General features: G+C 52.3%; 9 protein-coding genes and 1 long non-coding RNA gene across 35 annotated transcripts; 8 read left to right on the forward strand and 2 right to left on the reverse strand.

The window, feature by feature from the left end:
* Positions 1-90,236: 90,236 nt before the first annotated feature.
* Positions 90,237-610,222, forward strand: RBFOX3 (RNA binding fox-1 homolog 3). Of its 13 annotated transcripts, none has more exons than XM_030828188.1 (15): positions 90,237-90,644; positions 216,280-216,423; positions 388,459-388,563; positions 462,219-462,258; positions 583,463-583,717; positions 592,745-592,882; positions 595,490-595,543; positions 596,355-596,447; positions 597,967-598,027; positions 601,876-601,929; positions 602,207-602,339; positions 602,792-602,972; positions 604,027-604,088; positions 605,060-605,138; positions 606,929-607,625. In XM_030828188.1, exons 5-15 carry the CDS (start codon positions 583,496-583,498, stop codon positions 606,971-606,973), a joined length of 1,122 nt encoding a protein of 373 aa, XP_030684048.1. In that variant the 5' UTR covers positions 90,237-90,644; positions 216,280-216,423; positions 388,459-388,563; positions 462,219-462,258; positions 583,463-583,495; the 3' UTR covers positions 606,974-607,625. The 13 variants fall into 13 exon arrangements, with proteins under 13 accessions (XP_030684048.1, XP_030684052.1, XP_030684053.1 ...); XM_030828193.1 differs by lacking the exon at positions 606,929-607,625 and adding an exon at positions 608,681-610,219 and having other exon boundaries at positions 90,240-90,644; XM_030828190.1 differs by lacking the exon at positions 90,237-90,644 and adding an exon at positions 137,073-138,044.
* Positions 610,223-610,972: 750 nt separating this feature from the next.
* Positions 610,973-624,659, reverse strand: ENGASE (endo-beta-N-acetylglucosaminidase). 3 transcript variants are annotated; one of them, XM_030827797.1, is made up of 14 exons: positions 624,488-624,659; positions 622,053-622,120; positions 621,685-621,886; positions 619,937-620,085; positions 619,210-619,367; positions 618,500-618,648; positions 617,466-617,631; positions 616,403-616,506; positions 615,936-616,044; positions 615,575-615,765; positions 614,841-614,989; positions 614,184-614,292; positions 613,792-613,906; positions 610,973-613,593 (listed from the first exon to the last, which is right to left on the reverse strand). In XM_030827797.1, exons 1-14 carry the CDS (start codon positions 624,628-624,630, stop codon positions 613,177-613,179), a joined length of 2,229 nt encoding a protein of 742 aa, XP_030683657.1. In that variant the 5' UTR covers positions 624,631-624,659; the 3' UTR covers positions 610,973-613,176. The 3 variants fall into 3 exon arrangements, with proteins under 3 accessions (XP_030683657.1, XP_030683656.1, XP_030683655.1); XM_030827796.1 differs by having other exon boundaries at positions 610,973-613,906; positions 614,184-614,289; XM_030827795.1 differs by having other exon boundaries at positions 610,973-613,906.
* Positions 624,660-649,941: 25,282 nt separating this feature from the next.
* Positions 649,942-675,472, reverse strand: C1QTNF1 (C1q and TNF related 1). 2 transcript variants are annotated; one of them, XM_030827757.1, is made up of 4 exons: positions 675,050-675,472; positions 655,604-655,772; positions 653,048-653,187; positions 649,942-652,222 (listed from the first exon to the last, which is right to left on the reverse strand). In XM_030827757.1, exons 2-4 carry the CDS (start codon positions 655,756-655,758, stop codon positions 651,672-651,674), a joined length of 846 nt encoding a protein of 281 aa, XP_030683617.1. In that variant the 5' UTR covers positions 655,759-655,772; positions 675,050-675,472; the 3' UTR covers positions 649,942-651,671. The 2 variants fall into 2 exon arrangements, with proteins under 2 accessions (XP_030683617.1, XP_030683618.1); XM_030827758.1 differs by lacking the exon at positions 675,050-675,472 and adding an exon at positions 665,080-665,314.
* A 14,276-nt stretch (positions 675,473-689,748) lies between these two features.
* CANT1 (calcium activated nucleotidase 1) lies at positions 689,749-707,273 on the forward strand. 2 transcript variants are annotated; one of them, XM_030828286.1, is made up of 5 exons: positions 689,749-689,868; positions 700,904-701,028; positions 701,210-701,862; positions 703,773-703,976; positions 705,077-707,273. In XM_030828286.1, the coding sequence occupies exons 3-5, from the start codon at positions 701,232-701,234 to the stop codon at positions 705,445-705,447; spliced, it is 1,206 nt and encodes a 401-aa protein (XP_030684146.1). In that variant the 5' UTR covers positions 689,749-689,868; positions 700,904-701,028; positions 701,210-701,231; the 3' UTR covers positions 705,448-707,273. The 2 variants fall into 2 exon arrangements, with proteins under 2 accessions (XP_030684146.1, XP_030684147.1); XM_030828287.1 differs by lacking the exon at positions 700,904-701,028.
* Positions 707,274-719,276: 12,003 nt separating this feature from the next.
* On the forward strand, positions 719,277-727,810 carry LGALS3BP (galectin 3 binding protein). 2 transcript variants are annotated; one of them, XM_030828289.1, is made up of 6 exons: positions 719,277-719,354; positions 721,904-721,981; positions 722,963-723,154; positions 724,248-724,379; positions 725,842-726,094; positions 726,359-727,810. In XM_030828289.1, the coding sequence occupies exons 2-6, from the start codon at positions 721,930-721,932 to the stop codon at positions 727,485-727,487; spliced, it is 1,758 nt and encodes a 585-aa protein (XP_030684149.1). In that variant the 5' UTR covers positions 719,277-719,354; positions 721,904-721,929; the 3' UTR covers positions 727,488-727,810. The 2 variants fall into 2 exon arrangements, with proteins under 2 accessions (XP_030684149.1, XP_030684148.1); XM_030828288.1 differs by lacking the exons at positions 719,277-719,354; positions 721,904-721,981 and having other exon boundaries at positions 722,758-723,154.
* Positions 727,811-773,794: 45,984 nt separating this feature from the next.
* On the forward strand, positions 773,795-847,064 carry TIMP2 (TIMP metallopeptidase inhibitor 2). The gene is made up of 5 exons (XM_003278431.3): positions 773,795-774,234; positions 825,469-825,569; positions 828,352-828,460; positions 842,460-842,584; positions 844,194-847,064. The coding sequence occupies exons 1-5, from the start codon at positions 774,105-774,107 to the stop codon at positions 844,389-844,391; spliced, it is 663 nt and encodes a 220-aa protein (XP_003278479.2). The 5' UTR covers positions 773,795-774,104; the 3' UTR covers positions 844,392-847,064.
* CEP295NL (CEP295 N-terminal like) lies at positions 796,234-808,970 on the forward strand. Of its 2 annotated transcripts, none has more exons than XM_030828298.1 (3): positions 796,234-796,301; positions 797,505-797,646; positions 807,028-808,970. In XM_030828298.1, the coding sequence occupies exon 3, from the start codon at positions 807,220-807,222 to the stop codon at positions 808,909-808,911; it is 1,692 nt and encodes a 563-aa protein (XP_030684158.1). In that variant the 5' UTR covers positions 796,234-796,301; positions 797,505-797,646; positions 807,028-807,219; the 3' UTR covers positions 808,912-808,970. The 2 variants fall into 2 exon arrangements, with proteins under 2 accessions (XP_030684158.1, XP_030684157.1); XM_030828297.1 differs by having other exon boundaries at positions 807,089-808,970.
* An 11,660-nt stretch (positions 847,065-858,724) lies between the features above and the next one.
* On the forward strand, positions 858,725-903,521 carry USP36 (ubiquitin specific peptidase 36). Of its 4 annotated transcripts, none has more exons than XM_030828293.1 (21): positions 858,725-858,887; positions 860,870-861,015; positions 863,161-863,422; positions 864,030-864,251; positions 870,502-870,612; positions 872,161-872,263; positions 877,520-877,587; positions 878,448-878,518; positions 879,497-879,579; positions 880,722-880,833; positions 884,984-885,124; positions 885,662-885,762; positions 886,537-886,678; positions 891,851-892,528; positions 893,206-893,336; positions 895,455-896,048; positions 896,879-897,093; positions 899,421-899,522; positions 900,157-900,272; positions 900,638-900,787; positions 901,284-903,521. In XM_030828293.1, exons 3-20 carry the CDS (start codon positions 863,170-863,172, stop codon positions 900,767-900,769), a joined length of 3,375 nt encoding a protein of 1,124 aa, XP_030684153.1. In that variant the 5' UTR covers positions 858,725-858,887; positions 860,870-861,015; positions 863,161-863,169; the 3' UTR covers positions 900,770-900,787; positions 901,284-903,521. The 4 variants fall into 4 exon arrangements, with proteins under 4 accessions (XP_030684153.1, XP_030684156.1, XP_030684155.1 ...); XM_030828296.1 differs by having other exon boundaries at positions 896,882-897,093; XM_030828295.1 differs by lacking the exons at positions 858,725-858,887; positions 860,870-861,015 and adding an exon at positions 862,249-862,685.
* A 13,717-nt stretch (positions 903,522-917,238) lies between these two features.
* On the forward strand, positions 917,239-1,029,030 carry CYTH1 (cytohesin 1). Of its 4 annotated transcripts, none has more exons than XM_030827010.1 (13): positions 917,239-917,318; positions 993,225-993,307; positions 994,683-994,747; positions 1,000,586-1,000,652; positions 1,000,950-1,001,068; positions 1,001,435-1,001,515; positions 1,002,742-1,002,854; positions 1,004,121-1,004,269; positions 1,004,712-1,004,823; positions 1,010,551-1,010,627; positions 1,022,071-1,022,142; positions 1,022,771-1,022,925; positions 1,026,908-1,029,024. In XM_030827010.1, the coding sequence occupies exons 1-13, from the start codon at positions 917,297-917,299 to the stop codon at positions 1,026,984-1,026,986; spliced, it is 1,194 nt and encodes a 397-aa protein (XP_030682870.1). In that variant the 5' UTR covers positions 917,239-917,296; the 3' UTR covers positions 1,026,987-1,029,024. The 4 variants fall into 4 exon arrangements, with proteins under 4 accessions (XP_030682870.1, XP_030682869.1, XP_030682872.1 ...); XM_030827009.1 differs by lacking the exon at positions 917,239-917,318 and adding an exon at positions 966,233-966,473; XM_030827012.1 differs by lacking the exon at positions 917,239-917,318 and adding an exon at positions 979,554-980,066 and having other exon boundaries at positions 1,026,908-1,029,030.
* A 33,725-nt stretch (positions 1,029,031-1,062,755) lies between these two features.
* On the forward strand, positions 1,062,756-1,076,322 carry LOC101176649. 2 transcript variants are annotated; one of them, XR_004033331.1, is made up of 5 exons: positions 1,062,756-1,062,864; positions 1,064,369-1,064,624; positions 1,066,612-1,066,729; positions 1,069,235-1,069,358; positions 1,074,668-1,076,322. It is a non-coding gene; the product is annotated as an uncharacterized LOC101176649 (long non-coding RNA). The 2 variants fall into 2 exon arrangements; XR_001116903.2 differs by having other exon boundaries at positions 1,062,756-1,062,823; positions 1,064,219-1,064,624; positions 1,076,074-1,076,322.
* Positions 1,076,323-1,118,051: the final 41,729 nt, after the last annotated feature.

Raw genomic sequence — 1,118,051 nt, forward strand, 5'->3', positions numbered from 1 at the left:
AGGAGGTGGGGAGGAGGAAGAGGTAGAGGAGGAGGAGGTGGGGGGGAGGAGGGGGGAGGAGGAAGAGGTAGAGGAGGAGAAGGGAGGGTGAAGGAGGGGAGAAAGGAGGAGGGGAGGGAGGAGGAGGAGGAGAGGGTAAGAAGAGGGGGAGGAGGAGGCAGAGGAGGAGGAGAAGGTGGAGGAAGAAGAGGGGGAGGGGTGGAGGAGGAGCAGGAGGAAGGGGAGGTGGAGGAAGAGGGGGAGAGAAGGAGGAGATGGAGGAGGAAGAGGAGGGGAGGAGGAGGAAGAGGAGGACCAGGGGGAGGATGAGAGAGAGGAAGGTGAAGAGGAGGTGGGGGAGGGAGGAGAGGGGGAGGAGGAGGGGGAGGAGGAGGGGGAGGAGGAGGGGAGGGAAGCAGGAGGTGGAGGGAAGGAGGAGGAGGTCAGGGTCCCACTGGCCCACTAGGGTCTGCAGAGGAGAGAGGAGCAATGTGGACGTCCTGCCTGTGTTCACCACTCTGACTGGTGTTATTTTTGTCTTGCCCAAGTCTCCTGGCTCTTTCTCCAGTGCCCAGTGGAAACGTGCATGTCACGTTTTTCTCAGCGAGATTCGCAAATCGAAGTGGCAGCTCTCACTCTCTCATGAGGGCCTTCGCAATCCAGCGAGCAAAATGAAATCGGCATATGTGGAAGCAGAGAGAGCCCTTAGCTCCTGTGGGTCGCATTTTTCCCTCAGACAACTCTCTCTATTGAGAAACACACCTGTGCACACACAGCACGCACATGCACACACAGCACATACACACACTGCACACATGGGCACACACTGCACACAGCACACACAGCAATACATACGCACACTGCACGCAGCACACACATGGACACACAGCACATGCACAATGCACACATGGGCACAGCACACACACAGGCACACGTGCACACACAGGCACACACAACACATGCACACACAGCACACACGTGGGCACCGATGCACACACACTTGCTTGGGCAGACCCTCCATGCTAGGGATCATGTGTGCCAGGCTGTGGGCAACCCCTCTCTATTGGTCATCTCACCTGACCATCATGGGAGCCCTGTGAGGTGAGCTCAGAGGCTCAGCAGCCTGCCCGAGGCCATGCGCTGCCACAAGTGGCCATGAACTTGTGGGAATGGAGGTGTGGGAGCACCCTCTCTCCTCCCTCCTGACCCCAGTGCTGGGGTGGGTGGAGAGGGATGCTTCTCCTGCTGTCAGAGAGCCACACCTGTCACTCAGCAACGGTGGGTGTGGACTGGAGGCCCCCCCATGCCTCTCCCAGGCCCCTGACCTTCAGGTGGAGAGAAGCTGGATGGGAGTTAGGGCCGGGGTGGCTTGTCCCAGCGGTGGCCAGCCTGCGCCTGGCTGTGGAGTGCCCTGGATTCCTCTGCCTGTGTGCACCGCTTCCTTCCTAGACCTGCCCGTGCCTCGGGCCTGCAGGGTCCCCATGCACCCTGTGCGTGCACCAGGCCATCCTTTGTTTGGGGTGCCCTGCTTGCCAGCTGTTCCAGAAACCTGCCCCCAGGGGGCCCCAGTGTCCAGGAGACTCGGGTATTTGGTGGTCCCTGCAGTCCTCTTGGGCCACACTGAGTCCACGCTGTCAGTGATGGCAGGTCCCTGAGGTGGGAGGCTTGTGGCCAGGGGTGTGTGTGACAGACAGCTCGGCCGCCTCCTCAGGCTGAGATGTCAATCGCTGGCCCCTGGTGTCCTCCGCTGGACCCTTTCCTGTCTGCCCTAGGTGACCCGGTATTGATCACCTGTCAGGCCTTCGCTTCTGTCTCATTTTCCTGGCTAATGGCTCCGGCTGCCATTGATCCTCTGCAGAGGCTCATTTGACCCAGCACCATCTCACTGCACCTGGTGGCCTCCAATGTTTCACGGTGCCAGGCCTGGGGTTCAGATGCTCCTGCTCCTGCATCCTACAGATGCCCCTCCTACCTGTGCCCCTCGCCCTCCCTCTCACCTGTGCCCTTCCCCTCCTCCACCCTCCACCTGTGCCCTCCCCCCCCCCCCCCCCCCCTCCCCTCCCCCTGGCCCCCCCCCTCCACCCTCCCACCTGTGCCCCTCCCCCTCCCCCTGTGCCCCTCCCCCCTCCCCTGTGCCCCCCCTCCACCCTCCCACCTGTGCCACCTCCACCCTCCCACTGTGCCCCTCCCCCCTCCACCCTCCCACCTGTGCCCTCCCCTCCTCCACCCTCCCACCTGTGCCCCTTCCCCTCCTCCACCCTCCCACCTGTGCCCTTCCCCTCCTCCACCCTCCCACCTGTGCTCCTCTCCTCCCCCACCCTCCCACCTGTGCCCCTCGCCTTCCCCACCCTCTCATCTGCACCCCTCCCCAACCCTCCCACTTGCACCCCTCCCCTCTGCCATCTTCCCACCTGCATCCCTCCTCTCCCCCACCTTCCTACCTGTGCTCCTCCCCTCCTTCATGTCTGAGTCCTTTTGGGTTATAGAACAAGGTACCTGAGACTGGATAATTTATGAGAAAAGACATTTATTTTCTTGTAGTTCTGGAGGCTGGAAGTCCAAGATCAAGGTGCCGGCAGGCTGGGTGTCTGGTGAGGGCTGCTCTCTGCGCCTGGATGGTGCCTCTTGCTCTGTGCTCCCCTGGCGGGAAGTGAAGGACACAAAGTGTCCAGTGCTGTGTGAAGCCTCTTTTGTGTGGCCTTAATCCCAGCACAGGCACGAGGGAGGAGCCCTCAGGCCCTCATCACCTCCTAAAGGCCCCAGCTCTTAACACAATCCTGCTGGAGACCTGTAAACAGTCCCTCAGACTGGAGCACCCAGCCCTCCACCCGTGCCTCCACCACCTATCCCTCCCTGAGCCCTTCCCAACACCCCCTGAAGCTCCCCCACCCTGCCCTCCCCCTCATCCTGTCCCCTGCTCCCCAGGCCCTGTCCCCTCTTTCTAGGCCCCCTGAAGGAAGGCAGAGTGCCTGCACCCCTTTTTCAGGAGGAGAGGAGACTGGCTGGGAGGAAGAACCTTCCAGAGCAAGGTGTCAGGGAAGGGTGAGGGGGCGGGGCATGTCATTTCCAGGGCTCTCTGTTGTCCCCAGGCGGCAGACCCCACATGCAGACCTTCCACTCTGAGCCTGACTGTGGGAGGGGAGACACTGCCTTGTCGTTTTCAGGAACTGCCTGACTTTAGAGAAAGACCCCTCCCTCAGACGCCCCATCCCAGGGCCTGTGGTAGGGGAGGAAGGCCAGGAGATGCTGCCTGCTGGGGGGCCCTGGGCAGGTGGGGCTCCTTGTCAGGGCTACAGTCCCTGGACTGGATGCCGCCTGTCTGTGAGGCTGAGGGAACCTGTTCCAGGCCCTCTGCTGGGGTGCAGTTGGGTCCCCGAAGCCTGTGAAATAGACCAAGACAGCTGCCAGCACCCCAGCTTCTGTGCATCCTAAGTGACTCAGTCCCCTCCAGGCAGGCAGGACGCCCCATGTGAATGTGGACTGGTCCAGGGTGAGAGTGGGCGTGTCCAGGGTGAGTGGGCGTGTCCAGGGTGAGAGTGGGCGTGTCCAGGGGTGGGGAGGGAGGAGGTGGGTCCAGCATGAATGTGGGCAGGTCCTGGGTGACCATGACAGTGGGCCAGTTGGGGTGAGAGTGTGGGTGGGTCTGGGGTGAGAGTGGGCAGGTCCAGCATGAACGTGGGTGGGCCCAGGTGATGGTGACAGTGGGCAGGTCTGGGGTGAGAACGGGCATGTCCAGGGTTGGAATGGGTGGATCCAGCACGAATGTGGGCAGGTCAGTGGTGACCAAGACAGTCACACTCACCTTGCACATTAACTGAACCAAGGGTTGGAGTGAGGGCGTGGGTCTGAGGTGAGAGTGGGCAGGTCCAGATTGAGAGCAGGTGGGTCTGAGGTGAGAGTGGGCAGGTCTGAGGCGAGAGTGGGTGGGTCTGAGGTGAGAGTGGGTGGGTCCAGGGTGAGATGGGTGGGTCTGAGGTAAGAGTGGGCGGGTCCAGGGTGACAGTGGGCGGGTCCAGATTGAGAGCAGGCAGGTCTGAGGTGAGAGTGGGTGGGTCCAGGGTGAGAGTGGGTGGGTCTGAGGTGAGAGTGGGCAGGTTTGGGGTGCCAGTGGGTGGGTCCAGGGCTGGAACATAAATCCCAGCCTCCATCCTCTGGTTGTAGATGCTGCATGGGGAACACTTGACCCCCCTAGCTGGGTCATCATGTAATTTGTCAAATACTTAGAACCTAAGAGATGGATGCAGCCCGTAGGTGTGGCCAGCAGGGTGGCTTCACCAGGAAAGGTGGAAGGGCCTTCCTGGACAGGGACATGGGAGCTGGGCAGCTGGTGGCCCAGGACAGTGAGTCTGCGCTCGACCATACGGAATCCCCTGAAAGCTCATGTAACACAGCTCGTGAGTCCTAACCCCACAGCGTCTCATCCCCTGGGTCTGGGCATGACTGGAGAATTTGAGGTTCTAACCAGCTGATGCCCCGGGCACCCTACTTTGAGAAGCGCATTAACTGAGCCAAGGGTGCGTGCTCATGGGAAGTTTTCTCTTTTTAAGTAGTGACATCAGGGCTTCAGGTGTGCTTATTTCAACTCTGCTGGAACCAAGCCAAGTCAGAGAGGGTGGAGGGGGTGTGTGGCTGTCTCCTGGAGGAGGCCTGCCACACACTCCCTCCACCCTCTCTGACTAGGTAGCCTCAAAGGTGGGCTGAGAGTCAGCAGAGCTTGGCTGAGGCTCACAGGAACCCCCGTCACCCTCTGCACATTTGCACCACTGGCTCCCCTTCCCGCCTGCCCCAACACATCATTCCTGAGCCATTACATTAACTGGCATAAAATATTTACTTAACTCAGCTTTTTGCAAATATTCCTTCAGTTATTGTCCCTCTGCTGGGAACATAAACTGTGCGGCAGGCACACGCTGAAAGGCTTGGGTGTTAAATAATACAATAAAAACCCTGCGAAGGCCAGACAGCTCCCTGTGTGCACGGGGCTGCCGCCTGCTTGCTGTGTCTCCGGTCACTCCACCACGACTGCCGCCGCTGGAGCTGGAGGAAGCAGGTCTTGATGCAGATGGCCCAGCTCCTGCGTGGGGGCGGGGAGGGAGCAGGCCACGTGGGTGTGAAATAGACAATTAAAATTACGTTCCCAAAGTTTTCCATTTACTCTTCCAGAAGCAAGTTGCAGGGACCTTTGGGAAAAATGTGAAGTGTTTGACGATGGATCATTGCTTTCTATTTTAATATCTTTTCTTGACATGTTTCCTCCTCTATGGGATTTTTGTCTGACCACCATTTTACCCACCCCCACCTGCTCCTGCAATGGCTGCTCCAGGTCCCGGTGGCTTTTCTGGCATGCCCTGAAATAGAAAACCCATTCTAATTGGTCCCCTGGCTTCTATGAGTTATTTAATGAATGGCTGCCCCCATCCTTTCTGTGATGCTGAAGATCTGTAAATAGACAAACCCCAAACTGACACTTTTGGGGAAAACGACTTGGGCGGTGGGTTTTTGCTTTTGTTTTGTTTGAGACAGAGTCTCGCTCTGTCACCCAGGCTGGAGTACAGTGGCATGATCTCGGCTCACTGCAACCTCCACCTCCCGGGTTCAAGCGATTCTCCTGCTTCAGCCTCTCCTGGGTAGCTGGGATTGCAGGTGCCCGCCACCATGCCCAGCTAAGTTTTGTATTTTTAGTAGAGAGGGGGTTTCACCATGTTGGTTCAGGTTGATCTCAAACTCCTGACCTCATGATCCGCCCGGCTCAGCCTCACAAAGTGCTGGGATTACAGGCAGGAGTGAGCCACCGCGTCTGGCCTCGATGGGGGTTTTACCAGGAACTTCGGGGACTTTTCTGCTCTAACTTCAGAAGGGACCTTCCTCATCTCCACCCTCTTCACCGTGGCCGGGGGAAGCACCTGAGTCTCTAGAGCTGAAGGTGCTGCCTAGAGTCACATGACTGTGGTTGCTGGTTCCTTCCATGCCAAGGGGACTGTCCTTTTGAAACCCTGATGATAGCAGGGAGGATTGTGGGGACATAAGGAGGCAGAGGGAAGGGGTGCAGGGAGAAGGAAAGAGTGGGAGAGGTGAAACGGGAGAAGTTCTCTTGTCCCCCTCGCAGGGCGTGCGACAGGGAGTGTGCCCCGCTGCTCAAACCTCTTGGGGAGCATAAGATGGGCAGGCTGTGGGGCTCTGACCCCAAGGCTGTGTCTAGGGGTGGATGTTTACAGCTCCTGAAGCCCCGGATGCTGTTTTAGTTTAGCCGTGTGTAGGCGACTTGTATTAACCAGCTCAATTAGACCCCCTTCCTTATCACAAGGACAGAGGGATTTCTGTATCCCAGGGTTTCTTGCCTTGGTGGACCGGAAGAATCGGATCTCACGTCAGCTTGGAGAATGAGTGCAAAGTTTTCTTGAGTAGAGAAGTAGCTCTCAGCAGATGGGGGAGCCAGAGGGAGATGGTTTTCCCATGGAGTCGGGCTGCCGACATGCTCCCCTCCACGTCCTCTCCATGTCCCAGCTGCTTGGCCGCTTGTTTTCTTCTGCCCACGTGTTCCTCCCACTCTCCAGCAGCTTCTGTGTGTCTGCCCGCTGGGGTCTCGGGTTTTTATAGGCCCGGGATGGGGGCGTGGTGGGCCAGGGTGGTATTGGAAAATGCAACATTTGGACTCCTTGCCCTAGGCCTGTGGGGGTGGGGCCCTAGCGAGGGATCATGCCCCCCTCTACCCAGCATTTCCCTAACCCCCTTCTGTATCATTTAAAGGACCATGCCTTCCCCTTCCCAGCACTTCCCTTCCGTATCAGAGGGAGATAGGTAGCAAGACAGCTAGAGACAGTGAGAGCGTGCGAGAGAGAGAGCGAGAGAGCGAGCACACACACTCTGGAGACGTGCTCCCAGGCACCTCTGGTCCCTCTTGGAGGAGCTTTCCCATTCCTGGCCAGCTCTCGTTTCCAAATACCTGGTCATATTTTTGACCCTGCTAAAGCAGGTGAGAGTCAGCCTGCAGTGACCATGCAGAGCCCAGCTCCTGCCCTCTTCCTCCTGCTTCGCTCTTCACCCTCAGGGGTGGGGCTGCTGTGCTGGCCCAAGCCTCTGCCCAGGCTCCTGCAGCCTGGCCTCCACCTGCTCTCCAGGGAAGAGGGCTGGCTCCAGCTCTGCCATCTCAGGCTTGGGGCTGTTTCTTGTTTCTATCGTTCTTTGAATTTGAGAATCGGATATGCAGAAAGATCTTCCGAACTCAGAGAGGAAGTGTTTGTACAGCTCCAGCAGGGAGCAAACACATTTTTGAACCAGAATGACAGGGCATCCTGCCTAGGACAACAGCGGGGCTGGGCGTGTGGCCCCTGTGAGTGGGTTGCATCCTGGCTGTGATCTTGGGGCCCTTGCCATCCATGTGGTTTCTGGGGGGCCAGTTTGTATGGGAGCTTGGCTGATGGGCCCAAACCCCAGTAGGGGCCATGTGAATTTCCTGTGACTGCTGTAACAAAAGACCTCACATGGGGTGGCTAGAAGCAACGGGAATGTGGTCACTCAGGGTCGCGGAGGGCAGAAGCCTGAGGTCAAGGTGCCGGTGGGGCCACGTTTTCGCTGAGGCTCTCTGGGGTGTCTTTCCATGCCTCTTCCAGATTCTGGCAGCTTCTATGACCCCTGCCTGCTGTTGTCATGGAAATGGGAGCTTCCTTGGCCTTGGTCCTCACTGCTGTCCCTCAGGGCCTGTGCTGGGAGCTGGGCCTTTCAGGTGCAGCTGTGACAGGAGCTTCCAGAGGGAACTTCCCTCCCCCCACACGAGCAGGGCTGGGCTGGGCTGGCAACTCGGAGGCCAGGCACCAACTCTCATGGTGACTCAGGGACCTCAGTAGGGGACAACACAAGTGCTTGAAAGGAGGCCTCAGGAGTCTGAGATTCCACATGGCTTCAGGCCTAGGACCTGTCAGCCCCTGTCACACGTGCATGTGTGCCACTGTATGCCCACATGCACGCGCCCACACACGTGCCCATCCAGCATGTGCACACTGAACTACCCACAGACGTGGCCCAGCCTCCTGGTTTCAGAAGGTCCACATGGGTGCAGGTGCCCACACAGGCCCACGGCATGAAAGCTCTTCTCAGAAACCAGGCTGATGAATGGCCCTCCAAGCAGGGCCTGCACGCTCCAAGCTGTGACTGCGGAGGGGCTGAGGGAATCTGGAGAGGTGCCGCACCTGACTCCAGGGTGGAAAGGACACATGCAGCGCCCCATTCCTTGGGTGTCCAGGTGTGTGCTCTGGCTCCCAGCAGGGATGGGCTGGGTGGAAGGAGCTGGTGCCTGCACACGTGTACACCTGTGCGTGCGTGTGTGTGTGTGTTTGTGAGAGCCCACAGGCCAGTTCCCTCTGCCTGCCTAGTTCCCTTGGGGTTGCCTGCATCACGGGTGTAGGAATTGCCACAGTGTGTGGCCACACACGCCCTGAGTGGCTATGCATCTTCCCATCCGCAGAGTACCTCTGCCGCCTCCACGGCACGCGTGTGTCTCTGCTGGTGTGTTGTCCCTCACGACACTCGTGGCGTGCAGCCTCCCGATGGTGCACCTTAGTTCCTGTCTGTTGAGGGAGCAGGTGCTGAGGTTGGACAGAAGAAAGGAAGCTCCTGGGAAGGACGGTGGCAGGGTGGAGAGAGACTCCCAGTGCTCGGAGTGTCACAGTCTGTGTTAGTTACCTGTTAGTGCCCTAACCAATTACTACACATTAAGTGGCTTAAAATAACACAAATTTATTATCTTTATTTAAAAAAATGTTTTGTAGAGACAGGTTCTCACTTCATTGCCCAGGCTGGTCTTGAACTCCTGGGCTCAAGTGATCCTCCTGCCTCAGTCTCCCAAAGTGCTGAGATTACAGGCATGAGCCACCGTGCCCGGCTACAAATTTGTCATCTTACAGTCTGGAGGTTAGACTTGGCTGAAATGAAGGTGTCAGCAGGGCTGTGTTCCCCTGCGGAGGCTCAAAGGGCAGAAAATCTGCTTCCTTGGCTTTCCCAGCTTCTCGAGGCTGCGGCACTCCCTGGCTTGTGCCCTCCATGAGCTCCATCCATCACATCATCCTGACCCCTCCTGCCTCCGTCTTCCACTTCTAAGGATGTTGGGATCGCACCCGCCCACCCGGATAATCTCCCATCTCCAGATCTTTAACTGATTCCTATGACTTCTGCCACGCAAGGTAATGAGTTCACAGAGAGTAGGGTTCGCAGAAGCAGGGGTTGAGTTCTGGAGATGAGGATGTGGCCATCTTTGGGGCCATTATTCCACCCCCTCATAGCCCCTAAGAAGCCTGAGAACTCTGAAAGGTCATCTCATGAAGCCCCCTATCTTCCTACCAAAATAATGTACAGCTTGACATAAAATTATGCAAATATTCTATCCTAATGAACATTTTCATCAGGGTGTAACATATGTACCGTCAAGTGCATACACCTTGGGCACACATAGGAAGTGATTGCAATTCTCATAACTTTCTGTAATTCTTCTCCCGAGGTTATAATGAAGAGAGTGAGTCCCTGATTTGGGGTTCCTGAGATCTGCTCTAGTCCAGGGCTCCCCCTTCTTTCTTTATAGCTGGCCTGCAGGATCTGCTCTCCCTGGTCTTGGGCACATGTGCATTCAGACGCAGGCACACATGCACGTGCACTCAGACACATGCACACACGCATGCACACATGCACACATATGCACACATGCACACACACATGCACACGTGCTCAGATAGCTGTGCCACAGAGGTACGGCGGGGCGCATTTTCCACATGTGCACCCCTCACCCTGCCCAGGCTCCCCCGTGCCCTCCCGGACAGCACCTGCTGTGCAGAGGTGGCCATGCTCTGATTCTACCCTGGGCAGTCCTGTCCTTGGAATTCACAGCTTACAGGGCCCTGTGCCCGGACTGCCTCCCAGTTTCCTATGTCCCCCTCCAGTGTCTGGGGCTGGCTGGGGCCCTCAGGGCTGTCCCCATAGAGTGCCTTCCTTTGCATGCTGCCCAATTGTCTCTCCTGTACAAGGGACAAGGGACCGGATGCCCCAGTCGCTCTGGGACTCAGCGGATGGGCGATCTTCTCTGGTCCCCTCCACCATCATTCAAAGTCTCCGTCGGGTCCTCATACCTCGCACAGGCCCAGCCACCACTTCCGTGATACATTTGAAAATCAAATTGTCTACACACGTAGGGTCCTGAAACAGTGCCCACCTCCTCCCCTGGCCTCTACCGACCTGCATCGCCTCCATCTGGACCAGGTGCCCAGAACACAGGCTCCGTCATCGTCTGACATCACATCCTAGCGTGTCTGCAGGAGGATGGGAGCTGCTCCTCCGCTGGGTCCCCGCCCTTTCTGCCTGCCTAGTTCCCTTGGGGTTGGCTTATGTCCCCTTTTGTCCCTAAAGACATCCCCAACTGCCAGGTCAGCCCTGACATCTCCCACTTTGGGGCCACCTCCACATCTGCCTCATCTCTCCACGCTGGTGAAGGCCATGTCCTTGTCCCTGCAGCCCCTGCATAGTACCGGCCTCACACCCGAGGCCGCAGAATCGAACCTGGACTAAAGGTCTCTCCCCACTCCTGAGTCTCCCTCCTGCGTGATTCGGTAGTGAGCCATTTCCAGGAGAGAACACATTTCATCTATCATTTATTTTTTGGCCCCGCCTGTGCTCTTACCAATGTGCTGTACCGCTATTCACTCAATCTGTGTAGCAGCCCCTGGGAGGCAGGTGCTGTCCTCACCCCTGATTTACAGATGGGGAAACTGAGACACAGAGATGTTTCATGAGCTAGGAGGGGTAGGGAGAGATTTGAACCCAGCCAGTGTGTGCGGGTGTTTCTCCCTGACCATGGGCCGCATGCAGCTCACATGCGTGGGGCACGTTCGTGAGCAAAAATTGAAGAATGTCTTATTTATTTTCTTGGCAGGGTGTCTTTTCATTGCTGTTGCTTTTGATTTCCTGCTTTCCCTAAGAAAGCCTCTGTGCCCATCTCAGAATGTCCCCTCGGCCCAGGGACAGCGGCCTGGATGGTCAGGGGCCTCCACCCCTGCATATGTGAGCTCTCCTGGGTTTGCAGCCAAAACCAGGAAGCCGCGTGCCAGAAGGAGCCGGGCTGAGCCAAGGGTGCCGGCTCCTTCTCCACAATGGAATGCAGATTTCCCATTAAAAGGCAAATCTTTATTTCAAAAGGTTGAATAGGATACAGCTTAAAAAAAGATTTCCAGCTGGTTAAATTTAGGGCAAGGGAAGAGGTCCAATCCAAGAATACTGCCTGGCCCTGGGCCCGCAGCACAACCTTTTGCTGGGAGTTGGATACATTTTCCCTTGAAGCGCCTGCCTCTTGATATTTTTTTCCCCTTCCGAGCTAGGCAAACAAATGCGGATAGCTGTGTTGGCCAGAGTTGCAGAGTGGAGCTCACTTAAAATCATGAATTTGAGTGGGGTGGTTGCCAATTCGAGATGGCCTGTCCCAGCTGACTGACACCTGCTTCGGGCACGACGACAAGCAGGATGGACAGCTATGGGCTCTTCCTCCTTCCAGGATTGCCTGGTCCCTTCCTGCAGCCTGTGCTCTGGAACCCTGGCCCAGCTCTGCGTCCCACATTCACAGTTCAGGCCCCTAGAACCCCTGCCCATCAGGCCTCCTGGGGTCTGGGAAGAGACCCCGGGAATTGGAGGGCTGAGCCTAGACCCAGCTCCCTCAGGCAGGCCGGGTGACCTCGGCATCACGCGGCCTCTTTGGGCCTTTCTGACGTGGTCGTACAGCAGTGGTTAGACTGAGCCGTCTCTGAGGTGGTGTCTGGCTCTGCCTCCATTGTGGGGCCAAACCCAAGGCCAGCCTGGAAACTTTGTGGTCAGGGGAGGGCTTTGGGAACCTGGACCTGAAGGAAGCTAGGCAAGCAAAGCTGCGTGAAGGGGGCAGCCTTGGAGGCACATGTGCATGTGTGCATGCATGTGCATGTGTGGAGGTGAGTGTGCATGTGTGAGTGTGCATGTGTGCGTGTGTGCACGTGTGCATGTGCGTGTGTGTGCATGTGAGTGTGAATGCATGTGTGCGTGCATGTGCATGTGTGCGTGCATGTGAGTGTGTGTGTGCATGTGAGTGTGTGTGTGCATTTGCATTGTGTGTGTTCATGTTTGGGGGAACCTGTGTGTGTTTATGTGCATGTGTGGGGCTGTGGGTGATCAGGGAGGATTCAAATTTGAGGGTCTCATGGCTGGGAGACCTCAGGAGCAAAGCTGGAGGAAGAGGAACCTGGTTAGGTGTTGGGAACACGAAGCCCCTTTAGAGCAGCCAGCTGGATGCGGGGATGGTGTGGCCTTGGTCTGAGGGTCACCCTAGGGCCTGAGGAGCTCCGTGAGGCCTCCCATCCCCTCCTTCTGCTCCTTCTCTCCCTCCTCTCCAGGTTGCTAAGAAGTCCAAAGCCCTGTGAGTCCGTGTGAGTCTGTGGCTCCTCTCACATGCCCTACAGCAGAGCACAGCAGGGCTCTCCAGGTGGGCCCGGGCTCTCCCCCGAACCCCATCCTCCCCGTCATCCCACTGGACTGGAAACTCCAGCTCCTGGGCCCCAGGCCAGCTCCTCTTCTTTCAGCCTCCAGGCTGGACAGCAGAGCAGGTGCCGGCGGTCTTCGGTGCCAGAGTCCAACTTTGCAGGCTCCACGCAGCCCAGCGGCCCCACCTCGGTCCAAACCCACCCCATGATGTGTGTGAGGCAGCCTGGCTCCTAGATCTAGCCAGAAAACAGGACACCAAACACTATAGGACACAAGGCACAGAGGGGGCGATGGACTGGGCTGCCAGTGCGGCTTGGCAGGGTCTAGGACAGTGGCTGAGGGAGGAGTGAGTGTTGTCCGGGGCCCTCTGTGCGGTTTCCCGTGAGATTTGGGGGTACCTGAGATGCTGGCTTATGCAGAGCAGTGGGAGGAGGAGGTCGTGGGGGCTGAGATTCAAAGGTCAGAGGCCATGCACAGATTCTGGTGGTGGAGGTGGTGCTGTTGCTAAGACCCCCAGTCTCCCCCATTGTTTTCGAGGGTTGTGGGGGTCTCTCGCTGAGAGAGGAGACTGTTCCTCTGTAGTGATATTGATATGAGAGGCCACATGAATGTCTTTGAACAGGAGGACAAGGAGCCCCTTTGTTGGGGTCATGGGAGGGAGGAAGGCGTCTTGGGGAGACCCACAGGTATGACCTGAGTATGTCAGATCCAGCGGTGTTGTTTTTTTTTTTTTTAATTAGATCTCAAATTTAATTGTGAATGTAAAATTTCCATTAATTCTTGTCACATTTTATTCTTAACCAACTATTAACTGCAGCTCTAGTCCATAAACATAGTTATGACTGACGCACACATCCATTTTTCATTACTTATTTAGAAAAAGCTAAATTATTCATTTATATATTTATTTATACTCAGCACAGCGTCACACAGCAAGTAAGAAAACAGGATCTGGGCTCGTTTTGCTGCCGTTTCTCTCTTCCTTGCAAGGACAGCGCAAGGCGGGACCGTCTGGCTCTGCTTTGGGGGGTCGATTCCTTGGGGAGGAGGGCTGAGGGTCACCCGGATTCAGGGGTGCAGTACCTGACCGGACACAGCCCGAGGTTGGAAACACTAGCAGAAATCTGGCAGATGCCGGCTTTGGAGAATGAACCCAAGAGGGGAAGTGTGACCTTGACATAGCCCCATCAGCGTGATTTCTCCTGGGAGCTGGGGAGAGGCTGTTTTTCTCCTCCTGACACCAAATGCGCTGTGTCTTTTTTTTTTTAGACGGAGCCTTGCTCTGTCACCAGGCTGGAGTTCCGTGTGCGATCTCGGCTCACTGCAACCTCCGCCTCCCAGGTTCAAGTGATTCTCTTGCCTCAGCCTCTTGAGTAGCTGGGTCTACAGGCATGCGCCACCACGCCTGGCTAATTTTTGTACTTTTAGTAGAGACGGGGTTTCACCATGTTGGCCAGGATGGTCTTGATCTCTTGACCTCGTGATCTGCCCGCCTAAGCCTCCCAAAGTGCTAGGATTGCAGGCGTGAGCCACCGCACCTGGCCAGCTGTGTCTCTTTTAATAGGAGAGCGGGCTCCCTCCCCGCTGTCAACACCAGCTGGGTGTTCTCTGATTCAATTCAACTTCGCCACTACCTGGAGATAGTGTCATACCCCACAGGCTGAAGCCTTTGCTCCAAGACTGCCCCTTCTCTAGACACCAGTTGCGAGTTTTGGCCACCTACGCTTCTTTTTTTTTTTTTTTTTTTTTTTTTTGAGATGGAGTCTCGTTCTATTGCCCAGGCTAGAGTGCAGTGGCGCAATCTTGGCTCACTGCCAGCTCCACCTCCCAGGTTCACGCCATTCTCCGGCCTCAGCCTCCCGAGTAGCTGGGACTACAGGCGCCTGCCACCATGCCTGGCTAATTTTTTGTATTTTTTTTTTTTTTTAGTAGAGATGGGGTTTCACCATGTTAGCTAGATGACCTCATGATCCGCCTGCCTCGGCCTCCCAAAGTGCTGGGATTACAGGCGTGAGCCACCGTGCCTGGCCTTGGCCACCTACACTTCTAACTGACTGGCTTTACACTGGGTTTCCCACAACCTCCTTCCTGGGTTTGATAATATCCTAGAACAGCTCACAGAACTCGGGAAGGTGCTTTCTCAGCTTATTATAAAGGATGCAAAAGAACGGGCCAGGTGGGGTGGCTCACATCTATAATCCCAGCATTTTGGGAGGCCGAGGAGGGTGAATTGCTTGGGGCGAGGAGTTCGAGACCAGCCTGGGCAACGTGGTGAAACCCTGTCTCTACTAAAAATACAAAAATTAGCCGGTCATGGTGGTGTGTGCCTGTAATCCCAGCTGCTCGGGAGGCTGAGGCAGGAGAATCACTTGAATCTGGGAGGCAGAGGTTGCAGTAAACCAAGATCGTGTCACTGTACTCCAGCCTGGGCGATAGAACGAGACTCCATCTAAAAAAAAAAAAAAAAAGAAAAATATTTATTAATTCAGTAAAGATCATAGTCATTACATGTTGGCATAAATATTTATGATGAAATATATTTTTTCCAAAGCAAAAAAAAAAAAAAAAGTGGCATGGTTTTATATTTCTGCAAATTTCCTTAACTTCTGGCTTGATAGAAGATAGCTGGAATCTCGTAGCTGCTCCTGCGCCCAGCCTGGGGAGGTGGCTCTTCCTCTTTGATACTGCACTGATACTTCACAAGTACTGGTTTCTCAAGGGTTATTTGCAATGTGGAAACAGAAAGCGTATTAATGAATGTTTTTGCTCTGTTATCCTAAAATCCCCTGGTCTGTCTTGCACTTTGAATGGATCTTTTAGCCACATATGATCTTGTATCATCGTGCATCAGTGGTCTGGAAAAAAATGTACTACCATATCAAAAACAATTTTTGCTCTGCAGTATCAAAAATCATACTTGTTAAAACCATCTCTGTTCTCATCAGCAAAGTCTGGAACTACTGGGAGGCTGTCAAGTTCTCTGTGGTGGATAACATTTCCCCAAATTCTAATTTCTCTTCGAAAGAGTAGATTTTGGCAAGGCGCAGTGGCTCATGCTTGTGATCCCAGCACTTTGGGCGGCCAAGGTGGGCGGATCACTTGAGGTCAGGGGTTCGAGACCAGCCTGACCAACATGGTGAAACCCCGTCTCTACTAACAATACAAAAATTAGCTGGGTGTGGTGGTGGGTGCCTGTAATCCCAGCTACTTGGGAGGCTGAGGTGGGAGAATTGCTTGAACCTGGGGAGCGGAGGTTGCAGTGAGCCGAGATCATGCCACTGTACTCCAGCCTGGGCGACAGATGGAGACTCTGTCTCGAAAAAAAAAAATAGATTTTATCATTGAGCACAAGGAGACCATCATTTCTTTTCCCTGGAGTGACAGGCTCACTTTGTTCAACTCGCTTTTCCCTCTGCAAACGTGTGCGGCAAGGATTACGGTGGCCAAGGGTGTGGGGCTCGGCCCTGACCCTGTCAGCCCGCAGTCCTTCCGCCATTGCCTTTGGGCCGACAGCGAGAGTCCACTCGTTGAAACGGGCAAATTGGCTCAGTGTTAAAAATGCATATAACTTTGACCTTGAGAACCCCTGGAGGGGTTCCCCTCGGGGGTCCCCAGGCACACTTTGGGGCCCTCTGGCTTGAGGCATTGGGCTTGACAGCCCACTCCCCTGCTGAGGAGCTTCCTGCTCCAGGCCGGGTAGCTGAGCCTGAGGCCCGGGAGCTGCCTTCCTTGGGGGGCCCTGCAGCGTGGATGACCTGTGCTTTGTCTTCAGGGGCATTTAGGTTGAAGGGTTTTAGGCGTATCCTGCACTCGGGCTCCCAGCCCTGCCCTGCTCTGAAGCCTTTGTGTCCGGTCATCGTGGTCTGGCCACTGTCTGCCACTTTTGGTCTCGCTTTGTTCGGTGCCTTCACAGCCCTCGGAGTCCTCGGATAACCCCCTGTGGCTTCCTGACCTCCCTGTCCTCCCCGGCCAGGACCCTTGGCTTAGGACCTCTGCTTGCCCGCGTCCGAGGGTGCTTCCCGGGACCCTGTCCTCTGCCTGTCCCTCTGCATAGCCAGCCTGTTGCTTCGTCCACCATGGAGTGATGATGGTGCCTGTGTCCATATCCCCGTACTCTCTGGACAAGTCCCCCGGCAGCCCTGCCAGCGCTGGGAATTGACATGCCCAGAACTCAGTCCCTCTGTGGTTCTTCATTCCTGCCTCCGGAGTGCCCCTGCCCTCCTGTGCCCACACTTGGGTGCCATCCTGACCCCTCACCTCCACTTTCAGGGCCCCCCGCCCAGTTCTCGTCTTCCCATCTTTGGCCCTGACCACTGTGGTCTCTCACAGGGCTACAGCCCTAGTCCCCGTTGGGCCCCTGCCTGTGTCTGTGTGCCCCCTCTCTGTCTCTGCCCAGTTTCCCACCCACGGAATCAGTCCCGGTGCTTCCTGCTCAAAGCTCCCCAGTGCTCCCAGGGGATAGAATCCAGATTCCTCAGCAAGGTGGACAGGCTCTCCCTGACTCTTCCCCAGGGTCCCCTTTGGCCCCGTCTGGGCCGCATCCTCCAGCTCCCTGTGCCTCATGCCACAGCATTACCCAGGCTCCTCGGTTTGCACCAGCCTCTCCATCCCTTTCTACTTAGTAGACGCCTATGCAGCCTCCAAAATGCACCTCCTCCAGGAAGTCTTCCCCACCTTTTCCTGCCTCAGTGAGGTGGGCTCTGCATGCTGGGTCTGTCTGTGTTGGGGCCTGGCCCACACGGTCTCCTGGGCCTGTCTGTGAGGAGCCATGGACAGCGGGGAGGTGCCATTGATCTCTGTAGAAACAGAGCCAAAAGCTGGGTCTGTCCTGAGGGGACAGGAGGGATGGCCGGTAGAATGGATGACCAGATCACTTATGGGCTGGGCCATCTGGAGACAGGGGAATGGACAGATTGTCCCCATCCCTTTGTCCTTCCTTAAGATTTTTTGCTCAGATTTATCAAGGTGTGATTTCTATAGAGTGAAACCCCCGGTGCCTTAGGATTTTAAAAATCCAATTGTCATCAATAGTCAACAGAGACATTGAGAAATCCTTCAGACACGTACCCTCCGTCCATCATTCAATAGCTGTTAACCCAGGGACAGACAGACAGAGCCCTGCCTGACAGAGCTTCCTTCTATTCCAGTGTTTTGTAAAAGTTGGTGCCTCTGTCCCCTGAGAAGTAGAAGCTGAGCCCTCTGGGCCGAGCAGTTTCACACACTCACACTGCTGACGGGGTGGCTCCATCCTTTGTCCTCACCTTGGATAAGGATGTGGCGTTCCTCCTGTGTCCGTCACAGTGAGTGGCTTTAAAGGCTGGTTTGGGAGCCAAATCAGGAGGCCACGCAGGCCTGGGCTGGAGCCAGTGGGAGACCTGGGATCCCTCCCCTGGTTGGACCTTGGCAGACAGCCCGGGGCAGCCTCGGGGCTCTGTGGAGGCTCTGGGGTGTCATCTGGGGGCTCAGCCTAGATGGCTGGAAGGCAGAGCTGGAGGCACAGAGTCCCACACCTTGGGGAGGGGCAGGGAAGGAGGTGGAGCCCACTCGAGGCTGAGTGATTTCCCCAGGCGGGGCTGAGGGCTCAGGCTCTCAGGATCCCCCCCTCCAACCCCAGACCCTGGAAAGGCCATCAGGACAGTCAGCCCAGAGGGGCAAGTGGGGAAGAATTGGCCCAAGGGCATCCTCCTCCCTCTGGGCAGAGGTTAGCTGCCCTGGCTTGTGCATTGGTGGGTGCTGAGTGGGGTTCTAGGGTGTCCCTCCTGGGGCAGGCGGAGGGAGGCCCTGAAAGAGACCTGGCTGCCACTGTGTGGCCCCCGCCCACCTGGGGAAACGTGGGGCAGCGAGGGGCACTGTGGAGAGAGAGTTTGCTTTTCTGAGGATCCTGGGGGTCGCCCCTCCTTGCCCACTGGACCCACTGGGGCAGCAGGGAGCCCACCCAAAGCTCTGGGTTAAGTCGGAGGGAAGGAAGAGGCGACTGGACAAGGAAGGGGGAAGCCAGGTCCCCTCGGGGTGGCTCAGCCATGCAGCGTCCTCCACCAGCCAGCGGCACAATGGACGTTTCCAACCAGCGGCTGCGTCCACACATCCCAGACCAGCCCAGGTCAGCACAGTGCAGTGCAGTCCACACGCGTTTTTAATGAGCCCCCGGGCGGGGACCACAGGTGTGCTTCGCCCGTCACATACTGGGGATGCTCAGGTGCCAGATGTCAGACTCAGAGACCAGTCACTTCTGTGGGACGAGGACAGAGCATCTGAAGATGGTAGGGGGTGGTGGAGGGGAGGGCATAGCCCCCAACAGTCGGCCGGGGGGTGTCGAGAACAAGCCTTCCCTAGCTGGAGCCCGCCTGACCTCTCCTCTCTCAGCCCCTCTGTCCCATTGCGTTAGCTTCTTGCCTTCATTTGCATTCTTTTGGAGCATGATGAAATATGTGGAGACATTTATGTATAAATAATGAATAAGCAAAGTGTGTCCTGTGTCCACCACTGGCCGGAGGCACAGATGGCTGGCGTGGCCTTCCGGGTCCTGCCCGCCTCCCAGTTTCATTCCCTGCCTTCTCCCCCTTCCTCCAAATGGGAGCAGCACCCTGAGTGTGGTGTTTTCTGTTCTTTGCTTTTATACTTTTATCTGCTGTTTCTGACTGTAAATCACATGTGGTTCAGTTGTATATTTCTGAGCTTTATTTGGATGGAATTCCAGTGTGTAATTCTTCTGCATTTTGCTTTTTTTTTTTTGACTCTGTCGTTTCTGAGATGGGCAAATGTGCAGATGTGTGGCTGTGGCCCACTTTTTCAGTGCTGTGTGGAATTCCAGCGTCTGAATGCACAGCAACCCTCGGTTCTCTGGGTGGTTTTAAGCAGTTTGAGCATCACTGCTGTGAACGTCCACATCTCCTGGTGCATGTGGGCAACACTTCTTCTAGAACATTTGCCAAGAAGGAGAGTTGTCGGGTCTTAGGGAAGCACATTTTCAGCTTTGTCAGATGAGGCCGAACTGTTTCCAAAGTGGCTGCAGCGGTGACAAGTCCACCAATTGTGTCTGATGGATCCTGGACCCACATCCTGGCCAATACCAGATATTACCCCATTTACCCCATTAAAGATGGTTTGAGTATCAGATGCCTATGCAATGGTTTCTCATTGCGGCTTCAATGTCCGTATCTTTGGTTGCTAATGAGGTTGAATACAGATCCACATTTTCGTCGGCTATACACATTTCCTCGTATGAAATGCCTTTTTTTGGTCTTTTGTTTATTTTCCGATTGTCTCGTGTGTTTTTTAACATTGATTTTTATGAGTCCTAAATGCATTCTGAATACAAACTTTATCAGTTATGCATGCCGCAACCACCTCTGGGTTTCTGACTTGTTTTTCCACTTTGTTTGTTTTGTATGTTTTTTTTTTTTTGAGACAGAATCTTGCTCTGTTGGTTTATAGGCGTGAGCCACCGTGCCCAGCCTTTTGTTGTTGTTGTTGTTTTTGTTTTTTGGTTTGAGATGGAGTCATGTTCAGTCGCCCAGGCTGGAGTGCAGCAGTGCGATCTCCACTCACTGCAGCCTCCACCTCCTGGGTTCAAGCGATTCTCCTGCCTCAGCCTCCCAAGTAGCTGGGATTACAGGCACCCGCCACCAAGCCCAGCTAATTTTTGTATATATATTTTTTCTTTTTTAGTAGAGACAGAGTTTCATCATGTTGGCCAGGCTGGTCTCAAACTCCTGACCTCAGATAATCCGCCTGCCTCAGCCTCCCAAAGCGCTGGGATTGCAAGTATAAGCCACCCCACCTGGCCTTGAGTAAGTTTTTAAAAATTTTAAGCAGTTACATTTTCTCAATTATTTCTTTTATGGCTTGTGTGATTTTTAAAAAAGACCTTCTTATGGACCACGAGATCATAAATCATTTCTTTGAAAAAATTTTAAACTTGTGGGGAGTATCACATTTTATTTCAGACTACAGATAACCTGAGTCCAAGCACTGTTTCCTGCGATGCTGCCTGCAGCGTGAACTTGGTCATGACCAAGCTCACATCAGTGCATGGGGCTGCCCTGGCTCCGTTCTGTCCCACGGGTCTCTCTGCCAGTCCAGTGCCGCCTGCTGCCGCTGTCTTCAGTGTGTATTTGTAGCATCTTAGGGGCTGGCAGGGCAGTGCCCTCAGCCCCGTGTGCTCTTCGTCAGGGCGTCTCTGCTGTGTCTGGGCCTTCGGTCATCTGCATGGGTCTTTGGGCTAACCCTCTCCAGTTCCACAGTTCCGTTCAGTGTGTAGAAATGTGCGTGGCTCACCTTGGGCCAGGAGACGAGGGTTGGAGGCAACACCGGCTGAGCTCTGCCTCCGGGAGGCAACTGACCCCTGCGGCATCCGGGAAGCCCCAGGGCATCCCCGGGCCCAGAGCCATCGCGCTTTCTGAATGAGCACCTGCCGTCTGGGCATGAGGGCGGAACGGAGTTTCCTTCCTTCCTTCTCCTCACTTTCACTCAGCTTTCTACCTCTCTCCTTCCTCCTTCAACCCTGTCTCCTCTTTCTGGTTGGATCTCTGTTTTCACGTTTCAGCAGGTCCTTTCTCCTTCTTTCTCCCTCTTTCCCTCTCTCCCTCTTTCTCTCTGTGCCTCTCTCCTTCTCTCTGTGTCTCTCTCCTCCCGACCCCTCTCTTCCTCGCTCCCTTCCTCTCTCTCCCCATGCCTTTCTGACTCACATGCCCTGGGTTCTTGCTGAAAGCAGAACACTGCGTTTAGCCTTAGATCTGAGCTTTGCAAACCCCAGGAATGTTCTCATCCCCTCTCAGGAGCTGTGCATTCCCGGGGCCTGTTGTGTGCCGTGGGGGGTCCTCAGCTGCAGAGCTTCAGTCAGGGGCTCACACGTCTCCTGTCCAAAGTCAGTCCTGCCAACTGAGCCTGCAATGCTTGGGAAACCCCAGTCTGTGATTCCTGAAGGAGCCACAATGACTTGGTGAGGGGCTGGCTAGGAGGAAGCCACAGGGTTGGAGGCAATCCTGGTTCTCTGCTTTTCGGCTGTCCCAGAAGCAAGCCCACCTCCCTCTCAGGACAGACATCGGCAAACAGAAGCCCACTGGTGCCTGCTTCCTGCTGCCAGCAGAACTCCTGGGTGTGTCCACGAGTGGATGAGATGAGGTGGTTCCCGGCCCTGCCCTGGAGATGCTGAGTCTCACTCCCAGCCACCAGAGGTCCTGCTGTCTCCCCTCCGAGCAGCTTGTGGGTGGCCATGGCGGGACTCCCCCAGGGGCTGGTGCACCCCTCTGGGCCCAGGCGAGCGGGTGCAGAGGAGCCACTGGGCTCGGGCCTCTGCCTCTCCCTCCACCCCAAGCAGAGTCACCGGGAAGGGGCTGAAGGATCTCCTTGTTCATGGAGGGTGACCCATTTGTCCTAGTTTGCCTGGGACTTTCCTGATTTGAGCACTGAAAGTCCTGCATCCCAGGTTACCCCTCGGGCCTGGGCAAACTGGGATGGTGGCCACCTTGGGGTCACATCAGCCTGGTGCAATGGAAGCAATGCCTTGTCATTATTCATTAATTCATTCAACAAATGTTTCTTTGATGCTCAACCTGGGTCAGTAACGCCCTCAGCATCTCACCTGTCTGCTTTAATGTGTCCACACCCAGCGCCCGTCCTGCTTTCAGCTCCCAGAGCCCCCTGCCTGGGGCAGGGTGGGATTCTGATGGGCCTGCCATGCCTGCCAGCCCCCAGATGGACCTGCAGGGGAGAAGTGAAGCCACATTCTCACCAGCACAGGCTCTCAGGGACCTTCCTCTCCCAGGTCTTCAATAGAGACTTTAAAGTTTTGATGATTTATCCTGTTAGAGAGTGTGGGTCAGTTCCCACGCTAGAAAAGTCTGGCATTGGTCGGCAAGCAGAGGGGATAAGAGTGGCAACCACAGCAACAGAGCTGGAGGTGTCTCTGCAGAGGCTAGGGCAGGGCAGGGCAGGGCAGGGCAGAGAACAGCTGGTCCCCTTGTTCCTGCCTTGGGCCTGGATGGGGCCAGCACATCAAAGCTTCCCCAGCCTGTGGGGGAAGCACACTCCCTTGTTGAGCTGTGGGGGTTGGGGTGGGTATGCTGGGGTGAACCTGGCCCTTCTGAATGATAGAAAGCTGGGTGCGCGAGGAGATTACAGAATGTGTGTTGAGCATCTACTGTGTGACAGGGATCGCGCAAAGGGTTGTGCAGGTAAACAGAACCATGAGAGGCCACAGAACTGTAGGCATTGGCAACCCAGCATATGCAGCACATTGCTGGGCCTGTGCTTGGGGAGGTCCATAGCATGTTCGAGACTCAGAGGCAGGAGGGGTTCTGGCTGCTCAGGGGGCCGGGCAGTGCAGCCTGGGAAGTGGGTTCAAGCTGGTGCGATTCCTAGCAAGGATTCCCGGGCTTTCTCCCACTGCAGGCAGACTGTACATCCCCTTCCCTACTGACGCTGGGCTCCAGGGCCTGACTGTCGACCAGCGGGATGGCAGCGGACAAGACACACACAGAGCTCACGTGGCTGGCTTGGTTCCTGAGTTCCCAGTGACAGATGCTTGGAGAAAAGCGGGCCTCAGGCGGCCACTGCTCCTTCAGCAGCCTGGGCTTCAGAATGAACACACGAGGGACAGGCCTGGGCCCAGCCTGGTCTGGAGGAAGCTCTCCTGGAAAGCAGCTGCAACAGAGTGGTGGGTGGAGCCCGCTCTAACCAGCAGAGCTCGGACCCGCCCGCAGGTTCGCCAGGCAGGAATGAATACCTTCCCCAGGCAGTGACATGGCGGGAGTTTTTTACCCAGCGTTAACTCTGCAGTCGCTAATACACTGCATCGAGAGGCTGGGGAGCTTTAGAAGTAGATGTGGCAGTTGGGAAGGGCATGAGACCTGCAAAGGGGCAGCAGTTAGAGGTGTGGACTGAGTGTGCGGGCTTCAAGGTGGAGGTGAGGGGGTTCAAGGTGGAGGGGGTTCAAGATGGAGGGGGCTCAGGGAGGGGGTGGAGAGGGTTCAAGCTGGAGGTGTTCAAGGAGTGGGTGGAGGGGATTCAAGGACATGGAGGAGAGATTCCAGGTCACACGGAGGTGATGGCGGTGGACTGGCACTCGAGCCAGGCTGGGGAAGTCTGTGATGGTTTCAGAGGAGACACCCTACCCCAGGGCACAGACCTCTTCCCTTATTACCGACCTTTCACCTGAGCTTGTTCCTGAATTGCCACAGCACCTGGGAAGGAAACACTCCCTCAGAGGCAGCTGCAGGTGCTGCAGGACCTGGTTGTTTAAAAGTGGTGAGCTGCAGCTGCAGCTCCTCACCAGCATACTGAGCGCCCACTGGAGAGGCCAGCTCCCGGGGCACACGCTGAGTCGTTCCAGGCTCCAAGCTTTAACTTGGCCTTGGGTGCCTTGGCCCTGGACTTGCTCTGCATGGTCCCAGCCAGGTGGTCCCCAGAGCCCCTGCCTCCTGGATCCCCAGGCTAAGGAGCTGCTGGGCCCAGAGGCAGCCGCAGGATCAATGCATTGCTCAGAGGAAAGCAGGAGGGACCTGGAACTTGGAAGTGGCCTGTGGAGCCATATGGGGAGGAGAAGCCAGCAGGGACGTACTTGGATCATGGTCCGGGCAAGTATTGGGGGTCAGTGGGCTGGCCAAGGGTGGGAGGCTGCAGGGAGGCCTGCCTGAGAAAATGGCATTGCTCTGTTAGGAAAAGGCTGGGGTTGGGGAAGGAGGGGAAGCAGCATCTTTTATGAAGGGATCCAACCTGAGCATCATTAATCCAACAAAAACAACAACCATCACAGTGAAATGTTCCAAGTAGACACAGCACACATCCCCATCAACATGTTAATGAGGGCTCATTAACTGCAAGTGAGCCCTGCACAGCCTGGGGAGGCGGCAGCCACAGGGAGGACCTCTCTGGAACCTTCTGTCTGCCCCTGAGGATTTGAACAAGCGCCCATCTGCTGGGACTCCCCTGCCGCCCAGCCTTCTGCTCAGGAGCCCTGCGGGTCCCCTCCTGTTAGGCCTTATTGTTTTGGTGGCTTAGTTTCTGTGGGTGCTGGGGTCTGCACGGCTATCACGCAGGGGGCACCTGTCACCACGTAAAATCCGCAGGAACGTTTGCTGAAGTGGCAGTAAGGAATCGGGACCCTTGTGCACTGTTCAGGGCAGCCATTCCCGGGGCACGGCAGGGCTTGTAAGCCATGCCTCTTGCCAAGCCACGTCCCTGGGTGAAGGCAACATTTATTTAGAGGGGAAAAAGAAAGAACACAGTCTTTCTGCCCTTTCCATTTAGATATTAGCTATAAGATTAACTGCACTCAAAGCACAACTAAACAAGAAACCGATGCAGCCGGCACGGGCTGCCTTCTAATGATTATTATTGCCATTAGCGCCACGAAACCTGTAATTGTCACAGGTGCACTCCAGAGGCTTTTGGGCAGCCTGGAAGGTGCTGGCAACAGCCACTCACATGCAGGTTGGCAAAGCGGTGCTTCTGGGAGGCCCGCAGAGCTGGCTTGGTGCTGGCTTCAGGTGAAGGAGGGAATTTTGCCAGCCTCCCTGGGATTATCCTCTGGCCTTCAAGGCCACTGGGTGAGAGGAGGAGAGGGGTCAGGAGGGCCCTGCCCCAGCTCTGCCAACCCACGGCAGCCCTCCATGGGGAACTGCCCACTGGTGCCTGGCCAGGTGATAGGAGGTGTAAGGGCTGGGCCCACGGTGGCAAGGGCGCTGGTGCCATTTGCTCTCAGAGCTTTCTGGTGGGTCCAGGCTGAGGCTGGCCTCCTGCTGAGGCTGTGCCTGTTCAGCCTCTCCCCTGCCCTACATGGGTCCCCTCCCTCACTCCACTCCCGGGAACCCTGTCCTTGGAAATCCACCGAACAAGAATCCCCAGCTTGGGGGCTCCTTCTAGGGCGTCCCACTGAAGACACCTGCCGGTACCATTCATAAGGTCTGTGATATGGTTTGGATCTGTGTCCCCACCCAAATCTCATGTCGAATTGTAATCCCCAAAATTGGAAGAGGGGCCTGGTGGGAGGTGTGTTGGGGGTATTTCCCCCTTGCTGTTCTCATGAGTGAGTGAGTTCTCACGAGACCTGGTTGTTTAAAAGTGTGTAGCATGTCTCCCTCCCCTCTCTTCCTCCTGCTCCAGCCATGTTGACGTGCCCTCTTTCGCTTTGCCTTCTGACGTGATTGTAAGTTTCCTGAGGCCTCCCCAGCCATGCTTCCTATACAACCTGCAGAACCGTGAGCCAATGAAACCCCCCCTTTTTTTTTTTTAGAAATTACCCAGTCTCAGGTATTTGTTTATAGCAGTGTGAGAATGGAGTGATACAGTCAGTCCTTGTAGGCATTTTCAAGTGGCAGCTCTTAGCTCCCCTCCTCCAGGTAGCAGGGCAGATGCTTTCTTAGGAAGAAGGATGATAACAACAGGAATCACACAGATAAGGGGTGGTGAGGTGCCACGGTGATGCCCCCGGAAGGCTGCCCTTCACGGCTTGTGCGCCGTCCTCCTGCGCTGTGTTTGCGACTGCCCCCTCCTTCCGAGGATCCAGGGTGGCAGAAGTTTGCTTTCTTTTTCCACCTGAGTGCAGTTTATTTTCATAATAATAAAAAGATCAAAGTCAATATAATTTTAATAGGCGCTACCAGGAAGATGTGTTTAAATTGGTGATACAGATGGACTTCTTTTATGAGGCAAAATTCACATCATGTAACATGTAACCATTTTAAAGTGAACAATTCAGTGGCTTTCTGTACATTCACGATGTTGTTAACCGTCGCCTCTATCTAGTTCCAAAACTTACCACCCTGATTGGAAACCCCATCATCATTAAGCAGTCACTCCCCCTCCTCTCTTTCTCCATCCCCCAGCAGCCACCGATCTCCTTTCCGTCTGTGTATTTGCCTCTCTGGACATTTCATACAGTGGAATCACGGGATGTGTGGCCTTTTGGGTCCACTGCATTCTTTCACTTAGTGTGAAAGTTTCAGGTTCGCCCACATTGTAGCATGCATCAGTGCTTCATTCCGCTCCATGGCTGAATGAGACTCTGTTGTAAGGATGGACCTCATTGTATTTATCCATTTATTTGGTGATAGACACCCAGGTTGCTGCCACTGTTTGGCTATTGTGACTAATGCTGCTATGAGCATTTGTGTACAGATGATGTGTGAATGCCAGTTCAATTCTTTTTTTTTTTGGACAGAGTCTCCTTCTATTGCTCAGGCTGGGGTCAGTGGTGCCATCTCGGCTCACTGCAACCTCTGCCTCCCAGTTTCAAGTGATTTGCCTGCCTCAGCCTCCCAGGTGGCTGGGATTACAGGCACACACCACCACGGCCAGCTAATTTTTGTATTTTGAGTAGAGACAGGATTTCACCATGTTGACCAGGCTGATCTTGAACTCCTGACCTCAGGTGATCCACCCACCTAGGCCTCCCAAAGTGCTGGGATTACAGGCGTGAGCCACCACACCCAGCCTCAATTCTTTTAGGTATATACTAGGAGTGGCATTGATGGGTCATATGGTAACTCTATGTTTAGCTTTTTGAGGATTTGCCAGACCACTTTCCAAAGCAGGTGCAACATTTTATATCCCCTCCAGCAGTGATGAGGGTTCTGATTTCTCTGTCTCTTCAGCAGCACTTATTTTCTAGTTTTTAATCATAGCCATGCTAGTGGGTATGCAGTGGTGTCTCATTGTGGCTTTGCTCTGCATTCTCCTGATGACTGAGCGCTCTGAGCACCTCCATGTGCCCGCTGGCCCTCTGTGTGTCTTCCTGGGAGCTGTTGGATTTGCTCCACTGCTTCTCTTTTCTCAGTGGCTTCTGCTTGCTGCTGACCCCAAGGGCTTTGCTTTGACTCCCCTGGACCCTTAGGTGTCCACCACTGCCTGAAGACCTCAGCCCCGACTGATTTAGTTGCATTTTCAGGAGGTGGTGCCTTCTTGCACCATCCACCCCTGGGGTTGGCTTGCTCAGGGTCTGATGTTCACTCCAATTCCCAGCTTTTCCCATTGGCAGCCTGCAGTGGATGCTTGGATAGGGTTTCCCCAGAAGACCTGAGATAAGGATAGGGTGCAAGTAATTTGTTGGGGGATGCAAAACCTGTTAGTGGGGGAGAGGGGCATGGGATGGGGTGGGGAGGGCAGCCTATCCAGGATTATCTGGACAGCCACTGGAATGTGGCTCATGTCTTGGGGTTATCCCACCAGGAGGCAAAGGAGCTGGGTGTTCCCATCCCAGCGCTACCAGCCTCTGAGAGTGCTCCCTTGGGGTGTGAACACCCTGGTGCTTCCAGCCTGCTGCCTGGGATGCGAGGTGGGGAGGATGGGGACAAAGTGGCTCTAAAAGCCAGAGAAAGCCCTCAGACAAAGAAGCACAGGTGCTGGCATTCAGAAGGCATCATAAGGGTGAGGGGATGGGAGGGGCAGGCACAGCGTCTGTTGCTCAGGGAAGCAGGTGCCAAAGACAGCGATGTGGGCGGAGCCACAGAAGAGATGTGTTCTCGCCCCTATGCTGTGAGCTTGAGGACCTGAATCCAGGGTGATTCACTGCTGCCTCAGCCCTGCCCACTGGGGTCCAGGGGACCTTCTGCCTGAGCCCTGTCCAGTCCATGAGCCCAGAAGAGTCAGGTTTGGCTTGTACTAGGGTCTCAAATTACTTCTGCAGCCCTAAGTCTCATGGGGTGAGATGTCATGGCTGGGTCAAAGCTGACCCAAGAGGCATTGGCCACGCCTCTGTGGCCAAGCTGGTGGATGAGGGAGCCATACTGTCTGCTGTGGAATCCTCCTGCCAGGAGGCCGGGCCCATCCTTTGACTTCTGTGCAGCCTGGGGACCCCAGAGGAAACGTCTCCCTAGTGGGGTTGAGATGTTGACATATTGGTGAGCTGAGCTTGGAGGGGGCTGGAAGGCAGCTTGCAAGAAGGGCAGTGGGATCCCTGAAATAACATTCTTAGCGAGTGGGGGATGTGGGATGCTGGTTAGAGCCACAACAGTGCTTGAGTGTGGCTGGATCAGTGCTTCTGAGGACTGCATGAGGTTCCACTTGAACCCACATGACCAAGCCCCGTACTGGGGTGCCCTGGGCTCTGAGGAAGCAATTGAGTAAAACTAAAAATTCTTTATCACTAGAGGCCCATGCTCCACTGCTGGGGACTCTTGGAAAGTGTGGTGTACAAGGGACAGGGAGGCAGACACCTGCCCTTCCCCTACAGAAGCCAGAGGGGCCCTGCTGCATGCCCCCCTGTCAGGGACCCTTCTCTTATACCTGGGGGGATTAGATACGGCCAAGGTCACCACTACAGTCTCCTGGGGTCACCTCGTTGCTGTCCCTCTCTGAATCTGTTTCCCCAGGTTTCTCCTTGATTTTTAGGAGCTTCCTGCTATTCTTCTGATGAAACCACCTTTTATTTTTGGGTTCAGGTCTTCCCTCAGCCACTTGAATGATGTTGGGTGGATGGCATGGTCTCTCTTTTTCAGTTTTGCTATCTTGTTTCTGGGTGTGGCTCTCTTTTGGTTTGGCCTTCTTGGGGCTTGTTTGGTTTCTTGAAAACATGGCTTGATGTCTTTCATAAGTTATAGGAAATTCTCAGTGGTTGCTTCTTCAATTTTGCTCTTGCCCATGGGCTCTCTCCCTCCTGGAATTCCACTTCATGTCAGCCCTTCTCACTGTGTCTGTGGGTCTCCTGTTCCTCTTCTGTTTTGTTGTTTTTTTCCTTCTTTTTTGGCCTTTGGATTCTACAGGTTTCACTTTGCATATTTTCTGCAGATCTACTTTCCAGTTTCCTAATTCTCTCTTCAGTTATGTCTAATTGCTTTAAAACTTATCCACGGAGTCCTCTATTTCAGTCAGTACATTTTTGAGTTCTGAAATTTTTATTTATATGTTCTTTTTCAAGTCTATGCATTTTTAAAGTAATTCCAACATCTGTAGCTCCTGCAGGTCTGCTGATGCTGCTGACAGATTAGGCACCAGCCATTCTACTTGTTGTCTTCCCCAACTCATTCCCACCAACCACAGTCACTCCCTGTGCTTCCTCTAGAAGCATTTTCCAACTTCTCTCTGTAGAACAGTGGAGAAGTCCCAGTTACAGATGCCACTCATCCCTCCCTGTGTGTTTTTCCCAGGACAGCAAGCAGAGCCCACTACCACTTGGCTGGCATTAGAGTCTGGTTTGACTGTGAGCTCCATGAGGGCTCCAAGGTGTGGATTGGGGGAGAACTGGAATCAGGCCCAGACAGCCCCATGGCTCCTCTGTCTCTTGGCCTCACTGAAAGGTTGGTCTTTTGGTAGCACCCCAGGAATACCTGGGAGCTGAGACATTTTGGGAGCAAGGTGAAGCCTAATTTCTCTTCCCCCTTCCTATCCTTGTCAGATCCTTTCTGTCCAAACCTCTCCTCTTAGGGGGACTGAGTGGAAATACCAGCCACCCAGTGTGCTGGGCCAGAGCTACAGAGCTACATGGGGTTTCTCTCTTCCAACCCCACCATATCCCACCTACAGGTCCTGTTTGCTCTTCCTCTCAAACATTTCCAGAGCCCAAGCCCTTCTTACTGTTTCCCTGCAGCAATTGCGGTCTGCATCCCCCCATCCTTTCCACCTGGTGCTGGGTAAAGGGTGAAACCTCCTAAGTGCTGGCCCCGCCCCACAGCTTGGCCCCCAAACAGCAGAGGCAGTGGCTGGGCTGCAGCTGCTCCAACCCTGATCCTTCTCCAACCCTGATCCTCCTCTGGCATAGCCTGCTCCTGAGCCACAGGTGGGTGTTTGGCTCTGTGAGCGAGGGCCTGGCTTCTGCAGGATGCCCACACCACCACCACGCTCAGAGGCAGCAAGGACAGCCATCGCCCCAGCCCATCCTTGTGGGCTCCAGCCCCGTACCTGGGTTCCTCACTCTCGCCCACCTCCCACACCACCTGACATCACTGTCCCTTTTCCACAGTCTCCCTTGTGGACTTCAAGCTCCTCACAGAGATGGCTTAACCAGCTCCTCAATTGTGGTGTGACATCAAATCTCTGTAGAAAAATCCCTTCATATGTGTGCCTGTGTATGGTACATGTATGTGTGCACATGTATGAATATGTATGTATGCAATTGTATCTACATGTAATATGTACGCATGTGTATGTATTTGCACCTATACATGCATTTGTGGATGTGTATATGCATGTGTACATGTATATGTGCATGCATGTGTGTATATATATAAAAGTATGCATATCTCTATGTGTAGAGATATGCATGTGTGTTCATTCATGTTTGTATAAACACATGCACCTATGTACATTTATGTGTATGTGTCCATCTATGTGTGCCTGTGTACATGCGTATGCATGCATCTATCAATGTGTGTGTTTATATGCATATGTGTGTATTTATATGTGTGCAAGTACATACATGTGTGAGTTTCTATCTACGTACTTGTAGACATATGTGTACCTGTATATGTGCTGATACACCTATGTATATATTTGCATGTGTATAGGTACATGTGCATCCGTGTGTGTCTGTGTGTCTATGTGTGCATGTAGGCATGCACTGCGTGTAGGTGTATGTGTGTATCCATGTATGTCTGCATTTGCATATGCATATGGGCATGTAGGCCTGTGTATGCGTGTGTGCAGGTGCACATGCACAGTCTCCTGGGGGCTGTGCTTCACTCACATATGCTGGTGGCTGTGCCTCCCTGTCATTTCGGTCTCAACTCCAGTGTCCTTTGCTTAGGCCTCCCGACAACCTAAAGATGCCCAGCAGTCTTGCGGTGGTCAGTCACTTCCACCAGAAGTGACTTCTCTTCTCTGCAGAGCCCGCACAGGCACCTACAATGACATCATTACTTGTTTTGTTTGTGTGCTCTGTGTGTCTCCCACCAGGGGTACCGTGGCCCCACGACCCAGCAGGGCCTGGTACTGGGAGGGGCCTGAGGCTGGCCCAGGGGGCATCTCCACTTGCCAGGGGAGATGTGTGGAGCCTTTGAGTGGTGGAGCAGTGGCTCTGGGGGCTGACCCACCTCTGACTTGAGTCCATAGTCCCCAGACCTATGCAGTGTCAGCCTGTCTGTGCTCCTCCATGACTCAGGGCCATGCCTCTCCCCTCCATGGAGGATGCATGCGGCCTGTCAGCATCCTCTGAAATGGCTCTCCGGATGCCACTGAGACAGAAGCAATTTCCAGGCCCCCAATGAGGCTGGCACAGCTGTCTCACCCAGAAAGCATGGCCATTTGTGTCTGCTTCATTCCCGAGGGGCCTCACATTGGGAACATGGCTCCGAGCCTGGCTGGAGGAGGGAGGTGCGGGTGTGGGCTGGGCTACTGTCCCCCACCAACCCCCCTGCAGCCCCCATGGACACCCTGCTCTGCTCCCTCCTGGTGGGTTGAGAAGGCAGGTAAACACCGTGGGGGCAGCTGGAGCCTGCAGTTAGAGAGTTGGAGAGAGAAATACCTTTTCTTCCCTCCCTTCCCTGCCAGGAGGACCTCCTGGAGCCAACTGCTCCGACTCCTGAAATAAATTAGCATTCAGAGGGTCTGGCTGCTGAGATGTTGCTCTTCTGCACAGGGAAGGAATACAGAAGCACCCGTGGAAGATTACTTTGTAGAAAAGCATGAAAGCTCTGGGAAAGGGCCTTGACTCTCCCGCTGCTAATAAATTTCAGCCGGTGCAGCAAGATAATAATGGGATGAGTGTGTGTGCGCGTGCGCACGTGCGTCTTCTGGAGTTTCAGGGACTGAAGTGGCTCCTGCTGTGCTGGGGTGGGTGTGAGTCTTTGGCAGGCTGGGTGCCGAGCAGCTGGGGCCAGGCATGTGCCTGGCTGGGCTGCCCTGGATGACTCCTCAGCTGCCTGGTCCTCTCTGGGTTCACAGCTCCAGTTTTAGTCTTCATCACCATTGACTTGTGTCTCAGGAACCTCCTCGGGATTTTCAACTTGCAGAGATGGCTGGTGGTGGCAGGCGCCAGCTGCCACCTTCACCCTGAAGGTGAAGGAGGCTGCTTCATTTTGAGGCTGTGTTGAACCTCAGATTGCAGCTGAGAGTGGCCTTTCCTCCCCCCATGAAGAGACTGAGATCCCTAAGTGCATTCTGGAAGGGACAGCTGCCTCCTTATCCTTCAAATGCACACCAGCCAGGAGGAGCCTGCTTTCCCTGGGGCTCCTGCTGGGCAGGATCTGCAACAAGGGGCTTTGCCACCAACGCTGTCTCCCCCTTGGTGACCTAACCCCATTGATTTCCCCCAATCTGCATCTGATGAGATGTGCACAGCGGTCAATATTCCAGCAGTCCTGCCAGTGAATGCAGAGGGAAGTGGGACGGTGAAGCCTGAACCCCCGGCCAGGACGACCAGCACATGGGCAGGTCTTGCCAGCTCATAGGAAAACTCACCCCTGTGGCTGGAGGCAGCACCCCAAACTCAGGACGGTGATGAGCAAGGGGCAGCCACAGCACAGGTTGTAGGAACCCAGTGGACCTGGCTGGATGTGTCAGTAATTCATATGGGCAGAGAAGTCACCTGCAGTCCCCAGAGCTTCTCCCCAGGAGCCCACTGGCCACTGTGACCCAGGTTTCTCTGGTCACCCTGAGCGTACTTGTCCTGAGGATGGGGACAATGTTTGAATTCCCTCCTGGGGACCCACCAGATGAGCAAGTAGCTGCCACCATCTTCCTCTGAGGGCACAGGCTGGCCCCATCTCACCTCTTGTCCAGGGTCTCCGGCAGCTGCCTGCTGGAAGCCTCCTGGCCATCTGGCTTCCATCTTCAGTCTCCTGGTGCCCTGGACCCTCCTTACCACTCAGCCTTGCTGCTGCACTGAGTCACGCAGTTTGTAGCCTCAGTGCCTCCAGCTCAGTCCTGGGCAGCCAATAAATGTTTGTTGAATAACTGAGTGAATTTCTGGCTGGCAGGGACCCTACATGGCTTCCCCATCCCCATGTGCATCTTGTCACTGTTTGATCTTCACCCCGGGCAGTGTTGGCCCAGGACCTCTGTGTGGGACAGGGCCTGGTTCTTTCCTCCGTTTGAAATCCTGCATATCCCTCAGAACCCTATTCAAATGTCACCTCCTCCAGGAAGCCTTCCGTGTGCCTCTAACTAAAGGTGATCCTTCCCTCCCTGGGCTCCTGGAACTTGGTGCTGTTTCGTAGCCTTTCCAGTGGAGAGAAGCTTTTCCCTGGAGCCTGGGCCTGTCCATTGATTTCTGCATCTGTCACCCTGCCTGGAGGGCAGGTGGGCAGGTCATAAGCATTCATTGCAGCAATTAAAGGAAAGCATGAGTGGGGTGATCTTGTGCTCCCTGATGGTTAAGCAGGACCCGGCTCCATCTCAGCCTCCCAGGGACCTGCCAGCAGCCCGGGGTCCTGAGAAGCGCACATGCATCCAACCAGGCGGTGTGTCCTCAGCTTCCGCATTCCCTCCTTAGGCCTATCCAACCGGGATTCTGAGATCTGATCTACCCCCATCCTGCAAGGTCCGTCAAGAATGAGGACCAGCTTTCCTGGGGTCCCCGCCAGCTGGGAAGAAGCCATCTCCAATATGCTGTCTGCCTGGAAAGTGCCCCCGTGCTGAGCCCAGGTAAGCCAGGGTGCCGTCATCCCGCACATCTGGAAATGAGCTTCCCGAGGCCTGGGGGCCTGGGCCGAAGGAGGACCAGTGGCCTGTGGGCTGGCCGGATGATGGCACACCCTCAAAATGGCAGCAGCTGGCCCAGTGACATAGCAGGAGCAAGAGCAGCTTGGTTGCGGGGGAAGGGAGAATCTGTCTCGGGGCATTTGCCAAGTCAGCAGAAAGAGTGTTTGGGATCAGAGGGGAGGAGGCGGAGGGGAGCAAGTCCCCAGGCTGGCGTGTGTGCGTTGGACAGCACAGCTGCAGTTGGCTGGGGCTCGCTGCTGCTCCTCTCACTCAGGTGCTCCTCCCACTCAGGTGCCCCTCCCTGCTCAGGTGCTCCTTCCTGCTTAGATGCTCTTCCCAGTCAGGCTGCTCCACCCTCTCAGGTGTTCCCCCTGCTTAGATGTTCCTCCCACTCAGGTGCTCCTTGCTGCTCAGGCTGTTCCTCCCTGCTCAGGTGCTCCTTCCTTCTCAGGCTGCCAGGAGAGAATTCAGAGACGTTACAGTTGTCCCTCTCTAAGCATGACAGCTGCTGCCTTTTCTTTTTTGCTAAGTAGGAATAATGGGCAATCGTCCCTTGTGGCCTCATCAGGGGGTCTTTTTTTTGAGAGAGAAAGATGGATTTTGAAATTCCCTCAACTTCTGTCCCAGCTGGAAGGTGACCATTTACAATGACACTGCTGTGTTGATGTTTTGAAGCTAAGTCTCAAATCTGACCTGATCTCTCTGCCTCCTTTCCTTTGGGTACCCACTGCTAGTCTGTGCCTGCTGCATGCCTTTCAGAAGCAGGGGCACTGGCAGGACTGTAGGGGCCATCTCTCCATGGTCTCCTGGCCTCCAGCCTTGTCCCCCACATCATGCCCCGCACTGCACTGGGCTGGCGTGTTTAGCATGGAAACCCGCTCATGCCTCTCCCCTGTTGTAACCAGCTGCCAGTGCTCTTGGTTGCCCAGGACTATCTCTATGCTGCCAGGCACAGCTGGCAGGTTCCAGGTCTGTGGGCCAGGTCCGATTCTGCAACGCCCCCGAGTGCTGGCCCTGAGTGTGCCTCCTCCTGCCTCTGTGCCTTTGCTCGCGCTGTGCCCTCTGCCTGGACTGCCCTCTCTTCTTCTCTGCCCTGGCCCATGGTGCATATCTTTTAAGACCAAGCTGAAGACTCACCTCGCCCAAGAAGCATTTCCTGAGCTTCCGGCTGGGCCAAGTGTCCGGGGGCCTAGTCTTCCCACCCTTGGCCCATCTGTCTTCATTTATCTCGTCAGCATCCTCAGGCCAAAGGCTGTTTTATCCCTCTCTGTACCACGAGCTCCTGGCACGTATCTGCTCTCCACAGAGGCTTGCCGCACCGACCCAGGGAGGCCGAGTGGAGCCATTCTCTAGCAGTGACAGCGTGTGGCTGCGTTCCATGTTAGAGTCGTCTGTGAGGAGCAGGCATGGGAGTGGCCCACACCATGAGGCCTCCCTCCGAAACGGATGCCTTGACCCAATTCACCAGGCCAGAGGTCACCCTGGGGCTTGGGCAGGAGGTGTATCAGTCAGTCCTGTTAACTGCTATGACAAGCAGTCCCCACCCCCTGCAACGTAGCACACCACATGCACGCTTGCTCTTCTCACCGTGTCCTTCACAAGAGAGGCTCAGCCATTCTTCCTCCCGTGACAGTGTCCTCTCCAAGATGTGGCCCCTCATCCTGGAAGAGACACCACACCTTTTCAATTCCACTCCTTTGGCTGGAACCAGACACGTATCTCCGTCCCCATGCAGTGGGGGTGGAGTGTGATATGGTCTGGCTGTGTCGCCACCCAAATCTCATCTTGAATTGTAGCTCCCACAATTCCCATGTGTTGTGGGAGGAAGCCGGTGGGAGGTAATTGAATCATGGGGGTGGTTTCACCCATACTGTTCTCATGGTAGAGAGTAAGTCTGATGCGATCCGGTGGTTTTATAAGGGGAAACCTCTTTTGCTTGGCTCTCATTCTCTCTCTCTCTCTTTTTTTTTGAAATGGAGTTTTGCTCTTGTTGCCCAGGCTGGAGTGCAATGGCATGATCTCACTGCAACCTCTGCCTCCTGGGTTCAAGTGATTCTCCCGCCTCAGCCTCCTGAGTAGCTGGGACTACAGGCGTCCGCCACCACACGCGGTTAATTTTTTGTATTTTTGGTAGAGATGGGCTTTCACCATGTTGACCAGGCTGGTCTCAAATTCCCAACCTCAGGTGACTTACCTGTCTCAGCCTCCCAAAGTGCTGGGATTACAGGCATGAGCCACCACACCCAGCCTCATTCTGTCTTTTCTGCCACCATGTAAAACGTGTTTGTCACCTTCCACCATGATTGTGATGCCTCCCCAGCTACGTGGAACTTTGAGTCCATTAAACTTATTTTTCTTTATAAAGTACCTAGCCTTGGCTATGTCTCTATCAGCAGCATGAAAACGGACTAATATGGGTGGGGAGTGCAGTTCCCCCTGGTTACCCACCTTGGGGGCTGGGGAGCCCCATGTCTTTTGGGGCCAGCTTGTTGTCCCTGCCACAGGGGTTTGGGACCAGCTATGTGGCCTTGTGCACATTACCTGCTAGCTCTGTGCCATGAATTTCCTGACTTTTAAATGGACACGATACACCTCCTGTGGAGATTAACGTGCTCTCATCAGTAAAGAGCCTCTCGCGGCCAGGCACCTGTTACCTATTCAGCCTTTGGTAGTTACTCTGATCTGCAGTGATGAGAGCTCCTGGGGATGTCATTTGGATAAAGCAGCAGCAATGGCCCCCTGCACTGCTGACCCTCCAGTCCCTTGTCCTGGAGAAAGCTTCCTTTTACTACCATTTCTTTTTTCTTTTTTTTTTTTTTTGAGATGGAGTCTTACTCTGTCACCCAGGCTGGAGCACAGTGGCACGATCTCAGCTCACTGCAACCTCCGCCTCCTGGATTCAAGTGATTCTCCTGCCTCAGCCTCCTGAGTAGCTGGGATTAAAGGTGTGCACCACCACACCTGGATGATTTTTATTTTATTTTATTAATATTATTTTTAGTAGAGATGGGGGTTTGCCATGTTGGCCAGGCTGGTCTCGAACTCTTGACCTCAGGTGATCTACTCGTCTTGGCCTTCCAAAGTGCTGGGATTATAGGTATGAGCCACTGCACCCGGCCCTTTTCCTACCATTTCTGAAGTCTGGGGCTGGCAGCCAGAGCCTTCACGTGAGCCACTGTTGGCCTCGTGCACACACTTGGTGCGGATCCTGTGGGGCTGTGGAGCAGCCGCTTTTTATGCCCATGCAACTGTGCAGAGTCCTCAAATAACACATCCCAAAGCCTGTCAGAGCCAGAGGCACAAGGCCCCACTTACACTTGGGCAAAGAGAGGTCAGGGGTCTTGCCCAAGTCACTGGCAAAGTCGCAGCTCAGACCCCAGCGTCGGTTTCCAGGCCCCTCCTCTTTGCTCTGCTCCTCTCCAGGCCCCTCCCAGGTAAGGAGATTTCGTGCAGCTCCGGCCCCACCCCATTTCGGTGAGATGATAAAAGTTTGTGTAGAATGTGTCCCGTGTGCTCTTCTGGCAAAAGCTATTGGAAAATGACAAGAGAGATAAAAAGGGGATATAAAAGGGACATAAAAATTCTGCTAGAGTCTCGAGAGCTCAGGACAAATCTTGCTTCTCCTTGCCGATTTAAAGAGAGTGAAACAAGATTTGGTGGGCAGGTGCGGGGCTTGCACAGGGCCCTGTCTAACCTGATGTTTGTTCACCTGAAGACTCAAATGCCTGAATCTGAATGCCGGATCAAGGAGTGTCAGGATTTCCCAGCCAAAAGATGGAAGCAACCCCAGTGGTCATAGATGAATGGTTAAACAAACTATGATCTTTCCAGAAAATAATAGAATTCAGCCTTAAAAATGGAAGGAAATTCTGACATGTGCTCTAATGTGGATGAACCCTGAGGACATTATGCTGAGTGAAATAAGCCAGTCACAAAAGGACAAATCCTGCGTGATTCCACTTATAGAAGGTCCCTCCTTGTGGACAGAGGAGAACAGCGGTCTCCAGGGACTGGGGGGAGGAGGGAGTGAGTGGTGTCATCTAATGGGGACAGAGTTTTAGTTTGGGAAGATGGAAGAGTTCTATGGGCAGGTGGTGCCACTGAACCGTGCACTTAGAAATGGTGAGAATAGGCCGGGCGCGGTGGCTCACGCCTATAATCCCAGCACTTTGGGAGGCCAAGGCAGGTGGATCACCTGAGGTCAGGAGTTCGAGATCAGCCTGGCCAACATGATGAAACCCTGTCTCTACTAAAAATACAAAAATTAGCCAGGCATGGTGGCACGTGCCTGTAATCCCAGCTACTCAGGAGGTTGAGGCAGGAGAATTGCTTGAATCTGGAAGGCGGAGGTTACAGTGAGCTGAGATTGCACTACTGTGCTCTAGCCTGGGCAACAGAGTAAGGCTCCATCTCAAAAAAAAAAAAAAAAAAAAAAAAAAAAAAAAAAGGTAAGTGGTAAATTTAACGTTGTGTGTGTTTTACCACACTTAAAGCAGAGTATTCCCAACCATTCTGTGCCTTTCTCATCCTTTCTCCTACCTGAGCGGAGGTGTTTCCAGTAGTGCAGCAACCCCAAAGACAAACACGGAGGCTTTTTGGGGCTGGTGAGGGCTGCTCGTCGGGACCTGCCTTCCTTGGTAGTCAGCGTCTTTCCCTCCGCCCCGGTCCTTTCTGGATTTCAAGTTTCACGCCTTGGTTCTCTCCCAGGCTTTATACTCGACATGAAGATTGGGCTTCAAGGGAATTTTGTGTTGTCCTACGTAAATTCAAACTTACAAAAGATCCTTGGGGGAATGATTGGCCAATATTATCACATCACCCCACCCCCGCCCCAAGATTTACTGCATTATTAACTTCTAGTAGGATAACTTCCAATGCAATTTAATATGAACTGTGTCCATGCACAGCAACTCAACTTTCCTTGTTGGCTGAGGGTCAGGGGGGCCAAATACATCCTTGATTGACCACAAGTTACACACAAGTAGTATTCTGTCTGCAGATAAAACTAGAGCTGTGTCAATATTTTGGGAGGTCTGGGCAAAGTGGCAAAGAATGAGGAACAGGTATGTGGGGGCATAAGGTGTTTGCAGAATTTTCTCTGGGGGAAACACCCCATGATGTTTGCATCTCAGAAGTCCTTGGCAAGGTCAGACCCCCCTACAAAGGACTTGGGAGGAGAACAGCCTCAGCCCAGGATGACTTCATTGTGGAGACAGAAACGAATTCTTCTTTAAGTGGGAAGAAGCTCTTTAGCTGCATTAAGAGTCTGAAATCTGATGAAAAGGCGAATAGATTCATTCTTCCTGGCGTCAGTCACCTGGGACTTCATCAGACTCAAACCGATTAGGAAAATTCACATTGAAAGCATCATTTATAATGGACCCAAATCATAGAAAACATTTGGCTTGAAGGAAGGTAGAAATAGCATTTCTACCTAAGCCATAATCTTTCACCATCTCCCCTTCCTCCTTTGCGGTGTTGACAGCCATGTCTCCTCCCCAAGACTAATCATTAGACTAATTAGTGGCTAATCAATGTTTAATTAAAACCTAGCCATTAATTATAGGAAGCACCAGGGTAACCAGGGAATAAAACGTGGTTGCAGGAGGGATCAGATTTCCTTAAATTTGGTTGATGACTTAAACAGCCATGTTTCCTTCCTGTGTTTGTCAATCCTTGTTTGTACTTTGGTGTGGGAGGGTCTGGAGGTCTGGAGAGGGGAGAAGAGAGACAGTGAACAGCTGGCTGGATTGCTGTGAGATTTCAGCTTCAGGCCTGTTACCTGGTTTTCTCAGCCACTCCACAGACGCCTTCCCCATGATTCTGCTGTTTCTCTTCCCATGCCACAAATTTAATCTATTTTTCCTCTACAAATTCTTTATTGGGTTTCTACATAATTGCATTTAGACTAACACCCAGACTTGTTACCATGAACTTCAAGGTTCTGGATTGATGGTTCTTAACCCCTACTGTGTGTTAGAATCACCAACAGACAGTAAAAAGATTCTAATACAAGGACAGACAAATAGACTAATGACAGCAGAGAGCCCAGGCACGGCACCAGCACATGAGTGTGTATATGACTGGCACATGACAAAGGTGGTCCCGTTAAGGAGGGCATGGCAGATCTTTGCAACCTGTGGGTCCAGCAACCTATGGTGCTGGATCCATCAAATAGCCACCTTAGAATAAACAAGAAACGGCCAGGCACAGTGGCTCATGCCTGTAATCCCAGCACTTTGGGAGGCTGAGGCAGGCAGATCATGAGGTCAGGAGATCGAGACCATCCTGGCTAAGATGGTGAAACCCTGTCTCTACTAGAAATACAAAAAATTAGCCAGGTGTGGTGGCGGGCGCCTGTAGTCCCAGCTACTCAAGAGGCTGAGGCAGGAGAATGGTGTGAACCCAGGAGGCAGAGCTTGCAGTGAGCAGAGATCACACCACTGCACTCCAGCCTGGGCAACAGAGTGAGACTCCATCTCAAAAAAAAAAAAAAAAAAAAAAGAATAAACAGGAAGCTTGATCCCTACCTCACACTGTACCAAAAAAAAAATCTGTCTTCTAGAAGATAACACAGAAGATGTAGAATAACTTCATGATTCAAAGAATATTAACCACAAGGGGAAATATTAACAAATCAGATTATATTAAGAATAAGAGCAATGGGCACAATCAAAGGGTACAATTAAGAGCGAAAAGGCAAGGACCAAGTGGAAGAAGATATTGGCAACATATGTCACCAAAAAAGGGCTCACAGAAAAATGGGAAAAAGACTTGAACAAGCACTTCAAGTGCTTTACTAGTCATCAGGTAGAACCAGATATGGCCATCTAGGTACTGGAATGGCTACAGTGAATAGGTTGCCAGTCCTAAGGGTTGCTAGAAATATAGAATGATTGGGGTATCCCTATATTGCTGGTAGGAATGTAAATGGGAACAGTCACTTTGGAAAACTGTTTAGCAGAATCTACTAAAACCGAACATACACCTGCCCCAGAACCCAGCTACTCTATCCCTAGATATCGCCTGCCGGAAATGCATGCCCAGATGCACTGAAATGTGTGCACGAGTGTGACCAGAGCAGCACTGTTTTTCACAACTTCAAGTTTGAAATAACCCAGGCCAAGCAATACAGTAGTGTGGCCAAATAAATTGTGAAATCATACAATTATGATGCTAAACAGAACTACACTCTATGAACACTAAACACTAAACAGCACATCTACACTCCATGAACCTCACTAAATAAGGTGGAATCAAAGAATCCAGGCATTCCACTCGTGAAGTTCAGAAATGGGCAAGAGGGAAATTTTTTTTTTTTACCTTTTTTAAAAAAAATCTTCAACTTTTAAGTTCATGGGTACATGTGCAGGATATGTAGGTTTGTTACATAGGTAGATGTGTGCTGTGGTAGTTTGCTGCACAGCTCAGCCCATCACCTAAGTATTAAGCCCAGAATCCATTAGCTATTCTTCTTGATGCTCTCCCTCCCCCTGCCCAACAGGCCTCAGTGTGTGTTATTCCCTCAGCCATGTGTCCGTGTGTTCTCATCATTGAGCTCCCACTTATAAGTAAGAACATGTTGTGTTTCGTTTTCTGTTCCTGTGTTAGTTTACTGAGGATAACGGCTTCCAGCTCCATCCATATCCCAGCAAAAGACATGTTCTCATTCCTTTTTATGGCTGCATAATATTCCATGTTATATATGTATCATGTTTTCTTTATCCAATCTATGATTGATGGGCATTTGGGTTGATTCCATGTCTTTGCAATTGTGAATAGAACTGCAGTGAACATACACGTGCGTGTATCTTTATAATAGAATGATTTATATTCCTTTGGGTATATACTCAGTAATGGGATTACTGGGTCAACTGGTATTTCTGCCTCTAGATCTTTGAGGAATCACCACATTGTCTTCCACAATGGTTGAACTTATTTACACTCCCACCAACAGGGTAAAAACATTCGTTTTCCTCCGCAACCTTGTCAGCATCTGTTGTTTCTTGACTTTAATAATCGCCATTCTGACTGGTGTGAGAAGGTGTCTTGTTGTGGTTTTGATTTGCATTTCTCTAATGTTCAGTGATGTTGAGCTTTTTTTCATATGCTTCTTGGCCACATGTATGTCTTCTTTTCAGATGTGTCGGTTCATATCCTTTGCCTACTTTTAATGGGGTTGATTTTTTCTTGTAAATGTGTTTAAGTTCCTTATAGACTCTGGCTATCAGACCTTTGTCAGATGGATAGATAGCAAATTTTTCTCCCATTCTGTAGGTTGTGTGTTCACTCGGATGATAGTTTCTTTTGCTGTGCAGAGCTCTTTAATTAGATCCCATTTGTCAATTTTTGTTTGTGTTGCGATTGCTTTCGGCGTTTTTGTCATAAAACCTTTGCCCATGCCTATGTCCTGAATGGTATTGCCTAGATTTTTGATTTTTGATTTTTTTTTTTTTTTTAGATGAAATCTCATTCTGTCACCCAGGCTGGAGTGCAGTGTTGTTATCTTGGCTTACTGCAACCTCCGCCTCCCAGGGTCAAGTGATTCTCCTCCCTCAGCCTCCTGAGTAGCTGGGATTACAGGCACTCACCACCATGCCCTGTTCATTTTTATATTTTTAGTAGAGATGGGGTTTCACCATGTTGGCCAGGCTGTTCTTGAACTCCTGACCTCACATGATCCGCCAGCCTCAGCCTCCCAAAGTGCTGGGATTACAGGCTTGAGCCACTGTACTTAGCATAGATTTTGATGGAAATCTTGATAGTGGTTCCCCTTAGGGAGGAGAAAGGTGGGAGGCTTGGGGGAAGGGGAAGGAAGAGGGGCCCTCTGGGGATCTGTGTATTCTATTTCTCCATCTCAGTGGTGGTTGCCTGGATTGTCCACTCTGACTATTCATTGAGCCTATGTTAATGATTTATGTACTTTTGAGCATATGTATTATTTTCTTAAACAAAGCAGTAACAAATATAAAGTCTGATCCCAGGCCAGAATCACTGGATCAGAGTCTCTGGGGAGTGGGGAGGGTCCAGCATGGGAGGTTTTGTGGCGTCTGGGGTGTGGCTCTGATGTATGTCGGGGTCACCACCTACCCTGGCCTATGCACAGCCCTCCCTTCTTCCCACTCTTGCTCCCTGCCTATCTCCTTGACCTTTCTGTTCCTTGAACTTGCCAGGTGCTTTCCCGCCCCAGTCTTTTGCACCTGCTGTTCTCTGGGCTCTGAGTGCTCTTTCCTAGTTGGATCCAAGTCACCCCCTTAAAGCAACCTTCCCTGCCCTATCTATCCAAAACAGGCTCCTTGCCCCAGATACCCTCTGGTACATCATCCTGTTTATTTCATTTATTATTCTAGAGACAATGCCCGTGTTCATCAAATTCTATTTCTTTTTCCAGGAAGATTTAAAGGAGGACTCTATTTTCCAGTCTCCCTTGCAGTGAGGTCAGGGTTAGGGGGTTGTAGACGGAAGCAATGCCTTCCACTTCCAGATGTTGTCATGGGCCCCTACGTGGTCCACACTCCCTGTTCCTGTGCGGTGACCATGGCGGCCACTCACATCAGTAGGAAGGGCTCAGGGATGTGAGGAGCCTGGGTCTTGGTGTGACCACTAGGAGGAGCATTGCCAAGAAGAGCTGCCCAGACCACACTCGACTGTGACATAAACAAGAAACAAACCTTTCCGCAAACCCATGAGATGTGAGTGTGTTTTCTACTGCAGCAGAACCTACACTATCCCAGTGCAGGAAGCGCTCATTGCAAATGGAGGTTATCTTGTTGAGTAAGTGACTTGCCTGTAGGATTCCTGTCTGTGTCTTTGTCTAGAGTATAAGCTCTTGTTTCTGTGTTTTCAGGGCTGATGAATGAGCACGTGCCTGGCACACAGTAGGGGCTCAGCAAAATTCTCCTGAGGCGATGACGGTGCAGCACTCGGTGCTGTGCCAAGGGGATGATGGAGGCAGAGATACTGGCCTCAGGGGAGGAGGCAGTGGGATGGAGAGGGACCATTTGCATCTTAGCTCTGAACAAGCGACAGCTTCACTGCTCCGAGCTGCAGTTTCTCCATTAGTAATCAGTGCCTATTCCAGGCAGGCAGGGTACTGGCCACGGTGATGGGTAGAATTATCCATGGGTGCAGGTGTGATGGAGTGCACATGCAGGGAGAGAGAGAGAGAGAGGGAGGGGTGGAGGAGGAGGAGACAGGGAGGGAGAGAGGGAGAGAGATTGGGGGAGAGAGGGAGAGAGGGAGGGGTGGAGGAGGAAGAGACAGGGAGGGAGAGAGGGAGGGGTGGAGGGGGAGGAGACAGGGAGGGAGAGAGAGATGGGGGAGAGGGAAGGGTGGAGGGGGAGGAGACAGGGAGGGAGAGAGAGATGGGGGAGAGGGAAGGGTGGAGGGGGAGGAGACAGGGAGGGAGAGAGAGATGGGGGAGAGGGAAGGGTAGAGGAGGAGGAGACAGGGAGGGAGAGAGAAATGGAGGAGGGGACCATTTCACTTGGTTAAATTAGGAAATGGGGAACAGAGTGACTCCATGCTTCCTTCTAAGTCATCCTCTGTTTTCTTTCTTTTATGGGCACTGCAAGTCCTTCCCTTTTATAGTAGCAAATTCTCCTGGACTTAAAAAATCCACGAATAAAGTAAGTCCTGTGCTGCCTGTGTTGGGGCCACTGAAACTCAAGGGCCTCATTTGTCATTCTTACAGAAGAACAGCCTGTTCTCAGCCCGTGTCTCTCTCTCCACTAAAGCGAGCCTGGGGTCGTGTCGTCTTAAGGGACTCTGTCCTGAAGATGCCCTCTGTGTCTCCAGGAGGGCCCAGGGCCATACTGGGCCTTCTACTTGGTGTTACTCTGATGCGTTTGCCTGAGAGAGCTTAAACCTTCTTTAAAAATGGAGGGAAGCATCCATGTTCATTGCTTGGCAGATGCCTGGGGCCTGCATTGTAACCTCTGCATTCTTTCCTGTAGTTTAAGGCTGATTTTTGTAGTGACCCACTGCATTTCACAGCAGAAGCCTGTTGGGTGCTCCAGGTGTCCAGCTCTGTTCTTCTTTTTTGAGACAGAGTCTTGCTCTGTTATCCAGGCTGGAGTGCAACAGCATGATCTTGGCTCACTGCAACCTCTGCCTCCCAGGTTCAAGCGATTCTCCTGCCTCAGCCTCCTGTGTAGCTGGGACTATAGTTGCCTGCCACCATGCTTGGCTAATTGTTGTATTTTTAGTAGAGACAGGGTTTTGCCATGTTGGCCAGGCTGGTCTTGAACTCCTGACCTCAGGTGATCCACCTGCCTTGGCCTCCCAAAGTGCTGGGATTACAGACGTGAGCCACTGTGCCCAGCCCCAGTTCTGTTCTTTATGCTCACTTCTAGAATCCAGCCTTAGAGTTGATGTGTGTGGCTGGGATGTTGATAACATGCTAGGAGTGTGTGGGGGTGGGGTGGGGGACTTGGATGCTTAAAGACCTGCTGCAATCTCCCCCTTAGCTGGTAGGACAGGCCACTGAGGATCAGCTCAGAGGAGAAGGCTTCCATTTGCCGTGTGGCTGCTTCCTCCCCATCCTCTCCCTTCTCTCCTTCCTCCCCTTCCTCCTCATTCTTCTCTTCCAGGGTGCAGTGGGGGAGCCATTGAAGGGCTTAGGGCAGGAGGTGACATGGTCAGATCTGCCTTCTGAAAAGGCCCTCCTACCTGCTGTGTGGAGACCCTGTTGGAACAGGGCAGAGGGAGTGGATGCAACAGGAACAGAGGTCAGCAAACTACGACCCACAGCCAAATCCGGCCTACTGCCTGTTTTTGTCTATAAATTTCTCTTTTCCTTCCTTCCTTCCTTCCTTCCTTCCTTCCTTCCTTCCTTCCTTCTTCCTTCCTTCCTTCCCTCCTTCCTTCCTTTCCTTCCTTTCCTTCCCTCCTTCCCTCCCTCCCTTCTTTTCTCTTCTCTCTCTTTCTTTTCTTTCTTTCTTTCTTTCTTTCTTTCTTTCTTTCTTTCTTTCTTTCTTTCTTTCTTTCCTTCCTTCCTTCCTTCCTTCCTTCCTTCCTTCCTTCCTTCCTTCCTTTCTTCCTTTCTTTGTCTTTCTTCTCTTCCTTTCTTTCCTTTCTTGTCTCACTCTGTCACCCAGGCTGAAGTGCAGTGGTGTGATCTTGGCTCACTGCAACCTCCACCTCCCAGGTTCAACCGATTCTCCTGTCTCAGCCTCCCGAATAGCTGCGATTACAGGCACACGCCACCATGTCCGGCTAATTTTTGTATTTTTAGTAGAGATGGGGTTTCACCATGTTGGCCAGGCTAGTCTTGAATGCACGACCTCAAGTTATCCGCCCACCTCTGCCTTCCAAACTGCTGGGATTACAGGTGTGAGCCACCGTGCCTGGCCTTGTCCATAAAGTTTCGTTGGCACAGAGCCACACCCATTAATGTGTGCATGGTCAATGGCTGCTTTGGAGACAAGGGTAGAGCGGAGGAGTTACAGGAGAGACAATCTGACCAGAAATGCAGAACAGATTCACCTCCTGACCTTTGACAGCAAGTTTGCCAGCCCCTGGGTTGAAAAGCTGTCTTCCTTTGGGCTGTTCAAAGAGCAGAGCTGTGACAAGGACGTGGGTTCAGGTGGTTTGCTTGAGAGTGATCTCAGAAGCAAGAGTGCGGGGGACACAGTGAGGCAGGGAGGGGGAGCCCAGCCTAAAGCTTCCCTCGGGGTTCCTGCAGAAGGCTCTGGGGCCATTCTGAGAGGCCTGCAAGAAGGTAGAGAATGGCATCCAGAGGTTTAGGGGGCTGAGGTAAGCAGGACTAGGGGCTGGATGGGTCAGGCAGGTCGGGGAGTGGGAAGGTTGAGAATGTCTCCCATGAGTGACTGGTGTGGGGCTGGGGTGAGGAGGCATTGGCTAAGTCAGGAGTATTGGTGGACACCCCATACTGAGGGACGACTTTGAGTTCAGATCTGGACATCCCTTGACCACACTGACTGTTCCAGAACCTTCCTTATAGAGAGATCACGGGCCACACCTGCTTTCTACCTCATAAGAGTCTCAGTGACTCTGGGGCTGTACTTCATCCTCACACATGGGTGTTTTGGAAGCAAAAGGCACAGCCAGTCCCTGTCAGGGTCAGTAAAGGCCACCAATAGCCTCCTGCCAGCTCAGGTCAAGTTTGCTGCCAAATGAGTTTTAGTGCCAAAATTAGAAGGTAAAACTTTAGGCTTTCAGAGCTTTTGGAGTTTTTGAATTTAGGATAAAGGGTTTGGACACATAGTCATAGCTTACATCAGTTGAGGACTTTCTATGTGACAGTCACTGCAATTTTTATGCATTATTTCATTGAGTCCTATAGATGGCTCTAGGAGGTGGGCACGTGGTTATTCCCCTGGGCACACAGCTTCAAGGTCACCTGGTTGGGGAGTCCAGGAACTGAGACATGAACCTAGGGCCTGGCCACCGTCAGTGACTTCCCTGTCTCCCGCTTTTTCCCCCTGTGGACTTAGGTCAGACCTGTGTCCTCTTCATGCTGGTCTGGGTGCAGGGCTTTTCCTGTGGCCCTAGGGACCAGTACAGGACGTGGAATAGCATTCAGCAGGGTGGACTGATCTGAGCTTCCACCCGACATTTAACTCACGGCCTGGTGTGTTCATCCACGTGGGTGCTTTCCCTTCCAACAGCCTCGTCGGGAAGCTAAGCCTCAGACTCGTGCTAATGGCATGGTTCAATCACTTTGGAACTCTCCTCTAGAATCCCATTCAGACTGTACAGTGTATTCTGTTTCCTGTCCTTCCACGGAGTCAGATCTTAGTCCTTAGAGGGTAGGCTTGCTTTGTGGAAGCAGCCAAGAGGCATTTGCATAATGTTGCTTCAGAGAGAGGGAGAGGCCCATAAAGCGATGAGACCCGTTTTCTCCTTGTGGCTTTTACGTTGGCTCTGAAGGCCACCCCTCAAAGTGGAATTCCCAGATGTTCCAAATGAGATAGCATTTAAATGAGATAGCATTTAAAAATACGGGCCCTCCCCTGCAAGGTGCTAGAACGATTCTGGAGAACAAAATTCTGCTACCTGGGTAAGTCCAGTTCTTTTTGTTTGGAAATCAGGTCATTTTATTAAAGTTAGAGCTCCTTAATAGGGACTCCTTCCCTTACACCGAGGGGCTTGTACCTGGGGGCAGTTGGTGCCCATGTCTATTTGAATTCTCCAGCTGGGCCATAGACTTTTTGATCTGTAGAGTTTTCAATGTCTTCAGAAAAGGATCAGGAATATGGGCTAAGTCTTTTAGACATGCCCCAACCAAGGTAACCTTTTCTAATGCTTCTTTCATCTGCATAGGTGTGTCTGGAACTCATTTTCCAGCGTCTTCCCTTTCCCTGCTCCCTGCCCCCAGTGCCAGACCACCTGCCCTAGAAGAGTCTTCCCACTGTGAAAAAATTCTTTGGAGGGTGGTCTAGAGGGGCTCAGGGGCTGGAGAGTCAGAAAGCTGGTCAGAGACTGGCTGTGCTGGTTGTTACCTGCCTGTCTTGGGGTAAACACAGCCTCTCTGGTGCTTGATTTACCAGTCTGTGCAATGAATGAGTGGCTTGGACCAGAAAATTGGAAGGCCTTTACAAGCTGTATACGTCCACAATTCCCTCTTTCTTTTATGCCCTTGTTTATCCTTTTGGCAAAACTGCTTGCTTTAGATAATCTACTTTGTGGAGATGAAAAAAAAGTGCAGTATTTCTTTCAAAATCATACTGTTCAGGTGGTTTTCTTCATTTATACAAACCACACAACTTGTATGAATTGGTGAGACTTTCTAGTACAGGTGTCCTAACATTTTATTTTTATGATTTTTTAAAAAAGCTGAATTAACTTTTTTTTTTTTTCGGTGGTAGAGACAGGGTTCTACTATGTTGCCTAGGCTGGCCTCAAACTCCTGGTCTCAAGCAAGACTCCCACCTCAGCCTCCCAAAGTGCTGGGAATCCAGCTAAGTTAAAAAAACAAAACAAAACACGATATGCAAATAGTTTTAAAATTGAAATTGTGCTCCAAATTTATAATAAACACCAGCATTCTCTTTCCCCCTTCCTACTTCTGCCTATTCTTCTATTGCTGTTTCTTCCAGAATTAACCTCTGCATTTCTGAACATTGCTTATACACTCGAATCTATCGATTCATTATTTTTACACTTCATCTTTAAGCTTTCTTTTACGGTAGATCAGGTTTTTATCTCACTTACACCTAAACAATGAAATCTCAATCTTCGTTAAATCTACATTAAGGTTTTTCTTACTATAACAATCATAACTGTAACATTTTTCTTTTTTGTTGTACAACTTTCTGTTTATCCTAGAGTTAATAATGGCTTAGGGTTTTGTACACCTTCCAACATGCCTTTTCATACAACCTTCCATGTAGTCGACAAATCTTATCCCTCTTTTCTGCCTGGGGAAGTTGTCCTGGGGCCCTTGGACATGTACCCCGGCACTCACAGGCTGCTGTTCAGGCAGCTGCAGGGCTCTTGTCCAGGACTTTTCTTTGCTCACTCCTGTGCCAAAGTGCATGTTCCTGGATCTAGCAGCTTTATCTTTTTGTTTACTGCTTGGCCTTAGTGGAGCACATTCTCTCATAACATCCTAAGCCTCTTTATTCTGTTCTCGTGTTCAGTGAACGGTCTGCTTGAGTACAGAATCCTGGGTTTGAAATTATTTTTACATAGAATTTCGAAGGCATTTTTTTCCCACTAAATTCTGATTTCCATGCTGCTGTAGAAAATTGTGATGACATTCAGATTTTGATCCTATTATATGACCCGATTTTCTTCTCTCTGGAAGCTTTTATCCTTGGTGTTCTGAAATGTCATAAAGGTGTGCCTATAGTTTTCATTGTTTGGACACTTGGAATGGTCTTAAATCTGAAGACTTAATGCCTTTCAGTTCTGGGGACATTTGTGGTATTATTTCTTTCATAATTTTATTCCCTTAATTTTCTCTGTTCTCTCTGGAACTTCTGTTTGTCATATGCTGGACCTCCTGGCTTCATTACCTAACTCATCAGTTAAAACAAACAAAAAACTACTGTACATTTCTTTGCCTTTTTGTCCTGCTTCCTGGGAAATGTTCCCAACCTTTCTTTTTCCTTTTCCCTCTTTCCCTCTTTCCCCTTTCCCCTTTCCCTTCTTTCCTCTCTTTCTTTCCCCCCTCCCCTTCCCCCCTTCCCTCCCCTCTCCTTCCCTTTCCTTTCCTTTCTTCTGTACCTATCCCCCTCTCTCTTTCTCTTGTTCTCTCTCTCTCTTTCTTTCCAGACAGGATCTTGCTCTGTCACCCAGGCTGGAGTACACTGGTACAATCATAACTCACTGCAGCCTCGACCTCCTGGGCTCAAGCACCAATTTTATTTTCTAACACTTCTATTGACCCCAGCTTATGTTATTATATTTAACTTCCAAACATTCTTGTTCTCTATTTCTTCTTGTTTCATGGCTGTAGTATCTTTTCTCATCTCTGTGACAATATTAATGGATGCTTTGAGGTTTTCTTCTCTTTGTAAAGTATATACTTGTACTAGTTATCTATTGCTATGTCACAAATTATCCCCAAACACAATGGCTTGAAACAGCAGATGGCTTTTATCTCACAGTTTCCATGGGCGGGGATCTGGTTGGGCTTAGCTGGGTGGTTCTGGCTTGGGCTGTGTCATGAATTTGCAGTCAATATTGTTGGCCAGGGCTGGGGTCATCTAAGGCGTGACTGGGGATGAAGGATCTGCTCCCAAGCTCAGCCACTTGGTTGCTGGCAGGAGCTGCAGTTCTTCAGCACGTGAGCCTGTCCATATGGCTGCTTGACATGGCAGGTGGCTTCCCTCAAAGCCAGTGATGGGGGGTGGTGGAGCGGGGGAGAGAGAGAGAAAGAGAGAGAGAGAGGAAGAAGACAGAGAGAAAGAAAGAGAGAGAAGGAGAGGGAGAAGGATGGACAGGGAGAGGGAGGGGGAGAGAGACAAAGGCAGAGAGAGAAGGAGAGAGGGAGGGAAAGAGAGACAGGGAGGGAGGGGGGAGGGCGAGGGAGGGAGACAGAGAGGTAGGGGGAGAGAGAGAGAGAGAGGAAAGGGGGCAAGAGAGAAAGGGAGAAAGGGAGAGGACAAACCAAGATGGAAGCTGCAGCATCTTCTGTAGCTTAATCTCGGAAATGCCATGTCACCAGTCACATTGCATGCCACACTCCATCGGTCACAGAGACCAACCTGGAACAGTGGGAGGGGACGGCCCGGGAGTGTCGCCACCAGAAGATAGCCATTTTGGATTCTGGCACCACAGAACGCGATCCGCATCTTCCCCTGTCTGTTGTTGTGGTTGCTGTTGTCCACTGGAGACTTTTCTCAACTCTCTGGTGCTGTCTGTTTTTCCCCTCATGCTTAAGACCTGCAGCATCGAGCAGATGGCCAGGAGCTCACAGACCCTCTCTATCTAGGTTCCTCCAGAAGCCGACCCTGAGCCAAGGCTTGGGGGAAAACAGTTTATTGGGGAGGTGGAGGAAGCCCTGGTAGGGGAAGCGGGCACGTGGGCCCTGGAAGGGAAGGCTGCCAAGAAGGGGTGCATCACCAAACCGGCGACTTGGTGACTCAATCCTGCAGTGCGTGTGTTTGGAACTCAACCCTGCAGGGATGTCTGAGGAACAGTGCAGAATGCACACCTGGAATCCCCTGCCTGGAGGGCGCTGGTGGAGCTGGGGTGTTTATGCCCCACCTCAGTTGAGTCCCTGGTGCAGGGCTCTTGGAGAGGCCGAGGGTAAAGGCCAGGACCCTGCCACCCCCACGAGAGGCAGAGCCATCTTCTGAGGTTTTAGGAGAAGCTTCAGGCATGGAGAGGCTGGTGCCACCCTGGAGCCTGTGGGGCACTTGGAGATGCCAGGGACTGGTGGGTGCTGACGTCGATGGCAGTCTTCCCTTGGGGGCCATGGGTGGACAGCTGCCTTTCTACTATGACTCCCAAGTGTCAGTGTATTTATAGGTCTGTTCTCTGGGCAGCTTTAGTCTCTCCAGAAATTTATCCTCTGATCTCCGGCCTGGGATGGGTCCTGGGTTCTGGAGCGGGCAGTGGAGGGGCTGGAGACTTCCGTTTAATACTCCTTCAGTACTGTGCTTGTCCCCCGCTCTGTGAGCCTGGCATCCCTGAGCCTCAGGTCTCTGGTTCACTTCCTAGTGGAAATGCGCCTCAGGGGGTGGCAGAGTGGCGTGGCTGCAATGAGGCTGGTGGGGTGCAGAATCCTCATGAGAACCCCCAGTGCCTTGGCCTCCCCTAGGCCTTTAAAGTACCCAGGGCCTCTGCTTTCCCTGAGTTTTGGAGGTTTTTTAGGGCAAATCAACTTGCTTGCCATCAGCAGCCCCGTCCCTGGCCCACCCCACAGGTCCCTAGCTCTGCCCTTCTCCCTCGGCCCGGGCATCCAGCATTCCTCTCTAATTCATTCTCTTTCTGCTTCTTATCTGTCTTGGGTGATTGGAGAGAGAAAGGAGTAGAAAAATTGAATCCCCCCAATTTAGATGGGGATAATTCACCATCAGTTGTTGGGAACTTCCAGCAAAGCTTTCCCTAGAAACACTGTTTTTATGATGAGAGGTCCTTGCACAGGCACTGATACGGTTTGGATCTGTGTCTCTGCCCAAATCTCATGTTGAAATATAATCCCCAATGTTGGAGGTGGGGCCTGGTGGGATGTGATTGGACCAGGGGGCCGGTTTCTCATGAATGGGTTAGCACCCACCCTTTGGTACTGTCTTCCTGATAGTGAGTGAGTTTCTGTGAGATCTGGTTGTTTAAAATGGGTAGCGCCTCCCTCCCTGCTTGTTCCTGCTCCACCACGGAAGATGACTTGCTTCCCCTTCACCTGCCTCCATGACTGTAAGTTTCCTGAGGCCTCCCCAGAAGCCAAGCAGATGCCAGCATCATGCTTCCTGTACAGCCTGCAGAACCTTGAGCCAATTAAACCTCTTAAAAAATTACCCAGTCTCAAGTATTTCTTTTTTTCTTTTTTGAGGTGGAGTGTTGCTCTGTCGGCTGAAGTGCTGTGGTGTGATCTCGGCCCACTGCAACCTCCGCCTCCCAGGTTCAAGTGATTCTCCTGCATCAGCCTCCCCAGTAGCTGGGATTACAGGCCTCCGCCATCACGCCTGGCTAGTTTTTGTATTTTTAGTACAGACGGGGTTTCACCATGTTGGCCAGGCTGGTCTTGAACTCCTGACTTCAGGCGATCTACCCGCCTCAGCCTCCCAAAGTTCTGGAATTATAGGTGTGAACCACTGCACCTGGCCAAGTATTTCTTTATAGCAGTGCAAGAACAGACTAACGTAGGCACATGCAAAATTGTTGGGTGGGTCAGGATAAACCAGGTTCTTCTGTGCTAACAAACAAGCCCAGGCATCTCACTGGCTTGTCCCAGTAGAGATTTATTTCTCAGCTGGGCACAGTGGCTCACGCCTGTAATCCCAGCACTTTGGGAAGCCAAAGTGGGAGGATCACTTGAGGCTAAGAGTTTGAGACCAGCCTGGGTAACCATCAAGACCCCATCTCTACCAAAAAATAAAAATAATTAGCCAGGCATGGTGGTGTGTGCCTGTAGTCCCAGCTACTTGGGAGGCTGAGGCAGGAGGATCACTTGAACCCAGAAAGTGGAGGCTGCAGTGAGGTGCAATTGTAGCACTGCACTCCAGCCTGGGTTACAGAGTGAGGCTCTGTTTCAAAAAAAAAAAAAAAGACTTATTTCTCACTCAGGCTAAGCTGGTTGAGCTGTCTTCCTTTTCCTGTGGCCATGGCATCTGGAATGTAACACCACAGGTGGCTGTGGTGGGGCATAGATGTGGGTGGGAGAGGCTGGAGCAGGAGGGTTTTAAGGGCCAGGTGTGAAACAGCTTGTATCATTTCTGCCCGCAACCCATCGGCCACAGGGATCCAGCCTCCCGCAAGGGAGGCTGGGAAACCTGGATGGCGTGGGGACATTTGGAGAGCACCCCCAGCCCCTGCCAGAGTTATGTAACTGCTTCCATACCTGGCCATGGCTCTGCGGGGTGTCCTTGGACCCTAGTACCAGGAAGTACTGCCATGCCCCCATCTGCCCCAATGAGGCAGAGGTGGCCAGGTCCTGTGGAGGGATGACAGAGTCACAGGCACAGCTAACATCGTGGAGTGCCTGCTGTTTGCAGGGCTTGCTGGACCTGCTCCAGGCACAGCCTCCTTACCAGCCTCTGCCGTGGGGCCATGCCTGTCCCCACAATGCTATTGCAGGGGTCTGGAGAGCTTGGTAACTGGAGAGCAGGATGCAAACCCAGGCAGCTGTTTCATACCTCAGAGGCCCAGTTCTTGGGTGACCTACCTCTGGGGAGGACATGCCCGTGAGTTAGGTCCTGACTGTGCGGCCTAAACTAAGCTCTAGGTCTCCATTACCCACGTCATGCGCACCCCTCCCTGTCCTGCAGGTGCTCTTGCCGGTCCCATGCTGGCCATGAGCAGGGCTCATCTTGAGTCTCCCTGACCACATTCACAGGTCCATCCGGTTCATCTCACGCTGTCTGACCGTGCTTGATGCTGTCAACTCTGAGACCTGTTTCTTCTGAGGGACTAGCAGTGTGCCCACTACTGCACCCTAGACCAGCTCTGCATCCACCACTGCACCCTGAGATGGGCTCTGTGTCCCCTACTGGACCCCCAGGAGGCTCTGTGTCTCCCACTGCACCCCCAGGTGGCCTCTGTCTCCACCACTGCACCCCAGGTGGATTCTATGTCCACCACAGCACTGGCCCTGGAGGTGGGAGACAGGTGTGAGTTGGGGGTGGGGCAGGGTGACCCAGGCCATTGGAGAGTGGGGTGGAAGGTTGGGGAGGAGGCAGGGGTCAGGGTGGATCAAAGCCCTGAGCCACAAGGCCCTGGTCATGTGCTGTGTCATGACCTTGTGCAGTTGGGGGCGGCAGGGCCTGTGGCCTGGGGTGCTCTGTGCGGCATGTGCTTCTTTGGTGCTCCCACAGATGTGGGATGGCCCCAGGCTCCCGAGGCTGGGGGAGGTGGCAGAGAGCCGACTCTGGGCCAGAGATTTCCCAGTGCCGGGAAATGGAGACAGTGTGGAAGCAGCTATGTTTAGACGTCATTACTGTGTCTTGTGCAGGGTATTAAGGCGTCCTCCCCGGCAGTTGCACGAATTAGCTGGAGGCATCACTGACATGAGTGGCAGCTGCTGTGCTGTGGGGCTCATTGCTGCGCTGCGGGGCTCGTTGCTGCTTTCCTGTGCAGAGACCTCGCACTGCGTTGAGACAGAGGAGGGTCAAAGGGGCAACTGGAGGCTGTGGGAGAGAGGAACCCACCCATTTTCAGGGGAATGTGTTGTTCCTGAGAGCCATTCCCATGGATGCGTCAGGCTTTCTGCAGGCGACACCGGCGGTGTGATGCTGACAGCGGCTGCTCAGTTCATGGTTGTTTATGAAAGATGCCCTGTTGCTGGGCATGGCTGGGCACGGCTCTAGGCATCAGGGCTACAGCTCAGCCATGAGCAGATGAAGTCCTCTCGCTCATTCTAGTGCAAGGAGATTACATACACATACACAGCAGTGAAAATGTCACAGAGGAAATAAAATCAAGAAGGAGAGGTGGGGTTGGCCTGTCCCCTGTCCCCTGGCTCCACTGCTGGACTGGGGATGCTGTAGTTGTACACTGGGCCATCCTCTCTGCTAAGGCCATGCAGTGCAAAGGCCTGAGTGAGGCCAACAAATGAACCGTGTGGGTATCTGGGGAAGAGCAGGCCAGGCAGATGGATCAGCACTTGCAAAGGTCATGGGGCGGGGAGGGTGGCTGGCAGGACAGAGGGAGAGCCACGGTGCTGGCAGCAGAGCAGAGCCAGACAGGAGAGATGTCAGGGTTGGGGTTAGCAAATGGGCAGGTCAGGTTTGGTCTTTGTGATATGGGTGATATGGTTTGGCTGTGCCCCCACCCAAATCGCACCCTGAATTGTAATAATCCCCACATGTCAAGGGCAGGGCCAGGTGGAGATAATCGAATCATGGGGGCAGTTTCCCCCATACTGTTCTTTTGGTAGTGAATAAGTCTCACAGGATCTGATGGTTTTATAAGTGGGAGTTCCCCTGCACACGCTCTCTTGCCTGGTGCCTGTAAGACGTGCGTTTGCTTCTCCTTTGCCTTCTGTCATAATTGTGAGGTCTCCCCAGTTTTGTGGAACTGTAAGTTCATTAAACCTCTTTTCTTTATCAATTACCCAGTCTTTATTAGCAGTGTGAGAACAGACTAATACAATGGGACTCATTTTTCTTTTTCAGTTTTTGGTTAAACTTCTCATGTCACGTTTTCTGACAACACCTTCCATTGTACCATCTGTTTCTGAACAATTCCTGGGACATTGCAAACTTGTTCTCCAAGAATACCCTGGGTCTCAGTGTGTGTGACAAGGGATGGAAGGTGAGTTTCGTAAGAAAAAAATCAGTTGTGCATTTTGGGCACACGCGTGACAGATCAAAGTGTCTTTCTGGGGAAGGGAGTGGCTGGGGGTTGGGGGTGAGATACAAGACCCTGAAGCCCACTAGCTGTGAAAGGATGGAGGGGCAGAGGCCAGGAGACCAAGAGAAGATGTAGATCTTAGTGCAAAGGAGAGAGTGGGGAGCAGAGGTGGATGTAAAGAGACGAAATAGTTTTTGCAGGAGGTGCAGGAGCATCCATCTAAATCAAGGATGTCGAATTATTGCAGATTCCTTTTGAGTCCTGACAAACTTCACAGGTTGGTTCTGGGCCCCTCCATGGGGGTGTCTCAAGGTTCCCTCTACTTTAACCCAACTGCCTGCCAGGTGAGGACCCCTCTTCTGTCAGGTGAGGGCTCATTGCAGGCTACCCCCGCTTCACTCCTTCTGCCCTGGCCAGGCAGCCCTGTGCCTTAAATGAAGGAGGCCGCTGTGGTCCAGGCAGCAAGTGTTTAAGGGAAAGAAGGTGAACTGGATGATGCCGGGGCTGGGCTGGGCAGTTGGGTGATGCCAGGTCTGGGATCCCTGGGCTGGGAAGTTGGCAGACCCAGTGGCAAGTGTAGGGCTGGAAGCAGCGGATGGAGAGAAGGGGCAGCTGGAAAGTATGAGGTCTTAAGAGGGTCCTTAGGCAAGCCTCGCTGAGAAGGTGACATTCAGCATCATCTTGAAGGGTGGGGAAGAGGCATGAGGATATCCGAGGAGGATTATTCCAGGTAGGGGCCACCAGAAGTGCAAGGTCTCCGTGGCCAAAGTGTGCTTGGCATTTGGTGGCGCATAAAGAGGCGGTGTTTCTGGCATGGGGCGAGTCAGGAGGAGGAGGGTGGGACTGAGGGGTGGGGCACACCACACAGGTGCATTTGCCAGACATTGCACGCAAGGCTTTGGGGTTCTGAGCAGAGGAGGGACATGAACTGACCTAAGAATGAGCGAAAGAAGAATAAACGAAAGGCGGGGTGTGGACGTCGGGAGCCCGTTCGGGGGCTTCACGATGGCCCAGGTGAGTGGTGAGGGCAGCTTGAGTCTGAGCAGTGGTGGCAGAATTGGTGAGAAGTGATTAGACTCTGAGTATATTGTGAAGGCAGAGTCAGCACAAGTTTACTGCTAGATTACATACGAAGCCTGAAAGGAAGAGAGGTGGCGAGGATAACTACAGGTGTTTTGTTTTTCTGAACAATTGGAAGAATAAAGTTGCCATTTTCTGAGGCTTCCGCATTTCCATAAAAAGTTTAGAACCAGCTTGTCAATTTCTACAAAGAAGCCTGTTGGGATTCTGATTGCAGTTGCATTGAATTTCTATATCAAGTGGAAGAAAATGACATCATAGCAATATGGAATTCTCTGCTTACATAATCCTGATATATATCTTCGTTTGTTTAGGTCTTCTTTACTTTTGTCCAGAGATGCTTTTAATTTCTTCCTGAGATATTTAATTTCCAATGTACACTTCGTTCACATGTTATTAAACCTATTTTAAAATTTATTATTTGTGGCATCGTTGCAAGTGGATTTAAAAATGTTATTATTTTTATCTGTAAACATAATACAATTGATTTTAAAGTATTGATTGTGTATATTATGATCTTGATAAATACACTGCTTAGTTCTAGTTATTTTATAGATTCTTTAGGATTTTTAAAATATAAATGACTTTGCATTGCTGAGATAAAATTCAACAATGTTGTTAATTTTATTTTGCTAGTATTTTGTAGAGAATTTTTGTCCTATATTCATGAGGTATGTCGGTCTGCAATTTTCTTTGTAATGTCTTTATCAGTTTTTGATATCTTAGTTATGTTGGCTTCATAAAGCATACTGGGAAGATTTTACTTTATTTTCTGCAAAAGTTTCAGTAGAATTATTTCTTCTTTGAATGTTTTGATAGAATTCACCAGTAAAACCACCTGGACCTGAAATTTTTTCATGGGAAGGTTTTTGATGATGTATTCAATCTCTACTCAAATTTTCTATTTCATCTCGTATCAATTTTGGTAAGTTGTATTTTCAGAAATATGTCCATCTCATCTAAATTGTTGAATGTATTGGCATAAAGTTGTTCTTAATATTCCATTATTAACCTTTTAATATATGTAGGATTTCTAAAGATGTCCCTCTTTTGTGTTTTCTCTGTTTTTTGTCTTTTCAAAGAACCATCTTTTAGCTTTGTTAATTTTCTCTTTTGTTTGTCTGTTTTCCATTTACTCAGTTTCTGCTATTATTTGTATTATTTCCTTTTAATTACTTTTTAAGAAAAAGTTTCTTAAGGTAGAAACTTAGTTCATTAATTTGAGAACGTCTTTTTAAATATAAGCATATTAAAGCTACACATTTTCTCTAAGCTTTATTTTAGCTATAGTTCACAAATTTTGATATTTGTTTCTTCATTACTGTTCAGTTTGAAATATTTTAAAATGTGCTTTGTGATTTCTACTTTGGCCTATAGAATATTTAGAAATGTATTGTTTAATTTCCAAATATTTGGGGGGATTTTCCCGTATATCTTATCGTCATTAATTTTTAATTGAGTTCCCTGTAGTCGGAAAACATATTCAGCAAGTTTCAATCTTTTGAAATGTATGAAGATTTTTAAAAAAATGGCCTAGCACATGATCTGTTGGGGAATATATCATGTAAACTTGAAAAGAATGAGTATTTGGCAGTTGTTGAATTTATTGTTCTATAAATGGCTATTAGGACAAAGTGGTTAATGATGTTATTCCGATTTTCTCTTGACTTGTATCAGTTGTCGAGGGAGGAGTGTTACAATCTCCAAGTATAATTATAGATTTCTCTCTTTAATTCTTTCGGTTTTTTCCTTATGTATTGTGAAGTTCTTCTCTTAAGCCCTTTATGCTTGTGAATTTTATATTTTCCTAAAAATTAAGTCCTTTAATGTTATGTGATGTTACTCTTTATCTCTGTTAATATCCATTGTCTTCAAGTCTAGTTTATTTTCATTAATGTAACCCATCTAGCCTTCTTATGCTTATTGTTTGCATGGTATCATTTTTAAGCCTTTTGTTTTTTAGAGACAGGGTCTGACTTCGTTGCTCAGGCCAGAGTGGAGTGGTGTGATCATAGCTCACTGTAACCTTGAACTCTTGGGCTCGAGTGATCCCTCCAGCTCAGCCTCCTGAGTAGCTAAGACTATAGGAGTGCACCACTATGCCAGGCTAATTTAATTTTTTGTAGCGATGAGGTCTCTCTATGTTGCCTGGGTTCATTTTAAGCCTTTAAAAAAATGCTCAATCTATATTTGTAGCTGATAACCTCCACCTTTTAACGGAAAGGTTTAGCCCATTGGTATTTTGTGTACTTATTGATATGGCCAGAATTGATCTATCATTTTCCTGTTTGTTTTCTGCTCGTGTCCTCTGTTTCTCGTGCATTTGTACCCCTTCTCGGCCTTCTTTGTGGTTAACTTTGTTTTAGTGTTCCATTTTAATGTATATATTAGCTTTGTCTGTTGTACTTTTTACTTTTTCTAGACTTTATGCTTTTTTTTCCCTATAGGAAGCCCATATGACATTAACAATAAAAAAGTGAAGTGAGAGAGATCATTAAATTCACCAAGAAAATGACAGCATTGCTGTCTTAAAATGCTTTCCTCTAGCTTTATGGAGGTATACTTGACAAATAAAAATTGTATATATTTAAGATGTAAAACGTGATGATTTTGTGTACATATACATTGTGAAATGGTTATTGCGATCAAGCAAATTAACATACCCATCACTTCACATAGTTGTAGCATTTTTTGTTGTGGTGAAGATACTCAAAAATCTACCCTCTTGGCAAATTTCAAGTATTATTAACTATAGTTACCATAATGCATGTTAGATTTCTGGAACTTATTTATCCCACATAACCAAAACTTTATGTCCTTTGGCCAACACCTCCTCATTTCCTCCCACCCTTCAGTAATGGCAATAATCATTCTGTTATTTGTTCTTATGAATTTGACATTTTTAGATTCCACATATAAGTGAGATAATGCGGTATTTGTCATTCTGTGTCTGGCTTATTTCACTTAACATAATGTCCTTGTACTAGTCTGTTCTTATATTGCCATAAAGAAATTCCTGAGACTGGGTAATTCATTTTAAAAAAAAGATTAAGGTTAATTGGTTCACAGTTCTGCAGGCTGTACAGGAAGCATGGTGGCATCTGCTTCTGGGGAGGCCTCTGGAAACTTATAATCATGGTGGAAGGTGCAGAGGGAGCTAGCACTTTACATGGCCAGAGCAAGAGGAAGAGAGAGGGGAAGGTGCTACACATTTTTAAATAACCAGATCTCATGAGAACTCATTATCACCACAACAGCACCAAGGGAGATGGTGTTAAAACATGGGAAAGCACTCCCATGATCCAATTACCTCCCCCCAGGCCCCTCCTCCAACATTGGGGATTAGAATTAGACATGAGATTTGGGTGGGGACACAGATCCAAATCATATCAGTCCTCCAGGTTCATTTGTGTTGTTGCAAATGGCAGGATTTTGTTCTTTTTAAAGGCTGAATAGTTTTCTATCATGTATGTAACGTCTTCTTTAACCATTCATCTACTAATGGACACTTATGTTGTTTCCCATTTCCATATCTTGGCAATTGTGAATAATGCTGCAATAAACATGGAGATGCAGTTGTCTCTTTGAGATACTGATTTCAGTTTCTTTGGATATATACCAAGAAGTAGTCTTGCTGGATCATATGGTAGTTCTATTTTTAATTTTTAAGGACTCCATACTGTTTTCCATAATGGCTGTACCAACATACATTTCTGCCAACAATGTACAAGGGTTCCCTTTTCTTTGCATCCTTGCCCACACTTGTTATCTTTTGTCTTTTTGATAATTGCCATCCTAACAAGTGTGAGGGGATATCTAACTGTGGTTTTGCTTTGCATTTCCCTGATAGTTAATAACGACCACCTTTTCATATACCTATTGGCCATTTGCATGACTTCTTTTGAGAAATGTCATTCAAGTACTTAGCCCATTTTAAACTCGGGTTATTTGTTTCTTTGCTATTAAGTTGTCTGAGTTCCTTATATATTTTGGATATTAACTTCTTGTTAGATATATGATTTGTAAATATTCCTCCCATTCTATAGCTTTCCTTTTCACCCTGGCTTTATTGTTTCCTTTGTTATGCAGAAGCCTTTTAGTTTGATGCAATCTCACCTATTTTTGGAATTATTGCCTATGCTTTTGGTGTCACATCCAAAAAAATCGTTGGCCAGACCAATATTAAGAAGTTTTTCCCTATGTTTTCTTCTAGTAGTTTTATGGCTTCAGGTCTTACATGTACATCTTTAATCCACTTTAAGTTGATTTTTGCATGTGGAGTGAGGTGAGAGTCCAGTTTTCTCCTGTACATGAATCTTTAGTTTTTTTTAAACACCAGTTATTAAACAGACTAGCCATTCTCCATTGTGTGTTTTTGGCACCCTTGTTGAAGATCTGTTGACTATAAATGAATGAATTTATTTCTGGGCTTTCTATTTTGTTCTATTCGTCTATATATCTGTTTTATGTCAGTACCATAATATTTTGATTACTGTAGCTTTGTGATATTTGAAATCAAGAAGTGTAATGCCTCCAGCTTTGTTCTTGTTCAAAATTGCTTTGGCTATTCAGGATCTTTTGTGGTTCCATATGAATTTTGGGATTATTTTTTCTGTTTTTGTAAAGAATGCCATTGGGATTTTGATAGGGATTGCACTGAATTTGTGGATCACTTTGGATGGTATGCACATTTTAACTATATTAATTCTTCCAATCCATGAACACAGGATGTCTTTTCATTTAAGTTTATTTTCTTTAATTTCCTGCATCAATGTTTTATAATTTTCACGGTACAAGTCCTCAACCTCTTTAAGTTTATGCATAAGTATTTTTTTTGTTGCTATTGTGAATGGGATTACTTTCTTAATTTCCTTTTCACATAATTAATTGTGTATAGAAACACAATTGATCTTTGTATGTTGACTTTGTATTCTGTAATTTTACAGGATTTTTTAAAGCAGTTTTTTTTGTTGTTGAGTGTTTAGGGTTTTCTACATATATCATCATGCCATCTGCAAATAGAAAAAAATTTACTTCTTTCTGATTTGGATGCTTTTATTTCTTTTTCTTGTCTAATAGCACTGGCTAGGACTTCCTGTACTACGTTGAATAGAAGTGATGGGAGTGGGCATCCTTTACTCATATCAGATCTTACAGTAAGACTTTCAGTTTTTTTCCCATTGATTATGATATTAGTTGTGGGCTTTTACTGTGTTGAGGTAAGTTTCTTCTATAGCTATTTTGTTGAGAGTTTTAATCATGAACGGATGTTAAACTTTGTCAGATGCCTTCTATAGCTATTTTGTTGAGAGTTTTAATCATGAACGGATGTTAAACTTTGTCAGATGCCTTTTCTATGTCTATTTAGATGATTATATAGATTTTCCCTTTCATTCTGTTAATGTAGTATATCACATTGATTTATGTATGTTGAACCATCCTTGCATTCCAGGTATAAATTCCACTTGGTCATAATATATAATCTTTTTAATGTGTTGTTGAGTTCAGTTTGCTAGTATCTTATTGGGAATTTTTTTTGCATCTATGTTCATCAGAGATATTGCCCTGTAGTTTTCATTTCTTGTGGTGTCTTTGTCTGACTGTGCTATTAGGGTGATGCTAGCCTCATAAAATTAGCTTGGAAGTGTTCCCTCTTTTTCTATTTTTTGGAAGACTTTAAGAAGAACTAGTATTAGTTCTTCTTTGATTGTTTCATATAATTCAACTTTGAAGCCATTTGATTCAGGGGTTTTCTTTGTTGAGTGGTTTTTGATTACTGATTCAGTCTCCTTTGATATTTTTCTGTATTTTAGTCCATTTTGTCTTGCTATAAAAGAATATCTGAGCATGGGTAATTTATAAAGAAAAGAGATTTATTTGGCTCACAGACTACAAAAAGTGTGATGCCAGCATCTGCTTCTCATGAGGGCCTCAGGTTGCTGCCACTCATGTAGAAGGTGAAGGGGAGCTGGCTTGTGCAGAGATCACATGGCAGGAGAGGAAGCAAGAGAGAGCAAGTGGGGAGGTGCCAGGCTCTTTATAACAACGAGCTCTCACAGGAACTAAAAGAGCAAGAACTTGCTCACCTCTCTTCCCTCAGAAAGGGCATTAATGTATTCATGAAGGATCCACTCCCATGACCCAAACACCTCCCATTAGGTCCCACCTGCAACATTGGGGATCAGATTTCAACATGAGATTGGAGGAGACAAACATCCAAACTATAGGATGTTTAGGCTTTGTATTTCTTCCTGACTCAGTTTTGGTAGGTGGTATGTTTCTAAAAATTTATGCATTTCTTCTAGATTATCCCATTTGTTGGCATATAATTATACATAATAGTCCCTTATAATCTTTTTTATTTTGGAGACATTCATTTTAATGCCTCTTTTAAAATTTCTGACTTTATTTATTTGAGTCTTCTCTCTTTGTTTCTTTGTATTGCTAAGGGTTTGTCAATTTTATTTTATTTAAAAAAACTCAGTTTTGTTAATTTTATCTATTGTTTTTCTATTCTCTATTTGACTTATGTCTGCTCTAATCCTTATTATTTCCCTTCTACTGTATTTGAGCTTAGTTTTCTCTTTTTCTACTTCCTCAGGGTATAAAGTACTTTATTTGGAATGTTTCTTCTTCTTTTCAAAATGTAGGCATTTATTGTAATAAGCTTTCCTCTTAGAACTTCTTTTGCTATATCCCATACGTTTTGGTATATTGTGTTTTTGTTTTTGTTTGTCTTGAGATATTTTTAAAATTCCCTTTTGATTTCCTCTTTTGTCCAGTGGTTGCTCAAGTGTGTGTTATTTAGTTTCCACATATTTGTGAATTTTCTAATTTTCTTATTGTTATCGATTTCTAGTTTCTTCTTAATGTGGTCAGAAAAGGTACTTGGAATAATTTAGATCATCTTGAATTTGTTAAAATTCCTTTCCTTTTCCTTTTCCTTTCCTGACAGAGTTTTGCTCTTGTTGCCCAAGCCGGAGTTCAATGGTGTGATCTCGGCTCACTGCAACCTCCACCTCCTGGGTTCAAGTGATTCTCCTGCCTCAGCCTCCTGAGTAGCTGGGATTACAGATGTGTGCCACCACGTCAGGCTAAGTTTTTGTATTTTTAGTAGAAACGGGGTTTCACCATGTTAGCCAGGCTGGTCTCGAACTCCTGACCTCAGGTGATCTGCCCCCCTCAGCCTCCCAAAGTGCTGGGATTACAGACATGAGCCATCGCTCCCATCTGAATTTGTTAAAATTTCTTTTGTGACCTAACATGTGATCTATCCTGGAGAATGTTCCAAGTGCACTTGAGAAAAATGTATATTTTTCTGCTATTGAGTAGAAAGTTCTGTATATGTCTGTTAGGTTCTTTTGATCTATACTATTGCTTAGTTTTGCTGTTTCCTTATTGATTTTCTTTCTGAATCATCTGTCCACTATAGAAAGTGAGATATTAAAGTCCCTTACTACTATTATATTGCTGTCTATCTCTCCCTTTAGTTCTGTCAATGTTTGCTTTATATATTTAGGTGATTTGATGTTGAGTGTGTATATACTTATATTTGTTATATCTTCTTGTAGAAATGACCCTTTTATCATTACGTAGTAACGTTTTCTCTTATAACAATTTTTGACCTAAAGTTTATTTTATCTGACATAAGCATAGCCACCCGATCTCTTTTTGTTATCATTTGTATGGAATATCCCCTCCCATCGCTTTACTTTCGGTCTATGTACATCCTTAAAGCTAAAGTGAGTCTCTTATAGGCAGCATGTTGTTGAATCTTGTTTTTTTAAATCCACTCAGACATTCTATGTCTTATGTTTGGAGAATTTAGTCTATTTACATTTAATGTAAATGTTTATAAGCAAAAACTTACTCTTGTCATTTTATTAATTTGTTTTCTGACTGTTTTGTAGTTCCTTTGTTTCTTCCTGCCTTCCTTCATGATTTGTTGATTTTTTTTTTAGTGGCATACTTTGATTCCTTTCACTTTTGTGTATCCACTAGAGCTTTTACTCCTTGTGATTACAGTGAGGCTTACATAAAACATCTTATAGTTATAATAGTCTATTCAAAGTTGATCACATTGCATACAAAAGAGTTCAATGCAATTGAAGTTAAGTAAAAGTAAACACTTTTACCTCTGTTCTTAAAACAATTTTAAAGAAAAATCTCTCTTAAAACAATTTTTCTATAAAAAAATTATGTCTGATCATAGCAAAAACATGAAAACAGTATAGAAAAGTTAAAAAATGAAAACTAAAGTCTCTCTGGTTGACCTTTCTTAATGCCCCCTTTATTCCCATGGCCCAGCAGTAAAGTTGGCAGTATATTTTTTTCAGAAAATTATATATATGTATATATATCAGAAAATTATGCACACACACATAATCCTTTATAATCCTTTTTTCTTTACATAAGTGGAATTTTATGTGCACTGTTTTTTGGTCACAATATATCTTGGAAATAGTGTTCTATCAGCACATATAGCTCTATCTCATTTTGAAAATACTCCCCCTCACCCTATAGTATATTTCCTGCTTCTGTTGCACTTATGCATTGTATGTCTACCTTGGCTTACTTGTCAGGGTAAATCAGTGGGATAGATTCCTGGAAATGGAATTTTCAGATCAAAGGCACAAACATTTAAAAAATAATAAATATCACCAAATAGGTCTTCCACGTGGTTTTATCAATTTATAGACTTACCTACCATGTATCAAATAGTGTCTTTTTGCTTATACCTTGTTCTATCCTGGTTTTATTTAATATTTTTGCCACTTTGACACTTAATAATTGTAACTTGCTATTAGTTGAATTTCTTTAATGATGAATGAGGTGGAGCCTCTTTTCCTATGTTTAATGACCATTTATATTTTTCTGTGAAACAGCATTTTTCCCACTGGTCGTTCATGCTTTACTTCTTAATTTGCCATAACTTTTTGTTTATGAAGGAAATCAATCTTTTGTTATATGGGATGTAAATCTCTCCCCCACTGTGTAATATTTCTTTTAACTTTGTTTATAGTCTCTATTTTTTCCAGTACAGAAGTTGTTTGTTTTTAGCCAAAAGTTTTTCCTTTAATGTCTTCTACATTTTACACAGCATTTAACCATTCTCCATGCTAAGATTTTAAAATGATGTGTAATATTATTGTCTGGTGAAAGTAACTTTCTCTCAGCCTCCTCAGATTCTTGCTTTGCATCCAGGAGAATCGTCTGGGAGGAGGCAGGAAGGGAACGTGGCAGGGAAGCTCCTATGTAACAGGACAGGGCTCCCAGGATCCTTCTCAGCTGCTCTTCTGAGGCTTTGGAAGATGATGGGACGATCAGGTTTCCACGTGATGCCTTTGAGCAGATGGTTCCAGGTGCCAGGGCCCATGAGCATCTGGGCTGCATCCTGGTGATGCCAGGAAGCCTTCCCTGCCCCCTCCAGCCCTTAACCAGGCATCCCTGAGACTCTGGGGGTGTCTTACCCATGCCTCACCGCTCAGATCTGAATTACAGAAGCAGACAATTTGACAGCCAGAAGGAACCTTAGATATCATCTATGTCAGTGCCAATGTTGTTGTTTTTTTTTTTTGAGATGGAGTCTCACTTTGTTGCCCAAGCTGGAATGCAGTGGGGTGATCTCGGCTTGCTGCAACCTCTGCCTCCTGGGTTCAAGCAATTCTCCTGCCTCAGCCTCCTGAGTAGCTGGGATTACAGGTGCATGCCACCACACCTGGCTAATTTTTATAATTTTAGTAGAGACAGAGTTTCATCATGTTGGCCAGGATGGTCTCGAACTCCTGACCTCAAGTGATCTGCCCACCTCAGCCTCCCAAAGTGCTGAGATTACAGGTGTGAGCCACTGCTCTCCAGTTTTATAATTGAGGAAATGGAGGGAAAGTTCCAGGACATGAGGATGGGAAATGGCAGAACAGGAGGCCTCTCTGTGTCCAGCCAAGACACTCACAGCCCATGTGCTCCCTCCCGTTGTCTTAGGGGTGAGTTGGTCAATTACTTTGAAGGCTCCCTGAGGACCCTCTGTGCCTCATGCTTCTGTGTTACCCGCGGTCTTTAGGCAGAGCCGGACATGCAGTGGGTGCTCTATAGACCCCCATTTGCGGGCCTATGGGAATGCTGGGGTTCTGGGGCAGCTCTGAGGTCCAAGGAGGCTTTACAGGCTATGCACTGTGTCCATAGTTCGTTGGCCCAGAAAGCCCACTTTGGGTGTGGGTTTGAGCCTGTCTTGAGGACAGCAGGGGTGGAAGGCCTTTGGATCCCCTGGAATGGAATAGAGGGTGTGGGTGGAAGTGACATTCACTCTTCCTACTGGTAGATGAGGGGAGGTGCCCCCAGCCTTTCCTGCTCACCAGTGGTTCTGAGGGTGAGGTGGGCAGGGCTGACCCATGGCCAAGGGCAGGTGGATCTGCAGTTCTTACCTATCTCCTCCACCAGTACAGAAAGCAGAGTGTGAGGGTGGCGTCTGGGAAGCATGGGAAAGGTGTGGAGGTGGCCCTGGCCTCCAGGGCTCCAGGCTGACATCCCTCCCACCTCTGGATGGGATGCCCAGTGCCGGGCAAGCCAGATAAGCCCGGTGAGGAAGGGGATGAACTGCCAAAGGCATCGAAGACAAACACATTAATAGCAGCAGACAGGAGTGGGAATGGATTAATGGGTTATTTTAGAGGGGGGTCTTAGGTGCTTAAGTGGGGATTACAGACGTGCATGATAATCTGTTTGAACAGGAAGCAAAGTGGGAGAGACAATTAAAAAAAGCAAAACACGAGTTTGTCTCAGGGTTTTGTTCTTCCAAGGGTGGCACATCAGGACACGGGGCTCCTAGAAACTCCCGCTCATTGGGGTGAAGGGTTGGAAGGATGAGAGAAGGAGCCAGGGCTGATGCGCCGAGAGCAGCCTCGGATGCCTCACGATGGAAATTCGACTGACCCACCTGGCCCTCGGTTTATTGACTTCTAATTTCAGTTACGAAGCATGTCAAGTCTCCAGGCCCTCAGGGTGTGGAGCACACAGAATCCATTACAGTTAAAAAAAACAAACAGCCGCTGGAGTCTGGCTGGCACCAAGTCCCACTGGGGGCCCGCCGTGGCATCTGCCCATCTGGGGTTTGATCAGGCAGTGAGGAGGTGGCTCACCTGTGCATCCGTGAGAACAAGGCCCTGCAGGGCTCACACTGGGGCCTGCCTGCCCAGCCCCACCTCCCTATGGTGGACACGCGTTCTGTGTTCTCTCTGCAGCTGCCGCCCCGGGGAGGGGGTGCACCCAGAATGACCTGAGCCCAGAGCCTCTCCAGTTGGTGGTGGCCTTGCCCGCTGGCTCTGACAGTGGCTCTGGCCTGGGGCCTCACAGGCAAGCTCTCCAGGGAGTCTTCTGGTGGCCACTTTGCCCATGCAGGAGCCCCAGGTGGCTGAGTCTTAGCTGTGGCTCCTGGGCTCTGTACTCACAGTTTTTCCAGGGTATCTGGGGAAACTGAGCCCCGGACCCTGGAGGCTGAGTCATGGCCCCGTGAACACTGTGGGGCATTGCCAACATGGGCTGACAGCTCCTTTAGGAGAAACTCTTCTTGAGGAACTTCGTGGATGGTCTGCAGAGTGACGTTAGGAAAAATGGCTGAGAAATTCCTGACTGGGTCCAAACTTGGGTATCTCAGGGAGTTGGTAAAAGTGCCCATTTCTCTTTCAGTGTCCCCTGTGGAATACAGGAGTGTTTTAAATTAAAATTTTCAAGGCAGGGTCTTGCTCTGTTGCCCAGGCTGGAGTACAATGTTGTGATCACAGCTCACTGTAGCCTTGACCCCCCAAGCCATCCTCCTGCCTTAGCATTCTGAGTAGCTGGAGCCACAGGTGTGCACCATCAGGCCTTGCTAACTTTTTTTTTTTTTTTTTTTAGTAGATACGTGGTCTTGCTATGTTGCCCGGGCTGGTCTCAGACTCCTGGGCTCAAATGATCTGCCTGCCTCAGCTTCCCAAAGTGCTGGGATTACAGGTGTGAGCCACTGCACTCTGCCACAGGAGTGTGCGGCCAGGGACTCGTGCATGCCAGGGAAGAGCATTGGCTTCCGAATCCTCTGACTTCACGATGTGACTTGGCCAGCAATGACTCTGGGTTAGAGACAGGTGGAGTGGAGGCAGGCAGTGGTCAGAGACCCCAAACACGGGGTTCCGACACCATAACTATGATTTTCCATCACTTTAGAGGCACCAACAGGGGTCCCTCTGGAAACGTGGAGCAGAATCATCCAGGATCCCGAAGAGGACTTTGCCCTCCTGCCCATTTCCAGTTCCTCTCCCACCTCCTCTGGTTTCCAGAAGCAGCACATCCCGGCCCCAGCCCTCATCTGTATACGGATCCTGCCTAATGCAGACCCAGGTGGTGAAAAACCCGTCTACAACGAACCAAGGCTGTTCGTGCTTTCAAATATTAAATTCTGCTCAGAATATTAAATAATTTCCTCTTCAGTGATCCCAGTAAATTTAATTAGCTCTTGTTCTCCCAATAGAGTTGTCTCTTGGTTGCTGAAATGTTGCATTCTCAAGGAAGGAGGCCCACATTCCTGCAGCGCGGAGGGCTCACTGTCTCCCTGTGCAGCCTGCCCTGCTGCAGGCACCACAGCACATTGGCTGCCAGGATCCCCTGTGCCCTGGCAGGAGGTGGACGACACAGAGCTTTGCCATCCATGAGCCGTTCATTCTCTGGGGGCAGGGAGAACCTTGAGGGATCTGCTGGGTACCCTCCGTCAGGGTGCCATGCAAGGGCAATTATAAACAATACTCCAGGGACCCCACAGAGCTGGTGTCTTTCTTCCAGCGGGAGCAGCCTGAGGGTGGCTGGGTCTGCCCATGTCTTGGAACTAGGCCTGTGAAGATGGGTCTCCATCATTTCTCCATCTTCTGGCCCCAGCTCTAGAGAAGTGTGGGCAGCTCGTCCTGAAATGTGAGGTGAGCCACTGGGGAGGGTTGCAGGGAATTCCTGAGACACTGCAGTGAGAAGAGACTTCCTCGGTGCCTCGAGGATATAAACAATCAAAGGTCAATGCCATGAGAAATGGTGGGGAAGGTGGTGTTTCCCAGGCCCTGTGCGGTCAGCCTTGGCTGGTCCCTCATGGACCCCAGTCTGGACGCGGAAGGTGGATGTCTTCCTGGTCTGGGAGGACCTGGTCCCTGAAGGGGAGATGAGCGCACAACCTGGTGTCTGGCACTGGCTTGTAAATTCACATCTGGGTTCTCACCAAGCCTCCAAATAGGCCCGTGCACGGTGTGAATTGCAGTCAACGATTTTCTTCCTGGAATCACTCTCACTGCCCGTGTCTCCTTCTTGACCCTGGGGGCATCTATAGAGTGTTCAGACCCACACTTCCTGATGAATTTCTTGAGATGGCCGAGGCAGATGTGGTGATTTGAAGGCTGGAGGGTTCCTTCCCACACCTGCAGTGGTTCTCACACTGGAGCCGCCTGGGGAGGTTTCAACGTCCTGATGTGAGTCCCACCCCAGAGGGTTGACTGCACCCTGTGTGGGCTGCAGGATGGACGTCCAGATTTAGAAATCACCCTGGTTAATCCAAATGCAAGAGCCACTGGCATGAGGTAGTGGAGAGATGACTTGCTTTGCTGTCTGAGTGGACTCTGGCTCCGATGGCTGTCCCTGGCCGTGAGGTTCTGAAGAGACTGTGGCCTCCACCTTGTGGGGTGGGGGCTGTCGTGCTTTTCCTGGTTGCTTGCTCTGGGGGAAGCCTGCTACTGGGTGCTGAGCAAACCTTGCAGGTCTGGGTCATTTAGACTCTCAGAGACTCAGTTTCTGCATCTGTAAACTGGGGTCAATAATGCAGACCCGCTGCATTATTTTGAAGGTTAAACGAGAAAATACACGTTAGGTGCCTAGTGCACAGTAGGGAGTCAGTAAGTGTTACTCACTTCCCTCCCTTCCTCTCCCGAACCATGAGCGTTAAACATATTTATTTTGTAAGGATGAAACTTCCAGAACCTGCGTTCAAATAATAATTAACATGGGCTGGGCCTTTTCCTGAGAAGCCCCTGATGAGGCTTAGAAATGTGTCTGCAATGGGCCATTTGCTCCCCTGGCATTTGGAGAGCCCCTAACATCCTGATACCAGCAAACCCATTTAAACTTGAATCTGGAAAGGACTGTCAAGAGGCAGGATCGAGCAACACAGTACCCACATTTCCTCCAAGAGCTCAAGCCGCCTCTGGGTGGCTCTTATGCAACACGTTTGCATTTGGCCACTGAACAACAAATAAAAACAACAGCAACAATGATCCATCTCCATGACTGAGCGATGACTTGTTTTTGCATCATTAGTGCTGTATCCAGTCTGGGCATGGAGGTGCTGCACGCTTGGCTGACGATGTTTCCCTAAGGCGCTCACTCTGGAGTCTTCTTGGTCAAAGGCCTGAGACTCTGCGGGGTTCTCGAGCATCGTGGAAACCCTACAGGCGGACCCCCACGTTGATCAGGGAGCAGTCCTTTAGTCTTCCTTCCCCTATGAGCTGATACCTTGGAGGAGAAACTGGATCCATGACATGCCTAACCGAGTTAAAAATTTTTTTCCTTATAGTTTTCTTGATTACAAATACAATTCAGATCCAATGTAGAAAATTTAGAATACAATCATAAAATTCAAAAAAGAAAATACAAAATAGCCCATCGTCCACTTACACAGAGGAAACCGCTGCCAGGCCCAGGAGTGTGTCCTTCCAGCCTGCTTTGGAGGCCTGGGGAGTATAATGGGATTGCGCTGCACATTCTGTTTTATAAATCTTTTCATTTAATGGTTTATAAACACTTTGCAATGGCATTCAATATTCTTCTACAATAGGAGTTTTAATGAGCGCACAAATTATTTACCAAGCACCCCGGAGTTGGACATTTAGTTTGTTTTCAATCTTTTGATGTTATAAGCAATGGTGCAAATATTCTGGTACATAAATCTTTCCAGATAAGTCTTTGTGTTTGTTCCTGAGTTTCTCCTTAGGGTAAATTCCTATAAGTGGAATTGCCGAGTTAAAGGTTAAACACATTTGGAAAGCTTTTGATCCGAGTGCCAATCTGCCCTCCAGAAAGATTACACTGACTCTGTCCGAATCCCACCAGCAAGCGAACGAGAGGTCATTTCCCCGCACCCCCCAAAGCACTGGGTAGAATTGGCATTTTCAAAATCTGGCAGGTGGAAGAAATGGAAGTGGGCTTTTGTTTTGATTTGCTTTGCTTTGGTGACTGGTGGGATTCGACATTGTCCCTGCTTTGGAGTCATTTCTCAGTCTTCTTTTGTGAGTGGCCTCTTCAAGTCCCTGCGTGCTGAGGTATCACCCAGCATGTGTGGCCCTGGCTTTGGTAGTTAAAGATGGCCTGGGAGGTGAAGATGGCTGCATGAAATTTGGACGACAATATTTGGAGAAGATGGCAAAGTCACCCCATAGGTTAATTATTTCTTTTTTTCTTCTTTTTTTTTTTTTTTTTAGATGGAGTCTCAGGCAACTCAGCCTGTTGCCAGGCTGGAGTGCAGTGGTGCGTTCTTGGCTTACTGCAACCTCCGCCTCCTGGGTTGAAGCAATTCTTCTGCTTCAGTCTCCCAAGTAGCTGGGATTACAGGCACGCGCCACCATGCCCGGCTAATTTTTTTGTGTTTTTTTTTTTTTTTTTTTTTTTTTAGTAGAGATGTGGTTTCACAGTGTTGGCCAGGCTGGTCTGGAACTCCTGATCTCATGATCCGCCCCTCTCAGCCTCCCAAAGTGCTGGGATTACAGGCATGAGCCACTGCGCCTGGCCTAGGTTGATTATTTCTTCAGGTTTTTCTCAGAGCACTTACCAAGTGGCCTTGTTATCTGGCTGTTCACCCATCTGTCTCCCCAACTCCACACCCAGCACGCAGGGGCAGGATTGCATCTTGTTCATGCCTGTGGGCCCCTCTGCCTGCCCCAGAGCCGATCACTTCAAAGGTGGCAAAGAATAGTTGTTGAGTCAATTAATGAACAAAGGCCCTGCATGAGCTACTCCTTTCTTTGGGCAAATAGCAAAGTCGATCACGAAGGCAGCTCAGGACATTGCTGTGGTCTTCATGCCCCCTCATGTTGCTTGGGGCAGTGGTCAAGCCCAGGGGACAAGGATGGTGTGATGCTGCTATTCCAAAGGGCTGGTGCTGTGAAGCAAGAATAATAGGAGAAGGTTGCCTTTTGTCTATTTATCATCAAATAGACAATCTGCCTTTCTGGAGGGCAGATTGGCACTCGGATCAAAAGCTTTCCAAAAAAACATAAAGTCCAGTGGTGGGAGACAGGGAGTTGCTGCCTCATGGGTAAGGTCTTTCCTTCTGGGATGATGGAAGGTACAGCAAGATAGAGGCGCTGACTACACAACATTGTGAATGCACCGAGTGCCCCTCAATTGCACACTTTTAACGACTACTTTTGTGTTATGTAAATTTCACCTCAATTAAAAGGAATGGAGCTCAGGGCTCCCCTCGCTGGCCCCAGCTCCTGCCTCTTCAGTCTAAACCCGGGCACGTCATGGCAGACAAGGACTCTGTGGCCGTGTGATGAAGCAGGGATTGCATCTATGCACCCATCCCCTAATTTCCTGTGTTAGCCCTAAGATCTCAGATCAGAACTGGTGTCCCACAGTCCAGGGGAGTCTTTGAGGGGGAAACGAGCTGGTTTGCAGAGGTCTGAGCAGGAGGCGCATCGGGGCCAGGCTGGGGTTGGTCATCCCTAGCTAGGTCTGTCCTTGTTTGGGGTGGGGAACAGAAAGATGTGCCAGGCTGGGAGGGTGACTTGAGCCAAGGGCAGTTGGGGACCAGGGCTCCGGCCTGGTCAAGCATAGATCAGCGCCTCTGTTTGTTTGGAGTTGGGGGTCCTGGAACAGAGGAGGGGGAGTTGAGCCTGTAGGAGCTTCTGAATGCTTAAAGCAGCCCCTTTCTCTGAGGCCTGGGATGCTCTGAGGACCCTTGGGCTGGAAGCAGGCTTAAGCAGAGCCTCTGTCCAGTTGGTCTCTGCCGCCAGCAGAGACAGGCAGCCCAGGGGAGTGATGGGGGCTCAACCAGAGGTGAGGGGTTGAGGGGGACCATGGGGGTCTCCTTGTCTACCCTTGTACTTTTGCATCTTGAGAACATAAGCCCTCCCCTGCTCCCTCCGCCAGCTGCCCTTGCAGGGGGCACTTGGAAACCTGGAGGAGAGAGAAACTAGCAACCTGGGGAGGGAGGCAGAAGAGTTATTTTGGAAAAGAACGAGCTGCCCAGAGAAGGAGGAGGAGAGAGGAAAGTCATCTCCAACAATAAGCACCTCACCTCTCCTCCCTACCGCCCCAGCCACCTACGCCGCCACTCCCTGCAGAAGAGAAGCAGGAAGAGGTTTTGCAGAAGGCACCAGGCTGCTTGGGTCTCGGATCCTTGGAGAGGTGCGAGCTGTTATTCTTTGGCTTCTTGTGGGCAGCCTGGGGCTGTTTCACATGGAATCACAGGTCTCACTCCTGGAGTCAGGCCTGAGGGCTTGTGGGGTCTTTCCTGTTAGCAGAGGAGAAAGCCGAGCCCTGGTCCCATCCCCGGCAGGCAGGCAGAGCTGAGCCCGGCTCCCAGGCCCTCGGCACAGACTAAGTTTTGGCTTAGACTCTCCCCTACTTCACTGGGGAGGCTGTGTTCCTATTTCTCAGGTGCCGTGGGGCCTGGTTGGGCCCGGTTGGACACTCCAAGGGGTGGGGGAAGCTATTTTGAAGATGCACCTGTGGGGAAGGTGGCATCAGGTGGAGGCACTGGTCAAAGTCACCTGGGAGCCCAGCATCCTTGATTGCTACTGCTGGAAGCAGAATAACAGACCAGGCTCCTCAGAGGGCACATTCCCTAGACAGGGAAGGGCCAGGGCTGCTACAGTCCCCAGCCTGGTCACACCTCCGTGTGTGGCTGTTGGCAAATCAGATGACCATCTGCGCCCCAGGTTTTTCCTTTCCTATTTTATTAGTAACATGTCAAAAGTATTATTTTCTGGGTGCATCTTCCTGTTTCATTCTGAGGTTCGAGGCTGAATTGAGATAGAAATGGTGTTTCCGTTAAGACATACATGAGGCTGAGCATGACGGAGGCTCCAGGCTTCCATGGGCCTTCCACAGATCAGAAGTTAATTTTCCTGGAAGTGACCATCTGGAGGCAGGTGGCTGAGCCCTGGGAGGTCACCGGAGGCTTGAGCACCTTCTCTCTTGGGACTCGCCATCCTGAGGGTGTTGGCCCAAGAAGGCTCACAATTCACCACGTTGCAAACGTGTGGTAGAGATGGAGGGATGCCCCCTTCCGTGTGTGACCCAGGAGCTGGAGCTGTCACTTCCGTGTATATCCCATCGGTGGGAGAGTAGTCACAGACTCACACCCAGCCCGGGAGGCGTGGCCATTATCCTGGACGATGAGGTGCCCAGCTGAATATCAAGAATCCTGCTATTGCACGAAAAAGGAGAATGCAGATGGGGCTGTGAGAATCCTGGTCCCAGATGGGGGATGACGATTTTAGTATTAAGCCCCAGGGACACCGGGAAGCCCATTCCTTCCCTGCAGAAGGGACAGTGGCCGCTTCCTGCTTACTGGGGTGGCCCGCTGAAACAGGTGATGAGACAGCATCCAGCCCTGGCTGGGAAGGAAGGCTTTCCCCCTTTCTTTTGTTAATAAGCAAAGAGAAGCGGCTAGGAGGCACTGCTGTAGCCAGAGTGGGATGGGGCGGGAGGTGCAGAGGTTGGAGGGTCTGCTAGAAGATGCTCACTTTTGGAGGGTGAGTCCAGGGAAGTTTCTGGTCCACCTGACCCCTGGCAGAGGCCTCCCTGCGTCTCCTTGCCGCCAGCATCCTCCCCCCACCTCCTGTGCTCTCCCACTCTCATCTAAACTATGAGAAAACAGGATGCTGCTCACCGCCCCAGGCCACAATCTTAATAATTTTAATGTGTTCTTGTTCTGTTCACTTCAATAAACTATTTCCCACTAACTGTTCATTAGCTTGCCTTTCCCCTGGAGCAACTGCAAAACCATAAACAGCACCTCATCCCCCCCAAACACCCTCGCTCTCAAAGTTGGGTCTTCTGCTGGTGGTAAGGGGTGCTGCCTCCCATGCCCTAGCGGCCACAGCCACCCCAGTCTGCACACGTGTGTGGGCGGGTAAGAGTGGGCCATATGCCCACCTTTACCCAACTCATTTATTTATTTATTCTTGAGATGGAGTTTTGCTCTTGTTGCCCAGGCTGGAGTGCAATGGCTCGATTTCGGCTCACTGCAACCTCCACCTCCCGGGTTCAAAAAATTCTCCTGCCTCAGCCTCCTGAGTAGCTGGGATTATGGGCACCTGGCACCATGCCTAGGTAATTTTTGTATTTTCAGTAGAGATGGGATTTCACCATGTTGGCCAGGCTGGTCTCGAATTCCTGACCTCAGGTGATCCGCCCCCCTCAGCCTCCCAAAGTGCTAGGATTACAGGTGTGAGCCACCACGCCTGGTCCCAAACTCATTTATTTTTAAAAATAAAAGCACATGTCCATCCAAATGTTGATAGTGCCTTGATTTACAATAGCCCTAACCTGGAAATAAATGTACACCCACAACAGCTAAGCAAATTGTAGCACATCCATGTGATGGACTACTACTCAGTGATGAAAAGGAGTGAACCATTGGTGCAGGCAAGGGCATGGCCGCATCTCTGGGGAACGGTGCTGAGGGAAGACAGCCAGGCAGCAAAGAAGTATGTACTGTGTCATTTCACTTATGTAAACTCCAGAAAAGGCAAACTCATGTACAGGGACAGACGGCAAGGCAGTGGTTGCCTGAGGGTGGGGAATACAGGGAGAGGGAGGAGGGAGAGGGCACATCAGGACAGGAGGAAACTTTGGGGGTGACGGATATGTTCCCTATCCTGGTGGTGGTGATGGTTTCATGGGCATATCTGCGTGTCATAGCGCATAAACTGTACCCTTTAATCATGGGCAGTGCGCCATATGCCAGTCACACCTCAATCACGCCCTTTAAACACACACGCATGCTGCCTCCTCCAGTCCCTGAGTCCACAGGGCAGGAGCCCTGCCCTTGGGGTGCTTTGTGGTGGGCACCCCCCCTAGCCTTGAGCTTGACTGGCAGTGAGTGTGCCCAAAGTGGGAGCTCCGGATGGTTCTCCTTGAGGGATGGGGCGGGGGGGCGCCTTCTAAGGGTGAGTTCAGAGGTGGGAGAACAACAGTGACATGGGAGAGGCATCTGCAGGCACCAAGGGCTGCCTGTGAGTGGAGGGTCAGCAGGGCCTTTACTTCCAGAAGTGCCAAAGCACCTTGGCCATCCTGGACACAAGAGAAGCAGGTCCCTAGAAAATCCTCGACGGAGACAGAGGACTGAGGTGGCACCAGGCACCAGGGTGAGCTGCTCCCTTCGCTCGGCTCTGGATTTAGTTTGGACTTGCTGGTCTCTGAGAGGGCTCTGTGGTGGCTGTTGGACTTGAGTCTCCAGATTCCACCAACCCCCCTGCCCCAGAGCTCCTCCCCATCTTTCTGGCTGCCTGGCAACCGGAGGCCTCTCTGTGATGGAGGACTTTCTGGAATGATGGACCTTCAGTAGGGTGAGGGCTGCCTCCCTCCCTTCCCCAGCCTCCCCTGCAGCTAAGGCCAGCCATGCGGCCTGGACTTGGCCAGGCAGGTGTGTCCATGGCAGACCCTGATCCGGGAGCTGACGGGTCTCGGGGAAGGAGATGAGGCCCGCCCTCTCTCTCTGGGAAGCTGTATTGGGGTGGTTGAAGCATCACCCTTCCTGGTGTAGAAGTGGTAGATTAAGTTTTCTAGGACTCCCGTAACAAACTGCAACAAACCTAGTGGCTTAAAACACAGAAGTTCATGATCTTGCCATTCTGGAGGTCAGAAGTCCGACACTGGCCTCTCTGGGCTAAAATGCAGAAAGGCTGCATTCCCTTCTGGAGTGTCAAAGGTGGGGTCTGTTTCCGTGCCTCTTCTAGTCTCTGGAGGCTGCTTGTGCTCCTTGGCTCCCAGCTCCCTCTTTTTTCTTCAAGATGGAAGCCCTCATCCTGCGGAGCCAGCAGCACAGCTCTCTCGGACCCGCCTCCATCATCACATTCTCTCTGACACTGACTCCTGCCTCCTCCACTTTTTTTTTTAAAGACAGAGTTTAGCTCTTGTTGCTCAGGCTGGAGTGCAGTGGTGCAGTCTCAGCTGACTGCAACCCACACCTCCCGGGTTCAAGCAATTCTCCTGCTTCAGCCCCCCAAGTAGCTGGGATTGCAGGTGTGTGCCACTATGCCTGGCTAATTTTTTATTTTTTGTTTTTAGTAGAGATGGCGTTCACCATGTTGGCCAGGCTTGTCTCAAACTCCTGACCTCAAGTGATCCACCCCATCTTGGCCTCCCAAAGTGCTGGGATTACAGGCATGAGCCACTGCGCCCAGTCTCCTCTTCCACTTTTAAGGACCCTGTGGTTGCATTGGGCCACCTGGATCATCCAGGATCACCTTCCATCTCAAGGTCACCAATGAGCAATCCCAGTCCCATCTGGAACCTTCCTTCCTCCTTGCATTGTAAGCTAACATAGTCACAGGTTCCAGGGGTTCGGACGTGGGCATTTTGGGGCCAGTGTTCTACCTCCCTCCTGTGGGGTATCTCAAACTCAGCGCCCAGGCTGCAGGCAGCAGTGGGCATGGAGGTGTTCTTGAACCAGTTTTTCAGTAGTTTTGGTTGCTTCTAGAGGTTTAGCCTTGACCCCACACCCTGCTCTGCGTCTATCAAGTCCTCAGTTTCTTCATCTGTAGATGGGGATGAGCACACCTGCAGAGGTCAGGGAAGGATCCTAGTGAAGGCAGTCTCTTCTTCAGCCGGGAAGGATTCTGCTGGGGCAGTAACAGGGCTGGGGCACGTTTCCGGCTCCCCGGTCAGGTGTGCATGAGTGTAGGGGAGGGAGCTGAGGGTCTGGGCTAGGGCAGGGCAGTGGGGAGGCCAGGAGGGCACCGAGGAGAGGGCGTGGTAGAGATGGGGCCTGTGGCTGATGGGGAGTGGCAGCTGGGGAAGGGGAGGAACGGAGGCTCTGCCAGGTTTGCAGAACAGGAACCACTGTGGCTGTGTTGGAATAAAGACCTTAGTAGAAGGAACAGGTATATCATGGGCCCCTCAAAATCCATATGGTGCCGTCCTAACTCCCAGGACCTCTGTGTGTGACCGTGTTTGGAGAGAGGATCTTTGAAGAGGTGATTCAGCTGAAATGAGTTGGTGGGATGGGCCCCAATCCAACCTGACTGGTGTCCTCAGTGGAAGAGGGAATGCAGAATGCAGGCCACATGGGGACGGCCATGGAGGACACAGGGAGGGGACAGCCAGCTGAGAGCAAGGAGAGAGGCCTCCAAAGGAAGCCGTCCTGCTGGCATCTCCATCTTGGATGTCTGGCCTCAAGATCTGCAGGAGAATGAATGTTTGCATCCACAGTCTGCGGTCCTCTGAGATGGCGGCCTGAGCCAACTCAGACCTGGGGGACGGAGAGCAGTGGTGGTCTGGCCCTGTGAGAGGGAGAGGCCACCTCCCAGCCCCACCTCCTCTGGCTGAGTCTCGGGGAGGCAGGGAGAGCCCGGGGAGGGTGCAGGGTACAGGGCTGCCACTCCCTGTGACAGATGCTTCTCCAAGAGCAGGTTGGAACTGGAAGGAGGGGGCTTAGTCCTGCCACCCCCCACCCCATCAGGCTCCACGGGCAGGCAGTCTGAAGGTGCGCCAAGACGTGAGTCTGGCTGGCAGTGGTGACCAGCAGCTGCTGCCTTTGTGGGTGGTGACTGGGTTAGCCTGTGTACACCTAGTAACATGTGCTAGCAGTGCTAGCAGCAAGCTGCCCATAGAGGCTGCATCCCACACAGCTACGTGCCCCTGAGTCCTGAAGGCACACATGAACATTTAGTGACATGCACGACTCCTGCACTTGGTTTCTGAAGGACACTGGGTTATGCCCCGATGAAACTGACATTGACCCGACAGTCATCACTGAGAAGTTCATGGACACTTGTACAGGTCAGAATTTGCCATCGAGGCACTTAGTGTATTGCAAACTCTAACGACAAAAGCCATCTAACGTGATTCAGTTAAGCCTCACTTCTGCCTGTTGGTAGAGACGTGCTTTTACTATGGTTATTTAATAGCTGCAACTTTAAAATGTGTAGATTCCTGAGGGCCCCCTCGCTGGGTGTCATTGGCTTTGCAGGTTGCTCAGGGCTCCATTCCTGCTCAACGTCTCCCCCCAGCTTGGATCAAACCCTTCGGTGCTGGATTTCAACTTTGGGATAATACAAAGTGAAGGACAGGCTGGGCGTGGTGGCTCACACCTGTAATTCCAGCACTTTGGGAGGCCAAGGCGGGCGGATCACCTGAGGTCAGGAGTTTGAGACCAGCCTGGCCACTATGGTGAAACCCCATCTCTACTAAAAATAGAAAAATAAGCCGGGCGTGGTGGCACGTGCCTGTAGTCCCAGCTACTTGGGAGGCTGAGGCAGGAGAATCGCTTGAACCTGGGAGGCGGAGGTTGCAGTGAGCTGAGATTGTCCCACTGCACTCCAGTCTGGGCAACAGAATGAGACTCCATCTCAGAAAAAAAAAAAGTTGGATTAACTTTAACAGGAGTAAGAGAAGAAGCGCCCCATTGATGTCTGGATGTCCCCAGGAACGGTGTAGAAGAAACCAGCCTGAAATGAGATCGGGCGTGATGTGGCAGCTAGGGACGTCACAGTGGACAGCCTGCGTCTCAAGGGCACGAATGATAACCCTTCTCTGCCATTCGCCCTGCTGTGGAGGGTGGAGCCAGGTTCTGGGACCATTGAGGAACCCCCAGAGAATCATGTGGGGTTCCAGGAGGGCATCAGGGTGTGGAGGGGGTCATTTGAGAAATACCTACAGGATGGCGTGTGCACATGTGTGCATGTGTGTGTGTGCATGTGTGTATGTGTGCATGTGTGCATGTGTGTGTGTGCATGTGTGTGTGTGCATGTGTGCATATGTGTGTGTGCATGTGTGCGCGTGTGGTTGGCTTGGGCTCCATGGTGCGAGAAGCAGCCATGATTGCTGTTTTTTTATTTTTCATTACTCCAGAAGGTAGGTCTGAACTCCAACCTGGATGATGGCCAGAGGAGAATGTTGCTGTTGAAAAGGACGTTTTCCAGTAGAGGGACGTCCCCCAGGGCTGGGGGAGGGGAGATGGTGAATGGCTTGTCCCTGGAGTGCTCCCTGGGTGACACCCTGTCTGTCGGGGATGTGGAGGAGATCAGAGGATTGCTGGAGTCCACCTGCCCGGGAGCCTGCCTGAGTCCCTTCACAAGCCCCTTGTAGTGGGTTGAGCTGCCGCCCATCCCCTGTTCATGTCCACCTAGAACTTCAGAGCCTGCCTTATTTGGACACAGTACCCTTGCAGGTATAGTTAGTTAAGATGAAGTCATACGGGATCCGGGTGGGCCCTAAGTCCAACGACTGCTACCCTTGTACAAAGAAAAGGACAGAGGAGAAGGCCGCATGAAGACAGAGGCGGAGGTCAGAGAGACGCAGCCACAAGCCCCAGAGTACCTGGGATTGCCCGTGGCCCCCAGGAGCGAGGAGGGAAGCACAGGAGGGAGTCCCCCTGGAGCCTTTTGAGGGAGCCTGGCCCCGCTGACACCTTGATTTCAAACACCTGGCCTCCAGAACTGTGAGAGAATAAGTTTCTGTGTTTTCAGCCTCTGATTTTGTGGGACTTTGTTGTGGCAGCCCCAGGACCCGAATCCATGCTTTCGTGCTGGCCCTGGGCAGTCTCTGCACCTCCTAAAAGAGAAGATGCTGTCGAGGTTCTACCCTCCTGGAGTGCTAAAGGGCTTACAATCAAATGGAAAATTCGTGCTATTTTTCACGATGCCACGAACCCTGCCTCTTTCTTTGAAAAGTATTTGATGCTTATAGCCAACGTCTTAGCATCCACAAACATATTAATATGATCATGGTTTCGACTGAACTGTGAAAAACGCACATGTCTTTCTTGCCCTGTTGCCTCCATCTCCCTCCTGGGAGCAGAAACCCCAACTGGGCGGGTGTGATCTCCCAGTTGCATTTCTCGGCTTCCTCGGCCTGGGTCTCTCCCAGGCCTGCTGAGCCTGGTTTACATTTGCCTCTTGCTGAAGGAGATGCAGGATACTGAGAGGAAAGACTTCATTAACATTCAGGCGATTTGGCTACACAATTGTAAACACCTGGATCTTGGGAAGCACAGAGAAATCAGATTGATTTTTCCAGCGTGTATCCAGATGTTTCTCATCACGTGGACACCCCCGTCTCTTCTCCATCCTACTGGAAAATCCATTTGTCCAGACGAGTGTGCACTCCGCCAGCGTATGCAGCCTGCCTCTCCTTTCTGTTCATGACTTTTGCTGAGATTCGGCTGAGCACATCCACACAAAAGGGACAAGGACTCTACTTCTGCAGAACAAGCTGAGCACGGCCCTCCTTCCCCCAGGACTGCCTGGAGTTGCCTAGCAATCTGACACTATTCTGCCTGAGCAGACACACGGCTTGGATGGATTTTTCCTATTTTTAATTTGTTTTCTGGGTGGTATTATTGTGCAATCACAGGCTGAGCTCAGAGATACGGCTCATGTCCCACTCAAGACAAGGAGATGGAAGACGGGGAAGAACCTGCGGGCCCCTGAGTGGACTGCGGCGCCTGTTCCAGGAGACACTAGCCACTGCCCTGGCTGCAGAAATTGACGGTGCCTCAGAAAACCTTTGCTATTTCCACTTGTGCGTTTTTTAGGCTATCGCAGCTCCCCAAACACAGCTGTGTTATCAAGCAGCACAAAAAGAGTAAATCCTCGTGGTGTGGATGTGGGACCCCGAACTACCTGGACTTCCATCTGACATTTCCCATCCACGTGGGAGGAGAGATGGATGGCATGCAAGTGGTTCATCCTCCTCTCAAGAAGATAAATGTCAGAACTGAAAGCCACTGGGCGCTGATATGGAGTCGCACACTCTTAAATAAAATATCAAGCCTGGAGGTGCACATGTGACATCGCAGATGGCCCTGCCTGCTCCCTGCATGTGACACAAGAGGCGGCGGGGCGGCGGGGCAGCGGGGCTGGTGCAGTTGGCAGTGTCCCAGGCCGGGACCCAGAGCTGCTGGCAGGCCGTGGGACACTCTGGGCCTCAGTGTTCTCATCTGTGATATGGGGGGAGTGTGCAACATGACCTCTGAAGTTGCTTTCAGCTCAAAATGCGGGGATGACTTCCACGACAGTAAGACCACTGGAGGGATGAGCTCACTGGGGAGACAAATAGGATCACCTGGGAAAATGGGACGCTGGTGTTTAGGGAGAAGCAGAGAAAGACAGGTGGAGATGCTGACGTGCAACCTCGGGAAAGAAGAGCGGGAGACGGTGCTGTGGTAGAAGATAAAGTCGAGGTTTCTAGAAAGGGACTTGGCCACGGGGCCACCTGCAGTAAAGGATCAAGTAAACCAAGGATGGAGTGCAGGCCTGGCTGTTTGTGATTCAGCCTTCCCTGGTGACCCCAAAAAGCCATTTCCCTGGGGTGTCTGTGGGTGTGGACGTGGAGGTGGGGGTGCTTGTGATTGAGGGAAGGCGAGGATGGCAGGGGAACGAGGGGAGAGAGGAGCATCTAGGGGTGCTTCTGGAAGGATGGGGAAGACCAGATAAGGTTTTCAGGCTGGCAGGCTAAGACCCCCCCCATCCCCAGAGCAGGAAAGACAGAAGAAGATGGAGCAAGAGGGCTGGATGGAGGGAGACAACGGAAGAAGAATTTGAAAGGGAGCAGGAAGGCAAGATGAAACTAGAAGGAGGCGTGCAGGGAGAAAGCTGCTCCCATCTGAAGGCTCTAGCTTCGAGGTGAAACTGTGCCACCATCTGCCAGGAAAAAAGGGTCAGGAGAATGAGGGATGATAAACCTTGGGACTGAAGTGAAGAGCGGAGAGCCAGCCGGTGGACACAGCTGAGGCTGAGGCTGGGTGTGTGAGGGCCGAACACCTCTCCTCCAACTATGGGACAGAGCACAGCCCGGCCCCGTGACGTCATCGTTTAAGTTAGCTGGTTGGCATCTCTGACCTCCAAGGTCTCCTTGTGACCTACATTCCATGGAGCCCGGACAGGTGCACAACCCCTGAGAGCCCACAGAGTATAAATGTTTGCACATTTGCCCCGCATGTTTCGTGAAACAGTAGTGGGGCGTTTTGATCATACATTTCCCTCAGGTCGTGTGGGGCTCTCCCTAAGTGGGATTTATTGATGTGGGGCTGTACAGGGTCCCACAGGGTGCTTGGACGGTGGCCTGAAGGGGAGATCCGACACATACAACAGCGGTAGCAGGCCTGGCAGTAGTGGGGAAGTAGTAACACGTGTGTGTGTGTGTGTGTGTGTGTGTCTGTGTGTGTTTGCATAGAGAGAGACAGAGAGATCCATTCTTTTTTTTTTTTTTTTTTGAGATGGAGTCTTGCTCTGTCACCCAAGCTGGAGTGCAGTGGTGTGATCTTGGCTCACTGCAACCTCCACCTCCCAGGTTCAAGTGGCTCACCTGCCTCAGCCTCCTGAGTAGCTGGGATTATAGGTGCCCTCCACCTCACCTGGCTAATTTTTGTATTTTTAGTAGAGAGGGAGTTTCACCATGTTGGCCAGGCTGGTCTTGAGATCCTGACCTCAGGTGGTCCACCCGCCTCGGCCTCCCAAAGTGCTACGAATACAGGCGTGAGCCACCGTGCCTGGCCGAGAGATCCATTCTTAACAAGGAGGTTACGACTGCATTGAGTAACCTTATAATTTACTCTGTTGGACTGAGAGAGCAAGCGAGTCAGCCAATGGTGGTGACATCAGCTCTCCGACAGGCCGTCGGTGCTGGCCACCTGTGGACCTTACAAGAACATCAAAGACCAGCAAGGAAAAAGCAGGCCCCTGATCTCTTGCTTTCCTTGATCCTTCTACAGTTGCATCTTCACCTCCTTTCTATCTGTGGATGTGTCCAGTGCTGAATATGAAAGTGGGGCCATGATGTCCTTTCTGTCTGTGATGATTTGGGGCTGCTACCCTTAGACGGAGGAGCCTGGGAGAAGAGAATGTGAAAGTCTGGAACCGCACCTGCCCCACACTTTACAAGAGCCTCTTTTAGGGAGTTCATGGGCAAGGCATGAGGGGCTCCTTGGCTGGGGCTTCTGGCAAGTTGGTGGGCTGATGTGTGTTTTCTGTTTCTTTATTCCCTGTGGCCACCTCCTGTTGCTAAGAGTAGATCAAAGTAAATGCTTCTGTAGGGCGAAATGAGGGTCTTCAGCTTACATAGGTGGCAGTGCATGGAGAGGAAAACAGGCACTCCACTGCAACATGGCCTGAGCCGGCCAAGCACAGAGGGGAGCAGGGGCAAGGTTCACCTGGCACTGAAAGGGTGGTACAATGGCAGGAGGCATCTTGGTAATGACAGCCCTCCACATGTCTGAGCCCTAGGCAGCTGGACATGCCACCACCCTGCTCTCATCTGGACTGGCAACCTCTTGCCTGGTACACAGCTGCCCTCCTGCCATCCCTCCTCTCCCACTATGTGGATCCCTGCCCACTTACTAGATCCTCTGTTTCTTCCCTCCCTCATTGCCCTCTTTCATGCTTTATGCCCTTGTTTTGTTGGAGCACATCCTCTGGTAGCTGAGAGATGGTGTGTGGGAAATAATTTTGTCGAGACCTCGCATGTGCAAATGTCTTTCTTTTAATCTCACATTTGATTGTTAATTTTGTGAAGTGACGGATTCCAGGCCAAAAATCACTTTCCGTCAGCTTTGGAAGGCACGCTCTGTGATTGGTTAGCTTGCCCTCTTTGTGTTGAGAATTCTGGAGCTATTCTCATTCCTGCTCTTTTTTATGGCACCTGGAAACTTGGGGAAACATCTTTTTTTGTCTTCAGTGATTTACGTTTCAAGATAATATGCCTTGATATGAATCAATTTCCATGGATTTTGTGGACAATTTGGAAACTTATTTCTGGAAAAAATTTCTTAAATAATTGATGATTTCCTTTCTTCTTTTCCTCCTCCTCCTTCTCTCTGGGGGCCCTACGGGGGTGGGGGTTAGGAATCCTTTTGTGTTGAGCCTCGTGAATTGATCATCTAGTTTTTTCATCCCCTCTTTCTTCTTTTTCTCCTCTTTGCCTTTTTGCTTTGCCTTCTGGGGCATTCCCTTACTTTTCTCTTCCAGCCTGTCTGTTGAGATGTTTTGTTTCTGCTCTCATGCTTTTAACTTCCCAGCTTTTTTGTTCTCTAAATGTTCTCCTTAAAATAGCACCCTGCTCTTGGTTCATGGATGCGGTATCTCCTCTGATCTCTGGGAGGATATTAAATACGGCTATTTCTGATATTTTCTCCTCCCTGCCTAATATCTGTTTCCTCGAAGTCGGCCCCGCTCTGTTGCCTGTTTTGGCGGCTCTTTCTCATGAAGGCTTTCCGCAGGTGTCTGGTCATCCTTGGCTTTCTACTCACGTTTAGGGGGGCTGCAAAGCTGGTTGGCAGCTCTGAGCAGGGAGTGGGGCCTGTGCTTGGAAGCAGCAAAGCTCTGTCTTCAGGTTTCCCCTCTGGGTGCTGGTGAGATTCCCCAGAGGAGATTCTTCCGGCCTCCTGCCAGGACGGTGGAGGTCAGGATGCTGACAGGTGCTGTGAGGGAAAAGGGGGCTCTCCGTGCAGGATGCCCCTCTGTCCGCAGTGTGTGGCGGCCCCCAGGCCACAGAGGCTGCTTCAGCGTCCCCAGGGAATAAACCTCCAGAGGGGCTATCCGAGGATCTCCAGGCTTCCCCAGGTCTTGGGCCCCACGGCTTCTGAAAGTTCTAGGGGTTCCATTGTCAGCCTTCCCTGCTGCTGGGCCGAGACTCAGCTCCGTGAGGGCGGGCCACCACTTCTCCTGTGCCTCCCTGCTGCCCACAGCTGGCTACTGTTCTCTTTTCTCCTGTTCTCCAGGTCATTGGGGTTTATGCCTTTTTAAAGTTATTCTTATTTGAGACGGAAGTCTCGCTCTTGTTGTCCAGGCTGGAGTAGTACAGTGGCGCGATCTCGGCTCACTGCAACCTCCACCTCCCGGGTTCAAGTGATTTTCCTGCCTCAGCCTCGCAAGTAATTGGGATTACAGGCACCCACAACCACACCTGGCTAGTTTTGATATTTTTAGTAGAGACGGCGTTTCACCATGTTGGCCAGGCTGGTCTCGAACTCCTGACCTCAGGTGATCTACCCACCTCAGCCTCCCAAAGTGCTGGGATTACAGGCTTGAGCCACCAGGCCCGGCCTCTTTTTAAAATTTTCTCTTTGTAGTTTTAGTGGGATTTTTCAGAGGGCACGAAATTAGCTCTGTGTGTTCAGTCGTCCTATTGGCCCCAAGCCCAGTCTCCCTGTGTTTCTCTCCTAATGATTATTGCCAAGGACTCCCCAGTCCTCCCCATGTGCTTACTTTTTAAAAATGAAAGTTTCCAAATCAGAGGTTTTAAAAATTCTCTTAGATGACATCCCCAAATGGAAAACCTCCCGGTTAGTGCTGGTATGTCCTGCTGGCCCTGACACTTACTCTCTTCCGGCCAGATCCCTGTCTACGACAGCTGAGCGTGAAGGGCAAACTCTCTGGGGCTGGTAATGAGGCCGGCCTGGCTGGGGCCTGTTCCCAAGGGGTATCCTCACGCGCGGGCCCTGTGGCCAGTTCGAACCACAGAGGCCAATTTCAGTTTACCACCTGGGCGTCTGAGCAGGCCCATCATGTCCTGAGTCCTGGGCTGGGACTGGTGGAACTTGGAACAAGATTTGGTGCTGTCTTCAGAGAGCTCTTCTAGAACGTCCCCAAAGAATGATTTACCGGGCCCTATGCTTTGCAGGGATTCCTTTTCCACTCGGGCACACAGCTCTGCCAGGTAAGTGTGTCCCTACTTCACAGGCACATGCAGAACTCGCGTGGGGAGCTGAAGGGAGACAGAGATGGGCTCGAACCCCACTCTTTGAGAGGTTTCTGAGAGGAGGCTCCAAAGGGCAGTAGGGTCTGGACCAGAGAGGAAAAGACTCCCCAGGGAGAAGAAATGTGGGCAAGGGACAAGCGGGACCGACAGGGGGCGCTGCTGGCACAGCGAGGCAAGAGCCCTGCCTGCAGGGAGACAGGTGCCTGCCAGGCAGTGGCTGGGCCCAGCCGGGAGTTGGAGGCCACGAAAGCCTGGACCATCTGACAGCAGAGAATCGAGAGGCCCAATTAGGGCTTTTGAGCTGGAATGCGCCATTTCAAATCCGGGAGCTGGGGAAAGTTCAGTCAACCAGGCAGCTGCGTTGCTCGTAGACACGGCATTTATCTGGTGGTTAGCTGTAGAGCTGTTTAGCTGTATGCTTGGAATTGTATAACACGATTCCCACAGGCCAAGACAGATCAATGACCCAGACAGGCTGGAGGGCCAGAAATTAAAAGCATGACGCTCATAAGTGGGCAGCGGCCACTGTCTTGGCCACCGTCTCTGCTGCCCTGCAGAGGGGGGCAGCCAGCAGCCCAGAGCCCCCAGTACTGAGAAGCTCCAAATCCATGCCCCTCCCTTCCCGGCCTCCGGGTCTTCCAGGCCCCTACCAAACCCCAGATTCCATGATGTGCTTTTCACCTCACACAGAAAAGCACGACAGTCAGGTGCGAGGCGGAGGCTAATTGTTCCAGGAGCAGCCTTCAGGAGCAAAAGCAACATGGGTACCGGTTTGGATCTGTTTCTGTGTAGATTGGAAATGTCCTTTGATGGTGCAGGCTCGTTCCTCCAGCCTGGGTGCTGCACCAGAATGTCTTTTGTTTTGGAAATGATTACTCAGCCTCCTGCCTAAACCTGTTTGGGACCGTCCAGACCTTCTTGCCCACTTTTGGTGTTGTGTGCCGGTGGTGGGCTGACCCCAGCAATAGATCTCTCCTGCCTTTCCAGAGGGTCCCCACTCCACTGTGTCCTCAGCCTCTGCTCTCCTGCTCCCTCTGCACCCAGGATAGAGACCCTCCCAGAACTCACACCAGGCCCCTTACCCTAGATGCTGGGGGAGGCTGGGATTGGGGACAGGAGCTACCTGATCTTTTGATTTTAGGGAAATCCTAAGCTGACCTCCCTCTCCGGCCGGGTGCAGGTGGAAATGTTTAAATGGGTTGGGTTGGCCAATCTGGACTAACAGCCGGGAGTGGGCCCAATCGCTTCCTTTCCAGTGATCCCCCAGGAAGTCAGGGCACCTGGGCCTAGTAAGGGGGTTTGGGGCGTGTGGGCAACTCAAAGGCATGGCATGGCATGGCCTGCGGGGTGGGGTGGCATTCGTCCCTGATGCTTGGTGACCACGTCCCGTTGCTGGGGATCCCTGGGCCTGGGAAAGAAAAATGGCCCCCAGGGACAGCGAGGCACAAGGGCAGGGTCCTGTTAAGGGTCACCTGGGCTGATCCGCCCGCAAGATAGCCTGGAGGTGGGGAGGGGCAGCGGGCTTGGGGCTGCCCTTGAAGGGACCAGGGCAGCACGGGGTTCTGGGATCTCCCGTGTGTACCCCACCTGTTCTGTGCCCCTGCCCCGAGGAGTTGGCGCTGAAGGCCGCAGGGTGCTGACCGCCGAAGCCCACCCGGTCATGGCTCTCCCCGCTCCGCCGCCCTCCCTGGCCGCGCGACAGCCCTAGCCCCCTCCCATGCCGCGCTGCGCGCTCCGCCCGAGCTGCCACCGCCGCCCGCGCCGCCCGCGCCGCCGCCGCGTGCTCCTGCTGCCGCCTCGCTCCAGCCGAGCGAGCCAGAGGAACGAGAGAGAGAGAGGGAGAGAGAGAGAGAGAGAGAGAGAGAGAGAGACAAGGAGGGCGGAGAGAGGAGGGAGGAGAGAGAGAGAGAGAGAGGAGGCGAGGGAAGAGCGAGCGCGGGTCTGCTCCGAAGCTAGCAGAACCTCCTTGGACAGCGGCCCTAGCCGGGCCCCAGCAGCTCGCGTGGTCGGAGGAGAAGCAGCTGCCACAGCTGCCGCCCGAGCCCGGCCCCGCGCGCCCCTTGCCGCCAGCTCGCCGGTGCCTGTGCGGCCCCAGGACGCCGCTGCCCGCTCAGCGGCCGGGATGCAGCCGGGGCATGGCCGCCGGCCCCCAGTCACCTGCCGCGGGGAGCGCTGAGCCCGTGAGTAGCCCGGTCCTCGTCGCCCGCCTCGCCCTGCGGCGGTCATTCCCATCGGGCTGAGCTGGGGGAGGGGGGCATGGCCGCGGAGGGGCGCATGGGACCCCGCAGTGGGAGGCGGGCTGCGGAGCGCGGCCGGGGCTGACCCGAGGGCGCGTGGGGTGGGGTGGGGTGGCGCCCTCGGGGTCAGGGGTCCCTGCGCGGGGTCGGGGTCCCTGGGTCCCTCCGGGGCTGGGGTCCGGACGCTCTGTCCGGCCGTGGGCCAGAGGGGTGATTTTGTGAATGGGAAGGCCCGGGGGTCGGGCTCCATGGAGACGCCGGGGAGTCCCGCGCGCTGCGTGGCAGTGGCAGTGGCGGTGGCGGTGGTGGTGGCTGTGCCGGCGGCGGCGGCGGCGGCACAATGCCCGGCGCAGGGAACTCCCCGGCGGGGGGAGGCAGAGGCGAACGGAGATCCCGGTCCCGCGGGGCGCGTCCGAGGAGGCAGCCGGAGCCCGCGCGGGTGGGAGAGAGGCTGGCGACCCGGCGGTGGTGCAATGTGCGTCTGTCGCGGCACCCAGGCCCCGAGAGAGCCCTGCCGGGGTCCTCTGAAAGGAGGGTCGCTGAGAGGTTGATGACCCAAAGGAGTTGTGGGGAGGAAGGGGCTGCCACAGCTCCCCAAATAGGAGCGGGGCCCGCTGCACCGCGGTGTGCGCGGGGGCCGAGCAGCTTGGGGCGAGCGGCGCGCAGGGCCCTACAGGGGGCGGGTTGGGGGCGCTCCGGGCCGAGTCCCCAAGAGCGATAGGAAGGCTCGAGCGGGAGCAGAGGCTGCCTCTCTGAAACCTCGGCTACCCCCAGGGCCTCGAGCAGCGCGGCCGGGCTGGGGAAGCCGGGCACGCCCCTGGCCCAAACTTTCTGCCCTGGTGGCCCCGGGCGATGGAGGGGCTCGCCCGGGGCGTCTGGGGCTCGCACCCTCGGGAAGGTGGTCTTCTGTGGCGTCTCGGGGTGGCGCGAGGCCAGTGGTCATTTTGGTGCTGCGGGTCGCAGGCCCCATCCCCCGGACGCGGAGCCTCCTCTGGCGCGCAGCCCTGCAGTGTCGGTGCGGGGACCGAGACGCGGGGCCCCGCGTGGAGGGGCATTGGGAACCTGTCGGGTCCCCAAGCGGCCCTGGGATCCCTGTCTCACGTGGGGTGGGGGCGGGATGTTCCCGGAGTCCACTGGCGGGGGCGGGGGCCCAGCGAGGTGGGGAGAAACTCTTGGACAACAGAGCTGCCTCCCCCTCCCCTTTCCGTTCCAGCTTTGGCGAGGGACCTGATTTATTTAATGATCACTTTTAAAAAGGACTCCCGCGGAGCCGCTAGTCCCGACGCGCGAGACCACCTCGCGGTGGAGGCTAAGGACAGAGACCCAAGGGATCCATCCCTGGGTTTAGGTCCCCCTTCCTGCCCCAGCTCGAGGTGAAGTCGCTTCTCGGGCGCGCAGGTTGCTAATTTCCTGCTCAAAACGCAGGCTGGACTTGGGGACGCCTTGGGCACGCACCCGGGCGCCCCAGGCACTTAGCGTGGAGCAGGTAGGAGGCTAATGGAGTGGGGTCGCCCGTAATGAGGTCTTTCAGCCGGAAGCCGGCTTCGGTTTTACTGGTCTGCAAAAAATAATGGAAAAAAAAAAGGTATAAACATTGCGGCAGAACCTGCTCATTAAGTGTGCATCGCGGATTCGGGACGGATGTCTTAATTAGGCTGCGTTGTTCACGGGGATATTACACTAATTAAAACCAGACCCTCCAGGTGAGCGAAAATTGTGAAGGGAGAGAGGAAGCAAAGTTGTGGAGAAGGCGCTGCCTGATGAAAGCCGGGTAGGGGCCTCTTGCAGGGGCGCCCCAGGTCACTGAGCGCCGGCGGGGTGGGGGCGTGGGGGCGGCATGGCTGGGGCGGAGGAGGGGAGCCTTCTTAGAACCATCCCGGCGCGCCATCCTTCTCCGCTTCCTGCGGGCGGGCGAGGAGCTCCCTTTGGCCGAGGACCGAGGCTGGCCCCCCCGCCCCTCCCCCAGGACTGGAGGCCTTCCTGCGTGGGCGCCTCGCTCACCGCACACTCCTGGAAGCAACGCTTAACCCCTCATTTCCTGGCTGACGGCTTCTGGGAGGGCAAGGCTGTCCCCAGGAAGGCGACAGAGCAGGTGACGTGGGGACCCCTGAAGAGGTTAAGGAGCAGAAGCACGGTTGAAGGGACGCACCCAAGCCGAGACAGCCTGGGCCTGGTGAGGTGGCTGCTTGCGTGCAGCAGGGGTTGCCACTGGTGCTGGGCGTTTGCGCTTGCACGGCTGGGGTTTTCTGGCGTGAGTTGTCCATTTCTAGCAGCTATCCACCCCCCTCCCCCCAAAGAAAAAAGGGAACCTGCGTGATTGCTTTGATCCACCTTCCTCAGGGGCTTGGGACCTAGAGAGACCCCTGCCCACCCCGGGGACCTCGGGTCGCCTCTGGTTGCCAGGAGGAGTCAGGAGTCCAGGGAAGTCCCTAGGCTCCGCCCCTTACTCGGATGGGCCTTTGCTACAAATGCTCCGCACCCAGTGACCTGGGTCGGGAGCCACAGCGGAGCTGGGAGTATTCACTGCCCTTCTGCAGGCACCAGAGGCTGATGTCGAGGGAAGGTGGCGGCATGGGCGGCCCCTGCCTCTGAGTGGCTCAGCAGGCACTCAGCGGGCGCTAGCACCAAGGACAGGGCCAGGGCCTCCACAGCCTGCCCTCGTCGCCCTCCCTCCTCTGACAGGGTCCCAGGGCCGCTGGAGGCGCTGCGGGCGCCCGCCCTCAGGCTGCTGAGGACATGGGGAGGGCTCCCGAGGCTCATTCAAGAGCCAGAAAAGCCCAGGGCCTGCGAAGAGGTAATTACAGCAAGGAGGCCTCCTGGGTACCATTCCAGAGTGGACCTTCTGTCCTGCGCCTGTCACTTACTCAACTTGGAGCGTGGCTGATGGCGCATCGGTGAAATGGAGAGATTATCGGGCTCTTTGGTGTCTGGGGATGAACTAAGCGCTGTAGTGGCCAGAGAAAATGCCATCTTCCCTGGCTGGTTCAGCCCTGCTGCCTCTCCCCTGCAGCCTTCTTTGACACCTCTCTCCCAGCCATATTCAGCCCTGGCCTAAGGCGCCTTCATACTGATGTCTGGCAGTTGGAGGTGCCTTGCTGCTGAGGGCGGGGGCCCTGCTTGGTTTATCTGCCCCCTCCCTCCTATATGCAGATGGTGGTCTGACCCATTATGCCTGTGCAATTCGGAAGGAAGGAATGCATAAGTCACGCTCCTATCCCACCCAGAAGTGCCAGAGTGGTGGTGGTGGGGGGGCAGTAAAGAGAGGAAAACATGTCAGTGGCCAGAGCCACAGCGCTGAATGCGAAGCTGCAATATTATTTTCAGCCCTTGCAGGGTGGGGCTTCCCTCCTCCAGCCCAGCCCAGCCCAGCCCAGAGCCTGCAAGTTTTGGTCGGTTGTCTCCCTGTGTTTATTTATCTCCACACTCCTGCTTGATACTCTGTTATAAAGACAAATGGAACCTGACACGCAGCTGGCATTTGGTGAGGGATTTTTTTCTTTTTAAACAAGTGAAAGGGAAAAAGCCATCTTGAAACTTTCTCCCCCTTCAACAGAGACCCGTTTCCTCAGGAACCTACCGTTCCCTAAATCCCTGCCTGCCACAGGCCCCTGCTCCTGGCACAAGGCACCGGCTTTATAAACACATCCCGTTTGCACCTCCACCCTTTGATAAGCTGCAGCATCTCTCCACGCTCTTTCATAAAGCAGCGCGGTATTTTCACAGGCTCATGAAACATTCAGGCAGCCTCAACATCTTACTTTCTGCTGCCTCTCTGAAGTAGGCTGCTCCCTGAGCCATCCCTGTCCTCTATAACGTCCTGGGTCTATCTCCCTCTCTCGCTGTCTGTCTGTCTCTTCCTCTCCCCCACTCTTTTTTTCTCCTGTGCTTTCTGAGTGGCACGGATGCTTAGTGCGTGATTGCCTCCTTGTGTGACCTGTGAGGGTTGAGGACGGCTCTTGGTTAACAGTGGCCATGCAAGGAGCATTGCATACATAAATATGCTGTGCATACACAGCGGGGCCTGTTCTGGGTTGGGGACCCACAGACAGACGAGTCACCTCCCTTCAAGAAATACCATGTGATACAGACTGATTTGGTGTATAAAATAGACATTTTTAAGTGCAATGCACTTAGTAAATTAGTTTGCTATCACAGTTTCTCCAACACATAGACTGACACCAAAACACGCCTTAGAGGGAGACTGGAATAATAAAGAGTATAAAGTCTGTTACTTTATTTGTAGCTCGGGGCGAGCTCACAGTCTATCAGCTGCATTTTGAAAAGTGTGGCCAGGGTCTAGGCGGAAGGAGCCGTTCTGGATGCATCTTGCTTGGGTACCACAGGAGTCCCCCTCTTGGCCTGGGAAAGGACCATCCACCATCTTTAATTTAGGGGCCTAGGGATGTGCTCCACTGTGGGATAGGACTCGTACAGAAATTACAAGTGCTAAGTGGACAAGTATGTTTTCTCCCAAAGCAAAGGCCAACTCTCTGGCACAGGGAGCTTGGTGTCATCAGGCCTCTGATCCTGGCCCTTACCTGTAAGACACGTGAGGGCCTTGATTGCTCTGGCCAGGCGTCCTTCTGGTTTCTTCCTGGTCTCTAGACAGACCAGCAGCTAGAGGTGGTCTCCTTGCCCTTCCTCTCCCTCCTCACTGCTGCTGCCCCTGCCAACTCTCTGCACTCGAAACATTGACCAGACTGTGGTATCGAAGGCTCTGCAGTCAGGGAAAAGGGGACAGAAGAACAAGGGATGGGGTGCTCTCCTCTGTAGGGAGTGTTCCCCTTGTGGGTAGAGAAAGCTGTGGCTTGGGGAAGCTTTTTAGAAGTGAAAATCAGTCTTCCCTTAGATCCATCTCCACTCCTTCTGTGTAGGTTGGGGCCAGGTCTCGCGGGTTCCACCTGAGAGGTGGGTTGTAACTTGCTGGCGTCAACTTGAGTTGGGGGTCCTCAGCCTCCGTGGTTTCCTCTTAGGACCAAGAGCCAAGCACTTGCTATTCCAAGTTTTCTTTTAAGGTTTAATTATTTGTGCTCAGAACATATTCCCAGCAGAAAAAAGAAAGAGGAAGAACATATATATTTTTAGGAGGAGTTTACTTGCTTATTGCTTTGGTTAGCGGCTGTGCTGAGAGCTTTCTCCCAAGATTCCAGAAGAACAGAGGCCTAGGCGGAGCGACCGCACTGTACCTGGCCATCTCCCTACTGGACCCACCGCTGGTCATCAGCTCTGTATGCACAGGTCTCTGCTTGGCTGGCTGCTCCATATGTGGGGAGGTGAGCCCACCCTTCCTTGAGCGCTGGGCTGTGAGTGGAAGCCAGCTGGCGAGGAAGGTAGCTGGGTATGTCTATTTTAGCCCTTTTAGAAACTAATCCCATTTGCAGGCGAGGAAACTGCCTAAGCATAGAAAGCTGCCACCAGCCAGCCCCTGAACAGTTTCAAGTCCTTGTTTGGGGGCCTGGTTGAGATCATAACATGTATCTTTTGTGCTAGAGAGGAGAATCCTGTGTGCCTTTATTTCTCCAAGGCATCCTGTCTTGCTTCAAAATTCTCCCTCCATCAAAACAAACAAAGGTAACCCGGACCTCCAGATCAGATTCTCTTCTGCAGAGCCACCAATACAGTAGTGGAGGCAGTGTACCACGCAAACCTAGGGCACATTCAGAGTTCTGCCCATGAGCAGCCCAAACACCATGGACTGCAGTCCTTCTCATCCACGTCTCCTTGTCTATGACACCAGGTGAGACCCAGGGATGAAGACGGCAGGAATGGTGGTCCCTGGAGTCCAGGTGCTTCTGCCCTTGCTCTCATCCTGCAGTTCACGTCCTTGGACACCAAGCAAATGCCGATTCCTGGGCCAGGCTCATGTCTCCGGATCGTTTGCTTTTAGGCAACAGTCATGAGAACATGGAGGAGCAGGCTATCCTCAGCAATGAGATTTTTGATGGAAAAATGGGAAGCTCTTTTGGAGCCAAAGGACATAGGATTTCCTTGTATTGGGAAGGTCCACAATTTGGAGAAAGATTTAAAGCAGTACAAACACCCCGGTACCTTTAGAAATCATTTCTCACTAAACTTTGATAGCTCCAAACTCTTACTCAACGCAAATTAGAGGTTTCTCTCCTGGATTACATCAAAAGCAACTCCTATTTTTCTGGAACTTTTGAGGGCTGGGGGCTGGCTGAAGCTCCAGGGTCTGTTCCTAAGAGCTTCTGGGCACCTTGGAATCAAGCACCTGCTGGTGACCTCTCCTTCCCCACCCCAGCCCACCCCACCCAACTTTTTAAAAAGCAATGGCAAGAAGGCCTTTTTAGCTTTTTGTTTTCAGCAGCGAGGTATGAGGATGACTTTTTAATGCATCACATGGGAGAACCACACACACCGGTATGTCCCGACGTTACTTGTCACATTGAGATCTGAGCAAAAAATGGAAATCCGGAATACGCTTTAAACTGGGTCTGTGTACAGGCTCCTGATGGGCTCTGCAAATGCCTAATAACTTGGTGTTGACACCTGCCCTTCACCCTGGAGGTGTGGCTGAGTCTTCACCCAGTTAGTTTCCTTATTCATGGGAGGTTCGGAGGTTGTACATCTTGGCAGCTCCCCACTCCCATCAGCTGATTCTTATAAGAATCACCCTTTGCCCCTGGGGCACACACAGTTACATGCACATTGAAATGAAGTGACTTCTGAGCAAGGCGGTATGTCAGTTACCTTTCATGAGACCTTAAAGCCCATCAGGGCTGGCCGCACAACCTGTGGGTGTGGTGAGTGGATTCGGCCTGCACCTGCTGGCTGGTGGGAGGGCACTGTGCAGGGACAGCCTGAGGCCAGAGCTGACTTCTGATGGTGGCAGTGTTGCCTGCAGCATACCGCTGGGGAGGGCGTGCCACCCAAGGCAGGCTCTGGAACCTCAGTTTACCCAGCTGAGAAGCAGGGACTGCTGCGTGGATCAGGCAATCTATGTAAAGCCACTGATGTGGTGAGTGGGACCCTTCCCTGGAGCTATCCACCTGGTAGAGGAATGAGCATGTTGCTAGGGTTAGGAAGGGTCAGGGTTAAGGAATGGATTCTGAACTGTTCCCTGTGGGTACAATTATGACGCTGCTTTAAAAGAGCTCCTGATAAACTTGCAGATGCAAGGATGGAAACAATACTTAGCATGTCTCTATAGAGAGGCTGGGGTCTGAGGAGACCCTCACTCCCTCGGGTGGCCTGGAAGGGCTCCCTGTAGCAGCACCCAGCAGCTCATGTCCTTAGGAACACCCCGAAGCCAGGCAGAAGGAAGTGAGGTCCTGTCTATGGGGCCGTGGACTCGGTTGTTACCCTGGTCAGGCCATCCAGGGAATAACAGGGCTCCTGCCTGTGCTGTGTCCCCTCAATGGGCCCACTGTGCTCTCCCCATGCCTCCACTGCCAGCGGGGTGTCAAGAGTACCACAAGGAGGCCAGGGCAGGGTGGCTCACGCCTGTAATCCCAGCACTTTGGGAGGCTGAGGCAGGGAATCACCTGAGGTCAGGAGCTCAAGACCAGCCTCGTCAACATGGTGAAACCCCGTCTATACTAAAAATACAAAAAATTAGCTGGGTATGATGGTGCATGCCTATAATCCCAGCTACTCAGGAGGCTGAGGCAGGATAATCACTTGAACCTGGGAGGTGGAGGTTGCAGTGAGCTGAGATCACACCACTGCACTCCAGACTGGGCAACAGAGCAAGACTCTGTCTCAAAAAAAAAAAAAAAAAAGAAAGAGTACCACAAGGAGAGAGGGGCACTGCAGCAGGTCCTCTTGCTTTTGCAAAGGGAGTGGCATTGGGTCATCAGAGATGAGGCTCCAGACCATGCCAGCTGGATTTCCCATGAGGGAGAGGAAAGGAAGGAGGATCATGGCCTCCCTCCCCCAGCCCTTCCCGGGCTCCTCTGAGCCTATAGTTTGTTGCCACATTGCTTACCGTGCAGGCTGAGGGATTCCAGCCCACCCCTGCGTTCCATGTGGATATGTTTTTGGATCTCAGTTCTCAACGCATGAAAAGCCGAAGCACAGCTTTGCAAAGCCCATTAGAAAAAAAACAAAGTGTGTGCTTTTATTCTTTCTGGAATATTGACTATCATTGATGTGATGCCATTAGGCACAGCTGGGGGCCCCACGGCAGGGACAGGTGAAGTGGAACTAGAGACCCGAGGGGTTTCTTCCACAGGCTCCTTGTAGACCTGGGACGGGGCGTGTGGTTCACCGGCCTCCCTGGCTGCGTGCCCCCAGCTGCTGGGGAGAAGACCGACAGTGATTGATTGTGTTCCTCGCAGGGGTGCTATCCAAGGGTACATTATTCAAGTATTTTGGAATCTTAGCAGAAAAGAGAAGAAATTTAAGGTGAGAATTACTGTTGTCAGTGGCGTAACATTATAATCAACACTCCCAGACAGCCAACGCTGTGTCAAGCTTTATTGTCCAGAAGTCTGTTTGATATCTTGACAGCTGGGAACCTTCAGCTGATGGCCAAAGGGTGGGAGGGAGAGCAGGTGGACGATGGCCTGTGTTTGATGGGGGAGCCTGTTACCCTTTTCCTCACTATTAAAGCCTTGTGATGTTGTCTGGGACAACTTTATGGTATGATTAAAGGCCATCTTCCAGCAGGTACATTTTTCTTTCTCACCGGCAGATCTCATCCTAGGACAGTTGAGAAGGATACACCTAGAATCTGCATGCTTTTAACTCTATCGGCATCCCTGGGCCACGGACAGGAGACTTTCTGCAGATCTGCCCTTTGTGTTGGAAAATACGTCTGCTTGTGTGTGTGTGTCAGCAGCGTTGCCATAACCAGCATTCACTTTCCTGACTGGCCCAGGCTGCAGCATGCAACATGAGTGTCGCATGGGTACCTCCCCGCCTCTTAGACTTCTAAAATAGAGCCGTCTCTCCAGAACAGACAGGCACAACTAAGGCCAGATCACTGATAACAGTATCGGTATCTACATGCTAAAGACACAGCCCGCCCCCTTCCCATGGGGTTCTTTCCTTGGCAGAAGTCACCAAGGAGACTGACTTTGGGAGAAGTAATTTCTCCCCCTTCCAGATATGTTTTGCTCAAAACCTAGGAAGAAAACTCACAAGACCAGACTAGGAAAATTTCAGCCCCCAAGGATAATTTTTCAGAAAGTAATGAGCACTAGAAAATGGGCTATAAAGGAAGGCTTTAGGTAATAATCATAACTATAATGTTCACCACTTTGAAGTGCATTAATACATACTGAAATTACAGAAAATATTAAGTCTGCTGCAGGGGAAGGGGGCGTGCTTTGGAGCCTGTGGCTAAACCTCCTGGACCAGCTCTGTTCTCTGGGCCACAGCTGGGGCTATGTGGCCCCTGGCCTGTCCCTGCCATCACAGAGACACCCGCCCTAAGAGAGGCTCCTGTGCCCCTAGCTGGGGTCCAGTTGCAGACACCGTGAATGCTGGATGGAGAAGCAGTATCCCCCGCAGCAGGCTCCTTTTGGGGCTGTGATGTTTTATAGCCTGGCAAGGGAATGCCAAGACTCCCTGAGGGTCTGGCTCACTTTATCAGTGTCCTGCTGCTTGAGAGCAGAAGCCTGGAAGGCGAGGTGTGCAGACGCCCCAGCCGGGGCCCCTCGAGGCTGCAGTTGGGCTGAGGCATTCATTCCTCCGCAGGGGCCCCGGGGCTGGAGCAGCTGGAGCATGGCCGTGGTGGCTGCATGCTTTCTCCTGCCGCCTGGCTCTCTCTGTTCCCCTCCTGACCCCCGAGCCTCTGCCTCTCCTGCGTTCCCCTTCCTCACTCCCCTCCTTCACCTTCAGAGCCAGCGGACTTCTCCAGGCGGCACGCAGGCGAGGGGCTGGCAATTGGAGGTCAAGCAGTCTCAGCTCGGAGCAGTGGGAGGAAAGATTTACGGTTCCTCCCTGCCCTGCTTGATGGACAATTAAAGCCGTGCATGGTTGGAGGAGAGCAGTGTCGTGAAGAGTCAGGATGGTCAGAATAAATCAGTCACCTCCACTTAGACAGCTGAGCTAGACTGTTTCCCCGGGCCTTCAAGGTGGGAGCCCCCTGGGGTGTGGATTTGAAGGTTCCAGAATGGACTGTTCAAGGGTTTGACATACTCTGAGCTCCATCAGAGTCAGAGCCTGAAGACCCTGGGGGTCTCCTCACAAATGGGGCATGTGCTGTAGGGAATTAAGGGAAAATTCTGGATAATGTGTTTAGAGGTCGTTTTGTCTCCATGGCATCTGGCATCTGCAAGAGCCTCAAACCTGAATGTTTGGAAGTCAGGATAGTGGACCCCCACCTGCAAGCAGAGCATGTGCACGCATGTGCTTGTGTATGCTTTTGCACATGTATGTGTGCACAGGTGTGTGCATATTAGTACATGCATGTGCCTGTGTGTAGAGTGTGCACACAGGCATGCATGTGCATCCTGTATGTATGCATGTGTGTGCATGTATGTACACGTGCACAAGTGTGTTTCTGCATTTGTATGTGTACCCACATGTACCTGTGTGCATGCATGAGCATATGTATGTCATACATGTGTGAGCACATGTATGTGTCATGTATGGGTACTGGTGCTTGCCTCTTGGACATCGCAGGCTCCACTTGTGTCTTTAAACACACACGCCCCTCTGCAAGCCTGCCGGGAGCTGGGCTTCTGAGCATCCGCCAAGCCCTGCGGCCGTCCTTCTTCATTTGTTCTGTGTGTTATTTCAGTACCTTGAAGACTCTGGCAATTTCCTCAAGGAAACTTTGTCTTTGTGGAAATGAGATGCCAGCACTCCTCGGCCCTCCCACTGGCTAATTGATGATATGATCCTGCGTGGGAGACTTGCCATTCCTGGAAACGCTCTTTATTTCATGGGCCCCCCCCCGCCCCCTGCCCGCCATCATCTGATTTCTACGAGCTGCTGCACGTGAGGTACAGGGCCGGGCATTTGCTGTGACTCAGCCCATGTGCCAGGCCTTTCATTAACTTGGATATTACAATTATGTGCGCCAAGAGACTGCGAGGGCCATTTAGGATTTTTCTCTCTTTAAGAAAATATTCCTTTTTCCCCAGCCAGGTAGCCCAGCCCTTTGCCTCTGCAGCTGTGGCCCAAGCGCTCCTCAGCTCTCCCGGCACCGACCTGCAACAAACTCTTGTTGGGGGGCTGCGGCTCCGCCATGGTCCTGTCGGAGGTGCTCGGCGGGTGGTCAAGGCAGCCTGCCCTTGGGAGCTGCAGGATGTGGCCTGCTGCGGCGGCTTCACGGTCACGGCACGAATAGCAGCATGCGTGCTTTTGTGCCTGTGTGAGCGCACACACACCCCATCGGCACACGCGAGGATGACCTTTGGCATAGAACACCTGCTGCTGTGGCCTGCACAGAGAAGGGCTCACCCCAGGACAGCGGCTCCCATTCGCCTCTAGCAAGGCCAGCTGGACCTTTCAAGGGGCCCTGAGAATTTCCGAGTGTGGGCAGTGGGGTCGTGTCGTGCGGGGGTGGAGTTGCACGGGTCTCCTGTGCACGTACACACGCATGCTGGCCAGCATATTAGTATGCTCGCAGGGGTAGCCTGACCCTCTTCCCCTACTTAGGAGATGCGTGCATGGAAACTTGCCCCCGTGGTGTCTTGGGATGAATATTTGGGATCCTGGGGGATCTGGATTGCAGAGTAGCTGGGCACTGTAAGAGTTCCTGTAAATGTTGGGTCTCCTAGGGAGGGGGAGGCATGGAGTACTTCTCACTTCTGTGGGTGGGTGGAAGGTTGGGGAGGGGCACACTGGCTCAAGGTCACCCCACGGGGAACAACCTGATCTGAGGACAGACCTGCCTGGGACTCTGGAACTGAGATGAGACACTTGCTTCCCCCTTCAAAGGTCATGAGATTCTGGGGGACATGGGCTGCCTTCCATACGGTACCCACAAAGCTCATTGAACGCACCATTCAGATGCCTTGTTATCTCAAAAAGAAAGGCAAGAGTCCAACCCACTAAGCACCAAATAACAACTCAACAACTCAAAAACTTATTTTTTTAAACTTCCTGGAGTTGCCATGGTTACTTGCACGGTCCCTGCATCTCTGTTGCTCTATGTGGAGCTGCTTGGAGGAGGAATGAAAGCCTCCAAGGTTCACCCCTTGGAAGGGTCTGTTTATGCTCCTCTGTGGAGGAAAAGAGCTGGAGAAGGTAGGGATCTTCCAGGACCATGGGATGTGATTTTCCAACATTGCACTTCTGAGACGCTGGAGACAGAATTTGTCTCCCACGCTAAAATAATTATAGCCAGGAGAACAGAGAATACATCATTCTAAGTTAAGGTCCTTAACAACGAGGAGGGTGTGTGCGCGTGTGCATGTGTGTGAGTGTGTGTGCATGTGCATGTATGTGTGCGCATGTGTGCATGTATGTGTGTGCATGAGCGTGTGTGTGTGCATGTGTGTGCGTGTGCATGTGTGCACGTACATGGTCGTCTCTGCATTGCCACCACCTTCCTCCTGGAGTGCCCTTTTGTACTGGCCACATGTGTAAAGGCAGTGGCAGCTGAGGCCCCTGCACCTGTTGGTCAGCCTCCAGCAGGCAGCACTTCCTGCTCCTGTGGCTTGTGCCCAGGCAATGCTATTAGAAGGCAGATTTCTGCAGCGGGATTTTGGGGAGAATTGCTAGTGAGGGATGGTGGAAAGAGGGTGGGTCAAGGAGGAATAAAGAAGCCAAGACTCCTTCTGACCAGGCTCTTCTCTGCTCTTCAGACTGTGGGGTTCCATCCTCCTACCTGCCATGGCTCCATGGGAAGTCCCAGGGCCCAGATGTGGCCCATGCAGTCCAAAAATTAGCTGCAAAGAGGAGAGTCTGTGCTGTGGGCCAGCTGTTTGCCCTAAATGCCCCCTGCCTAGGGTCTGATTGTTTCTCCTCCATGGGATGGACAGAGTGGCAGGTCATTTCCACTTTGGGGCCCCTGCAGCCCCAGTGGCTTTTGGGGGTGTCTGCTCCCTGCTGGCCACAGGGTGAGTCTGTCCTCCCTCCTGGGAAGGCAGGAGCCAACCCCTGCCTATGGGGGGTACTTAGTAGGTGATCAGGGATGCAGAGGCTGAAATCAGGCGGTACCTTCTAAGTGTCGGGCTGTAGTGACAGGTGAGGAGGGCCTTCCCTGGCCCTTCTTGTCCAAAGTGGTCTCAACCTCTCCCTCTGTTTCCCACCTCACTAGGGCATCCCTTCCTCCTGTCAGGCAGGGCAAAGTGCCCCCCCAGCGCTGGTGCTGGGCCACAAGGCCACACACAGGACGATGGCAGAGGGCTCGCTCTTGGCCAGGGTTCTTGTTGTTTTCCCTTGTGCCTCCTCTTTCTGCCCTGGGTGGGGGCGGGCAGAAAGCCCTTCTGCAAGTCTGTAGGAGGACTGTGTCTGTCTTGCATCTTACCCGGCCAACCCTCTCTCATTCCCAATGCAAACCGGAGTCCCTGGAGCACAGCTGGGCTGGCAAGACCAGATTCCCCAATTTGAGGCCAGCCTTGCTCTTCCACGGCCAGGATATTTTAGCAGCAAGACAGGAGGTGATCTCAGGCTCCTGCATCGCCTTTTTGGCAAACTCATGAGCTCACAGTGCGAGGGCAGGTGCTTTCTCCAGGAAGCATTTGGGGTGAATGTGTGTGGCAGCCACGGCGGTCTCCCTCATGAAGTCCTTTCTTACGTGTGGCCAGCAGGAGGGAGGCCGAGGCCAGGGGTGACCCCAGCATTTCTCTTGCAGAGTCCTAGGAGTGGCGTGGCTCGTTAAGTAGATGGTGAAGGCCAACGGGAAGGTTTTGGATCCTTCTATCAACACGGAACATAGCGAAGCCATAGGTTATCACTGGGTGTATCTAAGGCGGTGAGCAAGTGGGACGTACTGACGTAGACAGGCACGCAGAGGACATGAGAAGCATCCACAGAGCCTCCCTCTGGGCTGAAGTCAGCACCTGCTTTCCATAGCACTTTCTGGGAGCTGTAATCAGCACTGAGAAGGAAGAGCAAAAAATCACAGATCCTGGTGGGCGTCTGCAGCTCCGTCTCCCGTATTGGGCTGTAAGTGCTTCGCGGGCAGGGGCTACAGCTGATCCATGTCTCCCCAGAGCACCTAGCATGGCTCTCTGCTCATAATCGTTCTCAATCAACATTTGCTGAATTCTGACAGCTGGCTGGGGGCAGGGGCCTTTGTGGCTCATTAGCTCTGTGGCCTGGCTGGGCCCACAGTGGGTGGCCCTGGTGGGTTTCCGTGCCTTGGTTATTTCTGTCTCTGGAGGCTCCACGGAGAAGGGGTAGGAGGGTGTGCCGGAGGCCCTGGCCCACCCCTGGCTGGTGCTGGGCACACTCTCTGCCTGCTGATCAGAGAGCCCCAGGGCCTAGGGGCAGAGGGCTGTCAGAGGAACAAGGACCCCGCTGATCTGCAGGAAAGCTGCTGTGGTTTCTGGCCCAGAGAGGAAATGGGCCCTGGTTCTGCCCTGAGGGCTCAGTTGGGCTCTGCGTCAGCCCCAGGAGCTTCCTCCCCTCCTTCCCTGGAAGTGAACCTTGGAGCGTGTGCAATTGTTTCCCAGAACCAGAGTCAGCTGCCAAATAGAGCAGACTGCCTCCGAAAGGGGAGTCTCAGATGTCTCTTCGAGCCACCCCTCTTTCCTGGGCTTGGAATGAGGAGGAGATAAGAGGGAGGAAAAAGTACCAGGAAGGTTCTGGATTGCTCTAGAAGATGCCAGATAATGCTGGAAGATATCCTGAGGCTCCTCCAGATGTGTGACCCTGGGGCCAGCTGCATCCTTCAGAGCGTAATGTACCCCGTCCACAGGGGAGTACGCTCGTGATTATTGATGCTAATGGAAAACAGAAGTGGAATGGATAATTCAAGATGGTAGATGAATCAATATTATTTATATTTAGCCTGTGAATGTGCTGCATATTTCTCCGCTGGCAGATTGGGCTTCACAATTATGTTTTGCAGAATCCAAGAATCTGCTGCCCACGGGCCAAGGGCTGCCACCTTGCTCTTCCTCTAGGAGGGTTTTTGGAATGCATAGGATCCCCTCGTGACTTGGCGGCCAGCTTAGAAGGAGGTGCCAGGTCCGTCCTCCCCTCTGCACGGCTGGCATGCCACTTCCCACAGGTCTCCCCGCTGCTAACACACTCCCTGCAGCAGGGGATTGGTTAAAGGCGTTCAAGAGAGAATGGCCTATTCATACACACGGTGGGTTTTAGGCAGCTGCTTTCCACGGATGTGGAAAGAGATCCACAGTCCATTTTAGTGGAAAAGAAAGATGGCAGAACCATCAGTGTGATTTAATCCTAAAGCGTGTGGACCTGGTGCACTGTTTCGTCTTCATCTGGTATTCTCAGTGCTTAGCCCAGTGCCTGGCACAAGGCAGGTGCCCAGCGAGCGGTTGCTGACTGAGCATGTTCTTCGCTGGGGCACTGTGGGGTTCAGTGGGAGGATCGAGTTCCTGGGCTGGGGACCCACGTCCGCTCCAGGGAGCTGCGTGTCTGCGTGCCGGTTTCTTTCCGGCAAGCTTGACCTTGCACCTTGGTGGCCCCATTACAGTCAGCCTGGGCACACCTGCAAAGTGGCTCTTTTCTCTCAATACCGATGGTTCTCCAGGCGGGGGTGGGGGTCATTCCTCCTGTTACTCCAAGGGTGGGATGAGGAGCACCATCCCAGGGAGGGGATCAGCGGCTTCTGAGGGTGTATCCTCAGGGCTCCGTTCTTGGTCAGCACTTGTGCCAAACGTGGTCCAGTCTGGTCTCCTCTTTGGGGACCCAGTAAATGCAAACCTTCTGGCCCTCTGTGTGGCACCCACAGGGGATGGAGGATAAGAGGAACCACACGTGAAAACTCAGAAATTCCCAGTGGAGGCTTCTGAGGGTGGCTTCCGGGGTGTGCCGAGGGTGGGGAAGCGCTGAGTGGGTGCTTCCTTGTATGTTCAGGGGTGCCCCTGGAAGGCCTCGCAGCTGCCTACACCCCTGGCCCCTGGACGCCAGGACCTTAGTCTGGACGTGGTGCTCTTTGACATCCAAGTTTTAAAAAATGGCCTCTGATTTCTAAGGTGCCTTATGTTAGAGGTCACATTGATTTACATTTCTGTATTTAAAAAATTGGCTCTGCTCACACTGCCCTCGAGGAAGAGTGCTGTTGGGTCCTGCAGTCCCAGGGACAGGAACAAGAACCTCGAGGTGCTGGGTTTGTGTGGCTTGAGTCCTCCCTGCGCAGGGGCTGGGCTGCACAGCTGGCTTTAGGCCTGGGTGGCCCTGGAGTGGACAGCTTCTGAAGTCAGCATGTGGGAGGCAGGGCCTGGAGGGGGCTGGCTGGTGGTGTGAACAGGAGCATCTGGGGACAGCAAGCCGTTTCCGTCTCTTTCCTTGCTATGGCCTGGGTGCCTCCAAAGGGTCAGGGCTGTGTCTTCCACTTCTTGTTTGTCCCTGCTGCCCTGCAGAGTGCCATTTCCACAGCTCCATATGCAGAATCTTCTAGAAGAAAGACCTTGTTTCTGGACTCACCCCTCAGTCTCGAAAGCTTCTAAGGGTTTTAAAGAACATTCCAGCACTGTCTCAGCCCTTAGCTCTGAGATCCTTCTACTTCCGGTGGAGAAGGTGGGTCAGGAGACCACCTCTCCCCTCCCTGGCACAGAGTAGGTGCTTAATCAATGTTGTGAGAACGCAGGAGGGACTGTCGTGCTGTCCCGACGAGTCAGACAGAAGCAGGTTCATTTTCCTCTACTGCGTGCTTCCTCTGTATCCCCTTGAACCTAAAAACAGCTGTCTCAGGAAGAGGGAGGAGACAGAGTTTGACTGACGGATTCCCCAGGTGCCCAAACCCTTTGGTCCAAGTGCCTCCCACCTCAGCAAGTGCCAGTGGGTTTTGGTTTCTGTCCTGGAGCCCGCTGGTGCCATACTCTCTCAATTTCCTCTCCTGGCCCTTGGGAGCAGGGAGAACAGACGTTGGGCCGCCGCAGATGACCAGCTGCCCGAAGCCAGGGCCTGAACTGGTGCCCAGTGTGCCCATCGGGTTCCGTCGCTCCCTGACTCCTCTTGTCGTTTTCAAAATCTTTTTTAGAAAACTAACATTTGTAGGAGCCACAACCACATCACAAACTTATCTAAAGTGAGCAGGCCACTCTGGTTCTCAGAAATTAGATTATTTTAGAATTTCATTGAATTAAGAAAGGATTCCTCCCTCGGTGTTCCCAGATCTCTGCCTCATTCTTTGGCAGCCCCTTTCTCCACGCCCACCCTCCCGTGGCCGATGAGAGATTTTCTGGCAGTGTCAAGGCAATGTGACCTGGTTCTGTAATAAGGAGGAGGCTTATTAGAATTAAGGCCTAACAGCGTTAAAAAAGCAATCTCTGCAAGATTGAGGCCACAGGGGAATTGTAAATTCTCAGCAAAGACCTCATTTAAGGATTGGAATAAAAACTCGGCATGCGTGTACAGGCGTGCACACATGACGTGCCCTCCAGAAACAGACTTAGTTTACAAAAAAAGGGCTGGGAGAAGGAGGAAGGATTGGGAGCTGCCAGGGAAGGGCAGGTGGTGTCCGTCCTGGTGGGATGTGGGGCCTCCTGGGGGCATCTGCCTGCCAAGAGTGGGCTGTGGACACACATGTTCCTCTCTCAGGGGTTTCCTCTGCACCTGCACCCCTCCCTGGAGCAGCTGCCACCCACCTCTGTCCCCTGAGAGTGGCAAGAGCCCAGTGTGGGCTGCCTTCCCTGACCCCCACCTCTGAGCACTCACACTTTTCATCCGGTGGTTGCTGCCACTAAGCAGACTGTGGTTTGGGGTCTGCCAGGTCAGGAGTGCAGGGGGCCATGGAAGCAGGGGTGTGGGGTGGTGGGTGTGCCAGGCTCCTTCTGGGCAGGGAGAAGGGGCAGGGGAGCACATGGCTGTGGGATGAAGTCTAAGGTGCTGCCGTCATAGAGAACATTTGGGATGCGCCAGGACTGCCTGTACATTTCCCTGTCAAGGGTCCCATGCTGCAGTGCCCAGTCTGAAACAGACAACAGCCTTGGTTTGGGCCTGCCGGGACCACCTTGGAGTGGCCGTCCCTGGGAGAGTCCTGGCGTCCTGAACCCGCTGTCCTGGGCTCAGCTCAGTGGGAGAGGAGGGAGTGTGTTCACAGAGCAGGTGGGAGTGTGGGGAGGGAAGCACTCTCCTGCCCAGCCTTCCCAGGGACAGGCAGTCCACGGGGTGACCTGGAAGGTCCCCATGGATCCAGCTCCAGTTGCCCACAGGGTGACCTGTTCAATAACACTGTATAAACGCACGTACACATGCACACACTACACACATGCACACCTGTCCACACACATATGCACTCACCACACATGCACACATGTGCACATACCACACATTCCACACATATCACACACTGCACACACCACACACATGCACACATTTACATATGCACATGTTCACACACCACACACATACACAGGCATGCATATGTGCACACACAACAATACTCCACACCCCCCCACACATACACATGCATGCATGCATCCACACACGACAATACTCCACACCCCCCTACACATACACATGCATGCATGCATCCACACACGACAATACTCCACACCCCACACATGCCACACACACATGCATGCATGCACACACGACATAGTCCACACCCCACACACACACGACACACACATGCATGCACGCATATGTGCACACACAATACTCCACCCCTGCACACACCCACACACATACACATGCATGCATGTGTGCACACACTACAGTACTCCACACTCTGCACACACACACTGCACACACCACATATGTGCACACGTTTACACATGCCACACACCACACATGCACACCCCTCCACACACCCTCCACACACCCTCCGTATGTGCACACATGGCTTTTATTCCATCCTCGTCAGGCTCCCGGATAACCTCACACCGGCTTCCTGGACTTGCTGTCAAACCAGCAATCTGTGCCCCAACCCTTGCCCCAGGCTCTGTTTTCAGGGGCTCCAAGCAGAGTCGGTGACCCTACAGAGAACACGCTACTGTTTGGGGCTGAATTCCAGAGGGGACAGGAGGCCCAAAAGGAAGGAAAGATGGGGATGGGCTGGTGGCTGGGGGCGGCCGCCACCTTCTGCTGGGACCTTCGCCACTGTGCCTGGCTTTTATCACTTCAGGCTGTGCCTGGAACACAGTAGGTGCCCAATAAATGTGTATCAAGGAGTCTGGTTTCGATCGGATGGGCACAGCCTGGCTGGGGGTTCTCCTTTTTGGTGCCAGGATTGGTCCTGGCCATGGTGTGTCTCCTGTCCCCAGGAATTCTAGAGTAGCAGCGTGGCTGTGACAACACTCTGAGTTTTGAGATGAAGGAAGCCCCTGAGGCAGGTGGGCTCATTCCAGCAGTGACTTCCGAAGCCTTGGACCCTGGCGACACCTGTGCCAGGCAGGGACACAGGGCAATGGGTGCTGACCCCTGGGACCACGTGACTGCCGGGGTCAGGAGGCCTCTCTGGGATCTCCCCTCATGTGGGAACCTTTATCCCCTATCCTGGCTTTTCTCCTGGACTCCTTGTTTCTGGAACAGTGAGCAGGCTTGGGAGGAAGGGGCAGCGACAGCTCTCTGCTCCCAGGGGCCCCAGCAGACACGGGAACTTCTCGTCCCTCTGAGGGCTGGGAAGCTGCTCGCAGGCTTCTTTTGTGCTCCCGAGAGGTTGGATGCTTGGTGAATTCTGAGAAGTTGGCTGCAGTCTTGAGGCCCCTTCTTGGGGTTCATTGAAGATTTCTTTGAGATTTGGGGTGGGGTCCATGCTGGCTCTGTTTGACATTGTCCTCCCGGGCCTTGTGGCGATGAGAACTCTTACCCCAGGGCTGAGCTGATGTCCTTGCTTTCTCCTTTTCGTTCTGGTGAGAAAGGGGTCATCTGAACGCCAGGAGGTGGACACGCAGCATCCAGGGAGAAGGCAGGGGAAGAGGTCTGGTCTCCTGCTCCACTTTCAGTGCCAGGTGGCCAGAATGAACTTCACTGGTATCCTGGATTTTCCACCTCCTTTCCTGGAGGAGCCCCAGCTGGGATGTCCTGGGAGGCGGACTTCCCTAGACCTCATCCCAGCCCCAGGAGACCCACAGGGAAGGCAATTTACATTTCAGGTCATTAAAAAATAAAAAAGCAACCCAAGGGGGCTGGGAAGGAAATAACAGCCCCAAACTTGGCAACAAATAGGTTGCAATTTTTGGAAGCTTTTTTGTGTGAAGAATGAGTTTCCAACTCTGCAGGAATATCCATGTGCCTTTTAAACAAAGGGCAATTATGTGCAATCCATCTTTGCTTTTGCGGGCTTCCTAGGAAGGATTCTTGGAGTCTTTGCCTCCATCTAGCCCCCTCCCTTTTAAAACGACAGTAATGTGAAAGTTTCCAAATAATTGCTTGTCTTTTACCACGTGCTATCTTGGCCCGTGTCTGTCCCCTATCAGGGCCTTGTCCCCTGGGGTTCTTGTCCTGGGTATAGGACGGATGGGGACAGCAAAGAAGTGTGTGGCCTGGGAGGTGGGGAGGCGGTGTTGGGGCAAAGCTAAGGCACATTGAGCAGCACAGGAAGCACCCCCAAATGGGGCATTTGTCTCCCGTCCCCCATGGCCCCTGCAGTGCCCTCCAGGGAATACATGGGGGGTGGAGGGCACCTTCCCTGCTGCCTCTTCCTCCTCTTTCCTTTTCTTCTTTTTAATCTGAGGGCTTCATTTTCCAGAAGCTGTCATTTTATATAAACCTCGCACTGAGGCACATCCGTTCTCACTGCCAAATCTCCACATCAAACACTGGTGTCCACCATTGAACTGACAGCCCTCCCCAGCATGCCCGGGCCTTGCCGAGACCTGGAAGGACAGACCCGTCATGGTGGGACGATGCAGGCCAAACCCACGTGGGGGTGTTGGGGTGTGTGGAAGGTGTCAGGGTGCGTGCGACCGCTCTTCACTGCCGTTCTCCAGAGCCTCGTCCAGGGGGTCCCAGCTCCTCCCCGTGTGTTTCTGGTACAGCCCCCAGGGCCTCCCAGGGAAGCTCCAGGAGCCTGGGCAGGCAGCAGGGAGGGGATTGGGAGGGAAGAGGCTACCTGTTCGGGCTGAATCATATCCTCCCAAAAAGCCATGTTGATGTCCTAACCTCCGGGACCTCAGAATGTGACCTTAGAGACAGGGTCTTCTCAGAGGGGATGGGGGGCCCTAATCTAACAGGACTGGTGTCCTTATCCGAAGGGTAAATCAGGACACAGAGGCAGAAACAGGGGACGGTGATGTGGAGAGACAGGGAGAAGACAGCATTTGGCTGGGGTGAGCCAGCCACAGGCCACTGACACTCAGGAGAGCACCTAAAGCCAGGAGAGGCCTGGGGCGGATTCTCGCTCAGAGCCCCCAGAAGGAGCCCACCTGCGGGAGTTCACACCCAGACTGAGACGGCAGCCTGCCGCAGCGCGACAGAATCCATGCTGTTGTTTGTGGCCACCAGTGTGTAGCCCTGTGTTATGGTAGCCCCAGTGCTAATGCCCACTCCCAGGCAGTTCCTTCAGTTCCCCACCCTTGAGCACTGCTATGCCCTGAAAGACCTGTCCAAGCTCAGGATGGGGTCTTGCTATAGGGCCCAGGCCCAAGCTCAGGATGGGATCTTGCTATATTGTCCAGGTCGAAGCTCAGGATGGGGTCTCACTATATGGCCCAGGTCGAAGCTCAGGACAGGTCTTTCGGGGGAGGGCCGTGCTTAAGGGTGGGGACAACTGCAGGGTGCTGTTCATTTTTAGGGAAGCAAACAGCAGTGAAGGGGGTGTGGTGTGGGCCATAGCTCAACAGATCAAAGAGAAATTGGCTTGCAGTTTCTTCCTAACCTGGGGTGAGGGCAGTCAGTACCTTGGTCAACTATTATTTATTTTCCTGGCTGCCTGTGCTCAGCTCCTGGAGTGGCAGGAGGAGGATTTGATGCCAAGCCTGCCCTCAGGATGTTTTTTGGTTTTCGTGGTGGGATGAAGACCAGAATGTCTCCTTGCACCCAGAGTCCCCGGGGGAGAGTAAGATCAGTTGTCAAGTGCATTAGAAAACGCTGAGAAAATGCCCAGTCTCGGGCCTGGCTCACGTAAGGCTCAAAACCATTTGTTTATGAACATTACTGTGAGCTCCAGCAACTGCAGCCTACCTGGAAACTCCTATGCATGCCTCAAGACCCAACTCAGGCCGAGTAAGGTGGCTCACAACTGCAATCCCAGCACTTTGGGAGGCGAAGGTGGGAGGATGGATTGAGCTCAAGAGTTCAAGACTAGCAATATAGTGAGACCCCTTCTTTACAAAAACATTTTTTAAAAAGAGCCAGGCGTGGTGGCATGTCCCTGTGTCCCAGCTACTCATGAAGCTGAGGTGGGAGGATTGCTTGAGCCCAGGAGTTCAAGGTTGCAGTGAGCTCCGATTGTGCCACTGCACTCCAGCCTGGGTGAGAGCCCATCTCTAAAAAGAAAAAAGACCCAACTCAAATGTTCCGTCCTCCTGTGAAGTAGCTCTGTCTGCTTCCCCGTGGGCTCCTTCATCTATTCTCCCACAGCCTTTCCCCCTGCCTCCAAGTGGGACCTGGATCAAGGTCCTGTGATTCCCTGGTTACATACCCGCTCCCTTCCTAGGTGCCACCTGGTCTGAAGCTTGTGGTCTGAAGCTTTCTGGCCGGCCTGCTGCTCCGTGGGGGGACCTCACCTGGCTGAGTGACTTGGGCAGCTTGGGGCTGAGGGTCCTGGCTGAGTGGCTCCACTGGGTTTGTAGACGATGCCGGTGTTCCCTGGTTACTCTCAGCAGCCCCCTTCTCCCAGACAGGATTGGCCTGGCCATCACAACAGATAAGTCCAAGTTAGGATGAAAACAGCAGGGGCTGGGGTCCCCAGCCTTGCTGGTGTCTCCTGCAAAGGACACTGGACTGCAAGGTGGAGGTCTTGGGATCAGGCTACCGTGGACGTGCTATGTAAGGTCACGCCGCCTTGGCTCCATGGAGCCTCTCCCGTGCAATGTGGGCACCACTGCTGCCTCTTACATTGCACAGGAAGGATGCCAGCACCACAGTGACCGAGTGTGGGAAGGGGCTCTCATGACCAGCCATGCTCCCTTCTCCTCACACCACCTTCCTGTTCCCAGGGTTGCGGGGGTTCCTGGAGAGTCGAGGCACCACAGGGTGGGTGGGTCTGGGCCTTAATGGTTCACCTTTCTGCCTTGCGCCCACCAGTTACTCTGGCTACAGAATTCTTGAGACCGGCCAGTTATTGAGTCAATTTCCAGTGGTCTTTATTGGACCAGTTTCTGCATCTGTAGCAGCGAATCTATTTTTTATTTTACCTCCAGTGTGGAATTTTCCCAGTTATTTTAAAAAAGTTTCATTTGTTTGTGCCTGGAATTCAGATAAGTATTACCAGACTTGCACAGATGCAAATTCAGAGTCATAAAGGAATATCGACAGCAGTTGCAACCACATCACCATCTCTCCTGCAATCAAATGCCCTGGCTGCCGTCAGAGGAAATTGTAGCATTTGAAAAGCTGCAGGAGAATACACTCTCCAACAAATAAGTTGGGCTCTCCAGAGAAACCCGGGAGAGGATGCTTCTGAGAACTCTGCAGGGACATTCGAAGCAGCTTCTGATATTTCTGATTGAAAACATATGAAAAGAGAAAACCAAACCGAAGATCTCACCAAGTAGCTCAGTTACAAGCCCTACCAGAATAGATTTAGCTGCATGGCTCTGTTGGGTTCTAGCTAATCCTGGGAAGCAGGATGAAGTTGAGGAGTGTCCTCATGCCCCTGGGGGAAGGGTGTACCAGTCAGTGACTGCTGCATCACAAACACGCCCCAAAACGCTGTAGCTTGAAACAGCAGTTGTTGTTCTTGCTCATGAGTCTAGGGGTCCTTCTGCTGAGCTGGGCCATGCTTGGCTGGTCCCAGCTGGGCTTGCTGGGACCTCTGTGGTCAGCTGGCAGGTGGGCTGGAGGCCACTGGACTTGAGACAGGTCCCTGCTTCTCCTGGCTCTTCCTTCTCCAGCAGACTCACTCAGGCTCGCTCACACGTCCATGTCTGGGTCCCGGGACAGAAACGGAAGTGAGCAAGGCCTGCTGAGGCCCCACCTGGAACAGGGGCACCCTCGTGTCTAGGACATCTTTTGGTCTGGAGGCCAGCCCTGATTCAAAAGGCAAGGAAGTAGACCCTGCCTCTTGGTGGAAGGAGCTACAAAGTCACGTAGCAAAGGTAATGTTTCCATGGACATGTGAACAGTTGGGGCGTCTCTGCACTCAGTCCACACCAGGTGCAAGCCTCCATGCTGGGACTCACCCCAGTCTGAGGGCCCCGGCCTGGGAGATGAGAAGGCTGGTTGGTGGATGCGGGAGCTCAGCCGGGGGTCAGTGCCACCAGGACAAATGAAGACTTGGTCAAAGAAGGCCTGTGTCCAGCTCCTCTCCTGTCCAGTCCCAGCTCACTGCTCGGCCCCACCCAGCCCATCCTAACATTTCACTGTCTCTTGGCCCATCAGGCTCATCTGTCCGCACTGAGTTCAGACCTTCTTGCTTCCTGGGCTCATCTTCTCTACTGGCACTTTGCTGCTGGGAGTTCCTCTAGGCGTCATTTTCTTTTTTCACTCTCCCTGGGCTAGACCGGGGCTCAGCCAATACCCAAGTGCCGACTCATGCAGACCCCTCCTCCTGAACATTCCTAGACCTCCCCCGGGTCTCAAACGTTTTTATTTTATTTTATTATTTATTTATTTATTTATTTTTGAGACGGAGTCTCGCTGTTGTCGCCCAGGCTGGAGTGCAGTGGCGCGAACTTGGCTCACTGCAACCTCTGCCTCCCGGGTTCAAGCAATTCTCCTGCCTCAGCCTCCCGAGTAGCTGGGATTACAGGCTCCTGCCACCATACCTAGCTCATTTTTTGTATTTTTAGTAGAGACGGGGTTTCACCATGTTGGCCAGGCTGGTCTCGAACTCCTGACCTTAGGTGATGCACCTGCCTCAGCCTCCCAAATTGCTGGGATTATAGGCGTGAGCCATCACCTGGCCTTTTAAAAATTTTTAATTGTTTAATTTTTTTATTCCAATAGGTTTTTGGGGAACAGGTGGTGTTTGGTTACATGAATAAGCTTTTTAGTGGTGATTTCTCAGATTTTGGTGCACCCATCACCCCAGCAGTGTATGCTGTACCCAGTGTGTCATCTTTTATCCCTCACCACCCCCCACACATTCCCGAGTCCCGAAAATCCAATGTATTGGCCGGGCGCCGTGGCTCATGCCTGTAATCCCAGCACTTTGGGAGGCCGAGGCAGGCGGATCATGAGGTCGGGAGATCGAGACCATCCTGGCTAACACAGTGAAACCCCCTCTACTAAAAATACAAAAAATTAGCCGGGTGTGGTGGCAGGCGCCTGTAGTCCCAGCTACTCAGGAGGCTGAGGCAGGAGAATGGTGTGAACCCAGGAGGCAGGGCTTGCAGTGAGCTAAGATCACGCCACTGCACTCCAGCCTGGGCGACAGAGCAAGACTCTGTCTCAAAATAAATAGATAAATAAATAAATAAATAAATGAATAAAATAAAAATAAAAATAAAAAAATCCAGTGTATCATTCCTAATCTTTGCGTCCTCATAGCTTAGCTCCCAAATATGAGTGTGAACATACGATATTTGGTTTTCCATTCCTGAGTTACTTCACTTAGAATAATAGTCTCCAGTTCCATCCACATTGCTGTGAATGCCATTATTTTGTTCCTTTTTATGGCTGAGTAGTAATCATACACACAGACACACACACATACACATATATGTATATATAACATTTTCTTTATTCACTCATTGATTTGATGGGCATTTGGGCTGGTTCCATATTTTTGTAATTGTGAATTGTGCTGCTATAAACATGCATGTGCAAATATCTCTTTTGTATCATGACTTATTTTCCTCTGGGTAGATACCTGGTAGTGGGATTGTTGGATCAAATGGTAGTTCTACTTACAGTTCTTTAAGGCATCTCCGCACTGTTTTCCATAGTGGCTGTACTAGTTTGCATTCCCACCAGCAGTGTAAAAGTGTTCCCTTTTCACCACATCTGTGCCAACATCTATTATTTTTTGATTGGTTGGTTATGGCCATTCTTGCTGGAGTAAGGTGGTGTTGTATTGTGGTTTTGATTTGCATTTCCCTAGTCATTAGCGATGTGGAGCGTTTTTCCTCATGCTTGTTGGCCGTTTGTACATCTTCTTTTGAGAATTGTCTGTTCAAGTCCTTAGCCCCAGGCCTTTTGTGGTCCATGCCCCTGCCTCCTCCTCTCCCAGAGTTCTCCATTTTAGAGGACAGCACCCCCCACCACTTTTTGTACAAGGCGGAGGCTGGGCTCCTCCCTCCGTGCTCTCCATCCCCCGCCATGTCCGCTTTCTGGGCACCCCCACACCCTGCCCATCTCACCTCCTAAAGCCCTCATTCTGTTCACTTCCCTCCTTTCCCATGGCCACCACCTTCTCTGGCCTGGACCATGGCCGCCGCCTCCTGCCTGGGTTCACAGGCTTTGGCTACTGAGTGGGAGGTGGATTGGAGGGGATCGTGGGCACAGCATCTTTTAAAAATGCAAACATGATCATAGTGCGTCATGAAATGCTACCAGAGCCACCGTCCCTCCTGGCCGGTCCGTTCCTCTAGACGTTGCACTCCTCTGGGCCTCAGGGCCTTTGCACAGGCAGCTCCTGCTTGGAGTGCCTCCTCTCCCTCTCCCCTTGACCTTGTCATTGATCCCCACCCAGTCTTCAGAGCTCAGCTCAAGTGTCACTCCCTTAAGGAAAGACTTCCTTAACTGTCCCCACTTAGGGGTCCCAGTTAGCTGCTCTTATACCCCTACATGCCCCCTGAAGTTCTGACCCCAGCTGAGTGCAGTCACTGTGGGGCACTGCGTGACATCTGTCTGTCTTCTGTAAGGTCAGGGGCCCTTCGACCTGAGTCACCACGGGGTCCCAGGACCTGCTGTGGCGCTCGCTCTCTAGACTAAACAGTGGCTGAGACCAGTGAATGAATGTGTCAGGGCCTTTCACACACATCAGCTCACTGCATCCTCAAAGCATCCCAGTGAAAGAGGACCCTGCCTTGCCAGGAGGAAGCTGAGGCTTGGGGGGGCCAGGGTCATGTGTGGAGGAAGAGCCACTGGGTCCACACTGCCAAGTCCCCAGCACTCCCTCCCCTGCAGTGCCCAGTGCTGACTTGGCACGGCTTTCATTGCTTGTTTTCCATGTGTTTGGATCTTTCATCCTTGATGTGGACCCTTAGGAACAGGCTTGCCTGTCCCCTGCAGTGCCCGTGACAGCCTTTGACATAGTATATCTGTGGGAAGCCCTGGCAGAGGTGGGCACCAGAGGCCCATTGTGGGTCCCAGTGGTCCATGGCTCTGGGAGGCTGAGACAGGCCTGAAGGGCAACTCATGCCTCAGAAATGAGCATCTAAACACATCCCATGGGCAATCACACAGGGCAGGGGGCTGCTAGCCACTCAGGTCCTTCCAGGAATTGCATCCTTTTTTTTTTTTTTTTTTTTTTTTTTTTTTTTTTTTTTGAGACAGGGTCTTGCTCTGTCTCCCAGGCTGGAGTGCAGTAGTGTGATCATGGCTCACTGTAGCCTCAACATCCCGGGCTTCAGTAGCCTCTCAAATAGCTGGGACTACAGGCATAGGCCACTGTGCCTAGCTAATTTTGTATTTTTTGTAGAGATGAGGTCTTGCTCTGTTGCCAGGATGGTCTCAAACGCATAGGCTCAAGCAATCCTCTTGCCTCGGCCTCCCAAAGTGCTGGGATTACAGGTGTGAGCCACCGCACCCGGTTGGAATTGCATCTTGAACAGAGATTTATTGAGAAGAGAAAGATCTTGTCTTCCCCTTCCCCACGTCATCAGGGATGGACAAAGAGAGGCTGCGGGGAGGTGGAGAAGGAGCACACACGGAATGGAAGCGAGGCTGAATGCCCACTTTTCCAGGGCCAGACACTTGCACACACACACATACATGTAGGGACAGGCACAGGCACACACACAGGCATAGGCACATGTATGCACACAGATGCACACACAGGCACATACGTGGGCAGGCACATGCATGCATACACAGGCACACACAGGCATGAGGGGGGCTTTAGCAGAGGGGCAAGCTGGCCTCTGGGCTAACACGATTCCCTATGGTGGCCAAGTGGCTTTGGCTCCATGGCAGATGCTCCATGGCAGTGTCTATGAAAACCATGCCAAATCCCTCTGGGTCCAGCTTCCAAACTCCTTGGAACAGCAAGAGGTGCTCCCCTGCCAGGTCCGGAGCAGGTGGCACCTGCCCTCCTCCAGCCCCTGGCTGTGTGGGCACAAGTACAGCTCTCTTCTCTTCCTGCAACAGGAAACCAAGTGGAAACCTCCCGCATATCAAATAATGGTCAGAGCATCCTCAGCCTTGGGGTAAGGCAGGCCAGGGAGCATCTACACGGCCATGGCCCTCTGTGTGGGGGTGTTTTTCTTGCCATGGTTCATGTGTGCATGGAAATGGAAGCAGTGAGTGACTCTGTCACTCTGTCACATGGGACTCTGGAAGCAGTAACGACTCTGATAGTCTCTCTGGCTTCATTCCATCTTCTTTCCTGCCTGATGCTCTGGTGTCCAGAGCATCCAGATTGCAATCTGGCCCAGCTAAGGGCAACCCCTGAAGGAGTGGTCAGATCCACTTGAGCCCGAGGGGAAGTCTTCCTTCTTATTTGTGCAAAAGCCCAGAGGCTTCCGTGACAACCTAAGTGCACTGGTGTTTGTTTGTTTGTTTGTTTTTGTTTTGAGATGGAGTCTTGCTCTGTCGCCCAGGCTGGAGTGCAGTAGCACGATCTCGGCTCACTGCAAGCTCCGCCTCCCGGGTTCATGCCATTCTCCTGCCTCAGCCTCCTGAGTAGCTGGGACTACAAGCGCCCGCCACCACGCCCAGCTAGTTTTTTTTTTGTAGTTTTAGTAGAGACGGGGTTTCACCATGTTAGTCAGGATGGTCTCGATCTCCTGACCTCGTGATCCGCCTGCCTTGGCCTCCCGAAGTGCTGGGATTACAGGCACGAGCCACCGCGCCCGGCCGCACTGGTGTTTTATGATCTGCATTGGCCTAGGTTAGTGTCATTGGGACAGACTCACTTTGGTCACAAATATTTGGTGTCTGCTCTGCCCAGCTGTGGAGCTCTCATGTACGTCTGTGCCTTTCTTTGGCCAATGACCAAAGTCATTGATATGGGGCTGGAAGTTGTGTCTGCCACGGGTTAGGATGGAGTGTATCCATCCCTCTTTCCTCTCTGTCGTGACCACCAGGAATGTTCCAGAAAGAGGTTGCTTTATCAGCCTGGCCCCTTGCATGAGGAGCAAGATGGACCCGTGATAGGAACGTAGCATGAGCAAAAAAATCTTTGCTCTAAAGAGTGACTGACTCGGCAGCTGTTTGTTACTGCAGCGAAACCTCTTTTCTCCTGGCTGATCAAGGTGCCTCACTGAAGTCATCTCTCAGCCTTTGGCAGTGGTTTAATTCAGTGAGTGCCTCTGAACAGTTGTCTGTGCCGAGTGATGGAAGCAATAAGAATGGGATTGGGTTTTTGTCTTGGTCTAATGGGGTTGCCTGACTGGCTGGGGGGCTGTGCTTTAAACCTATGAAAAGATACGACATGCTGTTGCTCAGGGGTGGGTTGAGGGAGCTGTTGGCTGATAGATCAAGTCTGGATAATCCAAGAAGGGAGGGGGAGGAGAAGAAGGAGGAGGAGGGCAAGGAGAAGAAGGAGGAGGAGGGCAAGGAGAAGAAGGTGGAGGAGGGCAAGGAGAAGAAGGAGGAGGAGGGGAAGGAGAAGAAGGAGGAGGAGGGGAAGGAGAAGGAGGAGGAGGAGGGGAAGGAGAAGGAGGAGGAGGGGAAGGAGAAGGAGGAGGAGGAGGGGAAGGAGAAGGAGGAGGAGGAGGAGGGAAGGAGGAGGAGGAGGGAAGGAGAAGGAGGAGGAGGAGGGGAAGGAGAAGGAGAAGGAGGAGGAGGGGAAGGAGAAGGAGGAGGAGGGGAAGGAGAAGGAGGAGGAGGAGGGGAAGGAGAAGGAGGAGGAGGGGAAGGAAGAAGGAGGAGGAGGAGGATGGGGGAGGAGGAGGATGGGGGAGGAGGAGGAGACAGAGATGATAATGATGGTGGGACTGGGGCAGGGACTGGGTGGACTGCAGGTAAGACAAACCCTTAAGCAAAGCCGTGGCGGGAGGATGGAGCACAGAAGCCCAAGGGGCACTCAGGAAATGGGGCTGGGATGCCATGCTGAGTTCTCAGAGATGAGATTGGGAAGGTACCAGGTGCAGTTACCTCGGAGGGACCAGCTGAGTGCAGTCGCTGTGGCACCGGTTCCCATTTTAGAGATGACAACTGAGGGTGAGTGGCAGCCGGTGACTCCCCAACCCAGTGACTCCCCTACCCTGTGACTCCCCCACCACAGCACCAGTGACCCCCCGACCACAGCACCAGTGACCCCCCCGACCACAGCGCCAGTGACTCCCCACCACAGTGCCAGTGACTTCCCCACCATGGTGCCAAGTCTTGGTGGATGCCTGGGCCACCTGACTGACCACATTCTGCTCCGTCTCCTGATGGCTCCCAGCCTGTCCTCTCCAGCTCCTGCCAGCCCTGGAGCTCGCCTCCTCCTCTCCTTCGTCACTTGCACGTGCTGGATGCTCTCCTCTCCACAGCCTCCCCTCAGCATTGCCGACCCCTCTGCCCTACCCCGAGCAGGTCCCAAGGCCACGTTTTGTGGTTTTGTGGAGATGGTCTGCAAGACAGAATCTTCCCGAGTATCCAAGAAAAATGACCTGTGAATATCAAGGCCAAAAGGGGGGTGCAGTTCTTGGTTTTGGGGAGCAAACTGGCTGATGTGATGTTGCCTCCCTTGTGGGCTTTTCTGGTAGGAGCCATGGGCCAGTGGCCAGCAGCAAAGCCAGCGCCCGTGTCGACTGCAGCGTTCATGTCAGACTGGGCTGCCTTGGGCTGGGGACAGGGAGCCCAGTCGGGTCTGTGCCTCCCCATGGGGCAGGACCAGATGAGGTTCCCCCAAAGAGCATGGAGAACAGTTGGGCAAGGGCAGGAGTGGGAAGCAGAGCTGGGCAGGAAGAAAACAGCACGAAGGCCCGTCCTGTTCCGAAGGGAAGAGGGAACGTGATGGAGAAGCATGGGAGATGGACGAAGCACGATGCTCAGGACGTTGAGGGGGCAGGAGGCTGAGTCTGAAGTGCAGCCACCCTGAGTCAAGGCCACTGCGTCTTAGAGAATGTAACTAACCAGGGAATTTGCAGCAGGTGTAACCACAGTTGTGCCATTGGGGTCATGCGGTGATGGAGTGAGCCCTGAGGTCAGCCCTGGGCAAAGACCCTATGCCAGGAGAATGGTGGAATTCTGGAATTATCTGCTGTGCTCCAAACCCAATGCCAAGCAAATCCTACACCAGCTACCCACACCTCTGGCTTCCTGGAAGAAGCTGCGCTTTGTTTTAAATGCTTATTATTTTATTATTATTTTTTCAGAGCCAAGTCAGGGAGTTCCTCTCCCACAGACAGATGTTGTGAATTCATGCAGCATCCAGACCAAGGGTCTCTGTTGAGGATGTGGAAAAAGTGCACGAATGTGCGGGCCTCTGGCACAGAGCGGGTCTCAGGATGGCCGGCACGTCCAGGCCTTCACCTCATCCACCTGCCTCCAGGGGAGGGCACAAGCCCATGAGGGGTTGAGTGGGTACTGTGTGCATACACCCACAGCCACCTCCCCAAAGACACAGAAGAGGATGCGCAGGGAGCCTGCCCCAAGGGGTGCCACGCAGTGGGCACCCTGCCTCGATTTGGTTGTGCTCTGTATCTGATGGGCTGCCTATTTTGCATTCCTGATTAACCATGTGCTGTTTGGGGGAAAGGTATTGGAGGGCTTGACTGCCCTGATGCTCCCCAGAGCTGGTTTTGTTACAAAGCTCCTGATTTCCCCGGGCTTTGTGGTTGCTCCCGGCATCGCCAAAAACCCCCACGGGTGAGAGAAGCGCTCCAGGTGGCCTTTTCTGTTGGACAAGTTTGGGCCACCCCCCTTCCCTCCACCACTACCCCAGGTTGGGCTCAGCTCTGCCTCCTGCCCATCCGGAAAGCCAGCAGTGCTCAGGCCGAGGAAGTGAGGACACTCTGGGGCCAGGTGGAGGGACAGCAGGGTTCTGAGCTGAGCGGATGCTTATTTTTAGGAGCCTGTGGGCACTGCCACCCACACTGGGTCTGCACGGGCCCCTGAGCTCCATCTTCTGTGACAGTGGTTCAGAGCCACCCTCGCGCCAGGGGGACCTAGCCTGGCATTGCCCAGCTTTTCACAAAGGGTGCTCAATGCTGCTCTGGTCCAGAGAGCACCGTACCCCAGTTCTCCTACACTGGCCTCCCTGGCCCCTCCAACTCTCTCCCTCCCTTTCTCCTTTGGGTTTTCCAGGGAGGAGGTGTGTTGACAACCTGCTTCGGGAGCTGGAGCCAATTCTGAAACAAGTCAGTAATGATAAGCCACAGACGTGTGTGTGCTGGAAGTGGGATCTTCATTGGCAAAGTGTGCGCCCATCACCTTTGACTGTACTTGCAGAAACTTCTGTTGCTCATGCAAGGGAACTTGGCACTGGAAACACAAATGCTTTTCTTGTCCCCATGTATGTCATTAAAATGGCCTTTGAGTTTATTTCTTCAAGTTTGATGATAAATGTTTAAATAATCAAGCTTAGAGACATTTTTGGACATTGCTGCTTTTTCCTCTGGTGCATTTCCCCTGCCGAATTGGGTCTGCCCGTGTATGTGAAGAATTGCTCACTTTCTTCCATCTTCAGGGCCTCGTTGCTTCCCCATGGAGGGTGCCATTTGCCCAGTTCGTAGTGCCTGACTCCCTCAGTGGTCCTGCACCCCACCAGGTTCTCCAATGTGTTACTCACACGCTACTTTTCAGTTCTAGCCAGAATTGTCGGAAATCTAGCTTTTGGAAAGTTTAGATCTTGGTCGTTGGAAGACAGACGTGTCCTGCACTAGATCTCTCCATCTTCGTCAAAGCCAAGATCACTTCTTGGGGTTTGAGTGCGAGGCTGGGATGGGGGTCTGGAGAGTGAAGAGTCCAGAGTGAGACCTGCATGCTGTGTGCTGTCCGTGTGCAGGCTCTACAGGCTTGAGTAATCCCCCTCCATCCTAGTCCGGTCTTTGGGGTCTGGGTTTTGGGACTCTCAGGAACCCCATTTCTAAGACAGGAAGGTAGACAGCAGGAAACATCAAGCCATAGCCAGGTGGGAGGGGACTACAAGTGTCTGGGACTAGAGCTGTGGGCACCTGTATCAGTCAGGGTTCCGTGGAGAAACAGAACCAGTAGGCTGTCTCTACCCATCTCCATCTCCATCTTCTCCATGATCTCCATCATTTCCATCTTCTCCATGGTCTCCATCTTCTCCATCATCTCCATGATCTCCATCATCTCCATCTTCTGCATGATCTCCATCTTTATCATCTTCTTCATCATCTCCACCTTCTCTATCATCTCCATCTTCTCCATCATCCCCCACCTCTCCATCATCTCCATCGCGTCCACTATCTCCAACCTGCCCATCATCTTCTTCATGATCTCCAACTTCTCCATCATCTCCACCTTCTCCATCATCTCCATCTTCTTCATCATCTCCAACTTCTCCATCATCTCCATCTTCCATCATCTCCAACTTCTCCATCATCTCCATCTTCTCCATCATCTCCAACTTTTCCATCATCTCTATCTTCTCCACGATCTCCAACTTCTCCATGACCTCCACCTTCTCCGTCATCTCCACCTTCTTCATCATCTCCATCTTCTCCATGATTTTCATGATCTCCATCTTCTCCATCATCTCCATGATCTCCAACTTCTCCATCATCTCCATCATCTCTATGATCTCCATCTTCTTCATCATCTCCATCTCTATCCCCATATCTCCATCTATCAAGAGATTTATTTTAAGGAATTTGTTCACATGATTACAGGTGTTGTCAAGTCTGAAATTCCTAGGACAGGCAGGATTTGCACGGCTGTCTTCAGGCAAGAATTTCTTCTTCTCTGGGAAGCCTGAGTTTCTGCTTTTCAGGCCTTCAGCTGATTGGGTGGGACCTACCCATCCACCTTCTGGAGGCTCATCTCCTGTACTGAAGTCAGCTGATTGTAGAAGTTCACCACAACAACCAAATATTATCTCAGCAACACCCAGATTCACGTTGGACTGAATCCCTAGAGACTATGGCCTGGCCATTTGGACACAACACTGACCAGCACAGCATCCCTCCAAGCTCCCAACAGGACTGGTGACTTTTGCTTGGAGGTTTGGTTTTGATCAGTGGTTTCAGCCTAACCGAGGGGGTGGGCTTGCTCCTATCACCGGAATACCATGAAATAATTTGCAGCCTTATGGGGAGGGGCCAGACTAAAAATAGCATGTACTGGGCCTAGGGCTAGATTTGCTCTGGCAGGCTGCCCCGGGCAAAGACTTAGCTCTTTCCCAGAAGTCGGAATTGCCTTGACCCCATGTTTAGTGCTAAGACAGAGGTGCCCTAGTTGTTCAATTTTTAGCCTCATTTAGAATAGCTTTTTCAAAGGGTGAGTGACAGCGACTTAAACGACTGTCTTCCTTCTTCTTCCTGTGCACTTCCCTCCAACCAGTTTCTCTAAGCCAAAGTCTGACCTTGTCACTACTATATTCACAACACTTCAAAGGGCTTCCTGTGGCTTTTGGAAGACGGAGCTCCTACCTATGGCATGAGGTCCGTCCCCCAGCCCTGCTGGCTGCCCCTGCACCTCGACCCACTTCCTTTGTAGCTCTGTGGCCTCCCGGAGTCCTTAGCACCTTGCGCTCCCTGGCCTCAGGGCCCTGGAAAGGGGCCCCTTTGTCTCCCTCACTCTTCCCCCCATCCCATGTACTCGTTCCTGCCCCTTAACTCAAGAGCCCCCATTTCCCCATTGCATGCCCTCACAGCGTTTCACACCTGTCCTTGTCTGCAGGACATCCATGCTGTAATTCATAACTAATTGCTGGGTGTGCATTGAACCAGTGCCTTTCCTGTTAGATCAGGGGTTCTGGGCCAGGGCTGCATGTTGGAATCACCTGGGGGGCTTCACAGCCCCCATACCCAGGCTGCCCTCAGAACCTAGGGGGTAGGCCCCAGGGCAGCAGTCATTTTGAAACTCCTCGGCTGGTTCCAGTGTGCACTCAAAGTTGGGAACCACTGTGCCACTCAAAGTGTGATCCTTGGACCAGCAGTGGCATCACGCAGGAGCTGGTTAGAGATGCAAACTCAGGCCTGGCCCAGACCTGCCGACTGAGAACCTGCCCTTCAGTGAGATCCCCATGTGGCTGGGGGACATGTGACAGTTTGGGGAGGGCTCCGGGTACCACCTGGGAGGCTGGACCCTGGCCTGTCTCCAGCGCCAGCGTGGCAGTGGCTCACCACGCTCTCGCTCAGTGAAACTGTGAAGCCTCTTTTCTTTTTTAAAGTGAAAAGCAAGTTTATTAGGAAAGTAAAGGAATAAAAGAATGGCTACTGCATAGGCGGAGCAGCGGCATGGGCTACTCAACGGAGTATACTTATAGTTACTTCTTGATTACATGCTAAACAAGGGGTGGATTATTCATGAGTTTTCTGGAAGAAGGGTGGGAATTTCCCGGACCTGAGGGTTCCTCCCCTTTTTAGACCATACAGGGTAACTTCCTGACGTTGCTATGGCATTTGTAACCTGTCACGGCGCTGGCGGGAGTGTCTCTTAGCAGCTAATCCATTATAATTAGCGCACAGTGAGCAGTGAGGATGATTGGAGTTCACTTTGATCGCCATCTTGGTTTTGGTGGGTTTTGGCCGGCTTCTTTACCACATCCTGTTTTAGCAGCTGGGACTTTGTGACCCGTATCTCTTGACCTCCTGTCTCATCCTGTGACTAAGAAGGCCTTAACGTCCGGGGAATGCAGTCCAGCAGGTCTCAGCCTCTTTCTACGCAGCCCCTATTCAAGATGGAGTTGCTCTGGTTCGACCCCTCCCTTTGACAGGGGACCCTTAATCCTAAGGGTTGAGAGGGACGAAGATCCACCTTCTGTAACTTCTCCGTGAGGACTTTTTAAACAACCCCTCAGATTTCTCCTTCTGGATCCCTTCCTTGCTGACCTGCTCCCTTGAGGGCCAGCCCACCTTCTCCAGTGGGCAGCCCGCCCCTGGGGCTTGCACCCGTTCTTCATGGGTGGAGAAGATGGAGTTTCTGTTTTTCTCCTCCCCGCCTGGTTTCCCACCTCCGCAGTTTAGTTTATTCCTAGAGAATGTTGTCCTGAGCCAGGGAGGAGAAGGAGGCATTGTCTTTCTCCAGCTGGTGAACGTGCCCGCCTGGCTTTGCTTTAGGCACCCTCCCCCAACCGGGCAGATTCAGAGAGAAAAACTCCAAGTAGGATGGAGATTGGAGGCAGGTGATGCCGGGGGGAGGGGAGGGGGCAGAACATTCCAGAGGAAGATGGCAAGGCGGAAGGGGAGGTTTTTGAACACAGCCAGGCTTGAATCATCGCACTGGAAAATCCCAGATGAGGATCTCAGCAGCAATCATTCACATCAAGTGGCCGCAGCTGTAGGATGGAGAGGGCTTGTTAAAGGGACAGGTGCCTGTTCTTCCCTTGCTGGGGGAGCCAAGGTGAAAGGCTTAAAGAGCCTCTCTCCTTGCCTGGAGCCCCTCTGCAGACCAGAGAGTGTCTCCAGGGCCATGGGCTCCGAGTGCTCAGCCTGGAAGCCCCTCCTCCAGGCTGCACGAGGTCCTGCAAGATTGAAAGGCCTCAAATCACGGCTGGGGACTGCATAGCCCAGAGGCCTCCCACAGGTGGGTGCGTGGGGACAGCAGGTGTGTGTGGATGCGGTGCTGCGTGCAGCTCCTTCCAGAGCACGGTCTCGATGCCCAGCTCCCTCTGCCTTCGTTCCCCACGGCCTTGGTCTTTCTCTCCTTTTCCTCTGTCTCAGGCTTGGAGGAAGTATTTCCAGTGGCTCTGCTGCTGCGCTTTGGAGAGGGTGACTTCTAGAGTGGCTGGGCTTGGCTCTTGCCCCTCTGGGAATCTTCAGGGAGAGGGGACAGAAAGAAGAGGAAGTGCCTGAGGCATAAGCAGGAAAGGTATCAGGTGCTGTAGGGGCAGGGCTGCCAGGTGTACCCAGGACGCCCAGGTAAACTGGAATTGCAGATACACAATAATCGCTTAGTATGAGTGTGTCCCAAAGATTGCACGGGATATACTTATCCTATAATTGTTTCGTCTTCTCTCCGGAATTAGTGTTTTACTGGCTATGCTGTCTTATCTGCCACATTTGGCAAGCCTGCATGAGGTGAGGGTGGGTGAGGAATCCGGAAGCCACCTCAGGGCAGCACAGGTGGCCAGCCTCTGCGTCCCTCAGCTGGCCATTATTCTGGTCCTCAGAACCCTAACGAGCAGCTGAGCTTCCCCAGGTCTTTGCTGTGAGACAATGAGCCATGGGAAACATGCACGTTTGCAAACTGCTGTAGGCCTTAAAGTAATGGGACAGGCTGGCTGCCCTCCTGCCTTTGTTAATAAATACTTAAGACTGTGGTACTCACCTGGGGCCACCTCCCGGGAAAGGGCTCAGCTCCCACTGCCTTCAGCTTGGCTCCCCTTCCCCCTCCCTGCCTCCACCCTGTTGAGAGGGCTGAAGGCCTTCAGGATCCACCAGGGAGGCATGGTGGGCAGAGCTGGGGTGGGAGGGGTCTGGGAGAGGGGGCAAGAGGGGTGGGATCGGCCTCGGCTTCATCCATGGGTGTGCATGGCGGGTGGGCACCTGCTGGGTGTTGGGCACTGGAGCCACAATGAGCTCCTGGACACAGGGACCTTGCCCGAGGAGAAGCAACTCCAGGTGCCCCAAGGACTGTGGGTTCAGGGATGGCTAAGCTGGGTGGCGGGGCAGCCTCTTGATGCCTTAGTTTCCCCATGTGTAAGATGGGAGGAGTGATAATAACACCCGCCTCTCAGGATGGCCAAGAGGGTTAAATGAGAGAATACTTAGCACCAGGTTGTGGTTTGCACATGATGGCTCTCAGCAAATCATGTTCTTATGACAAAAGTCCTGAAGGTGAGGGGTTGGCACTGAGAGAGGACGCTGGGGGGAGGTGAGCAGGCCACACCCAGGGGGCTCATAGGCACAGTCTTCTGCCCACTCCGTTGTCACCACCACAGGCCTTCCTGTTGCCTACCCCATTCCCTCCTTGAGGGATCCTTGGATTAGAGTTTACTCAAGGAGCAGGAAGAGGAAGCCAGACCCCCCGCAGCAAGTTCACGAACATCCAGTCTTGGCCAGGTCGGCTGCGTCCTGACCCACCACCCTTGCTTGGTGTGATGCAGCAAGATAACATGAGATCCTGCAGTGGAGATTCAAAGCTTAATTAAAACTGTAGATCACAACTATGAGACTCCAGGCTTAAGACAACCTGATCAAATTATCCTGGTACACTTCCATTTAAATCTGAATTTCTATGATGCAAGAGAGTGGTTGGTGGGGCGGCGGGTGGGGGTGGGGGACACCAAAGCAGATGAAAAACACTTGTGACACTTTTATGATGGGGCCTCGAGGAAGACTCTGGGCTGACAATGGGGAGGAGATGGTACCCCCAGGCACAGGCAGAAGGGAGAGGGAGGGCCTGGCCGTAGCCTGTCCTAGCCAGGCTTGACAGGGCCAGGTTAGGGGCTCTGCTCAGGGGTCAGTCGTACAGCAAGGACCATAATCTGCTGGCTGTAGGGCAGGCTCTGCCATTTTCCTGATTTGGGGATATTTGGAAACCACAATGCTGACTTCTTTCAAGAACCCAGAGATGCTAGGGGACCCTGGGATTCCTTAAGAATCTTGAATGCCTGATGCCACCAGATTGTTAGTCCAAAGGGTAAAATTCCAGTAATGAGAAACATCCTTTTCAACGAGTTAAATGACAGCTAGGCCAGGGCCGGGGACGTGGAGCTGGCATTACAATAATTACCTAATAGATTAACTTCATCGCAGCATTTTTGGCCTCACTCCTCCTCCCTGCCACTCTGTTTTATAAAAAATTCTTTTCTCCCAGGGCCCCCCCTCATCCTTCAGTAAGAGTCTCTTATCTGTGATTTACAGGTTTCTTCATCCTTCCTGAGACATGACATTCTATTTTTTAAAAGCAACCCACAGCTATTGCAAGGCATGCAAAGCAGCCCAGCCCACAGGCCCACTCCTGGAAAGACGTGAGCCTTGCATCAGGGGTTCCCAGCCTTGGCCGATCCCCTGAACCACCTGAGAGTTCATGAAAAGCACTGACTGTGAGCCCCACCCTAGAGTGTGGAGTCAGGGTCTCCAGGGGTGGGACCTCTAAGTGTCATTTTGGAAATGCTGTCCAGGTGACCCTGAGGGACAGGATGGCTTGAGAGCTAGTGGCAGCCAACACTGTTGGTGGGAAACATTACTCAGATACAGACAAGTTTTGAGACAAATGAAGGCAGGCTCGCTCAGAAGTTCTTAGACTACTGCTGTGCCAGTCAGTAGGGGGAAGGGAGGAGCAATGTGGCTGTGATTTCTGTCCATCCATTCATCCTCCATATATTATCCATCTACCCATCTATCCACCTATAATACATCTATCCATCATCCATCCATCTATAATCCATCTATCCATCCTCTACCATCCATCTATTGTCCATCTGTCCATCTACCATTCATCCATCCACCATCTATCCGTAATCTACCTATCCATCCATCCATAATCTATCTGTCCATTCCTCCTCTACTATCCATCTGCCCATTCACCATCCATCCATAATTCATCTGTTCATACACCATCCATCGATTTTCTATCTTTCCATCCATCCACTCTTAGATGTTGACCTTGGCCACCAGAATATCTTGCATCTGGTACAATGTTTGCAGCAGGCCCTGCTAAGTAACAGCAAATGGAATAAATGCAGGTTGGCAGATTAAAGAAAGAAAGCTACTGACATATACCCAAAGGAATTGAAAACAAGGACACAGATACTTGTATGCCAATGTTCACTGCATCATCATTCACCGCACAATAGTGAAACAGCCCAAATGTCCGTCAACAGGTGAGTGGGCAAACAAAATGTAGTATATCCACACAGTGGAATAGTATATAGCCACAGAAGGGAATGAAGCTCTGACACAGGCTACAGCATGGATGAACCCTAGAAATGGTACGCTAAGTGAAAGAAGCCAGACACAAAAGGCCACACATTGCATGATTCCATTTATATGACATAACTGGAATACAAATCCATACAGACAGAGGGTAGACGAGTGGTTGCCAGGGGTTTGGGGGGAGTGGGAAGCTATTGTTTAATGGGCATGGAGTTTCTGTTTGGGGTGATAGAAAAGGTCTGGAAGTAGGTCATAGTCATGGGTGCACAACATTTGATACGTAATTAAGGCCACTGAATTGTACACTGAAAAATGGTTTGAAATGGCAAGAGTTTTTTTTGTTTGTTTTTCTGTGTTTGTTTTTTTTGCTATAGATGTTTCCACAATGAAAAAATCCCCTAAAGCGAGAATAAAGAAACCTACCTGAGAGGCTAGTGGGGGTATTCCTCAAGGTGGGTGGGTTGAGGAGAAGGCAGACGCCTAAGCATCTAGTGGGGAGGTAGCCCCCATCACCCCTCAGCACATCCTCACTGGGGCTGGAACTCTGGGAGGTGGGGCGGCGGGGGTCTCACTGACTCAGGTGCTTTCCATGGAGCAGGTCCTGGGGGTCTGGCCAGTTTGCCCTTGGTGGTGGTGAGTGGGACGCGGGAACCTGGCTTATGGGCCAACCAGTCGCCTTCAGAGCGAAGGTTTTTTTAAATGGGGGTGGAGCTGGGAAATTAGCCTTTTTTCACCATACAGGGCATGGGGGTCTCTTGAGTCTTCCCAGGCTCTCATGAGGAGGAATCACCTCTTCGGAATGTATCGAGGGTGCTGTGGGTGGGTGGCACCCAGCACGGGAGAAACGTTGAAGAAGGGGCATCACCCCCAGCTTGAGTTGTGGGAGTCAGGGGAACCAGCAGAAGTTTGCCTACCAGTTGCATATCCCTTATCCGAAATGGTTGGGACCAGAAGCATTTCAGATTTTGGATTTTTTTTTATTTTGGAATATTTGCTTTATACTTATCAGTTGAGTGTCTCAAACCTAAAAATCCAAGAACCAAAATGCACCAGTGAGCACTTGCTTTGAGTGTCATGTCAGTGCTCACAAAGTTTTGGATTTTGGAGCATTTTGGATTTTCAGATTTGAGATGCTCAGGCTGTGTGATAAAAGGAATCGGTTCTCTGTTCTCTCAGCACATGGACTTGCTTGTGGTATCAGTACTGAGTTTACAGCACAGTGTTGCTTAGTGGGGGCCTTGGATGTTTGCTTCCAAGACCAGATAAAGTCTTTGTACTCTAGATGTGTGTCACCCCAGCTTGGGGGCTGGCAGGGGTGAGGGAAAGGTGAGCCCCCACTCCTCCCAGCAGGCTACTGCTCTGGAAGATACGAAGTACCCAGCGCAAGTACACGCAATGTGACTGTCATTGGAGAGCGGGCACTCATGCTGTTCTGGGAGCATCTTAGCAGGGTTCCAGGAGACTTTACATTATTGATTTGGTCTGCAAACCATCTCTTAATAGACAGTGCAGAGGTAAAGGTCAGGCAGGTTCTTTTATATGAATTTGAAATTGATTTTCAAATTCTGAATGTGTTGAATTGGAAGAAAAGAGGGTTTTCTTTATTGATTTGACTTGGCTAGCCCTGGCTTGGAGAGCCTGGAGATGGAGTCCCAACAAGGACTCTGTTAAAGATCGCTCTTCCCTGCCAGGAACTTGGCACGTAGCATCTCAGCGAATCCTTACGACAGCCCTAAGAGGTAGGGACGAGGAGTCACCTTGTTTATTTATTTACTTATTCCCTTTATTTTTAGTTGACACATAATAGCTGTACATATTTATGGGATACAAAGCAATATTTTGATGCATATATACAATGTGTAATGATCAAATCAGGGAAAGCTGTCATTTATGGCAATGTGGATGAACCTGGAGGACATCATGTTAAATGAAATAAGCCAGGCACAGAAAGGTAAATCCTGGCTGGGCGCGGTGGCTCACGCCTGTAATCCCAGCACTTCGGAAGGCCAAGGCGGGCAGATCACTTAAGGTCAGGAGTTCAAGATCAGCCTGGCCAACATGGTGAAACCCCATCTCTACCAAAAAATACAAAAATTAGCTGGGCATAGTGGTAGGCACCCATAATCCCAGCTACTAGGGAGGCTGACTCAGGAGAATCGCTTGAACCCGGGAGGTGGAGGTTGCAGTGAGCCAAGATCACACCACTGCACTCCAGCCTGGGCGACAGAGTGAGACCCTGTCTCAAAAAAAAAAAAGAAAAAATAGCACATGTTCTCACTCATATGTGGGAGCTCAAAAGAGTTGAGCTCGTGGAAGCAGAGAGGATGATTCTGAGGCTGGGAAGGAGAACGGGAAGGGGAAGATGGGAGGAAGTTGGTTAACAGACACGAAATTGCAGCTAGATAGGAGGAGTGAGTCCTCGGTTGCAGGGTGACTTCCGTTAACAAGAGTTTATTGTGACCTCATTTTATAAAGAAGAGAACAGAGGTGCAGACGAACTAGGTAATTTGCTTAAGAACAAGTGAAACAAATTGCTGGTGACTCTTGCTTTGCCAGATGGGGCTCGGACCTGTCCCATCAGCTGCCAGGGCCCAGCCATTGTAGCTGCCTCGTGTCCCCTCTGGGGCAGTGCTCGGCTGAAGGTGCTGGATGTCCCATAGAACGAAGGAACCACAGATACTGGTTATGAAGGGCGGCAAGCAAGGCTTCTGCCTCTGGGGTTGAGGGCAACCACAGTGCCCTAGGCCCGCAGGCAGGTCAGCATCTTGGCTGGAGTGGCCTGGGTTGCTGGGGACCCAGCACAGCCTCACCTCCACTGGCTGATTCTGTCCATCGTTGAAAGAGTTTCCCCAAAGCATGGAAGGACTGGGGTTCTGGCGGTTTGGCTTTAGGATCCGCTGTGGACCTCAGCTCTTCCCCCGTCCCCTGACCCACCCCAAGATGCACAGCACATGGATGGACGCGGTGCTGCGCCAAAGCTGGTCTTACCAGTTTTCCTGCATGCACCTGAGAGTCTCCCTGGAGCTGCAGGACCATGGTGATGGAGCACGGAGCTACTGAGGAAGGCTCTTTAGTGCTGGCCGCTTCTTATAGTAGACGAGTGGAGACCCCAGGCCCAGCCTGGTGAGGCTTGAATAGGGACTGTGGCAAGACGTGCTTATGCAAAGGGAGGGCTCATTCATCATTCGTAATTGGTTGAATAACAAATGAAAGCTGATTAACAAGTAGAAGGAACACAGAGGGAGGTCTCTAGAGATGTGCCGTAGGGCTCCGTCAGCACCTTCTCCCTGCTCCTCATGGTTGCTGATGTCTCGGATGGGGCGCAGGTGGCAGAGTTATTAAATCCGAGGATGACAGGGAGCTGGAAGGATTGGTGAGAGTGCTTCATAGACAGGCTTAGGATCTAAATATATCTCAACAGTCAGAATGGTAGGGTGAAGCTAGCAAAATACAATTTAGTAGAACCCAAAATACTTTACTGGGGTCCAAATAGCCAAGCTTTCCAAGCCTGTGATGGTGAGACAGAGCTAGGTGGTTGCATGTATGACTTAGCAAGCTGTAGCGTGAGCCAGCAGTGTGACAGAGCTGCATCCAAAATGCAGAGTGGTCTTGGGTTGCATTCATAGAAGTATTGTCTGCAGAAGAAAGGAGGAGACCCTGCTCTACCCTTTCCCAGATAGGGCACTGCCAGGGTCTTGCGTTAAGATCTTTATGCCCTACTTTCAAAGGACTTTGATTAATCAAGACTCCAAAATGAATTCTATAGCCAAAAAAATCGATGTGCTAGGCTGGGCATGATGGCTCACGCCTGTAACCCTAGCACTTTGGGAAGCCAAGGTGGGCAGATCATTTGAGGTCAGGGGTTCGAGACCAGCCTGACCAACATGGTGAAACCCTATCTTTACTAAAAATACAAAAAAATTAGTGGGTGTGGTAGCACATGCCTGTAATCTCAGCTACTCGGGAGGCTGAGGCAGGAGAATCGCTTGAACCTGGGAGGCAAATGTTGCAGTGAGCTGAGATCGTGCTGTTGCAGTCCAGCCTGGGCAACAGAGCGAGTCTCTGTCTCAAAAAAAGAGAAAAAAGATGTCCTAAATGTACTAAATGTATTGTTTGCTTCTTAAAAAATATTTTCTATGATTATAGTAAATAGTTTCTTTTTGCAAAAAGTAGAGAAAGCGCAGAAGAGGGTAGAGATGGGAACAAAAATCAACCATAACCTCACCTTAATCTTCCCACCCAGAGACAACTACTTTAACATTTTGGTATATTTCCTAGTAGTCTTTTAAAAATATATATATTTTAAAATAAAATTAGAATGATGTTTATATATGGTCTGTACCCTGTTTTTACTTAATATGACAAGGTGAGCATCACTCTTATTTATTTATTTATTTATTTATTTATTTTTGAGACAGAGTCTTGCTCTGTTGCCCAGGCTGGAGAGCAGTGGTGCGATCGCTGCTCACTGCAACTCTGCCTCCCGGGTTCGAGCAATTCTCCTGCCTCAGCCCCCTGAATAGCTGGGACTACAGGCATGTGCCAGCACGCCCGGCTAATTTTTGTATTTATTAGTAAAGACAGGGTTTCACCATATTGGCCAGGCTGGTCTGGAACTCCTGACCTCGTGATCTGCCTGCCTCAGCCTCCTAAAGTGCTGGGATTACAGGTGTGAGCCACCGAGCTTCTACCACAACCATACGCTTCAGTGGCTGCTGACTAGTCTGTGGTGTGGATGTCCCCAAAATTCATAATTTGTTTCCTTCTTCCTGTACTGTCGGCTGTTTGGGTTGTTTCCAGTTTTTTTCTGCGTTATAAATAATCCGGTGATTAACTTCCTTGTACATAAATCTTGGTCTGCGCCTCTGATTATTTCTGTAGGATCAATTCCTAGAAGTAGAATTCCTGGGTCAAGGAATATAAATGTTCTTAAGGCTCCAGCGCCGTTCTGCTAAGGCGTCCTCGAGGAAGGTTCGGCTCCTATTAACATGTGCGCACCAGCCCCCACCAGCCAGAAAGGCCGGCTCCGCCGTTATCCCTAGATGCCACCTTCGCCAAGGTAATAGGTGAGAATGTTGCCCCTTCAGGCAGGTTCTCACTACAGCAGCTCATGGTTTTCTTCCCAGCATGATTAATGCCATTTTGGGTTTGCTGCTATTGGGAACCTTGTCTGTTTCATCTGGCCCAAAGTGCACAGGGAAGGACTGTTCAATGAATGAAAGGAAGTCAAATGGGAGCTGACTGGCAAAAAGGTCCTGATGGTTTGGGCTTGGGGGAGAGCAGGATGGCTCAGGGCAAAGCCAGAAGCCAGCTTGCCTGATTTAAATGCTGGTTCTTACCTTAGCTGTGTGACCTTGGGCAAGGTACTGACCCCAAAGGAGCTGCAGGTCCTCCATCTGTTTTGGGGCTGTCACACTGGGGAAGCAAAACCGTGAAATGTGCAGAGTACTCAGCCTGGCACAGGGTGCGTAGCAGAGTTAGTGCTCACTTAACGGGAGATATTTTTCTTAGAATCATTATTCTTGTTGCTTTTGTCTATATGAAGAATGCTTTTATGACTCATGGGAGAACTCCCTCAACTCCATCCTCTGGTTTGCCCAACAAATATTTATTAAATGCCAGCTCTGTGGGTGGAGAACACGTACCACACAAGCAAATAGCGACAAGACGCCCTCAGACCTAGACTCCCGGCCAGTGGGGGATTTAGGCAAGGCACTGAAGATGGATTGGTTTAACTCCAAAGGAAAAAAATGTGCCAAGAAAAAAGAGCAAAAGAAGACCTATTCTACTCCTCTAGTATATGGAAAGGAAACTCATCTCACGAGTAATCAAACCTGTACCAATGTCAACAATGTGACACCTCTTTTCCCAGATTGTTAGCAAAGACTTAAAAAAAATGCTAACACACAATGCTGGGAAGGTTGTGGTGAAACAGGCACTCCTTTAAATCATGCCATGAAATCAAATGTGCTGTAGGCCAGAGAGATAAACATGCTGAGAAGTGGCTGCCTTCATCTTCCCTGTAACGGAGCTGCTGAGGGCAGTGGGGTGTAGGGATCCTGCCCTTTCCTTGCAGACAGAAGCGAGGCGTTTCATTTCCTGCCTCACCAGGCTGCTGTCTCTGAAGGGACAGTCTGATCAATAGATGAGTCAGCCTCTGACCTGTTCATCCTCTTCCTTCTCATTGAACATTCCTTAGAGATTCTTCTTCTTTTTTTTTTTTTTTTTCAAGGACCCGTTGGCTACCTGGCCCACATTTTAAAACATCTTTTTGTTGGTGGTTTTTGTGGGCTATTGATCCTGTTGGCTTGTTTTCTGAGATCCGCTTCATTTCGAATGTTCCTAAAGGGAACTTCAGGACAAACCAGGCCTTCTTGCTCCCCCCGCCCGCTCTGCTGCTGCGCAGGGGCCAGGCGGAGGCAGTGGGCGAGTGCGGGCTGGCACAGGGCCTCATCTCCAGGTTTTCATCTGAGCTGTGATTTCCCTAGGCAGGTGGGAGGCAGGCGTCCAGCAGAGCCGTGCTCTGCAGAGGGGAAAAAATCCCAGCACAGCTCTGTCGAGTCTTTCCTGCTGGATTCCTGGGGTGGGTACGAGCCCCTCACCTGGGCCCCGTGAACCCATTGATCATGTCATTAGGGTCCCTGCTCCTTTTATCCGGAGCTGGGAGGAGAAGGTTGTACGTGGCAGGCAGCAGGGTTCTGGCCCCTACCTCGATTCCCTTATCTCCAGCCGGGGCCGGGGCCCACCCTCCATGGACTTTCTCTGGCGCCCCCAGATACTGAAGCGGCAGCAGCAACAGCCCGGGTGGTACTTCGTGCTGGATGTGTATTTTCAGAAGCTGCGGGGGACGTCATGTGTATAAAATTAGCATTGCCTTGTTGGCCCCTTTCAGACTAATTCGGAGTGAAATGTTTTAGCAATGGTGGGCTGATTCTATCAGGAGAACAAGAACTAATTAAATTCCCTCTGACCATCAAGCAGTAAATTATTTATATCCAGACAGATGCAATCTAATCTCTAGCATCCAGCGAAACCCAACATGCATGCTACTTGATTTTTCAAGGGGAGAGGAAGAAAAAGAGACAAGGCTCAAGTACTCAAGAGAGGAGACAGACGGCGGAGAGAGCCACAGGACTCTGGCCCGAGAGGCACTCAGCTCCATGTGTGGATGGGGAAGCCGCGGACTCCGGTGAGGGCTCAGGACTTCCATTCCTGGTTTCCAGTAGCCTCAGCTGGCATGCTATTCCTTGCAGGCAGGAATAAAGAAAAAAGGAGTCCACAAACCATTCTACAAGGCTTTGTTTAACACAATCTCAGCTGTTTAGGGGGACAGTTAATTTCACTAATGAATTTGCTAATGCATGTCACAGATGTACTGGTCTGCCCCTTTTGGTGGCCTTTGGTGGCCTTTGGTGCCTGCTGAGTGGCTGCCAGCTTGCATTTTGGAATGGAGTGATTAGCTTGTTACCATGAGGTGAGCTGTGTGGGCCACTGCCCATCTCTTCTGCTGCCCACCCGGCAGTGGGACTTATAGCACCATGCATGGGAAGCCCAATGTCCCTCCCCCTGATGCCAGGGATGACATCTTTGCTGGGCGTTCCTGCCCATCCCCACCAGACATAGGTGTGGACGGGAGCCTGGGTCTGCTTTGGGTCTAAGTCCCTACCCTCATGTGCCCCTCTCTTGGGAAGAGTTGAGGGCTGCCCTCAGGACACTGGTTGCTGCTCTGTGACTTGGGCCGGGATGAAGGGAGGGCTCCTTTTGCAGAGTTTGCTGTGAGGACACCTGCTTCAATGCCCAGCTGGGTGGTGCTTGCCTTGAGGGGTCTGCATGTCCTGGGCACTCACTGCTGTCACCACCGCACACCGCTCTTCGGTTTTAGTGGTGGCACCAGCTGATGGAAAGGTGCTGACCCAGTGGCCTCGTGGAGCTGGGGCGTGGGGTCAGCCTTGTTCGTGTGTCTCTGGGGACTCCTGAGTTTGGCGACCCTTGCTCTCTGTCATCTGAATCTGCAGTGGTGGTCTCTGCTTACCCTTAATCCTTGGGGGTGTCTGGAGCAGAGAGAGGTCTAGGATTTGGAGAGACTGGGGAAGGGCTGACTGTCCAGCATTTCTTCCTGGAAGCTGGGCTTGCCGGCCGCTCAGCCCTGGCAAGGCTGGGCTCTATTTCTGGCACCCCTGACACTCCCTTTGAACCCTTGGAGCACGGTGGTGAACTTAAGCCCCCAGGGGCATACATGGAAGTGATTTTTTTTAAATGGCAAAAGGACCCTTTGCAAAGCAGTCACCTTACTGAGTTCTAAGCATCTGTTCCAAATCTCTCAAGATTTTGAAACTTCTCTTTTGGTCTTACCGTGGAGCAAGGCATATTCGTTTGAACTGTGGACATACCCTCCTTTGAGGGTGGAGCTGATTTTGGGAGAGGCCAGGTGCCCCCAGCTCTGTCTGTCGGGGAGCCTGGCCCACAGAGTTGGCTGGGGCCCAAATGCTGGCTTCACTTCTTATTACGCATGTGTTCTTGGACAAGTTATTGAATCCCCAAGAGCTTCAGTTTCCCCAACTGTGAAATGGGATCACCCATCCTTCCTACCCCCCCAGGGCAGCTGAGAAAAGGAGAGGACGCAGGTGAAGTCCTCCGCATGCCACCCGGTGCCAGACTGAAGCTCAAGAAGCACCTGAAGCTGCGGCTCTCGGGCTGGCCGTGCTGTCATGGGTGGGGAAGTGGGTGGGGGCATCTGTGGATGAAGGAGACAGAACGGCTTCCCGCCAGGAGTGTTCTGGCTGTGATGAGGTGAGGTTGCCGTGACAGCGCTGGCTGGCAGTCTTAGATTTGGGGAGTTGGTGCTGGAACGTAAGTCACTGAACCCCATGATCCCTGGACTGCGTATTCCTCAATGTTCCTGGACACGCCATGCCCACCGTCCTGGTAAACATAGAAATGAAATTGCTGTTTCTTGAGTACCTGTTCTGGCTGGTCCTGAGGCTACAGTCAAGGAGAAGTAAAGTGGTTGCCCTCTCACACCTTCTGCCAGCAGGACAGGGAGGGCACTTCATTTGCAGTGGGATGGCGAATGCAGCATGAATACCTGCATGAGTTCACTGCTCTGCAGTTTGCAAAGTATCCCTGTGTATGTGAGAGCTGGGCATTCTTAGGCTCTTCGGGTCTCCCTCAGCCTTTCCCTGTGCTTTGCTCAGGCTCAGTGACCACCCAGCAACCATTTCAGCCCAGTCACTTCTACACTCAGTCTTTTGGGGCTGGGATGGAGATTGATGGTGGGTGGGGGAGGCTGTTACACTGGACCTGATTTTCTAGGAGTTGCTGAAGTTGCAACAGGGGTGTCACGAGATCCATCCACCCACCACCCACCCACCCACCTATTCATCCACCCACCCATTCATTCATCCATACACCCACCCACCCATCCTTCCACTATTCATCATCCACCCATCCATCTATCCACCCATTCATTCACCACCGACCATCCACCTACCCACCCTCCCATCTATTCATCCACTCACCCACCCACCCATCCATCCACCTACCCATCCATCCACCTACCCATCCATCCACCTACCCACTACCACTATCACCATCTACCCATCCATCCATCCACCCATTCATTCACCACCTAACATCCACCCACCCACCCACCCACCCATTCATCCATCCACCCACCTACCCATCCATCCACTATTCAGCATCCACCCATCCATCCATCTACCCATTCATTCACCACCCGTCATCCACCCATCCATCCACCCATCCACCCATCCATCCATCCATCCACCCCATCCATCCCCATCCATCCATCCACCCATCCATCCATCCATCCATCCACCCATCCATCCATCCCCCCCATCCCCCATCCACCCATCCATCCATCCATCCACTATTCACCATCCACCCTTCCATCCATCTACCTATTCACTCACCCATTTCATTCACCACCCTCCATCCACCCACCCACCCACTCACCCATCCGTCCACCCACCATTTATCTATCTACCCATCCACCTATTCACCATCCACTATCCACCCATACAAAATCCACAACCTACCCATCCATCATGCACTATCCATCCATCACTATCCACCTACCCATCTACTATCTACCCATCCACCACCCACCACTTATATCCACCCATTCACTCATCCACCCATCCATCCAATCATCCATCCCATCCACCCATTCACTATCCACCATCCACCTCACCTGCCACTCACCCATCTACCATCTATCATCCACCACCAACTCACCACCCACCATGACCCACCATTTGCCATCTACCCATCCATCCATTCTATAAATAATTAGTAAGCACTTAATGCACGCTAGGTATTATTTTAGGCACCAGTAAGACAATCATGGGAAAAAAAGACAGACAACCCCTGCCCCTTCCATCCTCAGGGAGCTCTATTCCAGTGAGAACAATTAATATGCTAGAGGGTGAGGTCATCAGTGCTGCTGCCCGTGTAAGACTGGGGCTCCCAGGCCCAAGACCAGCCTGGCCTGTGCTCCCAGGGTCTCCTGGTGAGGACTCTCAGGAGTCCAGCTGCTGCCCCTCAGCTGAGCACCTGGTATGGACAATGCCTGGTAAATGCTTGCTATGTGAGGGCACCTGCCCATGTTGAATCAACACAGCCTCTGGGCCGCAGGGGTCCTGCTCCTTAGCAAGCTGCCCCTCTGTGCCCTCCATGCTGGCCCTGCATCCCCTGGCACCCGCCCCCCCCCCCACCCTTTGTCAATGTCCTTCTTGTGCAGCTGGCCTCGGTCCCTCCTCGTTCTCTCTCCCTCCTGCTCCCCGCAGGCCCACGCAGCCTCCGCGCACTGTGGGTGGTGAGAATATGTGGTTAACAGGTTGACTAACCCAATCCCCACAAGGCAGGGGAAGGCTGCTCCAGTAAATTTCCAAATGTGTCCGGGCTGACAATTTTGGTTTCCTCTCCAGCAGTGAGTGCATGGAGCCTGGCCGGGAGGGAAGTGTTCAGGAGCCCGAAGCCACCTTGGAGGGCTGGTCCTGACTGTGGTCTCGCCTCCCTCCTGGGCAGCCGGGAAGTGTGGGCCCTGGTGTTTCTGCTTTGGAAGATCCTCCCCATCCACCAGCACCCTGGGGCCCTCATCCCCGCCCCTCAGCTGCCCCCAGCCGGTCTCTGCGCCTGGACCCTCCGGATGGTTCCCTGCTGTCTGCCAGTCACCAGACACTGGGTCGGCTCTCATGCACACAGGCCAGGAGATCCTGGCTCTCACTCCCTCCGTGTTAGCAAATATTTTTCTGAACTCCAATTTTCCTTCCTGCTCCTGTGCCAGACCCCTCAGAGCAAAGGCGGCCCCCCAGGTAGAGCCCTGGGCTGGGCCACGTGGCCCTCTCAGCTCCTCTGAGGGGATGTCTTTCCTGCCCCCAAACAGTGAACAAAACACAAATCACCCTCCCCGTGTGACATCACAAGCTGGTCTGCGATGGACCTCGTGATGATCTGAGTCTGTCCCCTCTCCCTGCTTCCTGGGTTTCCTCGGCTCAGAAAATAGCAGTTTCAGGCTGTATTTTTCTCCTCTTAGATTTGAGTGTTTGTAATTTTTCTTCAAGCTGAATCTCAATTTACTTGGGAGCTACTTATCTTCCCTCCAGGTCTCCTCTGTCTCCTGGCCATCCCCCTGCCCCAGCAAACAACCACAGTGCCACCCCCTGCGTCCTCGGCAGGTTTTGCTCGTGACCTGTCTGTCGTCTTCCAGATCATTAGCTTGGATATTAAACAAAACTGGGGCCTTGCAGTGGCCCAGGAGGCCTCCCACAAGATGCCCCCGCCTGCCCGATACACTGACATCTGCCGTTAGCCTTTGTTTATGGCTGTCCAGCCTCCCTCAGCCTGTGCCTGTGTTTATACCAGGGCCAATCTAGTCCAATTTCACACAGAAAATTTCTTCACACTCGTTTCTTCAGCCTCACCAACAGCCGCTAATTTGGTGGCACCTATGAAAATGGGCTGGTGATCCGCGGCTGTTGCTTGATCCTTGCTGCTCTTCCCCCCTTTCCCCCGCCACCGCCGGGCTCCCACGGCCCCTCAGATGTGGTCTCTTCGGAAATGTTCCGTCATCTCAGAGACTGCAGCTGTGGGATGGGGGCTTGGCTGTGCGTAGACTGGACTTGGGTTTTCGGGGGCAGCCCTTGTTGGCTTCTCCAGGGCTGGGTGGGTGGGCAGGAGGAATGGACCAGATAGAGACTAACAGTCCAGGGCCTAGGGCCACACTGCCTGGATTGGAATTCCAGGCTACCTGCTCATTCTCTGGGCAATTTCTTTTCTTTTCTTTTTTTTTTTTTTTTTTTAGACAGTGTCTCACTCTGTCACCCAGGCTGGAGAGCAGTGGTGCGACCTCGGCTCATTGCAACCTCCACCTCCTGCTTCAGCCTCCCGAGTAGCTGGGATTACAGGTGTCCGCCACCATGCCTGGCTAATTTTTATATTTTTTGGTAAAGATGGGGTTTCACCATGTTGCCCAGGCTGGTCTTGAACTCCTGACCTCAAATGATCCACCACCCTCGGCCTCCCAAAGTGCTGGAATTATAGACATGGGCCACCATGACCGGCCTTGTCAGTTTCTTAGTAGAGTTCTTTGGGGACCATGGAGACAGACGTGGAAAGCCCTGAGCACCAGCTGGACACAGGGTGAACTCCTGGGCAGCAGCAACTCCTGCTAGTGAGGAGTCCTTGATTCTGTCCCCTTCCCCGTGCTCCCCTTCAGTGGACTCTGTGCCTACAGAAAGTCCCTCCCTTCCTAGGAATTTTGCCATCTCAAGACGTTGATAGATGTGCTGCCTTCTCAGATATTTGCTTATTTTGCCTTTTGCCAGTAAATATTTTGCCCGTCTTTTCTTCCTAGTTCATGTATTTTCATTACTGACAAAGTTATTAAATTAGTTCGAGTCTTTTAAGTAGCCGTTAATTTCACATCAGCCCTAATTTGTGTACTTGATTTCCTCTCCCCACCCCCTCTGGATGTGGTTACAGCTCCTCCTCCTGTCGCTCATTTGTGTTAAAATCAACACTTCCTCCCCTACAGCTCCCTGTAAGCCTTCCTGTGGGCGGCCTGGGCAGAGCTACCTCCATCAACCCTGTTTCCAGCATGGTCTGTCCCCTCCTTGGCCCTTCAAATGCTTTACGGAGCCACACGGGCACTCCTCCTCCTGCCACCGAATGGAACTGCTATCTGTTTTGCCTTATGTCCTTATGTCCCCTCCTGTATTCATTTCTTTGGGTTCCCAGGACCAAAGCCAGTGCCCTGCCCAGAGTAAGTGCTCACTGGTGTTTGAGGGGTCAGCAGGGAGGGAGGAGTAGAGACCAGCTTGGTTTGGAAAACTCAGTCTACTCTAGGCCTGGCTGGTAGCAGGTGTGAGACCTTGGGTAAACTGCTGTCCTGACCCTGGTCTTTGCTTCCCCATCTGTAAAGTGGAGGAATTGCATCTGGATGATTGCAAGTATGCTTTCCCACTCTGACATTCTAAAATCTTCCATTTCTTCTGCACTGTGGGCATTGATTAATCTTTCCAATGGGGCCTGTCTTCACTGTATGGTATTGGGTTTTGGTGACATTGTTGTAGTTGGAGTTCTGGGATGATGTAATTGTTGTCAACACCATTGCTGCTGCCACTGCCTTCTACCACCACCATCACCACTATCATCATCATCATCACCGTTACCATCACCACCATCATTTCTATCATCATCATCACCATCACCACCATCATCACCATCACTGCCATTATCACCATTACCATCGCCATCACCACCATCACTACTCTCATAATCACCATCACTGCCGCCATCATCACCATTGCCACCACTATCACTGCCATCACCACCATCATTACTATCATCACCATCATCATCATCACCACCACCACCATCACTGACATAATCACCATTACCACCACCACCGCCATCACCACCATTATCATTGTCATCGTCATCATCACTACCACCACAACTACCATCATCACCACCACCACCACTGTCATCACCACCATTATCACTATTATCACCACCGTTACCACCACCACTGCCGTCACCACCATCATTACTATCATCATCACCATCACCACCATCATCACCATCACTGCCATTATCACCATTACCATCGCCATCACCAACATCATTACTATCATCATCACCATCACCACCATCATCACCATCACTGCCATTATCACCATTACCATTGCCATCACCACCATCACTACTCTCATAATCGCCATCACTGCCATCATCACCATTGCCACCACTGTCACCGCCATCACCACCATCATTACTATCATAATCACCATCACTGCCATTACTGCCATCATTATCACCATTGCCACTACTGTCACCACCATCATGACTATCATCACCATCACCACCACCACCATCACTGACATATAATCACCATTACCACCACCACCATTATCACTATTATCATCATCTCCATCATTACCACCACCATCATCACCACCATCACCACCACTACCACTACCACCATGGCCATCACCATCACCACTTCCTGAGTGCTTACCATGGGCCAAGCATTGTGCTGGGTATGTGATATCTATCACCCACGTGATTTTTACAATCATCCATTGGGGATATGGATACTCTTCTCCCCATTTCAGAGGTGAAACATCTGAGGCACAGAGAAACTATTTGCCTTGGGTCCCACAGCTAGTGGTGGCAGATCTGATTCCAATTCAAGTCTGCCTGACACTCAAGCCTGTGTTCTGACTGCCCTGCCTTGTGGACCCTCCTTGTTCCCCTCAGGCTGGTTTCCTTTGCTTTTTGTGACTGTACATTTTAGCTGTTCATGAGGCTGAGTTCTGTCCGTTGATGTTCTATGGTTTGGAGAAGTCTTTAGCTTCTCTAAGCCCGGGTTTCCTATTCCATAAAAGAGGGAGAGGAAAACCCACCTCATGGTGGTGTCTGAGGATTAAAAAAGTTATGCTCATCAGAACCTAACACAGTGCCTGGCATAGAATTAATACTCAAATATTGGTTTTAGAATTATAATGATTGTATATTACATCAAAATTACTATCCACTCTGTAATTTTTTGCATAAATGTATATTGGAAACCTTCCATGTGTGAGACCCTGTGTTAGGTGCTAGACATCCAGAACTGAGCAGGACGTGGTCCCCACCTCCTAGGAGCCCAGCCTGCTGGGGAAGGCAAAGTGGAAACAGCACAGCACAATGAAGTCAGGCTCACAGCGGGGTGTGAAGCACCCATGAAGAAAGGGCCGGCAGGGCCAGGTGAGGGGTGACTGTGAGTGTGGATGGAGAGGATGCACATCCTTAAATGCACAGCCAATAAAAATGAGAGATAAAAAGTAACTCAGTTAAGCTTATAATTCAAAAAAGTTAGAAAAAGGACAAAAAATAATACCCTGAAGAAAAGTAGGAGGAAGCCATTAATGAACTAATAGAATAATAATGAGCCACAAAATAGAAAAATGGGATTAGTAAATAAAAGCTGTTTTCTGGAAAAAGTTAGATGAGCCACTAACAAACATAGTCAAGGTTAGAAGTCAAGAAAGCAGGCAGGCACAGTGGCTCATGCCTGTAATCCCAGCATTTTGGGAGGCCCAGGCGGGTGGATTGCCTGAGGTCGGGAATTCGAGACCAGCCTGGCCAACGTGGTGAAACCCTGTCTCTACTAAAAATACAAAAATTAGCCAGATTGGTGGAGGGTGCCTGTAATCCCAGCTACTTGGGAGGCTGAGGCAGTAGAATCGCTTGCACCCAGGAGGCGGAGGTTGCAGTGAGCTGAGGTCGCACCACTGCACTGCACTCCAGCCTGGGCAACAGAGAGAGAGGGGGACTCTGTCTCAAAAAAAAAAAAAAAAAAAAAACAACAAAAAAGACAAAACAAACAACAACAACAGCAAAAAACGAACAAACAGCAACAACAAAAAACCCAAGAAAGCCCAAGGAACACATAACAAGGAATAACAAGGGAGAAATATAATTTACCAAACTGATCAATTTCTATGGAAGATAGAAAGTTTCTAAGCTACTCCCACGCAAAGCTTGTGGTCTGGATGGTTCCACAGGGGAATTTGAACAAACCCTTTAAAGAGCAGGTGCTTCCAATGCTAATTAAAGTGTTCCACAGCAAAGATAAAGAAGAGAAAGTCTAAGTAATTTTCCTAAAGTGAGAATAAAATTTTTTTAATCTGACAAATATTGTACAAAAATAAAACTACAGACCAGTCTCACTTATAAATATCAATGCAAAAATTTAAATAACAGATTACCGAATAGGATCCAAGCATCATCTTAAAATAATAATACCCTGTGTTTACTTGGAGTTTATTCTAGCAATGCAAGAATGGTTTAATAGGAATAAATCTATTTATATAATGCATCATATTAATAAATATAAAGAGAATTAACACATGTTTTTTTTAATACTGAAAAAGCATTTAACAAAATTCAGCATCCATTCTTGATAAACATTCAGCAAAACAGAAATTGATACTTTCTTAACGTGACGTAATCATATTCAAAACTCTTTTTTTCTTAATGTGGAAACACTGAAGTTAAGAAAAAAGCAAGGATGCCTACTCTTGCTACTACTATTTCATATTGTAGCAGAAGCATTAGCCAATGCAATCAGACAAGAAAAGAAGTGAGAAGAATAAATACTGGAAAGGAGGGGCTAAAAGTATTACCCTTTTTTAGATGATATAATTGTATACTTGGAAAATCCTAGAGAATCCATGAAAAACTACTACAACCAACAAGATAATCCTATGTATGCATGTATGCATGTCCATGTGTATGTATGTATTTATCTTACAACAGTAATATAATGGGAGAAAAGGCCCCTATTTATGATAACAACAAAAATAAAATAGGAATAAACTTAACGAGAAATGTGCAAAATGCATGTGCAAAAAACTTAACACTCCTGAAGAACATTTTTTGCACCTCGATAAACTCCAAATGGAGCCAAGACTTAAAGTCAGCAAATATTTCTTGAATTACCATGGAATCATTATAATTCAAGAGATATTTGCTGACTTGAGCGCCTTCCATACACCAGGCCCTGTTCAGGCCCTGGTGATACAACAGTGAACAGAAGAGATAGAAATTCTTTCCCCCTTGGAGCTTGCATTGTAGGTGGGAAACGAATAAGAAAATCGTATTGTAACTTAGATAATGATATTCTTATGGCAAAATATGCTGCTGGGAGAAGAGTCAGGGTGAGGTTGCAATGTGAAGAGCGGGGGCCATGAAAGGCTTTGCTGATGTGTGATGTTTAAGCCATTATTTTAAGTCATTTATTGTTTAACTTTTCATGTGTTTATTTTGCAACCTAAACTAGCTCAGAAGCTCCCTGCATTTTCCATAGCATACAGGCCTATAGTAAGGTTTCAATACATTAATTTTTTTAAATTATCAAATTTTGAAGATTTGAATTTTTCTTTTACTATGCCAGATTCTCTGCATTTAATCTTGGTCTTCTAGGGTCTTTCCATTCTGCTGCCCACAAAACCTTGTTTTTCTGGAGTGGAAAGCCTCCAAAGCTCTCATTATTCAACATGTGGTCCTTGGACCAACGTCAGCATCATGTAAGGACTTATTAGAAATACAAATATTTGAATCCCACCCTACGCCTACTGAATTTTAGGATCTGCATTTTAAACAAAATCTTTGGGTGCTTTGTAGGCATATTGTATTAGTCCATTTGCATTGCTCTAAAGGAATACCCAAGGCTGAGTAATTTATAAAGAACAGAGGTTTATTTGGCTCATGGTTCTGCAGGCTGTACATGAAGCATAGTGTTGGCATCAGTTTCTAGTGAGGGCTGTAAGAAGCTTACAATCACAGTGGAAGGTGAAGGGGAGCCAGAGTATCACATGGTGAGAGAGGAAACAAGACCGTGAGGAGAAAGTTCCAGGCTCTTTTAAACAACCATATCTCATGTGAACTCACAGAGCAAGAACTCACTCATTACCAGGAGGTTGTCACCAAGCCATTCATGAGGGATCTGCCCCCATGACCCAAATGGAGGATGGCACCAAGACGTTCATGAGGGATCCACCTACCTATCTATCCATCTTCCATCTGCCCATCCATCCATCCCCACCCACCCACCCACCCATCCATCCATCGACCCGTCTTTTCAGCGATCTACCCATTCAACCGGGCATCCATCCACCCACCCATCTATCCACCCATCCATCCACTCATTCCACCAGGCCCCACCTCCAACATTGGGGATTGCATTTCAACATGAGATTTGGAGGGGACAAATATCCAAATTACACTACATGTTAAAGTTGAAAAGCATTTTCCTAGCCCCTGGCTTTGCAAGTTCCCTTCTTGTTCAGCAGAAACCAGGGGCTGGGGGAGAGGGGAATCACCCTGCTCATGTTGGTATCAGCTTCTCACAGAGTCATCTCTTCTAACTGCCTTTGCATAGCCTGGATTCCCAAGGGCCTCCTAGGAAGTACCAGCAAGGTGTGCTGAAAAACTCTAGAACTGTTCTGTCCAATGCAGCAACTACTAGTTGCATGTGACTATTTAAATACAATTTCATTTGTTCAGATATACTAGCCACATTTCAAGTGTTCGATAGCCACATGGGGCTACTGGCTGCCATATTGGATAGTACAGGTATAGAGCATTCTTGTCCTCACAGAAAGTTCTATTGGATAGCACTGATGTAGACTATACCAGGTCCTAGATTTTGAGAATTTTTGAATTGCAAAGTCAAATTATTTCTGTCCATTTGCTTCCATTTATTTCAACAGAGTATCATCCAGCTGTCTGTCCATATATCAACCCACTGACTGACCATCTATCCATCCACCCACCCATGCATTCATCCACACATCCACCTATCCAGTTATCCATTCTTTCATCCACTCATCCATCTACCCATCCACCTACCTATCCATCCGTCTTTTCATCCATCTATCTATTCATCCATCTGCCCACCCATCCATCCATCTGCCCACCCATCTATCTACCCATCATCCATCCACTCATCCATCTATTCATCCACTTAGTCATTTTGTCGTTCTGTAAATGATTATAGCATGTAGTGGTACTTTGATAAATACTTATTAAATTAACTATAGAATGGTCTACGTGTCCTCCATCCCAAGCTTGGGTACTAGACGTATGTGTGTGATGTACTTCCTTACCATGAGCTTGTGGATCTGCATCTGGACTTTTCTCCCTGATATCCGGGCCTTCCTTGCACCGTAATCTCTCAATTCCATGATTTCTCCTGTCTCAGCTGGTTAATAAACTGGCTCCCATGGAAGAGGTCTGGCTTCATGGAGCTGCCCCTTATACATCAAAGCTACATAAGCTTTTAGGGTGATGCCCCTGGGAGCTGGGATGCCCTCGGGCCCTCTTGTTTCCCTGGGCTCAGTGCTCTTTTTCCCCAAGTCCCTGTGTTCCTGCCTGACCTCTCCTATTTGTGTTCAGGTTCATAGGGCTGACCAGGCCCTGGCTGGGGAAGTTTTCCCGGTGTAGACCTCAGAAAATAGAGGAAGATGGTCCTAATAGGAAGCAATTGACTCGGGGATGCGTGAGAGCTCTGGATGGTGCCTGGCACAGCCGGTCAGCATGCCCACGTCCTGCCCTGCAAGTTAGCTATCCACAGTTTTTTTTGGTGTGTGTGGTCTTCCCAGAACATGAAGGTTTTTTAGGTAAACTGCTTCATCCATCATGTCACTAAAGCCTGGAGTTTTCTCACTTTTTATGACGATTCAACGCTCCTTGATCTAATGTTAGCTCTGACCAGGCTGGGCCTGTGCCCACAGCTGCTGAGCCCTCCCCATTGTGATATTTGGCCCCATGGTGATGGTCAGATTCCTTTCCCAGAGGGACAGGGCATGAAGTTCACACTGGGGAGCAGCACCTGCTGTGCCTTCCTTTGTCTCCCTCCCCAGGACTCCTTCCCCAGTGCCCACAGGAAGGCCTCAGGCCTGCCCCACCGAGGGCCCCCATCATCCTGGGTGTCCCCAGAGCCCCGCTTCAGGTGGGAGGCTGGAATCACCACCCCATTTTGACACAGAACAAATCATTGTTATGATCCTTAAAGATGTTTTTGGTTCTCTAACCCTGGTATCAGATTCACTTGCTCTCGCGTCTCTGCAGAAACATTAGCTTTGCCGCCTCAAAGCTGCAGTTGGCTCTAATTACTATAGAGCTGCATCCCTCTCCCTGTCTCTAGTGGAAAAAGGGAGGCCATCTGCTCATTCCTGGGGTTGTGCCGGACAGATGAGCCCCGGAGGAGTGAGCTGGGACCAGCCAGGGGGCGGAGCTTCTCTGCTGTAGGCTCCTACCTGCAGGGCTGAGCCCCGCCAACCTCCCTTAGGACTTTAAAGTAAGGCCAGCTTGTGCCTGGCAGAACCCAGAGAGACTCATGAAAATCCCGAGGCTGTGTGGCTGTCACTTGCTGGCAAGGCTTTCCCCAGCCTTCCCGGAAGGGCAGACAAAGCCTGGCCTGGGTATAACTAGTGTTTGCTCTGCCCTGGGGACAAGGGATCTTGGTCAGTGCATCTGCCCATCCCGAGCCTCAGTTTCTTCATCTGCAAAATAGTGACCATAATTCCACCACCTCACAGCCTGGAGAAGAGGAAGCCATGAGATTATGCCAGCAAAGTGCCTTACGGTCAATATGGATTTGTTACTGCAACAATTACCGTGGTCTGTAGTTAGGTAGTGATGGCACTCGCTAGCTTGCAGGCTTTTTATGAGGATAAAATAAAATGCCACAAGGTAGCTGTCATATATTCATTCTGCAGGTATTTTTGGAGCACTTGTATGCTGGGTCCTGAAGCAGGCACTGGGGCTACAGCAATACATGCAACGCATGCCGAAGGACACGCACACCCTATAGAGATGATAGCAGGCTGTTCTCCACTTAGTTAGTGTCTTGTGGCAGTGGGCTGCATTGCCTGGACAGGCTGGAATGTCCCCTAATTTACAGCTGGGGAAACTGAGGCCTGAGCTGGGCCCTTCTCCAGCATCTGATGCTGCCTCAAGAGCTGCACTTCTCTTGGACCTCCTGAGACAGCCTCTTAATTCATACCACCATCCTGGGCACAGCTGCGGTTCTTGCAGAAATAAAGTGCACAGGCTTTGGGGGTGGTGACAGCCGTGCCACAGGGCTGTCAGGCCCTTTGGAGAAGACGGGAGCTGCTGTCCTCCCCACAGGCAGGACGCTGACTTGGACCTCCGAGCCTTGGGAGTCACAGATGCAAGCCAGCCCTTCTGTTCCAGGAGCACATGGGTGAAGCAGGGGTGTGTCCAGAGAGGGCAGCCTCAGGCCCGAGACCCCAGTGCTCTGGTGGCCTCTGAAACTCTGCTGTGAGCCAGGCTGGGCCCTCCTGGGTGGACTCCAGGAGCTGAACAGGAGCTGGGGGCACCAGGAGCTGTGCTCGCCCCTACCTCCCGCCCTTTCTTTAAGGGAGGCACAGCCTGTGCTGCACTGGGCTAGGTTCCCAGGTAGAAGACACTAGCCCTGAGTGGAAACCCTGCCTGGGAACTTGATTTTTCCATAATATTTGAGGAAATGGGTGGAGACAGGAAAAGAAATGTTCACAGTAGTCCAGGATAGGGTGAGGAGGGAAGCTGGTCCTCTCCCAGGAGGTCAGGGGATGGCCAGCCCTCGGCAGGGCCTCCATCAGATGAACCCACTGCTCTGTCCACTGAAGGGCTGGAGGTTGGAGTCCTTCACTGGGGTGCCGGGGATGTTGGCTGAGGCTGTGAATCGGTGTGTGTGTGTGGGTGTGAGTACAGCCCAGGTACCCAACCCAGGCCTTGTCCAGGGAGAGGGCCTGTGGCGCGGCCCCCGCCCGCTGCCCCCTAAAGCCCCCCATCCTCCCTCAGCCTGCTCCGCTGGTCTCCGAAGGTGCTGGACGGCAGCCCCTGAACTGGGTGTGGCGCGTGCCGTGGTCTCTTCTCCCCAGTGGATGTTCCCCGAAAGTGAAGCACACACAATTCTCATGTGTGCTGGGGGGATGTGTTTGTTTGGGTGAGAGGACTTAGCTCCAGTTCTGAGGAGATTGGGATCAGGAGGGCTTGTCTGGGGATTCGGCTCCTGAAGGTCCTATTCTTGGTCTCTTTGTCCCTCCCACAAGCAATAGTTTTTTTGTTTTTGTTTTTGTTTTGAGATGGAGTCTTGCTGTGTCGCCCAGGCTGGAGTGCTGTGGTGCAATCTTGGCTCACTGCAACCTCCGCCTCTGGGATTCAAGCAATTCTCCTGCTGGGGTTTCAGGCGTGCACCACCATGCCACCATGCCTGGCTAATTTTTGTAGTTTTAGTAGAGACGGGGTTTCACCATGTTGGTCAGGCTGGTCTCAAACTCTTGACCTCGTGATCCGCCTGCCTCAGCCTCCCAAAGTGGCATGAGTGATTTTTTAATAGAAAAGTGAATGCTTGGGGGTTGGCTTGAAAGATGCTTTTATCTCTGAACCCCAGGGCAGACTCAGGTGCCCCAAGGTAATTGTTCACCTGCCAGGCTCCCTGGGGCTCCTTGTCCAGTCCTGGATGGAAGGGTCAGGCTCAGACCCACCTTCCCTTTTGGTCCCTGAGCAGAGCCCCTGCTGAGTAGTGGGTCTAAAGAATGAGGAAGAGACTGGGTGCGGTGGCTCACACCTGTAATCCCAGCACTTTGGGAGGCTGAGGCGGGTGGATCACCCGAGGTCAGGAGTTTGAGACCAGCCTGACCAACAGGGAGAAACCCTGTCTTTACTAAAAATACAAAAATTAGTCGGGACTGGTGGTGTATAACTGTAATCGCAGCTACACCACTGCGCTCCAGCCTGGGCAACAGTGTGAGACCGTGTCTCAAAAAAAAAAAAAAAGAATGAGGAAGGTACTGCTGACAATGCTGGCGGATGGGAATGGGAATGGGAGGGAACCAAGCCATGTGCCGCTTCTGGTGCAGCTGGGAAGCCATCAGATGGATGGGCATGGAGGGGGCTACAGACAAGCCATCGATCATCCCTGTTTAGGGGAGTCATCTTGCTCTTTGGGGTGCTGGAAATCAAGGGCTTAGAGCAGATAGGGCTCTGTGTTTATTCAGAGCCACACTTCAGCAGTGGGGCATTGGTGATGACGTTCATCTGATGGCCATTCGTGTGGCTGGAAAGGGAGACTGTCTGTAGACACTCGGCTGGTGCTCCATAAACCTGTGCTGCCTTTCTGCAGTGAAAAGCTGGATCCTCTGTGTTGGGGTGAGGTGGCCTGGGGTTCGGGCTTTCCGCTGAGGTCCCGAATGGGTCCACATGGTTGTCGTTCATCAGTGGTGGCAGGTGGACTATAGATCAGGGAGATGGAAAACTCCTAGGGTCCAGACTGTGGCTGTGACCTTTCTGGATCTACCTATAGCCATTGAAAATTATTTGCTTTAAATTTGTCATTATGCAGATCTGAGAGATGTATCCACATATCCGAGATTTGTCCAAGTGGTAGCATGATGGCCTGTGCAGTAGTATACATGCATGTATGTGCACACCCACATGCACACGCACACACACGTGTGCACACCACACACACACACACACACACACACACAGAGTCTTTCCAATTAGCTATATAGGAATGATCAAAGGAGAACCTTCCATGCCCCATGAGAACTGCCAAAGAAATGGAGTGAGCCGAGTGAGCCGGCGGGGTTGAGTGTGCACGGGTGTGCCTGAGTGTGCATGTCCGGAACCATCCTCGTGGCTGTGAGAACCTGGAGCAGGGTGGTGAAGGCTCAGGGCAGCTGGGAACATGCTGTAAGGGGAACTGCAGTCTCAGCTGGGAGGCAGAATTGGATAATAGGAGGTGGGTTGGACAGCGTCCCCTGGGGAAAGAATTAAGGACTCCCCTCTTGTTTTCTCGGAAGTGTTTGGAAGGGAAGGCAGACATTGAACCAATCGGCTGCCTGGAAGGAAGCGACCTGGGAAGGCTGGGACACCAAGTCAGGCCTGGGAGACCTCCGCTCCCTCTGGGCCCCTGGCGGCTGAGTGTTGCCAAGGTGGCCGAAGTGGGGAGAGGCCAGGCAGGGGCAAGGGCAGGGGGCATGGGGTGGTATCCAGTGGGACCCTGTGGCCGTCTACCCAGCCGGGCTGTTTTCTCTTCTTCCGCATGTTGCTGGGGAACCTTCCAATCAGGCTAATCCTGGCCTCTTGATCCAAAACCCAAACACGGCGGGCCCCTCCCTTCCTTCCTGTTAGACGTGCTCCTCCGGCAGGGGCGAGGGAGAGGGTGGGAATGGGGACCCTCAACGCCCTTCCCAGAGGGGGATTCTGATACCTTCTCTTAGTGTGCATGCAGGCACAAGGATCTGCATGGATTTCTTTCTTCTTATAAAATAAGCAATATCAAAGATGCTCTCAGCAATGGAGATGAAAAGGTAGAGCGGCCCCGTCTGCCCCCTTCTTGTGCTCCTTCCCCCCAGGATTCATTATTGTTTTTCTAGAACAAGAAGGAAAGAGTTTTATTTGTAGGAGCAAGCTTTCTTTCTTTTTTTTTTTTTTTTTGCCCTTAATGATGTGGTGGGTAGTGGTGGTAGCATGTTTTTATTTTATGTTATTTTTTATCCCTTGCTGCTTTGGGGAGGGTGGCAGTGTTTGAGTTTGGGGTGCGGGTGTTGGGGAAGGAGTTCTCTTGGAGAGGAGTGAGGAGAGCAGATGTTACTCCCCCATGTCTAGAAGGTGGGGGGAGGGCGGTGCTGCTCAGGAGGTGAGGAAGGACCCGAGTTATGTAAGAGCTTCGAGGAGGCGGCTTGGCGGACTAGACAGAGCCTGAGGATGCAGGCTTGCGCCCTGAGCCCTGGGGAAGGCAGCCGGGTGCGTCTGCAGGGAGCCTGGTGGTTGTGGTGGGGCAGGTGTGGCGGGGCAGGTGGATGGCAGGTGTCAGGGTTGGCAGGGGAGGGGAGGTGTGGAGGGGCGGGGCACTCTGACAGGAGGAGCAGACTTCTCAAAGCCTTGACCGGGGCCCCTGATCCTTCTGTGCTTCGTTTCTCTTCTCTCCTCTTCATTCTGTGCTTCTCTGTCACCTCCTTCTCCAAAACAGTGCCGCAGCGACTGGGGAGACAGCTTCCCAGTTTTCTGTATTTCCTCGATGCCTCCTTCCACCAACAACAGCAACCACCGTGTTGAATAGAGTCAGCCCACGGCGAGTGCCCAACGTGCCAGTGCGCCTGAGCTCGTGGCATCCTTGGGGGCTGGTTCTGGTACTTTTCCGTTGTGTAGATCTCAAGGTTTCTTCCACAAGGCTGGAAGAAAACCCGCACAAGTGATACTGAGACAGTGACCGGCCAGTGTCGGTCCAGGGACCACACCAACCAGCCCTCTGGGCTCAGCTTCCTCTCTTGCAATATAGAAGTGCCTGACTCATAGGGGCACTGTGAGGATGGCAGCAGGACTATCTGTGGGCCTTACCTCCACCTTAGCACAGGGGAAGGAGCTCTCAATGCCCGGGGGTGGGCTGAGGGGTGTTTAAGCCCTTCTGTTCTGAGGCACGAGTTTCCCTTACTTGGTGGTATGGCTACTCTGACTACCCCTCTCTCAGGCTGCTTGTGGGCACCCTGGCTCTGGGGGTTGGGGGCTCACCCTGCATCCCACCCTTGCCCCATTCGGCCCACCCTGGCTGTGTCTTTCCTGGTTGACCAGTAGTTCTGAATTATTGCTGGACAGTAGCCAAGAATCACACGGTGCTGTGGAATTCAAACTCCATCTGCACTAATGAGTTAATGGGCTTTGTACCTAAGACCACGGGGTTGGAACGTGTCCAGCATGCTTCATTTTCGCTGTGCGTTTCATCTACCTTGCTTGCTGTTTGTTTATCAGCTTGTTTGTTTATTCCTTTTCCTCGGAGGCCCTGATCAAGGAGGAGCTGGTGAAGGGGGGAGTGTGAAGTTGGCAGGAAGGCCTTGGTTTCGCTCTGTGCTGAGTAGCTGAATAGCTGAAGCCTGCCCCACGAGAGACGTAGGGGTGTTGAGCACCTGTTTGGTTCCAAGGGGGTCCTGCTTGTCAGGAGGGGAAATTCTGCCCTCAGAGGGTGATGAACATTGGCGTTTCAGGTGTCCTTTCACTGTGCACCACTGATGCAATTTTGGGCGGCCCTATCTGAGCTTCCGTTTATCAGGGAGTCACAGTGAAGGCAGCATTGACCTCGCAGAGCTCTGAAGATGCAGCAAACTCGCACCTGTAATGTCTTTTGGTCCTGGCGCAGAGGTGATGCTCAGTAAGGCATGGAGGAGGTGATTTTCTGCTGGTCTCCTGGTGGTTTTGGAAAATCACTCATTACTTGTGAAGATGCGGTTCTGAGCGTTGGACATATTCCCCTTTACCGTTCAGCTGCCGTATGCTGGGTTCCATGTGGCCAAATGGTTGTCTTTTAGGCTTGGGGTTGTGGTTGTGAGGGAGGCAGCTGTGATGTATAGGGGTCTGTGCCTGCCTGGACCTGGATGGCAGCCACCGGCCACGGGAGAGAGCTGGGCAGCTGACGTGTGTAGAGTGAAAAGTGTACACCAGCTCCAAGACCCAGCACATGGACAAAGCATTTAAAACACGTGACCGATAATCCCTTACACAGTTTACTTACTGACCCCAAAATATTTAGAATATATTAGGTTAAATAAAATATGTGATTACAATTAATTTCATTTGTTTGTAAAAAAAAAAAAATCCTTTTATTTTGAGATGGAGTCTCGCTCTGTTGCCCAGGCTGGAGTGCACTGGTGTGATCTCATCTCACTGCAGCCTCCGCCGCCTCGGTCCAAGCGATTCTCCTGCCTCAGCCTCAGAGTAGCTGGAATTACAGGTATGCACCACTACCCCCAGCTAAGTTTTGTATTTTTAGTAGAGATGGGGTTTTGCCACGTTGGCCAGGCTGGTCTTGAACTCCTGATCTCAGGTGATCTGCCTGCCTTGCCTCCCAAAGTGCTGGGATTACATGTGTGAGCCACTGTGTCTGGCCTAGAAAACTTAAAATTGCCCGTGGGGCTGCCATGCCATTTCTATCAGACAGACTGGCCTAAGCCTAGCTTCTTCGCTGATTCACTGGGATCCGTCCTAATGTCTTCCTGATTTCCTCATCTAGGGACTAGGGAGCCGCCCCACTAGCGCTCACCCTGCATAATTTCATTACCTTCTCCTTGGCCCTTGCTGACAGCACTGGGGAGCCCCTTGTGAGTCTGCAGAGGGCAGCCAGGGAGTGTGAAGCTGCTGCCTTTTGGGAGAGACCCCTGAGCTGTCTGAATTTGAGTCTGCCCCAGTTAGACTCTGCCAGGGCTTTCAGGAAACAATTTCCAGCTTTGTAAATATCCATTGAAAAAATAAAAAGGAATCTATTATTTTGTCAACCTTCACAACAACCTGAACTTATAAAACGCCTCTCACATAGAGGTCTCAGAGTGTTGCACGATAAACAATACATAAAAAAAAAAAACCTCGACACTCTCAAGGTGTTTAAAGGCAGCAGAGAACATGGTTTTGTTCTGTAAAAAGAAACACTCGAGGGAAGGCCCCAGCATCCAGTGCGTGGGGACCCTGGAGGAGCCCCGTGCTCCATGGCCCACCTGGTGACATCGGCAGGAGGTGTCACTCTGCCCTCCAAACTGGTGCCATCAAACGTGAGGGCCCTGAAACAAGCAAAAGAGAGAACCAAGAGGGACTCTGCCAGTGAGATGAAGAAAGGTTACTGATCAGCACGGAAAGGGCTGATACAAAGCCAGAGTTTCCACTGAAATCGTGCTCCAGGGCGAGCGGTCTCTTGCCAGGAGCCAGGGTGGGCCTGAAGAACTGACTTGAGGCCTAGCGGTTTGATGGTAACAGTGTAACTGACCGGGGTGCAGAGAGAGCCTTGGTGACTTTGCCATCACGTGGGCTTGTGTGTCAAGGGGAGAAGCCGTGTCCCTTCCGCTGTTCTTGGCTTTAGGTCCCTGGAGTGCTGAGGACAGAGCTGCTTCCTCGCGAGGGACAGGCGAACCCGCTGCAGGCCGCAGACTCCAGGCGCCACTAGTACTTTGTACACCAAGTATGGTGGTACATTGTAAGCTTCTCTTATTTTTATTTTCTCATTTTTGACATTGTCCTTCAGCTCCTCTTCCACGCTCCCCGTTAAGCTGTTAAATCACTCCATTTATTTAGTGCGAGTGTTTCTGAGAGTTCATTTTTATCTTGGTGAAAACCAGGCTTGCTCATGGGCACATAATGAAATTGCATAAATATACCCTTAGCTTGGAATCTAATTTATTTTTCCTGTTCATTATGGGGTAGAAGGCCATTATGAAATGTATAACTTTTTTTTTTTTCCAGTGCTGGAATTGAAAGGCTGTGGCTTGGGCTCTTTTTATTCTGATGATTTTGTCCTGATTCAATTTAAAGCTGGTTAGAGCTCAAATACTGGAGCGTAATTGACAAAGATCAGTGTGGGTTGTAACGCTAATGTCTCGTCTGTGGCTGCCGCGGCTCGACAAGCACTCGGGTTAAGCAGCAGTTCCTTGGAGGATACTTGGGCCTGCAGAGAGCCCCCCAGGCCTCAAGGAGAGGGGCGAGAAGGAACTTTCTTGCAGCTAGTGGCCCCGTGTCTCCGGCTGAGATGCTCTGAAGTGTCCGGTTGAAGTACAGCCGGTACTAAATGGATTAGGACAGCTGAGGACACCACTGACCCTAAACTCTCGGAAATGCTTAGAAACCCCTTCAAGAATATTTCATCGACCTCCGCTTTTACAGATGGGGGCCCTGAAGCTCCAGGAGGTCGAGCAACTCACAACCTGGCAGAGGCCACACAGGCTCCAGGCCCGAGTGTAGCTCCCCGCTCTCAGCCCACGTCTGTGCACCACGGCGGTACGTGAATGACATGGAGTCTGCTTTTGGAAGCAGGGCCCGGGCGCTTCTGTGTGGAGGAGTGTGCATTGCGTGGGAGGAGAGGACAGCAGGAGCACCTGGCAGTGGGAGGACCATCCAGGATGCTGGCCTTGGCACAGATGTGGGGCAGCCCTGTCCGACACGCTGAGGAGGATTCTGGGGCTGGGGCCTGGGCACCGTGCACCTTAAGGAGGTGGGTGCCAGCCTCTCCACCGTGCACCAGGGCCTCCGCCATTCATTGGTCTCCCTGCATTTGCCGACTCCCTTCTGTGCACCGGGCACTGTCAGGCTGGAACACAGCGCTGGAGAGCCCCAGACCCTGCTCTAGAGGCTCCGGTCTCTCAGCAGGATGGGTTTGAAGTGACATCCTGGCTCTCAGATCGGAGCCACGCTGAATATCAGCATCTGCTGAAATGTTCAGTCCGAGTCAGAATGTTCTTGGAGGGTGACGAATGGTCAGCACCTGTGAGTGTGTGTGCGTGCGTGTGATTACCGGGAGAAAGAAATATCACCCTGGACACAGCAGGTTTTCATGAGGAAGGAGAGGAAACAGATCCATTAAAATGGCAGAGATTTGTGAAGCTGTCTCTTCCTTTTCCTCCTGCTTTCCCCGGGGTTGCCAGGTAGGACACAGGACATGCAATGAAATCTGGATTTCAGATGAATGACAAAGGTTTTTCTGTATAGGTATGTGTCACACATCGCGTGGGACTTACACTAAAAACCCAAACAAAACCGTGTTCATCTGAGATTCACAGTTAACCGTGCACCATGTTCTTATTCCCTAAATCTAGGACCCTACCTGTAATAGCATAGAGAGTTGAAAGGCTTTACTTGAAATGATGTTCTTAGTCATTTAAAAATTCAGTTGCATGAGCTATAAAAACATTTGCTTCTTTGTTCTTACAACACAGAAGTGTATAAGGCAAAATGAATGGTCTGGGACTTCCTTCCCCAAATCCAACTCTCCTGGGGCGACCTCTGACCTCCAGCTCTTAACCACTGTTAGCAATGGCAAGTGTCTCCTCCCAAACAGATGCACAGACACCACCATGCACTGTGTGGTTTCCTGGCACTCGTAGCTTTCCTGGAGAAAACCCCAACAGTAGACTTACTGGGGCAAAGGGTATGTGTATCTTAAATTTTAACTTAAAACTACACCTGGGTTAATTTATAAAAAGTCAAAAGTATTGACAGATCCCTCCACACTATGTGATTATTTTATTCCCACACCAACATCAGTTATTATTTCTTTTCTTTTTTTTTTTTTTTTTTTTGAGACAGGGTCTCACTCTGTTGCCCATGCTTGAGTGCAGTGGTACGATCATGGCTCACTGCAGCCATGACCCCCTGGGCTCAAGTGATCCTCCCACTTCAGCCTCCCAAGTAGCTGGGACTACAGGTATGTGCCACCATGCCCTGCTAATTTTTCTATTTTTTGTAGAAACAGGTTTTTGCCACGTTGCCCAGGCTGGTCTTGAACTCCTGAGCTCAAGCAATCCTCCCGCCTCAGCCTCCCAAAGTGCTGGGGTTACAGGCATGAGCCACCACACCTGACCACTTATTAGTTCTTATTTTTCAGTCTAAGCATATAAAAATCTCAGCATTTTAATTGCATTTCCCCAGCTTGAGGAAGGTTGAGTATTTTTCGTGCGTTTATTGGTCGTTTGCATGTGTATTTCTGTGAACAGCCTGTTCACATACGTTGTCCATGTTTCCATTGGGTGGTTTTCTTGTTAATTTCAGGGCACTCTTTACATATGGGCCATACCCATGCTTTGACTTTACATACAGTGGTGAGGTTGCTTCTGGGCCAGTGTAATCAGACCCTCCCCTGATCTCTGGGGCTTAAACCTGAGCTCACAATGGTGGCCTCCTGGGTCTCCTGGGAATCACAGACATCTAGCCCCCACATGGGCACCTGCTGCCTGCCGATCTCATCCTGATTCTTGGGTCTGAAGGAACCACAGAGGGGTCGAGATTCTCTGTGAATGTGTCACTGCCCTGGTGCTGCCCTAAAGGCAGGGGCTGGCCAGGATGATTCTCCAAGCCCACCCCCTTTTACTCTCCTGCTCTTACTGTGCCCAGGGAAAGCTCAGCTCCAGAGCAGGGAACCAGGCCTTGGAAGGGAGGTGGCATCGAGGCTTCCTGCCCTGACTGTGGTTGTCCCTGCCTCCCCCAAGGCCAAATTTGCCCCTCACTCCAGGGCGGTGCCTCATGGACTGCAATGTGGGAGGAAAGGGGCATAGAAGGGAAAACGTCAGCTCTCTGTCTCCACTGTAGCCAGATCATCTGTGCACTCATTCATTCATTCCTCCATTCATCCCACTGGCTTAGTTAAGTTCCTGCTGCATGCCAGGCACACACAGATGCTCCTGATGCCACAGGGCCATCATCCTGCAGGAGAGAAGACTCATCGTGCGATTACATGTGTTCACAACAGCCTGGGAAGGGGCAGCTCCTCTTCTGTCGGTTTTACGTGTTGGGGGTTTGTGTTTGCAAAATAGTTGAATAGCAGAAGGATAGCCTGGCTCAGGGGAAGACCTGCCTGGCGTCTCTGCCCCACCCCCTGTGCTGGGCTCCAGAGTCCTGAGTATGGAGACCTTGCCTGGTGTTGCCCTCGCCAGCACCCCCGCGCCCCACCCCACCACAGCATCCAGTGCATGTTTGAGGGGAAGCATCTCCTCGGGGGGGTGTGGACATGCCTTGGGCCTCCAGATGTGCTCATCTCCCCCACCCCCACTAGCCTGTTCTCCTGGGACACTTGGGGTCCACTCTGTGACCTGCTATAGGAGAGACAGTGACCACCTGGGGCTGGCCTGGCCCAAGAGCTGGGCACAAAGGGACTCACCTCCTCAATTTGGGGTGGAGAGGTGGGGGTCATAATTGGACTGGGAGCCTTGGGGGACTGGGGAGAGGGTAAGCCTGTCACGATGCTCCACAATTTCAAAGTCTGTCGTGGGCAGGAGGAAGTAGATTTGTCCCTTTTTGTTCAAAGGCAGAAACAGGACCTGTGGGCGGGGGTTCTAGGGAGACAGAATTTGGCCAGTCTAAGGGAATTGTGTGTCTAGCATGGCCCAGGAGGAGTGAGGACACTGTCCCCCCTTGGCATTGCAGGGGACACCCACTGTTGCAGGCTGGCTGTGTACCCCTCATGTCCAAATCCTAACCTCCCAAACATGAATGGGACTTTATTTGGAAATACGGTCTTTACAGATTTCATCAAGTTAAGATGAGGGTGGGCCCTAAATCCAATGACTGGTGCCCTTCTAACAAAAGGGGAGAACGGACGCACAGGGAGAGGGCCACATGATGATGGAGGCAGAGCCAGGAGTGATGTGGCCACAAGTCAAGTGCAGCGAGCACCGCCGGCAATGCCAGAAACCGGAAGGGGCGAGGGAGGAGCCTTCCTTAGAATCTTTGGAGGGAGTGCAACCCTCCCAGCAGCTTGATTTCAGACTCTAAACTATAAGAGGATAAATGTGTGTTGCTTTTTTGGTGTGATCTTGGCTCACTGCAACCTCCGACTCCCTGGTTCAAGTGATTCTCCTGCTTCAGCCTCCCAAGTAGCTGGGATTACAGGTGCTCACCACCACGCCCAGCTAATTTTTTGTATTTTTAGTAGAGACGGGGTTTTACCATGTTGGCCGGGATGGTCTCGATCTCCTGACCTCGTGATCTGCCTGCCTCAGCCTCCCAAAGTGCTGGGATTACAGCGTTAGCCTCCGCACCCGGCCAAATGTGTGTTGCTTTAAGCCAGTGAGTTTGTGGTGATTTGTTACGGCAGCCACAAGTCACACACACACACACACCTGCCAAATAGGTCACTGTCCTGCCTCTGTTAGAGGACGGATGATACAGTGTGGGACTCTGCAAAGTGCTAAGCTGGGGCGGGGCAAGCATGTCCTGTGGCCGGCTCCTTCAGGGGAAAACACTGGTGGCCAAGGAGGCCCGAGGGTGATGAGCTTGCCCATCAGGGCAATGGATCACCGTTGACGGGGCTAATGCCGCCATAGTGGGTGTTTTGGGAGCTGTAATTAAGCAGGGCCACTCGGCTGGCAGATTTACAGATGTTCAAGCTTCTGTGGTGCTGTATTTTACTGGAACACACATAACCAGGCCTGTGCAGGGCAAGACAAGGGCACATCTGATGGTGATTAGAATAATGGGGGTGGGCTGGGTACCTGTATTCCCAGCACTTTGGGAGGCTGAGGTAGGTGGATCATTTGAGGTCAGAAGTTCAGCCTGGCCCACATAGTGAAACCCTGTCTCCACTGAAAATATAAAAATTAGCTGGGCGGTAGTGGTGCGCACCTGTAATCCCAGCCACTTGGAGGGCCGAGGCAGGAGAATCTCTTGAGCCTGGGAGGCAGAGGTTGCAGTAAGCTGAGATCACGCCAGTGCACTCCAGTCTGGGTGACAGAGTGAGGATGTCTGGGGCCGAACTGCCTGGCCATGGGGATTGCAGCTGTCCCTCTCCAGCCCCTGTGGGACCAGCTTAAATCTAGCCAGGAATGAAAGTGGGGAGAGGGAGGACAGAGAGGGCCCGTCAGTGCTTAGGAAGCTGTGGAGGGAGGGAGGGCCCCGTGGAGATGACCCTGCTGCTACTGGTCACGGGCAGGGGTGCAGTGGCTGGGGAGGTGCAGGGAAACCAGGAGCGGGTTTGTGACTGAGGGGGAGCAGAGATGAACCTGCGGCCCCTCTCCGTGTGGACTCTTCCCACCCTGTTCCTTGGAGTAAGTGGCAGCCGGTGGCCCTAGCAAATGCAGATAGCTCAGTGCTACAGGCTTCCTGGGTGCAGAGGACAGGTTATTCCTATGTCAGATTGACTGTCCCCAACACAGGCAACCTTGCCTGGCTGGGCATACTGTGTCTTTGCAGCCTGGCTATCCTGCCTTGCCCCCCAGAGTGTGGTCTGGCCAGGACCCCAGCCATGCAGCAGACCTGCAAGCCCAGGAAACTTTGAGGGGTAGCCGGGCCCCTTCCACCCTGTGGATCATCTGAGGGCCTCATTTGTTTGGGGTGACTCACTTGAGTAACGGGAGAGTAAAGGAATCAGGAGATTGGAGGCCACTGTCCCCTTGTGACACTCTCCGGAGGACAGGTAGGAATGAGCTTTGCGGAGAGAGGCCTTGCTGGTGGGCTGACTTCTGGGAGCCTCTGTCACCCTCCCTCTTCTCCTAGAAGATCTGGCCAATGAGACAAAGAGAGTGCCTTTCAGGGAAGGGAGGATGGGAGTTGGCCTCTGTGAACAGCCCTTGGCTTCTGAGAGGGGCCTTGGGATATTGCCGTGGATCTGCTGCTTCTAGCCCAAGGGGGAGGCCGACGTTGAGGGTAGCAGAGCAGGCAGGAGACAGGACCTGTGTCCTTGCGGCATAGAGAGGGGCTGAATCACCCAGCCCCGCAGCTGCCACAGCCTGGACTTCCTGTCACGTGACTGGCACGCTTCCTCGTGGCTTCACCCAGTTTGGGTGAGGTTTCTGTTGGGTGCAGCTGAAAGCATCCTAACCGATTCAGCTGGGATCCCTCTGGGCATGAAAGCTGCCCACATGGCAGTCCCCCAAAGCCGAGCCTCCCATATTTCTCCCCTTGGTCTTTGTCTCTCTGGGCCCAGTCTCTGGGGTACTTGTCAAACCGACTTCCGAGGGGGCGACGATCTCCCTCTGTCTTCATTTTGCACATGGCAGGTGGGTGTTTTCCTGAAGGGGCTTCCCTAAAGCACACTGAGAAAGGAAACTTGAATAAACTGGGGAGACACAGACGCTTGGCCATGGTGATGTTTTACAAGCCTGATTTCTTCTCCAGACACCGCTGTTAGGTCACGGTGGGTCTTGGGGCTGGCATGGCAATGGCCATTCATCGTTGGGTTGGTTCTACCCCCAGGAACACCTTCTTTCTTGGATTTGCTCCCAAGCCTCAGGGACCAGTGGTGTGGAACAGCCTCTGGCTGGTTCTGAGGCTGGACTGGGGAGGATGTCAGCCCCTCCAGGACCTGGGGAGCGTCCAGCAGACCCCACAGAGCTCCCATTTCATATGTGAGGGACACACCCTGCTCTTGGCACGGCTGATGTGAGTCCTGTGGGATCCCCCTGGATTCGGTTTCTAACCTCTCCCACCTCCCTCTGAGCCACTCCTGAGCATCTCGCCGGGGAATGGCTTGACCATGTTCCGACGACTGCAATCCTACAGCCTCAGAAATGTCTAGACAGCTTCTCACCTGCAGGGAGAGTCGCTCAGCCCTTCCGAACGGTGATGCCGGCTCCTCCTGAAGCCGTCACCAGCTATGGGTGATGAGGTCTCCTGTCTCAAGTTAGATGACATTTTCGTTTTTCAATATTGTAGAATTTGGACTAAAGAGAGAAAATACGTTTGTTTACAAAAGGCATTTTCATATTTAATGCTTAATTGCAAGTTTCTGTGTTGTAAAATTTCCTCTCCTGCCCTCAACTGTCCCTTTAGTATTTTTTGGCGAATTCAGTCATTTGAAAACGCTGTTGTGGAAGAATAGTTAATGATTTGGTATGACACAGAGTTAAATGGAAAAAAGTTACAAAATGGAATGTACAGTATGATCCTACTTAGAACCCAAAATATATATTCTATGCATAGGAAAGTCTGGGAGTGTATATATGCTCAAAATGTTAACAGGAGTTATTTCGGGTTAGTGGGATTATGGGTTATTTTTATTTTCTTCTTTTTGCATATGTGTAGTTTCTAAATTTTCTACAGTGAATATGTATAACTTTTATAATAAGGAAAAAGTGATACCACGGATCTTTCTAGAGGCTGCTCAGACTCCCTGACCAGAGATGACCCAGGCTGCCCTCCTGTGCTGCAAAGCACCCATGACCAGCCCCTGGGCTCTCCCCAGGAGGGCCACACCCTGAGAGCTTCCCCTTCCCCATCGTGGGGTGTCTATGCCTCGTGCTCGGGGCACCCTGGGCTGGGCAGAACTGATGCTGGTTTTTGTGAGGGTTGAAGTAAGGGAAATGCTTTTCAGAAACCTCCCCCAGTCGGCCAGGAGAGAAAGAAACAGTCATGCCAGAACCCGGAGGCCCCTCCCTGACAGGTGCAGACCATGTTGAGCATGCAGCCATGGGTTTTATGTTGAGCACGGAGGGGTGGGTTTATTGCCACCTGCGCTGACAATGTCACTATTCCTCTCTGTTCTGCCACTGCCAGCCAATGGGCATGGCCAGGTGTAGGCTTGGGAGGATTTTTGAGGCCTGGACTCGACTCTCTGCCTCCAGTTGGGGAGGACGAAGAGCGCAGCCTGTCCCGGCCCTGGGACCGTCCTACAAGGGAAACACAGGGCAGAGGCCACGAAGTAGACATGAAATGGCCGGGTTCAAATCCCAGCTGCCCACCAGCTGGTTCTTAGGAACTTCTCTAAGCTTAGTTTCCTTCATCTAGAAAATGGGGGCGATGCCTCCTTCACAGGGATGTGAAAACTAAAAGGAATCACGGGAAGTCAAGACCTTGCCTGGGACTTGAGACAGGGCAAGCGCTGCATCTTTCTTTCATTGAAGGAATGCTGAGTCCAGCTGGGGACAGCCCCTTCCCTTGGTGTAAACCGGTAAAGTCTGCTGCTGGAGCTTCCGTCTGTCAGCTGACATCAAACACCTACCTGCTGAGAGCAGTTTTGACAGGGGCCGCCCCTTCCCCGACACGCGGCATGCATGCATGCACACACGCACACACACATGTTTAATAGTCACCTGATGAAAGAGAACCATAGGGCAGGAATCGGTCCCTGTGGCCTTTGCTTGTGTCCCAGGATTCTAGTACTATGCTGGCAATGTGAGGGCAGCAAGGCCAAGACTCTGTCCCCACAACCCCTTTCTACCCTTATCAAGAGTAGGGACAGAGGCAAGGGCCCCTGGCTGCTCCTTCCTGGAGAGCGAGCTCTGTGTGGCGGCCTCAGTGGCTCCTAGCCTGGAGTGTGGGCCTCCATCACTGACCTCGGTTACTTCCACTCCTCCAGCCTCCCACATGTGGCCCCCTGCCCAGTCCACTCACCTTGGATCTGACCCTTTCTGTCCGTCTCTGCAGCCACTGCACCCTCATCAGCTCTGGCTGAGCCTCCCGGCATGCAACCTGGTTCCTCCTCTGTCCCAATCCAGAGGCTTCTCTCTGCAGTGCAAATGATCTCACCTGGGGCCCCACCTCAATCCCCTCCATGCTGCCCTAGGCTCTGCATGGAGTCCCAGCCTGGAGCTGGCTGGCCTTGGGCCAACCGTATTCTGCCTTTAGGAGCTGCACGAGATAACGTGTACAAAGGGGAAACTGAGCCTCATTCTTCCTCCTCCCCCCTCCCCTTTCCAGTGCAGTTATTCACACTCAGATCATTTGCCCTGAGGACAACTTTGTGAGAGGTTCCAGGGTAATTCTGGTGCTGCCACCTGAGAAGGAATGAGGCCAAGGTCTAAAAGAATCCACAGTAGGGTCATCTGCATTCAGGCCTGCCTCACTTTGTGGGAACCTGACCTCCCAACATGCACTGCAGAATCTGGGTTCAAGGGTCCACATCCCTTGAGGACCCTCCCCTGCAGCAGCTGGCCCCTCTTGCAGGGTTTGCTGCAGCCTGGCACTGTCCAGCCTGCTGTGTGCGGAGCGGGTGGTCAGCGGCCTGGCAGTCAGCTGTGAGGGATGCATCCCAGATGAAGGTGAGTCACGGAGAACGTGATTGCTTTGCCCAAATTGCTTGGACACAGATTTTCAGGAATCCATCTGGGCTTGATAAGAGGTAGAGCTCTTTCGTTTCTAGATTCCCAGGGAGCTTATGTTCTGGGGAAACTGGGTGCGTTTGCTGCCAAAAAGGGCTTTATTTTTAGCTAAATGTGAGAAGGAGAGGGGGGTCCCCTTGGGAGGTGGCCAAGGCTGGTGTTGGGACTGGCCTTAGAGGGGCCCGTCACCTTTTCACTTTTAGGAAACGTTTTCCCTTCTGCAGGCAGCGACGTGGGCTGGCATGTAAGGGCATGACCACGGGTGGATTATTCCGTCTCCCCCATGCACTCAGATGAATACCAAAAGCAGCCAGCCATCACACGTTCTAAATTTACAGGGTGCTTGTCCTTCACTGGCTGCCGAAAAGTGAAGCCGCCTCAGATGCCGAGAACACTTAGCCGCCAAGCTGCCGGGCCCACCTGTTCGCCTGGGCCGCCCTCCTCTGCACACGCAGGCAGCCTCCTCATGCCCACCTGGGGCCTCTGGGCGGCGAGCAGAAGATGGCAGGGAGGGTGGGCACCTGTGCTGCAGACCCTCCTGGGCCGGCGGCAGGAGCCCCCTCCCCCATGGGCAAGCACAGTCTGTGGGGGCTGAGAAGTGGGGTCTGGGGGCTTGGGAGTGACAACGGGGCTTCTCCGTATAGCACCTTCTGGGAAGGAATCTGCCCATTTTTCCAAGGAGAAAGTGGGCAGGCTCTGCGCAAATGATTGCTAAGTCCTAGGTGGGGAGGAGCCCCTGAACTGGGGTGCAAAGCCCCAGCGACCTTAGGGTAGAGGGCCAAGAATGCCACCAGCCCACAGTATGACTCCACCACGTTTATCGCACGGCACAGCCACGTGGCTCTGACTGGCCGAGACCGTCTAACCTGCCAGGCCTGGAATATTTACAACGTGAGTTACTTAGAATCCACTGCTGCAAATAGACCCCCTTTCCCAGTACAGACGGCCTTGGAGTAGCTGCTCTGGAAGCTCCCGGAGGCTCCATCCCCTGTGGTCCCGTGGCTTGTGGCCACCTCCCCAGAACATCACACTGTGGTGATTGTCCCATCTGGGCTTCCTCATGGTTTCTGCAGCCCTACTGCAGGCACCCGAGGGCTGGGGCAGAGTCTCATTCATCTTTGAAGCTCCAGGGCCTACACAGGCTGGCGCTAATCAAGGGAACTGCTGGGGCGGCCATCCTCCCCTCTGGTCTCTGCGGTCTGGCCTGCAGGGCTGGGCTGCCTCTTGGTGCTGAATTTTTGTGGATGGATTCCATCACAGCCTCAAAGTAAACTACCATCAGTTGGCCCCGGGTGAGCTGTCGCTGGGCCCAGGGCTGGGGCACAAAGGCGGAGGAGGTGCAGCTCTGGGCCTTATCCATTTCATACTCTTTGGCAGATTTGGGCAAGAACGCTCTGTTGGTGGACGGTGCCATGCGTGGGGGATTTATTCACAGAGGGACGAGGGCCAGGGTGATCAGGACAATTCTGCCACTCCATGACAACATCCCTGCTTTGAAAATGCAACTTTAAATTGATAACAGAGCAGGTGCCTCACCCCAGATTGGTGCCCGCAAAGTCCACTCTCTCCGTGGTACGCAGCTGGAGGTTTTCTCCAGGATGAGAACGAAGAAAACTCACTTTGCCGATTCCTTCTCTCTGTGGGCTGTGCTTGATGCCACCTCATCTCATTAAAAAGCCCCTTCCATCCAGGCTTTGTGGAAGTTCACGCTGGCTCCTCCATGGTGGAGATGATTTGGAGCAGGGGTCGGTGAACTTCTTCTGTCAAGGGCCAGGTTGTAAATATTCCAGGCCTGGCAGGCCAGACGTTCTCAGCCTCTCAGAGCCACGTGGCTGTGCCATGCAGCAGGAAGGCAGCCATGGATGAACGTGAGGGAGCGTGCTGGATCCCAGCAACATGTTCACAAGCACAGCTGGTGAGCTGGGGGAACTGGGAGAGCTGGGTTTGGCCCTGGCCAGAGTTTGCCAGCCCCTCTTCTAGAGCCTCGGGGGACAGGGACAGGATGAGCAGTGCCCTCGACCCTTCCTTCCTCACTCTCCCTCCTTCCTCTGCCTTGGCTCCTCCGACTGGGAGCACGCCCAGACCTCAGCATCACCTCAATGGTGTCCCCAGGGCTAGTGGTACCAGTTCTCCCTCTGCCATAGACGTGTGTCCTCTACCCCTTGACCTCACACAAGCATCCTCCTCCCTCTTGGGGCCTCGGCAGGGCCCCTCGTGCCTCCTCACTGCAGGATCAGCCACCTCCCTCCCGGGGTGCCATGATGCTGGCCAGCCGCCCCGCCCCCACTTTAGCCAGCCGCTTCTTTGCACGCATCCCACTCCTGCACCCCGGTCTCCCTCTGTCTGCTGTGAGCCATGCAACTGGTTCCGTGGAGGATTGAAAACATAGGACTAGAAGGGACAGTTCTCCCTAAATGCTTTCCTCCCTGGGAAGTCAAACCCTGTCTTCTGTACTTTCAGGATCAGTGATGCAGTAGGGGGATGGGTGATGCGGTGGGGGGATGGGTCAACCTTTGCTGGGTTTTGCAGCCTCTTGTCAAAACAAAAATAAAATGCACCCCCATCCCCCAGCCTTTTGTTTTGAGATAACTATAGACTCATAGAAAGTTGCAAAAGTGCGTGGAATCCTGGGTACCCTTCACCAGGGAAAGCAGCTTGGGACTGGAATGTAGGTGTCCTTCGGGTATTAAATGAGATCTCACAAGAGATAACATCCATTCACATGGAGGTGTGTTTCCATGTCCCCACCTCTACCTGCGGCTGCTATGCTGTTATCTGGGGACAGTTACTCAGCACTCTGCCTTCATTCTGCCAAATATGTTTTGAGCACCTACCCTGAGGCCCTGAAGCAGGAACTGAGGGGCAGTGGAGAGTGAAGACAGACACTGTCCCAGTCACAATGGCACCTGTGAGATGGGAGGGGCTGCTGGGTGGTCATCCCCTGCGAGGGGAGGGTGTCGGCAGGGCCGTGCTCCCTCTGAAACCTCTAGGGGAGAGTCCTCCCTCCCCTCTTCCTGGCTTTGGTGGCTCCTAGCAGCCCGCAGTGCTCCGTGACAGTGGCTGCCTCACCCCAGCCTCTGCCTCCGTCTTCACACGGCCTTCCCCCCTGCATGTGTCTCTGCATCCCCTCCTCTCCTTGGGACAACACCAGTCATATTGGATGTAGGGCCCACCCTACTCCAAAATGTACTCATCTTAACTTCCAACTTAATTACATCTGCAAAGACCCCGTCTCCAACTAAGATCCTCTTCAGAGTTACTCAGAGTTTCAACTAAGATCCTCCTCAGAGGTACCTCAGAGTTTCAACTAAGATCCTCCTCAGAGGTACCTCAGAGTTTCAACTAAGATCCTCCTCAGAGGTACCTCAGAGTTTCAACTAAGATCCTCCTCAGAGGTACTCAGAGTTTCAACTAAGATCCACCTCAGAGATACCTCAGAGGTTCAACTAAGATCCTCCTCAGAGGTACTCAGAGTTTCAACTAAGATCCTCCTCAGAGGTACTCAGAGTTTCAACTAAGATCCACCTCAGAGATACCTCAGAGGTTCAACTAAGATCCTCCTCAGAGGCACTCAGAGTTTCAACTAAGATCCTCCTCAGAGGTACTCAGAGTTTCAACTAAGATCCTCCTCAGAAGTACTCAGAGGTTAGGGCTTCGACGTGTCTTTTGTTTGGTGGGGGGGCACAACTCAATCCACAGCAAAGCCCTGACTCGGCAGAAAGAGGAAGGTGTTAAGGAGCGGAGAGGGCAAGGACTCCATCGGCCTCTCTGCTGAGACCCGGAGCTGCCCCTTCCCTTTTGCCCCAGGGGCCCCTCCTGGCTGGTTTCTCACCGAGAGGCAGCAACAGGCATACTCTCCTATTATTGTGGCTGCCAGCACTCTAGGACCAACTGGGTTTACAAAAATAAAGTTGCATCATCTGCTGCCTGTACCGCATCCCCTCAAACAGGTTATGAAGGGGAAGTGGGGGATATCGGAAGCAGATGGAGGAGCCCTTGATTTGCATAAGGAGCCATTTTCATGGCTCAGAAGCCTCCGTGGAGGGAATAATGTATAGAAATACACATGCGTAAGCCCTGGGTTGGGAAACAGAGGCACACTGATCAGCCACTAAAATAGACACGAGAGAGACAAAGCTGGTGGGGGAGGGAGTTGGCCAGGAGAGGGTACAAAGCCCATCGAGTAGCTAGCACAGAAGTACCAGGCACAGCTGCGGAACCACGCTCCCCCAGGTTCTTTTTTAGTGTTGAGATTTCAACACTGGTGGATCTTCTATAAGCAATGGCAGGATGGGCGTTTCCAAAAAGACCTGGCTTTTCTTCTCTCTCCTAGAAGGGCAATTGGAGAAAAAAAAGAGAAAAAAGAAAGAAAAGGAAGGGCTTAGCTTCCAGCCAGCTGAATTGAAGCTCCTGGCAGGGAAGAGGTGGCGGGCGTGCTCTGCATCCCCCGGTGCAGACAGGAGAACAAGCGGAGGTAAAAGATCCTCCTTTGTCTGGGCGGGTGACAGGGAGGTACTGTGCCTAGAGGCACGAGTAGCTCAGAGTGGCAGGAAGAGAAGATAGGATCCAGCCAGGAGGACAGAGGTGGAGCTCAGGCTGCCCAGGGTGGGGGCAGAGGCAGATGCCTGAGCTGGGGGATTGGCCACTGGTGATGGGGCTGGCAGGTGACTTGTCCGTCTTCCAGCTGTAGGGTCCTTCTGTGTCTGGTTACCTTGTAGCCCCCAGCCTGGCTGGCTGCAGAGCTAAGAGCAGGAGGGGGCTGACCTGGTGACACATGATGGTTTTGTTCCAAACCCGCTCGTACACTCAGTTCCCTCACCCAAAGTGTGGGTATAAGGGGGAGGTGCAAGGTGAATCACTGTCTTTATAAAACCCTCTGCAGAGAATGAGGTCTGCCTGGTTCGTCTGTGCCATGCCATGACCCTTCAAACTCCATGTGCCAGGGCAATGGAATTGAGTGCTCACGTCCATTTCGCATCTGGCCAGCAGGACTTGGTTTGTCTGGGACGGTGGTGCCCTTCCCCTACTGCCTTTGTGGTTTTTCCCTTTGCCAACCCCACCATCATCTGCTCTGACCCCTTGCTACTGATCAGGATGCTTCCTATCTCATGATCTGGTCCGAGAGTGGGTCCAGGGACCACTCTGGGCATTCAGGCCACTGTCCTGACCTCACTCTTTGTCAGTGGGGAAGACAGAGCCCTGCAGAAATTCCCTAGGATTTAGGATCGTGTGATAGGTGACAAAATGCATGATGACCATACTGGATTCTCTTCTCTTTCGGGAAGGAAGCCATTTGGCTCAACGCATGGTCCCGTTTCATAGATGAGGCTGGCTTCACCATGAGCATGTGGGGGCTGCCTCTGCGTGGCTCCTCCAGGCAGGGTTCATGGCTGCTCTGGCTGAGCCTCTGTGGGTGACCACCTGAGAGTCACACTCCCCTCATGGTGCTGCCCCCATTGCTCCTAAGTGGGGCCACATGACTTGCTAGCTGTCCCTGAGGGACTGTGACTGGCAGTGTTGGCGTCACCTCCAGGTAAGATGGCTGAGTGCTGGCTGCATAGACTTCCTTTCCTGGCTCAGTCTCCTGCACCATGGCGGGATGGTGTCAGTGCCCCTGGTGCACCCCAAACTGGAAGCAGCCTGGAGGCAAACCTTTGAGCTGCAGCAGAGCCAGTGGGTGTTGGGGTGGCGGTGGCTTATCTCCGCAGCCAGCTCGTCCTACTGAATCCAGCCACTTTTCTTGGGCTTTCCTCCCAGGCTGTAGGTCAGTGATTCCTGTCCTGGCTGGGGGATTCCAGCATTTTTCCAGTTATCACAAGAGACAGGTTGAAATTGTAAAGAAAAAATGGGTTTTGATCCCTTTTGAATTAAAATGTACTCATAGAATATATACTCAAACAAGGAAACAGCTTTCCTCTACAAAAACCCAAGCTTAGAAAAATAGATGCTGGTGATTGGAATTATAATATACTACCCAAGAAATTCCAGCAATGTTCTTTAGACACTGGGTTCCTGGCAAGCCTAATAACTTTGATTTGATTACATGTATATGATTATACAAACTTTACAGAGGTGCAGATAATTCTGGAATGGTGGTGAGAGAGAGTGCAGTGTTATAGAAATCCAGCTGATTTTGGCAGCTGGCCCCTCCGGGAAGACTGGGAAGCATTTCCAGGGAATTGAAGACCAGTCTTTCTCACTTTTTGGCAAACTCACCTGTAACTTGGTGACTCCAGGAAATGAGTACAGGAAGCCCTGGCCTCTGGCTCAGTCTTTTTTATAGGAGAATGGTGATTCTTGCCCCCTGATGTGCCTGTGGTGCTTTAGTTTATGGCAGGGTTGTCAACTAGGGGGTGATTTTATCCCTGGGGGACATTTGGCAATGTCTGGGGACATTTGGCAATGTCTGGAGACATCTTGCATTTTCTCAGTTGGAGGTGGGGTGCTCCTGGTGTCCAGTGGGAGGGGCCCAGGGATGCCGCTCCACACCTCACAATGCACAGGACGGCCCCACAACTAGGAATGAATGCTCCCACCCCAAATGTCAACAGTGCCAAACTCTGGTTTGCAGGGCACCCCGAAAGGTTGGGAGACATGGTTGGTCTCTTTCTATGCCAGAGCCCTTGAGGGCAATATGCTTTGAGGAACATGGCAGGGTGTTGCTGTCTGACAGTGAATAATATGCAAGAATCCTTGTTAGCCAATTATGGAATCATGGAGATCTTAAGCACTCGGTGGGACAGAACCAAACAAGGCCTGGGGAGATTCAGCTTGAACCCACCCATGATGCTGTGTTTGAGGCACTATGCAAACTGGGGCTCTCTTTACACCTGCTGTGGGGCAGAGGCATATTCATTCGGCTTGAACCCACCCATGACGCCATGTTCGAGGTGCTATGCAAACTAGGGCTCCCTTTACAAACCTGCTGCAGGGCAGAGCCACGTGCTGGAAGATGCAGTGCCCGTGCCTGCTCCACGCTCCCAGCCTGGCCGGAGGCAGCAGGATCTAACCCCCAGTGCCCGTGCCTGCTCCACGCTCCCAGCCCAGCCGGGGGCAGCAGAATCTAACCCCCAGTGTCTGTGCCTGCTCCACGCTCCCAGTCCAGCCGGGGGCAGCAGAATCTAGCCCCCAGTTCTGCACGTTGTTGGTGGAGGGAGGAAAGAGCTTCCACAACCTGAGGTTGGCATCCTAGGAGGGGGATGCTGCCACAGATTCAAGGTAGTCATCTGGCAGTGAAATCCCAGAGCTGGCCTAAAGGCCCACCGTGAAAGTGAAAGTGTGTTTTGGTGTAGGTGTTTTTCCTCTTTAAAACCATCGGGAGGTTGCCGAGGAGAGAGCGGGCTGCCTCCATTAAGCTGGGGGAGGAGAGGTCTCCATTAAGCTCCTGTGAAGCTGTTTGCTGGCTTGAGTGCTGAGACAGAGTGTTTGTAAATATTGGTTCCAGGGAAATGGCTCTGAACCTGCAGCATGTCAACTGTGTGTTGGTAAGCCTGCCCAAACATTGTTGTCTGCAGTACCCTTCTGCCAAACTCATTGTTTTATCCAAATGGGGAGCAGGATTATTGTATTTTCAGAACTCTCTGTGATCCTGGAATCCTCTCTCAGGAGGAAAACTCAAAGGTCCTCAATCATAGAATGCGGGACTTCAAAGGGATCTTAGGGACAATTTAACCCAACTCCCTGGCTTTAGTGATGGGAAACTGAGGGCCAGAAGGGAAGAGCAACAAGGGGGTCATGAGGGCAGGACAGAAACCCGAACCTCCACTCGAGGCTGTGAAAGTCTGGCCTCATTTTCCAGTGCTACCAAGGTGGCCAGGGGAGACTGAGATACAGGGTGTGGAGAGGCTGTGGGGGATAAGGTATTAGGACACTGAATTGTTGTCTACCTTCTGAAATCAAGGACCACTCAAAATTTGCTGGCTGGTTTAGAGGGTTCACCTTTTATTCGTTTCGCGTTTTATCACCTTGTGCTTAATTTGTGTTTGCCCGTTTCCTTCTACCCCACGGAGTTGTGAGTCCCGAGGGCAGGCAGCTCGCCTTATCCCTCACCGGAATCCTGGCAGCTGCGTGTTCACCTGAAGCTCCACCAGGCTCAGTAACTCTCCGTCCATGAACCAATGGGGTCGTTGATCACATCCTCTCTTTGGTTGGCTCACCAGGGACAACAGAACTCAAAATAGAGAGAAAGTCACCACTGAGGACTTGGGTCTCTTCACCATGAGGAACGCAAGAAGAGTCACAGAAGCTTCCTCGTCAACATTTCAGGGATGTGTCTAAGAGTGCAGAAGGACCTCTCCTCCCTCCAGCCCGTTTCCTGCCCTCTGAACACTTGAAACACGGTGGGGTTTGGTGGTGACTGGTGACATTTAGGCAAGTTCAGTTCCATACTTGAGACATTTAAACTTTGTTTTTTAGTTTGTGATAAAATATACATCACATAAAATTTGCCGTCATAACCATTTAGAAGTCAGTGGTCTGAAGAGCATTCACCTTCTTGTGCAGCTGTCACCACCAACCACCCATCTCCAGAGCTTTTTCCCCCTCCCAGATGGAAAGTCTGTCCCCCAGAAACAACTCCACATTCTTCCAACCCCCACCCCAGCCCCTGGCAACCTCCATTCTTCCTTCTGTCCCTATGGATTTGGCTATTCTGGGAACCTCATAATCAGTGGAATCTATGGGATTTGTCCTTTTCTGCCTGGTTGATTTCACTCAGCATAATGTCCTCAAAGTCCGTCCCTGTTGTAGCCTGCGTCAGAGCTTCCTTGCATTTTTGTTTTTTTTTTTTTTTTTTTTTTTGAGACAAAGTCTTGCTCTGTCACCCAGGCTGGAGTGCAGTGGCGTGATCTTGGCTCACTGCAGCCTCCACCTCTCAGGTTCAAGCGATTTTCCTGCCTCAGCCTCCCTAGTAGCTGGGATTACAGGCATCAACCACCATGCCTGGCTAATTCTTGTATTTTTAGTAGATACAGGGTTTTACCATGTTGGCCAGGCTGGTCTCGAACTCCTGACCTCAGGTGATCTGCCTGCTTTGGCCTCCCCAAGCGCTGGGATTACAGGCATGAGCCACCACACCTTGACCTCTTCTTTACTTTGGATGAGATCTGACAATTCCTGAGGTGAATCTGGTATCCTTTCAGTGGGGAAAGGTGGTCTATGTGTCAGGTGAGAGGACTTTAAATATGATACTGTCTTAATATAACTAAGGATCTCTCAAAACACCCAAATGTACCCTGAAAATAGTTGGAGTTGGGTAAAAGTTAGCTCAGGGGTGGTGTGCGGTGGGGATGGCCCCTCAGGCCTCCAGCCCTGGTGCCAGCAGGAGAGTTTGTGTCTGGATGTGAAGTTTTGGGGCCTCTAGCTTCTGAGGATGGTTTTTGAGGAGGGAGAGAATCTCTAGAGACTGGTGGACTTGAGGCTCAGGGCTGCCTTTAGGAAGACAGCGTGACACAGGGCCTCTGAGTTAGAGCAATTTCTAGAAAAATAACGGCAGGGAACATTCCAGAAAAACAGCACCAGAGAACCGGCTCCTTGAAGGTGGAGACTTAGAGAGTGGGGAGCTGTTCAGGAGGTCACACAGTGCTGTGAAAACAGTTTTTCAGCATTAGAGGCAACCACACATTTTAGGAGCAATTCCAGTTGCCCGAGTTTTTCCAGGGTCTCCCCTCCAGTGTGGCCTGCGCTGGTCCCAGGTTCCGTTGGGTGAAGGTCAGCTTGTCACCAGCGGTGGGAGCAGCAGCAGAGCCCTCCTTTGCCACTCACTCTGGCCGTGAGTCCTGAGCCACTGACTTCACTGAAAAACTCCCATGTCCACTTCACTGGCAATGGACATTGGTTAGGCTACACAGTTATCTAGGACTTTGAATGACCCGAGATAAAATTTATTTAGCAAAAAGTGCCTTAAGAACATATATGTGCATGTGTGACTGTGTGTTTTTGTGTGTCCACACTTGTCTGTGTGTGCATCTATGTATTTGTGCATGTATATGTGTGTGAGTGTGTGCCTGTGTGAATGTATAAGTGTGTCTCTGTGTGTGTCTGAGGATGAGTGTGTCTGTGAGTTCAAGTCTATGCATGAATGTATCTGTGTGTGCATGTATATGAGTATGTGTGTGTGTGTCTATACATGTGTCTGCATGTGAATGTGTGTGTATGTTTGTGGAGTATGTATCTGTGCATGAGTGTGTGTGTGTGTGAATGTGTGTCTGTCAATGTATCCGTATGTGTGTGTGTGAGATATATCTGTGTGTGTGTGAATATGTGTCTGAAAGTGTGTATCTCTGTGTATGTCTGTGTCTGTGTGTATGAGAGTGTGAGTCTGTGAGTGTGAGTGTGTGTCTTTGTATGTGAGTTTGTGCCTGAGTGTGTTTGCATCTGTGTCTGAGTGTGAGTGTATGTGAGTGTGTGAATGTGTGTATGAATGTGTGTCTGTGTGTTTCTGAGCATGAGTGTGTGTGTCTGAGCATGTGTGTGTATCTGCGTGTGTGAGCGTGTGTGTGTATCTGTGAGTGTGTCTGTGCGTGTGTCTGTGAGTATGTGCCTGGGCATGAGAATGTGTGTCTGTGTGTGTGTGTCCGAGTGTGTGTCTGAGCGTGAGTGTGTGTGTATCTGTGTGTCTCTGTGCATGCCTGTATGTACTGGTGCATTGCTGTGGTCACTGAGCAGCAGGTGCCTGGCTTTATCTGGTGTAAAGGGGACAAGCTGTGTCTCTTATGCCCCCCATCCTCTCTGCGTGTCTTCTGGCCCCTCCCAGACAGCCAGGAGTGGCGCTGGCAGCAGGGCCAAGCTGGCTTCACCCGTGTGCTCCCTGCTCGGGAGGGCTTGAGCTTGGCTCAGTGCTCTGCCGTCACCATTGTGAGATTCAAACAAGGGCCTCCCAGTTGCATTTTGCTCTGAAGCCTGTAATTCGTGTAGCTGGATCTGGTGGGGACCTCTTGCAACATGGGGCGACTTCAAATAGAAGCCAGTCTGGAAGCTGTGTGCTAGTGTGTCTGCCGGGGGGAGGCTGTGCGTGGTACCCGGCCAGCTGGGAGGGCCTGACTCTTTCCCTACCGCCCTAGAGGGGAGTCCAGCACGAACCCCACCCTCGTGCTCCGCCAGCCTGAGGCCCCGTGGCAGGTGCTGGCCTCTTTGCGGCGTGGTGCTGGCTGCCCCCAGGCCGAGATGCCAGGCTCAGGCGGCCGAGGACATTAATCACTTCTAGGCCTCTGGCCCTGTGCGTGAGGCAGGGCAGAGGGAGGCGGCTGGTGGGCTGGTGGCAGGGGGCAGGCGGTGTGGGAACATGCGTGTCTGGGTGCGGGAGTACGGGCTGGGGTTTTAATGCACATCCTGTGTTCCTGGCACCTGACCCCTGGACCCTGGCACGTGCACACAGGAGGGCAGCTTGCCCGGCTGCAGCTCCAGGCCGCTCCCTGCCTTGGCCCGGCACGCTCCTTCTGGTCCTCACTGCTGTCCCCGGAGACACAGGTTGGCAGCTGCCCTGCACGTCCCCAGTCTCTGGCTGACGGGGAGCAGCCTGCGTCCCACTCCTGCTGTCTCCTGCCCTGCTGCCTCATCACCTGCTTTGCCCGCCTGGGGCATTGTCACACCGCCACTGGCTGACACACTGCCCGGTGAGCCCCACTCCACAGGGGAGGAGGCAGGGGCAAGGCTGGGAGGGACACTGGTCCCAGCCCCCTCACCCGTGGAGCTGCATGGCTTGGGCAATTCACTCAAGCCTGGGCCTCGGTGTCCTTGACTGCACAGGCGAGACCTGGCTTGGTGACTTTCAACGTGCTTTGCGGACCACTGAGGTTCAGGGTTGCTAGAAGGACTCAGAACTCGGCACAGCCACCATCCTCAAGGTGACAGTTTATTCTAGTGAATGGATGCAGATGAAAACCAGCCATGGGGAGCAGCGCAGAGGCAGGGCAGGGTCCCGGAGACCAGCCAGGAGCTCTGCTGGTCCTCTCGCAGCAGCGATGCGGGACAGCACGTATGGGTGTTGCCAGCCAGGGACACTCACCCCAGCCCTGGTGCCCAGAGTTTTACCAGGTCTCAGCCATGGAGATGTGACTGACTACCCAGGTGCTGACCTCAGTCTCCAGCCACTCCAAGGGTCAAACTGACATGGTGGGGCCCGAGGTAAACAGGGATGCTCTTTCAGGCAGGATACTCCAAGGACTTAGGGGTGACCTCCCAGGTGACCTCCCTCTTAGGGGTGACCTCCCAGGTGACCTCCCTCTTAGGGGTGACCTCCTAGGAGCCAGGGCCAAGGGCCAAACCTTCCAGGCAAGACTGACACTTGACAGTGTGGTGATGGATGCTATGATCCTGACAGCATGGACAGGACAGGTAAAGGGGAGGGGACGGGCCGGGAGCCGTCTCCTCTCAGCAGGGAAGCAGGGCTGTGGCCCCCTCCTTCTTGAGGGGCCCTGTTCCCCGTACCCGTCCTGATCCTGGCTAGCTTGGTCCCACCTCTGAGCTGGGTGGGCTGCAAAGCTGGGGCCATTCCAGGGCCAGAGGGCTTAGGACTTGCAGGACACACCTTTGCTTGCTGTCACTGGCAGGTCTCTTGCTCTGCTTCCTTGAGAGCATGGCAGGAGGACTCTGTGGGGCGTGTGAGCCCTGGGCGTGGGGGCGTGGGGTGTGCGGGCTCCCAGGGATGGCCCCATCTGCCGAGAGGGCTGCCTGCCCTTCAAGAGAGAATCAGAATAGAAACTGGCCTTTGTTTCTTCCGATTTTTATGCTGAGTTCAAAGCTCGGGCTTCCCCAGCTCCTTGGTTTACCTCCGGAGCATCTGTTTCGGGGGCCTGGTGTCCCCAGGCCTTAGGGGGACCTGCCAGTCCCGGGCTTCTCTTGGTGCTTCCCGGGTACGGCATCCTGAAGACGCCTCTCCCACGATGGCTGGCTTTCTCCTTCTGGCCGTTCCTGGCCGTGGCCGCCTCGGCCCTCCCTTCATTTGGAGGAAATGTTCTATTTATGCCATCTCCACCCTCCCTACGACGGGAAAACAATTTTCCCAGTTGTTTCTCTTGAAAGCAGGAAAGCTGGAGCGAGCCTCGCTGGGCCGGGAGCTAGACACCACTCTGCGGCTTTCCTTCCTCGATGCCTTCCTGTGGGTTTGCTCATTTGCCCCCTACTCTGCACCGTGTTGCTTCTGTTAGGGAAGGCAGGGCAGGGGGCCTCACCCCCGGTTTTGGACGGGGAGCCTGAGGCCTGGCTTGTTCTTCCAGGTCCTCCTTCCAAGGGCTGTTCTGCCAGGCCTGCCCTTCCAGTGGTGGGAGAAAAATCCAATAGGCTTCCCCACAGCCGTCCAGGCCCCAGCTCCCTCAGCCTTCGGGGATTGCGGCGTTTTCCCCCACGTGGGTATGAGCCAGGCTTTGGAGACACCTGAACAAGCCCAGGGAAACTCACGTGCAAGGCACTTTCCAGCACCATCCGACCCAGAGGACTTGGGGCCCCGGCCAGGCCATCACATGGGCTTCCGTGAGGAGCCCCCATCCCCGCCTGCCCCCTTCTCCCAAACAGCGTCACTTCCACATTTGTAGCTGCTATCATAGATCGTATATAGTCGGTCTGTGCACTTGAAAGAGTGATAGATCACTTTCACTGCCATGTCTCGTGATTAATTTCCCATAATAGTCCTCTCTAACACCAAGGCGAAAAGAGGAGAGAGAGAGAGAAAAAAACCTACATTATCCACTTGTGCTCAGAGTATAAATGAATTAGATTTAATTTCTGTTTAATTGTTTCCATAGCTCAGCCTCTGCTGACTTCACGAGATAATTTATTTTGCAGTCCTGGGGAAAAGGAGGAGGAGGGAGGGGAGAGACGGAGGATGTAGCCAAGTGGTCTGCCTGTGGATACTGTTTAATTACACCTGATAGTCTTATCTTCATGTAATTATGGGAGTCTCGTTCGGTTTCTCCAGCTGCCTCCTGTCTGCACTTGCAGGATCAATACCGGGTCAGACCTCGGGCCAGCTGCTTTCAAGAAGGTGAGGGATCTGCCGGGAGCTTTGGTGTTGAGTCAGGAACAGGTGAGGCGGCTCCTGAAGTTGCCAGAGGGAAGGAAGGATGGGGATCATGTGTCTTAGAAGCGGAAATTTCCTGATGTTTCTGTCAATGTTACCGAAATGATAACTTTCCCCCAACACAATCTATTTAATGACCGTGGGGTTTTTCGCTGGCCTTCCCTCTGTGAAGCTGTGGGTGAGAGGCCAGTGTTAGGCTGGGTGGGGTTTTCACTGCACCTTGGAGTCTTTGAGTTGTCCTGACAATCTCTCTCCCTGCTGAGTAATTGAGGCACTGAGCAAGAGCTCAGCCAGCAGTAATGGGGGCCCCTGCACCCCACTCCTGCTTCCAAAGTTCAGAACTCTTCCTTTCCTCCCATCCTCCATCATTTTCCTCCTTCCTTTCTTTTGTCTTTGTTTTGTTTTTTTGAGACAGAGTCTCACTGTATAGTCCAGGCTGGAGTGCAGTGGCGTGATCTTGGCTCACTGCAACCTCCGCCCCCTGGGTTCAAGCGATTCTCCTGCCTCAGCCTCCCAAGTAGCTGGGATTACAGGCACCTGCCACCATGCCTGGCTAATTTTTTTATTTTTAGTAGAGGCAGGGTTTTACCATGTCGGTCAGGCTGGTCTTAAACTCCTGACCTTAAGTAATCCACCTGCCTCAGCTTCCTAAAGTGCTGGGATTACAGACGTAAGCCACTGCGCCCGGCCCTCCTTTTTCTTATTGTGATAAAATACACATGACATAACACTTACCACGTGAACCATTTTGAGTGCACAGTTCGGCCAGGGGCATTCGGTACCTTCACATTGCTGTGTAATCGTGACCATCCACCTCCTGAACGTTGTTATCTTCTCCAACTGAAGCTCGGCCCCCATGAAACACCGGCTCCTCATTCCCATCCCAGCCCAGCAACCCCCATTCTACCTTCTGTGTCTACAAGTATGACTCCCCGAGGGGTGGATTGTACGACATGCGACCTTTTGTGTCTGGCTTGTCTCAGCGTCACGTTTTTGAGGCCCATCCATATTGCATTGTGTGTCAGAGCTTCCTCTCTTCCCGGGGCAGGTATCATTCCAGTGCATCGCGTCCATCCGTCCATCAGTCTGTCCGTCCATGCACAGTGTGTTGCTCCAGCGTGCTTTCGGAGGGCACACCTGGGGAGGCCCCGAGTCTGTAGCTCCATCTCGCTGGTCCTAGCTTCTCATTTCAGTTACCTGTGACTTTCCATCCCGTCTCTACCATCTGGGCCAGGCTCTCAGGAGTAATTAGAGGAATGAGGGTCCCGGGACCTCCTCTGGTGATGAACTCTGACCTCGGGGCGTGAACAGAGCTCTGGCTCTTTCTGAGGCCTGGAGCCCCTCTGGGCTGGGCGTGAATATTTATGAAGCAGCTCTTTTGAGTCAGCGTCATTTAATCCTACATGGGGTGAGAGCCTGTGTCTCTCTGCCCAGGAGCTGGGTATCCTGGTTCTCCAGGGCAGGGGGCAGGCCCGGGCATGCTGGTAGAAAGGCAGGGGTGCCCAGGGAGGGGAGTGTGGCCACACGTGGGCATTTCATAGAACTCATGGCCACCTGCGTTCTCTTCAATTCAATGCCTGTCCCTTCTTACTTTTATCTTAAGCCCCATGGGGATGGGAGTATTTTAGGCAGTGGAAATAGTTCATTTTTCTTCATTTGTTGTGTTGAACGTTTGTCATGCCCAGAGAATGCAGACTGATACAGCAGCAGCTGGTGCTCCTGGCCAGGGCTGTGCACGCTCTCTCTGCCTCTCTCTCTCCGACTCTCTGCCTCTCTCTCTCTGACTCTCTGCTCTCTCTCTGTTGGCCTGGTGAAATGTTCTTGGCTGTGGGCACACAGAGCCTTGGACTCAAGGCTGCTGGAGTGGAGGAGACCTTGCCTTCGGTCCTGGAGGTGAGCGCCTCGATTAAAGCCAGATTTCTGGAAGGAAAAAGATGAACTAAGCTCCTTGCTGGAGAAGGCCTGTGGCCAATCCACCCCAGCAGCAGTTTAGTCCCTGTGATGTGCTAGCAGCGTGTGGGGCTCGGTGCAGGGGTGAAGGGTGGCGACGGACTCTGAAGCGGTGCAGCATCAGCCGGGAGCCCCGAATGCCTGCCCACCACACTAACATGGAGTGTGGCTGCCACAGCAAGGACCCAGAGGGGAGCAGATACCTTCTTGAGGAGGGTGGGTACTTAGGGGCAATGTGGGAGGTGGCATTGGGTTGAAACTGAAAGGCAAACAGGTTTTCTGATAGAAAAGAGAAAACATTGTCAAGGGCAGAGCAGAGACTCTGAGAAGGAACTGTGCTGCCAGCGGCCAGCATTTCTTGTTTTCTCTGTGTGCAGGGGGCTCTTCTCCGATTGCGGTTCTCCTGTAACCCTGTCGATGAGCTCCTGCAGGTCTCAGGGAAGGGGATCAGTGTAACACAGGAGATGGGAGAGACCTGGGGTACAAGTGGCTTGACACATGGCCGGGAGCTGTGTGGGGGTCAGAGGGGGGAGTGGCTGGATCACCGGGTCCTGGGCCATGCACTGTCTCCCAGCTGCAGGCTGGGCACTGCACACCCCCAGGGGCCCCAGCTATGAGGTGACCTGGCTTGGGGAGCAGTGGGAGGCTTGCCACAGGGCTTCACCAGAGCAGGGCTCTGCTGATCCAGATGGAAGCTCAGCACTTGGCTTGAGTGTTGCTCCTCCGGAAAGGGTCTCCTGCCCTTCTGTCAAGTTCTACCTTCCCACAGATGTGTGGGTGGGGCCAGGTGTTACCAGGTGCACTCGGGCTGAGGGACCCAGGCAGAGGCCAACTTCTGTCTCAGGACACACGAGGGTGTGTTGGAGAGTCGGGAGAATTCCCTCACCCCAGACAGCAAAGAGGTGATGACTCTAGGGAAGTGGGGATTAGGAATGGGGCAGCTCCGAGCCCCAGCCTCCTGTCTGGTCTTTCTGGAAAGCTCCCTGTCCTCTCCCACCAAGTCCCAAGAGAACAGCTCCATATCAACCACAGCTTCTACACGGTTCCATTTCACAGTGCACAGAGGACTTTCGCATGCACTGGGCCATCTTTGTCCTTCCCAAGCTGTGGCGTTAACCAAATAGAAATGCTCCAGGGTCCGGTGGATCCACATGGCCTGGGGGGATGCAGATGCCACCCAGAGGCTTGTGCTAGATGCTGTGGGTTAGGGCCAGGGTTACTAGGGTGGCTGTGGTGTTGCTGAGGGACACTAGGGGTGTGGTGGCAGCCAGGGAAATTTGCCTGTGGCCCCAGAGCCTGTCGGGCAGTGGCCACAAAAGGGCAGGATATCGCTGTGTGGTTGCTGAGATCCAGGAGACAGTGGTGCTTTGTCAAGGTCACAACAACAAGGCGTGACTCAGGCCACCTGGGTGTGTGAGGCCACACACCCATGGCCCCATCTGTGAATGTGGTGGTTCTAGAACCTGCCTGGCAGGTGTGAGAGGACTCAGTGAGGCAATAGTGGCCCACTGCTTGGACCAGTGCTGGGCCCAGGGAGTGCATGTCTGCGTGACCGCCGAGTGTGTACCCGTGTGTCGGATTCCCAGGTGCATGTTCTGAATGTAGCCCGCTGCAGAGGTGCATGCTGTTGGGAAGGGTGGGATGAGGGGGAGCCTGGCTGTGTGGACGCTGGGAGGTGAGCAGAGTCCCAGGTGTGTTGGCCGCGTTTTCTGCTGCTTCCAGTGGCTTCCTCTGTACAGCGCAGGGTGGAGATGGCAGGAGGGTGTCATGGGCAAGTCTGATACACATGGTCCCCACCCAGCAACTCCAGAGGGGTAAATACCAGGAAAGGACACCGATTGGCCTGGCCGAGGTCATGTGCCTGCCCCTGGACCAATCACAGTGCTTCAAGGATTGGCAGGTCTGGTCACATGCCCATGGTGAGCAGGGCATCTTGATTGGCAGCCCAGGCCAAATTCCAAGTTAGACTGGGGGAAGCAGGGGCGAGCTGGCTACCTGATGTGCAGGGGCAGGCCCAGAAGGCCAACCACAGAGGCCCACTAGGGCACGTGGGCCCACATAGACCCAGGAACCACACTCGGGAGAAATGGCTCTGTGTGCTGGCCCCAGGAGGCTGTGTGGAGTGCCCAACACCTGTGCCGCCTCACTGACGTCACCCACGGTTCTTTCTAGTAGGCAAGCTTGTGCGTCTCCCACTGTGGAGTGGAGGACACTGGAGCTCAGAGAGATCATGCAGCCTGCCCAAGGCCACGTGGCTGGTAAGAGGCTGAGCTGTGATTCAAACTCAAGCAGTCTGGTTCCAAGGAGGCCCTCTCACCACCCTGCTGTGCCATTTCACCAAGAAAGGCCTCCACTGTGGGGATGGGGGTCCACAGGAGGATGGGGGTGTGGCCAGGGCAGCTGTGCCCAATGGTGAATGCATCCAGGTATGTGCCACCTGGCCATGGCACAGCCATGCCCAATGGTGAATGCATTCAGATGCATGCCACTTGGCCACAGGGCCATGTTTGATGATGACATGCATCCTGGTGTGGGCCACCTGGCCATGGGGCCATGCCTGGTGGTAACATGTATCTGGGTGTGTGTCCCCTGGCCATGGGACCATGCCCAGTGGTGACATGCATTCGGGTGTGTGTCCCCTGGCCATGGGGCTGTACCCAATGGTAACATGTATCCGGGTGTGTGTCCCCTGGTCATGGGGCTGTACCCGATGGTAACACGTATCCGGGTGTGTGTCCCCTGGTCATGGGGCTGTACCGATGGTAACGTATCGGGTGTGTGTCCCCTGGTCATGGGGCTGTACCCGATGGTAACACGTATTTCCTGTCAGGGTACGATGGTAACCGTCGGTGTGTGTCCCCTGGCCATGGGGCTGTACCCGATGGTAACACGTATCCGCGTGTGTGTCCCCTGGCCGTGGGGCTGTACCCGATGGTAACACGTATCCGGGTGGGTGTCCCCTGGCCATGGGGCTGTACCTGATGGTAACACGTATCCGGGTGGGTGTCACCTGGCCATGGGGCTGTACCCGATGGCAACACATATCTGTGTGGGTGTCCCCTGGCCATGGGGCTGTACCCGTTGGTAACATGTATCCAGGTGGGTGTCCCCTGGCCATGGGGCTGTGCTAGATGGTAACATGCATCTGGCCCATGTTGCCTGACAGATAAATTCTCACCTGACATCACGGCTCACTGCAGGGTTACCTCCTCTATTAAGCCCTTCCCGCCGCTGCCCTCACCCCACATGGCAGAACTGCTGCATCCCCTTTGCTTTCGCTGTGTAGCTCTTGCTCACAGAACCCTCCGGCAATTATCCCATTTCCACGACTTCTCCTCTGCAAGACCAGGAGCCTCATGGGCAGGACGATTGTCCCTAAACTGTTTTTGTGTCCCCAGCCCCTGACACATATTAGGCACTGAAAAGGGGGTAGTTTAAAACCTAAATGCATGACACCCCACGACATGCCTGCACACACACAGAGTTTCATCTAAGTGGATATCTGGACATCACAACCCTGCAAACACCTCCCGGCCCGGGGAGAGTCCCTTCCCGTTTCTTCCCTGACCCTCAGGAGGACACAGCCCAGGTGGAGGCTGCTGTGAGCCCGCTGCCAGCCAAGCAGGTGTTCTGCTTGACCTTGGTGCCCCTGCTTGGATGATGACAGTCCTGGCAGAGCCTTTGCCTGTTAGCACAGCCCCAAGTGTTGCCTGGGGCTGGAGGAGGTTCTATTTGGACAAAGGCGGCCGAGGTTCTTGGCTCCTGGGATGCATTCAGCCCCGTGGGCTTTGCTTCCATCTCCCTCTCCTTCTCCCTAGGACACTGCTGCTCGGGGGTACACTTTGGCCTAGGAGAAGGTAGAGTGAGGCCCGTGGTGGAAGCCCCAGGTGCTCGCCCCGAGTCCTGGCTGCCCTGCCCTCCACTGTGCCTGGCCAGCAAGGGAGACGCCCAGAGGAAAAAGTTTGGTGACGAGTGCCAGGGAAATGTCCTCCATCCTCATCCCCTCCAATTAATCACCCGCTCGTGGGGGCGCCGGGCCCTGTTTAAGATGCACCGGTGGTTCCGAGGTGAGCGCAGGCATTCCCAAGCTCTGCTGTTAATCTGCTCCCTCCGAGACAGGCTACCTCAGGCCTGTTAATCACTTGCTGTAATTACAGCCCCAACTTTACACGGGGAATGTTAATGGATGCCTGGGTTGGAGGGGCTGCGTAGGCACGGTGCCCCTCTCCCTGTGGCCCTGAACATGAAGGTTATGGGATTTGGTGCAGCTGAGGGTGCATAGAAATGAGTGTGTCGTCTGAGGGTAGGGTGGCTGGGTGCCAGCAGCAGGGGCAGCTTGCCTCGGCCCCTTGTCATGTCCTGCATGCTTGTCAGACCGGTTGGTGGGTGCATAGCGGGTCAGGTGCAGAACATTAAGGTGGGGGCTTGGCAGGATGGGGCTTGCTGGGTACAGAGAGCTGAGAGTCCTGGGGCCTGGCCGGGAGGATGGAACTTGTTGTCGATGGGAAGGGCTGGCGGCTCTTCCGTGGCACCTCTGTCCACACCAGGCAATTCCACCACTCATCAACTGCAGGAGACTCGGCTGCTGACCTGCAGGGCCATCTTCTGGTGGGTGGGCCAGGCCATTGGCAGAGTTACGTGAGGCCGTTCACGCCACCACTTGAGGATCAGAGGTAACCCTGTGGATGCTCCTTCCGCATTGACTCCTGTTGTAAAATTGATTTTTCTTGGGTTATAAAGGTAATATGAGCATATTAGAAAATATTTGTTGGTGCCTCCTCTCCCAGGCGTCATGCCCAAGAAAATAGGATTGGAAGGATCTTTGCTGATGACGTAGTGCAGTGCCTGCTCTTGGCAACTGGGGAAACTGAGGCTCATGGAGGGGTGGAGTGTCCTTGAGTCTACGGAAGCACAAGGCAAGGCCCTGGGCTCCTGGCTTCTCCCTCCATGCACAGCCCGGAGCTGCCAGCCCTCACCCTAACCCTGGGCTCTGCCCCAGCTGTCACCAAGGGCCTGGGGTGTGATGGCTGATGGATGATGGCAGGAAAGGAAGGGGCAGGTCCCTGAGGCCTCAGCTCTCCCAGGCGCCGACACTGCCGTGCAACCATTAGTATATGGGAAGGAGGGGATGGGGTGGGGAATGGTATGGCCATTTAGACGGGCCAGAGAACCAGCTAGAACGCTGTTAACAATACTAGTGCCTGCCTGCCCTGGACTGTGACTCCGTCGGCCTGAGCATCGGTCAGTTTCCAAGCTTCCCAGGTGTTTCTGGACCTGCAGGCGAGGTCGCAGTGAACAAATACACCCCCAGAGTGGGAGTCTGGGCCCCTGGCTTTTCTGAGCTGTGTGCTGTGGAGCTGGAGGGGGTTTGGGAAGGACCAGGGCCCTTCTCTTCTTGTCTGTTTGTGTAGCCTGTGTAGCTCCAGCGTCCTGGAGAGAGACAGCCACCCATGCTGAAACGCCAGCTCTGGCGCTCCTCTCGACCAGGACGCCCTGGGGACCCCGCTGTCCTCCTGCTGTGTCCTGGCTCTGCAGCCCCTTGCCCGGATCCCTCCACAACCTCATGGGGGCGGTGGTTGATTTGGACCCCAGGGCTAGACCATTCAGACCAGCCAAAGAACCAGCTGGAACGCTGTTACAATACTAGTGTCTGCCTGCCCTGGGCTCTGACTTCGTCGGCCTGGGGTGGGCCTGGACATGGGTCGGGCTCCAAGCCCCGCAGATGTTTCTGACCTGCAGGCGAGGTTGACAGCCCGACGTGGACTGGGGGTGTGGTCTGAGGCTGCGGGGGAGGTTTTAAAATCTGTGATGAGAGAGAAAGTCCTTGGCTTTGGTGTGCCCTGTAGAAGCTGAGGGATGCAGCCAGGGGCACCTCACATGGACGCCTGCCACCCGCCTAAGCGCTCTGCCCTGGAGACACATGGCTGTGCTGGCAGCAGCAGGTGTGCAGGGTGTGTGGGGTGTGCGGGGTGTGGGGTGTGCAGGGTATACGAGGCGGGCTCTCCAAATCTCCCAGCGACGGGGCCGTGCACAGCCCGAAGCTTCCCTGGCTGGGGCGGAGGACGCTGGCTGGCGAGGATCCAGCAGGTGGACCTGGGGCAGGAGCGCCCACCTCAACCCCAGATGAGTCATTAAAACTCCAGTCAGCTTCCGCCGAGCCAGTGCGGTGCTGCAGAGGCCTGCGGGGGCGCGGGGAGTAGAGACAGGAGGGAGGCACTGAGGAGAATAACAACAAGGGAGGCGGTGGGCGGCCTTGGGCGGGCAGGGAGGCGGTGGGTGGCCTCGGGCGGGCAGAGAGGCGGTGGGCAGTGGCCCAGCCTTGGGCAGGCAGGCGGAGGAGGTCGGGCTGGGCTGGCGGCTCAGGATGCCCCCGATGATTGCAAACCTCCAGGGAGCAATGTGGCTGGGGTGGCACCACTGGGTCACCAGCCACTAAGCCTCCCTCCGGAAGGCCCCTGTGCTGGAGGAACCCCCTCTCGGGGAGCTGACGCTGGCCTCCATGGCACCTGCTCTTCCCAGTGCCCCACTGGGTGGGCTTTTCTAGGAGGCCAGCGAGCGCAGGGGCTGCCATCATTTTCATGCCTGGATTTCCCTTCTGCCCCGGTTTCACTGTGGCCTCTGGAGTCTGCTGGTGTTTTCCGTGTTACCAGGCAGTTTACAAATGGGTCCCACTGAGGCTTCTAAATCCACGGGCCAGACCCTGACTTGTGTCCTCAACAGCATCCATGTTCCTGAGCCCCATTCGGGTCTTTGGTGGGAAGAGCTAGAGAAAAGCTGTCTGGCGAAGGATGCTGGTGGCAGATGCTGGAGTCTGCGCCCCCTCACTGGCCCTGTCACTGTGATGGGCTGCCCAGGCCCAGGAAGGCTCAGCTTCTCTAGGGTGGGTTTTCCTGGCCTGCTCTGTGCAACCACATTGGTGCGTGCCTTGGTTCTCTCACTTGTAAAGGAAAGAGGAGACTCTCCCTTTGGGGTGGTCATTAGAGAAGTCTCTGGAACCTTCTAGAAGGGTCTCATTATCAATGAAGGGATCTCTTGGACATCTCCTGAGGATGCAAGATGTGGCTAATGTCTCTGAGCGGCAGTACCAGGTGTGGCTTGTCCGACATGGGGGCCCTTGTCTGAGGAGAGGGGAGGGCTTCTGTTTGTTCTGAATCTCTTTTGACCTGGGATATGGACTGGAAAATGGCAGGGGAGTAGGACTGCCCACCTTTCCCCTTCCCCAGTCCCCCAGTCCCCCAGTCCCCTGGGGCTGAGAATGGAGTTGATGCGAACCCACCCAGCATCCTGTGGGCACCTGACATGTGGAGCGGGGACTGCCAGGCAGGAGCCCCATTGTGGCGGCCCCTGTGGAGGCCAAATTTAGGCCTGCCAACCTCAGAATTATGAGTCCCGGGCCCTGCTTAGGCCTACACTGCTGAGAGGAGACAGAGATCTTCAGGAGGTGACTGCCCCATTTAAAACACCTGAGTGGCAGGTGGTGTGGGCGCAGCCAGAGCTCTGAGGCCCTGGTGGTTGTGTCTGATGGGATGGGAGAGGTACCCAGTGGTGTCTGATAAGGAGCAGGCGGGACGGGGCACCACTTTGTCTGCTGCAGGGTGTGGAGAATGGGGCTGTGTCTCCGGCCTCCCCTGAGGGTCTGCCACCTCAACCAGACCCTCCGGCCAGGCTCCTCCGCTCTCCTGCCCCCAGGGCTCCCAGGCAGCATCAGATTCCACCAACAGGCTCCGGCTGCCTCCTGGGGGTGGATCCCGATTTCTCAGGCAGATGCTTGCCAGCCAGCAACAACCCAGAATACCCATCCTAGGCCACATCTGTGCAGGCCTCCCGTGGTGACTGGGTTAGAGACTTTGTCTCTAGAACTTCCCATCCTCTGGATCCTGGGGGCACTGGAGAAGGGTTCCAGCTTCCCAGCTGGGCTGCATCAGGATTCCATGTTTTGCTGGAAGCGGCCGCCGCTCCTCTGTGGCCTCCATCCCGATTCGTTTCTCCTCGGTGCTTTGGTCCTGTCTCCCGTCCAGACTCACTGAGATCACTCTGGCCCCAGCTTCCAACCTCTGACAAACAGAAACAGGGTGAAGGGGCTGGCCCGCTCAGCACTCCAGTCCCCAGGCCTGGCCATGGCAATCGGCTCCCTTGGCTCTTTCCTCGCCATCTGGGGTCCAGCTCCCTGGTCATGGCCTGAGAGGCTCCGTGGCCCGGGGCAGTGCTGCAGGAAGGTAGGGGGCCACTGGGGCACTCCTCTTGGGACATCTGACAATATTTAGAATCTAAGAGGGGGCTGGGAGTGTGGAGGTCACCCAGCCCAGCCTCTGGCCCAGCTCCCCCCAACAGACAGATGGCCGCTCAGCGTCTCCTTGAATTTCCCCATGCGTGAGGCAGTGATCATGGGAGCCAAGGATGAGCTGAGTCCATGTACCTTTGCTGCTTCTCAAGAAGAGCCACACAGCCAAGCCAGGCAGGAAACTGGCCCCCTCGAGTCCTTCCCCACCCCTTCTGAACCTTCCTCCTGGCAGTCCCTCCTCCCTTTTCTGGCTCTGATGGAGGAAAGTCTGGAAGTGGAGACGTCCGGGGCCACTCCCTTTGCGAAGCAAGGTCCACAGCGATATGGTATCAATTTCCTCATCTCTCTTCTGGCTTTCCCTTACTCTTCCTCAAATGCTTATTTCTCTGTTATTCTTAGCCTGGGAACTTTAAAACGTTTGCCATAAGCATCTCTGTGTTTGGTGCATATGGGAGTAAGGGAAGGGGGAGTCATCCAGGCTTGAATCCACCTGTAGCCACTTATGAGGGCTGTGACCTTGGGCCAGTTATGCTCTTAGCCTTTGCTTCCTCAGCTATAACATAGGGGCCATGCCAGACCCCACCTTGGTTGCCTGGATTCAGTGAAATGCGCGGGCTATGCATTCAGCATCGTGCCTAGTGTTTACAGCATCAAGCATTTAATAGCAGCAATAGAGATCAATATCACGGTCAAAATGTCTGCCCTTAGAGGTGTGCAGTGTAGGGACCATCAGAGCAGTGCAGCACTGTCTCACCAGCTACCTCTTCACTTCCCCTTTGACCTTCATCCCAGATACCTCCAGGCTCATACACCTCTGCTTTTGCTCCCATTCCTGAGCTGGTGGTGGTACCTCCTTGGTGCTCTGACAGTGCCCATGTTTCAGTTTGGCTTTTCCCAGAAGCAGACTCCGTGATCAGTATCTAAGGACAAGCATTTGGGGAGGTGAAGGAGACAGAAGAGAAGACGGAGAGGTGGGACGGGGAAGAGAGGCAGCCCAGGGTCTGCTGTGGGCAAGTAGAGTTGAATCCCACTGGGGACCCTGAAGGCAAGTGTAGGACACACAGCTTAGGGGTCTCCAGTCCAGGGGAGAGGGAGCTGGGGTATTTATACACCCGCCTCTGTTGTTCATGGACTGAGGCTGCTCCAGGGGTACGCTGGACCCCAGGCAGGTGCTAGCAGTGGAATGGGGCTGTGTACACTGAAATGTTTAGGGTGGGGGTGTGGTAGGCCTGGGAGGGGTCTTCTATAGATCCTCTTCTGAAGCGATCATGATGGTGGTACTGCTAGCTGATAGAGTTCTTTTGTGGCACCAGAGTCTAATCCTCCCACTGCTCCACTTAAGCAGCTTCTGGGTGGCATCTCCCTGTGAACTTCTCTGCCTGCCCTGGGCCTCAGATGCCTGAGCTTTGGGGATGCTCAGAGCAGCTGGCCAGTCAGTGGGTGCTTTATCTTATTGGGTGCCAGCTCTCACTAGGCAATGCTGGAGTCTCCCCAAGAACCATTTTCTTGTGGCAAATGGCCACATCATCAGGGAGTGAACCGATCTCATCTCACCAGCTCATCCCTCACGCACGTGCACATCTGTGTCTGTTTTTAGTGCATCTATCTGTGGTTGGCTGAATAAGGGCCCCCAAAAGATAGTCATGCCCTAATCTGCAGAGCCGATGGGTGTTACTTTATATGTCAAAGGCAGACTTTGTAGGTGTGATGAAGTGAAGGATCTTGAACTGGGGAGATGGTGCTGGATTATCCAGGTGGGCCCTAAATGTAATCACCAATGTCCTTATAAAGGAGAGGCAGGAGATTTGACACAGACAAAAGAGAAGGCCATGTGACCACAGAAGCAGAGACTGGAGCGATGCAGCCACAAGCCAGAGAGTTCCTGCAGCCCTAGAGGCTGGAAGAGGCAGGAAACGCTTCTCTCGTGGAGCCTCTGGAGGGAGCCCCACCATGCTCACATCTCGACTTCAACCAGGGAACTGGCTTTGGACATCTGGTCTCCCGCAGATGAGAGAAGAAGCTTCTGTTGTTTTGAGCGACTCTATTTGTGGTCATTTGTTGCAGGAACAGGAGGAAACTAATGCTGTGTTGTACAGAAACGTGCCACATTGCTAGTGAGCGAGCTACTCTGGGTGGGAGGGAAGCGTCCCATGGCTGCTCTCTGACTCGGCGAGGGAGAAGCCAGGAGTTTTAAATATCTGCTGCCAACGGCTTTGTTACGGCGGCTCTTGCTATGCCAGGTTTTGATTGGGGTACATGCCAATGTCACAAACACTTATGCTACTGAGCGGTTGCATGTGGGCAAGCCCTGATTGGAGTGGCTGCTCCCTCTGCCCAAGCAGGTGAGGTCTGTGGTCACAGGAACTCTCTCAGGGGACGGTGTTCAGGAGCTTGAAGTGAGGGGCTGGAGCACCCTGCCACCCCACCTTCCCGTTTCCTTGACTGGAGTCTGGAAGGTGGGTGTGCACAAGCTCCGCTGGAGTCTTAAGTCGGGAGGAAGGGTTTTGCATCCCCGTCCTGGTCCAGGAGCCCCTGTGAGCTCTGCACCCCTCTGGGTTCCATCAGGCAAATGCCCTCCTTCAGATGGCGGCTGGCGTGAAGGAGCTGTGGCTTTAGAGCCTGCGTAGGAGAGCTGGGCAGAAGACAATCAGCTCCTGGGAACCAGCTTCTCTTCCCCTCCCGGTGGACCCCTGCAACCATAGTGGGGCCCCATGTCCTTTGGTTGTGGGGCTGCAGGACACGGAGGGATCCCTCACCTGCACCATCCAATGTGGCAGCCCCGAGCCACACGCAGCCATGGAGCTGGAGATGTGGGAGTTTGGGTGGAGACAGGCTGGCCGAATGTGTAAAACGCACATGGGGTACCAAAGACCACGTGCGAGGCAGAGGATGAGCAATCTCCCATTGATAGTCTCTGTATTGATTACATGTCAAAATGATAATAGTGTGAATATATTGCGTTAAATACACATATCATGAAAATTACTTTTGCTTGTTTTCAATTTTTTAAAATATGGCTCCTAGAACATGCAAAATCCCATGTGTTAGCAGATGCTTTTGGGTGGCTGTGCCAGCTCCGGGGCAGAAGGAGACTGGCTTGTTTGCTGCAGATCTAATCTGAAGGGTCTGCCACCTGAATTGGGCGCCCCGTGCATATGGTGAACCTCTAAGCCCCTGTGGAATGGTATCTGTAGACAAAGCCTTGGGAGGTGATCAGGGTCAAGTGAGGTCAGGAGTTGGGGCCGTTGTGATGGGATCAGTGCCCTTATAGGAGGAGACACCAGGGAGCCTGCTCTCTCCCCTCTCTCTTCCACATGAGGACCCAGGCAACAGGCATCTGTCTGTAAGCACGGAAAAGCCCTCCACAGAACCCGACCACGCTGCTCCCTGATCTCGGACTCCCAGCCTGCAGAACTGTGGGAAATACCTGTCTCTTGTTTAAGGTCCCCAGTCTGTGATATTGTTATGGGGTCCTGAGCTGATCGGGACAGGACTTTGAAAGGGTTCTCTGTGAAAGGCCGGAGGAGGTTGGCCAGGGTGGTGGCGGCAGGGTCCCCCTCCTTGCAAGCCTGCTGGAACCCCGTGGACAGTGAGTGGGGAGGCTGGGCCTCCCCTCTCAAACTCTGGGTCTGTGCCCAGGAGCAGAATCCATGCTTTTCCACGGCATGAGTGAGTTGTGGTAAAGGCTGAAGAGGCAACAGCAAGGAATGGAACCCCGTTTTTCTCCAGTTCAAAGGCAAGATTGGAGCTGCTCCCTCTGCCCAAGCAGGGTTCCAGTTCCAGGCTGGGGGCGTGAGATAAATGTTCCTGAAAGACACAGGAAGTAACATCACATCACTGCACAGTTGTATCATAGTTAAACATTACATTTTTTACTGTGGTGAAATATGCATAACATAAAATTTACCATCTTGATGATTTTAAAGTGCCCCGTTCAGTGGCATTAAGTGAATAGACATCATGGTGTGGCCATCACCACCTTCCATCTGCAGAACTTCCTCATTTTCCCCAGTGGAAACTCTGTCTCCATTAAACACCAACTCCCCTTCTCCCTCCCCACCATCCCTGGCACCCACCACCCTATTTTCTGTCTCTATGAATTTGGCTATTCTAGGTTCTTCCCATGAGTGGAGTATTAGTCCTTTTGTGTCTGGCTTATTTCACTTAGCATAATGTTTTCAAGGTTCACTCATGTATCAGAATATAGTTTAATGTTTTCAAAGCCCTTTCATGTAGCTAATCTCACTCCACTCTCCCCAGACCCTGTAAATAGGTTATATTAGCCCCATTCTTCAGATGAGCACATTGAGGCTTATATCAAGGCTCACTGGGACCTGTTTAGTGGTCACATGGCCTGTAAGTGTCGCAATGACCGGGGTTCTCAGATATTTCTCCAGGATCTGTCCACTTCACCCCCGCCGGGTGCTGCCGGCGTGTCCCCAGCTTTGCCAACATGCCCCATCCACCATTTTAATAAATGGCTGTCACATAATTTAGAGAACAAAATCAATTCTGGAGGGATACTTCTGGCTTTAAATATCTCCCCCATTTTCCCTCTTCCCTTTCTCTTGAGATAAGGTAGGGCAGTTTCTAAGAATAACTCCAAGTTGTGGGACAGGTCAGTTGATAAATACTGTATAACCTGAGATGATGGGTCTAATTTGAAGCCTGTTGACAGTGAGGCTTTGAAGGATGGGTTCCAGGCGGGGCATGTGTGTGCATGGAATACAAATCAATAATGTATAAGGAGAAGGGCACGTTATGCAAATTCCAGGTATTGGCATAGCATCTGCCACAGTGAGAGGCCAGGATTCCTCAGAGGGAGGGGCCGAGCTGGAACAAATCCTTAGCCCTTCGGCTCTGTGGCTGTCATAATGACAAGGAGGAGGCAGGGGATGGGACTCAGGAACAAAAGTGGCCTCCCCCACCAACCCCAGTGACTCAGGTTTCCTGGAGCTGTTGGACATCTCTGTTCTTTGGTAGCTGTGAGGCCTCTACAGGCAGGAAGGAGGGCCTGAGGGCTTCAGACAACCAGCCTCTGGCCAGCGAGATGAAGGGCCTGGGACCTTCCGCTGGACATGCAGAGGTGTGGCAGGGCGGCTGAGCGCGCCCAGTGAACGGGCCTGTCTGTCTTCCCAGGAGCCTGCAAGCAGGCCGGGGTGTATTGCTCAACCAACCTCATTACTCTTGTGCATTTAGCGGCTTGGAGGAAGATAATACCTTTCGGGTTTGACCCAATTTTAGTTTTTGTTGTGATAACCATGGAAAATCGACCTTTGAGCCCCTCATCAGCAGGCCTGAATAGGAAGTGATTTACACCACGTGCGCTGTGCGGAATCCTTAATGGGCTTGCAGGAAAGAGCTCCGCAACCTCTGCAGAGGCCCTAATCTCCCCTCGGCAGTGATTTCCGCAGCAAATTCTCATACTTCCCATGTCTGAGAGCCCACTTCCTGGAGATGCTGAAAATTGGGTTACCTTGAATTAAAAGTACTTAAGTAGACAGGCACACAAGCAAACGTGTCCCTAGCACGGGCGTCTGCATCTCCAAGCCTGGCCCACCTGCCCTCAACGTCATTCCTCTTCCTGGGCTTCACTGTCACTTCCTGTTTCCAGGGAGCAGGCAGGGGCTGCAGGCAGGGAAGTTGAGGCTTCACAGGATCTCTTGCAGAAGTCTTTCCTTTTCTGGTTTGTAAGGGAGACAGAACTAGACGTTTCATAATCAATGTCTTTTGATACTGGAAAAGGAGAAGGGGGATGGGGAAATTGAAGGGGGAAGGTATACCAGTTAGCTATTACTGCACGACAAACTACGAAAACCCGTTGCTTAAAACAACAATCAATGGCCGGGCACGGTGACTCATGCCTCTAATCCCAGCACTTTGGGAGGCCAAGGCGGGAGGATCACCTGAGGTCAGGAGTTCAAGACCAGCCTGGCCAACATGGAGAAACCCTGCCTCTACTAAAAATGCAAAATTAGGCGTGGTGGTGCATGCCTGTAATCCCAGCTACTCAGGAGGCTGAGGCAGGAGAATTACTTGAACCCGGGAGGCGGAGGTTGCAGTGAGCCGAGATTGCACTATTGCACTCCAGCCTGGGCAACAAGAGTGAAACTCCATCTCAAAAAAAAAAAAAAAAAATCATTTCTGTTTATGGTTCACAAGTCTGTGTCATTGGGAGTTGGCTGACCCTGGCTGGTCTCCCTTATGGGTCTGTGGGTTGATTCAGTGGCCCTGCTCCTGGCTTGGTCTAGCTGGGGCAGCTGTGCTCTATGCATCTTTCATCCCCGTCCTGGGACCTGGGAGCCAACCATGGCAATGACAGAACAAGTGGAAACATACAAGGTTTCTTCTGGCCTAGGCTTGGAAATGGCCCACCATCTCTTCCACCTCATTCTGAACAAGTCCCATGGCAGGCCCAGATTCATAGAGGGTAGGGAAGGAGGCTCCACCTCTTCTGCAGGAAAAACTGCAAAATTGCTTGGCAAAGGGCATGAAGTAGGAAAGAATAGAGAGCCCCATTAATGCATACTCTGATGTTGGTGTGGAGGGTGGCCAATTCTGATGATGGTGATGTGGATAATGGCCACCACTGTATATCAGACGCTAACTATGTACCTGCCACTAAAGCAAGCATTCTGGATACATGGTCTCATCTGTTTCTTATGGTCATCCAATGAGAAAGTTATTATTGCCCCATTTTATAGGTGATTAAACTGAAATTGAGAAAGGTTAAGTAACTTGCCCAAAGATAGTGACAAGGGAGCCAGGATTTTGATCCAGGATTATCTGATACCCAAGCCCAGACTTGTAGGTGCCTCACATTTCAGTCTTTGTAGTACTGACCTCCAAACCCTGCCCCTGTTTTGGGCCTTCTCACCCCCTCTCATTGGGGTTTCTTTGTGGATGAATGAATGGATGGTGGATGGGTGAGTGGGTAGATGGATGGATGGATGGATGGATGGGTGAATATATAGATGGATGGAAGGTTGGATGCATGGATGGATGAGTGAATGAATGAATAGTGGATGAATAAATGGATGGTAGATGGGTGGGTGGTTGGATGGGCGGGTGAATGGATATGTGAATGGATGGATGAATGGATATATGAGTAGATATATGTATGGTTGGATGAATAGATGAGTGAGTGGGTAGATGGATGGGTAGGTGGGTGGATGAGTGAATGGATGGGTGGGTGGATGGATGGATGGATAAGTGGATAGATGAGTGAGTAGAGATGGATGAGTGAGTGGATGGATGGGTGAGTGGATGGATGGGTGAGTGGATGGATGAGTAGATGGATGGGTAGGAATGTGGATGGATGGATAGGTAGATGAGGGTATGAGTGGATGGATGGGTATGTGAGTAAGTGGATGGGTAGGTGAGTGAATGGGTAGATGGATGGGTGGGTGGAAGGATGAGTGCATGAGTGGATGGATGGGTAGCCATATGGATGGATGGATGGATGGATGCATGAGTGAATGGGTAGATGTGGTGGGTGGAAGGATGGGTGCATGAGTGGATGGATGGGTAAGTGGATGGAAGGGTGGGTGAGGGATGGATGAGTGGATGGATGAGTAGGCAGATGGATGGGTGGATGGTTGGATGGGTGAATGGGTAGATGGGGTGGGGGGAGGGATAGGTGGATGAGTAGATGGATGGGTAAGTGGATGGATGGGTGGGTGAATGGATGGATGAGTGGATGGATGGGTAGCCATATGGATGGATGGATGGATAGATGTATGGATGGATGGGTGAATGGGTCGATGGGGTGGGGGGAAGGATAGGTGGATAAGTAGATGGATGGGTAAGTGGGGATGGGTGAGTGGATGGATGAGTGGATGGATGGGTAGGCTTATGGATGGATAGATGAGTGAATGGGTAGATGGATGGGTGGGTGGAAGGATGGCTGTGTGAGTAGATGGATGGGTGAGTGATTGGGTAGGTATGTAAATGGGTGGATGGATGAGTGGGCAGGTGGAGCTTTGTTGAGCCATACTGGTTTTGGGAGGTCTTCGCCCTTCATGAAACTCCACAAGAGCCAGAATTCTTCTCTTGGATTGTAAGAATGCTGCCCAAAGGAGCGCAAAAGGAAAATGAGTTCCTATGAAGGCAGATGTCGTGGCGGGATCCCTGAGGGAGAGCATATTGAAGGCCCAAAGTGGCCCTGAGTCAACCTGGGCTCACATAGCAAGGCCTTCTCTCTGCCAGGCCTCAGTCTGTGTTTCTCAGCCAGAAGGCAAGGCAAGGGGTGGTCAGAAGAGCCTCTTGCCAAAGAGGTAAATCTCCATTCTGCTCCTCTCCTGTCTGCTTTTGTCTGCTCCTCAGCACCCACAGCTGTTCCCACCATAACCTTCTGGAGCCTCCTGCATATCTGCCTAACATCTGTTCTTCTAGGGAGCTGGTGCCAGGCCAGGGCCTTGTTGCTGTCAGAGGGAGTGGGGAAGCTCCTGGAGTCCTGCAGTAGCCTCTCTTAACCTGGGGAGGTCTTGGGCTTAGTGCTTTGGCTTCGTGCCTGCTGGGGTGGCCATTGGCTCCAGAGGGGAGGGGAGCAGCTGTGGCTGTACCCATCTGTGTTGCTCTAAGGTGCACACCTTCAGAGATGGCCCCTCAGTACCACCAGCCTTGTGTATGGAATGTCCATCCCTACCTGGCACCTTACCCAGGCGGCCAGCTGGGGGACTGGGAAGGACATTGTTCTAGAGCTTCCTGTTTACTCCTGCCCTCTCCTCACTACAAGAGAACTGATGAGGAAAGAGCCAGGCTTTGGGGGGACACCGATGGCTTCTGGCCTTCCTGCCACTGCTGGTAGAAACTCACCGAGGCAGGTCTCCCGGTACTACGTATGGGACACTTTCCTTATCATTACATTGATGATTGCTTTTTTTCCCAAATATATTGCTTGGGCTCCATTGGCTGACTTTGGCTGAATAAAAGACGCTGCAGTCCATTGGAAGCCTTAGGGGTCTGAGGCAGTGGCTTTCACTCAAATCTGTTTTCAGTCCAGGAGGTAACTTTTTAAAATTAATCTGAGGGTAATTTACATACTATGAAATGCATAGGTCTTAGTATGGTACAGTGAGTTTTGACAAATATCTGCACCATTATAGCCATCACCTAAATTGAGATCTTTCCCAGCTTTCCCAGCTCCCAGGAAAGTTCCTTGAGTCACGGGGCCAGGGGGAGGAGTGGCAGTGCATCTGGGTGGGGGCTGCCATGCAGGGGGTGGACCCAGGACTTCCGCTTCCACCTTAGGAGGGCTCTCTTGATGGCCTCAGCCAGTGCAGGCTCATGACAGCCCTGCTTCTTTGAGCTGATGGGCTGGCTGGGAGGGATAGCGTGGGGACAGCCTGCCAGAACAGGTGATCGGCTCCACACAGGTAACACCCAAATCACTCAGGAAGATTTCCATGCCCTGCGACGTGGCAGACACTGTCCTCAAGAGCTCCCAGCTCCGTGGGAGGCAGGCAGGCTTTCGGCATTCACGTGACAATCTTGCGAACACCTAATATAACGCATGGGAGGCTCAGAGGTGGGCATCGCTGTGTCCCAGGCTGTCAAGGAAAGGATGGGGTAAGGCTTCTCTCTAGGAGGGCTCTAATGACACATCCCGCCAGGAAATTCTGTATGCTGTTGTGGCCTCAAATCCCTCTGCTGCTGTCTGTCCCTGTTTGCCTCCTGTCCTCAAGGTGGTGGGGAACCGCTGAGAAGCCATGTCCCGCCAGGGCCTGGGCAGCTTTCTCCTGGTGGCTAGAATTCTCCCACAGCAAGACTATCTGGGGAATTCTCTTGAAATGTTTGTGCAAAGCAAATGTTGTTGCAGTTGCTGGCAAGTGTATTTTTTAAAGCGTGTTATGGTTTTGAGTTATTTCCCTGATGCCCAGGCTGGAAGTGTGTGCTAGGCCCAGAGAGAGGGGCAGCCCCAGGACAGGAGCATTAAAAAAAAAATCTTCCAGGAGATGCAGCCAGACCATGGGCAGAGATAGAGGTCTCAGGGCCAGGTGGGGGGCCTTTAGGGGTGCTGGTCATTCCTGTTGCTGTAACAGGATGCCAAGGAATGAGTCCCATCCAGGCCCACCGGCTTTTAGGACCCAGAAGTGAAAACGCCCCACTCTGAACTCCAGGAAGCCCTCAGGTCACCAGTAGCCCTGGCCTCCAGCCAGAGAGGGGGACTCTCAGTCCCCCACTCTGGCTCTCTCCATTTCTCTCCACTTTCCAAAAGTTCAGCATCCTATTAATGTCGCAGTCCCCTCCATTTGTGGCATACAGCCAGTCTCGGAGAACATGTTGGCTGTTCAACATCCTAATCCTATTAACCAGGGGCCATGCTTCTGCGTGCTTCTGCACATTCCCATCTGCCATGCTGCCACTGCTCAGGCTGTGCCGAGGCTGGAGGCGAGCAGGGACCCAGCCCACAGGGGCCTCTGCCTTAACCTCCACCCCGTCCACCCCCTACACCCCCAACCACCTTCTGCCACCCTACCCCTGCACCCAGACTGTGGATGTCTGCACCCCTCCCCTGCCCCTGTGCCCTACCCTGTCATACCCTCTCCCCCACCTCCCTCCATCTGCACCCCTGTGCCCCCAACCACCTTTATGTACCTGTGCCTGTCCCATGAGTTCCATTCCCACCTTCCTGCACCCCCATCCCTGCCCAGTACCCTTTTCCCACCTCCCCACCCTTTGCACCCCTCCCCACCTTCCCACATCCCCATCTCTGCCCCCAGTACCTTTGCCCCACCTCCCTACCTTCTGCACCCCTCCCCCACCTTCCTGCCTTCCTGCACCCCCATCCCTGCCCCCCAGTACCCTTACCCTACCTCCCTACCTTCTGCACCCCTCCCCCACTTTCCTGCCTTTTTGTACCCCTGTCCCAGTCCCCTCTCCCTCACCCCACATCTCCACCCCCTGTTCCCCCTTCCCACCTCCTTGTGCCCTTGTACCCCACCCCATCCTGGCTTCTACACTAGTACCCTTCCCTTGTCTCCCTGAAGCCCCCTGCACCCCCCAACTCCCTGCATTTCTCTGCTTCCCTCCTGGTGTTCATGACCCCTGCCAGCCATCCCTCCCTTCTCCCCTTCAGGAGGCTTCTCCAAGGCCTCACTTCCAAGCTGGAGAAAAGCAACTAGAAAGTTCCTCTCTTCACCTCCCACCCGACCTAAGCCAGGTAACTCACCTGTGGAGATCCTCGAGGGGACCGGGAAACAGGATGGGCTGTGAGGAGGGGGCTTCGACCCTTAACTGGGCACAACACCTGGGGAAGCAAGCATGGGGATGAGCCTGAACTGTGGCAAACATGCCACCCTCCATATCCCAGATGGCCGCTGTGTGGACAGACAGCCACCCCCAAAGATGGGGCCGACTTGGGCGGTTCCAAGTCCTTCTTGGGGCCCAGCTCCCTGTTCAGATGAAAATCATTGACCTCCAGCTCTGCATGGCTCCTGTGTGGGTCCTCTTGTGCCTCTATTGGGTGTGGCTGTCTCAGGCTGTGGCCCTGGACCGGATGCTGGTGTTGGTGACCGTACCGCTGGCCACAGATATTCCTCTGTAGGCAGGGTTAGGTTCAGTCCTTGGGGGGCCTCACTTCCGGCCTGGGTCCTGCTGCTGAAGCCCTCAGCTGGTCAGACCCTCTAGCCTCCTTGCCTGGGCATGGGAGGGTTTATGTCTCTGAGCTGCTTCTCTGCTCCACGCCTCCCACTCCTTCAAGCCTCCACTGTTACCTCCTTCAGAAAGCTGCTCATTCCCTAGCCCACTCCAACCCTCCCTGTGTCCACAGTGCTCTGTGTGTCTTCTCTGCAGTGTATCGTAATTACCGGTTGAAATCATGGCAATGTGGACCTATGCTCTGGCCCAGGCCCAAGTGCTTTGCTGGTGAGGAACAAAAGGTGGTGCCAGCCTGTGCGGTGGGAGCAGTCCTGCTTACAGGCAAGTCGCAGAAGTTTAAGAGGTTATGCTACTTGCCCAGGGCCTCAGAGCTTGGGGAGGAAGGGTGGAGGGGGACAATCAGCCTTCAGGCCTCACCTTTTACACTGCATCTTCTCCTGCCCTGTGTGGCTGCCAGCTTCCCCACCAAGACTCTGAACTGCTGAGGGGACAGGTTCCCACCACCTAGCCCAGTTGCACAGCCTGTTGATATTTGTTGAATGCTTGAAGGAAATACGGTGGCCACTTGGACTTCCTAAGGATGCCCTCATTTTAATTAATATTTATTTATTTATGAGATATGAGATGGGGTCTTGCTATGTTGTCCAGGCTAGCCGCAAACTCCTCAGCTCAAGTGATCCTCCTGCCTCAGCCTCCTAAGTAGCTGGGATTACAGGCATGCACCACTGTATCCAGCTTCCCCACTTTTAGAATGATGGAAGAGCTGGTCTGGGTCACCTTCAGAGTCTCCTGTCCTTCTCCACCTCCTCCCCCAGCCCAGCTATGTTTTCCTCCAGAGCCAAGGAGCCCTACTGCCACAGCAAGTGTGTGACTTGGGGAGGGAAATGGTTTTTCCGCCAGTTGAACTGGGCCTCCAGGTGAAACTCAGGGTTTTTATCTTTCTTTCTTTTCATCCATTTATCCAACAAATATAGAGAAACTAGGATATATCATGCACTTGGTTTATGGTAGTGAATGAAACAGATATTTCCCAGCCTTCATAGGTCATGGCTGAGAAAAGAAACAAATGAAAATATAATTACAACTTGCAACAAATCCCAGGCAGCTATGACAGAAAGTGACCGGAAAACTGGGGTCGGGGACTCCTTTAGCATGGGTGGTCAGGGAAGGCCTCTCATTGAAGACTGAAGACCCTGGGAGTGGGATCTGAGAGATGTGATGGGGCCAACAGCCAGGCATGGAGGTGGCAGGTAAGAAGGTCTGGACTGAGACAGGGTAGGGGGAGAACTTGGTCCTTGGGAAGCCGGGATCCTGCTGGGCCTTTGTAGCATCTGACGCTCTCCTTCTGGAAATGCTGTTGATACGGTTTGGATGTGTGTCCCCCTCCAACTCTCATGTTGAAATTGTTTGCCAGTGTTAGAGGTCGGGCCTGGTGGGAGGTGATTGGATCATGGGGGCGGATCCCTCGTGGATGGCTTAGCACCACCCCCTTGGTGATGAGTGAGTTGTCCCTCAATTAGTTCATGTGAGAGCTCATTGTTTAATAGAGTATGGTGCCTCCCTCATCTCCCCTCTTGCCATGTAATACACCTACTCCCTCTTCACCTTCCACCATGAGTGGAAGCTTCCTGAGACCTCACCAGGAGCAGATGCCAACACTGTGCTTCCTGTACAGCCTGCAGAACCAGGAGTCAATTAAACCTCTTCTCTTGATAAATGACCCAGCCTCAGGCATTTCTGTATAGCGATGCAAGAACAGCCTAATAGAGCTCTCATCCTTGGGATTTTGTTGTGTTTCTCAGCCTTGTCTTCCTCCTTTTGAGGGCTCTTCTTCATCCCTCCTCACGGGCCTTTCTCTCCCACCACTGCCTCCTGATGTGTCCCAGTGTGACCCTCCTCACCTTTGTAATCTGCTCTCATCCTGTCTTCTCACTTCGTGTTCTTCTCCATGCCTGTGGCTCCAGCCACCATTCATTTTTTTTTTTTTTGTAATCCTTGTGTTATCTATTGCTGTATAATAGATTATCCCCGATTTTAATCGCTTTAGACAACAATCATTTATTAGCTCATAGTTTCTCAGGTTCAGGAATCTGGGAGGGGCTCAGCTGGGTGCCTGGCTCAGCGTCCCTTCGAGGTTGCAGTTGATATGTTGGCCGTGGCCGCAGGCATGGGAAGGCTCAACTGGGGCTGGAGGATCTGCTTGTAAGCTGGTCTCTCTTGTTGGAGGATCTGCTTCCAAGCTGGTCTCTCTCATGGCTGCTGGCTGTGGCCCCAGTTCCTCTGCTGTGGCCCCAGTTCCTCTCCAGGTGGCCTCTCTGTAGGGCTGCCTGAGTGTCTTCATGACAGGGCGGCTGACTTCCTCCAGAGTGAGAGAAAGATGGAGGTCTTTTAAGACCTAATCTTAGAATTGATGAACCTTCACTTCTGCTGAATTCTATTGTTCACACAGACCAGTGCTGGTATGACAGGGGAGGTGACAATTCTGGGCACCAGGAGGTGAAGACACAGGGGATGTCTTAGAGCCTGGCTGCCACAGTCCCCATTGCAGACAGGATTCTTTCCAGCTTAGATGCTAGCACCACCCACTGACCAACCACCTTCCCGGACATTCTAGGGGCTCTTCAAACTCAGCATGTCCAATGTGAGCTCAGCCCCATTGGCCTCGAAACATCATATTGTGCCATTTCTTTTTTGTTTTGTTTCTGAGACAGAGTCTTGCTCTGTCATCCAGGCTGGAGTGTAGTGGCATGGGCTCACTGCAACCTCCACCTCCTGGGTTCATACAATTCTCCTGCCTCCCGAGTAGCTGGGATTTCAGGTGTGTGCCACCACACTTGACTAATTTTTGTAGTTTTTTAGTAGAGACAGGGTTTCACCATGTTGGCCAGGCTGGTCTCGAACTCCTGACCTCAAGTGATCCGCCCACCTTGGCCTCCCAAAGTGCTAGGATTACAGGTATGAGCCACCGTGCCCAGCCTTGTACCATTTTTAACATAGGAAAAGGTGTAAGGAATAGCAGAGTGGACTGCGGGTAATAACGCGATAAATGACACCATCACCAAGCTGAAGGCCCCTGCACTGTAACTTCCTGATGTCATGGTCTCCTAAGCCCACCTTCTTCCTCTTCACCTTATCACAAACTGGCCCCGTTTATGTAGTTGGACAAACCCGAAACCCGGGAGGTGGCTTGTGTCTTCCTCATCTCCCACGTGGGTGGGACTGGTCACTGAGTCCTGGTGTTTGCAGTCACTAATCTCCATCCGCCCTTCCGTAAGCCATTGGATCACCTGGGCCGCCTCCCCACTGAGATTCCTGCCTTGGTTTTTCCCCTCTACCCGGCCCACATCGGCACCAGAGCATGCTTCCAAATACCCCAATCTTCATCATGTCCTGCTTAAAATTCCTCAAATGGCTTTTTAAAGTCCTTGGCATGGTGTTCAAGGTACTTCCTGATCTGGTTTCTGACTTACATGTCTGATCTCATCTCCTACTACCCACAGTCCTAAACTTCCTCTATTATTTGCATTCCCTAAATGACATTTCCCCTGCCCCGTCTGTCCAAGGCTCTGCACCTGCCCTCCTCTCTCCTCCCCTCCCCTTTCCTCTCTGTTTCACTTCAGGGTCAGTCACCTGCCCTAGGAAGCCAGAACACCTCCCATGAATGCGGTACCTCTGCTTAGCTTCCCAGACACCAGTCACTCATGTCTCTCTATTGGCTCTTCACTCTTTCATGCACTCACTCAAGCATGTTTGCTTAGCACCTGGGGTGTGCCAGGCACCATTCTCGATGGCTTAGCTGTGGCGCTGAGAAAAATAAGGCCCCAACCTTCTAGAGCTTGCCATCTTGTAGGAGCTCATACCCTGCCTCTGGGGTGTGGTTTACCTGTTCTCTCTCTCTCTCTCTCTCTCCACTGCAGGCCCCTCAACAGGTGCCTGTGGTGTTCCCAGCTGTGCCTCAGTATCCATGCAGGAGGGACTCACGGATGTTTAGCATAGCAATGATGCTCTCTGGAAGGGCCAGAACCTGGAAACTAGATGAGTTGCTTGAAACCCAAGTGGCCCAGCAAGCCAGCCATAGCTGGGCTGAGGATTTGTTGTTGTTGCTGTATTTTGGGGAACATTTCTGATTTTGAGCCCACAGTACTCCCTACCACTAGGCTCAGCCTCATGGCCAGGATTCTGGGCCCCAGCCCAATGAGCCTGGGTCAGGCAGTCTCCAGCCTCTCCCCCAGAAACTGTTCTCCCAACCTTGGGGAAAATTGCTTCCCAAATTACAGCCCTCCACTTTGCAAGCTTTAAACACAGCACCGAGGACACAGAAATTACAGAAGGCCCTTCCCTTTCCCGTTGGATACGTTGAATAATGTAACATTTCAACAATACCAAAAGGTACACTGTATTATTAAAACACACTGGTATTAAAAAAGAAGAAGTATAGCTACAGTAAAATTGTCACCGACTCCCACCAGATGCCAGAAGAATAAAACCCAAATTATTTTTGCCGGAGACAGGATTCAGAAGGCATGAGGGGAGCCAGGAATTAAGCTGGTTTCACAAGTGTGGTTTAAAAACGGGGGGAGGAGGTTCATTTATTCCAAATATTGCATATTCCCTGTAATCTTTCCTACTACAATGAGGTGCTCCATGTTTTTCTCTTGGTTAAAGAAAGAGCAAATTTTGCTTTCTTAGTTTGAGTCCCATTTTAAACTCTGATTTTGGTTAGGAGCTTATGTTTTGCGGGGTGCAGAGGCTGAGGAGGAATTGGGGTGATGGAAAACGGAAGACAGCAAAGCCAGCAGCCCTGAAAGGCATCATGAGAGGAATCAACCCGAAAAGATGGCAGAAGTAGAACCACTGGCACCCAGGGAGAAGCCAGTGTAAGAAAAACAGAAGGCAAGAGAACAGTGCCTTGTGGAACTGCACCCTGGGCAAGCTCCAGAGGGCTGCATACCCTGAGGAAATGCTGCAGTTGGGAGGGCGCACAGCTCCAGTGCCTTTGGAGAATTCCACGGTTTTAAAAATATGAATGTTGGACCAGGTGCAGTGCCTCACACCTGTAATCCCAGCACTCTGGGAGGCCAAGGTGGGTGGATCACTTGAGCTCAGGAGTCCGAGACCAGCTTGGGCACATGGTGAAAGCCCATCTCTACAAAAAATGCAAAAATTAGCCAGGCATGGTGGCGCACACCTGTAGTCCCAGCTACTCGGGGGACTGAGGCGGGAGGATTGCTTGAGCCTGGGTGGTGGAGGCTGCAGTGAGCCGTGTTCAAGTCACTGCACTCCAGCCTGGGTGACAGAGTGAGACCCTGTCTCAAAACATAAAATAAATAAAGAATGTTAAATCCTTGCCATTACTCTGATTCTTTTTTTTTTTTTTTTTTTTTAACTTTCTGGCAGGACTAGAAGGCTAAAAAGTTCCGCTCTCTGCAATAAAATGAACCAGCAAAGGTGTAGTTTGGGGAGAAAAGTAAAATCTAAAATGTGCGAGTGGAGTCCTCTGAGATTTTGCAAATGCCATTTTCTGAGTCCCTCCAGGAAGCCAAATAAGAATGCAGGCATATTTCTGGTGATATTACTATCTTTGTTGAAAAGCAAAACAAAAAACAAAAAAACAGATAACCAAAATGCTATAAAAACCCAAACTTGATTTCTGATGATTTTAGGGTCCTTCCTTTGGAGCCCCTGGTCTCTGAGTTCCCTATACTATGTCCCTAAATGCCTCTTTCACAAGCCCATATGTGACCATCACAAAGAGGCCTGTGGCTCTGGTGGCCTTCAGAGGTCATTTGACTCCTTGGAGTATTAGGAGAAAGCGCAGCTGTGATGTAGTGCAAAGCCCTTTCTGTCTTCTTTCTGTGTGCCTCATACAGGGGGCAGGGAAGGTGACATCCAAGACATTTTGGGCAGGGATGGGGTTGCTACTGCACCTTGGTGAATGCCTGGCACCTGGGTCTGCATCTGCCACGTAGTAGGCACTTCCTGTGAGTTGATGGGGAAAGGATCAGGGATGTTCAGATGTCCGAGGTCACACAGTGATGGGCTGGGAGGAGAACCCGGGCCTGTGGGTCCTGCTCTAAGCTTTTCCCTTGCCATTGCCTGAAATGTTCCAAGGCACGCCAATCAGGCTGTTGCAGAGAATGGAGTGTAGCTTGCCCTGAGAAGATGAACAGTCTCAGAATTCAAGTCTTGCACTGGCAGGGCTGCATCTGCCCAGAGGGGGACCATTGTCTCATTCGCCCATGTGCTGCTGTCAGTAGGCCCGGGGAGGGGGTAGTGAAATGGGGTGCTCCACCTCAACTCATCGGCCACTTCTGCCTCTCTGTGATGCCTCATCTTAAATCCTATAAATGAAGCCACGTCCTCAGGTGAGCCTTAATTTATAAAGGACTAGTGATGTCCCCAGCCTGTCCCCAGCATGCTGAAGTCCAAGTGTGGCCTTCTATTTGGAGATCTGGGGGAAAAAAATCCAGGATGTATGCTTGGCTGTCGGTTTTCTCTCTGGGCTGTGAGTGTGAGGGTCTCGGGACGCCTGGGTTTTAGGTGGGCTCAGTTAATTTGCTTTACCATGTAGAATGGGAAGATCATTCCACCTCACCCCCACCTCTAGGAGCCTGAAGACCATCCCGTCATCAGAGGCAAATCAGTGACAACTTCTTGATCCTACTTGTTGGTGTTCAGGTCACCGAAGAATTTTTTTTTTTTTTTTTTTTCTGAGACGGAGTCTTGCTCTGTCACCCAGGCTGGAGTGCAGTGGTGTGATCTCGGCTCGCTGCAAGCTCCGCCTCCTGGGTTCACACCATTCTCCTGCCTCAGCCTCCTGAGCAGCTGGGACTACAGGCGCCCACCACCATGCCTGGCTAACTTTTTGTATTTTTAGTAGAGACAGGGTTTCAGAGTGCTAGCCGGGATGGTCTCGAACTCCTGACCGCGTGATCCACTCGCCTCAGCCTCCCAAAGTGCTGGGATTGCAGCTGGGAGTTTTCATCAGAAACGTTACCCAGCTCCACACCACTCACCCAGATTGACCTTCCTTCTTTGCAGCATTCATTTCACCAAAACTGCTGAGCGCCTACTGTGTGCCAGCATTGGCCAGGCGCTGGGGCACGATGGTGAGCAAACACTGATAGGGGGCTGAGGACGAGGATGAGGATGGTGATTCGGCCAGGCTCTCCTCTCCCCCATCTCAGCACATTCTTTCCTAGCTGTGCTTGTCTGTTGCTTCTGGCACCCCCGCCCCGGCCTCTGCAGCATCTTGGTCAACACAAGTCCACACTTCTGACCAAAGGCAACTCGTGAGTCCAAGGTCGTCGGGGCCAGCCAGGGCAGGCCATCTGACTTCTGCCTTCTCTGCCCTTCCCGGGGACTGCCGTCCTAGCTTCCTCTCTGCCTGGCCAGTGCATCTCACCTGGGCTACCTGCCTGTGGCTTCTGCTCCAGCTACCTTGTGTGCCTCAGCCACACCTCTGCCATGGCCCTCCTCAGTCTTCCCCTGTCCAGGCTGGGTGAACGTGCCTCATCCCCAGAGGCTTTCTTCCCTCCTCTTCCCTCCCTCCGTCTCTCGCACTCCTTCTGCTACCTCCTTCTCCCTTTGTGTATCTGCTTATTTTTGGTAAAAGACACTTTATAGCAGTCCAAATGTTTGTTTTTCCATCTTCTCTTTCCAATGACAAGAATCTGAGAGGGGGCCTTTTGGGGCCAGAGCACCAGGGGCTGCCCCAGTCTCGTGCTGCCTCAGGAGCAGTGCTGGCTGGTTGTGCAGCAGGCTGGAGCAGCCAGGCTGGGAGCTGGGAAGAAGAAACTTGGCCAGCTGCAGATGGGGGCGCAGGAGTCTTTAAAATCCTTCTCTGAGATTGAGGCCCCCCTCCAAGCCCCAGGGCATAGCCCTCACCCTTTGTAGGACACTCCTCACGCTTCCCAGCTCATCTGGGGGCCCTGCCACCCATAGCCAGCCTTCTGGGGATGCTTAAGCCTCTCCCTGGACTCCTTTATTATTTGGGGGCCCTGTCATTAAAGCAAGAGGATTAGATCCTGAGGAAGCAGGTGGAGGGTAGGGTCCAGGATGGCCCATCTGTGCTCATGTGCATATGTGAGCATGTGTGCACACGTGTGTGTGTGTAGGGGACAGGATGGGATCTCAGAATTCCCCACCTGACCTCCCAGAAGAGGGGAAGGTGAGGAGGCTGCAGAGGCTATTCCCCTTCAAGGTCAACAGTGGGGTGTCCCTGTGTGCTCTGCTGTGCTCTGAACACTGCACTCAGCACGTGGTGAGGGGCAATAAATACGGGTCAGAGAATGAGGAGGACGCAGCTAGCTCCCGAGACAGACTGGACCCTTTTGTCCCCAGCAAGTGGGGGAATGGCAGGCTGTGGCCTCGACCAGGCCCCACCCACCCTGGTCCCTGCCACTGCGTGGGCTCTCCCTGTGAAGCCACCTGCAGCCCAGCCCAGCCCCCGACTACGCTCCCACCCCTGCTGGGCTGTGGGGCCTCGAGAGCCGTCAAGGGTACTTGGTCACTGGGCCTTTTGCCTCCCACCGCGGTTCCGCTCCTTCTGCCAGCCGAGAGTCTGGGGCGAGCCCTGAGGTCCCCTAAACCCCGTGGCACCAAGGGTGGGGCGTGGGGCGCAGGAGCGCCTGTGTTCTGCGCTATGGGTGATGGATGGTGTTTCCCACTGCGGAGTGGGGAAAAACATGCCATTACAATCGGGGACAAGTTGTTATCTCCCACTCAGCTCGGGTCGAGGAAAACAAAACCAGTCTGGGCCTATCGGTGGGGCTGGGACACAGCGCCTTTACCCAGCCGGCGGCAGAGGAGGGGTGCGGGGCGCACAGAACTTGCCTACCGCAACGCCAAGGAGGCTCAAGCCCAGGCAGGGGTGGCTGCGCTGAGGTGGGTCCCTGCCCTCCGGACTCGGCGGCCTGTGGATCGCTCGTGTCTCCATCCTCTAAGCCGGCGTCTGCAGGCGGGGCTGGGCACGACTAGTTAAAATGAAAATGAAATAACCTCCTGTGAGCTTGGGTTGCAAGGTGCAGTGGAGAGGTGTGGGGCTTCCGGGGGCACCGCCTTCAGATCGGCCTCTGGGGGGATGTGGAATCTAGGCTGGATGGGGGAGGAAGCAAGAGCAGCACCTAGAGAAGGTGGCCTGGGTTTCAGGCATGACACATAAAGATCTCTGTGCTGGGGAGGGGAGCAGGGGGGTTGGAGCTTCTCTTGAGTTCCTTCATCACATCTCCTGACGCTGTCTTTGCTCCCTCTAATTCCTCCCCATCTCCTTCAAGGGTTTAGTTTCCCTGGTCCTGGACTGGCTGCCAGGCTGGCAGCATCGGTGTCCATGTGGCCCCGGGGGGATGACTCGGGATCCCCAGGGATGGACTGTTTCCATTCCTTCCTGTGGGTGCCTCCCCTGCCGGGACTGCTCTGGGAAGGGCGGCTCCATCTGCCTCAAAGGCAAGAGAACTGACAAGTCAGGAAGGGTGACAGCCTCCGCAGACAGCCCGCCTCTCCCCAGGCTCTCCTCTCGCCCAGGCCCTGGGCCGCCTCTGCTTTGGGGCTGGTGGGAGAGAGCAGCGGGGCAGGAGTCTCCCTGGACCACCTGCCTCCATCCTGGCTCTGGGAGCCCTGTCTGGGGAGGAGGTGACATTGAGAGTTAAAGCAAATGCTTGGGAATCGCCTGCAGGACCAGAAGCGTATCCTATTATCTCCCTGAAAGCCCCAACGGGACCAGGGGAGACTTGAGGGCTTACAGAAGCTTCTGCTCCTCCAGTCATTGGAGCAGCTGGAAGCTGGGGCTGTGGGGGTGTGGACAGCAGGCTCAGAGGAGGCCAGGCGCAGATCTTCAGTTCCCCATGGACTTCCCTGCCCAGGGCCTGGTGCAGTGTGAGTTCCAGCCCTTGCCTTTTGTGCTCCTGCTGAGAATCAAGCACTTGGGTCGCAGAGAAGCCTGCCGTCTGCTTTCTTTCCCCACCAGGCCGGGCCCTTCTCTGGAGCCCCTTCCCACCCAACCTGGGCTGCCTTCCACCTCCACCTGAGTCGTCTACCTCTGCTCAGGTTCCCTGCACCCAGGCCCTCTCCCAGCCACCTCCCTGGCTGCATTTCGTCCGTGGAACTGTTCCTATTACTTACACTTTTGCCATTGAAAAGTGGCTCCCACACCCAGCAGTGGGCACTGGGCTCTGCACCGATGGTCCCTGAAAGGGCAGATGTTCCCCAGGCATTGCTCCGGGGTTGCTGGGCAATCTGTGATGCTGGTTCTGCTCTTCAGTTCTTCGGTATGGGGGTGGTACTGTTCAGTGACTGGATTTTAGGAAAAGAAACAAACTGGTAGATTTATTATTGTTGTGTGTTGCTGTTTAAAACCCCGTTGTGAAATTTCTGGGTGGTGCTAGTGGTGGCGATTCAGGGAGACACAGCTCAGCCACTCCCTGGCCACCCTGATCTCATGACTCTATCCCAAAGACAGTCTCTCGGGCTAATCAGAGTGAATCTCCTAAACCGTTTTTGTGTCCCGTCTGGCTGACGGCACACATACACTGTTTGGGTTGGAGTAAATTAAGCAAACAAGACTTCCCAGGCTCGGGTCTACCCCCTGCCAGCCCTCACCAACTAAACAAACAGTCCCCTCCATTTCCCAGGAATTCCTGCTCTCCAGCGTGATAGTGGGATATGATTCTAAAGAAACCCAGCAGTATTAATGGGGGAGTAACTTTTGGGGGTTCATTCATTCATTTAGTTATCCACTCAGAAAAATATGGAGCAAGCCCCAGCTATGTGCCAGGAATATCCTGGGCGCTGGGGATTTAGCACTAAATCCAGCAGATGTGAATGCCTGCCCTCAGGGAGCCTGCATTCCAGTGGGGGCAAAGTGGGATGGTGGGATCCCAGCACATCCACATGAAGCCAGATGTGCTAAGTCCTTGGGGGGAAATTTGTGAGGAAAAGGAGAAGGAAATGCCATAGGGATGCTGGTTATTTCGATGGGGTGTTCTGTTCCTGGATGGCCTTGGAAAGGTGCCATATGTGTACAGCTCCGAGGCAGGTAGGCAGGCAGGGAGGGAGGGAGGGAGGTAGGCAGGTAGGCAGGCAGGGAGGGAGGGAGGCAGGCAGGGAGAGAGGGAGGGAGGGAGGGAGGCAGGTAGGCAGGCAGGGAGGGAGGTGGGAGGGAGGGAGCCCTACAATTGTGCAGGGAAAGCATTCCATGCAGTAGACGTGCAAAGGTGTGGTGCAGGGGTGGGGTCAGGGAGGCAAGCGCCTGTGTGGAGGGATGACCAGGAAGCCAGTGGGGCTGCAGGGGAGAGAGGGAGTATACTAGGAGACGGGGCCAGACTGCCGAGAGCCCCAAAGGCAAAGGGGGTTGACCGTGAAGCTATCTACGAGCGCACGGCCCCCATATGAGACCTTGCGTGTTATTATCTTAAGAAGTCCCCAAATCATAGAAGCCAGATTCACCTGGCTTGCAGGCCACTGAAGCAACTTTAAGTGTTTCTTCCAAATGACACAGGATACCAGTGGAAGGCTGTGTCACCAGATCAGGACAGTGACATCATCTGATGAATATTTTTAAAAGAGAGGGACAAAGTAGCTGGGGGAGTGCAGACAGTGGTGGGTCCTGGAATCTAGGCTGGATGGGGGAGGAAGCAAGAGCAGGTGGCAGTGGGAAAGGCGATGGGGAGGGGCCAGCGTGGTGGGGTGGAAGAGTCGCTGGGATTGGGGGATCATTGCAAGTGGGCTGGGAGAGGGGCGGACCCTGGGATGGACTGCACGGTGGCTGTTTGGCAATAGGGTCCTAATGATGTGTTTTCTGCAAGTTTCCTTTTACTCCCCTGGGGCATAAAAAGCAAAGTGCCCTTTGGAGGGTGCCAATCCCTCAATCCCTGGTGGCAAACAGTTGGCTTTGAAGCTTCCCCCTCCCTTGTTTATTAACACCAAATGTTTGTTTTAGATCAAAAGGAAGATGTTTTCTTCAAAGGCAATTTTTTTACTTGCTTTTCTCCCCCTGCAGGTTGAAATTCTGTCTCTGAGAAGCTAACAGTCTTCTGTGGTCGCTGCTCCTCCCCAGCAGCCCCCTCCTTGCCAAGGACGGTCCAGAAGGAGCCCCACTGGGGCCTCCCCACACAGCAAAGCAGACCTCACCTCCCACTACCAGGTAAGGCGGCCCCACCTGTCCACCACGCCCATCCCCAGAGTTTGCATTTGTGGAGGAAATAGGTTTTAATGCGGCGATTTGATTTTCCAGCAAGGGTTGCGGGGTAGGGGCGTTCTGTGCGCTCGCTAGCTTTCAGGTCATGGTATCTTTGTGGAGTAGGAGGGGGAGCATCGACGGATGCCCAGGAAGGTATGGGGTAGAATTTTTAAGGAGTGACCGCTCTTCGTATCCCGAAGCCCATCAGCCTGGCCTCGGGGCAGTTAGTCCTGGAAGGAGGGTGGGCAGGGCGTGGGGTCCGCTGTCTGGTGTCAGCAAAGATGCCATAGAGTCCAAGGTCAGGGCCTGACCCTCCCATGCACGGTTCGTATTCTGCTGCCCAGATGGCTCTGCAGCTCAGGGAGGGCCATGAAGCCTTCGTGTGGCTCTAGAGGGGACGGCATGATGGCTCCGTTCCCACCCCGAGAGGGTGACTGCCGTTCAGCTCTGACACTAACCGCCAGAGTCAGCGTCAGACTCCACAGGGTTTGGGCCAAGCGCTCTGTAAGACAGCTCTCACTTCAAATGCAAGCTGCCAGGGCCACCTGCACTTGTGACCAGTGGCAAATTCAGAGGTTCCCAGGACCCCTCAGTTTTGATAATTTGCTACAATTCACAGAACCACAACAACAAAAAAGCACTGCACTAAAAATGACACTTGTATGACAGTTGTATGATATACATAGGTCGAGGTCGGAGCATCCACACCCATTCCCCGTGGAGTTAGGATGCACCACCCTGCTGATTCGCCCACAAGTTCACCAACGGAAAGCTTCCCGAACCATGTGACTGAGCTGTCTCCAGCCCTCTCTGCTCCCCTGAGGTGGGGAGAGCAATTTCCAACCCTCTAATCATGTGCACGGCCAGCCTCATGCTTGTAGCTTCCTAAGGGTCCCCGTGAGTTGCCAGGTCAGCACACGGTCAGGTGTGGCCAGGAGTGGCTTGTTATGAATAACAGAAGACACTCCTGTCCCTTGGAAACTCCAGAGGTTTTAGAGATCACCTCCCAGGAACCAGGACAGACATCAGGTGAATTCTTTCTTAAACCCCCGTGAGGTTCAGTGCAGCTCCATTCCCTGCTGATAGACAACGCAAAGCTGTGAGTCAGTGACCCCCAGGCAGGGAGGACTGGAGCCCTGAAGCTTGTAGGCAGGCTTTGCATGATGACCCACTCTGGGCTGAGCAGATGATACCAACAAGAACCCTGGACAGAAAGACCAGAGGCCCGGACACAGGCTGGTCTCTCCAATACCCATCAAAAGATGCCCTTTCCAGAGCTCGCAGAATTGGAAATCTCTATGCACAGTCTGGATGCATCTCCAGGCATGCACTGCTTGCTTCTCTCTGGTGAAGAGCATGGGTGCTCTTCTCTGCTCCAGGGCTCCCTGGGGTCTTCTTGCCGTGACTCATCGATCCAGGCTATCCTGCATTATTTATTCCACAGCCTTGAGCCCCCAATGTGCTGAGCCCTGTTTGGAGTGCTGGAGACGCAGTGGAGACGAGGTCAAGTTCTAGCCTTCATGGCGTTTATATTTTAGCAGGGACATGGAGAATAAATGTATATCAGGCGCCATAACGCTATGAAGATAAATGCAGTACGTTAAGACCGTGGGGAATGGTGGGGGCTGCGGTTGCACAGGACAGAAGGGCAGGCCCCAGTGCTGATGTTGTGAGCCAAGACAGAAGGAAGGGAGGGAGGACCCCAGGATGTCTGAGGGGAGAGCGTTCCAGACAGAGGGAATGGCCAGTGCCAAGGCGCCGAGGCAGCAATGTGTGGGCATGCTGGAGAAGTAGCAGGAGGGGCTGGCGTCCCGGGGTCCGGGGGCTGTGCAGGTGGGGGAAGGAGATGACGAAGAGGGTCCAGGGCTGGATGCAGAGGCCTTTAGGTTGGGACTGAGTATTTTGGATTTTGTCTTAAGGGTGGTGGGAGCCACTGCAGGGCTCTGAGTGAGGGATTGAATGGCCTGAGACGTACAAAGATGTCGCTGCCTTCTGTGAGGGGGACAGAGTGGAAGCAAGCGACAGCTGATGAGCCCACTGTCCCACTCTATCCCTGGGAGCACTGGCTCTGCCATGCACCCAGGAGGAGAGGAGTGGTGGATCTGGGCCCATGTCTGAGATAAGCCCTTAAACAACTCCCCTTCTTTGCTGAAACGGCTATCACCCCATTCTGTAAACCATCAGGGGCCCCCTCGGGGAGCCCAGATAGGAAGGCCATACACCCCAGCCTGTATGGGGCAGAGAAGCAGCAATGTGACTGTTTAGAGGGCAGGAATCCCACTGCTCTTTCTGGCTCTTTCTGCCCTGGGGCTCCCTGCAGTGTCGCTGTGAAGGTAGCGCTGGTGTGCCATCCGCTACGGCTCCTGGTCAGGTCATTCTATGCCAAGATCACCACTCTTGCAGGCTGTCTGAGAAAATGTATATTGGACATGAGGTTTGGGGCTGGCCTCAGTGCAGGACGAGAGACTCCCTGAGATCATGCTCTGTCTCTGGAACCTCAGACGCCTAGTTCCAAGAAGATGCGTGCAGCTCTGTCTCTAGGGGAGGGCCCTGACGTACCGACATCCTGCAGGCCGTGACAGTAGCACCATCTCCCATGCTCCTCTGAAAATGCCACTTCCTGCTGCCTCCAAGAAGGAGCTTGCAGGGCCCAGCCTCACCTTTCTGTGGGTCTGAGAACCTGTGTCCCCCAAATAGGTAAATCCTCGGGGTCATCAACAGTGAAAGCGCAAGACCAGCCCACCCCCGAGGGAGGGTCTGGGAAGTCCAGGGGTTGGTGGGGTCACCCCACAAGCTCTTTTGGACCTGAGCTGCTTCCCTCAGTGTGTTCACTGTCCAGCCCTTTGTTGATTCCAAAGGTGTGCTCTGAATTGTGAAGTGAGGAATCTGCATTTCAAAAGGAATCTTCCTTTTCTAAAAGGGTGAGGTCAAGGGGAGAGAAGGAAGCCCCTCTGAGAGGAAGCCCGTCTGAGCAAGGAGCAATGCGGTCTGAGGCCTGCGTGTGGCTTTGAATCTCTGCCTGTCTTTAATTCACCTTCAGGATGGTGGGTGGTGGGTGTCTGAAGGAAGAGGGCCAGGTACATGCATCTGAAGTCAGGTGTGCCTGCAGACACCCTCCTGCCTCGTGAGCTCCTGGGTTCTCCCTGCGGCCTGGATATGGGCTTCAGAGAAGGGGCCGCCAAAACCACCCCTTGGGCTACCAGAGCTCTGGCATGTGGAGGCCGTCCATGGCCCAAAGGAATGTGACTAGAGGAAGGGGCTTCCTAAGAGGGACTTGGAGATCAGCAATGGAGAAACCCAGGCAGGGAAAAGCCTGCAGGAGCTTTTGCCCGAGTGAGGCGGGCTGGCCTTTCTGATTCAGGAATGGCCTTGGCAAGGAGGCCTTCGAGCGAGACTCCCCATCACTGCAGGCGAGTCCTTGCTTCAAAGGAGAGTGTGGGGAGGAAGCAGTTTCCTCCTAGGACATTGCCTCAGCCCTGGTTCATTGCCTCTGCCTTGGAAAGGGTCCTGTCAATTAGATCCCATTTTAAAGCTCATCCCTTTAAATATGGATTCCATTTGGGTTTTACTGTATAGTAAATTCTAAGTCCTTATTAAAAACATGGATGGAAATTAATCTTCTGCAAAACGAGATTTGTCTGTTACATGCAGTGGCTGAGGCCTGGGACAGATGGGTCTTTCGGGTCCACAGGGAAAAGATGGGCCTGAGCAAAAACTCCAGAGAAGGGTCGTCTGCTCCTCCAACCCTGACCTTTCCCTCCCTTTCCCCTCCCCTTCGCCCCTCTCATGGGATAATCTGAATTTTCCTAAACCACATTGTTGTTCGTTGATGGGGTGGGTCACTCAGAGGAGCCAAGGAATGTGGACGGTTGTCTCTTCTCTAGATGTTTTTGGGGATGGGGGAGCATCTTTGTTCCGGAGCTGAGAGATAAAGTCTTCTGCCCTGATGCAGACAGCATGAGATGGGAGCGGGGGCTGCCGTGCGCGCCGTGGGGCTGAGTGTGAGCCTGCCGTGGTAGTGCAGCTTACACTATCCAAACTCATCCATCCACCCCGGCCCCCACCCTTGGGGATGCACCCATGAGCGGCGACACATGACTTCCCATAAATCATCTCCGAATGAGCGTGCTTCCCGCACTCATCCATCATGCCCGTCTCTTGTCTGCTTGTTTTTAAACGCTGTTAAACTGGAATCCATCACAGGGGGAGCATGGCACCCTTGAGGGCCGAGCCGAGACACAGGCTGCCCGCATCAGCCCTGGGAACGTGCGCGGGGCTTCCTGGAGCACATGAGCGTCGCTTGGCGGCGGGGAGAGGGAGACCATGGCTTCGTCTAGTTACACCAGAAGCGGATGGGACGTTGCTCCCAGGCTTGCAGTGAATGCATTCCTGCCGCAGGAGCTCGTCCTAGGTATTCCCGGGTGGAACAGGCGGTGCCCAGCTGAAGGACGTTGCTGGGGTCTCTCCTTCCTGCAGGGACATCTTATTTCCTTCTTGGATCCAATATTTTAATGAGAAGACTTTAGTTTGAGCCAGTCTTTGGAGACGTGGGTCCTAAAAACTTCCGTGATTCCTTTTCTATTGATAAATGTGTTTCGAAAATATTTAGGAAGGGTGCCAAGCTCAGCCACTTCAGTCCCTCATTCTGATCCTGCCTAATTCTGCCACCCTGCCCCTTTGCTTGTTCACCACCAGAGCAAGCTCTGAGGATGTCCCTGTGAGAAAGAGGACATGAGACAAGGACCTGGGGCCCCACTCCATTGCTTCTTTTTCACCCTTTCTTCCTCCTCCTTTTTTTTTTTTTTTTTTTTTTTTTTTTTTTTGTGATGGAATCTTGCTCTCTTGCCCAGGCTGAAGTGCAACAGGGCGATCTCCGCTCACTGCAAGCTCCTCCTCCCAGGTTCACGCCATTCTCCTGCCTCAGCCTCCCAAGTAGCTGGGACTACAGGCACCCACCACCACGTCCGGCTAATGTTTTGTGTTTTTAGTAGGGACAGGGTTTCACTGTGTTAGCCAGGAGGGTCTCAATCTCCTGACCTCATGACCTGCCTGCCTTGGCCTCCCAAAGTGCTGGGATTACAGGTGTGAGCCACCACACCCTCTTTTTTTTTTTTTAAATTTATTTGAATTTATTTATTTTTTTTGAGATGGAGCCTTGCTCTGTCGCCCAGGCTGGAGTGCAGTGGTGCAATCTCAGCTCACTGCAACCTCTACCTCTTGGGTTCAAGAGATTCTCCTGCCTCAACCTCCTGAGTAACTGGGATTACAGGCGCCCACCACGATGCCTGGCTAATTTTTGTATTTTTAGTAGAGACAGGGTTTCACCATGTTGGCCAGGCTGGTCTTGAACTCCTGACCTCAAGTGATCCACCCACCTCGGCCTCCCAAAGTGCTGGGGTTACAGGGTGAGCACCTTCCCCCTCCTCCTTTTCTTCTTCTCCCTCTTCTGTCTCCTTTTCCTCTTTCTCCTCTTCCTTCTTTTTTCTCTCCCCCTACTTTTTTCCTTTCTCATTCCTCTTCCTCTTCCTCCTTCTCTGTCTCTGTCTGTCTCTGTCTGTCCCCCTAACCCCATTGAGGAATTGTGTGCACTTCAGGCTTTTCTGCACTTTCTCTTCCAGAGCCCCTAATTCTGCCACCCTGCCTCTGCCTATCCTCTCTATCATCTTGTTCTTTCTCTGCAGTTCTGGTGATTTGGCAGTCACCACTTACCCCTCACAGGGGTCGGAGAGGAGATGAGAAGACATCAGAGATGCCTTGTCCCCTCTCTCCTTTCCCCTTCAAGGGCAAATGTGTGGCTGGAATCCTTCACACCCCCTGAACTGACTGGAGTGGGTTTGCCTCCAAGAACTCTTTGTCTCTAGACAGATGTCACAGACCTCAGTGGCATTTGTGATATTTTGTCCCATCTGCTTTTGGCTTTGCCTCTATCCTTTTCTTTGCCCTATACTTGTTGGCTGAAGGATAAAACTGCTTTTTGGCACTGATGTGACATTTTTTAAAAAATAGATAAATGGGCCAATATTTTTCCTTGGTGACTTTTGAGCTCTGTGAGTGAGCAGTGGAGGAGGCTGGGCGGGTCGCAGAGGGCGCTGTGGGCGAGTTCCCCAGGACACCGCTCCCAATTAGAGCCCATTAGTCACTCCGTGTGTTAAAGCATTAAGAACAATTAAGGGTGAGAAGAGCTTCCAGATGTAATTCCAGCGCTGGAGCAGGAAGGGAGGGCCCTGCCACTGCTCCCCAGATGGAAATAATCCAAGGAGTGGAGCCAGCAGGGCCTGGCCCCCACGGTGCCGGTGGCCCCCAGAGCACAGGGTGTCAGGTGCAGCCCCCAGGACAGTCAGCCTGGCCAGTGGGGCTGGAAATTCAGATCATCTGGGTCAGTGTCCTGTGACTGCCATCACAGAACGCCACGGACTGGGTGGCTTCTCACGATAGCTCTTCATTCTCGCCAAGTCCTGGAGGCCAGGATCCAAAATCAGGGTGGCAGTGGGGTTGCTTCTCAGGGAGAATCCGTCCCGGCGCATGGAGGCCTTTCTCCTGGCTCTGGAGGCCACTGGCCATCCTCTGTGGGCCTTGGCTTATAGACGCACCGTCAGTCCAGTCTCTGCCTCCATCATCACGAGGCAACCCCACCCCCGTGCCTGTCTTCCTGTCTGTCGCACATGACCTTGCCGTGTGTGTGTGCATTTGTGTGCGTATACATGCGTGCGTGCATGTGTGTGCATGCGCGTATGTGTTCTCATTTCCCTCATCTTCTAAGGACACCAGTCATTGGATTGGGGCCCACCTCTTAACTTGATCACATCTGCAAAGACCTTATTTCCAACTAAGGCCACATTCCTAGGTCCTGGAGGTTAGGGCTGGAACATGTTTTGGGGGGACACGATTCCACCCACTGTATCCTCCAAGGCTGCCAAGGAGGAAGATGAGCCCAGGCACTATGACTCTACAGCCCACGACTCATCCCGAGGTGTCCCCTGACCCTCACGGCCTTGATCTCACCCAGACACTGAGATGCTCTGGAAAAGAACCATCCCTTGGCTGATTTTAAGACAATGATAGGAAGGTGTACAGGCTGAGCAGTAAAACCAAGCCCAGAATGACTGGAGCTGTAAGAGTAGACATCGGAAGAACCGCAGGACCCCAGGTCAGAAGGCCGTCCACAGACCTAGAGGAGAGGAAGGCACCTGGTGCGATGGGCTGAGATCCTTGTCTGTCCCCCACCCACTTCCCACCTCCCACTGCTGAGATCGGACTTGAGAACAAACTAAGAATTAAAAAGCCAGACCCCAAATCTAAACCTAAAAATAAACAGTTCGTGCTGCAAGTTTTGGGCGCACACTTTTGTCACAGGAGAGAGAAACCGGAGTCTTGCTCTGCCTGTGGGAGAGGGAGGCGTTGTAGAGCTGGGCCAGGAGAGGGGAGCCTGTGAGGTCTCTCCAGGGGGCTCTTGAGGTGTGGAAGGAATGGATTGGAAAGAAAGGTCGGAGCCAGGCCCGAGAAGCAGAGGGAAAAAGAGACCTCTGGGGAGACAGGGATGTGGACACAGTTTTGGGTGGGCACGGGTGCTGAAGTTAGTGATGCGTGGGGCTCTGGTGGTGAGGCAGGCCAGTGGGCGTGCAGCAGGGACTGAGTCAGGTGGTGATGGTGGAGGTAAGAGTCCAGGGCTGGGGGAGACCCATGAGGACTTTAGGAAAAGGAACTAATGTCACCAGGGAATGAGGGGAAATGGAGGCAGAAAATAGATCCTGGGTACATGCTGCACTGAAGTTCATGGGTACAAAAGTCAAATGTGAGTGAGGTGACCTGCACAGACTTTGCTCCCTGTCTTCCCTCTGCATTCACAGCCCACCCTCCTCAGAGATGCTGAGTTCCCCAGCGATAAGGGCTGTGTCTTCAGTGAAAGCCAATAAATGATTGTCGCCATCCGTTGAGGGGAGGGAGGGTTAGTCCTCGTGTTCCAGGATGGTATGTCGACACCTGTGCAAGCATGATCCAAACAGACCCCGTCACACAGAAGTAACTGTGCAGAACTTGTGACTGCGTCGTCACAGAGATATTCTGCATGGAGAAACATGAGAAGGGTCTGCATGGATCTGTACAAATCCATTCGTTTTAGATTCAAAATGATCAAGGGCCACCAGGGACCTGAGTCAACGGCGTCCAAGAGCCTAAGTCGTTCTTGCTGGCCTCATTCTTAGATGGGACCTGGGGGTGAGGCCCCTTGAATTTCTTCATTTTTTTTCTGCATTGACACGTACATTCCTCAGAGGGGGTTGCTGGTGAATTCCATGGCAAAGGTGAATGGATGAGTGAGGATTTGTATGGATTGGGAGAAAATTATTCTTTTACCCGATTTGCAAGGATACACAAAGTGTTTGCAGGCTTGATGCTTTCAAAGACATCTGTGTTCTGTGGGGGAAAGAACAGAAAAGGAGCGTCAGCAGATGCCTGAGGAAGGAAAATTAATTTAGAAGTAGAGGTCAAGGCAAGCCTAACTTTAGTTCTGCGTGTGTGTGTGTGAGTGTGTGTGTGCTTTTAGGAGGAGGAGGAGAAAAATGGAGGCGGAACAGAATAATTTTTCTTTTTTCCTTTGGGGTGGGAGGGGAGACACAGCTTGGACAGATGGTGTTTCTGAGTGACCTTGCATTGCTGAGCGTTGCTGAGTAATGGCTGGAATTACAGGGAGCTTGCAGGGTGTGGCCACCTGCAGTCACCAACGGGGCTTCATCAGGATGTCAACATTATGGGAGGGCCTGAAAGCAAGCAAAGATAAACCCAAGTTCAACAAAGATCAAATAATGCACTCGTAACACAACTTCATGTGGGAGGCATCTGTGTGCCTGGAGTGTCTGCAACGCTGTGCAAGGCCTGGAAATCCATCGGGCTGACGTCCCTGAATGATACGTGTGAGCAGGTTATCTCACCCGAGGTTCTCGTCCCAAAATTTATATGAATCATCGTGAATCCTCACGACAGTTCCAACCTGGGCTCTGTGAGGAAGCTGAGCTGCAGATAAATGGCCAGCCCAGGGCCATTCAGAATTCGAACCCACAGCAGCTCCCTAGCAACAGGCTCAGGACACGTCTCACATGACCCATATCCCAGCTACTCAAAGTGAGGTCTGTGGACGGATGCCAGCCCGTGAGCTGCTGTTCCTGATCCCTGCAACTGAATACAGAAGCTGAAATTAAGCATTTAGAATCTTTTAGTCATTTGAAGAAGTCATTTTAGGTCTGACGAATCTAATCATAAGAACCTGGGCTTTGTGTTTTGTATGCCTTCTTTATTCCATTTTTGTAATGATTCTATTTTTATAGATTTTCTAAAAATCAAAAGTAAGGGCTTGTCATTTCAACTACTCAGGAGGCTGAGGTGAGAGGATTGGTTCAGCCCCAGTGTTTGAGATCTGCTGGGCAGCATAGTGAGACCTTGTCTCAAAAAACAAAACAAAGAAACAAAAATGTAGGTCCAGAATGAATTGGAAATAAACTAATGAGTCCTTCACCACAGACGGTTTGAGAAGTGCCGGTATAGAGGCCGCACAGGTCAGATCACAGAACTCGTCACGTTTGAATAAGCTCTGCCACTGACCAACAGACCTAGGGCAGTGTCCTCGCTTGAGAATGGAGGGTGGTCATGAGATGTAGGAGGTGTGTGGTTGGCTTGGTCTACCATGACGAAGCCCCTCAGCCTGGGGGCTCATCACGACAGAGGTTAATTTTCTCAAAATTCAGGAGGCCAGAAGTCTAAGATCAAACTGTTGGCAGCATTGGTTTCCTTGAAGGCTTCTCTTTGGCTTGTAGATGGTCGTCTTCTCCCTATGTCCTCACGTGGCTGCCCCCTGATCTGTGCATGTCTGTGTCCTAATCTTCTCCTCTTAGAAGGACACTGGTCAGAGTGGATGAGGCCCACCCACATGGCCTGGTAATGGTCCTATCTCCAAATGTGGTCACATCTAATGTACTGGGGGTTAGGACTTCAATGTATGAATTTTGAGAGGGCACGATTCAGTCCATAATAGAAGGGTGCATGGGAATTTTCTGTACTATTTTTGCAACTTCTTGTGATTCTTAAATTATTTCAAAATAATTTAAGGACTACCACTCCCAACCCTCTGCCACCAGCTCGTACGACCACTGTGGTTTATCTGAGATGGGTCCTATCAGGCACATTCATCATTCCAGGTTTGGCGGAGCTACTCTCTGGGATGGAGGCCAAGTGGGCATGACCCAGAGCCCACCCCCACCCCACCTTCCTGCCCTCTGGTCCTGTGCATCTGCAGAGGGCAGCTGGGTGGTCGTCGTCATCTGTGCATGGAGCTGCCTCTTTGGTCGTGTCTCTTGTCACCTGTCCCCTTTTCTTTCTGGAGTTCCTTAAGGGTACAGGCTGCAACTTCCTGTTTCTCCCACAGTGCTGCACATAGTAGGTTTCCATAAAGGGTTTTCCTGAGACATATTTGATATAGTGTGCTTGGTGGAGATTTAGTCGCCTCTCTTGAAGCGTTCTACCTCGACCCTGGAGAACGGTGGGATCCCGGGTCACACACGGGGCGCTAGGTGTGATGCAGGAGTGATGCATGGGGCTGGGATAGCTAACCTGCCTGCGTCCACCCAGGCTCTGCACACACCCTGGCCATGGGGACGCAGTGTGCACTTTCCTTGTTTATGTCGTGCTCTTTGTAGCTGAGAAAGCTCACATCTGTACCCACAGTGCTGGGTAACTGACGGCTGCCTCAGCCACCAAAACAAATGTCCCTCAGGCTGGGGTGACCGGAGGTGGCGTTTGAATATTGTCTCTTGTCTGTGAGCCAGAATGTCATTGGATGGGTCATTATTCTAAACCATTCTATTGCTCCAAAAGTTCCCAAGGCAAGGTCATCATGATTTTTGAATTATTTAGTATTTTGCCCGGCCCTGCACGCTCTTTGCAAAATGCTTTGCCCTCATTTCCCGGTGAATACCCCAAGCGTCGCACCCTGACCAGTGCTGGTCACGTACCCCACTTTCCATGAGCTGAGAGCCATGATGGCTGGTTCCCATGAGAGACCCTTCATGTGTCCTGGCCTCTTCCAGCAGGAGGAGTGCCGGGGACCCAGGACTCACCTCCGTTTTGCAGTATGGATGTCAAACATTGTCACTGAGGCCAGCAGAAAGCTTATTTTGACTGTCTACGAAGCAGTTAATTCTGTTGAGTTTTTCTCCTTCACTGAATAGAAAGGAAGGGCTGGTTCTGTTATGTTATTTTTTCGTGTTGGTGCATCACAGAGCTAGAACATGCGTGCAGTGGGCTGTGCTCAGGCAAAGGGAGATTAAGTGGCTTGTCTTGGATGACAGAGAGGCACACAGCATTTCCCTGGAGGTATACATTTTCCCTGGAAGACTCCAGAAGAGAGGAAATATTAAACCTGTACCCCTGAGGGACTGGGCGTGTGTTGCCAGAAAGGGTCCAGAGAAAGGATAACATTTCTTTGAAGTCTTATTTGTTCTCTTAAAACTTCAAGCACATCTTACATTGAATCCACAATATGCTTGTGCTGGCTGTAACCTGACAGTAATACTTCCCCCAGACACTTTGGCTAGAACGGATACTGTGAGAGGAGGCACATGCGTGGGCTGTGTGGCCAGCCACCCTCATCTCACCTCTGCACACCCTTGGCGGCTGAGGGGGGTTCCCTAGCTTGAGAAGCACGTGGTAGGATGTTGGGGAAGGGATTCTAACCTTAGATGCATGTGTGTGCTGAGGGGTGGTTTGGAGTAGAAGAATTTTAATGCCACCTTCCTGTGAAATTTTATGAGACTCTGCTTACAATGTGGCAACATTTCACACGGGGAGCCAGTAGCCGCGGGGGGAGCTGTTGAGTGAAGACAGCCCTCCCTCCAGCCCTAGCCCACCCACCAGCCTGTCTGATTTGCTGTTGACAGTCTTTACTCTTTCCCCTCTGTCCAGCAGAGTGGACACATGGCATTTTGGCCACTGGGGCCAGGATGATGTCCCAGGTACACATATGTGGGCCACTGGGGCTGCGGTGGTGTCTCCAGTAGTGATCTCCTGAGTTCAGGTGATATTGAAGCACACAACTGTTCATTCTCCAACATTCGCAGGGCCCTTTTGGGTCTGGATCAGGGCCAGGGGCTGTATGTGTGGAGCTGAACGTAAGGATGACACAAAGATGACCCATGACAGCCTCTCCTCTGAGGCGCCTGTGGTCTGCAGGAGGCCCCGCACGTGCCTATGACCCTCACCCTGGCTCTTGGTCACTCCTTGGAGCACACTGCCGGGGATGTGCGCCTGTCCCCTTTTCTTTCTGGAGTTCCTTAAGGGAGTTCCTTAAGGGTGAGGAGCCACGGGCTGGAGATGATGAGATGGCCTTCTGTCTCCATGCGTGCTCTCCCTCATGCGCGTTCTCCCTCATGCACGTTCTCCCTTGTGCACGTTCTCCCCTATGCACACTCTCCTCCGTGCATGCTTTCCCCCATGCGCGCCCTCCCTCATGAGTGCTCTCCTTCGTGCGTGTTCTCCTGAGTCAATGCGAGCAAGCTGCCCTTCACATTACATTTAACTAGAGGTCCTTCCCTCTCTTGGCTCAGATCAGCCCATCCTGGTGGAATGAGGGAGGCCAAACCTGTTTTTTGCGGTCCCACATTCCGGTTGTGTGCAGCTGTGGGTGGAGGGAGGGAGTCTGGTCCGGCAGGCTCGTCGTGGCACCTAAAGGGTGGTGGGGCGGGGCATGTGCCATAGGGAGATGCGAGGTGCGAGCAGGTGGTCAGCTGCTTACCTGCAGGATGGGACAGGGATGGCAGAATGTCGGCACAGGGCAGTTGTCCAGGCTGGAGCATTAGGCAGGACCAGGCGCCCTGACGTGGAGTGGGGTCCTCTCCACACACATCCCTGTTTCAGGTCAGGTCTGGTCCCTGGTGCCTGGAGGGGATTCCCAGGACCACATGGGCTGCCAAGGGGCTCCAGTGCTGCTGCAAGGAAATGGGCACAGACCTGGACTTGAGCCCGCCCAGCATACATGTCAGACACCTCGTGACCAGTGAGAATTCATCTGGCTTGAGTCCTTGGCTCCTCTGCTGCCAACTTGATGTCAAGACCTGGACCAACCTTTCTGAATGACCCATAAAGGAGAAGGTGTAGGGGAAAATATAGGGTTTTTGTTTCCACATTTTCTCCTCTATAGAGGAGCTATATCCATATCTATGTGTATCCATCTATCTATCTATCTGTCTGTCAGTCTGTCAGTCAGTCAGTCAGTCAATCAATCAGTCTATCTATCTATCTGTCTGTCTGTCTATCTATCCATCTATCCATCCATCCTCCTGTCTGCCTGCCTGCCTATCTGCTATCCATCCATCCATCCATCCATCCATCCATCCATCCATCCATCCTCCTGTCTCTATCTGCCTGCCTATCTGCCATCTATCTTCCTATCTATCTATCCATCCATCCATCCTCCTGTCTATCTGCCTGCCTGCCTATCTGCCATCTGTCCTCCTATCTATCCATCTATCCATCCATCCTATCTGCCTGCCTATCTGCTATCCATCATCCATTCTGCTATCCATCCATCCATCCATCCATCCTATCCATCCATCCATCCATCTCCTATCCTTCTATCCATCCATCCATCCATCCTCCTGTTTATCTGCCTGCCTATCTGCTATCTATCTATCCATCTATCTATCCATCCATCCATTCATTCATCCATCCTCCTGTCTATCTGCCTGCCTGCCTGCCTATCTGCTATCAATCTATCTACCTATGTCTGTGTATGTACCTGTCTGTCATCCATGTGTGTATCCATCTATCCATCCATTTGTTGATCTATTATCTGTCTGCTCAATCATCCATCTGTGTATCTGTCTATCTACCTGTCCATCCATCCATCATCTGTCTATGCATCGATCCATCACCTATCACCTGTCTACCTTCCTGTCTATCTGTATGTCTCTATATCCATCTGCCTATCCATCCACTCATCTATCTATTATCCATCTATGCAGGTATCCATTTATTCATGCGTCATCCCCTGTCTATCTGCCTATCTATGTGGAACTCATTAATTTCTATCATTATTGTGAAGTTGATTTTGGAAACTTCATCCTCCTTTGGTCTTAGCGTGTGGGGTTCAGGGTGGGAAGGGCAAATGGTCAAAGTCACGTTTCCTGCCTCCACCATCCTTCATGGTTACCCAGAGCCTCTCTCAGCTCCTAGGGCTCAGGGAACAAAACAATGCGGGCAGTAAAGCTGCAAAGTGGGAAGTGAGAGGCAGGGAGGAGGCACGACGTCTGCCTCGGGTGTTGGAGAAGAACCGTCTCCTGGATTCTCATATCTGTGGCACCTTGCAGGGAGACAGGCCATGCTCAGGAGCCACAGAGAAATCAGAGGGTCAGAGGGCGTGGTGGGAGGGGGCAAGCAGAGGAGGAGGCCAACTTCCCAGAGACCTTGCTCAAGGTCCCTTCCTGGGAGGACTCAAAGGCCCATAGCAGAGAGAAACACTGTGATTCCAAACAAAGATCACAGTGAGCCCAGGGAGAGTGCAGCTCGGGGGGGAAAGGTGCCCACTCCTGGATCCTGGCGGGAGACAGGTGGGGCACATGTTCCAGGGACCCTGGCACTCATGGATGGGAGCCGGAGGGCCTGAGCCCCACGGAGCAGGTGCTGCCCTCCACCCTCTGCAGTTAGGAAGTTCAGGAGTGGAGCTGCTGGTGGGGGTAAGCCTCTTTGTCAGGCAGGCAGAGCAGGGGGTGGCCCAGGAGTGCTGGCCACAGGTGCACAGCTGGGACATGCCCCCGGGACATCAGGTGGCCTCACGTCCTCAACATCCACATGAGTTTACCTGGCACCAAGAGGGGGATCGTCTTAAGGCAAAATTTAAAAGAAATTTCGAAGCAAGTTTGAGTTTTTCCACCCTCTCTCCCGCCTCCCCACTCTGCCCCCATCTCCACCCACTTCTTTATTTACCACTCATCCCCTGAAATCTCTGAGGAAGGCACGCTACTCTGGGGACCTAAGCCACACACCAGCCTCTCTCAAGAATCAGAGGAGAGGTTTCCATGGGAAGCAGCACAGTGTGGCTGGTGAGAGGCCCTAAGACCCCCCCATCTGTAGCAACCCACGCCACCAGGTGTGAGCAGGGCTTCCTGGACCCAGACCTGGCAGGTGATGCCACCGCAGTCCTGAGCCATCTCGATGAGGCCATAACACATGCCCGTGGCAGTGCCAGCTCTGCACCTTATCTAGACGTGTGCAGTGCATGTATATGGCACGTGTCACACATGTGCACATAGGAAGCCTGTACCTGGTTCACAGACAGGGATGTCCCCATTAAAAGACCCTGTTATGATGTCATGGAGATGGCTCATGCCTGTTATGGGGTCACCTGCCAGGTCTGGGTCCAGGAGGCCCTCTTCACACCTGGTCGTGTGGGCTGCCCCAGGTGGGGGGACCTGTGGCCTCTCATCGGCTGCACTCTGTGGCTCCCCATGGAAACCTCTCCTCCAATCCCCTGAGTTTACCACTCAAACCAGTCACTGGGCCCCATAGCAACCAAGGCTGGCAACGGCGCCTGCCGCCCAGGAGAAAAATTAGCAAAATCGCTTTCTCTTGGGGAGGGCGTGTGTGGGGGACTTTCATTATATAATAGGCCAATGTTTCCAGCTCACTTTCTGGAAATGCAGAGGGTCCTCCAATGGCACACATGGCCTGAGGTCACTGTGGTGTGTTATTGGTCCCTGTTGTCTCCAGAAGGGCTGCAGGTGACCCTCCCAAGGTCCCAGGGAGTAGCCTGGGTCTGTGCTCCTTGGGGAGGGCACGGGCTCTGCAGAAAGCCAGGCGAGGAAGGAGGGAGGTTCTGCCCTCGGCTCCCCAAGGGGCAAGCACTAGCAGGTGCTGCCCTTCTCCCTCCTGGGTCACCCACCTGTCTGGGGCAGCCTTGCTTCCTTTCCACTGCCTGTGCTCACCCCCTGCCCCCCAGGATGCTTCCTGTTCACCGAGGCCGGTGGCTGTGTGATGCTCAACCAGAGAACAATCCAGGAGAGGGTGCGTGGCCTCACAAGCCCAGGGCTTCCAGGCCAGAGGAGGGAGGAGGCCCCTGGGGCCCAGTCCTACCTGACATGCTGGAGAGGTCTTGTCCCCAGCCCCACGGGGTAGAAAACACCCAGAGAAGGCCAGGTCTGGGACCTTGGCTTGGAGCTGCCAGGTGTCTCCACACATGCACTTTGGGCAGAGGGAGCCTCATGGGCCAGCCCTTGGATGTGGATATGGAGACGAGCTCTGGGCTGAGATCCAGCTGGGTTGTTCCTGAGGGCCATGGGGATGCCCAGAAGCTTTGCTCAGGGAGAGGGGAATGGGTGCAGACATCGGGGACAGATGGAGCAGGAGGAGTGGCTTTGCGGAGGCATAGCGAGAAACATCCAGGCTAGGGAGGCATTCTGTCTAGGAGGCCTGCACTGCCCAGGCCGTGATCCTGTGCGTACTCCCTGCCGGGCGGATGAGAGGCCACCGCGGGGGGCGGTGGGGTGGGGGGCTGAAGCATGGCTGCCTGCCGAGTGACACCCTAACCTCACTGCTTGCTGTGGGTCCAGGGCAGGCCCCAATGGGAGCCCTCCAGACCAGAAGCTGGCCGCGGGGCTGCTCCTCTGAGGCTGAGGCAAAGCTCAGGCTAATTAACATGCAGGGAGTGTTGCACTTGGAGAAATTTAGATGTATTTTTTTTTTTTTTTTTTGCATGTGTGCTTGCATGTAAATGTGGGTAGGTGCTGTCCTGATTGATGGCAATTAGCATTTTCTAACGGGAACAGATGTTCGGATTGCCAGGAGGCTGGTACCTAACGCCCACGCTGCCATCTGTTCGCTGGGCAGGGCCAGGGGAAGCAGCCCCGGCCCGCGGCCCTCCAGTCCTCCGTGGTGTGTACTTAACAGGATTGTGTGAGATTGTTTCTGGAGGGAAGAAAAATAATAATAAAGATGTTTTCAGGGTTATAAATAGTTCATGCTGTTTATTATGGGATGGAGCTTTTCTCTGACGAGCAGCTCTGGTTTCTATGTGGCCTGAACAAAGGGAGCTCTGAATGGAATGCACAATGTCAGCTCCCGTGTCGGGGTGAGGGGAGGCCGCCTCGGGAAGCCAAGGTCCTGGTGCGTTTCATCGGCTTGAGGGTCTGAAGGCCAGAGGAAGAAGACACGAGAGAGGTGGAGAGAAGTCAGAGGGTTTAACTCGGGGTTTGCAGTCCTTCACTTCCACCTCGCCTTCGGAAGGCTGAGCTCATAAACGGGAGACCCTTGGGTCCCCATGGCAGTGTGGCAGGTGGGGGTTCAGAGCTGGGGCCACCTCCTGGTTCCCCACTTGCTAATTGGCCGAGCCTCACCCTCTTCACCTGTAAAATCGGGTTAGTGACCATCCGACTTCACCGAGCTTCTGCAGGGACTGAGGACTCATTCACAACAGAGCCAGCACTGTGCCAGCACGTCGCTGGCATCTGAGCGGCTTGGGTTGGCCTGTTCTCAGCTGTCCTCGGGGCCGCAGAGGGAAGGCCCTGGCCTCAGTGTGCCCGGCACCCTGCACTTCTTTCTGTGGCCAACCAAGGTGGCTCTTACGATGCTCCCAGCAGCGGCAGAAATGTATTCTCCTTCTTTTTCTTTTTTCCTTTTTGGCTTCTTAAGGCAAAACTGTTTGTTTGTTTGCTCACTTACTATAAAAAGAGTTGCCTCCCTTCCTCCCTTCTCCTTGCCTCCCCCCGGCGTCTGCATCACGGCACGTTCCTCCAGCAGGCAGATGTCTGGGGGGGAATCTGTCGCCTGTCCTCGGGCCGCCCCGACAGATGTACCGGCGTCCTTCCTCTGTGGGCCGAGGTGCACGTGACACCTCTGTGTCCCTGCTCCGCCTTGATGGGCATCCTCCCCAAGTTGGCGGTGTTGATGGATGGCACCTTGGGCAGGCACAAAGGCCCATCCATGCAAACATTCCCCTCTTCTCCGGGCTGTCACTAACATTTCCCCAAACGTCTTTCTGGGAGTTTTCTCTCTCCGTCGGAAGAAGCTTGAAGGAGAGGAAATCGGCCAGTCTCCTTGGTGGTGAAGGGAGAGAGAACATTTCCTGATGTGCGCCCGTTTCTCAGAGCCCTCGCCACAGAGCACGAGGAGCTGGGGCACTCCTGTGTCTTCCCATCTGGATTTCCTGGTCTGGGTCCAGCAAAGCAGCAGTCAAGTTCCCCATAATTGGTGGTTGCCAAGGGCTTAGGGTTAAGCCCAGGAGGAGTTTGTTTTTGCAGAGCAGCCCTAGGAAAGCTGTCACGGCTGCTACCAATGGTGGTGGAGGTGGCAGTGGCAGTGGCAGTGGCAATGGTGGTGGCAGTGGCAGTGGCGATGGTGGTGGAGGTGGCAGTGGCAGTGGCGATGGTGGTGGAGGTGGCAGTGGCAGTGGCAGTGGCGATGGTGGTGGAGGTAGCAGTGGCAACAGAGCAATCGAACAATTCTAAAAGAGGCTTCTCTTGCTTTCTCTCCTCCATCTTGGAGTGGTCTTGGGCTGAGAGTGTCCCAGAAGAAGTAAATGTCAGATAACCCCTGTGTCTGGGCTGGAGACGCTCTTTGTGAGCTTTCAATATGGCAGCTAATGGGTTGGAAAGATAGACGTCTGTGTGTATTCACTTCCCCACTTTTATAATTCCGTATCTGGGACTTTATTTCATCTTTATGTCTTGCTTCTTTCTCTCCAGAAGCCATTTTTACTTTGTATCAGGACTTCTCAACCTCAGCACTATTGATGTTTTGGGCTGTAGGACACTGAGCAGGATCCCTAACTTCTGTCTACTGGAGACAGTAGCAATCCCCCCACCAAGTTGTAACAACCAATAATGTCTCTAGGCATTTGTCTCATGTCCCCTGGGAAGCAACACTTGCCCCCAGTTGAGAGCCACTGTTAATTTATTCTTGAGCGACCCCATTTCTAACATCTAACATTGAGGGCTAACTGTGCCTAAGGCACCATCTATGCCTTCCTAAGCATTCAATCCATGTAACACTCCATGACATGTTTTTTTTTCTTTCTTTCATTCTTTCCATCCTACAGAAGAGAAATCTGCAGTCCAGCGGGGTTAGAGAACTTGCCCAAGGTCACGCCATTAGTGCCTCAGTGGCAGAGCTGGGAGTCAGACTCAGGCAGCCTGTGCATCTCATCATTACATCACTCATGCATCTCATGAGTGTTTGTCGGCCACGTACTACTTGCAGGGCACTGTCTCAGGGGCTTGGTACTCATTGATGGATAGAGATAGAAATACCTGCCCTCATAGAACTTGTGTTCTAGAGAGAGAGGCGGACACTGAACACATCCATACATTGTACAGTTTGTTAGCAGGTGGGTTAATTTTCTGGGGCTACCAGAACAAATTACCAAAATCTAGGTGGCTTACAGCAGCAGAAATGTATTCTCTCAATTCTGGAGGCCAGAATCAAGGTGCCCATTGGCAGGACTGGTTCCTTCTGGAGGCTTTGAGGAAGAACTTCCCTTGCCCCTTGCACCTTCTGGGGGTTGCTGGCCACCCATGGCGTTCCTCAGCCTGTGTCTCCATCCCTCCAGCCTCTGCCTCCGTCTCACATGGCCTTCTCCTCTGTGTTTCTGTCCAAATCCCCATCTTTTTCTTATAAACATTCCAGTCATTGGATTGGAGGCCCATTCTAAATCCAGGACAATTTCGTCTCAAGAGCTTTAACAAATGACATCTGTGCAGACCCTGTTTCCGAATAAGGTCATTTCTGAGGTTCTGGGTAAATCTGAGTTCTGGGCATCCACTGTAAGTGATCCTCACCATGGGGAAATGGGCAGTGTGCCGAGACCCTGTGCTCAGCAGGGCTGGGGACACTTCACAAGGCATAGAAAGGATAAGATGTAGTCTATAATTGTTAAAATGGTATAGTTCCACCTACAAATGCTGTTGGAGTTCAAAGAAGGAGGAAATGGTTGGAGATGCAATCTCTCCATCTTCCTCCTCCTTCCCAGCTGTTCAGCTCACTGTCCCAGGGAGAACGGAAGACTTGGGTGGTGGTATTCGGAAGCAGAACAGAAAGAATATGAATGAGAAGAGAATATTTCTCTGTGGCAGCCAGAGGTCCTCATGGGCTGAGTTCTCATGACTCACCATCTTTTATTCATTCCTCATTGAATCCTGGGCCTTCAGTGGTATTTGTGAAATGAAAGGATGTGTTAGTCATCATGCTGGGTCCTCAGGATCCCAGATGAACGTAATGTGTACCCCCCACAACCCCCTTGGGGAGCTTGCTGTTTCATGGAAGAGACAGACAGGTTACAGTTTATCCATCCTTTGCAGTGAGGCAGAACAAACACTTTGGGGGCCCAATGGAAAGGCTTTTGAGTGGGTTTTGAAGCATACATAGAAGTTTTCTGGGAAGAATTGGTGAGCATGGAACTGCACACAGAGCAAAGGCATGGAGGTTTTAAAAAAAAAAGACACTGTTTTAGTCCATTCTGTGTTGCTGTAATAGAATACTGCAGACTGGGTAATTTGTAAATGATAGATATTTACTTGGTCCTTGCTTCTAGAGGTTGGGAAGTCCAAGAACGTGGCCCTAGCATCTGGTGCAGGTCTGCATCCTCCCATGGTGGAAAGTGGAAGGGCAAAAGAGCATGAGCAAGAGGGAGCTGAGCTCACTTTTATAACAAACCCACCCTCGTGATAATGAACCCACTCCCACAATAACTACATTAATCTATTCATGAGGGCAGACTCTCATGACCTCATTACCTTTGTTAGGCCCCACCTCTCAACATCCTGTGGCAGAAATAAGTTTTCAACACATGAACTTCAGGGGACACATTTAAACCATCATAGCATGGCTTATGTAAGTGCAGAAAGAGAGGGCAGAGTGACTGGGGCATGGGGCTTGAGGCTGGGGGTGTGGCCACAGTTTTCTGGAGGAATCTGTGTTTTCTGGCATGGTCCTGTGAGCTCTGCCTGCAGGGAGGGAGAGCTAGACCTGATAAGCTTGATTCTGGGGAGCTGACTGTGGTGGTAGTGTGGTGGGCGATATACTGGAAGCCTTTTAGGAAGCTGCTGCTGGAGTTGAGGTAGAGAGGACAAAACTCAGAACTCACCCGGGAGCAGAAGAATCAGAGAGGGGCCCATTTATTTTTTAATGAGGTAAAGTTGTACGTAACATAACATGAACTAGTAATTGATTCAAAGTGTGTGATTCAGTGGTATTCAGTACATTGAGAATATTGTGCAACCATCACTTGTGTCAAGTTCTAGAACATTGCCATCACCCCGGAAGGAGATCCTGTACCCATTAGCAGCCTCTCCCCATCCCCTCCTGTGGCCCCTGGCAACCACCCCTCTGTGTTCTGTCTCTGTGGATTTGCCTGTTCTGCGTGTTTCGTAGAAGTGGAGTGAAACCTGCCCTTCTGCAGCACATTGCAGCACCTGTCCATGCCTCGTTCCTTTTTGCAGCTGAGTAATCTTCCGCTGCTTGGACCTACCACATTGGGTTTATCCATTCATCCATCAAGGGACGTTTGACTATTGACTATTCGAGTCACACAATAGATATTGTGTGACTATTTTCTGAAGATTTCTGGTGTTCAAAGTGTGTTTGTAGAATGAGGAAATGAAACGGTAACCCAGAATCCCATAACCCTCATTCTTAAATCCCCTCTCCCCCAACCTCACCATCATCGTCTCTGTGTCCCACCTGCAAGGAACAGGTGTGTTACAATACCTGCCATTGTGTCAAGGGACCTTATTCTTAGCCTTTAAGAAGGCGGCCAGTGTTGAGCGTGGCCTGGAAGTCTCTAGGACTGGTGGGGGTGGGGGGGGGGTGGCCTTGACCTCCAGGGGAACACAGCACTGCCCCGTGATTGCCTGGTCCCTCGCCTGGTGTCCTGCAGCCTGGAGCACCATCTGCTCCTTGGCATCCCCTTCCTCTGCCGGGCAGGACGTTGCCCAGTGCCATCCGCCCCACTGTGCTCTGTGCCATCTGGTCATACTGGGTTCCCCAGGACTCCCCACTTCTTGGAGAAAAATGAAGTCCAGCCTTGGAGGGTGGGTGGAGGGCAGAGAGTCCTGAACGCTCTGCCCATCCGCCCCTGCCCTCTAGCCTCCCCAGCGCCTCCCACATGGCCAGCGCCAGAGGATGGAAGAACAGCAGCCCTCTCTGCTTCCAGAGCCTTGGAACCTCCAAGGCCCCATAGAGGTGACACTGCGGCATTGCTGCTGTCCCTATGCACTCTGAGAGCCACCTGGGCCTGTGGGTCATGCCAGAAGAGGGACCTGGGGACCCTACTCTTGGGAGCAGCAGGCTGTGGAGTGCCTAGGGGAGGGGTTCTGTGTGCCTGGGCTGCAGAGCTGGTCAGGTCTGGGTGCTGCAGAGACGATGCAGACAGGGAGACCCTGAGAAGGATGAAGTGGGCACAGGAGGAGGCCTGGCAGCCCACGGCTGTGCTTCACATTCTGCACAGGCGGGTGCCCCAGCTTCCAGTGCTTGCCATTAGATCGAGCCATGCCACTTTGAGGGACAGAGAAAGGGAACAGTGCCCAGGAACCAGAGATGGAGGGGAGTGTGAAGGCTGGAACAGGAGAGGAAGCTGGTGGCTGTTCCTCAGCTGGGCCTCCTGTGGCAGGGGTGAGGGCTTGAACATCTCGCTCCTTATTCTCTCCCTGCTTTGCCACCCGGAGTCCCTGGACACCAGGAAATTGCTCTCCACTCAGGAAGCAGACTGCCCAGCTGCTGCCCCCGCCCCAGCTCAGCCGAGCTGCCCTAGCACTGCAGAAGAGTTCACTTACTTGCTGTGACAATTCTTAGTTTTCAACCTTTTTTTTTAAATTAAATAAACCCCCAACCCAGGCTTTTGTGCTGACGCAACAGTTCTGTATCTCAACTGTGGTGATGGTTGCACGATGCTGCACATGTGATAAAATGGCAAAGAGCTACATCTCTCACGCACACGCACACACATGCATACACACACAGATGCACACACACGTGTGTATATCACTGGGGAATCTGAGTCAGCCCCGTGTACTGCACCATCTCCATTTCCTGGTTGCATGGTGGTTATGTGAGCCGTCAACATTGCGGGGAGCTGAGTGAAGGGTGTGAGGCACCTGTACATTTCTCTGCCCCTTCTAGTGAATCCATAATTATTTCCCAACAAAAAACAAAAACAAGGCCCTGACAGATTCAGAGCGTATGAGTCAGGCAGTGCAGTCCCATTCAGGGTAACCGTGTTCGCCAACTGCTTTGAGACACTGTGTGCCTGCCTACCATGTGGGCCCGGCAGACAGACCTCTCCCTGCTCCTTCCCTGCCCAACTGCCTGCTCTGTTACCCACCTGGGGAGGCACACCCAGGCCCCCCGCCCTGCAAAGATGGCCTGGGCCTGGTTGCGTGATTGTGAGGTCAAGGGACATGGGGACTTCTGCCCTGGCCCAGATGAGGTTGTGCTGTGGCCTGACTGCTGTATGCAAGGACCTCTGGCTCCCCATCCACTGTGTTTTCTGGAGGAGTCCGTTGACCACCACACCCTTTCCTGAACACCAGACATTCTTTCTGCTGTTGTGCTGGGCTGTGTTCTTCAAGTCGCCTCTGCTCTCAGAGGTCACGTTCCGTTCCCTCATGCGCTGAAGGGTCTCAAGGGTTTGCCTGCACCTCCCCACTCTGTACTCGCTGCCTGAGGGCAGGGATCTCTTGGCTCTTGAGTGCAGGGACATCGCGGGGACAGCCCCAAGGCCTGGCTGGCCTACGACACATTCATTCTCTGCATCTCTTTGGGAGCAGAGACCAGCTGTTGTTCTGTGCTGCCGCACTGCTGCTGTCACGGGGAGAGAGGGCGCCCCAGCTGCCCTGGAAACTGAGGTCCCAGGGGCATCTACACGGGACTTCTGGCCCCGGGCTTCAGGAAGAGCCGCTGGGATGTTGAGAAGGACATGAAGGCGCGTTAGAAGGAGTTAGCGGCCACGTGTCTTGGTTGGGTGATTTCACAGATCTCTGGAAGTCCATGACATTTGCGGAGATTAGAAAGGCCGTACCCCCATTCATGAGCCATATTAAAGCAATCCCTCCCCCCAGCACCCCAGTGAGGAGCGATGGCACACGCCACACAGTGAGAGCTATTGATTCTAGCCTGTGTCCTGTGTCTCCACAGCAGCCCCTTTTCCACTGCTACCCGAGGCCAGGCCATAAGGCCCTCATCCATCCGACCATCGACCCTGAAATATTCTAACGAGGCCCTACTCCATGCTGGACATGGGCCCGGGGCTTCTGCTCAGGGGATCAGGAAGTAGGGCAGCCGTGCCCCTAGCAGCCCATGCCCTGGGGAGAAGGGTGCCCGTAGACCTCGCCCTGCCTGTCTACACCTGTGCCACGTGTGTGTCATCTGTGTCAACGTACCTCATTATCTTCTCTATCAATTCACCTCTGCCTATACCTCTGCCTATAACACACATGTACAATTCATGACTGTTGGAAGGACTCCCACGGAAATGGGCAGGTGCTGTAATACAGAACAACTCGGGGGGATTTAGGACGGGAGGAGGCAGCCCTGTCCTGAGTGGGTGGCTGGGGACAGAGAGTAGAGGGCTGTTCCAGACAGTGGGACTGACTTGTGCCCAGACCTCTTGAGCTTGTGTTTGAAAGACTGAGACAGCCGTGGCTTAGACATGGAGGGGGCCGGGCCAAGGTGGGCAGAGGCAGGCTCTGAAGGGCCCTGGGGGGTTTGAATCCATTCAAGTGTTGTGGGACCTCCCGGGGATCTGACTCAGGAGGGGCTCTGGCCTTGTATAGATATACACTTAACAGTGTCTTTATAAAATGATGGCATCTCTGAAATTCACCGATTAATATTTGAAAAGAGTGCTCTGGTGAATGGTTAGAAGGAACTAGGTCAGAGGCAGAGAGACCCTTTGGGAACCCAGCGCAGAGCCTGGGTGAGAGGGGCTGGGGCTTGGTCTGGGGCCGGTTCTCTCCAGCAGGGGGTGCATGGCAATGTCTGGGGTTGTCACAGCTGGGGAGGGGGCTGCCCCTGGCATCCAGTGGGTGGGGACCAGGGATGCCACTAAACATCCTATAGCACATGGGATGCCCCCACCAAGAAGGACCCAGCCCCACATGTCCATGGTGCCTGGAGGGGACAGGCAGGGTCAGAGTGGGAGGCAGAACAAACAGAGTTGGCGGGACGAGGGTTGGGAGAAGAGGACAGAGCAAGGATGATGCTCAGATTTTCAGGTTGAGTAGCAGAAAGAAAGACTGTGTGGGAGAAGAACAGCCTCGGGAGCACATTAAGGCTTGGGGTGGGGCCTGCTCAGTGTGATGTCCTTAGGTTTGGGGTGGAACCTCGTCAGTGTGACGTTCTTGAGGCTTGCGGTGGGACCTGGTCTGTGCAGTGTCCGAGAGAGGCAGACGCCATGCGACACTGGACACCTGGGTGGCCCTCGGGGGAGGCCGGGCTGAAGGTGCCACTGCAGGTGTCAAGGGTGTGTGTGGAGCATGGGGCTGTGTGTGGCTGTGCGTGTGACAGTAGCTCTGTTGATGAGTGTGAGTGTAGAATGTGTGAATGTCTGTGTCCGTCTGATGCTGTGAGCGAGTGTGTGGCAGTATGTGTGTCTGTGAATGTGACTGTGGAAGTGTGTGATCGCGTGAATGTGTGTGTGGATAGGCTCCTTTGAACTTGTGCGCATGTGAGTGTGTGACTGTGTGCGTGTGTGAGTGTGTGCACACACCCGTGTGCCTGGCCTCCCCCTTTCACCCTCCCTGGCCTCTGCTCAAAGGTGTCACAGGCCCCATGGCATCTCCGTGGGGCTCTGTGGTGGCCTCCTGCGGAGTCCTGCCTGGCCATCTCTGGACCCAGATGGCCACTGTCCTGGGCTCATCTGATTCCCACCTTCAGTTAACACTGACCCTCCTGGATGACTCAGGTTGTCTCTCCTGGGCAGAATTGTGGCGTGGTTTCTTCCTGGCCAACAATTTCTGAATTCCTCCTCCCCAGATGCCACTGCTCAGAGCCTACCTCGCCCTCTCTCCACTCCCCCGTCACGGTAGCCTGTGCATCTTTGGATCCATGGAGGGATGCTGTCAGGCCTGTGTGTACACACACCCCCATGGAGGGGGACATTGTCCAGCCTGTGTGCACATACCCATGGAGGGAATGCTGTGGGCCTGCGCATACCCCACAAATGGGACATTGCTGGGCCTGTGCACACCCCATAAGGGGGATGCTATCGGGCCTCGTGCATGTGGCTGGCTCTGCAGCAGCCCGGTCTGAGTGGGTGCGGGCAGGCGGTATCTCCTGCCTCTGGGTGAAGGGCCCCCAAACCCCAGGCCTCGAATACTGAGGAGCTACAATGGGAGTGGGCCCATCCCCACATGGGGCCATCAGATGAGACCCTGGCTCAGCTCATGTCATCTTCCAAGTCTCTCCAGTCAGTGTGAATAGGGCTGCTTCTGGTGTGGGCCACAAGAGCCCTAGGGTGGGTCGGATCTCCTTGCCTAATGAGCTGTGTGACTCCGACAGGTCACTTAACCTCTCTGGGCCTTTGATTCCTTGCCAAACTCCCATTTCTCCGTGTGTGGTAATGCACAGGGCCGGGCGGTATGAAATTCTTCCTTGGACTTTCTTGACTGGGTTTAAGAGTGAGTGGACCCCTTTGCTACGGGCAGGCCAGGAGGACCTACAAATAGCTAGGGATTGGGGGTGCTGGGAGGGCTTGGTGGGCAAGGTGGGGGAGCGGCAGTGTTCTTGATCCCAGGAGAGGTGAGGTTGGTGGATGGGAGAGGTGGTGGGGCTGGGCCTCTGCAGAGGGCAGGCCAGGAGGGGCAGGAGGGGCTGGGCAGGGATGCAGCAGACAGAGCCACCTGGCCCTGGGGCAGGACAGATGTAGGCAGCCTCGGACTCCCTGGAAGCTGGATTTGGGGGTGTGCTGAGAAGAGGCCTCAAGAGAGTGCCCTGGGAGCCAGAATGACGTGCCCAGGCCCGGGGCATGCGGCTGGGTGGGGAATGGGTTCTGGCTACCCTTCTGAGAACAGGGGAGAGGTGCAGAAGGGGCTGAGGAGGTGCCAGGTTGGAATGGGGGGCAGAGCAGGGGTGATGGGGCAGAGCTCCAGACGGCATTGCCTCCCCTGGCGCATCTGAGAGGTGCCCTCCTGTGCAACCCCTCGGCAGAGCGCATTTCCTACACAGGACGTCACCAAAGACGCTTCCCAACTCACCACGGGGGGCACATGGCACCTAGCACCGCCCCAGGTCACAACCTGCTGTCCACCATGGGCTGAGAGGTGTCCACGGGATCCCAGAACTCGGCTCCTGGGAGTCAGCCCCCTTTCCTCTCCTCTGCCAGCCAAGCTGTTTTGAGAGCCTCCTCATGCCTGCATGTCAGGCTGCAGCTTTGCGTGGGGGCCTGAGGGAGCTGGCAGAACACGGGAGAAGATCTCTCCCACAAGGTCCTCCGGGGTGAGGCTCGCCAGCCCCAGTCCTGTCCCAGAGACCCAGAGGGAGGAGACGTGCAGCTTTGAGGGAACTGTGGAGCTTGGCCCTCATGGGGACATATACACACTGCATACACAACACACCCCTGCACCACCCCACATGCCAGCATGCCTCTGCACACGCCGGCACACACTGCACACACATCTACACACACACCCCATGTGCCTGCACACACCTACACATACCCACACATCTCCGCACCCACTCTTGTGCACACTCTTACACGGCTATTTATCTCCATAACCCCAGTGGGGCTGTGGGGCTGCAGCAGGTGGCCTGCCAGTCCCCTCTGTTATCCTGGGACTCTGGGTAACATCCCTGCCTCCCACCAGCTTCCCTTCCACCACCCCAAAGGGTGCCAAGGAGATGAGGCCTGTCCCTCTGTGACCACTGAGCTGGCCATTGGAGTCAGTCTGCCACCTGGAGGAGGAGAGGGGCCCCACTGCGATGCCCCAGCTTCCATGGCCATCCCTGCTGGCCACACAGCTCCCCCTTTCACAAATGAGATGAAGCCACTGCCCCAGAGGGCCTAGAGTGGTTTGTCTTCTGGGCATTGCTCTGGACTTGGGGTATGGCCAGCATGGCCGCTGGGCCTGGGCAGAGCCAACGCACACTCTTCAGGTCTGGCATAGCATGTGTAGAACAGCACGGCTGTTAGCATTTCATCCCAGGTTTACAGAAAGGACACACTGCCATGACTCCAGGTTGAGGACTGCTGCAGAAATTCACTCATTTGATCCTCAAAGCAGTCTCCTGAGGGAGTCCCTGCGATCACCACCATTCCATAGATGGGTAAACCGAGACCCGGAGAGATGCAGCCACGTGCTCAAAGCTGCACATCTCAGTAGGTGTTGGAGGGGAGACGTGGTCCAGGTGGCTGGGGGTGGGGGGGGCGCGTGAGCGGGATGGCACCGTGGTGCTGCTTCCTCTCCACTGGCTTCTTGGTCCGAAGGCCCTGAGCCTGCCAAGGGTGTTTCTTCCCTGCGATGCCCCCGGGTTGTGCAAGCTCTCCATGCCCTCCCTCATCCTTCCTGACCCTGCCCGGCCTGCTCATCCACTGATGCCAGGTGCCAGCAGTTGGCAGGGGCTGTGGCCACCAAGTCCGAGTCTCTCCCAGTGTCCCCTCCCTCATCCCTGCTGTGTGGCTTCTCTCTTCCCGGAGCCTCCCCACTCCGCTCTGTGACCCTGTTCTCCCCTCATGGCCCTAACTTCCCTTTCCCACTCCTCCCCCCACAAGGTGATCTTTAATGACCCATTTGCTGCTGCATGCCAGAAGCCAGAGGGCAGGGGACCGTCTCCCTGAAGAAGACAGAGCCGACAGCCTCAACCTGGACAATCATAAACCACGTCCATGTCTGAGCATCCATCTGTCCCAAGACAATGGAGCGTCAGTGACTTGCTGGAGCTCTGCCTTCTGCGTCAAAGGCATGTGCACAAAGAATGCCCATCCGCCTTCCCTTCCACCATGACTGCTGCGTTCCTCTGCCCCGGAGGTGGTGACACGGTGGGCCTCCATCCTGCACTGCCAATTGCCCATCCGAGCTCCCAGTCTTACTCTCTAAAAAGTTCAGTTCCCAACTAGCCCCTACACTCTCACCTCCGCCTTCCTCCTCAAACATCCCGTGTTCCTCCCAGATCACACCATTCGCAGTTCCCACCTCCGTGCTTCCATCTGCCCCATGCCTTCCAGCAACTTCCTTCTCCTTAATTTCAACCATTCAGAATTCTACCCATCCTTCTAGGCCAGCTGAATTCTCCTCCCCCGTAGCCACAGGGAACATAGCGTAAAGCCCTCTGGGCTCTCTAGGACTCAAAAGAGCCTTGCGGGTGTTTGTACCCCCTGTAATTTGTGTAGATGAGGGTGCCGGTACTGGGTGGCAGGGATGCTGTGGGCGTGAAGGAAGGTGTTCCGTGGAAGTGTCTCTAGACGTGAAGCATGTATGATCCCTTGGGCACTAGGCCCCACCTAACATACGAACACTGAGATGCTGTCATTCAGTACTCACGATGATCTGATGATGTTGGTACCCTTATTGCCACCATTTTTCAGAGGGTGAAATGGAATGTTGTGGGGGACCCAGTGGTTTGCCCAGAGCCTCCCTGCCTGTGAGTGTCAGAGCTGAGGCTTGAGCCTGGGGTGCCTCCTCACCAGGGACAGGTGCTCCGCAGATGCCTCTGGCATTGAGGGTAACTTACTGTGGTGGTTCGTAGGTGCTCCCCATCTGAGAGTAGGTCATTTTCCCTCCTGCCAGTTGCAATTCAAGGGCAGGCCTCACCCCCTGATTCAGGCTGAACGGCTGAGCTGCAGTCAAGGTGAAGAGATTTGTCTCTAGGGAGGATTTGAACAGACTTCCCCAGCTTCCTCTCTGTCCCCAAGATGACGCTTCTGAGATGTTGACGTGCTTGTCTTCTGGGTTCAGAGCTCGGCGAAGGTGACAACGTCTTCCCGGCACGTCTTTGCCTGTGATTGTCACCCACACTGACAGTCCCGGGGGTTCAAGGTTGACTGCACTTGACTGAGCCGAATAAATTAGCATAAAACATTTAAAACCAAATTTCCTAATGTATTTTTTTTTCTCATTTACTACTCAGGTGTTTAGATTTAACTTCTTCCAAATGATCCTAAACATCATATGTCCCCTGATAATTGTGCCTTTCAATACCAAGTCGTCCCAATGAAGCAAGGCAGGTGAGAGGAAGAGTTTGGCATATTTGTGGGTGGACACTTCTGGACAGAAAACACTGCCTTGGGTGAGCCATCGGGCCCCCAAGCTTGGGCCTGGGAGTCAGTTGGAAGAGTATGCTGCACCCCCTTCTAATTGAAGCCTGCCAGCTCTGATTTAGAAAATCTCATTTTGTGCTATTCTAAAAGTAGGTTTTACTTCTTGAATTTGTTTCGTTAGCCAGAGTTTTACTTTTTCTCTCCTCTTGGCATATATCTTTTGGGACTAGTCTTATCATTGTTATGCATGCAAACAGCACCTTGCACAGTGCTGTTTTCTTGGCAGGCTACCCTGGGAGCTCCGTCGAATCCTTGCCAGACAAGGGTCCTCCTGCTCTTCAGTAGTGTAGCACTTTGGATCGCAATGAGTTGCTAATAGTTCTTCTTGTCTTCTTCTTCCTTAGGCCCATATGCAGGTGCTTCTGGAATTATGATGGGTCACATCCCAACAAACCCACCTTAAGTTGAAATTACCGCTAAGTTGAAAATATATTTAATACCCTGATAAGCCCATCATAATGTAAAAAAAAAAACACAGGTCGAGGGTGGTCTGTGTTTGGATGAACTTGTAATTCCTTTTGGAATTTTGGGGTGATTCGTTTTCCTGGAGTCCCCATCCCAGGATGGCTCCGATGGGGACATCTGTGCCAATACCTCGGCATTTGCCTCTTCACATCTGTAGGGAGGTGCTCTTATAGTCGCCGGTGTTTTTTCCCCTTTTATTCTTCCTACTGCTAAAGTAGCTCTTGTTCCAAGTCCAGGCCTTCATTCACAGCCTGAGAAGGGAAGTGATTAGAATTGAAATCGGAAATGGTCTCTTTTCCTTTCTGCCTAATTCTCGCCTACAGTAGGGCGGGAGGGCAGTCCGCAGTGTCTGCACACCCACGGGTGGCTTTTGACCTCCTTGAGTCTGGCATCTATGTTGAGAGGGTTTCTGCACACGCATGCCCTCTGTTTCATCATGCATGTGCATGCGTGTGTATGTATGTCAGGTGTTAGAAACGTCCCGTCGTTCCATGCTCTCTCTTTCTGCCTCTTCACACAGACCCATTAGTTGCGTTTTGGGCTTTTTTGGCATTCCACTGTGCTAACATCTTCCCCCCAGTGGGAAACGAGATAGCTGTGATTAGCCTAATGAGTGATTAATTAACGAGCGGGCTGGCTAGAAGATGGAAATATGCTGACCCTGCTGAATAACGGCCAGGAGGGGGCCAGCCACCCACCACGATGGTGCGCCCATCGTGACTTTAACCCTTGAGTCTTCTGCCCAGACCACTCTCCTTTCTTTGTGCAAAAGTGCAGAGGTTGCATCCATGCATGTACGCCCCCAGAGCTGGGGTCACCTGCCATCCAGCATCTGGAATGCAACCTCCACCAGCCCAGACGCTGTGTTGGGTCTACGGGTGGCCAGACTCAAAGTGTGTGTGTGTGCGTGCGTGCATGTGTGTGTGTGTGTGCATGTGTGCACGTGTGTGCGTGTGTGTGTGCATGCGTGTGTGCATGTGTGTATGTGTGTGTGCGTGCGTATGTGTGTGTGCGTGTGTGTGTGTGCATGCGTGTGTGTGTGCGCGTGCGTGTGTGTGTGTATGTGTGTTTATGTGTGCAGGTTTCAAATAAGCACATCGGTATATTCGCCTATAATTGAATGATGAAAACTGATCTTAATTGGCAATTATGCAAAATTCTAGAATATTTCGGAGCGGAAGTTGTTGGAGGCTTCTGAATGGTTTTGTTGGATGAATTAGATTAGGGTGTCTGGGGTGGGCTTTGGGGACAGCCCAGGAAATTTTGCAGACTCACCTGGAGGCAGATTGAGAGGGTGACCCGGAAACTGTAAGGGAGAAGGTTTGGGGACAGCTTGGGTTCTAGGCTGTAGGGAGGAAGGATCGTGAGGCAGGAGGGGGTTAACGGGGGTTAGGACGGGAAGCAGGAGAGGTGAGTGACAGGCCTCCGCTTATGTTTCATGCAGCTTCTACTGTAATTGTTAATTTTCTTCATAGAAGCTGAAAAAAACACACAGTGCCAGAAACCCATCCCGGGCCCCTCCTCTCTGAACCTCCCAGCTTCAGGGGTTTTGTTTGCTCTCCCTCTCCTCTCTGTGGTAAGGGACTGCAGGCACAGGCAGGAAGAGGGGTCCGGGCTCTTGACTAATAGCTGTGCACCCCCAGTCTGGCAAAGCAGCTCCAACCCAGTGGCCGAGGCAGGCAGACATGAGGGTCCACAGGGGAGCGTGGCTGGCAAAATGATCCTTCTAGTGCCCAGGATGTCAACCCTGAGCCAAATTCACCATGGGAGCACATCCTTCTGGCTCTTTTCTCTGTGCCAGGGAGCATCCATGAGGGGTCTGGGGCTGTTTTCCCTTCATCAGTGGCTGCCGTCCAGGTGGGGAGAGGGGGTGGCCTACTTCTGAGCCTGCGAGGCCAGGGAACTCCTGCCCTGGGAAATCCTGTAAGTTGAAGCCCCTTAGCCCCAGTCCTGGAGTATGTCAGTATGAGTGTCCTGCATCTGATATAACAAGTGACCGCTTTCTGGGGGCCTAAAACAACAGACATGAAGTCTTGCATTTCTGGAGGCCGCAAGCCTGAAATCAAGGTGTGGGCAGGGCTGTGCTCCCTCCAAAGGCTTCAGGGGAGGGTCTGTCCTGCCTCCTCCAGCTTCTTGGCCCCAGGTGTTCCCCGGCTTGGACACGCATTGCTCCAGTCCCTGCCTCTGTCTCCACGTGGCTTTCTCTGTGTGTCATTCTTCTCTTCTGTTTCTTATGAGGACACTGATCCCTGGATTTAGGGCCCATCATAATCCAGGATGATTTCATCTTGAGATCCTTACCTTAAATTTGTCTGCAAAGACCCTCATTCCAGATAAGGTCACAGCTTGAGGTCCCAGGTTAGGACTTGGACACATCTTTTTGGGAGACACAATTTAACCTACTACAGTGTCCAAAGGTTTCAGTTTAGGGCCTTCTGCCCAGTTTTCCAGACCCTCACACCCCCTCTTCTGGGTGCTCCTGACCCATTGTATTATTCTGTTCTCACATTGCTATCAAAAACTATCCGAGACTGGGTAATTTATGAAGAAAAGAGGTTTAGTGGACTCACAATTCCACAGGTTGTACCAGAAGCATGGCTGGGAGGCCTCAGGAAACTTACAATCATGGTGGAAGGTGAAGGGGAAGCAGGCGTGTCTTCACATGGCAGCAGGAGAGAGAGCAAAGGGGGAGGTGCTACACACTTTCAAACAAACTGGGTCTTGTGCAAACTCACTCACTATCATGAGAACAGCAAGAGGGAAATCTACCCCTGGGATTCAATCACCTCCCACCAGGTCCCTCCCCCAATATTAGGGATTACAATTTGACATGCTATTTGGGTAGGAACATGAGCCAAACCATATCACCCATTTTAGGGCTCACCCTGGCTGCCCCTCAGCACGGCCCACAGCCTGCTCTGCTGAGCAATGCTCACATGGATGGCATGAAGCTTCAGAGAGAGAAGGAGCCCTCCAAATCCTTCCCCAACTGCCTGTAAGAAAATCCCCACAAGGTAAAGGCAAGGGAGTGAGGATGGTGCTTTAAGCTCAGGCTTGGGCACAGTCTTGAATTTCATCCCCTTGGACCTCCCTGTGCTGCGTCTTGGGCAACTTCTTGACTTCTCTGTGCCCAGTTAGTCCTTCTGTAAAATGGGACTGTGCACCATATCACCATGCCCAATAGACAGAGGGGTCACAGGCTGTCACAGGCAAGTCATGCCTGCTCGGTTAGGCACAACCTTCCAGATGAAGCCGGCACTCTGCCAGCAAACACGGCATCTGTGGAGGGGGAGTGGCAGTTTGTGGGACCATTTGTGCAGTGAGGTGGCTGGATGAGGCTGTACATTTAATTTCCCTGCGGCTCAGAGCTCCAGCCCTGAGATTTGCTCATGGGCCTCTCAGAAGGTGACAGAGGCCTGGGCTGCATCCACTGGCAGAAGAAGCTCCAGTTCGACTGAAAAATGGAGATATGCCGAAAGTGGGTTATAGAACTTCAGGTCTGTTTGAAATGTTTACTGCCGACAAATTCACATTTGCTGCACACATGGAAGACAGGGACTGCACGTCCAAGCTTGTTTTGAGATAATATCAAGAGACAGAATGGAGGCATTTGAAGGGAGGTTGATATGGGCCCCAGCCTCACCCAAGGTAGGTTTTGGCTGTGCCTCAGGTACTCGTGTTGCAGCGCAGGCGAACTCCAAACTGGGGCTTAGCCCAGGAGAGTCCTTGACTTCTCTCAGGAGAGAATTCAACAGCGAGCCAATGGTAGAAGAAAACAGCTTTATTGAAGCCGTGGTGTTACGTCTGTGATGGTGCGACAGCTCCGTGACTGCCCCTGCAGAGCAGGGCTGCCCCATGGGTGGTGTGCTGAGAGCAGCAGCTCAGGGCAGGTTTGCAGTCAGATTTATACCCATTTTTAATTGCGTGCAAATTAAGAGACAGGTTATGCAGAAATTTCTAGAAAAAGGGTGGTGAGTTGTGGGTCATAGGTCATTGCCATGGAAATGGGCAGTCACTCCTGGGTGTTGCCCAGGAGTGTTGCCATAGCAATGGTTCACTAACATGGCACGTTGGTGGGCATGTCTTAGGGAGAGCTGATTCCATCCCGTTTGTTTAGCTAGTCTTCAGTTTGGTCTGGTGTCTGAGCCTCACCTCTGGAGTCAAGTTCCACCTCCTGCCTCAATAGGGGTGGAGGGAGTTTATGTGAGACCCCAGGCATGACCACAATCATTCCTCTCCTCCCAGCCCTGAGGCCTGACCAGGGGTCTGCCGCATTGCTGCCTGGAGGAGAAAGGGAGCCATGTCCTGCTTAGAGAGAGGAGCTGCTGGAACTTTTGGACGTGTGGAATCCTGTGTCCTTGGAGTACAGGAATGGCGGAGGCAGCATCGCTAGGGCCCTGCAGGCTCCTGACCATCGCTAGGGCCAGCATGCTCTCAGCTTGACCGACCATGCTGGGTGAGGTGTTCAGAGCCTCAGAGGAGCTGTCACCTTCCAGGTCCCCTACCCTTCAGGGCAGGGTTTCTAAACCTCGGCACTATTGACATGTGGGGGGACCATTCTCTGATGGGGAGGCCGTTCCTTGCATCGTAGGATGAGCAGCATCCCTGGGTCTGCTCACCATGTGCCAGCATCACCCCCAGCCACAGCTGTGACAACTAGAAATGTCTGCAGGCACCACCAAATGGCCCCGGGAGCAAACCCACCCCTGGTTGAGGGACTCCGCCTTAGGTGCACCAGTCAGACTCAGAGAGCCCCTGCCTTCTGCAAAACCTTCCCAAGGCCAAGTGATTTGGGGACTGTCCTGCAAATGCCAGCTGAATCAGAAGGTTCTAGCAATAAAACAGGGCAACACCCAGCTGAGCAGCTTCTTGTGACTCTGGGAGCACATGGAGGAGGAAGGGGTGGGCTTCGGAATGCCCCATCTTGGACTCTTCTGCCTCCCCGGCTTTGCCCCAGGAAAGCAGGCTGTGCAGACAGATGCTCTTGGTGGGCTCTGAGCTCGGCACAGCGAGGAAGGGAAACCACAGGGAGGAGGGTGTGCGGAGAGATGGTCCTGGAAGTGGGCTTGTCTTGAAGATCTGGAAATTGCTCTGCTTGTGGGCTGGGGTAGACAGTCCTGGAAATCGAGGCGGGTCCTGAGGCCTGTGGCTGAAGTTTCTTAGAGAATTGAGTCTCCTCCTCTAAGACCCCAGAGCCCTGCAGTGCCTCCCGCACGTGGAAGGCCCTCACCCAGGCCGCTGTCATTTAGTAACTCATTTTTCATCCTTGGCTCCAGCAGCCTGAGCTTCACCTGACATTCCCACTGGGCAGTGGGACCCCCTACAAGAAAATGTGCTCCCTAATATGCACAAGAGAAATGAAAGCATATGTCTGCCATGAACACACCCACCTGTGTTCCCAGCAGCGCCATTCACAGAAGCCAAAATGTGGAAGCAACCCAATATCTATCGACTGATGAAAAGGTCCACAAAATGGGATCTGTCCCTGCAGTGGGATATTACATAGCCACAAATAAGCATGAAGCCTGACACAGGCTCCAACACACATGAACCTTGAGGACGTCATGGTCAGTGAAAGACACAGACATAAGGCCACAGAGTGTGTGACTCCATTTGCATGAAATGTCCAGAACAGGCAAATCTGTGGTTGCCTGGGGTTGGGGATGGGCAGTGACTGTGAATGGGTGTGGGGTTTCTTTTTGGTGCAATGAAAACGTTCTAGAATTAGATTGAGTTGTAATTCCTTATATATTCTAGAAGAATATATAATATATAACTGCATATATATATTTGCATATATATAACCGACTATATATATATCTGAATGTATATTTGCTCAAGACTAAACTGTAGGCTCTTCTCTACTGCACGCTGTTGAGAAGAGCCCACAGTTTAGTTTGGAGCAAATATGGGCTTATAAGGCACAAATCTAGACCCAGGGCTTGTGAAAGGCCAGTCCGGAAGTGTCTGAGGGAGGCTCAGGAAGCCAGGTCACATCAGGGGACAGAGAGGAGTCCAGGGTAGCCTTGGGTGCCCAGAGGAAGTGGTGGAGAGAGGGCTGGTGAGGGAGGCTGGGTCAGGCACAGAGGGCTTTCGAGCTGTGGCTCAGGGGCACCGGTCTATGTGGGCTTTGGGCTGGCTCAAGGCTTCATGGGGTGTTGCTCAGCCCATCTGCTCTGTGAGCTCAGGTTTCTTCCCCTGGCTGGTCTTCGGTGATGCATGCCCAGCTGCTTCCAGCCTCACTGGGCTCAAGGTGCCTGAGAGTGGACCTGAGCTGGACGCACAGGCCATAGGAGGGGGGGGGTCTTGCTGGCCCCCAACCCGCAAGGGGCTCCCAGTCCCCCAGCCAAGGTCACAGAAGTTGGCTGACCCCTCAGGGTGCTGGGCAAACCTGAAATGGGTGTCCGGTCTGCAGCCCCCTACTTGGCCTTCTTCTCTCTCCATCTCCCCAGGGTTTCCTTGTTCCTCTCAATGTATCCTTCCCACATTCTGTCCCTCTAATGATTCACTGACCTCCATGTAGCCACCCTGAACGTACAGGTGTGCATTTGTGAGCAGGGCCTGCCAAGGTATGAGCTCTCACTTTGCTTCCTGCCTCAGTTTCCTCATTTGTGAGATGGGAAGAGAGATGGCAGTGCCTGTCTCAGGGGCACCGTGAGATGAAGTGTCACAGCACTCGGGATAGCCCAGTAAGTCACGGGCGCCTGTGGGATTTCTGTTCTCCTTGCTGGCATTCTGAGTTCTCTGCAGCCTGCCCCTCCCACCATCACCCCAGAGTGTCACTCTGGGGCTTAGCAAATAAAAGGTTGGGGGCTGAGGGAGGCAGTGGGACAAGTGTGATCCTTAGACAAGAGAGAAGAGGCTGCGATCGCAAATAGTGTGCACGTGTGAGAATGAGTGTGTGCGCATGTAGACAGTGAACGAGAGCGTGTGAACAAGAGAGAATTTGTTCATGTATGTGAGTGTGCATGTGTGGTGTCTGTGAGTCTGTATGTGTGAGCGTATGTGCCGGCAAGGGTGCAAGAGGCGAGTGTGGGCTGGGTGCAGTGGCTCATGCCTGTAATCCCAGCACTTTGGGAGGCCGAGGCGGGTGGATCACCTGAGGTCAGGAGTTTGTGGCCAGCCTGGCCAACATGGTGAAACCCCATCTCTACTAAAAATATAAAAATTAGCCAGGCATGGTGGCAGGTGCCTATAATCCCAGCTACTCAGGAGGCTGAGGCAGGAGAATCACTGGAACCCGGGAGGCAGAGGTTGCAGCGAGCCTAGATCAAGCCACTGCACTCCAGCCTGGGTGACAGAGCAAGACTCTGTCTCAAAAAAAAAAAGCAAGTGTGTATGTGAGTGTGCATTTGTGTGTGTCTAAGCATGAGTGCATTTATGTGTGTGTTTGGCAAGGCCTTGGCCTGGTCTCCCCCGTGGCGAGGCCGGTGGCAGAGGCCTGGTGACACACACCTAGCAGCTTGTTGGGGCAGAGGGGACTTGGCAGCACCCAGGATTGGACTGGACGCTGGGCCCCATCGGCTGATCTGACTTCCTCAGGTTCCCAGGTGGCTCGCTGGGGAGGCGACATGGGAGGCTGAGCTCCGGCCTTGTCCGCAGGGTCAGGGGCCACCACTGTCTCGTCCATGTGCACCTTTGGCCTCCGAGGGCCTCATGGCACAGGTGGATGTTTTCCAGGTAGGTGGAGGCTCCTGACCAATGCCGAGCTGCTGGGCGCTGCTTCAGGGCCTGGGACCTCTTTAAGGCCAAGTCAGTCAGGTTTTCCCTTGTGGCTGTGGGGAGCTTCAGACCAGAAGCAAGGGGTGGAATCATGCTCGGACCTGATTCTACCCAGGAGCTAAGAGAAGAAACCTTCAGTTCCTGTCCTCCTGGGAGGGGTTCTTCTGGGAGGTGTCCTCCCCTCACCCTCTCTCTCCTCCTCACCCCCCACCCCAGCCTGCCCCTCCGGCTCTGCCTGCAGCTTCCTCTGGCAATTATTAATAGTTACTGCAGCCCCAGGGAAGCAGTGCAGGGTCCTCTCTGGGAAATGAGGTTGGAGCACCAGCAGCCCCCACGGCAGGTACTGGGTGGAAACACACAATTGTAGCAGAGTCCTAGGTGGCTCCCGCCTCTGGGTTTGTCCTTTGTGTCTGCATTTTGTCATGAAATCCCAGCAACAGCAGCCACTGCCATTTAGAGCTCTTACCATACGCCTCTCACCACGAGGGGCCTGCAGGGTGAGCTCCTTACTACCCTGGCACCCAACTCGCCCAGCCCTGCTTGGTCTCTCTCTCTCTCTCTCCCTCCCTCACTCTCTCTCTCCCTCCCTCCATCTCTCTGTCTCCCTCCCTCCATCTCTCTCCCTCTCCCTCTCTCTCTCTCTCTCTCCCTCCCTCCCTCTCTCTCTCCTTCCCTCTCTCTCCCTCCCTCTCTCTCTCTCCCTTCCTCCCTCTCTCTCTCTCCCTCCATCTCTCTCTCTCCCTCCCTCCCTCCATCTCTCTCTCCTCCCTCCATCTCTCCCTCTCTCTCCCTCCCTCCCTCCATCTCTCTCTGTCTCTCCCTCCCTCCATCTCTCTCTGTCTCTCCCTCCCCCTCTCTCTCTCTCTCTCCCTCTCTCTCTCTCTCTATCTCCCTCCCCCCTTTCCCCTCCCCCTCCCTCCTCCTCTCTCTTCTGCCAGTGGTCCCCAGAAGCTGTGGTTGGAGGCTGGATGGGGTTCCCCTCCCTCCCAGCACCAGGCTTAGCAGGGACAGCGGAGAGGGCCATGGACCGTCAGGTCTCCCAACACGTCCCTTTCACCCCAGGGCCTTGGAACAGCATCTTTGCTCTTGGAAGCTTCCCTGAGAAGTTTGGGGCTGGAGCCCAGAGTAAGTGGCTCCTCAGTGGACCCGAGGAGGATTTCCAAAGTCAAGACGGGGCCCGGGCTCCTGACCTGTTGGTCTGCCTTTCTCTACAGCCATCTGTTTTGATTCAGTGAGACCCTTGGTTTCACCTGCCTCACTGAGCACCTGCCTGGGCCAGGGCTGAACCAGCACCACCTCAGCCGTGGCTGGCCCAGGCCTGTGGGCCACGATTGTGTGTTCTCACCCAAGACCGACCCTGGGGTCTGCCGGGGCTCCACCCTCATTTCCTAGGCAAGGGCGCAGCACTGCTTTCCCGGGGTTGCTGTAACTGATGACCACACACTAGGGGGCTTAAAACAACAGAAATGGATTCTCTGCCATTCTGGAGGTTGGAAGTCCAAGATCAAGGTATCGGCTGGGCTAACTCCTTCCAGAGGCTTGGAGGGAAAATCTGTCCCTGGCCTCTCTCCCAGCTCCGGGGGCTGTCCGCTGTCCCTGGGATTCCTCAGCTCAAGGCAGCATCTCTCCAATCTCTGCTCTGTCTTCATGTGGCCACCTCCCTGGGTGTGCCTCTGTGTCTCCTGTCTCTCTGGCCTTGGATTTGGGGCCCACGCTAATCCAGGATGGCCTCATCTCTATCTGCACCTTACTTCCATCTGCAAAGACCCTGTTTCCAACAAGGTTGCATTCTCAGGTTCCAGGATGACATGAATCTTAGGGGCTGATATTGAGCCCCTGCAGGCCAAGGCTCCGGGAGGAAGGAGGCACACCCAGGACCCTGGCTCAGAGCCTGGCCCACCTCGTCACACCTGCTCCTTCTTACGCTTGGACCCATCTCTGGGCCAAGTTTATTTCCCTCTCCTGATGGCCCTGCCCCAGATGATCTCTCTCCACAGAAATCCTTCTGCTGTGTCTCTGGTTGCCTCCGCCGACGCCCTTTCCTGGGGTCCTGGTCCACTTGGCATCCTCTCCCTGCACCCCCAGGTGTGTGACCTGCCTGCTGGGCCTGAGCCAGCTCTGCGGGATGTTTCCAGCCTGTGCAGCAACAGTGTGTGTCTCTGACCTGGTTCTGGCTCACCGTGCAGGGGCTGGGCCTGAAAAGAGCTCCAAGTCCCCTCGTATGGGGTGTGGGGAAGACCAGGAGGCCTCTGAGGGACAAATCCTGGGTGAAGGGAGGCCGTGGGCAGGAGAAGGGGTGTGGATGCTGAGGAGGGGGTGCAGGGGGGCCCTTCTTCTGGTGGGGAGGGACTAATGGCCATGGGGAAGGGGGGTATGGCAGGAAGTTGTGCTGGGGAACTAGAGCCGTAGGGCAAACGTCAACCTCGTGGGTGAGGCTTTCTCACAGTTGGGGTGCGAGGGGCATGGTCCGGGATCCAGAGGTGATTTAGTTGTGGGTTCCATGGCTAAAAATGAAGTCCAGTGGGGACAGCCAATGAGGAAAATCTGAAGAGGGCACTGCTGTGGGAGAGGTCGGTGGAGGCTGTCACGGAGCTCCCTGCCCCGTGGTCACGGGCTTCGGCTGCCCTGGTCTGGGCTTCGGCCGGCCCAGGTGGGAAGTCCCAGGTGTAGCCAGTGGAGCCCCAGCTGGCAGGGAGCTGGCCAGGAGATCAGGCAAGACACCCGGGCCCCTGGTGCATTAGATGGGGAGGATGGTACCTGCCTCTGTAGTCACAGGGGACAATAAATGTGACCCTAAAGGAAGCCACCATTTTCGAAAATGCCCTGGGACGTGGGAAATGCCGTGGAAAAGCACGGCCCGTCCGCAGGACAGCACTGTCTCTGTAGCTCACACGGACGCTATTAACCCTGATAACAGGTAAACAGTGTGCCTGCTTCAGCTGCAAATTACACGCAGCTTTATCTCTGTTCAGTAATGCTGGCGAAAGTGACAGAGGCCTCCTGAGGAGGCCTGGTTATCGCCGGTGGCCCATGTCCTCGTTGCCGCTCAGCCCAGTTCCCCCCGAGTGCCCTCTGTCCCGGGTGTGAGGGCTAAGGCAGCCTCATGAGTCTGACAGGGACGCTCCCCTCCCCTGCCGCTTGATGCCGTTCCTGCGTCCTCCTGTGACGCCTCTCCTATTTTCCCGTCTGCACATGTGTGCCTTCTCCTACTCCTGGAATGTTCTGGATTATTCATAACAGACTCACGGTCACCAGAGAGTAGAGTTGGGTCAGCAGGAGAGCTCAGTGTTGGCTTGTGCCTCTCCCCAGGAAGGTCTGGTATGTGTGTTTGCATGTATGCGTGTTTGCATGTATGTGTGTTTGCATGTATGTGTGTTTGCATGTATGTACTTGCACTTATGTGCACATGTGCATATGCACTGTGTGGTGTGTGCCACTGAGTGTGTGTGCATGTGCACAGAGGCACGTGTGCACATGCAACCATGCTTGCACATGCATAGACATCCATGTGTGCAGTGTGCATGTGTGCTGAGTGTGTGCATAACATGCACATCTTGTGAGCCTGTATGCACAGACGTGTTCACACACATGTATGTGAATGTGTGTGTATGTCAAGAGGGAAGACAGCCTAGACTTCCTGGAAACCTCTCAAAATCCTGAGTCCACCCCCTGCCAGGCACCAGTCATGGTCACTGCTGTTTGGATGCAGCCTTTAGGGGAGGTTACGGGACATCTGGGCAAAGGCGAGGAGAGATGAAATCACAGTGAGATTTGCAGCACGTTACCTGTTTTTATTAAAAATCAATGACACAACAGAGCGATTTCACTCTATCTTACTTAAACTATATCCACTGCATGGGCGTCAGGAGGGCGGGGGAGGGGCTGGGGAGAGGGGCGCTGCTCTGCAAGCAGCCTCTCTCCCCCTCCATAAAGCCCCCAGCTCATCTCGGCCCCATCAGAGCTGGGATTTACGGCCAGACCTGCCGACAGCTTGCTGCGCGCCTCTCTCGGTTTTATTCCTGCTATTTATCACACTGGGCCCTGCTCAGCGCCAGAGGGACAGTTAATCAGGGCAGACTTTCTACCTCGTCATCCCGGGATTCTGCCGGGAGAAAATGTGAACCGTAAAATTAAAATCATGGGAACTGGGGAATTTGTAAAGAAGCTGATGGTTTCGGGAGGAGGGAAAAAGGGAGATTTCCCCAGCTTCCTGCCCCACGTATGGACAGACCAAAATATTGAGCTTCGGGGATTTCACACCCAGAACTCATTTTCTCTTACTGCCATGCTATGGACCATTTCTGAGGCAATGACTTCCAGATTTCATCCCTCCCCTCAGCTGCTGCTCGGGGGCACTCCTCCCTTCTAGAGGAAATGCAGATGATGGTCATGGCCGAGAAGCCAAGCAAAGCAGGTGAGTGCCCTGGGGAACTGCTGAGGCCTGACCTAGTCTGATTGTAGGCACAGCCCCTGCTGGCCCCTGGGGAGACCCCCAGCCAGCCCCTGACTTCACCTATGTGGTACTGGGCCAGGCTTTCCTAGAGGGGACAGGAGACGGGGAGTGACCCCAGAGAAAGGCGCCCACGGCTGTGCAGCCTGGCTGCCCCCGCTATCGTGAGGGCGAATGTTCAAGACCCAGGAGAGCCAGATCGGCGTTTAGAGACTGAGGAGAGCAGAGCCATGGACCTGGGATTTGAGAGCCATATGCTAGGGGCTGAAGCTCATCATCTGATCTTGGAGAGGAGGGAAAAGAGTAGCTTACAGATCCTTCTTGATCCTTCCATGAAAAACAGGGGGGGTTTTGCTTCAGGTTTACTATCATGGAGGAGCTGGTTGGACTGGGCGAGAGGGAGTAGGATACATAGAACCCAGCGCTAGCGGTGCCCCTACTGGGCCTGCAGGGTTAGGACCTGAGCTCAGGGGCCAGAGCAGGGAGAGCTGCCAGGGACCCTGGGCAGCAGCACAGAAGGAGGTTTTCTTTTCAACAACATGAAGGTCACTGCAGCTGCATTTAGAGCCCTGGTGGTGACGTGTGTGTGTGTGTGTGTGTGTGGTGTGTGCCTGTGCACCTGTGTGCATGTATACATGTGCACTTGTACATGTGTGCAAGTGTGCTTGTGTATACCTGTGTGTGCATGCCTGTGTGTGCATGGTGTGCTTGTGCCCCTCTGCATATGCGTGTACCTGTGTGTGCATGCGTGTGCGTGTACATGAGTATATGTGTGTGGCATGTGCCTCTCCAGGTCTGCTCATGAAGAAGGGAAGGGCATGTGTGTCAGGCACTAGAACAAATGGTTTTCCAGATTCCCAAAGGGCAGAGCAGTCAGGCGGGAGCCAGATGCCTTCTGGAAATACCCTACGGCAGACGACACAGGTTTCAGGACCAAGGCCTCATGCCGGCCTAGGGTGGGAAGTTTGGGGAGCCTGGCATTTGGGAATGGGGTTTCCTGACTCTGGGGTGCCCAGGAGACTCCTGAAGACCAGCCCTCCATGATCTCAGAGCCTGGAGTGGGACTGGTGTCACAGAGTGGCAGTGACGGTGACAGGCAGCTCTTCCCGCACCTCCCTGGACTCGTCATTTATTGAGTCATCTCTTCAAGGTTCTGGAGGAGCTCCAGGAGGAGGGGGTGGGCAGAGGGACCCGGCCTCCCTGGCTGGAGCTTGGAATGGACAATATTTGCATGGGCAGCTGTCAGTCAGAGCCAGCCGGCAGCAGTGGAGGCACCGGCCAACCTCTGGGGGTTTGGGGATAGGGGCGGCCCCAGACCCCAGGGGGGCTTCTGGGGGGTGAGCCCCACAGGCCTGGCGATGAGGTCAGCATGGGGAATCCAGAGGGGAGAAAGCGGAGGCTCAAAGGCAGACCCCAGAGACCCTCCTGAGCACTCAAAGGTCGCTGTTGGAGAAGGGAATCGGGGCGGCCTGTAGGCTGATTGAAATTATTCAGCCTCAGTTGAGACTCCACTGTCTGGGCCCCCTCTCTAACAGGGTGCCTCCCAGGACAGAAGATGGTGGCTCTGGCCACAGCACCCCTCCTCCTGCCTCGGCTCCCCGGAGAGGTCAAAGCATCACCAGGGGCCAAGTGGAGGGGGTAGGTGGCAGTTTTTTTTGTCAAAAATGAACCCTGGGCTCCCTGGCTCTGAGGCTGGTGAGGTCCCAGTGCCTTGGGCCTCGGATCCTGCATAGAGACAGCGCTGCGTTGGAATCGGCTCTGGCAGCCTGTGGATAGCCACCCATGGGAAACACTTGGGGCCTGGGCTTTCTTCTTTCTCCCCCCTTTAAAACATAAGCAGGCGCCTTTGTTCCAGGGCTTAGGCGGGAACTCCCTGGCCTCCTAATCCTCTGGTCCCTCCAGGCCCAGGCACGTACTGCTGCCTGCCTCCCGTCCCCACATGGATCTATCTGCCTGTCGCTCCTCCACCTGCTTCTGGTGGCCTGCAGGCTCAGCTCTTCCCGGGTGTCCCGGGCTCTGCCAGCTCTCCAGCTGCCCTCCAGCCCTGTCCTGCCACATGGGGCTGGACTTTCAGGCTGCCCTCTGTCACCAGGCCTTGGTACCTCTATGTGGCCTCTGCTTCAACCCTACTCATGTTTAGGTGCACCCAGGGCCATGCCCCTCTGCCTAGCTGCACCCAGGTATGTGCACACACACGCATGTGCATTTCGGAATGACCTTCCCCTGCCCTGGTCTGTTACCCAGCACTGCCTTAGAGCAGCTGCCAGTGGAGCTGGCTGCCCTGCCCAAGCCAGGCATCCTGTGGGCAGCCCCATGTCCTGTATGTTTGCACAGTGCCCACTCATGGCAGATGCCCAGCAGCTGCCTACCCGGGGGTGTTTGCTGACATGCTTCTGGAACCCCGCTCTGCGGTATAGACCCACCAGCATGAAGAATCCACACATGGGCCTGGGGAAGCGAGGCTCCCTCTGCTCTTCACAGGTTGCAGGTCTCATGGAGGTGGTGAAAACAGCTGCAGGGAGCGTCCGAGATCCCAGTGCCATTTCTGTGGATTTGGAATGCAGTCTGTGATTCTGTTGTTGCTATAGGTTTACCTTCCCAATTATGTTTGGCTTAGAACAATGTTAAAATTGCTTTGCATTCCCCGAGCACACAGAGCTGGAGTGTGGGAGGAGGTGGCCGGGGATGTGCAAGCTGGCTGGGAGATGTCGGGGACTGGAAGGCTGTTGTGGATAAGCCACACGCCACTGATAACCACCTGCATGGAGACACCCTGTGAACTAACAAGTACAAGCCAATGTGAATGCCAGCACCTGGCCAGCAAAGGGGAATGGGGCACAGGGCTGGAGGGCCCAGGGGCCCGGGCCGGAGTCTGGGGGCCAACGTTTGTCAGTGTCTATCAGGTGCCAGGCTCTGTTGCAGGGATTTCCTCCTGTTGACACATTTACCCCTAAACGCCCCAGAGGAAGTGGGGACTGTGCTCATTCTCCTTGTACAGACAGGTAAAGCTGGGTACAGAGATGGGGTTGGAGCGTAGGCTCAGGAACCAGGATCAAGGGGTGACACACAGCAGCAGATCCTGCATGGGGACAGGCCTGCATTGGAATCAGCTCTGGCAACCTGTGGACAGCCACATGTGGGGGACACTCAGGGCATGAGCTTTCTTCCTTCTCCCCCCTTTAAAGCATAAGCAGGTACCTTTATTCCATGGCAGACCTGGATCCTGGCTCCAGAACCTATGCTCCAACCTCCATGTGGTGCCATTCCATGGGACAGAGACTCCAAACTGAGAACTGGCTTCCTCTGGTGACCAGCGGCAGGCCACAGGCACAGGGCACAACTCACTGTCCACCCTGCGGAGGTGGGGGACGGACACGCTGGCACCAGGACGCACCCAGCAGAGCCAGATATTGGGGTCCCAGATTGAAGAAAAAGGGGAAGGCTTTGGGGGCCACAAAAAGCATGTCTTTTTGTTTTGCAGAGGAGAAACTGGTATTTTTCGTGAAGTTACCTTCCTTGGTATTTTCTTTGCACAGATTCACACATGTTTTTGACTTAGAACATGCATTTTCACCTGCTTGGACAGGAACCTGCTTGGAGCACAGTCATTCTTTGAGCACTATCACCTCATTCTTCAGGGTCCCAGCCATGCTTGGCCATCACCTGATTCCCCATAGCCCCAGAGTCCATCTCCAGAGAAAAAGTTCTCTCCCCATTAGTGAACCTGAGTAAAATACAGCTTTCCCTGAAGTTCAGAGTCAGGATGTAAGTATTAGGAATTGAATCCTCTCTTTCCTAAGTACGATGCACAATTGTCTGGGCCTCCTTGCTCCCTTGGTTAAATCCCCTATACAAAATCACACAGCTGGATGCAACTCACCTAGAATGTGTTGGGGTTCAAGAGAGGCATGTTGCCTGAAAGAGAGACAGTAGGCTTTTATTTCCCACTGTGATGTGAACACTGGGATTTTCATGCTGTCGTAGGATAAAGAGAATCCCAACTCGCTTCATGGACTTCAGCCTACCCAGGTGTTTCCAACACTTCCAGACTCCTCCTCCTTGGAAGTTGGGGGCACGGGTTCTCCAGGTCTTCATCATGTGTAAGTCAGTTCTCACTGTGTAACAAACTGCCCCATAAGTCCATGGCTTCAGACATTTATAGTCGATGCTCATTATTTGAGGATTCTGTATTTGCAAATTCATCTACTTGCTAAAATTTATTTGTGACCCCAAAATCAAGATTAAAGGTGCTTTCATAGTTCTTCCTGTACCTGTGCAGAGCAGCAAAAAATTGCAGTAGCCAGATGCATGTGGTCCCAGCTGAGGTCAAACAAGGCCTTCCAGCCTCAGCTCTCACACTACAAAGCATCCTTTCTGAGACCTGCTTAGTGCAATGTTCTTCACGTTTTCGTGCTTTCTGTTGGGGGGTTCACTGTTTAAAAGGGTGCTGGAGCCCCGTGCAACATAGCTGGTCAGTGTTCCTGAGTGCCAGGAGGCTGTGACGTGTCTTATGGAGAAAATTAGAGGTACTTCCTCTAGTGCTGTTAGACGTGAGTTCTATGTTAACAAATCAACTGTATATATGAAACACGGTGTCTTAAAACAAGGTTAGGTACTGACTGACCGATGAAACTTTTGCGACCGGAAGCTTGCAGGAACTTAGCCGTGTATTTCCCCAGGAGCCCTAGGTTTAGTATTCGCTAATTCAGTGTGGACGGTGACTTGATAGAACATAACTACAGCAAATGTCAAGAAGCAACCGTATCTTGCTTGTGGGGTCTGCAGGTCAGTGTCGGCTGGGCTGGGCTCCACTGGGCTGGGTGCTGCAGCTGCTTCAAGCTGCGAGCCAGCTGGGCGTGGCCCAGTCCTGCTCACGTGGAATCGGCTGGGTCCAGGGGCAGTAGCTCCCAGCAGAGGTTCTTCTCCCAGCCACGGCAGAGGTCAAAGAGGCCAAGCCCAGGTGCATAAGCACATTCGGAGCCTCTGTGTACCATGTCTGCTCACATTCCGTTGGTCAAAGCCAGCCATCCGGCCAAGCACGACGTCAGGGGGTGTAGTAATACATTTGCTTCCGTGGGAGGAGTGCAAAGTCACATGACAGACGTGGGAACAATGCCCCCTCTCCCACACTTAGATTTTGTATCTGCTTAAAAGACAGAGGTATGGGCAGGATGTCCAGGTCAACTGGCCTAAAACCTGGGTAGCTGGGGTAGGGGTAGGACTGTGATGAGGGAGCCCTGGCCCAGAGACCAGGAAGGGACCTCTCCGAGGGTGGCCCTGGGAACAGAGGATGCGGGTGGGGTGACTCACACCATTTTCCTGATGGCACCTGGACCCTCCTGGCCCTGAGTGTCTGGGTGACCGTGTTTCCCTGCAGAGACGTCTGTGTCCCATTGGTGTTGGTGGTGACACAGGCAAGCTTGCCGACCACACCAACACCAGCAGGATGAAGATGTAACCTGGAGTCTGTGCTGGGAGAGGGAGAGAAAATGAGACTAGTTGATTAATGCTGGGGTGAGGGGAGCAAGAGAAGAGGGAGGAGAGCGACCAGATTCTAAACGCTTTACTTAAGGACATCTTTCACGCTCTCACCAAGTTAAGTGTAAAGCACCGATCTTCAGGGACCCAGGCTCGCGAGCTGTGGCACTCGTCCTACAGACCCACTTGTTTTACTAAGAAGAGGAGCTTGCAGAATTTCTAGGATCATTCCAATTACGTTGTCTCCTTTCTTGAAAGCTTGTACCAAGTTAGCTTTTTTTTTTACCCCCTTTGGCTGCCTTAGGGCATCTCCCTGGTTTGTCATCAGTAAATGAACCCGCACCCTTCACATCTGGGACACGGGGCCTTTGATACCAGTGTGCGTGAGAAGAAGGGAAGAATAATTAACAAATTAATTAATTGTCTTTTGTTTCCACTTCAAACAAATGAGGCAGATTTTTTTTAACGAAACAGGTTGCACACAAAAGCCTGCTCGTGACCCTTGGGAAGTGAACATGTGTTTCTAGTGGCATTTCCAGACGTCACACCCACCCAGGTGACTGATGTGGGTACGGTTAACTCCTCCATGAGCCAAGCCGGCTTTTGCCGCCTGGCCCAAGAAGTGACGCTCCATGGAGACGCTTGTTGCTATGAAACAATCTTTTAAAAGACTCTTCCAGCAACCCCACTTCTGGGTATACACCCAACAGTGTTGGAAGCAAGGTATGGACGAGATATGTGCACACTCGGTTCATAGTAGCGTTATTCACAAGAGCCAAGAGGTGGAAAACCCAAGCGTCCGGCACAGATGAATGGAGAAACAAAATGTGGTCTGTCCGTGCCAGAGAATATTACTCAGCCTTGAAAAGGAAGGAAATCCTGACACAGAATACACAGCGTGAATGAAGCCGGAAAACATGATGCCTCCGTGAGAGAACCCAGACCCAAAAGCACCAGCACTGTATGACTTAGACGAGGTCCCTAGAACAGTTACATTCATAGAGACAGAAATTACATCGGTGGTTACCAGGGCCTGAGAGAGGGGGATTGGGGAGTTAGTGTTTAATGAAGACAGAATTTCAGTTTGGGAAGATAAAAGCATTCTGGAGATGGAAGGTGGTGATGGCTGGACAGCAAGGCAGATGTTCCGAATGCAACTGACTGTACACTTAAGAGAGTAATGGTTCAGAGATATGTTTGTTCAGTTGATGAAAATGTGGGCCGGGCGCTGTGGCTCACGCCTATAATCCCAGCACTTTGGGAGGCCGAGGCAGGAGGATCACCTGAGGTGAGGAGTTCGAGACCAGCCTGGCCAACATGGTGAAACCCTGTCTCTACTAAAAATATAAAAACTAGCTAGGCATGGTGGCAGGCGCCTGTAATCCTAGCTACTCAGGAGGCTGAGGCAGGAGAATCGCTTGAACCCAGGAGGCGGAGGTTGCAGTGAGCCGAGATGGCGCCACTGCACTCCAGCCTGGTGACAGAGTGAGACTCCATCTCAAAAAAAAAAAAAAAAAAAAAAATTAGCCAGGCATGGTGGGGAGTGGGGGCGCCTATAATTCCAGCTACTCAGGAGGATGAGGCAGGAGAATCATTTGAACCCGGGAGACGGAGATTGCACCATTGCACTCAAGCCTTGGGGACAAGACAAACTCCGTCTCAAAAAATGAAAATGTGGCCAGAGGCTCTTGGGAACCTAACCGTGCGTTTCCCCTAGGAACACTGGTTCAGTATTTGTAAAGTCCGTGTCTGAGGTCTTTGTGGAACATAACCACTGCAGTGAGAACAGACTGCGTGTTTAACGTTTCCATTTCACACCTTCGTGTTCCTCAGCTGGGCCCTGGATTCCCCGATCCTTTTCATGTGCAATACCCATGATCACTGATCGGGCTTGACCTCATGTTTTTAGACTTAACTGTAAGGAATGATTCTCTGGTTTGATCTGGGAAACTTGAAGTTGTTCTTCTGGCCGCAGAGATCAATGAATTTCCAATCTTCGGCACCTATCGGACGTGCTTTCTGGTGAAATTGATGTCCACAGGCAGCAATCTGAACACGGGGCTCTGAGCGTGTCCATTTTTACTTCATGCCCAGTGATCTTATGAGAGTCTGTTGGCAGATGAGAAATAATATTTGTTGAGCACAGGGAGGGTGTGGTGGCTCACACCTGTAATCCCAGCTCTTTGGGAGGATGAGGCAGGTGGATCATCTGAGGTCAGGAGTTTGAGACCAACCTGGCCAACATGGTGAAACCCCGTCTCTACTAAAAATACAAAAATTAGCTGGGTGTGGTGCTGCACACCTGTAATCCCAGCAACTCGGGAGGCTGAGGCAGGAGAATTGCTTGAACCTGGGAGGCGGTGGTTGCAGTGAGCTGAGATAGCGCCACTGTACTCCGCCTGGGTGACACAGCAAGACTCTGTCTCAAACAATAATAATAATATTTGTCGAGCTCTTTATATACTCTTTATACTTTAGAAACAAAAGTACTTTCAAAAGTGTATTTGATACTGAAATCACCTTTCTGATTAAGAGACTCCTAAAAGGACAGTTAAATGAACTATAGTTTGGGAAGCCTCTTAACTGCAGGCAGGGGTTTTCCATTTACTGATGTGTTGAAGGATTTTCAGGCATGTTATGTTTGAGTCTATTTTCTACCTTTTTTCTTACCTGGTTTATTTATTTATTTATTTTTTGAAGATGTTTTAGATAGGTTCACTCTCCTAAGAATTTTTCTTGCTCTTGTAAAAACAATGGTTCTCGCAGCAACTGGGCTATTGTTGAAATCAAACACCTTCCCTCTGAAGTCATCTTCAAAGCGAAGGCTGGCTGGCCCCGGCGATCTGAGTGCAACGCTGGGGGAAATCACTCAATCCTAGAGGTGGGTTGGTGCGCTGATGTCTCCAGGGAGCTAGGTGAAGCACCAGGCGCACGCTCCTCGCCTCGGCAGCCCGCTGCCTGGACTCTCTGTTGTGCTGGGGGCTTTTGCATCCTTTGTCCTCCCACCCACTTTCCTTTCTGGATTTGCAGAGGTCAAGGACTCCCAGGCCAAAGTGAGGTCCTCATGCACAGGCCCCGAGTTGAGCAGAACCACGAATTTATAGAACAAAGGCTGCAAGCCCTCCCCTTCCTCCCAAAAGAAGAACAAATGTAGGGATGCTGGGCTCTGGAGCCCAACGCAGCTGGCGTCAGATCCTGGATCTCACTCAGGAAGCATGTGGCCCCGACAAGTCATTGATTCCCATGGCCTCGGTTTTGTCTTCTGTAAAATGGAGCTCCTAGTTTCCAGGTGGCAGGACTGTGGGAATTAGAGTCAGCCTCTCAACTGGCCCAGGTGTGACTTCAGGCCTGCTCAGGCTCCCCTGGGCTCCCCAGGTGCCCCATTGAGGACCAACCTCGGCAGCTGCAGGCAGCCGGCACCACACTGAGCTTCTTAGTGAGGGTGCCGCCCCTGGGATCGAGTGAGAGGCGATCGTAAATACAAACCCTGGCCTGGTCCACAGCATGGCCTCCCTCCTCCTGCCCAGCCTGCTGGACTCACTGTCTGCCTGTGTCTCTTCTCCTCCCATCACCTGCTGCCACCCCACCTTGCCACTCCCCATTTGGGATCTTCAACTGTTTCTTCTTCCGGTTTCCTCCTCTGTTCCTCTCCCATATGGGCAAGGATGGGACTGGTGACCATCCCAGGGCCCTCGGGGTGGACGAGGCTCTGTGTGGGTGTGTGGTCGCTGGCCACTGCCTCTCCTCACAGAGAGTCAGGGATGCCTTTCCAAGGCCTCGCCCAGCTCTGTGCTGGTGTCTCTGAAGAGGCTGCGAGGAGCGTGTTCCATGGCCGCGTGTGAGCGTGTGTGCCTCTGCACACGTGTGCACAGCACGTGGACCTGGGGCGTTTTGGCAGAGGTGCTGTTGGCCTCAGCAGCAGCAGGAGAGGGTCTGGGTAGGGGAGAATCTCAAGGGGGAATAGTCTCTCTGGGGGAGTCACTGGCAGGGGAAGAGTCAGTGAGGGAAGCGCTGGAAGGGGGACCCGGAGTAAAGAGGGAGCCAGCCACTCCGGGAACTCTGCCCATGGATCAAGAGCAAGCTCCAATATACTGTGCAAATACTATATGACTTGACTTATACAAGGTCCCTAGAACAGTTAAATTCATACAGACAGAAATTAGACCGATGGTTACCCATCAGTAACCCACTGCTAGTTCTGAGAAGGTGAGCCAGGGGGCAGGGAGTGTCACCTATCCTCAGTCCTGAGCTGGGGAGGGCACAGGCCCCGTCCTGCTGGGGATATGAGCGTCACAGGTACTGCCACCATGGCTTCTACCAGCGGGGATATGGATGTGGGCGTCGGTGAAATCAGAGCAGACTGTATCTCTGCCTCTCGAGGCTGTCGGAGGCTTTTTGTGGGTGCGGCTCAGGGAACCAGAGGGAAGCAGGAAGGCCTGTGGGTCACCTGTGGGTTGGCATGGCTGTGGTGATGTTCAGGGGACAGCAGCCCCGTGTGAGGGACAAGTAGAAAGTGGAGACCAGCCTAAGAGGGCTCTAGGCCCCAACAGCGGAGCTGGCTCTGCACTGATGCCGTGTCCCTGCACTTGTTCCTGGATGCGAAGGCTGGGCGGGGGCAGACACAGGTGGAGAGTGGCTCCCAGACCAGGGTGGGTCTGCAGGAGGCCGTCCTGCCTCCACGAGCTCCCCCATGGCACCTGCCCTCCCTCACCTTCCCTCACTGCAGGGGCTCCAGGGGAACTGTGACTTCAGGGTGTGATTGTGGAGACAGGAGAGTTTGTGCTGGTGCCACACCCAGGAGCCACCTACAGTGCACCAGGCACCTTCAAGGGACAGAGAGGGAGGCAATGAGGAGAGCGAGGATATTGTTGCAGGCGGAATCTGTCTCAGCACAGTGGCTGCCTTGTGGACCCATTTCTTAAGGCTCAGTGTGGGGGTTGACCTGGACATTCAGTTGTACAGGAGGAGGGAGTGTGGGGATGCCGTGGTTTTGTGGTGGCCGTATCAGGTGAAGTGCCAGCCGTAACCAGCAGGCCCAGCTCCATCTGCTGGGGGCACGGGGTCCAGTCAACAGCTGCTTTGGAAAAGAAGTGGCCGGGAGGCAAAGCATCCTCAGGGAAGTGTGTACCCGTGTTCGTGTGTGCATATGTGCATGTGTACATGTATGTTCATGTGTGCATGCCTGTGCATGTTGCAAATATGTGTGTGCGCATGTGTGCGTGTGCAGGTGGGGTTTGTCAGATGGTGTGAGTGGATGTGCCATGAGGAGCCTTGCCTTCTCTGCTCGTTGCGCTTCCTATCTCAGGATGTTTTCCCAACAGGGTCCTTCTTCGGGGGTCTTAGCTGTGTCCTAACAAGGGTCTCCACGGTTAAGAGTGAGAAACGCTGTTAACGAAGGTGCCGTGGGCTCCGCCCACACTTTCTTGGTGCCTTCGATGGGATAGTGTTCATCAGGAGCATCCATGAGGCAAAATCACTGGCTGCGTTCCCGAGCGTATTCGGCCCCGCAGCTCCCCTGGTTTGTGGGAAATCTCGCAGGACTGGTGTTGCAAGGAGCAGGCACAGCCCCGGAAGGCCCCCTGCAGTCGCCCCTCAGAGACAGGGGTGCTTCCCGCCAGCCCACCTGTGTGGGGACCTTTCTACCAACAGGGTCAAAGGACGTCTCCCAGGACCTTAGAGCCTCAGCCGCTCTGCTCCCTAGAGCAGGCTCCCTGAGATGGTGCTGGGTGATGCGGAATGGAGCCTCTCTGGCTGCATTGCTTCCCCGGACACATCAGGATCCAGATTCTGAGTGGGCCCATCTGGGCAGGGGCCCCCCGTCCGCATCTCTTACCAGCTAAAGGGGAGGCACAGCTACTGCTCCGAGTACCATACCTGGAGGACTGAGGATGTAGAGAGCTTCGGGAGCAGTGGTAACTGAGGGTCTGCAGGTCGTCAGAGCCAATTCCTTGCTTCTGCAGATAAATGAACTAAGAAAAGGGACTCTGGGGCCGGGCGTGGTGGCTCACACTTGTAATCCCAGCAAACTGGGAGGCCGAGGCGGGTGGATCACCTGAGGTCAGGAGTTCGAGACCAGCCTGGCCAACAGGATGAAACCCCATCTCTACTAAAAATACAAAATTAGCCGGGCATGGTGGTGCATGCCTGTAATCCCAGCTACTTGGGAAGCTGAGGCAGGAGAATCCCTTGAACCCGGGAGGTGGAGGTTCCAGTGAGCCAAGATCACACCACTGCACTCCAGCCTGGGCAACAAGAGTGAAACTCTGTCTCAAAGCAAAACAAACAAACACTCAAAGTAAATAGAGATGTGCTGTCCCCTCCAAAATTTGGAAATGAGGTGGGGTTTGGACAAGTAAGTCAACTGTGGGACAGGGCAGTTCTGGGGTTCACACCGAGGCTTCATCAGTTCACGTTTGGACTCCAGTTCCCTCACTGGTAAAACAAGGATGATAGGTGCCTGCCCCATCGGCTGGAAGCAAAGTCTTATTGGAACCACAGAGCACCGTGTCGCGAGTGCTCCGGCCTGCCTGCCGTTGGCTCTTCGTTGTTGTTACCTCTCAGGGATACCAGTTTAGAATGTGGGTTGTTCCCCGGCCCCTGAGGTTTTATTTACTGTTCAAGCAAGAAAGACATGGCGCGTTCATGAGAACACCTCCTCTCCCAGCAACTGTGACAGCCGTCCTCAACTGTCTGCCTCCCCTCTGGGCCCTGCCTGCATGGGACAAGTGTGACAAGGGGCTGGGATGCTGCCGGGAAGGTGGGCCCCACGACCTGGCCCTGAAAGTCCTCACACCCCAACCAGCCCTTCTGCTCCTCTCTCTCCTCAAACCCAGCCCACCAGCACCCGTGCCCCCCAACTCACTCTTGCCAAAAGCCCCTGGTTCTGCTTGTGGGCTGTGTCTCCCTCTCCTCCCCGGCTCCAGGCCATAAGTCCTGCAGCCTTGCTCTCTCCTCCTTCCCTCTCTCCATGATTCCTCCAGCATCACACCGGTCACCGTGTCTATCTACCCACTGCAGCGAGAGCCCTCCCCTCACACCACCTTCCCAGGCGCAGGCCTGGCGCCCGCCCCTCTTTGCAGCAAGATCCCTGGAAGGGGTCTCTGCCCTCACCATTCCTGGTCCTCTCCTCCCCCCATCCTCTCCTCCTGCCCTCCTCATCTCCACTGCAACTGTCCAGTGTCTTTCGGAACCCCCTGGGCCCCCAGTCTCCCCCTCTGTCCCTTCACTGCTCCCTCTGCTCTTGCTGCCTTCTAAGTTCGGATTCATGGCCCTCCTGTCTTCTCCCCCTTCCTTGCTCTGTCCATCCCTTGGCTGTGAGTGCCGCCCCAAGGTTGATCCCAAGTGAACAGCTCAGCAGGGTCTACCTTGGAAACTCCCTCTTTATTTACCCCGTGGCCCTGCTGTGTCCTATTGGGCCTCATGGATATCTCAGGCTTTGCCCCTCTGAAGGAAGTGAGGATCTTTTAGGGCACCATCCTTGGTAGCTGTGGACACAGCTCCAGGCCGGGTGGGAGGTGCCTCCTTCCTCTGGGGAGTGCAGTGCCACCTGGGGAGGGAGTCACGCGGTAACCAAGAAGGCTGTTGGGGCCCCAGGGGGTTGACTCCATGCTCAGCTACACACTGTGGGTTCCCAGTGAGCACTGGGGCCACACAAGCCCCTCTGGACCCTCCCCACTGCAGAGGGTTACTGTGGAGGGAACTTGCTCAGGGCACTCAGAGGGAGCCGAGGCCTCAGGGATGAGAACCAGCTAGGACGGAGTTAGGTCTGGATGAAGGTGCTCCAGGAAGAGGGGTTTGCAGGGTGCAGTGGCCTGGGCAGAAGGATCTGGGAATGTTCTAGAAGCTGACAGAGACCCATGCGCCTGGAGGGTTTAGTGTAGCAAGAGGAAGTGAGAGAGGAGGGTGGGGCATAAGAGGCCTTGGGTAAGGAGCACAGATTTTATTTTCCAAAACCAGGAAGCTTTCGGAGGGGTTAGCAGGGCGTGAGTGTCACCTGATACATGTTAAACAGCGAGCCATCGGGCGACAGGGTGGGGCTGGCCCAGGGTGTCAGTGCACAGCAGAGGCCACAGGGAAATGCGTCTCCCTCTGGGAACTTGCAGACAGTTGACCATGGTGGGGAGGGGCTTTGGTGACTAAATGGGTAGGGGCTGCCTTCCAGGAGCAGAGATGGGGCAAGTCAGGGGACACCAGTGTCCGTCCAGGCAGGCCAGGTTTGAGGATCCCAAGGGATGACCCCAGCAAGGACATGAGGCGGCAGCTGGAGCTCCGGCCGGGCCCGAGCCACAGACCTGCCTGAGGCCAGAGGGGAGAGGAGAGCCAGGGCTGGACCGAGCCCTTGGAAGCCTGGGGAGGGGGTGGTCCTAGTCAACGAGGCTCAGTGGGCACCACCCTGGAGACAGGAGGAAGCCCCAGGCCAGTGGTGACTCAAGCTGGAGAGAGTTTCACAGGAAGAGCATGGCTGGCAGGTGGCAGGGCCCATGGCTGCTGAGAGTCGAGAGCTCAGTTGTGGGGGGAGCAGGGGGACTTTGGGGCAGGCTCCGCCAGCCTGGCTGGCTGTTATTTCCCTGCCAAGCCCCAGCTTCACTTCTGGGGACAGGGGCTCCCTGGTTGTGGACTTCCTTGTCCATCCCCCGGTCAGTGCTGAGGGAGAGACACTCACCCCTGTGCTCCTGGGACGGGCGGGAGGCCCGAACAGGCTGTGATTCCCATGCCACCTGTCCTGGGAGAGCCCCTACTGTGTGTTCATTCATCACATAATGTACTGCCTGGAGGATTCTGCTCTACAACTGGGGAGAGGGGTGAACAAGATCTGCCCCTGGCTGCAGGGAGCTTCTGCTGTGAGCAGGAGACAGGGAGGGCTGAAGGCTATGCAGCACCCTGGTATGGGGTGAGTGAGGGTGCCTAGAGGGTGTCCACAGAAGGGGCTCCTAACCCTGACTGAGGGGCAGGGAGGTCTCCTTGGATAAAGGGGTGCCTGGGCTAGGGCTGCAGGCTGGCTGGCCCTTGCCAAGAGAGAAGAGGAAGGCATTCCGGGTAGAGGGCATAGTGGCTGCAAAGGCCTCAGGGAGCTGGGGGCATGTGGCGTGCTCTGGGTAGCACGGTGATTGAGTGCGCACCTGGACGGGGCATCCAGGACGGGGTCACCAAGAGCCTTGTGGACGATGGAGAGGTTGCGAGGGGATTTGCTGATGGACGGCCCTGCCCAGCAGCGACTCCCCTGGGCTTGTTCCTTGTCCGTTCCTTGAACAAGTGTGTATTGAGCTGACCTTGTCTATGGGCACTGAGCGGTCAGAGGGCGGCAGGCATTCCTGGGAAAAAGCAAATGGGATGAAGGGGTGGGGGCCGCGTTTGCACAGGGGGCAGTGTCCAGCGTGGAGAGGCAGCGGCGTTTGAGAACGACACGTGGGAGATAGCGGAGAACCCCAGGTGCTGGGTACCGGCAGCGCTGGCAGGATGTGACTTCCATTTTAAAGGAATCCCTTTGACTGCTGTGCTGAGAATAGCCAGGGGGTGGGCACGGAGGTAGAGAGACAGCAAACGTCCGGCGGAGATGGCGGCGCCGAAACACAGTGGAGGTGGGGTTGGGGTCTGTGCGGCGGGATCTGCACAAGCGTTGAAAGCAGAATCATCCTGGCGTCCTGGTAGTTGGGGGCGTGGCAAGGACGGTCAAGGAATTGAGGACAACGCCACAAACTTGTACCTGGGAACCTGGAAAGATGCGGCTTCCACGGGGAGACCGCAGGACATGAGGAGTTTGGTTTTGGACATGTGACGCCGAGACACGTTTGAAAACTCTGGTGGGGGTGACTAGTTGGCCACCGGACCCAAGAGTCTGGAGTCTGGAAGGAGACCGGGGCTGGAGGCAGAAAGAGGGGAGTTCGTGGCACACGGGGCACCCGAAGTCCCGTCGCAGGGGCCGGCCTGTCCCGTGCCTGTGAGGACTCTTTCTGGTGTAGATACCACCTTCTCCCTATGACCTCACGTGGCCTCTTCTGGAGAGAGACAGAGACAGAAACACAGAGAGGGAGACAGAGGGAGGGGAAGAGAGAGTGTATATCACCCTGCTGGCTCTTCCTATAAGGGCATCAATCCCATCCGATGAGGGTCCCTGTGACTTCACTGAACCTTAATAACCTACTTATAGGCTCCACCTCCAAATGCAGCTACACAGGGGGGTCAGGGCTGCAACATACGAAGTTGGGGAGGGGGCACAATTTAGACCCTAACAGGTGGTGATGGAGAAGACAGAGCCAGGGTGCACCCCGGGTTCCCGCCGCTGCGCCCAGGCAGACAGGAGCACTGCTGGGGTGAAGACCCAGCATCCGCCCAGCCTGGCCCCGCCCAGCCTGAGGCTGCTGGACCCTGGGCCTTGCCCAGACCGAGTGTCTGCCTGGCAGCTTCCGCAGATGAAGGGGTGCGTAGGGAGCGGGAGGACAGAGGAGGCAGCCTGGGCCGGGAAGCCCTGGGTGAAATGCAGAGCCCTCAGCAGCTGGCTCGGGCAGGTGGCCCCCTGGGCTTCCTGGAGGCACCGGCCTGAGTGTGAGGCCGGCCCTCTGCACCCTTGGTGGGGAGGGCCAGGCACAGAGAGGCAGCGGGGGTGCTGTGGCAGCACAGGACGTGTGGGGAGGGGTGGTGGGCATCTTTGTCACAGTTGCCAGCGAGGCCACAGGATGATTTATCAGGAAGACGAGGCTGTGCTGCCGCTGTCGGTGGCCAGCCCTCCCCGTGTGCCCGTCCCAGCTGCTGTCTGCACATGGCTCCCCCTGCCTCCCTGTCTCTCTTCTGCCTCTCCAGAGCAGCTATCATCAGAGGGCCTTCTCAGGACCTCTCCTCTCCCTCCCTGGCTCACACCCTTCTCCCCAGGCCCCAAGTCCCACCTCTCTCAGCCCCTTCAATGCTCTTCTCCCCTCTCTGCCCCTCCCTGGGTGCCTCTGTCCTGCATGAGGCTGGAAGCCAGCAGCTGGCAAGGCCCCCTCCTCATCTCGTCTGGGCAGCACCTAGAATTCTGTTGGGAGCTGCTGAGCCTGTGGCACATGGGGCCAGTTGCTGAGGACCAGGCAGCTTGGGGTGGGGCGTGGGTACCTGGAATCCGCGAGCCACGTGGGCCGCCCTCACGGGGCCTTCCGTCACCTGATCACTTCCTTCCCCTTCTCTCTCTCTGCCCTTCTCCCAAGGCCTCAAGGAGACCTCCCCACCACAGGAGGAGAGAGCACGGCTGCTGCCCTGGCCTCAGGCTTGCCAGGGGCCTGCGTCATCTTGCTTGGTCCTATGGTGACCGCGTTGGGTGCGCCCCTGGGGTCCTGCATGCCCTGGTCAGGAGTCCATGTTCCTTGTGTCCTCAACTTCTGGGGCCCCCTCCTGTCACCCACTGCCAGCATGGGTCATTTGAGCCTCACCTCCTGTCCAGGTGAGGTCCTGGGCCCTGTCCCTCCCCACATGCTTTCTCCAGGGGGAGGGGCTGAGAGCTGCTGTCCTGCCAGTGGCTGTGGCCCGTGGGCTCTGGAGAGGCCCCTAGGCTTGGCAGGCAGCCCAGGCCCAGCCTCCTTCCACACTGAGGGGGCCATCCACTTCGAGCAGCCCCACTTCTGACACAAGCCTCAAGTGTAGAGGCTTCCAGAACCACTCTCAGGCCCAGTTGTTCGCTAGAGGACCTCAGCCCGGCAGTCATGGTTCTCATGCTCAGGGTTCATTACAGCTAAAAGACACAGGGTGGAACCAGCCGAGAGAAGCAGCTGCGGAGGTTAGGCCATGGAGGACTGTAGGTTAGGGCACAGAGCATCCTGTCCTCTGCTGTGGAGCCAGGACGGTGTCATCTTCTCAGCACTGATGTTTGACAGCACGTGGGGAGGCTCACCCAGAAGGGAAGCCCCTTGGCCTTCATGCCCAAGTCTTCACTGGCTTCACCACGGCGGCTTGGGAGGTGTCCAAGGCTGACCTGAGTCTCCAGGCCTTCTAGAGGTCAGCTGATCCCATGAGACCCCAGCCCAGCCCCCACATCACATTGTTACTTGCTGGCTAGACCAAGACCCCGAGTAAATAAAGACACTCATCAGTAGGCCGTTCCAGGGGCTTAGACATCCCCTCCTAGAAGCTTAGGGCAGAGGCCTGACCCTCCTGTGGCAGGGGTGAGATTCCTCACGGCACGGCCTCTTTCCTCCACCCTCCCCTCAGGTGGCCGAGCTCTTGAGCTGCAGAGCGGCGGCTGGGAGGCAAAGTGGTTCCCGTGCACTTCCCTCCCCAAGGCCTGCCCTGCCTGCTAACGATGGTGCCATGGAGACCCCTGTGAGAATGTGGACCCCTTCTCCTGGGTTGGGATGGGGGCAGACCTAGGTGCTGGACAGAGCCTGGACATGGCTGTCCCCCTCTGTGGAGGGGGAAGGTCCCGGGGGACTCTAGCAGGCTGGCTGGCAGAGGACCCCGCCCAGCAGCCCTGGGGCTGCTGACTCACTTCCCTCCCATGCTCCCTTCGTGGGTTGGGGCGTTCTAATTGGGAGTCCCTGACTTGGTGCTGCACATATGTTCTGAGAAACTTGTAGATAAACAAGTATTTTTAAAAATGGCAGTAGATTTGAAATGCACTCAGAAACTTTCCATTTCCACGTTAAAGGGACCTTTTGTAAAGTGACTCACCAGCCAATTTGTGTTTTTTAAACATCAGATTTGCCTAAAAGGAGGCACACCTGTTAACCATCTTTTTTTGTGTGTGTGAGATGGAGTCTTGCTCTGTTGCCCAGGCTAGAGTGCAGTGGCATGATCTCAGCTCACTGCAACCTCCGCCTCCCGGATTCAAGCGATTCTCCTGCCTCAGCCTCCTGAGTAGCTGGGATTACAGGAACACGCCGCCATGCCTGGCTAATTTTTTGTATTTTAGTAGAGATGGAGTTTCACCGTGTTGCCCAGGCTGGTCTTGAACTTCTGAACTGAGGCAATCTGCCTGCCTCGGCCTCCCAAAGTGCTGGGATTACAGGTGTGAGCCACCGTGCCCGGCCCCTGTTAACTATCTTACAGCACTCATGAGTCTGCTTGAGGAGAGGATGCCAAGACGCCAGGGCGCCCAGAACTCACACGAGCAGCCCTGCCTTTGATTTCGTTGGTGCTTTGTGTGTTTCAAAATGCTTTCCTCCTTTTCACTGCGTATGATCTCACAACCACATTGTGAGGGGGATTGCAGGTGGGAGGTGGGTATCACTTCTCCCGTTTAGAGATGAACGTGCTGAGGTCCGGAGATGAAGGGACTTCCCCAAGATTGCCCTACGTAAAAGTGGCAGAGCTGCAGGCATTTGTGAACCTCGGAGCGCCTGAGTGCCTCTGAATTCTGTGTACATGTGTGTGCACCTGCACACAGGCAACCATTGTGAGCACTGGGTGGTCCTCGTTGCCTGCTGTGCGCTTCCGAAGCTCCTGTTTGACCTCCTGCATCTGCAAGAACCCTGCCAAGACATAGGTCTCGGCAGTGGTGAGGCTTTGGCTCATCTTTGGTTTTCTGGGAACCCCTCTGACGATGGCCATTTTCAGGAGATACGTTGGCACGGGAGAGCACAGAGCAGTGGGTGGCATCCCAACATGGGGCGAGGCCTCTCACAGGGAAAAGGCATCTTAGCAGCTCGAGAGACAGATGAGCCATTCCCAGCCACGTGTGCCTAAAACATCCATACACACATGTGTGCACAGGCATGGCTGGGCAGCCCACAGAGGTGAGGAGGGGGCGTGGGGAAAAATGAAATCATGGATAATTGCTTAGCTGCCATGGGAATGTCGCCTGCTAATTTACAGCATTAGGAGGACTCGGGATGCCACGTTTCCTCCCAAGCTTGGACGATACGGTCCCTTGACACCAGCAGACGTAATTATCCACATTTAACTGAGGGCTTGTAAAATCTATTTGTCTAGCAGAATGTGAGTATAATTGCTATAAATTAAATAAGGATACGTTTGTAGCTGGGTGGTGACCCAGTCTGAGCTAGCACAGAGAAGGGTGCCATCTCCTCAAACCTACCGCCTGGTACCAGGTCTCATGGGAAGGGGATGGGTCTTCGTGCCATGTCCTCCCTCACTTTTTGGGAAGGAATTCCTCTCCCAAACCTCCTTCTCAAGCAGCAAGTCTAGGGAGAGTGGATTTGCCACCCAGACTTGGGGGATGCCAGGGCACTTGGCACAGCCACATCCATCCCTCTCTGTCTTGGTCTTAGTCTGCCACTTCCTGATTTTCTCCCAGATCTCCGTGCCAAGAAGCATCCCTGAGCTGGGATGCTGGCCTGAGACTTGGCCCCACGACTGACCACCTTCACATGTCTGGGCATCTATGTCTGTGCCTTTCTTCTTGCTCTTGGCCAGAGGTTGCAGGCTCTTGGCTGACACACACGGCTGTTTCGCTTGGCACGGTATGGATCCTTCTTTATAAAATTGCTCAAGGAGATTATCTAGTGGAGGGAAAATTGGGGGTAGGTACCTTTCTTTTGCTGTAGGAAGAACGTGGCCAACTTTTAGCGTGGGAAACGTGTGTGCATGCGTGTGCATGGGTGGGTGTGCAAGGAGGGAGGATGAGGCAGCTGGATGGAACACATACATCCCCGCGATTGGAAGAAATGTTTTGTCGTTGTGGTAAAATATGCATAACATAAAATGTGCCATCTTAACCATTTTTAAGTGCACTGTTCAGTGGCATTAAGTCCATTCACCTTGTTGTGCGGTCATCACCATCCATCTCCAGAATGTTCTCATCTTTCTAACCTGAAGCTCTGTCCCCAGGAAACACGAACCCCCCTACCTCTCTCCCCACCCCCTGGCATCTCCATTCTACTCTCTGTCTCTGAATCTGATGACTCTAAGGACCTCACATAAGTAGACTCACACAGGATTTGTCCTGTTGTGACCGGCTTACTTCACTCAGCGTCATGTCCTCAGGGTTCTTCCATGTTGTGTGTGTCAGAATTTCCTCCCATTATAAGGCTGGTCATATTCCCTCTATGTATGGAGCACGTTCTGCTTCTCCATTCACCCATCCGCGGACACTGGGCTGCCGCCCCGTGTGGCTATTGCGAGTGATGCTGCCGTGAACACGGAGTGCACTTCTCTGTTGGAGTTGCGGCTCTCAGTTCTCTTGGGGCTGTACCCAGGAGCGGGGTTGCTGACCACATGGCAATTCCATCTGATTGTTTAAGGAACCGCCAAACCTTCCTTTTCCACGGCAGCGGCGCCATCTTCCATTCCCACCAGCAATGCATGAGGGTTGCAACTTCCCCACACCCTCGCCAACGCCTTGTTACTTTCTGTGCTTTTGATAGCAGCCATCCTAATGGGTGTCAGGCAGCCCATTGGCTTGTAGTCAGGACTCTTCCCTGGTTGGGCATGTTCCTCTGAGAAAGAAAAGACGTGGGGAACAGCTACTTTTCAACACCCAGGGACAAGCCAGGCCGCTGGTGCTCTCTGGAAGGGATTGTAACAGGGCCAGGGGTGTCCTCTCTGATGTCCTCAAGGACTGCAGAGCCAGACCCCTTCTTTCTTGAGAGCTTCAGCTGAGGCACCCCTGAGCAGGAGTGAGTATTCTGCCTCTGACCAGGGGTTTTGGGAGAGGCTGAGGGGCCAAGAGACTTACAGGAAGCAAGGAGAAGCTTCTCTGCCTCTGTTATCTTCTCTCGTCTCCCTCAGGCTGTGCAGATGACATAGGCAAAGTCACAGCCACTTCTCCCCTTTCCTGCCATCCCGGCAGAGCACCTGGCTGCCCCTTCTACCCTGCCAGGAGAGAAGTGCCCCTTATGCAGAGCTGGGGAGAGCAGCAGGGACAGGGTGGGGCTGCCTTTCCACTCCCTGCTATGCGAACCCTGCTGCAAACCATGCCAAGGGGCCCGGGGCTCACCAGGCAACTGTAGTATTCCTCTGATGCGGGTAAGGAAGGTGGGTCCTGCCCAGCCTGCCAGCCAGGTGCAGCCATCAGGAGGGAGAGCCACATCCCCAAAACAGCACATCCCCTGGGCCCACAGTTTGCCCTGCAGACTTTCATGGCAAGGGGGCTGCTCTATTTGTGTTGCTTTAGATTCTAAAGTTAACAAAACAGCCAGCTGTGCTTGTCAGTACCAAGGGGTCAGCAATCCAGGCAGATAGGTCCAAGCGGCTGCTGAAGCCTGAGCGGCAGCCCCATCCCAACCTGGAGGGGCGGGTGCAGGGAGGGCCGGCCTCCACTTCCCCTGCAGCTTCGCTCCCCCCAGGAGGCTACTGGGATTGGCCCCAGGGTTCACCTGCTGGCCCCCGTGGGAGGGCGAGTGTCTTCACTCTCTCTGGTCACCCCATTGCTGGGGCCACACCAGAAGTGCTGGGCCACGTCGCTGTCTTGGATCCTGGAACCAGTGGGCATCCTTGATGGATAGTGGGGGCTGACAGTGAGAATGGGGACTGTGATGCTGTCCCTGCCCTATACTATGCCTAGCAAGAGAGCTGGAGGGCCTGCTAGGGAGGAGGCTTTGGGCTTGGCGGTGGGCAGAGCAGGAAGGGCTGGTTTGGCAGGGGCCACGGCCAAAGTACCTCAGACCAGAAGAGGGAGGGAGCTCTGAGTGCAGTAACTGCCCCCAGGTCCACTCCTTGACCAAGGGCTGCAGGTGATTCCAGCTGCTCCCAGGGGGGATTCCAGCTGCTCTTTGGCCCTCCCAGGTGAGCTGAGGCCTGTCTGTGCAGGTGGCAGCCCTTGGCCTTGGGGGGGGGCACCTGTGGGCAGCCCTGCCCTTCCTGGGGGTGCCGGAAGGACTCCGTTGCACCACATGGGCCCTGGAGTGCAGGTGAGAGGAAGAGGAGGAGGCAGAAGGAGGCACACGTGTGGCCTTTTCCAGCCTCCTCCTGGAATTCTGGGGTCCATGTCAGTGGAGAGGGGAGCAGAGACTCTTAGAGTCTGGGGGCATCTGCAGGTGAGGAGGTGGGAGGGGCCTGCTCCAGTGTGGCGGCCAGGGGGTTCCCCTGGGGTCTGTGGCATGCTCAGAGACCCCTGCAGTCCCTCTCCCTTTCCCCACAGCCCCAGCATGTGCCAGCTGCCCTTTGCAGAGACCCCTCCTTGTGACCCACACAGACTCTGCCTCCCCCAGGGCCCAGATGAAAGTAGAGTTTCATGTAAACGTCAGGCAGGGAGCCGACTCCGCCCCACCCCCTCCCTCCGAGGACCTGCTCCCCATGTGCCCATCGTAACTGAGCTGCATGCGATTGTGTGACTGTCCTGCCACTTGGCCATCTAGCTGCCCACCCTGGTGGCCCCAGGAGCCGGCAGAGTGGCTTTGGAAAGCTTGGGGCTGCCTGCATGCACACACCACACACAAGGCGGGAGATTCTCTCTCCCCCATCTGCGTCTGCTGTGCTGAAATACAAGAGCTGAGATGTCCAGGCCTTCCAAGTTTCCTCAGCTCTTCCATAGCAGCTAGGGTTGGCCTCAGGGGCGCACAGTGCCCCCTTCTCCCTGAGTGGTGGGGGGAGGTACTCTGAATGACCCCCAGGATCAAAAACTGGACCTTGGGGTATTTAGCCCCCCACTTCATATGGGGATCACTCAGGGTCCAGCCATGGGCAACCTCCTAAAGGCAGGACTCTGTGTGCCAGGGACTGGCTCTTTGGAACTCATCTGGACTTAAACGAATACAAAGATTCTACCAGGTATTGCTGGGCCTCAGCCCAGGCACCTTGGCAAAGGCAGTCCTTGTAGGTGGCACTGGGCAGATTGCACCCCCAAGTGGTCTCAGAAGTCACTTGAATTCCCCAGACTCAGAACCCCGTGATGAAATCGCAGCCTGGTGGCCCTGGGATTGGTGTGGGTCTTCGTCGGCATGCGGACCGTGGCAGTGAGCTGGGGAGGCTGCCCTGGGGAACAGGCCTGTGCATTGGCAGCTGGGGACCTCAGAGGCTCAAGAGCCCTCTGTGGACGGGAGCTGGACTGCGACGGCCCCTCCCGCTGCCCTGGCTCCTGCCACCTCGGGCTCCGTCCCAGACCCACTGTCAGGGGGTTGCTGCACGGTTCCTCCCCACTGAATGGAAAGATGTCAGCAAGGAGCTACAAAGCCCATCTTTTCACCAGAGTCTGTTCGCGCCAGCGTGAGTGCAGAGGGTGTTCAGTCCTCCCGTGGGCACGCTGTCTTCCCAGGTGCCCGTCCTCTTGGGGGTCTGCTGCTTCCCCCACACAGCAGTTCCTCAGCTCTGCCAGGCCGGACCTCACAGGCCTGTCTTTACTGTTTCTGAGTCCGCAGCCTGGAGCAGGCAGGCAGGTGAACAGACAGCCAGACGGACACTCAGACACAGGCTTAGGAAGCCGAGAGCGCAGGGAGACCAGGAGGGATGGAAGGGATTCACACGGAGCTTTCGCCCTGGGGCCTGGACGCACAGGGCACCGTCCCGCCACATTTGCATATTGAAATACATGCTGAGGGGCTTTGTGGGGAAGTTCTGTGTGTTAATCCGTCTTCCTATGGAAAGGAGGAAATTATTCATAATTAAAAAGTAATAATAATGTGGTGTGAAGGAACTCGCTGTACATTACCCAGAAGGAAGGGGGTAGGGTGGCCAATCTATTTTTAATAGTCTCCATGGCAACGGAGATTTTGTTTACAGTGATTTTTTTTTACCCCTTGTTCTTCAGCAAGGCAATTGCTGATTTGCATTTTATTAGAAAATGCTGCCGCAAGTCCCTGATATGGACGGGAGTGGGGCCCTGAAGGGGACTCCAGGAGGGCCCTTGAGAACCTGCCTGAGCCTCTTCTGGGGGCTTTGTGGACCCTGGGCAGAATAACAAGGCCGAGGCCAGCTGAGCTGGTGGGGAGCTTCCTTCCAGCTGCCTAAACCCAGCCGGGTCCCCTCTGCCTGGTCCTGTCCTGCCCCTGCTGCCCCTGAGACACAGCTTCACAGCCCCCTACATGCCTGCGCTCCTACCCCCAGAGCCCATGCCACCTGCCCAGGGCACCACTACCCGCCTGTATGAGGCTAGTAGGGGCCACTTGGCACAGAACCCAGGCCCCAGCTGAGGTGCAGATGGGATGGCAGCCGCCTGCCCTGTGGCAGCCAGTGCACGTGGCTGCTGGCCAGGCCGCAGAAGGACGGCCCGGGCTGGGTGCCCAGGTGCGAGCTCTTCCTGGACCCTGTGGGCTCGCGGCCTGCTGCTCCGTGGGCTGCCCTCCAGCCCTCTCCCCTCTGCCCGTCGCCCAGGTGTGCACCTGCAGAAGGGTCTCTCACTGGGGCTGCAATGCTGCCCGTGCCCAGAGTCTCCTTCCCACTGGCTTCAGAGTCTCCACGCTCCAGGTGGAAACCTGGTCCCCAGTGAAGTGTGGCCATGGGAAGAGAAGAGCTCATGGCCTGGGCATCCTGGGTGGGAGCAGGGATGCTGCGGCTCCAGGGATTCCCTGCTGTTTGTGTGGGGCCTCAGTAGCCCAGGTGTCACTTTTGTGTTGTGGCTCCTCCCCACGGCTGTGGAAATTCAGAAAGCCTCTGGATGCAGCAGGTTCTGGAAGGAGAGCCACGTGAATGGTCGTTCTTCCACTCAGAGACTCCACATCCTGCCTTTGGGATAATTTGGAGTCTAAGTCAAGGAAATTGAGAAAGTGCAGCCTTTGTAACCAGAGCAGTTTCTTAGCTGGCACAGAAATGGGCACCGCAGGGGAGGGGTGCCCTGGCCTGCCCTCTCGAGGCTGGGTCTGGGCTGGTTTGAGGTTTTTGTTTTGGTCTCTCTCGCATTTCAGAAATTTCATCTGCAAGTGACATTTGCAGGCAGTTCCCCCTCCCCCTCCTTGCTTTGAAACCAGCAGAGCCTTTTGGGAAAATGCTCAATTTTCCTTCTTAGGAGAGGTGGACGGAGACAGGGCAGAAGCAGGCTGGTTCTTCTGGCTGCAAGCGTGCGGAAGGGAGGCTGGAGGGTTGGGCAGAGAAGGGCTCAGGGTCAGAGAGTGGTAGCCACCCCTTTACTGTGGGCTGGAATCATGCCACACACATACACAACATGTGCGTACGCACCACACATACATTCATACACACATGCACCATGCCCTCACATACATACACACACGCATAGATGCACACACACATACATACACCACACACATACGCCACACACACATCACGACACGTGAATACACACCACACACATTTATACACATGCACCATGCCCTCACACATACACACGTGTGCATACACACACATACACATATACCATATACTCACACATATCACACACAACACATGCATACACACCACACACATTCATACAAACCATGTCATCACATATATCACACACAACACATGCATACACGCACACATTCACACACACATAACACCATGCCTTCACATATATACACACATGTGCATACACACATACATCACACAGCACACACATATCACACACAACACATGCATACACACCACACACATTCATACAAACCATGTCATCACGTATATCACACACAACACATGCATACACGCACACATTCACACACACATAACACCATGCCTTCACATATATACACACATGTGCATACACGCATACATCACACAGCACACACATATCACACACAACACATGCATACACAACACACATGCATTCATACACACCATACCCTCATATATACACATGTGCATACATGCACACAGATACACAATACATTCACACATATCACACACAACACGTGCATATATGCCACACATTTATATACACACACCACCCCACATACATATATACACACATGCGTCTACATGCACACATACCACACACTCGTATACACCACACACACATATACACAACATGTGCATACACACTGCACACACATTTATATAACACACATCACACCCACAGGCACATAATACACATGTGCATACATGCACACATACTAGACACTCGCATACACCACACACACATATACACAACACGTGCATACATGCTGCATACACATTGTTCCATATTTTCCATTTAATTGGCCCCAGTATGAGCCTTCATTGCTCGTTCATTCAGCAAACGTCCCCTGAGTGCTTGCCCAGGGTTCCACGAGGCCTGGGGCCTGGCTTGTCCAACATGGGTGCTCTAGAACAACCACTGCATGCATGGATCACAGCATGAACAACTGCTACGAGTCAGGCACCATGGGAGACTGGGGACATACAAGGGAATGAGGCTCTGGTCCTGCCTCACCACTGTGCGGGTGGGGGCGTAGGGACTGCAGGCAGGCTGGCAGGCAGGCACTTACAGCACAGAGGGAGTGCATGGAAGGGGAAGCCTGGGGCCCGGGCGGCCCCAAGGAGGGAACTGATGGAGACCTGGAGGGAAGGTGGAAGAAGGCTGGAGGAGGAGCCGGCGGAGCTGAGGCCAAGGCTGAACACGCTCCCCAGGGAAGAATGCTCCACACAGAGGGATAGGGCGTGCAGAGGCCCTGGGTCTGAGACAGCCTGGCTGTCTGCAGGTAATTCCAGAATGAGTCTCGGTGGCTTTTGGTTTTTGCGTTTGGTATGAGCACATCAGTGAGGCGCCATGAGGTGCCCCCACCCCAAAATGCCTTTGGGACACTTCGATACAGTTCAGAAGCTGGGACATACACCCAGAAATCAGGGCGCAGGCGAGCAGCACACAGAAAGTCCTGGGAACATTCAATCCCGTTACGTGACAGCATCGGCTTCGTCAGACAACTCTCGGTGCCAGGGCACAAAAAAAAAATGTGATCAAGGTGGTTCCTGTTGCTGTTTTTATTTTACAGAGGAGGGAACCGAGGCACAAAATGCCAAGGTGGCTGGCGGAGATCACACAAGTAGAAAGTGGGGGCTCTGCACTCAGCCCAGGTCTCCGGATGCCCAGCCTAGCCATGTGGCACAGAGAGTGGGAGGGGTGTGAGCAGGTGCCAGCTCGTTCCCCAGCCTACAGTGAGCAAGCACCTGCTGGTGCCAGAGGTGAGTAGCTGGTATGGGGGGGCCTTGCCTTCCTGGGGCCGGCAGTCAAGCGGAGCAGCCTGCAAAACAACTGAGGCAGGAGGGATTGCCGAGCTCAGGAAGCAGGAAGCAGGAGGCAGGAGGCACCGCCTGACCTGGGCGTGCGTGTTCCACTGATGATTGTAACAAAACACCTCCAGCTCAGGGGCTTAAGCAACACCATTTTTCTGAAGGCCACTTTTCTGTCAGTCAGAAGCTCAGGTGCAGCGTAGCTGGGCTCTCCGCTCCCAGCTCCTAGAGACCATGCACATTCCTCACCACGAGATCCCTCCACTTTCACGCCACCAGTGGAGAAGTTCCCGTTTGCCCCATCCCTTTCACCGTGGAATCCCCCGGCTTCCTTTTCTGCGACCAGCTGGAGAAAACTCTCTGTGTTTCAAAGGCTCATCTGCTTAGGCCAGGCCCACCTGATAAACTCCCTATCAGGGTCCACTGACCTGGGACCTTAATGACCCCCGCAAAATCGCCTCACAGCCGCACCTCGGTTTGTGTTTGGCTGAAGAACTTAGATGTGTGTACACCAGGTGCTGACCTGGAACTCTGCCCGCCGCAGCCAGAATGATGCGTGGAGATGAGAACCAGCCTGAAACGCAGCAGGGTAGATGCCACTAACTGGGAGCAGCTAAGACTGTGCGGGGGAGAACCTATGTCCCAGAGGAACCTGAGAGACGCTCCCTTGTCCCGAGGCAGCCAGGCGGCCAGGGCACTGTGTGCAGGGGGCCGTCTAGCATTGCACACGCATGCTGAGCTGAGGCAGCGGGCACGGGAACAGCTGTTCGCTGTCCAGGTGTGCAGAGCGGAAGGGTGGAGAGTGGCAGTGGAGAGGAGCAGGTGGGAAATAAGGAGAGGACCTGTTGTCCTAAAATAAATCACAACACATCCTTCCATTCCCATTGTCTGCATTCCAAATACCACCCAAGATGCCAGGAGGCTTCCATTCCTCCCTCCAATCTTTACCTTTCAGGCTGAGGCCACTTGACCCCATCAACAGGGCCCAGAGGTGCTGAAATGGGTGGATGGGGGGTGTCTCTCAGAGGCCAGACAGCATCCCTAGAGCTGGCCCCCTGCTGCCTCTCGCCAGTGCCCATCCCCCAGCCTGACCCCATGACACTGGTCTCCAGGGACCTGCCTGCCCGCTCTGTGGGAATATGGGGACCCCAGCTGCCTGCCAGCTCCAGGTCTCAGGCCCACCTGCTCTGGGGTTAGACACGGGGCCTTGCAGCTGCCTGCCATTGCACTTCACTTCTTGCTCATCAGTTTCCATATGGACAGAGGCAACATGCCACCACCCTCTGCACATGCCTTATGGATTTCAGAAGGCCACATATCTACACAAGTAATAGGCAGCCACTTCATTGGCCACAGAACGAAAATAAACCAGAAAATAGCAGGTGTTGGTGAGGATGTGGAAATATTGGAACCCTTGTGCGTTGTTGGATGTAAAATAGTTCAGCCACTGGAAACCAGGGTGGCAGTTCCTCAAGAAGTTGAACATGGAACTATCACACAACCCGGCCGTCTCGCTCCCAGACACACACTCCAAAAAGACTGCAATGGGTGCTCAGAGAAATCCATCACTCCAAAAAGAAAGACTGCAATGGGGGCTCAAAAAAATCCATGTGTGCACACGTTTGTAAGAGCACCGTTCACAAGAGCCCAAAGGTGGAAACAAGCCAAATGCCTGTCAGCTGGGGAATAGACACACAAAACATGGTAGGGCCATGCAAGGGAGTGCCACTGAGCCATGGAAAGAAATTCAGTTCCGATACAGGCTGCCACATGGACAAACCCTGAAAACAGTGTGCTCAGCAGAAGGGGTGGCCTTTTGTGTCTAGCCACATATTGTATGATTCCACTTATATGAAATACCCAGGATAGGTAAATCCATAGAGTCAGAAAGGAGATTGGTGGTCGCTGAGGGCTGAGGGCCAGGAGGCAGGGGCTAGTGATGGGGAGAGGCTGCTTAACCGGGTGGAGGGCTTTCTGTTGGCGTGATGGAAATGTTTTTGAAGTTGATAGAGACAGTGGTTGAGTCATGGATTAAATGACACTAAATGATACACTTTAAAATGGTTAATTTGGTGTAATGTGAATTTCACCTCAATAAATAATCATAATACAAGAATTACTTGGTGGGAGAGACCACTAATGCAAGAACAATGATGGTGATGATGTTATCAGCTCAGCTTTACCTGGTGTTATAATTCTGGTTATTGTTATTATTCAGATGCAATTTGGCATTAACTCAGCCAAACAATGTGGGCCTCATTGGCTAAATGCATTTTAAGAATCTGCTTCTCAGAACAGGGTCTCCTAGGGAACCTGCCTTCCATCCAGCACCCCCTTAGAAACCACGTCTACATCTGTGGTTGGGGGAGCCCTGAGTAGCAGATGAGGAACTTGCAGTTTCGGAGGTCGCTGTCTTTAAAACCACAGAATGACTCGGCCAGGCTCCTGGGGTGACTGAGCCACAGAGCTCTGGGCCCCCATCCTGCTCAGATCTCATTGCCCGCTGGTGGCTCCAGCCTTTTCTGATTAAGTTCTTCGGCTGGTTCTGCCCCGTGGACTCACCTCCTCGTCTTTGACCTCATAGCTCAGTGCTGTGTGGGGGCCACTCGACCTTCCCACTGGTCTCGCTTGGGTGAAGAAGCTGTCTTCGGTGGGGCACTTCTCACTGTGATGAGAGAGATCATTCAGTAACAGCCCCTGCAGACCCAGCCATCGAGTGTGTGTCTGGGCCGGGTGTTCTGCCAAATACGCAGCCTGCCTCCCCACAGTGACCCCAGGAGGCGAGTGCTCCTTCTACCCCCACTTCACAGACCAGCAAACAGAACTCTGGAGATCAGAAGCAGCTTCCTGGGGTCTCACAGCTGGCAAGCGTCAGAGCAGGATCGGAAGTGGGGCTGGCGGGCTCCAGAGCCCACACTGGAAACAAACTAACTGGGACCTGGGTTCCGTGCTCGCCACAGCTCCTCGGAGGAGAAGCTGGCGTTTCATCTTTGCATTCCGACTCCAGGCCAGTGCTGGCTGCAAAGTAGGTCTGTTATAGTGCAAATGAGTAAAAGAATGATTCTCCGTTGTTTCTAGTCTTAGCAAAGAGGACTCTGAGAACAGGGGTTTTTCACAAGCCCTCTCAGAGGGCACCTTGCATTCTTGCCTTGGTGTTACCCCCACCTTCCCCCAAACCACCTTGAGTGAATTCCTGCTCCCAGCCGCCTAGCTCTCCTTCCTCCTTTGCAATCCTGCAGAAGTCCTCCCCACGCCTTGTCCCCCAACCCTGAGGGACCCTCTGTCCTCCAGACAACTCGCTCCTTCTGGTTTGAATGGAAGCCAAATGCGGAGCCTCATTTATTGTCTCGCATTGTGAGTTACTGCATGTTCCCGTCTTGCTCTCCAGCCAAATTACATACTACTTTGAAAGAAGGCAGGAAAGCTCACAGCACTTCAATGAAGATGCGGAAGCACATCACATACAAAGTGAAAAGCCCCACTTCTTCCTGTCCTCCCCCAGGGGAAGCCTCTTTTAACAACAGGACAGACACTCCCAGACCTTTATTCAATAGTTGAGTGATTTATTTGTTTGTTCGTGAGATTTCTGTTGTTACTTTTACTAAAAACATGCAAACAGGCCGGGCGAGGTGGCTCTCGCCTGTAATCCCAGCACTTTGGGAGGCCGAGGCAGGTGGATCACCTGAGGTCAGGAGTTCAAGACCAGCCTGGCCAACATGGCAAAACCCTGTCTCTACTAAAAATACAAAAAATTGCCGGGCATGGCGGCGGGTGCCTGTAGTCCCAGCTACTTGGGAGGCTGAGACAGGAGAATGGCTTGAACTCAGGAGGAAGAGGTTGCAGTGAGCCGAGATTGCCATGGCACTCCAGTCTGGGTGACAAGAGCGAAAGTTCGTGTCAAAACAAAAACAAAAACATGCAAGCATGCACGGACGTTGGTAAGCACCAGTGGATCTGCAACTCACCTCTCACTCCACCATAGCTCCCCAGCAGCCTGGCCAAAAACATGCAAGCATGCAAGGACGTTGGTAGGCACCAGTGGATCTGCAACTCGCATCTCACTCCACCATAGCTCCCCAGCAGCCTGGCCAAAAACATGCAAACATGCACAAACATTGGTAAACGCCAGTGGATCTGCAACTCACACCTCACTCCACCATAGCTCCCCAGTAGCCTGGCATGGAAGTCCGTGCAGATCCACTGCAGTTGCATATAGGAGTCTGGAGCCAGCTTCGGGTATTTCTTTGCATCCCCCAAATATTGTCCCCCCAGGTCCTGGCTGCTCAGTAAGCATCCAACATTGTTGGGAGTCACCCTTTCCCATGGCGGGGGCAAGCCAGTTAAACAAACACATGTAGTAGCCCCAGAATTTTATGAAGTGAATTTTATCAACTGCTGGAGCTAATTCCATGCGATGTGGTCATGTTGGGAAGGTAGGACGTGGGAAGATAATGACACTCAGCGCCGCATCACATTTGCAGGCATGAAAGGAAACGGAGGGCACCATTTGTTAATTGTCCCCATCGTGATGGGACGCGCCTCCCTCTCCACAATTCCCGGCAATTAGAAGTGAATCAGGGATTTCCTGGTGGGAGAAACAACAGCCAGGCAATGGATAGGCCTCATCCTCGCCAGCCCAGGGAGAAGCAGGTGGCTGTCCTGCCTGGACATGGAGTGGAGGGTGTTGCAGGAAGAGCTCTGAGACCCAACCAGTCCTGAGACGTGGAGACTGAGAAGCGACCTGGCAGAGTCAAGACGCCCCAGCGGGAGCCATGGGTGAGAATTTTGGGGCTGAGGCAGTGCTGAGCCGACCCCATCCCTAGGGTTGTCAGCAGCTGGGAGAACGAGCAAAAAGAGAGTTTTCTTGTCTCCACCTGGTTTCCATCTTCTAAAGCAGCATAAAGAATGAGAAAAGAATCTCTCAAAATAAGCTGTAGCCGAACAACGCAGACAGGCATGTTCCCAGCAGCTCTGCTCACAAGAGCCCAGAAATGGAAACAGCCCAAACATTCATCAGCAGAGAGATGGATAAATAAACCCTGGGGCATTAGGAATATTTCGCAGCCACGAAAAGGGGCAAGGGGCCGATACATGCAGGGAGGTGAATGGGCCTCAAAACCCTGATGTAGCATGAAAGGAGCCAACAGTGATGGCGTGCAGTCCTAAGATCCATGCACAGGAAGTTCTAGGACAGGGCAAACTCAGAGGTGGTGGAAAGCCGTGAAGACAGTGGTTGCCCTGGGGGCTGGAGGTGGGAATGGCTGGGGAGGGGCATGAGGGGACCTCCTGATGGGCATGGTCTGCGTCTTGGCAGGTGAAGGGTTGTGCAGCTTTGTGCATTTGCAGATTCATGCATTTCTTTTTCTGTTGTTTCTTGTTTTTGTTTTTGAGATAGAGTCTTACCCTGTCACCCAGGCTGCAGTGCAGTGGTACAGTCTCAGCTCACTGCAACCTCTGCCTTCTTGGGTTCAAGCGATTCTCCTGCCTCAGCCTTCTGAGTAGCTGGGATTACAGGGGTGCGCCACCACACCCAGCTAATTTTTGTGTTTTTAGTAGAGACGGGGTTTCGCCATGTTGCCCAGGCTGGTCTTGAACTCCTGGCCTCAAGTGATCTACCCAAAGTGCAGGGACAAGCCACCATGCCTGGCCCAGACTCATGCATTTCATTGTATGTCAATTTTTACCTCAAAAGAAAAAAAATGTAAACAAATGTCAAACCCTAGTTGATGATAAACATGCTGAAGTGTCGGGGGAAGTGCACACACATCTGCAGCTTACTTTCAAATGCATCAGAAATAATAAACTAGGTTGACGGGCGGCGGGGGGTGGAGACGGGCACAGATTTGTGATGCAGCACGTGGAAGAGAATGCCCCAGTTGCATTGAGCTGGTGGGGTGCGGCCGTCACCGTTAAACTCCTCAACTTTTCCGTATGTTCGAATATATTGGTGATAAAATGTTGGGGGAAAATCAGCTGTAAGATGAGTACATAAAGGGCTATTTTTGGAAAGACCTGGGGAACATGCTTCACTGTGGCAATTGCTGGGGAGGCCCTCATAGTCTGGGAGTCCCAGCATCCTGCCGTGGATGGGACGATCCGATGCAGGCCTTCAATTTCCTGGAGTCTAGACTAGGTGTCAGGTCCTGAGGAGGGGACTGAGGCTATCTGCTTCTTTGAACATCCATGATTCTCGCCTACTAGGAATTTACAGACTAGCTGGGAGGTCAAACACATATAGAGGAAAGAGTTAATTGCCTAAAACTTGGTGTGGGGTAGGAAGGCAGCTGGACTCTAGAGATGGACAGGTGAATGGCCCAGGCAGCTGAGGTCTGAGCATACCAGGCCACAGGGAGCCATGGATGGTTCTTGGGGGAAGGAGGCTGTGAGAGCAGAACTGGGCCCAGTGAGTGATTTGAGGGACCCACAGGGGTGGTGACGAGGGCCAGAAGCTGGGTAAGGGGGAGGGACAGGGGAATCCAGGAGAATCTGTGGAGCTGGTGGCCTGGATGTGGGTGGAGGAGAGAGCGCCGGGGCTGAGACTGGACCCCCAGTCCTTCTTGGCTTCTCACGGGCTGGCCCTCTGTGTCCATCTGTGTCTCCTGCGATCTTCGGGCCAGCTGCGTGACCTGGGCACAGAGGGCTTTGCAGCACAGTGGGGCCGTGTGGCCTGGGGTGCCCACGGGCCGGAGCTCCTTTGACATGTGCTTTGGTGCCAACTCCTTGCATCCCTCATGCCCGGAGTGTAGACTTGCTCACCTCAAAGAGCTGGCTTAGGAGGCAGGAACCAGTGCCTAGCCAGGCCCCTGGTGGGCTGGGACATGGAGGGCTCCCACTGCTGTGGCCCTGCCCACACCCACCGCCCTCACGAGCCTCAGCCCTGCAGCTTCCCGCCGGCTGGTTCTCTCCCCCTCAGGCTCCCCCAAATGTGTCCTCAGCTGAGAGTGGGGACGGGACACTGCATCACCCTTGGCAGGGAAGGAGTGAGAAGAGAGGACTGTAGAAAATGAACATCCTGGGCCGGGCGTGGTGGCTCACGCCTGTAATCCCAGCACTTTGGGAGGCTGAGGTGGGCGGATCACGAGGTCAGGAGATAGAGACCATCCTGGCTAACACGGTGAAACCCCGTCTCTACTAAAAATACAAAACTTAGCCGGGTGCGGTGGCGGGCGCCTGTAGTCCCAGCTACTCAGAAGGCTGAGGCAGGAGAATGGCGTGAATCCGGGAGGCGGAGCTTGCAGTGAGCCAAGATTGAGCCACTGCACTCCGGCCTGAGCGACAGAGTAAGACACCGTCTCAAAATAAAAATAAAAATAAAAATAAAAAGGAAATGAACATCCGGGGGCTTGTGCTGGGGGAGCCTGAGAGGACAGGGCCTGGGCAGGTTTGCCCCGACACAGATGCCTGGAGGGTGGGTGAGGGGGCAGTGTACTGGGGGACAGGGAACAAGCCCCGCCCCGCCCGAGCCAGGAAAGCTGCCAGCCTCGAAGCTGTCTGGGACGTTCCCACCACAGCACAGCCCTCAGTGGCTAGACCTGTAGGGCTGTGGAAGCTGGACCTGTGGGGTGGGTGGCTGATGCGGGTGGAAGTCCATGGTAGGGCTGTGTTCATGGATTATTCCTGAGCTCTGGAGTCTGGAAGCCAGGCTTGCCCGCCTGTGGGTGACAGATGTCCCTGACAAAGGCGCCCGTCCACAGGAGCCTGAACCTCCCATGGGGGCTACCTGTCTCTAATCTGCACAGAGCCCTGACCTCAGGGGCAGCCCTGCTGCCAGGACCTGGCCCAACCTGGTTAGGGGTGTGGGCCTTGCCAGCCAAGGGCCTTCTAGGACACTCCGGCAAGCTAAGGGGCGACCAGCAGGCTCTCAGCCATCAGGAGGACATACATGGTGGTGGGGAGGGTCTTGCTTTTCACCGCCCCTCCCCAAGCACCAAGGGAGGCCTGTTCAGGGCCCCAGCAAGGGGGAGGGAGCCAAGTCTTCCTCCTTCCCCGTGGCTGCAGTCCTCTCCCAGCAAGGCCACTGTCTCCCTTCTGAGATGAGAAAAGGTCCAGGGGTTAGTGTGTCTGGCAGGAGGGTCAGCCCTTCCCACAGCAGAGCAGATGGAGACCTTCAGCATGATCTGATGGCGGTCCTGATGAGCCCTGTCTTTGCCGGGCACGTCCAGTGGGTCAGGCTCCTGCTGAGAATGTGGCCGGCACCCTCAGGGCAGCCCCACGACATCCGGGAGGGTAGATACTGCTCACACCCCCATAGTAGAGATGAGAAAACTGAGGATCCAAGCTGGACCCGGGTCGGAGGCAGAGGGTGCACTGGCTCTGACCCCGGACTGTCCAACTCCAAACCCGTGCTCTGAAATCCCATCCCATCACCTGGCACTGAGCCTTCACCTGGTCCTCCCATTGTCAGCCTCTTGTTTCACAGACGAGGAGACCGAGAGCCAAAGATGATAGCCAGTCATAGAGCGCAGCGTCCAGGCCCTGGCCCACCCTTTCCTGTGCAGTGGGGTCCCCACCACCCCATGTGGCTCCTGCTTTGTCTGTGTCCGCCCCGCGGGGCCCCCTGCACCCACTCCAGCGGGAGCCCTACAGCTTCTTGGGGAATCGTTAATCCCCGTCAGCACAAGCAAACAAACTCCCCGCTCCATTTATTTCATGGGGCTCCCGATTTAATTAGGTTTTTCCAGTTTTCCGCCTGTCCTGGGCCAATCACTCCTTAAAACAGTGGAGAATTCATTTGCACCTGCTGTCAGGAAGCGTCTCTCCCCAGTTAGAAAAATAATTAAGCCATCATCACACATCAGGGGTAATGAATCACCATTTTTCATTCAGTTCGCAGGTCGTTTGTTTTCTTCTGCACTGGCAAAGGAGGTGCAAACTAAATTTGAGCAGCTGCCAAGTGGATCCTGCCTCCCTTGCAGGGCCCCTTCCCTTCTTCTCTCTCCAGAGACCCCTTTTCTCCTTGAGTGGTGCCATGGGGACAGCAGCCTCTGAGCATACCCAGCTCTGCCTGGGTCCTCCACCCTGGGCTCCTCGTGGTGGGCCACAGATAGTCCCCTGCTTCTGCTCTTTCTCAGGTTTGACTCCCAGGTGGCTGCTCTGCAGGTAACGTGGAAGGTCTCACCTGTAAGAGAGCTGTATGCAGTTCCTGTGGCCACCAGAACAGATGACCACAACTGTGTGGCTTCAACAGCAGCATTTATGCTCTCACAGCTCAGGAGGCCAGAGTCCAGGATCAAGGCAGGGCGGTGCTCCCTCGGGAGGCTCCAGGGGAGGGTCCTCCCCGGCCTTCCCCATCTTCTGTGGTTCCGGCAGTCTCTGACTTGTAGACGCATCATCCCAACATCTGCCTCCATCATCACAGGACACCCCCTCTCTGTGTCCCTGTGTGTCAGATCTCCCTGGCCTTTCTCTGTCCCTGTCATTGGGTTCGGGACCCACCTTAATCCAGGATGATCGCATCTCAAGATCCTTAACGTGATTACATCTGCAAAGACCTTCTTTCCAAATAAGGTCTCATTTACAGGTCCTGGGAGGTTAGGACTTGGACGTATCTTTTTGGGGGGAGGAAGTCACAGTTCAACCCACTCCAGGGTGAAATTATTTACCCCCGAGGCTGTTAGACTCACCAGATTCCCCACATCTGGATACCTCCAGTGTCCCGGGAGACCCTTTACCCAGACATGCCCAATAATCTGGCCCCAATCTCCAGAGCGCCCCATTGCAGGACAGGAGCTCCACAGAGCGCCCCATTGCAGGACAGGAGGGCTAGAGGCTGGGGCTGCTGTGTCAAGCTGCTGTATCTGGAGCTGCTCCTCAGCCCCACAGTGATATCTGAGTGGGTACAGACCATGAACTGCTGGGCCAGGTGCCCTGGGGCTCATAGAGAGGACGCACCATGTAGGAACTTACAGACCCATCACGGGGCAGGCTCAGCCAAACACGGGGCATGGGATCGGGGTGAAGGGAGAAATGAGCTGCGGAATACTGGAGTGTTGTCTCCTTTAAAAGTGAAACAAAAGAAATAGGTTCCCCTCTCCCATTCCCTCCCCTCTCCCTCTGCACTGAAGGCAGGGTCTACATGCACACTGGGAACACACGCAGGACGGGGAATAAGCCGTTTGCATTTTATAGACTCTCTCAGGTGGTGTCATTGATAGGCTGATTGGTTGACTGTACCCCTGGATCATGAAGGAGTCGTTTTGGGGGGCTCACTGGCTCTTAATTTTTTTTTCTTCCCATTTGGCTTGAAGTTGACCTATTTTAAAGTAGTAGTAGCCCCATTCTACCACCTGGTGGCGCGCGTGAGCAGCAGCGTGCGCAGGGGCGTGGCTCCCGCCGCTCAGGGCCCCTTTCCGAGATGCTGGCTGTGAGTGGGAACTGACAGCGGAGCCCCGAAGTTCTTATCTTTCTCTTTGATCGTTCCTGTATGAATTGATCTCCCCTGCTGAACCGCTGTCATTCTAGAAGCAGCTCCAGAAGCGAGCCCCAGCGTGGCTGACTGCTCTGCAGGGCAGCACTTGAGAGGCTCTGCGTCTGTGAATTTAAAAATGAGCACGCCCGGATCTCTGGCTTTGGAAGTAGGGTTGTGACGACGTGTTTTTCTGTTTTGTCTCGTTTTTGTTCGGAGGATCTCTTGGCACAGGGCTGCTAGCTAGGCTGTCTGTGGACACATCCAGGAGCTCCCCAGGTGGCAAGCTGTTGTGGCAGCTTTGGGAGGGGGTGGCCCAGCTTAGGAGAGTGTGGGGACTTCGGTTTTGGCTTCGGAGGTGGCCTGACTCTGATGCAGAGACCCTCCCAGGTCAGGGCAGTGACGGGGCAGACAGGTGCCCCCAACAAGAGGCGAGTCCAGCTCCCATCTCTCAGTCAATGGGTGTTAGAGCAGGAGCTGCTGCGTTTGGGATACCCTGCTTACAGCCGCATCTTCCTAATGTGTCTGGGCCTTCTGCATTCTTAAAATCTTTGGTTAATTCCTGGGTCACATGTGAACTCACTTCACCCACCCCAACACCTTGTGAGGTGGGTGTTATGGGTGAACTGTGTCTCTTTAAGATAAGTTGAAGCGCCAACCCCTGGTACCTGTGAACGTGACCTTATTTGGAAACAGCCTTTGTGGATGTAATCAGGTAAAGATGAGGTCACTAGGGTGAGCCCTAACCCACCATGACCAGTGTCCTTGTAGGAAGACAAAAACGCCGTGTGAAGACACATACAGGAAAAGGCCCCGTGACGGCAGAGGCAGGGTTGGGGAGACTTGGCGACAAGCCTGGGAGCCCCTCGGGTGGCTCCAGAGGCTAAGAAGCCACAAGGAAGAATTCTACCCGGAGTGTCAGCAGGAGCTTGGCCCTGCTGACCCCTTGGTTTGGGGCTCCTGACCTCCAGAATGTGAAGGAAAAAATTCACGTTGTTCTGAGCCACCCAGTTTGTGGTGCCCCTCTGTCCACACCACGGGGAGTTTGAGGGGGCTTCCCAGATGGGAGCTGGAGTTCCAGGGCCCCGTGATGCCTCTGTTTCACTGTCAGACTTTTTCCCCACTCCAAACCCCATTCCCCAAGAATCCTGCTCCGATCCTGATCCCAGGGGCAGCGTTGGAAGTGGCTGGAAACCCGTTAAATCCGCGGTGCTTCCTCTGTCCCTCCAGCACTCCTGAGAGAATCTGTGGGTCGAGACAAGCAGTGGGTGAACCTGGATGTCTCCAGACCTTTTCTGAGTGATGGGAAATGATGTCTGGATTCCAGAGCGGTAGTTAGACTGTCCTGCACTAGCCAGTTAAGGGCAACGTTCACTCGGAGAGAAAGCCGGCATTCTTTCCAGCGGCGCCTTCACGCTTGCTGAAGACGGGAGCGCCTGAGGCTCTGTGGTGTCTGCTGCTCCCCGGGGAGGGGCCCCGGCTACATCTGCCTGAGAAGCCAGCATGAAAAGGTGATGAGAACATCAGAGCTTAAAAACAGGTTTTCATCGTGGACATTGTCTTTCGATTTTAGCAGCACTTTTCCCACAAAATTAAAGGTAGATTTTTTTTCTTTCTCCTTTGTGACTGCTGGGAGAGCGTGGCCTGCTGGGCCCGGTGTGGCCACCATGTGGGATTTTGCTAAATTTAATGACCCCTGATGGTGAAAGGTCCTCCCTGAACCACTGTCTTGAAAAGATGGCAAAAAAAAAAAAAAAACCATCCCTGCCCTCCACGTGGAACCCGCAGTCATGCCAGGAAAACCCTTCATGAAAGCTGGTGCCACGCTGTCACTCTAATCAGAAATGTGAGCCGTGCACGGAAGCAAAACTGCCGAGTTACCAGTTGTGTGTGTGTGTGGGCACGCACCCTTGCCTCCCGGTGCCTCGGTTTCCCCATTTGTAAAGCGGGGATAGCTTCACCCATGGTATGCATTTCCTGTGGCCGCCGTAACAAACTGCCACGGACTGGGTGGCTGGAAACACAAGCTTTTTCTTTCACATTCTGGAGGTCAGAAGCCCAAAACCAAGGGGTCAGCAGGGGCACGTCCCCTCTGAGACTCCAGGTAGAATCCTTCCCCATGGCTTCTTGGCCTCTGGGGGCCGCCAGCCACCCGAGGGGTTCCCAGGCTTGTAGCCGCATCACTCCAACCCTGCCTGTGCTGTCACGCGTCCTTCTCTCATGCATGTCTTCACATGGCGTTTTCCTCTTCCTACAAGGACACCAGTCATGGTGGGTTAGGGCTCACCCTAGTGACCTCATCCTTACCTGATTACACTGGCGAAGGCTCTGCTTCCAAATAAGGTCTCATTCACAGGTACCAGGGGTTGGCGCTTCAACTTATCTTAGAGGGACACAGTTCAGCTGTGCACTGTGTGTGTTGGGTGGGCGAAGTGATTCCCCACGTGAAAAGTGGCCAGACTCGTGCCTGGCCCCCGGTAAACACCACGTAGATGGCCCCTGTGCCCCTGCCCTTACTATTTTATGCACTCACATTTCCCAGGGTAATTCCGCTCTCTCAGCCTCAGCGCTGCTGCTATGTGGGGCTGTGTCGTCACCCGCGGTGGAGGCCGCTCTGTATGCTGCAGGGCATTCAGCAGCACCCCTGGCCTCCACCCACCAGATACCAGAAGCCCCTCCCTCAGTTATGACAACCAACAATGTCTCCAGACATTGCCACATGTCCCTCCCCAGGAGGTAAAATTACTCTCGGTGGAGAACCACTGACGTAGCTTATGTGGTGTGCGTATGTTAAACGCTGACAGATATCATCAGGCTGTGTCCTCCTGCCAGGCCTCACCAGTTCACATCCCATAGTGGGTCCCCACATTCTGGGGTGACAGGACACCTTCACCCTTTCCCACTTCTCTGATGCCGTGGTGCAAATTGACGCAATGGAGCCTCGTCTGGGCCAGGAGCGCCTCAGGGCTGGACGCTCCCATACTTGGCGCGGGTTCTGGGAGTTTCCGCAGGCCTCCTTTCTGGTGCATAATGAGCCTCCCAAGGCCCAGCAGGATCAGGCCTGCTCTCAGCACTGCTCGTATTTTCTCTTTCTTGCAAAGCACTAGATTGGGCTCTAATTACTGCTCAGCTGCAAAGCCCCGACTCTGGGGCCCCGACAAGGTGCCCAGAGCCTTGTTCGGGCTCCGAGTCTTCCTCCTATTTAAACTCATGTGATACTGTCTGCACCCCAGAGCTGTCTGGGTGGGGGTGTGCAGGACCGCAGATCAGAATATTCTGAAAATCTGAGGCTGGACAGATTCATGACGGCGTCTCATGGTTATCCAGGATGGAAAATCCATCTTCCCAGCCCCAGGGCCTCTGTTTGTGGTTGTAGCTTTCGGTGCTGGCATCGAACTGTCAAGGCTGAGACACCTCCCCTGCCCACCGCTGTGGCCCGAGAAAGGTATCCAGAAAAACAGAGGGCTCCCCGGCATCCTGGGGGCCTCCCACAGGTGGTAACAGGTCCCTCCCGTGACTCCTGTGATGCAGCTGGTTTATCTTAGCCATTGGACCACATTGTAAAGGAAGAGATGTCAGTGAGGTGTGAGCTGGGCTGCCCTGAATCAGACACTGTGGCCAGCTGACGTGGCCCGAAGCTTAGCTCTGCCCTAGGTTGATTTTGATGGGAAATGAGCTATGTGAGCAGGCTCTTAATGGGCTTTTCTAAACTTCTGGGGGGTCGCACATTTTTTTTTTTTTTTTTTGAGATGGAGTCCTCCTCTGTCACCCAGGCTGGAGGGCAATGGCATTATCTTGGCTCACTGCAACCTCCACCTCCCGGATTCAAGCAATTCTCCTGCCTCAGACCCCTGAGTAGCTGAGACTATAGGCACCTGCCACCAGACCCAGCTAATTTTTTTTTTTTTTTTGTATTTTTAGTAGAGACGAGGTTTCACCGTGTTGGCCAGGATGGTTTCTATCTCTTGACCTCATGATCCACCTGCCTCGGCCTCCCAAAGTGCTGGGATTTCAGGTGTGAGCCACCGCACCCAACCCACACTTCTTAAAAGGATAGTCACTTATCTGAGTGTAAATAGTGATGGTATGGCAAGGAAATCCTGCCTGTCCACGGGGCTGTGGGGAGGCGTCTCCTGGAAACACTGATACTGTGAAAGTGACAAAGCTGTATTTCTTCATTCCCAAATCCACCTCTTGAGACAGGTCGGCCTCGCAGCCAGGAAGCATTTCTAAGATTCAGGCTCTGCAGCTTAGCCTGGTGCGCATTCCCTGCCGCCATGACTGGGGTTCGTTCTCCCTGCAGACTTCCCTGCCATGGATGACAGGTCCCACCTTGGCCCGGCTTCACGGACCCGTGACCAGTGGAGGCGCTCGTGGAAGCTGCACTCAGAAGGGATCTGGCCTGGGTTTCATGCCCTGTTGCTGCCGTCCGGGAATTCTGGACAACTTTTTAATGAGAGGATGGTCCCTGCAAATTATGTAGCTGGTCCTGCCCACAGCCTGGGGCCCAAGGGGGACAGCTTTCATCCCTCCGAGCAGCAGGTGGGCCTGCCCAGGCCAGCTGGACAATGGCAGCCCTCCTGAGTTTAGGTCTCTTTTTTCTCTGGATAATGACAGGGGGTGGCCAGCACCTGTGAGGATGCCCTCCCACTTAGAGAGCAGGGTGGGCGTAGGGCCAGGGAGGGGGTCTCAGGGGGAATCAGAATAAAATTCGCATTAAGGAAGGAGGTCCTTTCCCCCTTTCTGGAAAGAAACTCTTAATTCTTCTGGAATCACTGTGCTGGAGAACACAGAGGTTTACTTCAGGGAGCGGGGAGAACCCCTTTTCCTTAGGATGCTGCATTTTAAAGGGCAAGGCCAGGACGAGCAGGGAGAGAAGCGAGAGGCCTCGTGGGCAGCAGAGGTCACTTTGCAGCATCTCAGATGCACAGACACAGTGAGCTTCGAATTTGGGCTTCTCTGTTCTGAGCTCAGCCACACCCTTCTCCCCTGGCTGTGCCCAGTCCAAATTTGCTCCAAAAGGGTATCTTTCCTTCCACTGGAAGTCCAGGCAGCCGAGGTGGTAACCAGAAGGTGGGAGGCAGGTTTTGGAGGCAGGGCCCTCTGGCCCCAGGTGGAGACGTGGCTTTGCGCCCCGCCCTGTTTCTTCTGAGATGCTCAGAGTTCTGGGGAAGGACTCAGGGGCTCAGACACCCTCAGGTCCCCGCAGCTTGAGCATCCAGCTGACACCAGACCCGGATCCTGGACCGGAAACCAGCGGCAGGCGGGGCTCCTCGTGTGCACCTTGTTAGTGCACCTGTACCCCAGACCCAGGGTGGGGGACGCCCCATTGCCCAGCTGCAGCCCCACTGGCAGGTGAGGGCCTGCCCCTTCTGCAGGATGCTCTGCTCCCACAGCCAGGAGGGTATCTCAAGCCTTCTGAGTCACCAAGGCAGCCTCAATCCAGGGCTGACGTGATGGGCTCTTGGTCACGTCGTGGCTCAGCCACTTGCCGTTGTTGACCTTGAGCAAGGCGCTTCTGCCCTGTGCCTCAGCGTCCTCCTCTGCAAAGTGGAAGACCACCAGTCCCACCCCTTGGGGTTGGGGGAGATGACCCACTGGAAGCCCCCGGATCAGTGCCCAGCACACACTAACTGCCAGGCGGGCACCAGCTGCCACCATCCAGTGTGAAGGGAACCTCGCTGTCCACTGTAAACCACAGCCCAGAGCTCTTGGCTTGTGTGCTGAGCCTGGCTTAGGAGAGAGGGTCTCAAAGACAGCTTTGGCCTCAGTGAGGGCCACCTGTTCAAAGGGAGCTGTGTGTGGCTCACGGATGTGATGCAGTTTAAGCGAGGCCAGACACATTGCAGGTCCCCAGGAAGTGTGGTTCCTCCCGGCACTGAGCGGCGGTTGGCTCCACTGTGCTCAGTCCAGCTGTGGGATGCCCTGTCCCTTAGGAGGGTCCTCCAAGGCAGGGAGCCAAAGCCTTGCTCAAGATAGAGCCTTCAGGTGTTCTCCACAGAGGCCGCCACACATTGCTGGGTCTGGTGTCAGCTCATGGTAGCTGCAAATGAAACAAAGGAACTAACAAAAAATCTAGCCCTTTGCCACCGATCCTTGAATCCCTGGTCTCCAGCAGAAAGTTGACGGGAGGCCCAGATAGAGCCCTGCTTTGCGGGCCTGGATCCCCATCAGCTGCGCTGAATGACATCAGCTGTGGCCACCACTGGGATGGCTGATCCACCTTTAAGGCTGTTCTGGAAGGCTGCCCTTAACCCCGGGTTCTCGTCCACCCTTCCAGCACCCCCTGACATCTTGCTGCCTCTGCGTCGTCCCACCTGCACACGCCCCAAGCGCCTGTGTTGCGTCTCCAGGCCCTACTCCTAGCTCTTCGCATATCCCGCTACCTCACTGGGTCACTCATGTAGTGAGGGCCCGGGACTTCTTAGGAGTGGGGACAGGGACGTGGCTCCAAGGAGCCTGGGGTAGTTGAGGAGAGAGGTGTGTGGGTCAGTGGGGGCTCAGGCTTCAGGGTTGGAACAATTATCTGTGCAAAGCGACTTGGATAAAGAGCATGGTCCAAGGCTTCAGACAAGGCCGTTTAGAGTGAGAGCCATTAGTTTACTCTGTGGACCTGTTTCCAGTTCATGTCCTTCATTTACTCATCTTGCTGGGAGGACTGTGCCTGCTGCCTTGCCTGTCAGCCTCCTGTCCTGGAGTGGATGGAGAAGGACAGGCCCTTGAGGCTGGTGTGGCTTGCTCCATTTTTGGCCAAGCACTAAGGTGCCGGCCTGGGGTGGACATAGAAGCCTGATTGTTTTCCAGGTGGACAGATGATCCCCACCTGCGCTCAGAGGGCCCTGGAGACCTCTGCCCCAGTGGTGGAGATGGGGGCTTGGCTGGGCTCCGGCCTCAGGGTCACTCTGCACTGTGGGGAGTGGGTGTCTGAGTGATCAGGGTGCACGGTGAGCTACTCCCTGGACCTGGACACAGTGTCATCCTTGGGTCCCTCATGCTTTTCCATCCTGGGCCCTCTGTCCATTCCTACAGATCTCAGGGCCCCTGGGCCCACAGGCGAGGGCTCAGATGCGGATGGTGACCGGCTCAGATGATGTGTGTGGTGACCAGCTCTGACGTGTGTGATGACCGGTTCAGATGATGTGCGCGGGGACCAACTCAGATGTGCATGATGACTGGCTCAGACGATGTGCGTGGTGACCGGCTCAGATGATGTGTATAATGACCAGCTCAGACGTGCACTGACGACCAGCTCCGATGTGCATGATGACTGGCTCAGATGATGTGCGTGATGATGACCAGCTCTGATGTGCGTGATGACCGGCTCAGACGATGTGTGGTAACTGGCTCAGATCATGTGTGTGATGACCGGCTCAGATCATGTGTGTGATGACCGGCTCAGATCATGTGTGTGATGACCGGCTCAGATCATGTGTGTGATGACCGGCTCAGATGTGCATTGATGACCAGCTCCGATGTGTGTGATGACCCGCTCAGCATCCAGTGTGCTATTGCCCTGGCCAGGAGCAGGGGCAGATTGCCCACCAGGAGCCGGCTCCCAGCAGTGCCAGCCAGCGCCGCGAGGTGGCGCCAGGGACCACATGAACGGAGAGCGTTTCCCTGCGGCTGCTCACTGGCCGGGTCTCCCCTGAGAGGCTTGCTTCACCCAGCATCTCCCTCCCAGTGTATTGTAACCACGACCCTCCTGTCTTCTAACAAGCAAGTTAGGTGCAGGTGGAAGTGTGGAGTTGGGGTGTGGGTAGGAGAGGTACCCCAAGCCTCCCTTTCCCCCTGTGCTGCAGCAGGCGGCTGCGTGGGTGGAACTGAATTATGAAACCCCAAATCCATCTCCATAAAGGTTTTGTGTGTTTGAGGAAAAATGCCTTTGCACTCTGCTATGTTCTATCTCTTGCTCATATCGTAGTTCACTGAGTACATTTTACAACTCCTACATATTTTGGGGGCACAGGTGCAATTTTGTTACACGGGTAGACTGTGTAGTGGTCAAGTTGGGGCTTTGGTCTCCATCACGATGAACTTGGAATTGCAAATTTTGGTGATTCTCTTGCTTGGTAGTTTAGGTTTGGGGAAAGGAAATGTGTGCTCGTTAATTGATAAATATTCCTATTTAGTAAGTACATGTCAGGATAAATGAGAAGGAATCCTTTCTCCTCAGAGAAGCTCCCCAGGAGTCACCCCAGGAGTCAGAGTGTCTCAGTCAGCAGCAAACAACCCCACATCAGAGTTTTGTAGCAATTACAGGTTGATTTCTGGCTCACATGTATGTTGGTTTCTGAGGGTGTTGTGCTGTGCTGTTGCCCTCACTCAGGACCCAAGCTCATAGAGCCACCGCCCAGTGCTTGCCAGATAGCGGGAAGAGAGGGTGTGGTACTGCACACACTGTTGGTTCTGCAAACTTTGGCTGGAAGTGACACACCTCTGCTTCCATTTTGTTGGCCAAAGCAAGTCACATGATGGTGCCTAACCTAAGTGGGTGGGAAGGGCAGCTCCCCGTGGCTCCAGCAGGAACAGGAGCCAGAAGATTTAAACAGCCTCAGTGACAGCCACAGGACACCTGCACCACCGACATTACCATGCACCTGTGAGTGGCCGGGCCCTGCACTCACTGCTATGGGAGAGTTAGCTCATGAATCTTCACAATTCCACAATGCACAGACAGTGAAATCACGTGCCCAGGATGGCACAGCTAGTGAGTGGCAGGGCTGGAATTCGGGGCCAACTGGCTGCAAAGTCCATGTGCTGAGCTGCCTCTCTCTGCTGTGTGAGTTTGGATTCTGGAACAATCGTTGGCATAACTGACCACTGCGAAAAGAGACGGGGGTGAGGAGGCTGCCCCAGTTTTCTTTACTGTTAGCTCTGTGATGTGCTGTTGTTGGCTCTATTTCACAGAGGAAGGTGCTGAGGCTAAAAGAGTTGGCCCAAGGTCCCGCAGCGGGTCGGAAGTGCCCGGGCACTACTGGAACCCTGTTGCTTGTCGGTGTCTGCAGAAAGCCTGACCATCACAGGGCCCTGGCGGGAGCATTGCCATACAAGTTTCCTTCCACCAGGGGGAGCACGTGCCTTCTCAGCAAACCCCCATCCTGTGAGCTTCAGAACCGGGAAGGAGGGGACCTGGGGCTTGTCCAGCCTGGAGCCTTTTTTTTTACAGAATCAGAAACCGAGGCTCAGAGCGGAGATGTGCTGTCCCCTAAACACATGCATACTGGTTCTCATTGTCATGCATGTTGGTGGTCCTGGTGTCTCCACATACCCCACCCTAACTCACACACACGTGCACACACATAGACATTCCTGTGCACACACACGCTCACACGCACATATATGTGCATGCACAGGCAGGCAAGTACACACACGTATGCACAGGTACACGTGTACATGTACCTCACTGGGCCTCATTTCTTCATGTGGAGAAGAAAGCGGGAAGAGAGAAGGGAGAAGCAGAGCTGGCTTTGGGAGGGTCCAAGGACTCCCTGCTGGCGCCCGAACACTCCCACCAGGGGCTCGTCCCGAGGTGTCTGGGCAGGAAGGTGCCTCCTGGCGAGGGATTCCGCTGCCTCAAGTCTCAGCTGCTCCATGTGCTTCTCCAGTTTCCCACTGCCAGGACCCCCACCCTGAACTTGCCTCTGGCAAGCTTTGAATGGGCAGTGCGTTGGGAGGCCAAAACGGGCAGATTGTCTGAGATAAGGAGTTCAAGACTAGCCTGGCCAACATGGCGAAACCCTGTCTCTACTAAAAATACAAAATTAGCTGGGTGTGGTGGCGGGCGCCTGTAATCCCAGCTACTTGGGAGGCTGAGGCAGGAGAATCACTTGAACCTGGGAGGCAGAGGTTGTAGTGAGCCGAGATTGTGCCACTGCACTCCAGCCTGGGCGACAAGAGCGAGATTCCATCTAAAAAAAAAAAAAAGCAGTGGCGCAAAGAGTGTATTTCCACACTGGCTGGACTCTGAGAGCATTTTCCAGCACCAAAGTGGGCAGGTGGGGCTGAACCCTGAATGAGCTGGAACCCGTCATCTGGCCATGATGGTCATGATGAGCGTGGCAAAGCCAGGCTCAGAGTGGAGTCTAAGAAGTCCCCCCAGAAGCTGGTGTCTGTCTGCTCAAGGATTGCAGGATGACAGGGCGGAGGGATGTGTTATTCTAGGAGGACCTCTGGGCACTTGAAAATCGGCGCAGCGTCCAGGAGGTTGAACACCTCAGAACTCTGTGGACTTGCCCTTCTCTGCTGCTGGTCCTCCTCTGTGGAGCCAGCCCCTCGGCCAGGTGGCTTGGGAGTAGGAGCGCTTTGCGTTGCAGCAGGCAGGCTGCGGAGACCTGGAGGCTGGAGAGACCTGGCTCTGGTTGCTCCAAGGCCTCCTGCTCAGCTGAAACCCTCCCTGCTTTGGAAACATAGAAAACTCTAGTCTCCAGCCCTGCAGTATCTGAGCATGGCCCTGGCCCCCTCAGTCTCCTCTCATTCTAAACTGTTGTCTTTTGTGCCTTTGCATAAGTTAATTCATGCTGATGAACCGCTGAGCACTGGTTCCCCAAGTACGGTCCCCAGCCCGGCAGTACTGGCGTTCCCCAGGAACGTACAAGAAAGGCATGTCGTCTGTCCTACCCCAGACCTCTGGAGTCAGGCAGTCTGGAAACCGGCCCAGCATGCTCGTGTGTCATATGTGGGTAAGGCTGCCCTTACCTGAGTGGAAACCCACTGAGGCCGAGGCAGGGTGGGGGACTCAGTGTTTAACAATAGGCTCTTCCAAAGGAACTAAAGTAGGCTGATTTGTAGCATTTGTCAATTCCCCTGCTGTAAATACCCCCTCCAGGGCTGTCAGCTGCTGTCAGCTGGCTTGCAGAGTTCCTGAAAAGTACGAACCAGCTGCAGCATTACTGACGGGGAGAAGTCAAAAGTCCAGAAAGGGGGCCTCCCAGGGGCAGGGAGTGCTCCAGAGAATACCCAGCTGCCGCTTATTTGGGCATCTCATTCGAGGAGTCCCCAGACCTTTGTGTTTCTACCCCCAGTCCTCCATAGGTCACGTAACCACCGACTCTAGTTGCACATCAAAGGGGTGAGTGACCCGAGGGCCTGTTTGGTGGTTGTGCTCTCCTGGAAGAGCAGCGAGGCAGAGAGGAAGGGGACCCCAAACTTCAAAAGTGAGTTTCCTCCCCTGTGACGCGGTGCTTGCCACGCCGCCCCCCTGCACCCACTGCTTCGTCCCTCCGTCTCTGTTCTCATTCATGGTCAGTGTGGAGGAAGGATGTAGAGAAAAGGCCATTGGTGGGGCCAAGTCTCCCTCTGAAATGCTTATTGCAGGAGGCGAAGGAAGCTGAGAGGCGAGGCCCCAGTTCTAAAGGATTGGAGGGCTTGGCGGCTGGGAGGAGTTAAGGGAATCTGTTCCCTGCCGTTGAGAAAGGATGGTGATTGGCGGGCAAGATGAATTATCAATGGGGCTGTGGTGGCCACCTGTGGGAGTGATGCTTGGCGAGAGGCTCCGGCAGCACCGGGGCATGTGGCAGGAGAGGTAGGGCTGGAGGCGGCTGCTGAGGAGCTGCCACCTGCCTCCTTGCCGGGAACCCTGGCCGGGACGTGGACATCCTACGTGGCCACTAGAGGGCAGTGCTGCTGCGGGTGGGAACGAGATCCAGCCCGCAGCTGTGCAGTGAGCTTCCTGGAGCAGGGGCGCTCAGAGCCAGCTTAAATCCCCTATTTTTAAAAGAGATTTATTAAAAATCTTCTCTTTTAAAAATGCCTTCCTTTGGTGACTAAGTAAGGAGCATGCAGGTGGGAAGGCATCTGGACACAGCTGAAAACGATTCCATATGTTTTGGAAGAAGTAGGGAACAGGCTCCATGCGTGGGGAGATGAGTATCCCTTGACAAAACTCCCTAAGACAGGATCTTGCATTGGCTCTGCATCTCGTTCAGCCATGGTCATGCCTGGGTGCTTTGGAGGCCCTGGAAGGGCCCCACTCCTTGTTCTCTCAAGCTCTTCTGGCCTGGGCATGACTCTTCTGTGACAGAGCCCCCACCCCAGTCACAGCCCATGGAGCACATGGGGGCTGTGTAGTTATGGCCCAGTCTGTGTGGTCAGAGAGCTGCCAACACACATGCACACACACACGCACACACACATTTGTATGCACAACCACACGTGCACATATACATGTGTCCATGCACACACACATGCACACGTAGGCACACACACTGCACAATGCACACATGTACATGCGCACAGGTTCACATCCACATGCATGCACACACACATGCACACACATACACATTCACACGTGCATGCACACAGGTATATGTTCACACACTCATGTACATGCACACACGCATGTACATGCACTTGCACACATGCACATGCATGCACACTCGTACACACAATCACACACTCTTGCACATGTGCACACACACTGTACAGTGCACACATACCCATGCACACGTTAGTCTGGTCCTGCTCTTAGGGTATGGGTTGGGAAGGAGTGGCCTCTTCCCTTGAACTCCAAGTGCCCAGGCCCCCTGCAGTGTGGTTATGGGTTTTCAGGAGGCAAGAAGAATCTTCCTGCTGCTCCCAGTGAAAGAAGTGGCCCCACTGCACCCAGCCTGGGGGCCCCCAGTCCAACAGCATGGCACACAGGCAGTGGTCAGAACCACAGTGAGGCAGAGCTCATGGCCCCTCATTTGTATCTGGCTTGGGGGAGAAGCCTGTCCTCCCCAGCCTCAGCTTTCTCATCCAGCCCATGCGGGTGGCACCAGCCATCTTCCAGTGAAGTCAGTAGGACCCTGTGGGCCCAGGCAGTGTTTATCCCTAGATCAGGCCCCGCTGGAAAGCTGAGGTTGCTTTTAAAAGACCTGGGACTTGTTTTCAGGGTCTCTGATGAGTGTTCCCCAGAGTGTGTTTGCCTTCATGTTTTGACTCATGCCTGTGAGTTGTTAGAATAATAGGACCTATTTTTCTTAACCTTTAAGGATGCTGGGGTTTTTTTTGTGATGAAAAGCACACTCAGATGCACAAAACCCTTTACTAGGCTGTATCAAATCAGTTTTTACTGTAGAAACAAATTACTGAAGTCACCCAGTGGAAGTGCTGTGTGTAAGTAAGCATGAGTGCGGCCAGACCCCATGCTTGGACAGTAGGACTCAGTAAAGACTCTTCTGGAACTCAAGAGGGACCCCAGGGAGCCCTGGGGACCTCTCAAACCCCTGGGTCCTGTTTTCCTGTCCCTGTTCAGTACTAGAGGTACTGGCCTGTGAATGGGGTGGGGAAAATCATGTAAAAAATAGTGAAAAAGAATTTTGCAAAAGCGGAGTTTCTGCCTTCCAGGTATCTACCTTCCAATTCTGAATTCCGTTTTTCTCCCTCATAAATAGACCTGTCTTCCCAAGTAGAGAGCAAATGTCAAAATATGGGGTCCTGCCATATCACACATGGACATGGCTGCTAGGGATGGCCTTCTGCCACTAGGTGGGGTAGGTAGAGACATGAGAACTTAGCCTTCTTAGCAGGCTAGTCAGAAATGTGGTCCTGCTCGGAGTGGGGGGTGGGGCCGGGCAGCCTGGAGGGGCTGGACCCCAAGAGATGCAAGGAACAGCGGGGCCAAGATGTCGGGTGGGGAAGGAACTCCTTGGGGAAAGGTGCCCATGGTTGTTGGCCGGGAGCTCACACTGACTCTGGGGAAGGTGTCTGTCTCTGTAGGACCTGGTGGGGAACAGAGCACTTGGGGGCTCCTTCCTCTGTCACTCACTGACATCATGGTGACAGTATGAGGGCTCTGGCTTTGGACCCCAGCTTGGATTCTAGCCCTGCCATTCACTAGCTGTCAACTTTGGACTAGTAACTTTCTGGCTTTTATTGAGTTTCCCTATGTGTAAAGTGGTGATAGAGCCCCAACTGTTACAGGAGGTGATGGAGCCCTCATCTGTAACGGGAAATCATGGAGCCTTCATCTATGATGGGAGGTGGTAGAGCCTCCTTCTGTCATGGGAGGTGATGGAGCCCCAGTATGTCATAGGAGATACTGGAGCCCCTGTCTGTAATGGGGGGTGATAGAACCCACCCAGAGGGCTCAAAGAATGAGGGAGCAGCACACGTGGTATTAGAGAGTGAACCTCTGTCTGTGTGACTCACTGAGAGTTCTCAGATGGGCATGGGGGACCAGGCGCAGCCAGCAGCTCTGATCACCGTGGCCAGGAGCAGGCACGGCCCGTCCTGCCTGGCAGGATAGGACACCTGTGTTCATAGGGACTTGCTGATTGTCCTGCGTCCTGCACCCTCGACGGATGATGGTTTCAGGCCCCTCCATGAGCTCCTTGGCAAAGTTGAAGCTCTTCCTTCAGTGACCTTTGCATGTCTTGCCTGACTGCCTGTGGCTGGCAGTGGACACGGGGCCTGGGGTGCCCCTCGCAGCCTCCCTGCCCTGCTGGGTGCTCTGGTTTGAGCTGCCATGGGCTTCTTTCTGTCTTGTTTTGGGTCCCCGGAGAGCTCCTTTCCCAGGCTGCATTCTCCCTGTCCCGCCTCCGCCCTTCCCAGTTATTTCCCATGCACGTTAGGTGTTTTGGGACAAGCTGCTGATGTTTGTCGCAGGTGGGCCCAAGAGCCAGGGCATTGCTGGGACCCAAGGGGTTTGCAAGGGCCTGGCAGGGGCCAGGAAATGTTGGTCCCACCACAAAGCCCTGCCTCTGAACCAGACCCTGGAAGGGGAATCTGATGAGGCTCCAGGGACCCGCTGGGCCTCTCCCCGGATAACACTGGGGGAGTTTGGGTGGGCAGCGGCCAGTGTGTAGCTGCCGACGTGTGGAGGGGCTCCCTCCCCAATGAAACATCCCCCGGAAGACGCATTTTGCCGCTGGACTCTTGGCCAACAACTGCTAGCCAGTATTTAGATGTGCTGTGTTCAGGGGCCGGTGTGGGTGGGAGTCAGCCTGCCCGCAGCTCCTCCTCCATGGCAGGTGACTGGCCTGCCAGCTGGGTCAGCACTGGTGTATGAGGCTGCGGCCTGCTTGGGCCTCACCCCTGGCTGTCTGTGGTCTTCTCAAGACATCAACTGCATGACCGCCTTGGTCCCTGGAAGGACAGGCCTTGGTGGGCCTGAGGAGGGTGCTGGCAGGGCTCCGGCCCCTTGATTCTCGGTGCATCTCTCTTGCATGGGTTTGGAAACTGGCTTTGCAGATACCACAGAGTGGGGCATTTTGAGGGCAGACAGTTCTCCAGAGTCCAGCCTGCTTAAACCACCTGTGCAGTCACCCTGCAAGAACACTCTTGGGCCAGGAAATGTACTCCCAGGGAGGTGGACCAGCCCCTTACAAGCAAGTGAGTCTGTTAGGCATAGACAGGGAGGGCGTGGCCAGATGTCCCGTGGGTGGACTTCTCCACCACAGTCTCTAAGAGCTCCCTCTGAACAGACCCACAGAGAGCGCCTGGCAGTGCGGCCTCCTGGGAGAATCATTACCTTCCTTGCTCCCCTTACCGGGGTCCCCAGAGTGAGTCCTGGAGGCTCAGAAACCCTCTTTGTTTTCTGACATCCCCAGAAAGTGCAGCTCCCCTGCCGGACCTGCCTGACCTGGCCACAGCCCTTGCCCTGAGCCCGCTGCAGGTGTCTTCTCCTTGCTGTGGGCATGTGGCGGCTGCGAGAGCTCAGACGAGTCCCACTTTGCCTCCAGAGTCCAGTCGGACCTTTGAAAGCCTGGCTTCTAGCCCCGTGTCTGGCTTTGGGTCCAAACCCTGAATATTGCCTTCCCCCACATACCCTGATTGCCCCCCCCCCCGACATTCCTTGCCACCTATGGGGGTCCCGGGGGCCACTACACCTCTGAAATAAGAGGCAGGGAATGCCAGGACCCAGTGTTGGCCAGGGAGGCCTCTTTCTGCTCTTCCAGCAGCGTATCCCGGCTGTTCTGTGCCAGGATGGAGGGGCAGGGGATGCTGAGCCCCCCGGGCCCTACAGTCATCCAGGGGGTGCCCCTGAACCTCACCCACCAAGCTCTGGGCATTGACCATCATGATCCCCACCACATGTTCTAGTACTTTCCTGACGTTGCACCCACAGAAAGTCCCTAGGAAACCCCAGGCATCCCATGCCGTGACTCTGCAACGAGCACTTTTCACACGTTGGGGCAGGAGTCAGCCATCTCGGGGGGACTCCTCCAGGGATGCGTGTTCCTTCAGCAATGAAATTTAATCAGCAGCAATTAATTCTCTGTCAAGAAAGCCCAAGATTTTGTGCTGGAAGGGGAGAAAAAGTGACTAAATCTTTGATCAAACAAGTCTCTGTGCTGAAGGGTAGATACAGTTAACTACTTTTACTGGTGCACTGCCGCAGCCGCGGGGTGGTAGAGGGTGCCTTTGCGCCTTCTCGGGCCACTTGGGGAGGCAGTGGTCACGTGGCCAGCCATGTTAGGCCCTCTAGACAACAGCCTGTCCTGGGGAGAGGCCAGACAACCTGGGTGAAGGAGGCGAGGGGTGGCTGGAACCCCCCAGGCAGGCTATGTGACGTGGTATTGTCCCTGGTCTATGGATGCACCCCTTTTCCCATCCTCTTCTGCAATAATCAGATACCGGACCCCAGGGCTCTGGTGAAGGCTGTGGTATTGATTCTACATACTGTGTGTGTGTGTGTGTGTGTGTGTTTAAGAGGCAGAGATTGATTGATTTGGAAATGTGCCCACACAGCCCCAGATGTGGTCCTAACAGCTAAAAGCCCATCATTGAGAAAATTTAAACCAGCCATTCAAGTTAGTCACCCTGGCCTCCCCACCCTAAACCTCATTAGGAGGTCAGCAAGGTTCTGGAAATGCCCCACCCAGTCTCCCCTGATGGCATCCACCAGCAAGCACCCAAAGCATGGATGCCAGGGTGGCAGGAGCTCTGTTCCCTTTGCATCAGGCTGCAAGGAGCCTGGGAGGAGATAGGCAAGGGGGCGCTGCCCAGGACCATGTTGGGTGAATGGCATTCAGAAGCTGTTTGCGAGGATGCTAGCACTGAAGCCTTGGAAATGCGCATGAGTGTGGTTTTGGCCAATCTGGGCAGGTCTTTGGTTCAGAGAAAGGGTTGCCCGTGACCGCACGGGTTGGCTTCCCCAGCAAGCACATGTGGAACCAGTTCATAGGGGCCCCGCCTGCCTGTGTCAGCCTTTCTGCCTCCTGTCCTAGAGGACATGGGAAACAGGTTTGCCCAAGAACCACCTGAGGAGTAACCACGCACCTCCCAACACAGGCTGCTCTTGGGAAAGTACACTTTTTGCCACTGTCATGACAAGATGCAGGCTGTTTGGTAACACAGTTGGTGGGACACAAGGAAGGCTTAGCCCCCAACCTGGAGTGGTCTAGAGCCCCCCGTCCCCGAAGGGATGCAGCAGAAGCCTGGGCAGTGGGTGCTGCTGTCCTGACAACTGGTTTCCATCAACAGCAGATGTACGAGTGCCTAGTGCCCAAAGCTTGCTTCAGTGAATGTGACCATCGTCTCCCATTGGGTGGTGGCACAAGAGCCCCAGAGAACCTGAGTCTGGGTGGCTGGGTGTGGCTAGGCCAGCCCAGGGTGAGATCTGAAGCCCAGCATGGTCTCGCATTCTGTGGGCCCCGCAGTGTGTGAGTTTAGTCTTTTTGGACCTTTTCTGCCATGCCCTGGGGAGGCTCTGTTGGCGGCTGCTGCTTGGAGGGTATCGGAGTGCATGGAGCACTGAGCTGTCCTTGGAGACATTTTGTCAATTATGTTTCGTGATGATGGTGACACCGGGTTTGGGTTTTAATTCCTCACTGCAGCCCTGGGCCCCACTGAGAGGCTGGTTCCCTTCCGTCTGCATTTCCAAATAACCTCCTCCTGGGGCTCTCGAGTCCAGCAGGGGAGCCGCAGCATTTGGAGATGGGAAAGGAAGGCGCTGAGGCCTGCCTGGGAGACTTCTGGCTGCTGAGGGGCCCTCAGAGTTCAGAAAATGGGAAAAGAGGGGATGATTCCCCTAGCAGGAGAGTCCTGCCCCCAACTCTGCCCCTACCTCAATAACAGATCAAAGTCGTACAAGGTGGTCAGTTTATTCATGCACCAAGTGCCTGTTTCACACAACTGGATGCCAAGCCCAGTGTGTGGGTTGAGGGGAACGCGGACACCAGAAGGTGCCCTGCCTGACCGGTCCTAACACGTCTGTGGCCCAGGATGCACTGTCTGACATGGCAGCCCCGAGCCCCGGGGAGCTCCTCAGTACTCACAGTGCAGCCAGAGGTGCCGTGATGGGGACACACGCGCTGGGCTTCAAAGACTCCGTACAAAGAAAAACATGTACACCCTCTCATGCATGGTTTTTACATTGATCACATGTCGACATGACAATGTTTAGAATGTATCAGGTTAAGTGAAAAACATTAACATGAATCTCACGTGTTTCTTTTTACTTTTTTTTTTTTTGAGACGGAGTCTTGCTCTGTCATCTAGGCTGGAATGCAGTGGCGCAATCTCAGCTCACTGCAACCTCCGCCTCCCAGATTCAAGCGATTCTCCTGCCTCAGCCTCCTGAGTAGCTGGGACCACAGGCACGTACTACCATGCCCGGCTACTTTTTGTAATTTCAGTAGAAACGGGTTTCACCATGTTAGTCAGGGTGGTCTTGATCTCCTGACCTCATGATCCACCCACCTCAGCCTCTCAAAGTGTTGGGATTATAGGCGTGAGCCACCGCGCCTGGCCTCTTTTTACCTTTTTAATGTGACTACTGGGAAATATAAAATTATATCTGTGGCTCCCTTGCATTTCCACTGGACAGAGCTGGTCTTGGGGCAGCAGTGTCTGCCGACACGGGTGCCTCGTGGAGCGACGCCCAAATACGGAAGTGCTCACGGAGGTGTTTAGAAAGTGTGGTGGAGGCTGGCAGCAGGGCACCAGAGCACACAGGCAGAACCCAGGCTCCTGGTTCTGTTGAGAGCCACCGTGGATCCATTGCTCACTAAATGCATCCGAAATGCTCAGCCCGGTGCCCAGTGCAAAGCTGGTGCCCCATGATTTCTAGCCCCTTCTCTTGGGTACCTGCCTCTCACCCATTTTTCTGCCATTTCCAAAGAACAAATGCCGCAGTAAACAGTCCCTGCTCTCTGGCTCAGCATCTAGGAAAGGCTTCCAGGAGGCCAGGGAGGCTCTGGGCGGCCCCCAGGGGGTGGGCAGCGTTCTCCCAGGCCAAGGGCGCTGACAGCCGGGTCCATGGTCGGCAGGTCCAGGCCAGGGCCCTTCATTGTGAATGCACAGCCTGTCGGCCACCATCACAAGAGCCTTGGATAAAGTGTTCCTGTGAAGAAGATAATTGAAAATCAAAAAAGACTTTGTTAATTTGATTAGGCAGAGCCGTAGTTGAATTGTTCTTCATCAAAAGAGATTTAATTTTGACATGCAATTAAATCCTTCTGCTGTAAGATCTGCCCCGGGTGCTGGAGATGGGCTTGGCAGCCTGGGGGAAGGGTGGCAAGGGGGGCATTGTGGAGATTTGTCAGGTGGGGGAGTCAGACAGGGAGGGTTAGAGATGCTGAGGGTTGAGGGAAAGATGGAGTTGATGGCCATGCGGTCATGGACTAGGAGAGGAAGGGGCTGCAGTGGGGTGGTGGGAGGTGACTAACAGAGGGACTCAAACAGGGATTGAGGGGAATAATTTGGAAGAGAAGCAGAACAGCGGAGCTGGGGATGTGGGGACGGGGAGGGAGAAGCTGTCCCAAGAGGGGTGTGGGACAGGCTGCGGCCGGAGGAGCCGCAGGATGCACGTGCAGATTCGTGCGGGCCTGAGAGCCGCTCTGTGCTTCTTAGGTGGGTAACTAGAGGGAGGGGACTGTAGGTCACATGTGAGGACCGGGATGGCATCTTGGGGACCTGAAATCATGAAACACCCTGGAGTCCGATCTGGACCAGGAATTGGATGTGAGGAAAGCCATCTTAGGGGGAGCAGATGAGTCCATCCGGGATTTGAGAGGGCTGAGCTATGTGGCCCTCACCACAAGCGCAGCGCAGCCGTGAAGCCAGCTTACCGCCCGGAACGCCAGCCCCTGAGAGGCAGAGTCTCCGAGGCCCCTGCTCACCCGTGTTCATTCATCCAAGGCCGGGGTGTAATTGTCTCTGGTTAAAATGATAGTGGTGTTTGACCAAAACAGCCATCCGTGCTTAATGTAGAAAATCCAGGACACTGAGAAAAGCATGAAGATGGAGACACGTGTGTCTCCCTTAAGTGAACGAGAGAGGACCTTAAAACAAAACAAAAACGGAGTAGAATTAGAACATGCCCCTTCTTCGACTTTTCCATTCATAGGAGGATTTTGTCAGCTCTGGGACATAGGAGGTCATTCCCGAGACCTGAGTTCCCAGGGCAGGCGAGGAGATGGGAATTCTGGCTGTGACCCCGCAATGTGCAGGCCCATTCTGAGCCCTGGGAGTGAAACAGGCAAACCCTTATTTGCGTGGAGCTGAGCAGCCACAAATAAGCAGGCGCATGGCTGGCCCACCTCGACGCGTGCTGTGGGACGGTTGCCCTCTTTCACCGGGATGGGGCTGGGAGTGGCAGAGATGGTGGAACGTGTCCATCAGGCTTGGGATGGACATCGCCCCTGTGACAGCTTCTCCAGTTGAGAATCCCCCTCCCCAGGAGGCATGGCCAGAGTCAGACCCAGGGCTGGGACATGGAACACAGGCTCCTACCCGCTTTCCAAAGCTTACACAGCCTGAACGGGGCCTCTGGGCCCTGGGGCTGGAGCAGAGGCAAATAGCACATGCCGGTGACCAGACTCCCCACCCCTGTACCCGCTGTGCGGCTGTGGAGGGCAGGATCCACGTTCCCTGCCAGCCTTTCAGCGGGGAAAGGGTTATGGGGGTGAGGGTTATGTCCTAGTGAGTCCGACACCTGGGCAAGTGCGATATTTTTTAATGGTCTCAATCGTATTATTTAAATATATCCTCTACCTGTTCTTGGGATGGAAATTATGGTCTGGGGCATGCCTGTGTCTAACTCATGTGTTACTAAGGTGGGATCCCCCACACGAGCCTAGTCCAGGCTCCAAAAAGGGAGTCAGCTGCTCTGTCCCTTTCTCTCAGCCCCTCTTGGACTCTTCTAGGAGAAGAGTCTTCTAGGACCAGTGGGAGAGGCTCAGTTCTTTGTGTCTGGAGTGGTGATGAGGGCTGAGCCCCTATGGGGAGGCATGGTGCTTTCCAGGGCTCTGGGCTCGGTGGAGACCCGCTGGGGCCCCTGATGCGCCCCCACAAGATGGATGTGCTCTCAGAGGCTGTGTTGGGAGTCATGGGGTCTGGGCACTTGCGCCTTCACAATCCCCTTCCTCCATAAAGAAATATTATAGTTTGCGACTGCATTGGTATAAAAATGAATATATTCATATCCTATATTATGACACTTTCCCCAACCTAAAAGTTTATTCTGTTTTTAAAATAAATGAAAGTATTTGTATGGGCCCTGGGCCTGACGGGGATGTGCCCTGCCACCTCTCCAGAGTGTTGGGAATTCTCAGGTGACCCAGTCCCGCAGGCAGCCAAGTGCCCACACATTTCCAGGCTGCCCTCCACCAGGGCGGTGACCTCGGGTCACCAGGGACACGCACGCCTAGGAAGCCGTGGGCTTCTGCAGTTTCCAAAGGGACGCAGGGCAGAGAGGCAAATAAAGGACCCCAAGCGGGGTCCCAAGCCCCTGATTGCAACACTGGCACTCAGAAGCTCGATGCCCCTCCCCCAGGGACACAATGCAGTTCTGGCTCCCTGCTCCGGCTGGCACCATGGAACCGCCCGAGTGCAGCTCTGCATCCTACCAAAGCGGAGTTCCTCGGCCGCCGCACTTACAACATGGGTGTGATGGGGCTGTCAGGAGGATGTCACCAACTCGGAGTGATGTCGCTGAGCATGGTGTATGTGTGTGCGTGTGCATGCCCACGTGCATGTGTTTCTGTGTACAGGTGGGTGTGCGTGTCTGTGTGTGTATGTATGAGTGTGTGTGTCTCCACATGGATGTGTGTTTCTGTTTACAAGTGGGTGTGCACGTCTGTGTGTAAAAGTGCGTGTGTCTCCGTGTGCACGGGTCCATGCAGGGCTCTGTATGCACGTCTCCGCATCTGTGCATCTGTGTAGTGTGTGTGTGTATCTTTGTGTACGCGTGTGCTCTGTGTGTCTCGACAAATATACAAGACCAGCCGGGCAGTGGAGAGCCAGAGCCATGCCCCAGAAGTAGCCTAATTAAGAAAAGGAGGCTCTAGAAGGAGGGATATTTTGTATTTTGGTCTGGGGTGTTTTGCCCACTGCAGTTTCTTTAAGAACAACACAGAACGCCCCCAAACTCAACCTGCAAGCAGGCTGGAGGGAGCAGCGAGCCTCGCTCCTCAGGAGGTGCTGGCAGGAGGGCAGGTGCCGGGCTCCAGGCTGGGGTGGCACTGGGCAAGGGAGAAGAGAATGGGGGCTCCCCAACCTCCCACATCTCGGGGTTCCGGGGAGGTGAAAATGGACCCCTGAGAACCCAGATTGTCCTTGTGCTCATGACGTCTCCACAGTGGAGGGACAGAAAAGCAGAACAGGTGAAAGAAGCACCCCCATCCCCCTGCCAGCCTCCCCACCTGCTGAAAACAAGGTCCTCAACTTGTGGTCACTGGACCTGGAATCTGCACCCCTCCTCTTCCTCCAGCCCCCGTGCGGCCCTGGCTGCAAGACAGCAGCTCCCTCTCCTGAGAGCTGAGCAAACACGCAGTGGGCTGGGCCGGGGAGTCCCCGGTAATTTAATTGAGTCAATTTGCTCACAGTAGAATATGACTTCTCTTACAATATTTTGAAAAGGAATTCAGCTGAACACTCGGCTGTGTGTGTGTGTTGGGGTGGGGGTTCCCGCCTGAGGCCCAGCTTTCTTCATTTCGGCAGCTCCAGTCTCCCCAGTATCCACAGAGAGAGGGTCCTGCGGGTGCCTGGCCAGCCCCTGCCACCCCCACCTTCCCTCTCCACCCACACCTCCTCTTTGCTTGTGACCCATGACTGGGAAGGCAGCTTCAGGAACAGAGACCAGACTTTCTCTCTCCTCTCCAAGTGGGGCCAAAAATGGGAGGAAATCATTTCATTCTAACCAGTCAATTCCGGGCTGGGAGTCCCTGGGACCAGTGGACAGAGACAAACCTGGAGAAGTCAGTCTCCTCGCCCAGGGGCTGCTGGAGAAAGGAAGGAGGGGGTGTTGACTTGGGGGGCACAGGGCCACCATGCTTCCTGGGAGGGGGTCGGCTGGGCTCTGGGGCATTCAGACTCCACATCTGGATGTGATCAGGATGAGAATCGTCTCTACATTTATTGTGCTCTCACTGTGTGCTGGAAATGGATCTTCATGTTCTACAAACAGAATCTCACTAAATCCCCACACCACACTGTGAGGGAAGCACGACTGCACTCCCTGTTTTACAGCCAAGGAAACCGAAGCACAGAGAAGCTAAATAACTTGCCCAAGGCCACCCAGCTGGTATGGGGCAAGGCCAGGATTGGAACCCAGGCACCCAGCAGCAGCCAGGCTCGCCTTGTCATGGACCTGATGGTGAGGGGCTGTGTCCTGCAGCCTCTGGGCTCAGCGGCCGTTGCAAAGGAGGGGTTTCATCCTGGCAGTGAGGTTGAATTGGGCATCAGAGTTGTGCCCCTTATGGCCTCCAAGGGGGCACCTCAATCCCCTCTCACCCCACCTCCATCACTGCAGCCACTTGCCCGAGTCTGCTCAGCCCCCAGAAGCTTTTTGCACACCTGGGTGTCCCACCCTGAGTTGAGATGGCAACGAGGCGGCAGAGAGCTCTCCCAGAACACTGCCCGCTCCCCAGAGCCCAGCACCTCACCCTGCTTCTGGGGCCTCCCCTGGGGGCCGAGAGTATATTGTCTCTGATTACCCTCAACACTCCCCAAATATACACCCTCAACATCCCCAGCACTGAAGAGCTGTGTGTGTGTGTGTGTGTATGTGTGTTTTCTGTCTCCCTAACTGGACCAGCAGCTTCTTAGAGGCAGGGCCCTGTCCCCTCTTTACCCACCCAGCCTTCCACAAGTCTCTGCAGCGTGGGTTGATCGATAATCAAGTCTTGTTGACCAGCTGCCTGGAAAATGATTTTCCTTCACTAACTCTCCTCTGGAATTTCCTGGAGGAAACTTGTCTTGACCGAATAATGGGATTCAGGAGGGCTGTGTTCCTGCCCCCAGGGATGTCATATTACTGCAGGAACACAGGGTGTCTCTCACTGGCAGGGAGCTGGTGTGCTGGCTCTTGGCGAGCCCAGGGGACCGGGATCTGGCAAGGTGAGGAGAGTGGTGCCCTTAGGCTGGTGGAGCGGCAGGGGAGGGGAGCTGGGTAGGGCTGGGGCAGGAGGGAGAGAGGGAAGCGGCCACAGCTTGGGGCTCTGGGAAGAAGGAAGCCACTGGGCTGAGAGGAGCAAGGGCTGTGGATATTGCCTGGAAGTAGAGTAAATAGAGTTTCTTTCAATCAAATCATATTTTAAATGCACTGGGGGAGGCTCAGTCGGTAAAGAAATCTCGCCAGAAATCTTTCCCAGAAAATAACCCTTTTGCTAAAGGCAAAACACTTTCCTTAAGTTATCTGTTTTGATACGGAGTGTTCTTAAAAGCTAGGCACACCTACACACGTGAAAACAAGGAGAAAGCCTGCAAACATGTGAACGGAGCCTCAAGCGTGTACACATGTGCCGTGCGTGTGCCAACCTCACTGCATATACCTGGGCGCAGCCAGCTCTCGCATTTTCTCATCGCTCTGGTTCAATTTAAATTAAAGCAAATGTTGAAAGCCCTCCCTTCCAGGTTTTATTTGCTGCCCTAAGTCTTCCACAGCAACTCATTAGCTTAATGGGTTTTCTTAATTCTCGTCTATTAGTAGGCCCTGTTTCTGCATGGAAAGCTGGTCCTTTCCAAAGAAGAAGGGCTCAGCCTTCTTCTACCTGGACACAGAGCAGCCTGCCCCGGCACCACCACCCACACACCAGCCCCCTCGCCTGGAAACCCCTCTGGGAGATGGTGGTCCCTTGCCCTGGGAGGCTGGGGTTTCTCCTCTTTACTTCTCTCACGCCCACTCTCCTCCTCAGCCCCTCCTCTGCCTGGAATCTGCTCCATGTAGAGGAAGCAGCTGCACCAGGTGCTTAGAAAACTCATCACAAAGCCAGGCGAGGTGGCTCACGCCTGTAATCCCTGCACTTTGGGAGGCCGAGGCAGGCGGATCACCTGAGGTCAGGAGTGCGAGACCAGCCTGGCCAACATGCCGAAACTCCATCTCTACTAAAAATCCAAAAATTAGCCGGGCGTGGTGGTGGGCATCTGTAATCCCAGCTACTCAGGAGGCTGAGTCAGGAGAATCGCTTGAACCCTGGAGACGGAGGTTGCAGTGAGCCGAGATCGCGCCACTGCACACCAGCCTGCGCGACAAGAGCGAGACTCAGTCTCAAAACAAAAAAAGAAAACTCATCACAAAACCACAGGGAGATGGGAGGAAACTGGTCCCTGTGCTCAGGCTCCCCTTGAGGAAGAAGGTTGTGTCCTTTCAGGGTGGCCCATGGCTTGCTGGGCAGGTGGTGGGACCGGATCCTGATCGGGGTTGAGGGGGATCCCTGTCCAGGAGAAAGCAGCTGTGTGGAACTCACACATAAAAATGATGCTTGTGCCCCTGGGGCCTCCAGTGTGGGCTGTAAAACCACCGAGACAGATTCAGGCCAGCGCAGGCGTCAAGTCCTCAGATGGGAGTGTTTGCGAAATGCTCAGATGTGTGTTCAGATAAGCGCCCATCTGGCCCCTCTGACCCATTTCACAGAGTACTTTGGAGAAAGGATTTCAGGTGTGTTCTGAATGGAGCCAGGTTGGGTTCATGCTGGCATTGCCATTCATAATCAGAGGCTCTGAGCACGTGACATGCTCCCACGGCCAGCCCAAGTGCCCGAGAGTGCCAGGTAGAGTTGGGCTGGGTCCTTGGCAGGCCCCCTTCCCTCTCTGAGCTTCGTTTTCTCCAAGTGGAAATGAATGTGGGGAGGGGTGTCGACTAGGCCCTTAAGGAGCTGGAGTTGAGTATGTGTGTGGGGGCGGCCGTAGGGGTAGGGAGGACAGAGGGAAGAACTTGGAGGGGTTCACAGACCTGAGGCCTGGGCCACAGCTGGGAGCACAGCTGGAGAGTCCAGTGCATTCATAACACGCGGAAATGGGGTTGGAATCAACCTGCTCCCCTGCCGTCACCCCTGTCTCTGCAAGCTTTGGAGGCCAGGCCTCTGCCCCACCTGCTGAGAGGCCATGTGAGCTTCCCCTTCCAAGGAGTGAGATAAAAGTCCAGTGGGCCGGCCCCATCCACCCCGGGCTGGGCTCTAACTGCTGGCCCTTGTTCCTCATCAGCCCCTGACTCCTGCCAGTCCCCGCCCGCCTTCTGCCCTGCCTTGCTCTGCGTTATAGACTCATTTCACACAATTGGACCAGAAAAATCTCAGGAACAGACTCATGTTGTCTGTCAGCTTCCCCCAGCACACCTGCGGCCAGCTGGACACGCGGCTCTACCTCCATGCTGGTTCCTCCTGATGCCCACCCAAGGGTGGGCAAACACCCTTGCCCAGACTCCCCTTTTTCTAGAGCACGAAAAGGGTTAATCAGGTGTGTCTCATGCCTCTGTCCCTGCCCTGCTCCTGTGGGTGGGGAGGGAGTCCTCAGGAAACATGGCAGGGCTGGCGTCCCAGAGCCTCCAGCCAGGAGACTGGGCTGAGCTAGGCTATTCAACCTGGCAGGGATCTGGGGGGATTTAGAATGGAGAAAGACCCCCAGGGATGGAAGCCCGGGCCAGGCCTGGCCTTGGGACCATCCATCACACAGAGGCGGAGCCATGGACTGGCCCGTAAGTCCAGAGGGGAGACATAAAACTGGGGGGCCATAAGACTGAGGAGAGCCACAGAATGGGGGAGCCCATAGGGCTTAGGGGGATCCACAGGATGGGAAGGTGGGGCCTGTAGGACCTGAGAGGAGACACAGGATGGGGAGGAGGCATAGGACAGGGAGGTCTATAGGATAGGGGGGCAATAGGACCCAGGGGAGCCATAGGATTGCAGAGGCATAGTATGGGGAGGCCATAGGACAGGCGGGGGGAGCCAGCTAACAGAGTCCTGTGGGCGGGCAGTGCTGTCCGGAGCAGGCTGTCCTTGGGGAAGGAGCCCTCACAGCACCGGGAGAAGCATTGCTGAGGGCTGCTGTGGCCGTAGTCATCCTCACAGTCACTGGCGTTTAGAGGGTGCATTCTCTGTGCTAGGCCCAAATGAAGCATCTGCGGGGAGGGTCTCCTCAAACCTGCCTGTAACTGAAGCGTCTGCGGGGAGGGTCTCCCTAAACCTGCCTGTGGGCTGTGGTTGCTCTGCACCTCTCCTTGGCCTGCCTAGGAGCCTCGATCCTCTGATCCTGGTTTCGGTATGAATTCAACAATGCTTTCTGCGGGAACAGCCAAGCTCCCCATCTCAGTGCCGTGACACAGCAGAGACGCACTTCTCACCATGCCAGGTCCCTCAGAGCATGGCTGACCAGGGCGAGGCTGTGCTCCCAAGGGTGACCCCAAGCCCCAGTCCCTCCCACTTGCAGGATCTGCCATCTTTAACACGTGGTTTCCACATTTTCGAGAAGAGGAAAGAGCGTGAGGGCTGCTGGGGGTGTCCTGGAGATGGCACGTGTCCCCCCACCACATTTGGGTGGTGGGAGCTTCCTCATTGTGTGGCCCCTAACCCCAGGGGCTGCTGGACGCTCTGGGCATCTCGATTTTCTCTTTAAACGGGGTGGTGTCAGGAGCAGCAAGGAGTGTTCTGCCTTCAGGAGCCAAAGCACCTGATAGACTGCACGGGGTCTATGGAGCCCGGCAACAAAAACCGCTCTGCAGCCAGGGAGCTCTTGCCCCCATGGGGAGCAGGAAAGGGGAGGACGAGCATGGGCACTCAGCTGAGGAAGACGGAAGCCCTGGGCTCCTCTGGAATCTGGCCACGGGCAAAGCTTCCTCATTTGTTCTAAAGCAGCAAGATACAGCCCTTCGGATGTGCCCATTTCACAGTGGAACATACCAGAACCTTCCAAACCCAGGTGCCCAGGCAGAGCAAAGTGGGGTTTATCTGCCCCATGGAGGCAACAGGTTCCCCACTGTGGCCCCTCACCATGGTCCCTCAGTGAAGGAAGGCAGAGAAGGAGGTCTCAGGCCCCAGTGCAGAGCAGGTGGCCCAGAGACACCCAGACAGGAGGAGGGACACCGTGCTGGCCTGGGAAGCCACCCCACCATGCCTGCCTCCCCGAGTCCCCTGCCGTGCACATCCCCCTTCCCTTGCTACACTCCCCGGGGGAGGTGAGGGAAGGTGCCTTCCCAGTCACAAGCACCTGCTGGGACAGCTCCAGGTGCACTTGGCATGGCCCCACATGGGGGCACTGTTTTCTCTACAGAAGGCGCTCGGCCCTGGTAACTAAGGACCCAGAGAAGCATGTGTGTGCATGTGCCTGTGTGCATGTGTAAGTGAGCATGCATGTGAGTGAGTGTGACTGCATGTCAAGGTGTATGCATGTGAGACATGTACGTGTGTATGTGAGCGTGGGCCTGTGTGTGTTAGTGAGCATGTATGTGTTAGTGTATGTGACTGTGCATTTCAGGGTGTATGAGAGACATGTACGCATGTGTTCCTGTGTGAGTGAGCACGCATATGTATGTGTGTTAGTGTATGTGACTGCATTTCAGGGTTTATGAGAGACATGTACGTGTGTGTGCCTGTGAGTGAGCACGTGAGTGTGTGTTAGGACGTGACTGTGCACATCAGGGTGTGTGTGTGAGCATGTGAGTGTGGTTGGGTGTGTCCACCGTGGCCACAATATTGAGGTGGCAGCGAGTGCATTCTGCAAGTGTCAAGTGAGGCACTGGGCGGGGCTCTGGCCCTTCTGGGAATGGGAGGGCAGCACACGTGGCCACCCGGGCAGAGTGGTGTTCCCAGCTTTGCTTCCTTGGGGAATCTATCTGGAAGATTTTCTGACATCCAGGTGCCGTCAGCGGCTTCTTTCCTCTTGGCTCTGTGAGCGTTGGCTCCTGGTGAGAGAGGTGCTCTGGTGACGATGGGGTTGGCACCAGGACCCGGTCACCACAGAGCAGCGAGCATCAGGAAGGGCTGGGAGCCAACGAGGCCCCAGGTGTGAACTCGCTTGCTGGCCAAGAGCCTTCTCTTTGGTGGGATCCCAAACTCCATCTAACAAAGGGCATCTGGTGGGGCTTAGAGGAGAAATGTGCACCTGCAGCCCAGTGCTCACCCTCGGCCAAGGCCACTCTGCACCGATGTAGCTGGAATTCTCTCTCCATGGGAGCTTCTTTGAGAGGGAAAGAGGGGACAGGAGGGACAAGGCCAGGGGATAGACACTCAGATGTTTGACCAAATCTCCATCCATCAGGGCAGGCAGATGATCTTTCCCGAGGCTGCAGAGAGAGCCTGAGCTGGGGTGGCACCAGGAGCCGCAGGACCTGAAAGGCCCTCTAGGGAGGGGAGAGGCAGCAGCAGTGAAGACACACTTGGGCTCCCAAGGCCATTGCGGGCAGAACTGACCGAGATGGTGGTGGCAGGGGAGCGGCTTTCAACGCTAACCAGAGCAACACCAACCATGTCCCAGAACACACCCCCGGAGTTTGGGGTGGCAGGAAGGGAAAGGCCTGGGAGGAGGCACGGTGTGTGTACCTGGTGTTCGAGGGGATCCCCAGACAAGCCCTGTCTTGCTAAGGCCATTTGAGTTCTGGGGGTGAAAACAGCAAACCCTCCGAAACATGTGTCCTTTGCCCCCAGCAGTCACGGCAAGGGTCACGGCCAGGGTCAAGGGCACCCCTTCTGATGACCCCCATCAGGCCCTCCCTGGGGAGTGGGGGCAGCTTGTGGTAGAAGCTCTGGTGCCTTTGGGTATAGATGTGGAGATGGCTCCGTGCCTGGGGAGGTGGGAAGATGGTGTTGGCACCTGGTGCCACAGGTCAACCCCGGCTGATGGGCAGCCCCTCCCCACACAGAGTTGCCCATTGCTTGTGTGCTTGGAGAGTGTGCGCAGTGCCACTGGATGCCTGCCAGCCACACTGGGCACAGTGAGACAGCTCAGAGCAGCTGCCCCCAGGCTGTCCAGAGGTGGCAGAGCTGGTGTGGTTGGAGCCCCTCCTCGCCCTTGTTGTGTGGCGGGCTGTGGGCTGGAGAGGAGGCGGCGGTGAGCAGGTGACTGGGATCTGCCTTCTCCCGACTTCGCTAAGCCCTTGGCTGCATCCCGACAGTCATGGGCCCTGTGTAGGCCATCTCCCGCCAGCAAAAAATAGTGAAAAGTAGATTTTGCCACATTGTGGGTACAAAGACAAAAAGCATCGTTGGCCCTTAAAGTTCATTTTTTCTTCTCATTTTAAAAGAAATCATGACATTTTCATGGCCCTAATGGTGTCAGCCCTGGCTGAGGGTCAACCCCCCGGACGCCCTTGTGTCTGGCTGGAGGGAGGCTGAGCGTGGGGCCTCGGCCCAGTGTTGGGCTGGTGTGCCAGGACCTCTTGGTTGGTTGCTGCTTGGAACCTGGTCAGCTCTTCCAGCACCTTCTTGGATGGTAACAGTCCCCAGGGAGTGATGTCATTCATGGCGACATGAGGTCACCCACCCACGGGCTTCTCAATTGTCCTGCAGAGGAGCTGAGACCAAGGCAGCAGGTGTGGGGAACCAGTGGAACCCACGACTGACTCCCGTGTGGCATTTTTGTCCATCTTCAAATGCAGGCATCCTAGGTTTGGAGATTAACACAGTTCAAATAGCATTGTGAAGCCACACTGGGAAACCCAGATGCAGGACAGCACACAGGATCTTGGCTTCCTGGTCCCCAGCCTGGATGGTGTGACATGGCTACAGCCCCAGGCTGGGGGAGTGGGGGCCTCTTTCCTCAGCTGGTGCTCCTACTGGACCCCTCATCTTTGCAGCTGCCTTTGCTTTAGATAAGGCTCAACCCTTCTGCAGAATGAAGTGGGCATGGCCGTGGAGATGGGTAAAGTTGTTCTGTTAAAGAACCCATCCCATGCTGAGCCCCCCATCTTTGTGGATCCTTTTGCTTTAGATAAGGCTCAGCCCTTCTGCAGAATGACGTGGGCACGGCTGTGGAGAGGGGAAAAGTTCTGTAAGAGAATCCATCCCGTGGGATCCCTTGGAAGGAAAGACAGGGCCAATGCATAATAAAGGATGGTGTGGACAGGAACTTCTGTCCCCATGCCTCTTAATCTCATTAGCAGGAAATGAAAGCAAATCCCACTGGGACTAACCTTGCCATGTGCTGAGAATCTCCTGTAAGAATTTCAGGTGTCCCTGCCCCACGGTTGTTGTTTGTCTTTGGCTGAAGTTAATTCCCCAGCCCTGAATGCACACAAAGTCATGCTGGGGTGTCCCAGACATTTGGAGGCAGGAGAAACCCATTCATAGTGAACAATTGTCAGTGGATTGTCCACAGTGCCTGCCTCCAGGTGAGCAGCCTTTCTGGGGGGCCAGGCAGGCTCTGATTCCTCCTGTGTCACGTGCCTTGGCTGCCACAGAGACCCCCCGAAAGAGCTGCCTGTCTGGCCCACCATGGCGCCCACTGGCCATGGCTCCCTTTGCCTGTCCTCCCTGGAGGGGTGGATGGTAGTGCCATTTTCTCCTCTGCTGCATCCCATGGTAAGTGGCTGGGGAAATATTTTCGAGTTATTGGCCGGGAGTAAATCTGACTTATGCAATCTAAACCTTAAAACCAGGGAGAGCGGACTCTTCTTACTGTGTGTCTCCTCTTGTCTCAGTCTCTCCTGACATCTGTAGCCCAGAGCTCATGAGTGCTCATCGCTAACTGCTGTGTGGTGCATGCATGAATCTGGCCAATGTGATTTGCGTTTTGAAGAAGGATCAAGCAGTGGGAGAAGGTCAGGTGACATGAGGAGGAGGAGGAGGACTAGAGGGGAGGATGGGGAGCAGGAGTAGGAGGAGGAGGGGGAGGAAGAGGAAATGAAGAAGCAGAGGGGGAGGAGGGGGAGGAAGAGGAAATGAAGAAGAGGAGGGGAAGGAGGAAGAGGAGAGGGAGGAGGAGGAGGTGAAGGAAGAGAAGGAGGAGGGGAGGAGGGAGAGGAGGAGGACTTTGAGGAGGAGGAAGAGAAGAAGGAAAGGAGGGTGTCCGAGGCTGGGGTCCTCCAGAAGCCGACTCTGCGAAGGTGACGTGCAGGCCTGGGGTCAGCACTCATGTGGGAGCGAGGGCAGCAGAATTGGGCAAGGGAGGCGTGAGGCTGTGAGGCAGTCGCAACACGGTGCAGCAGACCTCTGCAGAGCTCTGGAGCTGCCCGACCTTGAGGCAAAATGGCATGGCCTTTGTACCCCTCTGCCCACCCGTCATGGATGTGCACCCTCCCCAGGTACCTTGGGCGAGGTGGCTTTCTCTGAGGTGCTCTGGGAAGGACTCAGCTGAGAGCTGTCAGCTGCCTAGGGTCCCAGCAGCTGGGGTGAGAGCAGCTGCCTGGAAGGGGCTGTAGGTGGGCCAGCACAACTTCTGCTAGGAAGGACGAGGGTCATCCTGCTGGGCTGTGCCCCAGTTCTGCCGGTGTCCACAGGCAGAAGCCTTCCAGCTCCTCAGACGTTGCCTCTGCTGGGCTGGGGCCCTGCGTTCAGCCTCCTCTAATTGAACAGGTGCTGGGCTGGTGGCGAGGCGGCCGGGATCGACTGTGCACGATGGAAGGGTCAATAAGGCACTGCTCTTTGGGCTGGCTCTCTCACCGACAGACAGCTGGAGCTGGGAAGTGGTGCTCTATTCATGATATTTTGATTTCTCAGGCTCTGGGGACACTGACTTTGATAGATTGAGACGTGGTGCCGGCATAATATACCATAAAATCGCAGCTCGCTTTTAGAGCAGGCGTTAGCTGCCGGATCCCACCCATTCCTTAAGAATTAAATACATACTTTAAAGAAAAAGAAACAGCTTAGGACAGAGAGAGCCACGGTCTGCAGGCATGAACCGATCAGGGAGTCACTGGCTGGGCTCTGCTGTTCTTTATACAGAAAGCAGCCCCTTTACCAGTGATGGTGACCGAGATGCCTGATCTTCTACCAGAAAGACTAGTGTGGCACCTGGGCACGGCTGGGACCACAGGCTGATCGTGGGGTTGCTTCTCGTCAGCTATGCAGTTAGCTTTCCTAGTGACCGGGTTGATTGATGCTTCTGTCTTGCTGGTTTTGAAACCTGCTCTACTTGCTTTCTCTAAGGTGACTTTCAGCACAGGGGCTCCAGGCTGCAGCATGGTGTGTCCCCCATGGGCAGAAGCATCCCTGTGTGCTGCCCTCCTGGTTTCAGATCAGAAATGTGCAGTGGCAGGACATCTGCTGCTTGGTCATGATGCCGATGGCATCTTTGGTGCAAGAGTGTGGTACCCAGGAAGGGCTGCCGTCTCCATGGTTACCAGGCACCCAGAGGTGTGGCCGCTGTGCTCTTGGCAAGCCCTCTTCCCTCTCGGGCAGCAGACACTACAGCCCCTCCACCCTGCCAGGTGCCTGCCCCTGTCCTCTTTACCTTGTGAATTCCGTGAGCTCTAAATCAGATAGCAGCGTCCCCACAGAATATGGGGTAAAACCATTTAATCTACATTGTCAGTGTGGGGAAGATATATTCCTTCAGGTTTATTTCTGTGGAAGGTGTTATCAAATATGCTGGTGATTCATGTATGGGAAATATATTCTGTTAAAGCATTTTTCACCTGCCGCCGCGCCAGCTTCAGTGGGCACTCATTGTCTCCTGGCTTGCCGGTAATCCATTTATCTGGTGTTCATGTGGGAGCACCAGGGCCGCTGCTAGAGCACATTAGAATTAAGTATGAATTAAATGTACTATTAAAATAAAGTGTTATCACAGGCATTTAATGAGTTTTATTCTTTAACAGTTTCATTTTGCAATTTTTGATGCCCAGGCAGCTTTCTATTTCATTTTCTCTTAGTAGATTTTCATTTAGGAGTTTGTTGTATTACTTAACATCAAAGGGGATGCTATTTTTTCCCCGCAGTTACAGTCATCCCTCCCACTTCTGCTGGAGTGGATATTTTGTTCATAGGGGAATGAAACTGGAATAAGCCAAAGTGATCTTTTTAAAGGAGTTAAAAAGAGCAAGGAGTTAAGATTTTCCCCAGAAATACCATGTGCGTGCGCATGAGAGAGAGAGTGTGTGTGTGTGTGTGTGCACATCCAGAGCAGAAACTAAAGTGTTGAGGGTAGAGGGGCTTTATTGGGGGCCCAATAAATACCAAGAGACAAGCCTCACCCACCAACTCTAGTTAATGTGTCCAAGATTGGCCCAGGGAGCATCCTGCCCTTTGCCTTGGGCGCTGCCTTTCTGAGCCTTGGGCTGACCGCTGCCCAAGCACCACAGCTGGGTGGCTCCTGCCCAGCCACTCCCTGGGCACCAGGAGTCAGCCTCACATTGACTGAGTGGCCCTGGCCACACAGGGTAGCCTCTCCAGCTGAGGGAGCAACCCGGGCTGTGGGTAAGGCCACATGGGTGGGCTGGTTAGACATCCTGGGCTTTGCAGGGTCCCCTCCCTGGAGGCTGTGCTGGATGGGCTATAATGTGTTCCTCTAGGTCCCCAGCCCCATACGGGGTCCCTCATCAGTGGAGAGCATGCGTCCCCACCAGAAAGCAAACAGCGGGCTATCTAACCCTCTCATGCCCGCTCCCCGTCACCCACCAGCACACCCTCATCCTTCAACCCCTGGCCCCTCTGTCTTACCCATCTTTTCATCCCCAGAGCTGCATGCAGTGTCTGTGCAGTCAACACACTCGTTAACTGCCCACTTGACCCATCACATGCCTGGGAGACGTGCTTGGCCTGGGAGAGCAGCACTGTCCCCAGCTGCAGACAGCATCTCTCTCCTGGCAGAGTTCGGAGTCCACCTGCATCTGAATGGGAGCTTTATCTCCATCAGCCCCGTCATTCAAGGAACACCCAAGTGTGTGTCTTCTATAGACTGCAAGCCCAGTTGAGGACTGTCCTAAAACAGCATGCCAGGAACAACAGGAAACGGAGATTTGGGATTTAGTGATCCTGTCAACTGATGGCTACCATCTCTGCTCACTTTGTGCCAGACCTACTCTGGGCAGGCGGGTGGAACAGAGAGGAAGGCTGAACCCCAGTTCCACAGAGCCTGCCTTCTGGGCATGGGGCTGTTTAAATGAATGAGTGAATGGTCCCAGAGTGGTGTGTGCTGTCCCAAAAATCCATGGGGTGAGTGGCTGGTGGCTGCTTCCTGTAGGGTTAGGTTCTCTGAGGACCTGGCATCTGAGCTGAGGCTTGAGAAGGCACAGCCCCATAAAGCCTGGTGGAAAAGGAGGGCGCGGCAGAGCACAGGCTGTGATTTGTGGAGGAGCTAGAGGCCAGGGTGGCTGGAGTGGGCGAGAGGGACAAGGTGAGGAGAGTTAGGGGGCTGCAGGATCCTGTCGTCTGCTTTATTCCAGTGCAGTGGACAGCCCCAGAGAGTTCTGAGTGGGGCAGGGGTGCGAGCTGATTGACCCTCCTCAGTCAGACCCAGGCTGCTGGGGGGCGGACGGGCTGTCGGGGCTGAGCATGGAGGCTGGAGGGCCCTGGAGGTGTTGGGGGCTCTGGAGGCATGTCGGAGGTCCCTGAAACACCTGCTGGTGGCCTGGATACTGGCATCAAGGAAAGGAGGGAATCGAAGGCCCTAGATCTTCGATTGGGCCCCTGGGTGAGAGGTATGTTGCTCACGGAGACCCCCCAGGGAAGTTGGGCAGGGACAGGAAGGGGAACTGAGCCTTGTGTCAGGCACCCTGGATGTGAGATACTTTTGAGGCTTCTGGAAAAAGCCAAGGAGGCAGCCAGACAGAAGAGGCTGGAAGTCTGGCGTGGAGGTGACCAGGACTGGGAACACCTCAGCCCCCCATTTCCAGAGGGAACAGCCCACAGACTTGCTGGGTATCCCAGGAATCCTGTTCCTCTCCCTGACATTGCCAAGAGAGTCTCCATTCACAGCGCATTTGCCCTTTAATGAGTCCCCTGGTTCTTCTGCACATTGACCCTTACTGTCACCCGGGAGCCACGTCCCCTCTTTGTGCATCAGCCTCGCTGGCACTACAGAAGCCCTGGCCACGCTCAGGAGTGCAGGAGCCACCTCAGAGGCAGGAGTCACGTGCCTCCCCTCCATCTCCCCTGCGGCTCACTGTGGCTTGGAAACCTCGCGTGTGCAAGCGTCACGCCTCTGAATTTTTACTTTCCCGTACTTCTCCGTTTTCTGCACTGGGAGAAGGTACTCCGGCTTGTGAGATATTCTGGGGCTTACCCTGCTCCAACCCTAGAGGGATCCTGGACTCAGGACAGGATATCACCAGCATCTGGGGACACAGACTGGGGAGTGGGGCCTCTCACACCTGTGTGGCCTCGAAGTGTCTGAGAATGAGGTCTGCACTCAGAGCCGGGCGTTCAGGGTTGTCCGATGTTCCCGCTTTACCCCTCTCTCATAGCTGTGGCAACAAATTCCAGCTTTGGTGGCCTTGAGCAGTCCCAGAGCTCCTCGGAGGCCCCTTCTCATGGTCTCTAATGGGCCTGTGCAGCTAGGAGCCGGTGGAGATGAGGTGCCAGGAACTGGCTCAGTCACAGGAAGCAATTGCCTGGCAGGCCGGTTCTCATTTTCCTGGGGCGCCAGGTATTCAAGCCTTGCAAAGAGGCCACTGGGCCCCTCACATGCGGGACATAAGGGCTCCCATCTCCATCCCAAGCCGCAGCCAGGCTCTTGCTGACACTGCTCCCCCTGCTCCCTGCAGCCTAGTGCCATCCAGGCCCAGTGCAGGTGGCCTTCCACGCGCACCGCCACCCCCGCCCTCTGGTCCCCTGGGTGATCCTCTCCCCATGCCTCAGAGCTGGGGCTCTGTTTGGCTCTGAAAGATGCTGCACTCAGCCTCTCCCACCGTCCTACGCAGACGCTGGCCGGGGATCTCGGCCAAGCCCTGAAGGGCCGGGATTCTGGCTTCGGAGAAATGCAGGGAGACAGGTGCATTTTCCCAAAGGCGGGAAAATATCTGAGAACCTGGGAAGCTCTCTGGGGCGCTCACCTCGGGCTGAAAGACCGCGGTGTGAGGCAGGAGGCAAACTCTGTTGGCTCAGCGCTTGGCCGTGGCCCGTGGAGGGCTGTGTGTGAGCTGGCAGTGGAGTGGATTCTCTCGAAGGAAGTGATCTGTTACCCCGCCGCATTTGCGCTTTGATGACTGAGTAAATACGCAGCAGGCAGGGAACATTCGTCCAAGGCAGCTGGATTATTTACAGAGAGACTCGAAGAATCTCAGAGAAGAGCCGACACTGCTTGCATATTAAAATGGAAATGGCAATTAACTACCAAAATAAGACATTTTTATAACATTTTTATTGAAGTTTTAATGAACAAATAAAGAAACAGAGAAATCTGCCTATGCCTTGTGAGCCGTATAAAAATGACTAAATCAAGATAAAATGGCAAGAACTGGCAACACCTCCGCTTCCTCTGCTTCTCTAAATAAATAAGTGCAGGCAGTTACACTGGGTACCCCTGCACAGCGCACACACGTGTGCACACACACGCGACCTTGGCCCAAAGACCAAGAAATGAATGATGGAGTGAAATGCTGTTTGAGGGCAGAGTGAAAGAGAGGGGATGCTGGGAGGAGGAGGAGAGATGGGCGTGGGCTGGAGTGTCCCTTAGGGAAGTACTGGACAGTGCCTGGCAGAGCTGCTGATCAGCTGGGCCCTCTCCAGCTGTGGCACAGAGAGCCACGCAGGCGCAGGCACAGGAGGTGGTGGCCAGGGTGTTGGCAAGGTGCTGCAGGTCCTGGTGACTCCAGTAACCAAGGGCCACCGTGAGGGTCCTCCCAGCATCTGAGAGATGTTTAATCTTTCCACAAGGAAGGCAGTGGGGGATGCAAGCTCATGCCACCTGCACAGAGCTGTTAGCGGGTAAGCACCTCGATGAGCATCTCAGATAGCCCCGATGGCAAATGGATCAAGGCGCCGACCAGCAGCCTGGGGAGAGGGAAGAGGCCAGGTCGGGGGGAGTGGCAAGCCGTGGATGGGATTGGTCCAGGAGAAATTGTCTGCAGATGGGCGGGTCTGGGGAATAGCCTGATGTTAGCAGAGGGAGGGTGACAGCTGTCTGTCACTCTCTTTCAAACCTTTGCAGCCAAATATGTGTCTTTCCTGACTTAGGAGGGGTTCGGCCATTTATTCCTTTCCCTTCCTTTGCCTGAGACGTGAACTTCTGTTTCCAAAAGCTGATGTTCTTCCCAGGTATGGTGCGGCATTCAGCAGAAATAACCCGGGTAGGCTTCTCTCTCCCAATAATTACTCACAATACACAAAACACAAATTGGTTTACAATCACACCTCAGTTTTATCACAACTAATTTCAAACTCATATTGCCACTCCCCTTCCCCCAACATTATTTAATCTGTTTCTTAAAAAAAAAAAAAGGAATTTGATCCAGAGCAATTTTTCTCAATTAAAATTTGTGATTACATTTCTGAGTTTCCATGGCAGAGTTGTGAGTGGGGCTGTGATATAATTTAACTTCTCCTAAATTGCTGACACCAATAACCCTATAAATTAACAGATGGTGGAGGGAAATCTCCTGGCTTCTTCCTGGCTATTTTTTTTTAATGGTTTGATTTTTGTAATAGGGGTTTTGAGTCCCAGCCAGGTATCCCACCACTGGCAGTGGTGAGAGCTTGTCCCATTTCATCGTCTCTGATGCAGGCTGCGTGGATTTCACTTCAATGAGGATGGAGCGTCAAGAAAACTGTTCACGTCCCTGCTGAGCGAGGGCACCTTTGCAGAAGCTGATGGGTGGGGGCCCCAGGGTGAGGCGCTGGGCGGGGCTGGTGAGCAGCTTCCAGCGGCACCTGTTGGCGGGATTGCAGTCTGACAAGTGTGCCCAGCTGGGTGCAGGGTTCCCTGCAGGTTCCTTGGTTCCCTGCAGGCCCAGGCTGATGGGCCAGGCTCTCTGTTTCCAAGCTCACTGCTGCACCCTTGCTTTGCTTTTGTTGGTTGCTTCAGATATTGACATCGTTGTTAGGGTGGGAAGTTGGGCTAGCTGGCCACACCCCTAGAAAACCTCCAATACCATGAAGTATTTTTGTATCATGAGCACAGCATGCTTGCAATGTTTCATGAAGTTAAGGTGCATGGAGGTTGGAAAGAGAAAAGGCAAAACACCCAGTCACAAGGACACTGAATGCCAACATGAAAAAAATAAATAAATAAACATCAATGACCTAGGCCGGGTGTGGGAGCTCAGGCCTGTAATCCCAGCACTTTGAGAGGCCAAGGCAGGAGTATTGCTTGAGCCCTGGAGTTCGAGATCAGCCTGGGCAACAGAGCCAGACCCCCTATCTACAAATAATACAAAAATTAGCCAGGCATGGTGGTGCACACCTGTAGTCCTTGCTGCTCAGGAGGCTGAGGTGGGAGGATCACTTGAGCCCAGGAGTTTGAGGCTGTAGTGAGCTTTGATCATCACTGCACTCCACCCTGAGCAACAGAGTGAGACCCTATCTCAAAAAAAAAAAAATGACCCAAATTACAAAGTGCAGGAGATAGTCAAACCTGGCAGAGTCACCAAGAGGCCCCTGCAGAGCCAGCCCTCCCTGGAGCCCCATCCTGTGGTCCTGCCTTAGTCTGGGTGGAGTGGTGGGTGATTTTCCCTTCTCTGCCAAGGAGTGTCTGCTAAATTGTTCAAAAGTGATTGGCCTGTCTGGGTGCAGAGATTAGGAGCCAGCGGCGAGGCAGGTCTCCTGTCCATCCTTCGAAGGCTATGCCTCACCTTCAGCAAAATATGCTCTTTGGAATTTGTAGGGGAGGATGTGGAGAGTAGGTTGCTAGATAAAATACAGGCTGCTCAGTTAAATTTGAATTTCAGATTAACAATGAATAGTGTTTAGTGTAAATATGTTCCATGCCATATTTGAGATAGACTAGTACTACAGATTATTTGTTGTTTATCTGAAATTCAAATTAAGCTGCATATCCTGTATTTTTCTTTGCTAAGACTGGCAGCCCTAGGGAGGGGCGGGGTAGGCGCTGCAGTCAGCCAAGCCCCCCAGCTCTTGCCCTGAGCCTGTGGGATCATTAAGAGGTGGATTAGGGATTCGTTTAAATCTGTCTAACCCATTTGAATCTTACTTCCTCACTCATAAAATACAGTTGTAGAGAGGATTACAGGATGTGTTGATGGATACACCTGGCCTGGTGCAAACCCGCCCACGGAAGTTTCCGGTGCTCTGTGCTTCCCTGGGCTGGGTGTGGGGCAGGGGGCAGCTTCCCTGTGCCACTCGCGGTGTCTGCTCTGCACGAGCCCTCTGGGGGCACTTGGGAAAAGAAGGAAGGACACTTTGTTCTGGTTCCCAAGTGGCTCTTGAGCAATTGGCGGGAAGGTAGAGCTGATACACATGAGAAACCCAGGGATCCTGATGGCGAAACGGAACAGCCACACCCTGTGTTGGAAACACTGTGTGTGACTATAACTCAGAAAAGGGAGAGGACCAGGCCGAGCATGGTGGCTCACGCCTGTAATCCCAGCACTTTAGGAGGCTAAGGCAGGCAGATCACCTGGGGTCAGGAGTTCGAGACCAGCCTGGCCAACATGGTGAAACCCCTTCTCTACTAAAAATACAAAAATTAGCCAGGCGTGATTGTGCACGCCTGTAATCCCAGCTACTAGGTTGACTGAGGCAGTAGAATTGCTTGAACCTGGGAGGTAGAGGTTGCAGTGAGCCGAGATCGTGCCACTGCACTCCAGCCTGAGTGACAGAGCGGGACTCCATTTCAAAAAAGAAAAAAAGAAAGAAAAGGGAGAGGAAGTGTAGACTTGAAGGGTTTCATGGAGGAGGTGGGATTTTGGCCTGAGGCGGAAGGGAGGGCAGTGTGCCAACGGTGGGGTCTCCCCACGGCGTGAACATCCTCGCCAGTGCTGGGGAGGGGAGGACAGCTCTAGCTCACTACCTTCCCCCTTGTGCCTGTCGTTAGGTCCCAGAGGGATGAAAAAATAGCTTCTTTGGGGCCAGGCACACTGGTCACACCTGTAATCCCAGCACTTTGGGAGGCCAAGGCAGGAGGATCACTTGAATCCAGGTGTTTGAGACCAGCCTGGGCAACATAGGTGGACCCTATCTCTACAAAAAATATAAAAATTAGCTAGGCTGGTGGTGTGTGCCTGTGGTCCCAGCCACTTGGGAGGCTGAGACAGGAGCGTTGCTTGAGCCCAGGAGCCCAGGGTTGCGATGAGCTATGAATGTGCCACTGCACTGCAGTGACACAGCAAGATGCTGTCAATAATAATGATAATATATAATAATAATAATAGCTTGTTTGGGATCTGGTAAGTGGAAGTTACAAAAATACCAAAGTAAAAAAAAAAACACTCAATTTACTGATTTTTTAAAAGATGAAGTTAATTGGTAAACATTTGTATTGACTTGGAAAGCAGCAAATAAAAAAAAACACCTTTGAGGTAATAAAATATTTCTCTCTCTTTTTAAAAATTCAACAAACGCACTTCATTCTTCACCACCCCCCTATACCGCCCCCCTACACTTTAAACTCTTGCCTTTTCATTCAGCATGAGGAGTGAAGTCCTCTGTCAGAGGTTGTTTTTTGTTTGTTTGTTTGTTTTGAGACAGAGTTTTGCTCTGTCGCCCAGGCTGGAGTGCAGTGGTGCAATCTCGACTCACTGCAACCTCCACCCCCTGGGTTCAAGTGATCCTCCTGCCTCAGCCTCCCAAATAGCTGGGACTACAGGTGTGCGCTACCACACCCAGCTAATTTTTTTATATTTTTAATAGAGACAGGGTTTCACCATGTTGACCAGGCAAGTCTCAAGCTGCTGACCTCAGGTGATTCACCCACCTTGGCCTCCCAAAGTACTGGGATTACAGGCATGAACCGCAGCTCCCAGCCTCTTTCAGAGTTTTTTAAACATTGGAACGAAGCTTTCCTTGTGCTCCTGGCTAGTGTTTGTTTTGTTTCATTTCTGGGCAGCTTGCAAGTGGCCTTCTTTCTGCTTAAAGGTGAGTGTGCCCGTGTGTGCACACACACACTACATATGCGTACAGCCTGCTTGTGTTCGCATTTTAGGATGTGTGTGCAAGAGCAGCAGCCACAGCACCCGGGGAGGCCGAGTTTGTCACCAGCGGGTGTGGGAGTGTCTGGGGCCCCCGTGGGGCTGGGACAGAGCAGGAATGCCACATAGAGGGCACCGGCTCCCCAGATGTCACTGCCGAGTCTCTGTTGTGAGTGCTCAGGGGGACACTTTAGGACATAGATTCTCAAGTAAGAGGTGGGTAGCCAAGGGTCCCATCTCAGTGCCACTGGGAGGCTCAGCCCAACAGAAGCTGGCTGAGGGGGACAGAGAGTTGCAGCGGGGACAGTGGCTGGCCCAGGCAGGCCTGGCTGCACTTTTAACACCTTTGTAACTGCAAGGTGAAAACTGACTTTTCATGATTCTTCCCAACAAATTCTTAACCTTTGGTCTCTCTCTGGACATATTTTAGGAAAGAAATTATTTCCCAAATAGTTATTCAAACCTATCACTAAATTATGTCCTTCTCCAATGGCATAAAAAAAAAAATCAAAACTGGCTGGGCACAGTGGCTCATGCCTGTAATCCTGGCACTTTGGGAGGCCAGGGTGGGTGGATCACCTGAGGTCAGGAGTTCAAGGCCAGCCTGGCCAACATGGTGAAACCCTGCCTCTAATAAAAATACAAAAATTAACTGGACATGGTGTCAGGCACCTGTAATCCCAGCTACTTGGGAGGCTGAGGCAGGAGAATCGCTTGAACCTGGGAGGCGGAGGTTGCAGTGAGCCAAGACTGTGCCACAGCACTCTAGCCTGGGTGACAGAGCGAGACTCCTCCTCAAAAAAAAAAAAAAACCTCCTTGTTTTAAGAGTGAAAGAGCACATGCCTCATGGCAGAGGCACCTTGGCAGTGCCCAGGTGGGATCAAGTACCTCCTCTCTCCCCTACCCCGTCTGCAGGAGGGTCTGCAAGTATGTCCTGCTCCTGGGAGAACATGCCTCTCCAAGTTTTACAAACAGGAACATTCAGGCAGCAGGCAGGACCGACATCAGCTCAAGTTCTTGCTGAAAGTCAAGAGCCAAGAACACTTGAGCTTAGGCTTCAGTTGGGGTGAACGCCCCAAAGCACATCCCCACATTCATGCTCTAATTCAGGAGAGGGGAAAGAGTTTATACAGACACAGTGATATTTGGAGTTAGGAGTGAGCCAGATGTCAGACTGTGGAAATTACCTAAGTCACATATTACATAAGGATGTCAAACATTTAGCAGAGCTGGAATTTTCCTTGCACTTACAAGAAACATAATTTTTAAAAAGCAGTTCGGCCAGGCACAGTGGCTCACGTCTGTAATTCCAGCACTTTGGGAAGCTAAGGCAGGTAGATCACCTGAGGTCAGGAGTTCGAGACCAGCCTGGCCAAAATGGTGAAATCCCATCTCTACTAAAAAAAAAAAAAATTAGCTGAGCATGATGGTGTGTGCCTGTAATCCCAGCTATTAGGGAGGCTGAGGCAGGAGAATTGCTTGAACCTGGGAGGTGGAGGTTGCAGTGAGCCGAGATCAAACCACTGTGCTCCAGCCTGGGCAACAGAGCAAGACTACATTTAAAAAAAAAAAAAAAAAGCCGTTCATTCACAGGCTTAGGGTATATTCAGCTTTTAGTTTCCATCATGCATTGAACTCAGGGGTCCAGGAGCAGGTGGCTTCCTAGGCAGCAGGACCCAGAGAGGCTGGAGGGGAGCTGCCTCTGCCACCGTCGCCCGGGGCCACTTGGCTTGGGTACAAGCATTGAAAATGGGGGCGGGTATCCCACGCAGAAAGGAAATGCTTGCCTGGCAAAGTCAATGGAGTTGTGCCCCAGTGGCTGAAAACAGAAGTCAGCCTGCTCTGCAAACAGCACGTTTCCCCAGAGACCTTGATGCGTTCTGCAGGCTTCACATGCTTGTTCAGAGCCCTCGATACGTTCTGCAGGCTTCACGTGCTTGTTCAGAGCCAAAGCCTTGATGCCTTTCCTCGGAAGAACTTTATTCTTAGGGACAGTCAGCTCTGAACAGACCCCACCAGTGCCGAACCCCGTGTTAAATGTTAAATGTGTGAAGTTGATTACACGGTCATGTTTTAAACCTCGTAGAAGTAGGTGAGAAAGTGGAATCCAAGAGTCAGAATGATCCCGTGTGGGGCTATAAAGAGGAGAGGCCGGTGGGAAGAGTCCCCATTAGAGGGGTGGACTATTAGCAAAATAACACCCATTAATAATCCCACAGCCAGGGAGGGGAGCCCGCTGTTAGCTGATGCCGAACCAAGTGCAATTCTCTATTAAGGGAGCTAATTATAGCCTTTAATTTTACTTTAGAAGGATCAAGGATACCTTGCAAAAATGCACAGCGTGTTAAACTACCTTGTCTTGTGGAACTAAAAATAGTTATAGTAATGATTAATCATGAAATATGGAAATTAACCCCTCTCTGAGGGGCCGGAGTTGGGGTTGAGGTCCCTGTGCCTGAGTCTCTCACACATCTGGGAGGAGAAACCCTCCTGAGGGCTCCTCTCCCCTCACAGCTGCACCAGAGGCAGCAGGAACCTGCCTTGCGCTGAATGCGCGGTCTGCTCCGCGCCTCGGTCCCTGTCAACTTCCTACCGCCTTCCACGCTGGTTTCTCCCCGTGGTGGAAGTGAAGTCTGGTCCCGGGATTAGTTCTGAGAAAAATGTTGAAAACGCCAAGACCGAAAGGGCTGAACTATGGAACCACTGAGAGTATCTGTAGATGCCGGGGGCTGGGGTGTCCTCACTCTCCTGCTCCAGGCAGGTGCTCCCAGTGCCTTTGTGTTGATGAGCAGATTTCCCCATCGGTCTGCCTGAGAGGGAGGCTCCGGCAGTGCTAGCTGGAGTGAGCCAGTCATTGTCAATGAGTAGAACTGATGTGGCCCCAGTGCCCACAGAGGCTCTTTAGGGCAGTGACGCCACCATGCATGACACTAGAATGGTGGGCACGCGTCTTTACACATTTGCCCAAACCCACAGGATCACCACACTGAGCGCTAATCCTCCTGCAAGTCCTGGACTCTCGGTGACAATGACGTTGTCAGTATAGTTCACCCGTTGAACTGATGGACCCTCTGGAGGGGGATGTGGACAGTGGGGGACTGTGCATGTCATAGGGAGGGCAGGGGGTCCATGGGAACCCTCTGTACCTTCCCATCCATCCTGCTATGAGTGTAAAACTTCTCTAAAAACATTAAGGCTATTAAAAACAAAAATAAGAGTTGGGTGCTGAAAGGGAAGATCCCCTGAGAGAGACGCAGAGGCCTTGGAGGTCAATGGTCAAGTAGGCAACATGGGGGGTGGGACCTCGGGGAGCGGCCCCTACTGCACACCTCGTCTGCAGGACAGGACAGTGCAGGGTTTGCCTGGGGAAGGGAGAGAAAGTCAGTGGGGGCCTCTCATGCCTCAAGAGCACCCCGCCTGATCTCCACCTTCAGCCAGACACCTGGCTAAGCCTCGGTGGTGCACAAACGCGACTGGCTGAAACCGAGGAGGTCATGTGAGCTCCAGGCCCCAGAAGACACGCAGCTTTCTGGAGAGGCCATGTGCAGAATCACGTGGCTTTTCCTTGCAGTGATTTCTTGGAGGTTTGGTGTTTGGTCTGTAGCTTCACTGCAGCATCTGCGTGAGTGATGGGTATTTCTCCGGGCAATATTGCTTCTTATATAGTGGCATCTTAGCTGCTATATTGGATTTCCCAGAAATTCTGTAAGCTAAGATTGTTAGGTGAGTCTCTTTTTGCTCAAACAAACAAAGCTTGCTCATCACCCAGGTTGGGCACCTAGTGAGTGGCAGGGAGGAGGAGCATGCAAGTGTGCTCCCACTCACAGGAGAGTCCACGGAGCTGGCCAGAGTCATTGACAGATCTCAGGGGAAGGGAAGATCCCACCCCATGGAGGAGAGGATGGGAGGGCAGTGCTCCCAGCCACCCTAGGATGAAGGAGACTTCAGCAGGGACTCAAACAGACACTTGCACACCAGTGTCCGCAGCAGCCACAGAGGCCCTGGTGAGCAGCTCCCTGATGTGCTGTTCAGGGCGAGGTTGCTCAGGGCAAGGTTGTCCAGGCCAATGCAGGCTTGCAGTTTTATTATCAAGGGACGATGTCTCTCCTATGCAGCAGATGCATCAGGTCAGACCATGTCATCCTGATGTCCTGAGGCAGTCCCTGTGTGATCCTCACTCCTGCTCCAGGTGGATGGTCTGAGCGCCTTTGTGTTGATGAGCAAACTTCCCCATCTGTCTGCCCAAAAGGGAGGCTCTGGCAGTGCTCACTGGAGTGTGCCGGTCAATGTCAATGAGTAGAACCAATGTGGCCCCAGTGTCCAGCAGGAGGACCCATTCCCAGTGCAGACAGGGTGGGGCTGCAGAGCCTGTGAGGCTGAGCCCCACCAGGTGGTCCTCTAGGTGACCTGACACTGTGAGGTCATTTCTGGGGAGCAGCAGGCTCTTTGCCACCCATGCCTCATTGTGCACCATTCTTTGCCTTTCTTCACTCACTGTGGATGTAAGGGAATGCTAGGAAGTGTGGGCCACACCAGTAAACCAGAGTGGACTCTGATATCATGGAGTTTTTACCTTTCCAGAGGGAACATTTAAGAGGTAAGTTGGGGATGTGATCCGAAGCAGCAGTGCCTGGCCAGTGAATGAAAGGCACTTGGAGACCATGCATTCCCTCAGGGGACTTCTGTATTCATCCATTCTCACACTGCCATAAAGAACTGAGGCTGAGTAGTTTATAAAGAAAAGAGATTTAATTGGCTCACAGTTCTTCAGGTTGCACAGGAAGCATGGCTGGGGAGCTCTCGGGAAACTTACAATCATGGCAGAAGACAAAGGGGAAGCAGGCACATCTTTACATGGCGGCAGGAGAGAGATTGAAGAGGGCAGTGCTACACACTTTTAAACAACCACATATCATGAGAACTCACTCATGAGATAGCACTAGGGGGATAGTGCTGAAACATTAGAAACCACCCCCATGATCCAATCACCTCCCACCAGGCCCCACGTCCAACACTTGGGATCACAATTCAATATGAGATTTGGGCGGGGACACAGAGCCAAACTATAACAACTTCCCTTGAAAGCAGGAAAAGGCAGGACACAGAACGAGGTGGGTGCTGATGGGGCTGGTGCTAGTGGTTCCGGTGGATGTGCTTGCTCCACCAGGAATGCAGAAGCTTCTCCTCTCAGTAGAAGCTGGGGTTCACCAGCCTCTAAGATCCCCTCCCATCCTGATTTCCCACAGGGACCTGTAGGCCCTGAACGACTCTCTAGGAAAACAAATGTCAAGGAGGCCTTAATACGAGGGTGGGGGTAGGACTCCAAATGCACAGGCAACAAAAGAAAAATTGTACTTCCTCAAAATTAAAACCTGAGGTATCAGAGGACCCTGTCGCAAAAGTGGAAAAGCAACCAACAGATGGGAGAAAATATTTGTACATCATATCTCAGATGAGAGTTTGAAACCCAGGATGCATCCAGAACTACAACTCAACACCAGGAAGGCAAATGGCTCACTTTTAAAAATAGGCAAAGGACTTACTAGACATTTCTCCAAAGCAGACATACAAATGGCCAACAGGCACATGAGAAGATGCTCCACGTCATCATCACCCAGAAAATGCAAATCAGACCCTCAACAAGACTCCACGTGGCACACAGTAAGATGTCTGCAATAGAAAAGACAGCAAGATTGAAGCTGGGAGGTGGAGGCTGCAGTGAGCCACTGCGCTCCAGCCTGGGTGACACAGTGAGACTCCATCTTAAAAAAAGCAAGAATGGGCAAGGATGGGTAGAAACTGGGACCCTTGCTCCTTGCAGATAGGAATGTAAAGTGTGTGGCTGCTTTGGAAAAACAGTTTGACAGTGTCTCAAAAAGATATACAGAGCCCTACCCTGTGGCCCAGCACTTCCACTTCAAGGAACATGCCCCCAGAGAATCGCACACAGCGACTCAGAGACTCTCTTGCCTGTGTTCATAGCAGCATCGTTCACAGCAGCCAAAGCGTGGAAGCAAAGCAAGTGTCTGTTGATGGATGAACAGATACACAAAATGTGGTCTATCCATGAATATTACATAGCCTGGCAAAAGGAAGGAAATTCTGGCACATGCTACAGCACAGAGGAACCTTGAAAACATTATGCCGGGTGAAAGAGCCAGATGCACAGGGGCAAATACTGAACCATTCATCGTGTATGAGGTCCCTAGAGAAGGCAGATTCAGAGAGAAAGAAAGTGGATTAGAGGTTACCAGGGGATGCCAGGGAGGGGAAAAGGTGGGAAGGGGAGTTAGAGAAAGAAAAAAAATGCAGTGACAGCCAGGGCACTGGAGGGTGGGAGAGGCGCCATGCGTGTGCCTGAGCTCAGAGAGACCTTCTTTCCCCATGATTCATGCCAGCTCACGCCACCCTGCAGGCCACCCTGCCTGAGCCCTGTCTGCCACACCCTCATCAGGGGCTCTCACAGGGTGGTGCGTCTTCCCTGCAGAGCACCAGGTCACAGGGACACACCGGCTGGCGTGTAAGCCGTGGTCATTCTTGCTTTCTCAGGGACAGAGGCATGGTGGGGCAGGGGTCACAGCCATGCCTGCCTTCCATGAAGTCCCCAGGGCCAGCATGGCTGGACTTGCCCAGGACTAAGGAGTTTCTGGGATGTGGACTTTCACTGCTAAAATCAGGATAGTCCCAGACAAACCAGGATTCATTGGTCACCCTATCAATCCATAACTATGAAATGAAATGAAATTGCCTTTTACTCTAAGAACCATTAACCTATAGTCACAGGATGTATCAGTCAGGGTCCCCCCAGGAGAAGGGAGACCCATCTGGGAGTTTCAGAGAGAGCATTTAATACCAAGAATCAGTTACATTGACCAGGGAAGAGTTGGAGAATTAAACAGGACCATCAGAGGAGGAAGGACAGCAGCAGACAGAAGCCCCTAGGACTGGAGAGGCGGGAAGGGGCGCAGAGCTGGCCACTGTCAGAACTGCCTGTCAGGAGGGGCTGCCAGGGCAGCTGGAGCCAGGAAGGACAGAGCCGTTGGACAATGCCACAGACAGGGGGCATCCTGGGTGCTCTCCTCCCCATGCCTGAGCCACCATTGGCTGGCTTGAGTGTCTGATTCTCTCTATGCAGGCGGGGCAGGAATGGATCTGAGAGGAATGGGCAGATCTGAATGACCTAAGGATGACTTTGGTGGCATGGATGGTGTGGACTGTGATTTTCTGGAGCCTCTCCTCCTGGAGCAGAGGGCACCCAACTGTGGGTGTGGGCCACGTGGCCTAGGCTCAGGGAACCCATTCCATTCTGGTGATCATGGCTGTGCCTGCCTCGGCTTCCCCAGAGGGTGAGGCCCTGCTGGAGATCCACCACTGACGGCGTCTCTCAGTGCAACGAGCTACATGATGCATGTTTGTTGAGCCCTGACTGTATTCCAGGGCTGAGCTGAGCCCCGGGGATACAGGGGGAAAGGAAATAAGCAGGGACGTCATCTTCAGGCATTGACGGGCGTGGTGGGATCACCAGACATCAGACAGGAGTTGCACACACCAGTAGAAACACGAAAAGAGTGGTCACCATAGTCAGGGAAATGTGCAGGGTATCCTGGGGTGCTTCAATGGGAGGTCTGGGGGTTCTCTGAGAAGCAGAATTTCAATAGGGACCGGGAGGGTGAGTAGGAGTTGGGAGAAGTGGAGGAGGAGAGTGAGAGGTGACAGACAGAAGCAGGAGCAATAGCAGTGGGCCCCGGAAGGCAGGGTCTCAGCGAATGAGAGTGACCCCAGACCCAGCAAGGCTGTGCGGCTGAGTGTGCAGAGGAGTGCAAGTGGTGAGAGGTGGGAGGAGGGGGTGCAGGCAGGACTGTGCCCGGCCCCGCAGCCCACAGCTCAGTGGAAGGCACGTGCAGGGGCTGAGCAGGGATAGGTCTGGCTGCTCGGTGAGGGTGAAGCAGGGACTCCAAGCAGGAAGCTTGCATGGTTGGGGCAAGAGATGATGGAGCCCCAGGTGTGGGGATGAGGATGGAGCCAAGAAAGGGGTACATTTTGGAGACAGAACTTACTGGACTTGGCGGTGAGTTGGATTTGTGGGAAGAGGGAGAGGTAGAGGCACAGCTGGCTTTCAGAGGGGATGTGGCTAATCAGGTACCTGGAGGGATTGTTTACCCACATGAAGGGCGTGGAGGGAAGAGCAGGGCTTCTCGGAGGGTGGAGATGTCGGGAGATCTGCTTGGACACATCACGATTGAAAGTGGGTTTAGGCCGGGCATGCTGGCTCACGTCTGTAATCCCAGCACTTTGGGAAGTCAAGGTGGGCAGATCACCTGAGGTCAGGAGTTGGAGACCAGCCTGGCCAACGTGGTGAAAACCCGTCCCTACTAAAAATATGAAATTAGCCGGGCGTGGTGGTGCACACCGGTAAGCCCAGCTACTCTGGAGGCTGAGGCAGGAGAATCACTTGAACCCAGGAGACGGAGATTGCAGCGAGCCGAGATGGCACCACTGCACTCCAGCCTGGGCAAAAAGAGGGAAACTCTGTCTCAAAAAAAAAAAAAAGAAAGAAAGAAAGAAAAAGAAAAGAAATTAGGTTTGTTCTGATGCTAACCAGCAAGATCACTAGCTCCTTGCTCCAAACTCACCCCCAGGGGAAGAATAGAGTGAAACCAATGAGACAGCAGATGAAGGGGGTGAGAGGTTTCAAATCAGTGTGCATGGGGCTATGGCTTTGGCCTGGAGCAGGGGTCGGCCAAGCACAGCTGTGGGAGAATAAGCGTGAAGGGGAATGTTTGACGTCTGTTCTTACTTATCCCAGCTCCAGCCACTATTGCCTTGGGACAAACCACGCCTGTCTATACCTGTGGTCATGCAGGGCTCAGGTGCAGGTGTTAATACAGCACAGCAGCACAGGGACCTGTGCTCACAGGGAGCCAAGCAAAACAGGTGTGGCCCACCTGACCCCAGCAGTCACTTCCCCGCTTTTCTGCAGACAACCAGGAGATTGCACTATTTCAGGCTTGGGGAGGTCCCTCTGAATGCTGCGTCTCTCAGGAGGGGGAAGGTAAAGCTCTGATCTAAGGAGGAATTTGGTGGAGTGGATGGGGTTGACTGTGATTTTTTGGAGCCTCTCCACTTGGAGTACATTCACCCACTGATCCCTGAGATCCCTCAGGCTTACTGGGCTGCCTGCCTCTCAGACAGGGCAGGGCAGAGTAGCAGACTTCCACTGGAGGGAATGAGCTGGCAGGCAAAATAACAAGGTATTCGAGAAGCACAAGCATTTCTTTTTATGGCAACAAACTGAGTTACAGCTTCCAGATTCCATCAGAATAGAAATACCAGAACAGAGGGACCAATTTTAAAAATAAGCTTAATAAACCTCCTAAATGAGAGAAGGGACATATTAGCAATGTGAAATAAGATCAAGAAGATATACAAAAGAACTGAGTCGAAATTGTTGGTGTTAAGGTATAGCTGTGGGAATAATGTGATACGGGAGAAAAGTACTAGAATAAATGAGGAATGCATTTGTGAATTGGAGGACCAGCTTGATGTATCAGCCCAGAAAAAAATAAGGAAAATCACAAAGAAAAAGAAAATAGAAAAGTTCCAACACAAGGAGGAAAGCAGTTAAGGTGTTAACATCTGGATCATAGAAGTCCTACAAAGAGAGAAAAATAAAAATATAGAAGAGGACATACTTGAAGAAAATGTGGAGATAAAATCAATGGGATTTAAAGAAAAAGGATGAAAGAGCCCAGGTTGAAGAGGTCCTGGAGTCCCAAAAAGAAGAGATAAGAGGGAAATAAAACCAATACACTCACAGTGAAATTTAAGAATAACAAAGATAAAGTTCTTAATGTTTCCAGAGAGGAAGAGATCACACACAAAGAGCAAGTTATTATACAGACCAGGATTTTCAACAGCTATGGTGGATGCAGGAAGACAATGGAGCACAGAATAAAAGAACATAGAACATAGACTTTTACATGCAGCCAAATTGTCATTCAGATGTGAAGGCATAGTAAAGCTTCCATTCTCCTATGCAATGCAACAAAGAAAGAAAAAGAAGCTAGATGTATAAGGATTGGAAAGAACAAAAAATTGTATTATTTTCAGATGATATGATCATTTACATAGAACCCTTGCCCAAATCTACACAAAATCTTTTAGAAACTGGAGAGTTTAGCAAGTTATCTGGCATAAGTTTAACTCAGTTTTTATCTACATACCAGCAGCAAACACACACAAAGAGAAGACATTGTTTTTAGTGGTATCAGAAAATGTCAAATACCTAGGAATAAATTTAATTTTAATTTAATTTTAAAATGCTTAAGACTTATACAGGCAAAATGTAAAACTTTAGGAAGTGTAAGCAGAGGAATTCTAATAAATGAATAGGACGTTTTTATATCATTAAAATGTCATTTTCCCCATGTTGATCTATATTGACTATAGCCCATGCAATTCTGATTAATACCCAAATGGAGCCTCATAAAATGATGATATAGAAGATTAAGACACCAAGAATTAGCCAGAACCTCTCTGAGGAGCAGAGCATAAAGGAGATACTTCTCCTATCACATATCTGGGCTCATTGTGAAGCTATGGTAATTAAGATGACCTAGTGTTGTCATAAGCATCAACCAATTAATCAATTCCCAGAATTCCCAGAAACAGATCCATGAACTTATGTAACTTTGGTTATGATAGAGGTAGCATTTCAAATCACTGGCAAAAGGCAGGGATGTTTAATAAAGTGAGCTGGAAAAAAAAATTGTGTAGTTACCCATATACAAAGTACACTATTAGATCTCTATCTCACACCATATTTTGAAAATGGACATAGGTGGATGAAGCAGTTAAATGTCAAAAATCTCTTAGAGGAGGCCAGGCATGGTGGCTCACACCTGTAATCCTAGCACTTTGGGATGCTGAGGCGGGTGGATCACCTGAGGTCAGGAGTTCGAGACCAGCCTGGCCAACATGATGAAACCCTCATCTCTAATAAAAATATAAAAAATTAGCCAGGTATGGTGGTGTGTGCTTGTAATCCCAGCTACTTGGGACGCTGAGGCAGGAGAATTGCTTGAACCCGGGAGGTGGAGATTGCAGTGAGCTGAGATCACACCACTGCATTCCAGCCTGGGTGAAAGACTCCATCTCAAAAAAACAAAAAAAAACAAGCAAACAAAAAAAAAATCTCATAGAGGAAAAGGTCTTAAACAAGACATATCAAATAAATGAGTATAAAAAAGATTGACAGACTTGAGTACATTAAAGTTAAGAAAAAATAAGCACTTTTTAATTCAATACATTGAAAGGTTTAGAAAAAGTGAAGTCTTTAAAAAGTGAAAAGACTAGAAGAAAATATTGGCAATACACACAACTGACAAAAGATTAGTATAAAAATGTTTAAATAACTGAAAATCAAGAAGAAAAGTATAAAACATCCCAACAGAGAAAAAAGCAGAGGACAGGCAGGAATTTCATACAGAAGAGAATATATAATCAATAAGCATAAAAAGAGATGTTCAACCTCATTAATCAGCTGGGAAATGCAAATCTAGACCACAATGAGTAGCATTTAACCTCCATTTGATTGGCAAGACTTTCAAAGCCTGACAAATCCAAGTATCAGAAAATATAACGATCATCAGGCTTCTTATTCATAAGAAGGACAGCATAAATTGGTTCAATCCCTTTATGAACAGAGCAATAAAACTGATAAACTTCTATCTCGCAAGACCAACAAGGATAAACAAAAGACACAAATTACCAATCTCAGTAATGAAGCAGGGGACATCACTACAGACCCTGCACCATTAGAAGGATAATAAGGGAATACTACAAGCAACCCTATACACGTAAATGTCACAATTTAGATAAAATGGATCAACTCTTCAAAAAAACAAAACAGGTGGAAAAGAGAAGCTCTCAGGAACACTGCTGTTGAAGAAGACAGTTAGAATTGTCCTCTGAAGAACTCCAGCATTTAGAGTTAAGCAAAAACAGCAGAGAATAATCAGCCCTACAGGCAGAGAACAGTCAGCAGTTTAGTGTCACAAAACCAAAGAAAAACTTGTTTCCAGAAGGAAGGTAGGAGTGGTCAAGTATGGTCTGAGGACAGGCAAGTGACTTCATCCTCTGCGTTTTGCAGTCAGAGGGTCAAATATGACCTTGATAAGAGAGTTTTGATGAAGTGGTGTGGACAGAGGCAGATTGGGGTGGGTTGAAAAGCAAACAGATGGCCGGGCATGGTGGCTCATGCCTGTAATCCCAGCACTTTGGGAGTGGCTCATGCCTGTAATCCCAGCACTTTGGGAGGCTGAAGTGGGTGGATCACCTGAGATCAGGAGTTTGAGACCAGCCTGGCCAACATGGTGAAAACTTCACCTCTACTAAAAATCCAAAAATTAGTCAGGCATGGTGGCATGCACCTGTAATCCCAGGTACTTGGGAGGCTGAGGCACAAGAATCGCTTGAACCTGGGAGGTGGAGGTTGCAGTGAGCCAAGGTCGTGCCACTGCACTCCAGCCTGGGTGATGGAGTGAGGCTCCGTCTTCTAAATAAATAAATAAAATAAGCAAACAGAAATTGACAACATGAATCCATCCTTTGCAGGAAAATGATTAAGAAGCCCAATGAGGAAGGGGATAGAGGGAGAGGGCGGCAGCTCTGGTAGGGGGTGGCTGTTGGGAGAGATGCATAGTCCTTGTTTTTATTGGCGGTTGTAGAATCGCCGGAGGTTGTTTGAAAGCTGTCGGGAACAGTAGAGCCTTCCAAGGATGTACTCACTGGCACTCTGGAATTTTTTCATTTACACTGACTCAAATTAGCCAGTTAAAATTTCCCCCAAATCAAGGAATTTTTTTGGAAAATATATTTGCATTTTTGCTTTAGGCCTTGACCCCTTAAAGTCTGGAGGAAAAGATGTTGGCCTCAAGACCCAGGACATAGACCCGTAGCTGTGTATGAGCATCCTGATTCTCAAATCATCCATCCCATCTGCGTACACCTCTGACAGGGGCACATGTAACCCACACTAACCCCTCTTGGAGATTTGATGTGGTTTTTATAAGTGTTTGTCCTTTTCACAGACACTAATGGATCAGTGGCATCTTCCTGGCGTCTCCCATCCCCACTTGAGCGGGACATCTCTGGAGAGGATTGGGGGTCTAATTCCATGGTCCTGTGCATGCAGCAGACCTGTGGGCAGGGAGCTTCATGAAAGAGCTCAGATGCAGGCAGGCTCTGTGTCCAAATCCTGCCCCATGACTCCTCTGAATGACTATGGGCTGTTGTTCCACCTCTGAGTTCATCCTCCTCACCTGTAAGATGGGCTGACAGGACCTGTCTCATGAATGATGAAGGAGGATGAATGATGGCACCCTTTTGTTCGCTGCCTGACTGACTGTACATATCCCACAAATGGTAGCCTCTGTTACTAGGGGTCAATGTGCAGCCATCCCAGGTGACACCTGATCCAGGGGAGAATCCAAGGAGGGAAGCTGATGCCCTTGGTCTGGTGGTGGTGTTGCCCAAGAAGCTAAATCACATTTTCTTTCTCCAGTGTTTTTTATTTTTTCGGGTTTTTTTTTTTTTTTTTTTTTTTGAGACTGAGTCTCAACTCTATCTCCCAGGCTGGAGTGCAATGGTGCAATCTCGGCCCACTGCAACCTCCACCTCCCGAATTCAAGCAATTCTCGTGCCTCAGCTTCCCGAGCAGCTGGGACTACAGGTGTGCACCACCACACCTGGCTAATTTTTATATTTTTAGTAGAGATGGAGTTTCATCATGTTGGGCAGACTGGTCTCAAACTCCTGACCTCAGGTGATCCACCCTCCTAGGCCTCCCAAAGTGCTGGGATTACAGGTGTGAGCCACCTCACCGGGCCCTTCCTTCAGTTTTAAAAGAGCCACTGAGCTTATGAGCTATTAGTAAGGATGAACACAGTCCAGGCATCACTTAATGAAGAGATGGCCATGTACTAGGCCATCTAAAGGACAAGTCACAGTGAATCACCAGCAGCTGGCTGGATGTTTATTGATCGGGGTTTTCTTAATCCTTATGATTTCTGGGGAGAAAGAAAGAAAGAAAAACTCAACACTCTTCAATCTGAAATATAGCATTACCAGGTCTCTCTCTCTCTCTCTCTCTCTCTCTCTCTCTCTCTCTCTCTCTCCCCAGCTTGTTCTCTTTCTCTTTCTCTCATTTAACAAAACTTGAAAAGTCATGTAAAGTAATCCACATTTTAAGTGCATGAGAATAACTGAGAAATACTAGGACAAGCCCCATTGTAAAGTGAGTCTTTTCACCCTAGTTTTCCTTAAGTGCAGATTTTCTTATTGAGAGTTTTGCCTAAAGCCATATTTCACCTGTTTTGTTTTTAATTTATTGGGATTTTCCCCCATTATTCTCATTAGGATTTTAGGACCCACACTCCTCTGCCCTCTGCCTTTCCCCACGAAGGCCCATCAACCTCTCAGGCTGTTCCTCCAGGTCATCCTTCGACTCTGACCTGCACGGCTAAAACACTTTGCTCACTGGCTGTGAACACCCAGGTTGAGCCGCTAGGCTTTGCAGGGAGGGGATTCATGGCAGGCTGTGGGATCCCATGGCTCTCCTCTAGCCCAGGACTTAGGTTCTGGAGGCCCGAGGCGCTCACCTCACTCCTCCTGCTTAACATATTGCCTTTCTCAGCAAGTGAAGGCTCCAGCATTTAATCAGACGAGAGAGAGAGAGAGAGACTTCTACTCTGACCAACATCCACCAGCCAACAGGAGAAAAAAACAACAAATGCCCAACAAAATACAAATAAATTTCTCTAAAAGTGCAGTCGTTGGGAAAAAGAAAAGGCGGTTTGTCAGGCTGACATCGGAGGAGCTGCAGTCACCCTGACAAACCGCGAAGTCTAATGTTTTATTCACCAGGCCTGAAAAATAACTTCCCAACAAGGGCCCCATAAATAAACCAGTATGATGAATATTACACGAAATAAAAACTGATAAAGCAAAGGCCCTAAACACGAGCTGCACAAAAAGAGGTGAGGGAAGCACATGGCTTTTATCGCCTCTAATGCCAGGTGACAGGTTGGACCAGGCTGCCCCCAGCTCACAGGGAGGCTGGGAGGGGGCTGGGGAGGGGGCCAGCCATGGAGGACACCCTCTTGCCCCAGCCTTGGGGGCCAAAGGCAAAATTTTCCAAATGAATTCCACTTTTCATCTCTTTTCACATTAGCGCATCACCTACATTCACGGATGTAGATATTTCCGTCTATTAGGAGCCACCGGCTGCAAATCGTTTTTCCCTTAGCCCTGGCTGGGGGGGTTTGCAGGAGCACATCGTTTATGAGAGCAGACAGGCTCGCCACTCCTCTTTCTGTTAAGATGGTTATGCAGGGAGGCTGGAGCTCAGAACTCAGAGAGGGAGCAAGGGAGACGCTCCCTGGCTCTGTCCCCCATGCATGCACCGAGGGGCAGCGACTGCTTCTCCAGGCAGAGAAATGGACCCTAAGGCTTTCCAAGGTGGCAACAAGGAGCCTCCGTGTGCACAGCCCATGTGGCATGTAGGACAGCCGTGCCCCAGCTGCAGCCGTGCTGCCTAGCCTCAGCTCCCCTGCCTTCCAACACCCGCCACTGTGCTGTAATTGCCGGACCCCCAGCAACAGCCTCCCATGAGCTCAGTTAGTTACGCACGAAGAGGGCAGAACTTGGTGATAGGTATATGAATAATGGGAAGACGTAAACAGGGTATGAAGCTGTGCAGTATGAGGAAGTAAAAAAGGAGGCTGCAAAGCAGTGGGCTGCGGCATATGAACTCTTGGACATTTCCGTGCATGCGTATACACGTGAGACATGAGCCCATGCCTACATTTCTGTGTGCACAGCTGTGCACACACACGTACACACACAGCTGTGTACCCCTGCCTGCATTCCTGCGTGCGTGACTCTGCACACACCCACGCCTACAGGCGTGCACGACTGTGTACACACACTGTGCTGTGTGCGCGTGTCTGCCTTCCCATGTGCATGTCTGTGCACTCACGTGACTGCACACACGCCCGCAAACACTCAGGGGTATTTGAATCTTTTCTTCAGATGACTGTTTTGGGGAACCAACTGCTGAGCCCAGAAACTGTAATTATGTTTGTTTGAGTCCAGAGCTTGACTTGCAGGTGTGACTGTTTCTCCATTGCTTAGACACAGAACTGAACTCAATGCTTCTCCATTCTGAAAGGTTTTCAAACAGGAAGGGGTGGTGTTTGAGGGCATTTTTTCTGATTCAAGTACCACAGTTGTTTATAAATACACCCTTTCCCAGCCCTCTGCAGCTTGCTGACTCGAGGAATTTGCTTTCATGGTTAGCAATGGAATCCAGATGTTCATTACAGATGTTTTCATCTTTTTCTTTTCCTTACTTTTTTTTTTTCATTCATCAGATGAAGTCAGGCTGTCATGAAAAACTGCAAGTGCTTGCGTCTCCAGGTTTCTGAGTGCCAGACCCGTGTCATGAAACAGGCAATAATTACATGCTCATCAAACATGTGGGTTGCCTTTAATCACCCCCAAATCATGTCGCTTTTCAGACACACCAGGATGTGCAGTGAAGTCACTCTGCCCCATGCAGCTGGGGAGGTGTGGAGGGGAACACACTCCATCTTTACACAGAACTCTGAAAATCACAGGGTGGCTCAGGCTGCAACCCCAGGAACCCTGCCCCATGGGGAAGAACGAATAGAAGCTTTCACTTCTGGGAGGTGGGGCTTGCGGAAAGCAGCTGCTGGCAGCCTGGATCCCAACATAGATTCTATCATGCTCAGAGAGTTTTGTTTTTGTTTTTGTTTTTGAGATGGAGTCTCACTCTATTGCCCAGGCTAGAGTGCAATGGTGTGATCTCGGCTCACGGCAATCTCCACCTCCCAAGTTCAAGCAATCCTCCTGCCTCAGCCTCCCAAGTAGCTGGGATTACAGGCGTGCACCACCACACCTGGCTAATTTTTGTATTTTTAGTACAGACGGGGTTTCACTGTGTTGGCCAAGCTGGTCTCAAACTCCTGACCTCAAGTGATCCGCCTGCCTCGACCTCCCAAAGTGCTGGGATTACAGGTTTGAGCTGCCGTGCCTGGCCCATGCTCAGAGGTTTAACATCAGCAGGGTACAGGACTCTGAAAGACAGAAGGAGAACAGGGGGCATCAGCAGGACTCTGCTTCTCCGCTAGCTGTTTGTCCTGGTCACCAGTTACTGCTGCATTTCAGCAAGGGCTGGAATCGTAGAACATAGGTGCTAGAAAGGACCTGCACACTTGTTCAATCCAGTCATGTTTTATGCCAAAAAAAATTCTGAATCAAATAGGGGAAGAGACTTGAGTGACTTGTCTAAGGTTAGGACCAAAATGAGGGCCCAGACCTCAACTTCCAGGTCAACAGTTGCTGCACCAGCCTGAGCTATCGCCTCCCAGCACAGCTCTTCTCTCAGCAGGGCCTCCAGAACGGCAGGCTCAGAACCTTCTGGAAACTTGTTTAAAAGCAAATTAGCAGACCCCATTCCACACATACTGAATCAGAAACTCTGGGAATGGGGCCCAGCAATCTGTGTTTTAAGGAACCACTTCCTCCTTCGCTCCCACCAGCTTCCAATAAGGAACCCACCCAGCTCCAGTGAGAATGTCTTTCTACTGAGCTCCTGGGTGAGGCTGGCGTTGGACTGTGCCTTTTCTTGAGGTAGGCGATGGGTAATTCTCACTTTGAGAACAATGGTTTTCCAAGCTTTAGTGTGACTAAGAACCAAGGCTGGGCACAGTGGCTCATGCCTGTAATCCCAGTGCTTTGGGAGGCCGAGACAAGAGGATCACTTGAGATCAGGACTTCAAAATCAACCTGGGCAACACAGCAAAACCCTGTCTCTACGAACAAATTAAAAATTATCCGAGTGTGGTGGTGCGTGCCTGTAGTCCCAGCCACTCAGGAGGCTGAGGCGGGAGGATTGCTTGAGCCTGGAAGATCGAGGTGGCAATGAGATATGATTGCATCACTGCACTCCAGCCTGGGCAACAGAGTGAGACTGTGTCTAAAAAAAAAAAAAAAAAAGAAAAGAAAAAGAAAGCAATCACCTGCACAACTTGGTAAATAGATTTTCTATTCCCTAGAATTCAGAATTCAGAATTCAGCAGCCCTAAATCCGAATTTTTATAGAACCGCCTCCTTCCCTCTCACTAGTGGCTTTGATGCAAATGTTCTGATCACACAGCCAAACACAAACAATAGCCTAAGGATTATGGGAAGGAAGAGTAGAAACAGGGCAAAGCGAGTTTGAGCTAGCTCTTTATTTGTCTCCAGGGCTAACAAGGAAAAGCAATAGTCATCAGAAAGGCGTCCTCCGGAACACACAGCTGACTGCGTCTCACGCCTCTCCTCCCTCTGTGGTTGTTGAAGCACTTGGGGACATGTGTAGCAATGCGAGTTCCAAAAAGGACAGGGAACGGTAAACTCACAGATTCCACTCCTGGGGGATGTGTGTCGACCCCTTAAGTGAGTATAGTTTGCTGAAAACCAATGCAGATGAGAGGAAGTCTTTAATAAATAAGTTATCAGGCTAATAGCAGCGGGGGCGGTGCCTCAGGGAGTTGAATTATGGGGGGTCCAAACTCAATTCTGGAAAAGCTGTTTCACAGGGACTCTTCCCATCTCACCACCATCACCCTGAAATTCCATGGAAAGAGACATTTCACAAACTACAGTCGTAGAAGGGTTGCAATACTCTCCCTGTCTGCTGATATTCTCAGCTCAGGGCAGCGCCACGGAGAACTACACAAACCACAGCCCCAGTCTGTGTTCCCACCATTGCAGGTGACAACTGGGAGGATCAAGAAGAAACCCCAATTCCTTCCAGCCCATTAAAAAATATCTAGAGAAGGCCGGGCGCGGTGGCTCATGTCTGTAATCCCAGCATTTTGGGAGGCTAAAGTGGGTGGATCACCTGAGGTTGGGAGTTTGAGACCAGCCTGATCAACATGGTGAAACTCTGTCTCTACTAAAATTACAAAAATTATCCGGGCATGGTGGCAGGTGCCTGTAATCCCAGCTACTAGGGAGGCTGAGACAGGAGACTCACTTGAGCCCAGGAGGCAGAGGTTGCAGTGAGCCGAGATCGCGCCACTGCACTCCAGCCTGGGTGACACTGTGAGACTCTGTCTAAAAAAAAAAAAAATCTGGAGAAGTATGCCAGCAAACACATGAAACAGATGCAAAAATTTGACCAAAAGAGACACATGCCTGCCACTTTTCTTTCAGAGGTAGGCTATAAGAACTCTGTGTGTGTGTGTGTGTGTGTGTGTGTGTGTGTGTGTGTGTGTGTGTGTGACATATATAGAGTAAACTGAACTGCATTTTCTTTTTTTTTCTTTTTCTTTTTTGAGACAGGGTCTTGTTCTGTTGTCCAGGCTGTAGTGCAGTGGCACAGTCTCACCTCACTGCAACCTCCGCCTCCCGGGTTCAGCTGGTCTTCCTGCCTCAGCCTCCCAAGGAGCTGGGACTACAGGTGTGCGCCATGAGACCCGGCTAATTTTTGTATGTTTAGTAGAGATTAGGTTTCACCATCTTGGGCAGGCTGGTCTCGAACTCCTGACCTCAAGTGATCTGCTCGCCTTGGCCTCCCAAAGTGTTGGGATTACAGGCGTGAGCCACCGCGCCCGGCCCAACTGCATTTTCTTGATCCGATTTGTGAATGGGCTCTTCTTGTACATGCACGTGCCCACAGGGACCTGAGGCACGCATGTCAGTGCAAACACACGAGAGTGCATGTGCCCGGATGCAGCTGTGCTGTGCGTGGGCTTTGAGAGATGGTTCTGGAAATAGCAGTGGTGCCAGAGATGCCAAGGAGAAGCTTGTTAGGGTGTGTGGCTCCATCCCAGCTGGGACTAATTTTTTTGTCAGGTAAGCACAATGTTTCCTTTGAAAAGTCCTAGCCTGGAGTCTGATCCTCGGAGGAGCCGAGATGACTTGGTCCTTTCCCATGGTGTGAGAGTCAGGACTATTGAAATATGAGCACTTCACCTTTTTTATTTTTTGAGATGGAGTCTCTCTCTGTTGCCCAGGCTGCAGTGCAGCGGTGCAATCTCGGCTCACTGCAACCTCTGCTCCAGGTTCAAGCAATTCTCCTGCCTCAGCTTCCCGAGTAGCTGGGACTACAGGTGTGCCCTACCATGCCCAGCTAATTTTTGTATTATTAGTAGAGACGGAGTTTCACCATGTTGGCCAGGGTTGTCTCAAACTCCTGACCTCAGGTGATCCACCCGCCTCTGCCTCCCAAAGTGCTGGGATTACAGGCATGAGCCACCTCATCTGGCCCACTTCACTTTTTTATTGTGCTTTTTTAACTGCCTCCTGAAGGCCATCAGCCACCAGTAAAAGCCCCAAAGCTCTGGAGAATTCTCTGTTGGTATTCACTATGTGCACCTCCTGGTTCAGAGCCACCCCCCTGTTGCGATCCCACTGAATGAGCTGCCCTTGGGTGAGCCAGGGCTGGGATCGGCCCTGAGGACAGCATCACCTTTACTGAAGGTCCAGTGTGGAGGAGAGAGGACGAGGCCAGGGGCCTCACCTGTGGGTTTCACTGATATTCTGCCCTTGTGAGTCCAGACAGCTAAATGTGACCCACCCCTTTGCACAGTTCTGTCTCCATGCGCTGCTGGACAGGGGACTTGAGCTTTTCAGAAGCTCGGTTGCCCCACCTGGAACAGTGGGATTTATTTTTTATTTATTTATTTATTATTATTATTTTTTTTTAGATGAAGTCTCACTCTGTCACCCAGGCTGGAATGCAGTGGTATGATCTTGGCTCACTGCAACCTCCACCTCCTGAGTTCAAGTGATTCTCCTGCCTCAGCCTCCTGAGTAGCTGGGATTACAGACATATACCACTACGCCCAGCTAAGTTTTGTACTTTTAGTAGACATGGGGTTTTGCCATGTTGGCCAGGCTGGTCTGGAACTCCTGACCTCAGGTGATCCACTCACCTTGGCTTCCCAAAGTGCTGGGATTACAGATGTGAGCCACTGCGCCCAGCCGGAACAGTGGGATTTAAAAGAACAGGGTGTGATGGGGTGAAATGAAGGAATGTGTGTGAAGCTATCTGGGGTCCGTGGCAAACAGCACAGAGGGAGGGTGGTGTCTATGAAGCAGTGCAGGCAGACCGGCAGGTATGAGAAACAGCGAGTTTTCTTTTCTGTCGAAACCCATTGAATAGGATAAGGATGAGAACTCAGGTAGCATTTCTGGAAAATTCCAATATTGGACAGGAAAGGCTAAGATGGCTGCAGGCTACATGGAGTGCAGGGGCAGGTGAGATTGCCTGAGTGTGTGGTGCCGGGGAAGGCTTTGGGGATCTGAGACGTGGAGGACAAGAGGACGAGAGCAAGTGGGGCCTGGAGGGGCTCAGGTGGAGCACAGCAGCACCTGTGAGAGTGAGCACGGGGGAGCGGGGCCAGACCCAGCGTGGTTGTAGATGTCACTGGAGGAAAACCAGGGCAGAAAGCAAGACCCAGATGGCGGAGGCTGGGCGTGCTGTGCCAAGGGGTGCAGACTCGAGCCTGTGTACACGGACACGGACACTCCAGGGACGCCTGGGACCCGGAGATGAGAGGCTAGCTGGAGTCCTGACTCTAGAGAATCCGTGCCTGGCCAGGTGTCAGACCTCAGCCTCCTCCACTGTAAGACGAGGGTGATGACAATAGTATCTGCGCGTGTTAAAGTAAATAATAGCAAAACATGCATGTGAAAACATATACATACATATATACACACACACATACATACATGTACATGATGGTTCATTTCTCAGCCCCCACAAGAGTGAAAGAAGTCACATGCTGGTCCCCTGGACTCTGTCCTAGGCACCTCCTCTTGGTCGCAGATAGACATCTCCATCTGTTTCATTTGCAAATCAAACATACAGACGTTGGCCACATGCTGTGTGCTGGAGCCTGTGCATCTGGGGGCAGGAGAAGCTGGAGCCAGCCAGCCCCATCCTCTGGCGGCCTCGTCTACACAGGGAGAGGCCCACATATGCCCCTCTAATGCAGCACCTGGATGCAGAGGCGGACACAGTATGATGCCAGTAACTCTGGGAGCCCTAGTGAGGCTCCAGGAAGCAGAGAGGAGGAGGCATCTGAGCCAGGTTTCAGAGGGTAAGAGAGGGTTCCCTGGCAGAGAATATTCTAGACAGACAGAATGTCCAAGGTTTGTCAAGGGAAGGCCCCCAGCATGCTGGAGAAACGCCGCCGTGTCTGTGCAGGGTGGGCTGGGCTGGTTGGGGGGTGAGACACTTGCCACATGCCAGGCACAGGCAACAGGCACAACTCGATGCGGTTTTCACTGCATCTTCAAGCTCACAGCATGCTCTGAGATGGGTCCATTACTGCTGTCATGTGGCAGATGAGGAAACTGAGGCTGGAAAGATATGTGGGAGCTGGAGTGTGATGGTCCTGGTTCCCTGGAGAGCTCAGTCTTGGGCGTGCAGACCTAGGCTCCTAAATTGTAGGCCTCACAGATGGGCTCCAGTTGGCCCATGAGCCTCCTGAAATGGTTGCAAACTTTTGTGCACATATGTGCCTTTTCTGGGAAGAAGTTTCCTAGGGGCCCCAAAGGGTTAAGAAGCCCATCTCTAGGTAAGGAGGAGATTTTCAAACTGGTTCCAGGATCTGAACACTGAGGATGCAATTCCAAGAATCCAGGCCCAGCGTCAGAAGCAGTGGATACCCAGAAAGGGACAGGTTCTGAGACACCAACAAGTCCCTGTAACCTACGGAGCATGAGGAGTGGGTGACCATGATTCCGCTTTGTTGTCTGGATGCCACGCAGCTGGCGATGCCATTGTCTGAGATGGCAGATACAGGAGGAGCATTGGGTGCCAATGAAGTCGCCTGTGGCACATCTCCAGGTGAAAGTGTCTACTAGGACACAGGAGTCTCGAGAGAGGGAGGCCCAAGCTAAGGACTGTGATTTAGGAGGTGTGGGGAAGGAATTGGGGCCTTAGGAATGGGTGGAGGGTAGAAACAGGAAGAGGTGATGGAAAAAGGCAGTTTCAAGGATCATCAGGTAAAAGCAACAGAAACAAGAAATGGGGCAGGACTGAGATGGATTGCTGGATTTGGCAATGAGGGGATCGTCGGTGACCAGGGTGGGAATTCCCAAGGGAGGGGTGGGAACATGGGCAGATTCCAGTTCCTAGGAAGGGACGACGTGGCAGTATAGACAGAGTCTGGAGGAGACAGAGGAGACACCTGGGCATCTGGGAGAGGGGGAAGATCCCAGGATGATGCCTCTTGAGGATGTGGAAGTTGAGTGTGCTCGTGGGTGAAGGGCAGGAATGGGGGCAGAGGCAGAGTGGGAGGGATGGAGAGAGAGGAGGATGGGATCAGGGAGCTAGGGGAGACTTAGCCCTTGCTGAACTCCCATCTGGGGGCTGACTGTGGGTGTGTCTTTGGGAAGAAGCTGTTTGCCATCAGACAGACCCCTCTGGGGTCATGGGACATTCTTCCCCCAGGATTTTCCTCTCCTGCACCTGCTTCTCCAGGTGCCTTTGTTCTGGGAGCCAGGAGACCTGCAGAGCCAGCTGGACGATGCTGAGGTTGGGTGGCTCTGAGTGAGCTTTTCACTTGCAGCCTCTGAAGCAACGATTTGTGTCTCCTCTCTCTCTTTATACTGTACTTGGTCTCCACTTTTCTCTGGTGTAAAAATAATGGCTTTGGATGACATGACACCAGGTATTGATTGAAGGGATGAGAATTAAACAGTTCTGTGTCTCTGGAACAAAAGAAAGCAAGACCATTGCAGAGCATAGTACGCGGGAGGCCAGTGTGGAGGAGCCAGCTCGGCAACTTTCTTCTTTTAATGAAAATAGTTCAGGAAGCGAGGACACCTTCCCTCAAATCCTTTGATAGGTGCAGCCCTCACTGAGGCTGTGAGCTGGTCTGCTGCGTGTAAATGTGGTTTTGGACGGTCAGTCTCCTCTCTGGTAAAGGCTAGCAGGGTGTCTCACCCGGCCTGTCTTCCTCTATCTCTGCCTGTTTCTCTCTGTCTCTCTGTGTCTGTCTGTTTGTCTCTCTCCCTCCCCTTTCTCTATGTCTCTGTCTATCTCTCTATATATGTCTCTCCTCCACCTCATCTCTCTCTCTCTTCCTCTGTGTTTCTCTCTGTCTCTCTATCTCTTTCTGTCTGTCTCTTTCCCTCCCCTTTCTCTGTGTCTTTCTCTGTCTTTCTGCCTCTGTCTCTGTGTGTCCCTGTTTTCTTTGTCTCTCCATCTGTGTTTCTGTCTATCTCTCCCCCACCCCATCTCTCTCTCTCTTTCTCTATGTCTCTGTCTCTCTTTGTCTCTCTGGCTCTGTCTCCCTCTCTGTCTCTGCCTCTCTTTATCTCTCTGTCTCTGTCTCTCTGTCTCTGCTCTCTTTGTCTCTCAGTCTCTGTCTTTCTGTCTCTGTCTCTCTTTGTCTCTCTGTGTCTCTGCTCTCTTTGTCTCTCAGGCTCTGTCTTTCTGTCTCTGTCTCTTTCTCTCTTTGTCTCTCTGTCTCCATCTCTGTCTCTCTTTGTCTCTGTGTGTCTCTGTTCTCTCTGTCTCTCTGGTTCTGTGTTTCTGTCTCCCCATGCCCCCACACTTCTCTGTGTCTCTGTCTCTGGCTGCCTCTCACTCTTGTGCTCCCCTCCCCTCTGCACCCTGTCTCTCATCTCTTTTTGTTCATTGACTCAGGTGCTCACGTTGGCCCCAGAACCTGCCTCCTCTCCAGCACCCTGGGGCTCCCTATCTATCCCTTTCCCTCTCCCACCCCGAGCAGTTTATTGATTTATCACAAAACACCTCCCTGGCAGCTGTGCTCAGCCTGATCCCTGCTTCGCTCAGCAGCATAAAAAAAGAAAAGAGCTACAAATGGTTCCTTCCCCTCCTAGGGCTCAAATTCCAGTCCTGAGTGCCTGGAGTGATCTCCAATTTGGAGACAGAATTCCAGCCCAGACGGTAGCAGACAAGGAGCAGGAAATGGCAAGGGCTGTGGGGAAGGAGGGCGGGCAGCCGCTAAGAGGGGCTAGTTCATGGCTGCTCTGGTTTTCAGATGACCCTGTGGGTGGGCCAAGAGCAGACCTGCCGGGGGCCCTGGGTCTGCTCCTGGAGCCTCAAGGAGTGGGGGGCAGGCATGGTCTCCTAGGTTCTTATCGAACCCTCAACACTGTCTTGACACGTGGTTGCTCAGACCTGAGATAGAATGGAAAAACAGAATAGCCTAGAGCAGCAGGAAGTGACTGTCATCGTGGGGTGCACGTCTCTGCCAAGAGGACCAGGCTGGCCCTGTGAGCCACAAAGGAGGGCTTCACACTGGGTGGTCAGGACCCTCCGTGCTTCCAGGGGCATTGAGAAAAACAGTCGAAGAAAACTGGGATTCTGTGCTGTCCCCTGTAGTGTCATTAAAGACCTGAGCTGTGTGGCCTCACTTCCAGTGGGAAGATAGGGGTGTTAACAGCGGGCAGGCTACAGCACGCTTTTAGTTCAGAAAGTCCTTGCGGTGTCAGTTATGTGCCCAGCCCCGGGGCGGGTGCAGCAGGGGACAAAAGTGATTGTGACGGGGTGCCGTCTTCTGGGAGTGCCGTCTTCAATCTTTTGGGAGATCTAGAATCTGCATTTGTGAAAACGTCTAATAACTACACTGAGCAGTGCAGGCTGGAGCCACAGGCAGGACAGTCTCCAGGGGACCAGGGGGGCAGAGGCCTCTGGAATGAAGCGAAACATTTGTGTTGGGTCCCCAGAGTCAGCTTGGGGTGGGTCTGGACACCCACCCTGAGAGTGATGTGCCCCCAGAGGCTTTGGAGGCAGGAAGGGGCTTGTTGACTCTGGTAATGTGAACAGAATGGGACAGGGGAGAGGCAGTGTGGCCATCCCAGACACATGGTGACCAGGGGCAACTTGTAAGGAAAAGAGTGGGAATGAAGAGGAAAGGCAGACTGCAGGGTAAAGGCTTCTGGGCTGAGCACAGGAGATGGTGGCCGAAGGGACAGCAGGGCTTAAAGTCCATGAGGCTCAGGGAGGGGTTGTCAATGAACAGAAATAAATAGGGTGCCAGGAACACAGCTTTTGCTTTTTGCCCATGTTGAGTTGGGCGGTCTGGGAGGGGACAGAACCCATAAATACTTGGAAAGAGATGCTTAGAGCCTGGGGGCTGCAGATATACGTTTCTTTAAAATCTAAGCATACAGGTCATTTAGGGGGATGGGACCCACATTCATGAAACAGGAGCAACATAGAGTGAAATGACGCAAGGATCCGAGAGATGGCGTGTGTCAGAACACAGCGAGACATGGCCGGCGGCTGCCCCAGGCTGTCAGAGCCCTGAGACCAGGAGCTGGGAGAGGAGGTCCCGTTGGCGGCAGAGTCAGGGAAGGCTTCTCAGAAGGGAGAGTCTGGCCTTGGCTCAGAGTGAGTAGGACCTGGTTGACCAGGGAGCGGCCCAAGGACCTTCAGGCCCAGAGAAGACCCCACAGGCACAGCCCCACCACATGACTTCATGACCCCCAAGCCCACATGGTGGCCGTGGGGCTGGGTTTTGCCGATCCCAGAGCCAGAAACTGGTGAGAGTCAGGGGTGTGGGAGAGGCCTGGGGGAGACAGGAGTGGGACCACTATCAGATCCCCCTTCCACCCTGAAAACCCCACCTCTGTAAAATGGAGAAGCGTGTGGAACCTGAATATCCCCTCATCTATTTCAAGCATCTGCAGGAATGACCCAAGATTCTGCAGTGTGAAAAGAAAAAACCACCACAGGTGGCATCGTTGTGCTTGGTGGAGAGGATTTTGACTGTGACAGTCAGGGTCTGAGTGGGAGAAAACTGGGGGACTCCTGTGTAGTCCTAGGGCAATTCCGGAACCATCCAGGGCAAGAGGGGATGCCCCTGCCTGGCAGTGAAGCCAGCATGATACCCCAAACCCTTCAATTTCACCTCAATGAGGGTGACACTGCCCAGTGTCTACTCTACTGGGGGTCAGGGGGCACAGGGGAAAGAGAAGACATTGCTGTGTCCCACAGCGGGGTTAAACTCGTCTGGAGAAGCAGTGAAGACACACATGTACACACGCACCCACACGCACCTGTACACACGCATGCTCACACACAAGAGTCTCTGGAGTTCATGTGATGGTCAGTTTTTCTGGGCAGCTTAACTCTTCAGCTCTGAATGGAGAGCTGAGAGACGCAGGCCTGGGTGGGTGTTGGGGGCTGTTTTCTGGCTGCGACTTAGGGGTGTGAACAGAGGTACTCCTGGGATGAGGGATTTCTTCCACTCTGGACAGATCAGCATGAGAGGTCAGGGCTGAAGGGTTTGAGGAGCCGGACTCTGGGTAGGACCCCTGGTGACACCAGGCTAAAATGTAAGACCAGCCATTTCTTTAAAAGAGAAGCCCGGTGAAGAGGAACCAGGAGAGGAGCCATAGATGGAGACCTCCTGGGAGAGCGAGGGGTGAATTCAGGACAGACGTGGGCCGGGGCGCCTCTGTGTTTTCCTGAAGATGCACCGGGGCTGGCCATTAGGCCGGGGTGGGGGGGCCTCCAGCTTCCCTAGACTTTGCAGATGAGAGACATGGACCAGAGGGTATTGCTCAGAGCCCCCACCGGGCCTGCAGAGCTCCTTCCAGGGAAGGAGGAGAGGGCACGGTGTGGAATAATAATTTCAGGTTATATAGTGGGCCTTTAATGAAGGAAGTTCTCAGGGGTGATCTGGGTTGATGGTGTGGCCACATAACACCATCAGCAGAATTGCTACTGTAGGAGAAGAGGCTGGGGGAGCCGCTTCCATGCCTTCCTCCCCAGGGTGCACAGGATCACAGGCAGCAGTGTGGCCAGGATGGGGGACAGGTTTGTGTGAAGAGCCCTTGATAGGAACCCCAGGATGACCATGACAGGTATATTGGACCAAGCACTAATGAAGACGATGATGATAATAATGGCTGGGAAGGGAGTTTGTTTCCATACAGAGCAGAGTTGGGTTGGAAACATTAGGGATCCCTCCATTCTCCAGTGTCTGAAATGGGAGGAGCACCATGGGAAGCTCAGAGCAGATGTGAATGGTTCCCTGGAGAGGCCTGGCCCTGCAGGGGCCAGGGTTGGGATTTAGTGGGTGGGGTGGGGACTATCTTTCCGCACCCAGCCTCCTCCATGTCCCTCCCGGCCATGTGGGTCCTTTCTTGCATTTTTATTCTTTACTTCTTCCCCTCTGCCTTCAGCCCATACCTGGGGCACCTGCCGATTCAGCTCTCTGCCTGCATGATCTCCCCCACCCCATGTGTGGCAGCTGCCAGGACCTCGGACCCTGAGTCCTTTGCTGCCCAGGCTCCCTCCTGATGCCCCATCCCTGTCCCTGGGCAGCCACGGCTAACCCTGAGCTGCTTGGTCCAAGCCAAGAATTTAATTTTACAAAGTGCAGGAAATGGCCATTCATCAAGTTGATGCTGTTTTCGCAGGTGAAGCCAAATGTCTCTGGGTGGAGAGAGATACTCCCCCTTCCATCGCTCTGTTGCCAGCAGTTTGCTTTGGTCTCAGAGCCTGGGAACATGAGGGTCTTGTCAAGAAGTGCACTCAGCCAGTGCCTGTGGGGGTCAGGCTGTGCAAGACCTGGGGGCTGTCAGCAGCATCTCACCACCCAGACCTGTGCTGTTTGCAACGGTGGCCACGGGTCATGGGTGGCCATTTCCATTGAATCAAATTAAAATGAAATACAATGATAAATTCTGTTCCTCAGGCATGCTGACTCCCCAAAACCTTCAAGTGTTCAAAATCCACATATATCCACATATGCCAGTGGCTATGGGGCCAGGCATCTCAGCCACAGATTGTGGCCAGGGTCACCCCAGCTACCAGATAGCCCTGCCACAATGGACAGTGTGGTCTGTACAGTGGATGACCCTGTCCCGAATGCTAAGCAGAAAGTGGCCAGTTCTGCAGAGTAAGAGGCTTAGGGCAAAGTTCTATCAAAAGGGGTCCTTGCCCCTGCTCCCCAATCCAGACTCACGCCTCCTGGCTCTATCCCCATCTCCGTTCCAGACACACAGAATAGTATGCCATGAGTCCTGCCCATGTTTGCACCCGTGGGCTGTGCCCTCCCACTCTCCTTCTACCTGGCCACCTCTTCCACCGCTCAGCAGGCGTGACCTCCTGTGGAAAACCTTTCCCGGTTGCCCAGAGCAAGGTCAGGTTTTGTCATCAATGTTTGTATGGCTAAGAGAGAGAAGGAAGGCCAGGCACAGTGGCTTACGCCTGTAATCCCAGCACTTTGGGAGGCCGAGGTAGGTGGATTGTGAGGTCAGGAGATCGAGACCAGCATGGCCAACATGGTGAAACGCTGTCTCTACTAAAAGTACAAAAATTAACCAGGCGTAGTGACACATGCCTGTAGTCCCAGCTACTCTGGGGGCTGAGGCAGGAGAATCACTTGAACCCGGGAGGCGGAGGTTGCAGTGAGCCAAGGTGATGCCACTGCACTCCAGCCTGGGTGACAGAGTGAGACTCCATCTCAAAAAAAAAAAAAGAAAAAAAGAATAAAAAAACAGAAGGAATAAGTGGATGACTATAGCAGGCTTGGCAAAACCAAAAGTATTTTCCCAGGTGAAAAAGCCACAGGTGAGCTCCCAGGTGAGGCAGGTAGGACTGTAGGTTTTTTTAAAGATAAATAAATAAAAGCAACAAAAGAAAGATGCCTTGAGCTTCTGCTGCTCTCAGGTGCAGCCTGATCTCATCCCAGTTAGGACCTAGCTCTGGAGTACTCCTCCGTGGTCACTGCTGCCGAGCTGGACACCATCGCTCAGGCCACTGACCCATCATCTTGGAGAACAGCAGGGTCCTGGCAGGAGGTGGGGCGAATTTCCTGATGTCCAGGGCCTTTGACTGGAGTCTCAGAGCTTGTGCCAGGGTGAGGTTGCCAAGGCTTCCCCGTGAGCTGGAGGACTTACCCTTCATAGGGAGGTGTGAACCAGGGAGACCCTCAAGCGTGTGATCGTCACTTTGCATGACTTAAAATCCAGGCTTCTCTGGCCTGGTAGTGATTCAAGGGAAGGGAAGGGATAAAGGAAAGAAGATCTGGAACCACAGAGGGAGAGCCTTGTGGGGAGAGTGTGGGGGTACCCAGCCCAGGCTGGTACCTAGGGAAGGAAATGCTCAAGGGTGACTGTTCTCAGAGCAGCCTGCTGGGAAGCAGAGAGTGAGGCCAGACAGGCCTGACTGCAGAACCAGGAGGCATGGGCTTGGTTCCAGATTGGCTCCTGGTGAGCTGTGCAGCTTCAAGGAAGCCAATTAACCTGTCCGGGCCTTAGTGTCTTCATCTTTAAAGTGGGGCTAAAATTATCAGTTTGGGCCCACCTCAGTGGGCTGTGGTCAGGTTCAGTAGTGTCAAAGTGCTTTGTGAACTCTGAAGTCCTGTAGAAATGGGAGAAGTCTGTTCGTAGCTGTCTTTTCTAGGGGGCTGGGGTTCAAGTAGACAGGGCCTGGGGCTTCACACTGAGGCCACATTAGAGGGTGGGAGGTCTGGGCCCAGAGGAGATGTGTTGGGAGTCATGCAGCTGGAGAGGAGCTGGGGAGCAGGGAGCTCGCCACCTCTGGCAGGGAGTGCCCAGGGGCACCTCTGCACTGCCAACAGTACCTGCAGGTTATCTAGAGAGGGTTGGGCAGGCCTGGGCTGGAAACCTGGCACCTCCATGGGCCTTTGTTCTCTCACCTATAAAGTAAGAATAAGATTATGGTGAAAGAATATATAGAGGGCATCCAGTGTAGTACCTGATCCCCAGCCAGCATCCCATCGAGATTCATTCTCTTCCCTTCCCCTGTGCACATCAGTGTCAAAGTGCATGGGTGACCAGGAAGAACCAGACATTTTCACTGCAGCCCTCTGTGTGATCCTGGGTTGTCAGTAAATCTCAACTAGATCCATGCAGGGCGAGAAGGGAGGGACATCCTTGCGCCTCCTAGCTTCTCAACCGATTGCAAGAGATCAAGAGAAGTGGTGCGACGGGAGACGCTAGGAAATGCTGATGGGAAGCCTGCTTTGGCAGGTGGAGGGGCCCCCCACCATCAACCCCCGTCCCCGGTCTCCTGATGCCCTTACCCCCAATGCCCTAGACGGTGATGCTCTGGAAGAAACTGCCCCAGAAGTATGTAATTGATTTCCCCTCTTGCTAGTTCTTAACCTGGGCCTTTTGGTGGTAGGAAAGGATGCCTGATTAGAATATCTCTGAAGAGGGCAATGAGTTATAGTAATGGACACTCTTCTAGCTGTCTCTCCTGCTCATAAATCTATCCCCTCTGAAAGTGCAGATGGTCCATAATCGTCCATCATGCCTGAGTTCAGCACCGGACAGCTCCCGGGTGGGTTTTTCCTAGGAGGCTCCTTTTTCTGCAAGCTAAACGCAACTGCGACTCCGCACAGCCTCTCCCTGTAATGGAGTGTGAGCAGTCCAGCCGTCAGGAATGATTTAGGAGGGAGTGAACGATAAATATCCAAGAGGTTGGAGCTCAAAGCAGGGAGGCAACGGAGGGGGGAAGTAGGGAAGGGGAGAGAGGGAGGAGCCGCTGCAGCTGTACTTACATTTTGGTTGTGCTTTTTGTTTTTTATTGATTGATTATTTTTTCAGGGTGAGGAGGTGGTAATGTCCTAAGAAGAGGTGGCTTTGAGTGACCTTTAAAAGACATGCTCCCTTAGCCTCCTTTTCCCTCCATTCCAAGGACAAGTCTCTATCAGGTCTCCCACATGGAGGATTGAGGTCAATGGGGCCGTTTGGTTGGAAAAATGTAACTAACTGGGTAGTTGACATTTAGGGATAAGCGGATTTCCCCACAATGTTGCCGGGCTCCCCAAATTAGTCCTTCTGATGCCATAGCTCTTTGTTTCAATGAGATGACCCAAGTCCTCAAATTTCCCACCACATTTGAGCCCAGGGAGCTATAAACTCCTCATCTCCAGGGAAGGCCGCACCCCACAGGCTGCCCTCACCCACCTGTGGAATCTCCAGTGATGAGCCCACCCAGGGGGCTGGGGATGCAAAGGGGGCAGCTCCCTGCCACCATTTGTCCTTTGGCTCAGTTTCCTCCATCTGCTCCTCCCCGATGCAGGGCCCAGCACATAGCAGGAATGGGCACAGGGATGGTGTTGCCCAGGGTTGGGGGAAAACTGGCTCAGGCCTCAACATTTGTGAAGGGCTTTGATGTTTTCTAGATAGTCATCAAGGCTGGGTATGCTCAACGCTGACTGCGTTAAACCTCTGCAGTTCCTAGACACCCTCCTGCTTTGATACACAGGGCCTGAGCTCCTGTCTTTGCACACAAGTCTAAAGAAAATCCCAGGCAGAGGACAGTCCTTGGGATGGTGACCCCACCTTGGACTGTGGGCAATATTTCATGGCCCTTCAGCCCTCTCCCTGTTTCTCTGCTTGCCCAGAGGCCGAGGAAGCAAGGGCTGAGCTTCAAGGGTGATGAATGAGCGTCTGCCTCCCGCAGGTGCAGGTTGCTTGGCCAGGTGTTGGCTTGTGGCTGTGCCGCAGCAGGAAGGCTGCCTTCTCTCCTCTATCCAGGCTCCCCACTCCAAGGGTCTCCCTTCCCTCCACCCAGGAGCCAGCTCCTCTGAACTCCAAATGGGGCAGGGAGGCTTTCTGAGCAGCAGAGCTGGGGGCCACCTACAGATTCATTTTCATAAATGCTTTGCCCACGTCACCTGCTTGTCTGCCCACCAGAGGGGCTACTGCCAGGATGTGAGGATGAGCTACATGCCCTCCATCCAAGAAGGGGCACTGCCAATGGGAGGGCTGTGTGCCGACTGTGACTCCTCACTAGCCCTTGAAAACAGAGTTTACTTCGGAGGCTTCCTGAGCCCCTGGGGTCTCCCCAGAAGGGAGCATGCACATTCTAGAAGCTCAAGCTGCATCCCACGCTCATTTGCCAGATGTCAGCCAGCTTTGAGGCTGCCACTGGGCCATGGCAGATTGCTCTGGAAGCAGAGGGAAAGTGCTGCTGCTCCTCCTGGCTGTGACAGTGGCTCGAGCCCCCAAAGCCAGTTCCTTCCCAGATGCTTGCAGGCTGGCAAGTGACTCCCTTCTCATCCCTCAGCCCTTTACTATTGCAGGGAGGCCCTGAGAGGGTGGCAGTCCCCAGGCCTGACCCACTGAAGGATGCAGAGCTAAGGTGAGCTGTGTGGCTCTGGCAATCTCCCAGGAACAGTAATGACCCCTGTAAAGTGTTCAACAAGAGGAAGCGGGCTTCCCATCTCCCACCTGCTGCACCCAATGCCACAGAAGCACTTGAGTGACGCAGTTCCTCCTAGAAATGGGCACCTGAAGATTTGCAAAATAGCCTGGAAATGCAAGATCCTGAGTTCTCATCATGCCTCTCTAGCTAGACAGCAAGCAGTCTGCCCAAATAATTGGTCTCCATTCGCCCACTTGCATCTGCATGGTAATGAACCCTCGCTGCGGGCTCGCATTGGTGCATTGCTCCACGCACCACTGGCCACGGGCAGAACATCCCTCTCTCACCAGCTCTCAGTGCACAGCCATCTCTGGCCAAGGCAGAAGAGAGCTGGGCAGGGCACTACTTCTTCAGTAATCCTGGCAGCGTCAAACAGGACGAAGGTCAGGAGCAAGCCCCCACTGCAGGGAGGCTTGGGGAGGAGGTCCAGCTGGGCGGGCAGGTGGAGTCACTGAGTACTCTGCATCTGTTGATGGCCTCAGCTGCCATTACAGCCCTTCTCCTGGCTGCAAAATGTGCTACCATTATCATCACCCAGGGTGGCAAGGTGGGGCTTAAAAGCTCACTTCACAAAACAGTGGACCTCACGCAACCAGCTCTCGTGCCTCCATCTCCAGGAAAACTGCCCTGGGATGGTCATGAACTTGGGAGAGCATCCATCCCACGTCTCTGCCACAGCAATGGCTCAGCACAAACACTGAGAGAGTAAGCGGCTCCTGGAAATAAACTCTCCAGATCCAGGGAGCTTTCTTGAGATGCCCTAGCTCAATGTTTTTCTTGATATTGGGGAAAACAATAGCAAATCTGCTCCTGTTGCATGCCAGTGCTGTCTTTCACCAGCATCATTTCCAATCCCAGTGACAATGGGATCAGAACATCAATAATCTTCCTTTGACATCCAAGACAATGAGGCTTAGAAAAGCTGAAAGCTTTGCAGGAGCCCCCTCCTAATGAAGGCTTTGAGAAATCTGTCTAAACCAGGCCTGCCTGGTTCCCAGCCTCATGTCCTCCAGCACAATGCCCCACGTACTTCTTACTTGCAAACTAATGCTTGTGACAAGTGAGCTCAGGGCCAGCTGGCCACATGCAGTGCCAGCAATCCAGTACGCTTGTCTGGGTGCTTTGCAATTGAGCTGTGTAGACAATCGGCTGTGTAGACAGCTGGGAAGGCAACTTCTGGCCAAGGGACTTGAGGAGCTGCAGTGCTGCCGGTCAACTCACTGAACATCACAGGCCCCCCTTGAGAACCCAAAACAAGCCTGGTATCCTCCCTCTGGGGCAATGCATACATGAACACACAGGCCCAGAGGGGGCCTCCCAGACCCCTAGAAGCTGCTCGGTCCATCCTCAGCCCCTGCCTAGGAGTCCCTGTCTCAGTGGCTGGGGACCCAGCTGTGTCTTCTCTGTACCCCCACCCTTTGGGGTCATGCTTGGCCACCATTGCCTTTGGATGCTGCATGACACGTGTTCCATCTTCCCTGGGAAAGCAAGCTTCTCCAGCCAGGCCCTCAGCTCTGCAATCTACTAGCCCAATCTGTTACCCTTGACACGGAGAAGGGAGAGGAAGAAAGCTAAATTCTACTCGGGGCATGCTGGTGCCAAGCTCTGTGCTTGGAAGCTTGCCTGGGCGCCCCACCTGTACCATCTCACTTAATGACTTGGAACTCTCCCCCAGCCCATCAGCATTTCGGTTCAGAGCCTGTAGCCCCAGCCTCTGCTGCACACCAGGTCGCTCCACAGAGCAGCTTCTTGCTCTCCCTCTCTCTCTCCCTTCTTTCCTGAGGTGCCCCTCTTCTTCCTGCCCCCCTGCATTTTTTACTGTTTATGAAGCACAGCTCAAAACCCACCCTCACCTGCGAGTCTTCTTGCCCCTCCTCATCACACCCATCTCTTCTTTCCTGGCCCTAGTGTTTTTCTGTGTCACTTTTTATATTTATTTTATAATTGTTGGTATGCAAGGTAACATTGAGAATAGTTCAAAGATCAGCTTCTGCTCCTGCATTAGAATCCAGATTCCTGGCCGGGCGTGGTGGCTCACACCTGTATGCCAACACTTTGGGAGGCCAAGGCAGGCAGATCACTTGAGGTCAGGAGTTCGAGACCAGTCTGGCCAACATGGTGAAACCCCATCTATACTAAACATACAAAAATTAGCCAGATTCAGTGGCGTGCACCTGTAGTCCCAGCTACTCGGGAGACTGAGGCTGGAGATTTGCTTGAACCAGGGAGGTGGAGGTTGCAGTGAGCCAAGATCGTGCCACTGCACTCCAGCCTGGATGACAGGTGAGACTCCGTCTAAAAAAAAAAAAAAAATTCCAAATTCCTGAAAGTCCGGCTCACAATTCCAGCTTTTGGCATCCTGTACTGTGTACCTTATGGGGTCCTCTGTGCCTGCTGAAGACTCACTGCTTCCTTCCCTCTGCCTCTGGCATCTCTCTTGTCTGCTAGGACAATGGCGATAGTACAGCTCCCACATCACCACCGTTTGGATGAGAACTTTCTCACCTGCACTCCATGGGAAAATTAGATGTCTGTGTTTCTCTGTCACACTCAGAAGGGCTTCTGTGTCCTGGCCTCAGTTAGGAGTGGGCATGTTGGGGCCGGACCTGGAGGGGTCTAGTTGAACATTCGGCTCAGGGGACCTGGCTGCCATAGCCTCTCTACATCCTGCTGCCATTGCAAGAGTGTCCTGATTTTCTGTTCGTTTTCTTTCCCTGACATTGAGGAGTTGGTGCAGACACAGGGAAGGCATGAGGTAGAGACCCCAGCATCACTGTGCGTTGTAGAAGGGAAATGAGCCCATAGAAGACTGTGGCGTCCCTGTGCCCCGGGCTCCTGCATGGTCTTTGAGCCCACTGCAGTTCTCATCTGACCTGTGCTTTAGACCATCTCGATCTGCAACATAAAGGTCGCCAATCCAATCACTGAGCTGCCTCGTGGCACATGGTTATTGGCAGTGGCACGGGGGCCTCTAGGATCTGCTCTCTTGGGACCCTCAGGCCTCTGTGAATGGCTCCAGGCGGAACCACCAGTTACATTTATGATCCAGTGTTGCCGTGACGGGAGCTTTTGGCAGAATGTGCTGGACTCTGAATGTGCAGAGAAGGTGGCTTCTCAGGAGGCTAAAGAATCTGTTTTCCCCCTACCTGTTAGCAACGGTGAGAGCCGGACTCTGATTCTGAGACCTAGAACAGCCCCTCAAAGTTGTTTTTGCTGCAAATAGTGGCAGTTCTGCTCCAAGGTTTTAGGGGGAAGACAGACTCACACCGAGAGCAGGCAGGCAGGGCTCCCGCGTTGAGGTGCCCGGTTTTAGTCGAAGGCTCTATTGGCAATGCCCAGAGGGTGGTGAGCAGCCACTCTCCAAACAGAATGTGGGGACAGACTCCTGGTTTCATTGCAAAGGACTTTGGAGAGATGGGAGGAAGAACTCATTCTGGCAGTAGGGCTGGTTAGATATGGGCAGGGTTTGCCTAGGAAGGGTAGGTATAGGGAGTTCCCTGCTGGGAAGCATTTAAAATAGCACTGATTCTCACAGAACCAAAGGCCATTAATGAGGGCTACTGCCTGAAGGCAGGAAATGACCAGATGGGCATTGTCCAGCCTGTGCCCCAAGCGGCACAACCTGGGATCCTGCTGCATGGCCAAGGTGTTCAGATCTGTCTCTGGCAGAGGCTGCCGGCACTGGTAGGGGTCTGGACTGCCAGCAATGCCCCTCTAGTCCTGGGAGGTCCCTCTGGTGGCTTGGGATCAGGGTCAGTACCAAGAGGGGCTCCATGCAGGAGTGAGTCCAGCCACTCCCTCCAGGAGCCACACCAGCAGTGGTCAGGAAGCAAGTCTACCACAGCCTTCTGGGAAGGTCTCTAGTCTCAGGAGACACCAGCCACTCAAGCCTCCTGCATGCCACCAAAGAAGATAAGCTGGCCCAGAGAAGACCAGCAGCCTGGACAAGACCAACCAGCCCAGGCTGCTCTTGGAGGGGGTTCTCTCAGGATGCTCAGGCTGAAAGGAGACCAGCTGGTCTTCAGCTTTGAGCCAGAACCCAGGCCAAGCCCTGGATCATCACCACTCTGGCAGCCCAAGTGGGACCTCCTGGGACAGGGCTTCACCTCCGCACCTGTAGGAGCCCCCGTTCTGCCTCTTTCCTTTCTCTGCATCTCCTACCTTCCTCACCTCTTCCTTTCTGCTGCGGATCACTGAGCCCCTGAGTCCCCTACTTCTTGGTGATATAGCGCGACTTTTCTTCCTTCCCGGCTCCGATATGTCAAAACTTTGTAACAGGAAAGAAAAGCAGGAAAAACTATCTGGGAAGTAGGTCACCTAAAAAACAACCACCTGACTATAATGAAATCCGCTTTTCCAGTGGGCTGCCTCCGGGGAAGCCACATCCGGTGCTGGCTTCGTTTCCCTCCGTCCACCCCCACTCCTTCCTTCCTTCCACAGTCCAATTTTTTTTTTATTATACTTTAAGTTTTTGTGTACATGTGCACAACGTGCAGGTTAGTTACATATGTATGCATGTGCCATGTTGGTGTGCTGCACCCAGTAACTCGTCATTTGACATGAGGTGTATCTCCTAATGCTATCCCTCCCCCCCTCCCTTTTTTTTTTTTTTTTTTTTTTTTTTTTTTGAGATGGAGTCTCCCTCTGTCACCCAGGCTGGAGTGCAGTGGCACAATCTCGGCTCACTGCAAGCTCTGCCTCCCGGGTTCACACCATTCTCCTGCCTCAGCCTCCCAAGTAGCTGGGACTACGGGCACCTGCCACCACGCCCAGCTAATTTTTTTATATTTTTAGTAGAGATGGGGTTTCACCATGTTAGCCAGGATGGTCTCGATCTCCTGACCTCGTGATCCGCCTGACTCAGTCTCCCGATGTGCTGGGATTACAGGCTTGAGCCACCACGCCCGGCCCCACAGTCAAATTTCAACATCCAACTCTTAGTATGAAATTTGCCAGTAAAACCTCTCATTAGGCAAATCATGAAACCCTCACCGCTATGGTATGGCTCAGACCATTGCTCAACTGCGTTGCTGAGAGGGGAAGCTACATGGTGTGGGGGGTGATGGCTATGCAGATAAAGTGGGGACATTTGCCGCTGTTTGTATTTCCCAGACCTCCCTGGCTCCTCTGCCCCCAGTAGTTTCATCTCCTGGGTTTTGGCTCAGCAGCATCCTCCGTGCTGGGGTTTTGGGTGAAGCACACAGACCTCCTTCTCCTCTTCCCTCCTTGCTGGACTTCTTGGCCGCTGGCTGAGCAAACGCCACCTGGAGCATCCAGATCTTCAGGCCCAGAATGCTCCTGTTCCACTCATGATAGGAATCAGCCATCACCATGGCAAGGGCTCTGGCTGGCACCTCCCCAGTTGTAAGCTCTGTCTACTCAGCAACTTTGTCAGCAGCAGCCAGGCAGTTTAGGAGATGAGGCCTGAGTAATGAGGGGCTGGAGGTTTTTCCCAATCCATAGACAATTTTTTTAAAGGGGGTAAAGACATTTCTAGAAATGACAAAGCGGCAAGCTTAACTTCCATTCCTAGAAAAATTGTCATGAAACCGACAACTCAAGATAGGGAAGTTAGCATGTTACTTGAGAATTGTCCTGCTCACATAAAGAACAAGATTCGCCAGCCAGATCAAATCTCTTTCCCTGCTGAGGGATGGCCCAGGTAGACAAGGTGGCACCCTGAGGTTCACCTTGGCCTCATCGAAGATTGCAACTTTTTTTTTTAAGATTGTGATTCTTACATAGCAAGTGCCTAAAGTACCTACTAGTTACCTGGAAAGCAGCTAGTTAATTAGTGGAAGCCAGAGTTTAGGGATTCCTTGCCAATTTGCAGACAATTTCAAGTCTGTGTTTGTCCCCTTTGAGTTTGAGACCACGTCCAGAGGAGAAACATCCCCTTCACTAGAAGGCCCTGCCACAGGCATCGGTGCTGCTGCCAGTGCCTGCTCAGGACTCGATTGCCAGCAGAACCCTCCAGGGTGGACCCAAACCACCAGCCTCTGTGTGGAAGCCAGATGTGCTCACCCTGAGCCCCATAGATGAACCCCGGTGAGGCTGAACCTGTGGGGGCTTCACCAGCTCAAATCTGTGTCTTCATTCTGAGGTCCGTGTGGGTCTGAGCCAAGGCCATTGGCCTGACTGCAGAATCAATAGCAACTTCCTTATGGCCATTCTGTTTGAAAAGAAACAACTAAAATTTGATGTATTGGGTCTGGTTGGGTGGAAAGAGTGCAGACTTTGGAATACGAATGAACTGGGTCTGCAATTTCAGCTGGGCCATATGCTGACTGTGTGGCCTTGAGAAAGTGGCAATTGGAACCTGCACCTCTTTGTCTGAATGAGGGGGGTGGCCGTGGGGGAGATGGAAGGAGTGCTCCATGAGGGAGCATATGGGAAATGCCAGCTCCTTGTCGGTCTTCATGGAAGGTCAGCTCCTTTCTTTGAAGGATGTGTATATCATGTGTCTGTGCACATCTGTGTGTGTTTGTGCGTGCATGTGCACATTTGTGGGTGAGTGTGCATATCTTGTGTGCAGGCATATGTGCACCTGTGTGTGTTTAGCCTGGGTAATCAGGCAGCTGGAAGCTAGGGCTGCCAAATAAAAATACAGGGTGACTGGTTAAATGTGAATATCAGATAAACAATGAAAAATTAATATAAGTACTTCCCAAATATTGCACGGTGTGAACTTATACTAAAACAATGAAAACATTATCTGTTATCTGAAATTTCTAATTTAACTGCATATCCAGGAGTTTTATTTGCTAAATCTTGAAACTGTCTCTGGAATGAGGTTTGTTATTTCGGCTATAAGATTATGCCCACAAAAGCAGATGTGCAGGGGTCTGGGGCCGTGGTGGCCTTGTGGGGAGGGGCTCTGGGAGGAAGGACACAGGATGTGTGGCCCAGGCTCCTCACGTTGCCATTTTGCTCAAGACCTCCCTTCCCTTTCTCACGTTTGGAGCTCCTTCCATTGCATTGAGCAGAGCTACGAGCTGCCCACATCCTGAGCAACAGTCCCTGGCTGGGAGCAGAGGTAGCAGCCATAGCCCCTGCCCAAGGGGGGCTTCCCACAACTCAGGTGGGCCCTGAGTCTGTACTGAGCTGGACAGCACCGACCACAGCCTGCTGGCCTGTCCCCATCTACTTGCTGGCCTGGGCTTGGGGTGGTGTTCTCTGGAAACTTCTCTGTTTGTTTCATGGGTGACGTTCAATCTTCCCGAAACAGGACCCTGCAGAGTTCAGAGCAACTGCCAGACAGTCACAAAGCCACCGCACAGCCTCATCCTCAGCCCCAGCCCCTCTACCCTCCACCATCACCAGCCACCCCTTCTCTTCCGCACAGCCTCTCCCACCCTCTCCAATTTTTACTTGGCAAATTATACCCTGGTGCTCCCAGCCTGCTCAGTGGGTGCTGTCAAGCCTTGGCAGATTCCAGTGCCAGCAGCAGGGGACACAGACACTTGCAAAGGGGAACTAATAGGAAATGAAATAGCTTTCCTCCCCCAAAGACCCCTCCCAGCGCTGCCGGCGGACCCACCCCTTGCGGAGTGAATTGTTTCCAATCCAATCTCGTGTTTATTGAAGTTTCCTCCAGGGTTAGCTCAGGAGGCCTCTCCCCAGCCCCTTCCGCGTGGCCTTATTTACCAGAATCCCCTCGGCGTGCCATTTAAGCGTCTCCATTAACATTTCCTGCATCTTGCTCATTGCAAGCAAGGCCCTCAGAGACCCCCAGGGTGGCGGCACGGCGGCAGCCTGCAGAAACGCCAGGCTTATTTTAATTGGTTTGAAACTGTCGCTGTCGACCACAGAGGGGTCCCTTTCCTTGAGTAATGACCTGGAATTTGATCATGCGGCTTTTATGAGCTTGTAATCCTGAAAGTGTAACCGTGTGAGATCAAAGCAAGGACCAGGGTGCACATCTGTCTGGCCGCAGTGGCCAGCAAGTGTGAAGGCGCAGCCTGGGAGACACCGCTCTTCCCCCACCCCTGCGGGTCCCATCTGTCAGGGGATGGGAGAGGTGGCTCTTTTCACGTCCCCTCTGGCTTCCTTGTCGGCCTGCAGATGGTGGCGTGAGAAGAAGAGGGAAAAGCCACCTCTGCATCCAGCACCTTCTGGCCTCCTTCTCAGTATGGAGAATGCTTTGCTCAGAAGACCAGGGTCTGGGTCCCCAGAGAGAAGGATGCAGGGGAGCCTAGCTCCTGGAGACACGGATGGTCTAGAGTCTAGAGGCCGTCACTAGGGATGAAATGGCTTTCGCTTCCTCTTGAGAAGTGGCTCCCTCCGGAATCACTCCATCGTGTGCATCATCCATTTGCTTGGTCGTCAGGCCACCAGCCAATGAGACTCTATGGAGCCGCTAATCATAGAAAACACTGTGCTTTGACACCAGCTTTGTGTCACGCATGTATGATCAGGGTCTCTCACTCCTGCAGCGGGCCATCAATCTAACCATGCTCGTCTCAAAAAATTTTTGGAGAATTTTTATAATTGAGGTAAAAGATAAATATCTATCCTCCTCTACCTGCAATTAACAATAACTAATACTTTGTTCTCTTGCATTAGTCTTAAAAAAAAAAAAAAAAAGGAAGCATCACAGACAAAGTCCAAGTCCCCTCCAGCACACCCAGCCCCATTCCCCTCCTCTACACCCAGAAGCCGCTCTGAGTGTCGATTCGGCATCTATTATTTCTGTCCCTTGAAAAAAACATGTATACACACATGGAAGCATGGACCAGAGCGCACACTCTTTTATATCTTCTTCAGATGCACATGCATGGCCTCTTCCTGCAACTTGCCTCTTTGACTGAACATGGTTTCTGCAGCTTGGGTGTGTTTCTGATACATTCCTTTTATCTACTGTACAGAATCTGACTTAGAAACCTGCCCCATTTTCTTTGTCCACTCTTTCATTCATGAAGCTCCCAGTGGTTTGCAAAGTGCAGCTATTTCGGAGAATGCCAGGTGAGAGTCTTGGTTGCTGCCTCCTGTCTCAGGCGTGTACCTGGCTGCGAGTGGCCGATCTTGTCCGGGTCCTGCGAGGGCGTCTGCACCTGCCCGTCCCACCAGCTCCGTATGCGATCTCAGTCTCCTCCCAGCATCACTGACGCCGAGGCTGATCGTTCTCACTGTGCCCACGAGACAGCCCAGCTCTGGTGTGTTGTGTTTGTTGGAGCTGCCTGACTGCCACGCCTCTCTCCTCTGCTTCTCAGCAGGTTTGGGGGTCCTGCACACTCCCAGGGAGCCGCGGTTACCCCAGCTCCTACTTTCTCACTCGGGAAAGCAGCCTGCACCTCAGAAAGATTTAGAGCAAAACATGAAGCCGTTTTAGTAAAAAAACAACAAGAGTGACCCTTCAGAAGCTTCTGGGCTTTCTTGTTAAACCCCATTGTCTGTAGCCCCCTCCGTGAATGATCGTGAGCCTGTGACTGAAACGCCGTGTCGGGGCTGTGACCACTCACTGCTCTCTGAGGCTACCTGGCTACCTGAGCCCCTAGGCTGGTTTGCAGGACCACGGAGCCTCCCGGCAGTTGCGGGCAAGAGCCGGACACACACATGAGGATGAACAGCCTCCCTCTTTTCAGAGGCTGAAGGTATTTGGTGCGGCCACACAGTAGCTCCTGGAGGTGGGAGGACAGGCAGGGGAGCCTCTTGTCTTGGGGGGGTTGTGGTGGGCTCAAGACCTGGGCTCTGAAACTTGGGAGCAAGTGGACCCCCAGGGGGGCCCCAGGAGATGCTGCTGCCCCAAGAGCCTTGCTGGGAGGTTGGGGCTGAAGCCACAGCCCCCAAGGATGTGGGGGTGGGAAGGGGAGGCTCTGAGCAAGAGGTATCCATGACAGAGCACAGGCCTGGCCGGGCCTCACTTTATCTCCAGGAAGAAAAGATGAGGCCCCGCCCAGCCCGTCCCTCCCTTGCTCCCCTGAGTGTGTTACTGGACTCGTCAGGATTGTAGGGGTTCTGTGGCTGCTCCCTGACACTGACCAGAGCCCTGGATGGTTGGGCCCGGGACCTGCAGGGGGGTCTGGGGTGAGACCTCAGGGTGGAAACAGGTAAACAGGCCCAGCGCAGCTTGGCTAAATGAATGAGTACATGAATGAGTGAGTGAAGAAGTGAGGTGTGGACCCTGGCTGCTATATTCACTGTGCTTTACTGGGAGGTCTGTGCTCTGGACGTTTGTGAGGACATCCGTCCCATCTTTGGCACTTCACTAAGAAAGTCCCTGGAGCCAGGTCGAGCCTCTCCCAGCCCTACCTGCCCTACCCCTTTGATAATTCTCACCCCAGTGGGGTATGCAAGAGCCTGGAAGGTGCCAGAAGCAAAGGGAGCAGCAATTAAAGAGTTTACATTATATATAAGCCTTCTATGAGAGATAATCAATTAAGTGGTATTCATGAAAAATGATTACATATTTTATTATTATTCAGACATTGGTGCTTCATATATTTAATATCTGAAATTACATAAAAATTATACGTATTCCATAATTTTTAAAAGTCAGTTTTAAAATTTCTCCAGCATGCTACTGATTCTGAGGCATTTGAACTTACTTGTGTTATAATTCTCACAAACAAAAGAAAGAAAGAAAAAAAAAAGAGTTCACATTACAGATGGGGAAACTGAGTCTGCAGCTGGCTGACCTTAGAGTGAAAGCGATGTGGAGGTGCCACGCTGGGCTCTCAAGACAGATTCCCTGGGTTTGGGTCCCAGCTCTGCCAGCATGCAGGCTGTGTGCCTCGGAGTGGACTCTCCCAGCATCCTACATCTCAGCTTCCTCCTGGGGTCACTGGAAGGGTTAATGAGTTACACTGCAGAAAGGGCTTCCCTCGGTCCCAGTGTGGCCCTGCAGCCCTGTCTAAGCTGCCTGTCCTTTCTCTCCCACTCCTGCCAGCTCTCTCCCCGTCAAGGAGACTACAGCAGCCGCAGAGAGCTGCCCCTCCATCCTCACATGTGCTCAGGCCAAGGGAGACCCGCGGGCAGCAGCAGCACAGTTTATTAAGCCAATCAAATCTTAAGTGCATGAGCTCCAGAGACCCCTGAGGTCTTTTTATGTGCATGAAGGAGCTGGAGGGTTTCCTGGGCCTGAGTCTTTCTTACTGCTTGGAACAGGTGGGTGTACAGGAGTCTGCCCTCTCCCCTGTGTCCCCTTCCCAGGAAGGTACCTGTCACCTGACAGCCAGCCCCGCCACCTGCCCCCACCTTGGGGACCCTGGTCTGGTCTGGCCTAGTATCCTCACTCAGACGTTCCGAGAGCACAGGACAGAGCCCGGCAGACTCATGCTCCTGCCCTCGCAGTGTGTCTGGTGGCCTGCCTCCTGCCTACCACACCTCGTCCCATCAAAAGTGCTCAGACCACAGCCCCTTCCTCATCTCTGCTGTACCCTAGAAAGGTGGGTCAGGCCATGGCTTGCTGCCATGGGCTCTCTGTCTCATTGAGAATCTCCCTTTGCCCTCTATTTTTTTTTAATCTGCTCTTTTCCTTGTCTCTCCCCCTTCCTGCTCCCCTTTTCTTCCCAGCCCTCTTCTTTGTCTCCTGAAACTTCTCCTGGTGTGCCTAATTCCTGGAGGCTGCAGAGGCTTTGGAGATGCAGCCCCGCCTCTCTGTGCACACACAACCCTGAGGATCGATTCAGAAAACGATTAGTTACAGTACGGTAGCGCTGCTAACTGTGGCATTTTGCTTTGCAGTTATTGATACCTCATCAGAATTGAGAAGTGATAGTCAGGAAGGGGGAGGAGAAGGGAGAGGGCAGACGCCTGTCCTGAAATGTCAGCTCTGACGGGGAGGGATTTTCAGGTCCGAGTGAAGCTGGCACCTGGGTTGTCCTCATCACAGCCGCGCCTGACCTTACATTCAGGAGGGGCGGTTTGTTCCAGGTTCATGAGAGTGCAGTCCTTACCCCCAAGCAGACATGAGGCCTCGGGCTGCCTCCTTCCTGTTCCCCATTTCTGCCGTCACAGAGGCACCACTTACTCCACCAGCCAGAACTGCGTGTTGGGCAGAGCGTGGGGAGGTGGGATGTCTGGTTCTGTTGATGGACAGAGTCAGCTCCAGGAGCCCAATCTGGGAGAGACCCCAGAGGCCCTGACTCAGGGTTCTCCAGGTAAACAAAGTCAATAGGACCTAGGGAGGTAGGTAGGCAGGTAGGTAGGTAGATAGATGATCGATTGATTGACAGATAGGACAGACAGATTTTTAAGGAATTAGGTCATGTTATTGTGAAGGCTGCTGAATCTGAACTCTGTAGGATGTGTGGACAGGCTGGAACCTCAGGCAGGAATTGGTGCTGCAGACTTTTTTTTTTTTTTTTTTTTTTTTTTTTTTGAGATGGAGTCTCTCTCTTCTTACCCAGGCTGGAGTGCAATGGTGCGATCTTGGCTCACTGCAACCTCTACTTCCTCGGTTCAAGTGAGCCTCCTGCCTCAGCCTCCCGAGTAGCTGGGACTACAGGTGCCCACCACCATGCCTGGCTAATTTTTGTATTTTTAGTAGAGACTGGGTTTTGCCATGTTGGCCAGGCTGGTCTCGAACTCCTGACTGCAGGTGATCCGCCCACCTTAGCCTCCCAAAGTCCTGGGATTACATGCGTGAGCCACCATGCCCAGCTGGTGCTGCAGTCTTGAGGCAGAATGTTTTCCCCCAGATAACCTTAGTTTTCGCTGTTAAGGCCTTTCGACTGACCGGATGAAGCCACCCAAATTAAGAAAGGCCATATCCTGTGCTGAAATCAATTGAGTTTAGACATTAGCCACAGTTACCAAGTACCACCCCAGCAACACCTAGGTTTGTGCTGGACTGAATCCCAGGGGACGAGAGCCTGGCCAAGTGGATGCATAACACTGACCACCAAATGCCCCGAGACCCCAAGAACTGATGACCAGGGTTCAAAGGATGGGCCTAGAGGGCAGTGAACTCCTGGAAACAGCAATGTGTCTGTGTGTTATGGAAAATGGGCTCCTAACTTGCATTAGATGTTCAATTCCAAGGCAGTGCTGGGGGGTGACTTGTCTGTGCTGCCGGTGAGCAACAGAGCGGTGCTCCCTCCACAGAAAGGCCCGGGCAGAGGCTTGGGAATGTGGGAGGAGGGTGGAGGTCCTTCTCCTCTGTGAGCCTGCAGGAGCTCCACCTCCCTGACAGGACAGGACCCTCAGCAGGGGGCAAACGGGCAGCCGCTGCTGACTGTCCTAGAAGCAGGACGGGGCCGAGGGGGCAGGTAGGAGAGAAAAGAGAGGGGTGGGAGGGGCCCATGGGAGCCTCTACTGGGAGGAGTGCAGAAGAAGTCTACAGGAACTTGGAGTCCCCAGATTGCTCTGGGGACACAGAGGAGGTCTCACCCTGGCCTGGGCAGGCTGGCAGGGCTGAGGTTTGCACTGGTTATGGGGAGAGGACCCTGGGAAGGAGGTGAAACTGACTGTGAAGGGCCTGGGCCCCCAGGCTCAGGAATCTGGACTTAACCCCCAGGCCTTGAGGGGAGCTTCAAGGGATTTTAAACAACTTTGTGCTTTAAAAATCTACTCTAGGGACAGGGTGGGGAATGCACGCTAAGGAGGCCATGCTACAGGCAGGGAGTGCAAACAGGAGTTGGAACACCGCGTCCAGGGTAGCCGTGCATGCACACATTCATCCCTCATTCCTCATTCCCTGAGCACCTGCAGCTTGCCAGGCCCTGCTCCGGTACGGACACCGCAAGGCAGCTCCATGCGTCCTCAGGAAACTTCCGTCTCAGGGCGTTGTGCACAAATGAAGACAATGACGGCACTACTTTATGACTGTGGGGTATAAAGAACTACCTGAGACTGGGTAACTTATAAAGGAAAGAGCTTTCACTGACTCACTGTTCCTCATGTCTGGAGAACTCACATTCAAGGCGGAAGGCGAAGGGGAAGCGAGGTGTGTCTTACATGGTGGCAGGAGACGAGAGTGAGGGGTGAACTGCCAACCACTTTTAAACCATCAGATCTCACAAGAACTCACTCACCATCACAAGAACAGCGTGGGGGAAACTGCCCCCATGATCCAGTCACCTCCCACCAGGTCCCTCGCTCAACACGTGGGGATTACAATTCCAGATGAGAGTTGGGTGGGGACACAGAGCCAAACCATATTATGATGGGACAGGCCATGAGCAGATGTGGCAGGTGATGGGGCGGGGGCTTCCGATACGATGGTTGGGGGCTTCTCCGAAGGGAGGCCTGAACAAGCAGATGTCACCCAGCACCTGGAGGAGGGGACAACACATGCAAGGACCCTGAGGTCAAATCCAACCAGAAGGCCCCCGTGGGTGGGGCAGAGGGAGCAAGGAGCAGGTGTGAGAAGCAGCAGTGGGGGTGGGGGCGGGGCACATGCAGGGGATGGGGCAGTGCCCACGGGGCCGGAGCCACAGGGTGGGAGAGGAAGGCTCAGGTGAGGTGGAGGGAGGAAGAGTCCAAAGTTTCAGCGGAGACCCCGATCATGTGACACCCCCTTCCTGCCCTGTCTGCCTTCCTCCTTCCTGTGCAACATCCACTCTCAGGTGCTTTGAGGAACACAAGCCACATGAGGCTCTGTCTTAGTGGGCTGGGGCTGCTATAACAAGATGTCATCGACTGGGTGGCTTAAACAACAAACATTTAATTTTTTTTTTTTGAGACAGTCTTGCTCTGTTGTCCAGGCTGGAGTGCAGTGGTGTGATCTCAGCTCACCGCGATCTCTGCCTCCCAGGTTCAGGCAATTCTCTTGTCTCAGCCTCCCTAGTAGCTAGGACTCCATACTCGGCTAACTTTTGTATTTTTAGTAGAGATGGGGTTTCACCATGTTGGTCAGACTGGTCTCGAACTCCTGGCCTCAAGTGATCCCCCCGCCTCGGCTTCCCAAAGTGCTGGGATTACAGGCATGAGCCACCACACCCGGTCCAACAAACATGTACTTCTTACAGTTGTGGAAACTGGGAAATCCAAGATACAGGTGCCAGCAGATCTGGTGTATTGTCACTGGGGGTTGGGGGTGGGTGGATGGACAGAGAGGAGAGAGAGAGAGATAGACACTCTTATGAGGGCACTCATCCCATTCAGAGAGCCCCACCCTTATGACTTTATGACCCCCAAAGGCTCCACCTTCAAATACCATTACATTTGGCCTTTGAGGGAACAGAAACACTCGGACCATGGCAGATTCAATCCCTGCCCACAGCCGACACATATCAGCAGAGCGAGCTGCTAAGAGGCAGAAGCCAGGTCCCCCCTTGACATTGCCCCTACCCAGTGTCTAGCAGGGAGGCCTGGTGGCCAGAGGCCTTCACACTGTCAACCCCAGAGAAGCCTAAGACCAAGAAGGAGAATTTGCAGCTGCTCGTGGTGACACTGATGGGGTCTGATGAGAAAACAGCCTTGCTTCCCATCGAGGGCCTAGCTAGGCTGCAAGTACAAACCACGAGGGCTGCTCAACCCACACCAGCCGTTAAAATTTCCTCTAGGATGCAGCCCAGCGCTCGGGAGCTAGGCCTGGTAACGGGACTGGTGCTGAGGATTCATCCTCAAGGAGGCTCTGCTGGCATGAGAGAGACCTGGGGCCCATCTTGGGGACAGGTGACTGGGCCATTCCCCCATGGGTCCAACCTCCAGCCTGACCCTGTCTCCTGCTGGCACTCTCCCCTCTGACCCCAGCTTCGGTTTTGATACCGTGAGTCTCACCTACAATATCCGGGGCTGCAGAGCTAGGAGCATCTTCTACCCATGAGGTGGTGGACAGGGACACCTTCTTACAGCTTCTCCCAGCCTAATGCATTCCTGTTTGTATCGTTCAAAAGACATAGTGCCCGTGACACTCTGTCCTGTAATATTTCCAATCAAGAGTGCGGGAGAGCGTGCGTCTGATGCACTCCAGATATTCAGAGATTGAAAACTGTTTTGTTCTCTTGTTTTCTTTTTAAAATGCAGCGTGAAGTTAGAACAGCCAGAGGAAATTCTGCCACCATTTTCCCAGAGCTGGTCTGCAGCCCCTCCAGCTGGGAACCTGCTCCTGAATCATCCCTCTGCAAACAGGTATGAATCAACCTCTCTACGCAATGCTTTCTGCTCTCGCCGAGCTGGTTCTCAGATGGGGGCTTCTCCCAGGCCTCGGGGTGCCCACCGCCATGGGGAGCGATGCGTAAGGCTGTCGGCAGGAGGAGCTTTGGTCTGCAGAGAGGAGGGTCCCCACCATGGGGTTCCCTAACCCCTCTGTGCTTTTCACCTGCCCTTCCCCAGTCCCCTCACTAAAATGCAAATCAGCGAGTGTATAATAGATAATTAATAGACTGATCAGCCAGCAAGGGAGGTAAGTAGATAAATAATTTTAATTATCCTTGGGTTGCCCATAAATTCCCTCACTGCCTGTTTATTAAACTCTATTTACAGGAGTCATTTATATTGCATGTCATTTCGCCTCCCCTGCCTCCTGGGTGGCTCCCACTGGGGCTGACCTAGGGTGGAACAGCACTGTGTGACCACAAGATCTGCTGGTGGAGCTCGTCCCGGGCACAGGTGTCAAAAAGCTTTGCCCAAGTGGCCAGCTGGATGGCAACAGGGCGGACGCACTGCTCACGCGAGGCCCTCCTTCTGAGCCCCGAGGTGGCCGCAGCCTATATTTAGGCCTGAGTCGGAAACCTTTATTATACTTGGCACCTGTGCCGTAGGTATGAGCTCATTCTTCTCCCCGGGGATGGCCTTAGCCTATTAATAGCCTTGGCTGAGGTTCCCTCCTTGCTCCGAGTGCCAAGAGAGAAAGTGGGTTAATAAATATCAAAGAAAACTCCCTCAGAGGGCCTGGGGCCAGACTCTCCCAGACTCTCCAAGAGTCGTGGATGTCAGGCCCCAGACCAGGAGAGGGGTTCCCTTTTCCCCCAGCCTCTCATCTTCCTCCTGACAGAGGCCCAATGCCCAGGCTGGCAGGTCTGAGGATCAGGCATGGCAAAGCTCTCCCAGGTGCCCGTGGAGCTGGGGGCGGAGGAGGACACCTGGCACGGGAGGCCTAGGAGGTTGGCTCAGGTGGGGCTGTTGGTATCTGGGCAGCCGAAGGAGGGAGGTAGGGAGGGCACCCTGGACCTTCTGGCACCTTCCTTCTTGCCTGCACCCTCTCACGTCCTTCTGCCGACTGAGCAGCATGGAAGGGAAAGGGAAGAAGTGGCCTCAGGATGGCCCCTGAGGGAGACCCCACCCTCATCCTCTCCCAGGCCCGGAGGCTGCGGCAGGAATTGTTTAGCCTGAGTTGGAAACAGTAAGAGAAGGGAGCCCCAGGAACAAAGCAGGGAGGAGAGGGGCGCTCCTGAGGGCAGGTGTGCCAGGGTGGGCAGGTAGCAGGCTCTGTTGCACTGATTCCCTTGATCAGACAAATTCCAAGGGAGTCACACGCGTGCAGGCCGTGGCTGGCGTTCTGCATAGATGTGTGAGCCGCCCTGGCCTGGCACGTTGTCACCTAGCACTGCTGAGTGCCTTGGGTCGGGGAAATGTCTCACAGCCCCGTCTCATTTACTTTCTGCCGTTGCCGTGCATGGGTGCTCTTAGCAGGGCTCTGGGAGGTCACGGCCACCCGGCTGGGAACTGGCAGAGCTGAGGCTCAGACTGGCGTTATCTGGCCGCAGCAGCCGCTGCCTGCAGGCCTCGGGTCAGGATGTTTTCTGCAGAGCATGGGGCCCTATCGGCTAGATTCTGTCTGTGCTTTCTGGCTTTCACCCACTGGACATAAAGGCAGACTATGGATACTGCTGCTTTTATGAAACTCGACGCTGGCTGAGCTCTAGCATGGCAGCCAGTGACAGCAGAGTCTGGGCAGCCTCCAGCCACTGGCTGGCACAGCCGCTGCCCAGGGCTGTACGCTAGAGGCTACGGCAGGTCAGCCCTGGATGGTTAGCCAGGTTGTGCACTCTCTGCTGGTTGTTCTGCTCTCCTTGGAGGGAGGCTGGCTGCCCACAGCAGAGAGGGAATTCAGGCTGAGCAAACGGAAAGTCCTTTTTAAGTTTCATTCAATGCAATTAAAGTCTGAAAAATGGCCCAGCGGAGGCTCCCTGCCCTTTCAGGAGTTTGTTCAGCTCAGAGCTGTGCAGCTGGTCCAGCCCCCGCCCCAGCCCACACAGGCTGTGTGGGAGGAAGACGCAGGGCCAAAGGAGAGGCAGAAAGATCTGACCGTGATCTCCCCAAAGTCTTTCTCCCCTGTTCAGGGGCTCGCTGGAGGAGGCGGCCGAGCCCATTTCATGTCCGTCTGTCCAGAGGAGGCGGACAAGGGGGCGGGGCTCTGCCCTGCCTTGGGAAATGGAGACGGAAACACGTGGCTCTGAAACCAAACAGCAAGCCCCGCTGGGACAGCTGTGAGTCGTCTTCCTTTTTCTGATTATTTGGTGGACCTTTTTAGGGTTTCTTATCTGATTCTGTTTTGGGGAGTTGGGTGGGTGGAAAAGACAAATAATGATTGAAAGGCAGGACAAAACTGATCTCAGGAATAGCTATGACGGCAGGGCTTGGCTGGCTGCAGGGTTTCAAGGCCCCTGCCCGCACCTCTCCCTTTCCCCACCACACAGGCAAGAACCCTTTACTGACTCTGCTTCATCTGCCTGATCTTCAGGAACTGAGCCACCTGGGGCCACCATTGGAGGGGTTGATGATTGACTAAAAATAGCCAGAGCTGTGCTTCCTGCCCTGGCCAGGCGGCGGCCCACCCACCCTGCCCAAACAGCATCCTCTGAGAGCAGGGCCACAGTGGAGTCCACCCGGCCCTCTAAGGACAGGGCTCAGGATAGCGTCCGTGGAAAATGATGGAATGCCCCAGTGTCAGACACGGTGGGAGGGAGGAGCCGAGTGAAGGAGGTGAGGGATTTGCTTCTCCCACAGACACAAGCAGGTGTAAGCCAGACTCTGCCTCAAGAACACGGCACCCGTGTCACGGCCAGCTCTCCCTCATGTAACCCAACAGCCACCAGCATCTTCCGAGAATCTTAGAGTTCCAAGAACAGAGGTCCCGGGTTTGACTTCCATCCTCTTTTATTCTAATCCCATCATATTTTCTCCCCTGGGGTTAGGAGGATCTGGGGACCTTCAGCAAGATCAGTAATTTTCTTTTTCAATTAAAGTCAGGTCAGTATCTTTTTATTATTACACAAGCAATAGATGTTTTTGTGGAAAGTACAGACAAGAAAAACAAGGAAGTAACAATCTGTCAGAAATAACCGCAGCTCACACCTCGGTACATGTGTGATGTTTGTGTGATCTTCCAGCAATTTTTTTTAACACCTAAGAGTATGAAAATCCTTCTGCAAAAGCAGGATCATGCTATATATATATATTTACATGCATACATAGATATCAAAATATATATGTACATATATGCATATATTTACATTATATACAAATATATGTACATATATGCATATATATTTATGTGTGTATACATATATATTTTTTGTTTTGTAACCTGTTGTTGTTGCTAGACAGTATTTTCAGGAACATATTTCTAGGTTGCTATTAATCTCATTCTTCATGATTGAATATCATTCCGTTGCATAGAAAAACCATAACCTGTCCCTCAAGCCTGTCTGCAAGTACCAAGATAGGCATTAGCCACCAACCCTATTTCCAAAACTCTATGCTACACTCTGAGAAACTAGAAGATTAATTTTCCAAACAGGAATTAGAAAATGATTATTCACATTATAAAGGAGTCTGCAAACATACCCTCCAAAGAGCTCCTTTGAGAAATGGGCTCCCTGGGGCATTAACTTCCTATCATGGATAAAACCTCAAGTCACAGGCAGCTCCATAGTGGGTGGTGCATCTGACTTCATGTTCCTTCCCTCATGGAGGTCCTTCCCAGGTCCTCCAGATGCATGTGTGGCCAAGTACACACATGCACACACACACAGGCAGACATTCACACTGCATACAAACACATGCACATTGCGTACCGCACACACAGGTGCATACACATACATGCACCTAGTGTGTGGAAGCTTCTCTTCATTGTCAGCTGTAAGGTGATGTTAATTAATTCACTATTAATCGCATCTATTTATCAGATGGTCTGCCCCTAGCAACCATTTCTGGGGAATAAACTATCATTTCTCTCTAAAGGATAAAGGGAAGTAGATGCTGATGAGTCTGGGCAGGTCAGTGCCCCCAGCCCATGTGACTTATTATTTCAGGAGGCAAAGCAGACAAACCTCAGAAGAGAAAATGCTCAGGGGACTTTTAATAAAATCAGGTTTAAAAGAAACCCAAATCCCTGGCCTGCAGGTTAGAGTCTGCAGGCTCTGCACCTGAAGGGGCACAAGGTGGTGAGCATCTTTGCCCTAACAAGTCCAGATGAAGACCCCTGAGACCCCCACTTCCCCAAGACCACTCAGAGGATGCCGCCCACAGGCAAAGTGTTTGTGTGTATATTTATGCAACCATATACCACATAATCAGTAAACATATTTCTGGTATATTTATGTTCAATTTCAGGTATACATATTTCTAAAATAATTTGGTGAATTAAAAATCATAGCATAAATGGACTATTTGAGACAAGGTCTCATTCTGTCACACAGGCTGGAGTACAGTGGCGTGATTAAGGCTTACTACAGCCTCTACCACCAGGCCCAAGCGATCCTCCTACCTCAGCCTCCCAAGTAGCTGAGACCACAGGTGCACACCATCAAAACCAGCTAATTTTTTAAAATATTTTTTTGTAGAGATGAGGTCTCACTATGCTGCCCAAGCCAGCCTCGAACTCCTGGGCTCAAGAAATCCTCTGGCCTTACATACCCAAAGTGCTGGGATTACAGGCATAAGCCTCCAGCCAAAATGGACCTTTTAAAGTGAACGACTCAGTGGCATTGAGTACATTCACCACCTCTATCTAATTCCAAAGCATTTCCATCACTCCAAAGACAAGCCCTTTACTTGGGAATATTTTAAATATTTTTTAAAGGCATCCCAACTACCACCAGCCAAAAACTTTGCAAAACAAGCCAAGTTCAATGGTATATGAAGCCTGGGACTTGGTATCATTCATTCATTCACTCACTCATTTCTTTCACCATCTATTTTTTTTCTTTTTTTTTTTTTTTTTTTTTTGAGACAGAGTTTTGCTCTTATTGCCCAGGCTGGAGTGCAATGGCGCGATCCCGGGTTCAAGCGATTCTCCTGCCTCAGCCTCCCAAGTAGCTGGGATTACAGGTGCCTGCCACCACACCCGGCTAATTTTTTGTATTTTTAGTAGAGAAGGGGTTTCACCATGTTGGCCAGGCTGGTCTCAAATTCCTGACCTCAGGGGATCCACCCGCCTTGGCCTCCCAAAGTGCTGAGATTACAGGCATGAGCCACCGCACCCGGCCAACACCGTCTATTTCTGTAGTGCTTACCAGGAACCAGAAACTTTTGGATGGAACCCTGGCTCTGTCTTATTCGTGAGTGATCCTGGATCGTGTACTTAACTTCTAGGCCTTGGTTTCTTATCCATGAAACAGGACGATAACACGCTTCTTGAAGGGCTGTTGATGGAAGGGGAGGGGTATTTATTTATAGTGTGTGAAGGAATCAGCACAGTGCCCGGCACGCAGTGAGAGCTCAGTGGGTACAAATGTCTGTTCACATTTGTTTTTCGTTATATTAGAATACACAGAGCAAAAGCTGACATCTTGACCATCTTTAGTTCAGTGGTATAAGTGCATTTACGTTGTTGTGCAAACGTCGCCACCATCCATCTCCTGAACTCTTCATCTTGCAAAGCTGAAACTCTGTTCTCATTAAATAATACCCCACCAATTTAGAAAGCACCACCTTCCCCCAGTCCCTAGCAGTCTCCATCCCGAGTTCCATCTCTGTGAATCGGATGACTCTAGGGATCTCACATGAGTGGGGTCACACAGTATTTGTTCCTTTGAGTCTGGCTTATTTCACTCAGCATAAGATCTTTGCGGCTCATCCACGTTGTGGCCTGTGTCAGGATTTCCTTTCTTTTTAAGGCCCCATAGGTTCCAACGTGTGGGTGGGGGAACCACATTCTGCTTCTCCGTCCATCCCTTGATGGACACGTGGGCTGCTGCCCCCTTTTGGCCACTTGGAGTAGTGCTGCTGCGGGTGGGTCTGAATTGTCTTGACACTGTGTGATGGAAGTTAGACTGACTAGGAAACTCGCTTTCCAGCGAGGTGCTCCTCCCCTGCTTTCTCACACGTAAAGGCAGAGCCCGTGAGACTGGCCTGCGGATGGCCTTTAGGTGAGCAGGGCCGGAGCCTTGTCAGGGCGACTCCGAGTGCCAGAATGTGTGGAGTACACCTCTGTGGTCTCAGTCTTGAAAACACACTTACCGCCGAGGCCATGTTCCCCCTGGCACTGCACGAGGCTTATCAGAGCTGCATCACCCTGGGAGACTTTGTCTCCTATTAGCCACTCACCCCAGAGGGGTTCCAAGTCCGGGTGTGGCCCAGATGGACAACTCGCGGCCCCAGAGGGCTGAGCCTATTAAAGGGCTTGGTTCACATGTGCAAAGTCTTTCTTGACATAATGGGCTGGGACCCAGAAAGTCCCATACATTAAGTGGGCTGGGACCCAGAGAGTGGCCTCTGAGGCTCTCCCAGGCCCATCCCAGCAGGGGAACAACTCCTAGCCAGAGGCTTCTCCCTGGGGCCTCTGTGTGTGAAAACTACCAAGGTGCAGGGACTGGGAAGGGGTGATCTGGTGACCCGCAAGATTTCAGGAGGTGACGGTGAGGAAAAAGGGCATGTTCTCCCAAAGTCAAGGCTGCAGTCAGGGCCCTGCGTCAGCCCTGGCAGCCACGCCTCCCCTGTTTGGGACTTTGTTTATAAAAGCTTTGTGGCCACCTAAGGAAGAATTTTCTGAAAAGGAAACACTGGAACATCCGTTTTCTTCCAAGACCCATTCATCTCTTCTAGAAACTTAAAATACAAGTGCAGCCCCGGGTGCCTCACCAAGGTCTCTGGTGCAGAGGCACACAGGGTCACGTCTGGGTGTCCCCCCAAAGTCTCGAAACGTCGGCTTGGAAACTAGATCCCCTGGGGAGTTCATCACATCAGGCAAAACAACAATAATAGTCACAGCAATATCATCTTTATCCGAAATGGTCGCTCCATCAGTTCCGGTAGAACATGCCAGTCCACGTTGCCCCGGCCTCCTGGTTCTGTCACTGACTGTCTGGTAGATCTTTCTGTTGTTCACGTTTAAGCTTATTTAACCCACAGATTCTCCCCTCCTCCAGGGTTTTCTCCCAAAGTCTATGTCCCTATTTCATTTTTATTAAGAAATCAAAGATTTTTTTTTTTTTAAATCAGGGCTGCAATTTAGCAGGATCACATCTCCCCACTTTGGATGGAATCACCCATTTTCCTTTCTGATTATTCCCATCTCTGCTGGATTCTGGGTGCTTCCCAGGGCCATGTTGGACGCTTGGGATCTGTATCAATTTCTGGGGGCCACAATAACACAGCGCAGACAGGGTGGCCCCAGCAATGGAAATTTCTTCTCTCGTGGCTCTGGAGGCTGGAAGTCCAAGATCAAGGTGTCGGCAGGAGCTGGGCACAGTGGCTCATGCCTGTAATCCCAGCAATTTTGGAGGACAAGGTGGGCAGATTACTTGAGGTCAGGAGTTTGAGACCAGCCTGGCCAACATGGCAAAACACCATCTCTACTAAAAATACAAAAGTTAGCTGGGTGTGCTGGCAGGTGCCTGTAAGCCCAGCCACTCGGGAGGCTGAGGCGGGAGAATTACTAGAACATGGGAGGCGGAGGTTGCAGTGAGCCGAGATCATGCCACTGTACTCCAGCCTGGACCACAGAGCGAGATGCTGTCTCAAAAAAAAAAAAAAAGTGTGGGCAGATTCCTTTGGAGGCCTAATCAAGGAAAGCCCGTGTAGGGTATTGAGGAGCTGGCTAAACAGAGATGCTGGAGGCGGGGAAGTGGCCACTCCCCTTGGCATGTAGATGCCGTCTTCTCTGTGTCCTCATGTGACCATCCCTCTGTCTGCATCTGTCCTAATCTCCTCTTCAGGAGACCAGTCACTTTGGATTAGGACTCACCCTAATTAACTCAGTTTAGCCAGATTACCCCTTCAAAGTCCATATCTCTAAACACAATTGTCCATTGGTATCCACAGGGGGTGAGTTCCAAAAACCCCATGATCTGACGATGCTCAAACCCCTGGTATGAAATGGCACGGCCTCTGCATGTAACCCACGTGCAACCTCCGGTACCCCAGGTATGAAATGGCGCAGCCTCTGCATGTAACCCACGTGCATCCTCCCGTACCCTGGAGATCACCTCTAGGTGACACACAAGGACTCATACAATGTAGATGCCACGAAAATAGCGATGACACTGTATTTTTTCACTTCTGTTATTTGCATTGTTGTATCATTATTTTTATTTATTTTTCTAATACTTTTGATCTGTGGTTGGTTTAATCCATGGATGCAGAACTCTAAGATCCAGAGGGCTGCCTGTACAGTCCCATTTTAAGGAACCAGTGGTTAGGACTTCAGCATAGGAATTTTGAGGGAACAAAACTCAGCCCCTAACAGAGCCTGATGCCATCCGGGGTTGTGTCTGGGTGTGCTGGGCAGGGTTTGCCAGGTTTGCTTTCAGGAATGGGACCCGCCCTCACATCCCACCCTCTCTGGCCTCTGTTTTGCCAGCACCGAGATACCACACCTGGCCTCTTATTTATTAGTTCATTTCCCATGTCCCTCCCATATTTCCAAGACCAGCCGCATCTGCCGCCAGGGAGGATTTCAGCAATGCTGAATCCAAACAAACCTCTCCAGTTACAGACTCGCGCCCTCCCGCCTCCCAGCCTTGCATCAGCAGGCCGCCGCCACCCAGCCCTGATCGATCGTGCCACCAGCACAGTCTGTTTGCTGCTGTCTTTTCCTGCCATCAAGGTCAACGTCACTCGCATCCAGCAGCAGTGGCGTGTTGCAGTGATGCCCACACCACAGCCCTCCACCGTCTTCCACTTAATTTGTTGAAAAACCACACCAGCTCTCCCACCACCCCTGACACCTCAAACTCAAGGTGTGTAAGTGGGGGCAGTGTCAAGAGGTGGGACCCCCAGCTTCCCCAGCTGGACCCTGCCTGTGAGATGACCCTCTGATCTCAGGGGGCACCTTCTGACACATCACTGGCCTGGGATGGCTTCCTTGGCAGGTTCTGGGGCTGCCATGTCCTGCTGTTCTCCTGGTGTGTCACGTTCCACCAAGCATTGACTTGGCGACCTGGTGGCTGCAGAATCTTTCTGACCCTCTCCATCAAGTGAAGCATTGGCTTGCTGACCGCTGCACCCTTGGTCATGCTGCTTCTTGGCCTGGAAAGCCCTTCTTAGTCAAAAGTTGCTTGTATTCTGATATTTAATCCAGGTGTCCTCTCCTGGAGAAGCTAGCCACAACTCTCCCAGCGCCGCCTCTGTGCTTTCTGCGCTCACTCATCATGAAGCCAGCCTATGCCTCCAGTCTCTTCTCTACCAGGAGGGAGCAGCTAAAAGCCGAGATTTGTTGCAATTTAGCTTTGTCCCCCACCCACGCCTTCACAGTGCCCGGCACTTATTTGGTGTTTAATAAACTGCCCATTAAATGCAGACGTAGCTCCTTTCCCCGGGGTATTGCTCGATGGAGTGCTGCAAAGTAGCTGCAGATGCTTTTCTGACTTCCAGAAGACATTTCCAGTGCTACTGGGCTTGCTTGGTCTGAGCTGGCTCACATCTACCTTTAACTGTTTGCTCTAAGATGCTGCTGAGTGCAATGACTTAACCCAAATGCGTTTCATGTTTGCTTGATGGAGAACTCTCCACAAGGAGAAGCTACCAGAATGGGACACTAATACCCATTACATCTTCCCAGACACATGTGTTGTTGGTAATTCATAGGCTTTTTATTTTATTATTTGACTATTTGGGTATAGTCAGACAAATAGGCTTTTCTGCTCAACTGTCTAGAACAATTTCTAAAGAGTAGCTGGAGTGAGGTGGGGAAACACCCAGTGCCTCAGTCACCCTATCTGCTCCTGTGGCCCAATTCCAAGGGCATAACTTCCTGAGAGCCACCCCCAAGTGGGCTGGGACCTGTGGACTGGTCAGTGTGGCCGACTGTGTTTATTATGAATAAACCATGACTTGGGCCTGACCCCCATCTCCCTGGGAAAGGCACACTGTGCCCTGGCCTGTGGCCACCGGCTTTGTGGCAGGCACCGGGCCAGATTTCCAGTGTCTATCCTACATCAGCTTTGCTTCTTTCTCCTGGAGGCCAGAGCCCAGCCTGCTCCTGGGACCCTGGGATTGCTGATTGGAAGGGGTCTTAGTGGTACCGGGAGATGGCCCGAGGAAGCCACGTCACCAGGTAGAGATGAACCTCACCTGCTCCACTAGTTACCCTTGGGGCTGGCCCGGGATGTACAGCAGCACCCCAGCTTTGGTGCTTCCCAAAGGCACACAGCCCTCCACAGGGCTGGCTCACATGAGGGGCACCTTGGCCATAGATAAGCTTGCCTGGGAGGCTGGATCCCAAGGGGCCCATGGAAGGAGCACTCACTAAGTCCCTAGGTGGGAGTCCGGGGTGTTAGCTGTTTGCTGGGAGTCATTCTTATTCAGCTTTTATGTGACCCCAGTCCCCAACTCATGGCTGCTCAGAGAAGAGGAGGCTCTGCCAAGCTCCAGACGAGGCAGGTAGTAGGCCTTGGACATCACTTTAAGAAAATGAACAAACACAGAGCAAGACACTGGCCAAGATCAGGAGGAAAAAGCCAGAGCTGCTGGGGAGAGGAGGGGCAGGAGGAGAAAGTGAGGGGGAGGAGGAAGAGGAGAGGTAGGAGGAGAGAGGATGAGGAAGAGGAGGAGGAGGGTGAGGGGGAGGAGGAAGAGGAGAGGTAGGAGAGAGGATGAGGAAGGGGAGGAGGAGGGAGAGGGGGAGGAGGGAGAGGGGGAGGAGGGAGAGGGGATGGGGAGGAGGAAAAGGAGGAGAAGAGAGGAGGAGGAGGAAGGGGAGGAGAAGCGGGAGGAGGGGGAGGAGGAGGAGGAGGAAGGGGAGGAGAAGTGGGGAGGAGGAAAAGAAAGAGGAGGGAGAGGAGGAGAAGGATGGAGAGCAGGAGGAAAAGAAGGAGGAAGGACAAGAAGAGGAGAAGACAGAAGAAGAGGAGAAAGAAAAAAGGAAGAGGAGGAAGGGGAGGAGGAAGGGGAGGAGGGAGAGGAGGGAAGGGGGAGAGTCTACAGCTGGTGTGTGTGGAGGAAGCAAACCTCCCAGGCTGGAGGCCAGGTATGGACTCTTCCGTTGGGCATTTTCCTGGGAGCCTGGCTCCCGAGGGAGGGGTTAGACTGGGGCTACCCTCCTCCAGTCAGGGGACTGTGCCTGTTCTTCAGTGTGTCCCTTTTGCTGACATTATCACTACACTCATCATTTTTATATGCAGGTGTAACATAAAGTCGGCCCATAGAGCAACAAAACACAGCCAGGCTCTGGCGAACAATGTGATTATTAAGTAATGAGATGAGTCCCTCAACCATATAAGAAATCAAAATCATATTGTGTGTGTGTGTGTGTGTGGTGTGTGTATGCATGCGTATGTTTGTGGCTTTTTGCAGGGTGGGGGTTAAAATTTTCTTTTAATTTTTTGCTGATGGCAGGCTATTTTTTAAAAAGTTCTTTTGTATTTTCCTTTTGCGTCTGTGCACTGGGGAGCCCCACAAATTCAGAGCTGTGAAATTTAGCTGTGTCAGCAGCCTGCAAAATGAATTGACATTAAACGCAACAGAAGTCTCTAATTCACCCCGTCGCTCCCCTGCCCTCTTCTATCCCCTTCTTGACACCTCTCCCCCAGATCCAGCCCCACCCAGTTGTAATTGGGAAATGGAAGAATGAAGGTGGCCGTCAGTACTGCTGGGCCACTGGGAATGACGCTGGCTCAACTATTATTTAAGTCTCATCAGTTAAGTATTATTTACAAATAACTGCCCTTCCCCACGCCCTGCCACAGACAGACCCAAACATACTGCACAGTCCCCACTCCCAATGCTGCCCTCACCCTTCCTCAAACGCACCCCATGCTTTGCAGCCAGGGAAGGGTAGGTACTAGATCCCACCCTCAAGCTGTGCCTGAGGAGCTTGGCTCATCCATCCTTGTGGGGTGGACACAGGGTGCTGGGGGAGCAGGGGGAGCTGACGGTGGGGCAGGGCAGGAAACCAAGTGTGATGTGGTGAGAATAGCTGAAAAGTCAGAGAAAAACAAATCAAACAAAATGTAAGCCAACAACTTCTGATCTTTCCATCAGCACCTGACTTTGCCCGCACTCAGACCCTGAGTCAGGCATTGCTCATCCCAGGCTGCCTGTGGGAAGCCCCTCCCCTTCCCTGAGTTGGAAGGCGCTTGCTGGAAAGGAATTGGCTCCCACCCAAAGTGGACAGAGCCGCCAAGGCAGCGGGCATCCCTCCCTCGCTCCCTCACCTTGCCAGGTTGTGCATTAATTTTTTCCTCCTGCTCTCCCTACAAAACGAATCTTGATTTAAGAAATCAGACCTGGCAGCTGTGTCTTGTCCTTAACATGCTCCAGTTGCCAGGGTATGGAAAATCTGCTGTGGGCAGGCAGGATTGCCTTTAAATGCATTTCTAGTGCTGTGGATTTAGCGAGGACGCACGAGGCGGATTTCATCTGCATGCTGCGTGGCTTATGGGCCCCAGCCACTGGTGCCAGGTCAAACCGTGGCCTCTGAGAAGATTCCCAAATCCAAGCATATTCCCTGTGGCCGTCTTCTCTCACATGGAGTCTCTGACCCTGGCCGAGAGTGTTAGGAAAGGCAAGCTAGACTTCAAGCGACACAGAAGCACATCACGATCGAAGTGGAAGATCACACTCCCGGAACTGGCCGCTGATTTCTTCCATAACAAGGTCTCACCCACCCCCAGAAGAGAATCTCTTCCTCTTAGGGATAAAACTTTAGAAAGCTCTTCAAATAAAGAGTTGGGAGGGAAATGAATTAAAGCAAGTGACAAGCGATCATGCTTTGGATTTAATGAAGGCAGATCCGCAATGGCATGAGCCTTCCTGAGCACTGGCCACTGTTTCCAGGTGATAAATGTGTGTCCCGTGAGGCATGGGGCAGAGCTGAACCAAGGCCTCCTCCACGCGGCCCCCAGCCCAGAGTTCGGCCGCGTGGCTGGCAGCGCCTCCCACCCGCGGGTCGCTGTCCGTGGTGCTGAACTCGTGCCTTCCCCCATTCCGCATCTTTCCTGTTTCTCCAAGAAGCAAAGGTATCTAGCGGGTCGTGGTGGCTCACGCTTGTAATCCCAGTCGCAGCAGGCGGGTCATTTGAGGTCAGGAGTTCGAGACCAGTCTGGCCAAAATGGTGAAACCCTGTCTCTACTGAAAATACAAAAATTAGCTGGGCGTGGTGGCGGGCGCCTGTAGTCCCGGCTACTCAGGAGGCTGAGGCAGGAGAATGACTTGAGCCCGGAAGGTGGAGGTTGCAGTGAGCAGAGATCACACCACTGTACTCCAGCCTGGGAGACAAAGTGAGACTCCATCCAAAAAAAAAAAAAAGCAAAAGGTGTCTGCTACCGGAGTACAGCACAGAAACTCAAGGCTAGAACTGGGTGAAAGGTATGCCCCATCGAATCTGATGAACTTGCCCTCCAGGCCAGGATTCTGCTGACGGATCTTAAGTGCAGATAAACTGTTAGGGAAGAGCAGCGGCTTGTTGGAGAGGAATAGAAAACTGGTTCAATTTGCTTTTCTGACTCTGTAAGGCAGGCAGGTGGCCCCAGTTGAAGCGCATAGTAGGCTGCAGTATGAATCTGCACCTGCTCTGTATGAATCTGTACCTGCTCTGGAAGTCGGACAGGTGACTCTGTGAGACTATGCCGTTGCTTCCCCTGCCCTAGCTGACCCCATGCTGGCCAAGGCTCTTTCTCAGCCCTGTTTCATCTCTCCATCCTGTAACAGCAGCTGGGGCTTAAATCCTAACCCGAATGAGTCCCCGACAGCCTCCCTATATTTCTTTTCTCCTTTATCTGGCTTATTTGTGGACAATGCCACTGCTACAGGGCAGCCTTCCTGCTTATCTGTCAGCCCCCAAAGCAGCAGGTTATCTAAAGCAAGAATGGCTCAGGCTGTGCAAGTGACTCATGCCTGTAATCCCAGCACTTTGGGAGGCCAAGGCAGGTGGATCACCTGAGGCCAGGAGTTCAAGACCAGCCAAGCCAACATGGTGAAACCCCATCTCTACTAAAAATACAAAAATTAGCCAGGCATGGTGGTGCGTGTCTGTAATCCCAGCTACTCGGGAGGCTGAGGCAGGAGAATCACTTGAATCCAGAAGGTGGAGGTTGCAATGAGCCAAGATTGTGCCACCACTCCAGCCTGGGAGACAGAGTGAGACAGGAAGGAAAGGAAAGGAAAGGAAGGAAGGAAGGAAGGAAGGAAGGAAAAGAGGGGAGGAGGGAAGGGAAGGGAAAAGGAGGGGGGGAGGGAGACAGGGAAGGAAGGGAGGGAGGCAGGGAAGGAAGAAAGGAAGGAAGGAAGGAAAAGGGGGAGGGAAGGGAAGGGAAAAGGAGGGGAGGGGGAGGGAGACAAGGAAGGAAGGGAGGGAGGCAGGGAAGGAAGGAAGGAAAAGGAGGGGAGGGGAGGGGGAGGGGAGGGAAGGGAAGGGAAAAGGAGGGGGGAGGGAGACAGGGAAGGAAGGGAGGGAGGCAGGGAAGGAAGGAAGGAAGGAAGGAAGGAAGGATCGGTCTTGATGTGAGCAGCAGACGAGTAACTTGGAACATTTTTGTTGGCCCCATGTGAGCTTGAGCAGGTCACTTTACCCTCTAAATTCTCAGTTTTCTTACCTGTTAAATGGAGATAATGAGATGTGCTCTGTTGACCTTCCAGGTCTGATGGAAGGGTCAAATGAGGCCATACCTTTAAGTGGCTTTGAAAAACTATGAAATATAATATACATATTAGGCATTACTAACAGTGGCACTGTAAAATAGAAGCACTTCTCAGACTTTGGTCTGTGATGTTCCAGCCAAGCAAACTCTTCAGGGGCCTCTTTTCAAGGGGGATGGAAGGTGGGGACAGATATAAAAACCCCATAAAACCAAAGCAAAACCTCCAGGGAGGAATTGTCTTTTATACCAACTCCCAAAAGAAAGGCCAAATTCCAAAACGAAGTCTGTTTGCTTCTTACTTTCCTAATATAAAGGGAATGGGTGATTTTTCCCCCAAATGCAGTTTCATGTTGGCGAAATCAGAATACAACAGTAGGGTCTCTAGCGGCAGAATTGAGCGGAGGAAAGAAAGCAAAAGGATCTCTTCTAAGCATTTGGCGTACTGCTGTTCCCTCATTACACAGCGAAAGCAGCCCATGCTGTCCTCCGCAGCGTCAAACACTTCTAAGAGCAGCGCACTGGGTCTGCATGTGTGTGTGTGTGTGTGTGCATGTTTGTGTGGGTACCGTGCTGAGTGTAAGTGTGAGTGTAAACATGTCCCATTATAGACTAGCATTTTAATTCCTTTTTTCAACCAGTATTCATTGAGAACATTCCATGTGCTGGGGCCATGCTAGCGACTGATGCCACAGTCCCCTTGTTCCCTGGTTGCTCTTGGTTAGTGGGGAGACAGCATAGACAAGGAAGGTACCATGGAATAAATGCTATATTGGAGGCGTGAGGGGTCCTGACACTCGTGGGGTCTGTGAAGATGCACATGAGTGGGATTTTCTCTGCCCTTCCTTACCCTGGCTTTGCTCTTAGTCCCCACCTGAAGCTGGTCTTCAGGTCCTGTGACGTGTCCTGGTGCCAGGCATCTCCTGGCTTCCTGTGGTTTTCAGACAACCCCTCTATTACCACAATATGATTACTGGAAGATTCATAGTAATTCAGAGCAACCCCAAAATACTGATCACCAGAGAAAGCCCTGGAATGAGGGGTGGGGTAAATTGGTGAGGGAGCTCCGTGGCTGGCTTTGGGGGTCCTAAGCTACAGCATCTCAGTAGGGGTGGAGGCTGGCTATAGTTAAATCCATGCCTCCAACCCAGGATTGAGACTTGGGCATTGTGAAATTCAAGGTTCAGCTCTGTGGTGCAGTTTTTATGTTGGAATTAGCTAAATCACGTGGCGCCCTAATTTCTCATAGCCAACCTGCAAAGGTAGTTCCCTTGCTTGCTCCTAAACACAGAAGAACCACATGGGGCCATCTAGAAAGGCTCCAGGAGTTGCCAGGGGAGAGGGGCTGTGTACTCTCTGTGTTTTGTGAACACAGAGACTCTTCCACACTGCTGCCTGTCCCTGAGAACAGAGATCAAGGCAGACTTCAGAGAAAACTCCCTGTTTGGTCCTGCCTCCCTGGGCAGTGAGCCATTCCAGCTCTGCAGACCCTGTTACTGATGCAATAAGGGACTATAAGGCTCAAGGGGTGGACGCATGACACAGGGCTCTGAGTGTGCCCTCAGCCCCATTCTTCCTGCCCAGAGGAGGAGCATCCCCAACCAAGAGCTTTTGCAAGACTTCAATAAATTCCCACACTTGAAGCCGAGGGCTGCAGATTCCTACTGTATTTAATGTCCGATCCATGCAGACCAGCCAACTGAACACAGCCTCACAGCAACTTTCTTATCTCTCACACTCTAACCTAGCTGATGGAGTTACCCCAGAATCCAAAATGTGGCACTGCAGAGTGAGCTCTCGCTCTTTTCCTCATACCCAGGGCACATCTGAGAGAGAAAATAACCTCACAGAGAATGCTCCAGTGATCCTATGGTTTAATGCCCTGGCCATCAGAGTTGACATTTATGCTATTAATTTTAAAACATGTCATTTCTTCTCTATAAACTTCGGCTCGTTTTTGACCCACTAAATAACTCCCTTCCTCAACTGCAGGCTGGCATTTTATCATGATCTTTCTTTCCTCCAGCCCCCAACACCACACCTTTCATTTGCCTTTCCTCTCCTGAAGTCCCAGGAGAGGGGTGGGAAACACTGGGAGAGGTTAGGCAAGCTAATCCTTCCAGAAAGGCAGAGAGCCACGCAGGCTGAGCTGAGCTGAGCTGCCTGCTGCAGCTGCCCCTCGCCCCAGCAGATTCCAATCCAAGCACACAGCTATTTCTGGGAGAAAGCAGCCAGCGGTGTCAAGGGCAGAGTGGCCAGGGCTGAGGGCATGGAAGAATTGATTTTGCATATAAGGTAGAGCCTCTCCAGCCACCAGTCAGCAAACCCAGAGGAGAAGCCTCTGGAGGCGCGATGAGATGCATGTAACTATGCCTGTCCGTCTGCCTTGTCAGAAATGATTGCTTCTCTGATTTTGGTAAACATTCATCCTAAGTATCATTTATTTCCCTCGGGCCTGACCTCGGAAGGCCCTTAGCAAGGGTCAGGTGGGTCAACCTCAGACTCCGTTTGCTAACTGCTAGCTCTCAGAGCCCTTCCCTTGGCTATACCGAGAAGGGACGTGGCAACGGCAGGCATGTATTGAACTGTTCCCCAGGCACCAGGCATGAGGCGAAGACTCGCACATAGGCTGTGCTTTCGGGTCCTCACAGGAAGCCCATGACACCGTCACAGCATGGAGAATCACGAATCTCTACTTTCCAGATGGGGAAACTGAGGCCCTTAGAGGTTCAATAGCTTCCCTGGGCCCACACAGCTAGCAAGGACTCCAACCTAGCTGGCTCACCCCAGAGCCTGCATTCCCAGCCACGAGCCATCCTGTCTCTCATTCCTTCCTTCCCTTTTCCTTTGCCATCTTCATGGGCCTCCCAAGAGGCCTCCTTCACAAGGCTCCATGACGCCTCCTCCAGCTTCAGAAGGTTCCCCTTCCAGACGTGTGTGTCTCACACTGATATGTGAGGACCCCCCAAAGCATGTGCTTGTCTCCCACCACCTGCCTGCCCTCCAAGGAGCTTCCAGTGCCTGAAAAACTTCTGCTCACCCCTTCAGATCCCCTGGGCATATTGCTTCTCCTCCACCTTCTGTCTGAACCCTCTGGAACTCACCTGTTGGAGGTGTGTCTGTTTAGAGGCAAGGGCCTGTTTCCCTTTCATCCATTTTAGGCGCGGGGTTGGAGCAGTCCCTGGCCACCCCTAGCCCAGTGTTATTAGTTATTTTTAGCAATCAATGTTATTGATGTCATGTTCACTACAGAAAGCCACCAGAGAGCTGTTCTTCCAACTCATTACATTTAGAGTTGAACTATCCCCTTTTTATATAAATCCTGACACATAAAGATAAAATACGCCACTTTCTGGGGGAAGCTCTAAACCGGAGGCCAGGAGCTGGGAGGCAGCTTTGAGTGCAGGAAGCAGCTTTAAAGATGACGCCAAAGGGGGAAAGCCCCAAAGGGCTGTCCCCTGAGCCAGGAAGTAGGACCAGAGAGTTAACATCGTGCCTGGAAAAAGCACAGTCCCTGGGCTGTCACCAACATAAAGGAAGAAGTCAGGGGAAGCTGTGGCTTGAACAGAAAAGACTGATAATTTCTGGGGACCTCAGCTCTGAAGTCTGGGGCAAAGGCCGGCCAAGGGCTTGGCAGGGGCTGGGTGCTGGGTTCCTTCTGTGGCTGCTGATGGCTGGCGAGGCTGCCGGGTCCCAGTGCTCGCTGGTCTACAAAGCTGTTCCTGGGGGCAGAAACAGGCCTGAGTTTTGGAGAATACTCTAACCTTCCCCGTCCCTCTGCCTTGAAGGGACTGAAGCTTGGGCCAGCCACAGGACTCCAGATGGCTTTTGTCACACCTAACCCACCAACTCGGGCCTGAGACTACAACGTGGGCAGAGGCTGTGCCAAACGTACTGGAGAGGCCTGGTTTCCCTGGCTCTGCATAGGGGGGTGTCTTTTGGGATCTGGGGAGCAGCAGAAGGTTAGAGATGACAGGTTCTGGTGAGGTCACTTTCCAAATGTGATAATGACAGGAGGGCAGCTGTGAATGACTCCCCCCAACTGTCCCCGTGGATACAAGATTCCCACCCCAGTCCCTGGGGCTCACCCCCTCATTCCCTGCTACTATATTCCATCCATGCTAAACAACTCTGTCCCCAACAGGAACCAGGTCCTTCCCTTTCAGAACCTGTGCTTTTCATGCGGTGTTCCTTCTGCCTAGAACACTCTACTTCTCCCCATTACCTCACTGACGAACTCTGAAATCAGGGAGGATATTGGGGTCAGCTATATCAATTGGGGGGGTCATTATATTTTGGGGGACATGAAACGTGGAGATGGATAAGATCATCCCAGAAGAGCACGTCGCTGTGGGGTGAGAAGACTAGTGAACTGAAGCCAGACCCAGGGGAAAGAGGCCCTGGGAGAGGTGGCCCAGGCATTTCGCTGGTGTATGGGCCACTGAAGCTGGGGCCAGAGCCTCTGGGATGACGGGCGAGGGATCATGCAGGAGGTGGGGAGAGGCGCGGTAAGGACGGAAACCACCCATCACATTTTGCAGCTGGAGGGTCTCCTGGCCACAGACTGACCAGGATGGAGGGGCTGGAAGCCGGGCTGCCGGGGGCTGCAGAGAATGGAAGGGGGCAGTGGTTATCGGGCCCCACTACCAGGAAGTCCAGTCTGCAGAAGAAAGCCAGGGGACTCCTCCAGTCATGGAAGGACTTTTTTTGAGCAGACAGGTGGAGTCTATCTCCTCTCTCTGATGGCAAGTATTTGTGTGCCCGTCCGTCCTCCCTGGTGGCCTGTGGTATCTGGGGGAAGGGATCACCTTTCTCAAAACAGACTTCCAAAGAAGCCCTGCCCTGGTGAGCTTCCCTGGCCCCGAGAGGGGACGGACAGCCAGCAAGTGGTGTGATTCGTCGCGTATCAGGTGGGAGCAGGGCCAAGGCCCGGGGGGCAGAGAAAGGAAGGAGGAGATCAGAGGCTTCACTGAGAAGGTGGCATTTTGGCATTTGAGACTCAGAGGTGGAATCTGGAGGGTTTTGGGGCAGAGCAGGCAGGGTCTCGTGGGGACTTAGACTTTGTGTGTGGGAGGGAAATGTGGAGCCTGAGAGGGGTTGCAGCAGCACCCGGCATGGCCCGACTTAACTGGCAGAGCGCGTCCCACGCACAGCCGCACTCACCGTCTGTGATGTGCCCGGTGCCCCACAGGGAGCAATGTGACAATCCTGAGAAACAGTGGGCAGGTCAGAGCACATGTCCCATGAGCCCATCCATCCCAGGAGCAGGGAGACCAGGCGGTCAGCACAGGCCAAGGTGTCCAGGAAGCTTCTGAGACAGGGGAGCCCACCCTGCCAGGACCCTTGTGGGCTCTGTCCCTCCAGCCATGGCTGAGCCCTTCTTTCTTTAAGCTTCCCTGCCAACCCCCTCAGTGCCGGCACAGGGCACAGGCCACCTCAGGATCCCCGATTCTCAGGGTGGGGAAGGGCCCTGGTGCCCTGGCCTGGCCCAGCTGCCTGTTGGCTGGTCTCACGTCAGTGGGTCTGATCCTGCCCGGGGCACTGGTTGGAGACTCTCACATTGTGGATTTTGCTGAGCATGTCACGGAGCCCCTGGACAGCAGCAAGGGGAGACACTGAGCTGGAAGGCCAAGGCGTCCTTGACACCACCTCGGATCAACACCCCTGTCTACCCCCCACTCAATGCAAACCTACTCAAGAGGAAAAACGAATCCATTGAAACCCAATTTCCTTCCCTCTTTGCACAGACACTCTGCACCCAGGGCCCCCTGTGGGTGGGGAGTGCCGTGGGGGGGCAGGGAAGCTTGGTGCTTTCCAAGTGGGAGTGCCACCTGTCAGCCCTTCTCAACCTGGGAGCAGAAAGGCAGGGGGTCCCTCGCCGTAGCGAGCAGAGGGTGTCAGACATACTCAGAGCGCCAGGGTGAAGAGGCAATTGTCCCCTTGAAAAGAGCACTCCTTGCTCCACAAAAGGCTCTGTCACTGGTCTGCCAACAGCGAGTTGTCTTCTGGGTAAAGCTATCCTGCTGGCTCCAGTGTGAGCCCCGAAAGCTGCGTCAGGGCCGCTGTGATGTGGGGGAAGCACCGCTAGTGAACTGTGCCTGGCTTCATGCTGCTTTCTCAGAGTCTCTGGCCATGGGACCTCACTTGACATTCACATAGGGTGGGTTAGGGAACCCTGACCCTACAGTGCTCTCAGCCCACAGTATGGGACCAGGCTTCTGCCAGTGTCTGAGGAGGGCACCGGGGGGTCCTCAGCGGGCACCTCCTTGCTGGGCACCTCCATCTTCCCTCAACGAGCAGGCCTACAGGGTGGGACCTCCCTCTCCAGCTTCCATGTTAACGCACGGTCTGGCTCCATCCTCCTTAGGGCCCTACGCTTTCCCATTCTTAACACCAAGGGAGAAGAACCAGAAAGTCACGGAATCGGCCCAGTAGGGGGTTAACAAAAGGCTTGTGAAACGCAGCTCTCTCAGGGTGGCTGGCGAGGCCGGGAGCCGCAGTGTATTAAGCTCTGTCACATATCAGGAGGAAGCCAGCCCAGGGATGGCAAACCCTCCCTGCACAGTTAATAAGCATCAGGGGCCGGGCGTGACGCACCCCCCTCTCAGCATTTCCTGTTCAACAGGCTTTGCTGGTCTTTGGGAGCAGGCTGCAGGGAGAGAGAAGTGCTGGGGCGGTTTGGTGATGGAGGAGGGGATGGGGACAGGAGAGTCATCTCTATACTTCTGGGGCAGAACTGCAGATGGCAGCCGGGGGTGTGGAGAAAGTGGCCTCACTCCACTGAGTCCAAGACCTGCAGTGAGAAGCCAGGAATTACCAGGCTCTCTAAGGGACAGAAAGTCCTAGAAAGTTCCAGGTGGCCACTATGACACAGGAGCCAAGCAATCTCCGCAATGCCAGTCAAGGCAGCCACGTGACATCAGAGGGTCCTCACAAGGGCTCGGAGAGGCAGGACAGGGACATTTATTTGCAATAGACTCTGCACCAGTACTCAGCTTCTAGAAGGTCACAGTGCCAGCTGATCTGAGTGGAATGGTCTCAAGCCAGCAGCCATTCTGCCCATTGACTTTCTTTGTAGGACAGATGTACCCACTTGAACAAAGCCCAATGCACAGGCCGGGCGCGGTGGCTCACACCTGTAATCCCAGCACTTTGGGAGGCTGAGGTGGGTGGATCACCTGAGGTCAGGAGGTTCAAGACCAGCCTGATCAACATGGCAAAACCCTATCTCTACTAAAAATACATGGGCATGATGTGGGCGTCTGTAATCCCAGATACTTGGGAGGCTGAGGCAGGAGAATCACTTGAACTCAGGAGGCGGAGGTTGCAATGAGCTGAGATTGCACCATTGCACTCCAGCCAGGGCGACAGAGCAAGACTCCGTCTCAAAAAAACAAAACAAAACGAAAACCAATGCACAAAAATGCAGCCTTATCAAAGCAGATAAAGGAGCAGGTGGTTTCTGGCACTGTCAGTGGATCTTCGGGAAACCACAGGGACCCACAGCAGGGTTCCTGTAGGATGGAGCTTCTGTAGTGCATTTCAATATTTGTTTACACATCTTAACCTACTTGATGGAGAGGTTTCAGGGCATTGTATGCTACAGTATGTGGAGCCCGTGTTAATTGAAGATGGTCAGAAATGAAGGCACAACATCTCTGGGTGTATCACATAAATGAGCAGGAATATATGATTATAAACTAGCACCATTTGCATCCACATGGAACTTTTTATCAACAGGTCTGTTTCATTAGCTGACCATGGCGTGAAATCAGGAAAGAGCAAATGGGAATTCTTGTGGGCATATTAATTGCAGCTTGTCTATCCACCTGGCTGGGGCAGAAAGAGGGGACAGTGCCATTGGCAGCTTCTCAGTGCAGGAGCTGGGAAAGGGTTACAGCCCAGAGGAGGGTTTGGCTGTTCTTTGCGGTGTGCCTGCCTCATAGAAGGAGATTTTCAAGCATCATCTTTCTCATCCTCCAACACATCCGCAAGGCAGGTAGTACCACTCCCATTTTGTGGATGGAAAACTGAGGCACAGGGAGTGGAATTGAGATGTGACAGTGTGCTGGCAGTCCTCACGGCCCTCGCTTGCTCTCGGCGCCTCCTCTGCCTGGGCTCCCACTTTGGCGGCACTTGAGGAGCCCTTCAGCCCACCGCTGCACTGTGGGAGCCCCTTTCTGGGCTGGCCAAGGCGGGAGCCGGCTCCCTCAGCTTGCAGGGAGGTGTCGGGGGAGAGGCGTGAGTGGGAACCGGGGCTGCGCATGGCGCTTGTGGGCCAGCTGGAGTTCTGGGTGGGTGTGGGCTTGGCGGGCCCCTCAGTCAGAGCAGCCGGCCGGCCCTGCTGGCCCTGGGCAATGAGGGGCTTAGCAACCAGGCCAGCGGCTGCGGAGGGTGTACTGGGTCCCCCAGCAGTGCCAGCCCACCGGCGCTGCGCTCGATTTCTCACCCGGCTTTAGCTGCCTTCTCCCGGGGCAGGGCTCGGGACCTGCAGCCCGCCATGCCTGAGCCTCCCACCCGCTCCATGGGCTCCTGTGCGGCCCGAGCCTCCCCGACGAGCGCCACCCCCTGCTCCACGGCGCCCAGTTCCATTGACCACCCAAGGGCTGAGGAGTGCGAGCGCACGGCGGGGGACTGGCAGGCAGCTCCACCTGCAGCCCTGGTGCAGGATCCACTGGGTGAAGCCAGCTGGGCTCCTGAGTCTGGTGGAGATGTGGAGAACCTTCATGTCTAGCTCAGGGAGTGTAAATACACCAATCGGCACCCTGTGTCTAGCTCAGGGTCTGTGAATACACCAATCAACACTCTGTATCTAGCTGCTCTGGTGGGGCCTTGGAGAACCTTTATGTCTAGCTCAAGGATTGTAAATACACCAATCGGCACTCTGTATCTAGCTCAAGGTTTGCAAACACACCAATCAGCACCCTGTGTCTAGCTCAGGGTTTGTGGATGCACCAATCGACACTCTGTATCTAGCTGCTCTGGTGGGGCCTTGGAGAACCTTTACGTCTAGCTCAAGGATTGTAAATACACCAATCGGCACTCTGTATCTAGCTCAAGGTTTGCAAACACACCAATCAGCACCCTGTGTCTAGCTCAGGGTCTGTGAATGCACCAATCGACACTCTGTATCTAGCTGCTCTGGTGGGGCCTTGGAGAACCTTTATGTCGATACTCTGTATCTAACTGATCTGATGGGGACGTGGAGAACCTTTATGTCTAGCTCAGGGATTGTAAACGCACCAGTCAGCGCCCTGTCAAAACAGACCACTTGGCTCTACCAATCAGCAGGACATGGGTGGGGCTAAATAAGAGAATAAAGCAGGCTGCTGGAGCCAGCAGTGGCAACCCGCTCGGGTCGCCTGTAGAAGCTTCGTTCTTTCGCTCTTTGCAGTAAATCTTGCTACTGCTCACTCTTTGGGTCCACACTGAATTTATGAGCTGTAACACTCACCACGAAGGTCTGCAGCTTCACTCCTGAAGCCAGTGAGACCACGAGCCCACCGGGAGGAACGAACAACTCCAGACGCGCCGCCTTAAGAGCTGTAACACTCACGGTGAGGGTCCGCGGCTTCATTCTTGAAGTCAGTGAGACCAAGAACCCACCAATTCCAGACACAGAATCATTTGCCGGATGTCACACAGGCTGCAAATATCCATACAGGCTTTTGAATCCATGACCATTTACAAAGCGAGGTCTACTTCTGTGTCTGCCCTTCTTCTCTCCAAAGACCAGGGCCCAAAGAGGATGAGGAGCCCCAAGCTTGCAATCTCCAGCCCCTTCATGACCCCAAAGTCCATCAGGGCAGTCATAAAAGAGAAGGCGTGCCGGGAGCAGTGGCTCACCCCTGTAATCCCAGCACTTTGGGAGGCTGAGGTGGGTGGATCACCTGAGATCAGGAGTTCGAGACCAGCCTGGCCAACATAGGGAAATCTTTTCTCTACTAAAAATACAAAAATTACCCGGATGTGGTGGTGAGCACCTGTAATCCCCGCTACTCAGGAGGCTGAGGCAGGCGAATCCCTTGAACCCTGGAGGCAGAGGTTGCAGTAAGTCGAGATCAAGCCACTACACTCCAGCCTGGGCAACAGAGCAAAACTCCATCTCAAAAAAAAAAAAAAAAGGCGAGTCTCTTCCTCCAACCCTGCTTCCAGCCATCTCCTTGTGACTGCTCTGAGCCTTCAGCTCCCACGAGGGCCCGTCTCAATCACCACACACTCCCCTCCCTAGTTTTTATCACTTTCTTGTTATTGCTGTTATTTTCTGAACAAACCAAAATATTTGGGTTGTGGATTTGGAATAACAAAACACTGAAGAAAGTTATTAAATATTGTAACCTAGGTTTTACTCTTCCCAAAAGATTTTCTGAACCCCAAGTGGTACAGACTTCATAAACAATTCTCTCCAGCAACCCTGCATTCAGAACGGACTGTCTGCTCATGCCAATGCTCACGGAATCATGGCCCAGATAAGAATCAACTGTCCCAGAGAAGGCATTTCCATTTATAAGTACTGAAACAGGCAAATGATACGATGTCTCAAACGAAGGGAAATTAGTTGGTTTCGATGCAGTCATAGAATTCTAGGAGATGGATCCAACAAAGCACAAAGAAACAGGAGGGCTGGAGCCGCCACAGCCACTGACCGCTCTGCATGATGGGCAAGGACTCGGGTCTGGCATCGGGAGGAATGTCGCCAACCAAAGGGTCTGGAAAGGCAGGTCCTGGGCTGCCCGGGCATCCTCCCACCAGGTCTCTAAGGACCTGTCACAAGCACACACAACAAATCTCACCGTGATTCTGTGTACTTCTAAATCCAGACCGAATTCACATGCCGTAGCTCACGCCTGTAATCCCAGCACTTTGGGAGGCCAAGGCGGGCGGATCACTTGAGGTCAGGATTTCGAGACCAGCCTGGCCAACATGGTGAAACCTCGTCTCTACTAAAAATACAAAAATTAGCTGGGCATGGTGGCACGTGCCTATAGTCCCAGCTACTCGAGAGGCTGAGGCAGGAGAATTGTTTGAACCCAGGAGGCAGAGGTTGCAGTGAGCTGAGATCACGCCACTGCGCTCCAGCCTGGGCGACAGAGCGAGACTCTGTCTCAGAAAAAAAGAAAAGAAAAGAAAAAGAACATAGGAATATTACCTTAGCACAGGCAGACTTCCATCTCCCTCATTTATTCTAGAGGCTATGAACACGAAACCACGAAGGAAGCAAAACCTACTAACAGAGGCTGTTCCTGTTCCATGTGACAAAATATCGATGGCTTTAGCAAGCGTTTTCTTCCCGCCTCCGCCTTGATTTCTTTCCTGAAAATGAAAACTTTCCAGGCCTGCTTTGAAAACAAAATCACTCAGATTGTGTGCCTGTGACGCTGGTGGCTTCCCTTTTCAATTTGGTTCTGTTCCTTACATGAGCTAAAATACAGCGAGAGCCACTGGCTGGGTGGCTTAAACCTGAACCACTTCAAAGATGCTGCTTTGCAGGCACCAGGCAGAGCTGAGGGTCAGTCTGGTTTTGTGGGTGTCCAGTAGACCAGCCTCTTTCTCCAGCCTCCATCAGGCCAGGAACTGGCCCGGCCCGCAGCTGCCCTCACACTTCGGACCGATGTTGTGTTGCTTGTGCTGAGTTTGGAAGAGGTGGGCTGAGGCCTCCGATGCCCAGAGAACACAGCTGCCTGGGGTCCAGGCAGATGCAGGGCAGAGGTGGCCTCCCCTGTGCAGTGCCTCTTATGGGCTCCTCCAGGACCCCTTCTGAGTCAGCAGCTGGCCCTGCAGCCACATCCCCATGCAGTGGCCCTCCCTGCCCACCCCACACCCCTCTTCTCTTCGCACTGGTGAAGGTAACGACTTCCCAACCAGGCTTCCAGCTAAATAAACATGAAGTGCATTGAGCCAGCAGTTCAGGCTGGGTACAAACTGCTGGTCCAATTCACTCTCCTCATTTTTCATTCCGAATGAAATTAAGCTCCCGAGAGCAGAAAAGAATGCTTTTCTTAAAAGGAAATGCATCAGCGAATCCCTTAGGGGAAAAACATTTTGACATGGAAGTTTTCCTGTACTTTATTCAGCCAACAGGGCGAGGTTCCCTCTTCTCCTTGCACCCCTTCCGTTACCCCCTGCTTTCGTAGCCGTGTTCTGAATCAACCTTCTCATGGATTCGTTTGTGGGAAAGTCTCCTTCCACCACCTCCCCACCCATAGCTCCCCATGCCCATCCTGTGGTGCTGCCAAGCCCCCTCCAGAACTGCCTGGATTCGTAACAAGCTTCAGGGCCTTTGGTCAGCACTATTTCAAAAAGCAAATAAAACTGCAACCCCAGCCGACAACCTCTGAATTCATGTCACTCTCCTGCCATCCCCTGCCCCCACAGTGTTTTCTTTCCAGATATATTTGTCTCAGCAAAGTCCATGGACCCACTCAAGGATGATGAAATTAACGGGCTGCGCCTGTTCTGATGTCTATTTGCAGCCTAATGGCTTATTCGTTTCCCTGATGATGGCTTCCTTCATTGGAACCCCTAAGCACCCAATGCCAGGACGGGTGAGCTTGACCAAGTGCAAGATTATGCATATATTTACTTTAAAAGAAGAAAAAACCTCAAGGCTACTTATTGATTTTAATACCTTTTGATGTGTGAAAAGCCCTTGAGGAAGGCAGTTAAATGCATACACCATTGGGTGTGAATTCCAGCCAGGTCCACCAATTTATTTGATCACTGAGCAGAATGGGCTAGCGGTGCAGAGATGTGAGTGCTGATAAAATATCCAAAGGTCAGGAGAGCCAACCTGAGCCAACCCAAGATCACCCCACAAGCCTGCAGCTCCTCCAGACCCAAGGCACCTGGATAGTCTTCTCTAAGCTAACCCCATACATCCAAACTAACCCACAAGCCCGTGGCTCCTTCCAGGCCCAAGGCACCTGGATAGTCCCGTCATTATCCGAATCCTTCCCTCAACTCCACAAGGCTGTTCCCATTTTACAAAGAAAGCGGCTCAGGCTGGAAGACACGCGAAGCTCCTAAGGCCACACAGCTGGTCCATGCCAAGGCTGGAACCCAGGTATGTCTGGCTCAGAAGCACTTGTGAAATCTGTCACTGCCACCTGCCAGTGGGGGTGATAGATGTGGTCTGGAGGTGACGGGGATCATCTTTCAGCATCTCCTGTCCTCACCCACGTGCTCGCTTCACTGCCTCTTCTCCTACACTCCTGATTGATGGGAGGTTCTGCCCGGAATGTTCTAAGTAATACGTGATGGACGGCAGAGCTGTGCCCCACATGCCTGCAGGAGACCCCCCCCAGCAATGGGACAGCCTGCCTGGCAGCTCTTTCCTGGTCTCAGGATGATGTGCAGGCACAGGCCCCTGGCAAAGCAGAGGCAAATCCGGAGGCTTCGGTTCATTGTGCTCAGCTTTGATAGGAGGATGTGCACGTGCACCATGCCAGCACCGCCTGCCGCGCGCCCCAAAGCCCGTCTACACGACTGTGACCAAAACATAACGACTTTCATCTAAATTCACTCTCTAAAAGGAACACCCTCCTGAACCAGCATGTTCTCTTCAAAGGTGTTATGGGAACCTGAGCTCACTCCGAAGGCACTCCCAGTTGCTCAGGGCAGGGGTGAGGCCCCTCCATGGAACATCTTGAGCTCCGGTGTGGGAGGCATCGCAGGAAGGCATCGTGGCCTTGATGGGTGGGCCTCACTTTCCAGCGTGTGTGTGTCCTGTGCCCAGACCCTCTGTGTGTCTTCTCCAGCTCACACAGACAGTCCCATAGGACTCGCGTGTTTTCTTTTTGTCCCATCGATGGTTTCCTCAGATGGTGCGTGTGTTGGGGGGTGTATGTGTGGTGTGTGCATGTGTGTATATGCGTGTGTGTGGGGTGTATGTGCATGTGTGAGTGTGTGATGTGTATGTGCGTGTGTGTGTGTGCATGTGTTTGTGAGTGTGTGGTGTGTATAAGTGTGCATGTGTGTGTGTGGTGTGTGGTGTGTGTGCATGTGTGTGTGGTCTGTGGTGTGTATGTGCATGTGTGTGTGTGTGCGTACACATGTGCATGCTGTGCCTTCTGTCTACAACCCTAGCTGCTGCTTCGCTCTTCCCATAGGGGTGTGGTGATATTCTTAATGGTCACATGATTTTTTTCCTCTGGGCTACCCATTACTATTCTAGAATTGTTCTGAGAAGCACACACACACACACCAGGCACACACAGACCAGGCACACACCAGGCATGCACATACCAGGCACACCCACACCAGGTACACATACACCAGGCACACACACACAGACACATGGTGCTTCTTGGACTATGCCTCAGCTCTCTGGTGGCTGGAGTTGTTAAGACCTTCCAGTTGTTCCTCCCTAGACAACACGGGTCCTTTTTTTCCAACTTCTCAGTGACAAACACTAACCCGCATCCCCTTTCCTGAGAATGTGACCTCCCCCTGCCTGGGGTGGGCAGTGGAGCCCAGAGCGTCCAAGGAGTGAGGTTTACATCTGCGACCAGGAGCCTGCAGGGCAGTGATGTCTGCCGTGGGAGTGCCTTCCTAGCTGTGGGGAGCTGAGGCCTGTCTGCAGTGAGTTTGCATTTACTGAGCAAATGCTAGCAGTGCTAGCTGGACAGGACAGGGTGACCAGAAACAACTGGCCGGCACTAATGCCCATAGGTTATTTGGACTGGGTCTCGCATTCACTCTATTTGGTCACCCAGCATCTGCCACATGCCCACAACCTGCCGTGACAGTGCCGTACCGTGCCGGGCCATGCCATTCTGTGCCGTGAGGGTGGTGGGGGATGCTCCCTCCACCCACTGGAATCTCAGCATCAAGGTTTAGAAAAATAACAAGAGTGAACTGGACCATTAGAGGTCCCAGAATGCAAGCGCTGGAGGAGCGAATGTCCTGGGTGCTGTGGGACCCTGTCAGTGAATATCGAGCGCCTACTGTGTGCCAGGACCCATGTCCCCAGAATGTCCAACCCAGAGAAGCAGAGACACCTCCTGCTAATCCAATTCTGTATCTTTTTCTCCTGGCTGTTCTTAAGACCCCGTGAACACCTCCCGTGCCCACCTCGCCCCGTTGCCCCCCTCCCCTGCCCTCTCCTCTTCTCCTCCTCCTATCGTGGTGTTGTTCTAAGCCAGAATTTTAGTCCCAGCTCTGCCACTAATAATGGGAGGACTGAAGCTCTCTGAGCCTCAATTTCCTCATCTGTAAAATGGGCACATAACTAATATGTGCCTCCGAAAGCTGTGAGAGAAGCATGTGGAGATGTAGGTGGGATGACAGAGGCAGAGGCAGCTGGCCCCACGACAGTGCTCAACCAGAACCGGCTGCTGGCACCACTCCCCTGCCTCTCCTCCCTCTCACTGCTTGCATTTCCTCATCTGTCACTGGAGGGGCTGGGCCAGGAGATCGCTAAGTCCCTTCCCGTTCTGGCATCATGTGCCCTGGCTATTCCACTAAGCTGACGATGGGCCACTGCCCTATGCATGTCGATGCATCTTTGTCCTGGACAGGGTCGAGGCTTAAGTCAGGGGTGCCTTTCGTGTGAGGCTGCACCTGAACACCAGACACACAAGCCGTGCGGGCTGCCGCTGGCAGGGCAGATCTCCAGGCCAAGACTGGGCAAAGGCCCGGCCGGCACCGCAGGCCATGCCCACAGCATACAGGCACGGCGGGGGTCTGCATGCTCCCTGGTTCCCCACCTCACTGCAAGGGCCACTACCCAGTGGGAGGCAGTTGGGCAGGGGGCACCCACCAAGAGGCGGGGCTGGCAAGGTTCTGGCTTCAACCTCCCCCACTCTGGGAGCAGGTGCCATGTGGCAGGCGCCTGAACCACCCCATCAGGCAGGGTGACTCCAAGAGCTTGGCATCAGGGGTCCCTCTTCTGGGGTATCAGGGGCCAGGGTCCTCAGCTATTCTGAGGAGGGGGCAGAGGCCCTCTTTCTTGTGATCCTGTGATGCTGTTACTGCAGGCAGCCTGGAGCCACGGGCCAGGGAGCCCGTCAGGCCTGGGGAGCAGGGCTGTGGAGTTCTGGTGCTGCCTCTCCCAGGACTGGAACTCCGAGGCCCCCCCATGGCTGCCACGGGCCAGCATCCCAGCCTTCCTGGAGCCATCTCAATTCCAGATGTGGCCCCTTGTTGTCACCACACATGCCTGAAATGTTGACATTTTGTGTACATTCGCAGGGTGAGCCACACTTCCCAGGCTTTTTCCTCATATCACACAGAAGCCTCCAGTCAGGCTGAGAAAACTGCCCCTGCCCTCCTGCCTGTAAAGCTCTTGGGATTTTGCTTGGGTGGCAACTCGGGAGTCCCTCTCCAGAATTCTGCAGAGACAGCCTCCCATCCCCTGTGAGTCCCCTGCCCAACGTGCAGCACTGCGGGGGGCTACGGGGATGTGCCCAGGCTCTGTGTTTGCACACGCTGTCTCCCAGCCCTCTGGCTTGCCCCATCGTCTTCTTCCCCTTGCAAGCATCTCACTTCCCACCATGAGCCCCCACACTCCAGCCAACCCTCCTTCCAAGCCTCCACCCGCAACAGTGACTTGACCTTTGACCCAGTGGAGTTTTCAAGGCCCAGCACACCACATGCTACCCTTGCCTGTCCAGGCAGCGAGCCTGGGGAGGTTTGGGCAGAGACCCGCAGTGGCCAGGCCATCCTTGGCAACCATACCGCGTCAGCTGTAATAGCAGAGATTGGGCTGCGGGTTAATTTATGGTGTTTCGGGGAGCTGAGTATGGGAATATCTTCTGGTCTTTAAATTAGTCATGAAGTTGGATCCCACCAGCACAATTAGAACCTCAGCTAATGATTATTTATGGAGTTTGGAATGTGTATTAACCTGATTGTATTAAATATTAAACTCAATTGTAATACTTATATCTGTATTTACAGTATAAGGTACCCATCGAGCAGCACTACCCCCACATTGGAATCCTTGGAGGCCTCGGAGCTTTGAAAGATCTGGGCAGAGCCAGGCAGGTGGGGCAGAACCAGGCTGTGCCATGTGTACAGAGCCTGAACCCAGTGGCAGCCTCCGGGGCAAGGTGGGCTGCACCAGGAAGGGGCAGAGAAGTGGGCTGGGCTTCCTCTGGTCCCTGGTGGAACACAAGGCTCATTGTGCCCAGTGTCACCCACCAACCCTCCAGGCAAAAGTGGAGCTGGCACCACCACCTTGGAGTTTGGAGAAGGCCAAGGCTGATGTCATCATGGGCTCGCTAGGAGCCATAGCAGATGGGGTGGCCGAGTGTGCAGGCCCTAGAGCCGCAGGGAGCTGGCTGTAAACCCTGCTCCAGCCTGTACCAGTCCTGAGGCCTTAGGCAAGTAAATTCTCCCGGCCTCAGATTCCTCTTCTGTACAAGAGGGCAGTGGTCGCTTCTCCCTCAGAGAGCTGTTGTACATTGGCTCAATCAATGCACACGGACTGCTGAGAACGCGCCTGGCCGGTGCAGCAGCTGAAGAAACACTCCAGTTTTTTTATGTTTGGTTTTGGTTTTTTTTGTTTGTTTGTGTTTTGTTTTTGTTTTTTTAAGGCAGAGTCTCGCTCTGTCACCCAGGCTGGAGTGCAGTGGCACAATCTGGGCTCACTGCAACCTCTCACTCCTGGGTTCAAGCAATTCTCCTGCGTCAGCTTCCCGAGAAGCTGGGATTACAGGCGCCCACCACCAGACCCAGCTGATTTTGCATTTTTAGTAGAGACGGGGTTTTACCATGTTGCCCAGGCTGGTCTCGAACCCCTGACCTCAGGCGATCTGCCCGCTTCAGCCTCCCAAAGTGCTGGGATTATAGGCGTTAGCCTATACACGCCTGGCCAAGAAACATTATTTTTTAAAAAGTAGCTTTATTGAGATAACAATTCACAAGCCATTCACTCCTTTAGGGTGTACAATTCAGAGGTTTTTAGTGTATTCACAGAGTTGGGCAACCATCACCATAATCCAGTCTAGAATGTTTCCTCACCCAGAAGAAGCTTGACCCCCCAGAGTCACTCATTTCTGCCTCCGCCAGCCCCTGGGGGACGTCCTCTGCTTTCCATCCCTGGATGGCTCTGCTCCAGACGTGTCACATGAATGGAATCATACCACACGGGGCCTTTGTGTGGCTTCTGCCTCTGAGCGTGCCATCTTCAGGGTTCATCCACGGTGCAGCATGTGTCAGAAATGCCCTCCTTGTTATGGCCGACCACGATTCCATTGTGTGGATGGACTGCAGTGTGTTGATCGTTTCATCACTTGATGACATTTGGGTTGCTTCCCGTTTATGGCTGTGGTGAATGACGCTGCAATGAATACGCGTGTGCAGCTAGTTGTTTGAACATACATTTTCGTTTCTCTTGGGTATATACCAGGGATGGAACGCCTGGGTCCTCCAGTGGCTCTGGGTTTAAAGGAAATGTCACCTCTGATTGTTCCAGCTCCAAGCCCAGCCCGAGGGCCTCCTGCTTCCTGGCCATCCATGGCCCACCATGTGCCGCTTGACCACACAGTGTTAGTATGGGTGAGATGGGGTGGGGGAGCTGCTGTAACCAGATCTGAAGTCCTTTGAGGGCGGCCGATGCATGTGGCAGAGAGCCAGGCACAGGCATGTGCTGGCAAACCCTGCCTGATACCCCCTGCGCTTCTGTGTCCGTGCGGGAGGGGCCCTCGCCCATCCCTTCACTTCCCTTCAAGGACTTCAGTGAGCGTGCGGTCTGCACCCTCCAGGTATTGGGGACGTGGGTGGCCCTGAGCTCATGAAGCCCACCGTCTTGGAGGTTGGGGGGGACCGTTAGTCCCCAAACAGGAAATCATGATCACATGAGTGCTCAGCAGAGAACAGAACAAGCGTGAGGCCCAGGCTGTGCTTCAGGCCTGATGGTCAGGGGCCTCTCTGAGACCTAATGACCTGGTGATGTCAGGGAGAGAGAAAACCAGACACAGGGACAGCTGAAGTGCAGGCCCCAGCCAGGAACAAGCTGGGAAGGTCAGAAGAATCTGGGAGGAAACTTTAGTGAGGAGGGGAGGAGCATAGGCCAGGGGAGGGGGAGAGAGACAGGGAGGGGGAGAGAGATAGGGAGAGAGAGAGACATGGAGAGAGAGGGAGAGAGAAGGGGTGGGGGAGAGGCAGGCTGGCTCAGGAAGGTCGGGTAGCACAACCAAGAGTCTAAGGCAGGACCAGGTTGGCCCCTGGCTCTGGGGCTGCTGGATGATGGAAGCGGGACAGGGGTGGAATGGGGATGCCTGTGGGGGCCACGTGAGACTCTAGTGTGGGGAAGGGGTGAAGGTGACCTGGATCGGGTCACTGGCAGGACGTAGAGAGAAGGGGATTTGGGGTTGGTTTTGGAGGAAGGGCTGAGAGGCTTGCTGGCTGGATTGTGCTGGCGGGGCCGTGGTCAGGGAGGATGGGCAGCAGCCAAGCGTGCCCGCAGGCAGGGGAGACATTTCCTGGGGTGGAAAAGTCTGGGGGCCAGTAGTGGGGAGTGAGCCAGGTAGAGATGTCTGTGCCCCCGGCCTCTTGGGGGATGAGGGGACCCTCGCTGGTGCCCTGACGTGGCATTTCCAGGTGCCACTAAGCCAGCCCTGCACCACAGGGCTCCCTGAGCCCCATGACCAGGAACAGCCTCTGCCCAGGGCAGGTGGGAGGAGAGAGGTCAGACCAGCCTCCCTGCCCAGATACGGAAGCTTCAACTCCTCGGCCTCACGGCAGGGCAAAGCAGTTTCCTCCCACCTGAGTGCAGAGAAGAGCTGCGACACCTCGGCTTGGCTGAGCACTTACCATGTGCTGGGCCCTTTGCCGAGCAATCTTACAATTCTCTCACTTCATCTTCATGGCACCCGATGAGGCGGTACTATATCCTTGTGTTGCAAATGAGGAAACTGAGGCAGCAAGGTCCTGAAGCTCCTGCCAGGTCACAAGGGCAGGAAACTCTCCACCATCCTGATATCCAACCCCCATCCCAGTCTCCAGCCAAAAGGCAGGAGCACATCTTGAGAACAATTGTAGGAGGGGTACCAGTGCCCAGACAGGTGGTACCAGTGCCCAGACAGGTGGACGCTGCTGGTGGGAGGACCGGCCAGGGCACACGGCCTTCTCTTGGCCAGCTGTGTGCACGGGGTCAGCGTCCGCCCCTGCCCTGGCTCAGCAGCTCTGCTGACACCTGACCGTCTCTCCACAAGGCCAGGGTGGCGCTGGACACTAATCTGGGGCGCACCTGTGCTGAATCGCCAACCCTGGAAGAGTTGTGCCTGCAGGAAACGGAGAAGGCAGGGAGACCTGGGTCAGCTCCAGCTGGCTGGACCAGGTCAGGTCCCTTCTTGGCAGAAGGTTCCTCCTTCCCCCCTGCAAATACTGCCTGTCACTGTGGCAGGAGGGCACGGGCTCCCTGCAGCCCAGCTCTTTCTGTCCTCGGACTTTAACTGCTTTTGCACTGAAGCCAGCTCCTGGCACCTGGCCACAGCCATGCTGGGCCTGCCCCGCTCGGACATCACTGCCAACGGGGCTGAGCTCTGTGGTACCAATGCCCATCTTGGGACCACCTATGTGCCCCAGGACCAGGGCCAGCCTCACACTGTCCCCCAGGACTAGCCCCATCTGCTAGCAACCCCCAGAGCACTGTTTACCCTATAGCCTGCCAAGGTGAGCCTGGCTTGGTGATTTCACTGGGGGACCACAGGGACTCTGGGCACAGGGCAGCCTCCTATGTGAAGGTCTCTGCATACCTCCTCCAACAACCTGACTCCATCCACCCCACCCTAAAACACTCTCTCCCCTTCTCACAGCCCTGGAGCCCGAAGCATCCTGGAAAATTCCTGTGACACCAGGTTTCAGGCAGAGTGCTCTGAACACAGACTTTGGTCTCAGCCCTGTCCCCACAACCAACACAAAATGACAAGAGTGCAAGTGGCCCTCAGTCCCTGGTGGTGGGCGTCACTCCTGGGGACTTCAGGCCGGCTGTGGAAGGGTTGACTCACATTGCTGCAGGGACTCAGAGAACTCCCTGGATCTGCTGGCACAGGCAGGGCAGTGCCACCCGTCCACCAGGCGGCTGGATCCCGCCAGGGACTCCTGGTAGTCACAGGTCACCACTCTGTTCTTTGGCTCCAAGTCAAGCCCCAGAGGGAGTCAGTGCTAGCCCTGGGAGGCAGAGCCCCAGCAGGGCGCCCCTTGAAACGTGGGAACATTTTTCAAATTCCTAGCAGGTTAGTGGCTTCCCTGCCATGGCCCACCACCCTCGGAGGCTCCTGGTACTGGGGGTGGCCCTGGAGATGGGGACACGGGGCAAGCAGACAGAGGCACAGCCGGCACATCGGGAAGACAATCTTTCTGGAGAAAGATGTTGGGAAAGGGGACAGGGGAGGAAGAGGGCAGGATTCAAGCCCCAGCTTCCTGCATCCAGGGCCCTCCCTCCACAGCACCCCAGGACTGACTCACACAGGAACACGCGCCAGGTGACACAATTATCTGCAGTGACAGAGCTGGAACTGAGCAAAACACCCAACTTCAACAATTTCACCAACAACAGGGAAGTCCCCAAAGGGGGCAGTTGGAGCGAGCTGATAGGAGGACAGCAGAGACCCCCTACCCCCTCCTCAGGAAACAGCAGGGAAGGGGCCACCTGGGGAGGCAGCCAGGTGGGACCTGCGTAGCCCTGCGTGGGCAGGGGCCAAGTGGCTCCCCGGGCCGGCCAGCAGCCTGTGTAACACTGAGAAGTGGGGAATGGCTTGTCTCCGCTCCCACTGGAGAGAAAAATGCTGATGGTTATTCCCATTATCTTGTGATTTTAAGTGATAATATCACCGGTGTGTTGCCACCTGCATGCAGGCCTGGACTCAGATGAGCCATGTGTCACATGGACAGTTAGACAGTGAGGCCTGGGTCTTCCTGCAAACAGGACGTGAGGGTCTCATTCAAGGTAACCCCGAGATCAACAGGGCCCCCCGCCCCCAGCCACAAAGGCCATGTAACCAGTGGCTGCCAATAGCAACGGCGGCTGCTGCCTGTGTATTTCTGGTCTGTAAGCCTGGACTGTTTCTCTCCAGCAGGGAGCCCCACACACCCCAAAGCTGGTGTTAACCACCCTCCCCCTCACCCTTTCCTGATTCCACAAGTTTCCATCGTCTCTTAGCCTCGGCGTTCCCACCCCAAAAAGGGAGATGGTCCTAACCAGGCCCACCTAGCGGGCTGTTTTGAGGACATATATTCCGCGGGAAGGACCAGCTCAGTGCTGAATACATGGCAGCCCTCTGTGGCCAGCTGCTGGTGTGGACTCTGTTCTTGTGGTCACTGGCTGGACTAGACCCTTTGGAGCCATGGGGAGCCCCCAGGGAGCTCCTGTGTCTCTAGGTGCTGACTCTCTTCGTGGTGTCCTGGGAGTAGGATCTGCTTCTTTTCTGGGATCTGATACTTTCTACAGTGGCTCTGCACCCTTTTAGGACCAGTGTCCTTACTGTCTTTAATAAGGCAACGGGGTCCAAAGAAGTTTGGCGATTTGCCCAGGGTCACCCAGGGAAGTAGCCGCAGGGTCAGAGCTTTCAGTTGGAATGAGATGGGGTGGGAGAAGGGAAAATCAGACGAAAGACTGGATGGTAGGAACATGGCCCAGGCATCCTCCATCCTCAGAGAGAGGGCTCCAGCGTGCCTTGGGATGGTCCTGATCCTGGGAGAAAGCCCTGCCTGGGGAGGACGGCACAAAGAACGGCTAAGGAGCTTGAGTCCCGGCAGGCACACAGGGATCCGACCCAACCTCAGAAGACCCCATGCCTGGCTTAATGCTCTGCTGTCCCACCTTCAAATTCTTACTAATTTTTAGGCCGGGCACGGTGGTTCACGCCTGTAATCCCAGCACTTTGGGAGGCCAAGGCAGGTGGATCACCTGAGGTCAGGAGTTCGAGACTGCCTGGCCATCATGGTGAAACCCTGTCTCTACTAAAAATATAAAAATCAGCAGGGCATGGTGGCGGGCACCTGTAATCCCAGCTACTCAGGAGGCTGAGGCAGGAGAATCGCTTGAACCCGGGAGGCAGAGGTTGCAGTGAGCCGAGATCGCACCATTGCGCTCCAGCCTGGGTGACAACAGCAAAACTCTGTCTCAAAAAAAAAAAAAAAAACTTACGAATTTTTTTTAAAAAATGCATATTTTCATTTTGCAATGGGCCCTGAAAATTAAGTAGTGAGTCCTGGGCTTTGGAGAAGAAAAAAAACAAAAAAGAAAGAAAGAGAAAGAAAAAGAAAAGGAATCTGAATCCAGCCCTAGCATCTTGTTGCATAACATTGGACAAATGACTTAACCTGTCTGCCTCATTTCCTTATCTGCAAACTGGGGGTGAAGATGGCATGTAGTACATGCTCTGTGCAGGGTATTGTCGTGGTCATGCCAGTGGGCAAAGGCTGTTGTCCCTCTGTGTGTTTGTGGATTAAAGCAGGAAGGCTTCCCCACCTTGCCCCCCAGGCCCAACGGAGGAGGAACAGGGCCGCCAGAACTGCCTCTTTTCCCTCCTTACTCTGCCTACATCCCTCTCTTCCCAGGCCCTGCACGTGGAGGGGGACCAGTCTTGGATGCTCTTAGTGGTGCGTCCTGGCCTGGCTCCATTGCATTATTCTCAGTGAGAAATGGCGGCCCTTGTTCCTGCCCAGTGGCAAAGGGAAAGAAGAGAGGTGGCCATATTAAATAATAGGAAAGGACAGACCTGGGTACAGGAGAAGGAGGCATGGCGGATGGGTCAAAGGTGTTTGGCTCGAGCAACACAGGGGAGGGGGTGCCCGCTCTTGAGCTGGGGAGTGCAGGAGGAAAGGCTTTTAGGGAAGGGTACTGAGGTCAGCCTTAGAGGTTTGGGTATCTGAGGGACCCCAGTGGACAGGTCAGTACACCTGGAGAGATGGTTCTGAGCTCAGGAGAGAGGCAAGGACAGCACACTTCTCTTTGGAAGTGATTGGCACAGGGCTGTTCTCAAAACCATGGTGGGGGCCCTGGCAGTGGAGTTGGGAAAAAGGGAGCGGGGAATGTTCCTTCATGGAAACTGACATTTATGAGGAAGAGGAGCCAATGGCAAAGGGATGGAGGAGCCACCAAAGGATGGAGGAGAACCAGGAAGATGGCCACAGAGGCCGAAGACCAGTGAGAGGGCGGCAGGAAGGAGGAAGGGAGTGATTCTCAGAGGGGGAGAGGTCAAGCCAAGAAGGCAGACAGATGCTCGCTGAATGGAGAAGCAGCAGCGGCCCTGAGGGCAGCAGTGGCGGGAAGGACAGAGTCTCCATCCCAGATGCTGCAGGGCGGGCACAGGGAGGGAGGGGCAGTGTGGGCAAGGGGATCAAGGCAGTGGTGGGGCTCACCTTGCTGGAGGGTTTGCAGGTGGATGAGGGCAGTGGTGGGGCTCACCTTGCTGGAGGCTTTGCAGGTGGATGAGGGCAGGGGCGGGGCTCACCTTGCTGGAGGGTTTGCAGGTGGATGGGGCAGTGGCAGGCTCACCTTGCTGGAAGGCTTGCTTGTGTTGATGTTTACAATGGAAAGGAACCCAGCACTTAAATGCTCATGACAAGGAAAGACAGGGTGTTGACACTGGAGAGAGGGCAGTGACAGACAAGGGAAAGGAAAGACCCAGGCTCCCCTGGGAGAAAAGAGATGGGGGGTGCAGGGAGCTGACAGTGGAACAGGAGGGGAGGTCACCTGCAGAAAGTCAGGTAGGGGGAGAACAGAGAAGGTGTGGATGGGACAGGGAGATGGGGAGGAGGAGCCAAGGAGATCGGGAGGAGGAGCCAGAGGGCCAGGTGACAGTAGAGAAAGTGTGTTTATAGGGCAGTGATCCTCAAGGGGGGAATTTTTTTCCCACAACTCTCAGAGTCAGGAGTGGGAAGGGCCAATATTCACTGAGCACCTGCTGCCTGAGAGGAGTCCCAGACAGTGAACTTGGATGGTTGAGTCCTAGCATCTGTGTGAGATTCCTGGGGCCGCCATAATAAACCACCCAGCTTCAACAGCAGAAATGCCTCCTCTCCCAGTTCTGGAGGCCAGGACTCTGAAGTCAGGGTGTGGGCAGGGCTGCACTCCCTCTGAAGGCTCTAGGGGAAGATCCGTCCTGGCCTCTTCCAGCTCCTGGGACCCTGGGTATTCCTTGGCTGGGACAGCGTCACTGCAATCTCTGCCTCGGCCCTCCCATGCCCTCTTCCCAGCATGTGTCTGCACGTCTCTATCTTTTGTGTCCACATCTCCCCTTCTCAGAAGGACCCAGTGATTTATATCCAGTGATTGGATGTAAAGCCCACCCCAGTCCAGTCTGACCTGATCTTAGCTAATTGCAAAGATCCTATTTCCAAATGAGGTCACATGCTGAGGCTTTAGGTAGACGTGAATTTGGAGGGACACCCCAGTACAGACAGCTAAGCTGGACAAGGAGGCATGTGAAGACGAGGGTGAGAGGGAGACATTTCAGGGCGCAATGGCTGAGCTGTCCTAATTGGGCCCAGGATCGATGTCCTCTGTGGGAGGAAGGAGTAGGAATGAGAGAAAGAGGAAAGAGGGTGGCAGGGAGCCGGCAGCATAGGTGGGGACGAGGTTCAGGGGCTACTGGAGAGGGACAGATGGGGAGGGGAGTGAAAGCGTGGGAAGTCAGGGAGCGGGAGGGATGCCAGAGCCATGGGTCATCACACAGGGGCTGGAGTCAGCCAGGCATGAGTGTGGCTTTTCCTGGGGGAAGGGAGTCCAGGAGGAGGTGCAGGCCAGGGGCTTGGGGTCACAATGGAGAAGATCAGCTTCTTTTTCCCATGAAGATGGCAGAGGACTGGCCTGGGAACTGTGTGGCTGGAGCTCAGAGGGCAGAAGAGACGTCCCCACCCGCAGTGGGAGAGTTAGCAGCACCCCAGCTGAGGAAGGGCCAGGAGGTCTGTCTTGGAGGAAGGGGCTGAGCTTGGCCTCTGTGGTCAGGAGCGTGGTACTCAGACCCATGGGGAAGCCATCAAGAGGCAATGTCGGTCACGCCCAGGGAGGAACTTTTGAGTAGGGGCAGTTTCTGGAATGAAATGGGAGGTAAGGCAAGGTGGGCTGGGAAACACTGGGACCATTGCAGAGGCAACCTGAGGGTGGCCATGATCTGGCTAAATGGTCTGCAACCCGCCAGTGCTGAGCAGATGCTCCCCGCAGGGGACACCCTCGCAGACTCGCAGAGAAGCCGCTCTCCCTGCTTGCTCCTCACAGCAGCCAGGAAATGCATTTACTCCACCTCCAGGAGATGGGAGAGGAAACGGATGATGCGGAGGGTTGAAAGAGACGAAAACTCCCTGGAGAAGGGGAAAATTTGCAGAGACTGAGGACATTTTTGACATGTATGGGTTGAATTCTACAGTGGGGGTATAAAAAGTGGAAGGCATTTTAGAAATCATGTGGATAGAGCCCAAAGCCATCAAGAGTTAGGCTGGAGAGACACCTCCTTCCGTCCTTTTCTCTCTGCCTTGCGTGTTTCTAGCTCCTCCTCCTTCTACCCCGCCAACTGACACGCCCAGGTTTCCACACCTTAGACCCTTCCTAGGCTTCTCCATGACTCAGGAGGTCTCTCCCTGAGAGGAATGGTGTCAGCCAAGGTCCCAGACAACAAGGCCATGAGCTCTGGCATCTTCCTCCATAGAGAGTGACATGGGGCCAGGCCTGGTAGCTCACACCTGCAATCCCAGCACTTTGGGAGACTGAGGCAGGTGCATCATCTGAGCTCAGGAGTTCAAGACCAGCTTGGCCAACATGGTGAAATCCTGTTTTTACTAAAAATACAAAAATTAGCCGGGCATTGTGGCATGCGCCTATAATCCCAGTTAGTTGGGAGGCTGAGGCAGGAGAATCGCTTGAACCCGGGAGGTGGAGGTTGCAGTAAGCCAAGATCGCGCCACTGTACTCCAGCCTGAGCAACAGAGCAAGGCTCTATCTCAAATCAAAAAAAAAAAAAGAGAGAGAGAGAGAGTGACATAGGCATAGTGGCTCAGGGTCACAGAGTTTCAGGACTGGACAGACCTTGGAGATCATCCATCCCATCACCATCAGCTTGAAGGGGAGGCACTGAAGGCCCTAAAGGTTCAGCGACCCACCAAAGAGTATGACGCCCCAACTGAGGCTGAGAGATGGCACAGGGCCTAGAGCCAGCGAGTTCTGCATCTGGTGTGATGCCCCCTTGCCCCCACCCCAAGTGGGTGGGCTTCAGTGCAATTCTGCCACTCACTGCTCAGAGTCAGCCTCAGACTCCAACGTGCAGGGCAAAGTCCCCCACTTCCAAGCCAGCTCCTAGTCTCAGGACCCACCTTCTGACCAGCCAGTTGCAAATTCTGGGGTTCCCATGACCCCCTCAGATTCCATCATTGCTAGAACATCTCACAGAACTCAAGAAAGCGGCATACAAACAATTCCAGTTTTGTTATAAAGGATCCAGGGAGGGCGAGGTCTGAGCGGGATCGCGGAGCTCCTGTGCCCTCACCCCATCACTCTCCAGGCACACCCACGTGGTCGCCAAGCAGGAAGCTCCACCGCACTTGGGGGCCCAGAGCTTTCTCCATCAGGATTTCATTATATAGGAATCATTGATGACATTACTGGACACCTGATTGAACTCCATCTCCAGCCCCCTCCCCTCTCCTGAGGTTGAGCCAGTCTGAAGTCCCAGCCCTCTAATCACAAAGTTGGTGTCTCTGGGGCCAGCTCTCATTCTGAAGCTATCTTATCTAGGGGCCACCAAGAGTCATCTCATAACTTTCTAAAGGCCATCCTGGCACGCGGGAAATTCCAAGCACTTCGGGAGTTCTGCGTTGGGAACCCGGCCCAGTAACAGCCCCCCTGAAAGTCAAATCACAGAACACAGAAACTTAGCAAACAATTCCAACCCAATTCCAAATAATACCCCCTAAGAAAAGGAACAGTCCCAACAGAACGCAGAAAGCACAGCTGGATGAGACGGGCAGGCGGAGCACTGTCTTTAGCAGGTAAATCAGAAGCTGAAGCAAACAAGGTGAGAAGGTGCCTGGACCACGAGGATGAGGACACTTCCCTTCAAGGGGCTGAAATGTCCTCAAGGGGAATGCGCCAAGAAGTTCAGTCTCCCACATCAGCTGGGGATGGAGGCCAGGCCAGACAGGAAACTTGCTCACTTCATTCAAGGTTGTTTCTGCCCTGGGAGAACAGGCCGCTATCACCAGGGTCTTTTCCCATTGGAATCAAAGGAAGGAGGGCAGGGCAATGCCCAGAGAAGGCTGAGAGGGGCAGGAAGGCTGGAGTAGACAGTCTCACCTGCCCGGTTCGGTTAAGCAGCCCTCTAGGAAAAGTCAGCTCTGGTCTAAGTCTGTTACAGTGGGAATGGATTTACGCAGTATTTGTATAAATTTAAATTCCTGCTGCCTAAGCAGTCTGGATGCTGTGCCATGAGCCTTCTTGACTTGAGCTCTGTGGGGGCCCCCTCCCCAAGCCTGTTCTGAGCCACCTGTCCAAAGTCACCTGGAGCTGGCGGTGGACACGACCTGCCCAGAGTTGGCAGGCTTGCCCAGCTGCAGGCTCTCAGCAAGCAGTTTATAAGCTTACCTGCAAAATCCCAGCCCACTAAATCTCCGGAATGGGAGAGGATTCACCTAATGGAATTAGAAAGTATAAAATAGCGGTGATCTTGAAAGGCATTGGGAAACTAAGCCCTTTCTGGAAATTGGAAAGTCACTAACATCAGCCTGGGAGACCCTGGAAATTACAGACCCGTGTGCCCAGAGGTAATAAGGTCAAACTGCTGCACATATCTAAAAGGAAATCGGACTCTCTAACTCGCCAGAGTGCTCTAAAAAGTTAATAAAGTGGCAGTCATTCTGGCAGCCCAGTGGACATAATTTACCTGCGTTTTCAAAAAGCTTTTGATGAGGTCCTTCATGAGAGACTATTAGGGAAAGGAAAAAGCAAGAGCGAGGACAGTGTCAGCTGCTGCCAGTGAAACCCTCGTTAAGCGGGAGGCTGTGGGAGCCCCGGAGGCCAGCTGCTCCCCACGACTGCCTGAAGACAGTTAATAATTGTGGCCCCCCCAGGGCCACTTTTGGGGAGGACATGGCATTACATTTAAAAACTTAGGAGTAAGCTCATGAAGCCTGGTTTCATTTCCAGCATTCCTCCAGGCTGAGGGGCGGTGAGAGGGTTTTGTTCTTTGGAACTGTTTGTGTTCTGCTTTTTGTCCTTTGGAACGGGAGGCTGGACTGCATCTGCTCATCTCACCCTGTGGTCACTGCCGAGCGTGGCATCCGGCAGGGGAGGTGATGGAAAGTCTGCTTGGAACGGAGGCTGCATGGGCTGCTTTCTGGAGTGGTTTGATGCAGTTTTTATGATTGCCACAAATCTGCGCCCCCCTCCTCTCGCGCTGAGGGTCTCCAAGGGCAAACGCTGGGCGCTTCCCCGTGTTCTCACCCAGCTCGCCACGCAGAACCGTACACGGGAGCAGAACCTTCCAGGGGGGCCAGGAGCCAAGGAGAAGGCACAGAACATGGGGAAGTCAAGGCCCGGTTCGTAGAGCACACCCCTTCTGGCAGTACACACAGGACCCACCAACCACAGAGCCTGTACCCCAGGCCCATCGTTGCTAAGGGCCCAGGGAGGAAAACAGAAACAGCATCAGGTGGGTGAACTGGGGAAGCTATGAGGAGAATCTGCTCTTGCTAGAATTAAGCTCCAGACCAGGGCGTGTGGTTGAGTCTCCTGGGGCTGCTGTGACAGATGACCATGAACTGGGTGACACGAGACAACAGAAATGGATTCTCACTGTTGTGGAGCCCGGAAGTCTAAAATCAAGATGTCAGCAGGAGCCGGGTGCAGTGGCTTCTGCCTGTAATCCTACCAAATTGGGAGGCTGAGGCAGGAGAATCGCTTGAGCCCAGGAGTTCGAGGACAGCCTGGACAACATAGTGAGACCCCATCTTTAAAAAAAAATGCCAGGCTTGGTGGCTCACATCTGTAATCCTAGCACTTTGGGAGGCCGAGGCACGTGGATCGCCTGAGGTCAGGAGTTCGAGACCAGCCTGGCCAACATGGTGAAACCCTATCTCTACTAAAAATACAAAAATTAGCCAGGTGTGGTGGCAGGTGCCTATAATCCCAGCTACTTGGGAGGCTGAGGGACAAGAATCACTTGAACCCAGGAGGTGGAGGTTGCAGTGAGCTGAAATTGCACCACTGCACTCCAGCCTGGGCGACAAGCAAAACTCCCTCTAAAAAAAAAAAAAAAAAAAAAAGATGCCAGCAGGGCTGTGCTCCCGCCAAAGCTCTAGGGAAGGGTCCTTCCTGCCTTTGCCAGCTTCTAGGGGCTCCAGGCATTCCTTGACTCTCCAGTCTCTGCCTCTGGTTCCGTGAGCCCTTCTTTCTTGTGTGTCTCAAACCTCCCTCCTTTCTGTTATAAAGGCAACCGCCATTCGATTTAGGGCCAGCCCTAAATCTAGGATGATCTCATTTTATCATCCTTAATTTAGTCATATCTGCAAAGACCCTTTTTCCAAATAAGGTCATATTCCAGGCTCTGGGGGTTAGGACTGGACATACCTTTTGGGGGACATCGTTCTGCCCCTCATAAGCACGCGTTCATCCAGGCATTTGCTGGCTCCCCCTGTGTGTCAGGCACCGTTCTAGGTAACAACAGGCAGAGTCCTAGCTCTCATGGAGTCTGGGCTCAGGGCAGAGGGGGTGTGGTGGCATTTGGTCTGCCTTCCAGGTGGATACAACCTGCCCACCCTAGAAAGCAGGTGGGGATGGCTCACGATGAGCTGAGGCAGCCTCTGCCTTCCTGCCTCCTCTCCAGTGGCCACTCCCAGGACTTCTGCCACGAGCAGCATGGGACTCTCCCAGCCAGGACCCAGGGCCCCGTCACGACTAGTAAAAACTTGACCGGGGCATAAGGCCTCTGTGTCCGCAGAAACTCCACGTGCCTTCCAGCGTTCCAAACAAATCACATAAACTTCAAGTGCTGCAGAATTTACAAAGTGCCTGTAAAATACCGGCGTTCACTTGGATTGTTCCTTAAAAGTGCTGGCCACCTTCCCAATGCTGGGCTGGGAGAGAGGAAAGAGCAGAAATCATGAAAAGTTTGCCCTTGCTGTGTTCTCCCTCTAGCCTGAGTGTTTCCAGAGCCTGAGCCCTTCAAAGGTTGGGGAGGCAGCACAGCCAGGTGGGGGGCGGGAGGGCGGTGACCCCTGCATCCACTTGGGTCAGAGTGGTTTTGCGGGGCCCTGGGACCCTGGAGGGGCATGCTATGCCTGGGCAAGTTACCCTGCCTGAGCTGAAGGCCTGGAGCCTGCTCAGCTAAGTCACCTCAACCCAGAGTGGCCAAGAGCAAGTTCTCCCGGGGGAGGCAGCTGAGGCCTTACCAGCTGCAGCCTCACCTGCAGAGCTCATCAGCCCAGCAAGTGTCTACCAACAGCTTTGGCAGCCAGGCCACCTGAAACAAGGGGAAGGCAACCAGAGCTGGCACTTTGCAGCCAAGAAGCAAGAAGGAGCCTCGCCCTACTGGGGCTGCCCCAGTGCTCATGGTTGAAGGCACATGGGTCGGTTTCCATCCAACAGGGCGCAACTGATTCTACTGGACCAGTCTTGGCCTGGCCGTCCTCGTGCCCCACGTAGGGATGAATTCCAGCCATGTGGGGCACACAGGGCAGCCACAGATCCGCAGCTCTACTCCTGCCCCGTGGGCTCATCCACAGCTGGCACGGTGAGCCTGCACAGAGGGCCCACAGCCCTTCCCACCAGCCTGGGCATCCCTCCACCTCTTGAGACCGGAACAAGATTAAGGGGTCCTGCCCTCTGAGCAGACAGCAGCACTGATCTAATTTAGGATCCTAATCAATTTGTCCCTGTGTGATCAGTGGAGATCTGCCCATCAATTGTTCTTCAAAGGAGAACGACCGAGGTGGAATTCATAGAGAAATGTGCAAGTCCTGGCAGGGAAACCAAGGAGAGGGGCCATGTCCCCTCAGTGGGATCTGCTTGTGCAGGGTGATGGCTGGCTCCCAGGCCAGTCCTGGCCACCCCTTTCCTACCCACAGCCCCTGTCCAGGCCTCCCCATGGCTGCAGGACTTGCCCCCGGCTACAGAGCTCCGGGCTTATGGGAGCCTCCACGGAGAAGCTGAGGCTCAGAACCGCCACATCTCGGGCTTGGCCTGGCCGCCGCTTAGCCACATTATGCGTCCTGAGCTGTGACCACGAGAGCCTTTTCCAGAGCAGTGGTTTTGGTTTATCATACAGCCCAGGCAGAGAAAGGGAATCTCAAAGTTCCTCAAATAACTCAAAAGAATCTCAAAAGTAATCTCAAACCTCAAAAGGAATCTCAGAGGAACTCAAAGCAAAGTTTTGGAGTGTGTGAAGGAGCCCGGTGCCCGGCAATCTGCATTAATATTGCAGGTGTTCATACACCTCCCCCCTCCACAAGCCCCAGCAAAGGCAAACCCACAATTCTGCTGGGCCAGCCATGGGCACCTGAAGTCCTCCCCTCCCCTGTTCAGGTTCCATCAGAAGCCGCCAAGAAACAGGAGGGGAAGCCGCTTTGGGGACCTCTTGCGTGAACAGGGGAAGCGTGGGGTGTGCAGCCTTCATCCTGGCTTCACACCAAGGTCCTCGTGGCGACCAGCGAGGGATGGGATAGGGAGGGTCCTGCCGCGCACCCGCCTGTGTGCGAGCTCCTGCTCAGACGGTGGCCCCCGCTCCAGCAGCCTCTGCGTCACCTGGGACCTTGTGAGGAATGCGCCCCCACCACCCCAGACCTGTCGCATCATTGAATCTGCACTGTGAAGAGCCCTCCGGGGAATCCTGTGCAGGGGAGAGAGAGAGCCGCACAGGCCTGGGAGGCTCCTGGGGGACTGTGGCAGCACAGTGTCTCCACCTGCATCCTCTGCCTCCGGGTCCTTCCAAGGAGCTCCATGCCCCTCAGAACACCATTTTCTGCAAGAGAAAAGCAGGTCTTGGGTCTTGAGAGAGAAAAAGGAAAGGAAAAAGAGAGAGGCCCTATACGTGTGGTTTCGGGGTGCTCGTGCCCCTCCTTCATTTACCCACACATATTTGAGTGTTTGCTTTGTGCCAGGCCCTGTCCTGGGCTCTGGAGACACATCAGTGTCTGCATCAGGAGACAAAGCAGATTAAAATCTCTTGTTGTGCTTACATTGCAATGGGGGAGATGGGCAGTTCGGGGAACAGATGAGTATGTTTGTAGGGGGCTCAAGGAGCCAACACCGTGGGGTGGGAACCGGAGGGGTGTAGGGGTGTGAAGGCTTTGACTTTAATTGAGGTGAGAAAAAGGATCTGGGCAAAGATCGAAGGGAAGTCAGGAACAGCTAGGGTGGGGAGAGGCCCGAGCCCCAGGAAGGAAGGGAGGGCGGGAGGGAGGGAGACACATGGATGGTGGGGGAGATGCCGGAGCTGGTGCAAAGGCCCTGGGTGGAGTGTGCCAGCAGGTGCCAGGGCCAGCAAGAAGGCCAGTGTGGGGCCCATGGAGGGTGATGGAGTCTGGCAATCGGCCAGAGCTGGTGGGCCTCAGAGCTGGGAAAGGACCTTGGAGTTGCTCTGTGATGTGGACTGAAAATCCTCTCCTACATGCCATTTTCTCGCACTTTACAGCATCTTCCTTGGCCATTTTCCTATTCCCAGGGGAGGGGCATCGGATTCCCATCAGGCCCCAAGGCCCTGCAAGCTGGCTGCAGCTTGGCTGTGTCCTCAGCCTCAGGCCAGTGTGGCCACACCTCTCTGGGCCACCCCTGGGGCTCTGGCTTTGGCCTTGGCCATCAGTGTTGCCCTCAGAGTCAGGGGCACGGGTCTGGCCCCAGCAGCCGACCCCTCACCCGTGGAGGTGCCAGTGGCATCTCTGCTCTATTGGTGTGCACTGTGGGCACCCCATGGCTCTTCCTGGGGCCATTCTCAGGCCACGTTCTTTCTTCTCAGGGGTCCTAGCTCCAAGGTGCAGGGGAAAGTGCAAGACCCCATCTGGGTTCCACTCAGGGCCCAGAATGTGTGGGGCAGAGGCCACAGACAGTGCTGGATCCACTGTGGCAGGGAGCAGGTGCTGGCACATGGGGCTGCTTTGTGGGAAGGGGTCCTGGCAGAAGCTAAGCCTCAGCAGGGCAGGGGTCCCCGACAACTAGCCAGTGGGGAGGGGTGTGAGGGTCTGGGCAAGGCAGGCTCCCATTCCACCTCCCCCTGTATCTCCTTATTTGATGATTAAACCAGGTGGCCGATGGGCTGGGCCAGGCCCAGGGGTGCTCAGAAAGTGCTGGTTAGACACACAGGACGTGCAGACAGCACTCCACCTGTCCAGAGGGCTCCACACACCAGGGGTGGGAGGACCATCTCCCATGGTCCTCACTCTACCCAGGGAAAGTCAGCGGCCAGGAAGGGGCTCAGCATCTGGCTGCCCAGCCCACCTGACTGGATTCACATCCCCGCTGCACTCACAGTTGACATATCTGAGCATCAGTTTCCTCATCTGTAAAATGGGGATGATGCTCAGATGGGCCTCTTCAGGGAGGAGTGAGAGAGGGAAAATTCTGCCCAGTACCAAGAACGGCGCCTGCTGCAGAGCCCCTGAGGCTACTGTGACCCTGAGGTGTGGGGGCACCTAGACACCCAGGCCACACCAAGCCTGTCCCTGCGTCTCCCTGCTCTCGGGGAATGCAGGATTGCCAGGCTCAGCAAAGGTAGCCGGGTCTACTGACCAGCACGTCCCTGCTCTCAGCCCCCTCCCAGCTGCCTCTGCGTCAGCTGAGTGCCCTTCCCTTCCATGCGGTCCCAGGCAATGCCATCTCACCTGGGCCCCCAAAGTCCTGCCTGTTCCCTTCCCTCCTCAGGCCTTGCCTCCCAGATGCAGCTGGTTTGCAGCTCGTCTTTTCAGGAACACAGGAGAGGCTCTTCTCTGGCGATGACCCCATCTCTAGTGCCTCCTGCCCCCGCCCTCACCTTCCCATTCGCCTCTGGGGTCCAGGCAGCTGCCCTCACCACAGAAGGGCTGGGACCCCAGAACACACCCCCTTGCTGCAGGGCTGTGGGTCCTGCAGGTGGACTCTGCCCGAGATCGGTGCTGTGCCCACTCCCCACTCCTGCTCCACCCTCGACCCGAGGACAGCACAGCCCCCGGAGCAGAGTCCACAGATGCCGGGTGGGCCAGACACCAGCTGCGTATTGGAGCAGTGTTTCAGGGAGAAGAAAAGTGGGTTTATAGAAAGACAGCATTCAGTACCCACCAGCGCCCTGCTGTCATCATCCCTACAGACAGTTTAGCCTGAAGGGCAGAATTATAAGGGAAAGAGAATTTTGACATTTCTGGTTTTGAGCAATGACTTAGAGCTGGGATTGCAAGTGACAAGCGACTCTGCAAAAGCAGCTGCAGCCACTTAGAAAGAGCAGGCTTCCCTCTAGCAAGTGCTGAGAAAGCGGGGCAGCTTTGGGGCCGGACTTGCCGGGATGCCTTTTGACATGGCATCGAGTGGCCATGGCAGGTAGATTGTGATAGCCGGGTCAAGTACAAGGTGGCCCAGGTGTGGGACCCTCTCTGTCATCCGCAGAGCAGGCGGAGGATGGTGTGGCGAGGGTGGGATTCCCACTAGGAGATGAGCCCTTCCTGAACAGGGTCCTCTTCAGCAGCTCTGAGTGCAACCCCCACCAACCAGCCCCTGCCTCCTGATCTTCCAAAGGGCCTGTCCATCTCTCTTGCTGGGTGCACCTGAGAAGAACTTCACCAAGTTCCCTGTCCCACCCTCCCTTGGCCCTGAGGCTCTAGAGCTCCTTTTAGTCTGCCCAGGATCTGACCCCTGAGTGTCATTAGTGGCCCTGGCTCCATCCAGCCTGGGGAACCTGTGTTCCATTTAGACAGGGACCCCTGTGAGAAGGGCTGGCCCAGCACATTCCTGTGCTCAGTAAATGCTGAGTCATAACAGCAGCAACCTTGACTGTGGTCCATGGCAACACACCTGGTGGCTTTTGAGGGATGGAGATTTTATCCTCTGGTTTTGTATCAGTACAGGAGTATTGAGTAGGGTTTGAGATTTAAGCGGGAATCCGTTTCAGATCCTTTCTCTGTGTCTGCGGCGTATCACTGGAGGCTGCTGTCTGGTGCTTCGACTTTGCCTGTCAGTGTGGTGCTCCCTGCACTGGGTCAGCCCTGAGAGCTGGATTGGTTTAGCTGAGCTATTCACCGCGGAGGACCAACCAGTGTCTAGCAGCAAAGCAGAAATAGGTTCTTCTGCATTTTCCAAGAGTCATAATCTCTAAAACAGGTTCTTCCTGAAAATGTCAAGAAGCAACCTTGGACTTCTGTGCAGGCATTGGCATCTATTCCCAGTGAGGCCAAAAACCAGAAAGAGAGAGAGTGGGGAGAGAAGGGGACAAAGGGGGAGAGAGAAGAAGGATTTGAGACCCCCGTCCCCACAAGATTAGAAGCTGAAAAATGTACCATCGTTGCTTTTTACATATATTTTTTCCAGAACAAAAGCAAACAACAGGCCAGGCATGGTGGCTCACGCCTATAATCCCAGCACTTTGGGAGGCCGAGGCAGGTGGATTGCCTGAGCTCAGGTGTTCAAGACCAGCCTGACCAACATGGTGAAACCCCGTCTCTACTAAAAATATAAAAATTAGCCAGGCGTGGTGCCACGTGCCTGTAGTCCCAGCTACTCGGGAGGCTGAGGCGAGAGAATCGCTTGAACCCGGGAGGTGGAGGCTGCAGTGAACTGAGATTGCACCACAGCACTCCTGGGTAACAGAGCAAGACTCTGTCTCAGAGAGGAAAAAGAAAGCAAAGAACAATGAGAAGGACTCAGGTGTCTTTTCCTGGCCCCATGGGTCCTGCAGCCCTTTGGCCAAACCCCTGGTAGGTAAGCAGCTTCCTGGTCTGCTGCTCTGTTCTCCGCTCAGCACAGGCTGTGCTCTCAGCATCTTGGCAGCAGACTCCTCAGGGCACCTGCTAGTCAGAGCATCTTTTTGGTCTCGGGTTTGTATTCTGGGGAAGTTATTGGAACATTGGACCCTTTGGGACTTCACTTGCCAAAGCATGAACTGAAAACTCTCCTAACAACATGCATCCCTGCGCCGGCATCTCTGGAACCACGCGAACCTCCTGGGGCTTGGGGCTTGGAGAAGGACTGCTCAGAGCACCTGCCGGCGGAGGGACTCACAGGAGTCCCCGGAGGCCCCAGGACAGTCACTTCCCGGCATCGATTGTAGTATGTGCTGCCACATTCCAGCTTCCCAATGCTACCCTCTCTCCCAGGGGAAGGATGTGAGTCGAACCTCATACTAGAGGGGACCCATCCGCTGCCTCATGGTAGGGCAGGTGGAGAGACAGCAGGAGTCACCAGTTCCCCAGATTCCTCCCACCCGCGTCACGAACTTCCTTCCCTTTCTTTCTGTTTTTTTGTTTCGGTTTTTTGTTGTTGTTGTTGTTGTTGTTGAGATGGTGTCTCACTCTGTCGCCCAGGCTGGAGTGCAGTGGCACTATCTCGGTTCACTGCAACCTCCACCTCCCAGGTTCAAGTGATTCTCCTGCCTCAGGCCCCCGCGAGTAGATGGGATTTCAGGTGCGTGCACCACCATGCCCGGCTAATTTTTGAATTTTTAGTGGAGATGGATTTTCTCCTTGTTGACCAAGCTGGTCTCAAACTCCTGACCTCAGATGATCCACACACCTTGGCCTCCCAAAGTGCTGAGATTACAGGCATGAGCCACCGCACCTGGCAGAACTTCTTTCCCTTTCTTAGAAGAAAGGGGAAGATGACACGGTATCTTCCACCTAAAGACTTTCTCCTCCCCACAGCCATGGTTCTGCGATTTACATTAAGGGCTGTAACGGGTCGGAGTAAATGGAGCAGGTTTGCAATTAGTTTTCAAAGTACTTATCTCATTAAAGTAAGTGAATTATTGATTGAGGGACACTCATGCTTTTAGTGAGTGGCGCGGTGCCATCCTCACTTTGGGCTTCAGCTCCCGGAGCCGGTGGCCGGCACAAGCAAACTTGCTCTGTGTAGGGAATTTTTTTTTAATTTTAATATTTCCTTCGCGTTATTTAGCTTTGTAATTAAAGTGGATTCACATGAGAAAGGAAGGGTCGGTTTATGGGAATAGAGGCCCCAGAGACAAGCGTGCCTCCCTGCAGGAAAGAGCAGAGCTAAGAGGGAGTGATGAGGCTCTTGACCTCCACAGCTAATGAAGGTTGAGCAAGGCGGGGGAGCACACCTGGCGGGGCTGGGAGGGTTTACAATGGGCTGGGCCTTCCCTACCGTGGGCTGCTAGATCAGCCCCTCCCGTCCGCACCAGGGAAGTTCATGGTATTGGAAGACAGCTCCAGAAATTCCTAGAGGACTATGACCAGGCATTTTCTGGATGGCTGCTTTGGAAGCCCCCAAGGGAGTTAGCTGGGGAGGCAGCTGTACCCCTCTAGGCTCGGCAGGCAGCGGGTCCAGGAGCCCCAGCCCCAAGCAGAAGACAGGAATCCCGGAAGTGGTGTCCAATCAGTCCCTACACCAGCAGCATCCACCGTCCCTGGGATGTACAGGAGGGTCGTCCTATCTGCGGCCCCTCTAGGAAGGGGAATTGCAGCCGTGGAGGAGGAGAAGCCCAGGGACACTGCCCCTGAGCTGCAGGTGCCCCGAGGATAGAGATCGGCCGACCTGGAGGCCAGGCCCAGTGCTGCCACTGAGCGCCGGCCACCCTGCCCATTGCAGTGTTGACTCAGCAGCTTCCCGAGGCTTCCTGGGAGACGCGGTCACCAGGGGAAGATGGAGTGTCCCATCAAAGGCCGCTGGCTCATGCTGGCCTCGGCTTCTGGCTGCCTCTAATTTCCACCCTTGGTTCAAATGGACACAGCCTTGTTCCCGAGCACAGATGGGGGCCGGGGCTCTGGGGTGGAGAATGGTGGCAGGGACCATGCCCCTGTGAGGTCACTTCTTTGAAGAGCAGGGCAGATGTTGAAGTGTCCACGTATCTCTCAACAGTGTCACTGATGTCCAGCCACTGGGCTGAGACCCACCAGAGTGAGTCTATGGCACCGTCACCCCAGACTCCCTCTCCAGTGCTCCTCCTCATGCCACACCCCCGGTACACACACACCACACACACACACACACACACACACACGACCACAGGGCCACTCAGCTCCCATTCTCTGTCCTGGAGGCAGCACCAGACTGGCTGGGAGGGGTGTGGCCTGAGCAGGCCCCGTAGGAAAAGCCTGGAGAGAGGTCAAGTTTCTGAGGGACCAAGGGGTTGGCTAAGGAGGGGAGGCCAAGCAGATACAGGCCCTGGGGGCAGGAAGCCAGCAAGGTCCCAAGGAGAAGCTGCCTGCCCTCCTCTCTGACCCATAGTTCCTGCCCAGGATAGAGGGCTCAGGGCACATAGGCCTGCCCCAGGCCCTACCTAGATGCAAGTCTGGGATGTTGCCCCTCCCAGCATGTCAGCCTGAAGCCCCACGTTGTCCTTAGAGAGAGAGTCCAGCCCATGGTGATAGCCAAGTGGCCATAACCTGGGCCATCCAGCACTTCCAGACATTCTGGGACCCCTCTCAGTCCCAGCCAAGATAAGGCACCTGTCCACCTGGATACTGTCCAGGTAAGGCACCCACACAGACAGGGCGGGTTTCTCACAGACGGCCTGGACTGACACTGCATGGAGGGGCAAGTCTATGAATCGCCAAGAGGGCTCAGAAGTGGACCCTGGTGGCATAAGACCAACCCAAGCAGGTGGGAGATCCCTGGGGCCAGCACTGGTCACCAGCTGAGGGTTCAAGGGCTCTGCTTCCCGAAGCTCCATCCCTAGCCCCAGAACCCTCAGTCAGGGTCACCTACAGGCTTAGCAACTCAGGGGCTTCCCTCCGTCTATGTTCGGAGGTCAGTGTGCAAGAGTCCAGCTGGTTGGTCTCAAGGCTGGGCCCCGGTGCCACGTGTCCTGGACTGGGGGGCAGGTTTGGGGGTGTATGGAGCTAGGGCTGAGGGTCTCAGGAGTCAGAGTCCTCACCTGCCATCTGGGGGGTTGCGGGGTGGGCAGGGTTCTGAACAAGGCAGGAATAGCACTGGGCAGCAGCTGGCCTCTTCCAGACCTCAGGGACCCTGCTCCCTAAAGCCAGGACATCTGAGAACCTTCTGGAAAATCACCTTCACTCTCATGAACTGCAAAACTCAGCAAATGACTTCTGTGAGGCTCCTGTGTCCTGGGTGCTAGGGATGCAGTGGTGAACTTGCCTCCCTGTCCAGGATCTGGGCGTTGCAGTGACTTCATTTGCACCATGGAGGACTCAGAAGTCCTGCCACCAGCTGGGAAGAAGGCTCCCTCCCATGCCTGCCCTCAGAGGCTGTGTGGGGGAAGAGGAAGGTGCTTAGGTTTGGGAACCTGACCTGGACCCAGACGTGGGCTCTTCATGCATCTGCTACTGTGTGACCTCAAGAGGGGTGCTCAACCTCTCTGAGCTTCCTCCATGGTAATCTCATCCCATGGCCACCCCGTGGACCATTGCTGGGAGAATTAAAGATGATGGTGTGTGAAAACCCTCTAAGGCACTGCCCAGAACACAGTAGGTACTCAACAAACAGCAGCTGGGGACCTCCCCTGCTAGGTACACTGCCATGCCCTCATCTGGGGACACCCCGGCCACCCTAACCGCAGACAGATCAGCCAGCCTGGGATTTGAAACTCCAGAGATGTCTCCCCTTTCCCCAGCACCCTCTCCAACCAGCGGCACCTCCTGGAAGCAGCAACTCAGGGCTGTTGCTCACTGGCTCAAATGTGGCTTTAAAAATATATATCTTCCTTTGTGATTAAAAAAAAAATTTCATTTAATTAAAAATGTTGACATTGTTCTTGGATACCCCACCAGAGAAAGTGGCTATAAATTAAACATTAGATCTTTAATGGTCCATAAAGAAATATTCGTTTCTGGTTATGTATATACTGGATATAAATAGATACAGAAGAGGTTTTTTTCGTCTGGGCAGGGAGGCAGACTTTTTTTTAACCTCAGCTGGATAATCTTGTTAAGTGAATATAATTAAAAGTTAAATTAATTTGAGCCCTCCCCGGCTTTATGTCCGGATATGTGTGGTGGGAGGGCGGGTATTTGAGGTGGGGGGAAAGATGAGCCCCGCCTGGCTTTAGCAGCTCTTGAGGGAGCGCCAGGTGCATTGTGCTAGGAGGAGTCGTGGTTATCTCCCTCTGTGGTGTCTGTCGGCCCCCAGGATCTACTTGGGCTGAAAGAAGAAGGAGGACCTGAAACAGCCTTGTCAAGCATTGCTCGTTCCTTTTTCTTGCCCCTTCCCACACAGCACCACCCCACAGGGTCAGGGCCAGAGGCTCCATCTGGGAAGCAGAGGCTGCTCAGAGAGGGACTTGACTTTGCTGAGTGTAGACAGCAGAGAAGGGTGGGGGTTTGGGGGGCTGGGGCTTGCCAGGCAGGATAGAGGAGGAAGGGTGGGGTTGGCAGATTTGAGATCTTTCAGCTCCCTGCCCTCCTGTCTCATTGGAGAGGCAGAAAGGCTGGGTCCACGCCTCACTCTCTGTGGACATTAAGACCCAAAAAGGAAGGGAGAGGAGAGGGGGGATCTGAAGAAGAGGTTCAGGTGGTGTCTGAGTGGTGGAGTGCCCCATGCTATGGAGGTGAGAGAAGCATTCTAGGGTCAAACTGACAGTCAATGATGGATTGGAGGGTGGGGGAGGAAGAGAGGGAGGGTCAGAGTGGACCCCAGCTGACTTGCTCACTTGGATGGGTGATAGATCCATTGACTGAAATAGGGACCACTGAGCTAGGACCAGGTTTCTGGGAGAAGACCCTGAGCCTCAGACATGTGGGACAGAGCAGTCTAAAGGTTGGACCCGCAGGGACCTTGGCTGGAATGGGCATTGCTGGCATCAGGGTGCAGGTTGAAGCCAGAGCTCCAAAGTTGCCTGGGGAGAAAGTGAAGGGTGGAAAGACAAGGGGCCCTGGGATGCCCAGTTACCCACTAGGCAAAGGCAGGAGGAAGGGCGAGAGCCATGGGGGGACCAGGAGGATGTGGGCCAGCCCAGAACAAAGTGTACTTCCAGAGGCACAAGGCGTGGTCAGCAGACTCATGCCCTGCTGAAAGATGGAGAAAGACTTGCTGGCTCAGGCCACCTGGTCTCCAGGTGAGTAAGAGGCTGCTGGGTAGAGTGAGAGGGCTCGATCTTTTCAGGCAGGGAGGGGAAGGATCCAGGAGTGTGAGCTCAGCCACTGGGGAGCTGTAAGACGCTCTCCTCAGCTTGAGGGCAGACCCCTGGTGGGGGAGCCAAGGGAGAAGCAGGTGGGCAGGTGGGTTGGTGCCAGGTGTGGGCATCCTCAGCCCCAGGCCAAGAGGTCTTGAACCTTCCCTGAGCCTGTGGGCAGCTGTGAAGCGTACAATGGGGTGGAACCTGCCATGCAGCTGACTCGTCTGGCCACTGAGTTGAGGCTGGACGTGGGAGCTGTAGAGTTTCTGAGCCAGGATCAAGTTCAGAGGCTGCGCTATGTTCTAGGAAGAGAAGGGGGCCTAAGCCATGTGGATGTGTGGGTAGCGGAGGTCACACAGGTACAGAGGGTGTTAAGGAAGAAGAGTGGATAGGACCTAGAGACAACTTGGGTGGACACTGGAGACAAGGGAGGGGAAAGGCTTCTGCCCAGAGATCTGAGTTTGGGATGGTGGATCAATTTCAATGAGTTTAGGGGTGCTGGATCAATTTCAGTGAGTTTGGGGTGCTGAATCAACTTTAGTGTCACTGACTATACTGGGAGGGGCGGGGGTGGAGGAGGTTTCAGGAGAGGCCCTCGTCTGTTCTCTGTCCCATATGTTGAGTGACGCTGGCACCAGTAACCAGGTAGTAAGATCTAGGAGGTGCCAGAGATCTGAATTGTAAACCTACATGCAGGAGTTCCTGGTGGTGGGTGGCGGATACAGCCAGGGCACAGAGAGCATCCAGGGTGTGTCGCCAGGACCAGAAGGGGACAAAGGAGAAGGGGAGCTGCTGAGGAGGCTGAGCTCACATCAGAAACAGGGACAGGCTGGGCACGGCAGCTCGTGCCTGTAATTCCGGCACTTTGGGAAGCACAGGCAGGTGGATAACCTGAGGTTGGGACACCAGCCTGGCCAACATGGTGAAACCCCGTCTCTACTAAAAATACAAAAATTAGCCAGGCTTGGTGGCACGTACATGTAATCCCAGCTACCTGGGAGGCTGAGGTAGGAGAATTGCTTGGGAGAACCTGGGAGGTGGAGGTTGCAGTGAGCCACTGTGCTGCAGAGCGAAACTCAGGGAAGAAAGAAAGAAAGAGAGAGAGAGAAAGGGAGGGAGGGAGGGAAAAGGAAGGAAGGAAGGAGGGAGGGAGGAAGGAAGGAAGGAGGGAGGGAGGGAGGGAAGGAAGGAAAAAGAAAAGGAAAGAAAGGAAGAAAGAAACGGGGACAGCCAAGCACAGGGGTGGCTGCCGAAGGGAGTATTGCAGAGGATAGTGTCCTGTGGCACCTCAACGCTGCTTTATTTTTATAAATCAGAGATCCTCAAAGCCTGGGAGGGCATATGAAGCTCAAGCAAGCATGTTTATCTGTTGAGGCAAATGTTCATTCAGTATCAGCTGACCAGTGAAGCTGGGTCTCCCTGCATGGTGCTCCTGCCCACGCCGAGTGATAGGCTCATTTAACCACGCTCATCAGGAATTCCTCCTACAACAAAAATTATTTTTGTTATTATTCTTTAAAGTCTGACCATGAGCCCCGGGGCCTTGGGAATGTCCATGTAGACACATTCACAATTTATCATGTGTTCCATCTCAGCAAAGACCTTCTGCATGAACAGAACCCAGGGAAGACAGCAACTATCTATTATTAAATAAACCGAACTGTCGATACAGGCACAATCTGCAAATTAGCTGCTTGTCAATGCGGGTTAGTTGCAGACAGACGTTCACCGGGACATGGGTGTGAAAGAAGTCCATGTTCACATTTCACTTCTGAGGCCGTATCCAGTAGGAGACTGAAATTGATCATGTAAGTAAAGATGTATTAATCCCAAAAGGCAATTGCTGAGCAGTAATAGTCTTTCTGAGGCGGCTCCGGCAGTGGAGACTCTGAATCCGGTTGAGCCAGCAGCCTCTGAGCTGCACCAAGTGCTAAGGAACTCCTTACCCCAGGGAAGCATTACGGTTTCATCCTTAAAACTGGCTCCCTCTTGCAAGAGCCAAAGCGATGCCAGGGATGCCGGCAGGTGCAGCTAGGATGGTGAGGCTGGTGGGGATCTAAGGATACCTGGAATTTGTTTTAATGGGGTAAAAAACACACACAGATAACAGAAATGACTGGCATGGTGGAAGAAGCCTACCTAGGGACAGATACCTGGAGACAGGGAGCCCGGCACCAGGGACAGATGGGGAGGCACCAGGCTTGGTCGGGAGGCAGAGGGAATGGGGGTTCATAGGGGCAGGGGTCTTGACTGTGGTTTCCCTAGGAAGGAGCGGGTGAGGCAGGGGAAGTGGTTTTGGGGCTGGCTGGTTTGGATCATTTCAGTGAGCTCTGGGCTATGGGGCTGGCTCTGACTATCTGTACCTGGCTCTGGGGTGATTAGGACAGGTGAACAGTCACTGGGAGCATGGGACCCTGATAGAGGCAGGGGCTTGGGGTGTGGGATCTGGTCAGCCGGTTTGCAGGTGAAAAGCACACCCCAAGCCCGTTGTTTGCTGCCTCTTGGAATCTGCTACTTTGGGAGGGGCTGTCTCCCCAGGGCCAGCAAGGCTTCAGATGTCAAAGCATCAGAATACAGGAAATAAAAGACGGTGACTGCAGCAGCGTTGGAGCCAAGCGGGCCGAGACACAGGGAGCAGAGGGAGGTGGTTATGAGTGGGCTCTGACTTTGTTCACAGCTCAGCATCTTACTAGCCAGAATCCGCAGCCCAAGCACAAATGGTGGCTTTGAAGACCTGAGCACGCTTGGCTTTCGACGCCCCAGCAAGCAGCAGTTCCTGAGCCGAGTCCCTAGCTTCAGGGTGGTTCCAGAGATGGTTTTGCAGGGCTTGGGAGGGTTCGTGGTCTCAGGAGTCCTTTGTCAGCTGCAGGAAGCGAGGCGGCGTTGCCGACCCAGGGAGGGCAGCCTCGCTCTGGGCTCTGGCCCTGCTGGCTGAAGACCCCACCGCATCCCAGCCTATGGAGGCAGGTCCCAGCTCAGAATGGGGGCTTGGCGAGTGGCAGGCAGGGGCCCTCCCACAAAAAAGGCAGTGGATGTGGGCCCTCCAGCTGCCCACTGGGCTGCAGAGCTCTGAGGCCTCTAAGACGGAGAATCTCTGCAGAGCTGGGGCTTGCTGCTAAGTCAGGCTGGATGCTGAATGGCTCTGAGTGGCAACACCCAACACTCCCTGCCAGCCTCGGTCCCCAAAGAGAGTGAATTGACGGGGACCCCCATTGCCTTAGCTCCTCATCTGTGCCTAGGGACACAAGCACCCCCCGACAGGGTTGTGGAGTGAGAATCCTCCTGAGGAGACGTGCAAAGCACTCCGGCCGTCACTGTGGGGGACACTGAGCACAGGCCCAGGGTTGCCCGTGGGAGCTGCTCTTGGTTTTGTTTTGAAAATCATTACCTCCCAGGGAAACTGGCTGAGGTTGGGGAGTGCAGTTTAACACGTGGAAATGACGCTGCATTCATTCAGTTTTGAGACTCCTCGCGGGTAGAAGGCATCTTGGTGCAAGTGAATCCCACCAAAATCTCTAAGACCCCCACCCTGCCAGGGACAGACACCTGGCTTTTAATCACTTCAAAGTCACCAGCCCTTGATGGGCACCTGTAGTCCCAGCTACTCGGGAGGCTGAGGCAGGAGAATGGCATGAACCCATGAGCGGAGGTTGCAGTAAGCCAAGATCGCGCCACTGCGCTCCAGCCCAGGGGACAGAGCAAGACTCCATCTCCAAAAAAAAAAAAAAAAAACACACACACACACACAAATAAAACAAAGCCACTAGCCTTTTCATCACTTGAGGCCAAGAGGTGCAGAAGTCTTCTTGGGGTTTGTTCCAAATGTCCCTCCCTCTCCTGTGCCCCTGAGGTAGAGCAGAGCCCCGCCCCTTCTGCCCTGTTTGGGTGAAACCCACAGCCCAGGATCTGCCCCCCCGGAGCTCACTGCAGCCCTGAGCAGCTCCTGCTCTGACTGCTTCAGGTGGCTCTGTTCCCTCCCATTGTGGGCCAGGCACTGTGCTAAGGGTTGGGCTGCCTTTCATCCCCACACCTAGAGGTGGGTCCCGCTGTCACCCCCGCTTTTACAGGGGAGTAAACCGAGGCACTTCGACGTTGAGTAACCCATGGGAGGTTTACCAACCATCCCAGCTTGACTCAGAATGTGGATCAACTGCCAGATCTAAGTTCCAAGCACAGCCAGGGTCCTGCCTTGCCTTCTCTTCTCTGGCGCTGGAAGAGCAGCAGATGCCCCACCCTGTGATTTTTCCCCAGATGCAAAACTCTGCATTGCTTTTCTCTAATTCTACAAATGCTTATCTAATTGTTGCCTTAAATTAAAACAATACGGGGGCCAGATGCAGTGGCTCACTCCTGTAATCCCAGCACTTTGGGAGGCCAAGGTGGGCGGATCACTTGATGTCAAAAGTTCAAGACCAGCCTGGGCAACATGGTGAAACCCTGTCTCTACCCAAAATACAAAAATTACCCGGGCTTGGTGTGGACACCTGTAATCCCAGCTACTCGGGAGGCTGAGACAGGAAAATCATTTGAACCTGGGAGGCAGCAGTTACTGTGAGCCAAGATCGTGCCACTGCACTCCAGCCTGGGTGACAGAGTGAGACTCTGTCTCAAAAAAAAAAAAAAAAAATGATTATGTTTTCTGCATGTGTCTACCTGTGGCATTACCGAAGCCAGCCGGGATGGGGAGATGAGCTGGCCATATCTCCCACCCTCCGTCCTGGGCATTTTTCGGATCCCCGCCTGGCTCCCGTGAACTCCACAGAGCAGCCATTCTAGCACCCAGCCTCCAGCACACTTGGCCTATTAGCTACTTTTATTTTGTGAGTAGGTTGATGGAGACGGATTTCTGAAAATCTTAGAGGAATGAACAGGTTGGTTTCTTAGGGGATTTGCTCAGGAAATGAGATTTTGCCCATCTCTCAAAGGAGAAAGGACATGTCTAAATTATCGATAATGAAACACGCTCATCTAAGAAGCCTGCATTCTCCAGCTGCCTGCGTGCTGAGTGGTGCCGTCTGCCCTGTGTATTAACTCGGCTCCTTTTCCTGTCTCCGCCGTTCTCCCCCAACCAACCCCTATCCCATTGGCACTGCTCACAGCCACACTTGGGCAGGACCAAACCCAGCAGCCCCCGCAACACTTCTGCTGGGAGGCCACGTCCTTGGTCCAGCCACATCCCTCTCTGCAGAGAGGTGGTGCCTCTTCAGGTCTCAAAGAGTTTCCATCTCTCCAAGGAATGTCGGATGGGTCTTGAGATCTCACCAGCGTAGGAGAGACATCCCGGCTGTGCCTGTGAACATAGCCAGGCTGGCTCTCCACACTCGGGAGCAGGGGGACAGGTGCAGCAGACACAGCCAAGTGGGGACTGGATGGCCATCCGGACACCATCATTGCTGAACTCTGTCTCAGCGGAGTGTTGGAGGGAATGTGGCGTGCGGTGCCAGCTCTGGAGAGGGCAGCTCAGACAGGGACTCTGCTTCCCTTAGGTTCGCAGTAGAAGGAAGAACAGCCTACTCAGCATAATCAGACACCAGCAGGGGGAGGTGACCAAGAAATCCAGAAGCCCAAAGGTGTCCATGGCCCACAGTCCATGAGCATTTGGGAGTGGGGACTGTTCCTCTCATGCAGCACTGTGCCCTGTGCCTGGCTGCAAGGCAGGGAGGGAAGGTGGCTCTCCTGGAGGCACACAGCCCCCTGTGGCATCAGGGAGAACTTGGAGAATGACCTGAGGCAGGGTCGTTTCAGCTTGTGTCCATCTCATTCTATAGATGGTTTTCCATTGTCATAGCCACATAAAATCAGACGGAAGCACGTCAGCAGATAAAAGTCAAGGTCAGACAATGGAAGACAGAGAGGGCAGGAGAATGAGGCAGTGGGGCTTTTCCATACAACCAGCAAGGTTGAGCAACAATTTTTTTTTCTGACATGCTCGTGGCTGAAGCAAAATGGGAAATAGGGCCAATGACATGATTCTCATTGTCTTAAAAAATGGATTAAAATCCAAAATGTTCCACCGGGCGTGGTGGCTCATGTCTGGAATCCCAGCACTTTGGGAGGCCGAGGTGCGTGGATAGCCTGAGCTCAGAAGTTCGAGACCAGCCTGGGCAACATGGTGAAACCCCGTCTCTACTAAAATACAAAAATTAGCCAGGCGTGGTGGTGGCATCTATAATCCCAGCTACTCGGGAGGCTGAAGCAGGAGAATCGCTTGAACCCAGGAGGTGGAGGTTGCAATGAGCTGAGATCACACCACTGCACTCCAGCCTGGGTGACAGAGTGAGATTTAAAAAAAAAAAAAATCCAAATGTTCACCTGCAGACGAATGGATAAACAAAATGTGGTGTGTCCATATGATGGAATACCACTCAGCCTCACAAAGGACTGAAATTCTGACCCAGACTGCAACAGGGATGAACCTTGAGGACATTATGCTGAGTAAAATGGCCACAGGCACAAAAGGACACATGTCATCTGATTCCACGTACATGAGGATCCCTAGAGTAGGCCGAGTCATAGAGATAGAAAGTAGAATGAGGGTTGCCAGGGGCTGAAGCGGGTAGTGGAGAGTGACTGTTTAATGGGGACAGAGCTTTAGTTTGGAGAGATGAAGAAGTCCTGGAGATGAGCGGCGGGAGCGGGGGTGGGGGTGGGAGCGGGGGTGGGGGCGGGAGCGGAGGTGGGGGACGGGAGTGGCGGGGGCGGTGGCAGTGGGGAAGAGTGGTGGCAGCGGGGGTGGGCGGCGGGAGTGGGGGTAGGCGGTGGGAGTGGGGGTGGGTGGTGGGAGTTGGGGTGAGCAGTGGGAATGGGGTAGGCGGTGGGAGTGGGGGTGGGTGGTGGGAGTTGGGGTGAGCAGTGGGAATGGGTGAACAGTGTGAGGTGCTTCATGCCACTGAACTGTGCACCTAAAGGTGGTTAAAATGGTTCACTTTATGTTATGGGCATTTTACCACAAAAAATTCAAACCAAAAAAGTGGCTACCAAATAAACGTCAAGGGAAAAACCATTTTCTGGGGGTCCTTTGGTCTGAATGGTCTTTCTCGGGGTCCGATTGTGTGAGGCCACTGTGGCATGTGGCCTCTAGGTCCCTCTAGTCTGCCCCATTAGGAGTTCCAAACCAGCCTGGACAACAAGGTGAAACCCAAAAATGAGCCAGGTGTGGTGGCATACACCTGTAGGCCCAGCTACTCGGGAGGCTAAGGTGGGAGGATCACTTGAGCCTGAGAGGTGGAGTTTGCAGATAGCCAAGATGGCACTGCACTCAAGCCTGAGCAACAGAGTGAGACTCTGTCTCAAAAAGAAAAGAAAAACAAAAAGAGAAAAGGAAAGGGAGAGGAGGGAAGGGGGAGGGAGAAAGAACGAAGGAAGGAGGGAAAGAAAAGAAAGGAGGGAGGAAGGAAGGGAGGGAAAGGGAAGGAGAATGAAAGAAGGAAAAGAAGGAAGGAAGGAATGGGAGAAAGAAGAGAGGGAAGGAGGAAGGAAGGAAGGAAGGAAAGGAATGGGAGAAGAAAGGAAAGAAGAAAGAAAAGAAGAGAAAGGAAGGCAGAAGAGAAGGCTCTAGGAGGGGCACGTGTGACAGTGTTTGCGTGGTCAGGAATGACGTCATGGAGAAGTCGTGGAAGAGCAATGACCGTGAAGAAAGGGCCACCATGCTCTGGGAACCAAGCCCAGAGTGAGTAGGGTGCAGGCAGGGGGTGAAACCCAGGCCCACCGTGCGCCCACAGCCCTCGCTGGCACTGCCCTGAAGGTGGGGAGGGTGGGTGGGTGACTTTCCTGTGGCTGCCGTAACAGATGACCACAAACTGGGAGGCTTCACACAACAGAAGTTTATTCTCTTACTGCTCTGGAGATGGAGCCTTGAGGTCTGGAATGCAGGTGTCACAGGGCAATGCTGTCTGAAAGTTCTGGGCAGGTTCCTTCCTTGTCTTTTCAAGTCCCCTGGCAGTTTTCAGCGCGCCCTAGCTGTGGCTACATCACTCCAATCTCCGCCTCCATCCTCACACACCCTCTCCCAATGCGTGTCCCTCTGTGTCCTCTCCTCATCTGAGGAGGACCCCAGGCATTGGATGTAGGGCCCAGTCTGTTCCACTATGACCCCATCTTCACTAATTACATCTGCAAAGAGCCTGTTTCCAAATAAGATTCTGGATGGACATGGACTCTGGGGACACCGTTCTGCCCCGTGCAGTGGCATCTCCTCCATGTGCAGAAGGCTGAGGGTGTCTATGGATTGTTGAGATGACCCAACTCTGGGCTCTGGCCCCTGAAACTTGCCTGTCTGGAGATGCTCCAGGGCAGAGATGCCACACTGGGCCTCCCACCTGCCCTCTGCCTCTGGGCCCGCAAGCCATTTCTGCATCCTCAGTGGGGTCTCTGTCTCCTCCACTGCCATCTGTTTGGTGGCATTGAGCCTTCTTGTCTTGGCTCTGCCCCTTGGAAGCTGTGTCAACCTTGGCAAAATTCCTTCTTTGGGCTTCTGTTTCTGAGCCTGGCTGACCCGGGAACAGGTTGGGGGTACGCTATGGTGTCCGTGGCACAGCTTGGGTGTTGTCAAGGGTGCTCAGAGGTAGGCCAGTGAGTTCAGTTCAGTCCACAGGTGTGTGCTAAGTTCCGCTCATGCAAAGCCAGCACCTTCCCCACGCCCTCCCACCTGAGGGCAGCCAGGTGCCTGCAGACCTTATCCCACCAGACAGAACCTCTAATATATCAAACAAGCAATTGACTGTGGTCGGCTCCACAGTCCCAAATGACACCCCTGGGCAAAGGCACATGGGCCTTGCAAAGCCCAGCACAGCTGGAAGAGTCAACTGGCCACAGAAGGTTTGGGCTGATGGCTGATGTTGGGCGTTGAGGCTGCACATGTGCTGGGGTGGGAGGCAGGTTGGAGTTAGACCTGGCAATGAGCAAAAGTAGCACAGTGGGTTTGCTCCCGGGGCCACGTTGGTTTGCCCCCTGCTCACTCTGACGCTCCAGGGTTTATCTGGGAGTGCTCAGCCTGAGGAGAATAATCAGCTCTAAGCACGGGTTTGTGGTCAGGTGGGTCTCGATGCAAACTCCAGCTGCAACCACTACCAGCTGTGGCATTTAGGGCAAGCTGCTTCACTTCCCCAAGCTTCAGATTTGATGTCTGGAAACTGGAAGTGATCGTAGTACCTGCCCCCTGGGGTGGTTGTAAAGCTGAAATGACATCATCAATGGCATAACCCCAGAAAAACACAGTCCCCAGCAGGTAGCCTGGCATGCATTCAGCAAGCGCTAGGTGTGCATGCTGCTGTCACGGGGCCCACAACAGTGTCCATGCAGGCAGAGGAGGAGTGAGGCCCCACTGAAGCGCAGCTAAAGGCCTAGAGTGCCTGGAAGGACCTTGAAGGTGGGACTCCAGGCAGGTTGCTGTGGAGCCCTGCCCGGGCTTCCTGGGAGAGGAGGCAAAACTGCTCTGAGCACAGGGTATAACCCCTAACCCCTGCCCTGCTGCCCTGTGGAGGCCCAGTAAGGGGGTGGCCCTTCCCACAGGCCTAAGTATGGGCTGTGTGCTCAGAACCCAAAGCCACTCCAGGGACCACTGTGATGGCCAGAACCTGCCAGAACTCCCCAGTCTCCCTAATGGTGACAGTTTATGGCTCAGAGCCATAAGCCAGATCCCCTCCCCTGCCCTCTCCTGCCCCATGGTCCCTTCCCCTTCCCTCCCCTCTCCTCTTCTCTCCCCTCCTTTCCTCTCTAAAGGCAAATTTCTATTCAGAAGGAGGAAAACATCACATTAAATAGATGTGGCTCTCCTGCTTTGATAACCATCATCACAAGCCAGGTTTAAGCCACCCACAGTTGATTTTTTATTTATAAAATTGCACCCTTCACCTCCAGTTCCCCTTAGGGAAAGAGCACAAACGGATCGCTCCATAAAATCCGAAGTAACACAACAAGAGAGTGGTGCAAGGGGAATTTCTCAAAGCTGCCTCGAGGACCCTCCACGAGGCCTGCCTCCCACCCCGGGGCTCCTCAGGTAGCACCCCCTCCACCAGCAGCAGCAGCAGCAGCACGCTGGGAACCAGAGCTCCCGAGGTCTTTCCTGGCACCAGTGCCTCTGCTGCAGGAACTCGTACAATGCCAAATAAATCTACTCTGACCATAAACTAGGTCCAAACACCGTCACTGCACATTTAGGAAAACACGGAAGGAAAGAAAGCAAAGAATCGAGTGAATACGTGGAAACTGTGTGTGCTGCACTAAATGTCGGTCACTCCCCAAAATTCCTATTTGGAAGCCCTAACCCCCTAAGGGATGATATCTGGAGATGGGACCTTTGGGAGGTGATTAGGGTTAGATGAGGTCATGAGGGAGGGTCCCTTGGGCAATGGGATTAGTGCCCTTATAAGAACAGACACCAGGGAGCCTGCTTTCACGCTGTCTCCTTGCCAGGTGAAGACACAGTGAGAAGGCGGCTGTCTGCAAGCCAGGACAAGAGCCCTCACCAGTGCCTGACTATGCTGCTCCCTAATCACAGACTTCCAGCCTCCAGAACTGGGAGAAATACATTTCTGTTGTTTAAGCCGCAGTCTATGGTATTTTCATGGCAGCCAAAGTGACAAAAACCAACTCCCTGCTTCAGACAGTCAAGCTTCCTCCCGCACAAACAGTTCCACGTGGTCACAGTCACCTTCCTCAGTACCTTCCACAACAACATCAGTTAGATGTGCTCCCCTAAACCCTGGCACCAGGACAGGCCCCATTTTTCCCTGCCCCTCTTCCCAGCCATCATCTGTGGCTGATTCAGTTGTCCTTGCCAGTGGAGTTAAGAAGAGGTGCAGGTGTCCCAAAATGATGGAATCTCCATATATCACCTCCCCAGAAGTGCAGGCTGGTGTTACGCAGAGGGCTCAAACTTAAAGCGAAACAGGCCAGGTGCCATGGTTCACATCTGTAGCCCCAGCACATTGGAAGGCCGAAGTGGGAGGATCACTTGAGGCCAGGAGTTCAAGACCAACCTGGGCAACATACTGAGACCCCCCCCATCTCTACCAAAAAAAAAAAAAGATAGATAGATAGATAGATAGCCAGCCAGCCAGCCAGGCATGTTGGTGCATGCCTGTAGTCTCAGCTACTTGGGAGGCTAAGGTGGGAAGGTGACTTAAACCCAGGAGATCGAGGCTGCAGTGAGCTATGATTGTGCCACTGCACTCCAGCCTGAGCAACAGAGCAAGATCCTGCTCAAAAAAAAATTTTTTTTAATTGAAAAATTTAGGCCAGGTGCAGTGGCTCACGCCTGTAATCCCAGAACTTTGGGAGGCCGAGGTGGGTGGATCACGAGGTCAGGAGATCAAGACCATCCTGGCTAACATGGTGAAACCCCGTCTCTACTAAAAATACAAAAAAATTAGCGGGGCGTGGTGGTGGGTGCCTGTAGTCCCAGCTACTTGGGAGGCTGAGGCAGGAGAATGGCGTGAACCTGGGAGGTGGAGTTTGCAGTGAGCCAAGATTGCGCCACTGCACTCCAGCCTGGGTGACAGAGCAAGACTCCATCTCAAAAAAAAAAGAAAAATTTAAAAAATAAAGTGAAAGACCAGGAGAAACATCAGAATATCCTTTTTCTCATCTTGGTATCAAGGGTAGGAATGTGTCCCTAATGGGGCTGACTTGGGGTCAATGATGTATATTCAGTGCCTGACACAGTAGATGCTCAATAAATAAGAGACATGATGGCCACTGCTAAGAAATTGACTTTATCAAAGAGCCAGGGATACATCCATGCAGAAATCCGTGTTCCGCTTGTTCCGTGCATCTATCTGGGGAAAGAAGGGATGTATGTGTGACGGCAAAGCTGAAGGGCCACCAATGAGTGGGAGTGGTCTGATTTCGACATGAGCGGTTTTTTTCTGGCCAGTTGTCTTGTGTGATCCACTAACGATGAGTTGCACACGTGTGCTTTTCATTTCAAGGGCCACACAAGCAAGCCCCAGTTTAATTTCTGAAGAATGAAATGTTTTATCGACAGAAGAGAGCTAGGGTTAAAGGTTTTGGGAGGTGGGAGACTTCCGTCCTTTGGATGGAGTTCAATAAAGACAGAATAACATGTCTTTGAGGAGAATCGCAGGGAAAAGCCCACAAGGACCTCGTCTTTGGAGGGACTAGTGGGAAGGTGGGAGGTTGAAATGTGAGCCAGGTGGAATCAAGGGGCCTGAAGGAGAGACAGGACAGAGAGGGAGAATGTGAGAAAAGGCCTCTCTGGGTGGATAAATGCACATCTGTGGCTGAGATTCCCCAAGAGCAAATATTATTCTCAAAGGATCCAATCCCATGCTTCAAAATTGGGGTCCAGCTCTGACCTCTGGAGTCAAACCCTTACCTGTTACAGTTTCATTCGTTTGTTCATTCATTCAGCAAACATCCACTGCCTCCGGTGCATGGTGGCCCCACACCAGTGTCTGGGGATACCAGGACCTCTAAGATATGGCCTCTGCCCGTGGGGGCATCATAGTCTAGTGGGAAAGCAGACCAGGGGCTCCACATTGGGCACTCACCCCAACCACAGCACTCCCTGCTCCCCCGGGAAGAGTGCGGAGCTGTGCAGTGCCCCGCCGTCTCCTGGGGGCAGTGGGCAGTGTGGAGTGGACTCTGGGAGTGTGGAGACAATTTGAGCCTGGCAGGCGGGTCTTGCTCTGTCTGGGCTTTGCTGAAGGGCGTGACTGCACGTGCACTTGGGGCAGTCAGCACCACTGTGCTGATCCCTGTGTTCCTCCATGAACCTGATTCACGGAGGCAAAAATTACCATAATTGATTATCCCGCTGAGCAGCTGAGAGCAGTGTTTGCTAACAGTGAGGCTGAGAATCAGCTCCGTGTTTCATGACCCTGGGAGCACACCCCTGGGATATCATCCAAAAGGCCCGTGGAATGGGAATGAACCCGGGGGGCCTCTCTCCTTCCCCCGCCCCCAGGATTGGGTAGGTAGGGCAGGGACCAGAGACATAGAAAATGCTGGGAGTGCAGAAGAGGAGGGGAGCCGACATTCAGCTCAGAAACACGAAGCCAGGCGCCATCCCAGGGATGGGCAACCAGGCCACCGCAGGAGTTGGTTGCTCCCAAATTGTGGGCTGCTCTGCACAGAGACCACCTTCCTTTCCATGCACAAGGGCCTCCCAGGAGGTGCAGGGAATTGCATGACCCTGGAGGTTCTGTGAAAGGATGGAGGACGAAGCTGGGCTCGGGGAGCTCCTGGCCCGAAGAGCCAGGAAAACAGGTTGGACCCTGTGGTTGAGGCATCAGGCTCGACCGGCTCTTTGACCATCCCTCTAGTTCTGGAGCTTTCAAAAATGGGGACTGTTTTGGTGATTGAAATGCGGCTCAGCCCCTGGGCCTCCAGATGCCACTGCAACCCCGGGGTTCACACAGTGCAGGTAGGACATATTTCACCTTGACCAAATAAAGACACTCGTAAGTGTGTGACACATTTAAGAGAACTCGAGGGATGCCAGCCATCTCTCAGGAGAGAAGGGTTGGCAGAGGCAGGGAAGCTGGGGTGGATGGGGTGGGGTGAACAGGGAGCTCTGCCAGCTCCCATCTGGGCTGATGTGGCCCAAAGACTGGGAATTCCAGAGCCAAAAAGTTATTTTGCTGGGAGGAAATCTAAGGGCTTGGGAACAGAGCCTGGGCCAGTAGAGGAGAAAGGACAGGGGACACGGAGGTGTTCGGGAAGAGAGGTGAAGCCCTGAATCTTTGGCTTAGTCCTGCTTCACCTTCTCAGCCCACGGGCCTGAGCCTGCCTCCAGCAGAGCCACAGACGTACCCTTCCAAGTCTCCGGACCTGGCTCCAGATCCAAATGCCCGGCTGTGTGTTTGTTCAGTGGGGCTGGATTCAATGGAACCAAATTTTATTGAATTGGAAGAACTCATTTCAAGAAAAGAAATCACCAATAAGAAAATCCAGCTGGGTGTGGTGGCTCACACCTGTAATCCCAGCACTCTGGGAGGCCGAGGCAGGGTGGATCACCTGAGGTCAGGTGTTCAAGACCAGCCTGACCAACATGGTGAAACCCCATGTCTACCAAAAATACAAAAATTAGCCAGGCCTGGTGGTGCATGCCTGTAATCCCAGCTACTTCGGAGGCTGAGGCAGGAGAATCGCTTGAACCTGAGAGGCGGAGGTTGCAGTGAGATGAGATTGCACCATAGCACTCTAGCCTGGGCAACAGAGCAAGACTCCGTCTCAGAAAAAGAAAAATCCCCCAAATTAACGAAGGCAGCAGTTGATGCAAGCCACTCAGATGACACATTTCCTTTCGAAGTGACTCTCAGTGGCAGTGCCTTCCAATCACACCTGCCTTCTCAGTGTCACTTTGTGAGCTGTGTGTGGAAATGGCTCCATGGGCCAGAAGTTACCTTTGCCATTTTACTGGGGAGGAGAACAGGGGCTCCACGGGGCCACCTTGGAAATGGCCCGCCCAGCGCCCAGTTCAGGTTCAACTGCTCCTTGGCCCATAGCCCTCCCTGATGCGGCTGGGAGGGGCCCGCCTATGATGTACCCAATACTGCCATTGTGATCTGCACAAACTCCAGCAGGGAAGCCAGGCCCTGCGCAGTTCGGTGTTCTGCGGCCACGTTCATTCTCACCTCCCACAGGGTGGGGTACTTCTTTCCACCTGCGGGTGAGACAGGCAGATTGGGTAACCTGCTCTGGGGGACGGGCTGGCTGACCCAGTTACTGTGGCCACAGTCACTTCACCAGCTGGGGCCTTGGTTTCTTTATCTGAAGAATGGGAAGAGTAAGAAGTGTACCTGCCTGCTAGTGCTGTTGGGAGGGCTGAATGAAGTACGGAGGTGCCTGGCTCAAAACATGCAACTGTTGGGAGGGCTGAATGAAGCAAGGTACAGGAGGTGCCTGGCTCACAAACCATGCAAACTAAACGACCGTGGCAACCTTTTTTTGTTTTTTTACCTTTTTTTTTAATTATACTTTAAGTTTTAGGGTACATGTGCACAACGTGCAGGTTTGTTACATATGTATCCATGTGCCACGTTGGTGTGCTGCACACACTTGTCTTTTAGCATTAGATATATCTCCTAATGCTATCCCTCCCCCCTCCCCCCCACCCCATCAGCAAACTATCGCAAGGACAAAAAACCAAACACCGCATATTCTCACTCATAGGTGGGAATTGAACAATGAGAACACATGGTAACCAGTGATGTGGATGAAGACGGTGGTGGTGATTTTTCTAGATCTGAAGAAAGAGGCCCAGTCTGACCGTCTTTCAATTCCAGAAGCTTTTCACTTGCTTTTATTTTTTTACACTAAGTTTTAAAAAAATACGCACACATACTCATATGCACGGGAGGCTGGGGGCAGGGAGTGGTGTCTTAACAGGTATGGATATTCCTTTTGGAGTAACGAAAAGATTCAGGCATCAGAGAGCAGTGGTGATTGACAGCAGTGTGAATATACTCAATACCACTGAATTGTACATTTGAAAATGGTTAAAATTGTAAATTTTATATTATGTATATTTTACCACAATTAAAAAATGTGCAAGTCATGTACACAGAAAATTATGAAACATTACTAAAATAAAGGAAGGAAATCTAAGTTTGTTTAAAGCACACTATACACATACCCCTTTGTTTCTAAACAATGACCTACTAAGAAAAGGAAGGTGTCCAGGCACTCGTGTGAAGTCCCAGGCCCCGGTGAGCTAGCTTTGTGACTTATGCAGGAGCGGATACCCTGGCCGCAGGCCCTGGATTATAAAGTGAGTGAGTGGTGGTCCTTGCCAGTCTGTCTGTATCACTGAGCTGTTCCTGCCGCTGGTAGGTGCACCTGATTCACAATAACACACAACGATTACCTCTATAATTATGTGTTTGGTGGGATTTAGAGTGTGCTAAATGACTTTTCTTTAATAATATAAAATGAATGTGCAGGCCGAGGCGGGTGGATTGCCTGAGCTCAGTAGGTCGAGACCACCCTGGGCAACATGGCGAGACCCCGTCTCTACTAAAAATACAAAAAATTAGCTGGGCATGGTGGCACACACCTGTACTCCCAGCTACTCGGGCGGCTGAGGCACAAGAATCACTTGAACCCAGGAGGCAGAGGTTGCAGGGAGCCAAGATCGCGCCATTGCACTCCAGACTAGGCGACAGAGTGAGACTCCATCTCCAGGAACAAATAAATAAATAAAATGAACGTGCATGCCATGACCACACTCAAAGTGACCCCTGCCCTACACCTGGAGGAGGAAGCAAATCCCCACGGCATGGCAGAGGAAACCCAGTGTGAAACTAAACGTCACCATCAACAAGCCACAAGGTCTGCGTTTGTGGACAACCCCAAACCAGGCTGGGGAGTGCTAGGAGAAGAGGAAGGGGATTGCTTGGAGTTTGAGGTGGGGGAAAGAAAGGAACATCCAGAGTCGCAGAGAAAATTAGTCTGAAACCTCGGGGTGGCCGGTCCACCATGCCCTGTTTGGCTTTATCTCTGCCTGTTATCTAAACGCTGCCTCCCAGCCATGCTTGAGATGCGGATGGCAGCCAGAGGTTAACCCAGGCAGGTTTCCTTGCACTCCCAGGGAGATAATGTTTCCACCTCCAGACTTCCCTAGTTGATGAGCAAATAGCATCGCCAGCAACCAGATGCATGATGACAACATTGATTGTGATTCTCTCTCCTTTCTCTCTTTTTCTTTTCTTAGAGAGCCCAGAGTGCCTCGGGGAAAATTGGCTGAATAAAAGGTATAAAGACTTTCTCTATTTTTCCTGAATAGTTTTTGACAGATATGAGCATGTTGAACATCTTGGGAGCTGCTGATAATGAAAGCCAGGAGTTTCTGGGGTTTCCCAGCCACTGGAGGGAGGAAGAGTTTGGGGGCTGTGGAGGGAAGGCTTGGCGCCGTTTAGCACCTCTGTGTGGCCTTCTCTCTTGTCCCCCATGGACGAGCCCAAAATGTGCGGGGAAAGGCAGGACTGGGGGGCCAGAGGGGCTGAAAGGGAAATGGATAAATGGGGTAATGTTTTAGGCAATTCTGGCTGGCCCGAAAAGCAATGTCACTGCCTTCCTGATCCTTTCCCTCCCCCAACCCCAAGGTCCCCCACCCCAGGTGCTCCATGCATGGCCACCCATCCCTCAGGCAGCCCCAGCTTGCTGGTCCAGGGTGGTCCGACTCATCTCCATGGCCTGGTCTCCTCGGGGAAGGGGCTTCAGATATCGGCTCAGTTCCCAGTGTTGACCCTCGCTGGGGGACCGGCTACTACCGCCTGAGCCTGTTGGTCCATTGCTCCATACCTCCAACCCCCGTTACCCACCTATGGCTGACCCCCTCCACGGATTCACTTGCAGAGTTTACTTTGGGGAGATTATTATACAAGTATGATGCTTCTGGGCTTTCAATGGGGTTATGTCCTGATAAACCCATCATAAGGTGAAAATATTGTAAGTCAAAAATGCATTTAATGGACCGGGCGTGGTGGCTCATGCTTGTAATCCCAACACTTTGGGAGGCCAAGGTGGGCAGATCACCTGAGGTCAGCAGTTCAAGGCCAGCCTGGCCAACATGGCGAAACCCCATCTCTACTAAAAATACAAAAATTAGCCGGGCATGGTGGCAGATGCCTGTAGTCCCAGCTACTGGTAGGCTGAGGCAGGAGAATCGCTTGAACCCAGGAGGCAGAGGTTGCATGAGCTGAGATCACACCACTGCACTCCAGCCTGGTCAACAGAGCAAGACTCCATCTCAAAAAAAAAAAAAAAAAATGCATTTAATGCCCGCAATAAACCCAACGAACATAAAGTTAAAAAAATTCAAAGTCAATCATAAGTCAAACCTTCCTAAGTTGGAGATCATCTGTAATGTATATTTAGTTGAACAAAATTAGAAAATGCAGACTTGCCATGTATTGGCAGCCATCGGCCCTCAGGTGGCCTCTCTTCTGCTAGGTCCTGAGTCTTGGGTGGTGTGTGCACAAGGCCAGTGCTGCGTTTTTCAAACATCAGGACCGGAAACTAGATTCGTCAGAGTATGACGTCTTCAGCCAAAACTAGAAAAGTTTGGCACTGTTTTTTGTACCGCGTTTGCCCTAAGCCCACCCTCGGCTCAGAAGTGGGCACTGACCAAATGGCCTGGAGCTAGACCTGAGCTAGACCTGAGCCGGGTTCTTCCGTCCTAGCAGCAGGTCACCTCGGAGCCACTCAGGGCTGCGGGCAGGGGCAGCTCGGGCTCTGCTCCCTGCTTTCCGGCTTTCCAGCAGGAAAAGGACAGAGACAGAGCCCAGGGGGTCCCCTTCACATGGCCTCAGGCTTCCCACAGTGGGCCGTGTGTAACAGGGTCCCCCCTACCGAGTGGCTGCCCGTGTGTGTCAGGGTTAGATGCAGTTTTCCGTGGGAGGAGACAGGAAGGCCGCCAGGTGTTGGCCTCACAGGCGCCCCCAGGTGTTCACCACGAGGAGGGCAGCAGTCTTCACACAGCCGCCTCCTGAGGTGCCACCGCTGTAAACGGAATCTATTTTACAGGGAAGCATTGGAAGGAGCCCCCAGGTGAGTCATTTGTAGAATAAAGAATCCATTTGCAGGGCCAGGCGTGGTGGCTCACGCCTGTAATCCCAGCACTTTGGGAGGCCAAGGCGGGCGTATCACCCTGAGGTCAGGAGTTCAAGACCAGCCTGGCCAATGTAGTGAAACCCTGTCTCTACTAAAAATATAAAAATTAGCCGGCCATGGTGACAGGCACCTATAATCCCAGCTATGCGGGAGGCTGAGGCACGAGAATCACTTGAACCCGGGAGGCAGAGGTTGCAGTGAGCCGAGATTGCACCACTGCATTCCAGCCTGGGCAACAGAGCAAGACTCCGCCTAAAAAAAAAAAAAGGAATCCATTTGCACTCTATGTATTGATGCAGTCATTTGCCTGGCCCTGTAAACTTGGATTTTTGCACGTTTGTTTTTTAAATAGCTTTACTGAAGTACAATGGGAGTATGATAAACTTCACAGAGAGTATGCAATTTGATAAGCTTTGATATATATGTATACCCATGACACTGTTACCACAGTCAAGATAATGGATGTATTCATCACCCCCAACCATGACATTATGCCCCTTCATAATCTCTTCCTCACACCCCACCCAATCCCCTCTTCCAAGGCAAGCACCGACTGTGCTTCTTGTCGCTGTAGAATATGTATATTTTCTGGAGTTTTATATAAATAGAATCGTAGCATCTGTGGTCATTTATTGCTTGGCTTCTTTCGCTTCTCATAGTTATCCAGAGGTTCCTCTGTGATGTTGGACATAGAGATACTTTTCTCATTGTTCTGGCCAAGTAGTATTCCACACTGGGATTGAGCTACAAAGTGCTGACTCATTCACTCCTTGAAGGACATTTGGGTTGTTTCCAGTCTGGGGCTGTTACAAATAAAGCTGCCGTGAATATTTGTGTGCAAGTCTGTGCATGGATGTATTCTTTGTTTTCTCTTGGGTGAAATGGCTGCATCTCAAGGTAAGTGTATTTTAACGCCCTAAATAAGTGCCAAACGGTTTTCCAAAGTGGTTGCACGACTTTACGTTCCCACCAGTCGTGGGTGAGAATTGCAGTTCTTCAGCCTCCGCAACCCTTGGTGTTGTCAGTCTTCATAACTTTAGCCATTCGACTAGGTGTACAGTGGTAGCTCACTGTGGTTTTAATCTATATTTCCCTAGTGACTAATGATGTTGAGAATCTATTTGTGTGGTTGTTCGGCATTTATTATGTCTTCTTTGCTAAGAAGTAAAGAGTTTTTTCTTCTATGCTTTCTTCTAGATCTTCTATAGTTTCAGGTTTTACATTTAGTTCCATGATTTATCTCGAATTAGCTTTTGTGCATGGGGCAAGCTATAGATTGAAGTTTATTTTTCTCCATATGGATGTCCAATGATTTCATTATTACTTATTAAAAAGGTCATCCTTTCCCCCATTGAATTGTCCCTGCAGTCTTATCAAAAATCAGTTGTCATGTGTATGTGAGTCTATGTCTGGGTTTGGTATTCTGTTTCTTGGATCTGTTGTGCTGTCTTGATGCCAGTCCTACCACAGCTATTACAGTGATTGTTATGGCTTCCTAGTAAGCCTTAAAACCAGGTAATCTTCCCGTTCTTTGTCCTTCTTTTTCAAAGTTGTATTGGCTCTTCTAGGCCCCTTACATTTCTATATGAATTTTAGAATTAGTGTGTAAATTTCTAAGAAAAAAAAATGCCCGCTGGGATTTTGATCGGGATTGAATTGAATCTATAAGTCAGTTTGAGGGATTGGTATGCCCATCTCACCTCGAATTGTAATCCCCATGTGTCAAGCGCAGGGCCAGGTGGAGGTAATTGGACCACGGGAGCATTTTTACCCCTGCTGTTCTCGTGATAATGGGTGAGTCTCACGAGATCCGACGGTTTTGTAAGTGTCTGGTATTTCCCCGCTTGCACTCATTCTGTCTCCTGCCGCCCTGTGAAGAGGTGTCTTCTGCCATGATTGTAAGTTTCCTGAGGCCTCCCCGGCCATGTGGAACTGTGAGTCAACTAAACCTCTTTCCTTTATAAATTACTCAGTCTTGGGTATTTTTTCATAGCAGCATGAGAAAGGACTAATACAGCGATCATTGACATCTTAACAATACTGGGCCTTCTGACTCATAAACAAGGTATTTCTCTCCATTTATTTAGAACTTCCTTAATTTCATCAATGGTTTATGGTTTTCAGTGTATGGATTTTGCACATCTTTTCTTAGATTTATGCCAATGTCATTCATATTTTAATGCTTCTTAAAATGGTATTTTTCTTTCAATTTCTGATTGATTGTTGCTAGTGTATAGAAATAAAATCGATTTTTTGTACATTGATCTTGTGTCCCATAGCCTTGCTAAATCTATTTACTAGTTCTAGTAGATTTTGTGTCAATTCCATCAGATTTTCTATATAAATGATTATGTTAACAAAGGCAATTTTCTTCTACAATAAATACAGCCCCGATATGCCCGGGGCTGTATTTATCCTAGGTCTGATTGTTCCTGCTACTAAGGCAGGACTCTGCATGCTCTACCCGGTGCCCCATGAACAGTAAAGAGTTCCTGTTCCAATCCGACTAGTGAGGACTGAGCTACCCTGGCCCTATGAGGGCGCCGAGTGCTGTGTCCTTCATCCCTCTAGGGGGTTCTTGCCTCAACCTTGGGTGGTTTTCTCCAAAGCTTGTGCTGATCAGTACTCAGCTGAGTACTCAGTGGGACCCTCTGAGTATCTGTAGAGCTCTTTCTCTGTCCAGCTGTCTTCTCCCCATTGCTCTGTCTTATAAGTCCAGCCACCTTGGCTCCCCACCTCTCAGCTCTGGAGTACACCAGGCTTGACCTGGGGTCCCTGCACCATGACTTGAAAAATTCCTTGAGACAGTCAGCTGGGACGACCGTGCAGCTCCTCTATGACCAGCACTGGGGGAACACTGCCCTTCACTGTATCTTGTCTAGTGTCTTGGAAACTAGTCTTCAGCTTGTTGTTATTGTTCTAGGAGGCAGGCACATCAGTCCCCATTTCTCCATCTTGACCAAAAGCAGAACTGTTTTCCTCTTTACACCGGATCTGTCTCTGCAGTAACTGCCCGGCTGCTGGAACAAACCCAGGCATATACACAGGCTGGGCCTGGCCCTTGTCCCCAGTCCCCTGCAGGGTGGAAGGAGACGAGCTACAGGGCTGTCAGAAGCACTTATGAGCCTGGGACACACAGTCCTAGTGTAGAGACAGACACCTTTGCCTCCCGTGCCTTGAGAACAGCCTCCTCTCCTCAATGACGAGGGCTCTGCAGGAGCCAGAACTTAGCTCTGGAAAGGCTTAGCAAGACTGTTTCACAGCGTTTCTTCTCAGGAACATTTTGATTGTAAAGAACAAGGAGAGCCGGGTGCCGTGGCTCACGCCTGTAATCCCAGAACTTTGGGAGGCCAAGGCGGGCGGATCACAAGATCAGGAGATTGAGACCAGCCTGGCCAACATGGTGAAACCCCGTCTCTACTAAAAATACAAAAAATTAGCCGGGCGTGGTGGTGGGTGCCTGTAGTCCCAGCTACTCTGGAGGCTGAAGCAGGAGAATTGCTTGAACCCAGGAGGCAGAGGTAGCAGTGAGCCAAGATCGTACCACTGCACTCCAGCCTGGGTGACAAAGCAAGACTCCATCTCAAAAAAATAAATAAGTAAATAAGGAGAGAAAGTGAGAGAAAAACAATGCCTCCAAGCCTCTGAAAGACTGGGAGGTGAGGAACTTGAGAAAACTGGGGAGAAGGGAACCTAGAGGCCACCAGCAACCCAACCACCCTCATCATCACTGCATGTCACTGTGCCTCCAGGCTGCACCCCCCTTGCCCCCAGTGAGAATAGCTGAGGAGGACCCATGAGAAGCTTAGCCTGTTTGGTCTTCCAAATCATAGTCCCTGCACCTGCCTCAGCTGAGTCAGGCACACCCAATCCTTTATCTGGGCACAGCATCTCCAGCTGACAAGGAGCTTGGATGCATGTCATCACAAGTGAAGCCTGCCATCCCATGTCATCCATACAACAGGCCTGTTCAGAAGGCAGGAATGGTGTCCCCATTCTACAGATGAGGAAACTGAGGCTTAGGATGGGTCAGTTATTTGCCCAGGCCCACGTTGGAAGTGGCCAAGGCAAGACCACAGCCCTGGTTGTTCAGGCTTCTTTTCACACTGAGAATTTCCCTGGAGAAGTTAAGCCTCCCCATAGGAGACTGTGGATTTCACGGGCTTGGATTTCTGAGCCCATTCCCATCCGCACCTCCTCATGCCACCCCAAAGTTGCTCTGTGACCAGTGGGAAACACAGAGGACTCCACCCTTCCTGGCCCACTTGAGCTCTCCTGTTTTTTTTTTTTTTTTTTTTTTTTTTTGAGATGGAGTCTTGCTCTATCACCCAGGTTGGAGTGTAATGGCACCATCTCAGCTCACTGTAACCTCCGCCTCCCAGGTCCAAGTGATTATCCTGCTTCAGCCTCTTGAGTAGCTGGGATTACAGATGTGCACCACCACACTTGGCTAATTTTTTTGTATTTTTAGTAGAGATGGGGTTTCACCATGTTGGTCAGGCTGGTGTCAAACTCCTGACCTCAAGTGATCTGCCCATCTTGGCATCCCAAAGTGCTGGGATTACAGATGTGAGCCACCATGCCCAGCCCTGTCCTTTTTTTTTTTTTTTTTGAGACAGAGTCTCATTCATACTGTCACCCAGACTGGAGTGCAATGGCACAGTCTCGGCTCACTGCAACCTCTGCCTACTGTGCTCAAGCCATTCTCCTGCCTCAACCTCCCAAGTAGCTGGGATTACAGGCGTATGCCACCACGCCTGGCTAATTTTTTTGTATTTTTAGTAGAGATGGGGTTTCACCATATTGGCCAGGCTGGTCTTGAACCCCTGACCTCAAGTGATCCGCCTGCCTTGGCCTCCCAAAGTGCTGGGATTACAGGCATTAGCCACTGCGCCCGGCCCTCTCCTGTCCTTTGAGAGAATATTTCCAATGTCAGAGTTGCTAGCTGCCTAGCTTCATGGGACTGCAAGGCTCTTGCCTCACCAGAGTGTTTTGTAATGAGTCAGGTGGCAGGAGCGCTTGGTATGCGCACACGTGTTTGGACTAGTGCATCAGTTAGGCTACCGTGATGGGGGAAATAAAGAGCAATGCCCCAGAATGTTGACTGCAAAGGGTTAACCCAAACTCATGGCCATTTCTGACTCTGAGAAGCCAAAGCTGCTTTGCTGCACATCAGGGATGCAGCCTGGGCACTGCTTGTTGGCAAATCAGCTCCCAAACGCTCAAGTTCTGCATCGTGGAACCTGAAGAGGGTCCCTGGTGTCTCCCTCGGCTTTCTGGACGTATCCAGTTGGGTGGTTTTGTGCTACCCATGAAAGAAGCAGGACATTAAACATTTGAGATAGGATCGGAGGACAATGGAAAGAAATCTGTGAGTGTGTGTGTGTTTGTGTGGAAGTATGAAAACCCCAAGTCCGTGTTTTCCCCAGAGTATTAATTACAGCTGGAGAGGAGGCTTGTCCGGGTGTGTTCCGCTTGGGCAGAGTAATTTCTCCCTGGTTTTCAGGGAGTGGGAGGCGTCACGGTGCAGAGAGCAGGACACACACCTCTCTCTCAGGCTTCATGGCCGCCCCGCCTGCTCCAGAGTGGATGGCTTTGCCAAGGCACAGGCCGGAGGGAACGCAGAGAGCCCACGGATAGCACCAGGGGGGAAAGGTGAGATACTGAGGTCTTGACACAATCCCACTTAAGACAGAACAGGCAACGAGAGAGGCCTGTGAGCAGCTTAGAAGGAGGAGCAGGCCAGGCTCCCTCCTATGGAGGAAGGGCAGGGAAGACATGCGTCCCCAGCTGGCCTGGCTGCTCACACCTGGGTCCTTCTGACCCTGCAGGCCTTACATTGATGCTGACTGCTGGGCCCCTTGTCTTTCCAGGGGATTCACAGGGGGAGGTCCACAAAGAAGGCGGGTTTTGTCGCTGTTGGTGGCTAAAAAGCTGCAGAACCTATCTGCTTCCCACTAAGCAAAGTGGAGGTCCCTGCAATGTGATGGCTACAATTCAGGACCTCACTGGCCTTGGCATTACCAGCTCGGGAGGAAAAACCAACACAGAGGCCCCGAGCACACCTTCCCCTGCCCCTGGATTTCTCCCACCCTCACCTGGACACTGAGGCCACCTGCCTGCATCCCTCAGGCTGGTCAGGGTCTTCCTGGGTACTTTGCTTTTTGCCTCTTGGCCATCACATGTGCTCCAGTTATAAGCCATGGAATAGTGAGTAACCCCCACCAGTCAGCCTCCCCATGCCGCCATCCCCCAGCCAGCCGACAATGAGCAGGGCTCCGTGCTGAATCCTTCTCTATGGCAGAGTCCCCCAGTGGCATCAGAGACCTGCTCATCTCCTGTGCAGTGGGCACAAATGACATGCTTGAGATGCAACAAGGAGCCAAACAAAGCCCCTGCCCTGGACGAGCTGACGCTCAAACGATACTCACCCCCTCCTAGGGGTGAGCTGGATTTCTGACATCCATGGGGACACCTCCGTCTGGTCCGTGAGATCAAAGGACACCAGCCCCGGAAGAAAAGGGGAAACCACTCTGAAACTGAGGCCCAGCCTGCCTCTGTGGGTGTTCTCTGGCTCACTGCTTCACTGGACCTCTCAGGACTTACTTTGTCCCTCCTCTGCTGGAATTAGCCTCTGGGGACTCAACACACAGAACTGGTGGTCTCGGCCAAAACCAGCAAGAAGTCTCCATGGCTCCTTTGCTGAGTGTCCAGCCTGCCAACTGGCTGGCGCTTGCAGATGAGTTAGAGGGAGAGGGAAGGAGGGAGGGAAGAGATGTGGGAGGGAGAAATGGGAGCCAGGCGGGGTTGGAGGCACCGCAGCCTTCTGCTGCTTCTGCAGATGCTCCGCGCAGGCCAGAGTGAGAGGTCGCTGCCCAGAATGCTGAGTGGGTTCCCCCAGGCCTGGCAGGTCCCAGAGCCTCCCGAGCAACTTGTCAGAGCTGGAGTCTGTCCTTATCCAGTCTCAGCCTGGTGTAGAAGTTTGCCAGCCTCACGCTCCCTCTTTCCTAACTCACGTACCTGCAAATGCCCATGTCCCTGGATTAATGTGATTTTTTTATCCAATACCTGTGTGCCAGACCCTCCACCTTGGTGACTGCTAAACCCCCATAGTCACCCCAGGAAGGTAGACATTGCCATCCTCACTCTACCAAAAGGGAACGGAGGCTCAGAGAGGTTAAGTAATCTACTCAAAGCTGCCCAGCAGGACAGTGGCTGGTCTGGAATTTGAGCTCAGGGCTGAGTGTTGCCACATCCCAGGCTCCTTCTGCTCCACGGGGCGATGCCCAGGACACGCTGGGTGCAGTCACAGACCCCATGCATTCTCTTGACCACGGTGGGAAGTATAGCAGGCAGGTGACTGCTAACCAGGCCAGGAAGCCATCCCCACCTCCCCATGAATACCAACCATTACAAAGTCCTCAGGCTGAGCAGAGATGGTCATGAGGTCCATCTTTAGACACCTGGCCCACTTCCTATTCAGGGAATGTGCTGTTGGGGGTCCCAGGTTGGACTGTGCTCCTCCTCTGCTTCAAATCCTGCTGTGACTCCCACTTCTCTTGGAGAAAGGCCAAAGTCCTCAACACCCTCCCATATAGGACCTCCTATGATCTGACCACTTCTCCCACTGCTGCCTGCCCACTCTCATTACTGCAGCCCATGGGCCACCTTGCTGGTTCCCCAAATAGCTAGACACATCCCCATGATGTGGAATGCTGTTTGCCAGGGGTATTGTTTTTGCTGGAATATTCTCCCTAGAGAGTCTCAGAGCCCCTTCTTTGGGCCCAGCCAGATGGGTCTGAACATCACCTCATCAATTACACTTACTCTGACCACCTGACTGAACACTGCAGCCCCCTCCTCTGACCTCCCAGACCCCCATCCCGCTTCCCCCACCACTATCGTCCTTTGACATGCAAGACAATTTTCTAATTAATTATGTTTGTTGACTCTCCTCCCCAGCACAGGGTAAAGCCCAGGTGGGCAGGAAGGTTAAAAGTTTGGTTCAAAGCTGGGTCCCTCGTGTGGAATGGGCCCAGCCTGCAGATGGCACCTCACACACATTTGTGGACTTGCTCATGAGGCAGAAGGGACCCAGTACCCCCTCCGGCTCTGCTCAGCAGCCCCCTACCCAGCTGGGGTCTGTGGGTCCTCGAGGCACGGTCACACGCTCCCCTTGGCTGTGTGGAGTTCCAGAGTCAATCCAGCAACAGAGCACTGGGCTGAGCACTTACAGAATTGATCCAGGGGGCTGGGCACATGGCTCATGCCTTTAATCCCAGCACTTTGGAAGGCTGAGGTGGGCAGATCACTTGAGGTCAGGAGTTAGAGACCAGCCTGGGCAACATGGTGAAACCCCATCTCTACTAAAAATACTAAAATTAGCCAGGTGTGTTGGTGCATGCTTGTAATCCCAGCTATTCGGGAAGCTGAGACATGAGAATCACTTGAACCCGGGAGGTGGAGGTTGCAGTAAGTCCAAATGGTGCCACTGCACTCCAGCCTGAGCAACAGGGTGAGACCCTGTCTAAAAAAAAAAAAAAGAATGGAGGGAGGGGACAGCAGTGCTGGGGAGGGGACTGGCCAGCAAGTGAGGCCCAGGGAGGAAGCTTGAGATTGGGAGACAGCCGAACTTTCCAAAGAGGGAGAGACACTGACTGTGCAAGCCACGTGGGCTGTGTACTTGCTGGTCTCCTTTCATTGAAGACTGGATGGTGGGAAGGCAGGGGCATGTTTTGCGTAGGTGATGTGTGTGAATGGTCAAAGGGCACTGGCTACTGGGGTGTCTCTAGTGGTGCACCACAAGGCTCGGCTCTCAACCCTATGCTAGTCACGCCTTTCACCAGCAGTTTATGTAAACATTTAGTAGGTATGATGATCAAATTCTGATTCATCTAAAGATGAGAGGAATAACTAATACTCTTCCTGGTTAGCTGACTAGCACCAGGGGTGAAATTCACTAAATGTAACAAGACTAAATGTAAAATCTTGCTCTGAATTCCAAAAACACCAGTTGGATGAGTACAAGAGGAAGAAGACTTAGGGGCTGTCACTGATCACAAGTTCACTACAATTAGAATGACCAGATGACGCATCCTCCAAACTGGAGCCCTGTTAATAATTACAGTGTAAACCAGTCGTGTCCCCGGGAAGCTGGAGGGATGACGACTCCAAAGCTAAGTGGCTGTCCTCCAAGCTGACTCTGTTTAGATGGCATGGGTAAGGTCCACTCCGGATCACTGCAGGGGATCCCTGGGCCGCAGGGCCACCTGGAGTGTTAGTTTCACCCTGGAGTTCCCACCTATGGGCCAGGGGATGTTTCACAGCCAAGTGGACAAGACGGGATGGAGACCCAAACGCACCCTAAAGGAAATGGCCCCAGGGACGAGCGCTGTGTGCCCAGAGGAGGAAAGAGCTGGTTATCTGTCTTGGAAAGCTCAAGGGCTGGCCTGTGGAAGGGGAAGGCTACACAATGCCTGTGGCCTCGGATGGCGGAACTAAGATCAATAAGGAGAGTCTGCGGGAGATGGATTTCAGGCTGCCTGAAAGAAGAACTTCCTGACCATGACAGCTGGCAGCCATCGAGTGGGCTGCCTGGATTCCCTGTCCTTGGTCCTTGGAGGCATCTGCGGTGGCGAGGCTGCAGAGGAATTTCCTATGTCCTGGAAGGGGAGAGGCCAGGTGACTCCGGAGGCTCTTGGTGGCAGGTAATGCCTCAGTGGCCACCATATGTTACTGTTTGGGAAAGAAGAATCTGCCCGGAGACTCTCAATCAGGACACACGCAGAGAGCTGGTGAGGTGTGCAGGAGGTGGCATTCAAGCCTGCCTTCCATCGGCGCTCCCCATCTTCCCTTCTGTTGTCTCTCTCTCCCTCCCAATATACACACCTTGGCCTTGTTCCTCTTGGCCCCTCTCTCAATGCTGAGGTGGATTTTCCCTTCCTAAGTCCCTTCTCCTGCTGCTGAATTATTGAAAGTGTTGTTTGCTTTATTGCTGTGCTGTGGGGGGGCGCACTGCCGCAGAGCAGCTGAGCTTGGAATGTGTTGACGGCCCAGGACAGCTGCCCAGGCCTCAGAATCCCCTCCCCAGAATCCCTCGGTGGGAGAGAGTCCTGCACCCCGGCCCCTCTTTCTTCTCCCTTCATCGTTATTTATTCATAGCTGCTGGTGTTCTGACCAGAGGATGCCGCATCCTCTCCATGTCTCACGCCACCGGCCTGAGGGCTGTGGGCAGAATGTGTGGCAAATGTCACAGCCTGGCCCAAGTGCAGGGTCGGGTTTCCATGCCAGGATCTGCAGGGACCTGCCCAAGACCTCCAGGGCGTGTGTGGAAGTGGTCTGCCCACTGGGGGTTGCCCCAGTGGGGCTGCCACACGGGTACATTTCCAGGGGAAGGTTCTGCGTGCAGAGGTGTGTATGTGACCATGCATGTATGCACAGCCGTTTGTGAGGGGGGTGGATAAGGGCATCCATGCATGTGTGTGTGCAGATACACATGCAGCTGTGTGTGTGTGCAGAGGTATCGGCATCCGTGCATGTGTGTGTGTGCAGATACACATGCAGCTGTGTGCGTGTGCAGGGGTATCAGGGCATCCGTGCATGTGCGTGTGTGTGCAAATATACATATGCAGCTGTGTGTGTGTGCAGGGGGACCGTGTGTGTACAGATACACATGCAACTGTGTGTGTGGTCTGCTGTTGCCACAGGTGCACTCAAGGTGTGGATTTTTAGAACAGAAACACTGGAACTTAACTTGGCACAGGCCCTACCTGTGAGCCCATTTTTCAAGGGTGATGGAGTGGCCACCCCAGAATTTAGAGGATGCAGGAGACAGGCAGCTTGTTGGAGGAAGCCACTGGCCATATGGGCAGGTCCCCAGGGCATGCAGGAAAAGGTGGCAGACCCACACCCTGACACCCCAGAGGTGCAGCCTGTGAAATTCACCACTGTCATCCCAGACCCTCCAGAATGGAGCCCGGGGGACACAGACTACAGAGGAAACTACTTCTTTCTCACCCTGTGCTCCCTAAAGAGCAACCCAGCCCATGCCCGGCCACCTCTTCATTCTATTCAGCCCCACAGCCAGCATTTGGGCATCTGCACCATGCTGGCCACCCTGGACATGACAAGTGTGGCTGAGCCCCTGCCCTCTGGGAGGTGCCTGTGTGCCCAGGGCAGGGACAGCCCAGTCCACGTGCAATGACAAGGCTGTGTGTGGGGGGACACAGAGGAGGGGCTCAAGGCCATCTCTGGTGGGCACTGTTGTGATGTGAGCTTTCTGAGCCCAAAGCTCAACTTTCTGGACATGTGCAAGAGGACATGTGGCTGTTCACCGGCCTTGTCAAGGGGCTACAGAATGCTGCTCAGAGTCTCAGGTGCAGGGGCTTGTGCCAACTCAGGGTCCCCAGAGCTCTGGCCCTTTCAAAAGAACAGGAGCTTCCCCAAACAGCCCTGGGATGGTCCTGCCATCCCAGCTTAGACATGAGGACACTAAGGTGGAGAGCAGCGATGCAGCCCACAGAGGCTGCAAGACTGGCAGTGGCAGAGCTGGTAAATGTTTGGTTTAGATGGATCTGGGGCCTCTGTACCTTCTGGCCAGGGCTGGTTCCTTGGCATGAGCTGGCACAAAGTGTTGGATCCCCAGGGAGCCATAAACGGCTTTAGATCTGCTAGAAATCAGGCTGCGGGTAGAAATCAGGCTGCGGGTAGAAATCAGGCAACGGGTAGAAATCAGGCAGCAGGTCCCTATGGCATCGGCTCTGGTGGAACACCTGCTTTCCTAGCCTCCGGTGTTTGTGGCTGGTGGAGGTTTCTGGACAGTCTCGTTCTAGAGCTTGCAACATGAGCAACTCATACTTCTGCCCTCGGCAGCCCTCCCCATATGCACCTCCACCCTTCCCCGCTCCTGCCAGGCATCCATGCCAGCCCCACAGACTCAAAGCTGATGCTGCTGCCTGCATCCTGGCACCTCCCCTGGGCTTGCCCAGCCAGAGAGCTATGGGCGGCGGCCTTGGAGGGGAGCCAGGGAGCAAAGCCGGAGGCTCCAGCCACGACCCCCACCTCCTCCTTCCCAGCCAGCCCTCCTTCCACTCAGCCAGGTCCCCATGGAAGGAGTGACAGGGTGGGAAGACCTCTGTGGGTCTGGGTGGGCCCTCACTGAAGACGATCATGAATTCACCTGGACCCCACCTTACCATAGCTGGACACGGTTGCGTTGGGGGACCCAAGTCACCCTCCAGGGAAGGAAAGTCCTGGGTGTTCAGTCTGGGGCTGGCCCTTGAGGCCACCAACCCAAGCCCAAGGGGGACAGGAGGACCCTAACCTGCGCCACTCTCTCACTCTCCAGAGGAGAGAGTGGAAGCATGAGAGCAGAGCCTGCGTGTGAGACCCCACGCAGCCACCCGCCCTGCAGCCACCCGCCCTGCAGCCACCCCAACACTAACCAGCCTCTGGGCCTCAGTGTGGCTCATTGGAAGAAACTCTGAGAACCATAGAAAGAAGTCTCTTTTGTCTATTCAAAGAGCAGGCAACCGCCCAGGTGGGCTCTGGCCTTCAGGCCGATGGTGGAGCAGCCTCCCGACCGGGCCCTGGGCCTGGGTCCCTGGGTGTATACAGCCCATGGGTGGCACTGGCCAGAGATGTTGGGCAGCGAGGCAGGTCGGCTTGGAGGCTTCTGTCAACAACGCTCAGCTGGCATCAGCCTTTCGGCAGGGCTGAGCAGAAATCCTCACTGCAGGGCAGTGAGTCCTCAAAGGTCCTAGCCCCCAGCAGTGTGGCTTAGTGGAGAAGGTATCGGAGTCCCTCATGGATGGGGGGTCCTGGAAAACGCTGAGGCAGGACAGACATTAGACGCAGGCGGCGGCCCCACCTCCCTGCACTCCACCCTCCCACCCCTCCTGCACCCAATGCACATTCAACTTCTGCGCCTCGTCTCTGATTGGCCCACGCTCCAGGCCTGGAGAGCCACCCCCGCCTCTGCAGCAGCTGCTCCTCCTCCCTCCCTGCTGCTCCAGACTTGGGGCTGGGGTCTCCAGGCAGTGTCACCTCTCTGTCACTTCCAAATCTCATCTCCCACCCTCTGAAGCCAGGAGGGACCTTACGAGAATTGTTCTAACCTTCAGTAAAGTGTCCTCCCCATTCCGGTATCCGTGAGATCTGCTAGGCCGGAAGGTTTTGTGTCCCCCTGACACACACACAACACACGCCCTCCCCTGGGTCCCCTGCTTCACGAGCGCTGGAATCAGGACGCTGTAGCTCAACTCTGAGCAGAGATCCGGGCAGCAGGAGTGACTGCGACAGGGCAGTGCTGGGCGGGACCCCGTCGATGGGCGAGCGGAGAGCAGGCACGGAGCTGAGCAACCTGGGGAAATACAGCGAGCGAGGCAGAGACACAGGGAGAGGGAGCGAGGACCCGGAATGAGCAGGAGTGAGCGGGAGGCAGAGAGGAGAGCCGCACTTCCTAAGACAGCTGCAAGTGACAGCTGAACTGAGTGCCAGCGTTGGGGGACCAAGCCCCTACCCCCACCAACCTGCCGCCGGCGGCCGCTCCCCTGATTGGGTCTCCTCCCCGCCTCCCCGGGAGCCTGCCGTGGAGCCGCGGTTCCGAAATGATGATGTATTTTTGGGTATGTACCAAGCGTGGACTGCGTGTTGCTTTTTCACTCTGGGCAGATCTGGGGCTGAAATGTTGGGAGGCTCAGCATGCCCCTCCTGCCCCCCCACCCCGTGCCTTCCCAGGCCATGCCAGCCTTCCCCCAGGGCCCAGCAGGCAGGGGTGCCAGTTGAAGGTGTCCCCAGACAGGAAGTGCTGGCTGTCAGCCAGACTGTTCTAGGTGGGCCTTGGATGCAGACGGTGGGGCTGGGACAGGGGGCTGGGCCCAGCCTCCAGAAATACCCGGCAGGGGATACACTAGCCCTGCCCTCTCTGGGCGCTTCCTCAGCCTGGTCTTAAGGGAAAACCTTGGCAAATTCCCCCAGCCCAAACTTCAGATGGCTCCCAGGAACCCAGCACACCAGCCCCAGCCCCACCCCCACAACCTCCCCTCCCCTTTATCCTGTGCCTTTACTCCTCCCCCTTCCCATACAAAATCAGGTGTGGGAAACTGGACCCGTGGCTGTGAGCCCCAGCCGACCTCCCCGAAGATCTAAGCCCAGACACGAGCAGCTTGCAGAGGCCCTGGGGAGAGTAGGCGCCCCCACTCTGCAGCCTCCCCCGCCTTCCTCTGCCAGCCCCTGTGCCTTTTGGCAAAGGCAATGAAAGACCAGGGTAGGAGTCTGGGCCAGACAGGCCTGAAGGAGCAGCATCAGGTGAGGCCAAGAAGGAAGGGGCCCTCACTGTGAGGGGAGGACCGGGCCATCCTAGTTCAATTGGGCGGAACTGGGAGAAGAAGGAAAGGTTTAGGGTACGTGTGTGTGTCTGTGTGTCTTTGTGTGTGTGCACCCGCACGCACATGCACACACTTTGGAGAAGGCTGCATATCCCGGGATCATCGGCCTCTAGACTTGCGCGGCGGTGGTTTGGAAATCTGTGTGAATTTGTTGTGCTTTCCGTATAGGGTGAACTTTTCCCCTGCGCCCAGCCAGCAGCCTCAGCCCAGGAACACTTCCCAGGCAGGGGCCACCACACATCCGGGTACCCCTTCCCAGCCTGCCCTCTGGGTCCAGACACAATCTACCCTGCAGCATGAAACTCCAGGGCCACAGTCCAGCCCCATCACCAGAAGGGCTCAAGGGCCCTGGAGCCCCACTGGGAGGGCCTGATCCCGCACAGGTGCCTGTGGGGCCCACACCAAGCAGCTGGACTGTGGGCCCAGCAGGGGGTCTGCAGAGCAAGCTGAGGCTACAGGAGCCATGGCAGCCATGGAGAAGGGACGGATGGCCCCTGGGAGTCAGAATAGCCAGGGTCAAGCTCACCGCTGGTCACCCCACGGGCTGAGCTCGGCTGTGCTTTGCTGACTCTGCTCCCATTCAGGGCAAAATTGGGGCAAGGATGTGCCAGGTGCTCCGGCCTCCATGTCTGCACAAAGGCCTTTGGTTCTACCAAGAATGCCCTGATGTGTCCCACTAGCCCCCTCCTCATTCTTCAAGGCCAGTCTCAGTGACCGCTTCCCCAAAGACATTCCCTGAGCCTGCAGGCAGAATGGACCCCTGTTCCCTGACCTCCCCGCATCTCGGCTCCCAGCCCTGACCTGGCGTGTGTGAGCCGGCCTAGAAGCCCCTTCAGAACTGGGAGGGGGCTTCCCTCTCTGGTTGGGGTCTGGTTGCGGGGCTTCTCTGGGGGTCTTCCTCTCAGAACTCTCCCTCTCTCCAGCAGGGGCTCTGCCTGTCCTCAGCCACGTTCAGCCAGGCCCTGGGGGCCGGGCCAGTGCTCCTTTGCTGTACCTTCCAGGCTATTTTGGGAAGGGATGGAACCTGATCGGGGAGCCTCTCCTTCTCATCTTCCCAGGAGCCAGATCCCCGGCTCCACTTCCCAGCTGGGATTTGGAGCTGGGCAGAGAACCAGGCCCCCATAGGAGGATCCTCCTCCTCTCCTGCTGTCCCTCCCTGAGCCCTGTCACCCACCCCAGTGTGGGAGATGGCACCCAAACGCTGCCACCCCCCAAGTCTACACCCCACCAGGACCCCTCCCAGCCTCGCCAGCTCAAGTCCTGTTGTCCACCTGATGCCCACACACTCCTCAAATTCACACTCAAAAATGAGCCTTGAAAACTGCTGTTTCCTTCAGAGTCGCTTCTCTGTCCTTGCCCTGAGGATCACCAGTGGGTACCACCATCCACCTGAGCCCAGCTCCCAGAGTGGGTCCTGCCTCCCTCTACCCCGACTTCCCACTCAGCTTCCAGGCCCAGCGCCAGCCCCGCCTGCCCCGACCAAATCTAACCTTCATAACACAGAGCGCTAACTTCTCCCCACCCTGCCCTCTCAGCTCCACCTCACCCCGCACCTCCTTCCGGCTCCTCCCTAAGCCCCGTGGCCCAGCCAGGCTGAGCTGCTCCAAGGTTAATCCGAACATCTGCCGCGTTCTCCCTTGGGCTTGTTCCACCTAAAAAAACACCCTTCCTCCCACCCCAGCCCCAAAACTGGCTCCTGCTTGACTTCAGGGTCAGCTTTCAGGCAGAGAGACATGAGGGGCTGTTGCAGGCATGGAGTCAAGGGCAGCTTAGCTGTCACCAGCTCCAGGAAGGCCTCCCTGAGCACCCCACAGCCAGATGCCATTTCCTCCTCTGCACCCCCACCCTCATCCTTGGGTGCTCCTGTTACCCATTCACCCCTCCGTCTCCCCTCTGCCTGCAGCTTCCTCGAGCACCCTGGTTGGGTCTTGTTCAGTTCTTGTTCCTGGTATCTGCCCTGTGTCTGATGTTCAGCTGGGGCTCTGGGAATGCTGAACACCGAAATGAATGAGTGAGTGAATGAAAGAATGAGTCTGTTCCGAGATGCAGGATAGGACCTGGCCAGGGGTATCCCCTGAAGCAGCAGCTCTGTAGAGCTCCCCACTCTTGTGCAGCCTCCCCCTCCCATCCCCGAGTGAACATGTCTCCACCTCCCATGGCAATAGCTTTTCAAGGGCAGCACTGGAGATATTGTTGCTCCCATTTTAAAGCTGGCAAAGTCGCAGCCAACAATTTCTGTGCTTATTGTGAAGGGGGCAGTTGCCGGCAGAGCCAAGGGGCCTGGCCTTGGCAAAGCAAGAGTGGGGTGCAAGGAGGAACCTGCCCCCAGACCCTTTCGGCTTGGCCGTGCGGGGAGGGGCTCCCCTTGGTAGGCAAGGGTGTGGAGATCACTGCTCTTCTGTGAGAGAGGCCCAGAGTGGGGGGCCCCCTGCCTGTTTTGGGGGCATCTCTGCCTTTGGATGGTTCACCTATGGATACACCCCTGGAGGAGGGCTGCCACCACAGCAGGGAGACAGGGGCCTGGGGGTAAAAAGGCTGCTGGGGTCTGGGCAGTGGGCTCAATGGCAGGGGCAGGGGACTCGTGCTCCTCAGGCTTGCTCTGGGATCTGGCTCTGCCACTTGGCAGCTGCGTGACCCTGGACAAGTCACCAAGTCTCTCTGAGCCTCAGGTAGCTCATCTGTAAAGTGAGATCAGGTTGGGTGACAATTACTGTTTGCATGTTCTGTGCCCGGTCAAGCAGGACAGGGATATTTGCTGGCAGGACAGGGAGACGCCAGAATGCATGGGCATGAGACCCTGTCCCCACCTGGGTTCTGCTCACTGCCACAGAGAAGCCCACACCAGCCGTGGGGCCTGTGCTCTGGGCCTGAGGGACCGTGGTATCTTCCTTCCTGTAGGAGACTGGGCTCAGGCCAATGTGTTCCTCATCTCCCTCCTCTCACTCCTGCCCCCTGGCCTCATGCTGGTCCTACCTCTAAGCTGCTCCTAGAATGTCCCACCCTTCCTTCCTGCCTGCCCGCAAGTCTATCTCCACTCTAGGCCCTCCAGGTGGTCCCAGCCAGGAGACCCTCTCCCCACCTGCTCCGTGGTCCCCATGGTCTCCACCTTCTTCCGTCAGGTGGGCACACTTCCTCACGTGGACCCGTGTTCCAAGAATGCCACACGCTGCAGAGACCACGGTGGCTCTCAGAGCCCCCTCACAGATGGCATCTCAGCTCGCCTCACCTACACGTGGGAGGCAAACAGGCTAGGCTGCTCTCCCCACCCAGCTGGGGGGCCACAGAGGTGGCAGTGACATATCCAGGTCACCAACCCAACTGTGATGTCCAGGACTAGAACCTGGCCTCCAGCTCCAAAGCCCAGACAGTTACATCTTGACCCCCGCTGGGCTGAGGACCCTTGGGGACAGGGGACAAGTGCTGGACCCCTGGTTGACCCCAAAACCATCAGCTCCAGCCCTGCCCCCGCTGCTTGCGAGGCTATCAGGTTAAACCTGACTCTGGCTCTGACCTCCACTCGGGAGCCCTCAGGACGACATCCAAATGCCTGCACCAGCATCCACAGCTGCCAGAGTGGCTTCCCACTGCCTTGGGGACAAAAGCAAAGGACACATTGAGCCCGGCCGTGTGCCCAGCAGGCAGCGAGGCACTGGGTGCTTCGCTTCAGGGCAGGCTGAGAGAGGACGGTGCCCAGCATGGCACAGCTGCCCACAGCAGAGCCAGGCCTGGGGGAATACGCTCCTGCTGGGCCTGTCCCTGACATCCTCCCCCCGGCCCCACCCCAGGCCTTGTCCTACGTCCAGCCGTGCACAGGCTTTGGGGACCCGTTTATTCCTCCACAGAGAAGCCCACACCAGCCGTGCTCTGGGCCTGAGGGACCGTGGTATCTTCCTTCCTGTAGGAGACTGGGCCCTGAGCCCTGCCCTTCCATCTTCTGTGAGTCCCCGCACACCAGGGGCGCCTGTCTTACCCAGGGCACCAGCAGACTGTGAGCTCTGTGTGGGCAGGAAATGAGTCTGAGTGGTCGGTCAGCAGTGCCCGGGAAAGGGGAGAGGCTTGGCAAGGACTCGAGGAACAGATGGAGGAAGGAAGGGAGGTTGGAGGGAGAGAGGGAGCGTGTTGACAGTGGTACGTCCTCGGCGTGGCAGAGCAGGGGCCACACATCTGAGCATGAGCAGGGCGCTTTCCAGAGGCGTCTCCTACCAGGGTCACATCCATAGGTCTGGAAACCAGTGTGACTCTTTGGTTGACAGGGCTGCAGCCCAGAGCAGAGGACCCCCCTGCCCCCCAGAGCCTCAGCATTGCTGGGCTCAGCTCAGAGCTGCACGAGGGCGGCAGCATGCAGTCGGGGGCCCTGCAGGGGCCAGCACCTCCCTCCCACTTCCCCCAGAGCCAACCCGAGGGGACAAACAGATGGCACAGGAAGATGGCCAGGGTGTGTGAACATTGCCCTGCCCAGGAAGGGGAAGGGCAGGGAGCCAGGGGGCAGGCTCATGTCACTCCCCCAAGCCCTGCAGCCGCTGGGTCTCGCAGGAGTGACGGGTGTGGGGCCAGCACCAGCGGGTGGCTTCGTAATTGACCGGCACCAGGCGAAGATGCCAAATCAGAACGTCTCCAAATTAGCGGTAATTGCCGGAGAAATAAAGAACAAACAGGGTGAGCTGAATGAGGCTTTCTATAAATATTATGTTTTTTAAAGTTTGCCCTGGAGTAATAGAAGCTGTTTAAACGCTAATATCCTGTCTGTGCATTTAAAAAGCCTTGTAATGAGGATTTAGTGTCTGTTTCCTAGGGCCGCCTAGTATCTGGGGGCCCCTGGGCCTCCAGCCTCCCCTCCTGGGCTTCCCAGATGGCCACCCTCCCAGGAACCTGGGGAACACCCCCTCACCTGGTCCAGACCCAGCTTCAGCCCTGCCTGGGAGCCTGGGCTCCTCCTCTCTCTCCCTGGACAGCCACAGAGGCCAACCCTTCCGGCTTCCTCCGAGACCCCCCGAGACGTCCCTCTCACTTGCCCTGCCCCAGGGAGCCCCTCTTCTCCCATCTCTTCTCCTCCTCCCTGGGTGCCAGGGTAGGCAGCAGCGTCCTCCCGGTCACACTGATCCAAAGTGCTTTGCATCACTTTTCTCAAGAAGAGAGCCACACACACTCCCTGGTTGCTGGACCTGCGGGCGGGAGAGCCTGTCTAATTAATGAGGAGGCAGGGCTTTCCTCCATGAGGCACCTCCATGACCATGTCTGATTTTTATTAAAAATCATTAAGCAAAGTGTTTTTTCATGCCGGCAACCAACACACAGCCACTTTCACGTTGGAAGTGAGATAGCTCCGTGCATTGCCGGAGAGGCCGACTTTATCAGGGTCCTGATACCCACGGGTGGCAAAGCTCTGGTGAGGGGCAGTTCCTAAAGAGAGATCCATCATGGTTTACCAAAGAAGTTCACTTGACTCCATTTATTTCAGCCTTCCTGCCACCTCCGCTGGGCGGTGCCGTGCGAGGGTTGGCTGTGGTTCACCGGGCCTCCCAACATCCACCAGCTCCACCTCCGGAAACGGAACCAAGTCTGATCCGCCGAGTGTTTAGGGGCTGTTGCCCACAGGTCACAGGCAGCACACAATGTCTTGGCTTCCTCTGTGTCCTCAATTCCCAAAAGCCAGCAATGCCCAGTACAGAATGGCTGAGGAGACCCTCCGGGCTTGTGCATGGAGTGTGGCCGGCTGGAAAGTCAGGTTTCCTGCGACATTCACAGCCCTTTGTCCTTGGGGTACAAATGTTCCCAAAGTTATATCTGGTGGGAGTCCAAGACAGGAGGAGAGATTTTAGCTATCAGCTGGTCAACATTTGTTGGCAGTGCCGAGTGGATACACCCTGTTAGGTGCAAAGTGGCCCTAATGGTCACAGTCCCCGGCAAAGGCTCAGGACATCCAAGATGGAAGGAATCTCACCAAACAAGCATGTGGATAAAGGGGGAGGGACAGGAGAGTGGGGCTGACCCTGGGGGAGGAGCCTCTGGATAGGCCCCACTGGTTGGCTGGATGGGAGGCCAGGAAGGGGAGGGCTAGCCCTTGACTTTGACCCTCATCTCACCCTCCCCCGTCTGGCTGTTGCTGGATTCAGGTCCTGGTAGCAGTTGCGGGTACATATTTTGGGGACTTGATAGCAGTTGCAGGTACATATTTTGGGGACTTGACGCTGCTGGGGCAAGGCCTGGACTGCTGGTGAAGACACAGCTTCCCTTGTGGTGGAATCTGCAGGGCTGTGGATCCGGGTGCTCCCCCGCGTCCTTCCCCTTCCTGGGTGAGTGCAGGGCAGGGAGGCGAGGGAACCACCTGCTCCCACAACACCACCTTAAACGCTTGACCCTCAACCCTCATCTGCTCACAAGAGAAACAGGGAAACTTTATCCTCTTTTTCATTGTCATTAAAATATTCATGTCCAGGCTGGGCGTAGTAGCTCACACCTGTAATCCCAGCACTTTGAGAGGCCAAGGGGGGGCAGATCACTTGAGGTCAGGAGTTTGAGACCGGCCTGGCCAACTTGGTGAAACCCTGTCTCCACTAAAAATACAAAAAATTAGCTGGGCATTACAGGCGCATGCCTGTAATCCCAACTACTCAGGAGGCTGACGCAGGAGAATCTCTTGAACCTAGGAGACGGAGGTTGCAGTGATCTGAGATCACGCCACTGCACTCCAGCCTGGGCAACAGAGCCAGACTCCAACTCAAACACTGTAGCTGAGGTGACATCTGTTTCCAGGCCCCAGGAAGTTGGCTGGGTCCCCTAAGGGAGGGAACGGGCCTGGTTCCTGTTTAGAACCAGACTTTTTCTCCCCTTCCCCGCCCCTCCCCGCAGCCTGCTTTTCTCATTCTAGGACAAAAGGGGAAACAAGTGGTAGTGTGGGGACTGTCAGCGACATTTGTGATTGAAAAGGAGCAGAGAGAGTAAGGACTGCAATTATGGGGAGGCCCTCCAGGGCTGGGGAAGAACCAGGCTCTGGGGATTTGCTCGTGAAAGAAGTAAGTTGCTCTGAAATCTACTCTTTATGAAGAACAAGGAAGGAAGTGCAGAACAAGGAGTCGGGGGTTGCGGATCAAGGGGGCCAGGGGTGAGACTCGACCCCCTAAAAACAGGGTGGCCCCTGCTGGGGTCCTACAGGAAGGAGAAATTGGGAACAGACAGCGCCAGGAGCCTGGCTGCAGGAGAGAAGGAAGGAGCAGCCAGAGAGGCTGGAGCAAGTGTGGCCCCTTCCTTCCTCCCGGGCGAATGGGGAGGGGAGGAGGCGAAAGGAGTCACGTAAGCCCAGGCGGAGCAGCCCTGCCCCAGCCCCAGCCTGGAAGAACCCAGGGCAGCGGGTGGCCTGGGATGTCTAGAGTTTGAAGGTTTTCCTGGACAAGAGTCCAGAGACCCCAGCCCTTCTTTCTGGGGCCATTTTTCTGCTGTCTTGTCCCTGGTGTGGTCGAAGATCCCCAGGTGGGCCCCTGCCTTTGGGTGCTGGTCAATTTCCCCAGTGCAGCGGGACTCCAGGAGGGAGGGTGCTGGCTGGTTGTCTTCCCAGGCCCCAGGAGACCAGAGCTTTCGGGAGCTTGGCCTGGCCGCAACCTCCTGGGCCCGCTGGGGGAGTTCCTTGTGGGCAGGGGTCTCATCTGTCTTGTTCTCCCCCATATCCCCGTGCCCAGCAGTCAGCCTGGCACAACCCAGGTACCCAGGAGAGGTGCTAAGAGGGGGCCTAACTGAAAGTCCAGGGTTTAAGGGAGGACCAGGGCAAAGCGTTGTGGTTGCTTTGAGGAGAGTTGCCAGTGGTTCTGGTAAAGGGATCTAGAAATGCCCCAAGCAGCAGTGAGAAGTCATATTAGGATTGGGGGAGGCAGGGCTGGAGATGGACCAGGGTACAGCCCTGCCGGAGCCTGGGGCTCTGACCTTAGGGTGTCTGCAGCTGCCCCCCTGTCTGTCCAGCCCCCCGGAGTCTGAGCGTGGGAAGGAGGCATCCGCAGGGGATGAGTAGCAGGGCTCTCCCAAGCTGCTGGCAGCAGCAACACGGCCCCTATCCCTGTTAACTGCACACCAGCGTCCACCTGGAGCCAGTCCCAGCAGCTCTGCTGAAACCTGGGTTCAGCATACGATGATCTCAAAACTTAATTATGGAAAGAAGTTGGGATTAAGGACCCTTCCATTTATCTTCCTGCCTGCTGTGGCTTGTCAACAGCCCGGATCTGGAACGTCCTGCTTATGGTTCCGGAGGCTGAGCGGGCAGGAGATGGCAGAGGCTGGCGTTGGCAGGGTCAGAGGCACAGGATGCCGTGTGCCAAAATGAGCATCCTGATTCAGGCCTTGTGCCTCTCCACGACGGAAGCCACAGCCGCCCACCAGACCAGCCTGCACTGGGCCGTGCTGCCTGCCAGGAAGCCTGTGTTCCCGCTGTCTGCTCTGTGGCCCTCGGCATGCGGCCCAGGACTGAGACCGCCGGACTCTGGAGAAGGTGGTGGAACCTCCAAAACTCGGCACCCTCATGGTGTTTTGGAGCTCCTGCTATAGGTTGCACCCTCTGCCCATGCCGCACACCACAGCACATGTGAGCCACGCACCCCACCTCTTGCTGTGTCTCTGCAGGCAACCTCCTCCTGTTTATTTGTATGGGACAAGAACTATATGCAGACACCTGTGCGGGACACTGGAGATACTGAGGTGGCCCATCCCTCTGCAGAGGTGCTCACTGCTCGCTGCCTAGAGGAGACCAGGACTGAGATCGCCGGACGCTGGAGAAGGTGGTGGAACCTCCAAAACTCAGCACCCTCATGGCGTTTGGGAGCTCCTGCTGCGGGCTGCACCCTCTGCCCATGCTGCCACACCTGCACTGGGCACCAGACGTGCGGATGGAGGGTGGTAGGGCACTCCTGCACATCACCTACCCCGGCCCCATCTCTCGAAGGGCCGCTGGCAGAACGTGACAAGAGCCACCCAACCCTTCAATTCCATAATCCCGCCCCGGGACCATATTCCCTGAGAAATAATTCAAAAGATGAAAAAAGCTTGATGTGCCAAGATATTTATAGCAGCAGAAGAAACCCCACTGGCAACATCTTACCTGTCCGCCGTCAAGGGATAGTTACGTGAAGTATGCGGCGGGTGCTCGATGGGATATTGTGCGGCCGTGAGACCTGATGGGTAGGAAGTCCCAGTACAAGGGAAGCCGTCTCTGTATATCATCAAGTGAAAAAGCAGGACCCCTGATTACAGCAAGGTGAAAACTATAACCGCATGGAGATGAAGATCAGATACAGGCAGAGAGAAATGAAGATGGTCACGTTAGCATAAAGACACCAGGGGTCCGACTCTGAAAAAATACTGAAGAAATACAAAAAGTTCACAAAAGAATAGCCTTCCTCCTTGACCAGGCACCTGCCCATTGTCCTAACCGGGTGGTCCCCTGCACTCCCCACTCCATATCCCTCCACCCAGGCAGGTACACTCTTCCCTCGGGCTCCAGAGGTAATCTAGCCAGAGCAGAAGCCTAGCCTGTGTGTCTGTTGTTTTTGCAGGACTTGCTAAGGCACCTCTGTGCATGCACGGAAATACTGTCCTTTCTTTTTTGTTTTTTTGTTTTGTTTTTTTTTTTTTGAGATGGAGTCTTGCTCTGTCGCCCAGGCTGGAGTGCAGTGGCGCGATCTCAGCTCACTGCAAGCTCTGCCTCCCAGGTTCACACCATTCTCCTGCCTCAGCCTCCCAAGTAGCTGGGACTACAGGCGGCCACCACCACACCCAGCTAACATTTTGTATTTTTGTTCAGTAGAGATGGGGTTTCACCATGTTAGCCAGGATGGTCTCGATCCCCTGACCTCGTGATCCACCCGCCTCAGCCTCCCAAAGTGCTGAGATTACAGGCGTGAGCCACCACGCCCGGCCAACGCTGTCCTTTCATAGCACATGTGAGCCATGCACCCCACCTCTTGCTGTGTCTCTGCAGGCAACCTCGTCTTGTTTATTTTTATGGGACAGGTACCATGTGCAGACACCTATGCTGGACACTGGGATACCAAGGTGGTTCATCTCTCTGCAGAGGTGCTCACTGCCTAGACGAGAAAAAAGGCAAGTCCCCAGTATGGGAAATGAGAGGCCACACCTGCGGTGCCGGCCACATTTTGTTCCATGGTGCTTTGGAAGTGGGAGTTCCATTTGGTTCAATGGGTGTGTCCCGAGTGCCTCTGTGCTGCCCGCCACACTCAGCCCTGGAGACACAACAGGGATGAAGCCTTGTCCCTGCCCCCTGGGAGGTCCTGGAGTTGTGCATTAATAGTTACAGGGCAGGTGCAAACATGGTGATGGGGTTCAAACAATGTGGGCACCAAGAAGGAGGCACTGGCCTGCTCCTAGGATGGGGGCACATCACAGAAGGCCTTGTGCAGGAGGGCCGGCCCAGCCACATCACCAACCACAACTCATATGGGTGGCCTGGTGGGAGAGGGGAGGAATGGGCACGTACAGAAAGAGCAGCCAGGGGCCGGGCGCGGTGGCTCAAGCCTGTAATCCCAGCACTTTGGGAGGCCGAGGCGGGCGGATCACAAGGTCAGGAGATCAAGGCCATCCTGGCTAACACAGTGAAACCCCGTCTCCACTAAAAAAAGTACAAAAAATTACTCGGGCGTGGTGGCAGGCACCTGTAGTCCCAGCTACTTGGGAGGCTGAGGCAGGAGAATGGCATGAACCTGGGAGGCGGAGCTTACAGTGAGCCAAGATCGCACTGCTGCACTCCAGCCTAGGCGACAGAGCGAGACTCTGTCTCAAAAAAGAAAGAAAGAAAGAGCGGCAGCCAGAGTGGAGATGGGAGTCAGGTCCTGTGGGGCCCCGTAAGGCAGGAGCAGGGCCCTAGGAGCAAGCGTGGGGACACGGTCAGAATGATTCTGGCTTCAGACAACATGTCTCCATCAAGAGCCTCCCCTCTGCCTCTGCCTCTGCCCGGGAAAGGCCTCCACCAGCCAGGTGGACATCTTTCACTCAAGGTTGCTCAATGCCACTTGCCTGGCACCCACACTTCTGTGAGAAGATGAACAGCTTACCATGTTTTCAAAGATACCACCTGGGGAAACAGCCAGAAGCTGGAAGTCATCCCAAGAGAGAAGTCAGCCAGGGGTTGGAGACCCCAGCAGAAGGGAAGTGCCTCTCTTCTTTTCCTTGACCCAACCTTCCCGACTGACCCGCAGCCCTACCCCTTCCCCAGACTGCTTGGAGGGCCGAGGGGAGCCCCTTTGGTTTCCAGGTGGTCAAGACCTTTGGCTATTGGCTGGGATGGCCTGGCCGGGTGTGTGTGTGACAGAGACAGCCTGGCTGGGCAGGAAGGACCAAGAGTCTTGGTTCTGTGCCCGAATCCTGTCTTGAGAGCCACAGCTCGGGGCTGACAGCTGGAGACCCGCACTGCCAACAGCATCTCAGCTCTGCTGTATCCGCTCGGTTACGGCTCTACCAACAGAGGGGAGAGGGAGTGTTTCTGCAGTGACTGTAAATAAGCCTTTCCCTCCAGCCGCAGGAAGAAGGGAGTGAGGGGAGAACTAAGGGAGGGAGACACCAAGAGCTGGCCAGAGAAGGGCCACCTTTCACCCAGCCCAGCCGAGGCTTCCGCAGTCCCGGACTTGTGGCCCATATTGTTTTAAAAGAAAGAGCCAAGACAATGATTAATTGTATAGCTAAACAAATAACCATTCCTCCTTTTGGGGGCAAGACTGGCTGGCTGCAAAAGAGCTGAAGACGAGCAAGAAGAGAGAAGAAGAGGGAAAGGAGGCATGAGCGTGAAGGAGGCGCTGTCTGGAGGTGCCCCGGTGCGCACCCCAGTCTCCAAGTGGCTGGCGGGCAAGTTCCTGAGGCAAATCCTCCCCAGAGGGCAGCACGGAGACTTGCAGACACTCCCCTAGAAGAGGGAAGGGAGCTCAGGCCCGAGAGAGGGGGGCGTGTTCCAGAGTGTCCTGTTCCTGGAGACTGTCCCAAGAAATCCCAGATCCCTTTACCCAGTGGGCTGACCCCACAGCGCATAGGCCCAGGGACCCAGCCCTAGCCTGGCCACAGGGAATAACCCGAGAGGCTTCTTGGTAAAGCTTGCAAGGGACCCTAGTGCCACGCTGGGAACAGCCCAGGCCTCGCTAGGGGTGGAGCAGCATCCAGGCACCTCTGACCGCAGCTCCCTGACTCCGGCCTCAGGCCACTGAGCAGGTGGCTAATTGAGGGACACTGGGGGCCTCACTCAGGTCCAGCAGTGAGTTTGGGCACATGGAGAGGAAGTTTCAACTCTGTACCTGCCCTGGTAACATGGGAAAGGAGAATTTCATTACTGTTAAATATGAACCATTAAGCCCAATAAGCTCATTAGACCATAGGTGATCATCTTCTTCATACTTTCCTCTGTTTTCTGAATTTTAAAACAACCCTACTAATTATAATATTAGGCAGAGGTACTTTTAACCCAGTAAGCATTTGGAAACTCTTCTACTGGGGAGCTGGCCAAAAGAGAAAACTTGAGTGGCTTTTTTCTTTGCATAGGAAACTTCAGATTGCAAATCTTGTCTGTCTTAGTCTAGAGTTTTCTCCCCAAAGCAGAGTTTGAGACAAGGGCTTGCATGCAGGAGGTTTATTCTGGGAAATCAGCCAAAGGAAAGGGGGCTGGGAAAGTGAAATGGGGAGGAAGAAAGCCGTTCCAGGTGTACTATTGAGTCAGTGAGATGGGGAGTGGTTCCAAGGCTCAATCCAATTAGGACTTCTCTGAGGAGTGGTGTAGAAGGCACTTTCTTTTTTTTTTTTTTTTTTTTTTTTTTTTGACACGGAGTCTTGTTCTGTCGCCCAGGCTGGAGTGCAGTGGCACGATCTCAGCTCACTGCAAGCTCCGCCTCCTGGGTTCACGCCATTCTCCTGCCTCAGCCTCTCCGAGTAGCTGGGACTACAGGCACCCGCCACCACGCCCGGCTAATTTTTTTGTATTTTTAGTAGAGACGGGGTTTCACCGTGGTCTCGATCTCCTGACCTTGTGATCTGCCTGCCTCGGCCTCCCAAAGTGCTGGGATTACAAGCGTGAGCCACCGCGCCCAGCCTAGAAGGCACTTTCTGAACTGCCCACCTGAGGGATAGAAGAGTGAAGGCTGCATCCACCAGCTACCATAGCCCACGGCACAGGGTGCACCATGGGGTGTTAACTGGCCAGCACATTCAGGTTTGTTCCTGCCAGGGGACAGCTGAGCAGTGGTGGCCTGGAGAGACTCACTAAGTCAAGGTGTCATCAAGCTACATCTGTGGACAGCTGATGGCTGCAGCAAAGTCTGGAGTGAAAAGAAGGGCTTAGAGGAGACAAGGTGGACACAGAAGGCATCCACTACTACCCACCTCTTGCACCCCCATACTATGTCCAGCTCATCACAGAGTCTTCAACATGGCGGCCAGCCTCAACCATCCTTAGGAGTCAGTGCTGTGTCTCTCATTGAGACTTGCCAGAGACTCCTCACACAGCCTTATCCACCACAGTGCACCTTGGGCACCACTGGGATGCTGTCACTGCATCTTGGACCTGCTGCAGAGCCCTCGTTTGCTCTGGGACCTACTCAAAACGGATAGCCTTCGGAAGTGTTAGGCCAGAGCAGTATTCCCAAGGGGAATATTTGCTGCCTCCAGCATCCAAAGAGACCACCAAGTTCTGTGCCCCTCTCTTGGTGGAAGGAGTGCAATGATTTGCTTTTACATGATCTTCAAGGGGATGTTCTAGAAAGCCCCAGACGATAAATATTTCATTGACGTGGCAAGCCGTAGACCTTCTTGCTAGGCTTTACCTCGCACCCTCTGACACACAGGTCTTCCTCAGGCATTTGCTGGACTTGCTCCTTCCTGCCCGTCTAGCTCGATGAGCCTGATTTCCTCAGTGTATCAGATGAGCATATTCTCTGGAATGTCAAAATGGCCAAGGTCCCTGCAGACTATACTGTAGAAAAGGGCAAGAGAATGATTGTAGCCTTGCAGCAAGATAGGAAATGCGTATTGCCCTCCTTCCTATGTAAAAGCAAACTACTTTAAGGAAAAAAAAAAAAAAGCAAACTGCTTTTGACTCTTTATGGATATGGACTGGAAAATACATTTTCCATATCAATCACCATATACCAAGTAATAGTCTCTGTTGAGCTATTCCAGTAAATACAACACTGCTGTGAATAATTGGAGGCTGCTGCTTGGTGAAGTTTCCAGTAATCCACCGTCACCCACTCTGATTCATCTGGTTTTTGTAGGGTTCTGTTTTGTAGGTGAATTGAACAGGGACAGGATGGGGACCTCATCCTTGCTTCCTTTAAGTATTTGATGATGGATATAATTTTTGCGAGTTCCCTGGGGTGTACTGTTTTTTCTGATTTCCTGTCTTAGCTGGGGGTTAGGGAGGTTTTATAGGCTCCCATTTGGCACTCCTATGTCAGGGAACTCATATTCAGGTTATGCTGGATGCTAAGTGTAGCCATCCGAATGCAGACTCAGAGACCAGAGAACAAACCACAGCATGGGTCCATGAGCCTGATAGACCTGCTGTAAGATGGATGTGGTTCAGGATGTCATATATCCCTGGGTTTCCGTGGACCCCCACTCTAACTGGCGGAAATGATGGTGCTTTCGTTTCACAGGTATCAGTGTCTGCTCTAACCATGTATCCTGCTGCCTGCGAAACTTCTGCTAGTCCCCTTCCCCAGGACACGGGTTCTCTGGCAAGTATCCACAGGTCCATCTGGGGAAGGATGGGGATGCTATCATTATAAATATCGCAGTGCATTCCTAAGCCCTACCTGGTCTCCCTTCCACCAGTGGGCTCTGATTGGAGAACTGCCTTAGACCTGGAATTGGATATAGTACTGCAGTTTCCCGTTGTGATGACTGAGGAGTCCTCTGCTCTCTAGCTCTTGATTTTTTTCTAGCTATACAAGTCAAGCAATACTGTAGTTGGCCACCCATCCATTTCATCCCCAGGAACACCATGGCTTATTAGCCACAGACTTCTGTAGTTCAAAGCACCCTGGTCATCTCCAAAGCCTGGATGACCATGATGGTATTTACTTCCACCCCGGTCATCTCCAAAGCCTGGCTGACCATGATGGTATTTACTTCCACCCCTGGTCATCTCCAAAGCCTGGCTGACCATGATGGTATTTACTTCCACCCCTGGTCATCTCTAAAGCCTGGCTGACCATGATGGTATTTACTTCCACCCCTGGTCATCTCCAAAGCCTGGCTGACCATGATGGTATTTACTTCCACCCCTGGTCATCTCCAAAGCCTGGCTGACCATGATGGTATTTACTTCCACCCCTGGTCATCTCCAAAGCCTGGCTGACCATGATGGTATTTACTTCCACCCCTGGTCATCTCCAAAGCCTGGCTGACCATGATGGTATTTACTTCCACCCCTGGTCATCTCCAAAGCCTGGATGACCATGATGGTATTTACTTCCACCCCTGGTCATCTCCAAAGCCTGGATGACCATGATGGTATTTACTTCCACCCCGGTCATCTCCAAAGCCTGGCTGATCACGGCGGTATTTAATTCCAACCTGCTTCTGATGGTTAAATGCAACTATCTGGCCCCTGCTATTCTGGAATCTTCTCATCCTCACTGATACCAAGGAGCCCAGTTAGTGGCAGCATCTCCTAATGGCAACCCTAAGTGAAGGCACTCACCACGAAGCTTTCCAAATGTCTCAGCGGTCCCCCGCCCCAGAATTGCATTTTTTATTGCCTTAGTGGAGGGAATGCCCCCCATACCCTTCTGGGACACAGAGTCATCTAGTGGGTTCTCCGTTCACACCATCTGGGGCCTTCTGACCCCTTCTTTAATACTCCACCAAAGTAGTTCCAGCGCCTCCACCTCATTGACTGAACACTGTCAGTATGTGTGTGCTTCAAGGAGCTGTTCATTGGATTGGCATGCGTGTCCTCTCCAGGGTTATTAAGCCCTGAGTCATGAGAAGTTACTTCCATGTAAGTAATTTCTCCTCTGTTCAGACTTACATTCTGCCCCAACCCCACCTACGCCTACTGCTCCCAGGTGCCCGCTGGTGTGTACCCGCTCCCCAACGCCCGCTGGTGTGTAACCACTCCCCGGCATCAGCTGGTGTGTGTACCCGCTCCCCAACGCCCTCTGGTGTGTACCCACTCCCCGACGCCCGCTGGTGTGTACCCGCTCCCCGACACCCGCTGGTGTGTACCCGCTCCCCGGCGTCAGCTGGTGTGTACCCGCTCCCCGGCGCCCGCTGGTGTGTACCCGCTCCCTGATGCCCACTGGGGTGTACCCGCTCCCCGGCGTCAGCTGGTGTGTGTCCGCTCCCCGGCGCCCACCGGTGTGTATCTGCTGGGTCTTGGAGCTCTTTGTGCGTGTGGCTCTTTTCCTCCTGAGCTGGGGCTGTTGCCCCCTTGGCCTGTGCTGAACCCCAACTCTAGCTATTGCTGTCATGGCAGTGGGGGAGGCAGGGGCAGCTCTCAGTGGGGGACAAGTGTTATCTCATGAGAAAATTTCTCAGTTGAGGTCTTTGCTGGTTCCCCAGGTGAGAAAAGTCTGCTTTCTCTTAGCAAGGATGGAAGGGGCCACTTCCACCAGCCCAGAGCGTTCGGGGAATTTAGGGGTACAAAGTTCTCAGGCTCATCCACACAAATGTTCTCATCCCAGGGTCTCACTCTCTCCTACGGTGCTTGGACTTTGTCCGGGGAGAAGTGCCATGTCTGTAGGTTCAGGCTCCTTGGTTACTCTGATGCCCTTATAATTACTTCCTGGGCTTTAGGAGGTAAAGGTCTAGTTACATATTTCCATGAAGGCCAGGGGCCCTGTGTTGACAGTCAGCTAGCTTGAGACAGTTGTTTTCCTTTTTCAAAGCTTCTAAGTCCATTAATAAAAGCCAACCACCCCCACAGTCCTTACACACCCCCTCACCCTCAAACCACTGCCACAGGAACAGCATAGCCAGATGCTTCATATCCACCTGCCCCTCTTCCCCATCCTTCTCCAGCAAGGGTCTATGGAATTACAATGCTTCCACAGGCCAGGGTTGTCACAGCCCCATTTGTCACCAGCAGTGTGGTCCTTAGCAATGTCTGGCCCCACTCCAGAATCCCATCCAGAGGGACCACTTTCTAGGCATCTTAGGAACAAACTGCCTTAGCCTGGGAGACCCCAAAATCCAGGCCCCGAGAGAAGTGCTCGCATGCAGGTAGCATATTTTGGGAAGTGCACAGGAGGGAGGGGCACTAGGGAGAGTAAAATAGGGAAAGGAGAAGGAATCCAAGGGTGCATCACTGAGCTGAGACCACTGTGGGCACTGGGGGCTTAGTCCCTCGGGGCTCCATGTATGGCTTTTTCACCAGGTCCTCTCCCCGTCCAGCCAAGGACTGCCCCACACAGCGGTATTAAGGCCTTTGCACTGCCAGGCATGGTAGTGCATCTGCATGGCTGAGTGTGCTCCACGGGGGTCCCACATGGCAGTAACAGAAGAGCCCCAGGGCAGGCAGTGCTGTGCAGCGTGTTAGGGCGAGGGGCTGTTGGATCACAGCTGTGTGCTCTGACACCCACAGCCAAGGCTGGAATAAAAGAGCAGGAGGGAGGTGGGACTGGGGTGGTGTCTGCTGTGTGGGCTCAAGCCAGGCGATCTGGGGCAAGCTCCTGGCCTGGGCCTCACTCTTCCTGGGTGTAACATTGACATAGTCATAACTATCCCATGGGGTTGTTGTAAGAATTCGTGAGATGGTGTTGGTGAAATTTTCTCAAGCTGTATGGCTCCGCGCTTGTATAAGGGATTGCTCCCAGCACCCCTAGCAGTGGCAGACTCTACCAGGATACAGAGGAGTGAGTGGTCTGCCGTGAGCATGGGGGGGCTTTCAGGGGCTGGGGAAAGAGAGTCATCTGTTATCATACATGAGCGTGGTACCCGACACGGCCCCAAAGTTACCCGGGGGTGCCTCTCCTGCCAATCCCACTCTGTTCCCAGGCTCCTCCCGTTTTGCTGTGGGTAAGAGGTCCCTATAGATGATACAGCGGAAGGGAGCACAGTCCAGCTCAGACGCAGGGATCACACCACGCCCCGGGGTGTCTTCCTCCAGAGCCCTCCTTTCCTGGGCCCTCCCTACCCTACCCCCCATGCCGGGGAAGCCTGTCAGTGCACCCAGGGGACCGAGGCCATTCTCCCGGTAATGACTGCTGAGATTCCAGAGATGTGTGTCAGCACCCCGGGACTGTGACAGCTCTGAGTGAAGCCGGCAGGAGGAGGAGGACGAGACAGTAATGTAGAGAGAAGGTGGTGTCAGCATGAAGCTGAGCATCTGGGTTCTCCTGCAGGGGCGAAGACGCAGAGAGAGGAGGCCTGAAAGTAGAAGGCAACTTTTCAAGAAGTTTGCCCAAGTCTGCCCCAGGCTCTTCGTCAATCTCCCCCAGCCTCCAGTGGAGTCAGGGAAGTGTGGAGGAGAGAAAGCACGTGGGAAGGGGTGAAGACAGAGAAGGCAGGGGGTGCTGTGTGTGAGCTTGGCACTGGGTGGGCATGGGGGCCGTGGGCCACCTCCGCCACCTCCGAGGGGCAGGAGTGTTATGATTGCAGAAGATGTGATACACCTGTCAGAAGCACTGTCCATGTTCCAGAAAATACAAAGAGAGAGAAGAGAAATCATGAACAGTCCCCTCCTGAGAGGATGGACAGAAATCATGAATGCCCCAGGGTTAGGAGGAAAATGCTGGAAGAAAGGAAGGTTCAGGACCAGGAACTGCAGCCCAGGCAGACTTGAGAAGCCCGGGAGGGCTCCCTAGCCCTGGAAAGCCCTCCCTGAGCTCACAACAGGCCACCTGCCTCTCAGTATTCTGGCAGAGAGTCTGCCACTGCCGGGGGTGCTGGGAGCAAAACATCCTCTGATTTCCCTCCCTCCCCTCTCCCACTCAGGTCGCCCCCGACATTCCCTTTTTAAAGTATTCAGGATTCCCTCTCTCAGCCCATTACTTTCTGAGCCAAGAAGTGTAGATCTATTCCAACCTGGAGACCAGGAGAGAGCAGCCCAGGGGGAGGACGGACCCTGTGTGTCGGGGCAATGCTGAGGCCTCTGGTGTGGATCCGCTCTATCGGATCCGGATGATTTGATGCATCTCCTGTTGTTGTTGCTGTTGTTGTTGTTGTTGTTGTTGTTGTGAAGAAGTGATGCCTAAAAGGACACACAAGGAGAGGGTGGGAAGAGAGGAGAGAAGGAGTCGTGGGAAGAACACAGACGTGTGGGGACAGCCGAGGAAGGGGCTGAGGGCAGTGAAGGGTTGGGAGGGACAGGCTTATATTGAGGGAATTGGGACTGGCCAGGCCCAGCTGCCCGCCGCACACAGAGACAAGGACGCAGGAGGGGTTGAAAGGCTGGGTGGATTTCTCCTGCCTGGGCCTCCCAGATATGACCCAAGGAGGAGACTTGTCACTACATCAGGTGGGGGGGACCAGGGGTCCAGGTGCATCCCCCATCAGTTTTGTGGATTTTTCCCCTCCCCAGCAAAGCTGTACCCTCAGTGCAAAGTTCTCGTTTGCTTTTGTTATTGAGTTCACGTCAGGGTTCCTGGCAGCCCAGCACAGCTCTCCTGGCATCTCAACTCCCCAGAGATGTGACCTGAGACACCTCATGGCCCAACCTGCCAAGGCCCTCCCTGAACAGCCCTCCTCTGGCGCTGCAAGGAGCCAGGTGGTGTGGGGTCCCTGGCTTCTGCTCGGCCACCGCTGTCCCTCCAGATGCACCTCTGCTCCTCTTGGCTCTGTGCTGAGACCACTCCTGTCTTGTGACTCTGTCTGTGCGGCTGGTTTCTTCTTTTTCTTATATTTGCTCTTAGACTAGGCGGGGCACCTGAGTGACAGCTGGTGGCCCCCATGCCTGCTGCCTGATCAAGAGGCTTTGGTTTTCCCTGGAGCCCCACCTTCTGACTCCCTGGGAGTGGCTGTGGCGAAAAGGGTTTGTCCAGTAGCTTGGGCACAGGCCACCTTGCTGATGATCTGTACACTCGGCTTTGGCCATCTGTCATCTCACTGGGCCTTGGAAAGTACTTAGGGAGGGTACTTTTCTCCCTTTTTTTTTTTTTTTTTTTTTTTTTGAGACGGAGTCTCACTCTGTCGCCCAGGCTAAAGTACAGTGACGCAATATTGGCTCACTGCAACCTCTGCCTTCCAGGTTCAAGTGATTCTCCTGCCACAGCCTCCCAAGTAGCTGGGATTACAGGCATGTGCCACCACACCCAGCTAATTTTTTTGTACTTTTGGTAGAGATGGAGTTTCACCATGTTGGCCAGGCTGTTCTTGAACTCCTGACTTTGGGTGATCCACCCGCCTCGGCCTCCCAAAGTGCTGGGATTACAGGCATGAGCCACCGCGCCCAGCCCTTTTCCCCCCATTTTATAGATAAGGAAACTGAGATGCGGGAAGCTTGAGAGCAGGACTGCAGAATAGATACTCTCCTGACACAGACTGGAGCATCAGGGTGCGTTTGTTCAGTAAGGTCTTATCTGTGTCAATACGATCACCAGGAGCCACGTGTGACTGTTGGAAATGAACCTCATGCAACAAAGGCACTGAGCCTCACTTTTATTGAAGTTTAATTAAAGCTTTGGGGACTTCTTTGAGAGCATATCTAATTACTTCTTGAACTGGGACCAAACCAGTGTGTTCTAGGTCACCTGTTCCCACCACAGAGGTAACTGGCGGCCCTAAGTCTGTGACTGGGTTCAGGCCATCCAGATGGCTGGCCTTCTTCTCTTCCTCAAGTCCCACCTAGGCTGATTTCCCCCACTGAGAGACCCCCAAGATCTGCAACTCCTGCAGTAGGGCGGTGGGCAGAGGGTCAGAGGCTCCTGGGAATGCTCCCTCCTCTGAGTCTGACTCTCCCACCTGCTGGAAGAAGAAGGGCAGGATGAATGAGAGCCAGGAGGTGCCGTGCAGGTGCGAAGTCCACTGGAAGGGGCTGGTGGGTGGTGCTGCCAAGGGTGGGGGGCTAGGGAGGTCTTTCCTGAAAGGCCCTTTACATTCTCAGAAGGCAGAGTGAGCCAGCCAGAGTGTGCCTTCCCATCCCCACCCTATGACCACAGCTGCACCCTTTGCTGTGCAGCTTTCACTCCGTGGAGACAGCCCCCACTTGCTTCCCACTGTTTTCTGGGTCTCCTCCCTCTCTCCCTAAAAACCAGTTCTCAGTCAACAGCCTCCTAACTGAGTTACAGGCGATGTTCAGCCTCACAAACTCAGCATCTTTGCAGGAGATAATTTGTATCTTAACCACTGGGAAGCAGTAGAATATTAGGCATCAAAAAGCTCCGCCGGGTGCAGTGGCTCACACCTGTAATCCCAGCACTTTGAGAGGCCGAGGCAAGTGGATCACCTGAGGTCAGGAGTTTGAGACCAGCCTGGCCAACATGGTGAAACCCCATCTCTACCAAAAGTACAAAAAAATTAGCTGGATGTGGTGGCACGTGCCTGTAATCCTAGCTACTTCGGAGGCTGAGGCAGGAGAATCGCTTGAACCCGGAAGGTGGAGGTTGCAGTGAGCCTAGATCATGCCACTGCACTCCAGCCTGAGTGACAGAGCAAGACTCCATCTTAAAAAAAAAAAAGAGAGAGAGAGAGAAAGTTCAAAAGCAGGGAGGCTTCTCACATCTCTAAAAATCCTATCAGAGTGACCAGTGGCATGGGCAATACATCCTGGAAGGTCTGTGAACTTCTCTAAGCCTCAGTCTCCAGCTGTACCCATCTGTCCTACAGGCTTGAGTGACGCATACTGAGGTGACATTTGTGAACTTTCTCCATGAGCTGGCAGGCGGGACACAGATGCCAGCGTTCCACTGTCACCTTAGCACTGAGTCCCGTGACAGCTGGGAAGACATCCCCTGAGTCACCATCGCCAGGTGCAGGCTGTCCTTCCTGTCCGCACCTGTGCCTGCAAGGTCGCCTCATGTGGGATGGAGAGGTGCAGGGCGGGGGCGAGGGCAGAGGGCTGGCCAGAGGCGGTGGTCATCCATGAGTTCCCTTTCTGGTCTGGTCCAGTGTTGAGGATGGTCCGGTGATGCAACCATGGCACTTCCGGGATGACAGGCCACCCCACACGCTCCTGATGCAGACAGAGGCACTCGGGGTGGATTCATTCGGCATGCTTAGGAATCAGAAGCACGCGCTGCAGTCACAGATAGATGTTGTCTTGGTTGCCTGGTGCAGGGCAGACCCCCTTCCATGCCAGGAGTCGGGGGAGGTGAGGAAGGGCACAGACGCTCAGGCTTTTCCTTGGGTTTCCGGCTCCCTGCTTGCCTGTGGTTTGGGAGGTTAGATTGGTGTTTTCTCTGTCCCTCCCTGCTGTACAAAGGGGAATGGAGTGGCACAAGGAGGAGCTGCCCAGCTAGACACAAGCCCCAGCCATCTGCAGCCCTGCCTGCGTGGAAGATGTGTCTATAGAAAGAAATATCTGTTTTCTGGGCCGGGGCGGTGGCTCGCACCTGTAATCCCAGCACTTTGGGAGGCCGAGGCGGGCGGATCACTTGAGGTCAGGAGTTTGAGACCAGCCTAGCCAACATGGTGAAACTCTGTCTCTACTAAAAATACAAAAATATTAGCAGGGTGTTGTGGCACACGCCTGTAATCCCAGCTACTCACGAGGCTGAGGCAGGAGAATCGCTTGAACCCGGGAGGTGGAGGTTGCGGTGAGCCGAGATCGTGCCACTGCACTCCAGCCTGCGCAACAAGAGCGAGACTCCATCTCAAAAAAAAAAAAAAAAAGAAAGAAAGAAAGAAAAGAAAAGAAGTATCTGTTTCCTGGTTTGTCCCAGAGAAAAGAGTGCAGTGAATGACAGCGTGGAGGGGAGGCAGAGAGTGACAGAGAGATGCACACACAAAGAAAGATGTAGCGGGAGACACAGAGAAGAGAGAAACAGAACAGCATGTGGACAGCCCCAAGGGAGGGCTGCATGTGGGGATGCTTCTTATCTCTGTGCCTGGCTTCCTGGGAAGAATCACAGCTCACAGGAACTGGTGCGCCCCCTTCCATTTTACCCACCCGTGCCCAGCCACCCACATGAGCATAGCCTTAAAACAACACGCAAGGAGCTGCCACCATTCCTCCTGGGCAGATACCAAGCAGCCCCAGTGCCTAAGACTTCCCTCTTAGCAGGTGTCAGTCCACCCGGGGTGCTGGGGGGCAGTGCAGAGAGGTGGTCTGTGGCCGGTTTCCACTTGGTGGGCCCCAGTACACTTCCACGGCACGCCCCTCACCACACCGATGTGAGTTCTGAGAATGCAAACCAGTCTGAGCGTAAGCCAGAACAAACAGTAATTAGGAAGGTAAACCTGATGTGAAAATAAGCATAATGCATTCCTAATTCAAATAAGAATTATTTGTAGACTCTTTGCTCTTTCTGAATTATCAGTGGAACGTTCCACTCCATTTGCATAGATAATTGAGAGTTAACTGTACTTTCTGTACCAAGGCCTGGGAGATGAGCAGGGCAAGTACAGTCTGTCCGGGTGAAGAGAAAGGAAATTTCATCGGCGGTCTCATCTGGGCACTGCAGAGAGAAGGGACCTAGAACAAAACCTGGCACTTGGGGACACTCAATAAGTATTTGTTGAATTAATCGCCATGATTTATTGAACATCTACTATGTGCCAGCTGGTTTGTATATGACACGTTTTTGAATCCCCACAAGGTATTGTGGGAATTCGATACTGAAAGAGGTACTGCCGTCCCATTCCGATAGACGCGGACACCAACACTGGAGATGTTTAGTTGCTTGCTCAGAGTCCCATGGGTGGTCAGGGGCAGAGATGGGCTGGACTCCAGGTCTGGTGACTCCCAGGCTGGAGTGGGCCCCACTTTCTGCTGGAGGAGGGTGTGGGAAACAGCTGTGGCTGGGTGTGTGGTAGAAGGTAGGAGATACGGGACTACAGTCTTCTTAGGAGCTCAAGATGATCCAAGCTCCACTCTGCTTCTGTTCCTCCAGTAGCAGGGGGCAATGACTCTGACCCCACGTCCTGGCCTCCACTTCCCATCTTGGGACACTCCTCTACCCTGGGTTTCAGCTTCTCCATCCGACGAGATGGGAAGAATAATATTTACCCTCCCACTTCCTTCCCTCTGCCTTCAGAGGAGGCTGGGGTGGAGCATGAGGCTGAGGATGCTCTGGGTGCCTGAGATCCGATCTGTCCAAGGCGTTCTGATGATGATAATTATCGCCATGCCCAGTTTCACTGGAATGGCATTTCCGAGGCCTCTCCTTCTACGTTGGAGAGAAAAATCAATAAGCTCACCCAGGAGCCAAATGCAAGTGAATGCAGCTGCATGGGAGCTGGCCGCTGGGACACTTTCTCCTAGCACAGGTCGCAGGTTAGGAAGCAGAAGTATTTGCCTGTGAGCTCATCCCCAAACCCCAAAACAGAGTGCTGGTTTCCTGGTGCTGCCCTGTCGTGGGGGAGGGAGCACAAAAGAAAAGCCACTCCCGCCACCCCACCACTGGCCTCAGCAGACACTCTGTGCATGCATAGCTGCAATGGTAGGACAAAATAAGGAGGCCCCAGTCTCAGATACCAGGATAGAGCAAATAGAAACCAAGAAACATAGACTGAAATGGAGCAGACCCTGTTGCTAGGTGTCTGTGTTTTGGGATGGGGAGATCAGGTCAGGCTTCCTGCCCACACAGGCTTGCGTGCGGCCTTACTCTAAGAAGTGGCCCAGCTGGCTTTGCATTTTGCATTTCTTCTTCTTCTTCTTTTTTTTTTTTTTTTCAAGATGGAGTCTCACTCTGTCACCCAAGCTGGAGTGCAGTGGTTCAATGTCAGCTCACTGCAACCTCTGCCTCCTAGGTTCAAGTGATTGTCGTGTCTCAGCCTCCTGAGTAGCTGGTACTGTACGCATGAGAGCCACCACCATGTCCGGCTTATTTTTTGTATTTTTAGTAGAAACAAGGTTTCACCATGTTGACCAGGCTGGTCTTGAACTCCTCACCTCAGGTGATCCACCTGCCTCAGCCTCCCAAAGTGCTGGGATTACAGGCATGAGCCACGACACCCGGCCTGCATTTCTTCTTGAGAGGCTACCCATGGCCAGGCATTGCGCAGCCTATGGGGATGATAGTGAGCTGATGTCGGTGGGGCTGGGCGGAAAGACATCTGCCCATGCTCTAGACCAGAGCTGCCCAATAGAAGCACAATGCAGGCCACACATGGAAATGCTTAACTCTTCAGCACCCACATTGAGAAAGTAAAACAAACAAACAAAACTGGGGGCACTCATTTTAATTATACGCTTTATGTAACCCAATGTACCTGATATATGATCATTTTGACATGTAATCTAGATACAAACTATTTTTTCACTCTTTTTATGGTCCCAAGTCATCAAAATCCCATGTGCCTTTCACACATACACACACACACACACACACACACACACACACACACGGAGGGTCTCAATTAGAACCGGCCATGTTTTAGCTCTGAATGCCCACATGTGGCCCATGGCCCCTGCATTCAACAGCACCAGATCTACACAAAACTCTTGAAGAACCAGGAAGCAGTTTTTTTTTTTGCTTTTTTTTCTTTTGCGACAGACTCTCACTCTGTCACCCAGGCTAGAGTACAGTGGCTGGTGCAATCTTAGCTCACTGCAACCTCCGCCTCCCAGGTTCAAGCAGTTCTCCTGCCTCAGCCTCCCCGGTAGCTGGGACTACAGGCATGCCCACTATGCCTGGCTTATTTTTATATTTTCAGTAGAGACAGAGTTTCACCATGTTGGTCAGGCTGGTCTTGAACTCCTGACCTCAAGTGATCCACCTGTCTCAACCTCCCAAAGTGCTGGGATTACAGGTGTGAGCCACCGCACCTGGCTTCCAGGAGGCAGTTTGTACCTAGATTCCTGGCAGAACTCCCTTGCTCGGAATCTGGGCTCCCTTATCACAGCCTCCTGCTCCACCTCTCAGCCACTAAGACCCTAAAGAGCTGCGAAGATCAGAGCACCTACCACAGCAGCTGTGGGAGTGAGGACAGCGCCATGTGAAAGGAGAGCGACATTGATGTCTTCATGATAAAATCATCTGTTTCTTTACCAAAACTTTTTCCCAAGGAAAATGAACCCACAGGGCAGGGGGAACATCAGGGTTTCGGTGCTGCCTTCTGTCTGGCTCCATCTGCACCACAGTGGGCCTTCCCTCTGCTGGTGATGCCCTGGCCTTCCTCCCTTTATGCTCTCCCACTCCCACCTCCTCCACCATCAGGCCTGCTCCCCTAGCCCGGAACACCTACCTCCCCCAGTGGCTTCCAGCCACCTTCCTGTGGGCCAGCATAAGTCATTCTCCTTCTAAATTGCCTCCCAATAGGCAGTGAGCAGACCACTTTTTCCTCTAGAGAAGAACTTGGCCAACTCAAGCCTCCATTGACCCTCTCCACGGCATTTACTCTCAAAATTCCAATACAGTAAAGATTCTAGTCTTCCCAGTGTGGATTTCCAATTACCCACACTCAGCCAAGTGGCAGCCACTTCATTATAATCCCGTAATTGCCATATAGAATTCCCATAAATTTGCTGTTAACTTTTAACCACTGTATCCTTCTCTTAGAAAGTGTAGCAATAATTTGAAAATCCGTAGACAATATTTTTAAGTGGATAGAGGCAGAGCAGGGGGAATAAATCCAATGGGGCTGGGTTTAGAGAAAATCCCAATAAAACAGCAGTAGGGGGTTGGCGTGGGGAGGTGAGTATGGGGCTTTCTCCAACTTCGATGCAAACATTTCTTCCTAATATATGGTGTGTTGGTGGCGGCAAGGATTGATCAGAGTCTGATCCGGGAAGATCTTGCTCTTAAATGAGAATGGCTGCGTGCACTAGGTTCTCTGTTAATAGGCACATTCCCTGCCCCCACTGGGAGGTAATTTACAAGCCCAGCTTCCAAGTGTAATCTCCCCACATTGTGCTGCTCCACGGTGCCTCCCAAATTGCTACATGGACCAGGTCTATAAAAGGCGCTTTGGAGGAAGTGGCAGCCATGCCGGCATGCCTGCCCCTGCCTGCACCGAGCAAGTGAACACCCAGGTGCTCAGCAGAGGAATTAGCCTGCCATTCAGGAGATGCTAATGAGGCAAGTTGGAAGCGGATGAGGTTCAGCCAGGAAGGAAATTGTTGGGCCCACAGAAGCCCTGGGCACCAGGGGCTGGCAGAGAGGCCAGACAGATAGTCCTCACAGCAGCCTGCTTCTCTCTGGGGGTCAGGGATGGAAAAAGCTGGATCTCCTAAAGGGAGACAGAGCCAGTGAGAGTGTGCAGGGCCCCAAAGGGAGCAGCAGGCTAACTCAGCAGACGAGGATGTTTTGGTAAAAGGTGGCCATCAGCAGGGCTAGCCGCTGGCCACTCCCTGCAAAACAGAATGTTCACTGACACCCATGCTTGTTTGGGCCCAGGGAGGCAGAGGTGTAGGCAGCCACAGCCGCTCCAGGCTCTGGCTGGAGCTGTCCCTGGTGCTGACGGTCTCACTCTCGTGCCCAGTCCTTCCAGCTCTCGTTCCGTGCTGCCAAGAGGGTTTCAGCCATGGACATCCACATCCAGCCCCCGTGTCCACCCCTAGAAAAAGCAGCTATTGGCTCCAAGCTGGGAGGGTTATCAGGCAGCAGCAGCAATGAGAAATTGGGCCACAGAGCGATTTGAAGGTCCTGGTGTTTGATCTATTGCGGGGCTGGCTCCTTGCAGCTTTGCTGCTCCCAAGTTTGGTGACCTGAGAGAATTAAAGCTGCCTTAAATACAGTCTCTGTTGGCTGTATATTAATCAAGCAGGAATCAAAAGTCACAGCATCCTAGGGAAGTAAGAGCAGGAACAGACGGCTCCCCCCCATCCTGATGCAGCAACTCTCAGTGGGAGGAAAGGCCGGGAGCTGCTAAGAGCAGCACAGGGCCCTCAGCTGGCTGCCAACTTCCCCAAACCTCCTTGCCAGTGAATTCTCAGAAACCTCATGCCTTGGAACTGGAGAGTTGTGTTGGTGCCAAAACATCGCTGGACCCCAGTGCTAGAGTGGATCAGGAAAGGGGAGGGATTTTCCTCCCAGGGTCAAGAGGGAGGAGACGGTAGGGGGTTGGCAGGGGTGGCAGCCTCAGAATAGCTTCACACCTAACTCAAGACAAGCTCCCACACCCCCACCAGACAGGCACTTCCCCTGCTCTTGGGCAACTTTTAGGGACTCGAACACATCAGCATCCACTGCCCCATCTCTGCTCACTGGGCAGCAACTCACACAACTTCCCTGGTGTATCTTAGGCTGCCGGGAGGGAAGAGGCTGCCCAGGGTCCTGCCTAACCCTGCCTTCTCCTTGCTCTCAAAGCCTGAGAAAGGAACTATTATCTGGCTTCTGTCATTGTGGAGGTGTGGGGAGGTGAGTCTGTAGGTTACTGTCTGCATCTGTTCCTTTGCTTCCTGGCAGATATGCTTGTCCCCACTCCCTTGAGTCTTGGGACAAGCTCAGCTCCCATGAGGCTTCGTTAGAAGGACCTTGCACCCCCACCTCCCACCACCGGCCGCCTCATCATTGCATGGCCCAGCCCGTCTGCAGCTTGGCACTGGCTGCCTAGCAGCGCATCGGCCTCCCCAGGGCCACGCACTTTGCCAGGACAGTAATGCCTCTCCAGGCCTTTGTGTGCCTCGGGCTCCTAATGAGCTATTAATGAGCTGATGCTTTGGCTTTAGGGGGCATGCAGGGGCAGGGGACGAGCAGAGTGCCCGCCCCTCACATTCTGTTTCCCAAGGCCTTGCCGTTGCTTTTTAACTCGCTGAGTGCTGGGGCTGGGGCTGGGGCTACAGGCAGCTGCTTTTTCCAGAGTCTTTCAGGTTTGGTCAGAGTTTGAAGGTCCTAGCTTCAAAGTCACCGAGTGCTGGGGCTGGGGCTACAGGCAGATAGATGCTTTATCCAGTCTTTCGGGTCCGTTCAGAGTTTGGAGGTCCTAACTTCCCAGTCCTGGGGTGCGGGGTACCCCCAGGCCACCATTCCCTCTCTACAGTGCTGCACTTGCTCTCCATGTGGCCTCTCCTTGCCCAGTGCTGGAGGAAGGGATATTGGTTTCTCTGTTAAGTAAGATTTTCTAAAAATTGATGGCAAATGGGAGCACCCAGCCACTTCACTGCTGGAGGTGGACCCTTGCTGCTTCCACCCAGGGGTCAGCTCAGACCCACCCGCTATTGATGGAAGAACGAACCTTGACCTCTTCCCACGGGTCTCTACTCAGGAACCCTGAATGCTCTGTTTCCTCAGTTCAATTCTAACTGAACGTGGTGTAAATTCACGCTGGCCATAGCAATGGGAGCTACCCAAATTGTACCCACATTGTGTGTACAATCTTCCCTTTTGGACGCCCTGAGAGTGCAGGGCTCCTGTTCCTCACTCAGTATGCAAGAGCTGTGCTCACTCAGCCTCCTCCCTCTACGCATGGCTTTGCTCTACAAGTTTTGGTCAATGGCCCCAGTCCCTCCTGGGAGTTACAGGGAGTGGCAGTGGCTTCAGCTTCTGGTCTAAGCTCCCCCTTGTCACTCTTTCAAAGCCTTCACCCTTTGAATAAAATTAAGACGGAAAAGGTTTGTGTATGACATGAGGCAGAATTTCTTGGCAGTCAGGGTGATAAAAACCTAACTGGGCTCCCCGGAGAGACAGCAGGGTCTCCCCCAGTGGAGAGCTTCAAGGGAAAAAAAAAGAGCATGTGTCTCTGAAGGCTTCGGTGTCTGCCAGCTAGAAGGCCGGGGACTGGGCGACGTGATGCCACTTCCCCTTCCAGCCCCATCACCCTTGTCCCTGAGGGCTCCTTTCTTCTTCTTCACTCTGTTTTTTTTGTTGTTGTTTTTGTTTTGTTTTGTTTTGTTTTTTGGTGAGACAGAGATTTACTCTTGTTGCCCAGGCTGGAGTGCAATGGCATGATCTCGGCTCACCGCATCCTCCGCCTCCCAGATTCAAGTGATTCTCCTGCCTCAGCCTCCCGAGTAGCTGGGATTAGAGGCATGTGTCACCACGCCTGGCTAATTTTGTATTTTTAGTAGAGACGGGGTTTCACCATGTTGCCTAGGCTGATCTCGAACTCCTGACCTCAGGTTATCCACCCGCCTTGGCCTCCCAAAGTGCTGGGATTACAGGCCAGAGCCACTGTGCCCGGCCTTCACTCTGGTTTTTGATTGGGGGAAAAAGGTAACCTCAAAGCAAGAGGCTGGAGTTGACCCTGATGCTGAAGGAGAGCAAGTGGGGGTACCACGAGTGATTTTAGTGGTGAGTGCCTCCTGGGTGGGCTGTGTGGAGCAGCAAGTGATATGGGTTTTCCTTGGCTGGTGTGATCCCTGCCCTGGCAGGAGCAAAGGCTGTCATCAGTCATGTCTGCAGTGGGGGCCCAACCATCCAAGGGTACTTCACTGGATACCCAGTCTGAGCTGGAGTCATCATCTCCAAGCAAATATACAACTTCCCAAGCCATTCAGTACTCTCTTTTCTGTAGCCATCTATGGTCTGGGCACAAGGGTACCAAGCACATATGCACAGGCTTGGGCAGGACAGGAGGGCTCGGGGCTGGTGGGTCAGCTGAGCGCGGGGTGAGGGCCCAGGAAATTGGGCACTGCATGGAAGATCAGCTAGGAATGCTGAGGAAGGGCTTCCTTGGTCCAGCAGCAGCTCTTCTCCTCGGCGTCATCGCAAGGCTCAGCAACCCACTGAGTCCTCGCGACCTCCTGCCTAATGAGAAAGAGGAAATTCGAGATAATTGCTGCCCAGACGGAGCAGCGGTGTGATTAGTAAATGCCCAAGCTATTGCAAATGACTATTACATTAACAGATTTGGTTTGGGGTTGATCCTGTTAGGAGAGAGAGCCAAGGGCTAACGATGAGCATGTTCACAGAAGGGCATAAGCCCAGCACAGTAGTCGAAGGGAAGGAAACGGCTCCCGTAAATCCAAGTTCCAAGTCTTGCCTTCTGGCCCAGACGCTGCCTCTAACTAGTTGTGTGACCTTGGACCACCTCTGTGATCCTAAAAGGGTCATCATATATCGAATGGGCATCATTACACCTTCCCTACCTAACTTGTGATGATCGGGTGAGATACATGAAGGCTCTTTGAAAAGGTTAGGAAAGCACTGAGCAGATACAAGGTATTGTTACAGTTAGCAATCAATAATAATAAATTGCCATTCTCCCCCTTTGTGTGCTTCTGTTCCTGGGAAGTTTAAGCAAATGGCCAGGCTCTTGAGCCTTCAGATGAGAGACAGAAATCAAAGTGCCCCCCTCTTACTTCGGCTTCTGTGGGATTCTGGGCCCAGTTTGCCAAACGGTGGCTTGGCCACAGCTGGCACTGAAGACCAAAGATCTGTTTCTCCCAGGCTCTGCTCAGCCCAGGCTGTCTCCTTGCCAGGAGCTCATGGCCCAGATGCAGCAGAAGCTTGCAACGAGCTTTCCAGGGCCGCAGCTTCCAAGGCCTCTTACCCACCGAGCCCTGGGGTGGAACATCACAGTGCTGGCTGCTTTCAGATGTTCCTTTTGCTCGGCGTAGAGCTCGCCCCCCTTCCACAGAAGAGGAGAAGGGAGAAGTCCTGGGGGCTCATTTAAAATAAATAAAGCTTGGCAACAGTGCTGAGTGGAAGGAGCAGAGTGAGCGGCACCCACAGCCCCTTCTCTGAGCGCATTCCTCCGGCTCCTGGGCCCCCGAGGGGAGAGGAACTTGCAAGAGAAAGATGTGCTTATAACTGCAACCCTGTGCAACTCCTGGCTCTGCCCATATATCTCAAGTGTGCCCTTCGCTTTCAGTCTCCCTGTATTTATTATGTTTAATTTTCCTGGGACATAGTTGTAAGTGAGACGGATGGACCCGAATGTGGCTGGCAAACGCCTCTTAATTAAACAGATAAATAAACTTCCTTTGCACGCCGATTTTTACTTTTGCTGCAGTCTCTGCTGGGGCCAGGGGGACAGTGACAGTGGGTGGGGGACCCCCACTGAGCCGGAAGGTGGGTGCTGGCCCCGGCAGCCTGGGCTGGGCTTAGCTTTCCCTCTGCACTGCTGAGGACCCCTGGCAGAGGGAGGCAGAGGGGGTTGGGAGTGGGGAGCACCCCAGCAGCCCTTTCTCGCAGGCTGGCCGGTGAAGGTGGTGTGAGTGGGCCCTCTGCTGGCCACCTCCAGCGACACCTCGCCTGCCAGGGCTGCATTGACAGCTCATCCCTGGGCTTGCTTCACCCCTGCTTGCAGGGACCCTCTATCGGCTTTTCTGCCCTTCTGGGGAAATTAAACAGGCCAGAACAAAGTGGAAGCAGGCCCCGACTCCTGATGTAAGGAAGCCGCCTCCTCTGGGAATCTGATAATTTCTACATTTTTTTTAAAAAAAGGCTGACGAGTTTCCCATCCCCAGCCTGACCTCGCCCCACGGTGTCTGCTGGGGGCATCCTATGAAAGCCTGAGTGGGGGCTTCTCCCTGACTCCAACCCTGTTGCCCTGGCTGCCGAATTGGGACATTAATCCCCCTGGAAAGTATTCCATGGTGATACAGGACTCTAGCTGGTCAGAGTGGCTTCCTGGCTCTCCCCACACCCCATCACACACCCACAGGCACGCACACATCCTCCCACCCCTGAACCATGTGCACCCCACTCCACTGTGGAGATCCAGTTCTGCCACTCTGCCTCTTTCGTCCCCCAGTGCCCATGCCCAAGCCCAGGCCAAATGCCCCGGGGCTGGGGCAGGAAGGTCTGGCTCTGCAGAAGGCACAATGTATTTGTCGATTAAGGCGCGGCTTGGCGCGGCCGAGCACAGCTGCAACCAGAGACTGTGAGCTCACTCCTTGTCCTGGGAACGCCGCTGCCAAGCTGCACTCTGTCCTCACAGCTCGGGGGAAGCCCGAGGATGGTCGGCCTGGGCGCCTGGCGGGGAAAGAGGGGCAGGAGGATGAGGCATTCACCCCCCTTCCTCCCCTAAAGGGAGTGTGGAGTTGCTTCCTTTCTGCTGCGATTTGCCATGTGCCACCTTGGGAATTTCCAAAGGACATGGGTAGGGGTCAGAAGAAACACTCCCCCAAGTCATCTGACCACAGGACTCATTTGGCCCACCTTTTGTTAAAAACACAGGCCACCTTGGAGGCTAGTATTCCCCCGCATGCCTTTTAGCAAATGCTCTCCCAGGGAAAATCCTGTGTGTCCATTTCACAGAGGTACACACCGAAGAGATTTAGGGCATCTGGCAAGGTTACGTGGGCCAGGATTTCCCAGGCAGGCACGCTCAGGGAAGCTGGGGAAGACACGCCCTGCCCAACTGGAGGAGAGGCAGTGCCTGCACCCTCCAGGGCCCCTACCAGGGAAGGTGACATAGGATGGGGGCAGGAAGGAGCCAGGAGATCTCCAAAGCCTTGGAACCATCGGAACCTTTTGAGGTGCCTCCCTTGCCTGATATTTATAGTGGTGCCCAGGAGCGCAGAAATAATTACAGCTCAGTTCCTGCCTGCCTAACAAGGCCCTTCTCAGATTCAGGGCGAATGGGATATTTTTTCTTGCCTCTTTTTTTAAGTAGTGAATATTAGCACTGGAGTGACAGCTCTTCCCAGCACGCAGCCTCCCTCCACCCCAGGAGCGGGGGCAGCAGAGCCACCAGGAGCACAGGCTTCCCCCACCCCCTGCTCAGGGCCACCCACCCCAGTCCACAAGGCATCAGGGACTCGGGAGGGCTGCACGGGGCCTGGGGAATCTGAAAAACTTTGTACCACCCTGGTGCCAGGTACTGGAGGTAGGAGGTGATGAGGGCATGGTTCCTGCTGGTGGGGTCCGCAGAGTCAGGCCTGCGTGACACTCTGAAACAATCACAGCAGAGCACTGAGGTGCGTGCTATTCGGTAACTGGCTCGTGCTGAAGCACTGCATAAGAGGCAGCAGGCACACAGCCCCTGTCCCAAGAAATAAGCCAAACACACAGGTTGCTCAGATCCTTTTTCTGGAGGTATTATTTTCATTCCATTCTGCTATTCTCAGTCCTCTCTCTCTGGAGCTGGGTGTGATGAGCCGCCTGATGGAGGCAGGTGTCCAGACATGCTCCTGGGCCCAGTGCAATCTGGAGGTGAGGCTGGAAGGCAGGTGGCTGGGCAGAGAGGCACACAGGTGACCAGGTGCAGGGCTGCCAGAAGTGATGCAGATGCAGACAGTGGGGACCACCCTGGCTTTCTCTGGGCCAATGACTGAGCTCAGGGGTCCAGGAAACCTTCCCTGGCCACACCCCAGAACTGAGCTCTCCCTGTCCTGGGCTGTCAAAGCTCTCAGTACATTAGGCTGCAGTCTTCGTTTACCAGCTTGGTTTCCCCCACTAGACGGTGTGCTCACTCCAGGGCAGAGAACTTGATTTCTGCAGCCCCAGCACCGAGCACACTGTCTGCATATAGTGGGTTCTCAATAAGGAAAAACGGTAGCGTTGACTCAAAAAGTGGCTCTGTGTCAGGCATGGCTTAGGAAGCACTCCCAAATCCCTTTCTGGAGGGGATGAGGCTTGGATTCCACAGGCGATACTTGGTCATAATGGGCATAATGGCAAATTAATGAGCAAATGATTCCCAGACAGGGTGGATGTGGAGCCTGGGTTTAGGCTGAATGCTATGTGGCTTTCCCGAATTCCTAAGCATCCTTCAGGGAAGGTGCAGCGGGGCAGTGGTGACGGACAGGTGCCCAGAAAAGACAAAAGAGGGATGGCTTCTGGAACAAGCCAGAACAACCTGACTCAGGAGGGGGGCAGCCAGGGCCACTCCAAGGCACCACGCTCATGAGGAGCCCTTCTGCAAGGCTCAGGTGGCAAATGGTACAACCCACCTCATCCTCCTGGCCCAGGCATGCCCGGCCCTTGCGCTGGGACCCCCACCACTGTCCTAGGCTGGGAAACCAAGTTACTGACAGCAGGGAGGGCCTCATCAAGTCCATAGCCAAGACCCTGTGGAGCTAGACAAGCCCCCTATCCTTGTCCTGTACCAGCACCACCCCAGAGGGACCACAGAGCAGGATTTCAGAAGGTCAGACCACATGGTTAGATGGCCAGCTCGCCTGCCTCGTCTCTCCCCTGAGCCTTGTCTCTTCTCCTGTCTGCCTCCCTCCCGGACTCCACATCCCAGTTCCTCTATGAAGAAGATGAACATGGGGCACCTGAGAGAATGGTCCCGGGTGCCTGCACCTACCTGCCTTGTTCAAATGGCGCCTCCTAAACTGGGCGTGGAGAGGCCACCCTTCTCTCCCTCCCCTCCTTGCTCCCTCTTCCTCAATGGCCCTCAGGCCACATGTCCTGCAGTGGGTGCAACAGGGATCTCAGACAACATCTGACCCATCTCTCGGGCTAGATGTGGAAACCAAGGCCCCAAGGGGACAATCGACCTTCCTGAGATCACACAGCAAGTGAGGGTCTGACATGACTGCCGGGCCAGCCGTCTCCCCACTGCCAGGTGGCCCCAGGCCTGCCTCCCTCCAGCTCAGGGCTCACTGTCTGCAGTGAGAGGAGGGGAGTCACAGGTGCCCTAAGGTAGGACAGGTGCGTTCAGAATGGGTACTGGGTGCCTGGGATCTGCCCCTTTCCTAGAAGGCGTGAGGTTAGGCGTGACCCCACTGGCTCTGCCTCTGACAGTGGCCACTGGCAGCCCATCCCTCTTGCAGCCAAGCTCACCTGTGGCTTATCCTGGTAAACTGAGCTTGATCCAGGGGGCCTCTGGAGAGTGTGGACTCGGGGCAGGCCAGTGGGTGTGTGTGTGGCCGCCGAAGCTGCAGGTGTGTGCACAGTCACAGTGGTGGAACAACGGGCACTGCCGAGACCTCTGCCACATGCTGAATGGGGCAAGGAAGTGGGGACCTATGCACGCCTGTCCCATGGGAGCGAAACACGTCAAGTCCAGTGTGTCCGGGTACAGGGAGGGGAGGATGCATTGTGGCCGGTGCCCGTGTCCCCCACCCCCATCTAAGTATCCACAAGACCAGGTGCCTGTGGCAGGAGGCTGGGATGTATGATGGGGTCTGGGGGCCAGCAGGAGGGCAGGAGACGCTCCTGGAGGCTCTGGTTGGATTTCCAAGCCCTGGGCAGCCAAAGAAGCCTTCCCCGGCGCGGAAGCCTCTGCGTAGATGCCCTCATTACATCACCGACATCCCTGCCACTGAGCCGGCCTCCCTTAGGAGAGGCGCTTCTCTGAACGCCAAACAGGACAAGGCGCCTTCCGGTCGGTCGGCCGCAGAGCTGGCGGAGCGGCTCCTCCTCTCCGCAGCGGCCGGAGGACGGAGCGGGGGCAAACGGAGATTCCAGACCCCTAGGCCGGGAGCAACTGCTGGCAGCTGGGAGGAGGAAGGGCGCGCAGGAGCCCGAGCGTGGGAGGGCGCGAGGGAGGGCTGCCCCGGTGCCGGCGGGCGAGGGGTTAAGTGTGGGATCAGCTGTTGTGCCGTCGCTCCGGATTCTCTTCCCTCCGCGCGGGGCTCCGTTTGATGTTGGAGTACGCCAGGGACTCCCCCTCCCACCGCTACACACGCGCGCACACGCGCGCACTCACACACGCACACGCACCACTCTTTGCAGACAGCGCTCCGGAGGCTCCAAAGTGACTGACTCCTGCTCTCGCCCGCTCGCCCGATCTCTCGCGCACAGTCTCTCTGGCTGTATTCTCGCGCGCGCTCTCTCCAGCCTCCCCGCCCGGGCAGGGGGAACACCCGGCAGAGGCGCGCCGCTCTCATTTCGATGCCTCCCTCTTAAAGAGCGCCACGAGGGGGAGGGGAGGCCCGGAGGAGGAGGAGAGAGACCGGGAGGGCGCCCGGGAGGCAGGGCGCGCGCACACTCCGAGGGACGCAGCGAGCGCAGAGCCGCCGCCGGGCGCCCCCCTGCCGCCCCATGCTGTGCTCCATGGCGAACTCGGGCTGCCTCCTGCTGTCCAACTCCGGCAGCCTGCTCCCGCACTCCGTACCCTGCCCGCCCGCCTTCCTCTACCTCCAACAGGTAAGCGGCCCCCCGGCCCCCGGCCCGGCGCACGTGCGCCCAGCGCTGCCGCCCACGCCCCGCACTTGGCCGCCTCCGCTGCCGGTGGCCCCCGCTGCGCTCCCCGCGTCATGGCGCCCGGGCTGGGGTAGGGGGAACTGCGCCCCTGCGTGGCGGCCGAGCGCGGGGGCGCCCAGGGCGCGCGCGGCGCGGGGCGGGGGGGGCCGGAGTTCGGGGCGTCGCTCGCAACTTTTCCGAAGGCGCGGGAGGGGGCGGCGGGCGGAGTCTCCGGGGAAGTCCGAGGGGAGGGGGCGGGGGTTCTCGGCGCCCGGGTCACTTTGGGGAACTTCGCGCCGGGCCGCTGGGGACTCGGGGCGGGGAGCGGGGCATCCTCCCCGGCAGCGTCGGGAAAGCCGGGGGGCGCGCGGAGGCGGCGGCGGGGGCGCCGAGCTCTGCTGCAGCGCAGACCGCGCGCCGGGCCTCCGGGGAGGCGGGGGAGGCGGGCCACCCGCTTGGCAAGGGAGGCCCCAGGAGCTCTGGCCGGGGAGGGGGCTGGGGCCAGACTTTTGCAATCTTGGGGGCTGCGCAGGAAGCTCCGGCTAGCGAGTTGGGGATGGGTGGGGGCAGGAAAGTCAGCGACTCTGAGCCCCCAGATCCCCAGGATGCCCCGTGGGGAGGTGCGCACCGAGCATCAGCAGCCGCCTGCCCGCCGGCCGGCCGGGGCGTGGGGGGAGGGGACGGGGGTCCTGCGCTGTTACCCAATGCGGAATTAGTGCGGTCCCAGGCCTGTACTGGGGACAGAGGGGGACTCCCTCGTCTTCCCCAGGCCCCTCGGCCTCTGTGGGCCGCAGTTCCCGGCGCCAGCCTGGCCCGGGCTTCAACACTCTGGCCTCACCCACCCTGGCTGCCCACATCTCTGGGCCTGCCCCTCCCTCCCGGCTCTGTGGCGTCTGCCTTGTTTTCGGTTCCCACCCTCGCCCTCTGCTTGGGCCTGCAGGGGTGGGGGCGGCTGCTGGAGGAGCCTGGTGGGATTGTGAGCGCTTCAGGCTGCATCCTGGGGCCTGCAGGGCCCAGTGAGAGGGGTTCCCATAGGACCCGTTCTGCACCCTGTGTTGGGGGCTTCGAGACTGGAGAGAGAGGGTACAGGGTGCCCACCCCAAGGAACCTGGCCAGGCCAGGCCAAGAGTCTCCGTGAAGATGTCTCCCCACCCCCGCCTCCATGCCCACGTTGAAGGAGGAATGGAGAAGAGTGTGTGTGTGTGTGTGTGTGTGTGTGTGTGTGTGTGTGTGTGTGTGTTTCTTGGAGACAATGAGAGACACCAGGGATCTGGGCCTTTGGGTGATGGGTTCTTACCCGTTTGTGCCCCTTGGCCCTCCAAGGAGCTATAGAAGGTGGTTTAAGGAGGAGCAATGGATAGAGAAGGCAAAGATGGGGCCTTCTGAGCTGGCCCAGGGCAGGTAGCCCCTGGGCACTTGGGTCAGCCCGTTACAAGGGCCCATGCATCAGGGACTGCCAAACATAGCAGCTGCAGAGGGACAGGGGGACTGTGTGATGGTCAGGAGCAGAGGGTGGCCAGCAGTGGCAGAGGGTGGCCGGCAGTGGCCTGCAGCCCAGGGCCCTTGATCTTTGGTGCCACCTTCCCAGGACCACCTGTGACATCTGGGGACTCCTGGACACAGCCCAGGAGCCACTGGGGAGCCCCCAAACTGACAGGCAGGAAGTCATCCAATCCTAGGCCATGGCCATTGCCCTACATTCCCAGTTGACCCTGAATCACAGGGAGTCAGGATAGGCCTCCGAGGTCAGGTTCCCAGCCTCTCCCGGTTTTCCGTGAGCATAGGACTGACTTGGGAATCTCTGGGATGGCCAGGTGAGGTTATTGGAGTCAGATCTGCCCTACAGCCACCCAGGCACGGCAGGAATGTCCCAGGCAGCAGGAAGTGCAGCTCTGGGTTCTGCAGGTAGAGTGTAGGATTTAGAGTAAGGGTCCTGGCCTGGAGACCAATCCATGGTTTATTGATTCTGTTGTCTTAGTGACTTCACCACTCTGAACCTCAGTGTCTTCCTTGGATGACATAGTTCTCACAGGCTGAATGTGAGGGCTGAGTTAAGATGAAGTAGAGGGAAGCCTCCGAAAACTGGCAGCCACACATTTGGTGCTGTCTTGATGGAATTAGACCAGCGCTCATAGTTGGGGTGAGTCCACCAACATGACCCCCGGGGAAGACACCCCAATTTCTCCAGGGCTAGGTGAGTGCATGCCTGACTTGTGGCATTTGGAGCTTTCTGTAGGGGCAATGGGAAGGCAAAAAGATGTCCAAGGAGCCATAGCCATCCTGAATTGTCCCTGGGAAAGCCAGAGCCTGGCATTGCACCAGGCTTTGAACATTCACTTTCCTTCCCTCGCCTGCGGCTGTTGTGCTGGGGTGGTTGGCCATGTGTCTCAGTGGACTTCGGAAAGGTCTAGAATGCAGCCATTTCCTGGCTATTTGTAGGTGTATGTTTTTAGGGGAGCAGACACAGCTGGGGTGGTCCAGAACTGTTACGAAACAAATAATGACATTTAGTTTGGGACCCCGCTTATCCCGAACCACCTTTGGAATGAGCCAGAGCCTGCAGCAGCCCCTGGAGGTAGAGGCCGCAGGAGGAGGGGCCTGGGGCTGTACCCGGCCAGGCCTCTAGAAATGAGAGCTGGCGGTGCTCCAGCCTCCCAGGTGGGGGCTGCAGGTCCTCTGCGTGAGTGAGTGTTGGCACCATATGTAGGCTGTATATTCAATCTCAACAGCACATTTGATAACAAGAGCGGGAGCAAAAGACGTGAAATCAAGCAAGACAGGAGATGTAGTTTGAGGCGCATTAAGATGCAGCATTTAAACAGGCACGCTTTGTAAGCCTATAGTCTTTCAAACTGGAAATTACCAACTAAAACCTCACCCAGCGGAATTCCGTTCTACTGAAGCATTAGCCTTTTCCTGCTGCCTTGGGTTGGACCCTAGGTAGGCTGGGGATGGGGTGTGTCCCTCCTGAGACACAACAGTTCTGTGATTAATTAGAGGCACTTGTTGTTGGTCCCTCTGTCTTCTCAGCCCCTCTCCCAGCAGCGGAGGTGATATTTCTGAGTTTTGACCATCCCGGGATGATTTCGGGTCATCCGACACCAGGAGAACTCCAGCTGTGCGTTGGGCTCTGGCGTTTGTTAAGAGCTCATGAGGGGTGACCCTGGGCCGCACTCACTTCATGCCCTTTGAAGCTTTCCTGCCCACTCAGCCCACCTCCAGGAGCCCCACTTAGGGGCCGGCCTAGCTCCCTGAAGGGCAGCCCGGTGCCGTGGTCCCCCCACACCTGACCCCTCCTAGGAACCCTGAAGCTTTTGTCGCTGATGCATTGTGGCCAGTGAGGAGGGTTGGGGCTGATACTGGTCACCTTTCAGGGCAAGAAGGAGCTCATCTGAAAATCTAGACCATCAGCAGGACTCCCTGGGAGGCCCCGGCCTGGGATCTGTAGAGCAAGTTTGAGAGGATAGGAGGAAAAAACCCCCAAGCTCGAAAAATGGGATTTTGTCACGGTAATTACTTTATTATTAAACTGCAGTGTCCTATAAAAGAGAATCTTATTCCATCCGATTGCAAGCCAGTAAATGGTTCTGGGAGAGAGGGCTGTGAGTGCCTTAAAGTATTGTAAGGGGAGGGGCGGGGGCTGGCCGGGGGGAGAGGGACCGGCCCTGAGAGGACCTGGGGCCTTCCTGGGGGGCACGTCGTGAATTCTGTTGCTTTTGCGCTCCGTGTGTGCTCAATCAAGGTGAAATCACAGATAGTCTCCCTTGCCGAGGTAAACATCACCAGGCACCGGAAGCTTCTGTGGAGGATGCGGCGTTTCCACGCAGCTTCACGGTGCCCAGCAATTGCTTCTTGGAGTTGTTGATAGCAGAGCACGTTCCCTCTTGTTGTGGAACCCAAAGGCTCCGCCAAGGGGCCGGGGGATTCTAGGGTCTGTTTTGAGATTCATTAGGAGGCACTGTTCTTATTAATAATCATTCTCTCTTCCCTCTAAGGTAGCAAGGCTGCTAATCACAGGCATTTTTAATCAGGATTAATTACTGTGGCAGACGTAGCACCGCCCCTTGCACCTTGCATTTAGTCTCTGTTCCCTGGGCTGTTGATGCCTCCCCTGTTGACTTGGTGGGATTCCAGGAACCCCATCTGAGACACGCTGGTTCACGGGTCAGCATGGGTGGCTAGACAGTATCCCACCACTGGCCAGTGGAGGGAGGAGGGCACTGAACAGCAGCTCGTGCACCCGCGGCAGCATCCATTGCTGCCCAGGTCTGGTCTGCTGGCTGCAGCCACATCTGAAAAATCGTCCTGTTCACTGGAGAATTTAACCAGACAAGTAGTTGAGGTCAGGTGATGTTTATTCTGAATGAACCCACGCAGCGGCCCTGCGCCCTCACTCCCTGGGAAGGATTAGGGGGAAAGGATGGCACTTGGTCCTTGCTTTGAGCCACGCATCTGTACAGGTGAAACCTCTTTACCCTGATGTCATTTGGTTACTGAAGTAGCTCGGTTACATTTGTGGGTTCTTCCCCAGTTTCATTCCTTGGCAGCTGACGTTAGTTCTGGAATCTGCTGAGGGTGTGGACATGCACGTTTTCAGTTGGAGAAACCGAGGCACAGGGAGGTTAGGTCACGTACTACCTCGGGAAGCTGCTGAGAAGCAGAACCTGGATTCCAGCCCAGGCAGCCAGATTCCAGAATTGGGGCTCGAGTCCATGTCACTTTCTCCTGAACAACAAAGATTCGGGAAGTTCTGGTCCTTTTCCAACCACTTTTCTTGGCCGTGTGCAAAAGAAAACATGCATTATCTGGAGGCTTCTCGAGGCTTAAGCTCTTTCTTGGCTTTTCCTGCAAGTCTTTAGCCTGATCTCCCCTGAACTCTGACACCCAGCGATGTTTAGGAGATTCCTTTGGGTTCAGAAAAGCGGAAGGGTCCTGTCTCGGAAACCTCCACGTGGTGTCTTGTTCCGTGGGGTGAGTGGGTTTCTCTGAGCAGGGAGCTCTGGCTGGCTGGACACAGGATAAGCATGGCTGGTGTACGTGGCGGCGGGGAAGGAGCCCATAGGAGCCAGGCTGTGATGGCCGAGGAGAAAGATCCGGCCCTGGGCACAGATGGGGGCTGCTTGGCGGAGGAGCGGCGGGTTGCTCAGTGTTGAGACTCGGCGGGGCACGTGGGCTGTGCACAGCCAGCAGCCTCGGACCTCCAACTTCCCTGGGGGTCGTCCCTGCCCAGAGACTGGGGCTCCTCCCACCGTGGACAGATGTGTGTTTCTCAGGGGCTGGAGAGGGCCAGGGCCAGGGATGGTCCAGGCAATGGGGAGCAGCTAACTCTGCGCTTGATTGAGGGTGGTAGGATTTTTCAGGTCCATTAAAGAGGCTGCAGAACCTCATCTTGACAGCTGAGCAGACTAAGGTTTGAATCATGTACCAGTTCCCAGGAACCACTAGTAAAATCTCCCCCACCCCTGCCCACGGAGGGTCTAGGAACCGGGTCCACCTGCACCCAGGCTCTGGGATGGACATGGAAAGAATGCCCATCCCGACCTGTCCCACCTGGGGCCCCGGGCTTGGAGGGCAGCATGGGTGTGCCAGTGTGCCCCCTGGCTCTCCAGCTGGTACGGGCCAGAGGAGCAGGTCGGGCTCGCGGAGGGGGGTAAGCTGACAGCCATTCGGCATGCTGGGAGGTTAGCAGAGGGCAGGGGAGAACGCTGCAGCCATGCAATGAATGTGCCTCTGGCCTCTCCTCTCCAGCCTGGCACAGCGGGGTATCTGCTGCCCGCTAGACCTGCGGGGCAGACGCTGAGCCACACAACTTGGGAAGCACAAACGGCTGCCGTCCTTGGAGAAGGTGGAGGCCAAGATATCCCAGCCCACGTGCCCTTCTGTCTCCTGTCCTCTGGTCCTGGGGACACAAACCAAAGGTGGCTTAAAGCAGAATATCAGGTTCCAAGGCTGGGGAGAGGGCGGAGGTGAGAGGAGGAGGCCAGTGGTGGCCTTGGGCCAGCTCTGGGGAGGTGCTTGCAACCCCTGGCACCCAGCTCAGCCCAGGCTAGGCCCATGTGGCACCGAGGCCAGGACAGACAGTCCCATGGGCAGGCATCCAGAGGGAGGTCCAGAGCTCCTGGTGGTGTGGGACCCAGGGGGCATAGTGGGGACTGGGGGAGGGCAGTGGATTCCGACCCGGTCGGGGACAGCAGCTGGGACCTCCGTGAAGGAGCTTGCAGGTCACCGTCTGTCTCTTCTCTTGGCTTCCTTCTCTGGAGCACCTGTCTCGGAGCTTCCTAACCGGCCTTAACCCTTTTTCTTCCGCCTTTATGATCAGCTGTGGCCCCTAGAATTTTCCATGCTTTTAATCTTCTCCCTTTTCGCCTTTTTCTTCCTTCCCTGCGTAATTTCTCTCCTCTCTGCCACGGTCAATTTTTTTTTCTCTGCTTCTCTCCTTCAGGGAGAGCCACCCCTACTTCCTCCCGGAAGGTTCCAGCCCCTCTTCGTCCCCCAGGCTCTAACTAGGCCCCTGGGCAACCCCCTCCAGCCAACCCATCCACCAGGTGGTGACTTGGCTTGTCAGGGGCTGTGCGTATCTTGCAAATTGCATTACTCGAGGCCAGCAGGACTGACTCCCACTTCTTGTGTCACCAGCACAGCTGGAATATGGCCTGTGGTTTCACAGTCCCTCCGGGGCAGCGAGTTCAGCTCTGGAAGGAGACCCAGTTGGGGCTGGGGGGCTTGGGCCTGGGCAGGAAGCCTGGGACTGCTCTGCTGAGCTGCTGGGCTCATGCCATGGGCCCTGCTTGGGGGGTGCTGGGGGCTCTGGTGCCAGCAGGTCCAGCTCGAACTGTGGGCAGTGGGTCCCTTACCAGCTCAACAGAGATGGGCCCGACAGCCACAGAAGGGCAATGGAGCAAGTCTTGTCTGCTGGGCCCAGACCTCTGTGGGGCAGGCAGGGTCTTTGTATCCAAGGGCCATGCCCTCGCCCTGGGGTTGCTGCACAGCTCAGGGAATTGACAGAAGAGGAGAAGGCAAAGAGGTGGGGTGTCACCATCTCCAGAGGACCCCCTTCCGCAAATTCCTCATGGAGCTGCCGTTTGGGCCAAGCACCGCAGTAGGCCCTGAGTTTAGAGTCCGGAGTAAAGGACCCTGCCCTGCCCTTCCTGGGGTTCACAGACACAACTGCAGAAATTGGTCCCCAGGGCGACAAGCACATCTCCCCGGCGCTGGCGGTGAGGGTGTGTGCGAGCCCCCAGGAGGTCAGAGAGAGAGGGGAGTCCACCAGCCGTCTTGCCCTTCCAGCCAGGGCATCTGTGTCTAGGTCTCTGAGGCAGGGTTTTACACCTCTCCAGAGACCTTTTGGGGCTGCAGAGGCTACTGCGCCCCGCAGCTCGGACCTGCCGCCCACCACCACTCTAGGCCTTCTGAACAGCCTCTTAATCACCCTCAGAGGCGCCACCCCAAGAGCCAGCAGCTCAGGCGTGCCCAGCGTCTAAGCTGTGGTGAGTCAGCTTCAAGCATCTGACCCTGGGGAGCTCATCCAGGGAGCACTGGGGAGCCAGGGCAGCAGGGCAGGAGAGGGGTGGTCTAGGCGGTGTGTCTGCCAGGCCCTGGACTGCCTGGAGACAGGAAGGAGGCTACTTCATCACACTCCAGTGGGCAGCACACCCGCGGGAAAGGACCCCAGTCACCCCACCCTCGGCCAGCGCCCACACCGGGAGATCCTGGGAGAGTGACTGCATGCCAGCCTTGGGAGTGGCCATAGGTCAGTGTCCATCTGAAGCCGTTATGACAGGGACTCCAGAGGAATGGGATGGGTGGGGTAGTCTGCTGTCCTGGGCCCTTCTGGTGACTGGCCTGGTGGCCTAGCGTGAGCTCCCTGTCCCTGGATCCTCAGTTTCCTTATGTGAAAGAGCGAGGATGCCAGTTGGGGAATGGCAGGTGCTCAGGGTCGGGACCTCACGCTGCCCAAGCACTGTTCAGCCAGGTGTCCTTTGGCCATCGCCAGGTACGTGCACCTGTGTGTCAGACCCCCGTGAGTCACCGCTGCCCTGGCAGAGTTATCATGTGGGTGGGGAAGGGAGATAGAGTGTCGCTAAAGAGGCAGATAGACCTGCCAGGTATGGAGGAAGAGGAAGGAAGAGGCAGGAGGGGCTGGGGCATGCCTGGGGGACAGCACGGGAGCCTCGGAGAGGGGCAGAGGAGGCCCTGACCTGAGGCCTGCAAGCAGGGGAAGGAGGAACCGTTCCAGGCTGAGGCCACTGTGGATGAAGGTGCATTTTGCTGGGATTCATGGCTGTCAACCTGCAAGGGGACACTCAGCTGTCCTGTGCCCAGGTCGCCCGCTCCTAGGCCTCAGTCTCACTTAGACAAACATCACCTGCACCTCACTGTGCCAGGCCCTGTGCTAAGTGGGGCAGGTATGTTGTGTGTGCATCAGTGTATGTGTGCGTGTGAATGCATTGTGTGCATGTGTCAGTGTGTGTGTGCGTGCAAGTGCATGTGAATGTGCATTGTGTGTGTGTGAGTGGTTGTGTGCATTGTATGTGTGTCGCTGCGCGTAAGCGACTGCATTGTGGATGTGTGTCAGTGTGTGTGAGTGTGTGAGTGCGTGTGAGTGATGCGCATGTGTCATTCTATGAGTGCATGTGAGTGTGCATTGTGTATCAATGTGTGACTATGTGTGCGTGTGTCTGTGAGTGGGTGAGAGTGCATTGTGGACGTGTGTCAGTGTGCGTGTGTGACTGCATTGTGTGCATGTGGTGTATGTGAGTGTGCATTGTGTGTGTCTGTGTGTGCATGTGTGCGTGTCTGAGTGTGTGAGTGCATTGTGGACGTGTGTGTGTGCATGTGTTTGTGTGCACGTGTGGCTGCATTGTGTGCGTGTGTCTGCACATGTGGCTGCATTGTGTGCATGTGTCTGTGTGCGTGTGAGTGACTGCATTGTGTGCGTGTGGCATGTATGCGAGTGCGTGTGAGTGTGCATTGTGTGTGTGCCTGTGTGTGTGGGACTGACCATAGGGCAAGGCGGAGGACAGCCGAGTGACAGTGAGCACTTCATCCCTGCCCCAGGAGACCTTCTACCAGGTGTTTTCACCCTGGAGGTTTCCCTGGTCCCCACCACCAGGCCAAGGGAGAGGCCCTGTTGTCCCCATTTGGGACTGAGACGCTCACCGTTTTCCTCTGCGTCTCCTGGTGTAGCTAATAAGCGGATGGGACTTCAGAAGGAACTAGACCAACAAATTCAGGGGAAGCAAAAGGAAACAAGATCCAGTGACCCTGGGATCAAGGGTAATTAAGATGTCGCTGGCACCTCCACCCCCCGACCCCCAGCAGGGCTCCACTTCAGCACACGGTGTGTGCAAAGCTCTGTACTCAGCACGGGGAGAGGGTCCCAGGATGACCCATGGAGAGTCCATCCTGATAGGTGGATGATGAAAAAAATGCAGCCATCTCCAGCTGCACGGCGAGACACGGTGGGAGAAGGCCTGGGGTAAAATCAGCAAAGCCTGAGATCCAGGGGTGGCTCCAGCTCACCGTTTTCCTCCCAGGCCCCCTGCCCTATCTCCCGGTGAGCAGACGGGATGGGGTCAGAGCTACCCAGACCCACTGGCGCATCCAGTGCCGTGCTGTCACTGCCAAGCCACTGTGTGTTTCGGAAGGTTGACCAGGAAGATCAGCTAAAGGCATCAGGGACATTTAACTGGGATCTTAGCTGACCATCTTCAGAAGTCTGCAGGTGGGCCCCTTAGAGATAGTAGGCCCTCCCCACCAGGCAGCACAGGGCTAGCAGGACCAGAGGGTGGGATGGCAGCGGGAAGACGACCTCCAAGGACGTCTCCAGTGTTAATGCCTTTAGCATGAGCTGTTTCTTGAGGTGTAAGTTCCCTATCACCAGAGGAATTGAGCAGAGGCTGGCTGGCTCCATGAGAGGCTCCAAAGCAACGCTGTCCAATGCAAATACAGTGCTTGCCACAGGAAAGTTTACATTTTCTAGTTGTATGTTTGTATGTATGTATGTATGTATGTGACAGTCTCGCTCTGTCGCCCAGGCTGGACTGCAGTGGTGCAATCTCGGCTCACTGCAACTTCCACCTCCTGGGTTCAAGCGATTCTCGTGTGTCAGCCTCCCGAGTAGCTGGGATTACAGGCGTGCGCCACCATACCTGGCTAATTTATTGTATTTTTAGTAGAGATGGGGTTTCACCATGTTGGCCAGGCTGGTGTCAAACTCCTGACCTCAGGTGATCCACCCACCTCGGCCTCCCAAAGTGTTGGAATTACAGGCATGAGCCACCTCACCCGTCTAGTAGCCATTTTTGAAAGGCGAAAAGAAACAGATGAGATGAATTTCAATCATATTTTGTTTAACCCAGCATACCTCAAATCTTATCCCCCAGAATAATCAGGGTGAGATAAACTATTAGAGATCGTTAACGTTCTTGTGTCTGTACTGTCTTTGAAATTGGGTATAGATTTTACACAAACAAAACATCTCTGTTCAGACAAGCCACATTTCCAGGATCCATAGTCATATGGGTCTCATGGTTAACGTACTGGCAGATCTAGAGCATTCTTTTCTGTTGGACATAGCAACTCTAGGGCTTTGATACTCCCTCTGGTCCTGCAGTAAGGAAAGCCAGCTAGAAGCGCAGACCCTCCGGCTCCCCAAGCCTCCTCCCTTGGAATCGCCATGAGGTGGAGGCCCAGGGAGTCACGCTGGTCTAGAACGTGGGGAGCACCAGGGGGACGTGGACAGGGTGGCCTGGGAGAAAATCCCATAGCCACAGGCCTCAGACCAGACTCAGACCAGTCCCCTCCCAGCTCCTGCACCAGGCAACAACACGCTGTGTCTGTGACAAAGTTTCCACCTACCTGTGGCAAAGTGGGCAAAATCAGAATGATGTAGTCATGGTTTTCATAAAGATGTTTACTTTTTGTGTTGAAATGCCCATTTTTGTGATAGTGATATCTGCTGTTCATTTTTTAAATGTCCTTATTTGGGAAAATAAAAGGTTGGCGAATCTCTTTTTTTTTCTTTCTTTTTTTTTTTTTTTTTTTTTTTTTGAGACAGACTCTCACTCTGTCACCCAGGCTGGAGTGCAGTAGTGTAATGTCGGCTCACTGCAAACTCCACCTCCCGGGTTCAGGCAATTCTCGTGTCTCAGCCTCCCGAGTAGCTGGGATTACAGGTGTGTACCACCACCCCCGGCTAATTTTTATATTTTTCGTAGTGACGGGATTTCACCATGTTGGCCAGGCTGGTCTCGAACTCCTGACCTCAGGTGATCCGCCTGCCTCAGCCACCTGAAGTGCTGGGATTACAGGCGTGAGCCACCGCACCAAGCCAAAGGTTGGTAATTCTAATGGATCTTCCCCCTCCTCCACGCTTTTTGAATTAAATATTACAGCTGGGTGCGGTGGCTCACACCTGTAATCCCAGCACTTTGGGAGGTTGAGTTGGGAGGATCACTAGAGCCCAAGAGTTTGAGACCAGCCTGGGCAATGTGGCAAGACCTTCTCTCTCTCTTTTTTTTTATTTATATATATATAAAAAGTAATTAAATGTTAGTAATTAGTGTGATTCAAAAGTCTGGAAACCAGAGATCTAGCGCAGGGGTCTGTGAAACAAATCTGTCCCACTGTCTGTTTTTATTTTTTTAAAATTTTATTGGAACACAGCCATGCTCATTTGTTCACGTGTTGTCTGTGGTAGCTTTTGCCGGGCGACAGCAGAAATGAGCAGTTGCAGCAGAGACCATATGGCTGGCAAAGCTCTAAATATTTGCTCTCTGGCCCCTCGTAGAAAACGTTGGCCAATCTGGCCTACAGCAGACCTGTCCGCAGATGTCATCGTGATGGAGGCACGGGCGATGTTAAATTTTCTAATAGCTGCATCTACAAAAGTAAAAGGAAGCAGATGAAATTTGTGCTAATGACGTGTTTTGTGTAACCCAGTCCAAACTGTTTTCATTGCAACATTTAATCAATATACACATGATTGAGATATTTGGCATTCTCTTTTCATGCCGAATCTTCAGAATTCACTGTGTAATTTTCACTCACACCCCACCTCAATTACTCAACAGCTACGTGGGGCCAGTGGCTGCTGAAGTAGACAGCTCACATCTAGAAGGAATAAGGCTTATCTCCATCGGAGACCTAGGCAGGTGTCTCAGGAGCGGGGCTCTGCCCTCTGTGTTTGGGGTCTGGACCTGTGGCAGTAGATCTGTGAACAGGACCATCCACACGGAGGCAGCAGTTTACATGGAAAGACACAGGGTTGAGTGGGTTCACGGGGGTTCCTGGAGCACCTGGTACCCAGGGGTGAGGGAGGGAGTGTTTCGGGCTCTAGGCTGAGAAATGTTGGCTTTTTCCAGTAGGCAGTAGGGAGACACAGAAGGTCTTTGAGCAGGGAGTGACAGGATCAGATTTACAAGTAAGGAAAGTTCATCTGGGATGGAAAAGGAGGAGCCAGAAAGCTACAGACCAGCGATGGCCGGAACAGGTGTGTGGGCAGGGGCAGCAGTAGGGGGACAGAGAGGGTGAATGGGGAAGCTTTAGCAGGAGAGGTATACCTGGGAGGCCTAACGGACAGACCACAGAGGGGTCCGTGTAGAACAGCTGGTTTCTGGCTTCAGGACGGTGCAGATGCGTGGTGGATGGGATACTCGAGCCTGCACTGACCAGGCCTTGCCCCCCAGCCCTCAAGAGCCCCAGGCCCTGGCTCCCTGGTGGAGAAAAGACCTTCCCTCCCCTGGCCCTGGAGCCCTCCCTCAGACTCCAGGCTGGGCTGCAGGCCCCCAGCAGGAGACTCTCAGGTCCAACTCCTTCTTCTCTCTCCCCTCTGGCCCATTTGGCTGGACTGGAGCCGGTACCCCAGCCAGCCATGAACACTTGGCCCTCCTGGAAGCTTGACACCGTTAACCTGTTGTTCTCCATGAACATCTGGCCTGAGCCCTGCTGCAGCCAAGGCAGCCCCTTCCGGACCCTTCCCCTTCCTTCCCTCCTTCCCTCCTTTCCTCCTTCCTCCTGCCTTCCCCCTTCCTTCCTTCCCTCCTTCCTCCTCCTTCCCTCCTTCCTCCTCCCTTCCTTCCTTCCTCTTCCCTTCCTTCCTTCCTCCTCCCTTCCTTCCTTCCTCCTCCCTTCCTTCCTTTCTCCTCCTTTCCTGCCTTCCATCTTTCCTTCCTCCCTCTTTTCTTTCTTCTTTCCTTTCTTCCTCCCTCCCTTCACTCTTCTCCTTCCTTCTCTCCTTCCTGCCCTTCCCTCATTTCCTCCCACTTTTCCTCCTTTTTTAACTCTCTCTTTCTCTTCCTTTTTCCTTCCTTCTTTTCCTTCTTTCCTTCTCTTCTTCCTTCTTTCCTCTCTTCGTTTACTTTCCTTTTAATGATTTGTATCTGTGGGCTTTACATATCATAACATTTACCCTTGTGAAGCGTACAGTTCCATGGTTCTCAGTATATTCTCAGCGTTGTGCAGCCATCACCACTTCTAGTTCCTCAATATTTTCACCATCTTAACAGGAACACCATGCCCAGTGGCAGCCACCTCCCGTTCTCCCCACCCAGCCTCTGCGCCCACCCATGTGCGGCCTTCCTGCCGGCCTCTGTGGATTTGCCTTTTGGGGCTGCCTCATGCCACGGGACCACACCAGATGGGGCCCTCGGTGCCGCCTCCTGTTTCTCGAGGGCTGCAGTGTGCAGGGTCCCATGGTGGGAGGATGTGGACTCTGCACTGAGGGCTTGCAGCCCTGGCGGAGACAGGCGGGGTCCTGGGTCCTAGGTGGGGTGTGTGATCTTAGCTGGCTCTTAGAGGGGTCTTGTGGAAGGAGTTTGAGGGCCTGTCCTGCCCGCAGTGGGTGAAGGAGCAGGGGAGGAGGAAAGGGACTGCCCACCGCACAGCCCAGGGGTTGGTCCCTGCCCTTCCCCTGTATGGAATCCTCACTGCTACCCCAGCATCTGAGTTCAGGGTGCCTAAGGTGTGTGAAAAAGAAAAACCCAGCCCCTCCAGTGAAACCCAGGTTGCCAACCGCCCTGGGCCCAAGCAGAGGTGGGCACCCCCCTGCATGTCTGAATCGGGGCTGTGAGTGCTGCCTTTATCCCTCTTACAAATCCCAAGTAGGAAATGACACCGGGATTCACACAGTCCCCACGGATCCGCCCTGTGCAGCTGGGCTCTTTCCTGGGAGCTGAGCAGGGCCAGGGGGCCGTTTGGAAGGTCCTCCACTCAGTGGCAGCGTGGCAAGGGCCTGCATGCGTGTTTGGAGTGCTGGTTGTTCCCAAGGGTGGCAGACATGTATCACGGCCATGTGTCTGGGGCCACAGCTGCATTGCTACGGATCTGGTACCATGAGTACCGAGTGGGCTCTCTGCCCTACCTGCATGCATCTGCAGTGCCTTCATGAGCCAGGGCCAGGCGAGGGTGCACCCGGCGTGTAAGCCCAGCGGGAGGCGTGTAAGCCCAGCGGGAGGACAGGGTGAGCTGGGAGGATGAACCAGCAAATGGGCCATGTTCCCAAACACACTGGCTGACAGAGGAGACCACGGCTCTGTGTCTGCTGGGCCACCCGCAGAGAGGCCGCAGCCCTGTGCGGCTGGCCTGTCCAAGGGCCTTCCCACCTCAGTGTATTCATCAGCGGATGTGGACAAGCAGGCCAGGCCGCCCACGCCTGCTCAGTGACCCCTCTCCCCTCAGAGCCTCAGTTTCCTCATGGGCCAGTGGGGGTGAGGACACCTCCTGGCTGGCAGGGTCAGGAGGCCACAGGACATAGGGCGGCTGTGGGGCCAGCCCCCATGGGCACGGGCCTCTTCTGTTCTCTTAGGCTGTGATCTATGACATCAGGAAGAGAAATTGCTAAGATGAGGTCACAGAATGTGTAGTTTATCTTGACTATTTCCATTTGGTCAATTCACAATATAAACCCATACTCAGGCAGGTGCCATGCAATTGTGCTATTCATGAGTTGGTGGTGGGGCTTATTTTAATTTAGGGTTGGACGTATGCTTTGGAGGCACTGGTTGCAGGTTCCCTGCCCGGTGGGGGCCCCACCCACGGCAAGCCGTGCCTGCCTCTTCAGGGCCCTGCCGGTCAGGGGTCAGGCAGCAGCGTGGTCAGGGCCCTCAGGGATGGACCTCCAGAGCGAGGGTCGGGGCATCAGAGCCCTCTGGGCTCCTTAGCCTCTGAGCCGGCCCCACTGTTTCAGGACCCTGTAAATAAAGTGCCAACCATCCTCCCCAATTACCCACCCCTCACTCAGCCCTGGGGCTGGGGTCCAGCCAGTGACCCCCACTGCCCCCCACTCTGTGGTTGGAGGTGAAGGGAAGGGCTTTGCCCATCTTTGTCCTGCCCCCTCCTCGGAAATCCATAGAGCCTTTGGAGGCTCTGTGCTGCCCCTGGATGGGTCCTGGATGAACTCTGAGAGAACCCAGCACCCCAGAGAGGCAGCTTCCAGGGTCCCTGGGGCACCTCCAGGCCCCGTGCTCTGGCTCCAGGGCGCCCTGGACCCCAGGTAGGGCCAGGGTTGAAGAGGCCCCAGGGCAGCTGACGGGGAGAATTTAGAGCGAGAAATCTAGACGGGTGGCAGGACTGCAGGGGACCCACCAAGCACCCTCCCTCTGCGGGGGCAGACAGACTGCGGCTGGGGCTGTGAGTGAGCCCAGGGTGAGGGAGACAGACCAGAAGACGGGCTTGAGTGCCCTCATCTGTAAATTGGAGTCCTCAACCCCGCCAAGCCTGTGATGGCCAGAAAAGAACTCCATGACCCATGGGAGGCTGCTGGGGGATCATGCGGCCCCACTAGAGCCAAGGTCCCATGGACCTACAGCCCTGACATCAGCGCCTCCTTGGAGGGTGCTCTGTAGGCCCCCAGAGCCTGATAGAGACCCCAGAGGGAGAGAAGGAGGGGCCCCCAGAGCCTGAGACCCAGAGGGAGGGGAAGAAGGGGCCCCCAGAGCCTGATAGAGACCCCAGAGGGAGAGAAGGAGGGCCCCCCAGAGCCTGATAGAGACCCCAGAGGGAGAGAAGGAGGGCCCCCCAGAGCCTGATAGAGACCCCAGAGGGAGAGAAGGAGTGGCCCCCAGAGCCTGATAGAGACCCCAGAGGGAGAGAAGGAGGGCCCCCAGAGCCTGATAGAGACCCCAGAGGGAGAGAAGGAGGGCCCCCCAGAGCCTGATAGAGACCCCAGAGGGAGCGGAAGAAGGGGCCCCCCAGAGCCTGATGGAGACCCTGGGGAGAGAACAAGGGAAGAGGGGGTCCAGCACTCCCAGAGCCTGGCACTGTGCCTGGCACCGTACCTGGGCTTGTTCAAGGGCAATGTGCCTGGCACTGTGTCTGGAAGTCTCTGACTTGAGCCTTCAGCAGCCCTAGGATATGGTCGATCTTCCCATCTCACAGAAGAGAAAAACTGCGGCCCAGAGTGGCCGAGAAGGTTGCCCTTGTGAGCGTATCTGTGGTGGGGGTGGCGTGCCCACCTTGCCGGGGGTCTGGAGAGAGCTGGGCTCTCTGGATTTCCTCATGGTCCCTTGTTTGAGGCTGTCTCTAGGCCCCCGAGGCAAGGCCACTTGTCTGTTCCCCTTCTTATTTTTTAACAGCTTTATTGAGGTGTAATTTGCGTACTGTAAAATTCACTCTTTGGAAAGTGTGCAATTGAGTGACTTTTAAGAAATTCACAGTTGTGCAACCATCCCAGAAACCAGTTTTTGAATTTCCATCACCCAAAAAGTTTATTGGCAACTTCCCTTTGTTTCGATTCTCCCGCTGAGCCCAGCCTGGCATCCACACTCTGACCTGGCTTGGGCCAGCCCTGGCAGGAGGGGTGGGTGGGCTCTGAGTGGCCTGGGGGCTTCCCTCGGCCAGGTGGATGGTGAGCGTCAAGGGCCTACATCCCGACCTGTGCGTGTTCATAGGGGCTGGGCTCCTCCTCTGGATCTCAGTGCTGGGGTGTTGGGCCTTCACCTTCCCTGAGGCTCTGCCCTCCCTCGGGACCCTTCCGAAGCCCCCTCATTCCCTTCCCCCATCTCGGCTCCCCGTGGGTGGCTCTTGGACTCCCCTTCATCTGTGTCTGAGAGCTGAGCCTACTTAATTCTTTTGATCTTGGTTCAGACATCAGCCCCTCCGGCCATTCCCATTGCTGCATGGCTGAGTCTCGGCTGCCTGAGTTGGAGCCCGGGGCGGCCACAGCTCCTGGCGGGCTCCCCACAACTGCCCTGGCCTCCTTTTCTGAGCATAGCTCCTGCCAAGGCTGCCCTCCCACGGGAGGCTGCGCTGGGGGGTGCAGGAGGGAAAGGAGCCCCTCCCACACTGGTGTTTGCTTGGAGTTGCATCCTCCAGTTTGTCTGGGGCCCAGGTTCGCCCTTACCTGCCCCGGGGGGGAACAGGAGGGGTGGGCATGGGCCAAGCCCAAGTTTGTATCCATCTGTCGTACCTGGTTCCAATCACAACTCTGCCGCACGCCGGGTACAGATCTGTGCAACATCTCACTCCAGCTCCCTGGGCCTCAGTTTCCCTCTATGTAAACCCAGGGCCTGTGGGCACATCCCTCCCCAGCCAGTGCATGCGGGTGCCCTGCAGGGCCTTGGCTCACAGTGTCTTCAGCAACTCCGCCACATGTCACCGGCTCCCAGCCCTGCTGCAGGCAGAATGCCCACAATCTCAGGGCGTCTCATGGTATCTGCTGCTGCCCTGCCCTCCTTTGGGGGGTTCCAGGTAGGCATGGGATCCCCAAACCAGGACTCAGCCCCTAATGATCCTGTGACCTGGCCTAACTTCTGGAAGCTTCCAGAACCTAGGGGTGGGGCATGTTCTGGACATAGATCCCAAGCCCTTGTGCAGGTCTGAAGATCGTCTCTGAGGCACCTGCAAAAGGAGCCAGGGACCCCGGCCGGTGAAGCCAGAATTTCTCCAGGGGGCCCCGGAGCCAGAAAACAGGAGAGCACTGAGAATGGGATTTAGAAGTTCATCCTGTCACCTCCCGGGATGGCTGGCGTGGAGGAGTCGGGATGTGCACCTGCCAGCTCTGCCCAGGGGCCCCGCCACCTGTCCCCCAGAGGGATGGGACCCCGCTGTGCCCTCCTGCGGCCTCCCCAGGCACCCCCTCCTTCCCAGGCTTTCCCAGCTCAGTCTAAAATGAGAACCCAAGGAAATGAGGAGCCAGCACTTCATTTGTGCGTTGCATTGTGTTGGGGGCTCTTAATTAGACCTAATTAGACTAATTAACTTTCAAATGAGAAACTCGGGTTTTTTCCTCCTCCCTCCCTCTTTCTCTTCACTCCCCTTTCAGAAGATGACACAAGGATAAATATTTGAATGGCTCACCGCAGCCTGGGAGGTGGAAGCCAGCCCAGAGGGCTGCGCAGGAAGGCGCTGGAGGGCAAAGGATACCAGCCCATGTCTCCCGCCTCTCATCCCTCCCTGCTGCTCCGCATGCCTCCCCCTCCCACCCTGCCGGTGAGGTGTGGCCCGGCTGCTTTTGTTCAGGGGCCATGTCAGAGACTCCTTCCTCCTGGCTCTAGAAAGATGAGCGTGTGGTCTGATCTTTCCTTAGCAGATGTTATTCTGAGGGTTCATTTTCTTCCCATCACTAAGGGTGGAAAGATGAGTGAAACGCTGGGTCTCTTGGGCGATTCTGGTGCAGGGAGAAGAGGGGCGAGGGAAGTTAAGGGTGAGCTCTGCCTGCTAGGGCCACTGCATTTTCTGCAGCTTGGCTCCCCCTGGCCCTCCCAGCCCGCTGCCCAGGCACATGGGAAGAGCAGCTCCTGGGGCATCAGGGCAGCCACCACCCAGGTGAGGCTCCCAGGAGGGTGCCTGGACCCCCGGCCTTCCCACTTGGGACCTCCGCTGCCCTCGCCAAGAGAAGGGCTCACCTCCATGAACTGAGGAGTGCGTGCACTTTTGTCTTGCTCCACCATGCTGTGGCCGCATCTGACGCTGGGCCTCCCACCAAGGGCCAGTGGCACCGTTTTCACTGGCACAGTTGGCCATGCGCCAAGGCACCCAAGGTGTTAATTATGTAACACCTCCCCCCAAGACTGAAGGGGTGAAGTGCCGCCCACCCCCAGGAGAGTCTGTCACCAGGCCACAGAGCCCGTGTCCTGCACCCAAGCTCTGGACTCCACAGCCAAAGACAGTCCAGCACCTGTGTCTTGGGGGTCCTCAGGGTTAAGTGGGGTGACCCCACGAGCTCAGCACGGTGCTGCCCACAGGAAGTCCTCAGCCTGTTGGCTTCTCCCAGCTCCCCACTACGCCCTAACCTTGGACTCCTGAAGAGCAGCTGCACTTTTCTGCCCGGGCACTACCGCCACTGCCCCTGCCAAGTGGGGACCCTGGGGTGCAGCCATGCCCACCCCTTCTGGAGGCCTGGGATCTCTGGGATCTTCTTGGCCCGTTCTTTCCCTCCCCCATCCCAAACCTTGAGCTTCCCCATCTCGCCCTTTTCCGAACCCTGGCGCAGAAGGATTCCTGGATCCAACACCTCCAGCTTCTGTATTCATTTCCCCGCTGCCTCTGTCTGAGCTGCGGGGTGGAGGTGGGCCTGCCTGCAGAGGAAAGCAGGAAGCTGCTTCTGCTGATATTCTAGAATGTGCTGTATGGTCAGGCTGCGGGGCAGGGGGCACGGTCCACCCTCCCGGGTGCCAACCCCCTCCAAGTGGCCCCAGCCTGTTTGCATGGCTCAGCATAAGAGTTCAGGAGGCTTGGGCTGGGTGGGCTCCAACAGGCCTGTCTGGACACCATCTGGCCCAGAGACACCCACAGCACCTGGGCAAGGAGGAGCTGAACGCAGGAGACCCGTTCTGCATCTGGCAGTCCCAGGTGCGGGGGAATGCTGGGGTCTCAGGTGCCTGAGGGAGGTGGGGCACCCTGTTGGCAAAGCTTCCACCTCAGCCAGGAGGGAAGCAGGCAGGGTGCGGGTGGGTGGGGGGCGGGCATCCCTCTAGGCCTTCCCCACCTGGGCAGCTCTGCACCCAGTGCTGGGTGGGCAGGGCGAGGAAAGCACCAGGCTGGCCCAGGCAGCAACAACTTTCCCGCTTCCCATCCTGCCCTCCAGCCCTGGGACTTCCCTGATTTTTTATGTTGCCAGGGTTTCTGGGGAGAATGTTCTCCTGAATGACAGGATCTCTGCAAACCAGAGGGGTCTGGGGCAGCGTCAGAAGGACATTCGGATGCCCCAGCCTCTCCACTCTGCCCCACCGCAGCCTGAAGAGCATCCCTGGAGCCTTGTTTCCGGGATCTCTCAGTTCCCCCAAAGGCTTGGGGTCCACACCTCCCCTCTTGACACCCTCAGAACACTGAGGCCGTGAGGCCCCGGGCCTGCGGCTTTCCCCAGGCGGGACAGGAGCGGTTGCCTCCTCTGTGACACTTGGGGTTCAGCCTAGTGTGTTGCCTGGCCCCAAGGAGGGAGCTGGCCAAGGCCAGAGAGGAACCTGGCTAGGGCCGGGTGCTCCCAGGTGAGATGGGGGAGCAGTGGCCACACCCTGGCCAGAAATTGCTTTTCTCCCCCAGCTTGAAGCACTCTGTTTCAGGTTGGCAGTGAGGTGGGCACAGTTTTGGTCCTGCCATCACCCTCTCTCCCCGAGACTGCCCTGGCGTGCCTGTGCTCGGGAGCACCCGAGAGCTGCATGTCACAGACCTCGCTCTCCTCTGTGACTTTGTCCCTCTCCAGGTGGCACTGGAAGATGTTCGGAAAACTGCAGTTTGAGAACCGCTTCATCAGAAGCCGTGCCACTGGCTTTTTCCATTCCAGCACCTGCTTCCCCAAGCCCTGAGCTGTCCTCTGCTCCTCCCTGTTCTCCCAGCCCTGCTCTCTCCGCCGTCCCCTCCTTCACCTGCCGCGGGAGACCCCCGCCCGCCCGCACCACCCACAATACCCGAGGGCTTTGTTAGCACAACTCAGTTCAAATGTCTGATTAGTCCTTAGGAGATCGAGGGGTCAATTTTCCACAGCTCCTTCCTCTCCATTTAACTAATTTAACTGCACAATTGTTACAAATTTCATTTTATTATAGCCCCGCTTCTCAGTCCAATTGAATTACTAAAATCTCATTTTCTCAGAAGTGCTGAATATGTAATTAGAGGAAAAATTATGCTCCTGCCGGCCTATTAGGATGGCTCCATGCATGTGTGCTCCATGTGACATGTGACAGCCACACTGACGTCCTCCGTGTGGTGGGCCTGGCTGGAGGCAGGCGAGAGGCAGGGCTGCGCGCGGCAGTGCACTCACCGGGCTGGGGACGGCCTTGTCCGACGTCTCACCTTGCAGGGTGGGCCCCGTGCTCCGTCTGGGTGAATGAGAACATGTGTGTGCAGGTGGCCCCATAACTGCAAGAGGGGAAAACCACATTAACTCCCAGATTACAAATTAAACAATGTCTGTGGGCCGTTGTAATTAAAGAGAAATTCAATTCTCTTCTAATGCCCCATTATGTCTGGCTCTGCAAGGTAAAGCTGGGATTGTGCCGCTAGTTTAATGGGACCAGAGGTTACAAGGAGCATGAACATTACCCCGAGATTTGGCCTCCATTTTCTGCCTTCCAATTCTCAGCAGGAGCAGCTGGGGGCGGAAGGCTGTGAGCGGTTTTGTAATCTGTCTAGTCCTGAATTTCCTCCCATCCCTGTCCCCCAGAAGTCCCGCTGGGGCCTCATAGTCTCCTTCGACTGTTGTGGGTTGATTGTGGCAGGAAGCTCTGGTCCCTGCAGAGTGTGGGTGTGGCCAGGCATGGTGGCTCATGCCTGTAATCACAGCACTTTGGGAGGCTGAGGCAGGCAGATCAAGAGGTCGGGAGTTTGAGACCAGCCTGGCCAACATGGTGAAACCCCATCTCTGTGAAAAATACAAAAATTAGCTGGGCGTGATGGTACGTGACTGTAATCCCGTCTACTCAGGAGGCTGAGGCAGGAGAATCGCTTGAACCCGGGAGGCGGAGGTTGCAGTGAGCCAAGATCGCGCCATTGCACTCCAGCCTGGGTGACAGGGTGAGACCCTGTCTCAAAAAAAGCACACACACACACACAGACACACATATACACACACAAATGGAATAGCCACAACCGGAAGAGCAAGGGCACTTCAATCACCAGCTGTGAGAACAGGCAGGCCAGCTTTGGGGCCTCCACACACCCCTGAGGGGGTTGGGTTGCAGGAGGACGCATTGTATCTAAAAGGTGAGGCCACTGCCTGGAGCAGCATCCCCAGCTGCTCTGCGGAGACTGAAGTGATGGGATCTGGGTGTGTGCCAGAGCCATGCGGTGCTTCCAGGCCTCCATGAAGTGTTCATTGGCAGCAGAGGATGGGCTTCATGGGGCCTCTCAGCATCCCTCCTCCAACCTGACCTGTCCCCTGGGCTCTGCGACTTGACTCGTGCTGGCCCCTTTCTTGGCTCGCTCACTCTTGTGCATCCTTCAAGGCTCCAGTTGAGCCACCTCCTCCAGGGAGCCTCCCCTGAGTGCCTCAGGCTGGATGACCCCACCATAACCAGGCTTCGTTTTTTGTCCTGCTACAGATTATCTGCAGAGGGGCTATGTTTCTAACCTCCAGATTCCTGGAGGGCAAGAACCACATAGATATCTTCCTTGCCTGGGTGTTGCTAGCAGTTAGCACTGTGTCCAGCCCACAAGACTTTTTTTTTTTTTTTTTTTTGAGATGGAGTCTTGCTCTTGTTGCCCAGACTGGAGTACAATGGTGCGATCTCAGCTCGTTGCAACCTCTGCCTCCTGGGTTCAAGTGATTCTTCTGCCTCAGCCTCCTAAGTAGTGGGATTACAGGTGTGCGTCACCATGCCTGGCTAATCTTTGTATTTCTAGTAGAGACAAGGTTCCACCACATTGGCCAGGCTGGTCTTGAACTCCTGACCTCAAATGATCCACTCACCTTGGCCTCCCCAAGTGCTGGAATTACAGGCATGAGCCACTATGCTCGCCAAGATGTTTATTAAAAAAAAAAGAATGAATGAATGAATGGGGGAATCCCAAGTCCTGCTGTCCCTTCTCAGAGAGTTTTCTGGCCCAAGAGTTGTTTGAGAGTGGGCAGGTGGGATGTGGGGGTGCCCTGGGAGTCCGGGCCTGCTCCAGGGTGAGTTTGGGATGGATATACGGCAGGAGGGACAGCTGCAGGCTTGTGACCGCCCCACATACCAGGGACCGCCCAGCTCTTAGAACTTAGGCCCTGGCCTTATAGGATAATTGAGACCCCATCCAGAGACCACGTTGGGTCTGTTGTGCTCTGCCCTGCGGCTTGAGGTGGGAGGACACCGCCATGCTGTCTGCTGCACGCTCGCATGTTCGCGCCTTGCACCAGTGCCTGCATGGCCCCCAGGTCCACCTCTTGGGTGCAGGGAAATGTTGGGGTCCTAGGCGTCAGCCCTGGCTCCAGGCCACCTGCATCGCCCCACATCTGGGAGGACATCATGAATCACACATGGATTTTTCCTCCCGGCCTGGAGCTCTGTCTGCGTTCCCTAATCCCCAGCTTCATCTACTCACGGATCTCAGGAGAATCCCCCAGGGCCGGAGCTAGACAGTCACTTATTACTCAAGCAGAGCGTTCCTGGGGAAGGCAGTCCTCGCTGCCCGTTGGCCCTTCCTGGGGCCGGGGAGGCCCTGAGCAGAGCTGCCCTCCATTTTATCTGCACTTCAGAGGGCAGTGGGGGCTGTATCAACAGTGCTGGGGAGAACTGCCCCGGGACGCTTTAACACTCGGTGGACACGCGTGCACCCTTGCTGAAGCCTCTGAGCCATTTCGCGGCTCATCCTATGAGGGAAGTGGGAGTAGCGACCTGTCCTCACCCTCCTCAGCAGCTGTAGGGTGTGAGTGTGGAGGTAGTGTATGCGTGAGTGTGAGCAAATGTAGTGTGTGTGACCAATGTGTGTGTGTAAGTGATGGTTGCACGTCACTCTGTGTGTGTGTCCCCCAGCTGCGGGCATGCAGCCCAGGTGTGGGCACGGTCCTGTGCATGTGTCCCTACCACCCCAGTTGAACTCTTGAGTGTGTGAGTGGGTGGCAATCAATTTCCTGGGTTCAGCTGAGACCAGGTGACCATTTTCCCAAAGGAATATTGCTTGAGAATGAAGGGAGAACGCAGGGGTGTTCCAGGAACCTCCGGGAGCCTGCCACAGATGCGTGTGGAGTCCAGCCCTCCCTGTGCGCCCAGGCTTGGTCCACAGGATGGCTTTCCTATGCAGCTTGGGCTAAGCCGGGGGCTTTGGTCTCAGGGCTCCTGGAGAGCCAGGGCCGCAGGCAGGCATGCCCCTGAGCCATCTCCATCTCTGGCTATAGAATCTGTGAGGAGGAACTGCCTGGGCCAGCTCTACCCTCAGGACTCTTATCCCAACCTGCCCCTGCCTCCTGGCCTCCTCTCAGTGGACACCTGGGCACCCCCAGGTCAGCTCACCTGGTGCTGGGCATTGAGTCAGAGCCTCCCTGGCCACCCAGCACAGCTCTTTGGGTCTCTGCTCCCCAACTCACACAAACTCCCACTACCCACCCACCACGGAGATGCCCACTCGCTTCTCGTGTGGCCTCAGTAGCTGCATCACCTTGGTGCCTGGGTGGCCTTGGTGTCTCTATCTGTGAGCTGGATATGGCCTGCAGCCTCGCCTTCACTGTATGAAAGCGCTTAGTATATAGCAGGTGCTCAAGCAGTGTCGGTTGGGGCTTACAGCACACTCCACGCTGTCCCTTCCTTTGCACCCCTGGAAGCCGTGAATGTCCATCTCTGGGAGCCCCAGTAGCCATCCTGGGGCAGCAGTTGGGAAGTTAGAGAAGGGACTGCCACGTGGGCTGAGCCCGGTCCCTTTCTGGGTCCCTAAAAATCGGTGCTGTGCCTACAGCTGAGCTCCTGTCGACACACCCATGCCCTGCTCAGCCCCGCAGCCCTTTTTCACTTTACGTTTTAATTTCTCCTCCCAGAAAACAGTGAGTTCTGAGCCCTAGCCGCCTTCCTTGCCAGCCTTGGTCGGGCGTCCTTAGCAAGGGCAGTCGGGAGCAGACCCTGCCTGCTTCTGCTCCATTTGGCTGTGTTTGTAGGGGCTCTGGTTGGGGTGTTCGGGAGTAAGCTGGCGTGAGAGCTGCAAGCGAGATGCCCAGTGTCCCCGGCCTCAGAGGCGTGGGGAGGTGTAAGAACAGGAGCAGGTTTGCAGTGCCCCCGGCAGCCTGCTCAGCCTGCTGCAGGCTCTTCACATCTTAACCGGCTCACCACAGCCCGAGAGGTGGGCACATTGCTATCCCATTCTACAGTAGAGGAAACTGAGGCACAGAAGGCATAGGAAGCCTGCGCAGGGTCAGCCGACTAGTAAGTAGCCGTATTGGTCTGCCGAAGACCAGGTGGCGTAAACAACAGGCGTTTCTCCTCTCGCAGTTCTGAAGGCCGGGAGTTGGAGATCCAGGCGTGGGCAGGGTTGGTTCCCTTGGAGGCCTGTCTTCCTTGGATTGTGGATGGCTGTTGTTGCCGTGTCCTCACTTGGTCGTCTCTCTGTGTATGTCTGTGTCCTAATCGCCTCTTCTCGTAAGGACGCTGGTCATATTGGGTTAGGGCCCACCCTAATGACCCCAGTTTAATGTAATCACCTCTTTAAAGGTCCTGTCTCCACGCACAGCCACGTTCTAAGGTACTAGGGGTTAGGACTTGAGCGTAGGAGTTGGAGCGGGTGATACAGCTCGGTCAATCTCAGCAGCAGAGGCAGCTCCCCAGGGCTGTCCAGCCCCATCCGAGCTTGCAGTCGCCTCCCCCGTGCTGCGTCTGCAGACGTGCAGTGACCATAAGCAGCACTCATTGTTCATCTGGGGCTGGCCAGCCAGGGTGTGGGGTGCCCTACGTCATCCGGGCCACCATGTGCCAAGCTGGGTAGAACATGGCACTGCCAGCCTTAAGAGGTGGTGGTGGGGACAGCGTGGGCCTGGGAGGGACTGTTCATGCCCTGGCCTCTGTCCCCCCTCAGAGCTGGCTCTCCTAGGACAGGGAGAGGGGCTATGCTCAGGGCCCAGGGCATCTCAGCTTTTAGGGACTTAGGGAGACCCGGCCCCTGTACAGCCTCACCCCCGGTTCCTCAGACTTCACCACGCTGAGTCCCTTGGGCACATCAGTAAGTGGCACCGGCCAGTTCTTGCTGTGGGCTAGATTTGGTGACCCAGGGGGAAGCCAGGCATCCGTATTCTTGGCAGGTTCCCTCGGAAGGTCCTGATCAGATTCCAGGGCCTTACAGGGAGAAACTTTGCAGTCAGTGTCTGTGGAAGGGGTGCATGGACGGCAGGTGGGCTCTCTGCAGAGGGGATGGACAACTGTGGGCTCTTGGCTAGGCCACAGGGCCAGGTGCAGACTGGACAGCGCCTGGGTGCTGATGGACGCCAGGCCAGGGCAAAAGCAGAGGGAGCGTGAGGACAGAGTGGGGCCCGTGGGGTGGGAGACGGGGAATAAGAGCAGAGCCCAAGGTGAGACACGCAAAGGAGAGAGCAGGGAGGTGTCAGGACGAGGACACTGGAGGGGTCTCTCTGGGTCCCTGGGGGCCCTCCAGAGGCCCCTGCCCTTCGGCCGCCTCCCCCACCTCCCTGGCCCACAGCAGCAGCTGAGGAGAGCGCAGGGGCTGCCGCTCTGGCCAGGGAGGCTGCAGACCAGACAGTGCGGCTCTGTAGCTTGCCAGGGATGAAATTCATTCTCACCCAGGCACCACAGCGGGGCAAACACAGCCAGCCAAGGGCACAGAGTCCCCGCGCCTGCCAGCGTGCCCTGTTTCCTCCTGGGACTCCTGAGAAGGGCCAGTTCCCATCAGCAGAAGCCAAGGACTCCAGCAAGTCAGGCTCACCCGTCCTGCTGTCCAGCTCAGGGGCCGGCCAGCCCAGTCCGCACAAGGCCAGACAGCTCTCCGGGCTGCACAGCCTCTGCTGCAACTCCTCAGTGATGCTGCAATAGCACAAGCACAACCGGAGACAATATGCGAGTGAGTGGGTGTGGCCAGGTTCCAATAAAACTTTATTTACATAGAGAAGCAGCGGGCCAGATTTGGCCCAAAGGCTGAATTTTGCATATCCCTGGTCTAGCTGACCATGAGTTGCCTAGGCCTGCCAAACTGGAGACGTGGAAGAGGGGTGAGGGCAGCCAAGGAAACCCAGTTCCCAGCCCAAGCAGCTCAGGTGAGGGTCTCCCCTGCCCCCACAGTGTGTGGGGCTGCCAGGCCTCTGGGGTCACTGTCCCTGGGAATGGGGCCCCTCCCAGCCAAGGGCTCTTCCTCTGGTGTAGGCCCCGGGAGGCTGGTCCAGAGAAGCCATGGTTGGTGCCTGGGTGGATGAAGAATGGAGGACTGAGGTGGCCACCATGGAACCCCCAAACCTGAGTCCTGGACAGCAGAGGCTGAAGGACAGTTTCTCTCTGGGTGACCTCTCGGCATGCCAGATCTCTCTGCATCCAAGACCCCCAGAAAGTTCAGAGCCTAGCAAATGAGGCGGGCACATCCTCCTTCCCCAGGCCTTTTCCCCATCGCCCCCAAGTGTGTCAGTCCCCAGAACAACAGCCAGATTGGACTCAGGCACCAGGGGACGGCTAGGCCTGGCCGAGGGACAAGGCCGCTGAATGATGCCCACCTGGAGGGGCCAGGGAGGGTCTGCATTTGGAGCCTCCCCGAGAGGCCCTGCTGCTATGCACCCGGGAGGCAGCGGTGCTGAATTGGCACCAAGGCTTTGGCCTGACACCCGAGCCCCGTGGCCGTCAGAGAGGAGAGGTGCAGGTGGGAACAGCTCTACCCCCAGCCACCATCGGGAGGGGAGTGCGTCTGGGGTGCCTCCAACCTGGGGGTGCAGGGGTGGGCTGCTTCCAGCCAGGCTGTGGTGCCCTTGGGGACTCCCACCACCCACCCTCCAGTCCTTGCCTCCCCTGTCTTGGAGGTGCTGGCACCCCCATTCTCTTGCCCACCCTGATCAGAGAGTTGGTCGTTCTCATCTCGGTGCCCCTAAGGGACAGGGTCCTTCTCCCCACCCACTTCGTCTTCACCCTGAGACCCCCCTGCTCCCAGCTCCGGCCCTCCTGGCTGCATCGCCTGTGTTGCACAGCATTACCATTTCATAATACTCTGAAATATACATGAAGTCGGCTGAATGCAGACAAAATTGCACCATTTACTGCATGAATATTTCATGCTGGCTCCGCTCCGAGGTATCCGTCTGATGGAGCTGGGAGCCTGCCGCCCCGGACCTCCCTGCCCACTGGCTTCCTGCCCGAGAGCGGGCAGTGCCCGGCTCCTCTGTTGAGTTGGGGTTGCCCAAGGAGCGGGGAGGGGAAAGTGTTGAGGAGTCTGAGTGATTGCTGGGGGTACTGTCGAGGCTTGGGGGTGTGGGGCGGGTTCTGAGCAGCGCCCCGGCAGCCACACCCCCACCTTGTGGGCTCTGTGTTCACAATAAAACCTCACCAAGGCACAGAGCCCCGGACGGGGAGGGACGTGGCACAGGCTGGCCACTTTAACACAGTACTCAGGCAGGAGCTGCTGCTGCCCCGGGAACCGCTGGGCAGAGCTCACGTGCCCTGGCAGGGAGGCCGCCATTCACGGCTGCCCACTGCCCCCTCCCCCACCCACCCTTTGGATGCCTGGCACGGCTGCCACCCCTTCCCCAGATGCCGAGGCTGGGCTGCCAGTGCCACCCGACGAGGGCTAAGGCAGTCCTGGGAGGAGCAGGACCCCGGGGCCTGTGGAAGAGCAGGGAGGGAGGTGGGGATGCCCTGCCCACCTGTGCGTGTGCACCTGTACAGGTGCCTGGGAGGGCTGCACTTGCTCAGTAGAGGGTTTGGGGGAGGCCCAGACTCCTCAGTGGCACCTCCTGCCCGCAGCCTCCCCTTCCTCAGGGAAGCAGGAACCAGCCAACGGGGCAGGGGCCGGCAGCTCCAAGTCCTGAGGTCTTTGGTGCAGCTGATCTGTCCCCACCCCAGTCTCCCGGCCACATGGGGACCGGGCAGGGTGAGACCCAGCCAAATACTGGCTCGTCCTGGCTCGTGCCCAGCTGGGCAGCCAGCCAGCGTCCTTCTTCATTCTGTCTGCCCTCAGCCAGACCTCCCCAGTCAGGTCCTGAGCCCTTCAGCACAGGCGCCCGACTTCCTCCCTCCATCCACCCTTCCCCACTCGTCCACTGAGGCACTCACTCCTTTATTGAACACCTGCTATGTGCCGGGGATCGTGACAGCACCTCGGTGCAGCAGAGAAAGAGAGATGCGGTCTTGGTCCTCACAGGCTCACAGTCTGCGGGGGCCCCGAGACAGAGGCTAACAGCAGAACCCGCTTCAGGCAGGGTGGCCAGGGAGGACATCTCTGAAGGGGCAGCTTTGAAACAGAAGGAGCTGGGCAAGGAAAGACTGAGGGAACAGCATTGTGGGTACAGGGAAGGTCATGTACGAGGGCCCTGAGTCCATGGAGCTTAGCGTGTTCGAAGAACTGAACGCAGACTCTGGTGGCTGGAGCCAGCCAGGTGGGGCGGGACTGGACAGGGAGGGAGGGAGGGGACCAGCAGAGCCTTGGGGGCCAGGGTCAGGAGGGTGCATTTCTTCAGAGTGAAGGGAAATCATTAGAGGTTTCGGGCAGCAGAGAGGCACGGTCCAGTGTGTGCTCTTTGAACTCCATCTCCCTGGCTGCCGTGGGAGCCGGAGCTGGGCCCGCCCCTCCCCTCCCCTCCCCTCAGGACAGTCGGGTCTGCGGTTGTCACTTGAGGGTGGAATTGATCATGGGGGCTGGAGACCACCATGGGCAGCCGGGCTCAGGCCTGTGTGGGCGTGTGGTGGGAAAGGGCTGCAACCACAGGTGCCAAGTATCAACATCCACGGTCCCAGCCGGGTAGAAAGCCCATTGCCGAAGGTGGGAGGAGGAGGTGGGAAGCCAGGTGCCGAGGTGCAGGTGGTGGGATTGGTTACACGTGATTCTTTCCTGGTTTCTTTTCCTGTGTGTATAATGTCTGTGCAGCAAGTAAGGATTGGGAGAAAGGAAAAAGAAAAAGCCAGATGGGAAATCTGGGAGTTTGGTGTTCTCAGTGCTGTGTGTCCTTGGGCAAGCCCCTTAGCCTCTCTGGGCTCTGATAAATAGGAAGCCTGGCCCACCCTGGTTCCCAGGGCCCTGTCAGCTTTAGCCACTCCTGTCATTCTGAAGTCCCCAGCCCTGACACCGAGGCTTAGCTGGGCTCACACCTGTTACCCCACCAGCTCCAAAAATGGGCTTCTTGTGGAGAGAATTTTCTAGCAGAGGGAATTTGGAAATTCAATGAGGCGTGAAGTTCCTTCAGTACCTTCTAGAAGGCCTGTGCTGTTTGCCTCCCTGGCCACACCCTCTGCACATCTTGGCCAGCACAGGGTGCAGGGAAATGGAATGACCACGGGTGGTCGTTGCCTGCTGTGTCCACCACCCCCACCCCAGCCAAGGATCTGGGGGTCAGCAGTTCTGCAAAATGGGAGGGGCCCCAGAACAGGGCCAGGGGTCGGGGACAGACACAGCTGGACCAGGGTGAGGCAGGAAAAGTGAGCTGCCCAGTCGGTTAGGGGCAGGACAGGGACAGGAAAGAGGGCAGCCCCAGCGGGCAGATGTCCTGCCCTGCACTTAGGGAGTAGGGTGGGGCAGGGTGTCTGGACAGTGGGCCCACCCGACTGCAGGCACCTCCAGACCTCCCCTGCCTCACCAGAGAGGGGCTGGAAACCCCCCCAGCACAGGAGTGCTGGCAGCCTGTAAACACCCGCAAGAAAGCAATGGGCGATGCGGAGAAGTCCCGGAGGCCAGCGCCGTGTTCCTGATGTGGGAGGATGGGGCAAGTCCTGGCGCCTGTGCCCAAGCCACTCTGCCTCTTGGCCCTGTCTTCGCCTCTGGTCCTGCCTCCTTTGTTATGTGGATACTGTTTCGGTGCCCCCCACAGCTGTGTCTGCCCTGCTCTGGCCCTCTCGCTGGCTGTGACATTGTTCTTTCCCTCTCTTTCCCCTGTTCTGTCTCCTTCTGGGGTCCCTCCACCTCTCCCAGCTCCCAGAGTCTCTGCTCGCCTGTGCAGCTTACAGACTTGCACACAGGGTTCAGGGCGCTTGTGGGGCGTTAAGCGGGGTGAGGAAGCTCACAGAATGAGTGGCCTCATCCCAATTTTGTGGTGACCCCCGGCCCAGCTGGAAAGGGATGCCCCCCACCCTAGTCCCCCCTAAGGAGGTTGCTTCCTTGCCTCGGCTGCAGCCCGCACTGCTCCTGTGACTGTGTGGGCCTCGGCTGGCGCAGTGCTTTGATTTGTCTGGAAGGCAATGTCCACGTTTGCTGACCCAAAGCAGCCGCTTCTCAGCTCCACTGAGGACGGGCAGCGGGAGGTGCCCCGAAGTCTAGCCCCGGGGGAGGCCAGGCCCCAGGTGCTAGAGAGCAGCTGGGCCTGGACATGGCTTGAGACCCTGCAGAGACAGAGCCCTCTGGGCCTCCCCCACCCTGGCCCCTCTCCCAGGACCCACTCGTCCACTTACGCACAGTCTCAGGCTCCCAGCTGAGACTGGCTCTAGTCTATCAAGTATTAGGACTGGTGGGTGGGGGGAGCCCTGAGGCCTCCCAGCCTCCCATCACCCCTCCTGCTTCCCCATTTCTTCGCATTCTCCCCTGCAGGACAGGGGGCCTTGGGGATGGGGGGTTGTGGGAGCTCCCCCTGCACCTCCCATCCGCGCCTCCCCTCCTCCCCCTGCAGGTCCCCTCCCATCCGCGCCTCCCCTCCTCCCCCTGCAGGTCCCCTCCCATCCTCGCCTCCCCTCCTCCCCGTGCAGGTCCCCTCCCATCCTCGCCTCCCCTCCTCCCCGTGCAGGTCCTCTCCCATCGCCTCCCTTCCTCCCCCTGCCGGTCCCCTCCCAGCCCCATGCCTTTGCTCTCTGCTGGGAAGTCCCTTCCTCTCCTTCCCGTGACACCGAACATGTCTGGACCCAGAGCCATCCTGACCACGCATCCCGTGGGGCAGCTGACCCAGGGTCCCTTCAGCCCTTGCACTGGATTTCGCTTCTCTCTCTGGACTGTGTGTCTTTTTCTTCTCTTGTATTCCCCTCAGCCCTCCCAGGGCAGGGGGTGGTTGGCGCCCAGGGTCTGATGCCAGCTTTGTTGCTTGCCTTGAGTGGGGGGAGCAGCGCGAGGATCAAACCCAGAATCTGCGCCAAGAGCTGCGTTTATTGTGGTTCTGAGAGTCCAGGGCCCAGCGTGGTGGACGGACGTGTGTGTGCTGAGCACTTGCAGACTGTGGCCTGGGGAGGTGGCCCTGCCCTGGTGAGAGCTGCACAGCAGCAGGGCGGCCGCCAGCACTGCCCAGCCCTCTGTGGCAGGCAGCAAGCCAGGCTGGTTGCCCAACTGTGGCTCCCTTGCAGACGGCGCTAGGCATGAGCAAGCCCTCGTCCTCCCATTGCGCACACGGGGACACTGAGGCTCGAGCTGAGGTGACACCCCTGAGGCCCCATGGCCACTCAGAGGCACCCTGTGGCCTCTGCAGATCCCTGCCCCCCTCTTTTCTCGGAAGTGCCCATCCCTACCTGCCTCTGCTCTGGCTAAGAATATGGGGCAGGTTTGGGGTTGCTGGGGAAAGGAGGAGATGGGAGGTGAATCTGTTGCCCCCGCCCCTGGCAGGCCTGGCCTTGTCCCCAGAGGTGGTCAGATATCCCCTACTTCAGTGACGGCTCTGGTGGCCCTGCACCTCCCACCACCTCCCCTGGTTCTCAAAGAAGCTGAGCCAGCGCGGCCACCTGTAGAGTGTCGGGCAGTTCAGCTGCCTCCTATCTTGAGTGATAGGCAGGCGGGACCAGGGTGAGGTTGAGGCACTGAAGGAACCGCCTGGGCTGGGGAACAGGGTATGGGGGTTGCAGATGGAGCTGAGTTGGGGGGTTGGCCGCCTGCAGAGCCCGGAGAATGGCCAGGCCTCTACTGTCTGCATCCCCCAGGCCCACAGCAGCCCCTCTGCGCCTTGGCCCAGAGTGTCCTACCCAAGCACAGTGGCCTGGGCCCCAGCCAGGACCCCCCACCAGGCTTTGTGCCTCGAGGACCTCAGTCTCCTGGGATGTGGCTGCTGCTGTAGGTCATGGCCCGCAGCTGCCGCCTACCACTGCCCACCACCCTTTTGTCCTGACCTCAAGGGCAGGACCTGGTTGCCCCTCCCCTGTGGATACCTGAGAGCCCCTTCTTGTCTGCCTCCAACTAGACCCACCCCAAACCCCCACCCCTACTCCCACACCAGACCCCACCCCCATCCCCGTCCTGCCACTTACCCTGAGTCTTCAGTGTAGCCACAGTCGCTGCTTGTGACACCTGTCCCCCTCCCGTCTCCAGGCCCCAGAGAAGGAGGCTGGCAGCCATCTCTGTCCCCTCGCCCTGGCACTCAGAGATGTGCAGTGGAAGCTCAGCTCACAGCGATGCCCAGCAGCCGCCCTGCCCTGTCCTCCCAGGACCTGCAGGTCCGTTTGCCTGACCCCACTCGGCATCCCAGGGTCCTGGGTCCGACAGCGTGGGAGAAGGCCTGAGCGGGCGGGCATGAGCCGCTAGGCCACCCCCAACCTTCTGCAGCGTCCAGCTGGTGGGGAAGGCAGTGGTCAAGCAGTCCCGAAGAAGGAATCATCCACGGACGCCCCCAGGCACACTTCCCACTGCCCCACACACTTCACTGCCTGAAGCTCCTCCCCACAGCCCACCACAGTCCCTCTCAGTGAGGCCAGGTCCACCCTTGTGTCCAGCCCCTCTCCTCCCCCAGGACGGCACTGATCGTGTTCCAATCCAACGAGCGGGGAGAGCCATCAGGAGGGGTCGGGGCTGGGCCCGAGTCAAGCCCCCCTTTGTCCTCCCCCGTGCCCCCACTCCCCCCACTGCCTGCATCTGGGCTCCCTGTGGCTCCGCCGGGCCAGGGAGGGGTCCTGAGATGCTGCCTCCCACGCTCTACTAATCCCCAGATGGATGCCCTGCCGCCTTCCCAGGCCTTTGCTATTTTGGAAACACCGTCCCCGGTGTAAACCCCGGGAATAATAGCACAGACGTCGCATTTTCCTGGCAGGCAGCGGGGGTCTCAGCCTCCACGCCCTGGAGGGTCTCCTTGCGCTTCTTAAGCTTTAGAGTGCACTGTCGTCGGTGGTGGGGGCTGCAGGCTGAGTATTTGAATCCCACCCAGTCCAAGCCTAGAACAGCATGAGGGTTTTATGGTTAGCATTTCTTGAATGAGTTATTCCAGCCCCTTGAAGTTCCTGGAGAAAGCCCCAGGCTGTCCCCGTCCATCCCCCATGATCTTACAAACTCAGGAGCTGATCAGTGCCAGCGAGGGTGGTCCCAGCCTTTCCCATCCTCTGGGGACTTTGGCCTTAGCCTACCCCAGCCAGGCCCGCAGAGGCCCTTGGAGGCTGCAGAGAGCCCCAGCGGGGTCGGCCTCCCTCCCCTGCATGCTCAGACTGTGGCCTGTGCTTCCGAGATAGAGTCGCCCAACTCTCATCACTTCCAGGTAGCAACTGCCTCATGTCGGGCACTGAGATTAGATCTTGGTCTTAGTTTATTCTCAACAACCTGTAAGGTGGCCCCAACTACTGTTAGCCTCAGTTGAAGACTGGGAAGTGGATACCCAGAGAGGTTCAGTGGCCTTCGGGAGGCACTTAGTGACCGCAGACAGAGGCGGGATTGGAACCATGGTCTGCGGGGCGTGGGGTGCTTCTCCCTCCTCCTGTGGCTCAAACCTGGGTTTAGCTTCAGGTCTGTGGCATAAGCCCTGCCCCTTCCACCCCCCAACTTCTGTCACCCAGGCCCCAGCAGTGGGGCACAGGGCATGTTTGAGCTTCTAGAAATATCTAGACTTGGACCCGCCCCAAGCCAGGAAAGAGTTTCTGAGTGAGGCCTGCAGGAGGCAGCCGAGAGGCTTGGGAAGGGACCTTGGGAGGCTGGAGAAGGGACTGTGGGTGGGAAACGGGACCCCAGACCTCCCACCGGAACGGAGACTCCAGGCACAGAACAGAGCTGCAAGGAGTGTTAGCCATGACCGCTCCCAAAACCTGGGGAGGCTACCGTGTTCCCCTCTGCCAGACACCTGTCTCTGGGTCATTAGGGCCGCACCCTGGGATCCCACGGTGAGGAAATCTTGGTCGCAGGCCAGAGCCTGGCCCTGTGCATCCGCCCTCCCTCTGGGGCCCCACGGCAGCGGCGGCTCTGTATGGATGGTGCAGCATTTTGGGTAATGAAATATTCACAGGTCAGTGATTCCTTGAGAAATGATGGGGATCAGTCAATTCCTTTTCAGGGAGTAATTTTCTTCCCCTTCACAGCCTCTGTTTCATGTTGACAGTCATTAGCATGAGAGAGAGGCTGGATCGAAGGCCCTTGGCAAAGCCTGCACCAGCTACTGCCTCGTCGCCCACCGGCAGCCCTGGCCAGGTACTGGGTACCAGGGGCACAGAGCCTGCCTGGACACACTCGTGGGTGGCGGACAAGGCCCTTGGCCAGCCCAGAACCAGGGGTGTGCAAGGCTGATTGGGCTCCACGTGCTCTACCTTTTGGGGTCTTGCCAACTACCTGCTTTGGGCTTTGCCGAGGGCAGGGGACAGCCATGGCCCCCAGGATCCTCTTACCAGCAGGTGAGCCCCGCCCTCCCCAATGAGCTCCTCCCGATCTCTGGACCAGGGCCTGCCTCTCAGGGAAGCAGAGAACTCCCCAGGCCTCTTCTGGTGCACAGCACGGGCCAGGCTCCCGAGGGGTTGGGGGAAGGCTGGCGGCCTCGCTGCCTTTACAGCCTCTTCCAGGCTTTGGGCTCAAACCCCAACTCTAATGTTCCCAAGTTAATTGTCTTCTCTACATCTGAGTTTCTTCTTCTGTAAAATGGGCTGCGTAGAGCTGGTGAACTGAAGCTGTCCTCCCGGCCACCTGCAGAGGTGGGCATTGAATGGATTTCCTGCCTCCTCCAGAAGACCAGACATGGCCAGCACCTCCTGTGACCACAGTGTCCTCCTGACTTGGGCCATGCTGTCTCTGAGGACGACACGGACGGGAGGGCAAGGGAGCAGCCTTGGAGTTGGAGGGTCCTGGCTCTGGTGTCCAGACAGCAGCACAGCAGGCTGAGAACCTGGCACCGGGGGCTGACCCCGGGACACCCGGAGGCTGGTGCTGTTTCTTATTTTGTCCCCTGTTCTCTGTAAGATCCAAAGTAAAGGATCTGACCCCTGGGTGTGTCCAGGAGGCAGGCAAGGGGCCCGTTTTGATCATGTTTTGCTAACGCCAAAGGGGACATCCAAGGAGCTGCCAGACACCCTGCCCAGGGGCTCGCAGCAGGGGCACCCGCCCTCCTCAGGCCTTTGCCCCCTCCCCGTGGTGAGGTTGCGCCTGCAGAGAGGAGACCCACCATCGTCCCCAGCTTCTGCAGGACCTCCCAGCAGCAGACCTACGTGACCAGCAGGCCGCAGGCCCAGCCCCCATGGAGAAGCTTTTCTGGGCCCTGGGCAGGCACCAGCTCTGCTCCAGAGCCAGGCAGGGCTGGACTCGCAGATGGCAGCTGGTCAGACACAGACCAGCCCCTCAGCTGCTCCCCAGTGAGGCACGAGGCTTGTCTGGCTGCTCTGCACACACCTGGGAACCGACTGGCTTTGCCCGGAACCAGGATGGCATGTAGGGTTCTTCTAGGCCCGTGACATTGAACCAGACAATTCAGAAAGGGAAAGAACAGGGCTAAGACTAAACCCAGGTCCTGAGTTCAAGTCCAAGCAACACCCATTTAGGACGGAGTCACATACCCTCTCCCAGACTCGGTCTAATGCAGTGGTGAAACGGGGGCCTGCCTGCCCCTGGGGAAGCTCTCCCTCCTGTCATTTGGCCCAGGGCACTACTGCCAGGGTGGGCTGGGTCAGTCTCTAGTGGGCGCCTATAGGAGGTGGAGCAGCATCTCTGGCCTCCCTGCATTCGATGCTAGGGGCACCTCGCGTTGTGACAACCTACATCAGGGGTCTTCAACCCCTCCATGGCTTGGTGGGAACTGGGGCACACAGCAGGAGGTGAGCGGCAGGCAGGGGAGTGAAGCTTCGTCTGTATTCACAGCCGTTCCTCATTGCTGCCATGACCACCTGAGCTCCGCCTCCTGTCAGATCAGCAGCGGCATTAGATTCTCAAAGGGGCATGGTTCACAAGTGAACTGCACGTGCAAGGGATCCAGGTTGCATGCCCCTTATGAGAATCTAATGCCTGATGATCTGAAGTGGAACAGTTTCATTCTAAAACCATCGCTCCCCAACCAGCCCCCGCCCCCGGCGGTCTTTGGAAAAATTGTCTTCCACGAAACCAGTCCCTGGTACCAAAAAGGTCGGAGACGCTGACCTACACTGTCCCCAGCCTTCACCAAATGTGCCCCGCAGGGTGCCGTCGCCCGACTGAGAGTCCCCATGTGGGCCGCATGGATCCACGTGTCAGTGGGTCCGGGTGCTGAGGGGGAACGGTGCACTCACTTTGCCGATCGCCTTGCCTGTGGTGGTGGCAGAGAAAACACAACCACAGAGCGGCGAATGCCCCGTTTCCTCCCTGCTGCCACCACATGCGGGGCCAGTGCTCAGCAGGCCTCCGTGTCCTGAGGAGGAAGGCCAGGGCAGTGGGGCGGGGCTCCCTCTCAGAGCCGACTGGGCTGGCCTGTGGGCTAGCTCTGGAGAACACGGAGAGCAGGTGCTTCCCAAACTCGGTTGCGTGTTAGGATCACCTCAAGAGCCTTTAAAGTCCCTGTGGCCAGACTTCACCCCAGGCCAGTGGCATCAGACCCTCTCCAGGGAGGGCACGCAGGCACCAGTATTTTTTAAAGCTTCCAAGGTGATTTCAGCGTGCGGCCACGTTTCAGAACCACCACGCACGTCGGGAACTTATTTGAAATACACTCAGCCCATCCCATACCACTGAATCAGAATCTCTGCAAGACCCCAGGAGACGCAGGTGCACACTCAGATACGACGTGACGGGCTCCTGTGTTGGGGGTCCTGGCCGAGCTCAGTGACGGGACAGAATCTATGCCTAAACTCGGGCTCTGGGCTTCCTGAGCTGTTTTTCTGGGCCGTTTCTCCTTTTCCCCTGATCTAGGACAGGCAGCGACTAAGCACCCTGCACACCCTGTCCCACCCCCCATGTTGTGGTTCAGTGCCGGTCCCTGCCGAGAGCCTCGAGGCATCATTGTGGATTCTCCTCCCCTGGCTCAGGTGGGAACCAGTGTGTGGGAGCACAGGTGCACTTGTCTCCTTTGGACTCGGAATCTGGTGACAGCTCGGAGGTGGGCAGGCAGCAGCCCGCCTGTCCCTTTTGTGGGCCAGGAGACATCTGTGAAGGGAGGGCGTTTGCCTCGGGCCCTCAGCTCTGACACATCTGTACTTCAGGCTGCTCTTTGGCACCTAGGCTCTGCCTTCCTGTGCCCGAGTGGGGGGCACCTAGTCCTCAGTTTAGGACTAGGAAACAGAAACCCAGAGAGGTTCATTGGCCTTTGGGAGGCACTCGGCGTCTGGGGACATAGGCAGGATTGGAACCGTGGTCCCAGGGCCAGGAGAGGGAGGCTTCTCCCTCTTCCTGTGGCTCAACCCTGGGCTTGGCTTCAGGTCTGCGGCATGAGCCCTGCCCCCTCCACCCACTAACTCCTCTCACCCAGGCCCCCGCAGTGGGGTGCAGAGCATGCTTGAGCTTCTAGAAACATCTAGACTTGGACCTGCCCCATGCGAGGGAAGAGCTGCTGAGTGAGGCCTGCAGGAGGCAGCTGGGAGGCTTGGGGAGGGACCTTGGGAAGCTGGGGATCATGGGAGGCCTCTGTGATAGGCATCTCCTGCCTACTGTGCCCACCCCACCCTCCGTGGCCATCCTGCAAAATCTTGGCACGTTTTTAAACAAGGCAGCCATGGGGTGGGAGTAGAACGGGGCAGTTCTTCAGGTCTCACAGGTCCTGCCTCGAGAGCAGGCCCATTGGCCACCCACTGATGCCAGGACGGGTTGGAGGGCCTGGCCTGGCTCAGAGGCGGGGGAGGCAGGCCACCCTCTCTGGCCAGGTCAGCGCATCCCTCCACCCACACATGACATCCTCTGCAGGGAGATCTCTGGGCCCCTTGACGCCAGTGCCGGGCCTGTGGCTTAGATGTGTCTTCCTCTGGAGGATGTCACGGGCAGAGCTGGGCACGGGGGCTTGTTACCAGCCAGGCACCGGCCAAGCAGGTCGGCCCCCCTTCGTGGCCACCCTTCAGTGGAAGGATGGGGGTGTCCGTCCAGACCTGCAGTTAAATAGGAACAGGGGTGGCCGTGAAGAGCACCCTCCACTGGGGTGTCCTGGCCTGAGCCCAGGCACTGCAGGCCGGGGGTCCTTACGGGCTGCAAATGGAGGGGGTGTTCATGAGTCAGTGCTTCCTAAAGGAGGAGTTCTGAGGGCACCACCCACCTTCCAACCCAACACATGCCCAGCCTCAGATGCAGAGTGGCTTCCAAGTATGCGGGCCTGTGCTGCAGGACGACGGTCCCCTACCCCCGTTCCTGTCCCTAGGGAGCTCCTGCACGTGGCGTTGGTGCTGGGTGAAGGGGGTCACCTGTGGCTAGAGCAGAGGTGTCCCTGGTGGGGAGAACCCCGGTTCTGGTGGCCAAGGCCTGGCCTCATCAAGGAACCACTCTGCGCAGGGGAGTGGTGGGCCTGGGAGGAGGCCCCCCCCCACGCTTTGGGTGGGTTGGCTCCCGAGCTGTGGGGGCAGCAGGAAGTGGAGGAAAGAGGGTCAGAGGCGAAGCTGGCTTGGAGAAGGAGAAATGCATGAGGTGGATTTATAGACCCCCTCCCCCAAACCAACAAGGACAGCACCATCCATGGAACTGCCCCCAGAATCCAGGTCCCCCAGGGACAGGCTTGGGGAACTCTCCAGGGGGCCTGTGAGGACAGAGGCAGGGTGGGCAGAGAACGGGATGGACTCGGGCGAGCTGGCACAGCCAAGATCTGGTCGGTGCCAGTCGCCACGCTGAGATGCGAGGCTGCCCAAAACACAGGCACAGGGACCCACCTTCTTGTGGGGTCCAAGGTACAGCGGGCATGTGGTCCCACCCTTCTTACTGTTAGCCCAGCCCGTGCAGCCTGCTGTGAGTCCCCCTTACAGATGGGAGACAGACGTGCAGGAACCAGCATCCTTCACACGGCAGCCCACCGTGCACCAGGATGTGCCTGTCCTGGGCCTCCCTCTTCGTCTTCTAGTCCTGGGACCTGTACTCAGTGAGATGCCAGGAAGGGCCACGTGCAGGGGTGGGGGGCCGTGGTCTTCAGGGTTATGGGGAGCAGTACTCCCAGGGGCCTGGTTCTCCCCCCATCCTTGAACATGGCTCTTGGTAGAAAAGTCTCTTGGGAACCAGACAACGTTGGGGGCTGTGTCCCTGCCCCTGTGCCTGGAAGCCCAGACCCATCTTTCAACAACTTCATAAGAGCCCCAGACTGGGTCAAGAAGCAGCAGCCCTCGGCCTGTTCAGAGGAGCCCAGGTGCACCCCCAGCACCCCTTAGCTGGCCAGCCAGTGTACATCGAGAAGACAGACTCTCCACCAGCCAGCCCCTCCCCACATCCACACACCCACGAGTGGCCTCCCGTCACCGTGCCCCACTGGCGGAGTTTAGTTGCAGCCCCAGTAGGGGCAGATCTGCCGGCCTGGTAAGTCCTGCCGGGGTCAGCAGGCTGGGGAGGGGTCGTCAAGGAGAAGGGGCAGCTTAGGATGGAAATTCCATTAGTGCCCAGTCGTGGGCAACAGGGCCTGTTCAAAGAACACATTCAATTAAAAATTGATTTTTCAGTTTAATCTCAATCATAATGAACCACCTTCAGACCCCTCCTGCCTCTCCAACGGGGCTGCTTCCACCCCTGGAGGCTCCGCAGCCACCTCCCCATCCCCAGAGGCAGGTAATACAGTCAGGGGCCAGAGGCCAGGGGCCAGGAGGGAATAATTACAAATGAGGCACACAGGGAGTTTTGTGAAATGAAAGTGTCACGGTGGTAAATCGTCTTTTTATTTACTGCAAGGTTGTGTTTTCAGTGTGGCTCCAGTTAAAAGCTGCGATATTTAATTTCCCTCCATCCAGACAGTATTTCAAAGCATCGTAAAAGGGTAGCAGCACCAACCTTTTCCCTCTCTTCCCACAAACTTGGAGGCAGTGGGCAAGGATCCTGTCCCGGGCTCCGCCCCGTCTCCTCCTCTTTCTCAGGGTTTCTTTGCTTTCCTGGCTGTGTGCGTCCCTTTCTTCCTGTGAGGTCAGGTAGGGGAGGCCAGGCTGGCTCTCCAGAGTTCCCTGGGGTGCCCAGGCAGCAGGGTTCTTACAGATAACGCTCACTTCCGGCATCACCGTCTGTTTCGCTTGTGATTTGGGGACTCTGTGCCATCCGCTCACCTGGGTTAACACCTTTAGTCCTCATACAGCCTGGCCAGGGAGGCTCTCTTATGCCTGCTTTACAGATGAGGAAACAGGACCCCAGGGAGGTAAAGGACTTACCAAGGTACCCCCAACTTCTCAGGACTCAAGCTCTAGCCTGCCTGACCCAGGCGCATTGCCAAGGGGCTGTGGCTTTCTGTAAAAGCCTGGACATCAGGAGACCCAGCCCCACCCTAACCACCTGACCCTCACCTGCTGATGTGCTGTGTAACCTCGGGCCCCATGCTGACCCCCTCTGAGCCACTGTAAGAAGAGAAATTTAACGCTGGCTTCTTGTGATAGAACTGCGATTTCAGAATCAGATGCCCACAAGAGACCCTCCTGGAGCCCTAGGCAGGGCCTCTGCCTTCTGCCCATGTAAACTCTGTAGCCTTCCCTGCTCTCTGAGTAACTCCCAGCAGCAAAGGGGGCTCCTGGCTGGCCCCCAACAGTGTCCTGCTCATAAGCATTCCTGCCCCAACCCCAGCTCCTGAGTCCAATCACACTAATCTTAGGTTCAGCCCTTCTCGCTTACTGCAGAAAGACCAGTCTTTTGACACCTCCCAATTCTGTCCCCAGCCACAATGCTTATCACTCCTGGGGCTCTCAGGCCTCCGTTCTGCCTGTGTCAACAGCTGCGTGAGCCATGGTGCGCCCCTGTTTACCAGGCAGCCGCCACCCTGCTGGGCCCTGGGCTTCCCCTGCGCTCTCCCTGGGGAGCTTTGTCCCCAGGGAGTGCTCAGGAAATCCCAGGATCATCGCTGGGAAGCCACCCAGGCTGCTTCTGTCACCCAGCAGGGGTCTTCAGCATTGGTAGGAGAGGACCCTCTGTGAGCACAGCCAGGTGTCCTTTCAAGGGACCACCCCCAGCCCTCAGCATGGCATCTGGCTCCGTTTCCCAAATATCTCTACTTCTGATAGGTCTTTGGCAAAAAAAGAATTCTGGATGGAGAAGTGTGAGGGATGGCATGCCCAGCACAGTTAAACCTGTCTCTCTACTGCAGAACTTCTCTGGGTCTTTTCTAGGGACAGTATGGTGGCATTTTCCCCAAGAAGCTTGGCCACGGAGCACTTTTCTAGAACATTCTAGGAGACTAAAGCTCTGTGGCACATGCCTGGGTTGGTCTGTCGTCCTGTGCTTCCAAGCTGTGGGACTGTAGCTCATCCTTCTCTCTCTTTGAGCCTCAGTTTCCCCGTCTGCAAAATCAGGGACTGTCACCGCCTGGGCCGTCATGAGCTTTATAGCTAATGTGGGTGCTGGTGCCAGCCTGCAGCAGGTGCTTGGCATGCACTGACTGTGTCTGGCCCACACATGGCAGCTGTAGACTGGTGTGTGGTTGGCGCCCAGGAGGCAGTGGCACCTCGGCTCAGAGGCTGGGTGTGGCATCATACAGGGTTCACCCTCCAGGGCCAGGGCTGGAGATACAGAAATGGGGCTCAGAGTGGAGAGTTGGAAACGGTCTGGACTCAGAGATGAGCTGAGCTGTTATACGTGAGCTGCGTGACTTGCCCATGGCCACTAATCTCTCGCAGCCTCAGTTTCCTCACCTGTACAATGGAGATAACAGCACATGCCCCTCAGGTATGGTGAAGACTCTGCCAAGGGCTGGGCAGGAAGAGTCTGGTCAGTGACATGCGAGGCTGTCATTGCTGGGCGGGAGAGCTACCCATGGAGATGCCAGAACCTTCTTGGGGAAGCCACAGGGCGGGGTGGCCTGGCAGGGCTGCGGGACCAGGAGAGCTGGGCCTGGGAGCGAGGCAGAGCTGGACACCAGGCCTGGCCCTGCCCCTTTTACCTGCAGGGGAAGCCTGAGACTTATTTGGCTTCTCTCAGCGTCAGTTTCCCCATCAGTAACATGGGGATGGTGACACCCACGTCGTCTGGCTGGGATGAAGTCAGCGAGATGTCCTTCCTGGGCACACACGGTGGTTCTGCCCCTCCAGCATCGTCAGTGCAGAGACGTGTGTCCTGCCCTGGGCACAGCCACTCCTGGCTGACCCCTAGTGGCAGAAGGGCCCATTTCTGCCTTTGGAGAGGATCTCCTTTTTCGCGGTTGTTGGTGGGCAGATCCTGGTAGGAAAGAATCTTCCCATTGGTCCCCCACTGCACCACAGCCACGTGCCCACCCGCAAGAGAGTCTGGCCGGCAGTGCATCCTCTTCCCTGGCTCTGGAGCTGTGACCCTGACTGCCCAGTTCCGGCCAGCCTCACGGGGAAGGAGCCCACATCCTGGTTAGCAGGAGAAGATGAATGCTTTTAATTCAAAGAGCTCTTCACAAGCCAATGAGAAGGTGTAAATCGTCCTTCCAGGCCCTGGAGCCCAGAGCTGGCGCCCAGTCACAGCAGGAAGTGCAGCCAGCAGGGCCAAGGTGCGGCTGGGCAGGTCATCTGGGTGACAGGTGGACCTGGAGACATAGTCACCTGGCGTGCAGGCATCCATAGCAAGCTCTTCCTCCACCGGGGTGGGCACGGCCCTGCCTGACGCCTGTGTATCTGTGGTCTCCCTGTGTCGGGGGACCCTGTGTTTGTGGGGAGGGTGCCTTATGTGAGTGTGTGAACTGGAATGTGTGTGGACATGGGTGTGAGCATGCAAGGGCAGGACTGTGAACGCATGTGCTGTGTGCATGCGTGTGTGGGTGAAAGGGGGTGTGAATGCATTGGCTGTGTGCATGCGTGTGTGGGTGAGGGAGTGTGAATGCATGTGCTGTGTGCATGTGTGTTGGTGAGAGTGGGTGTGAACACGTGCTGTGTGTGCGCATGTGGATGAGGGGGTTTGAACGCATTTGCTGTGTGCATGTGTGTGGGTGAGGGGGTGTGAACGCATGTGCTGTGTGCATGTGTGGGGGTGAGGGGGCGTGAACACGTGCTGTGTGCATGTGTGTGAGTGAGGGGGAGTGAACACGTGCTGTGTGCATGTGTGTGGGTGAGGGCGTGAACGCATGTGCTGTGTGCATGTGTGTGGGTGAGGAGGTGTGAATGCATGTGCTGTGTGCATGTGCAGGTGAGGGGGTGTGAACGCATGTGCTGTGTGCCCACGTGTAGGTGAGAGGGGGTGTGAACGCACATGTGTGGGTAAGGGGGTGTGAAGGCATGTGCTGTGTGCATGTTTGTGGGTGGGGGGTGTGAACACGTGCTGTGTGCATGCATGTGTAGGTGAGGGGGTGTGAACACGTGCTGTGTGCATGCATGTGTGGGTGAGGGGATGTGAACGCATGTGCTGTATACGTGTGTGGGTGAGGGGGTGGGAACGCACGTGCTGTGTGCATGTGAGTGGGTGAGAGGTGTGAATGCATGTGCTGTGCGCATGCATGTGTGGGTGAGGGAGTGTGAACGCACGTGTTGTGTGCATGTAGGTGGGTGAGGGGGTGTGAACACGTGCTGTGTGTGTGTGGGTGAGAGGGGGTGTGAACGCATGTGCTGTGTGCATGTGGGTGGGTGAGGGGGTGTGAACGCACGTGCTGTGTGTATGTGTGTGGGTGAGGGGGTGTGAACACGTGCTGTGTGTGCGTGTGTGGGTGAGGGGGCGTGAACACATGCTGTGTGCATGCATGTGTGGGTGAGAGGGTGTGAATGCATGTGCTGTGTGCGTGCATTTGTGGGTGAGGGGGTGTGAACGCATGTGCTGCATGCATGTGTGTGGGTGATGGGTGTGAACACGTGCTGTGTGCGTGTGTGTGGGTGAGGGGGCATGAACGCATGTGCTGTGTGTGTGCATGTGTGGGTGAGAGGGGGCATGAATGCATATGCTGTGGGCATGTGTATGGGTGAGGGAGTGTGAATGCATGTGCTGTGTGTGTGCGTGTGTGGGTGAGGGGGGTGTGAACACGTGTTATGTGCATGTGTGTGTGGGTGACGGGGTGCATCACCATACAGGTGTGATGTGTGTTATGGTTGTGTGTGCTCAGGAGTGAGTATGCACAGTGTATATGTGTGTGGATGCAGTGTAGGGTGTACGTATTACCTGGACATGACTGTGACATGGTGTGTATGTGCATGAGCTTGGGAGTGCGTGTTCACAGTGTGAGAGTGTGCACTGTGTGTGGGGTGTGTGTGTGCGGGTGTTCACAGCTGTGTGTGACATGCGTGAACACACATGCGTGCTCAGGGGTGAGTCCACACAGTGTGCGAGTGTGTACTGTGTGTATGCAAATGGGGAATACGGGTATGTAGAGGCTTGCACGGTCTGAGTGTGCAGGTTGCACACAGATCTGCTCAGTGAGTGTGCAGGCATGCACAGGTCGCTCCTGCGGGTGGGAGTGTGCCTCGAAGGTGCGGTTACATACACCCCTCTGGGTGCCTGGGAGAGGCTCCAGGCTGCAGATCAGACCTGCTCATGAGCGTGCCTTGTCCGGGTGAGTGAGCGTGTATGTGCCTGGTGTGTGACGCAGGCAGTGCTTGGGGTGGGGGGGCGGGCTGCCTGGGATGTGCCTCCGCCTGTGCAAGCACACATGTGCACATGGCTTCTAGAGAAGAAAATGTTTAAAAATGGAGTTGTCAGCCCTGAGTTGACAGGCGCAATCAGCAAAGTGCAGCGTCGGCAGGAACGGGCCGCGGCTCCCTCAATTACCCAGGAGGAAATGGCCCCGCTTTGTGCTGAGGAGGCAGAGTGTGGCTGGAATAAAGCAAGTGGAGCAGACCCAAAAACTTCATTAATTAAAGAAACTCATTAATGAGGGACATTTAATCAGCTGAAGATTAGATCCACACTCGCCTCTTCCATGAGCCAGGCGCCTAACGGGAAAAGAAGCCATCCGCCTCCTCCCCCCACACCCTCCCCGCGTGCCCGAGCCAGGCCAGGCGCCAGCAGCTTGGCTGGGAGGAAAGGAGGCGCTCAGGCCCCGGGGGGCAGGGGCTGCTGCCAGGGAGCAGGCAGTGGAGGGCAAGCCCAAGTCCAGGCAGGTGGACTGGGGGGTGGGAAATGTGTGTAGGTGTGCAGGTGCACTGCTGCGTGCACAAGCACTGCAGGTGCGCGTGTGTGGGGGGGTCGGGTAAGGCGTGTCCAGTTCAGTAATTGTCAACAGGGGGTGATTTTACCCCACCCCCTGCCTGAGGATATTTGATAATTTCACAATGGCCTGGGGGTTGGAGGGTGCTCCTGTCATCCAGGGGTGCTTGTGTGAGAATGCACTGGGAATGTGTGTGTGTGCACGTGTGTACAGGGACTGCGTGTCTTGTGAGTGTGCATGAACAGGGCTGCGTGTGTGTGTGTGTGTGTGTGCATGAAGAGGGTCTGTGTGAGCACGTCCACAAGGCCTGCGTGTGTGCACAGAAGCTGCGTGTGTAAGTCCATGCGTGTGAGCACGTGTGTGTGTCTCTGTCAGGATGCATCCAGGGGCTACCCCGCTGAGGTTCAGAACCCGAACATGGGGTGCCTCTGGTGAAGGGAAGGCCTTGAGCAGGAAGAGGGCCTGGACCTCTGGGAGACCTGGGGGATGCCAGAGTTGTGGAAGTCAGAGGCGTGTGGCTGAGTGTGCAGAATCCCAGGACCATACAAGGCTGTCTCCACGCCCCTGGGATGGAGCCTCCATCTCAGAGTGGGTGTGAATCGCCCACTCCGGCTTAAGGCTGTGAGACGTGTGGCCCCTGCCGGGTGGCAGCTGTGTCCTAGGAAGTGGCTATCACAGGCCAGGAGGAGCTTGCTACTGATTGATGGGAGCAGAGCAGGCTCAGATGAGAGCTGGCCTGGCACTGCTGCCTGCCCCGGGACAAGCATTTGAGGACTCAGACATCAGGTCAGGGACCCTGGCTGAGAGCTCGGTTCCGGGTGAGGATCGGCAGGTTCCCGGTGCTTCCCAGTACCTTCCCCATCTTCTGGCAGTGCTAGGCCAGGCGGAGCCAACCAACAGAGCTTGGGCAAGAGAACCAGGGGCCCCAGTGCCTGGAAAGTTGAGTGGCCAGCAGCACAGGATGGACCCGTTCGGTGCACGTTGTCCCACTCTTAAGTGAGAGGTCTGGCAGCCTGGGGCCGGTGGCGGGTGCTTCTTCACAGCATGGGGTCCCCTCCCCTCCTGGGCCAGGCATGTCCTCCTTCCTCCCCACGCTCTTGCCACGGCCTGCATGAGCGTGCTTATCCTAAGCAGTTCCTGAGTGCATCTCCCAGTCCAAGCTCCACCACCTTACGTAGGGGTGCAATTGGCCACTCCCATGGCACTCCCTCTGGCTGGGAGAGGTCACAGGGAAGGGGTGGGCCTTGCCCAGGCATGGGCTGGGCAGTGGATGCCGGCAGTGTGGGGTACGTGCGTACTGCAGGGACTGTCAGGGCTGAGCCAGGGAGAGCGTGACGGACACAACAGATTCTCCAGGGCGAAGGTGCTGTCACGTCTCTGAGGTCGGCACGTGTGGAGAAGGGAAACAGAAACAGGCAGCCCATGGGATGCCAGGGACCTCAGTCTTCACCCGTCCAGATTTACAGGAGGGAGACCCAGACCTCCGCCTAGCTAGGAACAGAACAGAGCCAGAGGAAATAGGTTCAGACTGCAGCCGGGGGACTCGGGTTTGATGCCAAGAACTGTGACCCCACCCAGCATGAGTGGCCGAGGAGCTGTGGAATCCACAAGCTCTCAGCTCTCAGCAGCTCATAGTGCAGCCCTGGCTGGCGTCTTAGGGAGGGACTCTGTGACCTCGTGTGTCCCCCAGCCTGAAGCATCTATCTCTGAGTCCTTGGCTGCCGCCTTAGCCACAGCAGAGGGGACAGGGAGCCCTGGGATGCCAGGCCGCTTGCGGATTTTAGGGATGTGGGTGAGGACAGTTTCTGGTCCTTTGGGGAAAGATTGGCAAGGAATGGTCCCACAGAGATCCTATATGGGGGTGGGATGGGACATGCCACAGGGAATCCCTCCCCCGATGCCCCCACTGCACTGGGGAGCACGTGGAAGTAAGGTCGGGCCAGTCATGGGCAGCCCAGGCCTTTGCTCAGACGCCCCTGTTGGAAGCCCTGCTTTTGCTCTTGGGAAGGGGGCCTCCTGTGAGGGGCTCAGGCCTCCCAGGGAGTATCCCTGTGTCCAGCCCAGAGCAACCCCCTCCAAAGGTGGGGTATGGCTCAGGGCAGGTGCGTCCTGCTGGAGGAGAGGCTAATGGCTGGGGCAGCAAGGTTTTCCTCGTGAGAGGACAGCACTTAAGGTGGCCTGGCTCTTTCCCCAGGGACCTCACCGCCACCCATCTCACCTCCCCAGGACCCCACCACCTTTCCTTGCCTGTCCCATTTTACAGTTGAAACACAGCCCCAGGACGGCCTGCAGCGCTGACTCAGTCTCCCTGGCTGTGACTGGGCAGTGGACCGGGCAGGTGCTCAGAGGTACAGACAGGTGAAGCAGAGAACACCTGCTGCCCCCTGGGCCTGGGTTCTAGACCAGGTGGTGCCCCTCACCTCGTGACCACGTATCCTCATCCTGGGTGTGTGCTGAGTGTCCTCAACCTCACCATCTATGAGATCAGATGGGGTCACACTCACTGTGATTCTCAGAGGACGGCACTCAGAGTCCCCCTCCCTCACCAAGTCTGTGCCCCCTCCTCAATCTCTGCTGTGACTGAGGGTGCCCAGGTGGCCTTTCCCATGGACTCAGAAGCCAGCCCCGCCATGGTCTTCCTCCAGACCCCTCTTCGAGGCCCACCAGCTGTTTCAGCACCACTGGTGGGAATGCCAGTGTCCACCGGTGGCTGCTGTCCCTGACGCACAGAGCAGCATCCTTTGGGGCCCAGGTGCGGGGGGATCTGCGCCTCTGCATGGTGGCTCTGACACGGTCAGGGTGCCAACCGGCTTTAGGACCCCCTCCCTGGGACACCTGTGGTTTGTGATTCTGAGGCTGCAGGTCAGGGTGCAGCCCAGGAATCTGCATTTCTAGCAGATGACAGGGTCCTCAGGCCAGACTTTGAGGAGCAGAGTCTCAAAGCTCACCATGCGACACAGACCTCACTGTGTCCCAGCTGCAAGGCTGCAGAGCTGTGTGCACCTGCTGTGCGCAGCCACACGTGACCGACCAGGCGTGAGCACCCAGGGGCTCTGTCCCCACAGGGTCTCCCTCCCAGAGACACTGCCCGGACCACCAACTCCCAAGCGCCCCCATTAAAGAAGAGATCATCAGGGGACTGATCCCAAGTGATGAATAAATCCAGTTTTCAAACCAGATTCCACCGGGTGGGTGTTTGGCTGTGGGACGCATTATGTAATCTTCGTTGCCAGGAAATTTACCTTCCTAATTGCATTTTGCAAATGTTCATTTGAAGCCGCCTTCTTGGAGCTCACAGTAACTAGGAGGTGGCTGCTGGAAGCCCCAGGGCACCGTGGGAGGGACAGGGGAACGTCCCAGACCTGAGGCTGCTGGGTACAGAGCGCAAGGGTGGGGTCCTGCCTTCCCGCCGTCTCCACCCCCTCCTGCCCACCTCATGTCCTGGGCACTGTGCTTAATATCCTGTTCCATTTGCTAAATGAAGACCATGGGCCATTAATAATACTAATATTCCTTAATGAATATGCAGAAAACAGAAATGAGCGTGCCTCTGTGGCTGGCGGAGCGAGCGGCCCTGGGACCCTGGGGGAGAGAGGCCCAGGGGCTGCTCCGATATTCACAGCCAGCACTTCTCCTCTGGTGGGTCACTTGACAGCTGACCTGTTGCGTTGTCCTCACAAGGCCCTGGGAGGGAGCTTTGGCCTGGATGATATTCTTGCCATCCCACTGAGTAGGAACCTGCTGTCTGCTGGTCCACCCTCAGGTGTAGGCCAAATGCTGTGTGTACCACGGATGCTGCGTGTACTCACCTGCTTATATAAATTCACAGCAGCATCTCAGCAGGACTTGAGCAAGGATGGAGGAGGAACTGAGTACAGTGGAGATCACAGCTGGGTAGGGGTAGCCTGGAAGGCTTCCCAGAGGAGGTGTTTGGACACCTCAAGGATGTAGAGGAGGATTAGAGGAGGGAAGACCTGAGTCACAGCAGAGAAGCTCTGCACAAAGCCTGTCCATGACACCACATGGGGTGGTGTTTTTCACCATGGTATCCCAGAGATGGCTAGTAGGTGCTCAGTAAACCTAGTAGGTGCTCAGCAAACAGATCTCAGCTGAGTGAGTGGGGCGGTAGAAGGTAAGACAGGAGCTGCATGAGAGCTGCAGTGAAGCTCTGCTAGGAGCTGGTAATGACCATGGATGGACAAGGCTGGGCCCAGGCCTCCTCAGAGACCTGCTCCTCTGGTTTCTCCTGCAGCCTCCTCTGTCTTCTCCCACTGGCCCCTGCCTTGGTAACTTACCGGAATCTCAGAACCCTTGCTCCCCACCCTGCTCCTGTGGGCAGGGGCAGGAGGCCACCATGAGCTCCCCCTCCTCCCTGGAGGCAGAAGGTCTCTTTGGATGGGAAGGAGGCCTTTGGTCACCCCTATGCTGGGGTTTGAGGCCCACCCAGCCTTGGCAGCTCCCCCCACCTGTGTGGCTCAGGCCACTTTGCTCGCGTGCAGGATGAAGAGCAGCCTGGTTGTAGGGGCCACGATGAGGGCAAGGGGATCACCCTCAGGACCTGGAGCCTCCCACGGGCCCTCACGCTCCGTGCAGGGTGGAGAAGAGGGTCCCCACGCCCAGGGGAAGGGCTTTGCTTTTCCCGAGCACCTCCCTTACCTCTCAGAGGAGGGGGGTGCTCTCTTCCCAGTCCTTGCGGCTTTCCTCATGTCCCCTGCACCCCCTCCCTGTCCTCCTCCCGTGCTGCTGCTCTCGAGGGTCTCCTCAGCCCCAGGGGAGGGCCAGGTAGCAGCAGTTGGAAGCCAGGCCGCTCAAGGGAGAGCCAGGCAGATGCCTGCTGCTCGAGGGCAGAGCAGGGAGAGAGAGGACCGCGGCAGCCTGCACCCAGGCCCTCTGTCCTCACCCCCAACTCTGCCCTCAGCAGCTCTGGCACCCCTGCCGATCTCACCCGTCAGACCAGCAATGTGCACTGTTTCCTGTTGGCCCAGAGGGGAGCCGCCTAGTGCCGGGTGCTGATCCCCCGTGGTGCCTGCACCTGCACGAGTACACACACGTGCACACTCAGAGCTACAGCCTCAGACCACGGCAGGGACGTGCATGGAATAGGGCTGTAGGCCGCTGCTCATCCGGGGCAGCGATTGGCCCACGTCGCTCAGCTCCTTTGCTTACCCCAAGTGCAGTGCTCATCTGCCGCACGCCCTCTGCCCCCCACCCCACCCCGGTCTACCCCCTGCAGAGACCCCTCCTGGCCTCTGTGCCTGAGTCTGACCTCAGCCCCAGCTGGCCAGCAGCCTCAAGCCCCCATACCCCGGGAGCCGGGACCTATTGGTGTTTCCATCCATCTGGTTGACCATCCAGGTGAACCCGCCTCCCAGCACCCCATTCTGCACCTGCCGACCAAGCCCCATCAGCCAGACACCTGGCTCCTTACTGATTTTCCCCAGGCAAGATGCAGAGTAGGTGGAGGTGAAGCTGGTGGGAGAAGAGGATTTATGGAGCCACATTATTTATGATTTGTATGCAATGAGCTTGGAGAGAATTACCGCTTAATCGTGTGAAAATCTCTCCCCTTGCCTGGGGCTTTTCAGCTGAGATCTGTGCTGACCTGAGCAGGGAGGGACTGAGTCTGGGCTGGGGCTGGGGTTGGGCTCTGGCCAGGTGGCTGGGCAGGATTTGGGGCCATCTCTCAGCCATCAGAGCAGGGAGGCCCCTGGCATCACTGGACCAGAGGTTTCTACCAGGTCTTGTGCTTTGAACCCCTCAGTATCTGACCCCTTCTTCCAATAATGGTCTTAAATGCATAAAATAAAACGGATTATTATGAAGGAAACCAGTTGGATTGCGAGACAGTTAACAAAAGAGAAAATACCCGTACATGAAAACGTAATCTGTGGCTTCCTAACATGAGAGACCAGGCCTAGGTTTGGAGTTGGAGCGAGCGTGAAGGTCAGCAGATAGCGGAGTAGCGGCGCTCGACAGGAAGGCCTGAGGCTCCTGCGGGTGATGACGGCTCCTGGGTTGGGTGGGCTCACACCCTGGGGTTTGCAGCCTCATCTGTGGGTGGAGGTGCTACCTCAGCTGGAAGACGGTGAAGATAGACATGGGGCTTGTTTTCCTGTCCAAAAGCACAGACGCCCTAGCATTGTTCCCAACATGCACAGAGCACAGCACACGGAGGGCACGTGGAACGCACACGGAGCACACGGAGACTACACAGAGCACATGCGGAGCACACAGCACACACGGAGCACACACACGGTGAGCATACAGCACACGCAGCACATGGCTCACACACGGTACACACAAGCACACGGGGCACACAGCACACATGGGGCACACATGCGCTCACACAGGGCACACAGCACACGGGCACACAGCACACACGGGGCACACGTGCACACACACAGGGCACACAGCACACACGGGGCACACGTGCACACACACAGGGCACACAGCACACACGGGGCACGCACAGCACGCTGCCTCGCGGGTGCGGGGCTGATTCCCGCGCACCGTGTCCTAGCACCCCAGCGGCTCTGGATCTTCACTGATGAGGAATTTGTGCTTTGGCTTTGAGGCTTGGGCCAGGTCCCGACTCCAGGCAGGGAGGCCAGAGCTAGAGCATGGCAGGCCCCACCCCACACCAAGCCCGGGCTGAAGGACAGGGCACTCCGCTCATTCCAGGGGCTGTGTCAGGAGACTGCTCGGTATCAGGGGCTCTGTGAGACCCAGGCTTGTCCCCCCGGGGCCTGGAGAGCAGGCTGCATGCCAAGGCCTGGAGTTTGCAGGGAGGTCTGCCCCATGGCCCACCCAGCGCCTCCCTGCTGGACCGCCTGCCCTCACGCCACTGTAGGAGAGCCCTGAGGCCCTAGGGGAAAATGAGAAGCTGTGGACTGAGCACAGGAGAGAAAGAGGGTGGGGACATCCACGCTCCTGGCAGAGGGCGGTGGCAGGGACCACAGCGGCCCAGCCTGTGCCCGCCCTCCACTGCCAACAGCAGGCAGCAGAGCATGCGACCTGGTGGCGGGTTGTTGGCCTGCTAAGTGACTGTGGGCCTCGGAGCCCTGCTCACCTGCAGTGCAGCTCTGCCTGGATGATCCCTGAAGCCCCTCTAGGTCTGAGGGGACGGGGGCAGGCTCTTGATCTGCCCTGGGCCTTCCAGGAAGTCTTCGTGGAGAAGGCGGGAGGGAAGGGGACCTGAGAGCCGGTGGCCGTGGAACATGGTGACCTAATGTTCCCTGAATGAAGTAATATGCAGTGTGGTGGGGCGTCCGACAGCCCTAATTAATAAAAGATATTAAACCTGCTGTCAGGGGACAGAATGGGTTGGATAGGGTGGGAGCAAGTCATTCAGGTGCATTCCTGCCCCAGGCCTGGGCACCTCCTGAGCCTTTCCCCAGCAAGCAGCGCTGCCCAGCCTCCTCCCGGCCTCCGCAGGGTAGCCCGTGCCCTCCTCCTGCAGAGCTCCCATTTGCTCACCAGCCCCCATTCCTGGGCTTCCCCAGACCTCTTGCTAGGGCAAGGAGGGTGAATTGGAGCCCGACTGGGGCAGGTCCTCCCATTCCTCCCCTCCCTGGCGTGGGCTGGGGTCTCATATAAGCTCTGGATTGTAAGTATCTCTTCCCAGCTGCACCTTCAGAGACTTCAGGCTGGTAGCTTAGAACCAGCAATGGTGGGAGTATTTACACCCAGGGAAATTGGCAAACGCCACAAGCAGGCGTTTCCCCATGGAGCCAGTTGTTAATGTTACCAGCACACCACTAACTCTCCCCACTGGGGCAGGGGAGGTCCTGAGTCAGTCCCTACAGAGGCCATGGTGTCCTCTGCACCTTGGAGGACAGCGTCAAGCACAGACGTGGGTGCATATCAGGGGCTCAGGAAACCCTGGTTGGTTGCTAGGTTAGAACGAACTCAAGAAGCGGGACAGCTGGCTCAGCAGGAGCCTGGGGGGCTTGGGGAAGGGGAGAGCATTGCCCTGCTGCCCGCCTCTCCTTCCTACCCTCGGTCTCTAGGGCACACCCTCTCCTTGCTCCCGATTGGAAAGTAGCCGTAGGTGGTTCCAGGATCAAACAGGCCTGGGTTCAGATCCCAGGTCTGCTAAGTCCTGGATGTGTGTGCTTGGGCAAGTAACTTCCCCACTCTGAGTTTCTTTCCTTGCATCAAGAATGCCAGTTTAGCACATTGAAGATTAAATGAAATAATGTACTTTCAGCGTTTCACCCATGCTGGGCATTCGTAAGCCTTCAGCCACCGTCCGTCACTACTGTAATTAGCAGCAGCAGCAGCAGCAGCATCACTCAGCATTTACTGAGCACCTGCTGTGTGCCTGAACCATGTCAGCCCCTGGGGACTCAGTGATGGAAGCACAAGCTCTTGTGCTCGGGGTCTCGGGGTCTGGGGTGCTACCCTCCACTGCTGAGGTTCTGGAAAGTTCAGGTGGGCTCAGGTGCCAAAGCACCACCAGAGGTTTCTTCACTGTGATCATAGTCTCACACTGGCCTGAGGCATTTGCAGTAGCACCCCTGCTGAAGCAGGGCCGTGCACCAAGGTCTCTGGCTTTAAAGTACCTTCAGGGACCCCTCTGTACATCCTGCACCTTGGGGATGACTCCCGAAGAGCTCTTGATAGGGAGGCATGAGATTGCCCCGGAGCGAGAGGTCTCCTGAGCTGCCCGTCCTGGCATAGCAGGCTGGGGGGCAGGGAGGAGTCCCCACAGGAGCAGGGGCAGCCCCGGCTCCCAGGCCTCTCACCTTGCTGGCTACGACCTGGTTTCTGGGGGTATTCTGTGCTGGTCAGGGGCCTCTGCTCTCATCTGGCAGGGATGCTCACTCTCCCAGTCCAGCCGGAGCCACAGACCTTGGAGTTAGGAGCCTGTGAGCTGTAGAGGTGGCCTGTTTCTGGGCGGAGGAAGCAGCTGAGTCTGAAGGCAGGAACCTGGTGCGGAGAGAGAGCTGTGGCTGCACAGGCCCTCCTGTCGTCCTCTCACCTGTGACCTCCATCCTGGGAAAGCCCTGGCGGATCCTGGGTCCACAAAGCACCTGGGGAAAACCTGCTTCTGGGACCTCAGTGGGTCCTAGAAAACACTCATGATGGTTTATTTCTGCTTCTGTGCTTCTGGGAAGCAAAGTCCCTGCCTCATCCACACATGGGGGAGCCTCTCTAGGAGTCACCGAAGCAAATGCTCAATGCCAGGAGGACGTGCCCAGCCGTCAGTTGGCCACTCAGGAAACTGGAGGTTTCGACCAAGCCAAACATAATAGAGGCCAAGGGGGGTACCCCTGATCATGGAATCATGCATCTCCAATTTAGCCAATGCTGGGGAAGGCTTCCGCCAGGAGTCTGCTCCCTGAGGGTAGGACTCTACCCGCTGCTGTGCCCAGACATCTAGAACCTGGCGCTGAGCGGCCACATGGTGTGTATTTTGGGGGCAGATTGACGCACGCCATTGCTCACTTTCCTGCTGGTGCAGACATGAAGAACAGCAGCGCTCCCTGCCCGCACCAGCAGCGTGATGGGGGCAGCATGACGGGGGCAGCATGACAGGGGCAGCATGACAGGGGCAAGTCAGCTTCTCCGGTGCCCATTTTCTCCTTGACAAATTGGACAGAATGTTCTCTGAGATGCCTTTCAGCTCGAACCTCCTGGGATCAGGGGTCACAGGTCTCTTATGAGTAGGCCCAGCGCCACCCTTCTCAGAGAGATCCAGATAACTGGTGCCGTTCCTGCCCAGTGCAGCTTTAATCATGGCAGGACATCTTTCCTGGAACCAGACCCGACCCCAGCACACGACATGACATCAGGAATAGGAACCGGCCTCTGATGCGGGGGCTCAAAGGCGCCGGTCGGGGGCACCTGGGCCTTCCCTTAACATCATCACGTTTTCCAGCTTAATCTTCAGACGTTTTAGATAATTTTTTATTTTCCCTAAAACTTCCTTGACCTGTAATATGAACATTAAAAAAAAAGAAACAAAAATAGCATCACCTCCAAGAAAATAGAAGCAAGTGCATTGTCTAGAAATGCCTGTTCTTCTGTTCCTCCGTTCTTCCCACCTCCTCTCCTCCCTCACCGCTCCGGACACCGGCTTCTCCCTTGGGTCTCCCTCTCATCGTTCCTGTTCACGCATTGTCTCTGGGTTGTCCTCTGGCTCGTGGAAACTACCCGCTCTGCTCTTGAACGGGCCACCTGGGCAGGCACAGCTGGGGAGCCTCCCTTTCTGCACTCAGGTATCAAGAAGTGAAGCTGCTCCCAGCCCCTGAGGAAGGAAGGGTGCACCCGGACCTGCATGATGGTGACGTCAGGTGACAATTTGGAAGGCTGGCCCGGATTTGGATCCAACCAGAGCCATTTGCCTGTGACTCTTGACATGTAAGTTGGGAGTGGACGTGGCATTGGAGTCACACTGAGGAGTAGCCAGGATGGGCAAAGCTGGTAGCAGTTGGCCACTCAGGAAACTGGAGGCTTCACCCAAGCCAAACATACTAGAGAGGCGGATTCTGTGCATTCTTGGAGGACCAGCCTGCGAAGAGGAGGCTGTGGGATGCCTGCAAAGCCTGGCGCCGGGTGGAGGTTTCCAGAGGGCAGATCTCAGCTCAGTGAGTGGCAGAGCTCTTCTGAGATGGACTGAAGGAGGCTCCTCGTCAGTAAAGCACCGGTCAGGAGGCTTGTTTGAGCAGAGGTCCGGGGTGCCGGTCAGGGAGGAAACAGAGGAGACTTTGTCTGGCGGGCTGGGTTGGGTGTCTCCTGCAGGAACTACCTGTTCTAAGATTCTAGAACTGAAGGAGTATTCAGGGTGCTCAATTGCAGCCAGAGACGAGGATGTAGACTCCCTGGCATGCAGAGAAATGGGGCCTCGTGTGCACGCCCTTGGGTGTATAGACGGGGAGGAGGGCAGGACTACCCCTGCTTCCAGGCAGGGGAGGTCTGCAGAGTAATGAGGTCACCTGATCCAGCCATCATCAGGGACCCCAGGGACTGGAACCCACACCCCCTGCCTGCCAGAGGTCAGCCCCCAGGTCACCAGCCTCCCCTTCCAACACTAGATTCCTCCAGGATCTTGGGAGGGCTGTGGGCCAGGCAGGGGTGCTCACATCGGGTACCTGCCTGTGAATCGCCGCCTGCCAAATGAGGGCACCACACGCTCTTGGTGAGATGGCTCTGGCCCCCACCCCAGACTCCAGAAGTGGACATCGGTCTGTCCTGTTCTGGTCCCCATCACAGGGATATGTGGGGCCAACAGCCTCAAGCCCCCTCCTCCCACCAGACTTTCATACGTCTGTGTTCCAACCGCATTCAAACTGGGAATGTGGCAGATGTGTCCAGGATGTCTGAGGTGTCCCAGACCATGGGGAGGGGGCGAGGGGCTTTCCTGCTCATGGGCCACATAGCTGCTGGCCTCAGTGTCCCCTCTGTGAAACTCAGCTTGTGACATCCACCTCTGCAGGTCAGCAGGAGAATTAAATGTGTGGGGGGTGGTAGTGGCTGTGAGGGTGAGGGCAGCACAGATCTGCAGGTGGGTGGACTCGCCTCTTGGGCAGGCAGGTGACCTGCACGGGTGGCACAGGCTGTGACACACCCCACAGCTCGGCGGATGGGGCCTGGCGTTCCCCCTCCCTCCCTTCCCCATTTCTGCCTGGAACGGGCTTTGCCCAGAGGTGCTGGAGAAATGGCCCGGTGCCCAGCCTCGCCACCAGCCTCACTCCCCCTGCAGCCTGCCCTGCCGGCGCAGGGCCACGCGGCGCCCTTCCCGCAGGCGGGAGGCGTCTGAAGGCAATTAGCTTCATTGTCCTGGAGGGCCCGAGAGGAGAGGGAGCCAGGAAGGGCTGTGCCGAGGGAAGGCGGCCAGGCCGTGCGGGAGGGGCTCCGTCGACGGCCAGACCATCGGCCAGCCTGTCTCCTTGCCGCCTGCTCCCTGAGCGGCCTGCCAGCCCGTTGTCCCACACACAGGCTGGGGGACCTTACCAGGCGGGACTAGAGAGCACATTGGCCAACGGACAGGCCAGGTAGAGAACACACTAGGCCAGCGACGTGGGCAGAGACCTCTGGGGGTCCTCAGCTCTAGGTCTGGAAGATGGAGGGTGCTTCTGCCCGGCCCTGCCTCCAGGCAGATGAGTCATTGTCCCCATCCCGCAAACTAAGTTGCTGAGGCCCAAAGTGGTGGTGGGGCCAGTGCACAGGGTCCTGGGACCAAGGACGTGTACACCCAGAGCACAGCCCAGGCAAGGCCGTGTGGCTCAGTCAGCCACAACCCCAGCCTGCCCAGGGCCCTGCCTGCCTGTCCTGGGCTAGGGAAGCCCTCACCCCACACATCATATCATCAGGATCCAACAGGCAGCAGGTGGCTCACTCATTCCCGGATAATTGGAGACGAGTTTATATTCAAGGAGGTGTCTAAAGGGCAGGGTCAGAGGGACCACCAGGGACAGCACAGGACCCCAGAACTGGCGACAACAGAGCCATCGCCACGCCAGGCCCAGAGGAGCGTGTGGAGGAAGCAATGACTAGAGCCAGGGAGTGGGGAGAGTCGTGGACTGGGCTCCCCCCGAGACAAGGTCAGTCCATCATGGTCCAGGACAGAGCCAGCTGAAGACAGCCTCCCAGTGGGCAACCAGGGGACTAAATACACCTCCCCCACCCCCCACTGTCACCAGGAAGCCACAGGGCAACGGGTCCAGGCCAGGCTGCCAGGCTTATGGAGCAGAGGCCGGGTAAGGGGTGGAGAGTGGGCCTGGCAGGCCAGCCACTCCCAGAGCCCCGACCCTGCCTACAAGGCCAGCCCCGGCCACCACCCCTGCAACACCTTCCCTCCGCCCCCACACCCGAGCCGGTCCCATCCCTCTCTGGCATGGCTGCTGGTTCACCTTTGCCAGACACGTTGACATTAGCCTTTATGGAGCTCACCACCTTCCAGCCCTTGCTGCTGCTGGCTGGGAATGGTCAGTTCCCTGTGGTACCAGAAATCCTCTAGTGTATAAGGCCCCGTCTCGTTCACCTCTAAATACAGGCCCAGAGGAGGGGCCCCATAACTGTTGCTTGAATTGCATTTAATTTTAAAATGTCGAATGCAGTCTTTGCAGACAGCCTCATTCAGAGTCATTTATCTGCCACAACATCAGGCCTCCAGGGCAGCCATGGTGGTCACCTTGCTGTGTGATTGAAGGGAGTTGGGCAGTGGTGTGCTGGTAAATGTCTAACAGCCCTCTCTCCCGTGACAAATCCCAGTCCAGCCCTTACGTGTGATGTGCAGCCTTTGCCGATTCCTGTGGTGTAAACGCTGCCACCAGGGCCGATGTCAGGCTCCCAATGTGGTCACTAGACCTGGAGTTGTAAAGAACGTGCCCAGTGGCACTCACATGCTGGGATGAGCCAGCCACCACCTCCATGCCAACTCATCTTGCGCTTCCCTGCCCACTGTGTTGAAGAGGACGTGTGCAGTAGAGTGCGTGGGAGGGGGCAGTCTATGTGAGAACCTTGGCTCTGTGACCCTGGGAAGGCACCTCGGCCCCTCTGTAAAGATGGCGTTCGCGGTACCGACCACATGGAGGAATGGTAAGTAAAGATGAGATGATGGCCGCAAGGCAGTGGACGGACACAGAGCAGGCCTGCAGCACAGCCGGGTTTCCTGCGCGTCCCCACCTGCATCAATAGCCCCTGAAGGGGCGGGGGTGGCTGGCCAAACTTCACTGCCTGCCGCCTGCCTGCCAGGTGCTATAGGAATGGCTGCCCAAGCCTCATCTGCAGAGCAAGGCCGACACCTGAGCCTGCCTTACAGGCTTGTGGGGATTTGATGAGATGGCACGTGGGGTACACTAGAGCTTGGTCAGCGAGCACGCCCATGGAGACGTCTTTCTTCATTTGCGCATTGATCCATCCATTAGGGACGTTGTTAACGTGTCCCCTCTGTGTGTCACACACTGCTCTGGATGCTGGAGATTCAGCAGCAGGAGAGACAAAGTCCTTGCTCTCCTGACTAGTTCTAGGCAGAGGCAGACGGTGATCATGGACGCCCAGAGGCACTCAGAGCGGGAAGGGCAGAACTGGGCCGGGGGTGGAGGGGGTGGGGAGTGCCAGCAGGGCGGGGAGACTCCAGTTTTCGTTTTTCTTATTTTTAATTGTTGTGGGTACATAGTAGGTGTATATATTTATGGGATACATGAGATGTTTTGATACAGGCATGCAGTGTGTGATAATCACATCAGGGAAGATGGGGTGTCCACCTCCTCAAGCATTTATCCTTTCTGTTACACACAATACAAATATGCTCTTTCAGTGATTTTTAAATGTACAATTAAGTTATTATTGACTATAGTCACCCTGTTACACTATCAAATAGTAGGTCTTATTCATTCTTTCTGCTTTTTTGTGGCCATTAACCATCCCCACCTTCCCCCAGCCCACCACCACTCGCCTTTCAGCCTATGGTCACCAACCTTCTGCTCTCTGTGTCCATGAGTTCAGTTGTTTTGATTTTTAGATCCCACAAATAAGTGAGAACATGCGATGTTTGTCTTTCTGTGCCTGGCTTATTTCACTTCACATAATGATCTCTAGTTCCATCCGTGTTGTTGAAAATGACAGGCCCTCATTTCTTTTTATGGCTGAATAGTACTCCGTTGTGTATCTGTACCACATTTTCTTTATCCATTCATCTGTTGATGGACACTTAGGTTGCTTCCAAATCTTAGCTATTGTAAACAGTGCTGCAATAAACATCAATGCAGATATCTCCTCCTTATACTGATTTCCTTCCTTTTGGGGATATACTCAGAGGTGGGATTGCTGGATCCTACAGCAGCTGTTTTTAGTGTTTTGAGAAACCTCCAAACTGTTCTCCATAGTGGTTGTTCTAATTTATATTCCCGCCAGCAGTGTATGCGTGTTCCCTTTTCTCCACATCCTCGCCAGCATTTGTTATTGCCTGTCTTTTGGATTTAAGCCGTTTTAACTGGGGTGAGATGATATCTCAGTATAGTTTTGATTTGCATTTCTCTGATCAATGATGGTGAGCACCTTTTTATAAACCTGTGTGCCAGATTCCTTAGGTGGCAGCTAGATATTCAAGGAACAGCAGAGACATTTGTGGCTGGAGTAGACAAGCGAGAGGAGAGAAGCAGGAGCGGGGATTGTGCAGGACCCTGGTGGGGGAGGAGCCATCTCAGGACTTTGGGTTCTACTGTGCAGAGGACGGAGTGTAGGAGCCAGGGAGGAAGTAGGAGGACCAGACAGGAGATGATGGCGGCCCGACCAAGGTGGGAGCAGTGGGCGGTTCAAGGCGGCTGGGGGTGGAGCCAGTGGGGTTTGCTACTGGACCGTTTGTGGGGTGTGGGCCAAAAGAGCCAAGTCAAGGGTGACCCCCAGATTAGGACTGTGTGCTGGACTGGGGGCAGGTGTTTCCTGAGATGGGGAAGACCTCAGAGATGGGTTTGATGGGGCCAATGGGGAGGAGGTCAGAGGTCCCTTTGGGGGCATGTCAAACCCCCAAAGTGTATCAGATGTCCAAGTGGAGACTGCAAGGGGCAGCTGGGATTCTGGGGAGAAGTCCAGGATGGAGATAAAACTTTGGGATTGTTAACATACAGATGATTTTTTTTTAATTTTGAGACTAAATCAAAACCTTCAGAAAGTCAGTACAGACAGGGAAGAAAGAGGTCCAAGTTGTGAGCTTTGGGGCCCATCAATATCCAGATGTTGGAGAGATAGACAGGAATCAGCAATGCAGATGAAGGTTCCAGTAAAATAGAACCAACCGAGAGTGGGGCAGTGCAGCCAAGAGAAGTGTCTCCACATAGAGGAGCCACCAACTGTGGCCAACGCTGCGGAGGGCCCAGACCAGACAAGGACTGGACACATCAGTCACATTGCAATGGTCACGTTGCATTTTCAGTATGGTGGATGTAAAAACCTTGACAAAGGTGGCTTCAAGGAATGGTGCCTCGGAACGCTGGCTTGGAGTGGGATCAAGAGAGAATGGGAGTGAGGGAATTGGGGCCACAGGTATAGACAACTCATTTGGGAAGTTTTGCTCTAAGGGAGGTGGTGAATTGGGTTTGTAGGATGAAGGAGCCATGGTGTCAAGGAGGGTTTTCTTTCCCTATCACGGGAGAGACTGCAGCCTGTTAGGGTGCTGGCAAGAGGAAAACATTGATGGCTCTGGAGTTCAAGGGGCGAATTGCCAGAGATGTGAGCACATGATGGTGAGAAGGGCTGGTCTGTAGTGTACAGGTGACGTGGTTGGTCATGTCTGGGAGCACGATGCTCATCCCTGGGGACAGAAGGGAGGGCCTGGTGTAGGTGACGAGGCAAGGAGGTGGGCAGGTGAATGTGGGTATTGTCTCCTGTTTCCTAGAAAACAGGAAGCAAGGTCTCACCAAGCGTGAGGATAAAGGAGAATATTTGGAAGGTTGAGGAGGAAGGGTGAAATCAACATTCAGGTTGTGAAAGCTGAATGGCAGTGCCAGGCACATGGCAGGGGGTGATCATGGATTCTGAATGAATCATTCAGGGTGATTTTGTGTTTATCTCCATCAGCGTGGGCTGTGGAGTGGAACAGGAAGAGCTGGGTCTTAGCAGTTTTGCCAGGCACAAGTGATGATAGAAGAGGGGGGCAAGTTTGTAGAGGAAGGGAGGATAACAACTTATCCATGGTCTTTAAACTCATCCATCTGTCCATCCACCCATCTATCCATTTATCCATCTGTCCATCCATCCACCCACCCTTCCATCCACCCACCCACCCTTCCATCCACCCACCCACCCTTCCATCCACCCACCCATCGATCCACCCACCCATCCATCCAACCATCCACCCATCCATTCATCCATGCATCCACACACCCACCAATCTTTCATCCACCCTTCTTTCCATCCATTCATCCATCTTTCCATCCACCTACCATCCATCTATCCATCCACTCATTTATCCACCCTCCCATTCATCTACCCATCCATTCATCCATCCACCCACCCATCCATCTGCCCTCTCATTCATTCAGCCATCCACCCATTTATCCACCCTTCCATCCATCCAATCACTCATCCATCTACCCACCTTCTGATCCATCCACTCATCTACCCACCCTTTAATCCATCCATCCACCCATCTATCCAACCATCCATTTATCCTTCCATCCACCCACCTGCCCATCCATGTACCCCTCCCATACATACATACATACATACACCCGTTCACGTACACTGAGACTCTTCTGAGTAGAACAGGGTGCTGTGCTGAGTGCAGGGATATGGGGACAAAGGGTGAGTGAAGTGGTCCCCATTCTCTGAGAATGTACAGTCCCCTGGGGAACCAGATCCTTCCACAAGCTGGTCCAACACGAGGTCATCTGAGATAAGCCCCATAGCCCAGCAGGAACTCCTCCACTCACACCCAACCCCAGGCCCTCATTGACTCTGACCCTAGCAGACCTGGGAAGAAGAGAAGCAATGGGACAGATACTGGCTGCACAGCCTTCTGTGTGCTGGGCACTCACGCGCCCTCTGAGGATGGGCCTGATACACTTTGCTTTTCTGGTCTGGGGCGCTCCACCAGGGCTGCATGTCAGTCTCCTGGGAAACATTGGTTGTAAGTGGCCTCTGTTGTTCAGGAGTGCAGCCCAGGTGTGGACACTTCTCTAGGTGACTGGGATGTGTAGCCAGCTCTGAGAGCCACTTGCAGGACCACACCACACCAGCACAGGTGTGGAGGACACACAGGGCAGGGATGTTGCTGGTCACCTTAAGACCCCCTGAGTCACGCTGGCCGGCTTTCATTCTGCATTTCCTCTGCCCAGGCTCCATGGTGACCATTTGCAGATGGAGAAACCTGTGCAGAGAGGACAGACAGTCACCAGGACCACTTGGTGGCTAAGAGGGGACATTGGAGCCCATCCCCGTGCATTGCAGGGTCTAGACCCCAGTGCTTGGCTGTGAAACCTTCTCTCCCTTGCAAAACCCCCTGGGCAGGGCTGCAATTCCATGTGGAGATGCATATGGTGGGTTTGGGATCCCGGCTGCCGGTGCTGCTCTCCGGAGTCCTCCCATACTAGCTTGGCAAATCACTTTGTCTCTGCACCTCGGTTTTATTAGCTGGGAAAGGGGGAAGTGTCCACTCAATGAGTGAGCGTCTATAAAAGCAGGGAGTACTGTGGGCTCAAATATGCTGTTTTATTCTAGTGTCACAAATGTCCCTAAAATGCCCCCACCTCCTAGGGACCTCTTGCCCACCACAGACGCCCTCAGATCTGGCACCTACTGCCAGAGCCCCCACCTTTATGTTGGCAGGTTCGCCTGTCACTTGTTAGCTCAGGGCTCTGGGCTTCAGCCCTGCAGAACCTCAAGTGAGAGTGATTGGCAGCTGTCATTCAGCCCCAAGTTGAATGACAGGGATGAGAGCCCTGCAGAGGGTTAGAGGTAGGGTGAGAAGGAAGCAGATGGGACAGGAGCTGCGCTTTCTTTTTTATTTTCTTTTCTTTCTTTTTTTTTTTTGAGACAGGGTCTTCCTCTGTCACCCTAGCTGGACCACAGTGGTGTGATCTTGGTTCACTGCAGCCTCAACCTCCAGGCTCAAGCGATTCTCCTGCCTCAGCCTCCCACATAACTGGGACTACAGGCATGCGCCACCATGCCTGGCTAATTTTTTTTTTATTTTTGTAGAGAGGGTTTCACTGTGTTGCCCAGGATGGTCTCGAACTCCTGGGCTCAAGCAGTTCTCCCACCTCAGCCTCCCAAAGTGCTGGGATTACAGGCATGAGCCACTGCGCCCAACCAGGAGCCCACTCTCTCAGGCCTTGGAGGAGGTGGAGGAGGGGGTTGCTGGGAAGACAGTACAAGTCGGTGAAGGCTCTAATCAAATATTTATCAGCAAATTCATCTCCCCTGCGTCTGCAGGGCCCTCACACTGTGCCTTCCACACTTTCTCTTCACTCTCTTGCTCCTGTTTGCCTCATTTTGCCTCTGGCCATCCCAGATGTTAGATGCTCTCCACACCTCCTGGGTGCCCTGACTCTCCTTCTGCCTCCTCATTCCTCATGGATCCACCCCTTCCCGCTGGACTTGGTCACCAACACGTTTGCTAACAACGGATGATGGGGCCTCGCCAGCTACTTTGGGGCAATGAGCCAGGAACCTCCCGCGAGTGCATACGTGTGCACACGTGTGTGCTTCCCTCCCGTGGCTCAGGAGCTTGAATGTCGCCCCAGTTTCAGAGTCTGCAGAGAGAGGGAAGGAGCCAGCTGGCTTTGCGGAGGGGTGGGGATGGGAGGAGGACAGCATTTCTGCTCCTTAGGTTCCCACTCAGCGAGTCTGTCGCAGGGCGGCGAGCACCAAGATGGCCCCCGCTGCAGAGCCCGGGGACAGCTGGCACTGGGGACTTCAGGGAGCAGGGCACAGCTGGGTTGCCCGGGCTCCACCCCTCCAGCTGGGCGCACCCCCCCTAGGTTGCTGGGCCCCCAGGCAGAGGGTGTGGGGCCTATAAACAGGAGTGGTTGGCCGGGCCTGAAGCCGAACACCCAGCCTCGGACCGTCCCTTGGGGCCACCTCCCTGGTGCATCCAGGCCACTTGCAGCCCCCAGTGCTGTAACAACGGTTTAACATCTGGGCCATTGTTTTCTGAAGCTTTCCTTTCCCGCTGGACCGCAAGCCCCACCAGCAGGGAGCAGGGGCTGTCGGGGTTGCTGCCAACACAGCCCCTGCCCTGGCATGGGCCTGGCACACCCCAGGTACCCAATCAACAGTTGTTGGGTGGATTTGTAGGAACTGAATGAAGGATGCAGAGGACAGGCCAGGGGTGGGGGAGGCAGGACAGAGGTGGACATGCCAGGTCCGCCCGTGCGGGGAACATGGGCACATGAGGGGCTCCTCCTTAGCCAGGGGAGGCACTGCCCAGAGGCGGAGAACACAGGAGCCTGGCAGAGGGGGATGTGTGGGTGTGGAGGGAAGCAGGAGAAAGACCGCCCTGCAAGGGCAGCCCCCAGCCTCTGCCTGCACCTAGTAGGTGCTCACTAACGTGTGTGGTGTGAACGAAGTGTGCGTGGCCCCGGGCGATGGGAGCATGGGGTGGAGGCGCAGGTGAGGGAGGTGAGCAGCCGCTTCCCTGCCAGGCATTCCTCCTCCCCACAGCAAACCCCACCTTCAGCAAGGACGCGGACTCCTGCCTGTCCCTGCCGGGGCGGCTGTGAGTGTCAGACCCATCCACATCTGAGCAGGGATCCTAACACACGGGTGGGCTGCTCCAGGCAGAGGTGGCATCTGTCCTTCCAGGCAGCGGGGCCTCCTCACCGCAGACTCCTGGGGGGGCGAGTGCCTCGCCTGCTCAGGGGGTCCTGGGCCCCAGGCTGTGTCTGCAGTGGAGGACAGCGAGTGGAGGAGGCTGGAGCCCCTTTCCCTCTGCCGCCTCCACCTGCACCTTGCTCTCTGGCACTGTGAAAGACTCCAGCCCTCCTCTTGGGGTCATAAGGGTTTCCCACCAGGGCTGCTTCTCAGGCCCTAGGTCAGTGGTTCTCAGTGCACACAGATTGCTTTAGAGGCCTGGGGTGCTCCCTGGAACGCGCCCCGGAACCTGCATTGCCCACCAAAAAGCTCCCAGGTGCTGCTGATGCTGTGGGCCCAGGCCCTCCACTTTGACACCTACTGCCCTATATTGCTCCTGGGGCCCTGCCCAAGGGCCTGGGCTTCTAAGAGCCTCTGAGAGTGGCTGTGGGAGCAGTTCTCCCCACTTGGGGCAGCAGGCCTTCGAAGGGGCACAGACAGATCTTTGAGATCTCCTCAGAGATCCTTGAGACAGAGGCCAGAACCCTCGCTGTCCCCCTGACACACCTCACTGTCACAGCCATCACTGGCAGGGGAGGCAGGAGGCCCTGAGTTCAGCTTCTGCACAATCACTTCCAGGGATCCAGGTGCGGGCTGGGCAGCGCCCTCTCACTCCTGCTTTCCAATGACAAAACCGAGGCTTAAAATTATTTGAAAATGAAGTTCGCTCCTGTCGCCCAGGCTGGAGTGTAGTGGCGCAATTTTGGCTCACTGCAACCCCTGCCTCCCAGGTTCAAGTGATTCTCCTGCCTCAGCCTCCCGAGTAGCTGGGATTATAGGCACGTGTCACCACGTCCCGCTAATTTTTGTATTTTTACTAGAGACGGGGTTTCACCATGTTGGCCAGGCTGGTCTTGAACTCCTGACCTCAGATGATTGGCCTGCTGAGGCTTAAAATTCTTAAGGAGGTGGGAAGCAGGTGGGTTGGCTCTAAAAGGGGAAGAGCAGTAGTCCTCGCACTGCTAGAACATTCTGTGTGTCGTGTGAATCCATGTCAGTATCCTGCTGGTGGAGGTTTTATGGATGTTACCATGAGGACGCTGGGCACAAGGTGTACAGATCACTCTGTAATTTCTTACAGCTGTGTGAGCCTAAAGTTACCTTAAAATGGTTAATTTTTTTAAAATAAGGTAGTTTAAAAAAACCCTTCAGTTGTTCTTGTACCCAGGTCTGACAAGTGTGAGTAAATGGGCTGAAACCCAGGGGTGTCTGACTTCAGAGCCAGGCTCCCCGGCATTCCCAGCGCAGCACCCCCTCCTGCTCTGAGCTGGTGCCCATGCCGGAGAGCCCCCCTTGGAGGGGCCGGGTAAAGGCTGCTGAAAATACTGCTGGAGAAGCTCTGCTCAGCCGTGAGGCCCCGTCCTCAGGGGCTCCGAGAAAGGGACAGGATTCTAACCAGGCCTTGCTCTCTCTCCTTCCACAGAGCGATCAGGACGCCACGGCTCCGCCTGAAGCGATGGCCCAGCCCTACCCCCCCGCCCAGTACCCCCCTCCGCCACAGAACGGCATCCCTGCCGAGTATGCCCCACCCCCACCGCACCCCACACAGGACTACTCCGGCCAGACCCCGGTCCCCCCAGAGCATGGCATGACCCTGTACACACCAGCACAGACCCACCCCGAGCAGCCAGGCTCCGAGGCCAGCACACAGCCCATCGCCGGGACCCAGACAGTGCCGGTAAGGGCCCCCATGACCCCGGGCCCAGCCCTGCAGCTTCAAGGAGGAGCGCTCACCCAGAAGAAGGGTGGCCCAAGAGGGCATCAGGTGGGCGGGGGGCCTGGGCAGGGCATCTGTGTGTGGAAGGCAGGCCCTTTACAGGGCTCCTGGGCCAGAGGTTACCCCCAGCGAAGGCACTTCCAGCCCCTGCTCCACCCCCGGCACCGAGGAGCTTTGTGATAAGCAGGCATCTGCAGGGACGGCCGGGCACCGAGGGGTGGGGTGGCAGCCGCCCTCCTCTAGCCACCTGGGCCTGGCTTCCCTGCTTCGAGCAAACACTCACCCCAGCTGGGAGGTGTCCTCGCTGCCAGAGACCTGTTAGTGGAAAGTGAAGGAGACGGGCGGAGGGCAGAGCCGCGGAGGTGGCCCAGGGCCCTCCGAGCTGTCTCGGGTAGCAGGGCGCTCCTATCATTTCTAATCACTTGTAATCTACCTGCTTGGCTGGCCTCCAATCAGATAGCTTCAATTATGTGGTTGTAATGCAGCTCCCAAGCAAAAGTGCTGAGCCCTCACTTCTCAGATTTCCTGAGAGCAAAGAGAGCCGGTAGGGAGTGGCCAAGCGGCCGGCCTGGGGTGGGCTCTGGGTACAAAGACCAGGCCCTGCCTCCACCCACCCCGCAGAGCCTTGGCCGGCCTATTCGTTTTATCTGGTCCCCTCCACTGAGATCTCCATGTGCCTCCCCTGCCCCTGCTCTGGGGCTCCAGGTTCATCCAGCTGTCCCCGCTGGCTCTGTCCCAGCCACTGGATGTGCTAGCTGGCGGGGCTGGGCAGGAGGCCAGGGCTCTCTGCACTGCCCGGGAGTGGCACCGTACTGGCGGCTCCCAAGAGGGTGCCCTCCCCACTGCCTCAGCCCTCCCGCAGTCCAGCCTGGCTCCCAACATGCTGTGTGGATGCAGATAAGAGTCTTCCCTCGGTGCATGCGTGGGCAGGGGCCTCCTCCAGCGTCACCCAGGCACTCTGCCAAGAGAGCCCACCCAGCCGCCTCCTGGGCTGGACCTGACCCTCATCTGGCACCCAGGCGGTGCCCTTCCTCCCTGCTTGGAGCCCCGCCCAGCCTGAATCTGCCCCGAGGCCATCAGCCTTTCCAGCGACCCCAGCATCGTGATACCCAGGGTTCCTACAGCCACAGGACATACATGGAAAAGGCCAGGCCCTGGGGTGGTAGAAGCGGGGGCCAAGCCATGCATCCCCGTCTGCTCTGGTTCGATTCATCAAACCCACGCCCTGTGTGTGCTAAGAAAAGAACGAGATGATCCCAGGAGCCAAGCCGGGTTCACCATAAACAAGTCGCTAGAGCAGGCTGGGTCTTTTTGTGACTGACTCCAGTAGACACAGCTCATCTGCTCAAACCTCTGGCAGCCTATGGACAGACAAGGGGGTCTCTCATGGTGAGCCTCAGAGGTTCATCCCAGAAGAAAACCAGAAGCAGGAGGGTCAGATGCACAGATAACACAGCTTGGGGACGGACCTAGCGCTCTAACTGAACAGCAGAACCGAGGCCACAGGCCTCCTGGACATCTGGGACCACCAGACACAGCCTACCAGGACACACATAAAGTCTTCCTTCACTCGGCAGACATTTGCTGAGCACCTGCTGTGTTCCAGGCACTGAATTGGCACTGAGGCTACAAAGAAGAAATGACCCAGCCCTGTCCCCTGATTCCTGCCACGCAAGGACAGGAAAGTCAGAAACAGAGGCTGGCTTGGGTCTGGCTTGCCCATGAGAGTCCACGGACCATGGAGAGAATCCACGAGTGAGCAGCAGCTGCTGAAAAGGCAAATGCTGCATCCCATGAAATACTCTCTGACTAGGAGGATGGGAGTCTCACCACTCAGTCATCAGCCTCCAGAGCCTCCCAGGAAGTGTGTCCAGGTGGGAAGCACCCAGAGCCCAGGGGATGGACAGACGGCCTTGACCTTCCTTTCTTCAGGCTGGGGTCTCTCAGGTCTGGCAAAGGGTTCAGGGTCGTGGTCTGCAGATCTTTCATCCAGGGACCCAGAGGAGAGGGTCATTCTCCATGACCTGCACCCAGGGCGGGGCTGCAGGCGGAAGTTATGGCATCAGCATCGTGCCCCACGAAGAACAAAGACCTGGGCCGCCTCGGAGGCCATGCACTTCCTGACCTTGGAGTATTTGTTCACACGGAGGCTTCCCACCTTGGAAGGCAGCTGGAGAGGGTGTTCTAGATTCCAGAAGCTCCTTCCTCCCAGAGGCTGCCCGGCATTCACAGCTGAAGGCCGAACGCCTCCCTGCTGGCTCAGGTGTCCCCAGGCCGTCCCTGGGTCATCAGCAGGGCCCTTTCAGCTCACTCGAGCCTCCCCATGGCCCTGCCCCAAGCAGCCTGGTATTGTGGTCTAGATCTTTGGGATAGGAAGTGGGGTGAGTTCAGAGCTTTGGTCCAACCTGCCTAGGTCAGAGTGTCTCCCTGAGCTCCCGGGGCACTCGAGGGCCCGTGTGCAGCCACCAAGTACCCTGGTCTCTTCCTTCCCCACCATCCCTGAAGTCCTACCCAGGGACCCCCCCCCCGAGAGTCTGCTGCCCAGGTTGGCACAGGTCAGGGCACACAACCCCCTGGACGCTTCCTGGACCCAGACTCCGCCCAGAGGCCACTGGGGCTTCCCACCCTCTCCCCCAAGGGGACTTCCTTCTGCTGGTGAGCATGGGCCGCCCTGGCAGGTGGTGGGGCCAGGGCCGGTGGAAAGGGGGAGCTCGGAGCGCCTGTCCAGCCCCCACATCACCCGCCCCACTGGTAGCTGTGGCAGAGCCAGCCCCTAGACAGCAGAGTCCTGTCCAGGCCCAGGGGCCCACACAGGCAGCCTGTTCCATTCTAGGATCTGGAGCTGATGGCACTGATGGGAGAGAGCAGTGGCCCCTGCAGCCCATCCCCCTGCCTCTACCTCCCCCTGCAGCCCATCCCCCTGCAGCCCATCCCCCTGCCTCTACCTCCCTCTGCAGCCCATCCCCCTGCCTCTGCCTCCCCCTGCAGCCCATCCCCCTGCCTTTACCTCCCCCTGCAGCCCATACCCCTGCCTCTACCTCCCCCTGCAGCCCATCTCCCTGCCTCTACCTCCCCCTGCAGCCCATCCCCCTGCCTCTGCCTCCCCCTGCAGCCCATCCCCCTGCCTCTACCTCCCCCTGCAGCCCATCCCCCTGCCTCTACCTCCCCCTGCAGCCCATCCCCCTGCCTCTACCTCCCCCTGAAGCCCATCCCCCTGCCTCTACCTCCCCGTCTCCTCCACCCCAGGACCCTCAAAGACAGGCTGGGCCCCAACTCAGAAAGGCTTTCCTGGAATTTCTGGAACCATGAGGCCTCTTCCTGCCCCTCCTCCCGTCAGGAGGGTTTCCAGCCAGGAATTGGTGGGAAGTCCGTGTTCATCGAACTCAGCGCCTTTCCCGACACCTCCACCACCCAGGTCACCCCCTAAGCCCTAGTCGCAGAAGCACAGCTGACCCTGCAGAGAGAAACATGGGGTTACTGGGGGCCACCGGTCCCTCACCGACACTGAGACTCCCACCCCACAGAAGGCAGAGCATGCGCTGATTTTTGTGGTCTCGACGCCCTCGGGTGGGTCCTGACCACCCCCAGTGACTTTCCAGCTACATCATTCCCCAGGAAGCCTCCTCCCCTCTGAGCAGGACACCTCTTTTCACCGTCCAGAAATACAGAGGCTCCTTCCTGGTGGGGCAGGGGTGTGTCTGCTCATCCGTGATGAGAAGGGACATGTGACAAGAACCCACGAGGGGCACGCGCACCTGCACACAGGCTCCGTTTCTCTTACCTCTCACCACAACGTCACCTGCCTTCTCTGGACAAAAGCAGCACAGGATACAGAGTGCGATGAAGGGCTGCAGAAGGACCGGGGGACCCCATCTCACTACCTTGAGCCACCCCCAGGGTCTGTGTTCCCCAGCGGGGGTCACCCTCTGGAGCATTTATTCACTCAGGGTCGTGCAGGTGCCAGCACTGTGGGCCCTTGGGAGTCACACACTGTCCTTGTGCTCAAGGGACCCTCAGCTTGCTAACGGGCCGGGCACGTTGGCTCACGCCTGTCACCCCAGCACTTTGGGAGGCCAAGGCAGGTGGATCACGAGGTCAGGAGTTCCAGACCAGCTTGGCCAAAATGGTGGAACCCTGTCTCTACAAAAATACAAAAATTAGTCGGGCATGGTGGCTCGCGCCCGTAATCCCAGCTGCTGGGGAGGCTGAGGCAGGAGAATCACTTGAACCCAGGAGGTGGAGGTTGCAGTGAGCCGAGGTCACGCCGCTGCACTCCAGCCTGGGCGACAGCAAAACTCTGAGAAAAAGAGAGAGAGATTAGCACGCAGATAAAAAATGCCAAAGCACAGAGGGTCACTGTGGAGGGCTAGCCAGGAAGAGGGAGACGGGATGAGACTGGTGTTTTCCAGAGCCCACGTGGGCTCCTCCACCTGCCAGAGGGGACCCCACGTGGGCCGTAAGGGCCTGATGCCTGAGGGGCCAGCACCTGCCCCACTGCCCACTGGGGATCTGGGCTCTGCACCCCTGGCTTCACTGCAAGCATAGATGCCTGTGCCCAGGACCCTGGAGGCCTCTCTGCCCAGTGACCTGCAGCCCCAGGATGAACCTCCGTCCTTTCTCCCGTCCGTCGGGCCTGAGCCTCCTCTCGGAAACTCCTGCGCTTGCCCTGATCTTCCATTTGGACCACCTCATCTATAACTACAGGCTTCACGGTCTGGCTGAGGCCCTCTCTCCTCAGCCAGGAGCTGCAGCCCTCGGTCACTGTGTTCTTGGCTCTCACGGCCTATGGAAGGGGTGAGGGGTAGGCCATGGCTGGCCGCTGGCCTGAGAAAGGCAGAAGAGAGGAGGCGCTGGTCCCCAAAGCAACGCCACAGTGAGGCTCAGCTGAGATGCCCCTACCCAGGCTGGGAGGCGGGAATGGATGAGGCGTCAGTCGGCTGCCCGTGCCACAGTGCAGAGGCCAGGGCAGGGGGGCTTGGAATCCTGTGTTCTTCAAATGCCACGTGGGAGCCGACAGCTCCACCCAAGAAGGGGCCACCAGTGCCACCAGGCTCTGAAGCAGACACTCCCAGTGGATAGGTTGAGACCACACACAGAGAACCCCTCCTCCAAGGCTGACTGGCTGCCCACCAGGGGCTCACCAAGGCGCGTCCTTGCCTGAGTGCCCAGGAGGTCTTTGGAGAAATGAAGGGAGACGGCGCTGTTGAGGAAGGGATTTCCAAAAACCGGTTCATCGTGTGCCGCAGCAGCACAGCTTGGTTCCGTGCCAACAACAGCCGCTGGGTCCCACCTGCTGTCCAGGGTCTGCCTAGATCTACCAGACCTTGCCCAGGGCTCATTCCCTTTGCCTGTCTCTGTACCAAGCTTGAGGAGCCCAGGCGAAAGTGGGTGCAGGCTCCTCAGAGGATGTGGAGAGTGGGAGATGCTCTGTGGCATCTAGACCCCCACCCTGAACTTGAATGGGCTGGGGAGGTGTCCATAATGGCTGGGCCAAGACAGAGCTGGGGAAGGATGCAGAAGCAGGACCCCCAACCTAGTCGGGAGGGAAGGGCAGTCCTGTTCTTTTCCTCTTTCCCTGCATTTGAGAATAAGAAGCAAAGATGGCTTTTTCTTTGTTTGTTTGAGCGGGGGAAAGAAAGCCCCTGAGAAAGTTGGAAAGGCAGTGGGGGCTGCTGGACCGCTACAATCAGCGGTGGGAGGGCCCCCATCCCCCAGCCCGGGGCAGCCCGTGTGCAGTCATGCTCGGGGCTTCCCTGCACACTTGACAGTTTCACAGCCATTGAACCCACTTAGCCTCTGCCCAGGCTGAGCAGGGATAGAATGGCTGCTTCCTCACCTGTGTCCTGGCCCCACTCATGGCTCCTCCCACTCACACCCCATCACCCCATTCCTCCCGCCTCATCCTCGGCTGCTCCCCTTTAGGACTTTGGGGTGGATGCCCCAGCTCCTGTGGGTGGGCGTGGGGTCAGTTCCCGCCATCGTGGCCACCCTGGCGTGCTGACCACCGCCCTCTGCTGCTCAGAGGCCAGAGCTGCGTGCCCCTATCCAGGCTGGAGTCCTGAATCTGGGATGACTCAGTCACCTGAACCCAAGAGCAGCAGAGGGCACGGGCGCATCCCTGTCCACCGAGGAGGAAGGACCCACGCCTGTCCGATGGGAGGGTGGGGCTCAGACCTCCATAAAGATCGGCAGATGTTTGGACTGTCTCACCTTGGTTCAGCGGTAAGGTCATCCCCTCCAGAGGTCTAGCACAGGCTTGCTTTCTGCAAGAAAACTTGGGACCCAGGAGGATGGCAGTAGAACTGGGAAACTAGGCTGCTGGGCATCTCCAGTTCCCCAGGCTTGGATGCAGGAGCCCCCCGCGTACCCCCGTGGAGCCAGAGTCAGCTGCCCTGTGTTGCCCGTCACTGGGGACCTGATGCCAGCCAGACCAGGAGTCTCCGGAGGCCTGTCGTCCACCCTCCTGGCCCTGCCAGCTGTGCCCACCACGGATGCCTCCATGCCAAAGCTCAGCCCCCACTGATGGGGGTGGCACATGTCAGGGAACCCCAAGGAGCAGCCGCCCAGCTTGCCCAAGCCTGAGGGCTCATGCCCTCCGAGAGCCGTGGCCACTTTCCACCTCTTGGGGTCCTGAGGGAGATGCGGGATCCACCCGTAGCCTCACACCTTGTGAACACGTAGAGCTCAGAACACATGCTCGCCGGAATTGGGACAGCACACCACATGGCGCGTCTGCTGAGACAGGTCCTGCAGTGCATGCCCAGGTGAGCGCCAGGACGGCGGTTCCCACGCTGTGGGGTGTGTGCTGCACCCTCACTTTTCAACTCGGGACAGAGCTGCATCAGGAACATGGACAAATGTGCTCCACAGCCCTACAGCCCTCGAGACCCCACTCCCAGCCTGCCTCACTGCCAGTGCTAGGGGCTGTCGCCAGGGAAGAAGCACAAGTACGGGAGAGGCTGTGTCCTCCACCACCCTGCGCAGCCCAAGAAGTGGTGACTTCCCCTCTGGTCACCTAGGGGCACCTGCTGCCCTGGAGCCTGGTCGGAGGCTTTCTGGCCACATGCAGAAATGCAGGGGAGCAGCCTGTCCTTCCAGAAAGGACAACCAGGGTGGCCGTGCAGGGGGCGTGACAGCTGGACAGCCACTCAGACAGCAGTCAAGGGACCAAGCTCTGGTCACTTAGCTGTAGTGTGACCTTGGCACAGCTCTGCCTCTCTGGCTCCATTTCCTTTGCTGTGGGCCAAGGCCTCCGGCACTGTGACCCCAGGCTCCCCACTCACCGTCCTAACTCAGCATTCCTTTGGTTGCCCGCGACAGATGCCCTCCGGAAAGTGGCTTCAGCAGCCAGGTGCTTCGCCTGGCTGGAGATGCGTGGGAATGGCTCTCTGGGGCCTCTCTTCTTGGCTTTTCTCCTCTTGCTCCCAGGCTGGCTGCCTCTGCTCCACAGGCCACATGGGAGACCATGCTACCAGCCTTCCATTTGTGCCGACTGCAGTGTAGGCCTCTAAGGGACCCCAGGCTCCTCTACTGCCACTCCAGAAAGGATCTAGATGGCTGGAGCCAAGACTCTCCTACCTTCAGCTGGCGTCCAGTCCCAGAAGGCAGTTGGCCTCTGAGGAGGGGTTCTCCATGTGTGGTCTCCAGCTGTCCACTGGGAGTGTCAGGAGGCCCAGAGCCAAGGATTCAAATGCAAAGGGTGTATTTGGGAGACGATCTCACAAAACCCCTAAGGGGCAGCATGGAATTGAGGCGGGAAGGCGAAGGAAGCCACTAAAGGTACATTGTCAGCCTGCTGTTCCCATGGGCCGCTGAGCTCAAATTGCTGGAGGAAGTGTGGACAGTGAGAGCCCCTCCAAGGCACCCCGTGGGAGCTGGAGCGTGCACCCACCACCTGTGCCTGTCGCCACCGAGGGACTCTCCTGCACCCTGGTGCTCCTGTGCCATCCACCCGCCTTGCCAGTGGGCTGAGCGGGAAAACAAACAGCCTGCGAGGCTGGCACCTGCAGTTTGGCGGCATCCACGGGACTGGCCTGTAGAGGCCCTTGGGCCTGGGCCCAGGTCGTGATGAGCTAATGGCCACCTCGGACGGTCACCCGTGCATCCACCTGGCCGATGCTGATGAAGCACTCGCCACATGCCTGGAGTTCCTGCTTTGTGGATACAGCCAGGACCGAGCCAGACTGAAGGCAAGCCTTGCCGTGAGCTCGTGGCCAGTCCACTGGAGAAGACCACGCAGGAAAAGCCTCACACAGGCCGCACGGCGCTGCCTCGGGCGGCACCCCTGCCTTCTCACAGGGAGCTGGGGGCCGGGTGTCTTTTGTTGCCTGAGACCCAAGTCTTTGGGAGCCCATCTGCCCACCGGTATTTGGGTCCAAGTGGGGGCTATAGAAGACTGGACTTGGCCACACCCTCCCTTGGGAGAGGCTTCTGGAGGTGAACCCCAAAGGTTCTGAGTGGCGGCAGCAGGCTGGAATAAGTAGGAGCATGGCAGGGATGGGGGACATGAAGGGGCAGCACCTTCGGACAGGCGGACCCTCGGGCCAGGCCGACATCTGTCTCCAGTTCACCACTTCATCATCAGGACTTGAAAGCCAGTGGGGTCCTCGGGCTCCCAGAACTGCCTTGAGATGTCAGTGGGGCCTAAGAGACCGTGGGGGTTCAGCCTCTGTGGACAGGCCTGGGCTGCGGGAGCGGGGAACAGAGCAGGCCAGGAGGCCTTGCACTGGGATGGCAGGAGGGAGGCGGCCTCACCTGCACAGTTTGGGCAGAGGCCTAGAGGTGGGGCCTCTCTGTGTGAGGTGCCCCTGTGCTGTATCTCATGGGAACCGTCTGCCCAGATTCTGCCAAGGATCCCAGCCCAGGGATGGGAGAGGCCCAGAAGGGTGGTGGCGAATCTGGCCTTTAGACTCTGCCGTCCCTTTAGCAGAGGGGATGGGCAACCCCGCACACAGAGGCAGCCTCCACAGCCCAGTCCTCTCCCTGCAGCAGACAGACGAGGCGGCACAGACGGACAGCCAGCCGCTCCACCCCTCCGACCCTACAGAGAAGCAGCAGCCCAAGCGGCTACACGTCTCCAACATCCCCTTCCGGTTCAGGGACCCTGACTTACGGCAAATGTTCGGGGTGAGTGTGCGCGGCCCCACCCATGCTGCCCTCCACACCTGCCCCAGCTCCAGGGTGGCGCCCACAGGCCCTGCCTTCCTGCCCACACCTGCTCCCCCGGGTTTCCTGCCTCCCACTGCGCAGGGAGCCTCCGGGGCCCCAGGATTCCTTTCCTCCTGGGCCCAGCCCTGCCCTGACCTGAACCTGCTGGAACGGTGGCGGGGAAGAGGAAGGCCTCAAGCTGAGGAGTAGGGGGATCTGTTGTGGCTGCCCCTCAAACCCCACCCCTCCTGCTCCCGGCCAGAAATCCACCCATGGCCCCTAGACCACCTGAGCTCAGGGGTTTCCTAGAATACCCTGGGACCTTGCAGCCAGTTTGGTTATGACCGCCCTGTTCCCACATTCTGGCTCCTGTCTCCTCGCAAGAGGGAGCCCAGGCTCCCGGGCCTGCCCTGGAGGGGCAGCTCGGCCTCCCATAGAGCAGCAGCCCCAGCCCTGGCCTCTCCTGTGTGCCTGGGGGCCGGGCAGTCAACCTCTCCGGGCCTGTGTCCCCCGGGCCCCCATGTGGGGAACTTGGAACTGGATGCACAGTCGATGGGAAGTGAAGCCCGTGCTGGACTCCGAGGGCCTGTTCCGGGTTTCGCACTGTAGGCTTCAGCCCCGTGGGGGGGGTCACTGTGAGAACGTGCAGGGCTGCCCCTGGGTCCTGGGTCACTTTGTTGTTATTGGACTTGAATGCGCCAGGCAGGTGTTGATGCCTGCGGGGGGCTGGGGCTGCCAGGTGGTGGGTGAGCGGCAGCAGCTGGGTGGCTCGGCCCGGGCTCCCAGGCCTGCCCTGGCCACAGAGGACCACGCAGCCTGGCTGTGTTTCTTCCCTCCCTCCAAACTTCTCTTCCGCCTGCCTGCCGCGGTGCCCACCCCACCTCTGTGGCGCAGGTAGACCAGCCTCTGGCTCCTGAATCCCAGCCTCTCTCCTCGTGCCACCCTGACCCAGCTGGGATTTGCCAGGCAGACCGGAGGCACCCCTGGCAGCCCCAGGGTGGAGAGGTCCCCCTCCACCTACCCCCTGACATGAGCCCTAGAAGTCCACTCCCCGTCTCAGGAGCCCGGCCTGGTTGGATTTGGAGTTTACACTCACTGGGGGGCTGGCATGACTTAGAATCATCAGATGGCAAGGACTGTGTCCCTTCTCGACTCTGGGTCCTGGGCAAGCTGCCAGATTTCTCTGGGCCTGGGGCTGCCCCTTAATAGCAGCTGCCATTTTGGAGCTCTGGCTGGCTGCCCTCAATGGATGGCATTTTGGAGCTCTGGCTGGCTGCCCCCTGCAGGGGACCTGTTTACATACACTCAGTCCCTGCAGGACGGGGGTACCATCCCCTGTCAGCTCCCTGAGTCCCTACAGGACGAGCACCATCCGCCATCAACTCCCTGGGTCCCTGCAGGATGGGGACACTGTCTCCCGTCAGCTCCCTGGGTCCCTGCAGAACGGAGGTTACTGTCCCCCTCTTTTCAGCACCTGGCAGAGTTGGGATTTCATTGCTCTCTGGCCCCGCTGAGCCTTGCTGCACCCCCCGCCTCCAGGACTGTGTGGAGGTGACTGGGAAACCCCCATCAGTTGCCTGCACTGCAGGGTTCAGGACAGGCCCTGGGGATCTCAGAACTGTTGTTCGGGGCCATTCACAGGCTCATGGTCTCAGTACCAGTGAGAGAAACAGGGCTGCGCCACGGGGACTGTGGCCAACAATGGGAGGGAAGAAGGCAGCTAGAGCGTCATGGCCCAGCTGGCCCAAATGTCCTGCACAGGCAGGGCCTGGGTTCAGGTCACCGTTGCTCAGCACCCCATGCCAGCACAGCCCCATGAGAGGCTGTGCAGGGTCCCAGGGGCCTGGGCAGAAGACCCTCCTTCTGCTTCCCTCTTCCCCTCACGCCCTCAACCCCATTTTCCCCCTGCCCAACCTCCTCCCCATCTCAGGGAGGCCTGAGGGTCCCATTTCCCAACCAGGGGTCCTGATCTCCAGTGGCCTCAATCTCCATTTCCTGACCCCAGCACTTTCTCTTCTCTGTGGCACTTTGTCCCTAATGGGCACTCATGTCCCTCTGTCTCCCTTTCCCCCATCCTTTAGAGAAGGGTCTCAAAGCAGACCTTTACGCTTTAGTGTGAATTAGGGGTGGCGATCGTGCCTTGGGTACCCTGTCCCCACTGTAACCCTTTCCAAGTGGCCAAGTCCTAGCAGGGTGAGGAGGGGACACTGGTGATGTGCCTACCCCCATCCCCAGCTGGCAGCTGGAGTTAGTGTCCTGGCAGGAAAAGCTCCCCGAGGCAGAAGGGAGACACGGGCCTCCAGGAGAGGCTGGGAGAGCTGTCCCCGCCCCCACACCACACCAAGGACCCTCTTGATGATGCCTTGGGCACCCTATCCCCACCGTCGCCTTCTCCAAGCGGCCAAGTCCCAGCTGCTCCATGGTCAGGGGTGGGAGGGGGTCCCAGGTCTCCTTTCCCAAGCTGGGGGCCCAGGGCAGACAGAGCACAGGCATGAGCGTCTCAGGAGTGGAGCGGGCGGCCGGGCCAGCGGTCTTAACCCGCACTTTCCTGTCTGCCCCACTCCCTCTCTGTCTCTGTCTCTGCAGCAATTCGGAAAAATTTTAGACGTGGAGATCATTTTTAACGAGCGGGGCTCCAAGGTGGGTGCCGCACGGAGCTGCCGCCTTACAGCGCCGGCTGTAGGTCCCGCCAGGCTAACGTGTGAAATGTGCGTTTCCTTCCTGGAGAGCTTCGCGCCCGAGGACCCCTGAGCGACACGGGTGCTTGTATTCCCCGCTCTTCCACCCCCACCCGCCCCGCCCCCACCCCAGCTGTCTGTGTTGTTGCTGCCGCTGCCGCTTTTTCTTTCTGAGCCACCAGGACCTCTTGCCTGCACCCCAGAGCCCTGGGCCCCAGGCCCGGGCCCCACCCCACTGAACGCTCACCCCAGGGGACCACTGGCCTTGAAGGAGGGGCTACAGAGAGGGCAGGCTGGGGAGGGTGTCCGGCGGAGACAAGCCCTACTCCCCTTCCAGGAAGGCACGACCCTCTACCCTGGGCTCCGAGGGTGGAGATGGGGTGGGCTGCCCCTGCAGATCCTGAAGCCCAGCCTGGGCCCCCCACCCCAAGGTGGGGTTCAGGGGGCAGGCCTGGCCTGTGGTCAGGTATGACGTCTCTTACGTGGCTTTGGCCTGTCCCTTTGGAGATGCCGGGTGATCAGCTCAGGCTGGGCTCAGGCTGGGTCAGCAGCTGCCCCCCTGGGGCCCATACCCCTCCTGGCACCCTGCCGGTGGCCCTAGGACAGACCTCTGGGCTGCCTGCGTCTCTGCCTCAACTCACCTGACTCAACCCCTTCTCTCTCTCTCTCCCCTCCCCTGCCCCCCTCCCACTCCTCTTCTTCCTCCTCTTCCTCCTCTTTCTCGCCCTGTGTCCTCCTCTCCGTGCCTGTCCTTCCCTCTCCTCTGCTCACAGGGTTTTGGGTTTGTAACTTTTGAAACTAGCTCAGATGCTGACCGAGCCCGGGAGAAGCTGAATGGGACGATCGTAGAGGGACGGAAAATTGAGGTGCTCAGATAAGTGTACTACGGCAGGGATGCCCCGAGATTGCCCACCTGCCCCCCAGCTCCCCCAACCAACCAGCCCCGCCACTGCCGCACCCTTCAGAGAGCCTGGCCAGGGTCCCCTGGGGTGGGAGGAAGGGTCGTACTAAGGCCAGAGTCACTGGCTGCCGGCTGAGCCCTATCACCTGTCGCCCCTTCAGGCTCACCCGAGGTCCCCTCTCCCCTGCCTCTTCCCTCCTTTTCCTAGGAGAGACCCCGTCCCCAGCCAGATACTGGAGGAGCCCCAGAAATCCTGTATTTGGGGCTGGGCAGCCTCAAGGACCATGGCCAGCCCACACGGCCAAGGAGCCATTAATCCCCAGACCCTGCTCACCATGGAGCAGCAGCTGTCCCCAACCTGTCCCCACATGGCCCAGTCTTGGCCCTGCAGTTTGCCCCCACCTTGGCCCCACTCCACCCCTTGTTTGGGTAGAAGCAGAGGCAGCAGCGGCAATGGCCAGGGCAGAGGAAGAGACCAGGCCCCAAGGAGGAGCAGGGAGAGGGGGCTCTGGGTCCCTCCCTGACACCCACCCTGCTCTGTCCTCTCCTTCCCTGCTCCCCAGGGGTCCACAGTGCCAGTGGGCTGTGTTCCCTTGCTGCGGCCCGGGTGTCTGGAGCTGGGTCCCCCAATAGGCAGGGCAGCCAAAGGGTGGCTGGAGGAGGGCTGGGGCCGGCCACCAAGACAGAGCCCTCGGGCAGGCAGTGAAGGGCCTGAGAGGAGGTTTCCAGACTTCTGAAGCCACTGGCTTGGCCAGGCTGCAGCCCCATGCCCTCAGAGCTCACACGGAGGACGCAGGGGAGGCAGAACAGCCCAGACCCGTTCCTGGGACCCATCACCCCTGCTATTCTCGACTCCCTTCCACACATGCCTCGTCTTCTCCATCCCAGGCTGCCTCTGGACAGCCTCACCCAGGCATGTGTGTGGAAAATAGGTGACTTCGTGCCCAGAGCCCCCCTCCCTGTCAGCCTCGTCCTCCAGGGGCACACGGGCCCCATCAGAGACCTCTGTACTCTGCAGCATTGAGGGCTCTGGCCTCGTGGGAGGGGGGCATCATCCAGGAGGGGTATGTGGCCATCTTGGTACCCATGCCTAGGTAGGCCTTGGCAGCCTCAGGGAGGACGGGGCATCCTGGAGTCCAGCCTCTTAGCTGGTTCTGGTCAGAGAGCACTTTGTGGGGAGTCCACCAGGGAGCTTCTCTAGCTGTCCTGGGGTGCCTGGGAGCCTGGGGCTGGGTTTATGGGAACAGCCACATGAAGAACACAGGCCAGCAGCCCTGGGTCTGGGGTCCTGGACCAGGCGGGGCTTTAGCCTGTGCTGGGAGCAGTGGGGGCCAAGGCTCCCGGAGGGCAGGCAGCATGGTGGAGAGAGGAGGCCGGGGCGGGGGCTGCCAGGGGGTAGGGGGGCAGGGCGGGGAGGAGTGGCCGGTGGGTCTTCCAGGAGGCTAATCCTCCCTCTTCCTCTCTCTCCTTCCCTCTTTGGACAGGTCAATAATGCCACAGCCCGAGTCATGACCAACAAGAAGACGGGGAACCCCTACACCAACGGTAAGGGGCAAGGTCCTCCCACGAGGCTGCTGGGGTCACTGGTTGGGACAGAGGCCCTGGAGGAGCTGAGGCTGCTGCAGGCTGACCTTCCTGGATCCTAGGCAGCCTCGGTCCCCAGTGTCCCAGCCCTGGGGCTGCTGCTCTGCTCCCGGTCAGAAGTGGGTGGGGCAGAAGAGGCAGGAGGAGAGCTGGGGGCCACTCACCCCCCTCATGGCTCTGTACAATCAGCCATAGCTGGAGTCTCACTTTCCCAAGCATGCCTGGCCCCCAGAGGCCACACATGCAGGCTTCTGATCCAAGGGGACAGCTGTGCCTTCCTGGATTAGGACTGACTTTTCCCCAGGGCCAGAGTTTGAAGGCTTCTGTGCTGAGACCTGCTGCACCGATTCCCGGTATAAGCAGGCTCAGGGAGGGCAGCGGGGGCACGGGGGGCCTTGGGTGAGCTTCTAGACCTCTCTGAGTTCCAGTCTCTTCATCTGCAAAACAGGAATAGTGACACTATCCCCCAGAGCTGTTCGATGACAAATGACACCTTTAAGTGCCATGAGCAAGGGCCCGGGGGGAGGTGCTCAGGTTTCGTAGGATGTGATTATAGGAACTGCCTTCCTGGGGCTTTTCAACATTGGTGGCGCTGAGGCCCCAGGCTGAGCCCTGCTGTCCACAGCAAGGGGAGACTGAGGAATCTTGTGTGTGTGCACCACGCTGCAAATGGAGGTGGCCGGTCTTCCTTGGAGATGGATCTGCCTATGCTAAGTGCTGGCTCTGGAGAAGCAGAGGGACCACTGGTGGCCACTGCGAGTCTTAACTGCATCTGGCAAAGGCTTTGAGCGAGCAGGCGTACGTTAGGGGCCTCCGCTCATTCCTGCCAGGGAGCAGCTTCCCACTCGGACCCCTTAAAAGCCTCAGCACTGCCCCTAGACAGGATGGATCTCCCTGTTGCCGTGGACTCTCAGACGGTGTCACCCCCAGCCTCTCATGGCCCCCCATGTGATCGGCCATACGTGGAGTCAGGTGACGACCAGCACGGAAGCCTGGACAGGACCGCCCGATCCACCACCTCTGCCCCAAGCTCTTCTCCTGGTGTCCGATGCTGGGGTGGGCCTGGGCCTCTGGCCTGGCCCAAGTTAGACTTGATTCTCGTGGCCTCATACCCTGCTTTTCTGAGGAGTTACACAGCTCAAATTCTTTTTAAAAAATTTGGGAGTGTTCCCGCTTTGCAAGCATCCCGAGTGCATCCTGGGTGTGACTCTTCTGTGACCTGGCACTTGGCAGAGGAAGTAAAAGCGGTAGACATTTTTACAGGGTACAGGTGATCAACCAGCGGGGCTGCAAAATCTCTGGAACCAGCTGCCCACTCTGCAGCCAAGGGCCACACCCACCGCTGTCTGGGCAGAAGTGAGAATTCAGGGGAGCATGGAAATCAGAACAGACCCATCTCTGAATGGCCTCGGGCTGTGCAGCTCATGAGGGGCACGGAACCCACGCCAGTGAAACATCAGGGAATGGAGGGAGGTGGGAACCTTTGCCCACCTTTGCAGCAAGAGCCGTTTCATCTCAATGTCTTCATCAGCCTGGACACAGAGGGCTGCAGTGGGACGGCCCTGGGTTCTCTGCAGGTTGGCACCGAAGCCAACACATGGGCTCTGGTGGCGAGTGCCTCGTGACTTGGCTTCAACACTACCCAACACTCTGGAATTCATCAGTTGGGAGTGAAGGTTTCCATTGTAGAAAACAAACCCGCCAGATTTGCCCAGGTGTTAACTATTTACAGTGGAAACAGAGGCCAGCCAGGCAGTCTCAGGCTGCCTCTGCCATCTGGGGTTCCAGACAGTGAAATGGAGGCAGCAGAGACAGGTGGAGGCTCCCAGGGAGGCAGAATTGACAGGGGAGGGCACCCAGGAAGCCAGAATAACCGGTGGAGGCATCCAGGAAGCCAGAATTAACAGGTGAAGGTGCCCAGGGCCATCCGAAGCACACATGCAGCCTCCAAGTCTCACTCGCCCGGAGTGGACCTAGAAGAGCCACTGGATGGAGCCCGGGGGAGTCTGGGCTTGGGGTCAGGGTCTCCAGGACTCTGCTCCATCATGGGCCTTCTAGTAAGAAGAGTCAGTTCTTTGGACTGGAGGTCTTCCCAGAAAACAAAACATTTCTTTCAGCCTGATGCAGTGGCTCACACCTGTAATCCCAGCACTTTGGGAGGTTAAGGTGGCAGGATCCCTTGAGCCCAGGACTTGAAGACCAGCCTGAGCAACATACGGAGACCCTGTCTCTACAGACAGTTTTCAAAATTAGCTGTGGGTGTGGTGGCAGACACCTGTGGCCCCAGCTACTCGGGAGGTTGAAGTAGGAGGATCGCTTGAACCCAGGAGGTCGAAGCTGCAGTGAGCCGTGATTGTCCACTGCACTCCAGCCTGGGCAACAGAGCAAGAAACTGTCCCCCCCGCCCCAAAAAAAAAGTTTCTTCCTTCCTAACCTGGGATTTATCTTTTTGGAAGATGCCAAAGTCCCAGCAATGGCGTCCAGACACAAGGTTGTGTGATGGTGGGCGGGGGATGCAGAGTGGGGTGAAGACTTCACCGGAGGGAGGAACAGACCCGGACCCTCCGTCCTCACTGCCTCCGGTCTGCCTGCCCTGCAATGGGGTTGTTAGAATCTGGGTCAGGGGCTCACACGTGGCCTGGGCCCACTGCCACCCTCTCCAGATGTTATCTCCCCAGCTGGCCAGTGGGCTCTCGTCCTTGCTGTCCCTCTCCCCACAGTGCAAAGGGAAAAGGAGCCAGGCCTACGGGGCATGCTGTAGAGATAAGACCTGGGTACACTGAGGAGGGGTAAGGGGCTGGGCCTCATCAAGAAGCCCTCCTGCCCACCTTGTCGGAATGCCTGGAGCCGGATCCCACTCCAAGGCAGCTGGTTTTCCCCGCAGAGGCCTCCAGGTGGAGCAGGTCTTTGCCCTGCTCCTGGTTCCCCCGGGGGAGAGGAAGACTGGCCCACCTGCAGGAAGGGAGAGGCCGATTACAGCCTGGGACCCATGGAATGGCCAGGAACATGGGTCTGGCTGAGGGCTGCAGGCTGGGATCCCTGGCTCTGCCACTCCCCAGCTGGTGACAGGAGGTTGCTGTGCCCCTCCAGGGCTCTGTTTCTTCATCTGCAGAATGGGGAGGGTGTGACGGCTCCCTGGGCAGTGAGGACCCAGTGAGTTTCAAACAGTCTGTGTGGCTCACACACAGTGTTGAGGAAAACCAGCCCATCCTTATTACCGTCCCCAGTCCAAATGCCCTTTCCTCCTGGACAGCCGCTCTGGGGGAAGATAAGGACGGGAGGAAAGTGAGAGCAGGACTCGGCACTGGGAAGAGGGAGCGGGAGGGGGACTTTGGCAGGCAGTGGGGAGAGGTTATGGGCAGAGGCCCAGCGCCTTTCCTGCAGCCTCTGGCCACCTGGAGCTCGGATGGTGGGGCTGTGCCGAGTCTGACTCCAGAAACCCTCATCCCAGCTGTGCTCAGGCGGGTAGATAAGTTCCACTTTCCCTCTCCAGTTCTCTGGGAGGTGGGTACCCCAGGCTTCGGGGGATGACACCCAGGGGTGAGGGTTGCTCAGGGGCGGGCTAAGGAGGATCACAATTGGGAAAGAATCCTAGCAGAGCCCCAAGCGAAAGAGTCAGGAAGGAGTAGACCCTGGTGTTTTGAACCCAGCCATTGTCCGGGCAGTGTGGGAAGGGGGGCCCGGCGCGGGGAGGCGCCCCGGCAATGTTCCCAAGGGCTCCACCGGTGTCGCTGGGGTTCCCAGGCATAGGTTTTGGTGGGAAAAGGGTGAGGGAAGGCAGTGACTAGGTCTCTGTGCTTTTGTTTTAGGCTGGAAGCTAAATCCAGTGGTCGGCGCAGTCTACGGGCCTGAATTCTATGCAGGTAAAGGCTGGGGCGGGGCGGGGATGGGATGAGACCAGCCACTTGGCCCGTGGGACTCCGCGGGCTCTGGGGGCGGGGCATGAGGGGCGGGGCCAGGTGGGCCGTCCCCGCCCTCCCACCACCGTGTTGACTGAGTAGAGCTCCGGGGGCGGGGCTTAGGGAGGGGTTGGGGGCTAGGTGCGCGAGGGGCCAGGTGTGTCGGGGGACCAGGTGTGCCGGGGGGCCAGGTGGGTCCCCCTGTGCCTCTTACACGTGTCTCGGGCCCCGTTTCCTGCAGTGACGGGGTTCCCCTACCCCACCACCGGCACAGCCGTTGCCTACCGGGGCGCACATCTTCGGGGCCGGGGCCGGGCCGTGTATAATACGTTTCGGGCTGCGCCACCCCCACCCCCCATCCCGACTTACGGAGCGTGAGTACTTGGGCCGGGGGAGGCGTGGAGGAAGGGGTGGGAGGGCGGGGAGGAGGGAAATGGGGAGGCCCTGCGCAGTGCGAGGGGCTAGGCAGCCTTTCCAGACCTTGGGGGGGATCTTGGGAGCCCCAGAACTCAGCCCTGCAGCTGCCTCCATTATCGTCACCCCCATCCCCACCACGGCTGGCATCGCCGAGGTCACTGGCATTTAGGGGGACATTCAGAGCCCCAGAACTTTGTCTGGATGCTTTAATGGGGCCGTTGTCCACTCGAGGTCAGCGAGGGGCTTCTCTGAGCCCTCTCTGCTCCCATTCCCTGGGGTCTGGTGCCCACTATCACTAAAGGGGTGGGGGGGTACAGCTGCCTGGGGTCGGGTGGGCTATGGGCCCCGGGGTTTGTGGGAGAAAGGAGCTGATCAGCAAGGGTGTTACTCTATTGTTATACCAAAACAGGGCACTGGAGCAAACGCTTGTTAAAATGCCAGTCCCATGGGCGGGGCTGGCACCGTGCCCCCTCCCTCCTCAGCAGACACCGGAGCCGGCCTACCCCACCTCTCCAGCGTTCCCACCACTTTCTTGTCCGTTTGCTTCCAGGGTCGTGTATCAGGATGGATTTTATGGTGCTGAGATTTATGTAAGTGTAGCCCCGCCGGGAGGGAGGGAGGGTGGGATCAGGCGTTCTGTGGGTCTCAATCAGAAGTCGGCGTCTCCTCTCTCGCTGCCTGCTCCTCCCATCCCATCCAATCCCACCCTTGAAGCCAGGAGGGCGAGGGGGCCATGTCTGCCCAGAGTATGGCGGCTCTGAGAATCCCAGCACGGCACAGTCTGGTTGTTGGTGCCCATCAAGGGAGCAGTTAATGGGTCGCCCAGCAGCCCTGTGAGCTGGAAGCATCTTCCCGTGGGCAAGGCCTCATATAATGGGGGCAGCTGGACTCTGCTGCGGTCAGTGAGTGAGCCCTTAAGGCACCCACAGCACAGGCTTCAAGAGGGGCCAGGAGGCAGGGCCCCTGGGTGCCTGTGCTCCGGGGCCTACCCCCCTTGATGGGGTCCGGTGACCTCTCTCCCCCTTCATGGGGCCACATGTGCTGCTTTCCTCTGTCTCAGACTCACTGACGGCCACACCCCATGTACCCAGCCACCCTTCAGTCCTGGGCAGCTGCCTACAATTCAGTTACCTGCTCATCTGAGGCCAGGACATCATCTGAGCTCACGTCTTCTTGTGCCCTTGACCCTTCCTGGTGTCCAGGACACTATCCAGAGTCACTGTGGGTTCTCCCAGCCCCTCGGCATCCAAGTCAGGCCTCACTGGCCTGGTGGCAGGTCTGTGAGCACCTCTTCTTTGCCAAGGCCTAGCGCCCAGCCAGATGAGTCATGGGTACCCGCTAATGTGTGTGGAGTGCACAGATGGGTGTGTGAATGAACGAGTGAATGAATGGACAGGCAGACCTGCCTCTCCCTGAACTGTGCTACCTGGCCATCTGCAGTCCTTAGTCCTGTGTTAGACCAGAACTAGGTGCCCAGGGCAGGCACCACCTAATCCTTACCCAGCCAAGGCTGGGAGGCTGGGAAGGTCTGCAGTCCCTCCCAGGGCCCCACCCACACAGGGTCTGTCTCCTCTCCCCACTCAGCCTTTCCCTGGGGAGCCCCACTAAGTCCTTCTGCTCTCTCTCTTCCCACTTCCCTTGCAGGGAGGCTACGCAGCCTACAGATACGCTCAGCCCGCTGCAGCGGCGGCAGCCTACAGCGACAGGTGAGGCCAGGGGCCGGCACTGTTCTGGAGCAGGGTGGGGAGAAGATGGGCAAGGATCCCTTGGGAGCTGGGCCCAGACAGGCAGGAGGCATAACCCACTCTTCCAGGCCTGGTGGGAGCAGGGTCGGGACAGGGGAGCAGGTCTGAATGTGGCCCTTGAGCCAGTGAGCCCCTGACTTCAGTCACTTCCTGCTTGCCCCATGCGGAGGCTATGGAAACCCCAGGTGGAGACAGCATCTCTGATTCCCAGTCCCCCCACCGCCCCCCTGCAAGCCCCGTGCCCACAGTGGCTGTCTGTCTTGGAGGCAGACGCTTGAGTGCTTCCTCCTGGGGCAACCTAGCCTAGTGCCTTTCCTCTCAGACATCTGGCCTGTTGGTAGCTGAGCTCCACCTCTCTGGCCTGGGGACTGCTTGCACCCCGTCCCTCCTGGCAGCCCCGGCTCCATCTCCCTGAAGTGTGGTGTACGGGGTGCCGTGGCCCAGCTCTGCCCTCTAAGGAGCTGAGAGTTCCCTGCACAGACAAACTGCTGAAAGGAAAGTCACGAGGGACACAGTGTCACATTCTTGGGGGCAGTGTTCCTGGTCCCTCCCCGTTGACCCTCTCTCTCTTCTCTTGAAACCCTCCCCAGCATTTACCACATTCTTTTTGGGGTGGAAGTTTGTTTTCCCTGCAGACGAGCTCCATGAGGACACCATCCCCCTCCATGTAGCACTGAGTGGAGCACACCCCCCCTCCCCATCAGGGTCAGCACACTGTGGGCATATTGAGAGGGTAGCCTGTTGTGTTCTAGAAGCTTCCTTCTTAACAAGAAGGAGGGGTAGGCCTTGCAGGAGGGGAGGGTGCCTTGCAGATGGGACCTCGGTAGAGGGTGCCCATGTAGCGTCTGGGAGGAGCTGGGAGGCCGTTGCTGCCCCTCACCTGCCCCCCTCCCCCACCCTCCTCCTCCTCCCCGTCCCACGCTCTTCCCTAGTTACGGCAGAGTCTACGCAGCTGCCGACCCGTACCATCACACCATCGGGCCCGCGGCGACCTACAGCATTGGAACCATGGTAAGGAGCCCAGGCCCGCCCGGCCCTGGGTGCCAGTCCTAATAGCTGGGCATGTGGGGCGAGGCCCTTGGGGGACAGGCCGAGCCCTCTGACCAATGCCTTGGTCCCAGAGACTTTGGAAGGACCACGGCCTGGATGTGAGTTAGGATGAGGGGCGGGCCGGCCCCTCACGCCCTCTCAGTTGCGGGGAAGCAGGTTGAATGGCTGGTCAGCCCACCATACCATTTGGTCCTCTGGAAAACACACCAAAAGCACCCCAATGTGCCTGATCCATTTCCCTGAGCTCCCTCACTATAATAAAGTCCTGTTGAGGCTCCTCCATTCCCATTTCCACCAGGAAAACCTCAGAAACCAAACCAGGGCCACCTCTCCTTCCCAGCAGAGGCTCCCAAGGCCCCGGGGCTGTTTCTGCCCACGGCCCACCCACACTGCTGCAGCCCCCTCACATCCGGGAGGGGAGTGTGGGTTACCAGTTGCTTCTTACCAGGCCCTAGCTCCTGGTCTTCCTGGGGTCCTGGGGAAACAGTGCCTGCTCTGCCCCAGCCTCCTCCCTCAGGCTGTGGGGTGGAAGGGGCGGGGCGGGGAGGTGCGCGGCGTGGCGTGTCTGTGTGTGTGTGTGTGTGTGTGTGTGTGTGTGTGGCCAGCTGTCGACACGTGCAGCCCAGCTCACTCTGCACCCAGAGCTGCTTCCAGCAGACACCTGCCTCCTGTGCTCACTGGCCCCAGCCCCGGGGTGTGAACGCAGGTTTTAGCTAGCTTGGCATCCAGCATCAAAGATGAAAACATCTTGGGAGAGTGAGGAGGGAGGAGGTTCAGAGGCAATATGGATTTTTCCCATCTCTCTTGGTTTTGATGACTCCCTCCAATTTTTGATTTGTCTTTTTCAATTTTTAACGAGCCTCAGGCACCCCCAGCAGCCTGTGGTGGCTGTGGGCAGCCACAGGGGCGGGCCTGGCGCGGCCCCACCCGGATGGAGGTGCGATACCCTGGCTCTCGGGCCCTCTGTGCAGCTGCAAGCTAAAAGCTTTCATGAATGCACGGAGGGTTTCCTCTTGTGTTTTCACTTTTTAAGATTTTTCTATTTTTCCTCAATTTTTCTTCTCTTGCATTTGCTGTGTTCTTCCCTTTTCTGGCAAAACTGGGTGGTGGGAGGGTGGGAGGCCCCTTCAGAGCCTTCCCTGACTGGAGGCAGCCCAGGACATGGGAGAGCTGGAGCATCCAGGACCCGCTCTCCCCAGTAGGACAGGGCTGGGCCCCAGGTGGGCCCAGGAGGACCCAGAGACCCCCCAGAGAGCAAGGCTCTGACACTATGCCCAGCAGGCTTGCCTCTCGCAGCGCAGCTGGCTTCAGTGGCCCCAGGCTCTCGAGCCAAGGCCCAGGAACCCTCCAGGAGGTCCCTCAATGCTCTGAAGATGCCCTGTGCCACCCTGCTGGGGTGCGAGGAGGTGGGGCTCAAGCTGGGACCCCCCTCTGCATAAGGACAGTGAGAGGCCAGGCCTGAGCCCAGAGAAATGACCCAGACATAACTCAAAGCTCATGACCCAGAAGCACTGTTGGCCATGACCCCAGAGCACCCCACACTCTGGCCCAAGACCACTGTGTCAGAGGCAGGTCTTACCCCTCCTGTTGCCATGACAACCCAACTCCTTTCTCCCCAAGGAATATACGGGGCAAGAAAATGAGACTTAGCTATTTCTCTTTTTGTTTTTCCTTTTTTGTTTTTCTTTTTGCTTTTTCCCCTCTTCCAAAAGACGGTACTGATTGGCTGTTTTTCATCTTTGATGTTGCAGGCTAGCCTCTGCCGAGGAGGGTACAGCCGCTTCACCCCCTACTAGCAAGAGACCCAGCCCCTAACAGCATTCACACTGACTGCCTATTACACACCAAACCCAACAGCCCAAAACCAGGCACAGCCACCAGAAGACAGTGCACCCCTCCCGGTCAGCGACACGCACGGCTGGCCCCCTGCGACTCTAAAATCCATAGATTTTTCTCTCCAGCCAGTTGGTCTCCCCACCCCACCTGTGCTGGTGTGTGTGTCTTTGACCCTGGTTTTTCCTGTATGTCTGAAACCGTGATTTCCTATTTTGACTTTGTTGATGTTGTACTACCCAAGCCATTGCAGGTACGGTATGCACACCGTGGGGTCCAGGCTGGGCCAGGAGACCAGGCAGCCCCCAACCTGGGAGTAGCGGTAGCGCCCTGTGAGGGCAAGAGCCACGTTTCCTGGCCTCCAGGGCTGCGCAGAACAACAGAAACGCCCAGCAGGGCCTCCCCCAAAGCCACCCGTCAGCCCCGTGCCACGGCCCTAGTGTCCAGCGCCCTGATGCAGGGAGGGAGGGGCTCCAGGCGCCCAGCGTGGGTCTCCCCGGCCTGCGGGTGCTCCCGTGGCCGTGGGCCTTCACCCAGCCAACCACAGGAGTAGCCACTGCCCCCCTTGCCCCATCAGCTGAAACTAATATTTTTAATTAAATTTTATTGACGATATTTCTTGCCGACGTAGTCACAAGCATGTCGCGTGGTGTGCAGACTGCTGTGGTCACACCAGTCTCCGTGACTCCTTAGCACTGCTGCAGCAAAAAGTGGAAATGTGGAAAGGCATGTCCTGGCCCCTCCTCAGGGCGCCCCTTCGCACTGCAGGGCTGAGGCCAGGCCAGCCTTGCAGGGGGGTTGTCCTGGAGGCATACCCTACTTTCCCTGTCCCCAAGCCCCGAAATGTCTTTATTGGGGTACATTCCAGGAGGGGTCCTCAGCAGGAGAGCCGATGAGAGGCAGAATGCACCCTTGCTCAGGCCCTCCCCTGAGCACAGGCCGGTCAGCCCCAGGTCAGCCCCCTCCCTGCTTTAGGGAGACTGCAGGCAGGGCCCTGTGGCCTGCGGGCCACTTCTTCCTCAGCCCTGGGACTGGCCAGCCCGGTGCATGGCACTTCTGGGGAGATGCTGGCTAGGACCTCAGTTGAGCACAGCCCCGGGCAGCTGCTGGCCTGCCTGGGAAAAGCCAGCCAAGACAGACAGGCATAGTCCTTTCCTGGGGCTGGCCTGGGACACACAGATCTGCACCTCCATGACAGGGAAAAGTAGCCTCAGGTTCTGAGTGTGCCACGGCTGGGCTCCTGGGGCTGGAAGGCCAGCTGGAGGGTGTGGGTTCCCCACCAGTGAGGGCTGAAGTCCTGCTGCCCACCAGGCCCTTGCCATGGGGGGCCTGGCTCCCCCACCTCCCATGGCCAGACCATCACCCTCTGCCATCTCATCCAGGCCGCCTCGAGGCCTGTGCTGGCCCAGCCTCTCCACTCGCCCTGTCCTGCTCAGCTGTCTCCTCCTCATGGCCCCAGGTGTCTCCTCCCATCCTGGGCTGCCTGGGCCCCATCCTGGCGTCCACCCACACTCAGCCCTGGAAGATGAGGGTCCTGGAAGCTGGGGGGCAGGTGTGGTGGCGCCAGGACTTTAGGCCAGGGGCCCCGTGCCACGCGGTCCTGTCGCCCTCACACCTGCCGCGCCTCCCCCTGAGAAGCTGCAAGTGCTGCCTTTCTGTTTCTGTTGTAGTGAAACCTTCCACCGTTTCCTTCTCGGACCATGAAGGGCAAAAACAAAAAAAAACAAAAAAAATCACAAAACAAAAAAAAACAAAAAAAGATGTTAAGATCCAAGCAACAAAAAAAAAAAACCAACCAAACCAAGAGGCATCCAACCAAGTCCAAGTCCCGCGTCCTGGCCACACGCCCGCACCGAGGGAGCACACCGGCAGGGGCGCCAAGGAGTGGCCCCGGGACAGGACGGCCCCACCGCGTCCTGGCTGGCAGCGCAGTGGGAACATGCCCCTCCGTCTCAGGCAGTGGGGGAGTTGGAGGGGAAGGGGCTTCCCTTGCGGGACCCGTGGGGGGCTCTGTTTTCCATCCAGTCTTCCTTTCCCAGCCCCCAACAACTCCCAAGGCAGCGTGGAGCCCAGCGGCGGCGGAGCAGGCCCAGGCCTGAGCACGGAGGCGCTGCTAGCAAGACTTGATCTTTGTGGCCAGCTGTGCCGGGGGGCCGGCGGGGCTGGGGGCGTGCGGGCAGCTTTCATCCCAGGGGCTCCATTGGGCCCGTCACCCTCGTGTCACGTCCCCTGCGTCCCACCTCCCTCATGCCCGGCAGTCCCGCCCGTACCCCAGCCTGGCGAGGAAGCTGTCCAACAGTAGCCCCCGGGGCCAGCTCCCAACAGAAAGGGCTGACGTGGCTTCAGGACTCAGGGGCGCTCCATGGGAGGAGGAAGCAAGCCCAGCCAGCCAGGAGCCACTCCTCACGCCTCCAAGTGTGGCCAGGTGGGCCCTGAGGCCAAAGACGTGCCCTTCCTGGCCATCTCTCCCTTTCTGGAGGAGGCCTGGGGCCTGTGTACACCAAGGCTGACCTCGTGCTGCCTGCTAGGACCAGCCCTCCCTTCCGCTCCCCTGTGAGCCCAGTCCACCGTGGGCGCCCAGGGCCAGGGATGGGCCAGCGCCCAGCTGCACCGCGAGATTGGGAGTCACAGTGACTATGGGCCTGGATGGGCACAGCCAGAGCAGGGGCCCATGGGAAGGGCCAGGGATGGAGAAGCCTGGGCCGGCCCCTTCCCTGCTCCCAAGGCAGGTGTCCAGGTGGTGGGAGCAGCGCCAAGGACAGCTGAGCTTACCCGGTGGGAGGAGCAGGAGCAGAGCAGGTGGCAGGGAGCAGCCCCTGGCGAGGCAAGGAGCACTGGAGTAGGGAAGCAGCAAAAAATACAGGCTCCCAACGTGGCTCCGCTGTCTCATGAAATGTCAAAAATTTAAAAATACACCTCACTTTCTATTCAGCATCAGCTACTGAAGCTATCGAAATGGAATTCTCCTTTTCTATTCCCGTTGTACATAGCCCCACGCCCTGCCTCCGGCTTTGTCCTCTGTACAGAGCCCCCTGTCCCCTCTGCTGTTCCGGACCCTTTTCTTGCAGCAGCTCAACCCCCCGACTCAGATCCCCAGGACTGCAGCCGAGCCCCGGGCTTCCTTTCTTACCATTCTGTATGCTTCCAAGGTGTGACCATTCAAACTAACAGTATTATTAAGATTATTAATAAAGATTTCTTTCTTCAAACCAGGACAACTCTGTATGCTCTGGCAGCTCCCGGGCATGGTGGGTGGAGGGCATAGCGGCCCAGGGTGCAGGATCGGGACCAGGATGGGATGCAGCCCTGCCTCGGCCTGGAGCCAGGTGGCAATGGTGTCAGAAGGCCCTTCTAGGCAAGAGACTTTCCAGTCCCAATCCTCAAGTCCAGGCTGGTCCCCTGCATCCCGCCCCAGGATGGGCTGGGTGGGTGGCAGCTCGTGGCAGCTCTGTGCTGCCTGGCCTGCCTCTCAGATTCAGGTTGAGGCCAGCCCTGGTCCCCTTTCCTGGTTACAGCATGTGCTGGACACAGCGTGACCTCAGAGCAGAATGCACCCCAGGAGGCAAAAGGGTTAGAACTGGTGACCACACAGCTGTGCTTGGTCGACCCAGTGCAAGAAAGAGCACGGAGATGGGAGGGTGGGGGAACATGGCACAGAGGCATAGGTGGCTGGTGCTCCAGCCAGTTCTGCACGCCTGGTGTAGCCTGAGTTGGGGCCCACAAGGAGCCATGTTGCTTCAAGGTAAACCCACTTCGCCAGCCCCAGTCACCCCTCCTGGAAGGTGGGTAGGAGCTACAGCACAGCTGCAAAAGGTCAGCTGAGGAGGGGATGGGAAGACGAGTGGCAGAACCTGAACCCAGAGCTCAGAAGCCTGAGGCTGGGGCCGGGGCTGGACAGGGAGCCAGCACCCAGGGCCGGGCTGGTGCTGCCCACGCCCCATCACACCAGGACTCAGCTGTACTTTTCACAATGTCAGATCATTTATTTCAGAGCAGTTACACCCAGCAGAGGGGCACAGGCTTAAACACCGGCATATTAATTTTCCCGCACGCAAGCCCTGCGTGGCGGTGGGGCTGGGGAGCCGGAGCGGTGCAATTCTGCCACACGCCACGCTCTACTAGGCCCCCTTACTCCTAATTGCCTGCTCACCAGACTGTGAGAAAATAATTGCCACTATAAATTTTCCCTCCTCTGCATAAAATATTCGGGGGAACCAGCACTTAAAAAATAGACTTCATGAAAGAAGGGCAGCAAGGCGTGGATGCTGCGTCCCCCAACAACCCCCACTGCAGAGGACACAGAGGCCAGGAGCCCCTTCCTTGTTCCCCCGGTTCCAAACGAGACAGAAAGGCTCAAAGAGCTCCCGAGAACGGTCACAGCTGAAAAAAAGTCGAGTGAGTGGCTCCAGGTGGCGGCAGCTTGTGTTCACCTGCCCTCCACCCAGGACAGTCCCTGGGGTGGCTCCAGGCTGCAGGGGATCAGCAGAGGGAACCTCCTGCCCCATATCCTTGACAAACACTTCTGGGACCACACAAGAGACATGGAAGAATGTTCCTAATTAGGCAAGAGCACAGAACCCCTAATCCCAGTCTCTGCTTGGTATGAGTACCCAGGCAGGCAAGGAAGACGGAGAAAGGTGGATTTCAGCCCCTGGAAGGAGCCTCGGCTCAGAGTGGCGCTGAGCACCCAGCCTTGCCCTCTTCTGGACATGGGAACGGGTGTGGCTGTGCTGCCACCTGGTGGCCTCTCCCCTCACCGCAGGGTGAAATGATGTGGATGCCAGCCCTTAGGTGTGGGCTCCAGCTGGGGTCACAGAGCATCCCAGCCCTCAGCATTGCCCGACATAGAGGGAACTCCTACCACTAGCCTTGTGTGACCTGGGGGTGAGAGACCCCCCCAAAAGCAAGGGACTTCAGGCCATTGACACTGTGGAAGGACCACAATAGACCCCACCTAGACCAGCCGCAGGATGACCCAAGGCCATGGGGTCCAGACACCACACCGGGAAGCCTCCCAGGCAGCCCAGGTGTAGCCGAGGCTGTGCAGCTGCAGAGGCCTGGGCAGAGGGGAGGCGGCGGTGAGAAGAAAGAGCAGGAAGGACAGAGGAAGGCGCCTGTGGTGAAGACCCTGCCTCCCTCACGCCCCCACGCACCTGTGCTGACTCCTGCTCAAGGAGTAAGCCTGGAGGTCTTCCCGGTGCTTGGATGAGGCTGAGAAGGGAGGACGTGAAGGAACACAGTAGCTGGAAAAGCCCCCACGGGTCCTGCAGCTCCTGCACTCAGGCTGGGGCTGGGCTGGCGTGGGGGGCAGGTGCTGCTTCCTGCCTGGACTGACTGCTACCCAAGCCTGAAGGGCGGCTTGTCCAGAGCCCACGGCCTCTCACTGGGCAGAGGCAGGGCCACAGCACAGACTGCCTCGGAGCCACTTCCCTGCAGGCCCACAGCCCGCAAAAGACGCAGCAGAGCCAGGGGCTGCCGAAAACGCTCCGGAGATGACCTCACACTCAGCAGCACAGTAAATTGCCAACGCCAGGAAACACGGAGCAGCTGGGGCTGGCCCACGTGGAGGCACGAAGCCGGCGCCGGCTGGCCCAGAATGCCCACTCCTGAGTGAAAAGGGCCTTTCACACTGGGAGGAGGGTCCTCCAGGGCATCCTCTCCCACCATCCTGCAGGCAGCCCCACCCCAGGAGCTGCTGTAGCTCATCCTCATTCTCAGAAACATCTCGGCACCTGCTCCAAAGCCTACGTGCCACAATCTAAGAGCCTTTCTAATAGTTTCATCTGCAGGAAAGAAAATCATTCTCAGCATCAGCATCTTGCAGCCTATTAGGAAATATCCTTTATGGAATTTTCTGTTCTCAACTTCCTTCCCTCCTTTCATTTTCACCTGGGAACAATGTACCGTGGGAAGGGACAAGGCAGAAACAGAAGGCCCGCCACTCGCCTCGCAGTGACCAACGCTGTGATCCCACTGCTTGGTTTCCTGTTTCCATCGCCCCCCACCAGAAAGCCACAGCACTCAGCCCGGCGTCTCCCGCCCCAGCCCCAGGACCAGGACCTCGCTGCCACTGCGGGCACTTAGCAGGTCCAGCACAGGCAAGGGGCAGACAGCCGGGAAGAGGCCTCAGCCCGAGGCCGGGAGACCACCCGGCCTTAGCATCCGCTCACGCAGGGGCTGAATAAAGCAGAACTGCCCTGCCCCATTCGGCCTGAGGTACCCGGAACCCTTCCTTGGGGATAGGCTCCACCAGAAACTCCATGCGACGATCCTGGCCAGGCCCGGCGGCTTCCACCAGCAGGTCCACTATCCGGTACTGGGTGGCAAAAGCCAACCCCAGGAACATGGGCATCTCTGGCCTCGGCAGCTCCCTGCCCGGAGAGTCATCATGCGTACCTCCCCAGCAGTGGATTCGGAAGCAACGGACTTGTGACAGGAGGAAGGACCAGTGCAGGGTGCAGCTGAGCTGGAGCAGAGCAGGGGGGCCCTCCCGCTCAGAGGCGGACGGCTGCCAGCGGACGTGAGAGATGGTGACGGCCTGCACCTGGGGCAGAGGGGCCAGCAGGCTGGCAGCATCCACCACCTGGCAGGAGAGAAGGCTCAGCACGGCCGGACACCCGGGGGCAGGGAGAGGGCTCCCCCACCCACACATTGCCCCTCCCTGACTCCTCCACCCCAGTTCCCCGCTGAACCCAAGAAGGGGGCGGCCTGGGGCACCCTCCACCCCCACTCCAGCTGGACAAACGGCCAGCCCAGCTGGAGCCCCTCTGGGAAGCATCACCTGGATCTCTCCAAGCCGACAGGTGAAGCTCTCCTCCTCCCGACTACCTGGTGGCCGTGAGAAGCAAACGAGCAGGTCTAGCAGCAGGCACCCACGCAGGCTCACCTCGTAGCAGCTACAGGGCAAAAGGGCTGGTCACTGGCCGGGCTCAGCCCAGCGGCTCCAGGGTGAACCGTCCAGAGGCCCCAGGCCACAGCAGAAGGGAGATGCGTCCCAGGGTCAATGGGGACCCCAGGCCGACAGCAGGGCTCCCAGCAGCTGTCCTGGGCTTCTGTCTCAGAGCTGCCCAAAACCTGGGGGCCGTCCCAGGGCCCCTCCATCCCTCCAGCTCTAGGGTTTCCCAACAGAGACTTGAGTGAGGGAGAGGGACGTGAGGAAGCAGAGGGACTTACTGCTGGACCCAGCCCCCACTCAGCTGCCGGCCGCAGCGGCCCACCCATCTGGCCAGCTTTGTGGGGGGCACCCGGAGGGGTCGGAGGCTGTGTCTTGAGCTTGTTTCTGCTGCAGAAGGAGACATGGGACTTGAAAAAGGAGAATCTCAAAGGAAAAGGCACTGAGAAGGACCACCAAGGGCACCCCAGGAGTCCAGAGAAGACTGCCCGGTTAGGCCAGATGCTCGCAGGTCCCGAGAAGCAACCAGGAAGGGCTCCAGAGGAGCTTGGTGAATGAAACGCGTGTCTGGGGTCAGCCACGCTCTCACTCATCCTGGCGTCCTCCAGCCTGCTGTCTCCCCCACCGCATTTACTCGCCCCTCTCCACGCCACGGCCAGCGGCAAGCCTGTGTGCAGCTCAGGTCTCCGGGAGGGGCCCATGTCCACCCTGCACAGGAGCCTCAGCTGCCCGACGAGGACACAGGGCAGAGGTTGTGGCCGAGAAGTGAATCCTCCCTGTCCAGGCCTTGACCACAAGCTGCCCTGACTCCAGCAAAGACAGGATTTACCCCGCACTGTCCACACCAGCTCCTCCCCACACCCCAGGAGCCTTTCCATACTTCTCTCCCCTGAGCTCTCCCCACTGGGCAGAGGCAGGCCTGGGCCCCATCACCTCACCGTTCAACACTGAGATGCCACCGATGTGGCAGCTGCCGGCATCCCCTGTGGTCAGCTCCAAAGCAACTGTGACGTCCGTGGGCCCCTCAAGCTTATACACCATGGACAGGTAAATCTTGGGTGGCACTGGGGCCTGCAGCGAAAATAACCTGGGGAGAAAGGTCCTGTAATGAGTGCCGTGGAGAGACCACTGAGAAATCGAAGCCAGCTCCAAATCGCGTCCACCAGCCCCTCCCTCCAGGAACAGGGGAGCTGGGTGCCAAGCGCTCCCACATCGTGGTCCTGTCCGTAGCCAGGGGACAAGTCCTCACCCAAGGCCAGATTCTTTTGTGGGCTCAAACATCTCAGTTCTGAAATACCATATGGGATTCCCTCATATGGGGCATCTAAAATATCCAAACTGACAGATGCAGAGTAAAGGGGTGGCTCTGGGGGGCTGGGGAGGATGGGGGGCTAATGTGCAATGGGGAGACTCCAGTCCTACAAGATGACACAGTTCTAGGGATCTGTCACATAGCAACGTACGCAGAGTTAACACTCCCGTACTGTTCACTTAAACGTGGTTAAGATGGTAAATTTCATGTTAATGCATTTTTTACCACAATTTTAAAAAACCAATCTAGGTCTGTCCTCTGTCCTTGTTCTGGCCTCCACTGCCCCATCTGTCCAGTTCCGTGGCCACCACGTGTGATGGGAGAAGCTGGTGGGCCCACCGTCCTCCGTCACTCACCCACCTCACAGCCACATTTCCAACCTCCGGTGGGATCACACCCCGGACAAGCAGGGAGCTGCCTCCGTGCCAGGCATCCTCCAGGCAGCAGTGCGTCCTCACCCAGCCCCGGCCATCCCCTCCCAGCCTGTGTTCTCCAAACAAGGGCTGGATCTCCTGGGCGCTCAGGTGGTACCAGGGCCCCACTGCCTCCTCCTGAAGAAAAGGGCAGAACAGGGGCACTCAGCAGAGGCCAACAGAGCAGGTGTGCCCGGAGCAGCAGGGAAGGGCAAGACCACCACCATGCCTGCTGGCAAGTCCTAGGCTCCTCCCACCTGTCCCAGCTGAGGTCAGAGGACAGACACGGAGGGAAGACACCCACCCACCTGGCCATAGCAGACCCTCCGTGCACCCATGCCCAGGCAGAAGGACGTGACGAAAGGCAAGGAGCAGATGCTATGTGTGGGCAGATAACGCTCCAGCCGGCCCCAGAACCTGCCAGAGACATGGGGGCAACAGCTCGGTCTGGAGGAAGGGAGGGAGCCTCTCAGTGTCCCTCAAACTTGCTGGTGGAAACTCAAGGCTCTCCTGCACCCTCCAAGACAGGACTTCCGGGAGGACTGCAGCCTCCCCTGCTACAGATATGCTGCAAACACAGGTCTGCAGGAAGCGGTCGCTGGGTTTGGTCCCTGCCTGGAAGCAGCCAGGGTGCTGGCTTCTTCCCCCGTCATCCTCCCTTAACCACCCCCACATAGGAAGGGTCACTAAAGAGCACAAACCTGTCCTATCAGAGACACCAGAAACCTCTCCCTCCCATCAGCCTGCACTAAGCACTCAGGACGGCAGGACTCACTTGTCCTGGTTCTGGAAGAAATCCTTCTTCTCCAGACACTCATACACCCAGCCGGGGGCAAACAAAGCCACGGAGAAGCCATGCTTTCGGATCAGCTCCAACGACTGAGGAGACAGAGGGAGACGCTGGGCACATCAGGACCACAGAGTCCAGACAGGCTCCTGGACACCAGTGACGTGGGGTTGGGGCTCTCAGGGCAGCTCAGAAACGGGAGGGGGAAGCTGTCCAACCCCTCCCTCCTAGCGGCACCTGGGGGCTGCTGGGCATCACCCCCGTCGTTCCACAAGCCGGCCAGAAGAGGGCGCAGGAGAGGCAGGCAGCGCTGCTGCAAGGGCAGGGGGGCAGGAGCTGGGCGCTAACTGGCTGTGGCCGCGCGGTCCCATCGTCCTCTGGCACACCTCTCATTCGATTATCAGAATCACGGGCAGTAAAGAGGCTCTTTAGTTATTGGATTAATTTACTCATTTAAAGCTCAATTAAGAGCTGAGAACATCCCTGGGGCTCTAGGAAGGGGCAGGACTGATAGGCCAGAGGCAGGCAGAGCCCTGCGCATCCCATGCCAGGGGCACCATCCTGGCCACCCTCCTTCCTCTGTGCTGGTGTGACCTGCCTTGCCAGAAAATGCTCCCTCGTCATGACACCTACCACTCCCCAAACCCTGAGCACCTCCCCCCATCCTCACCCCCGAGCCGCAGTGAGAGGCGCTGCAGGCCCCTCTGCGTCCGCGCAGGCTTCCCTTGGGGGGAAGGTCAAGGAATGCAGCTGGGACAGGAGGCCCAGGCCCGCCGAGGACGGGACAGCGGGGGAACGGCGCGCCTCTGTCTGGTAACACCCACACAAAAATACATTATCTGATTGTAGAAATAGCCGGGAAAGGGGTTTCAGTGGGGACACAGCTTGGCCGGGCACGACACCTGTTTCTCAGTGCCGCAGGATCCCCACTATGGGAAGAACAGCTGCTGTCATTCCTTTGAGGTGCAGACGGGAATGGAAGGTCCATAAGGAAATGAGGTCCCAGGGGAGGCACTGGGCCGCTGGCCCTTGGGTGAAAGCCACCACCCACCTTGTCTGTGTCGAATCGGCCTCCGACCACGTTCCCCCGAGCAAACACATCCACGCCCACGTACACATCAGCCCGGCGCTCCCCAGCCTGCCCCAGCATCCGCTCCAAGTGCTCCTCCCGCCAGTTATAGTTAGTGAAGAAGCCGTCGCAGGAATCAAAGAAGACCCTGAGAAGCAACAAGGACCGGCTGTGAGGCCCAGGCCCAGAAGGATGGGGCCACCCCCCACCAACCCCGCAATCTCAGCCTTTCCCCTCCTAGTACTCAGAGGGACGGGCCCACCCCAACCCACTCCATACAGCCTCAGCCTTTCCCCTCCTAGAGCCCAGAGGGACAGGGCCACCCCCTCCACCCACACAGTCTCAGCCTTACCCCTCCTAGAGCTCAGAGGGACAGGGCCACCCCTCCACCCACACAATCTCAGCCTTCCCACTCCTAGAGCTCAGAGGCACCTGCAACTCACAGGCTGGGAGCTGCCTCCAGGACCTAGGACACGGCCTGTTCCCCAGGGGCAGGGAGCAGCCCCAGATGGTGACCTGAAACCCTCACCCAGCATCCATGGTGTCTGCTGAGGCTCAGGATGTTAAGAGAACTCTGTGCCTTTTTGAGATGGAATCTCGCTCTGTCGCTCAGGCTGGAGTGCAGTGGCACGATCTTGGCTCACTGCAAGTTCCGCCTCCCAGGTTCACGCCATTCTCCTGCCTCAGCCTCCCGAGTAGCTGGGACTACAGGTGCCCGCCACCATGCCCAGCTAATTTTTTGTATTTTGAGTAGATGGGGTTTCACCGTGTTAGCCAGGATGGTCTCGATCTCCCGACCTCTTGATCTGCCCACCTCAGCCTCCCAAAGTGTTGGGATTACAGACATGAGCCACCGCACCCGGCCTACCTTCTCCCTCTTTTTATGCAATGCAGTCATATATGCACTGCCTCCATGAGGGAGACTGCGCCCACCCCTTGCGGCACCCACCCCTCGCAGTACCCACCCCCCCTCCCCGCGGGGCCTGCCCCCTCACAGCACCCGTCTGCAGGCTCACCTGTTGTGCTGGTTGAGTTCGTCTTGCCATTTGAGCTGCCCACTCTGCACCACACTGTCATACCAGAGCACCAGGCCCCCTGGGACCTGCCGGTGCAGCTGTGTGGTGAGGTACTGCAGGAAAGGAGGCGTGTTCCCCACAGCGGCCAGCTGAAAGAGAGGAACGAGGTGAGAGCCTCAGTGAGCCCCAGATCCGTCTATCATGAGAAGTACCCAGCGCTGGACAGACAGGGGGACACAGAGCAAACAGACCCACAGGTGAAGCTGCAGTTCTGAAAGGCCCTCCCCATCACAGCCCCGAAAGTGGAGTCCAGCCAAACAGACGACCGTCCTTTCTTATTGCGGCAGGAAGAACATGAACACAGAAGTCAGGAAAAGACAGAGTGCACCAAAAGGGGAGGATGCCCTGAGAAGGAAGCCACACACCCAGTCCAGAGCAGAGCGTGGAAAAGGAAAGGCGTGCTCACAGGCAGGGGCGAGAAATGTGAGGGCCGGCCAAGCACGCTTGCTGGAAACAGTCGGAGGAGATTCTGTCTCACTGTGAGTAACTAAGATTTCAGAGTTGGCACTGCCTGGGGGGCGAGAAGTGGCTCTTACTGCTGCAACCTGCAGCCCAGGTGTGGGGGCGAGGTGAGGCCAAGGAAGGAAAGAGGTGGAGGTGGGCGGCAACACAGCAAGGGGTGGGGAGGTGGGTGAGGGCCGGGCACTCACACTCAGAGAGTTCTCGATGTTGATCAGCCAGCCATCGAAACGAAAAAACTGAGCGATCTGGACCAGCCGGTCAGCCACTGCCTGGTACGAGCGCTCATCCCCAGCCAGGAAGGCTTCACAGAGCCTTCCCCCTTCATTCCACTCCGTGATGAAAGTCCCTGTGAGGACAGGAGAGAAACAAGGTCAGCCACAGGAATCACCTTCCCTCCACCCACGGTTTTCAAAGCGAGGTTCTCGAACCAGCAGCCTCAGTATCACCTGACCACTTGGTAGACATTCAAATCCCCATATATCCCGTGAATCAGACACTCTGCCAGTGCAGACCAGCAATCCTGGTGACGGAAGCGCACCAACGATCGGGATTGAGGCTAAAGCCTGAGAAGCACTGTTCCGACCCAGGAATCGGCGAACTGTGGCCCTCGGGCCGATGCCCGCTGCTACCTGTGTTTGTAAATGCAATTTTACTGGAACACGGCCCTGCCTATTTGCTCACCTGCCGTCACTCCAGTAATCACCACAGTGACCCAGTGGTCTGAAATTCTGAAAATACTATCTGGTCCTTTCCAGAAAAAGCCTGCAGATGCCTGTCCTGACCGACCGAGGCAGCCCCCAGCGAGGGGCTCTGGGCACTAAGAAGCAGGCAAAGCCCGTGCCTCCTAATCACGGGGTCCCCTGGCCGGTGAGCTGAGGAGTCTGGCTGACAGAGAGGTGAGTCCTTGGCTCTTACCCAGCACACAGACCCCATGCCTGTGTGCAGCATTGGTCCAGCCCACCGGGGGGATGGTGACGGTGTGGTGGCTGAAGTACACAAAGATGTCGATGCACTGCCAGTGGTAGAATGCATAGGGAGTCTGCGCCACCGAGCCCTGAATGAACCTGGGGAAAGAAACAGAACAGGGCTGGCCACAGCAGCTCATGCCTTTATTCCCAGCACTTTGGCAGGCCAAGGCAGGTGGATCACTTGAGCCCAGGAGTTTAAGACCAGCCTGGGCAACATGGCAAAACCCCATCTCTCCCCCGAAAAACTGGAAAAATTAGCCAAGTGTGGTGGTGCACACCTGTAGTCCCAGCTACTTGGGGGGCTGAAGTGGGAAAATCGCTTGAGCCCGGGAGGCCAAGGCTGGAGTGAGCCCAGATTGCACCACTGTTCTCCAGCCTGGGTGACAGAGTAAGACCCTGTCTCAAAATACAGAAAAAAAAGAAAGAGTCGGGTCCCAGGAAGCAGAACAAGGACACAGAGACCGCAGGGTGTCCCCAAAGGTTTCTCTTTAGTTCCATTCAGTCAAGACTCCCTGGAAGCCTGCTGTGTCCAGGCAAGGTGCAGGCAGGGAGAGAGGCAGGAACCAGCTGCCACTCCTGTAGCCACAGGCAGAGTGCTCTGACCGGGGCATCAGGCATTTGCCATTGCATCTAATGGACCGAGCAGTGCTACCCCCTGTGAGCCAATGAACCAAGGAGAGAAAGGAGGGGAAGCAGGAAGGCTCATGTCAAAGTCCCGTCTCCGGCTTCCCGCTCTACGTGGAGGGGTAGGCAGTCCCTCAGAACAGAGTCTCCCGGAACTGGAAGGTCGCGGTTGACAGCCCTTTGAGCTGCGCCCAAGGTTTCATCACCTGCTTCTGTCTCTATCTTGATGGTTGGCTCTGACTCAAGCCTTCCCATCAAGATTGTTTTATGGACATTTAAAAGCACCGCGTGGACTCCATGGCAACCTTGGATGGGACGTCTGCAGCTGGGGTGGGTGGGGCGTGTAACATCTCTGTGCATCAAAGCCAGAGCCCAGCGACCCAGAACAGGATCAGAGCTTAAGGGAAGAAGGTGACGAACACCAAACCAAGTGAGGGGGTGAGGCTGGGGACAGGCAGCTGAAGAGGACCCCCTGCCTGCCGTGCCCCCTGCAATCTACCAGCCTTCAAGTTGAGAAGGTTCAAGGACTCAAATGATTCTAGAGCTGAAAGGGACATAAGACACTGCCTAGTCCAATCTTCCTTTTTTTTTTTGAGACAGAGTCTCACTCTGTTGCCCAGGCTGGAGTGCAGTGGTGCTATCTTGGCTCACTGCAATCTCTGCCTCCCTGGTTCAAGCGATTCTCCTGCATTAGCCCCCTAAGTAACTGGGATTACAGGCACCTGACACCATGCCTGGCTAATTTTTCTATTTTTAGTAGGGGCAGAGTTTCGCCACGTTGGCCAGGCTGGTCTCAAACTCCTGAGGTCAGGTGACCCACCTGCCTTGACCTCCCAAAGTGCTGGGATTCCAGGTGTGAGCCACCGAGCCCAGCCCAATCTTCCCTTTTTACAGATGAAACACTGGGGCCTGCCTCCTTCTCGCAGTTAGTGCAGTCCCTCCAATGCCCGCCTCCTGACTCCCGCCCAGTGCTCTTTCTACACATGGCACTCTCTCCCGCCCCTCCAGCCCCCACCCCAGCAAAGGAGAACAATCAATGTAAGCAACATCAATGTAAGGCCAGGTCCTCACCTGTCGTCCAGGTACCCTCCCATCATGTCATGACACAACAAAGTCCGGGGCCTCTGGCTGCTCAGAGGGGGCTGGCGACACGCCAGGGGCTCCAGGGCCACATTAAAGCCATCTTCCAAGCGGGGCGTCCACGCCAAGAGCTCCTCCAGCGAAGACAAGTAAAAGCTGATAGGTTTGGTGGTGTCCTTGTCATAATATCTAACTGGTCCGAGGACAGAAACATTGAGCAATTAATGGAAATTATTATAGGATTAATTGAAACACTTTAACAATAACAGAGAAGGAACATGAGAGGGGGTGGGGGCTGACCTGCCCCAAAGCCCCAGGTGTGAAGGTGGAGAAGGTATTCGGAGCCTCTGTCTCCTCACCTGGCAGGGGGTCCGGGGAAAAACTGACCACCTCTCGAAAGACTGTCTCTTCTTCATCATCTTTGATGCTAAGCAAAGAGGGAGTTGTACACTTATAAATAAAAACATAAATAGGTAAGAACACTTAGAAGCAAATGGACCAGTTTCATCTAAACACAGAGATATTCTCTGCCTTATGTAGTTTAATATTAACTATAGAAACATTGTATAAAAGCAAGGAAGTGCCCTGTGATAGTCCTAAGGTTTTACCTGTATTAGCAACCAGGCTTGGCTTCCACATGGACACACGTGCCAATGATTACTCCTAAGAATAAACCTTACCCTAGGCCAGATGCAGTGGCTCACGCATGTAATCCCAACACTTTGGGAAGCCAAGGCAGGCGGATCACCTGAGGTCAGGAGTTCAAGACCAGCCTGGCCAACATGGCAAAACCCCATCTCTACAATACAAAAATTAGCTGGGCATGGTGGCACACGCCTGTAATCCCAGCACCTTGGGAGGCTGAGGCAGGGAGACTCACTTGAACCCGGGAGGTGAAGGTTGCAGTGAGCCGGGATTGCACCACTACATTCCAACTTGGGCAACAGAACGAGACTCCATCTCAAAAAAAAAAAAAAAAAAAAACAGAATAAACCTTACCCTCTAAAGCAGCCACCCAAATACCACACTCCAAAGACCAGACATAAATACTTCACAGGGTCCCCAGGATTTTCTATGGCCAAGGGGCAATATCCAAATACCCAAAGTACCAGAAAGTTTCAGGTCCTAAGAGGGCAGAGGCCAGGCTTCCTCTATAGGCCACACTTTTCTAAGTGCCTCCCGTGCTGTTCATGGATGTATGTTACAGGGAGAAAGAGTTCTTTCCTTCTTTCGGTACATTAACCTGGAAAGCTCCTAAATACATCTCAAACCATTTTCTTTTAAAAACTGATTGATTGATTGATTGATTGAGACAGAGTCTCTCTCTGTCGCCCAGGCTGGAGTGAGGTGGTGAGATCTTGGCTCACTGCAACCTCCACTTCCCTGGTTCAAGTGAGTCTCCTGCCCCAGCCTCCCAAGTAGCTGGGATTACAGGCGTCTGCCACTACGCCTGACTAATTTTTTACTTTTAGTAGAGACTGAGTTTCACCACGTTAGCCAGGCTGGTCTCAAACTCCCGAACTCAGGTGATCACACACCTCAGCCTCCCAAGTGCTGGGATTACAGGCATGAGCCACCATGCCTGGCCCAAAAAATTATTATTATTTTAAGAGCAGTAAGAAGACACTGCAGTGGCTATTTATGGGCCATGGCACCAACGTTGAGATTCTCTAAATCTACCAATGCCCAAGGCCACTTCTTTGTTCACTGAGCTGTCATCTGCCATCACTCCACTGCCATTCAGAGGCCTGTTGCAAAGAGTCCTCTGTAGCATCTGCCACCACCAAACACTGACCCAGGGCCTCCAGAATGACACTGGGAGACCCTGAGAACTGCAGGGGTGGGGGACAGATTCGAGCAGAGATGCCGCAGAAGTTGTTCCTCTCCACCTTCCTTTTCCGAAGCCCCCTCCCTTGTTGATGTCCTTATTATACTTCAGCCACCCCCTCCCAGGCCTTCTCAGAACAATCCCACACCAGGTCACCTTTGTCACCTGTCATTCCTCCACTAGGAGGGAAAGAGCCATCTCCGCATTCCTCCTGTCCAAAAATATCTTTCCCAGCAGCCAGCCTCCATCCCATCCTCATGAGGTCTGAAATGCTCAGCAGTCTCACTGCTTTGGGTTTAGAAACAAAGCTACGGCTGCTGTTTCCGGAAGCCATGTCTGTGCTCCTAACTTTTCCCCCTGCAACCTACCGAGGGGGGGTTTACTGGGCGGGCAGGTGCCCCCCAAAAGAAGGAAGCCCAGCCCAGAGGGGCATGTTCGTCTCTTTCTGTCTCTGTGCTTTGGCCCTTTCTGTTCCCCCGCAGGTGGATACCCTACTCCCTATTCTCCACCTACTGAAGGCTTCCTCCTCCCCAAAGCCTCAGTTCTAGTGTCACCCCTGCAGAAGGCCACCCTTTCCACCAGCGGGCATCCACGGAGCCATGCATGAGCACCGCCGCCGGGATCTTCCGCATAGACCAGCGACGCGGGAGGCAGGGGTCTGGCCGGGGCGCCGGGATTCCCGCCGGGCCCAGCGGCCACTCGGGTTTGCACCCGCATTTCTGAGATAGGCAGGGGTCGCGCAAGGGGGCCGGAGGCCGCTGCCCGGCAGTGGCGCGAGGACGGCGGGGCGGACCGGGGCCGACCGGGGCGGAGGTGCGCTGCCACCCGCTGTCCCTTACTGTGCACGGAGCGGACACAGGCGCCGGCCTCCCGCCCCTCGGGTGCCCGTGCCGGGGAACCTCGGGCCCCGGGGCCACAGACTCTCAGCCCCGCGGATCGGGGGTCACGCGGGCCCCGCAGCCCCACCTCCTTCCCGGCCGCCGCCGCCGCCGCGGCCGCAGCTCCTGCTCCTCCTGCGTCCCCGCCTCCGGGGCCGCCAGCCCCTGCAGCTGCCGCTTCCGCCGCCGCCGTGTAGCCGACCGGGTGACCGTCACCGCCGCGGCCTCCATGACACTGTCCGCGCCCGCCGAGAGCCAATCGCAGGCCCGAGCCCGCCCTCGCGCCGCGCTCGGCCAATGGGAAGTGCGCAGCGCTGACGCCGCGCTGGGACGGGACTCCGAACCGACTCCCGGCCAGCGGCCCCGCGGCGGGGACTTTGTTGCAGCGACAGGCCGGGGGCGGGGCCGAGGACGGGGCGGGGCTGTGGGGGGCGGGGCTTGGGCGAGTTCCGAGCCCAGGGTTCGTCGTCGTTCTTGTTGTTGCCCATCATTGGCTATGAGTCCAGGGTGCTAGAAGGCTCTAGAAGGCTTCGGAACGCCCCAATCTTAGAGTTCTCTCTTTAGCCTCACCAGCTTCCTTTTTCAAGCAAATTGAGGTTTATCCCAGAGAGATTAAGCAATCTCCCCAAGGGCACAAAGTCAGGAAATGGTGGAAATGAGACTTTAACTCATGCAGCTAACCCCTATGAAAAGATAATTTTCAGACCGGGCGCGGTGACTCACGTCTGTGATCCCAGCACTTTGGGGGGCCGAGGCGGGCAGATCACCTGAAGTCAGGAGTTCGAGACTACCCTGGCCAACATGGTGAACCCGCGTCTCTACTAAAAATACAAAAATTAGCCGGGCGTGGTGGTGCATGCCTGTAATCCCAGCCACCTGAGAGGCTGAGACTGGAGAATCGCTGGAACCCTGGAGGCAGAGGCTGCAATGAGCCTAGACAGTGCCATTGCACTCCAGCCTGGGCGAAAGAGGTAGACTCCGTCTCAAAAAAAAAAAAAAAAGATGAAAGGTTAGTAGGTTAGTATCGGGCCATGTGGAAGCTGGTGTCCTATGTAGGATGCATAGTTTCCCAGTGAAACACAGATTTCTTTCTACAGCCCCACACCTGTGCTCGACAGTGGTAGTTGCTCTGCCCCTAAGCGTGCAGGGCCTGGAGTGGCACCTCTGCAAGAGTGGCACTGCCCAGCGTCTTAGGCACAAAAGGAGTTCACAGGAAACATTATAGAACAGAGCCCTGAGAAGCCAGAACTCAAGGCTGGGCCCCACAGGGCAAGCCCAGGCTCTCCTCCCTCCAGGCCCCAACGCCCCTCCACAACTAGGAACTTCCGGTGCTGGGCTGCAGCTGCCGCCCAAGCCAAGTTGACTGGGCCTTTATTATTGTTGCAGACTTTGAACTCTGAGGCTCCAAACTTCCATAAACGCCAACGGTGGGAACTGTGACTAAGGTTGTTGAATATGGGCCATGGTGCAGGCCAGCCAGTTAGGCAGGAAGGACGGGCCACTCAGAAGCAGGACACGCTGACCCATGGGGAGGACAGAGATGGCAGAGGCCTCCTTTTTGGGGCTTCAGCCTTGGGAAGCTTACAGTGAGCGAGGGCAGTGGATCACCAAGTTCCCTTCTACCGTGTTCAGGGGTGCACCGGACGTGGACAGTCTTGATCTGGTGTGCATCTAGTCAGGTGTTCCCAAGCCCTCCCCTGCAGCTTAGCAATAAAAATAGATAAACTTTCATCCTACCCAGGTTAGAACACAGTTCTAAGGGATACTCTGAACAGCCCTTGGGTAATGCTTAGTCTCTGGGAGAAAACATGCCCAAACCTCCCTTCTCTCCTTTCCAAAGAGTAGGCACCTGGTCTAGAAGAGCAAGAAAATGAAGGCAGCCCTGCATGCCCCTGAGGACAGAGAGGACTTAGATCTTGTGGCCTCTTGTTAGCCCCTGTGGCTCGTGGTCTCTCTGGATGTCAGGCCAAGCCTGGAGGGGCCCTGTCTGCCTTGAGCTCACATTGGCTCATGCTGGGGCTCTGGACCCATTTGAGGCCTGAGTGGTCCCTCTAAAACCCTAACCTTCTAGGGTTTCCAGATAAAATACAGAGCAATCATTAAATTTGAATTCCAAATAAATGATGCCTGGGACATAGGACAAGCTTATATTAAAAAGTTATTGCATATTTATCTAAAATTCCAACTGAACTAGGATGCTGTCTATGCATTTGCTAAATCTGGCATCCCTACCTGTGAATCTGAACTACAGCCTCGGCAGAGCCACCCTGCCCTGTTACAGGGGCCCCTCTGACACCTCCCTGCAGGCTCTCGGCTGCCCTGGGCTCTGCCCGCACCAGTACAGGAAGCCTGGTTGGTCTGGGACAGCTGAGCCTCGGGCCTCCCTGCCTGACCATGCTGTCCTGTCAGCTTCCTGTTGCAGGTCATACCGCAGTGCATGCACTTGCCTCTACACCACCCCTCGCCATGCCCAGAGCGCCTGGAGTGGGGACCTAGACTCAGACCTGCTTGCTCTGCCATCCTCTGCCTCCTCCTTCATGGCCTCCGGGGAAGCCAGAAATGAGAATCAGTTGAGTGGACATCACCTGGCCCCCGGGCTTGGTTGCTGATATGCTGAAGAGTGTGGCAGGAACTAATTATCCCCAATATTCCTTCAGAGCCTGTCCTTTAGGAACAGAAGTCCCCTGTTTTTGCTGACTACATGGTAGCCCAGATGAAGACAACATTCCCCAGTGGCAGAACTTACACTTTCCTCACGTGCTTACTTAGGAGTAAGCTGTGGTTTATGAAACAAGAAACAAAGTGATAAGTGCAATTCTGGTTGTGCCTGCAAAACAAAGGGGGCATGCCCTCCACCCTTCCTTCCTCGCTTCTGTTGGTTGCCAGCTGGGTGCAAGGATGTGATGGCAGGAACTGCAGCAACCATCTGAGACCATGAGATGGAAGCCATTTGTGGAAGGGGTAGAGGGGCCTAGGTCCCCAAGAGCAAGGCCAGTGTTGCCCTGGACTGCTTATGTCTGGGCCTTTTTTTTTTTTTTTTTTTTTGTGACAGAGTCTCACTCTGTCATCCAGGCTGGAGCTCAGTGGCATGACCTCCGTGCACTGCAACCTCCAGCTCCCAGGTTCAAGCGATTCTCCTGCCTCAGCCTCCCAAGTAGCCGGGATTACAGGCACCCACCACCACGCCTGGCTAATTTTTTCTATTTTTAGTGGAAACAGGGTTTCACCATGTTGGCCAGGCTAGTCTCAAACTCCCACCTCAGCCTCCTGAATAGCTGGGAGTACAGGCACCCACCACCACGCCAGGCTAATTTTTTTTTTTTTTGAGATGGAGTCTTGCTCTGTCATCAGGCTGATCTGCCCACCTCAGCCTCCCAAAGTGCTGTAATTACAGGCGTGAGCCACCACTCCCGGCCAGCCCAGACTCTTAAATGACAGAAATACCCTTCTGTCTTATTTAAGCCAATACTATGTTGGTGTTTTTACAGTAGCTAAATCTAACTAAGATGAATGGGGTAAATCCTGGAATTTAGACAAAACTCTCAAAACAGCAGCCTGCCTGCAAGGCTGGTATCTTTTTTTGTTATTCAAAATCTTCTTACCTTGTTCGTTGTCATTGCATTCCTTCTGCAATAAATCTCACTGTCCCTTCATTCAGATACATGTCTCAGATCCGCTGGAGGAAAAATAAAAAGCACATGTAAAACTTTCAAGGCTGGACGCGGTGGCTCACACCTGTAATCTCAGCACTTTGGGAGGCCAAGGCAGGAGGACTGATTGCTTGAGAAGACTTGGAAACCAGCCTGGGCAACATGGAGAAACCCCATCTCTCCAAAAAAAATACAAAAAAATTAGCCTGGGCCAGGCACGGTGGCTCACGCCTGTAATCCTAGCACTTTGGGAGGCAGAGGTGGGCAGATCACTTCGGGTCAGGAGATCGAGACCATCCTGGCCAACATCGTGAAACCCCGTTTCTACTAAAATATTAAAAATTAGCCGGGCGTGGTGGCGTGCACCTGTAGTCCCAGCTACTTGGGAGACTGAGGCAGGGGAATCGCTTGAACCCGGGAGGCAGAGGTTGCAGTGAGCCGCGATCACGCCACTGCACTCCAGCCTGATGACAGAGCAAGACTCCATCTCAAAAAAAAAAAAAAAATTAGCCTGGCGTGGTGGTGTGTGCCTATACTCCCAGCTACTCAGGAGGCTGAGGCAGGAGGATCACTTGAGCCCAGGGAGTCAAAGCTGCAGTGAACCATGATTGTGCCACTGCGCTCCAGCCCAGGCAACAGATTGAGACCCTGTCTCAAAAAAAAAAAAAGAAAAGAAAAGAAAAGAAAAGGAAGAAAGAAAAAGAATAACTTTTCAACTGTCACCCCCTTTCTCCTTGGTACTCGGTAAAGGCTTAATGAATGAAAGAAAGCTGTGGCTATGGCTGGCTTCTGGTTCCAGCCCCCCAACTCACCTTTATACCCACTGGAGGCTGCGCCCAGGTACCTGCTCGAAAGTCCTGCCTGCCTGCACGCCTCTGTCTGTGAACACACACTCACTCCTCAACAATACAATGACACTACCTGGGATGCCTGCCCTGCCCATTTTCCCTTGTGTTATTATTGCAATGGCACAAATGTTTGTTAAACAAAAATTATGGGAACCCATTATTTTGGAGTAAGCTCCTATACTAGGCTCCAACAGACTACACCAAACCAAGATGGAGTCACTCATGCTAAACGCCACATATCATCAAACCAAAGCCTTAAGAAGATAGATCCCAAAACAGACAAGTTTTTCCTGAAAACAGGAGATTCCAGTCTACATAAGTCAGTGTAATAAGGAAGTCCCCTCTGCTTTAACCTTTACCAAAGGAAGTAACACGATGGTAACCAATTGACGTTTTTCCTGTGGTTCTGTTTCCTTGTTCCCATCTCACAAAGCCCGCTATCTGCCATTGGCCAATGGAAGCTCTTACTCCATGTTGTAGAAGGGAAGCTGCCCCGATTCATGAATCTCAAATAAAAGCCAATTAGATTTATAACTAATTGTGTTATAATTTTGGTTTTTGACACATGGCATTCATTTTCTCCTTTTAAAATTTCAAAGCATTGTACATAGAATTCATGCTCCCTTTCATCCACCCCCTCTTGCTTTCCATACTTCCCCCTCAATAGTCCACCCCTCAGTATTCCACCAATATCAGCAATTTGGCCTGTATTTTTCCAAATGTTTTAAAATACTTTTCTGGGCCGGGCACAGTGGCTTACACCTGTAATCCCAGCACTTTGGGACGCTGAGGCAGGCGGATCACTTGAGCTCAGGACTTTGAGACCTGAGCAACATGGCAAAACCCTGTCTCTACTAAAAATACAAAAAATTAGCCAGGCATGGTAGCGCACACCTATAATCCCAGCTACTCTGGAGGCTGAGGCAGGAGAATCACTTGAACCCAGGAGGCGGAGATTGCAGTGAGCCGAGATCATGCCACTGCACTCCAGCCTGGGTGACAGAGCAAGACTCTGTCTTAAAAATAAATAAACTAAACTAAACTAAACTAAAATAAAATAAAATAAAACGCTTTTCTGTACATTTATAGATATTCAAAACATACATGCTTTAAAATATGTGTATGTACCTGGAACTATATCGGGCTGTTTGTGTTTTATAAAAATCGTATCATATTGTACAGGTTATTCTGCATCTTGCTTTTTACACCTAGCAGTATTTTTTTAAGCAAGCCATATTGATTTATATAACTCTAATTTGTTCATTTTGACTGTACTTAATATGCCATCATTGCCGTGAATGCTTAAATAGCAACATAACAAACATTTGTTTGCTATTTTTTATGTTAAAATGAATATCTTTGTATAAACCTTTTTGGGTATATATGTATGTTTTTTCTTTTTAAGGTAAAAACATGAGTTACTAACAGTAGGATATGCACACTTTCAGTTGTAACGGTCACTACCAAATTGTCATTCAAAATGGTTTCACCGTTGACATTTTCCCCAGCACTGGATGAGTATGTATTACTCTGCAACCTCTCCAACAGTGATGTTATCAAACTTTAAGATTTTTTTTTTTGCTCACCTGATGTGCGAACATTGAGTTTCATTGTTGTTTTAACTTTAAGTTGCACCAGGCATGGTGGTTCATGCCTGCAATCCCAGCAATTTGGGAGGCCAAGGCGGAAAGATGGCTTGAGTCCAGGAGTTTGAAACCAGCCTGGGCAGCATACTTAGACACCTGCAACTCTACAAAAAAATTTTAAAAATTAGCCAGGCATTGTGGCACACACCTGTATTCCCAGCTACTCTGGAGGCCGAGGCAAGAGGACAGCGTGACCCAGGAGTGAGGCTGCAGTGAGCTATAACTGCATCACTGCACTCCAGCCGGGGTGACAAAGCAAGGCACTGTCTCTTAAAAACTCTGAAACAGCCAGGCATGGGAGGCTCACTCCTGCAATCTCAGCACTTTAGGAGGCCTAAGTGTGTGAATCACTTGAGCCCAGGAATTCAAGACCAGCCTGGGCAACATGGCAAAACCCCGTCCCTACAAAAAAATACAAAAAATTAGCCAGGCATGGTGGCATTCGCCTGTAGTCCCAGCTACTTGGGAAGCTAAAGTGGGAGGATTGCTTGAGCCCTGGAGGTTAAGGCTGCAGTGAGCCGAGACTGCACCACTGCACTCCAGCCTGGGCGACAGAGTGAGACCCTGTCTCAAAAAAAGAGAAAAAAAAAGAAAAAGAAAAAAAACAATTCGACACACACACACACAAACTTCAAGGTGCACAGCTTGTAATGTCAATTAGCCCTTTGGACATGTGTTACATCTTCTGTGACAATCCCATTAAGCCCTTTGTTCATTTCAATTATGTTCTTTTCTTACTGGGGTATAGGGGTGTATTGCATAACCCCAGATACTAATATTTTGCCTTTACTGTACATAAAGGGGGCGAATCTGTGTGCTGCTTGTCTTAGAACTCTTCCAAAGTCTGTGGTACTATCGCTATTTCACACTTCAGTATGGTCAGGTGGATTCATATCGTCCTATATGACTCCTGTTTTCCCCAGTTTAGCAGAGCTGCCCTGCTGTAAGCTCTCAAAGATATTCTCCTGCATCTTTGGCTAATAATTCTCTAGCTTAATTGTGTTTGTTTTTTCTTTTCATGTCTACAAATTCAGATGCCTTTTGGGATGTAGGTCCTTGATAATTCATCTTGCTTTTCGGTTATTGACCTACTCAGACCTTCCTTTCTTTCTGGGCCAATTTTGCTCATTACTGTTTTCCTAGAAAAGTGTCCTTTTCATCAAGGCTTTCAAATTTGGGATATTAAGTTGCTCCTAATCGTCTTTTTTCGTCTCTTGGTTGTGCCGTCTCTTTGTGTTTATTTGTGTCTTCTTCCTTTTTTTCTTCATGCTTTTTTGCTGAAGGACTGTCCATGTTACTCATCTGTTCAAAAAACAACCTCTTTATTTTGTTCTATTTTTTGTTTCACTAATTTCTGCTTTTAATATTTTCGTGCTCTTTGGATTTATGCTGTTGTTCTTTTTCTGGATTTTTCTTGTTTGGTTTTTTTGGTGTTTGTTTTGTGTGTGTGTGTGTTTGCCAGGGTCTCACTCTGTCACCAAGGCTGGAGTGCAGTGGCAAGATCTCAGTTCACTGTAACCTCTGCAACTCCTGGGCTTAAGCGATCCTCCCACCTCAGCCTTGCCAGTAGCTAGGACTACAGGTGCATACCACCACACCTGGCTAATACTTTTTTCTAGAGACAGGGTTTTACCATGTTGCCCAGCTGGTCTTGTACTCCTGGGCTCAAGTGATGCTCCTGCCTCAGCCTCCCAAAATGCGGGGATTACAGGCATGAGCCACCTCACCTGTCCTTTTTTTTTTTTTTTTTTTTGAGACTGAGTCTCACTCTGTCACCCAGGCTGGAGTGCAGTGGCACAATCTCGGTTCACTGGAACCTCCACCTCCTGGGTTCAAGCGATTCTCCTGCCTCAGCCTTCTGAGTAGCTGGGACTACAGGTGCATGCCACCACACCTGGCTAATTTTTTATTTTTAGTAGAGATGGGGTTTCAGTATGTTAGCCAGGCTGGTCCTGAACTCCTGACCTCAGGTGATCTGCCCATCTCGGCCTCCCAAAGTGCTGGGATTACAGGCGTGAGCCATTGCATCCGGCCACCTGGCCATTTTTCTGGTTTCAAAAGTGGAAAGTTAGGTTCAACTTATTTTTTTATTTCTATTCTCATTTTTTGATTTTTTATTTTTCAATAAGTTATTGGGGTACAGGTGGTATTTGGCTACATGAGTAAGTTCTTCAGTGGCGATTTGTGAGATTTTGGTGCACCCATCACCCGAGCAGTACACACTGTACCCTATTTGTGGTCTTTTATCCCTCACCCCTTCCCACCCTTCCCCCCAAGTCCCCAAAATCCATTGTATCATTCTTATGCCTTTGCGTTCTCATAGCTTAGCTCCCATTTATGAGTGAGAACATAAGGTGTTTGGTTTTCCATTCCCTAGTAACTGCACTTAGAATAATACTCTCCAATCTCATCCAGGTCACTGCAAATGCCGTTAATTCATTCCTTTTTATGGCTGAGTGGTATTCCCTCATATATATATGTGTGTGTGTATATATATTACATATATATCACGTATATGATATATGTGTATCGTATACATGATATATACCAGTATATCATATATATCACATATATATATCATATATGTGGTATATATATGGTATATCATATGTATCATTTATATATCATATAATCATGTCTTATATATCACTATATATATAATTACATCTTATATATCACAGTATATATGATATACCATATATACCATATATATACCATACCATATATATACCATATATAGTATACCATATATATACCATATATATGATATATATACTGTGATATATATATATATATATCACACATAGTTTCTTTATCCACTCATTCATTGATGGACATTTGGGTTGGTTCCATGATTTTGCAATTGCAAATTGGGTTTCGCTTATTTTTAAATCTTTTTTGTTTTCAAATGCATGCAGTCTCAGGGACACGTGTGCCCCTGAGAATCACTTCTCTTGTTACCCCATAGGTTTTGATGGGGTAGTACTTGCATTTTCATGAAGTTCTAAATACTCTGTAATTTCTACTTTTAGCTCCTCCTTAACCCATCAAAAATAAGATTCTTAATTTTACTGTAGTAAAGTTCATCAGCCTCTTCTCTTACTATTTGTAGTTTCGTGGATTTTTCTAAAGACACTTCCCTACTTCAAAGTCATGACCTTATGGGCTACGCCATCCTCCGTTATCTTCTGCAGGTGTTATTGTTTTCCCATTAACCTTCAAATCTGCAGCTCACCTGGAATTGTTTTTATTTATGACGTGAGAGAAGGGGACACGTTTTATTTTATTTTTTATCGTATGTCCCTCCAGTCATCGCATGATTTCCAGAAAGTCTCTTCCGTGGCTCTGCAGTGCCCCCTTCTGGAAAGTCACACATCCACACATGCCTGAGCCCTCTATTCCATTTGTCTTTATCTTTGTGCAAATCCCAAAGTCTTAATGTCGAAGCTTTAAAATAAATCTTTATATTTAGCAGAACAAGTGCTCCGACCTTGATCTCCAAGATTAACAGGAATATTCTTGGCCTTTATATTTCCATATAATTTTTATTTTATTTTATTTTATTTTATTTTTTTGAGATGGGGTCTCACTCTGTCTCCCAGGCTGGAGTGCAGTGGCACAGTCTTGGCTCACTGCAACCTCTACCTCCCAGGTTCAAGCGATTCTCCTACTCAGCCTCCCGAGTAGCTGGGATTACAGGCACACACCACCACACCCAGCTAATTTTTGTATTTTTAGTAGAGATGGGGTTTCGCCACGTTAGCCGGGCCGGTCTCGAACTCCTGACCTCAAGTGATCCGCCCACCTCGGCCTCCCAAAGTGCTGGGATTACAGGTGTGAGCCACATATAACTTTTAGAATCGTACTTTCAATTTATTTCTTCTTTTTTGAGATGGAGTCTCGCTCTGTCGCCCAGGCTGGAGTGCAGTGGCGTGATCTCCACTCACTGCAACCCCTGCCTCCTGGGTTCAAGCGATTCTTCTGCCTCAGCCTCCCAACTAGCTGGGATTACAGGTGTGGGCCATCATGCCCAGCTGATTTTTGTATTTTTAGTAGAGATAGGGTTTCACTCTATTGACCAGGCTGGTCTGGAACTCCTGACCTCAAGTCACCTGCCTGCCTCGGCCTCCCAAAGTGCTGGGATTACAAGAGTGTGCCACGGAACCCAGCCTATTCTGTTGATTTCTGCTGGAATTTGGATTGATATATAATTGAAATCCCGGGTTGGGAAAAAATTGACATCATTATACAATTGGGTTTGACAGCACACGAGTATGGCATATTCTTCCATGGAGACCAAGTAGATGCACCACTCAGATCTCCTGCTGGGCACAGGGGAACAGGTAACCGGAGGGCTGAGCTGCTGTCTTTGGGGATCTCACAAAGCCAGACTGAGGCCGTGCTGCCCGCAGTCTGCTCCTAACCCATGACGGAGCACAGCAGTGTGACAAAGGATCATGTTTGCTCGAGGACTGCCCATCAGCCTGGCCAAACCTTTCTGGAAACTGTGCTACAGTTTGAGATTCTTCCAACCCAATCCTCCTGCCTTGCCCTATCTTTCCCACGTGGTCTAAGCACCCCACTGCAGCCTCCTCCTGCCTTTATCCTTACAAGCATGTCCCCAAATAAATCTCATGGACTTCCAATCCTGTGTTGGCATCTTTTCAGAGAATAAGAACCAACATGCTATCTGTGGATTTCGGTTTTATACTTCTTAACAGTTATCTGTGTACAGGTCTTACATATCGATTGTTAGATTTGCCTCTGGGGCTGGGCACAGTGGCTCATGCCCATAATCCTAGCACTTTGGGAGGCGGAGGTGGGCGGATCACTTGAGCTCAGGAGTTTGAGACCAGCCTGGCCAACATAGTGAAACCCCATCTCTACTAAAAATACAAAAATTAGCCGGGCATGGTGACGGGCACCTGTTGTCCCAGCTACTTGGCTGAGGCAGGAGAATCACTTCATCCGGGGAGGCAGAGGTTGCAGTGAGGCAAGATTGCACCACTGCATTCCAGCCTGGGCGACAGAGCAAGACTCCACCTTGAAAAAAAAAAACAGATTTGCCTCTGGGTAAATGACATTTTATAAGTGGCCTCTCTGATGGGTTAAAGATGGCTGCAGATTCTCTGCATCTCCTCCCATGACGTGGTGAAGTCTGTTACCCACCGCTTCCCTGGGCTGGCCCTGTGACTGGCTGGAGGGGCCACCATGTGACTCCCGAGGCCTGGTCCCAGTAGGCCTCGCATATTCCTCTCCTACCCTCTTGGAGCACTGTGCTGAGATCGCTACGCTACGCTCTGAAGAAGCCTGGGATGAAAGAGGATGCGGGGAGAGAGACCTAGATACCTCAGCCCTCTCAGCTGAGGCCCTAGACAGGTGCATGAGGCCATCGTAGGCCACCTGGCTCCAGCTGAACTACCTGCTGCAGAAAGCCTCGTGAACAAGCCAAATAAAGCCAGCAGATTCACCTGCCAACCCCCATGATTATGACCAGTGAGGAACTGATGTTTCTTCTTAAGCTGTTAGGTAGGTGGTTTGTTATGCAACAATATAATTAATTTGATACAGGCTTGCCTCAAAGATATTGCAGATTCAGCTGAGTCCACCAAAGTAAATATTGCAATAAAGTGATGATATAGTTTGGCTGTGTCCCCACCTAAATCTCATCTTGAATTCCCACGTGTTGTGGGAGGAACCCAATGGGAGGTAATTGAATCATGGGGGCAGGTCTTTCCCGTGCTGCTCTCGTGATAGTAAGTCTCACAAGATCTGTTGGTTGTAAAAAGGGGAGTTTCCTTGCATAAGATCTCTTCTCTTGTCTGCCACTACGTGAGAAGCTTTCATCTTCTGCCATGATTGTGAGGCCCTCTCCGGCTACGTGGAACTGTAAGTTCGTTAAACGTCTTTCTTTTGTAAATTGCCCAGTGTTGGGTATGTCTTTATCAACAGCGTGAAAACAAACTAATACAAGTGAGTTACAATTTTTTGGTTTCCCGGGGCCTATAAAAGTTACGTTTATGGGCTGGGCACCTTGGCTTATGCCTGTAATCCCAGCACTTTGAGAAGCTGAGGCAGGGGGACCAAGTGAGCCCAGGAGTTCAAGACCAGTCTGGACAACATAGACCTGTCTCTACAAAAAAAAAAAAAAAATTAGCCGGGCGTGGTGGCGCATGCCTGCGGTCCCAGCTACTCAGGAGGCTGGAGCAGGAGTGCTGCTTGAGTCTGGGAGTTGGAGGTTGAAGTGAGCTGTGTTGGTGCCACAGCACTGCAGCCTGCACAACAGAGTGAGACCCCCATCTCTAAAATAAAAAAAAATTAATTATAAAGTGATGTTTACATTATGCTGTAGTTTATTAAGTGTGCAATACCATTATGTCTTAAGAAACAAGGTACACACATTAATTTAAAAATACATTATTGTGGCCGGGCATGGTGGCCTGCGCCTGTAATCCCAGCACTTTGGGGGGCCGAGGTGGGTGGATCGCCTGATGTCAGGAGTTCGAGACCAGCCTGGCCAACATGGTGAAACCCTGTCTCTACTAAAAATACAAAATTAGCCGGGCATAGTGGCAGACGCCTGTAATAAAAGGCTAAGGCAGGAGAATCACTTGAACCCGGGAGGCAGAAGTTGCAGTTAGCCGAGATCATGCCACTGCATTCCAGCCCGGGCAATAAGAGTGAAACTGCATCTCAAAAATAAATATATATATAGCTAAAAATTGCTAGTGATTATCTAAGCCTTCAGCAAGTCTAGTTGTCATCATTTTGCTGGTGGAGGATCTTGCCACAATGTTGGTGTCTGCTGACTGTCCAAGGTGGTGGTTACTGAAGATTAGGGTGGCTGTGGCAATTTCCTTTTTTTTTTTTTTTTTTTGAGATGGAGTCTCGCTCTGTCGCCAGGCTGGAGTGCAGTGGCACGATCTCGGCTCACTGCAACCCCTGCCTCCCTGATTCAGGTGATTCTCCTGCCTCAGCCTCCCGAGCAGCTGGGATTACAGGCGTGCACCACCACGCCCAGCTAATTTTTGTATTTTTTAGTAGAGACGGGGTTTCACTATGTTGGCTAGGATGGTGTTGATCTCTTGACCTTGTGATCCACCCACCTTGGCCTCCCAAAATGCTGGGATTACAGGCATGAGACACCACACCCAGCTGGCTGTGGCAATTTCTTAAAATATGACAACAGGGCTGGGCACCATGGCTCACGCCTGTAATCCCAGCACTTTGGGAGGTCGGGGCAGAAGGATTGCTTGAGCCCAGGAGTTCAAGACCAGCCCGGGCAACATGGCAAAACCCCGTCTCTACAAAAAAAAAAAAAAATGAGGCATGCTGAAACATGCCTGTAGTCCCAGCTATTGGGGAGGCCGAGGTGAGAGGATCACCTGAGCTTGGGGAGGTCGAGGCTGCAGTGAGCCATGATTGTGCTAGTGCACAACCTGGGCAACAGAGTGAGACTCTGTCTCAAAAAAAAAAAAAAAAAAGACAACGATGAAATTTGCCACACCGAGGGACTCTTCCATCCAGGAAAGATTTCTCCGCATCATGCAATAATATTTGATAGCATTTTACCCACAGAAGAACCTCTTTCAAAATTATAATCAGGCCAGGCATGGTGGCTTGGCCTGTAATCCCAGCTCTTTGGGATTCAAAGTGATCAGTTAAGGTCAGAAGTTGGAGCCCAGCCTGGCCAGCATGGTGAAACCCCGCCTCTACTAAAAATACAAAAATTAGCCAGGCGCTGTGGCGGGTACCTGTAATCCCAGCCACTTGGGAAGCTGAGGCATGAGCATCGCTTGAACCTGGGAGGCAGGGGTTGCAGTGAGCCAAGATCATGCTATTGCACTCCAGCCTGGGTGACAGAGCAAAACTCCACCTAAAAAAAAAAAATTATAATCAGTCCTCTCAAACCCTGCCACTGTTGTATCAATGACATTTATTGAATATTCTAAATCCTGTGTTGTCATTTTTTTTTTTTTTTTGAGACGGAGGCTCGCTCTGTCGCCCAGGCTGGAGTGCAGTGGCGCGATCTCGGCTCACTGCAAGCTCCGCCTCCCGGGTTCACGCCATTCTCCTGCCTCAGCCTCTCCGAGTAGCTGGGACTGCAGGCACCCGCCACCACGCCCGGCTAATTTTTTTGTATTTTTAATAGAGACGGGGTTTCACCGTGGTCTCAATCTCCTGACCTCGTGATCCGCCCACCTCAGCCTCCCAAAGTGCTGGGATTACAAGCGTGAGCCACCACGCCCGGCCTCCTGTGTTGTCATTTTAACAATGTTCACGGCATCTTCACCAGGAGTAGATTCCATCTTAAGAAACCACTTTCTTTGTTCATCCCTAAGAAGCAGCTCTCATCCATTTAAGTTTGATCATGAGATTGCGGCAACTCAGTCCCATCTCCAAGCTCCACTTCTCATTCTAGTTATCTGCTATTTCCACCACCTCTACAGTTCCTTCCTCCACTGGAATTTTGGACCCTCCAAGCCATCCATGAGGGTTGGCATCAAGCTCTTCCGAACTCCTGTGAATGTTGTTGGCCTCGCATGAATCATGAATGTTCTTAATGTCATCTAGAATGGGGAATGTCTTCCAGAAGGTTTTCACTTGACTTGCCCAGATCCATCAGAGGAATCTCTAGCTATGGCAACTAAAGCTTTACTATTAATATATTTATGATATATGTTTTCTTAATCTAAGACATACTTTATTTTATTTTATTTTTTTGAGATAGTCTTGCTCTGTCACCCAGGCTGGAGTCCAGTGGTGCTATCTCAGCTCACTGCAACCTCTGCCTCCCGGGTTCAAACGGTTCTTCTGCCTCAGCCTCCCAAGTAGCTGGGATTACAGGCATGTAATCCTGTAAGCCACGCCTGGCTTTTTTTTTTTTTTTTTGTATTTTTAGTAGAGATGGGGTTTCACCATGTTGGCCAGGCTGCTCTTGAACTCCTGACCTCAGGTGATCCGCCCCTCCTCGGCCCCCCTTGGCCTCCCAAAGTCCTGGGATTACAGGTGTGAGCCACCGAGCCTGGCCCAATACTTTATTTTAAACTAAAATAACCGGCTTCTATTTGAATATTTTTCTATAATAAAGACATATAGCTTTTTGTGCTAGTTTGGTTTTACTTGTTTTTGTTTTATTTTGCTTTTCTGAGGCAAGGTCTGGCTCTGTCACCCAGGCTGGAGCGCAGTTGGCACGATCGTAGCTCACTGCGACTTCAACCTCCTGGGCTCAAGAGACTGTCTCAAAAAAAAAAAAAAAAAAAAAAAAAAGAATGAAGTTTGCCACACCTCCCCCTTCAGCCTCCTGAGCAGCTGGGACCACAAGCGCATGACACCATGCCCAGCTACTTTTTGCATTTTTTGTAGAGATGGGTTTTCACCATGTTACCCAGGCTGGTCTTGAACTTATGGGCTCAAATTATCCACCTGCCTTGGCCTCCCAGAGTGCTGGGATTACAGGCATTAGCCACCATGCCCGGCTGCTAGCTTGGTTTTTCATACTAAAAAGGTGGCATGTGCACCTCACACAATGCACATTAGGTAGAATTTAAAATACAAATGTGGCCGGGTGCAGTGGCTAACGCCTATAATCCCAGCACTTTGGGAGGCCGAGGCTGGTGGATCACGAGGTCAGGAGTTTGAGACCAGCCCGACCAACATGGTGAAACCCTGTTTCTACTAAAAATACAAAAATTAGCCGGGTGTGGTGGCAGGCGCCTGTAATCCCAACTACTCAGGAGGCCGAGGCAGGAGAATCGCTTGAACCCGGGAGGTGGAGGTTGCAGTGAGCCGAGGTCGCACTACTGCATTCCAGCCTGGGTGACAGACCGAGACTCTGAGATACACACACACACACACACACACACACACACACTCATTGCCCAACCCCAACCACCATCCACTTCTCCGCTTCCTGTTTTTCTTCTTCCAGATTTTTTAATTGTGATAAAACACATGGCTGGGCACGGTGGCTCACGCCTGTAATCCCAGCACTTTGGGAGGCCAAGGCGGGCGGATCACGCGGTCAGGAGATCGAGGCCATCCTGGCTAACATGGTGAAACCCCGTCTCTACTAAAAATACAAAAAATTAGTCGGGCGTGGTGGCAGCCTCCTGTAATCCCAACTACTCAGGAGGCCGAGGCAGGAGATCGCTTGAACCCAGGAGGTGGAGGTTGCGGTGAGCCGAGGTCGCGCCACCGCATTCCAGCCTGGGTGACAGACCGAGACTCTGTCACACACACACACACACACACACATACACACACACACACAAATACACAAATACAAATACACTCATTGCCCAACCCCAACCACCATCCACTTCTCCGCTTCCTGTTTTTTTCTTCCAGATTTTTTTGTTGTGATAAAACACACATGAGATTTGCTGTATTACCCATTTTAAGTGTACCACTCAGTGGCGGTGTGATTTTCCTCTAATTTGGCCTTCAGGTCTCTTCGGGAGAGTGGCTATAAACTCGCCCTGACAAGGGGAAGTGCTGGTGGGTGTTTGCAGTATGCCTTTCACAGGAGGCTTCTTTTTTTGAGACAGAGTCTCGCTCTGTCGCCCAGGCTGGAGTGCAGCGGCGCGATCTCAGCTCACTGCAACCTCCGCCTCTGGGGTTGGAGCATTTCTCCTGCCTCAGCTTCCCAAGTAGCTGGGATTACAGGCGCGCGCCACCACGCCGAGCTCATTTTTGTATTTTTTAGTAGAAATGGGGTTTCACTGGCCAGACTGGTCTCGACCTCCTGACCTCAGGTGATCTGTCCCACTTGGCCTCCCAAAGCTCTGGGTTAGAGGCGTGAGCCACCACGCCCGGCCATAAGAGGCTTCTTTATTCTGGTGGATGGCCTAATGCCTACATGTCACCAGGTGTGCCTCTCCCAGGAAACTTGTTTCCACTGGAAGCCCTTGTGGCTTTTGTGTGACCTGTGTCCCTACCAAGACAGTGACTCTCCAGAAGAGCCCTGACCAGGAGGCATCATTATACAACACATGACAGAAGAGAAGCAGTTTATCACTCACATACCCTGGAGAGAACAAGGTGCCTGAGAGGGAGATGGGCAGTCCAGAGACAGCAGGGAGCTCACCCAGCAGGGGGAGTGTATGTGTGTATGTGGCGGTGGGGTGGGTGGGGACCTGTGGGATCAGGCCCTCATTAAGGCCCACGGGCATTATTTTATTCTTTCTTGTGGGGGTTGTGGATTCCCAGTTTAAAGAAAACACACACAAAAGGGGAACTTACTGCCATGACTCTGCTGTTGGCCACTAAGTTTTAGTAACAGTCAGCAACAGTGGGATGTGTTGGGTTTGGGGTCAGTGGGATGAGGAATAAGCGGGTGTAACACAAATAACCACATGAGGAGGGGAGTTTTAAGGCCAAGGGTGACATGGTATGTTTCAGAAAAAAACTATGCTGCATCCAATATTAGATTCTAGCCCTGTTCATTTTCTTTGAAGAGTTTTGGTTTTGTTTTTTGTTTGTTTTGTTTTGTTTGAGACAGAGTCTGGCTCTGTCGCCCAGGCTCAAGTGCAGTGGTGCGATCTCAGCTCACTGCAACCTCCACCTCCCAGGTTCAAGCAATTCTCCTGCCTCAGCCTCCTGAGTAGCTGGGATTACAGGCGCCCACCACCACACCCGGCTCATTTTTGTATTTTTAGCAGAGACAGGGTTTCACCACGTTGGCCAGGCTGTTCTCGAATTCCTCACTTCAGGTGACATCGGCCTCCCAAAGTTGTGTTGTTGTTGTTATTATTATTGTTGTTGTTATTATTATTATTATTATTATTATTATTTGAGACAGAGTCTGGCTCTGTCATCCAGGCTGGAGTGCAGAGATGCTATCATGGCTCACTGCAGCCTCAACCTCCCTGGGCTCAGGTGATCCTCCCACCTCAGCCTCCCAAGTAGCTGGGACCACAGCCGTGTGCCACCCTGCCTGGCTAATTTTTTTCTATTTTTTGTAGAGATAGGTGTGCTCACTTTGCTGCCCAGGTTGGTCTTGAACTCCTAAGCTCAAGCGATCCTCCTACTTTGAGCTCCTAAAGCGCTGAGATTACAGGTATGAGTCACTGTACCTAGCCAATAAAGTATTTTATTCTTCTTATTATTATTTGAGACACAGTCTCACTCTGTCACCCAGGGTTGAGTGCAGTGGTGCAATCTCAGCTCGCCACAGCCTTGACCTCCCTGGGCTCAAGTGGTCCTCCCACCTCAGCCTCCCAAGTAGCTAGGACTACTGGCATGTGCCACCATGCCCAGCTAACTTTTTGTAGAGATGGGGTTCCACCATGTTGCCCAGGCTGGTCTTGAACTCCTGGGCTCAAGAAATCCACCTGCCTCGGCCTCCCAAAGTGCTGAGATGACAGGCCTGAGCCACTATGCCTGGGCCAATAAAGCATTTTTTAAATTAAGGTATGTACATTTTTGATAAGAATTAATGCTGTTGCACGCTGAATAGACTATAGTATAGCGTAAACATAACTTATATATGCGCTGGGAAACAGTGCTGACTCACAGCCCAACATTCCCTACAGATGCTGACCACAATAAAAGCCTAATGGTTATAGCCAGAACCCCCCCACCCTGATGTTTCCTCCTAGGAATTTTCCACCCACTGACCCCCACCCTGCTGCTCGGCTATAAATCCCTACTTGCCCAAGCTGTATTCCAGGTTGTGCCCAATCCCATTCCTCCACCGCAAGACTCCATTGCCGTGGCCCTGTCCCTGTCGCAACAGTCCTGATAAGGTCTGCCTTACCATGCCTTAACAAGAGTCACTAACATTTCGTCTTTAACATTTCGTCCAGGCATGGTGGCTCATACCTGTAATCCCAGCACTTTGGGAGGTTGAGGTGGGCAGATCACCTAAGGTTAGGAGTTCAAGACCAGCCTGATGAACATGGTGAAACCCTGTCTCACTAAAAATACAAAAATTAGCCAGCCATGGTGGCGCACACCTGTAATCCCAGGCTACTCGGGAGGCTGAGGCAGGAGAATCACTTGAGCCCAGGAGGTGGAGGTCGCAGTGAGCTGAGATCCTACCACTGTACTCTAGCCTGGGTGACAGAGCGAGACTCTGTCTCCAAAAACAAACAACAACAACAAAACAATGAACAGAGTTGTGCAGCTATCACCACAATCTAATTTTAGAACAGTTTGTCTCGGCCAGGCATGGTGGCTCACGCCTATAATCCCAGCACTTTGGGAGGCTGAGGTGGGTGGATCACGAGGTCAGGAGTTTGAGACCAGCCTGACTAACATAGTGAAACCCTGTCTCTACTAAAAATACAAAAAAATTAGCCAGGCATGGTGGCGTGCACCTGTAATCTCAGCTACTTGGGAGGCTGAGGCAGGAGAATCACTTGAACCTGGGAGGCAGAGGTTGCAGTGAGCCGAGATCACACCACTGCCCTCCAGCCTGGGCAACAGTGCAAGACTCCATCTCAAAGAAAACAAAAACAAACAAACAAACAATAAAACAGTTTGTGTCCCCAAAAAGAAACCAAGTAGCAGACATATTCTAATCCCCCCACCAGACACAAGCAGCCTTGGAAACCTCTGGTCTGCTTTCTGTCTCCATGGATGTGCCTCCCCTGGAGGTTTCATAGAAATGGAATCCCACAATATGTGGTCTCTGTGTCTGGTTTGTCTCACACACTGTAATGTTTTGAGGTTCATTCCATGCTGTAGCATGCATCACTAATTCATTCCTTTTATAGCCAAATAATAGTCCATCATATGGACATACCACATTTTATTTATTCCGTTACCCACTGATGGACATTTGGGCTGTTTCCATTTTTTGGAATACTGCTAGGAACATTGGAGTACAAGCTTTTGTGTGGGAGCTTGTCCTTATTTCTCTTGGGTATACACTTAGTGGAAGTACTGAGTCATGTGGCAACTCTATGTTTAACATTCTGAGAATTTTCCGACTGGTTTCCAAGATTATTATTTTCTTACTGGCGACATCCGTTGAGAATCGCCACCAAATTCACCATTGTTCTAGGCCTGGATTACTCCCCGCGTCTCTCACCTTCCCTCTGGGTTCATTTTCTCTCAGCGCAGGTTTTCCAGTGACAGATTCTCCCAATTTTTGTTTGTTTGAAAATTTCTTTTTAAAAATATTTTAATTGGAAATAGAACTGAGATGGACAGTTATTTCTAGCCCTTTAAACATTCCATTCCGCTATCTTGTGGCTTCTGCTCTTTTGCTTGTATTTGTTCGTTCTCTCGTTGCTATAAAGAACTGCCTGAGACTGGGCAATTTATAAAGAAAAGAGGTTTAATTGGCTCACAGTTCTTCAGGCTGTAGAGGAAGCATGATGGCTTCTGGACAGGCCTCAGGAAACTTTCAATCATGGCAGAAGGCAAACAGGAAGCAGGCTGGTCTTGCATGGCCAGAGCAGGAGGAAGAGAGAGACAGGGAAGACATTTTGACACAACCAGATCTCATGAGAACTCTATCACAAGAACAGGGGGACTCAAGGGGGAACCTACCCCCATGACCCAATCACCTCCCACCAGGCCCCATCTCCAACATTGGGAATTACAATTTGACGTACTTGGGTGAAGACACAAATCCAAACCACAGCAGAGGTCAGTTGTGATACTTACTATTGCTCCTGTGAAAGAAAATATTTTCCGCTCTCCTTTTAAGACTTTCTCTTGGTCTTTGGTTTTTAGTAGTTGTACCATGATATGCCATGCTGGCTGTGACCTTGATTTTATTTGTCTTGCTTGGGATTCACCGAGTTTCTTGAATCTGTACCTTAGAGACTGATGAATTGGGTGATTTTTCTCAGCTATTTCATCTTCCAATATTTCTGTTGCCTTTTCTCTCTCTTGTTGCCTTCTGGGACTCCAGTTGCACATATATTGGGCCTTCTTATTGTCACTTCTGTACCTTTGTTCTGTGTTTTCATTCTTTTGTCTTTGCATACTTCTCTCTAAATGTTTTCTTCTGATTTCTCTTCTAATTCACTGATTTTTCTTTTCAGCTCTGTACAGCATGATGGTATATTTATCCACCAAGTTCTTAGTTTCTTTTTTTTTTTCTTTTTCTTTTTTTTTTTTCCTGAGACAGGGTCCCACTCTGTACCCCAGGCTGAAATGCAGTAGTGCAAGCATGGCTCACTGCAGCTTCCACCACCTCCTAGTTTCAAGTGGTCCTCCTGCCTCAGCCACTCAAGTAGCTGGGACTACAGGCATGTGCCACCATGCCCAGGTAGCTTTTGTATCTTTTTGTAAAGATGGGATTTTGCCATGTCACCCAGGCTCTTAAATTCATTTGTTTTGTTTTTCACTTCCAGTGTTTCCATTTGCTTTATTATCACCACCATCATCACCATTGTTAAAGTTTTCTGCCACAAATATCAATCCTTTTTTTTTTTACCTCCCCAAATGTAGCAAGCATAGTTATTTTATATTTTGATTGTGATAACTCTAAATGGTAATAGTTTTTTCCCCCACGTGGTAGGCATTTAATACATTCTTGTGGAATATCTCAGTAAGCAGAATCTCAAGTTGCATGGAGAACTAACTTAGTGGCTATGTCAATTGGTCGGTTGGAACATTTCCTGTCTTTGGGCAAGGAGGTTTCCAAATTTTCCAGAGCACATGGACTTCTAATCCTATCTGTAAAAGTGTCTGAAGTGGAAATTCCTTGTCCTTGCCTGGCCATCTGCATAATGAGAAATGGGCTCACTCCATTCTGCCCTAGGAAGGGCTGGATATGGGAGCACTTGAGGTCACCATAGCTTCCCATCCCTGCCCCAGCTGTGGAAGGACTTTAGAGAGGAAGACATGGTCCTCAATTAGTCATTCCTTGTGGAATGCTTCCCCTGGCACCTGCATCAGCCTCCCTCTGACTCTGTGATCTCACCCACCAGTTGATTCAAAAATGCTTGTTCGACAATGTCCTTGGAAAAACTAACCCTGACACTCCCATCCCATCTCACTGGTCCTTGGCCCCTGCGCCATCATAAGCCAAGCCTAGAACAATGGGACCAACTCTGAAGGTCATGACTCTGGAGCTCCAGGACTTTCCAGCCTTCAACAGAGAAGGCTGCGGCAGCCTGAATTTTTGGTTTTGTGTTGTTTGTTTTGAGAACTGCTGTTTATTGAGATATTATTTACATACCATAGAATCATCCATTTAAAGTGTAGAATTCAGTAAATTTTAGTTTAGATTTGCTTATTCTGGACATTTCATATAAATGGAATCATGCAACATATGGCCTTTTGTGTCTGGCTTCTTTCCCTTTTGATAATGTTTCTGAGGTTTACCAATGTTGCAGTATGTAATAGCACTTCATTCCTTTTTTGTTTTTTTTTTTTTTGAGATGAAGTGAGTCTTGCTCTGTCACCCAGGCTCTGGAATGCAGTGGCACGATCTCTGCTCACTGCAACCTCTGCCACAGGTTCAAGCAATTCTCCTGCCTCAGCCTCCCAAGTAGCTGGAATTACAGGCACAGGCCACTGTGCCTGGCTAATTTTTGTAGTTTTTTAGTAGAGACAGGGTTTCCCCATGTTGGCCAGGCTGGTCTGGCCTTGTGAACTCCTGACCTTGTGATCCGCCTGCTTTGTATAGACACACTGCATTTCTTTATCTGTTCATCAGCTGATGGGCACTTGGGTTGTACCTGCTTCTTTGTTATTACTAATAATGCTGCTAAGAACATCTATCTATAAGCTTTTCATAGACATATATTTTCATGTCTTTTGGGTATATACCTAGAAGTGTTATGGCTGGGTCAGCTATAGCTCTATGCTTAACATTTTGAGGAACTGCCAGGCTGTCTTCTAAAGAGGACTCACCATTTTGCATTCCTGACAGCAGTTCCAGTGGCTCTATATCCTCACCAACACATGTTATCATCTGTCTTCTTGACTACAGCCTTCCCATTAGTTGTAGAGTTGTGTCTCACTGTGGTTTTGACTTGTATTTCCCTGATGATTACACCTGTTCATGTGTGTATTGGTTACTTGTATATCTCCTCTGGAGAAGTGTGGGCTGCTTTGCCCATTTTTAATTAGATTATTTGTCTTTTTATTGAGTTGCAAGAGTTCTTTATATATTCTAGATATAAGTCCCTTATCAGATATATGATTGGCAAATATTTTCTCCCATTCTGTGAGTTGTCTTTTCACTTACTTGATGGTGTCCTTTGAAACACACAAATTTACAAGTTTGATGATGTGCAATTGATCTATTTTTTTCTTTTGTTGCTTGTACCTTTGGTATCATACCTAAGAAATCATCACCTAATCCAAGGTCATGAAGATGTATGCCTGGGCTTTCTTCTAAGAATTTTGTAGTTTTAGCTCTAATATTTAGGCCTTTGATCCATGTTTAATTTTTGTATATGGTGTGAGCTAGGGGCCCAACTCCATTCTTTCGCATGTTGAGACATTGACATCTTGCGTTATTTATTATTTTCTGTTACATTCTATTTTTTAATAATCTGGGCAACAATGTCTCATCTTATGCTAGTCATTATGGCCCAATAAAATCAGCTTGCCATCATGCCACTGCGTTCCCATAGTGGACCTTACAGAAAATTATCATTGAGGACTAGTGTCGGCCATGCCCTCCTCATCCCCACCCCTGGCTACAAAAGCTCCTGAAAGTCCTAACATAAGCAGTTATTTCGTTGGGCTGAGTCATCAGCCATTTCTAAGTCCTTTTGCTAAAACACTGATATTTGTATTACAACTGAGTTTTCCAGATCCTTTACTGAGATGGCTAGCCAATTTCTCACCAGCTTGGGACAGGAAACTGGGAGAGGACCCCGTCAAGATCAACTGCTTGGGGAGGGCATCAGGTGGAGCAGATCACTTGGTACCAAGCATGCAGCTCTTCTGAGAAGGCTGACTTCTGTGTCACATGGCAGTCAAAACCCTGGGAAAGTCCTCAGGAAGGCAAGGACCATATCTTATCTGTCCTTATGTCTCCAGTGCCTAGTATATGGTCTGCCACAAAGTAGGAGCAAGGGAAATATTTGGAGGAAGAATGGGTGGAGCATAAATGCCAGCCTGAAAATATTGGGGGTGGGGAAACCCCAAAGATAGAGGGGTGTTAAAAGGAGCATGGAGCGGGCCCTGGAGCAGACCCTGCCTCTTTTCCCATGGGAATTTGGCCAGCAGAGAAACAGGTTATTATATGATCCACATGACTCCGTCTCCAGAGAGGGTTGTCACTGGGCACCTGTATGAAGCTGGCTGGTTCCCTCCAGGCACCTCTGCGAAGGGCACTTAGCCCCTGCTCCCCACTGCCTGGGAAGCACATCCTCTGCTGAGTGGCCTGAACTCTGCAGAGGTGGGGGCCTGCTCCTTCTCCCACAGAGAGCAGGATTGCAGGGTCCACCTGATCCAGTCTGGCTCTAGCCCAAGGCCAAGCATGACCAAGTGGCCTCACCCCAGGAGCGTGCAGAGGAAGGAGATCAGCTGTTTGCCACCTGCTGGCACCAGAGAAAGCAAGGTAGCTTCTGTGCTGCCCGCCGGCAGCTGGATCAGTGCCTGGCTGCTAACCCAGTTGGCAAGCGATGGAGAGAAGAAGGAACATCTGCTCTGCACCACTGGAGAACAGAGGGGGCTGCTGATGGGTGTATTCAAGCTGCAAGCCGTGGTAGAGGTTGAACTGTATCCCCCGAAAAAAGATATGTCCAAGTCCTCACCTCTGCTACCTGTGAATGTCACCTTATTTGGAAATAGTCTTTGCAGAGGTAATTAAGTGAGGATCTAGAGAGAAGACTGTCCTGGATTTACGGTGGGCCCTAAATATTTACCTGATTCTCTAAATCCAACAACAGGTGTTATAGTAAGCGAAGGGAGAAGAAGATTTGAGACACACGGAAGGGAAGGCCACGTGAAGACGGAGGCAGAGCCTGAGGAGATGCAGCCACAAGCCAAGGAGTGCCTGCGGCTACCAACAGCTGGAAGGGGCAGGAAGGACCCTCCGCTAGAGCCTTATGCCACCCATGCCCCAACCCCAGTTTCCACGGCAGCCCTAAGAAAGGAATAGTGTCCAGGCTGCAGAGCCATGGCCAAGCTGCTACCTCCACGGTTTCTCTCTCTCCCGGGGGACAGTGCGGTCCTGCTCAGGAGATCAAGCCCCTGCCTCCCACCCACCTCTCGCGAGTCCCCAGACCCACCCAGGCCCCAGGCGCCCGACTCAGGCACATGTTCAGCTGCAGCTGAGACACGCTCTGGCTGCCCCACCCATGGGAGTCTACACCCCCTGGAGGAGCGAGGCAAATCAGGGTCCAGCATGCACCTGCTGGGTACCAATGTCCCCAGGTATGAAGCTGAGGGCCTCCCAGGCAGGTGTGGGCCTTGGGTGGAGAGGAGAAGACGAGGAGGATTCGGTTTAATGAGCAAACTGACGAGGCAGGATGCTGAAAACACAATTCTGAGTTTAATGTTTTCTGGAAAGAGCTGGGGGAGCTTAAGCAGCGAGTGTGGTGCTCTGCTTCCGGGCATGCCCACAGGAGCTCGGCTTTCAGAGTCTGACCCGCAGAAGATCTTTAAAGAGAGAGACTTATGGACCCCAGATCGTGGCAGCCAGGCCAAGAGAGGGAAGCAGGATTAGTCAAAACCAGGTGGGGGATGGGGGGAAGGAAGAGAGGCAGCGGGGGTTTGGGGTCCAGCGGGTAGCAAGAGTGACCTTGGGCATCAACGTGGGGTGAGCTGGAGAGGGGCTGCGGGGTTCCTGGAGATCAGAGAACGCGGTGGCCATGGGCAGGGCCAGAGCACTGTGGAGATGCCGCAGCCCTGCTCCAGGTGGTCCTGAAATTGCCGCCGGGGCTATTGCCTCTCCTGCCACCCAGCTCCTGAGAGTGAATCCTGACACGGGTGGTTGGGACGTGCACTTCCTCTTGACTCTGGTCTCAGGACTGAGGTTCACAGGAGCCTGAGAAACAGGCAGACGGGAGCTTTCCAGCCCCTTCCAGCTCTCCCCTGCTCTGAAGCCTGGAAAAAGCCCCTCTCAGGCTACTGGTCAGAGGCCTGGATGAGGGCGGTGGAGAGGCAGAAGGGATCTGGATCAGCCTCACTGCCAACCAACACAACACATGTGGAAATAGGGATGCTTAGCCCACGAGGAGATGGGAGACTGCAGTGCTGTGTGAGGTGTTTTATAAAAAACAGAAGCCAAGGCCCCGGGGCCTTCTGGGGCTGATTCGTGTGGGAGGCGGCACAGAAAGCCGATGCCAGGGTGGCAGGCATGGAAACCCCCCCACCTCAGGGCTCTGGGGTGGCACAGGGGTGGAGCAGAGCCACACATAGATGTACCAGGAGCTCTGCCCCTCATAGAAACATCTGCAGGCTTGGGGGACCCAGGGGTCACTGGCCGCTGTCAGAAGCCCTTTGGCTGTTTCTACCAACCCAGAGCCAAGGCAGGGGGCTCAGCTGTCCCTTTAGGAGGCTGCTGCTTGGGGCCCCAGCCCCAATCACCTCACAGCTGTGACTCCGAAAGACCAGCTGAGCCCTTGGGCAAGGCCACAGGGATGTCAGGGTCCACCTGTCCCTCAAGAAAGTTCCTACGTGGCTTAAAAGAATTAAGCCAGAGGTAGTTTCCTGCCCCCAGCCCCTCCCCTGACCCCAGGGCTTTAACTTTGGATCTTCTCTTAAGTGGAGTCTCAACTGAAAATACCCCTCTCGGGAGCCAGCAGGCTGGCTGGAAGGACAAAAATAACAACGCTTTTCTTTGTCCTCCACGGTTTACTTTGCTCCTTTTGAGATCTTTAGAATTTGCCTAATTATTTCCAAGGACTGGAGCCGCGGTGTCGCACCCTGGGACGCCCTGCCGCCACCCGCGTCTCGCTGTGCAGGGTCACTTAAGGATGTGTGCAGAGAGGGCAGCGGAAGGTCCCTGAGGGTTCTTGCGGGCGCCCCGCCCTGGTGAGATTTCATCTGCCGTCAGCTCTCTCCAGAGGCTGCGGGATCTGGGAGCACCGACCGCTTTGGCTTTCCGTGTGTGCAGGGCAGTCTCACTGAATGCCAAAGCCAGGGAGGCGGAGTCCAGGGATGGGGGAAGAGGCGGTGGGGTCAGCCTGGTGCCGAGCCCTGGGTTCCGCACAGCGCAGGGGTGGAAGGTGGCGAGAGGAAAGGAGGTGGCCGGCCAGCTAGGGCTCGGTGGCGTGCTTGACCAGGTAGCCACTGAAGGTGATGTAGGTGTCCAGCTCCTCGCTGAAGATGGCGTTCTCGCGTTCGCCCTTGTAGAGGCGCACCCACACCTGGTCCTGCTCCCGCAGCTCCAGCATCAGGCTCTGGCTTTGCATGATGCTGCGGTCGCCCACCTGCGCGAACAAGATCGCCACCTCCTCCTCATTCTTCATGATGTGCAGGTACGTCTCCTTCTGGTTCCAGGTGTGCACGTTGAGGCTGAAGAAGTAGATGCCGGGCACGTAGCAGTAGAACTTGCCGGTGAACATGTTGAAGTGGCCGTAGAGGTTCACGAATTCCGTGTCGAAGATCACCGTCTGGTAGTAGTGGTTGCTGTGCATGGGCTTCTTCCGGCCCACCGAGAAGGCGGCGTAGTGGCTCTTGCACCGCTCCCCGGGGGCCCCCATGGAGCCCTTCTGCCCTTTGGGTCCAGTGTGGCCCCTGGCCCCTGCTGAGCCTGTTTTGCCATATTTCCCTTGGAGGCCTCGATCTCCGCGGTCACCCTTCTCCCCTAAAAGGGACGGGAAAACGCGTGCTGTTAGTGGAGCAATCCGGTGGTGTCCTGAGCCTTGGCTGCTCACGCTCTGGTCCCTGGTGCTGTCCTGATTCGTCCTCACAGCCCTGACCTGGCAGAAGCTTCACTCCTGCCCCCAACCCCCCTGCCACAGGCAGCTTCCCAGCCTGGCACAGAGGTATTGTGATTCCCAAACTGGCCAAGCAAACAGACTCAACCTCAAGGACGGTTCTATTTTCGCCCAGAAGCAATAATTTTTTTTCCTTCTGGAAAGCTGTGGCAAAAAAAAAAAAAAAAAGGAACATACGGGTTCGTCCACAAGCAACGGGCTCTGCCGCCAGACCCACGGCTCGCTCTGAGCAAATGAAGTCCAGATGTCGGGGCTGGCTCAGGATCTAGGCTGCAAGTGTTCCCAGTTTGATTTCACGGGGCTGTGCAGGGTTATCTGCCGTGTGCAGGACCGGGGCAAGCAGGTGGCATTTCAGAAAGCAGGCTGGGGGACCAAGTCCCAAAGCAAAGGGCCTAGAAGCCTGGCGTCCACATACAACTGGAGGGACGAGGCCCCGAGCGGCCATGGGCTCCCTCTCCTGCTCTTGGTCCTGCGGGCCCCTTTCCAACCCCTCCTCTTGGAGAGGGGCCAGAGCCTCAAAATCAGAATTTCCTGTGCCTTCCCCTCTAGATGACAGCCTGCCTGCCTCTGCTCCCTGTCCCAAGGGAGCCATTCTGCTCTCCACCCAGCCCCACCCTAACGACTCCATCCCTTCCTCCGAATCAGCACAGAGCAGCCCGGCCACCACGTGCTTGTCTTTGCAGCCGTCTGACCTTTCAAGATAGTGATGTTGATCTGGGGCACTGCGGTCGCCGGGTACATGGAGGTACCGGGGTCACAGCAGCGCAAGCACCGGGAAGCAGGGAGCCCCTCGTCCTGACTGGGCCTGTATTTTTCATGTTGTTCTTCAGCCCTGAGGGAATAAAGAATCACAGTGAAAGTCAGCAACTCTCAGGCCTGGAAACACTTCTCTCCTCCGCTGCCAGTGGTTCTGGCGTGCCTGACCTGCCTTCTCACTCTCTCACCTGGACCCACAAGGCTCTGTGTTCACGCTGTGGGCTCACGGCCCACTCTGGGATCTTCACTACAGAATGAGCCCCCCCGCCCTCTGTTAAAGGCAATGACAGTCCTGGAAACACATGCAGCGATTAACTGAGTGCCACGCAAGATGGGGGCTGCTCAGGAGAAATCCACACCTCTAGGAGAGGGTCTTTGGGTGACACAAGACAATGCCGGGACTCCCTGTCATATATCTGTGATGCTAGAAAATAACATATGAAGCTGACTCGTCTGTAAAAAGGTTCAACTGGATCTTTAGGATTCCTCTCAGCTGTAGCTGTTGGAGAGACTCTGATGTTTCCAACCTGACATTGGAAGGACCAGCCTGCAGGCAGGATGGATGGTGGCGGCTCCTGGCTGCCACCTCGCGGCCCCTCATGGCATCACATGTGCTCTGGCTTGTGGCTCTTCTTGCCCAGGCTGTAGAGCTGTGCAGACCCATGGGGGCAGCAAAGTCCCCCTGGATGGGCCAGCTCCTTATCTAACGCTGCTCCCACTTCTATACCCCAGACTACCCAGGAAACGGATCTCTGTGCCCTAAGTTCAGCTACCCATAAGCCCAGGACTCCCAGACGGACATCTCACCCCTACCTCTCTCCTAAGCCCCAGACCTTGACTTCAGACTTCTCACCAGATGTCTCCATCTGGAGATGCCACAGGCCCCACAAATGTCATGTGTGCAAAACCAAAACCCCTGTCCCCATCCCTTCACCCCTGGAATCTTCTCTTTCTGAGCTCTGTTCCTGGCATCAACAGCAGGTGGCCAGGGTGGAGCCTTCAGCGTCACCCCCGACTCCTCCCCCCCACACCCCACCACAACCTTCAGCAGAGTCCTGGGCCCCCAGCCTCAAGGCACCTCCAGACCTGAGCCCAGGGCCCTCATCGTCTCTGATGCACCCCTGCCATTTTGACTCTCACTTGGAATCTGCCCCTCCCCGCACCAGTTCATCCTCTGCTGCCTCCCTCTGGCATTCTGAGAACACCGTCCAATTTAAGCTTTCCCATGACTCCTCTGGTTCTTTGTAGGACTGAGTTCAGGTGAGACCCTCCCCAACTAGACCCAGCTGCCTCCAGGCTCAACTGCCCTACTGGCCTCCAGCCTCCAGCACTGGGTCTCACCATCCCAAACCACCCACCAGCCCCAACAAACACTGCCAGCCATGCCTCTGCACACCCTATTCTGGCTACCAGGTGGCTTTCCCCTCCTTCTGCACCTGGGAGGCCCCCAAGTGTCCTTCAAGACCTAGTTCACTCCTCTCAGTCTTGCTGGGTCCTGCTCCTCCCTCTCCTGGCCCTGCCTCCAGCGTCACGGGTGCACCCCTACTACAAAGCCCACCACGCTGCCCTGTCTCTCATGGGTCTATCTCCCTCTTGGCCTCAGAGCTCCTGGAGGCCAGGACTGTGCCACTCATGTGTCCCCCCATGCCTGGGGGATGGCCTGACTGATAGGAAGGGCTGAATCAAAGAAGGAGAAGGGAGAGGAAGAAAGAACGGAATGGTGTGACTCAGCCTCAAATCCTGTCCAATCCCATTGTACACTGAAGTTAGCCTGAAGCCTCAAGTATCAAGTCGGCCCAATGCTCAAAATAATGAGACTCCAAGCCAGGCTTGAGCTGTCGCCGGGTCTCCAGGACCTCACGCTGGATACGTGGCAGTTGGATGAAGCACTCGGCTTCCCTAGGAAACGTTCCAGGTCGGCTGGAGTCTCGCTGTCATTGCAGGTCGTAGACACGAAGGCAGATGCCATCCAGAGTCCTTCATGACCTTTCAAGGGAAGCCGACACTTGGCCCACCCAGTCTCCGCTGTCCTCTCCTGTCCTGCAGTGTGATGAGACGCGTGGGCTGTGGACACCAGCTCTTGGTCCAGCATCTCTCCTAAGGCCACGCTCCACCTCTCCCTGCCTCCAAGTGGTGCCTAGGACCCCAGCAGATATTCTCAGCGGACACAGAAGGGAAAGACACACTGGAGGGCAGGTAGGGAGCTTGATCTGCTCTTTTCTTAAGGAGGCAGCTGCAAAGCCACTTGCAGACCCTACTCCTTTAGGCTCGTGGTGAGGCTGGATCACTGTCTGCAGTTTCAGGTGAGGTGCCCAAGCCACTGAAAGGAGGACTAGCTCATCCGTCCTGCAGGACCAGCCTCCAGCAGGGCCACGGCTCAGCTTCGGCTTTCTCGCCTTCACATCTCACAGTGAACCAGCACCCGCAGGGGCCCCAAGCCCCAGGCTCAGCCTGGCCAGAGCTCCTGCTATTACACCCTCGTGGCCCCTCACCTCTCGGCATGGTCCGGAGGGGATGGCAGCTCCTCAGTCCCTTCCCACTCCTGCTGTTCCCCCTGGACATGGGGCACACGACTCAGGACCAGGCCAGAGGCAAAGGCCAGGAGCAGGCAGTACGCCAGCAAGAGTCCCTGTCCACGGGAGCCCATCTTCCTGCCGGGCCCTGGTGGGAAAGAAACACACGGGGAAGGCACCGAGTTAGGAAGGAGCTGCACAGAGAAAGTCTGGAAATCAGAGAGAGAAACAGCCTGGAAATCAGAGGTGCTTCCCCAGCCTCATGCCACTGGGAAATGCTGCAGTTACACAGCTTCTGGGAGGACAACCACTCTCACACACCCATGCATGCACACATGCACTCACAACGCACTCACGTGCACACTCACACGCACATGCACACACATTCACATACATGCAACCCACACATGCACACATTCAACACACATGCACATACTCAACACACATGCAGTCCACACATGCACACAGTCACACTCACATGCAACCCACACATTCACATGCACACAACACACATGCAATCCACACATGCACACACAACATACATGTATAGTTGCAATGCAATCTACACACATGCACACACTCTCACATGCACACATATACCCACATCACATGCACACTCACATGCAATCCACGCACTCACATGCACACTCAACACACATGGAATCCACATGCTCACATGCACAGTCAACACGTGCACACACATGCACACTCATGCAATCCATACACATGCACTCAACACAAAATCCACACACTCACATGCACTCAACATGCACAGTTCACATGCACACATACCCAAATCACATGCACACTCTCAACAAACATGCACACACGCACACATATACCCATACCACGTGCACACTTACATGCAAGCCACACTCACATGCACCCATTGACATACATGAAATCCACACATGCACACGCTTACATGCACACTCACACACATATCTCATGCACACATGCAGTCCACACATGCACACACATTCACATACATGCAATCCACTCACATGCACACACATTCACATATACACATGCAACCCACACGTGCACATTCACATACATGCAATCCACACCTGCACACTCAACACACGTGCACACATGCACACACATGCACACATTCACATGCACACATATACCCACATCACATGCACACTCACATGCACCCACACATACTCTCAACTCATTCACATGCATGCACTTCCACTCATGCGCACATGCGCTCACATGTACACACACCTTCACATGTGCACACACACTCTGCCCCCAGCGCCTCAGCCAGTCAGGCTGGTATTGAGGGGTTGCTGAGGAAGGTGCTGTCTCTGCCCACCCAGCCTCTTGGGAAGGAGAGTCCATCAGCCGCTGGCCCCACAGACAATTGTTTACCACCCCTCTTAGGACAGTAAGAAAAATCCCAAGTAAGCTTTGAATGATCATCATCCCTTAAAGCAAAGCTGGCTCAATGACCAGGTCCTTCACCGGTGGGCAGGTGGGTAGGAAGGTGGCTGCAAGCTGCTTTCTGGCCGCCAGGAGGCGCATCAGCGAGTGTCCTTGGCATCTACTTTAGTGCCAAGCCCAGCCCCACAGAGCAGTCATCCTTCCAGGAAGCCAACTCCACGTCTCTCCTGGAGCTTTTGGCAAAAGCTTGGGGCAAGACCCTCTCCATCCAGTATTGGGACAGTCCTTCTAGAAAGGGGTGCTCACGGAGGTGGGGAGTCCAGGGAGCCCGCGAGGGGTGGCGCTTGGGCCCACAGGTGAACGCCCACCAGCCACCCTGTGAGCAGCTCGCTCCCCTCACCCGGGAATCTGGCATCAGGAGTTGCAGGCCCAGCCGTTTCAGGGAGGCCGAAAACCTCCCCACCGAGGGGCACAGCGACTGTGGTCAACTCTAACCCCTCTTTGTTCACCAAAATGTAAAACTCGAAATGTTGCAGGCCCCGTGGGAACACCTCATTCGACACACGGCCGCCCAGTGAGAAGGTGGGTGAGAAGCGCCCCTCACTCCCGGCTGCCAGGCCGGCGTGAACTCCAGCTCTTTCTTGAGAGGCAAGCAGTGAAAGCAAGGGCTCATCTCCAAAGGCCAGACTCTTTCTCCTTTAACTCCTCTTATGTTTAAGGAAAGTTAAAATCCTGAGACAGATTTCTTTCTCTGCCCATATTACACACCAAGATGACCGCGACGTCTTACTCATCTTGGGAAGCCGGGAATTTCTTCCACACACACCATCGCTCGGGGGCTTTAGAGCCTCAGGGGGACGTCTGTAGTGGGCTTTTTTTTTTTTTTTTTTGAGATGGAGTCTTGCTCTGTCACCCAGGCTGGAGTGCAGCAGTGTAATCTCGGCTCACTCCGCCTCCTGGGTTCAAGTGATTCTCCTGCCTCATCCTCCCAAGCAGCTGGGATTACAAGCACGCGCCACCACGCCCAGCTAATTTTTGTATTTTTAGTAGAGACAGGGTTTCACCACGTTGGCCAGGCTGGTCTGGAACTTCTGACCTCAAGTGACCCACCCACCTCGGCCTCCCGAGGTGCTGGGATTCCAGGCATGAGCCACCACGCCCGGCCTTTAGTGGGATCTTGAGTGAAGTCTGAAGGGCTCCCCGCAGAGCCCTCACACCAAGTCAACATTGCAGGGGAAGATCTGGAGTCTGGGGCTCTCCTGATAGAGCCTCCGAGGTGACAGTGAGGAGAGCAAGGCTGGCCCCCCCCGAACCTCTCTCCTCCCCTGTCACACATACCTATGCCCAGTCTTCACCCCCCTGCATAGCCCCCACCCCATCCCTGCAGTGGCTTAGTTGGATCCCCCACCTCCAAGTGTCCTACCAGCCAGCTGTCCCTCCCATGCGTCAGGGCCCAGAGACCATCCCAATGACCAAGGAGCTGCTTAAGCCACAGCTCCCACCCAGAATCTCTGATACCTCCCACCACTTGCCAAAGAAAGTGTGTATGTGCACATGGTAATTTATAAAACACACATCTAAGTTCTCTCTCCAGCCATCAGTCTGGTTAGGTTTGAGAACACTTCCTCATTAGTAATTTTTATCCCATCACAGATGGCCCCACAATTAATCCTCTAGAGAGACAATATTCTTTACTGTACCAAATTTGTAAATGAGAAAACAGAGACTTGGAGAAGCTAATTAGCCTAAAATTCTGATTTTTTTTTTTTTTAAGACAGGATCTCACTCTGTGAGAGAGTGCAGTGGTGCAATCTCGGCTCACTGCAGCCTCTGCCTCCTGGACTCGAGACATCCTCCCACCTCAGCCTCACAAGTAGAAGGGACTGCAGGTATGCACTACCACACCCAGCTAATTTTTTTTTTTTTTTTTTTTTTTTTTTTTTTTTTTTTGTAGAGACAAATTTTCACCATGTTGCTGAGGCTGGTCCCAAACTCCTGGGCTCAAGTGATCCGCCCCCCTCAGCCTCCCAAAGTGCTGGGATTAAAGGCGTGATCCTCCACGCTGGGCCAAGACTGATTTTTGAGCAGGGTGGCTGCATTTGAATTCAGACAGGCTGACAACAGATGACAATAAAATCCTGCCTGCCTTGTCTTCAACACCCAGCTCAAAGTCTCATAGTCTTCCTGAAGCCTTCCCAGGCCCCTCAACTGGGAAAAATTCTCCATCCTCGGTTTTAGTTTTCTTTGATACAGGGTCTCACTCTGCCTCACTGCAGCCTCAACCCTCCAGGCTCAGGCCATCTGCCCACCTCAACCTCTCAAGTAGCTGGGACTACTGGCATGCGCCACCACGCCTAGCTAAATTTTTTTGTTATTGTTGTTTTTCGTAAAGACAGGGTTTCACCGTGTTTCCCCGGCTGGTCTCAAACTCCTGAGCTCAAGCGATCCACCTGCCTTGGCCTCCCAAAGTGCTGGGATTATAGGCGGGCGCCATAATTTTGTTTTTCCTATTGTCTCCTACTGCAGAGAGTTTGTCTAGCCTATGAGAGTCCACTCAGCAGATCGTGGGTGACCTCCTCCGGGGCTGGGACGTCCCCAGCCAAGCATCCTGCAGCACCCTGAATGTCACCGGTGCTCAGCAAATATTTGTCAAAATGAATTCTCTAAATTTGTTTATTTCTCTATTTCTGTATTTCCTCTGTTTCTCCTTGGCGCCTCAATAATTACTCTGTTTTTTCCTTTTAAGTGGCAAACTTGTACCAGTTAAAAGGAAAAGAGATTTTCCTTTCTTTAAACTTTTTTTTCCTGAATCCCAAATTTTATATATATATACACACATGTTTACATATATATACATATATACATATTTACATATATATACCCACACACATATTTATTTCAGAGAGGTTGGAAAGTAACTACAAAAGGCATTAAAAAGATATCTTGGATTATTCTACTCTGTGGTTTCGCAACCCTGGCACCATTGAGGGATTGGTGTTTTTTTTGTTTTGTTTTATTTCGAGACGGAGTCTCACTCTGTCACCCAGGCTGGAGTGAAGTGGCGCCATCTCGGCTCACTGCAACCTCCGCCTCCCAGGTTCAAGTTATTCTCCTGCCTCAGTCTCCCTAATAGCTGAGATTACAGGCGTGCACCTCCACGCCCGGCTAATTTTTGTATTTTTAGTAGACACAGGGTTTCGCCATGTTGGCCAGGCTGGTCTTGAACTACTCCTGACCGCGGGTGATCCACCTGCCTCGGCCTCCCAAAGTGCTGGGATTACGGGCGTTTGCCACCGCGCCCAGCCAACCCTGGCACCATTGAGGTTTAGGCCTAGAAAATCCCCTGTGGTGGGGGCTAGCCTGTGTGCTGTAGGATGCTTAGCAGTAACCCTGGACTGTCCCCACCAGATGCCATTAGCAACACTACCTCTAGTTATGACAACAAAAAATGTCTCCAAACATAGTAATATGCCTGTTCCTCAGGGGTGAAATTGCCCCTAGCTAAGCACCAGCATTTGTTTTTATGTTGGTCTATCTCTTTCTAGTCTAGCAAAGGGATTTTCCACACCTTGGTCAGAAGAGACAGGGTCCAGGATGCAGCTGGGTTAGGAATGATGCTGTCACTGGGGTGGGGCGGGGCTGGGAAACCCCAGCAGAGAGCCCCAGGCTCAGGCTGATAGGCAGAAGGCCACTCTGGCAGTGGTGGCTCCTCAAAAGCCTGCTCTTTGGAGTCAGAGCAAACCCAGATTGAAATCTTTCCCTCTTGAAAAGACCTTAGGAACCGTTTTACCAAATCCCACAGCAAAGCCAGCGTCATAACATTATCATCATTTTAGTCACTTTTGGGCAAAAACAGTATTGCCCAACATCTAACCAAACTTGGCTCCAGATCGCTGTTAGTGATTTCCAGCAAAAATCCCCCCACAGTGGGGAGGCTGTGTCCCAGCAAGGTTATCTGGAAGAACGTGTTAGGCAGTTCCAGGGAAGTGCCCTGAGCACATCTTGACCAGTGGTGTGAAACCCGCGTGAATCCAGATCCACATGGCCCAGTCTCCAGGCCTCATCACAGTCAAGGCAACTGAAGACAGTTCCAGCATGACACAAGCTCTTTACTTGCCTTTCCCAAATCCTGCAAATACGAGCCAATTTCCATGGTAATTCGGCGAACATTTTCCTTCCCTCCATGTCCCTGAGGACCAGCCACTCTTCAGCGTCCCTTCCCCAACCCCACACCATCCACCTACACCTGACCTTCTCCCCAACAAGAACACATCCCCCTTTACAGGAGGAGGGAGGCCAGAAAAGAGAAACCAGGCTACACGCAGGACGTAGAGGAGGACAGGAAACCTGAGGACACGTCCTCGTTAATAATTTGAATCCCGGCCGGGCGTGGTGGCTCCCGCCTGTAATCCCAACACTTTGGGAGGCCGAGACAGGTGGATCACCTGAGGTCAGGAGTTCAAGACCAGCCTGGCCAACATGGTGAAACCCCGTCTCTACTAAAAATACAAAAATTAGCTAGGCGTGGTGGGGTGCGCCTGTAGTCCCAGCTACTCGGGAGGCTGAGGCAGGAGAATTGCTTGAACTCAGGAGGCGGAGGTTGTGGTGAGCCAAGATCACGCCACTGCACTCCAGCCTGAGCAACAGAGTGAGACTCTGTCTCAAAAAAAAAAGAAAAGAAAAAAATTGTATCCCTTGGTTGCTTGTGGTGGCTCACACCCGTCATCCCAGCACTTTGGGAGGCCAGGGTGGGTGGATTGCTTGAGCCTAGGAGTTCAAGACCAGCCTAGACAACATGGCGAAGCCCCATCTCTACCAAAAACACAAAAATTAGCCAGGCATGGTGGTGTTCACCTATAGTCCCAGCAGCTGCTCAAGAGACTGAGGTAGGAGGATCACCTGAGTCCAGGAGGTCAAGGCTGCAGTGAGCCATGATCACACCACTGCACTCCAGCCTGGGTGACAGAGTGATACCCTGTGGTAATAATAATAATAATAATTTGTATCCCTCCACAGGCCTCATAGCTCTGTGGTAGATCTTTTAAGGAGACAGTAGTCACACACAAGTTCATGATTCTTTATATTTGTTTCAAATTGGGGCTTTTGGCTGGGCACAGTGGCTCACGCCTGTAATCCCAGCACTTTAGGAGGCCGAGGAGGATGGATCACTTGAAGTCAGGGGTTCGAGACCAGCCTGGCCAACATGGCGAAACCTTGTCTCTAATAAAAAAACAAAAATTGGCCGGGCACAGTGGCTCACACCTGTAATCCCAGCACTTTGGGAGGCCGAGGCGGGTGGATCACAAGGTCGGGAGATTGAGACCATCCTGGCCAACATGGTGAAACCCCATCTCTACTAAAAATACAAAAATTAGCTGGGCATGGCGGCACGTGCCTGTAATCCAAGCTACTTGGGAGGCTGAGGCAGGAGAATCGCTTGAACCCGGGAGTGGGAGGTTGTGGTGAGCCGAGATCATGCCACTGCACTCCAGCCTGGCGACAGAGCAAGAGTCCATCTCAAAAAAAAAAAAAAAAATACAAAAATTAGCTGGGCATGGTGAATAAATAAATAAGTGGGTCCTGTTACATTTTTGCCTCACCTCCATGCTCTCATGCTTCTGTGCTGACAGCAGACCCCTGAAGCTTTGGGACCGTGTGCCTGGGTTTTGTCCTGATGCTCCACCCAGCGCAGGGCCTTTTGACAAAAGCATTCTGTAAACACTGTTTTCCTTTTTCTTTAATCCTCATCAGGTGAGCAGCTGTTCTGAGAGGTAAGAAGCCTGTAATCTCCTTGAATTGGAAGGAGCCTTGGCAGACAAGTCCAAGCTGCCCTCTCAGCTGACAATCTAACACAGGCTGGGTTTACTGAATGCCCATGATTTGCATGGCATTGTGCAAGAGCTTGGGAGGAAGTGATTCAACCATGAATTAAATCTATTCCCTGACCTCAAGAATATAACAGGCTAGTGAAGGAAACAGACACGTACCCAATTATAGCTCAAGACAGGACAGCACATGTTGAATTAAAATGCTAAGCGGCTAACATTCTAGAACTGTGCTGTCCAGTACAGTGGCTGCTATGTGTGGCTATTTAAATTTAAATTAATTAAAATGAAATAAAATTCACAATTCAGTTCTTCAGCTACGCTAGCCGCATTTCAAGCATTCAATAACTATTAATACATGTAGGCCAGGCACAGTGGTTCATGTCTGTAATCTCAGCACCTTGGGAGGCCAAGGTGGGAGGATTGCCTGAGCCCAGGAGTTCAAGACCAGCCTGGGCAATATATCGAGACCCCATCGCTACAAAAAATGCAAAGATTAGCCAGGCATGGTGGCGTGCACCTGTAGTCCCAGCTCCTCTGGAGGCTGAGGCAAGAGAATTGATCTCAGAGGGTTGAGGCTGCAGTGAGCCACGACTGTGCCACTGCACCCTAGCCTGGGCAACAGAGCAAGACCCTGTCTCAAAACGTAAAAATAAAAAGCCACATGTAGCCAGTGGTTACCATGTTGGAAAGTATAGAATAGAACATTTCAATCATTGCAGAAAGTTCTGTTGGACAGCTCTGTTCTAGATTAAAATGAAGTCATCAGGGAGGAAGCAGTAACTGTGAACAAACAGCAGGCCAGAAATCTGAGAGGCATTTAGACCCTTTCCTCTCGCGCATCCGCATCTCATCTGTCCCCAGCCTGCTTGAATAGATCCTAAAGGTCAACTCTCCCTCCTACCCTGTGCCTGTATGAGATGCCCTCCAGGGGCTCCGCCATCCCCCAGACCTCAGTCCACCCAAGACAAGCATCTTCGTCTGCCTTTTCCAGGGTCTAGACATTGCCCCCGCCCCCAGTTTACATTCATCTCCCAAGGAAGCTTGGCATAAGATAGGACTTTATCCCACACCTCGTGGTTTCCAGTTCAAGAATTGGATTCAGGCCAGGTATGGTGGCTCACGCCTATAATCCCAGCACTTTGGGAGGCTGAGGTGGGCAGATCACTTGAGGCCAAGAGCTCGAGACCAGCCTGGCCAACATGGTAAAACCCTGTCTCTACTAAAAATACAAAAATTAGCTGGGTGCAGTGGTGTGTGTCTGTAATCCCAGCTACTCAGGAGGCTGAGGCAGGAGAATCGCTTGAACCTTGCAATTTGGGGGTTTGACTCTGTCTCAAAAAAAAAAAAAAAGAATACGATTCAGCCCAGCACCCAAACACTCCTGGTTTCTACACAGCCTCAATGGCCCCTTAGCCATCACCACCCCTTCGTGCCACCCCCTCCTGCCACCTTTGGAACATCCCCAGAATCCTCCCAACCAAAAGAGAAGCCCTGAGTCCACTTCCTATCAGCTCTGAAGTCTGGTAGAATCTCCTGTTGAGAAGCATAGAGCTCTCCTGTTGCTTCAAGAGGATTCAGGTACTGGGGTGCCAAGAAAGAGGAAGGTGCCATGTTGGGGTGTCCTGACAGGTGACATCTGCTTACAGCCCTTTCCTCCCTGCCAGAAGCCATTCATTCGTCACACTAATTGCCCATTGACCAAACTCCTCTGATGATGGGCAGGAGGGGGGCAGAGTGGCTCCATTTGATGAGTGATGTGTGTTTACCTCTGCCAGAAGCCCATTTAATAGCCAATGTGCCCTGCCCCCACTGGTCTCAGACTCTCCCTCTTCCCCTCAACCTCGTGGTGGATGGGGATCCCTTATGAAAGGAATTCTCGCCAGATGGAGGCAAGCAGCCCCTTTTCCTGAGAGATGCCGGGGTCCTGGAGCCTATCTCCTCTCTCAATCTCCCTCTCTCCTGTTTCCAAAAAGCTGCCCTCTGTCTTGCAGAAGGGGGATTTGTTTTAAGGCTTAGGTGTTTATTTGGTTACTTCCAAAGCCCAAGTCCAGGGATGGATACAGACTCTTCCAGGGCTACTTGCTAGTTAATTAGCAACGGTTTCCTCTTCCCTGGAGGGGAAGGAGGTCTGGCCTGGGACAAAAAAGTGAAGCAAAGACAGGCCAAGAATTCTCCCATCCTAAAGCATCTCCCTCCCATCTTGGAGCAACTGCACCTTCACCAGGAAGGACTCACCTGGAGCGAAGAGTGGGACTCAGTGTAAATTTTTGCCCAGGCCCTGCAAACAAGGAGGCCGCATGAGCCGCCAGGCATCGGGCCTTCAGGGCACTTGGCCAGCCCAGCCTCCAGAGCTCCGATTCCGTCCCAGTGGAAACAAAGATTTCCTTGAGTAGAGCAGCTGTCCTCAGCTCACCTCCCAGCTGGAAGGCCTCAGGCGGCAGGCTTGCCCCTGCTTTGAGAACCGTGTGAGAGAAAAGAGGCACCAACAGCTGCCCTGAGCCCACTCTGCAGGTGGCCTGGCCCGCCGCCCACTTCCCCAGCACCAGCAGCGGGGACGCCCTCGGGGACGGACCGCTCCCAAGACAGAGGGAGGAAAGAACCTGGGAATTCTATGGCCTGGTGCCCCTTCGCACCCAGCCCTTTACAAGCGGCACAGACGTATTTGGTTGTCTGGGGCCTGGACAAGCCCCAGCATTTTCCAGGCAGCTCCTGAGGAAGCCTGGCATAAGACAGGGCTTTGTCCCCAGCCTGGGGCTTCTAGGTCAGGAATATAATCAGCACAGCATCCCACTGGCCCTCCTCCTGCTGGCCCCGCCCCGACTGCTCTGCTGTGATCACCCACGACCCTCGTGGTACCCAACACCCTTCTGCATTCCTCTCTTGCGCGCACTTTAAGCATCTGCCAATGTCGACTGCCCTCTTCTTCAGCCCTGGGGTTTGGCCCACACAGTCTCCCAGTGTCTAGCCTTCCTGATCAACACCCAAAGACAGGTGCTCTCCCAGGCTGTTCCTCAGCTCTCAGCTCCTCTTGCTCCTAATTCTCTTACATTCATTTATTTATTTATTTAGGAGACAGGGTCTCCTTCTGTCACCCAGGCTGGAGTGCAGTGGTACAGTCATGGCTCACTGCAGCTTCAAACCCCTGGACCCCAGTGATCCTCCCATCTCAGCCTCCTGGGTAGCTGGAACTACAAGCACATCCCACCACATCCAGCTAATTTAAAAAAAAATTTTTTTTTTAGAGACAGGGTCTCGCTATGTTTCCCAGGCTGGTGTCAAGCAATCCTCCAGCCTTGGCCTCCCAAAGTAGGTAGGATTATCAGCGTGAAGCCACCACGCCTGACCTCTTTCTGCCTGTCCTGGTCCGCACCACATCTTCAGCTGACATGCCCCAGTCCATGTCCCCACCACTGACCTGGCTGCTGAGACCCGGGCTTGCAAATGTTTAAGTCAATACAGTGGCTACAAGCCACATGGGGCTATGTCAGTTAAACAAAATGAAACATCCAGTTCTCAGCCAAGGAGCCACATTTTAAGTGTTCACGTGACTAGCAGCTGCCATACTAGACAGCACAGCTCTTAGCACCTTGCACCACAGCTGAAGGTTCTGCTGGGCAGCGCTGGTCTAGACCCACATACGCAATCATCTGCTGAACACCTCCTCTTTGCTCTGCACTAAGACTTTTTTTTTTTTTTTTTTTTTTGAGGCGGAGTTTTGCTCTTGTCGCCCAGGCAGGAGTACAATGGCACAATCTTGGCTCACTGCAACCTCCGCCTCCCGGGTTCAAGCAATTCTCCTGCCTCAGCCTCCCTAGTAGCTGGGATTACAGGTGCCTGCCACCACGCCCAGCTAATTTTTGCATTTTTAGTAGAGATGGGGGTTTCTCCATGTTGGTCAGGCTGGTCTTGAACTCCTAACCTCAAAGCGATCCACCCGCCTCGGCCTCCTAAAGTGCTGAGATTACAGGTGTGAGCCACCGCACCGGGCTGCTCTGCCCTGAGGCTTTTAAGCCCCCAATTAACTCATCCCCTTCTCCCCCGTCCTTACCACATTAGCTTCTCCTCCTGTGGCTTGCAGCTTGGTGAAATCTATGCACACCATCACACAGGGTCCCGGGCCAGAAGCCTGCAAGCCACTTGGATGCCACCTTCCTTGCACCCGCCACATTTCATCCATCACCAACCCCCTGCAGGTCTCCTCTCCTCCCCATCACTTCTTCCCCAGCCCTGGCTGGTTTTCTGCCTCCCATCTGTCTCCCACACTGCTTCCAGAGGCAGCTCTGAAAAACGCAAATCTGAATGCCACCCCTGGCTCCAGGGGCTTCCTATGCCAGTAAAGGAGGGAGTAAGCCCTGAGCATTTCCATCTGGCCCTTCCCCACCCCGCTGGGGTGAGTGAGTCCCCTTCACTTCAGCTCCCTGCAGCTACTCAGTCCCTAACATGTCACACTTGAGGTCTCGTCCTCTGGCACCCGCTCTTTCCTCTGTCTGGATGCCTGTTTCTCCTCCACCTTCTCCATCCGTGTATTCTCCCGAGTTCAGCCTGAGGCCACCTCGTCCGAGAAGTTGCCCAGACCCGGGTGTGCTGTAGGTGCCCTTCCCCCAGCATCCAGATGAACCGGTCTACAGTCCTTGGTTTCCTCGTCCTGTCCCCACAACTCCAAGCCCCTGGGAAATGGGAGCCCCATCTCATTTCTCAGGCATCACCAGCATCTGGTGTCTAACTCTCAACGGGGCTCGAACGCTCTCCTCACCTTCAATCAATCCCAAGTACAGAGCCATCATCCAAAGATGACATGCCCAGCCACAAGCCTGTCCAAATCTCTCTCTAACTCCAGCTGGGGACACAGAGATCCAAGGTACATCACTGTCACCAGAATGCTGACTCCTGGTGTGGCCATGTAACCATCTTCCCCAGAAACGCTCCTCTCATCCTCACTCAGAAAGTCTATTGCTTCAAAGAGATGAAACCACTGCCTCCATTCACCAAGGTTACAAACCACCTACAAGTCCAGGAAGACAGTCTAATGAAATACATGGCTGGGTGTAGTGCCTCACGCCTATAATCCCAGCACTTTGGCAGGCTGAGGCAGGCAGATCACCTGAGGTCAGGAGTTCAAGACCAGCCTGGCCAACATGGTGAAACCTTGTCTCTACTAAAAATACAAAATTTAGCCAGGCATGGCACATGCCTGTAATCCCAGCTACTCGGGAGGCTGAGGCAGGAGAATTGCTTGAACCTGGGAGTCGAGGATGCAGTGAGGTGAAATAGCACCACTGCACTCCAGCCTGGGTGACAGAGTGAAACTCCATCTCAAAAAAAAACAAAAAATTTACAGTGCATCCATCCATATGATGGAAACTAGAAAAACGAAGTGGTTTATAAGAGTGGCGAACTCAGCAATAGGGAGGGATGGGGATTATGGTAGACCAGGAAACACGCTCTTTCTAAAGACATTTAAAGAAATAATATGGGCCGGGTGCGGTGGCTCACGCCTGTAATCCCAGCACTTTGGGAGGCCGAGGCAGGAAGATCACCAGGTCAGGAGATCGAGACCATCCTGGCTAACACAGTGAAACTCTGTCTCTACTAAAAATACAAAAAATGAGCCGGGCGTGGTGGTGGGTGACTGTAGTCCCAGCTACTCGGGAAGCTGAGGCAGGAGAATGGCATGAACCTGGGAGGCGGAGCTTGCAGTGAGCCAAGATCACACCACTGCACTCCAGCCTGGGTGACAGTGCAAAACTCCATCTCAAAAAAAAAAAAGAAATAATATGGAGGGATGGGGGGCAGAATCAGTCAGCAGCACCAGTTAGGCATCTCTGTAAATAGGTGAATATTTACTGACATGGAAAGATGTTTGGGCCGGGCATGGTGGCTCACGCCTGTAATCCCAGCACTTTGGGAGGCCGGGGCAGGCGGATCACTTGAGGTCAGGAGTTCAATATCAGCCTGGCTATAATGGTAAAACCCCGTCTCTACTAAAAAATACAAAAATTAGCTGGGTGTGGTGGCGCACGCCTATAATCCCAGCTACTCAGAAGGCTGAGGCAGGAGAATCGCTTGAACCCAGGAGACGGAGATTGCAGTGAGCCGAGATCATGCCACTGCACTCCAGCCTGGACAACATAGTGAGACTCTGTCTCAAAAAAAAAAGAAAAAAGAAAAAGAAAAGAAAAGAAGAAAGGAAGGAAGGGAAAGAGAGACAGAAAGAAAGAAAAGAGAAAGAGAAAGAAAGAAAGAAAGAAAAGAAAGAAAGAAAGAAAGAAAGAAAGAAAGAAAGCAAGCAAGCAAGCAAGCAAGCAAGCAAGCAAGCAAGCAAGCAAGCAGGAGAGAGAGAAAGTTTGTAAAGCAATAATGAGTTTTGAAAATGCAGATTGAAAACATGCAGACCCAAACACACGCACATACATGCACACACATACACACACACACACACACACACACACACACACACACACAAAACCACAAAGACCCAAAGGCCACCCACCGGGCTGCCAACAGCAATTATCTGCGGTGATGAAAAAACAGATGCTTACCATTTTCTTATTTTGGCCTCTCTGTTTCTTTCCCCTGTAACAGTCACGTCCTTTTTCACAGTAAGTACACATTATTTTCCACTTAGAAAAATGACAAGCCCCACCCTGGGGACTAAGGGAGCATTTCGTTTATTCCAGGAAACTCGACTAGATGCATAGAAGAGTAGGATGGGGAGAAAAGAGGGCTTGTGAGGCTGCATCGTTTAAGGCTCAAGCGGAACCGTGGGGAATACAAGTTGACCTAGTGCTGAAGTCTCACGCTCTTTTGCTCATTTGTTCAACAGGTGTTTATTGAGTGTCTACTACGTACCCAGCAGGGAGCTGGATTCTCGGGACGAATGGAACAAGATGCCCCTTCCCTTGGGCAGTAGAGTCCCTGGCAGCTATGGTATGGGATGTGTTAGGACCAGGAACGGCACAGGTGGTAGGGAGCCCAGCAGGGTGGCACTTTATCCAGGCTGGAATTAGGCGAGCCAGAGAGAACCCATTTCCTAGCGTGAGGGGCTTTGTCTGTCTTTGGCCCTTGCTGTTGAAGGAGGCTGCCTCAGTAGGGCCGGTGGCCTGCAGCCGTGAAACAGAAGGAAACAGAGCCCCGTCCTGCAGCCCATCCTGTGCATGATGTGCAATGGCCCGCATGTTCCTGGACCCAGGAGTAGCCCAAAGTTTATCAGAGATTCCTTCTGACGAAGCCCCGCTACCCTTGAAAAACCACCACTGAGGGCCAGGCTCTGGCCATGGTGCCTTCCCTACACCACTGAGCTTGATCCTTAGAAAGCTTGATCCTTAGAATGCCTGATCCTTAGAATACCTGATCCTTAGAATGCGCAAACAGGCTCAGAGCGATGGAGATGCCTGCCCCAGCTTCCACAGTGGGGAGGTGCTGGAGCTCAGATTAGACCTAGGTGTGTCCGACAGCAAAGTACATTACACTTCACCCCGAGGGGTGGCCAGAAAGATGCCAGAGAGCAAGCCATGGTGTGGCGGCCGTTCCCGCCCGCTGGGCTCAGGGTTACAGTGCTCACCAATTTGCTTACTTGTTTATAGGTGGAACAGCTGCAGCAGCCTTTGGCCTTGAGGACTGTATCCAGCAGCTGAGCCCTTGCATTCATCATTCAACAGAGGATTACCGAGTGCCCACTACATGCCAGGTATGGTATGGGGCACCAGGGAAACCTGTAACCATCTTCCTTGATGCAATGTGCTAAGATATCCCTGGTGCCAGGCTGCTAGCATCTTAAAATACACCACTGGAGTTTAATTCCTTTGGATTTAGGCACAGGATCACCAGGAACATCCGCGTGCGTGCGCGCGTGCACACACACACACACACCTTAAAATGTGAGGGGCTTGGGCAGTGTGGCCCATTGGATGTGCATTTTTAGGGCACTGCTTTTGTAGGGTGAAGAGAGACCAGCATGCTGGCAAGCTCTGAAGAAGGGAGGAAAAGACCCATGTGCTGGGGTACAGATGATTTTCTCTCCCGACCAGTGCCCTCTAATGGGCAGAAGCAGACCTGGGCTCTGGGTTGCAAAGGAATCTGAGTTCAGGCACCACACAGGGAGGACCCACAGGACCATGGGTCTTGCCCTCATCGATATCCTTTCATGGAGGAGGGGGCTCCCCTGAATGCCAGAAGACGCAAGAGACCTGTGGTCACCCCCTAACCCACCCAGATCCTTCCATCTCTCACTTTAGATTCTTTACAAGGAGAATGAGTCTAAGCGTTTTCTGAACACACCTCTGTCCCCAGCTCTGAAGACTGGCCCCAGGAACCTGTGGGCAGAGTCGGGGGGCCCTGCCCGCCTTCTGACCTACATCTGCCTCGAACCCACCCAGGGCTGGCAGCTTTCCCAGGCGAGGTCCTTTTCCTTCCCTGCTCCCCAGGGCAGAGGGCAGCTGTTATCCAGATGTCTTGCTGAGGGGGATGGGTACAACCCAAAGCATAGGGTTTGGGGCATTCCAGCAAGTGTGGCTTTAGCCGTGGCCAAGAGCAACATTTGACCCAGCACAGGGCACCAAGAACTTGACTTCCCCATGCCCTGCCTGCCCGTCTGCCTCTTCTCCTCCTCCCCTCGACTCCTGCCTCCCTGCCTGCCGTCTCCTGCTCTACTCTGTCTCGTGTCAAGGAAAATTCCTACAGGAGCCAGGGAGATGGGCAGACATGGGCCCAGCCACAGACGTCCCGACGGCCGTCCTGGACAGGATGGGGGCCCGGGGAGGGCCCTGCAGTCTGTGCCAGCCCCGTCTGAGGCTGGAGAAGGGCTTAGCTCCAGGGGACCTCGGAGGCAAGATAGCAGTGCCCTGGTGTATAGTGGGGACTGTGGGGCTCCCTGTGCCCCTGCCAGAGATCATCCCCCTTTGAACCACATTCAGATGCCAAGCCCAGCTCTGGAAATCAAGTGTGGGCAAGAACGGGCAGCTGGAGGTGTGCTGATTTGCCAAGAGCCACTCATGTCACCCCAGCACAAGTGTCACACAGCCGTGACCTTGACAAGGACCCAGAGATAAAGATCCTTCCCACATGGTTCCGAAGCCCCTCCCTTCCTGCTCACACCACATGTCTCTGCCAGAAAACTAGAGGCTGCAGCGGCGGCAGTTGGAGCATCTCACTGCGGGGCTCGGGAAGGAGGAAAGGAGTGAGCATGTCCTGCTCCTGCACATCCCTGCTTAAGCTCAGGACTGGCCCTTCCAGGCCAAGGACCCCAGCATAGACCCCAGGACAGGGCCCCAAGGATCCCTGGCTCATGAGAGCCTGAAAGAAACATATTGTTGAGCTGAGCTGGCGTCGCTGTTCCTTCCAGACTGCTCTCTAAAGCGGGCAGGTGAGTTCTTGCCCTGCATGAAGGGGTCAGGGACATGGCAGGGTCCTGTCCAGAGAGCTGCCTTGTGCCATTTGACACCAGCCAATTTCAGCAGGTTAACAGGCGAAATGGCAACCTGTGGCCCACGAGGGAGTGCCCCCACTTGAACATCTCTAGAGGCTACTGATTGTCAGGCAGAGGTGGGACTGTCCAGGGGATGGTGTAACCTGCTCCTTCTTCCTGCCCTTCCTGGTGTCCATCACCCCCACACCTTCCCTAAGGTTCTGGAGCCTCAGCCACAGCCCCCCACCCCAGGAACAGGGACCCCTGAGGACAAGACGCAAATGGGGAGCTCCGGTCCCTGCGCACAACTGTATCTACGAAATTCTTTTCATCTTTGTTTTGATGAGCAAAGTTCAATGCCAGAATATTTGGTTTATGAGTCATGCAAATTACAGCTGGGGGGAGGCACCAGGAAGAAGAACAGAAAGGAGCAAGTTCCAAAAACACTCTGTTGTCCTGGTGGCCCTGAACAGGGGGGTCACTTCCTAGGAACAAGGAGGGAACCCATGGCCTCCCTGGGACAGCTTGGGCTTTCTCTGCTCCCACTGGGGAGGAGGTCCCTCGCCAGCTGGCTGCACCTGCCTGGGAGGGGCAGTGGAGTCCTGTAGCTGCACAGCGCCCACCTAGGGCTTCCTGCACCATGCTTCCTGCCTCCCTGAACAAGCTCACTGGGGACACCACCCTTGGCAACACAAGAGGAGGAGAGGGAGGCGGGAGGAGAAGTAGAGAGTCCCTGGGTAGCGGACCTGTGCCCTTCATGCCCCTGGGCATTCTCTGTTAGCAGCTGGGAGAGACAAGTTCCCAGCATCAGCTTGGCGAGCTGAGCGCCATGTTCCCAACACCAGATAGGAAGGTTAAAAGTATACGCCCTGGAGGCCAGGCGCGGTGGCTCACCCCTGTAATCCCAGCACTTTGGAAGGTTGAAGCGGGTGGATCACTTGAGGTCAAGAGTTTGAGACCAGCCTGACCAACAGGGTGAAACCCAATCTCTACTAAAAATACAAAATTAGCCGGGCGTGGTGGTGCACACGTCTAATCCAGCTACTTGGGAGGCTGAGGCAGGAGAATTGCTTGAACCTGGGAGGTGGAGGTTGCAGTGAGCCGAGATTTGGCCTTGCACTCCAGCCTGGATGACAAAAGCAAAACTGTCTCAAAAAAAAAAGAAGCATACGACGCACTTGGGATAAAGACACAGATTGGAGTCTTGAGTCCTCCATCCCTGTCTCTGGGACCTCAGGCAAGCCGTGAGCCTCTTGAGCTTTGCAGCTCTACTCTTTCCACAAGTGAGAGTTCCCTTGATAGAAGTGTTGAGAATTAACTATTATAATAATTATTATAATTATTAATATAATGTTCAGGCCTGCCATGTGAGAAGCAGACACACAAACCGGTGGCTAACATGATGATGATGATGACGATTGCCACTGTTGTTGGTGGGTCGTCTCTAGGGGCCTCTCCAGCTCTACAGGTCTAAGAGGGAGGGTGGGGAAGCTTCTGCTTGTCCTCAGCCCTTGGCTCCCATCTCCCTGTCTTGGTTCGCTCCTCCCTGGTTGGCAGGTGCTGGAGAGGCCTCCTGGAGCACGTCCTCCCACATCCTCCCGCTCCCTGCCTGCAGCACACCCAACAGCCACGTGCATCTATCTGTGGCTGTTCATGGCTGCACGGCCTGCCAGAGAGTGTGTACTTTCCTGCACTATAAAAAGCAAAGGCCGGGCAGCCTGTAAGGACGTCACATGCTCCCCTGGGGCCGTGAAGTGGCCAGCGGTGGAGAAAACAGTTTCTCACGGCATTTCTCATGTTCAAAGCTCAGGACCAGAAAGCTCCCAGCACGTCATGTTGCCTCCTTTCCTAGAAACCAGGTGGGGTAGAAGAGTCAGGAACACCTCACAGAGGGGGGCCGCTTCCTCCCTCCCTCCCAAGCAGGGATGAGTCGGCCCAAGGGTGCCTGAAGCATGTGGAGGGTCCAGAGAAGATAATCTGGCTTTCTGGGGCTGGAAGAGTGTGGCCTGGGAGTTGGCCCCGCGAGGCCCGGGCTAACAGTGGGGAGGACACCTGCACCGGTGGAGAAGCCCTGGAGGGCTGGGTGGTGGGTGGTGGGTCCACCTGCGAGGTCCAGAAGGCCCCGGGCGGCTCAGAGGCTCCAGCCCCAGGCCGGGGGCCACTCCCAGCGGCACAGGCAGCTTCACTTCCCAGGAGGGCCCCGGGGAAGCAATATCGTTTTTTCCTGCCCAAGCTGGACCCCCTCCAGGACACCAAGGCTGTCAGATGCGGGGGCCAAAGTCAGAACTTCCTATTCCGTGAAGGTCCAGGTTGGCTACAGACAGGACTGGACAGACCCGGCGGTCAGGTGGTCCCCGTGATAAGGAGTGGGGTGAGGGCATCCCCGCCAGGTGCAGCCGCGGGCATTAGTACCATTCCCCTTCCTTCCACACCCTCAGAAAGGCACCGGAGAACAGTGAAACAAGATAAACATTCCACAAAAAACTGGGGGGAAGGTGCAATTACTACCGTTAGTATCCATGTGCAGAAGAGCCCGGCTCCTCCACAGTCAGGGAGACCCGGGACCATCATGACCCTCGCGCAAAGGCGCCTATGGCGGGGGCTGAGCCAGAGCCAGCCGCCAGGGCTGCCCCCGAAAACCCGGGTCTTTCCGCCCCTGCGCCGCCACCGCCAACCCGGCCCCTCCCACGGCGCTCTCCGTCCGTCCTGGCCCAGGTGTCTGCCATCCCCGCCCTGGCCACCAGGCTGAAGCCACGAGGATAGGGGCGGGGCAGCGCTGGGTCCCCCGGCTGGGCCACCTACCTCCGTCCCGCCGGCCGCTCCTCCCGCGCCGCCCTTAGAGCATCTCCCGCCGGCCAAGCCTCCTCCCTGCCAGGTCCGGGGCGACGCACAGACTCGGTGAAGGAGACAGAGCAGGGGAAAAGGTTTTCCGGAGGACGACGGTGCAGAAGAGGAGGGTGGGGGACGCTACGAGCAGCCACAGGTCCCCCCCCCACAGCACCTCTGTCTCCCCGGCGCGGCCTCCGAGGTCTCTGCGACCAGAAGCGGAAGCGCGGTTTCTCGAAAGTAAAGGAAGAGACGAAGAAAGTGGGACAGACGCGCAAGGAGCGAAGCCCAGCCAGATGTGAGCAGCGAGGAGCTTCCGACACCCCCAGCGCTTTTCGTCCAAACAGCAGCCGCAGAGGATTAACCGTGTGTGCCCCGCGCCGCGCCTCAGGGAAATCCAGCGGCCGCCTCCTCCCGGCCCCCTGGGGAGCCCGCCAGGCTGAGAGTGGGGGTGGGGCCGATTCTGTGAGTCTGGAGGTCCCTCCAGAGGCGGAGGGGCTGCGAGCCCCGGACGAGGATGCCCCCCCGCAGGATGGGGGTGCCCAGCAAGGCTGAGCACTCCTAGTCACTTGGTAGCAGAGGGATGGGCCCCAAGGCCTCCGGGATCCGCTGTAGCCAACCCCAAGGGGTCAGGTCTCCAAACAGTGGCAGACCTGAGACACCCTGTGCATTATCGGGGACTCAGGTTCGGGGGAATCTGTGAACCCCCTATAACAAAATGCCAAACTCTGTGTGTGTGTGTGTGTGTGCGCGCGCACACACGCACACACATCTTTAGAAGGTGATGGTCCACTGTTTTGTTCAGAGTCTTGAGAGCTCTGTGATCGAAAGGTTAGGAAGGAGCCCCTGCCGGGAAGGTTTCCATTTTCTAGAGAACAGCAGGAGTACAGTGGTGGGCCCCGGGTGGCTGGAAGCACTCCTCAGTCTCTATCAGGCCTCTCATTCCTTGATATGAAAACCTGACATTTTCTCAATCATACACAAATATTTTTTCCAAACAAGCCCCGTAGGCTGCCCTCCCATCCTGATTCCTGATCCAGGCTGCTCCAGAGCCGCCCCTGGTTGGGACCCAGTCTCCATCCCTAGACTCTGCGTCAGCCCAGCTTGCTCTGGACACTTCCCATATCACCAGCAGGGGAAGGATTTGGCCAGAGAAGCAGAAGCCAGCTCTGATGATAACAGCGTTCCCCTTTTTTTCCCCCTCTGCCCTGTTCTCTCCAAGCTGCCCCTCACCTCTATGTTGTAGCTGGATTTTTTTGTTTTGTTATCCCTCCTGTGAGGGTCTGTCTCTGGACAAAGAGGAGATGTGAAAACGGGGATGCTGGTTGGGACATTCAGAGCAAAACTAAGAGGCTTCACCTTTCCCTGCCTGGAGTGTCCTCCCATCCACTGCACCAACAACTGGACAGATGAAAAGAATCAAAAAGGAGAGGAAGAAGAGGGTGCAAGCACGATGCCCGCTGCCTTGCCCCAGGCTGGGCGAGGCCAGCACTCAGGTAGAGCTGAGGACGAATGGAGATGAGAACAGAAGGGGAGCCTTCCAGGCAGGCGAGGCACCCAACAGCCACTCCACAGAGGCCCTGACTGCATGCGTCAACCCCTCCTGTGAGTACAGGGAGAAGGGCTGCCAGGCCTCCAGCACCCGGGGGAACTCAGAGGACAGGACAGGGATATGAAGTCAACACTACTTAACCAACTAGAGATGCAGCCTCCACTAGGCTTAGAAGATCAGGGGTTGCTTGTGTTCTTGGCATACGTGTCTGAGGCTTGGCAAAAACCTACATCCCTGGTTGCTTATTGATACAGGAAAAGCCAGAGATAAGCTTGTCTCCATTCCTGTAAGTGACATGAGGAAGTTTCCCGGTCACCAGGAGCAAGGCCTAGCACATGGACTGACCTTTCCTTAGTTAGTCTGTCCTCAAATAGCCCTTGGTGCAGGGATACCAGAGAAAACAACAGCATTTTTTGCAGCCCTTATGAGACCTTCATCCATACTTCAGAGAATCTGGGCCTTTCTAGAACTCTTACGAGCTAGGAACTCCCTCAGTGCAATGAGAAGGCTTCTTGTTGCCCTGCCTGGGAGCCTCAGACTCAGGAAAGTCCTGGGCAGATACCAGAATTCACAAAGCTGGACACACAGCTCGAAAGAGAAAGAGATGCAGATGATGGGCTGGGTGTGGTGGCTCACACCTGTAATCCCAGCACTTTGGGAGGCCGAGGCGGGAGGATCACTTGAGCCCAGGAGTTTGAAACCAGCCTGGGCAACATAGTGAGACCTTGTCTCTACAAAATATAAAACAATTAGCTGGGCTTGGCAGCACACACCTGTAATCCCAGCTACTCAGGAAGCTGAGGCGAGAGGATCCCTTGGGCCCAGGAGGTCAAGGCTGCAGTGAGCCCTAATCGTGGCATTGCATTCCAGCCTGGGCAACAGAGCAAGACCCCCATCTCAAAAAAAAAGAAAAAGTTGTGGATGATGGAATATTTATTCTTTCTCTTTACCCCATCCAAGATGGCTTTGGTGTTGAAGAACTGGAAAACAGTTATCTTTAACACAATTCCAAGACAGAACTCAGAGGCCCAATATAGTGCAAAGTTCTAGAAAGACAGCCAAAGGCTGGTCATCTCTTCCAGCTGCACCTGGCTCGTCCTACTAGGAGGCCTTGTCCTGGCTCTGTCCTGCCTTGAGACAGCCTGCGGATGCTACCAAACTTCCGTGGGCCTTAGCTTCCTTATCTACAAAGCAGAGATAGGTCCAGGGCCTCTTATCTGGAGCCAAGGAAGTCAGATATGTTCAGAGTCAGATGCAAATATCCCACAAAGCATCTTACCCAGTGGGCTTTGGGCGGCGCCCCTTCATCAAACACTTGAATATTCTGCAGTGGGATGAAGGTATCCATAGTCTCAGGATAGTTCAAGCCACATTGTTCTGTCCAATTTGTGTGTGCCAAATTTAGAGGAAAACTAAGTTTTCAGATTTTTTGCATTTCAGGGATTATGGAGAAGTGATTGTGAACCTGTAGTTTCTCACATGATTAATAAAAAGGTTGGTGGAACAGACACAGTGTTCACTGCAACTACCATTATTACAAGTATAATCTTCCTTCCATCCTCTTGGGAAGAGGAGGGAAGGAGGAGATTAGAAAATGGATTACTCATTTTCCTTGCGGCAGAAACTGGGGATAGGGAGGAGTGGTATCAAACGATAACAAAGACAGCCTGGGGTTTCCTAAGATCTTGTGTGAGACCTAAGGCTCAAAGGCATGGGAACTTCCAAAGAATAGGAGTTGAGGTCTGAGCACATCTTAGGTGCCACCATCGTGGCTCACAACTCAAGGCAGCAGGCGATGGGCAAAGACTCACAAGTCCAGCTCCCAGAGAATACAAGCTAGTCCTCAATAAAATGAAAAAAAAAAAAATCCAGAATAGAGAGCATGCCAGGTTCCTAATGCTCTTTGTCATCAACTTCACTTCTGCTTTGTAATTGTAAGTAGGAAAGATGGAAACTTTGGCAAGCAAGGGATGTCCTTGCAAAGGGGCTGATTTTCTTCCTTCTCAGCCTTAGGTTCCCCCAAGCAACAAGAGGCAGAGTGTTTTCCCTTTGGCAAAATCCTTCCCTGTTGGGCAACAACAGAAATCAAAAACAAAAATCAGCCACAGTGCCTGGGGGATTTCATCAGCCCTGAGATTATGGGTCAGAAGTCAAAGCCAACCTCCAGAAAGACTGAGTCCCCTCCCCAAGGTCTCTCTCTTAGCCCCCACAAACCCATCCTAAAACTCCCTAGGAGCTCACATCTACACAAAGGTGTCTGGGTCAAAACCCCTAAAGGCTTCCTGAATATTTCCAAATCATCCCATATTCTTAGTCAAGGGTAGGTCCTAGAATGGGAAGAAATATTTCCTGGAACCCCTGGCAGGGGAGACAGCACGTTCTGTGCCCTCCCCGATTTGGTAATTCTTTCTCTCTCCCCGGGCCTGTCACCACCACTCGCTGGGTCTGTTTACTTATTGCTGGAAAAAGCAATGTGACCTCAGTTAAAGTCTGCAAGACACTCGGTTCCAGATAAGCACAGCATGTCATTAGCGGCACTGTGATTTTTCCCACCACGGCCCTAACATCCCGCCTTTCCCAGCTATTTTGGGTATGGCTGCCCAGTCATCCCACAAGGGCAGAGATTGGTATTGCAAACTTTGAATTCTGTTCCCAAGGGTAGCGACCGGCCGGCTCCGATGGTGATGTCCCACTGCCAAGGCGGGGGGAGTGGGGAGAGTCTCCACAGAGCTTCGGGGAAGCGGCTAAGATGGAAAAGTGGAAACTTGGCAGACAGATCCAGCCTCCCTGGCCACTGGCCCATGCTCATGGCTCCTGGATGGCGCTGCCCACGTTCTGAGCAGCTTGGGACAGGTGGAGATCAGGACTGGCAGCTGCAAGGACACACCAGGTGAATAGGTTTCTTTATGGTCCTCACACCTGCAGAAAACCAGGAGGGCAAGGGCGTTCCCTCTCCCAGGAAGCCATGCCTTTCCACAGAAGTCTCCCCTGAGGCCATGTACACGTGTGCCTTGCAACTCTATGAAGCCATTTAATTTCCCTATGCCTCAGTTTCCCCACCTCTGAACATTTACTCTCCTGTTTTGGCAATGAATGCTTTCAGTTACACGAAGACAGGCATATACTGAACAACTAGGCATTATTTTACTTGATAAATAAGATGGGAGGGCCCCCTGGTGGATCCCCAGTTCCAAGCACTTAACTATGAAATGAGTGAGTAAATGCATGTCAACACATGAATGAATGATTCAGTAAAGAATGTCTTGTCCTTTATGCAGAGCCACAAAAACTAAAGAGAATTTCCAAAAGGAGTCTATGGTGAAGTCTCTGATGATGCCAAGAAGACAAGGAGAATGAAAATCCAATGAAAGCCTGATTGTATTTGTTGACCTTAAGGAAAGTGATTTGATGGCACAGCCTCTCTGGAAGGGAGGGTGTGTTCGCTCACAGAATGCAAATACCCTTTGACCCAGTAATCTTTCTTCTAGGAGTTTCTCCTACAGATAAACTTAGAATGGTGCTCAAATAAGTAAGTTCAAGGATATCCTCTGAGGCATTGCTGTAGGATAAAAAGAGCATAGATATCCTCAAAGGACATCATTAGGGGCCTGGTAAAATAAATTCCACACAGTGGAACACCGTGTAGCTCTTTAGAGAATAAACAGCTCTCTATATGTGATCTGGAACAATCTCCAAGCTATATTGTGAAGTGAAAAATTACAAACCCTTAATGAAAAGCATTAAAGAAAATCCCAAGAAATGGAAAAGCAAAGCATGGTCTTAGATAGAAGACTCAGTATTATTAAAAAAAAAAAAAAAATCTCAGTTCTCGCTCAATGAAGCTATAGATTCCAAGCAATTCCATTAAAAATCCCAGAAGGTTGAAGGTGGGTAAGGTAGGAGGGGATTTGTCCTACATCATAGGAAGTCTTATTATAAAGACATAGTAATGAAGATACTGGTATTGGAACAGATGTGATCAAGTATATTAGTTCAACATGATAGAAGGCCCCCCCGATAAAGACCCATGTGTGTATGAAAACTTGATCTATGACAAAATTGGCATTGCACATATATCAATGGGGATGGGATGGATCAATTCCTAAAAACACACAAAGATGATGGGGAATGAACAGAAAAAGAAATGTAAAAGGCCAAAAAGTATAAGAAAAGATATACAACCTCACAGTAATCAGGCAGGGAGAAGACATTGATTACCATCAGACTGGCAAAATTAAACCATCTGATGATGTCTGTGGAGCTGTTACTGGAAAGGGTCCCGAGCCAGACCCCAAGAGAGGGTTCTTAGATCTTGAGCAAGAAAGAATTTGGGATGAGGCCACAGAGTAAAATGCAAGCAAGTTTATGAAGAGAGTAAAGGAGGCCGGATGCAGTGGCTCACGCCTGTAATGCCAACACTTTGGAAAGCCAAGACAGGTGGACCACCTGAGATCAGCAGTTCGAGACCACCCTGGCCAACATGGTGAACCCCTGTCTCTACTAAAAATATAATTACCCCTATTTACCCCTATTCCTGCCTAACCTCCCAGGAATGCAGCCCAGCAGGTCTCACCCTCATTTTAGCCAAGTAAACGAGCTTTATCCAAGTAGCACGCCTGTAATCCCAGCTACTCAGAAGGCCATGGCATAAGAATCACTTGAACCTGGGAGGTGGAGGTTGCAGAGAGCCAAGATTGCGCCACTGCACTCCAACCTGGGCAATAGAGCGACACTCTGCCAAAAAAAGAAAAAGAAAGAAAAGAAAAGAAAAGAAAAGAAAAATGGCTATTCCGTAGGCAGAGCGCCCCCAAGGGCTGCTGGTTGGCTATTTTTATGTTATGTCTTGATCATATGCTAAACAAGGGGTGGATTATTCATGAGCTTTCTGGGAAAGGGGCAAGAATTTATTGTAACTGAGGGTTTCTCCCTGTCATAGGCCATACAGGGTAACTTCCAGATGTTCCCATGGCCTTTGTAAACTGCCATGGCGCTGGTAGGAGTGTTTTTTAGCATGCTAATGTATTATAATTAGCATATAATGAGCAGTTGGGACAACTAGAGGTCACTTTTGTCACCATCTTGGTTTTGGCAGGTTTTGGCCGGCTTTTATACTGCATCCTGTTATATGAGCAGGGTCATTGTGGCCTGTATTTTGTCACCTCCTATCTCATCTCAGATCCCAGGAGGTTAAAATGCCTTAACCTCCCAGGAATGTGGCCCAGCAGGTCTCAGCATCATTTTACCCAGCCCCTATTCAAGTTAAAGTTGCTCTGCTTCCAATGCCTCTGACATATTTCCCCTTCCTTTTTACAAGAGGACCCTTAAGCCTAAGGGTTGTAGAGGTAGGAAGATTCCTCTTCTGGAGCTTCTTCAGGCTAAATAGGGGTAATGATATTCTCGTGGAACTATTAAGGTCTTTTGTATTCAGGGTAGAGAGGAACTCAGTCAGAAAGCATGAGTATAGTGACGGCCATTCATAACTCTGAGTTCCAACAAAAGGTGATATCTGGAAGATTGTCAAATGTTCAATTTAAGAAAACGGTGAGTAAGCTTATTCTGCATTCCTACACAACAAGTACAACAGGAATATATTTCACAATAGTAAAGCAAAATAAGTAAAATTATCTGATATGGTTTGCATCTGTGTCCCCACCAAATCTCATGTCCAGTTGTAGTGCCCAAAATTGGAGGTAGGGCCTGATGGGAGGTGATTGGATCACGGGGGCGGTTTCTCATGAATGGCCTGGCCCCATCCCCCTTGGTCATGATAGTGGGTGAGTTCTCATGAGATCTGGTTGTTTAAAAGTGTATGGTACCTCCTCCCTCTCTCTCTTTCTCCTGCTCGTGTCATGTAAGATGCCTCTCCCCCTTTGCCTTAGGCCATGACTAAAAGCTCCCTGAGGCCTCCCCAGAAGCAGATGCTGCCATGCTTCCTGTACAGCCTGCAGAACCGTGAGCCATTAAACCTTGTTGCTTTATAAATTACCCAGTCTTGGGTATTTCTCTATAGCAGTGTGAGAATGAGCTAATACTTTATCCCAAATAAGTAAGGCATTCCATAAACTGGGCAACTGTTGGAACTAAGCTGATATGGGGTTGCTAACAGATTCCAATATGTGCCCTGAATTAGAATACTGATCCAGATTTTTCTTATATTACCCATCCCTATTATTTGTTCTGAGCCATGGCCAGAGATCACTGGTTGGTTCATAGAAATAAGCAGGGTCAGTCTAGATTGCAGAAAACAAACAAACAAACAAACAAAAAACAATGAATGAGACTAGAATTTCGTAACAGGTGTACCATAGTTTTTGAAACATAATTTTTCTCTCTCCAGTCGCCATTTTTATTAAAAACAAATAATGGTAGGACTTATTTGTTTGAAAAATAAGCCTTAGTCTTATTATACTTGGCATGATCATTTGCATGAAGTGCAGCAAGAATAATTATTCACCATATAGGCTCTTTTTACAAAAAATTGGCTTTGATAGAATCTTGTTCCATAAGGAATCTTATATCTGACTTTTTAAAGCCTTACCCAGCCATGGGTTTATGCCTTCAAATACTTGTATGAGTTACGTAAATTTCTCTCCTCTCAAAGTCCCAATATAACTTAGGGCTTCTAGATCTGTCACAAAATGACATTCTTTACTTACCACATGGCAGGAACCCTGTACAGGGACTGCATAGACAAGGTATAAAGCCAGTTTTTCCAAGGGCCTTTTATTAGCTCTATAAGTCAACTTTGATTCCTTAAGGCAGTTTTTTTTATATTTGAAAGCATGCCATTCCATTCAAAGCCTTAGTAAAAACCAATTTCTCCAATTGTGTCCTGTTACGCCTTAGTAAAAACCAATTTCTCCAATTGTGTCCTGTTACAAAAGAAAACAGATCCTTATTGCACTTACGCAAATCACTATTAATATATAGCCATAAGTTAAGAATACTCGCAAATAGTTTTCAATTTTTGGAGAAATCAGGTAGACAGAAAGAAATATGCTTCAAATTTTGTTTACAGGAGTATATTTTACTCAACTGTTAAAAGCTGTAAATAGTTCAAAAGAAAAGTTTGGCTGGGCACGGTGGCTCATGCCTGTAATCCCAGCAATTTGGGAGGCTGAGGCGGGCGGATCAAGAGGTAAGGAGACCGAGACCATCCTCACTAACACGGTGAAAGCCCGTCTCTACTAAAAATACAAAAAATTAGCTGGGTGTGGTGGCGGGTGCCTGTAGTCCCAGCTGCTCGGGAGACTGAGGCAGGAGAATGGCGTGAACCCAGGAGGCAGAGCTTGCAGTGAGCCGAGATCGCGCCACTGCACTCCAGCCTGGGCGACAGAGCGAGACTCCGTCTCAAAATAAAAAAAATTAAAAAAAATAAGTTTGCTTGACTTGGAAAACAAAACAGAAAGGAACAGCAACATTTTATGCAAAAAGTTGTAAAAAGATTATTTCAGTCTTTCATTAGTCTGTGCAATTAATTTCTGTTTTGCTCAATATTTAAGAACACATTAGCTTTCCAAAAGAGTCTTGGAAGCTTTTTTTTCCTCTCTATTTTAATGGCACACTTTCCAAAGTTATCAGACACTTGCATTTAAGAGTAATTGTCAGCATCCATAGCTGGTTATAAACCTTCTTTTGAAGAGGATTAAACGAGACAATAATTGTCTCTGAATGACAAAAAAGTCTTAGGACACCCACAGTCAAAGATGCAATTGACAAGGAAATTTCGTTACTTCTGTAGCATACAATTTTACATAACAATTATAATTATTACTGGTAACATACACTAAGTCACCAATAACATACACTAAGTCATTATAGGAATTTCCCATAATTTTAGAATGTATACCAATAACATATTTATACAAATATGGTCTAAAGAAAGCCAAACACCATTTCATACTTGATAATGCTTCCTGTATGATTTTAACATACCAAATAAGCCAAATAAGTCTCTTTTGGACTTTAGGGTTTTTACCATCTAAAAGGATTAATCAGGTCAGAAAAAGACATATTTAGAATCTGATTTTGGAAAGTTCATCAAATAACAAAAGTTTAAAACACTTGATATTATAAAATAAAATTCCAGGTCACTATAAGTCATTTATTTAGCCAAAATGTTAATGCAACAATTTAAAAGGGGCAAAAAGCTTTACTCATTGATAGAGGGAAGATTTAGCTCTTCATACAATCTGTCTCTTTTCTTTCCCTTCTTTCTCCTGTAGTTTATTTAAAAGGCAAACAAAAATCTTTCATTATCTTTTAATATTACATGAAAATCTTGTTCAAGAGAGAAAGCCAAATTTCATCTTTGCATGAGTGTACTATTGATGTCAAATTCAATTCCTAGTAAAACTTTATAGACAAATTTTCCTAACTTCAATCAGTTTGACCATAATGTAAGATTTTCATAAAGCTTTTATAACCCTTTACAATTTTTTTGTTGTTAAAGAGTAGACCAATGCCCTAAGAAAACCCTGTTGTGCTTTTATTCCAATGTTCAATTTATGGTAAAACTGAATAATACTCCTCTAACTTTGGCCAATATGTTAATACAGAGAATTGCTTTTACAAGATTAGTCTTTCACAAACCTTCCATGACTTGCTTAGACCTTCCATTTTCTCCTATCTAAGAACAACTCTTTAGACTTCCAAACCAGGCAAAAACAGCCTGCCTTCCCATGCCTTCTTATAATCTTTTACCAAATACACATTATACTTTCCCTACACACTGTGCATGTATAAGTGTTCTTCCAATAACCTCAGTTACATATGGTACAATGTTAACTCTTAGCAACTTTTATTTTTGGCGAAAAATTTGGTAAGTGATTTTATTTGTGTACCAGGTGTAGAGCTTGGGGCACCAAACAAAAGTGCAGATAAGGTCTGACTCCTTCCAGCATAGCTAGGGGCATGGCTAATTCCATATGTTCCCAGGCCTTACGTAGACGCTAATGGCTCCAAAGAAGGTAAATTGAATAATTATCAAAAGTCAGAGAAGTAGTTTAGTAAACATAGTATCTGACCTGCCTAATTTAGACCAAATGTCTAAATTTCAAAGACATTTTTATTTTACCAATAATCTTTAAAACTGCCTTGCTTTTCCAAAAATGACTAAAGTCATGTGAACAAAAAGGCATTAACATTTTAATTTTTCTGGTGAAATATTTTATTTGAGCCAATTAAATAGAGCTCTTTTATATATTTTGGTTGTAAAACATTACTCACAGGGATGGTAGAGACCAAGAGAAAATACCCCTACATGGTCACAAGTCAAGCTCCCAAGGACATAAAACAAGACGAGGGGGAATCCTCATCCAGTTTCTCAGTGACCTGAAGCAAAGTTGTCAACGGACCAGTTTGCTGGGCCAGCTTGAATAGTGGGCTTACAGGGGTCCTAGGGCCACATTCTATCCTATGATACCCCTCTTATGACAGAATGACACAGAAAGCCAAATTCATAGCACAAAGTACACCAGATTCATCACAGCCTAAGACTAGCCTCACAAATCCTTTTTCCCATTCATCAAAACCTTGCAGAGGAGACAGTGATTTTTACCATTCACTCAACTGGTTTGCATAGAGAGAGAGACCAGTGGCCTGACTGGTAAGAAATTCTTACCCTTTTGCCAGCATGCCAGGTTTCTGGGATCCCTTTCCCTAAGCAGCCCTCATGACCCTGCTCACAGCACCGTAACTGTGGGGGCCAAGCCACATCACAAAGGAAAAATCACCCTTTTCCATTTCATGGAACCACAGGCAAAAGCCTCTCAATTTTGCAAGATGCTGCACAACACGTTGCATGGGGGAATCGAATCAACATTTTCCATTCTGGCCAGAACAAAATACACTTGACAAAGCACAGACACTAGCCACCCCCCTCAGCACCCAATATCAACCTGGCAAGGCTCAAAACTTCCCCCATTGGCCCCTGTAGTGTTTAAGCCATTCAAAGTGGGGCGGAATGACTGCCAACCAGGAGTTTCAACAGGTGGTTTTTGGGCAAGATGGAAGAGTAGATCATCACCCAGAGTGACAGAGAAGACAGACAAGGGAAAGGCGAGAAAGAGAGAGAGCGGAATGGGAAGGGAGAAGAGTGTTGCCTGTGGTGGGCCGCAGAGGTGAGGAGCTCACAGAAGCCAGAGAAAGACCCATCCATCACAGTAACGCTGAATCAAAAGTTCAGACAGCTGCTTGTCAAAAAGGGATCTTTTCCAGCAGTCCCATCAGCTCTCAAGTTTTCCCCTTTGGGGGAGGAAAAAAAGCACCCCAGGTCCCATGATCCTGCACATGCCTAATCCTGTCACCCACAGCCATCAGCAAAGAGGGCACGGCAAATTAATCCAAATAGAATGGCGGTTAACATCCTGCAGTGCTGAATCCATTTTTAACCAAGAGGGCTCTTACTGAGGGTGGCCTCTAACCTTTTTAAGTTGAGCCTTGAACCGAAGTTTGAACAAGCATTCTTGTTCTTTACAGAGAGGGGCCTCTAACTCCCTGTGTCTTAGGAGGGACTCTAACTCTAATTTGGGCCTCTAACCCAATTCCATCCATTACCCTGGATAAAATACCCCACCATGTACCCAAAGTTGGTCAACTGGTGCTGAAGTCTATTTCCCTTGGGTCTCCAGTATTGTCCCTTCATGGTTTCTCAATAAGATGTTATCAGAAAGGGGTTCTAATCCAGGCCCCAAGAGAGGGTTCTTGGATTTCCCACAAGAAAGAATCTGGGGCAAGTCTGCAGAGTAAAGTGAAAGCAAGTTTATGAATAAAGTAAAGCAATAAAAGAATGGCTACTCCATGGGCACAGCAGCCACAAGGGCTGCTGGTTGGCTATTTTTATGGTTATTTCTTGCTCATATGATAAACACGGGGTGGATTATTCATGAGTTTTCTGGGAAAGGGGAGGGGATTTCCTTGGAACTGAGGGTCCTTCCCCCTGTTAGACCATCTAGGGTAACTTCCTGACGTTGCCATGGCATTTGTAAACCATCATGGTGCTGGTGGGAGTGTCTTTCAGCATGCTAATACAGTATAATTAGTGTATAATTAGCAACAAGGACAGCCAGAGGTCACTTTCATTGCCATCTTGGATTTGGAGGGTTTTGATCAGCTTCTTTACTGCATCCTGTTTCATCAGCAGGGTCTCTGTGACCCGTATCTTGTAACCTCCTATCTCATCCTGTGACTAAGAATGCCTAATCTCCTGGGAATGCAGCCCAGCAGGTCTTATTTACCCAGCCCTTACTCAAGATGGTGTTGCTCTGGTTCAAAGACCTCTGAGAGAGCCACTGGATCTCTCATCCATTGCATACACTTTTATTTCATTTTATAAAGATTAAAATAGACAGAATTAAACAATATATTGTTTAGGGATACATACCTATGTGCTAAAATTATAAAGTAAGGCAAGAGAATGATTAATACAACATTCAGTATTGTGGCTACCACCTCTTGGGGGTAGCAGGGAGTACAGAATAGGAAGAAGAACCTGGAGAGCTTTAAAGATACAGGAATAATGTGTTATTTCTTAAGCTGGAAGGCATATGTGGATCTTTTAGAAAATAAAAGATTCAAATATAATTGTCACGTGCGTCCATGTGAAGAGAGTCCACCAACGGGTTTTGTGTGAGCAACAAGGCTGTTTATTTCACCTGGGTGCAAGCGGGCTGAGTCCGAGAAAGGAGTCAGCAAAGAGTAATGGGATTATCATTAGTTCTTATAGGTTTGGGATAGGCGGTGGAGTTAGGAGCAATTTTTTGTGGGCAGGGGGTGGATCTCAAAAAGTACATTCTCAAGGGTGGGAAGAATATTACAAAGTACCTTCTTAAGGGTGAGGGAATATCACAAAGTACATTATCCTAAGGGTGGGGAGGGTGTATTGTCATAAGGTCAATTGATCAGTGAGGGTGGGGCAGGAACAGATCACAATGGTGGAATGTCATCTTTTGTGGTTCTTCAGTTGCTTCAGGCCCTCTGGATGTGTATGTGCAGGTCACAGGGGATATGATGGCTTAGCTTGGGCTCAGACGCCTGACAATAATGAGTATTACATGAGACATGGTTGGGACTCAGTTTAGCATGACAAGAAACATTAATGAATTCAAGAAAGGTTTGTCTCCTCTCCAAAACCAAAAACCAAAAGTGCATAACTGTGTGTTTAGCACATTTCTATTTAGTTAAAGGTAATTTAAGATACGTGTTTATGACTTGTTTGAATACCATGTAACATCTCTCAGAGGAATCACAAGAAACTAGAAATAGTGATCGCCTCTGGGCAGGGAATACGGAACGGCAATGGGACGCTTATTTTTCACTGCGCACCATTTATATAATTTGAATTCCTCCTCTTGTGTATCTGTTACTGAACGGAAGGTTTTGAGAGAGCTGGGGGAAGTAGCTGGTATCAAGCAGGAAAGCTGAAGGTGCAGATGGGCAGGGGGCTGGTTCCCCCCTCTGCCAAGCTCTCCTGCCAGAGGCTCCACGGCCACCAGGCCTTTCTCAGAACTTTAGGATGGAGGAGGGCGGGGCCGGGGAAGCCTTTTAACAGAGTGCCCTAAAATATCTCGGGGACTAGGGCTAGGGAGGGGAAAGGAGAAATCGGAGACATTTGTTTGGCAGGTTTGTCAATTGCAGATTGTTTGCAGGGAAACACCCCATCGTCCCCACCCCAGGACACTACAGCCTTAGACCTCCCTGATCCTGGCTTTGGAAACTGGTCAGCAGCACTCTGGAGGCGGCTGTTTTGAAGGGCCAAGGAGAGGGGCTGTCTGAGAATGAGGATGGCAGAAAGGGGCCCACGCTTTGCTGCCTCCCAAGACTACGAGGGTTGGGAGGCCCATGTAAGGGGGCCCTCGCGCGGGGAATGAGAACTTCCCTCCCCAGTAGCCTTCACCCCCGCAATGCCTCCCACCCCAAAAGATCTGCTTGGCCCACGTTCCGGCGCAACGCGGTGGAAGACGGCCCTCGTGTGCCAGTGCAGACCTTCGCGCCCCTCCAGCCTGCAGCCAGCCGGCCGCTCCTCCAGCGCGCAGGCGCAGGACACACAAAAAACCACAGCTCCCAGCAGCCTCGCGCCGTCCGCGCGCAGCCGCAGAGCAGAGGCTGCTGGGAACGCGGGACCAGAGGCGGGGCGAGCGCGCGCGGGGCGGAAGTCGGCCGCACTCCTCCGTCCCGGCCCTTAACCCAGCCAAGCCCAGCCAACTCCCGTCGACCGCGGGCACCGGAGCCAGCCCCGCAGCGGGTGAGTTACTCTGCGCCCGCGGCCGCCGGCGCCCTGCCCCAGCCACGGGCCCGGGCCCGCGTCCCGGAGCCTGCCGCCGCCCTCCGACCCTGCCGCGTCCCGCCCCTTGACCCGTCCGTCAGGCCCCCTTCCCGTCCCACCCGTGCGGGACCTCTGCCCCCCGACTCGCAGACTGGGCTGGGACTCTGCCCTCTGACCTGTGGGAAAGTCCCCTTCTTCCGACAGACGGTGGACACCACCCCCTCTGACTTTTGGGACACCTCATCCCTGGGACTAGCGTGGGGACCATTACCCTCTGGTTAGTGTGGGCACCTCCCCTCTCTAATTAGTGTGGGGACCATCCCCCTCTGATTAGTGTGGGCACCTCCCCCCTCTGATTATGTGACTCCTCCCCGCTCTGATTAGTGTGGGACACCCCCCTTCTAATTAGTTTGGGGACCATCCCTCTCTGATTACTGTGGGGCATCTCCCGTCTCTGATTAGTGTGGGGACCACCCCCCTCTGATTCATGTGGGGCACCTCCCCCTCTGGTTAGTGTGGGGACCATCCCCCTCTGATTAGTGTGGGACGCCTCCCCGCTCTGGCTAGTGTGGGGCACCCCTCCTGGGAATGACCCCCTCCCACCACCCTCTGACTTCAGATACCCTTCCTCTGGTTTATGCAGGGTCTCTCTGGACTGATAAGGGAATTTTCTCCCTCTGACTGGCACTTGGTCACACCTGTAACAGGCCAACCTTCCCCACCCCATCTTAGTCCTTGCTCTCCCTGCCCTCATCCAATTTGGAGCCTTCCTCCAGGCAGCAGAGCTCACTCTCATCTTTCTGCATGCAAATGATTCGCCCTCGCCACCATACCTGTCTCACACCCCTACTGCCATCCGGTCTGGATTCTCTCATCCTTGGGGACTGGTACCTCCTTGCCAGTCCATGTTGCTTGGTGCCTTTGCTTCTCCCTCCGAATGGTCTTTCTCTTGCCCTCTGTGTACCCTAGGCTTGGCACAGAGCACCTGTGACCACTCTTCCATCAGCAGACACATCTCTCTCCCAAGCACCTTTCCCCCTTAGTGACCCCTGGAAAAGCAGTCTCTTAGTGTCCCAGCTCCATTTCTCATTTTCTTCTTGAGGTTGTATGCCCTATGGCCTTCTACCACATTTTCAACAAAGCAGAGGTTTGGAAATGTGAGGCTCTTGGTGTCAAGTGAATCTGGCTAGCTCTCCAGTGTAAGGACCCAAACTTGAAACAAGTGTCAGGTCATAGAAGGCTCCTAAAAGGAAGCGGGTGCCGCAGCCCTTCAGGATCCGCGGTCTCCCAGCTCTTCCTCCCTCTCCCTCTGAGGAGCTTTGCTGAGAAAGGTCCCTCCAGGCCTGGGCCACAGACCCTCCCTCCAGCCCCATCCCAGGCCTCTCAGCAGGACAGTCTGGCTGGAGCCTGTGGAACGGCAGCGGGGCTCCTCCCAGGTGCTCCTCCCTGCCGGCCTCAATGAGCCCTCTATCCCAGCACAGGCCCCTGCTGAAAGGCACATTGAAGGAGCCAACCCTCTCCCCTCTGGACGTGGCAAGGGTTTCCTGCCGGGGCAGCCCCAAGCATCTTCACGGCCAGGACTCAGGTGAAGCATGGATTTGTCCAGGCACTGTCATGAGGCCACTGCAGCAGTGTGGGGACCAACTTCTAGCGTCACTTTTTCATGTCCAAATTAATGTGATCACAAAAGAGAATGACATGTCACAAGGTGGTAGAGGAAATCATCCACTCCCAGCAGATAGGACCCCTGGACGCTGGGACACCTCGCTGGAGGGGCACATCAGAGGTTTGATGCTTCTGATTGCCAGAGGTCTCCTTTCTTCCCCTTAGGCTATAACCGTGTTTTCCTAGCCCATGGCAGCTTAGTAAATGTGTTGGTGTAAAAGCTCTTGGTACTCCAGAACGTTTTCACTCGCCCGTCACTGTGCACCTGCTCTGCAGGACCCCCCTGAGCTGCAGAGTATGTGAGGAGACCCAGGGTGGGGTAGGAGCAGTTCTCCTGGCCCTGTGGGTGTTTTTACCCTGCCACCTGGATGTGGCTTTCGAGGTGTGTGTGCCTGTGCAGGCTCCCGCAAGTACATATGGCCCGTCATCGGAGTCTCCGTACTTTCTGGCAACCATATAGGTAGATAGGTAGATGTATAAATGCTGTAGTGTTTACTCTTTCAAAAACAGATCTGAGACTTGGAACTATTGTCCAGGTCCTGAAATGGGTCAGTACTGTCACAAGGAGGTCATTTTTCTATTGTTTGTTGAATGGTACCAGCGATGCCAAGGACACACAGCATTCATTCTTTTCACTCAGTGCACTCTGAACTGTCGAGATTACCTGGAAAGCTCTTATGAAATGCCAATATCAAGGGAATTAAAAACTTTCATATTAATTCTTAAGAAGGTTCATGTTGATTTTCCTTTTACTTTAATCAAGATGGTTAATTAGGAAAAAATCATCCTGGCGGTAGAGAAGTCTATTTGGGGAGACGTTCTGTTTTTTCTTTTGGACCCTCCTCGTCTCTGTCATGCGTGCAGTGTTCAAGTGGAGCGCCTGGTTCCCAGGCAGGACGCTGCCCCCCGCGTTCCTCTGGGATGGTTCTATGGGAAGTGAAGATGGCATTGAAGTCTGGCTTAAGACAGTGTGTGATGCCACCATGTGGGAGTGGGGCAGAGGTGAGACTGGGACCCCCCAGAATGGCTCTGAGAGTCTTGCCGGGTTGAATGAAAGTCCTGGCGATGCAGCCTTTGTGTCCCAGGAGCCGGGCCCTGAGGAAAGCATGAGGTGAGAGGGTGGCAGTAAGCAGGTGGGCTCGTGCGGGTGCCGCTGCGGTGTGGAAGGCAGCCCTGATGCAGGTCCATGGGGTGATGATCCCATCCCGTTATTTTCACACACTCTGGAAAAGGACACCTTCCCCGATGTGTGCTGCCATTTGGAATGTGCCTTTCAACTGAGAAGGTCACTTTTTGGCTAAAATTCCTCCAGGTGTAACATCGATAATACAAATTAAGCAGACACAGCCTCTTTACAATGCAGTAACTGCAAACCATAGAGGGTTCTGAAGCTGTGGGCCCACCCCATAGACAGTGACTGGTCCTGGCCCTTGGAACAACCTGGAGGCTCTTTCCCCTCTTCCTCCTGTGATTGGCGGAGGAACAGCTCCCCGAGATGTCCACGTCCTACCTTCTGAGCCTGCGAATATGTTACATTACATGGCAAAGGGGAATTAAGGTTGCTAATCAGCCGACCTTAAAATAGTGAGATGATCCTGGATTTTCCCAGGGAGCCCAATGTAATCACAGGGTCCTTAAGAAGAGAAGAGGGAAGCAGAAGAGCCAGAGGGCAGTGATGGCCAAGAGGCTTGGGGAAGTGCAGTGGGCGGGCTTTGGAGGGGGAGGAGGGGCCACCAGGCAGGGAATGTGGGTGCCTCCAGAAGCTGGAAGAGGCATGGGAATGGAGCCATGGCCTGTGTTAGGCTTCTGTCCCACAGGACGGTGCCTGCTGCCTGCCGTGTGCTGGATACTAGGGGCTGGGGACAGGTGCAGAAGTCAGTCAGATCCTGAGCTTGACCTTTAAGGAGAGTGCTGTCTGTGGAGGCGGGATGGCCTAACCAGACTCCCCGTGACCTTCTTCCTTCCTGGTTTCCTTGTACTGCCCACCCCTGAGGAGATTTGCCATGGAATTTGCAGGTACAATAGTTAGCCTCGCAAATGCCAAAGCAGGAATCAGGTAACATTTTCAAGGAGTCTGGCCCATGGCAGGCATTAATAAGTGCTTCTCTGAGATGCACCACCCGTGTTCTCTCAGGTGCTGTTAGCATGAATGTGTGAAGGCCTTGGCTCCTGCCTTGGCCGTGCTGAAGAGTCTGTAGGTCAGCGGGGTTTGCTGTGTACCGTGGCAGTGAACACAGTGGGCACTCTGAGGCCTGCCTGCCTGCTCTCTGGGTGTGGGAAGGGAAAGGAAAGTAGCTCTTCTCCAGAGATAAGGGGTTGGCGCACCTGCCACCTGCCTACCTGTCCCTTCCGAGGAGGTGGGGGCTAGGATGTGGCGGCCTCTTAACACGATGATGTGGCTTCCTGCCCTGCCTGGATCCTGAAAGGGAGGAGCCTGGCAGCCCTCAGTAAATCTGCTGGTTCCGCCACCTGTCCTATTCCACTCCTGCAGGAAGCTGGAGAAACAGACCCTCTTGGCTGTCTGCTGTCCAGGGAGTCGCCGCTCCCTTCATTACAACCTTGTGCAGAGTGCAGCGGCAGGCCTGGGGATGGCCTCGGGAGGTAGGTGGCCCCTGAGCCCTTCTCCTGGGAAAGGGCAGCAGCAGGGAGACACCTCCTGGGTGTGAACAGAGAAAAGCACACTGTTTCCCTAACTCTCCGCTCCCTAACTCCCTGCTCCGTAACTCCCCTCTCGCTAACTCCCCAGTCCCCAACTCCCAGCTCCCTAACCTCCCTCTCCCTAACCCCCTCTCCCTAACCCCCCTTTCCCTAACTCCCAGCTCCCTAACTCCCCTCTCCCTAACTCCCCTCTCCCTAACTCCCCTCTCCCTAACCCCCCTCCCTAACTCCCCTCTCCCTAGCACCCCTCTCCCTAACCCCCTCCCTAACTCCCCCCTCCCTAACCCCCTCTCCCTCACTCCCCTCTCCCTAACCCCCTCTCCCTAACTCTCCTCTCCCTAAACCCCCTCTCCCTAACTCCCCTCCCTAACTCCCCTCTCCCTAACCCCCTCCCTAACCCCCGCTCCCTAACTCCCCTGTCCCTAACCCCTCCTCCCTAAGCCCCCTCTCCCTAACCCCTCCCTAACTCCCCCCTCCCTAACCCCCTCTCCCTCACTCCCCTCTCCCTAACCCCCTCTCCCTAACTCCCCCCTCCCTGACTCCCCTCTCCTTAACCCCCCTCCCTAACTCCCCCCAACCCCCCTCTCCCTAACCCCTTCCCTAACTCCCCCCTCCCTAACTCCCCCTCCCTAACCCCCCTCCCTCACTCCCCTCTCCCTAACCCCCCTCCCTAACTCCCCTCTCCCTAACCCCCTCTCCCTAACTCCCCTCCCTAATTCCTCACTCCCTAACTCCCCCCAACTCCCTGCTCCCTAACTCTTGGCTCCCCTGCGCTCTGGGAGTGTCCTGTGGGATGGACAGATGCCTCCATGGTGCCTTGCGAGCCTTGCAGGTGGTTATTGCTCCTGTGAGTGCTCTCCAGGCAGCAGCAGGGGTCCTCTCCCTGTAGGCCCCCGAGCCTGGGAGATAGCTGGTTTGCAGCCTCACTGAACAGAAGAGCCTGGCTGGCCACAGAACCCATGACTTTGCTGTAGCTCCTGAGTCCTCTTGTTGCTGATTATCTAAAATCAAACCATTACTCTGCAGGCACTGGGGTTGTAAAACTTCTTTTCACAATAAAGCGAGCATTTAAACTGCTTAAAGCTTTGAGGGGTGTAGAGAGAAGCCTCACACGGGTCCCTTCTGGAAAGGACTTTGTCCATCTTGTGTCTTACTGTCGCTGGTTCATTTCTGTTGTTTCTGGCTGGCAACAAACAAAAGAGCCCTCCCACCCCCCACCCCCTAAAAAGAACCCAACTTTTTAAAGAACATGCAAACTCTTGCCTGCAGCAGGTGCCGGCAGCCAGGCACCCCGGCAGCCAGTGGTAGTTCATATACCAGCATGCGCTGTGGCAAAGGCATCTGATTTGAAACTTTTTTGCAAAATAAAATAATTCCTTGGGGTCCTGAAGGAGAGATGAAGCCCAAGGGAAGGTGTTCTGGTGCTGAAGTTAAAGGAATTTTCTGGAAGGTACACAGAGTTCTCTTGTCACTAGAAGCAGTCGCTTGTTTAACCAAAGGTGTCTGAGTCCCTGGCGTCTCTGCCCCTCTGTTAGCTCTGGGGAATCAGCATGACCTCGAGGTAACACTGACCACACGGGACTGTTGAAAGTCTGTCTCCCCAACTGTGCTGAGCTCCTGGAGGAAAGGCCCCTGCCTCCGTCACACTGATTCCCCAGAGGGGTAGAGATGCCGGGATTCAGACACCTCTGGTTCCGTGTGGTCAGAGGACGTGAGCCTCCCGGGTGGGGAGCATGTGCCACGGTGTAGACGCCGGGAGTCTGGAATGGGAAGGCGTGCAGTGTTGCACAGCGACTTGGGAGAGGTCCCGCTCCTGGGAGGGCAGGCGGAAAAACCCAGTGAGGCTTTCTCTACAGGCTGAGACGTTTGTCCTTTAGATGGAAGGCATTGGGATCTACTGGAGTTGGAATCCAGACTTGCTTTTTGGAAAAATTATTCTGTCAGTTTTGTGGAGGGTGATTTGAGGTGGTCTTGACCCAGGGATCTGTCAGGGGACAGGGAGTCGATATTTTCAGTCTCCACAGTCTGTTGCGACCTCTCAACGGTGCAGCCACATTCAGCATGCCAGGGAGGAGTCCTAGCTGGCTTTAATCAGCCACATCTACACGCCAGGACGCGTCTACACAGCGGCCGTGTCTATGCAGGCCGCGTCTACACGCCAGGCGGTGTCTACACACCGAGCCGCAACTACACACCAGGCCACACAGGCCACATCTACACACCAGGCGGGAGACTGGATTTGGCCCATGGGTGGTAGTTTGCAACCCTCCCAGCAGGCGGGAGGGTACTTGTAGAGTGAGTGAGAAGCAGTAGCAGTCAGCCCCTGTGCACAGTTCTCTAACCTGAGCATGCGGCATGGCCGTCAGCATGGCTCCAGGAAGTAAACTGAGGCCAAGGGAAGTCCCTGGCTGAGCCCAGATGGTCTGTATCAGGGGTGTCCAATCTTTTGGCTTCCCTGGGCCACATTGGAAGAAGAATTATCTCGGGCCACACATAAAATGCATTGATAGCTGATGAGCTTAACAAAAAATTCTCATCTCGTCATGTTTGAAGAAAGTTTACGAATTTGTGTTGGACCACATGTTGGACAAGCTTGGTCTAGATCATTAGAGCAAGACTCAGAGAGTCATCAGGGTGAGATGGAACTGGAGCCGAGGCTGTGTGGATGGGGAGAAGGGAGCCGAGTCTAGAGCTGGGTGGCACACGTGGGGCTGGGGAGGGAGGAGGATTAGGACGAATCGCTTCCTGGGATGGCTCCTGAGGGCCGGGAGTGCCGGAGCCAGGACAGGGAGTTCCTGAGGAGGACCTGGTTTGCGGTGCCTGTGGGTATCGGATGAGGAGGCTCAGAGACTGGGTCAGGCTAGAAAGGTGTGGGGGTCTTCACCTTAGAGGGCAGGCCCTGGGAGAGGTCAGTGGGCTGCCAGCACTGGGGGCTGAGAAGACCTGCCTGGGAGGAGGCCCACAGAGAGTGCCCCCCGGCCTCGAGGAGGGACACGGACGATGTGCTCACTGGGTTTGCCGCTGGTGAAGGCTTCAGGTGGCTGCTTCTGAGGATTAGCCAGAGGGAAGGAGAGGGTGTGGTGGGCAAGGGGGCCTGGGCAGGGGTGGGAAGGGACAGAGGTGCCGGGGACTCGGGGAAGGGTTTTCCTTCATTCACAGATTCGCCATTTATTCAGCAGTAGTTGAGTGTCTGTGGGAGTGTGGGGTCTGGAGGTAAAATGGTGACAAGGTGGGCGACTTGGGCGGCCTGTGGATGGAAGGGAGGAACCAGAAGAGCAGGTGCCCGGCGGCTGGGGGGTCTGACCTGAGTGGCAGGTGTGGGCCCCACCCAGGGGCCTCGGCTGCTGAAGGTGGCCGCAGGGTGGTCTCCTGGGAGAAGTGGGCCAGAGATTTGACAGGAATGGTGAAGGTGAGGACAGTGGCTCTCCGGAGTGCTGAGGGAGTTGAACAGGGAAGAACATGGGGGTTCCAGGAGCTGGTGACGACGACACCTCACAATGTCTGACAGCAGTCTATGCAGGCACCGTCGTTCTATGCTGGCAAGCACCGTCTTCCCGGGCCTGCAGCTCAGATGTGGCAGCTGAGCAGCTCGATCTTTGGGGGTCTTGATCCAGGTTGTGGGTTCACAATATGCCTAAGGTGGGGCCCCTGGCAGAGTGCAGAGGAGCTGTTGAAGAAGTGGCTAATGGCTCACCTGGCATCTCTTTCCCTTCAGCCAGTGTGTGCAGACCATCTGCTCCCTGCGTGGCAGTGCGTCAGGTGCTGGGGCTGTGACAGTGGCCAGGTCCCTGCCCTAGGAGCAGAAATAATCACCTAGCCAGGCAGGGACGGTGGGAGAGCCGGAGCGGCATGGGAGGGAGGGCCAGTGGGCAAGTATTCCCAGGGAGCTGATGCCCTGTAGGAGAGACTGAGCTGCTGGTGCGAAGAGCAGGCCCGACTGTTCCAGGCAGGGGGAACAGCAGGCTCTGCCAGGGCCAGTGTGGTCAGGGGACAGAAGGAGGCCTACGTAGCCAGCCGGCAGGCAGAGGAGATGGTGCAGTGTGAGGGCTGAGCGGGAGCAGAGTGGGTTCACCCCAGGAGCTGAGGAAGCCACTGAAGCCGGGAGTGTGCCATCTGATGGATGCTACTTCATGGCAGGTGGTGAGGGAGTGTCAGGGGATGTTGGTGGGGGGCAGCTGGCAGGGCAACTTCATGGCGGGGGGTATGGGAGTGTCAGGGGCAGAGAGGCAGCCGAGGGGTGGAGGGAGGCAGCCGGCATGGCACGGTGAGGAAGGGCCATGGAAGAGGACAGAACCTGCCCACGGACTCAATGCTGAGGAAGGAAAACGGAGGATGAGGCCAGTCAGGTTTTTCGTGGTGGCAGTGCCTTATGTTTTTATCGAAGTGTAATATTCACACAGAAAAGTACATCTCCCAGGATCCTGAGAGCTTGAACCAGACCACTGTGGACACGGTGGCCACCCATCACCACTACCCTTCCCAAGGGGAGATGAGGAGCAAGTAGGCTTGAGGGAAGAGCTGCACAGGACTCGTGTCTTGAAATGTCTAAGACGCATGTCAGAAATGCAGGTAAGGGGGGGTGCGGGTGCTGGCACCTGTGATCCCAGCACTTTGGGAGGCTGAGGCAGGAGGATCACTTGAGCCCAGGAGTTCAAGACCAGCCTGGACAATATAACGAGGCCTCATCTCTATAAAAAAATTAAAAATTAGCTGTGCCCCAGGTGCGGTGGCTCACGCCTGTAATCCTGGCACTTAGGGAGGCCAAGGCAGGTGGATCACCTGAGGTCACGAGTTTGAGACCAGCCTAACCAACATGGAGAAACCACATCTCCACTAAAAATACAAAACTAGCTGGGCGTGGTGGTGCATGCCTGTAATCCCAGCTACTAGGGAATCTGAGGCAGGAGAATTGCTTGAACCCAGGAGGTGGAGGTTGCAGTGAGCCGAGATCGCGCCATTGCACTCCAGCCTAGGCAACAAGAGGAAAACTCTGTCTCCAAAAAAAAAAAAAAAAATTAGCTGTGCATGGTGGCACACGCCTGTAGTTCCAGCTACTTGGGAGGCTAAGGTGGGAGGATCGCTTGAGCCTCGGAGGTTGAGGCTGCAGCGAGCGTGATCCCTGTTGCCTGGGCAACAGAGTGAGGCCCTATCTCAAAAAAACAAAAAAGAAATGTAGGTGGGATTGGCATAGCAGGTAAGATAGAGTAATTCAGAGCTCAGTGGAGACTTCTTGGGCCTGGCTGGGGTTTTGAAGCCTTGGGGCTAGAAAAGGGGCAGGGAGGGGCAGGGCCTGGGTGCAGTCAGAGGAGGATGTGCAGCACTGGGAACTCCAGCCCTGCTGCCGGGAAGGCTCCAGTGATCAGCCCTGTGACCACCTCAGGGGGTCCTGAGAGGCCTGCCCCTTAAAGGGAGCATGGAGTCTTCCCTGCGGGCCTGGAGGAACTGCTGGCAGCCCCCCTGTGCTGTTAGGAGGCTCACTCTGAGCAGCAGGCCCCACATATGCGCCTTGTTCACTCCTTGAACCTCACCCTGGGGCTAAAACCTAAGACTGTCCGAAAGTTCCATGGGGAATTGTCACCCTGTTTCTGTATCTTCTCAGCCCAGCAGCCTGCAGCATGGAGAAGGGGGTGTCTCTGGTGGGGGTGTCTGTCGCTGGCTGCTGTGCGCCAGGGCCTCATGGTCCACATATTTGGGGCCCAGAATTGCACAGAGCCACTGGAGTCCCCAAGCCCTTCCCAGGCGCCCTGGCAGGGAGGACAGCGTCTGCCCATAAAGGCACACGTTTGCTGCTTTGTTGTTTTCTCAAGGAGGACCCAGCCAGGGAAGCTCAGGCCAGGATTCACTGAGTTATAGTTGGAGGGCAGAGATATGGAACCTCTGCCCAGGGCCAATGTTCTCGATCGGAGCACCGGGAGCTGTCTCCCCACGCCCCATCGTGGCACTTGGCGGCTGTCCAGAGACAGGCAGCTCTCACCAAGGTGGCGCAGATGTGGGCCTGGTGCCCCATGGCTGCACTGAGCCATCATGCTGTATGCCCGGGAAGTGGGGTTGGCGCAGCAGTGAAGGGCTGCAGTTCCTGGCCGCCACCAGCACCCTGACCCTGGGGCTCTGCCACAGAGCCACGCCTGGAGTGGAGGGTGACCTGGGAGAGGCCTGCGGCCAAACCAGGCCCCACAGTGAGCCGAGCAGTTCTCTGGAGCCAAGGCACAGACACGCTGGCCTCCAGGCAGCCAGAGCGGCTCAGACTCTGGTCCCTGCAGTCATTTGCATTAATAGAAAGGCACCAGGGGACAGACACTGCCAAAAACAATGACAGATACAAAAAAGAAGAAGGGTTTTTATTTGGTTTGGATGTGTATTCCAATGCTGCAGGAGCCTAACCCAGAGGCAGTGGAGACTCCTTTACTGCACATCTGTCTGCTCCAGGCCAGGCACTGTTCTAGGAGCCAGGATACAGAGGTGGAGACAGAAACAAACAAACTGATAACTGTATACAATACTCTAATGTCAAGTGGGGACAAGGGCCAAGGACCCAGGGACGGAGGGTGATGTCGGCAGCAGGGCAGTCAGGGAGGGCTTCCTGGATGAGGTGGCATTTGAGTAAAATACAGACCTGTACCCTATGATCCTATCCCACTTCACCCCGTCAGCCTTCCCCTCCCACCTGACTCCCCTGCGCTTCTCTCTTTAGAGGGACCACAGAGCACCAGCCTGCATGGAACTTCCTTCTCTCACTCAGCTTCCCACCTTGCCAGCTGGGACAGGGGAGATGGAGTAATTTGGCTCTGGAAAGACTTCACGTCTTGCCGAATGAAAGTAAGCAAAGATACTGCTAGAGTCGGGGATTCATTAAGCCGAGGAAGTAAGAATGGCCACAAAGTAGTGAAATACTATTTCTTCTGGAAAAATCAGCCTCCAGCGCCTGCAGCTTCAGGAACTAAGATGTGACTGTGCTTGCGGAGGCGCTGACTTCTCTCCTCCCTCCCTGGCTGTGCAGGTCCCACCTGTCTGTCACGCTGATGCCCGTGCAGCTGTCTGAGCACCCGGAATGGAATGAGTCTATGCACTCCCTCCGGATCAGTGTGGGGGGCCTTCCTGTGCTGGCATCCATGACCAAGGCCGCGGACCCCCGCTTCCGTCCCCGCTGGAAGGTGATCCTGACATTCTTTGTGGGTGCCGCCATCCTCTGGCTGCTCTGCTCCCACCGCCCGGCCCCCGGCAGGCCCCCCACCCACAATGCACACAACTGGAGGCTCAGCCAGGCGCCCGCCAACTGGTACAATGACACCTACCCCCTGTCTCCCCCACAAAGGACACCGGCTGGGATTCGGTACCGAATCGCAGTTATCGCAGACCTGGACACAGAGTCAAGGGCCCAAGAGGAAAATACCTGGTTCAGTTACCTGAAAAAGGGCTACCTGACCCTGTCAGACAGTGGGGACAAGGTGACCGTGGAATGGGACAAAGACCATGGGGTCCTGGAGTCCCACCTGGCGGAGAAGGGGAGAGGCATGGAGCTCTCCGACCTAATTGTTTTCAATGGGAAGCTCTACTCCGTGGATGACCGGACAGGGGTCGTCTACCAGATCGAAGGCAGCAAAGCCGTGCCCTGGGTGATTCTGTCCGACGGCGACGGCACCGTGGAGAAAGGTAACTGGACCCTGAGGTTTTATGGAGGTGTGGGTGGGGAGTGGGAGCTCAGGGCCTGGCTGGCAAACACAGGCACATGGTAAAGAATTCACACACCTAGAAGCCAGGGATGTGGTGAGGGAGCACGTCTCCCTCTTGCTCTGACCTGCAGCCCCCTTACCCTTAGCCAGGAGCATAGCCTACTGTCACTTCACACTGAGCAGTTTCTAGGAGTAAGAGCTTACCGCTAGAGGCCTGCGGGAGACGTGGGGAATCTTTCCAGGATGCTTTAGGCTGTATCCGCTGCTGCTCTCAGAGCCTCTGGGAACACGGCCCTTTTTACACCTTCAAAGGTTCTCAAGATCACGCTGGGATATGCCCACCAGGAGCCTTACCTTGAAAGCCACGGGGTCAGATGGTTCTCACTCAAAACCCAGACTTTGGTTTCATGTTACTGAAGGGTAAACTGCTGCCCAGCCCTCCTCTCCCTGAACCCCAGCAGGGGGAGGGCATATGTGAGCTGCGCCAACCCCCCTGGAGTGGAGCCTGATGCCAGTGTTTTTGTTCACCAGAAAGGAGGTGCTGCTTCCACAGGGCAGGGACAGGCTTTGGGGAGGCACGGTGGCCAGTGTCTTCCTCCAGGGAGGAGCTGGGGAGGCGCCAAGGACGCTGGCAGAGGAGCTGCCAGCTCCTCTGAGCTCCGTTTGTCTGAGCTGGCGGTGGATCCCCACCTTCTAGAAAGCTAAATGCCACCGCAGGCTTTCTGAAGTCAAGGGGGAACCACACTAAACAACGGCCCACACAGTTCATGGCCGGCCAGGCCCTCCCCACACCCGGTGATAAAATCTTCAGTGTTTGCCCAGGGCTGGACAGGGGACGGACCTCACCTGAGGTATCAAAGTGTTGGTCGCCTACTTCCTGCCTTGCACTTGTCAGGATTTTAGGCAACCCCAGTGTAGTTCTGTCCTTCCCTTGGATAGGGAGGAAAGCGGGGTACAGGGAGCTCTGGGGTTGGGCGCTGCTCAGGTCATCCGGGAGGGACGGAAGACCCGGGGGTGGAGAATGTCTCATAGCACAAGGGGCCCAGGAGACCGCAGGTCCCTGCAGAGAAGCTACTGCAGTCTCGGGCAGTTCAGGGGGCACAGCTCCAGCTCTCAGGGGCAAGAAGCTGGCAAAATTTGGGGAAAGCAAACAGAAGTTAGAATACCAGGGTGTAGGGATGATAAGAATACACTGGTAGAACACAGGCTCCCACACAGCCTGAACTGTGGCAGCCTTCAAAGTTAGGCTTATTTTAAATAAATCAGTTTAAAAAAAGCAAAAACAGCTTCTGAACAAATCCGTTGAAAGGAAGAGTGGGAACCCCAGCACCAAGCCCCTCTCCGGCGACTGGAGTTAGAGTGATGCTTGGTGAGACCTCAAGTGTGGCTGAGGGCAGCACCCGCACTCCCCTGACACACACATGCTCCTTCAGAGTGCTGTCACTTTTCAGCTTTTCTAGCCTTTAAGGATAATCCTGAGGTTGGGGTTACAGCTTGAGGAGCGGGGAGTTGGGGATCAGAGGAGACTTGAGAATGGTCACTGAACCTTCAGGAGCTGAGGGGAGGGCAGCCGGCTGGCCCCGGGTGGGAGCCAGGTTCGGGGTCTAAGGACAGGTGCGGGGCTGGGCAGGAGCCAGGTGCAGGGTCTAAGGACAGGTGCGGGGCTGGGTGGGAGCCAGGTGTGGGGCTGGGGAGGAGCCAGGTATGGGGCCGGGTGGGAGCCAGTTGTGGGGCCAGGGAGGAGCCAGGTGCGGGGCCCGGTGGGAGCCGGGCGTGGGGTCTAAGGACAGGTGCGGGGCCAGGCAGGAGCCAGGTGCAGGGGTCTAAGGACAGGTGCGGGGCCAGGCAGGAGCCGGTTGTGGGGCCTAAGGACACACTCTGCTTGGCCAGGCTTCAAGGCCGAATGGCTGGCAGTGAAGGACGAGCGTCTGTATGTGGGCGGCCTGGGCAAGGAGTGGACGACCACCACAGGCGACGTGGTGAACGAGAACCCGGAGTGGGTGAAGGTGGTGGGCTACAGGGGCAGCGTGGACCACGAGAACTGGGTGTCCAACTACAACGCCCTGCGGGCTGCCGCCGGCATCCGGCCGCCAGGTAAGAGACGCCTGCCCCAGCCCATAGTGTGGCTTCCACAGCCCACTCACTGGGAACCTGCTTCCTCCTGCATTTGCCTCCAAAACCTTTTTTTATTTTAGACATAGTCTTGCTCTGTCACCCAGGCTAGAGTGCAGTGGCGCGATCTCAGCTCACTGCAACCTCCGCCTCCTGGGTTCAAACGATTCTTCTGCCTCAGCCTCCCCAGTAGCTGGGAGTACAGGTGTGCACCACCACGCCCAGCTAATTGTATTTTTCGTGGAGACAGGGTTTCACCATGTTGCCCAGGATGGTCTCGAACTCCTGACTTTGGGTGAACTGGTGATCCACCCGCCTCGGCCTCCCAAAGTGCTGGGATTACGGGCGTGAGCCACCACACCCAGCCTCCAAGGCCCGTTTCTTGCTTGATTTTAGTGATTTTGGTTGCCTCTGATGGTTGGCTCCCCTCAGGCCAGTGGATTCTGGTGGCAAATGAGCTGTTTTCTCTTTCCTGTCCCACTCGCCCTGGCAGCTGGCCTCCTCGCATCCCAGCCTGTGGCCCGGTTGTCTGCACTGGTGGGTCAGGCCCTGTCCCTACCCCTGGTGCTGGGCCGTGGTGTCTCACACCAACATAGGGCCGGCAGCACTTTGGCCTCCCCCTAGTCAGGATGGAGTAGGCCTTAGGTGCCTGAGGTTCAGGAGGAAGTGACTGAGTCTGTGCCTTGGGCCCCAGATGCTGTCTCCTCTTCCTTGCAGCCTCAAGGCAGCCTCCCCGCCCGATGCCTCTCCATGTCCAATAGGGGTTTGTTCCCTTTCCTTGGGCTCCTCTGGATCAGCCCCGAGGAGGCGCCGATGAGCCCGAATCCCTGATGCAGCTCACAGGCAGCTCTCGGGGGAAGGGGAGGAGGCTTCAGGGGAGGGGGTGCTGCAGGTTCCCTGCGTGGGATAACTGAGAACACAGAACCTTCCAGAAGCCTAGAGAGCAGGGAGGGGCGGGTTGCTGTGGGCTGGTGGGCCCTGGTGGTCGCAGCCCTGTGCCTGCTACTGTGCACGGCCTGATGGCATGGGGCTGGGCATGCCAGGCCGCATGCGTGTCTGACCCGCGGTCACCCGGTTCCCAGGCTACCTCATCCATGAGTCTGCCTGCTGGAGTGACACGCTGCAGCGGTGGTTCTTCCTGCCGCGCCGCGCCAGCCAGGAGCGCTACAGCGAGAAGGACGACGAGCGCAAGGGCGCCAACCTGCTGCTGAGCGCCTCCCCCGACTTCGGCGACATCGCTGTGAGCCACGTCGGGGCGGTGGTCCCCACTCACGGCTTCTCGTCCTTCAAGTTCATCCCCAACACCGACGACCAGATCATTGTGGCCCTCAAGTCCGAGGAGGACAGCGGCAGAGTCGCCTCCTACATCATGGCCTTCACGCTGGATGGGCGCTTCCTCTTGCTGGAGACCAAGATCGGAAGCGTGAAATACGAAGGCATCGAGTTCATTTAACTCAAAACAGAGACACTGAGCAAGGCCATCAGGACTCAGCTTTTATAAAAACCAGGAGTGCACTTTTGTTTTGTTTTGTTCTTTTTGGAACTGTGCCTGGGTTGGAGGCCTGGACAGGGAGCCCCGTCCCGGGCCCGGCAGGGTTGCGGGCACTGGACCCCCAGCCCCAAGGAGGCCGCGGCATGAACTGCTCTCCATGCTGCCATCTGGTGGTGAGATCGGTCACTTCAGGCGTTGACTCAAGGCCTGCCGAACTGGCTGGGTCCTTTCTTCCATCCGACCTCGTTTCTTTTCTTTCCTACGTTCTGTTGTTCAGTAAATATCCCTAGAGCTCTTACCATATGTCAGGCACTATGCCTCACCCTGAGAACGCAATGAGCATGAGGTGGACCTGTTTGCTGGGACCCCCAGGTCACCCCCTTTCTACTCTGTGCCTGGAGGATCATGTCCACCCCTGCACATCCTTGGAAGTGAAAATGTTTACGTTGCAGGGTATTGCATGGTCACGAGTGAGGGCAGGCCCCTGGGGACACATCTGCCAACAGCTGCACAGGGCCAGGGCGCAGGCACATCTGTTGGTTCTCAGGCCTCAGATAAAACCATCTCCGCATCGTGTAGCCAGTGACCGCTTTCTCCCTTCAGGAAAATTCTGTGGCCATGCGGCACTTTGAAGTTTTAATTATTAACCTTCTTTCATTAAAGCAGTTTCCTTTCTTATAAAATGGAATCACCAAATCTTACCACACAGAGCAAAGTCCTGTAGTTACCCAGCCCGCTCCAGCAGTGGGGGAGATTGTAAGGAAGCAGCGGCAGTTGGTGAAGCAAGTGTCACATTTCGGCGTTCTTGGCCAATGGATACAAAGATAAAGAAAACGTTGCCTTTTTCTAGCAACTGTCAGAAATCCTCATGCCTTTCAAGACTTCTATGAATGACTTGAATTTTTTATTCCCTGCCTAGGGTCTGTGAACAAGGCCTGTCTCTTCCCTGGGGTTTCTTTCCATGGCCTTTATTTCTCCTCTTCCAGTGGGAGTTTTGCAGGCTCTTCTCCATGGAAACTTCACATGAGCATTGGCTGGGCCTTGGCTTCGCTGGAGTGTACTCCAGGGCGAAGGCAGAGTGGGATTTGAGACCCAGGTTAGGCACGACCCAGGCTGAGAAGGGACGTTTCCATCATTCACAGTGCCCTCCCCGCAGCACTACCTCACCCCGACCCCCACCCTCACTCCCACCCCCACCCCCCCATCCTCAGGGGTGCCACGGTGGGCCGGAGGGTGCCGGTTCTGGCTGTCCCTGTGCCGGTCCCTCACAAACCTCTACCCCTTTGAAACTCAAGCACAGCTGCGAGGAGGGCAGCCAGGAGGGACCCCTCTCTCACTGGTTGTCTCTTTCCTCCGCTGTGTCATAGGTAGTGGAGGAAGCGAAGGAAGTGAACGCTGAATGTGACACATTTCTGAAGAGCTCAGCTGTCACCGGGCATAGCCTGGAAGCCCCAAGTCTGTTCTGACTTTGCCTGTCTCTTTGACCCGCCTCCTAGATCATTGTCCTTGATGTCCAGGCTGGGTCATTTAAAATAGAGATGCAGTCAGGAAGGTTGGGGGACTTGGGACTGTGGCTGAATTGAGACCTTGCTGATGTAGTCATGTCAGCACCTGAGTCACAGCCCAGGTGCCCAGAAGCAGCCTCTTCACACAGGCAGTGATTTGCGATTACTTTAAAGCTCACCTTTTTCTTTCCCTCTCTGTTCGCTGCTGTCAGCATAATGATTGTCTTCCTTCCCTGTGGGACCCATCTGTTTTGTAAACAATAAAGCGTCTGAGGGAGTGTAGTTGTCTTCTGTCGCGCGGTCTGTGCTGTTTGCGGAGGCCTGGCCGCGAGAGCGCCTGCGCAGGATGCTGGGCGTGCGCACGGGAGTCGCCCGCCAGGGGAGCCCATCTGGAAACTGTGTCCTCCAGTCCGCCTTGTCCCACAGACTCAAGGCGCTCCAAGAGCACAAGCACTGTGGTCAGAAAGGTAGGGTGTGAAGCCACTGCAAGCCCAGTCCTGGCTCTGTCCCCATCCAGCTGCATGTCCTTATGCAAATGAGCTAACTTTCCTGTGCTTCAGTGTCCTCGTCTGCAAAAGGAAGCTCATTGAAGAGCTCATCCCGGGGCTGCAGTGAATGGTAAGTGACTGGGTACGCGCAAGGGGCTTAGAACATCACCTGATGCATGCTGGGCACCCACGTACCCGTTAGTTGCTGCTCATCCCTGGAGAGCCATCTGGATGACTTGGTAAGGAGGCGCTCAGGTGAGAGGTCAGAGCTGAGCTGGTGTCTTTAGTGTGTCTGGTGAATCCACAGGAACAGAGGAGGTCGCTCCAGGTGACACATGGAAGAATCTCCATCACTGAAACCGCAGGCGCCAGGGAGGCAGGCACTGGCCAAGAAAGACCTCAACTGGAGACAGGACAGGGGTGGCCAGAGGGAGAGAAAACCAGGAGAGTGGAGTCAGAAGGGCCAATTGTGCCCATGTTGGCCCCTTACCCTTCAGACCCACTCTCCTTCCCCGCCTCCTCCAGGTCTCAGACCCAGTGAACCTCGTCAGTGCCCTCTGGGATGGCCCCTGGGGAGTCCCTGACTCCCTCTGGCACTCGCCTCTCAAGGCAGCCCCCTGGTGCCACTCCCAGTGTCTGGGCCGAGTCCCTCTCCCCTGGTCTCTTCTGGCCTGGGAGTGTGACAGCTCCACTGTTAGCAGCTCCAGATTCTACAGCAGCCCCTCGTGCCGCCTGCACGCCCTGCTGTCTCATCCCTGGTAAACGGTCCATTCACTGAAGTCTGCTTAGATGGTCTTCATTTGGGTGCCGTCTTTTCCTGCTGGGAGCCTGACCAAGACAGCGCTGCAGGGAGGCGGCCTCTCCAGAAGGACCAGCGCGGCAGCGGGGTCCCCAGAGAGACTCCATGATCGAGCAACAAGGAGAACTGGGCGTTCTCGGCGAGGATCCACGGGAGAACAGTTCTAGAAGAAGCCAGGGCGCATCGGGCCGAGGCAGGTTGGGATAAGGATGTAAGAGCATGTAAGCTCTTGTCCGTCTGTTTAAGAAGCTGTGACATGCGGGACTCGTGGGGCAATGACTGCCGGCTCCACACTCATGGGTCCAGCACGCAGCTCATCTGCAAATGGAAGACTGTCTGGTCACCTCAACTGGACGAAAAACCGAGATTCAGTTTCTTTCATTCCACGTGTTAATCCTGTCTTCCAGTATACTTTATTTCTTTTCTTTTTTTTATGTTGGGGGGATGGAGTCTTGCTCTGTCTCCCAGGCTGAAGTGCAGGGACACGATCTTGGCTCACTGTAACCTCCATCTCCTGGGTTCAAGTGATTCTCCTGCCTCAGCCTCCCAAGTAGCTGGGATTACAGGTGTGTACCACCACGCCCGGCTAATTTTTGTATTTTTAGTAGAGATGGGGTTTCTCTATATTGGCCAGGCTGGTCTCAAACTCCTGATCTCAAGTGATCCATCCACCTCGGCCTCCCAAAGTGTTGGGATTACAGGCGCAAGCCACTGCACCCAGCCATGGTATACTTTATCTTATTTATTTATTTATTTTTTTGAGACGGAGTCTTGCTCTTTTGCCCAGGCTGGACTGCAGTGGCACTATCTCAGCTGACTGCAAGCTCCGCCTCCCAGGTTCACGCCATTCTCCTGCCTCAGCCTCCCGAGTAGCTGGGACTACAGGCTCCCGCCACCGTGCCCGGCAATTTTTTTGTATCTTTAGTAGAGACAGGGTTTCACCATGTTAGCCAGGATGGTCTCGATCTCCTGACCTCGTGATCTGCCCGCCTCGGCCTCCCAAAGTGCTGGGATTACGGGTGTGAGCCACAGTGCCCGGCCCATGGTACACTTTAAATTGATAAATCTCAAGGTAAGTTATCCCTTCATGCTGTTAAAAGAGTTAAAGCAAAAATAAAATACCGTCACACTGTGAAAACCCCTGGCCCAGTGGCTTCACTGGTGAATTGTACCAAACATGTAAGGGAGAAATAATACCAAAGCAACACAAAATCTTCCATGATTCTGGGAGTTGGGAACACTTTTCCAACTCATTTTATGAGGGCACCACTACACTGATACCAAAACCAGACAAATACGTTACAAAAAAAAAAAATACAGACCAGTATCCCTCATGAACATAGATGTAAAAATCCTGGCGGGCGCAGTGGCTCACGCCTGTAATCCCAGCACTTTGGGAGGCCAAGGCGGGTAGATCACGAGGTCAGGAGATTGAGACCATCCTGGCTAACACAGTGAAACCCCGTCTCTACTAAAAAATACAAAAAAATTAGCCGGGCACGGTGGCGGGCACCTGTAGTCCCAGCTACTCGGGAGGCTGAGGCAGGAGAATGGCATGAACCCAGGAGGCTGAGCTTGCAGTGAGCCGAGATCACACCACTGCACTCCAGCCTGGGTGACAGAGCGAGACTCCGTCTCAAAAAAATAAATAAAAATAAAAATAAAATCCTTAGCACAGATTAGCAAGCCAAATTCAGCAATAATCAAAAATTAGAATTTTACCAGAAAGGGGTCCAATTCAGGTCACCAAGAGAGCGTTCTTGGATCTCACACAAGAAATAATTCTGGGCAAGTCCATAGAGTAAAGTGACAGCAAGTTTATTAAGAAAGTAGGCCAGGTGCGGTGACTCACGCCTGTAATCCCAACACTTTGGGAGGCTGAGGCAGGCAAATCACGAGATCAGGAGTTGGAGACCAGCCTGACCACATGGTGAAACCCCATCTCTACTAAAAATATAAAAATTAGCTGGGCATGGCGGTGCATGCCTGTAATCCCAGCTACTTAGGCTGAGGCAGGAGAATCGCTTGAACCTGGGAGTCAGAGGTTGCAGCAAGCCGAGATCGCGCCACTGCACTCCAGCCTGCGCAATGGAGCGAGACTCCATCTCAAAAAAAAAAAAAAAAAAGTAAAGGAATAAAGAATAGCAAATCTAAAGGCAGAGCAGCTCCAGGGCTGCTGACTGTCCCTTTTTATGGTTATTTCTTGAGGATATGCTAAACAAGGGGTGGATTATTCATGCCTCCCGTTTTTAGACCATAGAGGGTAACTTCTTCATGTTGCCATGGCATTTGTCATGGTGCTTGCAGGAGCATAGCAGTGAGGACAGCCAGAGGTCACTCTCATCGCCGCTTGGTTTTGGTGGGTTTTAGCCGGCTTCTTTACTGCAGCCTGTTTTGTTGTTGTTGTTGTTGTTGTTGTTTTTGAGATGGAGTCTCATTCTGTTGCCCAGGCTGGAGTGCAGTGGCACAATCTCAGCTCACTGCATCCTCCGCCTCCCAAGTTCAAGCGATTCTCCTGCCTCAGCCTCCCGAGTAGCAGGGATTACAGTCGTGCACCACAACGCCCAGCTAATTTTTATATTTTTAGTAGAGATGGGGTTTCACCATGTTGGCCAGGCTGGTCTCGAACTCCTGACTTCGCGATTCGCCCGCCTCAGCCTCCCAAAGTGCTGGGATTACAGGTGTGAGCCACAGCCTAGCCTGTTTTATCAGCAAAGTATGACCTGTATCTTGTGCCAACCTTCTGTCTCCAGTGACTAAGAATGCCTTAACCTCCTGGGAATGCAGCCCAGCAGGTCTCAGCCGTATTTTACCCAGACCCGGTTCAAGATGGAGTGGCTCTGGTTCAAACGCCTCTGACAGGAATACTTCACGATAGGTGTGGTTTAGTCTAGGAATACAGGGTTAGTTCAGTATTCCGAAATCAATCAGTGAAATTCATATGAAGACTAAAAAGGGGCAGGGTGTGGTGACTCACACCTGTAATTCCAGCACTTTGGGAGGCTGAGGTGGGCAGATCATGTAAAGTCAGGAGTTCGAGACCAGCCTGGCCAACGTGGTGAAACCCTGTCTCTACTAAAAACACAAAAAATTAGCTGGGCGTGGTGGGGCGCGCCTATAGTCCTAGCAACTTGGGGGGCTGAGGCAGGAGAATCACTTGAACCCGAGAGGCGGAGGTTGCAGTGAACCGACATCACGCCATTGCTCTCCAGCCTGGGCAACAGAGCGAGACTCCATCTCAAAAAAAAAAAAATGACTAAAAGGGAAAAAGCATGATAGTCTCAAAAGATACAGAAAAAGCATTTGACAGAATCTAACACCCATTCACCCAATCCAATTCCAAACAAAAAGCCAAAAAACCCCTTAGGGAACATCCTTAACCCGATGAAGGGCTCCGGTGAGAAATCCACAGCTAAGCTCCTACTTCACAGTCAGACACTGAATGCCTTCCCCCTAAGGAACAAGGCAAGAGTGTCTGCTTTCACCACTTCTTTCCCCACCATTTTTTCCTTTGAAATAAAATTTTGAACCACATAGAAGTTACAAAAATACAGTAGGTCCTGTGAAAGGAAAATAAAAACCACAATTCACTCTTCCAATAGGAAAAAGCATGAAGCTGAGAGCTGAGTCATGCAAGCAGCTGCCTTTCCTCTTGTTCCTATGCAGATAGCGACAGAGGAAAGGTGAAAGACCTCGGCAGGTAGCTACTGTGCTCACCTTATCTTATTTGAAGTGCCAATTTACTAAGCACCAGATAAATACACGATTGGCTGTTCCCCTGCCTGCTCCTCTTCTCTTGCAACCCGTGGAGGCAGCACTAGGACCGGACCCTCCCACTTCCCCCTCCAGCCTGCTTTTCCCTTTTAAATATGGAAGCCCTCAAAGTCACCTTTGGAGAAAGGCACAGACCACAGACTGTTTCAGTGATTCCGTGTTTTGTTTTGCCTCCCTAGCCTTATCCTTGACCTTGGCACAATTAATTGGTTGAGAACAGTCTCAGATGCTTTTTGGTTTACATCCCCCTTATCTGTGGGGGATACATTCCAAGACCCGCAGTGGATGCCTGAAACCATAGATAATGTGGCATTTACTGTTCTACATTCATACCTGCAATAAAGCTTAATTCATAAATTAGGCACAGTAAGAGATTAACGGTAACATAGTAAATAGAACAATTAGAACAATAGTCTGAAATAAGAGTTATGTGCATGTGGCCTCTCTCTAAATATCTTACTGTACTGTACTCGCCCTTGTGATGAAGAAGGGAAGGAGCAGGATGACACAATATTTCATCCCACTAGGAACAGTGTGCAATTTAAAACTTATGAATTATTTCTGGAATCTTCCACTTAATATTTTCAGTCCTCAGTTGACCGCGGGTAACTGAAACTGTGGTAAGCGAAACCGCAGATAAGCGGGGCCAGCGGTCGTGTTTCTGTGTAGCATTCATGTGGCTCCCTCCAATATACTGATTACCTACATACAGTACATTTACCAAACCCGGGAAACTGACATTGCTCTCATCACTTTTATTCCTCATCCTATTGGTGCAAAAGAAAAAAAAAGGAAGTTGTTCAGATTTGAAAAGAAGGACTAGAACTGTCTTTATTCGCCAGTGACAAGCTTGACTAGCTAGACAAGCCTAAGAAATCTTCAAAAAACAACCACGAGGCTAGGCACGGTGGCTCATGCCTGTAATCCCAGCACTTTGGGAGGCTGAGGCAGGAGAATCGCTTGAGCCCAGGAGTTCAGCAACATAGCAAGACCCTGTCTCTACAAAAAAAATGTAAAGATTAGCTGGATGTGGTCGCACATGCCTGTGGTCCCAGCTACATGGGAGGCTGAAGTGGGAGGATCACTTGAGCCCAGGAGGCTGGGATTGCAGTTAGCAGTATTTGTACCACTACACTCCAGCCTGTGTAAGAGAGCAAGACTCTGCCTCAAAAAAACCACAAAACTACACATACTAAATTTAACATATTAATATTTAATATATATTAATATGTTAAATTTAATACATTAATATTTAACATATTAATATATTAATTCCACATACAAAATTTAACTTTATTATAACTGCAGTGAACAACTAGAAATTGAAAAATTTTTAAACATTGTCAATTGCAGTAGCACCAAAAATCAGGAAATAGTTAGATATAAGTCTAACAAAAGATGTGTGACATCCACATCCTGAAACTCCAAAACAGTGATGAAAGAAATCAAAGACTCAAAAGAATAAAACAGTATACATCTTCATGGGTCTACAGACTTGATTTTGAAAAAGAAAAGCAAAGTTGAAGAACTTATACGATCTGGCTTCAAGACTTAATATAATGCTGTAAGTAATCAAAACAGTGTAGTGTTGCCATAAGAAAAACAGACACCGACGAGTGAGACAGAAGAGGGTCCAGAAATAGACCCTTATGGCTGTGGCCCATTGACTTTTGACAAAAGAGCCAGAGTAATTCACCTGAAATCCAAAAGATTGTCTTCCCACCATGGTGCTGGGACAACCCTGTGAACCCCGAAAATTTGAGACAGGCCTCAGTTAATTTACTTTATTTAATTAATTTATTTATTTGGGACAGAATCTCTCTCTGTCGCCAGGCTGGAGTGCAGTGGCGTGATCTTGTCTCACTGCAACCTCCGCCTCCCAGGTTTAAGTGATTCTCCTGCCTCAGCCTTCTGAGTAGCTGGGATTACAGGTGTGCACCACCACACCCAGCTGATTTTTTATATTTTTGGTAGAGATGGGGTTTTACCATGTTGGCCAGGTGGGTCTTGAACTCCTGACCTCAAGTGATCTGCCCTCCTCGGCCTCCCAAAGTGCTGGGATTACAGGCATGAGCCACCCCGCCCAGCCGGGCTCAGATAATTTAGAGTTTATTTTGCCAAGGTTGAGGACGTGGGCGCCCCTGACACAGCCTCAGGAGGGCCTGACAGTGTGTGCCCAAGGTGGTCAGGGCACAGCTTGGTTTTATACATTTTAGGGAAATATAAGACATCAATCAACACATGTAAAATGAACATTGGTTCAGTCTGGAAAGGCAGGACAACAAGTGGGGAGGGGGCTTTCAGGTCACAGGTAGATGAGAGACAAACGGTAGCATTCTTTTTTTTTTTTCTGACAGAGTCTCTCTCTGTCACCCAGGCTGGAGTGCAGTGGCGCAATCTTGGCTCACTGCAACCTCTGCCTGCCAGGTTCACACCATTCTCCTGCCTTGAAGTTGAAGTCATTTGTTCCCATAGAGAACAGAGTTGTGAAAGGAAAATATCTTGGGCCCCAAAATCACCAGCTAAAGGGGAAAGTCAAGCTGGGACTGATGAGGGTCATCCTGCCTCCCGTTCTATTCAGTCACCCTCTGCTCACTGGGGCACAGTGGCTCACGCCTGTAATCAAAACACTTTGGGAGGCCAAGGCGGGTGGATCACGAGGTCAGGAGATCGAGACCATCCTGGCCAATGTGGTGAAGCCCCGTCTCTACTTAAAAAAATACAAAAAATTAGCCGGGCGTGGTGGTGGGCGCCTGTAGTCCCAGCTACTCGGGAGGCTGAGGCAGGAGAATGGCGTGAACCTGGGAGGCGGAGCTTGCAGTGAGCCGAGATCACACCACTGCACTCCAGCCTGGGTGATGGAACGAGACTCTGTCTCAAAAATAATAATAATAATAATGAAAAGCAAGCTTTTCATTAAAAAAAGTGCAAATCGTATATCTGTTACAGGAACAGAATATATATAAAGAACTTACACAACAAACAAGCCAGTTTTCAAATGTGCCTAAGATTTGAACAGATTCTTTGCCAAAGAGGATGTGTGAATGACAGAGAAGCATAAAGATGCTCAACATCATTCGTCGTTATTTTTATTTTATTTTATCTTTTTTTTTGAGACAGAGTTTCACTCTTGTTGCCCAGGCTGGAGTGCAATGGCACGATCTCGGCTCACTGCAACCTCTACCTCCCAGGTTCTAGCGATTCTCCTGCCTTAGCCTCCCAAGTAGGTGGGATTACAGGCATGAGCCACCACGCCCGGCTGATTTTTTTGTATTTTTTAGTAGAGATGGGGTTTCTCCATGTTGATCAGGCTGGTCTCAGACTCCTGACCTCAGGTGATCCGCCCACCTCGGCCTCCCAAAGTGCTGGGATTACAGGCGTGAGCCACAGCACCTGGCCTATCATTCGTCATTATAACCACAATGAAACTTCACTACATGCCCACCAGAATGGATGAAATTTAAAGACTGACAGTACCAAGTATTGGTGATGATTTAAAGCCGCTGGAACATGAAGAAATTACTAGCAAGAGGCCGGGCGCGGTGGCTCACGCTTGTAATCCCAGCACTTTGGGAGGCCGAGGCGGGCGGATCACAAGGTCAGGAGATCGAGACCACGGTGAAACCCCGTCTCTACTAAAAAATACAAAAAATTAGCTGGGCGTGGTGGCAGGCGCCTGTAGTCCCAGCTACTCGGAGAGGCTGAGGCAGGGGAATGGCGTGAACCCGGGAGGCGGAGCTTGCAGTGAGCCGAGATTGCGCCACTGCACTCCAGCCTGGGCGAAAGAGCAAGACTCCGTCTCAAAAAAAAAAAAAAAAAAAAAAAAAAAGAAATTACTAGCAAGAGTGCAAAATGTTTCAGCAACTTTGGAAAACAGTTTCTTTTCTTTCCTTTTTTTTTTTTTTTTTTTTTTTTTTTGAGATGGCATCGCGCTCTGTCACCCAGGCTGGAGTACAGTGGCATGATCTCGGCTCACTGCAACCTCTGCCTCCTGGGTTCAAGCGATTCTCCTGCCTCAGCCTCCCAAATAGCTGGGATTACAGGCGCCTACCCCCACGTTTGGCTAATTTTTGTATTTTTTTGTAGAGATGGGGTTTCACCATCTTGACAAGGCTGGTCTTGAACTCCTGACCTCGTGATCTACCCACCTCGGCCTCCCGAAGTGCTGGGTAGTTTCTTAAAAATGTAAACATATATCTACCATACTACCCAGTAATCCTGATCCTAGGTATTTACACAAAATAAATACTTATGTTCACACAAAGACTTGTATCCAAATGTTTCCAGCAGCTTTATGCATAATAGTGGAAGATGGAATGACCCAAATGTCCATCAGTGCAAACATGTATTAACAGTGGTGTTCTGTCCATACCGTGGGCTGCCACCCAGCAAAACCAGGAGCCAGTTACTGATTGTTGAGATAGCATGGATGGATCTCAGAAGCATTGTGGTAAGTAAAAGAAGCCACATGCAAAATATTAAATACTGTATGATTCCATTTAGAGGGAATTCTAGGGTCCAGGAGTGGTGCCTCACGCCCGTAATCCCAGTACTTTGGGAGGCAGAGGCAGGTGGATCACCTGAGTTCAGGAGTTCGAGGCCAGCCTGGCCAGTGTGGAGAAACCCCTTCTCTACTAAAAATATAAAAATTAGCTGGGCGTGGTGGTGGGCGCACCTGTAATCACAGCTACTCAGGAGGCTGAGGCAGGAGAATCGCTTGAACCTGAGAGGCGGAGATTACAGTGAGCCGAGATCGTGCCACTTGCACTCCAGCCTGGGCCATGGAGGGAAGACAAAATAGAGGGAATTCTAGGAAAGGCAACCAGCAGTGGCAGAAGCTGAGAGGTGGTTGCTGGGAAGGGGCTAGGGGGAGGGGTGGCTGCAGAGAGGCATAAGATAATTCTTAGGGGTGATTAAAACGCCCTAGGTAATGATTGTTGTCATGATATCATTGCTACACATTTGCCAAAACTCTGCACGTAAATTATATGCCAACAAAGCCAATTTTTAAAAAGAAGAAGAGGATGGGTTTGAAACCCCAGTTCTTCCCCTACTTTAGCTGATTACGTTGCGTTGAGCCTGTTTTCTCATCTGTAACAGGGAATATAAGAGCAGCTGCTTCCCATCATGGCTGGAAGTGTTAAATGCGTTCATTTGTGGCAAGGTTTACAATAATGCAAAATTCATATTAGCTATTATAGGGAGCGTTCCTCTATTTGTGGAGAGGTTTGGAGTAGAGGCACAAAAGATGATCTTACAGGCCAGTTAACCATTCTCATCTCTGAAATGCCCAGCACTTTCCCTACCATGTCTTGGGAGGGTTCCTGATGACAGCAGTTCTGTCCACACGAATCTGAGGCTTTCACCCAGCTGTCTTCTCAGAACTGAGCCGCTGCCCCTTCCCCTGCCTGTCCCCTGCCAGCGCTTCCCACCACCCCATGGTCATTGCACACTGGAAAGGCCTTATGAGCCCCAGGGGAGCAGATATGGGTGCTCTGATTCCACGAGGAGGCCTCTGGGTCTTCTATTTTACCTGCCTGCATGGCTCAGGACTTTCCCGGGCTCTGGGGCTAAAGATTCGGCACCTGAGTTTTAAAACCTTTCCCAGCACTTCCCAGAGATGCCCTCCTGTCCTCTGCACTCCTGTCCTTCCCTGGCCACTTGGGCAGAAGTCATTAGCGCTGCTGAGAAGAGATGATGCTGGGGTTTCTGTGTTCTGAGGCCCTTAATCTAGATGAGATTTTTTAAACCCCCCACAGCCTGCTATGCCAGTTCTATTTCCAGAAGATCCATCTGCCCCTGGATCTTCACAGTTCCTCTGGAGGGGATTAGGCAAACCGTGCAGCTGCCTAAAACCTCACACCTTGAGGGAAATAGTCATTGAATGTCTGACCTCTGGGCTGGCTGGCTCGGACTCCAAGCTGCCAGGGAACCAGGGCTTTCCACCCAGTGGGACTGCCTGGGGGCTTTTAAATGCCCCCACCTGTCCCCCACTCCCAGAGATGGTGACTTCCTGGGTCTGGGCATTAGGAGTTTGTAAAACTCCCTGATGATTCTTCCGTCCAGCCCAGGCTGAGAACCGCTGGTCAGAGGCCTGGGCACATCTCAAGGCTCATCCAGAACCATGGGGTGCAAGTGACAGAAACAAGAGAGGCTGCTGATTGCCTCACTAAGCGGTGAAGCCCAGCCTTGACCACGGATTATGCCAGCTGGACCCAGGAGCTCAGGCCAGAGGATGCCTGCTTCCCTCTGCTCTGCCCCACCGGCCCCAGCAGCCTGGACCCACATCCTCTCAGTCAGAAGCCGGCTCTTACTGGCTGGCTGGGCTCACAGCCCCACCCTGAAACCAGCAGTGTGGCCCGGGGGCCCGCAGGGCCCAGACAGCCAGGCCTTGGGTGGTTGAAGGCCAAGAGCTGGGGTCCCTCTGGGAACCACACAGCCAGGAGTGGGAGGGGTGCTCCCCAAGGGACAGTTGAGGTGCTGGCTTTCGGTGGGAGGAAAGGGAATGGGTATGAGCTGGGCAGAGCCATTATGTCACCCAGAGAGGCTCTGTCCCCCGCCCCGCTGAGGGGGAGACAGTAGGAGAGTGGCCACAGGTCCAGCAGTGGCGAGCACAGGGTCTGGGGTCAGGTGCTGGAGCGGGGTCCAGCTCCTCCACCGGCCAGCTGCATACCTGGTTCTCGGTGCCTCCCTCCCCTGAGGACAGGGGACAGTGCCATGCAACCTTGTGGGGTGCAGGCCCTCTGTGTGGTCAGCATGCCAAGAGCACAGAGAGAGTGGATTTGCACATGAGCAGCCACCTGTGTGGTGTTCACCCAGCCAGCAACGTGCTAGACCCAGGAAAAGACTCGGAGTGCTCTGTCAGAGTCCACAGTCACACCACCAGGTGCAGACTGTCTGGGCCCAGAGCCTCTGCTTCTTCCCCTGCCGTCCCCTAAACGCCAGCCCCTGACCAGCCTGGTGGCATTTCCAGCTGAGTGTGGCTGTTAGTCCTCTTGCAGGCCTTGCTCCAGCCAGACTCCCGCCTTGGGCCTCTGCCAGCCCAGCACTGATACCCATGGGCAGAGCTGAGACAAAAGAGAGGGGCCCTGGGGAGTATCAGCAGCAGCCAATCCCGGAAGACGACTATGTCAGGTGGTTTCTGGAAATCGAAAGTAGACTCTTTTCTGAAGCATTTCCTGGGATCAGCCTGACCACGCTCCACACTGGGAGAGGTTTCTGGGTCGAAGGACCAGTCTGCAGAGGGCTCCTGTGCCTGGAAGCGAGGAGGCTCCCCACAGCCATCACAGCTGCCCCAGCCAGGTCAGCTCCTGCCTCTAGCTTTCTCTCTCTCTCTCTCTCTCTCTCTCTCTCTCTCTTTTGAGACAGGGTCTCACTCTGTCACCCAGGCTGGAGTACAGTGATGCGATGTCCGCTCACTGCAGCCTCCGCCTCCTGGATTCAAACGATTCTCCTGCCTCAGCCTCCCAAGTAGCTGGGATTACAGGCGCGTGCCACCACTCCCAGTTATTTTTTGTATTTTTAGTAGAGACAGGATTTCGCCATGCTGGCCAGGCTGATCTCAAACTCCTGACCTCTGGTGATCCACCCGCCTTGGCCTCCCAAAGTGTGGGGATTACAGGTGTGAGCCACTGCGCCTGGCCAGGGCACCCCTCTCTCTACACAGGCAAGTGGGGGTCATGCCTCCCTGTTTGCACATAGGCCTGGAGCTGGGGATCCAGGGCTCCTGAGCCCAGCAACAATCACTGCTGCTCCCAGGCCCACAGGGCCTCTGTGTACGGTTGGGCAGATTGCTCACTGCACAAGGATACCAGCCAAAGGGCAAGTGGGTTAGAATTCAGCTTGGCCCTCTCTCAGGCCTGTGCATTTGGCCTAGACCTGCACCCACTCCAAGGAAGAGCACCTTTTTTTCTGATTTGCATGAAGGGGCCAACACAGGCAGCCAGGTCTCAACTCCCCATATGAAGGAATCAGGCAAAAATAGCCGCTGCCACCCAAAGGGCAGCAATGCCCCCTGCCAGGTGCTTCGTTGCCCACTTTTTTTTTTTTTTCTTTTTTTGAGATGGAGTCTTGCTCTGTCACCCAGGCTGGAGTGCAGTGGCTCACTACAACCTCTGCCTGCCGTGTTCAAGTGATTCTGTTGCCTCAGCCTCCTGAGTAGCTGGGACTACAGGTGCACACCACCATGCCCAGCTTATTATTATTTTGTATTTTTAGTAGAGCTGGGGTTTCACCATGTTGGCCAGGCTGGTCTCGAGCTCCTGACCTTAAGTGATCCACCGTCCCAGCCTCCTAAAGTTCTGGGATTACAGGCGTGAGCCATCGCGCCTGGCTACTTGGCCATTTTTCCAAGGCCCTGAGTTACTCTCTCAGGATGGACAAACCCGGTGGCTGCAGCAGAGTGAAGTGGCTGGGGGCAGAAGTGGAGAGGGTGTCCACCCATACCAGCGTGCCTGGGACTGAGGGGTTTCCCAGGACACAGGGAAACTTCAGTGCTAAAACCAGCACAGTCCCCAGCACACAGGACAGGCAGTCACACCCTGGCCCCTTTAGCCATCTACTGACATTGACGCCAGGAGGAGAGGTGGGCTCCCCGAAGCAGACCCCCTGCCTGTGGCTCACTGACTGTGGACGTGGAGCCCGTTTATCTCTCTGGGTGTCAGCTTATTCACTTGTAAGGTGAGGTGTAACTAAGGTGGTTCTCAGGGTCACAGTAAGGCCTCCAGTGGTGCCTGGGGAGCCCCGACAGGGGGTGGCTGCACAGTGCCAGCGAGCGCGAGTCCCAGAGCAAAGCTGCTCACCAGCTCTCAGGGCTCTTGTTCATGCAGACGCCCATGCAGAGGGGCTAGGGCGAGGCCAGCCATGACTGCACTTCCGACAAGCTCTGGGGATGCCATTGCAGCCGTCCATCAGGCCCAGACTCCCAGCCGGTGCCCACAGCAGTGCCACCCAGAGGCCTGCCCCAGGCTTGCTGAACTGAGGGGACAGTGTCAGGTGTCACAGGATTCTTACCCAGCCAGAGAAACCATAACTGTCTCTCCATTGGCAGGGTGTGGGGGAGGGAGGCGGACGAAGACAAAAGCATGGAAATTACATGGAGGCAAGAACACCAGGCCAGAAGCTGGAGACCCCAACCTCCCCAGCCCCGGCCTGAGTGTCGGTGTCTTGGAGATACCAGCGTTTCCTCCCTGTTCTTCCCCAAGCCTGGCCCGCCCTGGGCTGCAGCCCTGACCCTTTTCACTTATCTTCCTCATCGGAACACCACGGAGCCCCGATATATCTCCCTCCACTTATCTCTGTCACCCCGGCCCGGATTCTGTGGCCTCTCCTGATGAGTCCCCTCCCATCCACTCTCCAGGCAGCCTCGTCTCTGCCTGCTGAGACCCTCTGGGACAGTCCCTGCAGGGGTCTGTTGCCTGAAGCTTAAGGCCCAGATCTTAACCAGGCTCACCCGGCCTCCCGACCTGGTCCCACACCCGTGGCCTCCTCCCTCTCCACCCTCCCCTCCCATGCCCGTGTAGCAGCCTTGCCCAGGGCCTGGATTTTTGAGATGAGCTCACTTTCCTCTAGTCACCAATTCTTGCTGTCCTTACTGCCAGGGGGTACCCCCAGCCCACCCCTTCATCTAGCCAAGTCTTATCCTTCCAGGACCACACTGCAGACCAGGTGAGGGGCCCTTGCGGGGGCATCCACAGCACCCGTCACATTTACCGGGACCATAGTGGGCTCTGCAGGAGAGAGACCTCGCCTGCCACACAGCTCAGGTTGGGCTGAAGGGTGAATGGGCAGGCCAGTCCCCGGGCCTCGGGCCATCTGGCTCCCGTGCCTCACCCTGCCGCTTCTGTCTGCAGCAGGATCTGGGCATCCAGGCACGGCCATGGCCCCTTCGAGGCTCTTCTGGGTGTGGCTGCTGGTCGCGGGGACCCAAGGTGAGCTGAGCCCCTGGGAAATGCCCAAAGCAGAAGTATGGAAGGCTGCTGCGCCCTGGGGCTGTGCAGAGCGTCAAGGAGATGTTCTGCCCGGGGCCCGGGGCCCAGCGGTTGGCCGGGTCTTCTCTCCTGCTTGAAGCACCAGGTATCCCAAATGATGGTGACTTGGAGGTTCCAGGGGGCTCACCTGGGTTCAGGTGAGATGCAGGTTATGGAGAGGACACTAGGGAATCCTCCATTCTGTCCAGAGGGAACCAGAGGAGCTGATCAAACCAGCAGTCACAGGGGCTGTTGGGAGGTCAATGGCCTTGGATGCAGGTCAATCTTCCAGAGGTTCCTGGCTGCTTTTCCTCACATTCTTTACACTGGGAGCCCCTGGAGGCTCATGCTCATCCTGGGGGCCCCACGGAAGCCAGATATGCCCCCGACTGGATTCAGGCACCCAGCTCCTGCCCGGCTCTGTCAGCTCCAGTAGGGGCTGGAGTGTTCATGGGCTGAGTCCCAGAAGGACATGTGTGGGGTGGGAATCCCATTATCTGCCCTGGAAACATTCTGCCTGCGCTCCCAGGGGTCCCTAGGCCTGCTGCCCCCATAGGCCAGCACCCCCAAAGTGCAGACACCCTCAGGAGGGGTCAGCATGGGGCCTCCGTTCCCCTCCGATCCTTCCCTCGGGGTCTTGCCACCTCCACTCCCAGTGCTGGAGAACCCAGGGCTTCTTTGCCCCTGTTCTGTCTATGGAGTGAAGGGCTGAGACCCCTAAAACAAGGAAAGGCAAGTTTAGCCTTCTTGCAGGGTTGCGAGTAGCTGTATGTATCTTCTATTCCTCCCTCATGGAGGTGCCCCTCATGGAGAGGCCGGGGGGCCTTGAAGCCCTGAAAAACAAGCTCAGCAGGGGAGACCCAGGACAGCATATGGGGCCTGGAGGTGTGGGCGGTGGGTGCTGTAGGCCCCGGCCTCGCCCTCGCTGGTCTCTGCCTGCAGGCGTGAACGATGGTGACATGCGGCTGGCCGATGGGGGCGCCACCAACCAGGGTCGCGTGGAGATCTTCTACAGAGGCCAGTGGGGCACTGTGTGTGACAACCTGTGGGACCTGACTGACGCCAGCGTCGTCTGCCGGGCCCTGGGCTTCGAGAACGCCACCCAGGCTCTGGGCAGAGCAGCCTTCGGGCAAGGTAGGGCCTGCTGTCCCCTTCCACCAAGGCTGAGACCCACAGCACAGCCAGCTCCCAGGAGGGGCAAATCCCCTAAGATGAGACAGTCGGGTTTCAAAGACATGCAAATTGGATTCCTATTAATTTAGCAAGAGCAAACACTTTTTTTTTTTTTTGAGATGGAGTCTCGCTCTGTCACCCAGGCTGGAGTGCAGTGGCATGATCTTGGCTCACTGCAACCTCCGCCTCCTGAGTTCAAGTGATTCTCCTGCCTCAGCCTTCTGAGTAGCTGGGATTACAGGTACCTGCCACCATGCCTGGCTGATTTTTGTATTTTTTAGTAGAGATGGGGTTTCACCATGTTGGCCAGGCTGGTCTTGAACTCTGCTGTCAAGTGATCCGCCTGCCTCAGCCTCCCAAAGTGCTGGGATTACCACACCCCACCTAGGAGCAAACACTTTCAATGGCGCTGAAGCCCTGTGGATCAAGTTCCAATGGGACTGCTCCACCCACGCTTGGCCGGTGATGATGGCGGGTGCTTGGGCAGGTTCAAGAGCTCGGCTGGGCTCGTCCACTTTGGCCCAGAAACTCCACTCCAGGGAGTTTATCCTCTTGAAACAATTTCCCCTCAAAAGAAAAGTCTGTACGCAGGAAGATTTCCACTGACACAGCAGTTGCGATTCTGGAAAAAAAAAAAAAGAAACAATCCACAAACTATTTAGCAGCAGGGATAGTCACACAATTACAGTATGTGAGCCTGATGTTGCAGGGATAGTCACCCAATTACAGTATGTGAACCCGCTGTTGCAGGGGTGGTCACACAATTACAGTATGTGAACCTGATGTTGCAGGGATAGGCACGCAATTACTATACATGAATGTGATGTCGCTGCAGCAGACGGTAAGCTTTATAAGCATGAAGGCTAAGTTTATGGCCTGACATTGCAATCACAAATCCAGCCCATGCTGGAATATCCACCGTGGTTCGCCGGTGAAGGACCTGTACGCAGACGGACCCGCACGGCCAGGGCAGGGAACAAAGGGCTGAGTCGCGCTGTGGGACTTCTGGGTGCAGTCGTCACGCCCCCAGCCCTGCCGTCTGCTGTGTCCACAGGATCAGGCCCCATCATGCTGGACGAGGTCCAGTGCGTGGGAACCGAGGCCTCGCTGGCCGACTGCAAGTCCCTGGGCTGGCTGAAGAGCAACTGCAGGCACGAGAGAGACGCCGGTGTGGTCTGCACCAACGGTGAGCGGGGGCGCACCTCCCTGCGGAGGCCCCAGTGTGCCCAGGGGTCCCGTGGCCCCTGCCCCTCCCAGCACCACCCCCCCACACCCATGAAGCACACAAAGGTTCCTTCCACTACCGCCTGCCCACTCTGCATGGAGAGGCCCAGACGTCCCAAGAGCCCACCAGCTCCCAGTCCCACAGTCCTAGACTCCTCCCCAGCCCCTTCTGGAGAAACACTCAGAACCACCAAGTCTCCATGCGGAACCTGAGTGTGGGGCAGTGAGCCACGGTTTCAGTGAGCACGACACCTGGCTCCAGCCTGCCCGAAATGCCAGCGTCCGCTCGGAAACACACTTGACAGCACGCGACAGGCTCAAGCCCGTCCTGGCGGAGGGAGTCCCGGCTACTCGCAGCCTCAGCCTGCTTCCCCCAGCCCGGCCCGGTTTGGAGGGAACCCAGGCTGCTCTGCGGGTTGGAGCCCCTGGATCTGAGTTTCTTGTTTTTCTTTCGTGCCGAGATGGCTCTTCCTGGGCTTGCACGTGACAACCTGGGCACTTCCTGCCCACTGCCCTTTGCCAGGAGCTGGAGGCCCCTGAGGCAGGAGGGGTCGAATCTCAGGGAGCCCCTGTGCCCACATGGGATGGACAAGTGGCTGGAGCTGAACCTGGACTCACAGTAGGGGAGGCCCAGGAGACGCCATGGGGCTGTCGGGGGCCAGGGAAGGCCGGGGGGAGCACGCGGGGCCGTGGGTGCAGGGCAAAAGCTCCCGGGGCAGGAGAGCTGTGGTAAGGCATGCAGGTGGGAGGGAGCTGGGGGTCCTGCGGTGGCTCAGGTTTTAGGAGGCCCAGGGCGAGCCCACCTGGTTGAAAGGTCACAGTTACTTCAAAACTGCTATATTTGTGGCAAAGAAAAACCTATGGGATTTCATTTTGAGTTAGGCTTTGAGAGGGGCTCAAAGAAGAGGAGAGGGTGCACCACACAGACCCCCGACCCGGGAGCCTCCCATGACTTCTGCAGGCCTTGTCCCCCACAGGAGGCTGCTCGAGGACCCCCGGAGTTCTAAAATGGGGTTGCCACAGGACCCTAACTTTTCAGGCCATCTAAGCAGGCAGTGGTTTTGGTGTCAGTGGTGATTGGTGACGGAGGGTGGGGAGTGGGGGCTCTGGAGTCAGTACCACCAAGTCTCCATGCGGAGCTGCTGCCTGAATCGGGGGAGCAGCACAGAGCAGAAGGCCTAAAGCGGGGTCCTGGACAGGCTTGGCCAGGGCCCAGCTGCTCTTGTTCCCCAGGGCTGGAAGGGGCGGGGCCTCAGGGCCCAGGGATCCGACACTTCCGGTCTCTTGTCCCTCATCTTCCCAGGAGTCTTCCAGAGTGGATGAGGCAGCCATGAATCCCCCACTTTCAGATGAAGATGCTGACCCCAGAGAGTGGCAGCGTCCCGGCTCCTAACGCAGCCCACTTCCCTCCCACCCCTTCTTAGAAACCAGGAGCACCCACACCCTGGACCTCTCCAGTGAGCTCTCGGAGGCCCTTGGCCAGATCTTTGACAGCCAGCGGGGCTGCGACCTGTCCATCAGCGTGAGTGTGAAGGGCGAGGACACCCTGGGCTTCTGTGGCCACACGGTCATCCTGACTGCCAACCTGGAGGCCCAGGCCCTGTGGAAGGAGCCGGGCAGCAATGTCACCATGAGTGTGGACGCTGAGTGTGTGCCCATGGTCAGGGACTTTCTCAGGTGAGCCGTCTCATCCTCAGGCTCTGGGGCCGCCAGGGCCTTTGTCCTCCTCCCCTCTTCAAAAGCACACCCCCCCCACACACACACACCTGCACACACTCATGCATGCACATGTGCACAGTCACACGTGCACTCACGCAGTTGCACACACACGCATGCTCACTCCCACGTTGTGCGCACTTGGGTGGCTGTGTTGGACAGGCGGGCCCAGGGCTCCCCTGCTGTCCTGTGGGGCCGGCATCCGCTCTCCCTCTTTCTCCCCAGGTACTTCTACTCCCGAAGGATTGACATCGCCCTGTCGTCGGTCAAGTGCTTCCACAAGCTGGCCTCTGCCTATGGGGCCAGGCAGCTGCAGGGCTACTGCGCGAGCCTCTTTGCCATCCTCCTCCCCCAGGACCCCTCATTCCAGACGCCCCTGGACCTGTATGCCTATGCAGTGGCCACAGGGGACGCCCTGCTGGAGAAGCTCTGCCTGCAGTTCCTGGCCTGGAACTTTGAGGCCTTGACACAGGCTGAGGCCTGGCCCAGCGTCCCCACAGAACTGCTCGAACTGCTGCTGCCCAGGAGCGACGTGGCAGTGCCCAGCGAGCTGGCCCTACTGAAGGCCGTGGACACCTGGAGCTGGGGGGAGCGCGCCTCCCATGAGGAGGTGGAGGGCTTGGTGGAGAAGGTCCGCTTCCCCATGATGCTCCCTGAGGAGCTCTTTGAGCTGCGGTTCAACCTGTCCCTGTACTGGGTCCACGAGGCTCTGTTCCAGAAGAAGACTCTGCAGGCCCTGGAATTCCACACTGTGCCCTTCCAGCTGCTGGCCCGGTACAAAGGCCTGAACCTCACCGAGGATGCCTACAAGCCCCGGATTTACACCTCACCCACCTGGAGTGCCTCTGTGACAGACAGTTCCTGGAGTGCACGGAAGTCACAACTGGTCTATCAGTCCAGACGGGGACCTTTGGTCAAATATTCTTCTGATTACTTCCAAGCCCCCTCCGACTACAGATACTACCCCTACCAGTCCTTCCAGACTCCACAACACCCCAGCTTCCTCTTCCAGGACAAGAGGGTGTCCTGGTCCCTGGTCTACCTCCCCACCATCCAGAGCTGCTGGAACTACGGCTTCTCCTGCTCCTCGGATGAGCTCCCTGTCCTGGGCCTCACCAAGTCTGGCGGCTCAGATCACACCATCGCCTACGAAAACAAAGCCCTGATGCTCTGCAAAGGGCTCTTTGTGGCAGACGTCACCGATTTCGAGGGCTGGAAGGCTGCGATTCCCAGTGCCCTGGACACCAACAGCTCCAAGAGCACCTCCTCCTTCCCCTGCCCGGCAGGGCACTTCAGTGGCTTCCGCACGGTCATCCGCCCCTTCTACCTGACCAACTCTTCAGGTGTGGACTAGACGGCCTGGCCCAAGGGTGGTGAGAACCGGAGAACCCCAGGACGCCCTCACTGCAGGCTCCCCTCCTTGGCTTCCTTCCTCTCTGCAACGACCTTCAAAAACCGGCCACCAGGTGTCGCCCTACTCCCCTGAGCTCTCAGCTTCAAGAAATTACTGGAAGGCTTCCACTAGTGTCCACCAGGAGTTCTCCCACCGCCTCACCAGTTTCCAGGTGGTAAGCACCAGGACGCCCTCGAGGTTGCTCTGGGGTCCCCCCACAGCCCCTGGTCAGTCTGCCCTTGTCACTGGTCTGAGGTCATTAAAATTACATTGTGGTTCCTACATTTGTTTGTACAGAAAGTATTGTTGGGTCCATACCGAGTTTAGACATCAGGTGTGCCAGGCTCTGGGGGTCACGTCATGAGGCAGAGTCCCTGTCCTTGTGAAGCTACGGGCTAGCAGGGAAGACAGGGAACAGGAAGCACACCTCCCAGCCCGGAGCAATGACACAGCGGGACACGAGCAGGAGGGTGCGTGCCACCGCATGCGTGCACATGGGTGTGTGATTGCATGTGCATAGGCGTGTGTGTGCTCATGAAAGTCTGGCTGTGACGGGCGCCCTCACCCCTTATCTGGGTGCGTGTGCTTTTTAAATTTTATTTATTTATTTATTTAAAAACAATTTTTAAATTTTATTTATTTATTTTGAGACAGAATCTTGTTCTGTCGCCCAGGCCAGAGCATAGTGGTGCGATCTTGGCTCACTGCAACCTCCACCTCCCGGTTTCAAGCGCTTCTCCCGCCTCAGCCTCCTGAGGGTAGCTGGGACTACAGGCACCCGCCATCATGCCTGGCTAACTTTTGTATTTTTGTAGAGACAGGGTTTCACCATGTGGGCCAGGCTGGTCTTGAACTCTTGACCTCAGGTGATCCGCCCGTCTCGGCCTCCCAAAGTGTGGGATTACAGGCATGAGCCACCGCGCCTGGCGTATAGGTGGGTGTGCTTTTGCGAGCACTACCTCCTGCTCACATCCCACGGGAAGGAGAGGGTGCTGAGGCGGCAAGGTCAGGGCTGCACCTCCGGCGGGGCGATCGGGTCTCTGGAAGACAGGACCAGGCTGGGTCGTGGAGAGCAGCAGACAGCAGACTGTGGAAGCTGGGAGGAAGAAGAACGAACAGCAGGAGTGAGGAACCTTCGCTCTGGAAATCCTGGTCCACAGGGACAGGGGACAGAGATTCTCATGTCAGCCTTGTAAGAGTGAAAAATTGGAAACAGCATCAATACCCACCAACAGGTGCTTGACTACAAATAAAAGACACCTCCCGGCCGGGCGCGGTGGCTCACGCCTGTAATCCCAGCACTTTGGGAGGCCGAGACGGGCGGATCACGAGGTCAGGAGATCAAGACCATCCTGGCTAACATGGTGAAACCCCGTCTCTATTAAAAATATAAAAAATTAGCCGGGCGCGGTGGCGGGCGCCTGTAGTCCCAGCTACTCGAGGAGGCTGAGGCAGGAGAATGGCGTGAACCCGGGAGGCGGAGCTTGCAGTGAGCCGAGGTCGCGCCACTGCACTCCAGCCTGGACGACAGAGCGAGACTCCGTCTCCAAAAAAAAAAGACACCTCCCTTGGGCTGAGTGAGGTGGGGAGAGGTGCGCTGGAAGATCCTGGGAACCACAGAGTCTCAGGGGAGGCTGGGGGACCCACTGGATGCTGGCGGGACATCTGTGACAATGCCACAGCAGGTTCTGGGCACAGAACGTCGCTCACCACCAACAGGAATTCAAAACTGCCCCTGCTTCTCCGTGGCCCGTTGCAGGCACAGAGTCCCCAGGGAGGCACCTGCTGGGCCGAGCTCAGGCTGGCACCTGCCGCCGTGCCACGGTCTGGGAGGACAAGAGTGTGGCCTCTGGAACAGGGGGCAGCACAGGGGCTTCCCTAATGGGAGGGACGTTCAGGTGCTGAACAGCCAAGACAGCGGCAGACGCCCCACCCACCCTCTCCCCACGGGTGCTGCAAGGAACAAAAGCAGGCTCACAAAACCTGCCTTCGAAGGCCGCTGCTCCCTGTACTGGAGGGAGGCCCCTGCTCCCCTGACCCCCCACCTCCAGATCCTGCGTCCAGCCCAGGTCCACCATCCTGGCAGGACATCCCCTCCTCCTCCATATGTTTTTTGTTTGTTTTGAGACAGGGTCTTACTCTGTCACCCAGGCTGGAGCGCAGTGGCTCGATCTTGGCTCACTGCAAACTCTGCCTCCTGGGCTCAAGTGACTCTCCTGCCTCAGCCTCTGGGACTACAAAGTACTTGGGACTATAGATGTGCGCCAGCAGGCGTGGCTAATTTTTTTTTTCTTTTTTTGTATTTTTAGTAGAGTCGGGGTTTTGCCATGTTGCCCAGGCTGGTCTCGAACTCCTGGGCTCAAGCAATTTGCTCGCCTCAGCCTCCCAGAGTTCTGGGATTGCAGGGATGAGCCACTCTGCCTGGCCTATCTCCTCCACCTTTATTTTGATCCTATTGACATTTTAGCAACCGAGGGGCCACATTGCACCATGGACCACCGCCAAGACCACTGTTGGGGACAAACCACAGTGAGATCAGGAAGAAGAAGGAAAAGCGATGTCAGGGTAGAGGCGTGGCAGACAAGGCGAAGACCAGAATCACAGCCTTGATTTCTCAAGTCAGTCCCAAGACCCAGCAGCTCTCTTCTCTCCCGCTCCGTGCTCCCTGGCATCTCAGGGTCAGGGAAGGTAACTGGAGTCTTCCTTCCAGGGAACTCTGAGCCCCGTGGGTCCTGCCTGCAAGGGAGGCTGTAGTCCTGTGGAGCTGGGAGATGCAGGAGTTTGAGAAGTCAGTTGAGTTCTTCTATGCTGCTTGCAGTTTTGAGCGGCAGCCCTGTTCCCCCGGGACAGTCAGGACCGACCATCCCAGCCTCCAAAACGCTCCTCCCTTCTTCACCTGTTCACCCACAGGCGCCGTGGCCCCAGAGGCGAATCCCCACCTTCACTGCCTATTCGAAGGAACGTGGAGATGTCTCGTGGTGGAAACATTCCTCTCTTGGGTGTAAAACCCCCATGTCGGCTGGGTGCGGTGGCTCACACCTGTAATCCCAGCACTTTGGGAGGCCAAGGAGGACAGATCACAAGGTCAAGAGATCGAGACCATCCTGGCCAACATGGTGAAAACCCCCCAATACAAAAATTAGCTGGGCGTGATGACACGCACCTGTAATCCCAGCTAGTCAAGAGGCTGAGGCAGGAGAATTGCTTGGACCCGGGAGGTGGAGGTTGCAGTGAGCCGAGATCACGCCACTGCACTCCAGCCTGGTGACAGAGCAAGACTCCATCTCAAAAACAAACAAACAAACCAGAACCCAGGTTTCAGGGACTAGAAGCAGAACCTTTGCACTAGGTGATGGGTGCCCTGCTCAGGGCCCCATGGCTCACATCTGTGCATTCTGAACAAGGAGAACTGCAGATGGGCTCCTTGAGCTGGTGCGTCCACAGGTGGAGGGCAGCATTTTCTTATCTACAGGGAGGGAGGAAAGGATGATTTAGGGGATCTGGAGGCAGGGACTTCCGAGGCTGTCTCATCTGCCACCCAGCACGTCCGCAAAGCCAGGCTCTTGCATTTTTCCCTTCACTGACCTCCTGAGGCTGAGGTTTCATCCCAGCCTTCCCGTTTCGTGAGCCCTTGAATGTGTGGTAGGTGACACGTGACCATGAGCCCGTGGCCTGACTGCAGCTCCTGAGTCACCTGCATGTCTGTGGGTGGCCAACAGGGCGGGAAACGTGTTGAGTCAGTGAAGGGCTGGTGGCACTGAGGGCCGTATAGGATGGGGGCATTCAGATCTAGAATAAGTGTCGATTCCTGGGGAGCAAGCAGCTGCCTCCTCCGATGGAAGGGGTCAGCTGAAAGCCATGGCCTTCAGGGAGCTGGAGCTCCCCATGGGCATTGAGGTGCTGAGCGAGGGCCCAGGAGCACCAGGTCTGCTCCCATCAGCCTTGGTGACACGGCAGTGGTGAGCCCGTGCAAAGCCTCCCTCCCCACAGGCCACCTCTCAGCAGAGCAGGCCCTGGAGGCTGTAGAGGTGCAGAGTGACATTCTGTGACACCTGTCCCCACACCCCGGGTTAGGCACCCCAGCATGGGACTGCAGTGGGGCCTTTCAGGGGACAGGAGCATCCTCATCTCTGTGGCCATCCCAAGACGCCGGTCCCTGCCCTCTTCCCAAAGCCCACGGCTACTCCTTCTTCCATCCTCCTCCCTCCAGCCCTGGCGTCTCTCATCAAACCCTGAGCTGCTTCCACAGGTCACATGGCCCAGGCCGGCTTCCCTCCATCTACACGGAAACTGAGATTGGCCACTCAGGGTTCTGCCCAAAGCGAGGTCCCCTTTCTGCCAGGCAACAGGCCACTCCCACCTGGAATTAGCCTGCAGTGCAATCTGAAACAGGCTTGCGTTTCTCCCACCTCCCTCACGGGTATTAGGGAATGCCCCATCAGGCCCCAGGGGAGGCCCCAGGTGCCCTGGGTGGAGGGTGGGGTGGCCTTGGCACAGATGCAAATCACCCATGTCTCCAGGGACTGCCCACGTTCCTGAGGGCCACATCCACCTGTGTCCTTCCAGCTCATGGAGGGCAGCTCATGACCCATGCTCGAATGTTTGGGCCAAAGCTGGTTGTGCTGGAAGGAGTGAATCTCCCTGCCAAAGAGGGCCCTGCTCAGCTCCAAACCGCTGGATGCTCCTGGGTGGTCCTCCCAGCGGGCCTGCCGCAGGCCCCTCACGCCCATCAGCATAGCTTCTTGCATCTCAAGCCCCACATCCTGGCCTAGCGGATCTTAAGGTCACGGGCAAGGCAGCTGCACCAGCAGTCGGTGGCCTCATGCTCTGACACCAGACTTGGGTCTCTAGTAAAGAGGCAGGAGCCACTCCCCAAGTAAGGCATGTGTCCCCTCAAAAAGTCCACAGAGATCTAGCCAAGATTGGGGCCATTTCTAAGGGACGAAGGGGCGCACACATAGGGCACCCACCGGGGTTCACTTTGGTCCAGTGTGACGACTGTAGCATGATGAGTTGGCAGGAAGCAGACAGAATAAGACAGCAGGTGTACTCCTGAGGCAGGACACGTGTGTGTGCACGCATGTGTGTGTGTGGACGCAGGAGAGTGAGACAGACCAAGATAGGGAGAGGGGGAGGGAGCTGCCGTCAGCAACTGCTGCATCCACGTGCAGGGTGTGCTCATTTACCCCAATCAGCCACATCTGAAACAGTGGCAGCGCCGTCGTCATCTGGCGTAACTCACGAGAAGCTACTCACCAAGTCCTCAGGACAGCCGCCGAATCCCTGCCCTGGATCCAGCTCAGTCACCGGGTTAATGGCCAAGAGCCTCTTTGGGGAAGGCCAGGAAGCAGATTCTTGGTACTGTAAGTCCTTGTCATTTTATTACAGGGTCCTTTCTGTAAGAGATTTGACCACCCTTCCTTCCAAGGGGCTCTGGGTGATCCAGGAAATGGGCGAGATGCTAGGACTCTATCATGATGGCGCAAGGTGCCTCTGTTCACCAGATCTGGAGCTTTTCTTTCTTTCTTTCTTTCTTTCTTTCTTTTTTTTTTTTTTTTTGTGACAGAGTCTCACTGTCTCCCAGGCTGGAGTGCAGTGGTACAGTCTCGGCTCACTGGAACCTCCACCTCCTGGATTCAAGCGACTCTCCTGCCTCAGCTTCCCGAGTAGCTGGGACTACCGGCACGCACCACCACGCCCGGCTAATTTTTTGTATTTTTAGTAGAGATGGTGTTTCACCGTGTTGACCAGGCTGGTTTTGAACTCCCGACCTCAGGTGATCTGCCCGCCTCAGCCTCCCAGAGTGTTTGGGATTACAGGCGTGAGCCACCACGCCCATCCCGGATCTTGAGCTTTTCTAACGCTACAGATCATGTGAGCTGTAGCAAGCTGCCTGCCTGTTTTGGTCCTGTGCACCTCCTCCTTATGGCCATCAGGAAGCATTTCAATCGCAGCATCTCCAGAGGGCCTCTCTGACCTACACAGAGCAGCCGCAGGGAATTTTCTAGGAGACTGGTTCCTCCTTCCCTGCACATTTCCCTGGGCAGGCTTTGGGGGAGGAGGGCTTCCTGGGTCTGTCCAGAGTCGAGGCCAGCAATTGACTGCACATGGCACACACTCCAGGGCTCCTGGCTCCTCGGTGCCTTGGATTCTTTTCTCTACAACACACTGAGGAATTCACAGGCCATCCGTGACTCCAGTTTTCAGTCAAGCAATTGAGAAGATAATTAGCACTGCTCCCAGCTGCTCAAGCTAGTGCACAAAGCCAGAATCTCTCATGCATGCACCTGTACTAGGTATTTTTAGCTTCAGCTTCCTATCATGAAAGCCCAACATAGCAGGGACTCTGTATGACATTTTTCTTTAGTTTCTGACACATAAAAGGGAGAAGGCACCCTTTCTGGAGGTAGACTTCTTCCATCTGTACACCACTATTGTATGCCTGCCACCCTCAAGGCTACCCTCATGATCTACAATGGCTGCTGAGATTCCAGCCATCACTTCTGCCTTTCAGGCAGCAAGAAGAAGGTAGCAGAAAAGGACAAAACTTTTCCCATCGTCTTTCCCGAGACTGAGCTCCTCTTTATTTTTATTTTTTTGAGACAGTGTCTCACTCTGTCACCCAGGCTGGAGTGCAATGGCGTGATCATAGTTCACTGCTGCCTTGACCTCCTGGGCTCAAGCGATCCTCCCACCTCAGCCTCCTGAGTAGCTGGGACCACAGGTATATGCCACCATGCCCAGCTAATTTTTGAGTTTTTCTAGAGATGGGGTCTTGCTATTTTGCCCAGGCTGATCTCAAATGCCTCAGCTCAAGCAATCCTCCCGCATGGGCCTCCCAAAGTGCTGGGTTTACAGGTGTGAGCCATGGCACCCTGCCTGCCAGTGAGATTTTTAAAAACCATTTTATTGGTATATTACACACACACATGTGGGAAGTGTAGAGCTTGGTTAATTGTTGTGTTACATGTAAACACTGCTGGCACCACCCCTCGGATAGAGATACCGAAACTTTCCCTCACCCCAGCAGGTTCTGTAGGTCAGAACCTCCACCATGTAACCACTAAATCTGATTTCTGTCCACACAGAGTAGTTGTTCCTGCTCTTGAAGTTCATGTAAATGGAATCGTACCTAAGTACCCAATCCCTAGTGTGGTGTCAGCCTTTTTGTCTTCCATACAATGCCTATGAGATTCACGCACGTTGTTCTTTGTAGCTGAAGTGAACCCCGTTACGTGACTATGCCACAGGTTATCAACCCAGTCTACAGGGGATGGGCATTTGGGTTGTTTTCAGAGGGTGGTTTTTGTTGTCGTTGTTGTTGTTGTTATTTTGAGTAAAGCTCCTATGAACTTTTTTTTTTTTTTTGAGACAGAATTTTGCTCTTGTTTCCCAGGCTGGAGTGCAGTGGCAGGATCTTGCCTCACAGCAACCTCTGCCTCCTGGGTTCAAGGGATTCTCCTGCCTCAGCCTCCCAAGTAGCTGGGATTACAGGTGTGCACCACCACGCCCAGCTAATTTTTGTATTTTTAGTAGGCGGGGTTTTACCATGTTGGCCAGGCTGGTCTCAAACTCCTGACCTCAGGTGATCCACCCGCCTCAGGCTCCCACAGTGCTGGGATTACAAGTGTGAGCCACTGTGCCCGGCCTTGTACTAATTTTTTTTTTTTTTTTTTTTTTTTGAGACCGAATCTCGCTCTGTTGTCCAGCCTGGAGTGCAGTGGTGCGATCTCAGCTCACTGCAAGCTCCTCCTCCCAGGTTCACGCCATTCTCCTGCCTCAGCCTCCTGAGTAGCTGGGACTACAGGCACCCACCACCACACCTGGCTAATTTTAAAATTTTCTGTAGAGACCAGGTCTCGCTATGTTGCCCGGGCTGGTCTTGAACTCCTGAGCTCAAGCAATATGCCCGCCTTGGCCTCCTGAAGTGCTGGGATTAGAAGCGTGACCCACCACGCCCAGCCTAACATGCAAGGCTTCTTGAGGTCCAGGCTTGGACACGCATCACAAGGCCAGCATCAATCCAAAGGTGGAAAATAAACTCTACCTCCTGATGAGGGTCGCTGTGAAGAATTTATGACCATTTGTAATTGGCCATAACCAGGAAGCTGAGGAACTCTGAACCCGGAATAATCTGGCTGGAATTGACACAGACTTGCTCACCGCCCTCAGGAGACACTGGGTTCTGGCTGTGGCTGCTGTCACCACCCACAGCAAGCATTTGAACCACTCCTGCCTTACTGAGAGCCCTGCTCCAGGCTCAAAACCCCGCGAGGCCACTTGAGAGCAGCGACCTGGGCCTTGCAGCTCACATGGAGGCAGGCTTCACAAAGGCAGAAGGAGATTCCATGCATTGAGGAACAGCTAAGTTCATTCCGGGCATCCGGAGAGTGGAATATTGTAGAGCTACTCAGAAGGATTTTATGGCCGCCATATGTACTGACATAAAAGATCTTCATGATACAGTATCAAGTGTTTTTTTTTTGTTGTTGTTGTTTGTTTTAAGATGGAGTCTCGCTCTGTCACCCAGGCTGGAATGCAGTGGCGCGATCTTGACTCACTGCAAGCTCTGCCTCCTGGGTTCAAGCAGTTCTCCCACCTCAGCCTCCCAAGTAGCTGAGATTAGAGGCACCCACCACTACGCCTGGCTAATTTTTGTATTTTTAGTAGAGAATGGTTTCACCGTGTTGGCTAGTAGTCTGGTCTCAAACTCCTGACCTCAAGTGATCTGCCCTTCTCAGCCTCCCAAAGTGCTGGGATTATAGGCGTGAGCCACCGCACCTGGCCCAAGTTTTTCAAAAGAGCAACGTGCAGAACAATCCTGTGTAGAACGTCCACTGGTTGTCTGTTGCGTCTCCATTCCCCACTCTTCCTCCTTCCCCAAATGACCTATACGTTCCTTCAGGGAACTATCCCACCAGGGAGCAGCCTGGGGCGGTCTGAGGGAGGGACTTGGGGAAATTCCATCCTCTTTGCTGCGGGAAATGGTTTGAGATGGATTTGGCTAGGAGGCAGAAGAGCATGTGACCTGTGTTAGCACCTTTGTTGGGGAGGGGATTCATGGATGACTCTTTTTTTTTTTTTTTTTTTTTTTTTTTTTTTTGAGACTGAGTTTCACTCTTGTTACCCAGGCTGGAGTGCAATGGCATGATCCCGGCTCACTGCAGCCTCCGTCTCCCAGGTTCAAGCGATTCTCCTGCCTCAGCCTCCCAAGTAGCTGGGATTACAGGCATGTGCCACCATGCATGGCTAATTTTTATATTTTTAGTAGAGATGGGGTTTCTCCATGTTGATCAGGCTGGTCTCGAAATCCCGACCTCAGGTTGTCCCCCCCACGGCCTCCCAAAGTGCTGGGATTACAGGCGTGAGCCACTGCACCTTGCTGCAGTGAAATATTTCTTAACAGCAGCCTCCTGGCTGTTGAGGCATTCACACCCCAGGTTCTGGCCACACCCTTGCACAAATACACTCACGAACTCCCTGAAAGGGCTGGGCTTCCTCGCGCCCCACTCGTGTGGCGCACGGAGGTGGCAGGCCCTGGGCCTGCCTGAGTGAGAGCTGGACAGAAATGGTTTGATGTGGCAGCAGCTGGTCTTCTAAAAGAATGTCACTGGGGCGAAGCCAGGAGCTCAGAGCCAAGCCTGTGGCAGTTGCAAAACGCAGAGGAAGAATGCAGGCCTGTCTTCCACACCTCCCTCCTGCTTACATTAGCGCTCCAAGTGTTACATGTGTGTTCTGTCTGCACATATGCACACACCATATGTGTGCATTCACCCATGTGCATTCAAAAGCCAGTTCAGGAGATTCTCACGGAGGCTCCTCCAGGCCAAGCTCAGGGGCACCAGTGAGAGGACTGGGGGCTCTGTCTGCAAGGGGCTCAGTCAGGGCTGTGAGAGAATAAGAAATATATATTCCTGTTTTTTGTGGTTTGTTTTTTTTTTTTTTTTGAGACAGAGTCTCACTGTGTCACCCAGGTTGGAGTGCAGTGGCACAATTTTGGGTCACTGGAAACTCTGCCTCCCGGGTTCAAGTGATTCCCCTGCCTCAGCCTCCTGAGTAGCACTCACCACCACACCCAGCTAATTTTTGTATTTTTAGTACAGATGGGGTTTCACCATGTTGGCCAGGCTGGTCTCGAACTCCTGATCTCAGGTGATCCATCCACCTCAGCCTCCCAAAGTGCTGGGATTACAGGCATGAGCCACTGTCCCTGGCAAGAAATATATATTCTATTTGGTCTTTGTTCCTGGTTCCTGGGTTCCCAGCACAGAGCTCCTAAAACCCTTAAAATTTTCTGAGTGAGAGAGGTGAGAGAAGAGCCTTTTGTTATTCATAAGGAACCCCTTTCCTCCATCCCTACTTACGCTAATGAGGTGACTCCGTGGTCCCCAGCTAGTCTCAAAATGGGGGCTGCTGCCCCAGGAACCAACCATGGGATTAGTGGGTTGAAACTTTCAGCCCCACCCCCTGACTTCCAGGAAGGCGGAAGGGCCAGGGATTGAGTCAATTACCAATGGTCGATGATTTCATCAATCATGCTCACATAGTGGAACTTCCATAAAAGCTTGAAGAGAAAGGGCTCAGAGAACTCCAGGGTGATGAACGAACTCGTGAGCCAGGAGGCTGGCACAATGCATGCTCCAGGGGGACGGAAGTGCCTGCCCTGGACCCTTCTGGACCTTGGTCTATATGTGTCTCCTTCTGGCATCCTTTATCATCAACCTGAGGCCCTAAGGAAAGTTCTGTGAGCCCTTCCATAGCAAATCACCAAACCTGAGGAGGAGGCTGTGGGAGCCACCAATAGCGAATCATTGGCCGGGAGTGGTGGCTCACACCTGTAATCCCAGCACTTTGGGAGGCCGAGGCGGGCGGATCACTTGAGGTCAGGAGTGCGAGACCAGCCTGGCCAACATGGTGAAACCCTCTCTCTAAAAAATACAAAAATTAGCCAGACAACATGACTGTAGTCCCAGCTACTCAGAAGGCTGAGGCAGGAGAATTGCTTGAACCCAGGAGGCGGAGGTTCCAGTGAGCTGAGATCATGCCACTGCACTCCAGCCTGGGTGACGACAGCGAGACTCCGTCTCAAAAAAAAAAAAAAAAAAAAGGAAAAGCAAATCACCAAACCTGAGGAGGGGGTCATGGGAGCCCCCAATAGCAAATCACCAAACCCAAGAAGAGGGTCATGGAAGCCTCCAATTTGTAGCCAAGTTGGACCGAAATGTGGGCAACCTGAGGACCCTCTGCTTGTGTTCAGGGTCTGATGTGGGAGGCAGTCTTGAGCTCCTAACCTGTGGGGTCTGTGCTAACTCCGGATACTTTCAGGATTGAATGAACTCACACCTGTAATCCTAACACTTTGGGAAACCAAGGCAGGAGAATATCTTGAGCCCAGGAGCTCGAGACCAGCCTGAGCAACATAGTGAGACCCCCGTCTGTAGAAAAATTAAAAAATAGCAGGGTGTGGTGGCAGGAGGTGGGAGGATGGCTTGAGCCTGGGAGGTGGGAGGATGGCATAGCTGTAGTGAGTTATGATCGGACCACTGCGCTCCAGCCTGGGCGAAGAGTGAGACACTGTCTCAGGAAAAAAAAAAAAAAAAAAAAAAAAAAACTGGAGAACTACTCAGTATGGGGGAGGAAAACCCACACATTGAGTGTCAGAAGTAGAGACAGTTTTCATTTAGAGTCTAATGGGAGGAGAGGAGATAAACAGACCACAGCAGAGATGGAGAGAAAGATACAACTGCCAGGAGGGAGGGAAGGTGAGTTGGAGCCTGGCTGGAGGGATGCAGCCAGGGTATTGACCCAAAGACAAAAGGAGGGCGGTGTCCAGAGATGGTCTGGGGAGAATCCAACATTCCAAGCAGTGGGAGTGGGGTCTTGGGAGGACGAGGTCAGCCCATCCCAAGGGCTGGACTCTGGGCCATCACTGCACTGCCCAGGGCCAGGTGGGGCGAGTGGGGGCCTGAGTCATGCTGCCCAGCCCTGCTTCCTTATCAGAACTAGCTTAAGTCGGGGCAGCTGGGAGCCAGCCTGCAAATCTCTGCTTCACCCATGCTTGTCTCTGACCCCCTCAATCCCCCTTGAAGCAGGACCCAGTCTCCAGCCTTTCCGGCCCACCTCAGATCCTGGGGGCTACACGATGTCCAGACCTGACTCCTGGGAAGGGACAGGAATGTGAGGCTTGGTATTAGTTTCCTGGGCCTGCCTAAAGAACAGACATTTCCTGGGTGGCTTAAAACAACAGAAATTTCCTTTTCACAGCTCTGGAGACCAGAAGTCTGAGATCAAGGGGTCTGCAGGGCTGGTTCCTTCTGCGGGCTCTAAGGGAGAATCTATCCCTGCCCTATCTCCCAGCTTGGAAGACTCCCAGACGGGCTTTCGCCATGTTGGCCAGGCTGGTCTCGAACTCCTGACCTCAAGTGATCTGCCTGCCTCAGCCTCCCAAAGTACTAGGATTACAGGCGTCTGCCACCACGCCTGGCTAATTTTTGTTTTTATTTTATTTATTTATTTATTTATTTAGATGCAGTTTCGCTCTTGTTGCCCAGGCTGGAGTGCAATGGCACCATCTCGGCTCACTGCAACCTCCACCTCCCAGGTTCAAGCAATTCTCCTGCCGCAGCTTCCCGAGTAGCTGAGATTACAAGCATGTACCACCATGCCTGGCTAATTTTGTATTTTTAGTAGAGACAGGGTTTCTCCATGTTGAGGCTGGTCTCAGACTCCTGACCTCAGGTGATCCGCCCGCCTCAGCCTCCCAAAGTGCTGGGATTATAGGCATGAGCCACTGCGCCTGGCCAATTTTTATATTTTTAGTAGAGACAGGGTTTTGCCATGTCAGCCAGGCTGGTCTCAAACTCCTGACCTCAGGTGATCTGCCTGCCTTGGCCTCCCAAAGTACTAGGATTACAAGCGTGGGCCACCACACCTGGCCAGAAGCCTTGATTGTATCTGCGAGGCCCTATATCCAAAAAAAGTCACAGCCACAGGTACTGGTGGTCAGGACGCAGATGTATGTTTCTGGGGGACAGAATTCAGTCTACAGGAGGCTACTCAGGGTTCCAGGAGTGCAGGCTGTTTTGCCATCACGTGCATTCTCTAATTCGAATCCTGCTGGCCTCCAGGTGGATGCTGGGCGTGTGATGGAGTCCTGGCTCCCAGGGGGACCTTCCCACACCCCCATCCTCCCACTGCAAGCCTCCTGGATGTCAGAGCCCACGGGGACCTCCTGGGCTTCTCCTCTCACGTGAACATGCTGAGCTCTCAAGCCCACCTGCCGCGTGTGGAGTGGATGTTCAGAATCTGAACGTCTCGAGCTGTTTCCTGGGAGACGGCTCACTTTGAAATCCAGGCTCTTCGACATAACTTTGGCAAACCTCCATGTTTGGTGAGTCCCTTGGCCGCGGCCACCTCCTTGCATGGGGGACCAGCGCCAACCTCTGTGGGAGGCATCAGGAAGTGGCTGCAAATTTGACCTTAGAAATAGACAGCAAATTCAGTCAACTTGAGGATGCTGGTGGTGGGATTGGTGAGAGAGGATTTGAGTGAGTCATTGATCACAGCATCTTAAAAAGATCCAAGAGGCCGAATCAAAGAAACTGTGGAAAACACGGATTTTGGCTTAATATAAGGAGGTGTTTTCTAACAGAGTGGGACAGAGATGAGATGGCTGGCGTCGGACAGGGCCCATCCTGGAGGGCCCCCTGGCGCGCTACCTCCCAAGACTGGGGCTTGGGACCTGAGGTCCATTCCTTAGTTCCAGAGCTGAGTCCCTTCTCCCCTGCCCCCAGGCTCCTCTCTCTAAAACGGGGATCCCTGATGACTTCTAGGCTCCTTTCCATCTCTCAACTCCCCCACCCTTAACCCAAAGCAGCTGGCCCCCGTACGGTGGGATTTTCACTTGGGGACAGGCCAAGAGACAGTGTTTTGCTGCCTCGCTCACTTCCAGCATCCAGGCGACATCCCTCAGCATCATCTTTAAGGAGGCCACCTGGGCCCCAGGTTCCAGGCCAGGCTTCTCAAGGAGCCAGCGCTTTCTAAACGCAGACCTGCTCTTGGGATTTTAGCAAATCAACACCCAGTTTTTTCCGTCAGGTGAGTCATTCCACCACCCTAGGGCAGAGTCAGAGGTGGAGGAAGTGAAGACGAAGTCCTTGGCGCTTTAGCTTCAGGCCCCCAAACCTTCTCCTGGGCCCCATCTCCAGGCCTCCTTGTAAAATCCAGTTTCTGCCATTCCTGCAAAGTCAGTTTAGCAAGAAGCCCCCATCCTTCACCGTCCCTCAGGCGATGTCTGGTCACCCCGGCCCGCCTTCAGCAAGAATCCTGTTAGGTGGGTTTAGCTGGAATCCCCCTGACTCCCTGCTTCCTCTTAGTAATTCCCCCTGCTCTGACCCGCATCCTGCTCCCTGGCTAGAAATTCACCTGGCCATGCTGCATCTGAGTTGACCCTGACCTCTGCCCATGGCAGGCCCCGCTGCATGGTCCCTGAGCCTATCGAGACGGGCCTGAGTCAAGTCAGCCTCACTGACCTCACACAAGTGTCACTGAATCGTCTTCTTTAATATGACCGGCAGAAAACCCTCCATCCTGGGCAAACTGGGAGGGTTGGCTACCCCACATAAGGGGCCGACAGCAGCCCCTGGTGGTCCCTTCACAAAGAAAGGGACCAGCCCCAGAAATCCTGGCTCTAGTCATCAGAAGTTCTTTTCAGCCGGGCACCGTGGGAGGCCATAGATCGCTTGAGCCCAGGAGTTCAAGACCCGCCTGGGCAACGTGGTGAAACCCCACCTCTACAAAAAATACAAAGATTAGCCAGGCATGATGTTGTGCACCTGTAGTCCCAGCTATTCGGGAGGCTGAGGCAGGAGGATCACCTGAGCCCAGTGAGGTTGAGGCTGCAGTGAGCTGAGATGGCACCACTGCACCCCAGCCTGGGGACAGAGCAAGACCCTGTCTCAAAAAAAAAAAAAAAAAAATCGTTCTTATAATGCACACATGACTTATTTTTCTGGAACATTCTTTTGTTTTGTTTTTGAGACGGAGTCTTGCTCTGTTGCCCAGGCTGGAGTGCAGTGGCTCGATCTCAGCTCACTGCAACCTCTGCCTCCCAGGTTCAAGCGATTCTCCTGCCTCAGCCTCTCAAGTAGCTGGGATAACAGGTGCCCACCACCATGCCTGGCTAATTTTTGTATTTTTAGTAGAGACAGGGTTTCACCACACTGGCCAGGATGGAACATTCTTTTTCTTCTTTCCCAGGTTAATTCCTATGTGTGCTTCTGGAGATCTCTCAACCTTTGAGTACCCTCAGTCACTGGGCTCTTGCTAAACAGGGGCCTGCACTTCCGCAGTTCTAATTGGCTCCCGGCAATGCCCACACTGCTGGTCCTCCGGCCACACTCTGGGGACCAGGGGCTTAGCCTTCACGACCTCTGAGAGTGCCTCTCGGGCGTCCGAGTCTCAGCCCCACCCTGTGATCGAAGCACACTGTGTCCCTCACGGCCCTTCCACAGGGTGTGGCAGATCCCTGCTGGTGTCTCCACCACTGCCAGGCTGAATTCATCTTTCCCACCATCAGCTTCCGGGAAAGCCCGGCACCAGGTGGGAACACGGGTAGCCCTCAAGTCTTTGCGGAATGAATGAATGAAGCTCTGCCTTCACACAAAAGGTCAGTGTAGACCTATGTCCACCTTCACTACATCTACACCCTAGGAGGAAACCCCCAAAACTCAGAACATGAATCCTAGTTGAGTCACAAATGGAGGAAATGACGAAGGTGACAGATGCAAGAGCAGCTCTGCTCACCCTCAGAGCAGATGGAAACTGCACTTCTCAAAGTGGGGTTCTGATCAGCAGCATCCCGGTGCCTAGGAAACCAGTCAGCAATGCAGATTCTCGGGAACACCCCAGTCCGACTGAACCGGAGACCAGGGAATGGGGGTGAGTTTGCGCCTGTGTCTTCAGAGCCCTCCTGGAATTCTGGTGCCACATGAGTGTAAAATCCACTGGGTCTGGGCCAGTGATTCACCTCTGGGGCTGTGTATTGGAATCTCCTGGGAGCTTGGAACACTGGGGACACCTTTGCCCCACCATACCCTTCTGATGGGGTGCACTCTGGGCTGTCTCCCTGCCCCCGTCCCCTTTTCAACAGAATGGAGGACAAAGTGGGGAGCTGGACATGGAAGTCGGGGAGCCAGCCGGGTGTCTGAGGTCAGGACAGCTCAGCTCCGGGGAGGCTGTCAGAGGTGGAAAGGGTGGGCAGATGGCTTCTCCAGGAGGGGCTGCTCTCTTGCCCCCAGCAGAAGCTGCATGCAGAGAGGGCTGGGCAGGGGAACTCTACCCGCCAGCAGAGCCTTATTCTTCTGCGTGTTTGTAATTTGCTGAGCAGCTGGTCCCCATTAGACAGCCTCAAACCCTTTTTAAGGAGCCTCGTGGAAGCGGCTTTTTGCTTCAGTCACAGCAGACCCCGTGCGGGGATGGGTAGCACAGGAGTAGCGTTGCCGTGGCAACACAAAGACTTGGGGGCTGGCTAGCGATGGTAACCAGGGCTGCTTTTGACCTTCACCGTCTCCTGGGGCTGCTGGCTTTCTCCTCTCCCGCTTTCACTGGGGCCGTTTCCAAGCCTGCAACGAGACTAGAGCTCAGGGGAGGCCTCAGCGACCCCGTCCCTCCCACCCACTCATCCTAGAGGGCAGCTGCCCTGAGACAGGTTTCTCCAGGAGGCTCAAAGGAGTCCTGTGTCCATTTTAAAGCCCCCAACCCAAAGCTGAGGCCCTGCTTGCCCTGGTCTTACCCTGCAGCCCAAGACCACGCCTGCCTCTCACTCTGCAACTACAGCCCAACGAGCAACGTGACCTCTGGGTTCCAGATGGATCCATCGCAAAAGGTGGTGAGATGCCGCTCCGAGTCACAAGTCTAGGCTGGCCACCTGCCTCTTGACTGTGTGATCTTAGGCAGGAGGCCTCCACTCTCTGAAGCTCAGCTCTGGTCTCTGTAATATGGGCTGCTGACCTCTTCCAGGGTGTTGTAAATACTGAATGAAAGGCATCTGGAGTCTTTCACAGTGACTGTTTCTGCGATCAAGATGGTGGGGATGTTTACGCGTCTTTTCTTTGTTGTTGTTGTTGTTGAGGCAGAGTCTCTGTCGCCCAGGCTGGAGTGCAGTGGCACGACCTTGACTCACTGCAGCCTCCGTCTCCCGGGTTAAAGGGATTCTCCTGCTTCTGCCTCCTGAGTAGCTGGGATTACAGGCATGCACCACCACGCCCAGCTAATGTTTTGTATTTTTAGTAGAGACAGGGTTTCACCATGTTGGCCAGGCTGGTCTCGAACTCCTGACCTCAGGTGATCTGCCCGCCTCGGCCTCCCAAAGTGCTGGGATTACAGGCGTGAGCCAGCACACCTGGCCAGCATCTTTTCTTGTCATTACCCGATGTTCATGGAGGGCCGGCTCTATGCTAAGTCCTGCAGGAATCTTTCCTCTTTTGGAGCCCCAGGTTAGGAATTTCGGTGCTGTCCCAGGCCTGGTGACAAACTCTCTCTCACCCCCATCTGATTACGGGCAGTGCTCCATGTTTGGGGTTCAGGCTTTGCCGCAATCCGAAGGCTTTGCCTTGGCTGGGGCTTAGCAAGAGGAGAGCAGAGGAGCTGGACCCTACTGGCACCGACCCCACCGAGGCCTGAGTGGCTGATCTGCCCCCCTCCATGGTCTCAGCCTGGGGGACCACTTGGAGGGCTCACCACTGACCACATGATGGGCCAAGCCAGCTCCTCCCGCCCTGCTGGACCGGCAGCTCCCTTTGGGCTCGGGGGTGGGGAGTCCATGGGACACGTCCATAGCCTGCCTGGTATCTTACGAGTTCAAAGAATTTCTTCAAATGCTTGAAACCTTCAGCTCCCTTATAAAGGGTTTTCTGCATTTCAGCACAGCTTGGTACTTCTGGGGCTGTGGGTTCCCCAAACCCTGGGGTTCCTGTGTTTATTCGCCCGATCAGAGAGGAGGCCTGGCCAGGAAGACCTTGGTAGGAGGGGTCCCCAAAAAGTGGGTCTTAGGAACTTGCCCTGAGCTTCCCCACGGTGGGGGTGAATGCCCTCCAAACCATGGAAGAAAAGGAGGCCAGTTAGGTGGGCCATCCCAGACAGTCAGGGGAACCTGGGCCCCAGGGGCTGGCCAGAGGGAGTCATCCAGACTGCTGGCTGTGGCTGTCCAAATTCCGCCCCCCTCCCCCACAGAAGGGGGTTTCCCTACAGATGCCAGGGCCTGGACTCCCAGGCAGCATCCAGAGAGAAGAGGGTCCCCCAGGCCCAGGAGGAGGGAAACCAGCCTGGGCCCTTTAAGAGTCTGTGTTGCCAGCAGAGAGTGAAGGCAAGGCAGGCCCTTGGGTAAACATCAGAGGGCCTGCAGTAACAACTCCCAGCTGTGTGGGGTGCTGGGGGTGGGGTCCTGAGCCGGTCCTAGCTCCGCTGAGGTCAGCTGGGTGGGGACCGACCAAGCACAAATGTAGGGGTGGGCAGCGGCTGAAAGGGGAGAGCCACTTGGGTCTGGAAGCTTCTACTTCCTTTAGAGCCTTTTCCAAAATCCTCCTGGGAGATCACTGGCCAATCCTCACAGTCAGGCAGTGACGACGAAGGGAGAGAGAGGCTTCCTCTCTGGGAAGGGAGGAGAGGGAGGGGTTGGTGGAGTTTCCTTTGCTTTTCCCCAGTTGCTCAGGGCTTGTTCATCTCTCCGTGGAGCACAGGTGGTGTCTGGTGTGTCCTTCCGTCATGCACAGCCCTGCACTGTCACTCTGCAATGCCGGCCTCTGGCTCCATGACCTTGACCCCCACCTTCTCTTGCCTAGAAGTTTTGCTGCAGGCTCCTGGCTGGTATTCCTGTCTCCCAGCCCTCTCCAGGACAGCCCTGTGGAGCCACCATAGCTATTGCTCTAAAGCATCTCATCGAGACATTTCCCTCTGCTTAAATCCAGCTGATGATTCCCTGTTAGGGATAGACGGTATATTAGGATGTTTTGGGCTGTAAGTAACAAATCTGATTGAGAAATGCTTACTCTTTGGAGATGGTGTTTTCACTCCTATTAACTAGAAAGTATACCAGCCAGGTGGACTTCATGGCTGATGGAGCCCAGCAGTTCAACCATGTCCAGATTCAGGTCTTCCTCTCTCTTACGCCTTCTGTAGCAGCAACTCATTCACATACTAGTTTCCAGCATAGTGGCAAAGTGGCTGCAGTGGCTCCAGGCTCTATACCACAACATTTAAAAGGCAGGAGTGGGCCGGGCGCAGTATCTCACGCCTGTAATCCCAGCACTTTGGGAGGCCGAGGTGGGTGGATCACGAGGTCAGGAGATCGAGACCATCCTGGCTAACACGGTGAAACCCCATCTCTACTAAAAATACAAAAAAATTAGCTGGGCGTGGTGGCGGGCGCCTGTAGTCCCAGCTACTCGGGAGGCTGAGGCAGGAGAAAGGCGTGAACCCGGGAGGCGGAGCTTGCAGTGAGCCGAGATCGCGCCACTGCACTCCAGCCTGGGTGACAGAGCGAGACTCTGTCTCAAAAAAATAAAAAAAATAAAAATAAAAGGCAGGAGTGGCATAAGCCTGTAGTCCCAACTACTCAAGAGGTAGAGACAGGAGGATTGTGTGAGCCTAAGAGTCTGAGGTTGCGGTGAGCTATGATCACACCACTGCACTCCAGCCAGGGTGATAGAGTGGGACCCTAAAAAGGTAAAAGGCAGGAGTGAGCCTCTTTTCCAGAACTTCCATTTTGGTCATCTATTTGTATATAATAAGTTACCCCAAAACTTAGAGGCTAAGAAGGAGCTTTTATTTTGCTCATAATCTGCAATTTGGGCAGGGCTCAGCAAGGGTGGCTCATCTCTTCCACGTGGCATCAGCTGGGGCAGCTCACCTGGGAATTGGAGGATCCATTTCAAGATGGCTCACCTACATGGCTGACAAATGGTGCTGGCTGTTGTCTGGGAACTCAACCAGGGCTGTGAAATGGGGGCCTCGGCTGCTTTCATAGAGGGCTGCATAGGCTTGCTTACAGCATGGTGGCTGGGTTAGAGAACAAGTCAGATGTACATGGCATTGTATAACCCAGCCTTGGAAGCCACACAGCACCACTTGTGATAGACTGATGGTTAAGGCAGTCACAAAGGCCTGCCTGGATTCAAGGGGTAGGGCTGCATATCCCACCGCTCTTGGGAGGAGTGTCAAGGTCACATTGAGTGTGAGTAGCGTGGGAGCTGCTATGTCCATCTTGAAAAATGCCTTCTGCCACAGTCTCCCAGATATCTTCTCCATGCTCACCAAGCCTCTTTGGGCCATTTATCCAGCACTAGGCCAATAACCAAGACCAGCAGATAGGACATGTGTCACTGATGGAGCTGGGGTAGATTCAGCTCTCCCCAGAGTGTCTAGGGGAGGTGTGGATTCCAAACAAAACCAGCAGGGTCCCCCAGAGAAAGGAGAGGAACAGCTCTCTTTTCTTCTCCTGTAGAGGACCCTGATGCAATCATGGGCCCCCTACAACCAACACTCATACAGCGCTCACTACACCGCAGGGACTGTGCTAAGTGCTTAATATTCATTCACCCAGTTCTCACCACAGCTCAGTGAGACTGGAGTGATCTTTCTTCCCACTTTATTGAAACTGAGGTTTGTAATTTGCCCAAGGTCACAGGCCAGAAAACAATGGAGACAAAGTTAAAGGTCAGATCTATATGATTCTGAGCCTATGCTATTAACCATTTCATAGCAAAGCTCAAGACTTCTGGTCTGTGGCTGAAGAAAGCAACTTGAATGTGGAAGCGTGTTGTACTGGCAGCCATTTTATGACCATAAGGTGATCCACTCTGAGAAAGAAGCAGATGCTTAGAAGAGGGGAAAGCCTTGTTCCATGTCCACAGCTCCCTCCCTGGGGACTCTTCAGTTAAGTGAGCAAGCAAATCTACTTTACTATCTAAGACTGTGTGAGTTTGGTACATAGTTACTTATAATTGAGAGTATCCTTTTTTTTTAGATGGAGTCTCGCCCTGTCGCCAGGCTGGAGTGCAGTGGTGCGATCTTGGCTCATTGCAACCTCTGCCTCCCGGGTTCAAGTGATTCTCATGCCTCAGCCTCCCCAGTAGCTGGGACTACTGGCACCCGCCATCACGCCCATGTATTTTTGTATTTTTAGTAGAGATGGGATTTCACCATGTTGGCCAGGATGGTCTCCATCTCTTGACCTCATGATCTGCCCACCTCGGCCTCCCAAAGTGCTGGGATTACAGGCATAAGCCACCGCGCCCGGCCAATTGAGAGTGTCTTAACCAAGGCCATTGCATCCCTACCTAGAGGACACAGCATTTATTCATATGCAACCAAAACAGGTGCCATCTGTATTCCATGTGATAGACATTGATTTTGTGTGTGTGTGGTTGGGGGTTGTTTGGTTTTTGAGACAGGGTCTCTCTCACCAAGGCAGGAGTGCAGTGATAGGATCATAGCTCACTGCAGCCTCGACTTTCCAGGCTCAAGCAATCCTCCTAACTCAGCCTCCAGAGTACCTGGGACTACAGGTGCATGCCACCATGCCTGGCTAATTTTTTTAATTTTTGTAGAGAAAGAATCTCATTATATTGCCCGGGCAGGTCTCAAACTCCTGGGCTGAAGTGATCCTCCTGCCTCAGCTTCTGAAAGTGCTAGGATTAAGGCGTGAGATCTATTTTCTCCATCTAATAAGTATTTCTTTTATAACCACTAAGAGTCATGACCCACTGTTTGAAAAACACTGTTCTTTTGTTTTGAGACAGAGTTTCTGTTGCCCAGGCTGGAGTGAAGTGCCATAATCTTAGCTCACTGCAGCCTCAACCTTTCAGGCTCAAGTGATCCTCCCACCTGTCTCTATAAAAAAGTTTTTTAAAAAAAATCATACTTGGAGAGAAAATAAATGAAGACAAGTATAGCTATTCAGCTAGAATTTTTAGGTGCTTATGTTACAAAACATGTTTCTCTGCTTCTGAATATGGCAAGGTTCATTAAGTTGTTTTATTTATTTATTTATTTATTTATTTATTTTTTGAGATGGAGTCTCACTCTGTCGCCCAGGCTGGAGTGCAGTGGCGTGATCTCAGCTTACTGCAAGCTCCGCCTCCCAGGTTCACGCCATTCTTCTGCCTCAGGCTCCCGAGTAGCTGGGACTACAGGCGCCTGCCACCATGCCTGGTTAATTTTTTGTATTTTTAGTAGAGACGGGGTTTCACCGTGTTAGCCAGGATGGTCTCGATCTCCTGACCTTGTGATCCGCCCGCCTCAGCCTCCAAAAGTGCTGGGATTACAGGCGTGAGCCACCGCGCCCAGCCATGTTTTTTGGTTTTGTTTTTGTTTTTTTAAGAGACAGGGTCCTGCTCTGTTGCCCAGGCTGGAGTGTGGTGGCATGATCATAGCTCACTGCAGCCTTGTGATCATCCCACCCCAACTTCCCAAGTAGCTGGGACTACAAGTACCACCATGCCTGGCTAGTTCTTTTTCTTTTTTTTGTAGAGATAGGGTCTTGCTGTGTTACCCAAGCTGGTCTCAAACTCCTGGCCTCAAGCGATCCTCTGGCCTCAGCCTCTCAAAGTGCTAGGATTACAGGCATGTGCTACCATGCCCAGCCATTCACTTGTTTTCTTTTCTTTTCTCTTTTTTTTTTTTTTTTTTTTTTTGAGACAGAGTCTTTACTCTGCCACCCAGGCTGGAGTATGGAGGCACAATCACAGCTCACTGCAGCCTCAACCTCCCAGGCTCAGGTGATCCTCCCACCTCGGCCTCCTGAGTAGCTATGACTACAGGTGCACACCACCACATCCAAATAATGTTTGTATCCAGATTATGTTTGTATTTTCTGTAGAGATGGGGTCTCGTTATGTTTCCCAGGCTGGTCTTGAACTCCTAGCCTCAGGTGATCTGCCCGCCTCGGCCTCCCAAAGTGTTGGGATTACAGGCATGAGCCACGATGCCCAGTCTCTTGTTTTCAAAACCCAAATGCCACCCCCACGTTGTGGCTGAGTCCTCTAAGATGTGGACTTGCGAAAGGTGGGAACAAGGGCCAGGGCCACCACCCTGCCCTGCCAGCCTGGTGCTTAGAGCCTCTTCAGGCCTCCCACAGCCCAGAGGAGGCAATTTGGTTGGCACCAAGGAGCCACTGCTTTCCCAGGCCATTGGCAGAAATGGGCAACAGAAAGACTCTCTAGGACCTGTGTGGGACATGGGGGCAGGGCAGGAAGGAGCGGCGCCTCAGTGCTTTTATGTTATCAGCACATTTCATGGCCATGAACTCAGCCTTGTTACAGTAAAAGACTGCAGCCCAACACACAGCCATTCTTGTTTTCTTTGCTCAAGGTTAACTTTTACAAGCCTGATTTCCTCCTACGCACCCAGCCCCATCCCGCAGCTTTGGCACATAAAGCTTTGCTGAACATGGTCAAGAAAGCCTCCAAGAATAACAGTGTCCTGAGAACATCTCTAGGAAAGGTGTCGTCTCTGGGAAAGGTGTCGTTTCTGGGAAAGGTGTGCCCAGCAGCCCAGCCTCCTGCCTCCCCTCCTCCCCATTCCACCCTTGGCCGCAGGCCCTACCCTTCTCAGTGTGTGAGTGCTCAGGGCCTGTCCCCTGAGCACTTCCTTCGGAACCAGCTGGTTGGAGCCGAGTCCAAAGCCGGTCCCAGAAGGGTGGCAGGCCATCTTTACCTGTCCACGAGAAATGGGCAAACTAAGGAAAAGGTCATCACAGCCTTTTTACAGAAAACAAAATTTCTTCAATGGGTGGAAATGCCTCGTGATCTGACACTGTGTCTCTCTGTCTGGTTTGCAAATAAAACTCCAACTCAACCGACTTAAGTAAGACTGATTTTTTTTTTTTTTTGAGATGGAGTCTTGCGCTGTCACCCGGGCTGGAGTGCAGTGGCACGATCTCAGCTCACTGCAACATCTACTTCCCAGGTTCAAGCAATTCTTCTGCCTCAGCATCCCGAGAAGCTGAGATTACAGGCGCCCGCCACCACACCCGGCTAATTTTTGTATTCTTAGTAGGATGGGGTTTTGCCAAGTTGCCCAGGCTGCAAGCTTCTCCTTCTCCTTCTCTGTGCTCTGTGGCCAGGAGGGCTCAAGCATGCAAGACGAGCTTGCACACGAGGAAGGGCTGCCACCCATAGGGGAGGGGACAGGGTCTGCATGCCCCACAGCCAGGGCAGGAGAGGAAGGAGGAAGGCAGACCTTGGGCTGGGAGCTCCCTCCACTGCTTCACTCCTTTTTATTTTCATTTTTATTTTTATTTTTTGAGACGGAGTCTTGCTCCGTCGCCCAGGCTGGCGTACAATGGCACGATCTCGGCTCACTGCAAGGTCTGCCTCCCGTGTTCACGCCATTCTCCTGCCTCCCAAGTAGCTGGGACTACAGGCGCCCACCACCACACCCGGCTAATTTTTTGTATTTTTAGTAGAGATGGGGTTTCCCCGTGTTAGCCAGGATGGTCTTGATCTCCTGACCTCGTGATCCACCCGCCTCGGCCTCCCAAAGTGCTGGGATTACAGGCATGAGCCACCACGCCCGGCCTTTGTTTTTGTTTTTGAGCCAGAGTCTTACTCTGTCGCCCAGGCTGCCAGGCTGGAGTGCGATGGTGCAATCTTGGCTCACTGCAACCTCTGCCTCCCGAGTTCAAGCAATTCTCATGCTCAGCCTCCTGAGTAGCTGAGATTACGGGCATGCACTGCCACGCCCAGCTAATATTTTGTACTTTAGTAGAGACGGGTTTCACCATGTTGGCCAGTCTGGTCTGGAACTCCTGAGCTCAGGTGACCCATCCGCCTAGGCCTCCCAAAGTGCTGGGATTACAGGCGTGAGCCACTGTGCCTGGTCAACACAGATGTTTTTAAAATCTCACCCAACAGGGAGCCTAGAGTTAAGTGTGTTCATCTCAAACTTGGCATGGCGGCACGGCCGTTGGAGAGATGACTGCCATTCCCTTGCCCACTGCCTGCTGCTAGAATCCACGTCGTCAGATGTCTTCCTGTTATCCCAACTACAGCTGCAGGGAAAACCTTCCCATCTTGTCTGTCATTTAGTTATATATGGGGTTGGTTCTTCAGGATGGGAATGAGATTGTTGGATCAAATCTAGAAATTGCTCAGGATATTGATAACTTAGACACCTAGGAACTTTTTCCCTAAGACAGTCACCCTGATATAAATACAGACAAACTGTTGGCAAGAAATTAAAAGTTTGGCCAGGCAGGGTGGTTCATACATGTAATCCCAGCGCTTTGGGAAACTGAGTCAGATGGATTGCTTGAGGTCAGGAGTTTGAGACCAGCCTGGCCAACGTGGTGAAACTCTACTAAAAATACAAAAAATTGGCTGGGCATGGTGGCTCACGCCTGTAATCTCAGCACTTTGGGAGGCTGAGGCAGGCGGATCACCTGAGGTCGGGAGTTCAAGACCAGCCTGACAAACATGAAGAAACCCTGTCTTTGCTAAAAAAAAAAAAAATTAGCCAGGCTTGGTGGCACATGCCTATAATCCTAGCTACTTGGGAGGCTGAGGCAGGTGAATCACTTGAACCCAGGAGGCGGAGGTTGCGGTGAGCTGAGATCACGCTATTGCACTCCAGAGCCTGGGCAATAAAAGCGAAACTCCGTCTCAAAAAAAAAAAAAAAAAAAAAATTAGCCAGGCATGGTGGCGCATGCCTGTAATTCCAGCTACTTGGGAGGCTGAGGCACAAGAATCGCTTGAACCCGGGAGGTGGAAGTTGCAGTGAGCCAAGATCGCACCACTGCACTCCAGCCTGGGTGACAGAGCGAGATTCCATCTCAAAAAAAAAGAAAGTTTAATCAAACTAAGCAGAGACTGTGTTTTCTATATAAATAGAATTGTTTTTGCCAAAAAATGACCAGACAGGGTTTTGGCAAATTGGGATATGTGTTTGGGGTGATCTGACCTAAAACAGAAGCCTGGCAGAGTGAATGCCCAGTGGTCGAAGTCAGGAAAGCAGTTGCTTTAAAGCAGGGGTGGTGAGTGGGAGAGACTCCAGGGAGGTGGTGTCGGGGGGGCCGGTGATGTTCCATTTGTCATTCTGCACAGTCAGCGAGGCATGACCACGGTGCAGAGATGCACCAAGCTCTACCCTCAACATTTGTGTGCTTGAAGAAAAACATGGCTCTGCATATCTGTGGAGGCCAGGGGGTGCCTGATGCCCACCCCGAGGGGTGGGTCAGAGATTGTCAGTCTTCCCACAGGCAGCTGAAGCCAGGACAAGGATGGAGGCAAAGCCTGTGGAGCCACCTGTCGAGAGGGAGGGGGCCATAAAGTTATCACGCCTGTCAAGATGCCCCCGCAAAAGGAAATCAGCAGAGGGTTTAGTCTGAGCTCCGAAGTCGCAAGGCCACCACTCTGATTTGAGGGTGAGCCGTTTGTCTCTCGTGAAGTTCCACACGCAGGAAGGCAAGGGGCATGGGGTGCCCAGCCTGGTGGGCGGCCCTCCAGAGCAGCGCTGGGAGGCCGAGTGTCTGTCCACACAAATGAGAATGGCTTTGCTGTATGCCCTCTTCTGGGACTTGGGCTGGCCCTGGAATGCTCCCTGAAGTTCACCTGCCTTTTAGAGGTTGTTGCACCTTGCGTGGGACTTGCCACCATCACGCCAACCGTCAGTGGGCGCCTTAGTGCGGCAGAGTCCCCCACAATGTCAGGACTGCCCCTTCCTCGTGCCCCATGCCTCCCCATCAAACACTCCACGATCACAGAGAGCAAAGCTCTCACAGTGTCTCATGATGTCTGTGAGGATGGAGAAGCTGAGGGAGGCCTGGGCCATGGGGCTTGCAAACCAGCCGGCCCCAGCCCTTGCTGTATGGGGTGGACCTCGGCAGCTCCTGGCCTGGCTGTTTCTCCCAGGCAGAACCAGGTCTCAGGGAAATGTCAGATTTCAGCAGCATTGGGAGGACAACGCAGACCTGGCTTCATATCTTCTGGGCCGCCTGCATTTTTTTTTTTTTTTTTGAGACAGGGTCTGGCTCTGTTGCCCAGGCTGGAGTGCAGTGGCATGATCTCAGCTCACTGCAGCCTCGACCTCCCACCTCAGCCTCCCAAGTAGCTGGGAATACAGGTGAGCACCACACCCAGCTAATTTTTAAAATTGATTGTAGAGATGGAGGTCTTGTTATGTTTCCCAGGCTGGTCTTGAACTCCTGGGCTGAAGCAATCCTCCCTCAGTCTCCCAAACCTCAGCCTCCCAAAGTGCTAGGATTACAGGCATCTAATGAAGGCTTTAAATGAAGGCATTGTTTTCAAAATACTCAGCAAAACATCCCTATTTCCTCCTTCCCGGATTTTCCTTGCATCAAGCCCATAGCAGCTGCCTCAGAGTCCCCCCACTCCTGCTGCCAGTGTCCACGAAACATTACCCCATCCCAACTAATGTGTTTGACTCCTGTCATTTCTCCCCACCCTCTGATCTTCAGGTGGCTTCATTTAATTTTGTTCGCTCTTTTGCCAGCAAAGCTCTGCCTTCTCCAGCTCATGTGTGAGAAGCTGTTCTCACCTCCTCTGGTCCCTCCCTCACCCACAACTCCCACTCAGATGTCCAGCACCAAACCAGCAGACCTCACAGCTCTGAGGGCTGGGGTGGGCACCAAGTGGCAGAAAATACTCCCATGCTGGGGGGTGTCTGTCCAAGAGGAGAGGACGGTGATGGGGGAGCTGGTGGCGCTGCCGTTGCCACTGCTCTGTTCTGCCTTGTTTCTTACTGTCTAGATCACAGCGGATGCGTGTGGTTCGTGTGGGTCCTGGCTCAGAGAGCAGGTGAATGAGAGATTGTTGGCAGAAAGCGTGCAGGGCTGTCAAGGAAAGGAGAGGCCGGCTGCAGAGGGTGGTGTGTGAGCAGGTGGCATGGAGACACTCTCATCCTCCATGGGCACGGGGCCTCTAGAGTTCATCTTCCTGGGAGCCAGTGGGCTGAGGCTTTTCACAGTTTCTCCTGTTCACAGCGTCCTAACAAGGCCATGGAGCGGTCCCTGTCTGTCCTGGCACTCTGAGCTGGACAGAGGTAGAAGTACGAGGCCCAGCCCCCAGCTCCTCTTTCGAGGGGCTCTGGCGTCCTCTGGGCCTGCCTTACCCTCCCTGCCCACTTTCCAGCACATACCCTGCACCATCAGCCTCTTCTTGCCAGGGTCATGCCCGCGAACCACGCTTGGTTCCCCTCAGCCTCAGGCAAGCCCTCCCTGCCACCTAGAAGGTTTCTTTTCTCTGGCTTTCTAAACTCAACCCAGCTTTCAAGTCTCAGATTCACATTTCTTTTATCCTTCCTTTACAAACATAGTTATGCCGGGCGCGGTGGCTCATGCCTGTAATCCCAGCACTTTGGGAGGCCGAGGCGGGTGGATCACCTGAGGTCAGGAGCTCAAGACCAGCCTGGCTAACATGATGAAACCCGATCTCTACTAAAAATACAAAAGATTAGTCGGGCATGGTGGTGCGCACCTGTAATCCCAGCTACTTGGGAGGCTGAGGCAGGAGAATCACTTGAACCCAGGAGGCGGACGTTGCAGTGAGCTGAGATGGCAACATTGCACCCAAGCTTGGGCAACAAGAGGAAAACTCTGCCTCAAAAAAAAAAACAAAACAAAAAAACATAGTTATGTGAAGATAGAATTCACTTACTCTGCAATTCACCCATTTGAAACAAGAAGACAGTTCCATGGTTTTCTTTTCTTTTTTTTTTTTTTTTTTTTTTGAGATAGAGTCTCACTCTGTCACCCAGGCTGGAGTGCAGTGGCACAATCTCAACTCACTGCAACCTCTGCTGAGTTTCAAGTGGTTCTCCTGCCTCAGCCTACCGAGTAGCTGGGATTACAGGCACACGTCACCACACTGGGCTAATTTTTGTATTTTTAGTAGAGATGGGGTTTCACCATGTTGATCAGGCTGGTCTGGAACTCCTGACCTCAGGTGATCTGCCTGCCTCGGCCTCCCAAAGTGCTAGGATTACAGGCATGAGCCACTGCACCCAGCCCCTGGATTTTACTATCTTCAGAGATGTGGGTCCATCAGCACAGTCAATTTCAGAACATTTTCATCACTTCAAAGAGAAACCCTGGACCCTGTGAGTATCAAACCCCTATTTCCCCATCTGCACCTGCACCACTGCCCCAGCTCGAAGTCAACACTACTTTCTGTCTCTATGGACTTTCATATCAATGGAATCACACAATATGTGGCCTTTTATGTCTGGCTACTTTTACTTAGTGTAATGTTTTCTAGGTTCAGCCATGTGGTTGCATATAGATCAGCACTTTTTTCCTTCTCATGGCCAAATAATAATCCATTGCATGGAGGGACCCCCTCGTGTTTATTTTTCAGTTGATGGACACTTGGGTTGTTTCCACCTTATGGCTGTGATGAGTCCAGCATTCACTTTCCAGCCTTTTCCAAGCACTCACCGGGTCTATGCATCACACTCTCTCCCTTCCCTGAACACTACTACTACTGCTTTTTTTTTTTTTTTTTTTTTTTTTTTTTTTTTTTTTTGAGATGGTGTCTCACTCTGTCACCCTGGCTGGAGTGCAGTGGCTCAATCTCAGCTCACTGCAACCTCCACCTTCCAGGTTCAAGCAATTCTCCTGTCTCAGCCTCCCAAGTAGCTGGGATTACAGGTGCCCACCACCACGCCCAGCTAATTTTTGTATTTTTAGTAGAGACGGGGTTTTACCACATTGGCCAGTCTGGTCTCGAACTCCTGACCTCAAGTGATCTGCCCACCTCGGCCTCCCAAATTGCTGGGATTACAGGTGTGAGCCACCACCATGCCTGGCCTACTATTACAAATTACTACCCATTAAACACCTACTACATGCCAGGCTCCAAATTGATTATGGCAGCAGATCAAATTCTCAACCACTGATGAGTGTGGCAGGTGTTATTATTCCCACTTTACGTGGAAGAAAGCTCGGCTCCAGGAAAGGAAAGAGACTGGCCAAGGTGATGGTGGAAATGGGACTGAAACCCATGTCTGTCCTGCAGCAAGGTCCTCTTGTAGCTTTGATCTCATGTTTGACATTGAACCCTTTTTTAAACTGAGTTTTCCGTATTTTGGGGTCTCCCCAAAATTATAAGCTTCTTCAGGAGAAGGGAGCTGGATCTCATGGCTTTTAGCCTTAGGCCCAAGACACCATGGAGCATTTTCCCACTCATATTTATGGAGTTCCTGTCAGCTTGCAGCCTGGGGGATCTCTGCTTGTCGTCGCCTCAGCATCCCTTCCACCTGCTTCCTCCCCGCTACAGGATGGGCACGTGGCTCAGGCCTGGCCAATCCAAGTCCTCAATCCTGCTGGCCACAGGGATTGGCTCAAGGATGAGCACAGGATCCAAGCCTGGCCAATCAGAGCCATCCTCAGGTATTTTCCATGGCAACGGCTGAGGACACCTGCTTACTCTTTGGGGCTGGGAGCTATAAGGGCCACCAAGCCTGGAGCTGCCACTGCCAACCGCATTCTGCCTCCTGGGGAGGGAGAGAGCTACATCGGAATGCTGTGCAGACATTCCAAGTGGTACTGCAGGAAAACTCTTAATGACGTGGGAAGATGTCCATGGTAACTTCCTGGGTTAAAAAAAAAAAAGGCTACAAATCAGCACATGTGATCTCACTAGCTATATATGTGTTCATCTATATGAAAAAAACATATAGAATCATATGCAAAGAAAAAGAATGGATAATATGGGCCAGAATAATAAGAGGAATGCTCTCTGTATGAATATCGGCTGTATTTTTTCTTTTGGCTTATCTGAACTTTCTGAACTCACTGTGCATTCTGTATTTTTCAGAAGTGGTTGTTATTATCCTGTTTATTTTTAGCTGGAGCTTCTGCAATCCCCCTTGAGAAGTCATTTCTAGCACATGCCTCTTGGTGAGTGTTTAGTCTCAGCTTGTCACCTCCTTTGCCTTTTTAGTGCATGCACTTTCTCAACAACCCCATTTTTTTCTCATTTTATTATTATTATTATTTTTTGAGATGGAGTCTTGCCCTGTCGCCTAGGCTGGAGTGCAGTGGTGCAATCTCAGCACACTGAAACCTCCGCCTCCAGGGTTCAAGCAATTCTCCTGCCTCCGCCTCCAGAGTAGCTGGGACTACAGGCACACATCGCCACGCCTGGCTAATTTTTGTATTTTTAGTAGAGACAGGGTTTCGTCATGTTGGCCAGGCTGGTTTCAAACCCCTGACCTCAGGTGATCTGACCGCCTCAGCCTCCCAAAGTGCTGGGATTACAGGCATGAGCCACCATGCCTGGCCCTAACAACCCCATTTCTGCTGGGGTCCCAGGCCAGCCCCACTCTTGGCTGCTCTGCTCACCCAGCCCCGTCTCAGCCGCCAAGACTTTCAGGCCCTGGTGTGGCTGGAGCACCCTGAGCCAAGCCTCCCTCCCCACCCTGCACAACTCATCCTGCTGGGTGTTGAGTTTCATTCTCAGCTCACAGGAAACCTGCAAAAAAATATTTTCTTTGGCAGCCAATATGAGGGTGGCAGCCCCAGACATCTCTCCTGGGCAATGGCCAAGTCTGGAGTGGCTGCTGCCCTCCACAGCTGCCCAGGAGACACAGTGGACAAGGCCAGTATTCTGAACCCATCTGCCTTAAATAGGGTTCTTCCCCCTCCCCCATCAAGGCCAGAGAGATCACTGCCTGAGGGATGGGGCCCCACAGAAGCCTTCTGGCCAACACAACCTCTCCCAAGCTGATGGGCACCTGGCCGTCACAGCAAGCGGTGTGGCAGACCCTCCAGAGGCCCAGCGCCTGACTGCCTTCTCCTGTTGCTGAAAGGTTCTGAGGGTAGAAGAGTCTCACAGAAGGGCAGTCAAGGGCCCAACTGTACCTGCCCCGCCGTGAGTCTTTTTGTAGGGGCACTGCCCTCCCTCCAAGAGGTGTCCATCCCTCTCCCATCTAGACCAGCCCTGTCCTTCAGACTCCCAGGCCCTGACCACCCGGTTGGTGTCAGTGGCCACAACTGGCCCCTGCTGGCTCAACCAGGTCCTTACTTCCAAGAGGGGAACCCTGGGAGAAGAATGAATGAGATGGGAGTATCTGAACTAAAATGGTGGCAGAGTGAGTGACGGCCGTCACACTGGGCCATGGAGATGCAGAGAGCCGGTGGGGGCCAGGTGCCATGCCTCACGCCTGTAATCCCAGTATCATGGGAGGCTAAGGCAGGCAGATCGCCTGAGGTCAGGATTTCAAGACCAGCCTGGCCAACATGGTGAAACCCCGTCTCTACTAAAAATACAAAAATTAGCCGGGCATGATGAAGCACACCTGTAACTCCAGCTACTCGGGAGGCTGAGGCACGAGAATCACTTGAACCTGGGAGGCAGACATTGCAGTGAGCACATATCGCGCCACTGCACTCCAGCCTGGGCGACAGAGAGAGACTCTGTCTCAAAAAAAAAAAAAAAAAAAAAAAAAAAGAGAGCGAGCCAGTGGGGAGAGTGGAGGCAGAGAGGGCAGCAGTGGAGGTGAGGTGCCGGGAGCACGAGGAGCAAGAAGGGGAGCGTGGCCCCCAGGACACTGCAGTCCCCTGCCCGCCAGCTGTGCTTTCTGCCCGTAGGTCACAGGGCATTACTTGTATCATTTGAATGAAGCCCCTTCGACTGAGCTGTCTCATCTGGGGGTCTATTCCTTACAATCTAAAGATACCAGCTGGGTGTGGTGGCTCTATGCCTGTAATCCCAGCACTCTGGGAGGCCGAGGTGGGCAGATCACTTAAGGTTAGGAGTTCAAGACCAGCCTGGGTAACATAGGGGGACCCCTGTCTCTACAAAATGTACAAAAATTAGCTGGGTGTGGTGGTGCACACCTGTGGTCCCAGCTACTTGGGAGGCTGAGATGGGAGGATCTCTTGAGCCCTGGAGGTTGAGGCGGCAGTGAGCCAAGATTGCACCACTGCACTCCAGTCTGGGTGACAGAGTGAGACCCTGTCTCAGAAACAAAACAAAAATGCCAAAGATCTGGACTGGGTCACACTAAGGCGACCTGTCTGCAGGTGGGAGGAGCTGCCTCCACCTGCCTCCGGGGGAAAGGAGTGGCTCTCTTCTGGTTCCTCTCCACTCCCACATTGGCTGAAAGGCCCCCCTTGCTACTGGTTCCCAAGGCTCTTGATCTCTTAAGGAAAATGCTTCCCTGGACATCTCCCCTAACCCTGGTGCCCATGGGATGGGCCCCAGCAGAGAGACCTTTCAGATCAGGACCAAAAGTCACTGGTCCGGGTCGGTCAGTGGATGCTAACAAAGGGAGCTCAGGGGTGCCTGCTGGTGGAAACAGGGGACAGGGTCCAGGGTCTGACAGCTTTGGGTTTGAATCCTGGCTCCAGCAACCTCCCAGCTGTATGATCCTGCTTTTGTTTCTTGGCTCCTTCATAGCCAACATCACAACGACTTGCCATGTGCTAGACGCTGTTCCTCGAGCTCCTTCAGACAGGTGCTACCAGGATCCCATTTTCCAAATAAGGAAGGAGAGGTGGAGCCGATGAAGCACGCATGCTCAGGTCACACAGCTGGCGGCAAGAGGCGAACTCCGGCTTATCTGATTCTCAAGCCCAGTTGAGCTGCTGCATTAAACTGTCCTGCACTGCACAGTGGCATGAGAATCAGATCAGATCATGGCTTGGAAGTGGCATGTCGTAGGCATTCCACCATGGTAAGTAATAATCATATTTCAAATGTCCCTTCACCCACCCAGAAACCTCCAGGCTCCTGAGAAATCACAAGCCTTGGCCTGGCGTGGTAGCTCAACGCCTGCAATCCCAGCACTTTGGGAGGCCAAGGTGAGTGGATCACTTGAGGTCAGGAGTTCGAGACCAACCTGGCCAACATGGTGAAACCCCCGTCTCTACTAAAAATACAAAAATTAGCCAGGCATGGTAGCACGTGCCTGTAATCCCAGCTACTTGGGAGGCTGAGGCCGGAGAATTGCTTGAACCTGGGAGGCGGAGGTTGCAGTGAGCCGAGGTTGTGCCATTGCACCCCAGCCTGGGCAACAAGAGCAGAACTCTGTCTCAAAAAAAAAAAATGACAAGCCTTTAGCTATAGCCAATGTCTCGGGCAGAGCCTCTCAGAATCCTCAAGAATTAGGAAGGAGAAATAAAGCATATTGCTTGGCCACCTGCCAAATTAAAATGTTCAGGCCTGAAGGCATCCCCAGGGCATATTTGCAAGGATGGGTGAAAAGTTGTGTGTTTTCACAGAGGGTGAGGATTCCAAGGCAAGGATGCTGGGAAGCTGGTTTTGCCCTTAAGAGAAATGTCTTGTGCTAAGACAAGCCGTTGCCAAATAAAGTTGACATGCTTCTCTATCCAGAAGAAGAGAAGGTAATCCTTCATTTAAAAAGAAATAAGAAATAAAATTGTAAAAACAACAAAAGTTCTTCCAATATTTGCCTGTGAACTACAATGTCTGGGATCGGCTTCAAAATAATCCACCTGGGTGGATGTTGATGAGACAAACCTGGATGAGTTGATCATTTGCCAATGTGGGTATTGGTCCATGGGTCAGCCTGGTACTGGCCTCTGTCCTTGCAATTCTGAAATTTTTCATAATACGTTTTGTTTGTTTGTTTGTTTTCTTCTTGGAGACAGAGTCTCGTCCTGTCGCTCAGGCTGGAGTGCAGTGGTGCGATCTCAGCTCACTGCAACCTCTGCCTCCCGGGTTCAAGTGATTCTTCTGCCTCAGGCTCCCGAGTAGCTGAGATTACAGGCATCTACCACCATGCCTAGCTAATTTTTTGTATTTTTAGTAGAGATGAGGTTTCACCATGTTGGTCAGGCTGGCCTCGAACTCCTGGCCTCAGGTGATCCACTCACCTCGGCCTCCCAAAGTGCTGGGATTACAGGGGTGAGCCATGGCGCCTGGCCATAAGTGTGTTTTTTTTTTTTTTAAATTAGCAAGTAGGAATATGGCCAGAGCGTCCTGTCGCAGACTCTAAGGGGCAGAGTCAGTGGGCAGCGACAAGTAAGGGACCCTGGAGCCCCTCCCCACCACCCCACCGCCGACCACTCTCCCACCCCACCCCTCTCCCTGTTGACGTCCATGTCGTCCAAAAACCCTCGGCTGTGAGTAATAAGCGCACCTCTCAGCGGGAACATGTGTTTCCAATCATCGGAGTAGCAGTGAGTCACCACCAACAGCTGCCGCTGTCTCCATCTCCCTGCACTCACCTTCAGTCCCCTGTGCCGACAGCCAAGGCTCTGCCCCCACCCGGCTCTGGCTCAGCCAGCCTGACCCCCTGGAGTCCTGGGTGTCCTCTGGCCTGTGGGCCTCCCAGCGCTGCTAGCTCCCTGGTGTGAAGCAGTGCCTTCCTCATCCACCTGGATCACCCTGACTCAACCTCCAGGTCCCACTCGAGACATCCCAGACAGCCCCCCCAGACCACCCCAACCCTGCTGGCACCCGTCCATTGTCCTGGGTTGCACCTCAGTCACTGCACCCAGCACACTCTTTGCAATGGTCTCTGTCTCTTTCATATCAAAGGATGGTTTGCACTGCAGGAAGGAGGGGCCCCTCCCCATCCATTTCCCTGGCGTCTGCACAGCCCATGGCTGGTGCCCAGTAAATACCAGTTGAATGAATAAATGAACTATAGCCTTAAGAGGTTACAGTCAGTAGGGGAGACAGACATGAGAATGAGAAATCTATGAGATAAAATACAGGGAGTCCAGATGAAGTCAGGGTGATGAGCCACAGAAATGCAGTGTCCACCTCTGCTGGTTGCTAGGACGACTGCATCTCTGCCCTGCCCCAGCTGGGCCCCTCCCCGGGGCTGCAGCACATCGCCTCACTCTCGGCTGGCTGTTGCCTGGTGAGCAGGGGTTGGAGGCCAGGCTGGTCTTAATGAGGAAGGATGGCTGAATGCGGGGCAGGCAGTGTCTGATGGAGCCGGGAGTGACTGTGGGCTCTCTCATCAACGAGGCCACATCTAGGGCGTTCTGCTACCTCCTCCAAAGGGTCAGAACCACAGTCCCACAGGACAGGGAGCACCGACAGCGACCCAGAGCACCCTCTACCCCAGCAGGGAGCCCAGCCCAGTGCAGGTGCGGTGGGACACCACCTGCCCAGACCTCAGAGCCTTCCTCATGGGCATCCACAGCAACACGGCTCTGTGGCCAGGTGGCACCTTCGAGGGGAGGCAAGCAGGGGCCGGTGAACGCAGGGGACACTGAGGGGTGACGAGCCGTCGGCCTTGTTCTTGGGCCGGAGCACCAGGACAGAACCAGGGTGGCCGGTCACGCAGGAGGCAAGGCAGAGTGTGATGGGTGACAGGGCTGTCACGGGTGTCCACAGAGCCCAGGGGCCCTCTCGAGGCTGAGAGGAAGGGTGACCATGCCAAAAAGTGAGTTAACGAGCCAGACCCAAATCTCCAGAAACCAGCTGGGAATGGCGAGAAGGATCTGAATCGCTTTCCAAGGAGCTCAGCTCCTTCTCACCTTTCTCCTGCCTCACTGCCTCTGATCTCGGTGGTAGTGACCACAGCCACCCCGAGCCTGCTCTTCCTGCTGTCTGGCACTCCAGCTCAAGGTTGAATGAGGGCCTTCAGGAACTCTGCCCCTCACCCCAACCCATCCTCCCCAGGAGGAAGTCCAGGGACTCAGACCTGTCCCAGGCTTCCTGAAGCTGGTTCCAGAGGATGCGAGGCTGGGTTTGAGACTGGAGGTGACGAGAGTCTGGCTCGGGCCTGATGCTGCTGCTGACCACAGGGTCCATATCACAGAGAAACTGAAGCATCCCCAGAGGAGAGAGGAAGGACCAGAGGGGAGGACAAGGAGGAAAAGCAGGCGGGACAGGAACAGAGAGAGAAAAACAGGCCTGGGGAGAGGGGAGGAGAGAGGGGACATTCTTGGGCACAGAGCTAATCATGGCCTTGAAATGAAATTTACTGCTGCACTCAGCATGGGACAGCCGCCAGCTCTGCCAAGCCAGTCTCCCTTCTGTTTCTACGAGGTGATGACATCATGGCCATGGGGCATCACACGGAGGAGGAGGAGGAAGGCCAGCTGGCGGGAAACCTGAGCCTCCCCTGGCCAGGCTTCCAGGCAAGGCGAACCTGAAACCATGCAAGTCAGCCTCCACAAATCCCTGCTGAGCTGGGCAGCCGGTTCCCCCACTGTCCACCCCTCCCTCATGGCCAGCTCCGGTCCCCAGAACGCCAGCTGAGGCTGCTTCCTGGGGAGAGCCAGCGATGGAGAAGCCCTTGGGACCATCTCTGCTCGCTGGCCCTGGTCCCCAACCCGCCCATGAAAGGAAGCACATGACGGCATGCCCAGGGCCAAAAGGAAATAGCCCGGGCATGAGGAAACACCAGCCCCAGGCCCGGAGCATCCAATCCCAGCATCTCGCATGTTCGTCCTTGTGCTTATAGGAACTAGTCTACAGGAGGATCCAGGAGAGCCAGCGTCGCAGGTGTGGGGGCAGACAGGTGCGGAGCAGGTGGGGAGAGGCAGCAGAGCTCAGCGGCATAAACTGTTGGGGGTCCACAGCTGCAGGAGCCTCTTGGAAGGAGGGCCCGGGGTCCTGCTCAAACTGTCCTTGCAGGATAGGAGATGCTTCCGAGTCAAAGAAGAGGCAAAACCCAGCCACAAAGAGGAGAGGCACTGCCATTTCAGCCCACATGAAGCAAGGTCTGCAAAGGCTGCCCGGTTCAGGGGTGAAACCACTGTTGCATCCGGGCAGCCTCCCTGCAGGAAGGGTTCATATGCTTTCAGCCTGAGTCATCTGGTCCAAGCTGTTTACCTGTGGCAGTCTGTACAGCCAGTGATGTCGTGGGCTTCTTGCTTACCACCAGGACAACCTCTCTGCCTCTCCTCCTTTCTTTCTGGAGTCACTGGAGGCTTGACCAGGTCAACAGGACTGGCTTTGGGGCTGCTGCCTGGGGCTGTGAAGGTTATGCTAGGCACAAGGGGTGTGCAGAGGCTGGAATCCAAGCAGGTTTGCTAAAGGGAGGTGCCCTGGCTCATGGCTGCTTTTGCCCTGAGGGGTGCCTGTCTGTGGAGGGGCAGCAGGTTGGGGTGACAGGAGATGGAAGTGACGGAGAGAGGCCAAAGTCCCACCTTCTCAAAGATGGCCTGTGGGATGGCATGAAATAGATCAACAGAGTCTGCAAAACAAAACCCAAAGGGAAGGCTGGGCGTGATGGTGCATGCTTGTAGTCCCAGCTACTCGGGAGGCTGAAGCAGGAGAATTGCCTGAACCTGGGAGGCAGAGGTTGCAGTGAGCCGAGATTGTGCCGCTGCACTCCGGCCTGGGCAACAGAGCGAGATTCCGTCTCGAAAAAAGAAAACAAGCAAACAAAAAAACCAAAGGGAGGCGCGGACCAAGAGTGGCTGGAAGGTGGAGCAGGATCTTTAAAAAGTAAACCCTGATGGCTGTGGCCAAGAAGGCTTTAATAGTGTTATACAGAAAGGGTGGGAAACATCTGTGCTCCTACCCCCAGGGCTGCCCATTTCAGGGCCGGACCCTCATGGGAACATTACATTACCTGCTCCACACAGAGCAGGACAGAAGACACCCACCTACCTGAGTTCCCATTGCCCAGGTGCACCCACTAACCTTTCCGCGAACACCTTTGTATGCTTTTTTTTTTTTTTTTTTTTTTTGAGACAGGGTCTCACTCTGTCGCCCAGGCTGTAGTGCACTGGCGCGATCTCAGCTCACTGCAACCTCCACCTCCTCGGTTCGAGTGATCCTCCTGCCTCAGCCTGCCAAGTAGCTGGAACTGCAGGCATGTGCCAGTATGCCCAGCTAATTTTTGTATTTTTTGTAGAGACGGGGCTTTGCCATGTTGTCCTGGCTGGTCTCAAACTCCTGGGCTCAAGCGATCCTCCTGCTGTGGCCTCCAGAAGAGCTAGGATTACAGGCGTGAACCACCGTGCCTGGCCTGTATACTTCTTTCTAGATCTACTCACATATTTGACTTCACATACATGAAGTATTATACATGCTGTTTTATTATGGAAATTTTTTTAAAGAATCAGTCTCTTGTTCTGTTGCCCAGGCTGGAGTGCAGTGACCCAATCAGAGTTCACTAAAGCCTTGAACTCTTGGGTTCAAGTGATCCTCCTGCCTCAGCCTCCCAAAAAGCTGACACTACAGGCACATGCCACCATGCCCAGCTAATTTCTTCTTTCTTTTTCTTTCCCTTTTCTTTTTTGGCAGAGGCTCGCTCTGTCGCCCAGGCTGGAGTATAGAGGCATGATCTCAGCTCACTGCAAACTCAGCCTCCTGGGTTCAAGTAATTCTTGTGCCTCAGCCTCCCGGGTAGCTGGGACTACAGGCATGCTACCACGCCCAGCTAATTTTTTGTATTTTTAGTAGAGACAGGATTTCGCCATGTTGGCCAGGCTGCTCTGGAACTCCTGGCCTCAAGTGATCCAGCTTCCTTGGCCTCCCAAAGTGCCGGGATTACAGGCATGAGCCACTGCACCTGGCCTTGACCACCTAATTTCTTTAATTCTTTGCTGAGATGGGGTCTCACTGTGTTGCCCAGGCTGGTCTCAAACTCCTGGCGTCAGGTGATCCTCCTGCCTCAGCCTCCCAAAGTTCTGAGATTACAGGCGCAAGACACTGGGTCCATACCATGGGCACTTACAAAAAATCTTTTTCGGCCAGGTGCGGTGGCTCATGCCTGTAAGCCCAGCACTTAGGGAGGCTGAGGCGGGCAGATCACTTGAAGTAGGAGTTCGAGACCAGCCCAACCAGCATGGTAAAACCCCGTCACCACTAAAAACAGGAAAATTAGCTGGGCGTGGTGGTGGGCACCTCTAATCCTAGCTACTTGGAAGGCGAGGCAGGAGAATTGCTTGAACCCAGGAGGTGGAGGTTGCAGTGAGCTGAGATTGTACCACTGTACTCCAGCTTAGGCGACACAGCGAGACTCCGTCTCAAAAAAGAAAAAAAATTCTATTCTGTGCCTGGCCTCTCTCCCCTGACAATTGGTGTCAGCAGCATGGTGCGTGCCTTGGTCTCCAGGCTGTGGGGACCTTCACTCTCCCATCTGCATTCTTGTTGTCTATGAAATAGAGAAATGTTCCTATGTCTCTGCACCTTGCTTTGCTCAGGACCAAAGACTTTTATTGGTTTGTTAGTGGGTTTCAAACCAGGACCGTTTTGCAATGTCTTGAGACATTTTTGATGGTTGCAATTGGAGAGGGTGCTGGCATCCAGTGGATCCAGGCCAGTGATGGTGCTGAGCACCCTACAGTGCCCAGGACAGCCCCCCACAAAGAGGGATCTGGCCCAAATGTCAACTGTGCCAAGGCTGAGAAGCCCGGCCCCTAACGAAGAAGATGACGAATGAAATCCATGTTGAAATGCCCTTCAGCACGTCCGCCATGGAACATGATGAGCAGCTCATGCTGCCTGTGTATCTTGTCTCAAGCACAGTGGGTCCCAGTTACTCTATTTTTCTTTTTTGAGATGGAGTCTTGCTCTGTTGCCCAGGCTGGAGTGCAGTGGCAGGATCTTGGCTCACTGCAACCTCTGCCTCCCTGGTTCAAGTGAATTCCGGCTAATTTTTGTATTTTTAGTAAAGATGGGGTGTCACCATGTTGGCCAGGCTGGTGTCGAACTCCTGACCTCAAGTGATCTGCCCACCTTGGCCTCCCAAAGCCTTAGGATTACAGGCGTGAGCCACCACACCCAGCCATCACTCTTTTTTTTTTTTTTGAGACAGAGTCTCGCTCTATCGCCCAGGCTGGAGTGCAGTGGCGCAATCTCGGCTCACTGCAAGCTCCGCCTCCCGGGTTCACGCTATTCTCCTGCCTCAGCCTCTCCGAGTAGCTGGGACTACAGGCGCCCGCCACCACGCCCGGCTAATTTTTTTGTATTTTTAGTAGAGACGGGGTTTCACCGTGGTCTCGATCTCCTGACCTCGTGATCCACCCGCCTCGGCCTCCCAAAGTGCTGGGATTACAAGCGTGAGCCACCACGCCCAGCCTCAGCCATCACTCTTGACTCACCTTCTTGTCATCTTCAGGATGTCCTGTGGTGAACAGCCCAACCAGTGGATATTGGGGACAGATACCTGGGCTGGGTGCCCATTGTGACCAAGAGTCTGAGGCCCGGCTGGATGGGGAGGCACAGATGGGCTGCCTGCTCCTGAGAGCCACGTGTCACCTGACTGACGTGTCACCTCCCAGACAGCCAGACTCAGACACTGTCCCCACCTTCCCCTACAGCTGCTGGCTTCCTGCCCCTGAGACTGCCCTGGACACTCCCCTGAGGGCCAGAGTTCCAGCCATCGGCAGGGGGTCAATTTCCCTGGTGTGTGGGGCCAACGTCCATGCTGTCTCTGGATGAGAACATCTGGCTCTCTAGGAACCTGCCAGAAAGAATGTGGGGGCTTCGGGTCCATTCAAGCTGTCTCCACAGAGAGAACGCAACCTGCTCAGGGGAAGATGGCTCTCATCCAGCCTGGGAGGGCGAGGCCGCCGAGAGGAGCAGCATCCTCCTGCCAGCCTGGCGCAGCAGGGAGGGCATTCTGCCTGGTGGCCTGAGACGGGAGCGACAGGGAGGAGGCCTTGGCACTTCCTCCGGCCCCGGACAGCATTCATCAGGTCCAGCCTGGGAGGTGTTTGCCGGCTGTGTTCGGGCGTGGGTGCACACACACCTGACAGCTCTGCTGTGCTCTCCGCCAGGAAGGTCTCTTTGAGGGGGTGGGGGAGCAAGGCGATGTTCCTCGTAGGAAGCGGTGGCCCCTGGAGCATGGTCTGAGGGCCCTGAAATCACCCGCACACTTCACAGGGCTCCCTCATGCTCCTGTCTGTCCTGAGAGGCTGAGAGCCTCTGCTCTGAAGCTGGTCCAAGCCAGGGTCCCCCAGGCTACGGCTGGGCTGGGTGTCCCTTATGGTCCCTATGGTAGTCCACCCACCAATATCAAGATGAGAAGTGAAGGGGGCTGGTTAGGAGTGAAGCCATGGGTTGGATGCGGTGGCTCACGCCTGTAATCCCAGCACTGTGGGAGGCCAAGGCGGGTGGATCACCTGAGCTCAGGAGTTCCAGACCAGCCTGGGCAACATGGTGAAACCCCGTCTCTACTTAAAATACAAAAATTAGCCGGGTGTGATGGTGGGCACCTGTAATCCCAGCTACTCTTGAGGCTGAGGCACGAGAATTGCTTGAGCTCAGGAGGCAGAGGTTGCAGTAAGTCGAGATGGTGCCACTGCACTCCAGCGGGAGACAGAGTAAAACTCTGTCTCAAAAAAAAAGCAGTGAAGCAGTGGAGGGAGCGCCTAGCCCGGGATCTGCCTTCCTCCTTCCTCTCTTGTCCTGGGCGTGGGGCATGAGGACCCTGTCCCCTCCCCTATGGGTGGCAGCCCTTCCCAGTGTTCAAGTTTGTCTTGCAAGGTCAAGCCCTCCTGGCCACAGAGCACAGAGAAGGACAAGGAGAAGGTGCAGCTTGCAGAAGCTGTGTCTCTACAAAAAATACAAAAAATAGCCAGGTGTGGTGGTGCATACCTGTGGTCCCAGCTACGAAGGAGACCGAGGTGGGAGGATCACTTGAGCCCAGGAGGCAGAGGTTGCAGTGAGCTGAGATCAAGCCACTGCACTCCAGGCTGGGTGACAGAGTGAGACCCCAGCTCTCAAACAAAAAAAAAAAAAAAAAAAAAAGAAAGAAAAAAGAAAGAAAAAGTGGGTTTGTGCTGCCATGAGCCAGATTCCAGTCTACTCCCTGTCTTCAGTGGGTTCCTGGTCTGAGGCCTCAGTTCCCTTGGTTTTGAAGTGTGAGGACCCTACCTGGAAGAGAAGGTGGAGGGTGGCCAATGAGACAGAAGCTGGTTCAGGAGCCAAGACCCTGAGGACCCCAAGCGGCAGGGAGACGGCTGGGTCAGCAAGCTGGGGGCTGCGGGCTGCGAGGGAGGCCTGGCTGCTGGGACTGCCCTCTCCCTTCCCTGCTGTGCCCTTGGGAGAGTCATCTGGACCCTCAGACCTCAGTCCCCTCTTCATCTGACTTTGCAGCCGCAGGTCAGCCATTCACGGCACTGCACCAGAAAGGGGTTCTGTGCTCACCGTTTTGTGGCTCTGGAGTCTCTGCATCTCCAGCACCTGCCCTTTCACTGGGCTCCCCGCCCCCACCCGGGCCACCCACCAGAGTCTCATCCTTCCAGAGGATGCGTCCGATCCTGCCCCTCTGCTCAGAACCCTCCAAAGGCTCCCACCTCACTCAGAACAAAATGGACATCCTCCCGGTAGCCTGGCCGCCCTCCACCATGTCCCCTCCCAGCCCCTGCTCCTGGCCTCCTGCCTCAGCCCTCCTTCCTCTCACTCCTCCGCACCAGGGGCTCCACCAGGTCCAGCGCCGTCCAACCTCGGGGCCTTGTGTGTTTCCACCTGCTGTTCCAGGGATGTTCTTCTGTTCTGTAGACGCTGAATGTCTCACTCTTAGGACGGTGTCCAGGCTACAGTAGATATTTAAAAGAGTATTTGTTGATGGATGGAGGGAGGAGGGAGAGAGAGAGAGAACCAAGAGAAAAGAGGGGAAAAGAAAGCTGGAAACTTCTGGTTTACAGACCTGTTTGGAGGAGATAATGGCAGAGGGAGCAGAAAAGCAGGGTACTCTCTGGTGGGGGAATTGAGGGGAAAGAAGATTTTTGTTTTTTTTTGAGACAGGGTCTCACTCTGTCACCGAGGCTGGAGTGCAGTGGTGTGATCTCGGCTCGCTGCAGACTCAACTTCCCCAGGCTCAAGCCATCCTCCCACTGCAGCTTCCCTGTAACTGGGACTACAAGTGTGTGCCATCACGCCCAGCTAATTTTTTTTTTTGTAGAGATGGGGTCTCACTATGTTCCTCAGGCTGGTCTCAAACTCCTGGCCTCAAGTGATCCTCCCACCTTAGTTTCCCACAGTGTTGGGATTACAGGCGTGAGCCACTGCACCTGGCAAGATTTCTGCTTCACTTTTCCTGGGAGCAATTCCAACCTGTTTGTGTGCTGGTGGGGATGACTTCAGGGAGGGCAGTCCAGGACACAGGTGCGAGGCCTTGGGTTGGAAGTTCCAGTCTCACGCCCCCCAACCCTGGAGCCCAGGCCCCCCTTTCCTCCCACGTACATCCCACACTGGCCCCACCCCGTTGGTTGTCAGCACCACAACTGCTCTAAGGTATTTATCACCCTAACATGTACCTGATCACTTATATGTAGAGCTTGTCTAAAAGACCAAGACCCCTATGCTACCTGTTTCTATCATGAACTGACAAATTGAAACAAAAGTTCAACAGCATTTCGTTCACCTTGTAACCAAAAAGAAGGAAAGAAAACAATGAAATGGCTGCAGGCAGCCAGCACATAACAATTTTCTGAATTAACTGTACTTTTAAACGTTAGCTTCAAACATCATTTCGTGAACGACACAACTCTATTTCATGCTAACAAAAACCAAAAAAGTGACTTTGGATTTGTCAGGGTGCTAAAAATAACGGCATTGCTTATTTAACTTTTCTCAGAGCTGTCTGTTACAAAGCATACACAAACAGAAAGAAGCTGTTTTTCCATTCTTTCACTATTTTCCAAAGTTTCATACCTCAAGTCAGCACCGCACAATTTAGTGGGCAATTCTTTTTTTTTTTTTTTTTTTTTTAAACAGAGTCTTGCTCTGTCGCCCAGGCTGGAGTGCAGTGGCGCAATCTCGGCTCACTGCAACCTCCGCCCTTCGGGTTCAAGCGATTCTCCTGCCTCAGCCTCCTGAGTAGCTGGGACTACAGGCGCGTGCCACCACGCCCAGCTAATATTTTGTGTTTTTAATAGAGACAGGGTTTCACCGTGTTAACCTGGATGGTCTCGAACTCCTGACCTCATGATTCACCCACCTTGGCCTCCCAAAGTGCTGGGATTACAGGCGTGAGCCACTGCACCCGGCCTTTTTTTTTTTTTCATATGGAGTCTCGCTCTGTCGCCCAGGCTGAGGTGCAGTGGCGCGATCTCGGCTCACTGCAAGCTCCGCCTCCCGGGTTCACGCCATTCTCCTGCCTCAGCCTCCCGAGTAGCTGGGATTACAGGCGCCCACCACCATGCCCGGCTAATTTTTTGTATTTTTAGTAGAGACGGGGTTTCACTGTCTCTACTAAATGTTGGCCAGGCTGGTCTCAAATTCCTGGCCTCAAGTGATCCTCCCGTCTCGGCCTCCCAAAGTGCTGGGATTACAGGCGCAAAGCCACCGTGCCCGCCCTAATTCTTCTTGTGTCATTTTCCTGGGCTTCCATCTGCCTAGCTGGACTGCAAACACTCTGGAATGCTGACCTGAGGGCAGCAGCTGACCTGAGGGCTGGAGAGCTGACCTGAGGGCTGGAGTGCTGACCTGAGTGCAGCAATGTCCACGGAGCCCCACGGGGCACACACCGGATGTACAGGGTGGGTGCCCACAGCAGGCGCAAGCAGGTTCACAGCCAGGAAGCTCGCCTCACTACCCTACACATGTTCATCCCTTCCTATGCCTGGGTCTTTCCTGGAACACAAAACTGTTTTGGGAAAAGTCCTTCGGCTCCCACATTTGTGGGCTAAGAGAGGAAACTGTGAGCGGAGCCCAGCCAATGCCTCTGCTGCGATCCTACTGGCTCCTGGGCGCCTGGGCCCACCCCCGTCTCTTGTTGGCTGGTCAAAAATATGGCCAGTTTATATAAAATCCTGTTTTGTTCACAGTAACCACACCCCCCCACCCCCCAACTAAACTGGCCAGGCGCACTTAAAATTCTAAGGCTTCCATTTGAAAAAGGGATCCTGTCAGTTTCTCAATAGGCCACCCGCCCACAGAAACGGGGAGGTGGCGACAGGGAACGGCCTCTGCTCCAAAGGACACCCCTTGGCTCGCCCCGAGGCTGGGCTCGAAGGGACCCCGGGGTGGCGGGGGACGGAGCACCGTAGCCCTCCAGAGTCGAGCTGGAGGGGAAAGGGTAGCGAGTGGGTCGCCCGGTGCCCTGGAGGGACGGGGCGCGAGTCCCACGCGCTGAGTCAGGGACCCCGGGCGCAGAAGGCCACGCAGCGGGGACCGGGGTCGGGGGACTGGGGGCGTCCGGGGACCCCCGCGCGGGTGCGGGCCGCGGGCGCCAGGTGGTGCGGGAAGCCCCCGACGTGCCAGGCCGGGCACAACAAAAGCGCGGGCTGGGGGGAGGCGCGGGCGGAGGGGGAGGAGGGGGCTGCTGGGAGCGCCCGGAGCCTGCATTGGCCGCCAGCCACCGGGAGGAGGAGCAGAAAATCCTCCGAGCGCAATAAAACGGCGGCCCGGCCCAAGCCCGCAGCAAACACATCCGTAGAAGGCATCGCGGCCGCTGGGAGCCGCAGCGCCGCTCGCCCGCCGCCCCCCACCCCGCCGCCCCGCCGCCCCGCCCGGCGAATTGCGCCCCGCGCCCCTCCCCTCGCGCCCCCGAGACAAAGAGGAGAGAAAGTTTGCGCGGCCGAGCGGGGCAGGTGAGGAGGGTGAGCCGCGCGGGAGGGGCCCGCCTCGGCCCCGGCTCAGCCCCCGCCCGCGCCCCCAGCCCGCCGCCGCGAGCAGCGACCGGACCCCCCGGCGGCGGCCCCCGCCCGCCCAGCCCCCCGGCCCGCCATGGGCGCCGCGGCCCGCACCCTGCGGCTGGCGCTTGGCCTCCTGCTGCTGGCGACGCTGCTTCGCCCGGCCGACGCCTGCAGCTGCTCTCCGGTGCACCCGCAACAGGCGTTTTGCAATGCAGATGTAGGTAAGGAGCGGCGACCCCAGCCCCCGCGCGGGGCCCCACCTCCCCGCCACCCCGAGGGTTCGCGGACGCCCCGCCCGCCCGCCGCTGGCCGAGGGACCCCAGCGCCCGCCTCCTGGTCCCTCGGCGCCTTCTCGAATCCTGCAAGTGGACGCCCAGAGCCGACTTTCTTTCCCCCCTCCCTCCTCTCCCTTTCTTTCCCTCTCTTTGCCGAGATGCGTCTCAACCTCAAAATTCCACCGAAATTCCGCCGCAGCTCCAGCCCCAGGAAAGGGAGCCAGTTTGGGTTTTGGCAGGCGGCGCGCCCTGGGATGCCAGCGCTGGGGGCGGGGAGCGTGGGGGACACGGCGTGGGGGCGGGGGGCTGGAGGACTGGGGACCCCAGGAAGAAACTTTCGCAGATAAGGTGGGAGTTGGGCTTCTCTGGGCTTGGGGCTGGTTGGGGAAGGGCTTCTCTGCTGGGGCTTCTCCCACCAGCCCCATTTGGGGGCTCCCTGATCAAGCCAGGGTGGGATGGAAGCCCGCCCTACCCGAGGCAGGTTCCACAGGCCCAGAGGGGCAGGTGAAAAATCCGGTGGCGTCTCCTGGCCTGGCTCCTTGCTTGTGCCCTGCCCAGGAGGCTTTGCAAACTGGCTGGGCGGGGACCGGGACCCCCGAATGTTCCGCTTTTTCGGGACGTCCACAAAAGCTGGAGACTTTGGTGACCGGACCCGGCACGTGGGACTGTGCGACTGCTCAGATTCCCCAGCAAATACCCATGACCTCAGGACTCCTAGCCCCCAAAAGACAGGCGCCATGGAGGAGGCCCAGTTATTTGTTCTGATCCATGGACGGGAAGGACCAGCAGAAATGGGAGGAACCCGCTGGCCCGAAGTTTCCACCCTGGTCCTGCACCTCAAGCCTCTGCAGGCCTGGTGCTTGCTGGTCAGCATGGTTTTCCTGGGGCAAGTCTGGCTACACAGCAGGTGGTCTCAGAGCCCCCTGCCCTCCTTCTTTCTCATGTCTGAGTCTCAGTCGAGTGACCTGTCCAGGGCAGATGGAGCAAGGCGAGGGCCCCCTCACCTGCCCAGACTGGAGGTGGGAGTTTCTGTTTCTCCTGCTGTCAGCCACGCCCTTCCCATACCCCTCCCACGGCTTCTTGCCCCACCCGTTAGCCCTGGGAGCTGCGTGCCCAGCTGGGGAAGTTTTCAGTTGCGCCAATCTATTGAGATCACAGGTCTCAGGTGGCTCAGGCCACCTGGGTGGAAGGCGTGGTGTGTGCCTGTGTCACAGTTTCCACAAAATCCAGTTTGGGGGAAATGAGGTCTTTTCCCCAGTTTAGCCTTGGTGCTCAGCAAGATTTGTGGGTGAAGGAGAGGCTCCTTTGTTGAGGGAGCCATAATGGGCCTTTTTCTGGGGGTCCACGAGGAGTGCAGGCCTGTCCAGGCTCCTTGGCTGACCAGCACGTGGTGGGGCAGGATGCAGCAAAGGCCCAGAAGGAGGCTGCGGAGAAAAGGATTTGGGAGTTGGATTTGTAGGAGTTGGGCCTTGGGACCCCTCCCGCCCACCCCCACCCCGCCCCACACAGACACTCCTCAGCTGTGTGGGAGAATGTCCAGGCAGCCACTCTGTCCTTGCTTGGCATAAGTTAAGGCGGCCACTGAGCTGGGAGCTGTTTCTGCGTGGGGGGTGGATCCAGGATGGCAGAGGGTGGAGGGCTGCAGTGCGTGCCTCCCGCCTCCTTCATGCTTGGCACAGCACTCTCCTCTTCTGGGTTGCCTGGCATTTGTGTCTAAATCTTTGCATCAAAATCATCCTGTAGCTAAAACTTTTCACCCCATCCCAGCTCAGAGGCCCAGTCAGATGCCAGAGTTGCACTGCAGAGCTCAGGGCATTCGCTTCCTGTGGCCGCTGTGACAAACGACCACAAATCGGGGGGCTTAAAAGAACAGGAATCAATTCTCTGTAGCTCAGGAGGCCAGAAGTCTGAAAAGGTGTCCGCAGAGCTAGTTCCTCCTGGAGGCTGCAAGGGAGAATCTCTTCCAGGCCTCTCTCCTTGATGTTCCTTCATTTATAGACACATCACTTCCATTTCCGCCTCTGTCTTCACATGGCCTTCTCTCTTGTGTGTCTCTGTGTCCAAATTTCCCTGTTCCCTTTTTTTTTTTTTTTTTTTGGAGACAGCAGGCTGGAGTGCAATGGCACGATCTGGGCTTACTGCAGCCTCCACCTCCTGGGTTCGAGCAATTCTCCTGCCTCAGCCTCCTGAGTAGCTGGGGTTACAGGCACCCGCCACCACATCCGGCTAATTTTTTGTATTTTTAGTAGAGACAGGAATTCGCCATGTTGGCCAGGCTGGTCTCGAACTCCTGGCCTCAGGTGATCCGTCTGCCTCAGCCTCCCAAAGTGCTGGGATTACAGGCATGAGCCACCGCGCCCGGCCAAATTTCCCTGTTCTTATAAGGACAGCAGCCATTGGATTTAGGGCCCACCCTAATCCAGTATGACTTACATCTTGATATATCAACAAATACCCTATTTCCAAATAAGGTCATATTCATAGGATCTGACTAGATGTGCATTTGAAGGGGGGACACAATTCAGCCCATACACCAGGCTGCCTTCTCTTATTCCCAGTCACCCTTTCCGTGCTCAACCAACTTGGGATAAACAACCCAGGACATCCTAGGGTAGGGCCCCAGAACAAATCCCACAGGGACGACAGTGGCCTGTCTATTCTCCAGTGTTCGATTTTCCTTGAAGCGATGCAGGTTTGTGACTTTCTCAGCAATGGTTCCCCATTCTGGCTCAGAGCTGAATTGCCTGCAAGATTCTTAAAGATTGCTCAGGTCTGGGTCCCTTTGCAGATACAGAGGGTCGTGCTCAGACTTCGGCTTTTGCAGTTTTAAAAGGCCCACAGGTGATTTAACCAGGGCTGTGACCCAGGGGTCTCAGAAAGGGGGTGCAGTGGGGGTTAATAAAGCCTGGCTTGTTATGTGGCAAGCTGGCTCCTTTTACTCTTGGCTGCATGCAGGCTTGTTAAATGGCTTGGTGTCTACAAGAGGCAATTGGCTTAAGAAACAGTCAGATTTCTGTCTGCCCAGCTAAGGATTTCTGGGAGGTATCTCCCTAGCAGCTCTTGCAGCTGGTAGGACCGGAACTGTGGTCGGCAAAGATAATTCATTATGAGGTGGTGATGTTTAGGATAAGGGATGGTAAGAGATGACCTGATTTCTTCCTGGAAGGCCCCAGGTCCTTGTCCTTTCCAGCAAGGCCAGCACAAACGGGAAGCATTTTGTGTCTCAGTTACAGCACTATTCAAACGCGCTGCTGGCCCGGCTCCCTCTCACCCAGTGAAATCCTTCACATCTACTGCCAGCCTGCACAGCTACAGGGATCTGGCTGGAAATTAGCTTTGGGCTCACCATTCAGGCAGTACCATGCCTGGAGCCACTTAGCCAGCTGAGCTACTTGGCAGACTCAGGCTGCTTGGGCCTGTTTCTGGACTCAAGGGTAAAGCCAGGAGCTCTCTGGATGCAGAGAATAAAACCTCTCCTCTGGCTTGGGTGGCAGTACCTAAAGCCACACATTATCCTAGAAGACCTCTGCGATGACATCTTCCTCACATGTTCCCGTCTCCAGAAGCTGTCCTCTGCAAACCCCCCGAGGAGCTCCAGCTCCAGCTAGAGAGGGGTCCACAACCAAGAGGGGAACACCTGCTGTTTCCTGGGGTGAACAGCCAAGGGTAACCTGGTTCCTGGGGGATACAGTGACAGGGACCAGACAGATAGTAGGGGCCACCCCAGAGAACACACAGCACGCAGTCAAAAATGGCTCTGTCTTCAGGACACGTGCTCAGGAAAAGCAACACAGCATCAGATTCATGTGAGCTGGGTCAGGCCTTCCATGCGAGGGGGCGGGGGTGGCGCTTTTTAAAGAAACTGTTGGCGACTCATTGTGCGAAGTATGTGATCGATCTGTATTGTCAGTTTTGTTCATCTTGATTTTCATATTGGGCTTGTCTGTGTTTCAACAAGCAATTATGGAGTGGCTGCCTCTGTCCCAGGGGACGTAAGGGAGAAGCAAGACATCATCCCTGTGGTGGGGGAGGCAGGGGGTGGTACATCTCGGCACCAGGCAGTGTGGAAGGGGGTTCCTGCTGCCCGGCATGGTGAGCAGGCCTCCCCTCCTCAACTGCCCGGGTGTGGTATAAAGTCAGTCCACTCAGTGTGGTTTGGGTAAATAATTAACAACAGATAAACTTTCGAAATAACCAAAATTCAGAAGTAATCATGTGACAATGTGAAATGCATTTGCAAGATGTGAGGATAGAAGGCCCCATGGTAGGTTGAGGAGGGAGCTGTGGGGAGAACTGAGGCTCTTCGGCTTGGTTTTGAACAGTGTCCTTGGAGGGACAGGATCTGCCAGGGGAGTCACTGGCCCCTGAATTACTGGCAGCTCCCAAGGCAGGGAGACTGGAAGAGCAGGGAGAGCTGTGCGCAGCCTGGAGGTATGGCAGGTGCTGGAAGGAGCTCTCCTGACAACACACGTTTCTCCTTATCTGGGGATCTGAGGACAGTGCCAGCCTGGGAGCCTCTTGGGCCTCTGCCATTTGCACCCTTCTGGGGGTGCAGAGCCACTTACGCAGTCCCGGCCTGTGGTTTGTGAGCTGCAGGTGGGCTCCGGTACCTGCCTCCCTCCTCCCTGCTGTCACAGCCAGGTTGCTAGGTAGATGCCACTGGTGTGGGCTGAGGGGTTCAGACCCTGTGGCGACGTCTGAGCACATGGAGAACAGCGCATAGATGACTCCTGGGAGACTGAGAGGCGCAGGCCGCCGTCTCCAGTCCTGACGCAGAACCACTGACTCGATGCAGTGGGGGTCGCGTGTAGGGGTGAACCTCTTGGGTTCCGAAACAACCAAGGGGTCTGCCTGAGGCTTCCCAGGCAGCTGCGAGGACGGATGCAACAGCAGGGAGGAGGAGATAAGAAGGAAGCAAAGACAGGCAGACGTGGCAGTGGCAGGGGCAGGAGGGGTCCGTACCCTGGATGCTCCCTCTGTCCCCCGGTGCACGCACAGGCTCACAAACCAGGGACCGAGGGCAAGTGGCTGCGTGGCTAGGATGGTCTTTTTTTCTGAGACGGAGTCTCGCTCTATCCCCAGGCTGGAGTGCAGTGGCGCTATCTTGGCTCACTGCAACCTCCACCTCCCGGGTTCATGCCATTCTCCTGTCTCAGCCTCCCGAGTAGCTGGGACTACAGGCGCCCGCCACCACACCTGGCTAATTTTTTTGAATTTTTAGTAGAGATGGGGTTTCACTGTGTTAGCTGGGATGGTCTCGATCTCCTGACCTCGTGATCCACCCGCCTCGGCCTCCCAAAGTGCTGGGATTACAGGCGTGAGGCACCGCGCCCAGCAGATGGTCTTTTTCAAGAGGGGAGGGCAGAGTGAAGAAATCAAGGTTAGGGAGGGTGAAGAAGCGATATCTGGAGGACGGCGCTGGGGATTGTAACCCCCTGGTCATTTAGCGGCAGCAGGGCGGGGTGTGCACAGGTGTTCTAAGTCAAGGGACCAACTGCCCCAGGAAAGGTGAGAGTACTGGGTGCAGAGTAGGCCAAAGAGGAGCCTGGAGATTCAGGGGGACCCACAAGGAGATTGGGGCCAAGCTCTGGCTTGTCACGCGACATCTGCATTCCATCCCGGGGCCCACGCAGCCACCAAGGATGTTCTGGCTGTGGAATGACAGCAGGCGTTGCCCAGGGAGCCTGGTAGAAGGCAGCCGCCTAAATCCGCGTGCTGGAGTGGGCCTAGGGGTGGCACCAGTTTCAGGACTCTCCAGGTGCTGCTGCCGCCTGCCGAAGTTGGCGTAGACCAGTCATCTCCAGAGGGGTGCCCAGTACAGCCTGGGTGCTAGGAATGTTATGAATAGTTAGCATATGGATTCAGAGTTGTACTCTGAATATCATTTTTTTTTTTGAGACGGAGTCTCGCTCTGTCACCCAGGCTGGAGTGCAGTGGTGCAATCACAGATCACTGCAGCTTCAACTTCCTGGGCCCAAGCGATCCTTCCACCTCAGTCTCCCAAGCAGCCACCACGCCCAGCTAATTTTTGGAATTTTTTGTAGAGATGGGGTTTCGTCATGTTGCCCAGGCTGGTCTTGAACTCCTGAGCTCAAGTGATCTGCCCACTTTGGCCTCCCAAAGTGCTGGGATTACAGGTGTGAGCCACGGTGCCCGGCCTGTATATACTTTTTTAATGAATATCTGATATTGTGGGTGCTTGGCCAAGGTTTTGTTTTTGTTGCCCATGGGTCTGAACAGAAAGTGTGGAGACTGACCACCTCAGTGTTAGAGGGTGGAGTAAGCAGGCAGATGAGCTGCCCTGAGATTGCTGGGAGGAGGGAAGGGGGGCAGACCCAGACTTCCCAATGGAGAGATGGTCTGGAGCATGGATGTCTCAGAGTGGCAGGCAGGATGAAGCTGGTGTCCCCAGGACCTCCCAGGGCCCACCTGCCCGGACTCCTGCAGCCTGAGCGGGCTGGAGTCCCTGGAGCCTGTGCCCTGACGCCCTGGTGCCCTTGTGCATTTGTTGGGGCGTGGCTGTGCAGCAGCAGAGGGAAGGGCACAGAGACCCCGCCTGGATGAATCCCACCTTACAGCTGAGGGCTAAGCTGCTCCCCGGCCAGCCAGGTCAGACTGGAGCCCAGGGAAAGCTTTCAGAGCCCCAGCAAGTCAGGTCGTGAGTGTGTTTGCGCTAAGAAGCAAATTGAGGAACAGTCTTTATAAAAGAGGGGTCTTAACTCGGAGTGTATGAACACCCAGCCAGTGATAGGCCTGGCTGGTTTGGGGGTGGTCACAAGCCTGGAAACTGTAAGTGAAGTTGTGTGTGCGTGTGTGTGCGCGTGTGTGTTTTTTTGTGGACAGTGGCAGCCGCCAACTTCTCAAAGGTGCCTGTGGCCCTCCGAAGGTCAAGTCACTGCCATTTAAAAGGAGTCTTTTTATAGGTTTCGAGTCTTCTGTTTGCTGTATCTGCCTAGTCTCAGCTGAGCAATGGTAATGATCTTGCCTTTCTCTCCTCTACCACCCTCATTCTGCACTTGGCCACCCTGGACAGCCAGGGTCCGCTCAGACACTACTACCCCGAGGGAAGTCCGAGGCAGATCTTTAACCAGCTCTGGGGAAAGGATGCCATCAGTGTCCTTTGGCCTCCTAGCTGGTCTCAGGGATGGCTCCAAAGACCTGGGAGGTTCTGTGGTTGTCTTCCATGGGGAAGGCGTCCTTTGTAGATGGCAGCTGCTCTTTCATCTCAAACTCTGATCAGAGCTGGACCACACATGGCCTGAGGGAACTCCAGACCTCACCAGTTAGGAAGGGCCTGGTGTCTGTGTCTTAAATACCTGCTTCTTACAGAATTTATTCACTTAAGCGTTTTTATATTTTGTTTTACAATAGAATTTGGGTGCCTACCATACACAAAAATACTATGGCAAGTGTTTCAAGGAGTGTATTTAGTTTTTTGAGACGGAGTTTTGCTCTGTCGCCCAGGCTGGAATGCAGTGGTGAGATCTCGGCTCACTGCAACCTCCGCCTCCTGGGTTCAAGCAATTCTCCTGCCTCAGCCTCCCGAGTAGCTGGGATTACAGGTGTGCGCTGCCATGCCCAGCTAATTTTTGTATTTTTAGTAGAGACGGGGTTTCACCCTGTCGGCCAGGCTGGTCTCGAACTCCAAAGCCATGGTGCCCGTCTTCAAGGAAGTGAGCGCAGAAATGCGAAGATCATCTTGCAGGCTGCACCTCTTGCTAGAGACTGTTATCGAGGTTAGGACACTGTTGAGATTGTGGGCCCTGAGGGATGGATCTTATCAGAGCTAAGATAAGCCCTGAGGAAAGGTCCTGGGGTGGGTGTGGGGAGCCCAGGGTGGCTGTGGTAGAGAGTGTACCACAGGGGGACAGAGTCATTAGAACAAAGTATGGCCAGGTTTGAGCCCAGGCGGAGCAGCGAAGCCTGGAGACCCGGCAGTGGGACTCCGGGGAAGGCTTTATGGCCCCTGCACTGGGGGAGACAGAGAGGGGCAGACAGGAGGGGGATGACACTGAGGAGGAAGGTGGTGTTGAGAGGCTCGCAGTTACCAGGGGAGCAGAGCTCCCACCTGCAGTGGGGAAGACCGAGGAGATGGAAGGCAGGCCCTGGGCGGGGCCATGGGTCGCGGGCAGACACAGAAGGAGATGCCTTTGGAGCTTGACCCAGTGCCTGGAAGCCAGATGCCCTCTATCCTGGTCAGGAGCTCAGGCGGGTAGAGGTCTCCGTTGAGTTCTGCTGGAATCTGGTGACCAGAAAGTCTCGGCGAGAGAGATTTGAGCTAGAACTTGAGCAGACAGTGGAAATTGTGTAACGGGGCCTTGGAGGGAACAGGAAATGGAGGGTTGAGGGGGAAGGTAGCCAGCAGTAGCGAGGGGAACTGACATTCATAGCAAACAGGGTGAGCGGGAGTCAAATGCTGGCCCCAGATTGAGTCCAGCAGAGCGATCTGGGACAGGTGGCCTCTCTCTGCCTCTGCTTCCACACCGCCAAAAAGGAGAGGCGAATTTCCTGCCTCCCAGGAAGCTCTCGGAGCTAGTGGGGGACACCAGCTCTTTCTGCATCAAACCCTGACTCTCCCTGTCGTGGTGTTCTTGTTCCTCCCCACTCCGCCCTGAGGGAGGCCGGGGAGCAGCTAGAGAGGTGAATCATGACATGGTGATAATGACTTTGGCAACAACAACAGCTGGCAGAGGTGCCAAGGGCCTGGAGGTCTGCTCTTCACTAGTGTCAACCCATTTCCTTCCCTATCCTCATCCCCATTGTACAGATGATCCACCCGAGGCACAGGCCCACTAAGGAACCTGCTCAGGGTCAGCTGGCTAGGAAATAGCAGAGTAAAGGAAGAGATGGCTTTTAGGCCGGGCACGGTGGAATCATGCCTGGAATCCCAGCACTTGGGGAGGCCGAGGTGTGTGGATCTCCTGAGGTCGGGAGTTTAAGACCAGCCTGGCCAACATGGTGAAACTCCATCTCTACTAAAAATAAAAAAATTAGCTGGGCGTGGTGGTGCGCGCCTGTAATCCCAGCTACTTAGGAGGCTGAGGCATGAGAATCGCTTGAACCTGGGAAGCAGAGGTTGCAGTGAGCCGACATCGCACCACTGCACTCCTGCCTGGGTGACAGAGTGAGACTCTGTCTCAAAAAAAAAAAAAAAAAAGAGAGAGACGGCTTTTAAAAGAAGGTATGTCAACAGAATGGTGCTGATTCAGACTGACGTTGGCTTGGGGAAGGATGGTCTAGGCTGTGGAGCTGGGCTGGAACTCTACAGGTGACGGATGGAGCCACCGAGGAGGGAGAGGAGTTCCTGAGGCTGGCCTTGTTCATGAGGTTTGCCTGTCTGCTGGAGATAAGCTAAATCAGTTAAGCTTTCTCCCTACCGCAATAGAGTGAGCAGACATTTCAAATGATATTGCAGATTTGTGTTTATGACCTAGAAAAATGTTCGGAGCATAGTACTTTCAAAAGCCCAGACTGGGCCGGGCGCAGTGGCATGTGCCTGTAATCCCAGCACTTTGGGAGGCCAAGGTGGGCAGATCACGAGGTCAGGAGTTTGAGACTAGCCTGGCCAATATGGTAAAACCCTGTCTCTATTAAAAATACAAAAATTAGCTGGGCGTGGTGGCAGGCACCTGTAATCCCAGCTACTCAGGAGGCTGAGGCAGGAGAATCGCTTGAACCCAGGAGGCAGAGGTTGCAGTGAGCCGAGATCGCGCCACTGCACTCCAGCCTGGGCGACAGAGCAAGACTCCATCTGAAAAAAAAAAAAAAAAAAAAAAAGCCCAGACTGGCCAGGCGTGGTGGCTCACGCCTGTAATCCCAGCACTTTGGGAGGCTGAGGCGGGAGGATCACTTGAGCCCAGGAGTTCCAGATCAGCCTAGGCAACATAGCAAGACCTCATCTCTACATAAAATAAATTAAAAATTTAAAAATTAGCAGGGGCTGGTGGCACGTGTCTGTAGTCCAGCTACTCGGGAGGCTGAAGTAAGAGGATCACTTGAGCCCAGGAGTTTGAGGCTACAGTGAGCTATGATTGTACCAGCCTGGGTGACAGAGCAAGACTCTGTCTATAAAGAAAAGAAAAAAACAGCTCGGCTGGGTGTGGTGGCTCATCCCTGTAATCCCAGCACTTTGGGAGGCCAAGGTGGGTGGATCACCTGAGGTCAGGAGTTCGAGACCAGCCTGGCCAACATCATGAAACCCCATCTCTACTAAAAATACAAAAATTAGCCGGGCGTGGTGGCAGGTGCCTGTAATCCCAGCTATTCAAGAGGCTGAGGCAGGAGAATCACTTGAACCCTGGAGGCAGAGGTTGCAGTGAGCCGAGAATGGGCCACTGTACTCCAGCTTGGGAGACAGAGCGAGACTCCATCTCAAAAAAAAAAAAAAAAAAAAAAAAAAAAAAAAAAAAAATGCATAGCCAAAGTTTCGAAGGCAGATGAATGCCAATAATATTCTCAAGAAGCAATAAAATATTGGAGTATAATCTGTGCCTCTGAGGACACAAGGGGAAGTCAGGCAGTCCCCAGTGCTAGTCGCAGCTGCCTGCTCTCCCAGGTCAGCCCGTGCACCCTCTCAGAGGAAGCCGTCCCTTCCGCCTCTCTCCATCCTAAAGAAAACTTCTCTGTCTCTCCATTCATGTCCCAAATGCCGTCTAACTTTAAAATAATTACACAACTATACGTGTTAATCATGGAAAAGACACTTAAGCAAAAAAAAGAAAAATCGCCCTGATTGTATCCATTGCCTAGAATTTTTTTTTTTCCCCCGAGACAGAGTTTCGCTCCGTGGCCCAGGCTGGAGGGCAGTGGTGCAATCTTGGCTCACTGCAACCTCCGCTTCCTGGGTTTAAGGAATTCTCCTGCCTCAGCCTCCAGAGAAGCTGGGATTACAGGTGTGAGCCACCGTGCCCGGCCTATGGTTTTTGTTTTTTTTTTTTTTTTTTTGTTTTTTTTTCTGAGACAGTTTCTTGCTCTGTCACCCAGGCTGGAGTGCAGTGGCATGATCATGGCTCACTGCAGCCTCAACCTCCTGGGCTTAAGCAATCAATCCCCCTACCTCAGCCTCTCTAGTAGCTGGAACTACAGGAGCATGCCAGCACACCCAGCTAATTTTTACATTTTTTGTCGAGACGGGGTTTTGCCATGTTGCCCAGTCTAGTCCTGAACTCCTGGGCTCAAGCCATCTTCCTACCTCGGCCTCCCAAAGCACTGGGACTACAAGCGTGAACCCCTGCACCCAGCCTGCTTTCGAGCTGCTTTATTGAGACGTAATTCACATACCATGAGGCCACTCCTCTAAAGTGCACAGTTCAGTGGTTTGAGTACATTCACAGAGCCGCGCAGCCATCGTCTCTAATTTTGCAGCTTCCAGAGTAGGGCCTCAACGTGAGTTCACCTGATGTTTCCCTGGATAGACTCAGGTCAAACGCTGTTGTTAGAGCCCTGCAGAGCCACGGGTCTCAGCCCTTGTTGGTATGGTGAGGTCCTGTAGCCGGCAGTCGGCCTCCCAAAATGTTGCTGGCTTTTTCCAGCGGTTGGCAAACTAGACCCACTGCTGGGCTGATGGCCTGTTGGTGTAAATATTTTTTTTTCTTTTTGCCACCACACCCAGCTAATTTTTGTATTTTTAGTAGAGACAGGGTTTCACTATGTTGGCCAGGCTGGTCTGGAACTCCCAGCCTCAGGTGATCTGCCCGCCTCGGCCTCCCAAAGTACTGGGATTACATGCTTGTGCCACGGTGCCTGGCCTGTTGTAAATAAAGTTTTCTTGGAACACAGCCACGCCCACTGGTAAGGCCAAACCCACGTGGCTTTTGTGCTATAGCATCAGAGTTGAATGGCGGTGACCAAGGACTGTATGGGCCTCAAAGTCTAAATTACTTACCAGCTGGCCGTTCATAGAAGCCTTTTCGGATCCCCAGCCTAAGTCATCGCAGGCTGATGGCACAGGTCTGGGCTTCCCAGTCCGTGTGTGGCTGGCTCCTCTCTCCCCGGATTGCCTGTTCCCTGCTTTCCAGAAGCAAGCAGGTGGCCTGGGAAGAAGTGGAACCTGCAGGGTGTCATTCTCCAAGCCGATGCTGAAGATGCGATGCCTTCACCAGCCTCTTCTGTGCTCTTGAGCACACAGGTGGGCTAGAGCAGGGAAGATGGACTTTCAGGCTGGAGCCTGGTTTTCTGTGGTGGGATGTTCTGCGGGTACCGAGACCCTGCTACTGCATCTTCAGGGACAGAATCTGGCTTGGGTTGAGAGTTTATTCGGCCCTTTCTGATCTGTAATCGGGAGAGATTGATTGGGCTTTCCTGGCACAGATGTGGCAAAGCAAACTGGCAGTGGGGCAGGCTTTGCCAAGGCCCGTCATGGTAGCGGAGGCCTGGTCAGAGCACCCGCCAACAGCCGCTGCTTAACCAAGGACAGAATGAGGAAATGGACATTTCAGAGAAAAGAGACGACATGAAAAGTATTAGAGAAAAGAGCCTGGGCTTTGGAGTCAAGTGGGACTCGTTCTGAATCCCGACTGTGTGCCTCTCTGAGCCTCAGTTTCCTCTTCTGTAAAAGCAGGATGAGGCTCTTCAGTGTGGTACCATGGGAGATTAATTTTTTTTTTTTTTTGAGACAGAGTCTCACTCTGTCGTCCAGGCTGGAGTGCAGTGGCACAGTCTCGGCTCACTGCATCCTCTGTCTCCCGGCTTCAAGCAATTCTCCTGCCTCAGCCTCCCCAGTAGCTGGGATTACAGGCATGTGCCACCATGCTCAGCTCAATTTTTTTTTTCTTTTTTTTTTCTTGTTTATTTTTAGTAGAGATAGGGTTTCACCATGTTGGCCTGGCTGGTCTTGAACTCCTAACCTCAAATGATCCACCTGCCACGGCCTCCCAAAATATTGGGATTATAGGCGTGAGCCACCACACCCTACCGATTAAATTTTTGATGAGTGAGTCAAGTGGAGGCCGGGTGGGGTGGCTCATGCCTGTAATCTCAGCACTTTTGAAGGGCGAGGTGGGCGGATCACTTGAGGTCAGGAGTTTGAAACAAGCCTGGCCAACACAGCAAAACCCCGTCTCTACTAAAAATATTTTTTAAATTAGCTGGGTGTGGTGGCGGGCACCTGTAATCCCAGCTACTCGGGAGGCTGAGGCAGGAGAATCACTTGAACCCAGGCAGAGGTTGCAGTGAGCTGAGATCACGCCACTGCACTCCATCCTGGCGACAGAGTGAGACTCCGTCTCAAAAAAAAACACAAAACAACAACAACAAAACAACAACAACAACAAAAGCACTGGAGGGGCTCGATAGTTAGTTTGTCCCAGCCCCTCCTAGGATGTTGAGATCCTGAACAGTGCTTCTGAGAAACCTGCAGTCTCTGTCCAAGGAGCCCTTAAGGAAGAAAGGCAGGAGCGTGGGGCAGGAAGATTGGCTTCCCCTTTCCATTCCACACGGCTGGCTCGCGATGTTCTGTTTCTCCTGCGACAGCCTGGTTCCTCCCTGCTCCCCAGCTCGCCTCTGCCGCCCTTCTTCCTTCAGTCCAGATCAAGAGTTCAAGGGACGGGGACAGATGATCAGAAAGGCCCAGCTCAGGCAAGGAAGGGGAGAAAAGGGAACTCGTATATGCTGTGGGTGGGAATGTAAAGTAGTACAGTCACTATGGTGGAGGTTCCTCAAAAAACTACAAATAGAACCGCCATATGATCCAGCAGTCCCACGACTGGGCATTTATCCAAAGGAAAGGGAATCAGTGTATCAGAGAGACACCTGCACCCCCATGGTCCTGGCAGCACTGTTCACAATAGCCAAGATACAGAATCAACCTCGGTGTCCAACAACAGATGAATGGCTAAAGAATGAAATAGTATTTCATTGTGGATGTTGGTACATCTACACAATGAAATACTACTCAGCCATAAAACAGAATGAAATCCTGTCATTTGCAGCAGCATGAATGGAACTGGAAGACGTTAAGTGAAATAAGCCAGGAACAGAAAGTTAAACATGGCATGTTCTCACTCATATGCGAAAGCTAAAAAAAAGAAAAGTTGATCTCATCGAAGTCAAAAGTAGAACAGAGAATACTAGAGTCTGGGAAGGGTTGGGGGAGGAGAGAGGGAGAGATTTCTTAAAGGATACAAAATTACAGCTAGATAGGAGGAATGAGTTATAGTGTTCCATGTCACTGTTGGATTAATGTAATTAAAAATAGGCCAGGCACTGGCTCACACCTTTAATCCCAACACTTTGGGAGACCAAGGCGGGCGGATCACCTGAGGCCAGGAGTTCGAGACCAGCCTGGCCAAAATGGTGAAACCCCGTCTCTACTAAAAATATAAAAATTAGCCAGGCATGGTGGCGCGTACCTGTGATCCCAGCTACTCAGATCCCAGCTACTCAGGAGGCTGAGGCAGGAGAATCGCTTGAACCCGGGAGGTGGAGATTGTAGTGAGCCAAGATCACGCCACCGCACTCTAGCCTGGGCTACAGAGCGAGACTCTGTGTCTCAAAAAAAAAAAAAAAAAGAAAGAAAAGACGAAGAAATTAACAATAGTATATTGTGTAGTTTCAAATAGCTTGGAGGACATTGAATGTTCCCACCACAAAGAAAGAAATGCTTGAGACGATGGCTGTGCTAATTACCCTGATCTGATCACTATACATTGTATGTATCTAAACATCACTATATACACCATAAATATTACAATTATTATGTGTCCATTAAAAAGAAAGGCCCAGCCCAGCTCACATAAGGATGGCAGGTGTGTTCCTTAAAGCATCACACTGGGTCCCAGTACTAGACGGACAATCCACCTCCAGGTGTGTGACTCTGCCTTTTCTGTGCCCTAGTGCCCTGTTTGCTCCAGCTAGCTGAGAATCCACACTTCCTGGGTCACAGTGCCCGGCCTGGGTCCCGTACTGTTGGCAGGGGGCGGGCGGGGGGGTGCTTTGGGAACAAGGGAGAAAGCCAGGAGTGCCAGCAAGGCTGGGTATTGGAGTGTCAGTAGCATGACGCTGTACGTCTAGAGCATGTACAGAAACCGGATGAGACCTGAGCATTACAGTGTTCAGAGGACAGTCGTCACCACTGGGTCTCTCTAACACTAGGAAGGTGACATAATCCGTTTGCCCACGGTCACACGGCAGCTGGGGGTCCAGCTGCACCATGCCCAGGCCTCTTGCACCACGTGATGGGGTACAGGGTGCTTCAGTGACACAGCACTTGATGTGACATTAGGGAGAAAGGACTGGGCTGGGGGGGTCATTCATGGGCTTCAGGTCCAAGGGGACCTGAAGGCTCAGAAGGCATGTGCTCAGAAGGCATGTGCTGACACTGTGGCAGGAGAGCTCTGGGGACACATGGGCTCCTTGATTTATTATTATTATTATTCTTTTAAGAGATGAGGGTCTTGCTCTGTCACCCAGGCTGGAGTGCAGTGGCGTGATCCTAGCTCACTGTAGCTTTAACCTCCTGGGCTCAAGCAATCCTCCCACTTCAGCCTCCTGAGTAGCTGGGATTGCAGGTGTGTGCCACCACACTTGGCTAATTTTTAAGTTTACTTTTGTGTTTAGAAACCAGATCTTGCTATGCTGCCCAGTCTGGTCTCAAAACTCCTGGGTTCAAATGATCCTCCCACCTCAGCCTCCCAAAGTGCTAAGACTTCAGGCATGAGCCACTGCACCTGACCTACCTACTGTTTTGGGGCAAAGGCTTAGATGGTCATGCACACACATGACTCTCCTGGGCTCCTGGTTCAGCACTTTCTCTTCTGGGGGTGCTCCTCGCATTTCATCCTCAATCCTGAGCTGACCCCAGAAGCCAAGGACCAGCCTGCCCATCCCCGGCAGAAACTGAGTATGCCAAGAGGAATGGGGTCGGGGTGGAGCTGGGATGAGCATCACTGGCCGCTGACTCTCCGTTGTGAGGTCTTGTCCGCCTGGCCCAGTTGGCTCCAGGGCAGGGATAAAACAAACAGGCAAATGCATAAAAATATTGTCGAGGGCTTTTCAGCACAAAGGACTTCACATCTTCTTTATTTACAGTGGCTCTGTGTGGGAGGTGAGGCAGGTGTTTGGATGGGGGAGCAGCCGATGACTTGCCCAAGATCACCCACAGAGTGGCAGTGCCAGGAATCCAAGGGGAATGATCCTGGCTCGAGTCCCTGGGAAGAGGTTTCGATTTCACAGCTTTGGACACTTTGCTCCTTTTGGCCAAGAGGCGTGTTGTCCTCAGAAGGGCTTGGCGACAGGTATATTTTGCCTTAACTTGAGTAGTTTAGAGGCATGGAAGGGCATTTTGGCAGCAGTGATCAAGGACTTTAAAAATAAGTCTTCCCTTTGATCAGGCAGCCCTAGATCTCGGTGTTTTTCTGAGGGAAATAATTTAGGACACATGGAAGTATTTAGCTGCAAGGATATTCATCTCCGTCTTGCTTATCTTAGGGAAATGTTAGAAGCACCTATATATACAGTAGCAGGGGCGTGGTTAAATACATCACAGCATCAGATGCTCTGCAGGCATCACATGGTATAGCTTTTTCTTTTCTTTTTTGTTTTTGAGACAGTGTCTCGCTTTGTCACCCAGGCTGGGGCGCAGTGGTGCGATCTCTACTCACTGCAACCTCTGCTCCCTGGGCTGAAGCAATCCTCCCACCTCAGCCTCCCAAGTAGCTGGGACCACAGACACACACCAACTACGCCCAGCTGAGTTTTTGTATTTTTAGTACAGATGGGGTTTCACCATGTTGTTCAGGCTGGTCTCAAACTCCTGAGCTCAAGCAATCCTCCCACCTCGGCCTCCCAAAGTGCTGGGACTACAGACGTGAGCCACCACACCTGGCCAGAACGTTTAGACACATGAGGGGACATTAGACTTTCTTTGGCAAGTGTGTATTTTCCAATTGCTCTAGAATGAATGTGAATTCCATGGGTGCACCTGTTTTACTGGACTTTGCTATCTTGTGCTCTGCAGATACTGCATTTTTATGAATTGAATATCACGGCTGGCTCAACTCTGAGTTGAGTGAGTCTATCGGTGCCATTTTTTTCCCACATCATGTGTTCACTAAATGTGTTTGTGTCCCATTTTAATAATTCTTGCAATATTTCGAACTTTTTCATTATTATCATACCTGTTATGGTGATCTGTGATCAGTGGTCTTTGGCGTTACTGTTGTAATTGTTTTGGGGCACCATGAACTGTGCCCACATGAGATGGCAAAGTTAATTGATCTATGTTGTCTGAACACAGACAACTCCACCAACTGGCCGACTGGCGGCCTCTGGTCTCTCTCCCTCTGCCTAGGCCTCCCTCTTTCCTGAGACACAACAATATTGAAATCACGCCAATTAATTACCCTATAATGGGACTGGGCGTGGGGACTCATGCCTGTAATTCCAGCACTTTGGGAGGCTAAGGCAGGAGGATCACCTTGAGGCCAGGAGTTCGAGACCAGCTTGGGCAACACGACAAGACCCCATCTCCACAAAAAATTAAAGAACTTAGGCCGGGCGCGGTGGCTCATGCCTGTAATCCCAGCACTTTGGGAGGCAGAGGCGGGCGGATCACGAGGTCAGGAGATCGAGACTATCCTGGCTAACACAGTGAAACCCCGTCTCTACTAAAAATACAAAAAATTAGCCGGGCGTGGTGGCGGGCGCCTGTAGTCCCAGCTACTCGGGAGGCTAAGGCAGGAGAATGGCGTGAACCCAGGAGGCGGAGCTTGGAGTGAGCCGAGATTGTGCCACTGCACTCCAGCCTGGGTGACAGAGCGAGACTCCCTCTCAAAAAAAAAAAAAAAAAAAAAAAAGAACTTAGCTGGGTGTGGTGGCATGTACCTATAGTCCTAGCTACTCGGGAGGCTGAGATGAGAGGATCACTTGAGCCTGAGAGTTCTAGGCTGCAGTGAGCCGAGATCACACCATTGCATTCAAGCGTGAGAGACAGAGCGAGACGTCTCTCACTTTAAATCAAAAGCTAGGAATGATTAAGCTTAGTGAGGAAGGTGTGTTGAAAGCCAAGATAGGCTGACAGCTAGGCCTCTTGTGCCAAACAGCCAAGTTGTGAATGTGAAGGAAATTTAAAAATGCTACTCCAAGTGAACACACAAATAATAGGAAAGTGGAACGGCCAGCCAGACACGGTGGCTCCCAGCACTTTGGGAGGCTGAGGCGGCTGGATCACCTGAGGTCAGGAGTTCAAGACCAGCCTGGCCAACATGGTGAAACCCCATCTTTACTAAAAATACAAAAATTAGCCAGGGGTGGTGACACATGCCTGTAATCCCAGATACTCGGGACGCTGAGGCACAAGAATTGCGTGAACCTGGGAGATGGAGGTTGCAGTGAGCCGAGATCACACCACTGCACTCCAGCCTGGGCAACACAGCGAGACTTCGTCTCAGAAAAAAAAAAAAAGAAAAAAAGAAAAGAAAAACAAGAAATTGCCACAGCCAACCCCAATCTTCAGCAACCACCACCCTGATCAGTCAGTAGCCATCAACATGCAGGCGTGACCCTCCACCAGCAAAACGATTAGGACCCACTAAGGTCGAGACGATCATTAGCATTTTCAAGCAATGAAGTATTTGTATTTTTATTTCTTCAAGTTTTGGGTTTTTCTTTTTTTTGAGGCAGGACCTTGCTGTGTCGCTCAGGCTGGAGTGCAGTGGCATGATCTTAGCTCACTGCAGCCTCGAACTTCTGGGCTTAAGCCATCCTCCTGCCTCAGCCTCCTGAGTAGCTGGGACTGTAGGTGCGCACCACTGTGCCTGGCTATTTTCAGTTTTTTTATAGAGGTGGGATCTCACTGTGTCGCCTGGCTGGTCTCAAACTCCTGGGGTCAAGCCATCCACCTGCCTTGGCTTCCTAAAGTGCTGGGATGACAGGCGTGAGCCACTGCCCCTGGCCGATAAAGTATTTGTAAATTAAGGTATGTGCATTGATAAGACATAATGTTATTGCACACTTACTGGGCTACTGTACAATGTAAACATAACGTTTATATGCACTGGGAAACCAAAAGAGTCATGTGACTCACTTTATTGCAATATTCACTTTATTGTGATTCTGCGGGAGGGAACTGAACCCACAGTATGTCTGAGGTCTGCCTGTACCTGTAATTTTTAAAAGCTAGGATTTGCTAATATGTGGTTCTAATTGCAGTCAACAATAGTATGGACCCAGACTCTCAAGGCTGAGTTGGCCTTAGGCCAGTAGTGAATCCCATGCCAGAGAGAACATTTAGCAGGGCGGATTAATCCAGAGGATGGGCTGCCTTCTAGGGCTTGCCAAGGCAGCATCAGGACAGCCCAGGCTTCAGAGAGATGTCCTCAGTCCAGAAAAGACCTGACGAGCGCTTGGGAGTCGTGCCGGACATTCTGCAAGGGCCATCGAAGGCCCAGCGTGCCATCCTATTGGGCCCCCTGCTATTTCCTCCTCACTAGAACCTTTCTGCTTGCCTTACTTAGGATGGGCGTCCAGGCCACGCTGAGAGGATAAAAGATGTAGGGATCTTCTCCGAGGAAGAAGCATATGAAAGATTTTGTATCTATAGGGCCGTATTAGGGTTTCTCAGAGAAACAGAACCAATAGGCTCCATCCAGCTGTGTAAGATGGGATTTATGTGGGAATTGGCTCATGCATGTATGAAGGCTGGGAGGTCCTGGAATCTGCTGTCTGCGAGCTGGAGCAGCAGGGTCACTGGTGCAGTAATGCAGCCTGAGTCCCAAAGCCTGAGAAGCGGGGTGGCCACTGGGGTAAGTCCTAGAGCCCAAAGGCCTGAGGCCCAGGAGCTCTGAGGTCCAAGGCAGAAGATGGATGTCCCAGCTCTCTCTCTCTTTTTTTTTTTTTTTTTTTTTTTTTTTGAGATGGAGTCTCACTTTGTTGCCCAGGCTGGAGTTCAATGGTGCGATATGTGCTCACTGCAACCTCTGCCTTCCCCGGTTCAAGTGATTCTCCTGCCTTAGCCTCCTGAGTAGCTGGGACTGTAGGTGTGCGCCACCACGCCCGGGTCATTTTTGTATTTTTAGTAGAGATGGGGTTTCACCATGTTGGCCAGGCTGGTCTCGAACTCCTGAGCTCAGGTGATCTGCCCATCTCGGCCTCCCAAAGTGCTGGGATTACAGGCGTGAGCCACCGCGCCCAGCCTGGATGTCCCAGCTCTTGCAGAGAGAGGGTTTGCCTGCCTCTGCCTCTGCCTCTTTGTTCGGTTGGGGCTTTCAACAGATTGAATGATGGCGCCTACCCTGGCGAGGAGGGATCTTCTTACTCAGTCCCCCGGTTCAGACGCTAGTCTCTTCCCAGGACACCCTCCCAGACCCACCCAGAAATCACGTTTTCCCAGCTGTCTGAACATCCCTTAGCCCGTCAAGCTGACATAAAATTAATCCTCAAGGGCTGAGAAGATGGACTCCAAAAATGGGTGGGGGCAGGGGGTGGCGGTGGACTGTAGTTGAGAACATTCCTGCAGGGAGAATGCCTCCCTTCCCTGAGTCAGGGACCAGATGACCTTTCCAGGATACTTCCAGCCCAGGACAAAGGGCTTTGTCTCAGGTTCAGCTCTCCTGAGAATTCATCCTTCCCGAGATTTGGAAACCTTAGCCGAGTTCCTGCTGTTTACCTTCTTCTCTCAAGAAACAACACCCTGAGGATTGTTGCTTTCACTTCTTTGGACCCAAATCATGATTCCCCAGCCACATTTCTCAGTTGTCAAATTTGTGGAGGATGCTAGAAGCTTCTAGTGAGTTGCTTACAGATGATCCAACTGGTGGCTTACTAAAACATATCTTGGGCTGGGTGCGGTGGCTCACACCTGTAATCCTAGCACTTTGGGAGGTCGAGGCAGAGGAATCGCTTGAGGTCAGGAGTTCAAGACCAGCCTAGCCAACATGGTAAAACCCCATCTCTGCTTAAAAAAAAAAAAATATATATATATATTTGTATCTATATATCTATATATCTCTATCTATCTATCTATCTATCTATCTATCTATCTATCTATCTATCTATCTATAAATAAATTAGCTGGGCGTGGCAGCACGCACCGGTAGTCCCAGCTACTCAGAAGGCTGAGGCACTAGAATCACCTGAACCCGGGAGGCAGAGATTGCAGTGAGCCGAGATTGCGCCACTGTACTCCAGCCTGGGCAACAGAACAAGACTGTCTAAAAAACAAAACGAAAAACATATCTTGACAATGCCAGTAATCACTTTACCGCAAACCTTAAGATTCCAACCACCCAGACTAGGTCAGGGGTCCCCAACTCCAGCAGCTACTCCTGCTTCCTGGAGACCCCCCCCAACAGCCAGACTCCCCAGCTCCAGCAGCTACTCCTGCTTCCTGGAGACCCCCCCAACAGCCAGACTCCCCCAGTGCCCCATGTTCATCCCCAGCCTCGCCCCGCCAGCTTCCCTCACCCATCCTTCTGATCAAACCGTCTGTGGGGAACTAGCCCTCAAACGAGGCCGAGTATGTGTGGCTTCTCCTCCTGTGTGGGCAGGTGGTTGACGGGATTCTTTCTTCCCCCGCCTCCAGTGGGTTTCAGCTTAACGATGGCTTTCTGGAGCTGTTTAGAAGCGTGAACAGATGCTGTCCCTACAGGAGAAGGGATGGCAAGCGCTGTCAGGAACGCTGACCTTGAAGTGTACCTCCTTAATGGCCTGACAGCTCAGAGAGAATGACACCCCGGGAGGTCTCCATGCTGCCGGCTGGGGGCAGGAAGCTGTCCTCTGCCTGGTATGGCCACAAGCATTTGTACATTGCACTGTCCTTGTTCCCCCACACCTCCTTAAAGAGGCGCCTTCAAATGCCCCCGTGGCTCCTGGCTGCTTGAGCCAAATCTTTATGATTGATCCCCTAACCTACACGCTTGCCCTCTGGCTGGCTTGCAGCTCTCCCTGACCTCACCCCTGCCATGATGTCACAGCTCAACAGCTCTGCTGTTCCCATGGCAACAGCCTGCTATGGGTAGCCAGCCAGAGCAGAGGCCAGGCTGCAGGTGGAGGTGGGGAAGCGATTCCAGCCACCTTTGGTCAGTGGGCCCCTGAGACCACTGGGGGTCTGAGGCTGTCTGTGTCTGCTCCCATCTGTGGTGAGGGTGAGGTTCTTTCTATGCCCAGATGTTTAGCGAGGCTCCCAAGAGGGCCCCGGAGAGTGGGCCAAGGAGGGGCTCCAAGCCATGTGTTCGCAAGGCCAGTGGCAAAGTCCCTGCACCACGGGGCTCCCCATGGGCAGTGTGATGGGAAGGAGGGTGAGGGAAGCTGGTGGGACTGGGTCGGAGATGAATATGGTTATTGGAGGAGTTGGGCTGGGGGGTCTTCAGGAAGCAGGAACAGCTGCTAGGATTGGGGACCCCTGACCTAGGCTGGGTGCTTAGGATCTTGAGGTTTGTAGGGAGGCGGTCATTGATGCTGTCGAGGTGTGTTTAGCGAGCCACCAATTGCATCAGCTGTAAGCCCCCCACGTGGGGAGCTGGCGTCTCAGCTGGGAGTTTGGAGGTCTGCCTCAGTGTGTGTCTCTGTGAAGCTGGTCAAGGGGAGGCCTGAGCCCCAGCTTGCCCCCAGAGGCTGCTTGCCCAACCATCTCCACCCTGGAGAGCTGACCCAGCCCAGGATATGGATACACAGAGATTCATGAGCTGCGGCCCCAGTATTCGGGTGGAAAAGCCTGCTGTGGGCCTAGCCAGGACTCATTCTAAAGTGACCCACCCCCGCCCCAGGTGATGCTAACACAGCCAGTCCAAAACCCAGTGCAGGCTGGGCATGGTGGCTCATGCCTGGAATCCCAGCACTCTGGGAGGCCGAGGCGGGTGGATCACCTGAGGTCAGGAGTTTGTAACCAGCCTGACCAGTATGGTGAAACCCTGTCTCTAATAAAAATACAAAAATTAGCTGGGTGTGGTGGCGTGCGCCGGTAGTCCTAGCTACTTGGGAAGGCTGAGACAGGAGAACTGCTTGAACCCGGAAGGTGGAGGTTGCAGTAAGCTGAGATTGCACCACTGCACTCCAGCCTGGGCAACATAGCGAAACCAAAACCCAGTGCAGTGGCTTGGGACCCCCGTCCCCCCGCCGCCACCGGAACGTAGCTAAGAGTTGGGGAGAAGAGGGCGAAAACCAAGGCTCTGGCAGCACACAGGGTGTCATGGAGGGTATTTTTAGAGGCTAGAACTCAGAGAAATGGAGTTAAAAATGTTTCTGATATTTGTTTTATCTGGGCTTGGCTCGGATGCCTCCAGTGATGGGCGTCTCACTACCTACAAAGTCAGCCCAATGATTTCAAGACAGCCCTGGAGACAGTACTTCCTGCCCCCCTGTCAGCTTCTGCCTCCCTGTAATGTGTTCTGGGTGGTCTAGCTCAGTCATCTGGAGACACACACAGTAAGTACCACCCCTCTTCCCCAAGCATTTCAGGTGCTTCTCGTGGTGACTAGCGCTGGCATCTCTGTAGATGGGTGCTGCTGTCGTCATCCCCATCCTAAAGAGCAAACTGAGGCACCCAGAGTGAAGCAGCTTGGCCTAGGTCACACAGTGCTCTTAAGCACCATACTCTGCCATTGTAGATTTTTCTATCCTTTGCAAACACCCCTGCCCCACCTCACCTCCTTTGGCTTTTCTTCCTAGGACCTTTGGTCAGTGGGCCCCTCCTGACCAAAGGAGTTCATCCTCCTCCTGAACTCCAAGCCTGCAGCCTCTTCTCCCCGTCCTTACCGCCCTCCTCCTCTCTCGAAACCTGCCCAGGAGGACACACCTCTCCCTCGTTCAGATTTGCTCCTTGTTCTTCAGCCTGTGCATCTCTTTTAGGCCTTGAACATTTCTGGATAGGTTTATTCCTGATCATTTCATCACGGTTTTATTGATTTTGAAACTTTGTCCCATGATATGATCAAATTGGCCATTTCTAGAGCACAGGCACTTCGTAGCTGTTTCCCGTCATTTAGCTCCACATCTGCCCGTCGGTTCCTCCTGTGTGGAATCCAGCACCACGTGGGTGTCTCTGCCGAGCTCTCGGCATTTCCTGAGCCTTCCCGGGAGCCAGACTCTGTTCTCGGCGCTTCACACGGGCTGTCTCGTCTGATGCTGTGGCGTCCCGTAGGATGGGAACAGGCGGTGCCCGTGGACGTGGTGCTGTGCCTGCTGGCATCCTGGGCACCACAGCATGCTGTTTTCCCACTGCCTCCTAGCACAGCCAGGTGAGGTCCGGCTGGCTGGGCTGCACCATTCGCAGGCATGTTAGAGGCATTTCTGTTCACTCGGGGGACAGTCACGTTGGCCCTTCTGGTGGCCCAGCATCTTTTGTCCCCTGTGCTGCTCCACACACCCACCTCTGTACTTGCATAGTTGGATTTAGGGACCTACATGTAAGTTTTAGATGTGTTCCCATTACCTTTTATCTTGTAAGATTTGGCCAGTTGTGCAAGCTGTTAAAAACCTTCTAGGCTAGAGTATAGCAACAGTTTTCCACCTCCCGCATGGGTCATCTGTACCCGGTGACGCCCACAGCTTTGAATCGATAAGGTCAGGTGTGAAAGCTCAGGCAGTGGCCCTGTGGAAGAGCCCACCACCACCTCGGACTCTACTTACTTTATTAAAAAACACACTTTTTTTTTTTGAAATGGAGTCTCGCTCTGTCGCCTAGGCTGGAGTACAGTGGCGCGATCTAGGCTCACTGCAACCTCCGCCTCCTGGGTTCAAGTGATTCTCCTGCCTCAGCCTCCCAAGTAGCTGGGATTACAGGCATATACCACCACGCCTGGCTAATTTTTTGTATTTAAGAGAGATGAGGTTTCACCACGTTGGTCAGGCTGGTCTCGAACTCCTGTTGTCAGGTGATCCAGCCACCTCAGCCTCTCAAGGTGCTGGGATTACAGGCGTGAGCCACCGCTCCCGGCCAAAAAAAACACAATTTTAATAAGCTTGTTCGTGTGGCTGCTGTCAGACAGTTACGACCAGGGAGGGGAGGACACAGGGAGCTCTAAAAAGGCGACTTAAAAAAACCCAAATTGCATTCCGGGGTCACTTAGGTTATGGGACCTCTGTTCTTTACATTTTAAAAGCCCTCGAGGGATTTCCTATATTATCCCAAAGACAAGCCAAAGTTTACCCCAAAGAAGGTCAAATTACATATTCTATGTAGGCTCCGTAGACAGAGAAATGTCTAACTTTCCATATGAAAGGGTAAGCTCTAATTATATGGAAATGTTCTCTCTCTGGCCGATGCCAGCTCACGGGAGCCCTTCTATAGCTATTTTTATGTTTCAAAGACAAAGCACTCGACTATGTGGCCCGGGTGCTGGGCTTCTGGAGAAAGGGAAGAGCATTCTCTTTGTTCCCTTGGAGGCTTGGGGCGTGCTGGGGGAGTGGGAACGAGGCCTAGGCTGGGGACGTGGGTAGGATGGGGAAGAGGGGGTGTGTCCATGTCACGAGGAACCCGCGTGAGCACGGTCCAGGCGCTGCTGGGTGTGGGGCATTTGGGAATGGCCAGGAGCTCCACCACCCCTGTCTGGTGTGCAGCGCTCCAGGCTGGGGTAGCCCCCAGGGTAGCCAGGGCGAGCTGCTTGACCATTCTCAAGCCTCTAAGCCCAGAGGTAGCCAGGCTTTGGCAGGGCAGCTGGTGAACTGGCCGCATTCCTGAGCCCCTCCCGCAGGGACTGGGATAGGATCTGTCAGGGGCGAGGCCCAGGAATCTACCCCTTCACTAGCAGCTCAGCTGATTATGACGCAGGTGGCTGCGGGTTGCACTCAGAGACTTGCCGGTGTGGACAGCAGGGAATCACATGGGAGATGCTGAAACGTAACCCAGGCCGCTCAGTTAGACAGCGCCGGGCCGCAGCGCGGGAGAGGACGGGGTGCAGGCCTGGGGGTCAGAGGCAGAGAGGCTGATTGGAAGGCTTGTAAGGGCCTCAGGTGAGAGATGATCAGGGCTGAGCTGCTGGCAGGGGAGGAAGGCAGAGCAAGATGCAGCTTCCTGGAAGAGATGGTTTGCCAGGGCCGCAGTACTCCAAGTGTGGTCCCCCAGATGGCAGCATCAGCATCCCTGGGAGCACTTTAGAGATGCAGAGTCTGGCGGGGCGCGGGGGCTCACGCCCGGAATCCCAGCACTTTAGAGATGCAGAGTCTGGCGGGGCACGGGGGCTCATGCCTGGAATCCCGGCACTTTGGGAGGCCAAGGCGGGCAGATCACTTGAGGTCAGGAGTTTGAGACCAGCCAGGCCGGCATGGTGAAACCCTATCTCTACTAAAAATACAAAAATTAGCCAGGCATGGTGGCGCGTGCCTGTAGTCCCAGCTACTCGGGAGGCTGAGGCAAGAGAATTGCATGAACCCAGGAGGTGGAAGTTGCAGTGAGCTGAGACTGCACCACTGCACTCCAGCCTGGACAACAGAGCAAGACTCTGTCTCAAAAAAAAAAAAAAAAAAATGCAGAGTCTTGGGCCCCACCCAGACTATTGAATCAGAGCCTAACTTTTAACAAGATTCAAGCAGCACCATGGTCTCACCCTTCCGTGCATGTTGACAAATCAAGTACTTAAGCAGAAAGAAGACGGGGATGGTCGACGTGATGAACTCAGAGGCACCAACCGTGGTGTCCTGGGTCAATGCACACAGAATGCACGCAGGCCCCTTGCAGGCCTTCCCACCCATTAGAAGCTCAGCACACCTGTCAGGGTCACAGGAGGGCCAGGGAGGTCAGAGGTCACGTGAGGCCAAGCACAGTCCGAGCACGGTCTCCTTGTGCTGTGGAAGTGGTTTCTAGCTCTGACCTCCCTGGGCAGCAGGCTAGGAGCCTGGATCAGGGGCCTGCCTGCTTGGCCTGGAATCCCTGCTGCCCTGATTATGAGCTGTGTGGCCTTAGGCAAGTTACTTAACCTCTCTGAGTCTCAATTTCCCCGTCAGATTGTGCGGATAGGAATAGGCCTCACCTCCTATGGTGAGGCAGTGAGATGGAGAGAGGTGTACGTGAAATGCCGGAAGAGTATGAAATCCTGCGGGTCTGCGTGCTGATCAGTGTGATGTCTGGATTCAAACCCAGCTCCTCCGTGTAAGCTGGGAAAGTATTCAGCCTCTCTGAGCTTTTGTTTCTTTTTGTGAGCTCAGAGGGGAAAGCAAGGAGAGCTGGAGGCGGCAGGGACAAGGTTGCATCCGATGGTGTCATGGGGGAAATCAATTCCTGAATGATGGAGCTGGCTGTGATTTTCTGGACTTTATCCCAGAGATCTCTGCCCAGATGTTTTAAGTTTGTACCCATTTCCGTGTCTCCAGGAAAACCGACACGGCAGCCCCGTTGGCTCCTTTCACAGTCACCCCCCGGATCATGTTGCAGTGACTCTAGCCAAGGGTATGGCCTGTGTCGTGTCTGTTACAGGCCCAAGGTGGGAAGAAAAGGTTGTCCCTGTATCTGGAGGGGCCAGTTCATGCCTTGAGGAGGAGAGAGGCACTCTGGGTCCTGCCATTGTCCTCAGGGACGGCCAGGCTTGCCATTGTCCCCCATGTCTGTTGGGGGGGGCCTTCTCCTGGGGATACAACGTCTGCTGCATTGATTTTTGGGTGTCCAAGTGTACCAGGCTAGTATCACATTGAGAGTCACCCACCATGGGTGGATTCACCCATTCCCGTCATGGTGCCTGGGGCTCCAGCAGCCTCGTCACAACACAGCCTGGTAGTTGGAGGGCCTGAGCCTTTGTCACGACCGCCCCAACTTAGCCACAGGGCTATGCACCCGGCGGGGACTGGGGTGGGCAGGCCAGTCTCTCACAGGCCCACACCAAGGCTCCAGATGGGCACGTGCATTGTTCAAACGCTGTCACAACTTGGGGGTGTGAGGGGGCAGCGTGAGGCAGACGAGAGAGGCGGAGGTCTCACAGTGAACCACAGGACCTGGCATCCTGCAGCCGGGGCGCAGGCCTGGCTATGGAGCCCCCATTCTGGGCACCTCACATGCCCTACGACTGTGATGCTCGCCCCCTGCCCCCGAAGCCACAGGAGTGCACAGCAGGCCTGGAGTCTCCTTCAGAGGGGGGTGAGGAGGCCAGCGGGGGGCGGGTGGTGCTGTCTGTGGGCCCTGGCACTTCCCTGCTGCCTGGGTGGAGGGTCCCTGGGTGAAGTCCGCCTCAGCTGAAAAGCTGTCTGAGCGGCCGCCCAGGGAAAGGCGAGCTGCTTGGACATCATTCTCAAGCTGTAGGCCAGAGGCTGCCTGACTTTGGTGAGAACCGCTGGGAATCTGGTGGCTGAGCACATTCCTGGGCCCAGGCGCTGGGATCGGATCGGTCTGGGGTGGAGCTGCCACGGGCTGGCTCCTGCGCTGGGGCCACAGGACTGCAGAGAGCAAGAGAGGAGAATGGGCCCAGTGTCCACTCCGCTCTGTGGGAGGCCCTGGTGCTGTCCGGAGGCCAGATTGGTGTCCACTCACCTTCCTTCTGCTGCTCTGAGCACGGCTTCTGTGGAGGGGGGAGCTGTGGTTTCCCCGAGTGGTTGAAGGCAGCCAGCAGAAGGCAGGCTTGTCAGCTCTGGGGGGCAGGACCAGAGGGCAGCGGGGGAGTAGAAAACACCAAAGCAGTCCAAGATGCTCAGAACACTCAGAGGATGTGGAGGACAGAGGAGCACCAGGACCCCTGCCCCTTCCAGAATATTCTAAGCAACCAGAGAGGGCAGGTGCCTCTGGGAGGGGAGCTGTAGCGAGGGCCCTGATTGGAACCATGGCTGTCTTCCTGGGCAAGTGTCCTGCCAAGGGCACCCGACGTCCTGTCTGGCAGGGCTGGAGAGACCCTGGGCTGCCTGGAGATCAGGCCACGCATCACAGGCAGAGGCAGGCATCCCAGCAGGCTGTGCCACGGGTGAACAGCTGTTTCTCCTTGGTCATGTTGGGCTCAGCGAAGGCTCAGTTGCCTTCCCTGCCAGTGCCTGCACGAGTCCATGTGAGACCCTGCCCTCTGCCTCAAGTTAGTGAGTGGGGAGGGTCTCAGAGGGGAGAGCAAGGAGAGCTGGGGTAGCAGGGACGAGGTTGCATCTGTTGGTGTCAGAGCGGGGATCACTTCCTGAATGATGGAGCTGGCTGCAATTTTCTAGACTTATCCCAAAGATCTCTGCCCAGATGTGTTAAGTTTTTACCCGTTTGCATGTCTCCAGGAAAACTGACGTTGCCTCATTGGGATGCCCACGCCAGTGGGGCTGGCACGGGATGCACTGAGGTCATTGAACGGGCTGGGGGCGCTTCCAGAGCAGGGAAGACTTGTCCAGGTTTTACTAATTGTTGTTGGTTGACAAGGGGTGTGAGCCAATGGCTCTTGGCACAAAAATAGACTGTGAACCTTGGAGCCTCCAGGCACCTTCCGAGATGTACAGAGGGGCATTCGCAGCAGCCCCGACCTCACCCCACCTAATTGGACATCCCCGTGGCTGTTCCTGGTGGTCTTTGGTGTCTGAGGCCAGCTCCTCCATGTGAGCTGGGAAAGTTATTCAACCTCTCCGAGCTTTGGTTTCTTTTTGTGGATTCAGGCCTTCTCTTGGTTATAGATCTAGGAGTGGAATCTCTGGGTCATAGGGTAAGTCTGTGTTTCCCTTTTTAAGAAGCTGCCAGACTGTTTTCCAAAGCGGCTGCACCATTTTCCATTCCCACCAGCAGCGTGCACAGGGTTCCAGTTCCTCCCCCTCCTTCCTCACCGACCGTTGCTATTGTCTGTCTTTTTGACGACAGCCGTTGGAGTGGATGTGAGGTGGCAGGACACTGCAAGCTCAGTGTGCATTTCCCTAAAGACTGCTGCTGTTGAACATCTTTTTATGTGCTGTATTAGCCATACATCTATGTTCTTTGGTGAAATATCTATTTAAATCTGTTGCTGATTTTTATTTTTGAGACAGAGTCTCACTCTGTCATCCAGGCTGGAGTGCAATGGTGCGATCTCAGCTCATTGCAACCTCTGCCTCCCAGATACAAGCAATTCTCCTGCCTTAGCTTCCCGAGTAGCTGGGATTATAGGTGCATACCACCACAGCTGGCTAATTTTTGTATTTTTAGTAGAGATGCGGTTTCACCATGTTGGTTAGGCTGGTTTTGAACTCCTGACCTCAAGTGATCCGCCCACCTCAGCCTCCCAGTGTGCTGGGATTACAGGTGTGAGCTGCCACACCTGGCCTTCTTTTGCTGATTTTCAAATGGGATTATTTGCCATCTTACTGGGTAGTAAGAGTTGTTTATATGTTCTGGATTCAAGTCTTCTGTTGGATATATGATTTGCAAATATTTCCTTCCAGTCCATACCTTGTATTTTCACTTTACTTACAGTATCTTTTGAAGCACAAAGGTTGTTTTTTTTTTTAATTTTGATGATGTTCAGCTTATCAGTTTCTTCTTTTATTGGTTGTGCTTTTGGTGTTGTATCTAAGAAATCTTTGCCTGACTCAAGGTCACGAATATACACCTATGTTTTCTTCTAAGCGTTTATAGTTGTAGATGTTACATTAAGGTCTGTAATCCATTGTGAGTTAATTTTTGTATATAGGGTGAGATAAGGCTGTGAACTCCCATTTTTTGCCTGTGGATATCCAACTGTGCCAGCATCATTTGTTGAAAAACAAAAAACTATTCTTTCCCCACATTAAATTGCCATGGCACCTTTGTCAAAAATCTCAATCATTGCATTTAAGGGCCCAGCTTTCTCTCTCCCTTTCTCTCTTGATCATCATGGTGTTTGGCAGACTGGCTAAATATAATATTAACCACTATTCTAAATGTGTGATCTGATTTACCAAGAGGTGCAAGGACCTCCCGCTAGAAGACTTAAGTCAAAGCCAGCTGCAATGTGTGACCACCTGAGGCTGGTCAAAGGTGCTGGGGTTCGTCCAAGCAGCAGAGGGCCAATCTCTGCCACTTACCAGCTGTGTGATCTGGGTTAAGCATCTTCATCTCTGCCTGCCTCAGTTTCCCTGTCTGTGAACCGGCGGCGGGGGTGGTAGGAGCTTCGTATCTCAAAGGATTACTGTAAAAAAGATGAACGGATACCTGCCAAGTGCTCAGAGGGGAGCCTGCACGGTTAATGTTAGCTGTAATGTAGATGCAGTATTTTCTGACTCCTGCAACTACATATGACTTCAACTGCAACTACATTTAACTCCAAATGCTTAGCCTGGTTCCACATAGACTAAGATGAAAGAAGGGAAGGGGCAGTGGAGGGGGACTCCATATCGACTGTGGCTGTCCCTTAGCCTTTCCTGCAACTCACAGATCTGGCTTTTCTGGCATCAGCTGCCCGTGGCAACAGACACAGTCCCTTACTCTTTTGGTGTAAATGCCCCTCCTTTGCTAGGAAGGCCTGACAAAACATGGGTCCCTTCCTGATGCCAAAGAGACCTGGAAGAGTCCTTCTCTGATCATTACAAAAGGAAAGAGGTGGGAATCATGAAGAGGGAGCTAACACCAGCTTCTCCTCCTCTCTGGTTTCTACTGGATTCAAGTATCAGACATGCACACACACATACATACCTGCATGCCCCACACGGACACATACACATACACACACTGACATGCACACAGATGCACACACAGACATGCACAGATACACACACCTGCACACCCCCTGTACACACAGATGTGCAGACATGTGCACAGAAACATAAACAGATGTGACATGCACACACCCCTACCCACACACACCCCTACCCACACACACCCCTACCCACACACACCCCTACCACACACACCCTGCATACACATGCACACACACCCCTGCACACACACTCCTGCACACACATGCACACACCCCTGCACACACATGCATGGAGACCCACACACCCTTGCCCACACACACACCCTTGCCCACACACCCCACACCCCTGCACACACATCCTTGCATACACACCCCTGCACACACACCGCTGCATACACACACTTCTACACACCCCTGCACACACACCCCTGCATACATACACTTCTACACACACATGCACACACCCCTACACACACTTCTACACACACACGCACACACCCCTGCACACACCTTGCACACCCACACTTCTATACACACATGCACACACACCCCTCACACACCACACACATGCACACAACCCCTGCACACACGTATGCACACACACCCCTGCACACACACACACCCCTGCCCAGCATGCACACACACTCCTGCACACACATGCACACAAACCCCTGCACACACATCCCTGCACACACACCACTGCACACACACCACTGCACAGCATGCACACACACTCCTGCACACACACATGCTTGGCAGGCTCCTCCCTCCCCCGTCTCTTCCTCCTTTACGAGCAATTCTCCCTCCAGAGGCCCAGACTTCCTCTTTTACATCCACCTGCTCTTCTCAATATTTGTTTCCAAGGGCTGCCCTTTGTGCCCCTCCACCCTTACCTGGATCCTAACACTTGCCCTTTGGGTGGGATTGTCAGTCTTGGCACTACTGACATCTCTGGCCAGGTTCTTCACTCTCTTGGGCAGCCCTCCTGTGCAGTGTGGGGTATTTAGCAGCCTTCCTCACCTCCACCCAGCCGCAGGCCAGGAGCACCTCCTCCCTGCATTTGTGACAATAGAAAATGTCTCCAGACATTGCCAATGTCCCCTGGGAAACAAAACCACACTCTGTTCAAAACAACTGCCCCACAGGCTCTTGTCAAAAGTGTGCAGGACAGAAATTGGGAGGCTGAGAGTGGGTCCTGGTGGGCATGGGTCAAGAGAGCTTGGAGGGGCATATTTTGCAGCCTGTCCCCACAGTGAGAATCCCGTGTGCTTGTCTCCAGGGCTTTGCTCACTCTCCTGGGAGTGCTCCGGAAAGCTGCACTTGTGCTCCCTTCCTCATAGGTTTGCTGTGGAACAGTTGTGGCTTCTGTGGCTCCTCAGGCCCAGGGGCGCCCCTTGAACCCTCCACTCTTGGCTCCAAGCACCTTCCCTGGGAAGCTGCATCTGCTGGGTTCGCAGACAGGAACAGAAACATGGATGGAGCCACGTGGCTGAGCCTCTGTCCTGATAACGAAGCCCTGCTTTGGAGGAAAAAACACAAATTGCTACAAGCCCGGGGCAAAGGCCATCTTGCTCTGCAGAGAAGAGCGGATGTCAAGCTGTGGAAAAGCTACCAGCTCCAGCGCTTGGCTGAGGAGTTGAGGAAAGGGTGTCGGGAGGTGCGGCACCCGCACGTCGGTAGCCTGGACAGGCTGCAGTCAGCATGTCTGTTAGGCTGGGGAGGAGGACGGGCCAGGGAAAATGAGCCCAACTCGGAGGGGCCCATCCAGCGAAGATCAGTCAGGCCCCCAAGGGCCAAGGAGAAGCATAGAGCAGCCCTTAGTGAAGAGAGGAGTTGCAGGGAAGAGTTGGGCCAGCAACACCCCAGGCACTCCAGGCCCCGGAAGACAGCAGCGAGCCCAGAGAAACCACAGATTACAAAAGCCACGGGTCGGATGAATTCTCACCTGGCCCCGCCTGAGAAGAGAAAGGGAAGGCCAGAACCTTCGACCAAGTCTGAGGGTGGCCGCTGTGCCATCCACCCTCGGAGGAGCAAAGGGGCGGACCTAGAAAGGTCGAACCCACTCGTGGCTGTTGTGGGAGAAATCGGGCGTGTGGAGGAAAAAGAGAAAGGAATGGCTCGGGCGGGGAGGAGGCAAGTGGGAAAGGGGGCAGTTTGCTGTGTTCCAGCCCTGACCAGTCGCTCTCAGGGACAGAGTCCGGAGGGGAAGCTGAGAGACCTCGGGCAGCTGTGGCCAGCTGATTCCAGCCGCAGAAGGGAAGCCGTGTCCCCAGCATCTCAGTGCACGCTCCAGGAGAAGAACAAGTGGCAGAAAGAGCTGGAGTTGGCCCTTGAAGAGTTGTTTAATATAAACAGAAAGCTGAAAAAACACCTGTGCTTGTACCTGGCACTGACGCCCAGGATGGACCAGAGACCTGGGGAACAGTATGCCTTCTCAGAGATGCAAGAATGTGGCGCTGGGAGCCCAAGAGGGAAGAAAACGGCAGACGCAGAGATGCTGCCTGCCGGGGAACCCAGGAGCCTAGCAGAGGAGGAGGAGCAGCAGGCAGTGTCCAAGACTGACTCGAAAACATTAATGGGCAAGGCCCAGAACCAAAAATATCAGGGCACGGTCAAGCCCACGTTTAGAAATGGAAGTCAAACATTGTCTCCCAAGGCAGGTATATTTATCAACAAAGAGGACTCATTATTGTATAGCACTGAATCTGGACAAGAGACCCCCAAACTGGGCACCCTGGCAGAGGGCTCCCTTCAGCTCCGCCCTCAAGACCAGGCAGACAGAGTGGGCCCAACAGCATCCAAGCAAAGGCAGAAAGCAGAGATGGAGCAGAGAAGACAAAAACAACTGGAATTGCTTGAACCAGTGGAACACCCAGATATGAGCTTGGAAATCCACTACAAGGCTGAGTTAGAAAAAGAGAGGAGGGAGCAAAGAAGAGCTCGACTGGCCCATCTGAAGTCCTCCTCCACGAGAGCCCAGGAAAGGGAGAGAGGACCTGAGCTCAGCAACACTTCCCCATCGGGCACCAGCCTCGCCGACGACGACCGGCACAGTCAGATGATCCGAGACCAGCAGCAGCAGATTTTAGAGCAAAACAAGTTGCACAAGCAGTTTCTTGAAGAAGCCAGGAAACGCTTGCGGGAGTTTCAGAACATATGCTAAATGCGAGAGGCCCGCCCGGGGTAAATACATCACTGATAATGGTGATACCAGAACTGGTACCCGAGTCTCTTAAGATCTGTGTTTGCGTCATTGCCTCAGAGACTGTTAGGCCTCTTTAAAATGGGCAATCTGGGGCCGGGTGTAGTGGCGCACGCCAGTAATCCCAGCACTTTGGGAGCCCGAGGTTGGCCTCAGGATCACCTGAGGTCAGGAGTTCGAGACCAGCCTGGCCAACATGGCGAAACCCCATCTCTACTAAAAATATAAAAATTAGCTGAGCATGGTGGCATGTGCTTGTTAAGCTCAGCTACTCAGGAAGCTGAGGCAGGAGAATCACTTGAACCTGGGAGGCGGAGGTTGCAATGAGTCGAGAATGCACCACTGTACTGTGCTGCCTGGGTGACAGAGTGAGACTCGTCTCAAAAAAAAAAAAAAAAAAAAAAAAAAAAAAAAGGCAATCTGTCATTATACTGTCCTCCAGGGCACATTCCCTTACAGGGACTCCTTCCCTGATCTTGGCTTTGTTGATTGATTGATTGATTGAGACGGAGTCTCACTCTGTTGCCCAGGCTGGAGTGCAGTGGCGCAGTCTCGGCTCACTACCTCTGCCTCCTGGGCTCAAGCGATTCTCCTGCCTCAGCCTCCCGAGTAGCTGGGATTACAGGCACCTGCCACCACACCTGGCTAAGTTTTTGTATTTTTTAGTAGACACAGGATTTCACCATGTTGGCTAGGCTGGTCTTGAACTCCTGATCTCATGATCCGCCTGCCTTGGCCTCCCAAATCGCTGGGATTACAGACTTGAGCCACTGCGCCTGGCCTAGTCTTGCCTTTAAAACGAAGTCCCATTTGGGAAACCACCTATATACAAAAATAGGAACCCGCGTGGGTTTCAGTGGGTGTGTCTAGCTCATGTACTGCGGATGCATCTCCCAGAGCCGATCATGCCACTACATTCCGGCCTGGGTGACAGTCTGTTTTCAGGGGCCACAGACACAGATGGAGACTCCAGGTCATTTAAGCCCTTCAGATGTTTTAGCCAAATAAACACTGGCCTTTCAGGGGCACCCAAGGTCAGACAGGCACAATTTCAGGAGACAGATCACTTGGTGCTTAGCTGAGGCTGAGACATTAACAGAGACTGAACCAAAGCTAAAACCTCTCTTTGTCTTTCAAAGTGACAAAACCAACATCGTTTAAATTGCATGTCGCTTAATACATTCTTATAACTTTAAGAGAAAAGAGAGTAGACAAAAAAAGAGAAAACAGGCCACCCTCGCCCCACTGGGTGACTCCCTCTGGGGCTGGCAAGGGTGTCGGCACCTGGGTGTTTGATCAGTTTCCTCCCTGCTAGCTTTGCCACTGACCTGGCATCTACCACAGCCACGGAGACTTCACACTGGGTAGCTTCTCTTCTGCCAATTGCAGTCTTAGGGACAGGCACAGGGATCAACATACTTTTTCTGCAAAGAGCCGGAGAGTAAATATTTTAGCCTTTGCTAACTGTGCAGCCCCCATGGTAATTACCCAGCTCTACTGCAGCTGCTCAGAAGCAGCCACAGATGATATGTAAATGAAGCAGCGTGGCCAGGTTCCAATGAGACTCTACAAAAATGGGTGGTGGGCAGCATCTGCCCTTTGTGCCATAGTTTGCTGATCCCTGGACTAGGATGGTTTCAGAGTCTGTCTCTCTCCCTCCCTTCCAACAACCTCAGATACACTGACAATCAACCAATCTTTGTTCGTGACACATTAGTATCATTGGTCCACGAATGGCCTTACTTATGTATATTTTGTAGACAATATAATGAAGTACTATGAGCCCATCACCCAGACCCAAGACCCAGAATATTCACTACCTGTGCGCTACCTCCCTTTTCCCATCCCCCTGCTGCCTCCTTGGACATATACCTGCTGATGGCTCACACCTATAATCCCAACATTTTGGGAAGCCAGCGCAGGAGGATCACTTGAGCCCAGGAATTCGAGACCAGCGTGGGCAACATGGGGAGACCCTATCCTACAAAAAATTAAAAAATTAGCTGAGCGTAGTGGCCTGCACCTACAGTCCCAGCTACTCGTGAGGCTGAGGCAAGAGGTTCGTTTGAGCCCCAGAGGCTGAGGCCTCGCAGGGAGCTGTGATTACACCACGGCCAGCCTGGGTGATAGAGTGAGACCCTGTCTCAGAAACAAAAAGATGCTGGACGCGGTGGCTCACGCCTGTAAGCCCAGCACGTTGAGAGGCCGAGGCGGGCGGATCGCTTGAGGTCAAGAGTTTGAGAACAGCCTGGCCAACATTGTGAAACCCCGTCTCTACTAAAAATAAAAAAAATTAGCCGGGCGTGGTGGTGGCACCTGTAATCCCAGCTACTCAGGAGGCTGAGGCAGGAGAATTGCTTGAACCCAGGAGGTGGAGGTTGCAGTGAGCTGAGATCGCGCCACTGCACTCCAGCCTGGACGACAGAGCGAGCCTCCATCTCAAAAAAGGAAAAAAAAAAAAAAAAAAAAAGAAACAAAAAGATACATACCTGCTGAACTTGGGGTTTAGCCCTCCCTAGCTTTATCCATAGATGTATGCTAAACATAGTGTTTAGTTTTACTTGGTTTTGAACTTTATAAAAGGTATTATGTGGAGTCTTTTGGAAGCTAGTTTTTTTGGCCTCGGCGTGGTTACTGAATTCATCCACATCACACAAACGCCTCTCTTACTCATTTTCACTGCGGCATATCCTCATCGTGTGTATGAGCTTCTTTCCAGGATCATAGCTTCTCCTGTTTCGTGCTTGTTTCCAAAAAGAGGACTGTATCTCTGATGCATTTGAATCAAAAGACCGGGTATCAAAAAGTGCTTTTGGCACAGCTGGGATGTAGGTGTGGGAAAGATCCCATTTATTGCTCTTTTTTTTTTTTTTTTTTTCCTATTTTTACCTTTTTTCCCCAGAGAAGATTGACCTGCTCTTATAAAATATTTAATTTGCAAATATGAGGCTGGGCACGTTTGCTCATACCTGTAATCCCAGCAGTTTGAGAGGCCGAGGCGGGTGGATCACTTGAGGTCATGAGTTCCAGACCAGCCTGGCCAACATGGTGAAACCCCGTCTCTACTAAAAATACAAAAGTTAGCCGAGCGGCACGCACTTGTAATCCCAGCTATTCGGGAGGCTGAGGCAGGAGAATTGCTTGAACCCAGGAGGCAGAGATTGCAATGAGCTGAGATCATACCACTGCATTCCAGCCTGGGGACAGAGGGAGACTCCATCTCAAATAAATAAACTTACAGATATGAGTCCTAGACACCGTCCCAGTCACTAGAGATGAGCAGTGAGCCATGCACATGGAACCACAGGACTCCCATTCTGGCGGAGCGCGCAGGTGATGAGTGAGTAAAAGCTGGAACTACGGCTGTGCGGGGCGAGGTGCTCAGTGGGACCCCAAGTGCATGCCTCTGAGATACTCAAGCCGGACTTCCCCGGCGAATGTGAAGCTCGTGGAACCAACAAGCGTTACGCTCATTTGGATGGGGTGGGACTAGCATCCCACAAGACTCTTTTGTTTTTGCTTTTGGGTTTTTTAATCATTAGTAGGTTAGGTCTCTGTTGCCTGTGGCTTTCTGCTTCAGGCCAAGTAGAGGAAATTCAAGGCTGGGCATCGTGGCTCACACCTGTAATCCCAGCACTTTGGGAGGCCGAGGCAGGTGGATGGCTTGAGCCCAGGAATTTGAGACCAGCCTGGGCCACATAGTGAGATCGTGTCTCTATAAAAACAAAAAGTAGCCAGGCATACTGGCCTGCATCTATAGTTCCAGCTACTAGGGAGGCTGAGCTGGGATGATCTCTCACGCCTGGGAGGTCGAGGCTGCAGTGAGCTGTGATTACACCACTGCGCTCCAGCCTGAGTGACAGAGACCCTGTCTTAGGGAAAAAAAAAAGGAAGAAAATTTTGATCTTAGCCTGGTTTTTTTCTATCTTCTGCTTCCAGAATGTCATGGGCTAGGGTTGCAAAGCCACTCCACAATTTGCTGTAGGCTCAACATGATTAAGAAGGAAGCTGGGGGTCAGGAGGGCTGCTGTTTTTCAAAAGCCACATAGATTTCTCGGGGCGGGGTGTCACCGTGCTCCTGCTGTTTCTGCACTTGCCTTGTGCCCAGCTATTTTTTGCACACGGAGACCTGGAGCGTAGCCGCCTGTCACTGTAGCATCACCTCTGTCTGAGAGGGCAGAGATGTTATGGTATGACTGAGTTAAAAGCCATGGCCACAATGAGGCCCAAACATTGAGTAGCCGAGGTCTTCCTGCCTTAGCCTGGAAGCCACAGTCTGAGGGGGGAGCCAGCCTGCCTTTGGGTGGGTTATTTTTGTTTCTATTTTCAAAGATAGTATTTGCGACCCATGTGTTCTAGGTGAGGAATTGCCCCTTCTTGGCCACACTTGAGCTAAAACTAGGTGTGGAGACAGGCAGCGAGACAGGGTGGAGAGTGACTCATCTCTGCCCGGACGGTCACACCTACACTGTCCCCTGGCAGCAGGACCAGACACCCAGCCTTTTCCCACCTGTCCTGCAGAAGGCTAAGGGGACAGGCTGGTTCTTTAACTGGGGCATTGGTGTGGGCACTAAAACAGCCCTCCAGGATGCCCACAACCAAAACCATGGCCCTCCAGTGATTCTTATGGAGATGTCATGGGTAACTTTCCATCCCAGGGCCTGGCAGTGCCTGTGTTCCCCTCCCCTCTTGGGAGGGGAGCTGTCCCACCTTGGCACAGCTGGACTGTGGTGGAAAGGGCTGTGGAGCAGCCTCCAGCTTCCTCTGGCTCACCCCGTCCCAGGCCTCCACCCAGAGCCTCCACCAGGAGCTAGTGAGAGCCCTACTGCCGGGGTTGGAGCCCTGGCTCTGCCATTTGCCAGCAGCTCGGTGACCTGGGCAGAGTGTTAAGGTTTCTGCACTTCCTCCAAGGCCTGGCCCTCCACCTCCTGCCCCTCACACCCATGTTCCAGCATCTCTCTTCCCACCGCCTCTCTTCTGGACACAAGTGCACAGGGCCCGCCCCCTGCCTTTCGAGCCTAAATCCTCCCTGAAGTGCCGAGCACCTCATAGGGCTATGTTGGCGGGCTCAGGGGTGCCCTCTGGACCCACACCCCAGCCCTTGCCCAGCCTTCATTTGACTATAAAACAAGGGATGGAGCCACCCGGAAGGGTGTGGGGCTCCTGAGGTTTCCAGAGAGCCCTGCCATGTCAGCAGCGGTGAGGACCCCGGATGTGGTGGCCGTGTTCACCTTCATCCTTCTGAAGCACTTCCAGGTGCCCTGCACGGTTCTCCTGCTCCGAATACTTTGCACCTTCTAGAGCTCTGCTCTGGTTTGGTGCTTCTGCCCCCACCCTCGGGGGACAGATTCCATGTTCCCACCTCACTCTGCATTTGCTGGAACCTTCGTCCTCCAGCCCCATCTTTGCTCTCTGCCTTGTGGGTCCTTCTCCCCAAACCACAGGGACCCAGGAAGGCCTCCGTGGCTGAGCAGTGGTGCATGGGTCGCCCTGTTTGTCCGTGAGGCTTGCAGGGGGAGCAGTAGCATTGCTTGTGCTTCTGCTGAGGTCAGCTGTCCATGGGCTGGGGGAGGCCAGCAGGGTCTGGCAGGTGCCACCTGTTCACCTCCCGCTCTTCCCCAACCTGCTGGCCTCCAGTCAGGTTTTGGATGTGACCCCACACTGGGAGCTGCCCTGGGGGAGTCCCTCTTCTCTCCACGCAAATCTCCCTTCCCTGCCAAGCCGTGTGTGACCAGGATCTCAGACACATAAGACAAAGGGAAATAGGGTTTTTAGAGTGGAGGGGTGGGCAGAGCACCCTCCCTGAACTGTGGTCATTCTTCCAATTCGTGCAAATGGCAAGGGGGTTATATCGAGATCTCCAAGAAGACACGGGGCGGAGGGCTGGGGTGCAGCCTGCACTTGCAGCAGCTGTGACAGCCCAGGCCGAGTCTTCCAGCTGGAGACGGGGCTACACAGACGCACACCCCCTGGGACAAGCTCAGGGAGGCTGGGGGGGCCGCTCAGCATGGGGCTTGTTTGCGAGGCTGTGCCGAGGAGGAAGGGAAGGGGGAGTGGGGATGCCAGCCCCCCGCTTTCATTCTCTCCTGGGTGTGTGGCCCCCGGGATTCCAGCCTTCACGTCTCTGTTTCTGTCTCCTGAGAAATGCAGCAAGTCAGGCTCAGCCCACAGGCCACATGATCTGGGTCCCACGAACAGCCAGGGCTCAAAGACAGTCAGTGTCTATGAGCCTGAAGCCTGGGCCCAGACCTCACGTTCGTCCCCAAAAATGGATCGGCTTGGGAGGAACAGTGCCCTGCCCACCTTGCGCTGTTGCAGCCCCCCAGCAACAGCACGAGGAGAGAATCTGCTGCTGCCTCTGGCTCCAGAGCTGTCACCCTGGCCCCCTGCTCAGCCGTTGTTGGGGGTGGGTTGCAGGGACGGGTAGGGGTTCCCTCGGTGCCTCTCCAAGCTCCCTCTGCCTCCTGCCCTGCACTGTCCTGCTCCTGTCCCTGCTCCGGCTCTGGCTTGGAGTTTGCGGGGCTGAGCTTGGCTGTTCCGTGGGTCTTGGCGGAGAAAATGCAGAGCTGCACTTCCCTCCACAAAGCCGCACTGTTCTCAGCAAATCCTCCCAGGGTCTGGTGCATTTTTTTCAAGTGATTCAGCAGCACGTGAATGGGAAGGGCCGAGCCGGAGGCTCTGGCATGAGACCTGCTGGCCCACCAGGGAAAGGGAGGGCAGCAGGACGTGGGCCCCGAGGTCCTCCCAAAGCTGCAGAGGGAGGGGGCAGGGCCCTGGGGTCGGGGAGGGCAGCAGGAAGGCTGGGCAGAGAGTGCGGCTTTGCTCTGCGTGGCTGAGGTGCTCTGATAGATGCTGTTTCCCAAGGGGAGCCAAAACGAATGGGCAGGAAATGAGATGGGAGAGCTGGTCTCCATGGAGACGGGCACCCAGTGGCCAGCAGCTCACGTGCACTAGAATCTCAGGCAGCCGGAGAGGGAGCGTTCCCTGGGGTGGCAGGGCCTGGAACACCCCCAGGTGCCCGCTGGCAGGCGGTGTGGCCCGGGCTGAGGCTGCGCATCTGTCCCCTGATCTCTGTTGTGCGCCCTGTTACCTTTTCTGCCCCACCCTCCTCCGCACCCTCCCCAACAAAACATCTTTTCTAAGTAGTTGTCATTCTAGGCATTTTTCACCCTGGCCTGAGTCATGCTGGCCAAGTCCTGTCCTCACCCTGGATGTCACGGTCCTGCCCTGCGGCAGAGCTGCAAGTCACCACTGAGGGTGGACCTGGGGCCCCTCTGTCCCAGCCACCCACAAACTCTCAAGGTCAGAGTCTGGAAAGGGAGGTGGTGCCCTATGTCTTCACTTCTGGTGTCTACACCCTCAACTGGGGACAGATGGCCAGTGTGCTCCTACGGTGCCCCCTCTGCTGAGGTCTTTCCTGCTTCCCAGAAGGCCCCATTACTGGCTTCTAGGGACCGAGGAGGTTGGAGGACCTGAGGGTGGGTCTGGCCTCCACAGCAGCTGCAGGGCGGGAAGAGCCTGGTTCCCGCCCAGCACCACAGGGCTGTTTTTAATTACCAAGTCACAGCCCCCTTTTCTGCTCATTTCCCTAAAAGGAGTGAACTTGGAGGAGGTCTGCCGCACCCGCTGACCAAAAGGGGCCGGCATGAAGGGGCCGAGGAAGGGCAGAGCCCAGTGCCCGGGGGAGACCCTCTGACTGCCCACCGAGGGCACCCGGCTGTGTCACTTGAGGCCAGAGGCCGAAGGTGAGCTGGACCAGCTTAACCCTCACTGTCACCTCGCAACCTTGCGACACTTCCTGGCCGCTCGGCCTTGCCCCGTGCACCCGGACAGTTCCGTAGGGAGAGGCGTGGCCTCCAAACCTAGAGGACTAGAGGAGGTCTGGGATCCCTGTGAGCACAACCCCTTCCTGGGTCACCGTCTGCCATCCCTGGCAGCGTTTGTGGCCACTTCTGCCGCTCCAGCTGGCGAGGTCAGCCCCATCCTGCTGAAAGAAGGAGGTGCTGCCCGAATGGAGAGCTTCCACGTTTCTAAGCTGTCTGTACTATGATCCTGAAACCCAACGAGACTAGTTACACACACACATTTAGGGATCCCACAGCGATCTGAGAGCAGGGCCATGAAAAATACAGTCATTCATTACAGCAGTCGCAGGGCAGGGTCACAGCTCTGGTACCGGACATCTGTCCCGAACTGAGGGTGTAGAGACCAGAAGTGGGGAAAGGGGGCTTCGCCTCCCTTTTCAGACTCTGATCTTGTGGGTGGCTAGGGCAGAGGGGCCCCTGGTACACCCTCAGCTGGCGCTTTAGACATATTAATCAAAATGGTCAGGCTGGGCCAGGTGGCTCATGCCTGTAATCCCAGCACTCTGGGAGGCCAAGGTGGGTGGATCACGTGAGGTCAGGAGTTCAAGACCAGCCTGGCCAACATGGTGAAACCCCGTCTCTACTAAAAATACACACACACACAAAATTAGCCGGGCATGGTGGCGGGCACCTGTAATCCCAGCTACTCCAGAGGCTGAGGCAGGAGAATTGCTTGAACCCAGGAGGCTGAGGTTGCAGTGAGCCAAGGTTGTGCCATTGCATTCCAGCCTGGGCGACAAGAGCGAGACTCTATCTCAAAAGAAAAAAAAAAAAAAAAGGTCAATGGAGCCGCATATGGTGTCGTTACATCCACCCAAAAGGGACGAGAGACTCTCATCCCGAATGGCAACGCCAAGTTATAGTTACAAACGTTAGCAAGGGCTTTACTAGCTGTGTGATTTGAGGGTGTGGATGTTGGCACTCATGGCACCCCACTTTTCTGGAGAGTTTAGACAAGGCATGGAACGTCGCAGTCCTTCCCCAGTAAATGAACAAAGCTGAGTCCACTTGCAGCTGCCATTGGATCCTCCCCAGGAGTAAGTGGAGGTTGGGTTTCGTCCGGGAGAGAAAATTGTTTCTTTGATAATTGCTCTGAAATGATTGGCATGTAATTCCACCCAGAGCCAAATGAACCAAATGACGCTCAGAAGATGTCTGCGGCTCCAGCCTGCAGTTACTGCATTTGCATCTACGCAGTGTGGAGTCCTCCAGGGCTGGCCCCTGGGATGCATGCAGTGGCCACTGGTCTTCATTGCCACTGTGGGTGCTCTGGACTGACTCTGACCCAGCTGCAGCATCAGAATGCCCCCCACCCACTGGTGATTTGGGCCAGTAGGGTCTTTGGCACATGTGTGAAGCCCCCACCCGACTCCCAGGAATGACCCATGTTGAGAGCATGGGGACCCCTTGGCGTTCTCCACTGGGCCGTGAGCAGGACAGGACAGAGGGGAGGGAGGCGCTTTCCCTGCCAGTGCTGGTCCTGTGGGCGCCCCTCCCCAGGTGGAAGCTGGAGCCTGCCGAAGAGGGTGGACGGCTGGGAGGGGCCAGTGCCCTCCGGTGATAATGAGCAAACCCTCCCAGTCCAAGTCAGTGTACACACAAGGTGCAGATGATCGGGCCGGGTTTTGACTTTGTGTTTAGCAGCCGAATGTGTTTCTGAGTCCCAGGGATCCCTGCATCTCGTCTGGGCAGACACGTGACTTTGAGGGACAGTGGGCCACCTGCTGTTGCCTGAGCGCGTCCCATAGCCGAGACAGGCGCTATGCTGTTACAGTGTGTGGAGTGCCCTGGGGAGAGGCTGTGAGTGGTCTAGAGGTTGGGTGTTGATATCCACCGGTTTGCCTGTCCCAAACTTGGGCCTGGGAGCCCGGCAGAGTGGCTCCAGTGGAAAACGTTCTATATGGTATATTTATACATACAGCATGTGGGATTCCTCTAGTGAGCAGTTGGGCCCCTGGCAAGAAAATAAAGAGAATTTAGTGAGTGTGGAATAAGTACATTTCTTACAGGCAATTTTCTTTTTCGTTCAAAGGCAGGGTCTCGTTCTGTCACCCAGGACCGAGGTGCTGTGGTGCGTTCATAGCTCACTGCAGCCTTGAACAGACGTCTAGGTTCATACAATTCTCCTGAGCAGCTGGGACTATAGGCAGATGCCACCATGCCCAGCTAATTTTTTTTTTTTTTTTTTTTTTTTTTTTTTTTACAGGTGAGGTATTGCTATGTTGCTCAGGCTGGTCTTGAACTCCTAGCTTCAAGCAACCCACCTGCCTTGGCCTCCCAAGTGCAGGGATTACAAGTGTGAGCCACTGCACCCGGCCTTTCGAGGCAATTTTCTGTTGGGATCGGGCTCCCTCCCCCAGTTGTGGGCATGGCTTATTCTTCTTTTCTGCAGGAACTTCCAGAGTACTTCTGTGGACACAGTAGGATTGGAAAGATGTTGGTGGGTGTATGAAGGGGACGTGAGGACGCAGGACCCACATGTTGATGGCAGCAGAGGGGACACCAAAGAGAAGAGAGGACCGTGCCACAGAAGCCGTGGTGTCTGTGCCTGGGGCTGGCGTGGCTGGAGTCTGTGGAGGGTGCTGCCCCTCCGGCCAGCCCTTGGCCCTGGCACGTGCTGGTGATACCAGGTTCTCCAGCAAGCCCCCTTCACTGTCTGCTCCCCTCCGAGAGCAGCAGCCGCCGGTCCGGCCTCTGATGGTTTTCCAGGGGCGGTTGTGACTCTCGAAGTCTGACCGTAGCCCATCCTCTTTGGATCGTCTCCCGTGACCTTGGTTTTCCGCCCACCCAGTTCTTTTCCGTCCCCACTCTGGCGGGTGCGCTCGGGATTGTTTTTGCAAGGGGGGGAAGTGACATCATGTGGTATCCAGGGCCGGAGGGGTGGGGGTGGGGACCCTGCGGTTCCGTGTGCTTTGAATTCAGCCGACGGTTGTACATTCCAGTAGCCGGCATCTGGCAGTGAATTCATCAGCCAGTGTATCACCCTTGATCTCAAACCCAGATGTTGTGTTCACAGCAGAAGGGAGAGAAGGAAAAACGAAATCTGAGACGCTCAGGGAGAGGCCGTGGTTTTTGGGCTCAGAGCAGTTAGAACGAGAGTCTTTATAAAGACTCCCCCTCTCGCATCTGCCTCTGGCTCCTTGGGGAAGGGGCAGAGGAGCAGAGCAGCCCCTCTTGGGGGCATGGACAGGAGATGGGCTGACGCCCACCCCAGTGCCTAACACCGGGCCCAGCACCCAGTAGGTGTTCAATAAACGTGTCTGTGCCATGATTTTCATTTCTTCCCCGATTCCTTATGTCTCTTCACTTTCCCCAGCCCTGTTCTTCACATGGCCTGGGACTCGGAGAGGCCCTCCCTCTTTTGGAGTGGCCTGCTTTCCCCTACAGTCCTGGTGGTCCATCCTGGAGCTCAGAGGGCAGACCATTGCCATTGGCATGGAAATGTATTCTGGAGAGCTCTCTCTCCCTCCTCTTCTGTCCACCACTGGCCATTGGAAACTCTCCTTCTCTGTGTTCCCGTCCATCGTCTGTCATCTTGCCTGGACTGGATGCTCCTCCCAGGCAAGGCCTTCTGTATGCAGGATCCACCCTGTACCCTCTCTTCACCTGCTGTCGCCTCTGGGCAACAACCCCCGACAGTTACCCGCTGCTCTGAGCAGGTCAGCGGTGCAGATCCCGCTATGCCAACTGGTGTGCACTAATCAAAGCTGTCAACCGGCCCCTCTCCTTCATGTCTGCAGCGTGCTGGTGCTTTGGGGACGGTTGCCGTGGAACTGGTCCTTCTTTGCCTCTCTTGATTCCTATTTTCCTTCTTTCATGTAATTTCTCATTTTGCAAAGTGGGGGAGGAGGTGCCCACCCCCAATTTAAAGAGACCCTGAAGAATCTGAATTCTGTTCCCCAGGGGCAGACTAAAGCAGCCCAGGGGAGATGGAGATGCCCTCAGGCTCTGCTCCTCCAGGCCCCTCAACCCCACTTCCCTGCAGGCATCTGGCGGCTTCCTTGCCAGTTCACTTTCTAGTCCTAACCCCACGTGGCTACCCTGGACCCTTGATTCAACCAGCCTCCTCTTTTCTGACACTTTGAAGAAGGAAAGTGTGTAATCTGAAGCCCCCAGGCAAAGCTAGCACGCTGGGAAGCTGCATCAAATCGAGAGTCTGTGGCCTGCTGACCAGGACCGGGTGTCTGTACCTGAGTGGCATGATGCCACCATCCCAATCCCTCATCCACGGGAGTGGGAGAATTCGCCCTGCTTGTCTCTGTGATACTCGTGGTCCTGAACTGTACACACATGAGTTCCCGGGCACAGAAGGCTCCACACCAGCCCCTCTAACAGTCACCACGACCTTGTGAAGTGTCAGGACCGTTGTCATTGTCTCCGTCTTAGGTGTAAACAACTGTGGCTCAATGAAGTCAAGGAGCTTCTCAAAGATCACGCAGCTGTCTGGGGGCGAATGCAGGATCTCTGTCTCTTGCTGTCTCCTTCAAATAAGTGCCCAGCTGCCACCTGGGAGTCTTAGGCATTTTTGTAAGAGAACAACATGTCAACCTCAGTGCCCATGGTAGGATGCAACATTTTGGCCATTTTGAAGTAATCTTTGCTTATTTTCTGAACTCCAGTGATGTGCTTGTTGAGTGCCTATTGTGCGTTAAGCTTTGTGAGCATAGTGGACCATTGAAAGGGACCTCCAAGGCCGGGCGCGGTGGCTCACGCCTGTAATCCCAGCACATTGGGAGGCCGAGGCAGGCGGATCACGAGATCAGGAGTTCAAGACCGTCCTGGCCAGCATGGTGAAAGCCCATCTCTCCTAAAATAAATACAAAAAAATTAGCTGGGCATGGTGGCGCGTGCCTGTAATCCCAGCTACTTAGGAGGCTGAGGCAGGAGAATTGCTTGAACCCAGGAGGTGGAGGTTGCAGTGAGCCAAGATTGCACCATTTCACTCTGGCCTGGGTGAGAGAGTTAGACTCCATCTCAAAAAAAAAAAAAAAAAAAAAGAAAAGAAAAGCAGCTCCAGAAATTTCCAAAATAACATACAGAATTCAGTAGACTGTAGTAAAGGCCGGCTTACATCTCCTACTGAAACTGTTGATTCCTTTGGATTCTGCTTGTTTGCAGAATCACACCTGGCTGATTTTTGTATTTTTTGTAGAGATGGGGTTTCACCATGTTGGCTAGGCTGGTCTCGAACCCCTGACCTCAAGTGATCCGCCCGCCTCAGCTTCCCGAAGTGCTGGGATTATAGGAGTGAGCCACCATGCCTGGCCCTGGTTTGCTTTTGAGCTGGTGACTCTGCTACATGAAGAGCAAACTTTGACCAAGTTAATCTGGCACATTGACCAATTTGCATAAACATTTTTGGTGCAGCATAGTCATAAGGTATATAGATTAGGCAGGGAGCAAGAGAGCCAAGGACAAACTGCACCTGGGCCACCAGCTCAAAGTTGTCAGCATCATCTCAGCTCCAGCTGGCAGAGTTAGTGAGCATCAACTGTTCTGCAGTCAGAATCTAGCCTCAACCTGTTAGGACCTCCCAGGGCCCTGAGCAGACAGGTGTGCAGGAATTGACAGCAGGATGGAAAAGAGATGGGGAGTATACCCAGTGCTGCAGAAACACAGGATTTCCCAGAGGAAGACAGAAAAGGGCTATTTTAGCTGGGTCTTGAAGAATGAAGAGAAGTTCTCCAGGCAGAGAGGGGAGATGGCATTTGGGGCGGAAGAAACTTGCCTGTTCAGGCTGGGTGTGGTGGCTCACACCTGTAATCCCAGCACTTTGGGAGGCCAAGGTGGGCGGATCACTTGAGGTCAGGAGTTCGAGACCAGCCTGGCCAATATGCCAAAACCCTGTCTCTACTAAAAATACCAAAAAAAAAAAAAAATTAGCCTCTCAAGGTGGCAGGTACCTGTAACCCCAGCTACTCAGGAGGCTGAGGCAGGAGAATTGCTTGAACCTGGGAGGCGGAGGTTGCAGTGAGCTGAGATCAAGCCATTGCACTCCAGCCTGGGTGACAAAAGTGAAACTCCGTCTCAAAAAAATATATATGATAATTAGCCAGGCATGGTGGTGCCCGCCTGTAATCCCAGCTACTTGGGAGGCTAAGGCAGGAGAGTCACATGAAGCTGGGAGATGGAGGTTGCAGCGAGCTGAGATCGCGCCACTGTACTCCAGCCTGGCGGGGTGACAGAGCAAGACTCTGTCTAAAAAAAAAAAAAAAAGAAAGAAACTTTTCTTTTCAGACATGTGGATGCACCTGGGCGTGTTCAGGGCAGAGGAGTATTACGAAGTGGTAGAAGAGCGGGAGCACGGGTGGGGGATATTGGGCACAGCAGCAGAGGCCCCTGGTTGACTTCAGGTTGCAAAGGCGCTCATATTTTAGGAGAGGGCAGGGGGCAGCCAAGGATGATGATTGAGCAGAAAGGAACATGCATATAAAAAGACAGCTGGTGGTGGTGGATGAGAGGATGGTTGGGAGGGCACTGGAAATGGGGCCGTCAGGGCAAAGCCATCTGTTCTGGAGTGGCCTGCGGGGAGACATTTCCTAGATGTGGCTTTTCAGGATGAGGCCTGGCTTAGCCTGGGAAACAGGAACCTGTGGCCTCGGCCAGTCATGACTCAGCTCCAACAGAAGAAGAAAGAAGAAAGGGGTTTGTGCCCAGGCGAGGGAGTGGGGCTGTGGTGTGGGACTCTGGTGCCAACCTGGGATGCAGAGAGCATTGCTGGGGCCCGGTGGGGATGGACACAGATGGAGCACCCACACGCCTGAGCCTCGCTGCCCCTGTGGGAAGAGACAGCCCTGCCTAAGGGGTTCCAAGAGATTTGAGCTGACCACGTGGGGTGGGGTTGGGGCTGGGGCTGGGAGGCTGCCTGGAGCCTGGCGTGGTCTGCTCCTTACCTCTCTGTTTTGCTCATATCCACCCTAACATAACACTTACCCAGAGTGACCCTGAATAGCTGAGTTTGGGAGGGCAAAGCTTTTAAAGCCATTAAAACAGACCATATCACCAACTAATGGCCTTGAAGTTAAAAAAGGGAGGGCTCTACCCAACCCTGCCCAAGTGGCAGCATGAACTACTGATCTGCTTGTCCTCAGGTTACCAGGAGCGGAACAGAGTCCTGGCTTAATTGCTGGGAGAAAGCCCTGTGTTGCATGGCCTGTCAGCAACCTCAGGCTCCAGAATATTCTGGAATTGCCCCAGCCCAGCCTCTTCCCCAACTCCTTCCTCTTTGGTTGTGACTTAGTTGGGATCCTCTTTCCTTCTGTTTGTCCTTCCTCAGCATCTGTCCCTTGGGTCTGCCAGCTGTGCCTGCCGATGTCTCCTTTGGGTGAAACTTTCTGACCCTGCCCCTGTTGTGCCCCTGATAGAATCTGTGTGACTGTAAAGAATCACCCAGGCTGGGCACAGTGGCTCACGCCTGTAATCTCAGCACTTTGGGAGGCCGAAGCAGGTGGATCATTTGAAGTCAGGAGTTCGAGAACAGCCTGGCCAACTTGATGAAACCCTGTCTCTACTAAAAATACAAAAATTAAGGTTGGCCACTGTAGCTCATGCCCATAATCCTAGCACTTTGGGAGGCCGAGGCAGGTGGATCACCTGAGGTCAGGAGCTCAAGACCACCCTGGCCAACATGGCGAAATGCTTTCTCTACTAAAAATACAAAAATTAGCTGGGTGTGGTGGCAGCTGCCTGTAATCAGAGCTACTTGGGAAGCTGAGGCAGGAGAATTTCTTGAACCCAGGAGGCAGAGGTTGCAGTGAGCCAAGATCATACCACTGCACTCTAGCCTGGGCGACAGAGTGAGACTCCGTCTGAAAAAAAAAAAAAGAAAATTAACTGGGTGTGGTGACAGGCGCCTGTAATCCCAGCTACTTGAGAGGCTGAGGCAGGAGAATCACTTGAACCTGGGAGATAGAGGTTGCACTGAGCCAAAATTGTGCCACTGCACTCCAGCCTGGGCAACAGAGCGAGACTCCATCTCAACAACAACAACAACAACAAAAATTACTCTTAGAACATTTTCCAGGTCAGGAAAGATGAGAACAGCTGGATAGACCTTGCCAGATGTAAGACCCCCAAACCTAAATATGCCAGGTACTTTTAAGGCCCCTTTAAGGTGGGTAACTCCCCCTCTGCCCTTGGCCGAGAAAAGCTTGTTTCCAATAGGCCGTGGCTGGAGGGTGGGGAAATGCCCCATCCTTCACGGAATGTGTGGGATTGCAGGTCAGTTCCGTGGGGTACCTGCTTGCCCTGGCCACCAGTGAGTACCCACTGGAGAGAATGAAAGAAAAGCCAAAAGCACTCAAGCATGATATCAACAGATGAGCTTCAGTCAAATCAATGACTGCCTCCCACTGTTACAGAAACCGCCTTGGTCACAAGGGACTCTGGGCTTCTGGCTTGGGCCCCTGTCAACAAAGAAGGGATTCTTGTTGAAGAATCGTGGAAGGAGGAGGAGGCTGGGCATCATCTCTCAGCTTGGAGGAGGAGACGCCATTCTGGGGGCTGGGATCACCATGCCCCTTGCCTGCCTCGCACCTTGCTGCTGTCTGTAACCCTCCAGCAGCTCCTGCAGGCCTGGACGTCTTATCCCTCTCCTTAGCCCCAGGAGTGTGTTTCAGGAACTCTCCTCACCTCTGTGTCTTGTGTTTTGCAGTGATCAGGGCCAAAGCTGTCAGTGAGAAGGAGGTGGACTCTGGGAATGACATTTATGGCAACCCTATCAAGAGGATCCAGTATGAGATCAAGCAGATAAAGGTAATAGTGGCTGCCAGCGTCCCGGGCTGCACTGTGGGCACAGCTGTGGGGTGTTGGGGTTGGCAGAGAGCCTGGGTCCCTGGAACATGATCCGGCCACCTGTGGAGTAGAGCAGAGGATGAGGTCATCAAGCTGCAGATAGATCCGATTTCCCTTAATCCTCGAATGCCTGAAAAGTTGTGTGGAGATGACATGTTCCCCACAAGTTTAATTCCTTCAGAAACCTGTCCGGGCATTTCGGCTCACACCTGTAAGCTCAGCACTTCGGGAGGCCAAGGTGGGCGGATCACTTGAGTTCAGGAGTTCAAGACCAGTCTGGGCAACATGGTGAGAATCCATCTCTACAAAAAACCAGCCAGGCATGGTAGCACCCATCTGTGGTCCCAGCTATTCAGGAGGCTGAGGTGGGAGAATCGCTTAAGCCCAGGAGGCAGAGGTTGCAGTGAGACATCTCACCACTGTATTCCAGCCTGGGTGACAGAGTGAGACCTTGTATTTAAAAAAAAAAAAAAAAAAAAAAAAAAGTGGCAGGAAGGGCAGGGCCTGGACTGGGGCTTGATAGTAACTAACATGGTCTGTAAGAAAGAAGAAAATTCATGTCGCAGGTGGAGGGACAGCCATGTGATATGGTGGTAGTTGTAGTCATCCATATTTAATTTTGTTATTAAAAATGAAAAGTAGACCGGGCACAGTGTCTCATGCATATAGTCCCAGCACTTTGGGAGGCCGAGGTGAGTGGATCACCTGAAGTCAGGAGTTCAAGACCAACCTGGCCAACATGGAGAAACCCCATCTCTACTAAAAATACAAAAACTAGCTGGGCGTGGTGGCAAGTGCCTGTAATCCCAGCTACTTGGGAGGCTGAGGCAGGAGAACACTTGAACCTGGGAGGCAGAGGTTGCCGTGAGCTGAGATTGCACCACTGCATTCCAGCCTGGGCGACAAGAGTGAAACTCCATCTCAAAAAAAAAAAAAAAGTAGTTGAAAATCAATGTTATCAGAAGGTCAGTGGAATGCTTTATCATCACATCTATGTCAGTTTAAGGGGATGACCTAGTCTCTCAGTGCCTGAGTCTCTTTCTTTACGAAGCAGGAAAGAGGATCTGCTCTTATGACCTCATAAAAGGGTCGTGAAAAGGCCAGTGCCAGTGCCAAGGAAATGCTTTTAGCCTTTTGGCAAATGATGTCATTTAGTACAGCATCAACATAACCTTTCTTGGTACAAGTTGGAGTGTCACTCTCAAGCCGTTTGTCATGACATCAGGCATGCTCCCATTCCATTTGGGTTTGCTTATTGAAACTCTTCAGGGGGAAAAAAAACAGCCTCCCTGAGTGCTGAGAAAATGCCATTCTTCATCTGGGCAGCAGGTGCATTCCTGAAAGGCTGTGAGTAAATCACATGTTGAGAAAGCAAACTCCTCTGGCCCATGGAGTTATGTCCTAATTCCTGAGGTGCCTCTCTGCTCTCATTGCCATCAAGTAGACAATATTAGATCAAAATTCCTAGAAATATGGGTTGGGCGGAGTGACTTATGCCTGTAATCCCAGCACTTTGGGAGGCCGAGGCAGGAGGATTGCCTGAGCTCAGGAGTTTGAGACCAGCCTGGGTGATAGAGCAAGACCTCGTCTCTACTAATTAAAAAAAAAAAAAAAAGCCGAGCATGGTGGCATGTGCCTGTAGTCCCAGCCACTCGGGACACTGAGGTGGGAGGATCACTTCAGCCTGGGAAGTTGAGGTTGCAGCCCCAGCCTGGGCAACAGAATGAGACCCTATCTCAAAAAAATAAATCCCTGGAAATATGCAAAACTCATGGTTCTTCATGGTGGTCCAGAGTCATGTGGAGGTACAGAAGCCCCTCCCCAGAGATTCAGAAATGACCTCATTGGGGCGGGGGGTGAGGGGACAGAGGTGTTGTCTGAGGATGTCATGCTCCAGATGACAGTCTTTTTTATTTTTTGAGATGGAGTCTCGCTGTCTCCCAGGCTGGAGTGCAGTGGCACGACCTCGGCTCACTGCAAGCTCCATCTCTTGGGTTCACGCCATTCTCCTGCCTCAACCTCCCGAGTAACTGGGACTACAGGCGCCCGCCACCATGCCCAGCTAAATTTTTGTATTTTTAGTAGAGACGGGGTTTCACCATGTTAGCCAGGATGGTCTTGATCTCCTGACCTCGTGATCTGCCCGCCTCAGCCTCCCAAAGTGCTGGGATTACTGGCGTGAGCCACCATGCCCGGCACAGATGAGTCTTGTGCCCACCTGCTGTGATCTGCCACACTAAGAGTTGAGTGACTCCAAAGAATCACTTTGCTATAAGAAGTCTTTTTCTTTTCTTTTCTTTTTTTTTTTGAGACAGAGTTTCTGTCATACAGGTGGGAGTACAGTGGCACCATCTCGGCTCACTGCAACCTCCACCTCGCAGGTTCAAGTGATTCTCCTGCCTCAGCCTCCCAAGTAGCTGGGATTACAGGCGCTTGCCACCACGCTCAGCTAATTTTTGTATTTTTAGTAGAAACGAGGTTTTGCTACGTTGGCCAGGCTGGTCTCAAACTCCTGACCTCAAGCGATCTGCCCACCTCAGCCTCCCAAAGTGCTGGGACTACAGCCATGAGCCCAGCTGGAACGGTCCTTTTCTAATCCATGCAATTTGCACTTCCTGGTCCTCTTGGGTGCTGGCTGTACCACAGATACAGGTTGTGCCGCCCGGGGTGTTCTGGATGGGAACGGAATTCAGCAACTGCGTGGCCTCCCTCTGCTTAGATGTCCTCCTCCTTGTCTTTCCAGATGTTCAAAGGGCCTGAGAAGGATATAGAGTTTATCTACACGGCCCCCTCCTCGGCAGTGTGTGGGGTCTCGCTGGACATCGGAGGAAAGAAGGAATATCTCATTGCAGGTGCGTATGAGTGGGGCCATCAGCCGGAGGTTCGCACAGAAGTGGGGCTGTTCCTAGACGTGGTCCAGGGCTCATTTCCCAGGCTCGGCGGGTGGGGAGGCGGAGTAGCTGAGGAACAGTAAGGTAGGGTACGGAGCCCTCTCGGCCACTTCCCGTCAGAGAATGCTAGTGAATGTTCACCTACCTGCCAATTTCCTGAGAAATTTGAGATTGGTGGACAAAAAAAGTGAGCATTTTTGCCTTCTGTTCCTAAAAGGGAGGCGAGTGCAGGATGCTGGAGGCATGCAGGGCAGAGAAACCCTTTCTGCTGTCGGGAGGGCCAAAAGCTTGGGTGACGTCTGTTGATACTATGCACAAGACCTGCTTGACTTATTCATTCATCTGTCTCCTTTTTTTTATTGTGGTAAAATATACGTAACAAAATGTAGCCATGTTAATTAACCATTTTCTTTCTTTTTTTTTTTTTTTGAGACGGAGTGTCGCTCTGTCGCCCAGGCTGGAGTGCAGTGGTGCGATCTTGGCTCACTGCAACCTCCGCCTCCCGGGTTCAAGCGATTCTCCTGCCTCAGCCTCTCAAGTAGTTGGAATTATAGGCACGCACCACCACACCCAGCTAATTTTTGTATTTTTAGTAGAGTCGGGGTTTTACCATGTTGGCCAGGCTGGTCTCGAACTCCTGACCTCAGGTGATCCACCCGCCTCGGCCTCCCAAAGTGCTGGGATTCCAGGTGCGAGCCACCACGCCTGGCCAACCATTTTCAAATGTACACTTCAGTGGCATTAGATATATTCGCTGTTGTGCGACCATCACCACCATCTATCTCCACATCTTCCCAAACCAAAAGTCTGTCCCCGTTAAACACTAACTCCCCCTTCTCTCTTCCCTCAGCCCTTGGCCACCTCCATTTTACTTTCTGTCTCTGTGGATTTGACTGCTCCAGGGGCCTCACATGGGTGGAACCCTGCAGTATTTGTCCTCTCTGTCTGGCTTATTTCAGTGGCATCATGTTTTCAAGGTTCATTCACATTACAGCATACATCAGAATTTCCTTACTCTTTTTTTTTTTTGAGACAGAGTATCACTCTGTTTCCCAGGCTGGAGTGCAATGGCGCGATCTCGGCTCACTGTAACCTCCGTTTCCCAGGTTCAAGGGATTCTCCTGCCTCAGCCTCTCAAGTAGCTGGGATTATAGGCACATGCCACCACACCTGGCTAATTTTTTTTTGTATTTTTAGTACAGAGAGGGTTTCACCATGTTGGCTAGGCTGGTCTCGAACTCCTGACCTCAGTTGATCCGCCCACCTCAGCCTCCCAAAGTGCTGGGATTACAGGTGTGAGCCACCACACCCTGCCCAAAATGTCCTTACTTTTTAAGGATGAATAATATTTCATTGTATGAATGCAGCACATTTTGTTTATCGTTGCATCTCTTTGTTTATGCTTTTTTTCTTTTTTTTTTTGAGACACAGTCTTGCTCTGTTTCCCAGGCTGGAGTGCGATCATGACTCACTGCAACCTCAATCTCCTGGGGTCAAGTGATCCTCTCGCCTCAGCCTCCCAAAGTGCTGGGATCGACTACAGGTGTGTGCCACCCCACCCAGCTAATTTTTTTATTTTTTGGTAAAGAAGAAGTCTCATCATGTTGCCCAGGCTGGTCTTGAACTCCGAGGCTCAAGCAATCCTCCTGCCTCAGCCTCCCAAAGTGCTGGGATTATAGGCGTGAGCCACTGTGCCCAGCCTATATTTTTATTCCTAAATAAAATTATTTCCCCTTACTTCCTTCTACCACCTCCCCTGCTTGCCCAGCTAGGCTGAACCACAGGAGGCCAGCACAGGATTCTCAATCTCAGCACTATTAACATTTGGGGATGGACCATTCTTTGGTGTGGGGGCCTACCTTGTACATTATAGGATATTCAGCTGCATCCCTGGCCGCCACCCTCTACATGCCACAGCACCCGCTCCAGTCGCAGGGTCTCTGGACATTGCCACATGTGCCAAGGGGAGGTGGGGTAGATTGCCCCTGCTTGAGAACCACTGGGCTCAAAGAGCTTTCTGCAGTGATGGAAACGGTCTCTGCACCATCCAGTCCAGCGGCCCCCAGCCTTGTGGCTCGTGAGCACCTGAGATATGGCTAGTGCAGCCGAGGAGCTGAATTTTAAATTTTATTTCATTTCAACTAATTTTAGTTTAAATGTAAACAGCCACATGTGGCCGGCAGCGGCAGTCTAGCATGGCACTGACTCAGCCAGTTAAGGAACATTATTCCCCTCCTCCCTGGGGAAGTAGGAATCTGATCACAAACTTAAGAAAAAAAGAATAGACAAGGCCTGGTGCAGTGGCTCATGCCTGTAATCCCAGCACTTTGGGAGGCTGAGGCGGGCAGATTGCTTGAGGTCAGGAGTTCAAGACCAGCCTTGCCAACATGGTAAAACCCTGTCTATACTAAAAATACAAAAATTAGCTGGGCGTGGTGGCATGTGCCTGTAGTCCCAGCTTCTCAGGAGGCTGAGGCACGAGAATCATTTGAACCCAGAGATTGCAGCAAGCTGAGATCACACCACTGTACTCCAACCTGGATGACAGAGCAAGACCCCATCTCACACACAAAAAAAAAAAGAAAGAAAGAGAAGAGACAAGACAACTTCCCTAGCCTGGTACTATATTTTGTTCCAAAAGGCAACTGTAACCATAAACATATACTCCAAATCCAAATACCCATGATTGGGGGATTTTCTCCTGGTTTAGGTGACATGTACTTTTTTCCCTTCTAAAAATCAACGTGTGCTTAGTGGGCACCTGTTAGGTGCCCAGCCCCATGTTAGGGACAATGGGAGATTCCCACGGTGAGATCCTTGGCTCTGGTCATCATGGAGCACACAGATGTTCCGACTGGGGAGACTGGAAAAGAAAGCAGAGAAAATAGACAGATTTTGCTTGTGGAGAATTGTGAATAGTGAGTGAATGCTTAGAAGGTGCAAAAGGGGCCGGGTGCGGTGCTCACGCTGTAATCCCAGCACTTGGGAGGCTGAGACGGGACATGAGTCAGGAGATCGAGACTGTAGTGAGAATTGTGAATAGTGAGTGAATGCTTAGAAGGTGCAAAAGGGGCCGGGTGCGGTGGCTCACGCCTGTAATCCCAGCACTTTGGGAGGCTGAGACGGGCAGATCATGAGGTCAGGAGATCGAGACCATCCTGGCTAACATGGTGAAACCCTGTCTCCACTAAAAATACAAAAAAAAAAAAATTAGCCGGGTGTGGTGGCGGGCGCCTGTAGTCCCAGCTACTCTGGAGGCTGAGGCAGGAGAATGGCGTGAACCCGGGAGGCGGAGCTTGCAGTGAGCCAAGATTGCGCCACTGCACTCCAGCCTGGGCGACAGAGTGAGACTCCATCTCACAAAAAAAATAAAATAAAAAAGAAGGTGCCAAAGGAAGAGACTCTCATCACAGGTCCAAGGGTCTAGACAGACTTGCTGCTGGGTGAAGGTGGTGTCCTTGCCTGTGGATGGGGAGGAGGTCATTGCAGGGAGGAAGATGCAGGGGTGTGAGTTGGGCAGGGAAGACTCCTGTTATCTCCCCTTGGGTAAGATCTTCCCTCCCTTCCTTAACACGCTCACAGCTCCTGCTGTGCTAGGTGTCTCAGTCATCAAGACTTCTGTCCCTCTCCTTGGGGATAATAGGAGACTTTCTCCCCCTTTTAAGATGCATTTCTGGACTTCCTAAAATGTTTTATTATGAGCACTTTTCTTATTCTTATTCTTTTTCCAAGACGGAGTCTCCTGCTGTTGCCCAGGCTGGAATGCAGTGGTGTGATCTTGGCTCACAGCAACCTCTGCCTCCTGGGCGATTCTCCTGACTCAGCCACCCAAGTAGCTGGGATTACAGGCATGTGCCACCATGCCTGGCTAATTTTTGTGTTTTTAGTAGAGATGGGGTTTCGCCATGTTGGCCAAGCTGGTCTCCAACTCCTGGCCTCAAATAATCTACCCGCCTCAGCCTCCCAAAGTGCTGGGATTATAGGCACGAGCCACCATGCCTAGCCATGAGCACTTATTTTTTTTTACAGCTTTATTGAGATAGAAGTCACACTCTATTCAATTTATCCATTAAAAATGTACAATTCGGGCCAGGTATGGTGGCCCATGCCTGTGATCCCAGCACTTTGAAAGGCCAAGGTGGGAGAATTGGTTGAGGCCAGGAGTTCGAGACCAGCCTGGAGCGCAGTGGCACGATCTTGACTCACTGCAATCTCTGCCTCCTGGGTTCAAGTGATTCGCATGCCTCAGCCTCCCAAGTAGCTGGGATTACAGGTGTGTGCCCCCACGCCTGGCTAATTTTTGTCTTTTTAGTAGATACGGGGTTTTACCACGTTGGCCAGGCTGGTCTTGAACTCCTGACTTCAGGTGATCTGCCCGCCACGGCCTTCCAAAGTGCTGGGATTACAGGCATGAGCCACCGCGCCCGGCCTACAATTCAGTGGTTTTAGTGTAGTCACAGAGTTGTGCAACAATCACTACAGTCAAAGAAATCCTGCATTCTTGTGCTATTACCCTCCTAACCCCCCTCCCCCTCCCCCAGCCCTAAGCAGCCACTGGTATGCTTCCCGTCTCTGTAGATTTCTCTGTGCTGGGCTTTCCTGGGAACAGAATCATACGTGTGACCCTGTGTAACTGGCTTCTTTCATGTTTCCAAGGGTCATCCATGTTACAGTGTGTATCAGAATTTCATTCCTTTCTATGACTGAGTATTCCATTGTATGGATAGACCACATTTTGTTTATCCTGTCATCATTTGATGTGCATTTGGGTTGTTGGCACCGTTTGGCCGTTGTGACAAATACTGCAATGAACATTGGTGTGTGAGATTTTGCAGGGACCTGTTCTCATTTTTCCTGGGTGTATCCCCGGCAGTGGAATTGGTGGGGTGGGGGTGGGGAGGGGTTGGGTGACTTTAGGTTTAACCATTTGAGGAGCTGCCAGACCGTTTTCCAAAGCAGCTGCACCATTTTACTTGCCCAGTATTATTTATGATTTTTACAATAAGAAAAATAAAATCAAATGGAGAAGGGGAAGGGGACAAAAACCACCTGTGGTGCAAAGATCTTACCAGCTAACTAATGCCCTCAAAAAAACACAGAGGAGGCAGAAGAGCTGGGGTGGCCACACAGCACGCACAGTGGTGCGTGGCAGAGGCATGGTCTGCAGCGTGGCATTCGGGGGCTGCTGCAGCTGTGCACAGAACAGAGCACGGGAGGAAATTTCCCAGCGTGTTGGCATCTGCTGTGTCTCCTTTTCAGTTCTTTCCTGTATTTGTTAAACCTTTAAAATTATGGCATTTGTTACATTTGTCATCAGAAAAATAAAATCTGGAGAGACAAGAAAGGAGACAGAATCCCCCGTGGTGCAGGGAACTTACTTCCAGTTTTCTGCATCCTCTTTTTGTTCCTATCCACAGGGAACAGCAAGCCTTTAAAGTGAAGTTCCAGCTGTCCCAGCTCAGTTTCCTCACACTGCCCTCTAGGGGCTTTCTGGCCAAACTGCAGAACTGCAGAAGGACGAAGGGTGGGGGTCCCATGCACAGATGGACTCTTGGGTGCAAAACTGACCTTGGTCTGAGCCAGCACCGGTGTCCAAACATACCCAGCTGAATCCTCGCCCATGCTGAAGCTCTCTGTTTTTGTTTTTGTTTAAGATGGAGTCTCTCTCTGTCACCCAGGCTGGAGTGCAGTGGCACAATCTCAGGTCACTGCAATCTCTGCCTCCCGGGTTCAAGCAATTCTCTTGCCTCAGCCTCCCAAGTAGCTGGGATGGGATTACAGGTGCGCAACACCACGCCCAGCTAATTTTTTTTTTTTTTTTTTTTTTTTTTTTTTGAGACAGAGTTTCTCTTTTGTTGCCCAGGCTGGAGTGCAATGGCATGGTCTTGACTCACCACAACCTCTGCCTCCCAGGTTCAAGCGATTCTCCTGCCTCAGCCTTCCGAGTAGCAGGAATTACAGGCGTGCGCCACCACGCCTGGCTAATTTTTGTATTTTTAGTACAGACAGGATTTCTCCGTGTTGGCCAGGCTGGTCTCAAACTCCTGACCTCAGGTGATCCGCCCTCCTCGGCCTCCCAAAGTGCTGGGATTACAGGCATGAGCCACCATGCGTGGCCTAATTTTTTGTATTTTTAGTAGAGATGGGGTTTCGCCACGTTAGCCAGGCTGGTCTTGAACTCCTGACCTCAGGTGATCTGCCCACCTCAGCCTCCCAAAGTGCTGGGATTACAGGTGTGAGATGCCGCACCTGGGCAGCATTAAGTACATTCACAATGTTGTGTAACTATCACTATCTATTTCTAGAAGTTTTTCATCATCCCAAACTGAAACTCTGTCCCCATTAACCAATAATTCCCTATTCCTCTGTTTGCCCAGCCCCTGACAACCACCTTTCTACTTCGTCTCCACGAATTTGCCCATTCTAGGCACCTCGTACAGGTAGAGTCATACCTCCTTCCATAGCTGAAGCGTTGCACTTAGCATAATGTCCTCGAGTTCATCTATGTTGTAGCATGGGTCAGATTTTATTTTATTTTATTTTATTTATGAGACAGAAGCAATAAAGCCCAGGCTGGAGTGCAGTGGAGCGATCTCGTCTCGCTGCAACTTCCGCCCCCCAGGTTCAAGCAATTTTCCTGCCTCAGCCTCCTGAGTAGCTGAGGTTACAGGCACGCACCACCACGCCCAGCTAATTTTTGTATTTTTTTAGTAGAGATGGGGTTTCACCGTGTTGGTCAGGCTGGTCTTGAACTCCTGACCTCAAGTGATCCGCCTGCCTCGGTCTCCCAAAGTGCTGAGATTACAGGCTTGAGCCACTGCACCCACCTGGCAGATTTTATTTCTTTTTATGTGAATACATTTTAAAGTTTCCAAAATATGTAATATTCTTCTAAGTTGAATTCTATATATGTTTTCAAATTGTTAACATTTCCATTAACTTTATAACTTAGACTCTACTTAGTATCTCAAGGAGGAGGCGCGAGGTTTTGATGAGGACACAGAACTAAAGGTGCCAAGTGCGAACAGTTTCTTGCATAAATAAGGAAATGGGCTGACCATAGTGGCTCACACCTGTAATCCTAGCATTTTGGGAGGCTGAGGCAGGAGGATGGCTTGAGTTTAGGAGTTCAAGATCAGCCTGGACGATACAGCAAGACCCCATCTCTACAAAACAGGAAGGGAGGGAGGAAGGAAGGAAGGGAAGGAGGGAGGGAGGGAGGGAGGGAGGAGGGAAGGAGGAGGAGGGAAGGAGGGAGGGAGTGAAGGGAGGCAGGGAGGGAGGGAGGCAGGGAGGAAGGGGGAGGGAGGCAGGGAAGGGAGGCAGGGAGAGAGGGAGGGAGGCAGGGAAGAAGGGAGGGAGGGAGGAAGGAAGGAAGGAAAGAAAGAAGGAAGGAGAGATGAGCTGGGTGTGGTCATGTGCACCTGTAGTCTTGGCTACTTGGGAGGCTGAGGCAGGAAGATCCCTTGAGCTCAGGCATTTGAGGCTGCAGTGAGCTAGGACCGCACCGCTGCACTCTAGCCCAGGTGGCAGGGCGGGACCCTATCTCTGTTTTGAAGAGAAAAAGATAACAACTAAGTGTCATGAAAAGATGTGAGGAAATACAATGAGATGCCGGAGTGAAGGCTCTGAAAACACACCTGCTCCAGTTCGAATGTGTGCTCTGACACCTGACTCGTTAAAGTCCTTGGCCAAGTGACTTCACCTGTCTGTGCCTCCCATGCCGATACGTATGTGGGGGACAACGACAGTAGTATCTGCCCCATGAGGGGTTGTTGAGAGGATGAAAGTGGGAGTAGGAGACCAGAAATGATGATCACAGAGCTGCTGGTTATCTTGGTCAGGCCTCACTCAAGGGCAGCTGATAATTTTATGTCTTACATTGGAGATGATAGTGACCCACGCACGCAGCACAGCACAGCATGAAAAGCTGGTGAGTCGATACAGTCATACTGAAGGTCTAAGGAGGGCTAGGGTAGCCTGTAGCAGAATGAGCGTGAAGGCTCTGCTGAAAGGGCATTGCTCCCTGGACCTGTGGCAGGATCCTCGGTAGAAAGCTGACATTGAAAGATTTTGAAGAGCTTTAGTTAAAAAGTTAAAAACAGCTCAGCGCATTGGCTGACGCCTGTAATCCCAGCACTTTGGGAGGCCGAGGCGAGTGGATCATGAGGTCAGAAGATCGAGACCATCCTGGCTAACACAGTGAAACCCTGTCTCTACTCAAAATACAAAAAATTAGCCGGGCATGGTGGCGGGTGCCCGTAGTCCCAGCTACTTGGGAGGCTGAGGCAGGAGAATCACTTGAACCCGGGAGGCGGAGGTTGCAGTGAGCCAAGATTGTGCCACTGCACTCTAGCCTGGGTGACAGAGCAAGACTCTGTCCCCGCCCCCCCCAAAAAAAATAAAAAATAAAAATAAAAAAACCGATGTTGGCAAGGCTATGGGGTAAAGGGAAGGCTTAGGAACACTTATATGCTGTTGGTGGGAATGTAAATGAGTTCACCCACTGTGGGGCATACTTTGTAGATTTCTCAAAGAACTGAGAAAGCAACCAGCATTTGACCCAACAGTCCCACTGCTGGGTGTATACCCCACTGCGCCCGTATGTTCATTACCACATTATTTGCAATAGCAAAGACACAGAATCAACCCAAGTGCCCGTCAATGGTGACTTGGATAAAGAAAATGTGGTGTATATCTACTATGGAATACTATGCAGCCGTAAAAAGGAAGGAAATCATGTCCTTTGCAGCGACAGGAGTGCAGCTGGAAACCATTATCCTAACGGAACTAATGCGAAAACAAAACCAAATACCACATGTTCTCACTTAAAAGTGGGAGCTAAACATTGGGTACACATGGTCATCAAAATGTGAACAAGAGACACTGGGGAATACAAGGAGGCGGTAGGGAGGAAGCAGGGTAAGGGCTGAAAAAATACTACCTATTGGGCGCTATGCCTACTACCTGGGCGATGGATCCGTTCATATTCCAAACCTCAGGGACACACAATATACCCATGTAACAAATCTGCACATGGACTTCCTGTTTCTAAAAATCAACAAAGACTGTGAGACCTGCCCAGTGGCCAGCTGGCTGTATATCTTCTCCACCAATGAGGCTGCATTACTTCATCCTCCTCTCCCTGGGAGGGGCAGCAGGGGTGGGGCCGTTAATGGCCACAGTGGCTGACTCACCTCGTGGCGAGAGGAACCTCTCTCATCTGACTTCTTTCCCAGCCTTGGTCAGATGACTCCACGTTGAATCTGGCATTTATTTCCTGAGGCAGGAACCTAGATCCAGTTTGCCTCGAGTCAGGATAGGCCCTTTATCCAGGGGCTAACCAGAAATCGCAGGGCACAGTGAACCACTCAGCTCGGGCTGGCTGTGGCCGGTGAGTGACTGCATGGCCTGAGCAGGCCACCTCCTCCTGGGCTGATGACTCAGCCTCACGTGTCGAGTCGGGCACCGGGAGACTCATACAGAATTGGCCCTGTAATTTTCTTCCACATTCCTCTTCTCCAAAAGGAAAAATAAACATACAACGCTTTGTTACAAATTTTAATTCCTGGTTTTCTATAACCAAGACTCATGCCTCGCTTTTCTCCAAGACAGACATAAGTAGAACATTGCTACAGATGCTCATGGTGTGTACGCCCAAGCAAGTCTTAATCAGACCAGAGGGGGTCCTCTCCACATTTATACGTGACAGCCACGTTCACGTTAGCCCAATAACTAGGACCATTGAAAAGATACAATATTTTGGCTGGGCGCAGTGGATCACTTGAGGTCAGGAGTTCAAGACCAGCCCAGCCAACATGGTGAAACCGCGTCTCTACTAAAAAATACAAAGATTAGTCATGAGTGGTGGCGCGTACCTGTAATCCCAATTTCTTGGGAAGCTAAGGCAGGAGAATTGCTTGAACCTGGGAGGCGGAGGTACCAGTGAGCCGAGATGGCACTGCTGCACCACTCCAGCCTGGGTGACAGAGCAAGACTCCGTCTCCAAAAAAAAAAAAAGAAAAGATACAATTTTCACTTCATCTCTTACCTGCCATTGCTTACCTCCTGAGGAAGCCAGAATTGGTGGTAAAGGGCCAAAAGAGAAGATGGCAGGAAAAGGCAGAATGTGAAGGAAATCATTAGAACAAGCACGGGTGTGTCTCATCAGTAAACTTATTGAGCAATTACTATGTGCAGGGAACTGAGGAAACAAAAGGGTTAAGACACAACCCTTACCCTCTATACTTACTCTCTGATTAAGGAGCGAGATAAAGAAGAAGGCAAATCTAATATAAAGTGGGAGTTAATGCTGGTCAAGTGATACATACAGTGGAAATCACCATAGAAGCTGGGAAGCCAGGGTAGAGCTTCAGCCTGTCTGTGGTGGCAGGTGCCCAGGCTGGACAGGGAAGGGGCTGCAGTATACCTGTACGGGCACCAAATGCCAGGATCAGCCAGGATACAGGAATGGGTTCCTTCCCATCTGTCTGTTTTGCTCCTTCCTGATCTATTCTGAACTCACAGAAAATAGCCATAGGTCTAGTGGGGAAAGTTATATATCTAATTTTGATTTTTTTTTTTTTTTGAGACGGAGTCTTGCTCTGTTGCCCAGGCTGGAGTGCAATGGCACAATCTTGGCTCATTGTAACTTCCACCTCCGGGGTTCAAGCGATTCTCCTGCCTCGCCTCCTGAGTAGCTGGGATTACAGGCATGCACCACCACCCCCGGCTAATTTTTATATTTTTAGTAGAGACGGGGTTTCACCATGTTGGCTGGGTTGGTCTCGAACTCCTGACCTCAAGTGATCTGCCCACCCTGGCCTCCCAAAGTGCTGGGATTACAGGCGTGAGCCAACATGCCCAGCTAGTTTTGAATTGTTTAAGGCCACCCAAACATTTACCTTGTGAAGTTATAGGATTTGGAATAAATGTTACGGGAGTAATTCTGCTTTCTCATCCTGTTCCGCACCTGGAATGTCACGTAAGTCTAAACGGAGAAAAGGACCCGAAGGTAAAGGAACAGGTAGAACAGGAAGTGCGAGCATAAGAATTCAAACCCAGGGAGCTGGCACAATGAGTGCCCCCTACCCAGGACAATGGAGGCCACTTGTGCCTGCTTGAAGCCCCAGGCAAGCCATCCGTATTTCCATGGCACAGGGGTGCAGTCGGTGAGCTGCGTTAGTCCTTCGCTGGGCTGTTTCTATTAGTGGATCCTCTGAGGCTGGTGCTGTGCCTGAGATCATTAAGTCAGACGCGCTGAAACTTTGTCAAACAAAAGTGCTTAGGGCACAGCCTGAGGCTCTGTCTGCTTTTCAAGGAATTGCCCATCAGTCTCTGCCAGGCGTGGGTGCTCATCACTGACACCTGTGTCTCTTCACAAGGGGCTGTTTTAGCAGGAGGAATGAGGTTTTTTTTGTTTTTTTGTTTTGTTTTGTTTTGTTTTGGAGACAGAGTCTTACCCTGTCACCCAGGCTGGAGTGCAGTGGCTTGATCTTGACTCACTGCAACCTCCGCCTCCTGGGTTCAAGTGATTCTCCTGCCTCAGCCTCCTGAGTAGCTGGGACTACAGGTACCTGACACCACACCCGGCTAATTTTTTGTATTTTGTTATTTTATGTATTTATTTGAGATGGAGTTTTGCTCTTGTCACCCAGGCTGGAATGTAGTGGCATGACCTCTTCTCACTATAACCTCTGCCCACTGGTTCAAGCGATTCTCCTGCCTCATCCTCCCGAGTAGCTGGGATTACAGGTACCCATGACCATGCCCAGCTAATTTTTGTATGTGTAGTAGAGACGGGGTTTCACCATGTTGGCCAGACTGATTGCAAACTGCTGACCTCGAGTGATGTCCCTACGTCAGCCTCCCAAAGTGCTGAGATTACAGCCGTGAGCCACCGTGCCCTGCCTGAAAGATTAGTTTTTATTTTATTTATTTTTTATTATTTTCTTTTTTGAGATGGAGTCTCGCTCTGTCGCCCAGGCTGGAGTGCAGTTTGCAATCTCGGCTCACTGCAACCTCCACCCCCCCGCCCGGGTTCAAGCGATCCTCCCGCCTCAGTCTCCTGAGTAGCTGGGATTACAGGCATGCATCACCACGCCTGGCTATTTCTTTTTGTATTTTTAGTAGAGACGGGGTTTCACCATGTTGGCCAGGCTGGTCTCGAACTCCTGACCTCAAGTGATCCGCCCACATCAGCCTCCCAAAGTGCTAGGATTACAGGCACAAGCCACCACACCTGGCCTGAGGGATGAGTTTTTAAATGATTTCCATAGCTGTGACTAGGTTCTGTGAGCCACTGGAACACACTCCTTTGTTCTTTTCCTCCTACTTGGAAAACGCCAAGGCTGTTGCCAATGTAGTATCTTCAGCAAAGGAAGGAGGCAGCTGAGTCGGGAGCCCGAAGTGCAGAAAGAAGCCACAGATCATCACGCCTGATGAAGGGAATTCAGAGCAGATTCCTAATTTTCAAAAATTCCATGCTTTGGCTCTTCATAATGGAAAAATGCAGAATTATAAGTTTAAACTCAAATGGGAGAAACAACTGTGAATTAATATTTTGTGAAAAACAAAACAGGAAACAATACAATCTACATACTGCATGACATTTTGTGCGTGAAGATGCACATAGAAGAGAATATTGGCCGGGCGCAGTGGCTCACACCTGTAATCCCAGCATTTTGGGAAGTCAAGGTGGCAGGATCACTTGAGCTCAGTTCAAGACCAGCGTGGGCAACATGGTGAAACATCGTCTCTATCCTTTTTTTAGAATAAAATTTAATTTAAAAGAATATTGGGGCCAGGCGTGGTGGCTCAGGCCTATAATCCTAACACTTTGGGAGGCCAAGGTGGAGGTATTACTTGAGCGCAGAAGTTTAAGACCAGCCTGAGTAACATAGCAAGACCCCATTTCTACAAAAAAAATATAAAAAATTAGCAGGGTGTGGTGGTTCACACCTATAGTCCCAGCTATTCAGGAGACTGAGACGGGAGGATCACTTGAGCTTGGGAGGTCAAGGCTGCAGTGAGCTATGATCATACCATTGTACTCTGGCCTGAGCAACAGAGCAAGACTGTCTCAAAACCAATAGTGGAATATTGGAAGGAAATACATCAAAATATTAGCTGTGGGTAAAGTAGGGAAGATTTTTCTTTTCTTTTTCTTTTTTTTTTTTTTTTTTTTTTTTAGATGGAGTCTCACTCTGTCGCCCAGGCTGGAGTGCAGTGGCATGATCTCGGCTCACTGCAACCTCTGCCTCCCGGGTTCACGCCATTCTGCCTCAGCCTCCCGAGTAGCTGGGACTACAGGCACCCACCACCATGCCCGGCTAATTTTTTGTATTTTTAGTAGAGACGGGGTTTCACCGTGTTAACCAGGATGGTGTCCATCTCCTGACCTCGTGATCCACCCGCCTCAGCCTCCCAAAGTGCTGGGATTACAGGCGTGAGCCGCCGCGCCCGGCCGGGAAGTTTTTTCTTGTCTATCAGTGAACATGCATTATGGCTTTTTTTTTTCCCACTTTTTATTTTTTTGAGACGGACTCTCGCTGTGTCACCCAGGCTGGAGTTCAGTGGCGCGATCTCGGCTCACTGCAACTTCCGCCTCTGGGGTTCAAGAGCGATTCTCCTGCCTCAGCCTCCCAAGTAGCTGGGATTACCGGCGTGTGCCACCACACCCGGCTAATTTTTTGTGTTTTAGTAGAGAGGGGGTTTCATCACATTGGCCAGGCTGGTCTTGAACTCCTGGCCTCAAGAGATCCACCCGCCTCAGCCTCCCAAAGTGCTGGGATTACAGGAGTGAGCCACCGCGCCTGGCCACCCATTATGTTAAACTCAGAATAGACAATGCACAGGATTGTTAAAACGAAATCCCAGTGCCCCTGCGCCGGGTGGAGGAGTTGGGCAGGAGGAGGACTTGTCCCTCTCCCTGAGCTTGGTGATCCCCATCTTTCCGCAGGAAAGGCCGAGGGGGATGGCAAGATGCACATCACCCTCTGTGACTTCATCGTGCCCTGGGACACCCTGAGCACCACCCAGAAGAAGAGCCTGAACCACAGGTACCAGATGGGCTGCGAGTGCAAGGTAAGCAGGTCCCGTGTCTGCTGGAGCATTGCCTCCTCCGACCGTCTCCAGATGGACAGCAGGGGTTTTGATCCTTGGCTTTCCAGGGCCTGTTAATCCCCGGCTCCTGATTTAAGACCAGGCTCTGGGAAGGTAGAGTCATCCCAAGAGTAAGGCTGTCTGGCTGGGGACAGAGCCCCTGGTCCCTGGAGAGCCCTGAGGCACCCCTCTGTCAAGGGATGTCTGGAGGCCGGGCGCTGCAGGTCACTTGAGGTCGGGAGTTGGAAATCAGCCTCACCAACATGGCGAAACCCTGCCTCTACAAAAATACAAAAATTAGCCGGGTAAGGTGGCGCACGCCTGTGATCCCAGCAACTTGGGAGGATGAGGCTTAAGAATTGCTTGAATGTGGGAGGTCGAGGTTGCAGTGAGTTGAGATCACACCACTGCACCCCAGCCTGGGTTGACAGAGTGAGACTCTGTCCCCCCAAAAAAAGAGGGGGATGTCTGGAAGGCTAGAAGATTTGAGAGTAAGAGCATGAATTCAGCTCTGTTACCTGTAGCTTCCAGAAAAAGGAGCTGTATGGGGAGAGAGAATATGGTCCCATGGATAATTTTCTACAAATGTGCAAGTGCAAACGCTTGTGTGGCTTATGAGAAGGCACTGCAGGCCTTACGCTTTTCCCAGCATTCCCGACATTTTCACACCTGGGTCGGTGTCTACGTGGGGTCTGTGTGTTGAGAACACCTGAACACCTGCTCCTCTTACAATGAGCCCGGAGGTTGTGCCAGGCACAGCTGGAGCAGCACAGCGCTTAGATGTGGCTGTGGAAGGTGAGATCGCCGCCTCCAGGGCTCCCAGGCTGGCTCTTACCCTGTGGGCTCCTAGCACCCTATCCCCACCCTCCCCGCAGGAAGCATTGCCGAGTGCTGGGCACCTCCCACCCTGGGTCACTCCCAGTGAGTCTGGGACCAGGACACTCTGGCGAGGCTGTGGGGATTGGCCTTCCCTGGGGAGCTGCCTGGGGCTGCCCTCCCTCCTGACGGCCGCCAGCCCCTTCTCGGCATGTTCAAAACAGGAACTCTGAACTCATAGTCTCCAGCCACACGTATGTTAAGCGAAACTCCTCTGTGGCATGAAATGAAAAGCAAGTTCTTCCTTTTCCTTTCCATGGTGGTGAAGGCGGTCATCCTCTTGTAGCCTAGGGTTCCTTGGCCAAATTGCTAGTTGCCGATGACCTCAGGGCTCAGCTTGTGCAATTCCCAGCCTTTTCACTGGGCTGGAATCTGTCTCCAGGAAACCCAGGCCCTTTTATTATTGTTGCTGTGTCCCCCAGAGGGCAGGGCCAAGCTGAGGCCATTCTCTCCTGCTCAGGAAGGTAGAAGATGGCCCAAAGGGAAGCACACCTGCAGTAGGAGGGGGGGCAGTGGTGGGCGGGGCACAGCTTCCCTGCAGGTAAGACCCCCTCGCGGGCCAGCCCCTGCAGGAGTTGTGGGTCTCGGGAGAGGCTGCCATCCCTGCACACCGCAGGTAGGCACATTGCCAGGTTCTGGACATGCCCTCAGAGCAGCCTCCGCCCACCCCTTCCTGGGTCCCTGACTCCGTCCCCCTCCGTGTGCCCCTCCCCAGATCACACGCTGCCCCATGATCCCGTGCTACATCTCCTCCCCGGACGAGTGCCTCTGGATGGACTGGGTCACAGAGAAGAACATCAACGGGCACCAGGCCAAGTTCTTCGCCTGCATCAAGAGAAGCGACGGCTCCTGTGCGTGGTACCGCGGCGCGGCACCCCCCAAGCAGGAGTTTCTCGACATCGAGGACCCATAAGCAGGCCTACAACACCCCTGTGGCCAACTGCAAAAAAAGCCTCCAAGGGTTTCGACTGGTCCAGCTCTGACATCCCTTCCTGGAAACAGCATGAATAAAACACTCATCCCATGGGTCCACATTAATACGATTCTGCTCCCCCCTTCTCCTTTTAGACATGGTTGTGGGTCTGGAGGGAGATGTGGGTCCAAGGTCCTCATCCCATCCGCCCTCTGCCAGGCACTATGTGTCTGGGGCTTTGATCCTTGGGTGCAGGCAGGGCTGGGACACGCGGCTTCCCTCCCAGTCCCTGCCTTGGCACCGTCACAGATGCCGAGCAGGCAGCACTTAGGGATCTCCCAGCTGGGTTAAGGCAGGGCCTGGAAATGTGCATTTTGCAGAAACTTTTGAGGGTCATTGCAAGACTGTGTAGCAGGCCTACCAGGTCCCTTTCATCTTGAGAGGGGCATGGCCCTTGGTTTCTGCAGCTTCCACGCCTCTGGCCCTAGTGTAGCACTCCCTGCCCCTGGCAAGTGCCCCCATCGCCCCAGTGCCCACCATGAGCTCCCAGCACCTGACTCCCCCCACATCCAGGGGCAGCCTGGAACCAGTGGCTCGTTCTTGAAGGGGCCCCATCAATCCTATTAATCCTCAGAATTCCAGTGGGAACCTCCCTCTGAGCCTTGTAGAAATGGGAGCGAGAAACCCCAGCTGAGCTGCGTTCCAGCCTCGGCTGAGTCTTTTTAGTCTCCTGCACCCCCCGCCCACCTGCTCCCCAGCTTGCAGGGGGAATCGGTGAGGTCCTGTCCTGAGGCTGCTGTCTGGGGCCGGTGGCTGCCCTCAAGGTCCCTTCCTGAGCTGCTGCGGTTGCCATTGCTTCTTGCCTGTTCTGGCATCAGGCACCTGGATTGAGTTGCATGGCTTTGCTTTATCCAGGCTTGTGTGCAGGGCCTGGCTGGGCTCCCCATCTGCACATCCTGAGGACAGAAAGAGCTGGGTCTTCCTGAGCCCTCCCAGGCTTAGTGTTCCCTCCCTCAAAGACTGACAGCCATCGTTCTGCATGGGGCTTTCTGCACGTGACGCCAGCTAAGCGTAGTAAGAAGTCCAGCCTAGGAAGGGAAGGATTTTGGAGGTAGGTGGCTTTGGTGACACACTCACTTCTTTCTGAGCCTCCAGGACACTTTGGCCTGTTTTAAGAGACATCTTATTTTTCTAAAGATGAATTCTCAGATGATAGGTGAACCTGAGTTGCAGATATACCAACTTCTGCTTGTATTTCTTAAATGACAAAGATTGCCTAGCTAAGAAACTTCCTAGGGAACAAGGGAACCTGTGTATTCCCTCAACGTGGTTTCCCGAAGACAGTGATGTGGGGGTTAGGATAGGAAGAACTTTCTCGGTAATGGTGATGTTTCCTCCCACCTGTGTTGTAAAATAAACTGACGATATACAGGCACATTATGTAAACATACACACGCAATGAAACCGAAGCTTGGCGGCCTGGGACTGGTCCTGCAAAATGCTTCCAAAGCCACCTTAGCCTGTTCTATTCAGCGGCAACCCCAAAGCACCTGTTAAGACTCCTGACCCCCGAGTGGCCTGCAGCCCCCATGCCCACCGGGACCTGGTCAGCACAGATCTTGATGACTTCCCTTTCTAGGGCAGACTGGGAGGGTATCCAGGAATCGGCCCCTGCCCCACGGGCATTTTCATGCTGTACAGTGATCTAAAGTTGGTAAGATGTCATAATGGACCAGTCCATGTGATTTCAGTATATACAACTCCACCAGACCCCTCCAACCCATATAACACCCCACCCCCGTTCGCTTCCTGTATGGTGATATCATATGTAACATTTACTCCTGTTTCTGCTGATTGTTTTTTTAATGTTTTGGTTTGTTTTTGACATCAGCTGTAATCATTCCTGTGCTGTGTTTTTTATTACCCTTGGTAGGTGTTAGACTTGCACTTTTTTAAAATAAGGTTTCTGCATCGTGGAAGCATTTGACCCAGAGTGGAACGCGTGGCCTACGCAGGTGGATTCCTTCAGGTCTTTCCTTGGTTCTTTGGGCATCTTTGCTTTCATTCGTCTCCCGTCTTTGGTTCTCCAGTTCAAATTATTACAAAGTAAAGGATCTTTGAGTAGGTTCGGTCTGAAAGGTGTGGCCTTTATATTCGATCCACACACATTGGTCTTTTAACCATGCTGAGCAGAAAACAAAACAGGTTAAGAAGAGCTGGGTGGCAACTGAGAGAGGAAGCCGCTCAAATACCTTCACAGTAAATAATGGCAATATATATATAGTTTAAGAAGGCTCTCCATTTGGCATCGTTTAATTTATATGTTATGTTCTAAGCACAGCTCTCTTCTCCTATTTTCATCCTGCAAGCAACTCAAAATATTTAAAATAAAGTTTACATTGTAGTTATTTTCAAATCTTTGCTTGATAAGCATTATGAAATATTGGACTTGCTGCCGTAATTTAAAGCTCTGTTGATTTTGTTTTCGTTTGGATTTTTGGGGGAGGGGAGCACTGTGTTTATGCTGGAATATGAAGTCTGAGACCTTCCGGTGCTGGAAACACACAAGAGTTGTTGAACGTTGACAAGCAGACTGCGCATGTCTCTGATGCTTTGTATCATTCTCGAGCAATCGCTCGGTCCGTGGACAATAAACAGTATTATCAAAGAGAACATGGGCTCTCTCCGTGTGGCTGTATCCGATGTTCAGAACGGCCACTTCCTAGCTCAAGAATGGCAATCAGCCTCTGCAAGGAGCCTCTCCCGTCCGGTGGGAGGGGGCGCCCTGTGTCCTCCAGAGAAACAAGGCCAGGGAGCTCTGAGTCAAATGTGGGATGCAGACCAGGTGCGGTGGCTCACTTCTGACATCCCAGCATTTTGGGAGGCCGAGGCGGGTAGATTGTTTGTGCCCAGGAGTTCGAGACTAGCCTGGCCAACTGCGCAAAACCCCGTCTCTACAAAAAATAGGCGTGGTGGCATGTGCCTGTGGTCCCAGCTACTCAAAAGGCTGAGATAGGAGGATCACTTGAGCCCTGGAGGCAGAGGATGCAGTGAGCTATAACTGTGCCACTGCATTCTAGCCTGGGCAACAGAGTGAGACCCTGTCTCAAAAAAAAAAAAAAAAAAAGTGCGACGCGGTGGCAGAGATGGGTAAAAGCAAATGTGGTTTCCTTAGGTGGATGAAGAGGCAGAAGCGTAGGAGAGGGTCCCCTTCATTCAGCACATGCCTCTGGCTTTTTATTACAGAGACACGCAGAGCCATGCACCCGTCTCACAGCTTCGACACTGAGGGCTTCATGGCCAGCTTTAGACCTACACTCAGCCTTCACCCACCCTTCACGAAATTATTTGGAAGAAAAAATTCCAGGCATGAAGCAGTCTCATTTATAAATATTCCAGTACACATATGTTTAAAAAACAAAAACTACTTTTTTTTTTTTTTTTGAGACGGAGTCAGGCTGGAGTGCAATGGCACGATCTTGGCTCACTGCAACCTCCGCCTCCTGGGTTCAAGTGATTCTCTTGTCTCAATCTCCTGAGTAGCTGGGATTACAGGTGCCTGCCACAACGCCCAGCTAATTTTTGTATTTTTAGTAGAGACAGGGTTTCACCATGTTGGTCAGGCTGGTGTCGAACTCCTCACCTTGTGATCTGCCCGCCTCGGCCTCCCAAAGTGCTGGGATGACAGGCGTGAGCCACTGCACCCAGCCAAAAAATAAGAACTACTTTTAAAACCTTTTTCCAGGCCAGGTACGGTGGCTCACACCTGTAGTCCAAGCACTTTGGGAGGCCAAGGTGGGCGGATTGCTTGAGCCCAGGAGTTCAAGACCAGCCTGGACAACATGGAGAAACCCCAACTCTACAAAAAATACAAAGATTAGCTGGGTGTGGTGGTGCATGCCTGTAGTCCCAGCTACTCAGGGGGCTGAGGTGGGAGGATCTCTTGAGCCCAGGAGGTGGAGGTTGCAGTGAGCTGAGATCGTACCACTGCACTCCAATCGGGGTGACAGAGTGAGATCCTGTCTCAAACAACAACAACAAAATCCAAAATAGCTTTATCACACGTCAAAAACTTACTTAGAATTCATCGATGTTATCAAATATCCAGTCAGTGTTCTGACATCTCTGACTGTCTCATAGACGCTTTTGTGTGGTTTATGGGTTTGAATCAAGACCCAAATAAGATCCATCCATTGCAGTTGGTTGATCTGACTCCTAGGTCTCTCTCTCTCTCTCTTTTTTTAAATAACTATTTTTTTTTCCTCCAAGGTCACTTTGAACAGTGAGTTTGAAACTCCCCCTTCTTTCTTTCTCTCTTTTTTTTTTTTTTTTTTTTTTTTTGGGACAGAGTCTCGCGCCATTGCCCAGTCTGGAGTGCAGCGGTGTGATCTCAGCTCAGTGCAACCTCTGCCTTGAGAGTAGCTGAGATTACAGGTGTGCACCACCACACCTGGCAAATTCTTGTACTTTTAGTAGAGACGGGGTTTCACCGTGTTGGCTAGGCTGGTCTCAAACCCCTGACCTCAAGTGATCTGCCTGCGTTGGCCTCCCATAAGCCACCGTGCTTGGCCTCCCGGGTCTCTCTTATTCTCCAGGTTGTTTCTCCCTTCCCCCACCCTATCCTCGTGCTGAGAAAGGCGTTCCCATCATAATTCAAACTTCAATCAAAAGTCTCATAATGCTTCGCCATATGGACTTTTTTTTTTTTTTTTTTTTTTTTTTTAGATGGAGTCTTGCTCTGTCGCCCAGGCTGGAGTGCAGTGGCGCGATCTCGGCTCACTGCAACCTCCACCTCCCGGGTTCACACCATTCTCCTGCCTCAGCCTCCCAAGTAGCTGGGACTACAGGCACCTGCCACCATGCCTGGCTAATTTTTTGTATTTTTAGTAGAGAGGAAGTTTCACCGTGTTAGCCAGGATGGTCTCGATCTCCTGACCTTGTGATCCACCCACCTCAGCCTCCCAAAGTGCTGGGATTACAGGCCTGAGCCACCACGCCTGGCCATGGACATTCTTTAATGGTGTATTTGAACAGTTAGCTGCCCCCTGGCCCATGTGCACACTTTGTTATGCAGAATCTGTTATTCCAGGGGCAGCCAGAAGAATCGTGTTTCTTACTGTGTGCAGTTACTGCCCAAAAAGCAAGAACAAACTTACGACATCTGAAGTTTGCTCCAATGTCACATTAAATGTGATCCACTTAATATCTACTGCAGAAATATTTGGATTGTTTCTTCTGTGTGTCCAAATATGTAGGGAAAGTGGTTGAGTGGTATACTATAATAATAATATCAAAACTTTCCATTTCATACAAATGAACTTATGTGGCATTTGCAGCCCACATTTGGAGTTTTAGTAAGCAGCCCGCCAGGTGATTTATACCCTTTTCATATATTTATGCATTTAAGTCAAACTTGAAATTTAAAACATATACAAAAATGCAGAGAATGGTATCACCAACTCCATGTGTCTATAATCTGTTTTCAACAATTATCCACGTTTTGCTGATCTTTGAAAATGATTTAAGATCAGTTTGTAGGCCGGGCGCCATGGCTTACACCTGTAATCCCAGCACTTTGGGAGGGCGAGGCGGGAGGATCACCTGAGGTCAGGAGTTCGAGACCAGCCTGGCCAACATGGCGAAATCCCGTGTCTACTAAAAATACAAAAATTAGGCCGGGCACGGTGGCTCACACCTGTAATCCCAGCACTTTGGGAGGCCGAGGCAGGCAGATCACCTGAGGTCAGGCGTTCAAAACCACCCTGGCCGATGTGGTGAAACCCTATCTCTACTAAAACTACAAAAATTAGCCAGGCGCAATGGTGGGCGCCTGTAATCCCAGATACTCGGGAGGCTGATGCAGAATCGCTTGAACCCGGGAGGCGGAGGTTGCAGTGAGCCGAGATCGTGCCATTGTGTTCCAGCCTGGGCGACAAGAGCGAGACTCCATCTCAAAAAACAAACAAAACAAAACAAAACAAAAAAATTAGCTGGGCGTGGTGGTGCACGCCTGTAGTCCCAGCTACTCAAGAGGCTGAGGCAGGAGAATCGCTTGAACCCAGGCAGCGGAGGTTGCGATGAGCCGAGATCGCACCACTGCACTCCAGTCTGGGCAACAGAGTAAGACTCTGTCTCAAAAAAAAAAAAAAAAAAAAAAAAAAAAAGGGAAAAGAAAAAATCAGTTCGTAGACTCACATATGGGGTAACGACATTGTTAAGGACACAACTAGACACCATTATTTCCTCTCAGTCTTGTTTACCCTGTGAAAGAAAAATGCATGGGGACAGGTGAGGTCAGCCTCAACCCATCAACAGAGATGTGTGCACCCATCACGGAAAAGCAGCAAGAGACCCTGCAAGATCCAATCTGAAGGGACGTGGGGCCTGGTGGTGGAGCTGGGGAGCCACCAGGACTGGTTAAAGAACTTTGGAGCTGGCCGGGTGCGGTGACTCACGCCTGTAATCCCAGCCACTCGGGAGGCCGAGCTGGGAGAATCACTTGAACCCCAGAGGTGGAGGTTGCAATGAGCCAAGATGGAGCCACTGTATTCCAGCCTGGGCGGCAGAGCGAGACTCGGTCTCAAAAAAATAAATAAAAATAAATAAAATACTTTGGAGCTGATCGGAGAATTTGAGCCTAGTTATAGGACACATAGTAGCAGTATCTTTTCCCTCCTAATTTTTAATGGATATTTTTACCTGATCTAACTTTAAAAAATAATTAAACCCGCCGGGCGCGGTGGCTCACGCTTGTAATCCCAGCACTTTGGGAGGCCGAGGCGGGCGGATCACGAGGTCAGGAGATCGAGATCACGGTGAAACCTCGTCTCTACTAAAAATACAAAAAAATTAGCTGGGCGTGGTGGCGGGCGCCTGTAGTCCCAGCTACTCGGAGAGGCTGAGGCAGGAGAATGGCGTGAACCCAGGAGGCGGAGCTTGCAGTGAGCCGAGATTGCGCCACTGCACTCTAGCCTGGGCGACACAGCAAGACTCCGTCTCAAAGAAAAAAAAAAAAAAATTAAACCCAAACAGTGGAATTACAATATTTTAGTAGCATCAATTTTATGATAGGCAATTTGCTACGACCATAGATTTTTTTTTTTTTTTTTGAGACAGTCTCACTTTGTCACCCAGGCTGGAGTGCAGTGGCACAATCTTGGCTTACTGCAATCTCCACCTCCTGGGTTTAAGCGATTCTCATGCCTCAGCCTCCCAAGTAGCTGGACTACAGGCATGCCACCACACCCAGCTAAGTTTTGTATTTTTAGTAGACACGGGGTTTCACCATGTTGGCCAGGATGATCTCGATCTCTTGACCTCATGATCTGCCCTCTCAGCCTCCCAAAGTGCTGGGATTACAGGCATGAGCCACCGCATCTGGCTGCCTTCTAACCATTTTTAAGTGTACAGTTCAGTTAATTACACTTACAATGTTTTTATGGCCATCACCACTATTTCCAAAAGTTTTTCACCACCCCCTAGAAACTCTGTAACCAGTATGCAATAACCCCCTGTCCTCCTCCTCCTAGCCCCTGGTAACCTCCAGTCTACTTTCTGTCTCTATGGATTTGCCTGTTCTAAATATTCCATCATCCTGCATGATTCCACCTGTTATGTCCAGCTCACTTAGCACGTCTTCAAGGTCCATTGGTATTATAGCATGGATCCATGCTTCCTTCTTTTTCACGGCTAATATTCCATTGTGTGTATCTGTTACATTTTGTTTATCCATTCATCCATCAGTAGACACTTGGGTTGCTTCTGCCTTTTGGCTATTGTGAATAATGTTGCTATGAACATGGGTGTGCAAATATGTGTGTCCCTGCTTTTAATTGGTATATATATACACACACACACTTAGTATATGTATATAGATATCTATACACTATAGATATATGTAGATATATGTCTACTATAGATATGTAGAGCCATATATGTATATTCAACATTAACCTACATTAATTAATTCAACATTAATCTTTGAAGGAAAGGACATTAAGTTGTTTCAAATTCAGCTTCTCTGATTCAGCATATATATATCTAAACTACTATATATTTATATATCTATATATACAGTATATATGTATGTACACAGTATTATGTATAATTATTGCAATACAGGCCAAGCGCAGTGGCTCACACCTGGAATCCCAGCACTTTGGAGGGCCAAGGAGGGTGGATCACCTGAGGTCAGGGGTTTGAGACCAGCCTGGTCAACATGGTGAAACCTCATCTCTACTAAAAATACAAAAAATTAGCTGGGCGTGGTGGTGCAACACCTGTAATCTCAGCTACTCGGGAGGCTGAGGCAGAAGAATCCCTTGAACCCGGGAGATGGGTTGCGGTGAGCTGAGATGGCGCCACTGCACTCCAGACTGGGCGACAGAGCAAGACTCTGTCTCAAAAATAAATAATGAAATTACAATATAATTATACATAATAGTACACAAATAAAATTGTATTGCAATAATTAAGTCTGGGAGCATAATTATATAGATAGTATCTATATCTACATACATAGTATATATATGTATATCGATATACATAGTATATATACATAGTATATATACTATGTATATACTACGTATATGTACTGTATATATACTATGTATATACACTACGTATATACTATGTCTATACTATGTCTGTATACTGTGTCTATACTATCTATATACTATGTCTATACTGTATATATAGTGTATATATACAGTTTATATAGAGATAGTATGTATAGTAGTCCTATGTTTCGCTTTTGGAGGAAGCACTGTCCTGTTTTCTGCAGTGACTGCACCATTTTACATGCCAACCAGCAGTGTCTGAGGGTTGGTCAGCTCTAAAGTTATTCTTCCTACACCTCCCGAAGTGGAATTCCAAAACCGCCTTGTTAGACCAGCCTGACAATTTACAATATTCATGGAAAGACACTTCCTAATATGTTCAAAATTCCAAGGTTAAGATGCCTGGAAGTTATATTAAAAAAATAGAACAGCTGTCTTTGCCACATCTACTGTGAGAATGAAGACCGTTCCCAGCAACCAACCCGTGGATATTCCAGAAAAGGTCAACGTTATTCTAAAGGAAAACACAGTTATTGGGAAGGGCCTGAGAGGAGCCCTGAGGAGGGACTATATTTATTTATTTATTTAATTTATTTTTTTGAGACAGGGTCTCACCCTGTCGCCCAGGCTGGAGTGCAGTGGCGCGATCTTGGCTCACTGCAACCTCTGCCTCCCAGGTTCACGCAATTTTCCTGCCTCAGCCTCCCTAGTAGCTGAGACTACAGGCACATGCCACCACACCTGGCTAATTTTTGTATTTTTAGTAGAGACATGGTTTCACCATGTTGGCCAAGCTGATCTCAAACTCCCGGCCTCAAGTGATCCGCCTGCCTCTGCCTCCCAGTGTTGGGATTACAGGTGTGAGCCACCTCGCCCAGCCGTGAGGAGGGACATTAATCACATCATTGTAGAACTCAGTCTCCTTGGAAGGGAAAAGAGGCTCTGGATTGACAAATGGTGGGGAAACAGAAGGGAGCCGGCTGCCATTGAGACTGTTCGTACTCGTGTACGGAGCATGGTCAAAGGGGTTGCCCTGGGTTCCATTACGAGATGAGCTCTGTGGGTGCTCACTTCCCCAGAAACGTCGTTATCCAGGAGAACGGGACTCTTGTTGAAATCCAAAACATCTTGGGTGGAACATCCATCTGCAGGGTTCGGAGGAGGCCAGGTGTTGCTTATTCAGTATCTCAAGCCTAGAATGTCGAATTAATCTTTGAAGGAGACGACATTGAGCTTGTTTCAGTCTTGTTCAAATTCAGCTGCTCTGATTCAGCAAGCAGCAACAGTTAAAAACAAGGATATCAGAAAATGTTGGGGTGCTGTCTACGTCTCCTAAAAGGAACAGTTGTGCAGGCTGCTGAGGAAGTTCTAAGAGTTGTCCAGCTACAGAAACACGATGTTGGATGACTCCTCAGACCCATCTGTGATATTTAGATGATGCAATAAGAGACCTATAATTTGGAAAAAAAATTTAAAAAAATCACATTGAAAATCACAAAGCATAAGCCATCTACACCTTTTTTTTTTTTTTTTTTTTTTTTTTTTGAGACAGAGTCTCGCTCTGTCGCCCAGGCTGGAGTGCGGTGGTGCGATCTCGGCTCACTGCAACCTCCATCTCCCGGGTTCAAGTAATTCTCCTGCCTCAGCCTCCTGAATAGATGGGATTACAGGCAAATGCCACCACGCCCAGCTGATTTTTGTATTCTAGTTGAGACAGGGTTTCGCCATGTTGGTCAGGCTGGTCTTGAACTTCTGACCTCAAGGTGATCTGCCTGCCTCGACCTCCCAAAGTGCTGGGATTAGAGGCGCAAGCTACTGCGCCCAGCCCATCTACACCTTTGCAGGGGATTCTGGAGAATTCCATGTAGCAGGATGACCTATGGAGACAAACTTGCCTCTCACCCGAGGCACCACTCACCTGTCTGTAGCCTGAGTGCTTCATCTATAGCTGGGACCTCTTGCCTGTGGGGCACATGGTCCACCCCTCCAGCCTCAGCCCTCCCAATGGCCTCCTTTTCTTTTCTTTTTTTTTGAGACGGAGTCTCGCTCTGTCTCGCAGGCTGGAGTGCAGTGGCACGATCTCGGCTCATTGCAACCTCCACCTCCCAGGTTCAGTGATTCTCCTCTTTATTTTCTTGAAGGTGCCAAGCTCGCTCCTGTCTTGGGCATTTTTGTTTCCATTGCCTCTTCCTTCTCCTGTCATTCCCAGAACCTCCTCCTTTCCCCTTGCTCCCTTCTTACCAAGCCGGCCTCCTCCCCCAACATCTTTTGCAGGCCACTTTCCCAGCCCAGGAGTTGGGGGCTGGAGCCCTTTAGCAAGTGCTTCCTAGGGAACCTTCAGGTCCCTCTGGGCAGAAAGGAGCCCAGAAGGGTGGATATTTGGGGGAGATGGCTGGCACCAAGGGGGCTGGGACTGCAGGAGGCTGTGTGGGGCTGGGACTTGGAGGGAGGTGACGGAGCAAGGGGAAGGGCTGGCGAGTGTGAGCGTGAGAGTCGGTGGGTTTTGAAAGTGTGTGAGTGTGGTGGGGTGTGTGAGTGTGTGTGAGGATGTAAGAGAGAATGTATGTGTGCGTGTGTTGGGGGAATCCCTGGGAGCAAACTTATTGTGGAAAGGGTGGCATCCTGCCCAGCTGCATTCAGGGGGAAGGACCTCTGCCAGCCTAGGACACATCTGGCTGAGGTGCCCCTTGAGCTTGAGAGCAGTACCAGGGGACCGATGCAGGGAATCCGCAGACTAGAAGACCAGGGTGCACCTCCCCAAACAGCCGGCTGCCTGGAGTAGCTCTTTGGAGCCTGGGTAAACCCCTGGAGATCTGTCCTATTCAAAGGAGGCAGAGAGCCCCCAAAATGATTGAGGTTGGGAATTCCAACCATCGATGGGGGAGAGGTATTAAACTAATATAGTTTACCAAAATGAAACGAGAAAACGCTGGGAGGCCGGGCGCGGTGGCGCACGCCTGTAATCCCAGCACTTTGGGAGGCTGAGGTGGGCAGATCACCTGACGCCAAGAGTTCAAGACCAAACATGGCGAAACCCCATCTCTACTAAAAATACAAAAATTAGCTGGGTGTGGTGGCATGCACCTGTAATCCCAGCTACTCTGGAGGCAGAGACACGATAATTGCTTGAACCTGGGAGGTGGAGGTTGCAGTGAGCTGAGATTGCACCACTGCACTCCAGCCTGGGCGACAGAGTGAGACTCCACCTCAGAAAAATAAAAAACAGAGAAAACTACAAAATATGTATCCTGACTTGTGCCAAAGCATCTCGAAGCAGCTGCTGCTCTTGCTCCTGGAGCTCCTCCGAGCCCCTGTCCCCATCTCCTGCAGGGATGGGAAGGACGACATACGTTGCTGTTCTTCCTAAGGAAAGTGGCATCCCTCCCAAACCTGGGAACTCAGGTCTCCGTGGACCACACAGACACCTGAGGAAAGGTTTTGCATCAGAGGCTGATGGCAGAGGCTCTACCAGTCTAGCAAGTCACCTGACTGATGTGAAGGGTTCCCCTAGAGCAGGAGGGACATCTGGGCTGAAAACCCTCATGTGAAATGGCCTGGGTCCCCCAGGCACTCGACACCCATGAAATGCAACCCCAGCGGGTGGAAAAGCAAGTCCACGATTGCACTCCCCTGCCAGGCTAGGGAGAAATGCTGCTATTGCAATTCAGGGGCAACACACCCACCCCCACAGACCTGAGGGTGGCTGCAACTGTCAGCCACACCCAAAGAATGCAGGGCAGGCTCACTGTGGATAAATGTTCGTGAAAGCACCACATGGAAATTGAAATATTTGAGATGAGACTGAATGATCTCTAAATCCTAAAAGAGAAAACTAGAGAAACGTTAAAGATGAAAGAATAAAATATTCTGTTATAGAAAGCTGTAACCAAAACGGATCACATTAGAACTTATCTCAAGAAAAAGGTGCATTAACAGAATAGTTGTATTGTCACCCAAAAATTACCTGGTCGGCTCCCTGCCTGGGAGGTCAAGGTAAGATGGGCTCAACTCCTCTTCTGGTTTCACAGCCTGTAGAAGATGGCTGAGATTTGGGCTAATTTCGGGAGAGACCTACGTTGCATTTCTTTTTTTTTTTTTTTAAGACCAAGTCTTGCTCTGTTGTCCAGGCTGGAGTGCAATGGCGCGATCTCGGCTCATTACAACCTCCGCCTCCCAGGTACAAGCGATTCTCCTGTCTCAGCCTCCCTAGTAGCTCGGATTACAGGCGTGCGCCACCATACCCAGCTAATTTTTGTATTTTTAGTAGAGACGGGTTTTCACCATGTTGGCCAGGCTGGTCTGGAATTCCTGACCTCAAGCGATCTGCCCGCCTCGGCCTCCCAAAGTGCTGGGATTACAGGCGTGAGCCACTGTGCCCAGCCTTTTCTTTTTCTTTTCTTTTGAGACAGAGTCTCGTTCCGTCGCCCAGGCTGGAGTGCAGTGGCGCCATCTCAGCTCACTGCAACCTCCACCTCCTAGGTTCAAGGGATTCTCGTGCCTCAGCCTCCTGAGTAGCTGGGATTACAGGCGCACACCACCACACCCAGCTAATTTTTGTGTTTTTAGTAGAGACAGGGTTTCGCCACATTGGCCATGCTGGTCTCGAACTCCTGACCTCAGGTGATCCGCCCACCTTGGCCTCCCAGTGTTGGGATTACAGGCGTGAGCCACCGCGCCCAGCCCAAGGATTCTTACAGATACGGCATAGTCTCAGCATCAGACTAATACAGTTATCTTGTTTGCTTTTTTCAAAAAACACCAGCGCCCAAGTAATAAATACAAGGTGAATTTTGTTCCAAGTACATTTAGCCTCTCTCCCCATCTCCAGTCCCTGCTTTAAGATCCGTGGGGAGGGCATGGAGATTCGTTTTGGGTTGTTTACCTGTGACTTCACCCTACTCATCATTCCTACTTATATCAAAAAAGACACAGCAGATACAACTGTGTTTGCAAAGTTCTGCCTTTTGGATAAAGTAGTTTATGCCAATCCTGTGCTTCTCTGAGTTTCTGAGGTCAGGCCAGGAACCAACACTCTCCACCTGCCCAGGGGAATGGGGAGGAAGCCAGCGAAGTTGCCTCAGATCAAGAGGATTTTTAAAAATACTGCGAAAGAAATACGTGCTCACAAATACTCAGCTAAAACCTTCGCAGAGCTTTTGGAGGGAGTGGGTGGAGCTAGGGATTGCACAGCGGCCACCAGACTACAAAGGTCAAATCTCACACTCTCAGATCCCTAATTCCGAAGAGCCATTTCCTCGGCACCCCCAGGCTTTGGCCGATCGCTCCCAGATCCCTCCCTCCCCAAACTGCAGGTGCTCCGCGTGTGGGAGTCACGGATGGCCCCAGAGCCCGGGACGTTAAGGCCGAGCGCCCGCGCCTCCGCTTCTCCACAGCCACGGGACGGCCAGGGGGCAGGTGGGAGCCCAGCCTTCTCCCTGCCCGGGAGACAGGGCTGGAGCGCTGTTGCAGGGGTGGGTAAAGTCCCTCGAGTCCCCGTTCTGGGGCGGGGGCGCGCGCCACTGTCACACTTTAGGCGTCCGCAACGCCGCCAGGTGCGCTCGGCCGACCCGGAAGTAGCGGCACCACTCCAGCGCTGCGGAGACGTCACCCGACCGCGGCACAGGAGCGGGAGCGCCTTTGGCTCTGCGCACTTGCGTCATCACGTAGGCTGGCGGGGTCCCGTGATGGGGAGGAGACGTAGGCGTCACGGAGGCGGCGGTGGGCGGGGACAGGGTGTTAGCGGAATCTAGCCCCGCCTCTTAAAGCCTCCCGACCCTTTCGGTGTTAGCGCAGCGCGGCCGCTGGGTGCGGCGCCTTTAAGCGTCGCCGTGACACGTGTGTGCGGCGTCGGAGGCCCGGATGGTGCGAGTGCTGGGCCGCGGGCCGAAGGAGTCGCCAGGGCTGCGCAGGCTTGTGGCGCGCCGGCGGAGAGGCCGGGGTAGGCTGCGGTCGGGTCGGGTCGGTGCGCAGGCCTGGGGACGAGACCGGGGCGGGGGGTTCCGCGAGGCCTGGGGCGCTGGAAGGGCTGACGGGCGCAGCCGGGACGCTCAGGGAGGACGTAGGCGTGCGTCCGCGCAGGGCTTCGGCCGTCCCCGAGGAGGACCCGGGATGCTCCGCCCGCTCGCGAGCTCGCTTCTCCAGAGCCCGGATCTTCCCGAGGAGGGTCCGGGGCCGGGCTGTCCTCGCCGGTCTCCGCCGTCCCCCGGGCTCCGGGCCGGTGGTGGGGGCCGCCGGTGCCCGCTGTCTGCGCAGGATTCAGGTCGACTTCGGAGAGGTCGAGGTCGGAATCAGGGCGAGGGCGTCGCGTGCGGCCGCAGAGCTCAGCGGGGCGGGTGCGGCCTCGGGGCGGGCACCTCCCTCGTGGCTGCGGAGGCCACGGAGCCCGGGGCGGGGTGCGGTTCCGATGCCGCTGCTTCTGGCGGGTGGCCTGGGGGTCCTGGGCCTGGGGCTGGAATGGCGGCCGCCAAACCCAGACACACGAGAGGGGAGACTCCGCGCACCCCGGTTTACGTAACGCTCGCCACGGAGCCAGTCTCGGGGAGAGGTGCTCAGGTCGCTGTGCCCGCGGCCGGGCTCGGGGCAGGCGCTGCGGAGTCGCCCGGGAGGCCCCTGGAGCGCCGCGCTGGGCCCCGGGAGGCTGCTGCATCCGTGGGCTCCTCTCCCCAGCACGTGGTTGACCCTGCGAGCATCCATTGCAGTTCATCCTGGAAAAGTGACTTTAGAAGGAAGAGGGAGCGGGAATGAGCCTGAATGGTGCTGGCTGGGGTTCGCGCAGGTGGAAATGTGGATGAGGCCTGTGCTGTCCCTGGACCAGAGAGAGCATCCTTCCTGAGTTGGGTAGGGTGTTGATGGTGTGTGTTCGGAGGGATTGCTAGTGGTTACAGGAACGCTTGTCTCGGGCTCCTACACCTCAGAGAGAGAGAGAGCGTTGTTTAGGTTATTGCTTAATGTTTTAGGTGGAATTGGTGAAGTAGAGATTGACCTGTCACACTTGAAAAATTGTGTTCAAAATCTCTGCATCTACATTAAGGAGTGGGTTAAGTTTAAAGTTACTTATCTCGAGTGAAATTGGGTTACATCTCCCAAGTTTCGTTTATCCCCTCCCTAAGTGGTTCTCAAGCGTTGGTTGTGGTGCATGACAAAGTTCTCACCTTCCGGGGTAGATGTGAGTCCTGACCGAAAGCAGTAATATTGTGGGGAGTTTTTAATACGACTGGATGTCTTCACTTTATAGATGGCTTTTATTCTGAGATCATTTCCTTACACATTTTTCGGGAGTTGGTATGGTTTTATTTATGGATGAAATCATAGATCTGAGATTTGCTGTAGAATTACCTGGGGATGGGAGGTGACTCAGGATGGGTCAGACGTAACTACTGAGGCTGAATAAGGGGGGCTCATGTGCTCCCTGTGCGGTTCTCCATCTGTGTGTTTGAATGTTTTCACTGTAAACTGTTTTTACGGACCTTAATTTTATGTAATCACAGTGATCGTAGATGGTAATGAAAGAGAAAATCGACACTTAGCAAAGCAAAATTTTGGCAACTCCTATTACTCCCTCAGGTTTGTTGTTATTGTTATTGAAGTTTTACTGGTTCATTAAACCAGTAAAACTTGGGGATTTATTACCTCTTACTCTTTGGAAATGAAATTAGACTGGAGCTGACTGGCAGGTGTTGGGGAGGTTTTCGTTCTCTGGGCTTGTCTGGGGTCAAGGTTAAGGTGTTCATATCGTGTGCATTACAACTGGTGATGAGGTAGCACGGTCCACTGCCTCATCCTGAGTGCACCCGTGGATGCTCCTTGGACAGCTTTTTCACGGTAGAGGGTTGCCGGTGTGTGCTGCCTCCCTGAGAAGTAGCTGAAGAGAAGGTGCAGGAAGAGTCGCCTCCACTGATGGTCTCCCTGTCCCTCCCACAGGCTCCGACGCCCGCTCTGTGTCTTTGGTGATTGAACAGGCCACAGCCCAGGAGCGCTTACATTCAGGAGCCCTGCGTAGCACCTGCCCAACCAAACTCAGCCCTCCCTTAAGATCCTGGTTCCATGCTGCAGTCTGCACATCCCAGGTGAGTCTGCGAGGCTTCTGTGTATTTTTTGATTCCGCTGAATTGTCTGCATGTGACCCAGCAGTGATTGTTCAGTTGGTGAGAAGTCTTTGAGAATTCTCATGAAAAAAGGCTCTTTTATTTTCTCAAATCAGACAACTTATAATGCTTTTTTTTTAATAAGCTTCTAAAATTTCTTTACAGAAGTTTTTTTTTTTTGAGACCAAGTCTTGCTCTGTTGCCCAGGCTGGAGTGCAGTGGCACGATCTCGGCTCACTCCAACCTCTGCCTCCCGTGTTCAAGCAATTCTCTGCCTCAGCCTCCTGAGTAGCTGAGATTACAGGTGCCTACCACCATGCCTGGCTAATTTTTTTGTATTTTTAGTAGAGAAACATCTTCGCCAGGCTGGTCTTAAATTCCTGACCTCCTGATCCACCCACCTCGGCCTCCCAAGTGCTGGGATTACAGGCATGAGCCACAGTTTTTTTTGTTTTAAAGATGGGGTCTCACTATGTTGCCCAGGCTGGACTGCACTGGATATTCACAGGTGTAATCATAGCTCACTGCAGCCTCAAGCTCCTGCCCTCAAGTTATCCTCCCACCTCAGCCTCCCAAGCATCTGGGACCACAGGCCCAGGCCACTGCGCCTGGCTTTTCTTTACAGAAGTTTTTATAGAAAAAGATACTTGATCTATGTATAGAATTAGATGATCCACAGTGATAAATTTGAATGGCTTAATAAGAGGTGCTGGAGGAGGTCCTTACTTTCACTAGAGCAGAATTTTGGGGCACACTTGACTTGTTGATTCTCTCAGGGCAGGCTGGGTACTGAATACCAGAGGAAGTCATCATTTTTCTGATGTGAGTGAGCAATTTAAGGACATATTTTTGAAATTGTGACTCAGATAGTCTGTGCTGTGTTTGGGAAGGTTAAGTTGAGAGGTAGTGGGTAGGGGAAGGCAAGTGGTGGATACAAAGGTAGCGATTGGAGAGGTGCAGGGGTCTCTTCTTGGTTACAGTTTCCATGCAGCTGCACCAATGGTATGGATCCTCTGTTAGGGACTGTAGTATGTAGCAAGCTCTAAAGCACTTCCCAAGCCTATTATTTTTGTTGCTGTTTTACAGTAGAATAGGAGGTTTGGAGAAGTCACAGTAGTCCCTGGGTTTCATAGCTAAGGGTGATAGAACCTCCCGGGGCCACCACATTCCAAAGCCTGTGATCTCCCCACTCTCCCACTTTGCTTTTCTTCTTCTCTTTTGGTAAGTGTCCTGGGAAGGCATTTGTTTAAGTTTAGGTGTCTAATGGATACTATTCTCTGGGCCTGCTACTTGCTCTTCTTCTCATTCCTCACTTTTAAAAAGATAATTTATACTCCAAGCACTGTCTAATGGAGATATAATACCAGCCACAAATATAATTTAAAATTTTATAATAGCCACATTAAAAAGAAGCAGGTGAAATTCATTTTCATAATTTATTTAACCCAATATGTATAAAATATTACCATTTCAACAGGTGAGTGATCTAAAAATTACTGGGATGTTTTACATTCTCTTCTTATACTACTGTGTATTTCTTTTCAAAATCTGGTGTGCATTTTACACTTATAGCACCTCTCAACCTGGACTAGCCTCATTTCACATGCTCAGTAGCCACGTGTGGCCTGTGGCCTTCATATTGAAGAGTGCAGGTCTGTACAGACATGCATGCTTATCTGACCTGCATGCTAATTCGTTTATTGCATGGGTGTGTGTGTGTGTAACCAGTTTGTATGTGAGAATTAGTGTCCCCCTGTTTTGGAGCAGACATGTGGACCACGTGATGGACTTTTGAAGGAAATGGCACCAAGAGTGATGTCCAGAGCCACTTGATGAGTATCTGTTGAAGAGATGCACATGGCAGGGGCTGTCTGGCTGCCTCAGGGCCACTGTTGTCTGCTCAGCTCTATTTGTAGCAGCATCTTATCTTTCTGTGGGGGAAACGTGAACTAATATGTCCAAGTGATTAGTTCTGGGTCTCCCTGTTTCACACTTCCTTTGTACGGCTGATCCAGGGGAGCTTTTGTGGTGGCTAGCATCCATAATGACCAAAGATGAGATCTTAAGAGATATTTTTGTCCTGGGATTTCGTTATCCATAGCTCTATGTTTCTTCTTGTCCCCACAGTGATGCACCATGCCAATAGTGGATAAGTTGAAGGAGGCCCTGAAACCCGGCCGCAAGGACTTGGCTGATGATGGAGAACTGGGGAAGCTTCTTGCCTCCTCTGCCAAGAAGGTCCTTTTACAGAAGATCGAGTTCGAGCCAGCCAGCAAGAGCTTCTCCTACCAGCTGGAGTCCTTAAAGAGCAAATATGTGTTGCTCAACCCCAAAACAGAGGGAGCTAGTCGCCACAAGAGTGGAGATGACCCACTGGCCAGGAGACAGGGTACAGATGTGCAGTGTGCTGGCAGAGAGGCCCTCACTCCGGGGTGACGAAGTGGATGGACTTAAATATTGACTAATTAGTAGGAAAAACAACAGAATGTGGTCAAAGAGTTATGAATTTTTACATGGGGTCAGTGGATTTCAGTTATAGAAGTAATGATACAGGGTTGGTAGCAAGGAAATCTGTGTACTTGACGGATCTGTGTACTTGGCGGGTCCTTGGACTTGCTGTTCCCCCCGTCCCAAGTATAATACAGTCAAAAGTCAGGCTTGGTACTAAGAGAAATGGGGTGGGCTGCATGTGGGCACAGTGTGGTGCAGAGTGCCAGGGCCTGGCTCCTTCCAGCACTCAGTCTCTGAGCCGTGTCCTTCATCTATAGAGGGGCCCTTGGATTCTATAGCCAAGCAGCCTAGGAGGTCCGTGGGATGGCTAGGTTTACTCCTGAGCTTTCCAGGAACGTCCCGTAAACCAGAACACCAGTTCTCCTCTGGTGCCGTGTTCCGAGACACTGCATGCTAAGTGTATGCTTCAGGAGTTTCTTTTTGTGGACGACCTATGTGTGGACTTACGTCTTCCTCTTTTCTTCTCTTGTCCCTTTCTTCCTCAGGCAGTGAGCACACATATGAGGGCTGTGGTGACGGAGTCCCAGCCCCGCAGAAAGTGCTTTTCCCCACGGAGCGACTGTCTCTGAGGTGGGAGCGGGTCTTCCGTGTGGGCGCAGGACTCCACAACCTTGGCAACACCTGCTTTCTCAATGCCACCATCCAGTGCTTGACCTACACACCACCTCTAGCCAACTACCTGCTCTCCAAGGAGCATGCTCGCAGCTGTGAGTGTGGGATTGCAGCAGTGGGGTGGCTGTGGGTCCTCTGGATTAGATAAGCCCATGCACTTGTGGCACTGCTGCTCTCAGTCTGGGTCAAATTTAGGAGGGCAGTTCATAACATATAGTAACTGATGAAACCTAAATTTGAATCATGCCTGCTGCAGAATGGGCCATGAAGGTGAATCACTCAGGTGGGGCTGTGTTCGCCAAGCTTTTCTGTAAATAATTACCCAGACAGAAAGAAACGTTTTCAAAAGATACTTCCAAAATATGTACATTCAATTACTATTTTTTTAGAGACAGTATCTTACTCTGACACCCAGGCTGGAATGCTGTGGCTCCATCGCAACTCTCTGTAGTCTTGAACTCCTGGGCTCACGTGATCCTCCCATCTCAGCTTCCCAAAGTGCTGGGATTATAAGTGTGAGCCACCATGCCTGGCCCAATTGTTTTATGCATCTATTATTGTATCAGTATATCTTATATGTATTATAAAACATGCAGTCTGGACAACACAGCAAGATCCCATCGCAACAAAAACAAATCAAGGCCAGGCGCGGTGGCTCACACCTGTGGGAGGCAGAGGTGGGCAGATCACTTGAGGTCAGGAGTTCGAGACCAGCCTGGCCAACATGGCGAAACCTGGTTTCTACTAAAAATATAAAAATTAGGGGTGGTGGGGTGCACCTGTAATCCCAACTACTCGGGAGGCTGAAGCAGGAGAATTGCTTGAACCCAGGAGGCGGAGGTTGCAGTGAGCTGACCAAGATCGTGCCACTGCACTCCAGCCTGGGCAACAGAGCAAGACTCCATCTCACACACAAAAAAACCAAATTGAAACAATTAGCTGGATGTGGTGGTGTGCTCTATTTGATTAAAATAGAGGTGAAATAGAGGTGAAATAAGATATAACTTACCACAAACTGAAAGAAATAGAAACTGAAGAGTCTTTTAACTATTAAAGAAATTAAAGCAGTGGTTAAAAATCTTCCCATGAAAAACCCCAACCAGAGACAATGTTATTTCTGTGTAACTTTTTTTTTTTTTTTTTTTGAGACGGACTCTGTTGCCCAGGCTGGAGTACGGTGGTGTGATCTCGGCTCACTGCAACCTCCGCCTCCTGGGTGCAAGCAATTCTCCTGTCTCAGCCTCCCAAATAGCTGGGACTATAGACGCATGCCACTACGCCTGGCTAATTTTTGTATATTTAGTAGAGACGGGGTTTTACCATATTGGTCAGGCTGGTCTTGAACTCCTGACCTCAGGTGATCCAACTGCCTTGGCCTCCTAAAGTGCTGGGATTACCGGTGTGAGCCACTGCACCCAGCCGATTTCTGTGTAACTTTTAAGAAACAATTCCAATCCTTTACACATTCTTCCAAAGAATAGAGAAGTAGAGAATCCTTCCCAGCTCATTCTATAAAGTTCCTGTAACTCAGATAACAATAATAAGGAAAATGCGAGAAAGAAAATGGATAACCACAACTTCTTCACGAACATAGATATAAAAATTGTAGGAAAATACTACCAAATGACACAGTTTCTAAAAAACTGTAAGCAACTTACGTTTATCCTAGGACTGCAGGATGTTTTCATCGCAGAAAATCTCTAAGTAGAATTCTGGAGGGAGCAGAGCAGTTGAAAGCATAGCTCAGGAGCCTGGCCTGTAGGGATTGCTTCCCGGTTTGCCCCTTAGTAACTGTGAGTTTTTGAGAATGTCCCTGGTCTGTGGAAGAGTGAGACTGTCTTCCTTACAGAGTTGTATGAGGCTCAGATGAATTCTGAGTGAGTCAGGTGCCTGGAGTAGCAGCCCGCAGACGGGGAGTACCATAGAAGTGACTGCTACTGGCCGGGCACGGTGGCTCACACCTGTAATCCCAGCTACTTGGGAGGCTGAGGCAGGAGAATCGCTTGAATCCGGGAGGCAGAGGTTGTATTGAGCTGAGATCACGCCACTGCACTTTAGCCTGGGCGACAGAACAAGATTCCGTCTCAAAAAAAAAAAAAAAAACAAAAAACAAAAAAAAAAGAACACAAGATGGCCATGCAGTGGGAAGTGTTTGTAAACATCTTGCTAATTGCGATGGCTTCATAGCAGCAAAGGTTAATTATCAAGGCATAGTTGTTGAGATGAAGGAGCACATTGTTTGGGGGAGGGGGTTTTGGAGATGGAGTCTCGCTCTGTCGCCCAGGCTGGAGTGCAGTGGTGCGATCTCGGCTCACTGCAACCTCTGCCTCCTGGGTTCAAGAGAGTCTCCTGCCTCAGCCTCCCAAGTAGCTGGGACCGCAGGCGCCTACCACCACGCCTGGCTAATTTTGTATTTTTAGTAGAGAGACAAAATTTCACCATGTTGGCCAGGCTGTTCTTGAACTCTCGACCTCAGGTGATCTGCCTGCCTCTGCCTCCGAAAGTGCTGAGATTACAGGCATGGGCCACCATGCCCCGCAGATGCACATTGTTGAGATGGCTAACTGTAGCCCCTATTTCCAGTGGTGACCTTGGTAATTTTGAGGTTGTTCTGGGTGGACTTTCAGTAAGATTCAACTAGATGGCTGTTGTTTTCGTCTCATGGTTTTGGCAGTAAGACTGCTATCCCAGGCCTGTAAGGGCTCTTCCACTGTAGAGCTGCCTTCCATTCTTCGTTTCTCTGCGGGATCTTTTTGAGCCATTTGCCAACTTCGTGAGGATTAATTTAGTTAAAACTAGATAACATCTGTAAATCCCCATAACCTGGCACAGGTAAGCTGCAGTTGGTTGCAGCATGTCAGCAGTAAGCGTGTGAGTAAGGCAGCCATGGCCATCCCTTCAAGGGGAATGCCTGGTCTTCCTTCCCATACCGGTCCCGTGGGTCAGCATCACTGCAGTGCATCTTAATATCTTAGAACATATCAAGAGATGTTGTGGCCTTTTTTTCCTGCACCCCACGGGATCCTGAGTGACCCCTAAGTGGGCTTTGGCTGTGGTCTCCCCCTCCTAGCACATGGCATTTGAAGAGTTGAGGATCCTAAGGGGTGTTTGTTCTGACGAGGGTCCACTGTGCATGTGGCACGGAGCAGCAGCTCCTGCCTTGGGCTGGACTGTCTTTGGCGCTAATATTTAGCTAGAAGAGAAACACTGTGAAAATAGTCTAGGAGGAATGCAGTTCAGTCCTATCCTTTTGTTTCCCAAATCTCTCTATGTCCCTGTAGTCATGGATTGACTTCTGAGTTATATTTTCCTAAATTACATGAACAAATGTTTGTCCATGTGCCACTTAAATTAATCTCATATATTGCTGGAGAACCTGGCTTAGATTGTTATTTACCCTATTTAAGAGTGATATTTTATTAGGCTGAAAGAAGCTTTCTTTTTTTTTTTTTTTTTTTTGAGACAAGGTGTCACTCTGTCACCCAGGCTGGAGTCCAGTGGTGTAATCATAGCTGACTGCAACCTCCATCTCCCAAGCAGTCCTCCCACTTTAGCCTCCCAAGTAGCTGGCACTATAGACTCATACCACCATGCCCAGCTGATTTTTTTTTTTATTCTTTGGGTAGAGATTTGGTTTGGCAGTGTTGCCCAGGCTGGTCTCAAAACACCTGGGCTCAGTGATCCTCCTGCATCAGCCTCCCAAAATGTTCGGATTATAGGTGTGAGCCACCATGCCCCACCAGCAGCATTTTATATATAATGATTAGAGGCTTAATTTCTACACAGTTTTTTGAGACAGAGTCTCTTGCTTATGCTGGAGTGCAGTTGCCACAATCTCGGCTCACTGCAACCCCCACCTCCCAGGTTCAAGCGATTCTCTTCCCTCATCCTCCCAAGTAGCTGGGATTACAGGTGCCTGCCACCACGCACGGCTAATGTTTGTATTTTTAGTAGAGATGGGGTCTCACCAAGTGGCCAGGCTGGTCTTGAACTCTTGACCTCACGTGTTCCACCCGCCTCACCCTGCCAAATTGCTGAAATTACAGGTGTGGGCACCCATGGCCATTTTCTTTTGTAGTAAAACTGTATCTTACCTGAAGTTAGGTTTTGAAAAATTTATGTTGTCCTTTTTTTTTTTTTGAGATGGAGTTTTACTCTGTTGCCCAGGCCGGAGTGCAGTGGTCTGATCTTTGCTCACTGCAACCTCCGCCTCCCAGGTTCAAGCGATTCTCCTGGCTCAGCCTCCCAAGTAGCTGGGACTACAGGCACGTGTCACCACGCCTGGCTAATTTTTTTCTATTTGTAGTAGAGACAGAGTTTCACCGTGTAAGCCAAGATGGTCTCGACCTCCTGACCTCGTGATCCACCCGCGTCGGCCTCCCGAAGTGCTGGGATTACAGGCGTGAGCCACTGCATCTGGCCTATGTTTTCTTTTAAATGACATTATTTTTGCCTAATTTTGAGTTCCCCAATCATTATTGTCATTTTAAAAATAAAAGTAATAACATGGATATAGTTAGAAAAGGCAAGCAGAAGTCTAAAATGAAAAAAACCTCCCCTTTATGTAAAGGCAATCTCATGGAGAGTTTTTTACATCTCTTCAAGAAGAATTTTGTGTAAATAATAGCATTTTAATGTCTATTTGCTAAGCAGGCTGCATGCTGTTTCATTATTGATTTTGAAGTCTAAGGAGTTGGAGATATTGCGGGGAAATAATTTGGGTTGAGTTTTGTGTTATGAGATGGATCTATTTGAACAGGTAATGCACTGTATGGTAGACAACAGTATCTAGCAGATTTGAAGGCGTGCTTGCCCTTTGGTCCAGAAATTTGTCTTCTGAGCGTGTACTTTAGAGAAACTCACCCATGTGCTCAAGGAGACAGGTGCAGGATTGTTCATTGCAAAATGTCTGTGATAGCAGAGAAAATGGAAAGACTAAAGTGTGTCAGTGGTGGATATATAAATAACTGTAGTCTTTTCATTCAGTGAAATATTCTAGCTGGAAGATTTGAAGGAACTGGAGCTATGTCTAGCAACATGGATTTTTGTAAAGCACATTGCTGAATGATACGTAACTGCATGATATGATTTATAGAAAGGAAGTTTGGAAACATGTAGCTACAGTGCCATTTATTGTTCACGGATACACATGTGTGTGATAATAAATACATGAATGAGAACGATAATTGCCTAATTCAGGATAGTGGTGACTTTGAATGAAGGAACGTGGAAAATGGGGTTGAGAGAGATTGAGGGGAGTTCAGCGATCACAGCAGTGTTTATTTACATCACAATTTGAAAGGTAAAAATGTACCACTGTCGGGGCTGGGCGCAGTGGCTCACACCTGTAATCCCAGCACTTCGGGAGGCCGAGGCAGGCGGATCACAAGGTCAGGAATTCGAGACCAGCCTGGCCAGCATGGTGAAACTCTGTCTCTACTAAAATACAAAAAATTAGCCTGGCATGGTGGCACGAGCCTGTAGTCCCAGCTACTCAGGAGGCTGAGGCAGAAGAATTGCTTAAACCCGGCAGGCGGAGGTTGCAGTGAGCCAAGATTGTGCCACTGCACTCCAGCCTGGGTGACAGTGAGACTCTGTCTGAGAAAAAAAAAAAAAAAGGACCACTGTCTAGCCTAATGCCTAGTGAGGCATTTTATGTAGAGCAGGGGTGGGCAGACTCATCTGGCCTGCTCTCTGTGTGTGTAAATAAAGTTTTATTGAACACGTTCATACCCCATTGTTCATATATTGTCTATGGCTGCTTCCTCTACAATACAGGGGCATGGTTGTGACTAGGCTGTATAGCCCTCAAATCGGAAAGGATTTGCTATCTGGATCTTCCCAGAAAACGTTTTCAACCCCAGATATATCCTAGCGAGGTGTTTACTAGAAGCAGTGGAACAGACGGTCCCATACCTGAGGCACTACTAAGGGGCTGTCAGCCCTAAAATATTTTAGCCTATTTACCATGTGATGCAGCTTAGAAATTCGAGAATACATCTTTTAAGCTTCATTTTGAAAATCTGCCTTAGTCTTTTTTTAAGTAAATAATACTAGTGAAATCTGAGAAGGATCATGCACAGGTCAGCATTAACGTGGGGTGATGGTGTGAGTTTCAGCTTTGGATGGATCATAGCTCCCAAACGCCATCCAGCAGAGAAGAACATTTCCTTGGTGGTCGCCCAGTCAGCAGAGGTCTGGGATGTCTGGCTCAGCCGTTCTCTCACAGCCTGGTTTGCTCTTACCTGCTTGTGTTTCTGTCTGTGTTACGTTTGGGGTGGGGGCCTCACCATGAGTTCTTTGAAAGCTCTTGTCTTAAAATTGCTTCTCCTTCCACGCCGGCAGGCCACCAGGGAAGCTTCTGCATGCTGTGTGTCATGCAGAACCACATCGTCCAGGCCTTCGCCAACAGCGGCAACGCCATCAAGCCCGTCTCCTTCATCCGAGACCTGAAAAGTAAGCATCAATCCATGTTAAAATTTTCGTGATTTATTTATTTTTTAATTTTTTGTAGAGACGGGGTTCGCGCTGTGTTGCCCAGCCTGGTCTTAAATTCCTGGCCTTAAGCAGTCCTTCCATTTTGGCCTCCCAAAGTGTTGGGATTACAGACACGAGCCACTGTGCCATTCTCCACCTGTTACTGAAGGCCTGCTAAGTGCTCGCCCTGTAGGAGGTGCTGGGGAGTTGGTAGAAGGGAGAGAAGAGTGAGTCATGGATGAAGTCTTGGGAATCCCCCTGTGCTAACAGCCCTGCATGTGGTGGCACAGACCCAAGGAATAGCAGTTCAGAGACATGTGGGCTGGGGTCAGTGGGGAAGCCTCTCAGTGGGGGCAGGTCAGGACAGGTAGCCTTTCCTTTGGCCAGGTGGAGGAGTTATTGTGTATTTGGGGCAGGCAGGTGAGCCTGAGGAAGAGCTGGGAGGAGGGATGGATGGGGAATGTACCAATTCCATTCTGAATATCAGGAATCAGTTGCCTGTGATATAAAAAAAAGTCTCATTCTCATTCACTTGGCAGAAAGAAGAGGCCTATTACCGGTTTTTGAAATCTGTGTAAATTGTAGCACTGTGAAATACTTACTCACCTGTGTTTTGTATTGGCTTTTGGAGAGATACTCAATGGATTTTACATTCTTTTTGTTTGAGACAGGGTTTTGCTCTTACACCTAGGCTGGAGGACAGTGGTGCAATCACAGCTCGCTGCAGCCTCAAACTCTTAGGCTCAAGCAATCGGCCTTGGCCTTCTGAGTAGCTGGGATTACAGGCACACCACACTTGGCTGTTTCTGTATTGTTTGTAGAGACGGGGTCTGGCCATGTTGCCCAGGCTGGTCTCCAACTCCCAGCTCCAAATGATCCTCCTGCATTGGCCTTCCAAAGGGTTGGGATTACAGGCATAAGCCATTGCACCCTGCCGGATTTTACATTCTTTATTCTTTTTCTTTCTGAGATAGAGTCTTGCTCTATTGCCCAGGCTGGAGATTGCAGTGGTGAGATCATAGCTCACTGCAGCCTCAACCTCCCGGGCTCAACCCATCCTCCTGCCTCAGCCACCCAAGTAGCTGGAACTACAGGCACATGCCATCATGCCTGGCTAATTTTTTTTATTTTTTATTTTTGTAGAGGTGAAGTCTTCCTATGTTACCCAGGCTGCCCTCGAACTCCTGGGCTCAAGTGATCCTCCCACCCCGGCCTCCTGAAGTGTTAGAGTGACAGGCATGAGCCGCCTCACCCAGTCGGCATTTTACATTTTTGAGGGCTTGGTGTTCTTCCTTGTCTGTGAAGTAGTGAAGGTTCAAGCCTGCGATCTTATTGAGAAAGTGGTGGCCATGATGAATTGTGATTGGGATATAGAAAATCCATGTAGAGCTCTTGTTTTCCTCACTTGTTGCTTTGAAAAGTTGCAGTATTTTCCCCTTGTAACAGCCAGGAATGGATATTCAGGAAAGCAGCTGCAGGCTGATGAGAAGACACGAGCTCTTCCCTCCCTGTTTCTTCCTCTTTTAGAGATCGCCCGGCACTTCCGCTTTGGGAACCAGGAGGACGCGCATGAGTTCCTGCGGTACACCATCGACGCCATGCAGAAGGCCTGCCTGAATGGCTGCGCCAAGTGCGTGCTTCCCCACTCACCTTCCCAGGGCTTTGGACACCTTTTCTATATGGTGGCAGCAGAACATTCCTATGGCAACAGCCAGCCCGGCACCTTTCTACCCAGGCTGCCCTCGGGTAGACGTGGCAGAATTTGCCTCTGGGTATTCAGCCTGTTGGAGCTCAAATAGGGGATTGCCCTTGCTTCCTGGGAAAGGGCTGTCTCTGGAGACGTCTTGCTGGTCCGGGGCGGCTTGGTAGGATCGGGTGGCTGTGGTGGTGGCAGCTGTGTCTCAGCAGCTCAGTTAAGGGGAAATATGTTAGCAGACCTTAGGGGTATTCAGTTATTACCATGGACTTTTTCTGTCTCTTAAAAATCATATTGTTTTTAAAAAGAGGATGGGGTGGTAGGAATTAGGTCTCTGCAGTATAATTTATACATACATGTATATGTACAAACAGGGAGCTTTAACATGAGGAAGTTTATAACTTTAGGATCTGACTGTGCCTGGCTGCTATTTCTTACACTGGTGTGGTGCCAAGCGATTGTTTGGCACCACATATGCCCTTATATGTAATGGTTGCCATCACAAATTGTCTTTGTGTCATTCCTGAGTTTATAGGTTCAGACCAAAGAAAACAGGCAGGAAGTGCTTAGGACTTCCTTGTATTGCCTCAGCTTAGGATCTTAGAAATACTTTAAATAGTTTAGCAAATATACCTAGAATGTTCTTTAGAGAAGTTGAGTTGTAGCAATGAGTGATTGAAATGGCAAAACCACTGGCCTCAGTGGATGATATTATTACGTAAATAAGACTTACAGAAAGAAAACTTTTTTTGAGACAGGAGTCTTGCTCTGTCGCCCAGGCTGGAGTGCAGTAGCTGGAATTACAGGCCCACACCACCGTGCCTGGCTAATTTTTGTATTATTAGTAGAGACAGGGTTTTGCCATGTTGGCCAGGCTGGTCTCCAACTCCTGGCCTCAAGTGATCTGCCTGCCTTGGCCTCTTAGTGCTGGGATTACAGGCATGAGCCACCATTCCTGGCTTAAGAAAACGTACTTTAATCATTTATATGAAGGCAACTTTCACTGCATTCCTAGGATGCTTTTTGTCTATTCTGAGGGTTTGGTCACGTGTTCTTCCCCTTCTCCTGAAGGGGCTCAAGCTTCCCTGCTCCCTATATGATCCCGGGTCTGCCCTTCAGTGAACTGGGTAATTGAACTACTGTTCCCTGTGTGCTGGGCCCCATAGCTAGCACTGGGAACTGAGAGATAGAAGCCATGGCCCTGGAGTCTGTGGAGCTCATGGTGTAATTGGTGAAGAGAGTGGACCCCAGCAGCATTTGCAGTGTGGTGTGGGCAATGCTGTGATAGAGGGATATTACTTCACCCAGAGGCGGCTTCCTGGGAGAAGTGACCCCTGAGGGCCTGCAGAGGCAAGTGGATGTCCCCAGGAGGAGGGTTGCGGTGTCCCCAGCACCTGCAGGGGGAGTGCAGTGAGCCTATAGCAGGGGGCCTGGCTCTGGGCACAGGGTGCAGCCACCTGGAGCGCTCTTAGGACAGAAACTGACCCCTGGGCTTCAGTCAGTCCAATTAACCAGAGTCTGTGGTGGAAGAAATTCATGAGGAGTGGGATGGGAGGTAGAATGAATAACGGTTTGGATTTGGGGCTGTGAGATGGGAGGAATGCAGGTCTGTGGTCTGGGCATTGGGGTGGGTGGTGGTGAGCCATTCGTTGGTACCAGGATTGGTGGAAAGAGGAGAGAAGCCAGGTGTCAGGTGGCCAGGCATTGCCAGGGTAGAGATGAAGGCTCACCAGATGTCGGTCCATGAGAGAGCTTTCACTGGTCTGTAGTGAAATGTGGAGTGAGAAAAAATAAGAGTGACACCAATGGTGAGCTTCTCATAAAGCAAATTATTCCATTTAATTTGCAGGTGGAGGGGCCTTTTTGTCTTTTGCTTCTGTAAATGACTTTTGGTGTTACTTGCGTTATGATCAGAGCATGTTGATAATATTTCTACTTCATGGAACTTCTGATGTTTTCTCCGTGATGATAGGTGACCAGCGTTTGTGAATGTTTCCTGCATGCTTGATGGTGGCTGCTCAGACTGCCAGGGTGTTGGTTTGCTCCTCTGTCCGTAGATGGGTCTGTTGATGATGCAGTTTTCATTTTCTATATCCATGTGCTCTTGTCCCCTTCATCTGTTTGGAATAGTGTGTTAAGTCCATGATTACTGGAATTCTGGTGGGTGCCTGTCTCCTTGCATCTCCTGTAGTTTTGCTCTATACAGGTGGTTGTGGTTAGATATTCGTAACTGTCATGTCTTCATTGAGGATCATTGCTTTTAGCATTCTGAGTGTCTTCGCTTGTCACGTGGAGTGGCTTTTGTTCTGAATTCTGCCATGGCCAGCGTCAGTGCTGCAGCTCCTGCTTTGCAGGGTTTCCGCTGGCCCCTTGCTGTCACTTTCTGAACCCTTTCTTAGAGGCGTTCTTAAGATTTGTCTTGTGTTGTAAGCCAAAGTGACCATCTTTTAATAGGCAGGTTAAGCTCCTTCACATTTCCTGTTATGACTGAAAAGTTTGGTCTCAATTCTGTCATATTTATGTATTTTATAATAATTATAGGTGGCATATTTACTGTGCTTATTTCTGATTTTTCTTTATTTCTCAAATTTCTTTGGATATTAGGAAGATACGTGTTTTTGTTTTAATGGCTACCTTTGTACATAAACCATTCTTTTTGAGACAGGGCCTTGCTCTGTCTCCCAGGCTGGAGTGCAGTGGTGCGATCTCCGCTCACGGCAGGCTCCACCTCCTGGACTCAAGCAATCCTCCTGCCCAGTAACTGGAACTGCAGGCACGCTCCACGCTGCCTGCTGGTTTCATATGCCCTTTTGAAATGCACCTGGTCCTGTTTCCTCACCCCTCACTGTCTGATTTGGCAGTCCACCGTGGTACCCTTTACTTCCTAGCACTTTTCCTCTCCTTTCTCCCTTGCCATTTTAGTGTGCATGATTTCTTTTTTTGTTGTTGGCACCTGTAAGGTGGTATCTTTTTCTTGCCCAGCCTTGGGTTATGGTTACCATTGCTCGTTGCCCACCCTCCAGTTGGCACCTCTGGCGCACTCCTGGCCGGGTGAAGCCCGGCCTCTCATAAGTTCCTCCAGGAGGGCAGCTGTGTATGGCACTCTGGTTCCAGAAATGAGGCCGCTGTCACTGTGTTGAGGATGTTCGGCTTGGAGTTTTGGTGGCTGTGTCCTCGGCATCATGTCTGTTTTCTGGAGCTAGTTTACATCTCATGAGGTGTTTTGATTCTTGTTCATTGCTGCTTTGTGCTTGAAGCACTTTGCATAGACTGGGCCTGCTTTCATTTATCTTGTGGGTCTGCTGGTTTTCGAGATTCGTATCCAGAGCGCCTCCTCTGTCTGCCCCGTGCAGTGCGCTCTCATGGTTGGTTTTTCCTCTGGCGGCAGAAGGGTTGATAGTCTAGGATAGTTTTGAGTTTTTTTCAGGACCCTGATGTTTCCCCTTTTGCCTCTCTTGCCCTTCACTGCCTTTCTAAGGACACCCGCCTGCCTTTTTGCCTTCTCCCCCTGAGAGCCCATGCCTGTGGAAACCGCCACTCCAGCTGCGTGCCTGGGAGACCCCATATCCAGCACTCCACTTCAGGGTGCCCCTTGCAGCCGTGATTCCGGGTGGCTCTCGGGCCACCTCCTGCCCCCTCCTCCATTCTTGCCCAGCTGTTCTCTACTGCCCTTTCTCCCCAGGCTCAGTGAGATGCCTGTGGGAGCTCGCTGTCACTCAGCTTGGCTTTCCTTCTCCTGGGTAAGGTGACAGTTGTGCTTCCTCTGCTTTGGGTTATGCAAGAGGGGATTCCTTGTGGCCTTGTGGGCTCTGGTGCTTGCGGGCTTCTGGACGACAGAGGGGTTGTGGGGTGGTCTGGATTTTGGCAGCCGCCATCACACGCAGCTACCCACAGTTCTCAGTCCATGCAGAGATTACATCTTTGCTAGTATTTGCAGTTAAAAGGTCACTTTTGAAGAATGGTGGGACAGTAGATGGTGGCAGTTGATTTTTCGTTTTCTAACTTTGCAGAATAAAAATTGAATGATCCTGTATTGGTCCCCCAAGTATTTCAGAGCTCCGGGAGTCTGGGAAGTGCCATGGTAAATAGTCACACAGGCCAGATGAGAGGCTGAGGTGTGCATGTTCTGTGGGAGGGGGAGTGTAGCCTGCGGGTTTGGAATGGTCTGGGTGGCTGTGGGAAATGTGGAGAGAGCCCTGGAAACAGCCCCGCTTTGTGCCAGTGAGGAGTCGGGGAAGCAGCTGGGGAGACGGGGCTGGAGAGCCTGGGGAGAGGGGAAGCTCGTCTGGAGGGAGTGGGTGCACCGGCGCACTGCACAGCCTCCTAGTAAAGGGCCTGCAGACCCAGCTGGCCTCATGCCTGGAGGCCTTAGGCGACCCTGAGGAAGGCAGTTCCAGAGCAGCGAGTCAGGACCAGATGCAGTGGGTTGCAAGTAGAACCAGGAGCAGAGACTGGATGTGGTGTATTGTTTCAGAATCTTCCAGTGTGAGTAGCTACCATATGGATACGTAGGCGTGGGAGGCACCAGGCAGCCCCGGGGCCAGGTGAGAAGAGGCCCCAGAGCTTGGATTGCCTCAGATCCCAGTTAGTGAGCGGTGCGGGGGACATGAGTGAGTGCAGGGCTCCTGACCCTGAAGCCCACGTCTGACTCTGCTGTCCTCTCTGAAAAGGGTGCAGAGCCGGGGAGATTTGGTCCTGTTTGTGCCTTTGTTCCCACCCCCACCCCTCTTCCCGGATTGGGGACCAGCTGTCTGATGACCAGCAGAGAAGTGGAAGGGTGGGCCGGGTGGGCGCCCTAGCTCAGGGGGATGTTTGGCCTCCCGCCTCACTCTAGATTTGGGTACTTACTTTTTATTGAGACCAAAAAAAAAAGGCAACACTGGGTGAGGATACACGTACATTTCTCGGGGCTTTTATTTTCTGTGAAGTGGGTGGCAGTGGGCATTGTGAAGGTTTGAAATGGCTACTGTGGGGAGTGGGGCCCTGAGAAGGTCAGAGCTCTGCAGAGAGACTGCCAGGCAGCGTGGGCTGAGGATGGAGGTTAAGGGTCTGTGGTGACTCGGGTGGGGGGTGGAGTTCCCCAGCCTCACGCTGAGCTTGTGACTGGTGGGCATGGGGCTGCTGGGATGGGGCCATCCCTCGTGTCATCATGCTGAGCCCTTCCCTTAAAGGCTGTGGTCTCCTTTTCAGGTTGGATCGTCAAACGCAGGCTACTACCTTGGTCCATCAAATTTTTGGAGGGTATCTCAGATCACGTGGTAAGTGGAGACGTTTGCTCTACTGCTTCTTGCCAGGATTAGAACATGAACCCAGGAAACCCTAAGAGTTGGAACGCAGGCTGGGGCTCTTTCTTCGCTGTGCAGACCTGGGTCAGTCTCTGAGGTCTTGAGCCATGGTTTCCTCTGAGACTCTTGGCTCGCCTGGCCACTGGAGCGGTTGTTAGGATATTCCCATGAGGGCTGGGTGTGGTGGCTCACACCTGTAATCCCAGCACTTTGGGAGGCCAAGGCAGGAGGATCACCTGAGGTCAGGAGTTCAAGGCCAGCCTGGCCAACCAGGGCCAACACAGTGAAACACCGCCTCTACTAAAAATACAAAAATTAGCCGAGCGCGGTGGCGCATGCCTGCAATCCCAGCTACTTGGGAGGCTGAGTCAGGAGAATTGCTTGAACCCAAGAGGTGGAGGTTGCAGTGAGCCACGATCCCACCACTGCACTCCAGCCTGGGTGACAGAGCAAGACTCTATCTCAAAAAAAAAAATAAAAAGTATATATATATATACATATATACATTCTCATGAGGAAGTGCCGTGCACACGTGCAGGGAGGAGGCGGATCTTCCCTCTCCTCTCCCTCAGCAGGAGAGTACCGCATGTGGTGGTCACCAGTCCAGGCAGGGAGGGCCCTGTGAGTGCAAAGACATTGACATCTATCTTTGTGAACTTCAGTGGTGAAGGAGAGCTCTCTGTTCGGACACCAGGATGCTTCAGGGGCTAGTGGGAATCTCATCTTTGGCCAAAGCCCTGCTGAGAGTCTGCCTCCCTGCCGGGTCTCAGTCTTGGGAGCTGGGAGTGCCTCTGCCAGGCCACACCTGCTCCACTGCCTCTGTTCTGTTGCAGTGAAGTGCTCCGTGTGCAAGAGCGTCTCGGACACCTACGACCCCTACTTGGACGTCGCGCTGGAGATCCGGGTACAGATCTGTCCTGCCCTTCACTTTTGCAGTAGGAGAGCGAGGCCAGAGGGTGAAACAGAACCAGCAGAACAGTAAAGGCATCAGATCAAAATAGACAGGGAGAAAACTCCTTTGCTCCCTGCCGCCTTGCAGTACAGACCATTGTCTTTACCTGTTTCTTTCTAGAGTTTTTCCTATGCATATCCTTTTATTTAAAGAAAAAAATGGTAAAATTGAGTTTGTGTCCCGAAGCATGAACAGGAACAGCGCTGTCCCCAGGGCTTGAGGAGAGTCTGTTGTGTGCTGTGGGCGGCGTGCAGCCTTTGGAGCTTGGTGGCTCTGTGGGCGTCACCTGGGAGAGCAGCCTTGGCTTTATGTGCATGCCGTGTTCCAGCTACAGTCTGCAGGAGGGCGGCCTGCCTTTGCTGGGCCAACCCAAGCTCCAGAGCAGGTCCAGCTACAAGATCATCCTGATAAAAGTGACTGATTCATGGCAGACCTGCAGCTGTCATTTCTTTGCTTTTCTTTTTTTTTATAGGGGCTTGAGGGACAGGGTCTTGCTCTGTGGCCCAGGCAGGAGTCCAGTGGCGCAATCACAGCTCACTGTAGTCTTGACCTCTAGGCTTAAGTGATCTTCCCACACAGCTGGTACTACAGGCATGCACCACCACGCCTGGCTAATTTTTAAAATTTCTTTGTAGAGATGGGGGTCTTGCTGTGTTGTCCAGGCTGGTCTCAAACTCCTGGCCTCAAGTGATCCTCCTGCCCTGGCCTCCCAAGGTGCTGGGATTATAGGCGTGAGCCGCAGGTCCTGGCTGCTTTCATTTCTTGTCACTGGAGAAGGAGTCCCAGTCTGGTAGCTAGTGGGCAAATTTTTATGCGAGTCAAGTTTTGTGATTTGCTGCCTCAGCCTAAAAAAGACCTTAAATTTGGCATTTCTTGAATCAGCCTTTTTCTTCTGCTGTGTATCTTACTCCCTGTTTTTGTCCTCCTCAGCAAGCTGCGAATATTGTGCGTGCTCTGGAACTTTTTGTGAAAGCAGATGTCCTGAGTGGAGAGAATGCCTACATGTGTGCTAAGTAAGTTTCACGTTGCTTGTGGCAGAAGACTGACACCAGACGGGAAATAAGTCACCTCACCTGACAGTGTTGTGCCCACCCCCTCTTCCTTAGCGGTGACCGCTGCTCGTATTTCTTGAAGAACCTATGTGTGTCCTAAAAACAGAAACTTCTAAATAACACGAATGAAGCAATAGCTATGATTTTTATAGCTACAGTTTACACCATACCTGTTCTAAAGATGCTACATGTATTGTGCAGTAGGGGCTGTGGTTTCCCGTTGCCAGTGATGGTGAAACTGAGGCACAGAGAAGTGAAGTGACCAGCCATGGGGCCACACCGAGAGGACGTGGCAGAGCACGAGCTCACATCAGTTCACACTGGCTGACACCGGGCGGCCACCCCAGGGGCTGTGCCCAACCAGCTGCTCTCTTGCCTCTTAAGGAGTGTATTCTTTGGCTTTCATTTTTTACTTAACTGGTTTTGGACATTTTTCCGTTTCTGCAGATAGAACTCTTACTTTGTCATTTGTTGCATTTTTAAGTGACAGGGTTTCACCTTGGCCAGGCTGGTCTCGAACTCCTAAACTCAGGTGATCTGCCTGCCTTGCCTCCCAAAGTGCTGGGATCACGCTACTACAGCCGGCTGAATATCTTTATATCTAGGTCGTTGTAAAGCTGTAGGCACTAAAGAATATATTCTTAATTCTGCTTTACTCTTCTTTAAGTCTGTTTCCTGCAGCTCTCCAAGCTGCGCGCCTCTGCCTCTGTTTTCTCTCCCTGCGTTTGCGCATCTTCTGGCTTTGCTTACGTTGACTTCCTGCCTGCCCGTTTTATCACTCAGCCACATCTGCTTTAATTTGCTCTTTCCTGTGTTGCCCCAAAGCAACTTTTTCCTGTATTTTATTTCGTTTCCTGGTGGGTACAGTACTTTTATTTTTTTGCTTTAGAATCTTCCCACTTTCTGTAGTCTTATTTCCCTGTGGTAGCTTTCCTTTACTTGAGGCATGCTTAATGTGATTTTTAGAGCAGCAAAAGGTCTAAATCTCATTGATGAAGATTCCACTATTACAGAGCGGTTGTTGCTGTTATTAACTTAGCGTTAAGACAACATTTTTCAGAGCATGAATCAATCATTAATCTTTCTCATCACCTTCTTCATAGATGCAAGAAGAAGGTTCCAGCGAGCAAGCGCTTCACCATCCACAGAACATCCAACGTCTTAACCCTTTCCCTCAAGCGCTTTGCCAACTTCAGCGGGGGTAAGATCACCAAGGTGAGCGCTCGTGACGCCATCTCAGGCAGCTCTGTGGGCCACAGTTGGCATCAGAATAACACAAAGAAAGTGATAGCCACGAGTTTGATAGCTGCTGTTTACACAGTACCTGTCCGTGTTCTGAAGGTTCTACACATACTGTGAAGTAGGGACTGTAGTTTCGCCGTTGTCCAGGACGGGAAAACAGTCACAGAGAGGTGAAGCGACCTGGGATGCTTTTTAAAAATAGACATTTCTGGGTTTATCCCAGTGCTAGTGAATTTGAATCTCTGGAGGACAGGGCCCAGGAATCTGCATTTTTGCAAAATCCCTGAATGCTTGTTATACACAGTCAAGTTCCAGGGCCACTGTCTTACTGGATTTACCGCAGCTTCTGGTTGTGCTTGGGCTGGTCCTGGCAGGGACACTCAGGGTTCTCCATATGAGTGTGATGAGCACTGGGCAGTGAGACTCGCATCGTCCATGTCCTGTTGATGTCTAGAACAGGTGCCATTGCATGCACTGGCTTTTTATGGAATATGGAGTTAAAAAAAACTACTTTTGACACGATGGTATTTTATTTTTTAGATTTTATTTTAAGAAGGGTCTCAGTCTGTCACCTGGGCTGGAGTGCAGTGGCGTCATCACAGCTCACTGCAGTCTTGACCTCCCAAGCTCAAGCGATCCGCCTGCCTTAGCCTCCTGAGTAGCTGGGACTGTGGGCACATGCCACCATGCCTGGTTAATTTTTTAAAAAGTTTTTTGTAGAGACAGGATCTTGCTGTGTTGCCCAGGCTGGTCTCAAACTCCTGGGCTCAAGTGACCTGCCTGCCTTGACCTCTCGCAGTGCTGGGATTACAGGTGTGAGCCACCATGCCCGGCCTATAGTGGCATTTTCGTAGAAGATGTGTTTCTTTTTTCTTTTTTTTTTTGAGACAGAGTCTTGCTCTGATGCCCAGGCTGGATTGCAGTGGCACTGTCTCCGCCTTCTGGGTTCAAGTGATTGTCCTGCCTCAGCCTCCAGAGTAGTTGGGATTAAGGCGCCTGCCACCACACCTGGCTAATTTTTGTGTTTTTAGTAGACGGGGTTTTGCCATGTTGGCCAGGCTGGTCTAGAGCTCCTGAGCTCAGGTGGTGCGCCTGCCTCAGCCTCCTAAAGTGCTGGGATAATAGGCATGAGCCACCACGCCTAGTAGATGTCTGTATTTCATAAAAATCTGTTCATAGAAGTTCTGTTCTGAGAGCCTGGTTGTGTGGTTTGGAACAACACCCTTGGCTGAGCCTCCATTTCCTCACTGGTAGTGGTAGGGGGCTTGCTTAGGTCAGCATTTCCCAAATGTGTTTGCAGATTCTTTGTTGTAGACTCAGGTGTCATGTAACCACAAGGGCACGTTTTAAGAAATGTGTCACCAGGCAGTTCCGTTACTGTGTGAACATCATAGAGTGCATTTACACAAACGTAGAGGACGGAGCCGGCTGTATGGTATAGCCCATTGCTCCTAGGCCACAAACCTACACAGCCTGTTCCTGTCCTGAATACTGTAGGCAGTTGCAACACAATGGGAAGTATTTGTGTATCTAAACATAGAGAAGGTACAGTGAAAATGCAGTATTACAATCTTACGGGATCACTGTTGTATATGTGGTCTGTCATTGACCAAAACATGGTTATGTGGCACATGACTGATGGTATGTGACGTTTAAGAACAGGCAAAATTAATGGTGACAGAAATCAGAACAGTGGATATTTGAGATGGGGGCAATGACTGGGATGTGGGAATTTTCTAGCTGATGTTCTGCATGTCCATCAGTATATACTTGTCAAAACTCTTTGAGCTGTATACTGAAGATCTATGCATTTCAACAAATCCCACAACTCAGTTTAAAGAAATGATTTAGGCTGGGCACAATAGCTTACACCTCTAATCTCTGCACTTAGGGAGGCTGAGGTGGGAGGATTGCTCGAGACTGGGAGTTTAAGACCAGCTTGGGCAACATAGTGAGACCCTGTCTGTACAAAAAAATTTTGGGTTTTTTTTTTGTCTTTTTTTTTTTTTTTTTTTTTTTTGAGACGGAGTCTCACTCTGTCACCCAGGCTAGAGTGCAGTGGCATCATCTCAGCTCACTGCAATATCTGCCTCCCAAGTTCAAGCGATTCTTCTGCCTCAGCCCTCCAAGTAGCTGGGACCACAAGTGTGTGCCACCATGCCTGGCTAAATTTTGTATTTTTAGTAGAGACGGGGTTCCACCATGTTGGCCAGGCTGGTCTTGAACTCCTGACCTCAAGTGATCCACCCACCTTGGCCTCCCAAAGTGTTGGGATTATAGGTGTGAGCCATCACGCCCAGCCTGAAAAATTTATTAATTGGCCAGTCATGGTGGCATGTGCCTATAGTCCCAGCTATGTGGGAGGTAGAGATAGGAGGATTGCTTGAGTCGAGGAGTTTGAAGTTACAGTGAGCTATGATTGTGCCACTGCACTCTAGCCTGGGCGACAGAGCAAGACTGTGTTTCTAAAAAAAAAAAAAAAAATTGTGTATATATTTTTTGGAGTTCCTAAACACACGTCTGTATATGACCCAGAATAATGGCAATCCCGTTGTGTGGGCTCTGTGCTGTCCTGGTGCACTCAGCCTACAGCTGCCATGCCAGGCACTATTACTGCTAAGAATATATGTGTGTGTATGTACGTATGTGTGTGCGTGTATGTGTGTGTGCATGTATGTGTGTATGTATGCATGTATGTGTATGCGTGTATATATGTGTGTGAGTGTATGTATATATGTGCGTATGCACGTGTGTGCAGGTATGTGTTGTGCATGTATGTATACGTGCACATATATGTATGTGCATGCATTATGTGTGCATGTGTATGCATGTGTGCATTTATGTGTGTGTGCATGTGTGTATATATGCATGCATGTGTGTATGTGTGTGTATGCATGTGTATATATGCATGCATGTGTGTATGTGCGTGTATGCATGTGTGTATATATGTATACATGTATGTATGTGTGTGTCTATTTTTTTCTATGAAAAATTGGTCAGTTTTGGGAACACATTTTAGCATGACCTTTCTTCTGATCCAGTTCATTAAAAGTCTTACTTGCTGTAGCAGTTGGCTGTGTTAATTCAGCACTTTTATTTCTGAAGATCTGAAACCCAGCATTCTCTCCCTTTTCTCCCACCAACAACGTTCCTGTAAAGTGGAGGGAAAGAAAATGAGTGACTCTTCTCATTTTATCGTTAGGAACCAGGTGGTGAGAGAACTAATGTAGATGCTTGACAAAGACAAGAACAGATCCTACATTGCTTGATGGGACAATAAAGTTTCCCATAGGCTGGCTGGAGAAGACTCACTTCTCAGCATCTTGGTGTTTTTTGTTTGTTTGTTTTGAGATGGAGTCTCGCTCTGTTGCCAGGCTGGAGTGCAGTGGCACAACCTTGGCTCCCTGTAACCTCCACCTCCCGGTTTCAAGCGATTCTCCTGCCTCAGCCTCCCGCATAGCTGGAACTACAGGCACGTGCCACCACACCCAGCTAATTTTTGTATTTTTAGTAGAGACAAGGTTTCGCCATGTTGGATGGTCTCAATCTCTTGACCTTGTGATCTACCCGCCTTGGCCTCCCAAAGTGCTGGGATTACAGGCGTGAGCCACCGCACCTGGCCAGCATCTTGGTTTTTAATCATTGCCTGGGGGAGCTCCTGCACAGTGTTGCTGCACACCCAGTCGTCCCAAATTGTCTTTTTCTTTTTTCGTGGTAGGGCAGTTTTGAGACAGAGTCTCACTCTGTCACCCAGGCTGAGTGCAGTGGCTCGATCTTGGCTCACTGCAACCTCCGCTTCGCGGGTTCAAGTGATTCTCATTCCTCAGCCTCCTGAGTAGCTGGGATTACAGGCAGTGCACCACCATGCCCAGCTAAGTTTTTGTATTTTTATTAGAAGTGGGGTTTCGCTATATTGGTCAGGCTGGTCTCGAACTCCTCAAGTGATCCCCCTGCCTCAGCCTCCCAAAATGCTGGGATTACAGGCGTGAGCCACTGCGCCCGGCCCCTAAATTGTTAAAGACCAGCCAAGTTGGGCATTTTGTGTGGTTGTGGATGGAAAGGGCAAATTGATCTTTACTCTCAAAGTGAATTTTATTTGCCTTTTCCTTGATTTTTCAAACAGGATGTAGGTTATCCGGAATTCCTCAACATACGTCCGTATATGTCCCAGAATAATGGTGATCCTGTCATGTATGGACTCTATGCTGTCCTGGTGCACTCGGGCTACAGCTGCCATGCCGGGCACTATTACTGCTACGTGAAGGTGAGAGGCTTGTGGCAGTGCAGCTGCCTCCTGGGGCAGGTTTCAGCACCCATGCACATCCAGATGCGGCCTCTGTAGAGCACTTACTTTGTGAAAAGTGTCATGTTTTGTAGTCGTATTCAAGTCCTCGTTATTGCCTCTCTGCGTGGAGTGAAAAGATGCCTTTACAGAAGTGTTGCACCAGAACCTAGTGTTCTCAGACTTGCAGTGAGACACGGAAGAGGCAGCCGCTTCTGGGGCCATCCTTAGAACCCTGGCACAATCGGCCATGGTGATGACACTGCCTGAATGTCCTTTAGAAGGGACACTTCCTATCTCTTGGGGCACTAGGAAGGAACTGGGACTCAGAGCACCCTTTGGGGTCACATTCCGAGTTATGAAAATATTATACATTTTAATAGAAGTTGTTACCTGTTGATTATTAATAGTGTTTGGAAATGTAGCAACTAACAGATTTTTTATTCCCTTTTTAAAAAGTGAGGATAATGGGATGCTTGTTGATTGTTTTGTTTTCTGCAACATCCTTGGCTGCTTCAGGCAAGCAATGGACAGTGGTACCAGATGAATGATTCCTTGGTCCATTCCAGCAATGTCAAGGTGGTTCTGAACCAGCAGGCCTACGTGCTGTTCTATCTGCGGTAATAAACTCACGCCCTTCCCAGATGAGCTCACTCCCTCTGCTCTTTCCTTATACCGATGGGCCTCCCTAATCTTTTTTTGTTTGAAGGTAATTGGGAATTCCACTGGAGGGGTTCGTCATGTGTCACGGAGAACATCCACAGGGAAGGACACTTTTTAGTAAAGCCAGAGCCTTGGGAAGGTCAGGACAGGATTCCATCTGCCCTCACGTTGATGCTGTTTTGAATGTCAATGGGAAAGTCACCATTTATAGTATTGCCCCAGATTAGAGGTACTGCTCCCTGGATGGTAGCCAGCCAGTGCCCCTTCCCATGTGGGGAAGCGGCCCCTGTAGGGATAGGCTGGGAAGGATGTGTTTGTGGGGGTGTTGCCGCAGAGGTTCTCTGGAGGGGCCTTCTCCCGGAGCTGGCTGTCACTGACCTGGAGGCTGGAGCCCGTGGCAGCTGAGGCATTTTCACTGCTTTGTACATCTCTGCTGAGTGTTGCTGAGGTGTTTGAGGGGTCTCTCTTGCTTTCTGGTGCATTGAACTCTGATCTTGGAGGAATTCTGACTCTAATTTGCCCTTGCTCTGCTTATATTCAGCAGATACCTGGGGCTGATCTCTCAGTCTCACTGGTTGAAAGGCAAAGGGAGATTCCAGAGAAGTGGTTAGGACTGGCAGGGTTTCCCCAGGCCGTGTTTCTGCCTTTGCCCCGCCTTAACTTATTCTGATTCTCTCCATTTCTGTAATGCCTAGTAAGAGAATTCCCGACTTGTTTTCTTCCTTTGACAGAATTCCAGGCTCTAAGAAAAGTCCCGAGGGCCTCATCTCCAGGACAGGCTCTTCCTCCCTTCCCGGCCGCCTGAGTGTGATTCCAGATCACTCCAAGAAGAACATCGGCAATGGGATTATTTCCTCCCCACTGACTGGAAAGGTATTTGTGAGAATGGTGGAGGCCAAAGCGGCTGGTCTTGGTGCTCCCCACAGACCTCCTCACGCTTGGGAAGTTGGCCACGGTGGAAGGAGTTTGCAGGCAGTTTGCGCTATTCTAGTTGATGTTATTTCTTTTTTTGTTGTTTTTGAGACGGAGTCTAGCTCTGTCGCCCAGGCTGGAGTGCTGTGGTGCGATCGCGGCTCACTGCAAGCTCTGCCTCCCGGGTTGCCGCCATTCTCCTGCCTCAGCCTCCCGAGTAGCTGGGATTACAGGCGCCCACAACCATGCCCGGCTAATTTTTTTTGTATTTTTAGTAGAGATGGGGTTTCACCGTGTTAGCCAGGATGGTCTCGATCTCCTGACCTTAGGATCTGCCCGCCTCGGCCTCCCAAAGTGCTGGGATTACGGGCGTGAGCCACCACGCCCGGCCGATGTTATTTCTTAAACTGGTCATCAGCTGACATTAGGTATAGAGAAGGAGGAGACATGAATGAGAAAATCCTGACCCAGCAAATTAGAACTGTCATTCACAGGTCTGTTCTACTCATGAGACCAGCACACTTACAGGTGTCGTGACAGGTGTGCCAAGCAAACTTTCTGTGTGCGCTCCTTTTATTTCCTTTATAATGCCAAGCAAACTTTTTTTTTGGAGACAGGGTCTTACTCTGTTACCCAGACTGGAGTACAGTGGCACAATCGTGGTTCAGGGCAGGCTTGAGCTCCTGGATTCAAGCCATCCTCCTGCCCCAGCCTCCCTAGTATTCGGGACTATCAGTGCACTACCACACCCAGCTAATTTTTAAATTTTGTGTAGAGACAGGGTCTCACTATGTTGCCCTGGCTGGTCTTAAGCTCCTCAGCCCAAGCAGTTTTCCTGCCTTGGCCTCCCAAAGTGCCAGGATTATAGGCACCAAGCAAACTCTTAACCATGAGCATGTGGGAAAAAATACCCTTTTTTTTTTCTTTGAAACGGAGTCTCATTCTGTCGCCCAGGCTGGAGTGCAGTGGCGCAATCTTGGCTTGCTGCAACCTCCACCTTCCAGGTTCAAGCGATTCTCCTGCCTCAGCCACCCGAGTAGCTGGGGACTACAGGTGCGTGCCACCACGCGTGGCTAATTTTTTGTATTTTTAGTAGAGACGGGGTTTCGCTTTGTTAGACAGGATGGTCTCGATCTCCTGACCTCGTGATCCACCCGCCTCAGCCTCCCAAAGTGCTGGGATTACAGACGTGAGCCACTGTGCCTGGCCTCTCCTCACATTTTAACAGGGAAATGTGAGTAGTTTGTACCAATGTTAATTTCCTGATTGGGGTAATTCTGCTGTGGTTATGTAAGAGAATGTCTTTGTTCTTTGGAAATACACATGGACATATTTTGGGGTAAAAGAACATCATGTCTGCAATTGACTCAAAGGGATCAGAAATAGAAATATGTGTATGTGCATACATACATAGTCATACATATATACACACATACATATACATACAGAGAGGATGATAAAGGTTATGTGGTTACAGGTTAACCATTAGGAACTACCCTCTACGTTACCTTTGTGTGTATTTGAAATTTTCTGCTAGAACTGTTAAGAATTCAGTTTCACTAAGTGGATTCATGAGCAGTTTCTTCATTAGAACACAGTGATCATTTGAAGTGGGGTGGACCCTCTCTCAATGACTGTTTCTTTTCTTTTTTTTTTTTTTTTTTTTCTTTTTGAGACAGAGTCTTGCTCTGTCGCTGAGGCTGGAGTGCAGTGGCACCATCTCAGCTCACTGCAGCCTCTGCCTCCTGGGTTCAAGCGATTCTCCTGCCTCAGCCTCCTGAGTAGCTGTGATTACAGGTGCCCGCCAGCACGCCTGGCTAATTTTTGTAGTTTTAGTAGAGATGGGGTTTCACCACGTTGGCCAGGCTGGTCTGGAACTCCTGACCTCCAGTGATTCGCCCAGCTTGGCCTCCCAGAGTCCTGGGATACAGGCATGAGCCACCGTGCCCGGCCTGGATGACTGTTTTTGATGGATCGTCTTCCCCTCCCTTTAGAATGAAGAGTTGAACCCCACACACAGGCAGTCAGGGCCTTTCACAGTCTGCAGGGGTTTTGGTCATTTACGTACATCTGTATTTCCCTTCACATTAAAGAAAATAGAAGCTGAAATTAGAAGCATTAGAATTGACGTGGCAGTGAAATACATGATATAATTGCAAAGTTGGTGGTCACTGTAGCCCAGACTAGGAAGTTAGGAAGCAGCCTGGGCCTGGTACTGTGACTCATGTTTGTAATTCCAACACTTTGGGAAGCCAATGTGGGAAGATCACTGGATCCCAGGAGTTCGAGACCAACCTGGGCAAAACCCTGTCTCTACTAAAAATGCAAAAGCTAGCCAGGTTTAATGGCACGTGCGTGTAGTCCCAGCTACTCAGGAGGCTGAGGTGGGAGGATCACTTGAGCCAGGGAGATTAAGGCTGCAGTGAGTCATGATCATACCACTCCACAGCAGCCTGGGCAACAGAGCAATACCCTGTCTCAAAACAAATTTAAAAAGTAGCCTGGGCAACATAGATCCCATCAGCACAGAGAATATTCAGTAAGCTGATGTGGGAGGATCACTTGAACCCGGGAGGTTGAGGCTGTATGCAGTGAGCCATGATCACGCTGGTGAATTCCAGGCAACGTGACAGAGTGAGACCTTGTCTACAAAAAAAAAGAATAGGGGGGCCGGGCACTTTGGGAGACTGAGGTGGGTGGACCATTTGAGGTTAGGAGTTTTGAGACCAGCTTGCCAACATGGTGAGACCCTGTGTCTACTAAAAATACAAAAGTTAGCTGCGCATGGTGGCGTGCACCTGTAGTCCCAGCTATTCAAGAGGCTGAGGTAGGAGAATTGCTTGAACCCGGGAGGTGGAGGTTGCAGTGAGCTGAGATTGTGCCACTGCACTCCAGCCTGGGCGATAGAGCGGGACTCCATCTCAAAAAAAAAAAAAAAAAAAAAAAAGGAAGCAGCCTGGGCCACATAGAAAGACCCCCATCTCCAAAACCCCATCTCCAAAAAAAGTGCAAAAATTAGCCAGGTGTGGTGGTACACGTCTGTTGTCCCAGCTGTTGGGAGGTTGAGGCAGGAGGATTGCTTAAGCACAGGAGGTCAAGGCTGCATTGAGCTATCATTGTGCCACTGCGCTCCAGCCTGGACAACAGAATGAGACCCTGTCTCAAAAAAACCCCAGAAAAACAAAGGAAGCCTCACTTGCCACAGGAACTCCACGGGCAGAGTGATGCCCGAGGGTGGAGGTTGGCTCAAGGAGAGTCCCTGTGTCAGGCACACCTGCAGGGACTGCAAATCACAAACGTGATTTTCCAAATACACAGCAAGCAGACAAGAGCCATTTTACTGTAAATGACATGGTGCAAGTTCTAGTGTGTATGGAAATGTTCAACCAGTGAAAAGGCTTTGTGGTGCAGTGGAAAGATGAATTCCTTTTGGAAAACAGTATTAACAAAGAATAGAATGTAGGGAGCAAAACAAAACTCAAGAAAATAGAGGTAAATTCTTAACCTCTGAGAGAGGGAAGAAGACTTTGTATGCTTAAAATTGAAGGATAAAATGTAGAAAAAGTATGAATTGACTAAGATTTACATTTTTGTACATAATTTATTACAAACACAAATGAAACAATAAAACCTTGTAAAATATTGTCAACAAAAGGTTAACATTTGTAAACAAAAGATCTCATTCAAATGAAGATCACTCTAGTGCATGTGCAGCGAATATGAATGTTAAAGTGGTAATAGCCCAAACGAGTGTCAAATTAGCAAATGTTTTGAAAAATAGATGTTGCTGGAGTATAGTAAAAGCAGTTTGGCATTTTGCATCAGATTTCATGAAAATATTCATAGCCTTGTAATTCCATTTCCTGAAAATTAGCATGGAGTACTAAGTACAGGAAAAGCTCAACAAATATTTTTTAAGCACCAACTATATACCAGACCCTTGAGTTGCCGGTGAGGGCTGCAGGGGGAACAAGAGAGATATGGGTACAGCCTCTTGGTCAGGCAGGGGAAGGCTGACATTCAGCATTTAAATACAGAATAATAAGTTATTTCTATGCAGTTGTAATAAGTGCTCTGAAGGATAAAGGATACACACACATATACTGTACTGTATTAATTTCAACAGTTGGAGACAATATAGCTTATATAAATTAACCACACAGTTAATATGCATCAGTAGTACATAGTATATATAGTAAAATGTCAAAGACAGGCTGACAGGCAGGGTGCAGTTGCTCAGGCGTGTAATCCCAGCACTTTGAGAGGCCAGGGTGGGAGGACTGCTTGAGCTCAGGAATTCAAGGCCAGCTGGGGCAACATAGCAAGACCCCCATCTCTACAAAACAGTAATAGTTATTCAGGTGTGGTGGTCTACTCCTGTAGTCCTAGCCACTTGGGCAGCTCAAGTGGGAGGATCTCTTGAGCCCAGAAGGTTGAGGCTGCAGTGAGTTATGATGACATCATCGCGCCACTGCACTCCAGCCTGGGCAACAGAGCAAGACCCTGTCTTAAAGATATTTGTTGAGAGTTGTCGCCCATAAAAATGCTTGAGATAATAGCTTTAAGATAAAACTGGGTTGCAACTCTTCAGGCCAGAACCATTTGGAAAAGATTGAAAGAAGAAAGCACTAGAACGTTAATGCATGGTTATGTTTAGGTGATGGACCTTTGCTAAATTTTTTTCCTTTATACTTTTTTCTCTTCTCAAATCTTGATGAAAATGTACTGGTTTTATAGTAAAGATGGCCATAAAGGTATGTATTCAGGCCAGGTGCTATGGCTCACACCTGTAATCCCAACACTTCTGGAGGCTGAGGCAGGTGGATTGCTTGAGGCCAGGAGTTTGAGACCAGCCTGGCCAACATGATAAAGCCCCATCTCTGCCAAAAATACAAAAATTAGCCAGGTGTGGTGGTGCACGCCTGTGGTCCCTGTTCCTTGGGATGTCACAAAACACCAGAATTGTTCAGAGAAGCCACAGTGTCTTTACCAAGAGTCCAGATAAATAATTTATCTTGAGCATGCTAATCAGAGGCCATGCCTGCTCCTAAGATTCGCTGTGGCCTTATGAAGATGTGGCCCAGCTGGGACTTCTTGCTTCCTCAGTTGTGTTTTCTGCTTTGCTCTCCTTAGCGACAAGACTCTGGGACGATGAAGAAGCTGCACACCACTGAAGAGATTGGTGTGCCCATATCCAGGAATGGCTCCACCCTGGGCCTGAAGTCCCAGAACGGCTGTGTTCCTCCAAAGCTGCCCTCGGGGTCCCCTTCCCCCAAACTCTCCCAGACCCCCACACACATGCCAACCATCCTAGATGACCCTGGAAAGAAGGTGAAGAAGCCAGCTCCTCCACAGCACTTTTCCCCCAGAACTGCTCAGGGGCTGCCTGGGACCAGCAACTTGAGTAGCAGCAGACCTGGGAGCCAAAGGCAGGGCTCCTGGGACAGCAGGGATGTTGTCCTCTCTACCTCACCTAAGCTCCTGGCTACAGCCACTGCCAACGGGCATGGGCCGAAGGGGAACGACGAGAGCACTGGCCTCGACAGGAGGGGCTCCAGCAGCTCCAGCCCAGAGCACTCGGCCAGCAGCGACTCCACCAAGGCCCCCCAGACCCCCAGGAGTGGAGCGGCCCATCTCTGCGATTCTCAGGAAACAAACTGTTCCACCACTGGCCACTCCAAAACGCTGCCAAGTGGAGCAGATTCTAAGACGGTGAAGCTGAAGTCCCCTGTCCTGAGCAGCACCACCGCTGAGCCTGCAAGCACCATGTCTCCTCCACCAGCCAAAAAACTGGCCCTTTCTGCCAAGAAGGTGGGTGTATGGGGGTCTCGCCGCTGCTGTGTATCAGGAGAGCTCCAAGAGTTGCTTGGTTGTGGTTTGGAGGGAGTGAGAACATTGTCCAGGGGCTTTGGCCTCCCTCATGTCAGAGGAACAACGTGTCTTAGTCATTCCCAGCCATTTGCAATTAAAGAACGGCTATCTTGGGGTGAAGGCAGTATGGGGTGTTGAGAGAGCCCTGATGATCTGGTGATGCTCATGTGACTCATGGAGGTTTGGGCAAGGTAGCAGTTCCCTGTTTTCGCAGTAGGTGGAAGATCCTGACAGAACCCGAGGGAGGGTGGGCCCCACCAGCGTGTGTCCCTAGCAGGGGTGGGGCGGGCAGGAAGCGCAGAGCCCCAGTGGGGTGCCTGGCAGCTCTGCAGCAGGAAGCTTAGAAAGCAGCCACGGCACGAGGATGTGATTGTTGTGCTGAGATTTTTGTTTAAATTTTCTTCCTTTTTTTTGTTTTCTAACCAAAAATACTTTTCTGGTTCTTCTTCTACCATTTCCCTGCCCCTCACCTCCCCTTTTTGTCTTCTTCTATCCCCTCATCTTTTTTTCTGGGCTCTTTTGTTTTTATTTTCATTTTTTGTTACTTTTGTTTTCCCTCTTCACTCACGGAAACCTTTTTTAGACCACCAAGTTTTTATTTATGTCGATAACTGCAGGCCAGCACCCTGTGGAGGGCGACCGGCAATGACCTCCGTCCACCTCCCCCCTCACCATCCTCCGACCTCACCCACCCCATGAAAACCTCTCACCCCGTCGTTGCCTCCACTTGGCCCGTCCATAGAGCCAGGTAAGCTTTGGGCCGGGGCCTTCTGGGTGCCGACTGGTTCTCCCTGTGGTTGCGTGTGCTTGGCTGGTGAGGAGTTGGACGGATCGCCAGCCTCACAGGACAGGCAAAGCATTGGGGCAGCCAGGAGGTACAGGGGGGCATCACCGACCAAGGTCCCCCTCTTCTGTGTTCCCCTGTGGTAAAGGAGCTTTGGGTGGTGAAGGCAGTTCGGCCTCTGCAGTCCTGATGTCTTAGTTCTGTCTTTGTTGGTGGTCTGTCTGTGACATCCATGTGGTGACGTGGTGTGCTGGGGACTGACCTCTCCTGTGTCCCTACCAGCCCCATGACAATACTTCCCAGTCGAAGAGAAAGGCGAAGTGAGGCCTTGGCGAGAGGCCTTGAGTGAGCTTGGAGTCCCGTGCGTTTTTTGTGGGACGTCTTGCCTGCTAGCGTCATGTGGGTTAAGAACTGTCTCAGGGCTCTCGGGTTCCTCTGCAGACACCTGCTGGAGATGGGACCTGTGCATGTGGGACCTGGTCCACAGGGGCTGCCTGCGTCTCGTAGGTGCCTCGAGTGGCAGGAAGTTGAGAGTAACTGGTAAATGGCTGTCTGGAAGCCGGTGGGAGTGGGGAAGGAAGCAGTGAAAGATGGGGTGAGCCATGAGGCGGCCTGCGGGGACTGTACTGGTGGCCTCGGCTCTGGGTTCTAGTTCTAGAATCTCCAGTGCTGCATGAGGGCGAGGTATGACTGTGCATTGCCCACAGCCTCTGCCTTACTGTCCTCTCACATATACACGCACAAACACACCTCTACCCTATACCTAGCATAAGATTTGTGTACACAGGAGGGCCTTAAGTGTTTGGGTGTTTTTCGTTTCTTGCCTTACAAGCTTTTTTTTGAAAAGATTCCAGAAGACACTTAAGAGTAATGAAACATCGTGCAGCTGATGGCCCTTACAGTTTGTTGAGATGGTGATGGGCGTCCTGTTTTCCGCAGGAACCCTGGGAGGTGGGCTTTGTGGTCCCAGCTCATTGACAAATGAGAACATGGTGGTTCAGAGTGAGAAGTTAATTTTCCTAGGGACACATAGCTGGCAAGAGGGAGCTCACAGAGCCTCACTGGGTTTGGCGCTAGATCCTGTCCCGGACACGCCTTGCTCATGATTCTGCTCTACGAATCTGTGTCCCGGTTTCAGCGTCGTAATGACGCTAATGTGGAGGTGTCATTAGGCCAACTCAACACTTGCCTTCCTTATGAGGCTCATTTCCTGCCCAGGAACACCCTGAGACTTTCGGAGGTTGGAAAATAAATCCTCATGGGATCTTTTTTTTTCCTTACCATTTATTGTTTAGTGAAGGCTTCCTCCCTTAACACATTTGTATTAAAGATGTTTTTACATTAGAGATTGCAAAAATACTTGAATGGCTTGGTGACAAGAAACTAAAGCATGGAACAATTCTTATTAACTTTGCCTTTTTAAAAAAAAAAAATTTTTTTTTGACTTAAAATCACGTGTTGGCTTGCTTTTTTTTTTTTTTTTTATCTCGGGAATCAATTATTTTAAGTTCCAGGGTATGTGTGCAGGATGTAAAGGTTTGTTACAGAGGTGTCATGGTGGTTTGCTGCACCTATCAACCCACCACCTAGGTAACTTTGCTTTTTTTTTTTTTGAGACGGAGTCTTGCTTTGTCACCCAGGCTGGAGTGCAATGGTGCGATCTCGGCTCACTGCAACCTCCGCCTCCCAGGTTCAAGCGATTCTCCTGCCTCAGTCTCCCGACTAGTTGAGATTACAGGCGTGTGCCACCACGCCCGGCTAATTTTGTATTTTTAATAGAGATGGGGTTTCACCATGTTGGCCAGGCTGGTCTCAAACTTCTGACCTCAGGTGATCCGGCCACCTTGGCTTCCCAGAGTGCTAGAATTATAGGCATGAGCCAACTTTGCATTTAAATAGATGTTGAATTAACTGTTAGCTTTCTTTCAAACATACACGTAACTTAATGTGTATCTGAAAACTACAGGGCAAAAGCCTTTTCAGATTTTTAGGTGAAAGGGAGGGGAGTGAGGGTAGACAGAAGGAACAGCTCTGCTGGGTCTTTCAGAACATCCTCTCCCTGTTTCCTGGCTGTCCCCACAGGGCTGTGTCACCTGCTCCCCAATCATCCAGCCGCCTGCAGCCCCCCTTCAGCCCCCACCCCACATTGCTGTCCAGTACCCCCAAGCCCCCAGGGACATCAGAACCACGGAGCTGCTCCTCCATCTCGACGGCCCTGCCTCAGGTCAACGAGGACCTTGTGTCCCTTCCACACCAGCTGCCAGAGGCCAGTGAGCCCCCCCAGAGCCCCTCTGAGAAGAGGAAAAAGACCTTCGTGGGAGAGCTCCAGAGGCTGGGCTCAGAGACGCGCCTCCCACAGCACATCAGGGAGGCCACTGCGGCTCCCCACGGGAAGAGGAAGAGGAAGAAGAAGAAGCACCCGGAGGACACAGCTGCCACTGCCCTGCAGGAGGGGCAGACACAGAGACAGCCTGGGAGCCCCGCGCACAGGAGGGAGGGCCAGGCACAGCTGCCCGCCGTCAGATGGCAGGAAGATGGCACACAGCCACAGGTGAATGGCCAGCAGGTGGGATGTGTTACGGATGGCCACCACGCGAGCAGCAGGAAGCGGAGGAGGAAAGGAGCAGAAGGTCTTGGTGAAGAAGGCGGCCTGCACCAGGACCCACCTTGGCACAGGTAAGGGCAGGAGCAAGGTGGCATCTGTCTACCTCTGACGAGAAACAAAGCACAACCACAGAATCTACCCCCAAGTAGGTATGGTCTGGAAATGTAGTCTGCTTGCGTGGTTTTCTAAAATGTGGATATGGGATCAGATGTCTCCTCTGGCTGGGTGTGGTTGCTCACAACTGTAATCCTAGCACTTTGGGAGGCTGAGGTGGGCAGATCACTTCAACCCAGGAGTTTGAGACCAGCCTGGGCAATATGGCAAAGCCCTTTCTCTACCAAAAACAAAAATTGGTTGGGCATGGTGGCATGCGCCTATAGTCCCAGCTACTCAGGAGGCTAAGGTGGGAAGATGGTTTGAGCCCAGGAGGCTGAGGTTGCAGTGAGCTGAGATCGCGTCACTGCACTATAGCCTGGGTGACAGCTAAACCCTGTCTAAAAAAAAAAAAAATCTCCTGATAAATACCAGTGGATTGGTCCTTGAAGTGACAGTGGTGTGGACAGTAGTGTCCATCATTGTATGTGCAGGGCCGTCCAAGGATGCTGGATCAGGTGTCCCGGGCCAGGCCAGGCTCTGCCGTTTCATCAGGTCACAGTAGCCTGCACATTGGCATCAACGGTCTTGGCTCAGTTAGGATGGGAAATGTGACTGGTTTTCCCTCTACTATCTCCATGGCTGTGTGTGGAGCATCCGCTAATGCATGTGGGGGGAAGAATGTTGCAGGGAGCTCTGTGCACTGGGTCACATCTGGGGTGGCACCTTCTCCATGTTGCAGGCGGGTGTCTGTGCACTCCTGCTCCCCTTCCAGTTTGCTCAGAGCTAATTGCCTCTCACTTCCAAGCAGCCGCTCTCCCATGGGTGACGGGGATCCAGAGGCCATGGAAGAGTCTCCAAGGAAAAAGAAAAAGAAAAAAAGAAAGCAGGAGCCACAGCGGGCGGTAGAAGAGGATGGGCATCTCGAAGGCCCAAGGAGTGCCAAGCCCCCAGATGCTGCTGTCGCTGAGTCCAGCAGCCGCGCACCATCTGCAAATGGCTGGTGTCCTGGGGACCGCATGGGTATGCACCGGGCGAGGGGTTGGGGGACCACATGGGTATGCACTGGGCGAGGGGGGTATTGGGGAGTGTACAGGCTGAGAGCAGCGTCTACTGCATCTGAGCTTGGGAGGGTCTGGGAGAAGATGTGAAGGGCCCTGGGACCCTACCAACCTTCACCCCCCGCCCCTGAGTCTGTTCCCTTGGGTGATGGGGTCGAAGCTTCCTCATGTGTCAAAGCATTTGACTGAAACAGCCCCATGGGAGAGGTTACAGTGCACATGAACTTTAAAACATTCTGTGAACACCAGTGGGTCTTCGATTCAAAGCTGTTCTGTCTACAGCTTCTCATGGAATGACTCGCTGAACTCCCAGCCTGCGTTTTTTTCTGTGATGGTTGAATTTAGAAGAGTTGAGTTCAAAAGTGAATCCTCTTCTCCCTCTGTGTAGCTGGCCATTCAGAACATAGCATGGTTTGCTTGCTGTTGGGGACCTGTGTGCTGTGGCTGTCCTTGGGCACCACCCCTCAATCGGAGGGTGTTTTGTTTTCTTTAGGGCTGGCTGGGGCATGCCTTGGCAGGCACCCGCCACAGAACACATTTGTTAAGTGAAGGGGAGAGAAAGTCCTGGTTGCTTGGTATAGGGGGCCGAGCTTGAGTGAGGCCTCCTCTGCAGTCTGGAAGGTCTGATTATGGCAGTGCATCTGGGGCCAGCAGGACCTTAGAGACTGATCTGTATTTATGCAACTCTTAAGAAAGGAATTTATCGTTAAAAATGAAATGGTGTGAAATAAAATGCAAAACGTGGGTGCTAGCCAGTGCCGACTGTGTTTGCTGGCCAGCATGCTCTCAAAGTACTGCCCTGGCCGGGCGTGGTGGCTCACGCCTGTAATCCCAGCACTTTGGGAGGCTGAGGCGGGCGGATCACGAGGTTAGGAGATGGAGACCATCCTGGCTGACACGGTGAAACCCCATCTCTACTAAAAATACAAAAAATTAGCCAGGCGTGGTGGCAGGCGCCTCTAGTCCCAGCTACTCGGGAGGCTGAGGCCAGAGAATGGCGTGAACCCGGGAGGTGGAGGTTGCAGTGAGCCGAGATTGTGCCACGGCAATCTAGCCTGGGCGAAAGAGCAAGACTCTATCTCAAAAAAAAAAAAAAAAGTACTGCCCTAACAACGGCACCAGAGCCGTGCTCCGTGCCACCCTCGGAGCGAAGTGGAGTTGGCTTGTTAGTGCAAGGGACATCACTTGAGCACTTGCAGTGCGCCAGGGTCCATGCCAGGTGCTGGTTGTGTCTACTGAGCAGTGCACCCTGGGCCCTCGGGGCTCCCTGGCAGAGCCAGAACCACACAGTAAGGGCTCGTGCTTAGCAAGCAGGCGCTGGGGGCCACATGGGCTCTTGCAGTCCTGTGCACCTGAGGAGAGTGGCTAAATGGGCAGGGTACCAGACCTAAGGGCAGGAGGCGCAACACGTTGGGAGCAGGCAGGCCGCTCTGCATGGCCGGGTCCCTGGGCTGTGTGGATGAGACGGGAACCATGGAAGCCACTGTGTGGGGGCAGGGACACTTAGCCTGGAGCTCACTGAGGAATTGGAGGCAGGGAGAAATGAGGTCAGATTTGTGTGAAGGGAGGTGAGTATATTCCAGGGGCTATGTGGCTAGCTGGGCAGAGGACGAGTTCAGAAAGGGTTTCTAGAACCCAGTGAGGGTGGTGAGTGCTGTCCTGGTCCCGAGGTGCTGGGTGGACCTGCGTAGTGTTGCTGATGGGGACCAGGTTCCCCCTGGACAGTGCTTAGGAGGTCGGGGCCCCTGATGGCAGCAGCCAAGCTTGGCCGTTCCCTCCACCCCTGTGGCCGTCCAGGTGTCAGGCTGGTCCTGGGGCACAGGCCTCTCCCTTAGGTGAGGTGGATTCCATTTAGATCTAGTTCTCTTCCCTCCCTCTGTCAGACTGAGGACTTACACTACTGGTTAAAGGGGTTTTGGAGGGGTTTTTTTTTTTTTTTGCTTTTTAGCTTTTTGTTATTTTCCATGTTTTCTTTCTCATGAATTGACTTGGACAATAGCCTTCTCTATTGGGTCAGGTCATTAGTAAATTAAGCATGTAAGCCTTAGTAAATAAGCATTTAGGCTGGGCGCCATGGCTCATGCCTGTAATCCCAGCACTGTGGGAGTCCCAAGGAGTTTGAGACCAACCTGGGCAACATAGTGAGACCCTGTCTTGAAAAAAAAAAAAAAAAAAAAAAGGCAAGCATCCACTTACTGTAAGTTCTGTTATAATTTAAGGTGTGAGATTGCTTCCCCGGTGGGTTATTTTAAACGTCTGTTAAATGTTTCTTGGCTGCTCCGATTGCAGGGCTGAGCCAGGCCCCTCCTGTGTCTTGGAATGGAGAGCGGGAGTCTGATGTGGTCCAGGAACTGCTCAAATACTCATCTGATAAAGCTTACGGGAGAAAAGGTACTGGTTTGAAGACAGGACTTGTGTTTGCCTTTGACTGGTTGGTTTTGTAGGAGAGAAGGTGTGGAATGGATCCTGGTGCACTGCGAGTGTGGAGGGCGGGCATCGCTCGGCTTTGAAAATGGGCTTCAATACTGGCTGGAGTCCTCTTTAAACCCTCAGCCGTGGCATGAAGGTGGCTTCCTTCCATGGCAGGATCCAGAACAGCTGCTTCTAAGGGTTGGGGCAGGGTGAGGAGCCCCACACATGCTGGGTCTCGGGTAGGGAAGGGGCAGAGTGACCAAGCTCTTCCAACCTAGGTAATGTCACTTCTTGCTCAGAGCATGTTTTTATTTAGACTTCGAGACCGAACATGACATCTTAGTTCCTCAGACGAGGGCATGGGTTTAGAAAGAATTGAACTCTTTGGCCGTGGTTTAGGGTTTAGCTAAGAGGGCGTCGCTGGGGGTTCCGTGCTGACCGACCACACATGGGCGCCGAGCCGTCCTCCTCTTGTCCTTCTCTTCACCACAAGGTGGCACTCAAAATTGTTGACTAATTATGAGTAGACTAGTTGGTAAATGACACTCTTGAAGTGAAGCCACAGGGGACCTGGGAACCTGCACTCATGCTGACCCCCGTGTCTGCCTGGTAGTTCTGACCTGGGATGGCAAGATGTCGGCGGTCAGTCAGGATGCTATTGAAGACAGCAGACAGGCCCGGACTGAGACCGTGGTTGATGACTGGGACGAAGAGTTTGACCGAGGGAAGGTACGATGCGTGATGCTGACCACAGGCTTGAGGGAGCAGGGTGGCGTGGCTCAGCTCAGGGCCCGGGCAGTTGGAGGTGGCGGCAGTGGCATGAAGCGGCCGAGCGTGAGAAGAGCCAGGCTGCCCCGGCCTGTCCAGGCATGTGGCCATGGACAGGGCATGCATCCTCGCAGCTTCCACCCCTTTGTCAATAGGGGGACTGCAGGGCGCCGTGCGCAGGGGTCATTGTGAAGGGTGGGTCTCCAGAGAGCTCGTGAGAGCCCGGCCTGTATGCAGGAAGCTGGTGACCTGCATGCAGTATGGAGCCCCGTGGGCCAGGAAAGAGCCCTTTTTGGGAACTGTGATGCCTGTGATTCTTGGTCTAGGAAAAGAAAATTAAAAAATTTAAGAGAGAGAAGAGGAGAAACTTCAACGCCTTCCAGAAACTTCAGACTCGACGGAACTTCTGGTCTGTGACTCACCCGGCAAAGGCTGCCAGCCTCAGCTATCGTCGCTGATTGCCCCTGTGGAAGGAGGTCGGTTCCGAGGGAGTCGGTGTAAGGGTGAGGTGGGGGTGTGTGTGCCGTGTATGTGTATAGGGGGTGTGGTGGGGTGTGGCATGCGTGTGTGTGATGTATGTGGGCTGTGTATCTGGCACATGTGTTGGGTGGTGTGTGTGTGGTGTGGGCGTGTCTGTGGTGTGTGTCCTAGTCACTTGGAGAAGGGTGTGTGTGGGATGCGTGTGTATAGGGGGTGTGTGTAGTGTGTGTTGGGTGTGGGGTGTGTACACCTGGCATCTGTGGCATGTGTCCTGGTCACTTGGAGAAGGGCATGTGTGGGGTGTGTGTGGGATGTGGGTGGTGTGTATATCTGGCACGTGTCACAGTCACTTGCAGAAGGGTGTGTGGGGTTTGCCAGCCGCATCGAGATGCCATGCATTGGGTTCCTAGGTTGGACTCCTACCCGAGGGTGGCAGTGGGAAGGTTGGGGTCCCGTTTCTCTCTGTCAGGACTACCGTGGTTTGTTCTGCAGCCTCCTGGAGACAAGGCGTCCCTTTCTGGGAGCTGTCAGTCTGGATCTGAGGGAGCCCTCTATGTGGGCTCTGCTGTGCTGTGAGCCTGTCACGGTAGGAGCTCTCCCGGTACCAGTGTCCACAGACCACCCAACGTAGAGGCTTTGAGGCTTCTCTAGATCGGAACCTCTTTGGTGACATTCCTGACCAGCCCTGCAAGAGAAACGACAGTGTGTGTGTGAGCAGAGGTGGCTGCACGCCTGCTGGACATCTTTGCCGGGTTGTGCCTTCTCGTGTTTCATAGACAGTGGTCTGTGCTGGCAGAGGCTACTGCCCCTGGTTGGGGCTATCAAGAGAGTGGGGGATGGTGGCCACACGTCCCCCAGGTGGTCTCCCGGTGCATAGCTGGTGGCTCTGGGCAAGCCCTCCCTTGCTTCTCGGGGCTGACGCCACCATTGTGTCCGAGCCCGCCCTCCCCTGCTTCCTCGGTGGGGCCCCTTCATCTGTTGGCCTTACCTGTCCTCAGAAAGGAAGAGCTGACCCCACCCAGCCCCCTCTCCCTTTTATGGAACTCGAGAGGGTGGCCCTACTGTGCACCCCTTCCTTGTGAGTAACTCTCAACTGTCCTGGAGTGCAGAGGCTGTTTGGGGTGGGAGGAGCCCTCGATACCTGCGAATACATCTGCTTTCCAGGCTGCTGTTTATTCTGAGACGACTGTGCTGTAGCTTCCCTTGCAGCTGCAATAACCCGCAGGTCTTCACTGAGGTGGAGGCCTTGGGGTAGAATTCTCCATTTATTTTACTACTTAATACAAAACATTTATTTTTGACCAGTCCTGTGGCTTCCATTAGCAATATGTTTCCTTTCCCAAATATGCAAATAGTGGCTTTGTTTGCTCAATTTTGTGAGTGCTTTGGAATTTAAATGATTGTATAACTCAAGAAGATTACTTTTCTATCTTGCTCAAGCTGTGCCTGCCAACTTGTAATTTAATAAATACAGGAAATCCTCAGAGAAGGTGATATTTTCAAGAAAAAGACAGATGCCCTCATAGTAGTGGGAAGTGTGAAGGTGACCGTGAACATCCTTCCTCATCGAGTCTGTCCCCGTCGTTTCCTCCCGGAGTCGTCGCAGGTGGAGATGGATGTGGTGTTGTACTTAGACCTCCTTCAGTGTGGCTCTGCTGGGCCAGAGGCGTCCTGCTGTCCCGGGTGGCTGCCCCGCTGTCTGCACCCCCTCTCCCTGGGGCAGCTTTGCTTCCTGCCCCTGGGCTTGGGGCCTGGGGGGTTACTGGCATGTAGATGGAATCGCTTTTTTAATATGGGAAGATACATTTATTTTTTTCCATGTGGGTGGGTGTCTCTTTTTGGATTTTCTTCTGTTTTTACGTTTCTCTTCTTAGAAGGGTGGGAGAGAATCAAGCTCCTGCGGCCACCTCTGTCCCAGCAGCAGTGAGTGGAGGTCTGCCTTGAGCTGCTCAGGGTGCCCTCTCCTGCGGACCGATCTCTGAATGTTCAAAGATGAGGGCCTGGCTTCCGTGCTCTGGCTTTGTAACTTATCTGGGAGGGAAAACACATGCCTTCACGGACAGTGTATGTTCCTTTTCTTCTCGGGGTGTTGACTTGCATTCCTGTGTGAACTGTTCCCTCTGCCATGTTTTTCATGTAATGTTCTGTAGTTGAAAATGTTAGTTGTCTGCTAGCACAGAATTTATCTCCTTCCTTTCTCTCCCTTCTCTCCTCCAAATCAGTCTCTTCCCTTCTCCACTAGTTAACTGTAAAACCTTTTCCTGAGGTACATATATTCGTTAACTCTTGGGCAGTGGTGAGCACGAGATGACTTTCTGCAGCGTTTATCACTGTTGGGTGGAGTCACGTCCCTTCCCTCCACAGAAGTCATCAACCAGATAGGGAAGGGAAAGATGAGGCCCAGAAAACGAGTTCAAACTCTAGGTCATATGCACGTTATGTAAGTAAATACCAATAACCCAAGCCTTTGTCGTAGCAGTCACTTGGTTGACTTAGTATCTGGGTCTGTTTAATTTTGTGCTCGGGAATGGAGCTGGAGGGAGTGGGGCCTGTGTACAGCAGCTACCTCTCCCAGGTCCTCTCACTCACCTGCCCGACGTCCTGGTTGCATGGCCGCACCTGTCTGTGTGCAGAGGTCTATGTCCCATCCTCTGCACCTCCTCTCCTGGGGCCTGGGGAGTCCCACATGTTGCCAAGATCTTGGTGCAATAAAATACTCTGTTTTTGTGAGTTCTGTGTCTTTGTTGGTTTCATTTGATTTTTTTTTTAAAGGTACATCCCAACCACAGTCTCGCTGATTCCATCTGTCCTGGAAGTTGAGGCTGGGCTAGGAGGGGCAGGTAGGTCCCTGCAGGGAGCTCAGTGACCAGGAGGTTACATTTGGCGAGAGCAACCCTAGTGAATGGGTGACCAAGAGGCTGAATGAACCCTGGGGTGCAGGCGGGTTGCAGTGCAGCGGGTCCTGTTGAGAATGCTGCTCTGCAGCTGTGTTACCTGGTGTGTGTGGCTCCCTGCGTCTCCCTTTAGTAACTTGGAAGTAAGCTTTCTCCACCCCAGGGTATCCACCAAACACAGGGCATCATGTCTTCGCTTCTCTTTAGGGGTTTGGCTGGACACCCCAAAATGAGGACAGCCAAGTAAGAACAAGCGAGGTGAGGCAGCTCCTGGACCCAAACCAAAGGGGTGGCAGAGAGCAGGGCAGACTGCTGACCCAGAGGCCTTCCTGCCAGCCAGGCTGTGTCTGAAGGCATTTGCTTTGTAGCCTGGGCAGCGGTTGAGGGGGTTCTGAGGCTTGGAGAGGTGGTGATCTGACACCAACGCTGGGTGCAGTGGCGACATGGGTGAGGCTGTGGTTTTTCCATTCTTTTTTTTTTTTCAAACAGAATCTCCCTCTGTCACCTAGGCTGGAGTGCAGTGGCACGATTCTCTGCTCACTGCAACCTCTGCCTCCCGGGTTCAAGCAATTCTCCTGCCTCAGCCTCCCAAGTAGCTGGGAGTACAGGTGCGCATCACCACGCCTGACTAATTTTTGTATTTTTAGTAAAGACAGGGTTTCACCGTGTTGGCCAGGCTGGTCTCTTAACTCCTGACCTTGTGATCTGCTTGCCTCGGCCTCCCAAAGTGCTGGGATTCCAGGCGTGAGCCACTGCGCCTGGCTGATCTCTATCTCTTGACCTCATGATCCGCCCGCCTTGGCCTCCCAAAGTGCTGGGATTCCAGGTATGAGCCACCGTGTCCGACAGGCTTTTCCATTCTTAACTACCGTTTCCCAAACACTACGGCCGCTTCTGGGTGTGTGTAAAAGTGAACACACGTCGTCTTGCAGGCGGTGGGCAGAGTCCCACGGGCAGGACTGAGGGCTCCAGGGCAGGGCGAGTGCTGTTAGGGAGATGCCGGGAGGCCATGAGGAGCCTGTCATGAGCTCTGCCTGAAGCACCATGGGGTGAGGTGACATTCTGAAAGGGGGCTGGCAGTGGCAGCTGGCCAGCAGGACTCAGCTGGCTAACCGTAAGTCAGGTGCAAAAGCGCAGGGCAGGTTTTGTTTGACAGTTTGGACAAGAAGGGTTACCAAGGTCTGATGTGCTTTTTAGACTCCTGAGGCTGATAGTGGATTCCAGGCTGCCTGATGGCTTGAAAGGCGGCTGGTGGAGCACAGAGAACAGCAGGTGAGGATGATCAGCCACCAGGCTGGCTGAGAAGTGGCCGAGGCTAGAGCTAAGAGATTAGCATTAGTAGCAGAGGATAGAAGTGAAGTCACTTGGGTATTTAGGAGATGGACTCAAGAGGTGAGGTGACAGATACGGCGGAATGTTCCGGGTGGAGTTTAAGATGATTTCTGCTAGGGTGGTTAGTTGGGTTCGGAGGCCAAGTAGTAGCCAGGGAAGCAGGCGGCTCACTGACGGTTTCAGGAAGGCCTTTAGGTGGTGAGAGATTCAATCTGACATAGTGGACTTGTTGGCATGTTACCAGAACAGGGAACCCAGGGAGAATCCTAGGCATGGGAAGTAGGCAGTGAGTGAGCTCTGAGTCTTCTAGTTAGGAAAAAGCCCACGTGTCTGGACACTGTGGAATCAGGTGGGCATCTATTTATCCCTAACGTACTGTTAGGGCTCATTAGAACTGTGACAGTGACCTTCAGGGCAGTTTAACACTGGATGGTGCTGTGAGAATCCCTGCCTCAAGTCTTGGTAGGTTGGAGAACCTCAGTGCAGATGAGGATGTGGGTACGCCAAGGGGGTGGTGGTAAAGGAGGACTCTGTGTGGACAGGACACATGACATGCAGATGGGCAGCTTTCTGTGTCTTGTCACCTGAGCTGACTCCCTGGAGTCACACTCTTGCCTGGAGGTGGCCCTGCTGCTGCTTCGTGCAGATCCCACCTTGGCTTGGCCCCCTGCTTCTTCCATATCTGGACTGGGGATGACCCTTGGAGAAGATCATCTGGGTGCCATGGGTTCGGCTTTCAGGGTTGTCTGGCTGCCCTTCTTTGTTGGGCTCTGCCTGCCTTTTGGGATTTCTGCCCTTGGTCTTCAGGCAACTCCTTCCTCTCTCTCCCCTTCTTTTCAGTGATCCCTGCAAACTATTTTGCTCTCATTGCGTATGTGCCCACTACTCTTGGTAAGTGACTTCTAATGCTACCTCAAGAATTCCCATCCCACCCCAAAATTAAACAACACGGGAAAACCAAAGCTAAAACCAACTCCTCTCCCTCTGTTCTCGTCTCTTTCTTACCTCGGGGTTCTCAATGCTCATAGGGCAGCAGGAGCACCTGGGGAGAGGCATTCAATACCGACGGAAGTAGAATCAGAATCTATGGGTGAGGCTTAGGCATCAGCATTTGAAGCCGTCCGGGGCTGGGGGAGGGGGGTGGCGGGCATGGTGGCTCACGCCTGTAATCCCAGCACTTTGGGAGGCCGAGGCAGGCGGATCACTTGAGGTCAGAAGTTCGAGACCAGCCTGACCAACATGGTGAAACCCCGTCTCTACTAAAAATACAAAAATTAGCTGGGCTTGGCCTGTGTCTGTAATCCCAACTACTTGGGAGGCTGAGGCAGGAGAACTGCTTGAACCTGGGAGGTGGAGGTTGCAGTGAGCCAAGATCATGCCACTGCACTCCAGCCTGGGCGACAGAGTGAGACTGTCTCAAAAACAACAACAACAACAACAACAAACCTTCCCGGGGAGATCATAGTGAGCAGCAGAGTTGAGAGTTGCTGTCCTGGTCCCCGGTCTCACACTCGAGCACCAGAATTGCGAGGGGCTCCTTAAAACACCAGTTGCCGGGCTCCTTCCCCCGCTTTCTGATTCAGCAGGTCTGGGATGAGGCCTGAGAATGTGCGTGTCCAGTAGTCCCCAGGGCTGCTGCTGAGCAGACCCACTGTTCTGATCTGATGCCTCCCAGAGGGGCTGGGTGGTTGGTGTGGGAGAGTGGAAAGGAAGTGTGGTATAGGGGTTCCCCATCCTCTGTGGGGACCTCTGCTGGAGGTGCTAGACGAGGTGCCCCCTCTGTGTATGCTGGCACCCCACCTGTGCCCTTGAGGCCAACCTCTTCCACCCTGGGGACCTTGCTCCATTAATTACCCTGTCTGCTCCCGTGTCTCACTCTTCCCTTCCCTTAGGAACATGTTCAGGCATCTCCCATCCTAAAAAGCCTGTGTGTCCTTGTGTCCCCTCTCAGCTACCCTCTCCCTTGGTTGACATTCAGTTTGCTCTGTGTTGACTCTCCGTGGTTCTTGGTCTAGCTTCTGCCGTCATCAATTCTCAGTGACCTAATTCCCACATTTGCCACCGACTTCTGCCCAAGATTTGACACTGTTCACCTCTGCACCCTGGAGAGCTCCTCTAAGATGTGAGTCTGTTGCATTTGCTGCATACTCTAGATCAAGCCCAGAATCAACTGATCCAGTCAATACATCCCACTGAACAGCCGACTGATCCACCCTCTGTCGGGATCTCTACTGTAGACACTGAAAGAGGTGCCCCCTCAGTATAGGATCCTGGCCTCCAATAATACTCTCGCCTTGGCCTCCCAAAGCATTGGGATTACAGGTGTGAGCCACTGTGCCTGGCCTCCAGGACAGTCTTTTAAGGCAAGAAACCAGAATCTAATCATTCCCCAGCATAAGGTTTCCCACTCCTGTTCAGAGAAAATAGTCTCCTCTATTTTGTGATCCAGATCCCCCCTGCCTCTTCAGCCTTCCACAGCCCCCTGGAGGCCTCTGGGCAGCTGTCCAGCCCGTTGTTCTGGGATCTCAGAAAGCACTCCAGGCATTGAGGAAATTGCCCTGTGAGAGGGGCCTGAGATTAAAAACGTGCTTGTTCTTAGCAAAATCTGTCCCGAATTGTTGCTTATTCAAGATGCTTTCTCAAGGGGAAACTGCTGTATATTTTTCCTGCTTTAAAGGGATTAAAGTAGGGTCAGGCTGGAGTCAGGTTTGAATCATGACTTCCTATAGAAAGAAGGCCAGGGCCGGGCGCAGTGGCTCATGCCTGTAATCCCAGCACTTTGGGAGGCCTAGGCGGGGCAGATCACCTGAGGTCAGGACACAACATGGAGAAAGCCTGTCTCTACTAAAAATACAAAATCAGCCGGGCATGGTGGTGCATGCCTGTAATCCCAGCTACTTGGGAGGGTGAGGCAGGAGAATCGCTTGAACCCAGGAGGTGGAGGTTGCGGTGAGCCGAGATCGCACCATTGCATTCCAGCCTGGGCAACAACAGCGAAACTCCAGCTAAAAAAAAAAAAAAAAAAAAAAAGAAAAGAAAGAAGGCCAGACTGGGAATCAAGACCTGTGTTCTAAGGGGTCTGCTATGAGTTAGCATCATGAATTTGCTTTTCTCCTCTAAAATGCAAAGGTTAGATTCAAATCATCGTGATTGTCAGCTGTCACTCTCACGATACGTGTCTTGCATGCGTATTTTCATTGGTTTTCTCCCTTATGCTTCAGTTAGGAGGGTGTTGATTAGAGGAAGCAATAGGACATGGCTGCCAAATATCCATTAGACATTGAGTGAGAAACAGGTCACAAGATTGCCAGTCCCTTAAGCAGGATCTAGGTATTTAGGTAGCTTTTTACCATCATGAGACCAGATTTCAACACACAGTCTAAGTACATGGCAAATACTTGCTGTGAAATGTGTGTAGGGAATTCAAGTTCTTTTACATAAACCAATGATTTTTTTTACGGCCGTTTTAAAATGAATGTGTTGGCCAGGCGCAGTGGCTCATGCCTGTAATCCCAGCACTTCAGGAGGCTGAGATGAGAGGATTGTTTGAGCCCAAGATTTTGAGACGAGCCAAAAAAGGCCAGTCATGGTGGCTCACACCTGTAGTTCCCAGCACTTTGGGAGGCCACGGCAGACAGATCACGAGGTCAGGAGTTCAAGACCAGCCTGGCTAACATAGTGAAACCCTGTCTCTACTAAAAATAAAAAAAAATTAGCCGGGCATCATGGCACATGCCTGTAGTCCCAGCTACTCTGGAGGCTGAGGCAGGAGAATCACTTGAACCCAGGAGGTGGAGGTTGCAGTTGAGCCGAGACTGCTCCACTGCACTCCAGCCTGGGTGACAGAGTGAGACTCTGTCTTTAAAAAAAAAAAAAAAAAAAAAAAAACCACATCTCTACTAAAAATACAAAAATTAGCCAGGCGTGGTGGTGGGTGACTGTAATCCCAGCTCCTCAGGGAGGCTGAGGCAGGGGAGTCACTTGAACCTGGAAAGCGGAGGTTGCAGTGAGCTGAGATCACGCTATTGCACTCCAGCCTGGATGACAGAGTGAGACTTCGTCTCAAAAAAAAAAAAAAAAAAAAAAAAAGAAAGGTATTATTCTGCCATTTTCTGTCTTATGTGGCTACCGTTCTCTTGGCAAGGCCTAGCACTTACCAGCCACCCAGTAAATATTTGTTGAATGAATGAACTGGAGCAGCTGCTGAAGGCAGCATGCTTTGTGACTGTGCATTCGGACCCTGCTCAGAAAACAGCCAGCCCACCGTCCATCAAAGTCAGTGGCTCCGCAGTCCACACTGCACGAATTCCCCTTCACATTGCCTTCCCTGAGCCCTACCCGCACCCCCTTTGTTTTTCTGCGTAAGTGAAAACATTTTGGTGAAGTCTAGCAGGAACTGGAGCACTAGCTCCTCTATTTGAAGTGAACGCCCAAACCGTGGCTCGTGGCCAGCTGTCTTTTGGGTGGCACAAGGAACAGTTGGTGACAGCTGGATACAATCAAGTTCCATTACAAACAGATTTTAAGTGCCATTTACACACAGAAGAAATTGCAAGCTTTGGCAAAATAAAATCTGGGGGTTTTCAAAGCAAGACAGTGCCCCAATCCAAGCCTGTGTGAACAGTTCGCTTTGCAGCCTCTTGCGGGGATTAACACCCCTTCATCACGCTCCACCCTCTCTGCGAGGTCTATGCTGCAAAATTAGCAAGTCCAGGAGGCTTGCTCCCTGGCAGAGCTGCTGAGTCCTCTGTCTTCTATTTATTCACTTTTTGAAGAGACCTGAATTAAAGGTCTGTCTAACCACTGTTCAGCCTACTCCTCCTGGGTGGGAGGGGTCAGAGGCTGGCTTCTAGAAAAGCTGCTACCTCTAGATCATCCCTTTCACTTGGTCTCAGGGCATACAAATCACTCACACAGTGATTGGGCAAGTGAAGGCTGACATGCCCAGCTAAACCTCATCTCTTTTTTTTTTGGGGGGGGGGGACAGTTTCACTCTTGTTGCCCAGGCTGGAGTGTAATGGCGCAATCTCGGCTCACTGCAACCTCCGCCTCCCAGGTTCAAGTGATTCTTCTGCCTCAGCTTCCCAAGTAGCTGGGACTACAGGTGCGTGCCATCACGCCCGGCTAATTTTCGTACTTTTAATAGAGATGGAATTTCGCCATATAGGCCAGGCTGGTCTTGAACTCCTGTCCTTGTGATCCGCCCGCCTCAGCCTCCCAAAGTGCTGGGATTACAGGCATGAGCCACCGCACCTGGCCTCATCTCTCTTTGGTGAAGCCAGTGTTGTCCCCAGACATCTCAGTCCTTAGTGTCCCTCCTGTCCCTACCTCTGGCAATAGGCAGCATTCTGGCCGTGGTGGAGGGGAATGACATCAGGCAGTGGCTGACAGTTCTCCTCTTGGTGGAGGGGAGGCCATCGATGATGTCCTGGTATCTGGTGTTCTGATGGCCTCAGCAATACCTACCCCATGGACCCGAGTCCCTCCAGATCTCGTCCTTGGCCCTTCCTTCCTTCACGCCTTCTAGCAGATGTGGGTGGGCTGTCTGTTCCTCTAGCACACAGGGTCGGGGTGGGCATCAGTCCTGCCTTTCTCCTGAGACCCTCCAGCTTGCACCTTCCGGAAGCTGGGCACCCCCACTGCCCCACTCAACCAGCTGGGAGAACATAAAGGTAACGAAATAGAATTGTTTTAGAAAAGGGAACCAGGGCCGGGTGCGGTGGCTCACGCCTGTAATCCCAACACTTTGGGAGGCTGAGGCGGGCAGATCATGAGGTCAAGAGATGGAGACCATCCTGGCCAACATGGTGAAACCCTGTCTCTACTAAAAATACAAAAATCAGCTGGGCGTGGTGGCGCACGCCTGTAATCCCAGCTACTCGGGAGGCTGAGGCAGGAGAATCGCTTGAACCTGGGAGGCAGAGGTTGCAGTGAGCCGAGACTGCGCCACTGCACTCCAGCCTGGCGACAGAGTGAGGCTCCGTCTCAATAAATAAATAAATAAATAAAATAAAATAATCTATGCATATGCAATTTTAAACACAACTTGCAGAGCTTCGTGTATTCGCTTCCTGAGACTGCCATAACAAAGGACCACAGACTGGGCGGCTTAAGACAATGGGAATGTTCTCTCACAGTGCCAGAGACCGGAGTCTGGACTCAAGGTGTCCTCAGGGCTGTGGGGGAGGATCCAGCCTCTCTCAGGAACTCCTTGGCTTGTGGCCACATCACTCCACTGTGCTTCCATCTTCACGTAGCCATCTTTCTGTTTCTGTGTGCAGATCTCCCTCTTTTTGTAAGGACACAAGTCCTATTTGATTAGGTCCCACCCTAATGATCTCATGTTAACTTGATTACATCTGCAAAGACCCCACTTCCAAATAAGGTCGCAATTCATAGGTACTGGGGCTTAGGACTTCAACATATCTTTTGTTGGGACGTGACTCAATCCATAACAGTATGGAAAGGTTCTCTTCTTAGAGGTAGATGTGGCTCCCAGTCTCCTCTACCTCACGGATGATCAAGTGGTGCTGATTCACGAGAGTGGAAGCCTCTAGAGCTTGGGGCTTTCCGGCTGCGCTTCATTGCCCTGTGTGTGTTTCCAGCACACGAACAGCGCCCCTAACGGAGATTTGTTCAGTGACTGAATATACACCTGTTAATGAGTAGCATGTATACATTGATTTTGATTACAAAGGGTTCTGTATTATATACCACTGTTCTGACTGCTTTTTTCACTTATACATATAGCTTGGAAATTGTCTTCTGTTGGTAATACAGAAATCTGCTTCAATCTTTTGAAGCCTGTGGGTGTTCCCTTGTATGAAAGTATCCTAATATAGTTAACCTGTTTGCTATTGATGAACTTTGAGGTGGTTCCTGAAGACATTTTAAAACCATGGTATAGGGCCGGGCATGGTGACTCACGCCTGTAATCCCAGCACTTTGGGAGGCTGAGGTGGGTGGATCACCTGAGGTCAGGAGTTCAAGACCAGCCTGGGCAACATGGTGAAACCTTGTCTCTACTAAAAATACAAAAGTTAGCCAGGTGTGGTAGTGCGTGCCTGTAATCCCAGCTACTCGGGAGGCTGAGACATGAGAATCGCTTGAATCTGGGAGGCAGAGGTTGCAGTGAGCCGAGATCATGCACCACTGCACTCCAGCCTGGGTGACAGAGCGAGACTCCGTCCCCAAAAAAATAAATAAATAAAACAAAATCATGGTATAAGCATAGGAAAAATATATGTTGGGTCACCTCTGCTTAAAACCTTTCTAATTCTACTGCCAGGCGCGGTGGCTCACGCTTGTAATCCCAGCATTTTGGGAGGCCAAGGCGGGCGGATCACGAGGTCAGGAGATTGAGACCAGGGTGAAACCCCGTCTCTACTAAAAATACAAAAAATTAGCCGGGCGTGGTGGCGGGCGCCTGTAGTCCCAGCTACTCCGGAGGCTGAGACAGGAGAATGGCGGGAACCCGGGAGGCGGAGCTTGCAGTGAGCCGAGATTGCACCATTGCACTGCAGCCTGGGCGACAGAGTGAGACTCCGTCTCAAAAAAAAAAAAAAAAAACCTTTCTAATTCTTTTCATTAGGCAAGGCAGGGACGCTGAAGGGGGAGTGTTTCTGGAAAAACTCTCCAACTATGGTCTGCCCTCACCTCACAACAATCTTCACAGAAGACTGCTCTGCCCAAGAGGCGCAGGGGTCATCCCCACACACCAAGCAGTGGACACCTCCTGGGGGTCCTCTAATCCAGTCCAACTCGGACTCTATCTGGAGTGAGGTCAGATCTCACAGGCTGAGGGCCCAGTCCCCAAGACCGCATTTGTGACGCCAGTCACAAGTCTGGGCCTCTGAAGTTCTGAGCGACCAGCTGAAACTTGGGATTTCTGTGACCCCCGCTCTTTGGGTTTGATTAATTGGGTTTGATTAATTTGCTGGAGCCACTCACAGAACTTAGGGCAACACTTACATTTAGTGTTTTGTTTGTTTGTCTTTAATTTTTTTGAGACAAAGTCTCGCTCTTGTCCCCCAGTGTGATGGCGCGATCTCAGCTCACTGCAACCTCCACCTCCAGGGTTCAAGCGATTCTCCTGCTTCAGCCCCCCCGAGTAGCTGGGATTACAGGCGCCCGCCACCAAGCCCGGCTAGTTTTGCTATTTTTAGTAGAGACGGGGTTTCACTATGTTGGCCAGGCTGGTCTCGAACTCCTGATCTCAGGTGATCCACCGGCCTCCCAAAGTGCTAGGATTATAGGCATGAACCACCACGCCTGGCCATTTAGTGGTTTATTATAAAGGATATTGTAAAGGACACAGATGAAGAGATGGGGAAGGGGCACAGAGCTTCCAAGCCCTCCCTAGGCACCACCCTCCAGGAACCTCCACATGTTCAGCTATCCTAGCCCAGTCTTTTTTTTTTTTTTTTAATGGAAATTTTTATGGAAGCTTCCTTCCCCCAGGGCACAGGGCAGGACCCTCTCTGGGGAGGGTCTTAAGACCCACAATCAGAAAGGTGGTAAAGATTAAAGTCCTGCCTTGGGGCTGGTGAAAGAACAAGAGAAGGCTAGAGAGATTGTTTCCTGAGGCCTAAACCAACATTATAACAAAAGACTGTAACAAGAGCTAAGGGAGGTATGAGCCAGGAACAGTGGAAAATACCAGAGGGTGGCCAGGAGCAGCAGCTTATGCCTGTAATCCTAGCACTTTGGGAGACTAAGGTGGGTGATCACTTGAGCCCAGGATTTCACAACCAGCCTGGACAACATGGAAAGACCCTGTCTCTAAAAAAAAAAAACAATAATAATAAAATATTAGCTGGGTGTGGTGGCGCGCAACTGTAGTCCTAGCTACTTGGGAGGCTGAGGTGGGAAGATCGATGGAGCCTGGGAGGTGGAGGCTGCAGTGAGCCATGAGCCACTGCACTCCAGCCTGGCCAACAGAGTGAGACCCTGTCTCAAAAACAAAACAAAACCCAAAACTGTAAAATACCACAGGGAGGTACCAACTTAAAAAAATTAGCTGTCAAGTGGATCAACCACTAAGGACTTACAAACCACAGCGAAATTTGCAGGGAGCCCAAACCCATTTTAAAGGTTCTCTGAAGAATCAGTGGATGTGGGGGAAGAGGTCTGGGTTAGAATCCACAGCTGGATTGGAGTCCTGTGGTTCCTGTCTCCCTGACGCCGGCTCCTTCTCATTACGCTCCAAGGGCTGGGGACACCAATACAAGATACAAGAGTGAAACTGACTTGACTCCTGCTTGCAAGGAGGCTTTATTTTGATGTCTGTTAGCCTCGGCTTCCAAATGTCACGCAAAGATAACAACTAAAAGACCTCTCTGGCCGGGCGCAGTGGCTCACGCCTGTAATCCCAAGGCTTTGAGAGGCACAGGTGGGCGGATCACCTGAGGTCAGGATGTCCAGACCAGCCTGGCCAACATGGCGAAACCCTGTCTCTACTAAAAACACAAAAATTAGCTGGGCTTGGTGGCACATGGCGGTAATCCCAGCTACGTGGAGGCTGCAGTGAGCCGAGATGTGCACTGCACTCCAGCCTGGATGACACAGTGAGACCCTATCTCAAAAAAAAAAAAAAAAATCTCTGATCATGAATGTGATCTAATGGAGCAGCTTCTGTGTTTCTTTGACAGTCATCCATGGTCAGGGACAGCCCTACCCAGTGGACATATGCACGCATTCATTTGCAACCAGAACGAACACTGTCTCTGTATTATGTGTGATAGACTACGATTTTTAAAAAATTCTATTTTCTTTTCATCTAATAAGTATTTGTTTCATAACCATTAAGAGTCATGACCTGCTGTTTGAAAAACACTGTTCTTTTTTTTTTTTTTGGAAACAGGGTCTCACTCTGACCCCCAGGCTGGAGCACAGTGGTGCAATCATAGCTTACTGAAGCCTCAACGTCCCAGGCCCAGGGGATCCCTCCCACCTCAGCTTCCCGAGTGGCTGGGACTACAGGCATGCGCCACTATGCTCAACAATTTTTAATTTTTCGTAGAGACAGAGTCTATGTTACTCAGGCTGGCCTTGAACTCCTGCCCTAAAGCAGTTTTCCTAGCTTGGCCTCCCAAAGTACTGGGGTTATAGGCATGAACCACTTCACCCAGCTGAAAAATATCAGTCTAATGGAACAATGTAAAGGAACAGAATTTGTAAACAGTCATGTTCTGTGCTAATCTGTGATTAGCAGTAATACCAGTATCCCTCCCTCTCCAAATCTATTCAGTTGGTGAGTTCAACTAAGAGGTCTAGAGTGCTGATAATAAGAATTAACATGCCATATGAATCGCTTTTCTTCTGGAGTTCTGGTCTTTGAGCAAGGGCTGAGGTGGTCTGGGACCTGCATACTGATAAGGGAAGAAAGCCAGCTCGAAGATACCTTGAACCTTCTGGTGAGTCTGGGGTTAGAAGTGAAGTAGGGAGTCAGAGAGGATGGCAAATACTGGGGGAGAGGCTCAGTGCTCCATTAGCTCATGTGACAGACGGTTTGAGAAGATTTGCCAGGTCAATGTGGGGTCAATTCTAAAAGTGTCCTAAGTCTAGGCCAAGAGGAACAAAATGCAGCTGGGTCTCTGACCTCACACGCCCAAGCCCAAGGACACATTAGGGCCAAAATGTGACTCTCTACTCTAAGGTCACCTGTAAAACTGGACAATCTGGTAAAATCAGTGAAGATCATGAATCCAGCCAGGCATGGTGGCTCACGCCTGTAATCCCAGTACTTTGGGAGGCCAAGGAAGGAGACCAAGGAGAAAGGATTGCTTGAGCCCAGGAGTTCGAGACCAGCCTGGGCAACCTAGCAACCTCCATCTCTACAAAAAATACAAAAATTAACCAGGTATGGTGGCCAGCGCCTGCAGTCCCAGCTACTCAGGAGGCTGAGGTGGGAGAACTGCTTGAGCCTGGGAAGCAGAGGTTGCAGGGAGTCATGATGGTGCCACCGTACTCTAGCCTGAGCAACACAGCAAGTGAGACCCTGTCTCAAAATAAATAAATAAATAAATAAATAAATAAATAAATAAATAAAAAAGAAAAATAGTAAAACACGACAGGTGGGCCCACAAGGAAAGAGTTCTGTGGCTTTTACTGCCGTTTTTTGGTTGGTCCAAAAATTCCCGGCAGTCCAGGGATCTCTGTGGAATTCTCAGTGAGTGTTCTGTGTAGGGTGCAGGAGCCACAAGTGACTGTAGGGGGAAAGGGGGGTTCTGGGGCTGGCATTCTGCAGCAGTGGGATACTCTTCTGACATAAAGAGAAGGCCGAGCGCGGTGGCTCATGCCTGTAATCCCAGCACTTTGGGAGGCCGAGGCAGGAGTTCGAGACCAGCCTGGCCAACATAGCGAAACCCCCTCTCTACTAAAAATACAACAATTAGTCGGGCGTGGTGGCACATGCCTGTAATCACAGCTACTCAGGAGGCTGAGGCAGGACAATCACTTGAACCCGGGAGGCGGAGGTTGCAGTGAGCCGAGATCGCGCCACTGCACTCCAGCCTGGGCAACAAGAGCGAAACTCGTGTCCAATAAATAAATAAATGAATAAAATCCAAAACGCTGGGACTTGAAGTGCCCTCCTTTCAATCTTGACCCAGGTAAAATTCAGGACAAATCAAAGGAAGTAGAAGCAGTAAACTTACGACATACAATATGTAAAGGTTCTGAACGCAGGAGTAAATGAATTCAAATAGCTTTTGTGGCCTTTCGCCAAGGATCGGGCCCTCCCTGGCAAGCTGGGGCCGGGTCTGACCTTCCAGGTTGGCGTCAGCAAGGACCACCCTGCCCTTCAGTGGCCGGACACGACCTTGGGCTTTCGTGCGGTAGCCTGGCTGCAGGCCAGGTCGAGTCCGCCACCCCAGGGACCTGCACCGCCCTTGAGAAACCGAAACTTGCTCGGCCCGGAGGAGGCGGACCGGGAGGGGTCTCGGGACGGGGGCGTGGTCTAGAGGCGGGGCCAGCGGCGAGGGCAGGGGAGGAGCCTCGGGTGGGCGCGCGTGCGCAGGCCGGAGCCTCGGGAGGAGGCCGGGTACCCGGGGTGCGGCGCGCGCGGGAGGAAGGCGGGGCCTCAGGCGAGGGGCGGGGCCTCGGGCCGGGGGCAGGGGGTGGCCGCAGGGGCGGGCGCAGGCGCAGGCGCGGGCGGGCGGGGCGCCGGGCGCGGGGCGCCGGGGGCGGGGCTCCGAGCCGGGCTGAGGCGAGCGGGGGCGCGGGTGGCGCGGCGGGACGCGAGCGGAGAGCCGGAGCGCGGAGCCCGGCTCCCGCACCATGGAGGAGGACGACAGCTACGGTCAGTGCGCCCCGGCGGCGGACGCTTCCCCCTCGCTGTCCCCCAGTCCCCTCCGGGCCCGGCCGTCCGGCAGCGCTTGCGGCGGCTGGCGTTTCCCGGGGACACTGGTGCGGGACGCGGAGCCCGGGGCGACCGGCGGGCGAGCGGTGCGCGGGGCCCCCGCGGGGCGGGGGGTCGCAGGGGGTTTTGAGGGATGAGGGTCGCCGGGGCCAGGGTCGCCGGCGGCGCTGAGGGATGTGGGTGGCCGGGGCGGGGGGTCACAGGCCGGGCTCGCAGTCTCGCAGGGCCAGGGGTCGCCGCGAGCTCTGAGGAATGAGGGTCGTTGGGGTCGCGGGGCAGGATCTCAGGGGCTCTGAGGGATGAGAGTCGTTGAGGTCGCTGGGGTCCCCGGGGCAGGGGTCGCAGTCTGGGTCCCGGGGCGCCGAGGGGTGGGGGTCGCTGGCCCTGCCGCCCCTCTGCGGGGCTCGGGGCGGACGTGCGGATGGCAGGGCCCGCGTTCCCCGCAGTTTCCGGCCGCTCTCGGCGTCAGCAAGTTGTGCCCGGTACACGTCTTTGTTCAGAAATGAGAACGGGGAGCGGCGCCGCCGGCGAGGCGCGGGCTCCGGGACGGCCCTGCCCGCAGGAGTCTGGGCCCGGCCGCCGCCTGTCCGGTGCGTCGCCGCCTGCCGAGACGCGGGTGTGGAGCCCGAGGGGCCCCGCGGTGGGGACACCGCTCCGCCGCCGACTGGAGACTTGACAAGCGGAGCCGCTGTCCCGCTCCCTTCGCTCCCGCGCGCTGAGGCTGCTGGCCCCGGCCAGGGGTGCGTCCCTCCAAGAGTTTGAAATTGCAGGGGTTGCAAAAGGTTGTTTGACATGCTGTAGTTAATTTATTAAGTTTGTTCATGAGGAATTAAAAGAAAGAATGGCAAATAGAACAAGTGGTGAACTTTTGTGGTTTGGTAGCAAAGTACAGATAAAGCAGAACTGTGTGGCCAAATGGAACCCAATTCTAGTTTAATAACTAATGGGACATTTTTCTTTCTTTTTTTTTTAAGAGACGAGATCTCGCTCTGTCACCCAGGCTGGAGCACAGTGGCGTGATCGTAGCTCACGTCAGCCTCTTGAGTGGCTGGAACCACACACACGCCACCATGCCCGGCTAATCTTTTATTTTATTTTATTTTATTCATTTTATTTTTGAAACGGAGTCTCACTTGGTCGCCCAGGCTGGAGTGCAGTGGCGCCATCTCGGCTCACTGCAACCTCGGCCTCCCGGGCGAGCTGAGCGATTCTCCTGAGCCACTCAGGCTCCTGAGTAGCTGGGACTACAGGCGCGTGCCACCACGCCTGGCTAATTGTTGTATTTTTAGTAGAGACGGGGTTTTGCCATGTTGGCCAGGCTGGTCTTGAACTTCTGACCTCAGGTGATCCGCCCGCCTCGGCCTCCCAAAGTGCTGAGATTACAGGCATGAGCCACCGCGCCCAGCCCTAATTTTTTATTTCTTTAAAAGATGGGGTCTTGCCATGTTACCCAGGCTGGTCTTGAACTCCTAGGCCCAAGCAATTCTCCCACCTCTGCCTCCCACAGTGTTGGGATTACAGGCGTGAGCCACCACACCCAGCCCACTTGTTACCTTATAAGTAAAGAAGTAAAAGCAGCTTGTGCGTTTTTTTGTTGTTTGTTTTGTTGTGTTTTTGAGGCAGAGTCTAGCTCTCTTGTGCAGGCTGGAGTGCAGGGGCGCTATCATAGCTCACTGCACGCTCTGCTTCTTGGGCTCAGACAATCCTCTCACCTCCCTTCTCAGCCCCTCCAGTAATCTGGACTACAGGCCCGGGCTACCACGCCCTGCTAATTATTTTTATTTCTTTTTGTAGAGAGGGAGGTCTCCCTATGTTGCCTAGGCTGGTGTGAACTCCAGTTCCTATCTTGGCCTCCCAAAGTGTTGGGATTACAGGCATGAGCCACTGCTCCCAGCCTCCTTTTGTGATTAAAAAGAAAAATCACCCACTGGCTGGCCCCAAAAGATTGTTCAGCCCCTCCAGATTTCACTCCTGCCCACTGCTGAGAAGCCGGCAGCAGTTTTGCCTGCTGCTCTTTTCTCTGCCTCCTCTTGCCATTTAATTTCCCTCAGATCCCAGCGTCCTGCCTACCAGGCTTTCGTGCCCTCTCTTGTGTTCTTGCCTGCTGCAGTGGGCAGGAAGCTATTGGTCTGGTTGCTTTTAATACAGTGACTGCTTTGCCACCAGGCATGACATGAACTTGGACTTGAAAGAGGTAAATGGAAGCAGGGCGTGTTAGTTTCCTATACCTTTTATATTACCACAAGCCTGGTGGCTCAAAACAACATACATTTGTTTTAGGGTTCTGCTGGTCAGAAGTCCAAAATAGGTCTCACTGGGCTAACACCAGGCTGGTTCTTTCTGGAGGTTCGGGGGAGAACCCATTTCCTTACCTTTTCCAGCTTCTAGAGGCCACCTGTATTCCATGGTTCATAGTCCCCCTTCCATCTTCAAAGCCAGCAGGTAGCATCTTCTCATTTCTCTCAACCTCCTACCTCCCTCTTATTAAGATGCTTGTGATTACAGTGGACCCACCTGGATAATCAAGGATAAGGATTAGCAACCTTAATTCCATCTGTTACCTCAATTCCCCTTCTGCCATGTAAGGTAACCTATTCACAAGTTCTGGGGATTAGGACCTGGACATCTTTAGGGGCTATTATTCTGTCCTGCCACACACGAAGATGAGGAAGTTTGTAAGTTTATTCTTCCTCTTTCTTTCTTTCTGTCTGTCTGTCTGTCTGTCTGTCTTTCTGTCTTTCTTTCTTGAGACGGAGTTTCACTCCTGTTGCCCAGGCTGGAGTGCAATGGCGCAGTCTCGGCTCACTGCAACCTCTGCCTCCCAGGTTCAAGCGATTCTCCTGCCTCAGCCTCCTGAGTAGCTGGGATTACAGGCATGCGCCACCACGCCTGGCTAATTTTGCATTTTTAGTAGAGACAGGATTTCTCTATGTTGTCCAGGCTGGTCTCAAACTCCTGACCTCAGGTGATCTGCCTGCCTAGGCCTCCCAAAGTGCCGGAATTACAGGCATGAGCCACCCCGCCCAGCCTATTCCCCTTTCTACAGTTTTAAATATCATCCTTTTATTTTGGAGGAACTAAAAAGATGGAAGATTCCCCACCCAGAGGGTCACCACACAAAAAATACCTGATGGTGTAAGATGATCATATGAAGAATAAAACTCCCAAGTTCTTTAAGATTTGTGTTAATCTCCAGAACTGTCCATTTCCCTCATAGGTTTCACAGAAAATTTACCTTGACCAGATCCCACATTGTAAAAGGAAATGTGTGTGATGGATTCATAAAGCATATAACATGACGTGTTCAGACGTCACCTCAGAACTTTCATTGTTTTCTTCTAAACAAACTTTTTATTATTATTATTTTTTAAATAGATGCAGAGTCTCACTGTGTTGTGCAGGCTGGTCTAAAACCATCTTCCCACCTCAGCCTCTGAAAGTGTTGGGATGAGCCACTGTGCCAGGCCTAATTAAACTTTTTCTTTCTTTCTTTTTTTTTTTTTTTTTTTTGAGACGGAGTCTCACTATGTTGCCCAGGCTGGAGTGCAGTGACACAATCTTGGTTCACTGCAACCTCTGCCTCCTGGGTTCAAGTGATTCTTCTGCCTCAGCCTCCCAAGTAGCTGGGATTACAGGCACCCGCCACCACACCCGGCTGATTTTTGTGTTTTTAGTAGAAATGTGGTTTCACCATATTGGCCAGGCTGGTCTTAAACTCCTGACATCAAGTGATCCACCTGCCTTGGCCTCCCAAAGTGCTGGGATTACAGACGTGAGCCACTACGCCTGGCCCTAAATAAACTTTTTAAAGCTTAATTTTTTTTCTTTTTTTTTTTTTTTTGAGACAGTCTTGCTCTGTCACCCAGGATGGAGTGCAGTGGCACAATCTCAGTTCTCTGCAGCTTCCACCTCCTGGATTCAAGCGATTTTCCTTCCTCAGCTTCCTGAGTAGGGGGTACTACAGGCACATGCTATCACGTCTGGCTAATTTTTGTATTTTTAGTAAAGATGGGGTTTCCCCATGTTGGCCAGGCTGGTCTTGAACTCCTGACCTCAATTGATCTGCCTACTTCAGCCTCTCAAAGTGCTGGGATTACAGGCGTGAGCCACCAAGCCCAGCCTAAACTTTAATATTTGATTTTCAGAATAATGAGAAACATTTCTTATGGTGTTAACTTTGTGTGTGCGCTGTTTCAACAGTGCTTCCTCTACTTTTGCACCTGTCCCTGCCGCGTAAGTTGGTAACGTTTTGTGAATCAGCCTAGGACAGGTACCATTGTTTTTAGAATTCTTTCTTTTTTTTTTTTTTTTTTTTTTTTTTTTTTTTGTATTTTTAGTAGAGACGGGGTTTCACCATGTTAGCCAGGATGGTCTCGATCTCCTGACCTCGTGATCCGCCCGCCTCAGCCCCCCAAAGTGCTGGGATTACAGGTGTGAGCCACCGCGCCCGGCCTTAGAATTCTTTCTGGAGGGAAATGCATTGTAATTTCCTAGCTACCTTTTAGTATTAAAAAACTTTTGGAACATAGCTCATTGATAATATGCTGTAGAAAGAGAGTCTTAGAGTTTCTCTGTTCAATTAAAGACAATTTCAAAAACCAACAAAAAGGCTTTCTCAGCTCCAGTACTCTTTTGTATTCACTAGATAGGGACAGTTTGGTTCGGACTACACGTATATGGGATATGTCTTTACTGGTTTATTTATTTAATTTATTTATTTTTATTTATTTTTTTTGAGACGGAGTCTTGCTCTGTTGCCCAGGCTAGAGTGCAGTGGCACAATCTCAGCTCACTGCCTCCTGGGTTCACGCCATTCTCCTGCCTCAGCTTCCTGAGTAGCTGGGACTACAGGCACCTGCCACCATGCTGGGCTAATTTTTTGTATTTTTAGTAGAGACGGGGTTTCACCATGTTAGCCAGGATGGTCTCGATCTCCTGACCTCGTGCTCCACCCACCTTGGCCTCCAAAAGTGCTGGGATTACAGGCGTGAGCCACCGTGCCTGGCCTTATTTATTTTTTTTTGTGAGACAGCGTTTCGCTCTTGTTGCCCAGGCTAGAGTGCAATGGGGCGATCTCGGCTCACCGCAACCTCCACCTCCCAGGTTCAAGCAATTCTCCTGCCTCAGCCTCCCAAGTAGCTGGGATTACAGGCATGTGTCACCACGCCTGGCTAATTTTGTATTTTTACTGGAGACAGGGTTTCTCCATGTTGGTCTCGAACTCTCGACCTCAGGTGATCTGCCTGCCTAGGCCTCCCAAAGTGCTGGGATTACAGGCGTGAGCCACCACACCTGGCCTATTGGTTTCTTTTTTTTTTTTTTTTTTTTTTTTAAACTGTTTATGGCACTGTGGAGTCCCACCAGACAAACCATTAACTTACAGGAAATACTATTCTGCTCAGGAAAAAGAAAAAAAATTGTAAAAATTAAATTTTGCATACATTTTCTTTATAACATGCATACTGTGTGTATTTTTTTTTTTTTTTGAGACAGAGTCTCGCTGTGTTGTCCAGCCTGGAGTCCAGTGGCACGATCTTGGCTTACTGCAACCTCTGCCTCCCAGGTTCAAGCGATTCTCGTGCCTCAGCCTCCCGAGTAGCCAGGACAACAGGCATGTGCCACCACGCTCAGCTAATTTTTTTGTATTTTTAGTAGAGTTGGGGTTTCACCATGTTGGCCAGGCTGTTCTCGAACTCTTGACCTCAAATGATCTGCCCGCGTCAGCCTCCCGAAGTGCCGGGATTACAGGTGTGAGCCACTGCGCCTGGCTTGTGTACTGTTACCAGTATATGTTTCTGTGTAATAATGTTCAGGGTTGTAAACAGAAAACCACATATAATGCACTTTAAGGGGGTATTTGAGGGATTTTCTGGAGAGTATGTTCATCCTGCTGCTCTGTAATGGTCATCATTTTTGGGGCTAATGACTGCAGTTGCCGTGATTCAATTATGAACTTCCTTTTTGAGCATAATTTCCTTTTTTTGTTCTTGAAACAGAGTCTTACTCTGTTTCCCAGGCTGGAGTGCAGTGGCGTGATCTTAGCTCACTGCAACTTCTGCCTCCTGGGTTCAAGCAATTCTCCTGTCTCAGCTTCCCAAGTAGCTGGGATTACAGGCATGTGCCACCACACCTGGCTGATTTTTGTATTTTTTAGTAGAGATGGGGTTTTGCCATGTTGGCCAGGCTGGTCTCGAACTCCTGACCTCAGATGATCTGCCCACCTCAGCCTCCCAAAGTGCTGGGATTACAGTCATGAGCCACCGTGCCTGGCCTTTAAGCATAATTTCTATATAAACATTTAAAATGAAAGTTGCTGGAGTCTGTCATGTTCATTATAGCAAATGCATGTCTTATTTTTGTTCCTTTCAAGAAGTTAGCTTCAATTAGGGAAGTTGTCAACAGAGAATTTTAAAATAATTTTTAGGTGAGTTTTCAAATGAAAAGGAAGAGACGTCTACAAATGTCCTTTACTTATTCAGCTTCTGAAATACCTTACTTTTTATTTGCCTTTGATGTAATTTTTACATTGAGTTCCCAGATTGATTATCTAAAGCAGGAAAGGTAGAACTAATTCATTATCTAAAGCAAGAAAGATAGACTCGAATTTTAAGTTAAAATACCAGTGTTTTCAGCAAGAATTAAACTAGGTTTCACTTTCTCTGTAGAGGAAGAGTGGTGGGGTAAGACATTCAAGAAAGTTGTTCATTCTCATATTTCAAGAAGCATTGAGGTGCAATTGCATAAAAACGTATCTACTGTCTCTAGCTTTGGCCTTTGAGGGAAGGATATAAGGGAATACTCAGGGCAGGGGTAAAAAGAAAAAAGACCCCTAGCACCCGAGGCTTTCAAGATCACTCTTAATAGTAACTTCTCTCCGTCTCTCCCCTTCCCTTACCCCCATCGGCCCCCACAATCCTCATGGGCCACTGGAGACTGTCAGGGTGTTCAGCCTGGTTTCTGTGCCTGGTTAGGTGTGGTGTCATAACACGCAGGGGGACCTCAGGAGGACTAACCCTGTGGTCTGTGGATGGTGTGATGCCTCGGGAGCTGGGGTCACTGAAGGGGTGGGTGCCTGGTGGCACAGAGGGAAAGCAGGCAGCAAGTCGAGGGCCGTTATGCCAGCCACAGGTGGTGGGCTGTCTGAGGGAGCAGTGCCTCGCTGCATTTCTAACCTGATTTCCCATGCCGAATGCTCTGGTGGGTACTTCAGGGGTTTGATAAGAAAAGAGAGTAGCTTCTTCTGTGTTTTAATGGAAAGGAGTTTTATCACAGGCATAATCTTGAGTGTCTACTCAAGATTTGGGAACATTTCACATGTATGTATTACGGTTTGTGACCAAAGACTCTCGATAAAAGGAGGACTTATATCAGAATTATAGGAAGAGCTGTCATGCTGTTCCATGGAGACCTGTGTGTGGGTGGTGAGAAGATTCAACAAGAAAAATAAGGTCTGGGCACTGGCATGTCTGGGTGCTGCTGCGGGCTGGGGAGAGGAGCTGTTACATTTAAGAAAGATTTGCCTTTTCATCACCATGTCTCCAGAATAGGCATGGTGCCTGGGGCCCTACAGAGGCAGCTCAGCAACAGAACACTTGTATGCATGTTTGACCCCATGCAGAACCCGTTTTCTTTGTTTTTCTATGATATGGATGACTTCCATTGTTCTCAAACTTAGTTACTAACTTACTGATTTGCCTTTATTGAAAAGAACACAGTTATTTGCAGTGAACACTTTCTTAGAAAATCTGGAACATAAGGTTGCCATAATTATACACACTTTGTGGTCTTTAAGATATATTCTCAGGGTGACATGAACATGTCAGAGAGTATAAACATTTTTAGAATTCTTGATGTCTGGTGCCAACTTTTTCTAAAAGGGCTGCACCAGTTTACTCTGTTCTTAGCAACGTATGAGTACACATACCTGTAATAGTGCAAATGTGCCCCCAGTGAAGATCAACATTTTAAAAGGTTTTTTTTTAAAACAAACAAACAAATTGAATTTGGTGGTTACAGAATGGTGACTCATTAAATCTACTGATTACTAGCTACATTAAACAAAATTTTTTTTTTGCATATTTGTGTATTATGAACTGGCTATGTCATAAGGAATGATGGTTTATTTACTTAACTGAGGTTAACTCTTTTCTGTCAAATAAAGTGATTTACAGGTTTTTGTCACTGATGTTTTAAGCATGGGGAAAGTGTGTATCAGTTTTGACTGGGGTTTAGGTTAGATTTTGGCTAATTGTAACAGTCATTTACCTTTCTTTTAATTTTTCTTTTAAAGATGAAAGATCTCTCAACCCATATATTGTCTTCTGGCCAACTACAAAATGTTTCCTTAGAGGAGAAATTGTGAAGTAAATAGATTTTTTAAAAATTTAATTTAGCTGGGCGCGGTGGCTCACGCCTGTAATCCCAGCACTTTGGGAGGATGAAGCAGGTGGATCACGAGGTCAGGAGATCGAGACCATCCTGGCTAACACGGTGAAACCCCGTCTCTACTAAAAATACAAAAAATTAGCCCGGCGTGGTGGCAGGAGCCTGTAGTCCCAGCTACTCGGGAGGCTGAGGCAGGAGAATGGCATGAACCTGGGAGGCGGAGCTTGCAGTGAGCCGAGATAGCCCCACTGCACTCCAGCCCGGGCGACAGAGCGAGACTCCATCTCAAAAAAAAAAAAAAAAAAAAAAAAAAAAATTAATAAATTTAATTTTTTTTTTTTTTTTTTTTTTTTTTTTTTTTGAGATGGAGTCTCGCTCTGTCGCCCGGGCTGGAGTGCAGTGGCACAATCTCGGCTCACTGCAACCTCCGCCTCCCTGCCTCAGCCTCCCGAGTAGCTGGGATTACAGGCATCCGCCACCACGCCTGGCTAATTTTTGTATTTTTAGTAGAGATGGGGTTTCATCATGTTGGTAAGGCTGGCCTCGAACTCCTTACCTCAGGTGATCCGCCCGCCTCAGCCTCCCAAAGTGCTGGGATTACAGGCATGAGCCACTGCTCCCGGCCAATAGATTTTTTTTTTTGAAACTATAATTTTTCTTTTAATTAAATAGAGCAGGGTCTCACTATGTTACCCAGGCTGGTCTTGAACTCCTGGCCTCAAGTGATTCTCCTGCCTTGGCTTCCTAAAGTACTAGGATTACAGGCATGAGCCACCAAACCTTCCTGTGAATTAAACAGATTGTATTGGTCTGGATTATAATGATAAACCGTTCAGCTTCAGGCTGGGCACCGTGGCTCATGCTTGTAATCCCAGCACTTTGGGAGGTGGAGGTGGGCAGATCGCTTAAGCTCAGGAGTTCAAGAGCAGCTTGGGCAACATGGTGAAACCCCATCTTTACTAAAATACAAAAAAAAAAAATTAGCCGGGTGTGGTGGTGCGTGCCTGTGATCCCAGCTACTCAGGAGGCTGAGTCACTAGAATCGCTTGAACCTGGGAGGCGGAGGTTGCAGTGAGCTGAGATCCTGCCACTGTACTCCTGCCTGGGCAACAGAGTGAGACCACGTCTCAAAAACAAAACAGGCCAGGTGCAGTGGCTCACGCCTGTAATCCCAGCACTTTGGGAGGCCGAGGTGGGTGGATCACGAGGTCAAGAGATCGAGACCATCCTGGCCAACATTGTGAAACTCTGTCTCTACTAAAAATACAAAAATCATCTGGGTGTGGTGGTGTACGCCTGTAGTCTCAGCTACTCAGGAGGCTGAGGCAGGAGAATCGCTTGAACCTGGGAGGCGGAGGTTGCAGTGAGCCGAGATCGCGCCACTGCACTCCAGCCTGGCGCCAGAGTGGGACTCCATCTCAAAAAACAAAAACAAAAACGAAACAAAACACTTAAGTTTCTGGAATCTTATGGATCATACCTGCTCCTTTCTAAATGTTCCATGTGTTAATCAAAAGAGATTATGTCGAACAGATTTTTTCTTCGTATTTCTTGCATTCATGATCAGTTAGGACACTTATTCTATAGTAAGAATTAGGAGATTGCCTTCTTATTTCAAGTATGGGGGGCACACATCATAGGCCATTTGGAACAGGAGGGATGAAACATCTCTGTGTGTATTGTGCTGGACTGTTGGAAGACTTCAACTTGAGAGCCGTGTCGAGTCTGGTCGAGTCTGCTTTCCTGTTATTGTTCCACCCCTTTCCTGCTCTCCTCTCCAAGATGAAAGTCTTCCGAGTAGGCTTCTAAAGAAAAGAACTTTGCCTGAACCTGTCCCTTTGCTCCATTGCCACACTACTTCTTGATTGTCTCTAATTATTGTTGCAATTTAGTTTCAGTTGCAATCATAGAGGCATGGAGGAGGTGGAAAATTATTTAGAGATGATGAAGAAGTGAATCCCACATCCTCTGAAACTGCTGGTGATGTTGTTTTGCTTCTCTGTTTGCATTAACTTCAGAAAAACACAAAAGCAGTGAAGGGTATGTAGGGGATTTCTATGACTCCTCATTATCCAGGATAGCGTGACATTGTATTATTTCTGCTTTTATGGTGGTGAGGTGGTTATTAGCTGCTTTCTTTAGTGATTGAATTTTATAGCAAGGGCCAGGATAATACCTTCCTTATCCAAGTCTTTTTATATTTTCCACCTTTTCTTTTCTTTCTTTTTTTTTTTTTTTGAGATGGAGTCTCGCTGTGTCACCAGGCTGGAGTGCAGTGGCACAATCTCGGCTCACTACAACCTCCAACTCCCTGGTTCAAGTGATTCTCCTGCCTCAGCCTCCCAAGTAGCTGGGACTACAGGTGCGTGCCACCACGCCCAGCTAATTTTTGTATTTTTAGTAGAGACAGGGTTTCACCGTGTTGGCCAGGATGGTGTCTATCTCCTGACCTTGTGATCTGCCTGCCTCGGCCTCCCAAAGTGTTGGGATTACAGGTGTGAGCCACCACACCTGGCCTTCTTTTTTCTTTGAGACAGTCTTGCTCTGTCGTCCAGGTTGGAGGGCAGTGGAGTGATCTTGGCTCACTGCAACCTCTGCCTCCTGGGTTCAGGCATTTCTCATGCTTCATCCACCTGAGTAGCTGGGATTATAGGCATGTGCCACTGCACCTGGCTTATTTTTGCATTTTTATTTTATTTTATTTTTCAGACAAGGTCTTGCTCTGTTGCCCAGCCTGGAGTGCAGTGGCATGATCTCAGCTCTCTTTTTTTTCTTCTTTCTCTTTATTATTATTATTATTATTATACTTTAAGTTTTAGGGTATATGTGCACAATGTGCAGGTTTGTTACATATGTATCCATGTGCCATGTTGGTGTGCTGCACCCATTAACTCGTCATTTAGCATTAGGTATATCTCCTAATGCTGTCCCTCCCCCCTCCCCCCACCCCACAACAGTCCCCAGAGTGTCTGCCTGCCAGGTTCAGGCAGTTTACCTGCCTCAGCCTGCTGCGTAGCTGGGATTACAGGCGGGCACTACCATGCCTGGCTAATTTTTGTATTTTTAGTAGAGATGGGATTTTGCCATGTTGGGCAGGCTGGTCCCAAACTCCTGGCCTCGTGTGATCTGCCCACCTCGGCCTCCCAAAGTGCTGAGATTACCGATGTGAGCTACTGCACCTGGCCAGTTTTTGTATTTTTAGGAGAGACGGTGTTTCTCCATGTTGGCCATGCTGGCCTCGAACCCCTGAGCTCAAGGAATCTGCCTGCCTTGGCCTCCCAAAGTGCTGGGATTACAGGTAGGAGCTCCCGCACTTGGCCATTTTTTACCTTTTCTTGAGTCTTCAAGGCTTCTATTTCAGAAGCATGCCCTTACCTGGCATTATTAAATCTGTGTTATAATTAGCAGTGTTAGGTATGAATGATGGAACTGGCTAAGGCTATTAAAAAACCTATTTTCGGTCGGGCACTGTGTCTCACGCCTGTAATCCCAGGCCAAGGCAGGCGGATCACGAAGTCAAGAGATCGAGACCATCCTGGCCAACATGGTGAAACCCCGTCTCTACAAAAATATAAAAATTAGCCAGGCATGGTAGCGCATGCCTCTAGTCCCAGCTACTTGGGAGGCTGAGCCAGGAGAATCGCTTGAACCTGGGAAGTGGAGATTGCAGTGAGCCAAGGTCACGCCACTGCACTCCAGCCTGGGCGACCAAGTGAGGCTCCGTTTCAGAACAAAACAAAACAAAACAAAACAAACCACCTATTTTCTAGTAATATCACAGGTTTCTTTTTTTTCTTTTCTTTTCTTTTCTTTTTTTTTGGAGATGGGAGTTTCGCTCTTGTTGCCCAGGCTGGAGTGCAGTGGCACGATTTCGGCCCACTGCGTCCTCCACCTCCCAGGTTCAAGTGATTCTCCTGCCTCAGCCTCCCAAGTAGCTGGGATTACAGACACCTGCCACCACACCTGGCTATTTTGTATTTTTCTTTTTTTTTGGAGACAAAGTCTTACTCTGTCATCAGGCTGGAGTGCAGTGGTGTGATCTCGGCTCACTGCAACCTCTGACTCCCTGGCTCAAGCAAGCCTCCTGCCTCAGCCTCCCGAGTAACTGGGATTACAGATACGCGCCACCATGCCCAGCTAAGTTTTGTATGTTTAGCACAGACAGGGTTTCACCATGTTGGCCACGATGGCGTCTATCTCCTGACCTCGTGATCCACCCGCCTTGGCCTCCCAAAGTGCTGGGATTACAGGCATGAGCCACTATGCCTGGCCAATTTTTGTATTTTTAGTAGAGACGGAGTTTCACCAAGTTGGCCAGGCCAGTTTCGAACTCCTAACCTCAGGGGATCCACCTGCCTCGGCCTCCCGAAGTGTCAGAATTACAGGTGTGAGCCACCGCATCTGGCTCACAGGTTTGTTTCTATGAGTAGTTTGTAATTGTTTATTCAATCAACAAGCATGAGTGATCATTTCATACCATGTAGTCCGTGTTGTCACTGATGCTTTGAGTCTAGAAGGAGGAGACAAACATGGCAGCAAGCTGTGAAGGAGCATGTCACAGTAGATGTGGCAGGTGTGTGCATGAAAAATGTGGGTAAACCAAGGAGAGCAGTGCCAGTTCCACCGGCATTGGGATGGCACTGGATTGGCCAGGGGAGAGTTTGTAGAGGAGCTGGCCCTTGGGCTGGATTGTGAAAGATGAGTTAGTTCCAAGTAGGAGAACATTGCAAAGAAATATGTATCAAGCAAAGAGAATGAGAGGACAGGAGGTGTGAAGCAGTTTGGCCACTTGGAGCGACAAGTGGTTCTTTGTGCCTGGAGAGCAGGCTGTGAGCAGAGGGAGGAGGCCAGAGGCAGGGTTAGAAGAAATGGGGGACAGTTATGGAGGGCTTCAGTATGTGTTGTTACACAGGACTTACTCTCTGGGACACGGAGCTATGAGAGGGTTTAAACCAGGGGTATTTTATGCTGATTATTTTGCTTTTTTTTTGAGACATAGTCTTGCTCTGTTGCCCAGGCTGGAGTGCAATAGCATGATCTCAGCTCACTGCAACTTCCGCCTCCTGGGTTCAAGGGATTCTCGTGCCTCAGCCTCCTGAGTAGCTGTGATTACAGGCGTGTGCCACCACGCCTGGCTAATTTTTGTATTTTTAGTAGAGACTGGGTTTTGCCATGTTGGCTAGGCTGGTCTTGATCTCCTGGCCTCAAGTGATTTGCCAACCTCAGTCTCCCAAGGTGCTGGTGTGAGCCACTGTGCCCACTCTTTTTTTATTTTTATTTTTTATTTTTGCCAAGAGGGAGAAGGGAGGTTTCGCAGGTGGAGGAAAGGAGAGGGAGAAGCAGAGCATTCTATTGCATTTTAGAAAGATTCTTCTGATTTAGTGTGGCTCAGATTGGCAGTGGAGAGACCCTTAAGGAACTTCTGGAGAGAGGTGAGCTAGGTGATGAGGGCTTGAATTCAGGCTGTGGGAGTAGGCGGTAGGAGAGTATAAATACAGGACCAGTGAAGGACATGAAACTGATGGATTTGGTTGCCAGTGTTTGGGAGGGACATAGCATTGAAAGGAGATAAAGGAGACAGAGCGACGAAGGTGAGTGCCAGGTTTCTGTCTTTGGATGACTGCTTGGAGAGTTTCCATACTGAGAGTAGGACTTCGGTTTTGGACGTAATCTATGGAGTTTTGTGGTACTTGTACAGTGTCCACTTTGAGAGACCCATTTAAATAGTTGAATTTGAACCTGCAACTCCAGAGATGATCAACGCATGAGTGGGAGTGGAACCTAGGGGTGAGTGATGCCACGGGCTGATTGAGGAGTCCAAGGATGTCGTCTTGGAATACTACCACTGAAGGGCTGGATAGAGGGAGAGATCTGAAAGGGAAACTTTGAAGGCAAATGTATGTAACTCTTCAGGTGACTAGATGGTAAATGGAAAGAGAGAGGGCAGGAGCTGGAAGTTGATACAGAGTGGAGAGCTTTTTGTTTTTACCTGGGGGATATTAAGACTTTTTTTTTTTTTTTTTTTTTTTTTGAGATGGAGTCTCGCTCTGTCCCCCAGGCTGGAGTGCAGTGGCGCGATCTTGGCTCACTGCAAGCTCCGCCTCCCAGGTTAACGCCATTCTCCTGCCTCAGCCTCTCCGAGTAGCTAGGACTACAGGCGCCCGCCACCACGCCCAGCTAATTTTTTTGTACTTTTTTAGTAGAAACGGGGTTTCACCGTGGTCTCGATCTCCTGACCTCGTGATCCGCCCGCCTCGGCCTCCCAAAGTGCTGGGATTACAAGCGTGAGCCACTGCGCCCGGCCTATTAAGACTATTTATAGACTCTTTTTTATACCTTTGGATGATGATTCCAAGCCAGTCTTGAATGAAAACATTCACAGGTGATGTGTTGTAAACCTCCAGGACAATCGGTCTCACATTTCATTTTGTCTGTTCTGGCTTCTGTATGCAGCAGCTGTAGACTATATGTGTTTTTGAAACGTATTTAACTTGCTTTCTTTTGTGTTCTCTAATTCTCTGAAATATTATTTCCAACAACCCTAATGATTGAAATTAAGAGAACGTTTGACTCTTAGCTATATTCTGGCATTTTCAAGTGCTTCCTGCACATTTCTCCTTCAATACCCCATCATTGTCAGAGATTCAGCATGTCCAAGGCTTGCTCCTGGCCCTTTCATTCTGGTGTTTCTTCTAGACCTCTCTAATTTTTAAACTTTTATCACCATTTACTTATCACTCCAATCATTCAGGCTTGAAAAAAACACTGCATTCTTTTCTCTTTCCTGCCATTTAAATTGTTTCCCATCCGACCATCCGTTTGTTCATCTCTTCATCCATTTGTTAGTCTCTTCATCTGTTTGTTCATCTCTTCATCCGTTTGTTCATCTGTTCATCCGTTTGTTCATCTCTTCATCCGTTTGTTCATCTCTTCATCCGTTTGTTCATCTGTTCATCTGTTTGTTCATCTCTTCATCCGTTTGTTCATCTGTTCATCCGTTTGTTCATCTCTTCATCCGTTTGTTCATCTCTTCATCCGTTTGTTCATCTGTTCATCCGTTTGTTCATCTCTTCATCCGTTTGTTCATCTCTTCATCCGTTTGTTCATCTCTTCATCCGTTTGTTCATCTCTTCATCCATTTGTTCAGACTTTTTAAATTCTTTGTGTCAGGGTATTTGCTTTATGCTCAGAGTGTGAAGAATTTTAAGATATAGGCCCTGCTTTCTAGAAGCGCACAGTGTAGGGTGGTTCACATGGAAATTTGCTGTGGCGGAAATACCAACAAATGCTATGAGAGCCTGGGGACTTTTGGCTTTCACTGTGTTCTGAGTGAGGTGTACTTTAAAAAAAATTGTTTCAAAAAATTTAGACATGGGGTTTCAGTATGCAGACGAGGCTGGTCTTGAATTCCTGGCCTCAAGCAGTCTTCCCATCTCAGACTCCCAAAGTGTTGGGATTACAGGCGCGAGCCACCGTGCCCGGCTGAGATGTACTTTTGAGCAAACCCGACAGGCAGTTACCTATTGGGATGAAATGAGATGGGAACATGCCAGAGTAGGTGTCACTGCTCCAACTGTTCCCACACTAGCAGTTAACTGCTTGCCGCGCATGAAGTTCATTGCTGAACATTTTTCGTAAGTTCTCATTGAACCCTCACGGTTACCCTGTGGGTGGGAACAAATACTGTACTGATTTTATAGGTGAGGAAATGGAGATGTAGAGAGATTCTAAAGGGACATAGCTGATGAGTGGTTGAGCTGGCACCACAAGCTAGATTTCTCAGGCTCCACGCAAAGGCCATGCTTTGAATGGGCTTTTTCTATACTGGCTGCTCATTCACAACCCCCTCTTCATTTTTATGTACTTGCGCTTTTACATACCTTATATGCTATTTATGTCTTTTCTTTGTTTTTTCTTTTTCTCAGATCTCTCAAGAGATGAATTTATGTACTTTCTAAACTTTATTTCTCCTGGGAGTGGGATACAGAGTTTTATATCTTGATACAGTTTGGACAGAGTTTTGGTTAAACCTGTGTTGCTGGTTATTAAACACATTTACATTGAAAGAGCCATTGTTAATCTTAGGGTTGAAATTTGAGGAGTTTGTAGGATCATGCAGTAAAGGCAGCATCTTTTTCCTTAATCCTCCGGGTAGCATTTACTTTAGGGGCTGCTGTTTCCTCCCAGGGACTCTGGTAAACTGGGTTTGATGTTGTGGCAACAAGAATTACGCAGCCTGGCCTTTGATGATTCCCTGGAGCCAGAACATGTTTTGTGGTTGGGCCACTAGAATTTATGAGGTAACCAGGTAAAGGTTAACGAATCTTACTGAGCTTGTCTCTCAGCCATTTTCAGGGGTCTTTTCATGGCTTCTCTTGGCCTTTTTGCCCTTTATGACTAAATAAAAAGGCTGCTGAAAGAACTCATTTAACAGTGAGACAGGAGAACACTAGCAGAATAGCGTTTCTTCCAAGGAGTTACAGAGCATCTTCCAGAGTCTTCCTGCCCGAAGCCCTGACTTGGAAGCTTTGTCTCCTGCTAGAGGAGGGGCTGGCCATTTTTTTTTTTTCTGTAGAGATGGGATCTCACTATGTTGCCCAGGCTGGTCTCAAACTCCTGGGCTCAGACGATCCTCCCACCTCCCAAAGTGCTGGGATTACAGGTGTGAGCCACCGTGCACAGCCTAAGGCTGGTTTTTTTTTTTTTTTTTTTTTTTTTGAGACGGAGTCTCGCTCTGTCGCCCAGGCTGGAGTGCAGTGGTGCAATCTTGGCTCACTGCAAGCTCCGCCTCCCGGGTTCACGCCATTCTTCTGCTTCAGCCTCTCCGAGTAGCTGGGACTACAGGCGCCCGCCACCACGCCCGGCTAATTTTTTGTATTTTTAGTAGAGACGGGGTTTCACCGTGGTCTCGATCTCCTGACCTCGTGATCCGCCCGCCTTGGCCTCCCAAAGTGCTGGGATTAAAAGTGTGAGCCACCGCGCCTGGCCGCCTAAGGCTGGTTTTTGACAGGGCCTCATTGGAACGTGAGTACTGTGGTAGGGTCACCAAGGATCTCAAGACCTTCTAGCTTTGCATATTCAAAAATGGACTTTAGGACTTGGATTTGTGCCAGTTTATTCATGCTATTGCAGGACTTTAAAAAAATCAAGTTGTGATCATTTGCCTGCTCTCAGCTCAGCTGTGGACTCTGGTTCTTGGGGAGCACATCCAGGGAGCCCTGGAAACACCATTGTTTTGTGCTGTGACACCTCTTGGTTTTTGTCTTCTGGGGGACCATCATTCTTCAGTCAGGACAGCAACCTGACAATAAAATAGAGTCAGATACAGCTTTTGAGGGCTTGCCATTTGTCTTGCTTGGCATTGAAATCCTCTTGGACTCCTCAATAGCCCACTTCAGGCTTGTCTCCTCTACTCCACACTGACTTTTACTGATTTATTGAAGACGGAGACTTCTTCAACTTGTTCTGTAACTTTGACAAAGACTTCTACAATTTCTCTGTGTCCAGACTGCAGTGACAAAGCATGGAGGAAATTAAATTCTAAAAAGATTTTTAGAATTATAATTGAAATATTTATTTTATGGGTTTATCATATCCTAAAATAAATAGGGATTCCAACCTAGACTTTGGGGTCTACCTTTAGAAGGAGCCCCGTTTTCTGGGTGTGTTCCATGGTCCACTGAGGAAGGCTTCTCTTTGAGTCTACTGATGCCTCAGGGAGGGCCTCCCGATGATCCTGCTCCTGTTACTTGGGACCCATCAGGGATACCCATGCCCCTCTGCTCATGCACTCAGCAAACTCCTTGCGGTGCTTGGTACACACCAGGCACGCTCCCCAACTCGGGCCTTTCTCCAGCTATTCACTGTACTAGGGATGCTTTTCATCCAAATAACTTCATGCTCAGTTCCCGCACTCTCTCAACAAGACTTCCCCCATTTGCTTAAGCAGCCAGTGCCCCCCTCCTCTCTGCTCGCCACCCCACCCTTACCCTGCTTGACTCCCCCATAATCCTCATCCCCCCTGCCACACTGGGAACCTACTCATTATGTTTATTATACATAGTCAGTCTTCTCCAGCTGAAGTGGAAGCTCCACAAGGCCGGAATATTCATCCCTTTGTTACTCTCCCCTTTCCCACGTGCATGCCAAAAACAGGGCCTGGCACATTGTAGGCTCTCAGAGCTTGTTAAATGAAATCCATGCTCCCCCCACTCCCTCTGCTTTTGATATAGAAACTAAGGTCACTGAAATTGCTCATGGAAACTTGTGAGTTGCAGTTAAAATAGATCTCTCTTACCTCATGCATGCATCTAATTTCATTCTTCCATTGTTCTGGGGTTTATTTATAAGCCTGGTTCTTGCTGAAACAGCTTATGTTGATAACCAGTTAGTAAGTTCCTCACTCTTGACTTGCTGGGAAGTTTATAGAGACATTTTTTATGCATTCAGAGATTTCAGTACAAATCTTGGAAAAGGGACATTTAGGCCGGGCGTGGTGGCTCACGCCTGTAATCCCAGCACTTTGGAAGGCCGAGGTGGGCGGATCATGAAGTCAAGAGATAGAGACCATCCTGGCAAAAATTAGCTGGGCGTGGTGGGGTGCACCCGTAGTCCCAGCTACTCAGGAGGCTGAGGCAGGAGAATCGCTTGAACCCAGGAGGCGGAGGTTTCAGTGAGCCGAGATCGTGCCACTGCACTCCAGCCTGGCAACAGAGCAAGACTGTCTAAAAAAAAAGACATTTAGATGGAAATATTATTCTATGGTATTAGTTGTGAGCTTATAAAAAGAAGAAAATGGTTATTCTATGTTTTGTTTTTTCTTTGAGACAGAGTCTCGCTCTGTCACCCAGGCTGGAGTGCAGTGGCGGGATCTTGACTCACTGCAACCTCTGCCTCCTGGGTTCAAGCGATTCTCCTGCCTCAGCCTCCCGAGTAGCTGGGACTATGGGTGCACCCCACCACGCGTGCCTGGCTAATTTTTTTATTTTTAGTAGGGACAGGGTTTGGCCATGTTGGCCAGGCTGGTCTCAAACTCCTGACCTCAAGTGATCTGCCCGTCTCAGCCACCCAAAGTGTTGGGATTACAGGCGTGAGCCACTGCGCCTGGCCTATTCTATGTTTGAAAGATGAGTGTAGCAAATAAATTCTTGAAGAGGGGGCTAGCATACTTTCCCCCTTATCCATGGTTTCACCTTCCATGGTTTCAATTATCTGCAGTTAGCTGTGGTTTGAAAATATGTGAGTATAGTACAAGAAAGTATTTTGAGAGACTACACTCACATAACTCTTATTACAGCATATTTTATAGAACAATTTATAATTAACAATTTATTATTGTTCTTTATTATTTATTATAATCTAATTGTTCTTTATTAATTATTAATCTCTACCTACTTTATAAGTTTTATCATAGGTACGTATGTACAAGAACAAACATGTTGTATATAGGGTTCACTACTATTTGTGGTCTCAGGCGTCCATGGGGGGTCTTGGAAAGTATCCCCTGTGGATAAGGAGGGACTACTCTATAACCTACAGTAAGGTGATTTGTGGTGTGAGTCCACTTTGTTCTAGGAAGTATTAAGGTGTTTGACAAATGTGTGTATCTTGAGAGGGATTAAAAGTCTTTTTTTTTTTTTGGCACGGCCTCAGCTCACTGTAACCTCCGCCTCCTAGGTTTAAGCGATTCTCCTGCCTCAGCCTCCCAAGTAGCTGGGATTACAGGCATATGCCACCACTCCTGGCTAACTTTGTATTTTTAGTAGAGATAGGGTTTCACCACGTTGGCCAGGCTGGTCTCGAACCCCTGACCTCAGGTGATCCACCTGCTTCTTCCTCCCAAAGTGCTGGGATTACAAGCGTGAGCCACCGTGCCTGGCCAAAAGTCTTTTTTTGAGATTAAAAACATCCAGAAAGCAGCCGGATGGACATTTCCATTGTATTAGTTTTCCTGTTGCTGCCATAACAAATTATCACAAATTTAGTGGCTTAAGACGATATACATTATTATCTTATAGTTTGGAGGCCAGAAGTCTGGAATGGGTCTCACTGGGCTAAAATGTATTTCAGCAGGGTTGTGTTTCTTTCTGGAGGCTCTGGGGAAAGGTCTGCTTCCTTACCTTTCCGGTTTCTAGAGGCTGCCCACACTCCTTGGCTCTTAGCTCCTTCCTGCATCTTCAAAGCCTGCAGTGGCTGATTGAGTCTCACCTCTCATCACTCTGACACTGACTGTCCTGCCTCCCTCTTCCATTTGGAAGAATCCGTGTGCTCACTTGGATAATCTAGGACAATCTCCCTCTTCTAAAGTTGGCTGATTAGGAGATTTAATTCCATCTGCAAACTTAATCCCCTTTTGCCACGGAATTTAACATATTCACAGGTTCCAGTGATTAGGACATGTATATCTTTGGGACCATTATCCTGCCGACTACATCTACCTTAGTGCCTTTGCTCATGGAATGTTTCTTGTGAGGATGGGCAGTTGAATCCTTCCTGCATATCATTTTCTTCTTATGGAAGTGTGCCTCATGGGGATTAAGTATTGCAGTATTTCGTAGACTTTGTCTGACTTTGTGAAGCGTTTCTAGTTTTAGAAGAGTGCTCCTAATTCAAAGGGAGGGGAAGGCATGTGCAAAAAAGCCGCCCCTTCCACTCTGTATTCTGCTGATCAGCAACACTATTTGTCATCAAATTACCGGAACAGAGACTGTCTTGAGTCAGAAGGTTATGTTGTTGCTCTCTGTTCTTAGGAATGTTTTTGTACTCTGAGAGTAAAGATAATTTTTCCTGTTGTCAGGTAATGGGAATGTCCCTGAACAATGGACCTTCATAGGAAAAAGAAGTTTATTATTCTAGAAGATGTTGGCACAACATTATTTGGTAATTATTTTTCCAGAAATCTGCTGTTTTCCCCCATGTCACATGATGGACACCTCATTGTATGGAGGAAGCGGGCCAGATGCTGTTACTCTTTCACACGTTTATGTTAAAGCCTCATTTGGTTTAATTTCCACTCAGAATAGATGTTAAGGATACAAAACCAAATGTCTAGCTGACTACTACTGTTCTTTCCCTTTCCTGCTCTTGCTTTAGACTCCTGTTTTCTCAAACATATAAATGTGTGTGTATAGCATTCTAATAAGAGGAATTTAAGCTTTAAAAAGTTTTTTAAAATAACACTTTTTTTTTTTTTTTTTTTTTGAGACAGAGTCTCGCTCTGTCACCCAGGCTGGAGTGCAGTGGCATGATCTCGGCTCACTGCAAGCTCCGCTTCCCGGGTTCACATCATTCTCCTGCCTCAGCCTCCCGAGTAGCTGGGACTACAGGCGCCTGCCACCACACCCGGCTAATTTTCTGTATTTTTAGTAGACACAGGGTTTCACTGTATTAGCCAGGATGGTCTTGATCTCCTGACCTCGTGATCCGCCCGCCTCGGCCTCCCAAAGTGCTGGGATTACAGGCGTGAGCTACTGTGCCCGGCCAAAATAACACATTTTAATAGTAGAAATTAGTGGATGGAGAAAAGCATACAGTTAAAATCTTTTTTTTGAGACAGGGTCCCACTTTATCCCCCAGGCTGGAGTGCAATGGCATGATCATGGCTCACTGCAGCCTCAACCTCCTGGGCTTAAATGAGCCTCTTGATCCTTTCTCCTTTCTGAACAGCTGGGACTGTTAGGGGTGTGACAGATACCTGAATTACTGCCCAGTCTGCAGCAACCTCAGTTCTTGCCTCCTCAGAAGAAAGAATTCGACTGAGGGGCAGAAGGCAGAAAAAGAGACCTAGGCAAGTTTTAGCGCAGTAGTAGAAGTTTATTAAAAAGCTTTAGAGCAGGAAAGAAAGGAAAGTACACTTGGAAGAGACCAAGTGGGCAACTTAAAGGACATGTGCCCCATTCAACATTGATCCTAGGATTTTATGTGCTGGCCGTGGCCGGCGTCTTGAGCCTGTTTGCCTTCATTCTTCTCTAAGGGTGAGCTGCCCACAAGCGCGGTGCCTATCTGAGACTGTCTTCCCTTTCCGGTGGAACGCCCCCAGAAGGTCATACTCCATCATTTTGTCTCTTAATGCGCATGCTTGAGCTCACTCATCCAATTCCTGAGATTTTATTGGAAGCTGATTACCAATTTCAAGTGTTAGTATCTATTTGGGAAATTGCCTCTCCCTGGCGCCAACTGTCAGTTATCACTTTAGTGTAACAACTGTGGACCATCAGGGAATTACCTCTCCTTGGCGCTGGCTGCCAATTATTTTATTTATTTATTTATTTATGAGACAGAGTTTCGCTCTTGTTGCCCAGGCTGGAGTGCAATGGCGCCATCTTGGCTCACTGCAAACTCTGCTTCCCAGGTTCAAGCGATTCTCCTCCCTCAGCCTCCACAGGCATGTGGTACCACACTCGGCTAATTTTTGTATTTTTAGTAGAGACGTGGTTTTACCATGTTGATCAGGCTGGTCTCAAACTCCTGACCTCAAGTGATCCACCCCCACTCGGCTTCCCAAAGTGTTGGGATTACAGGCGTGAGGCACCGCTCCAGGCTTTATTTTTTATTTTTTGAGACAGAGTCTGGGTCTGTTGCCCAGGCTGGAGTGCAGTGGCACAATCTTGGCTCACTGCAACCTCTGCACCCGAGGCTCAAGCCGTCTTCCCACCTCAGCCTCGTGAGTAGCTGGGACTACAGGTGTGCATCACCATGCCTGGCTAATTTTTGTATTTTTTGTAGAGATGGCGTTTTGCCATGTTGCCCAGACTTGTGAGCTCAAGTGATCTGCCCGCCTCATTCTCCCAAAGTGCTGGGATTACAGACATGAGCCACCATGCCCTGCCAATTATCATGTTTAGAGAGGCAGCTTGATAACCACTGAACTATCACTTGATGATCGCCAACATTCCTGCTGGGGGTGGGGGGACAGGGAGCCCTCTCCTGACCCGCTTGTGCCTGTACAGGACTACCTGTAACAGGACCACATGTGTATGCCATCGTGCCCGACTAGTTTTTTCATTTTTTGTACAGATAGAGTCTTGCTGTGTTGCTCAGGCTGATCTCAAACCCCTGGCCTCTAACAGTCCTCCCACCTTGGCCTCCCACAGTGGCTCCTACAGGCACGAGCCACTAAGCTCAGCCTCTTTTGATTTTTTTTTTTTTTTTTTGAGACAGAGTCTTGCTCTATTGCCCAGGCTGGAGTGCAGTGGCGCGATCTCGGCTCATTGCAAGCTCCGCCTCCCGGGTTCACACCATTCTCCTGCCTCAGCCTCCCGAGTAGCTGGGACTACAGGCGCATGCCGCCACGCCCAGCTAATTTTTTGTATTTTTAGTAGAGACTGGGTTTCACCGTGTTAGCCAGGCTGGTCTGGATCTCCTGACCTCGTGATCCGCCCGCCTCAGCCTCCCAAAGTGCTGGGAGGATTACAGGTGTGAGTCACTGCGCCTGGCCCCTGCCTCTTGATTTTTAAAGAGGTTTTAATAAGCTTTGAGTAGTGTGAGTGCTTTTAGTTCCCTATATTATCACATTCCCAAGTTCAATTGATTTTAACAGAAAAACAGGTTACATATCACCCCATTCCAGCCTAGAGCAGAAGGACTAGAAAAAAACAGTTCCTGTGAGAATTAGTTCCCCTGGAGATCTGAAACTTGGAGAAAACAAGAACCTCTTGAGTTGGGACTCAAAAGGTGGGGAACTGCTGATGTGTACCAGAATGTGTGCACAAGGGTGTTTATTGTAGCATTGCTATGTGACTGAAAACTTGGAAATCGCGAGGCTGGGCGCAGTGGCTCACACCTGTAATCCCAGCACTTTGGGAGGCCGAGGCAGGTGGATCACAAGGTCGGGAGTTCGAGACCAGCCTGACCAACATGTTGAAACTGTCTCTACAAAAAATACAAAAATTAGCCGGGTGTGGTGGTGTATGCCTGTAGTCCCAGCTACTCAGGAGGCTGAGGCAGGAGAATCATTTGAACCTGGGAGGTGGGTATCCCATTTATCAAGAAAATATATACAGACTGTCTCTGACTTATGGTTGACTTCACGATGGGTTTATTGGGAAGCAACCCCATTGTAAGTTGAGGAGCATCTGGGATATATTTTGATTTTGAGAAGTGATGTCATCAGACTTGATAGCCGTAACTTTTAGAAAGATAAGTATATGATGCTTTTTGTATAAAATTACTTTTCACTTCTATTTAAAAGTCTTAAGGTCACATAGCAATGCTACAATGGGATTTTTGATTTTCTTGTGTTTGGAAAAGAGGGTTTTAAGATAGTAGAATGTTGTTGCTTTCTTTTAAACGATATATATATATATATATATATATATAAACCCTAGCTATTTGGATAGAGGCCAGAATTAAAACATCAGTAGTCAAAAGAGGGAATTCAGTGTTTCTTGAGTTTTTAGCTTTATACATCTAAATTTGTAAAATTCAACCATGTATTTTCCGTTCCACGTGGGCACCTTTTGCAATTGTGGTAGTTAGATGTCCTAGGCAGATGAACATGCAGAAGTGGCTTGTTTAGCCTACCCTTTAAAGTTAGTAATCTAGTAAATTTGGGTTAGAATGGTGGTTCCCATACTTGACTAACCTGCAGAATCCATGGAGGAATCTTTCAAAAAAGCTATTTATTCTGGGTCCTTACTCTAGCCATACCAAATGTACCAGGATCCCCAAGGTCAGATCCAGGAATGAGTGAATGAATGAATACATACATACATGCACACGCTTGTACACACATGCACACAAATATACTTTTAATACCCCTAAATTTGGGGACCCCAGGTGTGGAAACCCACGCTTCGGAACCTCAAACTGTTCTCTTCAAGGTCACATCACACAGGCAGGCTCTGGCTTGAGTTGGCCCGGCCAGACGTGGTTCCCTTCATTTCCTGTGTTGAGTGTATAAAATGATTTCACGAGAATTTGTGCGTCCATGATGGTAGGAAGGGATGGCTGAGTGTTTCATGCATTTCCTCAGCTGTAACTATCTAATTTATGTGGTTTTGCTTTAAGCCATTCAGTATTCCGCTTGGAGGGTTTTGAACTTACAGAGGTTTTTAAGAAGAGGCTCAACAGATGAAAGAAGCAAAAATAACCAACCTTGGATTTTTTTTTTTTTTTTACTCCTTTATTATAGCTATCAAGTATATAGCTACCTACCCACTTTAACTTCCCCACGTGTCTTTGTGTGGTTTTCTGTTTTGTTCCTTTTAAGAGATACCTTTTCTTTTTGTTGCAGCTGTTGCTAGGCAGCCACTGGCCAGGTGCCAGTTTTAGAGCACTGATCTGTACAACAGTGAGGAAGTGACCTAAAAAGATCCCTTTGCCTATCCCTGTTGGATGAAAGAGGGGCTTGGCACTGGGACGTAGACTGCTAGGTGCACGAGACCTACGAAGAACTGAGGCTGCATCCACTTACCCAAAGTGTCTTTGGAGAGTACCTTTTAGTCCTTCCTCAGGGGCAGTTGGCATATAGTCTGAAAGTGAAGCTACCTCAGGCAGTGGGCTTCAATTGGCTATAATTGTGCCCTTCTTACTTTAGCACTTTGGCAAACATTGAAAAAATTATTATTATGGAAATTTTCTTTCTGTTTTGAGACAGGATCTCACTCTGTTGACCAGGTTGGAGTGCAGTGGTGTTGTCATAGCCCACTGCAACCTCGATCTCCTATGTTTAAGCAATCCTCCCACCTCAGCCTTCTGAGTAGCTAGGGCCACAAGCACATGCCATAACTCCATGGATGCCGAAAGTAGATAACGAGACCTACTGGATCAGAATGAGACAGGTTAGTACACATCGCACAGCAAATAGCAGGAACATCAGCATGAGAGTGCTGGTGCCCTTGACCTCAAGTCTCGTGGGGTGACGTGATGGGCCCAGATGATGTCTGTGCGTGAATTGGGTTTGTCTACAGCTGAGGAACCAAGGACCACCAAGGGCTTAGCACTTTCTTTTTTTCTTTCTTCTTTGTTTTTTGAGACGGAGTTTCGAGTTTCACTCTTGTTGCCCAGGCTGGAATACAATGGTGCAATCTCTGCCCACTGCAACCTCCGCCTCCTGGGTTCAAGCAATTCTCTTGCCTCAGCCTAGCGAGTAGCTGGGATTACAGGCATGCACCACCACGCCTGGCTAATTTTTTATTTTTAGTAGAGATGGGGTTTCTCCATGTTTGTCAGGCTGGTCTCGAACTCCTGACCTCGGGTGATCCACCTGTCTCGGCCTCCCAAAGTGCTGGGATTACAGGCGTGAGCCACCACGCCCGGCCTGGGCTTAGCACTTTTTATAGCAAGTGGTAGACAGGCCAGGCGTCTTCTCCTCGGTGGGGGCATGTCATGCTACAGTCTCCTTGACCAACTTCATGTCGCCAGCTACAAGAAGACAGACCTTGCAGTTTGGCACTCAGCAAGGACATGCAGGGATTCTTGGGGCCTCGGCCAAAGGCAGCATGATATAGATGGACCATAGTTTAATTAATCATCCTGTCTTGTTATTTAGAAGTTTCCACTTTGTTCCTGTAAGAAAGAATCCTGTAACATTCTTGTGGATAAAGTTTTGCTCACATTTCCAGTGATTTTCTTAGGCTAGATTCCTGTAAGTGGACTTAGTGGGTTAGGGAGTTTAACTTTGTAGTCTCTGGGTTTTCAGAAAGTGTGAATCAGTTTACACCTCACACTAGTATATGATGATGCTTGTTAATTTATCCTTCCCAACATTGAATTTGTATTTTTTTAAACTTTTTTGAATTTTAACTTTTTTTTTTTTTTTTGAGGCAGAGTCTTGCTCTGTCACCCATGCTGGAGTGCAGTGGTGCGATCTTGGCTCACTGCAACCTCCACCTCCCTGATTCAAGCAGTTCCCCTGCCTCAGCCTCCCAAGTAGCCATGCCTGGCTAATTTTTTTGTATTTTTAGTAGAGAAGGGGTTTCACCATGTTGGCCAGAGTGGTCTCAAACTCCTGACCTCAGGCAGTCTGCCCGCCTCAGCCTCCCAAAGTGCTGAGATTCAGGCGTGAGCTACTGCGCCCGGCTGAATATTTTTTTAATCATTTGGGTTGTTGATATAATTAAAATTTTTTCCTGCCTCTCTCAGCATTGGCAGGATGAACTTTGTTCTAAGAACCTTAGCTAGTGTTTACGTGTATTAGAATGGGGAAATTATAGCAGCTTCTTTCCCAGGTTGTTTTTTATTCATCTATTCAACAGATATTTATTGAACACCTGTTATGAGCTGGGCATTCTATGGGCCTTGCAATTTAGACATGAATAGAGTTCTCAGGTACCTTACATTCTAATTAGAAGGAGGACTTTGACTTCTAACCAAGACCTGTTTAATTCATAGGAGGGTTTCTTTTCTTTTTTTTTAAACTGCACTCACTGTCATCCCCCCAAAGGATGAAGGTCTCAAGTTATGGTGAAAATTCAAACCTTGTCTGGGCATGGTGGCTCACGCCTGTCATCCCAGCACTTTGGGAGGCCAAGGCAGGTGGATCACGAGGTCAGGAGATCGAAACCATCCTGGCTAACACAGTGAAACCTTGTCTCTACTAAAAGTACGAAAAAATTAGCCGGGCGTGGTGGTGGGCGTCTGTAGTCCCATCTACTCAGGAGGCTGAGGCAGGAGAATGGCGTGAACCCAGGAAGCCTGGGCGACAGAGCGAGACTCCATCTCAAAAAGAAAGAAAAGGAATTCAAACCTTGAAATTCCACCTTGTGAATAATCTTAGTCTAATTTTTGCCATGTTTGTTGGAATATAGGCCAGTCGTTGAACTTTGTGTTCCTAACCTCTCAGCATCCTTGTGTCCCCTGGTGATTGTGAAGGCTTTTTTTTTTTTTAATGAGATCTTGCTCTGTCACTGAGGCTGGAGTGCAGTGGCATGATCATAGCTCACTGCAGCCTTGACTTCCTGGGCTCAAGTGATCTTCTCACCCCAGTGGTATTTTCTAATAGACATCTGTGTCACCAAAATATGTTAAAGACTTTTGAAGATGAGTCCACTCAAATAATGATTTAGTTCCGAATAGACAGATTTTTAAATCCTTTTTTGTTTTTTACATGGAGTCTCACTGTGTCACTCAATTCTCTGAAGGACTTCAAATAACCTCAGTAGCAAACTAGGGGTACTAACTGACATTTTCAGCACCTTTAATTGGTGATGATGAGCACATTAATTTCCATTTATCTATTTGCTGCAGACTTTTCAGGTTCCTTCTCCTTGTTTTAAAAAAATTATTGAGGTATAATTTACATGGAAAAAATGGTATCCATTTAAAGTGTACAGTTTGGCCAGCCGTGGTGGCTCATGCCTGTAATCCCAGCACTTCGAGAGGCCGAGCCGAGTGGATCACTTGAGATCAGGTGTTCAAGACCAGCCTGGCCAACATGGTGAAACCCTGTCTCTACTAAAAATACAAAAATTAGCTGGGCGTTGTGGTGGGCACCTGTAATCCCAGCTACTAGGGTGGCCGTGGCACAAGAATCGCTTGAACCCAGGGTGCGGCAGTTGCAGTGAGCTGAGATCATGCCACTGCACTCCAGCCTAGGTGACAGAGCAAGACCCTGTCTCAAAAAATAAATAAATAAATAAATAGTATACAATTTGATGGGATATATTCAACAGTTTTGTACATCAGTGAAACCACTATAACAATAAAGCACAATATTTTCTTAACCTGAAAAAGATTCATGGCCCTTTTTGTTTTGTTTTTCTTTTTTTGGGTTTTTTTTTTTTTTTTTTTTTTTTTTTTTTTTTTTTCTGAGACAGTGTCTTGCTCTTTCTCTCAGGCTGGAGTGTGGTGGCATGAACACAGCTCACTGCAACCTCAACCTCTTGGGCTCAAGCAATCCTTCCACCTCAGCCTCCCAAATAGCTGGGACTACAGGCTTGCACCACCATGCCCAGCTAATTGTTTATTTATGTTGCCCAGACTGGTCTCGAGCTGCTGGGCTTAAGCAGTCCCCCTGCCTCAGCCTCCCAAAGTGCTGCCACCGAGCCTGGCCGCTTCATGTCCTTTTGCAGTCCATTCCTCCCTCTACCCCTGGCTCCAGGCAACCACTGATCTGCTTTTTGTGACTACAGATGAGTTTGTATTTCCTAGAATTTTATGTAAGTGAAATCATACAATGTTACAATGTATATTCTGTGTCTGGCTTTCTTTCCTTTTCTTTTTTTTTTCTTTTTTTTTTTTTTAAATAAACCCACTGCCAACATCATACGTGTCTGGCTTTTACTCAGAATGATATGTTTGAGGCTGGGCGCGGTGGCTCACGCCTATAATCCCAGCACTTTGGGAGGCCGAGGCAAGCGGATCACTTGAGATCGGGAGTTCGAGACCAGCCTGGCCAAAATGGCTGTCTCTGCTAAAAATACAAAAAGCTACTCTGGGGGTGGAGGCAGGAGAATTGCTTGAACCCGGGAGGCGGAGGCTGCAGTGAGCTGAGATTGTGCTATTGCACTCTAGCCTGGGTGACAGAGCTAGACTCTGTCTCAAAATAAATAAATAAATAAATAAATAAATAAATAAATAAATAAATAAATAAATAAAGTTTGAGGTTCATTGTTGGGGGTATCAGTTGTTCCTTTTCATTGCTGAGTAATGTTCCACTGTGTGGCTGCACCACGTTTTTGGTCACCTGTTGATGAACATATGAGTTGTTTCCAGATTTGGGCTATTGTGTATAAAACTGCTGGGAACATTCATGTATAAGTCATTATATGGATATGTTTTCACTTCTCTTGGGTTATACCTACACATGGAATGGCTGGATTGTGTGACAGACCATTTTCCCCTTAAAAATGTTTTATTATGTATAAACTATAATAGAGGTTAGTTAGGAATGGAATGTACAAATGATATGTAACTAGTTTTAAAATAAGTCTTAGAAGAGCTTTTATTTAACATAAGTATAATATGCAAATCAGTTAAAGATTATTATAAGTATATTATTTTGCATAAATTAAAAACTGGATTTACCTGAAAAAAGTGACATAAAACTTCAGTCACAAACTAAATGCAAAAATTTATTTTATATTCCTGTCCTAAAAATAACAATTTTGGGCTGGGCATGATGGCTCACACCTGTAATCGTAGCATTTTTTTGAGGTTGAGGTAGGAAGATTGCTTGAGCCCAGGAATTTGAGACCAGCCTGGGCAACATAGTGAGACTGTGTCTCTACAAATAAAAAAGAAGAAAATTAGTTTGGCATGGTGGTGCACACCTGTGGTCCCAGCTACTTAGGAGGCTAAGGTGGGAGGATTGCTTAAACCAGGGAGGTGGAGGCTGCAGTGAGCCAAGATTGCACCACTGCACTCCAGCCTGGGCAACACAGTGAGACCCTGTCTCAAAAAAATAAAAAAGAAAAAAGAAAACAAAACCACAATTTTGTATTTCCTTAAAATTGAGGGAAAGTCATGTAAAAACTAGAAGTATAAATTCTTATGGGTAGGCAAATCTACATAGGAGGGTTTGTTTTTGAAGCATGGCAGATCAGAGAAGACAGTTGCTCTTGGAAAGTTCTGTCAGCATCACACGCATGCCTTTCCTTTCCGAGTTTATCTAGATGCACTGCTCCTCAGTAGCCAGTGGCTTTGTCCACGACAGTCCAGACACACAATGTGACATAGCTTCACAAAACGGCCACTTTGACCCTCCCTCCCTACTCCACGTGTATCTGGAGGAGAGGATCCTAGCATGTCATCAGCCAGGTGTTTGCAGTATGCTGGATTGATTACATCATTACCACTCAGTGGTGAATCGTTTTAAAAAAGGGGTGGGGTGGGTGTCTCCATGTATTTTTTAAGGGATTATTTTAAAAATCATTTTAGAACAATTCTGCAAGGGTTTTTTGGTGTCTGAAGTACTAGGCTAGACAATGTACTTTGGAACTAAGATTTTAATTAAAGGTTACTCTAAAGAATCAGTGATTTATGTCCCCAGATGAGATAGATGGCAGGAGTTAAAAGTAAAGTTTGCAGAAGTCGGTGTTTTCATAATTGGAGTATGGCAAATCACCTATTTAGTCCATTTAGTACCTTATTATACACTGTCTTCTGTCCTAACTGTTATTACTGCTCAGTTAATGTTTATGATCTACTGTTAGATTCCCTAAGGGCAGTGCGCAAACCCCATGTAATTAGGGATGTCAGCAGCCCTCCAACCCTTCGTTGTTATCTTTATTTATTTATTTATTAAGTAGAGACAAGGTCTCACCATGTTGCTCAGGCTGGTCTCGAACTCCTGGGCTCAAGTGATCCTCCCGCAAGTGTTGAGATAACAGGCATGAGCCACTGCCTGGCCAAGAGCATGAGTCTTCTGGGGAGGTTTGGCACTTGCCTGTGGCACTGGCCTTGTGAGTTGTTTTTATTTTTTCTTCCTTTTTTTCCTTATAATTAAATTAGAGATAGGGTCTCACTATATTGCCCAGGCTGGTCTAGAACTCCTGGCCTCAAGCGATCCTCCTGCCTCAGCCTCCCAAAGTGCTAGGATTGAAGGCATGAGCAATCACGCCCAGCCTGACCATTTACTGACAGTCTGTTAGCTGTGCTGGGGTGACATGAGAGGCTTGCCTCTGATTGTCCTCATGCTCCTGGTGACTCTGGTGCCCCTCTCCCACCCTGCCCTACACTCACTGTCATACATGTGCCTTAAGACTTTGGGAAAAGGAAGAGTAAACTTTGGGGGAGATTTGGTAATCCTGAGTGTACTTTTTCTTGCTTTATGTGTTCTTGTGTGTCCTGTTTCCCAAGATTTTGAATGTCTTGGTAGGACTAGTCTTGAACTAAACAATAACAACAAAATTCATGTGTTACAGTACTATCTATGGCTTTGTATTTAATTAGGCATTTTAACACTTTCAGTATCATATTTAATCTGTATAATCAATAATATTTAAACAAGAGACACACAACAAAGGAGATGCAGCATAGAGTAATTTGTTGCAAAGGAGAAAGACTGTTTTAAAAGTTAGGTGCAGAATAGCCAGTACATTCTGAGAGAAAAAGGATTCATGGTCGGCTACTTATAAGAATGAGACAGCAGATGTGTGGTATTATTTCTGAGGGCTCTGTTCTGTTCCATTGGTCTGTATATCTGTTTTGGTACCAGTACAATGCTGTTTTGGTTACTGTAGCCTTGTAGTATAGTTTGAAGTCAGGTAGGGTGATGCCTCCAGCTTTGTTCTTTTGGCTTAGGATTGTCTTGGCAATGCGGGCTCTTTTTTGGTTCCATATGAACTTTAAAGTAGTTTTTTCCAATTCTGTGAAGAAAGTCACTGGTAGCTTGATGGGAATGGCACTGAATCTATAAATTACCTTGGGCAGTATGGTCATTTTCACGATATTGATTCTTGCTATCCATGAGCATAGAATGTTCTTCCATTTGTTTGTGTCCTCTTTTGTTAAGCAGTGGTTTGTAGTTCTCCTTGAAGAGGTCCTTCACATCCCTTGTGATATGAGGTGTGTGACCTTACTTATATTTACATGATTAAGATTATAAACTGAAATACATTGTTGAAGTTCTCTGTCTTGGCCGGGTGCAGTGGCTCACGCCTGTAATCCCAGCACATTGGGAGGCCAAGGCGGGTGGATCATGAGGTCAGGAGTTTGCGGCCAGTCTGGCCAATAGCGAAACCCCGTCTCTACTAAAAATACAAAAATTAGCTGTGCGTGGTGGTGCGCACCTGTAGTCTCAGTTACTCAGGAAGCTGAGGCAGGAGAATCACTTGAACCCAGGAGGCAGAGGTTGTGGTGAGCTGAGATCACGCCACTGCACTCCAGCCTGGGCAACAGAGCAAGACTCCGTCTCAAAAAAAAAAAGAAGTTCTCTATCCTGTCTGAGATGATCAGCAGCATTGTTTATCCCTGTAGCCCTGGTACTCTTTATTGATAGTAGAGATTTTACTCCAATTAGGTACTTTTTAAAGGAAATCTCTATGAAAATCTCTATTAAAATGCATATTAAAAAACTCCTTTACAGTGGAAAAGAGTAATAACTAACATTTCCCTTTTTCCTCCCAAGCTCTAAACCTACTAGAAATAGAAAAAAAATCTGAAAGTGGAGATCATATGATCAGCCTTGTAACTGGTAAAGAGAGGGAGATGGAAGAGTCCTCATTTCAAACATCTAGGAAATATGTTGCAAATTTGTAAAATAGGTTAAATTTCTCCATTTCTTTCCCAGTAATAGGATCTTTGAACTAGACTATTTGAAATTATCATTTGAGGCCATGCACGGTGGCTCACGCCTGTTATCCCAGCACTTTGGGAGGCCGTGGCGGGCAGATCATTTGAGGTCAGGAGTTCGAAACCAGCCTGGCCAACATGGTGAAACCCTGTCTTTACTAAAAATACAAAACAATTAGCTGGGCATGGTGGCAGGCGCCTGTAATCCCAGCTACTCAGGAGGCTGAGGGAAGAGAATTGATTGAACCCAGGAGGCAGGGGTTGCAGTGAGCCGAGATCGTACCACTGCACTCCAGCCTGGGTGACACAGCAAGACTCTGTCTCAAAAAAAAAAAAAAAAACACCAAAAAACACAAAAGATGAAATTATCATTTGATATAACAATAGCAGAGAGATACCTGTACTCTGCTTCCTTCTTCGTTTATGCAGTCAATCCTTGTTATTTGTGGATTTTGTATTCAGGAATTTTCCTACTCACTAAAGCTTATTTGTAACCCGCAGATCAGTCCAAAGGTCGTGCTTTCGTGGTCATTTCTGGACATTCACAGAGCAGTGAAAAATACAGTTTGCTCAGTGTACAGATTTCCAGCCTGTGAAACAAGGTGACTGATTCTTGTTTCAGCCCTCATACTGTAAACAAATGACCTTTATGTGGTCTATTTAGCATTACTTTTTTTTTTTTTGTATTTTTGTGCCTTTGCTGGTGACTTTGCTCTTTAAAATGGCCCCTAATCATAATGCTGAATTTCTGTCTATTGGTCCTAAGTACAAGAGGCCATGATGTGGCTTATGGAGAAAATACAGTATGTTAGCGAAGCTTTGCTCAGGAATGAGTTACAGTGCTGTTGGCCGTGAGTTCAACATTAATGAATCAACAGTTGGCTGGGCATGGTGGCTCACATCTGTAATCCCAGCACTGTGGGAGGCTGAGGCAGGTGGATTGCTTGAGCCCAGGGCTTTGAGACCAGCCTGGGCAACACGACAAAACCCTGTCTCTACTAAAAATAGAGCCCATGTCCTCCCATGTGCGCCCATGGTCCCAACTATTCAGGTGGCTAAGGTGGGAGGATTGCTTGAGTCTGGGAGGTGGAGGTTGCAGTGAGCCAGGATGTCACCACTGGACTCCAGCCTGGGTGACAGAGTGAGACCCTGTCTCAAAACAAAACGAAACAAAACAATATATATTAAATAAGCCATCTTTAAACAGAAACCCATATAAACAAGGTTGTATATTGTTCATTTGACAAAAGCGTGACCAGAGGTCTGTAGGAACCTAACCTGTATTTCCCCTAGGAGCAACGGTTTAGTCTTTTCCAGTTCAGTGCTAGCAACAACTTTTTTTTTTTTTTTTTTTTTTTTTTTTGAGATGGAGTCTCGTTCTCTCGCCTGGTCTGGAGCACAGTGGTGTGATCTCGGCTCACTGCAACCTCCGCCTCTCGGGTTCAAGCAATACTCCTGTCTCAGCCTCCTGAGTAGCTGGGATTACAGGCGCCCGCCACCGCGCCCATCTAATTTTGTATTTTTCATAGAGATGGGGTTTCACCATGCTGGCCAGGCTGGTCTCGAACTCTCACCTTGTGATCCACCTGCCTAGGCCTCCCAAAGTGCCGGGATTACAGGCATGAGCCACTGTGCCTGGCAACAGCAACAACTTTTTAAACAATAACTACTTTGAATGGCAAGAATCAACTATAGCTTAGCCCTCTTCCTACCCCTAAACTTCAGGCTGTGACATCCCATTGCCACATTTGACATCTCCCGGGGGATACCTACAGGGTCTCTCATAGTTGGCATGGCCACAGCAGAGCCCCTGGTTCCGTGTCCCTCTCAATTCACCCCACCCAAGAAATAGCATATCTGCTCACACAGGTGTTCCCATCAAATGTTTTGAATGTTTTGATATCAGCCTTCCCTTTCTTTTGTTTTCCCTATCCAGTTCATTAGTAGTACTGTTTATTCTACTTCCAAAATGCATCTTGAAGTAATCTGTTTTTCTGCATCTCTGCTGCTGATGTGCTAGTGGAGGCCACTGAATTACTTGCCTGGATGCCACGTGAGCTTCCCATAGTTGATGCCACTCGGTGCACCCATATCTCATGTTCCCTTCCTTCTGGGCACGTGGAGAAGCATATTCTCACCCCCTGGCCATTGATTTGCTGTCCTTTTCAGACCCAGAGGGAGCAGGCTAAGAAATATTTTGTGGAATAAGTATGTGGTATTATTTTAGGAGCATTTGGTATTTCTTTGGGTAATAGTAGCTTCTGCAATTTGAGGACAGCTTCTCAATCTGTTAGGAATATTTTTTGAACTGCAAGGGATTTTTTTTTTAGGGCAGATAAACATCAGATAAACATCTGAACAATGTATTAAGTAAAAGCTTGGAGAAAATTTTGGGTAAAAAAAAACACTTCAAAAATAGATTGTTTTAGAGTTCTTTTTTTCTGAAACCACTTGCCTTCTAAAGCAAGACAATTAGATTTTAAACAATAGTTTCTGCTTAGTTAGGTTTTTTTTATTTTTTATTTTTATTTATTATTATTATTTTTTTGAGACAGGGATCTCAATTTGTCACCCAGGCTGGAATGCAATGGCATGATCATAGCTTACTGCAGCCTTGACCTCCTGGGCTCAAGCAATCCTCCCACCTAAATCTCCTGAGTAGCTGGGACCACAGGCACACCCACCAAACCTGGCTAATTTTTAAATTTTTTTTTTTGTAGGAGGGACGGAGTCTCAATCTGTCACCCAGACTGGAGTGCAGTGGCACAATCTCTGCTCACTGCAACCTCTGACTCCTGGGTTCAAGCAATTCTCCTGTCTCAGCCTCCCCAGTAGGTGGGATTACGGGTGCCCACCACCAAACCTGGCTAATTTTTGTATTTTTAGTGGAGACGGGGTTTCACCATGTTGACCAGGCTGGTCTTGAACTCCTGACCTCAGGTGATCTGCCTGCCTTGGCCTCCCAAAGTGCTGGCTGGTCTCAGACTTTTGGACTCAAGTGATCCTCCCACCTTGGCCTCCCAAAGTGCTGGGATTACAGGTCTGAGCCACTATGCCTGGTCCAGTTTGTTTTTAAATCAATAACAGGTTATCAAGAAGTTTGGACTGGCTGACCTTGGTGGTCCTATCTGCTGCCACCTTTGCTCTGCCCCACACAGTATGTGGATGTGCTGGGCCCGTCTCGCAAGCTCCTCTGTCATGTGATGGTTCCGTCTTCAGGGCTGTGGCAGGACTGCACTGGTTCAGTTTGCTCTGTGTCAGAGTAAAGGAAGGGTGGAGTACACACCAATTTTGTAACTTGTAACATTTGGTCTTGTGGTTTTGCAAGGAAGGGGTGATGTATAATTAGTAAGGCAGGAGAGCAAAGGAAACAGGAAGGGGATCTGCGGTGCTCCTGTATCAAAGTAGATCTCCAAAGCAAAAAGGGACAAAAGCAAGCACACTCCTCCCGCCCAACCCTGTTTTTACTTACTCTTATTTGATCAGAGAACTTTGCTTTCATAAACATCCTTGAATTAAGGCTGGAATTTTTTGGTAAAAATTCCTAACTGAATTTGGTTTAGAAGTATACAGAAAACCCAATGAATTAATTGAATAATCTCCCTTACCCCCTTCTCCAGACAATTCTCCTGTATTCTCTCAAGTAATAAAAGTACTAGAAAGGTCAATTGTATTTATCATTAAATGGCTGGTGCTTATAGTTTGTTCCTTTAATCCAGTTAAAGCAGTGAACTTTCCTGATAACCCAGGCATTGTTGTCCGCTACAGTAACCTGGACCTGTTGGATGTGTAAACATTTTCCTTTGACCCGGGACTGTGTTGAGACCATTTGTTAATCACACAGCGGGATGATCAGTACTTACACCAGCTGACGGGACACCTGGCATGACTACTCAGTGATCCTGTAAAACCAGGTCAAGCTGGTTCCATAGACAGTTCTCATTTTTGATGATAGGACTCATAGCTCTCAGAATCAGAGAATGTTCAGAGGTGAAACTTACCACAAATGTGGGTCAGCATCTTTAGCTTGTTTCCTATGTGTGGGGTGCAGTGGCGGACAGTGAGAGCCATGTGATGGGAGGAGGCTGCAGAGCTGGACTTTGAATAATGGGTAGGGTTCAGAAAAGTAGAAAATATTGTGAAATTTATTTTATTTTATTTTTTTGAACAAAGCAACAAAAACAGATTTATTGAAAATGAAAGTACACTCCACAGTGTGAGAGTGGACCCGAGCATAGGGGCTCAAGGGCCAAAAATATTGTGAAATTTATTTTAATCAAAGTGGAACATAGATATAGTTTTAAAGATCCTATACAACACAAAAATTTACATGCTTATAGCAGCATTTTTCATAAGAACCCCAAAGTGGAAACAACCATATACCATCAGCTCATGAATGCGTAAAGAAGAAGTCTGTCCCTACAAGGGAAGATTCTTTAGTCATAAAAAGGAATGAAGTTCTGACCCACGCTGCAACATGGCTGAACATAGAAAACATTGTGCCAGGTGAAAGAAACCAGTCACACAAGGCCATGTATTAGGCAAATCTGTAGAGGCAGAAAGTAGATTAGTGGTTGTCAGGGCTTTGGGGATGCGGGAAAGGGGGTGACTCCTATGGGGTACGGGGTTTTCTTTTGGGGATGATGAAAATGTTCTAGAATTAGATAGTGGTGGTGGTTGCATAACTTTGTGAATATACTAAAAATCACGGAATTGTATTGTCTAAAAATGTCCTCCCTCTCCCAGACAGTGCCTCCTCCCTGCAAATGCTGACCTCTAGATCCTTCAAGATTGGGACCGCAGTGCGGTATTTGAGTCTCCCCAGATCTCTTCCTAAATACCAGAGAATGCTGCCGAGAGTGTGCATTTTCTTAAAAGTCACTCCCTCATTAGTATACCTGTGCCACTATCTTCCCACCCCTCCCAGGGACTTTTTCTATTCTTACTCTACGAGCCTGAATACTCTGGGCCTTCAGAGCCTGATCCTTAGCGTGCCATGTAGTTGTTGTTTTTTGTTTTTTTGTTTGTTTGTTTGTTTGTTTTGTGCTGCCATTACCTGTGTCCTCCAATGAACTGTTGTGTTTTGAAGGGGGAGATACTTTGTTCTCTTGACCTTTGTAGGTCTAGCTCTTGGCTAACATAGTGCTTAGCACAGTTCAACAGACATCATTTAGAATGAACACATGGTAAAGAGTCAAATCTTTTTTGAATAAATCAGTGTACACTTTTATTATTATTATTTTTGAGACAGAGTCTGACTCTGTCACCAAGACTGGAGTGCATGGGGTGATGACAGCTCACTGCGGCCTTGACCTCCTGAGCCCAGGTGGCATCACCTGCCTCGCCCTCTGACCTCCTGAGCCCAGGTGGTCGTCACCTGCCTCGCCCTCTGAAGTAGCTGAGACTACAGGCACGCGCCACCAACACTCAGCTAATTTTTTAGTTTTCTGTAGAGACGGAGTCTCTTTATGTTGCCTAGGCCATTCTCGAATTTCTGGGCTCAAGTGATCCTCCCACCTCAGCCTTCCAAAGTGCTGAGATTATAGGCATGAGCCATCACGCCTGGCCTTTTAAATTATTACTCTGATGAGTAAATCAATATGTGAAGAGCAGCTAGAAAATGGGAGAATCGGCATTCTAAATGTGTTAGGCTCTTTCAGATGGAAAGTAAGAGAATCTCAGGTTACCATGTAGTGATACTTTATCCTAAGAAGACAGAGGAAGTAGGAAACTTGGTTGCCACACTGTCACTGTGGGTCTTGGAGCTCAGATCTCCTTGTGGGAAAATGATCTTTGTAATCAAATCTTGCAGATGTTGTATAATTTCATTAGTCTACGTGGTGAGGAATAGAGGAGGTTCAGAGAAGAATATAAATGTATTTTGTATACCTCAGAATTTTAGAAAAGAGAATCCTGAATATGGTTTTTTGGAGGGGTTGAGGAAGAAGTAACTGAGGTTTAAATTTTATCTTTGCAGTGATGCGTGTTCTGACCATCTTATTTAAAACTTAACAATACCTGACCCCACCCCCTGCCACATACTTCTCTTTTCCCCATAGCACCCATCACTTTCTGGCATGTTACTTATTATTTATTGTGTATATAGTTTTTTGCCTGTGTCTGCGTGTATAGTAGAAGCCTATTATCACTATCCCTCAAATTAGCCAGTGTGTGTGGACAAAGGGCAAACCAATGTTGACATTAACAAAGCCCTTTCAGGAAATAAGTACTGGTGAATATGCACATAGGAACTGGCACATATGCTGGGTAGAACATGAATTGCCTCTCCTCTCCCTATATATGTTCAAAAGGTAATGGAATTTGTTTTTCTTTTTTTTTTGAGACAGAGTCTCGCTCTGTTGGCAGGCTGGAGTGCAGTGGCGCAATCTCGGCTCACTGCAACCTCCGCCTCCCGGATTCAAGCAGTTCTTTTGCCTCAGCGTCCCGAGTAGCTGGGACTGCAGGTGCGTGCCACCACGCCCGGCTAATTTTTGTATTTTCAGTAGAGATGGGGTTTCACCATGTTGGCCAGGATGGTCTCGATCTCTTGATCTTGTGATCCACCCGCCTTGGCCTCCCAAAGTGCTGGGATTACAGGGGTGAGCCACCGCGCCCGGCTAGGTAATGGGATTTTTTGGTGCAATGTCTATGTCAATCTTTTAACAATCTTTTCATACAGCCAGCAGAGGGCAGCACAGATGGAATTTACTACATTCAGTATTTTTGACTTTATTTTAAAGGGCGTTTAAAACTACTGTAGCAACCACTTTTAGGAGTAGTGTGAAGTTTATTTCAATTTCAGGTTTATTCTTATTCTTTCTCGCTTGTGAATTGTGCTGTTCCTGCTTCGTCTTTATGGAGGAAGTTGTTTCTGTTTACTTTATCATCATGAATATGTCAAATTAATATGTTCCAAAGTCTTTTTGACATGTTTCCAGATGCGTCCGAGGGCTGTGGTGAGGTTGGTGATGGTGGGTCCTGAAAGGGCACTGTTCTTTTGCCTCCAGAAAGTGGCAATTACTTGAACCAGAGTTCTTCGAGGTCTTCCCAATGCTCCCAGGCTCCGCAGTGCACAGAAGACTACAGCCCCGGCTCAAGGGTCCTCTCTGAGCATCTGACCAATGCTCTTGACCCTCTTCTCAGAAAGAAAAATCCCCAAAGTGTACATACTCAAAACCACACAGTTTTTCAGTTTTGTGGCAAGTTATGGAACTGATCATGGATTTTCTTGATAGAAACTAAATAAGATCAGTCTTTGTGATGCATATGTCTCTTATTTTTTTTTTCTTGTAAGAGTTACTGGTCCTTAGGCAAAAATTGAAGTAAATGCAAATTGTGTACATAAAACAAAGGATATGGTTTAGGTTTTCTTTTTTTTTTTGACATCTAATCGGTTTTGAATTTTTCTTTTGATAACAAAAGTGCTAACAAGTCTGTGTCATGAAGGTATGTACTAGCAAATGTGATCAGAAATCCCATAGCTTGCTTTGCTAGGTACAAGGTAAACCTATGTCAAGGAATGGCAAGTTCTTTGAATTCTTGGTGACACATTACATATATCCTTTGTCATCAACTCTTTTTTTCCCCCCAGGTCTAATAGATGCATTAATGTCTATAAACAAAAATAGTGTACATCTATGTTTTTTAGGTAACCAAAGTAGAAGGAACCTTTGAAAGAATTGTGCAGTGTGTCCAGGTGTCTGGATTTCTGCCTGCAGAGGCTGGACAAGTCTTTGTTATGCTCCACCCCACCTTGCAGATGTTCTTCGGGACTTTGGAGGACACTTGCATGATTGTATGCCCTAAGCTGTCTCCCATTGGCAGCTTGTTAGGAAAGGTCTAAGCTGCAGAGAGAGGATACCAGGAAGCAAAATGATTTACCCCCAAATTCCAGAAAGGCTACAGGGTACCCAGGACCTCTGAGAATGGAGATAAGGAAACGAGGGTGGTTTGAAAGTGTTCATTGTGGCAGTTAAGATTCCCAGGTCTCCTCTCCATCTCCTGCAGCAAGGCAGTTTCTCTTGCACTTCTGGTAAACATGAAGGTTTAATTTCTGAAGAAGGCTGTGAAGATACAGAGAGCAAGTGAAAATCTATATTTATTTTAAAAAATACCAACCAAGAAGCAGCACTGAAAAAGTCTGTATATTTAACTGTGAGATCCCCATCCTTTCTTCCTCAGTGTAGCCCCCACAAATACTGGTCGTCACTTTTACACTCCACACAGCCCAGGTAGGGGATTGGAGAATACTTCTTTGGGTAACTAGTCTAAGCAAAAATAAGCTTACAGAGCCCTACATGTGGGGTCTTTACACATTACTGCCTTATCATATTACATTGCCACACATCAATCTGTAGGCCATGCCTACCACACAGCTTTTAACCAGGTTATTAATTAGTGTGTCACTGTTAAATGAGAAGAAATAGACTATGCTTGCTAGAGACTTAAGGAAAACCTTCAGTGTTAGCAAGCAAAAGAGCAAATAGAAGTTTAAGGAAATACATCGTGGGATATGTAGAAGAAAGCTTTAAAAACTATATACTTAAGAGTCTCAGATATTAAATGAATGAAACAATAATAGGCTGCTATCAAAAAGGACTATGGGTTGAGTATTTCTTATCTGAAATGCTTGGAACCAGACGTGTTCTAGATTTCACTATTTTTTGGAGTTTGGAGTACCCGCATTGTACTTGCCAGAGCATCCCTAACCTGAAAACTAGAAATCCAAAATGCTCCAGTGAGCATTTCCTTTGAGTGTCATGTTGGCACTCACAACGTTTAGGATTTGGGCATGTTTCAGGGATTTGCGATTTGGGGTTTGTGTTAGGTAGACAGCTTCAGAGGCCATGACACGGGAGCAAAGCTGGAAGGTAGGACTGCTGGCTGGAGACCAGTGTGGAGTCTGGTGCACTGTGGACGAGGACAGAGAAGGAGGGGCTGGTGAGTGGATGGAGATGATGGGAGAATTCTCTACCGTCCCACCCAGAGATAATGATTGTGAATGTGTCTAGTATATATTTTTCCTGGCTTATTTCTTTTTTCATTTTTATAGTCTATGCATTTTTGTTACATGATTTTTTCATTTAACAGTATAACATAGACATCTTTCTGTCTCTACAAAAATAGTTAACGCAACATTTTCCAATTACTTGTTTTAAGTGCCAAGGAATACTTTTAAGTAATTCACGGGACAAATGCCCACACTAAATAAATACAACAGAAGCTCTGACACCACCACACCACAGAAGCATACACATTAAAATACTACATTATGTCTGTCTAGTTGGCATGTGTTTTAAATGATAATCCACACTGTGCATTTAGCCTGTGGCTAGGCTAGCACTTTATTTTTTATTTTATTTTATTTTATTTATTTATTTATTTATTTATTTATTTATTTATTTATTTATTGAGAGGGAGTCTTGCTCTGTCTCTCAGGCTGGAGTGCAGTGGCACGATCTCAGCTCACTGCAACCTCTGCCTCCCGGGTTCAGGTGATTCTCCTGCCTCAGCCTCCCGAGTAGCTGGGATTACAGGTGCGCCCACCACCACGCCCAGCTAACGTTTGTATTTTTAGTAGAGAGGGTTTCACCATGTCGGCTAGGCTGGCCTCAAACTCCTGACTTCAAGTGATCCACCTGCCTCGTCCTCCCAAAGTGCTGGAATTACAGGTGTGAGCCACCACGCCCGGCCTATTTATTTTTGAGACAGGGTCTCACTCTTGCCTAGGCTGGAGTGCAGCGGCACAATCATAGCTCACTGTAGCTTCAACCTTGCAGATTCAAGCGATCTTCCTGCCTCAGCCTCCCAAGTAGCTGGGACCACAGACATGTGCCACCACGCCCAGCTAATTTTTACATTTTTTGTAGAGACAGGGTCTCACCTTTTCTCCCAGGCTAGTCTCAAACTCCTGGGCTCAGTCAGTCCTCTCACCTCAGCCTCCTAAAGGGCTGGGATTACAGGCATGAGCCACTGGCCCAGCAGGCCAGCATGTTAGAAGACAGCTGGTAAATGAAAACAGTTATTTTGGAAATCAGTTTCATAGCAGTGTATAGTGAGCCTTAAAGTAGTTCATATCTTTTGACCAACTCTTATGCCCACTTACGGAAATTTAGCCTAAGGAACTAGTAGGAGCTGAGGAGGCAAAGGTTACAAGGATGTTGCAGCATTTTACAGGATATAAGGAAAGAAAAAGATTAATGCCCAACAGTAGAAGTGGTTAAGTAAGTTACAACATATACATAATGCAACCATTAAACATACCGGCTCCTTCAATTCTGTTCCAACCTTAGGGTTCTTTCTAGACTTCCCCCTTTTCATGTTTCCAAATTCCTTTTCCTGACAGTGGGAAACCTGGCCCCCATGATCTGGCTTGAGGGTTGCACCCCACACCTTCCTTTTGCCCCCAGCTCTACTTCCTGTCCGGCTCCATCCTGCTGTCTGCCGGAGGCTGTCCTGGAGGGAGTGTGGTTCCTGGTTGGGTTTGACCAGGAGACGGGAGGGTGAGAGAAGAGTGAAGTCGAGGTGATTCTCTTCTGCTGGTAACTGAGGCTTGCTGAATCCTCTACCGACACTCTTGCCAGAGAGCTCCCATTTGCCACTTTAGCAGCAGTATGGTGCCCCTGCACCCCGTCTTACTTAGCAGTGATGGGGGCTGCCCCTGTTGCTAGTCTGGGGGGCTTTATTACTCCTTGGTACCCTCTCTAAACTCTGCCCTCACTTTTATAGGTGGTGCCTATCTTACCCTTCTCCACACTCCCGCTCTAGGAATGTTTCTGTCTCTGGGATTATGATTGATACGGGTATTATGCTTTCAAAAAACAAACCTAACCTAGAATGTTATATAAATATTCACGTATTTTTTTCTACTGTCATTTATTTAATTTTTTTGTAGAAATAGGATCTTGCTTTGTTGCCCAGGTTGGTTTTGAACTCCTGGCTTCAAGCAGTCCTCCCACCTTGTCCTCCCAAAGTGCTGGGGTTACAGACATGAACCACAACTCCCAGCCTAGTTTTGAAACATTTTAGACAATTACATGCTTGTGTATTCCCACCTAATCTATCGCGGGAGGGGGTGAGGCTAAAATCTATTTAGGGGATTTATTAATTAAAAATATAGAATGTCTTGGATCAACAACACTTGCATCAAAATGCCCTAATGTGTGCTTTTTAATATGAATGACGAACGAGTGTTTTCTTCTACTTTGTTGATTTATTGCTTTTCACAGGGCCTGTGCTAGCTCCTGTGTGTTTCCGATATCATTTGTGCAGACACCGCTCTGAGGCCCTAGATTATTGTTCTGGTTTTGTAATGTGCCATTATTTTTTTAGTTATTTTAAAGCGTACTTTGAAACTTTTAAAAAGCTTCCATTTAAATAAATACATAGTAATCTAACACTCTGTTTGGGATTGATATTATAGATGTGCCTCATGAGCTGGGTTATTATATGTTTTAATTTCCCAGAGACAATCCCAGTTTATGCTGACTGGCTGATGTGATTATTAATAGTACCCATTTGTAATCTCAAAAATATCTCAATATGGATGATATATGGTCACTTATGAGTGAGTGAAACATACAATTTGGTGATGCAGTGGTTAAATGTCTATCTTAAGGAATTGGAGACATGAGATTCATTATTTCCTTTTTTAACAAACAGTGGTAATTGTTGTACTAGAGATGACAGTGTGGTGTTGAGCCAGGTATGCCTTGCCATGCTTCCAGCTTTAAGGGACTCTCCCTGGCCAGGAGCCTATGAGGTGGCCTGCTGTGCCCAATAGGGATGATGGCTGTTACATGAGCCAGTCAGAGTCCCTCTTTTGAGAGTGTGAACTGGAAGTATAACAAGAATGAGGCATTGAATAGTGGGAGCAGAAGCTAAAAGTCACAAGGTCTGGAGGAGCAGGGGACCTGTGAGGCTATGGGTGGGTGGAAGGAATGATGGGGCCTGTAAGGCAGAGGCTGTGGGGAGTGGAGACGGGGGACCTGGTTGGCAGCATACCAGAAGATAGCAGCTCCAGGCCTGGTGCAATGGCTCACGCCTGTAATCCCAGCACTTTGGGAGGCCGAGGCGGGTGGATCATTTGAGGTTAGGAGTTCGAGACCAGCCTGGCCAACATGGTGAAACCCCGTCTCTACTAAAAGTACAAAAATTAGCTCAGCATGGTGGCAGGCACCTGTAATCCCAGCCACTTGGGAGGCTGAGGCAGGAGAATCGCCTGAACCCAGTAGGCGGAGGTTGCAGTGAGCCGAGATTGCGCCACTGCATGCACTTCAGCCTGGGCGACAGAGCGAGACTCAGTCTCAAAAAAAAAAGAAGATAGCAGCTCCATTCTTTCACTTGCCAGGCCAGAAAGCTTGGAGTCACCCTTGACTTCTCCCTTTTACACCTCACATGGACTCCATTGGGACATCCTTGGCTGTACCCTGAAAGTAAATATAGCAAGAATATGGCCACTTTTATCAAGTAAGCCGCCAACCCGTCTCACCTGGATGACTATAGCAGCCCCGCAACTGGTCTCCAGCTCCTGTGCTGGCTGTCTCCAGTCTGTTCTTCCCCATAGCCAGAGTGGTCTTGGTACAAAGGAAGCCACAAAATGCTCTGTTGCTCAGAACCCTGGCAGCAGCTATGCATCTCACCCAGAATGGAAACCAGAGTCCTTAAAATAGCTGCCAAGGCTCCATGCAGTTCGCCCACCGCCCTCCTCACCTCTGCGACCATATCTTCCACTCCTCCCTACACTGTTCTTTCTGCTCCAGCCACAGTAGCCTCCTGGCCCTTCTCAGCAGAGGCCTTCCCTACTGCATTTCCACTTCCCCCACTCCGCAGTACTTACCTTCGGACATACTGCATATTTTACTTACTTATTTCCCCACCTTTCCCATCTCCATAGGGTGGAGACGCCATGAGGGCAGGCATTTTTGTCTCTTTAGTCCTCTGATGTCTCACTAGTGGCTGGCACTTAGTGTGCTCAGTGAATGTTGAACAGATAAGACAAAAGATAAAAGATACAACTATCTTTGTAAAAACTTTTTAAAAACAAGTGACAGGTTATGACAAAATATTTGTAACATTTCATACAAAGGATTTGTAATCTACAAATCATTTAAAAAATGATAAGCGATAGGAAAGTGGGCAACGCCTTTGAAAAAGCAATTCACGAAAGAGGAAATACCTCAAACTTACGAAAAGATAATCAGCATCATCAGTAGTCAGGTCAGTGCAAATGACCAAAAACAACGAGAAACCGTTTCCCACTGTCTGACTGGCAGAAGTTAAGTTTGATCCCATCAGGGATGTGGCAAGCACTTTGGCAGCATCTGTGAAAGCTTTAAGTACTCAGGCCTCATGACCAGCTTTTCTGCCTTTGGGTGTCTATTCCAGAGAAATGCTATACCATTTGACAGTAGGGAGAAAATAGAAGTGACCTGTCCTCTTATAAGTTGGGATCACTGGCTGTGAATCAGACCTGATACCAGAAGATAGAAATGCTGTTTGGGAATCATTAAACATGGGTTTTGAAATGGTGCAGGGTGGGACTTACAACTGTGATTTTGACATACTAAACCAAAAGGTGACACGTTGGGTTTATATTAATTGCCTCTACAAAACATTTTTTTTTAAAATACATGCGTGTGTATTTATTCAACTGTTACTAGGCGAGAAAGAAGAGAATGTGATGAAGTCTTTGCCCTGGAGTCACGTCAGCACCTTCAGAGTCTGACTGGAGACAGCGCCCTGTTGTCTTGCCGTAGATGTGCGTGTTCCCAGCTCCCCAGTGAGACTTGCCCAAAGTCTAGCACTTCCGGCAAAGCTGCTGCAGGTGTTTGCATTTACAACCAAGACTAATAGGAGAGGGGTTTGGGAGTCCAGCAGAGAGCAGGGTGCGGAGGTTGGGCTCTGCAGCCAGGTCTCGTGCTTTGGCAAGCCGTGTAACGTCTCTGGGTGCTAGCATCCTCATCTGTGATCTGGGGATGGCAAGGACACTCACCCCATGGGATGTTTTCAGGATTAGATGAGTTAGGTCACATCAAGCTAGGCACAGAGGAAGCGTGCAATAAATGTTATCTATTATGATGATGCAGTGGGAAGCTATATCTGGATCCAGCAGTTCTCCTTGGGAGAATTTTTTTCTATGCAGATGATTAAAGAGATGTGCCAAAACGTGTGCACACGTGTATTGAGATACAGAGAAAAATCGGAAATCACTTAGAAGTCTTACAATATGGGACTGGTTAAATATTATGTCTAGACTGAGAAGAATAATAAATGTGATAGATGTCCATTTACAGTCATGAAAAAATGTTATAAGTAAAAATAGGTAGCTATAAAAGGACATACAAAATATCGTGTGTGTGTGTGTATCTATAGAAGAGAGAGAATCTATATAATACTTACAACAAAAGTCTGGAAAATGTCTACCAAAATGTCATCAATGGCTATCTCTTGGTGATAGGATTAGGGTGTTTTTTTCCTTGTTACTATTTTCTAATCTTCAACAATGAATATGTGTCATGAACATAATAGGACTATGCAGGCAAGAATCTTTGGGTGCAGCATATTAGAAATCATAACGGAGATAAAACTGAACTTAGATTGGGAGTTTGGCCCTTGGATATATTTTTTTTTCTCTAATATCTGCTTTCTGCTTTTAGCCTGCGACCTCATAACATGCTGTAATGATTACGATCTCTTAGTCATGCTGTTGGGAAATGGGCTGTTATCTCATTGTGAGGGGACCAGGGATTTTAATGATTCCATTTTAAGAAAATGTAGTCAGCTTTCCATGGGCTCCCCATCCATGGATTTAACCTATTATGGATGGAAAATATTTGGAAAATAAAAAAAGGTCACACCTGTACTGAACACATACAGTTTTTTCTTTTCCTTTTCTTTAAACAATATAGCATAACAACTGTTCACATAGCAGTTACATTGTATTTGGTATTAGAAGTAATCTAGAGATGATTTAAAGTATATGAGTGGATGTGTGTAACTTCTGTGCAAATAATTAAGGACTCAAGCATCCGTGGGTTTTGGTGTCCATGGGGGTTCCTGGCACCAGCCCCCCTTGGATACCAAGGGACAACTGTACTGGAAAGTGAAGAGAAAAACAGCAGTGAGCCCTGGCTGTGACTTTGGTTGAGTTTGAGAAAAGACTAGAAGTGTGGCTACTAAACTAGTTTGACTCCAGTGTAAGATTGCTTTCAGGGAAGCAGATGGTTAACACATTGGGAAGGTGCTTGAGCTTGACTTCAGGAACTGGGTGGTGGCACTGACTGGGAGTGCCGCTTCTTTGGAGGCTGGAGGTTGATTGGCCCAGGCGTGCAGCCAGCCATTGCTTGTCTGTCCAGGAAGCAGCTCTGAGCTGCCCTAGTGGCTGGACAGCTTCACAGGTATCCCGGCCTCTCCCAGTCAGACCCCACAGGAAAACTTGGCTCCCAGTAAGTTACCGCTCTCCTGGAAGCACAGAACGGACTTTTTGTGTCCTGCTGTAAGGAAACAAGATGGTCCTTAAAACCAAAGAGGAGGATGGTGAGTCACAGCCACAGCCCCCAGCCTGGACTGATGCAGCTTGGGGTATATGGAGTGGAGTTTTAGGTATCTCTTTTGATTGGCGTGTGAAATCCTATGAGGATAGTTTACCGAGCCTTTTGGGGAGGAGTTAAGGACCAACCTAGACTCTGGTTTTTATCTTACTGATTTCAGGAGAAAGACTGCATAGTCTCTTAGTGGTTAGGAAGCTGAGGCTCTCTCGGGGGTGTGTGTGTGTGTGCGTGTGAGACAGAGAGAGAGAAGAGAGAGAGAAAGAGCGAGAAGAGAGAGAGATAGTAAGGTAACTCAGTGTTTTTAAACCAAAGAGGTTCCCCTCCAATCTTTGCTTTCGTTAGAGTTCCGCCTTGGGTGTTTCTTGGTAGATTCCACTTCATACTTGGTGATTGTGTCTACTTCCTGTATCGAAATAACAGTTCGTCAGAACTTCCGGGAATTCCACAAATATCCAGAAAGAATCTGATACTAAAAAGTAAAGACATTAGAGATCGGATTGAAAGAACCAGTGAAGAGTTGAGATAAATAATACTTGTTTTATTAAATAAAATGTATCTAAGGGAAGGCCGGGCGTAGTGGCTCACGCCTGTAATCCCAGCACTTTGGGAGGCCGAGGCGGGCGAATCACGAAGTCAGGAGATCGAGACCATCCTGGCTAACACGGTGAAACCCCGTCTCTACTAAAAAAAAAAATACAAAAAATTAGCCGGGCGAGGTGGCGGGCGCCTGTAGTCCCAGCTACGCGGGAGGCTGAGGCAGGAGAATGGCGTGAACCCCGGGGGGCGGAGCCTGCAGTGAGCCGAGATCGCACCACTGCACTCTAGCCTGGGTGAAAGAGCGAGACTCCTTCTCAAAAAAAGAACTTCCTTTGTCTGCTCCACACCCGTACTGTAAACAGTGGAGCTATGAGTAATGGGATGACAAGCTGTGCCTTCTAAATCCCAAGAGATTCTGCTGAAGAGCTGTGTCTTAAAGCCCTGGGTCAGCACAGGAGTTGTGTTTGTGGACGTGTGTGTGTTTTATTGTATTTTATTGTGGCACCTTTATCAGATGGTGATGTTGTAATGCTGTAAGACAAAACAGTAAAATGTGTACTGGGTTGTAGCTGGTAATGTATGATATATTTAAGTTTGGAATAAATATTTGGCTGTGTTTCAAAGTGGATTTTGTGAAAGTTATAATAAAACTTGGGGGTCCTCTTTAGGCTTTTCCCACTCCGGTTCACTATAAAGCACATATTTTAAATCCCCACCTCTAAGTGCAAATGATCCTGGACAGTGTCCACGGGCGACACTGAAAGCTGCAGCATGCGTGGGGGACGCTGGGAGGGAAGCACGCACAGGTGTCCATCACGATACTTCTGTATCTGAAGAGGGGTCAATAGTGAGGGGACGTGCCAGACCAGGGCTGAACTGCCTGCTTGGTGCTTTTCTAACTGAAAGGTGAGTCCACACTAGCCAAGATCTAGTTCCAAAGGGAACACTTTTGAGAGTGGAAGAGGACACTAGTGACTATGCTGGGACAGCAGGAGTGAGCCGGGCCTGGCCATGGTCCTTCATGCTTACTTGCTGCTGGTCCTTCCGGGTGAGCCTAGCTTCAGTCCCACCGAAGGTGCTGTGTAATAGTCACTTTTTATCCTGGAGGCTTTAAAAGTCAACATAAACTACCCTATTCAACAGTGGGAGTGATGGGGGTGGGGCATGAGGTTAGGGGCGGGGAGCTTAGAGGTAGAATTACTGAACAGCTTTGCTTTGACCAAGTGACCTTAAAGAACTGGTGCTTCTCCGCTTCCCTTACCCCCTCCCACGGTGTTTCCTTGTGTTGTCACCTGGCGAAGGCAGCGTTGCCCTTTAAACCACTGCTAAAATAGATGCCCTTAGACATTGCCATGAGAAGACAGAGTGGCATTTAGGTAGGTGTAAAAGGAGGGGAACAAAGGGAGTTTCCTCTGGCAGGTCCCTGAGATCCCAGGGGAGGGCAGAAGAGTCAGTTATGCTTCCCATAGAGCTGCTTTTAACTAGACTTAATGCCCTAAAGAACACGCCTAAGAAAGGGTATGTGGGGGTTTTTGAAAATATTCTTTAAGGAAGTCAGACTCTTCTGCTGCGTTAATCTCAAACCCACAATTTTTAGGTTAAAAATATTGCTTTCTGGCTGGCGCGATGGCTCACACTGGTAATCCCAGCACTTTGGGAGGCTGAGGCAGGCGGATCACCTGAGGTCAGGAGTTCCAGACCAACCTAGCCAACATGGTGAAACCCTGTCTCTACTAAAAATACAAAATTAGCCGGGTGTGGTGGCAGGAGCCTGTAATCCCAGCTACTTGGAGGCTGAGGCAGGAGAATAGCTTGAACCCGGGAGGCGGAGGTTGCATTGAGCTGAAATCGTACCACTGCACTCCAGCCTAGGTGACAGAGTGAGACTTTGTCGCAAAAAAAAAAAAAAAAAAAAAAAAAAAGCCGGGCGCGGTGGCTCACACTTGTAATCCCAGCACTTTGGGAGGCCGAGGCGGGCGGATCACGAGGTCAGGAGATCAGATCCAGACCACGGTGAAACCCTGTCTCTACTAAAAAATACAAAAAATTAGCTGGGTGTGGTGGCGGGCGCCTGTAGTCCCAGCTACTCGGAGAGGCTGAGGCAGGAGAATGGCGTGAACCCGGGAGGCGGAGCTTGCAGTGAGCCAAGATTGCACCACTGCACTCCAGCCTGGGTGACAGAGCGAGACTCCGTCTCAAAAAAAAAAAAAAAAGCTTTCTGCCTTTTTTACCTGGTACACTGGTACATACATTAGTCAGTTTTCATTCTGTATATGTGTGTTAGTGAGAATTAACCAGTTTAATTAATTGGGCACTATTTTCTTAACTGCCATAAGTTATTATTATTTTTAGCTATTTCGTCTTGTTAATGGTCAGTCCCCCTTGATTTGCCTTTTGTTTTTTTTTTTTTTTTTTTTTTTGAGACAGAGTCTCGCTCTGTTGCCCAGGCTGGAGTGCAATGGTGCAATCTCGGCTCACTGCAACCTCTGCCTCCCGGGTTCAAGCGATTCTCCTGCCTCAGCCTCCTGAGTAGCTGGGACTGCAGGTGCATGCCACCACACCCGGCTAATTTTTGTATTTTTTGTAGAGACAAGGTTTCGCCATGTTGGCCAGGCTTGTCTTGAACTCCTTGATCCACCCACCTTGGCCTCCCAAAGTGCTGGGATTACAGGCGTGAACCACTGTGCCCGGCCTTGATTTGCCTTTGAACGCTCTCTTTGGCATCTCTTTGGGATAGATTCCAAAATCTTTGGTGTGGGACCTGAGGCCCTTCACAGGCAGACACTAAGACGCTTTCCGGGTGCCACTTCAGGCCTGCTGTGTCCTGGGCCCTGCCCCGTGGTGTGCCCATTGTTGCTGGCCTCCGTCACTTCCATACACTTTATCTTGCTTGGTATACACCATTCTCTTCTTGTCCATCTGGGGAATCCGTTGGTCCTTCAAGTTCTGGCTCACAGGCCGGCCCCTCTGAAGCCTCTTGGCATTGCCTGGAATTCTGTGAGTACTTACTACACTTGGCCGCTGTGGCCGGGTGTGCTGCTGCTACGGGCTTACATGCCTATCCCCACTGGCCTTCACTTTCTGTGCAGGCCAGGGACTGGAGCTATTTAAATCCCAGCTCCAAGCACAGGCTGTGCCTATGGCAGATGCTCAGTAAACGCTGAGCTGAAGTGAATCTGTGTATTTCAGTAAGAGAAAAGAAAAAGAGCTGAGGATGCAGCCGGTGACCTGAATGTGAATTGGGCTCTATTAGTAGTGTACCTGAGGTAGATTATTTGTACTCATTGAGTCTTTATCTTACCTGTAAACTGATGAGAACAGTGTGTAGTTCATTGTCAGAAATAATGCAGAGTTACAGTTGAGCTTTGTTGGAAAGTTTAAAAAAGTGGAAATGAGAAAATGTTTTAAGCTGTAAGTTAGCATGTGCGTATAAACTAGTATTATTTGCAGGAAAATATGCCAAATAGAATAAAGTATAGGCTTCCTCACTGGGACACTGGATTTTCAGATTGCATCTAAAATGCTGTCCTTGATGTGAACTTTCCACGTTATCCTTTTTTTTTTTTTTTTTTTTTTTGAGATGGAGTCTCACTCTGTTGCCAGGCTGGGTGCAATCTTGGCTCACTGCAACCTCCGCCTCCCGGGTTCAAGTGATTCTCCTGCCTCAGCCTCCTGAGTAGCTGGGACTACAGGAATGTGCCACCACGCCCGGCTAATTTTTGTATTTTTAGTAGAGACAGGGTTTCACCATGTTGGCCAGGATGGCCTCTATCTCTTGACCTCGTGATCTACCCGCCTTAGCCTCCCAAAGTGCTGGGATGACAGGCGTGAGCCGCCACGCCCGGCCGTTACCCCACGTTTTAATGCGTGCCATGTGATTGTGGTAGTCTCTAGTTGGACAAGCTGCTTAGGTTGTGGTGTTTGCAGGAAGACCTGAGGTGCTGTAACTATCAATTCATATCCCCCTAGATAGTTCTCACTCCCTTCCTTATGGATTTTGTATTTTGCAGAATCAAAAATGGTTACATCCTTATTTTTAAGCAGGAGCATGTTTGGCATTGTACAAAGCACACATCATAGCAAGAAACCTGTATCACCATCTGCTGTGACAAGTTTGAAGAGGATTCACTCTGGTTTGAATTTTATAGGCTTTCCTGTTGAGTACACCAGAGATGAATGCTCACAGTATTACACAGAGGATTAGAACTGCCCTTTCTTCTTAATGAAGGTGAATAGAAACAAGGGCTTGGATTCTGCCCCTCTGAAGAAAGCTGACCCTTATCCATTGTCTGAGTCTTTCTGTAGCCTCACAAGTTTTTTCTTCATTATGGAATGTGAAAGCACAGGACTGGCTGTGGGGGGTCAAGACCCAAAGTCTGATTAGGCAGGAGGGATGTGGAAGGCAGCAGGTGGAATTTTCTAAGAAGTCAGTATCGATGGAGAGAAAAGGCAGGTATCGTAGGTCTTGGTAGGCACAGGTCTGGGCATTGAGAGCCTTTATCAGCCTGCAGTGTGGTCAGCTGAAGGGAGGACAAATTCAGGGACTGTAGATGCAGATAGGAGGTAGAGTTGGAGCAGGAGTGGCCCTAGGAAACAGGAGAGATTCCCGTTTTCATCCACCCCTCCCTGTGCTTCAGGAGGGTTCGCAGGAACGTGTGTGTGGCTGCAGGCTGACAGAACCTGCAGTGCAGTATACTGCTGGTTAAATCAGAGATGGAGGGCTAGACCTTCTGGAAATTTTTAATAGTATCCATCTCTCATTTTTCCCTTGGATTTTGATAATCCTGCAAAGGCAGCTTTACTGGATTTATAGTGTTCTTGTCTCTGCCTTTCTTTCTGTTTTCAGCCCAGCTGAGATTTCCTTTTTAGAAAAGGACTCTTAGAACTGCCGCCATCTTCTCCTGTTTACCTTCTGAAGAACTTTAACTTATGGGGAATTCATATGGGTTTTGTGTTACCGCTGGAGCCATTAAGTAATTACCTGGGACAGAGTCACTAACAGTAGTGTAATCACAGACTCTTAAAGCCATGAGGTGCCTTAGAAGTTATCTAGTCTAGCCCTGGTCAGTTCTGCAAATGAAAGCCATTGCTGTGGCTCCTGGGAAGGACTCTGAAAACTGAGCCCAAATCAGCCAGGATTTTAAGTTTCAACAGCCACTGTTGAGTTATGCTGATCTCATGCCTTCATGTATTCCAAGTTAGCTTTTTGTTTTTCTCCTGACTACGTGATGGGTTGATCCGTAGACCTAGGTAATATACTAGGGGAAAAATGGAGACAGAAAAGTCAAATTCTGCTTTCCTGTAGATCAGCTGGTGTGTGAAGACATGCCCTAGCACATTGACTTCTTCCATAATAAAATAATTTCGTGCTGAGCGTGCTGGCTCACGCCTATAATCCCAGCACTTTGGGAGGCCGAGGCAGGCAGATCACGAGGTCAGGAGATCGAGACCTTCCTGGCTAACATGGTGAAACCCCATCTCTACTAAAAATACAAAAAATTAGCTGGGCGTGGTGGCGGGCGCCTGTAGTCCCAGCTACTTGGGTGGCTGAGGCAGGAGAATGGCGTGAACCCAGGAGGCGGAAGTTGCAGTGAGCTGAGATTGCGCCACTGCACTCCAGCTTGGGAGACAGAGCGAGACTCCATCTAAATAATAATAATAATAATAATAATTTCATAACTTGTATCATGTTCTTCCTTCCTCTACAGAGGAATCATGGAAGCGCAACTTCTGACCTAAAAAAAGATGCAGTGAATTTCTTTTTTTGAGTCAGTGACCGTCTTTTTTTTGAGACGGAGTCTCGCTGTCGCCCAGGCTGGAGTGCAGTGGCGCGACCTTGGCTCACTGCAAGCTCCGCCTCCCAAGTTCACACCATTCTCCTGCCTCAGCCTCCAGAATAGCCGGGACTACAGGCGCCCGCCACCATGCCTGGCTAATTTTTTTTTTTTTTGTATTTTTAGTAGAGACAGGGTTTCACCGTGTTAGCCAGGATGGTCTTGATCTCCTGACCTCGTGATCTGCCCGCCTTGGCGTCCCAAAGTGCTGGGATTACAGGCATGAGCCATGGCATCCGGCCTAGTCAGTGACTATTGACGCCTTTCCTTCTGGTGTCTAAAGTCTCTTTTTTCCCTTTGTATTTTCTGTGAAGAATCGGAATTCTGAGTCACAGAATTCAGACGAGAGACCACATATGAAATCACAGCAGAATGGGTGTAGTTACAACAGGCACTTCATGGGCATTAAAACAGGATCCAAGGATGTTTCTTCTATAATAGAAATATTGGGCCAGTCTGAGCAAATGTAAGTGGCTGGGGGCATTTCTGTATTTTCTTTGAATAAAAACTTCAACATCAAATTTTGTGTTAGTTGTGGATCCAGATATACAGATAGGCAGAAGAGGAAGAGTCCAAGCCTCCCCCGCTCTCTTTCCACAATCCTTGCTTTGAAAGGTGATTCCTGCTAGCAGTTTCAAGTGCGTCCTTCTCAGAAGCTCCCTGTGCGTTGAGCAAGCCTAGGTGTTACTTGTGAGAAGGTATTCTGTGCCATCCTGTTTCACCAGATGTGTCTTAGAGATCTTTTCATATTAGCCTTTACAAATCACCTCATTCTTTTAAATTACCAAATAGTTCTCAGGTAGTTTAAAATTTTTGGAATTTGGGGAGCATATCCACTGAATTTAAGAATCAAATTCATAAGTTTGATTCAAATCAAATCAAAAGGTGTGTGCTCTTTATGTTTTGCTAGTGCCAAAGGTTGTACTAGTTTACACTCTCCCAGCAGCACGGGAGACTGCCTGTGTAGCTCACTCCCCTGACAGTATTTTGTCTCATCTGGCATTCTGATTCCTGGAAGACTAATGGAAAATGGTATGTTATTCATGTTTTAATTTGCATTAAACACAGAGTGACTGTGGGCATCTTTTTCTGTGTGACCATTTGTATTTCTCTTTTTGTAATCTGTCTTCTGTATCCTTTGTTCATTGTATTCATCTTTGCTTTACTAATTTTTATGCTGCTTTCTTTGTGACTTAAGTAAATTAACCCTAGCCAGGTGTGGTGGCACACACTTATAGTCCCAGCTATTCTGGAGGCTGAGGTGGGAGTGTCGCTTGGGGCCAGGAGTTTGAGGCTGCATTGAGCTATGATCACACCGCTGCACTCCAGCCTGGGTACAGGGTGAGACCCTCTCTCTAAAAACAATAAGTTAATTTATTTTAAAAAAAGATATTAACCCTTTGTCATATGTTTTGTGAATTTATTGTCCTAGTTGTTTACCTTTTGGCTTATGGAATATTATTTCTCACTCAGAAGCTTTTCATTTTCATGTCGCAAATGAACAGACTCACCAATATTATGACTATATTAATTCATGCTCTATTCTAGAATTATTCAGGTTTTATTTTACATTAACATCTTTGATTAAGCTAGAATTCATTTCAGCTTAGTTTTATCCCAAATGGCTAGCTGGCTATTTATTTGCCCAGCACCCTTGACTGAATAATCCTATTTTTCTTTACCAATTCAAAGTGCTACCTGTGTGTTTCAGTATTTCTTGAGTTTGTTTTCTGGTCTTTTTCTTCTGTTGCAGTTTCAATTACCGAAGCCTCACGTGCTTTAATCTCTGTTAGCTACACCCTCACATTACCCTTTCTCCCTTTCGTATTTTTCTGAATATTCTCATATATATATTTTCCCATGTGAAGTTTAATATCCTTTTTATTATATTTCTGTAAACATCATGTTGGTAATGTAAATAATTTTTTTTTTTTTTGAGACGGAGTTTCGCTCTCGTTGCCCAGGCTGGCGTGCAATGGCGTGGTCTTGGCTCACTGCAACCTCTGCCTCCCTGGTTCAAGTGATTCTTGATCATGTGCCACCACACCCAGCTAATTTAATATTTTTAGTAGAGATGGGGTTTCGCCATGTTGGTCAGGCTGGTCTCGAACTCCTGACCTCAAGTGATCTGCCCACCTCGGCCCCCCAAAGTGCTGGAATTACAGGAGTGAGCCACTGCATCCGACGTAAATAATGTTTTTAAACATCGTGGTGTATGTACGAGAACTTTGATTACTGGGGTCTTTCTACCTTTGCTGAGGTCCCCTTTGTTTTCCGTGTTTCTTTTTCCTGTCTAGATGAGAGGCTGGCCCTGCTGCAGGAGCCAGCCTGGCTTGGGGAGGATTTACCAGTGTTTGGGTTAGAACAGAGTTTGTCTAGAGAAACCAACTATATCATGCCACCTAGATGTGGGCATCTGTCTGTCGTGGAGGGAGGCCATAGGACACGTGTCCTTCATGTTATCAGGGATTCACTGCCCTCTCACGGGTCAGCGCCTCTTCAGCTAGTTCTGGAGCGGGTGTGCTGCCCTGGATCTCAAAGGTGCGGAGCGTGGCCTGCCTTCTGCTCCTCCTCACTGCTCTCCTTGGCTGCCCCTGCCACAGGTCTCCTCTTTCTTCCTCCTAAAGTTCTGCCCTCTGCATGGGCAGGAGATAGGGGACGGTCCAAGAGCAGCCTCATGAGAGCAGCCAAGACAGAGAAGAAGCCCGCCCTCCTAGCACACTGAGTTGGCACCGGAAGGATGCACTGGCCAGGAGGCTTGGGTCGGCTGTGCCTGCTCCAGCCTTGCCCTACTGGTAGGTGGAGGCAGGGGGCCAGTATCCCGGGCCTGCCCGTGACTTGGAAGGCTGGTGCCCTAGTCAGCTCCTTCTTACGCCTCTCCCAAACTTTTGCAAACCCGGACTCGGGGCAACTCTGGTAAGGGTGATGTCTGGAACAGGGAGCCAGTTCGTTTCTGTTTTGAGGTGAAGGTAGAAATGACCTCCCTTTCAAGAGATCTTCAAGGCCTTCTCAGAGCAGGAACAGATGCCAGTTTTTGCTTCTTTGAAGAAGGATTTTATGCTCCTAGCGTTTACTAAAGAATAATGAGGCATTTTAAAGTATAAGGAGTGGAATAGAGTTTAAAGAAACAAGTAAAAAAATCCCAGGCCTCTGTTTTCATGGGACACAGAAGGAGGGAGATTGAGAATCCTGACTCGCCTAAAAGCTTTATGTTTATCATGTCTGTGGTGCTTGGAGCCTGTGGCCCAGGTGATTTGGGGTTTGGGGACGCCTTATGGGCGGAGAGGACCTTGGAGCAGCATTGTGAATTCGTGGGTTTGGGATGCTGATGCAACTGCGAGATTTGAATGTATTCCTTGCGCCTCATTTTCCACTTTAGAAATAAAGTGATTGATGCACATTGCCGTTGCCCGCTTGTCAGAGGGTCACTTTCTGTTTCCAGCTGTCCTTGCACCTGAGAGAGAGAACTGGAAAGAGGATAGGAAGTCAGTATCGTTTTGGGGAATTAGTGCTGGATAAGGATGGTAGTTGAAGGTTTGAGCTGGAGTAGGGCAAGAAAACACTTATTTCTTTGCTACCACTTCTGAATGGAAGTGCAGACGGCGGTGCAGTGAAGACTACGCAAAGCTTCCAGTCCCTTTTCTATCTCATGGCACCTGGCTGCCGCTTCTTGCTCTTCCAGAAGAGCTTCTTTATCTCTCGCCCAACTCAACAACAGAATAGAATCCACCTGTCTCGGTGTCAAATTCAAAGGCACCACAGTCTGCCTGGAGCTTGCCTTCCAGACTCTGTGCCTTGTGCTGCCCTTTCCACCTCTGCCTGGACTGCCCTCTCCCAGGCTCTCACGTGGAGCCGTCTTGAACTAACCTGGGCCCTGCTCTTCTCTGACCCCCACTCCGCATAGCACCTTGCAGACAGCATTTATTTGGCATTTACGGGCTGCCTGTTTCTTTTTTCTTTAAAAGGAATAGTAGTAACACATGAGCTCTTGGAGGGCCGAAACCATGTCTTTTCAGCATTGTGTCTTCCACAGTAACTGACAGGGGGCCTCGTTTCCATGCAGTGAACTTTTTAAAACATTGTTGAAGCTGGGTGCGGTGGCTCACGCCTGTAATCCTAGCACTTTGGGAGGCCGAGGCGGGCAGATCACAGGGTCAGGAGATCGAGACCATCCTGGCTAACGGTGAAACCCCGTCTCTACTAAAAATACAAAAAAATTAGCCAGGCGTGGTGGGGGGCGCCTCTAGTCCCAGCTGCTGGGGAGGCTGAGGCAGGAGAATGGCATGAACCTGTGAGGCAGAGCTTGCAGTGAGCCGAGATGGCACCACTGCACTCCAGCCAGGGTGACAGAGCAAGACTCCATCTCAAAAAAAAAAAAAAAAAAAAAAGACTGTTGACTTATGAGTCTGAGAAATTATTTTTTAAAACGTTCATTTTCTCTGTTGGTCCTGAGATTCCTATTCTGTGGCCAGTCGTTTCCTGTGATTCTCTCTGATGGCTGTGGTTTCATAAGCTTGATTATGCGGTATATATTGTGGCATCTGTTTTGTTCAGATATGAGGAGGGCCACACTGCAGACTTCTTGGTTGCAGCTTTTTTTGTAACTTCTTTGTCCGCTGACATCCTTTTCTCATGTTGTCTGTGCCTAGAATTAACTGAAAGTGCAGGTTTTTGCCACCTGCAGTCTCTGGCCTGGGTCAAGCTAAAGCCTTTGCCTAGGTTCACACACCGCAGGTAAACCCCGGCTGTGATCCACTCTGTCTGCGTAGTGGAAGCTGGCCATGTTAAAGGGAGCGCCATAGTGAGCCTTGCACATGATGACTGAGTCTTCTGTAGAGAGTCACGGGTCAGAACTCACCTGCTGGGCTCTTTCAATCCCTGAAGAGAGTGTGTATGTGTATATGTGTATTTGTGTAAAAACCAGTAATGTCATCTCAAAATAAGACAGCCCTTAGGACTATGAAAAGTGCTATGAGAATATTTACGGTACAAGATATTACTGAAAAGCAAGAGCTTAATTTCAAGTGAAATCCCTGGGAAACATGGTGGTAGATAACCAGCGTGGATAGTCCAGGCTGTCTTCTCTGAGTTTGTTTTTATCACGTAATTTATCACCTGGTTATTTACCAAGTGATAAAGAAGGTCATCAGGTGATGGTTAATACGTGTAAACTGAGCAGGGAGCATGGCTGGAGGAATCTGAGTTCTCCCTGTAGGAGGTAAGACTCGACGGATGGCGAGGATGAGCTTCTGAACAAGAAGAAAGAAGCAAAGAGACGTAACTGAGTACTCCGGTGGATCCAGGGAAAGTGGAATCTTCTTGGACTGGGAGGAGAGGTGGGATGGCTTACTAGACAGTGAGAAGGAAGAAGACAGGGGCCCAGGGACGTGTTGCACTGGGACTCTCAATATACATTTTGTAGAATGTAGAATTTTAGAATTTGTTTTTCATGGACTTAGTATGATTGTTTTAAATGAGTACTACTCTCGACACTAAAAGAAAATTGTTCACGCTATGGCTGTTTCTTGAAAGACAGGATGCAACGCAGAGCCAGGGTATTTGGGTCAGGCCTGGTGGCACTGCCTGGTGATGAGAACGTCTGTTTGCATTCCCCAGCCAGCCCAACCCCCATGGCATGGCAGTGGAGGCAGGGCTTGCAGAGGGGCGGGTGCCTTCCATGACTGATTTCCTAATGGCAGGAGACTGGAAAGGAGGGAGGGTATGGGAGTGTTTTTAGGATTCCCACCCCCTCTTCCATTGTTTATCTAGAGCAATGGTTCTTAACCAGGGCAGTTTTGCCCCGCAGGGGACATTCAGCAATGCCTGGAGACATTTTTGGTTGTCAAACCTGGTTGTGGGGAATCGGGATGGGGGTGCTGCTGGCACCTAGTGGGTAGAGGCCAGGGACGCAGCTAAGCACCCTGCAATGTACAGGGAAGCCCCCACCACAAAGAGTGACCTGCTCCCTGTGCCAGTAATGCCCAGACTGAAGAACCGTGCTCTAGCACAGTGATTTCCCTTTTACTTTCTCTCCTTGGTTATTTTAGAATTGTTTAAAAAATATCTCCTCCCTTCTTAGTCAAAAGCTGTGTGTGGTCTGCAGTAACCCTGTATTCTGTATCACTTAGGGGCCTGGGTCTCTGGAGTTCATGCTTTTGGGACCGGGGTCCCAAATCTGCGTGTTTAACAAGTGCCCTTGGTGATTCTTGTGCCCTCTGAGGTTTGAGAGCTGCTATCCTCAGGCTGTAGCCATATTTCTTGTCACCAGCCATCTTGTGTTATCATCCCCAAGGTTCACTTGCCTAACATTCCAACCTGATAATAGGCAAGTGTCCTCAAAGGCCATGCCGCAGCCTCTGGTGAAGAAAGAACCATTGGTGGCTGCGAGTGTACTGAGTAGGAGGCGAGTCCTTCTTGGTAAAAAGGCTGGAGTGTCCCTCGTGGAAGTGGAGGGCATGGGATCCCTGGAGGAAGGGAGCAAAGGATACTCCTCCTGAAGCCCCTCCAGGACGGTGTTGGAGCAGTCTGGTCAGTGCCACTTTGCCTGCTGACCTGATGCGGGGCAGTGGGAAGGACTAGGCTTGTGCCTTCGGGGTGACAGAGCATCCACCCCCTAGATCCAGTCTCTTGTTTATCCATGCAGTAAGGAGAGGGCATCTGGAGTAAGGTTGGCATTCTTGCAGTGAAAGCAGGCATCAGGCTTTTGCTTCTGAGGGAGAGAGGAAAGCAAGTGCAGCCTGTGCGCAAATGCTGGTGGTGCCTCCCCTCCCCCCCGGGAGGCCGGGAATGGGGGATAGTAGGAGGGGCTGGCTGTGACTGCATTCATGGAAATGAGCCTGGAGGAGCGGAGCAGCACACACTCGGAGCGTCTGCTAGGGCTGCAGCTCTGCGCGTCCATCTCTGCGCTCTGCGCCAGCCTTCCCCACCAGGCCCAGCGAGTTTCCACCTGCAGGGCCGGTGCTCTCAGCTTTTGTTTTCTCGGGACACCTTCTTCTTTACCCCTGCTGTGCTGGCGCACACATGCTGTCCTTGCTCCGGCTCTCCCTGCACCTACAGCTGTGGGAGCTCCCGGCAGCCTGGGACTGTGGGGTTGCTGCACGGAGCCACCATGGCCTCTGACGTGGAGAGCTGTGACCTGCCGAGGCTTTGATGTTGCTGCCCAGGGCTGGCCAGGACACTGGGGCCGCAGGAGAGGGGACTCACCGTGGGTAAGAGGCTGGTGGATGGCGTGTGGAGCCCTGTCAGCAGATTTCCCATTATGCGTTGCTGCCTGCCTGCCTCTCCCACCCAGCAGCCAGCAGTAGGAGCTGATGTGTGCGTGGCTGTCTCTCTGCATGTCTGTCCTTTGGGTCTGCATTCTGTGCTCTCCTCTGAAGGTTTTTCCACTACACCTTTGGATAGGTATCCAGGCATTCAGTGTAGTTTCTTCTAAGCCTGAGACTTAGGAACACGCCAGTAGTCAATTTCCTCGGTCCAGTTTCCGTGAGGTTTGAAATAGGGGGGCAGAAAGCAGAGGGACAGATTCAGGGTGATCTCCCCTCTAGGCCCGCCACCCGTGGAGTTTCTGTTTTACTCAGCAAGGACTTGGGAACCTTTCCTGGGCACGAGTAGTCCTCTTTCCATCAATACACATAGAAAAGGAGTTGGAATTGTACATCGCATTTAATGCTAGGGGTCCTTTCCAGCTGTCAGACTGAGGGAGAATATTTCAATGTACAGAAAAATCCAGAGCATTACAAAGGGCTAGCAAACAAATAGATTTTAGCCACTGAGGGTAAAGTGAGAGAGAATTGACTTCCAAGCCACCAAGCCTCTCTTTTGGACACGGAAAGGGTGTGGTGGCCCAGCTGTGCAAGCTGACAGTGGTTGCAGCTGGCAGGCACGGGGAGTGGCAGCTTCACCCAGGGGACAGGAGCCTGCCTCCTTGGGAGGAGGGGCGAGCAAGCTGATTTGGCTTGTTTGGAGGAAGAGGGAACTCCAGGCTTTCCCTGGGAGTGAAGGAGCAGGCCGCCTGGCTCAAGGAGGCTAGGGCTAGAAAATGGTTCTTCCTTGTGGAGCTCTGCGTCCAGTCCCTGGGAGCCTTTCGAAACAGCAGTGGAGTGCCAGAAAGAAGCTGCTGGGAAACCCCAGCTATATCAGCTATATCAGGTGTTGTCACTGTGAGCTTTTAGAAAAGGTTAAGGTTCTTATAATGGTTGTTTTCTAGTTTTTAGCTTTTATTGAAAGCAGATGTTAACTTTATTTTTCTAAACCAAATTCGTAAGATAAAATTTTGTCACTTAGGTTCTGTTACTACCTTGAAATGCAAGCTAAGTCTTTGAGTTCTAGGATTTATGAAATTAAATTTTTTGATACCTTACTTTTTTGTTTTTTGAGATGGAGTTTTGCTCTTGTTGCCCAGGCTGGAGTGCAATGTTGCAATCTCGGCTCGCTGCAACCTCCGCCTCCCAGGTTCAAGCGATTCTCCTGCCTCAGCCTCCCAAGTAGCTGGGATTACAGATACCTGCTACCACGCCCAGCTAATTTTGTATTTTTTTGGTAGAGATGGGGTTTCACCCTGTTGGTCAGGATGGTCTCGAACTCCTTACCTCAAGTGATCCACCAGCCTCGGCCTCCCAAAGTGCTGGGATTACAGGCGTGAGCCACTGCGCCCAGCCAATACCTTCCTTTTATAAGATAGTTGAGAAGGGCTGGGTGACATCCTCATTACATAAGTGAGGAAACTGAGGCTGGAAGGGGTCATTGTTTGCTCCAGGTCACAAAGTAGTGAGTGAAAGCCCGGGCAGCATCTCCTGTGAACGTGAGGAGCTCTCAGGTGAGATGGCTCCAAGACTGAGAAGAGGACAGAAGTCTTCCCTGAAAATGTAGTAGTAATAAAAGTCTTTAATAGATTTACTGTTAGTGGGGAAACTGGGTAGTTTTTACATGGAAGAAATTTAAATTAGAATAGTCTAAATATTCATATTGGCAATTTGCTGGAAGGCACCTCTGCCTCTATGTTGAATACCATTTCTGCTAGCTGCCTGCTAATTTAACTCTTTTTGGTCCTGGGTAGTGTGTGTAAATTTTTTTATTTTTATTTTTATTTTTATTTTTTGAGACAGAGTCTTGCTCTGTCACCTGAGCTGGAGTGCAATGGTGCGATCTCGGCTCACTGCAACCTCCGCCTCCCAAATTCAAGCGATTTTCTTGCCCCAGCCTCCCAAGTAGCTGGGACTACAGCTGCATGCCACCACGCCTGGCTAATTTTTGTATTTTTAGTAGAGACAGGGTTTCACCACGTTGGCCAGGCTGGTCTTGAATTCCTGACCTCAGGTGATCCACCTGCCTCAGCCTCCCAAAGTGCTGGGATTACAAGGCATGAGCCACCACACCCAGCCGTAAATTCTTTTAAGAAATGTCTTAGGCTGCAAATTGGTGGTGAGATACTTACTTTAAAATGCACTACGCAAAAGTCCAATCATAGTTTCTTGGGAAAGGGACTAAGGTAAGCAGACAGAGAAGTTAGAATATTGCTGTGAAATTTTTGTTTATTTTATATTTTTATTTTTTTAAGAGAGGGTCTTACTCTGTCACCCAGGCTGGGTGCAATGGTGTAATCTGGGCTCACTGCAACCTCCACATTCCAGGGCTTATGCGATCCTCACACCTCAGCCTCCTAAGTAGCTGGGACTACAAGTGCGTGCCACCACACGTGGCTAACTTTTGTATTTTTTGTAGAGATGAGGTTTTGCCATGTCACCCAGGCTGGTCTCAAACTCCTGAGTTCAAGCCATCTCCCTCCCTCAGCCTCTGAAAGTGCTGGGGATGGCTGGGTGCAATGGCTCACGCCTGTAATTCCAGCACTTTGGGAGGCTGAAGCAGGCTGATCACCTGAGGTAAGGAGTTCGAGACCAGCCTGGCCAACATAATGAAACCCCGTCTCTACTAAAAATACAAAAATTAGCTGGACGTGGTGGCAGGCGCCTGTAGTCCTAGCCACTGGGGAGGCTGAGGCAGGAGAATTGCATGAACCCAGGAGGCGGAGGTTGCAGTGAGCTGAGGTTGCGGCAGTGCACTCCAGCCTAGGCGACAGAGCAAGACTCCATCTCAAAAACAAACAAACAAAAAAACAAATCAAAGTGCTGGGGGTATTATAGGCATGAGCCACCATGCCAGGTCTTTATTTTTAATGGTGGTAAAATACATATAACAAAAAATGTAACCATCTTCAGCCTGTTAAGTTCAGTAGTACATTCATACGTTCATATTATTGTGCAATCCAGTCTCTAGAACTTTTTCATCTTGCAAAACTGAAACCCGCCATTAAACCTTCACTCTCCCACTCCCCCTCTCTCCAGCCCCTGGCAGCATCCATCCCACAGTCTGTCTCTATGGTAGTTTGACTACTCCAGGGGCCTCTTAACAGTGGAATCCTTTAGTATTTGCCCTTTTGTGACTGGCTTAATGTCCTCCAGGTTCATCCATGTTGAGCATACATCAGAATTTCCTTCCTTTTTAAGGTACTAAGTTTGAAAAGTATTACTGTGTTTCTGACTCAGTGAGTGGGAAACTTAATTGGTTTCCCAAAGTAGATAGACTGTGTGAAGGTGTGAACCCTTCAGTGTATTATTGGCAGAAAATGTCACCTGGGCCTCCCGCTCTAGTCACACCCCTTTGCTACATCCATCTTTCTTCATCCTCTGATCCTAACAGTTATCCTGAGGACTGTCTCGAAATTTCAGGCTTCCAGTAGAATCCTGGTATCATTACAGCTGTTTGCTTTACATCTCTCTTCTGTTACATTTTACCTGAAAGATACACTGGATTTTGGTTGCATTCTTATCCCTGCCTTAAAGATCTGACCCCACATATTTGTAATGTCAGCATGGAGTTTTGTGAAAGTTGAAAATTACTTTTCTCAGTGAGGGGAAAAAGTTCCCCTATAGCAACCCATTCTCCATTTATAGTAATGATCTGCAAGAACTTTATCTTTCACTCCTCGACTGTTTTTTTCTTTTTGTTTGCTGCCTTACCTGCAGTTGTTAGCCATGCCTCACAGCACTGCCTTCTTATCCTATAGTTTTTAACTTACCAGATTTTGTGTTACTATGGGTTATTTGTATGTTCCCCATGTGATATAAAAGCTGTAGTCATTTTAAACAGTACCCTGCTCTGGAAGCAACCTCTTAGCTTAACTGTTTGCTTTGAGGCACAGATAGGGGAAGTAACTTGCCCAGGGTCATCCAGATGGTGAGTGTGGCCCCAAGCTAGGCTTAGGACCCAAGACCACTCCCTGTAGAGTGGCAGTCCCCAGATCCGTCCCAAAAGTTGGGTGAGGCACCCATGCTGTGGATTCATACAGCCTTGTGCATGATCCCTCGTTGACACGCACACCTGAAGTCATCACCTTCTCAGTGGATGCTTCCAGGGACTGCTGCTCCTGCCGGAAGGAATCAGATCTGTCTCTTCAGTGTTGTACCCCCGCTGCCTTCCACCTAGTAGGCAAGCAGTAAACGCAGGCTGAATGCGTCAATGATGACATTGTTAGAAAGAAGCAAAAGAGGAAGATGAATTGCGTATGCAGATAAAGGAAAGACATTTGGCATTTGTTGGGCACCTGTTTGTGCTCGCAGTTTTATCTTTTCCATCACGCATTCCTCACAACAATGCTAACTGCAGTGCCATTTTACAGCTGGACAAAACTGAGGCCCAGAGAGATTAGCAGTTTGTTGAACATTGGTATGTCTCCAAAGCATGAGTTCTTTCCGGTATTTTGAAGTTTTTCAAATTATAAGTCACTGGGATTTTCTGGGAGACAAAGTGACTTACACCCATAGGGTAGTGCAGAGGGAGGTGGACACGCTGGTTTGTTGAGGGTCTAACTAGTAGGATTGACACAGGTATGTGGCGAGTTAAGTGCTGAATACTGGAACCAGTGCTAAGGACATTTGGAGTTTCTTAGCCCTCACACCATGATCACTGTATCTTTGGAGGTTGGAGGAACAAGATGGTTTCCCAGATGTGTGCTTTTGAACCCAAAGCCTGGTTTGTAAATAGCCAGTTGTTCTCCTCTGAGCAGGTGGCAGTTGCTGTAGAGGCTGTAGAAAAGCTGGGTGCTTTATTTCACTACTACCACTGCTGTTTTAGGCAGAGCTTAAGGTTAAGAGAGAAGGAGTGCGTGTGTGTGTGTGTGTGTGTGTGTGTGTGTGTGTGTGTGTGTGTGTGTGTATTCAGTGTTTATGAAACTTCCAGGTCTGTAAAGGGGTGTGGCCGTGATTAGCAGGAGGGTACCTGTTGGCAGCAGGCCAGCTGGAGGGGATGAAAGGGAAATGGCAATGACCTCCTTGGCCTGGGAGCAACTCTGACTAAGGTAGTTACTTTTTGTATGTTTACCTTCTCCGCAAATGAGGGCTCACTCCTTGATTACTTTATAAAATGTTTCCCTGCGTTGTTGGTTTAAATATGGACCTTTTTATCCATTGAAGGGCAGAGACTATAAGAAAGGTGCCGGTTAATCATTATGGTGGAAAAAAATAAGGCAAGTGATGTATTTTAAAGCTAGGCAGAGGAGTCTGGTGCTAATTGGATGACCTCAAAGAGACATCTCAGTCCTAAAGCATGCCTTGGACACATTCATTTGACGGTACCTACGGGGATTTAGGACAGTGTGGTCCTGGCAGCTGCTATGTGTCTGCCAAGCAGAACCTGCTGTCAGAGAGCTGCGTTTTCCGTGGAACTTCATGGCATATACCCGGGCATCTGCCTGTGGCCGGTGGAGCGCGGGTTGCAGGATTTTAGACTAGAGCCCGCCATGTGCTGATGTATCGTCCTCTGGCTTGGAAAGAGGGCTCTGTCCCTTTAAGACAGTCCTCCTTTGTATGCCACTGGCTGGAACTCATTTCAGCTCTGGGTTTCTGCCGACTGTTAAAATCTGCAAAGCAACATTTAAATAAATAAATAAATGAAAGCTTCCCTTGTGTGGCTTTCCTATTCACAGCCAAGCACAATAGCGCCTTGTTGTTTTTGTCACTTTAATCCCCTTCATTAAATTGGAACCCTGGAAAGAAATGGTGATGGGGCTGATGCTGGACCGTCCCCCTGACTGCCAGCCGGACACCTTGCGGATTAACCTTTGTGGGCATGGATTCTGGGTGCCCCTCTTGCAATGGGCGAGGAGGGCGAGCGAGCAGGTGGTGTGTCAGGGCAGCTCCCCCTCTGGTTTGTCTCCATTGTGCTCAGGCTGCTGGCAGGGACAACCTGCTGCCCTCCCCAGTGGCCATTCTTTTAAAGAGCAAGGGGTTCAGCCGCCTCCCTGGCACACTGCCTCCCTGGCACATAAGCGTGGCTGCAGCACGTGGCAGTGGGGGAGGGAGGAGCTGTTTGTTGTGCTGCCATCTGGCCCATCTGAGCCGTTCTTTTGCAGTTTAACCCTAATGGCTACACAGGAGAGAAGTGGCATGAATAGACAGGTTTCCCAGGGTGTGGACGGTGCTTTCCCAGAAACTCCTGGGGTATGAGGTAGACATGGGTATTTCTGACCACCACCTTTCTTGTTCCAGCTGTGGCCTTCGCAGCATCCTGAAGACACTAGCCAAGATTGTAGGAATCAATCACACCTCAGCTCTCCAGCGATAGTGTTGATTCTTTATGCTGCTACATGAAATTAAGCATTTTGTCTTTGGATGTTTTTTCTGTCTTTTGATGTTGCATTGTTAAGTTTATGCAGAGGAAAACACTTATTAAAATGTTAGATTTTGCCTCATCTCAGAATAGAATTCCACTAGAAAAATGAGGTGTAGTTCAGCTTTTTAAAATAAAGTTCTTGAATGATTTGTTGAGCCAGAAGGGAAGCAGCATTATGATTTGAAGTTAGTAAGTATGGAATGGAGAAGTAATTTAGCAGTCATGTGGCAAATGTCAGGAGATTGGATCAAAATAAATGTAGATAAATGTCTTATTTATTCTAGCTACAAATTGGCCAGAAGCGTTTTCTGTCTGACTCCAAGGACACAGAAGGGCTCTCTTTTCTAGTGACCATAGTTGTACATTTTTAGTCTTTTGTTTTCAAATTGTCGTAGTACATATGTCTATGTATTTTAAAGCAAGTATTCAGGGGCTTATATGTCCTGTTTCTCTATTCCCAGACCCACTCCCCAAAGCAGCCACTATTAATTCACTTTTTTCTGCTTTTAGGTCTTCAGTGGGTGCTGCCAAGTTCTCAAATTGGTGATTATTTTGTCAAAATCAAAGATTATCTCCTGCCTTCCACCTGTGATGGATGAGGATGCAGCTCACACCATTCTCTTCCTTCCTTCTCTCACTGTCCATTTTTGGTAGTTGATGACAATTTTCAGTTCCTGGATTTTTACCTTTGGCATGTTTACAGCGTGGGTTTCTTGTTCATGATCCTTGTCCATGCCTGTGGTCTCCAGTGTTGTAGGAGGAAGCTGTGGGGACCATTTGGGACCCTGCTACCCTCTCCACTTTGCTTCCCTCACTGTGGTCAGCTCTTCCCTCACCTCGGTAACAGATAGCTTTGCTTCTCCAGCCTGGGTTGGTCTTTCATGCTTTGTCTGCAGGGTGATTCTGCAAGTTAACCGCCAGCGACCAGCACCATGACAGGAATGTAGATACCACTCACCGTAGAGCCAGGTGCCCACTCAAAGGGAGCTGTTCCTAGCGCCCCTGTTGGCCCAGAGGACACCACTCGGGGGCATGTTTCATTTCTTCTGTGATTTCCTGTAGTTGAGTTTTTCCTGTTTCCCAGTCCATTTTATTCTCTTGAGAGGAAACCGAATGATGCCTGTTGATATCACACATGTTTCTCAGCTGCTTTCTCCTTCGTTCTCTGGTTTCGAGTCTGATTTCATTGTTTGTGATGGCATTCCTCTGGCAGCCCTTTGGCTTCCTGCTGTGACCCGGTCTGATGGCTGTTGTCCATCAGAGTTGATGGCGCTTGCTGTCCTCAGGCTCCTGAGTCAGTCCTGTTCCTTGATCCACATCTTGCTCCTGAAGTAGCTTCTTCAGAAGGGGTGTACAGGAGACAAACTTTCTGATCCTATGTGTCTGAAATGAGTCTGTTTTACCCTCCTACTTGACTGAGAATTCGGGGTTCAGATAATTTTCATTTAGAATTTTGAAAGCTCCACTGCACTATCTTTAGTGTGCGGGCTCTTAAACTGACACCAGCGAGATCTTCCCTCGTGGGTGGTCTGATTAATCACTCTCCTTAACCCCTGTGGAGGTTTTAGGATCATCTTTATTCCTGGAACTTCTGAATTTTTCCTATGAGTATTTCTCTGTGGGATTTAAAAATATCTTTATTCAACCGAGTTGATTTTTTTGCTTATATTTCCAGGTTTGCTTATATTTTCAAACCTCTTTTTTCTACAAGAATGCCCCAACTTTAGCTTTTAATCCTTTGTTGAGTTTTTTGATGTGGGGGACAAAAGTATGTTTAATTTGCAAGGTTGTATTCTTTTTCTGTAATTGTCCCTTTTCCAGAGTTTTCTGTTCTTTTAAAGGTTTTTTTCTTTCTTTCTTTTTTCCCCCTAATTATCTCCGTTTGCTCTAGGGTGAGTTTTCTGTTCCCTGTCTTGTCCTTTCTCACTCCTGGCATAGGTGTGGTTATCTCTGTAAGTGTAAGAGTGAAGCGGTAGATGTGTTAAGCGGAAGCTCTGTGCGCGGCTGGGCCTTGTGGGCAGGGAGGCTTGGCTTCAGGGTGAGTGGAGCAGAGCCTGCTTGGGGATAGGGTCCTCTCAGGTCTCCGCTGTCCACGTATGGAGGCTTTACCCTGGACACCAGCTCCACGCTTGTCTGCTCATGAGAAAGTTGGCTCCGTTCGTGTGTGTGTGTGTGTGTGTGTGTGTGTGTGTGTGTGTGTGTAATCCTTAGTGTGCTAGACCCTGCGCTGGGTGCCACAAACACAACAGTGTACAAGGCATACAGTGTCCCTGCCTTTGTGGAGTTTTTATTCTAGAAGATATTAGCACTTAGCACTGTTTCTTTCCTTTCTCTGTTCTGGAAATTTGTTGAAATCTCTTCTGATGGCCCTTCTCTGTGTACTCTTTGATATTGTAGGTTTATGGATTTTTTTATTCCTTTACTATTTTTTTAAAATTTTTAAATTTTTTTGAGATGGAGTCCTGCTCTGTTGCCCAGGCTGGAGTGCAATGTTGCCATCTTGGCTTACTGCAACCTCCGCCTCCGGGGTTCAAGTGATTCTCCTGCCTCAGCCTCCCAAGTAGCTGGGATTACAGGTGCGCACCACCACGCCCAGCTAATTTTTGTATTTTTAGTAGAGACAGGGTTTCACCTTGTTGGTCAAGTTGGTCTTGAACTCCTGACCTCACGTGATCCACCCTTCTCAGCCTCCCAAAGTGCTAGGATTACAGGCGTGGGCCGCCGCGCCTAGCCTATTCCTTTACTATTTTAAAAATAGTATCTTGGAAGGTAGAGGACTAGAAGGGCATTTTGAAGTTATATTACAGAAGCTGGATTGTGTCCTTCCAGAAAAATTGTCATGTGTGAATATTAAACCCAGAATGGTTGCGTGCTCAGATTCTGAAAAGAAAGCAATGATTTAGAGTTTGCAGTTTAGAATGATAAAAGTTGGCTTCTCAGGGTATATAGCAGTCTTGAGATAGGAATTTCTTTTATACGATTGTTCTGTTTTTCATCAGCCTCATATGGACCTTGGATTTAGTCTTGCTTCTGTTGGGTAGAGATACATTGATGATCTGATTAAGCCAGCTCTGTAGCTTCAAAATCAAATCCCAATTATTGAGCCTCTTGCAGAGCAGCTGTTTTTAAAAAATGAGTGTTGCCTTAATTTCAAAACCATGTTATATTGGAATGAATATGTATCTTCTAGAACCTGAGGAAATTAATTTCTTAAAGGGGTCTTCTACTTGGACTAGAAATTTTTCTGGTCTGTGAAGCACAGAAAAATTGGAATGAACTGCTTTAAGCATGCGTTTCTCTAGAATGGTGTGCATATCCGTAGAGTTGAAGTTGTTTTTCAAAACGGCTTTTGCTTTAACCAGAGCTCACTTATTTTTCTAACTTTTTCCTGAAGCAGCCATTTTAATAAATTTTTTTTTTAATGTTGGGAGAACTGTTCAGCCTGGGAAGAAACGTTTGGGGTGGTGGGTTTGGCGGGGGGTGCAGGGTTAGAATCCACATAATGCTGATGGATTGCTGAGCTGGAGACCTGGGTCTTGACACAGGAATGGGACTGGAGAGCAGGTGTGTAGGTGAACTTACTTAAGGCTCCATCCTCCAATACACACACCTGAGTGGTCACCCTTGAGTTCTCAGGGATGCAGTTTAAGGCCCACTCTTGTGAAGGTGACCTGGGTTGGATTTAGTTGGTCTGTTGAGATCTTTAGAGTGGCTGTCTCTTCCAGCCTCTAAAGGAAGAGTGTTTTTCAAACCACAGGACTCAGTATATTAGGTAATTATACAATTACCTAATTGATTATGAAATAATTTATTATTATTATTATTATTATCATTTTTGAGACAGAGCTGTGCTCTTGTTGCCTAGGCTGGAGTGCAATGGCACGATCTCAGCTCACTGCAACCTTCACCTCCCAGCTTCAAGCGATTCTTCTGCCTCAGCCTCCCGAGTAGCTGGGATTACAGGCACCTGCCACCATGCCTGGCTAATTTTTTTTGTATTTTTGGTAGAGACAGAGTTTCACCATGTTGGCCAGGCTGATCTCGAACTCCTGACCTCAGGTGATCTACTCACCTCGGCCTCCCAAAGTGCTGAGATTACAGGTGTGAGCCACCACATGCAGCCATAAAATCAGTTTATTGGACTAAACCACTGTTAAGAAAGTTCACAGTGAAATAACAGACATGGTGAGGTATTATTCTTGATACTTTTATGTATGGTGGAGATTGGGTCATGATGTAAAATGCATTTCTTTTCTTTTCTCTTTCTTTCTTTCTCTTTCTCTCTCTCTCTCTGTCTCTCTCCTTCCTCCCTCCCTCTTTCCCTCCCTTCCTTCCTCCCTTCTTTCCTTCTTTCCTTCTTTCTTTCTTGTCTGGCTCTGTTGCCCAAGCTGGAGTGCAGTGGCGCGATCTTGGCTCACTGCAACCTCCACACCCCAGGCTCAAGCAATCCTTCTATGGCAGCCCCCTGAGTAGCTGGAACTACAGGCATGTGCCACCATACCCAGCTAATTTTTGTATTTTTTTTTTTTAGTAAAGACAGGGTTTCACCATGTTGCCCAGGTTGGTCCCAGTGGGCTCAAGCATTCTGCCCACTTTGGCCTCCCAAAGTGCTGGGATTACAGGCGTGAGCTACCAGGCCTGGACTAAAATGCTTTTCTTATTTTGGATTTTGAGATGTTTAAAAAACACTTTTTTAGAGAAGGATGGGGAAAAACTAGGTTAAAAAAAAAAGGAAAAGTCGGCTTTTCTAACGTACCTAATTAACCTACTCTGTAAGCTTCACTGTAGTCTATTGTTTCTACCCCCTTGTTGTGATTTTTATGAAATATTTGGGGAAAGTAACTGCTCTCTGAGTGTAGTAGATTAAGTTCTAATGCCATGGGCAGAAGGAAAGTATGTGTATCCTAAGTGTGCTCTCAAGCAGAGATGTTATTCCAACTCTGTGCTGTGTAGAAATATAATATGAGCCATAGATGCACTTTTATTTCATGCTAGTTCCTTTGAGATCAATTAGAATATACATTTCATTAAGTTATATCAATGTGCAATCAATATGAAATATCATTAAAAAGTCATTTTCCTTTGTTTTTATAGAAAGTCTGGTGTGTGTGTGTATATATATATATATATATATATTTATTTATTTATTTATTTATTTATTTTATTTATTTATTTTTTGAGATGGAGTCTTGTACTGTCTCCCAGGCTGGAGGGCAATGGCGTGATCTCGGCTCACTGCAACCTCCACCTCCTGGGTTTACACCATTGTCCTGCCTCAGCCTCCCGAGTAGCTGGGACTACAGGCACCTGCCACCACACCTGGCTAATTTTTTGTATTTTTAGTAGAGACGGGGTTTCACCATGTTAGCCAGGATGGTCTCGGTCTCCTTACCTCGTGATCTGCCCGCCCCGGCCTCTCAAAGTGCTGGGATTACAGGAGTGAGCCACCGCGCCCGGCCTCGGTGTATATTTTATACCTACAGCACATCTCAAACTGGGTGGTCACATTTCAAGTGGTTAATGTCACGTGGGGCTCCTGGCCGCCATATTGTACAGTGCAGCTCAGGCTCACATAGGCACCCACTGAAGGATAGAAGGACCCTCAAACCACCCCTACCCTTGAGAGTGTGGGTGCCCTTTGCTGTGCCACAGAGGGAACAAGAGCCAACACTTCTGAGCTCCTGCTCAGCACCAGGCAGGGTTTGAGGCACTTTAATTACTCTTACATCATCCTCACAGCAGCCTTATCAAGTGTGGGTGATGGTGGGGCCACTTTATTGATGATGAAATGTGACCCAAATAGGTTACATAACTTGTCTGAAGTGACCTAATTTGATATTTGGTAGATTGGAGCTAGGATTTGAACCTGGTTTGTTTGATTCTAATGCTTGTTCTTCTCCTTTGCCCACACGGCTTCCCATAGCATGCTTGAAGGGTCATTTTAGAGGGTGTCTGTCCAAATCTCCTGTTTGTGTAGGTGGGGGAGATTGAGCCATTGGAGGACTGCAGAAGTATTTTGTGGTGAGAGCTGTGATCTGGGAATTAAGTAACTTTGCTCTGATGATAAGAGCACATTGTAAAACATCGAAACAATGAAGAAAGGTATGAAGCAGAAAGAGAAAGTCCCATAATCCCAGTTCCCAGAGTTAAGCACTATTTTAGGTGTATATTCTAGACTTTTTTTATTTCTCAGTGCATACATAGTCTCTTTCTCCAAACCCCTCCCAGAGATGGCACACAATTGTTCGTACATGTTGCTTTGCTTCTTGCCTCCCTTCCCCACCTCAGGGGGTTATGGACATCTTTCCATCTTGGAGGCTCTGTTTTTGACCATGAGGGAGGTGAGGCCTAGAGAGATTAATTAAATGTCAGCCTGAAGTCTCCCAGCTGGAAGGGATGAAAATGGCCAGGCACTCAGCTAATATTCATCCTTTTTCATTCATAGCCAACCTAATTTAACCTTCAGTAATCTCTTCTCTCCTGTTTTTCCTTCTAAGAGTTCCTTTCTCAGAGCTCTTCTGTGTGATTTAAGGGCCTTCCTTTCTTTAGAAAATCTGATAAGAAATTCTTATCACTCAGTCATTTCTGAAACTGACTTCTAGATTCTTTCTTGATGTCTTTCTCCTTTTGTGCCCTCTGGATCTTCCTTGATTTTTGGCGAGATAAAAGCTTTCTTGTAACATTGCCCTCCACTTTTATAGTTCCCAGTGACCTGACAGCAGAGGAGCGTCAAGAACTGGAGAACATCCGACGGAGAAAACAGGAGCTGCTGGCTGACATTCAGGTAGGAGAGTGGCATGGTGGTTTCACCACCGTAAGAACCACAGTGACAGTTCCATTTGTATAAAAGGGTGTCCTTTGCAGAGTGTCTCCTCAAGACACTTTTGACCTGCCCTCACTACAGCTCTGCACAAAGCGTAGGTGTTGATAATCACCTTTCCTCTACAGTTGAGGAGATGGAATCTCAGAGAGATTGAGTGGCTTGTCCAGGTTCACCCAGTTGGTCGGTTGTTGGAGCTGGAGATACCCTGCAGGACTCCTGTCTCCTTCCTGAGTAGTCCTCTCTGCTGTGTTTGCCCTTGCGGAGCAGAGTGGATGAGGAGAGGCAATGAGCACGTGGGTTTCAGGCGAAGCTCGGCCCACGCCCTGGCCCTGGCTCTGCCGCTCAACTGGCTGAATGATTTGAAACAAGAGAGTTCCGGTTCCTTGAACTTCAGTTTCTTCATCTGTCAGATCATGAAAACACCTGCTACACAGTTGGAAGGACTTAGCATAAAAGACAGCATAATTTCTGGTCCCTATAGATGTACTTAGTGATAGCAATTTTACAATTTTTCCAAGTAACTATCAAGCTTGTAGGAAATAAGTCTAGAAGCCAATAGTTGGATTATTTTCGCCCTAAGGCAGCAAATGTTATTCTTTTAGAATTCTTCGTAAAACATTAGGAGTGGGGTTAGGAGGAAATCCTGTTGCCCAAAGTAGCAAAATGAGGAAAGACTTGACTTGCTCTGGAGTTGATTTAAGTATATTTTGATAGTTCTCCCTGATCCTTTGATTCCTGCTTCACTGGTAGATCGTGAGAAAGCTGAGCAGCTCTCCACTTAAGCCTGGCTTCCCGGTGAGAGCCCATCCATTCTGACCAACGGTGTGCTGGAATGAGGAGGGTGGGTGTGGATGCACAGTCGATTTGATCAGACATTCCCTTTGCCAGCCGCTTGGTGGCAGTGTTGCCCTGGCACAGCTACTGCAGGCTCTGCAGCCTGGGCTTTGGGTAGGAGACTTTGTCCTTTGAATTTTCTGGCACACTTGCGTTTAGTAAGCTGCAGACTTGTTCTGAAAGATTGTGATGAGGCAGCCAGTTTTTGTTTTTCACATAGCATATATGCTTATAAACTTCGCTAGACCGTAAACTCTTTGAGGTCAGAGGCTGTATCCTTTTCTACCTTGGTATTTTCTGGAATGCTTACTATTTGGTAGGCACTCAATAAATATTTCTGAAACAGATGAATTTTCCTAATTTACTTTTTTGCATTTTTGTCGTATTTTGTTTCATTTTGCTTTATTTTGTTTTTGGTTGGAGGGAGTTATGTGAGATGTTAGAAGTTTTAATTTGATCTGCATCTGCCTTTCCTGCTGACTCTGGACTGTCTGTTTAATAGAGGCTGAAGGATGAGATAGCAGAAGTAGCTAATGAAATTGAAAACCTGGGATCCACAGAGGAAAGGTGAGTCTGCCGTGCCGCCAGGTGACTTTTGTGGTTGTAATTTCTTAAAGCACCCAGGCCTTAATTATGCTTACGTGGCACATTGAAGGAAAAAGTCAGCTTTGTGTCTTTCTAGTTCTAGCAAGCACATATACACCCATAATTTTTGCCTTCCATCCTTCACCGCAAAGCCTCCTGAACATAGGAGCTTCTTCCATTGTTTAAAAGGCTGGGTGCGGTGGCTCACGGCTGTAATCCCAGCACTTTGGGAGGCCGAGGCGGGTGGATCACGAGGTCAAGAGATCGAGACCATCCTGGCCAACCTGGTGAAACCCTGTCTCTACTAAAAATACAAAAATTAGATGGGCGTGGTGGTGCACACCTGTAGTCCCAGCTACTCGGGAGGCTGAGGCAGGAGAATTGCTTGAACCCAGGAGGTGGAGGTTGCACTGAGCTGAGATCACGCCACTGCACTCCAGCCTGGTGACAGAGCGAGACTCCGTCTCAAAAAAAAAAAAAGATTGAACTGGAGAACTTCAAAGGTCCCAGAAAGCCTTAAACTGCTACTAAATTTTTATGCGAATTACTCCCCTCTGTTGTCCACTATGTGTGTGCATTTTAAAGTTTCTGTTTTTCCTTTGCGTAAAGGAGAAGCGTCATGAATGCTGCTGATACGATTTCAAAGGGCTGGAGTGCCCAGTCATGTCTGAGGATAATCGTGAGCTTATTTGCACCATCCTAATGCTTAAGGGAAAAAATGTAGAAATGCAATGATAGTATAAAAGGACAAGGACTCTTTGCTTTTTTTTTTCTTTTATTTACATGAAATGTTAGTGACTTAGTTTAGTTTTGAATGGGGTTCCCAGACCGTTTTCTGACTGCTTAATGGGATAAATGAGCTGTTTCCAATTCACTACGTGTCTGTGTTTTTCTAAGCCTAAGTCTTCCTGTCTGGCTTCATAGGACTGTTGGATTTGTTGTTTTAGACTCCTGTGGGCAGTGCCTTCAGGGTGTAGTGAGGCTGAGTCCTCCATAGAAGGCGGCCAGCTCACCACGGCCAGGCTCTGTATTGTCCATTTGGTATTTTGGATTAGTTTCCCCTCTTTCCATTTTCAACACTCGTGGCTTAAATGAAACGGATACGTTGGAGTTCATAAAAATTTAAAACTTCCGCTTTTATAAAAGATAAAACTATTAAAAGAAATGAACAGGCAACAGATTAGAAATAAATATTTGCAACAAATATATCTGAAAAAGGACTTGTATCTAGAATATATGATGGAAAGGCAGCCCAAATAAAAAAATGGGCAAAAAACTTGGACACTTTACAAAAGAAACTGTATGTATAGTAGACACATGAAAAATGCTTAACATCATTAGTTGTAGGGGACGTAATTTAAAACTACCGTGAAACGGTACTTCACATCCCCTAGGATGGCTAGAATTAAAAAGACTGATGGTACCTCATGTTGGCAAGTGCTAGTGAGAATAAAATGGTATAACCATTTGGGAAAGTTTGGCAGTTTCATCAGCAATTCAACTCCTAGTTACTTAAGAGAAATGAAAACATGTCCATACAAAGACTTGTACAAGGATATCTATAGCATTCTTATATAAAATAACCAAAAGCTGGAAATACCCTGAATGGCTGCCAGCAGGTGACTGGATAAACAGGTCGAGGTAATAGACTATTACTCAGCAGTGTGAAGGAATGAACTGCTAGCTTGCAGCAGCACAGATGAATCTCACAAACATTGTGATGAGTGAAAGAAACTGTGGGCACCGTGTGCTTCCATGCATGAGCGTCTAGAACACATAAAGTAAGCTGTGCTAGCAGAAATCGTTAACAGTGGCTGCCTCCGAGGTGGTTGCTAGGGTGGGGTGGGGTGGGGTTGACTAGGAAGGGCCATAGGGAACTTACAGGGATGACAGGAATATTCTGTATTAATCTGAGTGGTGCTTCAAGGGTATATGCACTCATCAAAACAAATTGAACTGTACCCTCAAGATGTGTGCATTTTGTTAAATGTAAATTTTACCTCGATCTTAAAAATGTAAAAAAATGGCTTTTTTCTGATTATAAGGGTAATACATCTTTACTGCAGAGAATTGGTAAAATACAGAAAAGTATAAAAAACAAATTTCTCATAAACACTTATCCCAGAGATAATCAGGATTCATATTTTGGTATGTTTCCTTTCTGTATATTCTGGTGTCTGCACACACGTATTCAGAATTCAGTGTGCCCTTTGTTTTTCTCTTAATTCTCTGTCAGTTACCATAGAACAGCAAGGGAATGCAGACACCAGGAATGTGAGTGCATCCAAAGTACTCAGCCAGTGAATTTGGGAAGACTTGTAACTCATGACCTGCATCTGAAGTTGTGAGTCAGGAAGTGGTCTTTAGGTTATTATTATTATTATTATTATTATTTTGAGACAGAGTCTCGCTCTGTCGCCCAGGCTGGAGTGCAGTGGCGCAATCTCGGCTCACTGCAAGCTCCGCCTCCCGGGTTCACGCCATTCTCCTGCCTCAGCCTCCCGAGTAGCTGGGACTACAGGCGCCCGCCACCACACCCGGCTAATTTTTTGTATTTTTAGTAGAGACGGGGTTTCACCGTGGTCTGGATCTCCTGACCTCGTGATCCGCCCGCCTCGGCCTCCCAAAGTGCTGGGATTACAAGCGTGAGCCACCGCGCCCGGCCTAGGTTATTATTATTTTTTAATCTGGAACTTAAAATGGTTTTCCAGTATCGAAAGCGCCAAGAGGGAAGTGATTCTGCAGATCCCTGAGGATCCATCCATACGGGTACTCAGGCTCACCCTGCATTTGTTTCTCAAGCAGGCATTACATTTGCTCGGACTTTCTTACAGGAGAGAATTCATGTTTCTCATTGACGACCTGATGCCAGCATTTTGTAGGAATGATCCTAAATACTATTTAATCAAGCAGAAATAATATACTCATGTAGTACAAGATATCAGTTTCTGAAATATATATGCATCAGTTAACTAAGGCAATCCAGTAGCAGTAACAGCTGTTTTGCTTTGGACACCTTACTGGGGTGTCAGACCTGTGTAGACTGGGGGAAGCCCCTCAGAGAAGTAGCTGCCTAAGGCCTAGAGCTATAGGGGCTCCAAGTGGGGCAGATGGAGAAGTGAGCTGGCTAGCTAATGAAATTAGGGAGCCATCTCTGGTGTGTCCCAGGCAGTCATGTGGCACAGATTGTGACTGGCAGAGATCTGGGAGTGTGCGTTCTGGTGGCTGCAGGAAAGCCTTTGGTGAGGGACTGGACTGAGGCCCAGGAAGTTGAGCATTCCCAGTAGTTTCACCCCATGCTTCTGTGGGCACCTCTGACGCTGCCTCACCACTTATACTGGAAACCATGAAACAGGCCTTTCCTTGTGGTATTTGTTTGGAAATCCTGATCAGAGTAATCTTCCTGGATTTAGAAAGAAATGATTAGACAGTCATTTTAGTTAAATAGGAATTTCTAGATACCTGGTCATAACCCTTCATTCTGGCTGAAATTAAATGGTGTTTCCCCTGTTACTTTGTTTCCTAAGGCAGCTGTTGACAGGGGATCCCAGATGATCTTACACCTGGAAGTTCTGATACTACTCACAGTTTTCAGCTGTTCCTTTCAAAAGGTCAAAACAGCCTGGATGCGATGGCTCACACCTATAATACCAGCATTTTGGGAGGCCAAGGTGGGAGGATTACTTGAGGCCAGGAGTTTAAGACCAGCCTGGGTTACATAGCAAGACCCTGTCTCTACAAAATGTTTAAAAAAGTAGCCAGTTGTGGTGGTATGTGCTTGTAGTCCTAGTTACTCAGGAGGCTGAGGCGGGAGGATCACTTGAGCTCAGGAGTTAAAGGTTGCAGTGAGCCATAGTCACACCACTGTACTCCAGCCTGGGTAACAGAGCAAGACCCTGCCTGTAACAAAAAGAAAAAAACAAAAAACACCAACCCTCAAAACACTTAGGAATATTTTCTTCCCTCCATGGATTTAGCTAGAGAATACATGTGTTCTTTAAGGCAATAACACTTTCTGATTTTATTTTCGAGCAACTTTTTTGCTCTCGGAGATTATAAAATTACTATTGACATTGATGGCAGTGGTTCTTAAATTTGGGTGCATACCAGAATTACTGCAGGAGGTTCTAAAAATTCAAAATCCTAGGTTCTGCCCCTTGTACTTCTGAGTTACTCAGCCGGTCCAGGGCCTTGCTACACAGACTCCACACATGGGATCATGTTAAACATACAGAAGCACAGGCCCCTTCTCAGACAGAGAGTCAGAATCTGTTTTGATGAGGCCCCAGGTGATGCGTATGTATAAACGAGCGGAGCATCTTCACGTCTGATATGCTCCCAAGGCTGCTGGTTGGTGGACCAGACTTTGAGAAGCATGGTCTGTGAATCTGCATTTTTCATTCTGATACAGTCAAGAAAACGGCCTATTATTTAGCAACTTCTTAAAAAGTTAAATATAGATGTACCATATGACCCAGCAGTGTCCACACCTGGGTATCTACCCAAGGAAAATGAAAACGTGTCCACACAAAGACATATACGCAAATGCTGATAGCAGCCTTCTGCATAGTCGTCCCAAACTGTAAACAGCCTAAGTGTCCATCATCTGGTGAATGGATAAGCAGATGTGGTTTATCCATACCATGGAAGATGACCCAGCAGCAAGAAGGCATGTAGTACTGGCCCACACTCCAGCACCATGACCTTGACAACATTACGCTAATGAAAGGAGCCAGATCTGAAAATCCACATCTTTTATGATTCTGTTTGTATGATGTGTCCAGAATAGGCAAATCTGTGGAGACAGACAAGAGATTAATAGTTGCCTGGGGATGGAGGTAGAAGTAAGGATTAACTGTAAAAAGGTGTGAGGAATTCTTTAGGGGGGATGAAAATGTTCTAAAACTGGATTATGGTGATGTTGCACAACTTGGTAAGGATACTAAAAATTCAAATATGTGCCTACAGTAGGAATATTATAAGTAAATTATGCCCTGATAAAGTTTCATGGTTTTTTTTTTTTTTTGAGATGGAGTTTCACTCTGTCACCTGGGCTGGAGTGCAGTGGTGGATCTCCACTCACTCCAACCTCCGACTCCCGAGTTCAAGTGATTCTCCTGCCTCAGCCTCCCGAGTAGCTGGGATTACATGCGCCCACCACCACACCTGGCTAATTTTTGTATTTTTAGTAGAGACAGGGTTTCACCATGTTGGCTGGGCTGGTCTTGAACTCCTGACCTTGTGATCCGCCCACCTCGGCCTCCCAAAGTGCTGGGATTAGAGGCGTGAGCCACTGCGCCCGGCCTACCCTGATAAAGTTTTTTAAAAAATCATGTTAAAAAAGAAAACTGGCCGGGTACAGTGGCTCATGCCTGTAATCCCGGCACTTTGGGAGGCTGAGGCAGGTGGATCGTTTGAGACCAGCCTGGGCAACACAGTGAGCATGGTGGCATGCACCTGTGGTCCTAGCTACTTGGGAGGCTGAGGCAGGAGGATCACTTGAGCCCAGGAGGCAGAGGTTGCAATGAGCCGAGATAGCACCACTGCACTTCAGCCTTCAGACCGAGAGAGACCCTGTCTCAAAAAAAAAAAAGAAAGAAAACCTCTGATGCAGGGTGGAAGGAGCCAATGAGCTTGGAGCTTGGAGCCAGGTTCAGGCTTCAGGTTTCAGTTGGCCTTTCATAGTTCTACCAGATTATGCCTGTTGCTTTCCTGGATAAATCTTTCAAAAACCTGTGTAAATCAGTGGAAATGATACTAGTCTTTCAAGCCTTTCCAATGGCCTGAAGTACTAAAATGGCTGTGATGGTTGTTTTACAGGAAAAATATGCAGAGGAACAAACAGGTAGCCATGGGCAGGAAAAAATTTAATATGGACCCTAAAAAGGTAAGTGAGAAAGAAGCGGGAAGTGGTCCATATTAGATGGGTTTTTTTTATAGTGCTCAGATAGACCCTAAAAATGTTTTTTTCCGAGTGTTACAGTTCATGTTGCCGTTTTGTAGAGCAAATGTTATGCGCTAAGCCCTTGTTCCTAAACTGTGACTCCCCAGCTTTATAGGTCACTTAGCAAGTATTTATTAAATATTCCAGTGCACCCACACCCATTTCTTCCTGTGCCCTTTCCCCTTCTTTTCAACTGTTTCCCAGCAAAGCATCATTGGCGTCTTTGTTGTCTTTTTCTAGGGGATCCAGTTCTTAATAGAAAACGACCTGCTGAAGAACACTTGTGAAGACATCGCCCAGTTCTTATATAAAGGCGAAGGGCTCAACAAGACAGCCATTGGCGACTACCTAGGGGAGAGGTAAGGCCTTGGGGATATGTGCATGCTAGGGAAGGCTGTTCAGGAACGACACAAAGAAACAAACTCCCAAATACTCTGAAGTTCTTGGAGGGGTTTTTGCCTTAAAGCATCTGTAGCCCCACTGGTGTTGAGGGGAGGCTCTTCTGGGGAATAGTGATGGGTCTTTTCTAGGGGTCATGGGGACATCTTGCTTGTTCAGCCAGTCAGCAGAGCTAGCCAGTCTTCTTGCTGACAGTGTGCGCAAGTGACTGTCTGGGCAGCCACAGGACCACAGGATGCAGTGTAGGAGACATGGCCTGGCTGGAGATTCTCATTGTTGGTGCCTGACTCCTGCTTTCTCTCCCATTTTTTGTCTTTTCTCGATAGAGATGAGTTTAATATCCAGGTTCTTCATGCATTTGTGGAGCTGCATGAGTTCACTGATCTTAATCTCGTCCAGGCACTGCGGTGAGTATTCTTGAGGTGAGCCGCTTTGGAAGGCGTCCCTTTGGAAGGCCAGCCTTTGATCATGAGTCTGTCCTGGGGGGCATTTTATTGAAATTATATCTTTGGGTATGATTTTGAATATTTTGAAGTACTTTGGAGGGAAGAAATCTATTGGTCTCTGACTGGAAACGACTAGATGGTCAAGGGGAATTCAATTCTGTTACATTCTGGAGGCAGATTCTGTAATACTTCCTTGAGTCTTACATTTGAGGTTTTAGAAATTGATGAATACTTAAATTTTGAAATTTTTCAGTTTAGAAAATCCTTTAATTTCCTTTCCTGGAATAAGTAGTTATACATTTCATTTTGGAAAGACAAAAGTAAACCTTAATTTTTTATTAAATCTGTTACCTCATGCCTTTTAAGAAACTGTCATTCTGTATTTTCACTGCTGTAGGTGTAAATAATGACTTCATCTTTTGTGCTGTCATTTAGCTGGATGGAAATAATCCACAATTAAACCTGTCTGCTGTGGGTCTTCCTTTGACTTAAAGGGATCAATTGTTAATGCTTTGACAAGACAATCTTCTCTTTTTCTGCCACCCATATTGTTTTCCGGAAATAGCGTTTGTTTAGAATGATCATTATGTATGTTTCAGTCTTGTATATTATTCTGAGGAGGGAAACCACTCCTCAGTAGGAATTGTTTCCCTCCTAATTTTTCACTTTTTCCTAAGAAAAATTTTACTTTTGATTAAGGTAACAGTGGTGTGGATGGCAACTTTGCATCTGTTCAGAGTTACAGTAACAGAAGGCTAAAGCCCAGCAGGGCTCCCTTTGCACTTTGATGTTAAAAAATCTTTGGCAGTGGCCAGGCACCGTGGCTCACACCTGTACTCCCAGCACTTTGGGAGGCTGAGGCGGGTGGATCACTTGAGGCCAGGAGTTTGAGACCAGCCTGGCCAGCATAGTGAAACCCTGTCTCTACTAAAAAGACAAAAAATTAGCCGGGCATGGTGGCGGGCGCCTGTAGTCCCAGCCACTCGGGAGGCTGAGGCAGAAGATTGCCTGAACCCGGCAGGCAGAGGTTGCAATGAGTCAAGATCACGCCACTGCACTCCAGCCTGGGTGACAGAGTGAGACTCCATCTCGAAAAAAAAAAGAAAAAAATCATTGGCAGTTTAACAATTCATAGAGAAATAAATTGCCTCCCCAAGTTCTGGAACACTCTGTCTTTACCCACTCAGGCAGTTCCTGTGGAGCTTCCGGCTACCGGGAGAGGCCCAGAAGATCGACCGGATGATGGAGGCGTTTGCCCAGCGATATTGTCAGTGCAATAATGGCGTGTTCCAGTCCACGGGTAAATACGATCATTCATCCTAGTTTATGATGGGCATTTTACACTGGATTATTTTCTTGGCATCAGATAATTTCTAAAACAAAAGGGCTGAGATTCATACACAGCTATTAAAAACCATGTTTTAGCTGCATGCAGTGGCTCACACCTTGGGTGGGAGGCCGAGGTGAGAGGATTGCCTGAGACTAGGAGTTTGAGACCAACCTGGGCAACATTATGAGACCCTGTCTCCAAAAAAATTTTTAAAAATTAGCCAGATGTGGTGGCTTGTGCCTGTAGTCCCGGCTATTTGTGAGGCTGAGGCAGGAGGATCTCTTGAGCCCAAGAGTTTAAGACTACATGCAGTGAGCTATGATTGCACCACAGCACTCCAGCCTGGGTGACAGAGTGAGACCCTGTCTCAAAACAAAAAACAAAAACTAAAGAAACCCATATTGTTACAAAGAGTTTTTATTGACATAGGAGAATGATATTAAGATTAGCAAAAAAGCATATATATGTATTTGTTTGTTTCCAGTTTTGTTACAGTATATGTTTGTGAGATAAATATGTGATGAGTTATACCTAGACATATTTACATAGAGGAAATAAAGCAAAATAAATTATTGCTAGATAGTGGGATTATGGGTCATTATAGGTCATTTTTTTTTAAAACACATTGTGTTTTTCAGAGTTTCTACAGTGTGTGTATTCTCCTTTCCAATCTGAAAAAATAAACAGCTTTAAGTCTTGAATACTTTATATACTTTTTCGTGCCTTTCTCCTTTCAGACAGCAGTGTGCCCTAGAGTGTACCCATACATGTGGATTCATCTCATTCTTTTGAGAACATGGGTTTTTTTTGTTGGTTTTTTTTCTTTCTTTCTTTTTTTTTTTTGAGATGGAGTCTCACTCTGTTGCCCAGGCTGGAGTGCAGTGGCGCTATCTCGGCTCACTGGAAGCTCCACCTCCCAGGTTCAAGCAGTTCTCCTGCCTCAGCCTCCCGAGTCGCTGGGATTACAGGCGCGTGCTGCCACGCCCGGCTAATTTTTGTATTTTAGTAGAGACAGGTTTTCACCATGTTGGTCAGGCTAGGCTTGAACTCCTGACCTCATGATCTGCCTGCCTTGGCCTCCCAAAGTGCAGGGATTACAGGCGTAAGCCACTGCGCCTGGCCAAGAACGTGGTTTTTTATTCCTGATTTCATCTGGCATCTCTTGCTCTTGCGGGTAGGATGTTTCTGATCATCTGAGCATGCAACAGCTCCCCTTTGCTTTTCTCTCATCTTTAGATACTTGTTACGTCCTCTCCTTTGCCATCATCATGTTGAACACCAGTCTGCACAACCCCAATGTCAAAGATAAGCCCACTGTGGAGAGGTTCATTGCCATGAACCGAGGCATCAATGATGGGGGAGACCTGCCGGAGGAGCTACTCCGGGTAAGCAAGGAAGAATGGTCTTCATTCAAGTCAAGAAAGAGTTCACTGGGAACAGGATCGTCTTTTGTAGGAGGGAAGAAAAAACATACAATTTATCAAGGGTCTCCTCTTTTAATTTATTTAACCATGTGAATTTCATTAAGAAAGTGGTAGTGAGGCCCAGCTACGGAATCAGGGAGGGGACAGTGGTTTGTAAACATGAAACTAAAAGCTTGAATAGAAGTCAGTATGCTTCTTTATTTTCCTAATTGGGAAGTCTTATTTATTTTGTCACTGTGAGCTGCCTGAAAGCAGAAATGGTCATAATCTTCTAGTCTCAGCACCTAGCAGGCTTGGCTTACTACAGGCACATAATGAATGCTTGTGGAATGAATGAAGAGAAAGGGGAGGAGGAAAAAATATTTCTAGAATCAGAGACATAAATTGTCATCTTTTATCCCAGAATCTCTATGAGAGCATAAAAAATGAACCCTTTAAAATCCCAGAAGATGACGGGAATGACCTCACTCACACTTTCTTCAACCCAGACCGAGAAGGCTGGCTATTGAAACTCGGTAAGTGCATCTCTGAGTTAGGGCTCCTAAAGCTGAGACTTAGGAAGAAAGGCTGTGTGTGTGTGCGTGTGTGTGTGCATGCGTGTGTGTGCGTGCGTGTGTGTGTGTGCACGCGCATGCATGTTCACATTCGTGGACACACACACACCATGTAGGAAAGGGGGTGGCTTATAGGGGACTCCAGAGAGACTTTGGTATGAGTTCTGTTCTAACAAAGGTCTGCTTCCATAAAGGAAGTGACTTCATAGTCATTGCCCCATGGGACACAGAGACTACTGGGGACAGACTTTACTCCACCATAAATATTGCCCACATGTGTTTGTGCTCCACATTTTTACTCTTGAATTGGTTGACCAGGTTTTGTTTCAAGGCAGTTCCCTGAGCACCTGGTCCGTTTGCCTTCCCTGTCCCCATAACCACTGGGAGGGTGGCCGACCTTGTCCATCTTTCTACTTCCATCACACAGATTTGTACCTGGCGCTCCTGCCCCCGCCCCAGTGCATCGTCACTTCCTTCTGCATCTGGCTCCCCCACAGGCAGTGTGCATGGCAAGCCTAGAGCCCTTGGCTGCAGCTCAATCCACAGCACTCTTACTCATTCTTGGGCAGCGGTTTTTTTTTTCTTTTTTTTTTTTTTCCACTCCTTTTCAATCTGAATCAGCCACATTAATTATTTTGTTCATTTAGAAAAGCTGAAAATGCATTTCTCTTCCCTTTGCCAGAAGTGATGAGCTTGTATTGCTGAGATTTGTGGTCATGCCTTGCCGTGAAGGTGACAGGGTGATCAATAGGAAAGACATTAGTAGGGTTTTCATACACATTCATGTCCACATGTGTTTACTTTATTAATAGTTTCAGAACATAGAGCTCTAGACTCTCCGGACACAATGATGTCCTTTTTTTTTTTTTTTTTGGACACTAACAGGGTACTTTCCTCTGTTGCCTTCTGCTTTAGCCTTTGATGAGTTGGGTTCTCACATTAGCATGGGCTGTTCCGTCCTATACCAGCCCAACTGCTCGCCCCAGTGATTAGAAGTCAGTACTCTCTTGGTCATTACCGACACATCTGGGAAGGCTAAAATGGAATCCTTTATTTCTGACTAGGTCAGATAGCAATAGACTTTATATTTCCTTTTAAAGGTATATCCCAAATCCTTGTGCTTATACATGCTGACTTAATTCATAAATTCCCCTTACAGCACCACTTCATCAATCAGTTTTAAATATCTCTTGAATTGGCCATCATTTTATATATCTTTAAGCCAGCAGAATCTTTGAAGTTAAGGCTCTAAAATTACTAACCCCATAGGCAGCCTTCCCTTCCACATTCCTATTGCCAAGTGGATGGAGTTAAAAGGAAACCTACTGGAAACATTTAAAGTGTGTCCAAGTTTGGATTTACTTCCCCTTCCAGCGAGATTTGTTTAAATGCTAATACTAAGTGTTAGCTTTGACAGCCCAGATACTAAAATTAGAACAGTACAAAGATTATCTTGGTTCTTAGACCAGGATGACATGCAAATTCATGAGGCATCTCATATTTTAAAAAAGAGAAAATTTAACCAAGTGTGGGACTCAGTTTTAGCTCATTGCATTACTTTTTCTAAACCTCCATCAAATCCTTCTAGACACCGAATATTGTGTTTTCATTGTAGCACACTTAGTGTCACTCTTTATGTTTATGTGCTGCAGAAGGCAGGGCTTCCAGCCGTCTGTAGCTGTGTGTATATGTCGGTATGCATATAGCCATAAGAATGTGTATTCTTGTGTATACACATAAGTACATGTGTATTCATGGGTATACGTGTGTGCATTCTTACGCACACTTTAAAAAGTGACAGCCATCTCAAGAAAGACATTTAATTTTCTCTGAAATAACCTTAGCTTTCTTTGCTCTGATTCTGGATATACTAATAAACACTGGCTTTGTAAAAGCCGATTTGTGGCATCTTTGGGGCCAGGTTTCCAGTAGTGCCTCAAATCTTGCCTTGGTGAGGTGGGACGTGGCATGTAAGAGCCCCTCGTTCACGTGCCAGACAGTAGTGGGATCATTTGCCCATTTAGTGTTTTTAGTTCAGCTGTCTCCCCAGGCAGGCATGAATGTGACTGATACATTGCACTTTAAGATTAAGGAATTGGGTTTAATTTCTTTGTTTTAATTTTCTTTTCTCCCTCATTTGTATGTTTCCATGATTTTGGCTCTCCTTTTCCTTGCCCCAAACTCCAGGAGGTATGTAACCCTCAGCCTGCTCGCTCGCTCTGCTAGGCCACTGTCATTGCTGCAGCATTTTCTGATTTTGTTATTTTTGGTTATTTTGTTTTTTAATTGCCGGTGGTAGTGTTAATGCTGCTTCTGACTTAACTGTACAGTCCCTAGGGAACTGGTCAGGATCAGGGGTTTGGAGCAATTTTCGTTTTTCTCTTTTGGAGGAGTGTATGTTATATTCATTACTGAATGCAGTAATGCAAGAAAACATACGAGAGTGGGTTTGTAAAAGCAGAGGAAGTTTCCACGACATTTTCACTTGGAATTATTGGCTAAGACATGCGCTATGTTTGATATTCAATTTGACGTCCATTAATCGGCCTGACTGAAAGTTAATCTCTGACGTGGGGAAGAGGAGAAAGAAGAGAAGGAAGTCTTTCTTTTTTCTTCTTTTTTCAAGCTGAGACTTAACTCCAGAGAGAACAAAGTCTTGACTTCCCAAAGCTATGGAAAGCTTCTGATTTACCATGATGGAAAAGCACACTAGGGAAAGAATTAAATTAGACAATACTTAAGACATTTGCCTGTGCACGAAAAGGGGAAATGGTGTTTCCTAAACTCAAAATGATACCGAGTGAAGGTGAAAAAAACAACTCCAAACCAAAAAACCCTCCCTGAAGTCCTCGTGTTTAATTTCCTGGGGATCAGAGAAGGGTATTACAGCCTCGGCTCTGTTGTCATGTTTTGTTTTGCTCCCTCGCTTTTTCAGTGAGTCCTTGTTAAAGCCCCGAATCGGTCTCCTAGTTATGTTTTTGGTGTCTCCTCTCCATTTGCTGGTTTGGGGAAACATGTTTTCCTAGCCCGAGACACTTCAGGTTTGTGCCTAAGCATTCCCTGAGCAGTAGCCACACTTAAAAAGAACAACCCCAAACATGCACACTTACTCAGATGCTTCAGGGACTTGTCAGGTTGTTCTCAGCTGTAGGGGAAGATGGCATCCGGCCTTGATATCTCGAGGAGGTCACAGGAGGCCTGAGGAGCCGTGCAGTGGGAGGTGGTCCTGTGAGTTCCACAGGGACTGTCCTAGGCGCGCATTGATCTGTCTGCTTGTTTCATGTCTGCTTTTCTTTCCACGTGGAAATGTTCCCCGTGGGCCCACAGTGATGCTTTATGGTAGAGGTCTCTGTAATGCAACAAATTGTCCAGGGATAATAACCAAGCTTTTGTAATCAGGCAGAGAATTTCTTCTGGCTTTGCTTTTTCTCCTTGATTTCCTTCCATCTTGTTTCTTTTAGCATCTGACTTGCTTTTTCCATGATCTCCTATGTCCCAAGGGTTCCCCGGGTAGTGTCCTGTGATGGACCGCATAGGAGGTCAGCATGGGTTGATGTTCCCTTTGTGCCGAGCCTCCGTGGGCAACCAATGGCCTGCCAGGCTTGAAGACCAAAGCTCTCAGACTCTGAATTGGCAGAGGGGGTTCCTTTTTAAGAACAAATTTGCTTCAATCCTGAATACAGTCCTTGTCTTCTTTATCCTCCTTATTTAATTCTGCCCAGGCTTTCCTGTTTTCCACATGCATGTCATAGTATCCATTTATGGTTTTCTCTTAATTCATGCCACCTAACCTTTAGGGACCAGTGGCAAGGGCGCACATGAAACTTACAAGTCACTGGAGGGAGAGAGTCTCAATTTGCTTGATACAGCACAGGATGGGCAGGTGGATGGCATGTGCTTGCTTACAGCAAATTCCCTCGCATAACCTAGATCTGTGTCATTTGGGATCTTGGCAATTAATGATCAGTCACGTGAGCCCGCCTAGAATTCAGCATCCAAGCAGGGTGCTAAAAACTGGCCTGAAAGGCCAATGGTCCTTTTACTTGTCTGCCAGGACCTACGCTGGGACATTTTCTTTTCATAACATTATTTGCATACTCCCCTTAGGTTTCTCTGGTGTGAGCATGCAGGCAGGTCCTGGCAGTTAGAAATAATCCCTGTAAAACCAGTCTCCTCTTTGCTCAGCTATTTGTGATGAGGGCAAGAGAGAAAGCATGATTGGGGGTATGAGATTTATGCCCCATGGTCCTTGCTATTTAGGAAGATTGGAGAAGCGGTATTGTCTGTAGGTTAAGTCTTAGCAGAAGAGCAGGGCACAAGAAGTGTTTCTAGAATGCCATGCATAGCTTCACAGGTAAAGGCCTTAGGGATAAGTTTTGAGTGGTTCATGTTCAGAAAATGTTCCCTTGATGGGAGGGAGGTGGAGGAAAAGAAAGCCTGTGGTCCCGATTTGACAGCAGGTGTAGCTTCATTCAGATAGGCTTGGGGAAATTTTTCCTTCCTTCATGTCTGTCTCAGCATAACTTCACAACCCCAACCCCAACTTTTTTTTTTTGAGAGGGAGTCTCCCTCTGTCACCCAGGCTGGAGTGCAGTGGCGCGATCTTGGCTCACTGCAACCTCCACCTCCCAGTTCAAGCGATTCTCATGCTTCAGCCTCCTGAGTAGCTAGAACTATAGGCATGTGCCACCACCCCCAGCTAATTTTTATATTTTTAGTAGCGATGGGGATGCACCATGTTGGCCAGCGGGTCTTGAACTCCTGACCTCAAGCGACCCACCCGCCTTGACCTCCCAGAGTGCTGGGATTATAGACGTGAGCCCCTGTGCCCAGCCATGACCCCAATGTTTTGTGCTGAGAAATACTAAAAAGAAGCAAGGGAGGCCCTTGCCAGCCTCTGAGCCACTGCCGTCGGAGCTTGTTTTGCCATGGCTGTATTTGCCAGCTGTTTCTGTTACAAGCTCCAGGTGAGAAGCCCAGAACAGAAAAGGCTCCTGAGGCCACCTCTCAGTACGAGTTGATTCTTCCTTGATGGAGGAATTCTGCTTTGATTCTCACCCAGGACTTGGGAGATTTTGTTTTCAGAACACTAGCACATAAGGTTAAGAGCCAGTGTAGAAGCTCACTGTAATCATGAAGGTGAGGAAGAGAGTAGAACCACAGGGATTTACTTCATGTTCCAGGGAAAGTGTGGATTTGATTGTGAAGGCTCCCAGCATCTCCCCTTCTGCTTCCTCCTTCCTTCACCTCCAGTGAAACACTCCTTACGTGCCGGGCTGCTTGTCAGTAGCAGAGTAGCCTGCACTAGGTGCTGACCCTTCCCTCTTTTTCTGTTCTTTGGTGATTTCTACCACATAGGCTTTTTGCGGACTCTGGCAAATTTGCATTGTATGTCATTATTGCCCCAGGTTTTCCCGCCACAAACCCATGCTCATCCCGCTGTCCCGATTCCATCTCCAGGTGTCACCTAGACGCGCTTGCTGTGCTTGTACCCACAGGCTTTCACTTTGTGAAAGACGCTTCTGTTTCGGCTCTGTGTCTTGTTACTGATGTCAATGTTGTGGGCTCCACGTTCTCCTGATGCCTCTCCCCCAACCCTCTCTGAGAAGAGAGGGTGTCGTGTGTGTCGTGGAGCCTGCGCTTGTCTGGGTGTCTCTTGTCGAACGTGCATCTCTTTTTGCTCTGCAGGTGGCAGGGTAAAGACTTGGAAGAGACGCTGGTTCATTCTGACTGACAACTGCCTTTACTACTTTGAGTATACCACGGTGAGCACCTGCTGGTCGGCCTCCAGAGTAGGGATGGGCAAAGTCTCCGGTTCCAAGTGTCTCTAATCAGACGTGGTTGAGGAGACCATTGGATTTGCCCTTCTGTGTCTGTGGGGGATGGGGGAGAGTTTAAGCAAAGTGGAAGAACTGAGGTAATTATCAGAATGGGGAACCCCTGAGAGGATGTGCGCACCTTAAAGGGCACTGGGGCTCAGAGCAGGCACCCGGTTCCGGTGAGACAGGAGACACCCGGCCTGGAGGAGGGAGAGCATGGAATAGCAGCACTAGAAATGGGTTTTGGAACTGGGCTAGAAAGAATGAATTTGCATTGGTTGCCGAGAAAGAGTATGTGGCCGTAATCGAAAGGGAGATGAAAAGAAAAAGGAAATAAACGTGATTTAGAAAGTTTACCTATTCTGGGTTAGCAGAAATGTGATTTCAGAAGAAACAGCCCAAGGGGTAAAATATATAGTGGGGGAAAAGGAAGTGAAGTGAAATGGGAAAAGTTAATTTGAGATTATCTGGAGTTTTAAGAAGTTTTGTTGGTTTTTATTCAGTGGGAGAGACTTACAGCTGCAAATTTGTTTTATATATGTATATCCCTTTTGTAATAATAGCCAAAGAGAATAAAAATCATAAATTAGCTCTTTTCAGAGCTCCCTCTAAGCAAGGTACCCAGAACCCTGGCAAGTTAGCACTAGGTGTGGAGACCGTGGCTTACCGGACTGGTGATGGGGTGCTTTTTCATTTCTGCCACCTTTCTTGGTCATTGTAAGGGCAAAGCGGGCATACCCCCATGGCATTGAACTTTTGTCTTAAAATAAATCAAGCCCGTTGAGTTGAGAATACTTTGCTTTTATTCTCCAAGTATATCTTCATGGAGCAAAAGTCATTGATCCCACTGAGAAAATTAAGACTCAGAAGTATCTTTTTAAATAAGTTTAGAGCAAAATGAGGCTTAAGTGAAACACTGAAATCCTGACTATATTCACCGGTCACTTATTTAGGACCAAGAAACAGGTACATGTCTTGGCATTTTCTGCTGTGAGGCGTGAAGCTGGGTTTCCGTCGTGTCTAACACTGAGCGTTGTTCTCCATCCCCACGGACGTCGGGCATGTGCAGCTTCGCACGCAGGGAATGCACTCGGTAGCCCATCAGGCTGCAGGCCAGAGCTGCTCCTTCTGATGGTTTGGAGACTGAGGATAGTAAATCACTGTGAAGGGAATTCTGGCCGGGATTTCATATGTTGCGGGGGCTCAGCTCATGCCCTGCAAGTTCTACACTGGCTTTGCTTTTCTGTCGTTACAGTCTTTTCATATGAGAGCAATACACTTCAGATATCTGCAAAATAATAAAAAGCTGCTTTCTGCTTCACCCCCAAAGTACCACCGTGAACATCTCGGTACATTTTTTTCTGTTTTGTTCACCCTTCTGCCCCATATTTTGCCTTTTTTCTGAAGACACCTACACTAACGATGTCTTTAACATCGTGTCTGCATTTGTCTCGCTATTCTCTGGGTCAAAATGATATATAAGCATCTAAGTGGTGTGCTCCTAAGTCCTGGACAATCCGATAGCAATGCTACGAGATTCTAGAATCTTGTGGTTTTTCATGATGCCCACAATAGTGGTGTCACCTTAATCTTTAATTCAGCAACATTTATTCAGCAAAGTGTAGCATTTTATCCAGCGATGGAAATACAGAGAAAAATACATTTCTTTCTTTTCTTTTTTTTTTTTTTGAGATGGAGTCTCGCCACTGTGTCTCCCAGGCCGGAGTGCAGTGGTGATGTGATCTTGGCTCACTGCAACCTTTGCCTCCTGGGTTCAAGCGATTCTCCTGTCTCAGCCTCCCGAGTACCTGGGACTAGAGGAGTGCGCCACCACATCATTTTTTTTTAAGTAGAGATGGGGTTTCACCATGTTGGCCAGGCTGGTCTTGAACTCCTGACCTCAGGTGATCCGCCTGCCTCAGCCTCCCAAAGTGCTGGGATTACAGGCGTGAGCCACTGCACCCAGCAGTAAATACATTTCTTTTTTTTTTTTTTTTTTTTTTTTGAGACAGAGTCTCGCTCTGTCGCCTGGGCTGGAGTGCAGTGGCGCTATCTCGGCTCACTGCAAGCTCCGCCTCCTGGGCTCACGCCATTCTCCTGCCTCAGCCTCCCGAGTAGCTGGGACTACAGGCGCCCACTGCCACGCCTGGCTAATTTTTTTGGTATTTTTAGTAGAGACGGGGTTTCACCGTGTTAGTTAGGATGGTCTTGATCTCCTGACCTTGTGATCTGCCCGCCTCGGCCTCCCAAAGTGCCGAATACATTTCTTAAGACACAGAGAGGATGCTGTCAGAGTTAAGATGGTAGACTGAAACTTCCACACAGAATTACCTAGCAGAGCAAAAGACCAGTAAAAAAAATAAGTAGGGAAAAATAGCGACCAAGCAGGGGAAGGGGCAGAACGAATTCAGTGCACTGCAGCCCTGGGCTGCAGCGGAAGCAGCAGTGGCGGGGGCAGCCGTCAGGAGCAGTGTGCAGGGTTTCTACCTCACAGCCCGGGATTTGAGGAGACCTGGCAGTCTCGCTGGTTTCTCAGGTCTAGGAGGAAGCAAACTGAATGGGACTTGTTATTTTTTCCCTCCCTGATCAACGAGTAGTAAAATCTCCTGCTGGGTGGACATTGGTGAAATGGGAAAGGTGAAAAAAGCAGCTGTTATAGACATAAGTAAAGGCTCAGGACCGTATATTCAATGGGGAACACATGGAGGGTCTCCCATGAGCATGATATCCATCCCCAAATACAGGGGTCCTCAACCCCAGGCCATAGGACAGTACCAGTCTGTGGCCTGTTACGAGCCAGGCCACACAGTGGGAGGTGAGTGGCAGGTGAGCAGTGGAAGCTTCATCTCTATTTACAGCCAGTTGCTCCCCATCACTCACATTACCTCCTGAGCTCCACCTCCTGTCAGATCAGTGGCGGCATTAGATTCTCATAGGAGCGCAAACCCTATTGTAAATTGCGTGGGCCGGAGATCTAGGTTTTGCACTCCTTCTGAGAATCTAATGCCTGATGATCTGAGGTGGAGCTGAGGCAGTGATGCTAGCGCTGGGGAGTGGCTGCAAATACAGATGAATGTTAGCAGAGAGGTTTGACTGCACAGAGACCATAATAATACATCAGTTGCTTACAGATTCATCAAAACTCTATCAGTGAGTGGCAAGTGACAATTAGCCTGCCTCTGGTGGCAGGCTTTATAGTGGCAAGTGAGCTGATGTACTTCAATTGTACAGCTGTATCTGGTGGCAGGCTTTAAGTCAGAATCCAACACTTATTTCAGTCCATGCATGGCCTGCCCGTTATTTTATTTACCACTGCCATCTGTATCTCTTTCCCACACTGTGTACTTGTCTCAGCCACGGTTTTGGTAAGCCCACTCACCAACCCTAGCCAAAATGAGTAAAAACCAAATGTCACTGGAGAGCTTCTGTGAAAAGGGGGAGAGACCCATTGATGAGACAGCAGAAGATGCCAAGACTGTCAACAAAAATAAAGCTGCATAGTAAAGAAAATGCCAAGAGATCTACTCAAATTCTAGGTTCATTTCAACAGGTGATCACATTCACCAAGCCCACTTTGTAGAATATGTGGTGACCAACTACCCAACAAAGCCATGAAAGCTTCAAAACTGCTTCACCATGGAGAGAAAGCACCCTGCATCAAAAGACAAGCCTTTGGAGTTTTCAAAAGAAAAAAACGTAAACATCAAGAACAGAAGCAATTATTGAAGGCCACCCCTTCATCAAATATGTCTGCACTGAAAGCATCATTCTTAGTGTCTAACTGCATTGCCAAAGCCAGGACTGGCTGTTGGTGAAGAGTTGATCCTGCCTGCTGCTAAGGACATTTGTCATGAGCTTTTAGGAGAGGCTGTGGTTCAAAAGGTGGCACGTGTTGCTCTTTCGGCCAGCACCATAACTAGATGGATTGATGAAATAGCAGCAGATATTGAGGCACAATTGTTAGAGAGGATTAATGAGTCACTGTGGCACTCAATCCAGGTTGACAAGTCTACCGATGTTGACAACAAGACAACAATGCTTGTTTTTCTGTGACATATTTTTCAGGGGGATGTTCATGAGGATATGTTATGTGTGCTTTAGTTACCAACCAACACCACGGCTGCTATTCAAGTCTTTGAATTATTACATATCAGGGAAACTGAACTGTTTTGTTTTGTGTTGTTATATGCATGGATGGAGCGGCTGCCGTGACTGGACAGCTACTCAGGTCAAAGAGGTCACTTCCAAATGTGAGTCTATGCAGTATGTCATCCATAGAGAAGTGATGGCTAGCCAAAAAGTGTCACCTGAACTTAACAACATTTATGCAGGATGTAATTAAAATTACCAACCACATTAAAGTACGTGCCCCCCTAACTCAGGTCTGTTCATGCAGCCCTGGGAGGAGATGGATGCAGAGCACACACGGCTGCTCTGATACACAGAGTGAGATGCTTTCTAAAGGCACATCACTGGCCAGAGTTTCTGAGTTACAACAGCCACTTCAGAGATTTCTTCTAGAAAAAGTCACCACTAGCAGCGCATTTCAGTGACACAGAATATAGGTCAGGAAACTTGCGTACTTGTGTGACAGATTAAACCTACTCACAAACTCAAACTGTCACTTCAGGGGAGAGTGACAAGTGTGTCCCAGTCGGCAGATCCAGTGGCTGCTTCAAAGCCAAACTGGAATTACAGGGGTGATGAGTGAACACTGGGATTTCTGACATGTTTCAAACATTAGAGAGATTGTGAAAGAGACGGAGCCAGGGCTTTCTTTCCCCCAGCTGGTGCATGTCACCTGCCTCAGCTTTCAGAAGAGCTTGAGCGATACTTCCCAACCACAAAAGAACCTGAACTGGAAAGGAATGGATCCGTGACCCATTCGAGAATAAGCCAGGTGAATCAACTTTGCCAATGCTAGAAGAGGATCGACTGCTTGAGATCCTCGAATGACAGTGGCCTTAAAAGTACGTTTGAGACAACTTCAAATCTCCATATGTTCTGGATTAAAGTCAAGGCAGAATATCCTGAGATTGCCCCAAAAGCACTGAAAGCCTGCTTCCACGCCCAACATCCTGTCTTTGTGAAGCAGTGTTTTCTGCAGTGACAGCAGCCAAAGAGTGATTACAGAGTAGACTGAACACAAGCAACACATGTTGGGTGTTACTGTCTCCCTTCACCCCCAGATGGGACTATCTAGTTGCAGGAAAACAAGCTCAGGGCTCCCACTGATTCTACATTATAGTGAGTTGTATAATTATTTCATTATATATTACAGTTGTAATAACAATAGAAATAAAGTGTACAATAAATGTAATGTAGGCTGGGCGCGGTGGCTCACGCCTGTAATCCCAGCAGTTTGGGAGGCCAAGGTGGGCGGATCACCTGAGGTTGGGAGTTCGAGACCAGTCTGACCAACATGGAGAAACCCCATCTCTACTAAAAATAAAAAATTAGCCAAGTGTGATGGCACATGCCTGTAATCCCAGCTACCAGGGAGGCTGTGGCAGGAGAATCGCTTGAACCCGGGAGGCGGAGGTTGCGGTGAGCCAAGATCGCGCCATTGCACTCCAGCCTGGGCAACAAAAGTGAAACTGTGCCTCAAAAAATAAAAATTAATTAATTATTTATTTATTTTAAAAAAATGTAATGTGCTCGAATCATCCCAAACCATCTTCCCTCCCCTGCTTTGGTCCATGGAAAAATTGTCTTCCACGAAACCAGTCTCTGGTACCAAAAAGGCTGGGGACTGCTGCCCAGATAGATGGAGCAAACCCTGACGTTGGATACTTAAAATCCCAGAGGAAAGACCAGAACTCAGGGAGTATCTTAGATGAGCTCTCCTACCACTCACCATTCTCTTACGAGACTGCATAATATGCTAGAATGCAGAACACCTGGCCGCCCACCACAGGTCAGGGTATGTGGTTAGGGGGACACAAGCAGATCAGAGATTCACGGGAGGAGAACCAGGGGTCACTCACAGATTTACCAGAGCCAGCTGGAAGGCCAGAAAAGCAAGGTTTCCGTCGTCAAACAAGTGAGAACCCAAGCAATAGCATATACTTACAATGCAACCATTAATATATAATCATAGAATTATAACTTATTTATTGACAGATAAGTTAAAACTTGAAGGAGTGGAACAAATTAGCTGAAAATATAATCATGTCCTATAAATATAATGTCTTAAATGCTTGAGCCAGTCACAGAGATTATATCTGAAAAAGACAAGTATTAAAACAATGAGAGAAAAGCTAGCAGATGCAGAGAACAGAAGACGATCCCAGTAATACCAGAGTAATTGGTGCCTGCAGAATCAAAGATACAGCGTGGCATGAGGTTATTTCCCTGAGAAAAAGGAAAAAGCCCTGAATCTGCAAATCAAAGAAGACACCGTATTTCAGGAACCTTTGTTACAGAAAGGGAAGCTCCAAAGCCTGGCCCCTTTAGACCATTGAACTCGGAGCCAAGTGTCTGGTCATTCTGTTGGAAAAAGCAGATCATCTCCAGCAGCTTTTAGTCCCAGAAGTTAAAGTATCAAGGTCTGCACAGTTTCGAAGAGAAGAATGACCCAAGACCCTTTATCCAGCCACGTCGTTGTTTAAGTAAAGCACAGCTGGCCGCACTCTCCTGAAGAAAACATGTGAAATGCGGCACTTTGGAACCCTTCTTGAAAAAAAATTGCTTGACAGTAACATCCAGCAAGTAAGAGAATGAATCACAAGAAAGGCCCCGGGAAGTAAAAGACTGGTAGTGAGCACTAAACTATTCATTTAAATACATAACTAATACTTAAGTATACAACTAATACTGAAATATGCTTAAGTACAGAATACGAAAATATACTTAAGTATGGAACTAATACCAAAATATACTTAAGTATAGAACTAATAGCTAAATATACCTCATATAGAAGTAATAGCTAAATAAACTTAAATATAGAGCTAATACTAAAATATGCTTAAATATAAAACGAATACTAATTAACCAGAAATTGTGGCTGCAGGATAGACCATGAATGTTATAAACCTGGGCAATGTAAAAGTGAAATAATCAATAAAAATCAGGAGGTGGGAGGAGGAACGATGTGAAGAGTTAGAAGATTTTGTACTTTTTAAAATGCAGAGTCAAGAAATATTGTTAAAATGGAAGCATGTTGTATTTTTTTAAAATAATGAGTAAAACGTCTTTTTTTTTTTTTTTGAGACAGAGTCTTGCTCTGTCGCCCAGGCTGGAGTGCAGTGGCGCGATCTTGCAGTGGCTCACTGCAACCTCTGCCTCCCGGGTTTAAGAGACTCTCCTGCCTCATCCTCCTGAGTAGCTGGGATTACAGGCACGTGCCACCACATGCGGCTAATTTTTGTATTTTTAGTAGAGATGGGGTTTCAGCATGTTGGTCAGGCTGGTCTCAAACTCCTGACCTCGTGATCCGCCCGCTTCAGCCTCCCAAAGTGCTGGGATTACAGGCGTGAGCCACCGCGCCTGGTCAAACCTCTTAATGTTTTCATAAACTTCTCTGTCTTAACTTGAATAAGGTTATTTCAGGAACTCTTGTGGTAAAGAAACATTTACTTTGAAGTTCAACACTTCTTCAGTTTCTGCTTCCTTTTTTCCCAGTTAAATTCTAAACAATTAAAATAGAATGTGTTTTATGAAAATAATACCACTTGAAATATCCCATTTTCATAAAACCTGTTTCTCTCCCTCTCTCTGTACACACACAAAATATCTTCACCTAATGTCAGCAATGATAATTTAGGAGTGATTGGATTTGGAGTATTTTTAAACCTTTCACCTGTATTCTTTTCTACAATATTTAGTTCTTTATAATAAGCAATTCGTATTTTTACAACAACAGTGATTGTTCTTAAAGACAAATTTAAAAAGCCAAACATGTTGGCCTCGGTTATTTGCCTCTTCACGAGGGAAGTGAGTGGTTATTGGGCACGCACAAGTCATCAGTGAGGGGTGCAGCCTGCCTATTCTTAGGGCTGCCAGAGTCCACTTGAAGTTCTAGACGGGGGCCTTTTTAATGTTTGGGATTTTACATTGCTGCCCAGGAGCTTAATGTTCAGTTGTTTCCATCAGTGGTTCTCATTCTGTCTTTCACTCCAGCACTGAGGGATAGCATGAGCACCTGTCTGCGATGCTGGCTCACTCAAGCCAGTTCTCAAGTGGCAGGATGAGTGTGCTAAGAAGAGCGAGGAGGGCCACGCTCTGCAGGATGGAGCAGGAAAGAGGCGGGGCCAGGAAAGATACCAGAATCCCCAGTGGGTTCTCCCGGTGACCAGGAGGGTCTTCTTATAACTTGGTCTCCATTCCCAGGCTGAAGACCGTGGGTGTAAATCATTTTGGTTTAAAATCATTTTCCGTCGAGAACGTGCATCACGCATGTGTAACCCGGATGCCACAGGCCTCACCAGTCAGAGTATACATTATGTCACATACTTATTGAGGTCCAAAGTGTGATTACTCTGAGACCACCCACCTGCTTGCCTGGCGATGCCTCAACCCAGTTAACCCAGCGGAATCCTCAAAAGGTGCAGGCACCAGTGAAACTCTAGAAGTGAGAATGGGGAGGGTAAAAACCAGAAGCAGAATTGGCTGAGAACTGTTTAGGAAACAGACCAGCTGTCGCCCTCACCTCATGCCCCTGAGGGCCTGTCTCCACCCCCCAGGCAGAAGTCTGAGCACTCGCCCACAGGAGAGACTGACACCAAGCGTTTCTGGATGAGGGACCCTAGGCCTAGTTGAAGGCAGGGGCATTTTCCCCAGACAGGAGTGTGGGGTAAATGCGCCCTTCTCGAATGCCGAGGACTTCTCCCACCCCCAGCTTCCCCTCACTCAGCTCTAGGAACCACAGGTAGCCAGGTCTGTAGCTTACAGACAGAGTGGGAAGCTTCTCTGCCCAAGAAGAGATGCGTGAGGATATTTAGTCAGATTCCCCAGCAGACAGCCTGGTGAGAGGGCCCTCGTAGATGGCCACAGTCCACAGGCTTCGGGTCCCAGTCAGCTCTTAGTCTTCCACTCTTCAAATGGGACAACCAGGGAGTCCCAGATACCTGAGGAATTCCTGCCAGCTGAGAGCAGGTAGAGACCAAAGCAGCCGAACAGCCAAAGAGCAACTTGGATGAGAGGGTGGGGGGTCCAGGAAGAAGAAGGGTCTGCCGCCAGCTCTAAAGAGACTCTCGGCAATCTCAGGTGACATCACAGCTGCGAAACAAGAACAGGATCCTGTATGAAGCCACGGAACAAAAATAATAAAAAAAAAAATCCTCCTGGAAATTCAAAGCATGGTAGAAGTGAAAACTCAATGGAAAAGTTGGAAGAAAAGCATTAAGAAAATCTCCCAGAAAGAATAAAAAGGCAGAGGGAAAATAATAAAGGAAAGACTTATTTTCCAAAGAAGAACTACTCCAGGAGGTCTAGCATGTTCCAGAGAAGCTGAGAAAACGAAGAGGAGGTAACCCTTGACAAAATAATTTTTAAAAACCTCCCCCAAATGACGGATGTGTTTCCAGGTTGGAAGGCTTACTGAATACCCTGCATGATGACTGAAAATGAATGCACGCCAAGGCTGCCTCCTTAGGGGCCTCAGAGCACCGAGGACACAGAGGACGGCAGTCATGTGCAAAGCACCAGCAACCAGAACAGCTTTGTACGGGGTGATATTGAATGCTGAAGGCGGGAATGCCGGGCTTCCCAGTCTTGGAGGAGGGTCACGTCCAGCCTAGATTGTTAGGCCCAGCCAGATAGCAGCCAGGTGTGAGGGTCAAATAGAAACATTCTTAGCCAAGTGAGATCTCAGAAATGTTACCACCCACACACCCTTTCTCAGGATGCTGGTGGAGGACAAAGGCCTTGGTTGTAGGAAACCAGAGATCTTGAAACCTCTTGTTTCAAGAGTGGAGGGAAGAGTGCTCTGGAATGGAGAGTGCTGAGCTTAAGGATGAAGCAATTTACCAAGTGTCAAGGCAACCAGTCCAGACTGGAACAGGTTTCAGAGGCTCCAGGAAGGATTACTTCAAGAAAGGAAAATTAATAGGATGCCTGATACAAATTAGCATTAGCAAGGAGATTTTGATAAGAGGTTAACCATTTGCAATTGGTTTTGGTGGTAAGGTCACAGAAATAAAAATCAAAGGAACAACCCACTTCACCCCCCTCCATAATTTTGGTTCCAGTGGGGAAGGAAGCTTTTCGGGAAGGAAAAAATTAGGAAGTTCACTATATGGCACAGGTCAGAAGAGAAACATGGTGTTAATGAAGACACTATATAGCCCTACCTCAGATGACCAGATCGTTATTTGAGGAGGACGGCGGGTATGAATATGCCTGGGTTAAGAGGAGGAGCTCAGTCCTCTCCTGTAGGTAACATCTAAAATCAAGCACTCAAAAGGTAGCAGTTCTAATACGGTATTTTGGAGATGTGTGAGATACAGAGGTAAAGACCAAGCAGGTTGACTTGAAGAAGTTGGAAATAGTTGTTACCTGGGATGGGGAAATGGCTGGAAGACTCTTTTTCGCTTTTAGAGAACTCATAGAACTGGTTGGTTGTGTTTTTTTTTTTTTGAGACGGAGTCTTGTTCTGTCGCCCAGGTTGGAGTCCAGTGGCGCTATCTGAGCTCACTGCAAGCTCCATCTCTCGGGTTCACACCATTCTCCTGGCCAAATATAAAGACTTTAACAGTGCTAGGACTTGGCCATGGGTTGGCTGGATATCGGGACTGTGAAGCTGCCGTCAGACGTGTGCTGGAAGTGTCTGCAGTGCCGTGCCCTCTGCAGATGAGACGGGACTAGTTGGCGAGTGCAGCTCTGTTCTGGACAGGAGTCGAGGTGCCTTTGGAAATCCAGGTGGAGTTGTCAAGATGGCGGTGTCTCTGAGGATTGCACTATCTGGCGGTGGGGCGATGGACAGAGGCAGTGAGTGGTTAATGGTCTGACCCACAGCTGCAGTCCCAAGCATCAGGGGCACTAGGGTGAAAGTAGGAAAGGCTTCCTGGAGTTGTTGCCCCAGAACTGAGGCTTTGGAGGTGATTGGGAGAGCCAGGCAAAGGGAAGAGGGAAAGGTTCTTTCTAGGGGAAAGGGGCCCGCACACTCCCTGCTTGAGGACCGTGCCCAGGTCATTGCCGGCCACACTCTCACGGTGTCTGTTGAATCTTCTGGGCTTTCTACTTGCAGAGGACTTGCAGTTATATTGACAATCCTCAGACATTTTTGGCGTTATTCTTGTTTAGAATGTAAGGAGTTCTCTTAGGCTGATTTGTGAACTTCATGTCCTGGGAGAAGGCAGGAGAGTTCAGATGAGTTGCCCGCGAGGAATCTGACAGTGTGTGTCCTTAAACTGTGATCTTAAACTTCCTCTCTTCAACTGTTCTGTAGGATAAGGAGCCCCGTGGAATCATCCCTTTAGAGAATCTGAGTATCCGGGAAGTGGAGGACTCCAAAAAACCAGTGAGTATTTTTGCTGAGATATTTTGGGGGGAGAGAGGGGATGGGCATTTCAAAGATTTTTTTTTAAAAACTCAAAACCAAAAAACTGAAAAGCGCGATCAGGCTTTTATTTAGTCTAATTTTTTATTATATTGCTCAAGCCAAAGATGAGACTCAAAATCACTTCTTCCTGTGCCATCCGTCTGCTTTATCGTTTCACTTAGTGAATGTCACATGAGGTGTAGAAGTTGCCCCTCCTGCGATGGCAGCGGCAAGCACGTATGAGTGGGCTATGTAGTTTATAACCTTGGGACGCCTTCCATTTATTTTTCCTTTCTTTTGGACTATCATGATATTACTGGCTTGACTTTAAAAAGTCCTAAGTAACCTGCAGTTCTCTCCATATTTTACATGCATTGGAAGTGGAGCTAACTTATATCAGGCCGATATGTTTGCAAACGAGACTTATTGATATACAATTTACAGTATCCAGAATTCCACTTCTAGGCTTCACTTTTCCACAGGAAAGTATGTATTCCTTGTATTTTGTGAAGGTCAGAATAAAGGGGCTTTGGGGAAAGAAATCAGCATGTTTCCCAGTTAACAGCTTCCTTTGCTCCACTCTCTCCCTCTGTGTTTTGATTCTCAGAACTGCTTTGAGCTTTATATCCCCGACAATAAAGACCAAGTTATCAAGGCCTGCAAGACCGAGGCTGACGGGCGGGTGGTGGAGGGGAACCACACTGTTTACCGGATCTCAGCTCCGACGCCCGAGGAGAAGGAGGAGTGGATTAAGTGCATTAAGTAAGTGACTGCTGAGAAAGGGGAGTGCGTGCCTGATGCGGCCCTCACCTCACCAGGTGTTGATCGTCTTAGTGGTTAAACATACCGCCCGCATCTCTTCCATGCTCCAAGTTCTTAGGGAAGCTTCGTCCTGGTTCTCAGCTGACGATTTCCCAGGAGGCCTTTGGATTCTTGGCTATTACAGCATATGTAAGAGAGCACGTCCCATCTGGGTTCCCCACGTGTCCTCATAGACCCAAAATAGGAAGAGGCGAGTGAGCTACCCGCACAGATGCCCATCTGCTCAACTGGTCTTTCCGTGTCTGACGAAGCCGCTGTCATTCTCATAGTGACAGCTCAGAGGAGATAGTAGTCATGTTCTGTAATTTGTGAATCCTGTGAGTCACCATTTTCCTAGCTACAGATGAGGAAACTGAGGCCCATAGAGGTTAAGAAATTTGCTGGAAGTCACATACCGTAATCCAAGGTCCGGGAGGAGGGAGAAGCTTCCTCAGGGTTCCACAGCTGAGAAGTGGAGCTCCCAAATCCAGGCCTCTGACTCCTAGCTCTCGGCTCTGTCGGCTCCACTGGGCCACGCCATGTAAGGTCTGTCACGGGGCTGGAAATTTCCTGATGTGACAAGTATCTGGAAACATGGCTTTCTGAAGCCAGTTGGCTTCTCTTGCTTAATGTTCTTCTCTGGGACTTGGTCCGCCTGGCTCTCCCTCCAGTCCCTGTGCGAGGGTCAGCAGTGAGCATTCTGACTTTGCCTTCCCTCAGTGATCCTTTCTCCTAAGAGCACAGCCTTGTCCTCTCCCTCCTGGGTGCTTCATCCATGAGAGTTCACCTAGCTGTTTTCCTGAGAAAGACTCCTCAGCTGCTTGTGACTTCACCTGGAAAACAGGGAGAATGTGCCCACAGGTGACTGCCAAGGCCCCTGTAAGTCCTCTGTGTACTGTGTGACAGGCTTTCTCCCACCCAGACTACAGCCCGGTTCCCGAGGGAGTGAAGTATCCTCTAGCCTTTGTTTTATCTTTTGGTATTTCTACTCAGACCAGTGTAGGTTTTGGCCGAGGCTAAATACCTTAAAACTGACTGAAGATGGAGATGATGTGATGATGGAGGGAAAGGAATAGATGATGTATCCTCTCAAAAGTAAATTCATGCAATGAAAACAGACAGGAACCAGCTGGAGAGAGGATGGATTTGGCACCAGGTCATGCTGTGCCGAGAGTCCTCGCTCTGTCTCTCTGAGCACAGTGCCTGGTAGGTGGGTAACCTACCTCTTCTGTGTGATAGAGGTCATTTCTGCCTCACGGGGCTCTTTTGAGGATTAAATGAGATCGTGTAGTGGGCATGGGGTTTGGCAGCTTCCCTGGCATGACAGCCATCCTGGGAAGTGTGGCCCTGAGCAGGGGCCAGCCCACCCTCCATTGAGCAGACATGGCGCCACGGTGCTTTCAGAGTCCCCTACCAGTAATGGCACAAGCCCTGTGTTCTGGGGAAGAAAACAGCACTGTTGTGGGGGACGGGTATCCTTTTTTTAACATACTGAAAAAAAAATTATTGAATCATTATGAAATGTATTTTTTATATAAGATTTGAAGTAAGGGTTGTAAGTTTGTTCTCACGAATGAATAGCTGATGGTCCGGACACCATTTATGGATTCATTGGCGTCGCCCCCACTGACTTCATGTGCTCTCCTTGGAGTGTACCCAGCGCCCCCGCCACGCTTCATGCACCTGCCGCTCCGCCGCGCCTCCCAGCGTAGCATCGTGGTGTGCTTTGACTGTGCTGGCTGGCGGGTTCCCTGTCCTCCCCTCACTGGTCTTTCAAAAGTTTTGGCTGGTTTTGTGCATGTGTCTTTCATATGGTTTTTACTTCTATAGTCAGAAAAACTAAGCATTTTTCAAAGTCACATTTAGAATCATTCAACCCTTTCAAGAGCGTGAGTGCCAAGTTCTCCTGTGGACTTGCTGGGCTCCTCTGCTCTGTCCCGGAGCGGGCTGGCCTCAGCCTGGGGATCTGCAGATACCCTCTTGGCACTCTGCAGGCACGCCGTCCTCAAACCTCCTTGCACCCAGTGCGGGGTGGGCCCATTAGGATGATTATCCCCATTTCACACATGAGGACACTGAGGCACAGCAAAGTTGAGTGAGTTGTCCAAAACCACACAGAGGTGGAGCTGGTCCTCAAACCTGAGCAGTGTGACTCACGCAGCTGCACTGGTAACCACCGTGCAGCCTCAGCTGTCCTTGGCCCTAGATACTTCTCCCAGTGGAAACATTGGTGACAACAGGAGCAGGAAGATGATCTGGCTGGTGGATGCCTCCTCCCCAGTATTGCCAGAAAGGCTTTCAAAGTCAAGTTCAGGACATGTTTTCCTCTCATGAAGTGCTTTTCCTAGAGTTCCCAGCACCCTCAGTTCTAGTGCCCCTTCCGTGCGGGTGGTCCCAGCACCCTCAGTTCTAGTGCCCCTGCCGTGCGGGTGGTCCCAACACCCTCAGTTCTAGTGCCCCTGCCATGCGGGTTGTCACAGCATTCGGTTCTGTAGAATCAGGTGTGTTCTCTAATGCCGGGACTTTCTTCACGCTGTACCCAGAGGTACAGCAGTAGAACTGCGTGTCAGCGGTAACAGCGGCTGCCATCGAGTGTGTCGGCCAGGTGCTGAGATGTGCTCTTTGAATACGGGATCTCTTTTTGACTCTCCGGAACTCAGGGAGGTGGAGGTGGGGCATCTCCAGCTCGCACGTGAGGAAGTGAGAGTTGAGGAGCAGCAGGCAGGGCCAGGCCTGGGGCCTGGTGTTCGACCGCAGCCCAGCCCCTCATCGCCTGACACTGTGCCTCTGCACACAGGGCAGCGCCACACGCACCTCTCTGCAGAAACCCCCAGCTTACCCAAAAGGGTTGGCCTACCCAGGAAACCAAGGGAGATTCACCCCAACACCTCCAAAAATGAAAGCACATGTTCCGGCCGCCAGACTCCCTCGTGAAAGCACTTTGGGTAGTCAGACTGCTTCCTGGTGAGATCCCATCAGGACATGTTTCTAGTGCTCTTCAGTTCCTAGCACTCCCCGGGGAGCTGCGGAAGCATTTTCCCATGGACACACTGTCTCTCATGAATAGGTTCCGGGTCAGCCCAGGAGAGCCATAGCAGCTGCTGGTGCCACCGCTTAGCAGGGGTGAGTGCCTTGCCTGCAGTCAGGAGGCTTGTGCCCGGGCTCTGGAACAAATCATCACTTAGGATACGGCTTCCCTGGAAAGAAATTAAGTGTCAGAACTTTCAGACCATAACTTGCTTGAAAGTCGAGAATGGCAGACATAGGGTTGTGGTGTTGCCCGTCCACTGCAGGTGCTCCAGCCCGTGGCGCGGCCTGTGTTGCTGTCTTTGAGGCTGTAGCACAAGCATGAGCTCGGGCCCCCTCCCTGTGCACCGGAGACCCAGCCAGGTCCAGCCGGTCTGTCCATGGTGCCCCACCAGCAGCATCGTGCCAGGCAGTGCCGCCTGCAGAGTCATGGAGCCTTAGTTATTGAGCAGGTGCACGTGGGGGGCTTGGAAAGCCCCACTGCATTACCATGCCAGCTATCACACACCCCGTGCCAGAGGACTGCACGTGACACAGCTTGATTATGTGGCACTCACTGCTGCAAAGCAAAGTCAGATGTCATCATGGAAACTCAAGCACCAGTTTTTTTCTCTGAATTGGAATATAGCTGTAAGAATGTGGCATGATTCTGTTCCTAAATGTGAATTGATTATTATGTTGAAAGAGGTAAAAACCCCAAAATTTTCTTGTCATGTGTTCCTGTGTCTCTTTCGAAGTGTGTCACCTTAGGTCACTGTGTGGACACAGCAAGGGTGGAGGACATTAACTTGGCCTTTGCAGTGATGGTGGTACAGGGGTTGTGGGGCACGAGGGGCCCCTGAGAAGCCCCTGCCTGGGTGTGTTTCTTCTGATTCTGTCCCTCACGTCTCTGTTTTCTCCCTTTTCTGTGCTCCAGAGCAGCCATCAGCAGGGACCCTTTCTACGAAATGCTCGCAGCACGGAAAAAGAAGGTCTCCTCCATGAAGCGACACTGAGCATGCAGCCAAGGGCGTTGGTCTGCGGGGGCCTTGGAGCTCCCGCTCTTCTCCCGCACCTCCACGGATGCACTGCTGCCGAGCAGAGCGTCCTCTGCCAGGCCCCGCCCTGGATTCCTAGAGACTAGCTTCAGCTTTTACTATTTTTTTTAAGTGGGAGAAGGGTGGGCAGTTACCACTGGGGAAGAGAGGACCGGCCACCTGTCCAGCATGGGCTCTAGAGCCTTCCTCTCTCACAGGGCAGAGCTCTTGTCGGCAGGGCAGCCTCCTGGCCAGTTTCTCTGCTCAGTGTTCTGGTAGCAGAGCTCGGAGCCAACTGTTTACCTCTTGGTTGTCCCCGTGAAGAAGCCTTCAAACCCTGCACCATAAATACATGTATCCATATATTATTATATGTTAAGAGAAAAAGGTGGAAAGGAAGAGAAGCCACATACTATAAAGATCTATTTTTTTTTTTAAGAGAGAACGTAGTGCTGTTCAGGTGCATTCTGCCCTGGCTGCTCTGGGGAGCTTCTCCCTGGAGAAGAGCACCCGGGGCTGTGGCCGAGGGGCATCAGCCTGGACCCATGGCAGGGCCTGGCCTGCCTCTCCTGTGCTGTGGGAGCTCGCTGCCTGGTGCTTGTCTGGGCGAGACAGACAGGTGAGGTCGAGGATGCAGAGGGCAGAGGCTCAGTGGGGCCTCAGATGACACAGTCAGACTCGGGGGCCTGCCCTGGCCAGGGGTGCAGTCGGCAGCAGCGTGCGGTCCGGCAGCTCCCGCGGATGCTTTTCCATCCCAAGTGCCTGCGGAGCGCCGAGGAGAAGAGAGAACTGACTGGACGCTTACGTTGTTTTCCTCCTTCAGAATCCAAGTTCTTGTTGGGCTTTAAAGTAGAAAGTCAGCATTTTCCTTGAGCTAAATACCTAATAACCAAAACTGTGAGGAAGGTTATCGGGACAGAGGTTCCGGATAGCCGGTTTCATTTTGGGTTTTCTTCCTCTTCCCCAGACTCCAGTCCTCGTTCTAGAGGAAGGAGTAGGACTTCCCTGATCCCCGTAGGGCTTCAGCTTTTTCTGCCTCAAAACCAGCCCTAACTGGACTACTCTGGATGCATTTTGTGGTGGGCCCCCTAGAGGGGAAGACGGGCCTTCATCTGCTCCGTGGGGTGCACTGGAGTGAGGGGTGTGGCTGGGCTGCCTCTCGCATCTCTGTCTTCCCCTGCAGGCACTGTGTGAGCTGGCCCTGCCCCTCCTCATTACAGTACGAAGGGAGCCATGACACGCAGCATTTTCCTGCCGTTCTCTCAGGGACTCTCAGGGCAGCTCCTGTCACTCCGCCAGGGCCAGCTTGCCAGTCCAGGCAGAGCAGGTGGCTGGCTGTCTGGCCGTCTTGCCCCGCCCCTCCACAGGACCCTGGACCAGGGTGGTGCAGGGCGCGGCCCCGAGGAGGCAGGTGGAGGAGCTGCGGGTTTCCACAGGGCCGCGTTGCCACAGCTCCTCTGATCCTTTAGGGTTGGCGAGCATCTCTGGAAATAGCTTTTGCAGAGGAGTGGTGGGAGGAATAGAGGGGGACAGTCTGTCACCTCCCTCCCCGCCACTTTGTGTAGATCCTACCTGGAGGGAATGGCTTTAGGTACTTTTGTGCCAGAGCTTGTGAGGGTGACAGAAGAGGGTCCAGGCTGGAAACCTGAACTTTCTGGGTGGGAGAACCAGGTGGTGCCTGTCGAGGTCTGGGCGTGTTTGGGCCGGTGCTGGAGCCTGTCCAGCTGGCCCGGGCCCTGGCCTGGTTCTCAAGTGTTTCCTAGACAGAGAGGCACCTGGGTCAGTATTAGTCTATTTATCAGAGGTGTAAATAATCTATGTATAGTTTTTCTCCTTTTAGATTATTTTGTATTTGTTTAAAAGAAGTTTTGTCAAAATACAAAAATATAAAGAAATGACTGAAAGTTGTTGACAGGGTTTTTAAGAAATTATAATTATTCTAATTGTTTTTGTTTGTTTGGTTTTGCCTTGTAAACTAGCGCCAAGGAACTGCAGCAAATAAACTCCAAATCTGCCCAAGCCATCTTTGTTGTTCGTGGTGTCTCTGGGTTCAGGTGGGGCTTCGAGGTGGGAAAGGAGTGCTGACCGGACGCTTGTGCAGGAGGGTGTCACTCCAGCTGCACCTTGAGTTCAGTCGTAACACCTTGAAAGTGGGAGGAGGGTTCTGTCTTCTATTAAGAGCAGAGTCAGAAAAGATAAGTAACTTAGTCTTTGCACCGCCCCCCCACCCCCGCCGCTGCTTTTTTAGAAGAAGAAATGTGAAACGTCAGTTTTAAACTAAGATCAAGAAATACGCCTTCAGTCAATAGAATACACTTTTAGTATGATTCCAGTTTCCAGAGATGACTTCATAACGCCAGGGAATAAACAGGGAAAAGTCTCAGTGGGCTAGAACCCAGAAGCAGGGGAAGGCACTTGGTGAACCGGCACCGAACAGAGAGACAGCAAAGCACCAGGCTGTCCCCTTCTGTGGGTCCATCACCGGCTGGTCCGCGTTCTTCCACAGCAGCAGTCATGTTTCCTCCTTGCTTCAAGCCCCCAGTCTACCCTGCCCATTCCCCAGGTGACTGCCCCACTTTACTGAGAAGAGATGACCATTAGGTGTGAAGGGCAGCATTCCTCCTTTCCACCTCAGTCAGAGTTGTTTTTGTTCCCTCCCATCACCGGAAGAAGTGGCCTCCTTTTTTCCTGTCTCCCCTGGATCTATCTCTGTCAATTGTCCTCTGTCTTGTACATATCCGCAGTTTCTTTCCCCATTAATTTCTTTCCCTCAAACCACAGAAACGCCCATCTCATTGGAAAAACAACTCCCTAAGCTCGAACAAGACAGAGATGTCCACTCTTACCACTTCTATTCAGCATTGTACTAGAGGTTCTAGGCAGGGCAATTAGGCAAGAAATGAAAGGCATCCAGATAGGAAAGGAAGAAGGGAGATTACATTTATTTGCTGGTAACAATGACTTTACAATGCCTAGCTGAGCCATGGGAACGGGGCCACTCCCAAGGCTCCAGAACTGTGGGACCACCAGCTTGCCGCCCCAGCCTGGAGAGCTGTATGTAGGCACTAGACGCCATCCTGTGACAGCTGTGGCATGGGCAGAACCCAGCACGGGATGGGGCTGCTCCTGGCCTTGGGGGATCACGTTAAGGTGAGTCAGAGATTATTCTGGAGTCTTAAGATTTAATGTCTGCCCTATTGGGTTTGAGACTTACTTGGGATTGGTTGTTCTTTCCTTCTTGCCCTTTTTTCCCTTTTGGAATGGGAATGTCTTATCTCATGCCTGTCCGCCACTGTATTTCGGAAGCACATAACTTGTTAAATTTCGAGGCTCTCAGCTGGAGGGGATTTGCCTCAGAATGAATCGCGCCTTGAGTCTCACTCATATCTGATTTAGAGGAGACTCTGGACTTTGGACTTTTGAATTGGTGCTGGAGCAGGTTAAGACTTTTGGGGCAGTCGGGATGGAATGAATGCATTTTGTACTGAGAATGGCGAGTGTGGGGGAACCAGTGGCAGAATGCTATAGTGTGAATATTTGTTCCCTCCAAAACTCATGTTGAAATGTAACTGCCATTGTCACAGTATGAAAAGGACCTTTAAGAGGTGTTTAGCTGAACTAAGGAAAAATCCTGCAATAGTAATACATCTACAAAGTTGTTAAACCACCAATAAAATCCATTTGAGAACAGTTCATCACCCCAAAGCACATGCTGTCTGCTCATCAGCAGCCTCTCCTCCTCTTCCCCTGGTCCTGGGCAGTCCTAATGGTTCTGTCTATGCACTTGCCTCTTCTGGGCATTTGATGCAAATGGAGTCGTACACACATGGGCCTTCGCATCTGGCTTCTTTCATTAGTGTTACGTTCACACGACTCATCCCAGTAGCGTGTGTCAGAGCCTCATTCCCTTTTATGCCCAAATAACATTCCATCCTATGGAGACCACATTGTTATTCATTCACCTATGGGCGTTTGGGTTGCTTCCGCCTCTTGGCTGTTAGGCCTGCTGCCGCTGCCTTTCTCCGCAGGCGTTTGTGTGGCTGCAGGACTGTAGAAAGTAAAAAGTTTCCTCTTCAAAGTTTCCCTTCTTATTAAAGAATAAATCATAAGTGTTAGAAATACTAGTTTCTTTTAAAGACTAACTTCCTTCAAGCCTCCTTGCTTTGTGCTAATAACTCTTTGTTAAGCCCCATCCTATGTAGCTGTTAGACATGCTCAAGGCACGTGGTACATTCCATGTCCTTGGACCTTAACCAAAGTATCTGTGCTCACGTGCTCATAGGCATGTTCCAGCTCGCAGCCTATGCTCCTTCCTTATTTGAGAATAAATTAGTAGTCAATTGGGTTTTAATGTAGACTGTGAGGCCCGGCTCCAGCCAATGGAGACAGGACACAGCAATAGAGACCTCATGCATATGGAATAAATATTCTGGTGTCTCTTTATTCCGCGTGTGCCCTCCCCATTGTTCCATCTGCAAGGGACACCCTTTCTGCAGAAAGTAAAAATTGCCTCGCTGAGAGAACTTTTTGTCCGAATGCTAATTTTTCCTTGTGACACCAGGGAACAAACGTTTTGCATTTCTAACAGGGACTCCCGACAGTTCCTCGTTGCATCTACGTCCTCACTTTCGTTCACTCCTCAGCCAGAGGCCTCCGTCCTCTCTCCTCTCGGCTCTGGTGGATTAGTCTCCCTGGGCTCTCCTACCTCTCTGACGGCTCCCTGTGCGTTCTTTCCTTGGCCTCTCCTCTCTGCCCACCCACCAGCTGCTGGACATGCCCCAGGATTCTAGCCCCCAGTGTTCCTAAGCCCTCTTCCTTGACAGATAGTCCTGCTACTGAGCCTGCTGCTACCCGCTGGGGGCCCCTGTGTGTGCCTGTGCAATTCCCGCCGTTCTAGGCTTCCCTCTCCACCTCTGACTGCTTGTGGGATGTCTCCACCAGAGTGGCTTCCGGGCCACCCCAGCTCAGCCTGTCCACAGCCGATAGCCCCAAGACTGCCCCTTGTCCTGGGGACTCTGCTGCCACCCTCAGAGATCCTGTTTAGGCTCGGAGCCCTTTCTCATGTGTCTCCCCCTCTCTCCCTACACCCAGGCATTCCCAAGCCCTCCCTGTGGACCTCTGGAGTGGCTCCTCACAGCCACTGTGGCAGCCCCGAGGCAGACTTTCATCATAGGCCTGGCCCGCCGGGGCGGCGTCCCCACTGGTCTGCGGACCTCTAAGCTTTGCCATCTTCTACTCCATGATCGATGCGGCTGTGGAATTTTCATCTACCGATCATGTCATTCCTCCATTTAGCAAAACAAGCCAACAGAACCTGTCCCTTTGCTTGCAGAAGAGAACCTGAATCTGCATGATGCTCAGCGCCTTCTCCACCAGGCTCTGTTCGCCTTATCTCTAGCTGTGTCCGTCCTTAACTGCGCCCTCCCTGCCCTGTGTCCCAAGCTCTTCCTCCACAGCCACTGTTTAATAGCTAATAGCTTTGCTCATGAGACTTCTTTTGCCGTCTCCTCTGCCAGCCAGTTTGTGCAAACCTTCTCATTCTTCGAAGGCTCACGTCATCCAGATTGGCCCAGCTTTTTCCTCAGGCTGAAGGACCTCCTCGTGCTTCTGAGCGGTGAGTCCACTGGGTTCTGGGATGGCTCACGCGGACGTGCCTGTCTCCGTGGTTGTGTTGGGAGCAGGAGCCGTGAGGCGTTTGTTCCCTGCTTCTAACCTGAGGGAGCAGGTCCCGTGCGCCCAGCGCTGGGCTTCGTGCCCGTCAGTGCGCGTGAGGCTGCACGTCACAGAGAGCTCACCTAGTGGGGACGTGACTCATGAGGACACAAATAAGAACAGGAAGTCCCAAGTGTGCGCTCCAGGTTGTTCTGCTGCCCTGGGATGTAACCTAGGACCTTTCCTCCTCCTCCACTCTCCCGGAACACTCATAATGACCTGGTTGCGGCACAGTTATAAGGAGGGGACACCACATCCTCACACAGTGGCACTCAGAAGGAGGAGCAGGGAGCGAGGGGCAGCCAGGGCCCCCCATGCTTGCCTCCCTTCATCAAGGAGAAAGTGTCTTTCCCCAGATTCCCTGCAGACGTGTCCTTACGTTTCAGCGTCACACCGGGTCTCGTCTCCACCTCTCGGCCAATCCTCCGCTTAGGCCCACTCGATGCCTCACTGGGGCTGGGGACACATCCTGCAGACACAGTTGGGGTGCCGTGGGCCGGATGCTAGCAAGCAGAGGGTGGAGAATGGATGCTAGGTCGGCAGAAAGGCTGTGGCCGCCACAAGTGGAGAGTGGGAGCAATGAGAAACTGTGTCTGGCGTTCACAGTCTGGGTAAAGCAGATATGAGAAAATTGAGTGAGGTGATCCCGGGGTGCGGGGGGCTAACCCCAGGAGCAAACAGGTGGGCGGCTATTGGAAAGAGCAAGCATTGGGGTAACTTGAACAAGCTGATGAGGGAAGGCCCCACTGAGAAGAGGTCGCTGAGCTGAAGAGGCCACCCGGCAAGGACCCGGGGCGCTGCTTAGAGTAGGGTAGCTAGTGGTGGGGTGGAGGGAGCCTGAAGGAATTGCTGGGATGGGCTGGCTGAGGCCTGAGGTGGCAGGGGATGCAGAGGAGAGGTCAGCAGGGGCCAGATGGAGTGGGACCAGGGCCATGGTAGGGGACGTCTGAGGTGGCGTGGAGCTTGGGGGCTGGGGAGGGACTCTGGCTGCTGAAGGGAGAATTGTTGGGGGAGGAAGGTGCCAGCACGAGGCTGTGACATGACTCAGTTGGGGGTGATGGGGATTGCACCAGGACAACCGTGAGGGAGGTAGGGGACAATTAAAAATTCGCGATGTGCCTTCGAGGGAGGGGCAGCAGAACTTGGAGGTAGAAATGGAGGGAAAAGGAGAAATTGGGATGAGTCGTAAGTGTTGGGCCCGGGCAGCCGACAAGGACAGGTTTAGGCTGGAAATCCAGGTTCTTTCCTGGAGGTGTCAAGATGACTCTTAGAATGGCCGGCAGGTGGGGAGCTGGCTGGTCACATTGGGAGCTCTGCAGAAAGACGAGTGACCACCTACAGGTCACATGTGGCTTCCCGGTGGTCCACCTGGCGAAGGGCTCGTGGTTCATGGCCTCAATAAAACTTGTTTAGTCTTAAATGGGTCGTGTTAAGAATTCCTTTGTTATTTTGTCCTGCTTTAAGGCCCAGGAAAAGCCTGGGCAAAACTCTTGGTGGCCTTTTGTTACATCACAGCCTTTGTATAAGGGGGCTGACTCTCTCAGCTTTTATTTTTATTATTATTTTTTTTTGAGATGGAGTCTCACTCTGTCGCCCAGGCTGGAGTGCAGTAGCATGATCTCGGCTCACTGCAACCTCCACCTCCCGGGTTCAAGCAATTCTCCTGCCTCAGCCTCCCGACTAGCTGGGATTACAGGCGTGCGGCACCACGCCCGGCTAATTTTTGTATTTTTAGTACATATGGGGTTTCAGCATGTTGGCTGGGGTGGTCTCGAACTCCTGACCTCATAGACCACCTGCCTCGACCTCCTAAGTGCTAGGATTATAGGCATGAGCCACCGTGCCCGGCCAGCTTTTAATATGAAACTTCACCACTTGGTCAGTGCTGAAACAGTTGTTATGGAGGCCTGCGTTAGTGAGCCTGGCCTGCCACAAACCCACAAACATCTACCAGTGTGATCTACCCCATTAACAGAGTGAAGGAGAAAACCAGGTGATCATCTCCATCAATGCAGGAAAAGCGTTGGACAAAATGAAACTCCACTTCACCAGGAAATACACCCAACAGGGCAGGAGCAGAAGGAACCCTCTCAACGCAAGCAAGGCCTACTGCGGGACACACTTGAGACGGTATCGTCCCCTCCTTCCCAGGCCGGAAGGCGCCAAGAGACCAAAGAAGGACTGGGGCAAGTCCAGCCTGGTGAGTAGCAGAGTTGATGAGGACCCGCACGCAGGGTACTGCTGGACGGCAGCAGAACAGCTTTAGAGATCTGCGCCATCCCCCCATCTCTAGGCTGCTTTTATGCTGATTTTCTGACTCTTTGCCTGCTGTGTGTGTGTGCCATGGGACTTTTCCTTCCGGGTTGCTCAGATCCTCTCTGGGCTGTGTGGGTTCTCAGGGACACCTAGTCCTTGGCTGGGCACCATGGCGTGGACTCACCATGTGGCCTTCAGGGTTCAGGCAGCAGACATATGCCCTTAAGTAACCTGGTCGAGGACCTGTCACAGTACAGTACAACGAAAACCCCACAGCGAACCTCATACTCAACGGGGAGAGATTGGAAACTTTTCCTCTAAGATCAGGACCAAGACAAGGATGCCTGCTTTTGCCACTTCTACTCAACGTGGTCCTGGATGTTCTAGCCAGAGCAATTAGGCAAGAAAAAGAAGGTCTCCAAGTTGGAAAGGAAAAAGTAAAATGATCTCTGTTCGCCATGCCATGATTTTATATATCTATATATAATATAGATAAAACCCTAAAGATTACACACACACACACACACAAAAACGGGTAGAAGTAATAAGTGGATTTGGCAAAGCTGCAGGATACAAACTCCATGCACAAAGCGGTGGCCTTGGGGGAAGAGCTCTGGCTGCCCCTCCCAAGCCCACCCTCTGAGGTTCTCAGGAAGTGTTTCTCTGCCTCCATGTCCTGCCCCGGGTGGAGCAAGGAGCCCCATTGCTCAGGGCCTCCGCAGGATGTTTGGGTTCTCAGGGACACCTGCTCTTGGCTGGTGATATGGTTTGCTCTGTGTCCACACTCAAACGCATCTTGTAGCTCCCATAATTCCCACGTGTTGTGGAAGGGACCTGGTGGGAAATGATTGAAGTATGGGGGCGGGTCTTTCCCATGCTGTTCTCATGATAGTGAATGGGTCTCACCAGATCTGATGGTTTTAAAAAATGGGAGTTTCCCTGCACAAGTTCTCTCTTTGCCTGCCACCATCCACGTAAGGTGTGACTTGCTCCTCCTTGCCTTCTGCCATTAAGGTGAGGCATCTCCAGCCACGTGGAACTGGGGGTCCAATTAAACCTCTTTCTTTTGTAAATGCCCAGCCTCGGGTATGTTTTTATCAGCAGAGTGAAAAGGAACGAATACAGCTGGGCACCATGGCCTGGGCTCACCACCTGGCCTTCAGGGTTCAGGCAGCAGACATACGCCCCTAAGTAACCTGGCCCTGGGGTCCGGCTGCCCTGGGGCCACACGCACTCTCTGGGATCCTCAACCAGCTAGTCCTTGAGGGCTGTCTCTGGCAGCTCCGGCCTGAGTGCAGCAGCGAGCTGCTGGTGCTAATCAAGGCACCAGCCCGTCTCTCCACCCTCACTCCCAGACCAGTGGCCAGTGTCACATCCAGAGGATCAAGCTCAACCTCCCCTCCATGGTGACACTTGACACTACCCCAAACGTGCTCCCAGCTATCCCACCACAGCCTCCTGCTGACCGAAATCGAGACTGTTGAGGCAGAAATTATATTCTTCCTTTTTTTTCCCAATGTTTTTTCTTTTTCGATTGCTCTGGCAGAGCAGGGTTACCCCGTAGGCAGAGAGTAGCCGAGGCAGAAATACTGTGATCTGTTTTATTGGAAACCGGAAGTGAGGATGAACCCCGGCAGACATGCCAACAAAGGTGGGCGTGTCCTGGGGCCTGCTCCAAGCTGGAAGGCTTTTAGAGGAGAGTGTAGAGGGGGCCTCCTCACACTGGAGCTGTCCTTTTCATTGGATGCTGCAATACAGAGGTTACAGTCACTGACTGCAGATGACAACATACAGGCTAAAATGTCTGTGAGCAAGACAGTCAGTAAAACGTCCTGGTTTCAGAATCCATCCTCATCCTTTTTGATGTCTGTGGACCGCACACTAATCAGAATGTCAACAACGTGAGGAAGTCGTGATAAGATTCTCTACTGAGGGACAGGATGCCGCCAGGAACCACAAGAGCTTCCCCGCCCGGGCAGGTTCATTTGGAAACCCCTTTGCCTTTAAAGTAAACTGCCACATGTGACCTGATAGGTTATCAGCACACCGCAGGACAGCTTTGAGGAATAATTATTCAGAATGATGCCTTTTTTCTTTTCTCCTTTTAAATCTCCTTGCGAGGTCTGGTTGAGATTTAGCTTCTATGGCTGTTGATACTTGAAGGGAATCAAGCCTTCCCACCAGGCTGGTGCAGGATGATATGCCAGGCCCAGGCAGGTGCCAGCCCTCTTCTAACACCCATTCTCTAACTCAGTCCTCACAGCAGCCCCGAGATGAAAGCAGTGCTGCTAGGGCTCATTGCTACCATGATCACTGCCGCCCGCAGCTCTCCCCAGCTCCTTCCCTGCCCAATGGCACCTCACGACTTATTCCTCTGTCTCCCTGTTCCAGGATGTAAAATCAGTGAGGGCGGCAGCTTTATTTTCACACCTGTATTCTCTGTACTTGGAACGGTGCCTGGTAGATAGTAGGTGCTCAATACATATTTGTTGAATAAATGACAATGTCATGAATGAATGCACGAATGATAAAGACAAGAAAACCGAGGTTCAGAGACATTTAGAAACGTACGTATCCAGGGGCTCGCAGAAACAGGGAAGTCAGAATTGGGCCCCAGGTCGGCCGGATCCCCAAACCCACCCTGTTTCCAGTGTCCAGGTTTCTCCACTACAGATTCAGAGATGGGAACTCAATTGACATCATTGTTGGACCTGTCCCAAATGTCTGGAACTTCTGAGCTAACAAACAATCATTGGAGCAGCTGAAGCTGAGGGTGGATTTCATGTTTCCCGGTTCATGCCCTATGTGATTTAACACGTCTGACGGCTGCATCGTTGGAACTAGCCACCATGAGCTAGAGGTGCCCCTTGTGTAGCCTTGTCCCTGGTGCCTTGGACACCACGGACAGCCACGAACACCCCAGAGAGGCTCTGCTCTCCCACCCCGGGACCACAGTAGGCTCCACACTGGTCTCCCTCCAGCCAGTTTCCCGTGGTGTTGACTGGTCTTTTCAGGACTCAGATAATGTGATTGTGTCCCACCAGCCACCTCCTAGAAACCCCTCAAAACACCTTCCTGACAATGGGGTAGCCCCAAACTCCTTAGGAGGGGGAGACTGCACCTCCCAGGCTGGAGTCCCTTTTGGCCTCCCCATTCCATCTCCTGCAGCCTCCCCGACAGCCCTGCCCCAGCCATGGGACTGAGGGGACCTGGAACGCTGCTGCCTTAGCCCTGCTCATTCCCAGCCCTGGGTCTCACCCACCCCTCTCCCAGCCAGGTGAGCGCCTGCTCATTCTTCAAAGCGCCTTCTCATTTGTTGGCAGAACACTGCTCTAGTGCACACCCGCACCGTGGGTACAGAGATAAGGACGGCCCGTGGGAGGGGTCAAGCGGCTTTACACAGTCCACGGGCAGGCAAGCGTGCATGTATGTGGATGACGGCCGCCTCAGGGAATCACCGGGGCCTTAGGAAACCTGCCTAGGGCCCTCCATCCTAAGCTGGGGCTGGGTGGCAAAGGGAGACGCCGGGAGGGCTCCTGGAGGAGGAATTCCCCTAAAACCGGGACCCCAGCTTCCTTCACCCGAGAGGCCCCCGATGTCATCAGCTTTGTTCAGGTGCATGTGTGACGTGATGCTATGAACTCACGCTGAACCGAAGCCACTCACACCTGTCAGGTATTTGCCCATTCACGCTGACGATGTCTTAGAGCAGCGCCCCCGCTCCATGCTTGTGCTACTGGGTTCTAAACTCTGCACGCTGCCTTGTTCGAGCGTAACCTGTGTGTGTCTGCTCCACAGCATCTGGTGCACCCTTTCGGTCACAGGGAAAGGGGTGGAGACCACTAAGTTCTCACGTTGTGCTGGGCACCATCAGTGACAGCAGACATCACACATCACAGCCCAAGCCCATTGGCCTCACTCAAGGTGCAGACAAATTAGCCCACTGTTCAGGGCCCAAGGGATACCATGGAGACTTGAGGAGGCGCCTCCCTGAAATACCAGTGCACTGCAACCTCCACCCCCCGGGTTCAAGCGATTCTCCTGCCGCAGCCTCCCGAGTACCAAGGATTACAGGCATGCGCCACCACGCCCGGCAAATTTTTGTATTTTTTAGTAGAGATGGGGTTTCGCCATGTTGGCCAGGCTGGTCTCGAACTCTTGACTTCAGGTGATCCGCCTGCCTCGGCCTCCCAAAGTGCTGGGATTACGGGCGTGGACCACCGCACCCAGCCTCCTTCTAATTTTAAAAAAGAAATAGAATATGTGTTCCGGCTTCCACTTAGGGTACAGAAAGCTAGAAGGAGCAAAGTTCCTACCATATCTAGAAGAAAGACCCAGAAAATCTGCAAATTTTCTTTATCCATTCATCTGTTGATGGGCACTTAGATTGCTTCCAAATTTTGGCTATTGTGGACAGAGCTGCAACCAACATGTGAGTGCAGGCATCTCTTTGATCTACTGATTTCCTTTCTTTGGGGTACGGAGTCAGCAGTGGGATTGCTGGATCATATGGTAGCTGTATTTTTAGTTTTTTGAGGAACTGCCATGCCGTTCTCCATGCTGGCTGTATGGACCCTCTGCTCTGTTTCATCCATCTCTGTCTATACTTATGCCAATACCATATTGCCTTGATTGTTGTAGCTTTATAGCAAGTTTGGCAGTCAGAGATAGTAAAAAATCCTCCAATTTTTCAAAATCGTTCTGCCCATTTTAAGTCTTTTTCATTTTCATATAAATTTAAAGTCAACTTATCAATTTCCATAAAATGCTTGATGGAATTTTGATTGGGAATACACTAAATCTGTAGATCAATCATGCGAGAACTGACATCTAACAATATTGCAGCTTCTGATGCATAAACAGGGCTTATTTCTTCATTTATTTAGGTCTTCTTTAATTTCCCTCAGTAATATTTTATAGTTTTTACCTTATAGATCTTGCACATATTTTATTAAATTTGTCCCTAAGTTTCTCATCCATTTCGATGCTATTATAAATTACAAATACTATTATTTTTATTTTTTTTGTTTTTCTGAGACAGAGTCTCGCTCTGCCACCCAGGCTGGAGTGCAGTGGCGGGATCTCAGCTCACTGCAACCTCCACCTCCTGGGTTCAAGCGATTCTCCTGCCTCAGCCTCTCAAGTAGCTGAGATTACAGGTACCTGCACCATGCCTGGCTAATTTTTGTATTTTTAGTAGAGACGGGGTTTCACTGTGTTGGCCAGGCTGTTCTCAAGCTCCTTACCTCAAGTGATCTGCCCGCCTCGGCCTCCCAAAGTGCTGGGATTACAGCACTGTGGCCGGCCTATACATACCATTACTTTAAAAGTTTAATAGCTAGTTGTTTGTTACTAGTATATACATATATGATTGATTTTTTAATTGATTTTATATCTTGCAACCTTGTTAAATTCACTTATTAGTTCTAATTGCTTTTTTGCATATTTCTTGGGATTTTCTACATAGACGATCATATTGTCTGCAAGTAAAGACAGTTTTATTTCTTCCTTTCCCTTTACTTTCTTATGTATGTCTTTATTTCTTTTTCTTTCCTTATTCTGCTGGCTAGGACTTCTAGTGCAATACTGAATAGAGATGGTGAGGATGAATTCCTTGGTCTTGCTCTTGATCTTAGGGGAAAGGATTCAGTTCTTTAAGTTTGATGCCAGCTGTAGGTTTTTTTGTTTTTTTAGAGACAGAGTCTGGCTCTGTCGCCCAGGCTGGAGTCCAGTGGTGCGATCTCGGCTCCCTGCAAGCTCTGCCTCCAGGGTTCACGCCATTCTCCTGCCTCAGCCTCCTGAGTAGCTGGGACTACAGGTGCCCGCCACCATGCCTGGCTAATTTTTGTATTTTTAGTAGAGACGGGGTTTCACTGTGTTAGTCAGGATGGTCTTGATCTCCTGAACTCGTGATCTGCCCGCCTTGGCCTCCCAAAGTGCTGGGATTCCAGGCGTGAGCCGCTGCGCCCGGCCGTTTTCTGAGAGTTTTAATCAGGACTCAGTGTTGTCACATGGCTTTTCTGCACAGATGCAGATGTTCATGATTTTTCTGTTTAGTGCATTCTCATGGTGAATCAAGTGGCTTTTTTTTGTGTGTGTGGTCAATCAACTTTGCATTCCTGAGATAAAGCCCACTTGGTCGTGATTTTTTAAATGTATTTTTGGATTCCATTTGTTAATATTTTGTTAGGATATTTTGCATCTACATTCATGAAGGACAGGGTGATATGGTCCTTTCAATCATGACACTAACTAGATGGTCAGCTCTGTGGGAAACGGGATTTCATCTCTTCACTTCGTTTCTGTGTTCCCAGCTCCTAAACAATGCTTGGCATACTGTGGGCCCTCGGGTGTGTCTGCTGAATAAACAATGCATGGGAATAAACCACAGGCTGCCTCATGCCAGGCAGAATCATGTGAATCATTTATCAGAACCTGTTTCCTGCACCGAAGAGAATGTGGTTCAGGTGTGTTCACAGGGTGTCAGGATGGTTGTTCTAACCCTTGAAGAGTGGAGGTGATCTGAAGCTGGGAGAGAAACGAGAGAAAGAAGGAGCCTGTTTTTGGCAGCGTCACTGCTGTCTTCTAACTCTGGACCCACTTCTCTCCACCAGACAGCTCACTAAACTCCCCTCCCGACTGGGGTTTGGGCAGCTGCAGCACCTCTCCTTACAGGCCTGGCGGGTCCTGGCATCCCTGCGCCACCTTTGTGTACAATCTCACCACACCGAAGGCAGCGCGGCGTTTCTTCTGTTACACACAGACCCTGAACTCACCCTTCACGCTCTCATTTTCATCACCACTGTGATCCTTAAGTATCCATCGGGAGAATGGCCACGTGGCCACCAATCTGCTATGCTCGGCACCCCTCGTTTCTCTGGCATTTCATATAAGAAATCGTGCTTATGACTCACTGGCTCCCTGCTACGTACTGGGTGCTCATATGCTATTTCTTTAGATTAAGTGAACTATGATGCTTCGCAGAGACAGATGTTTTCATAGTCTGGAAACCGAGGTGCACTCACTGGCCAAAGCGTGCGGTGGACAGGGTCTGGGCTGTTTCTCTTGTTTGTGCTGCTCCTCCTCAGAGTGGCTAAACCCCACAGGCTGTGTCCTGTGCTCTGGGCATTGGCCTGTCTGGCCGCCCTCAGTAACATCGCCACTGATATGCTTTGGCTGTGTCCCCACCCAAATCTCATCTTGAATTACAGCTCCCATAATTCCCTCGTGTTGTGGGAGGACCCAGTGGGAGATAATTGAACCGTGGGGGCGGTTTCCCTCATACTGTTCTCGTGGTAGTGAGTAAGTCTCACGAGATCTGACGGTTTTATAAGGGGAAACCCTGTTAGCTTGATTCTCATTCTTTCTTGCCTGCTGCCACGTAAGTTGTGCCTTTTGCCTTCTGCCATGATTGTGAGCCTCCCTCCTCCCCGCCCCAGCCATGCAGAACTGTGAGTCCATTAAACATCTTTTTCTTTATAAATTACCCAGTCTTGGGTATGTCTTTACTAGCTATGTGAAAACCGACTAAGGCAACCGCCAAGGCTCAGTCCCCATCCCCGCCCCCTGTCAGGCCTCCTGCAAGCATCTGTCGTGGTCCCACCCAAGCTGCCCTCTGTCAACAGCTCAGCGATGTTCCTCTCAGCCCCCCATGCCATTCACCAGAAAATCCTCAGCATTTCTAAAATCTGTTATTTCAAGGTATTTTCAAACTGGCATAAAGGTCGCAAGAATGGCACAGAGACACCCCATATACCTTTCCCCGATCACCCATTTTAAAGCCTTCCCCCACATTTCACTTTTGCCATTCCTGTTCTTAGGGTTTGAATTTCTGATTCTAGTTGTTTCTTTTTGTAGATCTCCAAGTGCCTGTGTTAAGATACCTAATTAGTCTGAAGGGCTGAATTACAGCTTTCTTCTGTTGTATGGTTGATTTTGGGGCGAGGAGCAGGGGTGGGGTGGGGGGGATCTGAAGTGCTTCGTTTCAGGTTTTCTTTTTTATTTTATTTTATTTTTTTATTTTTTGAGATGGAATTTCACTTTTGTTGCCCAGGCTGGAGTGCAATGGTGTGATCTCAGCTCACTGCAACCTCCACCTCCCAGGTTCAAGCAATTCTCCTGCCTCAGCCTCCCGAGTAGCTGGGATTACAGGCATGTGCCACCATGCCTGGCTAATTTTGTATTTTTAGTAGAGACGGGGTTTCTCCATGTTGGCCAGGCTGGTCTTGAACTCCCGACCTCGGGTGATCCACCCGCCTCAGCTTCCCAAAGTGCTAGGATTAGAGACGTGAGCCACTGCGCCTGGCCTTCTATTTTGTATAGAGTTGCTCCTGACCACTCCTGGCCACCCACTTCATCACTCATTCATTCAACTAATGTTGACTGGGAAGAATGTTGAGTCTCCTAGACCCAGAAGCCAAAAGCACTGTCAGGCTTGAATCCTCTTGAGTCTTCCTCTCCTGCTGCGCCGTCTCCACAATCCCTGTCAGGAGGAACGTGGCAGCCTGTGGCCCGTGAGCAGCTGCACTTGGGGGCTGGGGCCACTCCAGGCCACCCGGATCGGGTGACTGCATATGAGGCTCGTGAATCTCATGTTTTCCTAAACTTTGCAAAATCAACAACAGGTGCCTGCCAGGAGGACGTTACTCGAATGAACAGACTACTGTTGGTGAGCAAATACAAACGCATGTTTTTCGTGTTATTCCAATGGCACGACGGAGAGTCTTAAATACAGAGAAGCAAAGTGCTCCGAGGGGCAGTGTGGCGGGGGCCGAGCCTCCTCGTCTGCCCTCCACGAGCTGTGCGGAACAAATGGGGTGACCTCCCACCCTCCTGCAGGACGGTGTTCTCTCCCTGGCTGGTCTCCTGGGCTCCAGCCTTTGGGCAGGGCTAGCCTCGGCCCTCACCCCTGGGTGATTATGTTGCCGGCTTTGGCCCTCACTATCACTACACAGACTTTGACCATCACTCCCTGGAGGGCAGCGACTTCACCCTTTACCACTTGAACAAGGCCTCACTCAAGTGGCTGGACAGTGAAAGGCTCCCGGGGTCAGACCTGTGGAAAGGTGTCATCACTGGAACTCTGCTTCCTGTGAAAGCAGCCCCCTGGGAGCTGGAGAAAAGTGGCCAGTGCGGGAAGATACCGGATGCCAGGACTGGCCCTGGGCTCAATTTTAAATTTTGATATTCACCTGTCTGTCTCCTCCATGGCTTCAGTTCTTCTGGTTGGAGATGTCCTTGGTGAAGGAAGTGGTGAGTGTTGGCCCTCAAGTTAGGAAACTTCAAGTCTGTCTCCCCTTGTGGCCTTCCGTGTCCCCCCTGCACACATCCACCTGGCGCCTTCCTGATTCTCAGGGCTCCTGGGACAGAGCTTTGGCTTCCCCTACCTGAGCTCGCGTGCGTTGGTGGCAAGGAGGACCCCATTCCTCCACTTGAGATCAGATCACAGCATTAGTGTTATCATAGTGAGGGCTCAAAGAATGCAACACAGAAAACATTCGGACCAGGAAGGGGGAGATCCAGATACCTTTAGAAAGCAAGGATTCCAGCTAACATGCATCAGAGTCAGGCCCGTTATGGAGAACTTGGTCTCTCTCCTTCTTCTTCTTCTACAAGCTCCCCTCTGCCCCAGTGCATGCACACACACCCACTCACAAACTCCCCCATCTCCCCAAGACTTGACTCTTGTTTTCAGTGCACTTTTTTCTAACTGAGAATCTAAATTTAAGAATCGGCTGGGCACAGTGACTCATGCCTGTAATCCCAGCACTTTGGGAGGCCGAGGGGGGTGGATCACCTGAAATTGGGAGTTCAAGACCAGCCTGGCCAACATGATAAAACCTCTTCTCTACTAAAAATACAAAAAATTAGTCGGGCATAGTGGCGGGCACCTGTAATCCCAGCTACTCGGGAGGCTGAGGCAAGGAGAATCGCTTGAACCCAGGAGGCAAAGGTTGCAGTGAGCCGAGATCACGCTATTGCACTCCATCCTGGGCAACAAAAGTGAAACTCCATCTCATAATAATAATAATAATAATAATAATAATAATATAATCTAGGACAGAATAGTCTTTTCCAAATTACGGATTATAAGTCATCTTGGCCAGGCACGGTGGCTAATGCCTGTTATTCCCAGCACTTTAGGAGGCAGAGGCAGGAGGACTGCTTCCGCCCAGGAATTCAAGACCAGCCTGGGCAACATAGTGAGACCCCCACTGCCGCCATCTCTAATTTTAAAATATTAAAATAATCATCTTATTGGCAAATGCCAGTCAGAAAGAAAATCTGCACCAGAATGCAAGAGGCTCAAATATGTGTATAAAATCTGTCTGGTTAGTGGTGACAGGAAGCAGCAATAGCACCAGGTGCTGGGGAACGGCCTGTGCGTGGCACTCGCTGGAACAGGGTATGCTGGGCTAGGAGTCTGGGGCAACATCTCAGTCCACGAGACGTCACACTTGGAGGAAATAGGGACTTGGTGGCTGCAGTTTTTCACATTTGGGAGAATGGAACACGGGACAGATGATGGGGACAGGGGGATGCGAGGGTCAGGCCGAAACCAGGTCAGGCTGCACAGTCAGCCCTCCTGCTTCTACTTTTTTTTTTTTTTTTTTTTTTTTTTTTTTGAGAGGGAGTCTCACTCTGTCACCCAGGCTGGAGTGCAGCGGCGCGATCTCGGCTCACTGCAAGCTCCACCTCCTGGGTTCACGCCATTCTCCTGCCTCAGCCTCCAGAGTAGCTGGGACGACAGGTGCCCGCCACCACGCCCAGCTAATTTTTTTTGTATTTTGTATTTGTATGTGTATTTTTAGTAGAGACAGGGTTTCACTATGTTAGCCGGGATGGTCTCGATCTCCTGACCTCGTGATCCGCCCGTCTCGGCCTCCCAAAGTGCTGGGATTACAGGTGTGAGCCACCGCTCCCGGCCTATTTTTTAATTTTATTATTTTATTTTTTCTGAGATAGAACCTCACTCTGTTGCCCAGGCTGGAGTCAATTGGCATGATCTTGGCTCACTGTAACTTCTGCCTTCCAGGCTCAAGCGATTCTCATGCCTCAACCGTCTGAGTAGCTGGGTCTACAGGTGTGTGCCACCATGCCTGGCTAATGTTTTTGTATTTTTAGTAAAGACAGCATTTCACTATGTTGGCCAGGCTGGTCTCGAACTCCTGGCCTCAAGTGATCCTCCCACCTCAGCCTCCCAAAGTGCTGTGATTACAGGTGTGAGCCACTGCACCTGGCCAGCCTGCCTGCTTTTAGAGCCTTCCTGGTGTTAGGTGTTCAAGGAGAGCAGGTGCACCTAAAAGGGATGCATGGGGAGTGGGGGAATAACATGGGGCCATGGGTGGATGGCAGAGTGGGGAGTGGTGGGGAAGGGCTGGGAAGGGCTGGGATGGAAACTTGCGGGGTAATACAGCACTTGACTCTTTGAGGTGGCTCACGATGGGGGAGCTCCAGCACCAGTGACATGAGTGTTCAAGGGCTGTTGCTGACCACCCCTCAACCCCGCCCACCATTTGCCTCCCCTGCATGGAAGGGATTTAGCTGAGGAGAAGGCAGGCTTTTCTGAGTTGATTGAGATTTCTGCCAAGGTCAAGCCTGCCCAGAGGATGCAGGTTAGAGGCAACACTACCTTCTGAGACCCTTGAACGGCTCACAACACAGAGACTTCCGTGGGGTTGATATTGACACATCAGGCCCCTGATGTAAATTTACGGGAACATTCACCTGGCGGAGGCTGGTGTGGCTGGAGCATGCCACACCGTGTGGATTTCATCAGATGACGCGGATGTACATGCATGCGCAGAACATTTTGCCCACAAGGTTAGTGATCGACAGGCCCCTCACGCCAGTGCATGGACTGCAGGTTGTGTGACAAAGTCACACTCTTCCCATGTATTTGGAAAGTGGGGGGTTTTGGAACAGCATCCAACATGGCAATGTGAAATTGATCTTATCTCTTTCTACACAGTTTTCCTTAAAAGTCTAATTCAGGGCTGGGAGTGGTGGTTCACGCCTGTAATCCCAGCACTTTGGAAGGCTGAGGCAGGTGGATCACCTGAGGTCAGGAGTTTGAGATGAGCCTGGCCAACACGGTGAAACCCTGTCTCCACTAAAAATACAAAAATTAGCCAGGCGTGGTGGCGGGCACCTGTAATACCCGCTACTCAGGAAGCTGAGGCAGAAGAATTGTTTGAACCCGGGAGGCGGAGGTGGGAGTGAGCGGAGATCGCGCCACTGCACTCCAGCCTGGGTGATAGAGTGAGACTCCATCTTAAAAAAAAAAAAAAGTCTAATTCAAGTGGGAGTTTAGGGGAAACCCCATTGATACAATCATATCTGCTGGTGAAGAACTTTATCTGAATAAATGGATTGATTGTGGAAATGCAGAAATGCAGAAAGAAGTCACTTTCCCTGCAGTTCAAATGATAATCTGATAAAGAGTCTTAAACAGAGATAAGCCTCTAAAGAGCTGTTGGAAGACAGTGAGGGGTAGAACAAGAATGCAGGGTTATCCCATTTCCCCCGAGGAGACCCTCATTAGTTCATTTAGTTATGGAAGTTGCATCTGACACAGCATTTTGGTCATAAAGAGTTCATTGTTTTAGGTTCCTGCCATTGGCTACTTTGCTGGGAATGCTGACTAAGTACGTCTTGGATGCTTGAAAGTTGGTTCGGGTTCGTGAAGATGAGGACATTGCATAATTGTCCTGTTGAAATATTGCAAATGTCTAAGAAGTTATTCTCTGTCAACTTTGCCAATGAACACGTGACTCCAAGATTGAGTGAGGAAGTGCTCTCAGAATGGGGTGAAGAACAACCATGTGTGTGTGTGTGTATCTGTGTATATGTGTGTGTATCAGTGTATGTGTGTGTATATGTGTATGTGTGTATGTGTGTCTGTGTGTATGTGTGTATCTGTGTGTGTATGTGTATGTATGTGCCTATGTGTGTATAGTGTGTGTATGTATATGTGTATATGTGTGTGTATGTATGTGTGCGTGTGCGTGTATGTGTGTGTGTGTGTCTTCTCAGGACTTGTGCCTTTACTAGAGAATGAAACACAGTAAAGTTCACATAAATTTGTAGCTAGCCCTGAGGAGGACTCAAATATAACAGAAGAGACAAGTGAATCTATTTAGTCCAATTCAACAAATACTCATGCACCCATGAGGTTTCAGGGTAGTGTGCGGGATGCAGGGAGGGACGGCATGTGCCCCCCGCCTCAGGGCACTCACATGAAGCTAGAGGAAACAAGACTTATAAAAGTAGTGTCTTCAGGGCCAATTTCAAATCAGCCTAGATGTTTTAGTCTATTTCGGTTGCCGGTATATGTGTGTTTTTTAAATCAACCGTTTATGGTCCTGTTCACATGATCATTCGCTGCACAAATAAAATTATCCTTTGGGTTGAACAGAGTCCTGAAATCTGTATGAATACAACTGTCTAATTCACCTGCAAATCCTTTCTTGATAGAAGATGGAGAGACGGTGGTTTTCAAAGAGCGTGGAGTAATTCGTGCAGGTGGAGTCCAAGTGAGCTAGGGACATCCCTAATGTGTGGGGTCCTGCCTTGTCTGAATGTCCCCCTAATGCAGGATGACAGGCTGGGTGGTAGCCATAGTGTGACTGAAAGGCGTGTATCCCAAGGCTAGCTGTTGATGGAGTCAATCCAGTGGCAACAGGTTGTCCTGACCCCGCTTAATTCCAAGGCAGCTTGTGCTGCATAGAAAGCTGCATAGAAAGAAGCCCGAGCTCTTCTACTTCCAGCCTCAAGACAGTGAGTCCAAGAGCTTGACTTTCTGCCGAATTAAACTGGACAAACAGGCCAGGCACCGTGGCTCACGCCTATAATCCCAGCAATTTGGGAGGCCGAGGCGGGGGGATCACTTGAGCTCAGGAGTTCACGACCAGCCTGGTCACCATGGTGAAACCCCATCTCTACTAAAAAATACAAAACTTAGTCAGACATGGTGGTGCATGCTTGTAATCCCAGCTACTCGAGAAGCTGAGGCACGAGAATCGCTTGAGTCCGGGAGGTGGAGGTTGCAGCGATCGAGATCGCGCCAGTGTACTCCAGCCTTGGTGACAGAGCGAGACTGTCTCAAACAAATAAACAAACTAGATAAATAAGAGGTAAATGTTTTCAGGTATTGGACAACAGACAGCACAGGACTGTGATTTTTGAGAGCAGAGAATCACATGAGCTGAAGCTCCTGTGACTGCCTCTGACTTGCAGCCACACACACATACACACACACTACACACATACATACACACACAGATACGCACACACACACAGTTATGCACACGCATACATACACAGATACACACACACATACACAGACACACATACACAGATATATACATACACACAGATACACATACACACACATACACACACACACACAAGGTTGTTCTTCACCCCATCCTGAGAGCAATTCCTCACTCAATCTTGGAGTCATGTGTTCATTGGCCAAGTTGACAGAGATAACTTCTTAGACACTTGCAATATTTCAACAGGACAATTATGCAACGTCCTCCTCTTTTGTGTCACAGTTGAGGAGGAAGAGACCAAGCAGAGTGGTGTGATTGCTGAGCTAAGATGGAAGAGGCTAGAGTAGTGGGCTGTCAAAGTGGCTGAAGTTTACAAATGAGAAGCCCAGAGAAAAACAGGTAGCTCCAGAAGTCTACAGCAACACTCATCACAGGTCTTCGTTCAAGAGCTGAGCTGTATGGGGTAGGGCAAGACTCCATGAGGCCCGGCAGAGATTACCTGTTCCAGGGCTGAGGGCCAAACGTGATACTGGAGGTCTGGATGTACTGGGGAAGAAGAGGTGTTTCACTTTCAGCCCGGCCAGGATGAAGAGACCTCTCATTCAGGTGTGACCCCGGAAAGGTCCGGTCTTAGAGGAATTATTTCCTAGGACTATGTTCAAGACCAAAACAGCCCTGCCCTAGCCAAGAATAAAGCAAACCAGATGGGACCAAAGGGCCTTCCAGTCATCAAACTACCTGCTAGACAAATCTCACAACTCTTTAAAGGAGGACAACCTAATTCAGACTGGCTACAATATATTATCCACATACTTTCCAGCATATAACACAAAATAACTAGATGTGCAGAAACACAAAAATGCAACTCATAATCAAGAAAAAATAGCAAGTAAAAACAGCCCAAGATGACCCAATGTAAAGATTGGCAGACAAGAACTTTCATGCAGATTATATGAATATATGACCAGTTGTTTAACAAAGTCACCAAGGCAATACAATGGGGAAAGGAAAGACTTTTCAACAACTAGTACTGGAAAAATGGAATAAACACATGGGAATATTTAATTTGTTTGTTGTTTGTTTATTTTGAGACAGGGTCTCACTCTGTCACCCAGGCTGGAGTATAGTGGCGCAATCATGGCTTACCGCACCCTTGACCTCCGTGAGCTCAGGTGATCAATCTTCCCACCTCAGCCTCCTAAGTAGCTGGGACTACAGGCACACATCATCGCACTCAGCTAATTTTGTTATTTTTTGTAGAGACAGGGTTTCGCCATGTTGCCCAGGATGGTCTCGAACTCCTGGGCTCAAGTCATCTGCCTGCCTTAGCCTCCTACAGTGCTAGGATTCCAGGTGTAAGCCACCGCACCTGGCCAACAAATGAAAATAATTGAACCTCAACTCCTACTACATTATGTGCACAAAAATTATCTTGAGATGGATTATAGACCTAGCTCCAAAGCTTAAACTATAAAGCTTCTAGGAGAAAACATAGAAGAATATCTTTATAACCTTTGGAGTGAGCAAATATTTCTTAGAGAAGAGACAAAAAATTCATAAAAGAAAAAAATTAATGACTCAGACATAAACCACAGTCTGGGAGAAAATATTTGTAAAATATTTTCTGTCCACAAAGTGAAAATGATATCTCATGGCAGTTTGGATATATATCTCCCTGACTCCTGGAGATGGTGCATTTTCTTTTATATTGACTTAAATTTTTTTTTCTGTGAATTGCCAATTCTTGCCCTTTGACTATTTTTCTATTAGTTTGTCCTTTTTTAAAAAATCAATGTTTGGGTGCTTATGTTAAGTAATAGGAAACCTATGCTTACAGGTGTACTACAGATATTTTTCTAAGTATTATATTTGTCTTTTGATTACATTTGTTATGTTTTCCAAAGTTTTAATTTCATAGGATCAAATATGTTCACTTTTCCTGTGTAGTTTTTGTGTGTTTTTTGTTGTTTGATTTTGAGATGAAGTCTCCCTCTGTCACCCAGGCTGGAGTACAGTGGCATGATCTCGGCCCACTGCAACCTCCACTTCCTGAGTTTAAGAAATTCTCCTGCCTCAGCCTCCCAAGTAGCTGGGATTACAGGCACCTGCCACCAAGTCCAGTTAATTTTTGTATTTTTAGTAGAGATGGAGTTTTGCCATGTTGGCCAGGCTAGTCTTGAACTCCTGACCTCAGGTGATCCATCTGCCTCAGCCTCCCAAAGTGCTTGGATTACAGACATGAGCCACCATGCCTGGCCTAGTTTTGTGTCTTATTTAAGGAGATTATCTTTATTCCAATATTAATAATTCCCTGAATTTTCCTCTAATTTTTAATTTTTTTAACCTTTAGATTTCTAATTTATCTAAAGTTTATTTTTAGATGGAAGGGAATTAAGTTTATTTTGCTCCAGGAAGGTAATTGATAATGCCAACACAATTCATTAATTAAATCATCCTTTTTTCATTCAGTTGAGATACCACTTTTATCATGTATTAAATTCCCATACATTTTTGAAATTCCTTCTTTTCCTGTGCCAAGAATACTCTTTTCATTTCAGTAGCTTCTAAAGGAGCTATTAATAGCTGGTGAATCAAACCTCCCTTGCTATTCCTCTCTAAATGTTCTTGGCTATTCTAAGACATTTATTCTTTCTGATAAGCATTAAACGTATTTTGTCCTGTTTAAAAAGCATAGTCAGGAAGCATGGGCCTAAGGCCACTGTGCTTCCAGTGCTTCCTTGGAGGAACAAGAATAAATTAATGAGAGGTGCTTCTTGCCTCCAGGGCACTCCCAGTGCCTGGCACGCAGCAGGCTGGGTAAGTGTTTGTTGAATGAATGCACAGTTGCCTGCTGCATCCACCCCACAACCTTAACACACACCATCAGTCTTGGAAGCAGAACTCCGAGACAGATCCGACGTGGCCACTGTCAATAGTCTTGAAAGCAGGAATGTTTGTCTCCGGTAAATAGAGAACTGGCATCAGAGGGACAAGCTCCTCTGAAGTGTCAGGTGATTTCCCAAAGGATCCTCTGTGGGGAAATATTTAGGGAGCTCTAATTTGGAAGTCCTGTTTCCCCCCAAATACCAGGACTCCTCCCCATGCTCAGGGGAAAAGTCCACTGCAAGACCTCCCGTTTCCAGCTGACCAGCAGCCCAGAGAGCCTCCTCCCTGCACAGAAGGGCTCAGGGCACAGTCCTCTTTCCCGCCACTGGCTGCAGTGCATTGAGGAGGACCCCAAGGCGGGGCCTGCGTGTCTGAACTGCCTTGGACTCTGGGGTGCTCTCGCTGGAGCTCCCCTCCTGGAACCCATTTCCTCCAGGAGAAACCTCGAGAATGAAGACGGAGTCTAAGGCGTGTGAGTCCAGGGGGGCGGGCCCCTTGCTACCTCAAACTGAGAAGTCAAATCTCAAACTAAATGTATGACCAGCTTAATTATGTTTATCACCTGCATAAATGTCTCTTGAAAGAAATCGTATGTCTCTGCAGTCTGTGAAGGTGTTCTTGCCTGTCTGGAACAAGAAAAGAAGATAAAGTAAACATGTAGTAAAATATAGGGAAACTTGATTGAAGAACTAGTGTATTTTAACTTTGGTGACTTTTTGCAAAGCCAGATCTGAAAAGGAAAAAAAAAAAAGTCCTGCTCATGGTGGGTCCCTCCCAGACCTCTCTTTCTTCTCCGTCAACCAATAGTTGTTTTTTCACAACGTGTGCAAAGAGAATTTAAGAAATTCTTCTGTCATTTAAGACTCGACGGCCAGAAGGAATTCCACTGTCTCCCTGAAAATAATTTCTCTTCGTCTGTCAATGACATCATGATTAACCTAATTTCCCAAGTTAAGTCATTTCTTCCACAAATATTTATTAAGTGCCTTCTAGGTATCAGGCATTTTTCCAAGAATGGCAGCAAAGCTGTGAATAAAATAAAATCCCTCCCCTCATGGAGCATATAGACTAGAACGGGAGAGAAAGACAATGCACAAATTGATATGGTTTGGCTGTGTCCCTACCCAAATCTCATCTGGAATTACAGTTCCCATAATCCCCATGTGTCATGGGAGGGACCCAGTGGGAGGTAATTGAATCATGGGGGCCGTTACCCCCATGCTGTTCTTGTGATAGTGAGTTTTCATGAGATCTGATGGGTTTGTTTGTTTGTTTTTGTTTTTGTTTTGAGACAGAGTCTCATTCTGTTACCCAGGCTGGAGTGCAATGGTGCAATGTCAGCTCACTGCAACCTCCACCTCCCGGGTTCAAGTGATTCTCCTGCCCCAGCCTCCCGAGTAGCTGGGATTACAGGCACCTGCCACGACGCCCGGCGAATTTTTTGCATTTTTAGTAGAGATGGGGTTTCACTGTGTTAGCCAGGATGGTCTCGACCTACTGACCTCGTGATCCGCCTGCCTCAGCCTCCCAAAGTTCTGAGATTACGGGTGTAAGCCACCGCACCCAGCCGATCTGATAGTTTTATAAGGTGTTTTTCCCCTTTTGGTCAGCACTTCTCCTTCCTGCCACCATGTGAAGGACATGTTTGCTTCCCTTCAGCCAGGATCATAAGAGTCCTGAGGCCTCCACAGCCCTGCGGGACTGTGAGTCAATTCAACCTCTTTTATTTATAAATTGTCCAGTCTTGGATATTTCTTCATGCAGTGTGAGAACAGACTAATACACAAATAAATAAGATAATAAAAATAAGAGATGGAGGTCACATTTCCAAGCCATGTCTGGGAGCATATATGGGGACTGGGGGTTTTCTTCCCCGCCAGATGTTATCTGATCCAAGTAACCATTTAGGGGAAAACACTGAAAATCGGTCAGAGCCCTTGCCAGAGTGTGGCTGTGGTTGACCGATTATGATGAATCTGCATTTCTTGGACAGGGTTCTGAGTGATGGGTTTGCTGTTCGAGGGCCTCGTGCAGAGAGAGTGCTTGGAAGAGCAGCTGCCACAGCTGGTGTGGGCAGGAAGCAGGTCTTTGGGCCAGAAACCTTTCTCTCAGTGGCCCTGGCAGGTCTGTGTTCTTGTGTCTTCTGGGGCTGCCCCTGGGCACCTGCCTTCCAACTGAACTGACCTCAGCCTCAGAGCCTCTGTGATTCTGTGTTCAGCCTCGGCCTTGCTACAGTCCGGGCCATCTTTCTCTTACTCCTTATCATGTCAACACCGCTCCACACTGGAATGGTCAAATGCTCAGATGCTCTTCAGAGCTCAGTCACAAAAAACTTAATGTCAGTCTGCATCCTTGCCCGGCTTGCTTCCAACTCTACAGCTCCACGGTGACAGCAGCAAGGGCCAGTTGGGAACAAAGTGTGGGCAATTGACAGGCACTGGGAACAGGGACAGGGGCTCTCCCTGGAATTGTCCCTTCTCTGGCCCGTCCCTCTGCATCTTGATGTTACATTCCCCTGGGCTGAGTGAGCAGGTAGGGCGGCTTTCTGAAAAAGCAGCAATTTACCCTTTCTTTGTACTTTTCAGAATCCCTGATGGACTCTCCCATTTGGTGGCATTACCTGATTATCTGTGTGCCCGCCATGTTGCTCCCGGGCTCTCTGCCCACGGCTTGTTCTACATCAGAAAGAGAAGCCGCAATGACCCCCTCCCTGCCCTCCAGAGCCTCCTTCACCATTGAGGTGGCTCGGAAAACCCAGACGTAAAAGCTTTAAGGCAGAAGGGGGAAAGCACTGCGGTAATAAGGATGAAACTGCCCCCAGCAGGTGCTGGCAAAGTCAGCTCTTGGTGCCTTGTTCCTCCCGTCTGATCACTGCTTCTCAGCCCTCTCCTCCTCCCACCTCTGCACCCACCCTGCCTCTCTCTCCTCTCTGTGGTCATTGTTTTCCTCCCTCCCCTTCCCCTTCCCCAACACACATCCATGCCTGTTCACACACACAGGTAAAGGTCCCGCCTTTCAAGACATTTAAAATAAAGTTGCAAGAAATATATGTATAGTATAAAGAACACTTCTATGTCTGGATTTGCTTGTTAACATTTTGCCCCATTCACTTTATCATTTGTGTGTGTGTGTCCTCTCTTGCTCTGAAGCATTTGAAAAAATGCTTATGTACCTCAGACCTTTGGCGCTAACAGTTTTGGGCATATTTCCTAAGAAAAGAGATATTCCCTTATGTAACCACTGTACAGTTATCAATGTCAGCAGATTGAACATGGACACAATACTTCCGTCTGATCTGTTTTTTTTTTTTTTTTAAAGACACTCTGTCGCCTAGGCTGGAGTGAAGTGGGGTACAGTTTCGGCTCACTGCAACCTCTGCCTCCTGGGTTCAAGCAGTTCTCCTGCCTCAGCCTCCTGAGTATCTGTGATTATGGGCACCAGCCACCACGCCTGGCTAATTTTTTTGTATTTTTAGTAGAGATGGGGTTTTGCCATGTCGGCCCGGCTGGTCTCTAACTCCTGACCTCAGGTCGATCCACCTATCTCGGCCTCCCGAAGTGCTGAATTACAGGCTTGAGCCACCGCGCCCGCCCAGATCTGCTGCTTGAATTCAAATCTTGTGGGTTGACACAATGAAGTCATTCATAGCCTTCACCCGAGCCCAGGGTCCAGCCCAGGGTTGGGCAGGACGCTGTTCTCTCTCTTTAGCCTCCTTCAGTTGGGAACATCCCACAGCCTTTCTTTTCTTTTCTTTTTTTTGGAGATAGAGTCTCACTCTGTTGCCCAGGCTGGAGTGCAGTGGGCAGTGGTGCGATCTTGGCTCACTGCAACCTCTGCCTCCAGGGTTCAAGCGATTCTCCTGTCTCAGCCTCCCAAGTAGCTGGGATTCGGGCGTGTGCCACCATGCCCAGCTAATTTTTATATTTTTAGTAGAGACAGGGTTTCACCATGTTGGTCAGGTTGGTTTCCAACTCCTGACATCAGGTGATCCGCCCACCTCGGCCTCCCAAAGTGCTGGGATTACAGGCGTGAGCCACTGCGCCTGGCCCCCACAGCCTTTCTTTTTAAAGAACACTCCCCTTCTTTGATAATGGATGGCCCTTCATTTGGGGTTTGTCCTGTGTTTTCCCACGAGTAGACAGAGGTTTTGCCTCTTTGGCTGGGACCCCATGCTGGGGGTGCTGGCCCAACTCTGGGCATCCCCTCTGGGGCCCTCCAAGTCCCACCACCCTTCGTTGGGGACATCATTGTTCACCACCGGTCAAGGTGTGCCCGATTTCTCCACTGCAAAATCGCTGTTCCTTTTTCCCCCCTGCAACTGAGGAGCAGCTGGGGAGGCGCTTTCTGATGACGCAGTTTCCCATCAGCCCATCCTCCTGGCCACACCTCCCCGGATGAGTCCCGCCTGCCGCACCCTTCACCCTTCAGAGGGTTTCACATCCTCCTCTCCCAGGAGTCGGGCCACGATGTGCAGCTGACCTCAGCAGGATAATCATGACCTAAGCTGTCCTTTTGGGGGTGAACTTCCTTAGGAAGTCTTCCCGACATCGATACACTGCAGAGAAGAACAGGGCTGGCCAGGGCTGACTTGCCGGGATTGTCTAAACATGACAGTGGTGCGTGGAGTGGGGCTCTGTGCATTCGTTAAATGCTATCGGCAGTTTTTCCAGACTTTGCATACATTGTGTATTTACTAAACTTTGGGGACAAGCTCAGTGATAATCACTCCCTTAACGCTGGTCCTCGGTCCCCGCTGTTAGCCTGCCTGGATGATGCGCGCAGGTGAGGAGTTTCTGGTGCTCTCAGTTCTGCAGGTGCGGATGGAATCGTTACTCTGAGTGCTCTCCCTGCAGGGGCGCTGCCTGTTAAGGAGCATTCCCTACCAGCCACTCACCTTCTCCGCAAGCTGCACACTTTCATATCCCCTGCCTTGCCTCTTCTGTGGCTGTTTTGATAACGTCATTGAATGGCTTGTTAATGGTGTTTTCATTAACTGCATCAGAGATACGAGTATTACCCACCATGATGATTCACTCGGGAACGCTTAGGGCTGCCCGTCACTGAATGGCCACCAGTGGTGGTTTGGGCAGATAGAGATGTGTTTTTCTCTATGACAAAAAGGCACATGTTTCAGCTGCCCCTACCGTTGCCACAGAGGCTGTCATCCTCCTGAAAGCCCACCATGGCGGTGTGGTGACCCGGACGGCCCAGGAGTGGGTCTGCATTCAGGGCAGGAGAAGGGACGTGATAGAGACCGTGCCAGCTGCATCTGTCCCTTTTAGTAAGAAAGTGTGTGCTTTCCCACAGGCTCATCTCAGGGCCTCCCCTGGACTTGGCCTTCCTAGAATCATTAGTGAAGGATGCAGCAGGGAAGGGCTTGGGCACGGTGTTGAGTCTGCTGATCTGTAACACCTGCTGACCCGTCAGCTTCATTTACTGTTCAGCTACACTGGCCGCTTTCCAACTGCTAGGTGGACGCAAAAGTTAATGGCTCCTGGTGGATCCATAAATAGCTCTTCTCTGATATTAGAGAATAAGACACAGGCAGACTTATAGATGGCTGGCATCCTTTCTTCCCCTTCACTAGGCTGCACTCCTGACGTCCCATCTGCGGCTCGGGAAGAAGACGGGTGATGGTGTCTCATCCCATAAAAAGAGGCCTGCTAATCCCAGCAGAACAACCCAAGGCACCGCACTTTAAAAAGCAACGACCCAATTTTGATGTTTTGGAAAAGAAGAAAGCCAAGTTGCCCTTATTTCGAAGTTAGGAGCAGCTGTCACAAAACAGTTTCATGCACACGGCAGGAGAAGACATAGCGTTTGCAAGGTAAGGCGCAGCGGGAAAACGCACACAGGGGACAGCCCCGCATATCCCCCATCTGCCCTGCGGCTGGCTCCTCTCTCCAGCTTCTCCCCTGCTCTGTGCGTGTCTCATGGGGTCTCCCAGCCAGAGACGGGGGAGGAAAGGAGGAGAGAGGGGCTGGCTACTTATTCCTCGGCCCCTCCCTGTTGGCTCGAGGTGGTCTCCTGCACCCGGACCACAGGCCTGGGCTCCATGCAGCACTCTCCTCACAGCTTGGTCCTGGTAGATGCTCCCTCCCTTGCCCTGCAGGCCCAGCAGTGCTAGTGGCTTCCGGCTCTTCCAGCCCTGGGTCCTGCACTCTCCCTCCGTGGTCTCTTTTTTTTCTTTTTTCTTTTGAGACAGAGTCTTGCTCTATCACCCAGGCTAGAGTGCAGTGAGATGATCTTGGCTCACTGCAACCTCCGCCTCCCGGTTCAAGTGATTCTCCTGCCTCAGCCTCCCAACTAGTTGGGACCACAGGCGCACGCCACCACACTCAGCTAATTTTTGTATTTTTAGTAGAGACGGGGTTTCACCATATTGGCCAGGCTGGTCTCGAACTCCTGACTTTAAACCAGGCCTGCTGGGGTAACGTTTCCTGTATTACAGAATCACTTGAGAGATCCTAGTGTCTATTTAGAACACCCAAAGGATTTAGAAATGGAAAAAAAAAAATGGTTTGGGGACAGCTTAGTTCTCCTTGCTCATTTGGTGGTTGAGGAGCCTGAGCCCCGTGTGGTGAAGGTCGCCGTTCCAAGGTCACCGGCAGGAGTTGGAGAGCCTGCTCTCACAGGCATCACTGTTAGAAAAGATTCACACACACACACACATACACACACACACAATACACACACACACAATACACACACATACACACACATATACACGCACAGATACACACACACACACACACACACACGGGAAAGCAAGGGCCCGCCTTGAAAGCTTGCTGTTGACTTCCCAGGCTGAGTTGAGCACTGAATGGTGATTTTTGAACTTCCTTTTGCTCTGTTCAGTTGTGCAGATATAAGTGAAGTCATTCTGTAGTCAGGTGACTTACTTTAATAAAAAATTATCGTGCGACAGTGACTTGGGTGGTTTTCTGCTTTCCCTTATTGCATATCAGTTAGTCCCACACACAGAAGGATCCTTCAAGCTTTTAAAGGGTCTGGGACTTTTTTTTCACTTTTTTTTTTTTGTATCAAGTAAGATAGCTATTTAGTTTTATTTTTTCCAAATCATTTCAACATTGTGTATTGTATAAATCCCCCCATGCTTTCCAATATTATATTTGTCATGTGCTAAATTCTCAGACATACCTGGATCTTTTTTTTTTTTTTTTTTTTTTTTTTTTGAGACAGAGTCTCGCTCTGTCACCCAGGCTGGAGTGCAGTGGCGTGATCTCGGCTCACTGCAAGCTCCACCTCCTGGGTTCACGCCATTCTTCTGCCTCAGCCTCCTGAGTAGCCGGGACTACAGGCGCCCGCCACCACACCCGGCTAATTTTTTGTATTTTTAGTAGAGACGGGGTTTCACTGTGTTAGCCAGGATGGTCTCGATCTCCTGACCTCGTGATCCGCCCACCTTGGCCTCCCAAAGTGCTGGGATTACAGGTGTGAGCCACTGCGCCTGGCCTACCTGGGTCTTTTTCTGAACTTCGGTTTTCTTCCACTGATCATTTGTCTATGCGTTGGTCACTGCCATATAGTTTTAATAACAAGAGCTTACTATACATTTTCTTTTTTGAGACAGGGTCTTGTTCTGTCTCCCAGGCTGGAGTGCAGCGGCACAATCATAGCTCATTGCAACCTTGAACTCTTGAGTTCATGCAATGCTTCTACCTCAGCCTCCCAAGTAGCTGGGACTATAGGCATGAGCTACTGTGCCCGGCCTATTTTTATATCCGATAGAGAAAGGTTTCCTGAACACTCTTCTTTTTAAAAATGTTTGGCTAATTTTCTTTCAAGCATTCTTCCAAGTGTACTTTGAAATTCAACTTAAGTTAAAACAAACAGAAAACAACGCACTGTAATTCTGATTGAGTCTGTATTGTATATGGAAGAATTGGCTATTTTGTATGATTACATTTTTCCTACCCAGGAACACGAAATATCTCTCCTTTTGTTCAGGTACCGTGTCCTCCAGGGAATTACTGCAGTTTTCTACTCCCAGCATTGTGTAATTGTTGAGTTTATTTGAAAATTCTTTTTACTTTTAGTTGCTATTTGAAATGGAAACTTTAAAAGTTTGTGTTTTCTAAATGGTTATTGCTGATTCATATGTATAAATACTCATCCATTTGATAAGTTTGTAGTTACGTAGGCTAGATTTCCGCGTCAATCATGTCATTGGCCAACAGGTTTATCCCTTCTTCTTCTGCATTTACACCCTCTGGCCCCTGCCTTGGGCACAGGACACAGGACTTCGAGACAGCAGTGCCTCTTCCAGGAAGGCCTCTGGAATTTCATCCCTCAAGATGATAGTGCCTTTGGCTTTTGGTTTCAATATGTACATACATTTTATAACGTTAAGCAAGTTTCATTGTTTTTCTGGTTTGCTAAGAGATTTCTTTTTTAGTGAGAACATTTTATAAATGTTATCAAGTGCCTTTCAGTAGCTATTGAAATGTTATTGAAATGTTCAAATGGCTTCCCACTTTTAATTTATTCATATAACAATTTACATGAGTAAATATCTTAATTTGAACCAAACTTACATTCTGGAATCAAGCCTACTGAGTCATGGGATCTTTTTTTGTTGTTGTTGTTTGTTTGTTTGTTTGTTTTTGTTTTTGAGATGGAGTCTTGCTCTGTCGCCCAGGCTGGAGTGCAGTGGCATGATCTCGGCTCACTGCAAGCTCTGCCTCCCGGGTTCACGCCATTCTCCTGCCTCAGCCTCCCGAGTAGCTGGGATTACAGGCACCCGACACCACGCCCAGCTAATTTTTTTTTTGTATTTTTAGTAGAGATGGGGTTTCACTGTGTTAGCCAGGATGGTCTCAATCTCCTGACCTCGTGATCCGCCTGCCTCAGCCTCCCAAAGTGCTGGGATTACAGGTGTGAACCACCACACCCGGCCAGGATCATTTTTATTTTTTTAGAGACAGGGTTTCACCATGTTGCCCAGGCTGGTCTCAAACTCCTGGGCTCAAGCAGTCTTCCCACCTTGGCCTCCCAAAGTGCTGGGATTGCAGGTGTGAGCCACCGCACCCAGCCTCCTAAGGATCATTTTTAATAGGGACAGTTACTGCCCACTTGCTGATGGTTGATTCGGGTTCTTGAATCTCTCGTTTCCCCTGAGACATTGATCTCTCATTTTCCTTGACCACTTTGGTTGGGCTTTGCTAGCAAAGCCTTCACTTTTATAAAATAACCTAGGAAAACCTTCACTTTATAAAAATAATATCTTGCCTGTAATCTCAGCACTTTGGGAGGCTGAGGCAGGAGAATTGGCTGAGGCCAGGAGTTTGAGACTGGCCTGGGCAATATAGTGAGACCCCATCTCTATGGAAAAAAAAAAGATAAAATAATCTCTTCAGGGGCTCTGTAGTAATTTAAATAACATGGAAATTATATATTCATGGAAGGTTTGTCAGAATCGGTAAAATGGTGTTGGCCTGGCAACCTCTGGGGGGAAGGGAGAGGGGGAGGTTTGTTTTTGTTTTTGAGACAGAGTCTCTCTCTGTCGCCCAGGCTGGAGAGCAGTGGCGTGATCTCAGCTCACTGCAACCTCTGCTTCCTGGGTTCAAGTGATTCTCATGCCTCAGCCTCCCAAGTAGCTGAGATTACAGGCACGTGCCACCACGCCCTGCTAATTTTTGTATTTTTAGTAGAGACAGGGCTTTGCCACTTTGCACAGGGTGGTCTCGAACTCCTGGGCTCAAGTGACCTGCCTGCCTTGGCCTTCCCAAGTGCTGGCATTACAGGTGTGAACTGCCCACCACACCCAGCCTGTTTTTGTTTTTTTGATTTTTGTTTTTGGCTCAAACCAGCAGTCTCCAACCTTTTTGGCACCAGGGACGACTTTTGTGGAAGAAAATTTTTTCCATGGACGGGGGCAGGGGTGGGGGATGGTTTCAGGATGATTCAAGCATGTTACATTGATTGTGCATTTTATTATCATTACATTATAATATATAATGAAATTATTATACAACTGCAGTATCATGAAGAATCAGTGGGAGCCCTGAGCCTGTTTTCCTGCAACTAGACAGACCCATCTGGGGGTGATGGGAGATGGTGACAGGTCATCAGGCATTAGATTCTCATAAGAAGTCCACAACTGCTGGGCATGGTGGCTCAGGGGCTGGGCTCGGTGGCTCAGCCTGTAATCCCAGCACTTTGGGAGGCCCAGGAAGGCAGATCACGAAGTCAGGAGATCGAGACCATCCTGGCTAACACAGCGAAACCCTGTCTCTACTAAAAATACAAAAAAATTAGCCAGGCGTGGTGGCAGGCGCCTGTAGTCCCAGCTACTCAGGAGGCTGAGGCAGGAGAATGGCGTGAACCCGGGAGGCGGGGCTTGCAGTGAGCCGAGACTGCACCACTGCACTCCAGCCTGGGCGACAGAGCAAGACTCTGTCTCAAAAAAAAAAAAAAAAAAAAGCCCACAACCTAGATCCCTCGCATGCGCAGTTCACAGTTCACAATACTGTTCGTGCTCCTCTGAGAATCAAATGCCACCACTGATCTGACAGGGGGCGGAGCTCTGGCAGTAACATGAGTGATGAGGAGTGGCTGCAAATACAGATGAAGCTTCGTTTGCTCACTTCCTGTTGTGTGGCCCAGACAGGGCACCGTCTGTGGCCCCGGGGGTTGAGGACCCCTGGTTTCAACAACAGAAATGTACCATCTCCCAGTTCTGGAGGCCAAAGTCTGAGATCCAGGTGTCTGCAGGGTTGATCCCTTCTGAGGCTGTGAGCAGGACCCCCTTCCAGGCTCTCCTCTGGCCTTTGGTTTCCTTCTTTCCCTCCCTCCCCTCCCCTCCCCTCCCCTCCCCTCCCCTCCCCTCTTCTCCCCTCCCCTCTTCTCCCCTCCTCTCTTCTCACTCTGTTGCCCAGGCTGGCATGGTTTACATTTGGGGTTTTTCTTTATTTATCTTGCCAGACATTTGCATGTTTTGATGAACTTTTCAAACAACCAGTTCTTTGCTTTATATTCAGTTGTAGACTGAGTTTTCCTGGGGGTTTTTGGACTTGGGGAGGAAGGATTTTTTTTTTTTTTTTTGAGATGGAGTCTTACTCTGTCACCCAGGCTGGAGTCCAGTGGCGTGATCTCCACTCACTGCAACCTCTGCCTCCCAGGTTCAAGTGATTCTCCTTCCTCAGCCTCCTGAGTAGCTGAGATTACAGGCATGCGCCACCACACCCAGCTAATTTTTTTTTTTTTTTTTTTTTTTTGTAGAGATGGGATTTCACCATGTTGGTCAGGCTGGTCTTGAACTCCTGACCTCAAATGATCTGCCTGCTTCAACCTCCCAAAGTGCTGGGATTACAGGCATGAGCCATCGTGCCTGGCTGTGATCATTTATCTTGGCTTCTTTCTTAACCCTTCTTCTGTTTCTGTTCTGCAGTGCATGGTGGCTCGTTTGTGTGAGTTCAACGCTCAGCTGTGCATTGTTTATCTCTTAGAGCAGGTGTGAATTTTCTGTTTTCAACCAGCTATGTGCAAACATGAACTCCTATTTTTACAACTGCTCAGACATTCCTATGACAGGGCCTCATTTCTGCTTGGCAACAAGAAAACTGAATTTAATTTCATTTAATCCAGGAAACAGTTCTGTCGGGTATTTTTCTCTAGTGGAGTCTGGTTGAAAGCTTCATCGCTCACAGAGAACATTCCAGCGTTAGTGTCATGGCCTCCAGCCTGTGCAGGGCTTTCTCGGAGCCCAGGTGGCTCCCTGCGGGAAGGAGAATTCGACGCTCTGTCCCCGTCCTCTGCCAGGGACCCACTTACTAGTCTCCTGGGGCCGCTGTAATAGAGGAACACAAACTGGGTGGCATCAAACAACATAACATTTATTTTCTCACGGTTCTGGAGGCCAAATTGCAACATCAAGATATTAACAGATACTGACCTGCTCCCTCCGCAGGCTCTAGGGGAGGAGCCTCCCTTGTCTTTCCCGGCTTCCAGGGCGGCTGGCCATCCTGGGCGTCCTTCGGCTTGTGGCTGCCTGGCTGGCATCCCCGCCCCCGTTGTCACTTGACCTTCCGTATGCCTCTGTTTTCTCTCCTTATACAGACCCCAGTTACTGGATTGGGATCCACCCTAACTCAATAGGACCTCAACTTAATGAAAGACATCTGCAGAGACCCTATTTCTACTAAAAGCCACATTCTGAGACTTCTCGTGGACATGAGTTTTTGAGAGACACTGTTCTGCTCCATGCAGGGAGGGAATTGGAATCTGAAGATGTTGCATTCGAGATCTCGGGGCTCCTCTTCTGATGAGCAGCCTCGGGCTGACCTGGGCAGGTGTGATGTCTGCGCATCACCATCTCCACCCTGCCTGCTGTGGAATCTCCATCACAACGACAGGTGCTTTGGAGGCCGGAGTGCATGCATACGGGCCCTGCACACACTGAATGTCACTGGGAACACGGACACACCCCGCTTCCAGGAGAAGATAGAACACATCGACCCCTTTTGTGAGTACAATTTTTTGAAGTCTCCAAAGCAATGGGACTGCCCTGGGGAAGACAGAGGCTGTGAAGGGAGTGTTGAACCCAGTGGGAGGTGGACAGAACGGGATGCGGGCGCTCAGGGTGGAAGAATGACGTAGGCGGTCAGTGGTCAGTGGGCCATGCCCACATCTGGGCTAGATGTCACTATGGTGCCGTTCTGTCTCCACACAGCCAGGCAATGCACAAAATAGGCCATCTGGGCCATAGTGGGGGTGAACATCCAGCCTGGAGGCCCTCGAACAAGCCCACTGAGGGCCTCCAGTTGGGGGCACACATGGGTGACACCTGGCCTAGTGACGCCCCACCTGGGCTGCATGTTAAAATCACTGGGGAACTTTTAAAGGGCTGATGTCTGATTTCTCCAGGGATTCCGAGGCGAGCGGGAACGAGGTGAGGTCTGGGCTTGGGGGTTTTGGTGCTGGTCATCCACAGTGACACTGAGAACGGAGGCTCTCTGTGGGTGGGCCCTTGGGGAACCCAGCTGACCAGGCCCCTGGGGTCCCGTGAGGCCTGAGTCTGAGAAGGCTCATCTCTCCCAGAGCCTGCGGGCCATCCCAGGCTTGTACCTCTGGCCCCGCTCTCCATTCAGGCCGCTGAACAGGGCTGATCCACGTCCTTCAAACAGCTGCTCAGATATTTCAAATCAGCTTTCATGGGCTTTTCCATAGGAAGGGGACGTCTGCTTGCTGAAGCCAGCAGCTGGCCCGGCGGGAGGTGTGTCAGGTGTGCTGGGGGAGCCGTGACCTTTCCTGGGTCCCCCTCTGTTCAGCGCAGCCGCCTAGAGCAGGCATGCAGGGAGGATGGCCGCGGCTGCCAGAGCCCCTGTGGCTAGGTGTGAAGGGCCTCTGGGTGCTGGAATCTGCACGTGTTCCTGTGTAGTGCTCAGCCCCTAGAGGGCTTGCAGGTGGAGTGGGCGAGGACAAGTTTCTGGGGAGGACACAGGCCTGGCCCTGGGGTGACAGATGGTGGTGTCACCTCATCCAGTCATTCATGAGCTGTGCACACTGGGCAGGTGGCCCCCTGCAGCCTCTGTTCCGCATTTTTGAAATGAAGGGGGCAGAGGGTGGTGTGCACGGTCTCAGCACATCACTCAGCATGGAGGGGTATTGGTCATAATAATAAGGACGAAAAATCCCTCCTAGAGTTCCTTACCAGCCATGCATGGTCCCAGGGCGTTCTCCAGGTTGGCAGTTGATCTAACCCCCCACCCCAATAACCCAGAGTCAGCGACGCCTATTGCCTCCACCCCAGCGCTGTGGGACTAAGGCCCAGGCAGGTTCAGTGGCTCGAACAGGTCACCTGGTTGGTGGGCAGGAGAGCAGGCACCCCCAGCCACCAGGCTCACCGCCTCCTGGGCCCACTTGTGAATGGTGCTCCTGTGTTCACTGTTGACCAAGGTACCCCTTCCACACCCACTCATACCTGGGGTTCCCTAGGGTCCCACGCCTCCTAGGGTCCCTCCGTAGCCTCCACTCACAACTAGAAGCTGAATGACCTTGGTTCTTCCAAATGACCTTTGGAATGACCGATTGTTCTGCTTTCTTCTGAAGACTGTATGACACATTATCAGACCAAACCAGAGCTCCTGGTTTTTGGATCTGGGGATGAATTCCTTAGCACAGATGGAACCATGAACTTCTATGATCAACTGCCAGGAAGGAAATACCTCAGGTAATGCTGCTGCCTGCTGGTGATGAGGGGACAGCCAGTTCCCCATGGTCACATCTGCCTGACGATTAGACCAGGGAAGAATTTGGGCAAAACAGCAAGTCTTAAGGTTTGTTTGGAAATGATCAGGCCAAGCAAAGCCAGAGACTGGAAACTGTATTTCCAGATCTTCATTCGGATTCTTTTCTTTATGTTTCATAAAATTAAAAAGATAAAAATTCACATTTGAATTTGAATTCCCAAAATTCTTACTATTCCTTTTTTTGTTTGTTTTCTGAGACAGGCTCTCGCTCTATTGCCTAGGCTGGAGTTCAGTGGCATGATCTTGGCTCACTGCAGCCTCAAACTCACAGGCTTAGGTGATCCTCCCACCTCAGCCTCCTCAGTAGCTGGGACTACGGGTACGTGCTACCATACCCGGCTAATTTTTTTAAAAACCTTTAGTAGAGATGAGGTCTTGCTGTGTTGCCCAGGCTCGAATAATCCACCACCTCGACCTCCCAAAGTGCTGGGATTACAGGTGTGAGCCATTGCACCCAGCCTCAAAAATTCTTAGTATTCTTCTAAAGCCCTCATTGTGTAGTATCTTCTTACCTTTTCCCCCTTTATTCAAAATATTCCAAACCTCTGCCTCTGGAACTGCCTTGTGTCTTTTTTTTTTTTTTTTTTTTTTTTTTTTGAGACAGAGTTTCGCTCCTGTTGCCCAGGGTGGAGTGTAATGGCATGATCTCCGCTCACCGCAACCTCCACCTCCCGGGTTCAAATGATTCTCCTGCCTCGGCCTCCTGAATAGCTGGGATTACAGGCATGTGCCACCACGCCCAGATAATTTTGTATTTTTAGGGGGGTTCTCCATGTTGGCCAGGCTGGTCTCGAACTCCTGACTTCAGGTGATCTGCCTGCCTCAGCCTCCCAAAGTGCTGGGATTACAGGCATGAGCCACTGCGCCCGGCTGCCTTGTGTCTTTTTAAAAGACGAGGCTGCGGTGTCCTTATCATTTCATGGCTATGTTGATTTCTGTGTAATTGGAGGCCTTGAATTTTCATTCTTAACATTGTCCTCTGGGTGGTGGCCCCAGACGGCTCTGATGGCAGCAGGCACATGTCCAAGCCAGCTCTCCGGCCCACATCAGGTCCCTGGCTTGATACAGGGCAGCGTCTTCCCATTCCACAAGCACTCGGACTCTCTGCTCAGACACAGTGGGACTCTCCATCCCGGTCCTTGGCGTTCTGATGGGGTCGGCTTCCTGGGGCTCCTGGAACAAATGTTCATGCATTGGGCAGCTGAAAGCAACAGCAGCTGATTCTCTCGCGTCCTGGAGGTCAGAAGTCCAAGATCGAGGTGTCAGTAGGGCAACCCTGTCTCTCAAGGCTCCCAGCGAGGGTCCTACCTGCCTCTTCCAGCTTCTGGTGGCCCCAGGTGTTCCTTGGCATATGGCAGCATCACTCCAGTCTCTGCTCCATCTCACATGAACTTCTCCTCTGGGCCTGTGTCTCAAGTCTCCCTCTGCCTTTCTCTGATAAGGACACCAGTCACTGGATATGGGACATGCCCTAATCTCATATAATCTCATCTCAAAATCCGTAACTTAATTACATCGGCAAAGGTCCTTTTTCTATATCCATGGATTCAGCCAACTGCAGATTGAAAATATTAGGAAAAAAAATAACTGTACCACAATGAAAAATAATAGAAATTAAAAAAATACTGTATAACAACTATTTACATAGCACTTTCACTGTATTAGGTATCGTAAGTAACCTCAACATGATTTAAAGTGTGTGGGAGGAGGATTATAAATCATGCTGCTATAAAGACACATGCCCACGTATGTTTATTGCAGCACTATTCACAATAGCAAAGACTTGGAACCAACCCAAATGTCCATCAATGATAGACTGGATTAAGAAAATGTGGCGTATATACACCACGGAATACTATGCAGCCATAAAAAAGGATGAGTTCACGTCCTTTGTAGGGACATGGATGAAGCTGGAAACCATCATTCTCAGCAAACTATCGCAAGGACAAAAAAACCAACACCGCGTGTTCTCACTTATAGGTGGGAATTGAACAATGAGAACACTTGGACACAGGAAGGGGAACATCACACACCGGGGCCTGTCATGGGTTGTGGGGAGTGGGGCGGGATAGCATTTGGAGATATACCTAATGTAAATGACGAGTTAATGGGTGCAGCACACCAACATGGCACATGTATACATATGTAACAAACCTGCACGTTGTGCACATGTACCCTAGAACTTAAAGTATAATAAAACATAAAGAAAAATAAAGTGTGTGGGAGGATGTGCATAGGTTATGTGCATAGGTTATATGCAAATACTACGCCTACATCAGGGACTTGAACAACTGTGGCCTTTGGTATCCTTAGGGGCCTTGGAACCCATCCCTCAGGGACAGCAAGGGATGACTGTAGCCACTCCCGCTTCCTCCCCTCTCCTATCCCCTGCTAACAGCTAATCTGCTTTCCATCTCTACAGATTTGCCTATTCTGTATATAGCCTCTAAAAGGAATCATGTACTATGTGGCTTTTTGTGTCTGACTTCTTTCACTTACATAATGTTTTCAAGGCTTATGCAAATAATGTTTTTCAGGTTTATGCAAATTGTAACATGTATAAGAACTTCACTCATTTTAAGGCTGAGTAATGGCCACATTTTGTTTATCTGTGCATCTGCTGATGGGCATTTGGGTGGTTCCCACCTTTTGGCTACTGCGAATAATGCTGAACGTTGGAGTACACAACTCTGTGTGGACATATGTTTTCATTTCTCTTGGGTGCATACTTGGATATTGTGTTTATCACACCATGAGAGATTCCAGGATGTCCATGCCTTGGGTTACAGGCACATGGAAACTTGCTTTTTTTTTTTTTTTTCAGAGCCATCCCCAGTGCAGGACATGCTGTTGACTTCCATGAGACAAACACCTACTTGGAAATCAGGTTTTTTCTGTACCTTTTGAAGGAGTAGGAATTTCCCAGCATTTCCTGGACAAAGACAGAGGTGAGTGTCAGATACGGAGTGGAGTTCGGAGATGGAGATTCATCCCTGTATGTGACAGGGATGGGGATTTACCAAGAGAGGACAGTGCCCAGCCCGAGCCTGGGAGTTTGGTTGTTGGGTTGGCAGAACTCGTCTGAGATGTGCCATTCTGGTGTGTCCTGGATCAAAATTTGGGGCAGGCTGGGGTGGCTTCAGCTGGAATCACCTGCAACCTGTCTCCTCAAGTCCCCAGTCCCTAATACTGCTGGGTAATCCCTGGGCATATCAGCCATGTAAACCTCGTACCAAAAGGCGAGGCACAGTGGAAACATTTGGAAGCCCCCAGGATAACGCATGGAGCCTGAGGCAGCCTGGCCCAGCCTCTCAGGCCTAGATGCGCCTCTGTGGATGTTACTGTGGCATAGGCGCGCCTCTGCGGACGTCACTGTGGCACAGGCGCGCCTCTGCAGATGTCGGGGGCAGGTGGGTATTTGCGTCCCGTTGAAACCTGTCCGCGCTTGTCAGAGGATGACCAGAAGCAGACCCAGGAGGAGCTTCGGAACTGCACGGGGCAGGTGCAGCCTGGGGGTGGCATGGACCATGGAACACAAGAGGCATCCAGGAGGCAGATGCAGCAGATAGAGGCCACGTGCCTCACCGCCTGTGAAATGCAGGGAGAGGAGGATGTTTATGTTACTGAGCCCATTGGGCACAGCATGGAAGTATGTGACATCCATGGTTGACACTAGGAAGACAGCAATCGAGTTAGGCCTGTGAAGGGCGGATCGTGACCTTGGGCTTTTGTGCAAAGATGACACTCCTGTGTGTGGCTGTGTCCTCCAATGCATTGACATTTAGCGTAATGTTTTTAACGTCCATCCATGTTGTAGCCTTTGAAAAAATCCAGGTGTCCGCAGGAGGTGTTAGTCCAGGGACACCGCGAATGATGCTTGTTCACTAGCAGAATGTGACCCTGGGAGGAAGAAGGTGTACAAAGTGTGTGAGCTCTGGGAGGGAAGAGATATCTCGTTGAGAGAATCCCAAGGGTGTCAGAGGCTTGGAGATCATCCAGTAAGGAAACGAAGGCACAAGCGTCGATGTGGCTGTCTCTGGGTCCTAGGACAGGGCATGTCGCCCCTGCCAGGGTGGTGCTGGCTCTTGGCTGCCTGCCATCTTCCCTGCCTCACTGACCCAGAAAGGCAAAGGTACAGAGAGAGTGTCTCCTCCTTTCAGACAGCGAGGCTGGGCATCATCAGGTTCCACACCAACATGGAGCCCCTCTCCATCAAGGCTTGGCCAGCAAAGGCCTGCGGTGGAGAAAGGTACTGTGAATTGTGGAACCAGTGCAGGGCAGTGGCCCCGACGTGTGGGCATGATGGGCATTTTCCTCCCTTTTTCGTACCTCCTTAGGGTCTGCTTGTCACAGTGTGGCCCTGGGACTGCCTTCATGGGCATCGTAGGAAAGCCACACAGCAAGGCCCAGGCTGACCATCTAATCGGAGGACAGTACCCCATGCTTCCTGCAGACCCCTGGCGGGCATGTGGCACCCCAGTGAGGGGAAGAAGGGGCCATGCCCCGACGGGTGCCAAGGCCCACCTCCCGTGCTCTCCCTTCCCGTGGGGGCCTCCGTGCAGCAGCTCCCAGTGCCTCTTTGCAGCAGAATCCCACGCATTGCACCTTTCTTGAGTCCCCTCCCTTCTTTCTTGGGTACTTGCATGGTCTGGCAGTGGCCCTGACAACTGGGCACGGGGGCCTATTCCACCTGGATCTGCTTAGGGCTAGATGGTCATCAGTGATGCACACTGACCCTTTTTTGTAAGTGTTGCTGTCTCTGGGTAACTTATTTTTATGGGGTCTCGTTCTGATACCTCGGATGTCACTGTGGCACAGGCGCGCCTCTGCGGACGTCACTGTGGCACAGGCGCGCCTCTGCGGACGTCACTGTGGCACAGGCGCGCCTCTGTAGATGTCGGGGGCAGGTGGGTATTTGCGTTCCATTGAAACCTGTCTGTGCTTGTCAGAGGATGACCAGAAGCAGACCCAGAAGGAGCTTCGGAACTGCACGGGGCAGGTGCAGCCTGGGGGTGGCATGGACCACGGAACACAAGAGGCATCCAGGAGGCAGATGCAGCAGATAGAGGCCGCGTGCCTCACCGCCTGGGAAATGCAGGGAGAGGAGGATGTTTATGTCACTGAGCCACTCAGGGAGCAGAGTTTCCGAGTCAGTTTAGACAGGACTCACTCCCGTGGTGGCTCTGGGGCCACGTTCTCCTGTGCCTGGTCACTGCAGGGGAGGGCTGTGGCATCCCTCCGTCTGCAGCCATGGCCGCGGGAGAGCCGCATCAGGAGAACTCAGTGACTCCAACAACGCGGTGTCCTGAACCTGGGGAAGTCCGCCGCAGACCTGTGCTGCAGAACACGGACGTGGCATGTTTGAGAAGGGACTAGACCTGGGCGGCCGTTAGGTTCAGCCCCGCTTTGACAGGTGTGGCTCGAGGAATCCAGTGCCAGCAGCCGGGGCAGTGCAGGCAGGAGGAGCTGGGCCTCTCACTCCCAGCAGGGCCCTGGCACTCCTGTTGCTGCTGCTGAATCCGTGTGTTCTGTTCTCTCAGAAGAGGCTTCCAGTCCTTTTCCCCTGGGATTGGGGTCTCCCGGTCTCAGTCTGCAGTGGGAAACCCAGTAAGAGGCGCCCCCCGCACCGCCCCACTTTCCAGATCCTTTCTCCATCAGTACCAGGGGCTGCAGCAGCGGTGCCCAAATCGCCCTCAACCTCCCTTTCTGCTCTCCCAACTCCCGGGGTGTGGCCCTCCAGCGTTCCCCAGCCTCTGGGCACCCCGGCTCTCCACAGCGGCTCTCGGTGCCTCTGGACTGGTCCTGAGTGTGTCCCAGCAGCCTCTGGCTTTTGAGGCAATGCTTTCCTGACAATACATCTGTGGGTTGAGTGGGTGGAAACTGAATCGCCAACTTATGTTTATTTTCTTTTTGGCTTTTGGAATTTTTTTTTTCCTGAGGTGAAATTCACATAACATAAAACTAACCATTTCAAAATGAAGAATTCAGCAGCAATTAGTACTTACACAAGGTTGTCCAGCCACCATCTCTACCTACTTGTAGCACATTTCCCTCACCCCAAGAGGAAACACCAAGCTGGGCATGCCCACCCCAAGCTGGGCATGGTGGTGCGTGCCTGTGGTGCCAGCTAGTCAGGTCCCATCTGCTCGGGAGGCTGAGGCAGGAGGATCACTTGAGCCCAGGAGGTCGAAGTTGCAGTGAGCTGTGATCATGCCACTGCACTCCAGCCTGGGCGACAGAGCGAGACCCTGTCTCTAAAAACAAAAACAAAAGGAAACCCTGAGCCCGTGAAACAAAAGGAAACCCTGACCCCATGAACAGTCTCTCCCCATTCTGCCTCCCCACAGTCCCTAGCTGCCACTCATCTGCTTTCTGTCCATGGATCACCTATTCTGGGTGTTTCATGTACATGGAGTTGTATAACATGTGGCCTTTTGTGCCTGGTTTCTTGCTCGAAGCATAATGTTTTCAAGGTTCATCTATGTTGCCACGTGTATTACTGCTTCAGGACTTTTTTTGCTTTTTTGTTTTTGAGATGGAGTCTTGCTCTGTCACCCAGGCTGGAGTGCAATGGCACAATCTCAGCTCACTGCATCCTCCACCTCCCAGGTTCAAGCAATTCTCCTGCCTCAGCCTCCTGAGTAGCGGGGATTACAGGCATCTGCCACCATGCTTGGCTAATTTTTTTATATTTTTAGTAGAGATGGGATTTCACCATGTTGGCCAGGCTGGTCTCAAACTCCTGACCTCAAGTGATCTGGCTGCCTCTGTCTTCCAAAGTGCTAAGATTACAGGCGCAAGCCACTGCACCCGGCCAGGATGTTTTAAGGATGAATAATATTCATGTGTATGAATAGACCACACTTTGTTTATCCATCCATCTGTTGATGGACACCTGGGTTGCTTCCATCTTTTAGTGACTATAAATAATGATGCTATGAGCATATGTGTACCAGTTTTTGTTTGAGTACCAGTTTTCAGTTCTTTTGGGTGTATACCTAGGAGCGGAATTGTTGGATCATACGGTAATTCTATGTCTAACTTTTTAAGGAACAACCAAACTGTTTTTCATAGCAGCTGCACCATTTTTCATTCCCACCAGCAATGTATGAGCGTCCTAATTTCTCCACATCCTCACCAACTCTTGTTATTTTCAGTTTTCTTTTTTTAAATTGTATTTACCCTAGAGGTTGTAAAGTGGTATCTCATTGTTGTTTTGATTTGCATTTTCTTAATGACTGGTGATGTCGAACATCTTTTCCTGTGCTTATTGGCCATTTGTATATCTTCTTTGGAGAAATATCTATTAAGTCCTTCGATCATTTTAAAATTGGGTTGTTCATCTCTGCTATTGACTTGTAAGAATTCTTTTATATTCCAGATGCTAGATCCTTATCAGATAGATGATTTGCAAATGTTTTCTCCCACTCTGTGGGTAGCCTTTTCACTGTCTTGATAATGCCCTTTGATGCACAGACATATTTCTCAAGTGATTTTATTCCCACCAGGCTAAACATTATCATACTTCTCATACCTCACTTTTCTGACAAAATCCTGCTGAAAACTTTAACAATATTATTGAAGTTTGGTTTGAGCCTTTCCGCCAATAAAACACACAGTCCTCAAGGCTTTAATTTAATTTAACAATTAAATACTTGAACCCCTGCACACACTCGCATGGCTGGGGGAAGAGAGGGCAATGTGAAGAGCTCTCCAATGGCACTGCCACCTAAAGGCAACGTGGCTGCATGTGACCAAATATGTCACTGGCTGTCAGGCAACAAACTGGTCCAGTGGCGTCACTGGGGTGGGCACGACAGTTCTAACTAACCAGAGCTGGATGCACACGAGCCTGCACACACTCTTTAGCCCACCTAATTGTTTTCTACTATAAAACTCAAGGCATATGTAAAATAGTCACAGATACCCTAAGGAAGGCCCCTGTTAGGTTTATAGTGCCTTCAGGGTGGGTTGACTTCATAATGATCAACCTAGACTTCCACTCCCTCCCCGGGCAAAGAGCTGCTGGCCCAGCACTCCAAGTAGGGAGTTCTTTATGGCTGTTGATCTCTGCTCTGGAGATGAGCTGAGCACCAGACTGGAAGCATGAGTTGCGGGCTGCTCGGGTTAAACGGGAAGACAGCATGCTGGTGGGGGCTGCCAGGAGAGCTTGATGAGGGAGCAGTTCTCTGAGTGGGAGACTTGTTACTTGCACACTGAGCCTTCAATGACTGTGATATTTCACTCCATGTCACAGGCTCCTGGGGCCTACAGAAAGGAGCTGGAGGTACCTAGTGCAGGCTGGGAGGCCTCCTTTATTGAGGTGACATGCCTGGATGCTGGCGGGGGTTGGGGGGAACGCTGCCTCCCTGGAATAGAAGACGCCTTGGTAGCCCTGGGTGCAGGCTGGCCGGCCCTGTCTGGGCTGCCTCTCTTCATTCCATGGCTCTGCTTGTTAGAGGAGGAAGTTAGGCAGACATGAGTGGCGCCCGCCAGCCCAGGAATGTCAGGCGACCATCAGGTGATGGTCAGGCAGTTGTTAAACTGTCTCTCTGAAATGATCATCAGTTGCAGCTCAAGCCGGGGAAGATGGTCTCCCAATAAATAAAAAAAACACCTGAAACTGGTGATCAGCAGCTTCCTGATAAGCTCTCGAGTTGGGTGAGTGGGCTCAAGCGTGCGCACTAAGAGGAAAAATGGCGGATGTATGAACTTCCTCTGGGGGCGTTCAACCAGTAAAGGAAAACCACCCCTACAGAGCACGCGCACAACCTCAGTAAACTCACTACACATGCAATCATCCTCCTGAGTGCTGACCAACATTGCTGCATGGGGCTGCTGAGCAACAGCCCGCCCCGAGGGAAGAACTGAGGGAGGAGAAGAGAAACCCCAGAGCCGTGCCAATGGATAAACCCCACGCCCAGGGCTGAGCCGTCACTTGGATCTCTGAACGTGACGCACTCAGCCCTCTTCCAAGTATACTTTAACTTCCTTTCACTCCTGCTCTAAAACTTTTTCATAAACTCTCACTCCTGTTCTAAAACGTGCCTCAATCTCTCCCTCTGCCTTAAACCTATGTCTGCCCCGAATTCTTTCCTCTGAGGAGGCAAGGATGGAGTTGCTGCAGACCTGTGCGGATTTGCTGCTGGTACTCATGGACAAAGTCTGAAAAACCTCTTCCTGCCCTGGGCAAGGCAGATGGGGGCCCACCAGGCTGGCTTTGCCCACTGTCTCCGATATCATCCAACACAGTCGGCCAGGTTGTGTGGCCCTCTCATCTACATTTTCATTTGCCAACAAGATGGTGTGGGCTATGCCGTCTTTGCACAGTGATCTGATCCCAGGGACATTTGTGTGGGTGTGTGCCCAGGAGCTGCATGTCTGCAGGTTCAGATCGGGGTCAGCTTTGCTGGAGAGTGTGGCTTCCTGCCATGGCACCACAGAAGAGGGCTGGCGGGTTGGTCCTGTTGTCTCTCATAGCTCTGTAGGGACACAGCGAGCCATGTGGACTGACAGCTGGACCCTTCATAAAGATGGCCTAGAAAATTAGGACACTGTCCTGTCGATAAAGCCCCTAGGCCTGCCCCCATCAGGCCTCATGGGTCCTTTCCAGGCCTAAGCCAGGGTTCTGAAATCATCTGTAATTTGAATTTATATTTCCAGGCCACATTCCCTGCATCCTTTCCAGCAAGATGTAATTCTGAGATTTTTGTCATTCCTGGGCGTTATCTTATGAGGACTGCCAAGGGATGCAATGCCATAGGAGGAAAGTTTTCTTCTAAGCTGCAAGCCAGCTCTGGCTTCTGGAGTTTCTCCTTAGGATTGCAAGACAGTAGGTCCCCTGTCCTTTAGGTCTTCTCCAGAAATACCTTAAAATAGCAAATAAAATAAGATAGAAGCAAACAAAACCTGAACTTAACAGCTGACTTGATTTCTGTGCACCGGAAGCTGCGTTTTATTCACCTTTTACAGCCCATTTTCAGGCTGACGTGTTGTCTTAGGGTGTGCACATCGAGACATTTCTCACCCGTTTTTGTAACGTCTTCAAGTTGGGATCAATGCCCTTGAACTTCCAGGCCTGTGCCTGCACAAGCTGCCCCTCCCCGTGTCTTCGGAGAAGTCCTACTGTGGGGACACAGAGCGGGGGAGGCAAAGCACCGTCAGCTACCGTGACACGAAGCTTGTTGCTGGACCCGGAGAACGTGAAGGAGGGGAAGGGGGGCCCAGTACAGTCCATCCCGTGCCCCGCTCAGACCCGCTCTGCCCTCTCGTTACTTCTGGCCCATCACAGAGCCCCCTAGCTGGCAAGATTCGGCAGCATTTGAGGCCTCTTGGTGTCCGTGTCAACTCAGACCCTGGATCCAACAGCCCTGAAATGTCTGCATCCTCCCTTTTCCCAGCGTGTACTCTGACACATGTCCGTAGGTTCCTTTAGGGAGAGGTTAAGGGACTTGGCCAGGTGCAATGGCTCACACCTGTAATCCCTGCACTTTGGGAGGCTGAGGCAGGAGGATCACTTGAACCCAGGAGTCTAAGACCAGCCTGGGCAACATAGTGAGACCTTGTCTCTATGTTAAAAAAAAAAAAAATTAAGGGACTCTGTCAAAATACTTGCAGGGCCACTGTGGGGCTCTTTCTTAAGGAGGCCTGGGATCCTCGCGTACGGATGGGCTCTGGGGCTATGAAATTGACTGAAGATGCTTTTTCATTGCGGTGGCTGATACCAACCTTTTGTTCACCAGCTCTGTGTTTCCCTTTTAGGGATACAGGTTAAGTCACCATGCTCATCCCAAAGGGCACTGGGCCTTTCTGTCATTATAATAATCATGCCCCCTTAGCCACTGGCAGTGCAGTGCCACCCCCTGCCCTCTCCACCCTGTAGTCCTGTCATCTCTGTTGACACTCAGGAGGCAGTAGAGGACAGTATCCCTCGAGCACCCCAGATGCGCCAGTGCCCCCTAATGCTTCAGCCAGAGGGGTCCTCTGGACCTTCCTGGGGACAACGGTCAGGGCTGCATTCTCGAATCTCACTTGGTGAAGTCATCCGGCTTCTCCTTCCGTGGACATGGAGAAGTCGTCTGGCTTCCCCTTCCCTGGACATGGCAAAATCGTCCGGCTTGCCCTTCCCTGGACTTGGCGAAGTTGTCCAGCTTGCCCTTCCCTGGACATGGCAAAATCGTCCGGCTTGCCCTTTCTTGGACTTGGCGAAGTTGTCCAGCTTTGCCCCTTCCGGGGCCTTCTGACCCCTACCTCAATGCTTTGCCAAGGCAGTTCCAGCCTCTCCTAATTTACTGTAGGTCTTTGTGATATGAAAGCCTCTAGGAGCCATCTAGGCAGTGTAGGAAGACAGGTTTCAGGGCCTCAGGCCACTCCACCTCAGATCACAGGACAATGATTGCACGCTGGTAAATTCTCCCCGAGTGAGCCTTCTCTCCCGGCCGCTGGTCCCACACCCTCAAGACCCCCTCCCAACATGCGGTCCTGGTTCTTGCTGTGCACATGAGCCAGACCTTACGGTCCTTTGGATGTGTATGCAGTTTCCTCCTACAGCAGGTGGTTTGGGGTGGGCGCTCCCCAAGGCCAGCCACACACTCAGTGATGGACTGGAAGGGCTCATGGGACACAGCGTGTGGTTTACTTGCAGCCAAGGCCCAGTACGGTGAGAGGATACACAATAGGACCAGCAGGGGAAAGACATGGGTAGGGGCTGGGGAGGCCCACGCACAGGCCTCTGTTTTCCTACTAGGAGAGGTGTGTTAGTCCCTTCCCACACTGTTAGAAAGAAATGCCTGAGCCTGGGTGATTTATAAAGAAATGAGGCTGGCCGGGCGCAGTGGCTCACTTCTGTAATCCCAGAACTTTGGGAGGCCGAGGCAGGTGGATCACTTGAGGTCAGAAGTTCGAGACCAGCCTGGCCAACATGGTGAAACCCCATCTCTACTAAAAATATTTTTTAAAAAATTAGCTGGGCATGGTGCTAGGCACCTGTAATCTCAGCTACTAGGGAGGCTGAGGCAGGAGAATCACATGGACTTTGGAGGCGGAGGTTGCAGTGAGCTGAGATTGAGCCATTGCACTCCAGCCTGGGTGACAAGAGCGAAACTCCATCTCAAAATAAATAAATAAATAAATAAAAAGAAATGAGGTTTCATTGGCTCACGGTTCTGCAGGCTCTCAGGTACAGGAAGCATGGCAGTATTTGCTTCTGGGGAGGGCTCAGGGAGCTTGGCAGAAGGCAGAACAGGCATAGGTGTCTTACATGGCAGGAGCGGGAGAAAGAGACGACGGAGGTGCTACACACTTTTTTACACACTTTTTTTTTTTTTTTTGGAAACAGTGTCTCTCGCACAGGCTGGAGTGCAGTGGCATGATCTCGGCTCATTGCAACCTCCACCTCCCAGGTTCAAGCAATTCTTCTGCCTCAGCCTCCCGAGTAGCTGGGATTACAGGCACCCACCACCATGCCCGGCTAATTTTGGTATTTTTAGTAGAAACAGGGTTTCACCATGTTGGTCAGGCTGGTCTTGAACTCCTGACCTCGAGTGATCTGCCCTCCTCGGCCTCCCAAAGTGCTGGGATTACAGGCATGAGCCACTGTGCTCAGCCAGTGCTACACACTTTTGAACAACCAGATCTCACGAGAACTCACTATCGGGAGAACAGCACCCAGGGGGATGGTGCCAACCCATTCATGAGAACTCTGGCCCCAATCACCTCCAAATACCTCCCACCAGGCCCCACCTCCAACCCCAGAATTACAATTTGACATGAGATTTGGTGGGAACACAGATCCAAACCATATCAAGGGGGCACGTTATCCTCCCTTCTCCAGCAACGAGAACCTCAGCCACATGAGACTCAGAATGTGGAATCTGTGTTTGTTTGTTCTCATGCTGCTGACAAAGACACACCCGAGACTGGGTAATTTATAAAGAAAAAGAGGCTTGATGGACTCACAGTTCCACGTGGCTGGGGAGGGCTCACAATCATGGTGGAAGGTGAAGGGCATGTCTTACATGGTAGAAGTCGAGAGAGAATGAGAACCAAGAGAAAGGGGAAACCCCTTGTTGAATCAGCAGATCTCTTGAGACTTATTTACTACCAAGAGAACAGTATGGGGCAAATCGCCCCCACAATTCAGTGATCTCCCACCAGGTCCCTCCCACAATATGTGGGAATTACGGGAGCTACAATTCAAGGTGAGATTTGGGTGGGGACACAGCCAAACCATATCAGAATCCCAGCCACGTCACACAGAAGCCACTGCCAGCAACCTGCATGGCTGACGAGAGCCCCTCAGTGTGGTTGTTCACCTGGCTACGATTCCTCCGGATACATTGTTTTTCAGCCCATGTTTCTCATTTGATTAAAAGCCTCCGTAAAATCTAGTCACTGCACCTTCAAAAGTGCTATCAAAAAAAGGAAATTGGGGGGGCCCGCTAATGAGGTTATCTGACTTTCACCAATGGGGATTCCATCTCCAGCTTGCTGAGCACGATGGAGAGATCCCAGCCATGACTGGGTCTGGCTTTCAGAGGCTGCTTAGCCTAAACCACCAAATACGTAAGTCATGCTTTGTACAGATTCTTGACACACACAGAAAAGACGACATCAACGCATCAGGCAAGGGTACATCATGACATTGCGAAATGTACTCGCTAAAGGTTATGAAACTCAAAGACATCTTTTTTGCATGTGATGCAAGATGGGCACGCTCCCCAGAGGAGGAACAGTTTCCTTTCTCGTGACACCCTGCAAGAGGTATTTGCGTGTGATTATCTACTAATTGCAGAACAGAGCCTGAGAAAGCCGCATGGAGGGTGTGGCTGGCACGTGCGATTCTTTGCCTGATCCAGGAGAGGAAAGGTGCTGGTTACTGAGATCTCTCAGTCCTACATGCAAACGGAGACCAGCTGGATTGAGGGTTTCTCCGTAGTTTTGGGCCTAGCCTTGCTTGAAAATCTTGACAATCATCAAAACTATCTTAAGGCTGGGCATGGTGACTCATGCCTGTAATCCCAGCACTTTGGGAGGCCAAGGTGGGAGGATTGCTTGAGTCCAGGAGTTCGAGACCAGCCTGGGCAACATGGCAAAACCCCGTCTCTACAAATAGTACAAAACATTAGCTGGGCCTAGTGATGTGCTCCTGTAGTCTCAGCTACTGGGGAGGCTGAGGTGGGAGGATCACTTGAACCCAGGAGGTCGAGGCTGCAGTGAGCTATGGTCACACCACTGCACTCCAGCCTGGGTAACAGAGCGAGACCCTGTCTCAAAAAAGAAAAAACTATCTTAAGCAACATGAAACTCAAAGCCACCACAACATCCTAATTCTGTGTGTCTCTGAGACAATAGATAATGGCCTAATGCATGCATCTGCAAGATTGTGTAATGTTCCAAAGCATGGATGCACTGTTGTTTATTTTGCCCATTTTATTGTCTTTGTAGCTATTGTCATTGGGATATTTTTTCCCATGTATAACAGTTTTTTTCCTAATATAAAGGAAGGCTGCCGGGTGTGGTGGAGGGCGCCTGTAATCCCAGCTACTCAGGAGGCTGAGGCACGAGAGTCGCTTGAACCCGGGAAGCAGAGGTTGCACTGAGCTGAGATCGTGCCACTGCACTCCAGCCTGGGTAACAGCATGAGTCTCTGACTCAAAAAATTTTTTTAAAAAATGGGGATCACCAGTGCCTCTCCTAAAATGAGGATTACCAGTGCCCCCCTTAAATGGGGATCACCATGCCTCTCTGGTGGGTGGTTGGAAGATTAGAAATACCGCGGAAAAGGCTCCTGCCCAGCACCTGGCTTGTGGCAGGCACTGGCACACAAAGCTCAACCACAGACGCATGAGAAGCCACGTTGGGAGTCACCCATGTTTGCTGCTCAGCTTCCTTTAAACCCCACAGTGAGCGATCCAGAGCTGGCCAAAAAACTCGGATTTTGCGCTTGAAGAAGGGTGAAAATCCTGATGCCACCAGCTGCCATCGTGGCCTGCCATGTTCGAGGTGTCGCAGGTAAACTCACCACTGCAAAACCCAGAGGTCCCTCCTCCACCCGGGCTGTGACAGAACAGCCACAGGTGTTTCTGCTCCAGTTTTTCCCATCATCGCTTCCCTCCGCAGTGAAGTGGTGGGAATTTGGGAGACTCAGAGGAGTCCTCCTCAAAGATTAGAAATAGTAGCATGGAGAAGGCTCCTAGAGGTGTGAAGTGAATAGACCAATCCGGGTAAAGCCACAGAGCAGAAATTACAATTCCAGATCTTGGTTTGAGTTTTTCCCCTGGATCCCTTGACTCAAAGAAGCATGACCCCCTGCAGCTGGAAGAGTCCACTTTTATGCTTTGGGCCCCAGAGTGGGCTGTGTTTGCCATTCTTTCAGCCCTGGTTTAATCAACACCTGCGTTTTTCTGCCCCTGAGAGTGACTCACACATGGAAATATAAACTGGGAACTGTCTCCAGGCTCTGTGACAAGATCCAGCTCCGTCTGTAAGGGAAAGTTCTGCCCTCCCATCCCATTTGAGCATGTTTTGGTTTTCAAGAGCTCCCTAGGGCGTTTGGTTTTCATCATTTTCCAACGTCTTCCAGTGGAAAGACCAGCCAGCTCCCCATGGAGGGTGCACGTGCTCACACTCTTCTTCCCGTCCCTGGAGTCTCGTTCCTTATGTTTGGAAAGCTGAAGATTTCCTCTGCATTGCATGGTTTATGTCAAATATCTGTGAATATTCAAAGCAAATGGACAGCTCTGTGCATTTTAAGGTTCCCCGGTGTAACTTGAATGACCCAACTCTTGGTCGCTGGCGTGGCTGTTGTTTTCGTAAATCGTGTGAGAGGCAGAAGCAGGTTCTCAAGTGAATAAAAAAGGCTGGGTGAAGAGCATGGCCTCAGACACCTCCTACCACACGTAGATAATTGAATCGTTGCCCTATGTGGACTTTGGGTGCCGGAAGAGCACCATGCTGGTTTTTAAAAAGCTGTTTCCCTGTTCCCGGTGTGCAATTGATTTCCATGTCAAAGAAACCCTACTGGCCATCGACAGCTTTTTCCCAAGACTTCTGCTGGGGCAAACATTTCCCAGTGTTTCCCGGGCAAAGATAGAGGTAAGGTGCCAGGTACTGAGGTTGCATGTGACTTAGACAAACCCAGGGAAAGCCCGTGGAAGGGGGCTCGAGTTTGACAGGCAGCGTCAGGTGGGTGAAAGCGGAAACTTGACAACTCTTGCAGGGAGCAGGGAGCTCTGGGTGAGTTAAACTCATTCTGTTCATGTCTAGAGGTGGCATTCGTAACCTGGCCAGATGTCAGCAAGAAGATGGGCACAGGTCAGTCATGGGCTAGAGACTCGCAGGTCCTCAAAGCTTGTCTAACAATTCCAGAGGAGGCCAGGTGTGGTGGCTCATGCCTATAATCTCAGCACTTTGGGAGGCCGAGGCGGGTAGATCACCAGAGGTCAGGAGTTCGAGACCAGTCTAGCCAACATGGTGAAACCCCATCTCTACTAAAAATACAAAAGTTAGCCAGGCATGGTGGCGCACGTCTGTAATCCCCTAGCTACTCAGGAGGCTGAGCCGCACCATTGCACTCCAGCCTGGGCAACAAGAGTAAAACTCTGTCTCAAAAAAATAAATAAATAAATCCAAACAAACAAAAACAAACAAAGAGGAGAGCACAACACAACTGGAGTAAGGCTCCCATGATGACAGCACAGGTGTCCACACTGGACGGCTGTTGCGTGCTGCAAAGTTTGGTGTCTCATGGATTCAACCGCAGGATACAAAAGGAGGAGCTTGGAGATAATCCGGCCAACTTATTTCACAGACAAGGACACCGAGGCACAGAGTGATGGGGTCCCTTTCCGGGCACACCGAGCTAGCCTGTAGTAGGCAGGTTTGAGAGCTGAGTCTATTGCCGTGGTCCTGTCCCAGGCTTTCCTGCAGGGCCCAGCTGGTGCTGGGATGTGTTGCGTCTTCTCTCCAGCTTGCATGTTGGTCTCTTCATTGTTAATCTGAAGAAAAGGGCATTTGTCTTAAGAGGAAGAGAAAGGCCACGAATTCCCTTTCCTTTTTTTTTTTTTTTTTTTATTTTACCCAAATCTCGCTCTGTGGCCCAGGAGGCTGGAGTGCAATGGTGCGATCTTGTATCACTGCAGCCTCCACCTCCCAGGTTCAAGAGATTCCCCTGCCTCAACTTCCCAAGTAGCTGGGACTACAGGTGCCCCCCACCATGCCTGGCTAATTTTTTGTGTTTTTAGTAGAGACAGGTTTTGCCATGTTGCTCTTTCCTTTTTTCTTGTGTCTCGGCATCCCTTTTCACAAAGATGCTGAGACGTAGGTTCTGGTCCTGTGCAGGGTCCCCAGCCCACACGCAGGCCCGATGCTGTTACTGGCATCAACTTCGCCAGGCTCTGGGCCTGTCTTTGGCCGTTGGCTGCCGAGGACCAGCAGAAGACATGTTCTGGGTACACGTCAAGGAAAATGCTCAGCTGCCAAGGATTCAGAAAATAGGAAATGGGGCTTCTTATGCCACTGTATAAGAGTTCTGTTGGCAGTTGTATTTGGATAAACAGAAGTTTGAGATTCTGATGGTTTTCTGATAGTCTGACCAAGTCAAAAATTGACCCACGTTACTAACACAATCTGTATCTGTCAAGATTTAACCAGAGAAACAGAACTAGCAGGAGACATAGGATATATATGTGGGTTTATTGCAGGAAACTGGCTTCTGTGGCTGTAGGAACTGGCTAGACACATCAGAATTCATGGGCCTGGCCGTCAGGAAGAGCAGCCTGGGAACTCCTGAGCACGAGCTGAAGCGGCTGGCTGAGGTTTCCCCATAGAAGAAAAAAATTCCATCTGAAGCCAGCAGCTTTGGCCAGTGGTAGAGAGATGCCCCGTTCACAAAGGGCAGGGGGTGGTATGGCAGGCACCCTTCCCGGGGACACAGTTTGGTGACTGTCCGCATTCCCCCAGGCAAGCACATGCAGGGGCATGAGGATGGGGCAGATTCCAAGAAGGCCTTGGCCCCCATCCCCCCTGGCCCTTCTGCCTGGGGCTTCTTTGTGGCTGAACCCTGCCTGGCCACACACAGCATCCTGCACTCTCCAATTTTCTTGGCTTGGAAATCTTAGAAGCGTAGTTTTCTTGTGTCCCAGTTCTTTTGACTTTTTTTGTTTGCTGGCCTGGTACTTCTCTAACTATCTGGTAAGGACACATTTTTATTTTGTTTTTAATTTCCAGTCCATCGTGGGATCCACACTTTTGTAAACCACGATAAAGATGAACTACCAGAAAAATGATGAAGCGCTTAGACGACATGGCAAAGTGAAGTGGCTGTCAGAGTTTCTACACAGTCGCTCTCCATTTCCACACTCAGCGAGGCCCAGAACAGTCAGTTCCCGGACTGTCCCTGGAGCACAGGCCAGGCACCCCAGATGATTAACTGAGGGGTTCCATGAGTATTTCCTGAGCACTGTATGCTGAGCACTGTTGTAGCCCATGGAACTAAACTTAGTACCCAATAGTTACTTTTTCTAATCCTCTCTCTCCTTCCACCCTCCACCTTCAAGTAGGCCCCAGTGTCTGTTGTCCCCCTCTTTGTGTCCATGTGCCCTCATTTAGCTCCCACTTATAAGTGAAAATGTGCAGCATTTGCTTTTCTGTTCCTGAGTTAGTTTGGTAAGGATAATGGCCTCCAGCTCCACCCATGTTTCTGCAAGGAACACGATCTCATTCTTTTTTATGGCTGCGTAGTATTCCATAGTGTATATGTAACACATGTTCTTTATCCAGTCTACCACTGATGGGCATTGAGGTTGATTCCATGTCTTTGCTATTGTGAATAGTGCTGCAATGGACATATGCGTGTATGTGTCTTTATGGTAGAACGATGTATATTCCTTTGGATATATACCCAGTAATGGGATTGCTGGGTTGAATGGTAGTTCTGTTTTTAGCTCTTCGAGGAATTGCCACGCTGCTTTCCATAATGACTGAACTCATTTACATTCCCACCAACAGGGTATAAGTGTTCCCCTTTCTCCACAACCTCACCAGCACCTGTTATTTTTTGACTTTTCAATAACGGCTGTTCTGACTGGCGTGAGATGGTACCTCATTGTGGTTTTGATTTGTGTTTCTCTAATGATCAGTGATGTTGAGCTTTTTTTCATATGCTTGTTGGCCACATGTATGTCTTCTTTTGAAAAGTGTCTGGAACTTTGCTTTTAATGAGGGATACAGACAATAAATTAACATAATAAGTAAATTAAACAATACTTTGGAGGGCGGTGCATCCTAAGGAAAAACTAAAGCAGAGAAGAGGGATACCAATGATGAGTTGGTTTCTTTTTTCCTGTTGGATGGGGGTGTTGCCATCAGGGATGAAAACAAATGAAGTAAACCCATCTATTGAAAGGAATTCACGGTTGTCCTTATCAGTGAATACATTTTTTTTTTTTTTTTGAGACTGGGTCTTGCTCTGTCCCCTAGGCTGGAGTACAGTGACACGATCTCAGCTCACTGCAAACTCTGCCTCCCAGGTTCAAGTGATTCTCCTGCCTCAGCCTCCCAAGTAGCTGGAATTACAGGTGCCCGCCGTGACAACTAATTTTTGTATTTTTAGTAGAGACAGGGTTTCACCATATTGGCCAGCCTGGTCTGGAACTCCTGACCTCAAGTGATCCGCCCATCTCGACCTCCCAAATTGCTGGGATGACAGACATAAGCCACCTGCCCGGCCACATTTTTATTTTAACAAGATGTTCTTATCAACAAACACACAAAGATGCACACGAGATGAGAATTTCTGAACCAACCATTGATACACACAGGGAAGACTTCAGGGCAGGTTAACATGTGGGGCTAGGGGAAATCTCTCAGCATTTGCAGGGGAGAGCTTGGGCAGGCCCAGGAGGAATTTCTGAAAGGAGCCGGGAGGAGAGAACAAGAGGACGAGACAAAAGATAATGGAAAAGACGAATGGTTTTTAGAAAGCCAGGTACCCGCCACCCATGAAGTTTAACAGGAGGAAGAAGTTTCTCACTGGGCTCATTTTCCCAGTTACCTCGGCAGGAGGAGGCGTGGAAGGAGGGCACCAGAGTCCCATACACTTCACACAATGCAGACAAGCTGGGAAATCAGTAATCTTGTCACAATTAGCAACTCTTTAGCAACAATAACGTGCTCACTGGTTTAGCTCAGTGGACTGGGTGTTCAACTGTGAAAGAGAAGAACAAAATTAAGGAATGTGCACAAAAGGCTGGTGAGAGAGTGTCAAGGCTGTCTAAAAGCTGCAGTGAAATTAGTACTTTCTGGCTTGCAAGGTGAAAAAGATTCCACGAGACCATGTGAGTTTATTGTTCTACTTGGCAGTATATAAAGTGGAGGCAGGTGGTCATAGTAGGCGAGGCTTATTCGGCACCCACTGTGTACACGAGGACTGTTCTAAGAGCTTTATATATGTGTGTATATATATATATATGTGTGTGTGTACATATGTGTGTGTGTGTATATATGTGTATATATATGTATATATGTATATATATACACACACACACACGCACATATATATACATATATATGGGGTTTTTGTGTGTGTGTGTGGTTTTTTTTTGGTTTTTTTTTTTTTTTGAGACAAGGTCTCGCTCTTGTCACCCAGGCTGGAGTGCAGTGGTGTGATCTTGGCCCACTGTAACCTTCGCCTCCCGGGTTCAAGGAATTCTTGTTCCTCAGCCTCCCGAGTAGCTGGGACTACAGGCATACACCACCGTGCCCAGCTAATTTTTGTATTTTTAGTAGAGACGGGGTTTCACCATGTTGCCCAGGCTGGTCTCGAACTCCTTACCTCAGGTGATCTGCCCGCCTCAGCCTCCCAAAGTGCTGGATTATAGGCGTGAACCACCACGCCTGGCCAGAGCTTTATAAATATTAACTCACTCAATCCTGATAACCACCCTAGGAGCTAGGTATGTCTCTTATGCCCCACTCGGAGATGAGGAGACTGAGGCTGCCCTGCACGAGCTTGCACTGTAAGAAGTGGGCACACCAGCACACAAACCCTGCTGTCGTACTTTCTTCTAATTTGGCCTTGAGATCTCTCTCTGGAGAGTAACCATTGGCCAAGAGAACCACTTTCTAGGAGAACCCTGACCAGCAGCAGAGTTAGGTTTGGGGGTGCCGGTCAGGTGCGATGGGTGGGGGGCAGCTCAGCAGAAGACAGGAAGACACAGAAGTGGTTCATTACTCACAGGTCCTGGAGTAATAATACCTAATAAACCCTCTGGGTGCCCAGGAGGACCGATGGGCAGTCCAGAGACAGCAGAGAGCTCAGTCAGTGGGTGGGGGCAGGGGAGAGAGGGATCTGTGGACCAAAGGCTTTACTGGGGTCCTGGGAATTACCCGGCAAGTTTCCCACAGGGAGTTCCAATTGGTGGGTTTGGAGCAGCACGAGCTCTGTGGGGTCACCCTGTGACTGAAGGGTGGTCACCGCAGCAGAGCTGCACAGTCTGTGTGGGGTGTGGGGTCAGTGGGGTGAGTCTAGTAGGCTGCGTGTAGCTATCCCAGCTCAGCTGATAAATATTAGCTCGTTCAATCCTCACAACCACCCTAGGAGCCAGGTGCTACTCTGATGCCTCAGTCTCCTCGTTTCTGAATAGGGCATAAGAGACATACCTAGCTCCTAGGGTGGTTGTGAGGATTGAGTGAGTTAATATTTATAAAGCTCTTAGAACAGTCCTGGTGTATACGGTGGGTGTGAATCAGCCTTACCTATTTTTATCACCTGTCTCCATTTTATGTACTGCCAAGTAGAACAATAAACTCACATGGTCTCATGGAATTTTTTTCACCTTGAAAGCTAGAAAGTACTACTAATTTCACTGCAGCTTTTAGACAACTTTGACACTTTCTTTCCAGCCTTTTGTGCACATTCCTTAATTTTGTTCTTCTCTTTCACATTTGAACACCGAGTCCACTGAGCTAAACCAGTGAGCGCATTATTGTTGTTAAAGAATTGCTTCGGGAGGCTGAGGCGGGAGAATCGCTTGAACCCGGGAGGCAGAGGTTGCAGTGAGCTGAGATGGCGTCATTGCACTCCAGCCTGGGCAACAAGAGTGAAACTCCATCTCAAAAAAAATAAAAAATAAAAAAAGAATTGCTAATTCCAGCTGAGCGCGGCAGCTCACGCCTGTAATCCCAGCACTTTGGGAGGCCGAGGCGGGGGGGATCACAATGTCAGCAGTTCAAGACCAGCCTGGCCAATATGGTGAAACCCTGTCTCTACTAAAAATACAAAAATTAGCCGGGCATAGTGGTACATGCCTGTAATCCCAGCTACTCGGGAGGCTGAGGCAGAAGAACTGCTTGAACCCGGGAGGTGGAGGTTGTAGTGAGCCGAGATCGCACCACCGCACTCCAGTCTGGGTGACAGAGCAAGACTCTGTCTCAAAAAAAAAAAAAAAAAAAAAAAGAATAGCTCATCCCGGCTGCACGCAGCCCACTGACCCACTGACTCCGCCGGGAGGTAGTCACCAGGAGACGGTGGTATAAGGCAGGTCTCTGGATCAACTGCCTTGAGGAACTGGGAGGAGGAGGAGAACTGGAAGCTGGGTTGAGGGTGACTGTGCCGTGCTTCTGGCCTGAGAATGTATATTCAGAATGGATGCAGAGGCAACTCATTACACCCGGCAATTTGGCTCCATATCTGGGCTCCTGCCTACAATGCCATCCTGCCTCTCAGCAAGCACCCATCATCCTTCTTGGAGAGTTGGGAGATGCTGTCCTGGGTGGAGGGAACTCCCCTGCTTCCCTCCCAGGGTCCTGGCACCCAGGACCCCCACAGCAGGCCATTTCAGCCCACTCAGAGAGGGAGTGCCCGGACATCATCTATCCCTCAGCGAGGCTCCTTACGCCCAGGGCATGAAGCTGGAAGGTTTTAGAAAGCCTCTTGCTGGCTTTGCCAGGATAGTCTGAGACCAAGCAATTAGAATGAACAACAACAACGAAATGTCTGCGTTGTCTTGACTTTAAGAAGAGAACAAACAGGTCCAAACCCGCAGTAGCTAAGCCTGCCCTGTCTGAGGGTGGCCTCTCCCCAGCAGCTCCATCTTCTCCTGGAAATGGATGAAGACTTCCCAGATGAGAACAAGCAGAGGCTGTTTACTCAGAGCTCGCTAGGGCAAGGAGTCAGCCACCAGGCTGGCGTTGGGGAGGGACTCAGGCAGGTGGAGGAGGGGAGGCTCTGGAGAGCCCTGATTGGAGGCTGTTGGCACAGGGAGGCTGGCGTCTGGCTGGCTACAAGCGGGCCTTCATTGGTCAGGGGGACGTATTTGCTTTTTTCTTGTTGGTCCCGAGTTGGAAACAGGGACAAAAATTAGGGAAGCTGGAGGTCCCTGCCCAAGTCCTGGCCAGTGAGGCAGGATGGCTGTAGAGGTGGTGGGCCAGAGTTCTGTCGTCCTATAGGGTCTGGCTGTGGCCCGACTGTGTGTGCCACCTCTTTTTTTTTTTTTTTTTTTTTTTGAGACAGAGTTTCGCTCTTGTCACCCAAGGCTGGAGTGTAATGGGTCAATCTCGGCTCATTGCAGCCTCTGCCTCCCGGGTTCAAGTGATTCTCCAACTCACACAAGTGATTAGCGTGATGTCTGGTAACTGGGACTATAGGCACGCACCGCCACACCCGGCTGATTTTTGTATTTTTAGTAGAGATAGGGTTTGCCATGTTGGCCAGGCTGGTCTCAAACTCCTGACCTCAGGTGATCCACCTTCCTCAGCCTCCCAAAGTGCTGGGATTACAGGCATGAGCCACCGTACCCGGCCTTGATCTCTTGCACTAAGTGAGAAGTTTCTCCAGGACCCTGGGACTTGGGGTTCCCACGAATTCCACAGCATTGTGCTCTGATGGACAGCAGTTCCCAGGAACGCCAAAGACCACGGTGCCAATGGGAAGGACTCGCAGGCCCAGGTTCCGGGAGGCACTACACCCTTGGATGGGAATGGAGGACCACGCTGTGGGTTTCCCGAGTGGCCTCCACAGTGACTGCCAGAGCCCTGTGCGGTCGTCTCTGCGGGGACTAAAGTGACCCCCAGGAGCTCTCTGCCCCCACGGTTCGAGACAGCCAGGCAGCCTAGAAAAGCCAGGGATCTTGGAGGTGGGGGTACTGAGAGAGGAGGGAGGCCCACTCAGGGTGCCTGGTTCCTGGCATCCTTTGCCCAAGCATCTTCCTATGCACCTCTCCGGGGCTACACTGTGATACAGAATAGGAACTGTCCCATGGGTCCGGCGATGGCTCGGCTATCAGAGCTGATGGGTCTCACTGCATAGAGGGCCTCAGTGCCTCCCGTGACCTAAAATTCGAAAGCAGATGAATACATCCCAAGCTCCCCTAACAACCCAGCTCTAAATCTGCCTTGGCCTCTGCTGAACCCCTGTGCGTCCCTGTTTTTAACCAGCGCCACCTTTGGGGTTAAGAAGCCCCTTATCTCTGCCATCTGTTGCCAAGGGAGGTTTGGGGTTTTCTTTTCTTCTCTGCCCTCCTGGTTTCTTTTTCTAGCAGTGCCAAGACTAGGTGGGTGCAATTTTTCCTTGGGCACAAAATTAGTGGGAAGTCAGGGGGATGGGCCAGAGTGACTGACTGATTCTTCCTTTTGTCTCTGGTTCCAAGATCGGCTGCAGCACTATCGCTAATCCTGTCTTTATGGCAAATTTGGATATTTTGTTATCATGGATGTTTGCATTAAATTTGGTTTTCTTCAAATATTGCATTTAAATATGAGTTATCTTTGAAACTGAGCTTTGGGGGCCCCCTTCAATTGTGCACCCCAGGCGAGAGCCTTGCTGGCCTCCGTGCTCCCTCCCTGCTGTGGAGCTCACAGTGCCCCTCCACGTGGAGTGTTCCTGGGCGGGTGAGTAGACCCCTCACAGTGTAAATGGATTTTTAGGTTTCAGTCATGATTTCTGCATAACCCTTTGTTAATTAATAATTAATTCATTGTACAAATATTTCTTGAGCCAGCTCTGGTCCAAGAACTGTGGCAGGTGCCAGGATTCAAGAGGGAGCAAAGCCTTTGCCCTAATGAAGCTCATGGATGTCTTCCTCGCCCGTAGACCTTGCGGCTCTGCAAATCCCCGGCTACTCAGCCTTGTCGGGGTGGATGAGAAGGGGTCCTGGGAGGGGCCTGGGAGCCAGCATTGCCCCCACTCAGATTTTGAAGTCCCTGGTGGGCGACATGCGTGTTGGGAGAGGTTGCTGAGCCAAATGCCTCAGGCCCTCAAGACAGGCTTAGATGGCTTAGATGTCTCCAAGAGGGAAAAGCTTCCTTTGTCCCAGGCATTCCTTCTATCATGGAAACAACTGTCAGAACCAGCATGTGAGACACCTGCGTGGACGAAGAGCAGACAGTGCTGGATGACTTTGGGGAGCCCCGTCCTCTCCCACCCTAGGCAGGCACATTCCTGCTCTTTTGTAAACACACTTAGGGTTTCAGAAACAAGTTCCCACAGCCTCCAGCCCGGGACCTCACAAGCAGTTGGCGGTGTGTTGAAGAAACAGTGATGAATGAATGCACCCCATAAACAGTCCATCTTTAAAACCCCCAGGTGTCATCTGTCTTGCAAATCCGGAGATGTAGATGCTATTAGATCAGCGTTGCTGCTGACAGCAGTCATTTCTATTTGCCTTGTGGGGGAGACTTTTAGCTGTTTGCGAGTAGGAGTTCATGAGCACTCCGTCCTTATCCTTATCAAGAATCAGAGAAAGGTGGGCCCCTGGGTGTCCTTCAGCACCAAGGCTGGCCATGACCCTGGAATCTCCCCTGACCTGGACCTTCCCAGGTTCTCGCTGTGATGCCGTTTCACTAAAGCTGCATGTGACCTTGGGCAGCTTCCCAGCTATGCGGGTTTCTTCACAGGATTTCTCGTTTCCGGGCATTAAAAGGACCAAAGGTCGGCCGGATGAAGTGGCTCACGCCTATAATCACAGAACTTTGGGAGGCTGAGGTGGGAGGATTGCTTGAGCTCAGGAGTTTGAGACCAGCCTAGGCAACACAATGAGATCTCGTCTCTACAAAAAAAAATTTAAACTGTTAGCTGGGCATGGTGGTGCATGCCTGCAATCCCAGCTACTCAGGTGGCTAAGGTGGGAGGATCACTTAAGCCCAGCAGGTCACAGATGCAGTGAGCTGTGATCATGCCACTGCACTCCAGCCTGGGTGACAGAGTGAGACCCTGTCTCAAAAATAATAATAATAATAATAATAATTTTAAAAAGATCCAAAGGTCTAAATCATAACTGCAGTCTCTCACCCGCTAAAGAGCTTCTCCCTTATCCTTGTTCCCATCCCCATCTCTCCTCCCCGACCCCCACCTACACCCCCACCTTCACCCTCAGCTCAGGCCTGGCTGCGTAATGTAATCACTGATAGGATTGGATGTAAACCTACCGTCTTGCTATCTGTTTTCAACTTGTTCCATCCATCTCTCATTCTCTTCCCATTTTTCTGCTTTCTTTCAGACTAGGTTTTTTTGCTTGTTTGTTTGTTTGTTTGTTTTGAGATAGAGTTTCACTCTTGTTGCCTAGGCTGGAGTGCAATGGTGCAATCCCGGCTCACCGCAACCTCCACCTCCCTGGTTCAAGCGATTCTCCTGCCTCACCCTCCCAAGTAGCTGGGATTACAGGCATGTGCCACCATGCCCGGCTAATTTTGTATTTTTAGTAGAAACGGGGTTTTTTCATGTTGGTCAGGCTGGTCTCAAACTCCTGACCTCAGGTGATTCGCCTGCCTCAGCCTCCCAAAGTGCTGGGATTACAGGTGCGAGGCACCACGCCCGGCCCAGACTATGCATTTTATGATTTCATTTCATCTCCATGGTTGTCTCCAGGGCTGTACTTTTGTGTTTCTTGGCAGTCATTCTAAAATGTACAGTAGATTCACTTTCTGGCTTGAATAGCTGGCACAGGAGGAAAGTGACTGTAAGAAATTAAATGTGTCAATTACAATGTCTGTAATTCACTGGAAAACACCCCACCATCATTAGTGTGATGTCATGTATGTGAGAAGGTTGAAGCTTTAACTTGATGAATTAGTCATTGACTTACTTGCACTCTCATAGGCACAGGCCAGGTGGTCAGCAGGTGTTTTATCAGAAAGAGCTGCCCTCTCGAGATGGTGACTACAAGTCCTGCTATTGGCATCCCCATTTGCAACTGGCACTTTGCCAAAAGGGTGTCAAAAATAGCTTCTTTTCTATTGTTGAAGTTAGAGACTGGCAAATGAGCACCATGGTATGTGAGTCTGCTGTGGTTTGGAGGCCTTCCCTGCCCCTGCACAGACAGGGTGGAAGAATCCCCCTGGCCTGCACCCTTCACCCCTTAGGAGTGGCTGCAGCAGGAGTCCTAGGAGGTCCTTTGTCCAGCCAGGGGTACTGGGGGATTCCCACAGCATGACACTGACCAGAGGCAGTGAGATTACAGCATAATCCCAGCACTTCGGGAGGCCAAGGTGGGTGAATCACCTGAGGTCAGGAGTTCAAGACCAGCCTGACCACATGGTGAAACCCCATCTCTACAAAAATACAAAAAATTAACTGGGCGTGGTGGCGGGCATCTGTAATCCCAGCTACTTGGGAGGCTGAGGCAGGAGAATCGCTTGAACCTGGGAGGTGGAGGTTGCAGTGAGCAGAGATTGTGCCATTGCACTCCAGCCTGGGTGACAGAGTGTGACTTCGTCTCAAAAAAAAAAAAAAAAAAAAAAAAAAAAAAAAAAGATCCTGCTGGGTGCCCACGTGCACTTTCAGAGCACCTATGGGACAGACCTTAGATGTCAGTCATGCTTGCAGGACATATGAATGTTTGGTGCCTGCTTTGCTGATTACCGTTTGTATAATAAATGCCATTTTGTGTGGTAGACTCTGCTCTGAGACTTGCTTCTGTGATCATCTGGCTGTGAGATTGGGGTGGGGCGGGCTAGCTCTCCCCTCTGGGATATTTTGGTAGCTGCTGCCATGAACAAAAAGAGCTTCTAGTTGTGCACCATATGGTCATATCACAGCTTGCTGAATCCCAGTAAGACCCCACGGATAGAGTTACATCATTCGCTCTGTTGATTACATCATGGTATTCACTGTTCATTTTCAGCTACCAATAATGCAATTATTTTTCCCCTGAAATTTGACTAGGAAATTTCCATTTCTCTTCACTTCAGTCAGGTTTTCTTGTAAACAAATGGTACTAGCCCTTGAGGATTTCTAAAGAAGTAACAAAATGATTGAAAGTATACAAATATGAGAGTTTTTAATAAGTGAAAGAGTTAGATCATATTCGGCAACAAAAACAGTGTAACCATAGAGATACTTCCCAACATCTATTTTCAAAATAGTGTGATCTATAGGAAGAATTTGCTTCAAAAGTAGCTATTTTCTCATTCATCGTTAAGACATTATATTTGCATTACAGAAGTGGAGTGTGTGTGTGTGTGTGTGTCTGTGTGTGTGTGTGTGTGTGTGTGTAAATATCTGCTGGGTAGCAATTTGTTGACTAAAAGCTGCAAACATTTGTTAAGAGAAAATTTCAAAGACCTAAATATATGGAGAGATATGCCATGCTCACGGATCAGAAGACTCAATATTCTAAAGATGTCAGTCCTCCCCAAGTTGATCTACAGATTTATTGCAGTCCCGACAAATATGCCGGTAGATAATTTTTTAAAAATAGGAATTCGCAATCTGATTCTAAGATTCCTATGGAAATGTGAAGGACCTAGGCTAACCAAAACGCCTTTGAAAAGAAGAACACGGCCGGGCGCGGTGGCTCACGCCTGTAATCCCAGCACTTTGGGAGCCCGAGGAGGGTGGATCACAAGGTCAGGAGATCGAGACCATCCTGGCTAATACAGTGAAACCCTGTCTCCACTAAAAATACAAACAAAAATTAGCCGGGCGTGGTGGCGGGCGCCTGTAATCCCAGCTACGCAGGAGGCTGAGGCAGGAGAATGGCGTGAACCCGGGAGGCGGAGCTTGCAGTGAGCCGAGATCGTGCCAGTGCACTCCAGCCTGGGTGACAGAATGAGACTCCGTCTCAAAAAAAAAAAAAAAAAAAAAAGAAAAAGAAAAAAAAAAGAACACAATTGCAAGACCTCCACTGCTTGATTTTTAAAACTTACTATAAAGCTCCAATAATCGTGACAGGGTGGTGTCGAAACTGCCTTTGCAAAATGATGACTGAGCCAGTGAAAGATCTAACTTAACCGACCCCATCTTGCTTCTAACCTCCAAGCTGTCCTTGCTCATTCCTGGGCGTAGGTGGAATGAGCTCATTCCAAAGCTCATTCCTAACTATATGATTTATAGTTTAAAACAAAGACGTAACAGCCTCTTCCCAAGGCAGACCTTCTTGCCTGGGGACTAGATTGCCTTTGTAGGACTAACATGAGCCATAAGATTAGAAATCATGGTTTAGGAGTCATGTAGCTGGAGGTGACAAGATTCTGACCCTCCCAAAACTGCTGCTCTTGCTTCAGTGATTCCGCCGCAGCTGCTATGCTGTGATGTGGATGGCTGAGCCTGGAGCCTGAGGAGCTTGGCTTTGTGGATTTCAGAGATCTCTGGCTTATGCCTTGTGAGGAAAATGGACATTTTGGATAAGAATATATGTCCCATTGGGGCTTGGGTTTAGACAACAGATATGAGGCAAAGACCACAGAGCGACCACTGTGCCGATTCATAGATTTGGGAGACATGAGCTGTACATTTTCTGCAATTCAATAGTCCCAGCAACTGACAAAATGGGACATGTATAACCTATAGAACTTCTGGGGGTAAATAAGACATCATTCAATACATATAAGGCGTACATTGGTTCAGTCTGGAAAGGTGGGACAACTCGAAGTTGGGAGCTTCCAGGTCATTCTAAATACCAGTCATGCTGTAAACCAACAGATGCCAGCATGCAAGGCCCAGCCAGCCCAGTAAGTAGCCATTTGCATATTTTAGGGTTTTCTATGAGGTCAATAAATATTTTGAAAGGCTGGCCAGGCGCGGTGGCTCACGCCTGTAATCCCAGCACTTTGGGAGGCTGAGGCGGGTGGATCACGAGGTCAGCAGTTCAAGAACAGCATGGCCAACAAGGTGAAGCCACTTCTGTATTAAAACTACAAAAAATTTAGCCAGGCGCGGTGGCACGTGCCTGTAATCCCAGCTGCTTGGGAGGCTGAGGCAGGAGAATCACTTGAACCTGGGCGGCAGAGGTTGCAGTGAGTCGAGATGGCGCCACTGCACTACAGCCGGGCGACAGAGTGAGACTCTGTCTCAAAAAAAAAAAAAAAAATTTTGAAAGGCTAAGTAAGGGTTTCCTCTTCCTGTTTCCTTGTGCTCTGAACCTCCCTAACCTGCCCCCTGGGCCTGCTGGCCCGGCTACACACACTGCCCCAGGCAAAAATGGTTGGAGGGATCTGTATGGGACCATGATGAGAGCTGGTTTAGAGAAGGTGAGGGTGGAGGCCAAACCCACAGAGGTGACTGAGGAGTGGGTGGGCTATGGGCTTTTTGAATCTGCTACTTGAAGCAGAGGGATAGGGTGGCAGCTGGAGGGGGATGGCAGCTGGAGGGAGGTGGCCTTGTCTTGTTTTTGAGATGCAGGATTCTATGGCATATTTACATTTTGGTGAGAGCGAGCTGGTAGACAAGGAGGAGAAAGTGGGGGTAGGGACAATAGCAGGCAAAAAGTTTCTGAGAAGGCAACAGAGAGGAATAGTTTAGAAATGGGAGTTTGCCTCTCCCAATTACTGGGGTGACTGAAGTGGACCCAAATCCAGCCCTCTGCCTGTGTTTTTTTTTTATTTTTTTCATTTTTTAAAATATTTTTTTATTAATTTATTTTGCACACAAAAACAATAAACATTTTCTAAAAATACATACAAACAAAAAGATGCGTATCAAACATATTAGGAAGGTTACACATGGGAAGTCGGGGAATAGAAATGGGGGGTGGGAGTTAAAATAAATGAGAGAGGGACTTTATATGGATCAGTGATAATAACTCAATCCTCTATTTGACAAAGAAGAGGGAGAAGGAAGAGGAAGAAAAAGAAAGTGGGATAAAGGATCAGAAAGGGAGGAAAATGGAAAAAATTAGAGTATGACTCCAGGGTAGACCTGTTTTGTTGTCACTGAGTTGGTTGGTTGGTTTGTCTGTTGTATTTTTCATGTTTCGCCAAGTTGGCCAGACTGGTCTCGAACTCCTAGCCCGAAGTGATCAACCCGCCTCGCCCCCCAGAGTGCCGGGACCACAGGCGTGAGCCACCACGTCCAGCCCCCACATTGCTTCTGGCCTCCGTGGTAGACCTCCCAGACGGAGCGGCCGGGCAGAGGCGCTCCTCACTTCTTCCCAGACACGGGGCGGCCGGGCAGAGGCGCTCCTCACTTCTCAGACGATGGGTGGCCGGGCAGAGGCGCTCCTCACTTCCCAGACGATGGGTGGCCGGGCAGAGGCGCTCCTCACTTCCCAGACGATGGGTGGCCGGGCAGAGGCGCTCCTCACTTCCCAGACGATGGGTGGCCGGGCAGAGGCGCTCCTCACTTCCCAGATGATGGGTGGCCGGGCAGAGGTGCTCCTCACTTCCCAGACGATGGGTGGCCGGGCAGAGGCTCTCCTCATTTCCCAGATGGGGCGGCCGGGCAGAGGCGCTCCTCACTTCTTCCCGGACGGGGCGGCCGGGCAGAGGCGCTCCTCACTTCTTCCCGGACGGGGCGGCCGGGCAGAGGCGCTCCTCACTTCCTCCCGGACGGGGCGGCCGGGCAGAGGCGCTCCTCACCTCCCAGACGGGGCGGCCGGGCAGAGGCGCTCCTCACTTCCCAGACGATGGGTGGCCGGGCAGAGGCGCTCCTCACTTCCCAGACGGGGCGGCTGGGCAGAGGCGCTCCTCACTTCCCAGACGATGGGTGGCCGGGCAGAGGCGCTCCTCACTTCCCAGACGATGGGCGGCCGGGCAGAGGCGCTCCTCACTTCCCAGACGGGGCGGCCGGGCAGAGGCGCTCCTCACTTCCCAGACTGGGCGGCCGGGCAGAGGCGCTCCTCACTTCCCTGACGGGGCCTCTGCCTGTCTTAAGTAAAGTTTTATTGGAACACAGCCACGCCTATTCCCTTACATATTGTCTGTGACTGCTGTCGAACTCCCATGTCAGAGTTGAAATGCTGCCACAGAGAGCATCTGGTTCTCAAAGCCTAAAATACACCCTGGCCCTTTGTGGGAAGTTTGCTGACCTCTGCGACCCCTAAGGTAGGCTGTGAATTTGAAGGAAGGGTTAGGGGCAGACCTAGCCCCTTGCAAAATCCTGGAAAAGCCCTATGAGCAGCTGTGAGCTCAGAGTTTTTGCATTTCAGCAAACTCAGAGAACTCAGAGTTTACAAATTTTCAGCCACAGAGTTCGCAGCCTGATGAGGAGTTTGCATTTTCCTCTCGCAGGAAGCCGTTTGCTAGAGCGCAGATGTGGCCAGGAGGCCAGTGTGTCACACTGGTCATGGTGGCATGTGCCTGCAGTCCCGTTATGCAGGAGGCTGAGATGGAAGGAATACTTGAGCCCGGGAGGTCAAGGCTGCAGTGAGCCGTGATCACACCACTCCACTCCAGCCCGGGTGACAGAGTGAAAACCTGTCTCAGAAAAAAAAAAAATCCAGCTCATACTAATTAAAAACTAGATATAATCCAAAACATGTTTTCCAATAAATAGACAAATATACACACTAGGCCCAATACTCATTCCTTACAAGTACAAATTACATGCCTTCCTAAAAAAGAACCTTCCTAACCATGAGACAATCAACATTGGTCTTATAAACATAACTGGATGGTGGATTTATGAACAAAAGAGAAAACTTACGAAAGGAAATAAAGATAAAAAGCCGTATTTACTCATTTCTGCTTGTGAGTATAATTCCACATAGCCCCTGACTCTGTGCTGACATATAACTCTCCACGAAAATATTTAAAAGACAAAACAAAACACCTGCCCCTTCAACATCTCTTACCTAAGTCACTATATTCCTTAAAAAATACCTGACCTGGCCAGGCCCAGTGGATCACACCTGTAATCCCAGCACTTTGGGCTGAGTGAGCAGCTGTGAGCTCAGAGGTTTCGCATTTCAGCAAACTCAGAGAACTCAGAGTTTACAAATTTTTGGCAGAGGCCGAGGCGGGCGGATCACCTGAGGTCAGGAGTTCGAGACCAGCCTGACCAACAAGGAGAAACCCTGTCTCTACTAAAAATACAAAATCAGCCGGGCGTGATGGCGCATGCCTGCAATCCCAGCTATTCAGGAGGCTGAGGTGGGAGAATCGCTTGAACCCGGGAGGCGGAGGTTGCGGTGAGCCGAGATCGTGCCATTGCACTCCAGTCTGGGCAACAAGAATGAAATTCCATCTCAAAAAAAAAACAAAAAACCTGACCCCTTGCTGTTTCCTACACACATGGTAACCACTGATGAGAGTCACAATGTTGATGAGAAAACCAAACTGTAAAATATTCAAAGACGCTTATCCTGAGCCAACATGAGCAACCACAGTGGCAGAACTGTCTCAAGAGTTCCTGAGAAAGTGTGCCCAGGGTGGTGAAGTTACAATTTGGTTTTATACTGTTGACAAAAAAGAGTCAAACTGTGTGAAATATTTGAAGAGATTTATTCTGAGCGAAATATGAGTGACCAGTGGCCCCTGGAGATCCTGAGAACGTGTGTCCAAGGTGATTGGGTTACAGCTTGGTTCTATACATTTTATGGAGACATGAGGCATCCATCAGTGCACGTAAGATGTACATTGGTTGGGTCCAGAAAGGCAGGACAACTGGAAGTCGGGGTGGGGGTTGGGGGGACTTCCAGGTCATAGGTAGATTCAAAGATTTTCGGATTGGCAATTGATTTAAAGAGCTATTCTCTAAAGACCTGGATTGTCTGGGTTAAGATAAGGGGTTGTGGAGACCAAGGTTTTACCACACAGATGAAGCCTCCAGGAGGCAGGCTTGAGAAAGAATAGATGGCAAATGTTTCTTATCAGACCTAAAGAGTCTGTTCTATCAGTCTTAGGGTCTCTGTGTTGATGTTACTGCTGGTCAGCTGTGCTTGAATTCCAAAGGGAAGAGGGCATAATGAGGTATGTCCCACATCCCCTTCTAGGCTGGAGTTCCAGACCAGCCTAGGCAACATAGCGAGACTCCGTCTCTAAAAAAAAGGTATCCCAGTTTGTGTGACAGATTCTGTGATTACCTTTTCCATGTAATAGGCACTCTCAGAAAATATCTTCTGAATTGAATGGAATAATTTGGAACATAATGAAGTAATAGTTTTGCTAAAATGTTTAAAATATTGAACTGTTTTTCAGGTTAACTTTGGAAAGCCCTTGGCCAAGAGGACAGGTCCATTCAGATGACTGGGGAGCTTAGAATTTTATTTTTGGTTTACAATGCATTTTAGGGAGACGAAAGTTACAGGCAAAGACATAAATCAGTACATAGAGGGTATACACTGGTTCAGGCTAAAGTGGTGGGATACCTTGAAATGGGGGTTGGAGGGCTTACAGGTCACAGGAAGATTCAAAGATTTTCCAATTGGCAATTATTTGAAAGAGTTAAGCTTTGGCTAAAGTCTTGAGGTCAGTAGAAAGAAATGCTTGAGTTAAGATAATGGGGGTTGTGGAGACCAAGGTTCTTGTTGTATAGATGAAATCTCCAGTTAGCCTTCAGAGGAAATAGGTGGTCAATGTCTCTTTTCAGACCTTAAAGGTGTCAGACTCTTAATATTTCCTAGATCTGGGAAAGGCCTGGCTGCATTAATGGTGATTTTCTACAGAATGCAAATTTCCCTCACAAAAGACAGCTTTGCAGGGCCATTTCAAAATATGTCACGCCAGTAATGCCAGCACCTTGGGAGGCCTATGTGGGCAGATCATCTGAGGTCAGGAGTTCGAGAACAGCCTGGCAAACATGGTGAAACCCTGTCTCTACTAAAAATACAAAAATTAGCTGGGTGTGATGGTGGGCACCTGTAATCTCAACTACTCGAGAGGCTGAGGCAGGAGAATCATCTGAACCCAGGAGGCGGAGGTTGCAGTGAGCTGAGATGTGTCACTGCACTCCAGCTTGGGCAACAGAGCGAGACCCTGTCTCCAAAAAAAAAAAAAAAGAAAGAAATATATTGTGGGGTAAAATATTTTGATTTCCTTCAGGGTCTGCCATCTGTCATGTGATACTACACCAGGGCCAAGTTGGAACAGGGTATCTCATTGCCACAGGAGTCTCTTCTGCCAGCCTTCTGATCTCTATTCTAACCTTAGTGCTGGTCAGCTGTGCCTAAACTCCAAAAGAGAGGGGATAGAGACCATCCTGACTAACACGGTGAAACCCCGTCTCTACTAAAAATACAAAAAAGTAGCCAGGTGTAGTGGCGGGCGCCTGTAATCCCAGCTACTCAGGAGGCTGAGGCAGGAGAATCGCTTGAACCTGTGAGGTGGAGGGTGCAGTGAGCCAAGATTGCGCCACTGTACTCCAGCCTGGGTGACAGAGCAAGACTCCGTCTCAAAAAAAAAACAAAAACAAAAACAAAAAAACAAAGAGAGAGGGGATATAAGCAGGTATGCCTCACCTCCCTGGGAGGTCCGGGTGGGAATTCAATTTTTCAAGTGTTTCTGTGGTCAACTTGCCCAAGAAGGGGATTCATTCAGTTGGTGGTGGGGCTTAGGATTTTATTTTTTATTTTTAATAATTATTCTGTAATCTACAACCAGATATACTCTTATACCCAAACTTTAATATAATTTTACACCTACTAAACCCCCACTACCTGTATATAAACTGTAAATTAAAACACTATTTCAAAACAGTCTGACAAACCCCCCCTAAAAGACTTCTCCCAGGGTGTGGTCAGTCTCTAGTCCTCAATAAAACTTCTAAATAAAACTAACTTGAAATCGTAAAAAATAATTTTTTTTCCTTCATCAACATACTTTAGTACTAGCCAGGTAAGAGAAGAAAGGCAATAAGGACTGTTGCGATTCCTCGTTCCCATCTGTAATTTTTTTTTTTTTTTTGAGAGATAGTCTCCCTCTGTCACCCAGGCTGGAGTGCAGTGGTGTGATCTCAGCTCACTGCAATCTCAGCCTCCTGGGTTCAAGCGATTCTCCTGCCTCAGCCTCCCCAGTAGCTGGGATTACAGGTGCGTGCACGCCCGGCTAATTTTTGTATTCTTAGTGGAGACGGGGTTTCACCATGTTGGCCAGGCTGGTCTCAAGCTCCTGACCTCAAGTGATCTGCCTGCCTCGGCCTCCCAAAGTGCTGGGATTATAGGCGTGAGCCACAGCGCCTGGCCCCCATCTGTATTTTTAATGGGGTTGAGATGGGGTTTCACCGCGTTTGCCAGGCTGATCTCAAACTCCTCCTAGTTCCCTATTGCTTAAGAAGCCTTCAGGGAGGGAGGACAGACTGCACGGAAATGCTCCTTGGGTAATTAATTCCCAAATCTGGGTTGCGCCATCCACTGCGGTGACTGACGCAGGGTCAGGAGGCGGCCTCCGGAGGCCAGCTAGTCCCTGCAGCGCGGATAATCTTCCCTCCCTACCGCAGGAGTCTGGTGCTCCTCAGAGATGAGCCCTGTCACAGCGGAGTAAATGTCCTTGGGGTAGATTTCGAGACAGACAGACGTGAGTCAAACCACAGGCAGGAAATTTCATTTCCAGACTGCACTCAAATTCTTTTTTCCTGACTCATGACATTCAAAACACATTTCATTTTACAGACCAAGCTGAGAGCCCTTCCGGCCAGAGGCCCCGACCCCAGGGCCATGTGGTTCACTCCCTTCCGTCCCCTCAAGTTCAGAGTTAAACTTGAGAGCTTCCTGCAAACAGGACCAAAGGTCAACAGAAGCGCGGGGCAGGAAGGGGAGGGTGCTATCTGAATGGGGGAAGCCCCGTGCCTTGCCGCTTTTTGACATTATTTGGACTCAGATATTCTTAGAGCACTTGATTTTCATCATAGTTTTTTTTTTCCAGTATATTATAAACCGAGTCACTAAGGAAGAGATTATTCTATAATACAGTTTAGGGTTTAAAAAAATATATTCCAGGGCCGGGCACAGTGCCTCAAGCCTATAATCCCAGCACTTTGGGAGGCCGAGGCAGGTGGATTACCTGAGGTCAGGAGTTCAAGACCAGCCTGGCCAACATGTTGAAACCCCCTTCTCTACAAAAAATACAAAATGAGCTGGGCGTGGTGGTGCACAACTGTAATTCCAGTTATTCTGGAGGCTGAGGCAGGAGAATTACCTGAACCCAGCAGGCAGAGATCGCAGTGAGCCGAGATTGTGCCATTGCACTCCAGCCTGCACAAGAGTGAAACGGTCTAAAAAATATATATATATATATATATATATATATATTCCAAAGAAAAGAGGTCTTTGTCCTTTTAAGGAAGGAAATTTGGTATTTCCAGGTGTCTGGTAGAAGTCGAGCTATAACATGCTGGAAACCCGGGGAGGGACCATTGACCTCCCAGAGCCCAGCCTGTCCTTGAATCCCCACCCCGTGGAGATGTGAAGTGAGCTGGGGCAAGGGGCATGATGAGCAGACGGACGGCCCGGAAGAGTCCAGGTATGTGCCGGGCACTCCCTCTCTCCCTGCAGCAGCAGGAGGCATAGGCTGCAGGGTCACAGCCAAAGTCTCTCCTGCTAAGGAAACAGTCACCGTGAGCGAGCCCAGCCACCATGGCTGAGGTGACAGGTACTCTGAGTTCTGAGCGCCCCTCTATCGTTCTGCTGTGCGCCTGGCTGCTCACCGGAAATCATTTGTCTCTGAGTCCAATCCGCCCCGATTTCTCATTTGTTTGGTTGGCGATGGTTCTGCTGAAATAGACCCAGAGCAGCAAGGGTCACTTCTGAGGACCGTGGACCCCTGGAGCAAAGATTCCCCGCCCTGTCTGTACTTGAACCCAAACAAGCACTTCAAAAGCCTCCACACTTGGCCTCGACCCTCCAGTGCCCTTAATTCTCAAAGCGTCCCAGGTGATTCTGCCTGTGGCTAAGCAGAGAACCTCAGCATTAAGTTACACCTGCCACTCGGGTAACCCGTGGGGCTTGTTGAAGGCAACGCAGGCCTCAGGTGTGAATGACCATTAAGCAGGGAAGGCTGGGCGTGGGGGTTTATACCTGCACTCCCAGAACTTCGGGAGGCCGAGACAGGAGGATTGCCTGTGACCGGGAGTTGAGACCAGCCTGGGCAACAAAGTGAGTCTTATTTTTTGTCTCTACAAAAAATAAAATTAGCCAGGCGTGGTGGCAAGGGCCTGTAGTCCCAGCTACTTGGGAAGCTGAGATGGGAGGATTGCTTGAGTCAAGGCCAGCCTGGGCAACATAGAAATACCCTTTCTTTCAAAAATAAAAATAAAAAATAAAAAAAGCCAGGCATGGTGGGCATGGTGGCGTGTGCCCCTGTAGTCCCAGCTACTCAGGAGCTGAGGTGGGAGGTTGGCTTGAGCCCCAGAGGTCAAGATTGCAGCGAGGTATGATCGTGCCACTGCACTCCAGCTTGGGCAGCACAGCAAGATCCCTAAAGAAAGAAAAGAGGGAAACACTGAGGGCCTTTTTAACAAGGATAACTGGCTACTTTCAGTGAATTTGCTTAAAACAGAAACCAAAATTTTACTCTAAATTAGTGACTCTCAAACCTTAGCCTGCATCAGAGTCCCTTGGGGGCTTGTGAAATACAGATTGCTGCCCCACTCTCTGGGGTGGTCCCGGGCTCTGTGATCCCAACGAGAATCCAGCTGATGCAGAGGCTGCTGGTCCAGGGGCCCCACTCTGAGAACCACTGCTCTAAGTGGAGTGGGGGGGGGGGGATAAAAATGAAAATTATAGAAGACTTGTGTTATCTAATTAATAAAAATGCAGATTGCAGGTGCTGTCAGTTCTTAGCATAATCACAGCATGACTGAGTGTGTGACTGAGCAGAGAGGGAGGGCAGGGAGGGGCAGCCCCACGCCCACAGGCTGGACCGCCTTCTCGGCACGCATCAGATGGACCGATGCCACCTGCAGCTGCTTGCGATGGACACAGAACGTGCGGATGGGGTGATGGCAGGAGGGACGGGACTTGGTGATGCCCACATCACAGGCACCCAGTGTGAAGTGGCAGGGTTCCTACTGAGGGCTGAGGACACAGACGCCAGCCCCCGGAGCCAGACCGCACCCCAGGGGAGGGACGCGCCCTGCCTGGAGTCCTGAGAATCTACCTTTCCTCCTCCCCCAAATTCAGAACCCCCTCATCATGCTGAGGCCTGACAAAAGGCTCCCTCTTTCACCCAACTTCAGGCAGACTCTGCTGAACCCTGTTTTTTTTTGAGACGGAATCTTGTTGTGTCGCCCAGGCTGGAGTGCAGTGGTGCAATCTCGGCTCACTGCAACCTCTGCCTTTCTGGTTCAAGCGATTCTCCTGCCTCAGCCTCCCAAGTGCCTGGGATTACAGGCGTCTGCCACCACGCCCGGCTAATTTTTGTATTTTAGTAGGGACGGGGTTTCACCATGTTGGCCAGGCTGGTCTCAAACTTCGGACCTCAGGCAATCCACCCGCCTCGGCCTTCCAAAGTGCTGGGATTACAGGTGTGAGCCACTGCACCTGGCCCACTGAACCCGGCCCACTGAACCCTCTTTTGATGAGGCCTCCGTTCTCGAGCCCTGTCCTCAGCCTGCCCAAGGCAGTCTCAGCAGAGAATCCTACTGAGTCACCCCAACCCTTGAAATCTGATCGAGTTCCTGAGCACCTCTCCTTTCCCCCGGCCACGTCCAGGTCCTTGGTCTGCCTTTAGCAAGAACCCCTTCCCCTTGAAGTTCTCCTCTTAGCAATTTTTCATCCGCTGACCCCTCGCTGCTCATGGCTGTAAGTCCCCGTCTGCAGGGTGGTGTTGGGATCGAGTTCGGCTCTTTCCCCTGTTGCAACATCCCGTATATGGTCTGTCCCCCATCTCTTTGAGTCTACATGAGGCGCGTCTGTGACCACTGCCTGTGCCCCAGGTGCGTCTCCCTGTGTGGGTGGAGGCAGACTCCTCCGGAGACCCCACACTGTTGCCCAGCCTGGGTGGCTTGGAATCCATGCATTTCTGTGCTTTGTTGGGGGCCTCACCCCAGGACCTGCGCGCAGAGACTCCAAAAAAGAAAAGGTTCCCGGGCCTCCGCAGCATGTACCCTTGCTGTGACCTTTGGAAACCTGGCTGGCAGGGACTTCTCTGGCCTCGGTGTCCTGCCCCTGAAGGGAAGGGTCATCTACCTGGCCAGTCTGACTGCTGGGGCCCAGCCCTCCCTTTCCCCCCAACTTCAAGGGTAAGGACGCGCCTGGGCAGGAGGACAAAGGCCACCTCCTGTTCCTCTGCTGGGAACACAGCAGGAGGACACGCGGCAGGGCCCCAGTAAACAGAGGGAGGTGGGGAGCCTGATGAAACCCAGATGGCCTGGCCTCTAGTGTCTGCAAGCATCCCGGCAGGGGGAAAGGGACCTGCGATTTTCCTTAATGATGGGTAATGTCTTCATGAAATTTGCCTTCCAAGTTCATTCAGCTGGGAGGAAGCAGTGCCCCGGGGGACGACTGAGTTCTCTCAGCTCATCCCTACCCTACCTCGACGTGGGCTGTGACTGACAGAAGCAAAAAAAAAGAGTGAAGGGGGTCCTTGGCTGGTGGCCCTGGCAGGGAGGACTGAAGCCAGACACCCACTCCCCTGTCCCCAGTCCAACACCCAGTTGGGAAGAGAAACCCGAGGCAAGCGGCTGTCCATCGAGGAAGATGACCCAGGTGAGTCTCAATCACTTCAGGAGGTTTATTTGCCAAAATTAAGGACGCGCGCCTGGAAGGCAGGTCTATGCCTTTCTCTGAAGATGATTTTGAGGGCTTCAATATTTAAAGGGAAAAGCGCAGGCTATTGAGAAATACAATTTTCTTTCTTTTTTTTTTTTTTTTTTTGAGATGGAGTCTTACTCTGTTGCCCAGGCTGGAGTGCAGTGGTGCAATCTCAGCTCACCGCAACCTCCATCTCCCGGGTTCAAGTGATTCTCCTGCTTCAGCCTCCCTGGTAGCTGGGACTACAGGTGTACACCACCATGCTCAGCTAATTTTTTTGTATTCATAGTGGAGACGGGGTTTCACCATGTTAGCCAGGGTGGTCTTGAACTCCTGACCTCAAGTGATCCACCTGCCTCGGCCTCCCAAAGTGCTGGGATTACAGGTGTGAGCCACCGTGCCCAGCCAGAAATACACAATTTTCATGTGAGAGGAAGGAAGGGGAAAATAGTCATTCATGCCTCTGTCTGGCTTGGTGAATCTGCATTTTTACCTCAGATAACGTAGACAATGGGGTGGAGGAAGCAATCAGCTATGCACTTGTCTCAGGTGGGCAGAGGGATGCCTGAGTTGGTGCAGTGTCTCCCCGACACCTGTGAAGGTAAGCTATCAATTGACATTGCCATGGTGAAATTTAACAGAAACCCTTTAGGGTAAAGATCTTGGGGCCCACAAGAAATTTTACTCAAAAAAATGAGTGAAGGGGGTCCTTGGCTGGTGGCCCTGGCAGGGAGGACTGAAGCCAGACGACCCCACACACGCCAATCCAATGCCCAGTCAGGAAGAGAAACACAGCAAGCTCCTGCCAATGGAGGAAAATGAAATCATTTCAGGAGGTTTATTTGCAAAAGTTAAGGACACGTGCTAGGAAGGCAAGTTGATGCCTTTCTCTGATGATTTTGAGGGCTTCAGTATTTAAAGGGGAACTTCCTTGTGGGCACAATGCGAGGGAGGTGGGTGGCCTTATCTTGTCATCTCAGGAACAAAAATGGGAGCGCATGGTCCAGTTCCCAGCTTGACTTTTCCCTTTGGCTTAGTGAGTTTGGGGTTCCCAAGATTTATCTGCCTTTCATACTCTGTCCCCACTGCTCTGGCCATTTCCTGAGGGTCTGACGTTTCTGCTGCCCTGTGGACAGCGTGGTGCGTCCACCCCAAAAGGCTGGCTGTGCTCTTGGAAAGTGAGGGTCCTTCTCTATCATCATTGCTCAGGGTCCTCAGGTGTGATGTCAGGGCAGCTGGAAGCTGTTTCTCCACATCCCTCAAGCCTCCTGCAATGCCCGGCAGAGCCCTAGTGCTGCAGTTTGAAGCTCAAGGGGCCATATCCCCAACTCCCTTCAGGTCACCATGTCACCAACTGATGTCCCAGTCTTGGTGTCTTGGTGTTGCAGAACTTAGCTCCTTCATTCAGCTAAAACCAGGCTCTTGTCACACAACCAGGAAAAATTAGGTGCTCAGACACACTGAAGCAAGAAGGGAACGGAATTTATTGGGCAAAAATGAAAAGAAAAATAAAAAACTCCCAGCAAGGTGAGAGGGAGCCGTGCTAACAGACCCCCCACCTCATGGAGTTGGCCACACATGCAGGGACTAAAGAGGCCAGGCTCACTCACCTCCCCCATGCAAACAGCGGGAACCTCCCATGGCTCCACCTGGTCCACCCAGCGCGCAGGCAGGTTACAGATTTCTCTGGGGAACCTCCCGCTTATCTGCTTCCTGCATCCGTCGTGGGGTTCTTGAACTCGGAGACCCAAGGGAAGCACAGCTCCGGTGGGAGCTGGACCCACCGAGACCTTGGTCTAGTGTTCTTCAAACTGTTCCTCAGAGTAGTGATAAGGCTTCAGGTGTTAAAAACCTTAGACAAATGTAACAGTTGAGTTGGGCAAAGACCAATTTGCAAATCGGGCGGCTTCCCGAGCCAGAGTGAGCTCAGACTCCAGGGTAGCCGCGTGGTGGACGATTTATGGACAGAAGGAGGAAAAGTGATGTGCAGAAAATGGACGTGAGGCACAGAAACAGCTGGATTGGTTACAGCTCCATGTTGGACTTGAACGTGGTTTGAACAGTCGGCCCTCTTTGGCCAAAACCCTGTGATTGGCACAAGAATAGGTTACTGTCTGTTTACGACTCTATTTAGGTTATAGCTGACTATGTACAGAGAAATCTTTAGACCAAACTTAAACTATGTAAGAAGGCAGCTTTAGGTTAAACTTGATATAGCAGGACAGGTGCAGTGGCTCACACCTGTAACCCCAGCACTTTGGGAGGCTGAGGTGGGTGGATCCCTTGGGGTCAAGAGTTTGAGACCAGCCTGGCCAACATACTGAAACCCTGTCTCTACTAAAAATACAAAAATTAGCTGGATGTGGTAGCGCATGCCTGTAATCCCAGCTACTCTGGAGGCTGAGGCAGGAGAATTGCTTGAACCTGGGGGTTGCAGTGAGCAGAGATCACATCATCACACTCCAGCCTGGGTGACAGAGGGAGACTCCATCACAAAAAACAAAAAACAAAACAAAAAACAAAAACCAAACAAAACAAAACAAAAACAAACAAAAAACAAAAAAACACAAAACAAACGCAAAACACACAAAACAAACAACAAACAACAACAAACACAAAACAAACACAAAACAACAACAAACACAAAACAAAAAACAAGCAACCAAACACAAACACAAACTTAAAGGAAAGAAGGCTTCCACGACCAAGCAAGTCTGGGGATCACTGGGTAAGGTGAGGTTAGATGAGTCTTTGCAATAGGGCTTCCCAGAGCTGCTGTCCCTTCAGTGATGTTTATCAAAGGCTGGCTGTGGGCCAGACACAGTGTCAGATTCCAGAGTGATGGTGCTGATCAGAAGGGGTGGCCCTAGGTGTAAGAGGCGGCAGTGACGTAACCCATGAGCACTTAGGTGATGGGCTCACTGCAGCTGGGATGGGTGCCACACAGGAGCACAAGGAGCTATAATAAAAAGAGCCTAGCGGGGAGATTGACGGGAGACAGTAAGGAATGATACTGAAGCTGGGCTCTCAGGGCTGAGTAGGAGCTGGTAGAGGGGTGTGGGTGTGCATGCACATGTATGCATATGTATACATGTGTGTGTGCGCGCATAGGATTCTTGGCCAGGCCGGAGGACCCTATGGTGGGCAGGTGTCTTGGAGGATTTGAAAGAGACCAATGTGACTGTAGCAGGAGCCAGGATTGGACCCCAGGAGAGTGGGCAAGGCAGGGATCAAATCTTACAGGGCCCATGGAGGGCGTTTGAATTGTATCCTAGGAGCAGTAGTTCATGGGTTTTAAGCAATGGGTTTACGTTGAGAGTTGCCTTTTTTTTAATTAAAACGTTTTATATTTTGAGACCGAGTCTCTGTTGCCCAGACTGGAGTGCAGTGGCACGATCTCAGCTCACTGCAACCTCCACCTCCTGGGTTCAAGCCATTCTCCTGCCTCAGCCTCCCCAGTAGCTGGGACTACAGGCGCCCACCACCATGCCTGGCTAATTTTTGTGTTTTTGTTTAGTAGAGATGGGGTTTTGCCATGTTGGCCAGGCTGGTCTCGAACTCCTGGCCTCAAGTGATCCGCTGCCTTGGCCTCCCAAAGTGTTGGGATTACAGGCATGAGACATGGCACCTGGCCTGAGAGTTGCCTTTTTAAAGATGCTGGAGAATGGGCTACGTGAGGACAAAAGAAGGTGTTAAGAAAGGAATGAGGGTATCCACAGGCCTAGGGAGGGTGAGAGTGGCTTAGACCAGGAGCATTAGCTGTGGAAGGAGGTGGACAGAGCTCAGAGATATAGAGGAGGTAAGACTGAATGGTACCACAGTGAGGGCGAGGGTCCTCTGGGTGCCTGAGCAGCTGTGGGTCACTCATGGAGCCAGGGAACCTGAAAGAAGACCAGGAGTGTGGGGATGGCGGGGTTGGGGGGGGGCATGGGCAGAGGTCAGCTTTGTACATGTTGAGTTTTGAGGGTCCCGTGAGGCCTCCAAGGAGTTGCTTTGAGCTCTGAGGATGAACCTAGGCCGGTGTGGTGGAGATTGGCTGTGGACAATCCTTCCATGACTCTTTGTCCATTTAGTAACACAACTCTCCAAGTCTAGGGTGGAGAGTTGGATGCCAGCTGTGTTAGTCCATTTTGCATTGCTATAAAGGAATACCTAAGACTGGGTAATTTATAAAGAAAAGAGGTCTATTATTTGGTTCACAGTTCTGCAGGCTGTACAAACATGGCACTGGCATCTGCTCAACTTCTGGGAGGCTTCAGGAAGCTTCCAGTCATGGTGGAAGATGAAGGGGGAGCTGGAGTATCACATGGCAAGAACATGGCAATAGAAGGAGTGACAGAGTAAGGACGGAGTTTCAGGATTTTATTTTTTATTTTTTTTGAGACAGAGTCTCACTCTGTCACCCAGGCTGGAGTGCAGTGGTGTGATCTTGACTTACTGCAACCTCTGCCTCCTGGGTTCCAGCAATTCTCATGACTTACCCTCCCTAGTAGCTGAGACTACAGACATGAGTCACCATGCCTGGCTAATTTTTGTATTTTTAGTAGTGATGGGGTTTCGCCGTGTTGGCCAGGCTGGTCTTGAACTCCTGGCCCCAAGCAATCCACCCATCTCGATCTCCCAACACGCTGGGAATACAGGCGTGAGCCACCACATCCAGCCAGAGTTCCAAGCTCTTTTAAACAACTGGATCTCGCATGAACTCACAGAGCAAGACGGCACTCATGACTGCATGGAGGGTACCAAACCATTCAGGAGGGATCTGTCCCCATGACCCAACACCTCGCACTAGGCCCCACCTCCAACAATCACATTTCAACATGAAATTTGGAGGAGACAACCATCCAAACCATATCATAGCCAAAGATTACATTTCCCAACCTCCTGTGCAGTGGGATGTGGCCATGTGACCTGGTGTGACCAATATGGGGTGAGCCAATGAGCTATGAGCAGCCTCTAGGTTAAGCCATTCAGGTTACATCTCTTCCCTCCAGTTCAGTTCTTCTGGCTTCCCAGGGTTGGTGCAGTGGGCAGGGAGGAAGCCACATGGGAATGGTGGGGTGGCGAGAAAGAAGTGGGAAAGTAGAAATAGATGTTCCAGGCCATTCTCTTTTTGAGACAGAGTCTCACCCAGGCTGGAGTGCAGTGGTGTGATCTTGGCTCACTGCAACCTCCGTCTCCCAGGTTCAGGTGATTCTCCTGCCTCATCCTCCCAAGTAGCTGGGACTATAGGTGCGTGCCATGACGCCTGGCTAATTTTTTGTATTTTTAGTAGAGACGGGGCTTCACGATATTGGCCAGGCTGGTCTCGAACTCCTGACCTTGTGATCCACCCGCGTTGGCCTCCCAAAGTGCTGGGATTACAGGTGTGAGCCACCTCACCCGGCCAGGCCATTCTTTAGAGAAATGTGGCAGTGAAGAGGCGTAGAGATGGAGAGGGCGAAGAGCTTGAGCAGGATTGCTTTTTCCAAGATGGTAGCGACTTGAGCTGTCTGAAAGATGATGGAGACAGATGAGGAAAGGATTGGACTGCTCGTGCTGTGTATCATAAACGCGTATCAGTGCCCTCCAGGGAAACGGAACCAACAGGCAACATAGAGGGAGAGCAGTTTCATGAGGATTGACTCACGTGATTATGAAGGCTGAGAAGTCCCACTGCTGTCTGCAAACTGGAGACCCAGGAAAGCCCATGGTGTAGTTCAGTCCAAGTCTGAAGGCCTGAGAAGCAGGGGCGCTGATGGTGTCGACAACAGCCCAAGGGCAAGAGAAGATGAGATGAGACGTCCTAGCCCAGACAAAGGCAGGAGCAGATGGGTGAATTTCTCTTTCTGCTTTTGGTTCTATTCAAGACCTTGAAGAATTACGGGACGACTGCCCACTGGGGAGGGCAATCTACCAAGTTCACCATCAAATGCCAGGCTCAACCAGAACCCCCCTCCCAGACACACCCAGAATTAATGCTTAATCTGGGCACCATGGCTGTTCCAGCTGATGGGCAAAATGAACCATGTGTTGGCACAGACTGGGAGGTTTAAAGAATGGAGATTCACGTTCTCACAGTTCTTGAGGCTGGAAGTCGGAGATCAGGGACCAGCATGGTTGGGTTCTGGTGAGGACCCTCACCTGGGCTGTAGACTCTGACTTCTTGCTGTGTCCTCACAGGGTGGAGGGAGAAAGAGATCTCTCTCTCATTATTATTATTTTTGAGATGGAGTCTGGCTCTGTGGCCCAAGCTATAGTGCAATGGCGTGATCTCAGCTCACTGCAACCTCTGCCTCCAGAGTTCAAGTGATTCTTCTGCCTCAGCCTCCCTAGTAGCTGAGATTACAGGCACCTGCCACCAAGCCCAGCTATTTTTTTTGAATTTTTAGTAGAGACGAGGTTTCACCATGTTGGTCAGGCTGGTCTTGAACTCCTGACCTCAGGTAATCCACACACCTGGGCCTCCCAAACTGCTGGGATTACAGGCGTGAGCCACCATTCCCAGCTGCTCTTTCTCTTCTTAAAGTCCCATTGGATTATAGCCCCACTCTAATGACCTCATTTGACTTTACCTCCTAAAGACCCCATATCAGATATAGCCATGTTGGGGGTTAAAGCTTCAGCATATGGATGCTACCCTATTTGGAAAAGGGCCTTTGCAGATGTGATTAAGAATCTTGAGACGATGATGTAATCCTGGACTACGTGGGGAGAACCTAAGTGCCCTCCCAGAGGTCCTCGTGAGAGAGAGGCAAAGGGAGATTGCTCCCAGCACACACACAGCGGGCCGTGTGAGGACAGAGGCAATGATGGGAGGGATACAGCCACGGCTAGGAATGCCGAGGACTGCTTGATGGCGGCCACCAAAGGCTGGAAAAGGCCAGGAAGGCTCCCAGAGCTGTGGAGGGAGCACAGCTCTGCCCGACACCTTGATTCAGACCTCAGCCCCCGGGAGAGAGAACTTTCTGTTGTCTTAGCCGCCTAAGATTGTGGTGCTTTGTGATAGCAGCCACAAGAAACTGCAACAATATCTAAGCAGAACATGGAGAACCATGTGGGCACTCAAGCCGGAGAGGCTGACTGTGTTACACATGACAGGAGAGCTGAGGAGCCCAGCGGGACCGGGAGGTGACCCAGAGATTAGCAGCAGGAAGCTGCTACCTCCCCAGGGGGCAGGAGGTGACATCCCAGGGTCGAAGGCAGGGCCACGGGCAGAAGCTGAAGAAGGCTGGAGCTCCCGTGCCTTCTCGGAGGCTCATGAAGTGCAGAACCTGCCACCCGGTGATCGCTCAGAAAACGGTAGCCAGGACTCTTCTTAGGCCAATGTGGGCATGAGCTGGCCAGCTCTCCTTTGCAATAAGCACCATGTGTTTCTGGAACCAGAAATGCCCTTCTTGCCCGTAACGCCCCATGGCTCAGAGATACTCATCCTCAAACTTGTGATTGAGGAAGCCGACGTCTCCAGAGGGGCCTGCATTACTGGCTCAGGTGGCAGACAGCTGGAATTTGTGGGGGCTTCCTGAGTTCCCCTGTGTCTGGGAGCTCTGGGGTGATATGCAGAACTGAAGTGACGGTTTAGTGGCACTGGTTTTGCTCCTGGATGTGGTGCGGGATGGTGCCAACTTCTGTGGTGGACACATCCTGAGATTGTACAAAGCCTGTTCCCTTCATTCCCCTTCCCTGGTAGCTTCCCCTTCCCTGGAGAGCCCGAGGGTGGCCTTCCTATCCTCACGTGGCAGGGATGCTGCCGGGCACCCTGCTGCCAATGTGGCTGCCCTCAGCCCACGGGGGGCAGGACCCTACCACCCCTCCCATGTCCCTCTGAGCTGGGACAGAGGTCTTCCTTCACCTCTACTTTTAGTTTATTATGAATAATGCTGCTGCGAACACGTGTGTGTTTTGATTTCTCCCTGGTGTACCTCTAGGAGGGGGTGGCTAATTGGTAGCCCCATGTTTAACCTTTTGAGGAACTGTCGTCGGGCGCGGTGGCTCACGCCTGTAATTCCAGCACTTTGGGAGGCCGAGGCGGGCGGATCACGAGGTCAGGAGATCAAGACCATCCTGGCTAACACGGTGAAACCCCGTCTCTACTAAAAATACAAAAAAAAAAATTAACTTGGCGTGGTGGCGGGCGCCTGTAGTCCCAGCTACTCGGGAGGTTGAGGCAGGAGAATGGCTTGAACCCGGGAGGCTGAGCTTGCAGTCAGCCAAGATTGCGCCACTGCCCTCCAGCCTGGGTGACAGAGCAAGACTCCTTCTAAACAAACAAACAAAAAAACTTGATTCCCTTTTGAGGAACTGTCGCAGTTTTCCCAAGTGGCTGCAATGTTTATACCGTATCAGCCGTGGATGAGGGTGCCAATTCCTCCACATCCTTGCCCATGCCTGGTGTTTTGTTTTGTTTTTTCTGTCTTCTCAATTTTATCCATTCTTGTAGGAATGAATTGGGGTTTTTTTGTGTGGTAAAATACACAGAGCATAACATTTACCATTTTAGCCATTTTAAGTGTATGGTTCAGTGGCACTGAGTACACTTGCATCGTTGTAAAAACACCGCCACCATCCATCTCTAGAACTTTTTCACTATCCCCGACTGAAACTCTGACCCTGTTATCAGAAAGGGGTCCAGATCCAGACCCCAAGAGAGAGTTCTTGGATCTCGCGCAAGAAAAAATTCAGGGCAAATCCATAGACTAAAGTGAAACAAGTTTATTAGGAAAGTAAAGGAATGAAAGAATGGCAGCTCCATAGACACAGCAGCCTGAGGGCTGCTGGTTGCCCATTTTTATGGTTATTTCTTGAGGATATACTAAACAAGGGGTGGATTATTCATGCCTCCCCTTTTTAGACCATCTAGGGTAACTTCCTGACGTTGCCATGGCATTTGCACACTGTTATGGTGCTGGTGGGAGTGTAGCAGTGAGGATGACCAGAGGTCACTCTCGTGGCCATCTTGGTTTTGGTGGGTTTTGGCCAGCTTCTTTACCGAAACCTGTTTTATCAGCAAGGTCTCTATGAACTGTATGTTGTGCTCACCCCCTGTCTCACCCTGTGACTAAGAATGCCTTCACCTCCTGGGAATGCAGCCCAGTAGGCCTCAGCCTTATTTTACCCAGACCCCATTCAAAATGGAGTGGCTCTGGTTCAAATGCCTCTGACAGCCCCATTAAAAAATAAATTCCTATTCTCCCTCCCTAGCCCTTGGCAACCTCCATTCTACTTAATGAATTTGACTACTCTAGGGACCTCACTGAAGTTCATTTTACTTTGATTTGCATTTTCCTAATGGCTAATGATATCAAGCTGCTTTCCATGTGCATACTGGTCATTTGTGTATCTTTCTTGAAGAAATATCTATATCCTTTACTCCTCTTAAAATTAGGTTGTTTTATTGTATTATGACAAGTCCCTTGTCAGATATATGATTTGCAAATATTTTCTCCCATTCTATGGGTCATTTTTTCCCTTTTTTAGAGTGCCTTTTGAAGCATAAAAGTTTTTAGTTTTGATGAAGTTAAACTTATCTTTTTTCCTTTGGTCACTTATGCTTTTGGTGTCATATGTGAGACATCATTGCCTCATCTGAGGTCAGATTGACTCCTGTATTTTCTTCGGAGAGTTTTATAGTTTTAGCTCTTACATTTGGCTCTTGCATTCTGTTAATCTATGCTGAGTTAATTCGTGTAGATGGTGTGAGGTAAGGGCCCAGCTTCGTTCTTCCACATGTGGGTATTCAGTTATTCCAATACCATTTGTTGAAAAGGTGATTCTTTTCCCGTTGAATTGTCTTGGCACCTTTGCTAACTCAATCGTCCATAAATGTATGCATTTATTTCTGGAACCTCAATCCTATTCTAGTGATCTCTCTGTCTATTGTTATGCTGATAGCACTGTCTTGGAAACTAGCTTTATAGTGAGTTTTGAAATCAGGAAGTGTGTGTCCTCAGACTTTGTTCTTTTTCAAAGTTGTTTGGATGGTTTTTGTTCCCTCATACTTCCCTATAAAATCGAGGGTCATTTCTACAAAAAAGGCAGCTGAGAGTTTGATAAGGATTGTGTTGAATCTGCAGATCAACTTGAGGAGAATTGTCGTCATCTTAACAATCTTCTTTTTTTTTTTAGATGGAGTCTCACTCTGTCTCCCAGGCTGGAGGGCAATGGTGGGATCTCAGCTCACTACAAGCTCCGCCTCCCGGGTTCATGCCATTCTCCTGTCTCAGCCTCCCGAGCAGCTGGGACTACAGGCACCCGCCACTACGCCTGGCTAATTTTTTTGTATTTTTAGTAGAGATGGGGTTTCACTGTGTTAGCCGGGATGGTCTCCATCTCCTGACCTCGTGATCTGCCCGCCTCGGCCTCCCAAAGTGCTGAGATTACAGGCATGAGCCACCATGCCCGGCCCATCTTAACAATCTTCTAACCCATGAACACAGCATGTCCTGCCATTGATTTAGGTCGTCTTTATTTCGATGATGTTTTGCAGTTTTCAGTGTGCAAGTCTTAACACTTCTTTTTAAAGTTTATTCCTAAGTATTTTGTTGTTTTTGACCCTATTGTAAACGAAGTTATTTTGATGCTGTTGTAAATGGGAGTTGTTTTCTAAATTTCATGATCAGATTGTTCATAATATAATTACAGAGAAATATAATTAATTTTCAAATATCTTATATACTGCAAACTTGCTGAACTCCTTTATTAGCTCTACAATTTTATGGATTCCTTAGGATTTTCTACATACAAGATCACCTTATTGTAAACAGAGATAATGTCTTCCTTTCCACTTTGGGAGGATTGCTTGGGGCCAGGAGTTTGAGACCAGCC

The sequence above is a fragment of the Nomascus leucogenys genome, chromosome 14, assembly GCF_006542625.1.
Source record: "Nomascus leucogenys isolate Asia chromosome 14, Asia_NLE_v1, whole genome shotgun sequence".
In the NCBI taxonomy this organism is placed as follows: Eukaryota; Metazoa; Chordata; class Mammalia; order Primates; family Hylobatidae; genus Nomascus; species Nomascus leucogenys.

What these genes read in the sequence shown, in the direction of transcription:
- RBFOX3 (XM_030828184.1), top strand. Translation starts at nt 515,346, where the DNA reads ATGCTGTGCTCCATGGCGAACTCGGGCTGCCTCCTGCTGTCCAACTCC. An exon ending in CCTTCCTCTACCTCCAACAG is followed by an intron (nt 515,451 to 583,462) that starts GTAAGCGGCCCC and finishes CTCCTTCCACAG; the next exon opens with AGCGATCAGGACGCCACGGC. An exon ending in TTAACGAGCGGGGCTCCAAG is followed by an intron (nt 595,544 to 596,354) that starts GTGGGTGCCGCA and finishes CTCTGCTCACAG; the next exon opens with GGTTTTGGGTTTGTAACTTT.
- ENGASE (XM_030827795.1), bottom strand. Translation starts at nt 624,630, where the DNA reads ATGGAGGCCGCGGCGGTGACGGTCACCCGGTCGGCTACACGGCGGCGG. An exon ending in TTCTTCCAGAACCAGGACAA is followed by an intron (nt 616,045 to 616,402) that starts GTGAGTCCTGCC and finishes TGTCTCTGGCAG; the next exon opens with GTTCTGGGGCCGGCTGGAGC. An exon ending in GGAGGGTCTGCTATGGCCAG is followed by an intron (nt 615,766 to 615,935) that starts GTGGGTGGGTGT and finishes CCTTTTCTTCAG; the next exon opens with GAGGAGGCAGTGGGGCCCTG.
- C1QTNF1 (XM_030827757.1), bottom strand. Translation starts at nt 655,758, where the DNA reads ATGGGCTCCCGTGGACAGGGACTCTTGCTGGCGTACTGCCTGCTCCTG. An exon ending in CCTCCGGACCATGCCGAGAG is followed by an intron (nt 653,188 to 655,603) that starts GTGAGGGGCCAC and finishes TTATTCCCTCAG; the next exon opens with GGCTGAAGAACAACATGAAA. An exon ending in CAACATCACTATCTTGAAAG is followed by an intron (nt 652,223 to 653,047) that starts GTCAGACGGCTG and finishes CGTCCCTTTTAG; the next exon opens with GGGAGAAGGGTGACCGCGGA.
- CANT1 (XM_030828286.1), top strand. Translation starts at nt 701,232, where the DNA reads ATGCCCGTGCAGCTGTCTGAGCACCCGGAATGGAATGAGTCTATGCAC. An exon ending in CGACGGCACCGTGGAGAAAG is followed by an intron (nt 701,863 to 703,772) that starts GTAACTGGACCC and finishes CTGCTTGGCCAG; the next exon opens with GCTTCAAGGCCGAATGGCTG. An exon ending in CGCCGGCATCCGGCCGCCAG is followed by an intron (nt 703,977 to 705,076) that starts GTAAGAGACGCC and finishes CCCGGTTCCCAG; the next exon opens with GCTACCTCATCCATGAGTCT.
- LGALS3BP (XM_030828288.1), top strand. Translation starts at nt 722,812, where the DNA reads ATGGAGGTGCCCCTCATGGAGAGGCCGGGGGGCCTTGAAGCCCTGAAA. An exon ending in CGGTGTGGTCTGCACCAACG is followed by an intron (nt 724,380 to 725,841) that starts GTGAGCGGGGGC and finishes ACCCCTTCTTAG; the next exon opens with AAACCAGGAGCACCCACACC. An exon ending in ATGGTCAGGGACTTTCTCAG is followed by an intron (nt 726,095 to 726,358) that starts GTGAGCCGTCTC and finishes CTTTCTCCCCAG; the next exon opens with GTACTTCTACTCCCGAAGGA.
- TIMP2 (XM_003278431.3), top strand. Translation starts at nt 774,105, where the DNA reads ATGGGCGCCGCGGCCCGCACCCTGCGGCTGGCGCTTGGCCTCCTGCTG. An exon ending in GTTTTGCAATGCAGATGTAG is followed by an intron (nt 774,235 to 825,468) that starts GTAAGGAGCGGC and finishes TGTGTTTTGCAG; the next exon opens with TGATCAGGGCCAAAGCTGTC. An exon ending in ATGAGATCAAGCAGATAAAG is followed by an intron (nt 825,570 to 828,351) that starts GTAATAGTGGCT and finishes TTGTCTTTCCAG; the next exon opens with ATGTTCAAAGGGCCTGAGAA.
- CEP295NL (XM_030828298.1), top strand. Translation starts at nt 807,220, where the DNA reads ATGGATGGAGCCACGTGGCTGAGCCTCTGTCCTGATAACGAAGCCCTG.
- USP36 (XM_030828293.1), top strand. Translation starts at nt 863,170, where the DNA reads ATGCCAATAGTGGATAAGTTGAAGGAGGCCCTGAAACCCGGCCGCAAG. An exon ending in CAAGGAGCATGCTCGCAGCT is followed by an intron (nt 864,252 to 870,501) that starts GTGAGTGTGGGA and finishes CCACGCCGGCAG; the next exon opens with GCCACCAGGGAAGCTTCTGC. An exon ending in CCTCCCCACTGACTGGAAAG is followed by an intron (nt 886,679 to 891,850) that starts GTATTTGTGAGA and finishes TGCTCTCCTTAG; the next exon opens with CGACAAGACTCTGGGACGAT.
- CYTH1 (XM_030827009.1), top strand. Translation starts at nt 966,446, where the DNA reads ATGGTCCTTAAAACCAAAGAGGAGGATG. An exon ending in AGCTGCTGGCTGACATTCAG is followed by an intron (nt 993,308 to 994,682) that starts GTAGGAGAGTGG and finishes TCTGTTTAATAG; the next exon opens with AGGCTGAAGGATGAGATAGC. An exon ending in AATCTCGTCCAGGCACTGCG is followed by an intron (nt 1,001,516 to 1,002,741) that starts GTGAGTATTCTT and finishes TTACCCACTCAG; the next exon opens with GCAGTTCCTGTGGAGCTTCC.